The sequence below is a fragment of the Epargyreus clarus genome, unplaced genomic scaffold (assembly GCF_041222505.1).
Source record: "Epargyreus clarus isolate Ecla_fem2 unplaced genomic scaffold, WU_Ecla_fem_2.2 ptg000021l, whole genome shotgun sequence".
Classification (NCBI taxonomy): Eukaryota; Metazoa; Arthropoda; class Insecta; order Lepidoptera; family Hesperiidae; genus Epargyreus; species Epargyreus clarus.
In genome coordinates, this window is record NW_027332228.1 from 4,562,574 (window position 1) to 5,580,225 (window position 1,017,652).

Genomic DNA, 1,017,652 nt, shown 5'->3' on the forward strand with positions numbered 1-1,017,652 from the left:
AGGTGGACTGTTTGCTCGTCTGCTACTCCTATATTATAAAAAAATTATCTATGTCTAGCAGCTTATTGTCCACAGTCAATCTATTTATGGTTCAAACTGTGATCTATCTTTGGAAAATTAATATTATGAACCAAAACCAAATATTGAGCATTTTGAGTTAAACTTATGTTGAGTTGGAGTTGAATTTGTACCAGTCTGGAAATCACCGTAATTACAAAACTTGTTCGAGTACATGTTGTGTTTTGCGTAACTTTAGCACATTTGTTAAGCAAAGAGATAAGATTGTTCTTGGTACTGTTAAGAAGTTATATTATAATTCTGAATAGAATAGAATCTTTTATTTATTTATAAGTTGTTGAACATTTTTTTAACAACAAGGACCGTCAAGGATCTTCAAAATGATATCTCTTCTAGCAACCTTCAGATTGGAATATTTTTGTGATTATTTTGACAATTACAGAGTTCAATGTACATTATGTCAATTTAGAGGGCGTTGGTAAGTATGGGTACATCTGATGCTACTGGTCTTCACCACTCCTTTTATTTGACGACCCGCGTGGCGGAGCGGTCACCATACCGATCTGACGCGCAGAGGGTCCCGGTTGCGATCCCCGGGAGACAAATATCTAAATGACGAATTTAGGTTTCTGTTTCTGGTTCTGGGTGTTAGTGTATTTGTCTCTATGTGTGTCCATAGCATCCACGGCATAGGGAATCCTAGTGTGCGGCTGTGAGTGTAGAAAGCATCTTGTTATGGTAACTGCGTTATGGACATCACATAACTCACATAATAATCATAACCATAGTATATAAAATTAGCTGACCCGGCAAACGTCGTGTTGCCATATACATAAAAAAATGTTAAGGGAGAACAACCCTTATCACTTAGGGGTATAAAAAATGGTAGTAGCCGATTCTCAGACCTACTGAATATGCATATAAAATTTGGTGAAAATCGGAAAAGCCGTTTCGGGGGAGTACGGTAACTTACATTGTGACAAGAGAATTTTATATATTAAATAACCTTGGTAATTTTTGGTATGATATTATCATCAATATATATTATCATCATTATGTATATTGTATATTTTATGTAATTTGGACGTCAATTATTGTTATTTTTAAGCTACACTAACGCATTAGGATTTTTAACACGCTTTTATTTTCCTGTAATGTTAGATGAGACCCGTGCCCAGTACTGGGATAGTAATCATATCACGACATTTAATTACCGACCGAAGTGGTGGAGTGGTCCCTATACTACTCGGATAAGCAAAGGGTATCGGGTTCGAACCCAGGCCAAGCAAAATTCTGATTGGTATTCCGGATCTATCTTTATCTTTACTTTTATCTTCTACTAACTCATTACGATTTCCTTTCTCTCTTAAGAATGAAATGGATATCTCACTGAACAATGTGGTCAAGCGCAGTTAAGCATATCTGGATAACACTCAGGCAAATAACAAGAATTATTATATTCCAATTTTTTTTTATAATATAGTAGTAGCAGACGAGGATGCAGTCCACCTGATGGTAAGTGGCTACTGCCGCCCATGGACATCTGTATTCTGTAATCAACCCCAGATTAGATTAGATATTCCTACCTGAGGTTGGCCACAGATGCGCCGCTACCCCTGAGGACTAAGCTGGAACGCCTCAAAAAAGTCTATCTCCCTTACCACACCCTTCAAACCGGAACACAGCAGCGCCTAACATTGCTGTTATTAGGTAGAAATAGGTGTGGCGGCGGTGCCGCCGGAGTCGAACCACAAAGGGTTCTACCACCTTCAAAATTCCAAATACACTCAGAAAAATATGCATAAAACATGATTTTCCTTATAGAATGACAGGATAACATCAGCTGATTCTCTTTTCTACACGTATTTTCGTTAATATTGTAGAGTACCAATTTTTTAACAAATTTTTACATTTTCCTTGTGTCTGAAGGGCGAAAACAACCCTTAGTGTGAGTATGTTGAGAAATAATAACCGATTCAAAAGTCACGGAATACGTATATTTTATCTTTTCTTAAAAGATCCTTGTCTTTATGAATGTAATACATATCGCGCTCACAAAAAAATAAAAAACAAAATATTTCTTCAAAGTAAATATTTTGAAGAACTTTTTAGAACGTAATAACTGAATAGGGCGGTTCGTATATGCGAAATATAAAACATCCTTTCAAACAATACACGAAAGAAGCAATTCCTGCTTTTTTCATTGCAACAGCAAATATTGGACATAAAGTGTCCGCATCGAGATTCATTATTAATTAAAGTTTCGTAAGGTGATCTTTGAGAATCCAATGTAAAATACTCGTGCAAAGATTTATTTTCAGGAGCTCAATGCAAAAACTAGGGCTAAGGTTTTACTTTAAGGAGTACAAAGATTCAACATAAAGTGTCCGCATCTCCCTTCACTATTAATTAAGATTTTGTAAGGTGACCTTTGAGGACTTATTGAGCACTTATTCGTGCAAAGATTTATTTTGAGAATTTCAGTACCTACAAACAGTTAAGGATTAATCTTAAGGATTCCAAAGATTCGACATAAAGTGTCCGCGTCTCGCTGCATTATTAAATAATGTTTCGTACGTGACCTTTGAGGACTTAATTTTAATTATTTGTGCGAGAATTTACTGTAAGAATCTTAATACAATCAGTTAAGGATTAACTTTAAGGAGTGCAAAGATTCGACATAAAGTATCCGCGTCATGATTCATTATTAAAGTTTCGTTAAGCTGTCCCTTGAAGACTTCATGTTAATTATTCCTACAAAGATTTATTTTATTATTAACTTTAAGGAGTGCAAAGATTCGACATAAAGTGTGCGCGTCACGATTCGTTATTAATTAAAATTTCGTAAGGTGACCTTTAAGGTCTTAATGTTAACAATTCGTACAAATACATACTCGTATTTTAAGAATCACAGTACAAACAGTTAAGGATTAACCCTAAGGATTGCAAAGATTCGACATAAAGTGTCCGCGTCACGATTCGTTATTAATTAAGGTTTCGTAAGGTGTCGAGGTCCAGTGGCTGTGACGCAGGCTCCTGCAGAGGCAGTATCCGCCCAGACGCCGACGGGGCAGCTCGCGCCCGCCCAACGCGCGAACGCTCACGATTCGAATTCGTAAATCACTGTTTCTTTTCTAAGTGACTTGTTTATTTATTGTTTGTGTTCTCTTATTTAAGTTGGCTGGATTAATGGAATTGGTATGAAATATTAATTGTTTTAACTTTCGTACGAAACTTAATAAATGCTAATCCCAAAATAATTGTCTGTCAATACGTGCTTGACAAATATTGGTAATTCAAATGGAATTTAATTCTCGTTTATTAATGAAATGTAAATATTAATTCGATTCGAGAAATGTCTAAGCTGTAATTATGAAGAAACGGTAGAAAAGTTTCAAGCACGTTTAAGTTATTTGGTTTTTAGGGCAGCTTTACAGGATGAGGCTTACAGCGGTTTTCGATGTTCTTTTTGCTTATTTACGTACTGGAAGGACCTAGTTTTCGCAAAAGATTTTCTTCCGTGAACCAGATACTGTATGTAAAATTGTATTCGTATTTATAGTTTTTGTTTTTCTAATTTTGAACTCAATTAAATAATAGACGTAAAGTTGTTGAGAGATATGTGCAACGTCAGTTAAGGGTTATCTTCAAGTGAATTCTATAAAATATTAACCCCTTACGTAAGCGTTTAATGATATACGCAGTGAATGGTTAAACCTCAGCTATGTACCAGTAAAACCCACTAAAATTGCGACCACAACGCTTGCATGATTCATGAATATATTCTGCCAATTACTGATTTAGTATCTAAATTTCAGGGCTGCCGCATTTTGTCAATGTTTCCAAATGCTTACCAATACCATTACCAGGTTACCATTTTATTATATGCACTAAGCATATAATAAAATGGTAACCTAGACAATTTTACAAAGAATATTCGAAATTCTCGTGTGATTATTCTCTTCTTTTCCAACTTGCGAGGAGTTTATATATTATTGATATTTAAACGCTTCCATAAATGTAAATATATTTTTTAAAATACCTTTGTATTTATATGTCCAGCATTGGGAATGCCACACACTGAGAGGAGAAATGCATACTAGATTTGGGTCAAAATCTACCGCTCTAGCCAAGTGTATTGGTTTTATTTCAACGTTTTTATTTTGTGTATTGTCATCAGTAATTTGACCCGTAGGCATAGTGGTCAACATATTAAATTTAAATAGAGAGGGATCTAAATTCAATCCCCAGCCACGCGTCTAATCGATGACTTCCTATTTCAATTATACGTTTGGGTTTTGTGTACTTGTATATTGTGTATTTGTATATGCATCCAGATTAAAGTATGCAGCCACACATACTGTCGTCTTGCCGCCCGTAATCCTAGAAGCCCACTTTTAGTCACTTCTTAAAACAAATAGAGGAGACCTACTTTAATACTACACGGACAGCCACCCTGACACTACATAAAGTAGCAAACGAAAACGCACCCTATCTTACCATCGTATGCGGCTGCTACCGCCCAAGGACATCTATAATTAATCCCAGATAAGATTACATTTCTAACACCACCAATACGTTGCTACCCCTGAGGACTAAGTCTCGAATGTCTTAGAAAATACGTTTCTCTTACCACCAACTTGGCATAAGAGCTGTTATTAGGCAATAGTAGGTGTGGCAGTTAACGTGTGAGTCAAATAAAAAAATGTGAGCCATCACGGGACGCCTGGCAGATGTGAAACATCGACATTATTTTGTAAAAGTAATATGCAGAAAAGAACATATTGTGATAGGAACTAAATATGTCATAATGATAAAATAAAATATTACGATTTTTTTCCAGATAACGATGACTATTTATTGAATAGACATTTATTTTCATTAAATACAAAAATTTACGAATTTATTTCAAATCGTGACTACTTAATTCGTTTAATCAGTGACTTCGGTAATAGTTATATTCGATGTTGCCTCTGAGGACGGTATTACTGTGACAATTGGTCGATGGTAACTGAAGTATGTTACAACTGAAGTATGTAACAAAAGTATTGGACATAACATTATCAAGATATTATTTTGAATTTTAAGCCTCAAAATGCCTTCTTGTGCAATGCGTAAATGCAAAAAATATGCTCGAAAAAGAAACAAGATTCATGGAATCACCTATCACACGTAAATAAAGAGAAATTATTAAATTTTGTTTATTTTTCGTGTTCGATCCGCCATGATTACGTGAGTAACCAGAAAGAGACAAAGTATGTTTTTGTCAATGAAAGTGATAAAGACGCAAAATGCATGGTCATAGATCAACAGAACAGAAGTGACATTTTATTGAAGCTCACGATGTTCATATGTCGTATGTTATAGTTTAAGATCCCACTGCTTAATTTTTATATTAGTGTGTTTTTAGTCAAAATATAACTTTTTATAGTTTATTTTAATAAAATAAAAGCGATATATGGGAAATTCTGTATCCTAATCTCTAAATTTTCTTCGATACCTGTGGTAAATAATAAAAAAAATTACATAAAATTTATATAGGATAGTATACGGTATTTTAAAATTTCTTTAATTGAATAAATTAACCTAAACATAATTTAATAAACAATCTTTGTATAGCCAGAAATTAATCCTCAAAAAGACCACGGTAAGATTCGAATCTTATATATAAAATTCGCATGTCACGATGTTAGTTACTTTACTCCTGCGAAACGGCTTTACTGATTTTCATCAAAATTTATATGCATATTCAGTAAGTCTGAGAATTGGCTACTATCTATTTTTCATATCTCTTAAGTGATAAGGGTTGTTCACCCTTAACATTTTTTTTATTTATATGGCAACACAATGTTTGCTGGGTCAGCTAGTACATAACATTTATAAAATGTACACAACTTTGCAATTAATGGTCGTGTGTAAAATAAAACTGAAAATAATAAACATAAATTAGTAAAGATACTTCGCCGCCTTGAAATTGAATGAAGCCACAAACGGCTTATTAGTAAGTTCTTTTTTTTAATTCTTGACAAATAAAAACATTTTTAGAGAAAATTTACAAATAAATAACTAATACTGCGTAATTTACATAATAAATAAATAATTATTTCAAATATTTTAGGGACATTTTAGCACGGAGACGTGGCAAAACTTTTTTACGCAACTATTTCAATTCTCAAAACTGGGTACATTTTCTTGTTAGGAGTGAGTAATCTTTACTAATCTATGATAATAAATATAAACAATTTTTAAATCGTATATTTTAAACCAGTCGATACATCTGTATAGATACATTCTTTCAAATTACATATTTATATAATAATAATTTATTTAGTTAAACTGTACTATAACATTTCTACTTAAACGATGTACTAAAACTATTATCGACAGTTTTGGACATTTTTTACCTTCTGTTCCATTATTTCATTGTCTTTGACAAGCATGCGTGTCAATGGGAAAACCACCATACGTCCCGTTTTTAACGGGACAGTCCCTTTTTTCGATGCTTCGTGCCGTTGTCTCCGAAATGAACCGTTGCCATTGTCAATTAAGTAACAGTAAATATTATAATTATGAAAAAAACATGGGGTGCTCCATTTATCAGTTTTCATAAAGCGCCCCACATTTTTTGCACAATTATACTATTTACTTTTCCTTAAATGATTCCTAGATTGAAAATTATTTTCTACTTTTTAGTTAATTTTATCATAAAATCGTGTTTTTTATTATTTTTAACTATATTTTTTCAAGTAAAAAGTATTTGACATAAAAAAATCGATGTCCCGTTTTGACTGAAGTAATCATTGGTCACTATATTCCATTGTCAATATTTACGTTTGCGTACACTTAAAACGCAAGGTCAAACACTAGTTGTCTTTTTTTATCATATTGTTCTAATAGCTCTGTCCCTTATAGAACATTTGTCTATGTAGTTAAAGGTAAACGTCGCCACGCCAGAAATCTTTTTTACGTGCGGCTATAGATGTTTCACATCAAAAAGCGCTTAAAAACAAACGGTTTAAATATACAAAGCATATATTTTAAAAATCCTTCGTAAATAGTTTTTATATTTAGATCGCTACTAGATAGAATTAATGTAGCTAAGGATGAGTTGCTAATTATATTATTCCTTCGTATTCTCCCACGACGGAGCGATTTGAACTTTATTACTTTGTAATATCCGTTTCTTTTTGTAGACTTTGTAATTAATTTTGGTTTCGATTTCTAAATAGATTATTGTTATTTGATATTGAATAGATTATTGTGTTTTTTATAATATAGGAGTAGCAGACGAGCACGCAATCCATCTGATGGTAAGTGGCTACTGCCATCAATGGACATCTGTAATCAATCCCAGATAGGATTAGATATTCCTACCTGAGGTCGGCCATAGATGCGCCGCTACCCCACAGGACTGAGCTAGAACGCCTCGGACAAGTATATCTCCCTTACCGCACCCTTCAAATCAGAACACAGCAGCGTTCAACACTGCTGTTATTAGGCAGAAATAGGTGTGGCGGTGGTGCCGCCGGAGTCGAATCACAAAGGGTTCTACTACTATTAAAATGGTACTAAGGTTAGCGCATTTTTTACGTTCCGGTGGAAGTGTGTGGATGCTGACTGACTTGCATATGAGACGACCTTTTTAGTCCCTCGCAACGGATCTGTTATCAGCTTCATGTACAGAAGTAAATCCGTGTTGAGTTGGATATAGATATCTATGGGAAGCGGTGGCCGCTTACAATTGGGTGGAAAGTATGCTCCTTTGCTGGTTTTATCATAAATTAATTAAATCATTTGCTAGTTTAATCATTAATCGTTTAATTAATTAAAGTTTTAATCGTTTATTCGAGGACTCTATATATTTATAATTACAGTTACTAAAAATAATAAATTTCACTATAAATAAAAAGAAAATTACTTATTTACTTTCGTCGGTAGCTCTTGGACCCAAAAAAAAAACATAACATGTATACAAAAATGAAAAACAAAAATATAAAAACAAAAACACTCAAAAAATTAATCATCATAAATACAAAAACATGTATCGCATATAAAATTACTACTTAGAAGAAATCCATTATAGAGAAAGATAGATAAACATTAGATTCTGCTTAAGTATTAGTAGATGTGACATTTAGAACTCTAGAGAAAAGTTCACTGCACTTGCAATCATACTAACCTTATAACGAGAAACAGGGGTATATGCTCTTTTTTAATGTCAAAGGTAATGTTGACGCTAATACGCTAATGGCTCTAGGGGGAAAATGCATATAACCCGATGGGCTAAGTGGGCGAATGGTAAGACTGACCAATTTTGTGATTCCGAAAACAATCTTTAAGTCTCGTTAAAACATAAAAAAACAAATTGATGAAAAAAATTCGCCATATTTCATTATACGCACTAGAGCTAAACATAAAGTAGAATTTGACGACCCGCGTGGCGTAGCAAAGGGTCCCGGGTTCGATCCCCGGCCAGATAGATATCTAAATGATGAATTTAGATTTCTGTTTCTGGGTCTGGGTGATTGTTCATTTGTCTATGCGTGTGTCCATGGCACCCACGACACAGGGAATCCTAGTGTGGGGCTGTGAGTGTAGAAAGCGTTTAATTAAAGCAGAACCCTCGCGGGTCGATTTCACTTTCGCTATACCGCTTTTTGCTCTATAATATTGTAACACTGATTTTCGTACATACCTATATATATTCGCAGCGATATTTAAATTTTCGTTTCTGGGCCTTCGCTTGCTCGAACTAGATACCACGTAACATAAATAACATTATTATCTAAAATCTAAAAACTACACTATAACAAACTAAAAAGTATTGTTGCAATAGCTTAAAGTTCATGGCGAAATTACTAGAATTTTGCCATGAACTTCAAGCTATTAACGGCAAAAAGCGGTCTAATTTACCGTAGCCACTAAAACAACCCATCATAATTACAGAAACCGAGACACTAACAAATAATAGCTTCATACGGAAAACGCAAAGTAGAAGCGGCTTTAAGCCGACACTGAGCCGGAAACGCATTAGGACTAGCCATAAAAATTCCTGGCATTCACTCACAAGTGCTGAAACGGCGGTACATAGCGTAGAGAAATATATGTACATACATTTGGTATCATTTGAGGATAATGCTGGCTTAAGTTGGTTGATGACCCTTAGACTAGAGTTCAAATATTCCAGTTTATATTTGTAGATACTGTTGGGTTAAGTTGGTTGATGACCTTTAGTTGGTTTAACTATTCTCTCACCGATTAACCTTAGGAAAGTGTAAAGAAACATTTTTGGCAATAGTTAAGATAATCCTTATTAAACGCTGTACATATGTATTATTCTGTCTTTGGTGACTTTTGTTTCGTCTATTCGATAATAGATGATATCGCTGATATTTCAGACATTTTTTAATACTGCGAACTCTGTCTCGCGGATTTCCCTATTTTTAAAAGTGTAAATTTTCGTGAGATTTTGTAGGTTTTTTCCTAGGAACCCTAATTCTTCTTCTAAATAAAAAATATCCTACTTAAGTAACGTTAAGTAACGTTTTTAATAACATGCTTCTAGAAGCTACAATGTAAGTCTGTAAAGAGACATAAAAAATCAAATATATGACAAATATTTTCTAAAAAATATGTATAAATAGACAAGATCTATAATCACGCGGAAAATAGATAAAAATATTAATATAAGGAAAAAGGAATAAAAAAGAAAACAAAAAGAGAGAGCAATCTACACAAATACTGAAGATCACGTTATAAGCGAAAGTATATATTTGAAGCACTTCTTGAAAGGGTAACGGACTGAACAGAGGCTCTTGTTAAAGCTATTCTTGCATTGCCATTAATATGCCATGATATTACAACAAGAGGAAAGTGAAACGGGTATTAATTACATAAGCTCCATTGCCGGTTCATTACGAGGTTTATTATGCAAGTGTACTAACAGTGCCCTACGGTCGTTTCTGGCGATAATGTCTCTCAGAACAATGACATTGCGAAAAATTTGTAATCCAAATACGCTCTCTATTTCGGAAACATTCAGCATTTTTTTGATAATGATGACATTGTAAAAAATAAAGTGGCTATTTCTAAAGACTACATTGATTTTATGACATTCGGCTAGATTGTTGAAATGCTTCTAGAAGCCATAATGTAAAGTAAATTTGTAAAATTACATAAAAATAAATATATGGTAGATAATAAATATATAACCATATTGTGAATACATGAAAATGTTTATAAGATGAAGAAGAATAAAACCGAAAACAAAAAGAGAAAGCGATTTATCATAGAACGCAAGAAATAGTTGTAAGAGAAGGTATATTTGAAGCACTACTTGAAAGGATAACGGACTTAACAGTTTCTTGTTAAAGCTATTTCTGTATTGTGTATTTCATTAATAAAACGGGTATTAATTACATAAGCTCCATTGCCGGTTCATTACGAGGTTTATTATGTAAGTGTACTAACAGTGCCCTACAGTCGTTGCCTGGCGATAATGTCTCCCGAAACAATGACATTCCGGAAAATTTGTAATCCAAATACATTCTCTATTTCGGAAACATTCAGCATTTTTTATAGTGAAGACATTGTATAAAATAAAGAGGCTATCTCTAAAGATTATATATTTTAGATATAATATTCGGCTAGATTGAGGAAATGCTTAAGTTATACTAAATCGTAAAGTGACATGGGGTTTAAATGTAGTTTAAAAATAAATTATACTGTAAAATAATATACATTTTGTTTTAAATATAATAAAATAAATGAATACAATAAATCTATAATCGTACAGTAAATACATAAAATGTGTATATAAAAAGAAGACGAATTAAAGCCGAAACAAAGAAAGAAAGAGAGCAATTTATACTAAATCGAGGAAATTGTTAAAAGGGAAGATATATTTGAAGCAGTACTTGAAAGGATAACGGACTTAACAGAAGCTCTACTTAAACCTATTTTTGTATTATATTTCATTATTTAACCATATTATTATAATAAGAGAAAAATGAAACGGGTATTCATTACATAAGCTCCATTGCCGGTTCATTACGAGTTTTATTATGTAAGTGTACTAACAGTGCCCTAAAGTCGTTGCCTGGCGATAATGTCTCACGAAACAATGACATTCCGGAAAATTTGTAATCCAAATACATTCTCTATTTCGGAAACATTCAGCGTTTTTTGAAAGTGATGACACTGTATAAAATAGAGGGGGTATTTCTGAAGACTTCATTTATTTTAAATATGACATTCGGCTAGATTGTTCAAATGCGTCTAGAAGCCATAATATAAATGAAATCTGTAAAATAACATACAATAAATATATGGTAGTAATAAATCTAAAACCATATAGTGAATACATGAAAATGTTTATAAGGTGAAGAAGAATAAAACCGAAAACAAAAAGGAAGCGCGATCATAAAACGCAAAAAATCGTTGTAAGAGAAGGTATATTTGAAGCACTACTTGAAAGGATAACGGACTTAACAGTTTCTTGTTAAAGCTATTTATGTATTGTGTATTCCATTAATAAAACGGGTATTAATTACATAAGCTCCATTGCCGGTTCATTACGAGGTTTATTATGTAAGTGTACTAACAGTGCCCTACGATCGTTTCTGGCGATAATGTCTCCCGAAACAATGACATTGCAGAAAATTTGTAATCAAAATACATTCTCTATTTCGGAAACATTCAGCATTTTTTGAGAGTGATGACATTGTATAAAATAAAGTGAATACTTCTAAAGACTACATTTATTTTAAGACATTCGGCTAGATTGTTGAAATGCTTCTAGAAGTCATAATTTATATCAAATCTATAAAGTGGCATAAAAATAAAATATATGATCAAAAAATAATAAATCTATAATCATACAGTAAAAACTTTAAAGAAATATTTTTGAACTAAAACTGAAGATTTTTTATAAGCTAAGCACTTGTCATGCTTATTGTATATTTGAAACACTTCTTGAAAGGGTAATGGACTTAACAGCGCCTCTTGTTAAAGCTATTTTTGTATTGCCATTAATATGCCATATTATTATAACAAGAGGAAAGTTAAATTGGTATAAATTCTATAAGCTCCATTGCCGGTTCATTACGAGGTTTATTATGTAGGGGCCGTATTAATAAACAGATCTCAAGTTTGAGATCTAACTCAAGTGCCATCTTAAGTTCGTTATCGTATTAATAAACAAAACTTAAGTGCCAAACATTAAACGCGCTCTCACTTGAGATCTGTCATCGCATTCGCTAATTAATAAATCAAACTCACTCTCAAGTAGCCTCTTGAGATGCGTTCTGAGATGCTATTAGCTGAGTGTAGTCGGACCTTGACTTGAGTCGACGTTTACGTATCGCCGAGAAATGGATTTTGTAAATATTTTAGACGAAATAGATTATTACGATTATTATGAATGATTACGATAATATCGATGATCGCTTTAGTTCTCGGTTACCGAAAATTTATTTAAGGGACGCTCAAAATCCTTTTTAAATGCCTATAAATAAATTTCAAAAAAGGTATAGATTCTATTTACACTTCTCTTTCACAGTATCACTCATTTTTATATTAATTTATATCTTGATTCAACTTCATAATTTAGCTATTAGGATTTAAATTTTTATGTTGTATTTTTTTAATTGAATGGATTTTTTTTAATTAATTGTGATGAAATTATTTTATTTTTTATTCTTTCTCACGTTTTATCCAGGATTGGTTGATTTAATTAAGATTGCAATTGTAATTAATATATATTTTTTTTATAATATAAGAGTAGCAGACGAGCATGCAGTCCACCTGATGGTAAGTGGCTACTGCCGCCCATGGACATCTGTAATCAACCCCAGATAGGATTAAATATTCCTACCTGAGGTCGGCCACAGATGCGCTGCTACCCCTGAGGACTAAGCTGGAACGCCTCGAAAAAGTCTGTCTCCCTTACCACACCCTTCAAACCGGAACACAGCAGCGCCTAACACCGCTGTTATTAGGTAGACATAGGGGTGGCGGTGGTGCCGCCTGGGTCGAACTACAAAGGGTTCTACCACCTTCAAAATATATTTAAACTCTTAAAGTATACTTCTGTAATGTATTTTTTTGTATATCTTATTATTCAATACATACAAAGTTTAACCAAATGTGTAAGGTAAGGCTGGTATGTGTCAAAAATAATACAAATATAATTTTAACAATATATTACACAAAACTGTTTCTAGTATTACAATTATAAAAAATAGTTCCTTTTCAAAGTACATTTAAATTTTAAATTACTCAGCTTTACCTGAAAGAGAAAAACCAGAAATGCTTTATAATATAACCTAATTATATAAAATAGGAAACTTATTAAATTCTATTATTCCAAATGTATTCTTCAATTCATTCAATTCATAATATAGTTCTAAAAAAATGAAATTCCTTATAATATAATCTTTTATATTAAATAGGAGATTTATTATTACTTAAAATGTAACTCTAAATTATAATACCAAATATAGGTTTTAAAATATATACCTATTGTATCTTCTCTGTTTTTATTTAATATAATAATAATGTTATAAGTAAATTACAGCTAATACCTAATAAAATCAAAAGCTTTTCTTTTTTTTCTAACATTGAGGCAGCAGGCGGAGGCAAAGATGGTGAACAGGGTGGAGTGCTAGGCTTGATTATAACTTTCTCCTTTTCTTGTGTATCATTAGGCGCGGTGTACAGTCATTTCTAAAATAAAAAAAATAATATTAGTAATGCAGTCTGAAATATTACTAATTATTGTATAACATTAACTAACGCATAGCTAACTATATTTAGATATGTAGATGCAGTACTTCAAATAGTTAGATATGTAGAGTAACTTTTAAAACATTTAAAATACATACCTGATACAGTGTCGGAATCATCATCATCAGCACTAACAAGGAGCCCTGGAGTCAGCTACGAAAACATCTGGATTCATTTCTGCGTCACTGGTAGAAGGGCCGCCTCGATTTGACAATGTTTTCACATTGTTGTTGCTTTAGGTCATCCACAACCGCATTAGTTGTTTACTCGTATCCTACAACATTATCATAAATATAAAATCATGCCATTTTTATCAAATACAAGTCATTTGTATGTATAAGTTTCTGTTCATTCTAAATTAATAAGATTATAGTAGCTCTGTAGGGAAGTTAACCTATACTACAGGTTTTTTACCCAATTTAGGCAGCTGACGATACTGAATTAAAATAAAAGATTATTATAAAGACTACTCCGAGAAGATTGCAATTGTACTGATGCTTCATGAAATAAAGAATTATTATTATTTGGTTTAAGGTTATTGATAAACATGAAAAATATATAAGTACTTACTTGACGGGGTATGTGGGAGGCTCCCACTGGGAGCTGGCATTATATTCACTAGCAATTTTATACCATGCAGAGTTCTTCTGTTGCGAATAATATCCGTCAATTTTAATACACTCCACTACACTATTCTATGAAAACGTTTTTTCCACTTCACTGAATATGTGTTTCTTATTCATTTCCATAATAAAACAGTCCAACTAATGTAAATACAGCTAAATATTTCGCATTTCACAACCAACTTATAACAAATAACAATGGAACAAAAGTAAACAAACTAATGACGCGACGCGTTTTGTTCACAGTAACAGTATTTGAAATCGAACTCGTAATATTTTTTCCGAAAAATATTGGACGTGAAATCATTTACTTTTTATTTAGTATACGATTTAAAAAGGATTTGTCATTTTTATAAATATATTTAATGAGATATTTCACTACATTAAACATTTTATTTCATTAGCAAAGGAGCGGAACCGAAACGCTGCATGACGTGATTGTAATGTTCAACTCTCATTCATTCATAGCTGTCATTTAAAAAAATATTTTTAATCTGTTCTACTGTTTCGAATGAGATGCTTCTCTTGAGACCGGTATCAAATGCTACGCACTTGATACTCATTTATTAATTAGCGACGCTCTCAAGTCGCTGATAGCAACTTAAGAGCGACTCAGTTGATACGAACTTAAGATTGATATTGAGATCCATCTATTAATACGGCCCTAAGTGTACTAACAGTGCCCTACGGTCGTTGTCTAGCGATAATGTCGCTCGGAACAATGACATTGCGGAAAATTTGTATTCCGAACACATGCTCCATATTTCCGATATATTCCGTAAATTTTGAGATTGACTGTATTGCATGAACTATGTTGTCTAATTCTAAAATACATTATAACATTGGGTGAAAATTATTGTTGAAACACTTCTAGAAGTCATAATACAAACCATATATGTAAATTGAATCACAGTGGATTTTAAGGTGCTGTTAATTGATAAATAATATTGATATAAGTCTTTTAATTTAGAAACAAATATGTTAGTAGAGTCTGAACATAGCTCTGTATGAATTATAATAAATCCTTGAAATTGGGTTGGTCGGCATTTAACAATTTTATCCACGAAGTGGAATTAAATTATGATATTGACTCTAGTAACAATTTGATTTATTTATTGTTAATTAGAACGATACATGAATCACTTACACTAATTAACATTTCTAATTCAATGTCATAATATAGAGGACTTAATTATTAAATAAAATAAAACATTTATATAACAGCTGAAAGTAAAATTGTAACATTTAAGAATTAATAAGAAATAACAACAATAATTAAATAATCTATGTCAATAAGAAATTCAATTTTACATAGAAAAACAACTGAGAAGAAAGTTAGAATTTATCTGTAAACTTAAGGCAGACACTAAAAACTTCCTGCCATCTAAATTGATGATTGATCCATTGATGAATATATTTGTCTGTTAGCTTCACTTGGAATATTTTTTTGTTATTTCTTTGATGGGTTTATGTGTACTATAAAGACACCGATTGCCCCAAACTAATCTAAGAAACGTCAAAGAAGAGATAGCGAATACATCTCCGCAGAATCCATAACACGAATCAAGGAAGCCGGCAGATGTTTACAATAGCTCGATTTCGTAAAGTGCTTCGGTCCTGTATTAAGGAAGTTAGTCACAAATAGCGATTTCCAAAACGCTCTTATTAAAAATCGCTCTATGTATATGGGAAATAATATCAGTATACTTCGCTAAATCAGATCATTCCTTATTACATTATATATTCCTTATTCCTTATTATGTTATTCCTTATTCCTTATTATAGATTTTACTTTTTAGAATCAATAGAAAATTATGGACACTACATAATTAGGTTGTTCCAAACTTATACCCATAAAATCAACTTTTGCCAGAAAGCAGTAGACACAAATAAATTAGAGATAAATAAAGTTATTTGTCACGTAAAAAGCTACTGTATTTTTTTTTTTGGATAAGATATGAAAGATATGCAAAGTTTTATCTTACTAAAAGTTTTCTTAAAACATACTCCTATGAAAAATACCTTTAAGTAGTCATTTCTATTGTAAGCCAGTACGTAGTTAAATACATAGTTACTATATCTATTGCAAATTTATATGTTACATCTTATATTTTGTTACTGAGCTAAATATAAATATGAAGCTTACACGCTATTTTTGAACTGAAGCCTTAACTTTCTATTTCCGGCGTGTAGGGCGGCCGGATGTGATGTCAATGTTTGCGAGGTCGACTTTTTCGTTTCTCGTTATCACAAAATGGAAGAAAATATTTTCAAAAAATATATTCTATATTAGTGTTAGGATTAAATAAGATAGAAATATGTATTAAGTTTTGTCAAAGAATTTCGTGGTTCGACTCAAAGGGCATCGCCGTCACATCGAATTCTACCTAATAATACTAGTGTTAAGAACTGCTTTGTTCTTATTGGAAAGGTATTTAGGACAGACACTTATACAAACTTACTCCTTTATAGCAATGTAGGGTAATAACATGGAGTTTGTGTCATTTAATACAGAATAATCTGCAAGATCATAAATTACTTCTATATTAACCACAGAAATAATAAAAAAAATTCGTCAGTTTAAGATATAGTCTACGTTACTTTTATGATTTAGACAAACCCTTTTTTTTTGTTTACGAGGGGGAAACCTTCAAAAGGTACCCGACGACGTGGGAGCGACGCCGAGTTATGTGGGATTTTTACCGCACTAAAACCCCCCCGGTGGACGTCCTCAACGCTTGTTGGAGAACTCCTGGATCTCCGAAGGAACACAACCGGAGTCCTCCAAGCGCGATGCCCCGATCGGGTTCTGCCCTAGGGGAGCACTTTTGGCTCCTCCCACACCATCTGGTGTTTACGACGGTATGCGACCACACATACCGCCGTCCTTCTCGGGATGATTTAGACAAACCCAACGACATCTATCATGTAAAAGTCCGTCTAGGCGTTTGGGCTACAAGGCGTGCTAAAGAATAAGACATACATACATATGCTCGAAAAACATTCCTCTCCGTAGTCATAGATTAGTAAAGATACTTCGCCGCCTTGACATTGAATGAAGCCACGAAACGGCTGATTTGTCAGTTATTGTTTGAATTCGTGACAAATTAAAATCATTTTTACAGAAAATTTACTAATAAATAACTAATACTGCGTAATTTACATAATAAATAAATAAGTATTTTATATATTTTAGGGACATTTTAGCACAGAGACATAGCAATTTGTTTTACATTTTCTTGTTAGGAGTAAGTAAACTTTACTAATCTATGTTCGTAGTCTGGTAAAACTTAAAAAATAATATCGTAACAATATTTTTATTTACACCGTGTAAGTCTAAGAAAAAACTGTAGTTATTTAAATTACGTAACTATTTGGTAGGCTTCTACGCACAATATTTACTGGTAATTTATTCAATGTTAAACGATCTACCCCGAAATCCTCTTCTTGAATATATTAACACCTAAATGTCTGAAATTTGGGTAAAGTCCTTTTTGAGATTTATTGCCTAACGAAACATAAAATATATATATTTACCAATATATTTCAAATAACATTAACGTATTTTTGTACGAAAATCCTGAGTGAATACTTTTGCAATTTATACTCTTTCGTCATAGATTAGTAAAGATACTTCGCCGCCTTGAAATTGAATGAAGCCACAAACGGCTTATTATAGTAAGTTCTTTTTTTGAATTCTTGACAAATAAAAACATTTTTAGACAAAAATAATAAATAACTAATACTGCGCAATTTACATAATAAATAAATATTTTTTTCAAATATTTTAGGGACATTTTAGCACGGAGAAGTGGCACTACTTTTTTACGCAACTATTTCAATTCTCAAAACTGGGTACATTTTCTTGTTAGGAGTGAGTAATCTTTACTAATCTATGTCTTACGTATTATACTTACTTAATAACATTAACAGGTTCTATTACGAGATTTTGAACTATGAACTGGTAGATTGGACTAAGGAGAATATTTTGGATGTAGTCTGATGACATAGGATCATTACAATAAGCATTCGTTTTTAATACGTGTGTTACCGAAATTTGGGAACACACAGCGTGCTTCTTGTTATTACACACCTCAAACAATCGGTTGCATTTCACATCAGTTTTCTTATTCAGGACATTATTTAGTCCACCAAGTCTATGTTATTTTTAGCTCATCTGTGAAATATTGGCCCGTTTTTGCTACCCAAACCACATAAAATAACAATATTTCTCCGTACGATAAACCTATGTGAATTAGTCCAAAAAGTGGAAAGGTTTTGTGACTTAAATCCGTTTGTAGTACATAGCGACAAGAAATAACCGCTCGATAAGTGGGCCAATGTGCTCTTTAGAGGTTTTATTCCTGATTTAGGATAAACGAAACGTTACAAATGGCGCATGAAGGGGAAAACAAAAAGCCGGAAAGGAAATATCCACATAATTCGGTTCAGACACATTTCTAACTGATTTCGTAACCGGATAGGAAAAAACTTTCATTGTTTTTTAACTAGTTATTACATAGAAATTTTTCCATATTCATATTTAGAATTAATTTTATTTTTTCAATTCTTCAAAATATATGAACATTAAAATATGTTTCTCAAAATTTAATTTTATGCATTAAAGGGAACACAATATTATGATCGGTATAAAAACAATGAATTAAAATTATAGAAATATATTTTGAAAAAAGGGAATACAGTAATAATATTATGAAAGCAAAAAAAAATTGACTAAAAGTTCGATTCTTATATGCAAAACGAAAAGCTAAGTGAGTAGTTGATAAGTGGGCCAAGGCAGCCATCGCGGGTCTAATCCTGTGGTTGTGGGGGCGTGACGAGACCATTACATAGATTTATCTATGTGCCTAGTATGGGATCAATCAGACCAAGGACCAAGATACCCTTGGTCGCAACCGACCGTGTGGCGGTTTATGGTAAAGAAATATATCTATGAAATTGGTCTGTTTTATGGTTTCGTAAAAATATTTAAAAATCAAACGTCAAGAGTTTCGTTGTGCTCATTTATTTCCGAATAACATAAAAACAAGAAAAGAAAATCAATGACATTATTTTTAAAAGTCAAGGACAATTACACCATAGACAATATGTTCAGAACAGTCTGCCTATAGACAAATACATCGTTTATTTGGTCTTCCATGCATTATGAATGTTACAATGATGAATGTAATATAATCAAGTTATACACAAGTTATCTGTTATACAACTTGTTACTATAACCGCAGATTGAAATTAGGTTTATAATCCACTTTGTGTTTCAGTTATTATTAATTAGCGAACATACGAAAATTACTTCTGATTTGGACAATAATCAGCTATCAATGATAAATTTGTATTATAGTCTGTGTTTTTGTTTTTGTATTTGTTTTGTGTTGTATTGTATTTATGTTTGTGAACTCTTGTACGTGTTTAGGGCACCTATGACAAAGAAATCCTGATGGGGAGCATTCGTGTAAAAAGCGTCAAAGCATATACAAGCTCGTATATTCTAATTTATGAGAACTTCAACATCTTAAATGTAAACACAGCATTATTCCACATTCTTGAACGCCAAGCAAATTGTCATAGTTACGAATACTGTAAATGAGGCCAAACTCCGTTTACGAGGAGGTCCCTGATCCCGGATCGCGACCGCAACATTACAAGGGATTGTAGTATTTGCCCTTAAGTTGGCTTACACAAAGTTAGTGTTTAAAGCCAAGATAATATGACTGTGCTAACAAGATTGCGAACTAACTACGCGTCGCCTTTTATAAAACTTTGATTTGCTTTAATACATTTGTTAAAATTAGACGTAAAGTCGGACTTCGGACTAGTGAAGAATTATTAGTCATTATAAAAAATAGACACCCTGTATTATTACGTTATCTGACCGTGTTGCTTATAAGGTACAAACTCTGAGAAGTGAGATGACAAATTAAAAGAAAAGGTTCATTTTTGAGAAAACACATTTTTTTCACACATGCCCAATGTTCATACTAAACATTTTTTGATTTTCAAATTAATCACAACTGACTTGCGACATATTTTTAACGTGCTTTCTTAGATAGCATGTTTTTATCCATTAAACGGATGCATGAAGGTTAGCCCTAATTCGGATATGCTACTGCATGCACGTACATACACACATGTATCTGGATACAAGACATGACGCGTGTATCACTGTTTCAGGTACATCTCCTATATGGAGTTAATGACATGAGTTCATAGATGTGACCACTATTTATTTATTTATTATTAATTGGTCACTAACATACTGTTCACTTTTACATAATTACATACATTATTGAATAATCTCTACATGCTAAGTGGCAGTACAATTATTAGTGACGACATCATGCCAAACATCGCAAGTAAGAATATGATAATTAATCTACAATTGCATGTCATAATTCAATAGTATTAAAATAAGACAATATTTAAATTATGATGAAATTAGAAAACATGCACGATGCATGCAACTATGCAAGATGACTGCCTTATTTGCTATTTTATTATAAAAAATATTACGCATATAAAGCTATTATCTGCGTATTATTACATCCAAGTTTTTTATCTGAATTCAAATAGTTTTTCTATTTGATCATAGCAGAGCAAATCAGAAATCCATTGCATTAGCGGTTCTTTTTTCAAATGCCCTGAATTTCGCTAGCGGAGTTTCAGAAAAAGCCTCCAGGGATTCGTTCGTTATCAGTTCATCTACTACTTTCAGGTGCTTGGCTTGGGTCCAAGGGGTATGTTCTGGATAGCGAAAAATGCAGTTTCTAAACGTTTACGAGTTTCAACCCTATTGCTCTCATAAAGAGGTCTTTCTTTGGATTAGTGAAGTTTTTGAACTTTCATAATATAATGCTTATTTCGTATTTGGTTTATTTAATTTCGTGCATTTGGCGTTCGATGTGATCGTTGATAGCATAGTGGATTGAAACGATTGTCTACCTTTTAATTTGGAGATCGACTCCCATACACGCCACTGATTTTTCAAAGTTATGGGCGTATTAGGAAATAGTTATTCGAAATTAATTATTACTTTGTGAGCGAAGTAAAACATCGTGAGATAACCTAAATACCTGAGAGGAGAGTTCTTTCAAAAGTTTTCAAATATGTAAAACTTTTGAAAGCCTACACTAAGCGTGGTGGAATATGATTTAACCTTTTTCTTTCTGAGAGATGACCCGTGTCCAGAAGTGAGACGGTAATAGACCAAAAGACGTCCAAACATAAATTTGCAGCACTAATCTCTTGTTGTCAACTTATCTTAACTTTCCCGTTATGGCAGACCCTCTTCCGTCTTAGAAAAGATATATATCTTTCGAGGGACAGAACATGTCCGTGATACCACAAAATGGATGTCATGTACCCGAAACAGATTATCTCGGTTAGTTTTGGTACAAATATTTATTATATCTCACTTTACTAAGTCACAGAAGAGCAAGAATAATTAGAACAATTATACGAACTTTTATTTCTAATTACATTTAATTCTTATTAAATACCATATTTGGTTATTGACATTTTATGGACCTAGAATAATTTTGAATTTAATGTAATATGAAAATTAGATAATGATTATATAATAATCAATTATGACTGACGTAAGTAACGATATATCTACTTAGTTATAAATCTACCAATTAATTGTAAATTTATTATAATTGACTATTATTATTTATTTATTAATGTAATGCAATTATTTTTTCCTACTCTAACGCATTAGGTATAAACCGGTAATATAAATATGACATATTTACCGCTAAGGTAAATATGATTTAAGTAAATAAATAAACAAGTAAATGTACTCTAGAACTTAAGTGTTAATTACTTTTGAATAAATATTATTAGGAACTTGTTTTAATGTATGAAATACTAGCTGACGCGGCAAACTTTGTACCGCCTCAAAATCAATTTATCAAATATATTTTATATAAAATATAGCCCATATTACTCGTGGATAATGTAGCTTTCGAATGGTGAAAGAATTTTTAAAATCGGTCCAGTAGTTTTTGTGCCTATTCATTACAATCAAACAAACAAACAAAGTTTTCCTCTTTAAAATATTAGTATAGATGTAACGTGTTGTAGTAACATGATGCGACCGTCTTAATTCTAAAGTGTACCACCGCATTAGTAAGATTCCAGTAAAACCCCTGTTCTATAGGGAGTCACATGTCCTGAATGTGGTAGAACCTTTTGTGGTTCGACTCCGGCAGCACCACCGCCACACCTATTTCTGCCTAATAATAGCAATGTTAACCGCTGCTGTGATCTGTTTTGAAGGGTGTGGTAAGGGAGACATTCTTTTCCGAAGCGTTCCAACTTAGTCCTCAGGGATAGCGGCGCATCTGTGGCCGACCTCAGGTAGGAATATCTAATCCTACCTGGGGTTGATTACAGATGTCCATGGGCGGCAGTAGCCACTTACCATCAGGTGGACTGCATGCTCGTCTGCTACTCCTATATTATAAAAAAAATGTCCATGGATGGCAGTGACCACTTACCTACCATCAGATAAACTGCATGTCCGTTTGCTACTTCAGTCTTATAAAAAATATTTAGTCACTATTTAATTAAATTGTGCTTTCTACTTTTACTATGAATTTACTTTTCTAAAGCAATACTCCATTCGTGAGGAATATTTAATGCAATTAATTTAATAGTGTTGCAATGAAGTTTGCACAGATTTACTCTCTTTAACGGGGATTTTAATTGGAAAATATTAGATATTGGAATTAATAGAAAATATTAGACATTTCATAAGATCACTGTGAACAAAGCGAGGCTTCTTAACAATTTCAAATTAGGTACATAAATTACAACGTAAAGAACTATTTTTTTTAGATTGTATAAATTTATTAAGTGAAAAATATTAACAATTATAATACAGAAAATTAAAAATAATAATTTAAACTAGATATAAATATAAACTTATTTACAAAATTTACATATATACAAAAATGAAAAACAAAAATATAAAAACAAAAACACTACCATAAAAAATTGTCAAAATCACAAACTATTTAAATAGCAAATCTTGCAGAATATTTTGACAGAAGTGCTCTAGGGGAAAAATAATACGCGAATATTTGACTTACGGCTGTTAAAATTCCATGTACGTAAATCCTTGAAAGTTGCAATAAAATGCCACAGTTTCGCGGATATGTATGAAATATGCGATCAAATATAACGCTATTTTTGTACAAGGCACAATTGTTGCTATTGTTTCGTCATTTACATATTTGATATCAAGGTAGGGTTGACAACCACTTATTGGCGTTTTTTGAATAATAAACATAAATATTATTTTGTCCGTATTATGGGGATAACAGTTTTATACTACCTTTACAGAATCAAATTTTTTTCCCTACATGCTAGTACTACGATCACATGTAAAGGCGTCTACAAAAGTCCCATTACATACAACAGAAATTATGATGTCTGGCTGACCGGGGATCGAACCCGAAAAACTATGCCGGGGAGATGTTGTCTTGAGCGTTACGCAATTGTTCGTACGCGTTTAATTTTCCGTAATAAAACAATTACAAATAAAAATTTAATTTTTGTAAGAAAATTTAATGCTGGAGCTTCTCTATAACGTTTTTAATTATATGAAACGTCTACTAATCCGAACGCAGAACTTAGAATAGTTTAAACCCTTTTCATGCCAAAAGAAGTACTTGTGGCTCGGCAAAGGTAACTTTACTTCAGTACACTACAGCCCTACTCAGCCCACGTATTCTTCCGTATTTTAGTATTTATTCAGCCAGTGAAAACAGCGCGTTCACGTCCAAATGTTTGTTTAAACCTTTCACTAAATTCAACAGCAAACTGACGTTTTTGTCTAATTTACTGAATTTAACATTTCGTTTGAGGTAAATTACTTGTGTTAAATGGGGCAAAAGGTAAATTTCACCAACAAGGTAAATTTCGCCAACTCAAAGTATATCTTCAGAGGTTATTTAAACTATGTCCAGTATTTAGGGTTTGGATTCATCAGAAGGGATTGAATTCAGTTCTATAATAGACTTCAGAAACACTAGTGAGGTTTTACGTAACCGGCAAAGCTCACAGACCTGAATAGTTCAACTAAGAGTATAATCGAAATAGAGGCCTAAGTTTTTCTTGAGGAAGAAGACGGAGTGATGGAATCGCTCTAGAATACCGGCCTAATAAGATTTAGATTGACTTTCACTAATTGACGATAACTGCTATTATAGCTTTTTAAGGGCTTCCAATCTATAATTGTAGAAATACTAGCTATCCCGGCAAACGTTGTGTTGCCATATAAATAAAAAAATGTTAAGGGTGAACAACCCTTATCATTTAGTGGTATGAAAAATATATAGTAGCCGATTCTCAAACCTACTGAATATGCATATACAATTTGGTGAAAATCAGTAAAGCCGTTTCGGAGGAGTACGGTAGCTAACATTGTGACACGCGAATTTTATATCCTTACTAATATTATAAATCCGAAAGTAACTCTGTCTGTCTGTCTGTCTGTCTGTCTGGTTGTCTTTTCTTCACGCCTAAACCACTGAACCGATTTTAATGAAATTTTGTACAAAGATAGTCTGAGACCCAAGAACGGACATAGGATAGTTTTTATCCCGGAAATCCCACGGGAACTAGGGATGGCGATCTAAGATCGATTAATCGGAGAATCGATCTTTTGGACCAAAAAGTCGATTATTTTAATCGATATCCTTACTAATATTATAAATGCGAAGTTAACTCTGTCTGTCTGTATGTCTCTTCTTCACGCCTAAACCACTGAATCGATTTTAATGAAATTTTGTACATAGATAGTCTGAGACCTTAGAATGGACATAGGATAGTTTTTATCCCAGATAGCGATCTTAGATCTATTAATCAGAGAATCGATCTTTTTAACGAAAAAAGGTCGATTTTTTTAATCGGTCTCCAGTAATGGATCCTACCTACGTTTGTGGGTCTTTTGGCATACTTCAAATAACCATGGGTTTAAAAATATCAATTCTTGCAATCGGAGGCGGTTGCAACATTATATTTGGTTATACAGATTTATTGGGACTATATTAGGGGTGGCGATTCTATCCGAAAAAGATCGATTTTTGAATCGATTCGAATCGAAGTGCAATAAATCGATTCACAAAAAAATCGAGGCCCTAAGAATCGTTTCTATCTTCGATCTTTTTTCGAGGATAGCGAAAAAAATAGGTTATCAGGATCAAACAAATTATGTATCCGTCAGCAAATCCTTACTTCCTTACTAATCCTTACTAATATTATAAATGTGGAAGTAACTCTGTCTGTCTGTCTCTTCTTCACGGCTAAACCACTGAACCGATTTGAATGGAATTTTGTACAAAGATAGTCTGAGACCCGAGAAAGGACATAGGATAGTTTTTATCCCGGGAATCCCACGGGAACTACGGATCGATCATCTATCTATTTATATAAAAATGAATATTTGTCTATATACATTTTATAAAATCGGAAACTATGCATTTGATCAAGTGATGATCTTTTGCACAGTTGTTGTCCAAAAGCCCACGATGGTATGGGAGTTGGTAAGACCGACAGATGGCACCACTGTCATTCCAATGAAGGTACGAATTTTCTGTTTTATGTATGTCATATTATATCTTTAAAATGCGGGCGAAGCCGCGGGCACCACTAGTATAAGATATATCGCGACTGACAGACTGATTAATAATTGCAAAGCCTAAACAACGGGAGATAAAATTTTGACAAAAGGTTTCTTTTCTGACGTAGACGCCCACTAAAGACAGGTTTTTGGATATTCCACGCCGAGAGGGGTATAGTTGAAAGATTATTTGAAAATCTGTGATTATAAGTTTGCATTACCGTAACCATTTATACATACGAAATTGCTAGCAAGAGCTAGTGATATATTAAGATCTCTTGCTAGTTCTTACATCAAACATTGGTGACACGAAGTGATTCCACTAACATCAAAAAGGTCTGCCCAATTTAATCAACTAGATCACCTGCACTATGCTGAAAGGGAATTAATCACGACCTTGCTCGAGGGTCTGGGATAGGCCGGCAATCTTGTTAAGAAACCAGTGCTAGTTCCGTACCGTAACGACGGTACGGAACTACCGGTACCGGTAACGGATTAGGGAAACCACAAGCCCACATTTAACGAAATGTGGGCTTGTGGTTTCCCTAATTCACTTGAGATATGAAGGAACATCGGTGAGAAAGGAGTATCTATTTCATATAAACCTATACACAAAATCCAAAAATTACAACTAATAATTTGATAGATCTTGCTTGTTTTCTAGAATTAAATGTTATATGTATTGAAACTTGGTTAGCAACTAAGGCACAAATCATGGCATATTTTAAACATACCTAGAATCGTTTTAGAATTTTATAAAGCTCTTTTTATTCGAACTTATTTTCGTATTAAAAATAGTATTTGATTGATAAATGGAGGAATATAAATATTATGTATATTTCGTTATATTCTAAGAAGTGCCTTCTTTTTATAGATCAATCATTTATTAATTCTTGTTCCTAGAACTCTGACTAGAAGTAACCTTGAAGCACGCTATAATTATATCAACACGTTTAAGACTACGAGAAAACATAACCAATCATGCGAATTGTAGACTATCGCATTCGTCGTCAATCCATTACTGTCCCATTGCTGGACTCTTTCTCTTAAATAGTTTTGAGAAGTAGAAACGAATGAGTTATAGTCCGTTTATCTAGCGGTTGAGAATAATATAAAGAAGATTGTTCATTTTTCTTTACACGTATATAATTTCCAAAGATTTGACGTTGTGATTCCAACCATAGACCCTACGAGAGAGACAGAAATCTCAAATACAGGCCCGTCCTCTCCCTTGGTTGAATTTCATAAATTTATTAAAGTTTCTGTTTGTGTTAGTAAAATGAATATTAAAATCTTCCGAACCCGTGCGTTTCCATCTAGAATAACATTTTCATAATTATACTTTTATTCATACATTCTTTGTTTACACACTTCGTAATATTATATACCTACTGCAGATTATACATGGTTCGTTTTAATTTTTTTGATAAACAAACATTATTTACTAATACTCTTTGTGTTAATGCCTTGAAGTTGGTAGGAACCCGTGTGGTTGGACTCCGGAGGCACCACAGTCAAACCTATTCCTGCCGAATAACAGCAGGATTAAGGTATCCTGTGTTTCGTTTCGTAGTGTGTAGTAAGGGAGACCAGGCAATATGCTGGTTTCAAAGTAGTTGTCGTCTACTAGATACAGACAACGATATATGGATAACAATTTTATATTTATTTTGCTATCGGACCATTTTTTACTGACTTCGGAAAAGTAGTATGTTATATGTTGTGTATGTAGGGTTCATTTTAAAAGAATTATTGACGCTATATAAAAGTTCTAAATTAAACTTAAATAATATAAGAATCCTACTTAAAGCAATCACAGATGCGTAACTTGCGTTTTTTATTTAACAACTGTAAATCTAATTAATTCAATACGATAAAATGAAGAAAATGTCAAGGGGTCTTCAAAGCTCTTTGATGATCACAACACTAGAATATTTTTCTTTATAAATCTCTAAAGTTGAGTCGATTCAGTTGAGCTTAGATACGCTATTCTCGATGCTTTGAGAAAGCCGCCTATTTCTCAACAGTCGGAGGTGGTAATCATGTTTATCCACAAAGCGCTTTTCTTTCGTGTCCGCGGCAAACGCAGAAATGCTGATTTGTTTCAAAACTCACGAGAATTCCTGTTTTATGTGGTTTCGGAGGCACTCACACATGCAACGGAACAAGATCTCAAGTCGAAAAGACATCTATAGTTGCTTACAATTACAGCGGAAACCGCGCACTCTGGGGGAATAAACCGCACCGTGAAAGCGACAACAGTCAGGTAATCTGTCAGTTCGGTGGTAGAATTATGTGTTCGACTCCAGCAACATCAACAACCTATTTCTGCCTAATAAGAGCAATGTTAAGCGCTGCTGTGTTATGGCTAGAAGGGTGTTGTGAAACCGTGAAAGCGACAACAGTCAGGTAATCTGTCAGTTAGGTGGTAGAGTTATCTGTGGTTCGACTCCAGCGACACCAACACCTATTTCTGCCTAATAAGAGCAATATTAAGCGCTGCTGTGTTATGGCTAGAAGGGTGTTGTGAAACCGTGAAAGCGACAACAGTCAGGTAATCTGTCAGTTAGGTGGTAGAGTTATCTGTGGTTCGACTCCAGCAACACCAACATCTATTTATGCCTAATAAGAGCAATGTTAAGCGCTGCTGTGTTATGGCTAGAAGGGTGTTGTGAAACCGTGAAAGCGACAACAGTCAGGTAATCTGTCAGTTAGGTGGTAGAGTTATCTGTGGTTCGACTCCAGCAACACCAACATCTATTTCTGCCTAATAAGAGCAATGTTAAGCGCTGCTGTTTTATGGCTAGAAGGGTGTTGTAAGGGAAACATACTTTTCCGAGGCGTTCCAGCTTAGTCTTCAGGGGTAGCAGCGCATCTGTGGTCGACCTTAGGTAGTAATCTAATCTTATATGGGATTTATTACAAATGTCCATGTGCGGTAGTAGCCACTTAACATCAGGTGGACTGCATGCTCATCTGCTATTCCAATATAAACGTCGTTTACATTTTCATATTCCTACGCGCGCTGCGGTTCCGCTTATATGACATACCTCGACATGACATGACACACATCGGAAGGTGGTAGAACCCTTCGTGGTTCGACTCCGGCGACCCCACCGCCACACCTATTTCCGCCTCATAACATCAATGTTAAGTGCTGCTGTGTTCTGGTTTAAAGAGTGTGGTAAGGGAGACATACTTTTCCGAGGCGTTCCAGCTTAGTCCTTAGGGGTAGCGACGCATCTGAGGCCGACCTTAGATAGGAATATCTAATCCCATCTGGGGTTGATTACAGGGCGGCAGTAGCCACTTACCATCATGTGGACTGCATGCTCGTCTGCTACTCCTATATTGATAACAAATAAAAACTAAAGAAGAACGCTCCGTGAGTTCTTACTCTCAGGCATATCAGATTACGTATCCTCTACTCGGCAAGTTTGGTGGAAATGTTATTATAAACTAACTTCCCCTGAAACCTCATCCGAATTATGTAGCTCCGTAGAGGTTATATCCATGAACTATGACTGACAGTGAAGGTGACGAGTTCTAAGCAAGTTCTTAGTAGTTAATATATAATATTTACTTTGAGAGCTTCCTTTCTGGTGCGGTGTCAAAATTTTTTACGTGGATTTAAGTATACTTGTATATATGGTAACGTTCATTTACTTAAAGTTTATAGTAAAAAATCCATTTATGTTTTTCACGTGAATTTAAGTGTAAATATGATAGCGTTGATTTAATTAAAGCTTATAATAACAAATCCACTCATATTTTACATTAAGTAATAGAAACTAGCCAATATGTTTCCACTTGTTAAATCCATTGTAATTTATTTGAAAGATACTATTGCCCCCATTATTAATAATAATCAATCTATCCAATATAAACTCTTGCAATAATTGCATTGATTATCTAATAATAACGTGCAACAAAAAAATCCAACACTACTTTATTATTTTTTTTACTTTATGTTATTTCTTCATCCCGTGTAAAAATATCTAAGTCAATTTACTACTAAGTGTGAAAGTTTCTGACGACTTAATTACAGCACGCTCATGTCGTGTAAAGTAAAGTGAACTTGCTTCGTTCCAACAAGTTATTCCCAGGCGCCGGGTATAAGCAATTTTCTGGCGACAAATTCTATAGCAGTCCTCGGATGCTTTGAGTTGAATGGAGTCGACTTTTCTGTGTCATTGCAACTGTTTTTACTGAAACGTTTATTTTTTTTATATGTCTACGAGCTTTTGCCCGCGGCTTCGCTCGCGTTACGAAGTAATATTTTCATCCCCTATTTTATCCCCTTGGGGGTAGAATTGATCAAAATCCTTTCTTAGAGGATGCCTACGTCATAACATCTACCTACTCGTACATGCCAAATTTCAGCCCGATCTGTCCAGTGGTTTGGGTTGTGCGTTGATAGATCACTATGTCAGTCAGTCACATTTGAGTTATATATATTTAGATAGGTTAATGTTTGATTAACGAATACGACCAGCTAGTTTTATAAGCTGGTAGATACTTATTAATTTTTCTGAAAAATTACTTAAGAAGACTACCAAGGTCTAATAAAGTGATTCTCAAAGAGAGCGATAATGCTCTACCGTGGACGCTAGAGGCCTTAAATCGTGCGGTATTAAGTAGGCAGTTTATGGGCGATGGTTGATTTAAGTTTTATTATTTGGTCTATGACCAAACAACTGTCGTGGTGGATGTTTTGAGAGGCCTCTTTGTCAAGGTAGAACCATTGTTTGCTTTACTGGACACTTATAACCAGTACCCTTAGTTAGAGTTTTCAAAACATCCCACAATTTTACGTTACTTTTACTCAATCCATTTTTCTATTCCATTTGCTTTAGTAGAATTGAGTTGTCGAAAGCGCATCACTGAGTAAACGGAACAATAAGTATGTGTTCAAGTGACGATAATTTTTTTGTCCCCCTCACATGTTCGCAAAAAAGAGAGACAAAACATAAAGCTCCATTTTGTCAATTTAGACATTTAATGTTACGTTACTGACACTATAGTTCTGATACAATCCGCTAGGGGCACTGAATGGTAATTGTATGAGCAAATACGTAAACAATTACCAAAACAGTCATATTTGTCAAAACGTAAAAACCTCACGGTAAGGGTACACAACAGTTTTACACAGCAATAATTATTAAGATAAATAATTGCAACGATATTTAGCACAATATTTGAAATCGCGTAAGATCCTGTTCATGAAAAAAAAAAAATACAAAGCGTATACAAAGTGCCATAGCATCAAAATTATTTATTCCACTCCAGTAGACTAGGTATGTAGGACTGTGTTTAGTATAATTTAAAGTTACACAGAAACACGTCCCTAATTTCTTATTCCCACAGGCAGAGTTTGGGAATATCACGTGAACAACTAAGTTGCTTTCGTTGCTATCTCTTGCAACTTCATACACAAAGTATTACAGTTATGATTGCGCTACGCCAGCCTTTACGAAAAATTGTGTGAAATTTGTGAACTATTTATTTTGTCACGTGCCTTCCTTTGTATTTTTATTTGTAAAAATATCTTTTTGACACTTATATAGCAAACGTACATTTTCGTACACTCTTAAATCAAACGAGTATGGTATCCACTTTCATCTTGGGATATCGACTCTGCCATAAGAGAGAATTTGTCACTAAAAGAAGGAAGTAGGTATAATTCCCCTGATATTAAGTGCCTTGCTTTGTAACAGAGGAATAATCATAGCTAACGTAAGGAAATTCAAAAACCCAAAAAATAATATTTTGAAAGATATCTTTTTCAAAATGAAATTATTTTTTTTGCTCTTGTACCATAAGGTACGCGTTGCGTCATGGACAGCCATTAATATGCGATCATCATCATCATCATCATTATCATCTTTAACGTCCCACTGCTGGGCACGGGTCTCCTCTCAGAATTAAAAGGATTAGGCCATAGTCCACCGTGTTGGCCAAGCGCGTATTGGTAGACTTCACATAACTTTGAGGTTTTTTTTTTATAAATCTCTCAGGTATGCAGGTTTCCTCACGATGTTTTCCTTCATCGTTTAGCAAGCGATAATTAATTTCTAATACGCACTATGCATATGCATATGCGATCACTAAGCACCAATCAGATGCGAATCTCCCGACACATTCCACATTATGTTACAGTTCATAGTGATGAAGATAATGTTTAGTGCCGAGTGCTACTTAATAGTTTTAAAGTATAATATCGCCTTCGATAACTTCAAAACGCTAAAATACAGAGGCCGTAAACACGCCGTTTCAAGCACTGATACCGTACAAAAATTTGTCTCTAATTTTCAACTATCCAAACTTCACTTATGCGCATTGCTAGATATATTGATAGCGTTTATCCTAAAATACTTATACTTTTGGCTCCATCTCTAACTGTGCCGATCCTGGCGATAGTACGTAGCATAATCAATAACCTGAATACTGTGAAACATTCGATAATCTTTCCTCGTACTATATTATCTATTTTGGGCAACAGTATAATGTTACAGAGAACCCCATAATACATAGTACAGTCAACGTCTACATTAATTTACGAATACCTAAGAAAAAATATCTTACGCTTCAGAAACATAAAATGCTCTCCCGTTAATATAATTTCAGTGTATTAGAAACATCTGAGTAACTTTCCCTTTCGTTGGGAAATCCATTTAGGCCATCAAGTGTGGTTCAGTTCTCACAACAATAGCTCTATATTTCTGTCTCAGGACAGATATATTTATGTGCCTGTCTTACGCGTGTATTTATGTGCGTATCTCTCTTAATTGCCTTCGAGTCACGAAAATCACGGTACGCATACATTGTGTGCTATGTATGTATCGTAATATATGAGAAGTGTAGAAATGCTATTGTAAGTGAAATTTATAAAATACATATCGATACCTTTGATTTCGTTCAACACCATTTATCATCAAAATAAATAAAAAAAAATTAGAAAAAAGTGGAGAATTAAGGGATCGATATGTAGATAAAAGGTAGTAAATCAATTAGTGAAAAGGCGACTTCAAGTATCAGTCATGTTTTTAATTTTTAATGAAAGTATTGAATAGATTAATAGGATAGAAGATATTAATAATGGGTCATACACTCACACAGGCAATTTTTCAGTCCTAATAAGTTAACATTTTGTCACTAATAGCATTACAAGCACTCACTAAACTTTTAAAAAAGAAAATGTTCCCTATCTTCTCCTGACTATATTTTGTAAGCTTGACTCCAAAACCGATACCAGTCTTAGGCAATATTTTACATAAATCAGTGTAGGTATCCTAGATTTCGTTAAAGATACGAAGATGAGGCACGACATACGTAACACGATATTCCAAAAGATATACCGTTATCCGAGTTGTAACCAGACTTATCGCCTACAGCACGTAATCGTAAATTCTCACTCGCGGAAACCTGCTAGAATTCGTAATTCTATGAGAACATACGAAAGATATCTCGTAGCGTCGCCACTTTTGTGCTAAGCTTTAAAAATATTTATCAAAAACTGATGGTTTTAAATAAGTTTAATATCGTCTGTGATAATAAGTTTTCTACAATTAATCTAGAATTACAAAATAAACATAAAAAGTAACAAAATAATCTTATCCGAATATATTATTGCCTTAACCATGAAAATTCCTAATCGCCATGTGAATTATTTCGACTTTGCTTAACATTTGATTAAACTGCAGAATTATTACAATAAGAATAGAATTAAAAATCCCTACACGAATATTGAGAACTTACAATATATTTCTTCTTTTTCCAACCACGGCAGAACCGAACGATTAAAAAGCCGAAAATGTTTGCCAAAAACGTACAAAGGCGAGTGGAACTCTTTTCAAATGGCTATAAATGGGTTCTTTTGCAGCAAAAGTCAACCCTCGATAGTGAAGCTTTGTGGATATTTCGAATCTATGTTGTGTCGGTTTTCATTAAGCGGATGTAATCGATTGCTATGCTGAGGTTGGTGATTTTAATTAGATTTTCGATTTAAATTTATTTTGGTGATCTTCAAAATCGTTCAGTTATGAAGAGGGTGGCATGGAAATTGTCGTGTTTTGTATTTAGTTATGATCTGAAGGCTTTTAGCATAAATACTGCTACATAATTCTGTCTCACATCCCCGCAAATACGTTATTGAGTTATAAGTATATATTATACTAGCTGACCCGGCAAAAGTTATGTTGCTTTATAAATAAAAAAAATATAAAGGGTGAACAACCCTTATCACTTAGGGGTATGAAAAATAGAATGTAGCCGATTCTCAGACCTACTGAATATGCATATAAAATTTGGTGAAAGTAAAGCCGTTTCGGAGGTGTACGGTAACTAACATTGTGACACGAGAATTTTACATATAAGATATGTGTTGGTCTGTAAGGTATGTATAATATGGACATCTGTATTCAATTATACTTTTGTATCTTTGTTTATATTGTCTCAAATAAATGATTATTATTATTATAACAGCAAAAATATAAGTCAAGCTAATATCTAACAAGTCTTTTACCAGTTTAGTATTAAAACATATATAAAAATCTGGGTTTTTTATATCATTCGTAAATTGGCAAGTATAGTATAGATTTATTTATAATTTGTAGTAATATAGTACAGATTTATAATAATATTAGTCAAACAGCAAGTTTAGGCGTTCCCGTCCCGAATAATTGCCCGTGTGTTCCAAAATACTACGCACCGGCCAACTTTATGATTTATCGAACCGCTTACCTGAACAACTGATACGTGTTAACTCTTGCCGTCTGCACGAGGGTTGCTGAGCTTGTAACTCCCGATGGAGATATAGTGATGACGACCGTCGTAAATGTTGCTAATTTTATGACGATTTCCGACAATTTATGAGTCATCTATGAATAATTTTGTTTCATCTTGACCAAATAAATCGTTGACAAACGATGTGCTGTGTAACGTTTTAGAAGTTATTCTTAGTTTGACTGATGTTGTGGAAATACAATACGCTAGAATAAAAACACGCTTGATAAATCATTGTTATAATAAGACATAAAATTAACGAGAGTTACATTAATTTTCGTTATCCAAGAAACATAACAATGTAATTTTATTTTAGGTTTTAATAAAATGCGAATAAAAAAATATTCTTTATATTTAAAACTCAGTTGATTGCAAGTTAAATCTAGTCATTTCATTATTCAAATATAAGATCAATATATTATTTAATACTAGGTTTTGCCCGCGGCTTCGCCCGCGTTTTAAAGAAAATAATATAACATACCAACATACATAAAACTGAAAATCCGTACCTTTAACTTTGCTTAAGAGCATCACTTGATCAAATTCATAGTTTACGGCTCAATCCTTATTAATATTGATTAAAATAATCGATGTTTTGGGTCGAAAATATCGATTAATTGATCTTAGATCGCCATCCCTAGTTCCTGTGGGATTTCAGAGAAAGATCAGTCGGATCCAGAGAAAGGACATAGGATAAAAATTATCCTATGTCCTTTCTCTGGTCTCAGACTATCTTTGTACAAAATTTCATTAAAATCGGTTCAGTGGTTTAGGCGTGAAGAAGAGACAACCAGACAGACAGACACACAGAGTTACTTTCGGATTTATAATATTAATATATAAATATATAGTAAGGAAATATTAGTAAGGATAGTTTACTACGCAATTGAACAACGCCTCTCAACGATTAAGCACGCAAAATGTAACGCATAGTACATTATTAATAGTACATAGATTTTTTTTTATCAAATACAGTCCTCGTAGCGTCTTCATTAACTTAATTTCGTAACTGTTATCCTCTGTAAAGAAATGTACACACGTCCTGACTCCCACATAACACAAGTTCCGTACATCCATTGTCATTTAGTGTCTCCACGTCGCACGGAAGTCCTTTGACAAAACGGCCTATATAAAGTTTGTGCCGCTAGCTTCCATTTCCAAAAGACAAATTAGGCCAGGGGGCCTACCACCATCTTTTAAAAACTTTTTTTTATTTCAATATTGCATCAACATTATTTTTTTTCGTACCACGACGTCCTTAAAACAGTATTGTTTTATTCCTACCGAGTAATGTAAAAGAATGAGTAATTTGTCTATTCCTTATCCAAGAGAAAACGAGACATCCAAAACTAGTGTAATGTCTTTCGCTCCACGGTCTTGATTGTGTTCCGTCATACACAGTTGAACAAACCTAAACCCTTTTTCATTTTTCGCTTATCCATTGTATAAAACCAACTGAAATTGTCATATTTTTCTTAAAAAGTTAAAAGTCCTGCAAAAAAATAATGAATGATTTCGATCGTCATACAAAAATGTTTATTGTAATATTATAAAAATAATCTTACTTTAACGAGGTCGTGGTACGAAATTTCAATGTATGATTTAAATAATATTGTTTTAAGGGATGGTAGTAGCCCCCCAGGAGTGCGCGAATTTTTCGGTGAAACTGTCGAAAATGCTTGAAAGATCGTAAGTATCTACAGCTGAAATCTTGACTCTACTTCACTGTAGTATATGAGCGGGGTTAGTAGGTCGGACAGCCCAAACGGAATCTTTGAGCGGAAGTTAAGTTTTCAAACCGAAATAACTCAAATTTTGCTTAGAAAAGTTGATAAGTTGCAAGCGGAACAGGTTTTCTGATTTACAATGTTTTAGTATACTTATATTTGCATTAGATGAATTGGAAAAGTTTACGTATAAAGAAATAGTCCCATAACCAATTTTTAAACGATGATGAAGTCGTGCCAATAAAAGGAAGCAGTGATAGCAAGTTTGAAAGTCGACCTCTCTATTTATTCGAGGTTCCAATACTTTACTCTACTTACTCTACTGAAATCGAAATTATGTCCGTACAAGTCATAAATTGTCAATGGCTTTCTCGGTGAAGAAAAACATCGTCGACACCGTACATTTGTTTTTGAAACCTTCAAAAGGTACCCGGCGCCGTGGGTGCGACGCCGGGTTATGTGGGACTTTTAACAGCACTAAAATCCCCCCGGTGGCCGTCCTTGGCGTTTGATGGAGAACTCCGGGATCTCCAACGGAACACAACCGGAGTACTCCTAACACGATGCCCTGGGGGGGGGAGCAATTTATGCTACTCTCACATCCTCTGGTGATTACAGCGATATGCGACCACACAAACCACTGTTCTTCCCGGGGTCGCTTGCTGGACGGTTTGAGCTCCCACTCTTGTCGCCCGCAACCCCAGAAGCCTCTTTTAGTCGCCTCTTACTACAGGCAGGGGATACCGTAGCCCTATTCTGGTCCCGAGACTACAGGAACAAACGGTACACCATACCTACATATTTTCATTCTTTAGTGCAACAAAAAGAAATCCCGAGGTAAGGGAAAGACACTTGTATGAGGCATTCCAACACAATCTTCAGAAGTAACCTCTCATCTATGGCCGGTGGAACTCCATTACTATCGGCGGTTGATTACGAATGCATCCATGCAATCCATGGACGGCAGTGGCCACATAATCATGTACAAATCCACGTTTACTTCTTCTCCAATATAAAAATACACATTATCAACTTAAATTTACAACATTCATAATGTAGGTTACGCTTACATGAAAGATTTTAACAACGTAAACAAAAATTAAAACTAAAAACTTCGCATTCATTCCGGAGCAGCTATCCAGCGTTTTAATCAGACTCAGTACTTTATTTTCTGTTGAGCTTCGCGAACATTTCACTCACGAACAACAATTAAACGAATTGAAAGGATGTTATGAAACCATTATGCTTTGCGTTAACTTGGGTATCGGGGTGGAAGAATTTAATAAGTTCAACGAAATTTGAACGTTTTCGTTCATAATTACGATAAATAGTGGATCTTCGAACACTATATTATATTGAAGTTGTAAATTAAATCACATTCCGCTTAACTGCTTCCTATGTAGATGAAGGCGGTAGAACCCGTTTGTGGTTCAACTCCGGTGATATCACCGTCACACCTATTTCTGTCTCATAACAGCAGTGTGAAACGCTGCTGTGTTCTGGATTGAAGGGACAGTTCTGGAGTGAGGGAGACATACTTTTCCAGGGCGTTCCAGCTTAGTCCTAAGGCGTAGAGGCACAGCTGTGGCCGACCTCAGGAAGGAATATCCAATCTTATCGGGTTGATAACAGATGACCATGGGCGGCAGTAGCCACTTACCATCAGTTGGACTGCATGCTCGTCGTCTACTCTTATATTAAAAAAACTAATCGATGATTTAAAGTAAATAATGTGTAGTATACGTTACATAAATGACCGTTACTAGTTTCATGTGTGTTTTATAATTCGGAAGGTACGATATGCCGTCGGTCCCGGTATGAAGCATTTGATAGCAGTCGTTGAAGTAGTGTACTATCGTTGTTAAGTGCTGGTATATTCAGGTTTGGAGTGTAGTAGAGCAGAGAGGCTTGAACGAGGCGTTTCAAGTTAAACCTCTAGTACGCGGTTAAGTAGCAATAACACTAATAATAACACTTTCTACACTCACAACCCCACACTAGGATTCCCTGTGTCGTGGGTGCCATGGACACACACATAGACAAATACACAAACACCCAGACCCAGAAAAAGAAATCTAAATTCATCATTTAGATATCTGTCTGGCCGGGGATCGAACCCGGGACCCTTTGCACGTCAGACCGGTATGGTGACCGCTCCGCCACGCGGGTCGTCTGCAACGCATATTATGTAAATGATATAAAGCACGACTCTAATTTTATCTGGAGTCGATTACAGATGAACATAGGCGACAGAATCCACTACAGAAATCAACCATAATTCAATGCATACCATAAGTCAACTACTTGCTTATTTGCTGTTGCAAATCCATAAAAAATCGACAGGTTCATAAAAATATTATTACAAAAAATACTACCGCTTTCGCAATTTGATACACATTTCCTTTATTGTAGGGACACGAAAAGTGCCAATTTCTATGCATATAAAAATATCTCGATTATTTTTGACAAAGGTCCTCCTGTGAAAATAAATATAAAAGCACAAAATGATGTTGGTCCATTTGCTTTGAATTTGAATATGTTACACAATTTAGCTGTCGATAAATTTGTTACAAATTGGATTCGGTACAAAAATGTATGTCTTTGTTTTGTACCAAAGAGCAGTTTTACCCAAATGAAGCGGGTCTTGATCATGTTTTATATCCTCAGTACTTCATGACTAGACACATACATTCTGCTTGGACCCTCGTAACCTGAATACAGATACGGTATCCTCTGATTTTCGTATGAAACGACTAATCCCCTATTAGCCTCCGTGGTCATGGACGGCTAGCGTGGGTGCTCGAGCTGACCATGTACGACCTTGTAATGTGTGGTCATCAACAACAACCCATTACTGTCCCAGTGCTGGGCACGGGTCTCCTCTCAGAATGAGAAGGATTAAGCTATAGTCCACCGCGCTGGCCAAGTGCGTATTGGTAGACTTCACATGCCTTTTAGATTTTGTTTTTTTTTTTTTATAAATATCTCAGGTATGCAGGTTCCCTCACGATGTTTTCCTTCACCGTTTAGCAAGTGATAATTAATTTCTAATGTGGTACTGTCATAAATACCCAAAGTCCTACACAGCGCTAGGGAAAGGCACCGAAAAGGTTTTTAATGCAGTAAAACTCCACATAACCCAGTCTCACATCCACGGCACTCGGGACCTTCTGAAGGTATTCGCCTTAGCATAATACAAACATACATACATAAAAACATATGCTAGATGCCCAGCAGTGGTAATAAATGGTAAATAAGGGTTATAGGATATTAATAACGTTAATTATTGTTCCCTTACCACCTTAACAATTCATTACGAAGAATGCAATTAAAAAATAATTGTAATAACCGGAATAATTCCCAGCTTTATAAGGTAGACCGAATAACATTGGGGCATTGAATTCCATTTGAATAAGCAACCAAATTAAATGAACCAATGCCAGACTATTTATTTATTACAGATTATACAAAACAAATAGGGCCAAAACTATAACAGGAATGTGTTGTGTGTTTTATTGAAAATAATTTGTGTTATTTTAAAATAACATTTCAAAGTGTGTGTGATGTCGGTGAAGAATAATGTGATCTGTGCAAAAATCCAATGGGCCGGTGGGGGGGCGCGCGGCGATCCTATTGGCTGCCGTTGTGATAAGCCTCATTCGATCACAAGCCATCATTAAGCACGGACGCGTCTAGCACCAAAATGTCTGCAGGTAAGGTTTTCTTTTAATTATTTAGATTTTTAGAATTATAGCCAAATAAAATTGTTATATTTCAATGATATAGCACCAAATTTGTTTATGTACATTTTAATAAAATTCGAGAATATTTTTTACAACCGTACTTTTTCTCAGATGTGTTACTAGGATCCCAATGTAACAAAGGTAAAGGTAAAAGGTAAAGGTGATCAGATATAATATTCAAGAGCCTATTATCATTTATTTGCTAAAATCTAGAAAGCTTTAATTAAAACTTGATAATAATCTTATTTTCTTTGTTTAATGTTTTTTGGTCGCATGGGCATAAAAGTGAAAACTAACTATAACTTACCATCACTATTAAATGCTAGTTTACTTGCTATTAAGTAGAAGACGTTACTTGCATTTACTTTTCTTAACTAAATATCGAAAAGAGTAGCTAACTTTCCATCCCTGTAAGATGTTGCTTACTAATTACGACGGAGCCAAGTTCCCTAATTGATTTAATGCCTCATTAGATGTGGAAAGCACTTTAAGCGGGAACAGGCTTAAAATTTGATTTAAAATTGCGTCTCTTTGAATATTTTAATCAGCAAACGCTTTTAATGGAGTTTGTTTAACTTTACTTTGACCGTAAATATTTTGTTTTTATCTGTCGGAATCGCAAAGTAACTTTTGGGTGCGTTTTGGAGTTTTAAAGGGAAAATAAACTTTTATCCTCTCCTCTTGATGATAAGTGGTGCCTGCTACCCTGCTACTATGATTGCTTGTTATCAACAAATTCTCGGGATTAATTAAATCTACCTAAGATCAGTCAAAGATGCGTTACTGAGCCCTAAGGAATAAGTTAGGATACCTAGCATAAGTAACTTCCCCCCCCCCCACAATAGCAACGGTTGACATTATTTAAAAAAAAAACACAAATAGGTGTAGAAGGCACCAGCGCATGCTCGTTCAGCTACGAATAATTTATGTTTATAAATACACCAGTAAATTCTAGTGCCACGTGTAACATTCATATGATACACGTGTTCACCAGGCTATTTTGATACAAATCTGAGAACAAACAGTGACGTAGGATTAACACTGGCTATTCCCGTTCCGGTTTAATAGTGCGGTTAAGTTGTATTGAATTACTGCAATCACTATTAAGTTGCCAATTTAATTGTCTATACTAATATTATAAAGAGGAATACTTTGTTTATTTGTTTGATTGAAATGAATAGGCTCAAAAACTACTGGACCGATTTTAAAAATTCTTTCACCATTCGAAAGCTACATTATCCACGAGTAACATAGGCTATATTTTATATGAAATATATTTGATAAATTGATTTTGAGGCGGTACAAAGTTTGCCGGGTCAGCTAGTATTACATACATTGGTAATTAGTAATTGAGTTTGGTTATTGTCCTACACAGTCCTTGTAATATAAAACCCATTTTCTGCTCTGGTTTTCCGTAGTTTGAATAATTAATGAGAATTCAGATGTCTTCTATCAGCCATATTACATGAAATTATTTATTACTTACTTTACTCTATACACTTCCTTCCCTCTACACTCTTACTGTCACATGTACTGGTATATAAATGTAATAATAGTAGGTCGCTTTGTAGATTGATTCCAGTGGTACCACCACCAAATCTGCTCAACAATATAAAAACCCTGCTGTTTTCTGGTTTGAAGGTTGTGCTAAGACAAACACACTTATCCAACACATTCAGACTTAAACTACATATAATTGCAACGCAACATACTGAAAAAAAATACTCATCAATCAATTATTCCAGCAGGTTCAGCGGTGGCTATGATAGGAGCGAACCTCCGGTACGGTTCGTCTGGCGCGACGAACGCATCGATAATGAATAATACCAGGATGTGTCCGCCAGGCGGCGCTGCGAGCGCTATGGCGCTGCTAGCGCTCTCAGGCCTCGGCATCTCTGCGAATCTTGCTCTTATGACTGTCATACTCAGCAAGAAACAGCTTAGAAGGTAAGAAGATATAATAAGAGCGTATAGAGTAAAAGAAATGTAGAATAAGTAATTAAGTATGTTGCACAATTGTGTGTATAAGGGTTTGGTGTTAACATAACCGTAAACTTTACGTTTATGACTATAATACTCAGCAAGGAATAAGTAAAACAGTAAGGGGTATCATCGATCTTTATTTTACGGGTAATTTTAAAAGACATTTTACTTCATGATAATTAGTGTACTTAAGTAATAAATTACGTTACAGAATATTGTAACATTGCAGACATTAGCGTTACGTACCAATCTAATCTAAGCGTAACCGCGAACCTCACCAGAGCTCTTATGCTTAGCAATAAATAACTCAGAAGATCTAAGGTCGTCAACCCCTCTGCATTGTGGCTTAAGAGCTCAACTGAACTGGAGTAAATTTTATGAGGCATTTTCATTCATATGTGAATAGTGTAACTGCAGAACATAACAAAATATCGTTGTTGTTAAAAGCGACGTATCTTATTAGTAGCCCAGAAATTATCCCGCAAAGTCAGTAATAGTATGAGCATTATCATTAATCCTAACGGTAGCGATAATTGCCCTCGCATCACTTACAAATAAGCAAATTTACTATAAAAACGATGTTTGAATCCAATGATGTTGTCTACTCCAGGGTGTTGGTCAACCTAATCGAAAGCTACCTTTTTTCTTATCGAGGAGAAAACCTTTAAAAGATAACGACGTGGGAGCGACGCTGGGTTATGTGAGATTTTTACCGAACTAAAACTCTCAGAGGCCGTCCTCAATGCTTGTTGGAGAACTCCGGGATCTCCGACGGAACGCAACCGGAGTCCTCCAAGCGCGATCCGATCGGACTCTGCCCTGGGGGAGCAGTTTTGGCTCCTCCCACACCATCTGGTGTTCACGACGATATGAGACCACACATACCGTCGTTCTTCACGATGTCGTTTTCTTTACGGTTCAAGCTTACACTCTTGCCGCCCGCAACCCCTTTTAGTTGCCTCTTACGACAGGCAGGGGATACCGTAGCCCTGTCCTAGTCCCGGAACTACAGGGACAAATCGAGAGGCTAACTCCTTTTGCCTGTTAGTTACGTCATAGCTATTCATACGGTTTTTTTCACATTTATCGGTTATCTACGCAACGTGTTTTCGCAGAAAACTTAATATATATAAAGTCATAGAAGTCACGGCGCGATGAGCATTACGTCGTTCCATCCTTATGTCGTAGAGGTAAAACATTTTGTGTAACATCTCACCGCTACGGTTACACATGATTTATTATCAAAACAGATGTCGACGTCTACGACTGTTTGTCGGCGAATTGTCGGTGTGACACACGAGTGCTTCACCGAGGTTATGACGCGTTTCTATATATTTTTATATACGTACATTCACTATAAGTGATATGACGTCAGCGTGTGACAATTTTGTTATTAGAAAGCTGTAAATGCTGATGTTGAATTACAAACTTTTCTTTCAGACGCGCAATTCAACCTTTTACTAGTTTATACCGGATCGGGACTTCTGATTCGCATGTGATTTTAGGATAATTGTACTAATTTCTGACGTATTAGAGGTCTTTTCATTGCTATTGACGTAAATTTGCTCACGCAACGATAAAACTTCGTTAAAATGCAGCATTTCATTAATTTACTTTTCTAACTCTAATTAAGGTAACCACCTTTGTAAAAATAAGGTTATTGTGACGTGTATACATAGATTAGTAAAGATTACTCACTCCTAACAAGAAAATGTACCCAGTTTTGAGAATTGAAATAGTTTGGCCACGTCTCCGTGCTAAAATGTCCCTAAAATATTTGAAATAATTATTTATTTATTATGTAGATTACTTAGTATTAGTTATTTATTCGTAAATTTTCTCTAAAAATGTTTTTATTTGTCAAGAATTCAAAAAAAGAACTAATAAGCCGTTTGTGGCTTCATTCAATTTCAAGGCGGCGAAGTATCTTTACTAATCTATGCGTGTATACAAAGATATTAAAAATAATAGTATAGATTGTCTATACTAAATATGCGAATACTTTTATGTTAAAATCCAACTGTGTCAACAAAAAATAGTGCAAATATACGGTTGGTTAATACGTAAACGTTTTGCAAATGACGGCCGACAGCGTCACGCGTAAATTAAATTGTATATATTTGAAAAACGTTTGAAATATAAACGCATTTCTCAGTTCTTCTAAACGTATAGTACTGTAACTATAACTATCTGTGCCCTTACCATGAGTTTTCAAAACATCCCACAATTTTACGTTACGTTTACTCAGTCCATTATTCTGTTCCATTTGCTTAGTATAGGTACTGAGTAAACGTAACAATAAGTGCTCAATTTTTTTTGTCTACCTCACATGTTCATAAAAAAGAGAGACAAAATATAAAGCGCCATTTTGTCAATTTAGACATTTTATGTTACGTTGCTGACACTATAGTTCTATCTATATAGTTCTAATCCGCTAGGGACGCTGATTGGAAATTGTATGGGCAAATACGTATACAAATACCAAAACAGTAATATTTGTCAAAACGTAAAAACTCATGGTAAGGGTACTGGATTGCTTTTTGCGTCGAGTGGGAGAGCCTTTATGTTTGCTAAATGCACAGTTTTCTGCGGTATCGAGAGGACGCAGCCTTTAAAAGCTTTTTGTACACACAACTGCATAAATATAGCTGCTGTTGGAGTAAGCAGTATAAAGTTTTTATAATACAGGAGTATTTATAATACACCTGATGGTAGCTACTGCCGCGAATGAACATCTGTAATCAACCCCAGATAGGATTAGTTATTCCTACCTAAGTTGGGCGGATGCACCGCTACTCCTGAGGACTAAGCTGGAGTAAAAAAAATATGTATGCGTATGTATGTATTTATGTGTGTCCCATTTTTGGCACTGTCCACATTATTTGTCGAATTTTAAACGGAATTCTTCTAAATTGTTGAAGTGAGATAGGCTACATTACTTTCAGTTTTTTTTAAATAATGACTACATTTTTATACATTAATTTACCATTTTGGGGAGTTAACGATAATATTAAAGAAAAAATCGCTATCAAACTCGTACTAAGGTAGGTATCTATAATCTCTTCAAATTCTACAAAGGGTACATTTTACTGCATTACATTCAGTCGCTGAACAAGGAGGCCCTTTTATCAAAATCCCTTTCACAGATCATTAAGTTTGACCGAAAGATAGAGTTGTGACTAAAGGTCTACTAAATTATATTTCGTTATTCATGTTTTGTAATCTTCGTTCAATGAATAGTTTTTTGCGCACTTTCTAGCGAATAAATGTTTTACAAGAAATATTTTTGCTATTAAAAGATTCTTCATCATCAACCCATTATTGTGCTGCTGAGCACGGGTCTCCTCTCAGAGTGAGAAGGATTAGGCCATAGTCCAACGCGTTGGCCAATAAATCTCTCGGATGTATAGGTTTCCTCACGATGTTTTCTTTCACCTTTGCAAGTGATAATTAATTTCTAATACGTACATAACTTTGAAAAATCAATTACGAGATTAATATTTATTACAATAAACAATGGATGTTAGTGCTATTGATTGTGCTAGTGATAAAGTAAAACAAAGAGTTTAAAAATATAGGGCTATAGCATTCTGTAATTCGAAATTTTTTTATGAATATATTTTAAAGGAAAATCTCAGAGTTTATTGACCTGTTCTTGTGTGCATGTGTGCGTGTGCGCTTGTGTGTGACACTAACAAATAACGATACAGGTGAGTGTTTTGAGTAGATCCAAAAAAACGTATGTCGTTGAGAGTAGTGTTTATTTGTATTGAGATGTGATCACAGAACAAGCTGTTGCAACGAAACTACTCACTTCAAAGGGAATAGAATAAACATAATTAAGCTCAGTAGTCTGATTACGAGTGTTTACGTAAGTTAATTCGAATTACATTGATACAGAGAATATATTATTAATTGATTGCCGATGGCAGCAACTGACGGTAGGATCTAATTTAAATATTTTAAATTGAGGATCCCCGGCTCAAAGTCTAGGCATACCCCTGATTTTTTTGAAATAATTTGTTTAGAAATTTATTATCAAATACGGTGAACGAAAAGGTTACGAACGAAAATTTCTCCAGTTCCCGGGAATTCCCGGGAAAATGTGGTCGGGAAATCCCGTGGGTCGGGAAAAAAAAATATGCCGGGAAAACAGAAACCGTAGCCTCAATCCTTCTCATACTGAGAGGAGAGCTGTGCCCGCCTGTAGAACTATACAGACCGATTTTTATAATTTATAACCTAAAACTGTCATCAATGAACGACCATCGAATTCAAAAGATTGTTTAAAAATTGGACCTGTAGTTTCAGAGATTAGCGCGAACAAACAAGCAATCTCTTCAATATTGAAATGTTTGTATAGGCAGTATCGTATTTGAAAAAGGTTCACAGATTTTCATTCTACTTCATTTTTGTAAGTAACGCAAAAGTTAAGCAGTCATTTATGTTGAAAGCGTTTGTGGGATATTGGGTGGATTAAGAGATTAGCCCGCTCTAGTTTAAGCCCATCCACTCTTTAGCATTCCTCCTCTTGGTTTTTATTCGAGCTAGCTTCAAGTCAATATGCGGGAATCCTCTTAAACTTTAAATGGTTTCATTTCAAAGTACGAAGTCGATCGAATTGTGAGATGTGTCACAATGGAAAATAAGCTTCAAATAGGAATTATATTATTTCTGTAAAAGAGGAAAGCACAGAATGAAGCCACTTGTGACATAGAATACTAAATATTAGCGAGCTTAACATATTATTTGTTGTCAACACTTCCCGTTTGTGATAATATTTGTGAAGCTGCGAACCGAAATAGAAACGTGCCTAATCGACTGAACGGATCGCAAACAAATAGCTATATACATATATTTACACCATTCGTGTTCTGTTTACTATATACTTTTGTACTGAAGCTCCTCTCATAGAGTAGCTAACGGGTATATAAAGCCTCTGAAATCGAAGTTCATTATCTAGAATTGCCTATCCAGGAAAAAGCATGAGTAATTCTTCTAGTGACGTCACTTTATTTTTTGTATTATTCCCACAAACCCCTCTCATTTGATATCGGAAGGAGGCGTATAGAAAGAAGCCTTAGCTCTAAGAGAATACCCGTGACCAGCTGGGGAACATTAATAGGTTGACAACATAGGTCTTGGAAGGGGACATACTTTTCCGAGACGTTCCAGCTTAGTCTTCATTTGCGGCTGACCTCAAGTAGAAATATCTAATCCTATTTGGGGTTGAATACAGATGTCCATGGGCGACAGTAGCCATTTATCATCCGGTGGAGCTGCATGCTAGTCTGCTACTCCTACATTATAAAAAAATAAAAATAAAATACTCGGCCTGCCCCCTCTCCGAGCGCTACGCACTATAGCAAATGTGTCGTGAGGATTTTTCGTGACGCTCGCCTGGCCTCCTTACACAGCCTACCGCGCAAAAAAAAACATTAATTTATAAAGTGAAAAAGAACAGGAGTAGATACATTATAACTTTTTTAATATACACTCTATTTAAAAATCCGGGGCTTATAAATATTAGAACGAGTTGCTCTCCTACTTAAGATTTTAATCCGGCGAGCTAAATCTTTAAAGTACTAAAGTTTTGCCATTCTTCACCACACTTTTAAAGTTGTGACCAAACGGGAATCATTTTTTAATCTATAATTTACTACTTCTATAAAATATTTTGTAACTTTTCCTATTAATATTACGAACTACTGTTTAACTTAAATCTATTGCGACTCTTTAAGGTAAAATATTATAAGAAGACTTAGTAAAGGATAAACGTTAAATAGGCTATTGATATTTTACAATTATTAAAAAAAAATCTCTAACTACGTATAATACCTTAGTCCAGCTTAGTCCTCAGGGGTAGCGGCGCATCTGTGGCCGACCTCAGGTAGGAATATCTAATCGAATCTGGGGTTGATTACAGATGTCCATGGGCGGGAGTAGCCACTTGCCATCAGGTGGACCGCATGCTCGTCTTCTACACTTATATTATAAAAAAAATATCTTCTTCTTACTTCTATGTCTTTAAGTGGTAGAACTGTTAGTGGTTTAACGATGACCAACATACTTCTTTAATTTTATCAGCTGTTTTTCTGTACAAAAGCATTAATTAGTCCTCGAAATTTAAATGGAGTGATAATGCAAAAACAGTTAACGGAAGTGTCCTAACATAGGCTTGATGGATTAGCTACTCATCCGTGGCGGTTCTTTATAGATGTTCTAGACTCTCTTCTCCGAGCAGTGACTACATAGATTGTCTTTGCGCGTTTTTTTTTCCAATATATAACCACTGTCAGTTGTACTTTCCGAAAAAGGCTTTGTTAGGAGCAGGATTTTTTCACTGTATTCGGTTTACGCAATCAGCGAATATGCGGGTCCCATCAATCGTAACGGGAACCATGGAGGACGTTTTTTGTCGAAAGAGATTTTATTCATATACCTCACATGAAAATGAATGATTTTTTATGCTCCAGACCGCGTTTTTTTAAATAGTGGACATACGTTTATATGGGATTCATCACCATATCAATTTTATTGTTATAAACATTTACATAGTGTGTTTACACTACGTAAATGTTTATAACAATCAAATTCTGACTTCATTTAAATATTTACCTTGAAATATGAATTCGAATTTCATTCGGCACCTCCAAACTAACAGGCAAGGCTATAACAGGTAAGCATATTTTAATAACTTAATACCATGTAGCAGACGAGCATGCAGTTCGCCTGATGGTAAGTGGCTTCTGCCGCCCATGGACATCTGTAATCAACTCCAGATAGGATTAGATATTCCTACCTGAGGTCGGCCACAGATGCGCCGCTACCCCTGAGGACTGAGTTGGAACGCCTCGGAAAATAATTTGTCCCTCACCACACCCTTCAAAACAGAACACAGCAGCGCCTAACACTGCTGTTATTAGGCAGATATACATAGGTGTGTCGGTGGTGCCGCCGGAGTCGAACCACAAAGGGTTCTACAACCTTCTATGTAATATTATTTATTTGGTGGAGTATGCTCTAGTCAAATTTTATTTGAAGGGACCCGTGCCCAGCAGTGGGGTATAAAATATGCAGTTCAGTATGAACATGGCGTTTAAATTGGGTTTCGATTTTGGTTTTGGTTACTTGAGGTTTCGAAAATAAATTAGTTCGTATTATGATAAGGCTCTAATCTAATCCAATAATTCTATTCTGATTTATTACACTGACGATTCGCTACGAATTTCTAATGCCTATGATAATAATAAATTATTGTTACCTCCTTCTATAAATTACTAATATTATAAAGCATTTGGAGATTAGAAAGTATACGAGCTTAGATAATAGGATTTTCATGGGTTTAGATATTTATTTCTCATTAAGAATTAATGACATTCACTTACATGAGAAAGTTTACAAAAATGTACTATGCTATTACAATTCATTAGAGAGCGTACAAACAAACAAAAGCGGTAGTAATAAAAACACATATATCGGGTACCCACAAAGTTTGCACAAGCGTAGATGGTAAACACGGATATACAGGTAAACTAGAAGTCCCTTTTGTCGATAGACGATATTATTTATTTTGGTGATAGTATAGTAGATAGATAGTATAGTTAATTTTGAGTTACATTATTTAATATAAATAAATCCAAACGGCGTCCGTTCAGAATAACATTTAAATAAGATTTCGTTTTAGATTAACCTGGTAATACATTTATATAGGTGTGACATCCCAAACTTTTTTGTTTTGTTAATTCAAACATTACAATAATTCGAAAACAAAATCGTTACAAATAAAAATTATATAAAAAAGATAAAATATATAATATAATTTTTATTTTGCCAAAGTTACCGATTTTGGTTCTTCATTTTAGAATTCCGGGGCACATATCTCGGGCATGCATTTTTGATTTTTCAAATAAAAATATAATTTATTAAAGGTGAATTCTACCAATCCACACTTGGCCAGCAAAGTGGACTATTAATCTGAGAGCCCATACAGCCTCATTTAGGAGGAGGGCAAGCCGTGCAATTATCTTAGCAATTGATTTTGGAAGAATTTACTTTTAAACCTTTCAGGCAGCTCAAAAAGTGTTATACATAGTTCATGTTCCCAGGTGAATTGTCAAAAGAAAGTTATTCAAATCCCTACTGTATACTGGAAAGCTTTTTAACATAGTCTCTATATCTAAAGTAACTTCTGTGCCAAATAGGAATCTTTTATAAATTTGTTTTACCCTAAATACGAGATACCCTATATTTGTACGCATCACATTATGTATGCATTCGTATGTAGGTAATGTTAATGTACGCATATGAATTTTGGCCTACGAAGACCTTCAATTTCCAATCCGTGGCGTCAAAATTTGTTTTAAGAATTTTTGTCTTGTTAAAAATTTTGTTTTGTTTTAACCGTAATGACATCCGTACTTAGCTGTCTTCTACAAAGTTTGTTTTAGAAGTCATATGTTTTATATGTATGTGTGTAAGTTAAAACTTTGTAGCCAAAGAAACTGTATGCTCATTACAGAGCGTATTGTGATGCATACTAACATAAACAACGCAAAGCCCCTCATGAAAGACAGAATCACGCTTCGGACGCCATTTTGTGCTCGAAAACATAGCCCTCGTTTCGCATCCATGAATTTGCAATTTCCTGACAATCCCACGCCACTCCGACCTCCTTTAGTAGCTTATGTTCGGCGTTTCTACTTCATCATTAGAGGAATTGTCGTATCACGAATTGCTATACGCTGCAAGGTCTGATAGACTACGGTGAACTATAGGGCGATGATTAAAAAAGATGCTCATACATACTTCCTGGTGTCGTGGTTGCTATTTTTTATAATATTGGAGTGGAAAATAAACTTGCAGTACATCGATGTTAAGTGATCGCTGCGGTCCAAAGACATCTGAGACCAATTGCGTTTAGAGCAGATGCTACCTGAAGCCGATCACAGATGCGTCGTCACTCGTGAGGATTCGCAGTCGCTTCATATGTAAGTCAGCTGGCATCAACATTTTTCCACCGAAACATAAAAGGAATTCTGTACACGTTTAGCAAGATTAGCTTAGCTTAACTAGAATGAGCGTGGTACACAAAAACATTATATGCACATTAGAAGAGACCAGCGGGGAAAGTTCAGCAAATCTAGACGTTATCTAATATTCTAAGTCATATCTAATAGTCTAAGTCAGTAGATCAGATTTGACGTTTGCAGAGTATATTACATGATAAGATTGATAAGATACCAATCTAATCACCAAATTAATTCATGCATTCGGCGTCTCAACTGTCTTATCAGATGCATACCTATGACTTGTCAACCTGTCAATTTCTCACCTTCACCTGTAATCTGTTCTCATCAATTCTGATACAGTCCGCTTGGGGCGTTAATTGGAAATGTATCGGCAAATACGTAAACAAAAACAAAATCAGTCATTTTTGTAAAAAACGTAAAAACTAATACTAAGGGTACCGTACACTTTAGGGCCGACACACACCAAAGATTTGCGGTGCGGTGCAACAACGCAAAGAAGTACTGAGCGTGGAGCATTGTGGGAACACGTTTCGTAGCTTTCGAGTACCAAGCATATTTTTGCCGCAAACACAGCAATATTCGGCGCGTTGCACGACGCAAATTTCTGCGCTGTGAGGTTGTGCGACAACGCAAAGCTTTAATATGTGTCAGCCCTTATATAGAACCTTTTTACTTAACGTTATTCGATTGTGATTGAAGAATGAAGCAAGTCTGAATTTCCAGGCCAACACAATAGATGCTCTTTAGTTCAGTTTAATGCTTGACATTTGCACTACCTTACAGTTCCCAGCTATTAGAAACTTGGTTACCCCAACTTCTGTATATCTAAAGACATAAATTCTTGATGACCAACTAGGTTAAGGAACTATGTTTTAAGACGGATGCATTTAACTGTTGGAGTTATTTATAAATATTCTGTAAAAGGTAATAAGTATCAGTTTATTTAATGTTTCGTGATCACATGGAATTAGTTTTTTTTAAGGAATATTTTTAGTAAGGTGGAAGAACCCTTCACGGTTGATTCCGGAGGTACCATTGTCACACCAATTTCTTCCTTACGACAGTGTTTAACGCTGCTACGTACTAGTTTGAAGAATACTTACGGTAAGGGAGAGATGTTATAGCTGTATACGACTTCAAGTAGGGTTATAATGCTCTGGCCTATTCAATCTATTGGACTACAGTGGCTACTGACTATGAGGTGAAATTTATGATTATTTGCTACTCTACAGTCATAGAATAGTAAAGATACTTCGCCGCCTTGAAATTGAATGAAGCCACAAACGGCTTATTAGTAAGTTCTTTTTTTGAATTCTTGACAAATAAAAACATTTTTAGAGAAAAATTACGAATAAATAACAAATACTGCGTAATTTACATAATAAATAAATAATTATTTCAAATATTTTATGGAAATTTTAGCACGGAGACGTGGCAAAACTTTTTACGCAACTATTTCTATTCCCAAAACTGGGTACATTTTCTTGTTAGGAGTGAGTAATCTTTACTTATCTATGTCTACAGTATAAAAAATCAAATCGTTTTACCCAATTCATGCAATGCAAGGATATTTAATATTTTCAACGCAACATTTATTTTATAGCGATATGTTATCGCTATTTTCCCATGCATTTGTGGCTTGATGTACGTGCGGGCTTTGATAAATATCCGTGATTAGCGCTTTGAAACAACTTGTGCGTTATTAGCCTAATGGTGGTGAAAATCATTTGACTGCCCATCATGGCGGTCTCTAAGGGTTTTACATACATGTACATTAGTAATTTACTAGTTTTGCTAGCTCTGATGTGCACAATTAAGTACGTTTTTTTTTTGTTTTTTAACGCCGGTACGGAGTTTTTTTTTTGTTTTTTAACGCCGGAACTCTTGATGCTGTTGAGGTAATTATGGTTTCTTTTAGTCAATAATTTACCTGAAAGTCCAAATATAGTTGAGGGACAAAGAAACATGTGTATCTTTCTGCTTTTGGATTTGGACATCAGGTCAACTTCTACATACATTAAATAGCTGAAAAAAATCCCGCTCGCTTTCGTTTCGTTTTAGAAGTTACTTTATTACATTATCGTTAAATATCTTACCTTACTTATCTACACCTAAACTATCACTTGTTACAGGTCTGCTACAAAATACCTCAACGAATAACTTAGTTCCCAAAATTATTAAACAAAACACGCGAAACGTTTAGCAATAATTCTTTCATATGTATTCAGGAAATAGTTAGTCATGTTGTTGACAAAAATATTAAATATTTTATCACAAAAGTTTCCTCGACCAATTTAGACCAATTTCAGTTGGACCGCTGTGAATGCCAAAAATATTGTCTCGCATTTGCGGGCGCCGCGAATATAAATGTGAATGTTTGACGTTGCATTTCCGCCAATTGGAGAGACTTTGAAATTTCAGTTTTTGAAAATAAGACAGTTCGTTGTTTAGTGACGATTTTTTCTTAGTTGATATTTGTGTATGAACATACTAAAAAGATAAACTGAAGGATGTACCAACAATCATTTTTTAAATTTAACAACCGATTAGGGAAGTAAATTACTAGCAACAGAAATGTATAATACTCGAGCGGCAGCCTGACCACCGACTATTACAATCGCCTGTCGTTAGAGACTATCGCAGACCAACTGCGACAGTCGCCGGCGCGACATGTCAAAGCCTTTATATGTAACTTAATTATCGAGTTAAGTTCAATAAGAATGTGTTACTAAGATTTTAGGATTGTATTTTTATCACGCTTTTATTAGCTTGGGTTGTATGTATGTATGTATGTATGTAAGTAACAGAGTAACGGAATATTTGAACCCGATTTCTATCCATTTTGAACGTTCAGTTTCATTCAAAATTTTGAAGAATTATCAAAAACCGATGACAATACACGATATATGATGATTTTGATGACAAGACTAAAGATTTAAATAATTTTGTACCATTATTCTTATCAACATCCTCAGGATTAACGATTTTCGAGGCGAGATTGTTCAAGCGCCTTAGAGAAAGTTCATCACAAGTTACTAGATTGAAAATAATTATTGCTTTTTAGTTTTAATAAGGCGTAACTGTTATAGCGTGATTTTTAGTTAAGAAAATAATAATGTTATTTCCCTGTAACTCAAATGTTCTGAAACATATCTATAATGCCCTCTTGTAAAATTATTTTTAGGCGTTACTCAAAGGTTAAAATGAAACCCTCCGCTGTCTGTTCGTGTGTCACTGGGCTTTATCTCTTAAACCGTAATAGATAGACACTTGATTTTTTACAAACAATGTATAATGGTGGTCGCTATAAAAACAAGACTAAAAATTAATAAAATAAATATAGTTAAAAAAACTGAAAAACAACACCTAAAGATAATTAGAGAAAATAAGTATTTTCTCTAATTATTTCACGCTTTGGCAATATATTTAGTGTACATTATGTTGGTGTTCAATAAATAAATAAATAAATAAAATAAATATACAGTCTATTTAGATCTATACGGTCTCGAAGTTAAGTGTCTATTAGAAATAACAAGCCTGTGTTTGTTATATCTGTAAAAAATCCTATAGTGTGCAAAAAAATCACACAAGCTTATAAACCCTGAAAAGTCCTTTCAGGGTTTATAAGCAGTAACCAGTAACCTAACCTGTAACCAGTAGTGGGACGATAATGAGCATGAGATGTAGTCATACTTTATATTTTTGTCTCCAATTGCAGACATCAATGAACATTCAGCAACTAGATATGTACTATATCTAGTTCCTTCTAGTTCCATAAATATATATAACAATATGATTAAATTTGCTAAAGTACCTAAATAGAATCCATTTTCAAAGAATTCACCCTACATTTTACTGGCCATTAATAAAAGATATGCTAAAACTAAGCAAACTCGAACCATAAATCTTTTCAAACAAAATACTCTCAAGATAATTTGAAAAGGGATCCATTTCAGCAATTTTTCCCCTTTAAAATCTTTTACACGCCTTCCGTGATGTTTCCGAATCGTGCTTAAGCGCTTTTTACACTGCTCTTAAAACAACGGGACAAATGACGGCATGGCGCATAAAATGATAACTGTTTTAAAGTGTCCTAGTATTACGTTTAAACGATGCTTTTTATTCCAAGCTTACTGTGGAATGTGTAGTTATATTGTTCTTATTTTCTAATGATAAAGAACTTCGCCTAACTGTCGGAGGACTAAATTGGAATTTTCCGCACTACACTCCATTTCAATTCAGAACACACTAGCACTTAAAGAGTTGGGGAGAAATAAATATTGTGGTGGTGCCTCCAGAACCAAACCACGAACCAGCTGGGCCTCTATGCGTCTGTTCTGACTTCTGTTCAGTCATTGTTTTTGTTAACGAGAGGGAAACCTTCAATACGTACGCAGTGCCGTGGGAGCGACACGGGTCATGTGGGATTCTTACTGCACTAAAACCATCCGGTGACCGTCCTTGACGCTGCGTTGAGGATTCCGGGATCTCATACCACCACACACACAGACCACCATTCTTCCCGGGGTCGCTTACCGGGCGGTTCGAGCTCCCACTCTTACTACCCGCGACCCCAGAAGCCCCCTTTTAGTGACCTCTTCCGAAAGACAGATACCGTAGTCCTATTCTGGTCCCGACACTACAGGGACAGAGGCCTGTTCAGTCTAGAATATATTTGACTATGCTATAGGTCCTAAACACGCTAACCCAGAAAGTACAATAAATCTAAAATGCTTTACGTTTTAATTAAAGTGTAATGAGGTTTTACGCAACAAGCTTTATACAAATCCTACAAATATTCCACACAGTTTAGTCGTAAATAAGGAAGTACTTCGAAAATAAATTAAAATTGTAAACAGATTAAAAATGTTGAAGGTATCCATGGATTAGTAAAGATTACTCGCTCTTAACAAGAAAATGTAACCTTTTGACAATTGTCACTGTCATCTATTTTCGTGTTTCAAAATATTAAAAAAAAAATAGTTTTAGATAATTTATGAATGGAACGATATTTCTTTGCACATTTTCTTCGATTTCGTGTCTTAACTGCGCATGTTGGCATTGTTCCGCGTATATTACACCATGACAGCCATTAAACGGCTGACAGTATTGTCAGGCATTTAAGTCATTTAATGGCTTCCTTCAATTACAACGCGGTAGGATATCTATACTTATCTATGTGGGTATCCCACAAAGTAAAATGTACACAAAAGGCCAAAAAAACAAAAAACAAGTGATTAACGCAAGAATCACGTACCTACAAATACTCTAGGGATGGCTTTTACGTAGAAACTTCAATCGGCCGTCACGAGGGTGATTGATAAATCGCCTGCCGACGGGGAAGTATTCTTCAGGTTATTGACGTTGATTAATATTTGGGAAAATCGTAAATGCGTCTCGAGTTTAAAGGGTCTTGGGAGTAAAAAATGTTGTTACGCTTGTAAGTGGGTGACGCTATTGGGCGTACATTTCCTTTTTGTGTTATAAATTGTATTAAGAATCGGTTATTTAGTACTAGTAAAAGGTTTAAAGAATATATTTTCTCATAAAGACTTACAGTCACTTACATGAGAGCAATATTTAATGGCGAGCTAAATATATTCGTCGTTCGTTTAATGTACCGGCAGCTGCTACCCTCATTTAAAGAAAATAAAAATAAAGTAAATGAAAATAGGAAGCCTGCTTTGCCATTATTTCGAGATAAATGTACATGCAAAAGACGTTACAATAAAATCGTTGGTGTACCGCAGTCCGCAGCCTATCTTATGCGGGTACACGATAATTGTTGTAGCGGAAACAACTAAAGATATATATTTTGCAATTCGTTCCAGAATAAATATAGTTCAAAAAACTAAAAAACACGCTTTTATGATAGAATCAACTAAAAAGTAGAAAATAATTTTCAAGCTAAGGATCAATTAAGGAACAGTAAATATTATAATTGTGGAAAAAGTGTGGGGGGCTTTTCGAACCTGATAAATCGAAAATTATTTTCTACTTTTTTGTTGATTTTATCATGAAAGCGTGTTTTTAATTTTTTTGAACTATATTTATTTTATTAATTTTTAGTATTTGTTGTTTTAGCGACCACCTTTATGCATCGTTTGTAAAAAAATCAAGTGTCTATCTATTACGGTTTAAGAGATAAAGCCCAGTGACACACGAACCGACAGCGGAGGGTTTCGTTTTAACCTTTAAGTAACCATTGAGTTATAATGTACTACGTACGTACATTATAACTCAATGTAAGTAACGCCTAAAAATAATTTTACAAGAGGGCATTATAGATACGTTTCAGAACATTCGAGTTATAGGGAAATAACATTATTATTTTCTTAACTAAAAATCACGCTATAACAGTTACGCCTTATTGAAACTAAAAAGCAATAATTATTTTCAATCTAGTAACTTGCGATAAACTTTCTCTAAGGCGCTTGAAGTATTGTGTATGTATGTATATGATGTATTGAAGGTAAATTTTATTCTAATGCATACATTTACATACATTTTATAATTATTAGGCCTCGCGTTATGGGTTCAGGGTTTCCCGACTAGACATATTTAAAGTATGAAGTATTTAGTTTTTTTGTTCATTTGAGAAACTCCAAATGTATGCAAATTTGCATCACAAATGAAATGTTATACAATTTTACATAGTGGTACATATAATTAAATCCTCATATAAGTTTAATATTACTAAATATAAGTTACTAATATTACTATATATTACTAATAATAATTACGAAATATAAGTTTAGTAATGCATTATTATGAGTAAATAATTTTACATGTACTACTGATAAAAACATACACAGCGTAATTTTTAAAGTTGACGACCCACGGGATCATTATACCGGTCTGAGATTAGGCGGGTTCCGGGTTCGGTACCCGGCCAGACCCAGTCACATCTTAATGATGAATTTAGATTTTTGTTCTAAGTTTGGGTATACTCCATGGCACCTACAATACAGAAAACTGTTAGTGAAGGACTCTGAGTGTAGAAAACGACGTTATTACGTGTGAATAATTTTACATGTACACTAGAAGGTGCATGCAATAAAAAACAAGTGTCTATCAAGTACGGGTCAAGAGATAGAACTTTGTGTCAGACAGACAGAAGTACAGACGGACTGACGGACAGACGAACAGTCAGCTGGGTCTTAGTAATAGGGTTCTGTTTTTACCCTTTGGGTGCAGAACCCAAAAAAAGGCAAGCATACACGTTTTAAAGCAGATTTGATATATGGAAATGGGACGTTAAAAACACATGGTCGGGATCAGCTATAGACACAACCTCCATACATCAACATAATAGCCCTGGGCGAGTGCGTTTGATAGCAGTTTTATTTTAACATTGATCGTATGTAATCCATTCCACGCTTGATATTTCTAATAACTGTTATTATTTTACTGTGCAAAGTACTAATGGGTATGTGTTTTGATCTAGACTTGAAATGACATTTCTTTTTATAACAACAGTTGTAAGCAGCTGTTGTCCGGTTTCAAGTGTGTGTAAAGGAGACTAATGGGCATATGGATAGTCTATTTTCCCTAAAAGGTAGCCTCTAGGAAACCAGCGATGATGTCCAAAACTATTCAATCTTCTTAGACTTCTAGGATGGCCCTAGCAACTACACAATTAGAAAAAAAAAAAACGATACATGATGCTTTGTAACCGCATCTGTAGCCGCACATGTAGGACCCTAATCAAAGACTTGAGGTTGTTTACAGAAATCCATGGAATATTCACTTACCATCAGGTGGACTGCATGCTTATATTTTTTTTTTATAATATAGGAGTAGCAGACGAGCATCCAGTCCACATGATGATAAGTGGCTACTGCCGCTCATGGACATGTGAAATCAAACCTAGATTGGAGTGGCGGCCTATTTGGTTTGGCGGTGATGCCGTCGGAGTCGAACCACAAAGGGTTCTACCACCTTCAAATTTACCACCTTATATATTATAAAAATACCAACATAGTAATTTATTTCCTTGTTACAGATGGTCCCATGGCCTGCTCTTCCATCAAGCGGTGGTAGACTGCGCGCGCGCCGCTATCTTGCTTCCCCTGGGCATCGCCGTGTTCCGGTGCCAGCCAGTTTACAAATGTTCCTTGGTGGAGACTGCGTTCCTTTTATTGGTATGTATCAGATGATTCGTTATATATGTTTGTGTTTATTTTATTAGTGAACATTGGATTATATCATGGTAGTCTTCAAACTCTCTTTGTCGAAACTTGTCCTAGAAAATAGATTAAACAGAAAGATGAACTACTAGAAGTTACCCCAAAATTATTAATAAAATAATAAAGCGCTTCAACATTTTGTATCAAGTAACTAATCAACACTCAAATTTTGTTCAGGCATTAATTTAAAAAGATAATTTTCAAAGCTTTAACATACTAATTTTAACCTCGTAAAATATCTTGTATCCTATGTTCTTCTATATACACAAGGGAGCCAAAAATATTATCACCGACATACATATAGCGCAACAATTATTCCAAATTCCATTCAAACTAGTCTTTATTAGTGTTGTCAATACTATTAATTGGTGAAATTAGAGTAATTTATTCAAATTATGAAGCTAGTCTATTCATAATTCAAACCCACTCGTTATTCAAGTCACGTGGACGTCAGGGTGGGGACAACGCTAGTTCCAAATGTGTTTAGTCAATTAGGCTGACGTGCTGACACGTTACGTCACTGTAACCTAATGCTGTTTTCTGAAATGTAACATCTGTATCATATATATCTAGTTACAGTAGCTCAGTAGCTAGCTGATAATAGCTAGCTACTGAGCTACTGTTTAAGCAATTAAATTAGAGATTAAGAATTGGTTTACGCTACTGTCCACAGTTCTTCAACATCTTATAAGTCGTATGAATAAAGAGTGGCGTAGACAATTGACTATTGCTCACGCTCGCGCGAATCATCGTCAACCCATTATTGTTCCACTACTAAGTTTGGGAGACTTCTCAGATTAAACAGGGCTTAGGCCATAATCTACCAAGGTCTCCATGTGCGGAATAGAATTGCGGTGCATTGAAAAGGTTTCAGTGTACTCTCAAATTTCGTCCTGTGTTTCCTTCACCGTTAAAGGGTGTAATAATTAATTCCTAAACAAATAAAGTTAAAATTAATGTCACTAAACTTTATGATAGCAATATAAGTGGGGAATTCACACTCGTTAAATTCTTGACTACTCCCGTAGGCCTCACTGGATTTACATATGGTGAAGATCGCTGATGTAAGTGATTACGTGCGGTCAAAGCGTCTGCTACCACTTGGCTGATCGCCAAGTAGTTTGTCCGTTCATTAGCATCTGTATTCAATTTGGTATCAATATTATTCATAGGAATTATAACGATAGTAAGATTTTTCGATCTGGGAGTCCGTAATTCTAATCTGGCTCTGACTTTTAAAATAATAATTTGTATTAGAAATTTATTCTCACTTGCTATAAAGGCGAAGGCATAGATCGTATGAAAATCCACACGCCTTGGATTTCATTTAAAAAAGTTTATAAAGATGTGTTCGCACTACCAATTCGCAATTCAGACGAATTGCGAGTCAATAAAAGGATCACCAAGTGATCCTAATTAAAATTTGACCCTGATAAATGTTGTCTTGATGATCATCTTTCTTGCTTCCACAGTCGTAACAACTCTGGCGCGGTCTTTAAATACATCTAACGAACATTCGTTAGCGTGATTCAGAAATTGAACAGTGACATCCACAATGCAGAGGCATTGTGGACTATGATTTAAACCCCTTTTACTGCGAGAGGAGACCAGTTCGTAGCAAAAAGACAGAAATCGATAGACGACGAATCTTATCCACAATGGTCCACACGCGCTGTCGGTCGGATTCGTAGGTGAATGGCTCGTAAATTATTTCAAAGAAACCCTGAATAATTTCGGGCCAAAAAGTGGCCACGAATAGGTAATAAACCCTTTACAAGAGGTCACCTGTAGAGTCACCTTTGAGACAGTTTAATATGGTTTACTGGTTTACTTTATGGTGACTGACTTTGAGTGAAGGCTCATAAATAAGTGGCGCTATTTTAAAAATTAGTTTTTAGTAATGGATCGATTTTTTTAAAATCAGTTCTGTTTGATCTCTACAATATTTTGATAGATATCGAATATATAATTGCGCGCGAAATCCCGTTTTGTAAAATTAAAAATACTCTTTGGACCATGTATATTTAAATTCAAGCTACATAAGCTTCACTACTATAATAAAAAATATTTCTTGCAAGAATTAAACTGTTTTAGTATCTTAAACTACACCTTAATCTAATTCGATATATCGAGTATATCGATTAGCTGCGTTTTTGATAATTTAAAGTCAAAATGAGCAAATTGTTAACCAATTCCCTATACGTGGGACCCATAGAAATAACGATGTACTTAACATGTTTTTACTAGAGACATTCTTGCGCATAAACGTAAACGTATACATGATGTTTTATTTTACATAGAAACAATTTATCTATAGACATTGTAATATCTATAATGGTCTTATGATATTTCAATTTTGGATTGTAGCCAATGCCGTAGCTGAAACGTTTTATAATAGAAAGACAAAGGAGAATTCTAGGCAGGTTGGTAATTCAAAAGGCAATATATGAATACAAGAGATATAATCCTTGGAACAAAGGCTTTGTATCTTGTAAAACCGTTGAGTGTACCTTTGTAGGTTTTGTATTGTGACTGGATTGTGGACAATCAAACAATACGTAACTAAAATGCTCTTAACACTTTATGTTATTGTTTATTGTTAAAATGTTTTATATGCGGGTTGTTATGCGAGATAGCCTAGTGGTTGGAACTCAGTCTCTCAATTGAGGTCGAGGTTCAAATCTCGTGCTCTCTGAATTTTTAATGTTTTGTGTGTATTATAAATTAATGATCAATTGCTATAACGGTGAACGAAATCATCAAGAAATAACTCCTTTCAGCATTTTGCGCTACACCTTATAGTTTCGGATTTGGCCCTGAAGGTCCATTTAACAAAAATCCAACCTGTATACTCATTTCTTAGATTATTTTTGTTTTTGGTTTTCGTTATCAAATTACAAAACTGGATGGTAATCGTAACTTAACAAGTAACGAGTTAAAGTTACTTTCCCGACTACCTTGAAACTTATACGACCAAAGTACCCTTAAATAGATTTCCTATTCCGTAATGAAACGAACTTGTAGTTTCTTTAAACTGTTACGTTTCAAGTTAAATATATTTTAATAAATCAGTCTATTTTTAGACTAATTTTGAAAAGTTCTATAAATTGATATTTGTGTATAAATTAATAAGACTTTTTTATATTTTAACCTGACGATAATTATATTTTAACATGACGATAGGCGTGCAACTTGATGAAAAGTAGTTAACGTCGCCTATGGACATTTGCAACACCAGAGGAGTCGCCAATGCATCGCCGGCTTTGTATGAGAGCTCTTTTTGCACCTTTTTTGAAGAGCCCCATGTCATAGCGCTCCGGGAATACCTCAGGAGGAAGCTCATTCCATATCTTACACGTCCGTGGCAAGAACTACCGTTTTAAAACAAGATTTTTTAAAACATTGACATTTATCATCATAATCAACGTATATATTTTAAGTAATGCCTAATGCCATTATCGTCCATTGATATCTGTGGGGTAAATGCTTCTATTTCATACTTCTTTTCATTAAAATTCCACTTTAAATGTAAAACCGAAAACTAAAACATTTAACTTATTTCTAATAAGAATCTTGAAATAAGCCAAATATATGTAGTTAGTGTTATTACATAGATAGTAGTAACTTAAATCAACTCACACAATTATATGTTCCCGTAGAGCTCAAACTAGAACACAGTAGTTCCATTCAACAGTACAACCAAGTCTCCTACAATACAAAGCAGTCCCCTCACTTAATCATTATTTTTGTATGCAAGTCGCATTTTGACACAACATCCGTGTTGTGTCAAAATTCAATTTTCCCCTCGTCACTGTCATTATCACGTTACCCTTCGCGCCCGATGTTATCGGCACTCGAACAGTTTGAAAGCCTTTTCAGACTTGCAACCTCATGCAACACTCCTGCTCTCTTACGATATAATTAATATAATGTTACCTTTTTTATTGTTTAACCGATTAGACAGACGTGCTACCTGATAGGAAGTAGTCAACGCCGCCTATGGACATTTGCAACACCATAGAAGTCGCCAATGCATCGCCGGCTTTGTATGGCAGCTCTTTTTGCACCTTTTTTGAAGAGTCCCGTGTCTTATTTAACTACCTTAAAGGAAAATGATACAATTAACTTTATAAAGGGGCATACAGCTAATTTTGATGTTAAATAATAACCCTTTAAGATAAATGTTTGAGTGAAAGACACAAAAACGACACATCAACGGTTTAGCAAAATTACTAGACCTTACTTACTTACTTACTATATATTTGAAGAACATTGACCACGGCTTCTTAATTCGAACCTCCATTTAAACGATACTATTAATAAAATTTAAAACTCGAAATAGGAACAATGCGGTGACCTTACCCTAATTCAAATTAGGGTCAGGTTGAATACGCTCCTGCCTGAGTTCCTACGATTTTATAAGCGCCCAAATATTCGCAATGCGGCATCATTGGCAATGTGCCCTAACCACAGAAAATATCATGAGGACAACATTTTTCGAACACCATCAATCAAAGTGGAGTGCATTTTCGGATCACGCGTCAGAGATCAGGTTGCACTGACACGATGTATGTAGGTTTTGGTAAAAGTAATATCATGTCGTGGCCAAAATTTTAACATTTTTTTGTTTTCGAACATTATAGTCAAATATGTTGTCGGCGTTCCGAAGTTGTGACAAGTCGCACGAGTTCTCCTGCGTAAATAAAAAATGAAAAAGTCGAAGTAGACGTCATTTTGATTTTTTGATGAAATTTTCATGTACTCTGCTCTCTCTATTGCGTTACCAGAACGAATTTAACCACAGGTCATAATATATTAAAATTCGTTTAGGTCACAGCATGTGATACAGAAATTGAAATACCTACCTATATTATACACTTCAAAAATATTACGTAGTCCTGCTAACAGAGTCAGATAGGGGATCTCTTTATCCCCGCGCACAAATAGGAAAGAGCTGTAACCCGGTTTTCCTAATTAAAATTATAATTTTATTATGAATATATTTTGAAATATACATTTACAAATAACGTAGCTGACATCGTTATTTTATCACTATGGTTATTATTATGAGCATTACACATGGTTGTCTAGACATTATGGGTAATCAATAGCTATTGTTAGCGTAGCGTTATTGGTTTTCCATAATACGAGTATCTACATTAGTCGCATAATTTAATGCAATTGATACAATATCTCTTATATGTATATGCGGTTTAGTACTAATATGATAATTTTTTGCTTTTTGAAAATTGTAATATAAGAGTGTTATGATATATTTTTTGGAATGGTCTATTTACTACGTTTCATTCCATTCACATAATGATAATGATTAAAAGATCATCCCCTTGTCATTCGTAGAATTAAGACAAATATAACGACATCTCATATGTAACAATCCGTCAAGCCCTCTGGCTATAGGGCGAACCAAACAATGAGATACTTACGCTTGAAAAACATTACCTTCCTTCTGGCACAGTCAGTAAATACAGTGTAATATTTCCTTATTTATTTATTTATTTTAGAGTAGCAGACGAGCATGCAGTCCACCTGATGGTAAGTGGCTACTGCCGCCCATGGACATCTGTAATCAACCCCAGACAGGATTAGATATTCCTACCTGAGGTCGGCCACAGATGCACCGCTACCCCTGAGGACTAAGCTGGAATGCCTCGGAAAAGTCTTTCTCCCTCACCACACCCTTCAAACCGGAACACAGCAGCACCTAACACTGCAGTTATTAATTTCCTTATTTAAAACTAAAACTGAGCGAATAGCAAACAGTTATATAACAAAACAGTTAAGTAAGCAAAAGCTGTGTTTCAGAGAGATGCAACTAAATTGAGGAAAACTGTAATTATTTCTTTGAAACAAGAAAAGTCTTTAGATGACTTTGTCTTTCACAAAAAAGGTTAGTTGTTAAACTTTATATGGAATGAATATATAAGTATCTTAAATAATATTTGAGCTTATTTGGTTGACATTTTTCATATTATCAAATGTTTGTATTAAAATATCTGTAACCATTCGATAGAAACCATTTTATGCTTCCGAAATAATTGAAATGGAATTATACGTTGTTATGTCTTTAATTAGAAATAACAATAGATAATACACTATGAGGTAATTGATTATTATAATTGAAAAAAAAAAACTTAATAATTATTAGAATAATTTTAAAATAGAAAAACCACAGTATAAAGAGTATACAGATCAGGGTCAATATTGTCATTTGAGAAGAACACGATTACAGCATCACATGGCCGCTATAAACAGTCGTTGGAATGCGGGAGCCCTTCAAGGGTGATTTATCGCCACTTAACTTCATTTCAGCTAGATAAAGGACGGTAAACAACCCCGCACTTAATTTTGGTACCATATGACTCTATTCCCTAACAAAATGTGCCTATTTATTATGTAAGGGGTATCTCCAATGAAAGACTATTCAGCTAAGACTACATCCAGCTATTTTATCCCGCTATATATCGTCCTCATTATCTTCATCATCATATCAATTACGATTTTTTTTAAACCACGAAACCACGGCCAAATAAATATGGGCAGGATTATTTTTTGTATGGAACTTTCGAATGTTCAAGTCGCTTTTCGCCGTAGCTTTTTTGGGAGGAAAAAACTTTAAGTTACAGATATTATTTTCTTTTTTGAACCAAGAATACACCAGTCGTTTAACTGATGTCGGGATTTTAGTTAAACGAGATTCGTCATCAAAATAAAACGCCTTTTTTGTACCTACTTTGGAACTTGTGTAACCAAAGTATAGCATTCATCTTGATAAAATAAAAAGAAAAATAAAAACAGCATTAAGAACTGGAAATAACTACAGAACTCTTTTAAAACAGGAAAGTTATACTTTAACAGCTTTGTAGGCAATACTTCAAGAGTCAAGAATATTAAATGCGCGGATAACATTTTTACGCCTTTAAGTTTTTATGTTTATGGGGAAAACTGCTGACGCCTGATAGTAATGCAAGTGTTTCATTGGAAACGTGTAGCGAAAAGCGAGTCAAATTACTCGTACAAAATCGTAAACAAAATTTTCTTTTTTCTGCTTACAACTTACATACTCGTACTTATGACTTATCAACAATGGAAGTATGAACATTATGATATGAAAATATTATACGGTTATATCTGAAGGTTATTTATAGATTCTAAAAGGTGGTAAACTGTATAAGATGGTAGTAAGAAATGAACATGTGGTAAGTCTGATGGTAAGTGGTCACTGCCTCCAATGTACATTGCAACCAACTTTAAATAAAAGCGGTAATATTACTGGTATTGAGAGGTAGTATTAGACCATTGTATTGGACCATCCCAACAATCATGGTTTGTGAAAGATAATTGCAATCTACCTTTGCACCCAGTTCTCCTCTTCCCCTTCCTCTTCCTCTTCCCCTCGGACCGCCGTCAGGTGCAAACGCGTTAAGATCTGTACCAGTTGATATTTTAAAAATTTTATAGTTCGCATATCGCTTAAGAATTTTTAAGTATTCTATCTCTATCAGTGAATCACTTGAACATCTTTAGTGATATAAGAACAGTAATGGTATTCTAGTTTTTACTTTTACTATTATTACAACATCGTCTCTATGAATATAATATGCAAAGTACTTCAGTACCATTAGTATGAGTTTTTTTCGTTTTTTACAAAAAATAATGTTTTTGTATTTGGTTACGTATTTGCCCATTTCCAATCAGCGCCCCTAGCGGACTGTATCAGAACTGATTGGAAATGTATGGGAAGTACGTAAACAATTACAAAAACAGTCACTTTTGTAAAAACGCAAAATCTCATACTAAGGGTACAGTAAATACTATACAGGATGCTATACATTTTTCAAGTACGGAATATTTTCTCAGGTGACAGTTTCGACGGTAAATATGCTGACGACAGTTCTGAACGACAGCCCCATTTTTCCTGAAAACGAAGAAGAGCAAGCAGATTTATCGGCACCGTTACTTATGGATAGTCCGCAGGTGGGCTGACATTTTTGAAACCTTTCATATCGAACTACTAAAATGATTCGTACATTTTTAAAGAAAATATTGTTTTAAGTTACCACGTTTTTATAACGGTATAAAAAGTAGAAAATAATTGGAACGAAAAACGTGGGGCGTGTACGAAAATAAAATTGATAACCATAATGCGGTTCATTTCAAAATTGTGTTATTAGTACACTGAAAATGTTACGATGTATCATATAGAAGTCATCTTAATTATATGCGTTTTTTTTAATTATTTTGTATTTTAAGTCCGTTATAAACGTGGTAATATTTGAAATGTTGTGAAATGATTTTTTTTTGTCTTGAGAATGTGCATATTTCATTTAAATCTGCGATATGTTTAAAATTTAAAGTTTTTAGCTAATTCAGGAATACAATTATTGATTAGAAAATTCCACTCAGAAAGCCCCAACGCGAGTTATAAAAGCATTGAAAAAAAGCAGAATATTCGTGCAGATTTTCTACCAAACCGTTTAACCAAAACTTAATTTCTCGTGTTTGGTTTTAGTAAAACTATTGGTCGGATTACATTTCGATTTTGTTTACGTTCGCCGTTCGAGGAAATTGCTCACTACTCACATATTTTTTCAGCCGAAACGAACAGTATTTGTTCAATATCGGTCCAATTTCGGTAACGTTCAGTCCGCGCGTTCGCAGCCTATTGCATTCGTAATTACATGTGTAGTATTTTGTTGCAGTGCGTCTTTTTCGGTACTTTCATGATATGGTTTGCGTCGATCACCATCAATCTCGGGCCAACGTTTTTATCTGGGGCTTTAGCGGCGAGCGCCGGGTCCTATGGGTCTTACGGCCCGGCGCCATCTTGCCCATTAGTACGAGGGCCCTTCAGACATTATGTACTTAACGCTCTTTGGATCGGCGTGAACGCTGTCTGCGTTGGATTGACGCTATTCCATTTGAGGAAACTTCACCGAGACCTTACTAAGGTTTGTGTACGACCACAATGTATAATCACAAATAATATACCTAATGGACAATCGGTATAGAGGAATGAAAATGTCACAGGACGATTAAAAAGTAATCTACAATATCCAACAACAAAATTATTTTTATTTTCACTTCTCTATGACCAATAGTCACTTCATCCATCGCTTTTAGGAAACATGGAGCATAGCAACATACTGAATGACATCATTGTGTAGTGCAGTAACGTTAGTCCACATACACGAGTGTCACATTGTATTCCGATATAAAGCTATGCGCCCAAAGTCGTTGGAACTCACTCAACACCATTACTATTTTACAGCCACAGTAACACCGGAACTCCACATTAAACCCGCATTGGTCATCGTCCATCCAGTATTTCACAGATAAGATTTAAATTTTCGCGTTTAAAATGAATGGACTCACAAAGCTACTTGTGGTTTCCGTTCTGAAATTTACAGACTATTTTAGAAAACGCTTCGTCGAATTGGAGTTTTATATTGGAGTGTTCGATAATTTAAATCTTACCGCATGCAGGCTAACGTAGAAGCTGTACGAGTAGCTGGTCTAGTGACCACGCTTGTCAGCATGGCAGGAGACAACAGACGTATGGACTCGCTGCCGAACAGCGTTGGACCGAGGGTAAGTATCATTTTGCACGAGTGTTTGTAGGATTACGAGTAGACGTAGACATTGTCATAAATGTACCTAGTGTAGCAGCACCTTTAGTTACTACGTCTCCTTTATAAGCGTTTATTTCGAAATCGACTTCCGGTACTAAATTAATAAAAGTTAGAATTTGTTGTTGGTACGTCCATATATTTTTATTTTTAACATTTACACACTTAAATGTTTTAACTAAAATAAATTAAAGTAATATAAAAAAATAATGAAATAATATAACTTTATTTTAAATTAAATATAAATTATATAAATTATATTATAATTATATTTGTTGTTTATTATTATTCGTCGCAACATTAAGGACATTAAAAGTAATTTAGTACCGGCATTCGAGTTCTAAGCAAATGCACCCTATTTTTAAATATCCTCTATTTTAAACTTGTCTCTTTAAATAAACTATTGAACTTAGCTACTGTGAATTAAACGATACCGATAAAAGCAAATTTTAAATTCCAAACTAAAAGAATTTTAGTTGCTTTCTGTACTTAGTCCACCTTTTCTTTCAACTTTCCTTTTAGTTGCGATCTTCTGCCTCCCTTGTAATAACCAATGGTAATATGGATCTTCGTTTAGACTGTAGATGGTGCTCTCACTGATGGTCACTGCCGTCCGACTGGTAGTGCTAACTTGCCTCTTGGTGGTGGTCGCCGGCTGCGAGGGTACCTCGCGAGGGTAGAGCGGGAAGGTGTGCGCCGTGTGAGAATGTTCCTCGTCATCACGGCAGCGTACGTCCTGTTCTGGGGACCCTTGTTTTTTATTACTCTGCTGCATCACCCAGCGGTCACCTCGCATATAGCGTACGAAGTAAGTTTCTGGTTATTTCAATCAATTTCTTATGATTTATTAGCTTTCGGTCCTATTCATCACCTGCCCATAAACTGCCTCATATTATATATATACCTCATAGCATTCTTCACAGATGACAAAGTTAAAGAAGACAAAATCTGTCAAATATATTATGGATAACTTAATTACTTAAGAATTGGCGATACAGATCCAGAGCATGAGGATGCCAAAATTAGCTACTTTATATTTTTTAAGCTTATTGCAAAATATTGTCTACATGACATCGACATGCTGCATTAGTCAACAGTTTCGTGAGATAAAAATGAAACCTTATTGGTGCAATGTGAAATGATATATGCAGGCATTTCAAGCGTTTTCACACTTAAATTTACTTTTTTATATTGTATATTATGTCAATATTATGAATTAAATAAGAGCTCTAATTAAAGTCAAAGACACTTACATGCTCTTCAGACGTAGTAACAGTTCCGTGGCGAGTCTCCGATAGGACTTTAATCTATTTGAGGTTGATTACAAAGGTCCTTGAGCGGGAGTAATCATTTATACTGAAATGGAATACGTTTGCAATTACATGAAACAGCTTAAAACTAACCAAATATTCCGTGACATATTTATCCAACCCAACACATTTCTTTAACCGACGGTGCTCTAGATCAAGTACAAAAAAAGCATGAAATATTCAGAACTCCGCAACTCGCTGTATTGAGCCCCGTCCTATTTTCAAGCTGAGTTCCTCTCATTCCCAACAGATGTACTTCCAAATAACTCTCCACATCTCGTACGTGCATGCGGCGGTGAATCCGCTATTGTTTCTCGCGTTGCACCGAGCGCTGAGACGCGCGGCGTTGCAACTGTGCTGCGGTTGTTGCGTCCATTGGAGCCAATTTGTGCTCGCTCTCACTGCGGCTGGTAAGTTATATTAAAATGTTATACAAATACAGCGTTCACATATAGAAGTGTTAAGTGCAATTAGACACGTGAAAATTTTTGTCAAGCTTAATCGTGCTTGAAAAAATGTCCACGTATTTGTGACGTCTATGAACATCACAACACAAATATTTTGCTTTGTCTATATTTATCTTTATTTATGTTTATCATAACTTTAGCTATGGAAAGAAATCTGCTTGTTATAATACATTAATTTTAAAAACAAAAGTCATTTTCTTTTTTTTGTAATTAGAAATCAAAAAATTTTCAAAGATGAAAACAACTTTAAACTTTTGGTCTTTGTAGATATTCTTAGAAAACATCGATATCGTGATTTAGGGCACGTGTGGGGCCATCTCATGAAAACTAGTCACAAATAACTCTATAACTTAAGAGTACATTTTAATTGTTGGTTGTTTATGCAGCTCAGTCGCCACTAGCACCATCATCGTTCTCGCCGGCGGCGGTATCCCCGGAACCGCCCCCCGCGCCCCCGCCGCCCATGGCGCCCCCCGCTCCCCCCGTACCGCACCCGGGCCCGCCAACGCCTCACACGATGATGGTAATTACCTCTTATATGTAAGTGTTGACACCGTAATACGTGGTTTAATCAGTCGCACCACCCCGCACGTGTACCTGTAGACCCCCGCCATTGTGTACACACCCTAACGGTTTGAGCGACAAGTATAACGACGGGCATCTATTTCTTGTTGTTGCGAACTAATTGAGAAAATAATCCGTTGTACTCGTAATTACTCATCCTTGCCCCGCGTAGACAATTTGTACAGATTAGAAGCTATTATAAAGATCATCCCTTGACTGTATTGTATAGTAAATTAGTGTTGTCCACCGCCCTATAGTTTCTCCTGCCACTTGACTCATAAGCGCCTTTTACTCTTGATTTTTAAATGTTTTAATGTTAAATTTTCTTGTCCAAATTACAATACGAAACTATTGTACAGATACAGCACCTGCGTTGTGTTGCTTATTGACAAACTAACCACATTCCTACGAGCGATGGTATTTGCATCGTATCAATGATTTACTCTTAAGCATTGCTACTCTTCACTTTCTGATTAAACTCTTGAGATAGACTCCGTAACGAAGCGGTTTAGGTGCAAAAACAATCGCGTGTGGAAGTACACACCGAGAGCGATGTCACGTTGAAGTGAAGGATTGGGGTTAAATGATCTGAAAATCTCGATCTCAGAGTTGGGAAGTTGAGGAGTGTGATGCTGAGAGTATGTCGAGTGCGCGTGTGCAGGGAGACGAGGATATGATGGAGTCGTGGAGCGGCAGCGTGCGGCGGCCGCGCTCGCCGAGCCCGCTCCTGCCCGCCGTCTGAAGCGCCCCCGCGCGACCCGCCACACATATCCCGCCTGCCTTGCCATCCATACCAACATGTACATACGCCTCAGACGTCCAACGTCCCCCACTGTCGGATATCCAGAACACTTTTAGACTCGTGTCGTTCACTAGTTAAATTCGTGTTAAGCACTGTGTATGTAACGTAAACTTAGTTATATTTCCAAGTTTCGATATGTGTCTAAAATTTAATATTCTATATGTGTAATGGAATTTTAATAATATCTTAGATAAATAAGTAACAAAATATGGAAAGCTCAATTCTAAAGATTTGTAATAAGTAGCAGAGATAAAGTGCCCCCATTATTAGTACTACTTTCACTCAATTATCTTGAGTGTTCTAATAATATTAAATTGGATAAAACAATGTAAAGTGTTATATTTTTGTGATCTCAAATTATCATGTAATAATTCGAAACACCAAGTTGTAGGACCTACATACATACAGAATATTTACATAATATTTTGTTTACCCTTTCTAGTATAAGATTGAAGTACCTATAATAAATTAATATTTTATCGGTTAGTGAAATACTAAACATGTATATTTTAAATGAATTAAATATATCTATCCGTAATATTAATCGTAAAAAATATACTGTTTAATAATTCAGTCTTATGTACATTATTTAGATGTATCACAAAATAGAAATAAGCTTGAAAATTTTATAACATAGGTACAAATTAAATTGAAATATAAAAAAAAATATTAATGAAGAAATATAAACTTGGTAATAATAAAATCACGTTTTCTTCATTGAAACGAATAAATTAATTTGCACGTGTAATATTTATAAAATTGGGTGAAATAATAAAATTTAAAGCTTCATTGTTTTTTTTTCTTATTTGCAGCTGTTACTTATATGTAAGTTATATAAAGATGGATACTTACATATAATTATTTACTTTACACTTCTACAGTTGCATCAGTTAAAATTGTTATATGATGTTGATTGGACCTAATATGTAACCTTGCAAAACATTTACCAGTGTGTACATAATGTACACTAAAACGAAATGTAAAATTAAAGAAATTTGAAGTACCCAAATATTTAAGTATAATAAAATCAAGAGTATCATATTTTACAAAGAAATACATATATTTTTTAACATATGACGTGCCAAATTTGATCAAACGCTTAAGAGCAAAACAAGCAATTAAACAGATTGCATGTACTAGCGTTTATTATTAATGCACTTTTTCATTATTTCACAGCTCAGTCAAAAAAATGTTTATATATTAAGATTGTTATTTTACCTTTTGCGATCATTCCAAATGTAATTTAAAAATTAACAAGGGTAAAACTAACGTCCCCGCGAAATAAAAGTTAAAAACTAAGTTAGTTCCTAAAATAAATCTTATGACTCAAAATAGGTCTTTGTGACACTTCATGCAAATAGACATTAATATTAATATGATAAAAATTTACAATTATTACGAAAGTAGAAATAAGATACCTATGTTTAATTAAAATGAGAATATTTAAAAGATTGAGTGATGTGGTTTTGACAGACCTAAATCCAATGAGCTGGATAGCATCAAAAATGTATGATAACAAAGAAATTGATAGTTTAATCAATTAATGCATGGAGAAAAAGAATTAAACATAGATTTTACAACAGAGATACTGTAACGACAAGTTAGAAAGATTTAACAGTATGTGTTACATTACAAATCTGTTAAAATGGACATCAAATCAAGGAGAATGGATCGAGAAACCGCTCGGCCACGGACTTGGTAAACCCAAGTCATAAAGCGACGCGGATGTTGGCTGTTTTTGGTTTGTTCCGGGTCGCGTATTGCTATCGCCTGTCGCTCGTCCACATAGCACACTTTATACATTTCTTTACATATCTTCTTTAAGCTCCTTGCCCCGTCCTTGTCGCTTGTTGCCGCGAGTCTCTGGCGAAGCGGTTTTTCAGATAAGACGCATAAGAGGTAACATCAAGATTGAGAAAACTAACCTGTATCTGCCTTTCCTAGCAGAAAACAGGCGGATCTTTAAGAGTTTAAGTTATATATACAAAATAAATCTATAAAATTCACTTGGAGCCCCGTTGTAAATAATTACTTTATACTTTTACTTCATATAAAAACCTACATTTCAATTAACATATTACTTCTTAACACTTCGTTCACATGATAGTAATACGATAATTATAACTTTGATTTAATTATTAAAATTGTATCATTATTGTCAATTTATCTTGCTTTTACTTTATATTCTATCTTTATCTTTCATATTCCACCCTTTACATTTAAATTTATTTAGTATCAAATTCTTCAAATTAAAATACATATATCTATGACTGATTACAATTATTATTTTAGCTTAATTACATAATGTGAATGTGGTTAGATTGACGAAATATAATTTTACAACAATGTTTAAATCTAGTCAGGTCAATCCCCAGTGTAGTAAGCAACAATGATATGAAATATATCTACGAGTACCTAAGTAAAAAATCGATTTTATCTTTAATGAATGTTATGAATTCTGATATTAACATACAAGTATTTTTTTTTTGTTTTACGTACTTCGAAAAATCTAGCAGCAAACAGTGTAACTAATTCAGCGTTATGTATATGATTGAAGAAATATTTCGTATATCTGTATACAAATCTAAAAATGGCAAAAAAATAATTGGTTCAATTTCAAGCTTCAAGTAACATTTTTTTCAATCCCATATCAACGATTATTTTAAGTTTTGATACAGTTTGTTGCGACACCGTAGAGCAATCTATAGACCGTTGAAAAGACCACATGTGGTTATATTGTCGTATACGCGAACAACATTTTCTCTTAAACAAAGTTATTCTACGATAAAGGTTCAGGCTTTGCAATTTTAACCATTATCTTTTCATTAAAGACCTCGCTGGCCCACTCATAAACACATGCCTATTATATTGTTTGCTAATAAGCTGCTATTACCACTATAACTTATTTTATCCTTTAGGTAATCTTTGTAAAGATATTTGTAAAAAAAAGTTTCGTTACCTTAAATCGTACACATAATTTTAAGGATTTTTTTTGCGCTTAAGGACTGACTTTTAAACATTTTTATAATATTTTTATTTTATGCGGAATTAAGCAAGTGTGTCACATACAGTGTGTTTTATACAGTTTAGAACAATAGGACATAATAATATTACATACAAGTATTATAAGTGTAAGTTTATTTCAATATATAGGTACCTACATAAACAGATCATCAGATATGTACCTATATGATTATAGATCGAGTAATTTGTATTAACGTATAATTGTCTATTATTATAATCCATTGTTTTTAAACTAGCGATACGAATAAATATATAATATAAAACACAGATTTTGTAACTTATGATTTTAACGTGTATTAAAATATGATTGTAAATATGAATATTTGTAAAGACAAATTAATAGAAACATATAAAATTGTGTTCGTAAATATATAAAAGAAGAGAATGTTAAACACAAGAATAAAGGAGATTACTAAACGTTTTTAATTGTTTTCTTTCCTATTTAAATGTCCATTATATTAGCCAAGACCACCTTAGACCATATAGTATCCATTACAGTTTTTCACGGGAAATATAGTGCGATGGCTTCCCCTTTCCTTTCGCACCGCAGTAGTCATTCAATCTATATGCCCTGCTGCCGGCATACGTTCACTCTTTGTGGAGAGTGTTGAGCACCTAGGCCTGTGATGGCTGCTTTGGTAACACACTATCTTTATTAAGTGATACATCGTCGCTCGTTAGCACCCAGGGAGCACGTGTAGTACTATGGGTCATCTGCCTACGGACGTTAGCGTCCAACTCCCCTGAATACGCAGAACACCTGCATAAAAGACTTCCCAAGCAGATACGAACTTGAGCCTTGAAAGAACGACTAAGAAGAAGAATAGTAACTAAGAAGTAGCTTAAATTAATTGAGAACTTTCGAGGGCTGTCAATTTAATTGTTAATAAGAGTTCCATGGAAATCTATTTATCATATTTTAAAGTACTCAAGTAACAAACGTGCATGCAGTCAAGCTGATGGTAAGTGCTTACCACCGCCCATGGATCGGTACTCAATCCTAGATAAGTTTAGATTGCAACGTGATGTTGATTACAAATGTATTGCTACCCCAGAGGACTATGTTGAAATGCTTCGGAATAATATATACCACCACCACAAGTACTACCACTACTTTCAATACTAATCAGAGCAGCGCTCAGCATTGCTATTATTAGGCAGAAATAGGTGTGGCGGTTGTGCCTCTACAATTGGTGGTGAAGTCGAACCACAAAGTGTATTTAGCAGCATCAATTGAAAAGGTGCTCGTAATGTATTTTGTTTCTTTATTTAAACTTTATGAACCTTCCGCAAAAATACCGAAACAAAGGTGGAATTAATGCCAAGAATATTCTCTGCCAGCCAACCTTAATGAATAAATCAGCATAAATGTAAAGGAGATGTAAGACAAAAGATATTCCGAAGAAAATTTCCAAAATGCTTACATAACGATTACGCTATTGTAAAAGTATTAAATATTTTATAATATACTCAAACACATAGATTAGTAAAGATTACTCACTCCTAACAAGAAAATGTACCCAGTTTTGAGAATTGAAATAGTTGCGTAAAAAAGTTATGCCACGTCTCCGTGCTAAAATGTCCCTAAAATATTTGAAATAATTATTTATTTATTATGTAAATTGCGCAGTATTAGTTATTTAGTCGTAAATTTTCTCTAAAAATGTTTTTATTTGTCAAGAATTCAAAAAAAGAACTAACTAATAAGCCGTTTGTGGCTTCATTCAATTTCAAGGCGGCGAAGTATCTTTACTAATCTATGCTCACACACTTAAATGTTTTGTTAAACATTTATACATATGATACATACTATGTAATATTTACTTTCAAATTGTATGCGTGTTAAGAATGAATTTCATTTACCTGAACAGTGCATGAATATATTGTGAAGAAGCCTGCTCGCCTGATACTTCTGAAAAAAGTTCTTAGCTTGAGTGTGATGCTTAACAATTTACACTTAGCCAAGGCGGTGGAATATGGCCTAAACCCGTCTTAATTCGAGAAGATACAAGTGCAACGGCGGCATATTAATGAGTTGACGACAAAGTGTATCAAGAACAAATATTAAAAAAAAATAATTGACATTGTTTAATTAAACACAGTTCAATTGTCGGCTATACTTTTGATCTTCTTTTACATACCACCATATTTTGAAGCACACGAGACTTACGACAGCGAATACGTTACGAGGGTGAAGGTTTTAATACAGAAAGCATAATTATTTTTAAAAGGACTTTTGGTCAAAACATTAACTTTTATCAATGTCGCGTTAATGTCATAAGGGCTTTCATCTCTCATGCTCTCTGTAATGAAAGGGCTCGAGCAAGGGAATTCAATTAGTCAGTGACGAATGCCGACCGCATGTTCATTCACTTATTCAAGGAGATTTGCAGTCGCAAGCTTTTTTGAATGAGTTCTTTTTACACCCTTTTATCCGCCAGCGGAGGGTAATTTTCGAATGTATGAGACATACAATGGGATGTAGTCTAAACGGCTAGACGGCTTACAATTATGGTGTCATTAGATTCATCTATATTTATGGAGTTAACATATTTTTAAGCAGTTGAATTTTAACTTTTTATGCATCGGTCTAGTTGCCTAATTAACCTTTAACGATCCTAGTTATTGCAAGAAATTTAACCCTCATCTAATTAAGTTCATTGTAGTTGCTTTTTCATTCTGATTTCTTATTTTAAGCTGCTTCTCATTTTAATATGTCAAGGACTAATTCAATGAAAATTATGATTAGACACGTATTACGTAAAAGTTATTATTACACATATTATTACATGTATACAAATGAAGCTGGAATGCTCGATAATACTACTCTCTATTTCATATTAACACTGCATAATAATAATATAGGTTGCAAGATTACATAGATCAATCAAATAAAACCGTAAACTAGATAATTACATACAAGTACATTTAATACACAAGTACCTCACAATTCCACTTCCTTAATATTCTGTACAGATTCATGTTAAAACATTTTCGTTACGCAAGTAATGTTTACTTCTACTTCATACCTATAAATAAGAGGATGGGGCGAAGCAACAAGATCTTCGTGAGAGCTTTCATCGACATTATACCTATTAATTACCAAATCTACGAAACGGATGGGGAACGGAAAAAGGAATTCAATTAGTGGAAGCGGAATGCCGTCCGGTTGACATTTCCCTTTTTGGAAAAGGTCATGTTCCTGTTTACTCAATTTACCTTTCACGAGCACTCTTTTCTATCTATCGTAAGGTTTATTTAGTTAACGTGCCTAAGTTGACCAGATTAGGTATGGTCCGGAAATCCGAAAAAGGAAAATTCTGGTCAATTATTCGATTTATGACGTTGACGTCTCTAATATTTTTATAACAATTTGAAATAACACGAGTACTCTTTTCGGAATTTATCGGAAGGTTTATTTTTAGTTTGCTTACTTGACTTTTATATGGTCTGGAAATCCGAAGGAAGGTAAATTCGTGTCACTTATTAGATTTCTGGCATTCACATCACTTATTCTTCAAATAACGAAAAATTTGGTGGAACAAAAAAATAGGTTAAATGGAGTATAATTCTATCAGTTGACATTATCCTTTTTGGAAGAATGGTCTTGTTCCTGTTTACGTGACTTTACTCTCTAAATATCTTGTCAAAAAACCTTCTCAATTTACGACGCCTATTTTTCAGTTTATTTCATAAACTCAACAAAATAATTTTAATAAGGGTTAGAGGACAAAGTAAATCTAATTAGGCGAAACAGGACGTCTGGATGATATTGCTTTTTCTGGAGAGATTTGAGAATCCTTAATCCCTGTGCCCTTTAGGAAACCCTTATTTGAGTAGCGTACCGTGCATACCTAAGTGTACCTTAAGGTTTTTTGTGGCTTCTTCAATAGAAATTCTAAAAGGACTAACCCTTTATGCCGCACTTTGACTGTGGTTATCTTTGTAAAGAAAATATGAGTCACAGATTTCTTTCTATTAGATCTGCTCTCATATTTTCATTTAGTCTTGTGTTATCAATGTATGTCTGACAGACTTTAAATAAAGTTAGGCGAATTAGTTATCGGTTATATGTGTACAATCACTATACAAAATTAATTTTGTCTTCAATTCTATCCCATACCAGCAGCCCAGCCGTGGGCCGAGTCTCCCAAGGTAAGGGGGGCTTTGGTTATAGTTTAACAAGGCCAAATGTGATTTTATAGACTTTACAAAGCTTTCGGGACTTTAAAAAATGTTAGGCAATCCATTCTCATGATAGTTTCTGGTATCGCTTAAGCAATTGATATATTTATGTACACAAAACTTCAAAAAAATCGAGATCAAGAGGAGATAGATCTGGGATTCGAATGTCGGGCCGCAAAAAGACCGAATTATGAAGCTATTAAATTATCACTGTTAATTGCTTATACTATTCGTTATAACATTTATTATATTATTAATAACAAATATACGTAGTACAGAATGTTTAAATTACTCACAGCCACTCTTCACAGTGCCTCATATTAATCACTCCGTTCAGTAGATACACAAATAGCGTCCCTTGCCTGGAGAGGAAGGAAATCCAATTAGCCGGGACTCTAGTTGATGTCCCTTTTTTGCAAAGACCCTTTTAATACGATTAACCTGTTATAGCCCTCGACATTTTTATCAGTGAAGTAGCTAAGTCGAATTAGTGAATGTTATTGGGAAATTAAAATTTAGGGGCCGCTTTTCAGTTTTGGAGGACCTTTTTCTTAATAAAATTTGTGAAACGAAACAGTTGAACTTTTAAGTAGATTTGGAATTCTTTTCTCGTTTCGATTCTTAAATTGGTATCCAGTTTTATGGAGGCAGGCATGCCAGGAGGCAGGTATAAATAAAATTACAGTAATATTTCGGATGTTTTGAAATACGTAACAACAAAAGACAGACGTAAAAATCAGCTCCAAAACATAGCTTAAACCTAGGATTTTGAATATAGAAATTACAGTGAAATGAACTAAAAAACCTGTTTTATTAATAATTTTTGTATTTCTATTAGGTTAATATTGTAAATAATTTACTAAAAAATAAACACACATAAAAAATGTTAAATAATAAATAACACATTATATTTTATGTACAAACATGTTTTATGATTAAAACAATATACTATTTTATATAATAAGATAACTTTGAAAAATCAGAGGAGAAAACCTTGATTTTCCACGAAGACTTTCCACGTGACGTGATAAAACGTTCTGTAACGTCCTGACTATTATTCTCGTAGATATAACACGTGTATTGTATAACTTAAGTTATAGTCGACGCGATTCATTACTATATTCAGAGCGGACTAGCAGTTTGGCGCGGACTATACCTATTACATTTTTTTTTTTTTATAATATAAGAGTAGCAGACGAGCATGCAGTCCACCTGATGGTAAGTGGCTACTGCCGCCCATGGACATCTGTAATCAACCCCAGACAGGATTAGATATTCCTACCTGAGGTCGGCAACAGATGCGCCGCTACCCCTGAGGACTAAGCTGGAACGCCTCTGAAAAGTCTGTCTCCCTTACCACACCCTTCAAACCGGAACACAGCAGCGCCTAACACTGCTGTTATTAGGTAGAAATAGGTGTGGCGGTGGTGCCGCCGGAGTCGAACCACAAAGGGTTCTACCACCTTCAAAAATACATAAATTAATAAAATACATCACTAAACCTGTAAAAAGATCACGACTGTAAAAAGATTCTCATTTTAAATACGTTTATGTTAAATTTTGAATTACCTTTGAATTTATAAAAATACACTAAATAGCAAATACACTATTGCGTAGTCGAATAACATTACTCTAACATTAGGTTTTCCAATTCGGCTTTAATTAAACCACGTTTGTCCTATGAATATTTGAACTGAATACAAAATTTTATTTGAACGTGTATGGAACGAGTGGAAATGGTAAATCAAAGCTTCATCATGTAGTATTTGTTGGGTATATTAAATTAAACGCTCTCCAGTATGCATAGTTTATGACATTAAGTTACGATTAAAACTACTTCGCAATAATCCGCTACCAATATGTATGATGGTATATATTTTAAACCATGCAGTATGAAACACATTCCCCATAAAGAAAATGTGGAGATGGAGTAAATAAAAATATACACCACCATTATTTTCAGTATTACCATGTTCAGCATTAGCATTATAATGGTTGCGTATGGTTCGATTTGTTCCATACAAATTAAAAATATGAATTAATATATAAACATTGTTCATGCCTATAATTGGCACTCATACGAGCCTTATTATTAGTACTACTATAGTGTACTTCTATGTACTATATAATGTATTGTGTGTGTTGCTGTTGGCATGTAAATAAATAAAACACCATACATACCACCACCAACGCGCGTTTCGCACCAAAACGGAACATCATCACGGTAACTTGACTCTACGATGGTTAATCGTTGAGTTAATGGTTCATGATATTATTTTTTTTTTTTTTTTATATTTAACCTAACGATAAGGCAGACGGGCTACCTGATGGAAAGCAGTCACCGTCGCCTATGGACATTTGCAACACCAGAGGAGTCGCCAATGCATCGCCGGCTTTGAAGGAGAGCTCTTTTTACACCCCTCTTGAAGAGCCCCATGTCATAGTCCTGAGGGAATACCTCAGGAGGAAGTTCATTCCACATTTTGCACGTACGCGGTAAAAATGACCGTGCAAACCGAACCGTGGAGGACCGCCACGGGTCAAGCTGATGTGGATGGAACCTCATCCTTCGTCGGGTGGTGCTAAATACGCCCTTTTTCCACTTAATAAAGGACCCGTTTCCTGTCACGCGTGTCTCAGGCGCTTACATTACTCACTCAGTCTCTTCGCGCCCCGCATGATGCAAATGGCGCGCATGCAGACAGTAAAAACAATATCCACAGAACTTTTCCTACTTTTCTCCAATTTCTAACGCCACTCCACTCCACTTACGAGTACCTCGTTCTACCCACGTAGAAAATTCAAAATAATCATATTGACCTGTCACGCGTGACACCATATACTACAGTTAGTTCTAACTATATGTATCTCCATATGGAGATTACTGTTTTTTTTTTTATAAATTATAACGTAATCCTTCATTGAATAATATTTTTATAATCTGACTTGGACGATAAAAACGCAGATTGCATATACGGGTATTAGCGCGTTAAGACAAAAAACAATCCCTTTTTTCTTTTTTAATATTTTTTTCAAATAGAAAATAGTGACTTCTATCGCATTAGTGAGTTTTTCACGACTCTTCAGCTCTACTGTTCCCACTTAAAACTCATCCGTCTGTTATTGATAGCATTTGCAGTGAAAGATAGAATCGACCGACACAGCGACACTCACCTGTCGATTCAAGAATGGCGAATGGCAACAACAAATTGCGAACGAAGTACGACAAAAGCGGTTTTCAGTGCTGTGGTCGGACAATATTGTGTTAGATTTAGTGTTTTCGTTCGCATTTGCTTACATTTGCTTGATAAATGACGGCAATAATAGAAAATTCGGGACTGGGCTTACAAATAATGATTGTGCTCCCCTATTCTTCCATGGCAAAATAATTTGCAAAGTATTGTTGAGGATACAGTTAACAACGTCTAATGAATTTCAGAAATAAACCTTAATTAAAATTTATAATCTTGATATTATTCCAGTTAAAAAGTATCGAATAATTTTGTATGTAGGATTATTGTTTTATATTGCTACGCTACAAACAACAGAGACTTCTTAAAATTTCAATGATTTAATGCATGTAAATATTAATATGAACCTCGTCAGGAAATTATTTAAAAACCAACTTTTTATAAGCCGAGAACCTTAACTTTTCTAAATAAGTCAACAAAAAACAATTAAACGTAAATGAGCAACAAAAGTGGCAAATAACGTTGTTTAGAAAGATCTGAAAATAACTACTCAGTAGACGATCTACAGTGCCCTTTTATACGCCCACTTTTAGTTAATTCCCTCATTTGACAATTAAATTTCTTTATTCTTACCATCGTTCCTAACGATATAATATTAGCACGACTTATGATGTTGGCAAACACCGGTACAGAAACACAGGTACATAAAATGAATTCTGTGATGAGAAAGAAAATTCCACTTAAGCATAGGAATTCAATCCTTCTGTGCGAAATTTACTTATTCATACAATACAATATTTGATGTCAAAACCCGATTGTTATATGATTGTAACACCGCTGTTATAACAATGTTGTCACACGGGATAACATTTCAAAGGTAAACAACTAGTCGATTCCATTTGTGGATATTTATTGTTACGAGTGATGTTTGTTTCGCGTTCACAATAACTTTTTGCCTATTATTTCTACATGTAGGGAGTGAAAAAGTCTACTGTACAGTTGGAATGACTAGCGGATAATAATGAAATAGCATCATTACTCAGGGCGCATTATATTCACATCCATGAACAATAAAGAGAAGATATGCAGAACATGTTAGAAAGGTAGAGAAAATATTATAATTACGCAAGGCTCACCCAATAGCACTTAATAAAGTTTTAAAATATGGTAAACGTTTCGTGTGTAGAGCCACCGACATACTTATTTCTGTTGTTAAGCACCGCCGTGTTCTAATTTAATGTGCAAAGTAGATAGATTAATATGAATAAGATGAATAGATGTGGAGAAGGTAGATAGAAAGAGAGACTTAAGATCATTTATCTTAGTTTTAAAGATAGCAAGGAATCTGTGACCATCGTCAGGTAACACTCCGTTGTTATTTGAATTTGACTACAGCATGCGATGAGAAGAACACACATTATCATCATTTTTATTAAAAAAAAACATAGAATTAAGAGAATTTGGCTAAAATATTTTTTAGTATATTTTTAGTAAGTATAGATAAATAAACACTATGACGTACTAACGGATCTAGATCCTTCATAATTAAGTTACAGTCCGCTGGACAGCAACACTGATGGATTATGACACGACCGACGCGTCCATTACGATCTAATCATGATTGCCGCCGCTCGGACGCCAGCGGAGAGAATATTGTCATATTGCCGCTAAAGCTTTATTTAGACTAGATTTATGAACACAGTTTTGTTTACGTTTTGTGCATAGATTGAGTTTTATGTTCCAGTGATTCAATTATGCGACACAGTATGATTTACAAGAGTTTCGATATAAAACTTTTTTAAGCTAATGCATAGCTTTTATCGCGGGCTTTGAGCGCGGCGACCGAATCGAGAAATTCCGTAACGAAAATAAGTAACACCTTTCAACAACTCGGTTGCCTGGAGACTTGATATCCAACTATCAAGTCTCCAGGCAACCGAGTTGTTGACTGTCAATAGAAAAATATGGATATAATTGAATAAAGTATTATTTTACATTCCTTATTATTTTATTTGATATTGGCGACGAGATGTCGAATGAACTAAAAAACAATAAGGAAATAGGAGCCACATTACGTGGGTTAATGAAACGAACCGAAAATTACATTTCGGGAATAGAAAAAATTGACATTGAAGAAATAAATATACGACTGAATTCTTTACAAGAAAATTTGAACAAATTCTACGCGATTCAAGAAAAAATTGAATGGCTTACAGAAGAAGAAAAATTAGAAGAGGAAATAAAATACAGGTACGAATTTGAAGAAATATATACAAAGCTAAAATTTAAATTTTTGAATGTACAAAAAGAAAATAATCGGCTAATACCTGAATGTTCTTTTATATCAGCAAGAACGGAAGTTTGTTTGATAACCTGTTAACTGTCAAGGCACGCTTGAGACGTACACCTAATACAAAAGGGTTATCACCTTATCAGTTAATGTTCGGCAGAGAGGTAAGAACCTATATGCATGCCTTATTTAAGAAATCCGCCCCACTATCCAGATTACATTACAATGCACCGCCAACGCAGGAGTTCGGACAAGGTGATAAGGTACAAGTCCGCAGTTACACCAACCCAAGAGTTAAATGGGAGTTCGGAGTCGTCATCCGAAGATTAGGTAGACTCCATTATGAAGTCAGAACTGAAAATGGCATACTGGTGCGCCGTCACCTTGACCAAATGCTGCCGGCGCCCCTGGTGGTGTAAGTGAAAATAGCGGTGGAGGACTGTTGGATATCAAGTCTCCAGGCAACCGAGTTGTTGACTGTCAATAGAAAAATATGGATATAATTGAATAAAGTATTATTTTACATTCCTTATTATTTTATTTGATAACCTTAATTCGTCAACTTGAACACAGATGGCAGTAATACACATTTTTTTATAATCCGTGCAGAAATCTTAAAATTGCGTGAAGTATATTTTATATTCCCATTATAAAATTCAAAATTATATTACCATATTATCCAAATAATATGTTTTATCAACATAAGCTATGTTGAATTCTGGATTGATAAAATAACGTAAAAGAGTGTTTGTTATTTTTAAACGTACAATTACAACTGACAGACTTGACAGCACAAAATCAAAACGCCATTATGATTTATGGTACAAATAATTTGCGTACATTTGTGTTAAATATGAATAAACAAAGTGCATTTATTAATGAAAAATGCGATTGTACCTGTAACATTCGGCCAAATGTCACAGGCACATCGCATTGATCCATTTATATTGCTGGTTGTTAATACTTTATGTCACTTATTAAATACTTTTCTATTTTATATTTTAGAATGTTCAGTCTTGCTTGGAGTTATGAAATGTCACCTGATATTTGCAATGTCTTATATAATGGAGATATGATAAAATAGTGGATAAAGATGTATTAATGTAAATGTTGATGATTATGGAAGAATATATTGTATTTCTGGAATTCCTTCTGAGCGTTTTCATAGCATAAAAAATGCTATGCAATAGCTTTACCGCGGCAGTCTCCGAGTGCCACACGTATTTTTTTTTATTAAAATGACTAACTACTTCATGTCAAAATTATTTCTTATGTTAATTGTTGAACAAAGCACCGCCTTATAATCATTGGTCACAAATAATATGTACTGGATAATATCACTTGTAGTTTATTCAATTCGGTTTTAAAGTATATTATATTTTCCCAATATATTGAGAGGAATAAAAACTATTACGTACATACTCACGGACCTAGATCCTTCATAATTAAGTTACAGTCCGCTGGACAGCAACACTGATGGATTATGAACGACCGACGCGTCCATTACGATCTAATCATGATTGCCGCCGCTCGGACGCCAGCGGAGAGAATATTGTCATATTGCCGCTGAAGCTTTATTTTGATACTAGATTTATGCCCGCGAATGTATTAAGGGTTTGAATATGGGTTGAGTTACACATAACAAAAGTTAGTGAGCAGTTACGGTGAACCGTAAATAGATAAACCGAATAATACCAAAACATAGAAATGTGTTAAATAAAATTAATAAGACACTATTCGTGATCTTAGGTGACTAAACTCAAACTTAGATACGAATATAACTTTCAGTTCTTAATAGGCATGGAAAGACAGGCAGACAGACAGACATTTAATTTTTACAGGGTGTGTAGAATGGTAGCCGGTATAACAACAAATAATAAAAATAAAAATAGCTTGAAAATTAATAGGGGTCGCCATACAATACACTTTCGACGTTTTTCGCTTTATCTATATAACCGTAACACGTAGACAGTTTAAATTTCCCTAATGCATTTACTTAATGGCTGCTACAATAAAAATACTAAATTAAAGAAATAATGAAAATTTTGATTGTACGGCACCCTCAATGTGAGAGTTCGACTTGCACTTGGCCAATTATTTATTTTGATAAATGTATAAGTATAAGTTGACACGTGAAAGACTAGATCAAATCAATTTATTTCACATTCTTATTTACACTGTACACACAAACAAAAAAAAATAAAACTTTTGTTATTTTTGTATTATACAAATATGTTTTAAAGTTAGTTATTTCCAAGTTGTGGATAGAATGCAGATATAACTTCCACTAAAACACCGCGTCTTGAAACAAGGGAGTGCCGTCAAATAACCGCATGACAATGATATACGGTCCTATTGAAATTAACAGAGATATCAGCTAGCCCCTATCGTGTTAGGCAGTTGATTAATCGTTAAGTTCCCCAACGCTTCCCAGCGGCCTTTTGCGGAAGTCAATTTTGGGTTGACCAATTTAATTTTTCATATAGTTCACTATGATTATTGTTGAAAATATATTATTATCAAAATATTTTTTTATGTTTAATTTATTCATACATTCGAAGTGAATACTTTGATAGCAAAATTTTTATTTAAAAATAAATTCAAATTAAGTAAGAAGGAAAATAATGTAAATGTAAATTATTTCCTATACTTAGACCTCTTTTTAACGTCAAGTACCTATCATCGATTAGTTACTCGTAGTTCACTATGTAAAAGAAGCATTGTAAAAAAACACAAAAATAAATTGTTTTATGTATCTAAGCTTAATTTAATAACTTATTAGCTAAATCTAATCAGGGTTGAAGTGACGCTCGTTCCTGGGAATAGAACTTCAGACCCCTGGATTGAGAGGCCGCTATTCAACATCATTACATCAGTAAAACATTTTTTGTGTCTTTTAACTCGACTTCATTCTATGACCTATTCGCAAAACCCAATCATAGTTAAAGCAACGGCACGGTCAACAAAACTGATTGTTCACTCGTCGCTCTTTGTTCATTATCTTTGCACATACAGATTGACTGGCTAATTGTGTGGACCAACTCATCAACGACCACAGTGAACAGAACTTCCAAATGAGCTAGTTAAAGTCGACAAGTTGCTAAATGTTAAATAGTTAGCACTCACACTTTTGTGTCCGACACACTCGGGAAAACGTGTTGATATTCACTAAATACATTGTATGTTTCAGGCGTTTTGTGAAACCCATTTTTTTATCAAAAGTCCAAGCGTGATAGGACTTGAAGCCGGACTATAACTATACGAACTTGAAGGTGGTAGAACCCTTTGTGGTGTGACTCCAGAGGCGTAATAACAACAGTGTTAAGTACTGCTGTATTTCGCTTTGAAAGATGTGGTAAGGATAGGTAAGGTAAGGAAGTGCTTTCCCAGGGTAATGCCAATGAATCTATGACTATTTCATAGTACCTCTGCGAGCAGGTGAGATTTCTATCTGATCTCACCTGGGATTGATTATGATGTCCATCGGCGATAGGAGATACCTTCCATCAAGTTGACTGCATGGTTGTTTGCTACTTCTATATTAAATAAAAATGCTCTACCCGATTTTATCCTACTAGATTATTTCAGCTGAATAATAAAATTTACTTCACTGTCAATTCTCGTAAATGGATATTTTCATTGATTCAGTGCGCAAATTCGAGGGCCTTAAATTCTACGTACTGTTATAATATACTTTAATATCTTTTTCTATACAACATTTATTAGCATAAAAATTCGTCTAGCTTACATGGAATACGGCGGAACAAATTGGATATGACTTTGATAAAATTCCATGAAAATAAGCATTTTCCAATTTAAGCATTATTTAGTATCGAAGAATTAAGTTAATATTCATAATACGTACTATATTTATATGAGAAGTATGAGTATATGAACAAAATCAAGAGGAAACAGAGTCCATAATAAATTTCCTGAGCCATAAGTACGGGTGCGAACTCCTCCCGAACCGTGTTATCCTCTTTCAAAATGTGTACTTATGTGAATTTGTTCATGGCAAATTACACAAAAGAGCAGAGATACCCTCGTTGTGTTTAATTCAGCCTCTCATGTGGGTGTTCCGGGATTCAAATCCCTGGGTCTCTGAGTTATTTTTTTATTTTTTCGAAATTTTATAGTTGGCTTGCCCAGCTTTGGCCATTGCCGTAGCCCTTCTCCATTATGAGACAAGACCCTTTCCTAGCAGTGAGATGGCTGAAAACTGATGAAGACTGAGAATTATGAAGAAAGAAGAATGAGACGAAAATTGGAGAAGAAGAAGATGAGGTAAGATTTTATTTGTCAAAATCATTAAACTAACCGCCTTATTATCAATACGCCTAAAATATTCCAAAACGAAATACGAAAACAGAGCGAGCTTACCACAATAGCCTGTTAGGATTAGGAATGCGCCTTACATAACGACAGACGGATAAAAGAATAAGGAAAAGTGTAAATGTCCCTAGACTACGCCGGTATTAACGCTACCCACGCCTTACGGAATTATCCTTATGAGAATTACATATAATGTAACCCATGCTAAAGTATATATAAGTGAGATCTAGTAGGACATTTTTAACATTAAAACATATAGTTGCGAGAGCCCAAGAGGGGATTTGGGAAGCGTCTAGAGCGCGGCAGACTAAGATATGGGAGATACCCCTACGTCAGTAGGATAATATATCTATGGAGATACACACTGTAGAGTATCCTAAACCATAAATGAGGTTTCTATGTCGGGGGTTTGCACTATCAAAAAACACCACGCGTGTTACTTACGTCAAAAACAAACCGTCAAAATCTAAGAGACATTTTATATTGAATCCATGCGGTACATATGCGAATATGTCCCATTTAAATGTCATCGCTGTAATAATATTTATTACTTCTCATAATGGACGGATATTACCGACATACGTTGTGGTTGACGGATAACCAGCTAAGAGTTACGTATTGCGTGGGAGTTACGTGGTTTACGTCATAATTCCTGTATACCATTCTAGTTGATGTTATTTGAATGATGTGTTTTCAAAAAACAAAAAATAAATAATTCTTTTTTTGTGTTATATTTTTATGGCGATTTCCCATCTATTAGTTTATGCATAAATGATAGACCCTTGGTCTCTCTCCTATACCCTTACCATGAGTTTTTACGATTTGACAAATACGACTGTTTTGGTATTTGTTTACGTATTTGCCCATACAATTGTCAGTAACGTAACATTAAATGTCTAAATTGACAAAATGGCGCTTTATGTTTTGTCTCCCTTTTTTGCGAACTTTCTTGTGAGGTAGACAAAAAGACTTGAGCACTTACTTATTGTCATGTTTCTCAGTCTACTAAAGCAAACGGAACAGAATAATGAATTGAGTACACATTACGTAAAATTGTGGGATTTTTGAAAATTCATGGTTAGGGTACTAGTCTATTATTCAAGAATTTTCAAACACTTTGGTAGGTATAGTATTAGGTTTTGATTTTCAAAGGTATTTTGTCATTCTAAAGTAAGTTAAAAATGACTACACACCGTTGAAGTAACCGCAGGACCGGATTTAGGGGAGGGTCCACCGCTAGGACTCCTCAAGGAGAATCCAATTTCTTATGCAACTTGAACTCAACATGTCCGCGTTACCACAGACGATGCTCTTCCCATGGCGCGTTGGCGTGGCGTTGGCGTGGGTTAAACCGCGTTCGTCCATAATCACGGACCGCCAGAAACCAGCGGCATACCGCATTATTATTTATTTATTTATTTACTTTATTAATCTAATTACCACGGCCGAGGTCTCTTACACTTACTGTCTGTATCGTGTATGTATGTGTCGTGTCAAGATTTTTACCGTATGTAACATTCGTCATATGTAACTAAAAATATTGGAATCAGGAGAGTTGGTGATGCATCGAAGAAGAGCTGTTTAAATGCCTTTTTATGTGCATATCTTCACTCATTATTCCTAACGCGGAAATATACCTCTTTCATAATTTATTACTGCGTTATATGCGTTGAGGCATGGGTATTATACGAGTGACGGATAACCAGCGCACATGTGTAGATGTATGATGATTCTTTGTGCTATAGAATTGTTACGCGTGATGAAATCTTGCTAAGTAATGATAAAACATTTTTATAACGTTACTTTAATGCCATAAAAGACAATGAAGGCTTAGTGGTTGAAACTCGGTCTCCTAATCAAAGGATCTGAGTTTCAAAACACAGTGCGCGCCACTGATTTTTTCATAGTTACTCGTATGTGAGTATTAGAAATTAATTATTGTTAAGAAGGTGAAGAAAAACATCATAAGAAGACCTACACGCCTAAGAGTTCTTCAATAAAAGTTCAAGGAAGTGTAAACTTTATCAATTCATAATTGGCCAGCAGGATCCACTATGGCCTAATTATTCTCATTGTAAGAGAATGCCCGTGCCCAGCAGTGGGACAGTAATGTATTCACGACAGTAGTTCCATACCAATGTGTCGCTAATAGGTATTCGTTTCAAAGTTATACATTGCTCTAATAAGTCAGGTAGCTTTTAGTAAGTTTGAAGAGAACTAATTTAATAAACAAGTCAATACAGCAAAGTTAAAATTACCACACAAAACTCCCACATATAAAAGTATCTGAAATTCTGTCAATACTTTAATCAGATTCCGTGCGAGCGTGGCAGACAAGTTATTACAGTGACAAGAGACATTCATTTGGATCACAGCGGGTTCCAGCTCAATCATCGTTGTCGTAAAACCTTTACGTATTTTATATAACAAATAAATAAAATTGATGTGTCCGTGTGTTATGTTAAAAAAAGCGTAATAAAGAGCGTGTTAGTTACACACAATCCCACAAACTTACTAATCCACAAACCCACATACATACATACGTGCATACATTCATACATACATACATACATACATACATACATACAGCTAATAAAAGCGTGTTAAATAGCATTTTACTAAATGCATATAAAAATATACACAATAAACGTATTCTTGAAATTTCTGTCCGTCTATGTTTGTTTGTTTGTCTGTTTATTCCGGTTAATCTCTGAAGCAGCTGGACTGATGTTGATGGGACTTTCAATGGCAGTGAGCTGATGTTATAAGGAATAACTTTGGCTACTTATATTATGGAAAAAGAATAAGGGTTCCGCGCAAAAGTAAAATACATCAAATCGTCATAGTATTTACACTTTGAATCGCGAGTGAGACCGCGGCGCAAAGTTCATTCTTCAATAAACTCGATGCTCGTAGTACAAATTTACATTTTCGTCTCTGTCATCGTTGTACCACAGGTCATAAAGTTAAATATTGTAGGATTCTGTCTTGTTTGTATTTGTTTTGTATACGAACCCCAAATCGAATGTGAGCATATTCGTTTTAACTCAAGATCTATATTGACGGGTTTATTATGAAATACGAAAATTAGGTACAAGAAAAGTCATTAAATTTTGTTAACCAATTCCGAAAATTGTATTCTTGAATTTACTTTAATGTTGAAGTAAAGGTGGTTTAGGTTTAATGTAGATACTTTATTTTTTCATACTTTTTGGAATTTGAGAGAGTGGTATTATAATGAACTCCTTTGAGCTATACAAAACATTGAGTGACATGGCAATTGACCATATTTTTAACATACAACACTAACGACAGACAGCGTCCTGTATTTTTTTGGAGTTTACTCCTTAAGAAACGATTTGAGTTATAAGGCCCGGTACGGAAATTTTATGAGGAGTAAAATCAAGTGTAACACGAAAAGTTGAGGCGTCACGTAGAAAGAGACAAACATATATATATCTGTAGGATTGAACGTGTAAAAGAATGAGATGGAATACATTACACAGCGTATCTCATTCTCGGGGTCTCCTCTTTGCGCGATACTTCGTAGTCTCACTGTATAGTTCACTACCTCCAGTCTGAGAGTTGAATGTGTGCGTATGTTTGTACGTGTGTGTTGCGCGCTAGATATGGTACAACTATTGATGCGGTGTTTTCACGATTCATAACTCATGTAACTTCCGAAGTTCACGTATCGTATTTCAGTTACCACAAACCTATAATTACAGTATTTAAGAATGATATTATAATTCAAAGTGAAAGAAATCAATCATCCTAAAATTGGATTTGTATAAATTGAACACAATTATTATTATTATTATTATTTATATTATTTTGTAACATACTTTATGTAATACGCAATATTGAAGTAATATAAATAATCCGAATAATTACAGATATATGTTTGTTTCTCTTATCATTTTAGCAGATGCGTTCATTTACCCTTTTTTTCTATTCGATATATATCATAATTATCGTTCGTAAGGAGTAAACTCCAATCGTGCGTCGTAGCTGACACACACACACTTTTTTTTAATAATATTAGAGTAGTATACGAGCATGCAGTCTTCCTGATGGTAGGTGCCTACTGCCGCCCATGGACATCTGTAATCAACCCCAGATAAGATCATAGTCCTACCCGAGATCGACCACAGATTCGCCGCTACCCCTGAGGTCAAAGCTGGAATGCTTCGAAAAAGTATGTCTCCCTTACCACACCCTTCAAACCACAACACAGCATCTTTTATCACTGTTGTTATTATGCAGAAATAGGAGTGGCGGTGGTGCCACCTTAGACTAACCACTGAGAGTTACCTTTAAATGAATACCCTCTTTGTTCACAAGAAAGAATGTTCACATCCGACTCTTCCATACTTTACATAATTTTGAATTAGTATTTTGGACACATTTCAAAAAACTTTGTACAACAAAATTTTCATTCATCCGATGTTACTCTCGAGTTTCTTGTTCTGTACATATATTAGGGCAAATCTAATATGCAAATGGGTTCCGGTAAGAATGCCGTCGGTAACTAGGCAACTTGCCAATAAGAGATTTATTTTATAACTTTCATTTGGCTACTTGTGCTGCCTAAGTGATAGCCTAGTGGAATTATTATTCAGAATCCTCGTAAAAATCAACGTAAGTAGAAATTTTTCGTACACGTTGTACTGAAAGATATCGTGAAATATTTTTAAGTTCCTAATAGTATGAGAATTTAGTAACATCATATATTCAAAGTAATGATTTGCCGGATAAACAAGTTTCAACTTGCACAATTCCTGCTGTATTCAATCGGTTGCCTATATAAGGTACCTAAGACTCGGCTCAGTGTATTAACACCGTCAGTATTCGAGTATCACTGGTACTCGAGTGAGTACTTATTAGTTGCAAGTTTATGTAAGTACTCGAGTACTGACTCGACTTAATCGGACTCAGCAAATGTCTAATTCAAAGTACACATAAATAAAATTATAATGAGTATTAAAAAAGTTCAGGTGATATATTCCAACTTAAAGAATTGTCATTAAAAAACGTGAGTCTACATATGAAAAGTTTCATATCGATACAGTATTTTATAGTAGGTAAAAAAATACTTTGAAGATCTTGTATATCGTTAGTCAGAAGCTAATAAAAGCTTATTAAGAACAGTTGATGACAACATTGATCACTTGTTATTAAGGAATTACTTATATAAATAATAAAATATAAAAAAACTCATATACCTACAGAGCAAAGAACGATTGTTCGTACACGTTACTAATATCACAATATCGATATGACACGAAATTGGAGTTCGAAACGTCACTCGTCGTAATAAATCAATGTAGCTTTCGAGAGCTTTTCGTGACATGTTCCGATCATAGTTTTGATACATCGAAAGGGAAAAAAATGTTTATGTATATTGACATTTATATTTATATAAGTATATTAAAATAAATCTAGTTAACTGTAAGTAGAAATCAATAGTGTATGTTAAAAATTATCTTCCAGGTGAGATTGTCTCGCGTTAAACGTGGTAGCACTTTGTGGTTGCATTCCAGCCCTCCTTACCCCCTCAGCTGTCTCTTACAGCCTTATAACAGCGTGGTTTGAAGGTTGTAAAGGAAGATTTGTAAGGGAGGGACGCTTATAGGTACTAAATGTTCCACCTTAGTACCCTGATAAAAAAAATGCCGATTTCAGTAATGTGTTTAATCGTATTTATGGTTGATTATGAATGTCCATAGGCGGTAGTTGCCACTTACCATCAGAAATATTGGATGGTATTTGACTGCTTCTATAATATGTAGGGAAAATTATAGCAACTGATGACTCTTTTACTAATTTACAACTATTAGCTTACCTTGAGTACGAGATTTTCATATTAAACTAAATAGATAGATATTATATTTACATCCTAAAATATTCTACCTATTTTCTTTGAGGTCTTAAGTAATTTTAGTATTAAGAACCAAAAGCTTCGAAATATCTTCCTAAAACTGCGAAACTCGACGCATTGTGTTACTCTGAGCCTTCAAGCTATAAGCTTCATGGACTATTGTTAACGATGACAATGTCATGAAGTTTAATATACTGCTCTTGTGTGTCACGGCGTTGCGATGCCCTTTGTTTGAGATGCTGGGCTGAAAATAGGGTGTTATACGTCGACGAATCTATGAAAAGGTGATGGTTGTTGACTGTAACGTATTTTAAGTCCTACAACTGAGATCAGTATCCGTACCCTAAGATCAGTACTACAGAACAGTACATAATTAAATTAAAAATATAAAAATAACTGCATTCTATTTATATTTGCAAAATAAATGTCTATTCGACTATTATCATTTGTAAAATTAAATGTAATTCAATTATTCCATGTTTGAAAACTCATAATGCGAATTTTTAATTCCAATATAGTCCACAGGGGCGCTGTATGCGCCAATACGTAAACGGTGAACGTTTTCGAGCAAACATAAAAACTCATACTCAAGGTACAATTCTTACGTCACAGCTAGAGGCGTGAAGCTTACCCAACCACACTGTTTCTACCTAAATTAGTGCAGGAAGGTATATTTTAGTAGCCGATTTGGGTGATTTCGTCAAACGGCTCATAAAGCATCCGACAATATTTTGAAATCATACGAGCTATACTATAAACCACTTCTATGTGGCTATGAAATTCCGCCACTAGCCACCCACAGCTTCTCATCCAAATGTCGACCGTCATTTGTAGGCCTATAACTATTAAAACTAAAACAATTTATCTACTACGAGCTATAACAAAATAGTGTGAGCAGTCCCAGCCCTCCTCAAATCAAAATTGTGCACATTTTCTGTGGAAGTACTCAACTATAAATATTTATATTACTATTCTAAGATTCGATAGTAAAGTGCGCAGCTCTAGGAAATGCCCGAAGAATTGACAGGCAATCTTTTCTCATATCGCACATGAGAAGTGATCCTTCGACCCATATCATACTGTGAAAGGGTAATGAACCCGTATAACTGAATTATGGCATCTTTATATAACGGAGAAATAGATGGACGTGCCACAGTCAAATCAAACATATTTCTAGCCCTTAGAAATAGAGTAATAGGTGTATTTATATAAATGTATATATGTGTAATATGTTTTATAATACAAGAGTAGCAGATGAGTATGCAATACACGTAATTGTTAGTGGATACTGCCACTCATGGATATCGGCAATCAACCCCAGATAGAACTAGATGTTGTTAACTGAGGTCGGCCACAGATGCGCCGCTACCCCTGAGGACTAAGTTGGAACGACCATACCACACCCTTCAAACCAGAACACAGCAGCGCTTAACGCTGCTAATATTAAGCAGGTGTGGCGGTGGTGCTGCCGAAGTTAAACCACAAAGGGTTCTACCACCTTCAAAATATATATAAAGATAACTTCGCAGACTCTTATTGCAGTTCAAATGTAAAGGCACCAGCACACTCGCTGCACCGCTACACCTATTTCTACCTTGTACCAATATTACGCAGTGCCATTGCACTGCTATATTTAAATAGGAGTTAAGGTAAGTTCGAAAGACTTAGCGACCGATTTACATGGGCAGCAGTAACTGCTTGCGTAGACTACATGCTCAGTTTACATAGATACTGCTTTACTTGACATCTTCCTGTCCATGCACAAGCAATACAGAACTATATAGTGTTCTGTAAACTTTGCTTGTTAAATTGTAAAAAAATAAAAAAAAATACAAAATTCTTACAAAGAAAGCGTACTAAAGAGTAATAATATGATGCTGTACTAACTCGCCACTTCATTATCATATTTTACATTCAGTATTTTCGGAAGGAAAGGCAAATATTAAGCACCGTTCAGTATGATAATTTTATTACTTTTGGCTGAAAAGCTTCTCGTTTTATTATACCATCTGACCGTTTTTATAAATAAAGTCGTGTGCATACTACACGTTAGAATGAACTCTATGGAGCACAAAATATCTCTACCATAGATATATTATACTCAGTAGGATAATATATCTATGATCTCTACATACATGTATTATGTACATACATAAAATTATATCGATAATAGTTATAAAAATTAGAAGCACAACATATAACATTTTATACAATCTAGATCTGTACTAGTACTATATTTGAAGTTTCTAATGAGAAATAAAATAAAATGCTTTTAAATATACCGTCCGGAGAAAAATCTCTTGAGAACAGTAGAAGGTCAAAAGCAATATTTTACAAGAATTTGTGAGTTGCCTCACGGTCTCTAGGATTTGCGTATTTTTATCTAAAGATCCTATAATCTACTCGTCTAAAAGATTTATATAGTAGTAGGAGAATCTTAAATAGATTAATTGTCATTTTTTCTACAATCACCAATAAATTACTCCAACGTTAATTGTGGAACTAAGTTCAAAAAATATAATTTTACAATATCTTCTTTACATCATTAGGCAAAAATACTGTATGAATAATCATAATGAATTATACTTGTAAATTAAACATCTTTATTATTTAAGGCTTTCCGAAAACGTCATACCGTAATAAGCAGCATTTGGACGTGATAATATTGTTAATTGGATGTCTTTGTATTTCTCATACATCCGAAATTATTGTTGTAATAATCTGTCTTGTTCACGTTTAACAAGGGTCTGTTTGGACAGGCGTGATGCCGTTAATTAAGAATGCTAATTAGTTTGCTGGTATTGCGAGCAATCAGTTTAAAATTATAATGTACAAAGCATTCAGTAATGATTTAGATTAGCTTTTTTACGATCAGGCAAATATTTTGAAAAGTGGTAGGGAGGATGGTTTCGATCGGGTAGTTGCCTTCACCATATCTATCTCTAAAATAAAATATTTCTGTTCTTTGGTAAAAAGGTGTGGATGCTGGCTGACTTACATATGGTGACTGTCTCAGTCCTCAGGAGTTGCATTGCAAATGTGTTCGGTTTCACGTAGAAAGTGTTATATATAAAATTGGTTACAGAGGTCCATGAGCCGCAGTGACCACGTACCATCAATTGGACTGCAAGTTTATATGCTACTCGAATGTTTTGCAAAAGCAGGAAGCTGTATATGTTATGACTAATCGTCCAGCAGTATTTTATTATATACAAAGTGGTGGGCAGTCTTTTACTAGAAAAGGGATATCTTCAGAGAGGTTAGTTTTCTATAGTCTTGAATTGAAAAAAAAAAAAAAGAGAATAATTATTGTTAAAAAAAAAGACAAACCCGCTGAGTTTCTTACCGGATCTTCTCAGTAGAGGTCGCGTTCCGATCCGGTAGTAGTTTAAGAAAAATATTGTACCTGACAATTTGTAAGTGCCGTCGTTGGCCTATACAAAAAAAATATAAAAAAAAAATACGTGTGGCACTCGGAGACTGCCGCGGTAAAGCTATTGCATAGCATTTTTTATGCTATGAAAACGCTCAGAAGGAATTCCAGAAATACAATATATTCTTCCATAATCATCAACATTTACATTAATACATCTTTATCCACTATTTTATCATATCTCCATTATATAAGACATTGCAAATATCAGCTGACATTTCATAACTCCAAGCAAGACTGAACATTCTAAAATATAAAATAGAAAAGTATTTAATAAGTGACGTAAAGTATTAACAACCAGCAATATAAATGGATCAATGCGATGTGCCTGTGACATTTGGCCGAATGTTACAGGTACATCGCATTTTTCATTAATAAATGCACTTTGTTTATTCATATATAAAACACTTTGTACACAAATTATTTGTACCATAAATCATAATGGCGTTTTGATTTTGTGCTGTCAAGTCTGTCAGTTGTAATTGTACGTTTAAAAATAACAAACACTCTTTTACGTTATTTTATCAATCCAGAATTCAACATAGCTTATGTTGATAAAACATATTATTTTGATAATATGGTAATATAATTTTGAATTTTATAATGGGAATATAAAATATACTTCACGCAATTTTAAGATTTCTGCACGGATTATAAAAAAAATGTGTATTACTGCCATCTGTGTTCAAGTTGACGAATTAAGGTTATCAAATAAAATAATAAGGAATGTAAAATAATACTTTATTCAATTATATCCATATTTTTCTATTGACAGTCAACAACTCGGTTGCCTGGAGACTTGATATCCAACAGTCCTCCACCGCTATTTTCACTTACACCACCAGGGGCGCCGGCAGCATTTGATCAAGGTGACGGCGCACCAGTATGCCATTTTCAGTTCTGACTTCATAATGGAGTCTACCTAATCTTCGGATGACGACTCCGAACTCCCATTTAACTCTTGGGTTGGTGTAACTGCGGACTTGTACCTTATCACCTTGTCCGAACTCCTGCGTTGGCGGTGCATTGTAATGTAATCTGGATAGTGGGGCGGATTTCTTAAATAAGGCATGCATATAGGTTCTTACCTCTGCCGAACATTAACTGATAAGGTGATAACTCTTTTGTATTAGGTGTACGTCTCAAGCGTGCCTTGACAGTTAACAGTTTATCAAATAAACTTCCGCTCTTGCTGATATAAAAGAACATTCAGGTATTAGCCGATTATTTTCTTTTTGTACATTCAAAAATTTAAATTTTAGCTTTGTATATATTTCTTCAAATTCGTACCTGTATTTTATTTCCTCTTCTAAATTTTCTTCTTCTGTAAGCCATTCAATTTTTTCTTGAATCGCGTAGAATTTGTTCAAATTTTCTTGTAAAGAATTCAGTCGTATATTTATTTCTTCAATGTCAATTTTTTCTATTCCCGAAATGTAATTTTCGGTTCGTTTCATTAACCCACGTAATTGGCTCGTATTTCCTTATTGTTTTTTTAGTTCATTCGACATCTCGTCGCCAATATCAAATAAAATAATAAGGAATGTAAAATAATACTTTATTCAATTATATCCATATTTTTCTATTGACAGTCAACAACTCGGTTGCCTGGAGACTTGATAGTTGGATATCAAGTCTCCAGGCAACCGAGTTGTTGAAAGGTGTTACTTATTTTCGTTACGGAATTTCTCGATTCGGTCGCCGCGCTCAAAGCCCGCGATAAAAGCTATGCAATAGCTTAAAAATATATACATACACGCGCTTATTTTCCTAGCTTCAAATTGATCATCACTATTCCACAAAAACCATTCAAATCGTAAATGATTGGAGCCGTCTATATAATCATTCCCACCGTGATTGATGATCTCTAGTTACAGATGACTCTTGTCACTGTGACAGGGGTAATTAACCTAATTTGTACATTCATTGTAAACCCACATTCAATTTTATTGGTGGTTGGTTTTGTCGCTTCATATTAGTTATGGTTGACTGTAATCCCTTTATGTCCGACTGCTGGGGTTAGGTACCGTTCTGAGCCCAGCAGTGAGATTTAAAAAATGGGAAAATTCCCACAACAGCTTGACTGGAGTGCACTCCACCGTGCAAACTTGCTCAAAGATAAATCAATAAAAAGCTGCATTAATTAATTAAGTGGCTGTTAGTAATTGATCCAGACATAAATATAAGCAACTGAGGTCTACTGGTAATGTAATTTAAAGATTTAAAGATTTATTGAAACAGGAAACATTGAAACATGAAGGAAGTTTGTTCCAAAAGCTATACAATACGGTTATAATCTAGGTCAGGGGTTCCCAAAGTGTGCGCCGCGGCGCCCTGGTGCGCCGTAGAAAGTAAAGAGGGGCGCCGTGAATCGATCTTCTAATCATTGGACACCACAAATATTGGCGTTTTGGTCATCGATTTTAAATGAATATCCAAATTTAACATCCAAATCATTAAAAAATTTCATTCCGTTTGCAACATCATATCTATGTGAAGCTGGGTTTTCAGATGTAGCTGTGATAAAGAACAAATATCGGATCGATGTGGAGCAAGAAATGAGAATAGCAGTGTCAAGTGATATTCCCCGCTTTGAAAAACTGCGCGGATATCACTTAGCTCACCCTTCACATTGTTTTGACTGAATAAATATCGTATTTTATTTTTGTTATCCTGAAGTCTTTCTTGTTGTTTTCCGTTTAAATTATTATTATAATAACGTATTGTACAATTTCATATTGTGGTGTTTTAAATTCGTTTCGATCAACCTAAGGTAACTACTATTATTGTAGTTACCTATTTCTTTCGACTGTCTTCTTCAAATAGTTAGCTAAGACAGGGCACAGGGCGCCGTGAAAGAATATTAAACTTGTAACTGCGCCGCGGGTTACAAAAGATTGGGAACCCCTGATCTAGGTAAATATTCTATTACATGTATTACATTTCAAGTTATTGATTCTATACTAATACTGTTAGGATAGTTACAATATTAATTTAACGTAACTTAACGTGCTTGTGTCTGTGTGTGTGTGTGAGTGAGAGAGAGAGAGAAAGTGAGTGTCAACCAGAAATAAGTGTCTCAGACTCATCATAAGAAAGGTTTTCTAAATATTTTGTAATTTTATTTTTGCATTCCCAGTGTGAGAGCGGATAAATATTAATAATTTTATTTATTTTATTATAAACAGTAGATGCAAGGTATTCGTAATGACGTCTTGCGAGTGCTGTCCGACATCTTTTAAATTCGCATATCGGACGCGGGCGTGAACGACGAGTGTTAGGCGTGGAACCCACAAAAGGTAAGCCCCAGTGTCTTCGTAGTATTAGTTGACGAATAAACAGCTGTCTTACTGTTAGGACTTTGGCAATGGCAATTATGAAATATACCTTCTTTCTTGCCTTACTATCTACTTTCACACCATAACCAAACCATACCTCCTTTTTTAAATCTACGATGTTCCTAAGGAAAGTACCTCACCTAAAATTTTCACTTCAGTAATGTAGAAATAAAAGGATTAAAATAAAGATAATATTTAACAAAATCTACGCCTACGACGCTGTTATTTGCCCTTGACTCGGATATTTTCATAGTAACAAATTGCTGCAGATTTATCATTTCGTTTTTAGGGCTTTTACTGATGACTAAAAAAACATTTGAAAGTACTACTGAAATTAATGCTCTGAAATATCGCTTGAAATATGGTTGGCAGTTTCAGAAATGAATGCATTTGGACCTTAAATAGTGAGTGCAAAAAATCGGCAAAGTACAAGTCGAACTCGTACACTAAAGGTTCCGTATGACCATTAGAAATTTGAATGTAATTCCATTATAAAGATCCAATAAAAAGAGCTAAAAATTCGTTTCTTATACTGAGAACTAGGAATTTAATACAACATTGTTTCAAATGCCTACCTGCTTTAAAAATGTAAATTCAAAAAACACCTTAAAATCGATTTCAAATAGGGGGTCCAGTTTATATTTTTAACTTTCATTACTTTTTGTTACGGCCGCAGTAGATGCCGTAAAATTAAAAAAAAAACAACTTATTACTGTCCGTCACATACAACCCTATGAAAAACGGGTGGATAACGGAGCTTAAGTAATTCCGATTATATTCCGAATAAGGTTCCGATTGACGCCGTTAGGTACAGAACCCTAAAAAGAAAATGTAGTCCAAATGTGTCGCCACTGTAACGCAGCTTGGACAAAAAGGTTTCTCATATGGACGTAGTGTAATATAAGTTTTGTTTGTTCAGAATTTCGTGAAATTCTAAAATTTATGCTCGCGAATATGAATAAGGCCGCCGAGTATTTTTGTTTTAACAAAATTCCAGTTTTCCGCCGTCGCCCACTTATTTTACATATTTTGCTTATTTTTGTTTGACACATATTAAAATATTCTGCACGGAAATAAGTACTGAATTTGCAAATATATAAAAATAATATATTTATAACAAAAGGTTTAAGTAGGTATTTGCAAATACAGAAGAAACTAGGTATATATTTATATTAACTTGCAGAATTTAAATAAGATTAAAAGAAACATTTTTACTTTCACAACTAACAAAACTCATTTTTAAGATAGAGATGGATGGCTCTATCTTAAAAATGAGGTTTTTCTAAGTACACGCGAACCTGGGTTCACTTGAATGGTACTTTTTTTAACTTTTTAGTACTTTAATAAAATGATGCATGTATTTATGAATGAGCCCTTATGAACTATACGCTATATTATAATACAATCTCACGTCATATGCACAGAGATACGGCCTGCGTATATCACTGTCATAATAAACCATGCAACTCAACCATTACACGGACAAATGATAAGTCATCTATATATGTGCTTCCGTTTATATCTACAGACATTGGACATGTCAGATACAGACCATGACAGAGAAAAAACCCTCTGTGGATTAAGTCCAGCGGCACCACCGCCACACATCTTCTTCTTCTTCTTTCTCAACCGTTCGCCACCCACTGCTGAGTGTAGGTCTCTTCTAATGCACTTTTTTCGATTTTGGTCTTGTGTTGTCCAAGCTTTACCCGCTACTACCCGCCACACGTACTTCTGCCTAATTACAGCAGTATTAAGAGCTGCTGTGGTTTGGTTTCAAGGGTATGGCAAAAGCGACCTAGTTTCCAAAGCATTCCAGCTTACTTTAATTAGTATCCATGGGTGGCAGTAGCCACTCACCGTCAGGCGGATTGTATGCTCGTCAGCTGCCCCTTCATTAAACATATTTTTATGAAATTTGTATTATCATGTTTCTATATTCCGTAACATGACTCCGCCGGGCCTGCCAATATATTGTATAAAAATATGATTTTGTATGACTGGACACGATCAATGTCCGTAAATATAATTGTAGCGTAGCGTATCGAAGCTGTCACCATACCAATTTGATACGCAGACCGTTCCTGATTTGATCCCCGGTTAAGCAAGCCAGAGGTTAAATCATAATTTGATTTATACTGTTTTGGGCAAAAATATAATTATAATTATTCGCGGCTTTGTCTTTGTGTATGTTCATGGCATCCACAGTTTAGGAAATAAGTAAGGTACCGTAGGTACCCGTAACGACAAAATTGGCTTAGTAAAAATATGTGTTTAACTGCAACTTCTAAAATAGCAGCAACATAGCAGTAAAAACGTCCTCAGTAAAACTACGAAGAAAGCCACGTTCAATGTCTACCTCATTTTCATCTCTTCTCTTACTAAAACGCTGTAATTTTCGTCAAAATCCCTTCTTTCAACAAAAATAGCATTTTCCTACGTTCCGCGCTAAAAAGGTATCTTTCTTATGGCTATTTATAGTCGCAGATTGCCTCGATGTGCAAATCTAATTAACTGTTTACAGTTCCAGCTAATTAGCCGAGCTTTAAGTAGTTCCCATGTTTCACTTGTTGACCTTTGTTCTCGTTTTAATTGGCATCTCTTTGCCTCACTGTTTCTAAGTCTGTGCTAAACTAACTTTGTGCCTGCAACTTTCTATCTTGGTAGTTTTACGGCGTTTTATTTAAATGAGGTTTAATAAAATGGCTTCGGAACTCCTTAGTAAATTATAGCTCTATTGTCTTGATTGTGACATTTTCCTTTGTGTGTTTTATATCTACGTTCAAGTAGAATATTAATTATATCAGTAGCATTATTATGTAAGAATTTATTATTTAATTTATTTTGTAAGTAACAATAATTTAATCACAATAATAACATACAAGGAATAATTATTAAATCACTCTGTTTGCGGACAATGAGGACTCCATTTTGAATCGAAATTGCTAAAGAAGTTTCACTTTTCACTTTCTTTTTTGCGGTAGTGAATTTTACAGTATAATATAATAAAAATCGACTATAATATCACAATTGACCCGATCTTATTGCATCATTTTTTTGTTTAATTGAACATTAGAAATAAAAAAAACATCTTCGCTTTAATAATAATTTAACCATCTTATTTTCATGCGACGCTTTTACTACGGTACCGCTCGCATTAAAGTTTGTACCGTCAGTGTCTTGAATAGCCGTCTTTATGTTAGGTACTTTTCTAAATTACACTAGCAACATCAACTCACCTGAAGTTGGAGGCAAGTTGAGCCACTTGCAGCGCCCGGCAACTTTAATCCACTACACGAAGCTACTTGTAAGAAACATTACATGAGCAAACTTTGAAGGTACAACGCGGCAAATTATGTCCCAACTTTTATTATAGAGAAGCATACAGAAATAATATGAACATTTGTAGGTGTGAATATAAGTAGGTGTGTATAGGCGTTCGCTTGTGTGTGCATATCATTATGTGTATGTAGGAAGTTATATTTACCACTATATACAATACTATGTACGCATGCGGTCTTACGACGATATATGCGTATATATGTGCAATACCATGACTACCTACTATGTCTTTTTGTAACTAAAAATTACGTCTATTTTGTAACTACATCTTATGTCACCTTACGCTTAACACTTATACTTCCTTAATTAAAATAGAAAAGTGCATAGAAAATACTTATAATATAATTGTATTGTGTAATTGTAAAAGTATAAGTATTGTATAAGTATTCCTTTCCAAGTCTGACTTACCTAAATATATTATGTAACAATTTTACAACCTCTCGTGAAATATTTTCGAAATTCCTCGAAGAAAATCTTGCACTAGTACCTCTTGACGAGAATTCTCTAACCCCAAAAGGGTCAACTTTAAGTCGTTTGCAGCAAGTTCTAGTTAACGACCAGGTAAGCGCCGAATAGTTTTTGACATGTGAGATTTACGAGGTGAAACTGGTCTTGAAACAAATGTGAAAAGCAAAAGAAAATGTTATAGTTAACAGCAAAAGAATATTTAGCGATACACACATATACGCACACAAACGCACTAAAGAACGCACTAGGCCTTAGTACAGAAGATGTCTACTGTAAGTACAAGTAGACGTTTCTTTTTTTTTGTTTTGCTGACATTTTGAGACGTGACTACTGCCGTGGTATTGGTTGCAATTCATTATGTCCCTGTAGTCTCGGGAATAGAATAGGGCTACGGTATCCCCTGCCTGTCGTAAAAGGCGACTAAAAGGGGGCTTCCGGGGTTGAGGGCGGCAAGAGTGGGAGCTCGAAGCGTCCAGCAAGCAACCCCGGGAAGGACGTTAGTACGGGTGGTCGCATACCGTCGTACACCAGATGGTGTGGGAGGAGCCAAAAGTGCTCCCCCAGGGCAGAGCCCGATCGGGGCACCGCGCTTGGAGGACTCCGGTTGTGTTCCCTCGGAGATCCCGGAATTCTCCAACAAGCGTTGAGGACGGCCACCGGGGGGGGGGGGGGGGGGTTAGTGCGGTGGGTGCCCACATAACCCGGCGTCGCTTCCACGTCGTCGGGTACCTTTTGAAAAGGTTGCAATTCATTAAGATTATTTTCCTGAAAAAACTTAATGGTCTCATATTAAACTTGAGTCCGCACACACAAGTCCAAACACAGTCCTACCAGCACATTAGCGTATTCTACTCTTACAAAACTATTAAAAGGAATAAAAATATCTGTGGTATCACCCCAGTCGACCATTACGGCTTATTTAAGTACATGAATTTTACACCTACCTTACCACCTGCAATTCCATTTTTATTCAATTCTCTATCAGTACATCATTTTTTATATTTTTTATTTTATTACATTTATTCGCAACATTCTCTCAATCCGCAATACAATTTACTCTAAAGAATTGTAAGGAATAAAAATAAAGCTGTCATCTCAAAAAGTATGAAATTTGATATCGCATATTTTTGCTCTGTACAGAATCTTGTACAAAAGTTTTTATTGTCGTCTCCAGAACTCGCTTAAAGCCGCAAAACCTTTTCGACGTTGAGTCCAATAAAATAACAATCTTAGTTATAACAAAATGTGCCTCCAAGCTATTATTTGACCTTTACCAAACTTGAAAGACTAACTCAATGCATTATGTACACAAGATCTAATAAAATTGTTATTTGCCGATGTTATGTTTTCTATGAAAGAACGTTTATTGATTCCCAAATCTATTTTTGACGTAAACCGTTTTACTTATTTCCGCTTCGTGGAGGAACTTTTCTTGGTAAATAAATAAGATAAAAAAGGATGTCCTATTTTCTGGCTTTATAGTCGCTGATCCTTGGTTGTCGGTTGATTTGGGCTTCCTCCGTGATTACAGAAAAACGATATTTTAAATAAGAGATGAAATATTAATTTAACAGTTTCCATACCAATCGCAATTTAACAATATCTTTAAACTGTATTCATATAGAGACGTTTAGAAACATTTTTCATGTAACATACATGAGTACATAGACGAAGCGTATTTCCGAGCCAGTGGTTGTTACCTGATTTTCCCCTTTGTGCGAAAACCTTGCAAATATTTGTTGTTTGTTCGTCACAAATGCGTTCGAAGCTAACTTTGTGAATTATACATGAGTATTTGCGGAATATTACTATTCTGATAGCTACATATTCTTTTCTATCTACTTTTAAAACTCGTGATTCAACTCCAGAAGCACATCAGCTACACCTACGTATTTCTGCCTTATAAAAGCCGTGTTAACCGCTGCTGTGTTCAGTTTGAAGAAGTATCTGGTCTGACATGAGCCATTTCAACTTGGTTCTTATATATAGCAACGCAAGTGTAACCGATCTCAGATAGTACTGTAACCCAATTTCGCATTGATTCCTTATCAACGACAGTAGCTTCTTACTATCAGGTAGATCTCGCTCATTTTTTTTTTTTTTATAATATGTGAGTAGCAGACGAGCATGCAGTCCACCTGATGGTAAGTGGCTACTGCCGCCCATGGACATCTGTAATCAACCCCAGATAGGATTAGATATTCCTACCTGAGGTCGGCCACAGATGCACCGCTACCCCTGAGGACTAAGCTGGAACGCCTCGGAAAAGTCTATCTCCCTTACCACACCCTTCAAACCGGAACACAGCAGCGCCTAACACTGCTGTTATTAGGTAGAAATAGGTGTCATTTGCTACTTTAGTACTATAAAAAAGATAGTTTAATAGTGTACAGCAGTGAATGGACTTCCATTAATTATCACGTCCAGGCGCTCAATACAATTTGTCTCTACTTGACACATTACTTTAGGGATACAAAATCGGAAAATTCGACTGCCTGAATAGATTTTCAGTATTATTCTAGTGTACAATTATGAATAAATATATAAATACATTTATAGGATTCAATATTAAATTATTTACCGAGGTGAAAATTTTCATGATGTAATGAGAATAACTATAGCAGATTATTGATAGAAATATATTTGCAAACAATTGTAACGTCATCTAAGTACGTATTTTATTTTTCCTGTATACATAACGATTTTTATGGGTTCTTATATTTTTTGATTCGTTTTTATAAATATACCTTGCATAAGTAACTTCTATAGTCCGATTCATAATTAGGTGTCCAAAATGTAAACAAAGGTGTTGACCTATAAAGGAAATGCATTTCAAATGGTAGTTTCTTATTTTTGACAATATTAAATTAATACAACGATAATAAAATAATAATCTAAATAAATTAAAATCAATTCACATTTTCCAATATTTATATTATGTCAATTTCATTTCATAAAGTAATAATAATAAAAAACAAGATTTTTGGTAGAAAATTAAATTGTGATAATGGTAACACAACCGTGATCCAAAACATTTTTTGTGCCGCCATTTCTAAGTTTCGTAGTTGATATTATTCATTTTTGTGATCGTGGTCCAACTCGAATATTTCTAGTTTTCAAAGCGCGTTTTTTTTAAAATTGTGTGCAGTTTTTAAGTTTTTTTTTTTGCTGAGTTTGTGAAAGTTTTCGTTTCTTGTTAATTCGTTAGGGTTTGCAATACCTGTAATCGTATTTTGACAATGACATTTCTTCGTTTACATTTTGGACACCTAATTATGAATCAGACTATAGCTAAATATGACGTTGTTTTGACATTGTATTCTCCGCTTTCAAAGAATATAGTAATAGATAGGTCGAAAACTTCAAATACAAAGTTAGACAGAAGACAGTGCACAGTAAAACGTATTTCATTTCGATATTTCATAGAATGCTTTGCCGTTTCTTGATATGCAGAATTCTTCGATGTACGACATGTCCAGCAGACACTGTGAATGAATACAAATTTTGTACATTCAGCCAATGTCTGATATACAAAACAATATTATTTCCTAAATCTATATATATAAAAGCGAAAAGATACTCGTTCAAAACGTATTAATCAAGGTTTTGACTAAACTACTGAAGCTAGAATCATGAAATTTGGAATATAGCTTCATTTTATAATGTAGACAAGCACTAAGAACGGATTTTTTGATATTCCATTTATTGCCTTATTGGTTAGATATAATGAAACTTTAATTCTTCCGTTTATGGATAATCAACCTTTATGTGGGTTAAATAAGGGTTGTAAGTTTGTATGAAAGTCCCCCAGTTTCGATGTAAACTCTATGAAAATCGGTATTTGGTTTTCGAGCAGTCCAAACCAGTCTTATTACATTACCACACCTGACACTGCTGTTATAAAATATAACAGTTGTGGCAATCAAACGCCACATTATTGACGCTTAATTGTACTATATATATTAATACAACGAAATCTTAATACCAAATTAACTATCTCAAATGGTAACTAATCTTACGAAGCAAATTCTACGTACTTAACATATTCAACAATTCTCAAACTCTTAAGAGTAATTAATCATTAACGTACGTCACATGTACAGTCAGCTCCAAAAGTACATGAACATTAAGAGTAGATTAAGGTTTCAAAAGTAACCATACACCTAAGCGATCATAAGTAGCTAAACACAACTAGCACCATAATTAGATGAACGTAAAGTTTCAAAAGTAGACGAATACTACTGTGTCATAATAGCTGATTATGAATAGTGACATTTTTTATATAATATAGTAGAAGCAGACGAGCATGCAGTCCACCTGATGGTGAGTGGCTACTGCCGTCCATGGACATCCGTAATCAACCCCAGATAAGATTAGATATTCCTACCTGAGGTCGGCCACAGTTGCGCCGCTACCCCTGAGGAGTAAACTGTAACGCCTCGGATAAGTATGTCTCCCTTACACCCTTCAAACCAGAACACAGCAGCGCTTAACATATATTAGTGACCTTAGCCATTTTGAACATACGGCGTTCATCTTCTTTCGGAGCTGACTGTACGTTTACCATCAAACTTAGCAAAACTTCGTTGTTTATATAACTAAATAAATTATTCACAACTCAAACAAACTGTACACTGTGTAGCGATTTACGCAAAAGTTTTGCAACACTGTAACCTGTTGGAAAATATTCTTGAAAGTAATTATTCTCTGTTTCTCTGAAACTTCGGCCTAATTATCGTGTTCGCTTCCTTATGAGTGTTTCTTAGGTGCTTAATTACGATTTCCATTACATTATTTGTTCATTGTGAAACGAGATACGAGTAAATATGAATAAATGTGAATGTCGAATTTGGATTTATGTTTGATCAGACTCTCTTTCTACGCTTTCTACACTCGTAGCCCAACACAAAAAATCAGTGTACTAGTTACCATGAATACACATAAAGACACAAACACCCAGAATAGAATTCCAAAATCATAATTTACACTTCTGATGGGCGGAAATTGTACCAGGTACCCTTGGGTATCAGACCGGTATGGCGGCCGCTACGCCACGCGGGTTTTCAAGTCGAGCATATCACAGGACAAATTAATGATCTACTATATCTTATGTGATAGTGTGAGGCTAGCTAAGCTTCGCCATTATTATTGCCTCACCGCCAGAAATTCATCTTTAGATCACGTCTTAGGTTTCTACGTGAATCACTTAGACTTAGGTTTCTATATGCCGATACCTAAACGATTGCTCTATTTAAATAGCAAAGTACTCAACATAAAGCCGTTCTTACTCAATAGTTGAAGAGCAAGAGAGCGTATTTTACTTTAATTGTTCAAACGCAAGTATAATACACAAACTAATTAATTAGGAACTTCTATTCAGAACTAAATAGGAATTTCCATTTAAAACGAGGTTTCAAACAATAAGCGAAAGGCACTTATAAACCTTTTGTTTACAAACAGATCTAAACTATTAAGAAAGGGTTACCATCGGCACCGAGTAAATAACCACGCAGTAAGAGAATATTCACGTATATCAAACCTTTTTCATATAAGATCAGTAGAAAATGAACATGCAGTCCATCTCATGCTAACTGCGTGATATAATACCATACAATCCTATATATAAAATTCTCGTGTCACAATGTTAGTTACCGTACTCCTCCGAAATAGCTTTACCGATGCTTACCAGATTTTATATGCATATTCAGTAGGTCTGAGAATCGGCTACTATCTATTTTTCATACCCCTAAGTGATAAAGGTTGTTCACCCTTAACATTTTTTTGTTTATATGGCAACACAACGTTTGCCGGGTCAGCTAGTAAAAATATAAAGTGTGAATAAAAACTTGTGACCCAATTTGAATAAAAGCAACCTTACCCTAAATATATTCGTATCTTACATTTTGATTTCTCATCAATAACCCTGAACTGAAAGTGAAAAACTGTTCTATATTTCCGCCCTCCCAACGATGAAATCCCATTCACCGTAATTGGATTCATAGCGGAATTCCACACTGTATTCAGAGAAACTAATATGTATGAACATGCCTTTTCGTACGGCGAAATTATGTTCCTAAATATTGTAAAAACAAATAACCTGACTACATAAATATGATGTTACTTAGAAACTAAAAGGGGCGTTATATAGCCTATGACAATTTAGAATCAAACGACACGTCATATGTTAAAAAATATCCTTTTCAGTCGGGTAAAATCAAGAATCCCTTGGATAAGATAAGAATCATGTAATTATTTTAAATTACATGGGATTATGCTTCCAGTTAGCAATACTATAAATTATTCTTATTTATACTCATACAGCTATGTCGACCTAATTTCTTCTAGTACTTTATCCCAGTGACAAACAGACATCAATCTCACAATTTAGACAGAAAAAATACAATGTGGTAAAATCTGTTAAGCCGTTAGATACTGCAAGGTGTGCTAAAGAATGCGTCGCACATATAAACGCTCAAAAATATTACTCTCCGCCGGCGGTTAAAATCAGGAATTGCTGAACTAAGATAAAAATTTACAATCAATTTATTAAAGCTTCAGTTAAAGTTACTTAAATTCATCTTAAAGTTTGTTTCTTTTAGTTTATAATTTCTTCTAGCACTTTATCCCAGTGACAATCAGACGCCTTTGTCAAACAAATTTATCTCAACCGTACCGTTAGTCGCCGTCTCTCGGATGGATTTTGTAAAGTTTCCTACTAACAGATTGCTAACCGAGGTCTTTGTATATACATTTTGTACCAAACTTCCATGAATAGAGCGCATAAACGCTTGAATATAAAACAAGATAAAACTTTCAAGGGTACCGTCAGTCAAGAAATAGCTCGACTTAAGCGTAATAATAAATTCAAGGGATATTACATAGTAAATTTTCTATAATGTTTTGAATTCATATTTGTATGACAAATTTGCCATCTATAATGACTTCTTTTAAAAGAAGAATTGTAGTAAAACAAACAAAGATATTTTAAAATCCTATCTATTTCTAGGTACGTATTCTCATATCCAACTAACGAATTTCAAGGTTAAGTCATAATTAAAACTCAAATCCTTAAAAATCAAATTAATAAATATTAGTTTATGAAATATCTCTAAACAGCTTGATTCATCAAGATGAATATCAAGATATTTGAGCCATTTGTTAACAAGAGCAAATTTCGTAATGTTTTGTGTCTTAACAGGTATTGTGTTTACCCGACTGCCGATCTGTTTTTTACTATAGTAATTGCTACTTTAAATTATATCTTTGATGTGCTCCTATCGTTAGCATTTCGTATTCACATATCGCCTTTTATTGTAATATAACCATTACATAACAACACGAATGTGCCTTAAAATTTACAAAGTAGCGATGTAATATTCAAACGTGTACAATTCCCACCAACATATTCCCGTATTCCATTCATATCGTATTCTGTTTGTTTTGTTTGTTTGAATTGAAGCCTTTTGATAAACGAATTCATTTCACAGTCGTATTAACTCTTGACAGCCTGTGAACAGAATGTCGTATGGGCCTATTCACACATACCACAACCACACGACACCGCTACGATAAAATGTCGGCAATCAGTGTTCATGTGAGAATAGCATCTTTGTTACATATACCCAACCGTATTATGCTACTAGAAAAACATGTTTTTGAGCTCCAGCAAATATATTATTACTTCTAGTAATAGGGATTTAGCAATTTTTGGAAGCTAGATCAAATGTGATCTTGCCCACACACGTTTGAGCGTCGGTTGCGTCGGTTTGGACGATCTATGCAGCAACTGTACCCTTACCATGAGTTTTAACGTTTTGACAAATATGACTGATTTGGTATTTGTTTACGTATTGGCCCATACTATTTCCAAGTTATGATATAATCCGCTACGGGCGCTGATTGGAAATTGTATGGGCAAATACGTAAACAAATACCAATACAGTCATATTTGTCAAAACGTAAAAACTCATAGTAAGGGTACTGACCACAAAAATGGGATGTAAGTAATAATGCAGATACTAAAATGTGCGTTCAGTACCACGATCTAACGCAATTTGCTAAAATGTGATGCAGCATCAATTCAATCGCCAAACCGTGAATCGCTCTGTTAAAATTGGCATTTTGCAACAACCACATGCGATAGTGGCCAGGCTCTCAAACGCAATATCGCTAGCAATTGCGTTGTGGCTGCAATGAGGTTAGTAGAGTCGGCGCTAAACTACTAGTCCGCTCCGAATATAGAAACGAGTCGCGTTGCAATAGCAAATTGCAGATTAGCGGGGCTAAGACAGCGCGGGATCCTCGCAGCACCTTCCGCTGCCCGCTCTCGCCCACGGGTAGACGGGTACGTTGCCGAGTATATTCTAACTAAACCTGCGCGCATAGATTAGTAAAGATACTTCGCCGCTTTGAAATTGAATGAAGCCACAAACGGCTTATTTTAGTAAGTTCATTTTTTTGAATTCTTGACAAATAAAAACATGTTTAGAGAAAATTTACGAATAAATAACTAATACTGCGTAATTTACGTAATAAATAAATAAATATTTCAAATATTTTAGGGACATTTTAGCACGGAGACGTGGCAAAACTTTTTTATGCAACTATTTAAATTCTCAAAACTGGGTACATTTTCTTGTTTGGAGTGAGTAATCTTTACTAATCTATGCCTGCACGCAACAACTTCAGAGCTGACTAGAAGTTTGACGCGGACTATATCACCCACGCTTTTGATTGGGTTGGCAATTGGTACGTGTGAATAACAAAGCCTAACACGGAACCGAAACAGTAGAGTGCTTTGTACGTGTGTGAAGGAAACTTTCGCGAATGTAATGCATTAAACGCTCGGATTCAAAACAAGATAAAAGTTTTAACGAGACATCTATCCAGTTTACAGTTAAGGTTCTGCAAGTTTGAAATAGACAGTGTTTTAGAGTTCCGTCCGATTGAAATCACAAAATGTTTTATGGCAGATATCATAAGAACAGTAAAATAATTAAAATGATTAAAATCCTTACGTGTGAAATATTTTTTGTAAAAAAAATTTGTATGGCGCTGTACGATACGTGGTTGTATGGTGATGTACGTGTTGTGTAATAACGATTTACGATTAGTTTATTTATAAAATTTTTCATATATTATAGAAGTAACTAACGACCATCCACTCCATCTTCAAAACGGAATACAGCAAGGATTACACTGCTGTTATCGGGCAGTAATAGGGGTGGCGGTAGTGCATCGAACCACAAAGCATTTTACCACGTTAGGATGTTTATCTATGTAACTTATGTCATACACAATCGTTTAGAAACAAAACATAACAAAAAACTCTCACCTAGTCCCTAAAAACAAGATACTTTGCAACTTACGAGTAAATTTACAAACAAAAGAAGAGTTAAATTGGAAGAAAATCCACTGCAAAGCAAAAACATAGTCACCGAATAAAATTTTCTTCGTTGAAACTTATTTTCAAGAAAACGGAAAAGACGCAGGAAATTGTCGTAACAAGTAACATTTAACTGAGATGACCAAGTTAAAGTAGGGCGATCTGAGCAATCCTTGCAACAAAAACTTCTAGAATGCAATGTCGATTACGTGTTGCAAATAGAAAAGTAAATGGCAGAAATAAATTTACGTATACGGATTTGAAAGTGGTAGAATCCTTTGTGGTTCGACTCCGGCGGCAACACCGCCACACCTATTTCTACTTAATGACAGCAGTGTTAGGCGCTGCTGTGTTCCGGTTTGAAGGGTGTGCTAAGAGAGATAGACTTTGCCGAGGCGGTCCAGCTTAGTCCTCAGGGGTAGCAGCGCATCTGTGGCTGACCTCAGGTAGGAATATCTAATCCTATCTGGGGTTGATTACAGAGGTGGACTGCATGCTCGTCTGCCACTCCTATAATATATAAAAAAAAACTTAACATAATTGAAGAGTGCATAACCGAATTTAAACTTCGTGCGCGGTCGGAAGTTGGATGGGTAACCGTTAGTGACGAAATTTTATGCGCTGAATGAACGCGGTGCGTGAATGCTTCGGGTAGCATATTAAGATAGCCATTACATATTCTTAAGGGTTTTAAGAATTATAAAATGTTATATTACGAACAAATCTCATAATGTTGTTTTAAACTCGTTACATAGCTATCTTAATTTTCAAATATTCCGGCCATTTGACATTACTTGTTACCTCATTAACATTAGGAGTAGGAAGAATTAAGATCTTTATCTCGATTTCTCGTCATTAGCCCCATAATATCTAGGTATATAACTTTTTTTGTTATCGAGGGGTAACCTTCAAATGGTACCCGGTGCCGTGGGACTACCATGCTAGGCAGTTTTGCAGCGTGTGCTGTGCGGGTTCGGTGGGTATCTGAGTAAGGGGGTTGCTCACTCTACCCCTGCTCTTCAGCCAGGCCCGCAAGTTCGGTAGGATAGCGTCAACCACCCTTTGGCGCATGTTCCGAGGCTCCTGGAGCCGTTCACGCCAGCACCTCAGAGCGTGCCATCTGGCTTTCCTCCCAAGCGCTCCGATCGTCTCTTTGTCGAAGGGTTCAATAACCTTACCATGAGTTTTCAAAACATCCCACAATTTTACGTTACGTTTACTCGATCCATTATTTTGTTCCGTTTCCTTCAGTAGACTGAGTAAAGGTAACAATAAGTAAGTGCTCAAGTTTTTTTGTCTCACATGTTCGCAAAAAAGAGAGACAAAACATAAGCGCCATTTCGTCAATTTAGACATTTAATGTTACGTTACTGACACTATAGTACTGATACAATCCGCTAAGGGCGCTGATTGGAATTTGTATGGGCAAAACGTAAACAAATACCAAAACAGTCATATTTGTCAAGACGTAAAAACTCATGGTACAGTCCACTGACGGAGGTCGCGGATCTTATAGAAGACCCACCTAGGTATATAACTAACCCATTCAATTAAATCTACACGACTTTTTACTTTTACAAAATATACTTTATACGATGTTTAACTAAGAACGTGCAAAATTTAACAATTCGATTTTTTATGCAGATCTGCAGAATATGATATGCACCGTTTAATATCATCGAGCTAAGATATAATGCACACAATCGGAAGCTCCGATTAATCTGTAGTAATATATCATTCGATTTAGTACAGTAAAATATGTTAAGCCATATTTTATGAATACTCAAAGCTCAGATTTTTATTTAAACACACCTAAAGAATGGCCATTTAATTGGTCCTTTGTCAAATAATATTTTAGGCGACCATTTACCATCAGGAGGAGGTCATGCTCTTGTGTGACCACCTATGTGACCGACAACATAATTATGAACGGTTGTGTACCTACCTAAAATGAATTTTAGTAAACACTTTTAAATACCCATTTAAATATATAATACACCACACGTATTTATTTGGACTTTTTCAATAGCTTTAATACGAGTATATTTTTTTGTCTTAAGCCGCACCTATTTTTGGTATCGTAATTGTAAAAGACAAAGACAACGGAACTCATATAGAGGTTTATACAGCACTAGCTGACCCGGCAAACTTTATACCGCCTCAAAATCTATTTATCAAATATATTTCATATAAAATATAGCCTATGTTACTCGGGGATAATGTAGCTTTCGAATGGTGAAAGAATTTTTAAAATCGGTCCAGTAGTTTTTGAGCCTATTCATTACAATCAAACAAACAAACAAAGTTTTCCTCTTTATAATATTAGTATAGATAACACATGGCTAATTCATAAACAGTGCCATAAAAGGTCCTGACATATGCACGAACGGACAGACGGACGGAAGCTTGTTTAGCCAAATATTTATAACTATCTTAATTATAATTTATAAAAGTTTCGTTTCTTACGTTATTTGACTACGGAACTCTAATTAAACGTTTTTTTAATAAAATCGATAACCTATAGGCAGGAATTTTATTCAAGTACTTACTCCATTCGAGTGTGACGGATCCTAATTCAAAGAGGCGTGAATATAATTTCGCACACGTGTGAACCCAATTGCCTTTAAATATTTATGGGGTAGACACCAAATCAAATATTTATTGACTTTTATTACGCTTGATATAAATACAGGTGATATGTAGAGCAATAAAAAATAGAAAAGTACAAAATGCTTCGATTTATTTATTAATTCTTCTCTGCTAACAGAACGATCTAGCACATTAGTACATTTGTACTTAGATGTGAATCTGTGGTTACCCATTTCTAATCATAATTCTCTGATGTTTAGTGGTAACTATATCCATGATTTTTTATTAGAAGCCGGCATACAAGTTACCTTCATTTGGTTACAGATTAGATTGCCTATGGCAAGTTAGACGCCTCTAATAATGTCTGTGTCTTCAAACAATCTCTCACTTTTCTAAGTATTTATCTATGGTGAGCGCATGGATATTTTTTTAAGTATGTTTCTTTTTATGTCTGAAAGGAGATGGAGCCAGTTTGAGCAGTAGTGGCAACACATCAGTGCTTCAGGTACAATTTTAGTTTTACATGGAGTAGATCACGAACGTCTATATGATTATTTACCACCAGGTGAAATGCAAGCTCATTTTTTTATAATATAGGAGTAGCAGACGAGCATGCAGTCCACCTGATGGTAAGTGGCTACTGCCGCCCATGGACATTTGTAATCAACCCCAGATAGGATTAGATATTCCTACCTGAGGTCGGTCACAGATGCGCCGCTACCTCTGAGGACTAAGCTGGAACGCCTCGAAAAAGTCTGTCTCCCTTACCACAACCTTCAAACCAGAACACAGCAACGCTTAACACTGCTGTTATTAGGTAGAAATAGGTGTGGCGGTGGTGGCGGTGGAGTCGAACCACAAAGGGTTCTAACACCTTCATTTACTACTCTTATAAAAATCTGGCGAAAAATTCCAAAGTATAATCTAAAACTTTGTTGAAATAAATTTTCAACGTTAATCTAGGACTGAGTCACTTCAAGATACCTAACAATAGATAACATACCTACACCACAACGTCACACTAATGCCTATTCCTATTCTGTAGGGCCAGCCGGTTACCCTAAATGCTACACAAGAATTAGTCGTTCATTTACAAGTGACAAGAACAGCGGTCGAGGTAGGTTTGTGGTTCGCTCTTTGACAAATTCCGGCCAAGCCAGGGCTGTCAATCATTCTGAACCCTAGGTGGAAATAACAACGTTTTCTGCACTTATTCTTATTTCTCTTAGACAATAATTCTCAAACGCAGACCTATAAAGATTCATTATAATCAATCGTACCTTCGAATGTTCCAATGGTATTAATGCTATACCGTATCGCCAGAGAGGTGTGTGAAGTCTGCTAAGACAGACTATGGCCTAAAACTATCTCTCTAAGAGGGGGCCCGTGCCCAACAGTAAGACAATAATGAGTTGACGACTACACTCACTATCTATTTATTTATTTATTTTATTTTATCTAGGTCTAGGTCCTTTTATATAGGTCCTTTTCCATGCGTACTATAAATACAAAGACCCAAATCCTAAACAAAAATCCGAACTCAGCATTTAGTTACCTGCCGGGCCAGGGATCGAACCTGGAATCCGCTGCGAATACAACCGGTATGGTGACCGCTCCGATATTAGAACACTATTTTACTTTTGCCCGTGCCCTTTTTAAGATGTAATTACCTACTATATATGTTACTCTTTTTAGGACACCCTTTCGAGGATCTTAATATAATTAAGAGTATTTCCTTTTATTTTCGAAGCACAATATGAAAATTAAAATTATCACGGCTGAACGGTCGTGCCGTCTCTAAAAAACAAAAGGACCTACCGAATCCCACTCAGAATATTAAAGGCGAATCGAATAAAGCTACAAAATTCTATGACCCTCGAGACAAAATGTTATTACTTAAATGAACTACTTTATTCTTACGAAAGTAATAAAGTAACAGATAATACTCATTAGGGAATCGTATATTCAGTTACTGGGTAATATTATCTTATATCAAGGTATAATGTTAGGATAAAACTACCTTACAATAAAGAAAGAAATACCTGGGAGAATAAGTATTTTATGTCGTTGAATTAGCAAAGCATACAGTTGGACCAATATTAATGTTAGCCTATGGGCATGAGCGAGCAAGATGGGTTTTACCACCTTCAACTGCAAACTAATTCTTCTATTCAATAATATGCACTTTTACACTAGCACACGTTTGTAAATTATATTTAGTTTTTACTACTTGTCTCTATGCTCCTTGCCTCAAGTTCGAAGTCACTGCGTACAAAATTTAGTTTTTCGACAACAAACCTGTTTTCTGCATGGCATTGTATAAAATGAATTTTGTTTTGTAACATCATAAAACGCGTATCATTACCTGCAAAAATATTCAAAACTTCGCATTTTCCTCCATCATTAGTTCGCAAACTTCGTGACCCTTCGGCATTCGCAGGGCTCTGAGGTCGGGAATTTATTCAACAGGATCATCACGTTCAACCCTACGGAGCCCCGAAGTGCCCGATAAATATTGATGACGCTATATTGGTGCTTAATTTAAGCCTTGCAGACCTCCTTTGCATACGGAGTTGAGGCGACATTATTGTAAGGACCGCAACCAAGTCATAGTGGAGATGTCCACTTCACCATGTTACTGCTATTAGTTGACCCCTACTATTGTTTTGAAACGAGTTATTAAAGCGTGACTTCTATTCATCTCCACCCATTTATAATAAATACGTAATCTGTTAATATTTTGGCTACCTATAAAAAATCGATGACGATAAATTTTACAATTGCTGTCTACCAGAATTTTGAAGAAGAATGATAATGATTGTTAAGCCACCGTGACTGTGTTATACAAATTGACCAGAAGAAATTACATTTATGAAAGGTTAAAAGAATATATCAAGATTATATTTAAAGCATTCATTTTCATATTGGCCCGCTATATACTACTAAGCGCCGAAAACACTTCGTAGCTAAGGTAAACCCAAACCCAAAATATAATACAAAACATACCCAAAACTACATTAAAGGCTCTAAATTTACGCACTAAGCCCATTTAATTCGTATAACAAAGTAGACATAGACCTAAGGTATAAGAGACCCGGAGTAACTTGCGGACGGAGATAGCAGGTTAATTAAACGACCATTCAATTTGTACTGTGACCTCTACCTTTACGCAGAAGCTTCTGTTTTAGTCAAAGGTTTGGCTTACTAAATGTATAATAGACAAGAAGGATAGTACCCACAACTTTGAACATAAATTGTAAGTTGGGAAAAGAGAATAATATTTTACAAGATTTTACGGAACCAGGCAATAAATATTACACCTTAAAAATTATGTCGGCCATAAGCGATGCCTTTATATATACCCGAAACACTAACAGTATGAACAACTGTTTTTATATTTTTTAATAGATGCCATCACTATTTTTTGCATTGTATTATACCTCCGATGACTATAAATTTTACCTCTTAGGTGAGGTAAAACCTCACTTACACCCTTAGAACAAAGACGACAAGAATCATTTGGGTAGGAAGGGTTTAATAATTAACATTTCTACTAGAATCTTAATGTTACTTCCTTTCTTATCCCTTGGCTCTCGGTCTTAAAATACCTCCATGTTAAATTGAAATACCACCTTGTTTTTTGAAAAATAAAAGCAATTGGGTTTAAATGAAATCAATTTAAAATCAGGAATTGTGTACAATAATGGATACAAATTAAATCTGTATTTTGTAGAGGTACAAGTGAAAATGTCTGTACACACCGTTCAGTACAAAAACTCTTATTGAATTGGCTCCGGCCCAGTAAATGAGAATTGGCGTAATATCCGATAAAACGGACCGCAAAAAACGTAATAAAAATACAAAGTAATTCCCCGTTTGTTCCGTGGTTTCCTACTGTCTATTGTTCGTTCGATGTAGCTGCGATACGGAAATAATGGCTATTGAATATGATTTAGGTTATTTTTGGGTCATATTGTTCTGCATCCGCATTTGTTAAGCAGTTAAAGATAAGCTTTATATGTAGAGTGCAAACTACAAAAACATCTTTCTGCACAACACAAATTCAAATTCACCCTTTATACATGCAAATACACAAAAGTAGGTAAAGTCCCAAATATAATTCTTCTTTAGCATACCTCAATTTCTATACCCCGTCCACAAACTGACTCAATATTGTAAATGAAAACTTTTCCCTTATTGTTTCTAATTATTAGGCATAATTTTCACTCACTTTATCGTTGTCTAGAAGAGGTCGCTTGTAGTAATATGAACGAAAAGCCGTTAACTTCTTCTATCGCCTAAATAACTAATATCGCCATAAACACCACGTAAAATATAAATAACTTCTCAAAAGCAACACTTAGCGAGATAGGTGAATCTTTAGAGGAGCGAAAGTATTTTAGTAGCGGCCTTGACCGACAGAGATTTATCACAAATACTCGAGAAAATAGACCGATAATATCTTCAAGGAAAGAGGGAAAGATGGCACTTTGATGGAATTTGTGTTGGAAAATAATACTGATTAATAAATTACAAAACCTAGTTATCTATTTTGGATAACGACCTTTTATCTTGTTATTTATATGTGACCATGTGTACAATTTACACATCTATATTTTACACTATATGTAACGCGCTATAAAAATATGATGGTGTCTTGTATGGTTATATTTAATGCAAATGGCTATATTTGCAAAGTTCTATTGCAATCTACTATATCTACATGATTACTAGCTGACCCGGCAAACGTTGAGTTGCCATATAAAAAAAAAATTAAGGGTGAACAACCCTTATTACTTAGGGGTATGAAAAATAGATAATAGCCGATTCTCAGACCTACTGAATATATTAAATTTGGTGAAAATCGGTAAAGCCCATTTCTGAGGAGTACGGTAACTAACACTGTGACACGAGAATTTTATATATAAGATGATTACTCGTATGTCTTGTATTTCGACAGGCAAATTAGGCGAGTTCTATCGTAATAATGTCTATATCATTATATAAATTAGAGTTAGAGAGATTATGTAATACAGTCATTAAATCATTAAAGCGCCTTAATAATGTACTAGTCTAAGAATCCCGAGCTACGTATTTACGAGGCTTATGGCTCTACTTTAAATGAACCCTGTGTAACTTATATAATATAGGTACTATACAATAACAAGACAATAATCGTTAATTCTTACAGTTTATCACCATAATTTTGTACATAACTCCACAATTCTGCACTGAAGCGCAAATAAAAAATCACGAACACACGATAAAACCATTATACGAACTATCAGTACACGAGGGGATTATGCAAATTGACAGTGTAAGTAATAAAATCTGTTTACTTTTACCGAATAATGTGGACACTGTTATTGTTATATTAACCATTTCCCCAATGACGTAACACAATATATCAATTCATATGTTAAGCTAGCAAACACGAAATACATATATACATTTGAGGAATACCTGTTTTGAATTTCGGAATGTATTGTTGTGTGTGTGTGCAATTTTTAAGCGCTTCCTTATATTAGTCCTTCTGTAATTTGATATAACAATGTTATCGGAGGCCTTGTAGGCGTTTCAAAATATCGTACACGTATTTTAAAAGTTAGAGTCCGTATGGTTTGACTGTTGTGGTATAGTCTACGTAAAACTGCTAGTCCGCTCTGAATATAGAAATGAATCGCGTCGCCATAGTAAGTTGTATGACTACATCTGCTCACAACAACTTCAGAGCGGACTAGCAGTTTGGCGGGGACTATACCTCATCTAACGTATCTATGTCTAGCGTGAAGTATTTCTACATTTGGGTAACGTGTGGATGGCAACTGAGTTGTTACTTAAGAAGCGATCGTCGTAGTCCTATGTTAATTGACAGCAGTGAGCATTTACAAGAAGTGTACTGCAACTTGTTTTGCTACTCCAATCTTATAAAAAAGTTAATGACGAATGCAAACCGAAGATCAACAATTCAATGAGGCGATTTGATGATTTAGCGGCGCATCTGTGGTCGGCCTCAGGTAGGAATATCTAATCCTATCTGTACCCTTACCAGGAGTTTTACGTTTCGACAAATATGACTGTTTTGGTATTTGTTTACGTATTTGTCGATACAAATTCCAATCAGCGCCCCTAGCGGATTGTGTCAGAACTAGGAAATCGTATGGGCCAGTACGTAAACAAATACCAAAACAGTCATATTTGTCGAAACGTAAAAACTCCTGGTAAGGGTACAGGGGTTAATTACAGATGTCCATGGGCTGTAATAGCCACTTACAATTAGGTGGACTGCATGCATCCGTCGGCTACTCCTATATCATACAAAAAATAAGTTTCGCGATCATAGTAAATTTGAAATGTATCCAGTAGAAATATGTTTCAGAAAATTCGGCAGGAAATTAACCTATTACTATTACTTACTGTAATGTGAACACATTAATAAATTACATCACTTAAAATATATATCATTATCATTTTTCATAAAAGATACTGCATTTAAAATATCTTCTAACACTGTGACACATTCATGCCATTACACAACACACAGCTTTACATTTACGCGAGAAATGAAACCCTCTTATATTTGGAGTATATCCCAAAGCGGGTTCCGAGCTGACACCGAAATACATTCAACCGAATGAAAGAAATACGAATGACTAAAAAAGAAACAAAATACGATAACCATAATAGCACATAAATGTTTCGCAATCATAATCAATTTGAAATGTTTCCAGTGTAGATATATTTCAGAAAATTCTGAAGAAAATAAATCTGTTACTATTACTTACTTTACTTTAAACACATTTGTTTATAATATAGGAGTGGCAGACGACCTTGTTGTCCACCAGATGGTAAGAAAATCTATAATCAACCCCAGATAGGATTAGATATTGCTACCGGAAGTCGGTCTCAGTTGCGCCGCTACCCTTCAGGATTAAGCTGGAACGCCTTGAAAAAGTATGTCTCCCTTACCCCAGCCTTCAAACCAGAAAACAGCAGCGCTGAACATTACTGTTATAAGACAGAAACAGATATATATATCACTTTCATTTTTCATAAAAGATACTGCACATTACATAACATAACACACAGCTTTATATTTACGCGAGAAATGAAACCCATTTTATATTTGGAGTATATCCCAAAGCGGGTTCCGAGCTAATCGCTCTTCACGAGTTGACACCGAGATGCATTCAACCGAAACGAATACGAATGGCTAAAAAAGAAATAAAATACAAGGGTTACCCACTGCAAAGAAATTGTAGGGAATGAAATTCGATTTAGTGTTAAGCATAATTTAGTATTAGCCTCTTTAAATTAGTAATGATAATTGAATAGTGTCATTGATGTCATTGTGTCATTGATGATGTTAATGGATTTCCCTACAGAGTCCATACTAGGCTAATAATAATAAATATATCAGTTAAGTACTCAAAACTTAGTATATTTATCGCAACCCGCGTGGCAAAGCGGTCCCTAGAAGTTCGTTCTGATACGCAGTGGGTTCCTGGTTCAATCCCCGGCCAGACCGATATCTAAATGCTGAATTTAAATTTATATTCTGGGCCTGGGTGTAAGTGTAAACGACGTGTGTATCCATGGCACATGACCTTTTTTTTCTTAATGAGGGGGAAACCTTCAAAAGGTACCCGACGACGTGGGAGCGACGGCGGGTTATGTGGGATTCTTACCGCACTAAAACCCCCCCTGTGGCCGTCCTCAACGCTTGTTGGAGAACTCCGGGATCTCCGACGGAACGCAACCGGAGTCCTCCAAGCGCGATGCCCCGATCGGGCTCTGCCCTGGGGGAGCAGTTTTCGCTCCTCCCGCACCATTTGGTGTACACGACGCTATGCGACCACACATACAGCCGTCCTTCCCGGAATCGCTTACTGGACGGCTAGAGCTTCCACTCTTGCCGCCCGCAACCCCGGAAACCCCCTTTTAGTCGCCTCTTACGACAGGCTGGAGTTACCGTAGCCCTATTCTAGTCCCGGAATTACAGGGACAATGACCTAGAAAAATTCTTAGTGTGAGGCCATGCATATAGAAACCGTTATACTCCGAATATAACTTCGATATAATTTCTAACGTTAATAGGAATACAGTGTAAACAAGTTAAATCAACTCAGTAAGGTCAAAGAACAAGTTCTAATAGAAACTCAATTAAAGGAATTACTACAGCTCGTCTAATGCAGGACTAACTAACAATATAAGTCGAAGTTTCCTAACACCTCCGGGAGGAACAAAGCTTTTGTAAAGTTAACGTTAGCCAAGACTTTAAAACTCGTTTTTCTTGTTTATAAAATTGAATGCACAAAGCCTGCTGTACTTGTAATATTTTTTACTTCGACGTAGTAAAAATATTACATTAGTAGACAATGTAAATATTTGAAATAAATTTTAACTTATGCTTTTATTTTTGACGTCGTATTTTTGGGATAGAAAAATTTAAGAGCTATTATAGGTATAAGGAACTTAGCTAGCTTAATTTCTTACATTCACGTAGGATGATGTAAAGTACCATCCTACGTTTGCAAAATGTATCTTCATAAAAGATATAATTCCTTATGACTAACATTCTATCAGATAAAGTATAGCTTTAAATCACTGTCTGTATTTATACAAAATCAACTTAGTCTGATAAGAATCACAACGTCAACATTCTTCGTAAGGTCCGTAATAAATACCAAAAGCAAAACAATAAGGCACAGATGCGTGTCCCAAATGTCACAAGAACAAAAGATACGTGTCCGATCCGTCCACCCGATATTGGCTAAGTGTCATCATGTTTTCCCTATATCTATGTACACTGGGCCAGATATGAGAGCGTTTTTGTGTGGACGCCTTCATTGACGCTCATATATATTGCGTAAGGACTTCTATTTTGGGAAAGTTAGGTAAGTTAGATACGTGATGGAAAAACTAGTTGAAACGAATGTTGACCTCTTTCAAGCCAGAAATTGATGTAACCTATATTGATTCTAGCCTTTTAAATAGTTGGTGGGCTTCACACTAGAGGGGCGAAGTATAAAAACATTTTTTTCTATTAGTTCATTCATTTCCAACTTTGACAATACATAATCTCTCAATAGAATATTTTTTTAGAAAATAAAAACAAACTCTTTGACTTTAATAAAACTCCATGCACGGTCATAATTTCTATAAAACTTTTTATCACATTGAAATATTTACCTCAGTCACCTAAAATACAGTTTACCAAACAATTTTCTCGCTGAAGTTCATGTTTTAAATGTAAAATGCTTAACTAACGAGGTAGTCATTTTTGGTGCCAACCAACAAGAGACCGGACTTAATTTAGTTTAGTTGTCCGTGAGTTTTGCATGTCTGTTGGCGAAAGCTGGAAAATGGTTGCATACGGATTATTATTATTATTTCGTTTACTTTATAAGATTAGAGTAACAAACGAATACATGGTGGAATGTTTTCCAAACCTTTTTTTATAATATAGGAGCAGCAGACGAGCATGCAGTCCAGCTGATGGTAAGTGGCTACTGCCGCCCATGAACAACTGTAATCAGCCCCAGATAGGATTATATTCCTACCTAAGGTCGGCCACCGATGCGCCGCTACCCTTGAGGACTAAGCTGGAACGTCTCGGAAACGTATGTCTCCCTTACTAACTAAGAACTGAAATCCAGCGTTGGGACATTCACATATTTTTCAGATTTCTTTTTAAATATTACAGCGTGCAGTGCACTTGATGATAAGTGGCTACTGCCGCCCATGGACATTGTTATTAGACAGAAACAGGTGTGATGGTGATGCCTAAGAGTCGAACCACGAAGGGTTCTACCACCATTTTAGACATGCTCGCCTAAATCAACCCAATCTCCCTTTGTTTATTCCCTTCCCTTTACAAATAGCGTCATTGCATGATATTTCCAACAGCCTCAGGAGAAATTGTTAACATTCCAGCAACATGTTAAATTGGTTTAACTTTTCAATATTAAAAATTCCAAGTCCTGCCGGAACAGGCGGCTGAACAGCGACCCAATATAAAAGTTTGTTTAACACCACTGTTTCAAAATTGATTTAGAGCAGTGCCAATCTCTAACTTACGATGAAATTACGCGACCTTTCGTTTTGGGTTATTTGGAAAGGAAACTTTTTAAGTGTTCCTTATTGGTGGAGGAAATAACTAATTTGTATTTATTTCAACAAACTCTCCGAATACGAAGGCGCGAATGAACCGCGGTCACCCATCCAACTCCTGACCATATCCGAAGTTGCTTAACATTATAGTGGTCTCGTCGTCCTCTCGGCTGATAAATCGAATCGCCCACGAATTAAACTTTCCAAACAGAACACGAAATTTTCTAGATATAAAAAAAGATAGATAGATATTTACAAACCCTTAAAATTTTGGAGATAAGTTTTATAATAGAGACCGTCCTCGAATGAAAATCATATTGAAATGCATTAGTGGTTTCTAAAAATAAATCCTCGAGACGGATAAAAAACTAAAACCGATTTCTTAAGTTCTACGTCACGATAAATATAGACCGAAGAAAATTGATACTTGCAAATTACAGACAGACATCTTGAGTACGATCCAAGGTGAGTAAATTTTCTAATGCGACTGTCACAGTTGAGCCCTAATGGATTTCTTGTGTAAGGTAAAGGCAAATAGCTCCACCGGATAAGTATCATCCGTTCAAATTATTCTGCTTCTCCGGGGACCAGTACCCTTACCATGAGTTTTCAATACATCCCACAATTTTACGTTACGCTTACTCAATCTAATATTCTGTTCCGTTTGCTTCAGTAGACTGAGTAAACGTAACAATAAGTAAGTGCTCAAGTCTTTCTGTCTGCCTCACACGTTCGCAAAAAAGAAAGACAAAACATAAAGCGCCATTTGTCAATTTAGACATTTACGTTACTGATACTATAGTTCTGATACAATCCGATAGGGGCGCTGATTGGAATTTGTATGGGAAAATACGTAAACAAATACCAAAACAGTCATATTTGTGAAAACGTAAAAACTCATGGTAAGGGTGCAGGTGCGAGAGAAATCGAATATTTTAATAGGCGCGATGCCGACAAAACCACTTTGGTAGGTTATTTATAATTTTAATACGTAACGGGACGCGATACGCGGGTTTAATTTATTTTTGCCGATATTTCGACCCAGTTATATGCATCGTGGGTCGCGATCTTTCTACTTTTACATCGACTATAAATCTACTACAGCAAACATTTTCTGTTTATTGAATCCTTGTATTAAAAATGTAAATAAATAATGTCATTCATTAATGACAGCGAATAAAATTAAACTATAAACAAACTTGGTAAACGGGCAATATATTCGTTTCGCGATCCTTCTTCGTATTTACACCGACCATAAATCTGCTAATTAATGCCCAACAAAAATATATTTCTGAAAAAAAAGTATTAAAATACATTTTTTTATGAATAACAGCGAATAAAAGAAGCTATGAAACAAATTTATCATCATAATTTTTGTAAAATAAATAAAATTTAAACGTGTCAAACTTGGTAAATGGGCAATAACTTGTTCCATTTCGCGATATTTTTATCCTTACATCGATGAAAAATCTGCTATTTAATGCCCAACAAAAATATCTTTATGAAATAAAAGTATTAAAATACAATTATTTATGAATAACAGCAAATAAAAGAGTTTATAAAGCAAAATAATCACCATAATTTTTGCAAAATAAATAAAATTTAAACGTGTCAAACTTGGTAAATGGGCAATAACTTGTTCCATTTCGCGATATTTTTATCTTTACATCGATAAAAAATCTGCTATTTAATGACCAACAAAAATATATTTTTTATTAAATGAGAGTATTAAAAGACAATTATTTATGAATAACAGCAAATAATAGAGTTATAAAACAAAATAGTCACCATATTTTTGGAAAACAAATAAAACTGAAACGTGTCAAACTTGGTAAATGGGCAATAACTTATTCCGTTTCGCGATATTTTTATCTTTACATCTTTACATCCAACAAAAATCTGCTATTTAATGACCAACATTTTTTTATTAAATGAAAGTATGCATTAAAATACCATTATTTATCAATACAAAATAATCACCATATTTTTGCCAAATTAATAAAATTGAAACGTGTCAAACTTGGAAATAGGCAATGACTTGTTTCATTTCGTGATCTTTTAATCTTTACATTACATCGTCCATAAACCTGCTAAGTATATCTTACAATTTTTTTAAATTGAATCAATATAAGTATTAAAACATAAGAAACAAATAACAACGAATAAAAGAAACTATGAAACTTTGCAATAGCCATATTTCTGTGAATAAAATAAAAACTGAACACATGTCAAACTTGGTAAACGGGCCATAACTTATTCCGTTTCGCGATCCTTCTGTATTTACACCGACCATAAATCTGCTATTTAATGCCCAACAAAAAATGTATTGGCTTTCACTTCCCCCATAACCGCGCTACGAGCGGGTAATAAATTGGCTGTAAAGATTTGCCGGATCTTAACTTTAAATATGCAAAAGATATTGCGTTTTACGTTTGTTATTCTAACTTTGGCCTTTATATGAAGATGAGCTTTTGCCCGCGGCTTCGCTTGCGTTGCGAAGTAATATTTTCATCCCCTTTTTTATCCCCTTGGGGGTAGAATTGATCAAAATCTTTTCTTAGCGGATGCCTACGTCATAACATCTACCTGCATGCCAAATTTCAGCCTGATCCGTCCAGTGGTTTGGGCTGTACGTTGATAGATCACTATGTCAGTCAGTCACCTTTGAGTTATATATATTTAGATTGAAAGTGGTACAATTCTTATAGGTTCGACTGCTGCGATGATAAGGTCTCCTACCTATTTCTGGAACCGGAAATGTGTAGCGTTGCTTTACTTTGGTTTAAAGAGTGTCACACTCATATATTTGAACTTTTTAACTTTACATTAAGTATAGCAATGTTACTGTGAACATCTACAAGTAACAAACCTATCCAATTTGGATTTATTGGCGGTTGTTATAACTCGAAATAATTTTGTGGCGTAGATTTTTTTACAAAATGACGAGAACAAAAACGACTACACCCGGAACAGAAATAGATGAATTTATCATCTACAAGCTTGCCTGACCGAAGATGTAGGTTACACCGAAAAGTAGGCCGAAGTAAACAAAACAGATAGATTTCACACTAGTGTACATATTGCTGTCACATAAAAAATATTTAAATTTAGTGTAATAACAACAACCTTTATGTAGTACATATTTATTCAATGATCACATCAGGTTGTACTGTTACATATATTTGACACCATCTTAATTCCATCATCACTTATTTCTTTAATGAACCTTTATTGGTTTGCTTTATTTCCACATTTTCAACACAACATATTATCAGGATAACATAATATAACATTGATCTAATGTATTTTTCTCTCGCCCCACTAACTTCCATTTTTAAACACTGACAGTGACAACTATTCTTCTTTTCTTAATTCGAAATGTCACAATTATCAGATCGGATACTCTATACCTATAAGGTTTTAGTATAAAATTGTTTAAAAATAATTATTAAATTCGGAAATCATGACATTCGGCCATCCGACAGTGTGTCGCCTCCCGGCACACACAACAATCCCCATAAGTTAATAATATTATATAAATTTACATCATACAATAAAACTTTCAAACACATTTCAATTACAAATAAATGACAACTTTGTTAAAGTTACTACATTTAACTTTGTCCAAACGAAATAGTATCTGCTTATTTTATCGCCTACAAATCATGACATTCGGTATGACAATCGATATTATTTAAAATTGTAGGATTATTACATTAAACCAACACAACAGCAACAATAAAAAAAACAATAATTAGTACAATATCCATCATAATTAACAGACTACGGTATAAAGGTGCTGCATAGTTATAAAAATAACGCATGAAATTAATTAACTTAAACTTCCATAATTCATACTACAATTATGATGAGAAACAAACAATTCTTTCAAAAAAACTCAAAGTAATCAATTAATTATCATTTAAAATGTAATAACAATGTAATCCGTTATTTCAACGGAATCACGACCTACGCGGTTTATCTCAACAAAAACTTAACATATACAAACAAAATGTAACATATACTAACAACAGAATGTAACATCCAAAACCATAACAATGACACTATTTCAAAAGTGTAAGCTAAACGATTTAAATCTATCATCAAACAAACCCAGAAAGCTCAAACATGTTTACTTTACATGTATTCTGTATGTAACAAATATTGTTTGTTCTTATTCATTAGCGAGGTATTAAATTAATAATTAATATTTGAGAAATACAAATATCTCGGGCTATGACTAGTACCATAGTTCTAAAAAGACTGAAAAATATATTTAAATTAGTATCTATTATTTCCTTGAAGCAAATTTCCAGTTCTCAACGGTTATGATCATGGAAAAAATAAAAACATAAATATGGCAATTTATAATTTTCTGTTGTCGCTCTGTTCATAGATATCACAAAAGCCCTTGATCATGTACAACACACAAAGTAACTCTCAATTTTGATCTAATTTATTCTTACCTACCGGAAAGAGAGTAATTGGATATTCTAAATATGTATAACAACAAAAAGTTCACAATACCACCAATCGAATTGTAAAAAGGTAACAAATGGTCTACCCCAAGGTACTATTTTGGAGGCTTCATTTTTTTAATAAACTTATTTTTAAAAATGGAAATCATGAGTCATCTGTTCGATGATGATGGCACATTTCTATTTACCAATGAAGATTTAAAAGAAATATTCTGACAATGAATATAAATAAAGTTAAAATCATTAAATTCACCAAGAGAAATAAACATGTTAATTATACTTATTGATGACACAATAAGCTTTAAATTCTTAGGACTACTTAAGTATTTATAATAAAATATCCTTTTTCCATACATATCATAAAAAAAACTACTAAATTTACTTATTGAAACAGCACTTAACGACATAAGTATAACGACAATAGTTTTCTTGCCTCACGAATTATGTTTTGAGGAAACCCCACTAAAAAAGAACTTGTCTTAGAGACAAAAATATGCAAGCAATACATATTGCAATTTATTATTTTAAATTAAAGAGATTGGAGAAAACCACATTTAAAAACCAAAATAGTAATCTTTCCTTCACTTTTCACATCACATATAAATCACGTGCTGTATTCTTTAAAATAAAATCTGCAAGGATTATCATAAAGATATATCCACGTGAATGCCTACTTTTCAGTTTATATTTCAGTTTATAATTTTACTAAAGAGCATCAATTAATTACTACAATATATAACAACATAAGTGTCATATTATTAAATCCTGCATGAACATTTTCGGGTATTTAAAAACAAACTTAATATATATTAAATATATAAGAGCTGCTATAACTCAGAACTCTCTTTTTTTTTACGAAGTTTTAGTTCCGGACAATTTTAAGTTTTAAATTGACTTATTTACACAACATTATATTTACGTGACATTTAATTATTATATTTTTTTAAATTATATTCGAATTTAATTGAAATTAAATTTTATAATTAAGACAAATGTTTGTAAGCAGAGACTATGTATGAGAGATGTTTAACAATTACTTATTTTCAAACAAATTCGATTTCATTTAATTTAATATGTTGAAAAAGTTTTAAAAAGTGGATTGCACTTTTATCATTAGAAATGCTTTTATCAAAGTAACATACAATGAGCTAAAACAACCAGTCAACTCCAGAAATGAGTGGATTTCATAAATATTACATTATGTAGTTACTATAATTTTGTCTATGCTCGACAACTTGCAACGAGATTTCATATGCTTAATTCAGGGGATACAATAAAAATATAACTGCCACAATGCTCTCAACAGATGTAAAACATCCAAATAATTGTACATTGAATAATTTCACAATTAATGAGAACCAATAAAATAAATATACTTATTTTAAACTCACAGAAATAGATTGGTTACTACATTATTCTCTATAAGCATAAGAATTTGATCAAATAAAGTCATCAGTAACTTCTATGAACATTTCACGTTCAAGGTGTGACGGTCAATAGGGTTGATATAATTAATTGGGTTATAACCTTCATAAATTTAGTAATAACTCACATCAATATACAACTTCTACATCAGTTACACATGAAAATTTAAGTGAGGTTTTCACTGCAGAGGAATCTTAAATTATTAGAATTTCCTGACATATTTTACAGTAGAACTGAATCATTGAATAGTACAGCTGTAACATTGTTATTTAAAATTACAAATTTGAAATTGAATGAATTTAAAATTATCTCTAACAACATAAACAAATGGCAAATCTCTCAAGTTAGCTCAATTATCGATGCAGTCTGGATTTCAGACCCATCCTTGCGTTTTCTCATTGACATGTGATTTAAAGAGAGGAAATACTGATGATTGACCCCAAATCCAAACCCTCAGCAACAGGGCACTGTCATAAATTTTAACTAAGTCCAGTTAAGTCTAGACTTATTTACTAGTAAGTTAGTACTTAATTCTATTTCAGTGTTCAAAAATAACAACCAGGAAATTAAATGTTAAATGTTTTAGTGTATAAAATACTCATATAGATTTAGTTTATAGTATAGCTATAGTATAAAACATGTCTCCATGTGTGGACCTTTTTTTTAATAGCCATTCTCACACTTGAAGAAAGCAAGATGTTAATTTGATGTTGCTTTTTTTTTAAAACATTGTTTTCCAGATGACCTTTTCTTAGTAAATACATCTTGGAGTCTTTTTGAATCAAAGGTTGAAGCTATTGTGAAGATGGAAGGTTCAGTAAATCATTGACTTCCAAGCTATTTAATACCTGTTCTCCATTCCTGATTGGTCGTGAGGAATACCATCTATTCTATATGATAAGAATATAAACTTCACATATTATACAACTATTTGTGCATGAAAATACTTAGGAGACATGAGAATAAGTAATAATATCAATTTACAACATTTTTTAGAATTTCTGCCTGTCTGTATTTGAAATGGCATAAAGGATAACCAATAATTTTAAGTATACCAAGTTAACATTAGTCTTAATTTTATTTAAAGTGATATACTTTAACACAAAAGTTATTACAATTTAAATTCCGAATTACCTATTCTTCGTAACATTGGATATGCCAGGACAGTTAATTTCAGTTTATGGGTGTGCTTATAAGCATTATAGTTGATGTTGTAGGTATACTTAATTGTCATTTTTTTTAAATCCACGCAAACAAAATCACACAAACATCTTGTATATACTTAATATAATCAAAATAATTTACCACTAATATTGCACAAATTCAATATTTATAGTTTATCATGAAATATTAGTTAAGATTCTCTTTTCCAGCTAGTGTTAAATGGCTATGTCCCACCCAACGGATCATATTCCAAGATAACATTGTAATAAATCTGTAGAGAGGTCAATTCTGTACATGAAATATATTTCCAAAATAACTATCAGGGGTTGATTAGGGATTGATAGTGATGCCAAAAATGCAATCAGTAAAATGTTTGTTTGTCTGTCTGTCTGTCTATTTGTCCATCTGTCTGTCTGTATGTATAACCGTTATAGAAACAAAAACTACTGGACGGATTTTAACAAAACTTTGTACAATTATTTTTAATATTCCTGATCTGGATAGAGTAAACTTTTCATCATGCTACAATTAATAGGAGCAGAGATTATTTATAGATTATATAAAAAATATCTCACAACAGCATATGTCTATCTTTTAAGGTTGACTCACAATAACATGTGTAACTCCCGATAGCTTAGCAATTCGAAGCTTTCTGATTACATTTGTCTACTCCTACGTTTATAACACTCTCATTCATCCCTAATGAAAAAAAATAACAGTATTGACTATTCCATAAAAAAGAATCATAGAAATCATACCCCTAAGTGATAAGGATTGTTCACCAAATTTATATGGCAACATATTGTTTGCCGGGTCAGCTAGTTCTTCATATTTTAGGAGTAAACCCAGGTACATCAAATTTTATTACCTAATTGTATGGCCTTGGTAGAAAATATGTTTATAAGCTCGTCGTATCTTCTAAAGCGAAACTTCATCATCCGAGCATGAGATGGAACTCAGACTCTTAATATGTCCACCTCTTGGCTCTCAATATCTCAACCACACGACTTGCAATGGCCCCTTAAAGAGTATCAGGTGGAGTACATAGTTCATTATTAAACATCATTATTCCTCTGAAACATAGACAGTATACTTGGGACATTGTCCGTTCTAATTCTCATTAAGAAACATTTATAAATGCTTTTATACAAATCTGTAGTGAGTCTCATACAATTATTTTATCAATATAACTTTATAATATTATAAACTCATTTGAGAGAGTATTGAATTAAATGAAAATATTAATAAAAAATATCCAATTCCATGTAAATATATGTATCCATTTCTCGTGTAAGTAAATCTTTAATACCAAAAATAATAAATAAATCATTCTAAACCCATGGACAAACATAGCCCACTACCCTCTTTAGACCGGTGAACAATCATAGTTCACCAGCTTCATTCCTTTAATTCCGTGAACAATCATAGTTCAACAGCTTCATTCCTTTAATTCCGTGAACAATCATAGTTCAACAGCTTCATTCCTTTAATCCCGTGAACAAGCATAGTCCACCAGCCCCATTACAATAACCTGGTAAACAATCATAGTTTACTGGCTTCTTATCTACCCTGATGAACAAACATAGTTCACCAGTAACCATTACTGAAAACATCCAAGTATAATATTAGCATATTAAAAGCATATTGACACATCATCATTACATGTTAAAGAGAATCTTTACACAAATAATAGCATCTTCATTCATGGCAACCATGGAAACAGGGAATTCTTCAATTAAAAACAATTCATAAAAGCAAGAATACCTAATGGTTTATCTATATCATCATCATCATCATCAACCCATTACTGTCCTCGTGCCAAGCACGAGGTTCCTCTGAGAATGAGAAGGATCAGGACACTGTCCGCCGTGCTGGTCCAGTGCGAATTGGTAGACTTTACATAAGTAGGTACCTTCGAAAACATCCATATAAAGAGTTTAACATAATGCATAAAAACTTATACAGGCCTTTTTGAGTTCTTTCCGCTTCTTTTTGGGTTCTTGCCGCTTCTGAAGTGTAATAACAACAACCTTTATGTAGTACATATTTATTCAATGATCACATCAGGTTGTACTGTTACATATATTTGACACCATCTTAATTCCATCATCACTTATTTCTTTAATGAACCTTTATTGGTTTGCTTTATTTCCACATTTTCAACACAACATATTATCAGGATAACATAATATAACATTGATCTAATGTATTTTTCTCTCGCCCCACTAACTTCCATTTTTAAACACTGACAGTGACAACTATTCTTCTTTTCTTAATTCGAAATGTCACAATTATCAGATCGGATACTCTATACCTATAAGGTTTTAGTATAAAATTGTTTAAAAATAATTATTAAATTCGGAAATCATGACATTAGTTTCTGATCCCCGTCGATCCTATACAAACAATTTCGCTTTCGCAAAGGGAGCGGCGACTAAACTGAATTAAGTCCAACCTCTTGTGAATGGTTGGCACCGAAAATGATCTCATTAGAACGTTCAATGTGCCCTCAAAAGACGAACGATGCTTTAGTATTTTTATTTCATAAATAATATTGAAGCAAAATGTTCCAAGGTTATACACCTCATTATGTTTCCACAATTTATAGACTTTATCTTATATAAAATTTTTCAATAACAGTATTTGATCAAAGCAGGAAGACTTATTTAAAGACATAGTGGAATTCAATTAGATTTTTTCAAAAATTTCATCGTTACCGTTGCATACTAAAATAAAATTTTCAACGTAGTAAAACTCTGTGATTCGTCTGAGGAGTCACCACCGCCACACCTATTTCTGCCTGAAAACAGCAGCGCTGCTGTATTCCGATTTGAAAAGAGTGGTAAGGGAGATATACTTATCAGATCGTAGACCTAAGAGCAACCGAGATCCGGAAAATCCTAATTTTAATCTTATCGGGGGATACGTGACAGTGGCCATTTACTATCAGATGAATTGCATATTTGTTTGCTACTTCTTTCTTATAAAAAGTAACATCCTTTAAGTCAAAGGCTTTAAGACCTAAGGTATAGTTCTAAAAGCCTAGAAACGAAAATCTTCACTACACTCAGTGACAATACAAAGACACAAAGCACGTTGATTTCCACTAACTTACGTCCCAAAAGAATAAAAGTCCTTCAAAGTAAATATTTATGAGCGTCAACACTACAAGGAGCCTCGTAAGAGGCCCTTTCATACACATAAAATACAGTCAGTAGGAACCACCCTTCTGAAATAAGTTCAATATTTACCAGAGAAAAGATATTATATATTGTTTGTACTCACTTGCACATACATTTATATCGGTACATACGTAATAATATGTATTTTTGTTTAAGACGATGTGAGATTACGAAAATAGTATCTGTGTAGGTCGACTGCAGTGACCAACATAATTAAACTTTCAATGTGAAGGTGATAGAGCCCGTTGTGGTTTGACTCCGGCGACACCACACCCATATGTCTACCTTATAACAGCAGTATTAAGCGCTGCTGTGTTCTGGTTTGAAAGGTGTGATAAGGAGGACATACTTTTCCGAGGCGTTCCAACTTAGTCCTCCGGGGTAGCGCATCTGTGACTCTAGGTAGGAATATCTAATCCTATCTGGGGTTGATTACAGATGTCCATGGGTGACAGTAGCCACTTACCATCAGGTGGACTGCATGCTCATCTACTACTCTTATATTTAAAAACAAATATTTTCATCGCGATACGACTAAAATTTAAAAACAAATGTAGTTACTTCAAAAGACTTAACAATAAGATTAAGATTTTCCTTTGAACGAAAAATTCCCTTTAATGGCCGACTGGGTAGTGATCTTAAACGATACGAATCCTCTTGAACGCTCAATAATTAAGTTTACTATCTTCTTCGGCTAAAGTCAGCTAATTACTCGCTTATCGCAAAGCGTAAGCAAGCCCTAAGTAAAGTCATTAATGTGAACACGACCAAAATATCCTTAGATGCGACGAAACTCGAGTAGTCTTAGGTAAGTAGAAAGGATCGGTGTTGCAATAATATTACTACTAATAATATTTACTTGTTTAGTATTTTTTGCGTAATATAGCAGTGATAGCCTAGTGGTTAAGAATCGGCCTCTAGATCGAGGGGTCCGAGGTTCAAATCCCAGGCACGCACGCACCTCTGGTTTTTCAAAGTTATGGCGTATTAGGAATTAATTATCACTTGCTAAACGTTGAAGGAAAACATTGTGAGGAAACCTGCATATCTGAGAGATTTATAAAAAAAAATCTCAAAGGTATGTGAAGTCTACCAATACGCACTTGGCCAGCGCGGTGGACTATGGCCTAATCCTTCTCATTATGAGAGGAGATCCGTGCCCAACAGTGGGACAGTAATGGGTTGATGATAATTTTTGTGTGTGTATTTTAAAGAAGGTAGAACCAGTATGATTTTGTTGGAAAGGTACCACTGTCACAACTGTTTCTAGATGTTGGCCGACATGGGTATATACATGTGCGGTGAACTTAGTCATAAAAGTCCATGGGTGACAGCGACTACTTATAAGTGTTTGAAGTCTGTTTTTGAACGCTATCGAATTATAAAATCATTGTGACAGATATTGACGCTATTCGAAACTAATACAAAGTCATCAATACGAAGTATTATGACGACCCGCGTGGCGGAGCAGTCACCATACCGGTCTGACGCGCAGAGGGTCCCGGGTTCGATCCCCGGCCAGACAGATATCTAAATGATGAATTTTGATTTCTGTTTCTGGGTCTGGGTGTTTGTGTATCTGTCTATGTGTGTGTACATAGCACCCACGATACAGGGAATCCTAGTGTGGGGCTGTGAGTGTAGAAAGCGTTATGATCTAGAATGTTGAAGTACAAAGTTTCCCATCGCTTGTCATAACATTAATCTTGTCAATAACATACTGTACTACTATATATCAGTATTTAGTTATATTATAAGCCGACACCACAAAGCTATAAGCATCTTGTTTATCTGAAACCAAACAGATCCCAACTAAACCAATTACGAAGACACCCGTAATATTGACATACGACGAATTTCAACTCGTGTTTATTCACAGAATTATCACACAGACAAAGGGAATATAGACAGATCCTAATTAACAACTATAAGCCGATTAGCTGCTGGTGTTTCATTACGTATTTATAGACTACAGTGTTTTGTTTGAACATTTTCATGCTATTGAAGTATGATACGAGCATACAGTATACCTTTTTTTATTGTTTAACCTAACGATCAGGCAGACGTGCTACTTGATGGAAAGTAGTCAACGCCGCCTATGGACATTTGCAACACCAGAGGAGTCGTCAATGCATCGCCGGCTTTGTATGAGAGCTCTTTTTGCACCTTTTTTGAAGAGCCCCATGTCATAGCGCTCCGGGAATACCTCAGGAGGAATCTCTTTCACATCTTACACGTTCGCGGCAAGAACGTCCTTGCAACCTCAGCGTACCTGATCGTAAGAGGTCACTGTCGGTCATGGTTATATGCCATATACAAGGTGGGGGATGGATCTATCTATTCTTGATACTGTAGAATTAGGGATTTATCCCAAAAATTGAAAAAATATAAAAACTTTTTTTTTCGCCGACCTCGACTACGCCATTCCTTTTGATGTCTTCTAACGATAAACTAATTTGGAATACGTCTCAAATACCATGGTAAGATAGAGCTCTTTTCATCGCAGTCAAATTAGAACACAGTAGCATTTGGTACGGTTTTTATAAGATAAAAAAATTAAATATGTTATTTCCTACCGATACAATACATTATAGTACCTTCTTTCTTTTACAATCATTCGAACATTCCTTAGCAGCTTCCTTCCTTTAAATGTAATCCTTAAAATACACACTTAAAAAATCGGATGTCCTTATTTCCTTCAAAATAGTTGCTTCTTACAAAAACACCATTGTGGTGTCCTTCATTGTCCCATAGGCTCATTCATTTCTTTGTCAAAGAATGTTCTTCCAAAGCGATTGGATAAGGAAAATGTTTTTCCTTTGTAAGGTTCTATAATAGCGGCTTTGGTATAAGTTTGATGACATAAAAATTATGGTGTTTGTACGGCATGTTTTTAAATATAATAGCTACATTAATAAACAAGGATTCAATGTTTAAGTATATACTTTGAAAGAGAGATCATGCGATCGAATATTTCACTACTTAGCTAAAGGTATGAACTAATTAGTTTACTAATCCAAATATGACCATAATAATTATAGAAAAATTGATATTTTTTAAGGTTTGTCAGTCGCTACTAAGCGAAAAAGAATCAGTTGACTAGCTGTTTTGTCTTTACATATAAATTTTATACATTCCAAGGACTTATAATTTTAATAAGTGAGCAAATTGAAAATAAATGATCGTATATTGTAACTAGGTATTATTTCCGAGAAAAATCACACCGAGAAAAGCAAGATCGCAATCTTTTCCCGGACAAAGGCACGGATCTAATGTCCTGTTCTATTAAACACTGTCGACCGACACTACACTATGCGACAGGAATTTATTCTAGTACCCTACATTGCTTTCATGTCGACAGATAAGTATTATGTACTGTGTGTACATTATATTTTACACTATGTTTTAATTACATATTTTTGAACTGTTCAAATTATTTTCTCGGTAAAGTTTTAGAGTTATTTTTATTGACTTTTTTTATAAATTACATACCCTTCTAGGAATTGTAATTGCTATTCCAAATGTTGATGTTTGTCAATTTTGTACAAGAATTCTTCTGAAAGTAGAGTTTTGAGCATAAATTTAACGAGTTTAATGGAAGTGGTATTTTGTGAACCACAAACACTCTTTCTACTATTAAGCACAATTGACCCCGTCATTTCGAAAAGGGCACGAGTCACACTTTTTTTAAAAATCACTTTTTGGTGCCATTTTATTTATTGAAGTGTTTTACATATTCCCTGTGAAAAGGGCGCATCTTCATGCATAAGAAGTCAACTTAAAAGGCACACGAACTTTGAAGTCTGTTTGAAAATGGCACGAGTCTGTTTGAAAATTAATGAAAAGAAAATGTCTGATTTAAAAAAACTAGAAAGATATGTGCCAGCAGAGTACCATACTTTCTATACAGAATTTTTTGCATGGCCAAACTTCAGCAAACAATGAATATCAAGAAACTCAAGATAATTAATTAGTAACAGTTCTTCCTTAAATATTGGTTTTGTATGAACATCAGAGAGGTCATTTTGAAGAAGGCATTAGTCCTGAAACTTCAATCAAAAATAACTGTACGATAACAGCTTTTTTTTTAATTAATAAAAGTCACAAAAAGTATATCTTTCTTTTATTTAACTACTCCTATGTTCAGTTTCTTTACCATTCATAACTTTTTTTTATAATAAACATATTTTTGTTGTTCCTGAAAAGTTTTAATTAATGGACTTGAGTCCTTTTCGAAATGACAGGTTCAATTATCCTCAACTAAGAAATGTTTACTAGTCTACGCTAAATTACCTCTTCCTAACAAATATTTTTGGTAATGGCCACGCCTACAACTATTATTGTTACTATTCGCTCAAATTGGGCAATCAACCACAATCAAAAGCGTATTTCTTTCCGACTAAATCACGGAGAGAATTTACCAGCATATTGGATATTATTACGATATTTCTTTTACGTCTAGGAAAGATTTTTTCCAAACAGGTACATAGTTTATTATCCTGCTCTGAACCACGGTGTGGCCTATAGTTTTATTTCTTCTTTATCGAGTAAAGTCAAAAGGAATAGCAAGATAATTATTACAAATTCCTATACCATCGTATTACAGAGGTTTTTCACAGAACACAAAGTTCTTTAGTGTCTACAAGTTACTCATTGTCTAGAAGTGAATTGAATGGGACGTGGCACGTGCGATCGCAAGAGAAATTACCTATGTAATTTAGCTTCCGAAAATCATCTCAAGAAACCTATGCTTTTCGGGGTGTTCCAGTAATGATACTTTATCAAACAAACAACAAACAAAATTGTGAATCAATTTGTTGTAAGAATAAAAACATCATTACGCGTTATTTGAGCTATTGATATACAAACAAAATTTTAATTAGGTTGATTTTAATCGGATAACGTGAAGCCGTCATCAACATCTGCGTCCTTGATGCGATGTTCCGGTTTCACAGAAGTGCTGATTACATCCAAACTTTTGATATGACAGACTTGGAACTTTAACGAGATATCAGTGGGCGCTTCGGTCCGTTCAATCCAATGAACTTGTTTTGCAAGTTCAGCAGTTTATTATTTCGCAAAGTTAACATAGTGAAAATAAAATAGATTTAAAAGTAACAAAACGACGAAACTTCAATTTTGATGTTCCTTTTATGTAGTTTACATAATCGTGCCCATGGTATAGTCCGCGTAAAACTACTTGTCCCCTCTAAATATAGAAATGAATCGCGTCGCCATAGCAAATTGTATGACTACACCTGCTTGCAACAACTTCAGAGCGGACTAGCACTTTGGCGCGGACTATATCCACGGTAACATAAATAGTAACGTGCTACGATTGTTATAGAAATCGTTTTATACGCATTTGATTTCCGTTAAGTTAAGGTTACCTAGTAGTTTACACGACGTAGAGCTCTAAATAAATTTCATGAAAGGTTTGCGAAGTATACATATCCGCGCTTGATCAACATAGTGAACTGAACCCTTACCATGAGTTTTTACGTTTTGACAAATATGGCTGTTTTTGGTATTTGTTTACGTATTTGCCCATACTATTTCCAATCAGCGCCCCTAGCGGATTGTGTCAGAATTTGAAAATCGTATAGGCCAATACGTAAACAAATACCAAAACAGTCATATTTGTCCAAACGTAAAAACTCATGGTAAGGGTACTGTAGACTAGATCCCTCTCACTCTAAGACGGGACTCGTTGTGAATGATCTCAATTATCTTAAATTATACTATGCTATAATCTGGAAAATATATCAGAACTGCATCTTATGACGATAACACAAAAGTCAATAATAATACCTTGTACATCGCAAAACAATCTACTTACGTTACTTTGCAATCAATTTATTTTAACTGCGACGCTGTAGCATAGCTACTTTGCGTAACTACATCTACGCGTTCGTAGCACTACGGCGTAGACATAAAGACACCTACCTGAGATGTTAAGGTGTAACAATGCGTATAGCCGACTCCAGAGATTTATTTATGGTTGGCCACAGATTATATACTATCAAGGAAATTGTCGTGACCATTAACTATAATATGATGTTACAAAGTTATAAGATACAACACATATACCTTTTTTAGCTTCGTAAAAATCTTCTAATAATAATATGTAGGTGACGCATTGTATAGGTTTTTGAAATTTTCATTTTTTTATATATGTGATTAATTTATATTGACACTGGCACAAAATTATTACTTAAGTAATAAAAAAGTAAAATTGTATTTAGAACAAAAAAGAAAAAATATTGACAGTTACGAGAAACGTCTGTACATGTTGCTTTCGTGAAATAAAATGTTAATATTGTGACCGCGAAATTAGCCGCTTTTTCTTGTAAACTCGGAACGTACCGTTGTTTTCTACATACTCATTTGGAGAAAGAGCGGGTTATGTGAAATTCTTGCTTACTAAAATTCCCTCAGCAACCGCACTGCGCATATTCCCTACATGTCCCGGAATCTTGCGAAAACACCGTTTTTCCTTACCACTACTCTCCCGGGATGTCATAGTTAAATATAAAAATGTACCGTAAGTAATTAAATTACATAATATTTATAAAATCTAATCGAGTGCACCCAGGACCAAAAGGCTGGCGCTTATGTCGGGCAAATAATTAACTTAGCTATTCAACAAGGTTATGTCGTCTGCGTTTTGGGGATTCTTCCAAAGGACAGCAATTTGGATGAAGCTTATTATATTTAATTATCTTTCATAAGTTTTTTAAAACCTGTTTTATATATTATTTTTGTACTTTATATTAGCTTAATATTGTAAATAATTAAATATGTAATTGAAATAAAAAATGATATGTATCTTTATTAAAATTAGAATTAAATTCAGTAATTTAATCCTTATTTTGGGAGACCAAAGTAACAAAAGAGCTTACACACTTTACAAATGACATCATAACAGTAGCAATGCCCTGGTGCCGCGTAAAAACTCGTAAATGTTTATGGTAATGTGTTTATTAAGGAACAAAAGCCCCTTTGAAGTGAATATTACTATAACTTCAGTGAATAGACCTTAATAACTGAATTAGAAGACTGTTTGTTATCGTCGTAACAAGTTTAAGTCTGCTGTACTGGGTGCGTTTATAGAGATGCCACTTTTGCACTTAGTTTTTGTTTATAATTACACTAACTTGTAAAAAGGTTCTACTGAGTGGAGTAATATGTATTGTTATAATACTTGAGAGCCAAATAATTTTCTTTCAAAGAAGATAGTAATAAAACCGTAATTTGAAAGAAATAATACCCGACGAAAGAAATCGGCATCTACATAACCTTACCCTATACGCGTAAACAAACAAATTTTAAGGAGTTCCAGTAAGTTTCTGACAGGATACATATTCAAAGAGATTTTCGTATACGCAACGATCAACTTAAACTTCGAATCTGGCTTAATGATTAATAACAGTTTTCCAAACAAGCTCTTAATGAAATGCGCAGTGATGTTCTTTGCAAATTAATTACTTGGCGAAACGTGTTCGTGACGGATATTAGCAAGTAAGATTTTGTTATCAAAGTATTAAACGCTTGTGGATTTAAGCAAAGGAGTTCAGATAAGGTAATATTTATACATAGTTAGTAGTAGTAGTAGCAGTATGTAGTTTCAATTATTACAATGCCTAAATTGATGCCTTATTATTTAAGATTTAATAACGTTACACAGTAACTTCATTATATATTTATCATTTTTGGTAATACATCTATCTTTCTACCATCATAATAGTATTACTTATTACATTTTTGTACACTTTTCCTCTAATCTGAATATTATTTTATTTTTCAACATGCTATATAACATAGGCGATAAATCGATCTAGCTAGGTTTTATTTTCAAAAACGTCGTTTTAACTTTTTTTTTCAAATAATCGGTATTTTTGTTTTATTATTACAACACCGAGCAAAGCTCAAAGTCATCTAGGTACTTTTATATTAACTGTAAAAGTTTTTACTTATCATTTCACTCATCATGTAATCAAAAGTTAATGAAACTCATTAAAATAGCATTGTAACAAGCATGTGGAAGATATGAAAGTAAATTAACAAAAGACCCTCGTCATTGCAAAAAATATTTAAACGGTACTAGCGGTGAAAATTAATTTAAAATTTAATCAAAAGTTTTAGTTCCGTCCTGACTTTCACGAACTGTCATTTCGTAGTTTATACAGCTTTGAATTACTTTTAAATATCTTTGTAAAATGAAAATTGTATTGGAACATTTTTCTAAATCTTACAATTGGTTGATTTTGGGGAAGTGGCACAGTGGGTTTCCAAATATAATATTTTTATTCGATATTCTTAGTTTTTAAATAAAATAATAATCCTGCGAAGTTTTCTAGCACCAAAACGCATAAAAACAAAAAATTACATAGTGTATACGTAATTTTTCTTATGCGTTACAATGAGTCAACCAACAGTAATAAAGGTCGTCACGATTTACAAACTTGATTAATTGAGGTATGTTTTCCTTGAAGTCTCAAGGGTTGCAAAACTTCAAATCTTGCCAAAGTCGTTTATGACTTACAACGCTAATAGTCGGCACTGTTGACGGAGATACACTTATTTTTTATAGACTGTCTGCCTGAGTTCACTAGTTTTTATATACAACTTTCGTATAGTCATGTGAAACATTAGTTACCTTTTGTCACTCCCCCTAGTCTTCCTTGAATTCTCAATTTTATATTCCAAGGTTCCTCACGTTAGTTCAATCCAGAATTCAATTATGCAAGCACTACCTTCTGTGCAGATGCCGGTACCACATCCTATAGTAGCAAGTAATAACGGAGTAGCAAGGCATGTAAGATATTGTACAACTAATGTCATATGTTATTATATAGACTATATGCCAGTTTGCCAGTTCCGTGAAATGAGCCACGCATATTAAAGTTGTGTAGTTGAGATTGGCTTTTATTTTATCGGCGACCAAAATCGATTTCATTATAGTTCTCAATCATTGTAACAACAAAGTAACTATGTCCCGCATGTTTTTAAAAAATAAAGAGGATCGGAGAAACTGTTGTAACTTTAAAAAACCATAGACATACGGCACACAACCGAACATTACATGGGTGTAGTTTCATACAATTTGTTTACAGTACCCTAAAACTCATTTCGTCTAACCGAAAAATAAGACAAACGATGTATATCGAGTAATATTCTTGAAAAGACGTACGCCCAAAACAGCTTACCCCACACATAACGTTTTGTTACCCGCGTAATAGTTACAATGACACTCCGGGGAGTCTACCAAGTATGCCTTAGATTGTGCCCTGTAATTGAGTCAGCCTTCACATCGTAGACGTGGTCGTAAAGGAGAATCGACCGACCAAGCTCTTAGTTTTTGTGCCTCCAATAATTCCTTAACCTAACCAAGATAGAGAGTTTTTGATTTCGATTCTTCTTGAACTGATTTTTATTTTGTAGATATGAAAGGCGTACGAATCAATGCTTTCTATAGTTCTTTATTATGGTAGATATATATCTCTTTACTATACTACAATTATATGAAACTCATTCTTTGGAGTTGATAATACATACTGACGTATTTTATTATTTTTTATAAAGGGTGTATATAATAAGGGTTTATAAGGGTGCTTATTGCAGTGCAAATTAAAGATAATATTTTTATTAATAAAACTATAATTTATTTTATACATCAATTTAATTTTATATATGTGACAACTATTCTATATCTTTATACATTATAGATATACTTTACATTTAACATTTTGATGTGAATCTAATATTTTGAAAATTGTAAAATAGTTGTTTAAGAGTTACACTATCAGCTCCAACAACATTTCTACGCATATGTATGCGGTTCCACAATCTCTAAAGAACACAATATTGTTTAATTTTACGCCGCTAAATATTACCTGATATCAAAGATAAATCGTTACACTAGGCATAACACATACACCACATCAATACTATGATTCTTAACTGGCTATTCATATACGTCAGATTACGATATTGTTTCACTTTACGGCGCTGAGATATATCTGATATCGAGCCTTACCTATTCTATGAAAACGGATAACATGCTTCATTAGTCGAACCATCCGAGCTTTGAAGGTATTACCATGCACCTGGACTAGAGAGCCCTCAATACTTGATTTAATCCTCTTGAAGAGGATAGATTTCCCATAGCCAACACGACATAAATTCTCCGATCATTCATTAATGCCTCATCACAGCTGAGCATGGCGTTAGTACTGCAGCTGAATGCAGATCAAGTGCGTTTTAATTAAAGTCACTTCTCCGTCTACATTGCGTGCTGCGCGATGAGTTTTCATTGATTAAAACATAATTTACATTGAGCTTTTTATTCTATATTTATAATATTTGCAGTCTCTTGCCTATAAACTTTTTAACAGCATCTCCACTTAATTGAAAGATCACATATAACATATATAGATATAACATATATATATATATATATATATATATATATATATATATATATATATATATATATATATATATATATAGATATAACAGTCATGTATCAAGGATTTAAAAACAGGGTCGCATCACATCTTTAGAATAATTTGTCACTTTAGCATCTAGTTTTTTAGCGTCAACATACCTATTACAGTTATAGTTATTGCGTATAATCTTTTGAAAATATTGTTTAATATATTTGTATATTTGACTTAAATATCCTTTTCATTATACCTTAATGCACTAAATTCTTGCAATGGCGATCAAATTTTGACAAGTTCTACACAATATTTGATAAAAAAATTACAAAATACATAATATTTTCGATTTCAAATTGGCTTGAATAAGATAATATTAAATTTACTTAATATATAACCCCTATTATTCGGAACACATTTAGGAGATAACGTACGGCAACCTAATAGTAATTAGTAGGTAACATGAGCACCGTTACCGACATTGCTTAACAGACGCTAACTAGCAAGTAATAGGAAATCTCATTAGTATCGAATGTGTCGAAGCAGTAGTGTTATTCTACTAGCAAAAAGCGCAGCTTTATAAGGGCTCGCGTATCGTGAATGGTATATTCAGTTTAAGATCCTATATCAAAGATGATGTGGTCACTTATTAATTAACAATAAATTATTAAATCTACCTTTCGTCAGAAGACCTATGAAGAGCAAAGCTACCTTTGATCCAGAACCAGAACCACTTTAAATGCTTGTGGTGGATAACTTATATTAGATCCATTTTTTGGGATTGTAATTTTTTTTTGCGATTTATCCTTGGTATCTTTTTACTCTTGAATTTAAACTCCGCCATACTTATAAAATTATTGCGTCTGATTTGCAAAAAATATTTTTTAAGTATATATAGGTATAAGCTATTGTGGATGTCTGAAACGCAGTACATTATAATCTAATCTGGGGTCTGTTACCAATCAACAAGATGGTGAATGACCTTTATGACCTTTTGGTGTCTACGGATTCCTCTCGTTCAGACCATTCCAACGATACCTCATTTGTTTCTTTCCGAATAATACACTCCTTTGCAAAAAAAACGGGCGGGTTTGATTTTTTAACATTATTGGTAATAATTTAGTTCTTCAGAGGTTTTAATAGCCAAACTATGTTACTGGCACTTAATAAAGAGTCTGGGTATGAAAAAAAGTTCATTCCAAATTCAAAACTTTTGTTTTTTAAATTATTAATCCCTTTTTCATTTTGTGACACTTTTCGCGGGTTTGCGGTTAAAAGGTTATCAAGCAACTAAAAGTAACTTTTCGTTATTTTTAGTACAACAATTTATGTTTATCGCATAATTCTGCCTTATTGTGACTTAAAACAGATATCTTTGTGTCTATCGTAATGGCAGAAAAAGCAATGAGAGCTAGTAAAATTATAGCGCTGCTGGAAGAGGGGTGTAGCCAATGTTACGTCTCACAGCGGTTAAACGTGAGTCGTTCAACCGTACAAAGAACCTGGACTCGATACCAAGAGACAGGTTCCGTTCAGAGAAGGCAAGGTTCTGGGAGAAAACGTTGCACACAGCCGCGAGACGATCGCTTTTTAGTGACTCAGGCGCTGAGGAACCGCAAATGCAGTTACATAGACCTCAAAAGAAACCTTGAAGAGGTACGAGGAGCACAAGTTAGCCTATGGACTGTGAGGAGAAGACTTTTAGCTGCTGATATACGTAGTCGACGACCAGCGCGGGCCCCCAAGTTACTCCGTGAGCACCGGATTGCGCGGTTGAGGTTCGCTAGAAATTGCCTATCTTGGACACCAGGTAACTGGAGTAGCGTACTCTTCTCCGATGAGGCTCGAATTTGTCTGCATGGTGAGGACCGACGTCGGCGAGTGTTACGAAGACCAGGGGAACGCTATGCCGATGTGTGTTTTGAAGAAATCACCCCTTATGGTGGAGGGTCCGTTATGTTTTGGGCGGGCGTAACTTCCAACTATCGTACCGAGATAGTATTCATAGAAAATGGCTCACTAAATGCGCATAGGTACATAACAGAAATCCTTTCTCAAAATGCACAACCCGCACTGACTGTAATTGGTGAAGATGCCATTTACATGGACGATAATGCTCGGGCCCACCGTTCTGGCGACGTAGATGCTTATATGCAAGAGGTCGGTATTCGTCGTTTGGATTGGCCAGCGCGGAGCCCCGACCTTAACCCCATTGAGCATGTTTGGGACCTCCTAAAAAGGCGAGTACGATCTGTCCAACCACCTCCACAAAACATCAGAGAGCTTAAACGTGTAATCTCGACTGAGTGGGAACACATTCCACAGGACACCATCAAAAGCCTGGTGGGAAGCATGCCAAGACGATTACATGCCGTAATCGCTGCAAGAGGAGGTCATACTCGTTATTAATTTTTATTTTTTAATGTCTCTTTTATTAAAATACCATAAAAATACTCGTAGTCTTAATTTCATTATACCCATAAAAATGTCCATTTTAACACGGCTCTCTGTTTACATTGACTAAAACACCGATACCAGGATAAAAGTGTTAAAAAACTAGATTCTCATTGATAATAAGAAATTTCTAGTCATCCAAGCTAATGACATACTAAAAATATAATAATATTTACCCATAGAAAAGCTAAGGTAAAGTGTGTGTGTAAGGTGCCCGTTTTTTTTGCAAAGGAGTTTAGTTTGTTAAATAATTCAATTCCTAGTTTTCGCATTTTTCACTTTCAGTTTTTCACCTATTTCTTCATGTCGATTTGGGTCATTTATCAGTGAATGTTGAATTCACCACGACTTCTTTAATTTACTAAAGCCCCGAGGGATATATTCCGTAAAGCTGCGAATGAGCTACTAATTAATTCTATTAAATAACATTTTTATCAATTGTTAAATTAACTATTAAATTTATGAATTAAATTAATGAATTATGTGTGTGGCCTGCTCAATTAGTTTTGTATTTTCTTTTATATTTCTACCTAACATAACCAATTCTATACAAAACAGGAACGAATTTCCGTAAAACACAATGTGATAGTCGCTAAATTGTAAATTTGTCACTGGGCTTTTTGTCACAAACAAAGTATTTTTTGACAATGGAAATGAAATTTGCGGATGGATTCTAAACGGGTAGTATTTAAACGAGTGACTGCAAATAAAAGTTTTGAATGACAAAAATAATGAATTTTGGTTATAGTATTACTAAGGGAGCAACTGGCTGCGAGTGACGAGAAATCAACAGAACAGCAACTTACAAACATTAATTTGAGAGACCTAATATTTTTCTAAGTGTAAACATTACGTCCTGCGTTTTATTCAATATTTAGCAAATGTTTTTTTTTAATACTGAGCAGCATTTTATTTTAAATGAAGTGTTTCGAATACAAAAATCACTTTGAAAAATACTATAATAAGTAGAATATTGTGTGCTCATGTCATTGATCATGAATAAAGGTAAGGTCTGAATTCATACAGATTGGGCCCACCCGCTCGCTGGGCGCTGTCGCGCCCTGCTCGCTTCGTTTTATATTGTCTTATATGTTCCAACCTAACCTAACCAATTCAGTTACAAAAACCTAATCTATCTTAATACTAAAGTTGCCTCTCTATATTTCCAATCGCTCACTTAGTAATGTAGTCGCGCAAGTTATTAAAACAGTATGTCATTATCAGTCGCTAAGTTTTTTTTTTATTTGATTGTTTTATAATTTCCCACTGTAAACAAAAACTTAGATTAATCGGATATGTGGAGTTTTTGAAACTGCACTGCGTCAAAACATTTATAATATCCAACGAATATTATAAAGGCGAAAGTTTGTGAGTATGGATGGATGTTTGTGCCTTATATTAATCTGATTTGAATGAAACTTTACAGTATTACAGTCTATAAGTACACCAGTATAACCTGGAGAATACAATTCATAAAGATATGGCTATACTATACTTAGTTGTCAGAGCTATATTGATGTACCTTTTTTTTTTTTTTTTTTTTTTTTGTTGACGAGGGGGAAACCTTCAAAAGGTACCCGACGCCATGGGAGTGACGCCGGGTTATGTGGGATTTTTACCACATGTACCTACCATACGATGATACGTAAATTTTATATGAATGGATTAATAGTAATTAATTAGATACATTTTCGGTACGCATATTGTAAATACATTAACTTTTTCTTTGACACTAAATAAATCGGACGGATAGTTTAAATTAAGGTGGTAGAACCCTATGTGGATTGACTCCGGCGGCACCACCGCCACACCTGGTTCTGCCTCATAACAGCAGCGCTGTGTTCTGGTTCGAAAAGTGTGGTAAGGGATACATGGTTTTTCGAGGTGTTCCAGCTTAGTCCAGTTTAGTCCAGGGGTAACGGCGCATCTGTGGCCGACCTCAGGTAGGAATATGTAATCCTCTCTGGGTTTGATTGCAGATGTCCATGGACGGCTGCAGCCACTTACTACAGGTGGACTGCATGCTCGTCTGCTACTCATATATTATTAAAAAAAAACTTATATGAGACGTTCCAGTTTAGTCCTCAGGGGAGCGGCGCTTTTGTGGCCGACCTCTGTTAATTACAGATGTCCATGGGCGGCAGTAGCCACTTACCATCATATGGACTGTATGCTCGTCGGCTACTCCTATATTATAAAACCAAGAAAAACTTGAAACAAAACGCTTTTAAAATACACCGGTGAAACCTCGGTGAAACGCTGCCACGTTAGAATTTTCATATTTTTGATTGACATAATTATGTCATAATTCATATTCAACATGACGTTTTCTTTTTATTCTGCCATTATTTAAACAAAAATAATCCAAGTCATACAGCCATCAATGTTACACTAAATTTAAATTTGATAAAAAAGTGTTTTTTTTTTTGTGTACAAAACCTTATTTCAATCGTGTTGGTCCAATCTAGACATGACCTTAAGTAACTATGTTAAGTTTCAAATTTATAAGCCCTGTAGTTTTTTCAAAAAAGGGATGGAAAGCTTGCAAGATTTTCGAATTATAGAGGACTCGCTTCGCTCGCCCTAATAAATACCATCATAAATTCGAATCCCGATATCTCGCAATATGCTTGCTTGCATCACAATCTCAAATTCGGGAATCTAAAACAATTGTATATTACACATGTGTTCACACAAATATATGAATTATATATTACATATATGTGTTCCTAACACAGAATAACTACACTGTCTCACACTGGAAAGTGTGAGACTTTTAAAGAATACGAAATTCATATTTCACCCCATTCAGCTTTCGAAATTATGATCTTACAGAATAGGACTCCTGAGATTACGTTGTTTCGTAAGAATTGTTATATACGCTCTGATTAAAACACATGTTCTTATTACAATCGAAAATCCTGCTAAAGTTACCAAGCTCACAGCCTGGTAACTTTAGCTGTTGATGCAGACCTCTTTGGTTTGAAAATAATTTACACCGGTATGGCCACTAATCCGTACTTTCTCCGTAAATCCGCAAAGTAGCAGCACACTGGAGTAATCTCGAGGCCCTTCAGTGCCATCAGAGACCATTAACCTGCAGCGGGACATAAAAAATACAACAATACAAGTACAAAATAAATATCCAGTAACAAACAATAAACAAAGATTAAAAAATAAAAGAAATAACCAATTGCCACCGCGTCAATATAACGCCGATTTGTTCGGGCGCCGCAGCTCCACTCGTATATTTTATGCGTCCACGAAGGAAAAAGACGATTTATAGATCCATACGTTTTGCTCTTAATCTTTTGCCTTTGTCTCTCGAATACGCGGTCTGTGGATATTGCTCTGAGACAGAGAATATATATCGGATTGTATGTATGTGTATGTATGGCATTTGTGCAGGAAAAGAGGATAATGTCACTTATTAAGTCGCCTAATCGCCTAAAAACGTCGGTACCTAACACAAATTAAGCACAATAATATAAATTAAGCGAATACTTAAAATGTGATTTTAGCCGACATGAAAAAAAGATGTAGATTCTCAAATCGACGGCATTTTTTGTCCAAGTAAGAAAATATTATGTACAAGAATTACTTATTAATATAATAATAAAATTGTTGGTGGATCACTCGAATATTGCACCTTATTTCATTAACAATATTTTTAAGCTATTTGACTTTACTTGACAATAATACGAACATTTGCTAACTTTAACTGATAACTTCAATTCCACGCGAACATTGTCACAAAAAATCTAACCTAATACCGTAGGGGAAACGTAAAAGAATAGCAGTAGTAAATCTGCCCGAACATGGCACTCTTTTAATGCCAGCATTTTGTTTCTGTTTCACTGACCTTAACTAGATAAAAAAAAAATAAACCGACCATATTACGACCCCTTAATTATAACCTGGTTTCCACACGAACAAAATCTCGAGCCGTGAGTAATATTTAAAAAATGAAGAATATTTTTATCAACACTAAATCCATTAGAAGCTTATTTGAACAGACGTTCTCAGCTTATTCTACTTACGTTTCCTGACACGGTACTAGCGTGTTAAGAAATGTAGAAAAATCTAACCTTACACCGTAGGGGACACGTGAAAGAATAGCAGTAGTTTATCTGCGCGAACCTGGCATTACTCTTTTAATGCTAGCATTTTGTTTCTATTTCACTGACCGTAACTAATGGAACGGTTCTTTGACACAAAGTAGCTTAAAACTTTTAGTTTCAGAGTTTTGAAATACGAGTAGGTATGGCAATAATGTAATATTTTACCTGAAATTCACGTTCTTAAAACTTTAAAAGGATTTTTAAATTTGGTAGATTTCGTGTGGTACTCGTATGGCTGGGCAGGTACCACTGTCACACCCATTTCTAACGTGATCCAGTTCTTGCGATTCGATGACAAGGAGCGGCGAGTGGGTGAGAGACGACCAACTTAGTTCTCAGCAGTATTCATGTAAACTTAACTGAATAACCACTGTCAATGATCGATTTGAAAGTACGTTTTATTTTACGAAAACTACCGTAATATTATGATCGTTTCTTCGTAATAATTCATCTTCCTATTAAAACTAATAAAAATATATAAATTGTACAGAAATAAGGATATTTTAATGGAGAGATGGGAACATTTATAACTTTTACTTTAACTCTTTTATTCGATACTTTATTAGGTGCAATACTAAAACCACAATTTTGGTTGAGTTTACGACAACCAAAGTGTGCAATTCACATAAACAAAACAGCCCTTAATGTTCAACACACGTTGCTCACACTTCGATTTATTCGTTTCGGTTTAAACAACGACCAGCCAGAACGTTTATCCGATTAATTGCCCTTATAAATTCCTCAGAAAACCTACATGTCGCAAACGCAGTGTGGAGGTTAAAATATTTAGGACGGGTTCAGTGTGTAACTTTAACGTTAACAAAAGACTAACCAACTGTGAAATCTACTGCTAAGAATTCATATCTTGCACCTTTTTAGTAGCGATTAAGATAATATCATAATTTAAACTTAACGTTAACCGGTTGAATTTGGTCGGACAAAGTATTATTTTTGTTAACTTTCTAGCAACATGTACTAAAAATCGTGATGACAGTGACGTTACTGACAAATAATTATTTTCAATACAGAATTGTTACATTACATTGCCAATGGCAAAGTTATTGTTATAAGTTATTGTTGTTAAACGTGTTATATATTGGCCTTAACCACCATAGTTAGGCATTCGCCTTATATAAAATTATCAAGAAGTCATCCGATCCTGCACCGCCGCCGTGCCGTGGGAACGCTGACTCCGCACCACCGCTCCGTTTCCGTAATCCGTCCCGAACGTGGGAATTCACTCTGGTTGCTAACATTGCCCCAGCAAGTCACTCAGGATAGTTAGTTATAATTTAGGTTAGATTTAATCCCAAAACTTGTAATATTCGGTTTTAATTAAATACATAAATATAAGTAATTCGGTCTTTCTGTATCCTGGCTGCTGCATCCCGATGCAAAACATAACTAACGTGCCAACGGTGTAACCCACCCTCGTTGTTTCTAAAGTTATTTATGTTACCTTGTCACAAGGACAGGTGTCCGTAACCCTCATTTATACAGTTCGGTCAAAAGGACACCACCAGGTAAGACTAATGACCTACAGACAGATTGAGGACACGAGATCGGACGCCTGACTAATTAAAGGAGTGTATTCTAGAGGTGGATGATGTCTGTAAATGACCACTGTACGAATTTCACGTCATATAATCTTATATATAAAATTCTCGTGTCACAATGTTAGTTACGGTACTCCTCCGAAACGACTTTACCGATTTTCACCAAATTATATATACATATTTAATGGGCCTGAGAATCGGCTATTATCTATTTTTCATATCCCTAAATGACAAGGGTTGTTCATCCGTAACATTTTTTTATTTATATGGCAACACAACGTTTGGCGGGTCAGCTAGTTTAATATATTATTATCATATTCATATCAATATTTAATCATGAATCGTATTTCATATCGATGTAGGTACATTTTTTGTACTAATATATAAATCGTAATAAGAATACATTTATTCCTACTATGATGCAGTTACGTCACTATGATTCGATGAGATTACAAAATACGCTCATAAAAACTTGTATTAGGTCCATGAAAAGTTTTCATTTATTGTTCTAACCAATGGTGGCTATTTTTTAAATTTAAACAAGTTTAATTTAGTGGTATGGTGTTACGTAGTACGTAGTACGATTAAATACCACAGATTATATTTCAGTTAAATGTCAGTTGTAGTTTATCAAACTTCGGCTTTCTTAGACCATCCAAGGGAAATTAACCTTAAACTTACCTACTACTAGTACTGGCACCTACTTAAGTAGGTACTAGATTTTTCATTGGATTACTTATTTTATGCTCGTATGTTTTTTATAATATATGAGTAGCAGACGAGCATGCAGTCCACGTCATGTTAAGTGGCTACTACCGCCCATGGACTTCTGTAATCAACCCCAGATAGGCTTAGATATTCCCACCTGAGGTCGGCCACAGATGCGCCGCTACCCCTGAGGACTAAGCTGGAACGCCTCGGAAAAGTCTGTCTCCCTCACCACACCCTTCAAACCAGAACACAGCAGCGCCTAACACTGCTGTTATTAGGTAGAAATAGGTGTGGCGGTGGTGCCGCCGGAGTCGAGCCACAAAGGGCTCTATCACCTTCAACTTACACATCGTAAAATTAAAAAAATATGCAAAATTAGCCTACAATAATGTAATTAGCACTAATCGCTGAAATAAACCCTGCAATTAAAACTCTTTACCGATAAATTTATTCATCAAACATTACTGTAAATAAGATTAATGGATTTACAATTACCAAGCATTACCAACCTAGCCACAGTCAATGAAAACTGAAGCGGAGTTTGTCAAACAAACTCATTTAAAACTGTTATCTACTATGATTAATGAGAAAAATTGAAAAGAAATTCAATAGTGTTCAAAAGATTAACGAACTCAATCTTCGTAGTTTGATTGAGTTACTTTTTAGGGTTCCGCGTGGTTCTATAATTAAACCCAGGCTAAAATCAATATGTCTTTTGCTTCTATTTATCAGCAGCGGTATAGACTTCTGGGTCTAGGTATTGTCTTAAAATGTCGTTAACATTTTCCACTAGGCTATCGAGGTGTAAACTTTTATACTTAATATACATTCTACAGAACAATACTTTTCTTCTGGCTCATCTTTTTTTAATTCAGAATTATTTCTACTGAATATTTGGAATGTTACCTTCGATATATTTTTATCCTGTAGAGCTTTCATAGAGATAACTCAGAAAGATTGAGTCCTTCTTTTAAAATATAAAGAGATTAAAAATATAGGCAAACATATTATGACGGCTCTAGCGTAATCGGATAGTTAGAAAATCTCAGTTTGCGCAATGTACGGAATTCACATGTAACATGATATAATTTGCATCGCAGACAGCGCATGGAGTGAATAATTGAATTGCAACGAGTCAAGTGCTAGAAAAATAGATGCGGGAATAAAACAGACGAGACGGACTCGGAGTGATGTACTCAGCGTAATCATATGACCCGGTATGACTTTCATTTTAAGTTTATTTGCATTTGAATTTTTGAGAATATTCTTTAATCCCGGAATATCACAGTAATATGATTTTTTTAATGAAACGGATGAAAGTTGAAGGCGCTTTTAGAGTTAAAGTAATTTACTCGTAATATTCAAAAGCGGCAACAAGTTTTAAAAACATGTAACCCATATGTCAATCAAATACATGACTTACCTACCTATCTTATAACATCAAAAGCGGTGTTGTGATCTAATAAAAATGTAGTAAAATACTGACATGTAGGATTCCTACGCAATCCTCAGCCCGAAGGACTCGAACTTCCAATATGTGTATACAGATGGCCCTCATCTGTAACTATGTATCAAAGCCGTCATAACCTAGTAGTTTGACATAACGTGTCTCTATTTGGGGTACGAAATTTGATTCCCAAGCAAACACATCTGATTTTTCAAAGTTATTGTCGTTTAGAAATTGATTATTACTTGTTTTAACTTGCTTCTCAAAGGTATGTGAATTTGCCAGTTGACGGACGTGGTCGACTATGATTAGTCTCTCTCACTCTAAGTGGAGTCCCGTACACAGTCGCGGGACAGTAATGGGTTGACGACGTACTCATGCTGTCACAATCTCACATACAAAGCTCCATGACTTCACAAAACTGACACTTGGAAACTGAACATCACATTTATGAGAATTAGAAACAGTCTTTTCGAAGTTGAAGTCAGTGCTACTATTATACACTCGCCTGAGATACTATTTCTAACTATTGCGGTACTTTATCATCACTTACGACAGAATACTTCTTGTGGTGTAGACGCTTTCTGAATACACTTGTAGCTATTACGAAACAGTCATTGTTGAAGGTAATTACGAGCGGGTAATTATTAAGGCCAGCGCTTGACAATTTAGTGTTAGAAGTTGAAGATTAAATATCAGTATAGTTAATTCCATACTATATACGAAATAAAAAAGCGAAACTTTTTAATGGGATTGCTGGGACTAACATAACACATAACTTTGAAAATTCAGAGTCTTAGCGATTGACGCCCGATTGAGAGTCCGAATTTGAATCCGGTTATTACTTACTGCTATTTTATTTTATTTTATTTTATTAATTAACCGTAAATAAAATGATGATGCTTTAACGATTTCTACATGAGAAGTGATTGTTTCTATTAGAGTCCAAAACTCCAGAGGATTGTAAGTCCACAATACTTGAAGGTGGTAGAACCCTTTGTGGTTCGACTCCGGCGGCACCATCGCCACACCTATTTGTACCTAATAATAGCAGTGCTAGGCGATGCTGTGTTCCGTTTGGAAAAGTGTGGTAAGGAAACATACTTTTCCGAGGCGTTCCAGCTTAGTCCTCAGGGGTACGCACCTGTGGCCGACGTCAGGTAGGAATATTTAGTCCTTTCTGGGGTTGATTACAAATGTCCATGAGTGGCAGTGGCCACTTACCATCAGGTGGACTGCATGCTCGTCTGTTACTCCTATATTATTAAAATTAAATTAAAAAAAAAACACATACAATCGTGCTTTACTGTTTTACCGGTTGTCTAAGAACAAGAGGATATAAATATGTGTCGACGGTTCTGTTTGGCATGGTGCCATCCGCTACCCCTTCGTGAGTCAATGCACCCGCAGCAATAGATTTGTTGTTTACTGCACCCAATTATAGCGGGCTTGTGCGCGCATGAACGTATAGTGGGAATGTGCTACGGCGAGCCATACACCTTTTTTTACTTTTAAAATACAGTTCACCTGATACTGAGGGACCGCTATACTTTTTTTATAAATAGAAAATGAGCATACCTACATTCTGTGACCATGGACATTTTTAGTCAATCCCAGATAGGATTGAAGTCCTACTGTTGTATATTTTAAACACATTCAATATATGTAATACGTTTAATTACACTCTTATCCTTACTTCCTTACTAATATTATAAATCCGAAAGTAACTCTGTCTGTCTGTCTGTCTGTCTGGTTGTCTTTTCTTCACGCCTAAACCACTGAACCGATTTTAATGAAATTTTGTACAAAGATAGTCTGAGACCCGAGAACGGACATAGGATAGTTTTTATCCCGGAAATCCTACGGGAATTAGGGATGGCGATCTAAGATCGATTAATCGGAGAATCGATCTTTTGGACCAAAAAGTCGATTATTTTAATCGATATCCTTACTAATCCTTACTAATATTATAAATGCGAAAGTAACTCTGTCTGTCTGTCTGTCTCTATGTCTCTTCTTCACGCCTAAACCACTGAACCGATTTTCATGAAATTCTGTACAAAGGTAGTCTGAGAACCTAGAATGGACATAGGATAGTTTTTATCCCAGCAATCCCACAGGAACTAGGGATAGCGATCTTAGATCTGTTAATCAGAGAAGCGATCTTTTTGACCAAAAGAGTCGATTTCTTTAATCGGTCTCCGGTAATGGATTCTACCTACGTTTGTGGGTCTTTTGGCATACTCTAAATAACCATGAGTTTCATGAGTTCTTGCAATCGGAGACGGTTGCAACATTATATTTGTTTATATAGATTTATTGGGATTATAATAGGGGTGGCAATTCTTACCGAAAAAGATCGATTTTTGAATCGATTCGAATCGAAGTGCAATAAATCGATTCACAAAAAATCGAGGCCCTAAGAATCGTTCTATCTTCGATATTTTTTCGAGGATAGTGAAAAAAAAGGTTATCAGGATCAAACAAGCACTGAAATTATGTATCCGTCAGCAAATCCTTACTTCCTTACTAGACCTTACTAATATTATAAATGTGGAATTAACTCTGTCTGTCTGTCTCTTCTTCACGCCTACACCACTAAACCGATTTGAATGGAATTTTGTACAAAGATAGTCTGAGACCCGAGAAAGGACATAGGATAGTTTTTATCTCGGAAATCCCACCTGAACGCACTCCAGTAATGGATCGATTCAGTGAATCGATCTTTCAACCCAGAAGATTGAAATTCGATTTTCGATTTTACCTACAGTTACTTTACTTATCCATTAGTTGATCATCTATCTATTTATATAACAATGAATATTTGTTTATATACATTTTATAGAATCGGAAACTATGCATTTGATCAAGTGATGATCTTTTGCAGAGTTGTTGTCCAAGAGCCCACGAAGGTTTGGGAGTTGGTAAGACTAAATTTCGACAGATGGCACCACTATCATTCCAATGAAAGTACGAATTTTCTGTTTTATGTATGTCATATTATATCTTTAAAATGCGGGCGGAGCCGCGGGCACCACTAGTATAAAAATATAGCAATTGTTTTTGTTTACGTTATCCGACCATGTGCAAACACCAATTTATATTAATATAGTATTAGGTAACATATTTATTTCTTTTTATGGCACATTATACTTATTTTTATGAGTAAACTTCCTAAAACTCATTAAAAAGTTCGGTCTAAGTACCACAGCTAAGTAATGTTCAACAACAACATTTCGCACTCCACTGAAGTTCTTTACCTACTTGTGTTAAGTTTCATCGGAGAATGATAAATGGGTGCTACATCTTAACTTGCATGTGGTGTGAATAATATACACGCAGTGGATATACTACAGGCAACGTGCTTGGCACGGGCCCCCAATTATGGGTAATGATCCGTGCCCAGAAGTGGGGTATGGAATGTGTGGCGCCCAGAAAATAAACATTTATTTTATTAACCATTGATGCGTAAAAGGTTTGTAATACCATTATCGACAGGCTGCAATAATATTTATATTACTAAATCAAAAAAATAATAAAGGATTTAAGTGGTAATATATATCGTGGTTCAACTGGTCAGGAATTATAGCTACATTATAACAACAGTGTCGAGCAAAAACTATGTTTTGGTTAAAAAAAACATGTAACAAATAAAAGGAAATAATCGGAAGAGACAATTGTATGAAACATTCCTCAAAGCTACATATTTATAACCGACCGTAGGGTCTATAAAAGAAATCCATTATATGCCAAACCAATGCATAAGTCATCTTGTCTACATATTTAGTAAATTTACGTTCATTGCAGCAACATAATACTGTTAAGTAACAAATAAGAATAAAATGATATGCTAAAAGTTAAAACAATAATGTAGTCACTACAATATCATGCTCCCTACTCGTGGAATTACATTGTTATGAAAATCCAGACCATCATATTTTTAATTGAAAGAAAAAAGCAAAAGTAAATTGGCTTTGTTTGGAGCGACGCGAATTAACCTCATTGCATAAAACTGCACGCGACAAAGCGCCGCCCCGACTGCGTACTTACATCAAGTCCTCTTGTGCTTACATCGCCGCCATTATTACGTGGAAACCAACTTGAATATCCTTATTACTTTGTTGAATATCAGATTGTTACTGTTTATTTATTTGCACGGCGTTACGATATAATGGACTTTTGTTTCTTGTATTTTGTGGATAATATCAATTTATTTTAATCTAGTTTTGTATTTCAATAATATGTTTCAATAATGGAAGCACTAATTTCCAATAATGGAAATAAACTGCACACACACGAACGCACGTAGAATTAATACAAAAACGTGTGTGTATGTAGTGTGTATGTGTGTATAATCAATGCATTATTGTCTCACTGTTTGGCTTGGACTTGGATGCCTCGGAGAAGCATGTCTCTCATACAATCCAGCACTTAAAAATACTATAAGGCAAAAATAGATATACGGATGATACCTACAGAATCAAACCACAAAGAGTTAAAACCCTTATATGTTGAAGGAAGTAGAGTATCTTCAAAATAATACAATTATCACAGCCATAGTGAAAGCGTTTAAGTCAAACAAAATATTCTCCAAGATTCCTGCGAATGTTATTCTCCACGAAGGCACTCACCATGAACAATTTAACGCACGCCTGAAATACTTCACACCGACATAATAAAACCTTGTTAAAAAATAATTACACACACTCCGTGCATACACATCCATTTCACTTAACATTTTTATTATTCCAGGTTTATATTATTTTTATGACGTAACCACTGTACGCTCCAAATGGTATATACGATGTACAATGCATACATAAGAATGCCGTTTTATATAAAAAAAATATTTTTATAATAATATTTTATGTTAAAGACGTAGTAAGCGAATGTGCTGAGTCTACCTTATTGTAAGTGGCAACAGCCGCTAATGGACATCTATAATCAATCCCAGATAGGATTTAGAGTCTTACCTACGGTTAGCCATAGATGCGTTGTTTTTTTCCAAGGACTATGATTACCACTATCGTCAAATCAATTCACAGCAGCGCGTTACATTTTTGTTATAAGACAAACATGTATATAATGTATGTATCCTTTTACGTATTATATAAAACTCAAATTTTTCGCATAATTCTTTAAAAGAAAACAATTTTAGCTCACAAAATGTAATTTAAACTTAACAACTTTTCACAGTATGACTTGCAAGTTTATTGTTCCATCGGAAACTTTAGCACTTATTTATTAACAAATTCTGAACGAATATTCATATTAGGACCCGATGTGCAGCTGGAAACTACGAAATTATGCACGATCCCGCTAAACAGCACTCAGTAAAACGTAACAAAGTGTAATAACGCCGGGAAAATGTAGAGTTTACCGGCGGGCCACGAAAACCGCTGCTGCAAGCAAGTACGATGCATATACGTATTACCTAAAATGTCATTGGTACGATGCATGTCATAAGCGGCATAATGCATGTCATAATATGTGTTAGTGCGAAATACGTGGTATTAAATGTCGAAAAAGCAATTTAACATAGAAAAGCGATATTCATCTTGTTCCAAAGTTCCTTATACATAGCGTATGTGAGAATTACAATCCTTAACCGCTTTAAGGGGTTGTATCATACATTTCGGTTTTTATTATAATACATAAATGTTTGTCAAACACACCATTTAATTAGTAATTACCCATAAAGCCCGATAGAATAATATTGAAATATCAGTCCATTCTATTTTAAGGTCACTTAACAAAATGGGAGATATTTTGAAATCACAATATGATTCGTTCGTTCATGGTTTTATATTCAACATCGCTAGTTAGGTGAGAGCGTGTTATTTCTGTGGCCGAACGGAAAATAAAGTGAATATGTATGGGCAAAGTTTGGGTAATATCTACTTAACATTTAATACGCTTTTTATGGTAATTAAGCATCAACGAAGCAGCACACATTCCAAAACATACGTAACCTAAATGTATCTAGAAATCTAAACGATAAAATATGTTATATTAATGTATTACGTATCTATATTTATATATATGTTAAAAAACGCATATAAACATTTAAAACACTGCTACTTTCAGAAACAGCTGATTACTGCCTGTAAAAAAATCCTACTATAGTTGTCATAACATCTAAAGTGGGAGCTAACTACAGTTATCGAAAATACATAACAATTTTTTTTACAAACTTTCACAAGTCTGACTCTGGCTTGTAATGTTTTTCATGGTTCTACCACTTCTAAAGATAAAAAACGTTAAATGTCGTTTCTCTATTTTACAGAACAACAACATTAGTTTTTTTCCACAAGAAAGAACATTATAAAACGACATTTAACGTTTTTTATTCCACTAAAACATTTTTCTATTTAAATTTATGTGACATTGAATTAAACGTCACAAATAAATAGACAATAGTAAAATAGTTCATAGAGATAAAAAATCAAAAACCCGACTGCACCAAAAAGGCTGAAATAGAATTTCCAAAAGCAGTGAAATAGGCATTTCATTATTTTTATCCAGAAATCCAAATACAAAGTTTCATAGTAAGTGTCTGCTTCAAAAACAAAAGACGTTCAAACAATATTATCCTATTTTATCCTCGTAGTGCTCATTTACGCTATATAAAGAACCTATTTATAAAAGTCCAGCACGCTTAAGTTCAGCGGTTTCCCTTTGCGTTGATCTCTGGCACAGCAACTCACTCATTTAGTCAGACAGTCATCTTGATGTGTATATACGAGTATATATGTACTAGCTGACCCGGCAAACGTTTTATTGCCATATAAATAAAAAAAATGTTAAGGGTGAACAAATTTTATCACTTAGGGGTTAAAAATATTGATAGTGGCCGATTCTCAGACCTACTGAATATGTATATAAAATTTGGTGAAAAACGGTGAAGCCGTTTTGGAGGAGTACGGTAACTAACACGAGAATTTTACATATAAGATATATTATTTAATATATGTGTAATCTCCTCTTAAATTCCTTTATTTTGACACCCTACTCGATAGGTTTGGTTAACTTTTTTTAAAACGTGTTACTATTTCGCGAAAAAATCCACCATTTACGGTCTATAAAATATATAACTTAAGTAATTCAAAGTTTCGGTCGTTATTTTACCTCTTTAGAGGTAGAATTTCATTATTTTTATCCAACAAGCCTGATACAAAATTTCATAGTGTTTGCTTCAAAATTGACGATTGTTCAAATGAACTTTTAACCCTTATTTTACCCTCTACGGGGTTGATTTTTCGGAGGGGGATAAATAAGTGCGTCCTTGTTCCTATTCAGAAAGCCAAATACAAAATTTTATACTAGTTGTTTCAAAATTAAAGGATTTCAAAAAAACTTTTTTCCCCTATTATATCCTCTTAAGGGTAGAATTTCCAAAAGGCCTTTCTTAGTACTTATTCACGCTATACAGAGAACCTATGTGCAAAATTTCAGAACTGTAAAGTCCTTGGTTTAAGCTGTACGTTGATTTCTGAAAAATGAAAAAGTCATTTAGTTAGTCAGTCAGTCAGTCACCTTGCTGTTTTATATATATACAAATATGTTTTTATAATCTCCGTTTAATTTCCTTTCATTTGATACCCTACTCGATAGGTTCGGTTATCTTTTTTTTTTAAATGTGTTACTATTTCGCGCCAAAAATCCGCCATTTTGATTTTTTTTTACTAACACCTATCTAAGGACACTCGGGTCATTGAAAAAAATATAATGACACCTTAACTGTTGAAATTCATCCAGCCGTTTGTTAGATCGGATCAAATAAAGAAAGACAAACATACAAGATACGCGCGAAAAACATAACCCTTCCTTGGCAGTCGGGTAAAAAAGAATCAATTAAAATTAACTTTTTTAACCGACTTCGAAAAAGGAGGAGGTTACTCAATTCGACCGTATATATTTTTTTTTTTTTTTTTTTTTATGTTTGTTCGGCGATTTTTTCGCGATGCCGCGACCGATCGACATGATTCATACACCATTGTATGCGGCTAGTTTCACAGGGGGTCCCATTTCGAGGAAATTTGAAAATTTCCGCCAGTTTTCCCGGAAAATTGGAAAAACCCGATTTCATATAAACTTGAATAAGTCGAGTATTTCTTAACCAATTTCAATTTTATTTTTTTCATATGAAAGGGTGTTTCGTTGCGGTACTTTCCTACCTTAACATTAGTACGCTCTGATGATTAGAATTTAAGTTATGGGGTGGAACTCATCTCATCATCACTACCCCTGCTTTTTACATATTTTATGACAACTTACCTTCTGCCCACTCAATTCTCATGAAACTTAAAATGAACATTGAGTGTCTAGGTTATCATGATATGATGGAAAATTTGACCTTCAACTCTTCAACCCTGGTAATGCAGAAGTGCCTCCTGCCTCAACCATACAAGTTAGGCATTTGGAACTTATGGATATTTAATAAAGTCCATAAGTTGAGATATATGATGGAAAATTTGACCTTCTACTCTTCAACTCTGATAATGCAGAGGTGCCTCCTGCCTCAACCATACAAGTTAGGCATTTGATGGTTATGAATATTCAATAAGGTTGATAGGTAGAGATATATGATGGAAAATTTGACCTTCTACTCTTCAACTCTGATAATGCAGAAGTGCCTCCTGCCTCAACCATACAACTTAGGCATTTGGAGCTTACGAATATATGATAAGGTCTTTGAGTAGAGACATATGATGGAAGATATGACCTTCAATTCTTCAATCCTGATGATGCAGAGGTGCCTCCCATGTAAAGTATATAGATTAGACATTTGTTGTAATGAAGTAGCTAGACAGAGATATACGATGAAAAATTTGACCTTCAACTCCTTTTTCTTTTCTTAACTATTGAATTAATGTAAATTGGACCGGTTCACTCGCAGAGTTTTACCACCTAGTTTGATTTATTTACTTATCTGTTCCTACCTAACCTAGCCAATAATTAGTATCTCATAAAGCTTCGCCTATAATGTTTCGTATTGAATTGGTTAGGTTAGGTTGGAACATATAAGACAATATAAAACTAAGCGAGAAGGGCGCGGCAGCGCCCTGCGAGCGGGTGGGTCCAATCCGTATGAATTCAGTCATGATCCTTACCTTACCTTTAGTCATGATCACCTTTATACAATTTTACATAATATTAATACAAACGTTAGCATATCATCACTAAAAAGGGTGAAAAAAAAATTTTAACAAAAAAATAAAACCGACTTCTATGTCACTACAAAGTAAAAAATAATTGAAATAAATGTTGGTTTAGTACATATTTCTGAAGTCGGCGCTCATATTGGACACGCTGTTTACGCTGTTATCAAACGAAATATATTGAGCGCCGACTTCAGAACTTTGTACTAAACCGACATTTATTTCAATTATTTTTTACTTTGTAGTGACATAGAAGTCGGTTTTATTTTTTTGTTAAAATTTTTTTTCTTTACATATATTAAAAAAGAAAACATGGTATAAAAAAGTCACGTGCAAGATCTTCATTTTTATGCCCACCAATTAGCAAACATAATAGCATAAACACGGCTGGTAATTAATTATGTACTCTAAATTAATTTAATATATTACCGAAATAATTGTTTAATTTATTACTGAAATGAATTTAGAGAGCAATTTCAATAAATTATTATGTAACACCCGTTAGCAATATTTGCGGTGTAATTACTCCAGCTTTCTGTTTTAATGAATCATGTGTGTTGATCGTAAAATATTTGCCTTTCGAGATAAGCATTAGCTGGCGTTGATTGATAGAGTACTGGCTGAAGTTTGGTGAAAATTTATGTTTATTCTATGTGTATAATGTGTAATTCAAATAAAGTGTCTGTGATTAAAACGTCGCTTATTGTGTATATACTCGTATTATTACTACTTTTAATTATTGTCATTATTACTTTCTACAGTAAGTGGCAAATTATCTTAGTGAGAAATATCATAAATCTGTAATATATCGCACATAAATGTAAAGTGAAAGTATAAGGAAAAATAATTCTGGCTGCATAACTTGTGGCTCACTTTAGAGCACTCATTTAATAAACAACAGTTACAAATAAACTTTTATAGTTAGTACTTACTTAGTAATATACTTATAACTCACTAGCTGACCCGGCAGACTTAGTACCGCCTCAAAATCTATTTATCAAATATATTTCATCCTTACTAATATTATAAATCTGAAAGTAACTCTGTCTGTCTGTCTGTCTGGTTGTCTCTTCTTCACGCCTAAACCACTGAACCGATTTTAATGAAATTTTGCACATAGATAGTCTGAGACCCGAGGAGGACATAGGATTGTTTTTATTCCGGAAATCCCACGGGAACTAGGGATCGCGATCTAAGATCGATTAATCGGACAATCGATCTTTTAGACCCAAAACATCGATTATTTTAATCGATATTAGTTAGGATTGAATCGTAAACTATGCATTTGATAAAGTGATGTCTTTAGCAAAGTTGAAGGTACGAATTTACAGTTTTATGTATGTTATATTATTTTCTTTTAAACGCGGGCGAAGCCGCGGGCAAAAACTAGTATAAAATATGGCCTATGTTACTCGTGGATAATGTAGCTTTCTAATGGTGAAAGAATTTTTAAAATCGGTCCAGTAGTTTTTGAGCCTATTCATTACAATCAAACAAACAAACAAAGTTTTCCTCTTTATAGTATTATTACTAGTATAGGTAAATTTGCCAAAAATACAAATTCGTCCTGATTTGTAGTCACCCTTTGAAGGCCCGCCTGCCTCGCACCACATTCATTATCGAGATTACCCAGATTATTCCAATTACACTTGACCCCTGAACATGAACGTAATCATTAATTTATCCGTATCGTACCATCAAATGTCGGATAGAAACGGAGATTAAAAATTAGAAACTTCTTTCTTTTCTTTGAGTATTTTTACCATTAGACTACGATTTTTCCTTTGTATCAAAAAATATTTTATCTTTTACAGTAAGTATACAATACAATACAGTTATAGGCAGATAACGCCAACACTAAATGGTTTTTAAGTCTATACGAAGTCACTTATTCCAGGCATTCCAGCTTACACCTCAAGCGTACCAACGCATATGTGGCCGACTTCAAGTAGGCCTCTCATCCTATCTTGGTGTGAGTAGTAATGTCCATAGGCAGCAGTAGCTACTAAGCAACGCGTGGACTGCATGCTCCATTGCTATTTTGCTACTTATATTATAAGTCCGAAAGATACAAATTTAAATAAGCACATAAAATGTTCATGCAAAGTCCGTCATACTACATCTGTATATCAGTCATTACGTCTTTTATGCAGTTGACCCTTTCATTTTACAAAGAAGATAGCAACAGTAACAAGCGTTTTGCACTGCGTTTCAAAGTGACGACCTATTTCTGGGAAAAAGGCTTTGCTGAGTGCAAAAGGGCGTGAAATGCAACCTAGCCTTTCATATTTGATTGTAAACGAACGGCGGCCTGAATAAGCGTTCTAATGTGACGACTGCACTTTTAACGGCCTAGTGTGAATCAAGCTTTATTATATTGCATAAAATAACATTTTATTTCTAGCCTACTTAAAATTAACCTATAAGGTTTGCTATCATACGACATCAAATTATTCAAATTGCGATTTATTGTCTATTTGTTTAAGCGAAACTTTTTCGAAAAATGTGAACTGATTCTGAATAAACTTTTACTGTAAGGAATTTAGTAGGTAACGTAAATTGTTACTTACTAGAGCCTATTGCTTGAATTCTAGGAGACAAATTTAAAAATAAAATAACTTTAACACATTTTTAATAAAATACTTCGTTTAGAATCTTCGTGTAAAATAGGGAAAATAAATCTTAAGAAAAATTTTAAAATATGGATGGAAGTAAAATCTTTAAAGCAAGCCTGTGTTTCAATTAAGTAAAATAAACTCTTAAAACTTTCACAAATTCTCGCATAATTTTTAACTAAATAGTTTTTAAAAGATGTTTTTCACTTAGCTCTTAAATAAATTAATATCCTTAACAGGCTGAAGGAAGAAGTCTGTTTAAATATTTTTTTATATACAGAGTTAGTTCGGGGCTATGAGAGTTAAAAACTTTTACAAACACAATTACGGATATAATTTATTCTATTTCGACAATTTAGACGTGTCTATATGCTACAATGATAATAAAATATCAGGTAGACTACATACGCATTAGCTACTTCCAACACATACAAGACCATAGATTAAAAAAAACAGATGAAAATAAGTAATGCTGAATCTTCAAAAAACTAACCAAAAATAAACACCCTGTAACATACCTTAAGCCGCGTCATCATGAACTGGGACCTTACACGACACATACACAATCACATCCACTCGCCAAACTCGGACAAACCGCCATAATTGGGTGGCGTAAACAAAAAAATATTTATTGGTGCGGGTCTGTTGACCCCTGGATGTGGGTCAGCAGGATGGCACTGCGCCAGCTAGGACCGTCCACAGATAAATTTTGTACACACGCCTTTGTTCAAAATCATCCACCAAAAGCTGTTTACGGGAAATTTCCTGTTTCATCTAAATGGTACTATAGAAATCGTAACTAAATAACTCCGTCTTCTTCTTTGTATTTTTATACTTTTGTATTTTTATGTATTGTTACATCGGTTGAGTATGATTGTGGTTGAGTGTGGAATTAAGGTCCTTATACATCTAAATGACCAATTCCAAATAGTATAGGTATTCTGAATACGCTTGAAACTTAAAGACTAATCTTATCTCTCTAATCCTTAGTGCACGAAAATCGACTTATTTTAACCTAATTTTAAGAGAGTCCATGGTGCCGAACTCTTATTAGATGTCTTATAGTGTCAAAAAGTCCTCCGACAGGGCTTAACGTTCGCTATGCAATGATAAAAACCAAGGCCTATGTCTTAGCGTGCTCTTCGAAACACGGAAACGCGCAAGAAAAGCCAATAAAGGTCACCCGTCCAATCCCAACCGCACCCGACGTTATTAAAGTTTTTAGATCAGTTACTTTTACGTTTTCCACGAGCAGTTGCCACGCAATCTACACATGCTTTACTTATTTGATTTTTCGCACAATAAAATGATATTTTCTACGTACGATTAATCTTTTGAAAGTTAAGTCCAAAAAGGATGTAAGCAATGTCGCGGGCAAAAACGACCATTTGAAAATAGATCGATGAAAAAAGATCTGCTCTACCCCTTTACCCGTAATGTAAACAAAATGTTTGCCGCCCAGCAATAGGGTAACAGAAAAAGCCACATTTTTAAATCTTCCATTTATTTAAATCTTCAATTTTCCCGCCCCCTAATTCAGCGGGCCGGATCCTATACAGAAACTGTACCCTTACCAGGAGTTTTTACGTTTCGACAAATATGACTGTTTTGGTATTTGTTTACGTATTTGCCCATACAAACTCCAATCAGCGCCCCTAGCGGATTGTGTCAGAACTAGGAAATCGTACTGGCCCACACGTAAACAAATACCAAAACAGTCATATTTGTCGAAACGTAAAAACTCCTGGTAAGGGTACTGTCCGCATCTTGCCCGCGATCCTTTAGCAGCCTATATATATGACTTATACCAATATATTTCATATAACCAACATTTAACTACGTACTTTAGACGTTCAGGACATAAACGTTATATGTTAGTTCGTTAAACATAATAACGACTTGCTTCTACGATAGTGGTTAATTTCTCCTGGAATGATAATGTTCGTGTACTTAGACTACAGAGAAATTAGCTTTGCCTTTAATTACGCGCTTTAGCGGTTTGGTACATATTCGCAAATTAATATTGACAATGTAATGAAACGCTAATGAGTAAGGGTTAATAATATGTAACTGGACTTTTTAATTTCAATGCATGATGTGGAAAGAAGGTTTTTTTTTCGATTTTGATTGACCTTATTTTTTACACTTTTATAATCTTGTAGAGTATTTTACTTGTGAATTTGTCTTTATAGCGCAAGAGATACAAAATATAAGAAGGAAAAAATTAATTCGCGTTTGCTTTTCGTCGCATAGATTCTTTATACGAATTGAATCACAGATCATTATTTTAACATTTTTTTTGTTTCTCCGTAACGATGATGTTAACTTCAACTTTAACTTAGATACTAATCTATACCTATACATGTGCCTATGGAACGACGAATAGATACAGTTACCTGTCACGATTCAAGGTTATTAATGTGGTATAACCCTTTGTGGTTCGACTCCGGCGGCACCACCACACCTATTTCTACCTAATAACAGCAGTGTTAGGCGCTGCTGTGTTCCGTTTTGAAGGGTGAGGTGAGGAAGACAGATTTTTCCGAGGCATTCCATCTTAGTCCTCAGGGGTAGCGGCGCATCTGTGGCCGACCTCAGGTAGGAATATCTAATCCTACCTGGGGTTGATTACCGATGTCCATGGGCGGCAGTGGCCACTTACCATCAGGTGGACTGCATTTTCGTCTGCTACTCCTATATTATACAAAAAATCAAATCTTGCGTATCTCGAGACATGCAAGAATGAAAACAAAAATTCTGACATTCTTCCTTGATCCTACTGTGAGTAATCAAGTACACAAGCCTATGTACCTTAAACACATATTAAGTAAGCTTACTCTCTCTGTTGATGATGACAACTGGTCAGTCATCACAGTTCTCTTAAACAGTAGCTCTTGCGATCCTTCGCCATAGACTTCTTTTGCTCGCATTGCGGCAACACTCGAAGACGGAACACTGTGTGCTAGATTTTATAAGATCTGTCGAGCGAATAGGCGATCTGCCGCGTGACCTCTTCTTTTCTAAGTTTCCCTGAACTACAAGCCGTACAACCGAGTTCTCGTCCCTAGATATGTGTGTCCCTAAGGAAGTTTATTACTACACTACGAAAAAGGTATAACTCTACCAACTGTGGCAAGTTCTTTTCCAACTACTTATAGCAAGCTTGCTACATAGCTTAGTGTAAACGTGACTAAAATGGCTGTACATAGAGAGATAGGGCGGTAATTTCCGCCGTATAAGCGGTCAGCGCGATACCAAGTTTTATGTTTTCGTAGGACGGCGATAAGCGGATTAACTTTATTGCATCGTGTTACTTCACACGTCGCTCCTATCAAGCATTTGTACTAGGCTTAAGTAAGTTAACATAAGTAGGAAAACGAAAGTCCCAAAAAGTCTCTCGACGTTATTTCTTATTCACAAGACATATTAATTACTTAGTAACACTTAGAGACTTAGCGCTAGCTAGATTCAAGATGTTTTTTCACGACTATTCAAATTTCTTTCAAACTTTCGGAATATTCTTGGATTGGCTTTCGTATCATGAATGTATTATTGAATTAAGTCGATTCAGATTAGACTTAAAACAACCAAGTCGATTTCTTCCATGTTAAGATTTGATAATAATGCCCTATAATGTTCAATAATCTTTATATAAAATCTGAGAAACCTCACGGGCAGATTTTTAATTAGATTTTAGCTTGCAGTTAGAAAAATCATAAAACGTCAGCTGAAAGTAATAACATCTCTTGCAATATGTATGACTGTATAAATTACTTGAAAATTACCAGTTGTAATAAAATACTGGAAATGTTCGTAACAAAAACCGTTTATCTAGCTTTATTTATTAAGAAAAACATTGAACATTTATATTAAGTACTCTGTGTGTAATATAAGGTCAGTTGGGAAACGGAAAATTGACTTTTAAATAAATTGTAACTCCATTGAAATTGCACGTGGAACGTATTTTTATTCGTGACATTTCTAAAGGTCGATGCGCACTACCAATAAATATTATTATACCATGTTTCGTCCTTATAGGCGTGACAACTAAGGGAGCGTTTTTCTGCCTTCGCCGCGGACGCAGAACAGAAGGTAGTAAAACCCTTTGTGGTTCAATTCCGGCGGCACCACCTCCACACCTATTTCTACCTAATAACAGCATTGTTAAGCGCTGCTCTGATCGAGTTTGAAGGGTGTGTTCAGGTGAAGGTTTGAAGGGTGAAAGACATACTTTTTCAAGACGTTCCAGCTTAGTCCTCAAAAGTAGCGGCGCAAGTTTGGCCGACCTCAAGTAGGAATATAATCCTATCTGGGGTTCATTACAGTTGTCCGTGGGTGGTAGTAACCACTTACCATCGGCTGGACTGCATGCTCGTCTGCTACTCCTATATTATAAAAACAAATAATTTAAAACGAATACATAAGCATGATTATTCCGCTCATCGTACTGGCTCGAATACCTCAACAGTTCCAATTGTTAACTTGATTAATAGAGCCAATTATGAACATAATTGACATTTCATTTGACTAAACGTCTAAATTTAATGCATATTGCTAATTATCTTGAATTTACCGTGTCATCATGCTATCAATTCAAAATAATTAATGGTGGTGGTTAAATCTATGATCTTATCATACATGAGAGATGTCCTTAAAAGTGTTCCACCGTGTCCTCCTCATGGAGCTTACCAAAAACGGAAAATCAGTCATATTCGCCGCTGATGGATGTGCTGGTGATAGGAATAAATGAATAAATACAAACGAAGAGGACGAAGGAAAAGGAAAAAAGGAATAGGAGGAAGAAAAAGCTTAACCTGGATTAGTGCCTTAGTTCCCTACTTTGTTTTTAATGACGGGGGGGAAATCCTACAAAATGACCACGACCACAGGAAGAGACTGGTTCGTGTGGTATTCTTAGCGCACTAAAACCCCGATGGTGACCTATCTCAGCACTACTAGTAGGACTTCGGGAACTTTATCGGTACGCTTTATGTATCTTTCACTCAACTATTAAAGACGCACAGAAATTCCGCCATTTTTAATAAAAATATTTATTTAATATAACGAATATTAGTTTTAAATAATAATAAACATTAGAAGACGAATGGTAGTGTGCATAGACCTGATTGTCACATACGACTGTGACAGTTTAAACGCAGCCATTTGTATTTTTTTTCTCGTGAAACGGGCACTTTATACTACTGAATAATAGTACTGAAATATTTTAATAACATTTCACTTACACGGCAATTTACTGGTATATTTCAACTGGTTTGAATAATTAAGATCAAAATGGTTAATTTAAAATGCACCTCATATTTATTAATTAAAATTTTACTGAAGTTATATTAAATTATTTTTGCAATAACTACTAATATTAAATGTATGTTTAAGTGTATCGTAGGTGTTATAAACACACACAAAAATATGCACACACACTGAAGCATCTATAACAGACCGTCATATAGATGTCTGCCTAACCGGAGACCGAATCCGACACCTTCTACATAGCAAACAATATAGTTGATTCCTGTGTCATTCGAGTAAATGGATACGTATGAATGTTTTTTTTTGCGAAGTTTGAATGAAGGAGTTTTTGTTCTGAAGGATGAATGGACCTATTAAACCCTTGACACAAAGCATTCCTACTTAATGGCGAGGGATAGCGCAAATGATTTCATTACTGACCTCCGTTATGATCCCTATAATTAGTCATAGTGAACATAATTTATCGCACAGATTTTCAAGGCCTACTATTCTTAGTTACACTTATACCCACTCGTTTACTTTAGAATCCTATAGGGATTCAATCAAGATTATATTGTAGAGACACTTTATACACGTGTTTTTTTAACTTAATACTTAGGGTAGCAAGGAATCTGTGACTGATACAGGCTGGACTCCAATATTAAATAAATAAATAAAAAATATTTGAGGTTGATTATAGACGTCCGTAGATGGCATACCATAAGATGCATGCACGTATGCTAATGTAATATATGCTATTCAGAATCATGAACTAATAATTATTATAAAAATAATAACAGAAATAAAAATATTAAAAATATTTTATGTAAGCTACATCATTCCCTCCATCCCGACGGGGCAACGCGCTAAGAGGACTCCGCTTGCGTTCCTTTTGAGATCGCCGAGAATGGCCACCGGGAGGGTTTTAATGCGGTAAGAATCCCACATAACCCTGTGTCGCTCCCTAGGTACCGGGTACCTTTTGAAGGTTTCCCCCTCGTAAACAAAAAGAAAAGAATCAATGTCAATAAATGAGACTATTGATACTTGAAATTACCCTCTGCAGTATTTTCCGAAGTCGGGAAAAACCACCGTTACAATTTAATATTACTAGAAAAGATCAAATGCCATTAATAGTAGTTTCGCCAAAGGCATCGATAACGGAACGCATAGAATTCAACTGTAAGATACGAGTTTTTCGGTTCAATACACATGAAATCTTTAGTCACAGAATATTACAAGTAGGGATGTGAAAAAATAATCCATTTTTATAATAATGGTTTATTTTTGTATAATAATACATTTTTATTGATGTATTACGTAGGACGTATTTAGAAATCGATTTTTTGATCGATTATTTTAAGAGAGCGATGGGCAACGCGCGGTCTGCGACATACAATTTGAGGACTGAAATTTCACAAGAATTTTTTTTCAAACATTTTCTCCGCCGTCAAATTTCAAGAACTACTAACGACCAGTTTTTTGATAGTCATCTTTGGAATTCCCTTTTATAAAACGATTATTAAGTAATCGATTTGTCCCCGCGTTGTCACATCCCTAAACATTACTCAAATGCAACTCGATCTCCCTCTGTTGGAAATATAAATTTGAATAAAATGAAATCGGATCAACGGAAATTAGAATATGGCCGTCCTCTTAGAGCTTCAATGAAGACTTGGTCTAGCGTAAAATTTCTAATTTAGCTCAGATTTTACGAGCGACTCAAAAGGTGAAGTGCTTAATGAAATTTATGATACATGAAAATCAATTATAATTTAAAATGACTATATTAGAGGCACATTATATTTATATTATAGTGTGTTTATTTTATAATTTGTTATTTAGATTTATATAGGCCTGGGAACTGTGCTTAAATTTAGTTCGATGTAGCGGAACACATGCAGGGACATGCTAAGAAGCATGCACATCCTCGGATATAGTCTTAGTCGAGAGGGCTGCAGTATACCCTGTCGGTCATGGGAGCATGGGGAGTTTGAACCTATTCTACCTCGTAACAGCAGTGTTCCGGTTTGAAGGGTGTGGTAAGGGAGCCAGACATTTCCGAGGCGTTCCAGCTTAGTCCTCATGGTTAGCGGCGCATCTGTGACCGACCTCAGGTAAGAATATCTAATCCTATCTGGGGTTCATTACAGATGTCCATGGGCGGCAGTAGCCACTTACCATCAGGTGGACTGCATGCTCGCCTGCTACTCTTATATTATAAAAAAAAGCTCGAAACGCCCAGCAAAGACCTCGGGAAAGATGACGATATGTGGCGCATACGTTTGTGATCAACTATATGACCGCTCTCTGATTTATAGTCGCTTATAAATTTCCTTGTCCATACACAATTATTTCCATCAAGTGGACCACATGCTCGATTTATAATATGCTGGGTTTAAGTATAATAAAGAAATAAAAACAGATAAATAACTTATTTATTCATAACAAAGTGTAGAACTACATCAATATATAAACTACCACCACTACATTTGCAAATTAATGTAGCTTACCGTCATCCAATAACTTACAGACGTAGTTTGGCAAGAAGCAATGTTCCCGGTACTATGTAAACAACTCTAATATTCATTATTATCAATTCATACTAGAATTAATAGGTCCATGACTATAACAAACATACATATCTATCAATTCATACTAGCGTTAGTAGAAACTACATATATAAGTATGGCTACAAATGGTACATATTTACCGACAGCCTCGTCGGTAATATAACTAGTTATGATTTATAACGAGCAATGCCTCAGGGTAAATTTCTGATTTTAATGATTTTAAACCTTTTTTTTAATACTACCTAATACATAGGTATGAGATATGTAAGGCACATAAAATATGCAGGTACAGTGTATAAATGAGTTTTATTGTTTATCTAAAGCTAATTGGATCTTAATCTAGGGATAAGATTCTACTCCTGCTTATATTACCTATATCGTTTTGATATACTTCCATTAATAATTTTCTAAGAGTATGTTTGTTTAATTTATTTTCATAGGTTCAATAAAGTATTTTTACAATATAGGAATAGCAGACAAGCATGCAGTCCACCTAAACTCATGTCCAGAATAAATGACATTCAAGTCCAGATCCCGACCGCCGACGTATTTAATGATAAATTAAACGCATTCCTTTCAAAATATTATTTTAATTCAGTTATAATTTAATTTTGTTTTTATTTTATTTTAATTTAAAATGTATTTTTTTATGCTTGTTTTTAATTTGTATATTTTATGTTTATCTTAAGTTTATTTCTGTTACTATTGCGTTTGTGAGGCATTGGCGCAAGCTGTAATCTCGCAAACTGTTTTAAAATAAATAAATAAATAACATCTGACCCAGCTGTATAATTAATAGCTAAGAATTCATTGAATAAAACCGCCCAAAATTATTTATCTAAGTTACAATTCGCTTGAATCATTCTTAAAAGCCATTCAATTAGAACTAACAGCTTACCGTTTATTATTCGATGGAGATTTCTAAGGATCAATTCAACATTATTTCCAGACCAGTTAATGTTCTTCGAAAACATCTCTCACTTGGGATAACCTTGGAGGGTAAAGGCATTTCAGTTACTAAAGGCTATTGTTGGTCGGTGAATATTGAATGGGCGCTTAGATTAATGTAATAACTGTCTAGATTAGTAAGTTATTCAGGACTGCTTGATAATATAGATACTCCTGTCTACAGTAAGGCGCTTACGTTCAGAAATACAGACCTATTTTATTAAGGCAATAACTTAACGCTACAGACAGTCCTTTAGAAAAGGCGATATTTGTAAGATGTTACTGTAATTAAATTAACATAAATAAGTCAGTAGACAGAATCCTCATAAACTTCACATATTTAACATTCAGAGAAGGTAATATTTGCAGCACTCTAAAATAAATTTATTTTTATAGACCTTCAGAGACAACATCCATTCATCCATACATTTATAGAAATAAAATTGAGTTAAAGTCTATGAATTGAAAATAAGTGATTAGTCTTTAGCTCATATTCTCTGTTGCACGTTTTCAAAACTTACTCGTCGTTGCTACTATATTTTTTCAGACATAACTATTAACTATATTGTAAAATACCCAGTTCTTTTCATACGTGAATATTACGAAATAAGATTAAGTCCACCTCCGTCTTTACGGCAAAATTTTTAATACAAACATTATTAAGAATTTCTTAATCAGAACCCAAAGTTAAACACACAAGTTAAACACAAATCAAAACCATTTACCGGTTAAAAAGTACCATTCAACACAATTTTGAAAGATACGCTTTAGTCGAAAGCCGCTATTTTTGTTGAGCACAAACACTACAGCGAAAAACACGGAAAATCAATTTGGATCCATTTTGATACTTTCCACATAATGGAATACTGCTTGTTTGCTCTCTTCCTGTATTAATATTTACTGTATTCAAAAATTAATTAATATTTATACTGACAATGTGTATTTCATGTGACTACACAATTTGGCAGGGTAACCCCTGATTTCTGTGTATTGAAATGGTAGTAGGCAGTAGGATTTAAAAGGCTTTATCTTTAATGTCAACTTGCAGAGGCATGATTGCCACATTTATTGAAATACAATGGTGGCCTAGTGCTTAGAAACTTGGCCTCTACATCGAGTGGTTTGAGGTCCAAATCCCAGTACCTCCGATATTTTAGAACTAAATAAATGTGTATTAGACATTAACACGTTTAAAAAATCGACCGATGCTGATGACACAATTTAGTCACGACCATATAATAAATCTGATTTATTATTCTCTTGTCTGTCCTTTCATTACTGCTATTATACATCCAAAAACCCAAAAACTTCTTTACAAGATAGTGAGGATAGACCGTAAAATTCCGTAGAAAAGCGATGTAAAAATACAGAGCTATTTTTATCCGTCTAAAAAGCATTTTTCTCTGTAGCTCTTCTTCAACAGAAAAGACATTTGCTTGTGAATAGCTCGCTGATTGAAGAAAGGAGATGTTACTTATAGCGTGTGTGGCGCCATTAGTGTTTTGTAAATCAGTAATGTGGGATAGTTCTGTAATACCTTAGCATAGATCTTCCTTAGCGGCAGCTTTAGCTATTAAGATCAAAGAACTGCTATCATACTGAAGGTGGTGTAGATGTTACATACATTAATCGCGCTGTTGGAGGCATGTATTTGACTCTTGATGTACTTCTCCTTCAAAAGGTAAGTTTAAATTATAGTTGAAAAAAACATGTATCACTTATTTTGGGTAGTCTTAAGTAAAAGGTAAATTTAACTTAAAACATCACTAATTCCTTACTTATTACTATTAGTGACTTCTTATTACTATTAATAAATCGGTTTCTTTGGTTATCGATTTGTGTGGCACATGCTTAGTGTCGTAGCGATGGCATGTGTCAAAATGGGCCTATTAAATTGTGACGACTATAGACTTCTTTACACATTTGAACATTTTGTTGTAAGTTTACAGCTCCGACAACACTACATACGGCGGCAGTGGCTCACCATCACATGGACTGCTAACTAGACAGATCTAACATACAGACAACTCACAGAACTCCAAGCGTACAGATATGATCAGCTTCCAGTCATCAGCAAGCACATCACAATTCGGATAACAATCCATGAGCGCATTCAATGTCGCAAGTGTACCATAAGGTCTCCAATATACCAGCGACAGTCCACGCCGCTCTGTCACCGAAAATCGCCGCCTGTCATTACCGACTGTTTAGCGACAGTCGGTGTTCTTCGACAACGCTCGCCAGTGCAGCTTGTCACCTATCTATTAAGTTACTGTCGCTCGTATGTTACCTCCCTAAGGGCCGATTTCACCAACGTCTCATAAATCTTATTCACAGAATAAGTCGTTAGTTACTCGCGAGTAAGCCTATTTTACGTATTTGTTCAATTCATTCGTTCAACGTCACAGAGTAAATATGCGAGAATAAGATATCCTAAGACTAACGTGTTGAAACGAAATTGAAGTTAACCACGGAATAAAGTGGCAGAGTAAAGTTATACCGGGATAGCTACTCTAGTATAAATTAAGTGTTGGTGAAATCGGCTCTAAACCAATCAGACTCCATAACTTCCAGCTCCGATAAGACGAGTTTACGACCAGAATTTAGAATAGTTCCAGATTTGCGGCCATCAGTTTGTAACGGAGGACCGATCGCCATAAATTTTGTAATTTTACTGACCGTTAAATCAGCTTTAACTTCCCTCTGATAAACATTCTCGATCTATCGCAACGTCATAAAATGAGTATTACTCGCTCATCTCATGTCATCATTTTAGTTTACGGGTCATTACACATATTGATAAGTCTTTATAGAAATAAACGTATAACCCTTTCCATATTTACGTAAACGTTATCAGCTGGTTGTAATAATCTTACAAAACCCTGGTTTTAATTTTTTTATGATTATTATTCGCTTTAATGGTGAAGAAATACGTTATCGCGAAGAAACCTACATTACCTGGGTTTAATTTTTACAAAATCTATGAAGTCCATCAAAAGACTTGGTGGACGTGATGGATTGTGTCCTATGTCTTCCTTTATCTGAAAAGTTACCAGGGCAAAAGGCAGGGCAGGGCAGGGCAAAAGGCAGGGCAAAGCAAGAAGATATTTGAGTTTTGGTTGAAGAAATAAAACATTTGAAAAGAGAAAAAAATAGAATGAGAAATAAAGAAAGTAAAAATATGAGTATATCTTAGTTTGTCAAGTTGTCTTGTTTCTTTATGCGCAATCAGCGCGAATACTACGTTATGAGACCACAACTGCTTTTGCAAGGTAACCTACATCAAAAACTATTAGAAGTGACTACAGTCGTGACTGTAACAACTTGCGAGTCTAAATCACAAAACCTAAGTGGATGTTACACGTGGACAATAACATCATATAGACTCCTAAAAATAATCACACAGATACTTACGACTATTCATCAACATGAGCGGGTTCAGAGACCTAAAGGTTAATTGGACAAAATGTCACATTTACGAAGATAAATAATACGAGAGTATAAATTTAATTAACTGTAATTAAAAAATCTTACCAATGAAATGTGCATTCTACCAATTTGATTGTAAAAGATTAAATGTCCAAATCTATCTAGTAATATTTTTTATATTCTTGTACACAGCGAATAAAATGTTTACGACTAACACGAGAATTAATCCACAGAAAGTTATGTATGCAGAACTTTACATAAAATCTGTATGGACAGCTTTTACAGTCTTTCACTAGGAATCTATTTTATTACTTCGTCTATGTTTCACTAAGACAAAATACATTAGTCTACCTGTGTACGTGACAGCAATACCTAAACAAGGTTACATCTCAAGAACCCTTCTTAATGGATTCAGTTCCACTCAGAATGATGGAATTAAACTTGTAGATGAAGCCTTACTTTGTCGCCCTTTTTCTTTATCGTTCTATACTTGTTGTATTTATATGTATGTGTAGTTTAATTACAAGTACCGATGAACTATTTCAGAAGCTAGGGAATTAAGTGTAGACTTAAGACAAGTCCTTGCTAGACAAGGCCATACCGATTGTATATTCCTGTGCACTATGTAATCGAGTACGCCCGAGGCCTACTTCAGTTGTGGGGAGAGACCCCCGCCCAGCGTAACAAGTATGTTGGGGCGTAAACAAATTACATCCGAGTTTACAAAAAAATATGGATAGAGATTTAACTTTCAAAACCCAACATTAACATATAAAAAAATGAGCTTAAGGGTATTTAAAGCCAATTTTTAACATTTTATTTCTGTTTCTGATATATTAAGACATAGACATAAAATGTTAGTATATAGTGACCGTATTTTTAAGTGTAACTTGTAACAAAACAGCCGACTCTGTTACATTAAACTTTGTTCTGATAACAGCGCTCTATTCCAAAACTTGTTTTAGATCTGAATAATTTTCTAAACGGACGGTACTACATTTTCGAATAAACTTAAAATGCTCTCATCGAAGTTTAAGTTACATAAATATTAAGTACCTATGTACGAGGTACCATAATACGAGTCGGTAGACTTCACACACTTTAAAAACTTCGTTTTTATAAATCTTTTAGGCCAAATTAGGATGTTTTTTTCGCCGTAAAAGCAAGTGACAATTAATTTCAAATAAGCTCATATCTGCAAAAAATAAAGATTCTTGCCTGAGATGCCAATGCATCTCACAAGCCGAATTCTAAAATGTAAGCTATAATTGGCATACATTCATTTCTTAAAAATATCTTCTCAATGAATAACCAAAAATGTCGATCCTCCATTTAGTTATATCTTAGTGCGATCGCTTGGAAATTTTGATACAATGATTCTCTCAAAGCATTGAACTGAAGAGATTATAGGCATAATACATACTCCTTTGTGCCGTTTAATTTATCAACGCCACAACATGCGACACTTCTCGACTTTAGGACATAGTATACAATAATAAAGTATAATATACCTAAGTTTAGGTATAATATATACTACAAAGTATGCGTAAAGGTATCTATACTAATATTATAAAGAGGAAAACTTTGTTTGATTGTAATGAATAGGCTAAAAAACTACTGGACCGATTTTAACTTTCACCATTCAAAAGCTACATTATCCACAAGTAACATAGGCTATATTTTATATGAAATATATTTGATAAATAGATTTTGAGGCGGTACAAAGTTTGCCGGATCAGCTAGTATTTAATAAAATTTAAATAACAAATGCCGTCCATTTGGTATTAAGTGTCGAGTGTCATCACAATTTGTTATGACTATTTTAGTTAGATACTTATTAGAAAAAGCTCTTTTAATATATATACCTGTTTATTGTAAAATGATTCTTATGTTTAGTTAATATAAGTTACAAAGATTTTTTTCTTTTATATATAATGGTTTCAAATAGTTATTATTACTAGCATTAGTCTTACCAAGACATTTATGACTTTTGATGTCCTTCTTCCAGTGTGAAGATTATTTTACTTATATTTGGAAGCACCTTAGAAGCAAAAGCTCAGTGAAGGTTGCAAGTAATGAACGCCCTGTCGTTTAGATAAGTGACGCCGTTACTGCAGGTTATACTGGAGATCCGAGATGGCTTTACAGGTTATTCGGAGGAATGACAGCACTTAATGGACTTAACTGTTATTATCTTGTTGGTTTATACTGGTTACTATAGGTATTTTTGTCTTATGACACAGTTGGTAAGCGTTGCCGTGTTATGGTTTGAAAGGCGTGGTAAAGTTGAAACCCAGGCATGGCTAACTTTTTTTGTTACGAGGGAAACCCTGTGCCGTGGTGCCGTACCCGATTTTTTTCAAATTTTAATCACTGAAATGCCCTCCTTATTAAGTATGCGGCCACATATGAAGGTGGTAGAACCCTTTGTGGTTCGACTCCGGCGGCACCACCGCCACACCTATTTCTACCTAATAACAGCAGTGTTAGGCACTGCTGTGTTCCGTTTTGAAGGGTGTGGTAAGGGAGACAGACTTTTCCGAGGCGTTCCAACTTAGTCCTCAGGTGTAGCGGCGCATCTGTGGCCGACCTCAGTTAGGAATATCTAATCCTATCTGGGGTTGATTACAGATGTCCATGGGCAGCAGTAGCCACTTACCATCAGGTGGACTGCATGCTCGTCTGCTACTCTTATACTATAAAAAAAAAAAGAACATATACCGTAGTCTTTCCCGGGGTCGCTAGCTGGGTGATTGGAGCACCCAGTCTTGTTACCTGCATTCCTGGAAGCTTCTCTTCTCTTACGGCCTCTTATGGCAAGCTACCTAACCTCTATTCTAATACTGAGACTAAAGGGGCAAGGGATTACATTCGGAATGGTAAGAAAAGATGCGTTCTATAACAACGCAAATAACGACACTATATAACTGTGGGAATTATAATTAAAACGTCTACGAATACCTTCCAAAACTATACTTTACTACTTTTTCGCAATTTACGCAGAATTCCCTTAATATAACACCTTAATTGTAACACGGTTACACGTCGTCTTTCAGCTCCTCTCATTCCATCCGTTCTCCGTTCATCATATCATTCACACACTCACTCATTACGTTCCGATGCACACACTAGCAATCCCACATAACTATTATGACACCATAGATATTGTGTAATTCTAATTTCAAGGGTCAAAAATCTACGTATTCTGAACACCGCTGATTCTTAGTTTTCATATTAACATTTCGCACACTCCAAATCCCAAAGTCTATATACAATATCTTTGTAAATATATTACCAATAACGAACAATACGAGTATTATTGGAAACATCCTATAGGCTTCGTGATTACTTTTAATATAAAGTCTACCGTTAACAGAATTAATATCATAAAATAGAATACAGACTGTTGTAGCGATATCTAATACCAGTTTCGCCCGTACGTTAGCCTATTTCGGCAAAATTGAAATATTACCGATTCATAATGTGTGTACATGAAAATAGAGCTCATCCCTCAGAGAAAAAGAAATGAGAAAAGTTATCGACACGAAATGAAAGAAAGCCGAAATCCTTCAAATATTCATACCGTATACAGTAAATTAATAACATTTGTATGTATACCTAACAGCTATTCCAATTTCCTTTTTCATCTCTCATTCAGAAATTCTAACAATGTTTACGATATTTTGGAATAGACATAAATGGTTTATTTAAAACGAACTTATAGATGTCGAAAGTAAGTAAAATAAACATTTATGTAAGTTTTATCTCTTTATCTTATCCGTGATACAAAATCAACTATTGTCCTGTGTGATAGATGCATGCGAACACACATAAAGACGAATACACAAACACCCAGACCCAAAAAAGATATATAAAGTCATCATTTCGATCCAATTGCGCGCCATACCTGTATGATAGCGATCATAGAACGGAATTATATATTTAAACTTACATATAGTTTTAAAATACATTATTTTGTTGAAATACTCGTGATTGGTTCATAATAGGTACTCAAATCTAAATTAAATAAAGTAACAAATTGTTATTACAGATCATACAAAGGACCATTAAACTTGAAACACTATGAAGTAAACAAAAGCCAAAACTTAAGCTTAAAAACTTAAAATATTATGTAACAAATGTCAAAAAAACATTTTTGCACTAAAATAGCTTCATCCAATCCCTTTTATCTTCGTTAGATTTATAAATAAACGAAAAATTTAACGCGACCTTTTGCCTCGTCGCAATCAGGGCAAAAGAACAAAAAACCGTCCGGCACGTACAAAACTACCCAGTTGTCTGTTGACTGCCTTTTATGCCCGAATCCGGAAAACTACAGTTTCTACCACAATAATTCTCTACGATATTTATTTCTACTTATACTATTTCTACTACTGCAAAGACACTACCGCTATACATCAAAGGCTTTATTAATACTACTATAAGCTTACAAAAAAACATACCAGCCAGGGAAGTCGTACAACATCGTCTAAATGAAGTAAAGAACATGTACCAATGAAGTGAATGGTATGAAAACATATTGGAGCAACTTGCAAACCTGGATTATGGCCTAATCCTTACATTCTGAAAGGAGACCCGTGCCCAGCAGAGGGAAATTAAAGAGTTGTTGATGATAATTGATTGATGAAAAATTTGTATGAGCGGATGACTACATGCATTTTAGAATTTTGAATCTAAGAGATTATGGTATACAATTTAAATTGAGCGCAGGATACTTAACAGTAAAGATAAATTCAAAAAATACTTGTTCAAATGGGCATATAACATTATTACGTAACCGTCAGTCTTCTTAGCTATTCTAATAAATTGTCCATTTCAATTCTAATCCAAAATGCATACCTGAAAACGGTATTCTCAACGTACGCTCTATCTATCTATTTTCCTTTCATCTAGGTTCTGAACTTTATTAGAACTTTTTTAAACGGAAAATCTTGGCTATTCAAAACTTTTCAGCCGTCTTTTGACTGCCCCGTTTTTAGATAGTCGACGCTCAAGTCCGGAAAATTAAAATCTCTAGGACTGGCGGAAAGTGCAGTCCTTTTTGCACACTAATTGGTTTCATTGTTTTCTGTATTGCATGCAGACATTGCATTGTGTGAATGATTAAGCTATTGTTCTTTAATTCATAATCAACTTGATTATTTGTACTTGTTGTACAAATTCTGGCTTCAAATATACATGAGATTAGCCACATTTGTTCCTAAAGACTGGATGTATCGCTCAAGAGGCTTGGTAGACAATATATATATTTTTTATACAATTTTTTGACAGACACGGTCTGTACCCTTACCATGAGTTTGTACGTTTTGACAAATATGAGTGTTTTGGTATTTGTTTACGTATTTGCCCATACAATTTCCAATCAGCGCCCCTAGCGGATTATATCAGAACTTGGAAATCGTATTTGCTAATAGGTAAACAAATACCAAAACAGTCATATTTGTCAAAACGTAAAATCTCATGGTAAGGGTACTGACTCTATGTGGCTGTATTAAGGTATATATAAATAACTTTAATAAACACTGTAAATAAGAATACTATTGCGACTGTATTACGGTAGATATAAATTGCAGAATACTGCATTGTCTGCCACGTCATGTGTCTGCCATTATTTGTGTTTTGTAGATGAACCCTTAATTTTTTTCACGTAAGTTTGCTATAACGTAAGGCGTATATTACCAAAAATACAGGCGTTTTAGGAGTTTATATAATAACTTTCTTCACGAATGTTGCAAAAGCTCCCCATGGCACCCGTAGATCACCTACTCTACGTGCAAATGCAGACTCTTTGTCTCAGTCCGACGCCTCGCACCTCTCATTAATCTTTAACTCGCCTGTCTTCAAACGCTGTATAGAAAGAAATATATTCGCGGTCATTAAAATGACGCATGTGGTCATAATGTGCTTTTTGATCTTTATTAGAAAAAATATGATATACAAATGTATATGCGTAAATATTAACATCCGAAGCTTCAAACTAACATACGGTTCAAAATGTTTGTTTTATTATACTGTAAACTTTTGACTCTGTGCAAATCATAGATAACAATTGACAGTTGGCGTTATTTGTTAGGTAAGTTTTACCAATTCTATCTCTTTTATTTCATGAAAACACCTTCAATATAAGTAAGCAATACTTTACTCATTATTCCCCAGTAGATATCGACACAGAATATTAATATTAAATACTGATTAATGCCCGAGCAATATAAATAGCGGGTATAGAACGTATTTTCTATTTGCGAGACATAAAGTAAATTACACTGAGCCTGCACGAAACAGTACAAATATAATCATTTACCGCTAACGTGCGCAAACCACACATGTGTCACGCGTGTTGCTAGCAGCCGCGGTTAGGCACGAAACGTCCTGAACGTTTAAACCCTCAATACAAATAATAGGATATTTATTACAACGCTTTAATTAACTCTGTAAGGTGTTGGCAAGCTGGTTCTGAAATTGTGTAAGTAAGTGTGTTTGAACTCTTCGTGGTTTTGCTGCGGGGGTAACTGACTCGTTATTAATTACTGAGATCTGAATATTGTAAGATAAAAGGAATTTGCGACAGATACTCTTACAATACATTACAACTTCATTCTCTATGACGCATCGCATATCGTGCCGCATTCAACACTGGTCCTATTTGAGATTTGATTAAAGGTTTTTGTCGACAATAATGATTACTTATCATCACAGCGTGCTCATTTATATGTATATATTAATATATATTTATGTTTATATATTATAATAATATTCATGTTATATATTATTTTAAAAATTCATGCTGTACTACCATCAGTTAACCAATCTCCAATGTCAGGTCGCTGGAAGAAATTTCTTTAGAAATAAGCAGTGCCTTTGCACTAAATTTTAGATATAAGGTCTTTTTTGTATTGTATTTTTGTGTGCATAAATAAAAAAATAAGTAAATAAATTTGTAACTTCAAAAAATCAATTGACTTAAACTCACACAATTTCGTTAAAATCATCTTAATTACAACAGTATCGATAATCGTCGACTAAATATGTATGTACACTTAGATACAAATTAATAATTAAGAAAGTAATTTTATAAGAAAAACAACAGTAAATATTACATAGCAACATAATCATAGCAGCATTTTAGCGCTCAAGAACATCAGAGGCGTATAATAATGAAAGCTCCTTACCTTAAGTGGCTGCATCGTTTCCCAAATCCCCCGGAATCGTCATCGTGCACATTGTACCTTATTATTATTGCCTTCCGTTCCTTTACTTAAGATTTAGTGAAGATGATCCCACTCTGTGATTTTCGTTATTTGTAATAGAAGAATGATTGGTTTTAAGAATATGTTAGGTTAGGTTAGGTTCTCCGTTCCTTTACTTAAGATTTAGTGAAGATGATCCCACCCTGTGATTTTCGTTATTCGTAATAGAAGGATGATTGGTTTTAAGAATATGTTAGGTTAGGTTAGGTTCTCCGTTCCTTTACTTAAGATTTAGTGAAGATGATCCCACTCTGTGATTTTCGTTATTCGTAATAGAAGGATGATTGGTTTTAAGAATATGTTAGGTTAGGTTAAGTTCTCCGATCCTTTACTTAAGATTTAGTGAAGATGATCCCACTCTGTGATTTTCGTTATTTGTAATAGAATGATGATTGGTTTTAAGAATATGTTAGGCACATAATTCTAGTGAAGTTATTGCTTGGTTCTACAAAAAATAATGTCACTTTGAATGTTGTGTTTTGAAGGGTTTTTTTAGGTCAGCAAAACTCGGCACGAGTGTCTTCCGCCATAGGGGCCGGTGGAACTCAATTTACTTGATCTGCCAACTAATACTCGTTAATAATAATAAATATTAACCTACCTTGTATATTACGAATTATCAATTTTAGCTGCCATAATCGAGACATAACTGATAATTGACAATAACTGCATAGAAAAATTGTCTAATTACTAAAATTTGGTCTCGCAAAAAATTATTAACATTGTTTATTACTAATGGGTTTTAATGTAAATTCCTTTAATATTTTAAACCTACAGTGATTATACAATACAATATATGTTTCCTCTAAAATTTTAAACCTACCATGATTAATACAATGTATATATGTCTTTCTTTCTCATTATGTGCCAATGAAATTGTGTTTACAATAACTCGCCAAAGTACACTCTGTCGCAAAATTTCAACATTCCAAGTTAATGCCCGTGTTAATTCATCGCCAGTCTTAAACTTGGAACTAGCCAGTTTAAGCGCGCCAGCCGCATTCAACGGAGGAAGTTCCAAATTAGTTCTCAGCACCGCTCTACACTACCCACATACCGATGTCAGTCATGTAGGTATCTACCGGAATGCAGGTTCTTTACTATTTTAACACGTATATACCGACTTCGAAAAATGAGATGGTACCGTTATTGTATTTTTATTGTATGTTTTGAAGGTATTTTAAGTGCATTTTCCTCCTAAGTATTGTAAGGGTGTCGTAACAAAAAAACAATGTGAACATTGTTAAGAAATCTTAACCTAATCTTATTGCTCCAATTATTCAATAAAGATCAGATTTTAATTTATAATCATAAAGTTATTTTGGTGTTTATTAATTTAGAAAAATACATGAAATTATGTTTGACTGACTGAAAAAAATAATTTGGACATAACTTTTGTTAAAAAAAAACATTTCTTTTTTTAGTAAAAGAGATATTTGACATATTTGAATATGAACAACTGTATCCAAATTACTATGCCTAGGGTCTTCGATCACTAATAAGAACCCTAGGGTGAGATTAAAATCATTATCTATTATTATTTATGACAATACATTTTATAACATCTTTTCTAAATGCCGTTAAAAGGCAAAACAATACAAGTTGATAATACCAATACCTCAGCCTTAGAATTCCAGCTGAAAATAAAACAAAAATGGAGCCTTAAAAATACAAAATGGGAAAATATAAATCCTACAATGTTATTAAAGGACAGAACGAGTAGCAGGTGTTCGGGATGACGGATAATCAAAACCAATATTTTCGTACCATCCGAGGGCCTTCCAATATATATCTAACGTTTCTAGTTACATAGCTACACTCCGTATTTTAGTCGATTGGTTTAATATTACCAATTGAAGGTGGTAGAACTCTTTGTGTTTCGAGTCCATCGGCACCACCGCCACACCTATTTCTGCCTTATAGCAACAGCGTGAAGCGCTGCTGTGTTCTGGTTTGAAGGGTGTGGTAAGAGAGACATATTCTTCCGAGGCGTTCCAACTTAGTCCTCAGGGGTAGCGGCGCGTCTGTGGCCGACCTCAAGTACTAATATCTGATCCTATCTGTGATTGATTACAGATGTCCATTAGCGTCAGTAGCCACTTACCATCAGGTGGACTGTACGTTCCCCATGTGAACACTCCCATATTGTAAAAAAAAAGCTCTTTTTTAGTACAGAAGTAGCAAACAAGATGTAAGTTGCCACCCGATAGTAAATGGCCACTGCCGCTTATGGACATCGGTTATCAACCCTAAGATTAGAATCCTATCTGTCGTGAGCCACGGATACGTTGCTTCCCCTGAAGACTAAGTTAGAACGACTCAGGTAAATACTCATATGTCTCTCTTATTTGCTTTTCTAAACTATAACACAGCACAGCTTAACATTGATGGTGGTAATGTCATCGGAGTCGCAACACAACAGGTTCTACGACCTTCAAATATTCAAAATATTAACATTGAAAAAAAATCGGTACCAAAATGTATAAATATCATTCGTTCCTAGTTCTCTGGTAGGTACTAGATCAATTCAAATAAATAATTTCTCTATTTTTGCTTTTATGCTACACGTTTTTCCACGAACAAAGAGTAAAAATATATCTCACAACACTACTTGTGACTTGAAACTTTTCTACCCTATATTTTACATCGTATCTGTGCTCTGTCTTACTGTCTTCTAAGATTGGTAAAGTCCGTCTAATGGTGTTTTAATCGCATCGCCTTCAAAGATAAAACGCCCATTAAGAGTCTGCGAAGTACTGACGAAATGACGTTATAATTCCCGCTTTATATGCGTCTCTGAGATTTAAACTCACAATGGAGAAAGGTATTAAAAGTATACCTGAACGTTATTTATTCTTGAACTGAGCCCGAGCTTAGAAGTCTATCTGATGGTAATAAATAATTTAATTTTATCTTTAACAGTTTTATCTTTAACAATATTAAGAAGGGGATAGCATTATCGTTTGAAATTCCATTTCTCACGCGTGGGTCCAGGGTTCGAATCACAGGGAAGGATTTTCGGTGTCATATGCGTTTAAACGCTTTTACGATAAAAGGAAACGTGGCGAGACTTTATTGCTTGCAAGCTCTCAAATTTTTTTTCAAAGTGGTGTTTATTTATTTTACTTCATACCTCCTTATATAGAAGGTTACATAGAGATGACTCACTTTTATGCTCTCCGTGTCGCGCCAGTCCTTTAATATGTAACAGGCGATAGATTTATATAGATTTTGATTCTGTTTTCTACGTTGCCCTGAACAATAAAAAGAGTATATAAATATATCGGAAATCAAAAAGAAAGGCTATGTCCTTAGAGATCATATTTCAAAAGGGCTTACGTTTCATAAATGGAAATTCAACATACGCCCACGCCTTGGAGTATAATGGACTGGAAGTGTTAAGCTAATTATAATTATATTTACAAGCATAACGACATGTTCTATTGTGTGAATAACAATGTACAGTGACTATTTAATATTTGAAAATAGTAATATCGAATGTTATATTTACAATAGCTTCAAAATAACAGCAGCATCAAATCTATGGTTGAAACTCCTTTCACTCTGAAAAGAGACTTTTGTCAGTAAAATAGTAATGAATTTGCGACACACGAAGCTTATAATTTTAGACTGACGCAAAGTTCAGAACTTATTACGTAATGCACCAGACTGTTTTTTGTGTGGGTGTCTATCACAGTATACACCTACACAGAAGCCCCTGTGCATGTATCAATATCAGTGCAAGCATCTGTATGCTTTCTTTTTATATTTATACTTCCAAGTTTTCATAAAGCGTATCCATTTCAAAATACTCTAAGGTATACCTAACGCCTCTTCACGCCTCTTAACGCCACTTCCTCTTGTATTTTTCTCGGTTCGGGAACAATTTATGTCATTATATTTCTTTGGAGATAATGACGATTTTATTCAGGCTTCCGTCATAACAAGGTTTCTCCTAAGATTATGATATAGGGTAGAAGACGCGTATAAAAGTATTGGTATAAAACTAGTATGTCGAATAGTTCTGTCTTTTGGCATTACCAACATATGAATTTTGGTTAAAATTGTGGCAGAACCAATAGCGCTCGACCGGGAAAATATGGTATTCTACACACCTATTACACCTATTAATAACTTGAATCTTTAAAATAATAATAATATTATGAAGCAGCGATAGCCGTGTGATATAAATATTTATTTAATTGCCTCAGATTGGGATCTGGACCCTTTCCTAGCACCGAACCAGATTTTTCCAAATTTCATTTTTTTAATTTAACGACTTGCTTTAACAATAAAGCATATCGTGCGGACTGTAACCTTATATAATATCAATTTATAGAACTAATACAAAGTCCTATTCAATTAGGAAAATAAGATTGTAAGTTTTTTATACGCGGCGAATTGAGAACCTTATTTGCAATCTATTAATGGAATGTAAGCAATGTAACAGTATTTGTACAATATTCGATGGTTTTGTAATTAATATCTACATATAATGTTACCGAAACAGCGTTTCAAAATAAATATACTATATAATCTCGATGCGCGGAGTCTATATTTTGTATATTTTAAGAGTTCTCCCGCCCTTTGTGGCCTTTTCTCACACCGATTTAGACTGATCGATTCTACACTAACACTGTATCGAGTCTAAACCTGGTTTTAAGCATCTAAGTATGAGCATGTACACATCATTCTTAGTGTAGTTGTAGTAGATTTTTAGGGTAATTCTTAAATAAGCAAATAAATTATTATTTTCACTTATATAAAACCTAAATAAGCTTGTCGGATCTTCACTTCGAACAGTTCTAACCTTTATTATTACGTTAAGTTATAAATAAATCTTATATCAACGACTTTTTCAGAAAGTCTCAAAAACAAACCCTAATTTCCTTATCGCGGGAAGTAAACAAGGTGACAAATTAAAATATGATAAATGTTCCTTAGCTGCGGAGCCATAAATTTGATTCTTGTCAGATCGTCATAAAGATTTTAGCAATTCCATTGAATCCATTTTAGGAATACCTTTGAGACTCAATGAAGGGTCACAGTTCAGTACACGAAACCTCTTAAAGAAGAAGTAGGTTAAAATGTCTTTGGCGAAACAAAAAAATGTTTTTCTTTTTGGTGTCAGCCGTAAGTCATTATAGCTCTATAACAACCTATATTACGCTTAGTTTAGAATTAATATCTAATTTCTAAGCTTATTAACAATATCTTATTTCTAAACTTAGTAATTCTAACTTAGAAAAGATTTTTTGAGCTGTGAGTATTTTAGTTTCAAACTTCATGAATTTAGATGCTACTGGTCCATTGCTTGGCAAAAGTCTCAAAAATAAGCGTTTAGGTCACATTTTACAATGCTGGCAAATTTTTGGTAGATTTCATACTTTGAGAAGTTCAGGGTTCAGACAAATAGGTAAAAGTCTTATCTTAAATCGACAAATACGATGCTGCGTTTGAGAACAAAGTTGGAATGTTCCGTGCAAGTGTGTTTGTGGCGGCGCAACATTCGAATCACGTAGAATACAGCCCCTTTTGAAAACTTTTACTACTAATTCTTCAAAAATATCCTACAGAATTCGACTACACAGAGTTTTACCGCATTACAAAAAACGTTACTGCTATTTCTTTCAACGCTTGAAATTTTGAGAAGGTGGCAGAATCCTTTGTGGTTCAACTCCGGCGGCACAACCGCCACACCTATTTCTGCCTCATAACAGCAGTAACAGTTAAGCGCAGCTGTGTTCTGGTTTGAAGGGTGTGGTAAGGGAGACATACTTTTCCGAGGCGTTCCAGCTTAGTCTTCAAGGGTAGCGGCGCATCTTTGGCCTACCTCCGAGACGAATATCGAAACCTATCTGGAGTCGATTACAGATGTCCATGGGCGGCAGTAGCCACTTACCATCAGGTGGACTGCATGCTCGTCTACTACTCCATGTTATTAAAAAAATGTGGGATACATTTAGATTTTTTTTTATCGGTATAAAATCTTTGTGTCTTTTTGTAGTTTTTTTGTATTTTTATCCTGTATAAAGTCTCCACATTTTTAAGCGTCTCAGCATACCATTCCTATCCACATTATGCATAATATAGTCGCAGGGCATCAGGTGTTCCGTATCGTAATGTAATTCGTCTCTACCAATCGAAACGTGAAGCTATATCGGGCAGACCTGATAGAATTATGCAACGAAGCGGATCTTCTCGGATGTAATAGAAATATATTTTAGGCTTTTGTACGTTGAGGTTATATAATTTAGTGGCATATTAAAAATAATGATATAGAGTATTTTGAACTTACACAGTAGTATGTAAGTTCAAAATATCAAGTTTGCTTTCATGATTATCACTTTCATAATTTTCTATTCAATTCATTACTTTGTTTGAAAAACAGCTGTAGTATATGAACACCTGCAGCTGACTTTCATAAGGATATCTCAGGTCAATATTGTCAACCCTGCCTCGACGACTTAGTTGAATCATCTGATAGTAGTGTGTAAAGCAATGTTGCAGCAGCAGCAGAATCACAGACCTTTATTCTTTTTTCGTATATATAACACAAAGGTGACTGACTGACATAGTGATCTATCAACGCACAGCCAAAACCACTAGACGGATCGGGCTGAAATTTGGCATGCAGGTAGATGTTACGACGTAGGCATCCGCTAAGAAAGGATTTTGATAATTTCTACCCCCAAGGGGATAAAAAAGGGGATGAAAATATTACTTCGTAACGCGAGCGAAGCCGCGGGCAAAGGCTCGTTCTTCGTATAAAACCCACTGCTTCATGCCCTACTGTTGGGCTTGTAGTATAATTCGGAGAAGCGTAAAGCATACTTCTCCACACTAGAAAAATGCGAAATGGCGAATAAAGCGTTGGTAATCCACCCTGTAAACCACAGTACCAGTAATCGGTGATTTATGGTTTATTTAAAGAATAAGAATTGTTACATATCGACAATAATGGTTTTACAGATTTGTAACACAGACATATTGGATACGCACTCAAATAAAACCACATCTACTAACATTATTAATCTTATATCTATGCCGCGTTTTCTGAACTAATTAACATAAAGTCCGAGTCGATTAACCGTTTGTTTAACCCAATCAGCTTGTAGCCTTTTAACCCTGATAATCCTAAATTTATGTTAATAAAAGTCTATTTTGTACTACGTCAGTAACTGAAGCTATTATGGGCAGTACCACATTATTATCGTAATTTGATACAACTTAGTTTTTCAATCGTTTGAGTTGAAAATAATGGCAAGCAATAACGAAACTAAAATAAGTCAGAATTGGCTTTGCCTGAAGGTCATACGTACATGGCTTCCTGCCAGCGAACTTCCAGACCCGCGATGAATACTAAAGTTTCTTATAACACTACTGCTGCTATTTGTACGCCCATTTGCCGCAAGTTGCGAGAAGAAGTGAGAAAAGCTACATACTCGTATGTAGACTGTAGTGTAAAGATTTGTTCGAATGAGCAATCAAACTTTGCTGTGAGCGGGTTTTATGCATGTTGGCTGTAACTCTTCCATACATTTCTGGCTCGAGTCCCTTACAATCAATCATCAAATCAGGGTCAAGTATGTCACACTACTCGATTACAGATTAATGGTGAAGGGCAGTAAGCAATCTGATTGTTTAACACCGATTTTATGATACCTGACAAAGTTTGACGATTTCTAAGTCGTCGACGAAATCGTTGGACAGCTCCAACAGAATCGGATATTTATAAGTGGCCTAATTGGCCTAATCCTTCTCATTCTGAGAGGAGACCCGTGCCCAGCAGTGGGACAGTAATGGGTTGATGATGATGATGATGATAGTATTTAAATTAAATTAAAGTAACTCATTATGTATTTATAAGCACGCTTACTGAAGTTATTTTACCGTATTAGCTTAAGTTTGTCTTATAAGTGAAATTTTGTTATTTCCTTAGACAATAAATTTTTTTAAACCTAAACCTAAACCTATTTACTCACGGTAAACATGTTTTAAAGCGGTCTCGATTATACGTATGCATAATTATAGTTGCGTTGCTACACTATAATCTAAGTTTGAATCTCTCATTTCTACCACGTCACAGCCCTTTTAAAACTACCCCGAAAGCTTTTCTGTCGACAAAGCTTTAAAAAATTGTAGGTAGGTCTAAAAACTAACTCCGAATACGTGAATAAAAATATAATCTTAGGGGATAGGTATCAAAAATATAGCCCATCAAATCGGGCTAATCTCAGGCTGAGCGAATCTAAGACGTAGCTCTTTAAAGCATTTTACGAGGACTAGCTAGGATACGCCACATTGGTAATGGGGACATAAAAATACTCTTGACATTTTATGTCGTCAAATAAATTCAGAGCATTCCGCTGATGCTTCGCTCAGAAAAGTTGAAAGCGTGTGTTATTACTCATTTATGTATGCAATGAATCATTGATGAACGTAAAGGAGCGAACTTATAGAACGTGTACGTATCAGGATAAGTGATGTTTGCGCTTTCTCGCTGCTTTGAGCTTTTTTCAGCGTACGAACAGGGTATCTATTATGCAGATTGCGTGGAAACATACATACGCGTTCAGTACCCTTACCATGGGTTTTACGTTTTGACAAATATGACTGTTTTGGTATTTGTTTACGTATTTGCCCATATAAATTCCAATCAGCGCACCTACCGGATTGTATCAGAACTATAGTGTCAGTAACGTAACATTAAATGTCTTAATTGACAAAATGGTGCTTTAAGATTTGTCTCTCTTTTTTCGGAACATGTGAGGCAGACAAAAAGTCTTGACACTTACTTATTGTTACGTTTACTAATTCTACTGAAGCAACCGGAACAGAATAATGGATTAAGTAAACGTAACGTAAAATTGTGGGATGTTTTGAAAACTCATGGTAAGGGTACAGGTTGGTGTCTTCAAATAGCCGTAAGTAATCATTACGCAAATGAATTTTTTGCTCGGTATTCGTGTTTTCGAGTCTCGGTTAATATTTGAGGCGAGATAAAATTAATATTTACGTTACGCTAAGCTATTAAAAAAACTTAAAACGATATATGGCATTTGAAACATTATAATTAGAAATAACTTTAGTATTTACATATAATGTAACATATAAAGTATATCTTTATATGAAAAGACAAACAAATACAAACAGAAAGTTACCTAATAGTACTTAAGCCTGCGTTAATTAATATTTGCAAACGCTACGCTTTATGGAGAAGACATGAATAAATACATATAAACATTTATAGCTTCGATAAAACTAAGCAAAAGTTATGGATTATTTTATGTTGTCATCCAATAAGTGTGTAATACTGTGTGACTTTCACAGTAACAAAATTAATGTTAATAATAATAATCACGGCAATGATGTTCAAGAATATAAACCATGCACGTACAATCACCTGAATAAATATGAGCCTCCACATTTTAAAGTACACCAAAATGTACAACCATTTGAAGTACGCCCATTTGAAGCGAAAATAACAGCTACAGGTACATTTATAACAGTTTTTTAATTATCATTGAGGAAGTGTTAAATTGTTGAAACATATGAAAGCTATGGTTGGCTATTTAGGTTACCCAAAAAACTAAAAAAACAAATCTTAAAAAAGTAATACCGGTACAATTCCAGCGTGCAATCAGCATGCTGAATAATAAGATTAAATATACCAAAAGTATATTCAAGATATTTATTATAAATAAACACTTGGTAGCACTAAACTTTAACGTCAATTCATCAAATAAATGATTGATTGACCGAACTTAAAGCTTGATCTCTTATATCAATTGAGAGCGTGTTTTAAGAGAATATAAGACCTTTAAGCTGGACATAAGCCAGTGGTGAAGAAAAAAGCAAGGCAACTAATCCCAATGAACGTTCGCCGCTAAATTAGGTGTTGTCGAGCTTTGTCAGGCGCGCTGTAAACATTCTCGGGGGCTATACCATAGGGTAGCTCTACAACACAAAACACTGATCCTTACTAATATTATAAATCCGAAAGTAACTCTGTCTGTCTGTCTGGTTGCCTCTTCTTCACGCCTAAACCACTGAACCAATTTAAATGAAATTTTGTACAAAGATAGTCTGAGACCCGAGAAAGGACATAGGATAGTTTTTATCCCAAAAATCCCACAGGAACTAGGGATGGCGATCTAAGAACGATTAATCGGAGAAACGATCTTTTGGACCCAAAACATCGATTATTTTATTCGATATTAGTAAGGATTGAATCGTAAACTATGCATTTGATCAAGTGATGATCTTTAGCAAAGTTGAAGGTACGATTTTTCGGTTTTATGTATGTTAGTATGTTATATTATTTTCTTTTAAACGCGGGCGAAGCCGCGGGCAAAAACTAGTTTAAAATAAGATTAATAAAGGTTGCGTAGTGTTACTGTTGTTACATTGCATTGTAATTTTACAACTCATTTCCCCTTAAAATCAATTAAAGTAAATACACTTTTAATTTAGCAAGTACCTTAAATATCCTAACCTCGAGATGTCCCACAAACATTGGGATTAATGGCAGCAGTAGCGTTCAGACTCATATATATTTAAAGCTCCTACAAGTTGCTTGTGTACCGCGAACGTGAGGCGAGCCATGTTTCAGATGCTCCTTACATACGTAATGCCACAGGTCTTGTTCAACAATATTAATGGTCCAGTACTTTTCATTCTTCTATTGTCTTTTTCGTTTTCTGTTTAACAATTTACTTTACTCTCCTCGCTCTATCCTCTTCTATGTTTTAGTTTGTGAACTTTTGCAAGTAATTGAATTCATCATCATCATCAACCCATAACTGTTACTGCTGGGCACGGGTCTCTTCTGAGAATGAAAAGGATTAGGCCATAGTCCACCGCGCTGGCGAAGTACGAATTGGTAGACTTCACATACCTTTTGTTATTAAGATTATTTTGAATTAATACTTGTTTTCCAATTAATTATATTGATTAGAAGTACCTTCTTCTACTTGATAAAACTTCATGACTGACAGGTAATTATCATTGTGCGTGTTGTGCGTGTTCAATATAAAATCTAGTCTAGAAAGAATTATTCGTATCTCAATTACTAAGAAAGGGTTTTAAGAAGATATCCTCAAAGGACTAAATATTTGATAAATGCTTATTCTAAGCAATACATTTTATGTTTATATTCCAACACGATCGTGGCTTGCGTACTTCATTATATGAAACATTTATTCCCTCGTGAAAATTACATTGAACGTTTGAATTTCCTCCCACTTACAAATTCCCAGTGAAGCCTTGAATGGCCTTAGACTGACCTCATTGCAATTTGAGGATGACAAGTGATCGTGCTCTCCCAAAGGCATTGCGGCTCAGAGGTGTTTTAACCTATTCAGATCCCATTCAATAATCAAAATGTGTCCGGTCTTTAATCAGCATTAGCCTGATTTTACGGATAGAGTTGTAAATATTTTATAGATAGAGTAGTACCTATTATTACGTTAATAAATAAGCAACGTATCACCACGTTATTAAATGGAGACTAATAAATAATGCTAAATAAATATATTTTATTTCGGAAACATTAATACATTAATTATATTAATACAATAGATAAATATACAAAAATGATGAACATATGATATAGTCCGCGCGAAACTACTACTGAATATAGAAATGAGTCGCGTCGCTATAGCAAATTGTATGACTACACCTGCTCGCAACAACTTCAGACCGGACTAGCAGTTTGGCACGAACAATACCTAGGTATTATATATATGTATACAAGTACCAGATTCATAATCGTAAATAAATTATATGTACTTATATGTACTACCTAAAACGGTTTCAAATTGAACCGTAGGTAACTCCGAGTCCCGACTGATATAAAATTCTATTCGATAGAATGTTATAAAGGAGATGCAATTCCTTTGTGGTCTTTTTATTAGATTTGTTACGTTGACTTCCTGACTTCTGGATCAAGTAAAACGAGCTGGTTTGTACAGAAGATTAGAAATAATCCGAATATTACGCATTTTTAAAATGCGATCATTTTAAAAATAACTTTACATGTGGAATTATATTCAATATTTAAGTATGCATTAAAAAAATAAGTTTTATGGCACTATATTTACGCAAATTAAGTTAAAAATAAAAGGTGTGAAAACATGTGAAAAAAAGCGATAATCTTCTTTATTCGTGACATTAAAAAACTTTCCTTCTGACGAAATTCTCAACATTTTAACTAGCTACTATCAATCCCTATTATTCAAACTAACATACAAGTATGAAGACACAACGTAAAAGTAAATATTTCGCACGCGTATCTATATAAAACACGCAAGATTTGCTACAACATGTTTTATGTATAGTAAGCTATTGGACAGGAAGTGGCAATCTCCGCTCTGGCCAGAGAAAAACAGATTTTCCGTTAACCTTTCTGCACCGCCTAATGTCTTGAGGACTTATCCTTTTTCTCGAGATTGTCGGACCAACAATTCAACCCCACTGGGAATGTTCTTTCCTCATAAAACCACTGAAAAGTACTCCGTAGCTATGGTTTTAAATGTGCATATCCAGTCTTGTATTTTGTAGTACTTTCTTTTATTTTGCTTTATAACTAACAAAAACAGTAAGTGCCTATTACTCAAGCTTCTTTTACTTCTAAAGAATATTTTTGAAAAAGTTAGTATCGTCAAGTCTTTATCTTTTTATTGCAGGAGTGTTACGCCTATTTTGATCTTATGTAAATATTGTAGTATATTAGTGTATATATGTAGTATATAGTATATAAGTATTGCTGTATATAAAGCAACATTTATGTAGAAAGAGTTCCACATTTTCTTAAAAATTCTCTCATTAAACTTTAGTAAGCCCCATGTTCTATTTTCAGACTTTATTACTATTTCACAGTAGGATATGATGTCCATGAAATATTGGCTCGCAACACTATTTTCTGATTATTTGTATGCCTATTTCATAAGATAAAAAGCAACGGAGAGAATGTCATCTTTTGAGACGTGCGATACCCATGATATATCCCTCACTGTTCCCGTTTTAAAGTAAACTAACGTTCACCTTGGAATAGAAATTTAAATTCATAATTAAAAACTCCATGATCGAAATCAAATCACCACAGAGCTGCGCGGATTTTAGGGAATTGGGAACATATAGTAATAATATTGGCGAATAATATAATTCAATTTGGTTATTAGTAGATATTAAATAACTTGTTAGGAAAAGAAAAGTTTCCGCACCCAACGTGCTCCAATTACGGACTATTTGGAAAGGGTCGATCTACACTATAGTGCTAGAAAATATATGACGTATGTTTATAATTTGAAAATTAATAACGCATTTTTTGTATATATAATATAAGAGTAGCAGACGAGCATGCAGTCCACCAGATGGTGGATACTGCCGCCCATGGACATCTGTAATCAACCCCAGATAGGATTAGATATTCCTACCGGAGGTCGGCCACAGATGCGCCGCTACCCCTAAGGACTAAGCTGGAACGCCTCGGAAAAGTCTGTCTCTCTTACCACACCCTTCAAATCGGAACACAGCAGTGCCTAACACTGCTGTTATTAGATAGAAATAGGTGGTGCCGCCGGAGTCGAACCACAAAGGGTTCTACCTTCAAAAATGCAATATAAATTCACAACTTAAACACGGTGCCATATAAAAATTTAAATAATGGGGTAAGTATATTTTTACTTTCAGACGACATACTTACTTTTTTAATCTGATCTTTACCCCACAGTGTAATATCAATGATAACCAGAAACTCCTTTAGACGTTTACTTCGTTAAAGTAAGAAACTATTTACCCGTTTATGATTAGCAGCACAATTATTTAAATATTTATTGGTAAAATTGTAGTTCAATTCCGAAATTCGAAATTCGAAGTATCATAATTATTATGTCTGTAAAGACAGGCCTCTAGTACTAGTACTAGCACTAATACTAATATACTAATACTAATAAAATATTTCCTTTCATTCTTTTTCGTTCAATGTATGTGAGCTAAAATTTAGTAGTTCTGTATCTGACACTTCAGTGGGGGTGGAGCATCAGGGAGACAGGCATCCTGAAATTCTTTCAGCCAAATCATTTATCTTCCCTAGATGACTTAACTCTCTTTGTTTTGTTGATTCATTGTTTACCCTTGCGGTCTCGTTTCCTCGGTATGCTCTCAAGCGAAAATATTTCAATTAGTTAGCTAGGAACTGTACGGACCCAGTTCAATTATCGTTCGCCTTAGAACCTAATTACTGCATTTCTTATTAGCAAAGCTACCTTAATACTGTTCTTTGAGACGTCATCTTCTTAAGTGGTTCATCTTAGTGCATGTCACTTACTGTAACTACTAATGTTCTTCTCTTAACATATTCCGTATGATAGCAGAGATACTAATGTGAGGCGTTCCAACTTACTCCTACGGGGCCCCAGCACTTCCGTGGTCGAACTCAGATGAGAGTACTCATTATCATTATCAATTATTATATCTGAACTATCACTTAACAGATAAGCTACATTCTCCCTTGTTTGTACTACTTATAGCCTTCTGAAATAGTTGTACTTAGATTTCATGCAAAAATGAAATGCGCGTCTGGGAGACAAAAGTTGACTTTCCACGCTGTTGCTCCATGCCTGACTGACTCATCATAGCTTTGATGTTCAATCCAATACAGCACTTCTAGTCACTGAATCATAATTGCATTAATTATGCGCGTACTGTTCGAACACTATAATTTGCATCGTCAGTTCAGCATCAAAGTCTGGTCGCCAATCGATCACTAACACAAGATCATGACACGATGGACTAAAACCCAAGCACGTACTTAGGTACGCCTGCTTACCTTGCCTGCTTGCTTGCTGCTGCTGCCGGAACGGTGCTTAGGCACGTGTAACTTTAAATTATGTGTAGAGAAATAAAATTATCAGATGCAATCATAATCGAAGTTAGAATTTATAATAATTTTATGAATAAGAAATAGCAATATTTAGTGCAATCTTGCTGATGCAAAATGCATTTTCAATATTATTCTTAGCGGAAAGATAAAAGAAACCATTTGATTGCTACGGTACAATGGTCATCGTCGTCTATAGATATTTGCAATATCAGAAATGCGTTGTTAAAGAGTGGAAAGAAACTTCAACAATGAAATATTAATGTTAGAGATTGAATGGCAACTTCATTAAATTAAATATATTGTTAGTTAACTTTTTAACATGAAATTGGGGATAACAAGTTACAAATACTCGATTTAAACATCGAGGTCACACAGAGGAGGATTAGCCATTAGGCTGGGTAGGCTGGAGCCTAGGGCGGCAGATTTTATGGGCGGCAAATTTATCTTGCACGACTTTTCTTTCGACAACATTTTTTGCTGATTTATTTATTTGCAGAAGAGATTTTATATAAATAGATTTCAATTAAAGTATTGAAGTATATTTCAATTAAAGTATTTTATTTCTAACCTACGTTACCTAACAGTTTATTCTTTTGTAAAGCCTAACAATCAATCTTGTTCAATGAACAGAGCGGCCATGTTTATTGTTACAAATTTTAATATTATATTATATTAAATAGCACGCCATCTGTTAAAAAAATTAAATATAACAACAAACAGATAATTTAAAATTAATACAAGGCCTGTTCAGATATTTTCCTATCACAAAAAATAATGAAAATAGCGACAATTATATCAATTCTATGTTTAAAGCTGGAACTAACCATGTGGCCATACAAACACAATTTATACATAAGCGATTAAGAAGTTTCGGAAATTAGTTCCTGCGTCTCATTTTCTTTGGCAAGATCGGAAAGACTTTTGTGTATACTTACGTACATTTAGAGCATTTTATTCAGCATTTCTAGCACAATGTATGAATACATAAGTTGGTTCACGTTTAAATCATATCTCCTTTAGGCGTACATGTAAAGTTTCCTACGCTCCTTTTTCGGTTATATGAATAAATATATATCCTCTTGAAGAGTAAATACATGGCAGCTCTACTTAGGACGTGGCTGCGCAGTCTCTCGGGACTCCAATAATTATTTTTTCAGCATCAACAATACCCTGCCGCGGGCCACTACATTGTTACAGGAATGAGAAAATATTCCGTTTTTTGCCTATAATCTTGGTGGGGATTTTCTGTTTAATATTTTAGGTTCGGAATTTTAAGTCTAGATTTTAATAGGTTATTTTAAAATCTAAGAAGGAAGTAAAAATAATTATATTAAGTAGTATGAATTAAAAATATTTTGTCAAAATATTAAATGACCCTATCCATAATTCATATCATTTTTATAGTTATTTATTTATTCTTATTATTTTTTATGACGAAAGCGTAAAAACGCTATAAAAGATTTAATTTTTTAATATCGACATATTTTTATGTCGTTTCTATCGTATCATAAGAGATATCGTAAAGAAAGTCGTATCATAAAAGCATGAAGTTCTATAGTAATGAAAACCGGAATATCTGACTCAAACCAGATTTAACCGGTTTTACTATGGCATCGTTGGAAATGTGCGACGCTGGTTTACTGCCGCAGAACGCCGTAAAATTTTAATACGCTCATCTAATATATTTAAATAGGCAGCGCACGAACGGTTGTTTATGGTCGCTGCTCGCTGCATTATTTAGATATATAATAGAAATTGCAAACGGCTATGCACTCCATCATATATACATAGATGTATGAAGAAACAGATTCATTTCGCCAAATCCAAAAAGATCAGTCCATCCTGATATTGATAACGCAGTGTTTACTCTAAAGACAAAGTTGCAACGAACAGTGTGTATTATCAACATTTTCTTACAAACACGTTTCCGCTTCACATTACCACTTTCAAATTGATTGACAAGCATATTATACTATTGAACCGGTGTCACAATGGTCTTCTAGGAATATAGAGCGCGTAATGTAATGCCATGGGAATATGTGCCTACCATTTTAGTACGACACGTGCGAACTTCAAAATGTACTAACAATTTGCAGCTACGAAGTTTCGGTTTTCATCTACTATTGTGTTACGATTATACGTGATTTGTATAGGACACTTGTCAAAAAATATAAAAAACTAAGATACACAAAATAATCCAAAAATCGATAAAGAAATCGACAGAAAATTATGTTGAAAACCCGACTGCTTAAAAATATGGCTTATGTTCCTCCGGCAATTACGAGTAAGAGTACAAATCAAACAAGTCCTGATAAAATTTAAAAATCCGTCAGGCCATTTTGGCTAGAGGGCGTCAAAGAATGAGCCATACGCTTGAAGAACATTACCCTCGCTCATACAATCGCAGTCGGGTAAAAACTAAATTAAATTCAATATCACTAATTCCGAATATTAGTTCCTTATTTAATATTCAGACAATTGTCTTCAAATAAATTCAGACAGAATTTCATTCTGGACTGTTTTTACAAATTTATAGCAAAAGTAAACAAAAACAAAACTTAAAATTGGCTAACGTACAAAAATAGCACACGAATTCACAGACGTAGTACGAAACCGATCCTGAATAATTATTCTCAAATATAAAATTCTCGTATAAGTTTATTCGTAGAATATACTCTTCTATTTTCGTTTGTGACTTTTTTATTGAAATCAAAACTTTTCCTTGCTAGATGAAAAAGGTTTAACATAGACCACGCTGATCGGATCCAAGTTGATAACTCGATAACTTCACATGCTTATGAAAACAAATCTATCATGCATACATATAACCTGTAGGACTACCATGAGTTTACAAAAGTATTACTCGCTAGCGACTGCGTAAAATAAATGTATGAAAAATTGTACAGCGCCTCTGGTGGTTACTCGTAGAACTAAAATCCGTAGTGACGTAACTCGATACGTAAAAAACCTATCGAAATCAAATCGCTAGCGAATGTCATTATGATCTATTGCCATACAAATTCGGTCCCATGAGTCATTAATTTGACAGACGTTGTCAAGAAATACCGTAACGATAGTAGTTATGTTATTCACTAGCAAAATGACAATAGTTTTCTATTTACCATTTCTATAGTGGCGTTTCTATGCCAACTCATGGTAATGCTACTGTATGTATTTGCGTTATGACCGAAATAGTAAACGCTTGCAGCCCATTTGGTAGTAAGTGGCAATGGCCACCCATAGAGATCTGTAACCAATTCCATGTAGAACAGAAGTTCTACCAGGCGCCGATGACAGATGAGTTGCCACTCGTGAGGTCTATGATTTTCACCACACGTGTAAATCAGCCGGCATCTTCCTTCCCACCAAAAAGAAAGAACTACTAAAACAAATACAGGTCTGTTAAACTGCTACACGCCATAAATAGTTGTGACAGTCAGAAATGTAACAGTGACAGCAATGTAATGAAACTCTATTTCAAAGTAAAATCCACAATAATAAATTAAATAACAGTTTTAACACATATTATATGCACCAAAAAGACTAGTGAGCCGCAAAGACGATGGTGAGATCGTAATATTTTAACAAATATATTTTATTCTTTTTTCTAAAAATATTGTTCGTCTCGGTACAGTTCCTACTAACCCCTTGCGGTGTAATGACTATAGAATTAAAATTAGAACAATAAGGGCTAACCACATCATCTTTAGTAAAAGTACTTACTTTTACTAAAGATGATGTGCTAGCTCCTTAGCTCTCCCCATCAAACCATAATGTACTGTACTGGCATCATAACTCTTGGCTGTACCATGACGTCACACAATAGCGTGAAGTGTACTGCCGCAGAGAGTCATTTTAATGCGGCACGTGCCACCCTTTACAGACCCTTGTCACTTCTGTACGTGGGCTTGTAATTAAATAAAATGTGTATTATCTGCTACTACGTTTTTGTCTTTTTATTTCGCCATAACTTACGGATTAATGTAGAGGCTTGTCTAGAAATAATTTACATTCTTAGAATCTCATTTAAAAAGTATGAAGGCTAAGGTAACATCCGTTTGCACGATAGTTGCAAAAATATTTCTTCAGACAAAGTCTTACTACTAACATAATCGAATTTACAGATCATAAATAAGACATTTCTATGAACTAAATACGTACCTTATCTAAAATCTTTATCAGAAAATTGCTGAAAATACTCGAGGTAAATTATTTTAAAAACTTAATTAAGATTCAGGCAAAAATTGTAATAAGTATTGTTTGATATCATCCTTTTGCAAACGAATTTATTATTTCTAATTTTACTAGAATTAATTTAATATTTACTTAGACCGCTAAGGAGTTAATTGATAATAATGATGTAAGAAACTCAGGGGTGTTAAGAATATAAAGAGTTGATGGGCTATAAAGGTTGGTTTCTAAATCATAACGTTAAGGCAACGTTAACTGCCGAAGGCGACGTAGAATTGTTTGATGGAATTACAGGCTTTTACGCCACAGAAGTGTTCACACGAACGTTTCTTAAAGTATTAAAGTAGTCGAATACATTAGAATCTTACCCTGATCCCCTCATTGCTGTCGATTTTTTTTAATTTACCAAATTATCAATTACTGGACCTGTGTTTAAATCTATCATATTTTAAATTTGATTTGATTTGAAAAATACACCTACAATCCTTTAGGAATATTACAAATATCTTACAGAGTCAGTAAAACACATAATTTTATGCACAAGATTCCGGGGGTAGATATTTCATTGGTGATGAAGTCGTTTGGAGTCTCGCCATAGGTGCTCCCATGAGCACGATTCTTACCTCGTATCAGACAGTAACAAAATTGCAATATTTTATATCGAAAGACACAAAGTGGTACAGACACAATAACCTATTGGATATTGTACTATTATACGCACACAACTACATTGCTTACTATATTTGGCGTACCTATAAGTTATAGTATATACTATATAAAAAATATAATAAGAGAAAAATAAAATAATGTGAAAAAAATCAAAGTCTGAAAGTATCTAATATTTACAATTGATTTTACGATGACACCAAAAACATTATAAAACTATAAAATTTTATACAAATGCGTTATGTAATTTGAAACGCGGGATTTATAGTCTTATTCTAAAATATACACTAATATTGAATGCTTCTTGAAATAGCTGAAGAAATCTTAGCCTTCAATATTTACGAATTTCCGCTGCAGGAAGGATCTGGTAAATAACCTGTGCAGATCTGTTCAAATCTTCTTCGTGCTGTTACAACTGTTCTAACACTGGAAATTTTTGTGGCTCGACTTTTAAACACATTTTCAGTCTTTTAATTGAAGTTGAAAAATGAATATAATAATTCCCAATTCACAACTACACAATATTACACATTATACTTATAATTAATCTTTAAATATATGTATCAGAAGTTTATATCTAAATCTATCCAAATATTGCCTACGATCGAACTTTAATCTGCCAATATGTCTTATCTTATCGTTGCACAAGTTTCAATATCTTGGCACGCGTTGAACCAACTCATTTAATATGTTGAAGTTTCTGTTAATGAACCGAATTCTTGCTCCAGACGAGAAGTTAATGAGAATATTCCTCTCCCAATATTTGATTTAAATTACAAGGTGCCGTGAGATGTTATATGTTTTATTGATGTAATTAAATAAGCGGCATAGTGGTCTAAAATATTGAAACTTTAGTGGTTCAGCTGTTTCAAATACAGCGATCGATGCTCCTTACATTCATTACATCATCTAATGGCTGTGTTGTACTTAGACTCTTCAAGTCCTAACACTTTTTATAAACTTGAACTACTTAAACTAAACACGAACAAAAAAAGCTATGAAGTAATAAATGTAGTATATAAAAATTAATAGTACATAAATAAAGTAACAAACTGATGTTAAACGGATACGGATACATATTTACAACTACCGTCAAATAGAACAAAAGTTAAGTGTGTTATGTTAAATGTCTACGCAAGTAGCGGGTCGAGGGGAGCGGAGCGCGGGGACTGCGGCCAACGACCGCGCACCGGGGGCATTGACCTCACCGGCGGGCGGGGGCCAGGGCGCGAACAAACCTCGGCGCAGACGCACGCTCGACCGTTCCATATTTTGTAACGATATTATTGTAACATTATATCACTCTTACCGAAACCGAATTTTATTGCTGCGCATCGAGAAGCCAACTTGCTCCCGAACATTGGTCCTTCGAGCCGGACTGCTCAAACTTACTTGCAAGCTCAAAATTAATTGCTACCTCCCCCAAAATAGTGTTTATGTTTGACGTACCCTTTTTTACGTATTTTAAAACGGTAGTGCCTAGCGTAGGGCCTAGCTATTGAGATAATAGAAGCCTAGCCAAATTGCATGACTATAACTACATCGGTTTATTTTCATACCAATGATCTACTTCGTAACATAAAAATTTAAGTCAACACAAACTACTAAATGTTGAGTACCACTAGCTCGCCGTAATCCTCATTTAACCACGCTCACTTTGCGCGCAATTGGTAATTAAGCTCCCAATTCACTAACTAGACCAGTCTTTACAATACGACTGGTATAAATCAAATTAAAACGTCCGTAGATCTACGGATTTAGTAAAATAAGATAGGCTAAGCCTTTATTATTACTATTGTAATGTAGAATTAGTGTACACGGTTTATTGGTCGCGTACTAAGCTTTTGGTTTCAAAGTTTTTGAGCACACATTAGGACGTAGCTAACTGCAAAAACGAATGTGACATAAGTGGGCACAAAATGCTATTTTTATTACTACTTTGCGTAGCTCTTCTTCCATAATTCTATATTAGTAATGTTATGCTAAAGTGGTAGAACCCTTCGTGGTTCAACTCTGAATACCTCCAGACTAATTTCGGCTATTTGACAGTGTTAATATAGTGTAGTAAAGGAGACACACTTTGAGTACAGGAAGCATTCCAATTTAGTCCAGCAAAGCATCTGTCTAATATCAGGTGAAATACAGAAGGCTACATCTATTTCGTAAAATAAATTATAGTTTAAAAACTAAAAACCACGCTAAAATCGCACAAGGAAAATCGTTAATCCTGATTCCTGACGATCCTGATGAGAAGGATGGGATAAAATTATTAAAATGGTGTATGTCATCGGTTCTTGATAATTGTTTAAATTTTTAAATTAATCGGATCGTTTAAAGTGCGTATAAATAGAGTTCATAGATTCCGTTACATACATACATGATAATATATACTTAGATACAACCCAAGCTAATAAAAGCATGGTAAAATATATTTAGTTGACAACCGCTAATAGCCACTTAATATGTTATATTTAATCTGACATTGTTTCCCATTAAAGTACAAAATCTACTTAGGACGAACAATGGACTTCTTAAACAATCGTACTGAAAGGACAATTGTAAAATTAAATTTACTGCGCATATATAATTGACTTTTAAACAAAACAATTGTCATCACTTTTCAATCTGCTTTTCTAATAATTAAGTTAGAATTATAAACCAAAGAGCTTAATGCCCCTGAGTAATAATCAATCTATCCAGTGTTTCGCCTACTAAAGATAGAAATTAGACAATTTCTTCTTACTAGATATTATCATTTTTCGACCTTTGGTAGCTAAAATTCGGATAACTTATTTTTAATAACTTATATAAATAAAATAATAAAAAACTTATATAATAATTATATAAATAAAAATCCTGTTTTAGAATAAAAAAAAATATTTTTTCAAGTAGTGCCCGCGGCTACGCCCGCGTTTTAATAAAAGTAACATGACATACGTATAACTGAAAATTTGCGCCACTGTCGAAAAATAGTTGTACCAACTCAGAAACCTTCGTAGGCTCATGCACAAAAACCTTTTCCCACGGACTAAATTGTGAATCTAAACCATTCTCAAGTCCCCTTAAACACACACACAACAAATTTCATCAAAATCAGTCCAGTCGTTTAGGAGGAGTTCAGTGACATACACACGCACATAAGAAATTATATATATATAAGATAAAATCACCTTTACAAGGTAATGGACTAGATGTTTTGCCATAAGATGGCATAATTCTAGGACTACAGGCACTGAAGAATTTGGCATATATCTACTTATATGTGTAGTTTGCGTAAAACTGCTAGTCCACTCTGAATATAGAAATCAATCGCGTTGCCATAATAACTTGTATGACTACACGTGCTCGCAACAACTTCAGAGCGGACTAGCAGTTTGGCGCGGACTATACCTTCACACGTATTTATACGTGCCTGCACACACGCGACTACACAAGTAAGGACATACCCGTACAAGTAGTAATTAAACATACATACACATAAAACAATATTAGAACAACATTAAATAAAGTTCATCCTTAGCGAAGTATTGATGACATTTCTCCGAAGAATATCATTTTGAGTATCCTCATCGCTAAGAAACTTCGTCGGGTACTTTACATAATACAGTTTGTGATAACCGACGATCGTTGCCGACGGCAAGCCACTTACTGGAGACGGATCCACGATTTTAAGCGATATTGGGTTCTGCTCTTTATATAAAAGGGTATGACGCTTTGATCAACACCGAATATATTATGAAGGAGTTTAACTTTACATATATCAGAACGAAACCGATAAGGCAATATTCAATGGAAACTTTTATACTTACTTGTTTTTGGAATGTTATAAATTGAAGATGGTAGAACCCTCTGCCGATTCGAATCCGGCGACACCAACGCCACAACCATTTCTATCTAATAACAACGGTGTTAAGTGCTGCTGTTTTTCCATTTATGCTTGCATTTTAACTTAGTCTATAGGGGTAACGGCGCATCTGTGGTCGACTTCAAGTAGGAATCTGATCTTATCTGGGGTTGATTATAAATGTCCATGGACAGCAGTAGCCACTTACCACCAGGTGAACTCGTCTGCTACTCCTATATTATAAAAAAAAAATCTACATACATTGAACTTAACTGAAATATCTAATAATTACATTTATTTTGGAGAATATACACAGATGCCCACTTCCTACCACGTAGGATCGAAAGAATCTATTCTTACTTTCAAAATAGTTCTACAAAAGAAGGTATATCCCATTATCCCTTTTAAAAATACATTCAAGTTTTTATTCATCTTCAGAAAAAATATTATTTTCTGGAGATTCATAGAATATTTAAACGTATTAAAATAATTGCTTCGCGGACTGTCCTTTATAATTTCTTGCGGGCCCTCATTACGACCCTTAAATTTTCACAATGCCGGCCGCTAAATACCCTATTAAATTTCAAAAGAGCAGATTTATGTCGTTATAAAAATCTTGAAGTTACCACTCATCAAATGAAATTCATATTGCTTTAAAACATGCTCTTGAAATACAATCAAATAGATTATCTAAACTCCTTAACATCATACAATTTTGATACGTTTTGTTTACTTTTTAAAAGACTCCAAAGACCCATCATTTATTAATGATATAGATGATTTCTATGCTAACTTGCCTAATATCGGACTTGTCATGTTTTTAACATTACTTATGTGTTGCTTTATTCTTTTGTAGGCGAGGTAATTCGTTAATTATTATACATATTAATTATTATACGATTATACATAAACCTAATAGTTATAAGAAACGACCTTGAAATATGAGCTCATTAATTACTGGTCTTTGGGGATTGACGTTTTCGATAGTATTTCAACAGAAGCAATGTTCTTTGTATAGGCCATCAATCTCTCGTCCTTCGAAACATCGCGATAAAACTTAGCAAAAGCGTCTTTGAGAACTTGTTCAAAGGAATAAAACGAATGGCTCTATTCTTGTCCTACAAAGAAATAAACGATATCAGATAAGGATTACTACGTGATTGATAGATTTTTGCGTCAAAAGAAATAGGCAAAATCAAAGAGAAGTAAGAAATTCTAACATTTTTTTATATAATTCAAGTAGAAAACGAGGGTGCATGCCACCTAATAGTAAGTGGCAACTGCCCATGAAATAACACAATTAATCTACAATGAAAGACAGATAATAATGGAGTACTGCCTGAGATCGGTCACAGGTGCTTTGTTACCGATGAGCTATGTTGCTACGGTGAGCTACGCGAGCTACGTTTGATCACCTCATGTAAGTTTTTTTTTTTTTTATAATATAGGAGTGGCAGACGAGCATGCAGTCCACCTGATGGTAAGTGGCTACGGCCGCCCATGGACATCTATAATCAACCCCAGATAGGATTAGATATTCCTACCTGAGGTCAGCCACAAATGCGCCGCTACCCCTGAGGACTAAGCTGGAAAGCCTCGGAAAAGTATATCTCCCTTACCACACCCTTCAAAACGGAACATAGCAGAGCCTAACACTGCTGTTATTAGGCAGAAATAGGTGTGGCGGTGGCCGCCGGAGTCGAACCACAAAGGATTCTACCACCTTCAAAAGTGAACTACCATAAATTCTACCTTTAAGTAATCTCGTGTGAAAACTATGTGTGATATTGGAACCAATAAAGGAATTGGCTATAATTCTAACAGAATAAACAATTACATTATTTTCAATGAGTAAGTAGTAAAGATAAACAATATCTTTGCTCAGCCAACAATAGCAATAACGGTAATAAGAATGTGTCACCTGGAAACATTTTATCAGATAATTTATTATCAGTATAGCTATATTTTATGTAATAGATTATTTTCTTATGAATTTCTATAAGTTATTTTCTCTTTGATACTGAAAGATTATACGCAATTTCAGTTTAGAACAAAAATCTGTAAAGAAATGAAAATTTCATTCAAGTCTTTACAGAAAACTAAAATAGAATGCTTTAAAGCCCTGCCTGAAATAGTTTTGTTACCTTTAAGCTGACAAGATAGAAAGTTAAAATAGACAAATTTAACTACATCCACGCTCGACAATGAAGTTTCTACGAACTTTGCTTTAGCTCAACACTAGATTGGAATTGCTTTTCAGTTTGTGTTAACGTGCCTTACTTTAACTTTTTAAATACGAGTAAGTTATAACCGATATGGTAAAATTGTAAAAGATTAGAACACATTGCGTTAATGAATCCCAATACGTGCACATAACCACACAATGTGTCTTAGTAAGTATGTAACTTACACTATTCAGATCTCTCTGTACAATACCTAATATCCATTAGTCGTTAACTGTTACTACTAAATAAGTTTATACTTATATATACGGCTTCGTGTCCGCTCCGAAATTATTCTTGCCGCGTCGTCGTCGATCCCGCATCGATAAGTGTGTGTAGGCCCTTAGTGTCTATTCATACGTACCACAACCGGAATGTCTGTAAGCGGAGATTACGCGTAAATAACATCGCTGCAGCTTCTTACGGCTACGTTGCTGGAACTACAAAAACATGGCATTGAGATAAAATATCCGGCTTCTCATATGGGTTGTTGCTTGTTGCATTCCGATTGCGATGCGAAGCACTACCGTCCACACTGTTAATTTAAACAAAAAATATCGATTCATGTCAATTTAATCATACAAAATTATCATACAAATTTATGATGTACATTTGCGATGTCTACTGTGAAGCATTTAAGGAAATTTGGTATACGTATGGTATAGTAATAAAAATACGGATTATTAAAGTATATTGCGAGTATATAAATACTTGCACGTTTCGGAATCGGAAAGTTTAAAATAAATAAATTATTTCAATATTCTAATATAATTTAAAGTAATTCCCATAGTTCCATTATTTGTCTAAAATCACAAAACACCCTTTATAGCAGGGAAACAAAACCTTACTTACAAAACAAACCTTAATCTTACGTTTTCGTTTGTGAATTGCACTAGCAATACAAACAATACACGTTACCATGAACATTTAAGAAATGTATCTAATAAAAAACCTAAAAAAATCTTACATTACCTTTCCTAGGCTGTACCAAATGTTAACAATGAATTTAGTTGTTTGTTTTTGTAGTATGATCACTTGTCTTTTAGCACGTTTTAGCACCTATATGATATTTTTTATTTGACTTCTAGCATTAAACTTTTCCAACATGTGTGACAAGAAAAAATAAAAATGAATCATTACTTTCCATAATTTCGCCTGAAACCCAACTTAAGTAAAGACATAAAAGGAGGTACGAGGTCCGATTGATAAGGTCTACTTAATCCTAGTCTCCGTCAACATTACTCCAGCGGAAGTAGCCACAATAGGAAACTGGATACATGTCATTGTCTAAGTTATGAAGCTGACTAATTTACGAGACGTTTCTAGGAAGCGTAGACGTCTATCTGGATGGTAGAGATGTCTAACTACATTAAGATATTATTATATTATTATTGAACAACATGATTTTCTTTTTTATACAACAGGAGTAGCAAACAGGCATACCTAAAAGCATCGTGTAGATAAGTAATGTCCAAAAAATTAACGAATAAATTTAATTTGACATTACAGGTTCTTTTAATTTTTCGCTGATGTCTGAGTATCTTTGGACGCAATATAGATAATTTTAAACTATATTTTTTATTATCAGGAATCCCTACGTTTATCTCACTGGTAAGTTTAGGTCATATTTTTTTCAATGCTAAGTTTAAGTCTACGGTCTTGATTAATTGCGTCTACACTACGTTTTCTCCAAGCTACGTTTTCTACTACGCAAAGTTTGCCTTTAGCCCCACACTCACTATGTTTATATTAAGTTTATGATTATGCCTACCCCATGCTTTAAGCTTCTTTATCATATACAAATCTTATGTATATAAACTCATGGAGAGAACTCTTTATTATCTTTGTTTCAACACTATGGCCGCTGGTAAGCGCAGAGCAACATATATTGTATACCATAGTTACGTAGTACTACAATATCACACCAATCATCAACACGTTTTGTTTCGTCTTTCATTCAAACTGCCATTGAGTGTAAAGTCTCACCCACTCCTGGCATAATATACTGAAAAATATCTTACAACCCATTTCATAATATGAAAGGCATATCGAAATCTCACCGACGTAAATACGACATTCATTTGAGTTTAAAATGCAAATTGAATATCTTCCGAGAAGCGAGACAGCTGTCGCAGACGACGCGCCGTTAAGATTAATTGCCTCAAATCTTTGTTAGTGAATCACTTTTACTCTTTAGCTTTTTGAAATACCATATTAATGAGAAGGACGTTCGCCTCTTTCCTCGGAATTCCCATTGAAACTTTATTAAACTTATAACATTTTTATATTTCACACAAATTCATTTCCTCCTGCATTTCCTCTCGCAAACTTCCTGCCTTTGATTTTGCAATTTTTCCTAGTAAACTGTATTTACACTTAAAATATTTCAGGTTAGAAAGAAGCCTAACACCTTATGAAACTCTATATGAAGGTGTAAAGTTTCTTTGATTTGATCAAACCACACACGAATATAGTTCAAATCACTGGTCAAATTTTAATTTCCCTCATACAAATAAGTTAAAAAAGGGAAAATTATGATAAAAGATATAAATTTAAAAAATAATAGAACATACGATAATCCTGTATGTATTAATTGGAAAAACACAAAGATACACAATTTTTATTTTAACTTTCAATTACAAACTGTATAAAAATCCTGAGATAAATGAAAACCACATTTTTAATTAATGAATCCTTGCGGGATTAAAGAGAAAATGTTGAGTAAATTCAAAGTGTTCCCGCTTTCAAATAGACGTATTATTAAAATGAGATGGAGGCTAGTTTACATAACTTTGGCATTTGAGACGGCGATTAATTCAATTGCGTTTTGTTACTTTTGGTTAGAATGCTCATCTAAAAATCCGACTTGAGAAACACAAGCAAGACATTCGACACTCTAGCCCCATGTCACGTTGGTAATACCTCTGTGAGCGCTGGGGCTGCAGCAGATACTAGAGCGCCGCAAATATAGAAATATTTTGGATAATTATTTGTTTGCGGCGCTTGCAGTAGAGACAATGGGTCCATGGTCATCTGACATGAAGAAATTCATGTCAGATATGTCGACCAGACTTGTCCTCGCATCTGGTGATCAAAGAGCTGGCGGCTACTTCGCCCATAAACTGAGTCTTACGGTGCAGCAAGGGAACGTCGCCAGCGTTTTGGGAACCATACGTCACACGGCTAGTTTAGATGGTTTGTTTTATTTATAAAGATTTATGTTCTTATTCCCCGTTTTTGGATATCTACATAAATATAGTTTTAATATATGTATTCTAAAGATGTTTTTTTTTATGAATAATGTAGTGTAGATGTATAAAACGGTAATAAATAACGAGACATTCCAACTTAGTCCTCAAGTGCAGCAACGCAACCGTGGCTGGCTATTCAAACTTTCCATATAGACCGATTACAGATGTTTATGGTTGACCTGGTCTACTGAAGGTTCTTATGCCACTTCATGTATTTAAAGATTAATTACAACTAGCAATACATGCCAGTTGTACTGGTTTGAAGAGTGTGGTAAGGGAGACAAACTTTTCCGAGGCGTTCCTGCTAAGTCCTCAGGGGTAGCGGCGCATCTGTGGCCAACCTCAGGTAGGAATCCTATCTAGGGTTGATTACAGATGTCCATGGCCACGTCGGTAGCCACTTACCATCAGGTGGACTGCATGCTCTTCTGCTACTCCTATATTCTAAAAAAATGTGTTTTTAGAGAACTAAGTTAGTAACGGCAAGTAAATCCCTAACAATATCCTTTAGACCAGAACACAGTAATACTATTATACTATTATAAATGTTGGAAACCGTGGTGTACCACAATCAGAACTATCCTTTAATCTGTCTGATCATTTGGTTAATTCCGCGTTGGTAATCATTGATTAAATATTGACACAGCATTGTTCAAATACGCCCGCATATAGTATGCTATTAATATTCCTTATATTTGTGTACCCATATACTTCCTGCTGCTACGTTTAACACAGTTATCAATATTTAACATCTTTTAAAAAAAAAGGTGTCTGTATAATTTTATACATTAAGTATTTTATAGATAATTCTACCTCAAATGATAATTACTTTCTTCACATTCCGTGATTAAATGTGCACATAAAACAGAACATAGGATTTTACCTACCTTTCCAATGATTTTCCTTTAAATAGCTCTAAAATACAGCTTAAAACCCAACCCCTACTCAATACGAACACCTACGTTAATGAGAAAAATCCGAGAATGTTCTATATCGTGAAAATTCTTATAAATTTATTTCGAGCACAAGAAACGTAGCTCAGGATCTAAAACATTATAACACCTTATTTTCTTGCTACTGTTTTATTGCAGCTAGGGTACTTAATAGCGTTCGCAGCGTACGGAGAGCATTGCATGAGGACTCGTCGAGAACTCTACTTTCGAGTGCGTCCGAGTGCAGAGAGTATAACGCCTTTACAACTATGAATAAAATGTATTTTGCTGCTGAAATAAAATAAATTTTCGTTAAATCTATTGTATTTTACAGATGTTGTCATGAAAGCCTCTGTTTGGTGTAAGTCGTCTGTCATTGATATCATAATCATAATGATATAGCATATCGTTACAGGTACATAATGTGTCCTCTAGAAAATATGTGTTATACTTACTTATTTTATGTACACTAGTACACATACACTTACGCTGGCAATCTTGAGAACTATCATCATTTGCTCAAGAAAATCCCAAATTAAATTCCACCATTACTATTAAAATCAGAATTACCCTACATTAATATAGTTATTAAATTAGTAAAACATTGTTTTAAGTCAAGCGCCTCTGTTACTTAGATATGTTCATTGCATGCAGTATTTACCTATAAGTGATTGTGCATTTAGCTATATTATAGGTTATGTTGTAAGAAGTTATTGTAAGAATGTAACAATTGTTGGTAAACCAAATAAATAAATAAACTACGACAGTGTCTCAAAAGCCGAGTCTATATTCACACCAGAAATAAGTCTTGCAGTCCTCTCAACCAAACCATACTAGTTCTACCGCCATTTATGTAACCTTTAAGAAATATAGATGTTATTCCAATAACATACCACAACCACTTACTACCATCTCTTATTTTAATCATACATTGAAATTTTGAACCACGACCTCGTTAAAGTAAGATTGTTTTTATAATGTTACAATAAGCAATTTTGTATTATGTCAGTCGAAATTATTCATTCTTTTTTTGCAGGAAATTTAACTTCTTAAGCAAAACATGACAATTTCAATTGGTTTTATACAATGGATAAGCCAAAAATGAATAAGTGTTTGAGTTTATTCAACTGCATATGACGGAATATTTTACTGTTTTAAGGAGGTTGTGGTACGAAAAAAAATGTTGATGCAATATTTAAATAAAACTTTCCTGAACTATGATGGTTTTTAAAAGATGGTGGCCCCCTTATCCTAATAGTAAAGACCTTTTTTTTTTTTTTGTTTACGAGGGGGAAACCTTCAAAAGTTACCCGACGACGTGGGAGCGACGCCGGGTTATGTGGGATTTTTACCGCACTAAAACCCCCCCGGTGGTCGTCCTTAACGCTTGTTGGAGAACTCCGGGATCTCCGAGGGAACACAACCGGAGTCCTCCAAGCGCAATGCCCCGATCGGGCTCTACCCTGGGGGAGCACTTTTGGCTCCTCCCACACCATCTGGTGTTTACGACGGTATGCGACCACACATACCGTCGTCCTTCCCGGGGTTGCTTGCTGGACGGTCCGAGCTCCCACTCTTGCCACCCGCAACCCCAGAAGCCCCCTTTTAGTCGCCTCTTACGACAGGCAGGGGATACCGTAGCCCTATTCTATTCCCGAGACTACAGGGACAAATAGTAAAGTCCTACAAATCACACAGTCCTACAAGTCCTACAATTTTACGTTCGACGGAACACATGCCGGAACACTTGAAAAACGTTCGGTTCATTCTGTCTACGGAACAAACATCCCACTTCAACACCGTACACTCCGATCTACGGGTCCTCTTCGGAACATTCCTGTCGGTAGCTCGGTAAGGGAGCGCCCACGCGAAATAACGTTTAATCATTTTACCTGAAATTTGCTTAATAAATATTTTTAAACTACATATGTAGGTACCTGGGATGCTATTTATAACTATTAAGCTGCTACACAATATAAAGTACCGGTGTAATACACATATTATTTCTATAAAGTATTCTAATTTAAAAAAATCTAGTTTACTGCATATCTCAATATATGTACATACTTTTATTTTGAATGTATTTCAAAACAAATTTATAATCAAATTCACAAATAAATAAATAATAAATATTCACTGACTCGTAACTATAAAGCTGAAGGTTTATAATCCTTTCCCATAAATTTTAATGAGACTAAACAAACCGTTAATATTTGCATAACCGCAAAACTTTTAATCCATAACTTTACGTGCATAGATATTTACACATCAATAGTGAAGCGTGTGTCGTTAAAATGAGATTAAACTTCCATCAATGTGTGCGAAATCGTTCAAAGCCGGGTATTGTGATAGGTCACAGAACAAATATGACAGAAATGGCAGTGAAGAATGAACGCAAAATCTTCTAACCTTTTGAATACGGATGTTACCTTTTTTTAATTTTTAAAAATGTGTAAAAAACGCTCATAACGGATTTTAAAAACAATAAATTAGCAACTTGAAGTTTAAGTCGCAAAACAATTTCTCATTAAAATTGTTATAGGTATTGATTTGTTTTTCTAATTCTAATTAGAAATACATACATATAATATATGTAAGTCTAAACCTCTTGAAATACTATGATATAGTCAAACCGCTACGGGTAATAGCTGTAGCAAATACAAATAACAACAACAAGCAATACAAGTGCAGGTCTATAAATATAAAGGGGTAAATATATCACTAATTCGACATAAAACTTGGCGTCATAAATTTCTATTTACAGAGAGTACTTCTACGAATCAATAATTCTATGGCGATATGGAAACGAGAAGGCGACGTGTGAAGGGAGCGAAGCGCATCAAAATGATGCTATTGTGTCTTTATTCCGAGTGTATTCCAATAGTTCCGTACAAAGAATTAATCGAATCTCCGTTGCAATGGAACTTCTATAGAAAATTTATCGGTATTGAAACCAGAGACTTCTACCAGTCATTGCATAATGCATGACGGTCGCCTTATCCTAATAATCTGTTGTATTCAAAGTTTTAAGTTATATGATTAATAAAATAGGAAAAACATGAAGTCTGATATTTATATTGTTTTTTTTTTTTTCAATACTATAGGAGTAGCAAACGAGATTGCAGTCCTTGCATTGCTTTTGCTTGCATTTCATTCTAAATGACTATTGCCGCCCATGGACATCTGTAAATAACTCCAGATAAGATTAGATTTCTACCAGAAGTCGGTCATAGAAACACCGCTACCCTTAGGTCTACGCTGGAACGCCTCGGGAAAATCAATCAAACCAGAACAGAGCAGCGTTTAACACTGCTGTTTTTAGTTCCTCCATCCAACAATCCTACAACCTACATTCCTATACATACACCTGAATACATATACACAAAGCTCTAGCACTAAAGGAGGAGAGGGGGCGTAACGGCCGTTTTGCTCCGGGTTCTGATCCTGGGGGAGCCCAAACACAGTTGCTAACTAGCTACAAGATCGTCAGAGCCAAGCAATCCGTGAAATGTGTACAAATCAACGAAAAAAAAAGAAAGGCGCCGGAATCATACGATTCAGCTTTCCGGCCAGGGCCTCCGACGAAGCTGCCACAAAGGGTGCTAAAACGCAAGAAACTATCTTGTAACGGTAACTTTTCAAGAATGCTGCCACTGTGATGGTAGATTAAGCACTAAGTCTTATCGTCGCAAAATATTCAGACTATTATAGTAGCTGTGGTCTTAAGGTGGTAGAACCTTTTGTGGTTCGACTCCAGCGGCCCCACCGCCACACCTATTTCTACCTAATAACAGCAGTGTTAGGCGCTGTTGTGTTCCGGTTTGAAGGGTGTGGTAAGGGAGACAGACTTTTCCGAGGCGTTCCAGCTTAGTCCTCAGGGGTAGCGGCGTATCGGTGGCCGACCTCAGGTAGGAATGTCTAATCCTATCTGGGGTTGATTACAGATGTCCATGGGCGGCAGTAGCCACTTATCATCAGGTGGAATGCATGCTCGTCTGCTACTCCTATATTATAAAAAAAAACTGTATGTAAATAACAACTGCTTTGTAAATCTTAACTTCGCAAGACGCGATCGTAATTCATTTTTCATTTTTCTCCGCGACTTTTTCCCGCGTCCGATGAAGTACTGAAATTACATCTTCAGTGTCGTCTTGGACGTCAGAAATGAAATTTTAACGTTTGCATTTAGATTGTTCTATCTACTTTTCTTTGTGTAGAGCAAATGTTGAGTGAAAATATATTTTTATTATTGCGATGTAACGCATTACAATAGGAAGTATGTAATAGATATTTGAAGTTCGATAATAATGTAGAAGTGTATTTAATGAAAAATTTAGCAAATTACTTTATTACATAGTTAATTAATTCAAATGCGTAATTAGCTTTTTTGTTGGAATATATTCTAACTTCACACCTATTTCTGCCAAATAAGAGCATTCTAAGTGCCAACTAATGATATGAAAATGTTCTAAGAATATTTCCTCATCATTTTATAATAACGCGCTAAAAGCCATACAGCTTCAAAAATCGTTTTAGTACCAACGTTCTTCCAGATTTTGTCACGAAAGGCTCTAAAACTGACCTGTAGCCGGAGGATATTCGGACATCCCTTACATTTCGCTTCCTTGCAAGACGTCAAGTCAACAACGACGCATTCATTCATATTGCCCCAGTTATTAACTTCTCTGTCTCGCATGCAACGCTTATGGTGGTGACATAGACTTAATAATCTATTAGACTCCTAATACAATATGTACAATAATCCCCGTGGTAAGTCAAACAGTTTTGACGTAGTGCCATGCTTTAGAAAACAAAATTTTCTAGTGGCCTATAAAGCCCACTCTGTATCGGTAGTCTCTGCTCTTGTTAGCGTTTAGTGGTAACCGCATGAATATTTGAATTAAGTAACGCTGCTGCTAACTCCTGGATTTAATTAAATTCGTTCTCTGTTATAGCAATCTCCGAAGGCAATCAAGGATCAAGTTTTTTAGGTAACGGCAATACATCTACAAAACAGTAATCGTCTAAACCGTCCGATCCAGTCAAACTACATTTTGATGATACTAGTGTTTAGCATCAAGATAAGTAATAAAACTAGATTAAAATTACCTATTAGAAGTCTATGTTGTTATACCTCTACGCAAAAACATAATGTCCCAGTTACGAGCTAACTTGCCTCAGGATAAACGGAAGGACCGTTTCAAACATCCTAACGTAAACAGAGCCTTTAGAATCGCGAAGATGGATGTTTACTTTTGATTCCACAGACGCCATCAGGTTCCAAGTCAAGTGTATTTACAAAATTCCTTGAAATCACGTATCACGTTGACTATTACCACTCTTCAATGATCAAGTTCTGTGTAAGTCGACAGTGAAATTCCCTTTTAAGCTAAGCCTAAGCTTTAACTTTAAGTAGATTCAACTCAGCTCTGTTGAACTTGTTCACAGTTAAATCCTTAAGCCTCATGAGCTATAGTATAGGTACGCCCCAAATACTAAGTTGAGTTAAATGAAATTACCGTTATTAGTATTTTTTTCTTTATTATAGCTTTATGATGATACAAACTGCTGAAATCAATCTGCTGGTTATGTGTTATCACAACAACCAGTGTACCTAAAGTTGTTCATAATACAGTGTTACGTCCTGAAAACTGAATATAAATGTATCTTGTAAAATTCATAAAGCACAACAACAACCTACAAAGTATAACACGCGCACACACACACACACATTCTAATATTTGACAAATCATCTTACAAAGTTCTTCATAATTAAACCTTCACTCAAATCTACATTAAGATAGTACCCGTATTATTTAACAGATATACGTGGATAAAGTATGATATGTACCTAAAGATCACAAGGAGTGTTTTCTTTCAAACCCGCATGCTTCTGCAGCTACATCTGAAGATGTTTTCATTGAAAACGAGATACGAGGGGCGAAAGCAAACATTGCACGTTCTTGAGGAATCCAAATGTGATCATTGCAAATACTCTGCTTACCTAATTTCCTGTATAAACCTTACTGCGTCAAATATTTTTGTAGCTACGAGTAAAACTCGAACAATTTGTCTTCATAACTGAGAGGGATATCAGGAAGTAAAAAGATTCAATTTAGAAGTTACGACAGAAAGACAAAGTAATTTTTGCATCCGCAGTCGATAGCGTTCAGACTGAATTCCGTTTTGTTGTAATCCAATTCTATTTCTGATTCAATACAGTAAGTAACCTTAACATGAATTTTTACGTTTTGACAAATACTACTATTTTGTTTGTTTGGTATACTACTTGTTTGTTTTGGTATTTGTTTACGTATTTGCCCATACATTTTCCAATCAGCGTCTCTAGCGGATTGTAACATTAAATGTCTAAATTGACAAAATGGCGCTTTATGTTTTGTCTCTCTTTGCGAACATGTGAGGTAGACAAAAAGACTTGAGCACTTACTTATTGTTACGTTAACTGTCTACTGGCGCAAACGGAACAGAATGATCGATTGAGTAAACGTAACGTAAAATTGTGGAATGTTTTGAAAACTCATAGTAAGTACAGATGTCTATTTACGCCAATGACTAACGTGAACTTCATGCTTTGTTTTTAGGTATTTCGATTAGAAAATAAAAGTATATAAATTGAGAAATTAAAGCTACTTACTTCAAATTAAAAAGTAATTGAATAAACACAATTGTTGTTATCAAGAAAAGAGTTCGCAAAAATAATGTAACCACAAAACGTTATACGCAGCTGCAGCACTTATCCAAATTGAATTGAATCGCAGTTGATCGAATCGCGAACAAACAACGCTATTTGTTACAAAATGCGTTCTGTGTGACAATGAAACGAAGTGTTGGCTTATAACGTTGCGCGATTGTGAAATTGAGTATGCGGCATTGTGAGAAAACGCATTTATTGGAAAATTCATTCATTTCCTAGGTTTCAATTAGTTATTATCGTAAACTAAATGCGTATATGCGTTCGATCTATGTCCGTTACTGATAATCAATCTATACAATTGATAATCAATCTTCAATACAATTTGAAGGTGGTAGAATCCTTTGTGGTCCGACTCCGGCGGCACCACCGCCACACCTATTTCTACCTAATAACAGCAGTGTTAGGTGCTGCTGTGTTCCGGTTTGAAGGATGTGGTAAGGGTTACATACTCTTCCGAGGCGTTCCAGCTTAGTTCTTAGGGGTAGCGGCGCATCTGTGGCCGACCTCAGGTAGGAATACCTAATCCTATCTGGCGTTGATTACGGATGTCCATGGGCGGCAATAGCCACTTACCATCACTGCATGCTCGTCTGCTACTCCCATATTATATAAAAAAAAACAATAGTTTATTATTATGACAAGCATTAATAAGTTATCAGATATCGCTACATAAATAAGCGTCGCCTTTCCTAAATATTTTTTACGTAGGTAAGTCGCGTCACGTTATTTAAGGTAAAATCATCAAGTTACCAAAAGTACCTACCTGTACTTAACCAAATGTACGTACCAAATTCTATATGTAGTTAAATATAGATAAGATGCTTTCAAAGTTAATCGCGCCCTTAATCTTAATTAAGCTTAATCCTGAAGAAGACAAGGAGAAAACGTCTTACCAACTTTAAGAACCAACGTACAAAAAATACTTTATCTTTATTAGGTTTCATGTTTAAGGTTACAGGTTTAAGTAATCTACCATCTAGTAATAATAATTTTGAAGGTAGAACCTTCTGGGTGTTCAACTCCGATGGCCTTCTTAGGTGTGGCGGCGCATCTGTGACCTCGGTAGAAATCTAATTTTATCAAATTTTATCTAGGGTTGATTACAGATATCTATGGACGGCAATAGACACTTACCATTTGATGGACTGCATGCTCATGTCCTACGCCTATACTTTAAAATCTAGTGAAATATTAGCAGAAATACACATTTACAATCTATATTTAGGAGATTAATTAGTAAATTAATTAATGTTCGTACTTATCTTTTACATTATTATGTTTCTTAGTATCCGTAGAAGCAATCATTCACCTGTTTGAAAGGGGAGCAGCTATTTCAAGAATGAATAAAGGTCTTAGTACTGACAGGCTGATAACCGCGTGACGAAGGTCGCATTGTTTGTTTGTTGACCGTCGTTACCTCAAATTGATGGTTAAAAGTATTATTGACGTCATTGAGGTACGATCCGTAGGTTTATATTCTCTTTGAATTACGCCTACAGAGTGAGCCTGCCATTCATGATCATTAGTTTCAAATTCTAATTATAACTAGCAAAAAGCGCAGCTTTATAAGGGCTCGCGTATCGTGAATGGTATATTCAGTTTAAGATCCTATATCAAGGATGATGTGGTCACTTATTAATTAACAATAAATTATTAAATCTACCTTTCGTCAGAAGACCTATGAAGAGCAAAGCTACCTTTGATCCAGAACCAGAACCACTTTAAATGCTTGTGGTGGATAACTTATATTAGATCCATATTTTGGGATTGTAATTTTTTTGCGATTTATCCTTGGTATCTTTTTACTCTTGAATTTAAACTCCGCCATACTTATAAAATTATTGCGTCTGATTTGCAAAAAATATTTTTTAAGTATATATAGGTATAAGCTATTGTGGATGTCTGAAACGCAGTACATTATAAGCTAATCTGGGGTCTGTTACCAATCAACAAGATGGTGAATGTCCTTTATTATTCTCTTCATGTCGATTTGGGTCATTTATCAGTAAATGTTGAATTCACCACGACTTCTTTAATTTACTAAAGCTCCGAGGGATACATTCCGTAAAGCTGCGAATGAGCTACTAATTAATTCTATTAAACAACATTTTTATCAATTGTTAAATTAACTATTAAATTTATGAATTAAATTAATGAATTATGTGTGTGGCCTGCTCAATTAGTTTTGTATTTTCTTTTATGTTTCTACCTAACATAACCAATTCTATACAATACAGGAACGAATTTCCGTAAAACACAATGTGATAGTCGCTAAATTGTAAATTTGTCACTGGGCTTTTTGTCACAAACAAAGTATTTTTTGACGATGGAAATGAAATTTGCGGATGGATTCTAAACGGGTAGTATTTAAACGAGAAAATAATGAATTTTGGTTATAGTATTACTAAGGGAGCAACTGGCTGCGAGTGACGAGAAATCAACAGAACAGCAACTTACAAACATTAATTTGAGCGACCTAATATTTTTCTAAGTGTAAACATTACGTCCTGCGTTTTATTCAATATTTAGCAAATGTTTTTTTTTTTAATACTGAGCAGCATTTATTTTAAATGAAGTGTTTCGAATACAAAAATCACTTAGAAAAATACTATAATAAGTAGAATATTGTGTGCTCATGTCATTGATCATGAATAAAGGTAAGGTCTGAATTCATACAGATTGGGCCCACCCGCTCGCTGGGCGCTGTCGCGCCCTGCTCGCTTCGTTTTATATTGTCTTATATGTTCCAACCTAACCTAACCAATTCAATTACAAAAACCTAATCTATCTTAATACTAAAGTTGCCTCTCTATATTTCCAGTCGCTCACTTAGTAATGTTACAAGTTATTAAAACAGTATGTCATTATCAGTCGCTAAGTTTTTTTTTTATTTGATCGTTTTATAATTTCCCACTGTAAACAAAAACTTAGATTAATCAGATATGTGGAGTTTTTGAAACTGCACTATGTCAAAACATTTATAATATCCAACGAATATTATAAAGGCGAAAGTTTGTGAGTATGGATGGATGTTTGTGCCTTATATTAATCGGATTTGAATGAAACTTTACAGTATTACAGTCTATAAGTACACCAGTATAACCTGGAGAATACAATCATAAAGATATGGCTATACTATACTTAGTTGTCAGAGCTATATTGATGTACCTACCATACGATGATACGTAAATTTTATATGAATGGATTAATAGTAATTAATTAGATACATTTTCGGTACGCATATTGTAAATAGATTAACTTTTTCTTTGACACTAAATAAATCGGACGGATAGTTTAAATTAAGGTGGTAGAACCCTATGTGGTTCGACTCCGGCGGCACCACCGCCACACCTAGTTCTGCCTCATAACAGCAGCGCTGTGTTCTGGTTCGAAAAGTGTGGTAAGGGAAACATGGTTTTTCGAGGCGTTCCAGCTTAGTCCAGTTTAGTCCAGGGGTAACGGCGCATCTGTGGCCGACCTCAGGTAGGAATATGTAATCCTATCTGGGTTTGATTGCAGATGTCCATGGACGGCTGTAGCCACTTACTACAGGTGGACTGCATGCTCGTCTGCTACTCATATATTATTTAAAAAAAAACTTATCTGAGACGTTCCAGTTTATTCCTCAGGGGAGCGGCGCTTCTGTGGCCGACCTCTGTTAATTACAGATGTCCATGGGCGGCAGTAGCCACTTACCATCATATGGACTGTATGCTCATCGGCTACTCCTATATTATAAAACAAAGAAAAACTTGAAACAAAACGCTTTTAAAATACACCGGTGAAACCTCGGTGAAACGCTGCCACGTTAGCATTTTCATATTTTTGATTGACATAATTATGTCATAAATGTCTGCATTCATCATGACGTTTTTTTTATTCTGCCATTATTTAAACAAAAATAATCCAAGTCATACAGCCATCAATGTTACACTAAATTTAAATTTGATAAAAAAGTGATTTTTTTTTGTGTACAAAGCCTTATTTCAATCGTGTTGGTCCAATCTAGACATGACCTTAAGTAACTATATTAAGTTTCAAATTCATAAGCCCTGTAGTTTTTTCAAAAAAAGGATGGAAAGCTTGCAAGTTTTTCGAATTATAGAGGACTCGCTTCGCTCGCCCTAATTATTATTTAGACATTTTGTAAATTGCCTAATCTTAATATCTAATACCTATTAGGAAAATTAGAGATTTATACCTATTCAATTTCAGACTGTGTTGCTTACTTTTACGTGATCGATATAATTACAAAGACTACTTATGAGCCGTTTGCTAATAAGAGACTTACCAAAATCCATTTCGTATTTTTTCGTTACAAGTTTACTTACTTACTTTAAACATTATTATGGACTTTTAAATTAATAAAAATCACAAGGATTGTGACTATTACATTGTAGATTTATAGAGGAAAGAAGTGCTGTCGCATCAGCTTATCTCTAAGAATTAACTTTGAGCAGTAATTTGATAATAAGTAGTAATAGCCTTCAGCTGTTCAGATTATTCAATTAGGTACATTATGCCAGGATTTCGGAACCAATAACCGAACACGACTATGGAATATTGGTCCCGGGGCCACAATTTAAGCCGATTACTAAGTATTTCAGACATCAGGTAGCTATTCAACCTATTGACAAAATGTGTGGCGGACATGCAGATCCCGTAATGTTAATCTAGAATTTCCATTCCATTCCCGTGGATATCAAACGTGTCAAATGAACTAAATCAAAGAAAGGCTAAAGGGAAGACCAATAACACCTTCATCGGAAATTATTTACCTACTCCGTAGTGACAGCTTCTTAGTTCATATAAAACTCTTTTACCGCTTTAAAAGGTATTTCTTATATATTTGCAGCAAAGGGCTTAAAAGAGGGCTGATGAACGGATATACGTGTGAGGTGTTTTATTTTTTTAATATAGTATAGGAGTAGCAGACGAGCATGCAGTCCCCCTGAAGGTAAGTGGCTACTGCCGCCCATGGACATCCGTAATCAACCCCAGATAGGATATTACCTACCTGAGGTCGGCCACAGATGCGCCGCTACTCTTGAGGACTAAGCTGGAACGCTTCGGAAATGTATAGTAGCATTTAACACTGTTGTTATGAGGCAGAATTAGGTGTGGTGATGGTGCCGCCGGAGTTGAACCAGGAAGGGTTCTGCCAAAAGGAATAACCATAGGTACAGTTAAAGGTCGTTATTGCTAAAAATATAACGTCTGAGTTATCGTATAATACGGCCATTTTTAAGACCTCTAACCTTTACGTTTAAACATTGCTTGTGCACGTGTTACAGATAAATAACTAACTGCGTTTCTGTTTAATTCAAAGTCCACTTTGATATGATTTTAAGTACCTAATGACTATTCTTAATATTAATATAAGCAGTGATAGCCTAGAGGTTAAGAAACGCGGCCTCTCGATCGAGGGGTCCGAGGTTCAAATCCCAGGGCATGCACCTCTGATTTTCAAATTAATGTGCGTATTAGAAATTAATTATCACTTGCTTAAACGGTGAAGGAAAACATCGTGAGGAAACCTGCATACCTGAGAGATTTATAAAAAAAAAAAAAAATCTTAAGGTTATGTGAAGTCTACCAATACGCACTTGGCCAGCGCGGTGGACTATGGCCTAATCCTTCTCATTCTGAGAGGAGACCCGTGCCCAGCAGTGGGACAGTAATGGGTTGATGATGATTCTTAATATTAATACACTCAGACGTTTACTTATTAAAACAAAATTTGCCTACTTATACACTGTAACGTTTAATTTCTTACTTTATAAAAGTTACTTAATTCTATATAGAAGTAACTACAGAATTAGATAAATAGGTCCATTGTATAGAATATTAATAATACCTTCATCTTTAATCTGTCTATATTGTTTAATGTTCGCTAAGTAATGAAATAGCTTTAGTTGCCGAAGTTACTGACGAATTGTTTCGACTCTCAATAATAAATGGCGGTGAATCTGAAGGGCAGATAGCAGAATGAGCATTAAGCGATAGCCCTTGGCGCTCCAGATTATTCAATTACAGTAAGCTAATAGCGCCAGGATTAACGAGCCCAATAACCGTATCCAATGTGATATTGTTCCCGCGGCGGTGGTTTAAGCCGATTATAGGCTACCATTGTTCAGGTATTAACAAAATGCATAGGAATTGCCGGTAAATCCCATTCGGAAAATTCGTAGCTTTATTATACGAAAGTAATACTGAATGAAGCGTTCCGTGGGTGTAGTGTATCGAGTTTTACTAGCGAAAGGTATACTAAAGATATTTCTGTAATAGAAGAGAAACGTTAAACGGTTTTTAGGTTGTATAGAATTGTCTAATAAAGTTTGCTTGTCAACTCGTTACGTACGATTCGTAGGTACTGCCGGTTCGCTATGTGGAGAAACCTAGATTCGATTTCTAGACAAATTAATATGTTAAGACTAGATTTTACTATACTATATCGTTCGACATCTGAATTGAATATATGAAAAAAGGTACATAACAATGGTTAAAAAAATATGTCTGAAACGTATTATTATCTAAAATAACAGAACAAATAGAACGCTTTATCGAAGGAGGCCTAGGACGTAATCTGACCTAAATCACTTCTGAACGAGCATTAACTAAACGTGGTCCCTTGAGTAAATTAACCGCTGTCATACTGCTAAACACCAATTTATGTTGTAATAAATCTTTTGCTAAACATATACGTGTACCTACCTACATTCATATATGTCTACAAAACTCTTCATGACTCTATGCTAGGCACGTGTCTACCGTCAATCTCACGAAAACTTTAAAGTCTAAAGTACACATTACCCAGCTTCTGCAATGCGGATTAGTAAAAATGAGCAGGGCCAACCAGTTTAACATATTTTCAAACAGGTCATAAGGCCTTCGATAAGGTTTAACATCAGCTATTCTATTACAACTGCTGTGACCGACGGCAGAGGCACCAAAGTACGCATATGATAAATATGCGTACTAGTAGCGGTCACGGATCCATAGGTATTCCAGATGCGCCCGACGTCCTTAAAATTTTAGATTCTACAAATAGGTACTATCAAGGTAAGCCGTTAGTTAGGGATTAGCTATGTAATAAACATACGTATGCACAGGCGTCGCCAAGAGGGGACCAGTGGCTATGGTGGTTCTCTAAGGATTGTAAAAACCACCGTTCCGTACACTAGCTGCGTGGATGAACGGCTAGCGAGGAGCGACACTATTGTAGGTATGTGAGTAAAAAGGTAGTTTATTTTACAAATAAATAAAAATAGATTACGCAGACCGCAGAAGAGATCACCGTAAGTTATAATTACTCTGAAATCATAAATTATATACGAGTATAAGTAGATTGATGAATCCTGTAATACTCATAACTCCTGGCATTATTCAGTAAGTTTAGAGTAAACTCCAACGCCAGGATTATGAAAACCAATTACTCTGACGGACGATGGAATTATGTTAACGAAATTAAGCGGATTACAAAATATTTTGGTAGGTAATATAAACTTTGCAACGGTATACCTACTATATAAGTATAATTCCACCCCTCAAACTGAAGGACTACCTGAATAGATAAATTTCATTATTCAGTGTTATGGAATATCAAAAATTATGACAATTTGATTCATGATGAATCATTATCTTATTATTTTTTTAATTATTACAAAATCCACAGCTCTTAAAATCATACAAATACATTTCTTATATAGTATTTCTTACAGCCAATTACGGATTTACATTTTTTTAACTAATATTACAATAAGTTATTGTATACTTATTCAAATAGGTACGTACGGGTTAAATGCGTAAATTTCCATTTGGTACAAAGTATCTAATGACTAATTAACAATTAATAGCAATCACAAACACACATAGTAATCATTGTAAAATCAAGCATTGTAAAGTTAAGATAAAGTTTGGCCACAAATTTTGTGGCAACTAAACATTAAATAGCTCACATAAGTACTAAACATATAACTATGTTTCTACCTATAACAAAGTTTTTCAATTCGATTACGTCTTGTTTAAAAGTTTAATTCGGCAAAATCTCGCTTTAATGGAACTTTTGTAAATAGTTGAGAACAAATTACTTTATTTCGTCGAGAGATTTGTAAAAAAATTATTTTTATTTTTCGTTTTCAGTAAAATGTTGATTTCAACGGTAATTACGAGCTCACTCGTTTTAAAACGCAATTGAACCTGAAAGAACTCGCGATTCAGGGTCCATTTATGAAATGTATATTTGAGTAGGTGCCTACTTGTTGAGTGCATATTTACACAAAAAGCCATGAAACATAAGTACTAACGACTGACGTTCCTAATTTTAGTAGTATGATAACTTTATAATGTTGAAATGTATGGAATTTATACATAAGCTAAGTTGCATATAATTTACCTAAATTATAAAAATCTGTCAACATCGTCATCGTTAAGTCACTCTTGTCTCAATATCACACCGTTGTGAATATCATGGAGGGCACTTACTTATATGTGTGGCTAATCTCATGTTGGTTCTTTATTAATAAACGAATTTAAATATTAAAATTGTATAGATTCAGGTCATGTCAATTTTTATTTCGATGGATTTATTTCATTACATCACGTGTAATATACAAATATGCGCATGTTGGGTACATTGAGCTCACCTATAGTCCGATTCATAATTAGGTGTCCAAAATGTAAACAAAGGTGTTGACCTATCAAGAAAATATGTGTAAAATGGCAGTTTCTTATTTTTGACAATATTAAATTAAGACATCGATAATAAAATAATAATCTAAATAAATTAAAATCAATTCACATTTTCCAATATTTATATTAACTCAATTTCATTTCATACAGTAATAATAATAAAAAACAAGATTTATGAGAAAAAATTAAATTGTGATAATGGTCACACAATCGGCATCCAAAACATTTTTTGTGCCGCCATTTTTAAGTTTCGTAGCAATGACATTTTATACTAGACACGTTATACGCCCACTAACTTAAGAGAAAACTTGAGCGAAACTGCTTTGATAGCACATATGCACGTTTTTTAATTTACTTACCTTTAACTACATAGACAAATGTTCTATAAGGGACAGAGATATTAGAACAATGTGATAAAAAAAGACAACTAGTGTTTGACCTTGCGTTTAAGTGTACGCAAACGTAAATATTGACCATGGAATATAGTGACCAATGATTACTTCAGTCAAAACGGGACATCGATTTTTTTATGTCAAATACTTTTTACTTGAAAAAATATAGTTAAAAATAATAAAAAACACGCTTTTATGATAAAATTATCTAAAAAGTAGAAAATAATTTTCAATATAGGTATCATTTAAGGAACAGTAAATAGTATAATTGTGCAAAAAATGTGGGGCGCTTTATGAAAACTGATAAATGGAGCACCCCATGTTTTTTTTCACAATTATACTATTTACTGTTCCTTAATTGACAATGGCAACGGTTCATTTCGGAGACAACGGCACGAAGCATCGAAAAAAGGGACTGTCCCGTAAAAACGGGACGTATGGTGGCTTTCCCATTGATCCGCATGCTTGTCAAAGACAAAGAAATAATGGAACAGAAGGTAAAAAATGTCCAAAACTGTCGATAATAGTTTTAGTATGTCGTTTACGTAGAAATGTTATAGTACAGTTTAACTAAATAAATTATTATTATATAAAAATATAATTTGAAAGAATGTATCTATACAGATGTATCGACTGGTTTAAAATATACGATTTAAAAATTGTTTATATTTATTATCATAGATTAGTAAATATTACTCACTCCTAACAAGAAAATGTACCCAGTTTTGAGAATTGAAATAGTTGCGTAAAAAGTTTTCCCACGTCTCCGTGCTAAAATGTCTCTAAAATATTTGAAATAATTATTTATTTATTATGTAAATTACGCAGTATTAGTTATTTATTCGTAAATTTTCTCTAAAAATGTTTTTATTTGTCAAGAATTCAAAAAAGAACTTACTATTAAGCCGTTTGTGGCTTATTTCAATTTCAAGGCGGCGAAGTATCTTTACTAATCTATGTTTATTATTATCAGTTTTATTTTACACACGACCATTAATTGCAAAGTTGTGTAAATTTTATAAATGTACTAGCTGACCCAGCAAACATTGTGTTGCCATATAAATAAAAAAAATGTTAAGGGTGAACAACCCTTATCACTTAAGAGATATGAGAAATAGATAGTAGCCAATTCTCAGACTTACTGAATATGCGTATAAATTTTGGTGAAAATCAGTAAAGCCGTTTCGCAGGAGTAGGTACAGAGTAACTAACATTGTGACATGAGAATTTTATATATAAGATTCTAATTTTACCGTGTTTTTAATACGCTTTTATTAGCTTCAGACGTATGTATGTTGGTATGTTAGCGTTTCTGTTTAATTCAAAGTCCACTTTGATATGATTTTAAGTACCTAATGACTATTCTTAATATTAATATAAGCAGTGATAGCCTAGAGGTTAAGAAACGCGGCCTCTCGATCGAGGGGTCCGAGGTTCAAATCCCAGGGCATGCACCTCTGATTTTCAAATTAATGTGCGTATTAGAAATTAATTATCACTTGCTTAAACGGTGAAGGAAAACATCGTGAGGAAACCTGCATACCTGAGAGATTTATAAAAAAAAAAAAAAATCTTAAGGTTATGTGAAGTCTACCAATACGCACTTGGCCAGCGCGGTGGACTATGGCCTAATCCTTCTCATTCTGAGAGGAGACCCGTGCCCAGCAGTGGGACAGTAATGGGTTGATGATGATTCTTAATATTAATACACTCAGACGTTTACTTATTAAAACAAAATTTGCCTACTTATACACTGTAACGTTTAATTTCTTACTTTATAAAAGTTACTTAATTCTATATAGAAGTAACTACAGAATTAGATAAATAGGTCCATTGTATAGAATATTAATAATACCTTCATCTTTAATCTGTCTATATTGTTTAATGTTCGCTAAGTAATGAAATAGCTTTAGTTGCCGAAGTTACTGACGAATTGTTTCGACTCTCAATAATAAATGGCGGTGAATCTGAAGGGCAGATAGCAGAATGAGCATTAAGCGATAGCCCTTGGCGCTCCAGATTATTCAATTACAGTAAGCTAATAGCGCCAGGATTAACGAGCCCAATAACCGTATCCAATGTGATATTGTTCCCGCGGCGGTGGTTTAAGCCGATTATAGGCTACCATTGTTCAGGTATTAACAAAATGCATAGGAATTGCCGGTAAATCCCATTCGGAAAATTCGTAGCTTTATTATACGAAAGTAATACTGAATGAAGCGTTCCGTGGGTGTAGTGTATCGAGTTTTACTAGCGAAAGGTATACTAAAGATATTTCTGTAATAGAAGAGAAACGTTAAACGGTTTTTAGGTTGTATAGAATTGTCTAATAAAGTTTGCTTGTCAACTCGTTACGTACGATTCGTAGGTACTGCCGGTTCGCTATGTGGAGAAACCTAGATTCGATTTCTAGACAAATTAATATGTTAAGACTAGATTTTACTATACTATATCGTTCGACATCTGAATTGAATATATGAAAAAAGGTACATAACAATGGTTAAAAAAATATGTCTGAAACGTATTATTATCTAAAATAACAGAACAAATAGAACGCTTTATCGAAGGAGGCCTAGGACGTAATCTGACCTAAATCACTTCTGAACGAGCATTAACTAAACGTGGTCCCTTGAGTAAATTAACCGCTGTCATACTGCTAAACACCAATTTATGTTGTAATAAATCTTTTGCTAAACATATACGTGTACCTACCTACATTCATATATGTCTACAAAACTCTTCATGACTCTATGCTAGGCACGTGTCTACCGTCAATCTCACGAAAACTTTAAAGTCTAAAGTACACATTACCCAGCTTCTGCAATGCGGATTAGTAAAAATGAGCAGGGCCAACCAGTTTAACATATTTTCAAACAGGTCATAAGGCCTTCGATAAGGTTTAACATCAGCTATTCTATTACAACTGCTGTGACCGACGGCAGAGGCACCAAAGTACGCATATGATAAATATGCGTACTAGTAGCGGTCACGGATCCATAGGTATTCCAGATGCGCCCGACGTCCTTAAAATTTTAGATTCTACAAATAGGTACTATCAAGGTAAGCCGTTAGTTAGGGATTAGCTATGTAATAAACATACGTATGCACAGGCGTCGCCAAGAGGGGACCAGTGGCTATGGTGGTTCTCTAAGGATTGTAAAAACCACCGTTCCGTACACTAGCTGCGTGGATGAACGGCTAGCGAGGAGCGACACTATTGTAGGTATGTGAGTAAAAAGGTAGTTTATTTTACAAATAAATAAAAATAGATTACGCAGACCGCAGAAGAGACCACCGTAAGTTATAATTACTCTGAAATCATAAATTATATACGAGTATAAGTAGATTGATGAATCCTGTAATACTCATAACTCCTGGCATTATTCAGTAAGTTTAGAGTAAACTCCAACGCCAGGATTATGAAAACCAATTACTCTGACGGACGATGGAATTATGTTAACGAAATTAAGCGGATTACAAAATATTTTGGTAGGTAATATAAACTTTGCAACGGTATACCTACTATATAAGTATAATTCCACCCCTCAAACTGAAGGACTACCTGAATAGATAAATTTCATTATTCAGTGTTATGGAATATCAAAAATTATGACAATTTGATTCATGATGAATCATTATCTTATTATTTTTTTAATTATTACAAAATCCACAGCTCTTAAAATCATACAAATACATTTCTTATATAGTATTTCTTACAGCCAATTACGGATTTACATTTTTTTAACTAATATTACAATAAGTTATTGTATACTTATTCAAATAGGTACGTACGGGTTAAATGCGTAAATTTCCATTTGGTACAAAGTATCTAATGACTAATTAACAATTAATAGCAATCACAAACACACATAGTAATCATTGTAAAATCAAGCATTGTAAAGTTAAGATAAAGTTTGGCCACAAATTTTGTGGCAACTAAACATTAAATAGCTCACATAAGTACTAAACATATAACTATGTTTCTACCTATAACAAAGTTTTTCAATTCGATTACGTCTTGTTTAAAAGTTTAATTCGGCAAAATCTCGCTTTAATGGAACTTTTGTAAATAGTTGAGAACAAATTACTTTATTTCGTCGAGAGATTTGTAAAAAAATTATTTTTATTTTTCGTTTTCAGTAAAATGTTGATTTCAACGGTAATTACGAGCTCACTCGTTTTAAAACGCAATTGAACCTGAAAGAACTCGCGATTCAGGGTCCATTTATGAAATGTATATTTGAGTAGGTGCCTACTTGTTGAGTGCATATTTACACAAAAAGCCATGAAACATAAGTACTAACGACTGACGTTCCTAATTTTAGTAGTATGATAACTTTATAATGTTGAAATGTATGGAATTTATACATAAGCTAAGTTGCATATAATTTACCTAAATTATAAAAATCTGTCAACATCGTCATCGTTAAGTCACTCTTGTCTCAATATCACACCGTTGTGAATATCATGGAGGGCACTTACTTATATGTGTGGCTAATCTCATGTTGGTTCTTTATTAATAAACGAATTTAAATATTAAAATTGTATAGATTCAGGTCATGTCAATTTTTATTTCGATGGATTTATTTCATTACATCACGTGTAATATACAAATATGCGCATGTTGGGTACATTGAGCTCACCTATAGTCCGATTCATAATTAGGTGTCCAAAATGTAAACAAAGGTGTTGACCTATCAAGAAAATATGTGTAAAATGGCAGTTTCTTATTTTTGACAATATTAAATTAAGACATCGATAATAAAATAATAATCTAAATAAATTAAAATCAATTCACATTTTCCAATATTTATATTAACTCAATTTCATTTCATACAGTAATAATAATAAAAAACAAGATTTATGAGAAAAAATTAAATTGTGATAATGGTCACACAATCGGCATCCAAAACATTTTTTGTGCCGCCATTTTTAAGTTTCGTAGCAATGACATTTTATACTAGACACGTTATACGCCCACTAACTTAAGAGAAAACTTGAGCGAAACTGCTTTGATAGCACATATGCACGTTTTTTAATTTACTTACCTTTAACTACATAGACAAATGTTCTATAAGGGACAGAGATATTAGAACAATGTGATAAAAAAAGACAACTAGTGTTTGACCTTGCGTTTAAGTGTACGCAAACGTAAATATTGACCATGGAATATAGTGACCAATGATTACTTCAGTCAAAACGGGACATCGATTTTTTTATGTCAAATACTTTTTACTTGAAAAAATATAGTTAAAAATAATAAAAAACACGCTTTTATGATAAAATTATCTAAAAAGTAGAAAATAATTTTCAATATAGGTATCATTTAAGGAACAGTAAATAGTATAATTGTGCAAAAAATGTGGGGCGCTTTATGAAAACTGATAAATGGAGCACCCCATGTTTTTTTTCACAATTATACTATTTACTGTTCCTTAATTGACAATGGCAACGGTTCATTTCGGAGACAACGGCACGAAGCATCGAAAAAAGGGACTGTCCCGTAAAAACGGGACGTATGGTGGCTTTCCCATTGATCCGCATGCTTGTCAAAGACAAAGAAATAATGGAACAGAAGGTAAAAAATGTCCAAAACTGTCGATAATAGTTTTAGTATGTCGTTTACGTAGAAATGTTATAGTACAGTTTAACTAAATAAATTATTATTATATAAAAATATAATTTGAAAGAATGTATCTATACAGATGTATCGACTGGTTTAAAATATACGATTTAAAAATTGTTTATATTTATTATCATAGATTAGTAAATATTACTCACTCCTAACAAGAAAATGTACCCAGTTTTGAGAATTGAAATAGTTGCGTAAAAAGTTTTCCCACGTCTCCGTGCTAAAATGTCTCTAAAATATTTGAAATAATTATTTATTTATTATGTAAATTACGCAGTATTAGTTATTTATTCGTAAATTTTCTCTAAAAATGTTTTTATTTGTCAAGAATTCAAAAAAGAACTTACTATTAAGCCGTTTGTGGCTTATTTCAATTTCAAGGCGGCGAAGTATCTTTACTAATCTATGTTTATTATTATCAGTTTTATTTTACACACGACCATTAATTGCAAAGTTGTGTAAATTTTATAAATGTACTAGCTGACCCAGCAAACATTGTGTTGCCATATAAATAAAAAAAATGTTAAGGGTGAACAACCCTTATCACTTAAGAGATATGAGAAATAGATAGTAGCCAATTCTCAGACTTACTGAATATGCGTATAAATTTTGGTGAAAATCAGTAAAGCCGTTTCGCAGGAGTAGGTACAGAGTAACTAACATTGTGACATGAGAATTTTATATATAAGATTCTAATTTTACCGTGTTTTTAATACGCTTTTATTAGCTTCAGACGTATGTATGTTGGTATGTTAGTATGTAACGGAATCTTTGAACATGATTTTAACCCCGTTCAAAACGTCGGATTAACTTGAAATTTGGCATACTTATTAAGGACCGATGACAATTCAATATTTTAAACATTCTGACCCGTTATCCTTACTAGGATAATCAGGATCAGCCATTTTTGTTTTCCTGAGACCCGGAAGGTCCAGGCGCGCCGATCACCTAACCTAACCTGACCTGACCTTACCTGACCTGACCTGACCTGACCTGACCTGACCTGACCTGACCTGACCTGACCTGACCTGACCTGACCTGACCTCAACTTTGACGCGTCCGTTGTTAATAGCATCATGAAGCGGTGTCTCATCATCCTTATTCATTCAGCACTTCAACATCTGCACCTTCCTTTAACAAGATTTCCACTATTTCATTGTTACCATTTCTTGCTGCCAAATGTAAAGGCATATATGATTTCAGCTCATCGTCATAGTCACAACTTATATTATTAACTCGAGCTGTAAAATTAATTAAACTACTAACAGTTTTAAAATCTCTGCAGGCAGCAGCAACACAAAGAGAAGAAATTCTAGAATTATTTTTGATATTAACATCATCATGCTGTAATATTAAATCGATAATTGGACGACGTCCTTTTGAAATGGCTAGATATAAAGCAGTTGACCGTTTTTCTCTTGAGTATTGCCATCAGCGCCTGTTTTTAAAAGATGCTCTATCATCCTTTCTCCGTGATTACTTTTATCCTAGATAGAGGACCTGGGATATGGTATAAATTATGAAAGAAAGCAGTTAGCATTGGCAATTCGGATGTCATTCAACAACTCCTCTGGGATTTTCACGTTAACAATAAAAATAAACACCAATGTAAATCACCACTTCTTACAGCTGTGTTAAACAATGACCCAATATTCTTATTTACACTATTCTTAATTCAAATATAAAAAAATATTTTTTTTTTTTTAGTTGGATTTTCTATAAAAAGTGTATTTTTTTAGTTTTTTTTAAACTATTATTTATTTTTAGGATTAATTTCTGGCTATACAAAGATTGTTTATTAAATTATGTTTAGGTTAAGGAAGAAATACGACCTTAATGATTGAAATATTTATTCAATTAAAGAAATTTTAAAATACCGTATACTATCCTATATAAATTTTATGGTAATATTTTTTATTATTTACCACAGGTATCGAAGGAAATTTAAAGATTAGGATACAGAATTTCCCATATATCGATTTTATTTTATTAAAATAAACCATAAAATGTTATATTTTGACTAAAAACACACTAATATAAAAATTAAGCAGTGGGATCTTAAACTATAACATACGACATATGAACATCGTCAGATTCAATAAAATGTCACTTCTGTTCTGTTGATCTATGACCATGCATTTTGCGTCTTTATCACTTTCATTGACAAAAACATACTTTGTCTCTTTCTGGTTACTCACGTAATCATGGCGGATCGAACACGAAAAATAAACAAAATTTAATAATTTCTCTTCATTTACGTGTTATAGGTGATTCCATGAAGTTTGTTTCTATTTCGAGCATAATTTTTGCATTTACGCATTGCACAAGAAGGCATTTTGAGGCTTTAAATTCAAAATAATGACGTTTAACGTGTTCAGTAACATTCGTGTGTATTACTACGCCGCGCGAGAGCGACTGGACTTGGCTGGAGTCGTTTTACACCACTTGCCGTATTTTGTATGTTTCAAGTTTTGCCCGCTTGTGGCGGATCTTTAGTTATAGATCAATGTTTCGTAGTTGATATTATTCATTTTCGTGATCGTGATCGAACTCGAATTTTTTCTAGTTTTCATAGCGCGTTTTTTTAAATTGTGTGCAGTTATTAAGTTTATGTTTTATGTTGAATTTTGTGAAAGTTTTCGTTTCTTGTTAATTTGTTAAGGTTTGCAATACCTGTCATCGAATTTTGACAATGACATTTCTTTGTTTACATTTTGGACACCTAATTATGAATCAGACTATACAGAATACTGTAACACTTCTCACTAAATAACATTTCAATGCATTTTATTTATATTCTCTTATTTAAGATTCCAATACAGCTTATAAAAGAGAGGTATCATAAACATTTATACCATAATAAAACTCGGTTTTAAATCTTTTAATGCAGTTCCGCCGTTCACTCCAGTCAAAATATTAAATAACCCGGGGCCCGCTGTTTATACAGACTACAGAGCGAGATTTTATACTTCATAGCGCGATATAAAAGCTTTAAAATGTATCTTTTGAGATTGTTTCAATTTATTTAATCTTTTATAAATAACCATGACTGCTCTTATGCAGGTGAAATCATTGGATAATCGATGGAATAGACAAAAAATGGTGTCAGTCAAATAATGATTTGCTTATGTAAACTTTACACACCAGATAGAAACTTTAATAGGTAAACAAAGTTATTTTTTTATTGCGGCGTGGATGAAAGCAGGTTCATGAAATCTTAAAATATGCTCAAAGGAGCACCTAACGAGGGCGATTTTGATAAAAAAAAATTATAATTTGATTATGGACATTCGGTAACAATCCAATAAAATCGTAATAAATTCTGGAATGTGAAATGTTGACGCAAATGCATGTGTAAGTGCATGAAGACAACAGTAATTATTTCCACCAATTAAACTGTCTACTTAATCACTATGTATATAGTAGCAAAAAAGCATTATATATGGGAGATGTATAAATTAGGTAAATACAAACGAGATTAGATCTTTGATGTGTCGCCCTCTAGGGTGCGATAAACCGTCTCGAACTCTTTATTTATTGAGCAAAGGAAAAGTACAATTTATATGATCATTTTTTCGTTTTTGTATAGGTTTACAATATACTTTTTGTTTAAGGAAACTGATGAATAACCAGTACGATTGTCAGTGTACGAATTTCTAGATTGATAAGGATACGTTGTTTAAACAACAACGCAATGGCAACTTATCATCGCTTGCGTTAGTTTCTAAATTCTATAACTCTCAAAACAGGCAAGGCAATTAATCTAAGGCAATTTAATCAATAAAATCGATTCAAATTATTTACTAAGATTATAATCGATATATAGCCGAACATGCCTTGAATGAAATTGACAAGTGACAGTAGAAAAGTGCTTGTGATATTTACGACATTGGTTATAGGAAAAATCTGAATGACTAATTCATTTAACATCAATATAAATAATAACCATATATACAGAATAGTGCTAAGAAGAAAAATATCATAATTTGAATCTACTGTATGTTTAGATTATATAAATGTAGTAACTATTTACACATTGTTAAATGTATCAATATCAACAGCTAACTTTGTAAATGTAAAGTGGTTGTCAAACACGTTTTTTATCTATAGATTCTACGATTCCTACTTGCTGTCCACACGATTTGATTCCAGTCAAAATTGATTAAAATGTTTAGATGATTTAACAAAATTACTTGAATCATACTTTTGATTGGTTATTTACCTTATGTTACGTACATTTAAATATTTGCAGTGAACAAAATTAATCATAAACATGTTTGTGAGGGTGATACGTTGCAGATAAGATGTCTGTGTCGAAGCCTGAGCAGGCCACGGTTGAGTTCGATCCAATTTTACCTGAAACGGGAATTTTATTTTACGAAGAATGTCCAGTGGAGTATGAAATCGAGCGGCCCATACTGTTACCGTTGAAAAGTACGACGCAAATTCGTTTCCAGCAGCTCCAACACGAAGCAGCGCGCGTGTGGAAGGAGAAAGAAAAACAAAAGACCGCTAAGAAAAACTAAGTTCTATACATAGTTATAATTAAGTACAGCGATCAAGATGGTTTACACATTGTTTGTGATAGAGATAATATCTGCGTTTGTGCTCGCAGCATCCCTATTGTATAGATATGGGGACTGTTACAGAAATCATATACTGGTGACAGTGTCTGTGCTGACAGCCTGGTATTTTTCGTTCGTTATTATGTTCATTTTGCCATTGGATGTGTCATCGGTGAGTATGTCTGTTCAATGCAGATTGTAATTTAATTGCAGTGTTTTATGGCTATTAATGTAATGAGATTTACTATGCATTGCAAATTGTAATGATTTAGTGTTGTACATTAAATTGTTTAGGAATTTTATTTTAGAATGAGTACAATTCATAATGAGTAGAATTAACATCTGTTATAAAATTATGGAGGGAATGTATCATACATTCCTTTTAAAAAACATATATTAGACATGGATAGGGACCCCTAATATTAAAAAGCAGTTCTTGACAGATTTTTTTTCAGTTTGTAATTAATATATTTATGTGACTTATGAGAGTTGCGCATCACCGATTCATTTAAAATAGTAGTTTACTTTTAACTAAATACAAACACTTATGGTAGGTGTTTACCGAATTGTCCGCAACACAACAAGAAAATATATTTATAAAATTAAAAACGTAACTGTGTATATTGCAAAAGTAAAATTGATACAGGAAACAGAACATATTGTTTTCCGAAAGTCCTCGCTTTACGTCTGTCAGTTGTCAGGTTATAAAAAAGGCAAAGATAATGTTTTTGCGCAAACAGTAGGGTTCCTTTATAGTAGGTAGCAACATAACATGTGCAATCTAATATTTACAGACTGTATACCGTCAATGCCTCCAAAACAATACAACCAACCCAATAACAGCCCCAGCGGAGATCAACCAATCAACGACGGTGGCACCTCCGGGCAACCAGTGCCACATTCCATGGAGCTATGTCCCAGACAGCGTGTTCCCCAATCTATGGAGAGTGGTGTACTGGACATCACAATGTTTGACTTGGTAAAGTATAACAATCCATATGCACTGTTCAAATAAATTTTATTTAAAATAAAAGTATTAATTGAAAGGATTGAAAGATATTTAGGCTTGTGGCTGGTGTGGAGAAACTTAATGCGGTTTGATTTTTGAAATTTTTCAACATTTTACATGAGTTTTGGTTTTAACTTTACCGTCTAATTGAATACAGCGTTAAAAGATTGTAATTCCCAAAAAGCCTATGTAATTTTATGTGTGATCTAGCATATTATGGGACATACAAAAGTAACAGGAAAGTTATATATTCTTGCATGTTCCACTTCTGAACAATAAAGAACACAAGCCTATGTGACTTGCCCAGTAATTTGATATAATAGAGCTTGCAGGCAACAAATTCAGAAAGATAAAAAAACTGATAGTTTCAAATCTATACTGGATCTTATCTACAACATCTAATCTTCTATAGAATATTCTTTAATTTTATTTTTAATGACTGAACATTGTTGTCTATTTCTCATGCATGGTATACTCATAATATGAATTATTAAAAATTTAAAATTTTCACCCTTCAAAATTTTTTCTATGCTGTGCTTTCAACCCTCAATTTCATTCCTTGTTTCACTTACTAATTATTCATATATTCGTAATGATCTATTCTTTTCAGGCTTATAATGCCAATGATGCAGTCATACAGCAAAGCTGGAGATTTTACAGTGAAAGGGAAGCTGAAATCAGCTCTTGTAGATAACGCCATATACTATGGCTCTTACTTGTTCATTTGTGGTGTACTCCTCATATATATTGCCTTCAAACCTGGAGTACAGCTAGATGGGCCGAGGATAAAGACCATTGCATCATCAGCAAGTAACACATGGGGATTATTCTTGTTGATATTACTTCTCGGTTATGCCTTAGTTGAGGTGCCCAGAAATCTCTGGAACAATTCTAAGAAGAACTATACTCTAACGTACAGTTATTTTAAAATTGCTAAATTGAGTACAGATAAGTGTGAAGCTGAGGAAACTGTGGATGATATATTGGATGTAAGTTGCATAATATTATATTCAAATCATATTATAAGTAGTATAATATTATGTCTATATATGTTTAAAATATATTTTTAAGTTGTTAAGGCAGTAGACTTAAAGTAGAAGTACCTGCCAGAGAGGATGTGAGAAGCTTAGTTGGGGCAAATTGCAGGCTACTTTTGCCTTTTAGTTTAAATTGGTTACAATATTTATTATTTTCAAGACATGACATGTATGATTCCGATTTCTTAATTCTACCCGCAATATAATTTGCTATTAGGTTATATAGCAATGTTTAACTGTATCTTGTACAGGGGGCCGTTCAAGTATTACGTAACGCAATTTTTGAAGATTTTTGACCCCCCCTCCCCCCCTTGTAACGCACCGTAACGTTTTTCTATACCCCCCCCCCCCTAACGTTACGTAACACTCAAGTGTCAATTTTTACCCTAAACTCGCTAAAAAGTTATGTTATAGTTTTTATCCTTGGGATACTTTTACTTACATATTTACTTTATAATACTAAGAAATAAAACAAGTGATTTTTAATCCGAATAAGAGTAAAAACTAATAAAACATCAACTCCGAAAAAGCCGAACTAAGTCGGCTGAACCCACTCATTCAAGGGATTTCCCGTAAAACATAAATGAAATGGGTTGCCAATTTAGGAGTTTTAATTCCCTATTTTTTTATTAAAAAAATGTTACGTAACGTGTATTACGGAAGACCCCCTCCTGCCCCTGTAACGCATCGTAACGTTTTACAAGACCCCCCCTCCCCCCCAAATTGCGTTACGTAATACTTGAACGACCCCCAGACCTATAAACTATGTTTATCAATTTATATTGGAGTATAGTAAAACCATATTTATTTTTCTATTCCAGAGTCTTAATTCAGTAACAGCAGCAGTAGGACCTACTCACCCACTGCACAGGCATGTGGAGACTATCATACAGAAGCTACCCATACAACTGCGCGACCGACTTAACTCGCGAGCGCCCCCTGAACGACCCACGCCACCCTCGCTTAAGTCACTGGTCAATTTGCATAAGAAGGTAATGTTATATATTATCTGTTCATCTATATGAATATTTGTGATGAATAATAATAAAATAGCTGTGTTTCTTAATATCCTACATGTTAATATTTTAAGCATGAGCCAGTTTTACAAGTACATAGTGACAATTAAATATTAGCAGGCTTGAAGAACAGGTTGTCGAAAAACAAGTATGAATAAAGAAATCTTAAATGCTAATCAATGATGATGGAAATAATGTTGTAGCTTTTTGATGGAAATTATTAGTTAAATAGCAATATGAAATCAACATAACAAACAGTAAAGTGATTTTTATATATGATCTAAATATTATTTTTTATACGAAATCCACGATATGCAAAATAGTTCACAGTAAAAGGTTGTTTCAGACTATCAAAGCATTGCATGTTCTGCAACGGACGGAAACCCAATGGGTTTTGATGCTGGAGCGTATCTACCACCTAGAAGACGTGGCGTCCAACGCGCGCTCTCCTGACAAACGGTTTCAACACACGTTCCACACGCCAAGGCCTAGAGTGCAGAGAATCTTCTATCCACCAATAATAGGTAGGTGTAATTCAATATAGAATGGCATTTATGATTTATAACGCTAAAAATATCTACAAAATTACTTAACTTTTACACTTTATATGTACAATTTGTTTATGTTGTAATGTAGAATATGATCTAAGGCTCCCCTAGTTATGGGAAAAGACCTATGGCCATATAAAATATGTATAAATTGTAACAGAAATCAAGTTATTTGTCATTATCGTTTTTTCGATATTGTATTAAGTTTTGTCTTAAATATATTTTCTGCCTTCAGAGTGGTACTGGGAGTGTTTCATGAAGCAGTACTTCCTGAAAACGATGGCGGTGATCACGTGTATCCTATCTGTCGCGGTGGTGTGGTCTGAAGTGACTTTCTTCTGCAAGAAGCCAGTGCTCTCAATATTCGCCAATATAGTCTTAGCTGCGAAGGGAACGTACAATTATGCTGTTATTGTTGTAAGTTATTTTACAAATTATATTTCTTATTCAGTCTGTTATGGCAATTGACTGTAATTGTCTGTAGCATAAAAATGTAGTGTTTTTTTATATGTATAACTTTCTAAGTATTGTACAGATTTTGTGAATAATATCAGTCTGTTTGTGATTTGAATTTTGACTTAGTTTTGTATATAATATAATTATAGCAGTAGCCACAAATGATGTGCCAACCAATACATTAATTTTTCAGTGTTGTATCATATTGACCAGATTAAAAAAATCTGAACTGTAGGTTCTTCATAAATCAATTTAAATCGGGTAAAAAGGACCGTAGTTTGGTTTTTTTCTTTTAAATTATGTGGGCTATATTACGTACCAAAAAGTTTTCGCAATGATATCTAGAAATTCCGTTCCGAAAATTTCCTTTAAAAAATATCAGAGTACATATCTAATTCAATTCCAGTCTGTATCAACACTGATCATCGCGTACATGTTCTACTGCGCGTACTCCACTGTGCTGAAGATCCGGCTGCTGAACCTGTACTACCTGGCGCCGCACCACCAGACCAACGAGTACAGCCTCATCTTCTCCGGCATGATGGTCTGCCGCCTCACGCCCGCCATGTGCCTCAACTTCCTCAGCCTTATACACATGGACTCGCATGTCATTAAGGAGAGGATCATGGAGACTTATTATACTCAGGTATTGTTGTAGTGATAGGGTTGGGTTAGATTAGGTTAGGTTTATATAAATATACTATATGTGTTTGTGTATTTATAAACAACCACATGTCGAACTCCAAACCTTACTCAAGAAACCTTAGTAAGTGACCTGCATTAACAAGACCCATGAGGCTACACAGACCAATTTATACTGCCGTCATAAGAAAAAAAGACGTATCTAACACTTTTGCCAAAATTGAGTTATGTACATATTCGGAATCAGTAAAAAAAGACGCATCTGCTGGTATTTTTGAATTTTTTCTATTCCAAACTGGAACCCTGTTAATGATTATGAAATAGGACGCATTTGAGTATTATCGAAAGTATTACTAAAATAAAAAACCGCTTCTGGTTTTTACTACGTTGAAAAAACGCATTTACGTTGAAGCGTCTTACTTTCTTCCAAAATATTAACTTGATCCTAAAATGTAAAAACGTTTCTACACGATACTAAGTAAAAAAGTCAGTTCTGCACAGATACGTTTTTTCATTTTAGTATTAAGAAAATTAGGCAGGGCGCAAGTGGCAGATGTGTTTTTTCTACTTAGTATCAATGTTTGTGCGGAGGGGAGTGGGGGTCGCAGTTGTGAGTCCGATCGGCAGTTGCGCCTAAACATCGAAGAGGACATCACGTTGCGTTCGCGCACGTCGCGACTATTCAACACGTGTAATTATTATTCGCATCCTAAGGTAAGTTTTCGTAAAGCTGTATTTAAACAACTTTTTCACCTTATTTGCTTTAACCTAAAATATTTATTTAGTTTTTAGCTCTGATTCATTTTAGTGCACACTGCATTTTGACACTAAAACTAATCGGAGCCAAAAACTAAATATTTTTAATCTTGTAGGTTCCGAAAAGTAATGCCTACTACAATTAATTTTATTACGAGTTAGTTTTATCTTGCAATTATTTTGTAACAACATATAAAGAAATAAACAAACAAGGTCGCTTTCATTAAAAAAAGTTTATTTTTTTATTTTTTAGAATGAGTTGCAGTCGGTCCTCAAAAATACTGGCATTGTTGGAGCCATCAACGAGTTCCAACCAAGAGTCACATGACATTAATAATGATAATCTATTTCAACATTTACCGGAAACAAACAAAAGTATACCAATTTATGACAACCTACAGTGTAACTTAGACGGAGAACTAGATTTCGATTCAGATGATTCAGTTTTCGATAAAGATTATGTACCACCAAATTTAATTTCCGCTGCTAATTCCAATGATTCAGATTTTTCATCAAATATTATCCCAAATTCACAGTCTCGTAATATAACTGTGCCTGAATCGCCTGAATGTTGTAATGACGAAAACACACCACAAGATTTAACTAAAAAAGGAAACCCTAGGAAACGTAAGAAGTATGATCAATCAGTAGCAGAGAGGCGGGAACTTAAAAAGCTTAATGACATGGAATCTAAATATAAATTAAAACCAGGATGTGATATAAAATTATGTAAAAAGAAATGCCATGAAAGTTTCACAGAAGATGAAAGAAAAGATCTCAATAAGTTTTTTAGAAAACTATCTTGGAAGGATCAACAATATTTTATAAGAAATAATACATCTAAAGAAGAACCTAAGAGGAAGACTGTTAAAGAAAATCGAAAAATAGATAGAAACACCACCGTCACGTACTTTTTGTCTAAAGATAAAGGGACAAAATTAAAGGTTTGCAAAATTTTTTTTTTAGAAACGTTGGGTTTCAATCGGAGAAATGATAAAGCTGTAAGAAATGCTTTAAGCGGCGTATACAATGGAGAACCATTAGATGGACGTGGATCTAATCCTAATATCAATAAGATAGATGAAACCAAAATTATAGAACATATCAATTCATTTAACCCTTCCGTATCTCATTACCGGCGAATTCATGCACCAAATAAAAAATATTTACCATCTGACCTAACCGTATCAAAAATGTATCAAGATTTTTGTGAAAAGCAACCTACAGATAACCCAGGTACTAACCAACAGGTTTCTTATGAGTACTACAGGAAAGTTGTAAAGAAGTTAAATATATCTTTTACAAAACTTGGACACGAAGAGTGTGAGATATGTGAAAAATATTTTCTTCACAATGCATATCATAAAGAGCTAAGACACAGGAAATGTGAAGATTGTCGCAGTTATGAGCATCACCATCAGAAGTATGTAACAGCTAGGCAAGAGTATAAAAAAGACGTCAATAAACAAAATACATCTAATATGAACCCAGAAACTGCATATTTTTCGGCTGATTTAGAAAAAGTTATCATGCTTCCACGTATTGAACAATTTAAAATTGTCATGTTTTGTCCAAGAATTATAATTTTTAATGAGAGTTTTGTCCCTATAGGTGACAAAAAGAGAAACCCAGTTTGTCAAACCTTTGCTGCTATATGGCACGAAGCGGTATCAGGTCGTAAAATGAGTGATATAGCGAGCTGTTTCAAAGCTTTTTTACATGCCAATAGAGATTTAAAACACATAGTTATCTGGTTAGATAACTGTGCGTCACAAAACAAAAATTGGACGTTATATTCATATTTGACTCATCTTGTGAATTCAGTAGAGGTCAATTTTGATTCTATAAAACTAAAATATTTAGAGGTGGGCCATACTTTTATGTCCGCTGACGAATTTCACCACCAGGTGGAATTGGCTATGAAAAAGAAGAAACATCTCTATGATTTCGAAGATTTTCATCAAACAGTTGCGAGCACTAGGACAAACATTAACGTCAAAGTAATGAACTTGGATGATTTTTGTCAATTCGAAGACTGTTCTTCGTCGTACAAACTACAAAACACTACACCTCGAGCTTACTTAAGTGATATGTGTGAAGTAACATTTCACAGAGGCACCCACATCATTCAATATAAGACTGATTTCACTAGTGAATCCGAATATTCTCTAGATTTCTTAAGATTAAAAAATATTAAAAGTGGGATACCACCACCAAAAGTGAAATCAAAATACAGAGGTATTACATATGAACGTAAGACGATGATCATACAAAAACTGACTCCTTTGATGCCAGACAACAGAAAACCATTTTGGTATAATCTACCCATTAACAATGATAGTGTTGATCTCTCCCGAAGTCATGAAGAAGACTGATTTAAAACTAAATGTGATTTAGACTACCAAATTCTTAGATTTAAGTGTTTTTTTCGAATTTGTAGTAGACAGATATTTTATTTTACTTCATAATATTTAACGTTACATTATTACTAACTGTACTTTGTTGTTGTTAACTTAAAAATATTTCATTGTAATGATTGTGTTACTTAATTGTTAGTTATTGATTATTATTATCTTTTTAATTTATTTTTTCTGATCTCATTCATGTTTTAGTTATAGTTTTAATGGTTTTAAGAACAAATTTTGATTGATTATTTCTAAAAGAAATGTTACAATGAGCGAATTATTTTGATAGAACTAGATAAGCTCCTATTCATTTGTAAAAGTTCCTTCCTGATTTTTGGAAAGGAAAGGAACGTTCCTTATTTAAGAATGAGTATGTATATTTCTTAGAGGATTATTATGTTTTTGTTTTTACCAGAGAAACTGGGATTTTTGTTAAGAACTTTTTTCATAAATAAATGTTATTTCTTACATACGAGTACATTGCTGTTTTATTTTATCTTAACAAATTAAATACATTATGATCTAATGAGTTTATTTTAGGCAAAGTAGTCATATTTGTAAACTAGACGGATTTTGTCGCATCATTTAATCAGGTATTACTAAATTGAAAAGGTGGTATGATGGTAGAAAAGGCTTTTTCTTTTGGTAATTATCGTATTATTACTAGGTAGAAAAAACGTTTTCAAAATTGCTAAGTTGAAAAAGCGTATCTAGCCAGAAGCGTCTTTTCTATTTCGTATGATTAATTTTTCAATATTTTTTTTTCTACAGAGAAAAGGAAAATTGCATTTATTTATTTAATCATATTAATTTCATCTTAACCATTTTCAAAGTTAGTAAGCTGAAAACAATTCTCACATTTTTACACCAAAATAACATGAAATATTTTATAATGTTAGGGACAGCAACTGATTTACTTTTTGGATTGCAAAACATTTAATTTCTCCAATATTAGATTTTCGTAGAAACGTCTTTTTTTGTTATGACGGCAGTATAGGTAGCGGAAGGTTAACCAGTCCATATCAAATATTTTTATAGATCTCAACTCAGCAAGCTTAAAATGTCTGCAATTCAATGATAAGCAGAACCTACAGCTTAACGCACCTTCCGAAGTATTCATAAAATTTACTTACTAGCTGTAACCATCAGTTGGATAGTCCCGCCGACAGCTCAACTTGTTTTTATTGAGCGAAATACGATTAAATGTAACACATACATTATTATTGTGAAGGTGGTAGAACCCTTTGTGGTTAGACTCTGGCGGCACCACGGCCACACCTCTTTCTGCCTAATAACAGCAGTGTTAGGCACTGCTGCGTTCCGTTTTGAAGGGTATGGTAATGGAGATATACTTTTCGGTGACATTGAAACTTAGTCCTCAGGGGTAGCGGCGCATGTGGCCGACCGCAAGTAAGAATATCTAATCCTATCTGGGGTTGATTACAGATGTCCATGGGCGGCAGTAACCTCTTACTATCAGGTGGACTGCATGCTTGTCTGCTACTCCTATATTATAAAAAAAAATGTTTAATCAACACCTATTCTTATTGTTCCTATATTTCAGATAATGGGTCACATGGACGTGCTGGGCATCATAGCGGAGGGCTTCAACATCTACTTCCCGATGCTGGTGGTATTGCTGTGTCTCGCCACGTACCTATCGCTAGGCAGCCGTCTGCTCTCCCTCTGCGGCTTCCAGCAGTTCGTGGGCGATGACGAGCTCACTACCGACCTCGTGGATGAGGGCAGGGAGATTGTTAAGAGAGGTAATGTGACCTTTCTATACCCGTCTCGCTTGCTCTCTTTTATGTGTACGACAGAAAAATCAGTTTGTCGTTCAATACTTTATCGAAAAATTAATCAAAATTATAGTCTGAATGGTTTCATTTTAAAAAAATGTTCATCTTTCAATAAATTTACGTAAAATAACTATAACTTACAAGAAATATTAAAAGTTAAATGAAATACTTCTTTTATTTTATTTTTTTAAATATGGTCGGCGTGACTAGAGCATAGGGTTCGTACACAAAACTGCGATGCGACGTCGCATCGCAAAAATCTGCGAGCTCCCTCGACGCATCGCAAGAACTTGCGAATTGATTCGCATCGCACAGTGGTTGTTGTTGTTTGTCACCCTGAGAGACGCTACGCCGCACGATATCGCATCGCAGCAATTCGCATCGCAATTTTCTGCGTTGCGAATTCGCATCGCGTCGCATCGCAGTTTTGTGTTCGAGCCCTTAAGCCTTCTCACTTTGAACGATTAAACTGTATTTACGCTAGTTATGTATAAAAATTATATAAACCTACGAACGAAAATTATTACAATATTCCAATTGTACCTATTTAGAAAAACGCAAGCGCCAACGAGCCGAGGAATCCCTGACGCGACGTCGGGACTACAGCGAGCGATTCTCAAACTACCGCAGCGACAGAGACATGCAGGATGGAGGTAACACGAGAACATGTTTACAGAAGCAAGATCTTGCTGCATTAGATGGCTCGTACAAGTGATCATTTGTATACGACATCTGATGGAAAGTAGTCACTGTTACCTAGACAATTGCAACACCAGAGGAGTCGGCAATGCATCGGCGGCCATGTAGAACTCCTTTTATATCATATCATATCAAAGTATGTAATGTCTTAAAATTACGGATATCCTTCGAAAGTAATTTCAATCTACGTCTTGCTCGTTTATGGCAAAAACAATATGCAAATCCAACTGTGTACTGTGTAGGACCGAATACCATGTTGGTAGATTGACGTGCACCTATTTCTCTTATGTTTCACTCATTTGAAAATTAATAATAAGTTTATTCTAAGTATTGATTGATTTTAATCAGTTTTATTAGTATCGTGATATTATCGTTCTTATAATCACTATAAATATCTATAATTCTCTACATTACAAGAAAAACTACTAACTACTAACACGTAATGTGTCGAAAAAATAATAACATTTGATGATTGGAAATGGTCTTTTAGATGTATATTGTTAATAACACCTATTATGTGTTCCTACTTGTAAAGTATGTCAGGTGAAGGTAATTAAAATTAAATGATTATGAAACTAGCACAGCTTCACGATGCACCGATTTCCAAATAATTCTTTCACAATTTTTCATTGTACTTATGTGAATAATATGGAAAAAATTTCTTACTCATCGCAAAAATGGGTATTTTTCAGTGCTGAAATTGTTTGTGTGGAGTATTAAGTACATACAAATTTTTATAAAACATTGTAGCTTATGTCGTATTTTATAGATTAACATGAGTTTAAAAAACGATTTGGGGTATTAAGTATTGAGTAGTTTTATTTATATTTTGGTAATTTCCTAATGGGAATTAGAATCAGTCTTGATTTTGAAATAAAAAGAATTACTGTGTATTGCAATTTTGTGACTATATCCCTAAGTTGTTCCAAGTGTCAACCCAATTAAACAGGATATTGTGTGCTATTCACAAACATTTTCAGCACCTAACACTTTACCACTGTCTTTTCTGTGTGCTTTTGTCCGTCACCATTAATGCAAACAGTTATTGTGCATGGCGGTCACATTTCAGCCCGCACCGGGCTGCTAAACGACGTGGACTCAGACTACTATGTCCAACCGAGCCCCGAGCGCTCCCAACCAGTCTCCGGCTACCAGCGGGCGGAGATACCCTACAACAGACCCGACTTGACGCTAGAGGACGAACTCGAACAGCGCTTCGGTGACAGCACTCTGCCAGTTGTGCGAACAGAGTTCGATGATCGACGACGGGACAAGATGACCATGCCCCCAAGAGGACTTTTTGATGACGTTTAGTGCAATATTTAGTGGTAGATAAGCTACAAAACCAACACTACTGTGTTAGGTGTAGTGAAGGTAAAAGTTAAAAGAGGCGTTCCAACTTAGTCCTCGGAGTAGCAACACGTCTGTGATCAACTTTGAGTATTACAAATGTCCTATTTGAATTTGTTGACAGATGTAGACGAGCTGCAATACTAAAGATGGCCTGCCAGCTCCTTTGCTATTCTATCTTAACTGAACATATTAGTCAATTTAACAATACAGAGCTTATCGTCGTAAGAATCTTGGTTACAGTGTATATAGTGTAAAATATAACCATATCTTATTCGCTGGCCTAAGCTATGGCATCTAATAATGTTAGTGAATTGCCTTTACAGCCTAAGTCCATTGTATAGTTTAGACACTGATGATAATGATAATTATAAACTTTTCACAAAAATTATATAAGAATATTAGTAAAAGTTTCAATAAACTTTGGTACTAAAAATCTGCTTTTGATACTCGCGAAGCTAGAAAATTAGTTGCATTCATAAAATTAATTAAAGTATGGTCAACAATACCTCATTTAATAATTAAATTGCTACATTGTTAGTTACATAATATTAATTAGTCAATAAATAAAGTTATTATTATTTAGAAAAAATATTTCATAGTGATTTGTTGTTATGTACAAAAATTGTTTTTGCTTCGTCCTTATTATATTTCATAGTTTTATTTAGGTAAGTAGCGATATTAGGACGCTAACAATAGCTTGCATTTGCATGTATGTATTTAACTATTCGAACATCCATGATGTATAGATTGAGTGCGTCTAGTAATTATTGTTGTTATTAATAAGTAATTGTTATCTTTTTGTCCAATTACGTTATGCTGTTGCTATATACCCGATAAGTATATTATTATTTTATTAGTGTCTATATTATCTTACTCTCACATCATTGAAAATCAGTAATTAAAAATGTATCATGCCTATAATATGATTTTAAATGAATTGTCAGATATCTTATACTTGTCAGATACCTACAAATAACTTTTCTAATCGTAAGTTATTAATTATATCTATGTATGTTTGACCGTCATTTGTTTTATGTATTTGATTTCAAGACGAATATCTATTAATGTAATTATTTGATTAAATGTTTTCGTTTTAAACAAAATATATATTTAAACAACATTTAAAAATAATTCAAGTGGAGCATATACCGCTATACGGTTAAACCGCATATACAAGTCACAATTTTCCCGTTTCAAGGCAAAATCTTGAAGATGCAATGTTGGCAATCGTGTCCGTAGACTTATCCAGCCCTCTTTTAAACAGGGGCATATAGAACAGAAACTTCTGACGCCAGTGTTTTTAAGATTTTGTTTTTTAATTGTTGAAATGTATTTAAGCCTTGGTTGCTTTAATTCTATGTGCGGATTAGATATTAATTATCACTTGCATAAAATATGAAGGAAAACATCGCACCATAAGGAAAGTGACATACTTGAGAGTTCTTAAATAAACAAGTGTAAAGTGTACCAATCAATCCTTGGCCAGTATCCTTAAGCGTAGCCTAAACCCTGATCAGACCTGTGCTCGACTGTAGTATATTGACTATAAAATACACTAGAACTAAATATTCTGTAACTGTTAACTCATGTCGTAATTACTTTAAATTTGCAATATTTGATATTATCCATCGTCATTGCTTGTCATTTGAAATATATTCTATAATGCAATACATTAATTTTAAATTGAAAATAAATTCACTATGATATAATTTAATATCTTGCTAGTGCAATTCACCCAATAAATAACTTCAGTTATTTATATTTTATTGTTATTATTGTCCATTCCATAGATTTGTAATATATAAGTTATAATGTGATAATATAAATTTAAGACCATATTGACAGTTTCATTTACGTCAGACTTATTCATTTAATTCAATTAATAGTATCATTAATATAACTTTGAATGTAAAAGTAAATTTATAGTAATAGTCGAATATGTAAAATATATAACAACATTTAGTAGCAGTAAAAGTTTGAATAATTGAAAAGGCTCATTAAATTATTATTATTATTATTTTATAATATAGGAGTAACAGACGAGCATGCAGTCCACCTCATCAGGTCAGGAAGTAGCCACTTACCATCGTAAGTGGCTACATCCGCCCATGGACATCTGTAATCAACCCCAGATAGGATTAGGTATTCCTACCTAAGGTCGGCCATAGATGCGCCGCTACCCCTGAGGCCTAAGCTGGAACGCCTCGGAAAAGTATGTCTCCCTTACCACACCCTTCAAAACGGAACACAGCAGCGCATAACACAGCTGTTATTAGGTAGAAATAGGCGTGGCGGTAGTGCCGCCGGAGTCGAACCACAAAGGGTTCTACCACTTTCAATGTACCAAAGAAACTATAGAAGTTAACGAAAACACATTATTCGGGTATTAAATAGTATACTTCATTTTGCATTATTGGGATAAATAATGACAATTCACTTAAAATGTATTTTTATGCTGTCTACTTTGGCTCTGAGTTCGTGTGACGAATCCTTGGACAAGTCTTGAGCGTAATTTTGGTAAATGTCTTTCAACTTATTTAATTCTTCTGTCCGGTTGAGATCTGGAATATTATTCGAATATATTTATTATAAACATACAAAAGACTGCACAATATTGCTTTAATAGTACATAGATAATGTTACTATTAATAAGCAAATAAATTTACTGAGACCACGCGTGTTTCCTAATTAATATAGACATATAACTTTAAGGTATGTAAAAATCGAAGTTTTACCTTTAAGCTGTTTTATCATAATTTCCATAATTTGAAGTGCGTCTCGTCTGTTCCTTACTTGGTTACTATTTTCTGTAAAAAAAAGAACATTGTTATAAATCAACAGCTCAATTCAGATGTCCGTTTGGAGATTTATCAATATTAATAGATTCTTCCTGGGGTTTTCCCCACGATTATTTTGACTCAGAATCCATATGAACCCGTCGGTAAAATTGTATATGTGCGATATATGACGTAAACAACGATATTTACATCAACTCGATAAGAAGGAGTCTCCCACATATGTACATATGAACTCTTAAGCTGTCAGGAACGAAAATGAACGTCATCACTAGTATTAACCTAACCGACTGAAATCTTGCACTGAACTCCAAAAATAAGCAAGTCCAGCGAACTACACATAAAAATATATGAACCTACTAGAATCAAAGTGGACTAACTGCATTTTAATGATTTTTGACCTATCTGTATTTTCGTAATTAAAAATGTCGTATAGTCCGCGTAAAACTACCAGTCCGCTCTGAATATAGAAATGAATCGCGTCGCCATAGTAAATTGTATGACACCTCCTCGCAACAACTTGAGCGGACTATACACTTTTACTTTTCTCTATTGTAAATTATGTTTTGTAGGCTATAGGAAGCTGTTAGAACCAGATCTAACAGCCTCATATAATAACATAACTCACTGAGCGTATAATGGCTGATGCTAGCGACGTGTGTAGTAACACTAGCGATCGGGGCGTATCGTACGGGGTCGTGTTGGTAGCGGCGAGGCGCGGCAGCACCTTCGCTAACGCCAAGTACACATAAAAGTATCCACAACTCACTGAGCGTATAATCTATAATGCTAGCGACGTGTGCAGTAACACTGGCGATCGCGGCGTATCGCGCGGGGCTCGTGTCTGTGTTGGTAGCGGCGAGCGCGGCGAGACGCGGCAACACCTTCGCTAGGGCGGCCAATACCGCTAGTTGCGTGGAGCGAGAACTAACAGGATAAGATTGGGCGCAGTGCTCGAAGAACACGCCTTGGTACTTTTCTGTAATCAAAACACCTCATATGAGATTGTTCAGTATTTCGGACTAAACTGGCCGAAACACTGATTATACAGGGTGAATTTTTAAAACGGGCCTTCAGGGCCAAATCCGAAACTATAAGGATTAGCGAAAAATGCTGAAAGGAGTTACGAGGTCGATTTTGATAAAAACTAAAACTGCATCATTACTTTTTTAAAATAACTTTTACCCTAGTCGGGAATCGAACGAGTTCATTTTGAAAAAAAATGCACCCTCTATATTATTCCACTATCTGATAGTGTTGCTTATAAGGATCAATAATGCCAATGATGCAGTCATACAGCAAAGCTGGAGATTTTACTGTGAAAGGGAAGCTGAAATCAGCTCTTGTAGATAATGCCATATACTATGGCTCTTACTTATTCATTTGTGGTGTACTCCTCATATATATTGCCTTCAAACCTGGAGTACAGCTAGATGGGCCGAGGATAAAGACCATTGCATCATCAGCAAGTAATACGTGGGGATTATTTTTGTTGATATTACTTCTCGGTTATGCCTTGGTTGAGGTGCCCAGAAATCTCTGGAACAATTCTAAGAAGAACTATACTCTAACATACAGCTATTTTAAAATTGCTAAATTGAGTACAGATAAATGTGAAGCTGAGGAAACTGTGGATGATATATTGGACGTAAGTTGCATAATATTATATTCAAATTATAATATAACTAGTATAATATTATGTCTATTAACGTTTAAATTATAATTTTAAGTTGTTAAGCCAGTAAACTTTAAGTAGTACTTGCCAGAGAGGATGTGAGAAGCTTAGTTAGGGAAATTGCAGGCTACATGAGCTACATTTAGTTTAAATTAGTTACAATATTTATTATTTTCAAGACATGACATGTATGATTCCAATTTCCTAATTCTGCAATATAATTTGCTATTATGTTATGTAGTAATGTAGTAATGTTTAACTGTATCTTGTACAGACCTATAAACTATGTTTGTCAATTTATATTGGACTTTAGTAAAACCATATTTATTTTTCTATTCCAGAGTCTAAATTCAGTAACAGCAGCTGTAGGACCCACTCACCCGCTGCACAGGCATGTGGAGACTATCATACAGAAGCTACCCATACAACTGCGCGACCGACTTAACTCGCGAGCGCCCCCTGAACGACCCACTCCACCCTCGCTTAAGTCACTAGTCAATTTGCATAAGAAGGTAATGTTATATATTATCTGTTCATCTATATGAATATTTGTGATGAATAATAATAAAATAGCTGTGTTTCTTAATATCCTACATGTTAATATTTTAAGCATGAGCCAGTTTTACAAGTACATAGTGACAATTAAATATTAGCAGGCTTTAAGAACAGGTTGTCGAAAAACAAGTATGAATAAAGAAATCTTAAATGCTGATCAATGATGATGGAAATAGTTTTATAGCTTTTTGATGGAAATTATTAGTTAAATAGCAATATGAAATCAACATAAGAAACAGTAAATTGATTTTTATATATAAACTAAATAATATTTTTATACGAAATCCATGTTATGCAAAATATTTCACAGTTAAAGGTTGTTTCAGACTATCAAAGCATTGCATGTTCTGCAACGGACGGAGACCCAATGGGTTTTGATGCTGGAGCGTATCTACCACCTAGAAGACGTGGCGTCCAACGCGCGCTCTCCTGACAAACGGTTTCAACACACGTTCCACACGCCAAGGCCTAGAGTACAGAGAATCTTCTATCCACCTATAATAGGTAGGTGTAATGCAATATAAAAAGGCAATTTATGACTTTTAATACGAGAAATATTTTAAAAATCACTTTAACTTTTACGCTTAATATGTACCATTTGTATATTTTGTTTGGTAAAATATTATCTAGTGCTCCCCAAGTTTTAGGGTGAGGCTTGTGGCCAATATTAACAGGTGGCGGCCATACAATATATGTATAAATTTTAACAGAAATCATGTTGTCATTATCGTTTTTCGATTAGTATTGTATTACATTGCCTCCTAACCTATATTTTCTGCCTCCAGAGTGGTACTGGGAGTGCTTCATGAAGCAGTATTTCCTGAAAACGATGGCGGTGATCACGTGTATCCTATCTGTCGCGGTGGTGTGGTCTGAAGTGACTTTCTTCTGCAAAAAGCCAGTGCTCTCAATATTCGCCAATATAGTCTTAGCTGCGAAGGGAACGTACAATTATGCTGTTATTGTGGTAAGTTATTTTACAAATTATATTTCTTATTCAGTCTGTTATGGCAATTGTAATTGTCGGTAGCATAAAAATGTAACGTTTTTATTTTTTGTATACTTTTCTAAGTGTTGCATAGATATTGTGAATCATTAGTAGTGTAGTCTGTTTGATTTAATAATTTTTAATTGTTGTATAATATTGACCAGATTAAAAAAAAACCTGAACTGTGGGTTCATCATAAATCAATTTAAATCTGATGAAATATATCGTAGTTAGGCATATGGCGTATTTTTCTGTTTTTATATTAAAATACCAAGAATTCTTCTTCTGATATGAAAACAATTTGTGGGCTAAAAATTTTTTGTAATGATATTTAGAAATTCCATATGACAATTTTCCTTTCAACAAATATCAGAATACATATCTAATTCAATTCCAGTCTGTATCAACACTGATCATCGCGTACATGTTCTACTGCGCGTACTCCACCGTGCTGAAGATCCGGCTGCTGAACCTGTACTACCTGGCGCCGCACCACCAGACCAACGAGTACAGCCTCATCTTCTCCGGCATGATGGTCTGCCGCCTCACGCCCGCCATGTGCCTCAACTTCCTCAGCCTTATACACATGGACTCGCATGTCATTAAGGAGAGGATCATGGAGACATATTATACTCAGGTATTGTTGTAGTGATAGGGTTGGGTTAGATTAGGTTAGGTTTATATAAATATACTATATGTGTTTGTGTATTTATAAACAACCAAAAATGTCGAACTCCAAACCTTACTCAAGAAATCTTAGTAACAAGTGACCTGCATTAACAAGACCCATGAGGCTACACAGACCAATTTATAGGTAGCGGAAGGTTAACCAGTCCATATCAAATATTTTTATAGATCTCAACTCAGCAAGCTTAAAATGTCTGCAATTCAATGATAAGCAGAACCTACAGCTTAACGCACCTTCCGAAGTATTCATAAAATTTACTTACTAGCTGTAATCATCAATTGGATAGTCCCACCGACAGCTCAACTTGTTTTTATTGAGCGAAATACGATTAAATGTAACACATACATTATTATTGTGAAGGTGGTAGAACCCTTTGTGGTTAGACTCTGGCGGCACCACGGCCACATCTCTTTCTGCCTAATAACAGCAGTGTTCGGCACTGCTGCGTTCCGTTTTGAAGGGTATGGTAATGAAGACATACTTTTCGGTGACATTGAAACTTAGTCCTCAGGGGTAGCGGTGCATGTGGCCGACCGCAGGTAAGAATATCTTATCCTATCTGGGGTTGATTACAGATGTCCATGGGCAGCAGTAACCTCTTACCATCAGGTGGACTGCATGCTTGTCTGCTACTCCTATATTATAAAAAAAATGTTTGATCAACACCTACTCTTATTGTTCCTATATTTCAGATAATGGGTCACATGGACGTGCTGGGCATCATAGCGGAGGGCTTCAACATCTACTTCCCGATGCTGGTGGTGCTCCTATGTCTCGCCACGTACCTATCGCTGGGCAGCCGTCTGCTCTCCCTCTGCGGTTTTCAGCAGTTCGTGGGGGATGACGAGCTCACCACAGATCTCGTAGACGAGGGCAGGGAGATTGTTAAAAGAGGTAATGTGACCTTTCTATACCCGTCTCACTTGCTCTCCTTTATGTATACGACAGAAAAATCAGTTTGTCGTTCAATACTTTATCGAAAATTAATCAAAATTATAGTCTGAATGGTTTCATTTTAAAAAATGTTCATCTTTCAATAAATTTACGTAGAATAACTATAACTTACAAGAAATATTAAAAGTTAAATGAAATACTTCTTTTATTTTATTTTTTTAAATATGGTCGGCGTGACTACAACATAAGCCTTCTCATTTTGAACCATTAAACTGTATTTACGCTAGTTATGTATAAAAATTATATAAACCTACGAACTAATATTATTTCAATATTCAAATTATATTAAGAAAAACGCAAGCGCCAACGAGCCGAGGAATCCCTGACGCGACGTCGGGACTACAGCGAGCGGTTCTCAAACTACCGCAGCGACAGAGACATGCAGGATGGAGGTAACACGAGAACATGTTTACAGTAGCGAGACCATTTATATGTACCACCTGATGGGAAGTAGTCACTGTCACGGTCACCTTAACATTTGTAACATCAAGAGCTTTGAAGAATAAAGGAGAGTGCCTGACGCGACGAAGGGACTACGGCGAGCGGTTCTCAAACTACCGCAGCGACAGAGACATGCAGGATGGACGTAACACGAGAATATCTTTACTGTAGCAAGATCTTACTGCATCATTATTATATAGATGGCTCGTACAAGTGATTTGACTTGTATGAGCTATCTGACGGAAAGTAGTTACTGTTACCTAGACAATTGCAACTCCAGAGGAGTGGGCAATGCATCGGCGGCCATGAAGAGCACCTTCTATACCATTTTGGTACTAAGGTCTAAATAAAGCAAATAAAATATGTAATATGTCTTAAAATTACGGATATCCTTCGAAAGTAATTTCAATCTACGTCTTGCTCGTTTATGGCAAAAAACAATATGCAAATCCAACTGTGTACTGTGTAGGACCGAATACCATGTTGGTAGATTGACGTGCAGCTATTTCTCTTATGTTTCACTCATTTGAAAATGAATAATAAGTTTATTCTAAGTATTGATTGATTTTAATCAGTTTTATTAGTATCGTGATATGATCGTTCTTATAATCACTATAAATATCCATAATTCTCTACATTACAAGAAAAACTACTAACTACTAACACATAATGTGTCGAAAAAATAATAACATTTGGTGATTGGAAATGGTCTTTTAGATGTGTATTGTTAAAAACACCTATTATGTGTTCCTACTTGTAAAGTATGTCAGGTGAAGGTAATTAAAATTAAATGATTATGAAACTAGCACAGCTTCACGATGCACCGATTTCCAAATAATTCTTTCACAATTTTTCATTGTACTTATGTGAATAATATGGAAAAAAGTTCTTACTCATCGCAAAAATGGGTATTTTTCAGTGCTGAAATTGTTTTTGTGAAAAGTACTAAATATATACTTATTTTTTATAAAACATTATCACAAACTTACCTTATTTTATAGATTAACATGAGAAAAACGATTTGGGGTATTAAGTATTTAGTAGTTTTATTTATATTTTGGTGGTTTCGTAATGGGAATTAGAAGCAGCCTTGAATTTGAAATGAGAAAGAATTACTGAGTATTGCAATTTTGTGACTGTCTCATTAAGTTTTACCAAGTATCGCCCCATATAAACTTAAACAATAGGATATTATGTGCTATTCACAAACATTTTCAGCATCTAACACTTTACCACTGTCTTTTCTGTGTGCTTTTGTCTGTCACCATTAATGCAAACAGTTATTGTGCATGGCGGTCACATTTCAGCCCGCACCGGGCTGCTAAACGACGTGGACTCAGACTACTATGTGCAACCGAGCCCCGAGCGCTCCCAACCAGTCTCCGGCTACCAGCGGGCGGAGATACCCTACAACAGACCCGACTTGACGCTAGAGGACGAACTCGAACAGCGCTTCGGCGATAGCACTCTGCCAGTTGTGCGAACAGAGTTCGATGATCGACGACGGGACAAGATGACCATGCCCCCAAGAGGACTTTTTGATGACGTTTAGTGCAATATTTAGTGGTAGATAAGCTACAAAACCAACACTACTGTGTTAGGTGTAGTGAAAGTAAAAGTTAAAAGAGGCGTTCCAACTTAGTCCTCGGAGTAGCAACACGTCCGTGATCAACTTTGAGTATTACAAATGTCCTATTTGAATTTGTTGACAGATGTAGACGAGCTGCAGTACTAGAGATGGCCTGCCAGCTCCTTTGCTATTCTATCTTAACTGAACATATTAGTCAATTTAACAATACAGAGCTTATCGTCGTAAGAATCATGGTTACAGTGTATATAGTGTAAAATATATCCATATCTTATACGCTGGCCTAAGCTATGGCATCTAATAATGTTAGTGAATTGCCTTTACAGCCTAAGTCCATTGTATAGTTTAGACACTGATGATAATGATAATTATAAACTTTTCACAAAAATTATATAAGAATATTAGTAAAAGTTTCAATAAACTTTGGTACTAAAAATCTGCTTTTGATACTCGCGAAGCTAGAATATTAGTTGCATTCATATAATTAATTAAAGTATGGTCAACAATACCTCATTTAATAATTAAATTGCTACATTGTTAGTTACATAATATTAATTAGTCAATAAATAAAGTTATTATTATTTAGAAAAAATATTTCATAGTGATTTGTTGTTATGTACAAAAATTGTTTTTGCTTCGTCCTTATTATATTTCATAGTTTTATTTAGGTAAGTAGCGATATTAGGACGCTAACAATAGCTTGCATTTGCATGTATGTATTTAACTATTCGAACATCCATGATGTATAGATTGAGTGCGTCTAGTAATTATTGTTGTTATTAATAAGTAATTGTTATCTTTTTGTCCAATTACGTTATGCTGTTGCTATATACCCGATAAGTATATTATTATTTTATTAGTGTCTATATTATCTTACTCTCACATCATTGAAAATCAGTAATTAAAAATGTATCATGCCTATAATATGATTTTAAATGAATTGTCAGATATCTTATACTTGTCAGATACCTACAAATAACTTTTCTAATCGTAAGTTATTAATTATATCTATGTATGTTTGACCGTCATTTGTTTTATGTATTTGATTTCAAGACGAATATCTATTAATGTAATTATTTGATTAAATGTTTTCGTTTTAAACAAAATATATATTTAAACAACATTTAAAAATAATTCAAGTGGAGCATATACCGCTATACGGTTAAACCGCATATACAAGTCACAATTTTCCCGTTTCAAGGCAAAATCTTGAAGATGCAATGTTGGCAATCGTGTCCGTAGACTTATCCAGCCCTCTTTTAAACAGGGGCATATAGAACAGAAACTTCTGACGCCAGTGTTTTTAAGATTTTGTTTTTTAATTGTTGAAATGTATTTAAGCCTTGGTTGCTTTAATTCTATGTGCGGATTAGATATTAATTATCACTTGCATAAAATATGAAGGAAAACATCGCACCATAAGGAAAGTGACATACTTGAGAGTTCTTAAATAAACAAGTGTAAAGTGTACCAATCAATCCTTGGCCAGTATCCTTAAGCGTAGCCTAAACCCTGATCAGACCTGTGCTCGACTGTAGTATATTGACTATAAAATACACTAGAACTAAATATTCTGTAACTGTTAACTCATGTCGTAATTACTTTAAATTTGCAATATTTGATATTATCCATCGTCATTGCTTGTCATTTGAAATATATTCTATAATGCAATACATTAATTTTAAATTGAAAATAAATTCACTATGATATAATTTAATATCTTGCTAGTGCAATTCACCCAATAAATAACTTCAGTTATTTATATTTTATTGTTATTATTGTCCATTCCATAGATTTGTAATATATAAGTTATAATGTGATAATATAAATTTAAGACCATATTGACAGTTTCATTTACGTCAGACTTATTCATTTAATTCAATTAATAGTATCATTAATATAACTTTGAATGTAAAAGTAAATTTATAGTAATAGTCGAATATGTAAAATATATAACAACATTTAGTAGCAGTAAAAGTTTGAATAATTGAAAAGGCTCATTAAATTATTATTATTATTATTTTATAATATAGGAGTAACAGACGAGCATGCAGTCCACCTCATCAGGTCAGGAAGTAGCCACTTACCATCGTAAGTGGCTACATCCGCCCATGGACATCTGTAATCAACCCCAGATAGGATTAGGTATTCCTACCTAAGGTCGGCCATAGATGCGCCGCTACCCCTGAGGCCTAAGCTGGAACGCCTCGGAAAAGTATGTCTCCCTTACCACACCCTTCAAAACGGAACACAGCAGCGCATAACACAGCTGTTATTAGGTAGAAATAGGCGTGGCGGTAGTGCCGCCGGAGTCGAACCACAAAGGGTTCTACCACTTTCAATGTACCAAAGAAACTATAGAAGTTAACGAAAACACATTATTCGGGTATTAAATAGTATACTTCATTTTGCATTATTGGGATAAATAATGACAATTCACTTAAAATGTATTTTTATGCTGTCTACTTTGGCTCTGAGTTCGTGTGACGAATCCTTGGACAAGTCTTGAGCGTAATTTTGGTAAATGTCTTTCAACTTATTTAATTCTTCTGTCCGGTTGAGATCTGGAATATTATTCGAATATATTTATTATAAACATACAAAAGACTGCACAATATTGCTTTAATAGTACATAGATAATGTTACTATTAATAAGCAAATAAATTTACTGAGACCACGCGTGTTTCCTAATTAATATAGACATATAACTTTAAGGTATGTAAAAATCGAAGTTTTACCTTTAAGCTGTTTTATCATAATTTCCATAATTTGAAGTGCGTCTCGTCTGTTCCTTACTTGGTTACTATTTTCTGTAAAAAAAAGAACATTGTTATAAATCAACAGCTCAATTCAGATGTCCGTTTGGAGATTTATCAATATTAATAGATTCTTCCTGGGGTTTTCCCCACGATTATTTTGACTCAGAATCCATATGAACCCGTCGGTAAAATTGTATATGTGCGATATATGACGTAAACAACGATATTTACATCAACTCGATAAGAAGGAGTCTCCCACATATGTACATATGAACTCTTAAGCTGTCAGGAACGAAAATGAACGTCATCACTAGTATTAACCTAACCGACTGAAATCTTGCACTGAACTCCAAAAATAAGCAAGTCCAGCGAACTACACATAAAAATATATGAACCTACTAGAATCAAAGTGGACTAACTGCATTTTAATGATTTTTGACCTATCTGTATTTTCGTAATTAAAAATGTCGTATAGTCCGCGTAAAACTACCAGTCCGCTCTGAATATAGAAATGAATCGCGTCGCCATAGTAAATTGTATGACACCTCCTCGCAACAACTTGAGCGGACTATACACTTTTACTTTTCTCTATTGTAAATTATGTTTTGTAGGCTATAGGAAGCTGTTAGAACCAGATCTAACAGCCTCATATAATAACATAACTCACTGAGCGTATAATGGCTGATGCTAGCGACGTGTGTAGTAACACTAGCGATCGGGGCGTATCGTACGGGGTCGTGTTGGTAGCGGCGAGGCGCGGCAGCACCTTCGCTAACGCCAAGTACACATAAAAGTATCCACAACTCACTGAGCGTATAATCTATAATGCTAGCGACGTGTGCAGTAACACTGGCGATCGCGGCGTATCGCGCGGGGCTCGTGTCTGTGTTGGTAGCGGCGAGCGCGGCGAGACGCGGCAACACCTTCGCTAGGGCGGCCAATACCGCTAGTTGCGTGGAGCGAGAACTAACAGGATAAGATTGGGCGCAGTGCTCGAAGAACACGCCTTGGTACTTTTCTGTAATCAAAACACCTCATATGAGATTGTTCAGTATTTCGGACTAAACTGGCCGAAACACTGATTATACAGGGTGAATTTTTAAAACGGGCCTTCAGGGCCAAATCCGAAACTATAAGGATTAGCGAAAAATGCTGAAAGGAGTTACGAGGTCGATTTTGATAAAAACTAAAACTGCATCATTACTTTTTTAAAATAACTTTTACTCTAGTCGGGAATCGAACGAGTTCATTTTGAAAAAAAATGCACCCTCTATATTATTCCACTATCTGATAGTGTTGCTTATAAGGATCAAAATCTGGAAAGTAATGATAAATGACAAACTAAAGGAAAAGCCTCAAATTTAAGAAAATACATATTTTTTCATATTAATTTGGCAGTTAAGTTCCCGCCATTCATCAATTTAAATATTTCGTGTATTAACATTTTTTTTTGGCTCAATGTTTCTAATCATTCGAAATGGACTTTTTGTTTCCAAATAATTTATATTTTTATGTCCGATTTAGCTATGGGCGGAGTTTCGTTTAATACAGATGTAAAGTTGACAATTTGCGAGAATTACTTTTTAGAGTCAAATCCGAGTGATTACTAAAAAAAGAGATATAGAAAATCATATTTAACGTTGAAACGAAGTTTTAAACAACAAACAATAAGAATTTACTATTTAATCAGTTATCTATTTTCATTAAAAAATAAATCCTGAAAACGGCGGTAACTTATTTGCCAAATTATTACTTTCTCATACTAAGCCGTATGTCATAGTCATAACATCGAATAATTAGTTGATTAACCAACAAATTCTTCAATGGTATGACTTATGTATGTTTCTAAAGAATTATACATAAATCATTTGTTATGTATAATCCTTAAGGATTAGTATGCCAATGTATGGAAAAATACGTATTTTCTTCAAATTTTTCCTTTTCCTTTAATTTGTCACATAACATTACTTCCCAGAATTTGATCCTTATAAGCGACACTATCAGATAGTGGAATAATATAGAGGTGTCTTTTTTTTTCAAAATGAACTCGTTCGATTCCCGGCTGAGGAAAAAAATATTTTAAAAAACTAATGATGCAGTTTTAGTTTTTATCAAAATCGGTCTCGTAACTCCTTTCAGCTTTTTTCGCTAATCCTTATAGTTTCGGATTTGGCCCTGAAGGCCCGTTTTAAAAATCCACCCTGTATATAAAAGGAATAAATTCAAAATTTTAAATATTGACGTTTCTTCCACAACTCACACGAAAAATACATACAGTCGGTATTCGGATTTCGTCACGGGACGTATAATATAATTTATATTTATTACGGGGTCCTGGGGACCTATTTGAGAGTCGCGAGTGTGTGTGCATCACGGTCGATCGGTCGCCGTAGGGAGCACCGCACCACTACGGTATTTATACATTTATTCACCTACATTATTGTTTCTAGCGCACAAGGGTTCCAAATTATATTTCGGATCAACCAGCGACCTAAAACTCTACAGAGATATATTATAGAAGCCTATGAAGAAATCGATCGAGATTACACATTTGTTCCATTGAGTCCAGTAATTATTAATTATATAAAATAAAATAATTTATATATATAAAATATAAATATAATTTAATTTATTTATATAAATAATTACTATACAAATGCTATCGAATTAATATAGAATACAAAAAAATATGTAGTGGAGAATAACGATTAGTAAACCATGAAGTTTACTATTCGTTAGTCCACACTAGTAGCAGAGTATCTGGGGTTGCTTAAAAATGTCCATATACTGTAGTGGCCACTTGCCTCAAGGTTCTTATTTGCTATGTCCCATACATACATACGAACAACAAGATACTACAGACTTAATTAATACTATACCATTAACAAAACCATTGTAAACATTGTATTTTACTATGAAACCACTGTACGCGTCAACTACAGTAGCAGGACTTACCCTGTGTGTCCGGATCCTTAGGCCAGGCGTTACCCAGCAGGTCGTAAGCGGCCTCCTTCAGTGCAGTAAGCTGCTCTCGTCTTTGTCGAGCACCTTCGTTGTCTTCTTCATCCGAATCCTTGCCCAATGACGTCTCATCCTGAAGAAAGCATAATGAATTACTAAAATATCAAATACTATCGATTTGGTTTGTAAGGATCTGTCCTTACAAACCAAATCGATAGTATTTGATATTTTACTAAATATTTTTATATTCGGAATCCTCATATAGCAAACCATCTGTGACCCACCTCTAGACTCCATCTCTATTTTGGGTCAATTTTTATTAATTACAAATTACCGTGGATGGCAATAGTCTTCTATCATGAGACATACAACATACTCGTATGATTTTAAACAAGTCTGTTTACCCTAAATAAAAACAAAGCCCTTCATTTCAAATATAAAACAAAAATAAGCATCGTTGCATCCGCGATTAATTCAAGAACCATACCACCTTACCTTAGACAATATAACTTTCACGATCTCGTACACTTGATGAAAGCGGTCACATTGGGTGGCCGCGAGAGCCCGCCCTAAAGCAGTTATAGCGTGCTTCTTATACACCATCTCTTGCTTGCGGGCCTCTACTAACAGCGAATTCACACATTCGCTCGCTAACGCCGGCGACAGGGCCGCTTCGCCGTCTTTCACTCTGAAAAATTATAAATATGCATAAAATAGATTTGATTAAGTTTGAGTTATTGACATAAAAGAATGGCTCAAAAATATTAATAGAAATGTGCATAGTTTGAACATTTCTTTGAACGTTTTTCAAATTGCTGTATTATTGTTCTTTTTAAATAAAATATATGTAAGCGGCCGCGGCTAAACGCTTCTCCATGTTATTTCAAACAATTCTTTCATCACATTGTACACAGCGAAATAAAGAGACTGCAAGCGAAATAGCATAGTACAGACGAATAAACGCAAGTTCAAATATATAAATAACTTGCTCGGGTGTGTTCCATACTCACCCATTCATTCCATTATTCGTGCGTGGCGTTTACACACCCACTCATTTTTCAGTAAGTTATACGTCGCATTAAATGTAGCATTATAATACTAAAAAAACGCGCAGAGCTCCGCCAACGCCTTGTTTCTCGGCGTTTCAACATTCCCACTCGTCATTATTCAGTAACTTTTACGTCACGCGGAAATCTAAATATAGCATTACTAGCTAACCTTGTAAACGTTGTGTTGCCATATAAATAAAAAATGTCAAGGGTGAACAACCCTTATCACTTAGGGGTATGAAAAATAGATAGTGCCGATTCTCATACCTACGGAATATGCATATAAAATTTGGTGAAAATCGGTTAAGCCGTTTCGGAGGAGTACGGTAACTAACATTGTGACACGAGAATTTTATATATAAGATAATACTAACGCGCAAAGCTCCGCCAGGGCGTCTATGACGTGTTGTTTGCCGTCGAAGGTCTTCCCGTGCACGGCGGCCAGCAGCGCGCGGACGAAGGGCTCCCGCTGCTCCCCCAGCCCACTTGACAGGTCCTTGCAGATACTCTTTATGGCGTTCGCTGCCTGTACACAAATTGTAATAAGTTATTGCACAAATTGCACAATTATATTTTATTGCGTTTACGAATGACATTAAGAGAGTGTCTTAATTGATGAAGGAATATTTTTAGTAGCTACGATTTTGCTAACCACGGATCTCTCCTCGGAATTGGGGAAAACCTGAAACAATAAAATGGGGGAGAGACCCTTGCCCTGCAACACCACTACAAAAGTGTGCTAAGTACATATTTCTACAGTACATAATAACTACTCAAAGGTCTATAAGCGCGTTAAGTAAGATTAAACTAAATTCACAGTTCCGAATCTTATAAAGTTGCCAGTAGATGGCGTAATTTTCTAAAATAGGACAAAATGGAGGCATTGGAATATTTCTTTCACACATTACAAACGTAAATATCTCATTTAACGAAAATAATATACCTGTATCTTCTTAGTCCAGCTGCTTGAAGTCAAAGCCAGCTCGACTTGTTCGCGAATGCCGGGCAGGTGCTGACGGATGCCGCTCTCCCGCGCTGGGCTAATATCCGTCCAGATCTCCTCGAACATCTCCACTGTTGTTGACTCTGATCATAGCCATTTTAAGTCAAATTTAATGGTAATCAAAGTAATAAATAAAGTGGTTATTATGCTTCTATATTATCAAGTATACAACAACCTTGTGGTATACCTGACAAAGTATAAGACAATCTTTGTACTATTTTAGGCGAAAAATCGCATCCGAGATTGAGCATCACATAGGAATGGCAGGGAACTTGTTCTGTTTGAAGTCCAATATACGAACGATATTTGTTGCGAGAGTTACAGAAAAATACTAATTCACAATCTCCTCGGTAAATTCCTTAGTTTTGTAGCGCTGATTCCAATACCACACTCTAGAGAATCCATGACCACCTTCAATTTGGTCATCTTATTCAAACAGCCTTATAGTTAATCATGATCCATTAAGTGGTACACCCAAGCGTTACTACTATTAAAATTGTCTAATCACCTACAATATACTGAGTTTAGTGCTTTTGCAAATTTACAAACTAAGCACAAAAACAGTTGTATAATGTTCAAAAAAATTCATAATAACTCACCCTCGTCCTTAGGCGCGTGCATAGCCAAAAACACAATAGGAGCAAGTACGTCCTCGTTGTCCTTGATGTGTTCTATCTTGGCCTTCGCTATGGACTTGAGCGTGAGCGCGATGGCCGAGCGCGACGTGTCGTCTTCTTTCGTCTCGTACAGATTTATCAGTTTCTTCATGAGTTTTTCTATTGATTGTGGCTGGAACAATAAATATTTAACTAATCTTCATAGCCTTTGTTACTGTCGCAACACCTATTTTACATCTCAAAGATCTAATTTAAATATCGTGTCAAAATGTGTCACGTCATATTGTAGAGTGTCGAGTCTTGTCTTATCGTGTAGTGTCATATCGTAAAACATTTGACCACTAACTTACCATAACATACCGGCGATCTGGCCGAACATCTTAGCGTAGCTGTTCCTGTCGAAGGTGCCTGTAAGCAGCACGGCTATGGTCTTGTCGGCGGCGAACACAAAGAATTGCATTGTGTAATTTACGCATGTCACGTCACATTATGTCGTGTCATTTCGTGTCGTGTAGTTTAATGACGTGTTATGCTGCGCGGTCTCATCTCGCCTCAGATTGTGTCGTAAAGCGTAACGTCGTGTCGTGTCATGTTAATTACTTTCGTGTCCTATCGTATCATGTTGAGTGTGTTGCCATCGTACCTTAGCGTACGCCGAGACCTGTCCAAGCGCCTCCGCGTAGTTCTTCCTAACAGTGGCGTTCCTGTCGAAGGTTCCCGTGAGTAGTGCGGCCATGATCTTCCCGGCGAGTGGTTCGAGGCTGGTCCGCAGGTAGTGAGCAGCGAGCACGAGGAAGTGTGCGCAGGCCACCTTGGTGCCGAGCTGCGGGGAGCGGCTCAGCTCCAGGATACGCGGTAACATCTCCCGCATCACCTCGATGTCGATGTAGGGCATGCACTGTTAGGTAAAGAGGGATATTAGTATTGGCAAGTAAATTTTGTTTACTTGCATATCCATTTTTTGTATTAAGTGCGATTATAATTAGTTTTAAATGAAAAGTAATCATCTTCCCAGATCTGCTGAAATATATTTCTCCTACGATTATGTATATAAAATAAACATAGAGGAAAAAGTGTTAGCCTAATGATAATAATTTCACTCTATTCGCATTTCACTTTGGCAAATCGGGTAAATGTATTTTAATCCAATGCATGATTTTTTAATCAAAATTGAATTTCTATACAAATGAGAAGGTTTTTTTTTAATTTCTAGAAAAGAAAGGAAAGTCATATAAAAAAAACATTAAACTAACCTTAACAACAGTATCGGTAGTATAGTGGTGCCTGGCAGCACTGGCCCGCATGTCGTCCAGCACTTCCCTCGAGCCGCTATCAGCTAGTGCAGTGCTCAGGTACGACAGCTTAGCTGACTCCAGGTCACCTGCAGCGCCCACTAGCGCCGGCACTAGTTTCGGTAGGAACGGAGCTAGACTTGCCCCCGCGGCCGTGACTAGCTTTGATACAGTTTGTAAGCTGAAATAATTGTTTTATTTGATATTGTAAGGAAGGCGAAACATTTTAAAGGGGGTTTTATTTGTTTTATAGCATTAAAAATATATGACAATAATAATACTAAATTAATAAAACGAATCTCTTGTATGACTATTACTTATTTTACTTATGATTATTTTTTGTTAAACAATAAAATTGGAAAAATGACCCTTTACTCAAATTTAAACACTCAGCGTGTAAAATATAAGTTTATCTATAAACAATATCTCGGCAATAATTAGAAATAAGGTCGTATCAATTAAAGTTGTATACAAGTATAAGGTGATTTAGCGTAAAAACATACGCAAATTACTAACCTGACACTTCGAACTTCCTTCACTACATTGGTTATTCCGGTGTCCAGTAGAACGGGGAGGATCACAGACACTATTTCTTTCCCATCTTTACCCTGGCTCACATCCGAAGCGTGAATGCATAGCTGTGGAGATTTTAAGCACATTCGACTGTTAATGGAATATAACAATTTATAAAAATCATTCTTCTAATAAATGGATGTTGGAAAAGATCCAAAATTGACTACAAAAATGTGCCAACAAAATTTTATATTTTCGTTAAATTATCAGATTGCAATAGCAACATTACATTCAAAATATCGTACACGTGACATCATGAACATACATACTTATATGAATCTGTAAGAATGGAACGCCTCTTCATTTTCAGCTCTCAGATTAGTCAGTTTTGAAGTCATTATAATATGAATTTATTATCTATGTATTTACTTATTATATATTTTTTGTACTTGCACATGGTATTATTGAACGACTCCGTGTCTTAAAACAAACGACGATATGGCTAATGGTTTGAGAACAGGGTTTGAGTTTTAGCTTGGTTGGTTACCTACTTATTATTATATACAATCATAGATTAGTAAAGATACTTCGCCGCCTTGAAATTGAATGAAGCCACAAACGGCTTATTTTAGTAAGCTCTTTTTTTGAATTCTTGACAAATAAAAACATTTTTAGAGAAAATTTACGAATAAATAACTAATACTGCGTAATTTACGTAATAAATAAATAATTACTTCAAATATTTTAGGGACATTTTAACACGGAGACGTGGCAAAACTTTTTTACCCAACTATTTCAATTCTCAAAACTGGGTACATTTTCTTGTTAGGCGTGAGTAATCTTTACTAATCTATGTATACAATGCTTAACATGCAGTGTCATCACCTTGGAGAGCACGTTGGCGGTGGTGGCGGCGGCCTGGCGCGTGCCCTCGTGCACGTCGTCCATGACGCGGAACAGCTGCGCCCACAGCGCACCCAGCTGCCCCAGCGACGCGTGCAGGCTCTGAGCACCCCTGAACAAACAGTGGTCAAATATAGTCTGATTCATAATTAGGTGTCCAAAATGTAAACAAAGGTGTTGACGTATCAAGAAAATACGTTTATTTGAAACGTAGTAGTTTCTTATTTTTGACAATATTAAATTAATACAACAATAATAAAATAATAATCTAAAAAAATTAAGATCAATTGACATTTTCTAATGCCCCTGAGTTGTATTGTACCGAGTTACTAGTAAGCGGTCACATAGGGAGCGTACGCGCGTAGTTGTACGCCCGCGCGTAATTGTTCCTATACATTGACGCAAACTTACACGTACGCGCTCTGTGTGACCGCTCAGTAGTAACTCAGTACAACACAACTCGGCGCTAGAGTGCGGCGTCAGGAATTTCTTGTGCGAGGAGTTGTGTGTGGAGTGCGGTGGCGGCAGACATTGCGAACTCGTATTCACATTGCCGCTAAGCGTTTGCGCGTGTGTGACGTCATAATAACGTGCTATAGTTTCTAGCGACAAGTTCAAAATGGTTGAACTTAAATGACGTCACGAGTATTCGCCCGCTCCGCCGCTAATTCGGCGTAAACACACATAAACTACTCACACGCTTTGTACAGCCGCGAGTCGTTAATTAGCCCGCTACTTAGACCGCACGTGCGTTTTGTACGTGAACATTTGGATATCACGTCATATTTTTGATATTTAGTGACCGCGCCCGCGAGTCAACATAGACAAGCACTAAGCATTCGTCGCCGCACCTTCCACCGCAATACAAGAACTAGTTCAAACTACAAAAAGGAGTATATCAGTGGTAGGTACACGGTCAAACCATATTAAGTCTACCTTTCAAACAAATTCTAACATAAAATATACCGTAAATTTTGCAACATTAATCCTATTTTTTTTTCTAGTAGTTTCAGTTAGTACCAAAATAAAAATAATGCATTTACCTCAATAAATCAGCGAGAGCGTTACAACACGACATCCTCACACGCCATTGGTTCGATGTCAGATTGGCCACCAAGTCGTTCAATATTTCCTTATGGTATTTATGTACCTAAAAGATTTCAATTATGATGTTTATAAAGGTAAGAAAAAATATTTTAGTTATTTAATATGAATACAATTATTAATCCATTATTGGAAATGCTTACCTAAGCAAAGGAGCGTAAATTATGTGCTATTATGTCATAAATTAAATTATTGCTATAAAAATGTAATACCTATCACTACTTTATTCCATACTTATAGATTCCCTTACAATGTGATATGATCTTATACTGTTCTACTTTAAAACCGTTATTATTTCATACATGAATGTTGGAAATACTCACGGTAGCTTGCGTGTTAGGTACTATAGCGTGCCAGATGCTCGCCATAGAGTTCTGTATGCGCGGCGTGGGGTCGAACCGGTAGCGGTAGAGCCGCGGTACGATCTTCGGCAAGTGTTCTGATAGCTGAGCGCCCGCTTGCAGAGCTATCGAGTGGAAACCGAACGCCGCTCCTGGGGACACGAGAAAAGGAGGGTTAAATGTTACATCAGTTTCAAAGATACGTATAGATATATCTCCGCCTTGTAATTGAAAGAAGCCATTAAATGCCTTAAACGGCTGACAATTCTGTCAGCCGTTTAATGGTTGTCGTGGTTTAATTTACGCGGAACAATGCCGACATGCGCAGATAAGTGGTGCAACAACACAAAATCGAAGAAAAAGTGCGTAGAAATATCCTTTCATTCGTAAATGATCTAAGAAATATATTTTTTTAATATATTTCAAACACGAAAATAGATGACAGTGACAATTCGATTGTCAAAACTGGTTACAGTATCTTGTTAGGAGTGAGTAATATTTACTTATCAGTTTATACTACTTGCAAAATAACATAAATACGCACGGACAACTAATAATAAAATTGCTAAAATAATTTCTTCCGGACAAAGTTACTCAACAATTATTAGATGTACTAGTATAAATAAATATTCTTAAATATTGGAATAGTAATACGTATAAAGTGAGCGAAAAATTATAATATATTTTCTAAAATGAAATATCATCCTACCCGATAGCAGTTTATTATACAACAGACAAATGTGTCCTTTGTGCATCTATTGGCTTAAATACTACAACTAGGAAATCATTTGCTACAAATGTAGATTAACAGCGTATGTTATCTGTATCTTTAACGCATCGCAAAACATCTTTTTCGCATTGCTATGCAACGTATCTTCAAAGATAGGTTAATCTAAATTTAATGCGATTTTATTTAAAAAAGGCTTGTAACATAAAGTTATTTCGCATCAAATTTTGGGAAATTTTTACCCCATAATTAAAAAAAACGCGCCATAACGCATTTAAATTTCATTATTTCTATAATAAAGTTAAAAATATTACATACCCTTTTTAGAATTCCACATGGAATTATGATGAGCAAGATGCATGAATTTGTACAACAAATCCGGTTGATTCAAATCTGAAGCCAAAGAGCACAGCTCCTTGTATGTAGATAAATTGCCTCTGGAATAACAAATATAAAATATGGTTACACTCAATGTTCGTAGTATCAAGCTTTGTTTATAAAAAATAAGATTCCATTCGAAAAAGGTCTAAATGTTCTAAACAAGCATATACTTCGTAGCAACTTAAGGGCACACTAGCAGCGGGCAGCGGAGGGTGCCGGGGGGAGCCGCGCTGTCATCGTCCCGCTAATATCTACAATTTGCTATTGCGATGCGACTCGTTGCTATATATTTTTTTTTATAATACAGGAGTAGCAGACGAGCATGCAGTCCACCTGATGGTAAGTGGCTACTCCTGCCCATGGACATCTATAATCGACTCCAGATAGGATTAGATATTCGTACCGGAGGTCGGTCACAGATGCGCCGCTACCAAGCTGGAACGCCTCGGAAAAGTATGTACCTCTTACCACACCCTTCAAAACGGAACACAGCAGCGCCTAACACTGCTGTTATTAGGCAGAAATAGGTGTGGCGGTGGTGCCGCCGGAGTCGAACCACAATGGGTTTTACCACCTTTTATTCAGAGCGGACTAGAAGTTTGGCGCGGCGCGGACATAAACATGATAATCTCAAACTTACCCAGTGGGTGCCTTCCCAAGCTGTCCCTCCTCAAATATCTTAGTATCGTCGGTGACCTGAGCGACGGCGCGGCGCCCGCTGGTGAGCTGCTCGATGATCTGCGACACCAGCGCCTGCTTCTGGCTCTCATCCGAGTTCTGGTACACCAAACTGAGACCCTTGCTCGCCACGTCCTGAACTATCTCTGTAATACAGTAATATATTTAATACATGTTATTTTGTAGCCATAGATAAGTATAGATATCTCACCGCCTTGTAATTGAGAAGCCATTAAACGGCTTAAACGGCTGAAAATTCTGTCAGCCATGGTGGCTGTCATGGTGTAATTTACGCGGTGTAAAATAACTTTTTTATAGTACTTGTGTGTAATATGTCGTATAAAGTGTAAATACACCATAACAGCCATTTAATGACTGTCATGGTGTAATTGCAATGTAATTGCATGGTGCAACGCGGAACAATGCCGATATGCGCAGTTAAGTGGTTCAAAAACACGAAATAGAAAAAAAAGTGTGGAGAAATATCGTTTCATTCAATTGTCAAAACTGGTTACATTTTCTTGTTAGGAGTGAGTAATCTTTACAAATCTATGTTTGTAACTTACAATTAATGATAACGTATTAGTATAAGGCAAAGGTGTGAGAATAGAGTGAATATGAAAAAGCGTAATAAGAAAAGTGAGAAGAGTGAGAGAGACAAAGAGAGGGGAAGAAAATAGATATTGGGTTCGTAAAATGTTATTCCTCAGATATCTTTAAATATTATTTATTTATATAAATAAATTTAGCACAAGTTAACCATTTAACGATACGAATAATTCAATTAACTTAGTCGACAATAAATTCAAATAAAAGCTATACATTAAATAAATAAAATAATATTTTAAAGGTTTCAATTTCAAAAACTACCTTTAACCAGATTTATACGAGTATGAATACTTACCACTGTTCTCTGAAAGGTAATCCATGAATACATCTTGTAACGCCGGCAATTTAGTTTTAATAGGCTCTCGATCAGGACAGTTTTTCAGAAGAGCCAATAACCAAATACTTGTTGCCTGTGAAAAATGAATACTATTTACAAAAGTATCAATAATTGCTTATATTTAACAGTCAAGAGATAAAAATATTGCTTAATAAAATAAGTAGAATATGAAATAGTAAATAATTATTAATTATTAGTAATAGTATTATAGTGTTAAAATAATATACTATCCTTATGAATTATTAAATTATTGTTGTACCAACCTGTCTGGAGTGCGGATGAGGATGTCTACCAATCTTGAACAGTTCATTCAGAAGTCCTTCTAACAGTTCATCATTTTCTTTCAAAGCCCTGATGTCTTTAATTTTAGCATTACCCTGCAAAAAGACTCGTATCTTAAATAAATAAGATCAAAACGAGAATCACTACGAATAGGGAGCTATTAAATGGTAAGTAAAGTTTGAAAGAGCTGTATGTTTTTCAAAATAAAATAGGTTAACATAGCATAAAATTGTTCCGAAATATGCGTCGAGTCAACAATAGACAGTATAATAAAATCAATATATCGCCACATAATGTAGTTGATGACATTCGTTATCATCGGTAAATTAAGCATAATAGAGTAATGTCACACAAAATTAGTTTTGTATTAAGAATCATTTTGACCGTTTTGTCTATGGATTCACCACTTGAAATTAAAAAATTAAAAGGAATTTATAAAGAACTGTGAGAAGAAAATGTACTTACCTCTTTAGGTAGCTCCGTCCAAAGATCCCTATTTTCATTAGAATTAACACCTTCAACACATAATACTAATGATTCTCCAATTTGCAGATGAATTTCAAACTCTTTACTCTAAAAATAACAAAACAAGAACAGTTTAAACGACATATTTCACACAAGTTCTATAAAAAGTTATTTTATTTAAAAAAAAGTACTTGAAAAGTTTATGTTTAAAAAATACATTTTAATTATGTTGATGAGGCTTAATGCATAATAGACCTAACTCTAAGATTTGTATTTCTTTGTATCTCAATCCTGATTTAATTAAAAACAAATATTAACATCCTATATGGCAACATAAAGGTGGTAGAACCCCTTGTGGTAGAACCCTTTGTGGTTCGACTCCGGCACCACCACCAACTCACCTATTTCTGCCTCATAACAGCAAAGTTAAGCGCTGCTGTGTTCTGGTTTGTAGGGTGTGGTAAGGGAGATATACTTTTCCGAGGCATTCCAGCTTAGTCCTCTGGAGCATCTGTGGCCGACCTCAGGTAGGAATATCTAATCCTATCTGGAGTTAATTACATACGTCCATGGGCGGCAGTAATCACTTACCATCAGGTGGACTGCATGCTCATCTGCTACTCCTATATTATAAAAAAAATATAAATATCTTGTAAACTCACATCCTTAGCCATCTGCAGGAATCCCTTAACAATCTGGCTCGCGAACGGCAGCCGTTCCCCGCAACACATCAATCCGAGCGTGAACAGCGCCCTCTCCTTTACTTTAGACGGTAGTTTCGCATTACCCACTATCTTGAACAACCTTTCAGCTACAGAGAACTTCGTGACCACATCATTATCGACGTTTGTGTCAATCTTATTTATGTTAAACCGATTCTCGTCTTGCATGAGCAAGTCCTGTTTTGACGAAGTATTTGGTAATGGTAACGCAGCGTTTCGGACTAAAATTGACACTGCCGTGCAGCTGATACCGACGAGTAACGTTTGAGGATTTGCTAGGGCATTGGCTGAAATAAAAATTAATTAATCATAAAAACTGAACTGATAAGAATTCTATGTAACTAAATATTTAATTTAGATTTTTGTTCTAAATTTACGTATGCTCTCGTATTCCAGTCCCCCCTCCCCCCTCAGTATAGACAAGAAAAGAAGATTCAAATAGAAGGTTTTCTTTATCTATTAAACCTATCGCCGACCAGGTTATGAAGAACTCACCCAAACATAATGCTGCTTCTTGGTACGGCTCCCAGTTAACTGGATTGAAACCTTTGCCCCCAAACTTGTCCCTTTTCGACATGGCGATGCATCGTTCACACAGATGCGAAAACGCCGCCATATACCCACACTGAGCTTCCAAACTCTTATTATTCTTTGCCTGTAACACGAACTCCTTAATTTCCTTATCTATTTCATTTTTTGAGCTAGTATGGACTGTGATAACTGCGAAAATAACCGCAGCGGTCTCTCTGATATCTTCTTTAGAACTGGTTGTGAAGAGATTCTGAAGGAACGGCAGGAGATTCGTGTACTTGGGCGCCATCTTGTCGGGCACACATCCGACGATGTCCAGGAAACAAGTTAACGGCATTATTTCTGAAAATTAAACTTATTTTTATTACCACTTCGTAGTGTACTTTGGTAGCCTATGTGAATGTCGTATATAAAATATTAAAGTATATTGAGAAGATTACATGCGCCGTTTTATACTTTGAATGATACATTTTATTTAATAAAGATACCGTTTTATTTAAAACTTTGTTATACCGTAGAAATTGGTACATAAAAAAGGCGGACTTAATGTGATTTATTAATGCACTAAAAATCTACAACTTTTGAACCAAATTTCTATTAAAAACAAATATTACCTGGACTAGCGCTCAACAACGATGTGATCATAGTCAAGTATCGCTCTAGCACTTCAGTGTCGAGCAAGTTGTCGTAGATGTATTTAGTGAGGAGCGGCGACGTGGCGTTCGGGTGGTTCGAGCAATCCTTCAACCCTGCATCGCGGTTCAAACACATTCGCTGGTACCGCAATATCTGGTATCACAAATTAAGTTTAAACTAAAATAAAATTAATCTTAGAATTTAAATTCTAAAAATAATCTTAGAATTATTTATTCTAAGGTTATTTTTAGTTTAGTTTACATTACTTTTTGTTAGTATTGTAATTCCTTAATAATATAAAATATGTAACATTTGCAAAAAATAATAAAATTTTTAATAACGTAAAAAAAAAAGAAAAGACCAGCAGAAAGCCGTTTTTTTATTTTTATATGATTGAAATAGCAAAGGAGTCTATTTGACAGTTAGTGGTCAGTAGTGCTCATGGACATCTGTGACTAAATCCACATATAACGGGGATTCAGCCTGAAGCCGATCACAGACGTATTTCCACTGCTAATGACTAAGATTTCCACCAGTTGGTTCTAACTTTCTCCCTGGTTGAAACATACTAGTTCTAACACCTCAGATTTTTTACAAGACTGTAATAATGAGTATTAGTATGAGTTGATGGCTTTCTATTCATTTCTTCTTCTTTCTTAAAAAAAAAAACATTTTTTCTAAATACAACGTAATTAATATGACTTTTATTCTAAGCACTCACTTCTTGATAGGTCAGCGGATGAAATTGAAGCACTTGATTGGCTATCACGAACCTATGTTTAGCATTCGAGCCTTTCTTTCTCTTCTGCATTTGCTCCCATATATAATTAACAACATCGTTAAACTTTGGCACTTTGAACTCTGGTTCTTGTGTTTTGTCCTTGTCTTTCTTAGCAGCTTCTTCGTCAATGTTGACTACTGTTGTCTCTTTCCTTGATACGTTGTTAACAACATTCTCTATTTCGTTGGGACGCGATGTGCCGTACAGGCATTTTAGTGCCTCATTTGAAATATCATCTTGACTAGAAATTAAACAATTAAATTATTCGCGGAAATAAGAAGGGTCGTTACTCGTTTTTTAAATTCCACAAGTTCATAATTATAATTCGTAAAAGTGGTTAAAAAATATATCTAGAGCAGTCGAGTAAATATTTTATATTTTTGTAATTCTCCTTTAATATTTGTTTTATACATTTACAGGTTTTAAATAGTATTTCAAACGTTATTATTAATACATACCTATCTCCACTGGCCAGTAATAATAGATATCTGGATGGAATATAGTCTTGCGGGAACACGGCAGCCGCGTACCTCATGGCGATGTATCTGATCATAGATTCCTCACTATGCATGTAGCTGGAATAAAAACGCTCATTTAATACAATTAACATTACGTATAAAAAGATATACAATACCTGTTGGAATAAACGAGTGAATTAAAGTTATTATGGAAACAAAATTTTGTAAACTAATTATTTTATTTTAAAGATATTTGATATAAATAGAAAAATATTTACAAAATGGACCTAATTTTACAGTCAAAAGGGAACATTGTAAATACAATTGAAGCAATGGCAAATGCGGACTTCGTGCGCCTTTAAATAACATTACGCACCGCTATTTTCCACGCGCTTATACTACTACTACGATACTAAATAAACATATAAATATTTTATGGACTCAGATTTTACGTACAAATATTTTACGAACAGTGATTTTACATACAAATCTTTTATAGATGCTGTTTTACATACAAATATTTTACAGACGCTGATTTACACTTATTTTATATACGCATACGCAATCTAAAATGTTGTAAATACTCACTGATCCAACAAAGCGAACAAGGCTAGCGCTTGAGGTTCATCGAATGGGCTCGGTCTGGGCTTCTTGCTCTCCGAGCTCTCGTCTACGTCCATTTTATCGTCTTGTGATGTGCTCGCGCCCTCTTCCGTTGAGGTATCCATTGGCTCGGGTTTATCTGGAAAATAAGAGTATCTGGTATACTACATTCGTAATTAAACTGCACTGAAAGATCTGCCTTGTAGCAGCTTTCATATAAATAGTTTTTTTTTTTATAATATAGGAGTAGCAGACGAGCATGCAGTCCACCTGATGGTAAGTGGCTACTGCCGCCCGGATATCCGGCGGGACTTTGCAAAAATTAGATTAGATTAGATAATATAGACTGTGTTTTGTTTTCTTTTTTCAAAATACACTCGTCGATTCCATGGTAACGAATAGGTGCTACTATCCGGTATCCGGCCGGGTAGGTGTAACTATCCGATAAACGGCCGGATAGTGTTTAGGTCGCCGGATAGGTCGGATACTGGATAGTTGCCGAATATCCGCTGCATCACTAATATATACAATTATACACATCTCATAGATTATAAAAAGTATAATATAAAAAAGTATTATAAAAAAGAAATAACTGTGTTCCTAAAAATACATAAAACTGTCACACACCCGACTGAATGATCCTGAAAGCCGCGGCCATCTCGAGCAGGGCGTCCCGCAGCGCGGTCTTCATCTCCGGCACCGCGTCCGGCACGCGCTTCACCAGCTCCTCCAGCAGCGCGAACTGGTTGTTGATGCTCGACGGACACCTCATCGCTAGCCTACCTGCGCCGCACCGAACATATTGTTAGAGTCACATGAAAATTTCAACATACTTCATTTCAACATACAACGTACATAATGTATGTTATATGCATTTTGTGGCCAGCCATAGGTATATAAGTTGTCAGTTAAAGACGTTCTTAAAGATTTTAAGTATCATAAAAAGATTATGTGGTAAAAAATATTATATGTTATATGAGACATCATAGCACTTTTCTTATTAGGTATTTTCTATATATTTAATTATTTATTTAGTCTATATAAGTATGTAAGTATGTAACATATCTGAAAATATAATCAGGAGCTGTAATATAATTATTGTAACCTTATTAAAATAACTGAGTTTCATAAAAATGTTGCTAAGCCTAAAGAAATCACTCGGACATGAGGCAAAAATTTTCACGAAAATTTTATCATGAATATATAATACACAAAATCTCCTAGACAAGACTGTCAATACTTTATAATAAGATTAATGTATCCACGGACATCGACATAAATACAGCCTTCCTAAGCTAACTGTTTTTAGGAAGGCTGTATCTAAATTGTAATTAGTGTTTACTTTAAAATTTAATTTACTTGTACTATTTTTTTTTTCTCTTTGTGTTGTTTTATTTTTTGGTATATAAAGTTTGTTATTTTATTTTCATTAACATGTTTACATCTGTATTACATAATATGATGTTTACCTCTATGTGGTCCTACATTTATTGCTTGCATTGTAACTAGATTTAATTTAAAAATATGTATAATATTAGAACCATTGTTGAACTTAATGAATTAAATAAAAACAAACCTAAACACAACAGGGCTTTAGGGTGATGCTCCACGTGTTCATCAGCTCTGATGAGCTTCAAGAGACCTTGCAGGAACACCGTAGCAACCCTCTTAAGCTGTGTCTCGTCTCCACTGGAACAACAAATAAATAGTATCTCTTCTTGGTACTATTAACCTTAAGGATCAAACTTTACTTAATTTCAGTAATACTATGTTTAAATAATCGATGAAACTTACTTGTTTATGACATTTAATAAAAACATCAGTGCCAAATTTCGAAGTCGGGAATTAGTATTAGGATCGAAGAGTGAAGAAAATACAACCTAAAACAAAAAAAAATATTCCATAATTTATCCTCTGTTAAATGTTATAAATATGTGAACATTTTAAATCAATATTTATATTTTACCTGAACACAATGTGGAAACATAATGGCTGGGCCAGTTGCTTTATTTAAATACTGTATCAATTTTAATCTGAGTCTTGTGCATGCTGGCACCTGTAAGAAATACAAACTCGAATTATATGGAAACATATATCTTCTAACATTGCTGCTTAATATTAACTAGTACACTTTGTTATTGGAAATCATGTAATTTATACCTTTCGGTCATCAGCTGGTACTTTTAGCCCACCCCAAGTTCCAAGATAAAGGGAATACAGAGGCCCCACCACAGCTGGTTGCGACCAGTCAACAGAACTGAAAAATATTTATATTATTACACTATTGAATTAGTATATTTATTCTTAAAATTGAATTACATTAATCTATTCAATACTTAACTGACACTTTTAGTATATGAGTTATTAGACTACTAATATAAATTACAATCTACCCTAAATTATAGATATAGCTTATACTTCTAGTGCACTTTCATTTAAATTGCTTCATTATAACTTAAACTGCTTCATCAATTACATTGAAGAAAATAACTTATTAGTTCATGTACTTTGAGAGTACACAAAAAAACATAACTTTCAATTAATTTTTGAATTTTGAATTTTGTTAGGCAAAAGATGATTACCGCACCTGTTTACCCTAATCAATGGGCTGTTAGCGTGGTTGGCGACACTGAACCGGGAGTCGGCGGCGGCCACGATCAACGTCAACAGAATGTCGTTCATGTTGAAAATATCCTTACTTATAAAATTCACTATAGACAACTTCATCTGAAAATAAAAAGTTCATGACAAACTTATTGCCTTGTAAATCCAAATTTAAATACACATTAGTTCATTGAAAATATCAAAATGTGACACATGACAGCGAGAAATGGATTTTATGCTGAAGTATGGGACAAAGAATATTATGCGAATGCAGATTTAACATGAGCCATGATCACACAATGAAAACTACACTACAGACCAAATGTTTATGCATTTAGTTACCCAACAAACATATTCACTTGATAAATAAAAATATTGATCAAAATATGATAATAAAAAGAAATACTTAAACATAAATAAGTATAGAAGTGTTATGTAACCTCCTCCAGTTGGTTGGGATTCAATTGATTTTTATCAACAATCCTTTTATAAGTCTTTAAACTCATGCCAGGTGGTACTTGAAATTCACTTTCTCCAGGATTCGGTAATGCTCTGAAAAAATAAATTAATAATTAAAAAAAATCAAATTTGAAAAAAGAATAAAAAATTGATTTGATATTCCACTACTACTGTATTTTGTTTACCATCTAAGTACCTCTTAAAACATAACTCTACCTACTTTTCGTGAGATGTTTTTCCTGCTATATACCATATAAGCATTACAAAAGCTTTACCTGTAAGGTAATAGTAGGACATCTGTTGCAAACTTCAATATTAAAGATGAGACTTTCGGCTTCTCCTTCAAATTCAGATCTGTTTCCTTGATTTCACCAAGCAGAGGCATCACCAGCAAAAGAATGCTAAAATATAATTTGACAATTAAGCTTTAGATACAATAAAACTTTAGTATCATGATCTTTAACCTATGTTAACTGAAGGTGTATTAGTCATTGACTGATCTATAAATAAACTGCAAATAAAACACTTTACTTCTGTAAAATTTACCTAGATACTTTCACTCTTATAGTTATTAGGTTTTACTGTTCAAGGATCAAAATAGATTGGATCTTCAGATGTCTGATTTATCGAAGTTTTAACCCTGAATGTTTCACCTATGTATGTAAGAACAGTATGGAAGATGATCTTACATGCTATCAAATATGCCTATATTTAATAGTTCTGCTACAGCTATACTATTATAAGTGCTGAGTCATTTACCTGTCTTGATGGGCTATGGGCCTATTCTCTACGGCCTCTAACAAAGCCGGTGCTAACTTCAGCTGCTGTTCCCGTGCTAGCCTTGGATACCCCATAGTAATGTAAATGATGGTGAAATTCTAAAATGGACAATAAATGAGAAGTCTATGTTATATAAGTTATATAAACTAATTAAATTTTCACATTAACAATAATATTATTCAAAAATTGATTGGTGTTATTATAAATATTATTCATGAAAATTAAATCAAGTAATAAAATATCATATTTTTACATATTAAACATTACATTATTTTTTTATATAACCTTAGTTTAAGCTTGTAGTAGACAAGTAGTCGCTAGTAGTGGAAAGTAGTAGTAGTGACATTTACAGCGTGCATAACTGCTACAACAACAACACGTAATTACCATATACAAAAATTGTATAACTTACAATAATGAAACTATTGGCCTTTGCATCTGTGTACAGTTGGAGAAGAGTCTCGACGGGCAGCTGCACCTCTGCTCGGCACTTGACTCTCTTGTTCACATGCACTAGTAGCTCCATGACCTTTGTTCGTACCTGTACTCAAATACCAGAAAAATAACTATAAAAGCACTTTTCAAATGTTAATAATGAATGACATGTTAATCTCTAGAATTGTTTTCTAGACCTACCCAAAAGCCAGTGTCATTATTTATAATTTCAAAATTAAATAACAATTATAATTTTAGATATTATTTTATTAAACTTAATATTATTTGTATTTATTTCTATTAATGCCTTAGCTCAGGGGACACAGAAAATTGAACTCGTAACATTTTACTATAAGATAGTGGCATAATAAGCATATTGCTGGAGTCTGCTTATTGACTTAGACATACATGTAACAATAGAATTAACAGAGTAATGTAAATTAATAAAGAAATGTTGAACAGCTTTATTTAAATTTATATTTTTGAAAATAAACCTACTACTATTGGAACCTACAAAATGTGTATTAACATATATACATAGAAATTCTACTATAAAAAAATATAGAACATATTTTGCAAACGTTTAGGGGCAAAATAACTTATACACATGTGTGTACTTGATAAATACGAAATACAACGCACCTGCTCATGGGGTGACGATAACTTCAAAATCACAGGAGGCAAGAACCTACTGAGACAGCTCTCCAGCTGCTCATCGCTGTCTGCAGCCCCCAGCCGCAGGAACACACGGTCCAGGAGCACTGCAACCAAAAAATATCACCGGTCCACACGCAAAAGGGTAACGTAACTTAAAAATTAACAAACGAAGTATAAAACTTACACAAATCATTAGCACAATCATTACCGCTCTCTGTCACTTCCATTTCAGACATATTGGAGCATTTACTGAAACACTGTAGCCTAAATACAGTAGTAACTTGAAAACACTGAAAACAAAGTTGAACGAATTGACGGATGACGGACAATTTTAGTGTTTGACGTTTATTGATCATTCAACCATCGTTTGACAGTGACGTTTTTTTTTTTTTTATTTTATCGAAGTTTTGGATAGTAAAATATTCTGCCATAGTATAAATTATAAAAATAGCTCAGATTATGATGCATGGCCATGGCTTTTGTCTACAATGGTGGCTTCTAAGGTCTACTGAAAGTTTAATCGATTGTGTTATATTAGAGCCAACAAATAAAAACTTCGGAGACGTGGCTTATTTCAGGAAAAACAAAGTCAAAGTTTTATTTCTCTACTATCATAACGAGTTTAGGATTTAATATAGAAACTCCAAAAAAATTCCTAGCAACCAATTATGTGGATAAAAAGATATGGTGCTATAGTAGGATATAGTAAAAATTAGATATTAATTTTAAATTAAATTTCGTGGTTTTCTCGTGCTATTTTATTGTAATTTTTGTAACGTTTGTGAAATGATAAATAAATTAAAAAAAAAATGTAGTTGTAACGTTTTCTTTTTGCACTGTAGTTGAAGAATAAGGGAAGATTTAAATAAAACAAAACTTTGTCATAAAAACCAATTGAATAGTATGTTTATTACAAATTGAGCTAAATAACACATTAAAAAACCAATTTTAAGAAAAATGCAGGTTAAAGTTTAAAAAATCTACATTCCAATAATATCACATTATGCAATTATACATCTTTAACAAGTCTATGTTAGTATTTTAATAACATGATAATACAAACACACAACTCACTAATATATAGAAACAAATTATTATGGGCCTTCTGTTACTTTTTTTATTGACTTTCCTACAGATTTGTCACCAATAAGCATTTTCATTACCGAAAAATAGTAACTCTATACATCCTGCATTAACTTTTATTGGCATAGTTACCAATCTAGCGGCACTACTACATACTCCATTCACTGGAATTTATAAATAAGTCTCATCTTTTTTAGGAATGTACAATAGCCAATTTACAATACAAATACACACCAAATATAAAACTAATACTCAACATTTTTTTATCTGCGTCTTATAGTACAAACATAGCCTTACTGCTAACAATTTATCAACACAAATTGACTCATTGACACTTGTTCCCTAATGACATTCCCTAATGACAAGAGCGAAATGGCGAAGTTTGATCATTTTCTCGATGACCAAAACCCAATCCACAAACACTACTTTCCTCTCGCTTATCAGTAGTGAGACAAGTGTCGTACTTGTTAAAACCCTCGTTGATTCGTTATACAAAAACGATTTATTCACTATTATATTATTATCCGTGGAGTTCATTGGCTGACCACTATGACGTGGACGCGGAAAGCTCGGGTTATTCGATGCCGTGCGCGAATATCATCACAAGCCCAGGTTCCACCATCATGTGCTCGTCCACATGCGTGTTGTCGCACTGCAACACGAGCACCGCTTGCTTCCCCGGCACTCGTTTACACACGTACTTCTCGTACAATCTGTTCAAACACAACACCAATATAAAAATAACATATCATTCGGTATCGCTTTTTCAGAGGAATTTCTTGTAAAATAACATACTGAGATACTTCAGAAATTTCCTTCATAAGTTTCCCTAGGTTAATAAATGTTTCATATATGTATTATACATACATACATATCAATATGGTTGGTATTTCCTTAATTAACATTAAATACTTTTTAAAATACAAATATATATTTTAGGTAATTATTTACAGATCAAACACAGTTCAAAGTTAAATTATCCTTGTTTTGTTGTAATTATATTATAAGCACGTAGGTATAGTCCGCGCCAAACTGCTCGTTCGGTCAGAAGTTGTTGCGAGTCTAACAATTTGCTATGGCGACGCGATTCATTTCTATATTCAGAGCAGACTAGCAGTTTTACACGGACTATATCATGTCATAAGTAAATTTTTAAGATCAAGTACATAAATACCTTCTATTATTTTGTCTCGTTTCGAGAGATGAAAGCCCTGGGGGCCACCGCCTTTCATGGCAGTTTTCCATGAGGTCATCAATGATGTGTGGGGGACATCCTGATTCTGATAAGCTCCGTTTTATCATCATCTGCAATAGAAAACAATAATGTAATGATACAACATCCTTAAGATATTGTAACCTTACTGTAGTATTCTCTGTATTATGTTTGAGTGTCTTTGACAAGTGTACACAGACAATTCTGTTCCTTTTTACTTTATAACTAATCCAGCCCCAGCCAGATCTAAAAGAGATAACTATCCAAATACGTCATGATTACCCAGCCTTGTTCCTACTAAATATTTCAATTCATATAGTAAGTAGGGCATTATAATTTTGCACAGCTTTTTTGATCTAGTATGAAAGTCGTTCAACTAGTACATAAGCGCATTACCACCTGTAGCACGTCATCTGGAGTGGAGATCATACCGCCCCAGCGAGTGACGCGCGCGCGGGACAGCGAGCTCGCCCAGCGGATAACCTCCTCGCGCTCCATCTGGTCGGCGAGCGCTCGCATCGTTGGGTTCGAAACGCGCATCGCTCGCATGAACTCCTGTGATGCACAAATTTTGGGTTTATTGTAATATTGTTGTAATTAAATGTGGATATTAGCAGTGATAACCTAGTGGTTAAGAAACTCGGCCTCTCGATCGAGGAGCCGAGGGTCAAATCCCAGGCACTTCTGATTTTCAAAAATTATGTGTGTATTAGAAATTAATTATCACTTGCTTAAACGGTGAACCTGCATACCTGAGAGATATATAAAAAAATCTCAAAGCATACTTTTTTCTATTTTATAGCAGTTTGAAGCTGCTGTTTCTGATTTGAGTGTGAAAGTAAGACATACATAGACATAAGAGATACTAATCTATGGTGCTATAACTAGTGTATAAGGGGCACTAACTTAATCATCAGCAGAAATAACTAATAACTATAATCAACCTGAAATAAGACTACTTTTTTATTTCAGCTTAGCAACAGATGTCCACAGATGGAAATTACTACTTGACGTCAAGTAGAAAGCTTGTTTATTGCTTTGCTCATTATTTCTGCTAAACTATTTTACTGACTAAAAAAGATTTATAACTTTGATATAAGTTAGTCATCTTTGGGATTCAATTCTGTAGTTAACCTTTACAGCAGTGGTAATTCTTTGTGTGACAGACCAATGTCATGACCACACCACCATGAAGGTTATCCTTGGGGCTTACTGTTCATGATTATACTCACCTTAAGTAATGCAAGTTCTCGTTTATGCTCATTAATGATGAGCCTCTGCTCCACCAGTTCCTGTTGGTAGTCAGTGAGCTTGCCCTGCTGTGTCGCTATGAGAGCTCGGAGCTCACGCACACAATTGTGTTCTGCTAACTCATCCTTGGGTATAACCAGACCACAGCCAGCTTCACATGGCATCGGTCTCTTAGGATTAAATTCACCTAAAAGATAATTGCATTCTAGTAAACCTTTTTATAGTTATGTATTTATTTGATTTTATTATTTACTGTAAGACTATTTAGGTTGCAACATATTTTCAAGTGAACAATGTTAATAAAAATGTGTATTAAGTGTATGTAATATGTATAAAATAATCAATAGCACATACATTCAACTAAGTGAGATGCCAATGAATCCAATTTTAATACAGCAATACAGCCATGGGGAGCATTGTCGCAGCTGGTACATAATCTGTGAAAATAATAAATAATTTTAAGTTTTATATACATTAAATTTGCACATTAGTTTTATAATGTTGGCCAACATTGGCAACACATTATCAACATATTTTACAAATTTTGTTATGACACATAATTATTTGTGAATGTATAAATAAATAAGAGAAATAGAAATTATTATTGACATGTTAAAAACATTAAACACAGAATATTGTTAGTCACCTTTAATATAGCAAAGAAAAGTTGTATAATACACTGCCATCTGTGCCACCCACATTTAATGAGGTCATTGCCAAAATATGATGTTGCTGATAAATATTCAATATGTTGTTATATTGCATTATTTAATGCTTTACTGGTTATCAATTTGCCTACTTTTGGCCCCATCATGCTATCAGTAATAAAATATGCTATGAGCAACATTTCTAAATATTCTTATAGGAATACTTCTTCATGTTCCCTCAGATTTTTACTGCAATAGTTAAATGTAAAACAAAATAATAATATCATCTTAATTAATATTATGTATACAAGGAATAATTATATATCCGAAACGACATTTTTTTAATTATTTACAATTTACTTTTCAATAGAGTTGTTAGAGTCTGACATACCTTTAACATTAATACATACAAGATAACATAATCTATGCTTGATAAATACACAGAATATGTACCTATTAACTATTGAACCACTTAAGATCAATTAAAAAGTCATGTATGCAACAAAAACAAGATATGAATACATAAACAAACAGTCACATTATAACCTGAAATGTTGCAATAAGTGGATAATCACATAACAGTTACGAAATTGTACCTCGATAGCAAGTTGCGCAGTATTCGCGGGACTGGTCTGAGCTGGCTGGCGGTCACCGCCTGCCGGTCCACTGGGCAAGTGGGCTGGCGACTGATCCACTCAGTAATACAGGCACGGCAGAATGCGTGCTCGCAAGCGGGAGCCTACAACAAAACCATTGCGCTCACAGAAAAAGTATACGAACAACACCATATTTCATATCCCATACTACAAACCTGCAAAGGATCTTCCAGAACTCCAGAACAAATGGGACAAATCAGTTCTTCGTCAACGTCACCTTGAAACCTTTTGATTTCAAAGCCCATTCTTGACTCCAAACTACTTATTGGACATCGGCTATTCCAGCTTTCTTGCTGATACACACTTGTATTGTAATATATTGTCTAAGAGTAACGTAAAATCCACGAGTTCACTGCAAAACAATTGTACTCTGTCTCTGAATTTGTGTCAACCAAATCCAAGTGAATATCAACAAAAAGGTAAATTATCTTGCATGCATGCACTATGCGACCGAAGAAGTCCGCATTATGATTGGTTAAATTATATGCAAGTCAATAGTGATGTGAAATATAATCTTATTTATTTATAATCGATTCCGTGTTCAAACAACATTCAATCGATTAACCTATAATACTACTACTTTATTTGTTTGATCTGTGCTTTATAAATTTATATAATCTGCATTTTGCTCTGCCTTATCTGTCAAATTTGCCATCCATTCTGCCAAATCGTCTTTTCTGTGAAACGAATGTACACTCGATTGGCTTATTATAAAATGGATCCAGGCATAGAATAGCTTCTTTGTGTTTAATTATTTCGTATTTTCGTTAAAGCTACAACATTAATAGATTAAAATGAGCGTTTTTAAATCAGCCATGGGGTACTTCAGTTCAGGAGGTGCCAACGGTGGCAGTGATAATGATTTCGTTGGCCAATTCGTTGAAATTGGAAACATGAAATTGAGAGTGAAGAAAGTCATCGCAGAAGGTGAGTATTTGATTGTTGGATACAACATTGAACTATATTGTATGTGTGGTAATTGGTATAATAAATTGGTTTCATTCCTGTCTGGGTCAGTGCACTCTGCGTAGCCGTCGATTGGGGGCGGAAGGGCTCATTGCCTGGCATTGTGAAGGCTTATGTTTTAATTACTGGCTCATTCCACGGATTTAGTAGCATTTCACATTTAACAAATATTGAAAGTGTAAAATATTTCTAGGTTTTGCCTATGTTTAAATTTAAATGTTGAAATAATTGTAAGGTGCAATATTATATTAATCACCCTATTTGACCTCAAGTTTCAAAATGCATTTATTTTCAACATGAACAATAGTGAAACCTTATCAAAAAATCCAATTTTCACGTCCAATTTAATATAGGAGTTACTTTAACTCAACATAAAGAGAAAAGTACATTTTAACTACATTAATATGCAAAAGCTTCCTAAAATGTTTCCACATAGAATCAAAATTCCCATTTTTCAATTTAATTTTTAATTTCACAATGTTTTATCCATTTTGCATATAAAACATTATCTTTATTAATTAATGACTTACCAAATTGGTCTAATAACCGCATGTGTTTTTGGTCTGGTCTGACTTTGTCTGACAATTATTTTTTTTTAATTCTTCTTATAATTTTTTGCACTCTCGATACAAGCTGTATTGTATGCAAATTATTATCATGCCTTGAACTCTATATAACACTACAGATTAATATACCATAATTTACTGTGTTTAACTAAAAAGGAAAAGTAACACATTATGTCTGTGTGCATTATATTTGTAAAGGATATCATTATATATTAACTATTTCTCATTAATTTGAAACTTTCAATAGGATAAAAAAATATAGGATTTATCTTATAAGATCATGGTTTTGTCTGAAGTATGTATCATGATGAAATCTACATATTTAACTCATTCCATCTACTCTTCAGTTTTCAAAATTAGTAGATAGGTATTCATTGTGGCTTTATTACATTGGTAGATTGATTAATTTTGTAACAGTTTATGGTTTTTCCTGAGTATTATGGCTTATTATTGAATTAGGTATATAATCACAACAAATGTTCTTATTATAAAATAGAAAACAACATGTATTTATTAAATATATTTTTTTATATTACAAAACAAATTAAGATGTCATATAGCTTGATGGGGCAAAAGTTGCAGTTGAAATATTCATAATATATAAAATTATTATTTCTTATTTTCAGTATTAATACATAAATTGTTAATTTTTATACCCCAAATCAATAGCAAGCTTAACATAGATGTTATGTAACATTACAGCTTTTGCAATTAGTTTAGTTTAGTTATATTTTTGTGTATTTCCAAATTACATGTGATACAGTTACTTTTCTATTAGATTTTACAATAGTATCAGATTGCAGAATTATAAGCTAATTATTGTTAGAAAAAGAAAATACATCTTAAGAGAGATGTAATGATCAATATCAAATGCAATTAGTTAAGTCCATAATGCAGTTATGTCATTTTAAAATGGTGTGTTTAATATTTTAATACTGTCTACATCCTCTTTAACTCCACTTTTATTCTATAATATTCTTATTTGTTCACATAACTAGCAAATTTCATCTGAGTACACATGGGGCTTAAATATGTAATGTGTATTTCATCATAATTTATGACAAATGTATTCTATAGTCATTATTTTATTTCAGGTGGATTTGCATTCGTGTTTGTTGCTCAAGATGTTTCATCAGGCACCGAATATGCCTTAAAGCGGTTGATGGCAGCCGATGAGCAGGCTAATAAAAATATAATGCAGGAGATTAGTATACTAAAGAAGCTGTCAGGCCACCCTAATATAATTAAATATATAGCTGCTTCTTTTATCGATAAATCAAAAACAAGCCATGGTATGAGTGAATATTTGCTGCTAACTGACCTATGCAATGGGGGCAGCCTCATGGAGGCCCTCCAGAATAGGGGCCAGGCCTTCCCGCTACAAACTATACTTAGGGTGTTTTACCAGACTTGTCGTGCTGTGCAACACATGCATGCACAGGTTCCTCCTATAGCTCATCGTGATCTCAAGTTAGAAAATTTCCTAATATCCAATGAAGGTAAGCTAGTAACACTCTTATTATTATTATTCACTCTTATATATTTCTCACATATTATGCATGTATACATGCAAAATATGGGTAAAACTTTCTTTTAATGTACTCATAGTGTATATAGCTCACTCTTTAACAAGTCTTCATATTTCTTGTGGCAACAATAATTAGCATCCACTTAACGTTACGTGGTCTGATTTCTTGGCTATAAGCTAAGTCTAACAAAATCAATAAATGTATTAATTATTGTAATGTACATAGTAATTTGGTAAATAATTTCAGGTACAATTAAACTATGTGATTTTGGCTCTGCTACAACTGATGTTTACGCGCCCAATCCTTCTTGGAGTGCTAATCAGAGGAATATGTTAGAAGAAAATGTAAGTTCATCAAGATTTTATTAAAAAAAATATTTTACAAAAGTTTTCTTTATATGTCAAAATATAATTTCATAAGATTTTTCCAAACATTAACATCATGAACATTATATTTATTCCTTTTAATTATCTCATTTGTTAGTATAGTTTTCTCATTTGATTTAATGAAAACAATTTGAATTATTAATGTCTATTTATTCTCATAATCGTGTAACTTTAATATTTTTTATGTTTTAGTTGGCTCAATTTACAACACCAATGTATAGAGCACCAGAAATGTTGGATACTTGGGATAATCGTAAAATTGACCATTCCGTGGATGTGTGGGCACTTGGTTGTATATTATACACCTTATGTTATATGCAACATCCTTTCGAGGACTCTGCAAAACTGGCAATATTGAATGGCAATTACAACCTCAACCCAAATGATCAACGCTATAAATGTTTTCATGAAATTATAAGTGAGTATTTTATACTTACATTTTGTGGAATAGTTCCATGTTTGTAGTTTTTTTTTGTTTAATTTTTGTATATTTATAGATATGTTCCATATTATAAGAAAGATATTCTGAAAGTAATAAAGAACTGAAATACTTTTATTGTTAAGAGTTCTGTAAATAATCTACTTTGAATAAAATATTTGATTTATTTCATTGATTAGACAGTTTGTCATAGAATATAATGGGATATAGGATAATTATATGTGATTCATAAATTAATATTACATTTGGATATTACTTACAAGGATAATATTATTATTTGATTTATTTACAAATATTTTCCTGATCAAAATAATTGATTAATATATTTATTATATGATATGTTTGTAAATGCGTGTTCTGTGACGTGTCCATATCTGTCTGCAGGTGGTTGCCTGACCGTGAACCCCGAGATGCGCTTGACGATAAGCAGCGTGCTGGAGCGGCTGGCGGCGATAGCGGAGTCCCACAATGTCAATCTCAAGCAACCACTCAAATTTGAGCGTAAAAAAGTTGAACAATCTGTGGCCACTAGCTCGCCAGGTAATAAGAAGTCAAGTAAATATTACACTACCATATCGTAAGAGTTCTCGCCGCGGCTCATCCGATATATGTGACGAAATCGTACGCAGATCGTTCGTAAGGCTCACTCGCGGTCGCGCGTCAGTTGCCCTTACACTTTACGGTTCATTATTATGTTCTGTTGCAATTACGACTCGAGCTAAAAATGGTCAAGTATTTTTTGACTTTTTACACTCAAATTTTTATTTTTCCCCCCCGCAATAATTATTTTCAATTGAGTTTCTTAGCAAGGTTATTTTTACTCGATAAAACGATGTGAGATATTTTACATTCCAATGTTGATTTTCATCAATACGAAACATCACCAAAGGTAAGATAATGTTGAATGATATGTTCACCGAATGAGAGAAGGTAGTATAGCATTTATTTGACTTTCCATATTTTTATCTACTTATATTATAATTGTTTCTATTGAAAATTATAATTATTTACATAAATTGCTTGAACGCCGGAAGGCGTTTACCTGATGGTTTGTAGTTAGATTTTGTATCTTCGGGAGTCGTCCAAAGGTCTCAAGTGCAATAAAACAAGAGTGAATTTACATGAACAGTAATACAACGGAGCTTTAAAATTATGTATAAGTCGGGTGTGTATCACAAATTAGTAACGAGATGTCGCCCACATCGTCAACATGGCCATGAAATATATATTAGTTTTGAAATATTACTTCAAGTAATCTTTTAGGGTGTAATTAAAAATCTATAACCAAAAAGACAGTACATGCTTATGAAGTGTGTATTTTTATTATCTTATTAGGAATAGGTAATTGTCGCTAGCTAGCTATGATACTTGCAGTTTCACAATCTTGTGTAGATTCCTGTATATCTAAGGGGTATGCACATAATCATCACACCAACGTAAAACCCCGTTTTTTATCTTTATAGTAAGTGTATGATATATTAACTATGTTATGTGAAATGTTGATTACCATTGAGTATATTCGATCCTGCATACATTGATTAATCGTAAATGTATCGGCTACATTCAATCATTATACAGCGGCTATGGCGCTGCTTTCAATGTATGTGTAATTTCAAAAGAGATAAATGTTTATCTAGCATAATGGTTCAAGTAATATACATGATTTATAGCTTACATGATAACATATATCTGTATGTTGTATTTTCGGATTTAAAACATCATCTAACAAATCTATAACTTTATTGGGTAATATGAATACGTGCACTAACATTTGGTGGCTTGGTAAGCGTCGCACCGTCACAAAATTAATATTTATTAATATATTTAATTAAATTTAAAATTTATCGATGTCGTACTAGTCAGAGGCTATATTTTTTAAGATAATAATAATTGGATATCAATTACAAACGTGGATTTATCCAGGACAATATGAAAACATAATGTGAAATGAGGTACAAGTATTGAATTAGTGTTTAGTACCTATGTATATGAAAATAATATATGTTTTATATGCATTAAAGTTTGTCATACGAGATCATGACAAATCTGTGTTCAAAAGCAGAGTTGCCATGTAATTGTTATGTGTAAAGTGCATTTTTGTCAGATTGTCGCACGACTTTGGAATAGAAATAAATGAGTATATTGTCATCATCATTGGTTTGTTTTTATTTTTATACAGTTGGCAAAATCACGTAATTTAGGTGGAAAGTATCGAACGATTGGATAATCTTTACAAGGAAAAGTAAGGGTAATAAAATGATTTTCAACATTATGCTAACCACACACTAACGTGCATTATTCGCTCGCGAGTAGTTTAAATAGTTGTCACTAACAATAACTAATATGTTAGGGTTAGTTTTTCGAATTTGGTGTTGGAATTTGCACGCTTTGGATTAATTCATCAGCATCAAATCCACCATACACTTCATTTAATAATTTTGAAGCGTATTACTTTTGTTTAGGCTGATCCAATACAAATAAGAAAATTATTACTTTTGTTTAGGCTGATCCAATATCGTACAAATATGATTTTTTTAACAAAATACTATTATGTACACATACGCACATTTAACCGGTCTACCTGCAATAATCACATTTTTTACAATTATAATGTAATTTTGTCACTCTCTGTGGACAGGACTTCGTAAGTCTGAACAACAATCGCCACTCATAGATAAATTATGCTATTTAACCGACGCTGAATCACTAAATCTTTATCTGCGATTCTTAAAAAAAATATTCAAATCGAATAGTATTTAAATACACATAATGACCGTTTTAGTAGTCTTGGCTTGCTAATCATAATTCATTTATTTATTCATTTTATAGCATAATACAAAAGTTACTAATCAGTTTGCCTTATGATAAGTTTCTTGAGTTTATACTATCTCGAGGAGCATTGAAGTATTAAAAACAATAGCACGGTGTGAATATAACCAATTTTATTTAATTGATAACAACAAGCAACCAATCAGATTCATTCCGATCAATTCATCACCATGACATCACTTATTAACCAATTATATAGAGTATATTCACTCCTTAGTGGACTGTGCCTTTTCGTTTTATGATTTTAAAAGAGTGATGGCTCACCAAAAAAATTGTCAACGACAATATTGTATTTGTAAATACCATCAATCGATTTGGGCAACGAAAGTTTATGCTAACTTCGCACTGGATAATTTAGTCGAATTGGGCTATTTTATTTATTTAATAAGACAAATAAAAATATATTTGGAATGGAAAAGGCACTTCCATTAATTTATATATCATATTATTTATACAATTCATAAGCACTAAATAAATTAACCAATATTATCTGAACTAATCCTATACTGTCCTTGTCACTGCTAACGAATAGCGAATCGACTAATATTACTTATTTAAATCGAAACAGCTACAATCGAAAATTGTAGGACGTAGATATGAATCTAGTATGTACTTGAAAAATACTAATAATTGAAGAAATGTGGGCATGTTATCTGAGGAACTTGAGATATTGCGATATATGTTATTACTTCTTACTTTGTTAACCCAATTTTTTTATTATTATGCATGTAGTTTTATTACGTTGAAGCCAGTGCTTATTATATTTTCTTTTTGAGCGTAACGAGCATAAATCATCGCATGTATATGTCTGTCCTTTCATAAAACGGAACCTCAGGTTTTTCGAAGATGTCGTTCTAATACGAAATAATAGAAATATAAAAAAATATTTACATTGGCATTACATTACATCGCTTGCATACTTGAAACAATTTATTAATTTATTATTTAAAAACTATAAATTTTTAATAATGCGAAAAATTGGATTTTATACTCATCACAGTTACACAAAAACAGTCTTAACTGTTTCAAAAATATTTACCGTTTATATCGTATAAAGCATGAGGTTTCGTTACAATATGTAGAACATCAATAACTAGCATTCATATCACATTTTCTTTTTTCATTTTAGGTGTTTTCAACTTTTTCGGGTGCCCGATTGTTTTCTCGTTTAAATGACCCGTGGCGCTAGCATGACCCTTGCATCGGACTACACGCACACCTTGATCGCTTGCTAAACGTATTGGATATGCTCGCAATGATGAGTATCGATTGTTTTTATTTAATGCCAACAGTACACATTTGCGACAAGCTACCGACGGACACTAACTAACATTATACATTTGAATGAAAGCATGCGGTCTATCTGATACACGTTTTATACATACTGATAACAGTTTAAGACATTGCATTGTATGTTTGTTTTGATCCATTGTAAAGTTGAATGAAGTTGGATCGCTTCGGAGGAACTAACTTAGAATTCTATATGTGCATGTAAACTGCATGGACAAAAAATTTTTAATATAAAATAATGATAAAAAATGAATGTAGTTCGTCATTCATTGAATGTCGCAAATGTGTACCGACGCTTACAGTTAAGTTGTACGTTTAGTTACGCTTATCATTACCTTATTGGCTTTAATTTGCATTGTTCAAAAGACATACGTTAACTGAATAGAGCAGCTACTTAAAACTTGATGGAACTGAGCCATGGACGTAACCAGGACTTAATGTAAATAATGATAGGAAGTACTCGCACAAAAACTGACTCTTCACTCAAAGCAGTGGGTTTTGCCAACATAAAAAACACTTATTTTCTCGCTTTTAATTTAAAACAACGTGGTATTGTATTTTTACCTTGGCTACGTCCATGAACCCATTTATTAAAATGTAGAAAGTATAATGTATTTAATGAATTGACAAAATGTTCTAAATTATACTTAAAATGTGCTAGAAAATATGAAGACATTCCAAACTTACATAAATTCAGCAAAAACATATATATTAATTTTAAATATGTCTATTTGTTCTTTGTGAGTAGTTTCTTAAAATAACATTCCTTTAGCAGTCTTACAAAACTGCGGCTTTAAACATCATCTGTATGAGATAGCAAAAGTGCCAATTAAAATTAATTATTCATCTGACATATTCGTCCAACATATTTAATATTTATTATCAAATTAAGATCGAAATTACGCAAATATTGCGTATACCACAAAACATTGTATGTAATTATATATTGGACAAATTTGGAAATTACCCTAATATTACGTAATTTCCCAATTAAAAAACAAAAAAATAATTAAATACCATATATTTGTTGGTCATATACTACATAAGTTATCCTGTCTGACACAATGCTGTTGAGTAAGTTAGCGTACAACTTACAAATAAAAAAACTCGTGAAAAACATTTTAGTATTTAATTAGTTACCATTTCGTTGTGTGATTTTCATTTTGTTACTATTTTAATTTGTTGTTTTATTTGCCACTTTAGTCAGCTTAACATTTTTATTTATTTTAATATACATTTACAATTTTATTTATAAGATTGAGATAATTTGTTGTTCTTCAAATCTTTCGTTACTATTCAAATTCACATATTTTTTGGCTTCGCTCAAATATTTTACACTTTCCAAATAATTTACACTATTTATTTATTTATACTTCTTTGTTTGCTCAGAAGAAATATATTATTGCTTAACAGTATTTTATACACTTTATTACTTGTTAGGCGTATAAGTTAATTAAGCCATTATGCTACCCTTAGGCATAAAATTAATACAAGCCACAAAATATCTGATACTTTGTGTTGTGATAAATCAAAATGATCTACGACAACAATAGTATTGTCAATACTTCTTAATTATATTTCTTTCAAATTCTGTTCTTTCTTTTTATATAAGTTTTCATGATATTATCTGGATTTTAGACAAAAACTTACAAACAGCTTGAGGATTTGATAAAAATTTTAAACATATCCTAACTGGATATTTTTGTTGATCCCTATCAATATTCCATTCCAATTGATCATCCTTCCACTCAAGTTGATCCCTATCAATATTGAGCATTTTAAGGTCGGTAAACAATAAAAAATGGCCTATAAAAATATACATAATGATTTTTATTTTCTCTTGTACACTTTAAATTGTAACGTTTTTCATTTTGTTTCAGTATTTTTGTTTTTGCACTGTGGTTAGGATTTAAAAAAATCAGTGCGTGCTTTGTTTATATTATTTTAATTTAATAATAAGTATCATATCATGGTGCTAGTATATATTTATCTTTTTTTACAACTTTATTCCTTAACTTTAAGCTAATCATCGAATAAAACTTCTTTGTCTTAAGCAAAATAGCTAAAAATAAAATAATATGACTAAGCTTTTCACACTTAATACGAATACTGTGTCATTAAGTATATTCCATTAACTGATATACATATATTTTTCTATTGTATTTGGTAAAGTATAAAAATAACTAAATTAATGACTCTCAGTTTTTAAACTTATTAGAGTTTTAATTCTTCTTTAGTTTAACACTCTTTAAGCTTTTGTTAAACATACTTATTTATCGTTCTTATTTTTTTGTTTCTGAGTTTTTATTTTATGTACCTAATTATATTCATATTATATATTTTTGAACACATTGTGATTCCATATAATTAAGTATAAGTTACGTAAGTAAATTTTCTTGTGAAAGTTATTGTATTAAGATCTCTATGATAGCTGTCAAACGTTGCTTTTCTCTTAACTTTAATCTTAAATAAGTTAGTGTTATGCGTGCATTCGAAGCTAATTTCTGAATTAAATAAACCTAAGCAGAAGTATTGTTATATAAACTATTTTGGCCTACTTAATACCTTTAAAAGTTCAAAACAGTTTAACAGGTGTCATGGCGATCAAAAAATTAGGTCCTAAATCATCACATAGCCAATGATTGTTTAATAAAACAATATTTAAAATTTTGTTATGTAGTTTATAGACGAGCAATATTTTTGTTACTATTATCGATAAGTAACCTGTAAGATTATTAAATTAGAAATAAATAGCATTTAAATTGATACAATTTGTTTTTATCTGGTGGGAAAAATAACCTACGTAGGTGGGGGAACATTACATAAACATAGTCTCAATGGTAGTAGCATTTGGTAGCGATCGACCTCAGGATTCCCACTTATTTGGTATTTATGGGTGAAAAAAATATATGAAAGAGTTAATACCACTTGAAATGCTTGCCCGTTTTCGTTCTTACATAAAAATAAAGGTAACATGAGCTTAACAGGTAAACATACATTGTTTTTAACTCATGAATACTTTACATATTATTTAAAACACTAAACAAAATTAGCCTGTCTTATAAAGGCAAATAAATTTCATGTATGCACAATACTGGTTTCTCAAAATCCATCATCGAGGTAGTGTATACCGAAAACTATGAATACAACGGATCGATGTACCAATAAGAAAATCAGTACCTTGCAACGTCAAGCGTAAAATGGTTTCGCAGTGACGTTATTTCAATTATTTAATTCCAATCGTAATATTTGAATACAATGGATCAAATTATTACTAAGAAATTATCTCTTGGAACTTAAGGTGTAAAGTGGTTATGACGCAGTGTTTTTATTCATTATTCAATTCCAGTGCCGAAGGAGAACGCGCCAAGTGGTCCGGAGTTACCCGCAAGTCGCGTGGTGGAGCCGGTTCGTCCGCCGCCCGCGCGACCGCCCGCCGCGCCGCACTACGCCGCGCCCCCACCGCACGCCGCGCCCGCCTCCAGCGGACTGTTCTCCTCCATCAAGGACGGCGCCGGCAGCTTCTTGAAGAACTTGAAGGACACCTCGTCTAAAGTTATGCAGACGGTTCAACAGTGAGTATATAGGTGGAACCTTCGTATGAATGCCATAGCGGTCTAAGATGTCTTTGAACATTTTCTGTTTTTCGTTTTGACTTTGTAAATATTTTAAACTTTTCAGATATGGTCAAGTGTATTTACGTGTACTTTTCGTTATCGCCTGATTTGTCGAATCTTTATCGCGCACACAATGCGATCTACCAAAGATCATAAAAAAATTTCGTACCACTCCAAACTACTCAGACAATCCCGAAAAATAAGAATCTTATCCACGATTAAATTAGTAAAAGTGAAAACTCTAATTTTGAAACAAACGTAAATCTTTAAGTACTAATTTTTTTTTAATATTATTTTTTATATTATTATTTATTTTTTAGATTATTAATGAAAACTAAGTAATATAATTATAACAACATTGATAATGGTTTTAACATTTCAGATCAATTGCTCGTGCGGATTTGGATATAAGCTACATAACTAGTCGTGTTATTGTGATGTCCTACCCATCCGATTTATTAGAGAGCGCTTACAAAACCAACCATATTGACGACGTACGGGTGAGTTAACTCAAAATTTGATTTGAATAATTATTTACATGGTAATTATATAGCTTTTGTTATTTTTGTTCACATAATAAAAAAAAAATTTTAACAAAAAATACAACCGACTTCTATGTCACTACAAAGTAAAAAATAATTCAAATAAATGTTGGTTTAGTACATATTTCTGAAGTCGGCGCTCATATTAGACACGCTGTTTACATCGTTATCCAACTAAATATATTGAGCGCCGACTTAGACACGCACACATATTAGACACGCTGTTTACATCGTTATCCAACGAAATATCTTGAGCGCCGACTTCAGAAATATGTACTAAACCAACATTTATTTGAATTATTTTTTACTTTGTAGTGACATAGAAGTCGGTTGTATTTTTTGTTAAAAATTTTTTTTCACCCTTTTTAGTGATGACATACTAACTTTTACATTAATACAATATAAAATTGTATAAACGTGATCATGAATGAAAGTAAGGTCTGAATTTACATTGATTGGAACCGCCCGCTCGCAGGGCGCTACCGCGCCCTGCTCGCTTAGTTTTATATTGTCTTATATGTTCCAACCTAACCTAACTAAATAGTAAATGATGAACTGGCTTTGCAATTTCATTAGAACGTACACCAAATATCTTCAAACACAACTCAATTATTCCCATCGGTTGAGGAGTTACATATTTTGACTCCGAGCCACATTATCAGACCCTTAAATAGTCAAAGATAAACTGGTTTTTCAATTTCATTAGAACCTACACCAAATATCTTCAAACAAAACTCAATTATACCCATCGGTTGAGGAGTTACATATTTTGTCTCCAGAACCCACTCTGATCCTCATCATATTTAAATGGGACCAACTTGTAGCAATTGTCCACACACGAAATGAAAGGCATTAAAATAGGTTCATAAATGGCGAAGTTATGGCTGTTATATTTGGGTGGAGGAGTTCCCCTCTTTTTCTCCAGAACCAATCGATGGATCCTAACCATATTTAAATGGGACCAATTCGCAGCTCGTCTCTACACAATAAAAAAAGAATTATTAAAATCGGTCCACTAACGGCGGAGTAATTGCTGTACATACATAAAAAAAAAAAAAAAAAAAAAGATACCGGCCGAATTGATAACCTCCTCCTTTTTGAAGTCGGTTAAAAACAGTAATTTTAAGATGTACATTTTTGTATAAATTGTTATTTTCATATGTGGAAAAACAGTGCCCCACTCTCCAAGCTTGTTCTTCACATTCTCTCCACGCTAAAAATATTTAATTTATAGATTTCCGTATTTCGCCTCATACAAAGTGGTCAAACAGGACCTTCAGTTTGAAATGTACGATTTTTGTAAATTATTGTCTTCAAACTTTTTCAATATCTTTTCTATCGAAATTAAAATATATTATTTCCAATACACCTGCTGTTTCTGGAGATTAGCACATTCAAACAAACAATTGGTTTAACTTAATAATTTTAGTAGAGCTTTTTTTAACTCGCAACCTATAGTTACACCACAAAATATGTATGTTGCAGCCAAGTAGCTTAAGTAGCTGTTTAATTAACAGCCTAGCCTCTTTACTAAACAGTGACGCTCGGGTGTTTTCGGCGCCCCTCGTATGACGGCGTTCGGTGTGGTTGCACCGCTCGCACGGCCCTAGTGCCGCCCCTGGTCACGACTTTTTTTAAATATTATATAGGAGTAGCAGACGAGCATGCAGTCCACCTGACTTTAAGTGGCTACTGCTGCCTATGAACATCTGTAATCAACCTCAGATAGGATTAGATATTACTGAGGTCGGCCACAGTTGCGTCGCTACCCATGAGGACTAAGCTGGAACGCCTCGGAAAAGTATGTCTCCCTTACCACACCTTACAAAACGGAACACAGCAGCGCCTAACACTGGTGTTATTAGGCAGAATAGGTGTGGCGGTGGTGCCGCCGGAGTCGAACCACGAAGTGTTCTACCACCTTCAGACCTCCTCTATATCGCCTTCAATGTCTCCAGATGTACCTGGAGAGCCACCACCCGGGCGGCAAGTACTGCGTGTACACGGTGGGCGAGGGCCGCGCGCGCTTCCCGCGGCGCCAGCTGGTGGCGGACGCGGCGGCCTGGCCCTCCGACGAGCACCGCGCGCCGCTGCTCGCGCCGTACTACGCGCTGCTGCAGCACATGTACCAGTACCTGGGCCGGGACGAGCGGAGCGCGCTGGTCATCGCCTGCCAGGTATACGCGTTACTAGGTAATAGGTACAGTATCAGACTCCGCGCCAAACTTCTAGTCCGCTCTGAATATAGAAATGAGTCGCAACAAATTGTAGATATTAGCGGGACGAAGACAGCTCGGGACCCTACCTCAAACGTCCAATGCTCGTTCTCGCCCACGTGTACATAGCTACGTTATAGTGTGCCCTTACGTTACAGAGTATATGCTAACTAAACCTGCGCGCAACTACTTCAGAGCGGACAAGAAGTATGGCGCGGACTATACCAGTTGGTGGCAGACGCTTGTTGCTACATTTTTTTTTTCTTTCTAAAATTTGATAATTATAAGCGTTTTATCCTATGGTACAATACTACCGGACGTCTTCCCAAAACTAACTTGTTCTATTCCCGACTCTAAAAATAATACATAACCATACAATTTTACCAAATTTATTATATTCCGTACAATCCATAACCATCCACGCCCGGTTGAAAATCGGTTATGTATTATAATAATAATAATCCTGACTCACTACGACATGTAAAAGTTAATTACTACAACTAATGGACCTAAAAATTAAAGTACTTTTATTGTATTTCAGGATGGAAAATCAAGGTCATGCATGCTATTATGCGGACTTCTTTTATATGCGAAGCTAGTGACTGTGCCCGAAGATGCGCTCCAAATATTTGCCGTTAAACGAACACCTATCAATATATCGCCGAGTCAGCTCCGATATCTGTATTATCTTAGCAATATTGTGCGGTAAGTACACGGTATGTATTTTTGTGTTAAGTTTTGTTAGCAAAATTTGCAACTTATAAGAATGTTTTTTGCAGACCGGAACCAGTGTTGCCGCATTTTAGACCTGTGTCTTTGGTATCGTTAACAATTCAGCCAGTTCCACTTTTCACGAAAGCAAGGTAAATAAATACTGAAATAGTTTTTTTTATTATTATTATTTTAATCTGTTGACATTTTAAGGCCACTTGACTTTGTACTAGGATTTCTTTACTCGGGGCTTTTCTAAATTTTCAAAAATGTTTGCACAATTATACAAGTTTCTACTCAGTGGATCCCCCTGTAGAGAATTAATTTATATAACCATCACTTCTCACTGGATCTCACTACTCGTTCTTTACATGGGATGTGTTATTAAAATTTTTCAGTCACCAGAAATTTAAAGCAAATTATATTTTTTTTGCAGAGATGGCTGTAGACCATACCTCGAAGTATACAACGAAGACAGGCTTATATCCCCTGCGTTACGTAACTATGACAGTATGCACCTGTACAATATAGCAGAGGGCAAGGTAATTAAAAATCATATTAATATTTTCGACAATGAACACTTTTTTAAAAATAAATATCACAATCACTTTGATGTATTCAAAATAATATTGCGATGAGGTTTTCTCACTTAGTCTTTAGAGGTAGCGACGCATTTTTGATTGACGTCAGATACGACTATGGTTTGAGGCGACCTATCTGACGTCTTACTATTATCATTATATGCATTTGAAGCTCGCTAGCTTTAATATATAGTAATAACAAATCAAAATTTTGTTTTTCTCATCCAAGAAACACATTAAATATCAACGATAACCGATACCAGTATAAATAAACTGTGTATTCCCAGGTGACATTACCTCTGGACAGCACGGTGACGGGCGACGTGCTGATCGTGGCGTACCACGCGCGGCAGCAGCTCGGCCGCTTCCAGCGCGTGCCCATGCTCTCCGTCGCCTTCCACACCGGCTTCCTCAACTACGACCAGCACGCTATCAAGTTTACCAAGTAAGAATAAAAAATATAAAGTCTTGCCAAATAAGGAATTTCAATGTTTCATTAATTTATATAATAGTAGATAGAAGAACGCTCGTATAATCGTATTCGTTGATTGTTTGGTCAATAGGTACAAAATTAAAATAATTAAAAAAAAATAACAAGCGTGATCACAGTATTATTATACTAAATATTTTTAGAAGTATATGGGTATTTTTATTAAATTAAACTTTTTTCTAACGCGATTTAAATATGTATTTTAATATTTATTGTAAAGTTTGGCATATCCTCTCCGCTATCCCCGCGGCAGAGATGAATCCGTGAAGGATTTCCCCACGAAAAAAAAAACTGACCAAGTGCGAGTCGGATGTGACGGTCGTGAACGGTCAACTTAAACAAAAACATACAAAATGGTATTTACTCTCTAGATCTGAGATCGACGGCATAGACGACACGCAGCCAGTGAACGAGCACTTCTCGTCGAACGTGTCGGTGGTGATCAGCCTGGTGGTGCAGAACGGCGAGCGCCGCAAGCCGCGCTCCGACCTCTGGGAGGAGGACCACTCCTTCCCTATCCGCACGCCCGATGTCCTGTTCTCTACCACCCTGGAACGGGATGAGACTATCGATAATTTTGGTGAGTGATACATGGTATCGGTCGTTTCGTTCAGTCGGTCTTGGTGTTGTTGAAAAATGAAATGAAATTACTTTATTTCTCTCACAAGAACTGTCTTATGTTAAATTGCATGATTATAACATATGAATATCTTAAACCTTACGTAGTGAGAGACTGGTGCCTATTGTAGATAAGAAATACCTCAATTACAGGTCGCCAGTGCCCTCCCGCGAAAGACTAAACGATAAACATTTGTGTGAATACAAGTGTAGTAGTGCATATGTGCGTACATGCACATGTAAGTGGGCGAGTGTATGAGTGTGTGTATGATGTAAAATGTTCTCGAACTTAATGTTTTAATTATTGGCACCATTGCGAAATGCGTCGTAGACATTTACATGACTATTATGTGACTTTGGACTCTTGTGAAACGCTTCTAGCTAAGATCAGTTTAATGATTTTTTGAGGCAGTCTCATTTGCGCATTTGTCGCATTTGCGTTGAAATGTATCTCGTGCCCAATAGGATTTTTATTTTTATTGGTTGTTATATTCTCAATGTTCCAGTACTTGGAACACTATTATAGGATACTGAAAACAATATATACAGTTATTTTTATCATTAAAGGTTGACCCTTATGTTATAATTTGACACATTCATTGATTTTAATTATCCAGTTTTTATATATTCTCTTATTATAGTACAATTATAATATGTATAAGTATTGTTATACAAAGTTATTTTAAATATGATAACGATTATTTACCTTGTATATTATATTACTATTCTACATAAAATACATATTTCAGTAATTTATAATATTTTATATTTGTATTTACGCAGCTAACCTTCAGAGAAATGCCACTGCGAAACCTCAGACAAGTATGTCGTAGACTTATATGTTAGTAGTATATAGTTTTGTCATTATTGGAACCCACTTCATCAATAAAACGGTCACTATATATAAAATCATCGTCTAAGAATATAAAAAGGAAAAGGTTTTTAAACTCTACTTAGGATTGTACACTTTTGGGCATAAACTCTATGTTATTATTGTGTTGTTAACAGTGGCGTAACTACAGGGTGGCAAGTCGGCAAAATGCCACGGGCCCCCAGCTGGAAGGGGCCCCCGGTCAGAGGAGAACCCCAACTCCCAGCATTTATTATTTATCATACATGTTTAGTAAAAAAAGTTTCGTCTTTGATTTTTTTTTTACCTACTGAGTTGCATAAGCAAGTTCAAAAATGTATTAAAAATTCAAAGGATTTGTAAAAAAAAAGTTGTAACCCAGTTTTAGAACGTATCCGATGCCACGCGTGTTGGTATTACTGCGGATGTTCGGGGAATTCCCGCTGTAAGTTTCGGTCAACAGCGCTTTGAGTATACTTACCTACGCGTCCCGACAATTTGACGCTCTCGGGGAATCCCCGATTCAAGTTTGTATATAAGAAAGAGTCCACTATTCTATTATTACGCAAGCTCTCAAGCAGTTAGCTGTTTATTATTGTAAGAATTGGGTGTTTGTTGCAAGTGAGAATATATTTAATAAGTCAATTGGGAAAATAGGTTGACTATGTCTACGCGGTAAGAATTTTATTCTAATATTTAAAATAATTTATAAGATAACAATCATTTTAATTTTTAATCTACCTATAAAAGCACAAATCACTATTTTGATATTTCGTAACTACCGAAACTATTTACCTATGTTCATCGTTCTTTCAATAATTATAAAATTGCACGCTTAAATTAAGCATTGAACAAACTGGTGGACTTTCGTTACATACATTTGTACGGTCGCTTTTTTGGCATTTCTTAGCAATCAGATTTTTCATTTTATAAAAACTATAGTATTATTACAAACTTTTTACGGTGTTGTTTTAGAAAGTATCAGAGTGGAAGCGAAAAACGAAAGCGAAAGAAGGAGTCTGAAGAACAAAACAAAAAGTTACCTAAAATAAGTCAGTACTTTAAGAATGAAGATAGTATAGAAGAACAATCAAATGAACAGTGCGTCAGAAGGGCAGAAAATGATGTCGTCATAAGTGGTAATATCGCAGAGCCCGATAACAGTGAATATTTAGATTCAGAGCAACCACAACCCGGTACGAGCAAATCTTCAAACGAATCATTTTTAAATATAGAAAAATTAAAATCTTTACCGTACGTTACTGATAAAGGTAACTTCAAAGAACTCAATGATCAAGTAAAACGGTTTGTGATCGAAAACGGACCCTGTAAACCAAAAGGCTCCTTTTTAAGGGATAGTAACAAAAGATCTTTCTTGGATAGATATTATTACAGTATTTCTAAATCTGGCGTAAAGTTAGAACGTACGTGGCTGTGCTATTCCCTATTGCTGCAAAAAGCATATTGTGAACCATGTTGGTTATTCACAAGTAGGGCATCTAAAAATATACAAAATATTTGGATGGAAGGCTATGATGATTGGAAACATATTGTGGAAGCCATAGAAAGACATGAGACATCGAAAGAACATTTGCATTCATGCTTTGTACATCGACAGTGGCAATTACATGGAACACTAGATGAAGAGCAAGAGTCCATTATCAAGAGAGAAAAAAATTTTTGGCGCCAGGTACTCACTAGACTCCTTGATGTTACTCTAACACTTTCAACTTGTAATTTAGCTTTTCGTGGCCATAGAGAACTGGTATATGCCCACGATTCAGGTCCAAAAGGAAATTTTTTGAGTATTGTTGAGTTATTAGCCAAATACGATCCTATTTTACAAGAGTTGCTAAGCAAACCTAAGGGCCAGATTAAATACTTAAGTCCAAAAATACAAAATGAGCTCATTGCTGTTCTGGTTCAAAAAGTGGAAAATGCTCTGGTAAATGAAATAGTAACCGCACCATTTTATTCCATTTTATTTGATACTACTCAAGATATTTCCAAAACAGATCAATTGTGTGAACTTTACCGTTACTGTATAATCGAGAAAGATGAAAATGGAACTCCAAAGACTCTTGTAATTAAAGAGTCATTTTTAGGATTTCATGAGGTTAAGGATCAAACTGCCTTAGCAATGTCCAAGCAGATAATAAAATCCATAAATGACAAAAGTATTTCTCTCAATAAGTGCCGTGGACAAGGGTACGACGGAGCTAATACCATGAAAGGCACTTATGGCGGAGTTCAAAAACTCATAAGAGATGTAGAGCCAAATGCAGTTTATGTCCATTGTGCTGCTCATAATTTAAATTTGGTGGTAAATGATGCAGTAAAAGAGGTCATAGAAATACAAACATTATTCGAAACTGTGCAACAAATTTATAATTTTTTTGGCCATAGTATTAAACGATGGAATATATTATCTAGTTTTATATCTGACAATAAAGGAGAGACCCGGGTATCATCAAATTCAGTAACATTAAAAACAATGAATCCAACTAGATGGGCAGGACGCTTCGATGCCATGTTTGCTTTAAAAGTTCGGTTTGTTGATGTTCAAAAAGCGCTTACAAAAACTATTTTATTAAATTCCAAAACAGATGAGAGAAATGAAGCTATCTTGCTGAAGAAGAAGATAGAAAACTACAATTTTATTATGTTGTTAGTTTTCCATTGCAAAGTCTTGCAAACTATAGACGCGGCTTCTAAAGCACTTCAGTCTAAAGCCATCGATCTTTCAAATGCTTCAAAGCGTTTACAAGTATGTCTAGAACAACTTGAAAAGTATCGAAATGAATTTGAAGATTTAAAAATGGAGGCAAATAGTATTGCAACGAAATGGTCTATAAACCCTGAATTTCCTAAAACTCGTCAGAGAAAAGTGAAACGTCATTTTGATGAAATTTGTGAGGATGAACGTCTCCAAGATCCTGAAAGCTTGTTTAAAGTGAACGTATTCTATCGTGTATTAGACATAATCATTAATCAACTGAGATCGCGTTTCCTTGGAATGAATGAAATTGTTTCCAATTTCAGTGTCTTGCAACCTGCCACTTTACAAAATTTGAACGATACTGATTTGTTGGAGAAGGCTTTAGCATTTGTCCATCTATATAAAGAAGATATATCCATCTCGTTTTGCAAGGAAATTCTCAGTTTTCGATCCTCTTTTAGACACGAAATAGAAACATCATCTTCTATAAGAGAACTTGCTGACTTATTAATAATAAAAAATCATTTTATATCTTCAAGCTTTCCTGAAGTGTGCACTGCATTTCTATTATTTCTCACCATTCCTGTGACTACGGCTAGTGCCGAGCGATCGTTTTCAAAACTGAAATTGATAAAAACTTATTTAAGAAATTCTATGGGACAAGACAGGTTAAGCAACTTAGCTATTCTATCCATCGAAAATTCTATGGCCCGAAATTTGAACTTTGATGATATCATTACCACTTTTGCTGAACAGAAAGTCCGAAGGAAGGAATTTTAATAATTAACATTTTATATTTTGAACAACTTGTGTGCTTTTAACAATATGATTATTCGGACTGCGTATATCAAATTGCTTTTTTTGTTGTTCAAATCATTTTGACTACTCTATGTGCCCATATCAATAAGATGCTGACTGTACTTTTTTTTTTTTTTTTTATTTGAAATGGGCTTGCTCTTGACCACAATCATGTCTAAGCTATGATGTGGTCTACGATGGAGCGAGCTTACCCAGAAGATGCTTATTCACGTTACTTTTGAAACACCCAGGGTTATAATTAGGTATTTTTATTTTAAAGTGAATTATTAGAAAATCAAGTACCTAAGTATAATTATAAAGTTTGTATGTACCTACTTAACGTAGTGATTTATTATTGTACTCTTACAAGTAAAAGTGTATAAATAAGTATTATAAAATAAAAAAATATGATTATTGTTGGTTCATTTTTTTTAAATTGGGGGGAGGGGCCCATCCGATGAATTTGCCACGGGCCTCGAACGGTATAGTTACGCCACTGGTTGTTAATTATTGAAATAGTCACATATCCTGTAAAAGATTTATAAGATACTCCATTCTTAAAAGGCACTGAATAAGAACCTTTTTCTTTTTATTTTTCATAGGATTAACTTAAAATATTTTTTTACCCAACTATGCACAACATATTTTGTTTAAATACACTATTTTGACATGGTTTGTTCAGATTTGTTCAGTTATCATTGAATTTGTTTTTAAGCGGTTCACGAAAGCAATGGAATGTACAAGTTGTTATATCACAATAATTTTGAATTGACCATCTGCATTAAAAGCTAAGTGAGTTAGCCTTTTTTCATTAATGCGAGACGTATTTAATACTTATTCAAATTCATTAATTTGTCTTTATTATCTATGATCATATAGCTCATGTGCGACATACTACATATTTTATTTTTACACACATACATACCTGTACTCATATTTTTATGCTGAATTAACTGATTGCTTCTTCACTTAATCTATATTCCTTTTCTTTGAATGTGGGTAGATAATATTAACATATATTTTACTCATACTTCAAAGAACATTCATACATTGCAAAATTATATCTACCTTTACCCATGTATAGTCCGCGTAAAACTGCTAGTCCGCTGGGAATATAGAAATGAATGGCGTCGCCATAGCAAATTGTATGAATACACCTGCACGCAACAACTTCAGAGCGGACTAGCAGTGTGGCGCGAACTATATACATGTCACTGCTGAAACTTTACATGGTTCAAAACGAAAATCTTTAGTATTAAATAATTGATATTTCCAGTGACAGCGGATTACCCTCCTAGGGAGGAAAAGAAACCAGCCCGGCCAGCTCCCCCCGCCCCCGCCCCGCAGCGCCCCCCGCCCCCACAACCACGCCCGCCCACTGACACCGCAGACTTCCTCAACCTCAGCAACGAGGCCAAAGCACAGAGCGTGGACAAACCCGCGCCCAAGCTGAAGAGCGACGACTCCTTCGATTTCTTCGGCATGATGGAGAAGACAAATGATGACACGTTTGGTGATTTCTTGAGTAATAATGCCGCTGAGGCCGCTAAGGTTTGTATAGTTTTGTTAGCTTGGTACTTTTAGTGCTTACGCCTGACGTGGCGCTAGAATAAGTGCTCTGTTTGGCCATTAGTACTAATACAGTTAAGTATGCTGAATGACTGGATAGAATATACTACAAATTCTATACGATAGCTTCAACGATAAAACAACCTTCTTTGAACTTCCTATACTACCACAATATTTGCAATAACTATGTACAATTATGGTGACTTATTAACGCACTTATTGTATAAATTCATGTTGTATAAGTACATATAAATAATTGTTATTAATTTTTCAGCCATTCGTAACCGAGTCCATATTTGGCGACCTTCCCGCTCCTCCAACGGAGCCGGCAACGGGCAACGTAAATTCTAGTGACCCGCTCAATTTTGATCCGTTTGGTCTGAACGACCCGCTGCCTAAGCAAGAGCCGTTACTCACTCCATTGATTAAGGATGAAGGTGATTAAATCGATTGCATTTTATTGTCGTAAATATCTAGCTCATTTGTTAGTCTGATTAAGTATATCGTTTGTTATAAATTACGTAGTTGGTAATTGGAACTTCATAGGAATACCTTTATTGTTTTGTATTACATTAAAAGCAAACGCGATGATACAAATATAGGGTAAAGTTTAACCCTCTCTTTTTGTTACTTTTAATATGAAACAATAGAAATAGCCTGACTTATTACTTCTAAGAATATATCATCATCATCATCATCATCAACCCCTTACTGTCCCACTGCTGGGCACGGGTCTCCTCTCAGAATGAGAAGGATTAGGCCATAGTCCACCGTGCTGGCCAAGTGCGTATTGGTAGACTTCACATACCTTTAAGATTTTTTTTTTTTTTATATAAATCTCTCAGGTATGCAGGTTTCCTCACGATGTTTTCCTTCACCGTTTAAGCAAGTGATAATTAATTTCTAATACGCACATAAATTTTAAAATCAGAGGTGCGTGCCTGGGATTTGAACCTCGGACCCCTCGATCGAGAGGCCGCGTTTCTTAACCATTAGGCTATCACTGCTTTTTTTATATATTTTTTATATCTAAGAATATATAAATTTATTAATTCAAGAGAATTGTATAAATTTTCATAAGTCCATTATAAATATAATTAATGTATCTTGCGTACTTTGTTAAGCGGTATAAAAAAAACAAACAAATAATATCCATTAATATTGATTGTAGGCGGTCGTCCGTCGAGCGTGCCGCTGGAGCAGGCCCAGCCGCGCAAGGACCCGTTCAGCGACCTCGGGCTGCTGGGCGCGGCGGCGGGCGCGGGCAGCGCGGCTGCGTCGGCCGGCGCCACGCCGCTCGCCACGCCGCGCGCCTCGCCCGCGCACACGCCCAGCCACGCGCCCAGCCATGCGCCCAGCCACACGCACACGCCCGTGCACGCGCATACGCCCGCGCGCTCACCCGCGCACCAACCGGACTATAGGTAATCATTTTTATATGTCATAATTGACAGCATGAATATGTGTGTGTCATACATGCGCTCACGCGCAGTAAACACGCTCACTTGCTCGCCCGCTGAGCTCGCCACACCGCGCGCCTCGCCCGCGCACACGCCGCACACGCCCAGCCATACGCACACGCGCGGTTTCGCCCGCGATAAAAAGAAATGTAACAATATATTTATGACTGACATTTTTGCCTATAATGCCTACCAGGTAAAAGATAAATATATGCTGTCGCGGACTTTTATTTAGAATTATTTGAGGCAAACAAAACCACCATACATTACTTTCCTGTAACTAACGGTTTAGGCAGCGTACGCCAAGGTAGCTCTCAGACGGCAAGATTTTTTGCAACTCACAGCTAGTTCTAAAATATAAGTAGCATAAGTTATTCCTTATTACATCAGCAACCTGCCAATAAAAGTCCCGTCAAAATCGGTTCAGCCATTTTGGAGATTAGCCAGAACAAACAGACGGACAGACAAAAATTGTAAAAAATGTTATTTTTGTGTATGTACTGTGTGTATATTCATATGCATGTAGTAAAAAGCGGTTATTTCAATATTAAAAACAGACACTCAAATTTTATTTATATGTATAGATAATTGTAAACATACGCATAGACGCATATCTGTGCGCGCACACATAAAAACGCCACATACGCACACGTTCGTGCGCTCGTCCCTTTCACAAACCAGATTTCAAGTGATATTTTAAATATTGCTTTAATAGAGCGGCGATAACCCTCGGCCCGCGATTTTGCTTAAAACTTGTCATGCGATCTATGTAGAACCGAATTTCTCGTCTGTTTTTTTTTTCGTCGTCATAATTCAAATACTATTTGTGATTCTATTTAACAACCTTCACGTCCTTTTACGGAAGAGTCACTGCTCCAAAAGACTATATTGGATCTCCTAATAATAAAATTTCTGTCCTAAACTAACTAACTATTATGTCCTAACTTTATATTGGTATCTTTATATTTTAGTCGAACTCACTTCGACACGGCCAAACCTCCAGCTGAAGAAAAGCCCAAGAAATCGACGGACGTATTCGGCGATCTATTGGGCAGCCAGGGATACGACTTCGCTAAGAAAGACAGCGGGCCCAAAACGATGAATGCGATGCGGAAAGAGGAGATGGTCAAAGAAATGGATCCCGAAAAACTGAAAATTCATGAATGGGTGAGTTGTTTATTTAAATATTTTTTAGAAGATACCGCTGTAATTAATTTTAAAACTGTTATAAAATTTATTATTGCTAATGAGAAAAGTAATGTTCTTCAAAAGTTAGAGATAATTTGGCAAAGCAGTCACCATACCAGTCTGACGTGCAGTGTCCCAGGCTCAAACTCCGGCCAGACAGACATCTAAATGATGAATTTAGATTTCTGTTTCTGGGTCTGGGTGTTTGTGTATTTGTCTATGTGTGTGTCCATGGCAACCACGACATAGGGAATCCTAGTGTGTGGCTGTAAGTGTAGAAAGCGTTTTTAAAAACGTTTTTATTAAGCTAGATAGCACTATTTTCGCATGATTTCATAAGTAATCTTTAAATGCTAAAATAACTTATTCGACTCATTGTCGTTCTCAGACGGAGGGCAAGAAGGCAAATATTCGCGCATTGTTGTGCTCGCTGCACACCGTAGTGTGGCCGGACTGCCGCTGGACGCGCTGCGACATGTCGCAGCTGGTGTCGGCCGCCGACGTCAAGCGCAACTACCGCAAGGCCTGCCTCGCCGTGCACCCCGACAAGGTACTGTTCTACAGACATACTAGCTGACCCGGCAAACGTTGTGTTGCCATATAAATAAAAATGTTAAGGGTGAACAACCCTTACCACTTAGGGGTATGAAAAATAGATAGTAGTCGATTTCCAAACCTACTGAATATGCATATAAAATTTGGTGAATATCGGGAAAGCCGTTTTGGAGGAGTACGGTAACTAACATTGTGACACGAGAATTTTATATATAAGATAGGATGAATTTTTCAAGTTAGCCCCCATGGCGAAATCCGAAATTTACATTTTAATGATATAAAATAATAACCTAAATAATTCGAACATAAAATGTAAATTCCCGGAGAACATAATGTCCCGTTTGAAATGATTTGAAACATTAGATTAATTTATAATTATTAATTTTTAATAAGTGAAACTTAGCTGCCAGCATAATATGAATATTTTTATTAAAAACGAGCCTTTTCCTTTAGTTTGTCATTTATCGTTATTATTTCCCAGAATATGATCCTTATAAGCACCACTACCCGATGGTGGAATAATACAGGTGTTTGTTTCCTTCAAGTAGAACTCGTTCAACTCCTGATTAATGATTTTTTTCTATTAATCTTATGATAAAATGTATAATTTCGTATTTGTTCTACTTGAAACACGGACACTTGGAAAATTCACCTGCCTCCAGTCACATAGCTAAATTACATTGTCTTTACCTTGCAGCAAATGGGAACGTCTAATGAAAACATAGCGAAGATGATATTCATGGAGCTAAACAACGCGTGGAGCGACTTTGAGAACGACGCCAAGCAACAGAATCTGTTCACATCTTAACGCCCCAACATTTATATCTAGCATTAATTAAACATTTATCATTATGTAGCTACGAGCCTCTTAGCTAATGATGGATTCAAAGACACGAATAAATAAAATGATTAACTGATGAAAATGAAATAAAAAATGTGACATATTTTTAAGTTTATTTTAATTTTACATACTAGTTATACAATATACAATACGGCTCAATTTTTTATTTACTGCAGTTTTTCTACGCGGCACTGATATTTAATATACAGCGCTACATGTTGCGATAAAATCAAATAAAATTATGGTAAACAGGTCAAATTATTTTAGTGAATAATTTAGAATGTATATCCATCATTAGCTAGCACGGGTAATAATATAGCAGAAACAATGTGTTTTATACGCCCTAGAAAATCTGTATATAATATTTACGAATCATAGACAAAGAACCAAATAGATCTCTATTAAACATTCACAGATAAATGAACCGTTATAAAATAAATAGAGGAATGGGCTAAACGATTCCAGGTAAATATTTTTTTTCTGTAGGTAAATAAATTATCGTAACAAATTATATTACAAGAAATATATACTTTCTTTAGTAATTATGATTTATCATTTTCCAATAGCATATAGAACATAGTGCCATAGCAAATATATTTCTTTACATTTTTATATATGAAATAGAGTATCAGATTACAGTAAAGTTGTAAGTTGTAAGTTGAGATGAAGTTTGCCGGTCGAAGCAAGAAATTCCAAGCTAGGCTAGGGTTGATACATTTTTGAGCTGAGTTTTCTTGTAGTGTTATTTTAAGTCTTTGGCGCGATAAGCTAAAATAGGCTTAATACATAATTATATTTCACTGTGTATACAAACATATTTTATATTAGAGGTCTATTTGGTCACTGTGTCTATGGTACGTTCATATTCTAAACGTGTGCACATAGACAGAAGTTGCTTAAACAATATTGTAGTTAAATGATAACATAGAACGATGTCTTCGACGTATGTTAGCCAGTAGTCATAATATAATTATAGGAGAATAAAATACTTATCGAACTTAAAAGAATGCGATACTCATGTATTATTATATATGTCGTAAAGTATTTCGGAATGTTTGCAATCATTATATTTAATATGTTTCGGCTTTCTGACTTATTGTAATTAACTAAATCTATAAATATTTAGACATTTTTCATTTGATTAAATGAATAATGTTAAAAAATAAAGGGTCATATTGTCTCGAAGCTTAGCTAAAATAAAATAATGATCGTAAATTTGCGATTAAATAACCATTATATAAGTTGAATGTTTTGTTGAAAGTGCCATAATATCAAATTAATGGAATTTAAAAATTACATGTATCTCACAATGTTAATGCTTTGCTCACTATACCGTGCCGTATTAATGACCGTAACCGAATAGGCACATGTAAAAATAAACTCTCTTCAAGGGACTTCTATGCGGTTACCCCTGAATATATTTCTTATATTTTATCTTCTTCCAACTAACTTTTTTACGAAGATTTTTGCTTTATACATTATCTAAAAATATTCTTTGATCCGATGAAATTCTCAGTCTCCACCAATGTCCTATGTTACAAGAATAACGACTTGCAAGCAATGAAAATGCTAAACCATCAATAATGACTCGATTCTGAACTAGCTTCGGTCATTATAATTCTGTCATGATGCAGTCATTAAATCTTTAATATAGGAATGGAAAGAAATGGTCTACAATCATTGTAGTACACTACAATGAAGCACGAACAGTAAAAACATCGTGTTTCTACGTTCATAATACGCTCATGATATGAACAATACGGTGACTAAAGGTTATTAAGGCCTGCTACGAGTATGTTTATGGCATGTATAAGGTTAGCAAATACAACAAAATAAGCTATACCATATTATCGTGGCACGTTTTATATTTCAATAATTAAGGCTGTATTTTTCAGTTGTATCTACTTCATATAAGTTACATCGAACAAACGATGTTTAATGTTTGAACTTTGAAGTATAGGAAATAATTATGTTGATTACGAAATAAATAGTTTTTATGTAATCTGGTGTTTCATGCAAGTTTAGACTATTTATATATGTTGGATTAATCAAATAATTTATGAGTGTGGGTAATTAAAGGTATACAATGTAAATTGGGATGATATAGGGAAGGGTGCACATAGTGTAGAAATATACAATATACATGGTAAACAACTTTTCTTCTATATAGATAGAATTTAGTTTAGCCCATTAAAGGTTACTTTTACTATTCCAACTTGTCTTATGATTACAGGATTATTTACAATTAATATATATAAAATGTTTCGCCATACGTAATTATTGAAAAATCATGTTATTATAACCTAGATTTAGACTAAATAATGTTTTTATGACGAGCGAAATAACAGTATGGCTATAAATTGAAATATTTAATTGATTTAATTGCATAAATTTCAGTAGGACTTATCCATTTTTATGAAAATACTCAAAGGTAATAATTATGTCCGTTTTAACGTCTGCCCTAAGAAAACGCTATAGTATTTTCTTTTACAGTAGTGTGCGAGAATAATTTTATACCCTAAGATTAACGAATGCAAATATACGAACACAATTTAGTAAATTGTTCTATAAGCTAAAAATAAATATTTAAACAAGTTATAGGCAATAGGAACGAATCAGTAGAATCTTGTCGAATGGATAAAGTAATAGCTTTGGAATTGTGTAGTGCAGTAGGTTAGGCATGCGGTGGCTAGACAAAGTCTGATAATGGTACTTACGTAGATAAAACAATTTTGTTACTTTAAAGTTTCATATTATTTTAATTGATATTATAATATGTTTCATAGTTTTTCTTTTTTTTTAATTAAATAAATATATATATATTTCAGCATTCAATTCGATTATGACTTATTGTATTATTTATAAATTTTATCATTTATAAGCAATGTAATTTTAATAGGTGCCTACATATGCGCGACATTATTAAATAGTAAAGTCATATTCTGTTACTAATATTATCTTGTGTTGGTATCCAATTACTTTGTGTAAGAATATTTCATGCAATTATCAAATCATTGTCAGTAGTGTATTCATTATGGGTGGTATATTTTAGAGTAATGTTATGTATTCAAGAACTTGTGTTAATGTTTCGTGTAAGTACTGGATGCTTATGATTGCGTTAAGTTTGTACATTCCTCGTGTAATGGGAAACGTATTAGCAGAGGTATAATTCGCAGCTTAGCTTTGTTACGGTCAAAGGTAAATCTGTACATGTATTTTTAAGAAAATTATTCATTTATTTTTCCATTCAAAATCGATCCTTCGGATGTAATAGTAGGCAAAGAAGTTTCAATACATATGAAGTAGTTTAATGAGTGCAATTTTGAAGCTCAGTACTTAGATACCTACAAAATTATAGTAGATTCGTTATGTATGATGTCAGATAGAGCTTAATATTTGTTAAAAGATTACTTTTCTCGATTCGATGTTATCATTAGGACTGTGGTCCATAATTGCATTAGTATTTAAGTTTATAAATGCTATATATTATAGCTGCTTATAACATTCTCATAATCGTATAGGTATTATTGTTTCAACATTAGAATGAAAATCCCATTTTTACTTTAGACCGTTGTTTTTAAGCCAGTGCAATTGTTCCTAGTTGTATTTATTAGATGCATGTATATGATCTACGAAGATGTATGAAACAGCCGGCGATTTAATTACATTATAAATCAATTAAATCATATTATGATCGCGATCAACGATGGCTTCTTGAAACTGGACCGGATGTTGTCAATTTTGTGTATATTTTGCTTGTAAGTGATTATATGCGGTGAATTAATAAAATCGTTCGGAAATAAATAATGGCAAACATACATTTGTTTTTTTAATACGCCCGAAAAGTATTATTGTAAAGTTAAAATTTTTTGAAGTGTAATTTTTTGCAATGTTACGTAGCTGCAAAATATAATATGTAATATTATTCTAATTGAATATTTACATATGTTTTAATGCAAAATAAATGTAAGTCTATGATTTTAATATTATTTACAGATAAGTAATATAGGAAGTGACTTCAGATTCTGTTCTTAGTTTACGATCGAACTGAGTAATACTAGCCGGCCGCCTTTCCACTTCCCGGTATTGCGTCATGATATGATGACACCAAGTACGATATACGTTATTTAAGGGTAGTAATAAAAAATAGCCCGTGACATAGTTTCCTTGTTTACATACATGTTAAATCCAATAGCGAGTTCAACACATTTCATATAGACTTGATCACAATGTTATTTGTGGGATCCAAAAAAAAATAGATTAGTAAAGATTACTCTCTCTTAACAAGAAAATGTAACCAGTTTTGATAATTGAACTTGTCACTGTCATCTATTTTCGTGTGTTTCCGCACTTTATCTTCGATTTAGTGTTGTTTTTGCACCACTTAACTGCACATGTCGGCGTTGTTCCGCGTAAATTAAACTATGACAGTCTGAGGCATAATGGGAAAACAGTCGGCCATTTTACGTATGTGTCTGCCATTTGTCATCCTTCAATTACAAGGCGGTGAGATATCTTTACTAATCTATACCTAAAAATGTACGCGAGGGGATTCAATAAGAACAACAAATTTGTAATTTAGAGGTTTATTTCCGTTAAACAAAAAGGCATGAGCTCGTGTCAGCTGGGCTCGTCCTTGACGTCGAGGCAGCCGTAGCGCTCGAGCAGCTCGCGCTTGCGGCGGCGCAGCAGCGCGGCCTCCACCTCGCGCTGCGACGGCACGGCCGCCGGCCCCGCGCCCTCCTCCTCCTCCTCCAGCCGCTTGTCCTCCGGCTACGGAGAAATACATAAATATACCCTTTATTAGGGTTCCGTACACAAAGGGTAAAAACGGAACCCTATTACTAAGACTTCGCTGTCTATCCGTCTATTTGACAAACATTTGGAGGTACGGAAGCCTCCATGTTTGACTCGTAATTGGCGAATTATTACCCCTCTGCTGCATGAAAGTCTCGTCTCAGAATGAGAAATACCAAATGCAGGGGGATGAAGTAAATGCGATCAATTATTTCATATAAAAAAGAACAAAAGTTTGCTTTTTTTTGGTTTGTGTGTCTTCTGAAAAAAATTACAATAATGTTACTAAGAAGCTAATCATGCATAGTCAACTAAAAAAATGTGCACGCATATTTCAGCTCAGTTCAATGAAGTAAAATTTAGTTACAAGATTTGACTTTTACATACATACAAAGTAACAAAGCACGTATAAAACGATAAGTATAACTTTTAATTAGTATTCGAATAACAATAAATGTAGTTTTACTTACATCCTCTGGATAAATGTCTTCTTCTTCAGGTATATCCTGATCTTTGTTCTGCTCTTTATTTTTCTTCCACTTTTCTACTGCACGCGCTATTGCTGCAATACAATTTATAATACAAATGTATTATTTATAAAGTATATCGTAAAGCAATCATACTTTTAACATAGCTACATATATTTCTGATCACACACATATTTCCGAGCGCGCTGAATATGATATTCAGGACGGATCGGACAATATTGACACTGCGGTTAAAATGCAAAGGACGCTTGATCCATCTCTTCTGCGTCAGATTGGCCTCGTTGTACCAATAACCTAAATTAATTATCGCGTGACCCACTATACTATGTATTTTACTGCCTAAACCATTATTTAAAAAACTATTGGCGCAATTACCTTCCTTCTCTGCTTCGGCCTCTATTGGTACGAGTAGTCCGTCGTCGTCGTCCCGGTAGCCGTAGTAGTCCGCGTCCACGTCGCGCATGAGGTCCGCGCGCGTACGGCGCGGCGGCGGCGGCGGCTCCTGCTCGAATAACTCCCGCACACCTGTTTTGTTATATTATAATATACTGGTAGACATAGATAATTATAGATATCTCACCGCCTCGTAATTAAAGGGCTGACAAATCTGTCAGCCATTTAATGGCTGTCACGGTATAATTTACGCGGAAGAATGCCGACATGCGCAGTAAAGTGGTGCAAAAACACGAAATCAAAGAAAAAGTGCGGAGAAATATAGTTTTATTCGTAAACGATCTAAAAACTACATTTTTTAATATTTTTCAAACACAAAAATAGATAACAGTGAAAATTTCAATTGTCAAAACTGGTTACATTTTGTTGTTAAGAGTGAGTAATCTTTACTAATATATGCTGGTAGAAAACTATCATGCAATCCACTTTATCCTAAGTGTCTGTTGTCCGATACAGTTGCTATCCCTAAGGACAAGTTGGAACGCTTCGTATAGCTCTCTCTCCCTTATCACACTCTTCAGACCAAAACAAAGCAGCTATACTCTGTTTTTACAAAGCAGCAATCGGCGTCGCGATTGTAAATCGGTAGGTAAACTATAAAGGATTCTATCATATTTAAGATTTCATGATAATATAATTAAAATTCATACAACGAACTTTAACCTTAAAATGCACTAGATTTGGCAATTAGTTAATAACAAGTAACTTTGTGAAATCGAAAAATAAAAAAAGGCTAAGTATTAGCCCTATAGTTAATTTACCTGGCAGGTCCTTAGCAGCTCCGAAGTATTTGTACCCTCTATTCCCAGGGACTTCTTTACCATCCTGGTCCAACATTTTAGGGCCAACGCGCGCATGGTCTGGACCGCCTAGAGCCTTTATTTGTACTTCCCAATGTCGTTTCTCACGCATCAGTTTGTTAATTTCGTCGTTGAGGTCTCTTATTCGAAATTCTCCAAGGCCAGCTGCAAAATTATACAAAATGGTTTTAGATGATATTGTAGATATTTTTAATACGAGGCAATAGTATTATTTGATGTATTGTTGATATTATTTGATTCTCTTTTTTATATTATTTTAATTATTATATTTTTTTTGTTGTATTTATTATTGTAACAAGTCTTAAAAATAGGCAATAGTTATCAAATTATTATAAAAAGAACACTAAACTAAACAACAATAAACAAATATTAAACCTTAAAATATGGTAGTGTGCAAAATGTCTATTGATTTATTATTTAGAACCGTAAATGTATGAACTGTTTAATTGATAGTTGCATTACGAGTGACCACTATTTTTTGGTCTTTGATTTTTTCGCCTTCTTGCTTTTCTTATCTTTTTTCTTGCTCAGATTAGTTTTACTTTTTCCTTTCTTAGGTTTTTTCTTGTCAGTCTTTTGTGATTTATCTTCCAACTTCCCTGTGCTGCATTGCTGGGAAACTTGATTAATTTCAACTGGTTTTTCTGAAGGAACTTTAGGTGTTACTAGTTCTATCTCCAAATCTGTTTTCTTGTCCTTAGTTTCAAGTTTCTTCCCTATTTTTAGTATAAAAACGTCTTTTAGAGGATGTATTTGTTTTTCTATGTTAATAGGAGCGGGACAATTTGACGGCGTTACATTAATTATCTTTTTGTCTCTCTTATCAGAAACTGCATCACACTTTTTGTAAGTATACTTTAGATTGGATGTATAGATATTTTGAGATTTAGATGGATATACGTCTTGTGGCAGTTCAAATTGAATTTGATCGCCACCACTATTCAAGGGATTTTCACATGTACATAAATCTTGAATTGTCTCATATTTTCCCGATCTTTCAACTTTGGTGGTTTTTGGTACTTTTATTTTTAATTCGTTTTCATTCATTTTCGTAAAAATTTCATCATATTTTTGTAAGTCATCTGCAAAATTGCTATCTTTAGTATTTGGTAAATAACACTATTTAATAAATAAGTGAAAAAGTTAATAAAATGGTTCACCTCGTTGCTGTTTATATAAATGGTGTGGAAGTACTGTACGTTTTAATGACTCCTGACCACTAGAATAATGCGAAACAGGACTCGCTGTTCTTCTTGTAGATGAAGGAGATTCTTGTCCCGTAATAACATCTTCGTCTAGAAGAATTTTCCCGTGTCCATCCATTTCCACTTTCTGACACGAATATAGACTCATGCCATGATCACCTTTTAACAGGCATGATGTGCCATGCGGTTTTGATGTAGCATTAAACGCTGTTGTAATCTCTTTGCCGAGAAATGACATACGAGTTGTAATTTCAATCATACCTATGGGATCACTTTGATCATTATTGCAACAAGATAAATAAAACATGCTTTTGGAGAGTGGAGTTGAAGTCGTACACACGATGTTATCATTTGGTTGCTCATTCGTCCACTTTTTGCAAAGTTCTTCTCGAAGGCTGGCAAATTCAATCGAATAATCCATGTACGTTTCAGCTATTTTCGTTATACAGCTCGAACACGGTGGTTGTTTCGTGATTTGTAAATGAATAACAAATTCTTTGATACAACAGATTTTATCATATGTCATTGCAAATAAAGTAGATTTTCCTACATTTAACTTGTTAAAATTATTAATTTTTCCATAAGAAGAATCATATAAAATAATCGGTGACTTCCCCAAAAACGTGGCTGATATAACCAGATTATCGTAGTTGAATTCAAAACATTCGCATTTCATGTGAATTTTGTTAATAATTAATTCAATTAGAAAGAGATGATATGGAAAGTTCACATCCTCCTCTTTAACGGCGAATTCCTGTTTAGTTCGGCTAATATCTTCTGACAAATTCTTTATAGATTCTCGCAAAGCATTAGCTTCATTTGTTAGTATTTTACTCATATTTGTGATTTTATTAATATTGCTATTTAAACCAGGTGACTGTGATAACTCTAAACTCTGAGTAAGTTCCTTTACTGTCTCAGTCAGCTCATCAACATACTTACTAATCTTTTTACCTTGAGGTTGAAGGTGCGATATAGTTTCTTGTATGTTGTCTTCAACATTCTGTGATTTTATACTTGGACTTTTTGAAATTTTCTTACCTTTCGCACTCTGGACAGACAATTTAGAAACATTAGCAACTGTTTCAATATTATTATTGTTACCATGTTCTAATTTAAGGCTTGGACTTTTAGATCTTCTTTTTTCTTGAGAATTCCTTGATAAACTGCCTATTTGGCTCCTTTCACTTTTAATTGACGAAGTGTGTATGGAACCTTTTGGTGGAGAGTCTAGAGTCATTTTTCTTGGAGGACTTCCTTGTCGTGACGGCGATAATCTTGATTTTGGGGACGAAGTATTTAATGACGTGTTTATAGATGCAGTAGGAGATTTTTTATTAGGTTCATTTTGAGACCTTATGCTGGGTTCTTTTGAAGTTTCGATTATTGGTAAATTAATTTCTTCGGTATTTATATCATCCATAATAATAAACTATAAATAATACACTTTTTAAGTGAATTTAAAATAAACAAAAATTTTGAAATTAGGACATTTTTATTTAAAATTCTCATGGCCAAATGGATTAAATGAATTCCAAAGTCAATTATAAGGATTACGTTTGGATAAGAGTAACAAACTTATTTTGAAGAAAAATGCAAAATAAAAATAAATTCGCAAATATACGCTAAGAAATCGTACATTACCTATAAACATTCAGAAAGTCTATAAGATAAAATTGCATGATAAAAAAATTAAAAGAATTACTAACCGTTCTGTATTTGAGCGACCTTTTTGGCGATTTCTCTTACGATTTGTAATCTCCATTTTTCAGCTTGTGGCAGGTCGTTGCATTCCGACGCGAGGTACGGCCGGCGCTCGCGCTGCCCGCCCGCTTCCTGCACCTGCGCCGCACGCCAGCGCGCCAGTGTTGTCCTAACACAAAATTTAGCCAATTATATAGAAACCAGTTAGAGCATACTGTTCATTCAGCATCTCACACTAGGATAAAAATTCCAAGCATATGCCTTCTTTAACGAAACACATGTACAAATGTGAACATTCTAACAAAACTTAATATGGGAACTTAGCTCAAACACCTGACTTTTTGGTAACATATAATGGGAGGAGCAAAAGTTTTTATTTTCATATTAACCTTCTTTTTCTTTGACCTACATATTTAGAGTGCAGGTCAAATCCTCCAGGGCAATTCACGCCAAGTATAATGGCCTGCAACTACTAAGTGCTACCTGTGGCTCTTAACTCAAATAAGCTAGATAATTTGGTACGCAAATTTTGAAACATGGCCCATACCTAATGTAGACCAAAGAATTCAGTGATTTATGGATAATTTTTACTAAACAGAAATTATGGACTTTTAGGTTTTATGTATAGTAATGAAATTATAATATTGCGACTTACATAGCTTTCTCTGCATTTCTTGCCTGTAAATTTAAAACAATGATAATTAAGTTAAATTAATTTATTTATAGATAATAGTTAATTTCATAGAGTTGTACAAATAAACAGTATATAGAGTGTATGAAAATTTCACATCAAGCAGTCACATTTTCGTAAAGATAAAGCTTGACTTAGCTCAAGGCATTGTATTAATCTATTATACCGTACTTAATACCATTTTCGTTTATATTATAAACTAGCTGAGCCCAGCTGTTTCACCCACGTTAAAAAGAAATAACATGTGTGAAACCACGGGGCACAGCTAGTTCTAAAATATAAGTAGCCTAAGTTACTCCTCATTACATCAGCTACCTGCTAATAAAATTAACGTCAAAATCGGGTCAGCTCTTTCAGAAATTAGCTAGAACAAACAGACAGACAGACAGACAAAAAATTTTAAAAATGTTATTTTGGAAGTATGTTTCGTACATATATTCATATGCATGTAGTAAAAAGTGGTTACTTCAATATTAAAAACAGACACTCCAATTTTATTTATATGTATAGATATATCATGCCAAATCAATACACTACACATACCTATATATAACAAATAAAAAAAATGACACAGCTATGAAATAGGATTAAGAAAGACAAAACTAAAATCGTTCTCAATTTTAGGTTTTCTAATTATCTTAATATCCGCTTGAATTTAAACATACATTTGTACCCAAAACTACCAACTCGATATGAAACTATACTTCTGATATAGAAATAAGAAAACATTTTTGCATACTAATATGAATATATCAAACATAAGCTACAAAAAAACTTAAACTAATCAAGACGGTAGTCCTTAAGATCTTAAGAGCTTATTTATAGTTAAATAAATAAGCTCTTAAGATCTGAATTTTATCTTAATGGTATAATGGCAAACTAAAAAGTTATTATAAAGTTGATCGATGGTTCATTTTAATTACTATAACTAGCAGAAAAGAGCATTCCTTAAAATAATAAGTAATACTCGAGATTCGAAAAAGGTTATAAATTAGAGACTATGTTATTATGTACTTACCATTATTCCAAATTTTGGTAGCTACTTCAATTGCACAACTTAAAAATTATTATACATTCACTAAAATAATATAGTTATCGAGTAAATATACATCTATATGTATTTATTCTTATATTATAAAACTGTAAACAAAGTTTTAAATATAATTGCGAGGCAGCCTCAACAATTCGCCCTTAACTTGACAGTGACATTGACAAATGACAATACTGACAATTAGACAGTGACTAGACATAGACAAGTGACAGTGCAGTTAGCTGTTTAATTTTTTTAATGGTGTTTTACGGCCTTGGCTTTTTGCTTTTCAGCCTAACTTTATTGTATTAGCTGTTTAACATTCAAGTAGAGATGCGATCTGTAATCGAATAATCGATTCTTGAAACTCGATACTAAACATCAATATACCGGAAAAATACAGTTACTATACTCTTTGCCTGCTCTAGGGTTTCTCTAGGTTCAGGACAGATTATTTTACTCTTTGTTCAGGACCTAAACATCATTTTTTTTTCCAACTAAAACATATATACGGTCGAATTGAGAAACCTCCTCATTTTTTGAAGTTTGTTAAAAATTATATAAGGTAATTAAAAATGGGTATTTGTATAAAAAAAAATTGTTGTACTTTATGAAAGCATTAAGTCCAAAATATAAGAATCCGAGCTACAAAATAAATATTAATGTTTTTATTTTATTCGTAATGAAATTAAATAAATATATTTTTCATAGTGGTGACTGAAAAATTGATATTATTTTTCTTCTGGCAGCCCTGATGACGAACGTCATTTACGTCATAGATCCGATTGATTGTTTGATAATGATTGATTTAATTTTGATTGTTAAAGATTTTGTAAACAAGTATTCTGTAAAAATAAACTTAAAACACTTTAAGGAATACGAATGTAAAAAGACTTAAACATTATGATTTAATCCGTTGGAAGGACTTATTTATTTACAATGTAATAATTGATTCGTGATCGTGATCAATAAAAATGTAAACGTACAGATTAGAGAATTTTGTATTCAAATGTAAATGTATATACATAAGTCTACATTTTATTCATATAGAATATAAGGAAAATATTGCAAGAAAACGCAAAGAAATGTGAGGGGCCTCTTTAAAACTCAGGCGTAGAGGTAGTGGTGCAGTTTTTCATACAAAACTCGTGCAAAGTATCCGGTTCTTTTTAATTGTTAAGAAATTAGTAAACATAAGCAAAACTGAATAAGTACTAATAGGTGAGCTAACAATTAATCATGGAAATGGAAATCGACGACACGCATGAAGAATGCGCATGGGATTTATGTCCAAAGGAAATACTCATAAAAATTTTCAAACATTTAGAGCCAAAAGATTTATTAACATGTATGCATGTAAGTAATATGTGGAGAACCATTGCAGAATATTGTGGTCAGGTAAGTCTAGTTTTTTAAACCACCGTTACATCTTCAGAAAGGCCTCAGTGTGTGGGTGATCTGCTATTAATAATGTTATAAGATTCTAAATATATAAAATATTCTAATCACTGTACAATCTTATGTTCCTTCATTAGCTAAAAGGAGCATTTGTGCATATAAAATCTGTTAGGTAATAGTCACTATTTGTTTTTTATTTATTTAAACAATCCATTGTAGACCTTTGACACGTGGAGTTTGCTAGTGAAAAATCATATGCATAACAGAGGAACAACATTTCGACAGAAAAGTCTCCTGTCCAACAGAAACCTTTATCTGAACTCTCGCATGTGGTGCTGTGTGGACAAGGCAAAAGTCAAGCTAAAACATGTTTATAATTTGAAGGATGTTCTAAAAATACATGTTTATAAGGGTGAGAAGGATTTTGAAGCACATAGTCATTTAAGTTATTTATTTAGCAAAAGTATAATTTGATAGCATAGGGCGATTTGTATGGTAAAGTAGACATACATAAGAGTGGTGTTTAAAGCAAGTCCTCAGAAGTAACCCATCTGTGATCCACCATAGGCTAATCTTATCTGGGGTTGATTACAGATTTCTATGAGCTGGTGTTTTTACTTACCATCATGTGAATTCAAATTCATATACGAGGTATTTTAGCTTATAATATTTGCAGTGCATTTATTGGTACATTCTATAGGTACCTTAAGAGCAACCTATATTTAGAATCGCAGAATAGGACCATCGTCACACTGGGTAAAAATAGTCATGTAACGTTTACAGATTCTATATACTGCAAACTTTCCATTGGTATGTAATCTGTCTATTAAACAAACTGGAGAAAAGTTAATTTTTTTTTTCTATCATACACTATACTGAAATTTTTAAGTCATCCCATTAGCAATAATTATATTTTTTGACATATTTTATTTGATATAAAAAATGTTTCATCCCTTAACCAGCTCTGTAAAGGTCGATAAATACAAGTCTGTGGTCTATCTATATTGGGATCTTAGACCATTAAGGGAATTTCAGGTGAATTTTTTTTAGGCTATGTACAGTAGTAGACTTAATAACTATTGGATGTATGAAAAATGTTTGTAAGATGTTTCTGAATTGTAGTAAACAATGTAATTTTATAATGATATGGTTTATAAATCCCTTTTAGGTTCCTTAATAGTAGTTTGTAAACACTCCGTAAAATATTTCAACTTAGAGGATGGTCAAATTATCAATGAGATTAAAGAAGAATGTAAGTATGAATTATATAAATATCATGTTATATAATAATTAAAATAATTATCTTAGTTTCTGGAACTATTTACTATCTGGAATTATATAAGTAATAGTTTCAATTAATGTCATTTGATATTTATGGTCAGAAAATCTAATTTTACCAAATTAATTACTACATATTTATATTATCATGTATTGTTTGTTTTGTTTCTAGGTTTGGATTATCAGGAAACTGATTTTTTGGTAGCAAAAATTACTTTACACGAAGGAAATAAACAAATATCACTTTTTAGTAAAAGACATAAAACTTATGAATGTTCGAGATTTAAAATCTATGCGTAATTGTCTGTCTCTTTTTGTAATCATTTTTAAAACCTTGATGTTATTAATTGCAAGAAAATAATATTTCATTTACAGCATTCAAGACAATAAATGTATTGTAATCAATTCTAGAATCTGTGCAATTTATTATGAATGCCAGCACAAGTGCTTCAAGAAACGGGTCTTTGGCAGGTATTACAGTGACTCAAAGCTCCTGACTGCTATGTTTGTGTATATGGATGACATGTACCTTTTTGTAAGAAATGGAAATGTGTTTCGTTACGAACATGGAGATTCTCATTTTAAAAAGTTTTGCACTTTGCAAGTGCCTGATCCGGAAGAGAAATTAGTTCAATACCCACCTGAAGTATTCATGACAATGTTCCATAAGTGCAGTGTTGTGTATGGAGGTAGGTATATCTATTTAAATATCATTTTTTCCTATATTAAAATGTTACTTTGGAAATAGATATTTCAATAAAAAAATTGTCATGTACTTTTTTTCAGTCCAAAATAAAGAGAAGGAAGGATTGACAAAAACTTTAGACCATATGACGTTGTTATATGCGGATGTTAATTGTGCGTTGGAACATGGCGACGTTCTACTCCTCGGATTCAAAGATGGGAAGGTACGATGTTAATATCTATTTATTTGCTAGTCATTATCTCTAAATCATCATCACTCTCCAACTAATACTGTTTACTACAATTTTATAATGTATAGAACTAGAGGTGCGGACTAAGGTCGTCGGAGGCCTGGGGCGGAAAGTTGAATGCGGTTGAGGCGGAGGCCTCCCAGTAAAAAAAATTGATTCGATTTTACAAATACAAATGTGTCAAATGTGTGACTTATTCGCCAAAAAATACGTATGATTCCGGTGACCTTTTTTAGCTGACATTTGCTTTTGGTTCTGACGACGTTTTTAGGGTTCCATACCCAAAGGGTAAAAACGTAACCCTATTTATTACTAAGACTTCGCTGTCTGTCCGTCTGTCACAGGGCTATATCTCAAGGCATGAAATGTAACGGTGGCCGTTATAATAACAAATACTAAAAATAAAATAAAGTTGAATATTAAAGGGGATACGGATTTTTTCGGCAATCTAACTGTTAAACCTTACTAAGAAAATGGTTGAAATTTTAACAATCCGTTTACTACTTTAACTGGTATTATAATAAATACAAATAAGAACCATGAAACATATTTTAATATATAGTCTGATTCACAATTAGGTGTCCAAAATGTAAACAAAGGTGTTGACCTATCAAGAAATTAGGTTTCAATTGGTAGTTTCTTATTTTTGACAATATTAAATTAAAACAACAATAATAAAATAATAATCTAAATAAATTAAGATCAATTCACATTTTCTAATATTTATATTACCTCAATTTCGTTCCATACAGTAATAATAATAATAAACAAGGTTTATGGTAGAAAATTAAAATGTGATAATGGTAACACAATCGGAACCCAAAACATTTCCGGTGCCGTCATTTTTAAGTTTCCTAGCTAATGTTATTCATTTTCGTGATTGTAATCAAACTCAAATGTATTATTCGTTTGTTAAATTGTGAATAATTGCAAAGTTTTCGTTTTTTGTTGAGTTTGTTAAAGTTTTTGTTTCATGTTAATTTTGACAGTGACATTTGTTTGTTTACATTTTGGACACCTAATTATGAATTAGACTATAGTTATTTTAATTTTATTATATTTTGCGGTGGGGAAAATAATACTTAGGTATTATTGAAAATTTACCTATCATTCATCATCACCCCAACGCCATCTATTGTTGTCATATGACTAAGTATTGTTGAAAATAATAAAATGAATAAAAATAAGTAAAAAATAATGAACATTTGGTAGTACGGTAGCCATGTGCGAGTTCGACTCATACTTGGCGAATTATTTTAGCAACTGTGTCTGGGCCCCCCAAGATTGGGGGCCTGGGGCGGAAGGCCCCACCTTAGTCCGCTAAAGCTATAGACAGTATTATTGCTTGGATTGTAAAAATATAAACACCTTAATTTCGTTATAATAATAATATATAACACTAGTTTCATGTTTGTTAAAATATAATGCTTTATATACACAGGTTGGCATCGTCAATGTAAAAAAGTTTTGGTCTAGTGGTGATGTATCACTGGATTTTGAATTCTACGTTCAGGATATGATCCAAGGACAAGACGTGGAACCAATAACAAATCTTGAAGTATATGAAGACGAGAATTGTCATCATGTGTTTGTTTCAACTAGCAGCAATTTATATCAATTTTTAATCTATCAGCCTGATTACAATAAAGTTATGCTGTAAATTAAAACAATTAGTATTAAGGTTTATATTAAGATTAATATTTTTGATGGGTTTAAATTTGAGAATGTTTTATTTTATAGCTATTATTATTATATACTTTGTGATTAATTTTGAAATTCGAAGTTATTATAGGTCCATTTTTCCTGAAATTAATAACATTAAAGTAACTCTTACATGACATTTGTCAAATGTGCTTAAAAAAATCAAGAATATAAATATTAAAAGAAATATTAAATTTCCACAGTGACCGTCCAGGGTTAAAACTCCGGGCAATCATTTGTTTAGAATTAAAAAAATATTGGACAGTGTTTAAACATAGTCTGATTCATAATTAGGTGTCCAAAATGTAAACAAAGAAATGCCACTGTCAAAATTAACAAGAAACAAAAACTTTAACAAATTCAACAAAAAATGACTTTTAACAACTATACACAATTTAACAAACGCGCTATGAAAACGAGAAAACATTCGAGTTCGATCACAATCACGAAAATTAATAATATCAGCCACGAAATTTAAAAATGACTGCACAGGAAATGTTTTGGATTCCGATTGTGTTACCATTATCATTTTAATTTTCTACCATAAACGTTGTTTTTTATTATTCTTACTGTATGGAACGAAATTGAGGTAATATAAATATGAGAAAATGAAAATTAATCTTAATTTATTTAGATTATTATTTTATTATTGTTGTATTACTTTAATATCGTCAAAAATAAGAAACTACCAAGAAACGTATTTTCTTGATAGGTATAACACCTTTGTTTACATTTTGGACACCTAATTATGAATCGGACTATAGTATTTAACAATCTCTTAAATATCTGATTCTTAGGCAGAGTTCTTAATAATTATAGATGGATCTCTTACATTCGCACAAGTTCCTCAATACCTATTACAAGACAAATGGTGGCATTTTGGAATTGAACCCCTATACGAGTTATTTTTGTCGATGAAATGGATCATAGATACGCACTGTATCTATGATCCATTATGATCCATAAAGTATTAATTACTACATGCCTGTACACATTGTCTAAATTATTTATTTAACGAACAGTAGGTAACATATTATCTCTATTGGAAAGAAAAGAAACGTATTTTTTGTGAATTAACAATAAAATAATTTCATTTATCACATACTTTATTACGAATTTGTTTACAACGTCAAGTTTTATAAATTAACATTGGATTCTTTCGATCATATTACAGTATAATGCAGTTTAGATTATAAAATATATTTTGTAATATCCATTGAATAATCATGTGAAAAATTATCTTAATTACTATAATTTATATTCTAAAGAATAGAATAGACTAGATACGTTATTGATTTTTCCTAAAAACAATCGTCCTATACTTTAAAACAATTTTATACAAAATAGACATCTGTTAACTTTTGACTTTTAATTTCATCCAAATAGTAACGAAAGGCATACAAAATCTCTTTTGTGAAAAGATATTGGTTTTGACAGTTATGTGAGAATTTATATAATTCACTTTTATTTATTATTTATTTAAACGCAATAATCGCGGCAACGAGTACTAAGTAAATATAAAAAAATATCTTATTTAAAAAGACATTTCTGAGATATTTAATAACTAAACTAACGATTAACTCCTTATTCGCTGCCAACACTAAACATTTTTATAGTTCTATATACCTAACAAGACATTTTTGCATCTCTTCTACCTTTATAGAAATTTCGTCAATTTTATGGTTGCCATAATACTTAATTACTCTTTAATGCAATTAATTAGGACCATTATAGATACTTTACCATCCAGGGGGTTTATCTGTATGTTTTTCACCAAGCAAAAAGCCAACACATTCAGTAAAATTTAAATCCGGATCAAATAATACATAACTTATTAAATAAGCAACAAATAACTATAAAACTCGTGTTCCAGACACGACAAGGACGATGTCTACATGATATGTATAGTTTAAACCAAAAAGACATCCGAAAAGATATTTTGGAATTAAACCAACCATTAGGTAACGCGCATGTAATATGCATTATATTACGAGTAAAAAGTAGGTACTTATATTAATTTCATTTGAAATACGCGTTATTATCAGGATATCACCATTTTCAGGTTCATAGTCCTTTGAACAAAGTCAAGGCAGGATCATGCCACAAGCCGCCAGCGCCAGCGCTGTCCAAAAACTAGCCAAAAAAAGGGTTTCACTTCCTTCAAACTTCCCTATCTAGTCAATAACTTTTACAGACGTATCAATCAATTTTAGATACAACAATCCAACACAATTTTAATATCGTTATCATTAAAACGATTTCGTCTGCTGCAACAAATCGGTACCATGGACTACTTATGCAGTTATCCAAATAAATGGCCTCGATATGATCAATGCACTCAATGTGCCAATTGAAAGTCTAGGTCAGATTTCAATCCCGTGACACGGTGTGCCGGAGATATTATAATTTAGCGGTCTGTGGCATTAGGATTTGTATAGGAGAAACCCCTGAATGGTTCCTGATCCATAGACCGAAGGACTTGCGGCTCCACCGCGGTGAGGCGTGGCCGCTCCCCCGTGAACGCACGGTCGAAATATTGAGTATCCAATGGATGTCTCTGTAAAAAATAACAACAAATACATCAAAAGCTGCACAAAATATTTAAGTTTGTGTAAATTTAGTTTGGTATCCTCCTTAAATCGAGTCTGGCTTGAAGGACCACTCAAAGATCGGAATATTTTTCTCATTTCGCCGACGTTCTAGATAAAAGGTACCAATTCCTACCTACCTAATATAATACTAGTTACAAAGTGAGCAATGTCGAAAACCTGTCTCATGTAGGCTCAGGTTATGTGTGTATTTACCTATTTGTAATGTGAATTTTTTATCTGTAATTTTTACGTACCACACGTGGTTTGAAAGGGGCGTCCAACTCGCGTCTTTCAAGGCGATCCCAATGGATCTGTTGGAAGAACTCCTGGTCCCGAATGTCTCCGTGCATGCACTCTGTCCCGCCCAGCCGTGATCGAGCGTCTTTATCCAACAACTGAAATAGACCACAAAATTCTTTAAAATATGATTACAGAATAAATGTACCAGAATACTTTGGTAGGTTATTGTAGGTACATAATACTAGGAAAAATCAACTTGAAAATACAATTTCATTCAGAAAGCATAGGTAAGGTATATAAATATTTAAGTGATATTGTATGTGTAATGACTAATGAGTGAATATTGTATTTAATGATTTAATAATAGTTATACTTATGCATGTAAATAATGATAATGACACTTTCTTTTTTAATGATTTCTAATAGGATTTATTAATTATGTCATTTGTATACCCAAAAGGGTCAAATATAGCGCACTTTATATAAATCATATGAATGCCTGTAAGACCTGTATTTACAAATAAAAATTTGATTTGATTGGAAATTGCGTTTATGTAGCCCTTTTTGTAAAAAAAAATAACTTTAGTGGCTTACCCTGGTGAGTATGCTAAGAGACTCTTTTGATAAGAAGCGAGGATAGGATGGCATTTCGTTGCAAATTGACCAGAAGAGTTCGTCTTCGTCGCAGCCGCTAAATGGACTTTGACCGATCAACATCTCGTACAGAAGCACGCCAAACGACCACCAATCTACGGTCTGATTGTATTTCAGACCTTTGATTATCTGAAAATGAAGGAATTTATTCATAAAACATTGACAGACAGACAGACAGGTAATTACTTATTAGTCTTTTTTAAATATTTTCTGCTGTTATTTACTTAGGTATTTACTATATATTTCTTTAAAATATTTATTGTAATATCAAGTATGTATCGAGAAAAAAAACTGTAAAATGTTTCTTAAAGTTGGTAAAGTTGTAGGCATATTATTAAAGCACATTTAAACGGTTCAATACATAATGTAGATTCCTACCTCTGGCGCCATGTAGTCTGGAGTGCCACAAAACGTGTCCGCAGTTTTATCCAAATAAATTTGCAATTTGCACATTCCAAAGTCTGCAATGCGGACGTGACCATCGAAATCTAATAAGATATTGTCCAGTTTTAAGTCCCTGAAAAATTAGAAATACGGAAAATATTTATGACCGAGAAATATATTTTTGTTTAGACATTTGTATACGACAGTTGTTTTTCTTATCTAAATAAAAATTGGAAGTCTAAAAAAGTAGATTTATTATTCACCTGTAAACAATACCCCTCTTGTGTAAAAATTTAAGACCTGATACAATTTCTGCTGCATAAAACCTTGCCCGTGCTTCCGGGAATCGTCCACTCTGTTGTATGTGGAACATTAGGTCTCCACCATTCAAATATTCCATCACGAAAAACAGGTGAGACTGGAAAAATGAACAAAATTAAAAATTATCATCTGCAAAATGTCTTTAAAGTACTTAGGCTATCTCATAAACAAATTAATGTGACTTTAAACTGATACTGGTGAGTAAAAAGTATGCAATTTAAATGTCTTTATGTAGAAGGTAAATTTAAACTTACATCAGTCTGGAAAGTGGCAAATAAATGGCAAAGGTACGGATGATTGGTGCCGAGTGCAAGGACTTTGCGCTCTATCAGCGTACATTCCACATCATCATCTTCCAATACCACGTCCTTCTTCAGACATTTCACGGCATAGTAGTATTCTGTGTCTCGCAGTTCAGCCAACAATACCTGGAAAAATACAACATTGAAATAGGTACACAAATAGAATAGATAAAAGCGATTCGCTACAGTGTATTGCGTTGCGCCAAGCTTTTAGGAAAGAATTTTGTAAAATTTTAATCAATTCATTTGTTCAATTTTGCTTGTTGCATTATGATTGAAGGTTTATTTAACATGGACCATTAAAAGACATCTAACCTTTCAGCGTTTATTAATATGGCCCTACAACCTCTTAAAACATTATTTTAAAATCATCATTTCAAAGCATTATTTGCAAAGATCTAATAATTTGCAATAGATTTGTTGGTCTCGTTTCACATTGAATACAACAATCTACGATCACAAATAACCTGGGTCTAAATTATCCGTTCTCAATTCTTTGTCCCTAACAAGTCTAATAACGCCCGCGCAATGTCATTTCCCTTTACCTACTTCTAAAAACATTATGATTTATAAACAGGGAAACGTAAGTGACATCAAGCGACGGTCACCTACTTAGCTTTTATTTTATAGCTCCAATACTGCTGCTTTCTCTATATTCTTGGCTGCAAATCAAAGGCAATTCGGCCAACTGTCTTAAAACCAGGAAGAGATCGCTTGGCATATTACGTAATATACATCTTAATTTTGATTAACCGCTAATTAGACGAATTAGATGAGGTATCTCTAGTGCGCTTTCTGCAAATATAAACACGTGAAGGTATTTTTAAAGATACAGAAATAGATTCGGTGGGCGCTATTTTATTGTTTATTTCGACGTAATGGCAGCCGATGATAAAGAGCACAATAATTCTTGGCGACATTCTTATAATGTAGGTTTGATTCTGTATTCTGTTTGTCAAATGTATACAAAGTACAGAAACATGATTATGAAATTATTTGATTATTTACGAAATTGAAATATGTTACGAGGTGAAATTAGATTTTAATTTGCATTGGTATTATGACGGAAAGATAAATATTAAACTCCTACTACATACAGAAAGCGACACAGGGCATTAAGAAACCCGGATGTAAAAGCTTTCGACTGTTATCAATATAATTATCTATGCATCGTTTTGCTTACTGAAAATCGATATTTTATCACTTCTGCTAGAAATTGTCAATTTTTTATCTTTGGGAGACGAAAAATAAATAAAATGATTAATTAATTAATAACGCTTTCGTGGACTATATTCTTAATATATCAAAGTGAAAAAATATTTAGCTACTGTTAGATTCCATGAGTCAGATCATTATAACATAGATCAGAACTAAGTATAGACCTCCTAGCCTAAAGAATAGCTGCATACATACGTATATACATTGTATACTTTAGTAGCACGTGTTTTCTGACGTTTAAAATGTGGCTTGTGATGTCAACACCGAGAATAGCTAGTAAGTTGTTACAAATATTGGCATAACAGGTGAACCAGGGCGCTGTAGTGCAGGTGGCAGGTTGCCATTACAAATATCTAAGGTTAGAACCAGTATGGGAATGATGACACCGTTTATGGCATATCATGTGGAGATGTATTGGCTTTATGTATTTGAAATTTTTAAGTTGTGCGTGCAAATGTTGCACAACAGTTGACGTTAACGACATTTAGCAATAACTCAGAACGTTGCCAAACATCATGACAGGCCGTCTGAAGTGAACAGAGAACTTTGTGAGACTTTGCAATATTGCTCAGCTTTACTATATTTACGAAAATATCTATTCATTAACGAATGCGAACACGCTACCTCTAAAAATCCTTGCACATCCTACCTGGTTAGACGGTCCTGAAATGCGTAAATTATTAAATTTAAACAGCTCTTTTTTAAATATAATCAGAACTTCTCTAACTATCACATGTCGGGTTATGTTGCTAATTATAGCGTCACATCCTAACTAGAGATCGTTAAGTTCATCGTACTCTTCGCGACTCATTATAAATATAATTTGACATTTCTTACTCTCGGAAGCTACCGTCGCGTCATATGTAACGATAAATTTATCTTTCGCTGGCCGCCCGTCTCTCACGACTTCACGAGTCTCTACACGCAAATTGTATACATGTAGTAATTTTATTTTATTTGATACATTTTCGTATTAGAATCTTCATCAATTTGTTTAATGTACTCTGAATTTACTAGAATTAAATATTCTTTCTCAACACGACGTGTTTCTTTTTACGTCAACTTTGAGATTTTTAGCGTTTATAAACCAGTTGAGATAGTTACTGACTAGCTGTTCGGGTGCTCACACATCAGTCGACCTATAGTCGAATTATGTTAGACTCGATCATTCAGTGTCAATTACCATCTGCTACCACACCAATTGATAGTAATTTTAGTCAATAGTAATTTTATCGATTAGTAGATATCCGTGAAACAGCTAAAGCTAGCTTTAAGCTACCACACCAATCGATAGACTATAATCAAGGGTCTTACTTATATTTTTCAGAAACCTAAAGCTAAAGGAGGTAAATACGAATAAAGTAAAGAACAATGAAAGATAATTTTTAAATAATATTTTACTCTGAACTATTGAACTCTGTTTTTATTTTGAATTGAATAAATAGGTTACTTATGTCTTAATTACCATATGTTTACTTCTTAGCCTATTGAAATACATATATTCGCTCATTTAAATTATATATTTCCAGCACAAATATTTGCATTGAAAGATATATAGGCAGTTACTTAGTAATAGTTGACCTAAATAACACTTCGTTTCACAGTCATCGCGTTTTAACTCATTTCGTAATAATGACTACTGTAATGAACTATAAGTTTGGTGTATCAGTTAAAATAATAGTCTAAACAAGAAACTTTAGAATATTTCAAGTAGTAAAAATAATATTAAAAGATAAAAACAAAAATCAGTCTTTGGAAGTCGACTGCTTGGCCATAAGCGTCCTGTGATATAACTCCTATTCATCAATCTCTTCTGATCATCATTCTACAATTTGGCCTTAGCTTTTCTTTTACCGATGTAATGAAAATATGGCATAATAATAATGACATTAAAATGATATGTAATATAAATAACTATCTATATATTCTTCGCTTTACCAATTTATATGATAACATTAATAACATTAATGTATGAATGTGGGGAAAAATCTTGTGAGAAGAATATATTTATATTTTACGAGCATATTTGAAAATACTCGTAAAAGCCCACCTACAACAGTAAATGAGGTGGCCACATCAATTTCGTAGGCGATGTTTATTCGTTACAAATGTTTGTCGGTTTGCTACATGTTAGTCTAATCTAATCGACACGCGAATGTTATCAGTGCTATGTTAACATCATTGGTATGAAGATTTAACAAGACACGGAAACTTAATTTTGGAAAATTCCATAATGCATAAAATAAGTACCCACAGACTGACATTACCGTTGACAAGAAATACGTTACATTAATCTCTGGATATGTGCTATTTATGTGCCAATGTGACACTTAAAATTATTATAGCTTTCTATATCCGTAATTGTTTGCCTCGGAGAATGCGCGTTTGTCACAGGTAGTTTACAGCCCCGTCTCTCAACAACGCTATACTCATCGCTGATCTGTTGAAGACAACATACAGTCTCTAACGTATATATTTGTAGGCGAAAGCCAGTTTTTTTCTTGGCAAATTCCCTTGTTTCGTGTATTTTTAGGATCTGTTCGCGCATATTTTGTGCATTTTGATTGTTAGAAAATATTTCAAGGCGAAATTAGCAAAATTAAGTCTGAAAAAGAGTAGGTACTCAGAATTTGTGGTATTATCAGGTTAATAAAGATGTTGGCAAGTATAATGCAATTAGCCTTAATGATATTTAATTAACCCTACATTTTAAGTTTACGCTTTAAGTAATTAATTTTTTCTTTATTTAGGCAGTGCTTACCCACCCGTGTACTAAATGTAATATTTTTATTTTCTTTTTTGATTTACAAATATTCTCATTTAAATCTTGACAGATATGTGGCGGTGAAACCAGTACCTATGTTGATTGTTGTTTAAGATTTTTCTTATATTACCGCACAATAAAAAATGGAACACAGGTATACTACCCTTAAATCCAAGGATTTATTAAGACTTCAACCTTTTCTTCGAAATCTATGTTTCTAGACTTCTACACACTTAAAACTTAAAACATAATACATATTATCAACATGGGAATTGTAAGTAACACACCATGATGCTTTGTAAATTGTTTTTTTTATATATATATCATAGCGTTAGTTCATATAATATGTTTTAAAATCATTGCCAACAATCTAATGTGATATAACTGTAAAATTCATAATAAGTTTTTAGACTGTTTTATTTTTATCAACAATAAATTTTCATATCCGGACTAATCTGATGCCATTAGATTTGTAACTAAATAGTTGGCTCGTACCTTCGCAGCTACAAAAACAAGTTTTTGAAATTCATATATTTCAATATCAGTCCCAAATGTTATACCATATTTAAATTTATTGCAATAAAAGAATTTCGAATGCGAATTCTGAAATACATATAAAATTTACCTAAGAATAATGACCAAATTTTCCACAGACCCGTTTAGTGATGCTTAACTTTGCTTAATCTAGCGCAGCATTTATGTTTCAGTATATTCATACTTAAGGTCCTACGCCATAGAGATACTCGTATAAGCGCTTTTGTAGACTTTGTATTTTAATTGACAAGATAACCTTCAATGGAGCGTCAACGTTACAAAAATAATAAAGGTTTGAAGTTTTTCTCTGATGAATGGCAGCACACTAAAAGTCTTAAGTACTTACAATAACTCATTAATCTTATAATATTACAAAAAAATAAAAACGGCGAATGTTTATCCTACGTTCTTATTAAAATATTTTATTGTCTTTTCAAATTTGTTCGGTGGAGTTTAAACTACAAAATTAAAGTTTATTTCGATGTTTATTCTCAGGAATGAATTATATTGCAGAATTCTCACCATGGAAACAAATTGTAACTAATTACTAAATTATATTTATATCACGGCGTGCGTAAATAGACGTATTACGCACGCTTCGCGTGCACAAAACCCCCATTTCCGACCCCGTAATATAAAATTTTATACAACACGCGGACGAAAAATGTTTTTCTGACTCGTGTGATTGCAGTCCTCGCCTGCGGCTCGGCCTGCAAACTCACACTTGTCAGAAAAAAATTTTTCGTCCTCGTATTGTAATGTACTATTATATTGTTTATCATTAATAAAATTAAAAGGTACAAAAGACGATAAGGGCAGTCGATATGGAAAACCGATATGTATGGTTCCAAAACCGATTGAATATCGGCTGTGCAGCTTATTCCGAGAGATGCCAGTTTTAGATCCAGTCTACTTTCGTTTTGGTCTGGCACTCGACTCTACTTTGGAACAACTGGGTCAACGACAGAAAACAATACAAGCTATATTGGAAAGACATTTGTTTTCAATTTGCAAGTAACTTCGCAGAAACGCGAAGGCAATTTTGAAAGACGTAAATTATTTTAAATCTACAGAAGTATCTATGATCTGAGAATTCCAGTGGTAATCAATAAGAGCGAGAATATACTCGGTATTAAATTTAACAAATTGTGTCGTGGGCAATATTATGTAAATAGCAGTAACAATAAATAAACGAAACATATAAGGTTTAACGATTATGTAGAAATATAGAGACGTTAATGAAGTAAGAACACGAAATTATTAAATACATTGTTGTTTTATATTGGCAATACTGCCAAAAGCCGTAGTGATACAGATCCTGAATCAACAAATCATTATTTTTTCTTTACAACGCGATCAATATTGCTGTGAATGGCCCGGTAGAGCAATGAGCGCCTGAACTGAACTGAATTTATTTTTATCCTCTACATTCGAATTAGAAAGTATTGTTCATTTTGCAGTCGTGAGTTCGTGACGCAGGTGGGTGGAGATGGATAAAAACAGATTGCTGTAATGTTGAAGCAACTGTACTAAGCTTATATAGCTATAGTAGCTAGTTAGATTATAGCAGCAAAAGCGTTACAGTTTCGTTCTGCCATATACTAATGCAGTAGCGTGTCTAAATACCTGCGCCGTTTTCTTTAGATAGGCCCATAGTCATAGCTCGCTGGCGAACCGCAAATATAACCAATAAAATTTTAAGTTTTGGGAAACAATCTTACGATAAATTAGTCTGCCTGTCTGTGCTTTTATATTAATCCGGAGGATGCCAATAGGGACTTTGTAACAGCAAAGTTCTATTCTCATTATCAAGAGCAACAACATCCATGACTGCCTTAAAGTTAGTACTATCATTAAAGGGTTATAGGTACACCACGAACCTCAGCTGTAAAAAGGACTCTATACTTAATCTAAAATAATAAAATAATTAAAACTCACCTTTCCAAAGCTGCCCTTCCCCAGGACCTTAATGAATTGGAAATCTTCAATTGTATATTTTCTGAAGCGAGGAATAGTTCGCGCTGGCGGGGTGAAGCGACCAGTCTTCCATAATCCATAAACAGTTGATTGCTCTGTAAACATTGAAAAAGTTATCCATTTGGAAAAAGCAAGTCTTTGGCGCCTAAATATATTTTTAAAACCAAATGTAGAGTTTTCGATTTTCTCAAAATGAAACCGCCAAATTATTATGAAATATTTTTTTCGATTTGATTAGACTTAGCGTACCTAAATAATATAGTGGCAAACATAAATACTGTAAAAAAACTAAAGAATATGTAATGTTTAGGTATAGATTTTTTGCACACTGCTGTTCAAGTAGCTTAATTTGTGCCTACACAGCAAATAAAACTCGCATGTTTCATTAATGCTGAGATGTATATTGGGAATATTTAATGGACACATTTTCAAATACCAAATAACATTTAATGTGAAATGGAGATTACAGTGTACATTATAGCTATGATTACTGTGTGTGTTATATCGTGTGCTTTATTATGACGAACTTTAGCTGCTTCTCATAAGTCGCTTAATCCGAAATAATCGCTATGAGTTATTGGCACAACTGCTTTGGCATTTCTCGTCATCTTCCCAACATTTAAACACTGTAAACATCCTTTATTATTTATGCCAGTTTCGTTGCACTCGATCTTATCAGATGACATGTACCTTCAAGCGTTTAGTCATTAGGCACTTCTTTATGTTCGAAAAATTTATTGTTAGGAAAAACAAGATATTTTTATTCTTTTTCATTTCTTTCTCTCCTTTGTCCTATGTTTTTTGCTGATTTTTCAACTGTGTTTAAAAATTTTGCCAAGATGACAAAAAAACAAATTTAATGATAAGTAGGTACCTACTTATTTTCCTTTATGACGCTACGAGATGAAAATGCCGACTGACCCATAAAAAAGTCTTATATATGACTAGTTTTTGACCGCGGCTTCGCCCGCGTTTAAAAGAAAATAGTATGACATATAATCGATTTTTTTGGTCCAGAAGATCGATTCTCCGATTAATCTATCTTAGATCGCCATCCTTAGTTCCCGTGGGATTACCGGGATAAAAACTATCCTATGTCCTTTCTCGGGTCTCAGACTATCTTTGTACAAAATTTCATTAAGATCGGTTCAGTGGTTTAGGCGTGAAGAAGAGACAACCAGACAGACAGACAGACAGACAGACAGACAGACAGAGTTACTTTCGGATTTATAATATTAGTAAGGAGTAAGGATAAGGATAATAATATGTAAACTTATATATGTAAACGTATACTTTCTACATACATAGCTTACTAACTTCTTGTGATGTAGGTAGCGAAGAGATTTTCAAAGACAGATCAATCAGACAAATACAATTTAACCTATTTTTGATGTGCCTCTAAAGGTAAGATTTAAATTAAGATTTTAGATAAATGCTTAAGCGAGACTCAATCCCAAATCGATAACTATAACTCATAGATTAGTAAAGATACTTCGCCGCCTTGAAATTGAATGAAGCCACAAACGGCTTATTTTAGTAAGTTATTTTTTTGAATTCTTGACAAATAAAAACATTTTTAGAGAAAATTTACGAATAAATAACTAATACTGCGTAATTTACGTAATAAATAAATAATTATTTCAAATATTTTAGGGACTTTTAGCACGGAGACGTGGCAAAACTTTTTTACGCAACTATTTCAATTCTCAAAACTGGGTACATTTGTTAGGAGTGAGTAATCTTTACTAAAATATGCTATAACTATAAAAAAACCCTATGTTGGTATATTAATGTGCACAATACATCGATTTATGAGATTACCGTTTACCAATTACCGTACCGCAAACGGCGGCAAACGTCAAACGTATGTATCTTAAATGTTGGCAAAGGATTGTACTACATTCGCCTATACTATATTTCACAATATTCTCTGTTCGTAGTCTACTGCTAAAGAGTCTACATACATAAATATTATGATTAACTAGTTTTTGCACGCGGCTTCGCCCGCGTTTACTAATATCGATTAAAATAATCGATGTTTTGGCTCCAAAAGATCGATTCTCCGATTAATCGATCTTAGATCGCCATCGCTAGTTCCCGCGGGATTTCCGGGATAAAAAATATCCTATGTCCTTTCTCGGGTCTCAGACTATCTTTGTACAAAATTTCATTAAAATAGGTTCAGTGGTTTGTACGTGAAGAAGAGACAACCAGACAGATAGACAGACAGACAGACAGAGTTACTTTCGGATTTATAATATTAGTAAGGATTATATACTATATTTTACACAAAATTCCATATCGCAATACCTATACTCTATGCACGCTTTATTCATTCACCAACATTAACACTCGACGTACGTTTAACTTGCAATTAAATTTTACTTTGTATTTATTGCTCGTTTACGTTACGATGTAGTAAATATTATGGCATAGTAAGCATGTCGCGTATTAATTCACCGACAAGTCACTAAATTAACAACACCGCTAAAAATATGTACATAGCTCAGACAGAGCAATATCAAGGTCATTGAATATATTTCTGAATTTTTATTATGTGAGATTCCAGCATTTGAAAAATAAAGCCATAAAATTTCTTTAAATTATTTTCGAGTTACCACTTTGATCGTGAATACCTACATTTATTTTTTATAGCCGTAGCAAGAACGTAGGTGTAGGAATATCTAAACATTACCTACAAAAGGGCCGTCTTAGACAATGCTGGAGCTACATGGCACAGAAAGGCATTTTTTTTATACTCCTTAACTACTTATTTTGATGTCCATTTCATTTTGTACTTAATTTATTTTTGGCTGTATGCACTCTAATCGTTGTACTAATTAGTCAAGCGATACGAAGACATTTATATAGATTTCAAATCGTTCACATTTATCACATGCTGTTTGTCTGGTCCGAATTAGGATGTTCCAATTGCAAGTCAGTTCGATTAATTGTAATAAATTAATTTATTTGGCATGTTATCTGGCCAGTGGTAGTCCATAATTTAAACTATTAATGTAATGCAAATCGTTGGAATCGGGTCGGTAAGGCTATTAGTTTGGAGTAAGTGGTTTAAGGTTTATTTTCTGTGTAACATATGGATTGTTACTAAGTATATTTTACATACTTAAAATATTTTACGCTCGTGTGGCCATTCGATTGAGATTAATGGCGCAACCATATTTATCAAAACTGCAACATAAACGTATTTATTGTAAAAATACATAGTATAGATTCTAAAGATATTCTTATATAGAGGTTTTTATGATTTAATAAAACTAGAAAACTTCAGCCGCGTTCAGGAGATGGATGCGCAGCCCCTAACGGCAAATAATTACACGTGAGTATTTTCATTCTTCGAAGGATATGTGAAGACGAAAGTTTCAACTTTTTTTATCAAATGGGTTGCAGTCGTTAAACGGGACATATTATTCTTATTAGAAACCTAATTCAACAATTTTAACATGTTATATCTACTTACCCATAAACATAATAAAATATCTATCATTGTATCTACAAGTTACTGGCTGACCTGCCAAACGTTGTGTTGCCATATAAATAAAAAAATGTTAAGGGTGACAACCCTTATCACTTAGGGGTATGAAAAATAGATAGTAGCCGATTCTCAGATCTACTAAATATGCATATAAAATTTGGTGAAAATCGGTAAAGCCGTTTCAGAGGAGTACGGTAACTAATATTGTGACACGGGAATTTTATATATAAGATAAAATCATTATAAAGTTCAGTGAGCACCAAGCAAGACAGTTTCTTCAATTTTCAAAATTATGTTAATGTCATAACTAACACACAGTACTTTAATTTTTGGCAGCTTCTTTTTTGTCAGTTCATTTTGCATGAGTTTATTGTCAAAATTAATTTACTATAAACGGGGCACCTACCTATAGTCTGATCTTAATTTATTTAGATTATTATTTTGAAATAAGAAACTGCCATTTGAAACGTATTTTCTTGATAGGTCAACACCTTTGTTTACATTTTGGACACCTAATTATGAATCAGACTATTATCTTAAAACGTTACCTATAGGTATATTTAAGTCTAAGAAATAGGATTTGGGGTGCATATTTCTCTGAAACTTCTACGTCGTCGTCCAAGTTTCTGGCGAAAAATAAACTTATTTGTTTCCGTGTAGTTCCCACTCATTTATTTTGTTCGAATGTTTTTAAGAAAAATGACGCGTCATTTGATTGTTATGACTGACGGACATCTGGCGCAGATTTCTCGTTCGACCTGCACTCCGCACATAAACATTACACACAATACAATATGTAAAAAGAACTCTTTGAATGCATCGTTTATTACTCAGAAACGGCTGAAGCGAACGTGTTTATTTACTTGAAGTGAATACAGGGAAGAACATTATAAACGTATGTTACATAAAATATATTTTTGTTTCTCTTTTTATTACAGTTACTGTAATAGGTAGTTGAGACTGTCATGGTGTTTACGAAACGAAATTACATTTGAAAGCCCTGTAGTTGCACCAATAACTTTAACGATAAAGTAGATATAATATATATGTAATATAAAACTCATTAATATTATGTATAGTAAGTACGTATGTATAGTAGGTATTACGTGCCTATTTCGAGAACACGCTCGTTTAAAAAATTGTATCAATGAATTAAATCACCTTAATCTCAATAAATTTCTTTAATTGATAAACAATAATAGTCGTGTTTAAAAATGATTACATAATAATATATGATGAATATCTAGGAATATCTAATATGTTATTGCCGATTTACATTAACTATAGCTTTTGGATAAGTTCAAGTGTTACGTAAATAATATAATACACAAATGTATGTAATGGAGTGCTGAACGTATAAATGGAATATTCACGAGGAACGCGGAACTCGAAGTGTGCCGTGTTACCACTTTAGCATTTCCAGAGAAAGTCCTGCCGCGGTTTCTACATCGTTATTTATAGAAGCTTTTGAAATATAATTTGCTTTTTGCCAATTGTGTCAGGAAGCACGATATATTTTATTACCTCCATCTACAACAACAACTCAAAATAGATTTTTTGAAGTAGCTTGTGTGTGAGAGCAGAAATAAATTGTATTAAAATAGAAACTTACCTTTTCGTTTTTGAATAGACGAAACCTTTATTCTGACTAATTTGATAGATGTGTGTGTATAGTTAGTGGCAGCACAATAAGCAAACAAAATGAGGAGAGACTGATATAGAACATTCTAAGAAAATAGACACAACAATGCATACACAGTACGCGGTGTACCTATACGCTAATTCTGGATATTTCTAGGATAGATACAAAGATTCGTTTCTCACCCAACCCCTGCTCCAAAAAGTCATCAGTGTCTGCTGCATTCGGAGAGCTTCCTGCCGACGTGCTGGGACAATCTCCACCTGTAGAACACACTTATTACGATCTTGCCCTTCTGTGGGCTGTAGAAAAATGGTAGATTTAATAAACTTCGATATTTTATTACACTCGAAGCAGTCTCTACTTATTTTTTGTGACGTCAAATTAAATTATATGCAAAAAAATACATACATCCATAGATTTTTAACAATAATAATTTCTTGCTGCGCTAAAAAGTTCTGTTTTGCATGTCATATCAATAAAATTTAGTAATAAGAATATTTCGAAGTTTCGAGTCAGCTTGTAGTATATTTTGAGAGTAAATCGCTTCTATGACATGTCCAACTTCAAGAACATGCTTACGTTGGTTATAAATTAGACAGGCATAAAATCCGTTAAATCACCGTAAAACAAAACGCCCAACGAAGCAATGCCAAAGTCTGGATGGATAAAAATACGTGACGTTTGAAGTCCGGCCAAATAAATTGACGATCATAGTAACTTTCGATTGGTTTAGTCACGGGAGCGGAGACACGGGCTGGCATCGATTCCTCATACGTGATGAGTTGCCGAAGATGATGATGGATTCGATGTGTCATAAGGCGATTAATTATTGTGTCTGTCTTATGTCTATCAATAAATAGACATTTCCTTGTATTTTAAACTTGAAGATTTCAAGAGTCACTATTTCTCTAATATTTATTCGAATTTCTCTAGAAAGTTAAGGTTTTATAAAAAAGCTGTTAATAAAAAAGTCGTGTCGTCACGGGTTCATGTAAATAGGTAATTAGAGTCAAAATAGAATACTATAAAATTAGGAGTGATGGCACGATTTCTTAAAAGCATCGACTTCAATTTATGCGATCAATCGCGTACAGGTGAGTGGTGAGCGAATGATTGGCCTGTATCCAGATAGACAACAGTGCCGATCACATCAGGCACCCACGCGACAACTACTCTACGACACAAACAAATTCACGTAGTAATTCCAATATGTTCGTAGCTTGTAATTTATTTCATATTAATCAAACTGTCAAATAAAGTGTATTTTTCGGTTAGCAAAGACTAAAATTTTATACTATATTCAGTGGCTCTATGACACAACAACATTTAACAATATTATCCCGTTTCCCTTGTCCTATTTTTAAATAGGTATTATATGTAATTTATACCTACGTAATGCTCCCATATTTATATATACTATACTATATACATATGTAATAATATACAGGGTGAATCTCCATAAAGTGCACATATTGAAACAGGTAAAATTAAACCGCATTTTGTCGACAAAAAAAATAAAAAAAATTATAAAAAAATTTTTTTTTGGGTTTTACGACCTTTTGAAATTTTTTTTTTGGAATTGTGCACCTAAAGTAAATAAATCGCTATAACTTTTGAACTAAAAGAGTTATCATGTTCAAACAAAAATTACAATGAATTCCAATTATAGGCCGTACTGATCCATGAAAAAAAAGAATCAAAAAAGTTTATCTTCCCAGAAAAAAATAGTCAGATTAGTGTGAAAAAAGCAATTTTTTCAGGTTAAATTTCAGTAATCGTGAATTTCCTCAAAATAATCTAGGCATTTTATTTTATTTTTATTATTTAATGTAATTCTACGTCGTATTAGCTTTCAAACACTAAAAAAAGCATGCCTCTAACTTAAGTATAAAGTTTCCTACAAGCGCTTAAACAAAGGCAGTTTTTAAGGGTGTTGGTAATAAATAACATTTTTAATACAAACTAGTGTTTTTTTTTTAATTATTAAAGATTTATTTTATTACTGTTTTATCACTTTAATATCGTCAAAAATAAGAAACTACCATGAATTTACCATTGAAACATATTTTTGATAGTTTTCTTTGTTTATATTTTGGACATCTAATTATGGGTCGGACTATACCAGTTTTATTAGGGCGCACGTGCGTCGCGTCATGAGTATATTTTTTGAAACGTTCCTAGCAAACTTTATACTTGAGTTAGAGGCGTGGTTTTTTTAGTGTTTGAAAGCTAATACGACGTAGAATTGCATTAAACAATAATAAAAAAATAAAATGCCTAGATTATTTTGAGGAAATTGATGATTACTGAAAATTTTACCTAAAACAAGTTCTTTTTTGCACTAATCTGACATTTTTTTCCTGGGAAGATGATTTTTTTTTTTGTTTTTTTTTCATGGATCAGTACGGCCTATCATTGGCAATCATTGTTATTTTTGTTTGAACCTGATAACCCTCTTAGTTTAAAAGTTATAGCGATTTATTTACTTCAGGTGCACAATTCCCAAAAAAAAATTCAAAAGGTCGTAAAACCCAAAAAAAAATTTTTTTTATTTTTTTTATATTTTTTTTGTCGACAAAATACGGTTTAATTTTACCTGTTTCAATATGTGCACTTTATGGAGATTCACCCTGTATAGGTAATATATATAATAAGGTTAAAATACCCACCTCTCCTTGAAGCACTTCGACGTGCCAAGGCTTCAACCAGAAGACGTTGGTTCACGCCGCATAAATTTGCTGTCAATTTTTCACATTTTCGATGACAGTTAACATCGCAGTCTAAAACAAATAACGACGTATTGCACGGCTAAAGGAAAGGATTTTCTTAAAATGCGAACCTACTCACGTTAATTTGCTCAAAGCCGTGCAAAAGCCTGCGTGCACATTAAGGATGTTTTGCCAAAACTTTATACAAGTTAGTACATAAATAAGCTTTTTGGGTATATTAATAATTTGTGTTTTGTCGTGTTCCCTGTGTGTGTAGTGCTATTTATTTGGTGAATTTGTAGTAGTCGAATTACCTTTTTTGACGTAAACAAATCCTGCGGGAGAATTCGGAGCCGAAGAATCGAAACCGGAATCATTTGAGCCAGTGGAAGTTCGACCGTCGGTGTTATTTTCACATTCATAAAATTCAGTGGAACTTTCACTTGATTCTTTCTCCTCAGTTTCTTCTTCATCGGAAGATTCTTCCTCTGAAGATGTGTCTGACGAGCTCGATGAGTGAATAATTTGTTTGTTTTTCTTTTGAAGGGGACGTGGCGTTGCAATTAAGACTTTGGGAGCCAACTGTTGTTTGACAGGTTTCTTAGGAGTCACCGGTATATCAATTAACCCACCCGTATTAGGTTCTTTATTCATAGTTTGAACCTCATCCTTCTTAATCACGTGTTCAGCCTTATTCTCTTCTATAATTGGGGCTTTGGGTAACGAAGGTTTTTCACAACTACAACTTGGAATGTTAGCAAGATCTACAGTTTTAGATGCGTCTAGGGATGGTGATTTTACCATTATATCGCTGTCTATACGCTTCTCTGTCTTGTCTTTTTCTTGATTTTTATTTACAATTTCATTAATTTTATTCGATTTCTTCTTTATTTTTTGTGGTAACTTATGCTGTTTTGATGAACTTGGTTTTTCAGTATTTTGGAATGTAGGTAAAGGCGCATTTTTTGTTTTATTTGTTTGCGTTTTAGGTTCAACTTTATCAACTGTTTTTGTTTCTGATACTTGTAGAGGAATATTTGACTTATTAGGGTCACCATTCACTTTAATATTTTTACTAAAGTCTTTTGTTGTATTGATGTCTGATTTCGTCTGGACTTCTGGTTCACTAGTGTGTACGTTTTTGTCACATTTGGCATCGTCGTCATTACGATGGACTGTCTTAACATCACTAATATCTTTTTGTAGCGCTAATGAAGCGTTCACATTTTCTGTCAATTCAGTTATTTTTGCATTATTTGGAGTTTCCTTTACGTTTGTGTATAAAATGCCAGTTGGAGTTGTTTGAGTTTCTGAGTTCAAACAATTTATTATTTCTTGCTTAGGTGATTTCTTTAGATCGTTCTCAAGCGAAAAATTGCCTTTTCCACATATATTATTTTCTTTTGACATTTCATGCATTCGCTGATCCTTGTCTTCTAATGTTATGCTTAAAGTTTTATTATCTTTAGTTGAATCATTTACACATGATTCTAAAAGATCTTTCTTTATTATTTCTTTTGTATCCGCATCATTTGCTTCTGAGAATGAATTTATTACTTCTGAAAAAGTCACTTTGGTTTTTAAATCTTTTGGTTTTACCTTCTCTTCAATAAGTACTGTTGATTCTGCATTGGGTTTTTCATGAATTTCAATATTATTAATATTTTCTTCAGCAGGTGCCTTTGATTCTTTTGCGTTGGATTTTTTTTGAAGTTCTATTATATCGATTTGTTTGTTGTTATTAGCTAAACACTCATGTTGTGAATAACTTTTTTCTAAGTTTTTATGTAAGATGTTATCTTGTACTTTTTCAGAGATTTGGTTACATTCAACAATAGACGTCTCATCATGAGAACTGTTTGTAACTGACAATTCTTTTCCTACATCATCAGATTTTGCTTTCTTTTGTGTTGAATCTTCTGATAATTTTATTTCTGAATCAGGTTTCAGTTGTGCTGAATCATTTTCCTTTATATTTTTTTCTTCATTTACTTTACTTTCAATATGTTTTTGTAACTCTACTTTGTCTTCTTGTTGACTTTCTGTAACTGTACTGGCCTCTTGACTCATATAATTGTTTTTTTCATAAATAAGTGACGTTTTTTCATTGTCATTTTGTTGTTCTTTTGTAAAGACATTTTCAATTGGTTGAACCAATAGAGCTGATTCAGAACTAGCTAATACCATACTCTCCCCTTTGTTAGCTGTATTTATAGAATCGTTTACTAAATTGCACGTAAGTTGATTACTCGTTAGCATGTGTTCTGATTTGTTGTCATTATATTCGAGGTTTTCTTTTTTCTCTAGTTGAGCATTACTAGTTTCCTCTGTAGCTACTGCACCTTGTTCTGTACTTGTATTAGTAGTGTCCTCTTCCACGAACCATAATAGCCCGCGAGAATTTTTTCGTTTAGCTTCTTCTAATATTTTCTTTCTTTTCATTAAATAAACAGTTTCCCTTTTACCAATTTTGCTCCAAAAATTTCCATCTTCTGGTTCAGGTGACAAAGGTTCTTCATTAACATTGGTAACCGTTTTAGATTTTCTTTTAGACTTAATACTTTTTCGGTGATTATTACTTACAGCACCTGGGGATGTGTCATTATGTTTCGATGTATTATTGTCAACTACGCTTGTAAATATTATTCCTTTTTTTGGTACATTAGGCTTTTCTTCTACAGTAACATTCTCTATTTTAAATTTAAGTGGGCTTGAAGGGGGTGATACTTCAACACTCGATGTTATTTTTGCTTTCATTTTTGGTTTCGGTTTTAATACTTTTTTGTCATCTTTGATAGAATTTTTACTCTCGTCCGTACCGGGCAAATCATTGGAACTATGTTCTTTTGGGAATTCCGTTATTGAGTCTAACCTACAAATACTACCACCAGATGAAGATTTTTTAATACTTCGTCTTTTTGTAAAGGTCTTTATATCTTTTAAAGAATTCAGACGTTCATGTAAAGAGTGATCGGATTTCGTGGTTGTTAAGGGGGTTCCTGGTTCAATATTTTTCCTCCTTTTAGAGCATTCTGCAGTTGAACCTGATTCTTCATTGTTATCAATTTCAGTACCAACTTTACTTATATCTAAAGGTGCTATGCTTAGATTTTCATTTCTTATTAAAGAATCTAATAGACTTGCTTGTTCTGCTAAAAGTTCCATGGAACAACGCCTATCTGGAGATTTGCTTGAAGAATGACTAGGAGTGGTTGATTCAGAAATAGGTAATTGTAACAATTCTGGATTGTCGAGTAAATCTTTACTGTTTACCTCACTTTCAGGTACATCGATATCTTTAAATTTAAATTTCTCTACAAGTTTTTCACCAAGAGTTTTTCTTTCCCTTTTTTCCTTATAAACTAAATCGTTAGCTAACTTTTCCCTCCATTTTAGTTCGGCTGATTCAAGTTTTTCTTTATTTTGAGGCTCATTTACATTAGCAACTTCTTTTTCGACAATATTTTGATTGTTTTGTTGCTCTACAGCCGGTTTTCTAGGAGAATCTCTTTCTTTTCTTTTTACCGTATGCAGCCTAACAACGGTTCTGCCACGTTTAATCGTAGTTCGCTGAGGCCCAGGAGATGAATCGACTCCGGTAGCCGGTTTTTCTTCTACGCGAGGCATAAATGGACTACTTTCTCTATGATTAGTGGGACTCGCCTTTTGAGAAGGCGCCGTCTTAGCAATTGAAGATGTACTGTTTATTTTATTGCGATACTTATCTCTTGAAACATCGATGTCGGCAGTATTTATATTGATCGGTTTCGGAGTATAGTTGGATGTGACATAAGATCTGTTCGAGATCGGAGTTCGTCGAGGGCTGTTTATTCTTACCGGACTTGAGGACCCTCTTTCAGTAATCGTCCCAAGCATTGGAGAATAAGTTCTTCCGCTGCCAATCCATCGCGAAGTTAATGGTGTTCGAGAGTATCCCCCAAGGGATGAATGATTAATGTAACTTCCACCAGGGTTGAGATACGAAGCACTATAAGATGATCCATATGGGGACACTGAACTTCCATAACTGTAAGGTGCACTACTATAAGACGGAGATCCACTGTAATACATGTTCGATAAGTGTTCTGAATACAGCGGCATCGTGACGCGAATTAGCGCGAGCGCGCGCCCTGACTGTCGTGTAGCGGAGGGCGCGAGGCAGACTGGCGGCGGCCGGCGGAGCGCTCGCGCATCAGGTGCGTCCCGCCCACCGCCGCCCAGCGCCGCCCGCCTCGCGCCCCAGGTGATTGATTGATCACGCTTAGACGACAATAATAGACTCGAGTGTCTTTTTAAATAGTTTTGAAGGAAGTTCTGAAAGTGGATCGAAACAGTTTATAACGATCCACAACAACTTCAGCTCTAAATGTATACTGCGCACTGTTTATTATTATGAGTCTGTGAGTGCATTTTTCAAACTTAATACGGTGCGTGAAAATATTTTCAATAGTTTTACTTTCCCGTATTGATATTTGCTACGTAGAAAAGAAAGCTACGTCGTAGTAGTTTATAAATCAACACAACATTTACTCTGGTAATTAGAATAAAATTATTATTACTTTGAGACTTATTTTTTCCTTAAGTATATATTTGTAGAAATTTATTACTTTTCAAACTCAAGTCAACAGTAGAGTAGTATTTATAAATTTTATGTAATGACAAAATATTCTTAATAATATTTAACATACTTTACTAAAAATTGGAACGCGGATTAAATTTATATTTATTTCTAAATATTAATGTTCTCAATTTTATATGTCATGTATTTATTCAAGTTTTAGAAGCTGGTTTGGACTTTACAAATAAGAAACCTGAAAAAGCTTCGGTTGTACCCAAGTATACCTAATATTTGGGTTTTCTAAACTAACAAAGGGATAAAAATATAAACATGCATATATTTTCTAATGTTTTTTGTTACTTATACGTAGATACCTTTTATTTATTTTTATATTTCAATACATATTTAATTATTTACAGTATTTGCCTAATAAAAATGTATAAAAATAATATATTATGTAAAAATGGTTTTAAAATACATATGAAAAAAATATTAATATGTAATATATAAATAATATATTAAATATTATAATTATAATAAGCTTCATCCAAATTGTTGTCTTTGGAAGAGTCCCCAAAAGGCTGGCGACAGTAACTCGTTGAATAGCTAAGCTCAATTTTTTTCCCGAGGTAAGCGCCAGCCCTTTTTTCTAATTATATCATTATAACCGACTTTTGTTTTGATTTCAATACCTACTCTAAGGAAAAGTACAATGTTGCCCTTAAATTTATGAATTCCTTAAATAATTTAATTGGTACTGTAATAGTGTTTCAAATAAAGGGGTTTCACGTGATATTAATGTGACAATTCTTCCTGTACTCATATTGTTTTTGGTAAAGTAGTATCATTATGCAATGTGTGTAAGTTAATAATTATAATCATTACCTTTATTCATGTTAATATTAGTACTTATATAAAAACCTGAATGCAGCATAGCAGCAGTGTTATCTCAAGTACCTACAGTTTACTAAAACAAAGTTGAAGGACCTACGATTACGAATCCTAATGATGATTAGTGATTAGTGCACATGTGCAAATGTCATTAATAACAACAAAACAAACAATATGTAAAGCAATTTTATTATAATATCATGAAATATAATATTTAATTCATCACTCTCATGCAGTTGGGATTACACGAGGCCAATATTTGAAGCTAAGGCAGTAAGATACTCTTGATAATAGCTTCATATTCTGTCGTCCAGGTTGATTTTTGCTAGATCAATCAAACAAAAAATATAGAAGTCGAGACATGAAACGAAATACGAAAAGTAAAATAAGAGAAAAGTAACTATAAAATTGTTTTAATTAATTAAGCCTGTAGGTACAAGATTTAGTTTCATATACCTACGACGTTATAACAACCAAATTCCATTATTGTGGAAATATTGTTGTGTTAGAACTGTTAGACAGCACTGCTTATGTGCGCTTCTTCTCTACAAATATGCTTATTCTTAAAAAAGTCTATCTACTTATTGCATAACAAGTTAATTAGCTGTCCTTCTGTCTTATTCCCATACTGTTGTAGCTCGTACATCGGCCTCTTGTAAACCAACAACATTCAATGATATGATTTTATTAGTTTTCATTGACTTGTATGTCTCACATTCATTTATTAGTATTCAAATCATTTATTTTGTATTTAATTATTATATTTTACAAGATGATGATGAGCTCGTACAATAATCCTTTGTATCATTTCTGCATAGATACATATACTTGTTATTTATTATGAAGGTATGCAACTAACCGTACTTTTTATTATTAAGTAAAATACAATTTGATAGGATCTAATTATTAATTACAACTAAATAGTTTCTTTACATAATTGTGTTTTATATTTTAATCAAAAAGCAGAAGTATCTACGTAGAAACAATATAAAGGTCTATAAGCTCAGAAAAACCTCTTGAACAAAATATTTAAGACAAAAATATATGCCGAATTACGCATGCATACAAAACGTGCTGATTGAGTTTATTACAAGTTATAGCGACAAGATCGTAACAACATTAAGTATATTATAGTTAATATAATTTACATACAATATAATTGATATAAAACAACAATAAATACATTTCATTACGTAAACCCTAACATTCAGATTCAGACTAAAATCTCAATTAATCGTTTTTTATTAGCTTCACTTGTATTTACTAAACTAATAAAGTTAATAAATAAGTAGGTTCCAACACAAACAATTTTTAGGATGTTGAATTAAGGCAGTTTATGCTTTTTTATGCCTTGCTTGATACAATACAATAATTTGGTATCAACAAACTGATTTCAACGTAAAGCCATGAGTATAGTGGAATATTTTTAAACCTCTTGATATTGAGATAATTTGGTTTGAATTTAATTCACTTCATAACGATAGATAATAAAGCCTTTATTTTTAAACGTGTTTAGTGTTTACCAAGCCGGACTTGGACCTCGTGGTCAAGACTTTTTCATTCTGAGAGATCCGAGTCCAAGTTGATGATATATACCTTCACATTTGAGTCCTTGTTTGAAGAATCCATAAAGTAGCGCGCCACAGTGATCGCAGAAGGTAGGGGACATAAACTGATGTGGACGGAATCGATGTGGCACATCTACTTTGAAACGCTCTCTCAGGTACTGAAACAATATAGCTATCGTTAATTTAAAGTAAATGATTAATAATTAACTTCGTAACTTCGTAAGTAACTTCGCACGCTTTTAAGAATCTTTGTTGAACACTTAGGCACGTCGGCTCCTAATGTTTTCCTTCATTGTGTAAGTATATGATAAAATTACCTTTACTGCTTTACTATCACGGAACTATATGATATTCGTGATGATGAAATAATTCTGAATTCATTTATGAGCTAATCTACTATCTTGATATTTATTTCTGCCTCATTACAACTGTCTTAAATGTTGATAATAGCCATATAGCTAAGGTAGTCTGCTTGATCGTTAACTTATTACTTAAAACAAAATAAATAAACATAATATATAATCACCACAGTAGCATCAGATTGCGCACTGGAGCCCGGACACTTGCCGAGCAGCTTGTTGTGGCAGCGCTTATGGACCGCGGTCTGGCAGGCCACGCAGCGGTACCCCTGCTTGCCGAAGCCCCACAGGAACTCCTTGCAGAACGCGCAGAACGTCGGCTGCCGGAAGAACTTCGCCACAAACCGGTGGCCATTCACTTCATGGATTCTGTAACGAAAGATATTTTTTTTTGTCATTATACTTAATTAAATAATGGTAAGATAGTCACGATAGACAGTAAGATAGTCAGGTAAGTACGATTCGATTTGGGCGGTAGCACCGCTGTTCTACCTCTTACAAGCGTGCATGACGCTGAATTCTTGAGTTTTGGTGGATTATAACACCTGCGTTGTGTAGTGGTAAACTTATCAGTCTGCTAACTCTGCTAAGGATTCATTATTTTCAAGCTCTACGATGTAGCCATTAATCTACCTAATGCTACGCGTACGAAAAAATAATTTACGCAATTGATATACAAATATATGTCATTTAAGCAATATAATCCGTTCCCAATTTTGCAAAATATTCAAAATTCTCATAAATAGGTATTTAGACAAATTAAGATTTATTTTCCTCAACTCAATCATTTCAATAAAAATAACGAGGAAAATTCCTTGATCTAAATTAATTAAGTTTTAAGCGTCCACCCACGTATCTTTGTAAACATTGTTGCTCTACAAACACGTGCCCCGACGTGTGTTAGCAACATTTAATTAAGTAATAGATTTATTGACTTTTATGTATGTGTACACAAATACTGCACACAATCCCGTGCGGTGTGTACATCGTAACTCATCTATATTACTAAATTAAGAAACGACGGGCGCAGTTAGGAATCTGGTAGCCGTTTGTAGCTGTTTCAATACTTTCGTATATTTCCGAGAACTTAAATTATCAGTCTCTGTTGCTGTTATTGTATAGAAGTCTTTAACTCTCTAACTAATGTGAGAGACGTGTAAAATTAAATGAAACGAAATGAAATCAGAAACAAGCGCGGAAATGTTTTCGTAGACCAAACCGCGTAGACTAACTAATGTGTCTCTGAAACAATTTTTACATAAATTTGTAAAGATAGCTTACATAATAGTTTAGTTCTGATTGAGACAAAAATGTAAAGCGATAATATGTTATTTACTGACACTAATGGCATAACTCTTTATACCAACTCTATTTTTTCAGCGCTTTATACTTTTCTTAATTCACATGTACACATATATTAGGTAAATTTTGTCTATAGAATATATCCTTAAAACTGTGAAAGTTAAGATATTTTTGAATTACACCTAAAATAAAAGAGAATCGTGCATTTTCTTTGTTGACGACTCTATATTCATGTAATTATTTATACTACACATTGATATTAAGATTTAAGCTTTGATGCAGCGATACGTGCCTAAGCATTGACTTTAAGTAGCGTACCTAACTAGCTTTTTTTTTTCGAGGGTGAAACCTTCAAAAGGTACCCGACGACGTGGGAGCGACGCAGGGTTATGTGGGTTTTTTACCGCACTAAAACGGTGGCCGTCCTCAGCGATTGGTGGAGAACTCCGGGATCTCCAATGGAACACAACCGGAGTTCTCCGAGCGCGATGCCCCGGTCGGGCTCTGCCCTGGGGGGAGCATTTTACGCTCCTTCCACACACCTGGTGTTTACGACGGCATGTGACCACATATGCCGCCGTTCTTCCCGGGGTTGCTCTCCGGACGGTTCGAGCTCCCACTCTTGCCGCCGGCGGAAGCCCCCTTTTAGTCGCCTCTTACGACAGGCAGGGGATACCGTAGCCCTATTCTAGTCCCGGAACTACAGGGACAGTACCTAACTACCTAGTCTTCCAAAATCCCAGACTACTTACAGAATTATTTCTACTTGAAAATTAATAGCGGTTTAGTTATATATAATATATTAAGGGCGTGGCTATGAGACTGTTAGAATATTGAATTGTACCTACCTAGTACGTATTTAAAATGAAGTGCCAAAAAATTTTTTTAATATAATGGCAATGTCTAGTTTTTTCCTAATACGTACTTCATATTTATTCGCTTGTTAGATATTTACGTTGTTAATAAGTAAGTAGATCTCTGCGATTAAAATTACATGACGTAGCTTAAGTATTTTAATTTTAAAATGCAGAATATATATACCTTCGAACGTACCAAATTGTTACCCTAAGATCCTTCAAATTTGTAACGGGAGACATCAGATCCAGATTGATATACGGTCTAGACTACACGCCACACTAGCAAATGTTGTTGTTTACTTTCATGGAAACTTTGTCATTTTTCTCTTTCTACAACAAAAGCGTTGATTTCCGCTTTCACCGACTTTAATGGGTAATTTATAGTGCTAACGTTATTTTAGGACAACAATGTTATTTTGAATATGTCGTATGGTACGTGTCGTTACTGATATGTGGGTGGATCCAAAGGCGATGAGAGTTTAATGTCAGGGAGCCAAGAATCTAAGACACGAGGATGCGGGATCGAAGACTAATCAAGCATCGCTTGCTCGACATTCAGGGCGGGCGTGGGGACCAACTGGTACAGTATTATTTTATAATTTTCAAAAAGTTAAGTCATAAACTCATAAATTTCACTTGTCATTTACATCCGTTGCCCCCTTTTATCGTTCCGTTTGTCGCCATCACAAGTCTTTGTAAATAATTAGCCCGTCTAATTCTATTCTCGTTAGTGTATCATTACCCACTTATGATTATTTTTCATGTCGCTCTATTTGTGTCACTATTGAATATCTTACTAACTGGTGACTTTGTTACTGCGAAATAATATTCAATCCATTTTTATGTAAGTACTAAGTACCTACCTACCTACGAGTATGAATTAATACATTCCAAAAGGACTTTATAGGGGTAACAAAAATAAAAGTAATATAATCGTAATTGTATAAAAACTTAACCATAAAATGTTTCATGTTATTCAACGTGGCGTGTTTCAGCAATAATAGACCTATGTGTTTACATTCCAATAATAACAATATGTTTCATTGTATGCGAAATCGCTGAAATAAGTTAAACTAACCTACATTACAAACAGGAAGTAGAGAAACGTCGTCAAAACTCAAATTATTTCATTTATTTTACATTGAATCTCCTCATTTATTCAAGAAAAATAATTATGACGACGATTGATGACGTCACTTATTTATTATTCGCCTTTCATAATCATTGGCATGACATCTCGTATTATTCTATCATGTATTATCACCTATATCTAAACAAAACAAATGCGGGTTTGTGTGATTTAATATTATGACTTGTACTTAATTTATAGTAATACACATAGATTAGTAAAGATTACTCACTCCTAACAAGAAAATGTACCCAGTTTTGAGAATTGAAATTGCGTAAAAACAGTTTTGCCACGTCTCTGTGCTAAAAGGTCCCTAAAATATTTGAAATAATTATTTATTTATTATGTAAATTACGTAGTATTAGTTATTTATTCGTAAATTTTCTCTAAAAATATTTTTATTTGTCAAGAATTCAAAAAAAGAACTTACTAATAAGCCGTTTGTGGCTTCATTCAATTTCAAGGCGGCGAAGTATCTTTACTAATGTATGTTAATACATTATGTAATTCGAACAAAAAGAGCCCCAAACTTTTGAGACTTTTTAAACGGCGATAGTTAAGTCGGATCTTTAATCAGTTTGAGAAAGTATTGAAGTGCGCACATTACAACGTTTGGGTATCACCAGATAAAGGGTTAGATGGGCTACATTGTTTTTTCGCCTTGGAATTTTTCTATCGGCACACTGTCGGCCGATTCTGAATTAGCATTGTACTCTTAATATCACCAGCGCGTAGGTAGATACTGCCGATTGTTTAGCCGACCGACTTCTGGGCGATATTATATTTTAGATATATTACGTATTTTTAAAGGTACCTAACTCTGTTTTAAAGCTGCGTGCCAACTACGAAATCCTTCGAGACCAGGTAACAAAGTAACAAAAAATCTCGTTTAATCAAAAAAATAAGAGATCGAACGAAGAAAAATATTGAATATGAAAAAAATTTAAAATATAAACATGCTGAAAGCTTGCCCTTGTATGCGGCTTAAGTGAATATAATGGCGGGATAATACATTACGTATTATGTAACGACATTCTCATAAGACAGCTGATTTATTATACTACCATTGCGCTTCAGAGTTAGTGACCCAAGTATGCTCGTAAAAGATTATTATGTGCGCACACTATCTTCATGATCTCGCTTGCGTAGATACAATGTGCATTCCAGTGTAACAAGTTGTTTTGTAGACATTTTTTTTGTACTGACTGTATGTTTGAACAGTTATTTTGCAATTAAAGTAAGCCTAAACCCAGTACATTTCACATCTGGTATTAAGCGACCATCAAAGAATTAAATATAAACCATATCAGCTGTATTTTGATACGTAGCGTATCGGAATTGAGTGCCGTCTAACTTTTGCATTCCTATTTATGCAATTATTATTTATGCAATTGCCATCATATTCGATGTGATCAAAGCGCAAGTTAACAGCAATTATTGAAAATTTACTTACTGTGATAAAGAAACAGAAATAAAGGAATTACATATTTTATATTATTTATAACGACGAAAACAATCAGCGACCCGTTATGCTACGCCACTGACTCTACTCGTATTATTTCGATGGCGGTGTTCGACTACATTACAATCTAGCCTGACTGATCAGTTCTGGATCGGCACAAAGATAGAAGAATTTGTCGTCAATAAAATGAAAAAACGAGGTATATGCAAGTACAATGGAATATTTACATGATTCCTTTACAGAAATAACATAACGCTATAACAGCCTTCTATAAGGAACATTTTGCTCTATTTCGTTGTGATCTGGATGACATAGAAATAGAAATCCAAATAGGGTTATAAACCCAACTAAGACAAACATACTATTTAATTGCTAAAACTATACCCGCACGCATACTATGCAGAATGTCAGTCAGACTGCCAAATAGCTATTTTAGTTATAGTTATGGTATACGTACGAGTATTAAAGTTAATGTTATGGTGAACAAACTGCTTTGTTGTCGTACATTTCTGTTTGTTATGAAGTTCATTCATATAGAAACATTACATTGTTTTAGCAGTAAATTGTGTTCAAATACGCTACAATATGCTATTATCTGTACTTATTCCTATCTTACATCATTCATTAAAGTATCGGTGTTTTCTCAATAAAATTTAACTACTCGTAAATCGTCTTTTTATTCAATTTGCGCTTTAAAGGGTTACAAAGATGTTATTATTTTCATGTGAACCAATATTTTCCGATTTATGTAGTCAGCTTGTATCATGTAGGTATGCCTTATAGGTATTTAAAAAATATGTAAAAACGTAATACACTGATAATTATATTATTATAGTGCTACATTTATGCCAAGAAAAAGTATATTAGTACGTAAACTGCATTTCATAAGAAAAACGAAAAGTGCGAGATCGATATGTAAGTACCTATGTATTTGGCACGAGTTAATATCAAAATATTAAAAATACCTTAAGATGATAAACTTTATGTGTGACTGATATTTTCAGGATTCAATTGTATGTTTGTTATAACAAGGTTCATATGCTCACTTGTGGTGTTTGATGGCACCGCGGCGCTGTGTGATGCGCTTGCCGCGGGAGCGACGCACCTCGTCGCCCTCGACGCACCGCCCTAGGCCGCGCCCTACCGGCAACCACTGGAAAATATACAAATTATTATAAGTTGTTTTTTTCTATGATATTTTTATTGAAATGTAAGTCATTAGTCTCATAAATGCTGGGTAGATGTTCAAAACACTTTGATGAAGAATTCCATTTATTTGTTCATTTTATTTGTGACGTATATATTTTTGTATTTCAGTATAACTAAGCCATTTATTCATGTTCATTTATCCTGGTATTAAATCTTGACTTGATTATATCATGTTAATTTAACTTACCGTGCAAAACACAAGTAAGCAGCATGAACTAATTGCCATGCTTCGTTTACTTTGTCTAATTTTTGTCTTCGTCTTGGAGACATTTATGAATGTCAATGTTTACCTAATTGTACTAAAACAAGTATTGAATGAACATTGACTTTAGAAATGTCATAATACGACAGAAACGTGAAGTTCGCAAAATGAGCTGAGCCAAGAATATTCGTAGCTGCAAAAGATAAGACATAGGTAAACATACCCGAAACAGAGACGACATCTTTCGACCGTGATCGCGGTTTCTCGGTACATCGCCAACTCAGTCGGGCGAATGCCCCATGATTGTTTACTAGTTAATTATCTATAATAATGTAACTCTTACAGCGGAAGGGACACTACTAGATACAACGGTATTTGCACAGAAAGCGTCGCAACCTCAAGGTCTTTTTTGTAAATTCCCTGGCACTGGCATGCATCCGATTGCAGCTTTAATGCGTGTCCAATGGCCAAAGTTGAGATTTTGTTTGTCATATCAGACGAGATCGTCGCGACAACCATCTGTGACTCACTCATATTTTAAGTCATTCACACTCGCCTTCCGTGAATCAATATGCATTACTACTACTACTACCACTAGTACTACCGATTGGCAACTAAATAGGCACTAAAAACTTGACATGTGTATAAATACTGTATTATTTCACACAACAATTAACGATATTTATTAAGATCGACAGTGATAAAATAAAACGAAAGTCTTGAGCAAGTAGGTATCATTAACTACATGCAATTGTTATTAATTTACGAGTATATTCCATGGTTACATGGGTCTATCACTATATACCCTTAAATCACTCGAGACATTGGGTGGCCTTCGAGCAGTCGGTTTCCACGGACATTCTTGCCACGGACGTGCAAGACGTGGAATGAACTTCCTCCCGAGGTATTCCCGGAGCGCACATAGTACATGGGGCTCTTCAAAAAAGGTGCAAAAAGAGCTCTCCTTTAAAGGCGATGCTTTGGCGACTCCTCTGGTGTTGCAAATGTCCATAGTCAACGTTAACTACTTTCCATCAGGTAGCACGTCTGCTTTATCGTCAGGTTCAAATATAAAAAAAGAGTCTCCGTATAGAGCATGGATAACCACCCAATAAGAAAAAGTATGTTATTCGCACTTGAAAACATTACCAATCTCTATGTTATGATATGCCGTTTCATGATACAAATTCATTTCATAAGAAGTATAAATTCGTAAAATTAACTTCTATAAATGGAAAAGCTACTTTTGTTCAGAGTGGTATAATATACCATTCTTCAGAAAAATCATTATACTTAAGTAAATAATATTTATCAGATCTATGACAGCACGAAAGTGTTTCATTATTAGGGAAGAACCTTTTGTGCAACACCAATTTTAAATGCCTTGCTCTTTGTGGCATTGGCTTATCGTAAAGGATATGTCAAGTTACAACATCCAACGCGATAATTCCTTTGATAGTTAATAGTTAACAGCTAGCGAGTAGCAACAAATCATAAGCGTTTTCCTGCTTCGGAGCCTACATTTGCCAGTATATTTAGATTATAGACTTTTATTAAGTATTACTTACTTACGACCCAAAGTGAGTCTCAGCCTCCGATACTAAGAGACACCATTTTGGCCTGTCCTGCGCCATATCCAGCCAGTTATCTACCCGGAGCTCACGCAGGTCCTTCATTACTTCATCTTTCCAGCGATATCTGGGACGGCCGACTGGGCGTCTACCACTCGGCCGTCCCAGGTATGCGCGCTTTACCGCCCGATCTTCCTCCATTCTCTCAAGATGCCCGAGCCAACGGGGCAACCAGATGGAGGAAAGGTCGGTAGTACAGCCTAGCTATCTACTGGCTAAGCCCGAGGGACTCGCTGACCAAAGTAGGATGTGGTCCTCCAGCATTTCGGGGGTTGTGCGGCGGGTTAACACCCCGCCCACGTAAATATCTCACGTTACGAAACCGATACATAGAGAAAAACGGTCTTTATTAAGTTTTATGTAACTAAATTCGCTGCTGTTCCAACAGTTTTAGATAACATCAGGGTGGTTCGAAACTACCAAATGACATATTGATCGATATTTGTGTACACCTAGAAGGAAAATACAGATATTTTTAGTGTTTTAGTTAGGCCTTCCCATTTGCGAAGGAACACGTGTGTCACAATGTAACAAAACCCTAGTGGTTACAAACTAGATCTCTGGATAGAGTGGTCCGAAGTTTGAATCCCAGACACACCGAGAATTTTCAATTTATGAACTCATTAGAAATTTATTTATATCACATCACGAGGGAAGTTCTAAAGAGCAACTGAATTTTTTAAACATTTTTTGATGTCCCCAAAGGTGTGTGTACTCTACCAATTCGCACTAAGCGAGCACCGTGTACTATGAGTTAAAATCCTTCTCACCCTTGAGAGAATACCCGTGCCCAGAACTGGGATAGTAATGGGCTAAAGACGACGACGACAACCTGACACGCAAAAAGGATCATATTTTGATATATTGTGTATACCAAAATTTTGTTAAAATAGGTACCAATATCTTCCTTCTGTTTCTCATTTTTTCCTAAAACATATAATTTGTTGTGGGTAGCATGTAGGTACCACATGTACATTGTACATTCATGGATGTTTTCACTGTGAAGGAAATGCTTTTTGTTCCATCTTACATACATCTTGAATGAAGGTGAAGAAATTTAAACTTCATAGCAATTATCATTATGTTCTATGCAAGCATTACCAAGAAACAAATCGACTGATCGTGAGAGTGGTGAACAGTGAATCGGGCATAGTGAATCAAGGTTGAGTGGCGTAGTAAATGCATGGATATAAATAGAGGGAACTAACCGCGCACACGTTAAACGTTTGATGGAACCGCTGTTCGTATTGTACGTCATGCAGGTATCACGCAGCGAATACATACACATGTTTAAACGTTTAGCATAATTTACAGCGCACGTGTCATACCTCCTGTAAACAGATCGCCGTGGCTAGAGCGGAGATAAATGGAAAGGTTCACAGGATTGGATCGCAATGAATCTATATAGGGAAAACAAACAGTATTCAAGTATTGGATTGTCTAGCTTTGCTGCGTTCCGCCAAAAACGAGTATGTGGGAGCGTGTTCTGTTGTCATCCTTTGTTTCTTTGGGCTTCCATTTGAAAATTACACTGACATCTGAGGTACTGAAGTGAGGTTCAGGCCAAATATACCATCTGAATCGAAATATGTTTCTTATCTTTACAAAATTCGTAAGATTTCTTTCATTTGAATCAAGATTCTTAATTAACGTAAGCCCATCACATATTTCCAATGAATTATATATATTTTGGTTTACTTTAAAGTATAAATTACCTACCTTAGAGTCTTACCAATTCTTGTATCTCGAAACATTTAACTGTGGCCCTGGCCACATACGATCAAGAATACCTCCTTAAGTAGGGGTACACGCTTTAGCTATTTTGATTTTCAGAAAAAAATATAATCACATAATGAGGAAACCATAAACTCTTAAGAAACATTTTCTCTAAGGAATGAGTAGTGTAGACCTATTGATATATAACTAACCTGTATTTCTCGTAGGTGGGTACCACGTGCATTTAAGTAGATATATGTAGATATTTCTTATTGTTAGTACCTATTATTTGTATTTTATTATTAATATTACTGGCAACCACGACTCAGTTATTACAGTGTCGGTATATTATTAAGTTAATTATATTAGAAGCGAAGTAGGTATTTCAAATCAATGACCTGTGTGATTGAAACCAGATGGATAACTGTAGAGTACTTGAAGACTAACTTTCTTCTGTACCACTGATGCTCAAAGCTTATCTTTGTATCTCTATATTTGAATACGCACATACCTAGTTGTTGCACTTTACATTTACATTGTTGTTGCTTTAAAGAAGCCGGTCTCTACCAGGTATTATATTATATTTGTCTATAAATGAATGCGAATAAACAAAATTTAGGAAAAATTGATATATTTAAATAAAGACGACAAAACTTAAATAACTTTATTATGTAAACCTCAAATAAGTAAATATTTTAACTTTAAATTTTTAAGTAGGTACCCACATGTAACAAAACTATTTCCCCAATTGAGTCTTAGGTATCTTTTGCGTTAGTTATACACTAAATAACCTTTTTTGAAGAACTTGTATGAATGCATGAGTAAATTAACAATAAGATAATCAAACATTCACTACTTCACGCTAACGAGCCATAAGAATATTATAAATCAAACGGCTAGCAGAAACTGTATGCAAACAATGAGCGTTTTTATATACTCCAGCATCGCGAAAACTTAACAAAAAACTCGTTAAATCCTCGGCCATCGTTGATAATAAAGCTCCTATGCTCGAAAGTAAACATTTTAACCACTAAACTCGTTACAAACAAAGGTGATCCAAATTTGTTTGTAAATGATGAACGTAGTTAGGTTAAGAACTCACATCGTCGGCTAGAAGGCGTTGGTATACGGGCGGGCGCGCGCGCGGCGGCGCGGGCGAGGTGCGGCGGCGCGCCCCCCCGCCCGTGAATATCATCGGCGCGCGCGCATGCCGCCGCCGCGCTCTCGCCGCTCGTGCCGCCGCCCGCCCTGCGAGCCGCCCGCCCTGCACGCGCGTATTTATAAACGAAATTCCACACGCGCTATTCGCGGCCGGATACAACTTTTTACACGACTTTCGGCACTTACGACGTACGGAGCACTGAAGAGGCGGGCTCCTGGTGGATTGTCTGCCGGAGTTCGTGACTCAACCGCCGCCGAACGTACAGAATGAGAGTTTAAGCGATACACAAAAATGCGGTGCTTTAAATAATTACAAGCTTACGAGAACACTGCAGCGAATAAATGATAGAAATGTATTTTTAGACCAGCCAAGTGTTTATTACTCCAGACATTCCAACAATAGATGATGCGAAACATTATTTGGAGATTTTTATTAGTTTAATTGATTTAACTTAATAATACTTAAATTATTAATATTCATAATAATCAATTAAATGTGCATTGTGCATGTGAACTGTTATTATGCTTACAAAGGTATTATTTGCTTACATGTAACATTTACAATATATTTTATTCAAATTCAAATTAAAAATTCATTTGTGAACTATAGAAAATACATATTTTAGTAAATGTTGCAGTGCGGCATGGCGTTAATCCTTAATAGCTATCCGGCAACACTACCGCAGTTTAATAGTTCTCATAATTTCTCCGAGTGTATGTAATACAATTTTATCATTTCCAATTATAATCTGTAGTTTGTTATTTTTCGAACAATATTTTCATGTCGTGGAAATGCCTAGAAACATAATGAATATATTTGCGTTACTAAGAGATTATTTTCGTTCTAAAAATGTAAATAATGTGTAGGACGACCGCAACACCTGAAACAATAACAACAAAATCATCATTTTACTGTACCTCCTGCTTCTTTGGTACTACTATTGGGGCGATTAGAAAATAAAACTAAATATTTCTTTGCCTGAATTCAAACAACATAATAAAGAAATGTCTAGAAACTGACCATCACTGAATTTGTGTTACGTAGGTACTTTTGTTTAAAAAGCGTGTAAAAACATGTGTCATTCTTATTATATCCAAGCTGAAAAATAAATGTTTCAGACGGAGATTGTATAAAAAATACCAGATAGGCGCGAGATACCTACTCACGACGTTAAGTAATGTGAAATTGAAAGCGAAGACTTTTTATTTAGGCTTATTATTTCTTCTATTTACCAATAATTTTGAGATTACAAAATATTTATTAACACTGAATGAATTGCGAGAGAGATGTATTGTTTGAGTTTTAGAGTTAGGGTTTCGACAGATTTCATATCTTCTGTAGATACCTACAATATTTTACTTCCCATTTCATGAGTGCACGCTATTTGCGTTTTTCCTAAAATCTTGGTAATGGGTTTAAATCTGTATATTCGAAGAAGAGTTTATCACGTTTATTGTTACGAATGATGAATCAAATACTAAAAAAAACAATGTAAATATACCAGTGCCGTATTTTGCTGGCTAAATAATTGTTGTGCGAAAATTTATTTTGGGATGGACATGCCTGTTTATCAGACGCTAGTATTTATAAGAATTGTAAATTATATTTCGTTAAACTACTGTGAACTAAAAATAAAAAGCAACAAAATGTAATGTTCTATTTGCTTATCAATGTCTAAAATATATTGTTGTTAGGTTAATTTTTGTACATTGATTGATATTTTGCCATTGATTAACTAGTTAACTACCAACGACAGCTAGTGAACTGTTAAAAAACTTTAGTACCCCACTGCTGCTCAAATGGACAAGTACGTATTGATAGGTAAGTGCCTAATATAGGTAGGTACTTTGGAGAATTCGCAGCGACTTAGGCATATAGGTTTCCTCGCTGTTTTCCTTTATAAAGCACGTGCTTGATAATTAATTCCTCAAACGCATATACTCGTAACTTAGAAAAATCGGAAGTACGTGCACTAGCGATTCGAAGATTCGATTCGGTAAATGTATTGTACACTAATAGGGTTTTTAAAATGAAGGGTAGATTCAGGTATTTTGAATTTATATTGATCAATGTGCATGTACGACGATTAAGGTGTTCTTTCAACTGTTTTAACTGCAAAACATTAAACAATAAAATATTTTTAGTAATGTCTAACCGCGATATATGTTTCCAAAGACATGGGCACGATATAGGCCGTCCGTGGCTCAATAGGACGATGACATCTCGCCATGATTATCAGCAGGTTGGAGCGAAATTGTGGGGATACGCACAGCCAGTCAGCGCCGTACACGGATTGTGGTACAAAATCACTCTGGAAGTCATAAAATATTCTATTAACTTCAACACACCCGCTTCACAATATAACCCGCACCCAAATATAACCTTGCGAATATGTTTATTCTTTTAGCCAAAACTTTTTAATGTAAATTAGTAAGTAGGTAGGATAATCCCTTTTCGTAAAAGTCGTATTAAAATTAGGTCTGCTGTAGGTAGGTATATAAAATTAAAGTAACAAAATATACCTATGCCTACCAAGTGTGTAGTCACAGACCTGTATCAAAACAAATACAGGTCTCTGTGTGTAGTACATCTTTTACTTTATAATAGTAGTACTTAGTAGCCATTTTGAAATCAATAAAAGACTACAAAGCAGTTATTTTTCTTTGGTTGCTTAATAAGTTTGGAAACGGAATCTGAGTAGTACCGACTCTATGTGAGTTATTATTAGTTACTTACCTCTACTTTTAATTGTGTACCATAGTAGCAATAAATGAATAGTTGCGCGAGCATGCAACCAAGATACACAGCCATAGATACAAACTCCGCAGAAAGTATGTGTAGCTAAAAAAATAACACCTCCATTATATATATTTACTACTTGATTATATATACGATAGGTTTTACAGAAGTAATATGGTAGGTATATGATTGTACTTACACCAATAATTTTGTACACAGTCATACAAATCACCCAGGCCATGACAATAAATTGAACTAACATTGCTTCGCCGAATATAGACTCTACTTCTTTAACAAACCTGAAAGAATAAATCAAAGAAAGTTTTCCTTACGGAATACTGATATTATTGCAAATTTTGCACTAAAAGTTAGGTGCCATTTTATGATTCGTTACTTTTATAACATTCAATATACATAGGTTACTATAATTTCTCTTTGATTTACGTACCAAGCAATTTGTTCATAATGTTTCACGCAACTCACTAGTCTTTCCTTTAAAAGACCGCGGTAGTTTTGATCCAAATCTCTGTACATGTTACATCTATTTGCAATGAATTTACGTTCATGTAGATTAATGTCATTATCGGAGTCAATAAAATGTTCTAAATCGAATCTGAGCATTTTTAGCTGTGTCTTGGCCTGAGCGTAAAACGCTACGATAGTACAATCCATTGAGACATTGCCGTAAGCTTGTACTACTATTAGAGCAGACATGTATGCGACGGCCAATCCAAAGCTGCAAAGAAAACAGGTGTAGTTCAAGTGACAAGATTTTAGTGTTTTAAATGAATAATTAATTGCTTCGGAACTAATAATAAATCACTCGTAGGCTAAATAGTTATAACTCCTAGTATAATGTCATCAATTACATCCAGAGATTAAGGTGACATCTCAGACTATCTATGAAGTACTTAGTCTTTATATGATGTGCTTAAATGTTAATGGGCTTATCATTGTTCTGGCTGCCAGCCTACCACTTAAGCTACATACGTACTGTTCTCACAGCTGGCTCTTTATAAATATACGAAAAACGAATAACAAGAAATTGTAATAAAAACTTACGCTGGCAATTCTGTCGTCTCGAATGGAATATAAGCCGTAAATTCGACTGCGTAGCCTAATGCCCTATTTACTAAGGGAAATATTGTCCACAATAAACTACAAATAAAAATTGCACCATGATATAGTGCCAGTAGTCTAGACATCGCCGCTCCATTCGTTTTTAATACGCCTTCATGAAACGCATTCCGGGCTGCGAAAAGTTCGCCTGTGAAAGCATACATTGAATTATATTTACATCATTGTACAATTGTTACTTGCAATGTAATATGTATTGCTATTATACACCTCTCAGAGGGCCTACCACCATCTTTTAAAAACCATCATAGTTCAGAAAAGTTTTATTTCCTCCTTAAAACATTAAAATATTCCGTCATACACAGTTGGACAAGCTTAAACCCTTATTAATTTTTCCCTTATCCATTGTAAAAAAACCAACCAGAAATTGGCATATTTTGCTTAAATAGTTAAATTTCCTGTAAAAAAGTAAAAGTATGATTAAAATAATATTGTTTTAAGAGATGGTAGTAACCCCCAGGGCCCTGTATCAGATAACCCATGGTATCCTCTTAGTTAACATGAAACTCATGCCCACATTGAAAGTTGCTGTCAACAATATGTGTAAAACCTGAATCTAAACCTATTCTCTTCCGTTTATTTGGACTCAGAAATATAGGAATGTTGATGTCTTGATGTGACTTTACCAACCTAGTATTTGTAGGAATAGGTATAACTTTACCCTTGGCGTCCAGGGTTCAGTGACCACATAACATCAAATATATGCTTTTTCTGGTTCTCGTACATAAAAAGTAAAAGCAGTAGAATTTATTTTGCGTAACGCCCTATTTTTTCCTTTGTTTGTATTCCTTCAAACAAAACGAACGTTAACTGACCATCGATGATGGTAATCACACGTTGAATGCGGCGAGCGCGCGCATTGAACGCGATCTGTTTGCCGAGCGTGTTTAATGTGGTCAGCAGTATAAACAACGTGTCCACCATCTGGTCGGTGCTATGTCGAGCCTGCAAAGAGTATTGGTTCCTGTATATATGGCACGTTGTGACCTATTTTGGAACTTAAATTATTGAGATCCATACTCACTTGCACCACACGTATTACATGTTGGAAATTATACGTGATGATTAGAAGCCATACTAAAAATCTATAACAATTATGAAGCCTGTATTTCATATAAGATATAGGTTTAAATACTTCAAAACCGATTTTAAAGTACCCTACCCTTGCCAGGGCATCAAAGTGGGGTCGAAACGAATCCACACTTTTATACATGATGGCACGACGACTACAGTATTGTTCTTAGATAAGATCAGTAAACATGTCCCTTATATGTAGTAGCGGGGATATATTTGTTTGAACAAAATTAATAGTCAGTCAGTAGATAATTATCGGTTCATTAGAATTTAATATTGCCTCAGTCGTACAGGGTGTTTTAAATCCTTAACTTTCATAGTACAGGCAACGTTTTAGAGAAAATATTTTATATTAACCAAAATAACTATTATTTACAATATACACGTTATTTCATTATCGAAAAAGAAAAACAAAAATTTCAGACGTAATATGCATAGTGCCTTGTAAATTCATATACCGAAAATACTATACTCGGACTTTGTCATTAGTAGTCATGTCAAATCATTTTTGTAAAATGAAACAGCCTGTACATCATATTGTGTAGATCATTTAAGCCGACATGAAATATTGATTCAGATTTTATTTTATCCAGTAATTTACACTTCCACAAAATATTAATGCCCCAATTAAGTTGTTAAACTAATAATCGGGTAGCTTCATTAAGTATGAGAATTAATTAATTTATTATTTACTTGTACTAGATAATTAGTGGTGGGATTTTTTGTTATTAACAAAGGTCAGTTGAAAATGTGTTCATGAGACAAATGAATTTTCTATGAGTAAATTTAAAAATTCCTCACTGCTAGCATGAATGTGTATCTAATCTATGTATATGTTTTAATGACAAATGAGAAGTGAGTACTAAAATAACTATTTGTTCTAACAAATAGTTATTTTTGTATGGTAGTCGTAAATATTTTTGTCAATTGTGACAAATTCTAGAGATTTGCAAACAAAAATAAAATAAAAAAAATAATAGTAAGATAATGTTTATTGGTTGGTGTTTCTCAGAAAATAATCACATGTACATTATATATTTGGTATTCAGCTCCGGCCGATCATGGTACTTAATGCAAATATTTGTTTGTAAAAATTGGAATGTGAAATAAGAAATTACTGAACAACTACAAAATACCATAGTTTATTTATTTTGTACTAAAATATATCCAGTGATAAAGAAACCAATGTCACGACAAATGGTCTACCCATTGCTAATGACGAACCAACATTACATTACACTACATTTATTAATTTAAACATAAATACTCCTAGTCAGTTATTTGCCATTTTCCTTATAAGAGCTTTCAGCAAATGAAGTGAATAAAAGAAGTCCATATTCCACATTACATCACAATTTTGACACTGTAATATCATAAACAAATTTGTTAAATCAATCTATTAGTATTTCAGGGCACTGTCTCTTAGACGCTGTTTCATCTTCAATTGGTTCCTTTCGTTTTATCGCCTTTGATTCCTTATCTTCATTTGATTCATTTGATTCTGTATTTAATAAAGTGTTTTCTTCGTCAGTCTTTTCATCATTATCTACATCAAGTCTGTTGCTTTTAGCCAAGTCATTTTGTTCCTCTTTATTTGCGTCGCCGTCAGCACTCGTCTGTTGCTCATCATCATAACTAATATCATCATCATTATTGTAGGTGTCACTCACAGGTTTGTCGAGGAAGTCATTTTCATCTGTGGCAGCCTCCAGTCTCTCTGCTGCTTTCTGTGATGTGGAATTTTGTTTGCATGTGTTTACTGAACGTTTACTGCATGCAATACGCGCAGTGAGAGCTGTATGTAAATGAACTATGTCCCCAGGAGCTCCCTGAAAAAAATCATATACATGATTATATTCATACAGTACATGATTGTTTGCATATTGCTGTACATTATAACATAATATAATTATGCATTAGTCATAAAATGGCAGCAATAAACTTGGCAAGAGATATCCATAATTGTATAGTTTTAATTAATATGGACCATAATATGATTTAAGATTTTAGAACTAAATACATACATGTATATAATTGTATCTCTACCACAAGGATAATCACATTGTGTAAATTTATATTTAAAACTTTAAACCAGTTTGAAGATTATTTTTACGATATAAAAGTATCATCATCATTATAACCTGTTACTGTCCCACTCCTGTGCACGGGTCTCTTTTCACAATGAAAAGGATTAGGCCATAGTCCATGGCGCTTCAAGTGCGTTTTGGTAGAAATCACATACTTTTGAGATTTTTTTTGTTTTTTTTTTATAAATCTCTCAGGTATGCAGGTTCCTTCACGACGTTTTCCTTCACTGAAAAAAAATCTTATAGGTATGTATAGTCTACCAATACGCACTTGGCCAGCGCGGTGGACTATGGCCTTATCTTTCATTGTGAGAGGAGATCCGTGCGCAGCAGTGGGACAGGAATGGGTCGTTGATGTCGATGATTCACCATGATAAGGAAGAGCTTGAGCTGCTGGTGCGCGTCGGCGGCGGTGATCCGGAGCGACTTGGTGCCGGCGCGCTCGACCACCATGTCGGGCCACAGCTTGGTGTTGAGCACGACGCGCAGCGAGCCCGCCACGCGCGCCACGAGCCGCGCCGCGCCGCCTCCGCCCGCCGCGTCGTTCAGCCGCAGCACGCCGCGCCCGCGCTCGCGCCAGCTGCCCGCCTCCCACGCGAACAGCCGACACGATATCTGACGCAAACGAACATTGGAACTAATCATGTGCTGAGACGGCCATTTTTGGGATTCGAGTACTTTGGTACTAATATAAAAAAGGATCGAGTCAGTACTCGAGTCCAGTGTATTCATAATGCACTCGAGTGAGTATGAAGGACTCGAGTACTTTGTACCACACAGTCCAATAGCATGGAAGATCAAAAAAAAAAGGCACTCACTAAACAAAATTAAACAAGTTGTTATTTGCACAATTCCTGCTGCATTCACTAGTTTGCCTATATAAGGCACATAAGACTGGAGTAAGTGTACTAGTACCGTCACTATTAGAGTATCCCTAGATCTCGACTATGCGAGTTTATGTAAGTACTCGAGTGCTATGTAAGTACTCGAGTACTGACTCGAGTCGACCTGACTCGGAACGTCTCTAATTGGAACCTGTTACTCTAATGCATAGATAAGTATAGATATCTCACCGCCTTGTAATTGAAGGAAGCCATTAAATGTGTTAAACGGAAGACAAATGAGTCAGCCATGTAATGGCTGTGATGGTGTAATTAACGCGGAACAATGCCGACATGTGCATTTAAGTGCTGCAAAAAACACGAAATCGAAGAAAAAGTGCGGAGAAATATCGTTTCATTCGTAAATGATCTAAAAACTACATTTTTTTACATAGATGACAGTAACAATTTTAATTGTAAAAACTGGTTACATTTTGTTGTTAGAAGTGAGTAATCTTTACTAATCTACGCTCTAATGGTAAGAAGTCCAGGCCGCCCATCTGTCACCAACTCTGTGTTCTATCTGAAGCGGTTGTGTGCGTGTTATGGAGTTTCTTTCGCCGCTTCTTCTCCAAAACGAAACACGTTGTGAAGTGGCGATAGTTGTATCGACATTCAAAAAGTGCTCTGTAAAGAACCTATTTTAAATAAAAAAAAAAATTTGATTTGATTTGATTACCTGCAGCACATTGATCTCTCCTTCCTCGCCAGTCATGGTGCAGTTGGAGGTGGGTGGCGGCGGCCGCGCGTGCGAGCGCTCGTACTCTGCTGCGGCGGCCGCCAAGCCCTCACCACCGCTTAGCTCGCTTGGTCCAGGCTCTTCCTGAAAAATGGTTTACACATGGTTTACTTTAGAGGTGCCACGAATAGTGATTTGCCCAAATACCGAATATTCGGCTACGCACTTGGCCGAAGCGCCGAATATTCGGCTGCCGAATGCTCGTAAAAGAGCGGGCGTATTTGTTTCATTTCCATGTAGATCGTGTCATGATACGCATCATTTGTTAAAATATCACTGAAAAAACTGTTCACCTAAATCGGACAGCAGACCCTTACAAGTGGTGGCAAACACAAAAGTGTACCCTAATCCTGACAAAATTTTAAGAACTCATTTTATTTTATGTATGAAAATTAACTATTTGTTATTGAAATTATATATTTTTTTTTAATAATGTGTTTTTTTACCATAATTTGGTATCCGGTATATAAAAAGTAGCTGAATATACCGAATAGTAGCCGCATATTCGTGGCATCTCTAGTTTACATCTAAAAAGTTTGTAATTTGTACTGACAACTTAATATGTAACTGTAAAAGTAAAGTAAAAATGTTTACATTTAACCATAATATTTGTGACCATACTATTTTACAACAGTACAAAGAATTAGTAACATCTATCTACAAACCTGATTGTTTTCTTTAACTGATGCCGCAGCACTTGTGAACAAGAGCTCTGTGGTCCCATTTGACGAGCTGTGATCATCACCACCGGCCTCACCATTGTTCACAACTTCATTCATAATTACTCTCTGACTTAAATTTTGTCCAAAAACAAATCCAGATGACGAAGCACTAGTTGTGGGTTGACTTGGAGCTGGAACTTGGTTACTGGTCCTCGGAGTGACATTAGCTGAACCTAGAGGAACAAACTTTGGCGCCTCTGCATCCTCTTTGGTGTCTTTCAATCTGTCCTCTGAGGGTTTTGTTTCGTTATCCTTGTTCAAATTGGGCTCTGTCTCTTCAAGTACATTGTCTGAGACTTTCAAAAATGGATTAGCACTCGGTTTTAGCTGTGGTGGTCGTAGCACTGAGCCTGTAAAGATTATAAAAGTAGTTTACATGAACCTGTTGTAGCCTGATCCATCTATTATCATGCATATTAGGCTTTATAATGTTGTTTTTTATTGACTAGCTTACTGATGTTCAAGAAAACCAAAACTTTATAATCTGAGTGTTTGTGTGTTGTTGTATATCCATGTGTCCCACAAACCGACAATATCTGTGTATCTTAGCATGATAGGATTATTTACATACAATGATTCATTGCAATAATACCAGATACCACTAAACTCTACAATGAATATCTGAAACAACTTGGCAAAAAGAGCCTTTTAAATTTATTTTCAATTTATGACATGTGATGTATTATTTCTTTAACTTAATGTCTGCAACAATATATAATTTATTTATCCAGAAATATAATCTGGAGGCACGGCAGTGCCTCCGCCAAGTCGAGCCAAAAGAAGCGGCACGGCCGTACCATACTTTTCCCGAAGCGATTCGGCCCATTTTTGACCCCCTGTAACTTCGTTGCATATGAAGCTAGAAGCCTGAATTTTCAGGAGCCAAGCAAGCATTGTATAGACACGGTACATTTCGAATTTCATTCAATTTGAACCAGTAGTTTAAGAATTACAAGTAGTTAAAGTTCGTAATTTTGTCACTCACTCACTGACTGACTGACCGATCATCAAAAGTTTAAGGCACTTCCAGCAGACATAGAAGGTTGAAATTGAGAATACAATTAGTGTTTAGTATATAACTCATGGAAAAACTAAAATATTTTGCAATTTCTGTCCAGTTATCTAGATACACCAACTACATTAAATAACTTTGTATCCTATATAAGTTATATAGGATTACAAAGTTACATTTGCAGTTAATGAATCTGTGTTTCTGTCCGCGAAATGTACGAGTAGTAGGGGAGCCCATGATGTTAAATGGGTAGAAACTCGAGCGTCAATAGGACGTATACGATTGTGTAGATTACACGTTAGAGTGAAGAAAAGGTTGTGTGATATTTTTCGATTTACCGTGGGAATAGTTTCTAGATGATTCGAAAAATGTAAAAAGCAGAGTCAGACATACTCAAGGCGCGGCAGGTTAGTGATAGAGTATATATCTCTGATGCCGGAAATATGTTTATCTGCTGGTTTGCATAGGGGGACAGCCATACGAGAGGTAAAAATGGAAAAAAAAGTAACCAGCACATTAGATTTTCAAAGGGGATATGAAGTTACCCCAGATGAGTCCCCCATTCGAAAGACTGACGATTCGATTCGAAAGACTGTGACTCTTCGAAAATGGGAAAAAAAAGTTATCTTGACACACTCGAGGGCGTAATATTATTATACAGGAAATTCCAGCTGATGTTTTACTTATCATAACCCTTCATGTGACGATTTAGTGGAGGGGTTTTTTATACTGACGATTTGAAAAAAAAATAGAATGAGAATATATAAAGAATAATGTATTTTCCATAAAATTTGCCTTTTCCTTTAGTTTGTTGTACACTATTACTTTCCAGGGATCCATGCTAATAAATGGCGCTATCAGATAGTGCATATTTTCTAGCATTATTTCCTTTGTATTAAAAAAATTACCGCACTCGAGTATGTCCAGGTATAGATTTTTTGCAACCTTATTACTCCCTAACGCCGCCCTCAAACCATCAGATTATAAATTTATTGTTTTCAGCATGTAATTAAGCTACTATAGATAATACGATTTTTTATTAATAGTCTGATGGACTTCCCTGGTTGAACCCCCCAAATGGATAGTTTAAGATACTCTATAGGATGTAAGGTATCTCCCATATCTTAATCTGCCGCGTTCGAGTCACTCTCGAAATCCCGTCTTGGGCTCCCCTACTATTATAGGCGCGTCAATTGTTTTTATCCTCGAGACAAAAGACGTTTTCAATTCCAACTTCAATTTAAATTCAATTCAAATAATGGGTGAAGTGCGAATCGAACTCGTACACTGAGGGATCCGTACCACAAAAATATTTGTTTATTTTATTTTTATTTATACTAATTGATGTTATAGCAACCATATAATGCATTGTGAACATTTCAAATGAAAAACGCTAAAAAATAGCAGGTCCTTATATGTTTGTCTCTGTAGTTCCTGGACTAAAAAAGGGTTACGATATCCCGTGCCTGTCGTAAGAAGCAACTACAAGGGGGCTTCCGAAGTTGGGAGTGGCAAGAGGGAGCTCGAACCGTCCAATAAGTGTCCCAAGGAAGGACGGCGGTATGTGTAGTCGCATACCGTCGTGAACACCGGATAGTTTAGGAGGAGCGAAAACTGTTCTCCCAGGGCAGAGCTCGATCGGGGCATCGCGCTTAAAGGACTTCTGTTACGTTCAGTCGCAGATCCCGGAGTTCTCCAACAAACGTTGAGGACGGCCACCGGAGGATTTTAGTGCGGCTAAAGTCCCACATAACCCGGCGTCACTCCCACGTCGTCGAGTACCTTTTGAAGATTTCCTCCTCATAAAGAAAAAGAAGGTCCTTGTATGGCAACTCTCCTTTATTTGAAAGTTTTTCTTTTTATTTTTAGTACTTATTGTTAAAGCGGCCACCATTATACATATTCCGTAAAATTTTTAAATTTCTATCTATTAAGGTTCCAGAAATAGAGCTCTATGTCAGACAGACAAACGGACAGCTTAGAAATAGGGTTCCGTTTTTACCCTTTGGGTATGGAACCCTAAAAAGTTATATAATATCAAAAACATTCCGAATTTCTGACAAATGTCATGAGAAAAAAACTAGATGTTACGGCTAATGTGCCTAAATCAGTTAAAACGCAGATAGCTTGCCCACTACCTAAAGTACAAAACGAAGATTGTATCAATTTTCACCCCTTGACGTCGACCCGTGCATGCCATGATGCGTCGTCGTGTCATGAATTTACGACAAACATTGTATATTTTCACGAAACAATATCGCTTTGCGGCACGATGTCGCTATGTGTCACGATACGTCGTCGTGTCGTAAAAAGGCATGTGTTTTAGCCCTAAGAACAAGTCTGAAAAGATGTTTCGAATTTTAACTACATAGTTAATCTGCATATTTTCTAGCTAATCTTAAGCCTAGTTAATGTGTATGCTAACGTATTCTACAATCTAACGGTAACATACACAAAATACAATAAGTGTCGTGAGGTTTAGCAACTGTCACCGCATTATAAAATAATAATAAGTGTTTAGGCAAAGGAGATGTTTCATTTTCGGCCATCTCATGTACATTATAACTAAAAAACACGAATAATTTGTATAATTGAAGAAAAATACACATATATTTTGATAACCTAAAGTATTCGTGTTTAAAAATATTTAAAATAAGCAATCCTCATTGAAATATTAAATATGGCGGAATACTGTCAATGTCAAGTTTTCAAAACTGTCGATGTCGGGAACCTATGTGTACTCCACACATAGGTTACTATACTCTTTGGATGTCGGTAATTCTGTATTTCGCTGTTTTTGTCGTAAAGTTATTGTTACCTTAGTACTTTACAACCTGGCTTTTGTTTTGGGTATCCCATCATTATTTTTAAATTTAATTAATTATTTATAATAATAATAACAAAACCACCTTTTAAATAGTATCTGGTTTTATAGATGTAAATGACATGTCAAATTAAAAAAGAAGAAGTTGTCAATTTGATATGCGTAAAAGTGGATATATACATATTATAATAGTGGACTCCAATGTAAACGTTGAATAAATATGTAGGTACTGATGAGAAGATTCTATTTTAATCCTGAATATGTTTCTGCTCTGTGCTGCTTACGATTATGGAGTGATTCTACCTTACTTGTTTACCCAGATTATGTTTTATGAACTCTTGTGATTTTCGTGCGATCGCTGTGGATTGTGTTGACAAGGATTCAATATCATCAGGTAAAATATACATCAGTTGTTGTATTAATCGTGAAATAATCGTAAATAATTTTAAACTAGAGAAGCTAATCTTTTTAAATTTCTCTTTTTTAGATAATTACATTAGCAAGACAAGGACATTCTTGGGATGACAAAATAATCAGTTATTATTGCAACTGCATCGCTGGGCAACGAACCGTACTCGTAGGTAGTTGCGCTCACATTATGCCCATTGTTTGATGTTTGGGCTGAGCTCGTCACAGGATGAAAATATTGATAAGGGAAGATATTTAAAATGAATAAATAATGTATCTAAGTGAAGAGTAAGTAAAATATGATCAAATGTGTACTTAAAGTTGTTTTATTTACACACTTAAATGTTTTAACTAAAATAAATTGGTATAAAAGTACATATTTTGGTATGTTTGTTTTAAGTCAAGATTTATGAAAGTAAATATAATTAATGTTTATCAAATATAGGCCTTGTTTCTCAATACACACAATACAATGTTTATATATCTACGCCCATTCGCGTAAAAAATATATTAAAAAGTATATAATGTATATAGTAAGTTAAAATAGAATGACAGATGACATTATTACGGTAATCACTACCGCCATGTTTTTCCACTGTTGTGTTGCAAGTTTAAGTGTAAATTATTGTTTTTTAACAATTAAACGAACATGATTTGAAGAAAATTAACCCCCTTCTTTGCAAGTTTTCTTAATTTTTAATATAGTGTACAAAAGGTGGCCGGGAGTCCATACATTTTGAAACATCTCCTTTCGGCCTTATTGAGCATAAATAAATGTCTATGAAAATAATTTTTATATGTAAGCACATAAAAAATTACAATGTTCACAATAGAAAATCCCTAATAACTTCTAAACGGATTACCCTAATTTACACAATTCCTTTTGCCCTATCCGTTTTAGACATAAACCTACCAAATGGCATTAAAGACAAACCAATATATATACGAACAGAAAATCATGTTTTCAACTTACGTAATATTAGGTACGTAACATTTCAACGCAATATTACAAAAATTTAGTTAAGTTCGTTTCAAATGATTCGAAATAGGAAACTGTTATATAAATCGAGCTTAGATATCCACTTTATAACATATTCTTGCCATGATCACCAAAAATATCAGCTCCTAGTGGCTTGATAATTGATAGCTATAAAAAAACGAAAATCCACAGTTTAACGTTGAATTTAAACAACCGTCCATTGCACAATTAGGGTATTTTTTTTCTCCATTGCTTGTACAAAACAGTTACAAACGCGTGTCAGAAATGAACTGACAGTCGCGCACGTATGCTTTCGAGTCCCCCCGAGATAACGAGTCGGTAAGTGGTGTCTACGTGTGCGTTACTCCAGCCCACTTTGTATGAAGATTAACTTCTGTTAGTTTTTATTTTGTGTTAGTACCTACCCGGAAAAAACGTGGAAATTAGTATAAGAAACCTTTCTAATATAAATAATTTTAAGTATGAATTTGTTAGCGGTGAGTAAACTTACTGAAAAAGGATTTACTGTTAATTTCTTGAAAAACGGTTGCACTATTAGTAACTCTATGGATATTATCATCGCAACTGGCCACAACGTAAATGGTATATATACAATTTGTCAAATCACCGATATGTAATTTGACAATGTCAAATAAATATTGGCATAGAAGACTAGCCCATATTAATCCGGAATATATGCGAATTTTAAAGAATATTATGACTGGTCTTGATAATGTGAACATTACCGACGGATATGACGACTAGTAAGAAACCATTTCCAAACCTCTGAACGCGAACGAACGATATACTGGAGATCGTACATACAGATTTATGTAGTCCCATGGAAGCTAGTTCACTCAACGGTTCAAGGTACATGTTATTATTTATCGACTATTATTCTCGAATGACACGATGAATGTTTATTTTCTAAAACATAAGAGTGAGTCTTTAAGAAATTTCAAAAATATAAAGTGTTGAAAAAGGAACTAGCAAGTCGAACAAATGTATGAGATCAGATGGTGGGACGACATTTTGTAATAGAGCTTTCAATATTTTCTTATCAACAAATGGAATTCTACATTAGAAGGCGATACTGTATACCCCTAAACAAATTGTTGTGGTTGAAACAGCTAACAGAACTATTATTGTATATGCGAGAAGTATAAAACGAATGTTATTATTATTAAATAAATATTTCATTTCATTTCAGAAGTCAGAAGTCTATTATAAATTGAAACTAATTTGAGCAAGAGCAGTAAATACTGTGGTTTATATCAAAAACCGGAGTCCGACGAAGTCAGTGAAAGATTACCAATGATTTTTGTCGGATATTCAGAAGAAAGTAAGGGATGTCGATTATTTAATACGAAGACACGTTAAATCCCAATAAATAAATAAATAAATCACAATCAGTAAAGATGTTTTTAGAAGATGTTTTTCCTGAGGATAACGGGCATAATTTCAGTTGTCAAAATAGTAACTTTTTTAGATTTAATTTATTGTCATGTTCGAATGAAAGTGATGATGAATGGCAAGATTATTTACATAACTACAAAGACTACCTAAACAATTTAATTGCCTTTAAAAAATCTGTTGTTGAGATTCAACTAGTGGAAGGTACCGGAAAGGAAAAGAGTAGAAATATCTACAAAAAGGAATGAGATGCCATCAAAAACAATGCTTGTAAAAAGATCCAAGTCTCGCCATTCAATTCTTCTACCGTAAAAAGTCTTGAGATCTATGTAATACCAAGCCGGTAATGTATGCAGTCCCTACTTAAGGGACCTTCTGTCTTAAGGTATTATCTCACTATCTAACCTAACAACATCTCATGGGACCATATCAATTTTAAAAATATTTTATGTTCTAAATAAATTGACGTGGCAATCGTACTTGTGTGATGCGATATGATAAGATGAAAACACAATGTGACTTGCAGTACGATTGCCACGTTAATTTATTTAGAACATAAAAGATTTTTAATATTGGTATGGTCCCATGAGATGTTGTTAGGTTAGATAGTGAGATAATACCTTAAGACAGAAGGTCCCTTAAGTAGGGACTGCATACATTACCGGCTTGGTATTACATAGATCTCAAGACTTTTTACGGTAGAAGAATTGAATGGCGAGACTTGGATCTTTTTACAAGCATTGTTTTTGATGGCATTATATTTAAAGGATTTGTATATATAAGAAAGTTGCATAGAACTTAATTAAATAGATAATTTGGCTAATTTATTTCCCCAAAAACACATTGTTTTATTCACTATTACAGCTCCTACTTTACAAGTAGTAATATATCCAACAAATATACACTACAAAATATACAGGACACAGAGTTAACATGATATAGAGATATATATATAGTCTACTTTTCCTTATGATGACTTCACTATGTATAAAACCAATGTTGAAGTACAAACCAAATGGATTGCAACTTTTTCCAGAACTAGATGCAACACTGGAAGATCCAAAGCCTCCCAGCCGAGGCTTTGCCAACACCACCCTGGATTGTGATGACCCATTGTAGAAGTCTTCAGACGTTTTCCCTGAAAAACAGTCAACAACATGTTTATCAACTAATATTCATTACCTAAGTTTATAATGAACGTGCCATCAGTCCATAGATGTCGCAGAATAAGGTTAGGTATAAATTCAGAAAATGGGTAATTTTTTTATAGAATTTAATAAAGCTAAAAATCACACTTTTCAATGCTCTTAAGTACAGACAGAAGAAACAGAAAACATTGTAATATTTCACAAAACTAAAGACCTATCTAACTATCTTTCGACACAATATTTTAAAAGACTATTATCATTACATTAGATTCTAATTGATGTACATCAACCCGCTAATCTTCCCTACGCGTAACATAATGAAGTTAAAATAATAGTTAACATCTTCCGAGGTTCTTTCCTAAACACAAAACACTAACAAGGAGTAAACATAAAAAGTTATGGTACGTACGAATAAAGGTTTATGTTTGCATTAAAGGCTATCTTTCAAGTATTTACTTACCACATTACATTCCGTGCCCATTCAAAAGACTTAACATCTTATCGTTATCAAACAAAAAACATTAATTATTTGACATTCAGTATTTATATCGTGTTGAAAATGTATGTATTGTAAAATTTAGCACAAAAAAATTCGTTGATGATGCAGTAAAAGTATAGCAAAAGAAAACCATAAACGTACAATAAAATCTACAGCAAATTTGTAATAAACAACACAAGTCTAACGTTTATATATTTCGTTTCTATTAAAGGGTTCTAACATACTTTTAAAATATAAAATATTTAACCATACCTTGCTTCGCATCTGCCATTGTCGTATGTTCACAATTTTTTTAATACAAGGTTTCACGATTATACAGACATAAAAACCACAGACTGGCAAATATAATAAAATGGTTGGTTAAGAAAAGTCCAACAGATAATAATGAATATATCATAAAGCTCGAAATATTAAATTATAATAAAAAAATATTTACAACCATATAAATAATACTTATATAAGAGCTACAAGAGATCCCATTTTTCTTACTTCAATACAATAAATAGGTATTTTCATTGTTTAAGGCAAGAGCTTTAAGAAATAAATCCGTAAATTCAAAGGGCACGGGACCGGTGGGAGTAGCGTCATCATTAACATTATTAGACTAGATAATCTACTAGATACTCATAATAATATGGTAAGTATGGTTTAATTTTTAATTTTAATATTCGTTATTTTTTTCCAAATTTTAGGTAGTTTTGACATACTAGCAACACTATGATCGCTAGCTGTTGATCATAATGTTGCCTAAAACGCCAGTGATTATATATTGTTTTCTTAGCCCGTCTGTGCAACACAGTAATATGCACAGAAAAGTTGTCGGAATAAACATATGTTTTGACATTCCTAAGTTAACGTTTGGTTCAGGATGACAAAACTCTGGATTCGTTCGTTTTTTAAGGATAGTATTATAATGAATTTGGAAATGAAACCTGGGGAAATTTAGAATTTTTTCATGAAGCTGGCAACAAACGACCATAGACAATAGCACATAGCAGTTTCCGAAAGCCGACAAACAAAAAGAACTATAAAAAGAAAAAGTAAAGTAAATGTGAAATGTGGTACATTTCACATTTCTTAAAAAATATCGAGATAGTTAGATTGTTCAGGTCACGAGCTTTATGAAACAATCACTGAGATGTCTTATTTCCTTATAAGTCAATTAGCCTATTAACAATCTGTCTGCATTGTCTGATAAAGATAATAATATATTATCTATGGACTGATAACTGCCATTTTGACTCATTCGCTTGATGTCACGTATAGCGCATGGAGCAGCGCTGTCATGTTGTAGTGCTCGTTCGTGTGAAATAGTTTTCTTTGTAGAATACATATTATATCATATTTTGTTAACAACTAAACATTCCTGGTGTAAAACCTTTAAAGTAACTCCTAATTTTATGTTATAATTTTGTTAGCGTCACATATTTATAAACAACTTTGTGCTTTAAAACAAACAAGACCTATTTGAAAGTGATACAAATGTTTCAACATTTATCGTTATAAAATGCTTCTAAGTGCAAATAGAAACAAGCTATCCGTTTATTTAATTGTATAATTGTTATATGAAGACAAATTTGTAATCTACTTAAGGTAAGTCGATAATGTCGATAAATGTATGCAAAATTATGATCATTGATTGCACGTCTTGCTTTGTCATTTGTCATCATTGATCAACAAATATTATCGAAGTTTGCCATGCCCAAACAAATGAATAAGGCTGAAGTCGAAAAACCTATGAAGTTAAAGACTTCCTAGGTCATTCCCATTGACATATTTTACAGATTAGATTCGCGAATCATTCAACAGTAACACCTTTTTTGTCTTCGAACTCAATTATAATTGATAACATTTGTTTTTCACCAATACTATCTGATAGTATTGAAATAAACATCAATTTAGTATGTTCAAAGTTTGGACCATTTTACATGAAAGCCAGGGAATAGTCAAGATTGAGACTTTTTTTTTCGCTAATAAATACACATTTTAGAGATGTACTCCCCTATACACTTTTCCGGCCAGGAGGATGCACATGCGCCCCCTTGCATCCTCCTGCCGGCGCCCAAGCCTGTGTACCATGACAATATTGTACTGTACATAAAAATGAATGTGATCATCCACCACACAAGCTACAAGTGACACTTGTTATGTCATAATTGAAGATCGACTCCTACATCAAGGAGTCTCTTAGAGGAATTAAAATCTTTTCTCAAAGTACCTTTTTTGTAAATCCTCCTATAAGCCAGTGCAATGAACGCACACTACTTTCTATCACAAATTATTTACTTGCAAAGATAGCAAAAAGATTTTAAGCCATTTGTAGATGTGAAACGGAACCCTATTACTAAGCCTCCACTGTCTGCAAAAATATAAAAAGTTGAAAATGAATGCGAGTCTGCATATAAGAAAGTGCTATTTTTCGACGTTTTTCGCTTTACCTTTTGAACCGTAAAAAGTAGACAGTTAAAATTTTCACAATGCATTTACTTCAACAACTGTTATAATAACAAATACTAAAAATAAAAAAAAATATGAAATTTTGGTGCTCGCAAGTGTGCGAGCTTGACTTACACTTGACCAATATTTTTTTTATAGTAACTGAACATGAGATCATTCTACATTGTTTTCATTAATTTATCTCATACTGTCATATTACAATTCAATTTATCATTATCAGTATTCACACAATTTTCTTCTGCAGAATAGATGCCTAATCTATTAGCCATATTTTATTTTTGTTAATTTTGATCTAATAAAATTAAAATATGCCTAATATTATTTATTGTATATGTTTTTTTTAATTATTTGAGGTTCTTTATTGGGGAATATCAGGCTTCATCATATAATTTCTGTACACATTTTCATAACACTCTAAACTAGTATTTGAGATCTTAATAACTTTTAAATTAATTACATAAAAACACCTACATTCAATTATTTGCGTTTAAAAACGAAAGAAAAAATATAATAGATACTAATAATTATAAGTCCAAGTGATTCGTTTAACTGATTAGTAAAGAAAGGTAATCCAAATCACATCACTCCTGCTATTGTCAAACAAGAATTTAATGTTGTGGAAGAAGTGTTTTGTAAACATTTAGCTTAGTCACTGGCTTTACCGCTACCGAAGCTACGACACCATGATACGGCAGTCAGTGCGTTCGCGGTTGCACGCCGATCGAAACGAACACGTATGGTTCGTAGCGTTTTTCTACAGTATTAAATGAGTTTACTACAATAAAACTCAAGTTATGAGTGCTAACTGTGATAATTATTCCAATAGTCTTGTTACTATTTGAAGAGACGGTTTTTTTTATATATTAAAAAAACCAAAAGTGTGAGTTATTACAGAAATCTATCTGTATTCAATCCAAAGCTTTTTAGTATTAATAGTGTTACATTTAGTGTTAAAATGAAGTTTATGCTTGGCGTTTGTAAATCATTAGGCTGGTGTGAAAATGGTAATGTATTTTATTTTTCAATTTTTTTTAATATTCTATTTTTCTATATAATCATAATTACGCACACCATATTTTTTTTTATTCCATCTATACCTACTGATACGAAATGCTACGACCCTACCTACATTGTATAGTATCGTGTGGTAACGTGTTATACCTAAAACATAACATTTTCAAAATAATAATTTCCAATATTTACTAGCCAACCATATATAATGTCGATTATATTTATATATGTATTTGCAAAAAATGCACTCATATTATCTGTCATCATTTTTCTCACACGCCTCAAGAAGTATAACTTCAAAAAACCCAACGTGTGTTTAACCATTTAAGATGGAATTTTCTAAATAAAATGATTCTTCATACGGGCCTGCACAAAAGCGCAAAAGGAAAATAAAATTATTTTAAACGATGAGTAGAAGTAGTGAGTCTTCTACTCATCGTTTGACCTCGGGACAATATTTTTAGCTAATTTACCTGTAGGTAGCATATTTATCATCTATCAAAAGCTTTTCCTAACCTACGCAATTGAAACGATGTTGAACCTTTAAATTCGATGTTTAGTTTAGCGATGTTTAGATAACGCACTTTACTTAAGACCACTAGTAAATATATTATAGAAAACGCCGAAAACAATTATTATAATACCTATTATACACATAACATCACGCACGCACTCGATAAATAGCTAAATACGATCCTAGTCGATGAGGACAAATGCATTCGTGATGAAATGTACCTTTAATATGAATAATAGATCCATATATTTTAAGCCGACGTTCATTACAAAAACACGCAGTGCCCTAATATATTCATCAACAAGGTGATTGTACCGTACTTTCTCGAATACTTCCTAAAATGGACCTTGAGTACTTTAGAAACTTAGTAGATGGTATCCGGAAAAACGCGCTATTAACGGAAAATGTATCTTCTACCAACATTACGTATTTATCATACGATAAAACGTCAACAAAATTTGTTGTTATCGACATTTGCTATCTTAACTAAAGGTAAAGTGGTAATCGCCTTTTTAGCGCATTGAAGTTCTAGATCAAGTTCAAGTTGAGGGTTAAGACTCCAGTGTGAACCTTTATTTAATATATAATATTTTTGCGTAGGAACTGATAGGACCTCAATAAAAATTAATCAGTTGACAAAAATACTATAAAAATACACAAAAAATATCCCTTTTTTTAAATCATTCATCCGGTTTAAGGTGGTCAGCCCAGTCCAAGAAATTGTAACCTTTCAATGGGTTATAAATAGCAAAACAAAACATCGACATTTTATAGCAAATGATCGACTGCAATACTATTAAGTTCCTATTGTATTCAAATTCGTTCCTTAATTATTATGTGTCACTATTTTTATACACATTTATTCAAAAAGAGTCATAAAATTAATTCTTAATCATTGTATTAATATTTATGATACCTGGAATGTGAAAAGCCATGGTATTTCATTGAGGTTCATTGTTCATCGCAAATATGATACGTTATATTGTATTGTATACACAATACAAACTTACCAAGTTTTTATATTGTTTTTAACATTGAAGTAACAAACGAGCATGCAATCCATCTAATGGTAAATAGCCACTGCCGCCCATTGACTAAATGGACATCTGTATACAATTCCATAATAATTTATAACAGTGGTTCTACATGAAGTCGATCACAGATGCGTTGCCTCAATGTGGATGCAGACTATATGTCTGCAAGATGATCACGACGCGAGACTACATCGCACATGGGCAACCTCAAGCTCGTCTTAACTTAGGATCTGGCCCGCGATACGTTTTAGATAGTGGCAAAACACACATGACTAGATAGTTTACTTTTTCGTTGACAAATTCTTGGGCCGCTGATTGCAGACACGGTATAATATTTGTACTGTGGAGCAGGCAAAGACGTTTGTGTTTTAGTTTACCTAATTTAAGGGGGCGTCTCAAACCCACAATGCGCCTTTTTCCTATGTACTCCGTCCCACGACTACCTACTTTTGTACTAGCTACAATACGCGACTTCGTTAGCATTGGTAAATTTCCCTCACTTTAAAAAAATCGCCCAAACCTGCTGTACCATTATTATCCTGCCGATCTTACTATACAACATCATTTTATCACATTGAACTTCTTTTTTGTCGCAGAAAAAATGGAGACAGACGAGGATATCAGGCATGGCAACCTGTTGGACGATATGCCCCCCATGAATTGTGACGTCATCCTGGAGAGTTCAATGGGCGCCAGCAACAAGGACATCGGCGACATGACTTTCTGTTCGGGGAACTACATACCCGACTTTATGAAGGTATTTTGACCCGCCATATTTTTTTTCTGCTACAAATCATTTTTATGTTTGTTTGCTGGGTACGAGCCTCCAATATATTTTAGGTATGCCTTTAGCATATTTGATCGTTGCTTCAATTACGAGTTGATGAAGTTGTATGGAATACGTGAAATGAATGATATCTTGAAACAGATTAAACAATTTAAGCCGTGTAGCAAGGATCAGGAATAGATTGTTGATCGACGTTGTGGAATTATTATGAAGACAGGTTTCATAAGTACGTTACGTTTAGTTTTAGTACAAAGAACACGGGCGATGACCATAAACTCTCACAGAAAACCGTGTTTATCTTTCAAGTACTAAATCTTATATTTTTATTACACTTACTGTATTATTATAATATAATACCTCTTAGTGCTACGATAACGAAGTTATGACGGAAGGGAAAACACGCTGAAGTGTTTAATGTAGGTAGTATTGACATTGCGTACGTCTCTAGTTTTACGTCCATTCCCGGGATTTGTCGTACGCACTTCCTTGCGTCTGGATATAGAATACCTTAAGTATTAACTTCATCTTGCCTCGTTAAATTTGATATCAGTCACGGTCGAATTACCGATATTTACATCGTCCAAACGTCTTGACTCTTGATAGATAAAATAGATATTATTGTTATAAATGTTATTAAAGTTAGTTGTCCTTCAACTTTCGCTTCCTACAGCGTTCCAGTGTACAACTTTGAATAAATATTTCGGCATGACTAAGCACAATGTTTATTATAATATACATTATCTACTTTCCCAGTTGTAAGTAATAACAAAGATGATGTAGTTTATGAATGACAGAACTTAATTTTAGCAGGTCACAGTCTAAACAGCATTTTTTTCATCAGAATTGCAAGATTACTAAAAGTTATTATCTTATCAACGTAGTAATTTTAGCTTAATGTAAGTTCTTGGATCTGCATGCATACCTTTCACAAAAATGTTAATTAAATAAAGTTGATGTAATGTTTAAATACTAAATTCTTAAAAAATATATATAGGGTACTAGGTACAGGTACAGTACTAGGGTAACCCATCAAAGCCAAAGCATGTTAAGCATCTTGATTTTATGTAAAATTCTTCCATATGTCAGAGTCAAATTTTACAACGCAATTTTAACCAGTTAACCGCAATCGAATTAGCTGAAATTTTACATACACGTTTGGATGACAATGCATGGTTCGCTTAGTGACATTATTGTTTATCCAATACGGCGGAAGACCCAACTTGGGGGACCAATTATTTTATATGCACATGGTTTTCTAAAAACTATACTAAAAACCTAGTCAGGATTTTTTAGTTTATTCAAATTGTAGCACTTTTGATTCGGACGTTGTTAACCGCAGAGTTCTTGGTTTGGTAGGTCAATGACTGTAACACATGAATTAATATCCTTATTGAGGACGACTGTTACTAAGATGACCAACTATATCCCGAATAGACAGTCACAGAAAATCAGACTGTCTATTTTAATAAATGCGTATTATTGTCTATGAGGTAGGTACTGAACTCAGAGTAATAATATTGTTATTCTATGGTACTGAATAATAATTGAACTTCAAGTCACGTCATGGCGGATTATTTGGTTTCGCCTAATGTTCGAATAAAGAAACAAATAGCGTTTTGTTTTTTAATAGTATCCGTTTAATATGCTATATGGTAGTGGTATAGACCTATAGGGAATGTACAAAGTACTGGGGACGTCCATATGTGTTGTGATACCGCTTATCGCGGTAATTACATAATTGATCAGGACATGAAGCCGTCTTACCCAGTTTAAAACAATAAATCTCTGTCTCAGATTGACAAATACTGAATGCAATTGATCTTTATAGTTTTAATAGAGGCAGTATGTAACGATATAATTCATTTGCATTTCTGATGTAATTTAGTACATGTATGTACAAAATAATACTTGGCCCTGTGCTTTTTTTATCTAATTCAATAGTATAATTTATGCTCAGCGTACCTCTACATCCTTTCAAATCTCAGATAATGGCGATACGTGAGTTCAACGGCTGTTGACCGATTTTCGTGATGCAAATTGTACCAACAAACAAGCGCAATTATTCTACAGCTAATAATAATATGATTGAAATTTGAAATTGTATAAACTTCGTAACCTCTGACGTACTTATCACGTCGGAGCGATATAGCAAGTTGGCATGACGCAGCAAATTTTTGTTAACGACACACCAACACACGCGCGCCGGTAAATAGAGTTATGTGAGCAACAACACAGCTATACAACCAATGTTCAAGATATTTTGTACATTGGATTATTGTAGGTAGGTATGTATCGATATCAATTGCTGTTCTCGTCTCCCTAAAACAAATAGCGTCAGCTTTATAACTCACGATTTTTCCTTAATAAAATAAACCTGTAATGATTGCTTGTAACCACTTGCTTGTAACCAACCTGTAACCCTTCCCAGAGATATTTTCAGCGATTAAGAAACCTAATATCCTAAACCTGCTCATAAAAGTCTCTAAATAATACAAATGCACCTCAATATAGGTACAGTTTTGTTATTATTATGTCACAAAACATTACTAGTCTGCAAGTTAAAATTAAAACAAGAAAATTATTCACGACCTTGTGAACGTAATCGGCGTAAATAACGTAATTTCCTCAAAGCTATACACGTATTAGGTACTTTCCATGTCTTTGGAACTCAGCTAAATGAGTGATATTATAATATTATAATGAATCTCGATAATCGATTTAATTCAGTTTCTAATTAAACTTACAATTTCAATACCGTTTACGCCCCAAAAATTCTTGTTATTATCAGCTATGTACAAATTACGTAAATATTGATTTCATTAAGTATATAATTAAAATATTTAATTGGATTGAGACATTTAAATAAAATAAAAGCTTGCAATTAAGTGATGTAATTAGTACAAAACAAAGTCAAAGAAACCCTATAATATGTACATCTTCATCCACCCTTAAGGTTTTTTAAAGAACTTTCAGTTGTATTGGGTTTCTTTATGCTACTTTCTTCATTTTTAAAGCAAATTAAAAAAGTCTGACGCATGTGCCTTTAATTCAATCCCCGGACCCCCTGATTAAGGGAAAAGGACTGTATAGGCTCTATCTCAAACCAACCTACAGATTACAATACAAGTCTATACAATGTGGTAAGAAGCCGTAATGCTTGCATGGTTGGTTATAGTACCTACAATTGTACATTGCAAGACAAATATCTCCATAAAAATGCATTCAGATTATTTAACAATAACATGTTATTTGTTGTCTACAGATGCTTTTCACAATGAGATCTCACCACATGCTGACAGATGTCGTTTTAGAAGTTGGCAACGAACTGTTTCACGTCCACAAAGTTGTGCTAGCCGCGGGGAGTCCATATTTCAAGGTGCGTTCGATGTTATAAAAACAGCTAGGAAGTTGATCCATATATATTCCAGTCCATAAACATTGATAACTAGTACAATTGAAAAAATCTATAGTTAACCACTATTCTTATTTCTTACACTCTGTAAACCTAAAAGGCATCAGAATACAGAGATGGAAAAACATGTTCCATGACTAGCATGATGATAAAGATTTTCTTTATACTTAACGGAAAACTTTTTCAGGTTGAAATTAAAATTTAACTTTCGTACCTACCCTGTATTATTATATAAAACGAACGATATAGAAAGAACGTTAAAGATACATCAAAATAATATCCAAATCGATAGGTACAATAAAAAAACGAAAAATTCCATTTAAATCACTTTTAGATTCTAAGTAATTAGCTCAATATTTTTCTTTCTAGCACGTGTTAAATGGTTGTGTAATCTTGTTAGCGTGTCCCCAGGCGATGTTCACGAGCGGGTTGAAGGAGAGCGAGATGTCGCGGGTGCGGCTGCAGGGCGTGTGTCCGTCGGCCATGGCGTGGCTGGTGTACTTCATGTACACGGGCAAGGTGCGCATCACGGAGGTCACCGTCTGCCAGCTCCTACCCGCCGCCACTATGTTCCAGGTATTTTAGTTTTCGCTAAGGATTCTACGGACTCATATTAGACTCATATAATAATTCATAATCATGATCATTTTTGTATTGTTATTTGATTATTTTTCTTAATATGTTTTGCATGTAGTTTGTACCTATAACCGACGTAACACTTACCAAGATTATTACTGTATAGCTGCCTCCAATACAATCTTATAGTGTTTATTTTGTTGGTACAACTTATAAATAAATAAGATTTTGCAAATTTCGTTTGGAATGAACATCGCAAGAGGTTTTCTGATATGAGCAAATGTTAGCAAGATATAATATAAGCGTGATTGAATAGATTGGCAAAAATTAATTACTTAAATATCTGGTGTAAGTTTTAAAATCAATAAATTCAAAACACCACAAAATCTATTTATTTTATTGGCAAAAGTACACCCAATTATTTAATAACTTTGTTGTTCTAAATATGCCTGAGAAAAATGAAAGGTAATATGCTTATTTTTATATTTTTTTGTATACTTAGGGTTGGTCCCTAAAACCTGTTCTTAAACCTATGCCCTCCGCCCTTCAGTCTGTATATCGTCTTTCTTTAAAGGAATGTTAAATTTGCTATGTAACAATATCTGTATGGATAATATTAATTTGATTATTATAACTTTGTAGATTGTATTGCCAATATCTCTAAGCCAATTATATTAGATAATACAAACCTACTTATGTATATCGTGTAATTTGATATGACGATGCAGATGATATATTGATAAAAAACAAATACTCATCACGCACGTCACGACACTGTCTATCAAACTAATCTTAACGTTTTATTGCCTTAATGTGAGTTTTCAATAACGAGTTAAAGCTGTCAAAATACCAATGTACCTACATTTACTAACTTTACATTATTTATTTACACAAAATAGAGAAAAAGTTTAGTATCATAAAAAATAATGATCGTCATCTTAAATGCAAAAGCAAAACCGAGTACAACGTATTGTGGTGAATAAATGTATGGATGACTTTTAAGAATATGTTATTTCTAAAATTACCTGTATGCAGGTATTATAAATCGAGTGGCAATTCGAGAATGAAGAATATTATATTTTAAGTCGCATTTTGACAAGATAATTGTAGTATTCATAAACCCTTCGTATTTCATTGAAATCCCATATTGAGGCAGCCCATTTGAGAAATTGTTGCTAAATCCACCATCTTGTCGCTTTATCTACTGAAGAGTTGCTTAAGCCGATGCCGCTAGTGCGTCTGGTTACTTAAACGAACCACGAACGATACATGTTTGATTTCATTCAAAAGCTATGTCATCACTTGATTCTTTGCGTTTTATCGATTTATGAGTTATTAAATAGTCGTTAAAAAGTTTAACAGCAGTTTTAACTGTCGGGTTAACCACTACTTAAATGCTAAGCTACACATTTATTCTCAAGAATTAGTGGACGATAGAGTCCAGCTCACAGGTCCTTCACAACATATAGACCACGGATCTAGTATTTCACAAAAATAATGTTCAAAGAAAATGTACGTCAGAATATCTAACATTGCCTAGCAACGCAACCACAGAACGCAACCTTTGTTAGGCATTTTGATTAGATAAATTACATCATAACCATCATTTTTGAAACATAATTAAGATAAACCCAATTTGCAGTATTATAGTCTTAAATTATATCCCATATTTGATATTCACTCAAGCAGTGTAATGTTTGCATGGTTTTATTACATGATACGACATAATTCAGGCTTAATCCACTGCTCGAGCTAATATCATCTGATGTACTACTTTCAATTTCCCATGTATCTTTTTTAGACTAGATGCTTTTGTGTATAGTTGGTTGGTTTGTTTTGAAACTAAGAGCAATTGGACAGTTGTAGTGGAGTCATGTGGAGTCTGTAGATAAACCACAGAAAATGTTATGATGTAACTACATAACAATATTCAAGACTTTTTTCCATCTTATCTTTATTCTCTAAATGTTTAAATACTTTTCACACCTTTATGCATCACGAAATTCTTCACAAAAGTGTGCCATTTTTAGGCTATCACCATAGGTTAGTAAAGATTACTCACTCCTAACAAGAAATTGTAACCAGTTTTGACAATTGAAATTGTCACTGTCATCTATTTCACTTGTGATTGTGTGACTTTTGAATTGTCACTGTCACTTGTTTGAAAAATGTTAAAAAATGTAGTTTTTAGATAATTTACGAATGAAACGATGTTTCACCGTTTTCTTCGATTTCGTGTTTTTGTACCACTTAACTGCACACATCGGCATTGTTCCGCGTAAATTACACCATGACAGCCATTAAATGGCTGACAGAATTGTCAGACGTTTAAGCCATTTAATGGCTTCCTTCAATTACAAGGTGGTGAGATATCTATAGATACTTATCTATGGCTATCACCTAAAACGGTTAAATGGTTATTTCTGGGGGCCTACCACCATCTTTAAAAAAACCATCGTATTGTTCAGGAAAGTTTCATTTCCTCCTTATAACAGTAAAATATTCTGTCATACACAGTTGAACAAACTTAAACCCTTATTAATTTGTCGCTTATCCATTGTATAAAACCAACTGAAATTGTCATATTTTGCTTAAAAAGTTAATTTTCCGTACCGTATACCCGATAACGTAGCCCTGGTCCCGGAACTACAGGGACAAACCCTCCAGACCTATTCTAGTGTGATATACTTGAAGGCAGAGGGCAAGCGACATATATCGTAGTTGTGTGTGTCAGATCTCGAACGTGATAGACGCGTGCTGCGCGTTCCTCGAGCAGCAGCTGGACCCGTCCAACGCGATCGGCATCGCCAACTTCGCGGAGCAGCACGGCTGTGCGGAACTCAAGAAGAAGGCTAATCAGTTCATCGAGAGGAACTTCACGCAGGTTTTTTTATGTATATATAATACTAGCTGACCCGGCAAACGTTGTTGCCATATAAATTATAAAATGTTAAGGGCGAACAACCCTTATCACTTACGGGCATGAAAAATAGATAGCAGCCGACTCTCAACCTACTGAATATGCATATAAAATTTAGTGAAAATCGGTAAAGCCGTTTCGGAGGAGTATTGTGACACGAGAATTTTATATATAAGATAGAAGTAGTAGACGAACATTTTTTTTTACAATATAGGAGTAGCAGACAAGCATGCAGTTCACCTGATGGTAAGTGGCTACTGCCGCCCATGGACATCCATAATCAACCCCAGATAGGATTAGATATTCCTATCTGAAGTTCGGCCACAGATGCGCCGCTATCCCTGAGGACTAAGCTGGAACGCCTCGGAAAAGTATGTCTCCCTTACCTACACCCTTCAAAACGGAACAGATCAGCGCCTAACAGTGCTGTTATGAGGCAGAAATAGGTGTGGCGGTGGTGCCACTGGAGTCGGACCACAAAGGGTTCTACCACCTTTTCCATCCAATTAATATTCAGTTGGTACTGCCTCCCATGGACATCTGCAATCAACACCAGACAAGACCAAATTCTCACATTCAGACTTTTATCAAATCAATTTAAACCAATACATCTATTTCTTAGTTTCACTTAATGTACATTATTTAAAATGAAACAATATTATTAACATATATTTGATCCGTTTCTAGGGGAATAGACAACTAATGTCTTAACAGATATTGACAACTGATCTCTCAATGGAACACTATTCCGCTCTATATTACTTTTAATTCAAGCTCGGGTTCAAACTGCTTTTGTTTATAGGTCAGTGCGTAACAGTAAAACAATAATCCAATTGAAAGTTTTAAACTAGATCATGTGAAATTAATGCCACCCAGAGCCGGGTTACTAGGCATCCACGGTATATGACCGTTTATATTTAATAGAATCTCATTCGGTTGAACTATTTGTACTTGTGTAATTATAGGAAAATTCATCGAATATAACGGTGTATTTTTTCCTGGATCACTGCTTCCTTCACACATCTCTGATGGACATTCTACTTAAGTTGTTATCGGACTTTTATAACCCAGAAACCATAAATATAACGTTACGATAATATTTGTTTTTAACGGACTACGGAAGGTAAAGTTTTTGGGCGAGTACGTATGTTTCATTTTTCGATACGCACTGCAGCCCAAGCGGCTTTAAAAATGTTAACTTATGACATATTTTGAATTGGTTAAGTGATCGACAAACATAGGCTATATTTTTTAAAATATTTTTATTATTAAAATATTTTATTATTAAATATTTTTTTTAAAATAAGTGACCAATTCTATAAATACTTAGTATTTACTTACTTACTATAAATACTTATTGTCGCAGTAATTATAGTAAGCGGCCAATGCAGCAATTTGTAAATCATTAAAAGTTCCTGAACTGAGCAATTACTGAGATTTAAGCTATCTTGTCAATCATAAAGTACATAATTATTTTCCTTTCAAGTCCTCAAGTGGATCTAGTTCACAATGACGACACATAAGCAGCTTTATAGCCTTTGCGTTATTCCCGTTATAAGTGTCATAACATTGCGATTTGGTTTTCCCCTAGACTTGTTAGTGCATGCTTTCCACTAGAAATTTTTCATTATTTCATGAAGTACTAACGGTTCAATTTAAATTAAACGCAATATTTAATACAGTACAAATTCTAAAATTGTGAGGAAAAATAGATCCTCATTGTAATGGTCAGAAATACATTACTTCGTTTTCCTTAGCACTAGGAATTTTCAACTTTAACCCCTTTAGCATATGGCGTGGAGTCAATTGGACCCCGTGAAGGATAAAGGGAACCTGTTATCTCTATCTATACGGTTACCTTCGTACCGCCGCCGGGTCTCACAGTTGCAAGTCATCGTCTGTTTATTATTATTCTGAGTGTACGATATCAGTTTACTAAACGGTTGCTGTGTTAATATTACAGTAAAATTAAATTCCCTGTCGCTATTTTGCTAAGCATTAACCGTAGTCGGTCGAATACGTACGTTTGTTAATACTTTACTATAAATAAACTCTACGTATATTAAAAGCAGTAATTCTAAATATTTATTGTAATAGCAGTTGTTTTTCTAAAGGCCTCTATATCTGCATCGAACGCTAATATTGGTTAAATTGTTGAAAATAAACAATCTTACTTTTTACTCATTCATAACTTGTCTCCAAAATTGTATGGATCGCGTATTTTCCTGAAGAGCGCTCAGTCTCTCCCTAGACCAGTAAAATATTCACACTGAGTGCGTATTAAACGTGATCGTTAAACATCGTCGAAAGTTTTCGAATACGATTTGAAGATGTAACAGTACAATATAATATTGTTTTATTTTCGAATCAATAATAAATTTTATAATTTTCAGGTGTGTCAAGAGGAAGAATTCCTGCAGTTGACGGCAGCTGAACTAATTTCATTAGTCCGAAAGGATGAATTAAATGTCAGGGAAGAGAGAGAGGTGTATAATGCAGTACTTAGTTGGGTAAGAAACTTTTTTTATAACATTAAAGTAGAAGTTGCAAAGGAGCATGCAATTCATCTGATGTTAGGTGATCTTTCCCGCCAACGGGCATCTGTAACCAATTAATATTTCGGACAGGGGTTTCCTTCTAGTCGAAGTGGACTAAGATGTTCTCTTCATTAATGTAAGCCAGCCGGCAACAATATCCTTTCCCCGAAACAAACCAGAACCAGAACTGCTTTACGCTAAAAATAGGGTTTACGTTGGTACCTCTCCTTCGAACTACACTAGGTCCTACCACCTTACAACCTCTTATATATTACATTTTAGGTTTAAGTTAATATATTATTTGCATGGATTACTTATCACACCTTTGATTTTTTCCATATTATAAGCCTAATTATGTTTACCTATACAGATTAAAATTATCAATCAGTGACACTATATTTTACAAAACACTAATATTACTATACATACTATATGCATCATAATAGTGTACTATTTTTTTAACAAAAATATATATTTATATGTCTAAAATAATTATAGTTTAAAAACTAAAAACCACGCCTAAATCGCACAAAGAAAATCGTCAATCCTGATTCATGATGATCCTGATGAAGAGAATGGGATAAAATTATTAAAAACGTGTATCGTCATCGGCTCTTGATAATTGTTCAAAATTTTAAATTAATCGGACCGTTCAAAGTGGGTAAGAATCGAGTTCAAAGATTCCGTTACATACATACATACAGGTCAAGCTAATAGAAGCGTGGTAAAAATAGATAATGAAGTAACACAAACTACCTGACCACTACCAATAAGGAGCAAATTAATTTTATTTAGAGATCGAGTTCACCTAGTGAAAAGTACCTATCCTACGTTTGTTATGTCGGCTGATAATTTTTATCAGTGAATACCTAATTCAACTTTTAAATAGAAATAACTTGTCACACAAGGTGGGAATGATGACAAAGCAAGAAAATTGTTGACATATCCGTGCGATAACATTCTCGATCGTATACGCACAAGTGCTTAATTTGGGCATGAATAAAAGATTTTTAATCTTACATAACACACTTCAAATTCCTCATTTTTGGCCATTCAATGAGTCATAACATGACATGCGATTCTTGGTTCTGGTACTTCGCGGATTTTAACATTTTCTTTATGAGTAATTTGCTACACTGTCCATACGTTTGTCATGTTTAATACCGACATAAGATATCGACAAGAAGCATGACGTATTACCCTCCTAAGCATTTCAATAGCTTATATACTATGTTGTAGGCTATGCTTTGTTTACAAAATCATTAAGGAATGCAGAATTTTAGAAAAGCCATATTGCTTTTATATTGTACCTACTAAACACGTGTTTATTACAATTCTGTAGATAACGATGGCTTTCAAAAAAGTGTTGGTCATAATAAAAGTGTTTAATATGTATAGGTTGCCTTGCAACAATTACAATCATAAAATTTAGTCGGAATTAACGGTGTAAAAATTATAATAATAAACTCGTTCAAATAAATGACACAGCAAATATGACTTACATAAGTTACACGTACTTAATCCCCAATCGCGAGGCGCTGCAAAACAAATTTAAATAAATAAAATAATGTTATAATTTAGATAAATTTACTCTAGTCTTCTGAATATGGATCCTGAAGCCTTAATACGGAAAAAAAGTTATTTGTGATTGAGAGTAACAAGACGTATTGTAATTATATATTGCAGTTATTAAATTTACTACTGTTAACTGACCAGTACCTTTTTTAGACCACACATCATTTACATTTCAATACCTCAAATCTATGTTAAATATCACCTCATGATTTAGAGCAATAATATTGTATGCGGCCGTCAGCTATTGCGTAGTGAAACTTGTTTTTATGGCATACTTTATTGCATTACAATAAGAATGTGATATATAAATAAAACATTATACTTTTATAATATGCTATATAAATAAAACACCGATATATTATGTCCACCAATTGCAACTTTGTTTTTGTTGAGGAAAAGAGAAAATAAGTTGAATGAGTAATTTAACATTAATCCCATAGTGAGTACTTACGTATTAAAATTGCTTCGCATGAATGAATAGCAAATTTTCACAATCCAAAGGTAAACGCGTCATCCGTGTGCAAGGAAACGGCTTTCAGAAAGAAAACATAGTGAATGACTCGCTGGCAATTAAATCTTGTTGCTACCTCAATAGGACCGTTATAAAAGTTTTGCAACACTTTAATGTAATGACTTCTTTAAAGTTTGTGATTTTTTTATATGTTAACAAAAATAGCTTAAATTATTCAAGATTAAACTTTTTAAGTTTAAGTTCTCGGTACAAGTTTAAATATATATACGATATCATTCAAACTATTTGTGCTTCATATTTTGTCTTTATTTAAAATAGGGAAATCCCCTCAACAATCCATATTAACACGATTAGGTTTGATTTAGTTTAGTTCTCTAATAATCTCCAATATCTAATTTAGCTTCGTCGAGATATCGTAATAGAGGAAAACTAAATATATCATTATAGGATATCTCAATATGATACAAAATAATTAATGATTGAATGATTCTACAAAATAAAAAGATTGCGATAATGTTTTGCAAATGACTGGCAAAATTGTTGTCTTTTCTTTATTGGACTTTCAGTACATTTCATTACTGATAAAACTTTTGCACAATCATTTTGCAAATCTATATTGAATTTGATATTCCACTTGACGAATTATATTGTATCAGTATGTGTGTGTGTAGTACCAATACCAAAAATATATATACGAGTACATTGTTTTCTGTTTTCTTGTTTTTAAAGCTAATCATAAATTTTGACGTAACAATTATGTAATGTAAAGTCATCTTACCTAATTATTTATGATAAAAATACTTAGTATTATCATTAAAACATTAAAAATCCGTAGATTTTGTGCACATAGTTGCAGTACGTGACAAACAACTCGTAGCCAATAAAATTATGATCATTTGCATTGATTACTTGCCTATTAATGTACGTCATGAATAACCATTTCTTTATTTCGTATATAATCTGTTATCTCGTAATCGAGTGCCCTTGAGGAACTCCGGTCTAAATCGGTGTTACATTTTTATCAGTTTATTGACATTAAGAATTATTAACTTAAACTCAAATTCCTTTACTAGAGGTGAGAAGTTCATGGGCCTTAGTTAAGCTGTTGGTTAAGTCCTTTAAATTGTTATTAATTCCATCATTTGGAGGAGATACAGATACATTTGGAGGGTATACTTAGGTACAAGTTGAGTACCTACCTAAGATTATTACCGCTACTAATTGAAGGAAATATGTTGCTTGAAACAACATACTACACGCTATATTTCGAAGAAGCAAAGGAATATGCAGTCTCAGATGGTAGGTGATCATTGACATCCTACCCAAGGAGTGACACCGATGCGTTGCCCTTGAGGACAAAGACTCACATTAGCGTGTCGCGAATCTATAACATTTTTTCCTCGAAAAATCGCCCAACGCGCCTAACATTAAGTTACGATACGTTCTCACTCCAATAAATAAATAAGTGAATACATAGATTAGTAAAGATTACTCACGCCTTACAAGAAAATGTAACCAGTTTTGACAATTGAAATTATCTTTGTCATCTAAGTTCGTGTTTTAAAAATATTAATGTGTAGTTTTTGGATCGTTTACGAACGCAACGATATTTCTAAGCACTTTTCTTCGATTATATGTTTTTGCAGCACTTAACTGCGCATGTCGACATAGTTCCGCGTAAATTACACCATGACAGCCATTAAACGGCTGACAGAACTGTCAGCCGTTTAAGCCTTTTAATGGCTTCCTTCAATTACAAGGCGGTGAGATATGTATACTTATCTATGAGTGAATATATGTTTTGTACGTTCGCAGGTGAAGTACGACGAGGACCGGCGGCACCCGCGCATGGAGCACATCCTGCAGGCCGTGCGCTGCCAGTACCTCACGCCGAGCTTCCTCAAGGAGCAGATGAGCACGTGCGCCGTGCTCAAGAAAGTCCCCGCCTGTAGAGAATATTTAGCTAAGATATTTAAGGTAAGTCTTTTGTTCTCAATATTTTTGCGTTTAATGTATTATTACGTGTATCATCTGTTGTACTTGACATATTTTGACGGTTGTTTTTCGTCATCATAACCGATGACACGAATTACGAAACGCAAGGTACAAAGACTGTTAATCCGAAAATTAATTAAGTCCTTTTATTACTAATTTGTTATTCCAATCATGTCAATAAACGATTGACATTACGTAAGTTCCGTTTCAGTGTAATGGTGATTCAATAATACTTCATATTAATATGCGTCAATAAACATTACGACTATAATTTGACGTCACTCATTTAGTACTGATTTATTACCTCTTAGTCAATCTTAAAATTTCTTAGGTTCAATAAGTACCACCGCACTCGTATTTGATTTTCCGACATCCTTTTGGGTTAATATTATTTAATAATATAAACATATGCATTATAAACATATGCATATTTTCAAACCATACGTATAAAATGTTATAGGCCTGCGCGCACGAGATACAGCATTGCTCCGCAAACATACTTATTTGTTCCTCAATAAAGATAACTTATTTTTAAATAAGAAAAACAAGAAACTGTAGTACCATGTTAAGTAGCAAAATCAACGCGAATTCGACTGTGACTTCGTAAGAATCAACGGATTTTGTGGTTGGCTGCATTTTTCATTTATCATCGAATGGATTATACGTCAACTGGCGTGAAAGTAGAAAATTGCTACTCTCACCATGAAAATTGAATTACCTTGTCCTACCAGTCGAAGCATTTACTATAATAAGTTTAAGTGCTATAAAAGCTAATAGTGATATTAAAATTGTACTTACATAATACATATCAAAAATATATGTTGGCAGGATCTGACGTTACACAAGAAGCCGGTAGTGAAAGAGAGGCGGCCGAACACGCCCCGTATCATATACGTGGCGGGCGGCTACTTCAGGCACTCCATAGATCTGTTCGAGGCGTTTAATCTCGACGACAACTGCTGGACCACGCTGCCCAGGCTCACGGTACCGAGGTCTGGGTTGGGGGCTGCGTTTCTAAAGGTTAGACTATCTTCACGATTGCATTGTTGTATATTATTATTGTGAGTATCTTTATTGGTCCTGGTTAGTTCTGGTTAATCCTGGTTAATCTCTGAAATGGGTGGACCGATTTTGACGGGACTTTTACTGGCAGGTAGCTGATGTAATCAGGAGTAACTTAGGCTACTTATATTTTAGAACTATCTATGCCCCTGTTTCTTTTTAACGCGGGTGAAACCGCGGGGCACAGCTAGTATATAATATAGGCTCTGGCCAAGGCAGGTTTCGTATAACAGGCTCATTTTCATTAGTTAATGTTTGCTGACTTTCTATGCTCGACCTCACTTATAGGCCTCCTGTCCTATTCGAGAAGGTGTACAGATGGCAATTAACTGACTGATGATGCACGTTCCCAGTTTTCATTAAATAAAATAGTATTATATAGGTCCGTACTTCAGTAGCATGATTGGTCCGTGTGCAGGGTATGTTCTACGCGGTGGGCGGGCGGAACACGTCGCCGGGCTCGTCGTACGACAGCGACTGGGTGGACGTGTACAACCCCGCCACCGAGCACTGGCGCCCCTGCAGCCCCATGTCCACGCCGAGGCACAGGGTCCGTACACACACACATTTTGATATAGAAGTAGCAGACGAGCATACAGACCACCTGATGGTAAGTGGCTGCTGCCGCCCATGGACATCTGTAATCAACCTCAGATAGGATTCTATATTCCTACCTGAGGTCGGCCACAGATGCGCCGCTACCCCGGAGGACTAAGCTGGAATGCCTCGGAAAAGTATGTCTCCCATACCACACCCTTCAAAACGGAACACAGCAACGCTTAACACTGCTGTTATTAGGCTGAAATTGACGTGGTGGTGGTTGTGCCGCCTAAGTCGAAGAGTCACAAAGGGTTCTACCACCTTCATCGACGCATATCGACTAGCTCCGATTACCTTTTTTAGAGCTGTGGAAGCACTAGTCCCCATTTGAACTTACTAAACTTTAATAAAGTTAAATTTGATTGCTTAATTGTCACTGTGGTTACTTTGTCTTTTGTAAAGGAAGTGAGTTGCGAATCTCAGTAGTTCTTTTAAACAAATATAAATTCACAGTTGTGTTCCGAAATATGAGTTGTCTATAAGTGTTTTAAATTCTAATTTACTAGAAATATTAGTGCAATACATACAGCAATACTTATCACCACGATATGCTTAAGAAAGTGCAGTTTTTATAATTTATTAGGTATTCTAACCGTCTTCAGGTAGGCGTAGCAGTTATGGATGGATTACTGTATGCAGTCGGTGGTTCCGCAGGATCTGAATATCATAAGTCTGTAGAATGGTAAGTGTGATAAAATTAATAAAAATAAAATGTCAAAATCATTTTAATAGAAATTCTTTATCTCATTCGTGTTGAGTATACACTTGAATAAGTAAATAATCCTCTATAAGAAATTAAATCTAATATGGACAAAAGGATACTGGCCGAAATTCACGAGTCCATAACATAGATAAGTATAGATATCTCACCACCTTGTAATTGAAGGAAGCCATTAAATGGCTTAAACGGCTGTGTTCAATTGTTGCTTCCTTCAATTACGGCTGTGCCATTAAATGGTTTAAACGGCTAATGGTTTAATGGCTGTCATATTGTTATTTACGCGGAACAATGCCGACATGCGCAGTTAAGACGTGCAAAAACACGAAATCGAAGTAAAGGTGCAGAGAAATATCGTTTCATTCGTAAATGATCTAAAGACTACATTTTTTAAATATTTTTCCAACACGAAAATAGATGAGAGTGACAATTTCAATGGCCAAAATTGGTTACATTTTCTTGTTAGAATCTTTACTAATGTATGGTCCATAATAATAACTTTGGGGCATTATTCACTGATGGAATGTCCAATTGCAACGTTGAACCGTATGTCCGTGTGTCCCAGCTACGACCCCGAGAAGGACGCGTGGACGTACGCGGCGGCGATGGGCAGCGCGCGGCTCGGCGTGGGCGTGGCCGTCGTCAACCGCCTGCTGTACGCCGTGGGCGGCTTCGACGGCGCGCGCCGCATCAACACCGTGGAGTGCTACCACCCCGAGAACAACCGCTGGAGCGAGGTCGCGCCCATGCACGTGGCGCGCAGCGGCGCCGGTCAGTACCAACACTAGTTTTTTATTTTATTTTTTTATAATATAGGTGCAGTTGCAAGTACAGTCCACCTGATGGTAAGTGGTTACTGCCGCCCGTGGACATGTGGCGCCAGGTTGCAACACGCGGTTGAAATGCGATATAATTTTTATATTTATAATTGTGTCAGCGCTGTGATCGGCAGTTATTGATTGCAGTCGGATTTTTCCGCAATTGGTAACTTAGGTTTATTAGGAGGACTGATGTGGCGACAGGTTGTAACACGTGTTGCACGTTATAGTAACTCTTGTTATCTCAACATTATTATTTATGTAAGCATTATCCAAAAAGATGAGAGGTGTCAAGGGACACCCGGATGGAACGAAGTTCCTTTCGATTAATTAGTGAAGGAATTGTAACAATTATTATTAAAAATAATAATAATAAATATTTATTTTGTACAAAAAACCTGTATACAACTGTACTTAACAAAAATAATCATCGCGACACCACACTGTTCAATGCGAAATAGAAAGACGAAACGAAAATAACTGTTTTGCTTTCTATGAGAGAGAGAGAAAGAGAGAAAGGCAGAGAATCATGCGCACGCCGCATGGCTTACAACTATAGCAAAAAGTGTCGTTACTTTTGGTCTTAATTTTTTGCGTCTAGCCCCCCTTTGAAACGCGCGATAAGGAACTTGATTCCAAAAATTTTATGTAATGTCCCTGGTATCCAGGCGTGGCGGCACTAAACCAGTACATCTACGTGGTGGGCGGGTACGACGGCGCGCAGCAGCTGGCGTCGGTGGAGCGCTACGACACCGAGCGCGACACCTGGGAGGTCGTGGCGCCCGTCCGCGTCGCGCGATCCGCTCTCTCGCTCACCGTGCTCGACAACAAACTGTACGCTATGGGTGAGTACCAGACACTATCCTATACTCTGTCAGGGTTGGACAAAATGTTTCTTAAAAATACAATTTTGACCATCCTCATTACTTTTTTTTTATAATATAGGAGACGAGCATGCAATCCACCTGATGGAAATTGGCTTCTGCCGCCCACAGCCATCTATAATCAACCCCAATAAGATTAGATATTTCTACCTGAATTCGGTCACAGATGCACGGCTACTCCTGAGGACTAAGCTGGAAAGCCTTGGAAAAGCACGTCTTCCTTACTACACCGTTCAAACCAAAACACGCAGCGTTTAAAACTATTCTTATGAGGCAGAAATAGGTGAGGCGGTGGTGCCGCCGGAGTCGGACCACAAAGGGTTCTACCACTTTCAACTACTCACTTGACTGGAAATAGGCAACGCTGCTTATTTTTAATATTAAATCACTTAGTCCCCTTGTGTGATATTCACTTGCAGATAATGGTTTAATATAAAGACATCACAGGATAAATGAATTACTATGCCATATTGAAAATATAGGAATATTACGTTTGTTTATTATAACAACGAATTAAATATTGTTGTACGTAATAAGTTTTTGAAAGTGATTATACACATACACTCTCACACGGACGCACACACACATGCTCTTGCACATATATACACACAAACATATTTAAGTTATTTTCGTTTCAATGTTCGTTTATGTAACGGGAGAAGACGCTGGTTCCTGAAACACAGTTTCAACTAACTCAGGAACCATAAGCTTCAAACTTTTGAAATGTACTTACAATTTTTGTGTCTCCAAAGTTATTATTTTATTATATAATATTATTGTCGTCGATTGCAAGGCGGGTACGACGGCACGTCGTTCCTGGACCTGGTGGAGGTGTACGAGCCGAGCAGCAACACGTGGCGCGCGGGCACGGCGCTGTCGTCGGCGCGCTCGGGCCACGCGTCGGCCGTGTGCTACCAGCTGGTGGCGCCGCCCGAGCCCGAGCCGCCCGCCGCGCCGCGCTCGCTCGCCCGCCGCGCCGCCGCCGCGCCCGCCGACGTGCCCATGCCCAACAACATCATCGGCACGCTCTCCAACCCCGGGCCCCGCACCTCGTAGCCCCCCCCCGAATTGCCTCGAAGCCGGCGGTCCGCGCGCCGCCGACGTGCCCATGCCCGACATCATCGGCACGCTCTACAATAGTCTTGTCTAGTTCGCGAACGAACTAGTACAGAAGAGCGATGAACTACGCGAACTAGATCCTGGATTTCCCCGTCCATAGTTCCTTAGCTCCTAACTGAACTAGTAAAAAATGACTTAAACCGAACGAATGTCGTCATATTTCATGAATACTTTATATGAATCAATAGGTGTATCCTGTTGCGCACAAACATTTTAATTCATGCATTCCTTATTCTTATCAGTCTTATGGCATAACTAATCTACAAAATTAAAATCTACAAATTGATTCAAAAAAGCAGATCTTTCGCCCTTTTACTTCATCTGTTCTTCAATTCCCCACTGTTCGGTAAGCAGAACGCGAACTAGATTGAGCGATCCCAGTCGCGAACTATTACGCCCAAGACTACTCTCCAACCCCAGGGCCTGCACCTCGTAGACCCCTTGAAGCCGGTGGTTCGAACGGAAAGTGTGATTGTGGTTACGATTGAAATAAACTTGAGTGTCATAAGACACTTGTGCCATGTTTGACCTCGATGTTCAGTGAATGCTAAATTTAATAAAATAAAAAATTACATGTATCTTCCGCTTTCTAAAATTATTACATTCTATACTTTTAGAAGCTGTTTTGCACAGCATAGATTCAATTACTTATTATGAAAATAACAAGGCTTTTGCTATATTTCCTAAATTAGAATTAATATATTTCCCAAAATCCTTTTTTTTATGCTTTGTTACAAGTATTATTTGATTGCTTCCAAACAATTGTAATGACGAATAACAAAAAATGTACCTTATATGCGCAAAAAATACGAGTTTGAATGGATTTAAAATTGTTTAAATTGACTTGGCATTTAATTTCATTTTTAATTAATGCACGAAGCTGATTCCTTTTTAAAAGGCTAATTTAACTACATAATTTACATTCCTTATCCAGTTTTCATAGAAAACCTTTATTTTTGACGCGACATTACAACCCGCTCGAAGTATATGTGGACTTAATGAATAACCTTTTATAAACATGATTAAGTTTTTTATGTGATCAACAATTTCGGACCAAATATATTGATATCTATTTGGAAATTTTAACAAAGGTGCAATCAAACACTGAGTTCACCAGATAGTAGTGACTGCAATCCAAGTATATCACTGATATAAAAAAAATTGGAAGCTTCAGTCTCTTCACAAAAGGAATGGTGATTTCGATCGTTTGCCGGACTTTTAGTATGAGCTGACTTGTGTCTTTATCATAATTTATGTTCCTAAAAAATCTTGACATTTTCATTGGATAAACCTTAAAATATGACTCTTTTGCATCGACGGTTGTAAAAAAAAAAAATTAGTAACATCACCCATATTTATTACTATAAATTCGAATAAAATAGTTGAAGTTACATGTTGTATTTTCGGGCGGGTAGTGTTTACACATTTTTAAGAATAAGACGAAGCTATCTTTTGTAAGATAGATTTTTAAGGTGTTTATTTTGAAGTACTCTTTTACAAATCTTTCAGGTTCTTGTGCTGTTTTATGAAATATTAGCATGTAAACAGTAGAAAATGAACTCGAATTGCATATGGCCTAGCCAAAAATGTATAATCAAGGAACAACTGCCAGGTGATCATGTGACGTAGTCACTTTACACACAAATAATGAACTTTATGTATATATGTGTAGTTATGGAAATATATGAAATATTTAAACTGTGTAAATATTGTACCTAGCTTAATAACTACTTAGGATTAGAGTAAGGACAATAAAGACTGTTATGGGAATTAATCAGATATTTTATTTATCTATGTTATACATATTAAATACATCCCTTAGGTTATAATATAAGAGATCTTTATTAAATCACTATACGTGTATTGGGTAAACTTACATAGTCGATTCTACTTTTATAAATAATATCAGTTGTGTCAAAATCATCTATTATAATGAAATAATATATATGATTCAAGGATACAATTAAAGGCATAATAAGAGACTTGAGAGCAGGAAAACAACACTGCCTGTTGTATAGATAATAAATTATACTTTAACAAAAGCTAGGGCGAAAATGCAATCCAACGTTATGGCGCCTTGTGATTCTTTTGCACGGTGCAATTTGCGGTGCTGCGGACTTCAAAATCCCCGCGAACGGCGCAGCGCTATAAATATCACCGCATCGCATCATCGCGACGTGAAACATTTCCATAGCGTATATATCCACGCTTAAAAGGAAAACCTTACTAAGCGACATTGAGTAAAATTTAGAATACAATGATTTGAAGTTGAAATATAAAAAAAATAAAATAAAATAACAATAAGATGAGTTTTTTTTTAATATATCAGCTAAAAGCTGAAATATTTAAAAAAAATCGTTTATGTAATGTAGTTTAGAAAGCATTGCCCACAAGAATTTCCTTTCAAACGTCGATATCTTTCATGTCTCAAGTGAATCCAGTGAAAGCGAGTTTTCTTTGCGATACCTACAAATTACCACTGGACGAAGGCAGAGTAATACATGTAACTGATTGCAATTCATGTTTACATAATGTGTAAAACATTTATATCTATCAAATGATAGGTTTACCTTCGAGGAATAACAAGTAAAGATAACATAAAATGTATACTTCATATATATTAGATGAATTTGTATGAAAAATGTATATATGCTGATATTCATCATCATCAATCTCTAAATGTCTGAACATTTGATACATTTTCTTATGTTCATAATATAAGCATAACAAAGTACTTCATGATATGAAAAATTAGTAGCTACATCATTGCATATTATATAATGGGTAAAGGTGGTAGGCTATGGATGTGCCTCAAATCCAAAAATTGATTACTGGATTTTCATTGCTTAGCGTAAATTAAGGCTTGGAGCTATGGTTCTATTTCTAGGTTTATAAAGTTAGTATTGGTACCCTACCTTTAGCATTTTCACAGCACATCTTACTCCCAAAGCTAAGCTCTGACCCCTCACAATGCTAATCTCTTTCGCTATGTACATAATTCTTCACAACATTCTCTATTCTCTTATCTTGCATAATATAAATGTTATATTGAATACTAATTTAACTCTTATACATGTATCAGTTGAATGTCTTGCAACTGACTTAACTTTTTAGTATTAATTCACTACATTTGGCAATATGATTGTTTTAGAAATTACCCTCTAATATTTAATTTAAAACACTACATACTTATGATTTAAAATAATATTTCTGTACCGAAATTATATTTAAGAATGTATTAAATAGTTGTAGCATACAGATTCATCAAAGCACAGAACATCTTAGTGCCATGTGTAAAAAACATATAATAGTGCAACCGTTGACATAAATATTGCTCTTAAGAATCAACATTTCCACCAATAAATAAATATTTTATATGTACTTAACATAAATTACATAAGCACTCAGTAAATCAACTAACTTGTTGTTTTTCCTTTCCTGCGCCTTTTAATAATAATTCTTACGTCAGGTACATCTAAACTATTTTGTGCGGTATTACTGGTACCCTTCGTATTAGATGAAGTACCAATATCCTTCGTAGCTACGTTGTTATTTGAATTCGAACCAACTTCAGGTAATGATAAAGTTGATTCAATTTGGGTTACTTTGTGTGGCGTGGATGTCGCTAGAGCTTTTAAACTTGGTAGTGTTTGACAGTGTGGCTCATTATTATTAACTTGACTTAACATGTCTAACGATTGACTTTCCTTCCCTTTTTCGGCCACTAAATCCTCGGCCACTAAGGCCTCAGAGTTACAATTATTTTGAACACCTGTAGATATTATTATCGTCTTTACTATAGTAGGATCCTCCTTTAATACTTGTGTATCGTCAGTCCTATGAACATGTTCAGTTGATTTTTTTTCAACGTTTTTAGGTTTCTTTTTGCCTTCATTATTGGTTTTGTGGGTTTTGTTTTTAGGCTTTTTCTCATGTTTTACACCGTGTTCGTCATTTACAACACCTGTGTCGGATTCCTTTTTTAAGGATCTTGTTTGAACCATTTCCATTTCTTCAACATTTAAATCTATTGCATCTTGAGTATTATCAAATAAAGGTACATAATCATTTACAATTTGGTTTGTGATTGGTGGTGCTACAATTCCTAAATCATCAGGCGTTATCAAACTGCTACTATCGCCAAATAAATCGCAAAGTTTTGTCTTCATGTCTTTAGTTTTGTCTTCATTGTGAGTCTGGCTTTCTTGAATCTTAACTTCGGCACTTGTTATGGGTGCGTTATTATGTTTATTGTCAAACATACCCTCAATTCCATGTTTTAAATATTCATGTTGTTTATTAATACAGTCAGAATTTTGCTTTTCATCTTTATGTGCAATGTCAATTACATTACTTGTACCTTCTCCAGCCAAAACATTATTTTCCTTATTATACCTGATTCGATCAGTAAATTCTGTACAATCGCTTGTTTCATCACTTAGCTCCAAATCACCTTCAACAGTGTCCCTTGCTGAAGTCATGGCTTTTTCTGGAGAATATTTTCTCCGTCGTTCATCGACCTCAACTTTGTTTTTATTGTCACAGATATTATTAGCAGAAGAAAATAGTTTTAATGGATTATGGATATCGAAATCATTTTGTAAGCTTTTTTCCTTGTCAGTCTTATTTTTTCCGCACTGTTCTTTCTTGTCTCGCTTATGCATAATATTAGTAATAACATCTTCTAATGGTTTATGTGTGTTAGGTTTATTTACTTTTGGAATTGTATACTTCTTTAAAAATGATGAAGATACTTGTACATTATCAGTTGGATCAATTATTTGATTTTTGTTATCTGGAATTTGGATGTTGTTATGCACAGGTTTATTGCATTTTACATGTGTATTTAACGATACAGCATTTGTATTAGCTTCGCTTGTGTTGGCCTCTTCAGTCTTATCTTTGATTGTGCTACCAACGCCTGTATTGGCTACGACTGTGTTAGGTGCGTCTACTTTGACTACTCCTGCGTTAGCTACGTCTATGTTGACGACGTTAGTGTCTGCTACATCCATCCTGACTCCTCCTGTATTGGCCATGCTTGTTTTGGCTATGCTTGGGTTAACCATACCTGTGTTCTCTGCATTTTTATTTACTTTATTAATCCTTAAGTCATCTTCTGAACATTCAATTTCTCCGGATTCCAATGATAAGTTTAGTATTGGATGATCAATATCCATATAAATATCCTTAACAAGATCCTCAGTCATATCTGGTTTTTCTCTTAATGGAGTAGGCATTTTTAGTAGGTTGTCGTTATCCTTGTCCTTGCCCCAGGTAGTTTTGTCAACTAATTTCATATCCACATCCCTGCCTAAAACTGTTGACAATGTAACTTTCTCTTTAGCTGTTTTCAAAACATATTTCTTACTCTTTAATCTAGGATCATCGAGATCTGTAGCTGCGGTGCCCATTATTTCTGTAATGAACAAAATTATGAATTCAATATTTATTAAATTCTCAATCATAATGAACTTTCAAACAATGTGCAACTACTATCCTTATTTTATGTTAACAATATTATGGCTACTGCTACCCATGGACATCTGTAATCAACACCAAAAAAGACTAGTATTCTATGCCACAACCCTTGAGGACTGCGCTGAACACCTCAATAAAGTATGTCTCCCTTGGCATACCCTCCAAACCACGACGAAGCAGCATTTGACACTGCTGTTATTAGGCAGAAATAGGAGTGGCAGTGGTGGAGCCGGAGTCAAACAGACGGTTCTAACTACCTTCAATTCACCTTAATGACATTTGTGGTCAATAAATTTGTAAACTAATACAGTTAGGAAGCAATTATACACTACCTTTTACTTGATGAAATGGTGGATTATTTTCTAAATGAACATGATCAGGTGATTGCAGGAATAAATATGAGAATTGAGCCGGTTGAGTCCCTGCTGTTTGAAATCCTATATCTCTTTCTGGTGGTAAGTTTACATGTTCACTTATCTTCCTGTTTAAGGATTCGGTCCTCATTCGCTTGCACGCTGGTTCTTCCATGACATCATGAATTTTATGTCTCATTGTTTCCTCATTGTGGAACCTATACCTATCAACCTCTCGACTGTTTCGATATGGGTTACACTTGTCTGGTGGTGGACTTTCTAAAATACGATGACTTCCAATATCCGACCTACGGGGCCTATCATTTGAACCATCTTTGCGTGTATTGTAATGTGATCTATGTGGGCTATAATGTCTTCTAGATCTTTGATTTGAATCATACTTATCCCTGTTATCTTTGAATCTGTATCTATCGTTTTCATGGTGTCGATTATTACTTTTATGATGTTCTCTTGATGAGTCATGGTAACTTGCATACTTTTCATCAATTCTTGTAATGTCAGATGCTTTTGGACCACTTCTGACATTGTGATCATTATCATGTTTTCGATCATTTAAATCCCTTGAAGTTGCTTTTCTTTTAAAACGATTTCTTTCTGTACGATCCCTAGGATTCTCTTCTTGTTCTTCTTCTGAACTGAATTTTATATCACCGCGACTATAAACAAATATAATTATAAAAATCATAAATTGGCTTTCAACACTTTCTTACTTTTAAGTATATGTGATTACTTAATGTAAATACTTACTTAAGTAAAGGCATGGATTTTCGTCGATTATGAATTTTTTTGACATTGACTTTATCCTTTTCGTCAACATCATATAAATGGTTTTGTCTGCTTTTTCTGCTCTCAGTTTTATCTCTATCCTTGTCTTTGTCATTATTGATAGTTTTAGGTTTTAATCCCCTATCTATACTACCAGAACTAGCCCTAATACTAGTAGTAGGCAAACAAGTTTTTTTATTGGATGTATCTTTCCTGTAAAGGAAACATAAAATTAAAATGTCTTAGATTGATTAGATACACATAAAGCACAGCACAAAGGAGACTGACTCAAAATCTGCAGGCATTCCTCTTATGTGTCATCTACCCTCTTATATTTAACACTCACTTTTTATTCCTTTGACTTAATTACATGAGTTTCAATTTTGTACCAATTCCAAATAATTTAAGAGTGAACATATCATAATACTAGTTTTATTTACCTACCTACTATTTTGTGTTGCACCGGGTGCATTCTTATCACTTTCATTTAAAACACTGGGTTCATTTTTTCTTTTATCACAACCGACTCCTTTCACCTGTTTTGTTTCTGTTTGTTTATTTGTATTGACTATATTTTGTGCTTTATTTTGTTGATTTGTATGAACCCTACCTTTGTTCTGCAATGCACTAATTACCAATTTGTCTTTCCTGAAAATTGTAATAGTATTACATAACAAGCATACATAATGTTAAATAATTTTCAATCTTCTCTATTCTACTTTGCTAATGTCAATAAAATAATGAGGTTATTTTGCACTTCAGTACTTTATCTTAACTAAACTTGTATATCATGTATTTTTATTCTTTGTATTTACTCATCTGACTACCCCATTTCTCACTAAGATAATCTATGCACTATACCCATAAATACAAGACAATTATCTAACCAAAACCGAAAAATTATAAAAAGATTTTTATAATAAAAATCAATGATTTTCTTGTGTTGTTGTTTTATAAACTCAGTTTACAGTACTTACTCTACATTTAGGTTAGTTATGATTGTAGTTTTTCTTTCAATTTCTGCTCTTGCCGTCTTCAATAAAGAAGAGTAATTCAATTCCAACTTTTTATATTCTGCTGACAGTTTATCAAAATCCTGCAAAATGTTCTATAATATCAATGCACATCCGTTCCATGATAGTATGATTGCTATTTTATGTTAATGTGACATTTTAACCACAGTGTTTGATGCCTCGCAAACTAGATCAACTGTTATACAATATAGCAGCAAGAGAATATCTGGTCCAATATTGTGGGTATACTCAGAGAGATACAATTATTTAGCAGTATATTCGGTGTTAAAGTTTTTATGTCAGGTAATAAAATACCTAAAATGAAGTTCTAATATACTTGGTATATTCTGAGTTAACGGGTGTTGATGACAATAGTACATGAAAATATAGATCGTAAGGGTGACTGAGGATAATAAATGAACAGTGCGTAGTTGTGGTGGCCCATTGAAGAACAATAAATTTAATAAATATTGACTTCTTATTAATCATATAAGCATTCTGTACACAAGCAAATATACAAACAAATATTAAAAATCTATACAATCATAATTTTTTCAGAGCAAGATAATATAGATATATAACACAGTGCAATGATTTTCGTATCAGTGCAAGCGTGAAATACCTACTTTTTGAAGATTATCCAGAGTGGTGGCATATTCTTCCAGCTTACATTTGAGTTCTTTGTTTTCATTTTTCAGCTGAAAAATGTAAGTAATAAAATAAGGCCGAGTCAAATAAAAATCGACCCATTTCGAAAAGGCAGATTCTAGAAATCGCAATCTTGCAAAGCTAAGCGTAAACAAAGCTGACATAAGCCATCGTTTGGCGCTAAAATTCTATACCTCCTCAATAATATTTTCTTGCTCATAATTTTCTAAGTCGTCATATATGTCACCCATATTATAAATTTAAGAAAAAAATCGACCAAATACAATTCATTAAACGGAATATAGAATTAAAAACAAGATGACTATAAATACTTTAAGAAATATTTTTTTTAAGAAACTGACTTTCCCAGCACTGAGCACACAATCGATATTAAAATGTCAAAGTCAAAATGACTTTTACTATACCACAAAATCAAAAGTATATATTAGATGCGTTCAGTGACTGTAGAGTCATTTTCCTAGTCTAGACCACATTCTCGCGAGCATCTTGCGAGAACGCGAGAATAACCAGATTCGTATAGGCTCCACATTCTCGTTTCTCGTGCTTTTCTCGCGTTCTCGCGAGAATGTAAAGCGGGCTTAATAGTGTTTTACGGATTTACTAAATACGAATGACCACAACTTCAGATTTAACAATCGTTCAAAGTAAAAATAAAAAAAGTCAAAAACACCATCCGTAATGCCATGATGATGTAATCAGATTTTATTTCAACAATGACAATTTTGTATTGTTGGAATCAATACATAAAAATTAGAGCGTAGGCATTGAACATCTCTTTTTATTATGATTTTTATATAATTATTATAATATTAAATTTAAAATAAATCAGTAAAGAAATAAAGCACCTGAACTACATGCTTAAAATATAGACCGATAGATAACCAAAAGACAATTATTTTTTATTGTTAGTATATAACACGACCATAGACATAATGTAAATTGTAGTCCATTGTCTGAAGCGTCACTAATATTATTGTAACATTATGCTTGGTCCACATATGAAACTAATTTTCTCTGTCTCTATAATGTTACTTAACTAAATATATCTATATTAATTCACAAAGCTGGAGTATAGTACTAGAAATTCACTTACAATTTTTTATTTATTTTATTTAATAAGCCGAAAATGTCCATTGCCATGACTGTAACGTAGTACAATGGGAAAACTGTTAAACGTCATTATCATACTGTTTAAGAAATTATGAAACATCTTTCTGTTGTTGAAATTATTCACGGGCGTTAGATGTATACAAGTGGAAAACCCAAAACTACCGACCACTGACACAGTAATAATCTATAGATCGATCATCATGGCCAATAACGTTTTATAATGAAACTAAATGACCCGGCAAACTTCGTATCACTAAAAATATCTATTATATTCATAAATGTAACCATTTCCGCAGCATTTGCCAAAATTGGTACCTGATAAACGTTGTTAATATGTTCAGTCCTTAAATTTTTTCTTCATTTTTTTAATGTCTTATATCTTAATAATTAATCATCGAATCTGTGTAACTTACACGATTTTGGACTTTCTTTTATATATTGAGGTACATTTAAATTTTGTATGTACCAAGAATGATTTTTTAAATGAAAAAATTGAAAGAATATACTCAATATAGGACCTATTAAAATGTTTACCATATAGTCAATCGTTATTTAATTAATTCGTTACAATATATACATAAATAAAACATTAAAATAATCATTTATTAATTTAAAATAAATTAAAGTATATACTAGTAAAAACTTATTTACAAAAATGAAAAACAAAAATATACAAAAATAAACATGTAGTCTAATATAATTATCCTAAAATTTTAATGTTAATCTCCTGCATATAAAAATGTTTTAGTGAATACTTTGATTAAATAGACGAATACTTAGATTTAAAACTTATACTTGGACTTAGTTTACGAGTTTTAAATGTTTACTATAAAACAAATAATATATTACGATAATATAATAATAAAATTTATAATTTTCGTATTTTTACAAATTATTATAACTTATTGTCCCATGTGTAACAGTAGCATTATAATAGAAGGTTTTGTGTCTATGTACTGCAGATTGTAGTATAGTGTCTGTATAGTGTATTTATGTTGGGATCGCGGAGCCAGCCAGAGCCAGTGTTTGCTTGTTTCGCCTCGCGCTGGATAGCTCGTACGTCGTGGACGTGAAATTGGTGTAGTGTTTATTTAGATGGATTCCCTTGCAGTAGGATATAAGCTGTCGTATTAAAAATATTTGTCATCGCGCAATACTAACCATGTTTGAGTTTATAAACTGGTTTGTGGTTCCGATCTAGTCGCAGTAGTGTAGAGTGCAACAGGCGGGTCGAGGGGTCCGTGTAAACAGTAGAACTTTACGATCACAAGATGCCTACGGATTCTGAATGCGAGTGCGATCTGGTGACGAAGGAGTGGTTGCTGGCGAAACTCCGTTCGGACGAAAGGGATACGGTGTTGATCGACTGTCGAGGGTCCAACGAGTATGCCCAGTGTCACATCCGCTCAGCAGTAAACTTCTCCATTCCGAGCATTATGCTGCGGCGGCTGGCGGCCGGCAAGATTGAGCTGGCATCCACCGTGCAGTGCAAGGAGCTGAAGGCGCGCATTGCCCAGTGCTGCTCGCGCGGGACCTTCGTGCTGTACGCCGACGGCGCCCCCCGGGACCCTGACTCCGTGCACGGCATCCTGCTCAGGAGACTCAAACAAGATGGAGTACAAGTCGTCTGCCTTGAAGGTAAATTATTCTCAACATAATTTTAATGTTTATCATGTTACATTTTTTTCGTATGATTTTGTATGTATGTATTTTATTATATATTAACTCTTACATAAAACCGTAATCAAATATAATAAATAATCTTATATCTTAATTTTAACATTGATTTATTAATTCATATATTTGATAGTGAAAATTACACAATAATTAAATGTACTTATAGACTATCTAAGCTCTGAAATATGATTAAAGTATCAAGTATTTTTATAAAGTTATTTTGTAATAAAAATACAATAAAAGCACAATACTGAATCCCTACTTACCTTATTTCATTAGTTGTAACTTATTAAGTTAATATATTTCCATCTGTATTACTTAATTTTCTTTATATGGACTGCATATCACTGGCTGACTCATAAAAACATGTGGTTAAGCCATACCCTATTCAGCAACAAGTTTATAAATTTTTCCTATAATATATGGTCATTATTATTATTAGATGTTACTTGTCTATAATGATTAGCTTCTATTTATATATATTTTATGCATATAAAATTTGGTGAAAATTGGTAAAGCCATTTTGGAGGACTACGGTAACTAACATAGTGTCACGAGAATTTATTTATATATAAGATATCTTAGCTAAACTTGCTCAAAACTGATATACATAGTTAATTAAGGACTGCAGTAAAATTGGTCCATTATTGAAAATAATGTTATCCCTTTCCATTGAGTAATAATGCGTTTTTGAGTAACAACTTACATATTTTAAACAAGAAATACTTGATATATCTTTATTGCATTAAATTAAAAATTAGTACAAAGTTACTACCAATATTTTACATTATTTATTTTATTGAAGTCTGTTTTTTAGGTAAAATTATCTGTGATTAAATACTTTAATATATCATCATACATGAATAAAAAGAAAACAAAAATAATAGAAACTTTTACGATGCCTCTTTGTAAAATAATAAAAGAAGAATGTATTCTATACATGTTGATGTTGTATTGTATTGGTATTTTTAATATAAAACCAACACAACACAATAATACTAAAGAAATCACATGTCTGTGATTTCTTTAGTATTATTAGGGGTGTCCCACTGAAGATTAATTTAATACTTGGAATTGTAATCCTTAACTACGTACATACAGACTAGACAACAATATAAAATTAATTTTTTGATATCAAAATTGCTTCAGTTTCAAAATGTATCACAGGTATATATGAAACGTCGTAAAAATAAAAGCTTGAAAGCCTTAATTTTAAATGGGTACAGCTAACCTGAAAGAAAATAGTCAACTGTGCTTACTACTTACAATAATAAAAACAGTGATAACATTTGAGTCAAAAATGAAACTCAATAAAATGAACCCGTAAAGAAATTTTATTTACTTTAGTTTTATTATGTTTTATGTTAACTTTAGCAATTCTTTTAAAAGTATTAAGAATCTTGTATAGATTCTAAATGCTAAGATGTTTTATTATAAAATAGGCTGCAATTTTTATTTTTAAAGGTATTAAATATGCCATTCTGAATTATACTCATTCAACCAAATTAGCAATTCGATGAAGTATGACGCTTATGCTGTGAATTGTGTCAACATTTTGCATAGTACTAATGTTTTAGACCATTCTCTGCATACAATTTTAATCTAAATATTTACTTACTCTTATAAATAGTTTAAAATTAGTTTATACTTAAATATTCACTATAGATTGATTAATTAACTGACATAATAATGGCATGTTCTATTCTATCTGTTTGCCATCTACAAGCTGCCATTGTCAATTTTTATTCGAAAGCTACCAAACCATATTGGAGTAGTATGGTGGATAATACTCCAGGCCTTTCCAAGATCCAGAAGTGAGACATAAAATACATTGCAGTTAATCCTACATACTATCTGAGTGCAAAGTAATTTATGTTAGGTATTATGTATATAAAAAAGTATTATCCGTTTTGTAACAACTTTATACTTATTTACGCATTACTCTTTCAAATGGCTATGAATTCCCTGAAATCATCAAAAAATAATATCACTTAAAAGTTCATAAAAATAAAACTCATTCAGTAAATTCAGTCATTACCTACGCGAGACGTAAACGCACACGTGAGTTGGTGCGCTGATTGAAAATTTCGTAACCATTCATTCTCTAAAACCTCATACATGCCGTAACATTCATTAAATAATTATTTGTTACAACTTTTTCATTCAGTCTGCATTGCCTCACACACGTGTATATTAAATGAAATATTCATGTTATAATTAACATAAATACGTACTATCAATAATCATATTTTATCAGCATAAGTCTGGGTTAATTACATTACAAACTGCACTATTGGAATAATATTAATTCGATGTAGTTGTTATTGTACATGCAATTATAATTAACCGACCGCTGATTGACGACTGTGGTAATCTTAATTAACGATAACCACAACGTTCTTACCTACGTAAGAGCTCAACGTAAAGATCGGTTATAAAACGGAATGTAAACGATAAAGTAAATTGATGACACTTTACGTAATGGTCGGAGCTTAGTGTTTGAGTATAAGGGGCTTGTAGCAAAGCCGGAGGTCGCAAGTCGAGGCATCCGCTGTTCCAAACGTGGGAGAGGAAGTCGACTACTTATTGTGCTCCTCAATGCGAGACGATAGATTATGATCACGGCGCACCGACTCGAACGCGCTCGTTTACGTTTCCGACTTGCTTCATTTTATGGTCTCAATGTGCATGATTATGTATAACTCGTAACTGGTTTCTATGAACTGGTAAATCTTGTTTGTTTAAATGGTGATTTTATGAGACTACTGAAGATTGAAATCTTTCTCAGTACCTATATTTAATTATTTTGCTATATAGTGGTAATTATAATTGCCCATTTCTGGGGTACAGGTTCTGAAACTTCTCTATTGTGTTAATAAGCCCAATCATTGCACAGATAACACAAATAGCTTAATTATAGAAACTACTATACTTCGATACGTTTATAAATCAATTTATTGCTAAATATAGAAACAAGTTGCTTGAAAGAAAATAATTACGTAACATCAGTTTAACTTATTAGCTAAGACGCGGTTTAAATAAAGATAAGATAGGTACGTATCTGTAACGAATACCGGCGATCGTTTCGAGTGGAGCATTAAATTTAACTAATGCGATCAAAGGCGACCGGAAGTCTGTATTGCCGCGGTCTTCGGCCAGCGGAAGAGTGCCGCAATTTTATTATTAATAAGTTCCCGTTTCACTCACGTCCTGCCAATTTCATTCACTCTATTGCCGCCTAATGTCAGCTACAGAACATGGTATGATATATTTAGAATTTTGGATGTAGTAGATCAAATAATTTCCGATGAAAATAACGGGAATCTAGGTAGGTACTTACCTATGACGGATGTTGTAAAACTCAATCGTCTTAAATAGATTTACAACAACATACAACATCTGTATAACTACATACATATATAATGTAAAACAAACGATTTCCTTGTCAGAAGATGAACTGTACTTATCAGAGAATGACACCTGATTGTTACGGGTTAAAAAAAGTTATTCGCAAAATATTGTGTTTATTTGCCCCAACAAGCAATTATGTCAAGTCGTCTTGCCAAAATACATAAAATATAGCGAAAGAATGTTAAAATAAACTATAACAAGATCCGGCTTCGAGAAATCATCTGGCCATTTATGTGTTGTGTCGCAAGCGCTCAATCGCAAAATGAATGGCACGTGCGTGCGAACAACAGGATGTTACCAGATCTCTGTAAGTTAGCGGATATTGCACGCATCTGGTCTGCCTTGGTACATTTCAGAGGAAGCCATACATATTAGTAAGCGATTGTGTATACTGTATACAGAGATCTAACTAAGACAGAATGCACTGACTGCTAACCGCATGGAAACAAATCCTTCACGCCCCAGTGTCAGGTTGCACATGACAGAACATGCTGCTTATTGATTAACACCATCTGGCTAGACACGACATATTGACTTTACACATTTGTCATTTATTGTTGTCGGTCATTTGGTGAAGTATCTATTAAGATTACAGTACAATATTACGATATATTTAATTATAATATCAGAATGGAGTGTTAGTACGAGTATATCTATAAAAGTTATACTTACTATAATTTATATTAATTGTCGACTCGTAACATTGGCATTGACAGTTTTTTGCTTGCTGATGTAACGCCAAATCCGCGAATTACAACTGTAGAGCTACGTTCTATTCATTGTGTTCTGATTTTATTTATACCTCGTTACGCTACGTTAACGCTTAATAAAAAATAAATTTGCCGGAAAGGTCGTATCGTGATGATTTTTGTAATGTTTCATCGGTGGATGAAATGCACGAGCGGCGGGCCGGGGTCGGGGAGCACCACGGCTGCTTTGTTCCGCTGATACGGTTATCTGTGAAATTATGTAGTACGACGGCGCCACGGCCATTATCGACTTAAATTTAAGCTTGCTTGTAAGTGGCCGAACATGTACCAGACGCTTTAAAAGTTTTTATTCTGCATTAACTAACTGTGCAATAAATTATTTTGAGGGACGTGTATTATTACTATTATATTAATTATGATGTGTTAAAATGATAATAAATTGCAATACAGTGGTTGTAAGTTGTAACCACTGATTATTCATTGTCTTTTCTCTATCTCTCGACGCATTGATTTATTTTCGTTGTTACGCTTTGTACCTATATCCAAATATTCCATTATAACGTAGCCAAATCTAATCTATGACGTCAATCTGATATATTCCGAGAAGCTATTCGAATAATATTGATCGTTTATTACCCTTTTATCACTATTGTTTCCTTAACATAAACTAAATTTAGTATCTGAAACCAATGAATAGTTATAATAAACAAAAGGAAAATTTTGGCAGGCAGTGTTTATGATATTGAGCCCTCATCATACGAGTAGATACAAAGTGTACAAACTAATGCTCACCAATATAATGTATGCTACTGTTATAATAGTTATCGCACAGTCATATAGATCGATATCAGAACAACGCCTTGTCTAGCAAGCACTTACAACAAATAAGTAATAGGATCCCGTTTCTACCTTTTAGAATGGAACCGGAACGGTAACATATTATGAGTATATTGTGCCAAATACATGACCATTGCCATTCTTAAAAGTCACATAAAAAGTCTTGATATTCGTGTAATGTCTAGATCTTTTAAAAGAGGCAAAACAAATGACACTATAAAATTAAATCGTGATGATCCCTCGGAACTTCACTGGTGGCGACCCTTTACATCTCAAATATATGCCGCACTATCTCATGTTTGGATGTGACAACCTGTATCACAACTTGACCACAATCCTTCATTTGAAGAATTTAAAAGCACAGAACCTAGAGATCATGTTTTGAATTTCTTGCAACTTGGAAGTAACTTGGCTTTCTGCGTACCCGTTATGTTATCTCGTAACATTGGCATTCATAACATATTTCAGACATTTAAAATTGCTGAAACTTCAAAGATCAAATATACTTCACTCCCACAGAACTAATTGCTAAAGTTTATGTATGTTTTACATATCGACGACGAATTAGCAATAACTCGTAACTCAAAAAACGCTACTTTAAATAAGAAGAAACGCTACTTTAAAAAGACATAGAACGTATTGCCACACTTTAATATTTTGCTCAATTTTGAGCCTAAGGACCTGGTGTCTTAAGGACGACCGGTGATACGTCATTTTAAGTCCAAATATGCAAAAATCGCTTTTTCGTAAAAAAAAATTGAGATACGAGTTATTGCTACTACATCGTCGATATATGTATTTTTTGATAATCTTTATTCGGAAAAGGGTAAAGAGTTGAAGAACACATTTTGTGAAGTATATTAAAAATTTCAATGACTATTTCGGCTTAAAAATACTTCCAACTGCTAAGAAGAGGTCTGTTAAATGTTATTAAAAATATAGAAAAAATACAAGTACTTTTTAAGACAGACTAATATTGTTTCTTTTTAACTTTTTTGACCCGTCGACGCTTCTACATTTTCTTGAAATACATGTATTAGCTTGTTATTAAAATGGAGTATGCAATTTGATGAACAACAAAACAAACCTACTCATTCGCATGATGCAATGTTCGCATTTAAGACTAAGCAAATAAACGAAGTAGGTTCTTGATAGAATTGACCTAGCTTTTAGTGTAAATATAGAGTCAATCGGAGGCCAAGCGCGGGACATATTTATATATCGCCCACCACCAGCCTTACAAATTGGCTCAAATTGTCCCAACAGGCTTGATTAGACTCCATTAAGACGACAATCATTTTATCAGACGTAAGTACTTTCGCTTCGCCAAGAAGTAAGTACCAATGTTCAAACTCTGATAACATAATAACCTGTATTCGACAAGTAAAACATTTTACACTGATAAGATGTATTCATTCAATAGATTTTATATTTAACATGTAATAAATAATATAATTATACTACTTTAACTCTCTTTGCCGAGATGGATATCATTTCAAGGTTAGACCTTCTAACGAGGGTAGCGTAATAAAATACTCAAGTACCTACTTGCTCTTTCTTCCTATCTCACTTTTAGTATACCAAATAGAAATTGCAGAGAACTTCACCAGGGGTTAAAATCAAGATTATTAACTTATATAGAGATAAAAAAGAAAGTAGTTTTGCTATCGTAGATACTAGATACCAACTGAAAATGAAAGTTCATTTTATTTATTTTTGCTATTAAAAAGTTACTCTTTTCAATATGTTAATATTTCCTTTATAAAATCTAAATTATTAGGTTTATGTTGTATTTTTAGTTCAATAATGAAAAGTGTTGCTGTAATTAACAGTGACCGGATGGTCAGCAGATTATGAGTGTTGTGTGTTGTATTAATTTTGCGAGGCGTGGGGATGCAAGTCCGCAAGGCTGTCGGTCCGTGGAAGGACGCGGGCGGGCCAAGGTCCGCCGCACCTGCCGCCCACGCCGCCCGCCCGAGCGCCGCCGCGCATTCTGACATCTCTGACACCCCCTCAATATCCTCATTTCATTGTGTATTTGATTGTTCGTCGTGTTCTGTTTGTAAAGAATGAATATCACCAAGAATGCGCCCGCAAAAAATAGTATTACGCATAACATGTTTATAGTAATGGTAATGAAATTAATAACTAGGTAAATAGTCTTGTATAAATGTGTGGTGCAATATAAAGTAGGTACATAACTACTGTGAAACATATTGATCATACTAGAATTAATAGTTTGTTTGTGGTTCACACTTTTCCGCAATTCTTTGACTCATCTAGTTCATGGAATGCCTACAGGATACAAATTCTGTGGAGGCGTACTTATATGTATTTATTTTTAGTAATCCGTTCTTTACATCGCAGATAATTTAACACAGATTTTGTTACATAACACCTCGTGGCTGCGGTTTACCGCGCAATTTCTCTGTTGGAATTTATCTATTGATGGTTTCAACGCCACGTGGTATTAATTAAAGGTTATTTTTTGCAAAAACGTTTTTTATCTCGATTGTTATACATTTTGTTTGTAAACTGGGAGACTTATTAGATTCTGTAAATGAATATTTACGAACGTAACAACGTCGTGCACCGTCAGTTTGCGGCGGTGGGCGTCAGAGTGCGAAATGGGTCGTTTGGTAAAGCGATAACATTTGTGCTGTGTGGGTGTAGCGGGCTGAAGGATTTGATTCAACCCGACTAGGGGCAAATTTAATGGGAGTCCTTGCTGACGAAGACACGAACGGGGGCGGCGGGCGAGGGGCGCGCGGGCGGGGTGCGGCCGGTACGGCGGGTTCATTGAGTGCGGCGGATGAATGGGCGAGCGATGAGTCACCGGATCGATGCTGCCCCGCTCTCCCCGCTCCGCCGCCGCGCGGCTGCGTGCTGCGCCTCCTCCGCCTGCAACTATGCCTCGGCACAATTTTTTTACATTCATCACTACAAGTAAACAGGCTGCTCCAAAGACTCTGCTACTATAAAAATGACGCCGTGAAGCTCTCGTAAAACAAAGTAATGATTAATTAACTTCACTCATTAAGAACATTTAAAATGGAGCAAATATTCAATTCTTTGCATTGTAATAAAAAGCTCATTTACATTTTTTTAATCTTTCATCTCTAATCCCTGGAGGATTTTGCTGCAGTGGTGTATGGTTGGAGTTTGTTGGTGACCGCAGTACATGTTTCAGTTTACGGGGACACGTCGCTGCTTTTCCCTAGATTTAGTCACCACATAATATTATGTACATCATCCACGAAAAGCTCGAAACTATTTTGTGTTATATATTTTAGATATTAGGATAACAAGTTGTAGTTGAAGAAGCATTTCTATTCGACGACCTTAAAGACCTTCGAACGTATGTAACGAGCACTGCCCATTTAAAGAATTATGTAGAAGCAATCTAAGCTGTAAATAAATATTGAAAGTGCAGGACAGTTGGTCAAACAATGGCTCCGTGTGAATGTATACCGAGTAGGGCGGCGCAGCGGCGGACGGGCGGAAGCAGCGTCGTGCAGCGCCGCCGGAAGCGCCGGTGTCGGCGTGGACGCGACAGTCTCATCCAGCCGCAATGAATACGTGCCACCGTTGCTAACGACCCGATTACACCCACGACGTTTCTGTACTTTTAGCTTTATGACCGACTTCCTCGCGACCGAAGGTCACGGACCATATCTTGTCCACATACGCCATAGTGACTATTAAAGAACAATAAAATTAGCTTTCATTATAGTACTTATGAGTGTACACGTGCGGCCAGTGGTTTTGAAATACAAATGAATAATCCCGTTGTGATGGCAAAGTACACTATCAAAATGGTTTTTGCATCAAATCTTTGTGTACTACATTCTTGCAATAAATAAATTTAATTTCAAATAAATTTCATTTCATTTCATTTTTCAAAATAACTTTATAGCCGTACTGTACATTGTGGTGTATGGCTAAAAAGTTATTTCTACCGGACATTAATTTCATTTTACCGGACCATTAAAAAGTAAACAAAATATGTAAAAATACAATGTAAGTACCTCTCTGAGAGCAAGTAGTTTATCAGTGAATAAAGCTAAACATAAAACATTACGAAATCGCACACACAGACACATGGTAACAGTAGTAGGCATAGTTACGCCAATTTCATAGCATGCGCCATTGTATACGGTATATTGTGAAAGGGTCTATTTCCGAGTGGGGGCCAGCGGTAACACTCAATGGGAAATATGAAAGATGAAAGGGAATATGAGAATATCAATGAGCCCAAACAAGTGTCAATGGAAGGATTTTTTATTGTTAAACCAGACTCGCAGACACTTGTATCGCGCAAGCCAGCCATAGTGTTCTTAATGATCTTAATGTAATTAGTGTGATACGGTCGAACGGTGCAAGGACAAAGTTCATAATATATGAATGTATTTTTAGTGTCTAGCTAGATAATAATAAAACTTGATATGGGAAAGATAAATTAGTTAACAAATGTTTCGCTGCATTAAAACATTTCGAATTCGTTTCTTATTGCCTAAATTATTATTATTATTAGGTAAGTATTATTATTAAAGCCCCACGAAAATTATGATTCACTATTTTAATTATTTTATAATGAACAATGATAATGCTCATCGTTAAAGCACGCAACAATAAAATAATCTTACAAGAAACCCTTTAAATGTTTGAAAATCTGGTGTTAAAGAATTCACCGGTTAAAACTGTTTACATCGACACGTATATTTATAATCCTCTGCGTTTCTCTGTTGTTGTAATCTGGAACTCTTCAACGGGAAAACGAAGATTTTAGACCAAAGCATAACATTGAGGCGTGAGGTGATATCTAAATATACCTATCAATTCGCCCAGGTTTCGATCTTTAATGTCTTATTTTTGATAAACGAACAATTCAGTAGATCTTAATGGCGAGGTCAAAACAAAATTTTCTATCTAAAGTTAAAGGTTGTACAAGGCTTTTACTTCCGTTCGTCTTAACCTCGCGTCTAATTCCAGGAAAGAGCTTTATTTCAAAACAGGCGATTTTTCTATAACTGAATATTAAAAATGACCATTATTTATTACATCTAAACGGTCAGCAACTTTATTTTTGCCCTTTAGCTATTTTCTCGTTGAAAATATTTTTATGGATCGTGTGTTGTCTCCAGGTGACTTCGCGGAGTTCCGTCGTTCGTATCCGGAGTGGTGCAGCGAGGCGGGCGCGCAGCATGTGCCGCATCTGCCGCTCATGGGACTGCGGTCAGTATTTCTAACTTTGCAAACTTTTGGACACCTTTGTTTTCTGAATTGGTATACCTTGCCATTGTTTTGTTTACAATAAGAGTATTCGTTGCTTTAATTAATCACAAAATAGGATTCAAGTAGAATAATGTCCGCTGTAATTTCGCCTCCGTGTAATTTTGTGTTAAAAGCTAGTCACTGATAGCGATGACTTTTTGTATTTTTTATAATAGTAAGAAAATAGAAACTATTGACGTAAAAGACTCATTAATTATATGACTCAATGCCGGGTGTGAATGTATTGTAGAGCTCTTGATAAATACATTCGATCGGATTACGCAATCGAGAGCCGTAATGGGATGGGCGGACTCATGCACTCGAGTATAGGTTCAAAGTGTTTATCTCCACCACAAGCAGAGCTTATGGCTACCGGAATACAGGATTTATGTGAACATGTGTTCCAGTCTTCTAAAGACGTTTATTTTATACATTTTTTAGATTAGTTCATGTTTAGAATGGCTTTGCGAGAGGGAAATAATGTTTTCCTCGAAAATAGTTCTTTAATTTAAACTCGTAATTCGTAGTTCAAGCATCTACTGTCTCTTTGCCCCACTGCTCCTTAAATTCTAACCCAAGTAATGATTTTTTTAAATTACAAAATACTAATATTATTGCGCAGATGATTGTATAATTTTCGAACTTCGTTGTCTTTACTCAAAGCAGGGAATGTTTTAGTGATCCCCGGGCAAAGATTGAAAGGTACTTGTTTTAAAGATAATTTCACTCGCTCATTAATATTTAGGTCTGTATCTTGTTAAGTAACCTTAACAAGCAGATAATATTAAGCGGATAATATTAAATTATAAAATTAATTTTATTTAAAATACTTAACAAAAATTGCTTTTATAAAGATTGCCGAGTCGATGACGTTAAATATAAATTGCGTCATCAAGTGAAAATAGCAATTTATTGTAGAGCGAAAGCCGAAGGCAAGACGCTTAATTTGTTTTACAATAGGCAGGTACCCACGTAAAGGTCGCGGCGGATGGTTGTATTGCCAAAAATAGCCGCTAACCTTAAGGTTAGCTAAATAACAAAGAAATCACTGAATGTTACGACTGTAGTACAGTTCTGGAGTAAATTGGGTTATTAAAAAGGAAATAGAGTTGGTACAAACTCCTAGAAGCTTTAAGTTCAAAGAATGTAAGTTAATATTGTAAAAGTTAGTCAAGGCAATATTGAAAGCAAACGGTCCATCCGTCCATATTTTAAGATTTGAATGGTGAACGAAACCGTCGCATTAATGACACATTGATAATAATTTTTTCACGACATAATTATGTTTAGACACGCGAAGTTAAGACCCGTCGTTGAGCATTCATCTTTTTTAATCTAGATTCAGCGTATTTAAAACGCAAACTAATAGAAAACTATGACTTCAAGAACACTCAGTTGTAGTCATTAGCAAGTATTACGGCATGCCGGCAGGCGGGCTGAACCCTGCACCTACCACTTTTTATTAATTGCGCGAACGAAGAAAGAAACCTCGCACGCGTGGGAATTCGATTTCATGCGCGTGTGACTTTTTCTTCGACCACCTTTTATCGACGGACGGCCGCCGCAGCCGGCAGCTCATTCCGGCACGACTGGATACCGGCACCGGCTTTCTCGATCAAACGGCCTTGTTGAAAAGCTCTTTAATTACTACACCGCCGTCACAAGTCCCCGCTACCGACCTCCGCTAATGAAAATAATAGTAGTTTCTGCTTAACTGGAATTACGGTTGAACGTATTAAGCTGAATCATTAAATTGACTTAATGCAGTGGAAGCCATGGAAAACTACAGGAGGGCAAAACGTTCTCATTGTTGTGGGCATACGTATAAACGTAGTATATATCATATATATGTCGGATATGCGCGAGAATTTAATGCTAATGAGCCACCCGTCTTCACTGTTTGTAAAGAAATCGGCGAGCTCGATTAGTTGAACTTTGATCAACGTGGGTTTCTTGTAAATAAGCAATCCGAATAAAACCAACCGATGGAATTCTCGGAAGGAACTCGTGTAATCAGTATTAGTCATAAATATGGTAAGAAACAGATCATGTGAATTACTTGTGTGTACAGCGATGTTATTGTGAACAATAATTAGGTACGTACATACCTACTCGTCTAGCCGTATATGTATCTAATTGATGAACGTACGTGGTAATGGGTTAGGTACCTATTTCATTCCGGCCTCACAATGATACCTCAATGTCAAATATTCCATTCATAAGCATGGAACAAACATTGTAATCGCATACTGACATCGTGTGTTCAAATATACATGCTAACTAGTACGATAGTATTTATGTTAATTTGTTTTGTACACAAGCTATACACAAGCTTAAACTTTATAAATCTAGTATTCGTAAACAGCGCGATATTTCCCTTTCAGCTGTTTTACTCATAAAAATCGTTGGTTGGTGAAGTTTTTAATGAGTGTCACACGGAGATATAAATAATATTTTGTCTTTAAACTTACTTCGTTATGAACGTGCCACACTGACGCATTGCGGCGGGCTGCGAGGGGCATTAAAAGTAGCTTGGTTAATAAACTCATTCATCATTTTTCATTCGTGACTACGTCGTGGCGACTGCACCGTCTCATTGATGTGGGCGTGCGGTGCGTGGCGCGGAGACGGTGAGCTAACCGAGTTACCGGCGTTATTGCATTAGAAACGCAGAGTTGCGCGTTCAATGGCGACCGTTCCATTCATGCACCCAACTTACTCACGGATTAGCACTGTTCTCTATCTAGCCATCTCAACTGCGAGCCTAAATCATATTTACGATTCATATCACGGTATGAAAAGTCATCAAAATTAACACGATCGCTAAGGAATAATTGTATTGACGTCACTGAAGGAAACCGTTCACTCGAGATTTTATTAAATAAAGCACCTATTGATATTCGTTCCCTCCCGCCCACGGCCAGGTTGTTTGACGACTCCCTTCCACGTTATCGTTTCTCAACTATAAATAGCAACATTCAAATTTATGGTGTAAATGTAATCACACCCACGCGGGGCTATTGCCGCGAGCGATGCCGAATATGCCGCGATTCGAGTGGGCTCGCGCTCAAATACGACTTGTTTGTATTATGATTATAATAATTATGTTAAGTTCTGTATTTGGAAAGCTCTCATTATTATATCAAATTCGTAAACTGTAAAGATAAATACGTCGTACCGTCTATAAATAGTCCGGAATAGGATAGTATTGTGTCTCATTTTACAACCGCGAATGCCCCAGAGTAGCACCTTTCAGAGGTTTTAGAACAGATGAATACTTTTTAAAACTTCACTAGGAATCCATCTCCGAAATTATAGTGATTCTACGTAATATTAGGAAGAGTAAACCTCAAAGTGCCATGAATAAACACAGCCTACGACCGAGTCACATTAGCGGTTAGCGGTAGCTAACAGTTAACCATCGTTATATTCGCATTGGGAACAGCGGCCATGACATTTCCCTGCTGTCTCGCAATTACAATTGAATGAATGGTGTTCGATCAGTTGAACGTTAGAACATCAATGAGTACATTAGTTTGGAGTATTGTAATTGTTCACCTTGAAACCGTCAATTATTTATTATTGGGTATACGGTATAAGTTACAAATACCTACCCTCTCTGTACTGATCTAAACTGCAAGCGATATCAATGCCAAACTGTAGCGCAACGATCCATAGGCGAGACACAAATAAAAATATATGTTATCCTGTGCTTTAGGATAAAAAGGCAGTTTGGTACCGTTTCCATTAGTAGGCCGGACTAACTCAAACCCAGCTGTAGGTCAATTGATGTACCTACTATGTACATTAAACAAGTCAGGTATGCTAATATTTCAGCATAAAAACCATATACTTGAAAATATCAAGGTTGCATCTTGACTTTAATATTTTATTGTACACGCACCAAAAGTAGCTAACAAATGTGTGGGCACACGCAAGAAGGTGGGGTAAATAGTTCGCTTCGATATCAGATGACATTCGACCGCCGATTATACCTGAGTGCGTAATTCGTTCTAGAGTTTGGCACGATCCTTAGTCACGCGACGTGAGTAAGACTTGGTTCTCCACTTGGGTTGAGAACTGACGTTGACGTCAACAACCTCGGACGTCATCGCTAGTGTAATAGCTGCTTCATGTTAGCGAATTTACGACATGTAGAAGGCGACACGGCGACTAAGGGGCTGCCGACAATCATAGTTGGCATAAAAAGTATGAATAAGTAGATATAATTATTATTTTACAAATCTCCGAGCGTTTGTAAACAGACAATGCGGTTTATAATAACAGTCATAGGTACAATATCCCGACGACATCATATCTAGGACAAATGGTTAACTTAATATTACTTATTATTACGGAAATACTTGGTTAATATTAAAGATTATTTATATCCGGCCTATAAAACAATTTATACTTTGGTAAATTCTTTGAACACGTCGGAACGCCTTTGGAAAAAAACAACACAAATAAATACAAAGTTGTAATTATATTTCATTTATATACAGTTCCTTGTATGTTTTAAATGCCTTTAATGATAACATGTGCCACTCAATTAACTTGTGTTGACTCTGTAGAAAACGAATCTACAGCAGTAAAGATTACTAATCGTATGTCGTAAAATAATAGATACATACATTTATATCTACTAAGGAATATAATAATACAATATAATCAGATAAAACACAAAGTTAGTTAATCATCATGATTAAGACAAAACAATTGACATCCATAGAATAGTAGACCACGTCAAATTAGAAAAAAATAACAGTCTCAGTATAATAAATGAAAATTTCCGGCCTAAATATACAATAAAATATGATAACTTAAATATGATTCTGCTTTCAGCTTTCAAAGTTTGCAAATACACAAAAGTTATGAAAATTAATATTTTTGCAGGATTTGCTGTATTTTATGGATATGTTAAGTGCACAAACCTGAATGTGTCTTCATACATAAGTGCGAGGAGTCTAGTTAAGTTGACCGGTTATAAACATAAATTATACATTTTATTATTAATCAAAATGCATTTGACTTTTAAATGAATCAAACGAGTTAAATACATACTTTACAATCATATTTGTAATATTTATATTTCATCGCGTAGTATAGTCAGTGATGGTATCAGGGTGATGAAATGCCAAGATCCTGGTGGCGAGGCGCAGGTTATCAGCGTGACGTCACGGCTGCCTGACGTCAAGGCGGCGCTCGCGTGAGTTCATTCACGAATTTATCCGTCCACGGCCACGGACGTCTCACATTATATCTGCACTCATTTATCAGCACCGGCCATCAATAAACTGATGATTCAACGAGGCGTCACGTTTAAAATTTATTTTTCTAAATTGGTGTTTCGATGAGACAACTCTTAGATTCGGCCGCGGTATCCATGACTATCATGCTCATGAATAACGAAATTAAAACAAGTATATTGTAGAGATATAGCTTTTTGATAAATATATGTTTTAAGGGAAATCGTTTTCTAGATAGATATCCGTGATTCATATCCCCGCAAACGCGGATGGGAGTCATACAGCGTAAACATGTTGAGTGTCCGTTACATTATAATTAATTCACGAGTTTTATTAGGTACAATTAACGAAAATAAAGTAATTAAAAAAGTAATATACCCAATTACGTCATTTGTATTTAATTTTAATAAATTATTCACTTGTTTAATAAGCGTTAATTACGTTAACCCCATTGTTCCGTGTGCCAGCATTGTATTGTTATCTTTGCCATTTGAACACGCATGGCGTCGGTAATAAATGTTTTAATGGTAACAGTGGATGTTTATTCAACAATTCTACTTAACTATCTCAAATTGAATACTGGGAGTTAAATTTAATCATTTTATCACTTACAAATAACTATAAAGGAAATTTTAAATACAATAAGTCGGCCTCCGGTACCATTGAGAACTAAGCTGCTATGTCGCGTATGTCTCTCCCCTAACCAAGCCCTTTAAGTTTTTTATGTATCATTGCTTTAAACCATAACACATTAGCGCTGGACATTGCTGTTACAAGGTAGATAGTGGCGTGGTGATAGTGTCTCCAGAGAACAACCACAAAGACAATTACTTTAATGCAAATTAGTAAAATTAACGTAAAACCTGCATAAATACAGTTAAACCATACTGTCTACTTTAGGTACTAGGTAAGCAGTCGTGGCGTTAAAAAATCTTATTGCGATAGGTATCTATTTATTTACACCACATTTTTTTCTCGTATACGGATCTTCTTATCTCAGCTGATTACCTGCTTACATACCTACCATACTTACCGTATATATGCTTAAAATATTGTATTAAATTACAGAGCAACATCTTAATTACGACGTAGCAAAAAAACACCGGGCGAGCGCTTAGCCTCGATCTTGATATCCTTGATACACTCCACTGTTTTTGTGGAAGGCTGGTGTGCAAATTAATTCAAGGCCGAATTTCATTCACAATTCGCAAACTCGCAACAACAACACTGTCATGGTGATTTGGTGACGCGTATACTTATCTTATCAGTGTTTGTTCGGATTTCGAAAATTTAAAACGATCACATGACTTTGTTTTTTTTGACGGGTCCTTTAAACCCGTTTGACGTCTGAATAACGTTAAGTACGTTAAGTAAACGTCTGGTTGTTACAACAACGTCTTGTCGGAGTTCTTTAAGTGTATTCGTCATTAAACCATCTAAATCTACCAATCTTTAAACAGTGAGAAGTCCAGCAACGTTATCTACAGAGGGGAAAATAAAAAAAAAATAAGAAGACCAATAAGTATAAACTTGTATTTCCGGCATGTCTTCCACAGTAGCTTTATTATCAAACCGGCTCAGGGATATTAGATATTTCACTATCATCATATCGATTCGATCATATTCGATCAAGTTTACTTAATTTACGTCTATCTTTGTCAACAAAAAAGTATTGAACAACATTAAATATGGCGTGGTTTGAGTAATATCATTCTAAGTTTAGAATAAATATCATAATTATAAGCTTCAAACTAATTACTTTCATAATATTATAAATGAACGCCAGAGTCGTCGCTTCGTCCGGTCAGTTAATTTGTTCCCCGAGCGAGTCGGCTCGTTACAATCCTGACAGGACAGGATGAGAGCGTCGAGTGTTGGGAGCCGGGCAGTAAGTGAGGCATTAAAAAAGCGTCCCTTGCAGGCGGTCATTGGCAGCGGGCGGGTCGGGCCGCATTCCTGTGCGCCGGCGCACCGCACGCAACCGCACGCCCACACGCACCGCTCCATAAGCCTACATGGTATAAGCCGGCCGGATTGCGACGCACCTTTCTCGCGCCCACCGCGACCGGTTCCCTCGTCCTCCTAATGCGAACGGCTTTAAAAGGCAACGGACACCCGCACATAGGACTCGTTCATTAATAACACGACCGGCCGTGTCACGGCTTCCGGCGGCAGCGCCGTGCTTGCCGCCATTCAAATACAAATTGGATTCGCACGAAACCGTCAACATTTCGTTGAGTACACTGCTTCGATAGTAGGAGCTAATTTCATAGGTTGCGATTTTCTTTCGTGGTAGCCGACGGTTTCGTAGGTACCCGTAGGCGTAAGCGTGCGGTGAGAATGTGGCACGAGATGTCACGTGGAGTCACCCACATTAAAATCGAAGTTGTCATTATCTGATCGGCGAGGCCGGCTGGCGGCGCGTGGGCGAGCCGGCCGGCGTGCCGCGTCCATTCAGGGAGCGCGCCCACGCGCCGCCTCCGCTCCGCTGCCTACGGTGCCTGGCCGCCTGGCCGGTGTGCGTACCGACCCCGCCGTCCACGCTGCGTAATTATTACCTTGATGACCGCTCACGTGATATTCCTAAATTAGCCTTTGAGCCTCGCGCTAAAGGGAATTTCCCAATAAAAATAGGAGCACGTTATTACAAGCCAAACCCACAGTTTAATTTGAAGTTAGAGGCAGTGGGCGGTATCGCAAATTGACCTGAACTTTTTTGACTTGTAGTATCTACCTACGTAGGCGTAGGTACAGAGATAAGAAGGCTATTTTAAATCAAAGTAACACGTACTGTGATTCATTTTGATTATTACTTTACTAAATAAGTAAATATTTAGTAGGTATATATTGTATTGTTCGGTAGTTATATGAATGGTAGGTAGCGCGCATAGCTCCACAGTTTGTGTATATCTTAACTGATATGCAAAGTTGAACAACAACGAGAGCGGTCGGAAGTTAGATGGGTTAGCACTGGACGCACAATTTCATGCGCGCTTCCACGCTTCGGAAGGCACATTAAGCCGTCTATTCCGGTTGTTATTTTAAAACACCAATCTTTAAATCTCGTCGGAGTTATAGGCGATTTGGAATCATCCGACTTTAATTTAATTATTTTTATTTGGAAACCATACAACATAATATAACTCTTATAGGTTATAAGATTAGGGCACATATCAGTAATGTTTCCACTTATGTCTTATTATTTAAAATATTGGTAAAAGTGTCATGGAGCAAAGCAAAGATAAAAGATTATACATTTTAAATGTGCGATACAGTAAGCCGAATCAGGGTAAAAATCCATCACATGGGTTGACTGTTTAAAAAAAACCATTCCTACCTCCTGCACCAATACGCATTCAAGCAGTGTTAAGGAGAAGGTACGCTCTAGAACTCTCCTCCGGTGTAGCGAGAGTCCCATGCCTGTAAATGGGACATAAAAAAACATGAAAAGTTATATAGTCATAACATTGTCGTCCGTGGACATCCGTGGCAAACTCCAATTAGGGCTGTTGCCGTAATAAATAATAGTTTAAAAAAAAACAAAAATCTAGAAAATAAATCAATATTGTGTGCTTGATATTTTAAATGTTACAATGATTCTATTGGCAATTATCTATGAGAGAATAGTTATGTACCGCAGTAAAATGATTTTTACTTTGAATTGAATTATTATTTTAATAACTTAAATTTTCATTATGATTGATTGATTTATTTTCTAGTTTTTAGTTCGATTAACAAAAAACACGTGTTTTTTTTTTAGTTTTTTTTTAACACGCTTTTATTAGCTTGCGTTGTATGTATGTATGTAACTACGTAACGGAATCTTTGAACCCGATTTGTATCCACTTGGAACGTTCAGTTTAGTTTAAAAATCTTAAATTGGCCTCAAAATATTAATGACAAATTGACATTGTATGTAATAATTTGCTACGGGATATAATAATAATATTAATAGCAATGTACACATAATAATATTGTGATTGAATTGAATACGAACAGCGACATGATTATAATGAAAATTCTACTTATCTTATTTATTATTTTGAAATTGGGCTGACTTATATTATGTTTCAATTAAATTCAATTATATAATCTTCTTTATAAATAATTATATGAATATTTGTATGTCATGATAATATGACTAGGATATAATGGAACTGTCAGTAATATGTAAACCATCTTGTTGTACCTATATCTAATAACAAATTAACAATTTGATTTGATTTGATTTGAAAAACCGATGACAATACACGATTTTAATAATTATGTACCATTGTTCTTATCAACATCCTCAGGATTAACGATTTTCGAGGCGAGATTTACAATACGCTTTTATGATAAAATCAACTAAAAATATGAAATAATTTTCAATCTAGGAGTCAATTACGGAACAGTAAATAGTATAATTGTGGAAAAAGTGTGGGGCGCTTTTCGAAAACTGATAAATGGAGCACCCCACGCTTTTTTCACAATTATACTAATTACTGTTCCGTAATTGATTCCTAGATATTTTATACTTTTTAGTTGATCTTATCATAAAAGCGTGTTTTTTAGTTTTTTAAACTATTTTTTTTTACTTTTATTTATTTTTTAGTCTGTGACTAACTCATAAATTAGGAAATTAATTAATATAATAAGGATAATGGGAAACTGTTATCAAATTATTACATTGTCATCGGTCCTTGATACGTGTGATACTTTTGATACGTAATTTATCAAGCTTCTAGAAACGGGTGAAAATTGGCTCAAAGATTTCGTTACATACATACATAGATAGATACAACCAAAGCTAATAAAATCGTGTTAAAATATTACAGAAAATTTATAAAGCAACGAGTAACGTCCTATTTATTGCAAATCTCCTAAAACTGTTGATTGAAGCGGTGGTGACGGCGGCGATGTGAGAAATATTTGATTGGCGTCATTCGGTGGCGTACTCGACTAATTTGATTGTTTTCAAAACGGCATATTGAATGGCGTCGAGACGATGGAGGGCGAATTCGGAAAAGTATAGCGTGGGAGTAGACGCGTTGGCGTCGCGCGGGGAATGCGGGGGCGTTGGAGTAAGGACGCGGCGCTGTGTGGGCGGCCATTGATCCGCGGGGGCAGGTGAATGGTGAGCCGAGGCCTCCACCCCCATTGAGCAGCCCGCGATCGATCGCCGCCCGGGCCGCCAGCCTTCGCGCCGCTGCCACCACCCCACACCGGCGCCTTTCCGCATTTCGCTTGCAATTTTTACATACAACCGCTGAAAGGTGTTAGTGGCACGATATGATGTAATCGAGCCCTAGATTATCGTGGGAGGCGGTTATTTTATCGCGCTTTTAGGTCAGATTATTATCATTACACTGGAATTAGTTGACGAGGGCCACACTGGCATATACAAATACCTAGTATAATGTAACTAAATTATAAAATATCAACATGTAGACCATGCTTTGTCGATACATTATTTATAAATTTGGAACACACGAATATTCAAGTAGAATTCACACGCCTTAAAGCATTTTTGGATGTGTCAATTTAACTACGCTTCACCCTTCACTACTCCTTAGTTAGTTATTCAATTTCTTTGCAATCTAGTACTTGTTTAATGTTTGGCTAAATATTGCTTGATGCAAATAATAAACTTACAGGGTACCTCATAAAGTTCTAAATGTTTGTTTTAAAATGTATGGTGACAAGGTGGCAACTACTCATTTTCCTATGCCATATAATATTTCAGGTCGCTGCGTATATCTGGTTCGGGGAGCGAGGACGCGCTCTCTTCGGGCTCGTCGTCGGAGTGCGAGGACACGCACATCCACGTGCAGCAGGACTTCCCCATCGAGATCCTGCCCAACCTCTACCTCGGCAACTCCACTAACAGCGGGGACTGCGACGCGCTCGCCAGGCATAACATTAAGGTAGTAGAAACATTAAATATGTAATATGAAATCTGAAAGTAGTAGAACCCTACGTGATTCGATTCCAAAGGTACAACCACCACACCTATTTCGACCTAATCTCAAGTGTCGAGAACCGCAGTCTTTGTAGTTTGAAGGAACAAACACTTATATGAGGCATTTCGGCGGCAGTGATTACTTTCACATCAGGAACACTACGCGCTCACTTCTAAAATGGTAGATTTATACATACGCTCTCATACTCACAAAAGCGTGAGGCGCACAATAAGTACTTATCTTGGAATTATGATATTTTTTTGCTATGGAGTTAATTCACTCAACAATAGTCAGTTTAAAGTAGATGATTTAATTGGTTATTGTTGATTTTACTGCTACTCGTATTGCCAAGTATTACGATTTACGATGTATGTCAAACATCACTTTACATTGACTTCGACTGTCTTATTGTCGTGGTAGGTCACATCATAAAATTTAAAATATTAAATGTTCAAAGCAGGTTGGTATATTAACCTTACTATCACTGAATGTGAAATAATATTTATACAGCTCTGTACACACAAAAACTTCACGGACAGAAGGTTTGAAACCGTTGAAAGATATAAAATTTTTCAATAAAATTCACTACAAAGGTCACGACTTTATTATACAAGTTTATCTGAACCTTTTTTTTTAAAAGAAATACGCGAATTATTGAACTTAATTCAATTCCGCATAAATTACGTTGTTACGAACTTACAATGTCAATAATTAAAATAAAATCACTTATGATATTTTTATTTAGTAAATATTTCTTTAAATTATTTTTTTAGCCAGCATCTTAAAATCCTGTCATACAGTCATACATTAGAAATATATCTTTTGGAAATACTATGAAACACAATATACATCTACATTTTCTTTTCACTTGGGACTATCGCCATAAAATAACGTTCACGGCTCTTGAAAATGAGGAGATGTTGTGGTTACATATCCGTTCAAAATTAATTATTTATTAATCCCAATGACAATTTTCAGTACGTGTTGAACGTGACGCCGGACCTACCGAACACGTTCGAGGCGGAGGGCTGCGGCATCAACTACCTGAAGATCCCCATCGCCGACCATTGGAGCCAGAACCTCGCCGTGCATTTTCCGCAGGCGATACGTTTCATTGGTTTGTCCCCTTCGATATCGATGAGTTTATTACCAACATCTTCAATCAAATCAAAATCGTAATGTGTATATCTCTGAATTATACATTTGTTTGTTTCAGTATATACATAATACGTCAAACACCCAATATATTATATGACAAGTCACCTTCGTCGTTTGTACTTCGATGCGTAACGTGCATTGCAATGTCACCTACAAGTAACTCATAAATGATGCATACATAATAATATATCTACTTAAAACTAACACTGACTGAAGAACCACATATAACTAAAACTGTTGAGTTTAAGTCGATAAAATTTTGGATAGGATTTATCAATGAGATATTGAGGAAGTTCCTCTCTTGAACTATGACTGGTTAAATTTGTTATAAATCAAGTTAGAGGCATAGTTTTATTAATTTTAAAATAAAAAATATTATTTTATAAATCAATTATGTCATTTCTATCATTACATAGAATACCACATAAATAAATGTTTAATACGATAAACTTTTTGGACAGTACTTATTAGTCTCACAGATGTGACGAGATGCGATGGTGCATACTTCAATTAAAGTTAATTGTAGCACTTATGAGTTGTAACGTTCGCTTGATATAAAAGGTGGCGCCTCTGTCAATTAAGTTCTCTATTTTGTTGCTTTATGTATAATACTGTTCAGAATGAATATAATCCGTAATTTATTTATGAAAGAACTTAGTCTTTGTCAAGTGTACTGTAATATGTATTTTTCTAAGCCAGCGCTTCATCATTATCTGTTTTCTTTTCTTTTTATACATCTTAAAACATCATCATCATCAACCCTTTACTGTCCCACTGCTGGGCTCGGGTCGCCTCTCATAATGAGAAGGATTAGGCCATCGTCCACCGTGCTGGCCAAGTGCATATTGGTAGACTTCACATACATTTGAGTTTTTTTTTATAAATCTCTCAGGTATGCAGGTTTCCTCACAATGTTTTCTTTCATCGTTTAGCAAGTGATAATTAATATCTAATACGTAACATAACTTTGATAAATCAGAGGTGCGTGCCTGGGATTTTAATCTCGGGCCCCTCGATCGAGAGGCCGTTTCTTAACCACTAGGCTATCACTGCTATCTTAAAATTTAGTGAAATCGAATCGAGTTAGAATTAACACAGTCGGTGGTATCCGTGTCGCAGAGGAGGCGATGTCGGCGCAGTGCGGCGTGCTGGTGCACTGCGTGGCGGGCGTGTCGCGCTCCGTGACCGTGACGCTGGCCTACCTCATGCAGCGGCACCGGCTCAGCCTGCGCGACGCCTTCGAGCTGGTGCGCTCGCGCAAGACCGACATCGCGCCCAACTTCCACTTCATGCGGCAGCTGCACTCGTTCGAGCGCGACCTGGGCCTGCACGAGCACAGCGCCAGCCTGAGTAAGGTCCGCAGCACGTCCCCGTCCCCCCCCGCTCCCCGCCTCGCGCGCTGGCCGCCGCTGACGCTGTGTGTGTGCAGGTGCTGGAGCAGCTGGGCGGGCGTGAGGCGCGCGCGGCGGCGGCGTGCGGCTGCGCGGCGGCGGCGGGCGTGTCGCCGGACTCGGGCATCGAGTTCGACCGCTGGAGCGCCGCGCGCGACACGCCGCAATGACAGTTCTTCGCGCCGGCCCCCGCCCCGGACGCTTTCGTACCTAAGGTGTAATTCGTTTAATAGCACGTTCCGAGTATAGTCGTTCACGCACGCTGCGAACCGTTTCACCCTCTTAATAAACTTTAGATAGACACGTTAGCGACGCACTCGCGACGACGCGGACGGGGAGTCCGTTTAGTGCCACGGTCGTACGGTTATTGTAGTTTTAAGCGAGATGGATTGTTAGCGTATAGAGAGATGTACTTTATGAACTATTTGTTAAGTCAATTTTTATAAGTTTGATATATAGACGTAATATATATTTAGGGCGATGGATACGCGACTTGAAATGCATTCCCGAATATTCTTCCACTACGTTATGCATTTTGTATCCATTGGAATTTATTTACAAAACATTATTAAAATATCCATTTCTATACTAATGGACAGTCCGTCATTGTTTTTTCCTCCGTGAGGACTGTATAGTACTTTATGGTCGGCTCTGCCGATATTAATCGTATATCAAAGATGAAATCGAATTTTTATATTAGTATATATTAATAATTATTTTACTTATGAAATATTTCATTAACCGGGTGTAACATTAATATTTGTTGCGAAGAAAATAAATTTATATTATTCTATATAAAATTACATATAGCTATTTCTAAACACAGAGGGCTTCTGATAATTCTTCCATTATTGTTGATGTTTATCTGTGTATGAATGAATTTGTGTGGGCGTACGTGAAAGAAAAACAGATAAATATAGCACTAAATAGTGTAATGTGTTAAATAATTTTCACATGAAAATATTTACATTTTTTTACAATTATATACTTACTACTGTTGTGTAGATGACGTGTCCCAAGGTGAATGAATGAGTGGTGCGTTGTAGGTTCGAATGTAACGACTCACGAACAAAGCACAAGTTCATTGTGTTTATATTTTTATGTCCCGCGGACGTCGGATAGTTTTATATAGTGCCAAAATGAAAATATGATGCGTATATTTGAGTATTACATACAATTTATGTTGTAGAAAAATGCGGTGGTTGCACACTCGACCCTTCAACGCACCGGACAGTAAACTTGTATATACAAATTAAGTTATAATCAAATTCGCATTTTTTTAAAGATGACTTAAGATAATATTTATAGCGACTATAGAATTTAAAATAAATATTACTGTTTATTTTTTTATCAATCTTCTGTAATCTCTGTCTTGTAATGAAATAGCGGCACCGACAGCGACCACGTACTTTATACGGTAGGGTCCACTAACGGTGTATTTATTTACCGAAAAAAATATTTAAAAATAATGTCTTGCTAGTAAATGAGTATTTTTGTATCAATTATATGAAGTGACCTACAGTTATACAGTTTGTTACATTCAAGACACGGACAGCCTGCTCCATCCGACGCCAGTAACAACGTGATATCTTTGTTTTATGCTTCCATTGACGGTTTTATAGTTTGACTGCTGTTATATCATAACTATCAATTATATTTTTCTATGTAGCCGAAATGAGTTTCATCACCAAACGTCTTAAGTGTGTAAATAAAACAAGCTTTAATGGTAAGTATGTTATGAAAATAATGTAGAAAATTGTTACAAATTGTAAATTTGTTATAGGTTAAGACTTCATTGAAAATCAGCTTCCTAAAACAATCGATGCCAACATTTATTGTAGCTATTGTATAAATACTGTCGACGTGCATAACTGACCCTTCAATAAGTGTGTTCAAAACTGTCTGAACTTTCACTAATTAGGTTTATTCTGTTTTAATAATGTTGATTTCTCCCATTGGTAATGTTAATTTTTAAAACATTTGTTGCACTATGTACTCAAGTTTTATATTTGTAGATTAATATAACGTTTATAAAGTAGTGCACAAAGTCACCAATTGCCGAGCTCCGAACTGCGCCGCCGCGGCCGCTGGATCACAATTATGACATAATGTTCTTATACCTGTGTACATATGATTCTAACAATTCTGTTTATGTAACATAATTATTAAATGTGAATTGATGATGTTGATATAACACTTAAGATATATTTTAGTGCTTTTTCTTAGGCGTGCTATCGGTATACGTCTCTTGTCCGAACACTTAGAGAAAATCGATAAATCGCCTGCACAATTATAAGAAAATTTGCGATTTTCGTTGTCAATGGATAAGTGGAACTATGTTCGATGGCATAAATGAGAAATGGGGCACAGTAATTTTAACCTCAAAACAAAATATAAACACTGTTAAATTATTTTGTGTTTTTATTATAACCCCTTTTTACCCGACTGCCAAGGAAGGGTTATTTACAAAATGTACCACATAGTTCATTAGGCTCTTTAAGGAAATAATATGGTTGATCCCGCAGTATACAAATATTACTCGTGACGGACATCGTACATCGGACCACCGGCCGTACCCCTGGTTGGTACGGTCGGTCGGTCCGCATCGGGCCTTTGGGCAAGAACACAGTTGCTAACCCTTCTGAACTAAAAAGTAGTAGTTAAAATGTTCATAGAAGAAAAATATAAATATGTGTCTGTGAAAATAAGGTCAGAACCAATCAATCTGTGAAATGTGTATCAGCTAAAAAAACAAGGTCGCCGGAATCAAACCTTAACAGACATACGTATTTGTTGGTGAATAAGTATATGAGACATACACTCACCGGCACAATTAACCGGCCACTTACATATTTTAAAGCACGAAAAAGATTTTATTTGTTTACTCACAAAATTTTCAATAATGAGTGTGGCCTCCCCTGGTTCCCATTCGGAAGTTCATCCATGATGTCTTGGATATGTGGAAATGTTGTGCCACTGTTCTTTTACGGTGGTTCTGAGGGCTTTTATGGTGGTCGGAGCTGGAACCCGTGCCCAGATCCTTCTTTTAAGGTTTGTCAGGATGGGATTAAGGCCCTGGCTACCGCTGGCGACGGCATTGCATCCACGTATCGCTGAGCATTTACGCTTTCTCTATTGAATATGACCACGTCTGTACGGGCTTTATAAGAGATTTCGTCCCAAACCATAATGATAACCGACGGTTTCGACTAATGCACAAAGTGCAAACCGCTCATTTGGGCGTCTGTAGACTCCTTGACGTCCACCTGGTCCTCTAAGAGCAATTCTGCTTTCATCGGAAAACAGAACTACTCCAATCGTCCATCGTCCAATTTGATTGCTCGCTAGCAAATGGAAGTCTGTCCTTTTGATAGTGGCTTAGTAATTGTGGGGATTGAAATGGGCGGAAAGCACTCAAATTTATTTCTGCCAGTATTCTTCTTACTGTCCTTTCACTGACGCTCACGTTACGCAATCGACTTCTTGCTTCAACAGCTGTAGAGAAGTGATCTCGTAAGATGTTGCTCACAATAAACCTGTCATCTCGAGCTGAAGTTCAGCGGTGACGCCACTTATTCCAGGAGGAATTGGCGCATTAGTACCGAAAACTATTCCACCTCAATTTTTTTATGCGATCCTCTTTAAATTGTCCTACTGGTGAAATAAATGCATGTTGCCATGGGGCAACCCCGTGCCATATTGTTTAAACTGAAATTGTTTAAACAATTGCAAGGAATTGTTATTTTTCAACCGGACAAATTTTTTTTATATTCTTTATTGAAATACGAATAAAAAAAGTCCTATGACTTTTCACGATAAAGTTAATATTTTTAGAGATATGAATTTTTAAAGGTTCGAAAAATCTCAAATTTGGGTACTTTTGACCCATGAAAAATATATTAAAAAAAAAAAATATATAAATAATATTTTTTTTTAATTCTTTATACAATAGTTAATAATATTCTTAATAGAGACTTTTAAAAATTTTATTGTTTATACCTGTTTTATAATTGTTAATTTCACGCGCTCACAAGTATGCGCCGCTTACCTTTAAGTATCGCCGTCTCTCTCTATGATAATAACTATGATAATAACAAAAAAATAATATAAACTGATAAAAAAGTAATTTTATTTACATGTTCCGATTCATGCTTAAATAACTTTCGTAAAATTGATTTCAGAAAAAAAATTATGAGAAACAAATTGTAGACAATTTAATTATTAATAACATTGCTCTCTTTAACAATCTTGATAAAGTTAATAGTTTTTAAGAGAAATGATAAATAATGATTCAGGACATAGAGAGGCCGATGCAGCGCATGAGTCAGAGAGAGACGGCGATACTTAAAGGTAAGCGGCGCATACTTGTGAGCGCGTGAAATTAACAATTATAAAACAGGTATAAACAATAAAATTTTTAAAAGTCTCTATTAAGAATATTATTAACTATTGTATAAAGAATTAAAAAAAAATATATTATTTATATATTTTTTTTTTTTAATATATTTTTCATGGGTCAAAAGTACCCAAATTTGAGATTTTTCGAACCTTTAAAAATTCATATCTCTAAAAATATTAACTTTATCGTGAAAAGTCATAGGACTTTTTTTATTCGTATTTCAATAAAGAATATAAAAAAAAATTGTCCGGTTGAAAAATAACAATTCCTTGCAATTGTTTAAACAATTTCAGTTTAAACAATATGGCACGGGGTTGCTCCATGGCAACATGCATTTATATCACCAGTAGGACAATTTAAAGAGGATCGCATAAAAAAATTGAGGTGGAATAGTTTTCGGTACTCATGCGCCAATTCGTCCTGGACTAACTGCCCTGCGCCTGACCGGCTGAGACCTGCGCGCGAAGGATCCCGTCTCCCGGAAGCACCGAATCGCATCCCGTACAGTTGTTCGCTGCACACCCATAATTAGAGCGATACGACGCTGGCCAAGGCCAGCGTCAGTTAAACCCACAGCCCTGGCGGCTCCAGCCGCATTCAGAGGCATGTTTATGGTTTATAAAAAATACCACAAAGGAAAACAGAAAATAAACCAAGAAGTCCCGAAAAGAAACTTCCACAGTTTTGCACCACGTAATGTTTTCAGTATAACAGTCAAAATTCGGCTAAAACACTAAAAAGGTGCTTGTGGCTCAATAATACACACAAATCAAGTGTCTGTGCCATAAATCGTTGTCCAAGGACCCACTTTAGAAATAACAAACATCGAATTAATGTTCACTATTCATAAAAAAATGCACTGTGGCACTTTTAAGAAGGGTGGGCGGTTTATTTTCCCAGTGAGTGTATTATGTACTTTTGTAAAATCAAATTAACTTTTTACACTGGGGGCCTTCATTCAACTTCCACCCCAGGCTGAGTATAGTAAATGGTGATTATGCTATAACGTTAATAAAATCTAACCTATGGGTTATAGCGACAATATTTTTATTACAAATACAATCTTAATAAGAAAACCTAATTTGAATTGAACCGCTCGCAGAGCACTGCTGCAGCACCCTGTTCGTTTAGTTTTGTTTATTTACTTTTGTATATTTATATAAAAGGCTCGACAGTGCTCTGCGAGCGGGTGAATTCAATTTAACCTAGATTTAATTGGTAGATTGGTTTCTTCTTTGAAGATAAGGTCAGAGATTTTTTTATCACATGGTCACCCTATTGTGTGAATGGCCTAAACATCAGGCTGCCAATTTATTAAATGTCCTTTTAAACATTACAGCTAAATAACTAATATTCATTTGGGATCATAAGTACATTAAAATCTTATGAGGGAAATACTAACTAATAGAACTAAGTACAAGAACTAACTTTTGGAAATCATTTTTTTCTCAAAGAATACCTATTTCTTAGTCATTTATTACAGACTAAGCGATATTTTAAACGAATTATCTTGCGTATTTAAATATAAAATTCTTATACCAACGACTTAATTAAAATAAAAGAGAATAAAGTATCTACTTTACTTTAATTAATCAATTATCACACATAGTGTTATTGACAACACACACAGTGTTGTTGTTGTTCATATCTATTGGATAACACCGTTTTAATCGTAATAGACCCACCACACTACCCGGAGTACGGCCGGGGATAGTGGGTCCATCACCATATTATTAATGCATGAAAAGCATTTACATTATACAATAATAAGTAAGGACATCCCATAAAAGTGCGTACAAATGTAAGATGGGTGATGTTTTATGAAAAGTATTTTAAACGGACAAAATATAGAGTCACCATGTTATGCATAGATTAGTAAAGATACTTCGCCGCCTTGAAATTGAATGAAGCCACAAACAGCTTATTAGTAAGTTCTTTTTTTTGAATTCTTGACAAATAAAAACATTTTTAGAGAAAATTTACGAATAAATAACTAATACTGCGTAATTAACATAATAAATAAATAAGTATTTCAAATATTTAAGGGACATTTTAGCACGGAGACGTGGCAAAACTTTTTTACGCAACTATTTCAATTCTCAAAACTGGGTACATTTTCTTGTTAGGAGTGAGTAATCTTTACTAATCTATGATGTTATGCTATAATTTTATTGACTCTTCGGCTAATTCTATACCACAGAAAAATAAAAAATATTAAGGAGTACTAATAATATATTAGTTAAATAAAAAAACGGCGTAAATTGTAAATTATTTTATTTCTTCTTCAGATAGATAAAATACAATTAATTTTGTGTAGTAAGTATTAGTAATCAAATTGCAATTTCGAATAAATTTTGATTGCAACTATTTTTACATTTTCCTTCTAATAGTAAGTATATACAAATAAGAAACAACTGAAAACCATTCTACAAATAAATCTCAACTTTTTCTAATTGACTATCGTTGGGTGAAATACTGAGAATGTAAAATCTTCTCAGAGACTATATTCTAATATCTATCTCTTATATAGGCCTCGCTTCTCCTACATTTCATATGTAAACTCTTGATATAATTGTTGTAATATTTTAAATAAACATTTACATATACAAACAGGTGTACAAAACTTCAACTCATTACAAAGGGCTTACTTCCTATAAATTATATACAAAATATTGGTGCCACGAGTACCGATGCAAATAGCAACCGAAGTGTGGGGCGGCGAGCCGAGCGCCACCTGGCGGGACCTACCTGCTGACGTAGCTGCCGCATAAAATGTACTCTTGGTTCCCATTTTTGTCACAAGTGTATAATTTTGGCACAAATATGTGCTTAAAAATATTAATATTACGTGTATTTACATAATATAAAAGGCTCACACTGTCTTATTGCTTTATGTCATTATTATATAATAAATTGAAGTAGCACTCGTTTCATCATAAGAATGTTAAAGAAATTATAGGGAATAATGCAGTATAATTATAAGTCATAGTAAACATTGTGTCATACACATAAAATTTTTAATGGATGACTCAAGTAAATTTTATAGGAATGATCTACGTGAAAAGATAGAAAAAACAATAAAGACTCATTCTTTGGAATGTAACGAAGCTTAAATTTAAGTAGTGTAGTGAAAGGCTTTGAACTTGTTTAGTACATAATTCAATAAATATGATGGATGCTATATTTCCTAAGGTACACAAAAAGGCACCGGCAAATTTCGAAATTTTATTTGGTCCGGACGAAAACCTTAAAAATCGTAAAATATTAACAATGTAATAAATATTTTATTACAATGGCACATGGGTAAATTTGGAAAATTCAATAATTTCAACGTGCCACTAAAATTTATCACGAAAATATTACTATAAATTTAATATATATATATATGTCATTTGGAATACAATAACCAAATAAATTTCTATACATTATAGTTGCTTTGACATCACTACAAATCATTGCACTAGCTGCTTAGGCATATATGTTTTAAATATTGATCAAAACCTATTTATCATAAAATATTATTTATTTTAAAATGTTGCTTACATCTACATTTGTCGTATAAATTGGTGTATGTTTCGATAAAGGCAGGCCGTGTAGGAGTTAGTCGCATTCACATAATATCTACGAGTACATATTATTATCTGGTCCATGGTTAAAATATACAAGAAAATATAGATCCAGAATAGTAAGTCTATCGAAAACGAACGTGTAAATAACCAAATCTTTCGCTTTTAACAGATTCATTACTGGATCTTCATCACGACGACATAATATTTAAAACATTGCATACTTTAAAATATGATTTGGAAAATACTACTGACGATTTGAAACTTATTTATGGAACTACTAGTGCACTGCGTCAATGTCGCGTTGCGCACGTGATATTTTTACCTGCAAAAATAGATTATCTTCATTAAATAAAGTAGGCAATAATCTTAAATTAATGAAATCCAAGGGATCGTTTCTCTTTTCAAACGTGCAGCATTTAAATGTGTTTTCGCACAGATCTCGAACGCACATTCGGTACGTCGACGGGACCCCGGTTGGCCACCTCGGTCACTCTGCATTTCGTTCCCACAAATAATGAGACATGTGCGACGATACCTTGTCCTTGGGCGTGGAAGCCTCGCCGGACTCGAGCGCGAACATCTTCATCTTCTCCTTGAAGGAGAGGTGCTCGGGCACGGGCGCGGCCGGCGCGCGCGCCTGCGCCTCCGCCAGCCGCCGCGCGCGCGGGTCCCTGCGCACACCACACACACACATATTGAGGCCTGGCCGGGCACAGCGCGTATTCTAGCGCCACGCTAGGACGTTAGCGCTAGTAGTAAACCTTCGTACGCCCGCGCGTAATTTTTCCCATGCAATGACGCAGGTACGCAAATGTGTAAAGTATTACAAAGCCCGGCGGCAAGAACGTCGAGCGCCGCGACAAGCGTACTCGCGCTCTGTGTGACCGCTCAGATATATATATATATATATATATCTGAGCGGTCACACATATATATATATATATATATATATATATATATATGTATTGTAACGATATTTTAATTTGATATTAAGTAACATATTTTTAATGTATACCTAATAAACAAATACCGTATGTATGTATTTTAAACTACTTATTGTGCTAGGCAATCCATACATTTTTCTGTGACTGCAATTTGTGTGATTCATGTAATAACGAAAAGTAACTAAAGATTTAACGATTATGTGTTACCGGTAAACTTCTTGAGCGCCGATGACGCCTGGCGTATGCGTGACCGCGGCGGACGATACCGCCGCGCCCGGAGAGATAGGCCCGGCTAGCATGTTCTCGGCTTCTTCTATAAATCTCTGAAAATAAAAAATGTTTCTTTATATTATGTCACGTTAACGCTTTACTTTATTTAAAATAAAAACACCGCAAAGACTATCTTAAACGTATAAACAACAGACGTAATCATAACCTGAATTAGTTAACATACATGCCTCCTAAATTTCATCACTAATCGCCCGGGATCGACTATAAGATAATAACGTAGGTTTACCCTCTTCGCAACCCTTGTAGCAAAGGGATAAACGAACTACTGTCGAAATAGGGAATTTTCATGTTGGGGTGCTTTCCCATGATTTAAATAGCGATTAAACCTGAAAACTTTGAAGGCCTGGCTACACAGAGCGCGTGTACTCGCGCAGCGCTAGGGAGTTAGCGCTAGAAGTAAATCTTGACGTAGCTGAGTTTTATTGTACTGAGTTACTAGTAAGCGGCCACACAGAGCGCGTACGCGCGCGCCTAATTTTTCCCATATAATACCGATTGTACGCAAATCTGTAAAAAAATACAACGCCCGGCGACAAGAACTCCCAGCGGCGCGACGTACGCGTACGCGCTCTGTGTGACCGCTTAGTAACAAATCAGTACAACACAATCCTGCGCTAGAGCGGCGTTAGGATTTTGTTCTAGAACTATCGCCTAGCGTGGCCCTTAAACGCGTTCTGTTTGGCCAGGCCTTAAATCATAATACAATACATGTCTCTGTCGTTAGTCAAAGAGCGCGAAAATTGACGGCGTTTAAACTTGTTAAATTTGATCGATCTTTAAATAATAAACAAAAAAATCAAACACTACCAGCGGTTTTCGGTTCGATTTTTCACTGTGTAAAAACGAAGTTACAAGTGATTTAAAATAAAAATTAATTCCCTATTGCGTTGAACGACGCACTAAAGCCCGCTCCACATTCTCGCGAGAACGCGAGAAAAGCACGAGAAACGAGAATGTGTGTAGAGCCTATACGAAACATGTTTTTTTTGCGTTCTCGCGTTCTCACGAACTCCTCGTGAGAATGTGGTGCGGGCTTAAGGTTTATACTAGTTTGGGAGGCGTGCACTCACATCGGGATCCTCTCGCGCGGGCGGCTCGTGCGCGGCGTCGAGCGGCGCGTCGAGCGGCGGCGGCGAGCTGGCGGGCGGCGCGGGCGGCGCGGGCGACGCGGGCGCCGCCGCCGCGCGCTCGTGGAACGACACCCGCTTGTCGCGCGCCGCACCCACCGGAGATCTATATCGAACCGAACATTATTATCATTGTTCACTCTCTGCTATGAATAGTCTTTTTTTCCCGTTTTGATACACACGGTACAGTCAAAACTTAATAAATAACCAAGAAACAATAACTATGTACACTGATAACAATAAAAAATAATAAACCAAAATATAATCCAGAAATTATTTATGAATTGTAAGAGTGAGAGTTTAGTTCCGAACAGTACTAGGATGTGAGCGGAACATGAGCGGTACTCGGGGGGGAGAGGCCGGATTCCATCCATTCGTCTAGTTGGCTTGGTCGAGTAATACTTTGTAGCAGTACCTAAAATGAAAATTATATATTTATTAAGTAAATATATCATTAAACATATAATACTGACTGCGGCGGGACAGCGGCTTCCTGCTGGTGCGCGGCGTGCAGATGTCGGCCGGCCATCACCGCGAAGGACGAGCCGCGCTCGGGCGGCGCGGGCGGCCCGCTGCCCGCCGCGCCGCTCGCCGCAACGCTCGCCGTACTCACCGCGCTCGACACCATGGCGCTGGCCATGCTGCTCGTCACCTCCGATACGCGACTCTCCTCAATATTCTGGATATTTGTTAGAAAGATAATATTTTAACGGACTTACCAATAGATACTATTAAAGCCTGTGTTGTATGATTATCATGTAATCAATAAACGAATTAACAATTATCATTTTCAACACTCATAGCCATTTACTAGCACGTTGTGTCAATATTTTTTTTTGTAAAATTATTCTTAAAACATGATTAGGCGACACACTTACATTTTCGGGCGCATATCCATTAGTGACTTCCGGACGACTGTTCGTCTTGAGTATGGACTTCGGCGGATGAGGTGGCGCTCGCATATCTTCTAGCGGCGCGGCATGTGACGGGGGCGGAGCTTGCGCGGGGGGCGGGGCGTGTGCGGGAGGCGGGGCCTGCGCGGCGTGCACGTGTGCGGCGTGCGGCGCATGTGCCGCGTGCGAGGCGTATGTAGTATTGATGACATGTGATGCGTGTTGACTATGTTGGTTATATGTGGTGTGAGGTGCGTGTACGAAGTGCGTCGATGGTACGGCGGGTGGCGAAGGAGGCGGTGAAGTGTCTTCTTCATCAGGCTCTGCCTCCGCGTTTCCCCCATCATCCTGTCAATGTAATACATATAATACTGCAGTGGGAATAATCAATAATCGACAAAACATTACAATAAATATGATCACCGATTTCTATCGCATTACACATATAGGTACAAAGTAAGCATACATGATCGTGTTGAGTAGCTCGTCGTTCGAAATCTCTTTCAAGTTGCAGCGCGCGTAATTGCTGGTTCTGCACGGGCGTCCTGGCGGCGCCCAGCGACAACAGCTGCGCAATAGCTGCGTCTCTGTAAAATGTGCATATCATATTTAATATTTCAATTTCATTTTCAATAAATTTGTATATTTAAACGAGTTGTGTCCCGCGATTTCCAGAGCATTTAATGTGTAAAAACTCGGGAGATTGCATGAGTTTTTTTTTGCCTGTAACACTACTTAAATAATTAAAGTAATTTTCCTTATAAAATTAGATAACTGCCAGTGAAGCCGGAACAAAGAAACAAAAATTTAAATTATAATTATTATAAGCATCTTATACATATACTTGCATAAGCATTTAGCAAAAAGCTGTTAGTTTGACACACAAACGGACACTTCAATTTTATTTATTCATATAATTTTCAGCATTGACCAATCGATGTGTATGAAAACTGTCAGGCACATTAAAGTAGTCGTTCACCGTGCAGGCATAGAGGAAAGTTACGCACCTTCGCGCGCGGGCCTGTGCGCGGCGCGCCTCGGCCTGCCGCTCGCGCTCCTCGCGCTGCCAGGGGTTGTGCGCGGCGGCCGGCCGCCCGCCCCCCGCACCGCCCCCCGCGCCGCCCGCCGGGTACATCGACACCGCCGGCGGCTCCGACGCGCTCGCCACGTATCGCTCTACAATTAGCAAAATTAAAGAAGTGTGTGGCGCACATAAGAAGTAATGTTTTTTTAGCATATTTAATTAAAAAATGTCCACGTACCAATTTGAGCAAGAAACCAAATCCAAATTGTTGGTATGTACGTGTTACATAGTTTCGTTTCAAGTAAAATAAAACATTTAAAGTAATTTGTTACTGATCTTGCCTGCAAAATATGCACCATTTACTAGCCGGGAAAATGCAGAAAAAATACTATGTAAAGTTAATTTACCATCTTCGGTCGGTTGTATAATAGAACTATTGTGCATCTGCGAGTGCTGCTGGAGGTGATGTTGTTCATCTAATTCTGTTTCAGGTTTTCTCGTCCCCTGAGAAACGAAATAAAAGATTTTCTATTATGTTATGTTTATACTTATTAAAGTAATAAATTGTTAATGTATTAGAAAAAATACCATTGGCTTAGGCGCGACTGGTGGTTGCGATCTTTGTGGCGAGGGAGGACCAGACGGGTGCCACTCATACCTAAAAGTAAAGTAAATGTTTGTAAAAAATAAAGGGGATTATAGTCCTCGAAATGTTTGTCCAATTGCCCAATCTATAGAGAACAAATGCGTTTTTACAGTGATTTGTTGTACCTCTGTGGTTGGTGTTGGTTGTGGTACGGTTGGGGCGGGGTGTGCCCGTACTGCTGCGCCGCGATGTGCAGCTGGCTCTGGCTCAGCTGCTGCTGCGACATCGCCTTCTGCTGCCCCAGCAACATCTGCTGCTGCTGCATCTGCTGCTGGTGCAGCTGCTGTTGGTGCATCTGCTGCTGGTGCTGCTGTTGCAATTGCTGCTGCTGTTGTTGCCGCCTAGACACCTCCTCGGACATTTCCGCTAGCTTGGCTGCTCGGGCGTTCGCGGCACTAGACTGGTTTGTCTGCAAAATGTTTCTATTTATTTTCCTCAGTTTTTTTTTAACGAAAAACTGAGATGATGATGAAAATTAATTGTTCGAAATAAATTGTGAGATTCCACTGCTTTTGAAATGTAACATAAGCAAACCTGATGGTGTACGGCGGCAGGGCTCTCCGCTTGAGACTCGGCGGTGGCCGAGAAATGAGCAGACTGGGGCCGGTTACTGCCACTCGAACTACGAAGGGATGACCATCTGAAATGAATTTAACTTTGTACTTAACTCGTATAATGAGAGAGAGAGAAGAGTACTTCTGTAATATTAAAACATTCTACAACATCACCATAATATATTTATTAATCTAAATTTATTATATCAATTTATAACACTAAAGGAGAATGCCCATTCTTGGTACTCATTTTTCTCATGCGTCAAAATGAAAGTAATATTAAAATTATTTTTTGATTTTTTTACATAATTTGTCGATCAGAATAGTTTCTTTGAACAGGGGATTCCATTTAAGATAACATACTCGTAAGTCGAAATGTTGATTGTTGTTTTTAAAAATTAAAATGGCGGAATTTTATACTCGGAATTCAATAAGATCTATTAGTGTTTTGACTTATGATTTTTCTCATGTATCAAAATGAAAGTAATATTAAAATTATTTTTTTGATTTTTTTACATAGTTTGTCGATCAGAATAGTTTCTTTGAACAAGGGGGTTCCATTTAAGATTAAATAAGACGAAATGTTGATTGTTGTTCTTAAAAATTAAAATGGCGGTATTTTATTCTCGGAATTCATTATTTTAGGTTTTTAGGATTATTTTAGGTTTTTTACCTACTACCTTTAAAAGTAAATGGAATATGTTAATCGAACTACATTATAGGTACCTACTATCAGTTAAAACCGACCATCAATCTATCGTCGGATATTTTCGATTTTGAGGTTATGTAACTTTTCGGTAAATAACTTCAGAACCCGGGTGCTGATCTAAAAATAATTATTGGTGCTAGTATTTGGTTAATTATACATCGTCCTCAACAAGTTTCAATTTGATGCAACTCTGGACGGCGGTCCATACTTTCATGGGCATTGTCCTTTGTTATAATTAAAAAAAAATAAAGTGACTTTCCTAAAAATATATTATTAACGAATTGATTGTCCTTCACTTGAAATTGTAAGTTATTCACTGTGTGCTGACGTTAACTGAATTTTATATCATTGTAATTAAACAAATTGCAGCCGTTCCTGAATTTTTTTAAAGAACATAAGAAGATGTGTTTCTTTAGCATATTTAATTTAAAAGAAATGTTCACGTACGAGTATCAATTTGAGCAAGAAAGTATTCAAAAGAAAAATATTCCAAATTGTTATTTCAAAATCAGACCTAAAAAATTAAATATTTAAAGTAACTTAACCGAAAATGTAGAACCGAAATGTTCGTACCTGTGTTGCGAGTGCACGGCGGCCAGGTTCTGGTAGAAGGCGTCGGGCGGGTGCGCGGCCAGGTTGTGGCTGCTGCGCGACTTGTGCGCCCACGAGCCCGCCGCGCCGCCGCCCCCAGCGCTGCCGCCGCTACGTGGACGAACAAATGTTATTAACAACAGCTAATCGTAAAACTCCACATTAACTAATAAAAAAAAACAATTATTTTCTAAGTTTTTATATTACTGCTATATATTACATATTATTTACAATTTCACGTTGATTTCATTAATAACAACAATAATAAATATAATGTAATATATAACAGCAGTAATATAAAAACTTAGAAAATAATTGTATTTTTTTTTATTTTTATTAGTTAGTGATAGCAGATATTTTAACTAAACCATTAACGAAAGTTTTACATGATAAATTTGTAAAAGGTTTATGTTTGTGTAATGGTTGATAAATTATTTTTGATGAATTTTATTTGTAAACAGTGTACAATGTCTTTAATATTTGTATTACTTACTGACGTTCAACTGTTTGTGTATTGAGAGGAATTGTTAATGTATATGTGTAACGACTTACGATTGTTAAGGACCTTGTACACAACTGTAACTTGTGCTGAGTATGTATTAAAGATATTATGTTTAATTTCGACAGCTAAGTATATGAAATGTTAGTTTATATATGAGATTGGTTTAAGGGCCGGTGTTAGATTGGCAATGTATAAACTCAATCTATATAATGTTTTTTCATAATGCTGTGTCACATTTAAAGCGATGTCATTCGCTGTATTCGCTGTCGTACCGTTTTCACTGAATAAATATGCTAAAAACCCAACAGTTAGTGTAGAATAAATGGGCTTTGATAATCGTAAAACTTGAGTACAAAAGAAGTCTTAAGGGTAAGATCATACATTAATAAAGACTACTCACTCCTAACAAGAAAATGTAAGATCATAGATTAATAAAGACTACTCACTCCTAACGAGAAAACGTAACCAGTTTTGATAATAGAAATTGTCAATGTCATCTATTTTCGTGTTAGAAAAATATTAAAAAAATGTAGTACGAATGAAACGGTATTTCTCTGCACTTTTTCTTCGATGTCGTGTTTTCGATGACAGCCATTAAATAGGTGACAAAACTGTCGTTCAGTCATTTAATGGCTTCCTTCAATTACAAGGCGGTGAGATATACGTATGTATGATGTAAGATAATGCAGAATGTTGCGGAGAGATACTCGTATCTAATAGCGGGATAGAGAAAATTTGGAGTCATCCTGTACTTATGTTAACATTGACAAAGTTAAAAAAGTGATCAATATATAGGGTGAATTTTTCAAACGGACCTTCAGAGCCAAATCCGAAACTATAAGGATTAGCGAAAATGATGAAAGGAGTTACGAGGCCGATATTGATAAAAATTAAAACTGCATCATTACTTTCTTAAATGTTTTTCGCTAGCCGGGAATCGAACGAGTTTATTTAAATGAAATACACCTTCTATATTATTGCACTATCTGATAGTGTCGCTTGTAAGGATCAAATTCTGTATTGTTAATGTTATGCATTCACCTGGGCGGCGAGGCGAGCGCGGCAAGCGCGGCGGGTGTGGCGTGCGGCGGCGTGTGCGGCGCGTGCGGCGCGGCGAGCGGCGGCGCGGCGTGGTGCAGCGCCGGCGTGCTCTTGCTGGGCTTCACGGGCTCGGCCGCCAGCCGCGCCGGCAGGTCCCGCTCCGACGCGCGCCGCAACGCGCCCGCACCGCCCGCACCACCCGCTGCACCGCTCGCTACAATATATACACATAATTCATTATTTCAAACGATTATTTCAATTTTAAATATTTCATAAATAGTACTTGTATTGTTAATTGTTAAAGAAAATCTAATAATCTATCTATAACTGTTCCATTTATACTTAATGTCTATAATTTTATGTGGTGCCGATTAATTTGTTTACCCTTCCCTTTGAATATGTAGTACGTAAGATGCAGCCAAAAAAACCTTACTTACGAAAGATTTCATGCAATAAAATAATAATTTAAAAGTTTAAATAGAAAATTATATAAAATAATCTGATTTAAGTAACAAAAAAGATGTCGACCAACATCTACATGGAACACATTTTAATAAAATTAACAACATCAATGCAGTTTTCATATAAAGCCTAGAAATCTATACAAAATACAATTACAGCAGTACCTATTGTACGTAAGCCTGAAAACAGCAATCAAAATGAATATAATGAAACAAATCAATCAATAAAATCTACAAAAAAAGTTGACAAACTACAACCAATATTTGCGATGATACAAGTGCAAAAAAAAAAATAACAACAAACGTCATACAACAAAAACCTGAAACAGAACAGAATAAAATAAAAAAAACAGCGAATAACGAACACTAAATTACAGTCAACTTCGAATCTAAAAATAAAATTAACGACGGTAAAGTGAAACGACACAGCACGAAAGAACTAAAGAATAGGTGTGAGCATGCATTCGACGTCAACACACCTATTTCATGCGTGCGGGGGAGGCTTACGCGAGGGGGGGGCCGGCGCGCCGCGGACGTCGGGGCAGCTGGCCGCCGCCAGGCTCGACTGGCTGGATCTGAGCCTTATGTTGTCCAGCGTTATCGTTCTCGGCTTCTTGTCTACTATCTCGCTGAAAATGTAACTTCCGCCGTTCGGCGCACAACCCTCGGAGTGCTCCTCGGACGGCAGGTTCGGCAACTCGAACTCGTTCCCCTGCGCCAGCGTGTCCTCGCTCCCACGCGAGCCGAACTGCGACCAGTCTTCCAGTTGGATCAGAATGCTCTTGACCTCATCTTCAGACATTTTTCCTGTCTTGCTTTCGCTTGTCTCGGTTCCGGTTCCGGCTTGATCGTATTGTATGTCTGCTAAGCTGGCACTCAATGGTAATCTATCCTTGATCTTCAGACTAGAATCGGGCCGGATGCTGAGATTTGGGCTCGATTGGCAATTACGCTTGTAATTTTTGACACAATATGTCAAATTAATATTGTTGAAATGTTTCGCCAGCGCTTTAACTTTACCGAAAGCTGGTCTGTATTCGTCGGGTGATTTCCACGATTTTCTGTCCACGCTATCGAGGACTTTCTTCACTCCGATTTCCGTAGTTTTATCTTCGAGGTTTTTAGCTAGTGTTTGCTGTTTTAAAACGAGTTCCTCATTGAAAGATTCACAAGTTGAATACGTGGATAATGCTTCAGTGTCCTCAGACTCTTTTGAAAATGATTTCGACATATTAAACAACGCTCGTTTCAAACGGCAATGCATGTTTTCTATATTTTTACTTTCATCTTTGAGATCCTTTAGATTCAAACTCAATTCTGGCTTCCTGTAAAGCGTTTCGGGTGGCATTAGCGGTGTAGGTTCAGGTTCAAATGGTGAAGATGAAGTTTGGCAAAATGCGTCAGCAGTTTCGGGCTTTATCTCCTCGGGTTGATCTAATGATAAAGACGGAAGGATCCGGCGTATCTTTGGCGTTGGAACCTTGTCTGGTACGCATATATCGTTTTCGAAAATAACAGGTTCTGAATTTGGTTCATCAATAAACGGAATTTGTTGAGCTTCCGGTTGCGGGGAGCGACAGCACTCGCAAGCACTAACGCATTCATCGATTCCCGTACATCTGCGCCTGTACGGCTCGTTTTCTTTGCTGCGTGCATTGAATAAGTCTAACGTTAACTTAGTATCTATGGGCTTCATTTGTGGGGGTAAACAAATTGGTTCGCCGTTTTCACTAGACTGCTCGTAATAGGCGGGAGGTTCCGGAACAACTGGAGGAACTTCCTGAGGAACATAAGTGTCATGTATACTACTACAATCGCCTTGGCGTTTCTCATCCGTGTCGTCACATGTAAACGTGAATATGGGTATCTGTCGCGGAGGGGGACCACTTCTCAGTTCCACCGGGCAGGTGGGAGTCTCCGGAGACAAATCTTCCTGCAGCTGATTGTTCTCTCGATCTAAGGTGACGACGAGTCTAGGAATCGAACCGTGATACTGGAGTCTACACTCCTCGCTTTCATCCGTGCTAGACTCGGTCGACTCATCTCTCAGGAGACGACACCTAGTGTGACAAGGACGTCGCCCGTACCCTGGAATGGAGAAGCTCGTAAAAATTTGAAACGACTGAAACGTCATTTTGAGAAGAAGCAAAACAAAATTTGACGGTACCGGAACTCAAAATACGGAAGAAATCGAAAAAAAAAAAGAAAACTGCGAGAACATAAACGGCAACACAAATGGAAAAAAGTGAGAAGGGCCTGTGCCTGCGGTGGCGAGCTCGGAGAGCGGCGAGGCGGGCCGCAGCAGCGCGGGGTGCGGGTTGACAGCGCGGCCCGCGTCGCGCGGCGCCGACTCTGCCACACAACCCACTCGACATTAATACCACACAAAAATGATCCATCAATATTCAATATAATTAATTTATGTTATTTTCTGAAAAAAATCATAACACTAGATTATTATTCGCAATATCTATTTGATTTATTTTATCCTAAAGTAATGTTAGCATGGTGGTAATATGATCGTAGCTACTATAGGTTTTTGTGAAATATTTTCACGTACCTTGCCGTTGATTATATGCCGGTTGGTGTAATAATGTTGCAAGTCCGTGAAGTACTGCACCCTGCTTCGCAACTTCCAGTGTCACCGTTGGTCCAGTCCTAACAAGATATTCTGCTGCCTGGAAATAAAATCATAACAGTGTATGTTTTTCATATCGTCCATTTGATTTTAAAGGGTTTCTCAAATTTAAATTAGTATGCTCGAAAAATTATAGCACTAACCTTAGTATAACCTGCGTAACTACTAGTCCGCTCTGAATATAGAATCGCGTTGCCATAGCAAATTGTATGATTGACTTGCGCGCAACAACTTCAGAACGGACTAGCAATTTGGCGAGGACTATCAATTAAATTAACATTGTATAGGATATTAACATCATATTTTATTTTATATTTCTTTACATTACATTACATACGCACCTTTTCCTGCGTGATACCAACGAGCGAGTGTCCATCGACAGACAGCAACTGGTCTCCGGCGGCCAGACGCCCGTCGGCCGCCGCGGCGCCGCCCGGCACCACCGACTTGATATAGATGCCCAGCTTGCTCTGACCAGCGCCCTGTGCAATAATTCAACACAATTGTAGACTTTTGGTGTTACCGTAAGAATATTGTAAAGCTTCGTCAAAATTATTACTACTCGACCAAGCCATAGCTCGACTAGACGAATGTCAAACGTGACGTCACTCATAAGCTATGTGCGTACCGCGAGCAAAAAAATAATGACATGTTGTGAGACGTTGATGTAAATGTAAAATCTATGAAATGTAAATTTTAATAAATTTCTGTCAAATAATTTATACTTTAATGACTGTTACGAAAAGTAATAAGTACAAAAATATATAAAACGTAAAACTCGCAATATCATTGTTCACTCTCGCTATGTCTTATTTATACCCATTTTGATGCTGTCATAACACAAAGCACAGTTAAAACTTAACTGAACAAGAAAGAAACAATAACTATGTACAGTGATAACAATAATAACATTAAATAAAAAATATAATCCAGATAAATTTGTGAATTGTGAGAGTGAAGGTTTAGCTGCGAACTAAGGTGTGATCAGGGCATACGATTGCCGCATTCCACCCGTCGGTCTAGTTGGCTCGGTCGTTGTATAACGCGATCTCGCGGCGCACCTTTGCGGCGACGATGCTGAGCCCCATGCCGTTGGCGTTCTTGTGTAGCTGCACGAGCGCGGGGCGCGGGTCGTGCGGCGGGCGGCGCGCGCGCGCGGCCAGGTACACGGTCCACAGGCCCAGCGCGTGCGGCTGGTGCGCCAGGCGGCACAGCCCGCCGCGCTGCAGCGGCGCCACGAACTCCGCCAGCCCGGGCGGCACGCCGCGCACCACCTCCGCGCTGAACCCGTCGCCCGGGATCAGCAGCGCCGCGCCCAGCCACATCGACTCCTCCAGCCGGATCTACGACGGACACCGTGCATGTTTTTATTATCACATATGTATTTTTTCATAATTACAATCTGTACACATAGATTAGTAAAGATTACTCACTCCTAACAAAAAATGTAACCAGTTTACACAATTGACATTGTCACTGTCATCTATTTTCGTGTTTGAATAATATTAAAAAAATATAGTTTTTAGATCATTTACGAATGAAACGATATTTGTCCACACTTCTTCGATTTCGTGTTATTGCACCACTTAACTGAGCATGTCGGCATTTTTCCTCGTAAATTACACCATTAAGCGGTTTACACATTGTCAGCCGTTTAAGCCGTTTAATAGTTTTCTTCAATTACAAGGCGTTGAGATATATATACTTCTATGTCTGTACGATACTGCTATTCCTAACATACTATTTACTGTAGAACTGAATCTAAATGTATTTAAATTGTTACAAAATCCAACATGCTTATCCAGCTTACTTTTATTCATGATTTTCAAATTGATTTTGAAATTCAAATTCGAAATGACATAGTATTTTTTAACATTGACAACTAACATAAAACATTTAGGCAAAGCATATAGTTAGTCGTACCTCTCTGCCGTCGGCGCGGTAGAGCTCGTCGGTGCTGGCGCGCGTGTGCGCGACGGCGGCGTCGAGCGCGTCGGGCGCGGCCAGCGGCGCCAGCAGCGCGCGCACCTGCACCGAGTTCAGCTTGCAGCAGCCCTCCAGCGCCGCGCGCGCCTCCTCCGCCGTGCGGTACTCGCCCTGGATCAGCCGCGCTAACACAAACGGAATGTAAACATGAAAACATCTGTACGCTAATTTTCATCGAACTATAAAACTAAGAAATGTAATAAAAATTATAAGAAAACTTTTCGAAATTTTTAATTTAATTTAATTATTATTAGATATAGTAATTTCGTAATTTTTTGTAGGAAATATTAGGTATGTCTTGTAAAGCTACTGTTTTTAATGATAACCAATCTGCACAAAAGCTATGTAAGAATAGTGTCTTTCATGCTAGAACTAAGCACATAGATATTTGTCACTATTTTATTAGACAACACATTTGTGAGGATTCTAAAGATGTAAAATATTTATTTACTAAGGAAATGTTAGCCGATTTACTAACCAAACCATTGTCCACCAAATTTTTGTTACACTTACACTTTGATATGATCGGTCTGTGAAGCGTTTGTGTTATGAAATGTACATATTCCATGTAATATCGCGCAATAAATCGAACGAACTTACAATTAATTTATCCAATAACTCCACCAATAATTTATAGAAAACTAGCTGACCCGGCAAACTTTGTAACGCCTCAAAGTCTATTTATCAAATATATTCATAAAATATAGCCTATGTTACTCGTGGATAATGTAGCTTTCGAATGGTGAAATATTTTTTAAAATCAGTCCAGTAGTTTTTGAGCCTGTTCATTACAACCAAACAAACAAACCATGTTTTCCTCTTTATAATATTAGTGTAGATAAGTATCTTGAAAGTAATCGCATCATCTTTGTCGACATACCGGCCTGGTGCGTGCGCGCGAGATGGCAGTCGGCGGCCAGCTCGAGCCCCTGGCGCTCCGCCCAGGCCGCCAGCAACGCCAGCCGCGCTGACAGTGCTGCGCCCCAGCGCGCGTTTACGCTACCCGGCTCCGTCACCAGCTGAACACAAAAATGATAACGTTATATACGATATAGTAGGTGCAGTAAAACAAGATAGTAAAACAGCACGTAGTTTGACGAAAAGTAAAATTGAGATTGTTCGGAGTTGCAATTTACGCGCAATCGCTTTTCTTAAATTAGGTTTTATTAATATAATTCAGTACGTAACCAGCAGCCAATCGGGCAACGCATGTTTTATACCATTACCTTTTAGTCGTTGTTAGAATAAAAACCAGTAAATTGTAAAAGGTTGTCTGTTATTACCAACCAACCGAACCACACACAAACAGAACAAACAAACTTTGGTCCTTCGAGCCGGATATGAACCGAATAAAAAAAAACATAATAACCGCTGACCTTATTGAAGCAGACGGCGTTGATGTAGTGGAACAGATGCGAGAAGAGTTGTATGGTGAGCGCGGCGTTGACGCGGCAGCGGCGCAGCAGCACCATGGCGGCGGCGAGCGCCTGCAGCGTGGGCGCCGTGGCGTCCGTGGCGTCGGCCGCGCCCGCGTCGCGCGTCAGCTCGCCCAGCGCGCGGGACAGCTCCTCTTGGAAGCACGACACCAAGTTGCTGCAACGAGGACGTCCTAACTGTTTACTGCTCTTTTATTTTTTCCGATTTTCAGGTGTGGTGTTAATTCAATGCTTCAATTATAAATCTATAGTATTGATATAAGAATAGTTAAGTGAAAATTTGACATACCTGAATGCGTTTTGAACAGTTGTAGGTAATAAATCTTGCGCCTGAGTTGAAAATGAAGATATATGTCGATCGCATTTCAAGAAATGTAACAATTCACTAGCATTCGCCATCCAAAACGCTTGCGCTGCTGAGTCAGTACATCGTTCCTGAAATGGAGAAGGTGTTTATTTACCAATGTAGTGTTTTTGGTTGTGATGTAATATATTTGAAGGAGTGTGATACATTTGAGCAATACAATTAATTCACCCTACCTGAACGGTAGCGTGTATGAGTGTAGCGACGTGATGCAAGAACGCAGTGAGTTTATGCGCTCGCTCGGTTGGCGTGAGCTCCGGCCGATAGTGTGTGGACGCGCGATATCTGTAATGTTATTAATCATTGTAAAACAAATTGGTCCCGAATGTTTATCGGCTTCTTTTGCGCGATATTTATTGCCAAAAAATGGACTTGGATATCATAGAAGAAATGACGGGCACACAGTGAGGCCGTTATATAGATTAATTAATTTTATAACCTGGCACAGAGTATAATTATATTTTACTGTATATAATAAATAATAATTTGTATCAAAAATTAAATTAAATATGGCAATCCCGTAAAATAATATGTCATATAAAAAATAAAAAGTATTTAAAAAAATAGAAGATTAATAATTATAATGGCAAATAAATGCATGCAGGCAATCTATAATAAGTAAAGCCTGTATATAGGCTAAGGATATTATTTAATATAGAATATGTATAATAATTAACATGTGAAATGCAATAAATTACATAATAATTCATACTTATAATATAATAATATAGTATTTTTAATTAAAAGAAGAATGAAAGATGCTGGAAAATCAATACTAGCTGGAAAGTATCAATTAATAAAAAAAAAACCTGGCACAGAGGTAGAGTGTGTAGACGGGCGCCAGCTTGAAGGCGGGCGCGTGCGGGTCGAGGCGCGTGATGACGGCGGCGAGGAACTGCGCCTGCCCCGCCTCGGGGAACTCCAGCACCGCGGGCAGGATGGGCTCCAGCCCGGGCCGCGCGCTGCTCGCCATTGCGTTCAACCTGCAACCGACGCAACATACTCTAACCGTCATTCACCACAGCGAATTGAACGTAGTTATGCAACCCACAAAAACCGTATTTTTAGTTACCATCACAAATGGCATCTCCACATCAACTTTCGTATATGCAAAAAATATTGAAGCTGCATGGTACATTTTTTCTTCTGAAATATACGATATAAGTGATACCAACCATAAATTAAACAATTTAATTTTTACTAAAACTTATTTTCTCAAAAGCTAGTTTTTGTGGTTGGATCTATTTTGCATAACTACGTCCAATTGTTTGCGTGAGATGGCCACGGCAAGCTTTATTAACATTGTCGAACACGAGTGTTCGCCGCCAAATCGCTGAAAAAGCATGTTACCTCTTACAGACCGTGAAACGGTAAATTACAAATTGTTGTTGATTACGCAATAAGTTACTATACTAGATTCTAATGTTTGTATGTAATGTGAGATGTAACACTAAAAGAAATGTGTAATACAACATAAAACAAAAAATTGAACATTCTAGCAAGCGTACATAAGTATATCCTTCGTTACCTGCTGTCGTGTCCGGAGCCACCGCTCTTCGCGCTACAGATACTCTTCGTTTCAACGTTACCGTCCAAATCGAACGTGGTCTCGTAATTGTCCTTGTACTGCGAATTCGCTATTCTATTCCCGGTAGCGCTCTGGTCCTGATCGTTGTACACCGAGCCCGAGTGCTCGTCTCTTATGTAATCGTCCTTCGAGTCGTTCAAGTGCTGCGACATCATCAGCGACTCATTATCAAGTTTGAGCGTGTTGTTGTTGTAGGGCGGGATGGTGTCGTTGGCGTTGTACCCGTACGTGTCGTGCGACACGGGACTGATGGTCCGCGGGTAGTCGGGCTCGTTGGCGTTCGCGTTGGAATCGTACGGGTCGGGCTGGTGCGACGCCAGCGACGTGGGCGACATCGCCCCGCTATTCTCGCCGCCCGACGTCGGCGATCTACCGCGACAAGGGCAATACACAAGCGAACGTGAGCCAGTGATAAAACATGCAACGGAAATAAAATGACAAAGGTAAATGACGAACATAAACAGTTAACATAACATCAAAGGTGATTAGAGAAGCGACGGTACTGATGTGTGGACCGCCCATGGACAAGTCGAAAAAGGTTTAAGTGACAACAATAATTCAAAATGTATTCCGAATGTGACAATGAAAGTGCAATTCTAGGACACTAATTAGATAAAGTCAACTATCGGGTGATTAACTGTGACAACTACTAGACTAGAGCAAGGCTATTCACAACATTGAATGTTTAGCACAGCAATGACGACATGCGACTCATACCTGTCGTATATGGAACCCGAGCCGAAGTGTTGCGACTGCGACAGGTTTCTATTCATAAGGTTCTCTTGGGCCGGGTCCACGAATCGAAATGTTGATACCCGACCAAATTTGAGCAAACATCCGTGCTGTGAACAAATTTTATAAATATAGTACACATTTTCAACTTAAGTAGTAGTTGTTGACATCAAGTCGTTTTAATTAAATAATTTTTAAAATCAATAATTTACTTCATAGTCGAAAGAGTAAACAAATCAAGATATACATACAAGTCATATTACATTGATGTACCATTGTATGAAAATGCTGGGAAAGTTACAAATAGACAATAGTTTACAATATTTGCATATACTCGTACTGAGTATGGCATATGAGTTTTGATTACTCTTAATATAAATACGTGTAAATGTATTTCGTTTCGAGTGCAAAACAACGTAGAAACGCTTTTCTATAATGTATGTAAAAGGCTTAAAGGATTTCAGTAAACATTTTTAAACCATGGAAGGGAAGTTTTTAATGGCAGCACCCAACAAAGTACACAATAATTCTTCGCGTGTGGAAACACGAGAGCAATAGCCGCAATAGCGGGAAACACCGTGCATTAATATCATATTAGGGAGGCTTTGTGCTAAATCCTCCCAACCCGATGGAGGTAACGTGTATAGAATTTCATATTACAGGCCAGAGTATAGGAAACCTCAAATAAAAAAGCGAACATTGAAAAAAAATACATTAAATCAAATCATACATTACGTTAAAATTTTATTGAGAGGTATTATAAGATAATTTTGAAAAATGTGATCTATGAGAACATGGTACTAAGAAAATATGTACATGATTTTTAATATTCCAAAAAGAAAAACAGGTCTTTATAAGTTCACTATATTACTTTAAAAAATTTGGACATATTACATTAACGTCTCATGATAATTAGTTTCATGAAACGTGCCTTGGGAATTGGATGGATAACCTCTAAACACAAAATTTACCTCCTTTCTTTGGAGGGCACGGTAAGCCTTCGGTCCTTTTGTTATGGCAGTCATTAATGTCATTATTGGGGTTTAGTGCGGTAAGAATCCCACATAAGCCTGTGTCACTCCCACGGCATCGGGTACCTTTTGAAGGTTAAGGCGTACATACCTGCAGTCGCTGCGTGTGCATGACGCGGCGGCCGTTGACGTACACGTGCGCGTCGGCGTGCAGCGGCGTCACGCTGCAGCCGCCGCCCTCCGCCGCCAGCACGCAGTGCCGCGGCTGGATCGACGGCCCGTACAGCTGCAGCGCCGTGCCGTTGCCGGACCCCACCTGGTAGAGCCTTCGTCAATTATTCAAATTCGTCTCCATGATTTGCCAGGTAGTGTTTTAAGTTCAATTCCCAACCTCTCAACTTACTCGCAAGTAGTTTATTTACATTTCCTGGGTTTTGTGTCGTTTTTATGTGTTGTGGGAATTTTAGTATGAGTTGGGGTAGATTATATGTATGATTTTATCTACCTACATAAACATACTTTAAGAATAAACTGTATACTTTCTATAGAGTTATAATTTATGAAAAAAAAAAAAACATTATATTTCATGATTTATAATTTTTATCACTTTAAAACACTGATCATTATTTCAATAGGTAAACAGTTATTACATAAGCATAAATGTCTGAGCAAATGGTAGAATGCACCACTATAGTCTAAAAGCGTACCTTAAAATAAATGCTTCGGTGCTGATCGATTAAAGTAGCGAATTTATCTTTGCTGAATTAATAAGCGTCAGTAGTAGTATTGCTATATACACAAAAGCTATGAATATCGGCGCTTTACAATGTATTCCCAACATCGTATAAATGTTATTTATTAATTTACAATATTATGTGACTAGTACGGGACTTTATATTTCCATTTTTGCGATCAGGATCCGTCATTATCTATTTATATTTTTTAATTATAAAAAATCTGAAAAAAAGACAGCACGCAACGAAAATAATGTTCACAAACTAGTTATAATACCTTTACGACTTGTAAATAATTATATATTTTTATGCAATAAACATCTAATAAGATTGCAATCCTGGGTCGATTGCATATTACCCTCATTATTTTTGAGTAGGTACATGAGTCAAAATTATCCCATTAAGCAGATTAAAGATGCACTTATATCCGTAAGGGTTAAATTGGTACGCTTCAAGCCACATGTCTGCCATATAACGTCACGGTGCAGCGTAATCACTGCTGCTTTACAGCAAATACAAGGGTGGAGGTGATGCCGATGAAGAAGATCCATAGATATATACTTTTTATAGAAAATATTACTTAAATACAAGAAATACCCTGCAACATATAATAGAAAACGAAATACATATAAAGTGTTTTCTTTCGTAACATCACCTAAACGCTTAAAGAGGATAAATGGCAAAGAGGCAATTTTGCTATCAAAAGGAAAAAGCGGTCAAGCGCGAGTCGGACTTTATACAGTGAAGAGTTCCGTTTATAATACACAATAATATTGTGAATTGTATTAATTAGTGTGTATTATAGTATGTGAGATGTCTAAAACTGTACAACATATCTGGTTCAAACTGATTTAATTGAAAGTGTTTTTGTTTTCTCTTACCTTTTTTAGGGTTTTTAAATTGTATACGTATGAAAGGATTAAAAATAGTAGCGCTAAGTATGGGTTTGAGAACTTAAGTATAATTTCAAGGAAACAAAGGTAAATAAAGTCAAACAGAAATAACATCGAAGTTGAGATAATTAATTTATATCCATGTTATTTTATTTATCGTTCTATATTGACGACCCGTGCGGCGGAGTGGTCACCGTACCGGTCTGACGCGCAAAGGGTCCAGGGTTTGATCCCCGGTCAGATACATATCTAAATGATGAATTTACAGTCCTGTTTCTTGGTCTGGGTGTGTGTGTGTATTGTGTGTGTCCATGGCGCCCACGACACATGAAATCCTTGTGGGGCTGTGAGTGTAGACAGCATTTATTTATATCTGTGTACGTTATAAAATAGACGCGTGTTACCTCAACGATATCAGTGATCCGGAGGCGGCGTCCATTCTCGAGCGTGGAGCCGTCGGGCGCCACCTCGAGCAGCATGGGCTCGTTGCCCGGCCGCGCGCTGCCCGCGCCCGCGCCCGCCTTCTTCTTGCGCCGCCGCGGCTGCGAGTCCGTCGGCCGCCGCCTCACGTGGAACATGATGGAGCCTGGGGGACAACGTTGCAAACTTTGTACTTACTGGTGTACGCGACATACTCCACACCAAACTAATGCTGAATAGGTACATTAAATATCTCAAAATAAACGACATTCATGTTCGTTATCTAAGTTTTAATTTAGTGTAACGTCTACTTAATACTAATGCAGTGATGGTTGTGCCGAAGTTGATAACATTAAGCAACGTCAATCAAAGTAATAGTTTAAAATTAAATTGAAACAATAATCTTTTATGTTTATTTAATATATAACACGTAAATAAGTATTTATAATTATATTAGGTAGTAAATTATACAACACGAATGTTGAACTTAAGAGCACATTAGATGAAAAGTAATTTCATGTCGATAGGCATCTAAAAATACAAACGTACCTTAATTTATCACATAATGTATAAGGATTTGTATCACACAATTAACAATGACACCCACGGCATTGTAGAGATAATAATGTTGTAGATACAAGATGAATTGAATGAAGCCGTTTGTTGTGCTTGCAAGAATGACCGCGAATTGCCAAAGCTTTAGTTTAAATTGGTTTATCCGTTATTACAAACTTAAATTACAATTTACCTACATATTCGTTTACTAACATTCCAAACTATACTTAACTTTATATTGTAAAAAAAAAGGATATTCATAAAAGACGATGCAACGAAGTGTAACTAATTGAAAGCGACTGACTGCTCATCTCCATTCAGCAGAGTTCCTTTGACATCGCGACAAACGAACGAGCGTGGTAGAAAATTCGCAAATTCGATTTGAGAAAATTTGTGAAGCGTTCCATTAAATGAGTTCGCGCTCAGGCAGTGAGAGTGCTCCAGGGCATCGCTGGAGTGAGCGAGCGGGGAGCGCGGCTGCTCGCGGAGTGAACGAGCGCGTCTAGTGTCAACATCATTAGCGTCTACTGTGCGGCGAGACGAGCCGCGCCACGAAAGCGTTCCCATCTACCAACCTTCATACGAGTATGTATGTGTACTTGCTGTACACCCTTACACCCATGCACTAAATCCTATCGACATTTATGAGCTGTAAATCTTGCTTAATCACGAAAATTTAAAAGTCAAGTACAAACAGTAGCACTATAATTCAGATAGGTGTACTTTTCTAATTTACTGATTACACCCGCTCTTGAGTGGGTACCCACATAACAAATACCGAAATACGCAAACAAAATTTACTTTGTTATTCACACAAACTTCAGAAAATTGTGCGAACTCAAATATAAAAGAAACTTCATGATTAATTCCGTAAAATTCTAACATTTACGACATTTGTTTTGTCAGCAAAACTAGGTCAACGATTGTCAAACTGATAGAATACAGGATATTTACTGATAGAATATGGAATATTTCATCAATTTCTTAATTATTAACAAGATACGTACACCAGAAAGACTCACCGGTGCAACTTTATTAATAAGCACTATACAAATTCATGCAAGAAGCATAATATATACTATTGACACTATAAGTTGAATACAAGGAACAACTATTGCGATTATCTTTGCTTTATTTTTTAAAAAAACACAACAGGTAGAGACTTTGTGAAACAAATAACAAGTTTTACTTCGTTTATCTATACTATAAGTGTATCTTATAAACAAGATGGTAAACATATTTTTTTGCGTCGAAAATTTCTTGGTTACTATCGAGGAAACTAGAACGTTATCGACTTCCAAACAAGAAAAGCTTTTATTACAGCGAAGTCCATAATTGAATTACCGAGAACGATTTCCTTTTTCCCGCAACGTAGTCGCGACCCGAGGGATCTATTGTAGAGCATGTCTAGAGATCGCCGAGACGTGTATCGGAGCCATGTCCCGGCAGCCGGCGAGGCAGCATCGGCGGCGGGGTGGCACGGCGTGACGTGCTTAGCTTCGGACGGCAATCGTTACTCGCAATACACTGAGTATCAACACGTCACGATATGGGTGCCTACTCTTCGACTACAAGCGTCACCAACTGACCCTGCGACTAACTATCGCTCTAGTAGATTGCCAGTAATTACACGTTCAAACCGTTAAAGGGTAAATTATATTAACTGGGTTGATTGAATAAACATGTAATGGTGCAGCTCTACAATGATAATTCGCTCATATTATAAAATTACGCTATTAGTACATTGAATTCAATAGTTAATAAAGAAACATTATTTCATTCATTAGCTTCTGTACTTCGTCGGAATATTCATACTCTGTCTGCTTTGTACTGCGTCTTGTTTAACTCAAACAGTCCCTGTTACTTAAAGGAGCGTTTACACTACCCGCATTTCTCTCACTTACTTCGTTCTAATGAGAATCTTTCCCTCTCAACTCCCTCTTCTTCTTCATCCTTCTACGGTAAATCCTTCACTGCAGTGGCTGTGCGCCTATGGAACTCCTTACCGATTGCTATCCGACATGCACAGTCATTGGACTCTTTTAAGAAACAAGTGAAGAAATATTACCTAACCCTTTAATCTCTCTCTTTAATCTTTTATTTTCCTCATTCTGTGTTTTTCTCCTTTTGCTATTTTGATGTTAGATACAAGCTGCTGTCATATTAAAGTTGGTATATACATTTTGTACACCCTACCCTGTTTCACTTACTACTGAATTATGTTACCTTAAAATCAATGGTTGTCTGGAGAGATCGCTATTTTAGTGATAAGACCTCCGGTTGTACCCTTAATTATTTATTATTGTTGTTTATTTCATTGTGTCTTTGTTGTGCAATAAAGAATTATTGTATTGTATTGTATTGTATTGTAGCTTCTCACCTAGTATTAATTAAATTAAGTTCTTTCTAAAGAATCAACATATAAAGTAGTCAGGAGTGATCGGATTATTTAATGATAATATAGTATTTAGAAGTATCGTTTATGCTAAAAAAAATACATTTACAAGTTAACATTTTGTATTGTGATTTCGAAAACGGCAACTATGGCTTAAATTGACTTAGATGGATGGTGAATGGAATGTACTTGGAGCTAATTTTAGTAAAATGTCGTATGTTATTGTATTTACATTTGCATTATTTTGAATAAAACATATACAAAAAATGCGCGGCTATGTTTCATGCTCCCTAAACTTCCAAGTGTAATAAATATAATATGAAGTAAAGCCAGCAATACTAACGACACGGTCTAGTCGAATTTATAGCCTTACTGAACTAAGCATAATAATATGTATTTGACTACTGAGTATTCACTATGCTGGTTAGCCGTGAGGGAAGTTATTGATTAACAGATAATTTAACTCATTCTGTTCATATCACCTATATTGATGATGATCAAACTCGGGTTATATTAAAAAATATCTAATCATCTAGCTAAATCAAAGAAAAAGTCTCATAAAAATTCGAAAAAGCATCCAGATATCACAGTTAATTGTTTCGTTTTGTGCCCAAATGGGTATAATAAGTATATACTAGTATATTAATAATTACATACAGATAGTGTGTTAATTTAAGACTGTACCAGTTTAATTAACGTCACTTTCTTGTTAATATTACAAGGACTTTTTTAAAATATAATAACAAGTGATAATTGAACATTGGTCAGTTATTAATATTACTTATAACAAATAGTGAAGGTGTTCACAAGAACCGCGCCCGCGCCGCGCCGTAAAGTCGCGTGCCGCGTCGCGCTCGCGGACTCCTCTAGGGCTCCACAAATTGTCTCACCTGTTGCTCACTCACATGTAGCTCAACGACACATTAACCAATTACTGCACGACTACATCGAAACGCTCGTACCCTAAAATTTACAACGACTGCCACTTACACGATCAAGACTAAAATGAAAGAATTAAATATTCGTTTACATAAAATATTTCATCACTAGACCTTTATCAAGATTTTTATCGATCGTTTAACCGTTTATATAGGAGTGGCACGTACTCCCATGCGAGCCTATTGTATGTACACGCGGGCATTAGAATAGCGGTGGACTGAAACGTCGCTCTACATTATACATTATAGGATTTGGGCTCGCCGTGTTTACAATTTTACATACAAAAGAAGACAAAGGGGGTCATAAGATGTGCCACGCGATTCGTGTTACCTACTCGTATTCTCTGCTGTTTATTCCTAGCGCATGCTTGAAGTTCAAGAGCTGAATCTTGCTGAGGGGACGTTTGCGAACGAGAGCCTCTCAATTCAGAATGTGTGAATGTAGCAGAAAATAGTACTGTCATAAAGTTTTATGATTAATTCTAGATTAGTTTATCTAGCTTTATATGATGTAGGGTGATTTTCTGTTAACATTGTGTCGTCATTTTAAACAGTTCCTGACATTAATCTTGATCTGAGATCATAAAACTGATTGTGTAGTGCGGAAAATATCGTGGATAGAAGAATCAATACCAAATCTCTAGAGTAAGGAGCGGAGCACTGTGTATGGATGACATGTTAAAAATGCTATCAAAGGATTCCTTTCCTTTCGGCAGCAAAAATGTATTGATTGCAGAATTTTTCTTCAAGTACCTATACTCTAAGAACAAAATAGTGTATGTGGTCGCCACACCCAAAATAGCGTGTATAACCAACAAAACTAGTAGAAGATCTCATATATTATAAATACAATCTCATTCAAATAATTATTGCAACAGTATTGAAACACATTTCCTGTCGTCATTTATACATTATGAGACAATTATTTTTTAACAAACGTACTTTTTAAATTTAATCCATATAGCGATAATATGGCTGTGTCATACGGGCAAACGAACGGACATATAGATTGGAAAAAATTTAGCAAAATGCCACGGAACCCTAAGAACGTTCTGAATAAAGACAATTTCCCTGGGGATAAACCGAGCACTAACTCTACCTACATTATCTAACAATATAAACATAAAGGCTACCGAGGTGACCTTTCTGATAGTAATACGTGTCCTAGTTGTTATGGACTTTGTGGACCACATAAAATTAAGACGTAAGTAACGTAATATATATATAATTAAGACATAAGTAACGTAGTACACTATATTTATATATATAACGTATACACTAGATTTCAAAATATGCAGTACCTAAAAATTTACCGCGTTGATTTGTCTCATGAAAATAATAAAATATCCTACGTGATCACAATTATCATACATAGCACTAACACGATAAAACGGCATTATTAATCTTCTCTTTGGAAATGATCCCCAACGCGAAGCGTACAGCCTTAACTAGAACATCGTATTATACATGATGAATATTCAACGAGACGTCGCTCTAATTTGTGAATGGATTAATTCAAACACAAACTTCTATAACGGCCGGAGTCAGCTGTCAATCTAGGTGGTTCTAAAAATCGATTACGAATGAGCGTGTCGTGCCAACGTAAAACAACGTTCAGTTCCCTGTGGGTTAATAACCTAATCCTATGCAGTAAAATAATGATAGAGACAGAATTCCACCTTCGGCCACTTCGGGGAGCTTCTTCGTCTCTGAATGACGCGTTTGCTTTCAACTCACGTCCGCGTATTTGCCAAGTGGAATCCTCTCCCACGTCATTTTGCACGCTCGGGACAATCTCAACGGTCGAGAAACGTTGTCGGCAAACGTCGTGGTGTACAATTTCTACATACGTTGACCCATCCACTTTACTTGGTATAAGGTATTGATCAAACAAAAATTACTAATTTAAGAAATAGTCAAATAGTTCGCAATTTTATAACATGGGGACATTTATGGCTCGCCGAAAAACTTAAGATCCTAAACTTAATGTTGACTTTGTTTTTTTTTTAATAAAATATCCAAGCTTAGGTCTACTTTAAACAAAACGAAAAGGCTTTTGATAAAAATTACAATTAAGAAAAAATAACCATAAATCGACCTAATATGATAGATTATTATAAACAGATGTAGCTAATCATGTTAAGTTATTTTAGAAACAAAAATGAAATTAATGTAGATTACATGTACGAAGTCGGGACAGTAAACTAGTATGTATTTAAATTTAATGTATTACCTATTATTGAAACTGCTACTCCAAAAGATCAGTTTCTAATCGTTATTATGGTAAGTTTCAAAATAATCGCTAATTAGTAAAAGATCAATGAAGCTATATAATGTAGGAATATACAAAAAAATATACTTGCGTTCAACAGTTACATTACATGTAATGGCGGGGACAGACTGGGCAATACTTAGGAGAATCGGTCTATTGGTCTGTTGTTTGTTTACACGCGATACACAAACGGTTTGGCTTTTAGGTCTATTGACTGCTTTACCAATGATACTTTTATCTAACTTATTTAGTATACCTCCTACCGACAAATCCACCAGTTTGAAAAAAATAAACTTAGGCATCCAGTGATAAAATATATTTCAATTGACTGTGATTGAAATTCAAAAATTATTCAGTAAAGAAATATTGGATATTGCAGACCAATTATTTTAAAAAGTTAAATTTATGTTTTGCGATGGTTTTTCAGCTTTTAATATGTGAATAAGATTTACCACGATTTTGCTGTGCCTTATATTCGTCAATATATGTGTAATAAGAATAGGACTGATTGTGTAAGAACATACTTTACACATGGCAGGGCGTATTTTTGTTTGTTGCATAAAGGATGAATTTTCTAATATTAAGCCAATAGATTCAAATTTATACTCCACACACGGCTTGTATCGTGGTAAAAACTCGACACACACAAGTCTGGCTCTGTCATAAAAACAATTACGTAGTCATATGCTAGTCACTTCATCAGAATCGTTAATTATTCAAAAGGGCAGCACGTTAATTATTCAGTTATCCAACAGACAAATGTATACGTTGCTTGGAATGTTCTAATGGCATTGACGCTTTCGGATTAAAAGTTTTAACGACTTCTAGTGAAAGCTTGCGGGTAGATGGTTGCAATAGTAAATGTATGCCAATGGACACGCACAACTTTCGGACCTAGGTACCTATAATTAAATTTTAATAATGGTAAAAGACACATAATTATGGACAAAAGCCTTTATTTCTATACACTCGCAACTTTCGCTCCCAGGACCACCCACACCCATTCTATGGGCTTCCCCTCTTATACTTTATCTTCCACGGATAAAATTACAGAATCTATAGACACACAATCTATAGACCGTAATGTAGATTTGTCACTCACATCAAAATCGGTTCAGTTCATACAAAATTCAAGACGATTTATAAAAAAAAAAACTATTTTTTAATTTCTATATTTCAATAACAAACATTTAATATTTCGTACTAGCTTTTAAAGTTAAAACTTATGTTTATTTACGCAACTATTCCGAAACCACAGAGGGATACTACAATTTTGTTTATATCTGTAGATATTTCTGCAACAGTAACATTGAATTTTATTACTATAAATACAGCCAAGTAGAATGTACGTTACTTTCACTTCTGATCGTTATCCCAGCCAAAGCATTTATAACTGTATCGTTGGAAGTAAAAAAAGACATCAATTATCCAAAGATTTACTTTAGATAGAGTTGGTGCAAAAGCTATTTGTCTTCGGCGATGATTTTATCAGGTTATTGGGGCAAGTGCCCGCTCTTACTCTCCTTGACATTTACGAAAATTGTTTGTAGAAACTGAATAAAGCTAAAACCGGCAAGTTGAAACTAACGTAATCAACTCAGGGTGTGTAACTAGTGAAATGTGGTTATTGCATATTAAATATGTAGGTACAAATATAGATATAACTGGTTATCCGCCAATGGCATTTTGTTTTAATACAAAATACAAAAACAATAATTATATTACGCTGAACTTATATATTAATTTTGATACAATTGTATAATTTCAGTAAAAATAAGAATGCGTTGTATTGTTTTTACATTGTTTATTTAGCCGTAGAAAATGTAGAGTTAAAAGAAACTTTGAAAACAAGTATATTTTTTCTAGTCACGTAGGTACATTACTTACTAGTGTCTTTAACACGAAAGCATCCCATCCCTAAGGGGCCTTAGGGAGGCTATCCATACTCGTTTTCACAAAAGGTCAAATTACTCGTAGGTACACCATTTTATGGACTATAAAAGTGTCCTTTATACTGGCGAAATAAGATGGATTAACATTAAAACTCTTTCATCTTTATGACTTAACGTACCAACATAAATAAGAAAGTTCAAAGTTACTCGAAGCAGTGAATGAAATCATGCGTTACAAGATCTAAACAAGTTTGCAACTTACGAATGCGCGGTGAATGTTTAAGTAAGCGATTCGAACTTATAATCCTAGGGAACTTATAAACACCTCTTTAGAATTTTCGAAAAGAAACCTTCAAGGACGGTATTATGCATATCGATTCGGCGAATCTACGGGCATCGAACCGCAAAACGAGTTAAAAATACCAACACCGGCAAGTGGACCGGCATCAGCGGGCACACCGGTCAGACTACTCCGCGGAGCCACATGCGTTTGTTTACTATCGACATCGACCGCGGCCGCGACGACAGCGGCGGCCGAGTTCCCGGCACGGGGAGGTCGCGAACTCTAAAAATTAGTCGTTCCGTGGCAACTTACGACGAATGCCCCAATCCATGTCGGGAGGCGCACGCAGCGGGCGGCACGCGGCGCGGCGTCCGCGAGGCGACTGCCGCGTCCTGCCGCCCGCACACTCCCGTTCGTAATATGTTCCTATTGTACACCGCGCCAACCATTGTTAGTCAGGAGACTCGGAAATTGCGGATACCTATCATCTAACCAGCAATCGGACCAGTTTTCGATTAAGAAATCATATCAAAATTTTTAAAGACGAGGATTTATATACTTAAAAGATAAATGTAATAAAAAAAATAATTTTTATGCAATAAATAGATAGTCACGTACCTGGAAGAGAAACTTTCTAAAATATTTATTGTAGAATAAAAAATATTCTTTAGGAATTTCAGAAATTCTTAATGGTGCTGAAAATCCTAAGCAACATGATATTTTAAAAAAACATCACAGTATAAATTTAAATAAAAATATTTCATTTAAAACAGGTTAACCACATTGTAAACGACCGATGATTGAAAATAAAATATTTATTGAGATTCAAGTATATTTCCTACCAGATACCATGTCATTAGTAAAGCAACCTGATCTACAGTTATAAAATATATGACATGTAATCTCCAAAATAAATGAAAAAATCCAATAATTCTTTAACTTATTACGTTAATACCAAATTCAGGGGAGACGACAATGTGCGCAAAAGAGTATAAAAGTACTTATTTTATCAATTTATTCCCAAATCCCAAACTGTCCAAACAAATCCTGAACTTGACAAGTATATCCCCGAATTTATGTCTTCTTTGCCTCTTTGACAATAGTAACATAGTAGTATTACGGCGTGACATTTTGCTTAGACGTTAACTGGGTTAAGACGTATCTTCGAAGTAGATTTTATTGGCGTCGACTGAGATGGCAAACGACGATTTTAGTACCCCGTTATGACGTATATAAAAGTTTTGATAAAACGAATAATGATTTAGCATAATGAATATTTTATCGGTATTATAAAAAACTAGGTTCTTTTTTATAGTTTTATGAAGTAGATTTTTGTACTTAATTTGCCATGTCTGTTTTCAATAATGATCAAGCTCTACATAACTATTTCGTATAAATTATTATATGAATTTACGTAACAACCGTGTAATTTTGTTTCTGAAATAATCTTTACAACAAATCAAATATATTTATTTAAAAAAATGTGTACACAGAGACATAAGAGAAATTAACAATAACAAAAGAAATATAGTATAAAAGACCACTTATTTCAAACTGAAATTTCTTACAGCAGCCGTATGGTCAGAAAATATATATGAAAGGCAGACCTAGGGTGCACAAAATAAAAACGTTAGATAAATTATTATAGACCTATAATTATATACAAATATATACACATATATATTATATATGCCTAATTACGAAAGAAATAAATAGTGCTATTCGACCTTTCCTTTGAACAAAGAGTGTTAGAGAAACGAATACGAGGCGGTGGAGAATTCTATTGTTTAACCGCATGAACGGGAAAGGAGTGGGAGTAGATATAATGTTTGTGGGATGGATAATTAGGAACTAAGAAAGGGATTCCATTTGAAATCTAGAGGGTGCCAATTAATAAAAAAAAATCCCAAACCCAATTTCCTCAAACCAATATATTTCTTTCTTCCCAACTCTTGCAAAACAATAAATGAATTACCGTACTACGTAAAATTTATATTAACGCCTTCCCGTATCTCGTACGTCCCGAGTCGTAAAAAACCCTGAGGATACGGTATCAAATTAAGCTGTCAAATAATAAGGTATCAATTTCATTTTGTTGCGTCTCACATAACGTCTATAGTGAAATATATTATTCGGTGAACTAGTTTCACTGATAGCATAGTAACAAAGAAATGTATAATATATACCAGCAATGGGTTAAATAAAAATACTTCAGTAACATGGTAACAGTCTCGTATCTTGTGTCACACATCATTTTAAACATGATATGTGTGATGTCGTTGTTACTTTAAATTACCAATTTTTAACAACTCATTTGAAACATTAGTAATAATAAACTACATTAGCCTGTTAAAATGATACTTATTTAACATTACAAATGCCAATATCATCTAAAATGTCAAATGAAAGTTTTAATGTCACATTATTTTTAATATAAATCAAAGTTACAAACAGCAAAATATAAGTCGTATCCAAGGTCGAAAACTTTTAAAAGTAACGAATACGGGCAGAGTATATCCAATCTCTTAATATCCAACATTTGTTCCTATGCATTCGAATTTTTGCACTTCGTCAAATTGTGGATATGACCGATGGGTGTAGAAAAAAAATCATGGTCATGCGTAACGATTGTTCAAAAAAATATTTAACACTTTTACATATTACATAATTTTTGTAGTGACCAAAATTGAATTGAATTCTCTCAAAGAATCTTATTGGTTTCTAACTAATATCAAATTCTCGGTCATAAACCAGTATCAAGGATCATGGCAACACGAAACGAAATAGAACTACACGCATTAAACATTCGTAGTTCGATGTTGCACTGTAGATACCACAACAATGTCTCTTGCTGAAATTATGTCAAGGTCAATTCAAACGTTCTAATAGGTAGAGATGCAGTTGCGCTTACATCACTAACTCATGTGATTATATTATATGTATGTCTGTCGTATAAAAGCATTAAAAATGTAGACTTATGTAAACGTTATGACACATTCATAACAATTGGCGGTTCGTTTAGCAACTGATATATTTCATGCTACATGTCACAGTGCATAAAAGATTATGTTAAAATAATAATGCATTGTAGCCGAATCTTAACAAAGGATTCTGTGACTGATATCAAAAAGTACTCCAATCAAAAGTTGGTTTTATATTTGCCACTTACAATTTCTTACAATATTTACCTATATGCAAAAAAATCTTCAACGAATAAGGAGTGTATTATTTATATAAATAACAAAGAAGTACAGGGCCACACACAGACATGGTCTACCCACTGGTTGAAATCAATATTCAATACTACCGCGACTCCGTACGCGCAGACCATACCTAACGCAAATATTCAACCCCCATGTTTCCTCATTAGGAGCGGACGTTTCAAAAACGATTAAACAAGTTTACTTTTATTTCTACACCAATACAGACTTAATATAAAAATTCTCGTTCCTAACATTGAATTGAATTGTAAATTTTTGAGACATAATTCAACCGATTAGGGGCAACCCTTTAGGGGTTGAATTGTCTGTAACTGTTACATACTGTTAAATAGCATTAACCAGAATTTCAAACAGTACAATATTCATAATTCTAAATTCCTATTTACTAAGTAAAATTAAGTAAGGCAGTTTTTTTCCGATCTTGTTAATTCAACATAATTTTTAAAACTTTATTAGCTATTTGTTTCCCCCAGAAATCAACATATTATGCATTTACTGCTTGATAAAATCAAGAAACATTTAAATGCTATGAAATTTTGGATAAAAAATTACATTGACAGTTAGTAACACCAAGATTGTTACGATTGAAAGAATTGTATTAATGTTGAGGTGTATACCAGATTATAAAATTATAAGACAGGTAATAACATCAGGTAAGAAAGAGAATTCAGATGAAACATTACTCACTGCGGTGCGGGTGCGTCATCACGATGGCGAGCGGACACTCGTCGTCCTCCAGGATGTACTCAGAGTTATCCGCGGTGTCCACCTGCCACAGAAGAGAATATATAGAAATATGAAAAAGAATGTATAGAAAATAATATATATAATAGATTAGTAAAGATTACTCACTCCTAACAAGAAAATGTAACCAGTTGTGACAATTGAAATTGTCACTGTCATCTATTTTTGTGTTTGATAAATATTAAAAAAATGTAGTTTTTAGATCATTTACTAATTAAACGATATTTCTCCGCACTTTTTCTTCGATTTCGTGTTTTTGCACCATTTAACTGCGCATGTCGGGATTGTTCCGCGTAAATTACACCATGACAGCCATTAAATGGCTGATAGAATTTTCAGCCGTTGAAGCCATTTAATGGCTTCCTTCAATTACAAAGCGGTGAGATATCTATACTTATCTATAGTCCTATTCAGAATTAGGTGTCAAAAATATAAACAACGGTGATGACCTATCAAGAAAATACGTTTCAGATGGTAGTTTCTTATTTTTGACGATATTAAAGTAATAAAACGATAATAAAATGATAATCGAAATAAATTAAGTTCAATTCACATTTTCAAATATTTATATTACCTCAATTTCGTCCCATACAGTAATAATAATAAAAATAAGTTTTATGGTAGAAAATTAAAATTTGATAACGGTAATACAATCGGGATCCAAAACATTTTTATGCCCCCATTTTTAAGTTTCGTTTAAGTTTTTTGTTGAGTTTGTTAAAGTTTTTATTTCTTGTCATTTTGTTTGGGTTTACATTACCTGTAATCGTATTTTGACACTGACATTTCTTTGTTTACATTTTGGACACCCAATTATAAATTAGACTATATGTGCTTGTACGAGCAGATGCGTACCTGCACGAGGCAGTAGTGGTGCGGCTCGTGGCGCGCCAGGCCGTACTTGTCGAGCGTCTCGCGCACCACGCCCGCCGCCGCGTCGCCCACGGACAGCAGCAGCGTCTTGTACGGCACGTCCGGGCACAGCGACGAACCGTAGATCTTCAGCGTGCCGCCTGACACAACGAGCATGCATTGAGAAATGTTATTGGACTTGTTGACACAACATTTAACAAATTATATTTAATGACAGAAGTCGACATTAACTTTTTTATCGATAAATCTATTAAAAATCAATTAAGTGTAACATTCATTAAACTCGTTAAATTTTTAGAATAATGTAAGAATTAAATTTCGTTAAACGTTCATTATATTATTTTAGCTACAAATCTGTGTATTTTTTCTTTATTTATGTAATATTGTACAAGGAGGCGAAACAAAATGAAATATCTACTTTAGAAACTATTGGGAATATAAATAATACCTAATTCCGCGGGCGAAATCTATATTACGGTAGTAATCATGTATATTGTACACTGTACAACAACCAACGTGGGCCGGATAAAAACAGTGTCATTCCAACATGCACTAAAACACAAAGCATTTATACTTCTTCTAAATATATATGTATCTAGTACAACCTTTATTTTGTAAAAATATAATTGTAAAAATACTTAAGCCTTCAAAAAGGAGTTTGAGACTGCCGCAGCGAACTCCATATTTTATGTCAAAATGTCACAAAAATTGTTACACTCTTCAAAACCTATGATAAATTCTTAATAATTATTTTTAAACATAACATTTACATTTTTTTAATAAATATAGTACGACTCTATTTCTGTAAATGTTGTACATGCCTGTAATTGGCTTGCATACCAGTGTATTTTATTATATCACATAATGTTATTTGTAAAATTTCTGTATGATATGCTGTTCGCATGTCAAATAAATAAAATAAAAATGAAATAAAACTGAACATAACATTACGACATCTTCAATAAATATCATAAATCATATATGCAACCAATCAACAAGTTTATTCCGTGTAAAGTACGCACCGGTGTCGGGCCCGCCGTCCTTGCTGCGGAACTGCTGCAGCTTGCGCTCGAGCTTCTGCTGGCGCCGCCGCCGCATCACCGCCTCCGGGTTGCTGATGCTGCGCGTGAACGACGTCTCCGGCAACTCTGCGCGGTATTTTTATATTACGACTAGCTGACACGGCAAACGTTGTGTTGTCATATAAAATTTAAAAAATCTAACATCGAGCGGTATGAAAAATGATGAAATTACTGAAATATCTATTAAAGAATAGGGGTTGATGATAAAAGGGTAAAAATTTAGGGTTGTATGCCACATTATAGAAAAATAAAAACAAAAAAAATGTTTAAAAAAAAGTGTTAAGGGTGAACAACCCTTATCACTTAAGGGTATGAAAAATAGATAGTAGCCGAATCTCAGACCTACTGAATATTCATATAAAATTTGATGAAAATCGGTAAAGCCGTTTCGGAGGAGTACGGTTACTAACATTGTGACCCGAGAATTTTATATATAAGATTGAAGGACAATAGTGAATACGATGCACTGATAGCTTGATGCTTTAAAATTTGGTATGTAACGCTCAGTGTCCGAAGTTCAAATACCACGCACGTAACTTAATTCGAAAAGTTATGCATATTAAATTATTATCATTGCTTCACTATTAAACTGCAGACAATAGTATCCATATCCCAACCACAAATTTAACCAAAATTATATCAACAAGGTCAATTACATATCCATTATCGTCCCTTAGAACTGAAGCCTGAGAAACCCCCATATTAGTGCGTCAAACCAAGCCCCTCAAACTAGGCTACAGGAACTATACACAACCTGTTATAAAGCAAAATAGGCAATGCTACAGCTGCAGCCGGACCACAAATTACAATTTGAAAACTAAAGAAAACAACTTTTGTAACGTGATATGAAGAACCAGGCAATAGAAAGAAAGATAACATAAACATATTATGTTCATTTTATAACTTATCTATCTCGAAAAAATGTACGTTAAAATTAGTTTTGTAGAAGTTGTAATACAAACACATGCTGTACGACTTAATTATGTCGTAACAATAATCGACAATGGTGGTCGACAATACCTGTGTACAACTTCTCGGCAACGGGTCGGTTTTCATCGTTAGTATCGGATTTCAATCTTGAGAGCTTTTCTTTCTTCTTCAATTCTTTCTTCTCGCGTTTCGACAGTTTTCGTTTAAAGTTTTGATCAGCCTTTTCGTTTACAGTAGACAATGGGACCTGTAAGAAAAACGAAATTATGTAGTGAAAAACGGCACGAATTGTATTACCATCCCCTTACATATGTAACTGAATATCAATGGAAATATTAACTAAAATGTATTTTTAGATTAATATAGTAACAGTTATTTAGATCAACTAAATAAATACTCTATAAAAATTATAACTTCGCACAATAGGAAAACATTCATGTTAGAAAATTATGTATCCTACCAATACGTAGGTATGCATTGATCTATAACTAAAGATCCGCCACAAGCGGGCAAAACTTGAAACATACAAAATACGGCAAGTGGTGTAAAACGACTCCAGCCAAGTCCAGTCGCTCTCGCGCGGCGTAGTAATACCCACGAATGTCACTGAACACGTTAAACGTCATTATTTTGAATTTAAAGCCTCAAAATGCCTTCTTGTGCAATGCGTAAATGCAAAAATTATGCTCGAAAAAGAAACAAACTTCATGGAATCACCTATCACACGTAAATGAAGAGAAATTATTAAATTTTGTTTATTTTTCGTGTTCGATCCGCCATGATTACGTGAGTAACCAGAAAGAGACAAAGTATGTTTTTGTCAATGAAAGTGATAAAGACGCAAAATGCATGGTCATAGATCAACAGAACTAAAGTGACATTTTATTGAATCTGACGATGTTCATATGTCGTATGTTATAGTTTAAGATCCCACTGCTTAATTTTTATATTAGTGTGTTTTTAGTCAAAATATAACATTATATGGTTTATTTTAATAAAATAAAATCGATATATGGGAAATTCTGTATCCTAATCTTTAAATTTCCTTCGATACCTGTGGTAAATAATAAAAAATATTACCATAAAATTTATATAGGATAGTATACGGTATTTTAAAATTTCTTTAATTGAATAAATATTTCAATCATTAATAATAATAATAATAATAATAACCATTTATTTCAGACAATATAAACAAAGATACAAAAGTATAATTGAATACAGAGGTCCATATCATATATACCTTACAGACTAACATACATATTAATATATACTTATAACTAAATCACGTATTTGCGGCGACGTGAGACGCGGGTCTGGTGACTACCGGGGGTCCTCTCCGTCCACGGAATTTCCGGAACACAACTCCCTTCGGCCACAGCTCCTCCTTCAGGAAGGTCGACAATTGCTCGGTTGGGACGCGTACAACAAATGAACTAAAGTTCACTGCGTTACGCGCCTCCAACTTCTCGACCACCAGTCGGGTATTGGTGTTGATCGCCAAGTACTCCACTACGTCAGACGGCTTCGTGTTGTAGTGAAGCCGCGAGACATACACGAGCGTTACGGGAACAGCAGGACGCAGTACATGATCCGCTCCTGTCGGTGCTGTGCCACATTGGTTACGACAAGGAGGCTTCTTCCTCTTCCGCTCGACTTTAATAAAGCCATCCTTGTCTGCCACATGGTTGGACACCTCACTGCGAGGGCGTTCGATGCGGGGTTTCCCGCTTTCCCTCTCACTAATCATTAAGGTCGTATTTCTTCCTTAACCTAAACATAATTTAATAAACAATCTTTGTATAGCCAGAAATTAATCCTCAAAAAAACCACGGTAAAATTAAAATCTTATATATAAAATTCTCATGTCACAATGTTAGTTACTCTGTACCTACTCCTGCGAAACGGCTTTACTGATTTTCACCAAAATTTATACGCATATTCAGTAAGTCTGAGAATTGGCTACTATCTATTTTTCATATCTCTTAAGTGATAAGGGTTGTTCACCCTTAACATTTTTTTATTTATATGGCAACACAATGCTTGCTGGGTCAGCTAGTACATTTATAAAATTTACACAACTTTGCAATTAATGGTCGTGTGTAAAATAAAACTGATAATAATAAACATAGATTAGTAAAGATACTTCGCCGCCTTGAAATTGAAATAAGCCAGAAACGGCTTAATAGTAAGTTCTTTTTTGAATTCTTGTCAAATAAAAACATTTTTAGAGAAAATTTACGAATAAATAACTAATACTGCGTAATTTACATAATAAATAAATAATTATTTCAAATATTTTAGAGACATTTTAGCACGGAGACGTGGCAAAACTTTTTTACGCAACTACATATTTCAATTCTCAAAACTGGGTACATTTTCTTGTTAGGAGTGAGTAATATTTACTAATCTATGATAATAAATATAAACAATTTTTAAATCGTATATTTGAAACCAGTCGATACATCTGTATAGATACATTCTTTCAAATTATATTTTTATATAATAATAATTTATTTAGTTAAACTGTACTATAACATTTCTACGTAAACGACATACTAAAACTATTATCGACAGTTTTGGACATTTTTTACCTTCTGTTCCATTATTTCTTTGTCTTTGACAAGCATGCGGATCAATGGGAAAGCCACCATACGTCCCGTTTTTACGGGACAGTCCCTTTTTTCGATGCTTCGTGCCGTTGTCTCCGAAATGAACCGTTGCCATTGTCAATTAAGTAACAGTAAATAGTATAATTGTGAAAAAAAAACATGGGGTGCTCCATTTATCAGTTTTCATAAAGCGCCCCACATTTTTTGCACAATTATACTATTTACTGTTCCTTAAATGATACTTATATTGAAAATTATTTTCTACTTTTTAGTTAATTTGATCATAAAAGCGTGTTTTTTATTATTTTTAACTATATTTTTTCAAGTAAAGTATTTGACATAAAAAAAATCGATGTCCCGTTTTGACTGAAGTAATCATTGGTCACTATATTCCATGGTCAATATTTACGTTTGCGTACACTTGAAACGCAAGATCAAACACTAGTTGTCTTTTTTTATCACATTGTTCTAATAGCTCTGTCCCTTATAGAACATTTGTCTATGTAGTTAAAGGTAAGTAAATTAAAAAACGTGCATGTGTGCTATCAAAGCAGTTTCGCTCAAGTTTTCTCTTAAGTTAGTGGGCGTATAACGTGTCTAGTATAAAATGTCATTGTAGGTATGTAAGAAACAGAAACAAGTTTGACAGTAGCATTTATCTACCTCTTTGATGATTATACGTTGATCGGTCGTGAAATTGACGGAGATTGGATTAGACTTCCGTTTGCCATTATGTGTTGCTAAACCGTTACGCCTATTTCCGGAAAGCCAGATTAATCTGCTTGCGCCACGTCTAAAGCCAGTAGTTGGCAGTAATGTACAACTTTCACGGGTAATTTGTAATTTCAACAGCATTTTTCATTTTCCTTTCGTTACAATATACAAAAATATTATAATGATATAAATTGCGGACTATAACATTATTGTGTTAAGCCAATATTTACTAAAATATGGGAGTGGATTGCTTGGTATAACTTATATGAGGCATTCTAACTTTGTCCTTGCGGCTAGCAAGACATCCGTGGCCTATCTCCGGTAAAAGAACAATCCTTGTTAAAGTTTATTACAGACTTCCGTGGGCGAAGCCACATGGCATTAAGGGGCTTCATGCATGATGCTTACCCGTTCATCACTTATAAATAAAAAAAAAACCTGTTAAGCCCGCTCCACATTCTCGCGAGAATCTCACACAAGAAGAAGAAAAAGCACCAGAAACGACAATGTGGTGCCGATACAAATCGGGTATTTTTCGCATTCCCGCGAGAGAGCGGGCTATAGCATTGTAATATATAACATAAAATATAACAGAGCAATAACCTCATTGTTAGTAAGGCACTTAAGCAGGAAACGTCCCTCGCGGTCGTCGGCGTGCCAGTTGAGCTGCACGAGCAGCGGCTTCTCGTGCGGCTCCAGCCGGCGCTCGTCGTCCGGCCCGTGCGTCTCCCACAGCGAGTACGAACCCAGCGACAGCATGCGCATGTCTGGACGGAACTTTTCGATCAACGTTTCTGCGAATACGAAACACAACATTTAAAATAATTGGCCAAGTGTAAGTCGAACTCGCAAATGGAAGGTTCCGTGCCACCAACATTTTCATTTTTTTTATTTTTAGTACATGTTATTATAGCAGCCACTGAAATAATTATAATTAACGTATTACGGCTAAATAGATAAAGCGAAAAACGTCGAGAAATAGCGGTTTGGCAAGTGGCGACCCCCATTTATTTTCAACTTGATTTTATTTTTAGTCTATATTTGTTGTTATAGCGCCCACCTTTACACATACTCTGTAAATGTAAATTTCAATCTATTACGGTTCAGGAGATAGAGCCCTGTGACAGCCGCCCAGACAGATAGACAGCGGAGTTTTAGTAATAGGGTTCCGTTTTTACCCTTAAACGAAACCATAAAAAATTACACTAAAACTCTTAGTAGTTTGATCACGAAGACGCACCTGCCTCTTATTTTTATTTCATTACAGCTACCTAGGTCGTCGGACACAGACTTGCACGATGCGTTGCAATATAATTCCCCAGAGGTTGCACTTGCTCTGTTTGGATCACATGTCCATGAGCTGACGTTAAATAAATGCATGGCCATTTGCTACTTCTGATGCATAAAATATAATAGTAATAGAAAATAGTTTGTATGACTGTATAATTGTATTTCCACTAATATAATGGACTGTCCACGTTATGTTAGTTATGAGCTTATAAATTATGGTTTAAACGTTTTCAAACAATTTTATCGAAAGTAGGGATTAAATCTACTCGTAGCTGTAAGTACGCGGTATGTCCTGAATTGCTGAGCATAATAAATGAGGTGCCATCAAACAAGATTTTGTTTCCTCTTTGTTATTTCCTTTAAAAATAATACCTGCGAGTTTAATAATACTACATCTAACTAAATAAAAACACCAAACATTGACATTTACTTATTGTCCAGTAACTGTTACAATACAATCACCGATTATAAGAGTTTTGTCACGTATAAAAATAACCTTTGCATTGAAACGCACAACGCGTCCTGCTTGTAGGCGTGAGTTAATTCTTTATTTAAAGCAATCTCGTAGAAAATCACAAGAAATAATGTTAGAAATAAACTTCATAAGTGTTCTGGTTTTATTTTTCATGCAGTAGGGTACTAAGTTTAACGTTTATAAAGATAAATAAAATTATTTAATTTGTTATTATAATATTATTTTATGTAAGAACTAGTATTTAAAAAAATATCTCCAAAAATATTATGTATTTTGTAGTAACAGTCTGTTTATTTGGACTACATTTGGAAATAACTTAATAAAATATTAATAGGGGATGGGAAAAGAGGATTTTTTGGGAACTTTGTACGTCGAGTAGTTATCGTGGAGGTACACGCGGGCGGAAACTCGTAAAAAGTAGTAAACTCCTTAAAAATAGCGGTTGCTTATATGATAAAATTTATTACTAGCATTATTTATTTCGGATAATTTAATAAAGTTCCGACACGATTCACTCACCTATCACATCGCTGACGGTGGCGTCGGAGGCGACGCGGATGCACTTCGTAGCTATCTTCTGACCCGAATCTTGGAAGTAGAAGCGCATCACGCCATGAAACTCCAAGTTCTGAAATACAATTAAATAGGTACTTTATAACACATTAACCCTTACAACCATTTAACTGTACGATGATCAAAAAGTGTATCATTAACAAACTTCCTTCATGTTCTTCATTTTATGTTCTTTATAATTCGTTGTGTTCATTCATTTATTGCTGCGGCTTTTGTAGTGTAAACTATAGAAAACATTAGTTTCCTGCTTTATGTGGCAATTCATCTTTGCACTATCCCTATGTGAAACTACCTTTGTATAATAGCAACTTGTTTGTAAGTTTTATGAAGCCTGCACTGAATAAAAAAATTAAATTCATTACAATGCCGTGCCTTTCATATTTAGAAATAAACTTACACCTATATCGATATACTATGACGTCAAAAATAAATATTACAGTTTAACAAAAAAATATTTCCAGTTCATACAAGATAAACATAAGTACAGTACGTAAGTATACTACTTACAGTAGTAGGGAAGTATATACAGTATTAGGGAAATTCCAGAAAGCATGTACTCTTATCCATAACAAAGGTTGACAAAAATGCCGCTAAATACGTGTCTGATCTGCAGTGAGAGGTTCCGCAGTCAAGATGAACGTATACGGTAATACTCAAACATAATAAATATTTACGCATACACAATAATTATTTTATTCCAGGAGAAAAAAAAAACATTTGTATTTATAGTTTCTTTTCATGAAATTACAAAACAAAGTTCTGCATCTGTTCAAAACCCTGTGTAACCGAAACCATTTCCTAAAAACTGTAAAACCACATTCAATCTACATACAATACGACAAAGTTATTGTGTAGCATACATCCGGCACGATGGCCAAAAATGTGGTGAATTCGTCTCGAAGACCAAAAATGTTATGCATTCGGCTCCGAGACCGAAAATATTAAGATTTCCGCGGCCGTTAGAACAAATAAGGAACCGAATGTTCCTCTCTTCGATGGACAGGATGACCGTGTCCCGAAGAAGGTTAAGTGGACTGTATATACGAAAATAAGATGCAAAGTGCTATAGGGTCACGCACTCACCTGCTGCTGATGGGCGCAGCCTCTTGTACTAGGTATAAGGCACCTTCAACTCACCCTAAGCTCGAGCTAGCTAGTCTTACCTCGGAATGGTCTACGGGTTACCTCTACCTTCTTCCTCTTCTCACGTGGCGTCGATCTTACAGCACGTTGCACCGCGAACAATGAAGTTAACGCGAATTTAAAGGGAAACGCTACGAATACGAATAGTGGCTTCTACTTCGGAGTATAACTAAAACGACAAATATGCGCGAGCGCGACCGACGACTCCGAAGCTTCTCGAACAAGAATAAATCCCGGTGGCGGAAGCCATCAGGCTCCCGCCACCGCGAACGACACGACGACAACGGTACTACAACGAACTATTTCAAACTATAAATCTGTATGCTTTTAAACCTACAGATTAAAATTAATACCAATGACAGATAATTAATACGTAGAACCATAGACAAAACTGAACAGTTCTACGTTTTACCATTTGGCTACGGAATCCTAATACAGACGTTATCTAGTCCCATTCTTCTAGAGATAAAATTTTATTTACATAGTTTTATCTACGAAAATATGCAACAAGGAAGCACATCGCATGCTTACTTCGTGTCTAAAAATACACGCAACCATTTTCAGCTCCATTGACAAAAGTTTTACGTCAAACTTCGCCTTTTACTTTAATAACGAACAAATTGATCACAATGGTTGTTGAATTTACATTATGTTTAACGTAGTCACGCGATTATCGAGGTAATTATAATATAGAGTTTGATAAGTAAAAACGTAGACTAAACCTTAATTTTGTGAGTTTAAATACTACTGGAATGAACCAATTAAGATAGGTACGAAAAAGGTGAGCGTAAAGTTCATATCTTTTAAAATAAATAGACATACATGCACACACACAATGGGGACTTCAGAACAAAGACGTTAAATTGATGAGGTCATTCTTTAATTTGCAACAGAATTATAATGAATAGACATACGAGTATAGTTCAAAGCAATTGATTTGAACTCCGCTGGAAGTGGAAATCTAACTTCCGTAACCGTTCAACAAGTACAAGTACCTACATCATAAAGTTTTATTGGGTTTCATTGGATGGGTTGGTTTTGAACTGTGTTGCAATTTGCGCTCTCGTCTATTAAGCTTTTGAGGAAATTATTTTAGGTTTTTACGGACAACTGAAGTCGTATACATTATAGAATGATTGAATATACATTAAAGGTTTTCATATAAATATGAAATGTGTTTTTTTCTCTTTTGTTTAATTTTCAACCTCTCAAAAATAAAATGAATTAATACAACAACAATAATTGTAACTATAGTAACCGAAACAACGTGTTTTAGGGTCTACTAAAATATTGGCATTTTAAACTAAGCCAAAGTGTAGGTTTTTATACTACACAACTAATACTGTATGGTTTCAATACATTTAGTACATATTTAGTATAGCAATGAGTCTGCTCGTACCTCATTTGGCTCACTGAGTTCGAACAGGTCGAGGCGGTTGGCGTTCCACTGCTGGATCATGTTGCGGAGCGCCTCGCGATCCAACATCCGCTTGTCCGCCGCGTCCATCGTGCAACCGCATCAAGTCAGCCTGAAAACAACATATCCCGTATAAGAAACTTAAGTAATATACTAACAAAGATTAAACATACATACATACATATATGTGTTTCATCTATCTTTCAGTAACTATTGTAGATCTAGGATACAATAGTGAATAAAGTGATGTATCTATAGGTCAAATACCTATAACTGAAAGCTTTGTTGCTATATAAAATGTTTAAAATTAGGCATCTCAGTATCATACTCATAATAAAAAATGAAAACTGAAAAAACAATCATACAAAAATTACTACCATTAAAGGCCCGCGAAATAATTTTATTGATAGTAGATATTGTCAATAGATAAAATAATTTAGCCACGCCCTTAACTACTGCTACAGATATCTGGGTAAATGATTACGATACTTTGTTATCAGATAAGGACTTATTTTATTGCATTTTCCATTGATATTGGCTCGTATGTACACTTTTATATCCACTACTTGTTTGAATATTGAAACAATATGCAGGTCAGGTATTCAAGTATATAATGAACACATTATTATAGAGAAGAAAAAATGATTTTAATTTATAAAAGAAAAATTATAGAGTGATTAAGAAGAAGCGAAGAAGAAAAATTACGGCGAAAGCAAGTTATCGATCAAGCGATTTCAGCATGAACTTTTTTTTATATAAAACGACCAAATATTAAGTTTATGAATGAAGCACACATTTATTTTAAAAAAGTTGTATGTATATAGGTATTATGGTTCGTATATATTGAAGATACTGATAGTTTATATTAAACAGTGTCTATGGTAACCAGTCGCCGAGACTGGCGACTGGAGACCGAAAATATAGCGAGGTCACGAGGTAAAGTATGTTATTATTTTATCCGATCTTCGTTAAGAATTCATAACCCGTAAATCCACTTGATTTATTTGTTAGCCATTGCCAAATACTAACACTTCACACAATGAAGATACGGACAAAACAATACGTCTACTTGTAGATTTAAGTACGTAACGCGTAAAAACCAACAATAGTATGTTTACCTGTGTACATATACCTATAAATAAGAGAAATCAGCCAAATGCGAGTCGAGCCTACCGAAACTTAGTAAATTTTACGCACAAACCGTTATAATTATACACTTTTTGGTTGTATTACTGACAAGTGAGTAATTCGACAAGTTTAACGACAGCAGGATCATAAAAACATACCTATTATAGTCATTGTGTGATAATTAAAAGATAAGTTTTTTTATTATTCATATAAAGAAGATACATTTCATCTTATAACGATTCAGCTGCGATTCGTTTAATAACTATGACTCAAAAACAATGATTCATTTTTACTGCTGATTAAAATACTTATCTATTTGCTCCGTATCATTGTGTATGTTCCGGCGATATGACAAGTACATATATTCATATTTTAGCAAACTCGCTTAAAAAGGAGTTGAATTAAATGAACGAATAGTAATGCATTATTTAAATTTTCTTATTCTTTCGAGACTGGGTTAATATAAATTAAAAATATTAAACGTGAAAGTGGGCGGCTCCTGGCATTCATCATGTGCAGGCGCACCTACACACGCGTGTTTGTATTTATAACGTAAACATATGGCCTGCTGGTATGAACAGACTAAATACCGACGCCCGTAAATCGCGCGCCCAGCGTAAATATCGACAAAATTAAAATTTAAGATGAGCTGTAAAAACTACAAATCATACTTCGTGTGCTCTAACAATATTTATCAAGATCTCCTTCTTATCATTGGTCGTCTTTTTCATAAAATTCGGAACTCTGTCAGCGGTCCTCACGAAATTCTAATAAAATCCGATTTCATACAACTGATCTTTCACAACTACAATGTTTCAACAACATTGATTACTTTTGATTTTAAAAATGAATAAATCTTTTCTATAACGATGAAGATGATATCATGTTAAAAGCTTTGAATAATAGGATGGATATCCTCAAACCTTCGCCATTTTTATATTGCTGAGCTATTAACCATCAATCTTTAGAGTACTAAGTTGGTATGATATTACGATGTGTTGTTAGAACTTAGAACTCGTCAATCCATCAAGGATTATCTTTTAACTAAATTGCTGTTCTCAAAAATTAAAATAACTTCAAATTCATATCATATTGTGTTCAGCAACGCGAAGGCTTTAGGACTTAATTCAAGCCAGGTCGACAACATATGCATATTGATGATTAATTTAGATTTATCGATTAATTAAAAATTATATATTATAATAAATAATACTACGCACTTCAAAGTGGCGCCATAGAAGTAAAAGAACAAAACATACTAGCATTTTAGTACTACTACAAGCATTTTAGTTTTGCTACGTTTTAGTCTTAATTTTTTTTAAGATCTATAATAATTATAAAGTTTGCTACAAGCTTGTATGAAGATAAAAAGTTTTTATTTTACGGGCGAATACAAGATCATTGTTGTCTTTAAGTTATTACCAACCTTTACCACTAATATTAAATAAGTAATGATTATATTAACTAAACTAACTAAAAAGAGAGTAAATTATATTAATTAACAGAAAAAGTAAGTGGGCTGCACTTTAATTTAGGAAACCACCAATATGATACGTATGTAAATGATTCATTAAAATATCTAATTTACAATATCCTACACTATACTCTACACCCACCCATACTTTTCATTATCAATACTACATTATGGTAAACAACACGTTAATTCATTCACAAACATTGTCACCAAGCTCAAGCTAATTAGTTAGTGTGAGGTTAGCCGCCAGAAATGGGAAACCGACACCGGCATCAGCGTTGTTATGGTTGGGGCCGCTTCCGCTACACGCCTGGCTGCGACGTGCGACCTGCTACACTTGCCTCACAACGAGGAACCGCGAACCGTTCAAAATACAGATCGTTGACTCGTAAAAATAAACACGCGTGGCAACTCGCAACTTACGTATACTTATTTTATCCAATAAATACCTATAATACGTAACATTTTCTTGAACGTAAGCAACGATCGATTAAAATCAATTATAAATCATCGATAACCGCTGAATGCACGAAAAACACTCCACGCCAGTTTCACTTGCCTACATTCCGATGCAAATTAATATTCATTGCCGAATGCTTGCATGTTATCTTGTTGAGAAGAAGTTTGCTGTATATTAGTAGTATCAAAGATGTTGTCAATCGTGTCGGAAGTTCACGCTTGGGCGCCGACCTTGTCCCTTCCTGTGGCGAACGTTCTGACCGATCCCGTACGTTTCAAATCCGCTTAAATTACCCCGGTTACGAAATAACATAACTAGAGCCGCTAAATTTACCACATTTAGTACACACATATCGAAAGTTATTTTCGACGACAAACGTTTGTGTGCAATCTTCATAAGGATGAAGTGACCAGTTGTGCCGTCTATCACGCATTCATAGCATAGGGCTATCATGCAATAAAGAAAGCTACAATAAAGAAATATACCAACCGATACGTATGAAAAATTACACTTCTTATAATTAAAAATGACTTGACAAAGTGTTTGAAAACAAAATGATAAACTTATATTTCTACTTCGACCGTATACGAAATTATCAAAACTGTCCACGCGTAGCAAATAGACGCCCTCGAATATCGGAACGTTAATACACCGTGGGAACATGTTGAGTTAAAATAATGCAACGGGTGCAAAAACTATGAGTCTGAGCACCGACCCCCGCGAGTGCATAGGGGCGGAACAAGTGGACCTGTCGTAACCCCACGACCACTCGACGCCACTTCACGCCATTATTTCCATTAAACACTTTACCTTCTAATAAAGAACATTGTTCTTTTTACACTTTAACTGTCAATGAAACCTGAAGGACACCAAACAAACTACCCTATTTATCACTTGATAAATCGTTATCGCGATCTTGGTATTTCTAACTAATCGATATTTCTGGCGTGTAATGCTAATGACCCTAATGTGTTTCAGTTTATTTATTTAAATTGTATTTTTTTTTATTAATAGTTCCTAGTTCTTTCAATGAAATTTACTACAGATCGAGAAAAAAATCTGAACACTTATTAAACAAAATGCACATTTTTAACGTGTATTAGGTAATAATAATTATTATAAATTTTTACAGGCTTACCTACCTACATTTTTATGTAAACAAATATTGTTACTGTACATTTCATGTACATTTGCGATAGTTATAATATAGCCAACCTTTAACATAAACGTTGACTAGCGTGCTTAATATCAGTTTAGGCCATCGTAGCGGTTCAGTACATTAGTCTGCACAACGGAGCCTGTGACAAGCCAGCGAGTACGCGCCGTTCACGTAATCGCGTGTTCAACTAACTCAGGTTACGGGAATCGTGAAACTTGATGTTCGCGATTCGGTTGATGATCGCGACTCGCGCGACACCGTCGGCCGAGCCTGAGAACTCGGCCCCCTTGTGCGAAGGCTCCCATGTCTGTTATGTAACGCGCCGGTACTGTTATACTGCGACACGCAACACTAATTGATGCACCAGGCGGGCTATGCAGTCTTCGACTTGTCTGCTGCTCTTTACTCGCACCTTATCTTAGGCCCACAACACAACTAAACATAAAACCGGCTCTCGTATCAACGCTTGACGTGCAGACGGTCAACGAGTTTTTAGATCTTCTTTATCAATGTTATTCACTGAACAATGCTCGTTTTAAGCGAACATTCCATTCCTTAACAGTTTTATGCTTCCCAAATAAGTGTAATTATCAAAAAAATGCAATTTTGAAGAACAGCGATATCAATGACAATTTAAACATGTAATAAAGGTCGCATTGTATTTGTAAATGGAATGCGAAGGCACTACACTAAGGTACACCATGACTCACATAAAAGGAACGCGCGGCTCGTCGCCGATTCACTAAGTAACACTCCACCCTGTAAATATTCTACTTATTTTTTTTTCTTATTAATTATAACCTTCTTTAATGTAAAATTGATCATAGGTACCTTATACTATACAGATTATAATATGAACTCTGACGTTTATGATGTTGTACTAATACCAATATCGTATATTGAGATTGTTTTAATAGCCATAATAACCTCTTGACTTCAATACCACAAAAGTACCTACCATATCTACTCTTGTCGCTGACAATGCGTTGACGTGATTTCAACAAACAAATTTGTCTGAGTGATACAGAATCTACTATATAGTTTCAATAAAATCTCTCCATAAAGAAAGGAGAGTTGATTCTAGGTTCAAATTACAACTGACGACCTACATAGTGGCGTCTAGTGCATATTATCTTACGATGCCGATGACTATTTGAGGCAACCTGTCACATTTCAGAAGCGACTGTACTCGGACACCTGATACCTTGGGTTTAGATAAAAAAGAAATATGACAAAGAAACTAAATTAAACTTTCTGTGTTTGAGCGTTTGTACCTTAGATTTAGAGAGTTGTCATTTGGCGAAGTGATAGTAGGGCAATAGCAGTTAGCAGTCGGGTTTCGTTACGGTGCGTCAGAGAGAGCCCGGCGAGTTGGCATGTCGCCGTCGCCCGCGCCACCGCGGCCAGCCCGCTCTGCCACGTTTTGCGGTGTTCGTATCAACGAGGAGAAAAGTGTGACGACACAATCTCCATTGGTATTTGCGTTCCCACTAATGACCGTGACTTTACGCGCTCACTCTCAATGGGAACGGAACTTTGGGCCGCGTCTCGTCTCGCATCATTGGAGCATTTTTCATTAGGTAATATTAAGGGTACACGCGCTCCGTATGACGTATCGACCTCCGGCCCGTACGAAGGGTGGCCGGAGCCAGGCACGGAGTGGGCCAAGCAATAGGAAGCGCTCCACCTCACGCAGGCATACCAAAGCAAACATGACACGAAATATGTCCCAATTTTACCAGTTTACATTGCAGCCCTAATATAACGTTCGATAACAAGTGCGTAAGTAATATTTCACATAGCAAAGAAGTTTATATTATTAATTATACAATACATAAACAACAAGATGCCTGATGATTCTTTGCAGTAATACCAAAAAACTTGTCTGGATTTAAAGATAAAACTCACACAATAGCAGTCTTACGCCATTGATGTTCAGACATAGCGAAATGCCATTACAAGCCATTGTTTACAAAATCGGTTTTGTTAGGTGATGGTTAAGAGTTAAATAATGCGTAGTATAGTTCAAGTACTTATTTCAATATAGAACATATCCGAGCGTTACGAAACATTCTCACGTTCAGTAAGCTGATCCGATACGGTAATTTTACGTACGGCGGTGGTATGATTACCAAAATATAACAAATGGTAAGAGTACTAATACTTAAATTATGCAAATATAAATGTAGACTTTATGGTGGAATAATTAATAAGTATAATAATAATAAGTATAATAATGTTTCGATATGTTCTTACATTTAAGTTCGAAAAAGCAGTTTAGATGCGACGATCAAACGCTAAAATCCGTACATTACTTTTGGTCGCTCGATGCAGCAACTATACCCCAAAAACACGACTCAGTATACCTACCTTTAAACTTAAAGCAGTCGCTAAAACACGCATATTCGATACCGAAACCAAAATGCAATGCAATAACAATTCACCAGATGCAATTATATAGAAAGTTCAGTTTTATGGAGTTCTTAAAAAACCCCTTCCAATAATTACAATTTTAAATAACCAATAATGAGTGTGTGCCCGTGACCACATACAAAGAATTATTAATATTGAAAGATCATCTCTAAAATACATAGTTTTCAGGGTTCCGTACCCACAGGGTAAAAACGGAACCCAATTACTAAGACTTCGCTGTCTGTCCGTCTGTCACAGGGCCCTATCTCTGGATCCGTAACACTTGATTTTTTTACAGAGGATGCATAACGGTTGCTGCTATAACAACAAATACTAAAAATAAAAAAAGTTGAATACAAAAAGGGGTCCCCCATACAACAAACTGCTATTCGATATTTTTTTAAATAAACTTTGAACCGTTATAGGTAAACAGTTCAAATTTTTACAATGTGTGTACTTCAATGGCTCATATAATAATAAATTCTAGAAATAAAAAAAAAATGGTTGTACGTAACCCTCCCGGTGCGGGTTTGACTTGCACTTGGCGAATTATTTATATTCATTACTTACTGTATTCACGGTTTTTATTAATTTATGCAAAATAATACAACTACAAATACAAAAACAAAGTATTTTTATTGTGTATGTTATAAAATTACAAGAAATTTAGAAACATTCACTGAGAAATGCCTATGTAAGCTTTTCAAATCCATACTAACCAATGGTGGACGCAAAGCCAATCAGTTGGAATGCGGGAATCGATAGCATCAACTATTAGATTAGCAGAATGTATAGTGACCGCAAGTCACCGGACGCCCGAACTGGACAATAACGTTTCATTTAGCAATGTACACTTCTGCCACTGACTGACCCATTTGAGTCCCTCCTCCCAATATCTGTTATCTTTTTAAGGCTAATTTATGAATTGAAATTAATGGAACGTTGAAATTTGGTATGTTTTACGCTTTATCAGCAATGTTTTTTGAATTAATTTAAACGCGCTCTACACTCTTCTAATTACTGATTGGATAGAATAACCAAAACTCCATCCAAATTAGACCAGTAGTTTCTGAGAAAATCGCGAACATACAAGTTTACATACATACATATTTAAATAGCGGTCAAATACAGATCCTCCTTTTTCGAAATCAGTTAAAAATAAATGAGCAGGTTATTGATTACTAAATAGACAATGTATCACCACGTATTGCTTAAAATACATGCCTGGATATTAATCCAGGCATGTATTTCTTGTATTAACAAGAACGATGGCAAAATATTGGTAAAGTTAAAATGAGTCCTTAATTAGGTAAAAATAAAAGTCGATTACATTTTTTATAAGTAACTTATTATTATTAGAATATTTTTATTATAATCAATTTGACGTAATTAAATTGAATTTTATAACTTATTTCTATAAAGACAATTCAACTGTCCTATTTTTCTATATACGTATATTTTTAAAAAGAGAAGGCCAGTACTGTATGTCGTTATGTTATTTTTAAATTACATAATTACATTTGCCGACTTAGATTTTCTTTGTACTACAGGATTAAAGTCGTGAAACCAGGACAATCGGTCGTAGAATGGTGTCGCGTTACGATCTAGATCCCAAAGCATACCCAGATCATTCGTTCAATAATCAATATTAATTCCTACTACTACACTACTATAATGTATGTACTATATGTATTTTGTTAAACATTGTTTTGTAACACATAATGTACTTTTAAACGATGTTGATAAGTATTAGATATTAATTAGATAGTGTAAGTAATCCAGTAAAAAATACACAATTAAACGAAAATTTTAAGTTTATACTACAATAGACTTCTATTGCTGGAGTTGTCAAAATAAATGAAAAATAAAGGTACTACCTATAATAAAAACTGATTCATTGAAGTTACACCCTTACAAGACTTAAATGTAATCGAAAGCCAATGTATTCTAAAAATAACCAGGTGGGCTACGCACCGGATTAGGTAGTTGTTTGTAAACTTACAGATTATTTTAGTTTGTTATGTATGAGGTAGGTTGGTAGTGAGAAGGAGAGAATGCAGAGCTATGCATGTGCCAGACGCGTTCTACTTGCAATGGGTAATTGAATTAGAAACAAAAGGGCGCGCTGTAACGGACTGCGTCAATGCTTGCCGCCCCCTCGCTCGCGCCCTTAGGTCATTGTTGCCCCCACGCATACCAACACTACGCAGTAAGCACCTAACTTACCACAACTTACTACTAAATGTAATAAAATTTTGTATTAAGTTGTGGTATGGTCAATATAGTAATCTTGTACGCAACATGGCTAGTATTCGTGTCAAAAGGTAATAGTCATTTATCTTATTATATAGATTGTTCAAATATGAAGAATCTACATAATAATAAAAAAATAAAGTTAACAAACTTTTTAGTTAGATCATTTTGTGTTTCAAATTCTCAGGAAAACCCAAACACAGGTCTCTGCGGGAAACCCTTTCATTTGATATACATATCAATTAAGGTACATATGAAAAGTAAAATATTACTCCGTCGTCTTGGGACATCCGCCATATTGGATTTAGAGGGACGTCACTAAGCTAACTATTTATTGTCATCTATTTAAAGTAAACATACATAGTACCAACGTTTCTTTTAAAAATCCTTTTTTCAAGTAACTACAATTTCATAGATAAATGTGAAGTACTTCATGTGAAGAACTTAACGAAAGCTTACGCGGCATGCATAAGAACTGGTTATAGTTATTGCAAGCCGAAGTCGTGAAAGTTTTTTACTTAACGCAAGGTATGTATACTTAGAAAACTGGCTCTATGGTATCTCTGACCGACATATGACATTGGTTGTCGGATGTTGAGACCCAGGAGATGACTTTCGCAGTTCTATGGTAAAGAACACAAATGTAAATACAGGAAATATTAAGGACACAGCATCAAAGGAAATGAGACGTTCTTTTATACAGAAGCTTAGCGGAGTCCTGTTTCCTAAGGTAGCGGGAACGCCGCTGGCAATATGTTGATAGAGCGCTCCTTGCGGTTTAACTGACGTGAGAAAGTAAAAAGAAGCAATCAGCGAGAGAAAAGCGCACAGAAGACGAGGTACCGTCTCCGTCGTAATCACGTACTTAAAAATTCAGGACGCCGGCCCATTCTGACCCACTGCGGACGCCGAAATGTTCAACATCAATGTTACAACTGGCTTATAAACGTGTTGATGGTGTTAATTGATACGTAAACGTAAATATACATGCCTCATATTTTCACAATGCTCTTTCAATACGTGATAATAGGAAGAAGCACCATATTTGAAATCATTGTGTCTTTATAACTCTCTCATTTATCAGTTTATTGTGGACATGATAAACACAGATTCGCAATATTTTGCGTTACACGAAAATTAAAACAAAAATATCTACACATATTCACTTTATATAGCTTATTAGATATCGGTTGACCTTATAACACTATGCTATAAAATTTAATCATAAGTCACACTTACGTGAGAATCAAATAACGATTGATGTTACTATGACAGCAATTAGTGTAGTTGATACGTCTACGCCATGCTATCTGAAACAAATAAATTAACCGATTGACTTTCTCGTATCATTTGATAGACAAATTAGCTGCAGTCGTATCAATCATAATAGGGCCATCCATCAGCGTTGTTGCATTAGCGGCCTTAATTGATAACCAACAATAACTGGCACTTTGTATGTGTATAATAAAACAAATTTAATTTTTACAGCCTTGTGAATAAATAACATTATAGTTCTATTAATTATTCCACTGTTTTACTCATTTCAAACATGCAGGTCCATAATCAAATGCATCCTTTGGACATTATTAACCTACTAAAAATACAAGTTATATATAATACAGAAGGTCGGACGCAGGTAGATAAGTAGGTATATGCATTTTACATTATTGCTAAAGGTAGTACCAGGGGTGAAAAGGGTACTTTCGCAATTTAAACTATCGTCGGAATCGTCTCATTCATAAGATTATTCGTATTAATATTTTCATGATAAACGATGGTATCTTCATGATAGAAAATATGTATTAATTCGCTAGATTTTCTCTTCAATCTTAGCTTCTTTATACGATATAAGATGGAAATAGGAAACGCTCGAGAGAAATGTGGCCAACGCATTTTTTACTTATTGCTAGATTAACATGGAAATCGCATACATGAAACCAATAACCTTATTAAGTAACATAAGAGTAGGTGAATGGTGGCTAAAAGGCGCAAGCATCTGCCTACCTTGACTCACCGAGGCAACGACCGACAGAACCAAATCACTGTGAGTTACTAATTTGATGATGATAAAATTTAGGCACCTAATGACACACAAGGTCAGTTACTTGAGTTAACTATAATTTAATACGTGGAAATAGTGACTACTTTTAAATTTCTGGTGAAAGCACAAACGGGATCTGGGTAAAAATGATCTTATTGAAAAACACGTTTTGTTATGCTGAATATTGATTTTCATAATTTTAGATGATGAACTCTTTAGATGCTTGTGAAAAGGTTGCGGACATATTTAGATGACCTTTGTTATATTTCTTGCGTATATGTACATTGCGTGCTTTCAATAGAAAACATATTTAATATATTTATAAACTATACTAATATTAAAAGAGTTGGAAATATTGTTTCTTTGGTGATAATTTCTGGGGACACGAGTCAGATTAGAAATAATCTTTTTCAATTTGATGGATACTTTATTGAGACAGACAATGTAACATCTCGATACGATCGCATGCAGTTCGGTATGCAATTTGGTATTCCAATATTTGCATAAACTCCTTTAACAGTTTGTTTTGTTCGTCAAACAAAATAAGACGCAAAAATTACCTATATCAAACACCAAGGCATCTAGTTATTGATTTCAATACGAGTATATAATATATGTACGAGTCAATAGGATAATAACATTCACGACACATTTAAACGCAATATAGTCCGTTATATACATATGGACCTTATATCTTCACCATAAGATATCGAAACGTACTGAGTCACGCACGCACTGCATAAATCCCATACGAATTCAATTAGAATGCAAAACTCGTTATACGGCATATAGTCATTCAAATACAATACTACACGACAATGGAGTATCAAGGCACGTGTCACGACTCCGGCACGACGTATCTTATGTGGGCCTTACGAATTAGCATGCGGAAAATGAGACCCGCTTGGCACGTTGATTTCTTCAAAGCAGTTAGTACCTTATACAAATGACATGCAAGAATATTCTAACTAATTCGTTCATATTAAGAAATACACTGCTATAAAGCACTGCATGCTACAAAGTCTTTTCTCAGGGAATTCCAATGCCCTACAATATCACCACTGCAGGTCATATGAAGGCTTGTAATCAACAATTGTGTTATAATCATGATGATTTCAAGCATTGATTGCATTAAATTGTTTATCTTTATGGGCAATACTAATAACAACAGTGCAATCAGTCCTATTTGGGGTTGATTACAAATGTTCATGGGCTGAAATAACTTCCCACCAGATCGATGGCATGCTCATCTGCTACACTTGTATTAAAAAAATGTGTTTTTCAAAGTCTTTTTATCATTCTGATGGGTACCACTAAAATTTTCAGATTGTAAAAATGCCTTATATTAATGTATGCATGCATGTAATTTCAGAGTATATGCCATTTTGTAAGCTATTATGAGCTAGTTAGCAGTTAGTAAAAGCTATTCTTGTAACCAGCTAAGCTGATTTTGATTATGTGTTTTACAAGTTAGTAGTTCTGTCTTAGTGTAATGTCAATTTAAGAATTCATTCAGTAAGGTAAGCTTAATAATATTGAATATTAATTTTGGCTAAACTGTACAGTATGACCCATAGAATTTTGAGTTGCAGGTGATATCGGAAGGTAGACGGGTGCTAGAGAAGCATTCTCTGCGAATATGGAATTGTGGAAATCACCCATTTATATTATGACTTTTTAATATTTCGGGTTATCTCGTGTAAACTAACTAATAAGTCGATTTTTAATTGGATTCAAACGTGATATATTCTGAATATTCACAATCGCCAAATTTGTAAAGCCAAAACAAGCCGAAAAGACTTTTATTTAAGTCCCACACTTAAAGATACATTTTTAGATAATCACTTGTTAGTGTATATTTTCAAAAATCAATTTGGTAGCCGTGTGTATCACAAGTTTTACAATTGTAACCATTCCGAAGGGTTTCCACATTGTTTATAAATTACAATTAATACAAATGTAATAAAATATAAAAAGAAAAATTTTTAGAATAACCGATTTACCGATAATCAACAATTACAAAATGTAGCATTTAAATATGTTTTAAGTTATTATAAGTATCATGTTGGTTAGGTTCTTGTTAGACAGTTTAATTAACACAGAAAAAGGAACTCCGTGTAGCGGGTTTCCATCTACCTTAGTGTACTAAAACACTAGGTTAACAAAATTATTATTGCCGAGACATTTACAACATATCAAAAGGAGCACCATGAAAGCTAACTAAAGGTTTGAGCACCAAATAAAATAGTCCTGCGTAATGGGCATGTCATAAAGCATGTAATAAAGTTATGTTCGCAAAGACTGCATTATTCATACAGATCATTCGAGAGCCTATGTTAGTCTTCCTAAACATGCATATAACTTAATCTTTATAAGGGGAGGACTGGTGGGAGTTGATTTCTTTCCATATCTTGTATATTTTAATGATTGAGCATAAATTTATCGAAAAGAAGGTAACCTCAAATTGAAAAAAAAGACAATAAAAAATGTGGGGGGTTCCACAACACCCCCTTCACAGGTGATGTTCCTATGCCCCCGTTCCTACCCCTACCTCGCCTCCTGCCCCGCTCCCCCTCACCCCCGCCCCCGCAAGTTCAAATTCGGGTAATAATGTAGTTTTACCCTAATTTTATATTTTTGGAGCATGTCAATCACAAGAAGTAATATTGATACTGTCAGAGATTTAATGACGAATACAAAAATTATTTTCCCAAGTAAATCCTTAACAAATGTATTAACAATTAGATGAGAAAAAAACATTGTTAAAGTGCTAATATAAAAAAAATATACTATGGCAAATACACATTCCAATCACATTGCAATTTTTGATTCCCATAAAATATCACGTTTGGATAACGTAACTATGGAAATTTTGTACCTTTATTACTTCTTGTATAGCTAACTTTATGAGTTTACTAAATAACTCTGCATTCAAATAAGTAGGTTTCTACAATCAACTATGCCCTTTTTACATCAACTTATAATAAAATAACTTTAATAATAAAATTCCAAAACAGTTTACAACGTAGGATTTCAGTTTCAATAGGATTTCATCAGAAAAGTAGAGAATTTTACAAAAAAAATGCCTAGAAAGAAGTATTGAAAAGTAATTATATATAGACAGACGTAGATGACAACGTTCCTTACTACGTACTAAAGCGGTATAATACATTTTAGTTTAACAAAATATGAAAAAATAAAGATCAAGCTCTTTTTGACTACAAACCTTATGAAAATCAGCAAAATTGCCTCGAACAAGTTAGTGCTAAATAACATCTGTATAAAATTACTAAAACCAACTACTTAATAAAACTTGTAAAGTTGGTCAACTTCAAAACTTTCAAGCACTATTCAATATAACACCGTATATCACTTTCAAGTTCACAAAAGTCAACAAAACACAATTCCGCGAATTGATTTGCCAAAAAATATCAAAAACAACATTACATTTAAAAAACCAGCGTTATAAAACAAATAAATCACACCACGAATTACAAACGAACTGACGCGAGGTAATAGCAACAACGAACAGACAGCAGCTTTAAAAACTAAACCATAAACAAAATCAAAACTTATCTATGATTGTAGAAACAATCGATATTTTACTTACTACTTATCGACTATTTAATCGATTTTAGAGAGAAAATGGGAAAAATCTTTCTTATTGCGTGGTGTTTGAAACTTTAAAATCTTTTTATTCATTTATATGTGAAGTTGTTTAAATGATTTTATATGTGACATGCACCGTACATTTTTAACAAAATTGACGACTAGTTCTTCAATTCAACCGGTTGTTATTTAATATTTTGATATATTTATATATAATTAAATAATAATAATGTTGATATACTAGGTACGCATATTATTTGAAGTATTTCGATACTCCACTTTTAATTTATCGATGTGGAATGTACAATCCTACTACAAAATAAGAACATTATATACGTAGAAATTATGCCACTCTACCCCTTTTATTTTGAAAAATAGATTCAAATTGAATGATAAAACTTTTTTTATTTATTTAAAGTATCGATGAAATTTGACACCTTTGAATGCCGCCATTTTTCGCGCTCTATGAATGACGTCACGTAGCGTGATTTGTATTGATATTGATGATAATTGTATGTCTTCGATCATAAGAACGTTCATATTACTGATCGAAGCTGTATGCACATAAATTTATTATGTTAAGGTTTTCAGGTTTCATCGCCATTTACATCATGGGAAACGCTAAATAACCACTTTATAAATATTTCCTAGAGTTATTGTGCAAAGACTATAAGACTATAAATACATTATATAGTGTTTTAAAATTTATTATAATGGAACGTGAATGTTAACAACATTTAAGTTATGATCAGTTAAATATTTGTGAATTGACCTATGCATATAAACCTGTTTATCCATTTTTGCATATTTTTGGTAAATAGTCCGATTATGCTTTGACAAAATTACTTTCAATCATTGTTGTTGATTATTCCTAATAATACTATATAGTAAAATCGCACTAGGTAATAAAAAAAACACTGCAGGCATATAAATAAAAACATTTTTTCTCTCCACCGGTATGAATATCGATGCCGATAAACATCGTAACACGCTGTGTGACGTCATGTTTCGATTCCACCAATGGCAATGCGTTTTGAAAATTTGAATTTCGGTCGCATAATTTACAGTTTTTGATTAAAGTTTTAATTAATTTAATATGAAATAAAGAAAAAATAATTGTTTAGATGTAATTTCAGGACCATAAAGTACCGAGGAAAAAAATAACAAGCAAATCTAAATCACATGCATATTCCCTATTCCCGGCTCGGGTGGTTTGTAGCGAAGTATGATGTTTTTGCATTACGTGTCTTTATTCGAAACGCGGCGTTTACACGCTTGACGTTATCCGGCGAGTTAGTTGGTGAATTTTCACATATATTTAAATGACGCACGAGATACGCGCCGAGTAAAAAAAACAACAGCAGAAAGTTGGTTTTTCAGCAAGTAATCGTGCGCAGCATTTACATACTCATCATTTTTCGACTGTGGATTATTCACGACTATGTATATACGCAATGAAAAAAATTATTATCCTTACCAGAACTCTAGTTATATTCAATTATATTATGCCCATTACGAACCATTTTACGTGCATCCCATCATAGGTTACTATGCTCTTTGATCCCATCCCTCCAACAGCTCTTAAAATCGAGCACGAAACATGGATAATTTGTACTCTCTAAATTTGTATTCGCAGTAGGTATAGTCCGCGCCAAACTGCTAAGCCGCCCTGAAGTTGTTGCGAGAAGCAGTATGGCGACGCGATTCATTTCTATGTTCAGAACGAACTAGCAGTTTTACGCGACGAGTTTTACGGACTATACCGCGTTTCCCTTATAATCACGAACCTCTCGTTCCAGAAATACTACATAAATAACTTCGAGGTGAAATTCTGACGTCAACCCTTACATTTAATGCCTTTTTGGAAGAGTAATACTATTAGAACCCCGTACATGTAGAATTGCAAGTAAAATTAGGATATAGGCCGCTTAAGGGCCAAAGCACATTTTTTTGTGATTACAAAATCTTATTTCATAACAAAAGCAATGCTACATGCTCATGCTCAATTACAAAGAATTTATGATAATAATATGGCTGTTATAACAAAAAAAAATGATAAGATTTTAAAGATTGCATTTGCAACATATTATGGTAATCATTGTCAGGGAATTATTTTACACCAATAATCTCGTCTAATCGATTGATTAATACTTGCTGTTTTTAGCTAGATAATGAAAGAAAAAAAAACTGTTTATGATTTTTCAAGTATATGATCTGTTTATAAACAATACATAATGCACTATTTTTTATTTATTTATCTGAAGTATATAATAAATGAAATAGAATAATCATATATTTCACAATTTATATATTTTGTTCTAAAATTATACACTCACGCACTTACACACAAGAAATTAAAAAATATCAATCATTCCCCCAAAGTTAAAATCTGATTACAAATTTTACACATTTTTATTATAAAGACAATTTATGAATGACAAGTAAAATTATGACATCTGATTATAATATTGATTATCTATTTGAAGCACAATCCAGGAAAAGAAACAAAACAAATCAAATGAAAATATTTATTATAGAAAATAATACTTTGACAATTATGTCAAATCAATAAATCTACAAAATTGTATTATTTAATTTCTTACAATATAAATCAGGAGATTACAAAATACCTATCAGAATAGAATAAATCTACAAAAAAGGATCTTACAAATTATCTTAGAGTTGTACGATGCTAAGGAGAGCTAAGTCAACCCAAAATTTATCCATGTAAGTTGATTTTCCTATTCTTAAATATTTCAAGTAAATGCAATTAAATCACACAAAAGACAATTTCTTAAAGCAGCTAATTATCTTACACTTGGAAATATTAGTAAATCTTACATGATTAAAGTTTGGGGGCAATCTCAATTGAGACTTGTACTGCCAAGATAACCCCTATTATTATCAGAAATGCTCGCATAAAAGTATTTCCATAAATGTAAATATTTTTTTAACAAAATGATTCATCCATCCCTATGGATAGGAGTTATCGTGACAAACAAATTACACTAAGAGTGAGTGTGTTGTATCAAGTTTACTGGTCAGAGCCCTCTTCTTCTTCATCTTCATCCTGTTCCTCCTCAGTAGACGCTGCATCCTTTTTGGGCGGAGGAGCGTCCTTACGTGGTCGGCCACGCCCACGTCCCTCACCAGAGCTAGCCTGTAAAACAAATTTATTTAATCAGTGTCAATATTTAATTACATTCCGAGTGTCAATAACATTAAATTCCACAATATGTAAATATTGAATGCTAAATATTTTAAAGATACATACCTTTCCCTTCGGTGCTGCCTTTTTCTTAGAGCCCTTAGGCCTGCCTCTGCCTCTTTTCACTGCTGGTGCCTGTTCATCATCCGATGAATTTTTTGATTCTTTGGTTTTAGCAGCTGCCGGTGGTCTGCCTCGCTTTTTAGCATCACCTTTGGGTTCCTATAATTAAAATAAAATTTATGACTATAATCCAATTTCTACAAGTTTATTTCAATAACGGCTAATCCAATGATTCTAATCAGGTAGTAAATTATGAAAAATACATCTTACTAATATTATAAAGCCATATACATGTATAATTGCTACTATAAGCTTACGACAAAAAAATAACATTTCATTTCTTCTACTAACTGATTGTGTTCCATTAGATTTAGGTCTACCGCGCCCTTTCTTCTCCACAGTTGTTGAACCATCATCAGACATTTTAGTCAATTGGTTTATTCACCTTCTACTCAGATTCTGAAAAAAAAAACGAAATGTCAATAACCGCCGACATGAATGATTATCAATTCATATTTATCGATTATATATAGAAAAGATGGCACAATCATTCGTATTATGAAATATACACACGAAATAAAGAAACCGATTGAAAACTAAAGCTAAAAATGCGCGCTTACGCAAAGAAATTAATAGTCGAATCAAGAAAAACAAATAAAGAGAGAAGTCGTTGACCATTGAGACGCTTGGCTTGCATTAATATTATTAGCGATTACGCTTGGGGTGCCTCACTTGTGTTACTGTTGAATACTAGTATAGGCAATCTTCTAATATGAACGCTAAATTATATATGCACTATAAATATTATTGTTAATAGGTTTGATTTCTTGCTGTAGATTGTATTTTCAGAAAGCCAAGCCAATGTAAATGGAGTCTGCCATTAGGTAATTACTGTGCTATTGTAAATTATAACTTTGATAAAACAGGCGCGACTAAAGTTAACTGCACATATTTGGGGCTATAAGAAGAATTTTAACTTATAATATTATCAATTCAAAAATATTTAACACAACATACTCACAAAATTGTTTACTTTTCGTTATCGCAATGGGTAAAAAGATTATTATGGCGGGCTACAAGCTAGATACAATACGAACGGCACTAAACTAACCGAACCGACGCTTTTCTGGCGTCATTCTAGAGGGCGCTATCAAACAAGTGTAAGCGTGCAGGCAAAGATAAGATAGATTCAAGTCTATGTCAGCTTTACCTTGCATGGACGATCGTACAACTAAGTTAATATTGGTCAGGTTTCATCAAATATTGTTGTGTATTGATTTATGCTCTGTGCTCTCAAGTTAAGCCTCCGATAGGAGTATAGGTATTCTGTGGAGTTAAAGTATGACAGGACAGCGACAGTTTGACTTTTAGAAAAGTTATAATGCCATAGAGTATTATTACATACAGGTATAGAGAGGCAACTCTACGATTTTTTTGTCCCCCCTAAAGCGCCCCTAGTTGCCTGCCTCAGAACTACTAATCGGTTTTACATACATCCCATATGCATCCTATACATACCGAATATATATCCGTTATTCATTATGTATATTAAAATTAGGTACATTATAAGTTGTATCTTCAAAACACGAACTGACTGTGTTCCAAAGATTCAGATTGAATCACGCTCCTTTACAGTCGATGTCAAAGATACAACTTACGTGGGAGGTATCAAGTATGTACAGTTGTCATAGCGGAGTCTCTCTGAAGTGCAAAAACAACTTTTGAAATAGGAAACGATTTACGAAATTCTGACATCTAACAACTGATGAACAGACACATCATTTGGACAGTTAACTGTAGCGGTGGTCGTTGAATCAACGAACTAGTTGCATCAATCGTTGATTCACTTTCAACGAATCAACGTTAACCCAATAGAAATTAACTAGTTAAATTCATCAACGACGTTGAACGGCACGTTTCGTTATTTTCCACGTAAATTGTGTTTTGTTTAGAATTAAACTTACGTTAAAAATAAAATGAAAAAAATGTATATTTTTTACAATATATGAGTTGCAGACGAGTATATACCTTGATTGTACGTATAATAACATAATTTGAACTTCAATTATGTAGAATATATTTAATAATTTCCTAATAAATAATGATAAATATCGAGAATTGATTATATCAATTCTTGATATTTACAATACACACTACGTCAAATTGTTTCTAAATTAACATTTACCGCACGTCAGTAGAGACGCGTTCATCGTTGCAGCATAGTTAAAAACCGTTTATTATTGATCCAAGTTGAAATTAGTTGCACGTTAACTCGTTGACGAAATTAACTAGTTGATCAACGAAAATTAACGTTGACATTTCGTTGACGGAAAAAACTTCAACTACACCGCTTGTTAACTGTTACTCCGTCGCCATTTTAATTTGAAGCTTCCGGGGCAACTCGTTACGTGGCGCTAGTATCTTCACAAAAATCATTTTGTATGAAAGTGTGCCTGTATGTATAATACATATTACATACAACGAATGTATTTCATGAATTATGTTCCAGTTTTCTTGTCATATCATTAGAATGTAGATAATAGAAACGAATTGAACGTAATGAAATAACGTAAAAGAAAATGTAATGATTGTGAAAAAGTATTTTTCTCGTGTTACATTTTATGGTTATAGGAATCTAGTGACAGTGTAATTTCATTGAGATTGATTAAATACCTGTTGTAGGTTATGCAAAATTACTATGTTAACTATTGATGTAAACTATTTTTTACTTTCTCAAAAATATTCTGTATACAAGTAAGTTTTATTACTTTATAGAACTTAACCATCTTTGTATAAACTAATGGTAGATACCATGGAGCCTCCAAAAGAACCAAGTTTAGAAGATTGTTGTCATAGTGGATGCAATCCCTGCATTTTTGATGTATATGAAAGGCAATTAAAATTATATAGGCAAAATGGAAATAAAAGTGCATCCCAGGAATTGAGAAAAGAAAATGGCATATCAGAATTAAATTATACTGAATTTATTATTGTTAGTGTCATTCTATTAAGTAAGTCACAGAAAATATTAAAATTCAAAAGAGCTAATAAAAATAGTCCTCAAGTTTGGTGGACGCCTGGACATCATTTTTTATTTAAATACAATAGTGAAAAATTATCTTGCTCTCGAGCCTATACACCAGTCAAGCTTAGCAGTCACAAAAAAGAAGACTATGATTTTGCCATAGCAATAAAACGTTATGAAAATGGTGTTGTATCAAACTACTTATTTAAACTAGAAGAAGGTGATTTAACTTTATGGAGAGGACCATATGGTATATATAAGATTGCATCAAATAAGTTCAACAGAATTGTCATGGTTGCTCAAGGAACTGGCATTGCTCCATTTATAAATATAATTGAAAGCATATTGAATGACGAAGATGACATGACAAAGATAATTTTATATTACTGTTGTCGATCAATCGATGAAATTTTGTTTAGGGATGAATTATATCTATACAGATCTTACTGGAATTTTTCATACAGTATATTTTTAACTCATATCCCAAGTAATGCTATTTTCAGATATGAAGAGCCTATTATTATGAGGAAATTTTCTTATGAATATTTAAACAAAATCAAACCATATTTAAATGATCAAGTTTTGCTTTGTGGGTCATCTGAATTTATGCAAACTTATTCTGATGCCTTGAAAAGGGAAGAAATGTTGGAAAATGTAATTTTGTTTTGATTTTTTTGTATTAATTGTATATTATTTAATATATGCAACAAGAATATATATAATATAGCATAAGTATATATAGAATAGTATAAGTATAGTAATTGCTGGATACAAAGGGCACGGGGTTGTTTGGAGTGGCGCCATTTAGGGGACGCCTATGTCAAGCAGTAGACCTATAAGGCTGATGGTGGTTAGATGGATGTTTGAGAATAATAAAAAAAATGTAATCTGATTATTTATTTATTTTAACTGATGTCCATGTTAATATAAGTAATATAATTAAAATATATTGTTTTTATTAAAAGTCATTAATGAAAAATCATTTTTTTTCATATGCCATTTTCCATATTATGCATGTTACGAACACTTCAGTGATAGGTTATAGCTCGAAAACCTTTTATGCGTACAACGTAGTGATTATATTCTCTTTGCTTTTATGCGTGTGAGGCGGTTGCGATTTTCGGAGTCGTTTGTCTATAATACTTATTTGTTCACCTACATTAATATACTAATATGTCAGTTCCTTGTTGAAAGATCATACATTTTAAGTATTATTCCGTCATATTAAGCTAAGGTTTGCCTTGAAAGAACTACATTATTAATGATCAACCTGAGAGCTTTTCGTTTCGTTACATTGTTGGAATTCTAAAACCTTTTTTGCGCTAAATAATAATTCACCGATCGTATGCTGCAGTTTGTCAGAAAGTTCGGTTGTGCGACCAGCTTTTTATGGGTCAATAATATCAGCAAGGTTTAAATTTAGCGGGATAGGTTTTAATTCAATTAGAATCAAATATTATAAACTAGATATGAAACATTTATTTTATTAATTATCTCAGATGAATAGAGATGAGAACGGCAACACTGAACTTTTCTTTAGCTGTTGATGATTGGTTCTCCCTCTATGGCTGTCTTAAAAAAAACAAAGTTAAGTTATGGATTTTTTCGCGCCGGCGCGAAACGCGCATGCAGTAGCAAGTAGCGTTTTCATTTTAATTAAGTCAATCTATATCTTTATAATGATTCCTAGTATAGCTAAATGAATTTCTAAAAATTAACAATAACGTTTCGTTGTATAATAAATGTTTTTTATCACCAAATTTGTAGTGTGAACATAAAATATAATTTTTATTTTCATGGACAAGTGATTTTATGCAACATATACTGTAACATTTAAAGAAAATGGGTTCAATCGTGTTAAAGAGTTTATCTATCCTATTAGGAGTGTTCTTCATATTTGTAGGGATAACTAAAATTTCTCCTTTCATTTCTAAGGAGCTACATAAAGATTTGGTAAGTAAATATCGATTTTTAAGTAGTTCAGTCAACGTCAATATGTAAAGGTCGCAAGATGCATTAAAATTTTTGTAGGAGCGCGATGTGGCTCGCTATTTTGGTATTTGGCCTGCCGCCTAAAACGACTACAGTTGTCTCTGTCCAACAGGGTGATGTGATTCTGATTCAGTGTTACTGATCTTCCTGTTACCATTCAATAAATTACATGACTAATTACATACAATGAATGTGCAGCGAAAAATCGTCACAAAACTAAATTAATAAAATGTACAATTCTTAAAATAGTATAGATAAAATATCATATAAAATTGCAAGTAAATAACAAGTAGGTAATGCAACTTACAAGTCACATTTGGAAAGGCCTGTAGAAGTGAAACATTAAATTTTATGAAATAAGCATCTCCTAAATCATATCATTACAGTATTCCCTTTAGTTCAAGCAATACATTTTAAAAAGCAAAACCGAAAATAGAATGTTATGAGCTGAAATCTATCTTCCTAATTATAGATATCCTATAATTAGTCAATACATAATATTTCTTACACTGATTAGTTCCTGATTTTCTCATTGTATCATATAAAAGATAAGACAAGATGTTCCTTTAATTGACCATAATCTGAACCACACAAGTTCGCGGTTAGGTTTGTTTCATAAACAACAGATTTTGAAGAAATTGCCCTATTGTTGAAATAACTTGATCTTGATAGAAGTAAACATGTTATGTGTATAAACCGATTATAATATTAAAGAAGGAACATTATCATACACATTGATGCTAATGTATTTAATACAATAATTTAATACAACTCTTAAGGAGAGGTAAAGAATCACAATCCAGCCAAATATGCACTTCAATGGCCATTAAATACTATAATATTTGAATCAATTATATCAAACAGTTTGATATTTAGACAAAGTCCAGGCAGTTATGGAAGCTGGGCGTGGAGGAAAGAATTGCAATATTCTATTTCGAGAATGAATTCAAATTTTTATACAAATTTTTCACAAACTTGTTTAAATAAGGTATAATAAGAAATACATGAGATAGGTAGAGTCACTTTCCGCGATGGAGGTGAACTGTTCCCATGGCGGACGGCCATCTGCATCGTCAGCGTTGACGGTTCAGTGAAGGCACAATGCAGCGTGAGCACAGTGTAGTGCACGATGCAGCCTTAACGTGTATGGCTGTCCCTTACATGTAACTAGTTTGAATACTTATTTAATAATTTATTTTATAAGTTTTTGTACACCGAAAAAGTAATAAATAGTGAACATAATAGAAATCAAGTACAAAGGACTGCTTATTTCACAATGAAATTATATTCATAGGAAAACAAATTCAGCGTAAATAAATAAGGGTAAATATATAAATATGTATGATGCATACATATAAAGAATATATATTATACATACAAATTACATACATTTTTATTTATAACAATAAAGCAGCAGTGCTATGCAGATGGAAAGTAGTCAACGTCGTAGGAACATTTGCAACACTATTGGCGACTATGCATCGTCGGCTTTGAAGGAGAGCTCTTTTTGCACCTTTTTTAAAGAGCCCCATGTCATAGCCCTCTGGGAATACCTCAGGAGGAAGTTCATTCCACATCTTGCAGGTTCGTGGCAAGAACGTCCGTGCAAACCGAACCGTGGAGGGCCGCCACGGGTCCAGTTGGTGTGGATGGAACTTTATCCTTCGGCGAGTGGTGCGATGGAGGAATGGTGTACGTCACCATTCCTCCATCGCACCACTCGGCACCGGCACCAGGTCAAATTGTAATTCCTCGGAACACTCACGATTGTAAAGCCGGTAGAACGCGCAGAGTGAACCTATGTCCCTCCGCAAGCTTAAAGATTCTAACTGATCGGAGGTCCTGGGATCGTTGACGATTCGGATAGCGCGTTTCTGCATGGAGTCAAGTGGGTTAAGTTGGTGTTGGTATTGGGGCACCTCTGCCCAGAGATGGGAGCAGTACTCCATGTGAGGTTTCACTTGTACCTTATACAACAGAAGGAGTTGCCCCGCAGTGAAGTACCGCTTCGCTCTGTTCAGGACGCTCAGCTTTCTTGCTGCCAACTTGGCCTTAACGTCCAAATGACCCCGGAACTGCACGTCACACGATATGTCAACTCCCAGGATCCCCACACTTTTATCAATGGTGAGTGTAATACCTTGGAACCGTGGCGCTATGACGAATGGGTTTTTTTAGCGGTAAACGCGCAGACTTGTGTCTTCGTGGGGTTAAACTCAACAATGTTAAGTCGACCCCATGTCGAGACCAGCTCCAGAGAGTCTTCGATTTCAGACACAAGTCGGTTTCCGCTTTCCTCCAGGAGAGTCCGAGAAGTGTTTGCACGGCCTGTGTACACAGCATCTCCCGTACTGTCATCTGCATAGCGATGAATGCTGCCAGTTTTTTTCAACATGTCATTAATATGCAGAATCAATAGCGTGGGAGAGAGGACAGAGCCCTGGGGCACGCCAGCGTTAACCGGTTTCGTGTCTGAGCAGTCGTCCCGTCTACTACGCCTTTACTTTTGATTTACCGACAGACAGAAAACTGGCTAGCCATGTGCACAGCCTCTCGGGAAGGCCGTAAGATGGAAGCTTCGCGAGAAGGGCCCTGTGCCAGGCCCGGATAAATTTATATTTATTTTCGATGATAGATCTTAAGTGTATTTAACTATTTAGTTACCTTTCTTTGTTGGATAAAAATCTGATCCTTTTTATTTGTAAGGGTAAGACATATCCACATATACAGCGTCCTCGTAGAATTTCAACGGCACAATGTCGTGCCGCGTACGACAACGTATCGTGATTTTTTACGATTCGTGTCGAGAATTTTCACTCACATTTTAATGTTTCCATTACGGTGTAACTCGTGTAACGTAAGCTTCCACAACACTAAACCGCAACTTTACATTTATCGCGCAAAGTTCGACGGTGCGACGCCGCGTCGTAACATGGGTATGTTTTTTCGCTGAATATTGGAGGAATTTGTAGAAAGTTTGAAGCTTGTTGTGAAACCTAAGTACCGGATTATAACCCAAATAAAAAAAATACTTAAAGAAATTTTAAAAAGGTCTACGTGTTTGAATTGTATTGTAAAACCATTAAATTAAATGTACATGTAATGTAAATGTTAATTACATATGTCGTTTACAATAATATTGTAAACGACGGGAGCACATTTAACTGCCACTTATCAAAATTATTATTTGTCAGTATTAATCTATGTTTGTCAGATTGAAAATTTTGGAAATCAAATAAATCCCTACATAATACAGCAAGTTGAAAGAATGCATTTCTTAGTAAAATTTTAGTGGCCGTAAATTTCCCACGAACAGGAGTAGATTATAACACGTGATGAGCTAATACTTTTCCCGATTTACATCGCGGATGTGAATAGCTTGTGAATATTTTTAATTCGAGAAATTCTGTACTCGTACGTACATCGCTTTTAAATTTTGTCGTCATAACGATGAAATTAGATATGATGTTTTCTAAATGATTTAAAATTATGTTTGGGGACCAAATTGCAGCAAATTGAGTAATATTTCATATTGCTTAGAAGCAAACACGCATCAAATGATGATGAATAGTGGGCTAAGTTATGTATTACTTTGGGATTTATGTCCTACATCATGGTCTTCCGCAGTTACATCAGATTTTTAGGAAGACTGATAGAGTTTTTAAATCCAGAGGAGGAGACATGATTATTAAAAAATAAATATCGTTAAACAAGGTACTTAATTTTTTTTCTGTCTTGCGGTATAATTAAACGTAAATAGTTTTATGGATACTATAATGCTTTTTATGTCCAAAAATAATAATTAATATTAGATATAAGATAGAAACGCGGGTAGTCGAATTTTCTTAGTAGAGATCAAAGCCATGGTCAAAGGTGATTTTTGGTTTTCGGCAATAAAGAATGACATTGCATTTAACATTATTTCATTTTCTCTCCTGCCCATATACATTTTGTAGGAGTAATAAAATCGAACGATGAGAAACTTGCAGCAGGTGATAATACTGGGCCGAGCTTTGAGCCAAACGCACACTGTGACGTGATACATTTGCACTGTCTACCATATTTATGAGTTTAGGACATATTTATTTCAGCGCTCTTTGGGTTGTCAAATTAATTTTAACTGTTTTCGTGCCTGACCTATATATTAGCACCGATTGTGTTCGTTATTCACTTCTTCAATATATAATACGTACTTATTAATTTATTCTAATTTGATTCGTGCTACATTGCCTGGCTAGGGCTTAAATTATATGTTGTGCCATATGGATATTGGGTACTTCATTTTCGGGTCAATTCCACGTTGATCAGATGGGTCAGGATGTAACTTGGATTATCGCCTTGAACATAATCACAATCATGTGGATATAGCATAGGCGAAACGCTTAAATCGAAAGTTGATACCGACAAATGCAATTTCCTGTAAAAATGGCATTTAATCTTTCTTCTATATATATAAAATAGAGTCGTGTTAATTACTCTATTTATTATAACTCAAGAACGGCTGAACCGATTTGGCTGAAAATTGGTGGAGAGATAGCTTAGAACCAGGAAAGGGACATAGGATACTTTTTTTTATCCCATTCGACCGCGTTTCCGTGAATAAATAAGGGTTGAAAGTTTTTATGAAAGTCCCCCAGTTTTGATGTAAACTCTATGGAAATTGGTATTTGGGTTTTCCATAGAAAGTAATTAAATAACTATTTCTACCCAATTCAACCCTTAATTTGGTTAAATACGGGTTGGAATTTTATTTTAAAATCCGTTAATTTGGAAGCAAGGACTGTAAAAATTTGCATTTAGCATTCTAGTTCGAAATAATAGAGCTTCTTTAACACCATTTATGGAAAATCGACCCTTAAGAGGGTAAAATAGGGGTAGAAACTTCGTTTAGGAGTCCGCAGATTTTAATTTGGAAATAATATAACTTTTTTAACACCATTTATGGAAAACTATATACCCCTGCCCCTAAGTGGATAATATAGGGGTTGAGAGTTTGTTTAGCAAGTAAGCCGATTATGAAGCAAAGTATATGAAAATTGGTATTTGGCTTTCTGCTTGTAAATAATATATCACTTATTTTTCCGTTTTTGGGAAATCAACCCTTAAGGTCGTTAAATAGGGGTTGGAACTTTATTTTATAATCAGTTAATTTGGAACCAAGTGCTATGAAAGTTATCATCAGATACGATGAAGCATCTGAGTCACCGTAATTTTTTTTTTAGATCAACCCTTAAAACTGTTATAAACGGCCTTTCTGTTTACACACCAGTTTCAGCATTTTTAACTACTCAACAATCTACACCATTAGAGTACTATAAGTAAAGAAAGTCTAAAAAAACCGTTATTGAAGTTATAAGTTAGGTACTTCTTTTCGTGTTTGGAAAAATAAAAGAGTGCAGAGAGGTGGAGTGAATTTTATTTAATTGTATTTTTTATTTACCCGTTCTCCTGTGGCCATTTCCTAACATGCACCAGTAGTTTATGGACATAATACATAAATTACACGAGTGAAACCACAGGGTACCTACAGATAGTCACTTATAAAGAGTTAGGTGGTACGAAGTTGACAGTTTATAAATAAAAATGAAATAATTTGGAAAAATTACTCGTATTTTGAAAACTTTATGAAAAGATAAGATTATAAAAGTACCTAAATGGATTTAATATAATGTAAATATATTTCTAATTACAGAGAAAAGAATACGTAAGGTATGCCAAAGTATTCCCGCTTACAGAAACGCTGGATTTCAAACTACCATCGAAGTGGTATAGAAGAACTGTTGGTGGCCTTGAAATACTGTTTGGTCTGGCTTTAGCGATCATCCCTAGCCGTGAGTATTCAATATGTAAAATGTAAGTAATATGTTTGCGTCATATAGCTATCTCAGCCCTTTAAACAAAAAGTCACAAAACACCTGTCTTAAACAGACATAATATTATGTAGATGCGGCGGTATTTCTCCTGACAATATTTACTTAATATTTATTTGAGCGACCGAATTGTACGTTGTTAATTAAGCCATAACGGATATTTAGATGGACAATATCCGATACCTACGTTTTATGCAAACAACTGCAAATCATTGCATTATCTACCAGTCCCAGGAAAGAACGTAGTTTTTATTTTAAGGGTTCCTGTAAGTTAGTTGAAAAAATAGAAATTGAACGGAGATTTCTGTTTTACTTACTATTATTATTTTGTTAACTATGTGATAGATATTTAACATAATTTATTTCTGGCTTGGCCTGAACTCCGGGTCGCCTCTTTTTGCAGCATGAAGATTAAACATCTAGTGATTTAAAACAGGCGCATGATTAAAAACATGATTTCCTCCTTCAATGTTGCGTAGGTGTACTGAATATTAGAAATTTACAACTAGTCGTTTATTTTTTAAGGGATATATTTTAAGATAGGCACGCCGTAATACATAATAACATTAACATAAGAGTATATACACAGATTAATAAATAGTTATGGTATATCTATTCGTTTCATAATATACAACTTCTTTTATCAGTTACCTGTTTGTTACCTCTTTTTTGACCCTTGAAGGTTACTAATAAAACATAAAATGCCGATTTAGAAAAGAAAATTAGACTAAATTTATATTTATGTCTCAAATGCAAAATTCGTGCAGATGGTATAAAAATTGCTGTTATTGTTTTATAATAGACAAAATTGCGTTTCGACTTATAAATTAAGAATTTGTCAGTTACGGTTCTTTCCGCTTTTTCATATTTTTTGCTATTCCACGCACAGTATTAACAGTTATTATTTAGAAGTAGAAAGATTTATGATTCTATGTATGGCTTAGTGACGCGTATCTTTAAATTAAGTAATTGTTTGAAAGAAGCAAACCGTTAATGTGCTCATAAAACTGTAAGGTGTAAAATTTATTGTTACCAACTCTTAAACGCCAATTAAATGCTGGTTAAAAATGCTATTAGTACCTGCATATATAAAATATAAATTGTGTTTGAGTTTTGTTATGAATTCTTCTCTTATACGCTTTGAACAAATGCCAATGGAACATTCATACTACTTCATCAAAACGATTGGCTACATTTTAACTCAAGGCAAGATGTTCAATGAAATTGAACACCCTTAGTCTTTCTATTGCAAATGTTGTTTTGTAATTTTAAGGTAGAGTTGTTCATAGATCTGCTGCAGCATTACATTTTTTCTCTATATAAAGCTTGTGTGTTTTGCTATGAAGAGTCGTAATTGTCAACGCATTACTGTCCCAGAGAATGAGGGATTCGCACCGTATTCCGCCGAGCTGGTATTGTGAGATTGATTGTCTTCATACACTTTTGAGAACATTTTCAAAATATTTTATAGTATGCACAATTAAATTAAAAAATCAACAGTGCTTGCCTAGTTTTTGAAACTCTTCGTTTCAAATATCCCTCGATTGACAGAGCCAGTTTCAAATATATCAAATATATTTCTAGTTTATACTTGTTTTGTATAAAGGAGTCGTTAGGTAAATACACTGATAGAAGACGTTTCAATTCAATACTAATTTTGTCTATATCTAGCACTATTCCAGTTCTTCTTGGTTCGCAGATGTTGATGAGCAGTAGTTTGCTGTTTGACGACTTTATTTGACACATATGAGCTTAATCAGTTTCACAAAAATAACAAAATATTTACGTAGGTTTGTGTGTAATTTGTTTAAACGGCATACATTGTAAATCTATCAATTTGTGTTTGCAGATAAAATAAAGAATGCTGCCAACATAGGGTTGGTGTTATTAATGATTTTGGCTGCATATTCGCACGTGATGGTGGGCGATCCGTTCGACCGCAGTGCGCCGGCTTTGGTCTTCTTCTTCATGCTGAGCGGAAGGCTCGTTGTCTGGTCTGTATCGTTTATATTTACGAAAAGTTGGATGATATACGTATAATCTATCATTCTGCACTATTCTAAATCTGGATTTACATAAAAGTTCGTGCAGTGTCTATTACTAGCTACCGGTCATTGCTTCGAATGATCATCTTAAAGAAAGATGAAAACAAACGATAGAAATAGTAGAAGAGACATTCCAATGTGCCCGTCTGTCCCATTATCGTTACAGAGACTATTCACAGACTGTTGTGGGTGTTTAGTGCTACTTTTTTAAATTTATAGAGTTCTAAACTAAACAGTGTGATAATTCAAGGACACATCCTTATCGGGAATTGTTTTTGAAGGTTACATGTATAAAAATATAATATTTTTGCATTCATATCATGATAAAACGATAAAGGACTGTTATACAGGCACATAATTAATTATTTATTTTATTAGCATTATCGTATTTATTTTCCACGTTGGTCCCTATGTCCCTGAGTGTTGAGTACTGTGTGTACCTTGACCAATTTTTATGTGATGTAAACACGAGTTACGAAATAAAATTAGTGCTATCGTACGAGCGAACATCGAACTGGCACTGCGCCAGAGAATCCGCGATGACGAATCGCTTCTGTCGTGCAAATAATTTTGAATTCTGGTCTATTTAGGATGAGAAATAATTATTTAAATATATCGACTCTTTTTATACCAGAAATGAATTCTTCGGTAATTAATTGGTTTTATAAAAAAATATAAGTTTTATAACACGATTTGAATCAGTGATCTGTTAGAGCTGCTGCAATATGTATTATAAAATTAATTGTTATTTATGCAATTTTTACTCCAAACATTATTCATTATTAATTCACTGTCCGACCCAATGAGATTTCTTAAAATAATAAAATAACAATATATTAAAACTTACAGGTACCAGATTAGCCGGCGCGAAGCATTAGAAAAAGCTGCGACGACTCAAAATGGGAATGGGCTCAAAAGAGATTAAAACGTAAAGAATACATACCTAGCATGTAAAGTGTTCACAACTTACAGTAGTCCGTTGCATAGTTTTTCCAGATTTAATACCTTATATTTACCTTAAGTATTAATATGGTTTGTAATAGGATTTATCCGTACGTTCAATACGATAACCGCTTATTAAATAGGTACCTACTAGTCTAGTGAAATTTGTACTAATTACTTTGGCTAGGGACCGAATTTTTACCCACTGTGATTTTTGCTAGTCATCGCACAAATTGAGACAATATGTTTTATTAATTTGCTTTATTTCATTATTGCTAAGCATGAATGGTTGAGAAGGACTAATAAAACACGAAATAAATTATGTTATAGTAATTACCGTATTTGAATCACTTCAGTGTAATCAGTACGTAACATAATGTTGTTAAAACAAATTGTTAGTCCGCACCACAGTAACAAATTCAAGTGTTTGCTGAGAGAATGTTGTATTTTGTATGTACCTAAAGTGATATTAATTTAAGCGATACAAGCTAGATTCATTTTGTTTTACATTTGTAAGCTTATATAGTATTTTAATTAGAAGTGAAATGTAGTATAATTCTGAAAGCATGCTGAAACTAAGATTAGATATGTTTGCGAAACTTAATTATGCTTTGTCATAAAAATTGGATGAGTTTGTTCAAGAACGTATTCGTTCAAACTCCTTTAGATTTATTATTACATAATCATGTAATTATATCGTATTGGAAAATGAAACTGCCATTGTATGTATATTGGTAGATTTAGGATATATACAGTTTTGGAAATATTAGTTAAAGTAGGTATATTTGTGCACTTTTTCCAGTGGATATGGTTGTTTTGCTCAAACCTTGTATAACTTAAGATTAAGCCACTATTTATTTCATTGGGCTGACTTTTTCAAACGCTTTTACTACACATATTTACTTAAATTTGATATCTATGCTGTTTCATTGTGAGCAATAATTTTATAATGATTTTAGCAATTTTTACAAATAATTATGATGTTCTTATACACCTAGATAACCTTTCTCTTAAATCTTTATAATATTGTATTTATAAATGTATGGTAGATATTGAGCTATGAATAGAAGAACTTTAGTCATATCCTACTAAGTAGTTTCAAAATGATAAAATTACTTGCCAATCACCGTGACGAAAATATAAGGTAAAATCACAGACCTGTGGGCAAAATATTTAATATTACAAGGCTAAAACATCGAAAGAAATTGTATCTGTCAGTATAATGACTGGCAATATATGTATGAGTTTTTAGGAATATCAAGGGTCTTTAATAATCAAATATAATGAATAGAAAGGTGTGTTGAGGTGTTGTAAAATATGATAAAAGAAAAGTGAGGCAACCATATTATTACATACACATTATATGAACCGTATGTTGAGAAAGGTAATAATGCTAAAATTAAGCATTACGTTAGAGATATCCTGGTGCATTCTATTAATTTTGTGTTACGAAAAGTCCATATAATTGTTTATAAAAATGTAAGTGGAATGTGACGTGGTTTGAATAAATGTAATTAGAATTGATTTGAGTTTTATTCACTTCTCCCACAGAAGATCCTAACGTACTATAAAGGCGCCATTAGTTACGAGTAATTTTACTAAATGGTATGAAAAAGTCAAATTATTAAATTACCATGCACATTTATTAAAAAAAACGGTTTGTTTTATACATTTATATAATCTTTACATCATTTACATATGTGTAAGGAAACAAATTTAAAAGAGTGCTTGAAACATTTCAATAAAGGCTTGCAATTCAAGCAGACTACCTCCAGTGCTAAATCACAAATGCGGTACGATATCGAATCATGACGATGCGACGTCATATCGTTAAAATCTACGTACATCGCAGATCGCGGTACGTTAGAAGGCACGTTTTCAATGTAATGATAAATTGTCATATTTAATCTGGAGATTTGGATCGTTTTAGTGTTCTCTAGCAGTCATTCAGGATTTTCTTGAAAAGATAGAAACGCTGAAATTAGGTACTTAGGCACCAGTTAATACATTGCCTTTTATCCCTAACGTGCTAATATTAAAAAAAGCGACAAGACTTAATGCCTATGACAAGTATAATATATTTTCAAACTGGATACTACTGTCAATTTTAATTTTAAACCTTTAGTTAGTAGTAGGAGTATAGATTACATGTCGTAGTAGTGGTTTATACTACACTACATATTATATATACTATAATATTTGATTCCTCAATTACATAAATAAATATGTACATATATATTTACCAGTATTTTCATAGCATTATAAAGTTAAAAAGCAATAATTTTCTTATCTATGCTTGTCGAAAATATTAATATGCATCCGAGCTTTAAGCAGGATCTCTTCCAGTTTGGAGCAATTCTAAAGCATTTTTGAGGTTATTTATAGCCGTTTTGATATCATCATAGTTGAGGGCACTGCTGGCCCATTTGCAGTATTTTTGAGCTTTCGCGATTTGATCTGGACTTAGTTGTGCTATTGTAGTAGAGTTATCTCCATACAGTGCTGTCGATGGTGTAGGTTGTGGTTGCTCTGATGGATCATATGGCACAAAGCCCCCAGGGTTAGGGTCAGGAGTGTATGGTACAGGTGGTAATTGTGAAGCTGCCTTTATAGCAGCATTAGGATCCAATAGCGAGCTGCTGAAGCTGGTGGGCACAGTAGGTAGTGGTCCTGGTGTGACATTAGTGAAGCCCATATTTTGAGTATCTGCTGCATCATTTGTTCCAGTTGTTGTGTTCTCACTATTTTCCTCGTCTTCAGTTGGCTTAGGACCTGGAATCATAACAATGTTATTGTAATATAAAGCTTTCATAGGGATACAAATATTAATAATATAGGTACTTAATTAATTACTAATATTCTTATGACAAAATAACAAATTCTTGTTTAATAGGTATATAGCGACTTGTAAATACAATGAATATATATGAATTATGTTAAAGGTTATGAAGATAAATAACACAAGTACATAAATAACTATGCTTCCAATAATTCTTAACGTTCAATTTGCTTGGTGATAACTACTGCACAATGTGTTTTAAAGATATATACAAAATTTATTACCTGGTATAGGTGTTTCTCCATTCTTAAGACAGTTGTGAATGTATGCAGCTTTCCATTTAGCATATTTCCTGTTCTGCGTAGCTTCATCAGTCAGCTCCCCGAATGTGGTCATAACATCATATATCATTCCAGCCGTATAAAATGCTTTAACAACATTCCTACAAAAATAAGTTAATAATTACTTAATGTTATTAGCTATAACCAAATTTATTGGTGGATTAAGAAAATCCGTTAGATCATGCTAGTATCGTAATTTTTTAATTGATTATTTCTAGAATGCTTTAAAAGTGGGCAAACATTCAATCACTTGAATAAATTCTATTATCCTTTCATTTGTCGAATCTGTGTTTACAATTTTTTTTGGAAACGAGTGCTTACAAATGTGGTGCATGTAGTGCAGCAGTATGTTGCAGAATACTAAGTTCAATACACTGATGGAATCGCGCATTTATGACAATGGTTGACAGTGATAGGAGCACACAAGACTTACGAGTTGTGGTGGAACTTCATTTCTTATTTTTATCATTGTGGAATTACCAGGATGAAAGATGGTTATTTCTATGAACTATTACTTTAACTGTCCTGGTCTCTACTTCTGATAACAGCATTTTATACTTATACATTTCTTACAAGTCCTTACTGACAGAGAGTTACTATGTAAGTTTAAATTACAACACAAATGTACAGATTACTATATTTAGAATATAATAATAATAATAAATTAATTATTTAATCAATTTATTTTCTTACTTTCCAAAGTTTTGTTCCCTGTCCTGTTTGTCTGCATATAAGAATAACTTCAGAGCATAATTCTCCAAATGTGCCAGCGCTGCTATCTCATTTGTAATAGCTTCATTATCCTTGTTTGTCATTTTTATTTCCTCCAGCCAGTTCATCAAAGCTGTACATAAAAACATTTTATATTGTTATATTAACATTTAACATTATGAATATTTGATTATTTACGTTATAAAAAACATTTCAATGCATATTTCATAAATTAAGATAATTTTTGGAGAAAGCATTATTACACTGGTTAAAAGAGTAATTATAATTTAATCAAAATAATTAAATTCAAGTAAGTAGTAAGGTAATTATAAGCAAATGTTTTCTGACCAAAGTTATTTTGAAAGTAATACAATTTTAAAGATGGTAGAATCCTCTATGTTCTACTCCGGCGTGTTCAGCGTGTACAGCAGTGCTAAGCGCTGATGTGTTCTGGTTTGAAGGGTGTGGTAATGGAGACATACTTTTCTGAGGCATTCCAGCTAGTCCTCAGGGTTTGTAGCGCATCTCTGGACGACCTCAGGTAGGAATGTAATCTTATTTGGGGAAGATCACAAATGTCCATGGGCGGCAGTAGCCACTTACCATCACCATCAGGTGGACAGCATGCTCTTCTGCCACTCTTATATTATTAAAAAAATATAAATAATCCAAATTACATTATTTTTCAGTTGCCTAACTTATGAGTTAACAGATTCAAAGTATTTAGTTCAAAGAGACTTTTGTATACAGGGTGAATTTTTCAAACGGGCCTTCAGGGCCAAATCCGAAACTATAAGGATTAGCGAAAAATGCTGAAAGGAGTTACGAGACCGATTTTGATAAAAACTAAAACTGCATCATTGCTTTTTTAAAATAACTTTTTCCCTAGCCGGGAATAGAACGAGTTCATTTTGAAAAAAAATATACCCTCTATATTATTCCACTATCTTATAGTGTTGCTTATAAGGATCAAAATCTGGGAAGTAATGATAAATCACAAACTAAAGGAAAAGCCTCAATTTTAATAAAATACATATTTTTTCATATTAATTAGACAGTTAAGTCCCCGCCATTCATCAATTTAAACATTTCGCGTATTAACAATTTTTTTGGCTCAATGTTTCAAATCATTCGAAACGGACGTTTTGTTCTCCAAGAATTTATATTTTTATGTCCGACTTAGTTAAGGTTAATTTTAGGACCATGATAATAACTTGCTATAGGCGGATTTTCGTTTAATACAAATGTAAAGTTGACAATTTGCAAGAATGACTTTCGAATCAAATCCGAGTGATTACTAAACAAAGAGTTATAGAAAATCATATTAAACGTTGAAACGAAGTTGTAAACAACAAACAATAAGAATATATTATTTCATCAGTTATCTATTTTATTAAAAAATAAATCCTAAAAACGGCGGTAACTTATTTGCCAAACCATTACTTTCTCATACTAAGCCATATATCATGGTCATAACATCGATTAATTAGTTAATTAACCAACAAATTCTTCAATGGATTAGTATGCCAATGTATGGAAAAATATGTAATTTCTTCAAAATTTTCCTTTTCCTTTAATTTTTCACATAACATTACTTCCCAGAATTTGATCCTTATAAGCGACACTATCAGATAGTGGAATAATATAGAGGGTGTAATTTTATTTCAAAATGAACTCGTTCGATTCCCGGCTAAGGAAAAAGATATTTTAAAAAATTAAAGAAGCAGTTTTAGTTTTTATCAAAATCGGCCTCGTAACTCCTTTCAACATTTTCGCTGATCCTTATAGTTTCGGATTTGGCTCTGAAGCCCCTTTTGAAAAATTCACCCTGTATACACTGGCATCCTTTTGTAGGCGGGACACACATGCAGATATAAACCACCATGACAAGGAACAGCTTCTTACCAATTAGAGCGCTAATATGTTCCTTTACTAAATTCCTAATGCCATAAATATTATTTGCCATAAAATCAACTTACACATAAGCATTTTAGTTTCTTCAGGTGTTTTCTTGGTTACTGTAAGTCCCAGTTGCAGGGCATATAATCTGCACCAGTATGCAACAACTATGTCTCTGGCATCGTGTTCAGCTGCAGTTTTCAAATAATGCTGGATGTTCTTGAGACTCGGTGGGCAATCAGGTATACCCGACATTTTTGTGGCTAAAGAAAAGAGAGTAACATAAAGAGAGTAATCAGTCATTTGCGTAACATTACTTTTTGGTTTAAAGACAACATACAACATATTAAAAATGGCAAGCTTGTAAGTAGGCTCACCAGCGATGGACGCGCGGGGAAAGGTCAACTTTAGCTTTTGGAACTTTTACTGAATTACAGTCCGTGAAGACTGTGAAGTGCTGGCCATACAGATGATGGCGGAAATTTTCGACAGCATCAAGCACTATCGATAATGTCTCAGGTTCATATGAATGATATCTGGATTCAATATCGGAAGTCCGTGGGCTCAAGTACGCAACAACACGGGGTATATTGTTATCGCTCTGGCTCAAAATTGCTCCATAACCATCTGAGCTAGCATCTGTGTGGAGTTCTATAGGTATTTCAGGATTAAAAATGGTCAAAACCGGTTCTAAAGTTTGAATTTTTGCTATTTTCTGATGAACTTCGCGATGTGTTCAGTTCAATTTATGCGCCCCTTTTATTTGGCAATCGTATAAAGTGGACCGGCAAGCGTGGCGAATTTAGGGGTAAATCTGCGAAAATATGATGTTAACACTAAAAATTGCCGAACTTGTGTGGTCGTGGTTGGTGGTGGTCATGGAACAGATAAACAAGTGGAAGTGGTAAATACGAGCCGAATGTATCGGAACCGTCGTGTCCAAACTCACACTTACGTTTTTCTTGTTACATATAACACCACTAAAGTAAATAACATTTTATTGGTCGTTTATAGTTAACTCAACTCAAAACTATTCTAAAATATACAGAATGAATATTTAAAAGCAACTTAGACGCATATAATATTAAGATTTATTTTGCTACACAATTTAAAAGTATTTACGTCTTTTAGTATTTCATATTATATGAAGATGGAATTCCGTTCCTTCACCGTAGATGGCAGTAATTGGGCTTAATGCAATTATATTCTCTTTTTTTTTTTGTTTACGAGGGGGAAACCTTCAAAAGGTACCCTATGCCGTGGGAGCGACACGGGGTTATGTGGGATTCTTACCGCACTACTACAAAACCCCCCGGGAGCCATCCTCGGCGTTGCGTAGAGGACTCCGGGATCTCCAAAGGAACCGGAGTCCTCTTAGCGCGTTGCCTCGTCGGGCTCCGCCCAGGTGAGCTGCAATTATAGTCCCAAGCATTTAAATTTACGGACCAAATTTGCGTAACATTTCTCCTAGTGGAATAGAGTTGTGAGTTTGTAACAAAAGAGTTAAAAATTTACGATAATATCGATATTTATCGATAGTCAGCGCTCTACTGTGAGTTATAAATGTGGGATAGAATCTAAATTAAACAAGAATTAATTATTAGGTAAGATTAAAAAAAAACATAGGTATTATATAAAACATAGGTAGGTTACGTGTCACGAACGAAGGTTACGTATGTCCTAGAAAATAAATGCACGAAACGAAAATGTTCCCGAAAGCAGATCCATGTTTCGTGACGCGATCATTTCATAATGCTGTTGAAAAAGAAAGTTTTAAATTATGTTGCATATAGGGTAACAGTTAAAATTTTTAGCTACTTAAGCGGCCGCAGATTTTAAATTTGTTTTAAAAATATATTAAAATATATAAAAATAGTTAGGTCTTTTTTTATAATATAGGAGTAGCAGACGAGCATGCAGTTCACCTGATGGTAAGTGGCTACTGCCGCCCATGGACATCTGTAATCAACCCCAGATAGAATTAGATATTCCTACCTGAGGTCGGCCACAGATGCGCTGCTACCCCTGAGGACTGAGCTGGAACGCCTCGGAAAAGTCTGTCTCCCTTACCACACCCTTCAAGACGGTACACAGCAGCGCCTAACATTGCTGTTATAAGGCAGAAATAGGTGTGGCGGTGATGCCGCCGGAGTCGAATCACAAAGGATTCTACCACCTTCAGGTTAAAATGTTCCAGAATTTAAATAACTATCTTTACGTATTTTTGTACGTACATAGATTGTTCAGTATTTAGGACTGGTTGAAATACTGATTATAAAAGGTAAATTCAAAATTTGAAATGTTGACGTTAATGTCATTACATACAAAATTATACATTCAGTCACAATTCGGAGTTCGTCACGGGAAGATGTATAAATATATTGTATTAATTAGGGAGGTCCTGAGAACCTATTCGGAAGTCGCGAGTGTGTGTTGCATTGCACCACTGACTATTATAAAGAAGGATGACGAATCCTTACGTATTTGTGGTGACGGTAAATGCAGTTATTGATGTTGATTCTTACCCGCTTCCAACATCAGTTGAGGCCTTTGTAAAACTTGGTGGCGGGAGAATAATTAACAAATTGGACCTTAAGCAAGCCTATACGCAATTAAAAGTCGATGAAGAAACTGCTAAACTTCTGACATTGAATACTTCATTAAGCTTGATCAAAATGAACAGGTTAGTTTTTGGGGTTAGTACCAGCAATTTTCAAAGGTTAATGTCTACGGTTTTAACCGGGATGGAAGGGGTAGCTTGTCTCTTGATGATATAGCTATTACAGGGAGAACCAAAGATGAGCATAACCACAGATTAAGAAGTGTTTTACAAAAATTGCAAGAAATGGGATTCCGCCTTAATTAAAAAAAAATATATCTTTGCAACTAACACTATTACCACAGTATAAGGATATACAGTATTTTATCTTCATACAAACGCACGAAAGCAAGCCACGCCTACTCGCCTCGAGGTAAGTAATCACTTGGTATACGCACTGTCGTGAATGTGCCACGGTGACGAACGGGTGATGTGACGGTTTTTTAAGAAGTATATTTTTTTGTTTCAAGAATAATATGGCGAAGAAAAGTTATAGACTATATTGTGCTGTTTTTGGTTGCTTGAATTCATCAATAACACATCCAGATATAACATTTTTTAAACTGCCAGGAAACTCCGAAAGGTAAGACAATTACAATGATTTTTATGTCAATACTAGATACTTAATCTACTAGGTACTATTACTACTAAATTAGATTAGTTTTTAATTAATATAATTTGATATTTTAAAAAAATACGTATGATTGTTGTAATTTTGGTTCAGTAGACAGGTGTTAGTTTGTTATTTGAGGTTATCCCTCTTCTGAATTAATAGAATAAAACTATTTCTTCGACCAATTTACAACTTTTATTATTCCCGCGCAAAATAAAACTCGAAACTGTTGATAAACGAAGGGCTTGCTTGCACAACGCACGCGTCGTATTTGTTCGTCGTCGCGCGGCGCAACAAAGGCTTAGGGCGTGGTTTAGCGGCCTTTCGGCATTCGTTTGTACGCGCGATATGCCGCCGAGGGACTATTCTGAATGAGGTAATATAAATATTAGAAAATGAGAATTGATCTTAATTTATTTAGATCAATATTTTATTATCGTTGTATTATTTTAAGATCGTCAAAAATAAGAAACTACCATTTGAAAGGTATTTTCTTGATAGGTCAACACCTTTGTTTACATTTTGGACACCCAATTATGAATTGGAGTATAGATTATAATTAGAGATGCGCCGAATATTCGTTTGGTATTCGGTTTTCGGCGTATTCGGCATCTTTTTTGCTATTTGTATTCGGTCGAATTATTCGGTTTTGGTGCCGAATATATTCGGTTCGAGTAGGTATGTCTATTTTCGTGTATACACGACACGGTACATTACTAAAACACAAAACTTCTTATGTAAGATTTATGTTATATTTTAAGTCAAAGAAATCCTATGACAAATTTAATAACATAAAGCAATTAAACTTCAAATCAACATTTATTTTGAAACCTCAAAAGAACATATTTATTACTTACGAGCTGTGCCCCGCGGTTTCACCCGCGTTAAAACTGTAAATACTCTGAAGTTTTCATGGGATTTAACTTTTTTGCGCTTATCCCTAATTCTTTTTCCAAAATTAATGTAGCCTATGTTACTGTCTATAACATCAGCTAATTGCCAGTGAAAGTCCCATCAAAATCAGTACAGCCATTTTAAAGATTAGCTGGAACAAACCAAAATTGAAATAATATTTTTTTCGTTATAAGTACCGTATTTACCGTATATTTTATATTTCCCTTTTATGTTATATGCTCTTAGTAAAATGTTGTTATTTTGACATTACAAACAGACACTTAAATTTTAATTATTTGTATAGATCATTGATCTATAACTAAAGATCCGCCACAAGCGGGCAAAACTTGAAACATACAAAATACGGCAAGTGGTGTAAAACGACTCCAGCCAAGTCCAGTCGCTCTCGCGCGGCGTAGTAATACACACGAATGTCACTGAACACGTTAAACGTCATTATTTTGAATTTAAAGCCTCAAAATGCCTTCTTGTGCAATGCGTAAATGCAAAAATTATGCTCGAAAAAGAAACAAACTTCATGGAATCACCTATCACACGTAAATGAAGAGAAATTATTAAATTTTGTTTATTTTTCGTGTTCGATCCGCCATGATTACGTGAGTAACCAGAAAGAGACAAAGTATGTTTTTGTCAATGAAAGTGATAAAGACGCAAAATGCATGGTCATAGATCAACAGAACTAAAGTGACATTTTATTGAATCTGACGATGTTCGTATGTCGTATGTAATAGTTTAAGATCCCACTGCTTAATTTTTATATTAGTGTGTTTTTAGTCAAAATATAACATTTTATGGTTTATTTTAATAAAATAAAATCGATATATGGGAAATTCTGTATCCTAATCTTTAAATTTCCTTCGATACCTGTGGTAAATAATAAAAAATATTACCATAAAATTTATATAGGATAGTATACGGTATTTTAAAATTTCTTTAATTGAATAAATATTTCAATCATTAAGGTCGTATTTCTTCCTTAACCTAAACATAATTTAATAAACAATCTTTGTATAGCCAGAAATTAATCCTCAAAAAAACCACGGTAAAATTAAAATCTTATATATAAAATTCTCATGACACAATGTTAGTTACTCTGTACCTACTCCTGCGAAACGGCTTTACTGATTTTCACCAAAATTTATACGCATATTCAGTAAGTCTGAGAATTGGCTACTATCTATTTTTCATATCTCTTAAGTGATAAGGGTTGTTCACCCTTAACATTTTTTTATTTATATGGCAACACAATGCTTGCTGGGTCAGCTAGTACATTTATAAAATTTACACAACTTTGCAATTAATGGTCGTGTGTAAAATAAAACTGATAATAATAAACATAGATTAGTAAAGATAATTCGCCGCCTTGAAATTGAAATAAGCCACAAACGGCTTAATAGTAAGTTCTTTTTTGAATTCTTGACAAATAAAGACATTTTTAGAGAAAATTTACGAATAAATAACTAATACTGCGTAATTTACATAATAAATAAATAATTATTTCAAATATTTTAGAGACATTTTAGCACGGAGACGTGGCAAAACTTTTTTACGCAACTATTTCAATTCTCAAAACTGGGTACATTTTCTTGTTAGGAGTGAGTAATATTTACTAATCTATGATAATAAATATAAACAATTTTTAAATCGTATATTTTAAACCAGTCGATACATCTGTATAGATACATTCTTTCAAATTATATTTTTATATAATAATAATTTATTTAGTTAAACTGTACTATAACATTTCTAAGTAAACGATGTACTAAAACTATTATCGACAGTTTTGGACATTTTTTACCTTCTGTTCCATTATTTCTTTGTCTTTGACAAGCATGCGGATCAATGGGAAAGCCACCATACGTCCCGTTTTTACGGGACAGTCCCTTTTTTCGATGCTTCGTGCCGTTGTCTCCGAAATGAACCGTTGCCATTGTCAATTAAGTAACAGTAAATAGTATAATTGTGAAAAAAAACATGGGGTGCTCCATTTATCAGTTTTCATAAAGCGCCCCACATTTTTTGCACAATTATACTATTTACTGTTCCTTAAGTGATACCTATATTGAAAATTATTTTCTACTTTTTAGTTAATTTTATCATAAAAGCGTGTTTTTTATTATTTTTAACTATATTTTTTCAAGTAAAAAGTATTTGACATAAAAAAATCGATGTCCCGTTTTAAGTAAGTAATCATTGGTCACTATATTCCATGGTCAATATTTACGTTTGCGTACACTTGAAACGCAAGGTCAAACACTAGTTGTCTTTTTTTATCACATTGTTCTAATAGCTCTGTCCCTTATAGAACATTTGTCTATGTAGTTAAAGGTAAGTAAATTAAAAAACGTGCATGTGTGCTATCAAAGCAGTTTCGCTCAAGTTTTCTCTTAAGTTAGTGGGCGTATAACGTGTCTAGTATAAAATGTCATTGGTATAGATTATATAGTTAGTATAGTCAACATTTATTTTAAACCTCAAATCAGTATTTCTTTTTATAACTTAAATGAAAGTTTTAATGAACACAGGTAATTGGCAAATTGACAATAATGGACACTATAAAAGAAATATTAGAACCTGTTTACGCGGCAAAACAATGAATTGGTAAACCGAATAATTCGGCCGAATATCCGGTTCGGTAAAAGTTAAACCGAATAATATTCGGTATTCGGTTATTCGCTGAAACCACTATTCGGCGCATCTCTAATTAATATTATTATTAAATATTGTATTAAAAATTAAACTAAATATTGCATAATTTATGTTAATTTATAAGCTATCATGTCGAACATATTTCATATTTTATTGTTGTAACTGTCAAGTACCCAATTATAAGAATAGTTTTTATTACGTAATATATACATATTAAAAAACATAACATGCATTTTCATTCAACACTTTCTATATAATTAACTATAACATTCATTTGTTTAAATAAAAAATACAACATTTACAATCAAAAAATTAAAAAGAAAGTCCAGTATGCAGATGTAATTAAAAAACTGTAGGCAGGCAGCCCTAACGCGTTACCTTGCCCAGCGCAACCGTAGGTATCTAATTCAAGGTCAGGGCCGAGTTAAAATACTGTATATCCTTATACTGTGCTATTACGTTTCTGGGACATACTATAGAAGTATAGACGAAAATGGACTACAACCCTCTATAGACAAACTAAAAGAGATTTGTGAAAAGCCAGCACCTACAGATTATTTCTTTGAGAGCATTTTTAGGCCTTTGCAATTATTGTGAGAAATTTTTACCTAACAAAGCCCACTTGTTGAACCTTTATATCGGTTGATAGACAATAAAAGATGTTAGTCATGGAGTGCAAAGGAAGAGCGGGCATTTAATGAACCAAAAAATCTTATTTCATCTGATCTCACCTTTGTTGGGTATGATCTTAACAAAGAGTTGCTACTGATTTGTGATTCTTCTGAATATGGTTTGGGGGCTGGCCTTGCGCATATCCTGGGCGATGGTTCGGAGAGACCTGTGATGATGGCATGGAGAACTTTACAACCTCATGAAAGGCGATATGGACAGATAGATAGAGGCCTTGGCTATTACGTATGGTTTCACAAAATTCCATGAGTTCTTGGCGGGGCGACGGTTCTCTATCATTACAGATCACAAGCCTCTAGTGGGATTGTTTAATCCTAATAAACCGATTCCGAATCAGAAGAGCATTTACATTATTATTTAATACAAAAAGATTTATTTTTATTAAAATCTATTTTTGCCAAATCGATTATTTTCCATTAATCTCACATCCCTAATGCAAATCACAATAGTCTATGCTACTGCCATCTATCCATCATTAAAAAAACCTTAATGCGCCGTCATATATATTACAATGTTATCTTATTAAGTAACAAATAACATTTATTTAACATATCGTGTGAGCATACGATATCGTGCAGACGTCTTAAACAATGTCAAGATATAAATAAGCATTAAGCTATCTAAATAAATGCTAAATAATAAGGAAATCGGCCGAATGAACTTACCTTTATTATTATTTTCTGTAATAGTTGATTATTGCTGAAGATAGTCACTTTATTAATTTATTTAAATTTTGAAACACATTGTTTGCCTTTAGTTGGGTAACAATCAATATTATTGGTGAAAAAAGGACAGAAGAAATCTGAATCGACATCAAATTATTACATGTAATGTACAAAAGTGTAAGTCTGTTTTGACTGTTCACTGAGTGTTTGACACAAATGACACAATTGAAGATGACATCATTTTTTATATTGTCTTTATGTATGTTATGTTGCCATACGTAAAATTTGATTTTAATTTTAAACAGGAAAATAAGTTTATTTACATTACATATTTATATTTATATTTTTAATGCAGTTAATAATTATTATTTACTTAATTTTATTAGTAAAACATTACATAAAAGGCAGTTGTGTCGTGTGCGCACCGCTTTAAACGAATATGTCGATGTTTCTTTGCTTACTACAGTAAAAAAATATCAAGCACCTCTGTGCATGTGTCAAAAGAATGACATTCTTTTTAAGGATTTGTATGTTTTTGGTTTCATTACATTGCTTTGCGTGTACTTGAAATTTAAAAACATTAAAATTATAAATACAAAATATACACAATGCCTTCTAAACAGAGAAAAATCGCTATGATGGGATACAGATCAGTTGGTAATGTAAATGTTCCGTAAAACTCTAGTGCGTCTCATTTATTGTTGTGACGTTTTATAATTATGTGGTGTATTTGCAGGTAAATCTTCTTTAATCATACAGTTTGTGGAGGGACAATTCGTCGATTCATACGATCCTACAATTGAAAACAGTAAGAATAAGTTACATTTAGTATGGTGATACTTTGCTTAACTTATGGTATTGTAGTCATGCTAACATAATTTTAAAAATAATTCAAAGAAATAATGGAATCACTGATTACTTTTAATTGCTGCAAATGATACTATCAAGCGTATTTTAGTATATTTTGCTTTATTTTACTGTGTTGACATTACTTTATTGTTTACTAATTTATTTTTTTAGCTTTTACGAAGTTTATTCGGCTCAACTCTACGGAATATGAAGTAAAATTGGTTGACACTGCGGGACAAGATGAATACAGTATATTCCCGTTGCAATACAGCATGGACTTCCATGGCTATGTTCTGGTGTACTCTATTACTTCTAGCAAGAGCTTTCAAATAGTACAAATTATATATGACAAGTTATTGGATATGGTGGGAAAAGTACAGTAAGTATATTTGGTAATGCACTTTTATATATGTATTAAGGTTATATTTGGATTAAAATGATATAATGTGTAGTGATATAATGTGAAGTAGTTTACATTTAAAAAGATGTTTTTCGAAATTGATTTATTTCATATTATAGCAAAATTATGTGAAGCTAATGAATTGGCTATGTTGAAATGTTTTTTGCATTTTTAAACTTTTATAAAATGCATTTACAGAAAAAAATCCATTTATAGTTAGATTAGATATAAATTGGCCATATAATTGTTTCTTGCAGAGGGTTGAACCGATTGTGCCGACATATGTTTTGGATTGCTAAGCCATACCAGTCATCAACTGTATTATGGTCAATAATAAAAATATTATATCTCTTAAATAATGTTATGTTTTATTGCAGTTGTATCTCAACTCTCCACTTATCATTTTGATTATTTTTTGATAAATGACTACAAACAAACAGCCAGACAAATTTAAATTTTGTGTATTAAACTACATGTATAAAGTTATTAGAGCAAACAAACACTTTCTGTATTGTTATTTAAGATATAACTCAATGAACAATGAACATGTTTTATAATTATTACAGTGTACCTATTGTGCTAGTTGGAAATAAAACTGACCTTCATTTGGAAAGAAAGATTACTACAGAGGAAGGCAAGAGGCTTGCAGAGAAATGGAAAGCTGCTTTTGTGGAAACAAGTGCTAAAAGGAATGAGGTAAATGTAATTAGGTAAAGATTTTATGAAGATAGAATGTTTTGTCTATGTTCATATAAGAGTTATTGCCACACCAGCCTCGCCAGTACTTTTCCCTATTAGACTTTGATATGTAAACATTAAACTGCTTCCGTTTAGACTTCAAGATCTAAAGGAGATCATATAAAGATGTTAACTACACTATATTGCTTTATCAATTAAATGCCTATTTCTATATTACATACAATATACAAATACAGTTCTACAAAACATCATGAAAAATGAAATCATTTAACATTGCCTTTTTATTTCTATATTTCAGTCGGTGACAGACATGTTCCACGCAATGTTGTCAGAGATAGAAAGATCAGATGGTCATATACAAGAAAAGAATGGTTGTGTTATTTCTTAATATTGCAGACTTGTGACAAACAAAATGAACAGAGTGCTTCTTACTTAAGATAAAGTGAATTAATTGTAATGTTTGTTCATGCACAGTTATTATAATAGCAATATTGATGTGTTTTGACATAACATGTGTAATATAATATGTTATAAAGATTTATTGGGCTGTAAGCTTTCGTAAATAATACAGAGTATCAAAAAGCTACCATAGTGTAGATTGTAACATATGCATTCTCATAAAGTTTGATAAAGATGCTTTCATTGATACAATGTAATATTTGCAATGCACTAATATGATATGCATAGAAGTTTTAAAATTACCTTAGCCAATCAACATACATTTTAAATAGTTTTAAATCTGCAAATTTTGCAGTAGGCCAGGGGTTCCCAAAGTGTGCGCCGCGGCGCCCTGGTGCGCCGTAGAAAGTAAAGAGGGGCGCCGTGAGTCGATCCTCTAATCATTGGACACCACAAATATTGGCGTTTTGGTTATGGATTCAAAATGAATATCCAAATTTAACATCCAAAGTATTAAAAAAATTCATTCCGTTTGCAACATCATATCTATGTGAAGCTGGGTTTTCAGATGTAGCAGTGATAAAGAACAAATATCGGATCAATGTGGAGCAAGAAATGAGAATAGCAGTGTTAAGTGATATTCCCCGCTTTGAAAAACTGCGCGGAGATCACTTAGCTCACCCTTCACATTGATTTGACTGAATAAATATCGTATTTTATTTTTGTTATCCTCAAGTCTTTCTTCTTGCTTTCCGTTTAAATTATTTTATAATAACGTATTGTACAATTTCATATTGTGGTGTTTTAAATTTCGTTTCGATCAACCTAAGGTAACTACTATTATAATAGTTACCTATTTCTTTCGACTGTCTTCTTTAAATAGCTAGGGCAGGGTACAGGGCGCCGTGAAAGAATATTAAACTTGTAACTGCGCCGCGGGTTACAAAAGATTGGGAACCCCTGCAGTAGGCAATACTTGTACTAGTAATTTATAGTACAATTACTTTATGTAGTAGTTTATATACATCTAAGAGTTTTCCATAGAATAAAAGGTTTACTTACTAAAATGTAAGTAATTTTTTTTACACTGATAAATATCTGTGATTTAATCACATGTGCATATATAAGAGAAATTAAAGGTGTATGGACATCATAGAAATTAAATGAGTTAAAAATTAGCTGCTTTTCAGGCTGTATTCAGACAATTATGGTAAATTAAAAAATCTGCACAATATAAAAATGTTCTTAAAACAACCTTAAATTGGGTGTTCCCAAAGTTGTTATGTTGGTTGGCAATTTGGTATGTAAGTTAAGTTTAGTTATAGTAACTATATAAAAGTTCTCCACGCTAACGCTTGCGTGTATATGCTAAATTGTAACTGATGAGTAAAATTTTTTTTAAATGATAACAGGATTATTAATAATCAAATAAAATATGGTTGTTGTATAGTCGAATTTCATAAATTTAAAATTTTTTGCATGATCCTAAGTCATTAGGAAAAAAAGATAATGGTATCAAAAATAGTATAGACATGTTATGCAGACAACTCTCAGTGTTTGAACCATTGCAAATATTATTAATTTTCAATTATTAATATAATAGTAAACAACAAAAAGTTACTTAATTGTAGAGCCCAGGCTCCAAGCTAAACAATCATAAGAAGTTTAACTGAAGTAGTAGTCATTGTAGTAAACGATATGGTTAGGGTATAAAAAAAAATAGTTGAAAAGATGTATCTGTGAAGAAACATGTATTGTATATAAAAATCAGAATCTAATTGTACAGTTCAAATTATTTACAACGTTTTCATGCAGTTTCCTTTCGTAATTTTGGAGTATTTCAGGCCCAAGAATCTTTGACGACGCGAAATGATTCATATCAATCTCGCCTGAAACTCGAATATCACAAATTTTAGGATTTTTGTTGATAATACAATGTCTCGCAAATAACTTCTAAACAAAAAAAAGGAAATCGATTGACAAATATAAGAAAAAGAAGTTCATACGAGTTTTGTTTTAGCATATTTATTGATTCTTACTCTGCGAAGGAAATATAAGACATGCATGACTAATATTTCTCAGTGTCAAAGTGCGAAGAGTCAAAGATTACGTTAGCGATGTCTACACTCTACACCTCGTGTTATCAATAAATTACCCATCGATAAATGTTAAAATTCATTGGGTGAATATTTTTAAGATAATTAAGTTATTTTTAAGCAACTTTCTACGCCAAACTCTTAGTTTGCTGGCAATACTTAATTATCCACCCAGTTAATTTAAACTATCTACTTATTAATGAGAATATAATATTGAAGAAAACAACATTTTTATGAAATTTGCATTGTGCTGTTGTTGCTCATATAAGGTTAATCATTCTATTCTGTACTTGTAAGTGTAATAAGTGTAGTAAATTAGAGGTTATTGTGAACATTGCCTATATAAATCAATATGATTATGATGTTCAATACAAAAAAATTTTTATCATTGTGAAAAAATGCTTGTCCTATTATATTGTGTTAACATATTATTAAGGCTAGTATACATGCAGCCCTTCTATCAATTTAAATTATATAAAGAAATTGACACACTATAAAATTAACTAAAAAATAAAGCTATTTAATCGTAAGTGTGTGCACAATCACGGATTAGTCTAGAAAATATTGTTTGTAGTATAAAATTATTTTATATAATTTACGTTATGATAGCTTTGTGTATATTGAGAATAACTGTTTGAAATGTTTAAGCAAAAGTCATATGTTTATGAAAAAATTGCATTTAACACTAATATAATTATGTAATTTGTATAATGGTTATTACGAGCGTTACGTCACTCGCTATGTTCAATTTGTAAATATGATTTTGCGGGAGATGGGCATAACACCGCAAGTATAAAATAACCTATCCGCTTCCAGCCATGAGACGAAATATTTTCGTTTTGTTCACAGTACACATTTCACAAATAGGTTTGAGATTCTAGCGAATACGTACATACAATTTCGTTTAGTGAAATAGCACATAGGTTTATTATTTAATTTTGTAAGTAAATAATTTTAATTGTTATATTTAAGTACTTGTACATAGTTTACTGGTTAAAGAATTGTTTTCTGCCATTATATTATGTGTTGTCTTCTGCTTTTTATTCCACTTTATGTCCTTTGGGTATTCAAGATTAATTAAAAAAAATAACTAATTTATAGCCTCGCTGCCTGCTGGACGTTAGTGAGAATCGCGAAAAAAAATGATTTCTTAGCGTTATAAGTCTAATATAATTAAACTATGCCTTAACGTTTGTAATTAATTTTATTTATATGAATAGCTGTTGGATGGCCTAGACTTATAGAGCAATGTGTGTAGTTAATGATAGATGATTGTGTAATTTGGAGCAGGTACCTACTATATTTTTGATATTTGGAATACATATATATGTATGTTACATTTAATCTTATTACAGTCGACTCTTGTTAATTCGAAACTCGAGAAACTCTTAAAATATGACGAATTATCGACTGTTTGAAATATCAAATGGTTTGAAATTTGTGAGCGAAAATGAATGAAATTTCTAATTATTAAGTGTTTATCAATTATTATTTATTAGCTGCTATTCTATAACAATGACTTAAGTTTAGAGTACATTCGTGTACATTTATAATGTGAATTAATCTAGGGCTCATAACTACCAGAAAATTTTAATCTGTAGATATACCAAAGAAATGGTAACAGTAACTAAACAAACTAATTCGTGAGAAGTGTGTGTCAAATAGTCAAACTAATCATACCAAAAGCAAAGGCTCGTTGATACAAGTTTATCACAAAATGTACTCACGATATTTCCGCTTCTTTCTCTCTTCAACTTTTAATTGACGTGTTTTGGACGCTGATGAGTTCGAATTAACGCGTCGTTTTGTTATGTAGCAACGATTTTTTCGTTCGAATTACCAAGTGCACAAAAATGTATTGATTTAGTTCGAAATATAAAGAGATTTTGTAGGAACTCGTGGTAACTTTGGATTATAAAGAGGTTCGAATTATTGCAGGATTGAATTACCGAGTGTCGACTGTATTATATTATACCTATAGTTATACAAAAGCAGTTGTTTACTTATTCAGGTAAACTGCAACGCCCGTAAGGGGATGTTGTATAGTTACCTAAAATCTGTTCTATTGAAATTGGATATGATATTGTTCAATATGAAGTTGAAAATAGAATTAGGGTTTTACTTGGAAACAGTACGTACATAGAATGCAAGCAAATGTCTTTACTATTTCTTGGTTTTCTTAGTTTGTCTTGTAATTATGTAAATAATACATAACGGATTGTGTTCACGGGGTTCTGTTCATAGGTTCATACGTAAAAATGGCTTAACACAGTTGTTAAGTATAAATTATGATTTTTTTAAATATATTATATATATAATTGAGCGTTTTAAATAGCTATAATAGGCGTGAAGGTTAATATGTACAGTCATATGCAGGTGCACAATTGCACATGGCCCACCCCCAGACACCCTGTCTCTGTACTTGCTGGCTCTCAAAACGTTATAATTTATGTCACATAAGTATTTAGTGCAGTAAAACACTTTAACTTCTAACAGCTAGTTGGTTTTGGTGGCTGATTTTTATCATTATTGACTTATATGTACACAAATGGTTTACTGTAAAGGAAAGGGTTAATATTGTAATAAGTCCAATCAATGGCTTGTATTCTATTTAAAATAGTTAAATCGAAAAATGGGACGGGTGTAATTAACAATTCTGTAGTATTTTTGCTACAGTCAGTACTTGTAAGTTATGAATGTTGTAATTATTATGATGTAGTTGATAGCTGTAATTTTATTGCTCTATATTTATCGCAGCTTACGGTGTATTAGCTTTATTTAACGGATATTTTAAATGAAGAGCTGACATTTTATTCGTAAAATTGTGGAAATCGTTAAAACACATATTGACTTTCATCTGTGTGACGATTTATTGCAATCTTAACACACATCATAATAGTAACATAATAATAATATTTTTAACATATACATATGTATAAAATTATTTCTTTCTGCCTGTTTGAAACCTTATTTTTTATTATTTTAAATTGTTTCAATTATTCAAATATTGGAAATGAATTTTGGCAGACCAGATTTAAATTAAAATAAAATAAAAGTAACGGTCTTGAATATTAATTAAAATTAGTCTTTTAAAATAACATTCACTTACGCCCATTATTCATACTTAATCCTAATTTTGCATCCCAAAGATTGAAATTTAGATTAACGATTCAAATTTATATTCTTGATAGAAAAAACATTAAATTGATTCCATAGTATCAATAGTAGTCATGAAAGATATGTCAGCATATGAACTCAGTTACACCAGGATTATGTATTGGCAAAAATGTCATGTCAGGTCTGTTATGTCCCTTTTATTAATATTATCTTGATTCGTACTTTTATACGTTAGTTAACACAGCTATCAAGGCTACAAAGTTATAACAAGTACTAATCTACATTTATTAGCAATGGCCTATTTGGTTACTACTTTTTACATTTCTGATTTTTTACATTCATTGTCCAATACATTTAAGATATATCCAATATATACTCGTGTCACATTTTTCTGTAAATAAACATTACTTCACTATAATTATGTCTTGTATGTAGTGCAGGTAATGTTGTAGACTGTGATCTAATTGAGTTAATTTGGTATTTCTTTGAGGAATATATCGTTTATATAGTCCTCTTTACTTTGTTCCGTTTAACTGTTATTTTTTACAGCCTGGGCGTAATAATATTTTTAGTTGTCATTTTTGCTATATTTTTACACGTTAGGCTTATTCTAAAAGTGTAACGTGGCAACTTTTGATCAGAAATATTAAAGCTTGGTAAAACTTTGCGGTACTCTTTCATATTACCTACCTACTAATCTATGATATTACCATGATGAGTAGATGAATTAGGTTATTCAAATTATATACAGTAGAAACTCGATTATCTAGGTTATCCAGATTCGCGATTATCCCGATTACCAACCGCAACCATATGTATGTATTTTACATAAGAAAATAGGCATGTATGTAAATACATGTATGTTGAAAATTGTATCTTTTAATAATTTCTTAATAAACATTGATTTTCGTTGATATGTACCTTTTTTTATTAAACACAACATTATGTACTACATGTTGTGCGCACAAAATTTGTTCTTCGATTCGATTATCCGGATTTTCTATTATCCGAATGCCATAGATTACTAATCTATGCCGAATGCCCAACTTTGCCCAATTAGTCTGGTTAATCGAAGTTCTACTGTAATATTATTTTATTCGATTGAATTACAATATTAATAATATTTTATGTAAGAAATTAACTGTCTGTCAAACTGTAGTGTCCACATTTAGAATATACTCTTTATCTTAATTTATTGATGTTAAATATTTATGTACTTATTTAGTATTTTTTTCTATATTTAAAATTTTAAAATGTGGGAACGTAAGGAAAATATTTTGTGCCCAGTTTGTAAACATGATACCGTGTCCATTTGTGTCTGATTTATGTTAGCTTATAAGGTGTGCAGTTTTGTAATCGCGGCAAACATTGTATAGATTTTTTGTATATACCTACCTAAATTATTGCAAATAAAAACAAACAACCACCAAACAATGTAATCAGGTTTTTTAATTCCGACTTCACAAAATCTTTGAAACCATATTTTTTCAAGATTTTCTTCACTGTTTAATCACAAAATAAAAACGTTTAAGCTAGTAATCAATTAGTAATAATGAATATCTAACACAAACACTAATGTACGAACATAACTGAAAAATCAGAGGTGCGTGCCTAGGATTTAAACCTCTGACCCCTTGACCAAGACGCTGAGATTCTTAACCATTACGTAGGCTTAATAAATATTCAGCTTAAAATTTTAACATTGAGGAATTATAAGTGTAGTGTTCTATCACTCATATCATGATTCATGATTAGTGTCACTAAATAGTATAAAGAGTGTCTCCAATGAAAGAGTAAAGCCAATAGAGAAGTACTTATCAATTACAACTTACAAAACTCGTCCAGAGTTTAGAATACTCTAGAAAAAATATATTTATACATATACATCAACGTTATCATCCGTTTTTCCCGCCATAATGCCATGCCATATCCACAAAAAATATTTTTCTTTTTTTTACATGGTCAGCCAGTTGACATGAACTGTTCCACCTTTTTTATACATTTTTACAGTCATTTTTATATAATTTTGAATGAAATCAAGAAATTAAATGTAACCTTACACTAATAAACATTTATTGAATTTTGAATTATAGATTGACTTTTAAAGGCAAAATGAGAATAGGGAATATGCACATTTTTATTTTATTATTTTAAACCACTTATCACATCGTTTTAACATAGTAAAAAATATAAACAATTTTATTAGTGATTGAAATATTTTTTTAAAAATTATTTAAAGTATCAATAAAATTTGACACATTTGAACGCCGCCATTTTACGCGCTCTTTGAATGACGTCACGTAGCGTGATTTGTATTGATATTGATTATTACTGTATGCACATAAAGTTATTATTTAAAGTTTTCAGGTTTCATCGCTATTTACATCATGGGAAAGGCTAAATAACCACTTAATAAATATTTCCTAGAGTTATTGTGCAAAACCACTACTATAAATACATTACATAGTGCTTTTTCTGTTGCAAAAGATGCGAAAATACGAAAAAAGTGGTGCATGATTAAAGAAAAAAGATAAAGTATCTCCAAAATCGCATTAACATTAATTTGCATTTACTGTAACAAAGAATAAAATTTAGGTAAATAATTTTAAAATATTGCATTGATCAGCTACTTCGTTAGGTACTTATCGACTTCTACATAAAACACTATCATTTGAAACACACAAAATGCATTATAATCTATTATTATATTCTAAAGATAGATGAAGATAGGTGATTGGTTGAAGGTGGTAGAACCCTCTGTGGTTCGACTGCGGAGGCACTACCGCCACACCTATTTCTACCTAATAACAGCAGTGTTAGGTGATACTGTGTTCCGGTTTGAAGGGTGTGGTAGGAGAGAGACTTTTCCGAGGCGTTCCAGCTTAGTTCTCAGGGGTAGCGGCGCATCTGTGGCCGACCTTAGGTGGGAATATCTAATCCTATCTGGGGTTGATTACATATGTCCATGGGCGGACTGTATGCTCGTCTGCTACTCCTATATTATAAAAAAAAAGAATATTAACATAATAAGTTATGATCAGTTAAATATTTCCAAATTAACCTATGCATAAAAACCAGTTTATTCATTTTGCTTATTTTAGGTAAATAGTCCGATTGTGCTTTGACAAAACTACTTTCAATCATTGTTCTTGATTATTCCTAATAATACTATGTAGAAAAATCGCACTAGGTAATAAATAACACTGTAGGAATATAGACAAAAACAATTTTTCTCTCAAACAGTTTGAATATCGACGCCGATAAACATCGTAACACGCTATGTGACGTTATTTTTCGATTCGACCAATGGGAATGCGTTTTGCAAATTTGAATTTCGCGCGCATAATATACGATTTTTGATTAAAGTTTTAAACAATTTAACACGAAATAAAGAAAAAATAATGGTTTAGATGTAATTTCAGGACCGTAATGTACCGAGGAAAAAAATAATAAGCAAATCTAAATCACATGCATATTCCCTATTTAAAATAGTTTTAGAAACTGTATCGTACGTGGGCATTACGTGCCATACCAAATGAAAGGACTTTTGTAGGGATTTCAAATAGAAAGTTTTGAAGTTATTCAAGAAAAGACGAAAAATTACCCCTTTCTTTTTCCGAAATTACTAAGACTACAATTTAGAGAAAAATAGTTCTTGACTTTGCAGAAAAAATTATAAGAATTGAATGTTCTTAAAATATAATACGAGTCCAAGGACAAAAACTTAATAATTATATAAAAATAAAAAATGCTATATATTATCAGTTGTAAACATTTTATTGTTAACCGAATAATAAATTTAAAAACTGTCATTTCCGAACCAAACTTCAAGTCAATAGTCAATACTGCTGTCGCTGTCAATATGACATGAATTTGTTGTCAACAACAAGTTTTATTGTGAAGATGGCGACCACCGGAGTTGGTTTTCGATGGTTAGATATACTGGAAAAGGAATTCGATAAAGCATGTGTGGAATTAGATACATCTGTGTGTAAGTACTACTTCAGCTCCATTCAATAGCAGCCTGTAGTTTGCAGATAAACATTGCTCATGTCTTTGACAGATGGTATACCACACATCGGTCAACAAAATATATTGTTTTTCTTTGTTTTTAGCATATTATATCATTTTTATAATTGTTTATCTATAAATTTTACTGTTTATCCTTTACTTCGTTACTTTGAAGTGTATACGTTAATTGTTTTTACGTTAACATTAAAATTATATTTTATTGTTAATTACAGCGGATTTGGATACAGAGGATGGCGTGTTGACGTTTGGAGCTCGTCAGAAGATCGCGACGCTGAGCTCCTGCTTCGCCCAGCTCACCCACAAGGCACTCACTATTTTTCAGCATAGTGCCAAGTTAGAGGTAGGTGCTATTATATAAATAATGCAGTGGTAAGTTTAATGGGAAAGCCAGTATAAATATGTAAAAATCATTGTATTCAATAATAAATTAGACATTATTTATAAATAAACTACCACATTGTCAGGTATTACAAACAGCAAATAAAAATAGGTTATTAAAATATTAAATCCTGATCTTATTCAAATCACAAAGTTTAATTACAAATGGCCATGTTCACATCCATTTTTACATTATTTTTTATTACATTAAGGTACATATTAAAGTAGTAGTAGCATAAGTAGCAAATAGTGATTCAAAAAGTTAAACCCTATTCTTATTCAACACTAACATTCAATACCTATGTCTACCTTCTTATTCATCTTTCTAATTATATAAGGATTGTTTTAACCAGGGTACACATTATTAGCTGTAAGCTGTAGCTCGATTTATGTCTTTCTGTTGTATTGCAATGTGGCAGTGGTGACAGAAACAACAGGTAAATTGAAAATAAATTTATATATTATTCTATTATATTTTATAAATTACTGGGATGCATTCATTTAAGGCAGTAGTTAGGAACCTTAGCACTGGGTAAAATAATATCTATATGAGGTAAGCAGTTCAGTGCAGTTCTTCCATGTCCTAAGATGGTTGTTTCATATGCCAGTTAGCCAGCACAGATACACATTTAAGTATGTCATGAAAACCTCTCAGGATGTGGATTAATTTGTAATGTTTGCATGTAATGTAAACATTATATTTTTTTAAAGTGTAATAACTAACATTTTCATATTAATTGAATTAAAACACTGGCTTGTTTATTTATTGTATTATAAATTTAATATAAGTAACATTAGGTTTATGTTGTGGTCATGCTTTTCCAACTAGGACCCCTGTCATAAGGGTGTTTGTGTAGATGTCTCCGGTGTGTTGGCCTGATCACAGCAGGCTCTGTAGTTTGCTTGTTACTCTCAGGGGATTTTTTTATAAAGATATCTTGGTCTTCGTCCGTGAAGTCATCCATGCTGCTGTTGTCATCGAAGTATCTAGTATCTTGTTCATCTTCCTCCCAGTCATCATCCTCCTGAGAACCTTCTTCACTTCTGGAAATTGATAATGCCTTACTTAAAAGAGATCAGTAAATGTTACTTTTCACAAGAACCAACATACTTATGTAGTGATGCTTAACTTTTTAAATCAATATGTTATATCTAGTGTTAGTATTCTATTTATATCAAGTGTGCAAATCTAAGTTTAGCAAGTTGTCTCGATGTATTTAGGACTTGAAAATGTTTTAATATTAACTATTTATTACTTAAGTACTGATATTAGTTAAATATTGTAATATTAATGAATCTTGGTTTTAATGTAAAGTATATAATTTAATAAAAATTGCGTAATTAATTTCTATGTATTTTTACGCGAAATAAATATGAAAGTAATATTTTCCTACTTAATTCCATTTAATTTTTTAAGGAGTCTATCCGCTGCTGCAGTAACGTCGGAGGCAGGGGCGGGCTCATCTAAGTCGTCGCTCATTCGGGCCTCTAATTTTTGTAGCGCGGCATCAGCTCGGTTAGTTAGAGCTATGAACTTCTCTGTGAGCTGTTGTAGTTCCTTTTCGTTGAAAGTTGTATGAGATGCGTTACGGAACATAGTTTCAAGTTTTCTACAACTTGTGTCAGTCTGAAACATACAAATGTGTGAGAAGACATTGTTTCTGGATAGTATACCTAATTATGATAACATAGACAAGGTTTATTACAAGCTTTTTTAAACAAAATTTAATTCACTTTTTTATAATATATATTGTCATGAAATTGTTATAAAACGTAAAAAGTTTTTTATTACCTGTGTTGGTCTGGTGCTTAGAATCTTTATCATCTTAGTGTCGTGGTTACGCATAGTATCTTGTATATTTTGCAGTTCACGGAACGTTGCGGCTGTCCTGTGATGTAAAATCAATGTTTAATTAATTAATAAATTAGTAAGTAGGTCTCCACGTGTGCATCCTGTCTGAATTTGAAGACCCTTTTTGTGATTTTGGTCGACATAGGTAAAATATTAGGTATTTTTATGTACGAGATCGTACAAATAAAATATAATCAGACAAGGCTTAATGCCTGGAATTTCAATTTAAATTTATGTGAGTGCAATGGATTCAATGGTCAATTTTACATACTTGTTGATCAAAGAGTCTATTAGTCTATCCAGCACGTCTGCCACGTGTGTCGGGTCGTCGAGCTGCACTCGTTGACACGAGTCCACGAATCGCTTTTGTGTTTCTAACACCTCTTGCATCTGAAATATACAGTTTTTTATATCACATAAATTGCTTGCGGTAGCCCCTATTTTTAAAATAAAATTGTAATATCCTCCACATGACTCAATCCATTCTTTTTACAATCAAATCCTTTTATAGTAGGAAATAGCAATTAAAAGTAGAGAAATATACGAATGAGCGAACGAACAGACGAGATGAATAGCCTTATCAACGGCAATGGGGTTCCTTTCTGTACTAGTCCTACCAACATTGACAACAGCTTTTCTACTGTAAAGGTGTAATAGCAACGGTGAGTTAGCGTTTATTTTGGAATATTAAATCATCAACAACCCATTACTGTCCCAGTGCTGGACACGGGTCTCCTCTCATAATGAGAAGGATTAGATCCACCGCTCTGGCCATGTGCGTATTGGTAGACTTCACATACCTTTGAGATTTTTTTTATAAATCTCTCAGGTATGTCGGTTTTCTCACGATGTTTTCCTTCACCGTTTAGTAAATGATAATTAATGGAATTGATAAATATTGGAATACAAAAAGGACGCGGAAGTTTAAACGTTATAATTTTATAAAGATTTATTAGTTGTAGACAAAAATTGGATAAGATTGATTATTATTTATTACTAACGGCATACCTAAAAAAAATTTTATTTTTATAACTTACTAACATTTAAATATATACATACATACGGCATACCTAAATCATATTAGTGTCTTTGATTGAATTCGTAATCCATTCATAACTTAAATGCCTAGATGATTGATATTTATCAGCTGATAGTTGCTTATTGAGCTTTGTAGGCCTTGAGCCAATGTGTTTATTGAAATGTAAAGCCCCAAGAGCTTTACATATGTATGTGATATCATCTTATATCTGCTGCTCGTAATTCGTTTGAAGGTTTCATAATGTTTAGTTCATGTTGTGTCTTATGCTATGGTTCGGTTAAATGTTATCTATTCGATCAGTTACCTTCTGATTGAATTTGTAAGCTTGTTATGCTGGCCGAGTAAGCTATTTAAAGGTCTGTGCACACGGCAAGTGTTGCAGCAGTACCGTTGCTTTTATTATTTAAAATATGAATTTTACAGATTTGTCTGTGTATAAGTGGTATACTGGTGGTGTATCGTGAATTTTAGACTTCTAAGGCGGATGTTATCTTTGCCGTCCAATGAAAAGAGGAAAATAAAAAAAAAGTTTCTCATGAGTATTTCTCATGAAATACTCATTTTGCCGCACCCTAAAAAAGTGCCGCTCGGGGCGTAATTAAATTTTGTTAGGTTAAAAGAAAAAGTAAATATTTAGTATGAAATGAATGGAAAGTGTCGAAGTTCTTCACGCAGGGTGGCACGGCCCGTAGAGCCGCGCCTTACATAGGCGACATTGGCGCGCTGCCAACGTCCTACTGCGTGCTTCCTACTCGCTGCTTGTAATTCTGTTGATGGTTGTACTGTGTAGTGGTAACATTATCCTTATCTGTTGCACCAGTTGTAGTTTGTATGTCAGTCAGTAATTGGAGTGTTACGTTGGCATATATAAAATCACACTCACCGTTTTAGTATCTTCATGAACGAAGTTAAACATGTGCACATAGCACATGTTTAACTTCGTTCATGTCACAATATAGATATTAAATTAGATTAAAGTAGCGACGCGCTGACACGAACATTTTTATTGTTTCGGCCTTCGAGTTTCGGCGAGTAATTTTGTTATGAATTATGAAAGTTTCTCGCTTCGATCGATGTGGACAGCAGACGCGAATATACGTAGGCAAATTACCTTTAGGTCGATCTTGTAAGTGTTGTCGTTGAGCCGCTTTGAGAAGGCCGCCTCCAGGTCGTTGGAGGAGAGCCGGGCGTCCCGCTGGCGGCGGGCCAGCGCGCGCAGCCCGTCGGCCAGCTCGCGCCGCGTGGCGTTCACCAGCGACATGCCGTCTCGCACCAGCGACTCCAGCAGTAAACCTCGCCGCCACGTGTCAGCATATGCGCCGTTCACCTTCACATTTAAAACATTGGTATATAGAAATCCATAAACGGATATCCATTCCTGAACTTGAATATTTAATCCATGGCCTTTGACCGAATTCAAAATGGACTAAAGTTTTTTTTTGATCCGACTACAAAATTAGTTAATAAAGTGAGTGAAAAGTTATATGTAGGTAATATTAAGGCAATTGACAATTGACATTGGCAAGGCAATAGACATCTTAGCCTTTCCCTATAATGATATAACGATTTTAAAAGCATTATTGTCTTTTGCTAAGCTCGATTTAATAATAAATAAATGTTAAAAATGTTACCTTAACATTTCAATTTTACCTTTTCTAGTAAATGCGTATGCGAATTTATATGATTCGTCAAGTTTTGAGCAATCTCTGTAAATTTTGTCTGACTTTTCTCTATTTTGTCGCTGCTCTCCTTGATCGAAGACTGAAAATAAATTCAAAGTTTAATAATTTAGTGTCATTTCGAATAACATCACATATTTTATAATAATACTAGGAAGAAAGCAAACCTGCACATTTGTTTGAAGCATATGCAGCCGATGTTCTAATCGTTCCGCCGCCAATTGTGCTCTCTCCAGTTTCAATGACAGCGTTGTTTCCACGCGGTCTGCGGGCAATTAGAAATCTATTAGAGCTTCCTATTTACATTGCTTATCTCAAAGTGTCCCCGTCCACCATGTTAATTTATACAATTCAGTAGCTCTGTTCCGCTGTAGCCGGATCCTGCGTGCAATTGATTGGACACTGCCCCGTTTGTCTAATTGCGAATGATATATGGGAGTAATATTTCGAAACTTGACATAACGCACGGATTCTAAAATAGGATATGACACAGTAAGATCATGATTGCCGTGCCGTGACTCATTGTTATTATTGGGAAATATGTCAGTTTGGGTGCAAGCATGCAATGTAGGTCAGGACGCGAAATTGTGATACGTTTGTCGATTTTAAGCAATAACATATTGGAAGCGTTTTGTTCACGTCAACGGCCGCGCCGCACGTGCTCGCTCTGAGCTCGATCTCGGCAGGATTACGTTACCCGTGTTGTATTTACCCAGTTTGTCTTGTATGACGTCGAGGCGCCGCGCCTGTTTCACTTGCACTGCGCTTATGGTGTCCAGCACTCGTAGTCTCTCGTCTATACTTGCTAATATACTGGCTAAATCCTGGAAAGTGAATTCATATGATTAATAGAGAAAAGTTGTTTCTTCACAAAACGTACCTATTAGGTAAATGCATTCCTAGCTTCTTCGAAAGCTATACAGAAAACTATTTAACATTGACCACAAAAGGCCACAGTAAAATAAAAAGCATCTTTATCCTGTAGTGACTTTATCTCAGTGGTAGTTTTTAACAATATTGCATATTGATTAATCGAATTAGAGCCTAGCCTGTTAAGGACAATTATCTCAATTGTGGTCGGAGTTAGCGGCTAATGGGAATTAATATGGTCCTTAAGTCTTTTCTTATGGTATTATTACACCTGCACCTCAGCAGAGCCAATATTTGTTCAGTGGCCAGCAGTACAACTTATCAGTTACTGCTAAATATGGGCATGGTATACCTTGTTATTGTAGGTGTTCTGCGCGTAAGCACGCAGTCCGTGCGGCTCGGCGGGCGAAGCGCGCGCCAGGCACAGGCACGCGAGCGCCGCCACGGCCGCTCTTAGCATCGCCCTGTCTGAAATGTACCAGTATTTTTATAGTTACTAGAAAACATTAAGTGTATGTTATACATCAATTAATATGTCTTTTCATCACAAAATATTACAGGAACTACCATTGGGTAGTTCTGGCTCTCTGCTTTTGAACGATACGTATGCCTCATGTATGAGGTCGTTTCAAAGGTCGTTCGTTCAAAGGGTCGTTCGTTAGAGAGTCCGATTCACATTCATTAGTTAGCGATATCATTAAGCAAAGTTTAATATAAAATAATGTAGTCCTACGCTATACTTGCCAAATGCAGCGCCACTTAACAAATGTGGTAAAGTAAGCCCGAAACATAATTTAAATAGTTGGGACATCATCCAAATGACACAATACTTGATCAAAAACATTAAACGATAATCACAAAATCAGTAAACCATTAATGAGTGAATTGTGTAATTTGTAAGAAAATAGTTGCTGTTTTATAGACCTACATACATCATTAGGTATAACATTATATATTAATCTTTCCGTTTCCTAATGAAAGAACAGCAGATCCGCTTATTAATTTTATAGAATGTTGTAAGACAGGATACACTGAGAGATGCAACCGCGACCACGGCTCTGCCAGCCGATTACACGAAATTCGAGCGAAACGGTGAGTTTGTGGTGTTTACGTACATCATATTAACTTTAATAGCATGTGGTCAAACTAAATGGGTTACTGATATATCGACACTTAGTTCTAAGCTTAAATTTAGTTATCATCCTGATTTAAATGTAAACGACTGTGCGAGTTTAATTACACGAACAAGAAGAAAATATAGAATTATTTATCGCAAAAAAAACGAAATTACGAGATAATGCGGAACCTGACACAAGGTAATTAAAGTATAAACATAATGATTGATGATTATGACGAAAAAAACACATTTTAACTGAGAGAATACCATGATGAATAATTTGCTTATACTCGATTTTTTTGATTTATGGGTTCGATAATTGAAACTGCAGTGTTTCTGCTGAAATTATATGAACGTCAAAAATTTTACGAAAGCTAAGTAGTGTACCAAATGATTGGTTTGTTGTGGTTTACTTTCCTTTGTTTGTGGGCAACGTTCTCTCGTATTATTAAACAAACGCGGTGGGATGTCTCGCAGCCGGGGTCATTGATATCCCAAGCGGTTATAGTGGCACTAGTCCGCTTTTGCCAAAAGTAAAGTAGTTCCGCTTTTCATCTAATTTATGCGTTTTATAGCTCCATTGAAGTCGGCTAAGCGGGTCAATCTCACTCACATCGCTACATCAATATAAAAGGCATTTCAGAATTTTACTACCGACAGACGAGGAAGCGTTTTATCAGGCAAATATTTGAGAAATGCAATTAAACATTAACGTCTTCAGTCTCAAGATCAATAAAGCGTTCCGGAAGAAAACCCCCACTCGATCGTGACTAGACGAGGCGTTCCGTCATTCTAGGCGCGTGTTGACATGCATTGTTTATTCCACCGATCAACGACAGGTGTGTTCTCTCGTCCTGCTTATGTGCATCTATTTATTTGCATTCCGGTGCAGTTCGTGGACCCCGGGTAGTCGGATTATCATTGTCGAACTGCGCCCACGCGCGTCTGAGGTCAGCCTTTCATCAGCCCTTTCGTCTACCTCATGGTGTTGCGTAATCCTGCTGCGTCTTGCTATTATAACGTCAGTCATGCTCTCAGATTATATCTTATATGGAATGTAGCAGGTTCTATATGCTGTGATTGTTTTTAATACATAACAAGGTTCTTACCGAGTTGTGCTTATTTCTATTTGCAGTTATTTTAGTCTATTTAATGGCAACGGCAAAATTTATTTAGTGTTTAATTATGTGGAATAAATTACGGGTTGACGGTGTTGGCAACGGGTTGGCACGTAGACGGTCGGTCGGCTCATTTTGTTAAGCGATACGATTAGTCACAGCTTCGACCCCGTGTGATGTGTATCACTTCTGTTAATCGACGACCGATCAGACCCCAAATCAACGCATACACAAAACAACCTCGACCACCGGCCTTAAATAATAAAAGCTAAAGTCTCATTCCGTCACTGAAGATCGATACAATAATTATGTGTAATGATAATAGATGAGATGCGGCGCCCTGTATATTTAAAAATCGATAAAGAAAGCAATGTATCTCCTTGTCAAGCGAGTACCCGCTACCCGAGCTTCGTTGAAAGTTATGCCAATGTTGATGTTTGCATGTTTAATTCGATGGCTATAAACGCTAATATCCATTTTATTTTTATTACTAATAAACGCTTAGAGCGAATAAGAATTTGGAAAGATAATTTACATATTAAAGCGGTGCAATGAACCTTTCCAAAATTGCGTATATGCGGCTCGTCTTTTCGTGATTATTATCCTTGATATTTTTATTTATAGTTGAGTATAAAAATAGTTTATTAAAGCGAACTATTTCTGTTTTGATTGCTGCAACGTTGTATTTCCTGAAATCCAGGAAGGAGAGACATAAGTAAGTGCGGTGTGTGTGCGGTGGCAATTTGCAGCGGGCTCCTTGTCAAAGTTCAGTGGGACTGGAGGCGAGCCAAGGCGGCTGGCGCTCACTTCCAGGTGCAAGACGCTTTCGTTGTTTTTTATTATGACGCCGGCTTCCAATATAGCATCATTAACTGTCTCGTATGCGTGTGCAGTACATAGTAATATGTATGTCTCATCTCATGAATTAATAAAGCGGCTTATCATTGAAGGTTTAGCGAGTGTCTCTGTGAGTACATAAATATTTATTGTGTAATGATTTTGTTCTGGAATTAATCATATCATGTTTTTCAATTGATGTTTTATAATTGTTATTAGCTAGGATTACAAGGCATTCGATGTAATTTATATTTCTTAATAATCCATAACGATTATAACTTTTTTTAACCATATCTGTCTTTATTTCAAAACTTCCGCATCGAATCGAACCGCATGTTACAATAAGCTATAAATAATGTCTAACCCTAAAGAGTTATAAGTAAAGAAAACACGACGAAATGGAAATATTCAGTCTTTCTAAATAGAGATGTACCTATTAGTTTCTACGAAAGTCATTGGCCTTTACGTCCTTCCCTTGTCCTATTGTGTAGATGAGCTTCCTGGTGAGATCACGTTTATTTCTAAGATGCCTTTTTGCTCTTACATTGTTTATTTTCAAGTTCTCACATTTTAAACCAATCCATCTCATAAGGTTGAACGTTTGGATACAACAGTGGAAATTAATCTGAATTTTTTTTCCTGCCGAGTCATGCGGCTTCCGTTGTTAAATTAAACGTAGGAGCGGATGATGTCCAAATACTTTTTTTTATTAGATCAAAATCCTTCGTATGTTTAAAGCCGACCACCCGCAACCCCTAACGAATCTCTTATGTCGTTGCTAACATCATCCAATCTGAGTATCTCTTCTTACGAAAAGTTGCAATACAATAATCCTTACTAATATTATAAATCCGAAAGTAACTCTGTCTGTCTGTCTGTCTGGTTGTCTTTTCTTCACGCCTAAACCACTGAACCGATTTTAATGAAATTTTGTACCAAGATAGTCTGAGACCCGAGAACGGACATAGGATAGTTTTTATCCCGGAAATCCCACGGGAACTAGGGATGGCGATCTAAGATCGATTAATCGGAGAATCGATCTTTTGGACCAAAAAAATCGATTATTTTAATCGATATTAGTAAGAATTGAATCGTAAACTATGCATTTGATCAAGTGATGATCTTCAGCAAAGTTCATGTCCATGTCCATGAGCCCACGAAGGTTTCAGAGTTGGTACGACCAATTTTCGCCAGATGGCCATTCCAATGAAGTTACGAATTTTCAGTTTTATGTATGTTAGTATTTCATATTATTTTCTTTTAAACGCGGGCGAAGCCGCGGGCAAAAACTAGTATATTATAAATGACTATATTATTTTAGTCACATTTTTATTGGACGCTTGTGCATTTTATAATTGTATAATATTACAATTAAATACAACTTAATAAAGATACAACATGCGAGAAAATCATAATCCGCACTGAACCGCCCAACCCAACGGGTGCGTCAAGATTATGGAGGTCGTAGATTTTAATAAAGATAAATAGCAGATTAAGTCACATCGTCGGTTGTTAAGTCCTTTTAGTGTCGCTTTTACATCATAATAGCGTTTTATGTGCCCACATATCGAACACCATAGACAAGGAAAGTGGGCCAGTTAAACATTTGTGGTGGAACTTGTTTGTAAATGAAATTTTAAAAAATAAGCTATATAAACATTACTGCGGATATTCTTGTAACAAATAGGTTATATCCGTAACAAGGACATTAATTAGTATGCGACCGGTTGTTTTCGTTGGAATTCGGTTGTGGTGTTTCTGTTTGCCATCGCACGGTAATCGGTCGGTTGGCCGCGGGGCTATGTCACTGCGAAGTTTACCTGCAGCCACTACGCGGACTTCGTGGAATGTCGTCGGGTAGCTGATTATAAATTTGCGCTATGTTGCAATTTCATGACTCACCACCTGAGATGAATTCCAATATTTAACGGCGGCGGTGGACAAGCTCTACCGGTCTTGTGCCTCTTTTGAACCATGTAATTCTTGCTGTCGTGTAGGTATTTGAAGAAAAAATATCCCTAATTAATTCTTCCGTCGGTGTAACGTAAATCCCTTTGGGGTATAGCATGTCATCAAGTCCAACCTCTGTCAGATGTTTAAAATGATATTCAAGAACGCCCACTCTTCAACGTTGATTGTTGACTGAACGAAATATGTCTTATTAATTAAAATTGAAATAGAATTGTCCGGGTAATAACTTTCCTGGGACAGCTATAATAAGTGAACGTTGAAACTATCTAAGAATGATCGTAGGCCCTAGATCGCGTTATCAGTCTTTGTTAGGTCGTGTCACTGTTCGTCCTCGTTTCCTTCCATACGATAGTTGAATCACCTTTAGAACGTGTGTAGGTGTGCTATTTATCTTAGTTTACTTGTTTATTCACTATTATTTTATTGTCTTTCTCTATTACTAATAAAAATATATACCCGCTTTGTAATGTAGTTAACATTATATCTTATATATAACATATAACATTCATGTAATTACATTTATGTTGTAGTATTAATAACATTCATGTAGTATTAGAAATTAGACAGAGCTATAGTCTTTTCAGTAGAGTGTTTCCTTAGAGCATTTTTTATTTTAATTAAATTGGTTTACTTTACTATAACTGTTATTAAAGTGTATTATCTCAAGTACATAAATGGCAATATGTCTCAAACTGATGTCCATTTTCAAAAACTTTTGAATCCGGATTCGATGCCTGTATATCTACACCTTAGAATCAATAATATTGGGTATTTAGGCTTCCAGTGCCGAATAAATACCTGGTTCCCATTTGTTGATGTACGTTACGTTTTATTACTTTATTAAACAGGTTTAGTGCTTACAATCACAGTGGTTGTAATGGCATTCATTACGAGAGGTGTTTGAAAGTGGGTTATATTGGCGCGGCAGACGGCGCGGCGGCGCGGACCGGCCGCCAAGTGGTCGGCGGCTAGTTGTACCGATTGGCCAAATCCAGTCATAAGCTTCGACTTCACTGGCGACATGGGTGGCTATCAGATGATACCTCCAACTATGTTTGATGACTAAAGAGTCCCTAACGGTCTATCGATCAAGTAATTTCCTATTTGAAAACAAATGTTACATGTCGAGTTTTGTGTTTATTTTCGACGTAACTCAAATCTATTGCTGAATAAAGTCTCAATAGAAAATACTTTACTTGATAGTTTCATCATAGATATTATTTATTCTTAAATAAAAAACAACGTTTTAAGATTGTTTCTTATCCGTATCTACATACGATTAATGAAACGACCCTTTAAATATGTGAAATTACGTTCTTCACGTAGAGTTGTTGCGTGACTTCAGCTGTTTAGCAATTACATTACGCACGATGTTTAATAACCACTATACTCTCATTATCCCATTTACTACCATTTGCCTCATTGGCTTTGACTTGTGCCGTAGAGAAAAGTGGATCCATCCAAAGTTTTAATGGCGCCCAAACATATGTACTTAGCTTGTAGCGTGAGATGCCGCGGGCTAACACAAATTAATACTTAATACTCGCACTGTTAACGTAATAGGCTATTTCAATAGATCGTTTCATTGAAATATGATAAATTTACATTTAATAACGGCCCGAACTCGCTTGCTGTAGCAACACTGAGAGGTTTTAAGATCGAAAATTTTAACTTTTAAAATTAGTTGCATTTAAATAGGAACCTTGTTAAATATGCCATTGCATGGCTATCTCATTATTTATCAACTCATTTACAACTGGTTTAAATGTGGATGTACGCACCATCTGTACCTGTTATGTCAACGCAGCAATAAAAAGACATAGCGCATGTTTCGCTTATCGTATTATCAAACATGGAAATGCCGCAAAGTATCCCAGCAGGCCGCTTGAACCTCGAATTGTGCAACGTCGGGACTGCATATCAGAGTGGCTCTAATCTGGGGCCGAGTGTGCTTTTCGAGCGGGCGAGCGATGCCGCGCCGCCCGCCCGTCTCCTCTTCCCAGCTTATCTAACGAATCAGCTTGAAGCAATACCTATTGCTTAATTCAATTTGTTAGAGCTTCAGTCTGTTTTGAACGCCTTAAAATAATAACGAAGAATCTGTTTGCACCGACAAAGGTGAATTAGGAGGAAATATTGTTTGATAAGTTGTGTCAAAATGCAGTCAAGCAACTGTTTTCCGGTAAATCGAGTTTTTTTTAACATCTGGCTAATGGTGAGGTACTGGAAGATGATGTCATTGTTTACTTGCTTAAAAATTGAAGAATATAAAGGTAGCTGATTCATAGGCGTTGTATACAGAGTTGCGTGTGAGCCATGTCAAGGGGGTCAACACTCGTCAGGTTCATTGTCTGGGCTCGTTAAAGCTGGCTTGGTAAAAGAACCTTAAAACAATACGCCATAAAAGATAATACACAGAATGCCCCAAAATTTAAGTGGTATACAACCGCCAGGATATAATAAGCTTTAAGTTTGGAATGCGTTTGATTTTTCATTCGTCTACATTTCGAGAAACGCATTCCTTAGGGAATTAGGGCTAAAAGCTTTATTTTACCGCGCATTACACGTCATTATGCAAGTTGGCGTCGTCGGTGGCTTTAGTTTTATGAGCACCCGGCTCAAGGGTTTTAAATGACAAATAACAACTTAGAAACATTGACAAATTATTCGGCATGATGCCACTGTGCCATGCAAAGGGTTCCGGGTTCAATTTCCGGATTGGTATACGTCTGAATGATAAATGAATATATCTATTCTGGGTTATTGGTGTTTCTGAATATTTCTTCGAGCGTTCGTGTGAATAAGAAGAATTCTAGGAAATATGAGTGAGACGTTTATTGTAATTATTATAATGGTCTGATAAAATTAAAGGTGTTGTTATTCTTAAGCTCAGTTCGTTATTAAGTGTAGTGTCGCGGTCGTGATCTCGACGCGAGCGCAGGCTCTCAGGACCGCGTAATTTAATGTCGAATGCTAGCGAACCGGCTTCGCAGTGACATTATCTTAATTACCATATTAGCATGATTCTGGTTGAATTAACATAGAGACAAGATATAGAACCGTCTTTCTCAGATAACAGTTTTAGGTGCAAATTTAAGTCACATGTTAGGTATGTATTTAGTTTTAGCTATGATGTATAAAAATAAAATTGTTGTTTGTATGCCTATCACAAAACGTTTAATGTACTGTACATTAAACATTTTTTCGTTCATTACTTGTCCGTGTGAAGTCTGTAGGTACTACTCTTTTACAGTAAGCAGGTTATTTAAAGAGGATAACAAAGCGATACACTAAATATTATTTAGGGCTGGTACTAAAATTCATGGTAAACAGTAACTTTGTATTTAATGTCCTATCGTTACTTTCACAGTATAATTCAATAAATTGGTACAGTATTCGTTTCTGGACTTACGGACAATATTTCGTTCTGATGCTTTTTAGTTCGTCTGGAAGTAGAGCCGAAAATACCTCAAGGATGACCATCGGTCTGATGGTCTGATTAATAAAAGTATTTAACCGTGAAGTGTGTCACACTCACAAGAGTGCCTCAGACTAGCAGAAGAACGAGCACATTGACGAAATTTGCAGTACACCTGCACAATACACTGCCATAGCAAACACGACCGTCAACAATGAAGTATCAACGTCGAAGATTGTAAAGATGTTAAACAGATATAAGATTTTAACTACTTAGCTATAAGAAATTTAGCGGTAACCCATCCACGAAGTAAGGACCGAACGACCTTCATTTTGCTTATCTTGGCATATGATTCGCGATACAGTTCCGCTACAGAACCTTAAGCACTTTACGAACCGGTTACCTTTTATAAATTACCAGCCCTTCATTAAGCGGCCAGACGAATATGGCTTGCACTTTCAATGTATAACTAAACCTTGATCTGAGGATTGATGAGGTACCTACCATTGAACCCGTATACCCAAATTAGGTTTAATAGTTTTTTTCACATATTATGAACACAATTATTTAATGTATTTTTAATGTGTGGCGACAAATTATACATTTCATCAATGAGCGTAAATACACGTACTTGGAGATTTGCGATTCTTAGGCACTATTGATTTTCGTGTTTCAAACGTAAGTTACGAAATATAAGTAAATGTACTTTCTCTTGTCTCACGGCTGATACACACTACACAGGGAGTAAGGAGGTTAGGAAAACAAAAGTACTTCACTTTGAACATAGGAAGTAAAGCTGTTTCATAATATTATTAAACTAACATGATAATACGATCAACGCAGCTAAATTTATAGACGAAAACGATAATTTTCCTGCCAAGTTTTGAATCAATTTGAGGTTAATACTGTAACGATTTATCCGGGTAGCCTATATCGACGTAAATTATTTAATCCTCGACCATAACTAATGTAGAAAAACCTCTCCACGCTATATATTACCAGATTATAAAATGTAGTTTATAAGGAAAACCATTCAACCTAATTTGGGTATATCGTTTCAACGGTACCACCATCAATTTGCGGATCAAGTTTTAGTAACAAATCGAGAATGCGACCAAATCATCTATCGGTTAATATTAATAGACGCTTATAACTTCGTGGTACAGATGTGTCGCGTGGTTGTGTTGTGTGGATACCGTCTCAAAAAATTTACGCTAAAATACAAACACTTTGCCATTTGGAGTCGGATTTTCGAGCGCACATTAAAGCGTTCAAACTTTAAATATGCATGTGCGAAGCTTGCTACACATGCGCAATGTCCACTTGCTAGGAGACCATGACATGTGTGACATGTTAAAAAAATTAAACAAATAAGTGTTCAAATGTGTGAGCAAAGTATTTGTTCAAATATTTGTTTATGTCTATATACGTACCAATAGCAGAGTATTTTGGTACAGAACATTAAAAAGTTACGGATATTAAATACGTGCACTTACTTGGTTATTACAATCGGCGTATTTTCATGACTATTTTCTTTTTTACGTTTGCTGAGCAATGCTACTATCATTGGGTATGGGGTGGCCGTCAAAGCTTTTGTCTAGATTGCGCCTGAAAAACTCATAAAGGTAAATCTACCCATATGGGTACCATTGGAAAAAATACTTTCCCAGAAAGATTAAGAGAGCTTGTCTTGATTTGTTTACATTAAATTGTATTTGTAAAATAGTTAATATACTATTAATTATGCAACATGACGTCCCTGGCGGTACAATTTAACAGCTGCCCTGTCCGTTTAGTGAATATAGTCGTACAATAATTGTTCCAACCTAACTGGTTCCCGGCTTATTCAAATACTCTGAAGTAGTTTTGTGATATCTACGCTGTCAAAATATTTTTATTACGACCAAGTGGTATTTGTTCATATGTTCGGCCCGGATGAAAAAAGGAAGACAATGTCCCTCGCTGAACATTTTATTAAAGGTCAAAGCTAAACTTGCTTTTTGCGAATTACTGTACACCATGGCTAATGTTGTAAATCTTTTTACGTGATAGTTATCCTTTACGGGTTTTTGTACGATAACATTGTAGTTTTATCTTTCACGCGTCTTATATCTTACAATAAGGTAACGTTTCGGCCGAGATTCTTCTTCGTACTTAATGCAATCGACATTATTTGCTTGCGTCTGTACTATGCACATGCACCGACAATTTGGTATCTATGCTTTAATTTCTCTTTCGAGACGGTAAGTCTATATTTTTTATCTGAGTGTCAGAGCTATATTATCTGTCTCGCGCCCGTGCATCGTGCCGGGAGCATTGTTTGCGCGCGACAAATACAACGCACTTGTGCTACGGGAGCACCACTGACTACTTGTTGCCTGTTTGTCCGCTTGACACGCATACCACCTTTATTATCTAAACCCCCAGCGCCCGCACCTTGCGCCTACCGCAACAACTGCGGACGTAGGGTAATGCGTCGCGTGCTTGTTGGACCGTTCAACGAATGATTCTTTTAGAGCAAGTTAAAGTTTTAAATTTTTTTTTTTAAATATAGGTATTTAAAGGTTCCAGAAGCCAATTTTCTTTTGATGGATAAGAAGGTATACCGTAACTTGCCATACAAATTTTGAGTGCTCATCGCGTTATTTTGTCCAATTCAATAATAGATTTCGCTCTACATTTTTTCATCTTTTAGGGTTCCGTACCCAAAGGGTAAAAAAGGGAACCCTTGTACTAAGACACTTGAAATGTTTACAGAGGTTGCATAATGGTGACCGCTATAACATCAAATACTAAAAATAAAATAAAGTTGAATATTAAAGGGGTCTTCATACCACAAACCGATATTTTTCGGCATTTTTCGATCTAACTGTTAAACCGTACTAGGAAGACAGTTGAAATTTTTACAATCCGTTTACTACTATAACTGCTATTATAAAAATACAAATAAGACAAATAAAACACATTTTAATATGGTTATTTTATAAAAATAAGTAAAATATAATGAACATTTGGTGGGACCGAAGCCTCCATGTGCGAGTTCGACTCGTACTTGGCGAATAATTTGTGTATAGTACATAAATATAAGAACTTATAACTTATTTATGTGTGTTTATTACTTGTGTCTATTATTTCTGTACCTAACAAGCTTAGGAAATGAGTGTTTACGACTTAATGAATTTCTACATACTAACATTAAACCATTTCAACATTTCCTATTATCAACATTAATAGTTTTGGACTCTCAAATGCTATAATACATAATTACTATGTTTCGCACATTTTGTGAAATTAATGGTTAATTACAAATATGACTTACAACCTTGTAAGTAATTCGTAATTTATTGCCGGTACTCTCACTCTTTAGTAAATTATTTTTCGGACCTTTTGGTGCTTGAATACTCGTAATATGGAAGTGTTAACGGAGGCGTATTAAAAGGGAAATGACAAATGAAGTCGTCGCGCGGTAACATTTGCAATCAGTTACTTGCCCAATAGGTGTTCAAGGCGAGCCCTTAGCGACGCTTCAATCTACCACATAACTAAGCTATATTGTGTTCACCGTTTATTGAAGTAAAAGTTGGCAATATTCCATCTTAGGAAACGACAAGAATGTACGCTGTTTATTCGCTTTGTGAACTTCAATTGGTTTCATTCAATACGAGTACACCGCTTGAATGGTTTCGAATGCGTAGAACCTCATAAGGAGAATACAAACAAACTGGATTAAAGCGATCTCTGTTTGCAAGCGCACCTCCGTTGCTTTGCCTTATTGCGATTATTTCGCTAGTCGCACGACTAGCTCGGGAATATACGTGGTAAAATTAGATTTCGTATTGTACGCAACGCGGAATTATTCATCTCCGTCGTTTCGCTATTCGTAACCGTTATCATTGTTAAACTTCGCACGTTTAAATGTTCGTTCGAGGAATAGTAAATGAAGCAAAATCTCAATACATGTGTAATTAGTGCAACATTGACGCTTAATATGCGAGCTTTACGTTCAGTCGAAGGCTTTTCTACAAACGTTTCCTTGACCGGTATGAAATCATCATGGCGCGTTAACGAGTGTTTACTCTTGCATTGCCCTTCACTCGATCACTTCTCTCGCGTCATTAAGCAATGATAGGCCAGCGTATTCGAGTAGCTTTCAGGAGCTGGAGGCAATGGCCGATAAATTAATATTAGTATAGGCACTTCGCACACTGTTTGCATCCGGCGTTTATCAGCATTCATTATTATCAATTAGAAGATTTGCATTCATAATGATTTATGTGTCATTATATGTGGCGATGTCACGTTGGTAAGATCTTGGTTTCTTAAACTGGAGATCCAGGCTTCGCATGTTCTTACAACTTTACAAGTTATAAATTATTTTTTAGGTTCACACCGCCTCAACCTTGAAGGAAAACAAAGTGTTCTCAAAGGTGTGTGAACTTTACCAATTCGCTCGTGACCAGTAGGTACCTACAGTGGACTAAGGTCTAACATTTTTCTTGTAGTGAAATAGTAAGCAGTCCATGATAAAATTATACCAACTACAGTAACTCTTGCGTTTTTATTTATTTATGTAGAAGCATTAGGTATGCATTTTAATGTAAAATACAGTCGTAGTACGAAGACTTAACATCTATATACGTGTTCCAATGATTTGTATACATTTGTAAAAAAAAGCAATGTAATTAAATACATACTGTAGAAGTCAAATTGTAACTGGAGTCAATAGTCGGCTACATACGACCCAAGAAGGATAGAGTCCTACGTAGAAAGTAGAGACGGTCACATTATGCGTTGCAATACGAAGCACAGTAGCGCTGTAGGTACTGTTATAAAACTGTAATTAATCAGTGTTTTTATGTTTTAGTTCCTGTACTTAAACTAAAGAAATGACATTGAAATCCTTTTGCATTAGTAAATAATTAAATATGTCGTAACACGCATTGGAGGAATTTTCTTAAAATTATATGTGCTCGTGAAGTAGTCTAATACTTGAAATTATACACGGTGGTGAAGTAGTGTAAGGCTAACTACTGGTGTTTAGCTGCGGTGCCGGTAATGACATCCCGTGGCGGCGGAGCTTTGCCAGGCCACGCGGATATGACGCTGCACGCGCTGCATGCCGTGTTTATGCACAAAGCGCATCAGCGCTTAACCGAGGATCGATTGTATATCAGCACAATCGATCCTCGGTTCCCGTTATACGAGTATGTTGATAATGCTTGTATGTGCCAATTTAAATGATAACCGTCTGCAATTTTATAATAATCGGGACTAGAAAAACATGAACTGTTTTAACGGTCTTTTTTGGAAGATTTTATCGTTAAATTTATTAGGTATCTATGAAAGTACCCTTTTTAAAACCGTAACTCATTGTTAAAATATTTGGCTAAAATTCAATATTATTTTTAATATTTATTAACAAAAAAAAATCTTATAATTTATACTGATATTTGACCTAATAAGAATTGATTACTGTCACAAAGTTAAATTTATAGGTAAGCTTTGGTATAATAATTGTAAAGGAAATCGTGAGCGATCTATCTTATGTTCATGCGATTTACTTGGTAACAAAATAGCGCCCTCCATCTGCACAAAATTAATTAGTTGCGATCACGATTGTCTATAAAAGTTGTGATAAAATAAAATTAAAAAATCAGTTATGATTGTAAGCGGCCATGATGAAAAACGATGATCTTTTATTTTGCAACATTGACATAATTACATATACTTACAAGATTACAAGACATATTTATTAAAACGATGTCTGTTTTATAGTGCTTGTAAATATTAACTATTCAACTTCTATTATTCTTAATCACCAACAACAACATATTAAATTGAACTAAGTATTATTTTTACTGCGCATACTAATTAATTGACACTATTACAGGAAAAATACAGGTTGTTCCATAGAACTAAACCACAGTTGATAGCGAATAATAGACGGACATTTATATGAGTTCGTTTTAAATGTGCATATTTTAATTTTATTTAGTAATTATGTTGTTCGTTACTGGCGCTAGGTATTGAAATTATTTGCCATAAATATTTTATTATTAGCATGGAATACGTTATAATTTTAATACCTACGGCAGTTATGAGTGTTATGATATAACACTGGTATAAATAACCGTTCGGTCATCAGAAGGCAACCGTTAGCATTGATGCAGTGTATTAAAATGAGAGGTTTGACATCCAATGATTTTATTACTGGCCGCATGCTTATATTTACTGCTCCCATTAGTTGGCCACTATTCAACTATAAATCCACGTGTTTGTTTTCCACAGACTATAAGGATTAGGAAAATATGAAGCCTATATCACTCCCACAATCTAGACTATTCTAGACGAATCCAACGACACCTCATATGTTAAAACAAAGTATGTAGTAGCAACGCATCTACTTTTGACAAATGCGAAATATGTACCGAATATATAAATGTTTTGTATTACGGTACGGTTTTTGCATAAAAGTGCATTGCAAAAAATATTCGAATAGAGCAAATAATACTTCACGAATGTTTTACTATGTTAATGTTTCACGAATGACTTAAGATAGTAACGAACTTTATTCTCATAAAGACACTTTGTCGCTTACATGAGGAACAATATTTAAAAGATAAAAAGATATATGTTCACCAAAATGCGCTTCACATGGTTTTAATCTAAAATCTGTTGAGGTTTTAGGTACCTAATGTTTAAAATCAAAACATGTATATAGGTATATATAAATGCATGTACGTGAATAAACAAAATTTGTTTTCTTTAGCTATATGATGTCAAAATTTATTGTTTTCATAATTTCTTTTACATTACATATTTAATTAACTAAAAGGGATGGTAAGCTGTAAAGTTACCTTATGAATAACGTAAACATCACATGTACGTTTACATTAATTTTATGAATTAAATGTTATCAATAAATAGTACTTGTCTGTCTTGTCTAAAGGAAATGAGTCTTGTCAGTAAGGAATTTACGACAGTCCCTGATGATGTACGGGTAGTTATCGTATTTCTAAGAATAAATGTGCAACACAACTGATTCGCATTTGCTTTTGAAAAGTCTCGTGAACAATATAGATACGAGTAACTTCGTACAAATTAACGGATTTTCTTGTGTTCTATTTTAAACTGAATTTAAACATAGATTTGTAACATTTTTTAGAATAATGCAAATAACATAGTCATATGAACAATAATATAAATAGGCGAATGACCAAATAGATTCATGAAACACGGTCAAGTGCGGGTTCTTGCTTTATTCGTCATAATTATTTTTATGAAGTTTATTTATAACGAAGTTCTGCTCGCGACTCTGCCTCTGATTTTTAAACAGGATCCATACATTTAGTATAAAGTATGTTATGTATATCCATTTTAATACGCTTTTTTTAATTGTATATTTTTGCGTTACAGTCTTGTTAACCAATAAAAAATCCAACTATACTGAAAATTACAACGAACGAACAGATAATTGTTAGTTGTTGTCAGATTAATTGTTTAAATAATAATAATATTAAGGTTTATAGTCTTTTAATCGTGCAAATAAGCGCATACTTAATATCTAGATGCAGATCATATCCGAGTGAAAAGTACACATCGTAATACTATTTACTTACATATATTTTTAATTTATGTGTCCTAATTTCTCCCTTATCATGCTTTTTTATTCTGAGGAAAGTTGTATGATTGATTACTGTACACGGTCTCTCTTATTCTGAGAAATAATAACTTTTTTGGCTTATCATATTCACAGCCGAAACTCATTAGTAGCCTTAAGTTAAATCTAGTACTTAATAGGTAGGGGCATTTAAAAAGTTATTTGTGATTCGTAAAATTATATAAATTTATAACATATTTTCCATTCGATCGTGTGTATAAGTGTGTAATGTTTTGGATTTCATTTTATTATTCGGTGCAAGTAATATTGCGAGCATGCTAATTAACTAACAAGAGTAAGTACAATATTTGCACGGCGAAGATTGCGCGCGCAATCAAAACATGTAACACTGTGATAAGGAGATAAGTTATAGCGCTACCGACCTAGGGTGGGTCCCGAATCGCAGAGGCTGGTTCTCGTTGGGTTATTCGATCACTGCCACTGAACACTCACTCATGTCACAATATTTCGACTAAGTATGACGGTATCGCGCACGTCTTGTTGGTGTCGGTGGTCGCGAGTGGTCGCGCGGCAGGTGCGTCCGCCGCAGCATCCGCAGCGGCTCTGGCGGCCGGCGGCGCGCGCGGCCACGCCCCGTGCGTACGCGCACCTCCCCGCCTGCCTCCGCACTGAAACCTTCCTCGAGCGCCTTTTCAGCAGTTTTCCACGCAGTGGTCCTTTCTCTATTAATTATTGTTCGTCTCTTAGGGCTGCTAACTAACTTGATTACTGTATTGTTTATGGCCCGCTTTTTATTTGAAATGCCATTATTATATTATATGAGGTTTGTTAAGAATAACAGTAAAGTAACGAAATTTAGTTACTATACTGTATACTGTTACATATTTCATATAAAATATTATAAATAATAGATTATTTTGTATAGGTCAATTCAATTTGTATTGATTAATATTACCTAATATGTATCTACATTCTTTGTCACAGTGAAAGGTATTTATTGCATTATACCTACAATTGTATGGGAAAAATCAGCAAAGTTTTGTTTAAGTGCGGACCATAAAGTGAGATAGCCGCGCGTCGCTGAATCTGGGATGTGAAGCGCGTGAGAAAGTTCGCTGCTTACAGCCCATAAATCGTGTATCAGACTCAACTAAATGAATCCCTTGATTAGATGCTAATTAAAAAGAAAATAAGAAATCTTTGTGCCCGAACTCTCTTTACGGTGAAACGGTGTCGTATCTGAACACATGTACTCTCGAACAGTAACGTTCGGACAGTCGTCTCGCTTGCGTCACGTCACGTCGTTAATAATAAGTATTCAAATTACTATCGATCATCTCAATCAATATTAGTTCTGTAGTAACTTTCAGTTACATAAATTGACTTTCTCTTATCGATGGCATGTTGCGAACGAAGATTCTTTAGCGGTTACTACCAACGAGTCAAAGTCAATTTCTAAGCACACGCATATTCTCAAATATGTGCTTGGCAATTTGCGACATCGCTCAGTCGGCCATCTAATTTGATGAGGCCATAGAATGAGGCATAAGTTTCTATAATAAATCAAAATGTCATAATAATATAAATCTTGGAAGAGCAGTTCATCGTGGATTTACGAAAGGGTCTGTCGTGTGCCTGTGAAAGTTTTTGATGATTTGTATACTCTCTATGTAAAATATGATGTGTGTTAGGTCTTGTATAGCATGTTATCGGATTTTCATAATTATTTAATTTGTTTACATAAATCATAACCCGTTCAAACAATGGTTAATGCGAGTAAAGTTAACTGCATGAAGTTAGATGTTCATTAATGTCTATTATGTATAATTGGTATACATACAAACCGTGGCAGAAGGTAGAGTTCAAAGTTGAACGTTGTTATAGTGTTAATTTTTTACAACCTCACTTGAACGGTCGGTTAGAGCAGTAATTGCAATGTTAACAACACCTATTGTATTTTGTATATTAACACTTGCCCTATTCACTTCGTATTTACCCTATAATTGTCTTATATAATTCAGTTTAATTTCATAAAAAGAGTCTCACTATTTAACGTGTGTTATGGAGGTTTTTGCTTATAGAGTTATTAATATGTGAATATCTTTTTATTAGTATAATCATTTAAAGTTTTCATTTTGTTATTCCATTGGTTTATTAAAAAATTTGAGGAAGAATTTTCCCGAGCGCGCGATATTGTATATTGAAGAAATAATATACCTATAGTCTGATTCATAATTAGGTGTCCAAAATGTAAACAAAGGTGTTGACCTATCAAGAAAATACGTTTACGATGGTAGTTTCCTATTTTTGTCGATATTAAAGTAATACAACAATAATAAAATAATAATCTAAATAAATTAAAGGTATACGATGAGAAAATTTGCAAATAATAATTCTCATAAAATTATTTTACCTTTTAAGGTTTGAAATGATGATGACAAACGGAACTGCACTGATATAAGTGCTCAATCATTTTAATATAATTGTGGGGCATCGTGACCACAGTACTTATGAATGCGGTAGAGTTGGGCCCCTTTAATCAAATATACGACAGTGACCGGCGGCGGGCAGTTGTGGCGCGATTCTGGTCTTATCGCAATTAGCCAATTACAATTTTCGATTACCACGAAGCGTGTCCGCGGACAGGCTGCACGCATACAGGTTTTGTGGGTTTTGCTCGGCGACGCTAGGGATGGCTATTCCTTCCGAAAAATAATCGATTCTTCACGAAAAGATCGAAGAATAAAGTATGGATTTTACAAAAATCGATTTTTTATATTCACTTGCCGACTCTGTGTATACCTGAGAAATAAAGTCTTCCGTCTTAAATAAGATAGTTGTACGACCAAAAAGGATTTTTTTGTCATTTTATAAATGCGATTGCAACCTAAAAACCAAAAGTAGGTACATTTTTTGGTATCTGAAATCGATTTAAAAAATTCACTTTAACATTCAGGCCATGTCTAGGTAATGTACCCGCGGGGTGTGTACGGGTGGCCAACTGCTTTTTACGTCCAGCCAGGGTCCCATTTGCATCTGTCCGCATAGTTTACAATACCCCAAGGCTTGACTTCATTCTAAAACGAGATTGGGGGTGTTATATTAGAAATTAATCAATTATTAACATATTTTATTATATGTAGGTACTTTTATTTTGCAGTAGCCCTTTTAAGTTACTCAAAATTTGAAAGTTCATCTCGCTGACATTCGCTTTCATTTGGACTTATGTTAGTCAAGTCAAAACTAGTTGGTATTTTTTTGACATCAAATATTTTCCTAAACTGTATTTCAGAGTACGGTAGTATGTCCACGCTTGTTATGAGGCATGCATGTTATTTATATTCTGATGAATCATGATAAAGTTTCAGAACGACAATTTCTACGTCTTTATTCTTAGAAAGTACTCCGAACTCGACTATACTTATTTGAAACACCGTTGTGCACTCGTCTTTAGGGTTCTGTAGCCAAATTTTGTCACTTATTTTCATGAACCTTTGTTCGTGTGTTTTATGGTTGTGAATAAATATAACTAAATTAGTGGTGACGTCCCAAGTTTATTTTCTTTTAACTGTGGGATAAGGGCCCGCTGTAACTTTTTGAAAATTGGAATGGAAAAGTCTGAAACGTTTAAAGTCATGTCGTAGTAAACGATGTCGTATCGTAGGTAGAGATATAAATGGGAATGAATTTTGTTTTTGAAATCTTATTTTGCTAACGTCACTGTCAACACAATACATTTAGCCATGCAAATGTTCGCTTTACTTTTTTAAGTTTTTGCGGTCGGTGTGTCAGATGCTGTCATTTACAACAAGGAATCTGAATTTAGAGCTGGATGCTCATGCTAACTCCACGAAAATATATGTAACATTAATCCCATGATATATTGACCTGTTAGTTGGCTTGATTAAGTCCGTCTCGTGTTCACTACTGACCGATAAACAATAAATCAATTTATGCTAAACGCTTCTAGTTGACTGCCGGTCACCGACTCGCCTGCAGCCTATTAGTGAACAGTATCTTGGTCGGCCACGACCGCATGAGCGTTTCCAAGATTTATAACTCACGTTCTAGAAAGCTCGTGCTATAAGCTCTGTTATCAACAAGATTGATATTATGTATTCTGAGTAGCTGAATTAGAACATTGATCTCAATCTGCAGCCAACACGATATTTACCCAAAATATAAACTTCTGGAGTAGAATTCGTGAAAATTATATATCACTGACGCGAATTTCATTTGTCAATTTTTTTATTAGCACAGGGCAAAAAAAACCATGTAAGTAACGTAGTCCAATAAAAAAACTTCTACACGATATTATTCATTGAATCATGAATGATACAAAATATTTAAGGGGTTATAAAGATTAGGGAAGCTGTATTTTATCTTCAGTTTCTCAAATTATTTCAAAAGTGTTTAGGAATCACATTTTGTTGTTTCTTGAACGAATTGTTAATTGATTTTTATGATCGCAATCATTACTTGTTTATTTCAGTGAAGTCGGTAACATTTTACAATATTCTCTCATTTGCCATAATTTTATTCAAATATGAATTGCAATTATTACTCTACCATCATTTATTTGTATATATAAGCTTAAACGGATATCTACAAATCAAAAGTACGTCTTGTTAGCAAGCCATTTATATCAATAGCTGGCCATTGAGTTACGGTATCTCTGTTACATTACACAGATTTTGCGGAATTGCGCTCACATTCAACGATTTAACTTGTTTAGTTATAATAATTGCCACCGGGTTACGTCATTAAATAGGATAAGTAGAAAGATTGTTTATATCGATTGTACCTACGTTTATCTGATTTCTTGTCCATAATCATGAATTTTTATTTTTTTCTTACATGTTAATCTATTGCTTCATGTACACCGTAAGTATATTGTATTCAGGTATCTTTATGTATATCTCATTAAATAGCAGAGTAGCCTATTGTTTATGAACTTACCGAAGTATGTATTTCAAAAAGCTCCATACTTGATTACGAATACTAATGGAGCATTGCGAAGTGTATTTTCACTTTACGAGCTACTGTAACTCGAGCACCAATGGGATTTTTAATTTACTTAACCCAAATATTGCATTATGCCTTGCCCCTGTCGATGTGCCGTCGAGATTTTATAGAGCTCGTAAAATTAGATGTTTCCTGATTGATACTGCACTTCGGTATATTGCTTTGCTTGAGAGATACATTGTATCATGAAACATTTATGTGTTGATTATTTATCGAAGATTTAATTAGTTGTATGTAAATAAATACACCTTTATTAAACAACTTGTAATATTGCTTTTGTTGTTAATATCGGTAGTTGCTTCAATGTCGCACACACGTATCAATATGATAATCTAAGTTCGCATATAAAATCATATGTAGAGCGCTTAAAATAATTATATCGATTCGATTACAGATTAGATAGTAGAACTTTTAATTAAAAGATCATTAAACTACCTTTGCCAAGCGTGTGAATGATACATACACAGATATAAAAAGGCAGAAGTTGAGCGAGTAGTTATCTCCGGTAAACCGGTCAAGGATTATTATACTTGTATGTTAAATTTATATATATTTAGTTTATGACAATGCGAAACCATATATTAATTTTATACAGCATAAGAGACGTGAAGAACACATACAGTAGTAAAGATTTTTGCAATAACATAATTATTCGAATGTTTATAAGAATTTGTTGTTACGAGTTAAACCAATTAAATACGCGTAGCACTATGTGCTACGATAGCGATATCTTACAAAAGGGTATATTATGTAAACTTATTTGAGACAAGTTCTTTTTTTAGTCTATTATCCTTTTAAATATTTGTTTTCATAATCGTTTCAGAATCCTAACAATTATTTTAAATATTCAGAATACTTGAGGAGGGAATTGGAAAGTACATTTGCTACTTAATGCGGAATACTAAGCTATATTATCATTCGTAGGGACACGAAACGTTGACATCGTTGAATGATACGTTATGATTATTGCATAGGGTATACTCTTTGACTCTCGTGGGAATCGCGCTCGCCCCGGCGCAGTACTGAGTTTGATTAGCCTCGCTTACACACGTGCGCGGTGACGAGTTCTTGTAACTCATAATTTTCTATCGCACTCCATATATCTAGATGCATAAAGTGAGTACTTTCAGCTCGCTGCTTTGATCACAATTTCGCTTCCATTTTAGTACTAGCGCGTTGCTCTGATCGACGAAAGCATAATCATGCCCCAAAATAGAAACTACAAAACGGCTCTACTGCATTCTTTGAAAGCTGGTACTTGTAATCCAATATCGAACTCGTAATCTCATACAACATGTAGATGGAAAGTTTATATGGAGATTGTGTTGCCTTTCCTTGATGTAGACCGATAGGCACATTTGCAACATCATCGTAAAACATCGTCATAAAAATAATGAACAATATATAATCCAGTAAAATATGAACAAGATAATATCTAGTCATATTCAAACTTGATAGTAACGGAGATTTCGCTTGGAAGCCGCCAGTTGTAATAAAACAAATTTAAGCGTAAGTGATGTTAATAGATAATTAAGTAAATAGATCAATAGACTTTCTATAATAAATTTTAACATAGAAATAGATTCTCTGTATTTGTTTAAAATCCGTTACACCGAAAAAAGTGTATTGTAATTTCGAACAAGTAATATTGCGTTTTAGTGGTCCCTATTGTACAGTAGCACTACGAGTAGGTATGTAGGTGCCTCCATAACCACAAGAGCCTCTATGTCGATATGTTTTTTTTTACCGGTTCTCATTCTATCTGCCGGACAAAGGCCAGACAATAAGAAAAACGCGGAGCTTTTCTTTTGTCGTAACTGATGCGTATACGCATCTGCGCCACTATCACTTGACTGACGTGTTTGTTCTACTTAATTGCTTCTTTAATAGGATTCAATTTTTATGGAGTTTTTTTATGATTCGTCCACTCTTCATACAAGGTATAAAGACGGCGCGTTCTACTTCATGTACTTTAAAGTTTATATAGGCCTACTTTAGTATTCTATCGAGTCGGTATAATTTGACATGTCGTTTTATAGCGGGCAATTATATACGCGTAACGTAGGCACAATTTGCATTAAAATTCGTGGGTTACGTGAGCGTGCCGGTGCGGAGTGACCCCTTGTTTACAAGCTTTTTCGATATTATAATTTATTGCCCGGCTCGCGTGTGCTTATAGAGCTTAGGAAATTGTAAGCTTTTCTTAGAAGAAACGGATTATTGATTGATATTAGCTTATTACAATTATTAGCAAGTGTAAATAAATAAAGATGTTTTCAAAAAGAATATACATATAAAAAATGTTTGACTTTGACACGTTGAGAGTAAAGCACCCTCAAACCCTCCACGTTTTGAGGTGTGCATAAGCGTGTGCACTTTTAATGTTTTTCAACTCTTAACTCGGATTTTTAACACTACAATATTTATTAATGATACTTGAGATATTTAATAACGCACGTTATTACTAGTTTTTACCAAAAACAGAAATTTTATAATTTCTTGTAGGTTTGTTTAAAGATAGTTTATATCGGTTTTAAATCTGACTTGGCTGATGACCTGATAGATCCGATGCTTTGCATTATGAACTCCACATAAGACTGTGATCTTAGGTCTTACTTGAAATTGATTACAGACGTCAAAGGAGTGTACAGATCACTTTGCATTAGTAGAATGCATGCCATTTGCCACTCCCACAAGTCTCAATTAGGTATTGTATTTCACTCTCTTATTTCATTCCCTTTTATTTGCTAGAAATAGCACCATCCAATTTATTGAACGATGCAATTTAACCCAAGACGTTTTAAACAGTGAAGTTAATTAATGGACGGTAAAAGTGTATCTCTTCTGAGTAATCGCATCAACGCGCTCCAATCATGAGTGGTGCGCCCTACAGCTTCGCTTTAAACCTAATGCTATTAGATTCCGCGACATTAAACAGCAATGCTACTGCCATTGCATTCCAAGTTTCATTTCGCAAGCGCAATTGTTATTGTTCTCCCAATTGTCTTAATCTAAGAAATAGCACTTTGATTAGCTTGAAATTATTTTTGGAGTCGTCCAATTCGAATTTAGCCCTACTCTAAACATTCCTAACTCTGTTCACTTTGAGCTTTAAATCCCAAATTCGTAGACCAATAAGTTTCAAGTTACTTTCGTTAAATATAAATAATATACCATTGTAGAAAAAAACTTTCACGAAAACCATTTAATGTATTTCAACGGCCGAGACGATTTATTGAGTACTAAAATAGCTTATTCATATTTAAATGGATGTCGTGTTATGGATGCAATAATTTAGTTGCGAGTTAGTAACAGTGGACATAGCTCTGCGTATTAAAACGCATCAGATTTGCATTTTTGTCTCCGAGAAAGACATTATTCAACTGCTTTATAAGCCGACCTCGTAAGTGTAAAGTGAATATCAATTATATGCCTGCCGTCCATTGAACGGATGAGCATGGATAACTATGCGTTAAGGTTACTTAAATCCCCTGTAGTGCAATCGTATGCGCAAATTGTTCCGTCAATTAGGATTTCATTTAACGTACGTGACGGATGAATGACAATCATCACACGCACAAAGCGGCAACATTCAGCAACATTATCCCCGCTGTTGAGAAAAGTGCGCGTCACCGTAGCCTTTGTGATTCCCCTATTTGTATAATATTTTATACTCAACGTAACGAGGTTTAACTATTATAACAAAGAAGTGGAGAAGTGTACATTTTAATTTAATTATGGCCAAGATACATTATTATCTGTATAAGACGTCGATATAGGTGGATATAGGGGCCTGAAGGAAACTACTGAATAAAAAAGCTATTTTCTTTCGTCTAGGAACGAATTACTTGCAGAAGGTAGTTTTAGACCATGTGAACAGTAAGAGTAAATATCTACGTTTCGAATCTAGGAAATGTAGGATGCTCTGGATAATGGGAGGGAGATGCGCGGTCCACTTTGTGGTTCGCTCGAGTGTAGGCATCCTTGATATCGTGACCGCAAACATCGATCCAGACATGCAAACCTGTTTTTGAAACATCAGCTCCGTCCGCAGCGCACTCATTGAACATTGCTCTCACGGCGTGATGCGCGCGACGCGGAATTCGTAATGAGACGAACAGGTACTCGCAGGAACGTTGACGAATCCATTACCTAAAACTTTTATTTATTGCTCCCCAGCCAGTTGCTAACTGTTTAAAGTTCCGTTTGTCAGTTTTATCATTCGTAATTTTAGGACACGCGTGCTCACGGTTCCTGTTTGTGAAATTTAATGATTATTAAACTCTTGACAACAACTAGGTACGTCTTACAAGAGATGAACTTGAAGGTTTACTATTTACTACTTGGCAATAAATACTATTAGCTATTTTTTGTTATCACTCATTATTTTAATAAATATTGCGTTTGTTTCTCCAACATGAAAATCAAAAAGTTACTGAAGTAAACTCAAAGCTTGGACGTCTTAGAATTTTAAGTAGTTGTCGGGTGCTTTGTTATTGGAAACTTTATTTTATACAACTCCTTTTCTGTGAATGGAAAAGGTCGACAAGTCATTAGTCGGTGCAGTTCTCTCCACCATGCCAATTCATTTTACTGTTCCGTCGAACGCCCACAAACCATTCGACGTGTTTATTTCTACGAATTAGTTCAGTGGTTATTACTATGCTCAGACGACTGCGTTCACAAAATTTGGGCAAGCATCGTGTATACATTTCAGTTCAACTAATATTTTCTGATATATAAATTCCTACAGCGTAAATTCTTGTTAGTGAGAGTTGGAAGTGTAGCTAACAACATTAGAATCCTATAACGCTATGTAAAACTTTGACCTTTCAGAATATAAACAACCAATTTGATGTCCAAAATAACACTTGTATTCCCGGTATTAGGTGAAATTATTTTATTTGTTGATTTAAGTCAATTAAAGCTCCGAGCTATGTTGTTAAATTATAAAATACGCATTAAAGACTAGCCGTTTGTAGCCGTACACCGTTTTGCATTTTATTGCAAATAATTTCCAGTGGCTACTCGTGCAATCGCATATTAATAGGACTGCAGATATAAATAATTACACCCCACATGGCGGAAACATACTGCGATGAAAAATTAAGTACTTTCAGTCACTCCTTACCAGGCATAAATACTTTTACTATTAAATTTATATTTGTTTTTTCTTATTCTTTATTCACTTATAGTCCGCTCTGAATATAGAAATGAATTCCGTGGCCATAGCACATTGTATGACTACACCTGGTCGCAACAACTTCAAAGCGGACTAGCAGTTTGGCGCAGACTATACCTATGCATTCATGTTGACATTTTCGTAATATTTGTCCTGTTCTTTACTAATAATTATTTAGTACACACATTGTAGAATCAGCAACACAATGCACATGTCTTAAAACGCTGACACACATCGCATCCTCTCTATGAATACTTGCATGACTTTGTGATGTAATCACTCGTTTTTGAACGTAGGACGCAGTAAAATATTCGCCACAACGTTCGTAACATATGGAATAGAAAAATAGTGAGTCATGCATTTGCGAAAGCTCGTCGATTGCGCATTGTTAAAATCAACAAAGTTTTTTGAACAGGAATGTCATGGTTACATTATGCGCGAGTGATGCGTTTATTATCGAGAACTTGGAACGTGTAATTTGACGCTTATCGTTTATAGGAATGCATTGTATTCACAGGGCGTTATTAAAGGTGCAGTGCATGCATTAGACGGCACGATTCTTGGAAGAGTATGTGTGTGTTGCAGACGACATGACGTCGTCACGCGTCCGTCTGCGCGGCCAGGTGCGATCACGAGCGCAATGTCACTCGCATGCGCAACGCCATTTCGCCAACGAATAGTTCACACCCCTCAACGTATAAATAAACGGGTCGTTATAAATGAGAGCAGACACTCTTCTGGCAATTTATTTAACTGCGATACATTGTTTTATCGTTGTTGACAGATGAATACGATGTATCTAAACACTGGATCATACTCACATTAATTACGTATGAAGCTCTATCAATATATGTTTTTCTTAATGTTGGAATCTGTTCCGAAGTTCGCCTAGCAATCCAATGTTTACGAGTTTGTATCTATATCATATCGAACGTAGCCCATGAGAACGGGATGTAGCGCAATTAATATTTCATCCATGATATCGTCTGCATTCAAACAAAGACCTACCAGGGCGCGGCCGCGGCGGTCTGCGAACACATTAGTCTTGATAAATGTTTAATGCTCCATACGTATTATTATCCGAATTCACATGTCTGACAAACAATATGCCGATAGTTCCTTTTAGGTTTTAGAAATTTAATAATAAATCAACAGAACCTTTATCGAGTGGCCACGATTTCCCTTAGGGATGGCCTTAACACAACAACTTCCCTACTTACAAAATACGGGTAACCACGAGGTTCTACCTTGTTATTTACTGTTGGAATTATAATACAACCCACAATCATCGTATCGCTAACTGAAATTCTGATCAGATATAAATTTCAATTTAAAATTAATAATTAGCAAAATTCCAGTAGGTACACATTAGGTATACATTATACATTATTACAGGTATACATTTTCAAACATTATTATCATTATTTATATACCGTTACTTGTACTCGTAATATTTATTTTTGTTGGTGATAAAATAATTTTCCTTCTTTATCCTGTATACAATAAAAATATAAAATGAAACGATCCGCTATCATAATACAAATACAATTTGTTATATATATGTACATCAAAAATAAGATTGTCCGTATTTGTATATTATTAAGTAATGCTGCTGTATAATTTGCACATACCTGAAGAATTTATAGTATGATAAGATGTAACATTTACTTTGCATGTGGTGGGATTTAATACTCTTATCAATATAATTTAAAAATCATATAACATCTTAAAAGCTCATTTTTTAATTTTGTGTAGCAATTAGGTAAGTGAAGACTTCGCTTATTTTTTATCTTGTCAAATATTTATAACCAGTTTGTTACTTAAATTTTAAACATCAAATGAAAATATTACTTCCATTAACCCCTAAGTCGTGTGTTCAATTTACTCAAATTAGGTTATTGATTGCACGACTTTAATTAATAACTAAAATGTTCCGTTAACTTTTACAAATTATATGTAAATGTCAAAGTGAGATAAACCCGAATAATGCCAGATGCAAGTGTTTGGAGTGATTCCAACGAGCAGGGTTGCCAAGTGTCTGGTTTTATCCGGACAGTCTGGTATTTTAGTGTTGTCTTATAAAAAAATATAGAAGTAGAAGATGTATAAAGATATTTTTTACATTACAATTGAGTTAAAATAAAAATAAATTTTATCCATTATAAAGAAATATTCATGACAATACTGTCTACGCGACCACCCCTGAAATAAGTCGCTCCTGTCTGCTATTTATTCCAACAAATCTGGCAATCGTGTCAAGGAGTCGCGGCCAGCTTTGTCGCTCCGGTTACAACAGGGATCATTTGTTAAACGATTACTGCTGCGTATCCATTGTCTTACGATAACTGCCGCTCCACGCTCTTGCCCCATTCGCATGCAAATTACATCGTAACTTTTTATTTACCGTTAATTTGAGTGAACAATTAGTTTAGCAACAAAGGCAAAATTCTTTGGAAGTATTGAGTCATGTCATAAGACAATTATAAAAATACCCAGAATAATATTTTTGAACATCTGTTATTAATTAAAAATATGTATTTCAATGTTCCTTCAATTGAACAGTTACAGTATACTCAACGTGTAATGTAGATACGAGGGTACGTTTTTAAGTTGGCGGAATGAGGGACAAGGAGCGAAAATAAAATGTCAAAATTATTTTTCTTTTTCTACATATTCTCCTGCAAGACGAATGCATTTTTCAGATCTTTGTATTAACTTATTTAAACCCTCATAAAAAAATGTTTTGTCCTTGTCGGAAAAATACGAGGAAATTGCGTCCTTTACTTCTTCGTCTGTAGAAAATTTCTTTCCACGAAGCTCTTTTTTCATTTTTGGAAAGAGATAATAATCGCTGGGAGCCAGGTCTGGACTAAAGGGTGGGTGATTTAAAATATCAAAGCCCACCTTATGCAGGGCAGCCAGTGCAATACAGCTCTTGTGTACGGGCGCATTGTCGTGCAACAGCAGGACACCTCTGGATAATTTTCCTCGTCTTTTTTCTTTGATGGCTTCTTTTAACCGCTCCAAGATTGTTGCGTAATATTCTCCGGTTATAGAGACACCTTTATCTTTGTAATCTATTAACAAAATTCCTTCTGCATCCCAAAAGACTGTCGCCATGAGTTTGCCGGCCGATTGTGACACCTTAAACTTTTTAGGAGGTGCTGTACCCTTTTTATGCCACTGCATGGAGTCTTGTTTAGACTCAGGTTCATAATGGTGAACCCAAGTTTCATCTCCAGTAACAATTCGATTCAGTACAATATCCTTATCTTCTCCACAGAGGTTCAAAAACGCACGGGAACATTCAACGCGCTGTTGTTTCTGAGGCGGCGTGAGCATTCTCGGCACCCACCGCGCGCTGACCTTAGTCATGCCAAGATGGTCATGCAGAATTTTAAAAATGGTTGTATCCGATACTCCAACCATTTCTGCAAGCTGTTTCTTCTTTAGCCGAGCATCTTCCAGTACTAATTTTTCGACTTCCGCTATCGTTTCCGGAATGGTCACCTCAACAGACCGTCCTGGTCGTGGGTCGTCTTCAAGTGAATCCCTGCCTTGCTTAAAAAGGTTGTTCCACTTGTAAACCATCGTTTTTCCAGGGCAAGAGTCCCCGTAAACCGATGACATCTCTTCCATTATGATTTGCACAGACTTTCCTTGCTTGGTAAGGAACTTTATAACGGCGCGATGCTCGATTTTCTCCATACTTCCAATTTTCTTCCGGATTGAGTTGTTTAATTGTCGATAGTTTTAAAACTAATGATGCAATTGTGATAAAACTTTATATTTATACTATTTATGAGTCACTTAACACGTACCGCCCTTAACGAGCCCGCTATCCCCCCTCCAACCCTGCCATTCCGCGGACTTAAAAACGCACCCTCGTAAAGCAAAGCACGAAAGGCAAAGGCACCCGCGTATCTTGAACGCCCCCGCGATTTCGATATACCGCCAAAAAAGTTCACAAGTGCCATTACGCCGCGAAACCCAGGATTGCAGTGCTAAGGATCACGCTCTGGATTTGCAGTGTTACGGATTACAGTGATTGGATCGCAGTGCACAGGAGGAACCAACAGACCAGCGAGAGGATCCCGCAGGAGGCGTTAGCAACCGCAGGAACCACCGCTGAGCGACTGAAGGTACCACTCTGAGCATCTCTTTCCCACTTTTTCGGCCTACCCTCCGCAAACTTCATTTCGGGGAGCGAGCAGGATAGCACCTAGTGTGTATCCACTCACCTATCCCTTTTCTGCGAAAAGGGCGTTGTGTTGGACAGTCCGCGCGCAACTGATTACCGTCGTCCGTCGCTGGCACCCTCGCCCGGCTTCACAGAAGCGTGATTAACCCGGTGTGGGATGGCCGCGCGGCGACTGAAGAAGAAGGAGGAGGAGGCGCGTCGGCTGTCCGACGCGACCCGCCCTGCTGCAGAAGGGGATGAGGGTAGGAGAGTGATGGTGCGTGACCTGTTCGCGCCCCGGAACGTCCTACCACCCCCTGCGGAGGGTCCACTGCACACCATGTTTATGGTGAGCAGAGGCCGAAGGGGTGCTCGGAGTGGTGGCCCGACCCGCCGTGTCGCCCTACCACCCGGTGAACACCCACCCGGACCCGAGCCCCAGGACCCACTTGAACAGACTCCCGAGGAGGAGGAAGCCCCCGGACCGAGTATGCCGAGCCTGGATCCGCTCCCGCTCCCGAGCCAGCCCGAGTCTGTAGCCACAACAACACCAATGAGGGCGAGCAAAATCCCAAGACGGGTCTCGCCCTCCGACCCGATACTGGAGAGGCCTGCCAAGCTACAGACTCTAGAAGCCAGTAGAGAGACCAATTCCTCGTCAGAATACGAGACAAGCGTGGAGGAACCGGACGCTGAGGTAGAGGTTGCTGCTGCTGTATTGCCCAAGGTAATCGCGCATAGATCTCCCCCGCGATCCCCCTCCCCATCCCCTCCGCCCCCGAGGGCACCCTCCGTCGAGGCCGGCCTCGACAGTACTTCGTATGCGAACATTGCATCGTTGTCGTCACCGTCCGGCCGGACGGAGGCAACCGCGAACCCATCCATTCCCGCACAAGCCCCACCCTCTCCCCCTCGCGACGATATTCAGGTTGCAGTAGGTAGGGACAGGGTTAGTGGCGGCCCAGCCTCGCCACATGGCGTAAGGCAGGGCCTCTCGTATGCTGAGGCAGTGGTGACACAGGCGCCGCAGAGCGCCCCACCATCACCTACACCTACGACATCGGCTGCTGGACAAGCGCCGCGCCCACCCGTCGTCGGTGGGCCTTCCCAGGGTCCCCGAGACGGCGACAGACCAAAGGGTTACCCTCCCATCGTTGTGGAGCGTATGCCCAATTGGACGCAGCACTTCGAGGTGCTGCATACCCGATTGGGCCGTGCGCCAAGCGCGCGGCCTTATGGAAGGGGGATCCGATTCATCCCCCAAACCCCCGAAGAGTACAGGGTGATCCAGGGCTTCCTGACCGCCCTGTCCGACACAGAGCCGGACCTCTCGTGGTATTGTTATACCCCACGGGAGAACCGCCCGACCAAGGTAGCCGTGCGGGGTCTCCCGGGGGATACCAGTCCCGAGAGGGTGTGCGGGGCGCTCAGGGGCCTTGGGTTCCCTGTACGCTTCGCTACCTATATCCCGCCTAGAAGAGGAAGTCCCGGATGTACATTCCATGTGCAACTCGACCACATGGACCAGGAGCAGCTCGCGCGCCTATATCGGGTAAGCGAGCTGCTTTATATGCCAGGGGTAGCTATCGAGGCGTGGAGGGGCCGCGGCGGCCTGGCCCAGTGCCACCGCTGCCAAGGCTTCGGCCACGCCTCGTATAACTGCTTCAGGCGGCCCAGGTGTGTTCGGTGTGCACAGGGACATGCCACCCGGGACTGCCCCCTCCCGCGTGACGCGCCGGCGAAGTGCGCTAACTGCCAGGGGCCGCACATGGCTAGCGATAGACGTTGTGCGGTCCTAAGGCGTGTGGCGCGCGCCAAAAGCGTCACGCTACACCCACCGATCCCCGGCCCTCGCCAAGTGCGTGGAGCCGCGCCCCCTCCCCAGGCACCCCCTGCCAGAGGTCGTGCGCCGCCCACAGCAGTGGGATCCCAAGTGCGGCAAGTGGAGGAGTACGCACCCACGGCCGGTGCGTCTCTCATGGCCCCGGCGAGGCCTCCGACGTCTGAACGCCGTAAAAAGCAAAACAGGCGTCGGAACCAAGCCAAACGGAGGCGTGAGGAGGCTCGGAGAGCACCACTCGCCGAGTCGACTCCACAACCCATGGAGCAAGACCATCCAGCTCCAGAGACGCATCCGGCCGTGGAGGCGACCCCCACCCCGACGGCGGCGCCGGTGCGGGCGAGGGCACGCCCTGAGCCCGCGCCGGCGCGGCCGCCGAGGCAGTCCGCCCTAAGACCCACCCGTGCCCCAGTCCCGGCCCAGTCTGTCGCCGAGGAGGGCACTGACCGTGTAAGACCGCAGAGGCGGATTAGAATCGAGGTACCTCAAGAACCCCCGACTCCCCGCCCCCGCAGTTCCATTACACCCGTCCCCGTTGAGCGGCCCTTTCGGGCCCTCGGGCTGGACACGCCCGCTGACGTGCTCGTCACAGCCGCCCAGGCAATCAGCGAGGTCGTGGCCCAGCACCCGGACCTCATTGCGGCCGTTCAACGTATTATCCGCGACCTCCTCGGCATCCAGTGTGGCATCCCTCAGGGTGCTGTACTGGAATCCGGGAGGCGTTAAATCCCACCTGCATGCGTTGCGTGGCCTCGTCCGGGAGCAGGACATTCACGTCGTGCTCCTGGGCGAGACTAAGCTACGCGCAGGCCTCGATTTTAGGCTGCCTAACTACCACGTGTACCGACGTGACGAAATATCGCCCGTGGGATTTCCTTACAGGGGAACCGCGGTTGCGGTGCGCCACGACTTGGTACACGAGGAGTTGCCACTCCCGGCCTTCACCCAGACGCGCTCCATAGGGGTAGCGCTGAGTGCGGCCGGGAAGGACCTGCGGATATACGCGGCCTACCGCCCGCCTGGTCCCCAATTTGACCCGCAGGACATCAAGAACATCATGGACAGTGGTGCTCCGACCTTGGTGGCTGGCGACCTCAACGCCAAGCACTTGGCTTGGGGATCCAGAGTCACAACCACCGCGGGACGGAAGCTGTACGATGACGCCGAGGTAAAAGGGTATGAGGTACAGGGGCCCGAGGCACCGACCCATATCCCCTCGACCGAGTCCCACCGCCCAGATGTCCTGGACATTGTGCTTCACAAGGATCTCCCGTGTCCAGTCCATGTGGAGGTGTTGTATGACCTGGACACACAACACCTGCCCATATTGGTCATTCTTGGCCTCGGGGCAGCGTGTGTCGAACCCCCCAGACTCCGTAATAAGACGGACTGGGAAAAGTTTAAAAATCTATTACCTACAGTTAAGTTTAGCGGCTCGCTCTCCTCCGCCGAGGGGGTCGAAGCCGCCACCGAGGCAGTACAGACCTCTATTGTTAAAGCCCTGGCGGCTTCGACTTCGCAGTCCCCTGTGGAGACGGGCCGCTATAGAACACCACTCCCAGTTCGTCTTAGCGACATGATCGCTAAAAAACGCAAGCTGCGCGAGCTCTGGGCGCGCACGCGCTGTCCCCGGGTCAAGCGCGACCTGAACGCGCTGGCCGAGCGGCTGTCTGGTGAGATGGCTGAGTTGCGAGGGGCCACCTGGGAGATGCGAATCGACCAGGCGGGCGAGTCGCAGACGTCGCTCCACCATCTTAGCAGACAGCTGACACGAGCCAAGGTCCCCGTCACCCCCCTCCTAGATGGAGCGGGGAGACGGGTCCATGCCGCGAAGGACCGCGCGGAGATCCTTGCGGGGTACATGGAAGAGCAGTTCTCGCCCCATCCACCCGCACAGTCAGTCTCCGCGCATCACGAGTATGTGGAACGTAGAGTAGGGGACCTCCTTAGGGGTCCGACACCGGCACTCGAAGGGATCGAGTTTATCTCTCCCACTGAGGTAAGGAAGGCGGCACTACGTCTACCCAGGCGTAAGGCCCCAGGCCACGACGGGATCCCCAACATGGCGTTAGGCATGCTGTCCAGAGGGGCCCTGGTCGCAGTGACTCGGGTCTTTAACGGCATCCTCCGCACAGGCTATTTCCCGACCACCTGGAAACTAGGGAAGGTAATCGTCCTCCCGAAACCGGGGAAAGACCGACGTCTCCCGGCTAGCTACCGCCCCATAACCCTGTTATCAACCACAGCTAAGCTGTTTGAGAGACTGGCGTTGAAACGACTGCGTCCGTTCCTTAATATAAGGGACGAGCAGTTCGGATTCCGCGCCGGTCACTCTACAACGCTGCAGCTTACGCGGGTTATCCATCATTTATCATCTGAGCTCAATTACGGGCGTCACACGGTCGGCGTCTTTCTCGATATCGAGAAGGCGTTCGACCGCGTATGGCACGATGGGCTCATATGCAAAATGATGGATACACCTGCCCCGGCGACGCTGATACGGTTGATAGCATCGTTTTTAAGTGAGCGGCAGTTCTTTATTTCGGTTGAGGGCGTCGCCTCAGACCCTAGGCCCATCCTTGCGGGGGTGCCGCAGGGCAGCTGCCTCTCTCCGTGGCTCTACGCACTCTACACCAACGACGCTCCCACTCTACACGGTCACCTGGAAGACTGGGAGCGAGACGTTATGCTCGCGTTGTTCGCAGATGACAGTGCGTACTTCGCGTCGTCCCGTCGGGCGGACATTGCTGCACGGAAGATGCAACGTCTGCTAGACCTGTTACCTATGTGGCTGGATAAGTGGCGCATGGCTGTCAATGTCGGAAAGACAGTCGCAATACTTTTCAGCCGCAAGCGTATCATGCCGGCTCCGCTGAGGCTCCGTGACACGGAGATAGCTTGGCAGCCTTTAGTTAAATACCTAGGATGTAACATCGATCGCTCGTTGCATATGGTCCCGCAGGTGGAGCAAGCGCTCCGCCAGGCCCGAGCGGCCCGAGCGATGCTCCGACCGGTGCTTACATCCAGGTTACCGCTAAGGACGAAACTAGGGATCTACAAGACCTATGTTCGTTCACGACTTACCTACGCGGCACCGGCATGGTACGCGTTGGTTTCCAGGTCGAACCGACAGCGTCTCCAGGCGCAGCAGAACCTGGCCTTGCGAGCAATCGTGGGGGCGGGACGCTACGTCAGGAACGACGTGGTGAGGCGCGACCTTAAGATCGAGACGATCGAGGAGTTTGTGGTCCGCCTGGCACGCTCAATGTATGAGCGGGCGGAGGCCGGACCATACTCCCATTTAAAGGGGTTCGCGCCCCTACACGATCGACCACCTGGGGGGCGCCCGCTCCCGCGGGAACTCCCTGGACTGGCGACCTCCGACCATCAGGAGGCCGATCGTCCGCTCGGTATGACGACGCAATAAGTACCGAATCACCCCCTCAACAGGGGGATGATAGATATTTTTAATATTTGTTCATTATTTTATTATGTTTTAAATAACATTATATTATTATGAATAAATATCAAGAATCCGGGGGGTATTCACCACCTGAGAATCTGCCCGGGCAAAGAGGGTATCCTCGAGACCCGAAATTCCATGCCCACCGCCCTTATGTTAGCATTGCCTTAGCATATGAGAGACCCGGAGGGTATGACGTCCCACTACTGACTGCAAAGCACGCGGCATACAGGCTTCACGCCGAGCCGAGACATGGACCTATTGCTCAGATAATAATCCGTTAGGTTCTTTCTTGGGTGGCTATATATCTCTGAACACCTTAACCATTGTTTGACCTCATTTGATTATTTATCTTGTTACAATATTGTACATGGATGTTGTTTTGTTTTATTGTTAAATATTATGCCAATATTCACAGTTACAAGCAACCTTAAAAAAATCCAACATAACTAAGGTTGTAACAATTGCAGAAGAGTGTTTAATTTAAATATACTCACGTTCCAGGTTTTACTTTTTCAGATATTTTTGCTACAATATGCAGACATGTTTGCTACAATATGCATTTTATCTTACTAATAAGTTTTAACTACCGAGTTAGGGAACAAAAGCTTTGCACTTGCCCTTAATATAAAAAGTATCTATTAGAGTATGTTTAGAAAGTAATTAACCTTAACTGTCTATAATAAGTTCGAGGACAGTTACACTGGGGAAGTGTTTGCATACTGAGTGACAATGAATGAAAAGGCGGAGGACAATCGCTTGTTCGGGACGATGTACTTGGTGACTGCGAACATATGTAAATGAAGAGTTGCGCACTATTTTAGTGGAACGCACAAACAATGTAGGGCGTTCCGAGACCGAAGAAACAACGACCTCATACGGATATGCTGAGAGATTCCTACCTACATTCTGTTGGTTTAGTCCAGTCCGTTTTATTCAAGGGAAAGCTCTTGAGCTGAATAATATGTCTGTTCTCTTTTAATTCGTAATCTAAAACATTCGATCGTGTTATTAAAAACGTGATGTGAATTAAATTGTAGATAAACAAGTCCCGTAATTTTCACTGAATTTCTGATACAGCGCTCAAGTGGTCTCCATCGATCAATTATGATTTCATCAGTTCAGTCGTCTTGTGTGGTCGCACTAAACATGCCAAGAGTGGAAAGCATTCGTGAAGATTCCGACGACTTGCATACTAAAATGTGATACTAGAGTTGCTATTCAAATGAGCGTCAAATTTCATCTCGTGGGTCATCTTTAGTAAGAGTGCCGACGCAGAATGGTGGGAAATTTATTGTTGTTGTCGAACATGAATAAAATTGTCACGAATCCACGTGTTGCCCATGGCGGCACGTGCGCCTTCGTTCCAATCGTTCGTGTATCTAAGATGAGCGCAGCGATAGGGAGCTGCGTGAATCAATCTTCCGATTCCGAGCGTTGGACGTTATCTGAGATCGGCGCCCACATCACATAAAGAAAAGGCATTCTTCAATCACTCAACACACTTCGGGAATTGCGTGCTGTTGTTTTGGGAACCGTATGTGTTAGCGGCTAAAATCGCTTTGAGATAAGCTAAGACACGCGTCACAAGTACTCCAAACTTAATTAGAGAAGAGATGAAAGTAACGAGGCGCCTTGTCATCGGCAGTATTTGGGTAAATTGCCGACGGCTATATAGATGGGAGATGAATTTTATTGTATCACTAATGAATTGTATTCATTGTCTTGCAAAGCGAGATAACTGTTCATTTATTATAATGGCTTTATGATGCATTTATTGCGGTATTGTCGCGGGGTAGCCTTCGCCTTGGAAACATTGTTATAATATTCACAATTGATCGTTAAAACACGCCCACTCAATATTGAGACGATAATGATCTTGAAATCGGCGTAGGTCGTGTTTATTACTTATTGCTTTATAATGAACTTCAACGCTAACTAAGGTTTAAATTAATTCCATTTAATGATCCTCATTCCTAATATCGTCTTATACTTTATTTATTTAGATATTATGTTATAAACTATAAAAATAGTGAAGTTGTAATAAAAAATAAGTCCATATCAAGGTTATCAAAAGGCACTTTGTTTCTGTAAATAATTTAATATCTCTGACGCTCTGTTAACTAAATAATCTAAACATGTGTATATCTGAGTATGTGCAATGTATTTTGTACAAAAAGAAAATGCACCATTACAACAATACGAACAAAATGGTCTAACGGTAGCTTTTGTACTTATTGCTTTATGTAGGATTGACTGCAACATTTTATTCTTTTTTTATGCATGTTTTTATAATAAAACGTTTTTTGTATTGTAATGTGCGTACTTTACGCTTTTTTATTGCGTGTGTTTTGATTTACAGTCACTGGACTTACAAATTGTCAGTAAATAAATAAATAAAAGTTATAGTGACAACTTACAAGTTGGCGTATCTCATTTTGATCTGAAACATGGGCGCCGATACCTAAATCATAACACGGGTGATGGGTGTAACAAAATATTATGCTTAGTTGTGTAATAAGTTAGATAATATGGCCACGGGCATGCTTTGTATAGTCATGGGATAGCAACCGCTTGCGGCTTTGTTGTTTATACTGATCTCGGCGGCCTCTTCCAAATCATGCATGGCTCTGATAGAAATCGTGTTCAATTTGACTGACGATATGGAATCTTGTCATATGTACTGGAACGGCGAGTATCTACAACTGTGATATTTTTCATTTGTTATTGAATACATACTTTGAATACTTATTGAAAGGAAATTGAGCAGGTATTTAACCAATTCAATAAATCTTTTCAGTTTCGTTTGTATAGTGATAAAGACACTTACCTAGTACAATGCTATTATAGAGCTAACAATAGGAGGTAGTTAGTTTCCGTATCTGCGTTTGGAACTTATGAATGGACATCGACCGTCTGCAAATTCTTGTGTGGGTGTTGTGTTTAGATCGTAAATAAGATATGCTCATACATTACCACATTCAAACGTAACTTGACGTGCAAACGAAGACAAATTAGGCATTGCGACCAATTTATAGAAATTATTCCTACTACTTTTCAACTTTTTAGCGGACTGTCAGATTTACTTAAGATAAAAATTTGGAAAAATTGTTGACGAAAAAGTTACGATTCTGGTTATGTGCCATTTCGAAGGCAGTGTAGGTTGTAGCAAAACAAGTGATAATACCTATACAACATAGGTATTATCACTGGTTTTGCAATGCTGTATGTAGCAAAATTACTTAATTTACTTCAGCTGTGTGAAGATTGAAATACTGTTTATTAAAAACCGGATGGGCACTTAGTTGGACTCGTGGTAATTATGTTTTCTCATGTCATTTAATTTTTTATTTGTGTTTTACTGACCCCAGAATTCAGTTTTTACTAGATCCACATACAATTTAACGTTTTCAATTTTAATTGTAGAAAAATTAAATTTACAAGAATCATATTTTATTAAAGTCAATTAATTATTATCGTTCATTTAATTTATGTTACAATGCTGTGTGGTTGATTAAAATTGGAATATAGAGTATGAGCCGTTTGGTCGCATCGCGTGCACTTGACTCAGTGTTTCGGCAAGTAGGCGACTCAACTCAAACAGCACACCACCGCTCATTACGTTTCCGCCTTGCACCGCGATCGCAACAAACATTACATAACATTACTACTTTGTACGTATATCATCAATTAAACGGGTCTCCGCTAATGCATATTATTGTAAAAGTGAAATCTTGTGGAGAGATTAGTTCGTTACCCAATTATTTCGTTACTTAATCGCGATTAAGATTTATTGACGGGCCCAGTTTATTTCAAAAGTTGCATTACTTAAGTCTACTAAAGCCCATGTACTATTTGTACACTTAACATTTTTTTAATGATGGATTGGTCCAACATTAGCAAATTTCTTAATATTTCTTAGCGCTACAGATCGTCATTCGTAAAAAGAACAAGATAATATCAAGTTCATAATAAATCATAACATTGTTAAGTCGAAATTTATTGTAATTTGAAGGGCTACGACATCACTTGTATTACGCCCGCAGGGTCAGTGTTTGTTTACAGCGGGATCATATACATCACGCCTCTTTATGGGATCTAAACCGGGTGATAGCATAAAATATGTGATCAGAGAAGTCAGTGGCAGTTGTAAATGCGTCGAGTTTAAGTTGATGGGGGTGGTAGGCGGGCGTGGTGCTAGAGGTCAAACAATTTATGTGCGCCTGCGTCTCGTCTAATGCGCCTGCCATCTGTCCTCATAATTCGGATTTACACCGCCATTGATTTCGGCTCGAGATTATAATTTGTCCTGAATTACTTCCCTGTCATTCGACACTAGTTTATTGTCGGCACGTGATATTTCCCATTCGTTAGAATTAAATGTGCGAACATAACACAATAGTATCATGTTTTTATTTTTTTCAGGCGGAGCTCGTGGACATGAGGGCGGATTTGGTGCAGGCACGTGCCACTTCTGCGGGTAGGTTTCTTATTGAATTGAAATTTAAGTATTTTGATTATAACAATGGTAGGATACAATTTTAGATTAGAGAAGTACTTACAAGTGTTTAGGTCATGCGTTGCTCACGTATTCTTTATTCTAAGAGTTTATTATACTTAGGGTAAGATAGCATAGGACAACGGCTATATGAAGTTTTTCTGTTTTGGTTGTCGGGTTTAGCCTGCTAAATAATTTTTTTAAAGTCACAATTTGAATATTAACTTATCTCCGCTTTTTTAGTTCCATAATTATAGCAATGGCCCGTGCCAGACATAGCTCAAACATATGAACAGTGTTGCAGGGGTATTTGAGTATTTGTTCAAAGCTTGCTTCAAATATTTGAACTTTACCATTTGGTGTCGGTTTTTGTAACGAACATCAAAGCGTTCAAACTTCAAATACGTGCACATGCGCAAAATCCAGTTGCTAGGAGACCATGACTTAGTGACAGGTTAGAAAATTGAAATGTGTGAGAATGTGTGAGCAAAGTCTTTGTTCAAATATTTGTTTATGTCTAGCACCGGCCAATGTAATATATTAGGCAAAGATATTAAACCATAGCAGACCATGTTTTTATTGCAATCTATTAAAATACATTTAATTTATGCGGTAATTTGTTGCTTGATGAGTTGTATTTGTTGCAATGATACTGTGTACTGCACCTTAGTATTACGGGCAATAAAAATAATGACCTATGATCTAGAAACATGCGAGCACTTCTCAGGCAACTATCAAGATACAGACATATGGAGATATGTACATGTTGATTTCCATTGCTATGATTACATACCTACGAGCTTTCTTGGATATTATATTCCATGATAATATCACACATACTCGTAACTACTTAACTGTAACTAAACCTATATCATAACTATAATGTTTATTGGTAAATTATATATTAATTAAATTCTCTTATATTTTAATAAATATGTGAAGCCATTTTACACAAATCATAACGGATTTTTTAAGTAATTAATGTAAAATATGTGGATATGCGATACCAATATTAATTATGTATAAGTAAAGAACTAACAATGTATAAATATTAATGTACACATGCAATACGCAGTGAAACTTAATCTTCAAAATTTTAACTAATAGCCCATTTGGTTTCATACGTAGATACGCACCTATTTAAAATATTCGTAGGCGTATAAAATTATTACCGACGACGTAATATACAAATAAATATTATACATATCGTAAAAATATTTTTCTGTTGCAAAACTTTTTCTTTATAATTCAATTTGTTAGGTATTTTGACTTAAGTTAATTAAGGCTCTTGCCAAGCTGGAGCTCACGATTTCCAGTACAGATAGTAAACTGGAGTACAAGCTGACAGAAATTTCGAAATTAGCCGTTTAATTAAGCGGCTTAGAGACCTCCAACAAAAGCTTAAAGTCAGTCGTATCGTATCAGACTATCAGAAATAATCTTATTGGGTCGTTTAAAATTAAAAGCAAGCTTGGCCGTTATGCGTTTCTTCCACTGCTATGGGATGCAATTAATTAAACTTACTTGGCATAGTCATAATCACAACTAAACCAACAAAAAAATCAAACCAAGATCGGTTTACCGGGGGGATAAGTAGGTATGTTAAATTATTTATCATTAGGTCACATTTTTTTTCATATAAAGACAATGAAACAAATAAACTCCAAATTAATAAATGACATTTTGTAATAATTCACTGTAAAGTGTCTGATGTACTTAAGATCTTTAAATAATATCTTGCGTGAAATGATAAAACTTGTGTTGCTCTGAAAATATAGTTATATATAATTGAACTAAATCTATGTACAACATTATATTATTTTACATTATTTAAACCTGAAATTTATAAATATCTTACCTGAAAATATAGAGAAACAACATTTAAGCTAACAATTCGCAAATTATGAAATTGACATTTTTCGTATGAAAATGTCATATTGACTTATCATGAAAAACATTAAACAATATTACACAAAACCTATACGCTAATAAAAATAAGTGAAGGTGAAGTTTAAATACATATTATGGAAGCGTATTCGTATGCACGCACGCGGTTGCAGGTGGTTGCCAGGAGGGCGGCGACGCGGCGGGCAACGTGCCGGAGGCGGCGCGCGCGCGAGCCGAGGCGGCGCAGCTGGCGCGCGAGAACGCCGCGCTGCGCGACACCGTGCTCGCGCTCCACTCCGACCTCTACGGCGCCAGGTCTTACTCACTTATTGCCATGTAACATACTAAGACTAAAGCTTGGCTAGAGACTTCTACTCACCTCGAGTGTCATTTCAAATTTAAGTAAATGTCGCTACATTTTTGCAGCCCAATTTCATCGTCATATAATGTAGTACAGTTGGGCACATAAATATGTTTTTAGCCTCTGGCTTTGACGCTTGCAGCGCACAGTGAATTTATTTTGCGGCTCGTAGTAACTTTCCTTTGTTCTTGTTATCATGACCGAAGTTAAGCCTAACCCTGACTGAAACTTCAAGGTAGAGCGAAAATAGAAATTTTATTTACAGATCCATTCCTACCCCTAAGGACTGATGTGGAAAGCTTGCAAATACACCTTCTAATCGAACCGTAACAGGTTCGGAAGAACTAAATAATAACTTGCCGTAGATTCCTCCCGTATCGTTTTTTCTAGATTCAAAGTCAAATGGAAACATATTGTAAAATCATATAAAAACTAGACACTAGTATTCTATACAGGGGCTAAAATCGACATTTGCACTAGTAGGAAATTCATTGACTCCTATTCTATCTAAGGAAAACCATTTCGGCAATGACTTCTAGCAGCGCTATTTCACAAGCCCCCCTTTAAAAAGAATATAATAGGGTGCCAATTTTCTGTACGAGCACTTATTGCTACTTATACTTATTTTGTAGGTAAAATGAAGCAACAAGTTGTTTACGTTACCAGGTAAACATTACGATAGAGATAAATTTATTTTCAGACTTGCACTTGACTTGTATAATAGTATAAACAATAAACGCAATACAAACAGGACACTGTATACCGTTACCAGCTATACTCAAGTATTGTCGTTCTATAAGCATTAAGGTATATTTTATTGAATTAATAATCATACCTGTGTATTTCACCATCTCGCCATCAACGAGAATCAAAAGTTTTCATATCGACGAATGAGAACGCTTTGATCGGAAAGATCTTGTCCGCGTCGCTAAGCAGTCGAGTTCCTGCTGTAAGCATCTACGAGTACGGCCCTCAGTTTGAAGATGATCTTTTGTATTAGCTGCACTTTCTAGTGCTCGCCTCTAGTGTTTGTTGCCACTACTAGTTATTATACACTATCTCCTAGAAAGTTTTACCAATACAATAATATTGATTTTAACAAGCTTCTTGTTATTTTATAAATTCGCACCCACTGCCACAACTTTTCAACAATGCAAGTTCATTCTTAGACAGTTATTTTTAAGACAGTTAATCTTAAGAATCTTTATGTAAACGTAATCACAACATACAGCTCCCTTCAAATATGTTTGGTTTTATGTGTCTCACTAACTAACCGTCAAAATGTCTTAAATATAAGATTTAAATAGTTGGCAGATATCATACTCTTATATTTTTTCACAGATTAGCCACGAAATACCTAGACAAGGAGTTGGCGGGCAGGATACAACAGTTGCAGCTACTCGGCCGGGACATGCGAGCGGAACTCAGGGATTCGCTCTGGGCACAGGTTCATTTATTCATTGTATAGTATTTACGAGTATAAAATCTTTATAGTAATGTAACAAGTAACGTACTTAAATAATCCCCTCTTTCTGTCTGATTAAAAAAATGGGACAATTATGGTGGCAACCGTCACACGTATGTTATTCCTATTTGACTCACATGCGATTCGATTAAACGGCATATCATCTTAATCGTTGATGCCATAACAACAATCATGTATGAAAAGTGTACTAATATTTTTTTATATAATATATGAGTTGCAGACGAGCATGCAGTCCAGATGGTAACTGGCTACTACTGCCCATGGACACCTGTATTCAACCCCAGATAGGATTAGATATTTCTACCTGAGGTCGGCCACAGATGCCTAAGCTGGAACGCCTCGGATAAGTATGTCTCCCTTACCATACCTTTCAAACCAGAACACAGCAGCGTTTAATACAGAACAGATACAGTTGTTATGAGGCAGAAATAGGTGTAGCGATGGTGCCGCCGGAGTCGAACCACAAAGGGTTCTACCAACTATTGGCTACTGAAAGTAAAGTAGTATCAGGTCAGTGAGTGAGACAAGGCGCGTGTTGGTCGTGCGCAGGTGGAGGCGGAGATCCTGCTGCAGCGGCACAAGACGCTGGTGCGCGTGTGCCGCGGCGTGTCCCCGCGGCCGCCGCGCCCGCCGCCCGCGCCGCGCGCGCGCCCCCGCACCGTGCGCGTGCGCCGCTCGCCGCACCTCGGTCTCGGCATCTCCGTCACGGTAATACATCGCACTCGAACATGTTTAAAACTATACTTCTTTTGGTATTCGAGTACTTTAGTACTCGTATAAAAAAGAATCAAGTCAGTACTCACACACACAGTCCTATAGCACGAAGACAAAAAAAGGGGGCTTAAACTGAACAAAATTAAACAAGTTGTTCTTTGCATAATTGCTGATGTATTCACTCGTTTGCCTATATAAGATACATATCAGTGTACGAATACCGTACTCGAATATACGAATTTATGTAAGTATACGAGTACCGACTCGAGTCGACCTGACTTCACATCTCTAATATGTTATAGTCCGCGTAAAACTGCTGGTCCACTCTGAATATAGAAATGAATCGCGTCGCTGTAGCAAATTGTATGACATACCTGCTCGCACAAACTTCAGAGCGGACTAGCAATTTGACGCGGACTATACCTGCCCACGCAACAACACAAAAAAAGTGAGCAAACCGTCAGCGCATTACACACATATGCACATTTTTCATTTCACTTACATATTACTACATAGACAAATATTCTATAAGGGATAGGAGCTATTGAAACAATATAATAAAAAAAGACAACTAATGTTTGACATTACGTTTCATATTTTATTCATAGTAATTTTTTTGTCTCTGTCACTTCACTTGTGGGAGTTTGTCTCTTTCTTTTCAGTTACGTAATCATAGCGGACCAAAATATAACAATTCCTCATTTACTTGTGATATGTGATTACATGAAGCTTGTTTATTTTATTTTTTTGCATAATTTGTACATTTACGCATTGGATAAGAAGGCATTTTAAGAGCTTAGAAGACTAAAATAATTATGACGTTTAACGTGTACAGTGACAGACGTGTTAATCACTACGCCGCATGGGAGCGACTGAAGTCGATGTACACCAATTGGTGTATTTTGTATGTTTCAAGTTTTGCCCGCTAGTAATGCGTCCTTAGTTTATGTCTAATGATCGCATTATGTTACACCAACAGTGCACTTTGCATTCATCGTGCAATGTAATTCTGAACGGTGATATTGCTAGTCGCTTCATGTCATATGTAACGTATGTGACGTACATATATAATTGTATGTAAGTCACATTCGATACATATGACACATACAAAGGTCAGCAGGTCAGCAATGTCGAAGTCTTTAAAGTTGTCGAATACAGTTGATGTTATCGACGAATATCTACCAAAGTCTTACAATCTCATAAGATGTATTTGTTAGGGGGGTATAAAATGTAAGCAATACATCGATGTCAAATACTTTATCAAAATATTTCAATACGTGACTAAAAATAATTAACACAACATTCGAAAAAATATACGATACAATTGATTTTTAAAGGCAATTAAATATTGGTCATGCTGTTTCAAAAACCAGTACAGCACATAGATCAAGATGTATTATGAGATGATTTGATATGATCGTTTCGAATGTCGTTTTCTCATCACTATTTCATTTAAATTAAATGTCCATAAACAAAGTTACCCTTTTATAAAACATCATCATGTTTTCTTAAGCAATGTGTTACAGACACAAGAATGACAGATTTTCTAATGGATCCAACCCTCAAAAACAGTATTTTTAGTTACTTTCACAAATGGCATCTCCACATGAACTTTTGTATATGCAAAAAATATTCAAGCTGCATGGTGCTACATTTTTTCTTTTGTAATTACAGATATCAGTGATACCAACCATAAATTAAGCAATTTAACTTTTACTAAAAGACCTATTTTCTCAAAAGCTAGTTCTTCTGATCTATTTTGCATAACTACGTCCAATTACTTAATAGGAAAATATGTGATTATCGCAGGGCGGGCGCGAGCACGGCGTGCCGATCCTGATCTCGGAGCTGGAGGCGGGCGGGCCGGCCGCGCTCACCGGCGACCTGTACGTCGGCGACGCCATCCTCGCCATCAACGACCTCGACCTCACGCAGGTACCGCTCCCGCACGCTAAGCACGCACGCGCGCCAAACTAGTAGTCCTCTGAAGTTATGCGCGCAGGTGTTGTCAGAGAGCCAATGAGGTGGATCACAACTAAAAGATTTGAAGGTGGTAGAACCCTTTGTGGTTCGACGCCGGCGGCACCACCGCCACACCGATTTCTGCCTTGTAACAACAGCGTTAAGGGCTGCTCTGTTCTGGTTTGAAGGGTGTGGTAAGAGAGACATACCCTTCCGACGCGTTCCAGCTAAGTCCTCAGGGGTAGCGCTGCATATATGGCCGACCTCCGGTAGGAATATCCGATCTTATCTGTGGTTGATTACAAATGTCCATGGGCGGCAGTAGCCACTTACCATCAGGTGGACTGCATGCTCGTCTGCTACTCCCATATCATATAAAAAATATAAATATTGCAGGCGTGTCACAAGGAGGCGGTGCAGGCGCTGCAGAGCGTGAAGGGCGACTGCGCGCTGTGCGTGCAGTTCATCGCCACCGACGACGACGACCGCCTCTCCGAGGATAATTACAGGTGTTTCATCATCATCATCATCATCATCAACCCATTACTGTCCCGCTGCTGGGCACGGGTCTCCTCTCATAACGAGAAGGATTAGATAGTTTAAGATTAGTAGACTTCACATACATTTAAATTTTTTGTAATAAATCTCTCAGATATGCATGTTTCCTCACGATGTTTTCCTTCACCGTATAGCAAGTGATTAATTAATTTCTAATACACATATAAGTTTGAAAAATTAGAGGTGCGTGCCTGGGATTTGGACCTCGGACCCATTGATCGAGAGGCCGACTTTCTTAACCACTAGGCTATCACTGCTGATCTATCTACAGATGTTTGCTTTTCTCAAATTCAACTTATTTCCAATAACTTATTGCCTGAAAATGGATAAGTACTAGGTACAAATGATCGACGGTAATAGAATAGGTTCGGCAAATTCCACCTGTCAAGGCATGCAATTTATACAATTTATTATTATATTAATTTAAAAGATTAGTCACAGTTAAAGTACAATTATTAATTAATTTCATACGTAATAAAACGCATTCATTCATAAATAATTAATTACAATATCACATGTCAAAACTAGATAATGTCAGTACATAGTAGTAGTTTTCTGTTTTTCATATTTTTGTATTTATACGAAAAGCATATATTATGTTGCAGTCACTGAATGTGAAATGGACTATGATCTGCGCTCAACATAGTCCAAACCCCAAACTAATAGTACTGCATAATTGCGTATTAACTATAAAAGGCGTTGATAAACGGCGACGGCCTGCTAAAACAGACAGCACGGAGACGCTGTCTGTTCGACTCTGACACCAGAGTATACCATGCCAGTGCCGCATAGGTAAGGCGTGGTCGGATAATCATCTTGTACAGCCTTAGTTTGGTGCGGGTCGATAGATGGGATGCCAGCACTGTTTAGAGCATCGCTCGTGCATCACGGACCTGTCGGATCGCGTAGTCCACCTTAGGCACCATGTGCAAAGAGCGATCAATGTGACATCCCAAGTACCTAACTTTTCCATGTTTGATAGCTGGTGTGATTTGATATAAACTAAGTGATTATTTGACTGACAAAACCGTGTGGTCTGAAGTAGTTCCAGCTCCACATGAACCATTAGGTTAAGTTTAACATTGTAAAAACATTTTTTAAAATATGTGTGTTATGGAGTTTCTTTCGCCGCTTCTTCTCCATAACGAAACACCTTGTGAAGTGGTGGTAGTTGTATTGACATTCAAAAAGTGCTCTGTAAAGAACCTATTTTGAATAAAAAAAATTGATATGATTTGATTTGGTGTCCGGTCCGCGTTGCAGGTTCCCGCTGTACCCGGAGGACGGCTCGGCGCTGGGCGAGGAGCCGGACGGCTCGGGCGCCACGCCCACCGCGCCGCGCACGCCCGACTACAACAACAGGTCACACGTGACGCCGCTTTATAGTTTTATACTTATCTTTAGACATTACAAAACATATTTTTTGATATAAAGTGAAGCGCGCATAATCCTGCGGCATGTCGGTCTCAAGTCTCAACCGATATACAAAGATAAGTTGTCGATCTCAATTGTTTTCATAAGATAGCTTTCGTTAAACCTCGCCAGAGACCTTATTAACAGTTGAAAATATCTGATACGGATTGGTATCTAGCTCGTGCCTCTTCCAACCATAACGCATTGCAACGATGTAGTGAGATGTTCTTCAAACTTCTCACAATTGTGGGAAGAAACCTGTAACCCACAGTGAGACATAAAATGAGTTGCGCCCATTCCGTCTCGACAATATGTACAAACAAAAATTTTAAATAGATTTCTGTAAACTCGCATATTACGGTTACATGCGATTTTTCCGTTGCAACTAAATTACTTAAAAGATATATTTTAATTTAATGTTTTGATTATTATTTTCTTCCTAAATATTTTGTAGTACACATCCGTGAAACTAAAAGGAAAATGTATGATTTTGACAGACCGCCTTCTGAAATAGGATCCGGTAGCGACTGTGATTCTCGCTACCATATGGTCAACAACGTGCACATGCCTAGAATGACCGATGTGACTAACATGGTCAATATGTCGAATATGGCCAATATGGCAAGCTTAAACAACATGGTGAATATGAACAGTATGGACAACATGGCGATAGCTCCCGTAGCGCGATACGACTACGCGTCGCGGGATTATAACAATATCAACAATAATCTCGCTATTCTGGATATGGACGACGATTCTATCAAGATCGAAGCTAGACTTGAGGTAATTTTTGCGTTATACATAGAAGTAGCACACAGATATTATAGTTTATGTAGTGTAATATCATAGACAAGTATAGATATCTTACCGCTTTGTAATTGAAGGAAGCCATTATGGCTTAAACGGCTGACAGATTTGTTTGCCATTTAAGGGCTGTCATGGTGTAATTTATGCTGAACAACGCCGACATGCGAAGTTAAGTGGTGTAAAAACACGAAATCGAAATAAAGTGATAAGAAATATCGTTTCATTCGTAAATTATCTAAAAACTACAATTTTTAAATATTTTTCAAACACGGAAATAGATGACAGTGTCAATTTCAATTGTCAAAACTGGTAACATTTTGTTGTTAGGAGTGAGTAATGTTTACTAATCTATGGATACGACACAGATGTCCCGGCCGGAGGCGTCCCCGCGGCGGCGCGGCGCGTACCGGCCGCTGGCCGCGTCGCCGCCCGCCGCCGCGCCGTCCTCCGCGTCGCCGCACTCCGCCTCGCCGCACTCCACGCCCGTGCACCAGAAACGACTCGCGCTCAAGAAGAAACGCAAGCCGCAGGTACAGTTCTCGTTAAATCGCTAGTCCGCTCTGAACTTGCTTCGCGCAGGTGTACAGTCGGCCATATATATCCTAGTATTTTTTTTAATATATATGAATAGTAATAAAATTAATATTTTATCGTGTCAAAGGAATTAGCGCAGCATTTCTATATATGTAAAAAATGCTGTCACAGTAAAAAAATAAGAAAGGGAAAAAGTAAGATAATTATTTATTTCTGCCACAACAAACTTTGAAACAATATATACAATTTTTCTTGCTTGCCGACATAAAACCGTATTCCGGTAAGTCAATTTATAGCAACAAAAAAAAAATAGTAATAAAAAAATTAACAAAAATATAATTAAAACAAACTAACAAAAACAAAATAATGTTATTATGTGGGGACTGTACTAGGCTACGAAAAGAAGTACGCGTGCAATTCGGAGATGCGCTGAACGCACTCGAGCTCGCAATCATAGAGAGCGGCTGGAATGTGGAGGTGGGACCACCCGCCTCCCCCCGCCTTCTTCCCTCCAATACCTTTGTCTCGCTTCTGCGACGCGTATCGCGTATAGTTATGAGCGGACTAGCAATTTGATGCGATTTATACCTACCTCATCTGTCGACTAGTCTTCTTGCTTCATATTAGTTACCAGCTTTAATTGTTTCGCCTGAATAGAAACACATTGGCTTGATTTCCTATTGTCTATAAATTTTCAATATTACATCATAGCATGTACAGGCTTGTAAAATATGAAACTCACCTTCTATCGTGATACGAAATAAATATTAAATTTAATACATGAATATATAAATTAATATATGTTATAGGAAAATAATTTATTGCCTGAAAATGAGTAGGTACAAATGATTGATGGTTATAGAATAGGTTCGCCAAATTCCACCTGTCAAGGCATGCAATTTATAAGTACTTATAATTAATTATTATATTAGTTTAAGAGATTAGTCACAGTTTAAGTACAATCATTCATTAATTTCATATGTAATAAAACGCATTCCAATAATTAATTAAAATATAAAATGTCAAGAACTTATTATCTAGATCCTACCTTTGCGGTATTTAATATTTATCGTACATACTTTTCAATTTTATATTTTTTTTAAAGGTAAAGGTTTTTTGGTAGGTACTGTACATAATAACGCAAGCATAAGTCTTTTTGAAAGTGGCTGTGTTGAAAAAACGATGCTTGTGAATATAATAATGTAAGTATTTGTCATAAATAAGTATAGATATCTCACCGCCTTGTAATTGAAAGAAGGCATTAAATTGCTTAAACGGCTGACAAATGTGTCAGCCATTTAATGGCTGTATGGTGTAATTTACGCAAAACAATGCCGACATGTGCAGAAGTGGTACAAAAACAACACTAAATCTAAGAAAAAGTGCGGCGAAATATCGTTTCATTCGTAAATGATCTAAAAACTACATTCTTTTAATATTTTCCAAACACGAAAATAGATAACAGTGACAATTTCAATTGTCGAAACTGGTAACATTTTGTTGTTAGGAGTGAGTAATGTTTACTAATGTGCGGTATGTGTGCAGGACTGGCGCACGAAGGGTGCGTACCGCGCGCTGGCGCCGGACGCGCCGTCGTCGGACGAGCCGCTCGCGCCGCCGCCCGCCGCCGCTTCCGATGAAGACCGAGACGATGACGGTCAGTTACGCTCTTTGTATTTTTACATGAGTTACAAAAATGTTGAAAAATTCCTATAACATAGTCCTTATTGTCTGTATTGAAACTAAAAAGGAAAATTTAAACATTAATCCTTTATATTTTAATTTATTTTTACAAGACTGAAACAAAAAACAGTCAACACGATAAATTCACATCTATTTGTTTATTATTATATTATGTTGTAATCGGCAATAATGGCACTTGTTTTGTTAACAGTGATCGTCGTTCGAGATACATATCCGGCGATCGTGTCAGATTCATTGCTCAACTCATCGCCACAACATACGAAGGCATCGCCGCCGTCGTCTTCCTCGTCGCCCACCGTGAACGATGTCCCACCGTCACCAGCGCCCACCCTCTTGCTCACACCCGCCGCTGTACCAATAACTGCGGCTTTACCCAAACCACCTGTTCCTTTACCAACTTCTGCCTCTTTACCTACACCTGCTCCTTTACCAACATCTGCCTCTTTACCTACAACCGCCTCATTACATACATCCGATTCTTTAGCTCCAACCGCCTCTCTGCCTACGTCCATATCCGTACTCACAATTGCCAGTACAGGCGTGTCCGCTCCCGCACAGTCGAAACCGGAGCTATCCCCCTCCTCGCCGACCCCGCCCCCCGCAGTGGCCACTGTACACGTCACGTCGCTCGCTGATATCGATTCCAAGTCCAGGACTAATGGTGAAGCCAAGCCGTTACTGAGGAGAGAGTCTAAAGGATTCCGGTGAGTGGTGAAATCATTGTTACTTATAGTACATTTATAAGTATGGATATGATATGGTATGTTAAAAATTTCAGTTTATTATTGGTCATATTAACATCAATTTAACTGAAATATTGAGATAGTCGTAGTAACACCCACAATGTAAGTCATATACGAGGTGAGTTGTTGTAGAAAAGAAACAGCCACTTTAATTGCTGTCACTAAAATGATGTAGTGGAGATCTCCAGCGAAATGATGTTTCAGGATAGGGTCGGCGCGGCGCGTGGGCAGCGAAGGCGTGTCGGGGGCGGGCGGTGCGGCGGCGGTGGCGGAGACGGGCGGCGCGGCGGTGGGGGCGGGCGGCGCGGCGGTAGGGGCGGGGGCGGGCGGCTCGGCGGCGGGCGGGCGGCGGCGCGCGCGCCTGCTGCCGGGCCGCGGGGACCCCGACTTTGGCACGCCCGTGTGAGCTCCGCGCGCACCATCGTGACCGCTGCTTTATGATCCTCTGCACCAACTGAACTCCAGCTCTCCGCCTGCCCACTGAAGCCGTGACGGGTTAGGGCTACAGCGGCTGTTCATAAGATAATTTTATTTGACACATTATTGCCGCACAAATAAAAAATAATCATTCCTTGTCATTGTCATCGTTTCGTACGCTGCCTGGGAGGTATGGAGTTGTTCGTAAGCTTATTGATCTCATAAACAGTTACTTAGCTTCTCTGCTAAATTTGTGATAACTAAGTTATTGATTAGTGATATGCATGTAACACAAATCGCGGTTGCCAATTGTCAATTAAAATAAATCTCATCTCACATGTGCGCTAAATTTTATTAAAAATTAGAATTTTGTATAAAAAAAAAAAATTTTAGCGCTACCACTTAGGTTACCCTCCATTGAACTCTTCACAAAGATACTTTTAATGACGTGTCTTAGTGTTTTTCCTTTTTTTCTTTTGAAATGCAGGTCGCATCGTGCTATCGTGAGATAGTTACGTAGATTGCTCTTAGAATGAAAAAAAATAATAACAACATTTTAAATAACATACTAAAATGTGTCACCAGTTTAATGAGTGAAGTATTTGTACATTCCAAGCTAATTTCTGTCGCAATCGTACGTGTAAATTCTTCACTGTCATCTTGGCCTCTTTTACTACGCTTTCATTACCGTGTCGTCATATTTGTTGCAAATACATGAAAACACTCATGTTCAGTGTCCGTGGCGCGTTTAAGTCTCAACTCACACGTTGTAGAAAATAATAGCAAACCGTCAATAATCGTAAACGTTCGCAATCGTTGTGTAGTTTCGCCGTCGCATCCTGCAATCATCTAAGATGACATTTTTCGTATGTCCGATTTATTGCGTTTAAATAGGGTTTCATGTTCGTTTATTATTATACTGTTTTTCGTAACATTACGTTCTTTGGTCGATTTAAGTAAAAATCGTATACTATTATGAAATAAAAATTTTGTACATCTTTAATGCATTAAATTCTAAGGAATATAAGTTTCATCAGAGTCGTTCGTGTAATGTACAACGTCGGATCGACCTTGCAGTTAAACAGTTGTAGTGTAGTTGCAGTTGAAACGCGCGAAACATTATAGAAAAGTAAAACAATAATATATGTTTCAATATTTCATGCTATTTTGAAAAATAGGTTATAATGAGTAATAAATAAAAAAATCGTTTAATTTGACCGTCACCTGCTTTTCGTGAATGCGGCCAGTGATTTACGAATAAAAATAATATTTCTTATTTCATTAATAATATTTTGTTTACTATATCACGTGTAGCATATTATTTTTCATAGCATTTAAACTGCTAACGAGTAAATACTGCGTGCACCCAATTTTGATTCAAAATTAATAAGATGATATACGCGAGTAGTACGTGTACATGGCATAAAGTAGTACGTGTGAGATTAACGTAATTAGCGCGCGGCGCCCACGCGCGGCGGCGGCGCGGCGGAATGCGATGATTAGTGTCATATACTAGCTTTCTGCTAGACTAATGTAATGAAGCTTGTTTATTTTGGGGCAGCATGCCAATCTCAATGATGATTGGAAATTTCCTTCCGGAAACGACAACACCGACACGCATGTAAGAATCGGCGATCAACTTACGCCGCTGATATTCACATGTACGTTTACTTTTATTTACAACCATAAATATTAGCATGTAATTTATACACAAGCTTGTTAGCGCAGTGCGTTGGACATACAGTAGCGGGTCGCGGCTGCCTTTCGGCCTACAAGTCGAATCTTAGACATTGCTTTTTTCTTTGTTAGTGTTGACAGTGTTATTTTTGGTGCTTGACATTTTTCACAGTTGTGTTCCAAAGACATTGACGGAATAGTGAAGCGCTGACGACATGTTTTAAAGAGTGGGAATATACACATGTTGATCGTGTTTATTATATTATTTTAGCACAAAATTGTAGTCATGTTTTATATTATAGTATTTTATCAAACAAAATATTTTTTATTTATAAATTATTGTATTGAAAAAATTGTAACCCCACTCTGTTTTAACATGTGATGTGAATGATTTTTTATTGTCTGATTAATTCTAGATACTTATACTTTTATTATAATTTTGTATGACGTTTATTACGTTTATATTTTTTTATTTATTGTTTTTAAATAAAATTGTTAGATACTTTCTTTTCTTAGTTGTAATATTTATAGTATTATACAAATTGTTTGAAATATCAAATACATTCCTATTTGCAATTAAATTTAAAATATTTTGCGCTCATAATATGCACATAAAGTAGGACTCTGGGCTCAGTTCATAATTCGAGAGCAATGGCAAGGTGAAGTTAGGAGGATTAACTCATTTCTGTGTTATTAACATTCGTTATTTTTGTCAAAACTGAGTAGACACGGTCTTGAGAAGTCTAAGAAGATTATTTATTAAACATAATCACAACACTACAATTTTGTTTGTTATTACAAACAGCTGTTTGGATACCAGCCAATCGTATTTTAGTCATAATACTAGATAGCTATGGTAATTTATAATGTTATGTGCTATCAACACGTATGATTTTTGATAAGGTTTTATTTTTATGAACCTTAGCGACGGAACCAAATAATAATTATAGCCAAATCTTCAGCTATAGTAGACATATTTTTGTTTGTGAACAGATTATGAAATTACTTGTATTTTCTTGTATAACGTTGAGTGTAATAGCGTCAAGTTATTTTTAGAATTTTATTGTATAATAAAATACACTCACTCTAAGTTTAAACCTAAAATTACATGGCCTAAGTAAGAAATTCGTCAATGATTAATGAGGTGATTATCATTACATATGCTGATGCAAGTGTAATAACTGGCTGAAGTCTTATTTTTTTAATTTTCTCTAAATGTTTTAAGAACAAATAAGAAACTGTGTTGAAAATGAATCCGAATATATTTTAAGGTCAATTCACTCTAAAGTAATCCTGATGTAATAAACAATAAAAAGATATAAAATATCGAGACTCTTTGGATTGAGGTACTGAGACTATTATACCTTTATTAAAGCCTTATACTTTCTTTGTCACATTCCCACACCGGTAACATGAGTTTATTATAGAGAGAAGATTGAAATGGGTTGTGGATCAGAATACTACTACTAGCAGTACTAGTGATAATATCTAATGATCATATTACTTTTTGTATCTCTATTTCAATAATAATATGATTATATAAAATGTAACTTTATCTTTCATTTAATACATAACTAAAATATGCTGAAATGTCGTAATTTTGTTGTTTTACCAAAATTATATTGTAATCCCCTTGCCTTGCGTTTGAGACTTGTCGCCATATGCAATCTGTTATGATGTTTATAGGACAATACGGCTATGTATTTTTATTATAATCCAACAGATAAAGTATTTATAAATATTATGACTTTTATTTTCCTTCTTCACGACTTTGTAAAGCGTATAACCGATCTACAAAGTTAAGCAACATCAGATGCAGTCGGGTTTGGACTGGTGCTAGCTAGAGACTTAAAATACAGGGAGAATTTCGTTTTTAGAGGAATGTCTTAGTTATATCATTAAAACCTAGTCACAGAACTTATCCATGTTTAGTTGTTAGGCCGAACCTGCGCCTAGCAAACACTCTTGAGCACAACGCGTGAAAATGAGGGATCACCTTGATCCTTGAATTCCATCGAGTCATACCTGCTCCAAAAAGTATTCTGTTTAATATGGATTATATTATACATGGGTCGACTCTTGCTAAACATAGAAAAGCGATATTCGACGCAAGTGATTAAAATCTCAACCGTCAAAGTAAAGATATCGACTTTCACCGCACGGCAACATGCTATGCACGGCAACATGGTAGATGCCTGAAATCGATCCTGCAAATAGCCAATCTTAAGCAATCGCCCGCAGCGTTAGGGTTTCAATTTTATCTTTTTTACTGATTTTTCAAATAAATCTAGCAAAATCGATTCTTTAATTAACTGCTGATGCACGTGGCGGAGCCATCTTCATACCGGGCTTATACGCAATAAATTCCAAGTTCAACCTCGGCCAGAGACATGTCTGAATTATGACTTTTGTTTTGAGTCTAGGTTCTTGTGTGTCCGTGGCATCCACGATACAGGAAAAATAATCCTATTATATATTATACTTTGGGGCTATGAGTGTGAAAAGCGTAACTAATTTGTCACTTTCAAATAATTATATGGGCGCAAGACCTTTAAAATAATTGTGACCAAATACATAAAATATATTGGTTGTTCAACATTTTTGAAAACGAATTTTATTTTATGATGCGACCAATGAAGCTTGCTACGTCTTGCTAAGCAGCTAGACCTCAGTAGACGCACGGTGAAAATAGACGTCATATAAAAACTTTTCAAATTACAATGTCAGCATAATCATACCATCAACGGACTTTATAGCACTCTGTGACCTAAACCCGCATTTTAGCCACGCATTTCTGTGTCCAAAGTAGCCGATTTTTACACCGTACGAATATTAATACACTACCCTCACAGTTGTAAAAAATAAACATCGCTATGAACGTTTCATACTTTTAAATGCCATTTAAAAATTAAAAGTGAGTTATGAGTATTTTGTTTAAAGCTATAATTATGTTAATATTTTATTTTGGACGTATTTATAAATGTTTTTGCCATTGTGTATATACTAAGAAATAGCATCACTATAAGACTATCTGTTGGGCTTTATGGAGTTTTATTGTTTGTTTTGACTGTGTATTTTCGCTACACACCATAGTAGGAGATATTTAAATTAGGAATCATTATCAAAATTAGCCATAATACTACTCCAGTAGAATCTCGACTAAGCGACCTATTTGTTGGCGTATTTGTGGCATTCGGATTATCGAAAATTTGGAAATTGAGTTTATGAAGAAAAGCTATTTAAACTGATTCAGGAAGGTAATGTTTTTCGACTAAATGTTTTTGGCACACTTTGGCAAACTCAAACGACTTCACTAATATTGACATATGATGTGTCGTTAGATTCGTCTAAATTTTGGATATAACATAGGCTATATTTTTAGCAATCGGGTTTTTGTTTTTTATAGTAACTTTTTTGTTGCGATTTGGCGACTTTCCGGAATTTAAATGCACATGTCACACAAAATGTGGCTGATTTGCAAGGGTTATTACAAAGTTACTTGTTCACGTTTGTCAATCCGAATAAACGCGAATATTTATAACTGAGGTCCGGATAATCGATTTTCTACTGTATCACTAGTATTAGTCATGTATTAGTACATTATGTGATTGCTTATCATATGTTTCTTTAATACGTTTAGGTGGAGTTCCCATTATAAGTCATTGGTCTAGACGCCTGTATGTAGCCTAAATGGCTTGATAGATTTCGACGTATGTGTGGTGTTAGATTTGTCTTTATCACAAGAGCAGAATAATTACTAAATTTTCTAAATTTCAATGGTTTTGGTTGTGTCACATTTTTATTGTTTTTTTAGTTCATAATTTTTAGTTTCAATCATTTATAAGTTTCAAAATAATTATCATATTTTTTCATATTTCTGCACAAGTATAAGCGGGTTTATGTCACACGAGCTACAAAATAGTATACGATACTTGTGACAAAAGTAGCCTATTATCTGCACGGCGTTTAGCACCCTCGCTGCGCTCGGGCGCTAACTTCACGCCGTGCAAAAATAGGCTACTTTGGCCACGCGTATCGTAATGTACTATTTATTATACTAACTTAATTTTAATGTACTTGTTTTATTATTAACAATAAAATCATACATAATTTTTATAATTTAATATATAACATGCATGGATTATTTTGCAGAAACTAAACGTAGGTAATGTTGCCATCTTACATCATTACTTAATTAAATAAATAAATTGCTAAAAAGAAACAAGCAGTATTTTCTCATACTCTCATATATTGTTTAATTTATAAACCTTTAAATAAAATTGTGTTTCATTTAACTCAATTTTAAAAAAAGCTTTCTATTATTAAAACACAAGTAAAAGTTATTTGATTATAAATTTAAATAATAAAAACACGCAAGCTATGTAACCTACTGACACTGACTATTAGAGATAGAAAAGTTAGGTAGTAAATGGTAGGAATTGAATATTTTATATAGTAACACATTTCAAATGTCCAATGTATTTGACGTTTTCATCTCTAATTATTATTATTACAACAGATTGTCTAATGGCCAAGCCTATTTTTCTGAGTTAGTATTTTATTCGCTGTAATTTATAACATTTTTCTTATTTAAATAGTTACTTCCGAACCATGGTTGTCAAAGTATATATCAGTGGTATTTCTGGAAACAAGGAGGTAAGTTTAATATTAGAAATTTGCTGGGTTGGCCGGGCACTTTTCTCATCTTTTTATTCGGTTGATTCATATAGTGTTTGTTTTTGTTACGTGATATGAAATTATTTTAGGTAAAAAAAAGACAACAACGGGTACTGATGATACTCGACTCGAAAAACATAAAATATGATGTCATTGACATAACGGAACCTGGAAGAGAATCTGATAAGGATTTCATGCAAAATAATGCCAAGTCGAACGGAGGCACGGTGAGCGACCCCAACCCGCGCTCGCCGCTGCCGCCGCAGGTGTTCAACGACGAAGAATACTGCGGGGTGAGTCCCACTCAAATCTAACCCTGACTCACTTGTAAATTCCAGAGTTTTGTTTGCAAATTTTTTAATCATTTTTCAAATGTTGTGGGTGGCATGACGTGTACTTGAAATATAAAAGCCTGTACTTGAAATCGTATAGCTCCTATTTAAGAAATCTAATATGTTTGTTAATTGTCATTTCTCTGAAACTTCAAACCAGTTTATAAGAAATCAAGGTAAGAAAAAGCTTCAACATATCCCTTTCCTTTCTTGCAGGATTATGATCAGTTCGATTTGGCAAATGAAGTAGACACCTTAGAACAATTCCTGAAAGTGGAAGTGCCTCCTGAGCAATCTGTAGAGGTAATTATTAAAATTATGCTATAGTATGTTAATATCATTGTTTTGATATAAGGATATTGGATTTTAGTTTGAATGTTTTCCTGTAATTATTAATTAGTAAATTTATATATAAACTTGCATTCAATAATTACAGGAAAATGCCTTAAATGGGGAAATTGCAAACAAACAGTCTAAGGAAAATTCACAAGAAAAGGAATCTACAGAAGTCCCAGCGGAGAAAGAGAAATCACCGGCAAGAGAGGAAGAATCTACAACAGAGAAGGTCTCAAATGAAGACACAACCTCTCAAGACAATACAACCCCTGTTGAAGACGTGAAGCCAGAAAATGAGTCAGAAGAAAAAGATGCAGTAGAAAGGCAAAAATCTGTTGACAAAGAAGAGGCGACTACAGAGAAGGAACCATCTCCTGTTAAGGAATGTGATGTAGAAGCTAAAAAGTCTTCTAAAGACAGTAGCCCTGTGAAAGAAGATGCTGTTAATGAGAATGGAACAACAAGTTCCCGTGAAGTATCGCAAGAAAAGGAGGCCAATAATGTCACTGAGAAGAAAACAGATGACCCATCAGAAGCTCTTATTCAAAGCGAACAAGTAGCAGCTTCTGATTAAAGGACTGCCATTCATTTTATGCTTATCAGCTCAAATCAATACCTTTTAGCACTAAGCAAGCACTTTTCATTAAGATTGTACTGTTATTTATAATGCATCTCTCACTTCTTTTGCATATTAAGTCATTGTATATAACGCAAAGAAGTATATGTTGATGAATTAATTTTATGTGGTAATTTATTGCTACATGAATCAATGAAGTGGCCTATTATTATCATAAATCATTAGTATATTAATAAATTTTTATGAAGTTTTCAAAATAAGAGTTCTATTTAACAATTTATCATTATTAGGCTTGTATTATTATAAAAAGTATTAATGATTTTTGTTTTTTTACATTTGAGTATTTTTTCTAAAACAAGTTTTTATTTACACATTTATTTAAATCATAAGACCCCTACTAAGACTAAGAATGCTCATTGGCAAAAGAATCTTCATTTATTCTCTACAAGCATGACATATTTTTAAGGTTGATGAGGCAATTTAAGGTCATGGATCTTAACAGGTGCTGTACCATGGAATCGTTTAACACCAATTGAGCATTCTTAAAATTTAGCTTACTTAAGTTTTAATTTTACAATGATTTTTCTTTTGATTTATGTCATCTATTAATGTTATTAAAGACAGTTTTTTAACAATTTTTTCATACGAATTATATAAAATGCTATTTAATTTCTTTTGTTTTTTTTATAACTTTTATTTATTCTTTATGTACAAAATATACTGAAGATAGTAAATAATTTTAAATGGTCACTTTTTACTTAGAAATACTTTTGCTCAATTACCACATCTGGTAAGAAAATAAACTCATTGCCGAAGTTAATATGGCATTACATCTGTCACTGGGTGGTTCTTGGAGCACTATCACAATTATAAGAGATAGTCCTGTTGTTCACTGATTTATGTACAAGTAGAGCTATGCGTGCTAATATTTTAGTGGGGTTTTAGATAAATAAAAATACGATATACATTGTAATAACTGTAGAGTAGAGTTACTGTAATCTGTACGACGCTAGCACGTGACGAAACATGTGTATTTATGCGTTACGAAATGTTCGTCAGGGGGCGCTTGTTCTGAATCATCGTTTGATCATACCATAAGTAATAGCTGTAACAATTAATAAAACATATTGCTTGGCGCGTAGACAAATGTCCGTTCAGTTGCAACGTAAAGCGTTCATTGACCGGCCGCGCTGCCAAGAGCGGTGGCACCGCGCTGCACTCCGCACGTAGCGCTCGCATGAACGACTCAACACGCTCAAACGAACGGAATGTAACTAGCCCCGACCTACCATATGACTTACACATTTTCAAATGTTTCACTGCAGGATTTTACTACATATTTAAATAGTTTACATATTTATAAATATTCTAATTTACGAATTGGGGCGGTTCGCAATCGACGACCTTAGTTCGCCACTGCTTAGACGTTTTAATATATTTTACTTCTATGAAATTAGGTATTACTTATTAATTAGGCAGGGACTTATACTTGCTATGCTTAGAGAACATTTATTAATTTATTTAAAACGTATTGGGATGTTTATGACAAAGACATTTTAAAGCGAAACTTTTTATTTATTCAAGATTATGTTGAGCAAATAAATTTTCTTAATAATTTATTACTTTAGCTTAACATAAATATGGAATAACATGATATAAAATCTATAATGGAAATGTAAACATTCAGGTATCTAATTCATTCATTGTATTATCACTACAATGAAAAAAATTCTCTAAATAGCCTCTATAATACACGACATGATAGCTCATATACTCTTTTTCATGATTGGAGAGGGAGGATTGCTAAAATCTCTAAGAAGAGATTCGCCAGCGAGTTCTGCTATATTTCTATGTCTAAGCTCTGCATCGGGTAATTCGTCCAGAAGACACGCTTGAGTATTTTTATCGAGGGTCACTAATCTCTGTCTCGAGTTCTTGTATTCCTCGACCAGGCTGAGGTTCCTCTTGATGCCGTCGACGAGCCTCACCACCGAGTACTCCCCCATCGCCGCGCCCTCCTGCAGCTTGGTGCCGGCGATCTTCGCCACGGAAGACTTTTTTACATCTGTTACGAATTGTATCAGCCACTGCTTCAGATTGTTAAGTATCGTCATGGGGCCCTCATATTCATTTGGCACTATGCCGTCCACTTCGGATTCGAAGAACGACAGTAACGGAAACCATATTCTAGTTCTGAAATTTAATTTAAAATTATTCCTAAACAGAGATAAAAAACTGTAACTTAATACTACAAAATTACAAGTTACAAGGATGAAAAGCACAAACGTACACTAAAATAAAATTTGTATTTATATCGCGTCAAGTAACGATTACAAAAAAAATCTCAATGCAGAGCACGCCGCTATTATGAAAGCAATGGGTCGATAGAAGATCACAGAATTAAATGCATAACATCGCTACCAGATGTCACATAATAGTAACTAAGTGTTTACTTGTTTAGTCACTTCTGCAATTACCAACAAATTGATGAAAAGTTAATGAACCTTATAAATTAATAAATAAATAATTATTACCTGGAAGAATCGTTTTGCATGAGCGCTTGATTGTTGGAGAGCGTGTGGTAGTAGAGGAAGAGCCTGGAAGTGATGTAGAAGGCTATGAACACGTCGATGGAGTAGTGCTCGTGAGCTGCCAGGATGAAGAAGATGCCGAACATGTTCATCACCCACGTCAGGATGTGCAGCAGATAAAGGCTGCGAGACGTGTCTGTAATAAATCACATATAACCATTTATTCAAAGCTATATTATTTTAGTATGCTTTATTTTTTCATGAAATTTGCTTTATGAAAGTCTGTGTCTCTGGCGATTTCCATTATCGAATGAACTAAAGATACTAAATCAATCAATTGTATCATTTAATTATCACACTTCATTCTAAGTGTTGGCGAAAAAGATCTTACTTCTTTTGTGGAAGAGAATGGTCTAAATAAACTTAGATGAAATATTGATTAGATTCGTCATAAGGCAGTCAATGTTTTAAATTTTATTATTGTTTAGAAATGGATATTAGAACGCTAAGAATATACCTAATTATTATGAGGCTATTTTAAATTGTTAACGAGGCTTTTGTTCTATTGTTATTGTAAGTAATTGTAACAAAAATAGTTATTGAACCATTCTAGTGTTTTATTTTTATTTACGTCGAAATCACGTTTAGTTGGCGTGTCTGTACGGCGTACGTACCTATATATTTAATATGACTGAATACACAATAGCATGCACAACAAAATGTGTGTTATGTTTTACGTCGATACGGTTGAGAAGTATGTGACAATTTTAGTGACGTATAACAAGGCAATGCAACAACTCGACGACAAACATTTGGAATGATTAATACACCCAGTCTTGATAAAGTGCCGGTATGAGACAAAATCAATTACGCGTAAAAGATAATTAGGTACACAATAGTACACATAGGTACCTACAGATATTTTACTTTTATATGCCTCTTCTAATACATATGTGTTAAATTTTACTCTTTATTTTTAATATGTGTACAATTGTACAAATATATATAGATTCTTAAAGAAATAAAATCAAGTGTTATAAACTATATTATATTTCCGGGATACACTATCAACTTGAGTGAGTTTCAGTAGATAGACAGAGAGTCACACAACATTAAGAACGGGATTTTTAGTTTTGGTATCTTTCAAGAGTTGCAAGTAAAGAAATTGTTATGGACTTAGAACGCAGTTAATTTAAAATCATAATTAGTAACATTATTTCCATTTATATGTGTATTCCATTTGTATATGTAGGTATATGCGTTTATTTTATGCCGGAAGTTGCTACATAATATTGTCAACATAGGACGCAGTAGACTTTATTTTGTTTTTTTGTACAACACGCAACTTCTATGACCTTTCATGCGTTACCCATACGCTACGTGGACTGGCAAGAGATAATACTATATTTTCTAGGACCTACTTTCTGACGTAAACAACGATTGATCTTAAGTTACGATGTCATTGGGTTACTATGTTGTCGAGTTACGACTATTCTGACGCAAACAGTATAACAACAGCCAATAGTGTATTTATATCGAACGGCATAGTTTGCAACGGAGATATCGTATCAGACAGCAAGTAAACAGCTTATTATGCGACTTTATCGCACTAACTTCCTTGCTCTGGTTTATAAAATCTCCACATACTGACTGCTCGTGACGCTAATTCATTGTTTTTAAACCTTTTTTATTTAGATATTAAAAACTTACATCTATATTTATCCAAACAATATTTACTCTTGAGATGTTTGACATTAAACATTCCAATATGATATTAAGAATCCAATATGATATAAAATGCTAATATCCATCGCATAATTATTATTGCGAAATGGTACGATATCCTTTAAATAATTAAAGCATTAATATGTTCTGAATCTGTCACTTTATCTTAATTAATTTATAAGCGGTGTCATAGTGATATCCTAATCCATTTAAAACAAAATTATACGTGCAAAATAGATAGTTATAAGGAAACCTGCAAAAACGAATATATTAAATATAGTTTTGACTTATCTTTTCAGAATAAGTATTCCTTTGTCGGTTTTTAATTTCAGGTTTAATAATATAATTGTATAGTCCTTTCTTAAACTATAACCATTTCGAATAAGGCCGGTTTTTATCTACAGACATTGACCGCGTCATACAATATATAAAATATAGTTTTGTTTTATCTTTTCAGAATAAGTATTCCTTTGTCGGTTTTTGATTTCAGGTATAATATTGTACGCATTGTATAGTCCTTTCTTAAACTATAACCATTTCGAATAAGGCTGGTTTTTATCTACAGACATTGACCGCGTCATACAAGCACCGTGGATGACATAATCATACTTTTAAAAATATTTATTGTACCTTAAGTACACGCGCAATTTCCAATAACGTAACGTCACGCGTGGGGTCCAGAAATACCCCATGAGTGTTTTGTATATATTTCCAATATGTTTTGATAATTATCGAAATACAAATGTAGGATACATTAAGGGATGTTTTATTATTTGTATAATGTGTTTATTATCTATTATAAAGTTAGTTTATCGATGGTAGTGGACGTTTCACAAAATAAAATCTCGTTTGTTGGAGTATTTCACATACCTACGTACAATTAACTAAATTTAACAAAAAAACCAACTTTCCACTAAATTATTATTATTTTCTAATGTAATAGGACCCAAACCAGTAGACTTTGTGCAAAAATAAATAATTATAATAATAATAAGAAAAACAACAAGTGTGCAATATTGCTATATCACAGTGAGGTTCTATGTTATTCTATCGGTTGAAATGTTACGCTGTAAGTAATTGCCATTGAAATAGGTTTGGAAATTGATTTATTTTTGCAAGGTTCAACAAATAAAATTAATTTTTGAACATTGGATCTGGCAAGTATAGTATCTTCCCTTGATTATTGGAACATTATAACCAGCTCCATTTGCACTACACAAAGACCGTTATTTGGAAAAGTAGGATAACACACTATCTTTTGACTAAATAAGGTCCTAAGTTTTTCTTGCAGCCTCATTTCTTACTGCAGCAGCATTGCAGGACTATTCAAACCAATCTCCTCTTTGATCTTATCGAATGTGAGATGAATGAGTAGATTTACTTTAATTGAACATGCTGTTTTCGTAAAAACTGTTTCTTAGTGTTTCCTCTTGAAATTGAGAATAATTTTCAAACACAGAAACATGGTCACTACGTATGTTATTCTGGTTTTTATGTCACCTACATCTTCCATAATAATATTAGCTTGCGAAACCATATTTTATTTTTCTCTACCACTACAGTACTTTAGAATTTGTAATATAATGTGTACTTAATTTAAACGACTCATTTTTAACGATTATAATTATATTATTCTAGAAAATAACGAAAAAATAACGTGTAGGGACGTGTTATAAGGTTAAATTATTACCTACCTCAATAATTATATTTAAGTATCTATTTATTAACAGTTCTAAAACGGCCATGCTAATATCGTACATAAGAATAATATTTATGGTAAGTTATGAACTGAGGGACACATCGACAGGCAAATACATGATAATTCCTAGAAAAAAATGCTTTGTGGAATGACATAGACTTTTGCCTGTAATATTGTTTTTTCCCGTGTTGCATCATCCCGATCTAATGAAAAATGACTAAGACAATTATTGTGACGTATTCAATGAATCAAACATTTAAGTCGTGTGGGGGGAAATTTTAATGTCTGACCGAAGTTCCTGCTTCACTACTCTCAAGACTTTTTCATTTTTTTTAGAAATTGTTAATATACAGTCAACATAAATATGCAATTTAATATTAATAAAAATAATTATAAAATCATTATTTTTAGCCAATCTAGAATAAATTCTTAAGTTTTGACACTTTTGGCTCCTTTGTCAAAGATTATGGCGATAGCGATTTAATCTGCTGCGGCTTCGGTCCGAAATCAACCTTCGGACGGACACTACTAAATGCCAATTTATGCTGTAGTAAACAGGTATGTTAGGCAGTCCTAAAATAGTTAATACAAATTTTAACACGCAACGTGACTGTTAAAACTCCACCCGAGACTATTTGAACAAATCATAAATCAAATACTTAACATGTTACTGTAATTAGAATTATACTCTGAATATAAATTAATTTCTTTGAAATTACTATATTTACTGCTTACGCGTTTTATTTCTAAACTCTCTCTTAAATGAAAGTAATAAGTGTAATAACATAGGTTAATATACGGTATATAGTTTAACGTATAAGGAGGCGACGTCACTGAAAAATTACGAGAAGCCGTTTTGAAACGAGATACGATGACAATGCGTTAAGGTGGACCACAAAAAAATGAATTTATGTATCATACTATTATCGTCTGTCTCAAACTAATCTGGCTGCGAGTGACATTTTTCAAACGCTAAATGACATTGATGAACATTCAATTTACTTTTCCGATTTTTAGGTGGTCTGCAAATTTGCCTTGGTCTTGGAAACACTTCAAACATAGAAAGTAAAATTGACGTGAAAACCAGTTTTATTTGAACGATAATTTTACGCATCATATAACGTATTCATCATTATGGCATCCGATGACTAATGAAGTCAGCAACGACGCACAAGCATTGGGTTCATAAATTGATTGAAGCAGATCTATCAATCTATTTATTTCTTAGCAGATCAAACACTATTTAAATTTGGTAGAACTTCTATCTATAGCAACATTCTGTTATAACCGCTTATCAATTTGCGTGTTAAAGTAGCCAATATTTCTAATATAGTCGTCAAGGATAGCAAAATATCGGCGACGTACTTACCTTGCGTAGACTTATGTATTATTTAGGGTTGGGCTTAATCTTAGATAATGTCTGTAACGATTTATATTATCTTTTCAAATATTTGAAAGCATATACCTACTTGTGAAATATAGAGCTTATCTATAAAGTTGCATTAGAGTCATGACGGATTTGATCTGATGGGGTCTTTATTATACAGGACTGTTTTAACAAAAAATATGATTGTTTACTATCTGCTGAACCACTTTTATTTTTCAAAGGCGAATTAAGTCTACACTGTATAGTTTCAGTAATAATGTAAAAATAATGACTTAGTCTTAACCTTCAACTCGTTAATCTTGACGTTGAAAAGGTGTTTTACGAGTAAAACCATAAGAGATCTAATAATTACGAACATAATTTACTTATGGGTCTTAAACTAAGACTTTTTCATTGGATTTGGGATTTCAACTGCGCTAAAACTGCGTACTCTTCGGGATTATTAAATGGTTTTATATCAGATATTTTCGGATGCTGCAGATTAGATAATTTTAAACCCTTTTTTCTATTATTTTCGTTAAGATCTACTTTGACACCATTCCGCAATAGTAATAACTCTTCCTCCTCCTTTATATCCGTGTTTTAATTAGCCTATCTTCAACTGTGTTACTAATGTTTATACGAAAACCAGTGACATATATATTATGCATGCGGAATTCTGTACGCATTAACAGCGCACACCTCCACAACTGAGTGAGTAATCCGGTTTTGCCCGATCAATAAAAATTGCCGAGTACCGTGTGTAGTCACACGAAACACGGACGGTGTCCATTTCTAATTTTGTTTAAGGATAAAGATAGTATTTTGTACACATAGAATATGACGTTCCATGAAGACAACACACAGACCCAATATCGTAGGAGCTGGGTGGGCAACACAATGAGAAGCGTAAACACAACAGTGCTCTATAAACCTGTAATAGTTGTAGGGCAGATTCGCTGTTGGGCAGATTAATAAATAAAAGCCGATTACATTAAAATCGTGAAAAAAAACACGAATTATTGTTAAATATGTGTACTTACATTCAGTAATGAAGAAGTTGAGGAGTGTCAGTGCGACCGTGTGCCCGGAGAACATGTAGTCTCCGCAGGTCCTCACGCCGCGCACCGACATGCCAGCGCCGCTCCATATGTCGTAGGCTTGCCGCAGCCGCCGCCCCCACACAGTGAGGTCGTCCGCGGGCGGGTAGAACCGAGGCTCGCACTTCAGGTGCGACCCGGGCACCGACAGCGACGTTATCAACATCGTGAAGCAACGCAGCAGGAACACCGTTCCGGCCAACGCGAAGAATCTTCGCAATATTATAAACCTGGACGAAAAAATTATTATAAATTGGGTCGACTCATTCTGTTCACTCTGTACATGAGTTCGGACCGGACTAGAGTCGTCGGAGGCCCGGAGCGGAAAGTTGAATGGAGGCCCTCAAAAGTGTAAAAAGTTTATTTGATTTTTTTTTTCGCTGCGTGATACACATTTTATAGATAGTAGAAGATCCGAAGCTAAGTCGAACTGGACCGAGCTGATAATAGAATGAAACTCATTTTATAACGAAATTAGTACATTGGGTAATACATTAAAAATGGGTTTGCTAAAAAAATCCTGGACAGGATAATTTTAATTATTTTTTGAAAAATTAATTTTCATTTTGCAGACAACCCTATATCAACATGTTCACAATAAAACAGCGCTTCTACTGATATAAAATTTTATCTATTATCATCATGAGTGAAAGTAGTTGCCAGCGAAATACCTGTTTATACCTGACAACCCAGTAGTTCGTCCACGTAAATAATAGGCAACCCAAAGCCTGCACATTCTGTATGTTTTTAACATTCACTCAGAATAGAATTTTCTTATTAGCTTGATGTTGCAAAATTTAATTTTCAATTAAATTTTCATTTTTCAAAAAATAATTAAAATTATCCTGTCCAGGATTTTTTAGCAAACCCATTTTTAATGTATTACCCAATGTACTAATTTCATTATAAAATGAGTTTCATTCTATTATCAGCTCGGTCCAGTTCGACTTAGCTTCGGATCTTAGACCAAGATTGTTTGGTTCTGACGACAATCAAATAAAGTAGATTAAATAAAATTGATTTACATAGAACTCATTTTAATGTCAACTTCAGGTGATTCGCTATAGGTATGTTTACATAATTTTACTTATAATCAATTATGTATAGTAAAGCTAGAGTTACGTATCACCTTTAAGTGTTGTAAGCCAAGTAAAACCATGTACCTAAGTATGTATATTTCTCGACACTTGCTTTACAAATCGACCTTCGTTTTCTTAGTAATATTTAGAAATTGATATAAGTATCTAATAGCCGTACATTCCGTAGGCAGTGCGATGAATCCGGTAACTCTTAATTACTTGAAAGTTATTATTAAGTAGGAATATTTATACTGTTGTAATAATACCAAAAGATTTTTATTCTTGTCCATAGTTCTTGTCCAAATAGACAACAGCTACATTCTAGTTCCTGACACGTAGTTTGCATTACGCTCAATAAATCCAAATACATATTCAGTAGGGTACTATAATAATTAATTTAATGTCATCAAAGACACGAATGGCAAGCAACGTCGTACAATTTTCAGCAACATTGTAACTACGTTCTTTTCAACACGTGTCGCGGTATATTTATCCCCTAGTGTGTATAGTATAGTATATACAATATAATGACTAACGTTCTATCCTGTACCCCTTGTTTCAAGAATACAATTATAGGAAATAAATAAATAAATGGACAGGTAAATAGGTACCTAGTGGACTTAAACATCTGCATAACGATTCGTGTGTTAACCCAGCTTAACAATTCTGCTTCAATCATTTTTAATATCCGCGTGAAAATGTCATGCAACTCGTTATCGCATTGCACTCGGATCAAATATAATTGAATGATTAGACAGGATATCCACTTGCTTGGCTTCCTTGAATTTTCCAATTGTAAAGCATTGGATGGTTATATTTACTTTATTACCTTCTTAGAGATATTACAGTTTAATTTCTTGTTTACACCATAATAGAAGTATATAATATTAATAACGATTATTATGTTTTGTGTTACCCTGGGTAATAATGGAGTCCTAGAGCAAAAATCTATTTTACATTTTTATTTATTTAAATCATAACATACATAATCGTATCATTTTGTTCCAAATGTTCTGTATTTTTTTTTATTTTGTAATAATTCTGCATCTCGTGTACATATGACATGTGCACCCTTTTTTATTAAAATTGCAAACAAGTATAACTTCTTACATCCAGACATTTAACTACTCACATGTTTTTTTAATTAAAACATAAAGAAAAAAATCAAGGATTAAATTACTTCATATCAAGTTATATTCGTGTCGGATATAATCATCAAGATTTGCGTTACATACTGATAACAAAATATTCTTTATTTTGCAAAGGGTTGTTGACATGATGACCGTGATGATGCAGATAACGTGTTCATGGGCCAAGGAAACAGTAAAGCAGGAAAATAACCTTTGTACTGATAACGATTTATGATTAATAAAGCGTGTTTTTGCGCGCGTATATAATTATTTCATTGTTACATATTTTTATAATATACCTACATCTGTTCTCTGTGTACACCCAAATATATGATTTTTTCAAAGTAAAAACAAACTGTAAACAGAAATAACAAGCTACTTATAGCTTGTGCCACAAAATAACTTTATGCAGTTATTTAAATAACTTTATGCGGTTATTTTATAACCAATCTGTTTTACTTCCTACTTAATTAGTATGTACTAAGTAAACTAAGTTTTATCAGCAGATAATAAACAAATTATATTGTTGTAACGTTGAACCATCTAGTTTACTATTTACAATTTATTATTATTGATAGAGGGTATAATCCCGTTTATGTAAAGTCCAAATTGTACAATTAATGAATATTTTTTCTAGAGAACTTGGCAACATGCTGCTCAATTGTAGATAACTGTATAGAGTGGCAAACAAAGCATAATAAAGAAATAGTATTTACTCATGATTGACTCATTGACTTGTTTGAATGCTGACAACAAAGACAGTATTTGTGTTTATTAGTCTTTATGTTTATTATTTGTGTACAGATTTTGTGTAACACAAAATAAATAAAGATATTCTTATTCTTTATCCAGAAGTACCAAACACCAAGATAAATTGTCAATACAGCATTCATAGAGTATCTATTACCAACATAAATTAGGAAAAAAATTTTTTTAAACATTCAATCACATGAATAAACTTTTTCAAAATAATATATTCCTAATGTCTGACTTGCCACACTCTTTGTAATAGAATTTAAATTAATAAGACAGTGGCCAATAAAACTACAGCTCTATAAACAACCTTTTAATAAGGAAGAGTCAAATGTCACATATTGCTTTTATCATTGCTATAAGTACATATGAGAAATTATCCTTACTTAACTAAAAAAATATTAATCACTTTTTATTTAAATGACATTAATACATCAAGGCCTAATTAAGATACCAGCCAATTAAGGTAAAATAATGAAATTATAATATGCATTGTTTCCATGAAAAACTTTCCATATTTTTATTTATATAATTAACAATTTAAATTTTTAATAAGTCCCCTTTTTCATGCTAGTTAAGAGTTTTGCAATTCTTTTTACTATTTCTATAATAAAGTATACAACAATTAATAAAAATAACTGACCTGTGTTTGTGGAAGAACAGCACAACAACCCATATGGCCATGAGCAGGGAGCCTGTGATCTCACACATGTCGAAAGCCCATGGTATGTGCGGCACATTGTCTAGGAAGAGATCAGGAAGTGGGGGATATTTCTTCATATCTGGTACCTTGTCATGGACTATCACCATTACCACAGCTGTCACCCACGTCACCAGAAAGACATACCCTGGTGGAGTAGGAAATTTCACATCATCATATCACAATGGTATAGTCCGCACCAAACTGCTAGTCCACTCTAATTTGTTGCGAGCAGGTGTAGTCATACAATTTATATGGCGACGCGATTCATTTTACTATTCAAAGCGGACTAGCAGTTTTATGGGGACTATATCCAATCTAAACCCAATTTTAATACAATAATACTCCTATGCTTATAAGAGTAGCTTGTGCTATCAACTGATTGTGTCAGACTCAAATGACAAAGCACACATTACTGTTTTAAGCCAGGGTAGCTATATATATATATTTTACGTGATCATTTTTATCAAAATTAATTTCATTCTCTCATTACATTTACTCACCAAGGGCTATGGCAGTTTTCCATATTTCTGGTTTCAGTCTTGAAGCCTTCACATCAGCGTAATTGGTCACGCATTCAGACGTCCTCCCATACGTTAGTTCATTCTGCAATTGGCTATGAAGATTGTAACTTAAATGGGACAAATTTGTTCCAACGAAATTAATATTCGTAGCTGGATTGCTGGACATGTGATCGTCGCAGAGACCAAGTTCACACATAGCCGTCCGATTATTCCTTTGTAACTTTTTCACTAGAAGTATAAATCTCTTCCTCTCTCCCAATTTTAACTGATCGAAGGGATACTCGTAGAAATCTCGGTCGACGAAAGATAGGAGACATTGTCCGTCAATGTCCTGAGATTTGCAGATATCTACAATGAAGCTGGATATTTTATCTTTATGTAATAAGTCTATTACTTCTTTGTTAGTCCATTTGATGATATTCGCCTCCATCGTCACGAGTTCTATTCACTAGCGCCAGCCAAATAATAATGTAATCAATAAGACATCTCTTCTATAACTGAGCAATTTTATACAATTGTAAATAAACAGACCGTGATGTGCTGATTGAATGATAAAAAGATAGCATTTCTATTCGATACATGGTGATTGGAGACTGCGAATGTGTCACAAGTCACAATATGTCAGTGTCAATCGATCTAAATAGTGTTCCACTTGACAATATAAACGAACAAATTTATGGCTTTCATGTTGTGGATGTTGTTTGCAAAGAGTTGTTTGCGTTATACTTTCTTTAATTGAACAACAATTTGAATAACACGTTACCATTAATTAACCATTGGTCTAGCAATTATTGATAAAATTATCGCATAATTGTATTTACTTTTTAAAAAATGAGGTTGGTACTGAAAATTGTCTGCACTAGTTGAACGTGAACTTTTAGTATTTTATCATGTACCTGATTAAGGGGAACCTGACCTTGGTGTCATTTACTTGTCAAATATTTTTTTTAAGAGTATGAATTGGGCAGTCTTGGACTTTTTCCATTCGGCCTTGTCAAATTGTGATCCGTTGTTTTGGAACAATAACCAGCGGTTAAGTAATAATTGATCTTTTTTATTTTTTTAATCTAATGTCGAAAAGTGACGCCAAGTTGGTATAGTCCGCGCCAAACGTCTGGTCCACTCTGAATTTGTTGCGCGCAGGTTTAGTCAGAGAGCCAATGCGGTCGAACACAATTACAAAAAGATATACTCTGAGGCAACAGTAAGGGCACACTCTAACACAGCTCCGCATCTGTGGGCGATAGCAGGCAGCAGAAGGGTGGCGGGGGTGTCCCGCGCTGTCTTCGTTCCGCTAATATCTACGGTATTTGCTGTGGCGAAGCCACAATTTCGGTTAATACTTATGGCGCTTTTTTACCCATTGTACGCTAACGACACCATAATTTAACGACTTTTGAATGGACACTTTTGCGTACAAAGATTCCTTACATCTACACTCCGTAAATTTTGCATAATATTCGACTTGTCGGATATTTTTCAGTGTTTTTTAAATCTGATTCGTAACACCTATGTGAACATGAAGATAATGGGCTCGAACACAAAACTGCGATGCGAATTCGCAACGCAGAAAATTGCGATGCGAATTGCTGCGATGCGATATCGTGCGGCGTAGCGTCTCTCAGGGTGACCAACAACAACAACCACTGTGCGATGCGAATCAATTCGCAAGTTCTTGCGATGCGTCGAGGGAGCTCGCAGATTTTTGCGATGCGACGTCGCATCGCAGTTTTGTGTACGAACCCAATAAAAGAAAGAATTGAGGGGTAACAAGATTTATTAACAGAAATACAATAAACATGGCCATCACATAATATTTGGAATAATTTGCATATCACTTATGAAATCTGGAATATATTTCTTTGTTAGTTTTATTGGATGGTATGGAATTATTGAATAATCATTACTGATTAAGAAATTAAAGTAAGAATATAAAAAAAAAATTACATACTTGTGATTTGACAATACAATCGGAAAAAAAAACAACGTAATTTTTAAACGTGAATTATTTTTTGCTTAATTAACAAAAGAGATTTTTTAAAAAGATAATTAGAAAGTTAAATACAAATATTAAAACTTTAATAGCAGCTTAGATATGACGATAAAAAAATAAATGCTCAGTATTTGTAATTAAACTTCATCTCCAACAAATACTTAACGTTGACCTGTGCGACGTCGTATACGATGTATCTGGAAACAGTGCTAAGGAATATTATTATCTAAATATAATAAATTTATAATAAATAAAAACGAGATTAAATGCTTTCATTTATTCATATAAAATGATATTGCACAATATAAAACCTCATTTCGGAACAGTAGTTTTTGAGATGGTGGTAGTGACAGTCGAATTCAGTACCTTTTTTTTGAAGTTGATATAAAATGATGTTATGTCGAAGTAAATTGGCATGTAAACTTGCAAGTACATGCGAATTTAAAAATCTGCCGGTTTTTAAAAAATACTTAGAATGTTTTTCAAAGACCCTAAGAGAATAATATGGCCAAGATAGCCTAGTGTTTACAAATTTGACTTCTCAACCGGGAGGTCTAACGTTCGAATCCCAGAAATGCGCCTATAATTTTCATTCTCTTTTACAGTGAAAGGAAACACCGTGAAGAGAGCTTCACGCCTGAGAATCTTAAAAAAAATGCTACTAGTCTACCAAATCGCGCTCGGCCAGTGGATTACGACCTAAACTCCTTTCACTCCGAGAGAGCGGTTTCAGCGGGGGACAACAGGGGGTCTACGACGACGTAAAGTAGCACAACTTCAAAACGATAGGTCGGGTGGTGTATGGCCCTGTAGTTCCGGGACCAGAATAGGGCTACGGTATCCCCTGTCTGTCGTAAGAGGCGACTAAAAGGGGCTTCCAGGGTTGGGAGCGGCAAGAGTGGGAGCTCAAACCGCCCAGCAAGCGACCCCGGGAAGAACTGCGGTTTGTGTGGTCATATATCGTTGTAATCACCAAGGGATGTGAGCGTAAATTGTTCCCCCCCCCCCCCCCAATGGCAGAGCCCGAGAAGGGCATCGCGTTAAGAGGACTCCGGTTGTGTTCCGTTGAAGATCCCGGAGTTCTCCATCAAACGCTGAGGACGGCCACCGGAGGGGTTTTAGTGCGGTAAGAGTGCTACATAAACCGGCGTCGCTCCCACGGCGTCGGGTACCTTTTGAAGGTTGCTCCCTCGTCAACAAAATAAAAAAAAATTATTCGCCAAGTACGAGTCGAACTCGCACGCACATGGAGGCTTCCTCCTCCTTCGTGGAGGTACCACCAAATTAATGTTCATTATTTTTTACTTATTTTTTTTCATTTCATTATTGTCAACAATACTTAGTTATATGACACAACAATAAATGGCGTCGGGGTGACCATGAATGATACGTAAATTTTCAATTTAAACAGTCATCCTAGTAAGGTTTAACAGTTAGATCGAAAAATGCCGAAATAATCCGGTTTGTTGTATGGTAAAATAAAATAAAGTTGAATATTAAAGGAGACTTTAATATTCAACTTTATTTTATTTTTATTTGTAGTAGTGGCCACCGTTATGCATCCTCTGTAAAAATTTCCTGCGTCTATCTATTACGGTTCCGGAGATATAGCCCTGTAACAGACGGACAGACAGCTAAGTCTTAGTAACAGGGTTCCGTTTTTACCCTTTGGGTACGGAACCCTAAAAAAGGTCGGGTGGTGTAAAAGGATACTCGTTGTAGAGCAGCGAGGTCTGCCTGTCGTCGGGCGGCAGCGCGGGCCCGAGCGGCACGAGCGCGCCGCCGGGCAGCGGGCGCGCGCGCGCCGGGTCGGGCCGCGTGCGCCCCACGCCCCACACCGAGTGCTTGCCGTCCGGCGGTGCGCTCACGCAGCGCGCCTGCGTGTACTCCTGCCTGCGGGAACGGATCGCGGTTGCATTCACTTGTATTTGTTTCTTTTTTTTTTATTAAGATAGCAAACGAGCATTCGGTTCAGCTTTTGTCTTTTTTTTTAATATGGAGTAGCAGACTAGCATGCAGTCCACCTTACGGTAAGTGGCTACTCGAGATAGGATTAGATATTCGTACCGGAGGTCGGCCACAGATGCACCGGTACCCCTAAGGACTAAGCTGGAACAACTCGGAAAGGTATGTCTCCTTTACCACACCCTTCAAACCAGAACACAGCAGCGCTTAACACTGCTGTTATAAGGCAGAAATAGGTGTGGCGATGGTGCCGCCTTAGTCGAACCACAAAGGGTTCTACCACAATCAGCTGATGCTAAGTGGTCATTACCGCCCGTGAACATCTACATACTCAAACCCAAATACAATTAGAGTAATACACCAGAGTAATCGATGCCTTCTAGCTGATGGGTGTGACAAGGGAGACATACTTACCCCACGCGTTCTAAGTTAGTTCTCGTGTAGCAGAGCATGTGTTGCCAACCTCAGGTAGGAATCTTATCAAGGGCTTATCACAGATGTCCATGTGCGGCAGAAGCCAGTTACCAACAGGTGGAATGCATGATCGTTTGCCTCTTCAATATTATAAAAAAAAAGTTCTATATTCCAGTTTGAATATCCCCAAACTCTTAAAATATTAAAAATAACAATCATTTACACGTCACAGCAACTTGTTAGTGCACCAATTCCACTGTTAGTGCTATTACATCTCATATACTACTACTTACATATCACCCAAAGCAACTTCACAGAGCAGCATGACACCAATAGGATTGTTTTTGTTGGTGTAACAATAGTTGGCTGACTTGGAGACCATGTCCGCGAAGTAGATACCCTTGCCAAACATGTAGCCAGTCACCGGCGCTTCTGGCGGCGCAATACGAAGACCTACGCAACATAAAATATAGTCATAAACAAATACATACATAAGTAACGACAAGTACACTTATCCGATATAAAATTTAATGCTTACTTTATGTATTGTGATTAATGTAAGTTGGTACTGGTGGGGCCCATTATTTTCCGATTGTGATGGTACTATTGGTACACCTCTGTTACAGCAGCAATGTTTGAGCGGTAATTAAATTTTAAGTGGTAGCCAAATATATTTATATAACATATTCTAACTTAGTGTTGAATAAAGCACTTTTATCAATTTCATGTACAGTACCGTTTCTACATGAAAACACTGATAACTTAACATCAGAATATCAGGTCAACTATATTCATACTTCTATCAAATAAAAAGTAATCTTGAAGACTAATATTATGTACAAATTAAGAATGTTAAAATATACTCTGAGAAAAAGCCTTCATAAAGGTCCATTGGCATTTCAAAAAAGTAAATGATATGTTTATAAGCATATTAACAGCAAATCACAGGACTTACCTTGTGAAAGGATTCCAGCAAAATTGGAAACACGGGATCCGTGCCATAGTAGTCTCCTGTTGTGCAACTTCTTGAATGGCTTATAACGTTTATCCTCTCCTTCTCGGACCACTTTAAACGCCTGTAATCACACACATGTCAACCACCAGTTTTTAAATATTACTGATTTGACATTTCAGATTTTCGACGCTCGACATGCTTTCTGTCTATATATAAAATGGAAACTGTATCTAACTTTTCTTGCCACTGTTCATTTGTAATATGTAGCACATTAAATCGGAGCACGTTAGTACTACTATAAAATATAAGATGTGTCGTAAATCAAGCAAATTGAAGTTATTGCACCTTTATTGTTATAAATCTGAGTTAATAGTAAACTGAGATTTAAGGAAGCACTGAAAACTATTGATTTAATAATAACCTCTTCGACTTCTAGCGTGTAGTGGGAATGTGTCTCCGCGTGCGTTGTCTTTACATATTCTTGGATCAGTTTGAACTCTTCTGAATCCTTCGGTAACGGGGCAATCTCAGCCTTCAGTTTGCGATAGTGGGCCTCGATCGGACTTGTCTTGTCATCATTATCTAAAATATAGGTACATAAATGAATATAACAATTTTTACATCTGTATTGTGGAAGAAACCAAAATCCGTAGCAATTGATACAATATATTTAATATCATTAGCTAGAAAAAATGTTCAAGATTTTCTAAAATTTTCCTGAGTGCAAGCAATCTGGCATTTAAGAATATTTGTTTACCTGTCTTCAACAAGCTATACGCGATTTCTATTTCCAGAAGATTATCCAGCATTTCAGTTTTTTTTCTTATGACTTCCGCGTCGTTAAGAAGTGGTGGGTTATCAGTGCCGAAATTGTGTGGAATAAGGGTGTAAAATCTGGAATAGTCATTAAAAGGATTATGTTATGATTGTTTCTTTACGATAGTAGTCTAAAAAATCATGTAGGTACGTCCACATAAGTTCCAATGTGATAAAATCTCTTACTCAATAAAATTTCTCATAAATACGTAATAATAATAGGCATATAAACCGATGCTCCTAGCAACAATATGTGAGAACTTAATTAAAATAATTTAAGAAAGAAGAACATTTATTTGTACCTATTTGTGGCATCCAGAATATAATTGTCGTTATTCTGGCTTTTCTCTAATTGTTTCAGTAAATCCGACAAAACACTATATCCAGCCTTGATTTGTTTTTTGGATAATTTCCCCAAGGGCATTTTTTCTGTGTCGAGCTAAAAAAATACAAAACAATCTCGTATTACATTTATTAAGAAAAATATGTATGAAATAATACAATCTATCCATTTAAAAAATTAATTGCTGTTCGTTAGTCTTGCTAAAACTCAAGCTAATTTTAGTTTAGAATAATTTGAGGAAGTCCAGGGAAAGTTTAAAAGGTGAGTAAATATGAAATATATTTCATAAATAAATCCTGAGGCAAGTTGCCGGGTCGGCTAGTATTTAATATATTACGATTCTAAAGTCGCTATTGATATTTATTTATAACAAAGATGATTCATGTCTTCCAACATCCAATTTCTTTTAAGTTCCAAAGTATCCTCTGCGCAATACTCTACTGCCTGGGTATAGTTCTTCTATCTCACGTAGTCCGTCCGGGCCCCGCGCGTGACGGGAATATAATAATAATAAATAATTAATGTATATTAATTTATAGGGGTATTGTCTAATAAATTACATATTTTGTTTTTATTTCAGGGCCGAAGTATTATAGCTAGCTTTTATCACGAAAGTTAGCTAACGTTTAATTTACGAAGACATATATGGAACCCGAACGGACTTCGTGAAATACTTGAAGAACTACTCGTATATCATTTCGAATTTATATCTGTCGAATTTATTTCTGCACCAACTGCCACTACTTGATCTCCAAGCTGCACAAAGTTAGCACGAAGGATATACATGATATTTAAAATGACGCGAGCATTCTGGTTTGTAATAAAAAAATGAAAATAATATGATAAAAATTGCATTTAGTTATCAAATGACAAATAAATCTGCCAACTTTGCACTTTTATTTAAAAATGTTAGACGTGGTTGTGGTCGTACAAAGACATAAGATGAGTCAACTCAGAACTAAAGTGAAGTAAGACGCGACCAGACATAATAGACATGATATATCGCTAAATAAGATAAAACCACTAACTTCGAACTCTAACAGTGTCCTCTTCATCATATTGATATCAAATATCCTGGTGACGAGTTTCTGCACGGGCATGGGCAGTGAGCATTTGTCGTTCACCTCCACGGCCTCCTGCGTGTCGTCTTCGCCGTAGTCCATGTCGATGGGGAAGTACGCCTCTGGCACCTACAACACAGTTAACTATTCTAATATCTTATATATATTTCATTTACAATGATAAGTTACACATATAGACTATATGGAGCTTAAGATGCTGGAGTCCAGAGGCTGAACTGCTGCATATTCAGACCAAACACAATCAGGTGGAATAAAGGGGTTAAGTTTCGGTTGCAAGTATTGACCCTGACATAAAACAAGCTAATAAAAGCTTGTAATAGCGATGACTACAAAGGCAAAGTAATTAAAATAAGCTCATAATGAATACATATATACACTTTGTGGCATGTCATAAAACATCTATTCAGCTTATCTCTCTCAATACATGGTTGTGAGTATAATTCACTCAGTATAATATAATAGTACCTTGACAAATTGGTGATGTTCCGACCAAGGATTTTTGGTTTTTTCCAAATAAAGATCTTCGAACAATCGTATGGCTTTATCAAGTGAGTGGCAATCATCTAATTTTGTTCCTCCTATCGGCGTGCCTATTCTTCCCCATGAACGGAACATCCAATACCTATAAAAATTGATATATTTTTTAAATAGTTATAATGTTGGAGACAGAAAATACAGAAATAAAGGTGGTAGAACTCTGTATGTTTCGACTCCGGCGGCACTACCGCCACCCCTATTGCTGCCTAATAACAGCAGTGTTAAGCGCTGCTGTGTTCCAGATTGAAAGGTCCTCAAGGGTAGCGGCGCATCTGTGGCTGGCCTAAGGTAGGAAACTAATCTTATCTGGGGTTGATTACAAATGACCATGGGCGGCAGTAGCCACTTAACATCAAGTGGACTTTATATGTATAAAAAAACTCAGAACTAATTTCTCAATTGTCTTTAACTTCATGTTCGAATATTTATGAGGTTCAATAAATGAGCAATAAATCCATTGTCAAAACTGAAGAATTTTAGTAGAGGCTCAATTTATTGAATTCAGAATCTCAACACAGAGGAAACCAGATGGATTGTTATGAATTTATTAAAAGAGAAATGGAACAACAGTTATTTGGCATATATATGACCTCAATAAAGAGAGTAGTGATATTTTAGACCAACATTCGATGGCGCACCCATAGTTTTGATGGTTGAAGAAATTTTTCTTTTTCGTTTATGTCAAAGGGAGAGGTTTCAGAATCGCAAGTCCCCTTATATAAGCCTATGCAAGAACATTTTATGCCCCTTTCTTGAAATGCACTTCTGAAAATATAGGCCTTTTATAATCGGCGTCAATCCAACAGTTCCTATACCTGCTGAATCCAGTGGTTTCCAGCTGTCTTTATCATATATGATATACATATATTAGTGGTCGCCATTCAAAAACTTAAACGAACAGTTTAATCCGTAAATAACTTATAATTTATATAGGCTTACTTCTTCCTAACATCGGACTCCAGTACTTGCAGCTTGTAGTAGGAGTTCTTCCCGGCGACCACGTCGGTCTTGCTGAGGACCACCGTGTACTTGACGCCCTTACTGTTTATGTACACGTGCGCTTCATCCTCCAATCCAGAATCTGGATCCACTGCTGTACCGCCTGGAACACATTTATTATTACTATAATAGGGCGAAATATTTACCGTATTGTATAACAGAATTTACGTTTAATATTAATAGCTAAAAAATATTATTGAATTTATACCGAATGTATACCAATCTAAACCAATTTGTAACAGAGACAAAAGTGAACTGTGAAATACAGATATTAAAATAGCAGATTACTTAAGTCTTAAAACCCCCAGGATGAAGAAAGTGGTCTAAGTTAGCTACGCTAGCCAAAATTATTGGTATAATCACAAATCTTTAAAAAATATATTAACTTTCAATTATAGCATTATTTTAATTTCAATATTATCTTACACGGTTAGAGTAATCTCTTATTATTATAAATTGCATAATCTTATCTTAGTTGGTTTTTTCATATAATGTGGATAACTGATTATCATCATCTGATATGATGACTAATGTTGCATGTTATATATTTATCTATGCTTAAACTTACTTGTATACGCTTATTATCCATTTATTAATTTGTTAAAAAATATAAATAAAGCAATTATGCACCTTTGATTTTTAACTTAGTGGGCCCAGATTTAGACTTAGCATATAAGCTTCCAGACTTTGCTATAGATTTTCCATCAATAACATCCTGTGGCACTCTCTTTGTAGGCTGTAAATCAATGTAAAAATGACAGATTGTTACTTATCAAATATATGTATAAATACAAAACTAGGCATTTCAAGTTAATAAATATTTTTAGCATAGCACATTTAGCAACCTGCCTGTGCTACATATAATTAAATTATATATATTTCTCTTATACACTGTATTTATGGCTGATTCTCGAAAAAAGTCGAAATTGGCTTATCGAGTTAGAAATTTTTTTTTTGCTCATTATCAATTTTTTTTTTTGCTCACTTCTTACTTTATGTCTTGTTTGAAAAAAAGATCATAGTGGTCCCCAACTTTTTTGAGTTTGAATTAAGAATAGAAATAAAAAAAAAATTGAAAATGAGGGAATGATTTAAAATATGATTCAACTATAATTAAAAACTCTAAATGTACTAATTTTTGTTTTTTATTGCAAAACTATAATAATTTAACAATTAAAACCTAAACCTCAACATCATAATTTTTTTTTTTATGAGGGAATGATGATGAGGGAATGACGAAATGAAGCAAAACTGTCTCATGCTCATAAACATAACCTCACTTTCCTATAAACTGTGTACTTTAATACTACCAGAAACATATACAAATATGATATGATTATCAAAAAAAAAATTGCAGTGGAGCTTGGTAGGCCTTTAAATTCTGTTCCAATCACACTGTTTCAAAACGGTGAGGGAATGATCGATTTTTAACGGACAAATTTTGAAATATATTTTAAAATAATACCAATCGCATTTTTTTTAAATTATAGACTCACGTATGCACTCTCAATACTATCCTATATGAATAAAAAATAAGACAACAAACAATAAGTAACGGATTTGACGACCTAAGTTTATGATTCTCTTTGAATTTAGCATTTGGGACATAGTGAGGGAATGATTTTTAGGGTACTTTCTTACATATATCTTTTTTGTTTATCATATAATAAATAAATTTGTTCCATGAATTTGTACATCTAGTGCAGTAGTTTCATGAAAAAAAAAAAACTATTTGTAATTGACGATCCTGGTTTGTAAAAATCATTGAGGACATGAATTTCGACTTTTTTCGAGAATCAGCCTTATACTGTTTAAAAGTATTTACACTTACATCAGATCCCCAGTCAGCAATATTATTTTCTTTAATGAGCCGCAATGTTTCTCCAACTGAACCATTTTCAGCATCTATTACATCTAAAAAGGTTTCATCAACTACCTAGAAGAACATCTTCATGAATTAATCATTTTAATTTTGTATGAATGTATATGTATAGAAAGAGCACTTTTTGAGTCTTATTAGGATTGCATATTCAATTAAAAATAATTAAAATGAAGAATAAAAACATAGGATACCATCATCCATTACACATATTAATAATAATCATTAGTTTACTAAGTTCATTACTTAATTTTACAAAAAACAAAAATATACTTCAATATCAGCTTCCTTGATTTCTTCCATTTTAGGAGGCATCCTCTGGAGATCTTTATCGGTGGAAACAACAGCTGCTAAAGTCTCTGTGATCTTGCTCGTGACAAGACCACCCAACTTTAAGATTCTATTCTTCACCTCTTCCTTGGGTGCCTTAAATTTACCATACAGGAAAAATTGAAGGTTCTTCAATGGGGGTAATGGAATTTTCTTCTCCGTTCTGTACAAAATGAATTATATTTGTTGTAAAACGAAATTTAATGCAAGAATACAAAAGGTCAATTTACGATTATTTTATACAGACTGAATCAAAGGAGAATTGATAGTTATCAAACGGTTGACAATTCTGTCCGCCATTTAAAGGCTGTCATGGTGTAATTACGCGGAACAATGCGCAGTTAAGTGGTGCAAAAACACGAAATCGAAGAGCGGAGAAATATAGTTTCATTAGTAAATGATCTAAAAACTACATTTTTTAAATATTTTTCAAACACAAAAATAGATGACAGTGACAATTTATATTGTCAAAACTGGTTACATTTTCTTGTTAGGAGTGAGTAATCTTTACTAATCTATGGGCTTTAACGACAGATAACGTCGATTTCTCAAGGTTAGTGTTCTCATAAAATGGTCATCTACGGCGCTAGTTGTCGGTTTCTGCCTGATCCTCGTCTCCACACGTACAAACCTGTCTGTCTGTATCGTTGAACCCATAGTGGTGGATCACAGACACCTATACACCTAAAACTACACTCACTGAATGGTAAGAGTAACATTCCCGAATCAAAGTAACAGCTCTGGCAGAACAGAATTTGCGGGTAAATCACTCATTTTCTATGAAGGAATCAATGTAGACTCCGCAAAGGTAAACAGTAAAATGATAAAAAGTAATCGTAGACCATAGTAAGTCAAATTCTTAATAAGAACCAGGATTGTGTGTTTGAGGAATGATATGTCTCGTTATCTAACATAATTCATATTCTTAAGAGACTAACAATTTATAACAATAACAATATTCATGAGTCAAAAAAATTAAATAAAAATAAATTGCTTTTAATTAATGTTCCTCTAAATATGCCGGTGTGTGTTTTTCAGGCCTAAACTAGGTAATATAACATTTATGTTCATAGGTACAATACATATATAATTAATTTAAGAATAAAGTACACTTACCCAGGTTCTTCCTTCTTAACATTGATATAAGTGGGCGGCGCCTCGTTTTCGAACAACCGATCTACTAATTTAGGTTTGAACTTCTTGAATGCCGGGATGCTTTTTAATGCAGATGGGATCACCATTAATTTCTTATCAGGTACTTTTGTTGTGTATGTACACTTTGTCCATTCACTTATATTTCCTAATTTTAGAAGATCGAAAACAAAAAATCAATAGGTATCTTTATCTCAACTAATTGATTACAATGTAAGAATTACAATTTACAGTGTTAAAATTTACAATGAGTGGATGACAAATTTCTCAATGTATAGGTTGAAATAGAATTATTTTTTGAAAAGGTATGGTCTTACAATAGTCTTAAACAGATTCAAAATTTCTTATGTCTTCATATATTTTTTAAGTAAAGTCATCTTAATAATTAGGTAATTAATTGTAAATTATGAATATACAAAGTCTACATAAATACCTGTGCATTTATAATAAAATGTGTCTAACACCAGTTGGCCCCGCTTACACTGCGGACAGGGTTGTAGAGCTCCAAAAGTCATACAATCAGCTATGCGGTCCATACACTAGAAAATAAACTTATTCTTATTAATACCATTAAGTAGCTACAGAAGTTCAATGTCATATACATTATTTGACAAGTAAATAATACTGTTATAGTGATTCTAATGAATACAGATTCACTGGGAACACAAGATAAGATAAAATTCAATGCCTACTTTGTGTTGCACCCTTGTGGGAATTTCAAAATTAATGAGTATATGTAAATACGCAAGTCAGTTAATTTCATTCTATCTAAGATTAAAGATTACCTCATCAACACCACTGGGTATCTCTTGAGAGTTGGCTTCGAGCAGTTCATGTAAGTTACTCTTGCTGAGTTCACTCAAAGCACTCCTGTTCTTGTGGTACAATTTGTTTTGTTTTGCTATGTTCTTCTCTAATTCTTTTTCAATCTTTATCTCAGCTTCATCTTTTGGTTCAGCTTTTAACTTCTTTATTGGAACCTCATCAGCACTTGAAACCCTGATAACATAAATTATGTATAATAGAATGTTATATGCCTGCAACATATCTGTGTGGTTATATGTATTGGGAAGAAACAAAATATATATTATTCAGTATTTTCGTTAACTATATCTTTTGTTATTTTCATTGGTTTTGTATTTAAATGGATACCACTGTACACTTTACGTAAGTGGTTGAGCTAAAATTTATAAGAAAACTGGTTACTTAATTATATTTCTATATATAAGTATTTATTATATTATTTATTATATTAACATTGGTGTTTTAAACATACTTTATTGCTTCTTTCAAAAGTTTCTGATCTTCTTTCTTGAGTGAATTAAAACCAGGGAGATCTTCCCCTCCGGCTAAAAATAACAATTCAGCTTTCCTTTCAGCAAAGCATTTTACATGATGCCATTGCGGACTATCGCCGTATTTAGGATCATATTCTATCTTGGCAACTCTTACTTCATCCTAATAAAAAAATATGAAAACATAAAAAATGAAACCAGTTTGTTAGAATACAATTCTTGAAAAACTTTTACAGTTCAGATTACTTAATCTTTAACATAACAATATTACTGTACCATTTAGATTATGTATTTATATACACAAAGTCCATATCTCTATATATATATATATATATATATATATATATATATATATATATATATATATATATATATATATATATGTCTTCATTGTTTTTTCTATGAAATATAAAATGAAAAAAGTATCCCATGCCAAATAAGGTAGTGGTCATACAAAATATCAATCATAAACACATTTAAAGACCAAAACCAAGATAGTTCAAGACTAATGCTAAAAATTTATAATCACCTTACAAATTTTTATATCACAGTGTTTGCATGTGGAGCGGCTAGATTTAGCGTATTCCACCACATACTTGCCAACTGCCTTGTTGGAATCATTCGCCCTTTTAGTGCCTTTGCCCTTCTTTTTCCCCTTCTCCTCTGGCATTACAACTGAAGACATGCTAGCTGTAAAAGCAGGGAGTTATTAAATTCAAATACAAAAAAAATAATATTACAAAATACATTTTAAATTACCAAAACTAAATCAGGGATATTAAATATGAATATTGAAGTATGAATGTGTATTTTAAGAATTTTATTTGTAAATATTCATAACTCAAGTATTTCATCATTTACTGTTTAAGAACACAGTAGCTTATTAGCTAGGCTTGTGTAGGCATCAAAGTCTATATAAAGCCAATATGAAATATGATTAGTACTTAATATCCTATACTATATAATATACCTATTTTGTCTTTTATCTTCTTTTGATCCTCATGCTTCAACTTATTGAAATGTGCAATTTCCGAAATACTTTCTGGACATTTCTTTTTAAATAAACATTCCTCATGGTGCCAGTTGGGTTGTTTGCCATCATAAAATGCTGACTGAAAACCAAATATGTTTCATAAATAAATGTTAGAGTATTCATACATATTAACCACTTAATAAATGTCAATGAAATTTTGTTATTGTGTTAAATAAATAGGAGGTTCCAGCTTGTAAAATATAGGACACGTAAGGATAAAAAATTGGATCAGAGAGGTGGTTGCGGAACAATTTTATATTATGTTCTTTTTGTTGTTGTTGAGTAGAAATTTAGGCTCAAAACTTAATATTTACAAGATATTTTTTTTATTTATGTTCTTTATGCGATCTGTTTCTTGTGACCATTCAGCATAGGGTTATGGATTTATAATATAAATCCATAACCCTATAGACAAACATATTATGTTTGTCTTGGGGGGCAGTCAGTCGACGTACACCCCTTGTGTTTATCAATCCCTATAAATCTCTAGGGGACTTTCTTTTTAGCCTTTTGAATGTTGAGGTGTTATTCATTAAGTGTTTAGTCAGTCTATTTGGATGGTTTTCTATTCTATTCCTGTAGGATTTCATTGAGTGGAGGTGAAGATCTCTTCTTGGACTGTTCTGATTTGAAGGTCGTGGTGTAATTATTGGTTTGTTATAAACCAAAGAGCGTCTGTAATGATCCTTAGCATTTTGGACTGGAACCTCTGGAGTATTTCAAGGTTTGAGTTGGCGGCTGTGCCCCAGAGTTGGATTCCGTAAGTCTAGATTGGTTTAAGGGTACACTTGTATATTAGGAGTTTGTTTTCCATTGACAGCTGTGACTTTTTTCCGAGCATCCAATACATTTTTCTCAATTGGATCCCCAGTGCTTTTCGCTCGGTGTAGATGTGTTTCGTCCAGGTGAGGCGGCGATCAAGATAAAGTCCAAGGTATTTCATGTGCTTGGGGTATTTGTACTCCGTTGAGCTTCACGGGGGGACACGTTACACGTCGCGTTGTAAAGGTTACCTGAACCGACTTAGTTTCGTTTGCTTTTATTCGCCAGGTAGTTAGTTATTCTGTGATGCTGTTTAGAGAGCACTGTAACATATTACTTGCTTGTGCTAGTTCGTCATGGGCAGTTAAGGCCGCGGTGTCATCGGCAAGAGTACCTATTACGAAGCCATCTGTTGGTAAGTCTGCAGTGAAGACTAGGTATAGGATGGGGCCAAGCACACTTCCTTGTGGTACTCCCGCATGGGCTCTGTGTAGTTTGGATATTTCTGTGTATTTCTTCACCCTGCTTGACGTAAAAAATCTGTCAGACAGATATGATTTTAATGAAATGTAATAGTTTATTGGGAGGTTTTTTTTTATTTTGTACAATAAACCTGTGTGCCAGATTTTATCAAAGGCCTGTGATATGTCGAGAATTGCTGCACAGCAATATTTCTTATTTTCAAAACCCTTGTGTATTTCTCCCACTAGTCTATATGTACCTGTTCAATAGTGCCATGTTTTTTTCTGAAGCCAAATTGGTGGTTGGGTATGATCTTATTTTCTATGATTACGGTGTTTAGTCGCTTTAGGAAAAGTATTTCCATTACTTTTGACAGTATAGGCAGTAAGCTGATCGGTCTGTAGTAAGATGTATCTTCAGGTGATTTACCAGGTCTAAGAATCATTTTAATTTTAGCTACTTTCCATTGCGGAGGGAAGATGACATTATGCAGTTGAATAGGAGCGTCAGAAAGCGTATTGCCATTTCGGGTAGTTTATAATTAGATCGTATCCCGGGGCCTTATTCTGTTTTAGGTTTTTAATTGTTTCTATCACGTCACAGTTCTTAATCTTTTCAATTAGCAGGTCAAGTTCGTCACTATTTATAAGATATGGAAAGAAACCAACCCTCCAAGGCTCTCCAATTATATGTATAAATAATGGAGTCTTTGCGAACATATCTTTATTTTAGTTCATGCCCATTACGTGGGACTATTTTATTTGATGCTCAAACCTTCAGATAGCTTTCTTGGTGCTCCTATTGATATGCTGTAAATGTCTCTCGGCAATAATAATTTTGTCAATTTAAACCATCTAACAATAACCTAGCCAACATGATACTTATAATAACTTACATCATATTTAAATGCCACATTTTGTAATTATTGTTTATCAATTATTCTAAATTGTTTTTTTATTAGTTAATTACATTAAACTGAAACATGAAATAGATTTATTGGATCAATGTGTAAATCTTTCAGAAGCAGTACAATTGTAGAACTTGTCATACACACTGTTATCAAATAGATTATTATTGAAAATATCAACTAATGAGTAGATTAACTAAAAAGGTATGTTTCAATGTGGGACTTATAAAAGTCATATTGGCTTGTTTTAGCTTCACAAATTTGGCGATTGCGAATATTCACGAGATTTCACGTTATAACGGGTTAAAAATTGACTAATTGATTAGTTTATATGAAATAACGCCAAATTAAAAAAATAATAATAATAACAGGTGATTTCCGCCATGACAATGCTGTTATGAGGCAGAAATAGGTGCGGAGGTGGTGCTGAAGGAGTCGAACCTCAGAGGGTTCTACCACTTTAGAATAGGAGTAGCAGAAGAGCATGTAGTCCACCTGATAGTAAGTGGCTACTGCCGCCCATGGACATCTGTAATCAACCCCAGATAGGATTAGATATTCCTACCTGAATTCGACCACAGATGCGCCGCTACCCCTGAGGACTAAGCTGGAATGCCTCGGAAAAGTCTGTCTCCCTTACCCCTTACCCTTCAGAACGGAACACAGCAGCACCTAACACTGCTATTATTAGGTAGAAATAGGTATGGCGGTGGTGCCGCCGGAGGATACGACTCCGGCGGCAACACCGCCATACCAATACATACAAAGGGTTCTACCACCTTCTTGTGTGCCCTAACGTTGCTACGGAGTATATCCTTGTAGGTGTGTTCGACCGGATTGGTCCTCCGACTGACACCTGCGCGCATTAACTTCAGAGCGGACTTCGACTTTGGCGCAGACCATACCCCCTTACCCACCTATATCACCCGCAACTCAAAATTCGCCGGGTCATAACATTATGTTCTCATACCATTATGTACTGTACATACATTTTATACCTCGTTTACACTCAGCCGCTTCCCCTGCTACTCGCGCTGCCGGAAATATTGCCGCGGCAGCGTCGACGCGAGTGAGTGTCGTTTACACTCAACCCTCATACTTCTTTACCGGGCTTCTCGCAACCATGGCTGACGTTGAGGTTGTTGCGGCGACAGCTGTGACATGCTTAGTGTAATGAATTATTTAAATGTTTTAAAAAGAAATCTAAAAAAAAGACGCTATCGCCAAAGAAGATGGTGGATGAAAAAAATTCATCAGAATCGAACGACGTAAGTACTTACTATAACTTCCTATAAGTGCATACACTTCGACGATATGAATGATGATCTTACCTACCTATATTTTTGTTACAGAAACAGCATGAATACTTTTTTTATGGAGTTGACTTCCGAAGATGAGATGATGACGATGAAGATGAGACAAGTGAGTGAGAGGGCTGAATGTAAACACACGCTGCCACTCGCGCTGCCAGTCCTTTGACTCGCGCACGAAAAACCGACAATCGAGGGAGCGCCGGGCAACGCGAGTGGCAGCGGCAATGGCATGGGAAGTATCGTGTTTACACTCTCGCGCTGCTCACTTCCCTGCTCACTTCCCTGCCCACTCAGGCTGAGTGTAAACGAGGCATTACAGTTTAGCCATATATCATGACATGTACGACAAATAGATACACTTAAGTGTTTCATATAAAACACAATAGAGCAACGAATAATACGAGATCTGCTTTCGACTGAACGTAATCATCATAATTTGATTGTCAATTTGCACAATTTGCGAATATACAACAGAAATGGGCAGTACTTACCTTATTTGATATGATTCCGGTGGTGATATTTGATATGATGAGGTGCCGGTGTACGTGTCGAAACATGTTTTTTAGTCATACAGTTAACTACGATCGAAACTTAAGACAATATTAAATACATGATATACTCACATAAAACAACTCTTTGTTCCGCGAATAAAATATAAAAACCGTTAGACTAACCTGCACCATAATAGCAATGCGTAATTCCCCCTGATCAATTTTCTGTTTACAAGCTTTACAAGCCGCTCTTCCAGATTTAGCATATTCCGCCTGGTACGGAAGTTGTAGATCGGTCATGATGACCAACAAATACTTTTGTATTCAATAAAAAACAAAGAAAACTGAAAAATGCCGACACGATCTCTTGAACAATTTTATTTACTCCATCACAGAGACACAACGAACGGACCTTCCTTTCAAATATCAGCTTTCATTTTTCTCATTCCTGTTGTAAACAAATGTCAATGTCAGTGTCAATTTTAATCACAGAAAAAAGAGTATAGTACCTATATAGGAACACAGAACACCTATACTCCTGCCTTTTAATTTGTGGCAACTTTTTTTGTGGCAGAGACGCCATTGTGATAAAAAAATATTTGAAATAAACGTTGATTTAATCTCAGAGTAATGATTGTTATTCTATGGGTTTAGTACATAGTTCTGAAGTTTTTTTTTACTTTATAGTGACATAGAAGTCTTTTTTTTTGTTAATTTTTTTTTCATCCTATTTAGTGAATTACACTAAAGTTTATATTATATAACATTGTATAAACTTGATCATGAATAAAGGTTAGGTCTGGATTGTACCCGCCCGCTCGAAGGGCGCTGACGCGCCCTGCTCGCTTATTTTTATATTGTCTTATATGTTCCAACCTAACCTAACCAATTGGCTACTTGACACTTTTTGGGAAACTGTTTTAATGAATTCATATACGTATTATATATGCCTTTCATTGATCATTTGTTCGAAGAAAGGGCTATTTATTAATAAAAAACATATTTTTTTACGGTAAACGGAACGTTACGCCAAAACAGGCGGTCAAGTGTCATTTCGTAGCGTGACGTCAACACATTGAAAATATAGAAATAAACTTCGACGCTACACATACTTCAGGGGAAATCTTGGGAATTATTTAACTTTTATTAGTACAATTGCAAGAATATCAAATTACAAGGCGTGTGCAGTGACGATGTGTACGAGTACGATCGCTAAATATCCTAACAAATTTGCTTATACAAGTTCCTAAACCCAAATCTCATTAACGTTAAAGAACTTGCAGATTCTTATATGTTTAAATCCTCTGTTTGCAAGCAATGACATTTTATACTATTTATGTAAGAGAAGTATTATTGAGAAAAAGGAATAAATTTAGTAACTCTCGAGTGATTCGTCAATTCCAAATCATTGGACCGGGACGTAATCAAAACAAAACAGCAAGTGGAATTATTCATATATTTAATATAATATATAGATGTCTATGATAAGAATAGAATTATAAGACATCTATGAGAATTATATTTTAAGGGCCCATTCTGTAATTAATAGGACACAATTAAAATATTTCATGACTGTGTTATTATTGCTTGTGCATGTGCACTGATAACAGGACTGTATAATTAAAAATACATGATTTGCTAATATTAGTCTTTTATTTGTTTATTTGGTTTATATGGTTCTATTGAGTACACACAGTTGAACTTTTGTATATACTTATCGTCATACGTTACAGTTACAATAATTACTACAGATCACCTCAAAGCATTCTGAAGCTGTTATTTCCTTCGTTTATATTGAAGCTCTTGCTAATCTGAATTTGTGTGCTGCTGCTTTTCTTAATTCCTAAAATTATTTTCTGTAACAACTGAATATATTTTTTTATCACTGTCATTTTCCTAATTAAATCTGTAGTCCAATAACAGCAACTGTATGGTAGTTTTCCTTCCTTCATCTTTTTGGGTAGTTTATGTAAGTAAAGAACTACTGTTTATACACTTTCGAAACTTTTGGTTCCTCACTTCTTGTACAACTCCACATTAAAAATGCTACTGCATGTTTGCAGCATCCTTGGGAGGCAGGACAGTAAACCCATTTAATACTTTCCTTTTCATATACAATCATAGACACTGTGCATGACATTTGATGTACCTTGTGTTCAGGACAACTTTTACTTTTCATGAAACACAAGCTTGCCTTCTTCTTAAACTGCACATACACTATAGCGTCGTCACTATAATGCTGTCGCGAGGATCTGAAATTATAAATATAACCAATAAATAACCTTAAAGCACTTCACATAACAATATAAGTATAGTTTAAAAATGCTTGATAATCACTTAAACATAACCTTTCTTCTATCGGAAGTCGGCTAAGAAATGTTTTAACTGTCCGAAATGATTAAATGTAAAGAATATTTTACTTACGTTGTTTATTTGTGATTTCCATAGGTTATTTCGCGGAAGTTTTTGTATTTATTTTTATTTATTGCATTGTATATCTTCTTTAAGCAGATACACGCTATCAACTTTAATATAGTGTGGATTTATATCGGTTTACAACATAAATTCAACCAACTCTAACAACAAACGATATAATTATTATTTGTCTTGTTTATTATGCGTGTGGTGACGTCACATGACATTTCAAGCAGCATCGTCCCCGTTTTGGAATTTACAACCCACAGATAAAAAATCGAAAATTTCTTTTTAGAAATAAAAATAATTATAGTGTATTAAAAATTAAACTAATTATTGCATAATTTATGTTTACTAATAAGCTATCGTATCGATCATATTTCATATTTTATTGTCATTAGTGTCAAGTACCCAATTCAATACGAAAAACTGTAGTCGAGGCTATATTATTGGCTAGGTTAGGTTAGGACGGTAAAGTAAATAAATTAAACTAAGTGGGAAACTCTGCGAGTGAGTCGGACCAATTCACCAAGAAAAACTACGAAGGTCAAATTTTATACCGTCTACAAAGTCTAGCTTTGGTAATGTTTATAAATATCCGCAAGCATCAAATGTATAACTCATACGGTTTAGGCAAGAAGCAACCTTGCTTTATCAGGGTTAAGACCTTGAAGGTCAACATTTTCATCTTAGGTGTCGGCTTAGTGACGTTAATACATATATGAAAACACAAAATGGCTAACTCCTATGGTTTAGGTTGGAAGCACACCAGGATCATCAGAGTGAAAGAGTTGAAGGACATTTTTTTATGGACATGTATCTGCGTAGAAACTTTAATATATGTGTGAAAGCACTAAATGGCTTATTCGTGTAGTTTAGGCTAGAAGACCTCTACATCACCAGATCTAAGGAGTTGAGGGTCAATTTTTTTATCATATGTCTCTGTCTAACAACTTCATTACAACAAATGTCTAGTCTATTTACTTTACATGGGAGGCACCTCTGCATCATCAGGGTTGAAAAGTTAAAGGTCATATTTTCAATCATATAAAACTGCCTATCATACATATTAAATATTACATACTTATTAAACATTCGTAAGATCCAAATGGTAATCTTGTATGGTTGAGGCAAGAGGCACCTCTACATTATCAGGGTTGAAGAGTTAAAGGTCGAATTTTCCATTAAATATCTCTGCTCATCAACTTTATTAAACAGTATTATATTGAGTATCTAGATACTCAATGTTCATTTTAAGTTTCATGAAAATTGGGTGGGCAGAATGTAAGTTATCATAAAATATGTGAAAAACGCCTCATAACTCAAAGTTCTAATCATCAGACCATACCCATGATAAGGTAGGAACGTACCGCGATGAAACACCCTCTCATATGAAAAAAATGAAAATTGAAATTGATTAAGAAATACTCGAGTTATTCAAATTTATAACAAATCGTGTTTTCTACTTTTCCGGGAAAACTGACTTAAATTTTTAAATTTACTTAAAATGGGACCCCCTGTGAAACTAAGCCGCACACAATGAATGGTTTTTGAATCATATATAACGTTATAAATTAATCTCTCCATTGATAAATAACATAAGTTACACCTTTTGAGGTCGTAACTGTTCGCCTCTTAATATGCGGGCGATACGTGCGCCGGCGGCGATCGCCGCGGCGCGCGGCCAGTCGCCCCACTCCTCATCCACTTGGCCTACGGCGGCGGGCAGCGACGGACGCTCGCGATAATTTGTTACCAACCGGCATTAAACCGTTAAAATACAGTCCACTTCTTTCATTTCGAGTCCTAGGCATATTAGGTGCTCTAACATTGATCCGGCTCGAAGGACCAAACGTAGTGGTTATATTATCTGTGGTCAGTCTGTGAATCTGAACTCTATGAACTGTCCATAACGTAGAATATTTTCACTACGATATGTCATATCAATTGTCAAAGCCTTAAATATATCAGTCATCACCACGCAGTGATTACATTCTCTTTGGTCATCACAATCACAAATACGACCATCCAAATCTTTTATTTTAATAAATAGTTTCAATAGATAACCTTCGCTTTTCGCGAGCTGTGTAGCCTAGTAAAAATATTTTTATTTAGCATATTACGGTGATCCGTTTATGCAATGACTGAAAGAGACAATAATATTGAAAAATTACTGAGTTTAACGGAATACCCTTCGAGTTCCGGTAAGTGCCGACATGAAAAGATGATTTCGTTCTGTTTTGTTCCGACCCTCAGTTTATCAGAGTTCAGATCAAATACAATTTTGAGCTATATTATAGGAATTTATCATCTCGAGACTTATTTAGTTGTTGTCGAGTTTGGGATCGTCAATTGAAATTTGTAAATTTTGTTATGTATTCTAGTGTTTGTATATGACATGACTTTAAATGCGTTTCTCCTTTATAGGAAAATTCTAGCGACCTTCTTCCCGTAGGCGTGCAAAAAAGTTCCTCATGATTTCTAAAAAGAATCAGATGTATTCAAAAGAAACAGTTGTAAAAGGAGGAAAATATTTTAGAGTGCAGTAAAGCAATATATTACACATACTAATCTATGATTACACACGTACATAGTACACAGTATGTAGTATATTACACATGCATAAATCACACATTTGGAAAGTTAGTCATATTATTTTTTTATTAAATAAAAATAATATCAATATCCAAAGAACATTAGTATGGCATATCATACTTACAGTTTTGTGTTTATTATATAAAACAAATATTGTTCTCATAGATAAAAATGTGAAACTAATGCCTATGCTTATCTTTACAAAATTAAATAAATGGTTTAATGTCAGAATCCGTGCTTAACTTCTAGTCCGCTCTGAATATAGAAACGAGTCATGTTGCAAACAAATTAACTGCAAACAAATTAATAAAAATAATACAAAGGAATTACTATCAAATATTTAGTCTTACGCTCAATGATTTAAAAATATCATGGAGGTTTGAGTTTTCTTTCCAACATTTATTTGTTATTTTGCATAAGGGTGAATATATAAATAATAATTTGAATGTACTATGTCATAGATGATGAGAATACTCCCCAGCTGAGGTCTACCCTGGGCTGGCATCAACAACAGACACATCAAGCGCAGACATCACGAGACGAAGTTGAAGTGATTAATGTTGATGAGTCCTCTATGCCTAATATACCTTCGTCTGATGGTAATTTTTGTAACATTTTTATCCGATTTATTCTCCTGTCATATTTGGATTTGCTAGAGATGCCATAGGGTGCATATATCCTACTATATCTGCTTAACGTCAAATGCGCTGCATGCTTATTTGCTGCTTAATGCTTAAAATTAATAACAAATAACAAATTGTGAACAGTTTGAAACAATTTCTAATGGTTACCTAAATTTCACAGAAACTTGAAACCAAATTGTTAGGGTAGCACAAATAAATTTCTGATATATAAACTGATTTAATAATTTTAATCATTTAAGTGTATCAAATCGACTTTTAGTGTCACTTTCTGAAAAAGTTCAGTTTTATGCACGTCCCCCACCCTACAGCACCACCATCAATTTTTTTTTGTAACAAAATATGTATTTTTTTTGCAGTTTACTACTTTAATATTAGAAATTTAAAATTTTCAAAGCTTTTTTATTGTTGTAGAACAAGTGTTGGGACCAACACCGTCACCTGTAGGGGATAATAGGAGGGAGCAAGCAAGAGCAGACCATAACTTGTATTGGTATATGATTGACAATCCTATGAGGATGAGCACCATAGGAGTATCTCGGTAATGCCTTAATATATAATATGGCAAAATATGACAATGAGTAATAGTATAAGACTTATTATCATTTTTAGAATTTTTGTCTGTCTATTTATCTGTGTGTTTGATATCTCACTAAATCAAAACCACTGCATTGAATGCAATGGATTAATAATATATTCTAAGTTAACTCTTGCCTTCTTCTTTTCCTTAAAAATGTTTTTCTAATCAACAGTGGGTATATAAGTTGGTTACTGCTCATAAGCAGCATGACTTACATCAGATATAGACAGATATGTAAAAGATTGCTGTAACTGTTACTGATTGGTTTTAATATATGTTTAATTCCTGATCATTTCCTACGCCTTTTATATCTATCCATCTTTATTTGTGTGTGATGCTTACATCAGAAGTCTGATGTGTTTGAGCAAAAAGATCTTTCCAATAAATGCATTACAAGTAGTATTGTTAAATAAAATTGTGCAAATTAGACCTAATACTTATCTATGACTTAATGAAAACTAATTCAAATGTGAGTCATACGCATGGTAATGATACATAGTCAGTAGTAGTAGTAGTAGTAGTAGTAGTAGTAGTAATTACGTAAATAAATGAAAGATAAAGGAAGATGATAGGAACAAAGGCGAATTTTAAGGATCTCTAACCCAAATACTTCCAATTAGGTATTCCCACACCTTTCCGTTCTTTATTTAACTATTGATCATATTTATTTTGCCCAACTTGACTGATTATATCATATTCACGCACTTGTAACAATTTTTTTCTTATTGGTATTGTGAGGTACATACTCGTATTTCAACACCCACAATCTACCTAAAATACACACTACTGAAATCAGGTCTTATGTAAAGTTGCAGGTTAATTTCCAGAATGGCACCAGATTTTAGAACTGGCAGCGAATCGCGCACATCTGCTTCGGGATCTAGGCCTGCTGTCCCCGAGCCCAGGGCTATAGTACATGAACCAGTGCCAGAGTTAAGCCAGCCTCGACCTCGTCCCTCTGCTTCAGCGGATATCCAGAGCATAATGGCATTTAAACGACTGCAGCGGTACAGGTCCTACCGCCATAATAGAGTGTCTTCACTAGGTAAGAGTTTTTTGTAGTTTATTAATTTTTACTTTCTTTCTAATTGCAATTTAATGAAGTTGGTTAAAAATAGATACTACAAGAAAGTGAAAAAATTGTTCAGTTAAAATTTGAAGGTGGTAGAACCCTTTGTGGTTCGACTCCGGCGGCACCACCACCACACCTATTTTTACCTAATAACACCAGTGTTACGCGCTCCGGTTTGAAGGGTGTGGTAAGGGAGACAGACTTTTCCAAGGCGTTCGAGCTTAGTCCTCAGGGGTAGCGGCGCATCTGTGGCCGACCTCAGGTAGAAATATCTAATCCTATCTGGGGTTGATTACAGATGTCCATGGGCGGCAGAAGCCACTTCCCCAAGGTGGACTCCATGCTTGTCTGCTATTCCTATATTATATAAAAAAATATATATATATTATTTATAATTACAGCTGAGTTACACTCAGACTTCAAAGTATTACATGCAACATTACAATTCCAGGGTATGTTTCAAGACACCCAGTGCTCATGCCATTGCCTCGCGAACATAGTTCCAGAACGCCGAGCAGGAGGATTCGACCAACATCATCTGTCACTCTTCCGGGCTTTGAAAGAAATACCAGTTTGTGACGTTTTATTTTATTCAAACAAATTTGACATTAAAATGATCTTTGAGAATAAAATATGGCAGTGACCATGGCGGCCATGCAACAAAAGCAAAACTTCATAATGTTGCGTACTCACTGCTGCCAAGCTTTTATGTATAATCTACTTTAGGTCAATCTTTGATGCAGTCAATTTTTGAAAACAAGATAAGAGTAAACTATTGGAACTGCTTTTAATTTTGAAGGTCGTAGAACACTTTTTGTGGTCCGACTCCGGCGGCACCACCGCCTCACCTATTTCTGCCTAATAAAAGCAGTGTTAGGCGCTGCTGTGTTCCGTTTTGAAGAGTGTGGTAAGGGAGACATACTTTTCCGAGGCGTTCCATCTTAGTCCTCAAGGGTAGCGGCGCATCTATGGCCGATCTCAGGTCGGATCATATCTAATCCTATCTGAGGTTGATTACAGATGTCCATGGGCGGCAGTAGCCACTTAGTATCAGGTGGACTGCATGCTCTAAAAATCTATACTAATATGTACTATAAGGAGTATAGGCTAAATTATAATTATCAGTTATGTTGTCGCTGTTCGGACGCGGTCGCGGGGAGGATGCGCGGTCTGCCGCCGGACAAAACGACGCCGAGGATAATAGCAATGAGGCCTCCGAAGATGGTAAGTGCACATATATTTTTACTTTAAAGTTTAGACGTTTAAAGTTTGCATAGTTTAGACTTAAGATTATGACATTCTGGAGATTGTAAATAATGATTTTATTTGCTCAATTGTTTTTGCTCTCACAACCTTTAATCACTAATAGGAACCTATTAGTGATCGAAGGTGATAATAAAACATTATAGTTCCTGGCCATGGATGGTGTACAAAGCTGATGTGGTATGAAATATACTTCATCAGGCTGCTCCAATATGGATGTATAACCTGTTTACGAGAAACCTAAACATTAATAGTCTGATTGGATCGGCACTACCTATATATGAACCAATTTTATATCTATGGTATCCCTCTACCCCTATTTTTTACGAATATTTTATTGTTTTTCATTAGGATGGCTCTTTTCAGAATTGGATAACGTGCAGTTTCAGCAGCTCTCACAGAGTCCGCCGCCTGAAGATACACCAAATGATAATTCTGAAAACATGGAAGGTAATGAATAAAGCTTAATTTCATTCGGAGATGCATGTCATTTATTTTCTCAGAAATTAAATCATTATTCTTCTACTTTAAGACGTATATTTCCTTGTTCTTGAATTTGTTTATATTTATTTATATATCGAGTCATAAATAATGATCTGTAGGAAAAATATTTTGTCCCCATAAATCTGTCTTACTTAGTCATTTAATTTCACTTAAACTTCCAGTTAGGGGTTACCCGAATAGCTGTAAACAGACTTAGCACGACTGTAAATTTTTTTAAACACTAGCTGACCCGGCAAACGTTGGATTGCCATATAAAAAAATTTAAATTCTAACATCGAGCGGTATGAAAGATAATGAAAATACTGAAATGGCTATTAAAAAATAGGGGTTGGTGATAAGAGGGTAAAAATGTAGGGTTGTATATATTTTTAATGCCAAATTATAGAAAAATAAAAACAAAAAATTTTGTTCATAAATTTAAAACAAATTTGAACAACCCTTATCACTAAAGAGGTATGAAAAATAGATAGCAGCCGATTCTCAGACCTACTGAATATGCATATAAAATTTGGTGAAAATCGGTAAAGCCGTATGGGAGCCGGCGGAGTATGGGAACTAACATTGTGACATGAGAATTTTATAAATAAGATTGTATTCATGTGTGTTTAGTAGATGCGCCCAGATCTAACTCGGCTGCGGAGGTGAAAGCGGGCGACGGCGAGGAGTCGGCGGAGGAGAGCGGCTCGCCCGCTGACGTCACGCCCGCCACCGACGCCGCGCACGGACTTGCGTCCAACGTGAGTTTACCTGGCCATTGCTGTTTTACTTAGCTATTTCACTTTTTTTTTTTATAAAACGTCAACTAATCTGGAGGCACGGCAGTGCCTCCGCCAAGTCGAGCCAAAAAAATTTTTATATCACGGCGTGCGTAAATGGACGTTTTACGCACGCTTCGCGTGCGCAAAACCCCCATTTCCGACCCCGTAATATAAAATTTTATACAACACGCGGACGAAAAATGTTTTTCTGACTCGTGTGATTGCAGTCCTCGCCTGCGGCTCGGCCTGCAAACTCACACTTGTCAGAAAAAAATTTTTCGTCCTCGTATTGTAATGTACTATTGTTTATTCATAAGTTTAGATTTGTTTGACTTCTGTTTTAGGAGTCCGGAAATGCCAATGATGAAAGATCTGCAGAAATTCGCCGGCAATTACGCAGGCAAAAAAGAAGAGAAGGTAATAAAATATGAAATATTTACTTGGATAATTAGGTATTTAAAAATATATTTAAATATTTTAAAAGCAAAATATTTTTACAGCTGAAAGACAAGGTACTGAAGCTTTCGATGTAAAGGAGTTTAATCAGGTTAGTCTGTTCATTTTATTTTAGAGAATTTGACTACATTATTTTTCAGAAGTAACATAACTTTATTTGAGAAAAATAATTGCTACTGTCTTAAGAGATCCAAATCCTAAGTCTTAAATTATTATCAATTTCGTTTTTGTCCTATTAAACTGACTGACTACTGATTTCGCATACTGTATAAAATATGTTTGCTTCCTAAACTTAAAGAAATATAATAATAAATGTTTTTTTTTTATAATACAGTAACAGACGAGCAATGCAGTCCACCTGATGGTAAGTGGCTACTGCCGCCCATGGACATCCGTAATCAACCCCAGATAGTATTGGATATTCCTACCCGAGGTCGGCCACAGATGCGCCGCTACTCCTGACTAAGTTGGACCGCCTCGGAAAAGTATGTGTCGTTTACCACATTCTTCAAACCACAACACAGCGGCGTTTAACACTGCTGTTATGAGGCAAAAATAGGTGTGGCGGTGGCGCCGCCGGAGTCGGACCACAAAGGGTTCTACCACCTTCAAGAGGGGTCACAATATACAATGTCGGTTGTGTGCGTGCAGAACCTGCTGCGGCTGCTGGAGTGTCCGGTGTGCCTGGAGTGGATGGAGCCGCCGATGTGGCAGTGCCGGCGCGGGCACCTGGTGTGCGGGCGGTGCCGCGCGCGGCTGGCGTCGTGCCCGGTGTGCCGCACGGGCTTCTCGACGGTGCGCAACCGCGCGATGGAGGGCGTGGCGGAGCTGCTGCGCTACCCGTGCCGGCACGGCTGCGGGCGCGAGGCGCGGCTGCGGCGGCGCGCGGCGCACGAGGCGTCCTGCGCCGCGCGCCGCTACCGCTGCCCCGCCACCGCCTGCGCCGACCGCGCGCCGCTGCCCTTCGACGACCTCTCGCGGCACATACAGGTTACACATACTTTTCATGATAAAATGTAAAGACATAGGTGGTAAAGATTACTCCCTCTAACAAGAAAATGTAACCAGTTTTGACAATTGAGTTTGTCACTGTCATCTATTTTCGTGTTTGAAAAATTAAAAAAAAAATGTAGTTATGGATCATTTACGAATGAAACGATATTTGCAGCATTGTCAGCCGTGTAGGCCATTTAATTGCTTCCTTCAATTACATGGCGGTGAGATATCTATACTTATCTATGTGTAAAGATATCAAAATATATTCATGATTTGGCCATTTATTTATTGCACCGTTTGAAATTTTTAATGTCAAACGTATTTTTTATTAGGTTATTTATACGCGCTGATCCTTATACTCCTGCATTTTACACGCAAATTAATATAATACGACGTAATAATGTAATCTAACCTATTTCAGAGAAACCATAGCGCGATGGTAAGGGTGGGGCGCATACACAAATTCTCCGTAAAAGTGAACGCGGAACAGCACGATAACTGGCTGCTGCTGGCCGGCTTCGGGCTGTTCCACCTGCGCATCGACGTGGACATCTGCACCTCGGGCGTCGTGCTCATGGTCGCCTACATCGGGCCTAAGTGCCGCGCCAAGGAGTTCACTTATGAGGTGATTCTTTTTAGGGTTATGTACCCAAAGGGTAAAAAAGGAACCCTATTACTAAGACTTCGCTGTATGTCTGTGTGTTTACATTTTTACAGGCGATGCATAACGGTGGCCGCTATTACAACAAATACTAAAAATAAAAAAGTTGAATACAAAAAGGAGTCCCCATACAACAAACTGCTATTCGATATTTTTCCAAGTAACTTTTAAACCGTTATAGGTAAATAGTTCAATTTTTCACAATGTGTGTACTTTAATGGCTGCTATAATAGTAAATACTAGACATTAAAAAAAAGAAAATTTTGGTTGTATGGAATCCTCCAGGTGTGGGTTTAACTTCCACTTGGCCAATTATTAAAATCTTATTTTTGTTCCTGGATTACTCGACCTTATCTATTACTAGTATGTCAATAACGGAACTGTTATAAAATAAGCTTCAGTACAATTGATAGTACTAAGTAACAAAAACACACATGCTAATAAACATACTGCATTGAGCCCATTGGTTTTAAATACTACATTTTTATTATAATAAATTTGATAAATTCTGGTTATCTCATGGTGATGAATAGTTAAAAAAATTATAGTAAGTAACTACGACAAAATTTACAAGAAATTAATAAATAAATTAGTTATACTTTTTTAAAGGTAACCGTCATCGGCCGACACAACGGTCGTAAGCTAGTTTACACGAGGGCCACACACAGCGACCTGGAGAGCTCCTCGGTGAACGTCAGCCGCCAGGACTGTTTCCGCCTCACCCTGGACCAGGCCATTAATTTTCTGCGGTTCCGCAACCGGGAGCCAGATCGCGTGCTCGATTTCAACGTGGAGATCAGCAAGCAAGAAGTCATGATCGCTAATAACTCTTCAGCGAATGCATCTGATGATTAAATGGTACCAAGATCAAATGTCCTTCTGGTAATGAATGGTGATTGGATTATTGAAATATCAGAAACTTTTAGAAAATCTGGTTAAGCTCCTGCAGCGATTATACATGTGAGCGAATGTTTTCCTTGCATATTGGTATAGGATGACTTTTCCGGATGCAATGGAGCAAATGATTTTAAATTATAGTCAAATGAATTTTAGAAAAGGTCTACATATGATTTCTTCTATTTATCAATAAAATATTTTATAAACACTTAAAGAAAAATGCAAAAATATTTTAATATTTAGCTAATCTTTACAATATGTCAAAATTTATTCTCATGTTAGCATATTTAGTAATAGATGTTTGTAGAAATAATTTGTCATAATAGATGTAAGAAGATTTCCATGAAGATGTAAGAAGGCATTCCTGAAGCACTGTCACAGTAGAATATTTGGAAGCCATCCACACGTTGGTCACTAATCTGGCCAACAAAAGTTCTTTAGGCGAAAGAAAAGCCTTTCTTTAACCGACTTCTAAAAGGAGGTGGTTATCAATTCGGTCGGTATCGTTTTTTTTTTATGTATGTACACTAATTACTCCGCCGTTAGTGGACCGATTTTAATAATTCTTTTTTTATTGTATAGAGACGAGCTGAAAGTTGGTCCCATTTAAATATGGTTAGGTTAGATCCATCGATGGGTTCTGGAGAAAATGAGGGGAACTCCTCCACCCATGTAAATATAACAGCCATAACTTCGCCGTTTATGAACCTATTTTAATGCCTTTAATTTCGTGTGTGGACAATTGCTACAAATTGGTCCCATTTAAATATGATGAGGATCAGAGTGGGCTCTGGAGACAAAATATGTAACTCCTCAACCGATGGGTATAATTGAGTTTTGTTTGAAGATATTTGGTGTAGGTTCTAATGAAATTGCAAAACCAGTTTATCATTGACTATTTAAGGGTCTGATAATGTGGCTCGGAGTCAAAATATGTAACTCCTCAACCGAATGGAATAATTGAGTTGTGTTTGAAGATATTTGGTGTAGGATCTAATAAAATTACAAAGCCAGTTCATCATTGACTATTTAATGGTCTTATAATGTGGCTCGGAGACAAAATATGTAACTCCTCAACCGATGGGAATAATTGAGTTGTGTTTGAAGATATTTGGTGTAGGTTCTAATGAAATTGCAAAGGCAGTTAAAGCAGAACATATAAGACAATATAAAACTAAGCTCGCAAGGCGCGGCAGCGCCTTGCGAGCGGGCGGTTCCAATCAATGTAAACTCAGACATTACCTTCATTCATGATCACGTTTATACAATTTTATATTGTATTAATATAAATGTTAGTATGTCATCACTAAAAAGGGTGAAAAAATTTTTTAACAAAAAATACAACCAAGTCGGTTGTCTATGTCACTACAAAGTAAAAAATAATTGAAATAAATGTTGGTTTAGTACATATTTCTGAAGTCGGCGCTCATATTAGACACGCTGTTTACATCGTTATCCAACGAAGTATATTGAGCGCCATATTATGTGCGTATTATTGAGCGAAGTATATTATGTGCGTGTGTATGTCACTGAACTCCTCCTATGAAGATATGAGAATGGTTTAGATTCACAATTTAGTCCGTGGGAAAAGGTTTTTTTTAATTAATTTTTAATTCGTAAGTAGTTGTTGATTTTGGAATGTTTCACATTGGATTCGACAGACTTCGCTACCATCGCAGTTTCAAATATTAAATAATAATCTATTTTAATGATAGTTTTTCCCAACAGTTGGCGCTGCTATCGAATTGAAAAAAATATTTTGTTATCATTGAGTTATTTTCGAACACGTTCTGAATCAAATATCAAATGAAGAGGTTTTGAGTGTTAAAAGAGTTTTGAAGTGTGCATAATAGTACATTACAATACGAGGACGAAAAATTTTTTTCTGACAAGTGTGAGTTTGCAGGCCGAGCCGCAGGCGAGGACTGCAATCACACGAGTCAGAAAAACATTTTTCGTCCGCGTGTTGTATAAAATTTTATATTACGGGGTCGGAAATGGGGGTTTTGCGCACGCGAAGCGTGCGTAAAACGTCCATTTACGCACGCCGTGATATAAAAAATATATAGATTTATTGGGATTGGGATTATAATATTGATGGCAATTCTTTCCGAAAAAGATCGATCTTTGAATCGATTCGAATCGAAGTGCAATAAATCGATTCACAAAAAATCGAGGCCCGAAGAATCGATTCCATCTTCGATCTTTTTTCGAGGATAGCGAAAAAAAAGGTTATCAGGATCAAACAAGCAATGAAATAATGTATCCGTCAGCAAATCCTTACTTCCTTACTAATATTATAAATGTGGAAGTAATTCTGTCTGTCTGTCTGTCTGTCTCTTTACGGCTAAACCACTGAAACGATTTGAATGGAATTTTGTACAAAGATAGTCTGAGACCTGAGAAAAGACATAGGATAGTTTTTATTCCGGAAATTCCACGGGAACTACGGATGGCGATCTGAGATCGATTAATCGGAGAATCGATCTTTTGAACCAAAATATCGATTATTTTAATCGATCTACAGTAATGGATCGTTTCAGTGAATCAATCTTTCAACCCAGAAGATCGAAATTCGATTTTTTCATAATTTTCCTACAGTTACTTTACTTATTCATATGTTAGTCGATCATTTACCTATTTATATAAAAATGAATATTTGTCTATATATATTTTATAGAATCGGAAACTATGCATTTGATCAAGTGATGATCTTTTGCAAAGTTGTTGTCCAAGAGCCCACGAAGGTTTGGGAGTTGGTAAGACCAATTTTCGACTGTTGACACCACTGTCATTCCAATGAAGGTACAAATTTTCTATTTTATGTATGTCATATGATTTCTTTAAAATGCGGGCGCAGCCGCGGGCACCACTAGTATCATATAAATGCCTACGCAATAATCGCACGTGTAACGTTAACAGTGATGCTATCGCTACTGACAGGGCGATAGTGGAAGCCCGCGCGGGGAGTGGAAGGGCTATTGAGTACCAAGGCCAGGTGTCATGTTAATTCGACCGGGTTGTAAATACATATATGTACAGATATTGTAATGTCACGCAGGAGCCGTGGCAACAAAACGATTTTTTTTTTCTTTACAATATTTTGAAATGGCGCGCATGTGCAGTACGCAGTCTTGTTATTATTGAAATAAATCCTTTAATACTTGTCCCTGTAGTTAAATTAAACGAATGCGGTTAACATCAAATGACCAGAACTATTTGCAGTGGAGATTCGTAGTTCGTACACAAATGTTTAAATGAGCACAGTGGCTGGTTAGGAGGTTGGCAATTTTGTTATCGCTGTACATTTTACGTTGATAGGAGTGAGTGGGTTAGTCACACACTTCTAAAAACTTTTTCTTTTTAAGAACTCGAGTATATGTAGGTTTCCTGACGACATAAGTATATTGCATTTAAATAGCCGCTGCGAAAAATGGTCAGTGTGCGCACTCATATAACGAGTATTGATAGGAATTCCCGATGCGTCTTCTGACTGCCCTCCATTTGTGTCGTGCGATATTTTTTTTCTTTTTGTAGTTCTAATGTAATAAACTGTATTTTGAAACATTTTATGTAAGGATTTAATGCAGACATTTTATGTTAAGTATCGTATATGTTGGGAATTTTCCAGCACTATTGCTAAAATTTAACCAACATTTCAAATATAAATAATCGATACTATCATAATCATGTCTACACAATATATATTTATTTTTAAGTTAATAATAAAAAGGATAATATATAAATTTATGTTTTATTTCTCTCTAAAGCAGAAAACACTATATATACAATCTAAGATTACCTATTCATAAATTATTTATAAACAATATTATTCAACAAAACATGATAAAGTATTACAAGTTTCAAATTTGAGCGTTGATTTTATTTAAATTAATTGCTTTTTCAAGATAGAAAAAAAAGTACATATTTTACTGTAAGTATTTAACAGGTGTAGTGACAACATTTTATTGACAGATGACTGTTTATATTATTTGTTTAGGGCGCTGCAACAGTATTGTTTCATAAATGTAACCCTGAAATATTTGTCATATGAGATGGTCACTACAATTTATTGTTTGATTCGCAGTTCAATATTGTCGCCAACAACGCAGCTCTATTACTGTCAATTTACCTACATACCTTTTTTGTAACATAGGAGTAGCAAACGAGCATGCAGTCCACTGCCCATGGACATCTGTGATCAAACCTAAATGTCTATTGCGTGTTACAAAATCGTACACATATAACCTTTCTATAAGACTGTACCGCTGTAATGTTGGTTCAGTACATATTTCTGAAGTCTGCGCTCATATTTGAGACGCTGCGCTGCTTACGCCGTTATCCAACGAAATATATTGAGCGTCGACTTCAGAATCGTGTACTCAACCAACAATTATTTGAATTATGTTTTTAATTCGCAGTGACAAAAGTTGATTGTATTTTTTTGTTAAAATATTTTTATTTCGTAATATATCAGTGCTAGTACCAAGCGACGATCCGAGATCCGAGATCGACTATCGCTAAAGTTATTTTGTCACTGAGCTCCTTGTTATGTGATTATCATGTAATGTCAAGGTTCGTGTCAGATATAAGTTATATTATAATAAAAGACATAGTCCCAAATAGGATTCACGATCGGTGTACGTGGTTTCTAGTTCATACTAGTAGAGTAATTATTAGGCCACCAGCTGCTTGGAGGCCATCGTCTGTCGAGCGTACTCCGTGCCGATGAGGCCGCGGCAGGCCAGGGAGAACTCTTGCACAATCTCCAACATACGTCGTTTACTATTTTTCTCTCTGAAAATAGTTATTTATGTAGGTTTAACATGATGTAGAAGAGAAATAGGGTTTCTATTCTAATTGAGTAATCAAATAATATTTACTGGGAACTTAAGTTTAGGGATAATGTACATTGATCGTCAAACCAACGAGGTATATTTTTTTATTTTATTATTTTTATTGCAAATATTTTGTAGAAATTTTAATACTTCTTAAAAAAGACTGTGTGACGTTACAAGATGTGTGTTGTGCTATTATTTGTGTTCAAAATATTTAACTTTAAAAAAAAATTAACAACAACAAAAAATACATTTGGATTGTAATTTTTGAACAGATCTTGATATTTATTCGGTGCGCGTACCCTTACCATGAGTTTTTACGACTGACTATATCAGTCATATAGTCAGTCGTAAAAACTTTTTTGGTATTTGTTTACGTATTTGCCCATACAATTTCCAATCAGCGCCCCTAGCGGATTGTATTAGAACTATAGTGTCAGTAACGTAACATTAAATGTCTACATTGACAAAATGGCGCTTTATGTTTTGTTTCTCTTTTTTGCAAACATGTGAGGGAGACAAAAAGTTTATCGTCACTTGAGCACTTATTTATTGCTACGTTTACTCGGTCTACTGAAGCAAACGGAACAGAAAAATGGATTGAGTAAACGTAACGTAAAACTGTGGGATGTTTTTAAAACTCACGGTAAGGGTACCGATTTGCGTGTGATCGCGAACGTGTGCACGCGTGTACCTGAGCACGGCGGCGAGGAAGGCGTCGCGGTGGTGCGGCGCGGGCGCGGCGGCGGCGGCCAGCGCGGGCCGCAGCCACGCGCCGAGCTCCGCGCCGCGCCACGCCGCCTTGTTCAGCGCCAGCAGCAGCACCGCCAGCGGCTCTATGTGGTTGCGCGGCGTCAACCCACCTGCCACCATAAGTATACATATCTCACCGCCTCGTAACTGAAGGAAGCCATTAAATGGCTTTAACGGCTGACAAAGCTGTGAGCCAATTAATGGCTGCCATGGTGTAATTTACGCGGAACAATGCCGATATGCGCAGTTAAGAGGTGCAAAAACACAACATCGAAGAAAAAGTGCGGAGAAATAGTTTAATTCGTAAATTATTTAAAAACTACATATTTTTAATATTATTCAAATACGAAAATAGATGACAGTGACAATTTAAATTGTCAAAACTGGTTACATTTTCCTAGGTTAGCTTTCATTAAATAGTATATTAAATATGTATAGAAGATAAATATCTTAAACCATATGCCTATGCCTTTAATGTTTTGAAATAGGAGAAACCCTTGTGGTTCGACTTGGCGGCACCAGCGCCACACCTATTTCTGCCTAAAAACAGTAGGGTTAAGCGTTTGGTTTTAAGGGGGTGGGAAGGGTTTATAGTTTTAGCATAATTACGTACATACAAACATACACATTTTTTATATCTTACGCGATCAAGAAATACGGCAATTTAGCAACGTATGAAGCGTACAAATCCAGCACCGACCTATGCAGCGCAGCAGCGCGTCGACGATGTCGCGCGCGTGCGGCTGCAGCGCGTCGGCGCGCGCGGCCGCCAGCGCCGCCAGCCAGCCGCACGCCGCGCGCGACGCCTGCGGCTCCGGCAGCTTCATGCACGTGCATGCTGGCCACACATAAATAAAAACATATATAAAAACATATATAGATACATAAAAGTAATGAAATGTTTTTACTTCTGCTCTGTTTTGATATTACTATAATATTCGAAACATAGGCATAGACCGAGAGTACTCATTACCTATAAGTGTGAACGAGAGATCTGATAAAAATCAGTTCGCACGTTTGTAATGGCCCAACTATAAATTTATTCACTTAGATGCAATGGAAATGCAATGCAATGGAAATTACAGCAAATTATATGATAGAAGAGTATGATAAATCATTATAATACATACATTCGCTGTTATTTTTCAAAATTCGAAATTTATATTTATTTTATCGTCAACCTCCTTCTGTTGCATTGCTAAAAGTGAAAAAAGTGAAAAAATATTTCTTCAACTATCAGAAATATTACCCGAAACTAAATTTTTCCTACTGTTTTTCTTTATAAGAAAATTATGTTAACATCTTCTATACTAATATTTACCATAAAATGATATTTTAAAAACAAATAGCAGTGATAGCCTAGTGGTTAAAAAACTCGGCCTCTCGATTGAGAGGTCCGAGGTTCAAATTTCAGGCACGCACCTCTGATTTTTCAAAGTTATGTGCGTATTAGAAATTAATTATCACTTGCTAATCGGTGAAGGAAAACATCGTGAAGAAACCTGCACACCTGGATATTTATAAAAAAAAATCTAAAATGCCCAGCAGTGGGACAGTAATGGGTAGTTGATGATAAATAACAAATAAGTTTCATTAGTTTATAAAATCGAAATTCCTCTGGTTATCGCTACAATACAAAAGCCAAACACATAACACATACCCAAATCGATCAACTCCGGGAAGAGGTCGTCGAGCGCTTCCATGGCGTGGTGTGCGGCCTTCTTCTTGGCGACGGTGGCGAGCAGCGAGTAGAGCGCGTCGACGAGGTCGGGGCGCGCGGCGGGCTCGGCGGCCACGCGCCGCGCCGTGCGCGCCACGCACGCGCGCGCCAGCCCCGCGCCGCCCGCCCACGCCGCGCCGCCGTACACCAGCAGCTGCCGACACCCAGCGAACGATCATCACATTATTCATTGGACGTAGTTATGCAAGATGGATCCAACCCACAAATACCGTTTTTTTAGTTACTATCACAAATGGCATTTCCACATCAACTTTCGTATATGCAAAAAATATTCAAGCTGCATGGTACATTTTTTCTTTTGAAATATAGAAATATCAGTGATACCAATAATAAATTAGGCAATTTAACTTTTACTAAAAGACCTATTTCCTCAAAAGCTAGTTTTTGTGGTTGGGTCTATTTTGATAAATACGATATACTTTAAATTACTTTGATTGCAAAATAATATAAGCTATTATACTATATTTTTATTACTCTAACCTAAAATTAAATAAATAAACTACAGTGACCATAAGCAGAACTAAGAATATCTCGTATGTATCTTTTAACTTTGGATATAAATTCAACACTTACGTATTTTACCACATCCAGACCAACAGGACAAGGTAGCGTTTCGAATCCGCTAACGGTGAGCTGCGCGATTTCGTTCACCATCGGTAGGCAATCCACCATCAGCGCCGATACCGCTTGCTTCAATATTTGGAACATTGGCTGCGGTCAAAATTAAAATATAAATATGGCAATACGATTTTTAAATTATACTGTTTGGGGCGTTTGCGAAAATTAATGAGAGTGATTTTTATTTTTTTATAAAACTGGTGGACATATAAATCGACACCACAATGTGGTTAGTAAATATTGCAAGTTTTGTAGAAAATCGGTTTCGTTATTACATAATACATTACACTTTTCTATTTTTTTGTGTTGTATGGTTTAATTTCTAGCGTCTCCACATTATATTGCGACACCAAATAAATATAACTTTTTATGAGTGTATACACTTATGCATACACATTTCTTTTAATATTTACGTATTCGTGATAAACACCGATGTAAATATAAGACGTAAGCGATTTGTATGCGTCCATTAGGCGATTCCCTGTATCGTGGGTGCCAGTGACGTAAAAGACGGATTCATTAACACCCAGGCTCAGCATAAAAATCCAAAGTCAACAATCAGTTGTTTATTAAGTTAAGATTAAAACTACTTCGCAACAATCTATGTATATATTTTAAACCATGCAGTATTCATACATATTATATACCATCATACATATTTGTAGCGGATTGTTGCGAAGTAGTTTTAATCTTAACTTAATAGTAGGGGTGTGCGAATATCGTTCGAATCGAATCGAATCGAATATCAATATTCGATTCGAAATTCGAATCGAATAATTCGAATTTTCGAATTATTCGAAATTCTTCGAATAATTCGAAAAATTTCGAATAATTCGAAAAATTTCGAATAATTCGTAAAAAAATCGAATTATTCGAAAGTTTTCGAATAATTCGCGAATTAAGGGGGTATTCTAGTCTAGAAGCATGAATTTCAGGTAATTTTTTGAAGTGCCGTAAAAAAAGGCAATCAATATTTTTACCATCCATTTTTTTATAAGTTATTTATTAACATTACAAGAATAGGATCATCCCCAAATTTCAATTTTTACTATTTTTAAAAAAATCGAAAAAGTAAAAAAAAAACTATATTAATTGTTCTATTTGTGTAACTATATGGTTTAAATAAAATGTATATTGATTATTGAATGTTAAATTTTTATTCGAAAATTGAAAATAAGAAACCCTGAAAAAATTCGAATTATTTAAAAAAAATCGGATTATTCAAAAATTTTCGAATTATTCGAAATTTTTCGAATTATTCGGGAACTTTCGAATAATTCGAATTCTCGAATTATTCGATTCGAGTTTCGAATCGAATATTAATATTCGATTCGGAACGAATAATTCGTAAGTTCGAATTATTCGCACACCCCTACTTAATAGCATGGATTTCCGCAAAGTAACGCCTGCTACAATTAACAATCAGTTGACCGTCAGGGGTTCGAAATTGGAACGGCCACGCGGGTGGTCACCAAGCGTGACCCTCGCAGCACGAGTGACGGACTCACGTCAGCGAGCGCGGCGTGGTGCGGCATGGGCGCGAGCGCGGGCAGCAGCGCGCGCAGCAGCTGCGCCGCCAGCGCCGGCCGCGCGCCCAGCGGCGACAGCAGCGCCGCCACGCACTTGGCCGCGCGGTCCGCCTCCACCGCCGCGCGCGACGCCGCCGCCGGCTGCGCGCCCTTGTCGCACACCACCTCCACCTGCACACACATACATTAGTACCAGTAGTAGTAGTGTGTGTTGTAGTGGTAACAGCAGTAGTAGTAGTAGTTGTAGTAGTAGCACTGTGTAGTAGTAGTAGTTCTTATACCATACATTATGAGTAAAGATTACTCACTCCTAACATTCCTACCTGATATTCCTACCTGAGGTCGGCCACAGATGCGGCGCTACCCCTGAGGACTAAGCTGGAACGCCTCGGAAAAGTATGTCTCCTTTGCCACACCTTTCAAAGCAGAACACAGCAGCGGTTAACACTGCTGTTACGAGGCAGAAATAGGTGTGGCGAACGTGCTGCCAGAGTCGAACCGCAAAGGGTTCTACCACCTTCAATATTCAGCTATGATGCTACACGGATACACTGAGGTTACTTAAGTGTCGTCACAATAAAACGTGTGCAACTCACATGTGCGGCGAGCTCGTCGTGCAGCGTCTGCGCGAGGTGCAGCGCGGCGGGCGCGGCGGAGGCGGGCGCGCCGGCCGCCAGCGCCGCGCCCGCCGCGCTGATCAGCTGCCGCCGCACCCATGCGTCCGAACGACCCTCCGGACTCTGACGATACATACATTTCTTCGTTCATTTTTACTTCTAAAATAATCTTCTTATACTTTTGATTATAGTCGTCACAATGTAATAGGGCCATATTGACACATGCCATCCTAATGTCATTAACGTTTTAAACTAACTTTGTAGCAGGCAGTTTACGACCACGTGACGGCTAGAGCTTGCGGCTTCAAAGCATTCGAAAGAAACCATAATCCATTAACTTTTTTATATTAAACTTACTATTAACTTATTACTTATTTAAATAATGCAAACTTAGAATTACCAATAATTGATTATTTACCCCTTTTTATCATAACAACAATAAAATAATCAAGACTTTGTTTCTTAGTGAATGATAAAACTCAAAATAAAATTACGTGCGATGCTTTATTTAAACTTCTAAACATGATAAAAATTTTAAATGACACTAGAATTTATTATCTTTCCCCTTTTTATTAAATCTTTAAACGTTTTAGAAAAATGTGAAATAAATATTCTGTTTACAAAATATTAAGTAATCTATACAACACGATGAGGGGTTGTAATCGATTTGTCGTAAAAATCGGTTTCTTTAGTTAACGATTTGTATATCACATGCTTAGTGCCTAGCGACGGCATGTGTTAAAATGGGCCTATTAAATTGTGACGACTATAGTTTACTAATGGATTGTTTTACTGTAATCACTTTCAAAGAGAATTTAGTTACACATACTAAGTCGATTACATGCGTTAAATGAAGACGAGACGTAAGTCACATACGAGCAATTCCGCTTTAACATACATCTCAAGCCAAAACCTAGTAACAAATACTCGAGGAGGTTCGCGTACCTGCGCGGCGCGCACGATGTCCTCAGCGAGCTCGGCGGCGGCGGCGGGGCAGTCGTCGCAGAGCTTGCGCAGCGCCAGCGCGGCGGCGGCCGGCGCCCGCGCCAGCGCGCCGCCCGCCGCGCGCACGCACGCGCTCGCCAGCTCCTCGCCCTCCTCCGTCTGCAGCGACCCCACCCACGCCGCGTAGCTGCCTGCGGGCACGTTGTGACCGTTAGGCCGTTTGTACACCGCAACCGTCACCGAACCGATACCGATAATTAATGACGGCGCCGAAGTAGTGTACATAAATTTACTATAGCCGGTTGTCTACCGCTCGTTCGTCACCCGAGCATCGTCATTCCGGCCGCCGTTATTTCAAGTAGATCGGCGTGACCGCTAAATCGGCATCGAGATTTTGATGGACAGACGTGCCGACAATATAAAACACGTTGAAACTTGTCCATACACTGTCGTCACACGCGTGACAAGTTGAACAAAATAAAACGCCGGTATCGGTCACGGTGGACAAACTATCGCCGTTACGTTATATTAAAATCGGCCCGAAATAATCTCATTCTTGGTATCGTCTCGGTGACGGTAGCGGTGGGCAAACGGCCTTACGGCGATAAGCTGGCACTATGGTGGATCGTAAAGCGATTTGAACTTTTCGCAATTATGTGGATGCTTGTTTATTTTTAGGATTATTATTTATTTTTAGGATTTACTAAATCATGTTGTTCTAGAGACTAGAATTTGCAATATTTAAATTTGCTATAAATTGCATAGTATATAACTTTGCATTTAGTATAAGTTACGAATTACAGAAAGAAACAAAAGGCTGTGGACCGACCGAGGCAGTCGAGCGCGGTGGTGAGCATGCGCTTGTTGTGCGCGGTGTTGGCGACGTGCACGGCGTGGTGCAGCGCGCGCAGCAGCGCGGCGGGCGCGGCGTCGGCGGGCGGCGTGTCGGCCAGCGCCTGGAACACGTGCAGCGCCGCCTCGCGCCGCGCCTCGCCCCGCGCCTCGCCGCGCGCGCCGCTCAGCGCGCCCTCCACCACCTGCCAGCACGCCACGCCCAGGATGCCGTGGCAGTACAGCTGCACGAACGACACACGTTCATTATAATGATAAACGTTTATTGCCATCATAATACAGTTTAATACATTTACATTTTACAGTATTATTAATATGGCAAAAGGAATTCGGCTCAGGATTGCTGTCTCAGAATCAGATTCGATTAGCGCTGTTTTTCAGCCGCTCCTATAATCCCTGTGGTGTTAGGTGGATAAGATGGATAAGAGGATCGTTAGCCGCTGAGGCATCTCCTGGGTTTTGAAATCCAAGTGTGTGTATGTGTACGTGTGTGTATGAGTGTGTTTGTGTATGGAAGTGTGTAGGTACGTATTTGAAGGTTAATTACTGTGTTCAATGGTTTCGCAAAGGAAGATCCTCCTTCAGATAGAGTTATCGTGCCTGAGGAGTGGCCGTGATCAGAGTCTCAATTCGGAATTCAAAATGTTAAGACATATTCATAAGCGTGACTCAAAACAGAGTGGCGCTATCTTTTAACAAGTTGCGGAAAGTCATTACAATATGTCCACCATACATTTTTTAAAAACACATCGATTTTCAAAAAGATACTTTTCTACTACATATTTGATTGTTTTTATTATAAGCTAAACTGAGAGGCTTGCAAGGGAAGTTTGAAAGTGAACATTGTATTAATTTAAAAAATATTAAGGATAATTCAATTTAGTTATTTTTTATCTTATAAAAAAAAATTCAAGAGCAATATAAAACTAACCACTGTATCACCGATATCTTGTCTATAACAACGCAACTGTTCCTCGTCATCCCGCGAGAGAGTTTGTTCCGTGGGCGCCTCTGCCTTAGTGATAAGTGTAAGCAGCAACTGTGTAAATACTTCCTTCCACACTGGATGCACTTTTTCATCTCCTCTTCTCATGTGTAGTATTTCATCCTACGGAGAACATTCATAAATACGTTTATTATTAATGATTATTACTTAGTTAGCTCATATGATACATAAAAGCAGTCTAACAACTAATTATATAATACAACTAATTATATATTAGTACAATATTAAGAAAAGTTAAAAATACAACGCTTGAGTTTGATTGGGTTCTAAAACACGGTATATTATTTACACTTTCAATGTTATCAAGTTTAACTATAAAAGTATAAATATAGGTATTGTTCGACTTGATCTTTTTATAGTAAAACGTTTTAGGTTTCATCTGTGGCGGAGGGCTAGAGAGATGGTGCGCGTGCAGTACCGACCTGCAGCGTGTACCAGAGGCCGAACACGAGGTTGGAGCGGGTCCCGTGTAGTACCGACCTGCAGCGTGTACCAGAGGCCGAACACGAGGTTGGAGCGGGTTTCGTGCAACGGGTAGTGTCCGGGCGCGGCCTGCGCGGCCAGCAGCAGCCGCAGCAGGCGCCGCGCCGCCGCGTCCGCCGGCTCGGCCTGCACGCCCGCCACCAGCACGCGCGCGTGGCACTCCGTCACCGCCACGCAACACGTTATCACCGCCGACAGCAGCTCCTGGACAGTTTATATACTGTTATTACTTTCTTGGAACAAAATTCCTTATCCAATTAAATGAAGTTATGGACGTTACGGCGAAAAGAGATTAGAGAGAGTCAGAGAGAGAATAATCCACGGAAACGCAGAAGTTGTCAAAAGGAAAACCTTTTGAGTAGAAGAATATATAAAAATCCAGATCCAGAACAGCATGACCTGACGTTTCAACCTGTTATTAACACGACGTGACAGATGCGTTATTACTACTCCTGAAAACGTTGGAACTTCTCGGATAAGTATGTCTCCTGTACTGCACCCTTCAAATTGAAACACAGCAGTGATTTATACACAGTAACAGTGTACATACCTCATTGATAGAGTTGGGCACGTTGTGCGCGGCGAGCAGCGGGTCGGCGAGCGCGGCGAGGTCGGCCAGCAGCAGCGCGGCGGTGTGCTCGTGGCGCGCCGCGTCGCCCACCACGCCCGCCGCGCGCACCGCGTTCAGGCACGCCTCGCACGCCTCCAGCGCCAGCCCGCACACGCATTCGTTCCAACTGACGTGTTTTTCTTTTTAAATATAGGAATAACAGACGAGCATGCATTCACCTGATGGTAAGTGGCTCCTGCAGCCCATGGACAGGTAATCAACCCCAGACAGGATTAGACATTCCTACCTGAGGTCGGCCACAGATGCGCCGCTACCCCCGAGGACTAAGCTGGAACGCCTCGGAAAAGTATGTCTCCCTTACCACACCCTTCAAAACGGAACACAGCAGTGCCTAACACTGCTGTTTAGGCAGAAATAGGTGTGCCGGTGGTACCGCCGGAGTCGAACCACATAAGGTTCTACCACCTTCGTGTGAAGAAAGGCTTTTTGTTTTGTTATTAAAGGCGTTTAATTGATGCATATTGCTATATTGTTACTGGTCAAATACCTGACTTATATTACTCAAAGTCTTACTAAGTCTTCACACTAAATAACTCACGAAACATGCTTATAAAGTATAGATTGAGTGACTGAAGCATTAAATTTGATCTTTCAAACCTCCTTCGATCGATTAGGGCCTATGGTATATTAAGTTGGAAAAGTTTATTCAAATCTGATAAAGACTTCTGGAGATTAATGTCTTCATAGAAACAAATAAGATTTCCAGGTTTGTTATATTTACATTAAGTACCTGTATGATTACAAAAGGAAAAAACACCCTGGAAATATTTACCATACCACTTTAGCATTCATATACTTTTAAATTTAATTGTTTTAATTTTTAAAATAAAAATGAATGGACATGTAAATATTATTCATAACATAACACATGCATAAACCGAGATCACTCACGTGCAAAGTACGAGCACGACGGTGAAAAGCGCGCAGCAGAGCGAATTTCAATATTATTTATGACATTATACATGCATAAACTGAGATCGCTCACGTGTAAAGTACGTGGACGACGGTGAATAGCGCGCGGCAGAGCGGCGTGCGCTCGGCCAGCGTGGAGGGGGTGTCGGCGCCCTCCTCGCCGCCCAGCGCCAGCCAGCTGCCCGCGCACGTGGCCGCCGCCAGCCACGCCTGCACCACCTCGTCGCTCGGCGGCTCCTTGCTGTAGTCGCTGGACAATCACAACAACAATCATTAACTCGTATACCTGTGGGACCATTGTAGCGGCACCATTGCTTTCAGATTTTCCTATGTGGATATACGCTTAGATATAAAAAGTATATCGGGCAATTCAAGTATTACGTGAGTACAATTGCCATGCGTGACATGGGGGTAGGGGAGTCTAGATGATGATTACATCATCGGTAGTTATCTACTGGTTTACACAAATGACAACCCTCCTAAATAATTGTAATAAATCTGCTTACGTAATACTTGAACGGCTCCCAAATAAATCATTTGAATGATTTTTTACATGAAATCCTAGTATAGTATACTAGCTTCCATATGTGACTTTGCATGGAATTTAGATTATGAATTTATAGGCGATACCGCACGAGCCTCGTCAGATTCTTCATTTATCATGAAGGTAAAGGCAGCTCATTGGTATCAGGCAGAGGAGATAATTAGTTACACCAAGAAGAAACACTATTAACTCACACCTAATCTTTATTTTATAACTGTCATCACTTTATATCACTTTACAATTAACACATCCTATGATGTTCCACCAACCATTTGGAGCGCGTGCGCATCGGTTGGAGGCCACGATCAAACCAAAGAGAATATAACCACAATCGAACTGCCAGTAAAACTAGCCGGCCACCACTCCAGTGCTCACTGTTACGTTATAGTGTCATAATGGTTCAATGTTCATTAATAAATGGTATTGGCAGAAATTTCATTTCAAAAATTAAAACATGGTTATGTATGTACTATGAAATCATTACTGTACAATGTCTTATCAATTTAACTTACTTATATACTGTCTGCAAGTAGCGTAACATGTCATCTAGTACCATAGTAGATGCTTGTTGCAATGCTGCTCGATTTTTCCTTCTAAGTATGGTCCCCATTGTCATACTGTTATACTAAAATACAAAATATTAAGGTAAATGTCGAAAAATAACACATCTATTAAACAATTTATACTTTACACATTTAATTTTTTCACATATCAATATAGAATGCAGTATAATAAATACATGTTTTCATTCCAAAGGTACTACTACTGCTACTAATATTTCTACCTAATAACAACAGTTTTAATCATTGCTATGCTGTGGTTTGAAGGTACTTGGTCTCTCTCTCTTATTGCTTCACTTGTAATTTCTATCAGTCAAGCAAAACATTACTTTATCCCATACAATAGACTTCAAAGTAGTCTTACTTCTTCAGGTATCACAGTCAGTACTTCCAGCAACAGTGATGTGTTCTCAGCTGTGGAGAGTGGACTCAACACTGCAGCAAGATCCTCAGAACCTTGCTGCAGTATAAATGCTGCCAGCTGGAACAAAACATATGTCTCATTAGAAAAATAACAATAAATAATAAAGGTTGAAGGTGAATCAACAATAATAAAGGTTTTTCATAAAATATTGGCAAACTTTTCTTGCATAACATAATATGTTTATAATTTATCACATTAAATTAAAAACTCTGTAAAAAATAACACAACTATTATAATAACTTCATTCATGTTGTGAAACTACTATGCAAGAATGCATGATGTGTAGTTTATTTTTGAACAATTAATAATAGATTATAAATAAATGCATACTTACACTAATACATAGTCTGTTTGTTACTATCTTTGGCCCCATAGAATAGTTGACTACAGCTTGTAATAGCTTTTGTTTGAGCTCCTCGTAGCTTTCTGGAGGCACCTCATTCCAGCACCGAAGGATTTTTGTGTGCAATGTTGTTGCTGCATAGAACTGCACTTCTGTGTTCTATGGAATATAGAATATCACAAATTATATACAAGAAGAGGTATGATGCACAATATATTATTGGCATACACAACTTATAGTTCTAGAGAATGTACAGTCACTTACACACGGCTAGGCTATATACAAAGCTCTTATCATTCTGAAAGGGTACTCATATCCAGCAGTGGTACTGCAAGGGGTTGATAGTAATGACGATGATGCATACCTTGCTAGGTTGAAGTAACTCCCACACAAAGTTCCAGGCCTCAGGAACCCTCTGGGCCTCTGTAAGCCAAGAGTGAGCATTTGCTCTCTCCGCTTGCTCTCCGTTGTAAAACACAGAGACGGCATATTCTAAATTTTGTACTGTATACTCCATTTGTGAAAATATAAAAATAATGTATGTTTATGCCACAAACATAATCGTTTTAATTCTTAACATTTACTATTTATTATTCACACTTACAAAATATATATACAACAATTCATTACATTATATTATAAAAAGTACACTTTAAATTGAAGAATTTGTACGAGGAAATAATATAAATTCATAAATTGATTTAATATTTTGATATTGATGTTTTTTAAACGTCAGAGAAAAGATGTCACCTGGAAGTATATAACATGACAAGCATGACAATCTAGATTAAAAATAAATTTTGTTTTCTTAAATAACGCCAGCCTTAAGGCGCATAGACTAAATAGGAAAGAACAGCAAAAGAACAATAAGAACAATATGCTGTGCATATTATAGTCTTCAACAAAAATAGTACATTACAATACGAGGACGAAAAATTTTTTTCTGACAAGTGTGAGTTTGCAGGCCGAGCCGCAGGCGAGGACTGCAATCACACGAGTCAGAAAAACATTTTTCGACTGCGTGTTGTATAAAATTTTATATTACGGGGTCGGAAATGGGGGTTTTGCGCACGCGAAGCGTGCGTAAAACGTCCATTTACGCACGCCGTGATATAAAAAAACTTCAAGTACAAATCACGAGCGTTATATTTTCCTATATAGGAACCTACCTTAGGTTACTATACTCTTTGGTTATATTATACGATTTTTATGATAAAACCAACAAAGTTAAATCTTCAGATTTAAAAAAATGTTCGTCATCCTTAAGGTACAGTTACACATGCTAGTTAGTAGCACGAAAGCATGCTACTTTTGAGCAATTGCTACTTAGTGGTACGTGTGTCGAAACATTGCTAATAATGAGCATGCTAATTACGAGTATGCTCAAAAATCGACGGCCGTGCGATTTTTGGGCATGCTACCTGCGGCGCGGGTGGAAGGGGGCGTGCTTTTAGCGCGTGTGAACAGGTTTGCTTATTGAGCATGCTAGTAGCGATCAGTCGTTCACAGTAGATGCGCGTGCACAATTTCGCGCCAAAAATGTCTCGCTGGGGCGATGAAAAAACCTTGAAATTTGTAATTTTATATCGGAACAACGAGTGCCTATGGAATCCGCATATACCACAGTACAAAAATAATATTGCAAGAAATAATGCATATCAAGATTTAATAACCAACATGGACGATCCTACTTTGACAGTGAAAATTATAAAATCAAAAATCAAGAACTTGAGGTCCGTTTACCACAGCGAATTAAAAAAAATTGAGAATAGGGAATATGCACATTTTTATTTTATTATTTTAAACCACTTATCACATCGTTTTAACATAGTAAAAAATATAAACAATTTTATTAGTGTTTGAAATATTTTTTTAAAAATTATTTAAAGAGTCAATAAAATTTGACACATTTGAACGCCGCCATTTTACGCGCTCTTTGAATGACGTCACGTAGCGTGATTTGTATTAATATTGATGATAACTGTATGCACATAAAGGTATTATTAAACGTTTTCAGGTTTCATCGCTATTTACATCATGGGAAAGGCTAAATAACCACTTTATAAATATTTCCTAGAGTTATTGTGCAAAACCTGTACTATAAATACATTATATAGTGTTTTTTCTTTTGCAAAAGATGCGAAAATACGAAAAATGTGGTGCAAGATTATAGGAAACAGATATAGTATCTCCAAAACCGCATTAACATTTGTATTTACTGTAACAAACAATAATTTTAGGTAAATGATTTTAAAATATTGCATTGATCATCTACTTCGTTAGGTACTTATCGACTTCTACAACAAACACTATCATTTGAAACACACAAAATGCATTATAATCTATTATAATATTATAAAGATAGGTGATAGGTTGAAGGTGGTAGAACCCTTTGTGGTTCGACTCCGGAGGCACCACCGCCACACCTATTTCTACCTAATAACAGCAGTGTTAGGTGATGCTGTGTTGCGGATTGAAGGGTGTGGTAGGAGACAGACTTTTCCGAGGCGTTCCAGCTTAGTCCTCAGGGGTAGCGGCGCATCTATGGCCGACCTTAGGTGGGAATATCTAATCCTATCTGGGGTTGATTACAGATGTCCATGGGCGGACTGTATGCTCGTCTGCTATATTATAAAAAAAAGAATATTAACATAATAAGTTATGATCAGTTAAATATTTCCGAATTGATGCATTGCATAAAAAACAGTTTATTCATTTTGCATATTTTAGGTAAATAGTCCGATTGTGCTTTGACAAAACTACTTTCAATCATTGTTCTTGATTATTCCTAATAATACTATCTAGAAAAATCGCACTAGGTAATAAATAACACTGTAGGAATATAGACAAAAACATTTTTTCTCTCAAACAGTTTGAATATCGACGCCGATAAACATCGTAACACGCTATGTGACGTCATTTTTCGATTCGACCAATGGGAATGCGTTTTGCAAATTTGAATTTCGCGCGCATAATTTACGATTTTTGATTAATGTTTTAAACAATTTAACACGAAATAAAGAAAAAATAATGGTTTAGATGTAATTTCAGGACCGTAATGTACCGAGGAAAAAAATAACAAGCAAATCTAAATCACATGCATATTCCCTATTCCAAGCGATCCGGTTCTGGTGCCGCTACTGTGTACAACCCATCCATGTCCTGGTTTCACGAAATGCATTCTTTCCTTGGAGACACTGGCGATTACAGGGACCCTATTTCTATGGAATTGGTGAGTTTTGGTTTACAATACTTAAATAAAAATGCACGTAACTGTTAGTAACACACAATTATTTAATATCATAGAATAAGTAGTACAGCATTTTCTATGTATTAATTTAAATCATATGGCCTTGCCACGGTACCGCCTCTGTAGTTTCAAAGAGCTGCGCATAGGTGTCTCTTATCGCTCCTGCCTGTCGAGAAGCGTGGTTAGCGTAGCGTGTAGGTGGTAAGCCTTCCAAAGCAGTCCGTAGTTGTGCCCTCCATGATCCTGGTACCACAACACGTTGTTGTGTATCTTCAAAGTCGACGCATCTTTGCGTGATGTACATATCAGATGTTTTCCGAAGCCAATTGTGTAAAGAGCAGGCAGCTAATGTAATTCTATCGACATTTTTGGGGGCCATATCTATGGCATCCATAAAAACTCGAAATCGTGTCACTAAAATACCAAACGCATTTTCAACGATTCGTCTGGCTCTCGATAAACGGTAGTTAAATATCTTTTCTTTACGCGTTGGAGTTGTTCGATAGGGCTTCATAAGGTATAACTTTAGAGGAAAAGCAGCGTCTGCCACAATAACTGATTGGTCCGGAAAATTGAGAGTATTATTTTCCAAAGCTTGTGCTAAATTAGATTTTTGATAAACACCTCCATCAGAAGCTCTACCATTAGTCCCAACATTTACGTATGAAAAACAATAGTCATCATCAACTAATGCCAGAAGTATGATGCTATGAGCGCCCTTGTAGTTATAGTAGTCAGAAGTATCATCAGGGGCGAATATATTTATATGTTTGCCATCCAACGCTCCAACACAACCTGGAAAGTTCCATTTAGTTCTAAATCCATGTTCAATGCGTTTCCAATCTTCAGAACCAGGAATCTGTAAAAAAAAACAAATAAGTATTTTATAAACTTAATAGATTTTTTTTACAGAGAGACGAGCCATCGCAAGATTCACAACCAAGTGACGCTGTTTCATATTCAAACTCGTTGACGCCGCAATCGATGAATGTGTTATCACCCTCTCCTAGTCCAACTACAGAAGATCGATCACAATCGCGTTCATCTAATAACTCATCAACACGACGTAGAAAAAGAAGCTTACAAGAAGAACCCATTACATATGCTCTCGATCGTTTACAAAATATTAGTTCTGCGATAAATGCACCGCCTAATTACGACGAATTCCATTATTTTGCTCAAAATGTTGCAGCTCAATTGCGAACTCTACCATTGTACGACGCATTAGATGTACAACATGAGATCCAAACAATTCTGACTGCAGCAAGACGTCGACGCCAGTACCCAAATTTGTCTCCCTTTACACAAACAATGACTTTCATACCTCCCAGTACAAACACAAATACAGTCACTTACACACCTCCTACTACAAACACACAGACAATGACTTTCATACCTCCCAGTACAAACACAAATACAGTCACTTACACACCTCCTACTACAAACACACAGACAATGGCTTTCATACCTCCCAGTACAAACACAAATACAGTCACTTACACACTTCCTTACGCGTTATCCCAATCAGATTCTACTGTCCCTGAAGAAGATTTGTTGAACAAAGCATGGAAAATGTGTTAAAGTTAAATTTAGTTTAGTAAGTTTTTAATCTAGATTTTAAACAATAAATACTTGATCTAAACTAATAATCACTGGTTTACTTTACTTACCCGCATATAATCCTTCAGAGCATTGTATATTGCATCACACACTTCAGGTATAAATAGAGATATAGTAGACCTTGCAACTCTGTGAAGTGCTTCTAATGTGTATAACGAATCTCCAGTTGCTAGATACCTCAATGTCACTTCCAGTTTCACTTTTGGTGGAATAGCATTTCGCATGTGTGTATCTTGTTTCTTTATAGCGCTTTCAACTTTAGATAGTAACTCGTCAAACTGATGCGGTAACATGCGCAAATGATTTTTGTAACCATCAATATCTTCTTCTCGCATTTCTACTAGCAATCGAGTACTTGCTCCAAGTTGTTCCCTTCTACTTAGCCAATCACGGACCCAAATCTTCCTATTCCTTTTACATTGGTTTTTTCTCTTTCTACCTGAGAGAAGTCTTCGGATGCATTGCAACGATAGCAAAAGAATAACTTTATTAAGCTCCGTACGGATGGTTGTTTCATCGTCCATGTTTGAACTGAGCATGCTAAAATCGCATTTGTGTTTGGAGTGTTTGCTTTGAGCATGCTTATTAAGTAGCATACTTAAAACTAGCATGCTTATTGCTAGCAAATGTAAACAGTTCATAAGCATACTCATATTAAGCATACTTATAGCACGTTTTTTAGCATGCTATTCTAGAGCATGTGTAACTGTAGCTTTACTATTTAGTCTTGTGTTGTGAGTTGTGAGTGACATAAATATACTAGTGAACTTGGTAGTTGTAAATTATGGTACTGGCAACTTATTCATTATAATCAAAATCAAATTCATTCTAGAACCGCAGCTTTTGTTCACCGTGTTTGTTGTGATCAATAAAGTGATTTTTAAATACTGTTTTTTGTAAAACTCAAATAAAATGAAGATCGAAGAAGTAAAAAGTACCGCTAAAACTCAGCGAATATCGGCTCATAGTCATATCAAAGGTTTGGGCTTGGATGAAAATGGGGTTCCTCTTCAGATGGCTGCCGGTCTCGTGGGCCAAGAATCGGCTAGAGAGGTAAAAATATTGTATAAATAAAATAAGCATAAATCATTATTATAGATAGTTAACTAGAATTTTACCAAAGCATTATAGTATTCACGGGGAAAATGTATTGATCAAATTTTGAGGTTACTTTGGTTTCCATGGAAATCATGTTTAAAGTTGAAACTTGTTCTTATTCTAGAATTAACCACTTAAATATGAAGTTATTAAGGTCACATATACATGTATTTGATGTTCAATGTCGTAATAATTTTATCACAGAGTTTTCATGATGACAATAATTGATACTTAATTTCCTTTTATATAGATTTTTTAATACAACTAATGGGATTTTGCTGAGTAGAGTTTCCCTTTCACATTGTCCTTTATGTTTTCTTTATATCTTATGGTAATGTCTTAAATTGTCTTGGCTTCTAGGCAGCAGGTATTGTTGTAGACATGATTAGAAGCAAGAAGATGGCCGGCCGAGCATTACTACTGGCTGGTCCTCCGGGAACCGGTAAAACTGCTATTGCTCTTGCTATAGCACAGGAACTTGGTAACAAGGTATAATATTCTACCTTTCATTTTATGCAAGGTTAAATCTTGCATTTCTTTGAAATCAACTAGTATTAAACAATAATTCAGTACTAGAATATTGAATACTTTCCCTGCTTTTTTAAATGACAAATACTTAATGTTACTGTACATTATAATAAATATTTTAAAATAATTGTATAATATCCATGTCAAATTAAATGTAATTCATTTTTTACAGGTCCCATTTTGCCCTATGGTAGGTAGTGAAGTATACAGTACTGAGATAAAGAAAACCGAAGTATTGATGGAGAACTTCCGCCGTGCAATCGGTCTGCGTATTCGTGAGACTAAAGAAGTGTATGAGGGTGAAGTGACTGAATTGACACCCGTGGAGACTGAGAATCCAGCTGGAGGTTATCATTTTTGATATAATCTTTTTTTATTATGAAGAAGTAGAGCCATCTGTTGACATCTGTAACTAAGCCCATGGAAAAGATTAGAGTCCTGCATAAAGTCAATCACAGATGTGCTTCTACTCCAGAGGACTAAGTTGGTAGGCCTCACATAAGTGTCTTCCATACAACACCCTTTAACCAGATCACAGCATAGGTTAACATTATTGCAGAAATAGATGTAGAGATGACACTTTTTGAGTCAAACCATAAAGGAAGAAGGCAAAGTTCTTTGAATAACAAACGAGTCTTTAAAATCTGGGCAAACATCAAGAAAACCTTGTTTCTATATAATGTATATATAAAACTTTGACTTAATATAGAAAAAAACTATAATAGATGAAAAAAGAGGCTTAATTAAATTAACATAATATAAACTCATTTTTTTACCAGGATATGGCAAGACAGTGTCACATGTAATAATTGGTTTGAAGACAGCAAAGGGTACAAAGCAGTTGAAGTTAGATCCCACCATCTATGAGTCCTTACAAAAGGAGAAAGTTGAAGTGGGCGATGTCATTTATATAGAAGTTAATTCGGGTGCAGTGAAGCGACAGGGCAGGAGTGACACTTTTGCAACTGAGTTTGATTTGGAGGTAATTTTTTTTTTTGGTTTCTATCTTAGTCCTATTTGACAATTATCTATAGTGACTTTCTATAAGTCATCAGGAGATTGTACTTCTAGTATTTCTGGATCATGGAATTAAAGTTTTCTCAATTAATTACCAGTTCTGCTCCCAATTTGGAGTAACATCAAACTCTAGTTTTACCAAGTATTTTTTAAATTTCAGGCAGAAGAATATGTTCCTCTGCCAAAAGGCGACGTTCATAAAAAGAAGGAAGTAGTACAGGATGTTACCCTACATGACCTGGACTGTGCCAATGCGCGACCCCAGGGTGGCCATGACATCATGTCCATGATGGGACAGCTTATGAAACCAAAGAAGACTGAAATCACTGGTAGAGTTTTAATTTAGCCATATTTTGTCTGTTATAAAGACATGCTTCTTTAACCAATAACATACTTTTATTTTTGTTAAGAAGCAGTTAATACTGCTTAGTTGAATATTTCTAAATAATGATAATGTTTGTATCTGAAAGTGAACTTGTTGCATACCTATATTAAATACTGAAATATTTCTTTTGCAGATAAACTTAGGAAGGAAATTAACAAAGTAGTCAATAAGTACATAGACCAAGGTATTGCAGAATTGGTTCCAGGTGTTCTATTTATAGATGAGGTATGTGTATGCTCCATTTTTTGTAAGATTAAAAGTTAATGATGATACACAATTTGCATAATATAAAATTGTTTCCTATATGTACATAATCTCCTATGAATATTATCTGCAAATTCATTGCAATATTTTTGTGACATTAATGAAATGCTTTACACATTTATATTCCAGGTGCACATGCTAGATATAGAAACGTTTACGTATCTCCACCGCGCTCTGGAATCTGCGATTGCGCCAATAGTTATATTTGCAACTAACAGGGGACGCTGCCAAATCAGGTTGGTATTACTATTTGTCTTATATTAATTTGTGTCATTTTATCATTGCATTAAATTGAATTATGTCATTTTTCATTTTAATCATCAGTCCATTGCTGTATTTACGTAAGTTCCCCTTATATGTTGTTTCTGTTACAATAAGGCAGCTTACAAACTAACAGTATCCAGGTTTAATTAAAATTTAATTATATATTCTATAGAGAAAAATGTCATTAATAGGTAATTCTAATGGTTACCAGCGCCAGGTTAACAGGCTAGCAGGATTTATTTTTCTTTTTAAATTTTAGTTTTAAGACTCAGATTTTTAGAATGGAGGTGAGCCAACAAATACTAGATTGACAGCTTTTATCACATATTATTTAATTGCATGTTTCAGGGGTACTGAGGACATAATATCTCCACATGGCATACCTCTAGATCTATTGGATCGACTACTTATAATTCGCACTCTACCTTACAATAAGCCAGAACTGTTGCAGGTTTGTATATTTTTTTTCATATTATGCATTTCATTGTAAGCTTACTGAAATTATGAAAAAGAGCAAGAAATGTGGGTGGGACTATGTTAGAGTAACTATTATGTTATGAATGTTATTCCCTATATATAATCAGTGTTATAATTATTACATAATAAATATTTGCCGGGTCTCATTACTATGAAGTTATTATAACACAATATTACAATAATAGAAGGAGAATTAAACCTTGGCAGTATAATTTAAGATGTTTCATAATTGTACTGTTCAATTTGTAGATATTGAAACTGCGTGCAACCACAGAGGGGCTGTCAATTGAAGATGAAGCTTTGGCAGCACTTGCTGAGGTCGGAGCTAACGCAACACTTAGGTGAGATAATTTCATAATCAATTTTATAGTCAATTGATAGTTTTCTATACTTGAGACATGTAGCAAATATAAGAAATTATTTAGGTAGGTATCTATGTAGTACAAGTAAGTAGTAGCAGCGCTGAACACTGCTGTTATTAGTGCCGCCGGAGTCGAATCACAAAGGGTTCAACCTTCAAAACCTTGTTTAAATGTTGGTCAAGTTTATGGTGTTACGTGTCGTCATAGCTTATTAAAGATTACTCCTAACAAGAAAATGTAACCAGTTTTGACAATTGAAATTGTTATTGTCATTTATTTTCGTGTTTGAAAAATATAATATTATATTTTTCAAACACGAAATATATATATATATATTTGAAGGTGGTAGAACCCTTTGTGGTTCGACTCTGGCGGCACCACCGCCACACCTATTTCTACCTAATAACAGCAGCGTTAGGCGCTGTTGTGTTCCGGTTTGAAGGGTGTGGTAAGAGAGATATACTTTTCCGAGGCGTTCCAACTTAGTCCTCAGGGGTAGCGGCGCATCTGTGGCCGACCTCAGGTAGGAATATCTAATCCTATCTGGGGTTGATTACAGATGTCCATGGGCGGCAGTAGCCACTTACCATCAGGTGGACTGCATGCTCGTCTGCTACTCTTATATTATAAAAAAAAAAAAAAAAAAAAAAATATAAAAAAATGTAGTTTTTAAGTAATTTACGAATGAATCGATATTTCTTCGCACTTTTCTTCGTATTCGTGTTTTTGCACAACTTGACTGCACATGTCGGCATTGTTACGCGTAAATTACACCATGACAGCCATTAAATGGCTGACAGATCGTCAGCCGTCTAAGCCGTTTAATGGCTTCCTTCAATTCCAAGGCGGTGAGATATCTATAGTTACGTATGCGTGTGGTGTGCAGGTACGCGGCGCAGCTGCTGACGCCGGCGGCGCTGGCGGCGCGCGCGGAGGGCGCGGGCCGCATCGCGCCGCCGCACGTGGCGCAGGTGCACGCGCTCTTCCTCGACGCCAAGGCCTCCGCGCGCATCCTCTCGCAGCACTCCGACAAGTACATGCAGTAACTGAACGAGCCGGAACACTCCGGCAGCACCACCACCACACCTATTCCTGCGTAACGGCAGGGTTAAGCGCTGCCGTGTAGCGGTTTGAAGGATGTAACGGAGACATACTCTTGAGGCGTTCCAGCTTAGTCCTCGGGGGTAGTGGCGCATCTTCCGCCGACCACAGGTTAGAAATTAATCTTATCTGGGATTGAGTACAAACGGCTCTGGACAACAGTAGGTGGACTGCATGCTCCGCTTATATTATAACAAAACCGACTCCGAGGTAAACGATGTGAACACGAGGCGGGGCCTTACCTAGGGTGGCTGTCATTCTACTTCAAACACGACTTGCTGTGCCCACTAAATACCGAATTTATGAAAATTCAGTATTCTACTTGTACAACGTTAACACGCCACCAGTGTGTCATCATAAATATATACCAAAAGGATAAAGCAAAATATGGCGACTGAAAGAAATGAACAACGGTCTAAACTTTATAGTATCTAATATTCATATGAATATTCTCCATATACTTAATTTCTCCTTGTTATTCGGCGCCCTCTAAATGTCCCGCATTAATTACAGTCTAATATTATTTTTGGACCAGGATATTACCAGTTGGTTTGTGACTCAGATTTAATGTACAAAACTTTGTAAAAATTGGACAAGTAAGAAGATAATTATATAATTCACCACCAACTGTATTGAATTGAAGAATATAAAGTGTTATTCAATTTGTGTTTGACGTCTGTTTGCACTTTAATAGCACGTTTGGAATTGTTTAAGTTAGCAATTACTATTGAAAATATTAAACGAATGAAATATGTAATGTTGAGTGAATGAGTCGTCCTTAATTTCATTGTTGCAACTAGGATAAGAAGAACCTGTTTGTTTTGTTCAGAAAAGTGATACTAGATTATCTTTTATGTTCATAATGTTTTAATTACGTTTTACGTTATTCCAAAACACATGTTAATGCTAAGGTTAGAAAAGAACTTGTACAATAAATAAGTTTTTATTTCAAAAATATGTCTCTTATTTTAATTAACCTTACTTATCATTGTATGTACATAAAATATTGAAATAGGCATTTTTATTCAATTGGTCTAAACTTAAAATTTTCTCCAAATTAAATGTGGTATGTACAATACTTAATCTAACTATCTATAGCCGAAAGCAGTCTGTAAAATCTTATTTACATTACGAATACGAATTAACAATAATTTATGGTTGTTTTGGAATGAACGAATGAATTTTATCTCGAGTTTGGTTCTCGTTTGTCCTCAGATCGTAGCGGTCCGGGTAAGAATCGTCCATCGTTAGTTTTTGGATTAAAAGTTGTACTGGGAATAGGTGTTGTTGTAGGCGGGGAGAAAGTTGGTAAGTCTACTCTCACGGCAACGGGCTCGGCGGTGTGCCGATATAGCGCTTCAAATTGCAACTCTTCCGGAAATGAGTGGGAACGAATTTTCCTCTCATCTCTAGCGTTGCTCGGATAAACAATCACTATTTTCTCGCCTTCGCTTTTAAGAGCTACAGGCGGCAGTGCCGTGCTGGTGGATATGACGGGACCCGGTACCACCTGCAACATTTCTGTCGGCGCTGGACGTAACTTCTCCGTTGTCGTGGTCGTCGTAGTCGTGGTAGGCGTGGTCGTTGTAGATGATGTCGTCGTAGTCTCGATGACGACCGGAATGTCAGGGTCTTCGGGAGTTTCTATTTCTCGCTTTTCGCCGGGTGGACCCATAGATCGAAGTGATTCTATTTTCATCTCTAATGTTGGAGTTGGGATTGGTACAGAGCTGGTTACATTTATATCCTCGGTTGGTATGTATCGCGCGGTGGTCTTTGGTATTTCTCGAGAACCAAAGATGGGTAAGCGAGGTGCGTAAGCGGAAACTAACGGAAGTAGCGTATCCCTGGCATACCGCTCGGCTCTAGAAATGAATGACGCAAGTCGTGATGGTAGGAATTGGACAGCAAAACCTGTTTCTTCTTTTTCTGCTCGTTCGCCCCAAGTAGAATCGTAAGTTTGTGTCGTAGGTTCATCGTAATTCTTAGCTTTGCGTGAAGGTGGTTGAGTAGTAGACTGTGGAGGTTGTGTAGCTCGAAGTAAAGGTTCGGATATTTCCGGGATATCTTCGGGGCCATCTGCTCTCTGTCGGGCCGTTTTTCGTGGTCGTGGTCTTAACACTGGCTCGGCTATTTCGACAATTCCACTAGGAGCTGTTTTAGTGTTGGTCATGCCAAATGCGCGCCCACTGTCCGCCGCCGGGCCGTTCCATTCGTAGGCATCAACAAGAATGAACGGTCGCTGAGGTGACTCTTCAGGTAATTCGTTGTCTTGTGGGTTTTCCATAGGTCGCTTTGTTATATTTTCTCTGTTTACAAAATCTTGTTCAGTTACTGTTGCGTTTGAAGATGGGTCGGCCTCCTGAAAAACAAAATAATAATGTGTGAGTATTTAACGAAAATCAAACGGTAAAATATATTACTCTTATAATTTAATATCAAACATCCATTATTTATAAAGTTGAAGATAAAATTATATACCTCTATTTGACAGTCTCCTGGATACAGTGGTAGTTGAATTGATTCATCCGAAAGTAAGCGTAGATTTTTGCAGAATGATGATCTGGAAGGTAGGAAAGAAGAAAGTTATTCAGAAACCATTAATAAACAGGTGGCCATTTTTTACATACTGACATGCCTATTTAATTTTTATATTTATACAACCTTGGTAATGTTTTAGAAATGTTAGAATGCTATTAGGTGATGTCTTAAAAAAGTCGGTAATGGATTATTATCGAACTCACAAAGACAAAGGTAATCTCATCCTCAGGTCTTACTGGAGTCGATGCAGTCAGATGCAGATTTTAACACAGGAAATGTAAAAGATATGTCGAATGAGAAACAAAAGGATTTCCTATCTGTCGATTGAATGTTAAACGAACACTTAAAAAGTGGAAAAGGTGTGAATAATACTAACGTCTTGCCAAAGCTGTCGCCGATGAGCAGCTTGTCGATGTGCACGGCCTTGGCGCCGGCGCTGAGCCAGCCGGAGTAGGCGGCGTAGTGCACGGTGGCGCGCAGCGGCACGCCCAACGCCGGGTGTGGCACGATCACGCGCGAGAACCGCACCACGCGACCGCTATCCTCGCGTCTGGATGTTTCAAGCTATTTTTATACAGTGTCTAGGCACATGACCCTATTGTTCCGGGACTAGAATAGGGCTACGGTATCCCCCGCTTGTCGTAAGAGGCGACTAAAAGGGGGCTTCCGGGGTTGCGGGCGGCAAAAGTGGGAGCTCAACCCGTCCAGTAAGCTACCACGAGAAGGACGGCGGTGTTCCGTGGGAGATCCCGGAGTTCTCCAACAAGCGTTGAGGACGGCCACCGGGGCGTTTTTTGCGGTAAAAATCCCACATAACCCGGCGTCGCTCCCACATTGTCTTGTACCTTTTGAAGGTTTCCCCATCGAAAAGATAAAAAAGGAAGGCACATGACCATAATAAGCTAAATTTAAGATGACTTAATCTACCATGCCGGTTTTACATTTGTGATTTTGAATTGATTTCAAAATCACAAATATAAAACCGGCATGGTAGATTAAGTATCAACTATGTTAGTTTTGTTGGTGGGACATAACGTATTATCCACTAACCCTTTACACCCGAGATGATATGAGCGTGAGTTTCACTTTAAAAAAATTCCCACGCGATAGCTTCTTATTTTTCGAAACGCAACCGATGCCGATCGATCGTGAGGAGAGTATCGCACGTGCTACCGGCTAAGTGAGCGGGGTGCAGGCGGTCAGTTGTGCTAGGGACTCGTCCAAAGATGGCAGATTGTTTCGACCCGCGCACTGTCACAGGTATGTAATTATTTTTGGTATTAAATGTTTAGTATCTGTTATTAATTATTGCTTATTTAAAAGTTAAAAGAACACTTAATACGTGGACTTTATTAGTTTATTCGATTAACTTGCAATTTAGATACAATTAAGTTGCAAATTTCAACTGTTACGATCGTGTGCCTTCGGTTGTTGGTGCAGAATAACGTTTGATGAAAATGCTTTTATTGCTATTACCAGTTATGTGTATGTTTCGTCAATAACAATTTTGTTTGTTTAAATTTTAGGGGTACATTTAAATGACGATCAGATTTTGCTCGTGCGGGGTGAGGAGAATTATATCGGACATTGAAGATCTTCATGAAAGTGAAGAGCTTCAACCAAATAGATTAGAAGAGTTTCAACTTAAAGAATTGTGCCCTGAAACAGATCCAGAAGCACATGCAGACCCTCAAATAGAAACTGACCTAGAATTGGATCTGGAACTTGAGCCTGAACCTCAACCATCTATTTCAAAATCATCCCTAGAAATTTCTCGCCGCCGAGCATCTTCAAGTCCAACACATCGAAAAATAGCTTGGAAAAGAATACGTTTTCTGTCTTGAAAAGGTATATACATCCCTAGCAACATCTCCAGTAAAGTTTCCAAAGAAATATTCATCTTAATATTTGAATTGTGAGGCTCTTGATATGTAACCAGATGTACAAATTTATATTATCTAAGAAGAACCGGTCGAAAACTTAATTTAATTGCAATAGATATGGCTAAAGTTTTCTCCATCTGCATTATCATTGGATGTATTCCCTAGCCAAGAATACCTACGCCTTGGAGACCTGGATTGAAGACGGAGGCAATAACAGAAGACAGAAGAATGTTGATTTTCATAGAATTACGTAGTTTAGGTTTCATTGCCAAGACAGATTTTTTATAAAGACTAATGAAAATAAAGACAGTGATGTTAAATATCTCCAAATTGTTTTAATTTTCTAATATTTTTTGATAAAACACTAATTTTTTTTGCAATTTTCACGATCGTGAGTGTGACAGTTCCCACCGGAGACTCACGATCGTGCGGGTCGATTTCTGGATTAAGTATAAACTCTGGATTTTTTTTTGTATTTTTTGTGGATCCCTTAAGCTATATAAAAAGCCGTAATAAACGTTTTGAAACGGAAATTGCGAAAAAAAATCTTCGGGTGTAAAGGGCTAAAGGTACAATACAGGTCTGTGGTATTACCTAATTAGGGACATTATAGACACAGTGGTCTATACAACATTAAAAGCCAAAGTTTGATAAAATGATCAGACCTTGTAGTTATCGGTATATAAATAAATTTAAAATAAAGAAGAAAAAAGTTGTGTTAAAAATAGTTTAGGCATTTCTAAGATTATTATCTTAATTTAAACTTACTTTGTCATGGGAAATGACTCATTAAGTCCCGAATCACCATGTAGAGTGAGTGTGACGCGGCCGTAATTTGGTTTTGCTCCTATTTCATTACCGCACCACAGGGAGACGTGGTACTGATGGGCTATAAAAATCATCACGAACTGCTTAATTGAATTACCAGGTATGGGTTATCTTCTAAATTAAATATAATGCAGACATTGTAAGTCATATTGTACCACACTGGTATAGAGTGAATTGGAAGACTAAACAAAATTTCAATTTCATGTAAATCACAGTCAACATTTTGAAATTGTAAATATTATAAACGTACCACAGAAGGGTTCCTCTTCTCGTGTAAGGAGATAGAGCTGCCCGCGGCCCAAGGAGCGGTCAGCGTAGTACCCCATGTTGCCGCACCGCCGGTCTCCGCTGCACGGGAAGCATCGACCCTGGAGGTCATACAATTCGAATGGATTATAATACTTGAACAAGTAATCTAGCTGTGGTTATTATGTTATCATATTGATTAATGGGAATTGTAATGCTTAATGACGGCAGAAATTTAAAATTTTTGGTCGTGTCTTCCCCGATCTCTCTCTCATGTGTCAGGTATAAGCATACAAACGCCGCTATTTTGGATTACTATCTTCATCGAATTAAATTATAAATGCGAGCTTTCTATTTCATACTCACCTCAAGGAATGTATCATAGTCTGAACAAGGGAAAGCTGGAAAATGGCATTTTGGCGAGACAGAGTCAGTAAAGAACTTGTAAGCTCGTCTGTGGTTGCACAACGAGCGACCTTCCGGAGACGCGGCTGCCCAGGGGAGCACCAGATCTGAAACTGCGCCTACGAACCTGGAGGAAGTTATGAAATATTTTAAAACATAAGTCCTTTTTCTACCATCTGTCTGTTGTTGCTTTGATTCATTAAAAAGGAATCTTTTTGTTCCCTCTCTTATTTTTTACGGTACTGTTACTGTGGAAATCAACGGAAACTAATTATTTAGGTAGATACAACTCAATATATTAAAGGTTATAACACTGTAAAAGCTAAAAATTGTACTCTTTAAACATATGCTTACAAATTGGAACATCCATGTTGCACCCGACCTCCGTTGGGGTAGAAGTCGACATGACCTAAAGGCTGAGCGGCGCCTAAACCACCAAGTATGAGAGTTTCACCGTTAGAATGGATGACATCTACGAATTTGGCGTCACCGCGATCCAGTCGAGCACGGGGATCTTGGAATTCGAAAAGTGGGCCTGCTGGGTCCAGACCTAAAAAAATAATCACCTGTGTAAAATGTTTATTTTATTTAAGATTATGCAGTTGCGACTTTCCTAAGGTAAGTAGGACGTACAAAGCGGCTCCTCCGCAAAAGGCTTCGATATATAAACGGAGCTTTTTAAGAAACTAATAGTGACCAAATATTGACGTATCCTGTAGTCCGTCTAAAACTGCTAGTCCGCTTTGAATATACAAATGAATCGTATCGCCATAGCAAATTGTATGACTATACTTGCTCGGAACAACTTCAGAGCGAACTAGCGGTCTGGCGATAACTATACCTACTCATTCAGGAAGGCCTCAATATGAGGTCTGGTTATATAAAATTACCAGTAATTCTGCTGATGTTTCTCAACTCCGACCCAGCGAAACCTGCGACGTGGGCACCCAGGCTGAACCCGATTAGATGGACATCTTCGAACTTCAAGTCTATGTGATCCGCAAGACCTGCACAATTAATGGTTAGGATTTTAATGAATCTATGTGGACATGCGTTTTAACAAAGTTTATTTAGTTCGCGAAAATATAAAGCAGGCCTAAGCCTGTTTCATGTGTGCCTTTCGTGCCTGGGACACGTGTCTCTAAAACCTCAATGAAATCATGATTGTGAATCATGTGTGTCTTGTGTACCTTGTAACAGCATGGCTAGTTGCTTTCCCACCAGCCTAGTGTTGGCGGCGGCACGGAGATAGTTAGGCATCGTGGCGCCGCCTTCCCAATCCACGCATACTACATTGCATTCCTCCTGTTGTGTTAAACAAAGTATTTATGTTAATGTAAAAGTATTTTATTATTTATATGTATAAACAGAAGTGGTTTGAAGTGTCTAGTAGAGAGAAACGTATTGTGGTCGACTTCATGTAGGAATTTAATCTTATCGGGGCTTGATTACAAATACCTATCCATGGGCGGCAATAGCCATTTACCATTACCACATGCTTGCTTGTCACTTCTATGTTATACCTAACAAAAAAGAGAAAATCCTATAGTACTATATTAAATCTGAAATTACATTTAAGACGTTAATCATTATTATTTGTATACAATCTTGATAGCTCTAAGGAGATTACGGAATGCCTTTATATTATATTACGGAATACTTTATATTATCTAACATCTGAACATCTGTTTTCGTGGTGAGAATCACTTTGAACTTCTATTAATTAAATTGATATACTAGTAGGTACTTATAGTAACTATCTTATTGGCGACTAAGGTTTGATTTACATCGAAAAACATAAGTATAAATTTATACATTTTTAATGCGTAATTCCACAAACTCGTAATTTTTTCATGAGGTAAGACACGTCCGGGTGTAAGCAAGGTGAAAGTGCTAACGGATCAACAACACAGGGTAAATGAGTCACTCGAGACTATTTGGCGAACGTTACGCAACACGTGTCATACGCAATGTAGGCCGTTCTTTGTACTGAATTACTTTGTTATTGCACAAATTACTGTATCCTGTTGAACATTGTTCTTCTTAATAATGTTCCATCTACATGAGATATTTGGCTCTTAAAATATTCTCGACGCGAAAAGGTAGAAACATACATTACTATGTAGAAACATCATTGTTCGATTCAGAGTAAGTTTTTCTATAAAATGGGAGTTTTATGTCGGCATACAATACATACATAAGTATCAATAATAAATATATTATATATATTGGACAGTAGTATATAACTAAATCTGACCACAGCCATCAGCGCGGAGCGCATTTCGTAGACCCACACGTTGTCGCAGTTGGAGCCGAAGCCGTGCACGATGACCCTGGTGGGGCGGGCGGAGTCGAAGGCCCGCGCCGCCCAGCTCCACGCCGCAGACATGTTCCCTGCTGAAACTGCCAACAGGGGCTGGTCACCTCTGTAAATAAATATTATATTAAAACATAATGTTTGTTTAAAATAATGAACAGTTTAAAATATTATTAAAAGAATAAAGAAATGATTTTGTGTGTTAAATAAATTACTATTTAATATAAGTATCTAATGCATTCTGATATTTCAAAAAGAAATTTAATAAAGTTTATTTTTTCTAATTAGAATCAAGGTACTCAATTAAATAAAAAAGTAACTGTATTTATTTTACGGTCTATTGATTTCCATTCGGTATAAGTATAGGTATAACAAATTATTTGAATTCAGTTTAGTGTCGGTATCCATTGTGAGTCGCGCTGTAACCTTAAGATACAATCAATTTATGAATTCAACTAGCGTAGGTGACCATCCTGCCCGGCGAGGTCGAAATATCCATGATTCCGTGTTATAATAATGTGTCATTAGATAGGTCATAGTCAAGCCTGTGTTATGATTTTATAGTCAGACGGCTCTATGTAGAGTCAAAAATACTAAAAAAAAGTCGAAATTTGAAAATGTTTTGTGTAAAGCAATTGTCAGAAGTAGATTTTTGTAAATAAATTACCGGTAGATTGATTATGAGGACCTAAGTCAATCTACACACTATGTTTAAATTATTGCATACATTATCAATTATTGCATAGAATAACCCTATCTAAAACATGCAATATATACATTAAATACAAGTGTAAGGTAATTAAAATGTAAAACATATGTGCATATACATGATAATAGCTTCGTGCCACTGTATTGCGAAGTAAGTAAATACTCATAAACGATATTGCACGAAATATTTGCAACATAGTTTTAACTTGTAAATTGTTTACCTGTAAAAAGATTGAATGTTTTTGTTAATTGTGCAAAATACAACGTCCTTTGCCTTTTGCATTCTATGTTACTTCTAATTATAATGTTAAACTTATTTATATCCAATTATCTATAAAATCTATAAGCAGAACTCTATAAAACAATTATATTCATTAGTAAAACTATACATATACGAGTAATGTAATAAATAAATAAATAAATAAATAAATGTACCTGCTAACGGTTGAATAGAGGAGGAATTGCGTGCCGACCTCTTGTGGCGTACTGGGCAGGGTCTCGAGATATGCGAATGGACCCGCGTCTTCGAAGCACCCGAAGTCTCCATAGCACACGCTGCCTTGCGACCGCTTTGTTCTGTGGGAACAATTTTTTAAAGTAAGTATTGAGGTAATTCATAACAATAAGTAGTGTGAGTAATTACACCGTAATTTCAATAGATACGTACACCTACTCGTACCTGCTTGATAAATCTATGTTACAGTGTTATTTTAATTGTAATAAAGTCATCTTCTCGTATATTGGTATATATCTATGGTACTCGTATAATTACTTCGCTTTAGCTATAATTATAGGTAAGTTCTTACAATTTATATTTAAGGTATATTTTTTATTGTTTAGGTAACCATATTCTAAAAATCAAATTGTAAGGAACGAAAGGAGGTAAAGATAATTGTATGGAAATTTATGTAAATTATAAGCTTACATTACCAACTACTGAGTTGAGTAATTTCTTAGATCATAAAGAGCTACTTGTACTAAATGTTTATATAGGTACCTAATGGTGCATGTTTTTGTGATCGCATGCAATACTTATCCTAATAATACTTAACAGCAAAAAGAAGTCAAATTAGCATTTAGACAATCCACACTTGAATAAAAGATTACCTACTGATAACTCTAATTGTGTATTTTTTGTTTCGTTTGTTTTAATTTGTGCTTATTTTACAACATCATTATGTAACTGGGCGCTATAAAGCTATTCTATGTCCTTCAGTCGCCGTTCATTGTCCACTATTATCATAGTATCCATGAATACTTAAATACTTTATTGATTTTGTTAGTTTTACACTTAGAATTTCTTATTTAATATCATGCCTAATGTATAAAGTCGTCGAAGTAATAGCAGTTACGTAATACGTAACTGTAATTTTACTTTTATATTTCATAATACACAAGTAATTCTCATTATACGAAGTCAAATCTTTTTTATAATTTTCGTAACAATTATCATCGCATTTACTTCGATATAATCTCTTATTATAATAACTAAAAGAGAAGCGCGTGAGTTTATGTGAAAGTGCACCAATTTGCTGTATTTACCGTGAGAATAGCCATTCACACAGCTGCATAGCGGTATTGTTCCATAAAGAATATAATAAATATCACAATGTAGGTACAAGTACAAAGCTTATTCTCAAATCGTATTCTATCGCGAATTAATGAATTTGCACAATAGAAAGTTCATACCGAGAGAAACTTGCGGTGAAAGTGTTGATAGTACAGTGCTTATTTTGTTTTAATAACTTCAAAAAGTCTCACTGAGTCCTTATGGAAACCATGTTATTTTTCATCAGTAGTTTAGTACATGGACAGAATCAGAACGAAATATAGTTGTAAGTTGTAAGTAGGTATAGAGGCGGTAGGTAGAGTTTGTTTTAAGTAAGTACTTATTTTAAATAGTTGTCTAAATCTTATTGCAAATATTTGTAAGAACGTTGCAAAAAATATTCTTAACTCCATTACCCATACTGTTTCTGAAGGTACCGAACATTAGACCAAGGTGAACAGGTGACGCCGAAGAATGATTAGCGGCTCAAAAACGTCAGTTAGCTGAGTATAAACAGATAAGAGGACAAGGCTTTTTAAATGTATCTATGTATTTGGATACAATGTGAAGTCTGCCTAACATGACTACATTGTGTTTTGTATTCGTTGTTTTATAAAAAACCGATTCATAGATACGTAGGTATGCATTAATACGTGCTGATTGCACGACTACAGAACAGAAATTCATTATTACATTTTATACTGCCTGTAAATTATTCACAGAGTAATCAGTGTCTATGCCTAGAATTTTATTAATTTACTCAGTACAAAAGGTCACTCTAAACGGATCGTAATAACGTACCTACTATACTACGCAGGTACTTGAAGTATCACAATGATATTCGCTGGGTTAGGTTGTCAACATTTAACCAAGAGTACCAGTTAAAGAACTGGTTATCTGATTATGCAATAAAAGGAAGTAATAACTTGTGCAGTATGTATTTCGACCTCTCCCTTCTTTTGGACTAACTTAAGGTTTTAACGATAAAACGACCTTACGTAAAATGAAATGGTATCAAACTATAGGGTAGCAGTAGGTAGTTAAAAGGGTTTGCCCGTTATTAAATAATCCACTTTTGCCTGATCAATTGATCGAATTTAACCACTTCTGAATTCTAATAGGCATATATTTGAAAATATATACCGGTTTTCGGAGCATAAGGTTACATAAGGCATTTCAATTTTAGTGCTTTGTTGCGCGGATGGTTTAACAGTAAATGAACCGTGGCCACCCCTATTTGCGAAAAAGTAATAGGTAGGTAATGTTACCTAGTGCGTGCTTTCTTCAGCTCCCATTGCTTCATGGAGGCGCGTACGGCGTCCAGGAGCTCGACGTCGCGGCGCTCGTCCTCCGCCTCCTGCGCCAGCGTCGCCGGCCGCCCCGCGCCCCGCCATGCTTCTAGTTCCGCATCTATAATGCGAGATACATAATACAACTGTTTTTTTTTTTGTATAAGGTTGGAGTAGCAAGCTTGCAGTCCACCTGATGATTAGTGGTGAATGCGGCCCATGGACATCAGTGACAGACTACATATAAATGTAGAGCAGGCTCTACCTGCTCGCAGGATGCGTTGTTACTTCAAAAATGTGACCGACTTCAAAGGAACTTTTACTACAAGTAAAAAATAATTTATTCATAATAAATATACCTAAATGTTGGTGTACTTCTCAGTTTTGAAGTCCTGTGGATCTGTTACAGGTATTTTATTCAATTGGTTGGTGTCTATGGAGATGGTATATCTCCGTATTATGATTGATAATAATCGGGCAATCAAATGTAATACGTCAATTCGTTTAAAATTACATAAAATTTCTCAAGTTGGAACAGTTACTGTTGTTAACGATCCGGAATTTCTAATTGTAACTCTTTCTTTTATATGATTTTTTTCTGGGTTGAAAACGTTCATAAGTACAATGAAGTGACAAAAGCTGAAAGTTCTTTTGTGTAGCCAAACCCCAGACCGCAAATACAACGTGTGGAGTTGAATTTAAATGAGATGAGTTTCTGAGGACACGCCGGGTAACCTGAATCGAGACATCTCCGGGTGACTGGCTACCACTACATACCACTTTTTATTGTTAGAAACGACCGCAATATGTCGTTGTAGGGCAGTGTGTTCTAGCAATGGCCTACTGTGGACGAAAGTAGGCTGCTCCCATCGACGCAAATGGCGAGAAACATGAGAACCGCCTACTTAATGCTTCAATCATTGCAATTGCATTGCAATGCCTAATCCATTTGTAACAAACATTTACGTACCGATACATTGCATGACAATAAAAAGTCATTACTTTTTCTTATTTCTCATCGTAGCAAATTGCTTTACAAGCGCATTTATAGTGTACGCAAGAAAATAGAGGGGTATTAATGTAATTAACTTAAGTGTAGCATTTTTGCATCAATATTTTAGAAATCAGGCTTTTACATAATATTACTTCTTACATTTAGCTAGGACGAGAGTGGAAATTGTTAAGACGAAGGCGAGCGAGCGCCAGGCGTGCGTCGCCATCCATGCGGCCCGGCATTCACGACCACCTGCAACAATTAGCATTTGATACACATTTATAAAGTTCTAGAGAAACTAATGTTACGCATTATGTGAAGGGCAACAAGCTTAGATTACAAGTACATAGTTAATGGATGGCATCTATCAACATCTATTACCATTTACCAATCTCTACAATTCTCGCTACGAAAAATCTTGACCAGAAATACTACTGATTTGTCATATTCTAGTCCACATTAGAATTAAGAGCATTAGCTGATAAAATCTGAGGGCACTTATAAACCTAAACCTTGACATGTCGTTATGGGAAGAAACGATTTGTTCAATTTATATTAGCTCGTTGGATTTATTTAGTTTATCTTTATTTCATTAGCTATACTTACTTTTAGCCACATTAGAATATATATTACGTATTTAGTTCGTTTATGCATTTGCAATTTGCTATGATGTGGCAATACGTGAGTTGCAATTTTGCGATGCCAATCCCATCCGCAATTTCAAAACAATAACGAGTAATTATGTCATTATAAGTTAGTTTCCTGGCTCCAAATCCAGATGGATTTGTTTGCTTTATGTGGTCATCTATGGCGCGGTAATATGTTGCGAAACAACCATTATATAAATAATTGGTCGTCTCATGAATGCTAACGATTGATACGATTAGCGTGCCAATTGTAGCGAAAATCTGTATGTATGAGCAATGTATTTTCCGGATGAAAAATAACGTTAACTGCTTTTACCGTTATTGTTTTAATTTGGACGAATATTGCTTCAATAAATTACATATTCGGTACCAGAAAGCAGTGGTTATTGTTCATTTACTTTGAACGAAATGAACTTTTCCAAAAAAAGTATGTAATAACAATAAGTACTTGAGTAATTTTTTGAAGGGCAGTTTAAATAGTGATTGCAATGCTGTGGTGTTGATGTAACGTACTTGTTGACTTCCTTGTAATCCTTTTATTTAAAATGAAGGTAAATATGACGACCTTCATGAACCCATTCAAAAGGTCTAAATAATTAAGTATAAAATCTTATACAATTCATGGATATTTAGTTTAAGTAAGTATTTTCGAAAATTATATTTCTTTACATTTAAGTAAAACTTAAGTACTCACTCATTGTACCATATCTAAACTTAATGTTGCAGAATTGAATGATAAAAGCAGCTAACTATCCCTCTCACTATTGCATTAGAATGCTCAGCCATACTTAAAGTGGCCACAAAACAGGTGGAGTCAATGAACTTGACAAGAAACTTTTTACTGAAAGTTTTTATTCGTGGTACAAAGATTGAAATGCAATCCCTATCTTTCTTTTAAACAATAGCTTTCGCAAAGCGAAAGAGCGCTGTCTACTCGTATATTCTCAGTTGCAATTTATATATTATGTTTGTATCCATTATTTATTCAGGCAGAGGGCTAGAGTCTTATCACCCTTGACATTTAGCACACGATCGTTTTAATCATAAGCGGTGGCGCTATGGGTAAGTGGACAATTTTGCCGGATGTTTTCAGATAACAGAAGGCCTTCAACAAGCTTGTATCGTATTATATTGTGACAATATTTTAAAGGTAAAACTGCTATCGTTTGGAGTAGTTCTATAACACGGAACTGTACTCCTAGCGGTCACTCATCGGATGGTTGCACGCACACGTTGTTTAATTAAGTGTCTAAAATTTATAGACATAAGTCTCAACTTTTGTGAGCATTGCCTCTTGACTTATTTATAAGTTTTAAGTAAGCAAGTACACAGATACTTTTTATTTGATTTATGCTTCATTTCTTTCGCATCTTAAAGTCAATTCCATTTAAGGATTTTCTTCATGTTAAGTTTTTGTAGTATTCAAGTACTTACCCGTCATTAGCTGTTTAATAAAAAATAATCAAGTGAATTTTAACTAAACAAATAATAAAAAAAATAGTTACTTACTTACATATAAATATAAAAAATAATTTAATATGATCAAATTGACAACGATCGCATTGTTAATCGCCATACATACGAATAGCACCGAGCGAAAGGTGCGCCACGATCGAGGCCAAATTGCAGGCAACCCCGGACCGCAATGCACTCTATTTTATTCACGATTTGCAGTAGCATTGCAATCGTGTAGTCTATAATAGTAGTAACAACATTGTGGAAACTCGATAGACCAGTACATGCAGTTGTGAATAGCTCGAGCGATTCGTTATTACATTTGCTGTGCTCTATAGAAGCCAATCACTGATGATTTAGATAGAGTAACAAGATTAAATATATTGGTTGTATTATTATATCGAAACGCATATTAAAGGGAAGTTACATTTGTTGTCAAGTAAACAATGTAAGTAGTTGCAATGTATTATAGTTGAATTGAATGTAATGTTGATAGAGTAAGAAAGATTGAATATACGAATTTAATGACCAAAGTGTTCCCATTTAACTGAATAATTCCAGTAACTCGTTAACTGCTCGAGCTCAGTAATTCGGTCACTCAGCATTTTCCCGGCATTAAACATTTTAAAGTATTTAGGTCTCACCGGTGTCACGTTTATTAGCCGAAGTAACGTCAGATTGCAGTACCTATATTAGTTTTTGTATCTTAATATCTTTGCCATAAGTATTTAGGTAATTAAGTATATTAAGGCTCACATAACCGTCTAAAGTGCCTTTACTTGAGATAGTCGATCGTGGACCTTTTATTGTTATTTATGGTACCTACTTCGACTTAGGTTAACCTTATGTCTATTTTTCGTAACTCTATGGTCGTGGTCTATTTAACAATTATCACAATACACAAAAGTAGAACTGTCTATGTAGGGTTTGACCGCTAAAACGACAACGAATTAATCGTTTGTGTCCCATTATACAACTTTGGATTGTAGATTTATGCCATGTAAAGATAAATAATATGAAGCATAGTTATTTAAGTATGTATGTCAATGCCTACACGTATATCTACTCACTAATCAATCAAAACATTTTTTTAAGTTCTAAAAATGTTAAATACATATATAAATTTGTGATTGGTTATCAAATCGCAATAATATTTATCTACAAATAAGTTGGTCAAATTTACTGACCCGTAACCGGACAAAGCATTGTAACCTTAATTTCATGGTTCGCCAACAGTCCGGATACTTTCGGGTTTTTGAATTGGATCTGTTATTATGCATTTGAACATTAGTAGCGTTTAATCTGACAGAAATGCGCATTATTTACTTTATTTCATATTTTAAATGTTAAAAAATTATTTTAAATACTTCATTTAGATTCTTTTTCTTTATTATAGGTAACTTATGCCGTAGTAATCATGTGCTGTAAAGTATATAAAATGCTATATGTTTATAAAGTTATCTGCTTGAATTTGAACTTTGATTAGTATATAGGCAGTATAAGCGCCTATGAATTTAAATTATAGTGTGATATTCAAAAATTAAGCCTATAACTAGAATACGAGTGCATTGCATGACAACATTGACAACTATTATCCATTATAATTTGTCCATAAGTAGCTTTACCTAACCGTACAGTAATATCTCGGTTAATTTGATACGTAATAACATGAACTAACTTGCCTTGTTATTTGGCATTGGATAGATCAAAGGTAAATTATTATATATACGTTAGCTGTGTACACTGTATGAATTAGTTTATAAGTAAGAAAATGCTTTGTTTTTTGTCTGATCTTACTTTTTATGTAGGTATAGTTTTTTTACTTATTTTATTGAGTTCTTATTCTGTTGATGACAAAATGACTATTGAATATATGGCTACAACACAACATAATTATAAAAATTAAGGGAGTAATTCCTCTATTTTTTTCTATTACACTAGAACAGTCAAGAAGCTTGCAATTGCCGATGGTAATAGGGTTTGAATCATATATGGACATCATTAATTCTACACAAGATTGGAGTCTTAACTGATGTTAGTCATAGGAAAATTGTTATCTCTGATGCTTTCATGTGAAACTCTACAACAACCGCAAGTTATTTCCTTACGCGTTTTATAAATGTTGGTTTTGTATGACGTGAATTTATAACAAACAGTGTTACAAGAGATAATAAACAGTGTTCGATCTAGAAAACATTGCTTGGTGCCTACCGGTCGACCTTCGTGTACAAATAAAAAAAATATTATAGAACAAACATTTCTGGTTGTTTAATTTTAAGTAATACACATAGTTGCTTTAAGTAAAGCTAACTTTAAAAATATATTTCTAGTTCTTGTTGCTTAAATTTCAAGTTGTAGTCGGGGCGTCGGACTAGTCAACAAAACGAGAGAGTTGGTAGAGTCGACTTTTTAACGCGGCCGCTCGTCGTGAATTACCATTAGAGTATTATGTAAATTAAGCTTGACTTTCTTTTGACGGTTCAATTAGTGTACGGAATCAAAGCAAGAAAATTTTATTACAGTAAAACATCTTTGAGCCGTTCTTCATTAATTAAATCCAGCAATGATGCGAAATGTTTTTTTTTTTAATGAAACGTGATTAAAGTGAACCTTCTCTTAAGGAAGAAGTATTTCTCAACAATATAGATCTGTTCTTCGGCAAAGGTACTGATATACTTTATAAATATATTTACCGTATTAGGGATTGGTAATATGGTAAATATTATGTACAGTAATATATTTTATGTACCTAATTATTTGCTAAAATATTATTTTGAAATATTTTTACAACTTTTTAGTGTCCAGTGACACATTGCCTTTTCTTGTAGGGGACCATTCCTAATTAAGCAACCATTACGCGTTAATAAATGTCAATTTGTACCAGCAAAGCGTAAATGTTTAATTAGTATAACCAATTAAACTGACTGAATTGGATAAATCAATATTTTCATGCTTTCTTGGTTTATTTCTAAATCTGTAAGTATTTACTTATACCACGAAAAAATAATGAAAATGTTTTAAATATAAAATACCGTAACTGTATCTAAAGTTCCTTATCAAGTAACCTTAACAATATTTAACAAAACTAATGAGGCAATGAATAGAAAACATCGAAAATTATAAATAATTATTTAAGGCCATTAAGACTTATTGATTTAGAATTACTGGTATTAAACAAAGAGTTTTGAGTGTATGTTTTGGGTATGTCTGTCCGAATGACGTGTTGGGGTCGGTACTTTCACTCGGGCGTTGGATACATAGAATCTCACGACCTCGGCCCGTACGGAGAAGAAACTCGTATGGCCAAATAAGAATATAAAATAGGACTATGCAACATTATCATTTAAAGTATGTTTAAGCGATTATTCATAAATATAACGAAAGTCAATTGTCCATCGCCCTCATCATGATCATATGCTCAAGCAAAACCGTTAAGAAAAAAAACAATTTACCAATCGATTAAATTGCGTTTGGCAACTATTGACTCTTTAGTGTTATCAATAAAAAAGAGTATAATAATATGTTAATGAGCAATTTTTTGATCAATTATCACAAGTTTCTATTCACAACATCGATGTGAAGTAGTAAATTCCAGAATAATATGACGAAAATTGAATAAGGTCAAGCTTAAAAACGCTTAATAATATTACACAGCAGTAAATACTCAGAGCAAAAATTGTAACAGGAACTCATTTAATCGAATATGCATTTGAATTTATTTAGTAAGATTTTATAATAATTATTTTGTCACATTTTTTTTGCTTTTCTACGACTGGCATAACTAACATAAGTTTCATAATTTGTTATTAATATATATTAGTATTATTAATATATAATAGTAGTTATTGATATATAGGGTCCATTTGTACTTAGAATCTTTCGAAAACTACATAAAATTGCCTGATTAATTAGTAGAATAGTTTATTGCACATTTACGAGCTATCAAAACAACCAAAACATTGAAGTTTATTTTGAATGACATGTAAGTGACATGACATATACCTTATCAGCGCTTTATAAATATTATGGTATTAAAACGATTTTTGATAATGTAGAAGACATGGCCACAGTAGTTGCGGACAGTCGATGGCCGTCGCGGTCCGCGGTGTGAAGTGAAAGCAGTGCCCTTTGATGCGCCACGTGCCTCCTCCAATCACTGCACTCTTACGTCATTTGACTATTATCCACATGTTTTATAAACAAACATTGAACACAAAGAAACGTAATCTAAACTAATTATAACTGAGCTACAGGACGTAAGTTTTACGTAAATTCATTGTTCTTGCTATTATAAGCTGACTAGCGTCGCAATAACATTTACGTTTACTTTATAAATTTATTTTTAAAATACTAACATTACACATTTATGTACCACGATCAAAAATACATTTGTTTTGTTTCCTTGTTTACATCGATGCCAGTATTGCAAGGTAGGTATAGTCCGCGTAAAACTGCTAGTCCGCTCTGAATATAAAAATGAATCGCGTCGCCATAGAAAATTTTATGACTACACCGGCTCGCAACAACTTCAGAGCGGACTAGCAGTTTGGTGCGAACTATAAATAAGTTCGCATTCTTCATAATCTTGTAGAGTAGCCTATGATAACATGAAATGTTGCTTATTTAAAATGAGTTATAATTACAAATCTGTGAAACAATGTCCCGTTTTAACTATTCAACGAATGCAATATCGTACATTATCGATATTTTATTTATTGCAGAAATCTTGTTTCGATATCTTAGAGATGGATGTGTAACTGACGTGTACTTTCGATATTAAGCATTAATAAATGCAAATAGAAACAGTATTTGTAGTGTAAGTAGTTTGAAAAATACTTTTTTTTATTGAAATTAATGACAAATGTTAATAAAAAGCAATGAATGAATAAAATACAACACAAGTTGTAGAATTCATATTGTTATTCGGAGAAGCTGATTCTGAGAAGTCAGATGGTTTTCCTTGTTACGTGGCCAGAAACGCGATTTTTTAACATTCCAGTACTTACATACTTATTGCAAAGAAAATGTGATTAATTAAATTGCAAATAAGTATTTTAAAGCACAAAGTTGAATAACACGCAAATAAAATGTCCTATTTATACATATTTACTCTAAGTATAGCGTATTATTTATATTGTCCTACAGTAACATATAAAAGACATCAACGCGTTTACGCTTCAGCGTTCTGAGTACACCTAAGTTGGCCTCAATTAAAGGCAATAATAACCGCAATATAGGCTTGTTGCTTTGCTAAATGAGCTTAGTATTTTTTACCAGTAAGTAGTAAGACAAAATAACTAATTATAAGAAATATTACCGAATAACAATAAAAATCTTGTTAAATGAACCTCAACACCGTTAAGAATAGAAAGCGTGGTTTATTAAGAATCAATATCGTCCGAAAGCTGTTTCGTAATTGTCTACATAACATAAATAAGGTTTATGTAAAATATACCTACTTCATAATGTTCCGGTTGTTTATGACCTGGGAACTTTGTAAAAACTATGCTTTATGCTAATCGGTCACGTGCTTAACGAGTGTACAATGGCACACATTTTAAAAGTCTTCCACGACTTTCGTACAAAAAACTTCATAAAAATATTCAATAAAATAAAAAATACTTAAATGAAAATAGCAAAATTCTAGATTATACAAATAAAAATAGTTCTTCGTGCTCTTTGAGTTGGGGCCGATAATTTCTATTTATTCATGGTAGAGCAATGGTAAAATTGAAAAATACGTTTCTTTTTGATACATTTTTAAGGCTTCCGACACACAATCTTTAAGACATTATTCTCTACAAACTTCACAGAATAAGTCTAGAAATGTTTACTTAATATGCAATGTTGAAATCTAATTATATAAAATCGCACCTAAGGAATTTAAGTGTGACTAGCAAACAGACATGCATATTTATGTTTCTGGCGTATTTTTTAAATAAAGGAGGAAAAAATAGTTTCAACGAATTATGTTATATATAGTTTTATGTATTGTTGCTGCTAAAAACTTTCAAGTATTTGAATTTTACAAAACTCCACCCACATGCTACTTTGAATTCTAATGTCAGTATGTCAAATAGATGGAATACTTTTAAGTTTTCTCCGGTTTATGACCATTCAGTCATTATGTTGCTATCATAATAAATTGTTATTCATAAAAGTGTGTCTTTTCTTGACCCACTAACCTTTGTGAAGCCATTGATCGGTACACATATGCATATCTACATATTGCATATGAATCTTCAAGAACAAGATAGTCTACTTAGAACTGCAATTACAGTTATGGCTGTTTGAAAGATAGGTATTAAAGATTTTGGTTTTGATTGTGGTTTTCGTGAAACCACAAATCATACTTATTATTAAATAAAAAGGAATGATAAATAATTCACAGACTAAAATAAGTAACAGTTAAGAAAGTTAAATGAGATGACCATAATTCCAATTATACCAATGAAAATACAAACAACATATCCTATTACATATCGTTATTATATGCTATTAAAGTTTATATACCAGGGTTTCATATTTTGAAAGTTTATTGAAGATAAAGTAGAAATTGTTCCGAATATCATATACAATGTAAGTACTTGCCTCTTCTGATTCATGTTACAAACTTAAATTTAAGTTACTTAAAATAATAAATTGCTAGCTTATTTAAGTTCGATTTATAGGTAGGTACAAACTAAAGGTATTTAATTAAATTGATAAATTTTGATTACGGAATATTATTAATATCGTCGTATGAAATGTATTGCCGGTATGGTATGATTATTAGTGGCACAAAACGGAAGCAGCTTCGTTTTACGTAATTACATACGTTCATGCTTACTGTTGTAATTTATTTAATTTGGAGAACTGTTTTTCTATGAATAATGACGGCTGTTTAATGCACAACTTGCAATTTCCTGCAACAGTTATTAGAATTAATTTTGTATTAACTTAAGTAATAGTAAAAGAATCAAGTATACCTTTAATTACTTAAGTACTATCAGCTTTTTCTTTATTTATTTTACGAATTTTAGATAACAGGGAAGTTGATCACGAATTTTATATATTTATTCAATTTCAGACTTGGCTAATAATAGATTAAAGGAGGAGCAGTAATTGTTATTTATTATTTTCAGGCAAAAATTACCCAATCTCGCTCATTTTAAACTTAGCTTAGCCAGTGCATAAAGGCAGACAAAACAATTATGGAAAATGCATTTTTATTTGATACCATACAAGCAAATATATTGATAATAAACTGAAGTTATTTTGAAATTGCAAAGTAATTGATACTACAACTTTATTTATCTTCATACTATAAATGTTCTTGAAACTTACTTGTACAAGTATCAGTAATTCAGTAATAAACAGATTATATTAAATACGCACCAATGTATTGTAGTGGTCAGCAACCGTTACCTCGTGCAGTGTGCACTACACTTTCGTAAACCAGCCTGATTGATACATATATCACGCACACGGTTTCATCACCATCGACATTCGGTGAACGGCGTTAGCAATTGTTTTACGTTGCGCATTCGAATGCGGTACCCTTTTTTGCAGGAATGACAAGGAATTGTTGCACCAATAGTCGATACTATCCAGTTAGTTCTATGGAAACATTGTAGGCATTCGGACCGTGGGATAGTATTGTTCTCTGCAGCGCACACGAAAGAAATTGAGGACATTTGCTACTTCGCTAGTGGGCCATTGGTTTATGTTTCCTATTGGTCTAAAAATTCTATTCATGTTATATCAATCATATTTTGTTTCCGGTACAAATCAGCAAAAAAACCAGCAATCATAAACCATACTTTAGCACACGTATACAGCTGTAATTATTAAACAAGTCTCAATAAGAGTGACGGAAACTGAATTTGCTGTTTGTAATTCCGCATTTTTTGTACCTTCATTGTTTTCATAGTTGAGGTACGAATAAGAGTTGTAAGTCCATTAGTTATTGTTCATTTCAATCGACATCCTCGTAAACACACATTAGGTAGTCGTTATGAAGCAATTTCTTAGTTAGTAAAGTACAATGTTTAACAGATAAAAATAAATATATATCCTGGCTAAATGATTTTTGAACAAATACTTAATTCATTGAGCTATAATTCTGCATAAATTCATATTGATAAGTCGTTACGTCTAATACATAATTATTTTATATGTAGTTTTTAGTTGCTATAAAACGTAGTTTAAGTTTAAGTTTAACCGGATTTACTTATACTTAAGTACTATGTAAAATGGATTAGATATTTGGCAGTTGAAAAGAAATCGATGGAAAATTGTGAGCAATAGGTACCTGAATTCATTATATAGTTCGTAAAACTAATTATAAAATATTTAAATAGTACAAACAATACAAACCTTACAGTTATTCCAAAGCTGGGGCGTGCAACAGCCAACTAGTGTATTGCTTCGTTTAAAAAATATAAATTCACGTAAGAAAGTTAAAAACAATCTTAATAAACTGTTTACTTTAACCAATTTTATATGAAAGATCCAGTATTGTCCTTTTATAACCGAATATTTGCGTGTTATACGAGTACATTTAAGTTTATCGTAAAGTCGGAGTTCACATGCACGTGTACAGACGCGCACGGTGTAGCGTCGCGGTTTGGACTGCGCGGGCGCAACGCGGAGAAACTCAAGAGAAAAGTGGCTTCCCCCTGCGCAGGCGCAGCCCATTACATCAGTGCTCTCATTGCTGATATTGTTTGAATCTCAATTTAAGATAAGTGTTAACACAAACCTGAAGTGCCATTGCTACTTCCGCTTTCCGCTTGTTGCCGCTAACAGCCGGTGTGTTAACGGCGACGCAACGGTAATAAACTTACAAGCAAAGCAACTTAACCATTGGTTTGTTACGTTAACCATGACTTTTGTTTGTTTTTACCACAACACTTTGTGAACACTTCGTTTTTCGGAGTTGTTACCTCATAGCTTTGTAATATAATGCTGCATACTGTATGATTGTATACAGTAAAAGGACTATGTGTCCACGGAAAAATAACTCACTTTAATATTTGAATGCCATGTGTGTAAGTAATTGTTGTGCTCTCGTAATATGAAGCAAATAAAGCAGTCACATTAAATTAGTTAATTATGTAATTACGTTTTTGTTTTTGATTGTTTAAAATCCAACATCACATGCTTTTTAAAAAAAATCTTAAGCGTTGCTACAAACCAACCAGATCACTCGAGGAACGGATATAATATACCTGTTGATGCAGAAGGACACAAATGACCGGTCTCAATGACGCCAGAAAACTGAGACCTCTATCATAGCTGATAAAAGTGTATCGAAGTAAAGACCATTCGAAAACCTTTTATGGTTACGTAGAGTTCCCGACGCTGTATTTTTACGTTGTACTCGTAGACTTTATTTTAGTTTTTAAACGAGACGCCTACACACATTTTTCTTTATTGTGAAAGATTAAAGCAGGTAATAAAATTTATGTCAGTGCTCTCCATTCGTCAGTATCTCGTTGTCGTGGGATAATAATTAGTTACAAAGTATCAAACAACCTCTTAAGTAAGTTTAAAAATCAATCAAGTGGAACACAATTTTCGTTTCCAAATATCTACCTATAATATAATATATGTTATTACCCACAGCATAACTTGTTCGGCGATTACTGGAAATGCATTGCATGTTGTAGGTAGGTACTTGTTACATACATCACTTATCTAAGTCCGTCTCGTAATAGTTCCTTCCTGGTGGATAATTATTTTATCTTTAATGAGCGTAGAAAATAGTGTAAAATTTTCCTTCATCAATATTACTTATTTGTATATTACTACGTACCTACCTGCGGACTATATATTGAATTATATGAATATTATCTATTTAAGAGTATACCTACTCATCAAGAGTTTGTACACTTGATTTGTAAAGTTTTTATTTGCATTTAAAATTAATATTTTAAAGACAATTCGGTACCCATAAGTAGATCCTTGTAGGAATAATTAATTATATTAACCCATTTATTTATCGTGTAAGAGATTTTAAAGACGTAAAATGATCAAGTAAGTCCGTAGTAGGTATCCAATTCGATACTCAATAAATAAACATGTTTTGCAACGCCAATTATATCTTTTTATAATCTTGTTACGTTATGTTATTCGTAACATTTTAGCATCCAAAAAATGCGGATACAGATAGACTGAAAGCGGAAGCAATATACGCATATATATATAATTATATACATATAGGAATGTTCTTTAAAACCTTTAGAATTATATAGAGACGCCTGAGGCGGGTGGTGTGAGAGCCTACGTTCGTTTCCATTTGCAGTTGCAGGCGGAGCGATGTTTGCATCATTGCACAAGCACTTTCACCACTCCTCGCGCTAACGAGAACCGCAAACGGGGTGCCGTGACGCATTGTGAGTTACGTATTGCCTATTGACAGCCGATGTTTGTGACCGTGTCTATTGTCTGGAACGGCCCCAACGAAAGCTGATTTAAGAAGACAAATCGTCTTGGAAAAATGTTGACAGAACTCCAGCTGTTTAATATGTATTATTTTTTACGCAATATCTTTACGTAATAAGCGTTAGCAGATGCGACGTTACACTCAATCTGTCGTTATACTTCTACCAAGTTTATTATTAGTTACTACTATAAAGCAACTAATTTAGTTCATGTTAGTAATGACCTTATAGGACGATACAGACAGTTCAGCGTAAATCCAGCGCTGCTTGCCCACTAACCCTTACACAAGTATGGTCCAGGGTGCAGGTCATCCGCCGCTGCGAGGGTTGAATTTGGCCTAGTAGTGGAAAATAAGCAAAAGGCTACCGAGTTTCATTACTTATAGTTATATCTCAAAGCACATGGTGCATATCAAATATGGTGCATAATATGTGAGATTCATACTATTTCAGTCCAGTGTTACTCCCATTACACGAACGAGCTGACATTTAATAAATTAATACACAAAACCATTTGATTTATTATTTTTTTCTTTAGTATCGTAAAGTGAGTATACTTTGCGACACACTGCTAGTCCGCTCTGAAGTTGTTGTGAGCAAGTGTAATCACACAATTTGCTATGGCGATGCGATTCATTTCTATATTCAGAGTGGACTAAGCGGGCTATAATTCGGTAAGGTTTATTAACATATGATTACTCACATTCAATATTACATTTTATTATTAGATAGAATCTCGTTCTAAAAGCTATCATAACTTGCAAACAAATATGGTACAAATATCCGAAAAGGCATTATATCATTTAAAAGTGATGGTATTTCTTTCATTAATACTATAAATTACAAATCTTCAGAAATAACCCTGAAAATAAAATAAAAACTGTCTATTCACATTTTCAGTACTGCATTCTAACGCCATCTATATTACCATTATGATTTACTGGTTGTTCTACTGTGACTGCGCCATCTATACAAATATATCAATTTTATAATATTGCTACTAGATGTCGCTGTTCGACCAATAGTCCTTTCATCTTATTCTCTAAAAATAACACTAGAGTTCGTTCAAAGCGCTATATTTAGTTTTTAGACATTTGACAAAAAAGATGGCAGCGATTGCCGACTGCTGTCCTTCGGAATTATTGCGAAAATGGCGCATTATGTGATATTTTCACATAATTTATTAATTATAAGTGAAAATTTGTGTAGTGCTGCTTTGTGATAGTGTGTTATTTTACATGAATGACAGTGTTAATCGTGTGTAAATAGGACTTCGACTTTCTTCTGGATATTGGATTACACATAAAATAAAGGTATTTGAAGTCCTCCTACGCATAAAATGTTATTTGACTGATGTTCTTCTCACTAATTCTGAGATTGTCTTGTTTCTAATAAAGGACGGTATTGTTTAGGACCATTACATAAGAATATATACGCACCATACGTTATGGGTATGGGTACTTTTATCCCAGGAACCATCTATATTTTTGATAGCAAGTAGTTCGTGGAATTGTAGTACGTGCTCTCGTTTGTGCAGCGGGATTCATGGTCGTTAGATTTAGTGGGTGCTTGCTCGAGCTCATGACATCAGCAGGCCATACTTCTGCTGTAAACATTTAGCATCGAAAGGCGTGATTCACCGCGCTATATTGCCTTCTCAGAGACATTCATTCAGTAAAAATATGATGACAAGTGACTAAAAACATCTGTTAAATATTCATTATAATATCTACCATATTTTATGTATCATACTAAAAGTTGTTTTAAGATCCATTAATAGAGTCCATTAAATGTAAAAATAATCATTACACATACATCGAATTTATGAAACGAATAAGTGAGTTCGAAATAAAATGTGCATTTTAAAAATAACTAGCTTATACAATAAATTCATGCTGTCGATGTATGCCTAATTCACATTGCTATAACTAATTAGTGACCAATTATTATTTAGTTGAACCATTATTTACATGCATATTACTTTCGTGAGTAACAAACATGTAGCAGTAAATAATAACTATTTATTTCCTCAATTAAATAATAATGAACTTACCATATTGCTGTAGCAACAACAAAATGGTGAAATGTTAATTGTAAATAATAGTTTTAATGGTTCCAAAAAAGCTTTGCAATAATATATTTTTTTAAAATTATATTAATAATAATTTTGCTTTCATTTCTTTTTGTATAATTTGTGTTTACTTCTAATCTATACTATACTAATATTATAAAGAGGATCTCTTTGTTTGTTTGATTGATTGTAATGAATAGGCTCAAAAACTACTAGACCGATTTTAAAAACTCTTTCACCATTCGAAAGTTACATTTTCCACGAGTAACATAGGCTATATTTTATATGAAATATATTTAATAAATAGATTTTGAGGTACAAAGTTTGCCTGGTCAGCTAGTTCTAAATAAATCAAAACAAAATTTCCTTTATATTTTTTGAAATTTTGAATATTTTATGAGTATACCTACCTACTATCTCAATCACTATATTACTGATCAAAGTAAACTATTTATATTTATAATTAAAATAAATTACTATTTTAAATCTGATATAATTATACATTTCTAATAAAATCAACAAAATTGATATGCTGATTTTTAAAAGTTATATTGTTTTATTTTACTAATTTCCAATAATATTGATTGATTTCACAGACAAATGGTTAATAACTGGGTCTCATGATAGGATGTACATGTATGTGCATATATTATTCTTACTCTGTTTCCTTTCGATCATGACTAATTGCTGCTTGTTTATTTCATCCTCATAAATATAGATTGAATGCACCATATTTTATGTTGCTTTTATTAAAATATTTTGCAGGAAATTGTTTAGCCATATATGTAGGTTAATTTGTAAAATATTATTAATCTGTTTAATAATATTGGACTCATTTCTATATGTGGGTTCATTTTTAAGGTGGTAGAACCCTTTGTGGTTCGACTCCGACGACACCACCGCCAAACCTATTTCTGCCTTATAACAGCAGTGTTAAGCGCTGCTGTGTTCTGGTTTGAAGGGTGTGGTAAGGGAGACATACTTTTCCGAAGCACTCCAGCTAAGTCCTCAGGAGTAGGCGCATCTGTGGCAGACCTCAGATAGGAATATCTAATCCTATACGGGGTTGATTACAGATGTCCATGGGAGGCAGTAGCCACTTACCATCAGGTGAACTGCATGCTCGTCTGCTACTCCTATATAAAAAAAAAATGTTCAAAAGGTGGAAAAACCAGTATGGTTTGATCAGAGAGGTACCATTGATTTTTACCATTAAGCAGTTCTTCTATTTCAGTGGACGGGGATGGATTCAATCTGATTTACATATGATGTGGCTATCGTAGCCCTTCAGGAGTGGGAACACATCTATGACCTGCTTCTGTTAGAATCCGTTTTTTGTGGAGATTGTTACAGATGTCCATGGCCATCAATGTCCATTTACCATAATAAAAAGAACCTACCCAACATATCACACATCCAATATTGAACAAAGGTTGTTAATAATATATTCAAACAATACAAAAATAATGTATAAACTTAATTTTCTGGGATTGGATTGGATTAGATTTTCTGGGAAGCTTCCTAATTTTGTAGACATAGCAACTGTGACACAGATAAATTATTAGGCCAAGTTGATTTAGTCTATGAGCACAGTAGTATAATGGAAAATGCAAAGTCAATACACTGTATATTTTTTAATTGTATGGTAAAGTTAATTGCTGAGGTCTCCTTAACTAAGTATTAAAGCACATTGCTCTGGTAAAGTGGCTAAACAAATATATTCTTCAATAAATATAAATAAATAGTACATTTTTTTTTAGTTTTTTAATATATTTTTGACTTTATTATATGATGACATGATTCTTTGTGTTGAAACTTTTATTCTGTTAAGAAATATAATCTAAAATCTTATGGTACTAGTGAAGTAAGTTTAGAATTATATTTTTAATTCAATTGAAAATATAATTTTATATCACTACCACTAGATCAACTGTTAAACAAAATATTTATTTGCATTGACCCTTAATTTTATAGATTTTTCACAATACCCCATAACCCTAAGTAATAAAACATCATTAGGATTGCTTATATTAAAACTTTATAGTAATAAGATTAAAAAAAACATCTTTCAATATTTATCCACACATATCTATACTATTTGCTACTGTTTAGCAACCAAGGCATTTATCCTGTAAAATGCATACTTACATACTACAAATAATGAGAAGTACATTATGTATTTACCAGGATCACAATTTACAAGGTATAATATCCCATGCCTCGTATGAAACCGCGTTTAATGTTATTTCCGTGAACTTAGGCCATGGCCACACTAAATAAATAATAGTTGCTATTACTTTTAGCACCATTGTTATAACTAACAAATGTAATTTATAATTAGGGCTATCAGTTAGAGGAAACATCCGAAATACGTTCTATCTATCGATTTTTATCAATTGCATTGATTTAGCAAATGTTACGGTGTTTTACCATCTTTACCGTTTTCTATATATCTGTAAAGTACCAGCTAAGTGAATTCTTTTAAGTAGAAATTCCGTCTTTAATTTGTCATTTTCTTGTGTTTAAATGTGAAATAACTAAATAAAAAAAATATGTTTACTGACGTATTGTTTATAGATAGTAAGCTGCAACAATGTCGGTTTGTTTAATAAAGCAACATATTTACGTATGACTGTACGCGTACGTTTACTTACTTTACGGCCCACATTGAGTCGTTGAGCCTAGGACTGCTTTATCTGGCCGCGGCCTTACTCCAGTGGAGCCACAACACCCAGCAGATTAGCGTTGGCGGCTTGTTTACCGGTTCCAATTTCACGGATTTCCTCATTGCGATTCGGTTTCTCAAGTCAATGCACTACCGTAAGAATTCGGAATGCAGAGCAGATCAAAAGAGCTATAATCATTGGCACCATTACGATTATTGTGGCCAAGAGATATCAGAAGCGCACAATGAAAATGCAGCAAATGTAAACAAACTAGTATTCATGTTAGTATTCATGTTATGGATGCGAGTGATGAGACAGGTGCGTTGAATGAAAAAATATTTGTTTAAAAAAACTTATATTAGTATTGCACGCAAGCACGTTTGTCGCGCGCTGCATGTTGTCATTAAGATTTATGAAATCAAACTATATTACAAATAAAACTAGCTTAATCCGTGGCTTCGTTCACCGTCAAAGGTTGTTATCTATCTCCCGGCTTGTACTTTATTTCAGGATAAAAGGTTTCAGGATAAAATGTCTTTATTGGACCCCTGATAATGTGTTTACAACTGAATATCGGTGGTAATTAAGGCGTGAAAGAGTAGCTAACAAACTCAATTTCGCATTTATAATATTAGGTCATTAGGATATAAGTAAATTATAAAGAAAATGGCGTTGAGGTTGTCTATTATTTTTAATTTATAGTGACACCAAGTGAACAATTGAATGCAAAATAATATTGGCTATATAATATCCTTTTTTTAACTTTTGAAAATATTTTATTGTTAAACACTATTTTGTTATTATGCGCTGTTTTATTGGGGAAAAACATATATTTTAATGTCTCATTATTTCTTTGAATTATATATTTTTTTATAAATCCATGTAGCTAGTAATATGTACCTCATATTATGTCATATTCATTGAATATGTATTTAATCGAGTATGTAAGATTATGCCAGTTCGTAATAATCAAAACAATAACCCATGTAAAGTATGTATTAGCGATAAGTCACGTTCTAACAATGCGATAGCTACTTATATGTTTATAAGCAACTCGATTTTTCTTGAGACTTCGTCCGCGTGGATTGTAGTTGGTGGACTAATGGTTCATATGTTATACTGTTTTTCATAGTGTTACTATTGGGTTAAATAAAATACACCACCTCTTAATATACATGCACCTCAAATTCATATTTTAAGTAGGTATCAAATCTTATAAAAGATTAGGTACTCACTTAACACAGTTACAGAAAGCTATTTAGTGTTAAGCTTACCAAAGTTGAATAAGTATTAATCTTTCTTATTCATATAAATTGTCACTAACTATTATTTTCACTTATTTTACTCGTATATCGAACAACAGATTTTCAGGGTGCTTATTTTTATATTATATTTGATATTTAATATAGATCTGATCAATTTACAATTCAAGTTACTTCGATTGGTCAAATATACGTGATATACTTACTTTCGAAAAAGAAAATATTTTTTATCCAATCTTCTTGATGTCATATTATTGTTGCTGTTAACAGATATAATTTATAATAGGAAACTTCTACCAGTCAGACTTAGATGAGTTATATCAAAGCAGTCAGATATCAACGTTAGTTTAATCTGACGAATTATATCATGAGATATATGGCTCTAACTATTAATTATTGCTCATTATTGCTACTTGCCGAATTGGCTAAGTTCCAATCAAAACTGTGCTGTTTTAGAATCGATAAGACGCGTGTTTTTCTTAATTGTCAATTTAATTAGCAGTTAATTTACATACATAGATCAATTACAACTCATAAGAAACGTATGACGTAAAAGGCTGCAAAACTAATTTAATTACTTATTTGTTTATAATCACAAAAAGGCGATTATCGTTTAACCTGAATTAATTGTACGGTTAAATATTACATTATGGTCAACTGCTAGGATATCTGACAAATATCAATGTCGCTTGAAATTAAATTACGTGTTTGCACATCTTTTTATCCTTCCAAAATGTTTTTGAACACTACAGGAATCCTTGTGTACATTCCGTACATTTCCAAATGACGGCAAAGTGATCAAGTCGCGCAGCTCATTTGGACTGATTTTAAGCATTTGTTTACTGTAATTTTGTGTCGGTTGCCAAATCATTCGGAGACTGCGAGTTGTTGATTTTGTATTGGTAGTACAACACTAACGAGTCAAGTGCGTCGAATACATCAGAGTAACATTTTATGCACTTCCGTGCAAGCGCTGTTCATTCCGTGCCTAATTACATTTAGTTATACATTTTCTTCTTATTTGATTCTTACTACACTTAATAGGGTCACATTTAGTCGCGTAAATGTAGGGAGCGGTAAACTAAATTTAGTAAGTCTTAACTAATTTTAGTTTACAATCGTAATTTAGGGCATTATGCAGAGTTGAGTCATCAGTGTGGAATTATGTTTTATTTCTGTTACATTCATCGGCTCCGAGTCTTAGAGTCTTTGCCAAATTATAAAGTTTTAACGACAAAAATGTGCATAAAACAGCGTGCGTCATTTCGATGTAGTTTGTACCATCAGTCAATTTTGATGCCGTTTATGGTCGTTAGAGGTTAGTTATTTTGTTTCACAGTTTCTTTTTACAGCTGTACTATTATAATATGTTAATGATTAATTTGTTATTAAATAAAGGTCTGGTATTGAAAAGATCATAATGTAATTTTAATAAAAGGCCGTAATTACGATGTAATCGTTATGTACAAAATATTTAATGATTCCTCATAATAGCCCCTTAGGATTACATGAGTAGAATAGTAGACGTTAGATTCTAATTTGCATCTTGAATACCATTCGTCGAAACAAGAATTTTTAATAATGGGTCCTAGGGTGGGTGTGTATTTTGTAGGATTCGTAGGCGAAGTGCGAATAGTTGATTGGAGGTTATTCAACTGGTGAGTGGACCGAAATAGCGCGATCACTCGCGGCATCTCCGCTCGCTCCGCGCGTGCACCACCGATGACGAGTGCCGCCGGCCCTGGGACACGTCGTGCTTCCGGGATACGGTGACGGCTCACATCGAACTTGTATTGTACCACTCTACCACCGTATAGATGTTGCTACATTGAAAAGTGAACTGATCGGTTGATATATTTATAGAATGTGTTACATTATCTTCCGTGCCGTGGGGAATGCCGTGCCATAACTACAATCGGTCATTACTTAGGGAACAACGAATTTCGTGTCGCTTATTATTAGTGGCACAAGTTTAGTCCCAGGACTTAATATTTAAGATATCAATAAAATCTTGATATCATGGCTACATTATGATCCGAAATGATATTGAAACGTCTCATAAACATGATTCGTGATTGTTGGAAATGTCTTGCGAAACCGAAGTCTCGATAATAAAATGGTACGTGGGCTGATGTATCAACACGTGACGTCACGATTTTGATGTAAAGATTTATGTCTTGTCTTTATATTATTGCGTCGGTCGGTGCCGGGCGGGGACGGCGGCGTCGCGGCTGCGGCGGATCCCGCGCGGTACATCGAATCGGGATATTTATAGAGGCGCCGAGACGCCGGCCCCACACTATCCCCGCACGTTAATTGGCTACTTGCGCCGCATTTTTCTGGACGTGACCGTTCACACGACGCCAATGCCATTGGGACGGCCCCGGCGACCGACAAACATTGACACCTATGTACTGGCCTACATACAACGACGGTTAACTCGGTGACATTACGAGAGTACGTACTCGTGTTACACGTACAAATAAATCCTGATGACAGTTCAAGATGACTGCGGAACTCGCAAAGCTGTATAACAGTATACAATATACATATTCAGAGAAAGCGCGTCGAGCACTCTTCAGGATTGTAAATTACTGCGGCACAATCGCAGCTGTTCCGACGAAAAGTTTCCTATAACTATTGCTGCTGTATTATTTTAGATTGTTGATATATAAATGGAAATCCGGTGTTTTTCATGTCTATAACTTTTAAAGCAAAAACTTTAAAGCGTAATTTATTCTAGCGTCAAAAGACGTCATTAAAAAATCTTAGTATAAATGTTAAGACTTATTTTCTTCTCTTAAAAACTCGAACACTCCTAGCTGAATGCTTGACAGGAATAAGGTTAACGATGGAGTGGATATTAGTGTTTGCGAGCAAGCAACTAGCGCTGTGGAGCAGCGTCGAAATGGGAACCCTCCGCCACCTACGACGAATGCGCCATTTACACGGGTAACCGACCGCCCCACTTCCGCGCCAACACCTATTTTGTTTTTATTACGGTTCGTATACCAAAACATACGCTGTGAAAAGTGCAGATGAAACATGGAAGTTGGACCAGGATCGGTGATCTTTGGCATTCAACTGTGGCGGCACCACTTGACTGCTATACTGGTCTATGATTTATTATCTGCTCAATATGCGGTAACAAGTACCCATAGGAGCCAGATACAGAACACTTAACATCACGTGGATTGTATATAAATAGATTTATTATTAAAAAACCTTTGTTAATGGTTCTTAACAACCTAAACGATTCAGTATAGCAAAATTGACCATGTATTTATTCAATAGCGATATCCGTTATATGTCGCTGTTGATTATTTTTATAAATATTCGGGGTACACTCCGATTTTCCTTGCACGCCTTCCCTTAGGTGTGCTGAAAAGACCTTTTCTTTTTTTTATTTACGAAGGGGAAACCTTCAAAAGGTACCCCGTGCCGTGGGAGCTACGCAGGGTTATGTGGGATTCTTACCGCACTAAAACCCCCCCGGTGGCCGTCGTCGGCGCTGCGTATAGGGGTATAGGGCTTCGGGATCTTTAAAGGAACGCAACCGGAGTCCTCTTAGCGCGTTGCCCCGTCGGGCTCCGCCCAGGTGAGCTTGACGCTGCCACACCGTCTGGTGCGTACGACCGTATGCGACCACACATACCGCCGCTCTTCCCGGGGTCGGTTACCGGACGGTTCGAGCTCTCACTCTTAATGCGACTAAGATACATTGAAAAGGTGCTATTGAAACATTTTTGCATGAAACTCTGTTTTCTTTTCAATTAACAAAAGTACTAAAACAACAAAATATATTCTAGACATAATTCAGTGTCGCGGCGTACAATAATTGCTTAGTGTTTTGCCCACGTAAAATTGTTAAATTTAATTTCCTAGAATTTTCGTGGCGATGGACGATTTTGGCGTTAGATTAAAAATATCTTTTCTTTTATTCCACAGTATTTCAACAGTCAATAACCTCTTAAAGTTAATTAAATAACGTTTATGTAACATGTTCTTCTTGAAAGAAAGATATATTTGGAAAATCTGTTTTCCCGAATGCGGTGGGTAAAATTTTTCGATCGTATGTATACGTATATCTCATTCTTTGGCATACCCTACAAGTCTTACAACACAAATTGATTGACGGTTTTTAATATATGAGGTGTCTTTGGATTCGTCTAATTTGTGTTTTATACTAGTGTGTAGGCCCCATTAAAAAATACGTTTTATGCGTTATTGCAGTCTTCGTCTTACCACATCCTGAAGAACATAGGTCTAGATGTGATCTAGTTAAGTAAACGCTTCCACAAATTTGAATTTGGATTGCGAATTTGTATGACAGTTTAAACGATGTTTTGATTGTTAATGTTATAAATCTGAGTTATAGTTATAGTTAACCAGCGCGACGAGGTGATTAATTATGTGATCCTAAAGGGCAACCATGAACGAATTTGACCGAGTTGCCCTTGCTCCCGCGATAATGATAACAAACAGGCTGTTTGGATGAGAATTATGCTGTCAAACATAATAATAACAGGCATGGGAACACATAAACATAAGGATGAATTTTTAAAGGGGGGCTTCGTGGTCAATATCGTAACTATAAGAAAATGCTGAAAGAAGTTACGAGGCCGATTTTGATAAAAATAAAACTAAATCATTGGATTAAAAAAATCTATTTCCCTAGCCGGGAATCAAACCTGTTGAATTATAAAAACAAAACACTTCTTAATTATTCCACCACCAAGTGGGAGATTGTCGCTTATAAAGATCAAATTCTGGGAAGTAATTATATATTTCATTGTGGTACGAAACCTTTCGTATGCGAGTTCGAATTGCATTTTGTCTATTCTATTAATCATGCCTTAATGCTATAACTACACCCTGACGAAAATAGTTTAATATTTATGTGAGAATCACAAATACATATAATAAACTCTCTATTGAAATATCAATTGAGACAAGTTTAATTTAAATACATCTTAAATTTAGGTACCTACATTAACTTAAGGAATATGTTGGTATATTTTCATTCATTGGAACTATATTTTAGTACTAATTGTATTAAATGTATTGTATTCGTATTCATTTTTAGTGTCGCATTTGAGTGTTTGTTTTTTCCTGATTTGCTTAAAACGCTCGGATAATATTTCTTTATTATTTGATATAGGCATGGGCGCCGCCAGGATTATTGACAGGGAGGTGCATAGCCGTTCGGGCGGTGCTATCGAAATGGTCTTATATGTATTTCGATGACCTATAGATTTTTTCGATGATACAAATTTAACAGATTATTTGGTTCTAAGGAGCTTTTTTTTCACTGATAAATATTTGCAGAGATTTGACTTCGCCTATGAATTTTCTTTATGGCCAGGTGCATCCCTGCAACGCCCTGCCGGCGCTTATGGATATAGATATGCAAATAGACAGACACAGAACAGTTCAATACATTTTTCTCTTCTGAATAACAACAGTTTTTATTTTATTTTGTAGGCTTTAAGGCTATTGACGAGGTTTAGTATTATCATTTATCAATAATCAATATAATTATTTTTTATAAGATTCTAGTCGAATTTATAAGATCGAAATTTGACAATTTCTAAAATGCAATGATTGTAAAATTTGAAAGTAATAGACAAAATATCGGATAAAATCAGTAATAAAGACGGGCACTATTCGGTATGTTGTAAAACTAGAGCATGGATATAACGATAACAATTAATTAATAGAAGCAATTTTATAATGTCCCCTAATGGAAATTGATTAATGTAGAACTCGCGTGGTTATAAGTTCTCTCGAGACTGTCCCAGCATTTACCGGAACGTAACGGTTGTTACGGCGCTAACCGTGACGCACCCATTTACATGACAATTCCGATTACTCGCTATTTCAATTATAATTATTAATTATCTACTTTTTGATACTAAGTAGACATTTAATAAGGATAATGAAACTTTTATTGATATATTTAATTTGTAAATGTATTGAGCGTTTCGGTCTTGACACCACTTTGAAGGTGGTTTAACTCTACGTTGATTGCGGTTATAAAACTAAAATCACCACTGACAGTATTTATTTTATCGACTGTGGTGATAAAACCACCACTGGCATATTCTTGTTTCTGATCTAGATTAAAAATTGTGGTTAGGCATTATTGACTGACTTTGAAAAGAATTTTATATGTTTATAGGCTCTACTTATAAAGTCCATGATAAGGTGGATTGCATTTACCATTTACATTTTAGGTGGTTTGCTTCTTGTAAATAAAAAGTTGTTTGAAAGACACCATGCATTATGTACTTTAATTATTTTGTATCAATATAATATTATGTACGTAGGAAAGTAAAAATCGTGGCGCTTGCCAACCTTTTGTCAATGTTACAATGTTACTAAAGCATATTTTTAATTCTAATTATTATACTATCCATTTGTAATTAGTGTACCTAATATTTGATCTGTAGATTTTTTCTGAAAAAGTAGACATTTTGGCCATCACTGACAAAATCATACCTTTCTCATTTGATGTAAGTTCCATTTACAGCAAATACTATTATATAGTTACTGTTTTCTTGACTGGATATTTTCTTAATACTTTATTTTATGAAAATAATCACTGCCAATATATTCACGACACATATGCATGATGTTAACTTTGATGAGCCTTGACGGTCCAACAATAAAATCTTATATTGTTTTTGGATATTTGGATTACAAGGTATATACTTATTTGTTATTTTTTTAAATTGCATAAAGAACCATTCAATACGAATCGATCGATGTATACCAGAATTAAATAAGTAAAACGAGATTTAATAAAATAATTGTAAGACTATTCGTTCTATTACCTAGTTTTCTGGGGCGTGGGACAAAATGGTCGAATTGTTTTAGCGTGGGTAGCTTTTCATCAAGCCTACGCATGTCGCTGTTTGTGGGCGATTTGTCAAAGTCGTCGTGGAGGTTTTTGTGTGCCTTTCCTTTTATCTCGCCTGTCACTATCAGCTTTTTTTTTCCGAATGCCTAATAGCGGCTTTCGTTAATTGCTTCCTCTATCAGTTGAAGTGCTTCCAGTGACTCATATATCTATATCTGAAACAGAAAAGACGTTCCGGCTCCGACAAGAATATTCTAACGAATGACCCTATTACTAGGCGTTTTTCTTTCGTCGCTCGTATACGATGTGCACACGCCGTCTGCTAGTGTGTAAATGACATCTACATAAAATCATGCCAACATGCTACAAATCATATTCTACTTCTGTAAACACAAGTCTGATACATCGCACAATAATATTTATGATAAGTGTGATCGCTGATCCTCGCGGCTTGGTCTACATCCCTTTTGCACACGATCTTTATTGAATTCAAATATATATTATTCGATTTATTGATTCCACTTCTACAATAATAATACGTTAATTTTAATATACTTTAAGTAGTTTTATAGAATAGATATTGTGGTCACTGGCCGGATTATAACGTTCGGATTTAGGTTATCGTTAATTACTTATTAATAGAATAGTCATATAAAGCATTTAACATTCGTCATAGGGTACAGTCACAATCGTTGATCATAAACCGATTCCGAGAACAGGCGAAATGGTATTTCCTCGTAAAATGAGAAGTTTGCATCAGCGGACAAACCGAGTAACTACGTGGTCGTGTTCGGTTATATTTATCAATCGCCTGCGTGTGTAGGTGGCTTAAGAGTATTTTTACCCTCTGTTACAATGTGATTTTTTTGAAACATTTGCCAAATGATAAAAACGCGATTAAGAAATGAGGAAAGCTTTTTCTTATATCAAATGAATGCTTGACGTATGTAGTGCTCTATTTAGTATTTTTACCAGTTGCTTTGTACTTGTTTGATATTTTCATGACAATGGACCTTTCCTGTAAAGAGTATATAGGTACTAACTACTCTCTAGTGAAGTGCTATTATATAATTAAAGTTTCTTTTGTTTTGAATTTATGTTTAATTACTTTGGCGTAGTATGAAGTAAGGAAATAATTACGAAGTAAACGTACAAACACTGAAGGAAATTCCGCTCGATATACTTTCTTACTACATGTGGAAAGCTGCATCGCACTGTGGTACGAATGCGGAATGATCAAGCAGCGGCGTTCCGGCACCAAGCGTGCCCCTGACTCGTTACCTTATCAGTATTCACCGTCACGCTGTGAATAAATCACGCAGTCCCCGTTGGCGAGAAAATACTACCCCAGCCGGCTTATAAACGTTACCAACGTCACATAGGCGATGACACCGATCCATCGCGTGAACAATAAATCGCTCCATGCGTTCTGCTGATGCCCTGCTGTTGGGGTGCTTCCCCTTACTGTCAAATAGGATGTGTTTCGGTTTTGGTGAAGAGATTTTTAAAAATTGCATTATACTTTTTAATTTAAGAAAACCCGGTTCTAATACGAAATTAGATCAGAAACGGGGGTAGCGTTAAATTATAGTATTAAAATATGACACGAGGAGTATTAATAACTAACATTGATAATTTATGTTTCGTATCCGTACCGATCCAACGATAATGTTTATTTGATTCAAACGGATGTCCGATGAAATTTAGATTAGGCACATGAGTGGCTTATTACGTAATTACAGTAGAGCTTTGACCTGATTTGCCTGATCCTATTCGATCAATATTACGTGTGAATTGAAATGTATCTTTTGTTTGTTCCAGTCACGATGGTGGTGGGCGACAACAAGCGTACGTCCAACATCATGGACGGCATCGAGAACACCGGTGACGTGCGCCTGCACGACCACCGGCTACGTCTCAAGCAGAGGTGAGATATTATCAGAATTTGCTGTCATATTTTACGTACTTTCAAAATTTTATACGACTTGTATAAACCCATACTACCAACAGACTCTAAATAAGTAATGTTTTTGTTCTCATAAGTACGCCCGTAAATTCGCTATAAAATGCGGATGCAGATGCAGCACGCTAATTGGTTTCACGCCGCATAATAATATTCAGTAGGATTTAAATTACCAAAGTAAACCCAACTAGAAAGTGTATGTCTTTTATTAGTAACAAGCAATTGGATTTCTTCTACATTGCTATGTTGTTTATTTATAATTTGCAGACAAATTCATATTATATGATGTTACAAAATAATATAGATACCTAACCTTTGTCATAGAACACGTAAGCAATAATATAAATTCTTAAAAACACTATATATATTAAATAAGACATACACGTCTTCTTGAAAAATTATACCTAATGCATTTGAGATCACTGCATTTTAAATATTAGATATAGATACTATCGGACTCACATCCTACGTTTACGAAACGATTCACAATTCGTTTAAGTTCGTTGACATATAAGTGTGGCAATGAATGTGGTTGTTTAACTGAATTTGCAATTAATTATTGTGCTGTAAACGGCAAAAACAAAACATGTAACTTCGAGAACAATGTACCTACTTCAATTCTTACTGGGTACAGATAATTAAAAATATATCGCCTATATTGAAAGTCTACACTTATTTTATACGAAATAACAATAGTACCTATATGATAATAATGACAAGATTGACTAGTAATTGTAATGTCTAGGTTTGCTAATAACATCTTAAGGAATAATATTGAAGTGTTTGTCTGATTGTAAAGTCATTGGTGTCATGTGTTCCCATACTTTGGACAAATTCTAACACAAAATCTTAAAAATATAGAATCCAGAAAAAGCATTATGACAGGGTTTTTCTAATAACATATTTCGTAAATTGGCAAATTGCTTTACTACTTTGAACGGTTTATACTTTTTATTTTGCGCCCATTTTGCTATGTTCGACGAGTAAACCAGGTCACGAAATACAAATTCGGGGCAGTTAGCTCTTATGTAACAAGTACTACATTTGAGAGCTTTTGATGTTACCTGTCCTTACGTTTTAGTATTTCGTGAGTATTTAAGTAAATAAGGTTATATTCTAATTTTAGATTAATTATCTTAATATTTATTATTTGATGGTGGAAGTAGTTTATCTGGATCTGAAATATATTTCATGTAACTCTCCTATATTCTAATTGTATAAATTTACTAAACTTCAACTCCTTTGGTCCTGTAGTTTCGGTAGTAATCCGATGAGTGATCATACAAGGGTTTCACTTTTGACCTTCGTACGGAACCCTAATAAACATGGCAAAGCGTACCTACTAATCAGGCCTAGTTTAGATGTTACGTTTACCCATTTAAATATATCGTCAATTGTCATTATGGGAAAGCTGTGAAACTTACAAAAATAAGAGTAGGTAATACATAATCTGAAATAAATGTTTGGTCACGCTGTGAATTGTGTAACATCCGGTGAACGTATTGTAGGTTGTCGATTTATGCACATGCCGCTAGTTGAAATCTTCGTAGGCGTAGAGGTTTCAAGTGAGGCAAACGAGTATGTGCAAAAGTACCTCGATTTGGACCTCAGGGGTAACCAATTTGACAGATTTCCGTCTAGAATCCAACCGTTTTTTACTATTTCAATAGGAGACAATAACACAATAGATACCTAACACTTAAAATAACCTAACAGGCTAACAGCTAACAGTCAGTCAGTTGTTACATAGAAACTAAAAAACGTGTAATACAAAATATTAATCTCATGATGAGAAGGTTATTATAATTAGTAGAATTAAAAGCTCTTTAAGATAACTAAATGTTTCGGAGTTCTTTTTACCCGACTGCCAAGGAAGGGTTATGTTTTTCGCGCGCATCTTGTTAACTAATTATTTTCTAATAAATAGAACGTATAAAAACAAATGACTAGGTGTAGGCAATCTTGAAACTCTTAATGTTATCATCTTCTTTACTTTACTCGTGTGCTCGTAATTAGGTCACGGCCTCATGTTTTACGCGAAATGTGACGTCACAAAACTGCTAGGCTTTTGTGAGCCTCAAATATGTACTTGAAAAATTACCTAACTCGTTTTGTATTCGGAGTAGTCTCTTTACATTATTTTAAAATAGGAAATAGGTCAGAGATACTCGGGCAAATGAGGACTTCGAATTCAGGTGCTTTATTTTTGTTGACTATTGTTTTTGTTATCTAGGCCATTCTAGGCTATTGTTTGGGAATAAAAGCTGTTTATATGCTATTTTTGACATCCAAGTAGAGCCTGCTGCGCGCTTGTACGCCGTAACGCATAAATAATTCATTGTCGCAACACAATATTTACATCGCTTCAACGGTGCTTCAATTGTGCAAAATTTTTTTCACAAAATTCAATTGTGTTAGAAATTTTCTCTATCATAATAAACAAAAGTATACCTACATTCTGTTAATTTTAAATTATACGTTTTGTTAGCTTACTACAATGTATGCACGTTGCGCGCTTGATCCAGGGCTCGATGCACTTTACTCGTGTGCCTACGCTCCTCTCGGCAGCGAACGTAGGCGGGGAGGTTATCAGTGACGTCACGGCTACGAGGTGTTTGCGGGCTTGTGATGTTCAAGTGTTACCTGCTTCTTCATTATAAATAGGAATTGGGTCATGGATACCTAGATAAGAATGTCAGAACAAAAGTTACAATTCGACTATGTCGAGGTAAACTTTTCTCGCTACGAATTAGGTTTCATTTGTATTAAAAGTGCAACTATTTACACGTTAGTAACGTGCTACAAATAATACAGAGAATATTATTAGTCAAGAGGTTTATGATAGATTATCGCCAATATTAAAGACGTTGCTCCAACTGACTGCAAATAATGTTATCTGTTTATGAATGTCGAAAATAAAATGTCACTTGTTCAATGCGACGTGGATATCTTTCGTGTTCAATTAATATCATAGCTAGCACATGTTAAATTTTGCCGCAGTATGCATATATTACTGCCGCTCTCAAGACCTAAGTAGGTATAGATTATGTATGAAAAACCTTCAATATTTGTATACCTGAATTAGGTCTTTTATAAAGTTTTTAACAAGATAAATCATACACATTGGATAAGTTCTTTTTAATGTATTTTGGTCAGTGAAATGATATTTTTTTTTATTACTAAAAGGGAATTCTGCATACTGATATTGCCGCACTTTAACGAAAATGTAATAAAAAAACATAAAACATTTATTAAGTTACTGTCTCTATCTAGTAAGTTATATTTGTTTTTTTATTATATTTAATTACGAAATCAGTTTTGGATATCAAAACTTACATGGTTTACTGAAGAAATTAGTGCAATGTACTAAAATAAAATGTATTGTAGCTGTTGCATAGGTACATTGTGTAATTATTGTCTTATATTTCAATAAATACATTTTGTTTCGGTTTATGAATTAAGTACATGCAGGTGTAGTGTCAAACTTACAATAATAAGGATAAAGTAAATATCTCAACAGTTGTCACGTAAATATACCTACTAGCTCGTGTGTAGGATTGCCATACGCTTCTTATATCCCGTACACTGTCCTCGTTTTAGCGGCGCCCGGACACCTCTATATCTAAGGGAATTTCTAAATGGGTTTTAGTTGTAAATGACTACTAATAATATTCTGATGACTGAAGAATATATTGAGTAATTGTAAATGTACCTAGCTGCTACTGCTGCTGTAAATGTGCCTAGCTACGACCCATTAGATACTACTCCCCAAAATTGGAGGAGACTCGTTGTTTTCCACTATACTTCCCTATTTATGCGGTTTGGTGGAGAGAACCGAATAATTAGTATTGTTTTGAAAGTACCAGTAAGGTTTCAGATAAAGTTTAGCTGCCCCCGTACAATTTTTGATCGTGCCCGACGTTGCTAATCAACATATTTGTGAAATGTTTCTCATTTGTTTGTTTTTGTTTTGACTATAAATTTCGTACAAAATGAACATAACATAGGAATCAAATGTAGCAACCCTACTCGTGAAGTGCGTCTCATTTTGCTATGTAAACATTTGCCCTGTAAAATATAGCTGGCAATTCACACCTCTGCCATGAATGCGTTCCAATGATAAACGATTCGCCTGCCCGTTCGAGAGTGGGTGTTAATGCCTTCGGTCACTCTTTGTTGTCACCAGCCAATGTCATGCTTTGTCGTACTTGCACTTTCCTATTTGCTAGTCTGTTCATATCTTTTATTGTGATTATTATTGGTTATTTGTAGTACAAATAATGGATGCGAGGCAAACATATAGAAACAGATACTGTCCGTTTTGTCTGTCTGCCTTTAAACGAGAATTTTCATTTGATCGCGTATATATACCTTCTATGACTTTTTAATATTAGAACGAATTTAAAATGGAATTTGTCCATACTTCTTTGATACATACATGATAAAGTTTCTGAATGATAACGATATCTATCCCGTAATGTGTACAATAAGTATTAATATAACATAATGCCGACTATATTACTACTCCCCGATTCCCCAATAATGCCGACTATAAACGGCTTGAGTAGAGCTGAATATATTTGAAATTAAAAGTATATAATTACACCAAACTACATAATTTTTACACCGCTTACACATAGTATTTGTTTTACGTACATACACACACTACATAGGACTTGTACTACATAGTATTTTTTGTATATTTAATACATTTTGTAAATATAATAACAGGTAATAATTATTTTATCTTATACATAAAGCTAGAACAATGTGTTATTTTTTATTGGCAGGTTTGATATAGTAAGAAAGCTAGGCCAAGGTACGTACGGCAAGGTCCAGCTGGGCATCAACAAGAAGACCGGGCAGGAGGTGGCCATCAAGACGATCAAGAAGTGCAAGATCGAATCGGAGGCCGACCTCATCCGGATCAGGCGCGAGGTGCAGATCATGTCTTCCGTTAGGCATCCCAATATTGTACATATTTATGAAGGTACGTTACGTACGTTAAGTTCTAACTTTTAAGAATAATTTTATGTTATGCGAAAAATGGCAGTCCTTTGGGATATCGATTGAAAAACATTTATCATATAAAAATGTTTGTGTTACATTTACAGCCCTAGATTGATGTTAATTCAATGTATTGTAATGTTCAATATCAATCTAAAAGTGCTAATCACCTGTACATAAGTGATAATGTACATTCTCATTCAACATTTAAAATTTAACTCCATAATGCACGCATACATATAATGACTTTTTATAGTTTTTTTATAAGTCATCAACAAACAAATGTTTCTTTTTCAGTATTTGAAAATAGCGAAAAGATGATCCTCGTTATGGAGTACTGCTCCGGAGGGGAGCTTTACGACTACCTCAGTCAGAAAAAAGTATTACAAGAGGATGAAGCTAGAAGGTTAAAATTTCTTATATTTTTTCTTTCCTTATATTCTTCTTTTCTTATATTCTTATGTTATGTTATCAAAGCACATTTGCCTTTTTTATGTAAGGTGGGTAATAAATCTTCAACTATAAGTATAAGGTTTTCGTAATGTAGTGACTAGACTGATATAATGTACGATATAATTTTATGATGTCCTAATATATGGTGTAAATATCATCTAAATTTAATTATCGTTTTTCTTTTACAATTTTGGATTTCATATGAAGATGGAGGGAATCCGTTATTCTGGGTAGAAAATGATTCATGTTATTATTTCAGATTATTTCGTCAGATCGCAACCGCTGTGTATTATTGCCATATACATAAAATCTGCCACAGAGATTTAAAATTAGAAAATGTATTACTCGACGACACCGGTAGTGCTAAGGTACTAAAGAAATCTTGTACTTAAATAATCCACTTGTAATGAATAATCCTAACGTAGAATTCTGATTATCAATTTTATGTGTATGTCTACTTAATGTGGAATAAATCATTTTTTGATTTCAGATTGCCGATTTTGGTCTTTCAAATGTATTTAAAGAAACGTCTCTCCTATCTACGTTCTGTGGGTCACCCCTTTATGCGTCGCCAGAAATTGTCAAAGGGACGCCTTATATAGGACCCGAGGTAATTGTTATGTTGAAATGAAAATAATGGATTGACAATAGTACTTATTCCTAAAAAAAAATGAAAAAACCAACAAACGGGCTCGTAGTTTATATTAAGTTAAGTGGCTTTTAGCCTTTGGTTTGACTTCACGTCAACTTCTTTAGTATAATTCTTTTAAGGCTGTTATTAGTAATACTGGTACAAAGAGGTACAGTTCATACTTCTATTAGGAACTTCTTGCTCGGAATAACCGCATAAAAATACATTTTTATTGCGTTTCCCAATACAAGATATCTGAAAGCCATACAATGCTGACGTACATGCATTTAGTTACATACTACAGTAGATATACGAGTCCGTAGTCAAAGCCGGCATGCCGGTTACATGCATTAAAAATGCTTTCTGTTATATCACCCTCCCAATTTCTAAGACATTTTGCTGTATAATTGTCTAATATATTGTTTTTTCCTTAGGTGGATTGCTGGTCTTTAGGAGTTCTCCTATACACTCTAGTCTACGGAGCCATGCCATTTGACGGCTCCAACTTCAAGCGCTTAGTCCGACAGATCAGCAACGGCGACTATTATGAACCTAAGAACCCATCTTGTACGTAAATCTTATATATAAAATTCTCGTGTTACAATGTTAGTTACCGTACTCCACCCAAATGGGTTTACTGATTTTTAGCTAGGGGTCGCAATACCGGACCATCTAAGCAAAACCGGTATTTTCGGTGCTGACCCCAGACAAATCCCGGTATTCCGGTTTTTTCGATATTTTCGAGATTAAGATAAAGTTACTAATTTTTATTAAGCATTTTACTATGTAATGTTAATTTAGTGGAATTCCGAAGGAAAATATGTCCTATTACTTAATACCAAGTTAATTACAGAAGTTTATGATTTATTAACGACGTTATGAGTTCCGAATTCATCGATAAATGAATTATATAAAAATATGTGGAAAGCTGGAAAAAAATATCTCTGTAGTCGTGCACTCTTGACAGAGTGGTCGTGGTGTGATGATGACAACTGGTCAGTCATCCACAGCTGCCTTGAACAGACGCTATTGCGATCCTTCGCCACCGCCTTCTATGCTGACCTTGCGGCAACACTCGACGAGGGAACACTGTGTGCTAGATTTTATAAGGTCTGTTCAGCGAGTAGGCGATCTGCCGCGTGACCTCTTTCCATCTACCTTTCACGGAACTACAACCGTACTACTGAGTTCTCGTCCCTAAATATGCGGCCGAAATATTTTAGTATTCTAATCCAGATAATCGTAGATCCAGAGAATAGTATTTCTAGGGCATCAATTTTACGGCGATCTTGCATCCGAATCGTCTACATCTCTGCAGCGAAGCAGAGAAGGATAGGAAAAACTAGACTTTTCATAAGTCTTATATGTAACCTAACGATAAGGCAGACGGGCTACCTGATGGAAAGCAGTCACCGTCCCCTATGGACATTTGCAACACCAGAGGAGTCGCCAATGCATCGCCGGCTTTGAAGGAGAGCTCTTTTTACACCCCTCTTGAAGAGCCCCATGCCATAGTCCTGAGGGAATACCTCAGGAGAAAGTTCATTCCACATTTTGCACGTACGCCGCAAAAATTAACGATCAAACCGAACCGTGGAGGACCGCCACGGGTCCAGTTGATGTGGATGGAACTTCATCCTTCGGCGAGAGGTGCGATGAAGGAAAGGCGGCTTAGGCACCAGATCAAACAGTTCCTCAGAACACTCACCATTGTAAAGTCGGTAGAACTCGCAGAGGGAACCTATGTCCCTCCGCAGGCTTAAGGGTTCTAACCGATCAGAGATCGCTGGGTCATCGACGATTCGCACCGCGCGTTTCTGTACGGAGTCAAGTGGGTTAAGCTGGTATTGTGGTGGTGGTATATTAATTGCTTTGTCGCGTTTTAATAAGTTAAATAGCAGCGCGTACTTCATCTTTGAATATACATAGATGGTTCTTTTTGTATATCATTTTTTGGCATATGTTGTGTATAAGGTAAGGTATTAGAGAAAAGTATATGAAGTATTTTGCCATACATTGACGATTTCCTTAATTTCGGTAACAATCACACCATCAGAATCCTCAATAGCCACTGTTCTGGATTTAAATTGATGGGTTATACATCGGATTTTTTAAGAGATCTTTTATTTCAAATCGAACCTTTTCTTTAGCTCTCCGACGAAGTTATACAATACGCCAAGTCTCACCTGACATCCAATGCTGAATATGCTGATGTTTGTAGATTTTCATAGGTTGTGTCGATTGTGACGCTTGTTTAATATGGACTTTTGCATTGTGCCAGAGTCCATTGGAGTCAATTTATATGACTATAACTTTATTTTGTTTTATTTTACTAAAAACCGAAAATACCGAATATCCCGGTTTTTGTGAAATTAAAACCGGTATTAATAAGACCTAAATTTGGCCCGGTATCCCGGTATTTTCGAAATCTCGAATACCGGATTGCGACCCCTAAGTTTTATATGCATATTCTACTGAATACAGACCTACTGATCTGAGAATCGGCTACTATATATTTTTCATACGCCTAAGTGATAAGGGTTGTTCACCCTTAACATTTTTTATTTATATGGCAACACGTTTGCCGGGTCAGCTAGTAATTTATAGAGTTTTCTGTCTACGGGTACTGGATTTACTGGAGTTAAAAAGACCAGAAAAAAACCTGTGATATGTAAATTTAGACGGAAGCTTAGCCGTGCAAAGTCGTGCATATTGTCGTAAACAAATAAAATATTTTTACTGAGGCAACTTTATATCTCGAAGGAATCACGAAAAGTTATCCTCAGTCTTTCAAATTTAATGTCTTACACAAGGAGTAATTAAAAGTAGAGTTTTGAATAAAATAGGAATAAATATTAAATATAACAAATATAAGATTGGCCAACGACAATATTTTAAATATACCTATTTGCTTTTCTATGGTCTGCACCATACTGAAGACTATCAGATTAGTAACTGCTGCTTCTATAGGCCTTTTTAGTATTATCGGATACGAATTCTATAGAATATAAGCTTCAATTGAAACGCAACTGAAGCGTTGCGCAGAAAAAGATTAGATTGCTATGTAATAACTCCGAACTGCTGTGCTCAAGATCAATCCGATCTTTATGAGTTCATTGTCTTTGATATCCCTAAATATCATAAGTGTTCGAATTCTTTTTAACTACAATAAATTGCTGTCGCTTAAAATTTGTATGTTTGCCAATTGTTTTTGCTATTGCACGCTCTTCCGTCGCATACGAATATATCGTAGTTGATAGTGACATCAATTTTTAACGATGCTCGGTTATTGTGCTTTTAGCCAAGGAATTGTTTCCCATTATATGAATAAATATGAGTTGTTTGTACCCAATGTTTTACTGTACCCTTCGTTTTATTGCGAAGTATTTTAACTCAAATTTAGTATCGTATTGATTTAATAACATGAAGCAAATGACTGCGGTACACGGTTATAAATGACACGCAAGCGTTTACCGAGACTGTAATACGTTTAAAGTAATGTCGATTGCGTTTTTGTAGGACTTCATCACAGAAATAACTTTTAATGCCGCTTATAAGGATTAATTTTTACGAGGGTGTGCGTTTTTATTTTCAGCTGCATCACCGCTGATTCGCGACATGTTGACGGTGGACCCGCTGAAACGAGCGGATATCGCCTACATTTGTGATAATCCGTAAGTTTTTTAGGCAAAGATGCTGTTAAATGGTTATTAAAATTATTATTTAGTGATAATACACATTGTTTTGTTTATGTACAATACGTAAATGAACTTATTTATAATAACCGCTATCAGAACATGATGAGATAGAGACATGATGAAGACTAAACCAAACTTTACATTAGGCTTTTTTAACGTTCTAGATGTTTCATAAACAACGCGGATTTGACATTTTGTAGATTCAAGATGCATGATGTACCTATGTATTGCTAATTTACTAAAGCATCAGTTTCTTACAAGCGGGTTCTGAATATCATATCCAATTTTACTTATTACAATGTTTAATAAATATGAATGAATATCTTACGATTTATCCGAACGAAAAAAATGCGCGTGGACAGAGTTCTACATGAGTATAGAAGCTCGTTAAATATGTTTTTCTATAATAGGACACTTATAATTTGTCTAAAAGTAAATCCATTGCTCAAATGTCACTTGTCCAATGTCCATACCTGTGCACGTAAATGACGTATAGTCCGCGCCAAACTGCTAATCCGCTCTAAAGTTGTTGCGAGCAGGTGTAGTCATATACCATGACCGTGGTGGCATGGTATAGGTGCTATGGCGACGCGATTCATTGCTATATTCAGAGTCGACTAGCTGTTTGGCGCGGACTATACGTATGTAATGAAATTAGCAAAATTGCTGAAACTCGTAACGTGGATAACGTTGTCAGGTGGGTGAACATGGGCTGCGAGACGTCGTGCCTGGAGATGGCGGAGATGCTGGCGGCGGAGACGCCCGTGCGGCTCGACCTGCTGCTGTCGCTGGCGCCCGCCGCGCCCTCGCACTGCAACAGCGTAGTCGTGCCGCCCGAGGTATCTACTGCTAAGAACGCCAGTACTACTTCAAGTACACATCTGATATTACAAGTCCAGTGCGCTCCCATACCCTGGCTACAGACTCACGCCGAGAACCCTTGAGAACACCCGAGAAGCGTGAATGTGATAGCTTTCTTGCCTTCTCGTTCTCGCGCTCGCCTGTTCTCCGATCGGTGTCGGTATTTTTGTCCGCTTCAAAGGGTTTTTCACGGGCGAGAAAAGAGAACGGCATCACATTCTTCTTTGATGACATTGTATGTTGTTGTATAGGTAGAGCCGCTGCACTGTCGTCCGTTCTGGTCTTCTGGATAATGCGAATGGTCGAGAATGTGAATGATAAGGTCGCACGAGTGTAGATGTCTTCTCGATGCTCGCGCAATTTCTTGGGAAGACTTCTCGCGTGAGTCTGTAGCCGGCTATAATCGGCAACCTGTGACCTTGGAAATCGTAGTATGTGAAAATATTGCCAAGGGTATACTAGAGTATTCAAGGTCAAACCTGTGTGTTTTTCACCAGACTAAGTGATGCCTAGGTGTTATGTGGATTTCTTTGTCTGATTGATCTTATAAAAGTGAAAAGATCGTTTCCATTGTGCCGCTTGTCTGGGGATCATTCTTAAGGTCATCATAAATCTGAATCACTAAGTGAACCGTTTCCAACTTCTAAACAACCTATCTAATAAATAATATAATATTATTTACCTTCTTTTTCATCTTATATTTTTTTGTAATTTTAGGCGGAACTGGGTCCAGAGGAGAGCTGCACAGACCTCACAAGCTCTACTTCAATGGCCGTCGAGCCCAGCAATTCTGCAGAAAAGAGGATCTTGGAGCTTGTTGCAGGTACGGATTACTTTTAATGCCTAAACGTAAAAAAATATAACATAAGTATGGGTATCGTTCATGCACTGATGCGTGATGTACCTAATTTTTATTTCATTATTTATTAAACTTTAATTTCACTATCTTACATTATGGAACCATTTGTTGATATAAGTGTGTGGAATGTTATTATGCCCGCTCCGCATTCTCGCGAGAAAAGCACGAGTAATGAGAATGTGAAGCCGATATGAATCGGGTTTTTCTCGCGTTCTCGCGAGACTATCGCGAGAATGTGGAGCGGGCTTCATAAATACGTGTTGTTGCGTGCAGAGGGCGGCGAGGACGCGATCAAGCCGTCGCCGACGCGCACGCTGGTGTCGGCGGGCGAGAACAAGCGCAAGCTGGACGCCGCGCTCTCCGCCAGCGGCCTGCACAGGAAGAAGGAGAGGGTCGCCAGGTACAGTCCGCGACAGACTTCTAGTCCGCTCTGTGCCCTTACTGTTGCTACGGAGCATATGCTTGTAGTTGTGTTCGACCGCATTGGCTCTCTGACTACGCCTGCGCGCAACGTATTCAGAGCGTACTAGAAGTTTGGCGCGTACTATAAATGTTTAAACTCAACTTATAATTAACTGACTATATTTAGTTGGGAAGGAAACGTAGAAAACCGTAACGCAACTATAACGTTTCTGTCAATAAGTATCCTATGATTAATAAATACGTAATGCGTCGGAATTAAATTTAGATGCATTTATAGAACCAATATTAGTATATGTAGTTTTTAAAAACGTTTTTTGGAACATAAAAATATTCAAGACTTATAAAAACCACCATAGTTATAGTAGTTTTTATTTATTATTTAAACATTTTAAGTTTTGTGACTTACTGGAAAATTATAAAATTTATACTTATAATAAAAATTGAAAATAAATGCATCCTTTAAGTACGATTTATGAAATCATAGCCTATAAAACAATGTTCCAGCTGCGCCAGTATCGCTGCACATTCACCGGTGTTGCCTGAAGAGGGCCCGCCCGAGTCGCCCGACGCAGAGCCGAGCGAACCCGAACCGGCAAGTACTTTGGGAACTACTTTTTATCATAACTATAAATATTAGGTGCCTTTCATAGTATTGTTTAGTACACCGAGCCTAGAGGTCTTTCTTTTTGGTTTAACGCAATAATCCGTACTTTATCGTAAGTATCGTAAGTACATCTCGGACAATACAAAGTAGTCGTGTCAATTTTTTCTCTCTAAGGTGAAAGTAGTAGAAATACGCCTATAATTCCTTATGATGACCGCAATAATTATATTTTAATAACTTTTAGGTACAACCAACACTACAATCTTCAGCAACAATGACAATAGCACCGGCGCCAATAGAGTTAGCGAAGGACGCCACCGTGGAGATAGTGAAACCAGCGCCTAAGGAGGAGGAGCCTAAGGACAAAACCAAGCCGCGCGTGCCCTCACAGAAGAAGATAAAACCTTCTCCGTCTAAATTTGAAGAGAAGCTTTCGCCAGAGAAACAGGAAGAGCCAAAAGTGAGTTTTATCGTTTTATATTTTTTTGTGACTATGTTGTATTACTTTAATAACGTCAAAAATAAGAAACTAGCATTTAAAACATATTTTTGATAGGTACATACGACAACATCTTTGTTTACATTTTGGACACATAATTATGAATCTGACTATACATTATTTTGATTGTTTTGATGATCCTCGCAGACGGAGGAGCCGAAGCCCGGGCCGGTGTCGGCGGCGGCGGAGCAGCTCACGGCGCTGAGCCTGGCGCCCGCCGCCACGCCCGCGCCCGCCGCGCCGCACAAGCCCAAGAAGCTGTCTATACCAGGTCACTTTGCTTATACCATACATTAGTAAATATTACTCCTAACAAGAAAATGTAACAAGTTTTGACAATTGAAATTGTCACTGTCATCTATTTTCATGTTTGAAAAATATTTAAAAAATGTAGTTTTTAGATCATTTACGAACGATATTTCTCCGCACTTTTCTTCGATTTCGTGTTTTTGTACTACAACTGCACTTTTAACTGCATATGTCGGAGTTGTTCCGCGTAAATTACACCATGACAGCCATTAAATGGCTGGCACATTTGTCAGCCGCTTCAGCCATTTAGTGGCTTCCTTCAATTACAAGGCGGTGAGATATCTCTACTTATCTATGGCTTATACTATACAGGAGAATATTGACTACCTGCTTCGTAGTATCATGGTGATTTTGGTAAGACTGAACAATAATACATCAGCTTATCGGTCAGACAGACAGTGATAACTTCGATAATTTTGATCATTTATATTTTGGCCCAAAAATGTTTCATTATGTTTGTAATACATATTCATTAATGCCGCAATTTGTCGGAATTATCGTCGAAATGGGCAGTGATCCGTCTGTAATATAATCAAGAGAAGAACGAAGAACGAGCTGTATTATAATAAACGAGCTTTTGCCCGCGGCTTCGCTCGCGTTACGAAGTAATATTATTAACTAAGAAGATTTATACAAACTTTCATCCCCTATTTTATCCCCTTGAGGGTAGAATTGATCAAAATCCTTTTTAGTGGATGCCTACGTTATTACATCTACTTGCATGCCAAATTTCAGCCCGATCCATCCAGTGGTTTGGGCTGTGCGTTGATAGATCACTATGTCAGTCAGTCACCTTTGAGTTATATATATTTAGATGACTGTAATATTAACCGATATCAGTACGAAATATTCTAACGTAAATTCTTCTTATAGGAGGCAATGTTGGAAGCTTTAAGGAGCAGTTCGAAAGGAGGGCATCGCTTACTACTCCAGAGGTGAAGCGGAATGTGTCTAAACCAGGTAGTTATAAATGATACAAATTAACGTGTTAACATAATTAAGCGATAAACAAAGCGCAGCTTAATGAACTCGTGCCGCCAGGACTTTTGCTAGTGATACTAAAAAGTAGTAGATACTTTTTGAGCGTAACAGCCTATATCGTAACCTAATAAAATTTTACTTACTGAATAAAATCTCATTTAATTGTACTAGTATTTTTCGTATTTACTGGTACTAGTAGCTTTGTATTATTCGTGTTCATGTTAAGCATTCGAAATATTACAACCGAATGAGACAAATTTGTAATAGTCCACTGATGCTAAACCTTTCAGTTAATCTGTCAGATAATTGTAAAACATTGTAGATAATCAATTATTTATTGTTCTATATGAATATTTTATTCCAGTGGTGTCGAAGATCGCCAAGCCCAAAGCTCAAAGTGAAGATCGCGAGTTATCCGCCAAGACGCCAGAGAATAACGGCACTGTAACGCTGCAACAGATCGGCATTGAACCATCTCCCGTAAGATATATAATTATAATATGTATGTCTAAGGTGTTTGTAAAACTCCTGAGTAATGTTTTATTCCCTTGCGTATAGTTTTTTTTTAATAAATATTATTGTGTTTTATTAATAATTGAAAATATATTTGAGTTTGATCTGCATTATGAATTGACATTATTTTAAATATATAAATATAAGCTACATATTTATAATACTAAATCTTTTATGTTTGTATGTATATATTTTGAATGTTAAATTACAGACTCCAGCTGAAGAAGTGAATCGTATTGGCGTGAAGAAGACGGAGAGCGAACCGTCCCACAGCTCGAATTCAGTTGATCCATCTGTTCTATTGCAGGATGCTAGAAGGTATTTATACTTTGATCAAATCACGAATATACTAATATTTTACATATAAATAAAATTGGAGTGTCTGTTTTTAATATTGAAATAACCGCTTTTTATTATATGTATATGAATATACATACGGTACATACACCAAAATATTTTTTTTTACAATTTTTGTCTGTCTGTCTGTTTGTTCTGGCTAATGTCTGAAATGGCTGGACCGATTTTGACGAGACATTTATTGGCAGGTAGCTGATGTAATAAGGAGTAACTTAGGCTACTTATATTTTAGAACTAGCTGTGCCCCTGTTTCTTTTTCACAGCTTTACAGCTAGTATTTTGTAAATTTGTAGATAGTTTTATGTATACAAAATGTACTTTCGTATTTACAGAAGCCTACAGAATTCTATGGCCAAGCTGGTGGAGGAAAAGCAAAGCGAGGAGAGCCGCAGACGCGCTGCACGCGATATTATTTCGTCTGCTATTCGTACTGGTAGGTTACATAAAAGTGATTTAATTAATAATTTGATTAAAATTGCAGTATATTATTTTGTTATAAGTATTTTATGTTGATTGATAAAAAAACATTTCGATTAATTTTGTACTACATATATTATAACATAAAACTCTCACTTTAACTTTTGGTTCTGTATGTGTGACAGTGTTGTGATATGATATTTATACATTCATATTATTTCGCGTCAATTATTAACCGATATTATTATTCTACGCTTTCTCGTGTTGCGTGTACTAACGACATATGAACGCGTGTTCTTTGTCGTGATTGGGTAATTGTCTTGTGTTAAGTATCGTGTGTGCGCGCAGGCAAGCCGCCGGTGCCGTACGGGCGGTCGTCGTCGGCGGGCGTGGCGAGCCTGGCCTCGCCGCCCGGCACGCCGCCCGCCGCGCCGCGCGTCTTCCGCACCGAGGCGCAACACCGCGTCGAGGACCACCGGAACAGGTGCGATACTCCCTCACCATATGTGTCATTATCATCATCATCAACCCATGACTGTCCCACTGCTGGGCACGGGTTACCTCTCATAATGAGAAGGACTAGGCCACAGTCCACCACGCTGGCCAAATAGGTATTGGTAGACTTCACTAGGCTATCACTGCTCTATGTGTAGTCCGAGCCAAACTTCTGCTCCTCTCTGAAGTTTTTGCGCGCAAATGTAGTAAACAAGCCGATGCTTTCGAACACAACTGCAAGTATATCTGCGTAGCAGAAGTTTGGCGCGGTCTTTACCGGGGGTTCAAGGTTCAATACGTTTTTTGCTCGGTCAATATATACAGGGTGAATTTTTAAAACGGGCCTTCAGGGCCAAATCCGAAACTATAAGGATTAACGAAAAATGCTGAAAGGAGTTACGAGGCCGATTTTGATAAAAACTAAAACTGCATCATTACTTTTTTAAAACAACTTTTTCCCTAGCCGGGAATCGAACGAGTTCATTTTGAAAAAAAATTAACCCTCTATATTATTCCACTATCTGATAGTGTTGCTTATAAGGATCAAAATCTGGAAAATAATGATAAATGACAAACTAAAGGAAAAGCCTCAATTTTAAGAAAATACATATTTTTCCATATTAATTTGGCAGTTAAGTTCCCGCCATTCATCAATTTGAACATTTCGTGTATTGACATTTTTTTGGCTCAATGTTTCTAATCATTCGAAATGGACGTTTTGATTCCCAATAATTTATATTTTTATGTCTGACTTAGCTATGGGCGGAGTTTCGTTTAATACAGATGTAAAGTTGACAATTTGCGAGAATTACTTTTTAGAGTCAAATCCGAGTGATTACTAAAAAAAGAGATATAGAAAATCATATTTACCGTTGAAACGAAGTTGTAAACAACAAACGATAAGAATTTACTACTTATTTAATCAGTTATTTATTTTCATTAAAATAAGAAAATAAATCCTAAAAACGGCGGTAACTTATTTGCCAAACTATTACTTTCTCATACTAAGCCATATGTCTTAGTTATAACATCGAATACTTACTTGATTAACCAACAAATTCTTCAATGGTATGACTTATGTATGTTTCTAAAGAATTATACATAAATCATTTGTTATGTATAATCCTTAAGGATTAGTATGCCAATGTATGGAAAAATACGTATTTTCTTCAAAATTTTCCTTTTCCTTTAATTTGTCACATGACATTACTTCCCAGAATTTGATCCTTATAAGCGACACTATCAAATAGTGGAATAATATAGAGGTGTATTTTTTTTTCAAAATGAACTCGTTCGATTCCCGGCTAAGGAAAAAAATATTTAAAAAAAACTAATGATGCAGTTTTAGTTTTTATCAAAATCGGCCTCGTAACTCCTTTCAGCATTTTTCGTTAATCCTTATAGTTTTGGAATTGGCCCTGAAGGCCCGTTTTAAAAATTCACCCTGTATATTTTTTTTCTTATTCAATTTTTATTCAACGTAATTACATTGCGTAACGTAATATTAAGCTATTTTGTAATTAATAATGCAATTTAAATGGATCTAAATTTAGTTCTTTATAATAATTTTAAATATCTATTATTTGAATAGCGGCCAAAGGGGTGTATCCGTGGAGCGTATCATCCCCATTCATATGTCGGAGGGCGTGCCCGCTGATGTGCCGAAGCCCGTGCAAGCTCCGCCCCCAGCCGTTACTCCGTTGCGTACTCCACTCCGGTACGTATTTTTTTTATCTGACAAGTGGTTTGGATGAAGTTGTAACTGTATTCGTCTGTAAGTAATACTAAGTTTAGGCTGAAAAAACATTATTATGATTGGTGCGTTTGTATGTTTTTTTCAACTGATATTCCTCTGCCGCCTTAGGCGGCGTATGTTAAGGCTTTAGAAAAATGTCACAAATTCTAATATTTATTGATACTTAAAATGCAGATCAATTTAAGTATTATTCAGTGAGTTAAAGAAACCTTTTCGATTCCTAATTTAAAAAAAAATATGTTACATATTGTTCGTCAATCTGCTATTGAAAACTTTTGATAAACCCAGTCGATATGAACGATATATGAGATTAGTACCGAGATTTTGACGGGCCGATGTGCCGGCAATATAGAACATGTTGGAACTTGTCCTTACACTGCAGTCACAACGCGTGACAGTGGAACAAAATAAACCGCCGATATTGGTCTAGGTGGATAAGCTATCGCCGTCACGACATATTAAAATCGGCCCGAAATATTCTCGTTCTCTGTATCGGCTCGGTGACGGTGCGGTGGACAAACGACCTACCTCTGTACACAGCCGCCTGGCGTCGACGGAGTCCGGTCCGCCGAGCGCGAGCAGCGAGGCATGTTCAAGCCCGGGCGAGCCCATCAAGAAGTCTGCGCGCGAGTTCATCATCCCAATCGCGGTGGAGGGCAAGGGCTACGTGACGCCGCGCCAGCGCAGCGCCGAGCCGGAGCCGCTGGCCGCGCCCGCCGCGCGGCTCGCACGCACCGCCAAGCCGAGGCGTATCAGGTATGAAAGTATAATTAATTAAAATAGCCAAACCGACAATTATACAACGACCTTCAAATCAGAACAGTCCAAGAAGAGATTAAGCACTCAATGAAATCCTACAGGAATAAAATAGACAATCAAAAGGCTAAACAGAAAGTCCCCTAGAGATTTATAGGGATAAACACAAGGGGCGTACGTCGCTGGACTAACTGTCCCCCTAGACAAACTTTTAAATCCATAACCCTGTGCTGAATATTCTCAAGAAACACATCGCATCAATAACATAAATAAAAAAAAATAACCTTTATTTCCACTATAACTTACTATACTTATACCTATTATTATTACTATACTTTTACATCTTATAATTTTTGTTACTAAAGATAATTTTGTACAATTTACTTTTATATATACTTTTTAATAAAGTAAATGGAAATGGATGGAAAGTACGGTTATAGTTACGATACGGATGTTATTAACTAATAAATATTTAGTTTATAGTATTTTGTAGTAACTGTATTTGGTGACATTGTATTAATTACAGCAGCCTCGTTAGCGGCGGGGAATCGGAGGAGGAGGATGATACACACATGCACAGGCTGAGGTAAATAAATACATAATGTTAATATTTTTTCTTATTGTCAAACACAGGAGTATGTTTAAACTACATTAAATACTTTAAATTATCTCTATCTCGGGCAATGCATTAACGCCGTAGTAACCTACTTTTGATTTTGTATTATTGATTATTATGTAAAATTTTGAGTTAACTTATTTTTGTAGCCGATATAATATTTTAATAACTTCTTTTTGTTTTTTTTTTTGTTATATTATATAAGAGTAGCAGACGAGCAAGCAGTCCACCTGATGGTAAGTGGCTACTACCGCCCATGGACATCTGTAATCAACCCCAGATAGGATTAGATATTCCTATTTGAGGTCGGCCACAGATCGCCGCTACCGCTGAGGACTAAGCCGGAACGCCTCAGAAAAGTATGTCTTCCTTACCACACCCTTCAAACCAAAACACAGCAGCGCTTAACACTGCAGTTATGAGGCAGAAGTAAGTGTGGCGGTGGTGCCGTCGGAGTCGAACCACAAGGGGTTCTACCACCTTCAAAATTTTCTTCTTGTTTTATTTGCAATGACACCTGAACGGTTGCAGGTCGACGCGAGCGGCGCGCGCGGAGTCGGTGAGCTCGGGCGAGGAGGACGAGGAGGACGAGGGCTTCCATCTGCTCACCGCTGAGAACCTATTCTCCACTCTGCTGCACAGGGTACGTACTTCTTTAATTTTCATAATACAGGTGTAGCATACGAGCATACAGTCCACCTGATGGTAAGTGGTTACTGCCGCCCATGGGCATCTGTAATCAAGCCCAGATAGGATTAGATTTACTTATCTAAGGTCTGCCACAGATGCGCCGCTACCCCTGAGGACCACACTGGAACGCCTCGGAAAGGTATGTCTCCCTTACCACACTCTTCAAACCAGAATACAGCAGCGCTTAACACTGCTGTTATAAGGCAAAAATTGGTGTGGCGGTGGTGTCACCGGAGTCGAACCAGAAAGGGTTCTACCACCTTCAATAATCTATAATCTAAAATCTTGTGCACAATAGTTCTAATTTTTTTTGTCGTTAATTACTATCCAGGTTCGCGCTCTCACCCAGCGGTTGAACGGCGAGGAGGGTCCCGGCTTCCCGCAGTCTTCTCACTCGCTCTTCAACAATCTTCAGTCGCCATTCTTCAACAGGTACCTTATATAACTGGACTGAGGTGTGGCTTATACCCATTTGGTTTTACACTGTTGTTTTTTTTATTTTAGTGCATTGTTTTTCAAATACTATATAATGCAACCACACAAATTATACTCACGGGGTGAAAACAATCATACCGTCAGAGGTGGCGAACTATTTGGCCCATCCTCGTAGAGGTTGCTATCTCCATTTGAGAAATAATAAAGCGTTTTAAGTAAAATAAGGAAATACGTGATATGTATGAAATGTGAGGATTTTTAATTATCATGATTATGAGAAAAAATCATAATGTAACACATTCATATAATATTATGGTTAGTTTAGTCCGCGTAAATCTGCTAGTCCACTCTGAATATAGAAATGAGTCGCGTCGCCATAGAAAATTGTATGACTACACCTGTTCGCAACAACTTCAGAGCGGACTAGCAGGATGATGCGAACTATACATAAAGGCACGACGGACGACAGATCCATATGTAAGTGTGATAGAACAATTAATTCGCCACCAACTTCCGGTAAGATACTGTAGAAAAATTATAATCGACGATTTATTATGTGTTCGTCCGTTGCGGCTTTTATTGTGGAAATATGTATAGCTAATCTATTTATTTGGCAGCAAAGACGTAAGTCCCTGCATCCATTAGTGCATTTAAATGTTCAATATATTTGAAAATATACATAACAAACAATGAATAAAGTAAATATCAACTGAATGTAAATTGAAGGTAAATGAGGCAGGTATATGCCTTTTAAGTCTTTATTACTGACCAAATAAAGGTTTACGTACTTATACTTACCTAAGGTAATAAGTACCAATACAATGCCAAAACAATATGAGATACTAATGGGTGCATGACTTTCATCTGAAATCTAAACAATAAGTTTTAATTATTTGTATCAAAATTGATAGGAAACATAATTTATTTTATATTAATTTCTAATAACGCAGTACTTGGTTCTACTGTCGTGGTTTTTATTTTGTTCAAGGTATTGGATTTGCTGATTCTGGCTTTCTAATTAAGAACGTTTTTCATTTTTCATGTACGCCAACTAATATTTATGATAATTTTCCGCATGCAGCCCCCACTTACCGAGGAGAAATTTGTTGTAAGTATATACTATGCATCTAAACATCATTATAATCACATGAGTGCATTTACTTATACACTTTAATATTATATCAATTAATCTTCATTACATGCAGCACTCATAGATATGTGGAAAGTAAAAGAAGTATATCAGAAACGTGAGTTATTGTATTCATTTAGTTAATATCATGTAGTTTTCATGTGTAATGTAGTAATTACAAAGAAAAATAATGTCACTTAGTATCTAGTATACCAACGATCAACCGATTATCAACATTAAAGTCTACCCAAAAATCTATCGCATTACATTATTCAGTGGTCATTATTTCGTTTTTTTATATTATTAAATGTTGGTTTTTTATTCTATGTGTAATATGTATAGGGGTATATTTTCATTACAATATTTTTTTAGTTAATTCATGTTAATAAGAGTCTATTTAATTGCTGATAAGTAGCTCCCGCTACATGGAAACTATTTAAAAAGAAAGAAGGATACTATATGTGTTTTTAGAAATATAAGATGTCATGGAATGAATTTATTGTCATAGAAAATAAATAATGTAGTTGTAATTGAATCTTTTATTACATAAAATAGTATTTCAGGAATAATTAGCTTACATATGTACTGTGCACCGCAGGCGCGAGGGCTGGGGCTCGCGCGACATGGGCGCGCCGTTCGACGCCGTGTTCGGCAAGCGCGCGCACACGCCGCGAGGTGAGTCCGCACGCTTGCACACGCACACGCACACGCGCACGCGGGGAAACGTTGCCGATCCTGGGGACGCCTGACGCTGGGACACGGGCCGCACTTAACGCGGATACTTAATCGTGCCAATATTTAACTATGACATTAATTAATTATGTGACAAACAAATGTAGTGTCTATGAACATTTTATTACAATAATATAATTAAATATTCAGTTTAATTACATAGAAATCCTAAAAGTTAACTATAAATCGATGATTCTTTTTTATTCTCTTAATTCAGCCATTTTTCAAATAATTATATCCTTAAATAATAATTTATATAAACATTGTAATAATAAAAATATTTAAATAAATTACAAGATGATTATTTAAACAATTATATTATAAGTAGATCAATAAATAAATAAATAATTAAACTACGTCATTTGGTCTCGTGTTGGGTCTAATTTTTATTGGCTTAAAATGCTGTGTTAAAATCTAAATACATGTTTCCCATCTCATTCATTTAAAAATCATATCATTTTCTTACTCATTTAAAACATTGAAATCGTCAAAAAGTGTTTGCTTGGAATTAGTAATATGGAAAGATATAATGGACAAAAAGTACAATTGAAGTCGACTACAAAAATTTATTGGAATGTAAATAATTTCAAAAACGCATGTTCACGTTGCTATCTCATCGGCACTCGAAGTAGTTAGGTAGCACGACAGGGCACTGCTACAGAACTCACCCGACAGCTAGCTTCCACTAAACAAATGAATTAACTATCGACCGCCACACATACATCGACGTAAGACCCCGTCGCAGCCTCTCTTTCGTTCGGCATCCCTCGAATCAGTAACGTTTTCCACCGGCCGTTATGACCCTTTTTAACATTAATGTCATGTATAATAGACTATACTCATGTATTTTAAATCAGTAGCTGTCATAATAGTCTATTATATATTTGAGTGTTCGTATTTTCTAAATTCATTAACATTTGATTAATTTTACTTACCGGTTTTATTTTGCATCGTAGTGTTTATCGTATTTCAAATTGCATTCTTTGTGCAGGTGTTGACTTTCTCCTACCCGCTAACCCTAGCAGGAAAATGTTGCGCTGTTCTCGATTATCATAAATTTATTATTATTATTATTATTTTGTAGTCGCGGAATCGCATGAACCGTGCAGAAAAGGCATTTCGTACGTCGCATAGCCTGTGGCGATGCAGTATTGTTTGTGCAAAGTAGACTGATCACATTTGAGTTTTTATTTAAAATTAATTTTGAGTACAATCGAAATACGGGCAGCGTTACGAGACCGACAGTTAATTGATTTGTTTGGAGCGTCGATCGCGGCCTCGGTGTGTGTAGATAGTGGATGTGGTAGCACATGCACACGGGCGGGGTAGCGGGGCGGGAGCGGGCCGGGGCGGGGCGGGAGCGGGGCAGGAGCGGGGCGGGAGCGGGCTGACAGCGTAGTGAGGTTGTGTTGGTGTGGTTGCAGTTGGGTTGCGCGTTACACTGCATGCTCCGACCAAATCTTCACATCACAGCGGCACCGGCGCCAACCACAAAACCGCCACAAACGCCACACAGGAATAGGTACTAAACTATGTTTATTTCTCATTTATGTGTTTTTGTGTTGCGCATCGCGCGCTGCGGCCGTTTACCAGAATAGAGATGCCTTTATAATGTATGTTTCGCTGACGCAATAATTTTAGTTCGCATTCTGGTATTTTTATTTTTCTTTGATTCGATCGGCAACATTTTAATGCATACTTTTGTGTTTTGGTTTGCACCTCTAAAGCTTTTCGTTTGACCTAAATTTATTAGTTCGTACTCAATCTGTATAATTATTAACTTTTTAACCCGCTGCGTCGATGTTCGCATACCCGTGACTCTACATGGCGAAGTCGCCACGTACCAACAGAATTCTCATTGTTTCACTCGACAGTAACTCATAGCGGGGGCCGCCTCCCGGCCCCCGGACGTGACTCGCGTCATAATCGCCCTCCACGATATCGACACTGTAAATATGCCATCCGAACGTCCGTCGTGCATGATCGAAATCGTGTGTTTTTCGATTAATTTTGCAGGTAACACTAAGAAATCCGGCAAGCAACAAGCGAAGAGCGAACCGAACGCGGAACAAGCGAACGCCCCGAGCGGGCTAGATCTGTCGGACCTCGACCTGAGCGCGATACAGTTCTCGGACGCGGAGATGCGCGCGCTGTCGGGGCTGACGCCGGCGCTGTCGCGGCGCCTGCAGCAGCAGCTGCTGGCGCACCTGCCGCCCGCCGCCGCGCGCTCGCTGCGCCGCACGCTCTCGCTGCAGCCCGCGCCGCGCGCCGCGCCGCCGCCGCGCTCGCGCTCGCTCGGCAAGCCGCGCACGCCCGCCGACACTGCCGCCGCCACGCCCGGAGACACTGCCGCCGGGACGACCCCCGCTGAGGTTTCCAAGGGAAATGAAAAGGCCGTTGACGAGGCCGAAACTCCCGAGAAGGAACCCACGATCGTTCCGAACGCGAAGCCCGATGAGGCAGAGGGGGATGACGCGGTAGACCTGTCGGTGCCGCAGTATTGTACCCTTCCGCGTATCCGAAGACGTTCGTCCGACACGAAGGAATCCATTTCTCCGCCCTCCGTGGCGTCCGAAGTCGGCCTCGACCGTGTCTCCAAGCTCGGAACGCTCCCGAAGGAGCTCGGTACGTCTCGTGGCAGCAGCCTCCGCAGCACCCCGGATCGCCCTCTGCTCAGTAAATATTTGACACCGGAGAGAACCTTGTCCTTGGACGAATCTTACTCGTCGGACAGCGGTAGCATCTTGTCGGAGCCGAGTTATATCGCGGCGTACGGCTCTCCGGCCGGAAATTTGTCGGGCTTGGGTTTCAGGCGACACTCCATGAGATTGGCGGGCGACCACCCGAGAAGACGCGTTTCCAGATTTCTCCGTTCGGATTTCTTCGACACGCCACCGGATGAAAGTGTTTATGCCAAGCATAAGAAAGAGAAGGAATTAGAAACACAAAAAATATTAAAAGAAATTAGAGAAAAGAAAAATAAATCTTTAGAATCATCCGGTGTTAAAAGCCCAGTGGATGCAAAGGATATTCAACCACTTTTTAAGGATGATAGTTCTTGCCTTCGCAAATGCCTCTCACCTGTGAGTAATTTGATAGGGAAAGAACGTAGCAGGTCCAACACCCCATTTTTCCCCATTTTAGATAACATAAAAGAAACTAATTTAGATTGTCCTGTTACATTATCTGACCCAAAGCTGGACTCCAAATTATACGGAAAACTTAATGACACTAAGCAAAAATCTCAGTGGGACGAGAATTCTTTAAATAAAGAATCGAAAATGGTAAGGCCAAAGAGTTATCCGGTTAAAAATCATGAACCGTTTGAAGAGAATAGTCAAAGTACACTTTCTGGTAAAATATTAAACAAAGATACTGAAGCCGATGAAAGAAAGTTGCCAAGAGAGTCAAAATTAATAAGACCAAAGAGTTACCCTACTAGTAGTCCTTCTCCAGAAAAGATGTATGTTAATCGAAGTGTCAAAAAGGAAAGTAAAACTCCGTCAACAAAAGAAGAATCCAACAGTCCGGAAACTAAGACTGACATTGAAGTTAGTTTTAGTATTACTCTACCGAGAAAAAATAAATCACTGGTCTCAGAGTCAGACTCAAATAAAAAGTTAGAATTGGCCGAACAAAAAGAGTTTTCCAAAAATGAGTTTAATAAGAAAGTTACCGATAACTCATCGAATCTTACTTTGAAAAAGTATCAAATATTGAATCCAGGTGACAATGATGGTATCAATATGAAAGATCAAAAGAATAATTCGGAAACCGCTGTCGGAAATGGTGTTATTAGAGAGAATCTTATGAAGATTGGCGACGAAGATAATAAAACCAAAATAATTAAAAGTAATGGTATTAAAAGTGAAGATGTGCTAAAATCAGCAGATTCTGATACAAACGAAAAGAAAGGCGCCGTTAAAAAGAAAATTATTAAAAAGGTTACTTCTAAATCAAAGATTGATTCAGGCGGCGTTCAAGAAGTGAACGAACCTAAAAAATCCGTCGAAAAGAAAAAGGTAACAAAAAAGGTCAAAGACAAAACTGCTGATGAAAGTACTAAGACTACTGTCACAAAGAAGAAGTCAGTTTTACAATCCATAGGACACAAATTAGAGAAACTAGCATCATCAAAATCTAACTCTCCTGAAAAATCATGTCATAATAATGCTGCCAACAATGAATGTAAGAAAGACACGACTAAGATGACTAGAGCGCAGAGAGAACAATCTGTTCCTGTCAACAAGGATCCTCCGACAGAATCAAATCTTATCAAGCGTGCTGTGACGATAACTGATGTAGCAGCATTAGAAAATCAAAACACCTCCAGTAATAAAACGACAGTTTCTAAAGTTCTCGGTCTTTTTAAGAAGTTTGACTCCAAAGATAAAGTTCTGAAGTCATCATTAGAAAAGTCACTTAGTGTTGATGTGAATGAGGAATCAAACAAGAGAAAAGATAGTTTACAAGAATCGCTTACGGATAATGATAAAGAAAAACCCAGACGACCAACATCGTTATTATTGAATGGATTAAGCCGCAAAAATAAATACGGAAAATCAGCAAGTGACAATTCCTCTGCTAACTCGTTAGATAATGATGATCAGCTCATATTATTTAAAAAAGATAACGAAACGAAAAATATAAGAAACTCATTAAAATTAGATTTCTCCAGATTGCCAAGAGTAAAAAAAATAGTTCCTACAAATCCTGTGATAGAACCACAAATCATGAATATTTCTGCTGTTGACAAGGAGACTGATAATAAACATATTCCCGAAAAAAATGATACTGTTATTGATGATAATGTTAAAGTTGATATTGTTGATACTCACAGCCGCAGCCGATCTAGAAGTAGATCTACGTATTCAAATTCAGATATAAGGTCTGAAAACAGCGCTGAAATAAAATATTTAGACAAGAATCCCTTCACTTCGACTGAAAACTCTGTACATTCGCATTTACGAAACCACGAATCGACTACGCCCGAAAAAGAAGACATTGTCGATAGAATACGAAGAAAAAGCTTTTATTCCAGATTCAACGAAAAAAAACAACGCCGGAAAAGCAGTTTAGTGGGTCCCGGTGCCACGGAATACGACCCCGTGGCTAGGATACATTCTCAACCAACGGAAACCAAGTTCGACGTGTCCCCGACGTCTCCTGGCATTTATGATATATCCCCTGGATACTCGATTGCGTCAGACTTATCTCCGTCCACAGATCGTTATAGAAATTTATTAACCGATTTGCCCATTAGCACCAGAAACAACTTACGATACGACTCCCTTAACGATAAGGTTGATACGTATCGATCTCTCGATCGGAACGATTTCAGGAAGTACCCCGGAAGCAGAAGTTACTTGGATTACGATCAACCGTTATCATATGGGAGCAGTAGATACTCGCGAACCAAGTCGCTTTTAGACAGTGCCGATGGAACGGATGATCAGAGTCTCACTCATCGAGAACCGCATAAGTATAATAGAACGAATTCCTTGTACACTCCTGGAAGTTACGCAACGTACAGGCCGAAAAGAACTCTGAATACTGCCATACTTTTAAAAGGCGAAAAGGAACCGAGTCCAGAGAATATTTTGGACAAAATAAGACAACGAAAGATATCAATCAGCGTGACCAGAAAACCGGACTCTGAAAAGGACCCACTGCCGAGGTGTGTATTTTTTTTCATGTCATCGTAAATAATAAAAAATAACTTTCCCAAAGTTAAGATTTACACTTTGCACGCTTCACGCTTTGAAAATCTTTTTATAACACTAATGCTTTTTTAAGTTTTTTTTTTATATAGAAATATGACAACTAAACTGTTTAGATTATACAGTTATATAAAATTAAAAATCCATTGTAGATATAATGTTACATGTAGAAAGGCACATCTTAAATAAAACATTGTAAAAAAATAACGATCGATTTCTTGTAAACATCTGAATAGTACACAAAACATTCGAAGACCACTGTTAAAATATCACTCAACACTAGCAATCGATGCATTTAACTATTAGATCTAAGTTCTTAACTCTAACCAAATTTCAGATCCACTGTCTCACCTAAAGGCGAAGGCGACGGTGCAGAACGCTCTGAGAAAGCTAACTGAGAGGCGCTACTGAAGTTAATATCTACTACTACAGAACTAATAGTGATTATCTGAAGCATTTTTGAAAGAACACTCGAATATTTATTTAACGTGAGGATGTACCCTAAATTTTACGTGTACAGAATCTCAAGCGTGTTTTACTATTGTCCTTTCTATTATTAACACCGAAGGAGATTTGTTTTTTCATGTCTAAGTCCCAGTAGTCTCTCAACTTTAGTGTCAAAATAGGTAATTCTTAATATTTGAATGAATTAGGCCATAGTCAGTAAAATAGTGTCAAACATTTCACGTAGGTGTAGGATGGTTGCATTTGAACACTTGCAAAACTATTGTTCTACTTCGAATCTTTAAAGTCTGTAAATATTTCTGTATCTGCTGCGGTTTTATCATAGTTTATAGTAATAATGACGAACACCGAGACATCTTTGTTAAAAGTATTTACAAAGGATAATTAAATTTATATACAATATTTTGCGAAAACTTCTTTTGTCAAAGAGTTTATTGTGAATTGAATCTTATGTGCCTTTACACAACGTTTACGACTGGATTTGATATAGTCCATTTTATTGAAGAAATAAAATGACACGATTTTAGTGTGTTTGCACAAATACGTTTTACTCAGTATGTTAATTTTAATTTTTAGCTCGTATTAATTTACAGTTTTGTATGCTACCCTAAGTCAATTTTAAGTTTTAATGTTTTAATGGTAATCACATAGTATTGAATGCTAAGTCAAATCGTAACAGTTATCGAATAGAATGGTGCTTAGTTGAAGGTTTTCTTAGAAATAAATCGTATTTATAGAAAGTTATAGAACCACTTACAGGATGTAGGTCAGCTATTTTGTCAATAGAATGTTTTCGATTCAAATTATATTTACTTGCAATAATATCAAGACTCCACTAAAGTATTATTACGAGATGTTAATATGGTTATCGCCTGTGGCCATTTTATTTAAAGTATAATTTTATTATCCTCAGTGATTGGCTTGTCCAATAAATGGTGTTATAAGCAATAATTTTGACATGTTAAATTACATTTATTATTTATCTTCATTTGACTCTTATTTATTAATTTTATTTTAGAATTGAGACTATTTATTACTGTGTGGTGATTGTTAATATTTTTCTTTTAGTCATGGTTACAGCCAACGTGTTGAAGAGGTGGACTGTGATTTTTATGAATAATATTAAAATTACTATCACACATGTTTTGTATTGAATGTGAATAAATTATATAGTTGAAACCGATTTTTATTTATGACCTATCACTCTTCTTTACCATTTATTTATGTATATATTTTCGAAATTTCCAAAAAATTTAAGTCTGATAAAAATGAAGATAATAAAATATTTAATTATTTAGTTTATAAATAGTTTCTTTTAATTCATATAAACAGATTATAACATTTATACATTTGTCTACTATAAAGGTGTAATATTTTTTTTTTGAAACAGTCCAATCGGATTGTTACTACTTTCTTTTTAACAGACTTCAAAGGAAGAGAAGTTATCTATTCGTCGCGTATATATAATATATATATATGTATATATTAGAATCGGAGATAAATTAGGGGAAACATGACCATAAACCAGAACAATATTTAATGGTGCGGTAATATTACAACATTGACATATCCAACACGCTTTTCTATAAACAATAAGCCAATTCTAAAGAAACAATTCTCAATAACCACGCCACAGTTTTTAGACATCTGTCCCATCTGTCATTCCTGTTATCGTCATCGAGGTCATCAACCATTTCTTCTTTCTATTCGGCCAGCTTAGCATCGTAGTGGTTATATTCTCTTTGCTTAGCATTTTAGACACAGTAGTGACATCTATATAGTTTCCCATTTATAACACGGCCATCCTGACATTGTGGCGTTCTCGACACATCCTTCTCATGGACCATCGACGTCTCGTAAATGCAGGAACTGCCTCATACCAATGCAGCAGAGGCACAGGTGCATCGACAGTCCTGGCTGAAGTAGTAGACGGAGGTGTTGCCAAGCCCGGACATGGTGGTATTGTCATCATCTTCATTCACCAGGCAGAACCTCACCATCTGTCTGCGCACAGTTGATTGTAGAGTTTTATAGACATAAATCTCTACTTTTTAAGTCTGAAAATAGAAAACGAAAAATAGAATACTCAGTTTTCACACTGTAATGACTGTGTAGCATAGTTACTCACAATCGCGCAACTAGACATAAACCATAGGCACGACGTTAGCATAGTTTAGTTACATAGTACTGCAAATAAAAAACAAATGACCACATGACATAGGCACGTCGTTAGCATATCATGGGTTACCCACATGTGTATAAGAGACCAAATAAAAGTAAATGACCACATGACATAGGCACGTCGTTAGCATATCATGGGTTACCCACATGTGTATAAGAGACCAAATAAAAGTAAATGACCACATGACATAGGCACGTCGTTAGCATATCATGGGTTACCCACATGTGTATAAGAGACCAAATAAAAGTAAATGACCACATGACATAGGCACGTCGTTCGCATATCATGGGTTACCCATATGTGTATAACATAGGCACTTCGTTAGCTTATTATACACATGGAGGAAAAATAAAAAATCTTCAGCGCCCGTCAGTTTTCACACCGGCTATTGGCCCTCGACAGCGCCCACAATGCTGCAGCTTCTAGTGCAGCTCACAAGCATTGGGCAAGCTGCACCCGCAGCACATGGCAACGCTCAACAGCGTGTGACAGGGACCACTGCACTCGGCAGCGCAGCGCCCGCGCAGACCTGCAGCGGATAGTGCACATCCATCAGCGCACGTACAATTCGGCGTAGGCACCACATGCCAATGTGTCATATACCTGTACATTGAGAATAAATTATTACAACATGGTTTATGTACATTACACGAAAGTAGTGTGTAATAGGGAAATAGTGTAAGTCAGCTTACACAAGCTTCTTGGTTCGTCAGGCTCTTAACAGGTAGAAACTCATATGCCAAAATTTGATGGTTGGGCTACACATAGCACTGTATGTCATCGGTGTAATATAGTTGAATGCAGAGTAAAAAAATACAAGTGAATGGTCATTTCCGTCGTGATATTGAAAATGAAGTACAGTATACTCACTACTTTTGACCATGACAAGTACTGACAACACCCCTGTCAAAACTATAGTTTAGGTTTGACGCGTTGCATATCACAGACTTGCTGAAAGAGCCAATTCACAAATTTCGGACGTCACTACATATTGCATTTAACAATTAACGCTTTATAACTCACCAATCTCTCGTCGTTAAGTCAGAAACAAGGTAAGTTTTGAAAAACACCTATCTTTATCTAGAACCAACACGAGCTCGGCCGTACCTGACCAAAACTTATGTTTGCCAATGTACACAATTTAGATGTATAAAAACGAACAATTTAAATTTTACCAAAACCTGCAGATGTCAAAATTGTACGAAACTTCCTTTCAAAGAGACCATCGAATAATAATATGACCGGTAGTTCATTGAAGTTTTGGTAGTAAGCCATGCCATCCATGTAAATGTTACATGGAGTAGTACGGCTCACTAAATAATGAGAATTAATGTTTACAGTTTCATCAAATTTAACAAAGAACAAGAATAGTAGAACGAACGATCATACTTTATTCATATAAATGACACACAGTACATGTTAAACTTTTTTTTTAACGATGCTGTGAAGTATTTTTAAATTCACAAGTTCAATAAATGAACCAAGAAACGAACGAGTTCAATTCAATAAAACATTTTAATAAATAAAGTTTAGCATGTGATCCATGGTTATGATTCACACAACCTAGTTCTTTTATTTTTTTTAATTAAAAAGGAAAATAAAAGTTTTAATAAAGGAAATAAGGCTTAACTTTCTTATTAAAGTAAAAACTTCATCTAAAAGCAAGTCCCAAATTAATTCAACACAATTACCACTTTGTTTAGTCCAACACAGCGTCAAGCTCCTATAAAGCTACAACGCGAGCGTCTGTAGTGCCACAGACATCGGTGATTCCATTGAACACATGCCACCAACGCTTATAGAATGTCCATACACCGATACCACCGTACTAAACTTGAGAGAACTCTTTTACAGTTTTTCATTAATTAGGAATTCAATAACTCACCCAGGCTCAAATTCAAAACGTCCACATCCTTACCAAAGAACAATTTATATTCCATTTGAAGCGCCCTTAATGCCAGCATTGCACGGTAGACCATGCAGCACACGTTAGCATTGACAGTGCTCGCAGCGCACGGCATCGCACTAAGTGAATGGCAGCAGTGCACAACAGAGCCCGCAGCGCCGATAACGCGCGGCAGCGCCCGGCACGTGATAGTGTCCACAACGCTTATAGCGCGCGACAGCGCCCACAACGCTTATAGCGCGCGGCAGCGTCCACAGCGCCCATAGCGTGTAGCAGCGCCCACAGCGCCCATAGCGCGCGGCAGCGCCCGGCAACGCCAGTAGCGCCCATAGCGCGCGACAGCGCCAGAAGCGCAGAACAGCGCCTGTAAGCGCTCGTTAGCGCCAGGAGCGCAGGACAGCGCTTATCAGCGTCGGCAGCACCAACAACGCACAGAATGCCGCTTGGTAGCGCACGCAGCGTTCGGTATGGCCTTTACCGCCAGGTAGCATCCGCAGCATTCAGTGGCGAACGTTTCACACAACAAGCAGCCGTGCAGCACTAAGCAAACACCTCTTGCAGCCTTCGACAGCGGCTGTAGCGCTGGAGAACGCCTGCAGCACCAGCAGCTTATAGTAGACTTGTCTGGCTATCTTAGCCTGAGTTCCTTCGTCATCATAAGTTTCTGTGCAAAACAAAATATTAGAGACAATTAATTTACTTTCGACTTCATAATGCGTGCGTTAACATACTTGTTGCACTACAACAATAGTAATTTAAGCCAGAATTAACATTTAATTAATAATGAGAAAGAGTGGTTGCGAGGAAGCTGTGCTGTCACTTTGATCTTACAAAAGTATCTCAAAATTCCAACCCGTTAATAATTAATTTAGCGGCAGGCATTAAAAACATTTTACACAGAAAATCCCCATATGCAGGTTCAGAACTTAATAAAATAGCACTAGCAATAGTATAGCGCTATTATAGCAATTAAAATTAAATAGATGGTGAAGAAATTCGTTTTAACTTCTATGAAGATTCGACGATTGCATCATACATCATACATGGACGTTTTGACGTTTGGCGACATGGTAAATGTCCATAAAAACATGAGTACAAAAGCCCAACTCCAGCAACATACATTACAGCTTGTTCATAATGAAAACTATAGCGGAAACATAAAGACACCACTCTCCGCACCATGAATGGTGTATTTCCTCAACACTTGTCTTGAATTGCCATAATACCGGGGATCTCAACTCGAACCGCCCATGCAGCATAAATACTACCATCTGATGATGATCCACATGCTAGCTTGAAACGTTTAATATGTCGACTGAGCTTGTTACCTGCAAACATAACTAACCAAGCATACGAACTATAGAAGTTATTAAACATTATTTGGTGCAGCGGATTCAACAAAGGCTTTAACATCATCATAGCTCGGCCAATCCTGACCTTTACTTATGTCGGCAAGGTACAGAATTTCGGTGCATAACAATTATCGGATATTCATAAATCATTTTTAAGGTATTTGTAATTGACCATCTAAAAGTTAAATGGATAATTGTATTTTTGTAATTATTACATCTTTCGGGCGCGTTCACACGTGAAATGCATTATTTCGACGAATCCTTACAATTTTCACACACCACACACACAATAAACATGTTTGGACCAATAGCGGAAATATGAAAATGTTGATTTGATTTTACCGTGTTACCAATCCAATGAATGGCGTTATGTTACCATGGATGATGCCGCAGTAGAAAGCATATCCACTTTACCAGCAAATACATCTTACTTAAGTCTCAAGCGTCAGTGATCGCGTGACCGATTCAGACAAAGGCAGTATCATCCACGCCGGCGCAAGTCCACCCGTCGTCTCTCCGTTGAGCGGACTAATCTATCCTTGAGCATACGGCCACGATACCAGCTTCTCTGTTGGTCTCGACTTTGCCGATAAACGCGGTCTGAAATCTTTAAGGGGCGTGTGGGATAGAATCACGTGGATCCTATCCCACTTCTGATATTAGAATCGGAGATAAATTAGGGGAAACATGACCATAAACCAGAACAATATTTAATGGTGCGGTAATATTACAACATTGACATATCCAACACGCTTTTCTATAAACAATAAGCCAATTCTAAAGAAACAATTCTCAATAACCACGCCACAGTTTTTAGACATCTGTCCCATCTGTCATTCCTGTTATCGTCATCGAGGTCATCAACCATTTCTTCTTTCTATTCGGCCAGCTTAGCATCGTAGTGGTTATATTCTCTTTGCTTAGCATTTTAGACACAGTAGTGACATCTATATAGTTTCCCATTTATAACATATATATATATTTTAAATTTAACTTAACCCAGATTTTCCATCATAATTATTTGGCAACTGGAAATCAATGAAATAACCAGTTGGAAAGTACAACTACTTTCCAACTGGTTACCTCATTGACTTCGTTCGTTGATCGTAATGTACGTACAACAATCGTTAGGTAAGTACTTGAGAAAGTTAACAAAATAAATTAATAAAAAGATAAGAAAAACGAAAATGAGTTAAAATAATATATTTATAGTGATAAAAAATTAAAAATCAGTTTACAATAATTGGTATCGCATAGTTCACGCGGCGAGTTGGTGCAGCTCCTCGAAGTGTTTGCGGTCGGCCTCGGCGAGCTGCTCGAGCGCCTCGTCCACGGCGGCGTCGGGGAAGCGCGCCACCCACGAGCGCACCATGCCCTCCGCGCTCGCCGGGTACCGCGTTAGCTCCACGTCGCCGTCCTCTGCCACAGAATAATCCGATTGTGTTTATTTTCATATTTTGTTCACACGTATGAACGTTATAATGGGCATGATGACATATTTTGAAATCCCCTTCTATTATGTAGGACTGTAGGTACATGTCTACTGATTCAAAAAATCTTAATATTTCGGCAATAAATTCGGTATTAACGAAAACATTAGCATTTTTAAAATAAAAGAGTAACTAAGCGCGAAAACGCTCACGGGTACCATGGCGTCCGCAAGTGACGTCACGCTTAGATATCCCATAGAAAAGTTCAAGCAATACGGTGACACGCCAACAAATGACGCCATTTCGTCCCGATTACCGTTATAAACAAGATGGCCGACTGCAAATTTAACATTTTTATGTTATTGAAAATATAATACATCTTAAAGTTTTGATTAAAACCGGGTCATTTTTGAGAGTTCTTTCAACATATTGTTTTAAATTAAATAATTTATTCTTTGAATTTTGAATACTGTCATCATGCCCATTAAATGTTACGCGACGAATGTAAATGACGTAAAATGTAAGTCTGTATATAACAACTTTTTCTGGTGTTGTTCTTTGCCGTTTGAGTTTACGTCGCCCGTGAAAAATAGGACACGAGTTATTACAAATTGGCTCCGACAATTAATCAATTTTGGACCTTATTACTGTTTTTATATGGTAAACACAGTTTATTATTATTTTTTTAACATTGGAGATTTAAACGACAAAAACATTAGGGATTTGAAAAATCGGACCTTCGAACATGCACTTTTATGCATGATACAAACTAATAATTCTAAATTCCTGTCGATACGAGGTAATTTTAGGAGCGACAATGAATTTTAAGTTATTCTACAGCAAAAGATTGTTTGGTGCGAACATAGATAAGTATAGATACCTCACCGTCTTGTAATTGAAGGAAGTCATTAAATGGCTTAAACAGCTGACAATGCCGACATGCGCAGTTAAGCGGTGCAAAAACACGAAATCGAAGAAAAAATGCAGAGAAATATCGTTTCATTCCTAAATGATCTAAAAACTACATTTTTTTTATATTTTTCAAACACGAAAAAAGATGACAGTGACAATTTCATTTGTCAAAACTGATTTTCTTGTTAGGAGTGAGTGATCTTTACTAATCTATGGGTGCAAGGCGTACCGGTGCACCGCGTGTTGGGCTGCACGAAGATGTTCTTGGGCTGCTTGTGGAGCAGCACGATGTCCCGCCAGCGCGCCCAGGCGGGCGAGGGGTCGCTGTAGCGCGCGAACAACCGCTCGCCCGCCGCCGCGTCGCCCGTCGCCTTGATCGTCTGCAGCTTCACCAGGAACTCACCTGCGAAAATTAATGCATGTTACAGTTCGCGCCAAACTGCTAGTCCTCGCTGAAGTTGTTGCGAGCAGTTGTAGTCATACAATTTGCTATGGCGACGCGAATCATTTCTATGTTTAGTGCGGACTAACCTTTATACGCGGATTCTACTAAAGCAGATTCGATGTAGACGTTGTGTGCTATCGACCTAAAATAACACCGTTCACTCTATTACCGTTCTGCGACCAAGAATAAGTGTAGCAGCAGTTTCATGTATTTTACCGCTATCATGTACAGCCAAGTGCATACTAAACATGAGGATTATAGATATAATTAGCATTAGCATTCTTCCACTGATGGACCGAAATATTTTCTCAGAATTGAAATTATAATACGCAATTCTAGCCAGATAAAAATTTGATGATTTTTACCACACATGCATTAAATAAAATTGTTATTATTTTAAATACGTGCCTAACTTCAATATTCAGTAACATTGTTCCTACATTAGCTACTGCAATACTTGCTCTGTCTACCAAGAGTAAATAGTTTTGTGGTGTTTAAAATTAATAATAAAATATACCAATAATCTTCTTTCCATCGGTCGCGAGACGGTCTCGCTGCAAGTTTAGCAGCAGGTTTTTGCCCGGATCCACTTCGGTGACGGTAAGAACTCCTTCATCTTCTAATAATCTCATCAGTGCAAAACGAGCTCTGGCGTGCGCCTTTAGGGTGAAATGATAATATTAAAATTAGATAAATAATTAGAAAGAACTCCTGGTATTATTCAAGAAGTATTGGATAATTTTCGGGTATTATTAGTCAAATAGATAGATGCATTGAGTCAATCGGCGTACAATTCCGGATCTGGAGTAATTTCGATACGTTCGATAAGTATTAACGACGTAATTTGTCTTGAATATCAATAGAAGATTATTAGCTGCAAATGTAACTTGAATTTTTACCTGTAGCCAAGTTTTCGTGGAGGGTTGGTACATCTCTGTGGCCTTTGCAGCGCCGTTCCACAGCAGGCTGAGCCAGTTCACGTACATAACGTCGTCCGCCTCCTGACCCTCGTAACCAAATATTCTGTGGACGATAAAACAAAACTCACGTGACAAATATATTTTTTTACATAGCGCTCAATTTCAAACAGAAGTTTTAAACTTGAATTTTATAGATCTATTGCTCTATGAATATTATATTTTATAAGGCACTAATTTCATAAAAAATAATGTGATAAACATTTTGCAACTGATATAAATACATAACAGGGATTAATACAATCAGCGTAATATAATAATAATTTGTAAATAATAATTTGCAATATGTATATGTATTATTAAATATATGCTATAAATGTATTAATAATATAATAGTAAAGCAGCAATGACAGCCTAGTGGTTAAGAAACTCGGCCTCTCGAACGAAGGGTACTAGGTTCAATCTCTCCACTCATCTCTGATTTTTCAAAATTATATGCGTATTAGAAAATAATTATCACTTGCTTAAACGGTGAAGAAAAACATCGTGAGGAAACCTGCACGACTGAGAGATTAATTAAAAAAAATGTCAAAGGTATGTGAAGTTTACCAATTCGCACTTGGCCAGCGACTTTGGGAGGAGACCCTTGCGCAGCAGTGGGACAATAATGGGTTGATGATGAATAAATGTATTGCTTACTTGAGAATTTCAGGCACCAGTGATAGGTAAAGGCCCACAGCTTCGGCGCGGCATTCTTCGAACGCAGATCCAAGAGTTGTGAATTTACTGTCATAAGTCTCGCCTTCCGTGTACCACGATTCTATCTTCCCACCTATACCAAATATTGCAAAATCATTGTACATATTACTTTATTGAACTTAACTTTTATGGTTATCTTATTTTAAGCTATTTGCATTTTTCTAATTTTCTGGTAGCTGGTTTAAATAAGGAACTTGTTATCTTACCAGTAAGAGGATTTTTTACTTTTTCCTTATCGAAATTGAAGGTACCGTCAGCATTCTGTCGAAGCAGCTTTCCACAGCCGTGACCTAAGAGCTCATGCAGACCAACTTGCACCTATTTGAAAAATAATTATTAAGTTAACATGTTCCTAATGTATGCAAATGGATAGGAGTTTGTATAAATTATGTAATATGTAAGTTCCATTTCTAATCAGTCTCGCATGGCATCTCAATTATATCTAGAGTTGTTAACATACTCATGAGAGGCCTTTGAACAATCTTCTTTATTTGCAATCGGTTAAATTAAATATCTACATAGATTGCTTACATTTAATATAACATGTGGAGTATATCATTTCGTTACTTTTATTACATGTAAAATTACAGATTGCATACCTCGAAAGCAGCCACCCTATACTTTTCCAACAACTGCTTGTCGCTCTCGGACAGGAACGGGATGACAGATTCCTTATATGCAGCTGGGATCACATTACCGAGGGATACGTTCTTAAAACCTTCGTTCTGACGGATCTCGTCGTCTAGATAAATAAAATAATGTATTTTGGTATTAGTATAAATTATGATGACACAAAAATATGAAAGTTAAATAACATATTACATTTTATGCATATTTTATATTAGAGGATTTCATTGCTATTTTCTTTTCTCTGGAAGTGAAATCTTGGTAATAAATGAGCAAAATGGTAGTAGAGCAAAATAGTTCATATGGTGATTGGTTTTCCATAAAAAATGTGTAAATGTCGTATGTAATTTCCATAAAAAATGTCCGTGTAAAATTCCTATCAAAAAGAAGTTATGGACACTCACAATTTGGAATGTTAATCCCAGCTGGAATGCCACTACCAGAGAAGGTCAATACGTCCAGGCTGGTGAAGTCAGGGCGGAGGAAGGTGTCCTTCTCAAGGTCCTCGCCCCAGGGCAGCAGCTTGATGAACCTCTCGGCGCCTTCCACTAGGCGACCAAACTTCTTCGACATCTCCTTATTGACTACGGCCACGAAACCTTCGAACTCGCCGCGCTGTCCGCTCGGGTCTCTGTACGTTTCTATGAAGCCCTGGTATCTGGGGATATTACCACGCTTTTATTAGCTTGGGTTGTATGTATGTATGTATCTATGTAACGGAATCTTTGAACTCGATTTTTACCCACTTTGAACGGTTTTATCCCAATTTCCTCATTAGGATCGTCAGGAATCAGGATTACCGATTTTCCTTGTGTGATTTTAGCATGGTTTTTAGTTTTTAAACTATTTATAATTATTTTAAATCTTACATCGATCAGTTACTCAATAAATAGCCGGCAATATGCGACAGTCTTTTAGCTATTGAATAGTACTAGTAGTAGCATGTATATTTTTTTGTACTACTATCGTGCAAAAATTATGTAAAGTACAAAATTCTATAGGTACAATGACATAATTTTTAGTAATGTCGTAATGAAGAACTCAAAAGAATCATGCTTTGTTTCAACTGCATGGTGAAGGTTAAGCTTACTCACGTTTCGATAATAGGTCCCTTGTCCTTGATCCAGTATCTGCTACCCTCCTTGTGTTCATTTAAATCTCCCTCCCTGAAGCTATTAATGTAGTGTTTTAACATGTTCTTCTCATTATCATTTGCAGCATAATCAATTGCTTTGGAAAGGTTATCATTAACTAATTTCAGCAGAGGTGAATAGTCACCCCGGGTTACTTGGAAGTATGCATTTTTGTATTTTTCCTTTTCCATAGTAATCGGTGTTTTGGGGGTTGTTTCCACACTTGCATAATGGATGGTGTAAATTGGTACTGCAACATAACATTAAACAATCCATTAATACTTTATCAACATACAACAATAATACTTTGCAACTTGTGTATCACACTTATAAAGATAATTGTAGACAGCTTTATCATTTCACCCTACTTACATCCATCATCAGCAACTGTTTTGAATGTTCTACAGATGTATGCTTCTATGCGTTTGGTTTTCATCCAGTCATTGACCAGGTTTGAATCTTCTTCTGTGCAGTTACTTGAGAAATATGTTGTTATACCCTGAAAATATAGGTCAAATAAAGTTCTAAAAAGGCAAGTTATCATCCCATAATTTAAATAAACTATGAAATGAGTATATGTAATGAATTTGAGTTACAGAAAATAGAAATTCTTTAAACCTGATATGTATTTACCTTGTTAGCCAAACCCAAGCTTGTCAGTCTTGGGGCTAAACTGTAGATAGCATTTTGAGTATTCTGCCACAACTTGGTCAGATGTGTACCGTCATTCTCATAAGCTTTCGATGCTTTTACAATGAGCTCGAATGATTCCTTGGATAAATTTGGAATGAATTTGGTGTCGCCGAAACCTTTGTAGTTACCACTGTTTGCAAAAATTCCACCAGCATACACTAAAAATGCCTAGAAATAATATTATATAAGAGTATAAAATATGCGAGTAGTAGAGAAGAGTTTATTTCAACACTAAATTATCCGTGGTAAAATAATTTTCTGGTTTATTCCTTACTATTATTCCTTTATTATATTATGTTGTGTTGATTGCCAATTATATTTGTTATATTCTATCATATATTATATGTATAACAAAGATATTTTTTTGTAAATAATATCCAAAGTAATTTTGATTTGATTAATAATAATTTAAACATTGGGATATACAAGAAACCGAAGTACAACAACATGTTGTCTATAGTCAGGTACACCTATGGAGATAGGAGTTAGTGTAAAAATATTAGTCAATAGTAATACGGTAAGTTACATATTGACATACAAATAGAAGAAATAGAATATTATTGGAAGTCAATATCAACCACAACTAGTTCATACAATCCCTTATCTTTATGGAAGTGGTAAATACTTATCAAATAATACTTAGTAATAGCTGCATAAATCTGTTATAACTTATAACTATTAATATATATTTTTATGATTATTTATTTATATATTCAAATGTACAATAGATTTTGTTTGCAATATTGATTAAAAAAAATTAAAAATAGTTAAACATACTTGAAAGTCATCTTCTGACGCTCCTGCTTTTAATGCAGATGTCTTAAGTTCTTCCAAAGGTTCACCTATAAATATCCTGTGCAGTAAGGAGAATATTCTAGGTGATTCTGGACTGGTTTGAACCAGGACTATTAGACCTCCATTCCAGGCAGACTGAAATAATAAACCAGGAATATTATTTAAGCAGTATATCCATCAAATCGTAAACTATGAAGTAGTTTTGTATGAAAAATTATAATTATTACCATATTTATGACATTTTGTACCCTGTTTAAGGGTAAATATAGTTTATATGCAGTATTACAATAACAAAAATGAGATGAGAAACTAACCTGGCTCAAATAATGTGCATACAGTTTTTCCTTCTTGGTCAAATTTGTAAATGCTTGCGAGCTGTCCAATTCAACAAATCTTTGATTGTTTGGTAGGATAAAGTTAGACTTGTCTTCCATTGCTGCAAATTGAAACAATAGCCTACACACTGATGTGGTGTTTTCATCACCGTTGATGACCGTAGGAACATTTAAAGGAAATGTACATGTAGTTCTACACACATCTAAAACCCTCTAAGTTGACCTCTAACCCTCTAAGCATGTGCTCCTTAACTGTGGTAGGCCTGAAGCACAATCCAAGTGAAGTTCCAATGGGTATTGGTAGAAAATACACACACACAATACAAACTTGACACACAAGTATTTTATAGTCTAATGAAAGCTATACAAAATTTTTAAGTATTTTACATAAATATATCTTTTGTTAATCCAGTTAAAAGTTATATGCAGCTAAGTGAATAATTTGGATAAACACGCCCACTTCAAAAAGTTGGTTAATAACTTTAACGGAGTTGCATGTAATTTTAATAAGCCCAAGGAGCAAGGTACTGACCATTAACTACTTTAGCCGACTGCACGGAACCAACAGCAGGTGTCCCAGACGAAAACCGATAGTATTTACTATTAATAAATGAATCAGCAATATTGGATCGCCGGCATTTAACAAGGTTAATAGTCAGATATCGCAACATTTCATTAAAATTTATGCTCTCAAAGGAATATATATAATGTATTATATACTTTACGATAGCCTGTACTTACTAAGATTTATAATGTTCTTATACCAAATATTTTTTTAAACTTTAAATGCTAGAAATCAGCAAGAACAAAAAATTCACAAAGCTGTCAAAGAAAGAACAAATCAGCAACGAATGCACAATTTGTGACAATTTGTGAATTGCATAAATGACCATGAAGTTATAGGTAAATATGGAGAACACACTTCGAATACCTACTTGAAGCAAAACCTATGTATCACCATCTCGCTCTCTGTGGGCAGACCCTCTCTGTCTAAGTAGGGTAACCTTTATTTATTTTGGCACATAGGGCCAATGTTGCCACATTACCGAATCCTTAAGAAATGGGATTATAATTCGTTGAATTGCCAACCCAGATATGCATACGTGACCTACGATTTTGGGATTTTCAATTGAACTAATCATAGTTCAAGTATTTATTTAAAGGTAAATTATTTGACAGTGTTTAACTTCTGGTTAGGCTAGTGTGGTGACTAATTCTAAGAATTTTCTAGGAGATTTAAAGAAGAAGATAGCAATACTATAGTCCACACTAGAAAGAGAGGTCGGCCCACAGAAAGCGGGATGGAGATACGTAGGTATTTGCCTCAAGATTTTGTTCTAAGTGTGGCCTCCATATTTACCTATAACTTCATGTAAATGACAAATCGTTTTTTTTTTTTTTTTTTTTTTTTTTAATGGTGTTTTACGGCTTTGGCTTTTTGCCTTTCAGCCTAACTTTATTGTACTTTCATTATATTTGGTATAAATTTCTAATTGTATTTAAGTTTCATTATTATTTTTTTTTCCTTTTAACATTATTATTCTATTTCAAAATTTTGTTTATATTGTTTTTACAGTGTTTTTGATATATTCGTAAATATATTCGTAGGAATTGTGATTTCTAAGGATGGTAAAAGGCGGGGAATGTCTTCAGTTTTGTAAATTTTCATTAAACCATCTATCATTATAATTCTTGCTATAGTAAAGGCTGGACAATTTAAAATTAAATGCTGCAAATCAGCAGTAGTTGCATTACAATATTTACACAATTCGGTTGTTTGTAATTTTAATCTTTTTAAATGAGATGGAAATAATCCATGTCCTAATCGCAAGCGATTTATGGTGGTAATATAATGTCTGTTAGAATTTTTTATACTAAAATACCACGGTTTCGAGGGAATTTCTTGTTGTATGTCTGCATACCATTTTCCTTTAATTGCTTTAGTTTTTCTCCATAAAACGTTCCATGCATTGTACATTCTACTTTTTAAAAGTTCTATAAAATCTGATATTGGTACCGCAGGTACTATATTGCTTTTAAAATAATTTAGTTTCATTATTTTGTCTACTATTTCATTTCCTGTTATTCCTGAATGGGAAGGAACCCACATGAATTCAATTATTGTTTTTAAATTAATTTCTGATAGGAGCTCTCTTATTTTATATATGTATATATTTTCTTTATATGACAATTTAAAGTTATCAAGTGCATTAAGGGCACTGAGAGAGTCAGTTATTATTAATATTTTCTCATTGGTTTTACTACATTCTTTAACATAATATAGCGCTCTATAAATTGCATATAATTCGGCTGTGAATATCGATGTATGCTTGTCTAATAAAAAGCAATGTCCAGATTTAGTATAAGAGTCAAAATAGGCTGCTTTTGTTGTTTCTTTAGTTTTTGATCCATCAGTATAAATTTGCCTATATTCAGCCTTTTCTGAATTCATAAAGAATGTAAATGTTGAATTGTTGTTAACTTCTCTTTTATAAAGCACAGGCTTAATTAATTGTACATCTAATGAACCGAGGTTCCAATCTTGGAAATGTTGAATATTAATACATTCGGTCTTTACATCATTTTTAAAATTACCTTGTAAAAGAACATTACTATCAAATAAGTTTAAATAACAATTATTACTTAATATTTTTACATAAAAAATTTCCTTTAAGTATGCATTTCTTATACTAACAGGTGGAATACCTGCTTCTATTTGTAAAGAATTAATTGGTGTAGAATTCATTGCTCCTGTTATTATTCTAAGTCCCCTATTTTGACAAACTTCTATTCTATTTAATAAATTGTTATTTATATTAAACATATATACAATTGAAGCATATTCGTAATGGCTTCTTACAATAGACTTATACATCATATTTAAAATTTTTGGGTCCATACCCCAACTTACACTAGCCATATATCTTAATATATTTATGCTCTTTTGCATCTTATTTACAATTCTTTTAACATGAGATGAAAATGTAATTTTGGAATCAAAAATTAAACCTAAAAACTTCTTTTCAGATACTACATTAATATTTACATTATTTATACCATACTTAATATTTACATTATTGCGATTTATGTTATTGCCGAAAATCATGACTGAACTTTTATGCGGATTAATATTTAAATTTAATTTGTTTTTATAATAATCATGTAATTGCTTAAGAGCTACATTCAAATACAGTTCAGCTTGTGTAAGATTTCGATTACAAGAATACATAACAATGTCATCAGCATATTGCAAAATTTGTACATTTTCGGACTGTACATATTTACATATTTCTGCGGTATACAACGAATATATAAGCGGAGATAAACAAGCACCCTGCATAACACCTTTATATGACTCTCTAGGTCCATGTAACTTATTACTATGTCGAACGTACACATATCTGCCATAAAACAAATTAAATATCCATTGTGATATTTTACCAGGTATGTTATAACTATTCAATATCGTTACTAAAACACGTAAATCGACATTATCAAACGCTCCTTGAACATCTAGAAAAACACTGACAGTGAAAGAGTTATTTAACATGGCAGATTTAATATCGCTTGTATATTTTAAGAGACTATCAACACTACTTCTGCCTCTACGAAATCCATATTGCTGTGGAGGTATAATATTTAGAGATTCAGCATAAAAGTCTAATCTATTTTTAATCATGTTTTCAAATATTTTGCACAAACACGAAGATAAAGATATAGGTCTATAAGATTCTGCAGAATTGACATCTTTGTCGGGTTTTAATATTGGTACTACCATGACAGTTTTCCACGATTGAGGAATTTCATTAAGTTCCCATAACTTATTAAAAATACTAAGCAACATTAGTTTACAGTCAATATGCATTTTTTTTATCAATATATAAGGTATGTCATCAAGTCCAGGAGTTGTATCTTTTCTACTATTCAAGGATAATTGAAATTCAGAAAATGTAAATGGTTTAATCAAATGTGTGTTTAAGTCATTAAAGTTAAAATACTGTTTCAAGATATTCATATCATCATTGTTTACTATATTCGTATTATCAGTTATTTTATGCAAAAAATCATTAACCCAGCAATCATCCTCAGTCTTATTAGTACTAAAGTTAACTCTACTAAATTTTCTTATGAAGTTCCATATTCTGCCAATATGGGTCAATCGATTAAAGCTAGAACATAAATTAATCCAACTAATCTTTTTTTGTTCTTTAATTGTAAGTTTCTTTTCCGCGTCAATTTTTTTATATATTATATAATTTTCTAATGTAGGATAATGTCTATAAATATACAGTGCTAATTTACTACTATTTACAGCATCAGAACAGATTTCATTCCACCATGGTACAGGTATGTGTTTTTTATTATTTACATTGAACTGTTTTATTGGTACAAATTCAAGTTTCAAACTGTTAGTAAATTCACAAAATTGTTGATATGCTAATAAGGGATTTTCATTAATCTCAATAAGTTTTAAAGACTTCAAAGATTTTTCAGAATAGGAATCCCAGTTAACATTTTTATATATAAATCTTTCAGGTCGATCAATATACTCGTAAATTTCGGGTGAAATATGCAATTCGACTAGTGTTGGATAATGATAACTACCTAATGGATCTTCGGTTATAACTGACCATTGGCATAATGAAGCTAAAATAGGTGAAGCAAATGCTACATCAATTGCTGAAGGATTTTGATTAGGTCGGTTAACTGTAGTCATTGTGCCTGTGTTTAATATACAAAGATTTATTTCATCTAACATATCATATATTCTTAAGCCCCTTGGCTTATTATTTTGGCAGCCAAAGGCCACATGGTGAGCGTTTAAGTCACCTAAAATTAAAATTGGTGATGGAAGTGCTAAAATTACATTTTTTAAAATATTTATAGGAAATGAACCTTTTCTAGGTGGACAATAACAACCTAAGATACTAAGAATACCAGAATATTTCGTATGAACCGTTATTGCTATTGTTTGCACTTTATCACAAGTCTGAGTTAATACATGAGAACATTTAATTGAATTTTTACATAATATTGCAACACCACCGTGTGCAGTGTCGCTGTCAGAACGGAATATTTTATAACCTCTAATTTTTATGATATCAACAGATTTCAACCAAGTTTCATTTAAAATTAATACATCTATATTATGATCATGTAAAAATTGGGTTACTAGAGGTACTTTGGGTTTTAAACTTTGTATGTTATGTTGGGCTATTTTTAAAAAGGAAGGATTCGAACAATCCATTATAATTTAATGTTTTTAATAAGGAGTTCCTTAATAGTAGAACTATTTATTGGTAAGGTGTTTTCCTTACTTAAAAGTGTTGTGAGAGTCATAACTAAACTGGATAATATCTGGGTGTTGTTGACAATTTCACCAATTAGAGTTTTATTGTCTTTTTTAGGTAAAGTAGTTGACGAAACTACTGCATATGATTTATTGAGAGCAGGGAAATTATTTTTAATGCTTAATTTATTTACAATTTTTTCTTTATTTTCAATAATTTTCTGCTGTTTTACAGGGCAGTCTCGTGACACTGCTATGTGATTACCTTTGCAATTAATGCATAATGGATTGTCCGAGTTTGTACATTCTTTATAATAATGAGCCTGCGAACAGATTGAGCACACTACATTATGTCTACAATATTTTGTAGTATGTCCAAATGCCATACACTTATAACACTGAACTATAGGTCTAATATATGGTTCAACTCTAAGTTGACATAAGTCGAAGTTAACGTGATCTGGAAGTATGTTGCTTGCAAATGTAACAGAAATAGTAGTTAAGGGTATAAGCCCCTCGTGAGTCTTTTTCATAAAACGTCGCACAGCTAAAATGTCTTGCCTAGACGAAAGTTTATCAAACAACACTTTATTGCTTAGGTCTGTTGGTACAAATTTTATTACTCCAATAGATTCGGATGTAGATGCTGGTATAAAAGCTTTTAGTTCATTAACATTAAGAAATGAAGAATCACGAAGCAGAGCATTAGCACTTTTAGCACTATCAAAAATAACTGCATATTTCTGAGCATTCACACGTTTTAGTTCTTTAACACCTTTAATAGATCTGCTAAATATATTGTTCAAATATATTGGGCTTTTGTTGCCAAATTTTACATCGTCCTTTGTGCTTTGTATGTAAACTGGAAATATATTACCTGTAGAATTTTCTGGGTAAATCCGTACATAGTTTTGTTTTAAAAAAGGTGTGTACATTACATGGTCCTCAGTATCAGAGTTGTCAGGTAACTCTGGTAAACTTGGTGGGCATGCAACACTTTTCTTCCTTTTTGGTGGTGGCGCCTTTACAGGAGATGCCGGCGATACCTTAATGTTTTTTCTAATTTGAGTTCCGCCACTGTCGGAACTCATTTTTACTAATGAAATAGATACATATAACGTCTAAAATAACAGAAAAGTTATTATTTTTCAAGAGACTAATTAAAATTGAACTTCCCGCCTCGAAAGTTCCCGCCTTTTTCCTGACAAATCGACCATACTGACCACAGATTTTTACAAATTGTACAACAAACGCGACTCAATTTTTAATTATTTTTTTTTTTTTTTTTTTTTTTTTTTTTTTTTATTTAATCATTCGTTACATATTACAAGGAAACAGTAATAATTAGTAATTAAACAATAATTAGTATTTGAATAAAGTGATCAGTACACATACAACGCAAATTAGCATTTTATTTACAAAATGTTTGATAGTTATCTATCTTCTTTTAGTAATCTGTGTAGAGTGTAGATTTTTTTATAATCTGTGCATTGAAGTAAACACTCAACATGGATGATTTCCCGTCGCTCTCGCTCGTATTATAATTTCTTGAAATATCGTGTATAATGTATAATTAAAGCATAGGACTGTTGTTAATTTTTCGTAAAAATGTCTTCTGACAGGTAAATTAAGTTTTTAGCTTCTTACGTATTGACAGTGAATCACTTCCGAAATCGGTAGAAAGTTGCAAAATCAATAAAGTATACGGAAATCGCTAATGTCACGCCCTGAATTCATTTGTTGCTGTGCGTTAGCTTTCCTGCGGTAACTTTGTAACTTGGATAATGTTTTATTCTAGGGTGGAATGGGTGGAAATCATCGAACCGAAGACAAAGGAGCATATGTATGCTAACCTAACCACAGGCGAATGTGTTTGGGACCCACCAGAGGTAATACTTTGCGTTAAAAGCCACTGCACTGCATGGAATATGTAAATAGGGAGGCCGGCACCGGTCCCCCTTTAAGAAATAAATTAATGAATGAAAAGTTTTATGAGATTGAATTCAGAAAACTAAAACTGCTGCTAAAAGTTGCACACCGCACTTACCGTTGATCATATCGAATGTGTCTAACTATAAATGCTTATACCAAATTACTGAATAAAATAATAGTAAATGAAGAAATAATTTCTTGTCCTAAGAAAAGATTGCATAATTATATTTCACTGCATTTGAATGTGACCATTCAATGGGTAACCCTATGCTAATTTCAAGCAGCAAATGTCTGCATTGTGATGTAATATAATATAAATTATTAGCATTTACTTCTGTAGGAATGTAGATGTGAATTTTTTGGATAAATTTTTATTGCAGGGGGTTAAGGTGAAACGTACGGATTCATCACAATGGTGGGAACTATTTGACATCAACACCCATAGATTTTACTACTATAATGCTTCCACACAGGTTAGTTTCCTCTTCCTATTTTCTATGTGCATTGTATGCTAATTAACATCATTACTTGATTTGAATAACTCATATTATGCGTATGTTGCAGACCACAGTGTGGCATAGGCCAACGGACTGTGACATAATCCCATTAGCAAAGTTGCAGACATTGAAACAGAACACAGACCCTCAGAAGAGACGAGAGACTTCCACCCAAACCAACCAGGCAGCTCCTCAAGTACAGCCCTATGTAAGTCAAGTTTGCTAAAGATTTTGTACTTGAAAAATAAGTAAGGTGTTTTAGAGTATATAAGATTAAATATTCTTATGGTTGTTGTAAAAGCATTTTAAGACTTATCATATAATTCATGAAAATATAAACAATAGATCCACACTTACAGTTATAATTTATATTTGCAATAATTAGGATCCCACAATACTGGCTTGCATAAAGTGGATTCAAGTTTTGACATAATGACAAATGTTTCATCTTTTTTGTTTACTTATCTTTGGGCATTCTTCAGAAGACAACTAAGTGCCAGTGATGGGAGCAAGAGTGAGTCATGTCAGTTTAAATTGTATGTAATTGTTTAATATTTTACATTATTTTCAGGTGCCTCCATTAATAGACCCAATTAGTAGCAATGGCAACAGCACAATGGCAAGTGTCAGCAAGTTGTCCCCTGGCAATGCTAAGAGTATTACAATCACACAAACAAGTCCTGTACGAACTAGGAGATCTCATTACCATCATAGGTAAGTTAATGATGTGGTAAAGAACTATGAAGTTCGATTTTAGTTAACTGTTATAAAATATAAACATATCCTTATTTTTCCTTCATCAAAATTAGTCTTAACTATTATTTTATTTTGTGTATGTGATATTAAATATATCTTATTAATTTAAATCATGAACTTGGGTAGAACCCTACTTTCAGAAAATGACCTTAAACAAATATTGTTAGTTGTGCATTTTTTAATTAGAATTAGACAATCAAATTCTCACCGAGGATAGTTCCTTGTGTATTTGAATAGAATTGTTTTATCAATAGTGTAGATAACAATATATCATTGTCCAGGATATTATTGTTTTGGTTGTTATCTTAACAGGAATAGGCAATGCCTGCACTGTTTTTTTATCTATTATTAAGTTATGTTCATAGTTATGTGTAATTAAGGATCTAATGCTACTATTTTTATATTCATGCTTATTTTTACAGATGCATGTTTTACCATGTTGTAAATAATGTATTAAATAAATGAACCAACATGACATTACAATTAATCATAGGACAAAAGATTTATGATATCTTAAATGAAAGTGCCATGGGTTCTGTTATTGAACACAATGTTTAACTAACAACTACATTCTATTAATTTCTGCTACTTTCTTAAGTAGAAGATTTCTTAAATAGGAAATGATTAGGTTATTCAATGATGTACAATCTTTTGCTGAAATTAGAAGAAAACTGTGTGGATATTTATAAGTCTGCCAATGGGAGTAATCTATAGTATAATGTAATGGAATGTATTAAGGGTGGTACAACTCTCAGTGGTTCAACTCAGGTGACACCACCGCCACACTTATTTCTGTCTAATATCAGCAGTGTTAACATTGTTGTGTTGTTGTTTGAAGAGTGTGGTAAGGGAGACATTATTTGAGGCATTCCAGCTTAGTCCTCAGGGATAGCGTCGCATCTGTGGTCGACTAAGGGTAGGACTCTGATCTTATCTGGGGTTGGTCACAGATGTCCATTAGTGGCAGTAAGCACTTACCATCAGGTAGACTGCAAGCTTGTCTGCTACTACAATTTTTTTTTTTACTAAAACAGGAATAGCGGAGAAAGTAGGCGCGGACGGTTGAGTGAAGACGGTACAACTCCTCTATGTCGGCACACAGACTCCGGGCGTTCCTCTGATAGTAGTATAAGCAGTGCACAGCAGAGACGGAAACAGGTATAATATCTGCCTTATCATATTCTCCAATCCACTATATTAGTTCCTATATGAATAACTAACACATTTTCTGAATTTATAGTAAAATATGCTATTAAATAATACTGCAAATTAAGTAAAGCATAGCTCAGAAAATGAAAATATTATTGAAATTACATATAGGCGTATAGTCGTATAGGGATATGTAGGTAAATGTTAGCAACGATTTCTTACTTCACACTTATGAGTGTCTTTATACACACATTCTTCATTGTAATCATTATCTCCTTTATCTTTTGATAAGCATGGTTTAAGAAAACACATCCCCATTAAGATGGAAACAACACTACATTGTCTCTATTTATATCTTTAGGCATATTTATCCTCTTACTTTCAATTCTCTACAATAGTTAAATGTTTCCTAGTGTATCGGCGAACGACCTTGCCTTCGCATACCAGAGTATTAAATCTAGTTTTTAACAGTAACAATAATAATATTAGTAACAGATATAATATGTTTTTAATAGGAATTAATTACTTTAAGTGGATACACGTTTAGCATTTAATTGAGGTATGTTGATTTATTGTTGTTTGCATGTAAATATTGTTAATATCTGATGGAATAACTAAAACATACTAGAGAATTTTAAGGCGTAACGATATGAGGCTTCCTTATATGTATTACTACCGCTTGATTAATTGTAACACACATAGTACCTACATATGAGTATGTTATGCAAAGTTGAACAGAGTAATGAATGCTAAAATACATCTAATCACCTTTAACTTTTACCACAAGTGTATAAATAAAGGCACATCTGTCCTACATCAAGTTTTGTACATAATAATATTTACAAAAAGAGTTACCTACATTTATTCTCATAAACACTAACAATGTTTTTAAATGTTGCTTTCTTAGATTGCAAAATGTAAAATAAGTGTGCAATTGAATTTGGTTAACACGCGATAGTGGTTACAGACATTGTTCGATTAGAATTATATTTGAGCATAGTTCTGAGAAGGGTCAAATCTGTCGTAGGTCACATGACTGTATTTGGTGGCTTAAAATTGGTATAGTTTAATGTAGTATGGTACTTTAGTGCCAGTATCCTATATTTTTACTCATATGGGTCAAACCTCTACACACGTAAAGTATAGTATATGTATGTATTTAATATTTATGGCATTAATAATATTAAGCTGAATATTTTTATGATATGATATGCAATGTATTATTGTGGTACAGGAGTTAAGCGCAGCGGCTTGTAACGTTCCGATTTGCACGCCTCAACTGCGTAAGCGGAGCAGTGCGGCCCAACCTCACGAAGGTGAGAAGTGGTCGCCACATTCAGGTATTTCAATTCCTTTATTATGTTTTTCATAATTATTATTATATTTTGTAATCATGGTATTGTGTACATTATTATTTAAATACCCAATTATTTAGCCCGCTAGAGATCGAAGGAATTTTGCAGAATTTACAGGCAACTTTCGCTATCCAGTGAGGCACTTTGAGAAGATGAAAATTATTATAAATTAACGTAAAATGTATTATATAGTTTTAATTAACATTTTTCAATTGGAAAAAAATATTTTCATTACATTTAATTTCAATGTTGCATTGTTCATTGTTTGTAATCGGAATTAAGTTGTGTCAATATCGTGTACACAATCTGACGCTGTTAATCTTTTAAAGGTCTAAATCGGAGTGGCAGTTTTATTTCGCCACGAAAGGACGCATCTGATGATTCCATGCATGAGAAATACTTCAAATCTGTTGAAAGTACGCCTTTGACGAGACGTAAGGTAAATCATAATTAAGATTTTTTTAATATTGTAATTTAATTTGAAATATAAAGTAGAGTCAGGCTTTTTACTCTACTGCAAAGAGTTATGTTTTTCGAGTGTATCTATGTACCTATGTACGACTTAGTACGCACGATATGCAGCTCAAACGACTTGACGGATTTTAACATCATCAGGCATCACTAGGAACTTCTAAATTGGATATTGACATAGGCTATATATACATTAAAGATTTTTTTTTGTTTTTATTGTAATACTTTAGGTAACTATAAAAGTAAAATTAGCGTAAATTTCTAAAGGATTTGAAGCCATTATACGTTCATAGACATGTATTATCTATTTGTCCTAATATGATAATTTGGTGCCTAATCCTAAAATAATACTTGTTTGTTTATAATGCATGTTTTATAGTGTTTACCTTTTTGGTTTTTGTTTCATAGTATAATAAATTTTCTAACAGTTAAAACAACAGTCGGCAGGAGGTTCGTCATGCGAATCTGCTTCTCCACAAAGTCCAGGGAGTCCATTGCAGAAGCCTCAGCCTACGCCTTTCTTGCAGGTTTGTAACATAAGCATAAACTTATAAAACTGTGGTGCAATTTCACCACATCTATTTCTGTCGTGTGTGGGTTTGAAGATAGCTTGATAGTTAAGCGCTGCTGTGTTCTGGTTTGAAGGGTGTGGTAAGGGAGAAATACTTTTCCGAGGCGTTCCAGCTTAGCCTTTGAGGAGTAGCGGCACATCTGTGGCAGACCTCAGGTAGGAATATCTAATCCTATCTGGCGTTGATTACAGATGTCCAAGGGTAGCAGAAGCCATTTACCATCAGGTGGATTGCATGCTCATCTGCTACTCCAATATTTTATTTAAAAAAAAATAGTGTCTTGAAGGCCTATTTGAAAATATTGTATATCATGATACTAACGCTCAACGATATTTAACATAGTATTATTATGTGATTTGTAAATATAATAGTACTAGCTGACCTGGCAAATGTTGTGTTGTCATATAAATAAAAAAATGTTAAGAGTGAACAAACCTTATCACTTAGGGGTATGAAAAGTAGATAGTAGCCGATTCGTAGACCTACTGAATATGCACATAAAATAGGTGAAAATCAGTAAAGCCGTTTCGGAGGAGGACGGTAACTAACATTGTGACACGAGAATTTTATATAATAAGTAGTGTGTGTCGCAGACGACGGCGGCGCGGCCGTCGCTGGTGTCGTCGATCTCGCTGGCGACGGAGGCGGCGGGCGCGCGCGTGCTGCACAGCCTCGAGCGTCCGCACCAGCTGTCGCGCCACTCGCGCGAGAGATACTCCGACAGGTCACGTTGTTATTTATAGCTCCTGAGACTATATATATACTGACAGGCTCTAGCGGCTTTAGGGTGGGGGGGCGGAAGCGGCTGCCCCGGGCCTCCGATTCTGCGGGGCCTCCAAAGTCTATGAAATGTGTAATTTATGCCCCCTCTAAACGTTTGGTTATTTCTGGGATAGTAATGTTTGGATGTTATGAACGTATCGAATAAGTACCCAGTTAACGGATGATTATTATTTGTTTACTTGTTCTGTCTTTAAATTATGGAATCCAAGTCCAAAAATCAATATTACAGATCACTTGACTTACTTGACTTTAATTTAAAGATTGAATTTCGCATCAGTGACTGCCAGGTTAAAACTCTCTGATTATATTTACAGGCATTTAGATAAGGATCGTTTAGCTGAACTGGATCGCATCGAGCGGTATCCGGAAAAGCAGGCGGTTTATAGCGTGGACAAACCGTTCCGCCAGACCAGCCTCGATCTACGTCACAATGCCTCCAGCTGGCATCAGCCCAGGGAATTTACCAGGTATTTACATAGATAAGTATAGATATCTTACCGCCTTGTAATTGAAGGAAGCCGTTAAATGGCTTAAACGGCTGATAATTCTGTCAGCCATTTAATGGCTGTCATGGTGTAATTTACGCAGAATAATGCCGACATGCGCAGTTCAGTGGTGCAAAAACACGTAATCAAAGCAAAGTGCGAAGAAATATCGTTTCATTCGTAAATGATCTACAAACTATTTTTTTTTTCATATTTTTCAAACACGAAAATAGATGACAGTGACAATTTTAATTGTCTTTACTAATCTATGGGTATTTACAGCAGGTTTTATTAACATTTGTCATCTTGCCTATTCCCAGAAGGCAGCAAGCGGAGCCGGAGCGTTACACGTCGAGCAAGACGTCGGTGTCGTCGGGCAGCAGCAAGCACCGCACGCCGCCGCACGAGCCGCACCACAACTTCATGAGGCTCTCCTCCGCCAACGAACAGGACAATATTGCAGCTGGTACATGCTACATTTTTTAGTTATTCATTACGCTGTACACATGAATTAATGTTATTATCATTTATTTATATCGCATGTGAAACTTTGCCGTGGCCATGGACCGTGCGACTGTGTCAAAATAAGGGTTTAAAAAACAAGTTATCGTTAATATCTGTCACATAATAAAAGTCACTCAGCTTGAAGTAATTGAGAAGGAGAATACTTATTTATTTTTCATGCTATTCCTACTTGGTTTTTTATTTAGCTACTGCGTATAATAAATTGTGTGTATTTTTTTTCAGTTAACTATAAAATGAAGTGTGTGAACTTAGAACCACCACTAACAGAGCCCAATGTGCAAAAACACAATCAACGACTGGAAAGGACTTCTACACCTAGGGATAGAACGAAATCACGTCGTAAGTATTTTAACGTTGAATATTTATTTGTCTTATTCAGGTGTATAAAAATAGGTGTATAATAACTTCATTAAGTTAATAAGTTTGGGTCGCAATGTAACGTGGTAACAATCATGTGGACAAAAATTTCTAGTAATTTTAAAACGTGTGATGGTGTTTCAGGGCACCGTCGCGCGGCGGAGGCGGAGGAGCCGGAGGGCGAGGACGAGGACGAGGAGGGCGGCGGCTCCCCGCTCTACTGCAACTGGGACCTGCGCGGCATGCAGCACCTGCTGCCGCTGCAGGACTACATCATACAGCAGGCCAAGCTCTCCAGCAAGGGTATTTCTTTAATCAATTTGTATATGAGTGTATGAATTTCAGGTCGCTAGTTAATATCCGAATTATAATTTTGATTCATGTGCGCTAGTGGTAATATTGTAGGTGTAAAATTTTTTTTTCTTATTTATTATTCATGTATATAAATACCGATGAATGGTGCCGTTACTTCCCTTGGCGACCGGTCGTCCTTGATGCAGCACACACACACTCGCGTCTTCCGAAACGGTTCTACAAGGGCCTCCGTAATAAATATGTATATTTGTAACTCGTCCCGTGACGAACTCTGTGTAATGACTGTATGTATTTTTGTATGTTGTGACAAAAACGTCAACATTTCAAATTAACTCTTTATTTATTACCAGTATTTCAGCCAGTACGAAATACTGAACAATGAGCATATTGATTCAATCTTTTCATTCATCTGTTCGTTCTTTTTTTATTTCACTGCCGAATATAAATCTTACGTGGCGACAGTCCAATTAGCTCTTGTTGCCTTTCGGAATCCAAAGGTTTCCTTATTCATGACCCATATTCTTACTGCTTAGTTTTTATAGTCTAGTACATAATTAGTTTATGTTATTTAATATATGATCAATACATGTCTCTTTTTTATGTTTCATATAATTTTTTCATATATATCTGTAGGTCGCGGGCGGTACGGCGGCGGTTCATCGGACAACGAGTCCGGTTCATCCCGTTCGCACTCCCGTTCCGGTTCGGAGTCGCGCTCGCTGTCCGGCCACGAGCCGGACAACGAGTCGTCCGACGGCGGCGCGAGGACGCCCGACGACGATGACGGCTCCGGAGTGTACCTACCGCACTCGTACGCGCATCGACCGCCCGACGCGGAGTACATGAACCACGGCGTGTCGTACTATAACACGTTCGTTGGCTTCGATCGGGATCGGCAGCCGTCGCCCGGTATTCATAGGGTAAGGTCACTTTGATAATGTTACCTTTAGACAGAAAAGAAATTGTTATTTGCATCTGCCATTAAGAGTGTGAAGAACAATTAATACGGCTTGAATGTGCACATATGCATGTATGTTTCACTTGCAGAATGTTTTGTTAATATCGTTATTAATTTTGATACACTGTAATTGTTTTTGTATTAGTGTACTAACTTGTTCTCATCAAATCAAATCGAACCAAGTTTATTTATGAAATGTTTAATATAAAATATTTTAACAATATACTATGCATTTTGCCATCATTGATATACAAATTATTGAGGTAAATTCAAAATTATCTCATTACAAAATATCAAACAGAGTTATCATAATTTACGACAGTGAATAATTAATATTAATATAATATATAATTTTTAGTAAAAATGATTCGTTTTATTAATAATTATAAATGTTTTAAGTGTCATAGGTGTAGGATTTTTTTTCTATGCGTAGCAGTGAGATGCCATGCCAATGCCATGCTATAATTCGTCGGCACAAGCCAGATGCACTATCAGGGGGTCGCCGTAGTTGGATACGTCTTGGAAGTAATCATCAAACTATATAAAGTGCAACAATTAGGGCTAAACACGTAACGTTCTACAGACGTCAATGCGTAACATAGACGTTAAAACGTAACGTTCCACAGACGTCAATGCGTAACATAGACGTTAATAAGTATCGTTCCCCAGACGTCATCGCTGGGCGGCGGCGGCTGTGCGGGCGGCGCGGCGGGCGCGGCGGGCGACGCGGCGCTGTACAGCCCGGTGCGCGCGCACGCGCCGCACCTGCCGCACCCGCCGCCCGAGCAGGACATCGAGATATTCGCCAAGGACAACCTCAACTTCAACAAGGGCATCTTCAGGAGAAAGGTGCGCGCGCTTGCGATATTGTACATGTCGTTTTTATTATGGCTGTCATAGCCTAGTTAAGTTAAGAGACTCGACCTCTTGATCGATGGGTTCGAGGTTCAAATCCTGGGCACACACTTCTGATTTTCCGAAATTATGTGCGTATTAGAAATTAATTATCACTTGTTAAAACGGTGAACGTTAAACATCGCGAGGAAACCTGCACACCTGAGAGATTTATAAAAAAAAATCTCATAGGTATGTGAAGTCTACCAATACGCACTTGTTCGCGCGGTGGACTATGGCCTAATTCTTTTCATTCTGAGAGGAGACCCGTGCCCAGCAGTGGGACGATAATGGGTTGATGATGTTTTTTATTATTACAGTATAGGATTAGCAAACGAGCATGCAGTAATCCTGATAGTACGTCGCTACTGTCGGTCATGGCCATCTGTAATCAACTCATTCCTATCTGAAGTCGGCCGCAAATGAGTTACTACTCCTGAGGATTAAGTTGGAATACCTTGGAAAATTATCTCTCCTTTATCACCGTCGTAATGTTTTGGCAGGATCTCTTTTTATCCGACTCCCAAGGAAGGGATATGTTTTTCGCGCGTATTTGCACTATGGGGATAATGTCTATATCCTGTGGAAGGTCTACGGCAAACTCTCTATACTGCTCTTATTCTGATTTTTAGAGGCAGATGCAGGTTTATAATTCTGCTAAGTAATATAATAAGATCTTAAATTTTTTAATGCTGTCTATTAGTTTGATAACATGATTTGGTTATTCGGAAGCTCAGTATTGCTCAAGCATAAACGAATGTGGTATTCATGCCGTCAAAATCAATCTATGGAGAATTCTATCATCTTTAAAATCTATCTACTAGGGTATAAAACAACTGACACAACATGTTTATTTGAAGGCCTCAGTCCGCGACATGTTGTCGTGGACGTCGTCGTCGATCAGTGCGCCTATGGTGGGCGCGGACTGGGACAAGGCGCACAAAAAGGCCGCCATTGATCTGTTCCGGCTGGTGCAGATCTATATGGGCGACCGCAAAGCCCGCCCCGGCATGACGCTTAACTCCGTAGCGCAGGACATCTTGCACGCCACCTTCACGAATGAGAAGTGAGTTTTGATTAGCATTCTAAAAGACAAATGTACACACACGCACGCACGCACGCACGCACGCGCGCGCAGACACGCACACACACACACACACACACACACACACACACACACACACACACACACAACACACACACACACACACACACACACACACACAAACAACACACACAAAAAAGTACACCTGCCTCTTGAATGCAAATATTTGCATCTTGCCTCTTGTGGCAGGTGGGTAAAATAATTCTGTTATCTTTTAACACTTGTCATACAGGATGGGTGTCAATGTGCAATCGTCTTTTAGAGATTGTTGTGCAAATTCATGTAAACAAAGTCGTTTCAAATTATAATAAGTAATCAAACATGTAAAGCAAGATACACTTTATGCGTTATATTAGTCAAATATATCGTATGTAAAAACATGTTTATGATTGTTAGTAGTCTTCTTATGTGATAATGTCAGTCAGTGTGAACGCTAAACAAATGGGAATGTTGAGCTGATGCTGTCAGTTATCACTACTTTTTGGTCATAATTGGAATTGTTTTTCTTATTACATGCACTTTACAGATCTAATCAATACAAGTCTTATAGTCTTTTTCCATATCTTACTATAATATCTTTTTATATAAATAAATTTTAATATGATGTTGGCTTTATATTGTTACAGCATTTTTTATTTATAATATAGTAGTAGCAAACGAGCACGCTGTCCACCTGATGGTAAGTGGCTACTGTTGCCCATGAAGATCTGTAATCAACCCCAGGTATGATTCGATATTCCTACCTGAGGTCGGCCACAGATGCGCCGCTCCTCCTGAGGACTAAGCTGGAACGCCTCATAAAAGTATGTCTCCCTTACCACATCCTACAAGCCAGAACACAGCAGCGTTTAACACTGCTGTTATGTGGCAGAAATAGGTGTGGTGAAGGTGCCGCCGAACCACAAAGGGTTCTACCACCTAAATATATTGCATGTATTGTTCATTGTTGGAAATGAAATTGTTTTTTCTTTTCTTTTGTTGTGCATACAAGGAATGTTAGGTTGCAGACTCCAAGACGAGTTACACGTGCAGCTGTGCCGGCAAACGGCGGCGTTTTTCTCTTTGTTTTGTTGAATTATACATGGTTACGTTTGTTCGCAGACTCCGTGACGAGTTGTACGTGCAGCTGTGCCGGCAGACGACGGAGAACCCGCTGCGGGACTCGCTGCTGCGCGGCTGGGAGCTGCTGGCCGTGTGCCTCGCCTTCGTGCCGCCCTCGCCCGCCTTCCAGCCCGCGCTCACCAACTACGTCAACCGCCACCGGGACCCCGCCTTCGCCGATTGCTTCCCTGAGGTTGTTTTATGGTGACATTTTGTTAAGCCCGCTCTACATTCTCGCGAGAACGCGTGAAGAGCACGAGAAACGAGAATGTGGAGCCGATACGAATGGGCGAGATTCTCGCGTGAATGTGGAGCGGGCTTTAGACTAGCTGGTGATATGAGAGTCGTATCTTAGTGTCGAAATACCTCGATAACTCTCAGGACTAAATTAGGACGCTTTACTTACATGAAGTCAAACATGTGCAGCTTTGCTTTTATATCTTGTACGGGATATGAGAAATTCAACTAAAGTTGGGTGTAGAGTATTTTCTGTATGGTACTGCTTAACTTTGATGAATAAAGTATATGCTACCTAGACTAAGTAGTGCTAGTAGAATATGTGGATGTGATAAATATTCCGTTTGTAATGTTCGCTTTTGTTCGTAGGTTGGTAAATGGCCGATTCACGTCCAAGTGTCGCATTACGCGAGTGTGGCTTGCAAGAGGCTAGAGAGGATAGGTTTCGGCGGCAAGAGACAGCCACGGAAACCTAGCACCGAGGATATCGACCAGGCTAGAGTAAGTAGTCCAAATATCTTATTATAAATTAATTTTTAAATAGTTTGTTTTCAATAAATATTTAGTTATCCATTAATTTTACAAATAATAGACTTGAGGATTCCGTGTCATTTTGTTATTTATGTGTAATTTTTGTTAAAATAAACGTTTTATTAAGAACATCAAAGTAGCTGTTTTACAGTACGTGTAATACAATTTTTCTATCTCCTACCAGATCCAAATCTTCCGTCAGTCCATGTTCGGAAACACACTATCAGAAGTGATGACTCTCCAAAAAGAGAGATTCCCGAACAGACAGTTGCCGTGGGTGCAAGTGGCGTTGTCGCAACAAGTGCTAGCTTTAAACGGCAGGGAAACCGAAGGCATATTCCGAGTGTCCGCCGATGTCGACGAAGTGAATGCTTTGAAAGCGAAGATTGATAATTGGGAATTGCCTGACGCTTCCACGTTGACGGGTGAGTTATATAGAAAGTGTACCAAATCGAAGGATTTCCTTTAGTTTATGAAGTGGAAAACGAAATGATTGAATCGAAATTTATTAATTTCATTTCAATTTTCACTTACATTCATTTAAAATGTCAAATGAATTAATTTAGGTATTCATAAGATTTATCTAAGGATGAGATATTTTTTACTGAAATAAATTAGCAATGGGACATATAGGCCTCTATTGACAAAGTTCGCCAATACATATTTGTGTTTGTAGCAGAGCATATTCGTAACTTTCTTGTTTCTTGTACATTTATACGAATAATTTATGTTAATTGTATGATGTTTTCTACAATTTCATACTAACTACTACCTACCACTATGTCTAATGTATCATAATGAAGACGTTAACGAATTTGTGCGTGTCAGACACAGATAAGTATAGATATATCACCGCCTTGTAATTGAAGGAAGCCATTAAATGGCTGACATTTGTCACGGCGGAACAATGCCGACATGTGCAGTTAAGTGGTGCAAAAACACGAAATCGAAGGAAAAGTGCGGCGATATATTGTTTCATTCGCAAATGCTCTAAAAACTACTTTTTTTTTTAATATTTTTCTAACGCAAAAATGGATGACTGATGACATGATCTATTTTGCATAATGAATGGATAGTTATGCAAAATAGATTCAACCACAAAAACTAGTTTTTGAGAAAATAGGTCTTTCAGTAAAAGTAAAATGCTTAATTTATGATTGATATTACTGATATCTGTATATTTCAAAAGAAAAAATGTACCGTGCAGCTTGAATATTTTTTTCACATACGAAAGTGGATGGTAGTAACTAAAAAAACGGTTTTTGTTGGTTGGATCCATTTGGCATAACCACGTCCAATTGTCAAAACTGGTAACACGTTCTCGTTAGAAGTGAGTAATGTTAACTAATGTGTGGTGTCAGACGCGCACGCGCCGGCGAGCCTGCTGAAGCTGTGGTACCGCGAGCTGTACGAGCCGCTGATCCCGGACGCGCTGTACGGCGCCTGCGTGGCGGCGGGCGGCGACTTCGCGGCCGCCGCGCGCGCGCTTCAGCGCCTGCCCGCCATCAACCGACTGGTAACTGTGCCTTTTTTTTTTCGAAACATTCAAAAGGTGCCCGGTGCCGTGGGAGCGACAGAGAGTTATGTGGGATTCTTACCGCACTCAAAACCCCCCCCCGGTGGCCGTCCTCGGCGTTGCGTAGAGGGCTCCAGGATCTCCGGAGGAACGCAGAGACCTCTTAGCGCGTAGGCCCGTCCGGCTCCGCCTAGGTAAGTATGCCGCTCGCCACACCGTCTGGTGTACACGACGGTACGCGACCACACATACCTTTGACAATATTTTTGATCTTTCCAGTTTGACTCTTATAATTTAATTCTTATCCAATGTTGAAATAATACACGTGTGTTTTTAACATCATAAGTTCTTTTAACTGTTTCGCTATTTCTTATAGTTTCGGATGTAGTCAATGTCCTTGTATAAAATTTTGGCGTTCGTTATACTTTGAGGAAAACAAATTTTCCAGACTAGTATTAAAAGTGATTTCTTATTATATAAAAGAGAATTATAAATATATTAGTTGTTAATTATATTTTAAATTAATTTGTTCCAGGTACTCACATACTTGATTAGTTTCTTACAACAATTCACCGCTCCCGAAGTGGTGAGTCAAACAAAAATGGACTCTGCGAACCTTGCGATGGTTTTCGCCCCCAACTGCCTCCGCTGCACCTCTCAGGACCCCCGAATTATTTTAGAAAACGCACGTAAAGAAATGACCTTCCTCAAAACACTCATCACGAACCTAGATACATCTCATGTACAAGATCTTCTGTGACCAATGAATCTCAGCTATTGCAATAATAACATCGTTAGAGGCGTTTATCTTTAACGATACGTGAAACTTTAATGTACTGTATCTTAATAAATTAGTCAAATTATTATTAGTAACAAGCTAGCCTTTCGAACGTCGGCGGTGGACGTTGTCGCGTTATATTTGGCGCGTACTCGAGTGTACGCCATTTTTCTACGGTTATTGTTTTAACTGTCTAGTCTACGTGGTTTCTGTTTCGAGTTCTCCGCAGGTCGATCAGTTTACCTTGCGAATATCGTATACACGTAAGCGCAGCTACACACGATTATATGATTCTTGTATATTTTTTGTATTTTTGTACGCTATGTCATAATTTTATTTGGTTTGTCCAAAGATATTTAAATGAGATGTGATTTTAATTATATTTAGACTTGAGCTTTACAAAAGTGTATGTGCAATGTGTTTATCGCGGAGTTGAATTGTTATGGGGACGATTGCGTGTTTGTTATTATTAGTTACTATTGTATTGTACGAGCAGAGTACGACGGGATCATTTAAATAAGGAAATTTATTTTTTATCTTCTACACAATATTGTACGATTACGTAAATTGCGTATATACGTGCGCACGCGAGCGGGTTAAACTTATCAACGTAATGGCTCGTAGTTGACGGCGGCTAACTATTTTCGATAAAAGGAACACATCTCAATTATTAGTGTAGTTTTATTAAGATATTTGTTTTGGTAAACGCTTTTTAGTATTGTCCCAGTGTTAGGGTTTTACTCGATCGAATTCAATACTTACTTGTACTGTAAAACTTTTTTTAATGCTATTATGTATTACTGTAATTTCATATTATTTAGGTATCCTAGCAACCTTGTGAGCCTGCATTTTGTCTAAGCTATATATCATAGCATCACAGCTTGGTGCATATTGACTGTTATTCGATCATAATCTCTGACACCACCTATTCAATCGGACATTTTACTAGAGATAGTAAAAAGTGGGGTTTTCTAAGCGACAGTTTTCACAAGTTGATTACGTGGAAGTTAAGTCAGTAATTGACATGAAAGGATGTTAAGCTTTAATTTTCTTGATTCAGATCTCATTGTTTGGTTGTTCAGAGTAATACAGACCATGTAAGAAAAATTGGTACCATTAATCAAAATAACATCAGTCTGTAGTACTTATTTGAGTAAACACAAATGAGGCAACTCGCATTTCTTTTATTGGGCAGTCATTTCTTTTTTGAGTTGAAAAACTTTATGTATAATTGTGTTAATTTATTTTTTCGGAAGTTTGCAAAAGGTTTCCTATAAATGCCTTTAAAGTAGCAACAATTATTTCGATGAAATATCAAAGGAAAAACATTAATATCCCGTTTGTGTAATATTACTAAAGGATTACATTAAAATACTGTTACTTGCATGTTTTTTGCTGCTTTTATTAAAGATAAATAAATAATTACTCATGCGCTGTTTGTGTTCAGTCATAATATATTACAATAAGAAGCATTTTTAATAAGTTACATTGGTTTATACCTGTGGTTTATACTCATTATATTATTATAATACGACTTATTGACAATAGAATTAAATTGAGATCTCAATTTCATTATTATTCCCGATGAATCGAATAATTCTTACGTGTCGAATAACAGCTATCATTTGCACATTACATCTTAAAAATCTGAGTCTCTAAGTAGAAAAAGCAATACTACGATTATTACTATCGATTGTTTGTCTATGCTAAATTTACTAGATTATTAGGTAATCGTTTCATAGGACATTAACAATTCAATATAATAGAAAACGAAAAGTGGACTACTGAAGTTACTATTATAGAATAGTATAAATAAATAATACATATTTATACATTAGACACGCTTAATTAAAGATAATATAATATATACATAGGTAAAGTGTAATTATTCGAGATTCCTATTGGCACTGTCACGATAATAGTATATTGCTATTTTTTATTATAAAAACGTTATCAACGAGTAATAATAATTGATAGGTCGGTAAATAAATTATTGTTAGATAAATAGCCTTCGGTAGATACCGTATGACAATGATTATATTGTATAACAAATGAAATGTATTCGATATAAAATATTTTAATAGAGTTACAAGGGTTCAATAATGCACTGGAAATATAATAATATAATATAGATATACTATTACAGAGTGTACTATACGCTGCGCATTCTTCTCATATCAGTTGTAGTAGTATATATTGTCTTGTTCAAGGAAATTTAACAATTAATTTTTAATATCAGAACTGACTGCAACGGTGAAACCACAGAACAATATTTACGTATAGATTTCATTGTCGCTTGGTGCGCTTTACGTTAATGTGTGTCATTTATTTGGTATGCTTTGCAAAGTATGTTGTTATCGACCTTAATTTTACACTTAATGTTACTTCAATGCAAAGATGCTATAATAAATAAATAATGTCCGCCTAATATGTCACAAAGCAGCCGCGACACTTCAGTGGAACCGGTTCTATGTACACCTACTATTGATTTATGTAAAAATACTCACAATACCTGTAGATCAGTCAAAAATGTTACGTAGACATTTTCGGGTACGGGTTGGTTATGAATTGGGACTTCCTAAGTTAATGGATCGGATTTGAATCCAACGTTTTTTTACTTTGACATATTGTAAGTCATCGTCATCCATCAGCCCTTAAAGTCGGCTCGAAATAAGCTTTTGCTATAGTCACAGTGCTTGATTTTGCGTATTGGTAATTGTAGTACCTATGAATATCGCGGCAAGACATTTGCCATTCTATTCCCTTCCTACGATCTACGAGAGAAAAGTTTTATCACTCCGAGGTCAGTAGATATTCCAACAACCAGGGAGATATTTTGAATATGATCGTTTCTTAATCTGCACCTTGATTAACGATAGGCAAAATAAGAGGTTTATATCTTATTCATTATCAGTATTTGCATCACACGCCACGTATCATGGATAAGACGGGAATTCACCATAACTTAGTGCATTTAAAAGAAATATCTTTTGCCTTAGACTGTGTACAAAGTTTAATTTTTATAATGGTGTAGTTGTACATACAGTATTGTTAGTTAAATTGTCCGTAAGCGAGGCTGTATTTTTCTTTCATCAACTATTCCACGAGTACATTCCGCCTTGTCTGTCGAGATTATAACGGTTATTATTGTTATAATTACTGAATTGTGCAATTGCGTTTTGATCCGTAGTCCAGCAGGTTTTTAGCACGCTTTGCTTATAAGACACTTCTGTTCTGTTCTGTTCTGTTCATTATAATGCAAATATGGCTTTTATTTTTTTATTTTCAATTCTACTTAATATATTTTTATAAGGGCAATATGGATTATAGTGAACAGGCTGCGGGCTATAATTAGCCTTTATATGGACGTAGACATGAAATTATCCCTTCTTGGGTTTTATATTGTGATTGGTAAAATATTAAGACCATTTTTAGTTTGTCCCGGTTTTCCTTTCAATTAGGTACATATACGCACACGAAAACGCCTGAAGGAACTATTAGAAGAATAATTTAATATAGTGTTAAGTCGAAGTACCTAGTAATATTTAGATTTATAGGTGATTTCTTTTTATAATCGCAGCTTTCGTTTAAATTGAAATTTAAGTTAACGTCATACTTCAAGGTTGCGCAATTCAGTTTTGCCACAAAAAATAGCATAACGCGGAGGTAGCTCGATACTAGCAGTCTTGTAAATTGTATGAAATCCTTAAGACTTAATTCCTAATAGAATATGAATTATAAAATACTAAGTTTATCCACAATTTAATGCACCTTAATATTGTAGAGGCCTTTACTAGCTGTGGTTGTAAGCAATAGCTATAACTATATATGAATGTTACCGAAATAATCCAGTTATTACATTTGTGCCATAAATCATGTAAGATAGGAAGATAGGTGTGACGGAGTGGATACAAGGAATGTCGTTCGCGTATTTTGATTATGCATACTTCTCTTTGACATTATATTTTTATTTTTGTACTCGATACTGTTAATTTACTGGCTGTTTTGTTTAAAAATCTTTGTTTTGTGTAATTTTGTTAGACATTATGAATGGGATTGTAAATGATCAAGTTTGTTATCACATTTTACATTTCTTCATATATTATGTTTAATAAGGTTTTTCGAACAACATAACACTGCCTTTTGACCAATCGTGTCGAATACGTTAATCCGAATTTTCGAAAAATACATCAGGGAATTAAGTATGACGTTTTTATTTATAAACATATCTCAAGTAGACGCCGGCTATATTTTTACAAGTATGTAAAATTAATTTCATTATTTGATCATTTACAGACATACTAAAAACAAACGTATGCAACTGCGAGATATGAGTGTATAAAAAATATTTAATACAAGCGTTCTCTCCACTTTAACTTACATTTTGTGATTATGATTAATAAAACGAGACATGGAGTGTATTTTTTGTGTATATTTATTTTATTACGTAATATTTATGAACTTATGTACGTGCACTTTATATTGCAGTTATTATATTTTAGGCAGTGAAGTTTATCTTTTTACTGTTGTATACTGACTGGCTTGTAATATCACGTGATGTAAAGATGTATAGTGCTTATGAATAAATGCAATAAGGATTTCAGTATGTTATTACCACTGTATATAAAACGCCTATATTTCTTTGTTATTCAGGACAATACTATACTCGAAATGCCTACGATGTTCATGATGTAGGATATCACTGTAAATGTGAATATTTCAGATGAATTAAATATCGGATTATCCATTGGATAACTGCGAAATACCATTACTTCGTTTTATTTCCCTCGCTTAATAGAACATCAAATTAATGGTTGTACATAATGTCAATAATTACTTAGAGCAATTCCATGAATTGCTATAACTTCATTAACGGTTATTATTATTGGTCGGTGGTTAAAGGTTAGCCTATAATGGGTTAAAGATTAACCTTTAACCACCGACGTGGGGGCCTGACACTCCCAGTAGAAGTAAAAATCCCCTAGAACTCACGCAAACAACATACACGCTATTTTATGTACCTTCAAATTAAGTTCCGCTGAAGTCATGAAAGGAGGTGTACAAGTCGGATAAAAGTAGTTTTACTACTCGTAAAACCGTATTGAAAATTTTCACGGGCCTCACAGACCCCATGTCGGTGGTCATGTGACTTTTTTGTAATGACATAGTTTTGAGTTTGCTAGTTTTTTTTGTCAAAATCAGATAGTCATAAATCTATTGTTTGATACATATCAATAGCTACGTATTATATAACAAATACCACCAAAAACATTGATAGAGACATTTTTATGAAACTAGCACGAAGTATCATATTATTACACATGAAGAGGACACGAGAGAAGACTGACACGTTAACCTCGATCTTGTTTGACTCAAATTCTAGGAAGTAACGTGCCTCTGCCTGATCGTCTACACGTAGATACATAATGAAAATCTAATTATATTTGTCATTGCAAGATATTAGTCATTTTTGAACTATTTATAGACTAGTGGTTTTTCACGGTAATTGTGAGAAGTTATTCATTCTTATTATGTTGATTACGTTGTTTATTAAGGTTTATGAAAAGTATAATTATTTTTTATTTAATTAAAATTTATGAAAAATGGAGCTGATCAATGATCTTAAGTTATTTGGATTGAAATTAACGACCAAAAATGTAAACTGTCAGGAATTTCTTATTTTATTAGTAAATATTGACTGAATAAAATGTTTTTTTTTATTGTAAAATGTTCAATTAAGTAAATTAACCTTCAATTTAACCATTGAAATCCCAAAATTCTTTTATAAACGCGATTGAACGCACGGGCTTGTCAGGCCCCCACGTCGGTACTTACGCTTCAAAATTGTCACGTCGGTGGTTAAAGGTTTTATATTTAATTTGTAAATGGACGAAGTTCATTTCATTTTCGTATATTATAGAAAAAAACATTCGACTCGCTAGTCGTTGAAAATGTTTTGGAAAATAAAACGTGCTTTGAACAATCTTAAGAAACGGAAAAGTTACAGCAACTATGTAGGAGCCTCTTCTTTCATTCAATTTGTTAGAAAAATTGTTGGGGTCTCCGTGTACACGTTAAAGATTTCACCGAGCGGCCTAGTAACTGCTCATTTTACGTATCTGGGTTTCATTTGTTTTGTTATGTGGTACTCTACGTATTTTTATTGTGTTTATATAATTTACTACTCTGATCAGACGATCTTGAGATCTCTTTACAATACAAAATTATTACATTATGGTGATGAAGTCGAAAGAATTTCGACAACGATCTTTGTTTTGTACACAATGGGGAAGTTACCATTCGATATGAAAATAAACTGCGAGTACGTTCAGGAGTTAATTGATATTGATAAAGCTATAAATAGCTTGGGGAAAACCATAAATTATTCAAAAAATGCGCGTTTAGCTATTGTTGCAGCTGTAGCTCAAATGCTGATCAGTTTTGCTCGAACTTTAAGCATCTGGATGGCACTTGCTAACCTGACTATATCAATACCTTTGGAAAAAGTATTTCAAATAGTGCACTCTGACGAGTTGGCTCTCATAACCACTGCCCAATATTGCATATTCTTACATGAGTTGAAATGTAGATATAAGATTGTAAACAGGGTTCTAGATACTGTTGAGACTCCTGAAACTCCCGTTTTCAACCTACTTGTGGCGACACGTAAAAAGAAAGCTGAACGTGCCCCATGTACCCTACAATTTCAAGATAAACAAGCGAGTGAAAAAATAAAGATTTGTGGCAAAATATATGGTATGCTGCATAATGCCTCGGAAACGGCAAACAGCAAGTTTGGCTTGTCAATAGCACTCACTATGTTTATGTGTCTTATTTTAGTAGTCCTGTATTTGTTCTACTTTATGGAAGCAACAGCTTCTGGTTTATTTCATGATTTTCAAAAATATGCAAATTTTTTAACACACGTGTTTTGGCAAATCGGTTTTGCTGTGGGCATTATATATCTTAGTGTTTATTTCTGTGAGAATACTGTGAGAGAAGTAAGTATTTATATTTATTTCAGTATGTAAATTATCTAATTAGGTACATCTAAATGAATTGATATATGAAGTAAGAATAATTTGTTTCTTAACGACGTATGTTTTACATTGATTAATAAGTAGGTATCTATATTGAGAATTCATTTATGTCACCAATGAGAAACAAAAAAACCTATAAACCTTATAATATTTAATTTCTTTGATCGAATGTAACGTTTCTGCTCGGGGCGGCTAAATAAGTAGATCAAGCTCCGACCAGATTTTATCATAGGGCGGGATTAACCAATTAAAATTTTTATTCTTTTAAAGTAAAGTTTCTCAGTGTCAGAAAAATTATTTACGGTGGCTGGGTACATGTAAAACAATTGAATTCACTACAAGTAGTATAATTAGAGGTTAATACTTATATTTAATTATATTACTTTGTTTAATAAAATCAGTTGCATTTTATATTTGTTATAACTTACGTTTAATTTTGTTTTTATTTCAGGCAAAAATCACATCATTTATAACACATAAGATTATAAATAGTGAAATGGACCCTTTAGTTAGAAGGGAGGTAGGTTTGTTCTTATACGTAATGTCACTTATGGTAATGTTTACGTAGAGAAGTATGTACCTACCTATATCTATATCTTACCCACTGAGGAGATTGCCCGGGTAAGGAGGGATCCCTCGAGGCCCGTATTCCCTGCGCCATGCGGCGAAGTCACGCCGCGGCATAGGACGACCATTTTGCTTGACCTACCTATATTTATGTGTCCTCGTGAAATCCTATTAGAATGTGTGAACTAAAAATTTTTTGACAGGTTTTTATTATGTATTAGAGTCAGCTCAGTTTTGTTTTAAAGTAGGTAGGTACCTACCTGCACACCTTTTCAGTGCATTAGGCATTTGAAAGTTACTTCCAAAAAGCAGCTAAATTGATGATTGTAGACAAAAAGTAGCATGTCTTGGGGCTCTTATGAACAGGATTATAGATAAGATCTATCCACACCGTAATACCTGTTAAATCTGCTTACCCAACAGGGCGACCTTCATCAGGTCTAGTTAGGGAATGCATGCCGTGTTAATTAAAAAACCTAGCTTTGCGGGGAAAATTTAAACGTTCGTGCAATATAATTGACATGCACGCGGAATGCAGATTAAGGGTTTTTAAAGTTGTTTGCCATTCTTTAATTTTTATGCAAAGGCATAAATATACTACGAGGGTCCTCTAGACACAATAGTTTAGTACACTTTTTCTTGAAAAAGTGTTAATGTAATTTTATTATAATTTTAGGCCGTTCACCTGTCCCTGCAAGTAATACACCAACTGCCGTCGTTTACAGCACATGGCTTGTGCAGAATCGATTACGTGCTGTTACTGGAAGTAAGTTATTGACTTACTTGTAAGTGATATAATCAGTGGCGGATTTACAAATAGGCTGAGTAGATCGAAGACTAAGGCGGCAGAACTCAGGCGCGGTATATTTATAATATAAGACCAACCTTTTTCGCTAAATAAGAGCTCAATTCATCCTGCCAGTTTTTCGCAGTCAATAGGGACGGGAACAAAAAGTGATTGGCATTGATCTAAAAGCATATATGTGATTTATAGAAGTCGGTAGAGCCGGCAAAATGTAAATTTCCTATTGGCGGCAAATTCCTATATCCGCCACTGAATATACCATTTACTGTATAATTTGCATAGTATTTTTATAAATTTCGGTTGGCTTGCAATTAAAATTTAGTCCTTAAAAGTAGGTAACATATTTTGTTGATTATTTATCAAATTCCATGGGCTGGAGACACTTGAGTGACCTAATTATTTTAATATATTTGAAAAGCGTGTTAATAAATACTATTGTCAAATTGTCAATCTGTTCCTATATTAAAAAAAAATAGGAAAAGTAATAATATTTACATTTTATACTTACTTACCAACTTTATTATTTTATTGGAGTGTAATCAAGGTATTAAATGTATTAAGGGTATAAATCCATAAAAATCAATGTAAAGATTAAATTGCAAACTGTATAATTATATGGCTATAGTTTACCTACTTATTATAACCACAACTTTATGATTATTGACTTGCAGAGGAAACTGCTATTTATACCTACTTGTTTTATGACAATTACAAATATATAAAAAAATGTAGGAAGCGTTAAAAGCGCTTCTCTGGGCCCCAGTAGGTACTCCCATGGGTTGGGCGCTTGTGTTTCCTTCAGCTTAGGAAGGTTTCGAGCATATTCCACCACGTCACGCCAGTAGATATTAGCGGAAGAAGGTACGGGTTAATACGTTAGTAGTAAGCCAGTTATTTATCTTTCAAATTCCTTATAAGGCTATCGTTTAATGATCGTCATGCAATCGTCATTATGAGGACTGACAGCTTAACGAAGCACGGAAACGCGTATAAAAAATTATGATTGTTCATTTACTAGCAACGACTCTGTAGGTATGTTGTTAAACGCCCGGGTGTTAATGGGTGTATACTTCGATTGAATTCGAGAGTTCTAAAAAATCTTTGAATTTGTAGCCTAGGGGTTGTCTGTCCCTGTAGTTCCCGGACTAGAATAGGGCTACGGTATCTCCTGCCTGTCGCAAGAGGCGACTAGAAGGGGGCTTCCGGGGTTGCGGGCGGCAAGAGTGGAAGCTCGAACCGTCCAGTAAGCGAATCCGGGAAGGACCGCGGTATGTGTGGTTGCATGTTGTGGGAGGAGCGAAAACTACTCCCACAGGGCAGAGCCCTTTCAGGGCATCGCGCTTGGAGGACTCCGGTTGCGTTTCGTCGGAGATCCCGGAGTTCTCCAACAAGCGTTGAGGACGGCCATCTTGGGGGTTTAATGCGATAAAAATCCACATAACCCGGCGTCTCTCCCACGTCGTCGGGTACCTTTTGAAGGTTTCCACCTCGAAAAAAAGGGGTTGAAACTCGGTCAGTAGGGAGTCCGAGCTGCCAATCCCAGGTCAGATTTTTCAAAGTTATATGCTTATTAGGAATTATCAATTCCTTATGACGGTGAAGGAGAACATCGTGCGGAAACTTATTACCTATACGCCCTTTAAATAAAAATAACTCCAAAGTCTGTCAATACGCACTTGGCTAATGCGGTGGATATGGTCCAACATGTCCATGGTCCAACATGTCCAACATGGAGACGCGTGCCTATCCTGGGACAATAATGGTTTGATAATGATGACGACGAATGTTGTTACCTAAATATTATTTAACTTTTTCAGGGATCTCGCACTGTGGTCACATTTTTGGTCATCCTGTTGCAATTTGTTGCAGACCCCAATTGATGATTGTTGAAACACATACCTACCTGTAAGTTTGCTTATAAGAATATTGTCTTTATTGTTATGTAATTAAATGTTACAATACCACCTGATTAATTTATTTTTTGTACCTAGACATTCGAGCTTCGATCAATCAATTGTTAAAATATTAACGAAGAAAACTTCATATAGGCATTTTTGTAAATATTAAAGGTATATATTATATACCTAAACCTTGATCTTGAGCAATATTAAAATTATAGTCAACTCTTAATTATAAGAAACAAGCTGATAAAGTCAGGGCTAAAGGATCGGTTCAAACAGTAAATAACTATACGTATTATTAAAGTGTTTAAAAGCAATCATTTATTTACAGGTTTCTATGAACTACCGTTAACCATTACTGTAGTTTGCAATATATTATGAATTACTGCAATAATTAACTTGTATGACAGGTATTTAACGTTATTTTATCCTTATCTGTTTTAAGGACTATTTTACTATCTTAGTCCCTTAGTATGAGTTTTTACGTTTTTTACAAAAATGACTGTTTTTATATTTGTTTATGTATTTGCCCATACATTTCCAATGAGCGCCCCTAGCGGACTGTATTAGAACTGATTGGAAATGTATGGGGAAATTTGTTTACGCCAAATACAAAAACCGTATTTTTTGTAAAACCGTAAAAACTCATACTAAGGGTACCTACTAGAGTCGCTTTACTAATTAGTTATTAGTTATCTGTATATATAAAAGCGAAAAGATACTCACGTTCAAAACGTATTAACCCATTAATTCCCAAGGGTTGAAATAAAAGGATTTTTTTAAATTTTATTATTTATATTAGTTACGTATACATTCAAAAGAAGAAAATCATAGTCAGAAAAAATATTGATACCTCCGTTTAAATTCCACAAAATGTTGCGTTTATGCAACGTTGGGATTAGTGAACTTTAAAACTTACTCTCAACTCGCAACTTACTTATACGGATGTACACGCAATTACTAACGGGAGTGGAACATTTTAAAACAATCAGCATGGAGATGCACCTGACATTTTTTACACATGTAAATTGTTGTACTTTTACATTGTCGGCATCTTCTTCGACGCTTATTTTCATGTTCTTCTATGACATGACCAACATTATCATAGCGAATATTAGTAGGCAATGCGTTCTTGGATGGTCTTCCCATATTTGTATTTGAAACAGTCAAAGAATTAGAATGTGTGGCTAACTGTGCTTCTTCACTTTTCATCAAAGTTACAGCAACGTAAGATTTGAAATCTAATTGACTCAAGGTCTGTTCATTTACCATATTGTAAATTTTCCACGAATTCAACAAAACGCTGTCAATCAAATTGATGAAAAGTGGCCACCACCACTTCTTCCCTCTTACTCGAATTCTGTAGTTGGCTATTCCATTATCATGAAGATCAACTCCTCCCATATTTTTATTATAATCTGCTATTACTTGAGGCTGTTGCACATTCATCATCTTTTTATTTTTTCTGTCGTAACGTCTTGCAGTAACCAATGGTTCTACTTTGCCATTATTAGTAGCTACAGTTACCACAGAATTGTCATTCCATCGAACCAACAGCACTCCATTTTGTTTGTCAAAACAATAATCGAATGACCCTCTCTCTTTTTTACTGAGAATTTTCGTAGCTTTCAAAGTTTTGTTCATTGTACGATTTTCTTTGATAGTACCGGTAGCAAAGTAACCTTTCTCTTTTAGGATGCAAAATAGTTTATATGAAGAAAAAAAATTATCAAAAAATACGCGATGTTTACAAGGATCTTCAATTAGGGACAACAGATCTAAAACAGTATTTTCTCCCAAACCCAAGTCACTTCTAGTGACATTACTACTTTTGCCACCATATGGAATAAACTGATACAAGTAGCCACTTGCACTGCATAAACACCAAAGCTTGAATCCGAATCTAACAGGCTTTCCTTTGATGAACATTTTGCAACCATGACGTCCAAAATACGGCACCATTTCTTCGTCAATTGACAAGTTATGTGAAAATATCCCAAACTGCATGTTCTTTTTGTTGATGACATTGAAAATAGGACGCAATTTGGCAAATTTATCATTTTTGTCCAAGTCAGCGTTGTCACATAAGTGAATATTTTCCTTTATACAGTCGAATTTGTTTCGACTCATACACTTTCTTACAATCGGTACATTTTTGTCTTTATCTTTAGACCAGTACAGTTTTGTTGAAGGCAGAGAATGATAACCGGTCAGGAATAATATACCAAAAAATCTTTTGAGTTCTGCTACCGTAAGTGTGAATAAATGGCGATTATGGTCACAAGCATATTTTTTTGAGAAGTTTACAATCTGTTCCCAAACTTCATCACTGAAAAATAAGGAAAATACTTCAAAAGGTGTTTTTCCGCCTACACGTTGTTCAATATTTTGTTTTATAACGGTTTCATCACTTATAGGAAAGTTTATATATGTCGGATGACCCATTTTCCAGTCTGGAATACATTTTGGTGACTTCTTTGGCCTTTTCGATTTTCTTGAAGTTGAAGGACTGGTCTGGTCTAGCATATTTTCAGACTCAGTGGGTAAGTCAGTATGGATTTCGTACGTTCCAGCGATGTCGGTGGGCAGAGTGCTGTCGAAACCACCCAACATATCATCATCTAGGTCTTCTTCGTCTGTAAGATTGTCAACCGGTGGAGGGATGTATACAGCATCAATTTGGTTAGCATTTTGTAAATCTTCCTCTTCTTCCAACACGGCCATAATTTCTTGTGATGACAATGCTTTTTTATAAGCCATATTGTACAAATTCACTTCTGTGTGGGTTACTACGTAAACCAGAGAGCTTGAAGTTCAACAAGTAACTAACTGATGAAACAAAAGCGTTTGTGTCACATGAGCTCCAAGAAATCATTGTTTACTATAAATCTCTAGCATCAATGGGTCGCGGCATTACAATAACAAACATTCAATAAATCTCCCAACGTTACATACACGCAACATTTTGTGGAAGTCTAAGTTACACTATATATATAGGTCTTCTTGTTCAACAGAATTATTAAACTCATAAATAAAGGATTGTTAAATATTTGTTTAGTGTAAAAAGTTCGAATTTATTTTAATTAATATTTTTTATGATTTAATGAAATTGTCTGTCTGGAGAAGACTCAATTCGCTGTTTTTCAAAATAAAAAATAAAATATAATTTTTATTAAATTAAGTGTCCAAATAATAATAACCTGTATTTCAGGTTTTCTTTTACAGACTGGATAAGATCTCAGAGATTTACTGCCCTATTTTTAATACCGAAAAAAATCAAACATAAAATGTTGCGTTTACGCAACGATGGGTAAAGATGGGTTAATCAAGGTTTTGACTAAACTACTGAAGCTACAATGATGAAATTTGGAATATAGCTTCACTTTATAATGTAGATGCGCACTAAGAACGGATTTTTTGATATTCCACCGTTAAGGGGGTTAAATAGGGGTTGAAAGTTAGTATGAAAGTCCGTCAATTTTAAAGCAAACTCGATGAAAATTCATATTTAGCTTTCTAATTTAAAATAATAAAAATCTAATTTAAGAGTTTTTTCAAAATCATCCCTTAAGGTGGTTAAATAGGGGTTGACAGCTTATTTTAAAATTTGCCAATTTGAAAGCCATCACTATGAAAGTAAGCCATTGCCTTACTGGTTACATATAGTAAAACTTTAATTCTACTGTTTATGGAAAATCAACCCTTACGTGGATTAAATAAGGGTTGTAAGTTTGTATGAAAGTACTCCAGTTTTGATGTAATCTCTATGAAAATCGGTATTTGGATTTTCGGTAGAAAATAATTAAACACCTATTTCATTGTTTTTGGAAAATCATCCCTCAAGAGGGTAAAATAGGGGTAGAAACTTCGTTTAGAAGTCCGCAGATTTTGAAGCAAAGTCTATGAAAATTGGTATTTAGCTTTCTGATTGAAAATAATAGAACACCTATTTCACCGTTATTGGAAAATCAACCCTTATTGGGATAAATAAGGGTTGTAAGTTTGTTTGAAAGTCCCCCAATTTTGATGTAATCTCTATAAAAGTCGGTATTTGGCCTTTTCGTAGAAAATAATTAAATACCTATTTCATTGTTTTTGGAAAATCAACCCTTAAGGTCGTTTAATAAGGGATGGAACTTTATTTTTAAAAATCCGTTTATTTGTAAACAAGGACTCTAAAAATAGCATTTAGTTTTCTGGTTCGAAATAATAGAGCTTCTTTAACAATTCTTTAACAACAATGGAAAATCTACCCTTAAGAGGGTAAAATAGGGGTAAAAACTTGGTTTAGAAGTCCGCAGGTTCTGAAGCAAAGTCTATGAAAATTGGTATTTGGCTTTCTGATTGAAATAATAGGGAACCTATTGTACCGTTTTTGGAAAATCAACCCTTAAGGTCGTTTAATAGGGGATGGAACATTATTTTAAAATTCGGTAATTTGGAAACAAGGCCTGTAAAAATATGATTTTAGCTTTCTGGTTCGAAATATTAGAGCATTTTTAACACCGTTTATGGAAAATCTACCCTTAAGAAGGTTAAATAGGGGTAGAAACTTCGTTTAGAAGTCTGCAGATTTTGAAGCAAAGTCTATGAAATTTGGTATTCGGCTTTCCAATTGAAAATAATAGGACACTTATTTCACCGTTTTTGGAAAATCAACCCTTAGGGTCGTTTAATAGGGGATGAACTTTATTTTAAAAACTGCTAATTTGGAAGCAAAGCTGCAAAAATTAGCAATTGGCTTCCTGGTTGGGAATGATAGAACTTTTTTAACACCATTTATGGAAAACTTATGCCTAAGTGGGAAATAATGGGGTTGAAAGTGTGTTTAGAAATAAGCTGATTATGAAGCAAAGTCTATGAAACTTAATATTTGGCTTTCTGATTGTAAATAATATACCTAATACTTATTTTTTCGTTTTTGAAAAATCAACCCTTTAGGTCGGTAAATAGGGGCAGGAACTTTTTTTTATAATCCGTTAATTTGGAAGGAACACTACGAAAATTATTATTAGACAGAATGAAGTATCTGAGTCACTGTGAAATTTAGTAGTAGTTTAAATTCAAGAGACAAGCAGGAAAACAGGAAAAATCATTTTTCACATACAGCGCAATCTCTGATACATATCATGTACTACAACGGCGCCAGTACGTGGTGTATGAGTATCCCTCGCGAAAATAAGTACGTTTCATTTCAAGTAGATGGCACCGGTGCGTGATACATTGTTTAACAGCTACTCATTGTACTCTGCTCAGTTAATTTCATGTAACTTTCATGTGAGTCCAAAATGCCGAGAGGACGACATGCGAACATCGGCCGCCGCACAAGACATGTAAGCCAGGAACAAGTGTATTCACAGAACTTAAGCGAAGAAAGATAAAATATAATAAGAAGAAAATGCCCGATTGAGACAACGCGTGAGCACACGAAGATCATTGGCATCATACCATCGCTTGGCATTCTAATATGATCCCACTGCGAAATACAGTGATGATGACAATTTAGATATTGGACCAATGACGACTGCATGCGGATATTGCAATGCGTTAAATTTCAAAGGAGAAACGGCTGGATTGTGCTGCGCAAGTGGAAAAGTCAAACTGGATCCATTACTTACACCACCACAGCCACTGAAATCATTGTTCGATGGAACTGATCCCGATTCCAACCATTTTCTTCAACGCATTCCTTTTGAGATAAAGATAAAAGATACAACACACACAACCAATCACTCACACCAATCAATCACACCAACACAATCAATTGCAACACATAACAACTACACATACACCACACACTACACCATCACACGATCAGAAGTCACAGCAAATAAATAAATTAATTATTCTATCTTTATTGTTTGCCATCACAGATACAAGGACAAATATATCATTTGCCTGGTTCGATGGTGCCAACACCAGATGAACCGCATCAATTTCTGCAAATATATTTCATTTCGTCGATGGTGGATCAGCTGAATGTGCGGTGCAATATACAGGGAACACAACAGTTAAAAAGACGAATTATTGAACCGTTGCAAGCATTTTTTCACGCTAAAAACGCTGTGGTTAATATGTTCAAAATTGCATTGGAACGAATGCTATCGGATACGCACAAATTTGTCATAAGAGCGGATCGTACCCCAAAAGGTGAACATGTGCGAAGATTCAATGCAACCATCGTTGATGATGTTGCTGCAATTATTGTTGGCGATCCAACTACATCACGAGACATTGTCATTCAGCGAAGAAGCAATATCATGCATCGTGTAAACGAGACGCATCGTTTGTACGATGTGTTACAATATCCAATCATTTATTGGCAAGGGGAAATAAAGTTCAACTAAATTACACTTCATTTTTGTAATCGAAATAAATTAATTACTGTTGTGAAATGAAATAAAAATTTTCCTTTTCAAATATACAAAAATAAAATTATTTTCTTCATCTTTTAATCCCCAAACGAAATGTTACAAAAAAAAAACGAAGCCATCTGGTGGCGAAACGGAGTTCGCCGGGTTTGCTAGTTTCATATAAAATCATTAGCAAACAAATTAGCTCTGACGTCCTCCATTGGGGCCCTGTCATATTGGATTTAAAGTGGCGTCAAAATAGGAAATTAAAGATTTTGTGTATATTTATTTACAAATTAGGACAATTTAGGAGACGTTAGGCTAAGAATAATAACATTGCAATAAGGATAGGTACCTACTGCACTATGTTATTCCTTTACTTTTGTAATTAGATACATTAACACCTACTTAACTTACCTACGTCTTATAAGTCAACCATTTTAGGATCTTACTTCATACGTAAGTGGTCTAATTACTCACACGTCCGTAAAAGGATTATTCAAATTACTCTAAACACATTAACTTAGACCTAATAGGGCGTTTATAATAAAACGGATTTATACTTTACTAGTTATATAACATTGCCCACGTAGAAAAATAAGTAAGTTTATTTTTATTATGATGTGGTAGGTAGGTATAGGTAACATTAGGTTTATTAAAATGGATTTAGTTGAAATTTAAAAAAATATATAAGTAATTACAGACTACTCTATCATCAATTGTACGAAATTATGAATATCGAAATCCAGGTTTGAATGCAAGGGCAATTTAAAAGTTATATTAAAACCGATCGCATAATATGGTGACGATAGATGTTGTGGAATTTGCATACCTAGATGGAATCCAAAATCATTTCATAACTTTCTGTTGGTTAGCATAGTGAGTTATATGGTCTCATTCTACTTATCTTGTGGCGATTACCTGGGTACGTTTGATATTGGTCTTAAGCTTTTTCTCTGCGGAAAAGAAAATTCTAGAAACGATTATCGCTGTTAGTAATAATCGATTTTATCCTAAATTTTTCGCTGGATACTTGCATCGGTTCGCCCCTTCTGAGATTGTTTACTAATCTACTTTACGGCTTTATTTGAATTATCCACCGAGGCATGAAATAAAATTGTGACCAAAGAAATATGTCAGCACCAAGAGAAAACCGCTTCTCTATAAATTTTCTCATAATTTAATTTTCTTCTAGCGGATGTTACTATACCTACTTGTATAGTAAATGTTTATGTATTGTGTGCAGTAGAACAGTGTACGCATTTATTAACAATTGATAAATGATTATTGGAGTACCTGTACACGTCTTGCAAGAATAATTTGATAAGCATTTCATATTACCTAATTATAATCAAATCAATATATGATCGAATCGAATCATATATTGGTTATTGATTCGATAATAATAACACACTAATAATACACTATATTCCTTGTTTATAGGTAGGTGCATAGGTATATTTAAATAATTATAGTAAATTAACATAACAGTCACCTCTAGAAGTAGATGCGCAGATGAAGGTTCCAAAATATCTCTACATTTTTTTATGATGTCACTATTTTTGACATTGTAGTGTTAATCTTCTTTTGAAACTTCGATGTTCATCTAATTATGGTGACAGTTGTGTTCAGCTACTTATGAACGCTTGGGTGTACCTATAGGTATTTTTTAAACCTTAATATGTTTTCCTTCTTGAGCTTACTGTATGAGTGCTGAGCTCGTTTGATACATTCACATATTATGCCTTGTACAAACATGCAACTTAAACAATGCGAACTTAGCTTTTAGGACCGAAACATATTGGCTTCAGCTAAAGTGTTTGTATGTGTATTTCCTAATTCCTTATCATTTAACATTGGGTGACACTATACTATGACATACATCAACACCTCGTTGTATAAATAATAAAAATGATGCAATCTTTGTTAGACGTGTATCCTTATATTTATTGGCCATTAGAAGTCACCAATGATTATACAACAGCTTTATTCTTAAATATCCATAAAAATGTAGTGCTTGCTATGTGCCTTCCTTGTACCGATGTCAGTAGAGATCGTAAAGGAGTGATAACGCATGTTTATACGCAATATTTACACAATATAGGTAATTTTCGCTTCCTTGTGCATCACAGAAGGCTGTTCCATAACTACATCCCCGCCATGAACTTTGCGACCCCGATTATATTACGCGAGGGGAATTAGTGCGCGAGAAGTGATGGCCGTGTGCAGGAAAATGGTCATATAAAATGGAGTGAGTTGTCAACAGTCGCACGCGCGAAGCTTTATGCAACAGCACTAGATGATGCACGCATTTGCGTGGATACCGATCCGCTGATAGTTGTCTCTCAGATAAGACAAACGCTAAAACCTAAGCAATATGATTCTGCTGTTGTGTCTTGCGGTGCTCGCGGTCTGGACTATCATCTTCAGATACAGGAGAAGACGAATGTATCAGTTGGCAGCACTAGTTCCGACATCTAAGGAAGAGCTGCCCGTTATCGGGATTGCACATACTTTAGTTGGAAATACTGAGGGTGAGGTTTACCATTTTTTATTTAATAATAATGACAACCTACCAAAAATTCGACACTATGGAATTAAAATATTTTGCACGACTCATGATGCGAAGCATCAGAGAGTGCTTTACGATCGAAAAATTTTTTTCGCTTCATTTTGGCGGCTATTTTTATTATTATAGCCTTGATAGTTCACGGAATCAAGATATTTTGAATACTATTGTCGAGAAAATTTAATGGAGATTAATTCCATACTTTTTAAAAATTGATTTACTGCAATAGAATTGGAAAAAAACACCAAAATAGGTCAAAAAAAATTCCTGTCCGTCATGTGTGAAACCTGAAAACACTGTAACTTGTGAAAAAATCCATCATTTGAGTTAATTTTTTTTTTTAAATTCTAATCGACGATTGTAGGTCACTGAATGCGAATGATTAATTAATTCAGTGTCGTTTAATTGCAATTAATAAAAAACGAAAACTACAAGACTGTATATCTATAGATATTATGTACATTTATTCCACCAGGGGCGCTTGTGCAGTACCTTCTTCCTACTACAGCTGTTTTTTCGGCAATTAATTTTGAACGACTTAAGTTTTTTTTTTTTTTTTTTTTTTTATATTTCATAATTAAATGAGCATTATGAGTCGTGCACTTTTGGATTTTCCAAACTTTTTCAAATTAATATTAAGGTACTCAATCTTCTCTTATGATTAGGATAGTTACAAGATGCAGGGAAACAGCGGGAAGTATGGTATTCTGGACCGGCAACTCCCTTCGAATACCCAGCTAAAAACTCGTAATATTAAAAAATCACGAGTAGGTATAATTTTGTGCGGTACCAATACAATGGATCATCCTGTCCGTCTTTTTAACCAGAATTCTAAAACTACTTCGGGGTAAAATATGTCATTTGTTTTCGCCTCAATTACTAATTGCAATACCTATTCGTTACCCCTCTTTTAATAGATTAACCTGTATGTATATAACGGAATCTTTGAACTCGATTTTTACCCACTTTGAACGGTCCGATTCCAAATTTTGAAGAATTATCAAGAACCGATGACAATACATTCACCTCATTAGGATCGTCAGGAATCAGGATTGACGATTTCCCTTGTGCGATTTTAGCGTGGTTTTTAGTATTTAAACTATAATTTTTATTTATCTCTTATTGACATATAAAATCCAATATTTTCTACGACTAGCCTTTCTTGGCATAGCAAGATGAATAAACGTACTTATCACAGACCTGTATTTGCACTCAATAAATGTCTGTGGTACTTATATTATAAACACAATTATGTATCTTATAGCATATGAAATTATGCCTCAATAGTTAGAAAGGCACATTTTAAATTGACAATGTGCTGAGAAAACTATAGTTTTGTTAAAATTACAGATATTGATGTTAAGTTTTACATTTATTAATGTAATTGGGATGTTTTTAGAGATCATGAACTCTTTGCAGCGATTCAGCTATGTGGCTATGGAACATAATGGAATAATGCGTGGCTGGTTAAATCACATTTTGTATTTTGGTAAGTACCTATACAGGGTGAATTTTTAAAACGGGCCTTCAGGGCCAAATCCGAAACTGTAAGGATTAGCGAAAAATGCTGAAAGGAGTTACGAGGCCGATTTTGATAAAAACGAAAACTGCATCATTACTTTTTTAAAATAACTTTTTCCCTAGCCGGGAATCGAACGAGTTCATTTTGAAAAAAAAATACACCCTCTATATTATTCCACTATCTGATAGTGTCGCTTATAAGGATCAAAATCTGGAAAGTAATGATAAATGAGAAACTAAAGGAAAAGCCTCAATTTTAAGAAAATACATATTTTTTCATATTAATTTGGCAGTTAAGTTCCCGCCATTCATTAATTTAAACATTTCTTGTATTAACATTTTTTTTTACTCAATGTTTCTAATCATTCGAAATGGACGTTTTGTTTCGCAATAATTTATATTTTTATATCCGACTTAGCTAAGGTTATTTTTAGGACCATTAAAATAGATTTACTTGCTATGGGCGGAGTTTCGTTTAATACAGATATAAAGTTAACAATTTTCGAGAATTACTTTTTAGAGTCAAATCCGAGTGATTACTAAAAAAGAGATATAGAAAATCATATTTAACGTTGAAACGAAGTTGTAAACAACAAACAATAAGAATTTTCTATTTAATCAGTTATCTATTTTCATTAAAAAATAAATCCTAAAAACGGTGGTAACTTATTTGCCAAACTATTACTTTCTCATACTAAGCCGTATGTCATAGTCATAACATCGAATAATTAGTTGATTAACCAACAAATTCTTCAATGGTATGACTTATGTCTGTTTCTAAAGAACTATACATAAATCATTTGTTATGTATAATCCTTAAGGATTAGTATGCCAATGTATGGAAAAATACGTATTTTCTTCAAAATTTTCCTTTTCCTTTAATTTGTCACATAACATTACTTCCCAGAATTTGATCCTTATAAGCGACACTATCAGATAGTGGAATAATATAGAGGTGTCATTTTTTTCAAAATGAACTCGTTCGATTCCCGGCTAAGGAAAAAAATATTTAAAAAAACTAATGATGCAGTTTTAGTTTTTATCAAAATCGGCCTCGTAACTCATTTCAGCATTTTTCGCTAATCCTTATAGTTTCCGATTTGGCCCTGAAGGCCCGTTTTAAAAATTCACCCTGTATATTTTGACAAGTGCGAGTCGAACTAGCAAAATTAGTTTTTTTTTCTTAATTTTTAGTACTTATTTATTGTTATTGCGACCATATCATCTATAAAGCAATCCAGTTTCTATCTACCTATTACGGTTGAAGCTTACTGACAAACGGTCAGACAATGGAATCTTAGTGATAGGTTTTTATCTTTTGTGTAGGTACAAAGCTCTAAAAATGTAAGGCACTTTTGTGACAATGTAGTAAAGTCAACTTGCCTTTTATTTTATTACAATCTTTGAAAAAAAATACAATTCGAGTAGTTCCAAAATATATCTATGAATTGTCTTTTAAACTGCTTCATTTAATTTTTTAGTATTAATAAATCCAATTGATGTGGAAATGGTACTGAAGACATGTTTAGAAAAGGATGATCTCCATCGTTTTATAAGAAAAATTACCGGATACGGCGGAATATTTGCACCAGGTAAGTTATATACTCGTAAAAAACTATACGGACAAATAGACTTGCTATGGTCGTACTCGTCATTGTTTTTTCAAGCTTAAAGTGGAAGAATTCGAGTGGTCGTATACCTGCTTCTAATTTATAATGATTGTGTGACTTGTTGAAAGAGTGGTAGTGGAGTAGTGGTACCTGTGGAATTTAAGTTTTAATTCTCAGAGTATCCATTGTCCATGAATCCTTGATTGCCTTCATAGGACTCTTGCTCCTGAATATATAATTATTTTGGGTTGCCTCTAAATGTTTGACGAACGCAACATCTTTTTAATGTACCTAAATAGTTGCATGTACTTTGCATATAGGTATCACCTGCTTGATGATTCATATAAAAGTACTCATTGATTCATAGTAAATATATTCATAGTATTCTTTCGATATCCTTTTTCTCGCACCATACATAAACGTTACTTATCTCAATAAAAATGTTTTCCAAATTATTTTAAGATATTACCAATCAATGTCTTACTTACATATTTTAGTATTCACCTTAAGTAGGGATCTTAAGCTAATTGTAGATATCATTTATTCAGTTACGATATGGAGGCGGCGACGTAAGATCTTACTGCCGGCCTTCAGTCCAAAAATCGTCGAAAATTTCGTGGAAGTGTTTTCGGAACAAAGTGAAAAATTGACGAAGCTGCTGGCGACGCAAAGTGATCACGGAAAATTCAGTATCTGGCCTTTTATCACCAGTTACACTCTGGACTCTGTATGTGGTAGGTATTCATATTTTAAGAAATGAGATGAGAATCAGGTGTTGCACACTTATAGGATTAATAACGTTTTGTAACTATGGTACTGTTACTAATCATGATCATCAACCTATTACTGTCCCACTGCTGGGCACGGGTCTCCTCTCAGAATGAGAAGGATTAGACAATGGTCTATCGCGCTGGTCAAGTGCATATTGGTAGACTTCACATACCTTTAAAACGTGATTTTTTAGATTTCTCAGGTATGTTGGTTCCCTCACGATGTTTTCCTTGACCGTATAAACAAGTGATAATTAATTTCTCACACGCACAAAATTTTGAAAGTCGGAAGTATGCCTGATTTGAACCTCGGACCCCACGATCAAGAGGCAGAGTTTCTTAACCACTTGGCTATCACTGCTTTGCAAATGGTACTGGTATTAGGTAATATATTGAATAATAAACTAAACAAGAAAACTCGTATAAAAGATTTTTTTTATTTTAATCACGTGTTTTAATAAAAAAAGAACAATGTGGTACTTCAAATGTATTTATTAACGGACAAAGGATACATTTAGGTGCATTTTGTAACATGACTAGTTGACCACTATTGAGGTCACCAGGAAAAAAATCGTTCACGTCACTCACCTAAGCAATTTAAATTTTAGAAGGAAAATGTCTCGAAATATTTAGTAGAATAAAATGTGTACATGTTAGTAACTTAATTTTGCATTATAAATACAGAACTTACCTATCTAAGTAACCTTGATTTATAAAAATCTCTTCTGACTTCCACAATATCTTCTACAGAGACAGCAATGGGTGTAAAAGTAAACGCCCAAGGAAACCCAAACTGTTCGTTCCTGAAGGCATTGAACTTGGTTCTGAATCTAATATGTGAAAGGATATTCCACCTGTGGCTGCAGCCGGACTGGTTGTACAAGTTCTTCCCGCAATACTATAGGCAACAGAAATGTGTCGACGAGCTGAACGGATTTACTGACAAGGTACATACATAAGAAATTGGTACGTGGCTTCGCTCGCGTGTTACCCCACGACATTAGCGTTATAACACAAAATAAAAACTAATTATTTTGTGGTTATAAGCTGTTCCATGATTATACCTACGATTTTAGCCAGAGAAACTACGAAAGGATACAATTACATAACTTAAATGACGCGAAACTTTGATATAATTCCTTTTATTCTGCTCACGATTCACTCAATGTGTTGTTAACCATATAAATTTCCAAGTAAACAGTCCATTTAATTTAAATATTCGTTGTAGGTAATCGAAAACAAACGCGAAGAATTAAAAAATGAGAAAAAGTGCAAAACGGAAGCAGATCATCATTATGGTAAGGTATTTGCCAGAGCTAGCTTATAATTTATTTAAAGTAACTTTGTGTTATATAAAAAAAATAGAAAAATCTTGAATGAGTTTTATGAACATACACTTTTATAGCGATTAGTTTAATCCTACTTATTATTTATCAAGTTAACGTAGGTAAGTTCAAGTTGACACGTAAAATAATCAAACACGAATAGAAATTACTTATCAATGCAGTTTATTGTTTCAGATTTAGGGAATTATCAAAAAAAAACGTTCCTCGATCTACTTATAAGCTTATCTGGAGGTGAAAATGGATATAACAATGTGCAGTTAAGAGAAGAAATATTGACTCTCACTGTGGCAGGAACGGATACCTCCGCTGTGGCTATTTGTTATACATTAATGTTGTTAGGCAAATATCCGAAAATACAAATGAAATTGTTTGAAGAGTAAGTTCTATATTTTAAAATGACGTTGCTTTTTCTTAAACACGGCCCCCAGCTTATGTATCAGGGTGGTAGAACTCTTTGTGATTCGACTCCGGCCGCACCAACGCCACATTTATTTCTATCTAATAACAGTAGTGTTAAGCGCTGCCGTGTTCTAGTTGAAGGGTGTGGTAAAGGAGACATACCTTTCCGAGGCGTTCCATCTTAGTCTTTAGGGGTGGCGGCGCAGCTGTGGCCGATCTGAAGTAGCAATCTCATCCTATCTGGGGTTGATTACATATGTCTATGGGCGGCAGTCGCCATTTACTACGAGGTGAACTGCATGCTCGTCTGCCACTCCTATATTATAAAAAAAGATTTTCCTTTAATGCCGAGTCCACACGCTTGCCAAACCTCGACAAAACGTCACTAATTCAGATGTATGGAAAGAGCATTGGACTTGGTATTTAACAACATTTTGTTCTCGTGAAACTCCACTTACATTTAGCTTAATGTCTGTTTTCAACATAATTCAAAACATATATAAAGTATAGGTAATGGTTTGTTAAATTTTTTTGCTGACGTTTTCACTATTCCTTTTGAATTTTCAGATTAGATGAGGTATTTGGTGAGTCTGATCGACCTTTGGAAAAAGACGATTTACAAAAACTTAAATATTTAGATAGAGTTGTGAAAGAGTCTCTTAGACTCTTCCCGCCTGTGCCTTTTATAATAAGAAAAGTGTTAGAGGATATTAAGCTACGTAAGTTCAATTTTATCATATCTTTTAATCGTTTTTTATAGGTATCAATGGTATTACGCCCTGCTATGTTCTAGATTGAAGTCTGGGATTCAGTATTATTCGAGCAACCTCAGGTAGCATTCAAAATCTATCTATCTAGATTGCTCCATTAGACCATTGACCACTTGCCATCTTAATAAGTCAAGTAATTAATACTTAAGTCTCGAAATATACAAAGATACGTAAAGTGTCTATAGTAGTAACCTTTTTTGTGAATCTATGTGTACTAATATACCTGTGCTTAGAAGTAAGGCAGTGGCTTAATGATGAAGAATTTGCTGAAGTTTGTATTTTTCTTATAATGAAGAATGTTTTAGCGTCGTCTGGGTATACACTACCAGCTGGGTGTGGCGTAGTTGTCTCTATCTGGGGGGCGCACCGGGACCCTCGCTACTGGGGACCCGATGCTGAGATGTTCGATCCCGACAGGTTCCTGCCAGAGAGGTTTAATTTGAAATACCCCTGCAGCTTCATGCCTTTCAGCAATGGACCTAGGAATTGCCTCGGTAAGATCATTTTTTTTATTTTGAACGAAGGAAACCAAAAAGCTATTTAGCCTCCGCTGTCGTTTCTACGGCGTTTTTCGCTTCTATCTATTGAACCCTAATAATATATAGATATTTCACAATGTGTTAACTTCTATGGCTGCTAAAATTTATTGGTACGGAACCCTCCGTGTGCGAGTTCGACTCGCACTTGGCCAATTATTCTAGATGATTTTGCGTTTGGCAACCCTGATTATTACCCTACCCTACTATTATATTACGTAACTCTTATGCAAAGCCGCAGGTGTTACGTATGAAAACCAAACGATTTTAATATCATAAATACGTACCCGTTACAATTGAGGTGATGGGTCAATCCCCATAATTATCTTTAATAGAGCACTACCAATTCATTCAAGAAGATAATTTAGAAACAAGGTTTATCTAGTCTACATCAACTCATTACCAGGTTATTACGAAATTATGATATCTATCTGACATTTGTTTTTATAAACAAAGTTGATTATACGCTATTAAGTGCGATTATTCAATTACTTAGGTTTAAGTGTTGTTTATGGTGTAATTTAAATATGAATAGGTACATATTTGTACTGTCTCTTATTTTTATTGTTACTATAATGTTATTCTGCGCTTACGAATACTGCTGCTTTATATACTTGCGTTGTGAAGATAGTGTAACATATATTAGCGAATAACAGTGCAAAGTTAATCGTAGAGTTAATTTACCCTGCTGATGCTCAGTTTTGGAGCAAACTACGTGTTGGAGGTATCGGTAGTGTATACTGTACTATTTAGAATACCATTACTCCTTAGACATCTAGATAAGGACTGTTGCGAAATAGTTTGGCCTACATATCTTACTGCAACTGCCAAACATTACCCTGTTCTAATTATAATCCGCCAAGTACGAGTTCAACTACAACCATTACGCACATGGAGGCTTCGGTACCACCAAATGTCCATTATATTTTACTTATTTTTATAAAATAACCATATTAGAATATGTTTCATTGTTCTTATTTGTATTGATATCTGATCTATGCATGTGCGTATCACTTGTATGTTTTGAATAAGTTTTACTTATAATAAAGTATCTAAAATTTTGGTTTTCATAACATTTACTGATGGTGTTAGAGTCCTTCGTAATTGCCACCTTTATTTATTGTCCTTATTTTGTCTTATAGCGTTCAGCGTTGCTGTGCTCTGGTTTGAGGCGTTCCAACAGTCGTGCTCGTCGTCATGCGCTTGTTACTTTTATTTTATAAAAAATGTATATTTCCAGGTTACCAGTATGCGTTGATGTCAGTCAAGACCGCTCTCTCTGCGGTCCTGCGTCGGTACCGAGTGGTGGGGGAAAATGAACATAGCAATGCTCCTCGGATCCGAGTCAAGCTGGACATCATGATGAAGGCTGTTGACGGGTACCAAGTCGCTCTTGAGAGAAGATCTAAAACAGTAGCTTAATTATGTATAATAAGCGTCGAAAAGAATTATGAATGTACACAAAATTCCCCAGCCGTGTATATTTTAAGGTTAAGGCAGGTATCTACTAAAATAAAGTTATCATGAACCCATGATTTTCATTTGTAAAATATTTTATAGAACTAAGTGATATATTTTACACATGGATTAGTAAAGATGACTCACTCCTAACAAGAAAACGTAACCAGTTTTGACAAATGAAATAGTTGCGTAAAAAAGTTTTGCCACGTTTCCGTGCTAAAACGTCCCTAAAACATTTGAAATAATTATTTATAATTAATTATTATATAAATTACGCAGTATTAGTTATTTATTCGTAATTTTTCTCTAAAAATGTTTTTATTTTTCAAGAATTCAAAAAAAGAACTTACAAATAAGCCGTTTGTGGCTTCACTCAATTTCAAGGCGGCGAAGTATCTTTACTAATCTACGAGTATGATTTTACATAATAAAAACATAGTTGTGTGTTCTTGGTATAAGATTAAGTACTTGGGATCATTTAATTTGGGATCATCTCTATCTTGATAAATTAAGATTTGTATTTCGGATATGTATAGCTCACCAAGATTAAGGTCGCGGCGTTCAGGAGACGATGCAGTCACTACTCAGTGACATTACAACAAAAGAGTCTAGTCAGAACTACAATTAGTTGGGTAAACTAAACTTGTTTATAGGGGACTAAACTTACTCATATTGATTGTATGCTTACTTGAACTTTTAGTCAACTAAACTTACTTATAGCAGGCCTACGTCACTCGCTCAAAGCGACGCGTTATCTGCCTACCGCTCGGCGTATCATCGACGATACAACGGACAGAGGGCCGCCAAGTGTTCTCGAAGCTACCGATTTTCGGTATTTCTACCGATATTGACCATTTCCTACCGAAATACCGAAATGCATAGATCTTTTCACGATTTCAGAGAATGCAAATTATCCCGAAATTTTATTTAGCGATTTTAGATACAGAGTGGCGAATTTTAAGAAATTGTGAACAAATTAAAACATTCCTGATAATTAGAACTATTTTGCGATAATGTCAGTTTACCAATCGATATATAGTCAAGTAACAACGAATAAAAAAGTTTGTTAGGACGAAATAATCTGTGAAATATAGTTGTGTCAAGGAAAAAAAAATGAAAAAGGTCGGTCGGCAAAATTGAATATTGTGTTATTGTTGTGTCATTATTACTGGCCACCACGCCCGCTTGAGCGTTCGCAATGCACAGCACTACACCCAATGTTTCTGCGCTTACGCCTCGAAATGCCGAAGTCACGTAAATATTGTGCAATACATGGTTGTATGGGTCAAAAAGCAAAGGAAAACTTGTGGTTTTTTAATTTTCCTTATGATTATTTATTAAAATTATTTACTCGATTTAGGATATTCTTAACTTTAAAATTTAGTAACAGAGAATTCAGAAAAGGGGAAAAAAATATAAATCACTATATAAAACTGAAACATATTTGATTGACTAATTAAAAATATAATTGAATCGCAACATTCGTTTTATTACAATTACCATCATAGCTAACAAGTAACAACCCTAGTGCATTCTTACGGTGACGTGTTTCGTACGGCAGGCAACACAATCTCGACTCTATGTGACCGTACTTATAATACATTTTTTCTCGTTCTGCGTAGCAGGTATTATTAAAAAGATCTTGTAGGCTATTATAGCGTAGGTATTTTCACTTTTGTATGGGAGGGATGTATCTGTTACGTAGTAACTATTTATTAATCTGTGCTTATAGTGCGGCGACTAGTTCGCTGATAGAGCGTGTAGATTGAAGAGTGAAGAGCGTTGTTTGTACCTTATTTTTAAAACGGTGGCCGAGGGACACGGACTAGGGGAAGCTAAATCTACGTGGGGTTGCGTAGATTTAGCTTTACATTAATTCTCCTTTAAAAAAATGCGTCCTCTGACTTTTTTAAACCTAAATGTTACTTTTCAATGGACTAAATCTATTTAGTAAGGCTTGTATGGCATTATATAGGAGGTTTTCATTATTTCTATATTAATTTTAATAAGTAATAAAGTTTATCATAACACATCCATACGATACTTTTCATTTAGAAGAGATATACCTTAGGTGTTACATCTATGACCTACTACTTCAAAAATGGTTAATTTTAAAACTGTAGCTCATTACTGTCTTTTGGCTATGACCCTTTGCTTTGCGAAGTTTAATATAAATCTTTTAATACTTCATTTGACATGTTATCTGGTCCCGGCTTTTATAGCATTTAAGTATATCATTTTTTTCTGACAAGTGTTTCTCATTAAATGGTGATACAGAGTCCCCAGTTTGGAGTATTATCGTCTGATAAATATTTGATTTATTGGGGTTGAGGTTGAGGTTGCTGGGGTCATACTATAGGTATAGTTTATGGTAAAAAGAAGTAGCGGCCTTTGCTACATCTTTCCTAGTCTTACTGTAGAGTCACGGTATCCAAATATTGCTTCTGTTGAACTGGTTGTTAGCTCTCTTTATGCTACCTGATAATGTGATGTGCTTTAGTATGATCTGTTATCTATAATCTTTATAATCTTTTTTGATTTGTTTATAAGTGTTTTCGTATAACGTTTTCATCTCATGTTTTTTGTCGCGCGATAATGCTTTTTTATTCTGTAGGTACTGTCTCTTTCTTATTAATATTCTTGTTTCTTCGCTAAGGGCACCTTTCCGAGGTTTGGTATTTTGTTTTGCTGCTTTCAAACTAGCAATTATATGATTTTCTATTCTACGATAATATGTTTGAACATTGTCGTTTACATGAATTAACCAGTCGCACTTTTTAAGGCTTTCTCTGTGGGCTTTCTATAAAAAGATCTATTTGTATTTGTGATTTCAGCTGACTAGGGAGTTTACTAAATTTGGCTATGCTTATTGAACTCTTCTTATTTTTTATAGTTCGCCTCACTAATCTGTGGTCACTAGGATAAGAAAGGTTGCTAATAATGTTGGTAAAGATTTTTGGAGTATTTGATAGAATATAGTCTATTTCATTTTTGACTCTTTTGTTGGGTGAGTGTTGGGAGAGATGAAGGTGGTAGAACCCTTTGTGGTTCGACTCCGGCGGCACCACCGCCACACCTATTTCTACCTAATAACAGCAGTGTTAGGCGCTGCTGTGTTCCGGTTTGAAGGGTGTGGTAAGGGAGACAGACTTTTCCGAGGCGTTCCAGCTTAGTCCTCAGGGGTAGCGGCGCATCTGTGGCCGACCTCAGGTAGGAATATCTAATCCTATCTGGGGTTGATTACAGATGTCCTTGGGCGGCAGTGGCCACTTACCATCAGGTGGACTGTATGCTCGTCTGCTACTCCTATATTATAAAAAAAATAATAAATAAAAATCCACGTCAATTTTGTTTTAGGGTTTTTCTTAAACATCGTATTTATTATAGTCAGCTTATGCTTGAGTTTGTAGTGGGGGCATATACTTGTATTAGTGACAGAGAGAGTGTATGAAATTTAAGTTTTAGAAGGCATACTCTATCTGTCCCTGTAGTTCCGGGACCAGAATAGGGCTACGGTATCCCCTGCCTGTCGTAAGAGGCGACTAAAAGGGGGCTTCCAGGGTTGCGGGCGGCAAGAGTGGGAGCTCAAACCGCCCGGCCAGCAACCCCGGGAAGGACGGCGGTATGTGTGGTCGCATACCGTCGTGTACAACAGATGCTGTGGCGAGCGGCATGCTCACCTGGACGGAGCCAGAAGGGGCAACGCGCTAAGAGGACTCCGGTTGCGTTCCTCTGGAGATCCCGGAGTCCTTTACGCAGCGCCGAGGACGGCCACCGGGGGGGTTTTAGTGCGGTAAGAATCCCACATAACTCTGTGTCGCTCCCACGGCACCGGGTACCTTTCGAAGGTTTCCCCCTCGAAAACAAAAAAAAAGGCATACTCTATCAGATATGGCAGTAAAGTTCTCTATATTAGTTTTGTATTTATTTTTGATAAGGAAGCCCACGCCTCGCTGGCCTGTTATTTCTCCTATGTGGCAGAATATATGGTCAGAATCTCCAATTATCTTATAATAGACATATAATAACTTATCTGTGCAACCGTGATGGCGCGAAAAACCTATCATCATATCATTGTTTTAAAAAGTAATAAATATTAAACATTATAGAAATAAAGTGCAAAGGAATTTTGAAATCCTAGACGAATACATATCTACTTAAATTTTATTTATAAAAAGTAGCCACGACTTAACACGGTTTTTATTATATTATGATATAATAATAAACATTGATATTACGCGAAAAATAAAACAAAAGATTCATGGGAACAAGTCCACGGGTCAGTTTTTATTTTGTTAATATATAACCAGCAGCTGCTCGCGGCTTTGTCTACGAAATTTTTAAAAACGGATGAGGTCATAGTTTGTTTATACTTCATATTTTTATTAATTTAATAACTTATAGCTCATTGGTATTAATCACGGTTTTCCACGATAGACGTTCAGGATTTGAATAAGTACTGGCATCCACTGTCTGAATGCATTTTTAATGTTGACGGATAAATATGATTCCACATAAATTGTTCGTCGCCCACTTAACCCATATTTCTTTGATTTGACTTTTAAATAACTTGACTTGGTATTAAAAGTATTTCCTGAAAACAGGTTCAAGTATTTTTGAATATCTAGTGTAACTGTATTTCAATGAATTTCCAAAATCGGGTCAGTACCTACCTACGTATATCTAGATATTACCTTTTATTAACATATGACTTTGTCTATTTGAAATATTATATAAGTATATTCTCCTGGAAGTTAATTAAGTAAAATAATATTATATTATATTCTAATTAGCTACCGTGGAAAAAATTTATGGTGTATTTTTGTCTATTGTATATAATAACAGCAGCGTGAAGTTTCAAACGGATGTACCTATCTGATACCTATCTGTTATCTATGATGGACTAAAATATATTCAGGCATTGGCATTGATTGGTTGTTGGTTGATTTTATTGTATCATTTATTATACATGACTACTATGTAGTCTGAATTACACCATGACCATTGCAGCACATGTGAATGGTTTATGTCCCTATAAATAGAAATATTTTTAGTAACAGACCTATTTAATGATGGCACAGTATAAGGATATACAGTATTTTAACTCGGCCCCGACCTTGAATTAGATACCTACGGTTGCGTTGGGCAAGGTTACGCGTTAGGGCTGCCTGCCTACAGTTTTTTAATTACATCTGCATACTTGACTTTCTTTTTAATTTTTTGATTGTAAATGTTGTATTTTTTATGTAAACAAATGAATGTTATAGTTAATTATATAGAAAGTGTTGAATGAAAATGCATGTTATGTTTTTTAATATGTATATATTACGTAATAAAAAACTATTCTTATAATTGGGTACTTGACAGTTACAACAATAAAATATGAAATATGTTCGACATGATAGCTTATAAATTAACATAAATTATGCAATATTTAGTTTAATTTTTAATACAATATTTAATAATAATTTTAATTAGAGATGCGCCGAATAGTGGTTACAGCGAATAACCGAATACCGAATATTATTCGGTTTAACTTTTACCGAACCGGATATTCGGCCGAATTATTCGGTTTACCAATTCATTGTTTTGCCGCGTAAACAGGTTCTAATATTTCTTTTATAGTGTCCATTATTGTCAATTTGCCAGTTACCTGTGTTCATTAAAACTTTGATTTAAGTTGTAAAAAGAAATACTGATTTGAGGTTTAAAATAAATGTTGACTATACTAACTGTAGAATCTATACAAATAATTAAAATTTAAGTGTCTGTTTGTAACGTCAAAATAACAACATTTTACTAAGAGCATATAACATAAAAGGAAAATATACGGTATATACGGTACTTATGACGAAAAAAATATTATTTCAATTTTGGTTTGTTCCGGCTAATCTTTAAAATGGCTGTACTGATTTTGATGGGATTTTCACTGGCAATTAGCTGATGTTATAGACAGTAACATAGGCTACATTAATTTTGGAAAAAGAATTAGGGATAAGCGCAAAAAAGTTAAATCCCATGAAAACTTCAGAGTATTTACACTTTTAACGCGGGTGAAACCGCGGGGCACAGCTCGTAAGTAATAAATATGTTCTTTTGAGGTTTCAAAATAAATGTTGATTTGAAGTTTAATTGCTTTATGTTATTAAATTTGTCATAGGATTTCTTTGACTTAAAATATAACATAAATCTTACATAAGAAGTTTTGTGTTTTAGTTATGTACCGTGTCGTGTATACACGAAAATAGACATACCTACTCGAACCGAATATATTCGGCACCAAAACCGAATTATTCGGCCGAATACAAATAGCAAAAAAGATTCCGAATACGCCGAAAACCGAATACCAAACGAATATTCGGCGCATCTCTAATTATAATCTATACTCCGATTCATAATTGGGTGTCCAAAATGTAAACAAAGGTGTTGACCTATCAAGAAAATAACTTTCAACGACGACGATTTTTGACGATCTTAAAATAATATAACGATAATAAAATATTGATCTAAATAAATTAAGATCAATTCTCATTTTCTAATATTTATATTACCTCATTCAGAATAGTCCCTCGGCGGCATATCGCTCGAACAAACGGGTGCCGAAAGGCTGCTAAGCCACGCCCTAAGCCTTTGTAGCGCCGCGCGACGACGAATAAATACGACGCGTGCGTTGTGCAAGCAAGCCCTTCGTTTATCAACAGTTTCGAGTTTTATTTTGCGCGGGAATAATAAAAGTCGTAAATTGGTCGAAGAAATAGTTTTATTCTATTAATTCAGAAGAGGGATAACCTCAAATAACAAACTAACACCTGTCTACGGAACCAAAATTACAACAATCATACGTATTTTTTTTAAATATCAAATTATAATCTTATTTAGTAGTAGTAGTACCTAGTAGATTAAGTATCTAGTATTAACATAAAAATCATTGTAATTGTCTTACCTTTCGGAGTTTCCAGGCAGTTTAAAAAATGTTATATCTGGATGTGTTATTGATGAATTGAAGCAACCAAAAACAGCACAATATAGTCTTTAACTTTTCTTCGCCATATTATTCTTGAAACACAAAATATACTTCTTAAAAAACCGTCACATCACCCGCTCGTCACCGTGGCACATTCACGACAGTGCGTATACCAAGTGATTACTTGCTTCGAGGCGAGTAGGCGTGGCTTGCGTTTCGTGCGTTTGTATGAAGATAAAATACTGTATATCCTTATACTGTGATAATGGTGATCTGAGATTCGCGATAGAGTAGGAATTAGGCCATAGGCCATAGGAAACTTAGTTTCATTAATCCTAAGTCCACTGAGTTTTGTATCAGATAAATTATATTATTTAGTTAATTAGAGACATAAATAAATAAAATAGAATGAAATAGGCAATAAAAATAGATTAAAACAAAAAAACGCGCTTTTATTATGCACTAGCAGAACCCGCGGCTTCGCCCGCTTAAATAATATGATATGACATACAAATAACTGTAATTGTAAATTTGTACCTCCAACAGTTTTAACGATAAAGTAACATTAATATTTTATTAATAAAAGTTTTTTTTATTAATAACATATTAATACATATTTTTGTCCCTGGGTACCTAAATTGGTCAAGCTTTCTTCAGAAACATACACTGAAACTCTAATTAGTGGACTGTAATAAAACTTCTTCGTTTGTAATGAAACGTTTCTTGTAAGATACAATAATTATTATTTACACTATTCCATAGGAATCGTCCGTGTTATTCTCTGGCCCATAAAGTACCTTACCACTATGCAAAATCATAACGATCCCTTGGAATGTGAAAAACAAAATACAAATGTATACATGGCTAATTGGCTACCGTATGGCAACTGTTTGGTACCAACCGTATGGCAAATTAAGGCACTAAAACTCCCTCTTACAACTTTTGGTGTTTAGCTTAAGGTATGCGACCTCATATACAGTGGTTCTTTCCAGGGTTGCTGGCTGGGCGGTTAGAACTCCCATTCTTGCCGCCTGCAACCCCAGAAGTCCCCCTTTAGTCTCTTACGACAGGTAGGGGATACTGCAGCCCTGGTCTAGCCCAATTTTTTTTATCCAAGGTCTATTATTATTTATTATTTTATGTGTCTACCACATCACCATCCACGTATAATGACAACTATACCCCACAGCAGGGACAAAATGTCGGCAAGCAGTGTACCCAAAGTGGTTGCAATATAGTGAATGTAGTCCATGTGAATAAAATTACGCATTATCTTATATGTAATTTGCACCCGTTCACGTTGACGTGTACCTGTGCTTACGTGTGAATTTTTTACCTCCTTGGTGGAATTTCAAATCATTCCTATGTACATAAGTATCAATAAATATTTCATCATAAAAATTCTGAAAGCTAATGTTCAACACCAGCGGTCGGCAACCCGTGACCCATGGGTGACGTATGGCCCGCGGGTCTACGCGTTACTAAAAAACCGCTGTTCTGCACTTAAGCACGTGGAATACATTCCCATGTTAAAAAAATGTGTTACGACGGCCCGTGGAATATCGCTCTACACTAAACCTCCCTGCACTCTGTTCTTTTTCCAAACACGCCAAAAGAAGTATAACTTCAATAACGGTTTTTAACCTTCAATAACCTTCTTTACTTACAGTATCCTAATGGGGTTGATTTTTGAGAAGCTAAACATGCAGAAACAGGTGTTTAAACAGAGGCATACTGCATACACCCTTTTAAAGCCGTCTTAAGGGTTGATCTAAAAAAAACAGTGATTCAGATGCTTTATTGTGTCCAATGATAATTTTCATAGTGCTTACTTCCAAATTAAAGGATTATAAACAAAGTTACAACCCCTATTTAACGACGATAAAGGGTTAATTTTCCAAAAACGGAGAAATGAGTATTATTTTAAAAACAATGCACGAAATTACGTCATTTTATATATGGCTTAAGGCATTTATTAAATTAAATGTATGTTTGTAAAGGTCACATACGAGTATAAGGGAAACAAGCCTTTTCATATAAAACAACATTCGACGCGACCTGATTACAGTTGATTTTTAATCTTCTTTGCGGTTGTGTCTAATTGTTGAAAAAGCTTTTTAGTTAAACTGCAATGATTTTTTGGCTGTTGTTAGCAGTGCTTGTATTATGGAGTATAGTTTTTAGGTTCAGGAGGAGGCGCCTGTATAAGTTGGCCTCGTTAATTCCAGGGCCTAAGGAACTTCCCATTATTGGCATTGCACATACTGTGAGGGGTAATACTGAAGGTAAGTTTTGTATACTTAAAAAATGTGCATGACATTATGTGAGGGGTAACACTGAAGGTAAGTTTTGTGGTAATTCTAGATCATTACACTTGAGACCGTAAACTTACATTTTTTCGCTCTGTGGTTGAGAGTGATTCAATAGGGAATTCAGTTCTTCGGAATCTACATGGGCTCTAGTCTTTGATTATATTACACATTTAGGATCACAATGATGATATAAGCCCTCTTCCTTACCTTGTAGTACTGCCTGTAAGTAATATTTTTTCCTGATTTTTGAATTTCTGAATATATTTTTGTATTGGTATATAATTATTTTACAGTCTACAGTGGTTAAATAGCTATTATACATAATGACTGGTTATTATGTATAATAACTAATTTGTCCAGCCAATATGATAAATTAATCACTTTAACCGGCTATTATACATAAATAAAAAATAAAATGAAATAAAAATAAATAAAAATATTTTATTGATCTTAACACAGTCACATTTACAAGTCGCAAGAGCCCTGTACTTGATTCTAGACCTGTGTTACAGGTACCCCGCTCATCCACCGGAACTTCATACAGTGTGTTATTCAACAAACATGACATTAAATTCTGTTAAAAAAAAATACAGATTTCAAGGCTTAACTAAATATGAGGAAATGAATGTAATGAATGTGTATGTGTGTGTATGTGTGTGTGTGTGTGTGTGTGTGTGTGTGCGTTTGGGTGTGTGTGTGAGTGAGTGAGTGCGTGTACGTGTATAAAAATACCAGTTCTCTATTAAATGTTGAACCTACAATCGATCGATGAATATATTGCTCTGTTTCATCGTAATTTAATTCCTGTAAGTGTTGTGTAACTAGCCTTTACTATAACGGCACGCAAAAGTTTGTCAAAATAATAAATATGTTATTGTAAAAGCCATAAAAGCACGGTAAATCTTAAGATTGAGTTAATCTTAACTCAAATTCAATCTATTATCAATTCTAACTAACTATGAATCATACAGTTTAGATCTTAATTAACGTGAAACGGGCCCACCCGCTGCCGCGGCCTGCTCGCTTAGTTTTATATTTTCTAACCTAACCAATACCAAACTATATGTAATTTTTTTGAAGAAAAAAGTTAAGGCTGTTTTGCATGAAAGGCGTGATACTCCAACTCTTCAGCGACTTAGGGTAAAAACTGGTAGGAGATATACCATCCATCTCCTGGCTCCTTCGTCAAATCATTTGATATTGAGATTGTGAATATCATCATAAGTACCTACTATGTATTAAAGTTTCAGTGTCCGTCACAACCTGACATAGATTGGTAGGTTGTGATATAGAAACATGATTTCTATACACTTCTGGACAATTTCCCTCTTCAACATCAAGAAGAATTTTACTAAATTCTGAATCACCTGAATATGTTCTCATGTTTTTTTAAATAATGTTTTTTACAATGTCTCCAAAGTACTGAACGTTTTAAACAGGCGTTAATTATTGTAGATAATATAACCTACGCAGGTATCAATATTACATTGTGTAGCTAATAGTGATCGGTTCACTAATATGTGACTAATATCCTATAACAGGTGTGGTATCATAATATACGAATACGCAGGTATCAATATTACCTACATTGAGTAGCTAATAGTGATCGGTTCACTAATATGTGACTAATATCCTATAATAGTTATGGTATCATAATATACGATAGCTAATATATTTTATAATAGGATTACGTAAAAATAGCCCTAACGTCTCTATCTAATATCTCTAGCCCGCGCGATAAGCAGCCTTTGTGATATTGACTCGTTGGTGGGAGAATTGGTGGGAGGCGCCCGACGTGTCATCGCAGTGGTGGCATGCGCGTGAGCTGCGCGCGGTACTGCACAGTACTTGCACATTGCAACATTACTTTATTTTTCTAAAATAAAAAAATGTTTTTCTAAAGTTATTCTAAAATATAAATAGCCAATAAAAATCCCGTCAAAATCGGTCCAGCCATTTCAGAGATTAGACAGAACAGACAGACAAAAATTGTGAAAAATGTTATTTTGGTGTATTCATAAGTATGTAGTAAAAAGCGGTTATGTCAATATTAAAAACAGATACTCCAATTTTAATTATATGTTTTTTTTTATACTATCGGAGTAGCAGACGAGCATACAGTCCACCTGAAGGTAAGTGGCTACTGCCGCCCATGGACATCTGTAATCAACCCCAGATAGCATTAGATATTCCCACCTTTGGTCGGTCACAGATGCGCCGCTACCCCTGAGGACTAAGCTGGAACGCCTCGGAAAGTCTGTCTCCCTTACCACACCCTTCTAACCGGAACACAGTAGCGCCTAACACTGCTGTTATTAGATAAGCGTAGCCATGTACATCTGTAATCGACCATTGATAAGATTAAATTCCTATCTGAGGTCGGCCACATATGCGCGGCTGCTCCTGATGACTAAGTTGCATTTGGAAAAGTATGTTTACCTTACTACACCCTTATTGTTAGAACACAGCAGTGGATAACACTGCTGTTATTACCCAGAAATAAGTGTTTCAATGGTGCCGTCGGAGTCGAAGCACAGGGCGTTCTATTACCTTCTAAAGGTAACCTTCTTACTATACATGAGCTCTGGGACTATCCGAAAATATAATAATCGTTATTTAGGTACTTATATGTAAGGATTGGTTTGTAACTTTGTAACAAACATAAATCATCTTCCAGATATTATGCAAAGTTTGCAACGCTTTTCTTACCAGACGATGGAATACAATGGTCTTATTAAGTTATGGTTGAGTCACATTCTCTATTTTAGTAAGTACTATATTCACATTTAAATCCTTTAATTTATTTAAATACTTTATAAGTTAGAACACATATTTGACTTGAACGTTCATAAATAAGTAAAACTTCACGTTAAAATAAAGTATGTTGTATGTTATTTAAAAATGCATTTTTGTACGTCTGTCTGCAAGGTATTAACTTAGAAACAGTTTAAACTGTTAAAAACCATTAAGGATTTTTAAACTATTTTTTTAAACTTGAAAACAGGAATTAAAGGTAAAGTGTTTTATTAAATTACCATAAATAATTGCAACGTATACAATATGCTCGGTTTGGTATTTTGTTTCCTGAACATGATCTATACAAGTCAGAGAATGTTAAGCAAATTTATTAATCATTGATATTTTATTTCAGTGGTGGTAGATCCAAAGGACTCAGAGGTGGTGTTGAAAACATGTTTAGAGAAGGATAATCTTCATCGGTTTATAAAGTATGTAACTGGTAATGGCAGTATATTTGCACCAGGTACATTCATATTATATTCAGCGCTACGCATAATATTTTTTTTTTTTTAATTTGTTTGCGACTTTCTTAGAATTTTTGAAACAATGTTTAGTCGATGGTATAGTACAGTAGCATTACCATGAGTTGGCATAGAAACGCCACTATAGAAATGGTAAATAGAAAACTATTGTCATTTTGCTAGTGAATAACATAACTACTATCGTTACGGTATTTCTTGACAACGTCTGTCAAATTAATGACTCATGGGACCGAATTTGTATGGCAATAGATCATAATGACATTCGCTAGCGATTTGATTTCGATAGGTTTTTTACGTATCGAGTTACGTCACTACGGATTTTAGTTCTACGAGTAACCACCAGAGGCGCTGTATAATTTTTCATACATTTATTTTACGCAGTCGCTAGCGAGTAATACTTTTGTAAACTCATGGTAGTCCTACGGATGTCTATTACTCACACTCAGCAGTGACCACTTAACATCAGGTGGACTACACGCTTGTTTTCTACTTCTAGGCAAATAATAAATAATTCGCCAAGTACGAGTCGAACTCGCACGTACGAGTATGTTAAAGTTTTTGTTTCTTGTTAATTTTGACAGTGACATTTCTTTGTTTACATTTTGGACACCTAATTATGAATCAGACTATACATTCACATAATTTTTGACATTCTTCCATTTTATTACTTTCGTCTTAGTGCATGGGTTTCAGCGCCAGGGGGCATTTAATGGCTAATTAAACTGCTTGTCTGCAATATTCACATATAGGTATCTACTATATCTTTCCTGTAAAACTTTGTACCTAATATTAAACTTGTGAATGTAATATAGCGATGATCCTTTGTTTTCATTTTTAGCGTCATAGATCTGCTGGTGATGTGTCTCGTATTTTCTGTATCGAATCATCATCATCATCATCAACCCATTACTGTCCCACTGCTGGGCACGCGTCTCCTCTCAGAATGAGAAGGATTAGGCCATAGTCCACCGCGCTGGCCAAGTGCGTATTGGTAGACTTCACATACCTTTAAGATTTTTTTTTTATAAATCTCTCAGGTATGCAGGTTTCCTCACGATGTTTTCCTTCACCGTTTAAGCAAGTGATAATTAATTTCTAATACGCACATAAATTTGAAAATCAGAGGTGCGTACCTGGGATTTGAACCTCGGACCCCTCGATCGAGAGGCCACGTTTCTTAACCACTAGGCTATCACTGCTCACTACCTGTATCGAATAGAAGACGTAAATAAAGGTTAAACTATAATATAAAACTGTTTCAGTGTCCATTTGGCGGCAGCGTCGTAAAATAAACGTACCAGTTTTTAGTCCAAAGATTGTAGAAAGTTTCATAGACGTGTTCTCAAAGCAAAGTGAGATCATGACGAAAAACCTTAAGGACCGGGTTGGTAAAGGGCAGTTCCCTATCTGGTCCTATCTTAACAGATACTCTTTAGATTCTGTTGCAGGTAAGTTTTACTCTGTGTAAGTATATCTTTAGTATCTCATGCCCATTTTGTTATTAAAAAAATAGTTATAAAATTACATACCGCATTGATATGTTTTATTTTTAGCAAAACTAGAAAGAGCGTCAGAAATAAAGTATTCACTACGGCTTATTAAATGATTGGATAATTTTAAAAGAAGCTTTATTATCATTATATATAGCAAGAAGGCACCCATGACATAGGGAATCCTAGTGTGGGGCTGGAAATGATGAAAGCGTTATTAGTCTTGAAGTAGACTAAACGTTTTATAATGAAATATTGATTTTATTATGTAATTGTTGTGCCATTTAGCGTCATTGATTTTAATAATCTTCGAATCTTAGTCTACTTATTTATACTTTTTGAAAATCAATATCAATTCACACTGAGTAAAGTTGCGGCATTTTCCGGACTACCTGCTTTAACTGTTAAAATCTTTGTGCTTGTGCATGTAGTTTCTTCATGTATACGTTGCCTAGAAGTGAAACAAACTTTAGTGTTTTTGAGTATAAACGTGTGATTTTCCAAAAATGAAAAGTCAATCGAGTTTGAAATAATCGATCGACAGGTTGCAGAGACCATTGTGCAACGTTACGTTTGTAATATATTGCTAAAGAAATCGATTAAATTATTTTTACAGAAACAACAATGGGAGTGAATATAAATTCACAAGGTAACCCTAATGCCCCATACTTAGAAGCTATCACCTGCTTGCTGAAGGTAACCTGTGAGAGAATATTTCATCTATGGCTCCAACCAGATTGGATGTTCAGGTTATTCCCGCAGTACACACAGTATAACAAAAGTAGATATGTTTTATATGACTTTATAGCCAAGGTAATTATTCCTTTTAGTTTTTACCAACATCGACATCGTAACTACCTCGTACTCTTTAGCATTTTTTGGTAATCTATTATTATAGTTTAGGATTTCGCCATCAAGGCCCACTTGAAAAATTCACACTGTATACATATGTAAGAGCAAAGTTAAAAAAATAGGAAATATAATGTTTCTGAAAATGGGCTTTTTGATAATGTCAATTTTTACTCGCCCGTTGGTCCGCCATCTTGATTTAGAATGACATCACTAACAGAAAATGTACTTATTGACATCTAAGTCAAACGGTAATTCAAAATTTCAGCTTAATTGGTTTAAGGTAAGCTTTTCATACGCGAACTAAATGCAAATTAAATAAATGCATGTAGTATAAAGCATGTAGTATATACCATAGTATTTTCTATGGTAGTAATTTGTTATTTTGTTCATCCTCCTCTATTCTATTTTTAGATATTGAAGAATAAGCGTGAGGAATTGAAGAACGAGAACAAACGTGAAACGGCAGCTGTTCGGTCTTACGGTAATTATTACATTAATCAGATTACCTGAGGCAGTACTATAACGAATACACTAACAATATGTCCATAATTCAGTGTTGTGATCGTATGTTGTGAGAGCTGTTAATATTGCCTATCATACTAGTAGGTACCTCAATATTGGAAAATTATAAAATGATCGAATAAAAAAAAACTTAGCGACTGATAATGACATAACTTTTTAATAACTTGTGCGACTACATTACTAAGTGAGCGACTACATTACTAAGTGAGTGACTTGAAATATAGAAAGGGCAACTTTAGTATTAAGATAGATTAGGTTTTTCTAATTGAATTAGTTGGTTGGTGAGCGAGTGGGCCCAATCTGTATTAATTCAGACCTTACCTTTATTCAAGATCAATGACATGAGCACACAATATTCTACTTATTATAGTATTTTACAAAGTGGTTTTTGTATTCGAAACACTTCATCCTTACTCCTTACTAATATTATAAATCCGAAAGTAACTCTGTCTGTCTGTCTGTCTGGTTGTCTCTTCTTTACACCCAAACCACTGAACTGATTTTAATGAAATATTGCATTTATGTAACGTTACAGATTTGAACGATTACCAAAACAAAACTTTCCTTGACGTCTTAATATCGGTGTCCGGAGGTGATAAAGGATATAGTGATATAGAATTACGAGAAGAAATAATGGTCTTCATATTCGCGGGAACGGACACATCGGCGGTTTGCATGGGGTACACGCTGCTGCTGTTAGGCAAATACCCATTAATACAAGAAAGAGTTTATGAAGAGTAAGTTGTAAATTATTTCTATCGGCATATTTAACCATGAAGGTAAATGAATAGGGAAATCCCAGTTTTGAAAGTCCATAAAGGTTTTAATAGGCGATAGACCAACAAACATATAGAGGTTACAAGATTGAACTAAATCGTAGTGATAGACTTAAGAACAGGCGTATTTCAACACTTGCGCATGTGCAAGGAGCGCAGTGCAGCGTATTTTTTTTTCATTATTTTCTAAATCTTATTTTGTTTTTTATATTTTGTGAAGTAATTAGTTTTTTCAAACATTGGTGTATAATTTTAATAAATATATATTTAAATTTACATAAGCGTGTAACTGCATAATAAAAACAAATTTTAGGTTGCGCGAGGTTTTTGGTGATTCGGAAAGACCTTTAGTGAAAGAAGATTTGGGGAAATTAAAATATTTGGAAAGAGTCATAAAGGAATCACTTCGACTCTTTCCTCCAGTACCTTTTATAATAAGAAAAGTATTGGCAGACACAAAATTACGTAAGTAAACATTTCTTTAGAAGTGTGTATATAGTATGTAGTATGATAATGTTTTGGATCACAATTAAAGTCATTTGTTTACTTCAGAATGTCTTTACTACCTCATGTCAGAGGGCAGTTAAATAGATAACTAAGTAAATTTTAAAACAACGTTTTTATTGAAAGATAGACAAATTTTTGTACGTTTATTAACTCTTTCCTTTATCTTCGTCGAAACCATCAAATCTCATCTCATCAAATTTTAGTAACTGCAGTTATCCCTTATGCGATGTCGCTAGTTGTTGTGTTGTGATTGCGATGTGACAGCATCATACATACGGTAAAATGTTATTTCATATAAATTTGGCCGAATTTATTTCTACATAATAACACATAATACTGTCCACTCTACTTAGTATCTACGTACTAACTCTGCTGCTATCATTACTTCTGTCTGTTGTTGTTTCGTTTTGTAAATAACTTATACTTTACTAGATATTTATATTATTGATGGTATTAATCCTAGTGGCTTTTATAAAAATAATATTTAATTTCTTTTTATCTGCGTGTGTAATCGTCAAAGGATGGAAAAAATAGGAAGCGGCAACATAAAACGGCTAATTTATATCAAAATTATAGTATATAACATATTTACTTTGCAGCCTCTGGCCGAATTTTACCGGCTGGTTCAGGCGCAGTTGTATCTATCTGGGGAGCACATAGAGACCCTAAGTACTGGGGACCAGACGCCGAGTCGTTCGACCCAGACAGGTTCTTGCCGGAGAGGTTCAACATGCAACATGCCTGCAGTTATATGCCGTTCAGCAACGTGCCTAGAAATTGTATCGGTAAGATAGTTTTTTGATAAAGTGATGGAGAGATTTCTTAAATGAGAAATGTTCTGACAATGATCTAAGAGGACAGAAATACGAACGTAGGTTCATCCCACATTTAACTGTTTTTAAACAATCAGAGGCATAAGATTTGACGACCGAGATTATCGGTTTTAAGTGCGTATGGACATAGAATATTTCAATATGCTGTAACTGTTCTTCAAAGCATGAGAATATTAATGGTTGAAATTTAACGCGGGGAGCAACCATTACCCAGCTGATTTTGAACGTTAGCTTTTTTTTTAAATAAAAGTATCAAAATGACTTCTGTAATCAACCCCAGTTAAGATTAATGACCACCTTTTGTCAGCTGTAGTTAGTCTAAAACAGGTGTGGCGGCGGTGCCGGAGTCGATGTATAAAGAGTTCTATCAACCTTCTTCCTCTTTTGTATTTAGATTTCTTTTAATCTATTATTCTAAAGATGTATAATAGGCTCGCAACTGAATGATTGAATTTGTCACTGAAGGGTACCGATACGCCATGCTGTCGATAAAGACGGCGCTGTCGTCGATCCTGCGGCGGTACCGCGCGGTGGCGGCGCCGGAGCCGAGCGCGGCGCCGCGCATCCGCGTCAAGCTCGACATCATGATGAAGGCCGTCGACGACTACACACTGGCTCTCGAGATGAGACAGCCAAGGAATGTAATGTGAAAAGTATTCTGAATAAAGTACTTTGCCTATGATGTGGTTTTACTTCCTGACAGTTTCAAATATCGTTAGCCTATGCCAGTGGTCGGCAAACAGCGATTCATGGTCCGCGTGCGGTTCTTTGCCTTGACTCTTCGACCACTATTAGCAAAATTCCGTCTCATACCATCGAACGCTTTGAACTGCTAATATTTTGATCAAATGTTAGCAGTTTGACAATTTCAATACCAGTTTTTTCTTAAGATTAGATTTGAGTGAATCTTTTTTAATTTTATCTCTACGTTATGATAACGTTAAAACAGTATAGTTATTCTTAAGGGAAATTTAAATAAAACTTTATAATTTTTTACCTATACTTGTTTTATTACTTTATCTAAGTCTGTGAAGATATTATATATAATGACTGGTTAATGTGATTAATTCCGTGTCACATTAACCAAATTGAGTAGATATTGTACATAATGGCTAGATAGTTATGTATAATATCCGCATTTATTACTTTACATATACACGCGAAGCTGCGAGTAAAAGCTAGTATAAACACAATTCTAGAATTTTATGACTTTCCGTTGTAGAAATTGTGGCTTTGGTGTTTTTATTTTTCTTCATGAACCGATTAAGGAAGGTGTTACATAAGTACAGATTTCAAACACTTCTGTAATGATCATGGAATCGAACTTCATCTTATAGCAACTGGCTCTAGTAGGGCTAATGGCCAGGTGGAACGAGTGATGCGAACCTTAAAAAGCTTACTGACAATAGTAGAAAGTGATCCAAACAAGGTGTGGCGTGATGAACTTCCTGAAGTCCAATTAGCCTTGAATAGTACTAAGTCTAGAATAACGGGATATACACCTACTGAACTGATGTTTGGCATACGTGTCCAGTCGTTAGGCATGTCGTCTTTATCACCTCATACAGAACCAGAGCGTCGTCAGGATTTGAACGCAATTCGAAGCATTGCTTCTGAAAATATTGCGAAAGCAGCTACATCGGAAGTAGATCGCTTTAATCGCGGTAGGGCAACCATAAAGCCTTTCTCTAAAGGTGATTTCGTCTTTATCAAATGTAGTGAGCGTAATCAGACTAAATTGCAAAAAAAAAATCAGAGGGCCATTAATTATTTCTTGCGTTTTAGATAATGATAGGTACGAGTTGAGGCATATTGACGGATCTAATCGCGTCTATAAGTACGCTCATGAAAACTTGCGTGCAGTACCTGGGGGCTATGAAGGCTTACTTGAGGTAGCTACTTCTTTAATCGGTGACTCTGAGGAGGCTGAGACGGCGACAGTCCACGATCATGAGGTTGAGGGGGCTTCACCGAATGATAATGATGATGATAATACTAGCGATACACTATCGACACATAGTTCACGCACTTTGACTGCCGGCTCTGAAACCCTCTCTGCCTCCGAAGGTGATGAATAGTAAGTTGTAAATTAAATTATAATTTTTATTTACCATCTATAGTGTAAGACTCGAGTCCTGTCCATATTCATTGCAGTATCATCAAATTGTGGAGAAGAGCGGTCACGAATTACAAAACATGCATTGTGTAGTGTAACTGATGATGGGACTGGCTCATGCGGGTCGATGTTCCAAATCAGACTTGGGTACATGTGTTTGACAGAACTGGTGTGTGGTCTAAGGGACTGGCTTATATAGGTCGAAGTTCCGGTCCAACTCACTATTCATGTGTTCATGTGTCATGATAAGTTGGTACTGGTCGAAGGGACGCTGATGAGTTGTTCAGTCTACGTCATCGTAGGAGATGATGGCTAGTCGGAGGGACGCTCAAGAAAAGTTGTCCGGACCAGTATGTAGTGTGTGGGGACTATGGACAGGGGTTGAGATATTGTCATTGGGCTACACTAGTTTTAGTTGTGTGTCAGAATGGGCGAGCGTACCAATCCAGTTGTACATTTCTTTCCAGATTATCCAGAGCGGGAGCAGTCGCACGAGGACGTGCGAATGTCAGTCCGGTCGTGACGGCGCTTCCATAAATCATAGAGTGGGTAGAACGAGGTCACTATGGTTTTACCCGCTCTGACGCAACTCCGGGCGCTAGTGCACAGAGCGCGCGAAAATAGAAATGGTTCGGCGGCAAATAATCGAGAGTGTGTTGCGCGAGTGCATTACGTGTTCGGTGGAGTGTCAGTGATTTTGTGTGTATTCCTTTTGTTAAACTATTGTGATTCCACAGAATAGAACATTGTTTATTACGTACGTTTACTTTTTATTCTCCTCGCCCGACCAACCTACGCCTACAAACCTACATTATATTATAATATGGAGTTGCAGACAAATAATGAAAAAGACACTGATAAAGGCTCTGTGCCTTTATATACTTTTTTTATAAACTTTTATAGGTACAGCCAAGCATTGTGAATTTAGTAATGTACGGGTTAGACCGTAACTGTTTAAAGAAACTTAATAAAAGAAAGATAGAATCTTAAAATTTTATATTTCCTTACTTAAATTGCTGACACAGGACTGTACGTGCATTGCCCGTACAAGTAAATTACAATTATTGAGGGGTGCACGCAGGTCATAGATTAGTAAAGATACTTCGCCGCCTTGAAATTGAATGAAGCCGCAAATGGCTTGTTATAGTAAGTTCTTTTTTTGAATTCTTGACAAATAAAAACATTTTTAGAGAAAATTTACGAATAAATAACTAATACTGCGTAATTTTCATGATAGTTAAATAATTTTTAATAATCATTTCAAATATTTTAGGGACATTTTAGCACGGAGACGTGACAAAATTTTTTTACGCAACTGTTTCAATTCTCAAAACTGGGTACATTTTCTTGTTAGGAGTGGGTAATCTTTACTAATCTATGCCGCAGGTAAACCTCGTAGTTTACCATATACACATATAATTTATTGTGTGTTATCATATATATAAAATTTTCGTGTCACAATGTTAATTACCGTATTCCACCAAAACGGCTTTACCGATTTTCATAAAATTTTATTATATGCATTATTGCATATACAGTAGGTCTGATTTTTTTCATACCTCTAAGTGATAAGAATTGTTCACCCTTAACATTTTTTTATTTATATGGCAACACAACGTTTGCCGGGTCAGCTAATATGTGTATGTAGGCTATGTAGGCTATATACACTATAAATTTTTCGCCATCTGTTATAATATACAAAAAATAATAGGTACCTACCAATGATGTTCGATTAACTAAACAAATATTTAGCATCATGTGCCCCTCTATTATTACCACAGAAAGTAGTAGTTTAACTCTACATCATTGAAAGAATTTCCAAAATTGGATCAGTACCTTTTTAACACGCTTTTATTACCTTGGGTTGTATGTAGGTATGTATGTATGTACGTAACAGTAACGGAATCTTTGAACCCGATTTCTATCCACTTTGAACATTCAGCTTAATTCAAAATTTTGAAGAATTATCAAAAACCGATGACAATACACGATTTTAATAATTTTGTACCATTGTCCTTATCAACATCCTCAGGATTAACGATTTTCGAGATGAGAGAAAGCGCGTTAGGGACAGTTCAGGCAAAGTTACTAGATTGATTTTTAGTTTTGAAAAATAATAATGTTACTTCCCTATAACTCAAATGTACTGAAACATATCTATAATGCCATCTTGTAGAATGATTTTTAGGATTCCGTACTCAAAGGGTAAAACGAAACCCTCCGCTGTCCGTTCGTGAGTCACAGGGCTTTATCGCTTAAACCGTAATAGATAGACACTTGATTTTTTTACAGACGATGCATAATGATGGTCGCTATAACAACAAATACTAAAAATTAATAAAATAAATATAGTTCCTTTTTTTTGATAAGTGGAGCACTCCACGCTTCACTCTCACGCTCAGTGCTCCACTTATCAGTTTTCGAAAAGCACCCCACACTTTTTCGACAATTATACTATTTACTGTTCCTTAATTGATTCCTAGATTGAAAATTATTTTCTACTTTTTAGTTGAGTTTATCATAAAAGCGTGTTTCTTAGTTTTTTGAACTATATTTATTTGTTTTACCAGGCGGAGACCTTCAAAAGGTATCCGACGCCGTGGGAGCGACGCCAGGTTATGTGAGATGTTTACCGCACTAAAACCCCCCGGTGGCCGTCCTCAGAGCTTGGTGGAGAACTCCGGGATCTCTGATGGAACGCAACCGCAGTCTTGCGCGTGCGATGCTCGAGTCCCGATACTATATCGGGCTCTGACTTGGAGGGAGCAGTTTATGCTCTTTCCGCACACCTGGTGTTTACGACGTCGTCCACACACAACGTCGTCCTTCCCGGGGTTGCTTGTTGGACGGCACGAGCTCACACTCTTGTCGCCCGCAACCCCAAAAGCCCCTTTTTAGTCGCCTCTTACGACAGGCAGGGGATACGGGAGCCCTATTCTGGTCCCGGTACTACAGGGACATAATAACAGTTCTCGCAGATTTGAACCCACGTCTCCCGCACTACACTGAAGTTGTACGTCTTTGCGCCACGCTAGCTGCAGTCAGTACCTACTAGTTTCACTGTTCACCTTTTATTAACATACAACCCTGTCCGTTTATAATATTAATACAGAAGTTTTATACTGTAATTATTCTAATTAGCTGTGGAAAAAAGTATGAATTTTCTCACGGGTGTACGGATTAAGTGATTTTTTTCATTGTTATATGTTAATATTTTGAAGGTGGTAGAACCCTTTGTGGTCCGTGTGGTTCGAAACGGCGCATCTGTGACCGACCTCAGGTAGGAATATGTAATAATTGATATTGATTCGTAACTGATTTATTAACTGTTACTTGAATCTGATGATAGAGTAGATAAATATGTATTTGTACTACACTCACAGCCCCACACTAGGATTCTCCGTATCGTGGGTGTTATGGACACACACAGAGACATACAATAGGTACACAAACACACAGACCCATAAAAAAAGAAATCTAATTTCATCATTTAGAAAGCTGTCTGGCCGGGGTTTGAAACCCGGGACCCTCTGCGCGTCAGACCGGCATGGTGACCGCTCCACCACGCGGGTCGTCGTAACATACTCGTGATTTTAAATTAGTAAACGGAGGTAATAATGACATGAAGCGTTTTACATACGGCGTGAGGAATTTTATAAGGCCCGTGTCAGACACATATTTGAACACATGTTTGAAAACAGTGAAGAAGGGGTATTTGAGTATTTGTTCAAAGCTTGCTTCAAATATTAGCACTTTGGCATTTGGTGTCCGTTTTTCAAGCACACATCAAAGCGTTCAAACTTCAAATATGTGCGGAGCTTGCTGCACATGCGCAAGGTCCAGTAGCTGGGAAACCATGACATGAGTGACAGGTTAAAAAATTTAACCAATTAAGTGTTCAAATGTTCTGGCAATGACCTAATATAAAGCTAATTAATTTTTTGACGACGCCCTTTCAATACGAGTGAACAATGCAATTTGCCTGCGAGATAAAATCGATTGCAGTTAAGCAAAAAATAAGTCTCACTGAAATTTTTTTTTAGGTGCATATAAAACAATATTTGACACGACTCGACGGCATTTGGTTTTCAATTTTATTTAAAACTGTGTCTATTTTTTTCAAATAGGTTTTTTAGTTCAACCGCAATGATTTTTTGGCTTTTGTTAGCGGTGCTTGTATTATGGATAATAGTATTTAGGTTTAGAAGGAGGCGCCTGTATAGGTTGGCCTCATTAATTCCAGGCTCTAGGGAACTTCCCATTATTGGCATTGCACATACTGTGAGGGGTAATACTGAAGGTAAGTTTTGTATACTTAAAAAAACATGTAGATTCTACATTCTAGATCATCACAATTGAGAGTTAACAAATATTATAGATAACTCAGTATTTCCGTTGAATAGTCTCCACGGTCTGTAATCTTTCGTTATAAATTGCTTTGTATGGTGTGTAAACAATATTATATATTTTTCTTTCACATCGGGGTGTGATTGATTGGTAGGTATTGGTAGGTTTATTTACGTTGTTTCAGTAGTCCCGGGACTAGAATAGTGTTACGGTATCTCCTGCCTGTCCTAAGAGGCGACTAAAAGGGGATACTTCATGGGGGTTTGTCATGGGTACTACCTTACGATTGTATTTAGAAGATAAAATTGTATTGGTTGCAACTTGCTTTACGTCCCAGAGGCACTCTGCCGGCAGACAGGAAAGGGCTGGAGCATACTCAACCATTCTGCACAGATGCGATTGTTGTAATAGCTATTAAGAGTTGTTAAGTTGACTATTTTTACCCGTAAGGCCTCGGACAAGGTAATGACTGCTGTCCATCGACAACGACCGGGCCAGGACTTTATCCGCGTCTCAACGTTCAACACAGTTTAACAGTTTACTTACATTTTGTAACAAACATTTCTTACAGATATCATGCGTAGTTTGCAACGCTTCGCTTTGGAGTCGATGCAGCACAATGGTATTATTAGGTTTTGGCTTGGTCACATTTTTTATGTTAGTAAGTATTACATCAACATGTAAAGCTTTAATTTATTTACATATTTTTAAATTTAATACCATGTTTTCTAAGTTAACAAACACTTAGAAACGGTTTAACCAATAAAAAAGTAGTACATTAGTAGTCTAGTCAACAAGCTCAAAAACGCGAAATATAGGGATAAAGCTCCTAAAAATATAAAAGATAGCTCATTATATATATATAATGACGTATAATGCCGTGTGTGTGTAAATGCTTTGCATTCAATTTAACCAAAATAAGTTTTACTTAGTAAAAAGGATTTTATTTTTTCGTCAATAAATAAATATGTTACTTACAAGTAATTTAAATAGAAATCCTACTGAATGAAGACTGAATCTGTCATCATTTTACTTGATAATAGGAATTTAAGTTAACGGTGATAGCCAAGCAGTAATAGCCTAGTGGTTAAAGAACTCGGCCTTTGGCCTTCCCAGGCACGCACCTCTGATTTTTAAAAGTTATGTGCATATTAGAAATTAATTATCACTTGCTAAACGGTGAAGGAAAACATCGTGAGGAAACCTGCATTCCTGAGAGATATAATAAAACAAAAAAAATCTCAAAGGTATGTGAAGTCTACCAATACGTACTTGGCCAGCGCGGTGGACTATGGCCTAATCCTTCTCATTCTGAGAGGAGACCCGTGCCCAGCAGTGGGACAGTAATGGGTTGTTGATGAAGTTAACGGTGACGTGTTCTGTTGAGTTAAAAAATGCTTGTGAAATGCTCGGGTTCATGCTTCAGACTATTGAGCATTGCTGCTCAATAAGGAAACTTACATGCCGCAATACTTATTACGCCATACTCTCAAAGGTGTGAAATGTACCGAATTGCTCTTGTATTGTTTTACATTTAAGCATTCACATGAAAATATTAGTCCCGTAATCAGCATAATAATGACTGGTAAAAATATCATAATTAGGTATATAAGTAACGAATATATCGTCACTAAAAACTATATTTATGATGTTCTATACAATCTACATGTTACATTGACATTTTATAAAAATATACCGCTTCTTTTGGCTCGCCTTGGCGGAGGCACTGCCGTGCCTCCAGATATTTATGATAGCCTTAAAATGCATATGATTATTGAAAATACATAATAACTGAACTGTTAATTATATATGATTATCGAATGGAAATTTCAGTTATGACGAATCCAATGGACATAGAGGTGGTATTAAAAAAACTGTCTAGAGAAAGATGATAGTAATCGGTTTATAAGAAATCTAACCGGCAATGGCAGTATATTTGCACCAGGTACAGTTCTGTTATATTAAGCACTTCGCATAATAAAATTATACCTTTTGATACGTTCGTTACTTTATTATTGTACATTGTTTATACCTGCTGTACGTAATAACTATTATTTTAATTTTATGTCATTTTAATCTATTGCCGTAAGTAATAGGTAGGTAAGTTTTATTTTAGTCCATATCCCTGTTGTGCCAATCTGATAAAAGTAGGTATATATTATTATGATTTTACCTTAACGGTTTGCTTACCTATCCTGAAGGATATGCTGTCTGAGGAAAACTAGTTAAACAGAACCGTTTTCTAAAATAACTGTTAATTGCAAAACTAAACAAGCTACTTGCTTGCGGCATATACGTGTCTTCTCTATCGTTCCTTAAAAACCTTGTAATATTCAGTTTTAATATTATGATGATCCTATCGTTCTGACTTTTAGCGTCATATACTGATGGTGTGGGTTGGAAGTATCCGTATTCAATAGTAAGACAGAAATAAAGGATTGATTATAATATTAAACCGTTTCAGTTTCTATATGGCGGAAACGTCGTAAAATACTTGTACCAGTTTTTAGTCCAAAAATCGTGGAAAGTTTCATAGCCGTATTCTCAAAGCAAAGTGAGATCATGACGAAACACCTTATGGACCGGGTTGGTGAAGGGCAGTTCCCTATGTGGTCCTATGTTAACAGATACGCCTTAGATTCTGTTGGAGGTGAGTTTTATTTTATTTATATATGTAGTATAGTCCGCGTAAAATTGCTAGTTCGCTCTGAATATAAAACAGAATCGCATCGTCATAGCAAATTGTATGACTACACCTACTCGCAACAACTTTAAAGCGGACTAGGGAGTTTCGTTTTATTCCTGCCGAGCGATGTAAACTTAAACCCTTATTAATTATTTCGCTTATTGATTTACTACAAAAAAAATGAATAATTTCGACCGACATCATACTGCTTATTGTAATATTATAAAAACAATCCTACTTTAACGAGGTCGTAGTACGAAATTTCAATGTATGATTAAACTGAAAATTGTTTAAAGAGATAGTAATAACCCCCCTGGACTTGTCTGTATAATGATCTGACGCGCTGGACTATGTCAAGATAGCATATTTTTTGCATTTTCGAAGAGTCACTGTGAACCTTCCTCTCATGGGAATCATCACTTCTTGGGTCACTTAATATCCTCTCTGAATATGTAATACGTTGGAGTAATTTTTATTCTCCATTTTTAACTCTCTCGTACGGCTGTACCCCGCCCTCCCCCACTAAAACCGACAGTTTAACATATTTCCGGCATCAGAGATATGTGGACTATATACTCTATATACTTGACTATTTTTTTACATTTTTTGAACCCTCTAGATCTAGAAGCTGAACTCCCCGCTGAATCGAAAAATATCATATTCATACAACCTTTTCTTCATTGTAATGTCTAATCTACACAATCGTATAGGTCCCAATGACGCCCGAGTTTGTACACATTTAGCATCGTGGGCTCTCCTGCTATTAGTATAGTTGTGGGATTTTGCGGAATCGATGGTTCAAACATTATCGCTCTACACGTGTAGCTACATGCGTTGAAGTGCACTATCACTTCTCGTCAGGTATACGTTGCCCAGAAATAAAACAAAAATATCTACAGGCTGCAAAGGCCCATAAATGTTATACTTATGCAACGGCAATTCTGTAATATAGCGCTGAAGAATAATTTCTCCAATGTTGTAAATTAATTTATTTTTACAGAAACGACAATGGGTGTGAACATAAATTCCCAAGGCAACGCTAATGCACCGTTTTTAGAAGCTATAAACTGCTTGATGAACATAATTTCTGAGAGGATGTTTCATCTTTGGCTCCAACCTGAATGGATGTTCAGGTTGTTCCCGCAATACGCTCTATATAGCAAAAGTAAAGAATTTGTGTACGACTATATGGATAAGGTAATTATTAATATTGCATCTTAAATTTATTTTAACAAGATTTTTTAAGATCAGTAAGGGCCTAAGCTTCAAATTGAACATAACTTTCAATATAAGTAAGCTAGTATTACATACATGAGATGGATTAAACTATTACGACATACGGGGTAAATCACAGTCGAGACGCGGGGGCACACCTATTACCACACCAGGGGTATATAAGTGTACAGTAGTATTATGATTTGTTAAAATCTTTTTATTTTTAGGTATTGAAAAGCAAGCGCGAGGAGTTGAAGAATGAGAATAAATGTGAGATCGCAGCTGTCAGTCAGTCCTACGGTAACTAATAGATGTCAACCGTTAAAATTACTGTTATATTTAACTTGAATGAAAACTTTAAGCGGGTTGTCGATGCAAACCCACCCTTAATAGTCAAATGTCAACATTTAATATAACATTTTGTATGCAATAGTCTTTGTGTAAACAACGGGTTATTGCATTTATTGATTAAAAAATGGGTTATTTTAATTGATTAAATACTTAACATAGTAATGTTACAGGTTTAAAAGATTACCAAAACAAAACATTTCTTGACCTATTAATATCGATGTCCGGAGGTGATAAAGGATATAGTGATATAGAATTAAAGGAAGAAATGTCGGTGATCATAGCCGCAGGAACCGATACTTCGGCGGTTTGCATGGGGTATACATTGCTGCTGTTAGGCAAATACCCATTAATACAAGATAAAGTTTATGAAGAGTAAGTTGTTTCCTTATTTTTACCATTTCATTCAATGATAAAAGATAATGAAATGCGCACAACTACGGTTCTCTATAATGATTTTATGTACAACTAATCCGCAGTAATCTAGTCGGGCAGACTTACATACGAACGCCCAATCAATCAATCTCTCCAAGTGTTTCGTTACAAAGATCGGAATTTGACGACCCGCGTGGCGGAGCGGCCACCATACCGATCTGACGCGCAAAGGGTCCCGGGTTCGATCCCCGGTCAGACAGATATCTAAATGATGAATTGAGATTTCTGTTTCTGGGTCTGGGTGTTTGTGTATGTGTCTATGTGTGTGTCCATGGCACCCACGACACAGGGAATCCTAGTGTGGGGCTGTGAGTGTAGAGAGCGTTTATTAATTTGTCATATTCAGCGTGAAGTAATTGTTAAATGTCGATCTTTGGCAGGTAAAATATTGATGCATTGATTAACAATAGCGGGCGTAAATCGTACTCGTTTTACTTATGCGTCATCTAGATAAAAGATCTAGAACATTCCAACAAAGACGAGTATGTAAACGCTGCGCACCTACTACTATGTACTATCTGATCATGATTTTAAAATTTCTGCCGCGGCACTAAGTAAGAACGAGGAGATATATTATTATCTATTTGAGATGAACACTCATACAGATAAAAATATATGCCTAAAAAAGTCATGTCATTTTTTAATCTCATATTCATATGTCATATTCTACAATATAACACACGGTACGACAAATACACATATTTGGTATGTACATTGTCGCACTTGTCATGCCTCGTTAAGTTTCGAGGAGAGTGTACTGGTAGGGTTACATCATTGTGTATTTTTTACATTCATATTAATGTTTTAGAGTCCTTTAATTAAGAGTCGGAATTCACGGGGCGTTTTCCCTTCGCGTTAGTGTAAATGGCAACTAGCATTAACTTACATTTTCATATTGCGAAGAAGGAAAAAAAGAACGCTCAGTGAGTTTTAAGTCTAAAAACTAAAATTCGTTATAAAGTGTATAATTTTAGGTTGCGCGAGGTTTTTGGTGACTCGGAAAGACCTTTAGTGAAAGAAGATTTGGGGAAATTAAAATATATGGAAAGAGTGATAAAGGAATCACTTCGACTATTTCCTCCAGTACCTTCTATATCGAGAAAAGTATTGGTAGATACAAAATTACGTAAGTAAATATTTGCATCAATCTTGTTACACAAACAGCACTAAAAATATGGACTCAAAACACGTACCACGACCACACCACTACGCAACAACAAAATGTCGGTAAGCAGTGGTTATAATTACTTAATGATGCAGTTTTAGTATTTATTTCAGCATTTTTCACTTATCCTTATAGTTTCCGCTATGAAGCTCTGAAGGCCTATTTGAAAAATTCACCCTATATATGCCAAACTGTTACATAGTTATAATGTATAGTGATGTGTTCGCTGCTACCACTAAGGTAAAGTCACCTAATTCCGAGGGGTTCTGAAATTGAAACGAAATTCCGCGGTATTTACAGAAACGGCTTTTTCAAACTACTTACGAAGTCATTTTTACTCAAAGGTATCTTATTTAATAAATTTTATCATTCTAGTGCCATATAACCATGGTATAAGTGCATCGTATAATAAGTATTATGTGTATTGTTTTTAAAATATTTTTGGACCCCTTGTACGTAAATGTTAAGTAGTTTTCAAATAGTGTTTTTTTTCAATAAATTTGCAGATGTGGGATAACATTTTGATTAAAACATTATATGGATTATATATGGAATCGATAACATTTAAATATTGGGCTTTTTATTAACAGATAAGGGTAAAAATAATTTTAAAAATACAGTGGCATTAGTCGCTAAATATTTTGGAATGTTTTAAACCGAGGCATACCACGGAATACCAATTTCATACACTTGTTTGTAATTTTTATTTTCGTAGTTGTTTTTTTGAATAAGCACGTCTTACTTCGACAACGATGACTTTTTGGACAATTAGTACTCAATTAATATTTAAATCATTTTTCGAGAAACTACATTATACTACGTTACATCAAAGATGACCTATTTATGTATTTTCAATGCTATTCCAATGTACTAATTTGAAATGCTATTCCAATGTACATAAGTCGGAATTAGGTAATATGGGCACATTAGTATAGTGTGTTTAAAATTTAAGCGGTTTTAAGAACATTTCTATTGTTTGTATTAGTAATTCGTATAATCCTTCGTAAATTAATTAACATAGTATTCGTTCTATCTCTTTCACTCCCTAATTTTGTAATACTCGGAATTAGATTTTTCTGACTTGATTCATATTTATTGTAAATTTTAATCGTAAAATGTTGAGTCTATTTCAAGAGTACAGATAATAAAATTATCAAATTCCTTATTAAGCCGTAGTGTTTAATATCTGACGCTCTTTCTAGTTTTGGTGAAAGTTCCGCGGAAATAGGTAACTTTACCTTACTTATATAAAATCTGTCATTGATTCCATGTGTTTCAATAACTCATAATTTCACTAAATATTAAAATTATTAATGTCAATCCCGCAGAGGTGGGTTATAAATATAATTGTAATAGTTGAATACATATTTGTAACAATTAATAAACGGCAAATACAGAACATGGAGGGTGGTAGGTATATAGCGTTGATAAAGAGACAACGTAACAATATATATGTAAAATATGTATATTACAGCCTCTGGTCGTATTCTACCAGCTGGTTCAGGTGCAGCGATATCTATCTGGGGTGCACATAGAGACCCTAAGTACTGGGGACCAGACGCCGAGTCGTTCGACCCAGACAGGTTCTTGCCGGAGAGGTTCAACTTGCAGCATGCCTGCAGTTATATGCCGTTCAGCTACGTGCCTAGAAATTGTATCGGTAAGACGATATCGTTTTTATCAATTAGTTATTCGTGCGCAAAGATAAATAATTGTTCGCTATCTTATACACGTGCTACAAAGCTTGAGAACATTAATGGGTGAATTTAATGAAAATATTGTGGGAAGCTTACTTTTTAATATAACAGTAGCAAACGAGTATGCAGTCTACTTATGGTAAGTGGCTACTGTTGCACATGATATGTGTAATCAACCCCAGAAAGGATTAGGTCTACCTTAATTTCACCACGGATGCGTTTCTACTCCTGAACGTAAGTTGGTACGTTTTGGATAAGTGTGTCTCCCTTAATACTCTTATCCTTCAATTCCAGTTTTAACTGCTGTCATAAGGTAGAAACAGCTGTGGCAGTTGCTCCGGAGTCAAACCACACAGATCTCTACCTCGTTCTTCCTCTTTTTAACACGCTTTTATTAGCTTGGGTTGTATGTTTGTATGTATGTATGTACGTAACAGTAACGGAATCTTTGAACCCGATTTCTATCCACTTTGAACGTTCAGTTTAATTCAAAATTTTGAAAAAATTATCAAAAACCGATGAAATGTTAAATGTTAAACCAAAAACGTTTACTGTTCCTTAATTGATTCCTAGATTGAAAATTATTTTCTACTTTTTAGTTGATTTTATCATAAAAGCGTGTTTTTTAGTTTTTTGAACTATATTTATTTTATTTAGAGTTTTATTAATGTATTTTTCTGAAGATTGAGACATCTTCACACTCGTAAGTTAATGATTGTATTTGTCACTGAAGGGTACCAATACGCCATGCTGTCGATAAAGACGGCGCTGTCGTCGATCCTGCGGCGGTACCGCGTGGTGGCGGCGCCGGAGCCGAGCGCGGCGCCGCGCATCCGCGTCAAGCTCGACATCATGATGAAGGCCGTCGACGACTACACACTGGCTCTCGAGATGAGACAGCCAAGGAATGTAATGTGAAAAGTATTCTGAATAAAGTACTTTGCCTATGATGTGGTTTTACTTCCTGACAGTTTCAAATATCGTTAGCCTATGCCAGTGGTCGGCAAACAGCGGCTCTTTTACTCCTTGACTCTTCACCCCCCCCATTAGCAAAATTCCGCTATTATCATCAAACACTTTGGACTGCTAATATTTGGACATATTAGCACTTTGTCAATTTTAATCCCAGTTTTTTCTTATGTTTAAATTTGAGTGAAAAATTATTGAAAAATAAATAAATCTTAAAAGTGAATTAGCACATTATAGGGTCAAATCCATCGGTAACGATATGTACGATATTGAAGAATTGCTTATTTAAAGGGATTCGATTAGATAGAAAGATAGATTGTGGGATGTTGACGCGGGGGACGGAAGTAGGTATACCCGGTCGCGTCGGTAGCGTCGCAGTGATATGTTAAATATTCAAGTAAACTCTGCTGCCCATCTGCCTGGTAAATAGACATCTATTTACCCTATATATATGTATTGTTTTTATTTTTATAATTAAATATAGACGTGTATAGAATATCAATGTCATAGGAACGAAATGATGAATGTAAAATAATTATTTTTTCGTGAAATAATAGTTTTAAATGTTGTTTTGCTTTTACAGGTAAGTTATGTTAGACTATAATATTATTATGTTTAAGAAATTAATGCAATTTGATTTGGATTTGGTTTAAATAAAATCATTCTCTTTTACAGAGCAACACGATATTGTTTTATTGCACGAACCTTAACAGTGTCTACAATACACACTATATATTTTATAACGCATTTATGTTCATACTTTTACTTATTTATTTACCTACGTATTAAATTCATTGTAATACATGTGTAATTATGTAATTAAACTTAGTTACATCAAAATGGTCTGCACAAAAATGTAATTTACCGCCATATGTTTACCGCTTAAAGAAAAATTACTTAGGGTCTCCTCTTGCAAGTGACAGCTACTTTTTTCGTATGTCTGGCGTATCTGGCATATAAATAAATAATTTATTTGTTATTTTTATTGCACATATTGCGCAGATTTTGTAAATCTTTGACGTCATTTTAAGCGCCGTTCATATAATTGTTTTAACTTCACATTCAACTTCCCAGTTGTTTCCGAAGAGGTGGCGTCGTACTAGACGCCATGACAATTCGGGCCGTTTTGGTGGAAAGTGTAGGGAAAAGATGATTAGGACATTAAGGGGAACAGTAATTCAGTAATAATAAAATTAGTTATCATAGTCAGTCGGTCAAGTATATGGCATCGCATAATTTAATAGAATTAGTTATCATAGTCAGTAAGTCTACTATATAGCAAAATAACCATAGCGAGGGCTAGGATAGTCTATTGAAACAGACAGCGATCCGTGCACCGAGACGCATCCAAACCAAATGCGTACTGATCAAGTGCTTCAACCCTTTTTATAGGAAGAGCAGGTAAAGTAATCAGGTAGATGGGTCATAAGGCGATAAGGAATGTCGTCCGGTGCAGGTGCCGCCAGCATCTGGTATTACGTCATCCGCTTTCAACGCCTAGACCTGCCCCCGACATATACTAAGGTAACGTTTGTTTTTTGTTGATTTTTTTATATTTTAGGTATAACAGACGGCAAGCAAAGATGTGAACTACTTTTTAAAAAAATATCAACTAGCCTATTAACGATTTGGCATAACAGTTTTTGTTCTTCTTTTTGAGTCAGCACATGAAAAATTTAATTCCGAGAGAATAAATCCCTATCGAATGATTTGAAACCGGCATTTGTTCATGGGCACGGGCAGTAACTTAGATGACAGCGTAATAAGGAAAATATGTGGGTACTTACACTACTTACTAAAAGTAACCTTTTCATTTAGTTTGTTATTTATCGTTATTCGACATTATCCGATGGTGGAATAATATAAGGCGTGTTTTTTCTTCTAAAATGAACTTCCCGGCTAGGGAAACAGATTAAAAAAATCGAATGATGCAGTTTTAGTTTTTATCAAAATCGGCCTGGTAACTCTTTCAGCATTTTTTCCTATTCTTTATAGTTTCGGATTTGACCCTGAAGGTTTCTTTGAAAAAATCTGCCTGTTAGTATATAAATATTCGGGATTCATTAATTTAGCTGAATCAACGCGAGCGAAGCCGCGTGTAAAAGCCAGTAAATATAATTCTAGAATTCTATGATATTCGTTGTAGAAAAACGTGTAGCTTAGATTTTTTGATTTGTCTACAATGCTTGTTTACTTAATTTATGCTAACGAGTCAACGGGCTGTTTTTTCTTTTGTCATAATATAACTAACAGAGACTAGCGAGTTCGTTCACGAAATTTAGTATTAGAAACGGAGCATTACATGTTTAATTTATACGTTTTTGTGTTAACTTATATAGTTACAGCCAAGAATACTTGTACCGTGCAAACAGTATGAATTTAGTAAATTACAAACTTGGAGGAATTACAAACCACTACCACGAGACGGTAAAGTCGGATTTTCTCTTTCTGATGGGGACGCAGATTGATCCCGGACGATACATCGTTTTTGAAGTACCCCGGCTACAGTTTAGAACATGCCTTCAGGCGTCGAGCCTGGTTATGTGTGTATGTTCGGGGAGATATCTGCTATTGCCGTCTCAGCTATCTCGAAGACAAGGACCTATCATTATTGTGGCTGCGCGCGGACGTCGGAGTTCTTCCTCGTGTCTATGCGTGCCTATATAGATCCTATAGCGGAGATGTGGAGACAACTCGATTATTCGAGCACATCCAGTGGGCAACCGACAGAATGCTGCAGCAGTGTCCTTCGGCAGAGTTGGTGGTTGTTGGTGATTGCAACGCTCATCTTGTCGATTGGCTGAAATCCCGGACCACCGACTTTGCCGGGAGATCTGCATATGACTTCTCCTTGGCATATAGATTCTCTCAGGTCGTACCTGATTTCACTAGGGTACCTGATGTAGACACCCAATCTGCCGCTTTGCTGGACCTACTGCTGTGTACCCATCCGTAGGACTATCAAGTAATGTTCAAAGTTCCCCTTAGAGTTCCTGGCTTTGTACCCGTGTACCGCCCCTGCAGAAACCAGATGATTCTTTGGCCCCTACGGCAAAGGGGGAAGCCGATCTTCTTAGTACCCTCTTTGCCTCAAAATCGACTCTTGATGACAGAGGGGCCACACCGCCAACCATCCAGCAGTGCGAGAGATCTATGCCGGATATCCGCTTTACGCAGAAGGCTGTCAGGCGAGCTCTATTGTCCCTTTATGTCAAGAAGTCGAGTGGGACAGACGAAATCCCCGCGGTAGTACTCAGGATGTGCGCTCCCTAGTGGGATCCCGTCTTAACGAACCTATTCTCGCTTTCCTACACCACATTAAGGTCGTAGTTGACGGGTGCTGCTCAGACGAAGCCCATAAATGCTGGCGTGCCCCAAGGGTCTGTCTTATCTCCCACGCTTTTCATTCTGCATATCAATGATATGTTGCTAAAAACCGGTAATATTAATTGCTATGCATTGCCGACTTGTGTCTGAAATCGAGAACTCTCTGGCCGACTTAACCTTGTTGAGTTTAACCCCACGAAGACACAAGTCTGTGCGTTTATTTTATTATGCCCATTCGTCATAGTGCCTAGGTTCTTCAAAATTTAGAACGAACTTCCTCCTGAGGTATTTCCTGAGCGCCATACATTCATATGTATGGCGCTCAGGAAATACATCAAGATCTGACGCGCTCCTATATGACTGCTATATGAATTTGCTACTTGCATTTTCAAGAAGGCTATTGAATGGGAGCTATGTTCGGGTCACATCACACCCCATTTTTATACCTATATGTGTCGAGTAAATTATGTCTCCACTTTTTATTCTCTCCTCCGGCTGTCCCTGCCAACCTGCGGATTAATATATGTATTTCCAGACATCAAAGACATGTAGGCTATATGCACTATACATCTTTACTATATAATCTACAAAATTTAATAGATACCAATGATGCACAAGTAACTAAACAAACATTTAGCATCGGTTGCCCCCTTCTATTACCACATAAAGTAGTCTTAACTCCGTATCATTGAAATAATTTCCAACATTGGGCCAGTAGTCAGTACCTACTATCTACATAGTTTTATAGATCACCTTTTAACTCTTTCAATTTAAAATAGTTATATACTGTATTTATTTTAATTATATGGGGGAAAAAAGTGAGTTTCTTACGAATGTTCAGATTAATTGCACTTTTTCATTGCATATGTTAATATGAATGTTTGTTGTTGAAGTTATTATTTATATTTAAATGTATATGACAACTTTATGTACTCAGTCTCAATAATAGGTACTTGAACAACTTGCAGAAATTGTATGGGTTTTATATCTATTAATTGTTATTGATTCGTAACCGATTTATTGATTGTTCCCGAATCTGATAATAGAGTATAGAAATACTCGTTTGTATTTAGTTTTATAATTTTAAACAAGAAATACGTCTATTGGGCTTAAAGCCCAATAGTGCTTCATATTCGATTTAAAAACATAAAAGAAGTTATTATTGGTTAGTGCAGTCCCAAACTTTAGCTCAGAATATTTTAATGCTGTCATACATAGTTTCTATATTTAACTATTACCATTTCGCGCTCAAGTTCCCGATTTAGTGTAAATTCCTTCGTCCCAGATTTGATTTGGGCTACAAGCTTTTAAAATCTATTCTTGTAACAGAATATTACAATTATTAATTACAAATATTTCTTTATTATTAACTGCATAAAATTATTATTTATACATATCGACGGCCGTATCAAGAGAAAAATGACAACTTTTCAGGAAAAAATAATAACGTTTAAACTTGAATAACGTTCATTTGAACGTAATTGGAACGTAACGTAATAATAAATAGATATAATAATAATAAATTAACGACGCTAATAATGGCATTAAATATTGTCATTTTACATACGACGTGAGACATTTTATAAAGCTAATTTATTTTATGACGATGCGGTTTGAATACGAGCGAATAATGCAAATTGCCTACGAGATAAGATCGATAGAAGATAAGTAAAAAATTAAGTCTGACTAGGATTGTGGTGGTCACAATATATGCACTGTATAAAACAAAATGTGATGCGACTCGACAGCATTTGGTTTTCAATTTTATGTACGACTGTGTCTATTTTTCAACTAGGTTTTTTCGTTCAATCGCAATGATTTTTTACCTTTTGTTAGCAGTGTTTGCATTATGGATTATAGTTTTTAGGTTCAGAAGGAGGCGCCTGTATAGGTTGGCCTCATTAATTCCAGGCCCCAAGGAACTTCCCATTATTGGCATTGCACATACTGTGAGGGGTAATACTGAAGGTAAGCTTCATATACTTTAAAGACATGTGGTTCTAGATCATAACAATTGAGAGTTCATAAATATTATAATGAACACAGTTTTTCCTTTAATTTAGTCAAAATTGATGTCTTTGATTATAAATTGATGGTACACAATGATTATATGAGCCCTTTTTTGTATTATATGTAAATAACATTTTTTTATTGTACTACCTCTTAATATAAGGTCTATTCTTGTTTGATCATCTGGCACATGATCACCTGCGTGGAAAACTAAAGCGGGTGTCCAAAATGGGTGTCGTTTATTATTAATATATTTTATCATAAATTATGGTTAGGTCTGAATTTATATGAATTGGATTCGGAAGAAACCATAATCGATTAAATTTCAAATATGTAATAGAAACTTAGGATTACCAATAACTAATTTATTTACCCCTCTTTCATCATAACAACAATACAATAATCAAGACTTTGTTTCTTAGTGAAAGATAAAACAACAAATAAATGCAGTTTACGAGCGATGCTTTATTAAATCTTTTAAAAATGATTAAATGTTTAAATTACACTAGGATTTATTTTCTTTTCTTCTTTTTATATTTAGATGATTTAGAAAATATAGAATAAATAGTCTGTTTACAAAATACTAAGTAATTTATACAATACGATGTGTGATTGTAATCGATTTTCGTAAAAATCGGTTTCTTTAGTTATCGATTTGTATGTCACATGCTTAGAGCCTAGCGATGGCATGTGCCAAAATGGGCCTATTAAATTGTGACGACTATAACCTATCCAATACTGTAATGTTACATATGGGTAGAATTGGTTAGAAAGTGTATGTGATATGAAAATGTACTAGTATGTATATATTAAAAACTTTGGACGAGTTTTCACGAAAGTTACGCGGCCGGACGAGCATAAAATTTCCCACAGTTTCATAAACCCATAGGTACACAATACGCAAACTATGTAATCAATATTTTCCTATAAAATCAAACATTGATATTAAAGAAAATGACACATTGACGTTATTATATTTTATTATGAAAAAACATTAACATTGTATACAACCTACATGGATGTAAATTAAGCGAAGGTACTTAGGTTGCACATACACTCTTTTACAATATACAATACTTCCGATGCATTGTGATTCCAGTAGCACTACCATGAGTTTACAAAAGTATTACTCGCTAGCGACTGCGTAAAATAAATGTATGAAAAATTGTACAGCGCCTCTGGTGGTTACTCGTAGAACTAAAATCCGTAGTGGCGTAACTCGATACGTAAAAAATCTATCGAAATCAAATCGCTAGCTAATGTCATTATGATCTATTGCCATACAAATTCGGTCCCATGAGTCATTAATTTGACAGACGTTGTCAAGAAATACCGTAACGATAGTAGTTATGTTATTCACTAGCAAAATGACAATAGTTTTCTATTTACAATTTCTATAGTGGCGTTTCTATGCCAACTCATGGTAGTGCTACAGTTCATTTTTTTTTTAATTTTGCACCTTTATTACTATATTGTATTGCCAACTGTCCAACGATAGTTATCGTTGGACAGCAGTAATTAACGTTGCCCGGCGCTGCCCCGGTTATCACCGGGCCAGAGCTGATCCACGTCTCAACGTTCCATACAGTTTAATTGTTGTTAACTTACAATTTGTAACAAACATTTCTTACAGATATCATGCGTAGTATGCAACGCTTCGCTTACGAGTCAATGCAGCACAATGGTATCATTAGGTTTTGGCTTGGTCACATATTTTATGTCAGTAAGTATTGTATCAACATTTAACGCTTTATTTAAATATTTAGTTATTCAATTCATGTACAAAGATTTAGGAATGACCTGATATTTCGCTGATATAGTTCCTAAGTATATAAATTTAGAAACGCCTGAACCGACAAAAAAGTCTCTAGTGCTTACCTACCAAAATAAAGACTGCATCTGACATTTTTATCTTGCAAATAGGAATTTATGTTCCGGTGTCTATGGTCGCTTCGAAGCTATATTTACAGAACTATACAGAAATGGCGATATGTGCTTTTCGTATTCTTCAGTATTGATGATCAATATGAAAACTTACATGCCACAGTGTCTATTACGTTATACTCTCAAGGGTGTTAAACCTACCAATTGCCTTTAAAAATATTGGACTCGTAGTCAGCATAATACTCGTAATATCATAATTATATAAATTACGAATGTTTACTAAAAACTATATTTATAACGTTCTATATAGGCAATTTATGTTACGTTAATATATCGTAAATATAATTTAATTATCCTAATTTTTAAAAATGTATAAGGGGGCATCCATTAATTACCTACGTGAAGCGTTTTAGCAATTTTACTTTATTTCTTCTGGAAAAAAAATATGTCATTTACGAGACCCCCGTCTCCCCAAAGTGAGATAACACCTCCCCCGGCCGCCTAAACGCCTCGCGTAATTAATGTATGCCCTTACGTATGATTACTGAATGGAAATTTTATTTCAGTGCTGGTAAATCCAGTGGACCTAGAGGTGGTATTTAAAACCTGTCTAGAGAAAGATGACGCTTATCGTTATATAAGAAAACTAACTGGCAATGGCAGTGCATTTGCACCAGGTACGAGTACATTTCCGTAATTTCAAGCACAGTATAATAAAATTACACTTATTGATTCGTTCGCAACTTTATTACTTTAATTTTTTGGTGCCTACGTTGTAACTATTATCTTTATTTTATGCCGTTTTTGGAATATTATTTTGGCTTTTTAAACATTCATCTTGAGTAAAAGGTAAGTTTTATTTTATTCCACATCCCCGATTTACCAATGTTATAGCAACGCCTATAGGTATATGATTTTATCTTGATTACAAATTAAAAGGCAAAACAAACGTAAATACAGGTACCTACATGTAGTATATCTTTCAAATGACATCCCAGTCACGATAAATAATAATTAAACAATCAGTTTACACAACTATTATTAGAGAACCGTATTTTAAGAGATCTTGTTGAATAAGGTTCACTCAGTCCTACACTAATACGTTTATGTAAACGTCAGAGTTTTTTTATTGTGTATATGCGAAGTGTATATGTCGCAGGCGACAACCTAAGGCGGGGTCCACACATATTAATTCAGTATTAGGTCTGAATTAATATGTTTGGATAATATGATAATATGTATAAGATCAAAACACTCTTCATTGAACTGGACAAGACACTCTTAATCGATGAAAAGTATATTATATCAAAATAAATATATCAATAAATATATTGCAGATGGGTCGACTAAAATAATACAGTTCAGAATATGATTTAAAACAACTTAAAAAAACATATATACGGTCTGTTAGTATTATCAAATATTATAGTTTCACTATGTATGTCGACTAGTAACGCCATCTATGTAAATTGACGTGATCTATGTTCTGTCTAAATTCAAATAAATCAGTTCGCTTCAATTCGTTGGACAACGTGCCGTTTTATTTATACGGTCGAATTGAGAAACCTCCTCTTTTTTGAAGGCGGTTAAAAATATTTTTCAACAATTTAAAAAATACTATTTAACATTTCATTGGTTTGGTTCATAGACAAATTCCATACAAATTACGTCACAATCACAATCAAAAACACGCCCTATATAGTTCCACCAACGAATGTCGCTTATAAGGATCAAATCCTGCAGAGTAAAGAAAATATGCATTTTGTTGATAGACTTCCTGAAGGAAGCTATTTTCTTTTTATAACATAGAAGTAGCCGACGAGCATGCAATGCAATCCACCTGATGGTAAGTGACTACTGCCGCCCATGGCCATGTGTAATCAACCCCAGATAGAATTAGATATTCCTGCCTGAGGCCGGCCGCAAATGCGCCGCTACCCCTGAGGACTAAGCTGGAACGCCTCGGCAAAGTATGTCTCCCTTACCACACCCTTCAAACCATAACACAGCAGCGCCTAACGCTGCTGTTATGAGGCAAAAATGGGTGTGGAGGTGGTGCCACCGGAGTCGAACCACAAAGGGTAATATCATCTTAAAAGTTAGTTTTTTTTAAATGGCTAGGCTGTTAATTGAGCAACTAATTAAGCTACTTGCTTGCGGTATTTATATCTTCTCTATCGTGCCTCGAAACCCTTGTAATATTCAATTTGTAATATTATGATGATCCTATGTTTTGAATTTTAGTTTCATATACTGGTGGTGTGGACTCGCATTACCTGTATGCAATAGTGAGACAGAAATAAAGTAAAAATATTATGCTGTTTCAGTTTCTATTTGGCGGCAACGTCGTAAAATAAACATAGCTGCCTTAAGTCCAAAGATTGTAGAAAGTTTCATAGACGTGTTCTCAATGCAAAGTGAGATCATGACGAAAATCCTTATGGACCGGGTTGGTAATGGGCAGTTCCCTATTTGGCCCTATCTTAACAGATACGCTTTAGATTCTGTTGGAGGTGAGTTTTTTCGTCGTTGCACATTTCTTATTGATTTGGTTTTGTGGTGCCAGTTGGGTTTTAATTTGTTGATCTATGATCTGCAAAGGCACATAAATATATACTTGTGCTAAGTTTAGTCTATAATATAGTGCTGAAGAATAAATAGATTTCGTAAATTCTGTATTTTTTTACAGAAACGACAATGGGTGTGAACATAAATTCCCAAGGCAGCCTTAATGCACCATTCCTAGAGGCTGTAAACTGCTTACTGAACGTAATTGCTGAGAGAATGTTTCACTTATGGCTCCAGCCTGAATGGATGTTCAGGTTGTTCCCGCAATACGCTCTATATAGCAAAAGTAAAGAATTTGTGTACGACTATATGGATAAGGTAATTATTAATATTGCATCTTACATTTATTTTAAATTTTTTTTAAGTTGTCATTAACAGCCAACACACAAAACCGATATTCGGCACTGCTAAAATCGGCTACGATCGTTGATATAAGTCTTTAGTTTATCATTTAATGGCTTTAATGCAATGTTTATAGAAACAATTTTATGAACATATTTTTTTAGATTAAATTGATTATAATTATTACTCATTATACTACACGTTATATTTAAGTATTCTACTTGATTCTTAAACTTCAAATAATAGTTTATTGGGCTGATAGTTGACGTTACTGATTGAGATATATAGATTGCATTGAGTGATAACACTTACAGTGCGTGATCATTCCTTTAGTATGAATACGCAATAGGAAAAAATTACAAACCTGTATTTGTCTTGGATCCAAAAAATATTACGATCGTAGGAAAAATGGCCTCCGCGGCTACGCAACGCATTTCTTGGATTCTCGTGGCTCTAAAACTTAGGCATCCTATACAAAGTCAATCCTGATCGCGATCCGTCATTAAAATCATCATAAAAAGTCATCAATAATCGTCACCCACATTGATTTTACACTAATATTACTGTGGAATTGAGACATTTTAATATGTTGGTAACCGTGATACGATACGCAGTTTTTTATTGCCGATTTCTTTATTTGAACCTGTTGCCCGGATCATGGTGGCCAATTATTTATGTTCCACATCACCACACTCAAACCACCACATACTAACAATATCTTTACGCGTCGATCTTTGCATGACTTGTGATTTGCATAAACTAAGCATTGTATTCTACGTTTGAGCAATCTTAAAACAATCTAATCAGTAGAAGTCTTACGGTTTTTTTGATTTCTATTAATTCTAAATGTGGAAAGTAATAACGTTGACATAAGGTTAAAAAATCTTTACGATTCTGTGTTTCATTTTCATATCGTGCGAAAATTCGCACGGGTCAGCTAATAAGTGACATACCACACAGTGTATTGTAGACTGTAGTATCATAAATTATTAACTATCTTTTTTTATTTCTAGGTATTGAAAAATAAGCGCGAGGAGTTGAGGAATAGAAAGAAGTGTGAGACCGACGCTGTACAGTCTTGTGGTAACTAAATTTATAGATATAACTAATAAATAAACTAATAAATAAATATATATATTAACATTGTTTAAATATATTTTTTTACAAATTGTAAGAAGTTTCGAAAATTCCATTGCATTCGTTTCTATTATCATTTACATATAGGCCTTATTCCTGCCATGTGCGTTTGCGCCCGCGTTCAGTTCTGGTTCACATGAATGCTACTCGAACTCTATTGTTTCATAGGTACTTTTCGTGTCATGTTAGCCACGGACTTGCAGAGACTGCAGCGGGGTAATCCACGTATGCGGGTGAGATACGCACGCGGACGGAAACCCGCGTGACTAGAACTCGCTAAAAGATCCCTTAATATATTCCGCAACCGCTTGCATTCTGCTGTTTCTGACGAAACATAAATAAATACAAGAGAAACGGAAATAAAAAAAAAATGTTGTACTTAAATTAATGATTAAATTAAAAAACAAAAATCATTAATTGTTTAAGGTTTACAAACTAGCCAAACATTGATTATCAAGTAGTAGGGGAGCCCATGATGCTAAATGTGTAGAAACTCGAGCGTCATTGGGACCTTCTTTTTTTGTTAACGAGGGGGAAACCTCCAAAAGATATCCAGTGACGTGGGAGCGACACGGGGTCTTGTGGAATTTTTACCGCACTAAAACCCCCCGGTGGCCATCCTCAGTATTGCCAGAGTATTCCGGGATCTCTAACAGAACGCAACGGGAGTCGGGAGTGTTGATGGGGCAACACGTTCGGAGGACTCCGTGAATCTAACAGTTTGAATGCAATAAATAAGCTCTTTACTAATACATTTATTCATTAAAATAGGTTATTAATTTGCATCCATGTAAAGTATTAACATACGAGTATAAGCAATGTTTCAGATTTAAAAGATTACCAAAACAAAAGCTTACTTGACCATTTAATATCGGTGTCCGGAGGTGATAAAGGATATAGTGATTTAGAATTAAGAGAAGAAATATTTGTGATGGTAGTCGCGGGAACAGATACATCGGCGGTTTGCATGGGGTATACATTGCTGCTGTTAGGCAAATACCCATTAATACAAGATAAAGTTTATGAAGAGTAAGTTTTTTCCTTATTTTTAGCATTTCATTTAATGATAAAAAAATGAAATGGGTTTACCTACGGTTCTCTATGAAGGTCTTATGTGCAACAAATCCGCAGTTGTCTAGTGCGGTAGACTTATTGACAGTCAGAGTCAGATCATACTAACTTTCGTTATTAATATTCAATCTATTGTAATGCTGCCTACCAATTTGCCAATTTCCAGCGTGAAGTAATAGTCAAATGTCGTTCTTTGATAGGCAAAATATTGGATGTATTACTAAACATAGCGCAGGATTATAGGCGTTTAAACCTTTGATTCTATTTGAAAAACCTTCATCTTGCTCAGAAGTGACGAGCGTAATGGCGAATACAGAGGAAATTAACTACATACTTGTACACGTGTCTCTTCGGCTGCACCCGCACTATATAAACAAGGCTTTAGAATGTCTTTCGCAACACTAAATACCAACAAATCGTGGATAAGAGTTACCGATCTGACTACTCTAATAGATAGAACTATGTGCTTAGACAAGTCATGCTATTATACTCGTATTATCAAATATAATGACTATTGATGACACGACACGACAAATCCTCATATAGATTTTGTACGAACTTATTTTTAAAAATCATGGGTGTTCATTTGAGTTAATGATATTTGTCATTTGGGCAAACCTAGCAACTATCATTAACTGAAATTTTCATATATTCGAAGAAGGAAGTAAATCGCTCCGGTAGTTTTAAGTCTAAAACTGGAATTGGTATTAAAATGTATAATTTTAGGTTGCGTGAAGTTTTTGGTGACTCTGAACGGCCTTTAGTGAAAGAAGATTTGGGGAAATTAAAATATTTGGAAAGAGTGATAAAGGAATCACTTCGACTCTTTCCTTCAGTACCTTTTATAACTAGAACAATATTGGTCGACACAAAATTACGTAAGTAATTATTTGCATCAACCTTTTTACATAAACAACACAGAAATATAGAGTTAATCAATTGCAGTTATATAAACTAATTAGTGTTTGAATAACGTGTTAATATTAATTCGTTAGGACCTATTCACACGTACCACATCACGCGGCTACAATAGAATGTCGGCAAGCAGTGTTTACTTATGAATAACGTAGTTGTTGTTTTTTAACCGACTTCGAAAAAGGAGGAGGTTACTCAATTCGACCGTATATATTTTTTTTTTTTTTTATGTTTGTTCGGCGATTTTTTCGCGATGCCGCGACCGATCGACATGATTCATACACCATTGTATGCGGCTAGTTTCACAGGGGGTCCCATTTCGAGGAAATTTGAAAATTTCCGCCAGTTTTCCAGGAAAATTGGAAAAACCCGATTTCATATAAACTTGAATAAGTCGAGTATTTCTTAACCAATTTTAATTTTCTTTTTTTCATATGAAAGGGTGTTTCGTTGCGGTACTTTCCTACCTTAACATTAGTACGCTCTGATGATTAGAATTTAAGTTATGGGGTGGAACTCATCATCACTACCCCTGCTTTTTACACATTTTATGACAACTTACCTTCTGCCCACTCAATTCTCATGAAACTTAAAAAAATCGCCGAATAAACATAAAAAAAAAAAAAAAAAAAAAACATATATACGGTCGAATTGAGTAACCTCCTCCTTTTTCGAAGTCGGTTAAAAATGAACATTGAGTGTCTAGGTTATCATGATATGATGGAAAATTTGACCTTCAACTCTTCAACCCTGGTAATGCAGAAGTGCCTCCTGCCTCAACCATACAAGTTAGGCATTTGGAACTTATGGATATTTAATAAAGTCGATAAGTTGAGATATATGATGGAAAATTTGACCTTCCACTCTTCAACTCTGATAATGCAGAGGTGCCTCCTGCCTCAGCCATACAAGTTAGGCATTTAATGCTTATGAATATTCAATAAGGTTGATAGCTTGAGATATATGATGGAAAATTTGACCTTCTACTCTTCAACTCTGATAATGCAGAAGTGCCTCCTGCCTCAACCATACAAATTAGGCATTTGGAGCTTACGAATATATGATAAGGTCTTTGAGTAGAGACATATGATGGAAGATATGACCTTCAATTCTTCAATCCTGATGATGCAGAGGTGCCTCCCATGTAAAGTATATAGATTAGACATTTGTTGTAATGAAGTAGCTAGACAGAGATATATGATGAAAAATTTGACCATCAACTCCTTTTTCTTTTCTTAACTATTGAATTAAGGTAAATTGGACCGGTTCATTCGCAGAGTTTTACCACCTAGTTTGATTTATTTACTTATCTGTTCCTACCTAACCTAGCCAATAATTAGTATCTCATAAAGCTTAAAGAATTGGTTAGGTTAGGTTGGAACATATAAGACAATATAAAACTAAGCGAGAAGGGCGCGGCAGCGCCCTGCGAGCGGGTGGGTCCAATCCGTATCTATTCAGACCTTACCTTTATTCATGATCACATTTATACAATTTTACATAATAATAATACAAACGTTAGCATATCATCACTAAAAAGGGTGAAAAAAAAAATTTTAACAAAAAAATGTCAACATCATGTATACTGATGATTTGGGCGGCAAAATGTCGTGCGTATGTACAATATGCAGTTTCATAAAAAAGTGTGCCGGCCCATACTGTTGTGATTATGGTGTGGTATAAATTCTGACTGTGGTTTGTTTGAAAAGTTATTTAAAAGTACAACTTACTGGGCGTTTTCTTTCCGCTTCCGCGTGCGGTCGCGGAACCGAAAGACGCGTAGGAATATGAAAACGTAGGTAAATGATACCATTATTGCTACCATTACCTATAAAACTCTGCTATTGATTTCGGGTTTTTCAATAACACTTACTTTTATTAAATACGCCTACAAATAAGTTATGGTGTTAATGCCATTAATTTATATTATAAACTAGGAGAACCCGCGGCTTCGCCCGCGTAAAAAATGATATGACTAGGCATCGGATTATATGCAATTGCATATTTGCATATGCAAATGCATATAACGCCATTTTTTAGGCGTTATTGGCGTTGTATTCGGCGCATTGTTTTTATGGTTCATAACTCTAAGATTACAGTTGGTTGGTGCCGCATTTATATTATTTCCCGTTCAATAAGTAAAATTATATACCTATAATCCTTGTACCATAAACATAACATTAATATTACTATTAGTTACGAACTTTTCCATTTTGTTCATTATTTTCAGTCACTTTCTAGAAAAATGTCTTCATACATATTTTTTTAGTTTGTCAGATATTATAAAATGTTGGTAACATAACACACTTTGGTAACATAAAAATGTGGCTGTCATTTTATTATGGTTTCTTTATTGCTCCAAACTTGTAGTTCACAAGTTGATGTGTCAATAGGTTTAATAATAATAATGACCTAATCAATAATCCTTTCCAAAATAAATTATTTCGATTTTTATATAAATAAAAATCAAGCATTTAATGTATGTAGAAAATTCAATAAATGTATAAAATTTGGCCTTCGCTTTGGTATGTAATTTGGATGCATAGTTCAGTAGACTTTCGGTCTATATTATATTGCGGAATCAATTAATGGAGGCGTACGAAAATATAATTTTCAATAGAATTAGTAGAAACTAACCATAACGAAACGTAATTCCATTTCTTAGATAAATTGTTTCTGAAATTAATATATTAATTATATTTATTGTTGTGAAATATCTATTTAACTCTAGAACATGTGAATTAGCTCAACCTCTTTGCAGCACGTGTCGTAAACTTACGTGGAAGATCATTGATTTTTTTACAAGAGTAGAAAAAGAACAGTGTTGTAAGTGGGGCGAGAGTGAATGAGGTTAATGCAAATATGATGATGGATGGATGGATGGTACCGAATGGATTTATATGCGGTCTTCACCGATAGAAAAAGTGAATCGTGAGAAAGATTTAAATGAGTAATTTAAATTGACTTAAGTGTGACGATAATTATATATAGCTTTTTATAATAAAGGAGAAACAGACGGGCATGCAGTCCACCTGATGGTAACTCCAGCCCATGGACATATGTAATCAACCCCAGATAGGATTAGATATTCCTACCTGGGGTCAGCTATTGATGCGCCGCTACCGCCGCTGCTGTTATAAGGCAGAAATAGGTGTGGCGGTGGTGCCGACGGAGTCTAACCATTGAAGGGTTCTACCACTTTCAAAAAGCTGATAGTTCACTACGAAAAAAATAGACACTCATTCTATTTTGCCCGTGCGAATCGTGGGCGGGTTGCTAGTTTTAAAATAAGCTGTCCTATTTAACCACCTTAACGGTTGATTTTGGAAAACTCTTAAATTCGTTTTTTTTTATTTAAAATCAGAAAGCTAAATATGAATTAGAATTGAGTAGCTCGCGAGTGAGTGATATAAAAGATATATATCTTCACCAAAGAGCTAATCACTTATCAACTCCGACGATTTTGAATTATATCTTTATATCCATGTCACATGGTTGAGTTCATACAATTCCGGATATAAGATCTTCTTGAACTCAACAGTGTTATACTCGCTCGCGAATGAGTGATGAGTCAAATGAGCGACTAACTGAGAGAGTCTGATTTGAGTCAAATGCATTACGTATTAAACACTAAATTAAAATCTTTTTTCTTTGCTAAGAATATGAAAACAGGGATATACAAATAGCGTTGGCTGTGAAATTCATATACAATTTCTCGCCAGTCTTGTATTAATTATAGGAATCAAAAATGTTGTCAAAACATTTTGATCTGATTCTCTGATATACTGATATAAAATGTCGCTTATATCGTTACAGAGCTACTGAGCTAAAGTGAGTTACTGAGCTAAAAGAATGATATATATCACTGAGTTCAAAAGATATATCTCTCTCTTTTCACTTTAGTGATATATTTTGCGCACCTCTAATATGAATTTTCAACGAATTTGCTTTAATTTTGATGGACTTTCATACTAACTTAAATTACTATTAACGGTGGAATATCAGAAAATCCGTTCGCAGTCTACATTATAAAATGAAGCTACATTCCAAACGTCATGGTTCTAGCTTCAGTAGTTTAGGCAAAACCTTGATTAATTTATATCTTTTCGCTTTTATAAATATAAAATATATAGATAGATAGAAGATAGATAATACACATTTGATTTCAATTTACTTCAATGTTTGATAATAATTGAATACATATTAATAACGTTGAATATACGGTAAAGACAGAACATGAAGAATTATAGCTCCAAAACGGCTGATTTAGAGTCTGAATAATAATATTTTTGTGTATTACAGCCTCTGGTCGAATTCTACCGGCTGGTTCAGGCGCAATACTATCTATTTGGGGGGCACATCGAGATCCTAAATACTGGGGACCAGACGCCGAGGCATTCGACCCTGATAGGTTCTTGCCGGAGAGGTTCAAATTGCAGCATGCCTGTAGTTATATACCGTTCAGCAACATGCCTAGAAATTGCATCGGTAAGATAGTCTTTTATAACTATGATTTGAAGGTTAGGTTAAGACATTTCTTAGAGGTTAGAAATGCGGAGGTAGATAAGTGGCTATTCCACAATCACATGTATTTAAACATACGGAGTCAAAAGTTTTGACAATCTTGAAACCTTATTTTGAAAGAAATAGGCGTGTGACGGTTTTGCCTACGAAGTCGATCCATAAAGAGTTATATCACCTTCTTCCTCATTTCTATTCTATTAATTCTATTGCACTAAAGATGTCTAATAAGCTCGTCAGTAATTGATATGAATTTGTCACTGAAGGGTACCGATACGCCATGCTGTCGATAAAGACGGCGTTGTCGTCGATCCTGCGGCGGTACCGCGTGGTGGCGGCGCCGGAGCCGAGCGCGGCGCCGCGCATCCGCGTCAAGATGGACATCATGATGAAGGCCGTCGACGACTACACACTGGCTCTCGAGATGAGACAGCCAAGGAATATAATGTGAAAAGTATTCTGAATAAAGTACTTTGCCTATGATGTGGTTTTACTTCCGGACAGTTTCAAATATCGTTAGCCTATGCCAATGGTCGGCAAACAGAGGCTTGGTGGCCGCGTGCGGCTCTCTGCCTTGACTGATAGGGAAGCATCGATACACTAAGAATTAAAAGATGATACATCTATTATCATCTACGTATAAGGAAACTATATCTCCATGATGCTGAGAAACAATTAATATGGCACTCTTATGAAAATAAACGTGAGAGGCCAATACGGGTTGTTGCAAAAAAATTACACCATACATGTGATCCGAGAAGAATCGTGGAAGATTTACACGAAAAGGGGTTTAAAATTTTGGAAGCTATAAACAAGCTAAGATGGAAGAATAAAGAGCCACTTGACATGTTTATGCTTACGTTTAATAATGAAGAAGATATTAACAAGGTTTATAATATAAAATCGATTTTAGGTTGTAAAGTGGAAATTCATCCACTAAAAACTTCGAAATTAATTCCTCAATGTAAAAGGTGCCAAAACTATGGTCACACACAGAAATATTGCGGAAGAGAACCAAGATGCGTCAAATGTACTGGCGAACATCTTACTACGGAATGTCAGAAACCAGCAGACGCTAAAGCTAAATGCATTCACTGTGGCGAAGCTCATCCCGCGAACTATAGAGGATGCATCGTGGCAAAAGAGATGCAAAAAATTAAAAACAAAAATCATAAGAAGCCAAGAAAAAGTGAAAACCTGCAGACAATTCCAGAACAGCGGTATTTAAAAACTACTGACAAAAATGTCACTTTTAAAATAAAAAATCAGGAACCAAACAGAAAAGTCACAATGAAATCTTATGCTCAAGTAGCAGCATCCAACAAAAAGTTACAACAACAGTCAAATCCGATTACAAACAAAGAAACTGAAGATAAATTAACTCAAATTCTTAAGTTCATGACAACATTCAATGAACGGCTCAATAAAATAGAGAAAGATATTATCACACGTACTAATAAATTATAATGGGTCGTATACTAAAAATTATGACATGGAACGCAAACGGGCTACGTCAACATCAGTACGAACTTCAAGTAGTCCTAGATACAAAAAATATAGATATCTGCTTGATTTCAGAAACACACTTCACCTCACAGACACACATAAAATTTAAAGGGTATGCTGTATACCACGCGATCCATCCAGATAATTGCGCTAGAGGTGGAAGTGCTGTTATCGTTAAAGAAAGTTTGTGTCACTACGAACAGTTTAAGCACCAAGAACATGATATTCAATCTGTGGCTATTGGTGTCGAAACTAAAGACTACCGTATAACTATTGCAGCAATCTATTGCCCGCCTAGATATTCCATAAAGAAAGAACAGTATGTAAGATTTTTAAATAATTTAACTAAAAATTCATCTTAGGTGGTGATTTTAATGCCAAAAATACATACTGGGGCTCGAGATTAACAACTCCCAAAGGCAAAGAACTATTCAATGCCTTAAAAGAGGCTCATTGTGAAGTTATATCAACAGAACAACCCACATATTGGCCCACTGATCCTAACAAACTTCCTGATCTGATGAATAGATTTTTTTATATACAAAAATATATCAGAAATATCATGAGCATTGAGGGCTCGTACGATATGAACTCGGATCATTCACCAATTATTCTGACACTAAATCAAAGCTTTGTGCATAAAAATAGTCAGATAGGCCTAGTAACTAAGCAAACTGATTGGAAAAGTTTTAAGATAGATCTTTCTCGTAATATAAATTTGGATGTTCCCCTTAAAACCCCGGAACAAATAGATAAAGAAGTCGATGGATTCGTCAAAATTATACAAAATATAGCCTGGGAAAATACACCACAAACTAAGAAGTGCAGTGTCAGAGGACGCCACCTTCATTATATGATTATTTAGCAGTTTAAATTAGCGTAGAATTACTCATTAGTCATAAATTAGGCTAGATCGTAATTAATATAAAGTACCTATCAGTCACTTGGTACTTTATACAAACAAAAAAAAAAACCTTTTATTATCATACAACTCTGTCCGTTTCAAATATTATTATAGAATCTTATAAGTTTTATACTGTAATTATTTTAATTAGCTGTGGGAAAAAACATGAAGTTTCTCACGGATGTACGGATTAAGTGCGTGTTTTGATTGCATAATTAGTGTTAATATTTTGCAGGTGGTAAAACCTTTTGTGGTTCGACTCCGGCACCACCGCCACACCTACTTCTGTCTCATACCAGCAGATTTAAACGCTGCTGTGTTCTGGTTTAAAGGGTGTAGTAAGGGAGACATACTTTTCGGAGGCGTTCCAGCTTAGTTCTCAGGGGAAGCGGCGCATATGTAGCCGACCGCAGGTAGGAATATCTAATCCTATCTGGAGTTGATTACAGATGTCCATGGGCGGCAGTAGGCACTTACCATCAGATGGACTTCATGCTCGTCTGCTACTCCTATATTATACACAATACATATGTATGGATGTTGTTATCTATGTTTAAATGTAAATTACAACTAATGTAGTGTCAATAATACTTTGGCAACTTGCAGAAAATGTATAGCGTTTTATATCTGTTAATTGATATTAAATTATATTGATTCGTAACTGATTTATTGACGGTTACCCAAATCTGATAATAGAGTAGACAAATATGAATTTGTAGTAGTTTTGTATTGACATTCGAACTATACACACGTACGAAGTTCCACTTCGACAGGGACAGTTAAAAGTAATAAACGTTAATGAAATAAACGATTTTGGCACTATAAGATGATTCAAAGAGGATCATGGTGTTATAGTTATTAAAAAACATAAAGATATCTATATAAAATATACATAATTAGAGGCCAAAACCAACAAGTATAATTTTTTATTTATATCTTAATACAAATATTATAATTATTATTTTTTGACGACGCCGTTTGAATACGAGTGAATAATGCATTTGCCTGTGAGATAAGATCGATTGAAGTTAATTAAAAAAATTAAGTCACACTGGGATTGTATCAATATATAGGTACGTAAAACACGAAGATGCATAATGCATATAAAACAAAATTTGACGCGACTCGACGGCATTTACTTATAGTCTGATTCATAATTAGGTGTCCAAAATGTAAACAAAGAAATGTCACTGTCAAAATTAACAAGAAACAAAAACTGTAACAAACTCAACAAAAAACGAAAATTTAACAAATATACACAATTTAACAAACGCGTTATGTAAACGAGAAAATATTCGAGTTTAATCAAAATCGCGAAAATGAATAATATCAGTTACGAAACTTAAATGACAGCACAAGAAATGTCTTGGATTCCGATTGTGTTACCATTATCACATTTTAATTTTCTACCATAATCATTTTTTTATTATTATTACTGTATGGGACGAAATTGAGGTGATATAAATATTAGAAAATGGGAATTAAACTTAATTTATTTAGATTATTATTTTATTATTGTTGTATTACAAAAATAAGAAACTACCATTTCTAACGTTTTTTCTTGATAACACTTGATAAAATGTAAACAAACAAACAAAACGGTGTAGACCACACCTTTGTTTACATTTTGGACACCTAATTATGAATCAGATTATAGTCTCCAATTTTATTTACGACTGTGTCTCTTTTTCAACTAGGTGTTTTAATTCAACCGCCATGATTTTTTAGGAATAGGAATAGTCCACACACGAAATTAAAGGCATTAAAATAGGTTCATAAACGGCGAAGTAATGGCTGTTATATTTACATGGGTAGAGGAGTTCCCCTCATTTTCTCCAGAACCCAGTCTCTACACAATAAAAAAAGAATGATTAAAATCGGTTCACTAACGGCGGAGTAATTCGTGTACATACATAAAAAAATACCGGCCGAATTGATAACCACTTCCTTTTTGAAGTCGGTTAAAAACAAAATTGTTCACATACATAAAATAAAGTTTCATCCCCTATTAAAGGACCTTAAGGGTTGATTTTCCAAAAGCATAGAAATAGGTGTTCTATTATATTCAATCAGAAAGCTAAATACCAATTTTCATAGACTTTACTTCAAAATCTGCGGACATCCCAACAAAATTTCAACCCCTATTTTACCCTCTTAAGGATAGATTTTCTATAAATGGTGTAAAAAAGTTCTATTATTTCTAACAGGAAAACTAAAGGCAAGTTTTTACAGTCCTTGCTTCCGAATTACCGGAGTTTGAAACAAAATTCCAACCCTCATTTAACGACCTTAAGGGATGATTTTCCAAAAACAATGAAATAGGTTTTTATATATGTTGTACCGAAAAACCAAATACCGATTTTCAAAGAGATTACATCAAAACTGGGGGACTTTCATACAAACTTACAACCCTTATTTAATTCACATAAGGGTTGATTTTCCTAAAACGGTAGAATTAAAGTTCCACTATACCTAACCAGTAAGGCAATGGCCAAATTCCAAATTGGCAAATTTTAAAATATACTGTCAACCCCTATTTAACCTTAAGGGTTGATTTTGGAAAAAATATTTAATTAGATTTTTATTATTTTAAATCAGAAAGCTAAATATCAATTTTCATCGAGTTTGTTTTAAAATTGACTTTCATACAAACTTCCAACCCCTATTTAACACCCTTAACGGTGGAATATAAAAAAAAATCCGTTCTTAGTGTGTAGTAGTTTCGGCTAAACCTTGATTAATAAGTTTTGAACGTGAGTATCTTTTCGCTTTTATATATAGATAGATAGATATTTAAACTAAAAACATTAGATAAATTAGATTTAATTATTACATTAGGAACAATAAAGTTTTAATTATAATATTAGAATCAAATGTAAACGAATCGTCTTATTTAATTTGTTTTAACAAATATAAGTACATAAGTGACTCATTTAAATTATTATGAATCTTATGAAGATACATATAACTTATAATTATATATTCGATCATTTCCTCTGCAATAACTCTATTTGGTAGTCATCCACTGCTTTCATCGTAAGGTCGTATTTCATTTTTATATGCGGGATGGGTCCTTTTTCAGGCGTCCCTATTACTTTATAACGCCTCAGAATTGTTGATAATGCTCCTTTCATTGACATCATAGCGTACTGATAACCTGAAAATGTTTTAATTTATTTAATTATATTAATAGTCTTCTCGATTAGAGTGTGGTAAAGTTAATTTCTTAGTAGACTTAGTCTTAGGGGTAGAAATTCATATATGGATAGGAGTGCATGATACTTAATTAAGTGCATCTCTTGAAAATATCTGACAATACTTTGTACACAGACGTAACGTATTAATATTATTAATAAGAAAGTACATTAAGGCAGTACGCTAAACAATTTATTTTATTTTAAAATTTTTACAATAGAAATTGTGTATTTCTCTTACCAACACAATTCCTAGGTCCGTTACTAAACGGGATATAACAACATGGATATGGCAGGTTGTATCGCTCCGGCAGGAACCTGTCGGGGTCGAAGCATTCAACGTCAGGACCCCAGTACTTGGGGTCTCTGTGAGCGCCGAAGATACTTATTATCACGCCTGAACCAGCGGGTAAAATGTGACCGGATGCTGTAAGAAAGTCACGAAGGTTGTTGCATGAAACAAACATAAAAACTCTCTAGAGGCAACATGTTGGATTGATCTATCCACACGCCTCAACCAAGTTCAGGCACGCAATTCAATAGTAAATTGTGTGTGATGATCTTATGAATTTATAAATGATTTCTGGAAACTGGGTGTCCATGAGCGGCAGTAGACACTTACCATCAGGTGGACTGCATGCTCGTCTGCTACTTCTATATAATAATAAAAAAAGAAAACAAAAAATTAAAAAGTCTATACTTACGCAACGCAGTTTCTCTCACAGTTTTTCTAACTATGACTGGGCCAGGTGGGAAAAGTCGCAAAGATTCTTTTATGACTCTCTCTAAATACTGTAGTTTGGGCAAATCTTCTTTAACTAACGGTCTGTCTGAATTTTCAAATACGCTTAATAATCTATAAAAAATGTTTATTATATTGCTTCTGTTTCTATACTAATTTAGCCATATGAAGGGTTAACATAAATGCTTACATAAGATAAGTTATAATACTAAGGTTTACCACAAACTACATACCACAAACTGTGTTGTGTTGCTAACTTGTGTATGTCCAAAAGATCTCTTTGAAACGATTCTACTTTGACAACGGGAGATCTCCGGCCGGGTTAGGTGATCATGCCCGGGAAGCGGCCGTGCTGCGACAGTTTTATTTCGGAGCTTGTTTATGTATGAAATATTTAGAAAACTTCGATAGCGTGATTCAGATTAGCGTGGCGCCATCTCTTGACGACTACCGGGAAGTTGCCACATTATGATCCTTTAAAAAAACTGTCTATACGGAAATATAATTTTTGTATCCTCAAGTAGATGTATATACTTACTCCTCATGTACTTTTTCCTGTATATTAGGATACTTTCCCATCAAGAGAAGGGTGTTGGAAATAGAAGCAGCCGAAGTGTCGGCACCAGCTATGATAAGGATCAGTACTTCTTCTCTAAGTTCCACATCATTGTAGCCCTTGTCACCGCCCGATGCATATATAAGAAGATCCAAAAACGCTTGGTTCTTGTAGTTTTCTAATACTGACAATTTTAAGAAATTATTTAATGGATTTTGTGTTGTGTAAGGGTAAGGTAATATAGGAAATAAGGTAATATTGTTATACACTTACTATTACCGTCATTCTTTATTTCGAATGTTTTATTGGCGTCAATATCTTTCCGTTTGTTTAATATTATCTGTGGAAGATAAAAAATAATAAATATATATTATAAATAAAAATAAAGCAAGCGAAAGTATATGTCTCATGTGCGCAAATCTGAAATATAAGATGCACATGTAAGCCTGAATTTGTGGTAAATTACCCCAAATTCTTACATTAGGGTTAACGAAATTCAGGAACTCATTGCTAGCTGGACTACCACTGCCACTTCGTTGACTTATAATGATGTATTTTTCGCAATGAACTGATTTATCAGATGCACTGTAAAGTTGTGTAAAAATATATTAGAAGGTCATCAACGATTACCTCATCAAGGAAATCCATTATAATTCGGCGACACTTCTCGTGCTCGGTGTACTTGCTGCGGAAGAGCTTATAGAGCCAATCTGGCTGCAACCATATCTGAAAGATCCTTTCACTCACTAATTTTAAGACTTTGTTAAGCGCTGTCAAGAACGGTACGTTTGGATCATTTTGTGATTTTATTTTCACACCTAAAGCTGTTTCTGTTCATAAAAGATAAGAACATGTTAGAACGAGTAGAAATTGCTAATAAGCTTTTGCATGGATAAGTAAGTTAATAAAGAGAAAAAAGAAAATGCAGTTCACGCACAACGTATTTGATTCGGATCTGTCAACCAGCACTCAAAATAGCTTCAGTTATGCCCAGTAGTCCTGCTTCTATATATGAGCCACATATGCTGGGAATAAGAGAGATAAGAAAGAGACCTCCATAAAGGAATATAAAACTGAATTTATTTAGTAATATGACGAGAAACTATTAATCAATCCTTAATAATATAACAATAAACGCTATTTATTATAAATTAGTACAGTCCGTAGAAAAAATCTTTTGAGATTGATTGATCGTGTTTCAAAATCAAAAACTTACCACATATAGACTGAAGAGCATAGCGATTAATAAAAGGCCACACACCAAACTGTCCGGTTCCACAGAATGGTTCTAGATTTTCTGCTAATTCGTTTGCTTGAGTTACAAATATATGAAAAAAGCTGTCGACGATCTTTGGAGTCAAGGCGGGCATCATAACTTTTCTGCGTACTTTCCAAATCGGAACTGAAATAAAAATAATCATAAACTTATCACAATGCTGAAAACGAGGCTACTTATGCGGTTGATCGTATAAATTTAAAGTAATATGTAATATGTATGTTTAAATTAATATGTAATATATTGGACAATTACTTATTAGCGGCGCTTGCTATAGAAACAATGGATCCATGGTCATGTGACATGAAAAAATTCATGTCAGATATGTCGACCAGGCTTGTGACTGCTTCCGGTGACCAAAGAGCTGGCGGCTACTTTGCACAAAGATTAAGTCTTGCCGTGCAGCAAGGTAATGCCGCCAGCGTTTTGGGAACCATGCCTCACACGGCAATTTTAGATGGCTTACTTTACTTATATTTTTTAAATAATTTATAAATATATTTTTTTTTATAATATAATTTGTAAATATATTTTTTTTTTAGTTTATAGTTTAATTTTTTTACTTTTCTCTCTTTAAATTTCATGTATATATTACTGTTTGTACTTACCTGGTGCTAATATAATTCCGTAACCCAAAACATTAGCAACGAATCGGAGAATATCATCCTTTTCGAGGCAAGATTTTAACACTGTTTCCGTGTTAACTGGATCCGCTACCACTGAAAATATAACTTTTATTTAACAGCAATGTTAGGCGCTGCTGTGTTCCGTTTTGAAGGGTGTGGCAAGGGACACATACTTTTCCGAGGCGTTCTAGCTTAGTCCTCAGGGGTAGCGGCGCATCTATGGCCGACCTCATGTAGGAATGTCTAATCCTATCTGGGGTTGATTACAGGGCAGCATGTCCATGAGCCACTTACCATCAGGTGGACTGCATGCTCGTCTGCTACTCCTATATTATAAAAAAAAACACAGGCACACAAACACAAATCACATCTGTATAGATTGTTGTTTCTGTGTAACTTTGGTACATTTCCACAATAATTCAGCATTTAATGTCATTCACATTTGTATGGACGTATGGACCATAAAAAGCAGTGATAGCCTAGTGGTTAAGGGACTCGGTCTCTCGATCGAAGGGTCCGAAGTTCAAAACCCAGGCACGCACCTCTGATTGTTCAAAGTTATGTGCTTATTAGAAATTAATTATCACTTGCAAAACGGTGAAGGAAAACATGGTTAGGAAACCTGCATACCTGAGAGATTTATACAAAAAAAATCTCAAAGGTATGTAAAGTCTACCAATACGCACTTGGCCAGCGCGGTGGACTATGGCTTATCCTTCTCAATATGAGAGGAGACTCGTGCCCAACAGTGGGACAGTAATGGTTGGTCCATGACCATGGTCCATCATCATCAACAGTTGTTGATGATGATGGACCATGGTCCATTTTTCTCGACTGCAGGGGATCATATTTTCCGAGCGTATGTTTGTATGTATGTACGTATGTCTCATTTTTTGGCTAGTCATGTCGCCCAAAGTACTTGATGGAATTTGACAATATAGTCTAAATTGTGGGAGTAACATAGGGTATCTATTTAACACATTAGATTTTTGCACGCCTCACAACGCGCAAGCGTGTGGGTGTGCTCTACTCTCGAAATGTCCAACTCGGATAAGTTCACAACATGAAATTGTCAAAATATCCGGAATGGAATGAAATAGTCATAAAAAACAGACGTTTTCACAATTAAGAACTTTAAATATGGTCTAAGTTTGTTTTTTTAATTATTTTATATATTTCTCTAGTTCTATTGATTTTTTACAACCAATAGTAATTTTTGAAATTGTTTGTAGATAGCGTATACATCATGTATTACACATTTAGTATTACATTTTACTTACTAAAGTATAACATGGGTCCAAACCAGCCTTTTATTGTCCCTCCTTGTGTTATGCATTCATAACTAATCTTTCGTAATGAGGACATAATACCTGAAATGGAAAAAGTATATATTTAGTCAGTCCGTATAAGATAATCTTCGCTGCCTTTAAATAATATCTTATTGATCAGTGGCATAAGATGGGTTCGTGCTTCGTAGAATAAAAAAAATATATCCAATAAGAAAGACTATTATCATCGACAATAATTCAACAAAAAAGTAGGTGCCTCCCGTACGAAAAGTTATATTTTTCGCCGATAAGTAAAAATTAAATTAATATTTACTTCGTCCAATCGCCCTAATTTTTGCCCCTGATCTAAGGAGCGGTAAGCGCTTGACGTGCCACCCCCAATAAAGAAATATTGCTATAGTTTTGAACAAGATATGCACAAAATGAACGCATTTTTTATGATAGAAGCAGAGAACATTTGCAGTCGCCTTATATTCATAGGCCATTGCACTTTTCGAATACGCATCACCGAATGGCTAATCAATGTGACTGTATATTTTTATATTTTTTATAGTCTGCGCAAAAATGCTAGTCCGCACTGAAGCGAGCAGGTGTAGTCATACAATTTGCTATGGCGACGCGATTCATTTGTATATTCAGAGCGGACTAGCAGTTTTACGTGGACTATACTAAAGTAAGTATCACAAGCAAATTATACATACCAACTATTAAAAAAAAAAGTTGTTGGAAAAGATTTACTTACTTTCAGTATTGCCTATAAAACGATGTGCAACTCCCAATAGTGGAATTGGTCCTGATGCCGAAGGGAATGTCGAGGCTAGTTCATAGATTCGTCTCCGCTTATACCGAAACTGGATAATCCAGAGCACAACAATTAAAAATAATAACCATAATATAATCATTTTGATTTATGCAAGTAACAACATGCATGTACGCTTTCCAAAAACTTTGTAAACATATTACTACAATAGCGCACTACGTAAACTTTTGGTTGTTGTTTTCCGGTATCTTTTCAAAAATAATATTTATTATGACTGGTTTTATCTCAAGGTGACCCATACTGAACTGAGGCAAGTGCGGTGTTGGAAGAAATTTATTTTAGTTTATCCAAGTAAGTATGCTTTATAATATTCATTTATTCATTCATGTAATAAAACCTACAGTTACAAATTTTTAAACTTTAACAATTAATTTCCGTTATTAAAATATTCCATTTATTGTGCCACCTAATTGTTGCCAGGAAGAGAAATACAGTCTAGAAACATTCAATACTTTAATAAGTTATTTTTGCATAATAGGCCAGGGTAGATAATTGTAGAAACCAAAAAATATATGTAGGATGAAACCCATAGAAAAAAGGAAAAGATATAACAAAAATAACCTATAAAACAGAAATAGGCGGCAAGATTGGGAGCTCAAACCGTCCAGCAAGCGACCCCGGGAAGGACAGCGGTTTGTTTGGTCGCATATCGCTGCAATCATCAGGGCATGTGAAAGGAGCGTAAATTACTTTGCTCCCCCCAGCGCAGAGTCCGATAGGAACATCGCGTTAGGAGGACTCCGATTGTTTTCAGTTGGAGATCCCGGAGTTCTCTATCAAACGCCAGGGACGGCTACCGGGGGGGGGGGGGGGGATTCTTACCGCACTAAAACCCCCCCGGTGGCCGTCTCCAGAGGATCTCCAGAGGAATGAAACCGGAGTCCTCTTAGCGCATTGCTCCATCGGGCTCCGCCTAGATGAGCATGCCGCTCGCCGCACCGTCTGTTGTACACGACGGTATGCGACCACACATACCGCCGTCCTTCCCGGGGTCGCTGGCCGGGCGGTTTGAGCTCCCACACTTGCCGCATGAACCCCTGAAGCCCCTTTTCGTCGCCTCTTACGACAGGTAGGGGATACCATAGCCCTATTCTCGTCCCCGAACTACAGGGACATCGCGCCGGGGGCCCTTAACTACGGTCGCGGCGACTCCTCCTCCGAGCGGGCTCAGCGCGCTCTCTTGCTCGTTCGGCGTCTTCCTTCGCAGACATGACCACGACGCAGTAGGTGATCATGCCATTTCAGACTTCGCGCTGAACCATCGCTCCAACGATGGCCGACGGAGACAGATCCGGTAAAAGTCCCACATATCCCGCCGTCGCTCCTACGGCCTCGGATACATTTTGAAGGTGCCCCCTCGTCAACAAAAAAAGGTTCTCTGATCATATTATTCTTGAGTAATGTCATACATGAGTGTTTTCTCACATAAGCTCCTTTTTATGAGCGATAAAACTTTAACAGTAGATATCATGTATCATACTTAAAATATATATTACACCCAAAAGAAGTATAAAGTCAAAAAAAGTTTTAACTAACAATGATTTTAAATGTACGTGAGTAAATTACGTATACCTATCGACAAATTTATTCCTGAGAAATTTTACATCAGCACTTGTTACATATTAAAATTGTAGACCTTTAAGACGTGCATCATGGAAGTAACGGAATAGGATGGTTTGGGGATTTACTTTCAATAATAAAACAAAAGTTTAAGAGTTCATTGCATCACAAACAAGAAAATTATAGTATTTTTTTAAAGTTAAATGACAATGTATTTTCGTATATAAATTTTATAACCTATATACATATAATACACCATATAGAGTAGGTAATCTATTTTATTTAATATCTCCTAGCTCACCCGGTAAACGTTGTGTTGCCATATAAATAAAAAAATGTTAAGGGTGAACAACCCTTATCACTTAGGGGTATGAAAAATAGATAGTAGCCGATTCTCAGACCTACTGAATATGCATATAAAATTTGGTGAAAATCGGTAAAGCCGTTTCGGGGTAGTAAGGTAACTAACATTGTGACACGAGAATTTTATATATAAGATTATTACAAATACATATAATGCATCTTAGGGTTGGTTTCATTTTCTCTGTAATTATACATAATGTCGATTTTCATCTTCATTCGCGGGATGGGTCCTTCCTCAGGCGTCCCTATTACTTTATAACGTCTCAGTATTGCGGATAATGCTCCTTTCATTGACATCATAGCGTATTGATATCCTGAAAATTTATTTATTTTATTAAACCAGTGTAACACTATCGCTATTTTCGGTGCATCAGAAGGATTTATTATCCTACTAGTTTATGCCCGCGGCTTCGCCCGCGTTTAAAAGAAAATAATATAACAGACATGAAAATTCTTACCTTTAACTTTACTAAAGTTCATCACTTGATCAAATGCATAGTTTACGATTCAAATACTCGATACTAATATCGATTAAAATAATCATTGTTTTGGGTCTAAAGGATCGATTCACCGATTAATCGATCTTAGATCGCCATCCCTACTTCCCGTGGGATTTCCGGGATAAAAACTATCCTATGTCATTTCTCGAGTCTCATTAGTAAGGATTGAATCGTAAACTATGCATTTGATCTTTAGCAAAGTTAAGGTACGAATTTTCAGTTTTATATATGTTAGTATGTTATATTATTTCCATTTAAACGCGGGCGAAGCCGCGGGCAAAAACTAGTTATTTAATAAAACGAGTACGCTACATAATGTTAAAACAGTACCCTTAGTATGACAATTGACAAAAATGTCTGTCTTGTATTTGTTTACGTATTTCCGATATATTTTCAATCAGTTCTGATACAGTCCGCTGGGGGCGCTGATTGGAAGTGTATAGGCAAATACGTCAGTAAATACAAAAACAATCATTTTTGTCCAAACGTAAAAACTCATACTAACGGTACAGACTTATACCTATATGTATCTTTCTTACCAACACAATTCCTCGGTCCGTTGCTAAAGGGTAAGTAACAACATGGGTGGGGCAGATTCAATCGCTCCGGCAGGAACCTGTCGGGGTAGAAGCATTCAGCGTCAGGACCCCAGTACTTGGGGTTTCTGTGAGCACCCCAGATACTTATAATCACGCCTGAACCAGCGGGTAAAACGTGACCAGATGCTGTAAGTTTTAAAGGGTCTTCAATATACATAGTACTATAAATAATTAAACGATTGATTTCACATTTGAGCTTTTTTTTATAATATAGGAGTAGCAGACGAGCATGCAGTCCACCTGATGGTAAGTGGCTACTGCCGCCTATGGACATCTGTAATCAACCCCAGATAGGATTAGATATTCCTACCTGAGGTCGGCCACAGACGCGCCGCTACCCCTGAGGACTAAGCTGGAACGCCTCGGAAAAGTATGTGTCCCTTACCACACCCTTCAAACCGGAACACAGCAGCGCCTAACACTGCGGTTATTAGGTAGAAATAGGTGTGGCGGTGGTGCCGCCGGAGTCGAACCACAAAGGGTTCTACCACCTTCAGAATGTGAGCTGTAAATAAACATCGATAAGTATCCTCAGCCTCTATAATAATCTTACTGTTTTAGAAAAAAAAATGTAAGACATAACGCTGACACGATATGTTAGCATATCACTAACACCATCTAACCTTACCATGTAGTTTGTATTTCAGAAGAATGTAATAAAAAAATCAATACGTACGTAATGCAACTTCCCTTAAAAGTTTTCTGACTAGAAAAGGCGCAGGTGGATATAGTCGCATAGATTCTTTTATGACTCTCTCTAAATACTGTAGTTTCGGCAAATCTTCTTTATCTAAAAGTCTGTCTGAATCTCCATATACGCTTGATAATCTACATAACAAATGGTAAAGTTATTTATGCTATGATAAAGAGATATTCATAATATACACATACAGTCATTTGATTTTACAAGAATTCACAGAACTTCATTGTTTATTTTTTACTCAATTAACACAAAACATACCAATTATATTTTTAAAGACAACACAATCATTCATCTCGCTCACAGTATTTCAGGCACACTGACAATAATTTCGTTCATTTATCGGCAAACAAATCGCATTCGGTCTGTATTCAGGATTGTGTTAAGACCGTTGATGACGCAAGCGGCAGCATGTCACCTTTTTGTTTTGTTTTCGAGGGGTTAACCTTAAAAAGGTACTCTTTGCTGTGGGAGCGACTCGGACTCGGTGTGCGTTGAAGACTCCGGGATCTCTAAGGAACGCAACCGGAGTAGCACGCCACCTTGCGTTATGTCCAGAAATGGTTTGCTAAAATATCGTGGACCAAAATTATAATCAACTTGCTTGTTTACTTACTCCTCATGTACTTTTTCTTGTATTTTGGGATACTTTCCCAACAAGACAAGGGTGTTGGCGATAGCAACAGCTGAAGTGTCGGTACCAGCTATGATGAGGGTCAGAATTTCTTCTCTGAGTTCCACATCATTGTAGCCCTTGTCGCCACCAGATGATTTTATCAGGAGATCCAGAAATGTTTGATCCTTATGGCTATCTTTTACTAAAAAAAATAATAAATAATGTGGTTATGTGAAAATCAATCAAAAAAATGTTTTGCCCCAAAACTAGGAACGATTTGTAGACATTATAAAATTTTGTACTATTTTGTTATCTTTCAAAACAATGGGTTGATGCAAATTGTTTGATGTAACTTATGAACACTTACTATTAAAGTCTGTCTCTATCTCGCTTGTCTTATTGATTGCCCTTTCTTCTCGCTTTTTTGATATGACCTGAGAAAGTTGATCAATAAATACATCACTTTATTGCTCTAAATCCTACGATCTCCCTCATTGATTTTATCATCAACACTAAGACTTCATACAAACTTCTACGAATCTCTGAGGTACAAAGGATTCTGAGGAAACCATTGTGATTGTAAATTAACACCAACCGAACGCACTTTAACGCTAGAGGAAGTGATTATTAATTTCTAATATGTACATAACTTTAAAGATGAGAATAACTGGGAAGCGTATGAAGGTTCTAAATCGACTCGAACTTTAAATATTATCCATTTTAATATTAAACCTTTTAAATATTACCTCTGCAACGAAATCTCGCATAGTAAAGCGACACTTCTCATGCTCGGTGTACTTGCCGCGGAACAGCTTATACAGCCAATCTGGCTGCAACCACAGGTGGAAGATCCTTTCGCTCAACAAGTTTGTCACTCGGTTAAGTGCCGTCAAGAACGGCACGTTTGGATCATCTTGCGCTTTTAATTTTACACCTAAAGCTGTTTCTGTTATCAAGATTATAAAATTTTATTAGTAAATACGACTATCAAACCATAATACATAAGGTAATTTATATTTGAATATGTTTCTCTCATATCTTGAGAGTCTACTGTCGATTTGTCGTGAAAAGATTTTTATTTGTGATTTTTTATAAAATCAAAAAAGACTAGCTTACCACAAAGTATACCACAAGAGTATACCGATTGATGAAAGGCCACACACTGAACTCGCCGGTTCCACAGGAAGGCTCTAGTTTTTGTGCTAATACATTTGTTTGTGTTGCAAATATATCAATAAAGCTTTCAACGATCTTTGGAGTTAAGGCGGGCATCATGACTTTTCTGCGTATTTTCCAGATAGGAACTAAAATAAAAATGTAATCACAAAAATATTAGAACCCAAAGCTGAAAACGAAAACGTTGTTAGTATTTTAATTGATATTTTTAACATTTTAAAAACGTTTTCACAATTATTAAGAAGTATTTACACAGTACCTTTATATATTCACAATTGTTATTGAGAAGTATTTAATAGTACCTGGTGCAACTATAACTCCATTACCAATGACATTCCTGATAAATCGATGCAAGTCATCTTTCTCGAGACACGATTTTAACACTGTTTCTATATTGACTGGGTCTACTAGCACTGAAAGTATAAACAAAATAAATGGTTATTAATACATGCAAATTAGTATCTTTTTTTCAAGTTTAAAAATGAGCTGTTCATATGTTTCTTTTCCACACAGGCTTATAATAGTATTATGTATGTAGGTTTGGTACATTATTTATATGTTTTCTATAGTGTACATTACTGAAGTAATAAGTATTCGCGTGCATGAATATTTTAGTATTTTATGACATTCGCACTTTTGTGAGCCTTTGTTCATGTGGCCAATAATTACTGTCAACGTTTGGAAATAGTAGGTACCATATAGTTTCGAGATATATGGAATATTATAATACCCTGTCGTTTATTATTTACACTGGTATCTATATAATTTTACTCACTAAAGTACAATACATGTCCAAGCCAACCTGTTGTCGTCCCACCAGAAGTTATGCACTCATAACTGATCATTTCTAGCGTGGACATCATGTCTGAAATGGAAAAAGTATGTAAGTGTATATTTTTTTAATTCTCCGCTACATTGCATGAACTTACCAAATCATTTTATGAAGGAAGCAGTAAACAACCATGTCGTTATGTAATTTTAATGGTCGTTGGACCTTTATATACACGGTGGCAAATCTAAATACAACTAATTATTATATTTAGCTTTGCATGTTGTTTTACTACTGCACATTTTAAAAATATATAGGTAATATGTTTTTCATTATTTATAGTCTGCTTACGAAGTAAAAGGTAATAATTATTAATATAATATACTTGTTATGTTAATTAGTGAGGTAAACATCAAATCTTGCATCAGAATATTATTTTTTTAAACCGAACGGATTAAGAACTGAAATTTTGTATACATGTTTGATTTCTATGACAATGTATGACTAGCTTAGTAACGTTATTTAAAATTATTAGGTGTAACAGACGCCCCTGGATAGATGACCAATGTTTTTTATGCAACTCTATCATGTTGGTCTCGAATAAAATGGTTGACTGAGAAGAATACAATAAATAATGACGTTAGTAAAAATATTCTTTTAAAAAGTTTTCAATAATTTATTTAAAACTTATGAAAATTAGGAATAATTGTACGTAAAATTTTACTTACATTCGGTATCGCCTATAAAACGATGAGCAATTCCTAATACTGGTATTTGTCCCGATACCGCAGGCACCTTTGAGGCTAGCTCATACATTCGTCTCCGCTTATACCGAAATTGGATTATCCAAACCATAAAAACTAAAAATAATAACCAAAGAATCATTTTAACTTCTACTTTATTTCAAGGGACAACATGCGCCTGCGGGTAGCAAAAACCTTGTAACTAAAATAATTACTGCGGATATGACTCAGGAATATTTATAAAAAAATATTAAAAGTGACCCTTATCTCAAAGTGATTTGTGTTATTTGGCAGAAACCGGTTGTTTTCATATTTTTTAGAGTTCTCAAAGGGTAAAAACGAAACCCTATTACTAAGCCTCCGCCGTCTGGCCGTCTGTCAAAGGGCGTTATCTCTTGAAACGTGATAGACATTCAACATAAAACATGCTTGAAAATAAATGTAGGTTGCGATACAAGAAACCGAAAATGTTACTAAAATTTCGAAAATGGTAATAATAATTTTAAATATTTAATAACTGCTACTCGAAAACCTTCAGGTCACTCTCGACCCCCCTTTAACTTCATTTTAGACAAAACTAGAAACCTGAATCTTCAGGAACCAAGCAGGCATTGTATAAATACAGTATACTTAAAATTTCATTCAATTTGAACCAAGAGTTTAGTAGTCAAAGTTTCTTAATTTTGTCACTCACTCACTGACCGTCCGATTATCAAAAGTCTAATGCACTTCTAGCAGACATATAAGCTTCATATTTACAATACCACCAAGTGTTTGGCATATAAATTAAGGAAAAACGTAAATATTATATTAATAATTCTATCCAATATAAACATAAAGGATTACAAAGTTATTTACGATTAATGAATCAGTGTTATTGTACATGCATAGTATAATTACTATAATGGAATAATAGGTTAGTAGGCAGTTGCCTAGCCTATTATATCTCGTTAGTAATATACTTCTTCAGATAGAGAGCGACATACGGACAGACAGACAGACAGACAGACAACGCTTGGTGCTTGGTAATAGTTTTAAACTTTAAATTAAAACGCTTATATTAAGGAAAGTACTTTTTGTTTTCTTACATTGTCATACTAATCATTTTCTAATTTATCATTTTCTGGTCAGACCAACCCGCTTACGAAATATTTTTGAACATATTAACTTTGATATAAAATAGATTTCATCCATTAAACAGATGGATGAAACCTTGCCTCTAATTTGGATACATTTTCATTAGGTAAATATATTTTCCCATACATTACCTATGGGAGAACATGGCTTTCATTTATAGATTTATTATTATTATAGAAATTATAGAAATTTGTGTGGAACCCTCTCCACGCGAGTTGAACTCACACTTGTTCAGTGTATTCATTTTTAGGGATATCTCGATTTTCCCACTGTTTGCAAGGTGACCGTTACGGTTCGTGAGATAGCTTTTATCTTATCAATACGTCTTATATATTTTATGAAATAATTTGTAATTCCTTCATCTTTTGGTTTTGACGCGGTCTTACATTTTGTATATTTTACCATTGACATTCACTGGTAATTTTCGAAATTGTTTCTAGATAGTGTACCTATACTATGCCATGTCGTTGCTTATATCATGTTTACATACTGATTTATGTATAACATTTTACGTACTAAAGTAAGCCACGTCCAAGCCAGCCTTTGCCGTCCCCCTTGACTTATGTGTTCGTTTCGTGTTATGTGAAGAAATATTTTGTTTTGACACTATTCCTCAAAGATACGCCAATTGTTTCGACTTCCGGCACAGGAGAGTTCACTATCACGCGGCCAACGACTGTGGGGCGGGCGGTTGCGCGGTGGCGGTGAGCGGGGATTACCCCGCACATGCCGCTAACAAATTTCTTGTCTATTCCACTTTGATCACCTGAGTGATCATTTTCCACCCATTAGTGCATTTTGATCACCTGGCACACGATCACTTGGGTGACGATCGTAGGATTCTTAAAAAAAAATGTATACTTTGATCAAAGTGGAATAGACCAAATTTTTGGACAAAGAACAACTTAGACGTAACGTTAGTTTTTTTACACCTTTTACTGCTTTTGTTATTATAATATATTGTCTAAATGAATTCAATTCAGTATTCCACGTAAATAAGAAAGTAATAGAAAAGTGAAGAAGAGGTAAGAAAGACAATTACAATGGAGACTAAATCTAAGATTTTAAAACACAAAGATCGTCTGTTATAAATACCTGTCTGATAACAAAGATAAAGGAGCAAGGCAATCTAGATGGACGTTGAAGTATATAGATTATAGGTAATTATTTTAAGAACTTGCATTTGATAATAAAGCATATCTTTTCTTATAAATGCAGTTGTGTTTTTTTATTTTGAGTTCTTGTACACTAACTAACCTAACCCGTGAGATTTGTACGAAAATATGTAAAATTTATTTCGACTTACGACGTCGTTACGACTTCTGTCGTGTATTTAAAGAATCCAACATGCCATGTAAGGACTGCCTGTATTGAAATTGATTCTGATGCCGAAGGAAACTTCAAGGTTAGTTCATACGCATCTGGTTACCGAAACTGGTTTATCCGGAGCACGACAATTAAAAATAATAACCATAGTATAATCATTTTGATTTGTGCAAATAACAACATGCGTGTACGCCTTTTTTTTTTTTGTTTACGAGGGGGAAACCTTCAAAAGGTACCCTATGCCGTGGGAGCGGCACGGAGTTATGTGGGATTCTTACCGCACTAAAACCCCCCCGGTGGCCGTCCTCGGCGCTGCGTAGAGGACTCCGGGATCTCCAAAAGAACGCAACCGGAGTCCTCTTAGCGCGTTGCCCCATCGGGCTCTGCCCAGGTAAGCTTGATGCTCGCCACACCGTCTGGTGGGCACGACGGTATGCGACCACACATACTGCCGTCCTTCCCAGGGTCACTAGCCGGGCGGTTCGAGCTCCCACTCTTGCCGCCCGCAACCCCGGAAGCCCCTTTTAGTCGCCTCTTACGACAGGCAGGGGATACCGTAGCCCTATTCTGATCCCGGAACTACAGGGACAATGCGTGTACGCCTATCATTTTTTTTAAACAAACTACTTTATTAAAGTACTACATAAACTTTCCGTTGTTTTTCCCGGAATCTTTGTAAAAAAAGTAAAAATAATGTTTGTTATGACTTTAACTTGTTATGAATGATCGCTACTGAAAGGCGACAAGAACCGGTAGAAGACATTTATGTTGTTTATCCGAGTAGTTACCTTTGCTTTATAATTCATTAATTCCGTAAACAGTTTAATTTCCGTTTTTAAAATATTCCATGTATTAACTTAATTCTAGCCAGGAAGAGTATGACAGTCTAGAAACATTCAATACTCAATGAATCCGAGGCTCAAAACCCAGGCACGTATCTCAGATACTTAAAAGTTATGTGCGTATCTATTAAGACCTACTTGTTACCGGGCTTAACAGTGAACAGAAGGAAACCTATACTTACGTCTGAGAGTTCATAAACAAAAGTTTTTAATGGTGTGTGCTGTGTACCAATTCGCACTTAGACTTTTTTGATAATATAGGAATAGCAGACGAGCATACAGTCCATCTGATGGTAAGTGGTTACTGACGCCCATGGACATCTGTAATCGACCCCAGATAGGATTAGATATTCCTACCTGAGGTCGGCCACAGATGCGCCGCTACCACTGAGGGCTAAGCTGGAACGCTTCGGAAAATTATTCCCCTTACCACGCCCTTCTAAACGGAACACAGCAGCGCCTAACACTGCTTTTATTAGACTGCGCGGTCTATGGCCCCAAATTAAGAGGAGACTCGTGACCAGCTGTGGGAGAGTAATGGGTTGATAATGATATAGCTTGGTACGATACCTAATGCGTGATATTTTGTTGTATCCTCAACTTAACTATTTTAAGGTACTATACGGTAAGGAATATTATACGATTAAAAATCATAAATTATTAAAAAAATATCAAGTTTATTAGTTGATGACATATTTTTTAAGTTATATTTAGGGATAGACCGATTGACTATGCTACCTATGGTAGAGATCGACGCACAGCCCAAACTGTTGAAATAGAGTTTTTAAATCTATACAGCTTTACAAATAAATGAAACGTTTCGGCCTTTTTAGTGTATTACTTTTTTGTATATCTGCTGCTGGCTTGTTGATTTTTTATTTAAAATATGTAGGTAGATCTATATTTCGATATCGTGCAGTAAACGACCCGTGTCAAGCAATTAATCTTATATATAAAATTCTTGTGTCACAATGTTACTTACCGTACTACTCTGAAACGGCTTTACCGGTTTTCACCAAATTTTATATGCATATTCAGTAGGTCTGAGAAACGGATACTATCTATTTTTCATATCCCAATCTATTTTTATATACCCATATCTATTTTTATATACTCAAGTGATAGGGATTGTTAACCATTAAGATTTTTTTTATTTCTATAGCAACACGACGTTTGCCGAGTGTTTGCCGGGTCAGCTAGTTTTTTTTATAATATAGGGAAAGCAGGCGACCATGCAGTTCATCTGATGGTGAGTGGCTACTACCGCCCATTGACATCTGTAAACAACCCCAGATAAGATTAGGTTTCTAGCTCAGGTCGGTCACAAATGCGCCGCTACTGCCTGAGGACTAAGCTGGAATGCCTCGGAAAAGTGTGTCTCCCTTAAACCAACGGGTGTGGCCCTTCAAACCCGAACACGGCAGCGCTGTTATTAGATAGAAATTGGTGTGGCGGTGGTGCCGTTGAAGTCGGGCCACAAAGGGTTCTACCACCTTCTATATATTACATCTAATGGATTTGTTTTTTACCACGCTTTTACTAACTTGACTTGTATGTGGTTGGAACGGTCAGTTAATTCAAAATTTGGAACAATTATCAATAACCGATGACAATATACGATATAAATAATTTTGTCTCATAGTCCTTATCACGATCAGCAAGATTAACGATTTTCCAGGCGGAGTTCGAGGTAGGTGGCGCCGCGGCTAGGTGGCGCCGCGGCGATGTGGTGCGGACTAAATCAGAACTAATTAGACAAGTGATGTTGTTATCAATTTACAAAGTTCAGCACCAAATCGCTAGATGGAGTTAACCATCGGGATAAAACTCATGGCAAAGTTACTATATAGATTGAAACAATTATTACTTTTTCGTTTGATTAACTATAAAAGTTTAGCTTTTAGTTTTTTAACTATAATTTATTTTTATTATTACAAATACATAAGTTATAAACTAAGGCTCGGTCATTTTCTCTGTAATTGTATGTGGTAGTCATCAACAGCTTTCATCATGATGTCGATTTTCATCTTCATTCGCGGGATGGGTCCTTCCTCAGGCGTCCCTATTACTTTATAACGTCTCAGTATTGCGGATAATGCTCCTTTAATCGACATCATAGCGTATTGATAACCTGAAAATGTATTTATTTTACTAAATCTTTTCTGGACTTGAGTATTACACTATCGTCATTCTTTTTTCTTATATCCGCGAATAGGTCCTTCAGTTCGAAGGACCTATTCGCGGTGTAAGAGTCAGATGAACGTATTTACATTTTTTCAATTTTACTATTTTACCATTTCAACGTAAGAGCTTTCACGTTGAAATGGTTCATAATTATGACGTTGTGAATAAACAATATTCTTTGATTAAAAACGTATTTTTTGCAAAAAGTTCTTATAGATGTAACAGCTAAAATGACACTCATAATACGTTATTCTGGTTCAATCGAAAGTGGGTCATGTTATTTAGTTTTTTTAGAACCTGTGAAATGTTGCATATAAAGTTACGTCGTTTTGCAATTCGGTTATAAGACTACATGTGTACATGTAAAAGTGTGGGGTGCTTTTCGAAAATTGATTAGTGGAGCACTCCACGCTTTTTTCACAATTATACAATTTAATGTTCCTTAATTGATTCCTAGATTGAAAATTATTTTCTACTTTTTAGTTGATTTCATCATAAAAGTGTGTTTTTTACTTTTTTGAACCATATTTATTTTGTAGATACGTTCATCTGACACCGCGTACTTATCCTAAGTTATTCTATACGTAAATTATAAATACTAACTTCAGGTTGAACTTATCATCAATATCAGACATTACGCAACATAATGTTAAAACATAAATATATAATACGTATTTTTCTTACCAACACAATTCCTCGGTCCGTTGCTAAAGGGTAAGTAACTACATGGGTGGGGTAGATTCATTCGTTCCGGTAGGAACCTGTCGGGGTCGAAGCATTCAGCGTCAGGACCCCAGTACTTGGGATTTCTGTGAGCACCCCAGATACTTATAATCACGCCTGAACCAGCGGGTAAAACGTGGCCAGATGCTGTAAGTGTTAAAGGGTCTTGAATCTACCTTCAAAGAGTACTAGTAGTAGAGTCCGCGCCAAACTGCTAGTCCGTTCCGAATGAAGAAACAAGTCGCGTCACAATAGTAAAATTGTAGATATTAACGGAACGAAGACACCGCGGGACTCCCCCGGCAACCTCCGCTGCCCGCTCTCGCCCAGGGGTACATAGCTGCGTTAGTGAGCCCTTACGTTTCGGAATATATGCTAAACCTGCACGCAACAACTTTAGAGCGGACTAGAAGCTTGGCGCGGACTATACTATGGATGTAGATTTTGCACTAATGTTTATGAAGAACGATTCCTGAGCTTGACGACTTGTCGTAAACGATTTATTTCACATTTGAATTTAAAATTAATCTCGAGAAATGTTATATTTAAGAAAATAAAATAAGCATGTGGTAAAAAATCACTAACCAAGAGCCTCCCCAGTACTAGTATGATATTCGTTACGACAGCATTCATTGTCATTGATTCATTATCCGTAGATCCTTTGTTTAAATCAATGATGATGATTTTAATTATATGATGAGAGATTACGCTTGTTTTTAATGAAATATTTATGTTATATAAATAAATATTAAACTAAATAAAATATAGATACGCTGTCTACAATTTTACTGTTTTAGATAACTAAAAGTAAGACACATCCCTAAAATATCGTATGTATTCATGGAACAGAAAAAACAAGTATGAATTGCAAAACAATGTAATAAAAAAATAATACGAACGCAAGGCAGTTTCTCTTAAAACTTTTCTGACTAGGAAAGGCGCAGGTGGATACAGTCGCATAGATTCTTTTACGACTCTCTCTAAATACTGTAGTTTGGGCAAATCTTCTTTACTTAAAAGCCTGTCTGAATCTTCGTATACCCTTGATAATCTACAAAAATAAAGCTATTAAATGCATGATGCTAAAACAATAAACCGATAGATTTTGGAAGTAACGCCAATACAACAAAATATTTTTTCTAAAAAGTTGGATATTTTTTGACGTCACTTTACTATAAATATTACGAGTATATCATCTATCCCTGTTTCGTATAACTTCAAGCACGTAGTATTAACGAATTCATGTATATAGGGAAAGTAAATAACAACCGTGAATTTATTTATAATATGATGAAGGTCTACTTATGCAGTAATTATATTTTACAAGAATTTACGGGACTATGTTCAGAAATGGTATTCTGTAATCAACTATGTTTACTTACTCCTCATGTACTTTTTCTTGTATTTTGGGATACTTTCCCAACAAGACAAGGGTGTTGGCGATAGCAACAGCTGAAGTGTCGGTACCAGCTATGATAACGGTCAGAATTTCTTCTCTGAGTTCCACGTCATTGTAGCCCTTGTCACCACCAGATGATTTTATCAGGAGATCCAGAAATGTTTGATCCTTATAGTTTTCTAATACTGAAAATGTAAAGAAAAAATGTTGTTGTCTTACCATTTAATCAAAAAAACATCCCTCAGAAGTAGGAACGACTTAGTGGATCTTATCATTTTTTGAGGAGTTTTTTATCCTTCAAAAGACGTCAGTTTGTTGCAAATTGTTTGATGGTGATCTTATGAATACTTACTATTAAGGCCCGTCTCTATCTTGGATGTCTTATTCATGGCTATTTCCTTTCGCTTTCTTGATATGACCTGAAAAAAATTAACAAAAACATACACAACGTTAATGCTCTTACTTCTACGATCTCCTTCATTTACTTTATCATTATCGTTATTCAATCACCTACGCACGCCTGCATACCTATGCAACTCCAGGACTTCCTACAAACTTCTACAAAACTATCAGGTACGAAGTTTTAGAGGATTCATCCAGGAAGGAAACCATTGTGATTAGATTAACTTTAAAAGAACACACATAACGCTGTAGGAAGTGATTATTAAAATCTCATATATACATAACTCTAAAAATTAGAATAATTGGAGGAGTGTGCCAAGGATCTAAGCCACGATCTCGAAACTATGAGCTCGAAATTCATACATTGGTAATTTAGAATTTATCGTTTGCCATCGAGTAAGTTACTACATCAATTATAGAATTTAGTGGAATTATTTAGTAACCTCTTTAAATATTACCTCTCCAACGAAATCTCGTATTGTAAAGCGACACTTCTCATGCTCGGTGTACTTGCCGCGGAACAGCTTATACAGACAATCTGGCTGCAACCACAGGTGGAAGATCCTTTCGCACAACAAGTTTGTCACTCGGTTAAGTGCCGTCAAGAACGGCACGTTTGGATCATCTTGCGCTTTTAATTTTACACCTAAAGCTGTTTCTGTTATCAAGATTATAAAATTTTATTACTACTACCATACCATAAAACATAAGGTAATTTATATTTGAATATGTTTCTCTCATATCTTGAGAGTCTACTGTCGATTTCTCGTGAAAAGATTTTTATTTGTGATTTTTTATAAAATCAAAAAAAGACTAGCTTACCACAAACAGATTGAAGAGTATACCGATTGATGAAAGGCCACACACTGAACTCGCCGGTTCCACAGGAATGTTCTAGTTTTTCTGCTAATACATTTGTTTGTGTTGCAAATATATCAATAAAGCTTTCAACGATCTTTGGAGTTAAGGCGGGCATTATGACTTTTCTGCGTATTTTCCAAATAGGAACTAAAATAAAAATATGATCATCAAAAATTATTACAATTCGACCGAAACGAACGAAATTATAAAATTATTAAAAACGAAATCCTTGTTAGTATTTTACTTACTACGTACTTTTTTTATAGGTATACTTAACGATAACACAGACGGGCTACTTGGTGGAAAACACCGTCGCCTATGTACATTTGTAACACCAGAGAAGTCGCCAATCCATCGCCGGCTTTGAATGAGAGCTCTTTGTGCACCCTTCTTGAACAGCCCCATGTAATAGCGCTCAGAAAATACAGGGGAGGAAGTTCAATCCACATTTTGCATGTGCATAGCTTAAATGACCGTGCAAACTGAACCGTGGAGGACTCTCACGGATCCAGTAGATGTGTATCGAACCTCATCTTTCGGCGAGTGGTGCGATGAAGGAAGAGTAGATTTTAAAGAAGTTCTCCTAACTTATTCACTATACTTATTATTATTTGTGTACCTGGTGCAACTATAACTCCATTACCAATGACATTCCTGATAAATCGATGCAAGTCATCTTTCTCGAGACACGATTTTAACACTGTTTCTATATTGACTGGGTCTACTAGCACTGAAAGTATAAACAAAATAAATGTTTATGAATACATGCAAATAAACGTGTCTTTTACACTTGTTAATGTTTAGACATGATCGCATACAGGTAGATTGTATTATTTACACAGGTTTTAGTAGATTGTATTATAACTTTGATATTAGCAAGGCTACAAGTATTCACGTGCGTGACTATTTGAGTAGCTTTTTTATAAAAAAAATGCACTTTTGTGATTCTTTGTCTGGTCAACAATAATTAGTTACGTCTCAAAATGGCGTAGATACAGTGAATTATACAATATCATGTCGTTTATTATCCATACTGACATATACGTATAGAACCATGGAACAAAAAAACAAGTATATATAGAACCTATTGCATTTTACTTACTAAAGTACAATATATGTCCAAGCCAGCCTGTTGTCGTCCCACCAAAAGTTATGCATTCATAACTGATCGTTTCTAGCGTGGACATAATGTCTGAAATGGAAAAAGTGTGGAGTACATATGTTTTAATGGTAATCGGACCCTTCGAATACACGGTGTCAAATTTAAATACGATTAATTAATAGATTTTGTGTTTTATGTTATTTTATTACTAACATATTAAAAATAAATGTAGGAAATGTATTTTTTTAACTAACTTCTTTACTTAGTGAGGTAAGCACAGACCTATGAGGTAAGAGTCAAATCTAGCAACTGAATCTTAAATCAGTTAATCGGAACACATTAAACATGCATAGATTTCAAAATAACGGCCGCCCCTAGACGGTTGAGCAATTATTTTTTATGCAATTCCATCATATAGTTCTCAAATGAACTGGAAAACGATAAATAATGACGTTTCAAATATATTGTTTTTAAACTATTTTTACCCGACTTCTAAGGAAGGGTTATATTTTGCGCGCGTATCTTGTATGTTTGTCTTTCTTTATTTGGTCGAATGTAACATACGGCTGGGTGATTGTCGACAATTAAGGTGTCATGAGAATCGTTTCAATGACCCGAGGGTCCTTAGATAGGTGTTAGAAAAAAAAAACAAAATGATGGATTTTTGGCGCAAAGTACTAACATATTTAAAAAAAAAGGTAACCGAACCTATCGAATAGGGTATCGAAATTAAAAGAAGATTACACATACATTATATAATATATAAATAACACATCGAGATGACTGTCTGACTAAATGAGTAAGTTGCTGTGCCAGACATCAACGTAAAGGGAAACCGCTGAACTTAAGCGTGCTCGAATTTGACTCATTGGTTCTTTATATAGCGTAAATGAGCTACGAGGATGAAATAGGATAATATTGTTTGAACATCTATGAAACTTTGTATAAAAATAATGAAACGCCTATTTCACTGTTTATGGAAATTCTACTTCAGCCTTTTTAGTGCAAGTCGGGTTTTTGATTTTTTAATTAAATTACTTGTTTATGGGTTAATTTAAAACTTATGAAGAATAATTAGAACAGTTATAGGTAAAGTTTTACTTACGTTCTGTACTGCCTATTAACCGATGTGCAATTCCCAATACTGGTATTTGTCCTGAACTAGCAGGGACCTTCGAGGCTAGTTCATACATTCGTCTTCGCTTATACCGAAATTGAATTATCCCGAGCGCAAAAATTAATAATATCAACCAAATAATCATTTTGACTTATTGTTCAATTCAAGGCACAACATACGTTTACGACGACCAAGAACCTTCTACAATACGTACTACAGAGATATCCGGAAGATTTATAAAAATAAAAATATTTACACCGACCCTTCTACTGTAACAGCTTATGACTCAAGGTAAAGGTGTTATTTCGCGAAAACTGATTGCATTAATGTTGTTTACTCATATATGTGTTACATACATAGTGTGTGTTATATTTAATGATTTTATTGAAACATTTTCACAAGATGTACCACACTAAATAAACACAGGGGGCCTACTACCATCCCTTAAAACAATATAAGTTTAATCATACATTGAAATTTCGTACCACGACCTCTTTATAGTATCATTGTTTTTATAATATATCAATAAGCAGTTTTGTATGGTGTCGGTCGAAATTATTATTTTTTTTTTGCAGGAAATTTATTTTTTAAGCAAAATATGACAATTTCAGTTGGTTTTATACAATCAATAAGGCAGGAATAAAACAAAACTGTTGTAAGGAGGTCGTGGTGCGAAACAAAATAATGTGATGCAATATTGACATAAAACTTTCCTGAACCATGATTTGGTCTGTCTGTCTGAACGTTTGTTGTTGTACGCGCATCACTCAAAAACTATTGCATGGAACAGAATGCAGTTTTACCGGTGTATTGGTTAAAGTCTTACTTAAATTTAGTTTCCCTAAGGGAGTAGAATAAGGGATGAAAGTTTATTGGAAAGTCCACTAATTTAAAGGTATTATCTAATTAAGGTTATATGAATCTTATGTTACCATACCGGTCTGACGCGCAAAGGGTCTCGGGTTCTATCCCCGGCCAGACAGATATCTAAATGATGAATATAGATTTCTGTTCCTGGGTCTGGGTGTTTGTGTATTTGTCTATGTGTGTGTCCATGTCACCCACAACACAGGGAATCCTAGTGTGGGGCTGTGAGTGTAGAAAGCATTTATTTAGCGTTTATGTTACATCTTTTAAAGCGAATGAAGCCGTGGGTACAGCCAGAGCATTAAACATTTTATAAATAATTGGTAACATCCACATTTTAGTAGGTATTTTCCACAATTTACCAAGTACGAGTAACTCGTACATGGAGGCTTCCGTAGCATCAAATGTTCTTACACTATTTATATAGTCGTACGAAAACACCGTGTCGATATTAACGCCATCTATTGGAAGTTCTGTATACTACCGATGTGTGATGTATACAGTGTGCATTGACAACTTATTATATTATGTGAACACAGGTGGCGTTAGTGGTAACGTCTGGGCGTTGATAACATGAATTGTTAGCCCCTTTTATATTTCACTCTTTTACTTTTAGTAGGTGTTGTTATAGCGGCTATCGTTGTATATTCATTTAAAAATTAAAAGAGTGTATATATTACAGCTCAAGAGATAAAGCCCTGTTATCGGAATGTAAAGACTGAATATTTGAAAAATGACAGTACACCAATATGACTCGTAAATAAAAATAGGTATACAAACGTAACTATTAGATGTAACTCATATTATTTTTTCGTACAAAATATATATATTTTTTGATACAAAGAACATTTACTGAGTAAAAAGTCCATAAAACGTTTTGCTATAAACCTAAAAAGTATTTAGTCAAATTGTTTTCTAATCTATTCCCGCTGTGTCATGTCTGGCCGAACAAATGTCTAAACTTAGTGTAATTACTAACTTCAACATTTAGCAATCGTACACAATTGTAGTATTATTACTTTGCGTTTTACAAGTTACTTTTCTGATAAGTAATAATAATAATTTTTACTTATTTACATTAAGCGAAAATTCAGTCACTCTATTTGTGTTACCTTGGTAAGTTTATGGTTATAGAATACATCATAATTTGACGGATTGTTTCAATGGTTGCCGAAACGATTGAGAGTATTCTTACTCGTATTTTTGCCGTGAAGAGATAAGTGTGCTTTCTTATTGTGTACTTGCTTTGATGCAAACTCGTACCTAAAACGATATTGGTAGTCTATAAAAATATTTAATAATTTTTTTTTTGTCAATTATTCGTTTATTGCACTAAGCAATTGTTGATACTAATTAAATAAAAAAATAACTAATATTAAAAAATAAATTAAACTTATAAGATAAAGATGTCGTCCAAAACTCCAACTTGTGGCATAGTGCCCAGAACGCTGGCAGCGTTGCCTCGCTGTATGGCGAGGCTAATTTTTTGGGCAAAAAAGCTGCCAGCCCTCTGGTCACCCGAAGCGAGGATAAGCCGATGGGACAACTCTTTCATGAAAAGTTTCATGTCAGCCGACCACGGAATTAATTAATTAATTTCAATAATTTTCAAATTAATTTCTGTTTAGACCTGTTTTGTAACACGACTGTTAACAAAGTCAACTGTTAGCAATATATTCAAATTATTTAATTATAGTATTGTTTTAATTAATTATTTTGTGTTATATTCATGATGTGTTATTTTTATAATAATAAGTGCTCATTTATATAGTCATTGGCTGTATGGGTTCTACGATTGTGTGCATTAGCATAAAACAAAAAAAAGAACGCGCTTGGCGCGAGACTTGTATTTTACGCGGGAATAATAGAAGTTGTAAATTGGATCAAGAAAATAGTTTGTGTTATTACAACATTGATCGTCCTTTATGCATGCATAGTTTATCTAATATTAAAGTTATAAAACTTTGCATGAATTTTGTAAAACCATGCCGAATTGCGTTAACAATAGTTAGAATCATAAATTAAATTAAAGTCAAATTACTACCAAATAAGTCGTTTATCATTAGCGGTCCTAAGTTCGAAGGACGGGCGAAATATTTATAGATAATGTTTTTAGGTAAAGAACTTCATTATTACGATAAAATTTATTGTTATACTTTAAAACAATGATTGCAACGTTTACTTTTAGTGTAGAAATTGTTAAACTTTTCAATATTTGATGTATTTTCACCATGAACTACCACGAATTTGGCAGTGTAGTTTAAGTGGTTATATGAAAAGGATTACATTGTATTATACACGAATACTTAGGATTATTTACTATTTAATTATTTTTTATAACATGATGGTAAGTGGCTACTGCCGCCCACGGGCCCATGGTAATCAATCCCATTTAAGATTAGATTCTTACCTAAGGGCGTCTACAGATCCGCCGCTACCCCTGAGGACTAGTTGCAATGCCTCGAAAAATCAGTCTCCCGCCGTTGTTGATGAGAGAATTTTACGCAATTTTATTTTTCGATTCATACACTTTTATTACAGTTTATAGGCTGGATAGTATGACGTGAAATGTAAGCAATGCAAACGCAACGAACATTGATGCCTTGTACTTTATTTTATAGATTTTCCTGAAGGATTGTTAACTGAAGCAAGTCACGGTGTGTCCTAGGGGTGTTTTTATGATAATAGGTACAGTTCTTACTTCTGGCTTGCACGCAAGAGTGTTTTGAAAATCAGACGAAGAAAATCAATTACGGGTATGACCTATAGAAAAATATAGGTAGCGATATTGGTTATTATTGTTTTTCGATAAGTTTAGACAGTGATTTTAAAATATATGCAAAAGGTTACAGTTGGATGCGTAGAAGTTATTGTCCTTATCCATAATTTAGGTTGTGTTGTTATATGTTAAATGCTTTTGTCTTTTGTAACGTTTCGATCATTGGTGGTATTGTATTGCATTGCAAAGCTTTATTAGATAGTAATTAAAAGTAGGATTATATTTTTCAAATCGACGTAGCGATACTAGGTCAAGTCCGTAGATCCCGGAGTCCTCTACGCAGCGCCGAGGACGGCCACCGGGGGGTTTTAGTGCGGTAAGATACCCCCGTGTCGTTCCCACGGCATAGGGTACCTTTTGAAGGTTTCTCCCTCGTAAACAAAAAAAAGGTCAAGTCCATAAGAATGACCTTCTCTATCTCCGGGTTCAATCTCCGACTAGAGAGCCATCTACCTATATGTAAACGATTGAAAGGTGGGTGAACCAGTAAGGTTCAATCGGGAAGGTGCCATATCCACTACTGTTTCTAGCGTGAAACAGTTCTGCGATTTGGTGGAAGGGTGTTGATACCGACTTACATAGGATATGCGACCATCTTAGTCCTCCAGAGTGGCGACACATCTGTGATCGATTTTAATTCGAACCTGTTCCATAGAGATTTGGTCAGAAACATAGGCGGCAGTGTCAAATTACCAGTCGGTATGCTTACCTATCGGTATACCACATGGGTCGTAAAGAGTTTACTTATTTAAAACTTGTCCTGAACCTTTATCAAATAAATCCTGTAAGAAAGTATTTTTATGAATCAATACTTTGTTACAGGATACATTTGATAAAGGTTCACTAGCACACTCCATACGATGTAATTCCCGGCTTAGAGCATTTTTCCTGTCGCGCGTGTTAAGGCCCATACACGCATCTTATTTGCCTCTGTGCGACTTGTTTCATACGCACATAAGGAGATTGCAGCGAGTTGTGTGCATGTGTTTGCGTGGTACGCATGCGAGCGTGACAAGAAAAGTGCCGATAATTTATGTGTGCGGGTGAGACGCGTGTGCGGTAACACAAGCAAAAGGAACAACACTTATAATAACAGCGCTTTTAACCAGTGTGCTTTTTTTGCTTGTGTGTTTTCTTCTTTGTGGTTAAACAGGCTGTTCGCTTATGAGGTAGTGGCGATGCAATTGACCGATCTTGCGTATGACTGCATTTCCTTTAGAGATTAATTACAGATGCTCACATACCTACTCTTTTAACTATTTAAAGCTGGTGACGGATCACATAATGACTGTTACTTATATGGTAAAAGAAATCTAATTTGGCTGCAGAATTTTCCACATAGACCATTTAGCGAAACTAAATATCAGCTTACTTAAATTAGTTCTACATTTTTGTAGCTTTCAGTTTTGATTTGAAAAGTAATTTCAGCAGAGTTATTTTTAGAGATGGACTTGTTTAAAATCAATCACATTAACCTTCAGCGAGTACGGTCTGAAATAGAAAACGTAACGTCATTAGCTTCAACAAAAGGCATTTACTTAGTTACGCTCGTTTTTGCCGAAAGCTCGGCGTGTCACGAATGAAACGAATAAATCACTGGGGTTACCTTAACTTGACGGTTGCAGTTCAGACGAGCCAGGGAGACAGTGCCGGGTGGGCGGGCGCGCGGAATAGTCGTTTCCGTAATTTCGCCCGTAATCGTAAACGTAACGCTTGTTACGCCGAAACGTGCGTAAAAGTGTCTCGCCGATATCTGATTGGGAAACAAACGTCGGGCCTGCTATGAGAAGCTGACATGCGATTTACGCGTTTGCGTACACGTTTTACGTTTGATTTATTTCGACGAGTGCAATAATATACGGAGTGCGGCCCAAAGTTGACATGAAGTGGCCAAAGTTTAGTTTTGTTAACGTAAGAGTAAGTAACGTTGCTTATTTCTGTAGGTTAGTTATTGTTTCTGTGTAGTATGAATAATTTTTGTTTGGTTTTAGAAGTTTAGCGGTAGATAATGGCTGAGGATTTCGACTGCGATGAACCTTTTATTTACCGGCTTAATGATAACGGTTCGGGACCAAGTTTGCTCATCAAGGTACGCTCGAAGATAATTCGTTTAATGTTTTAGAGATCACATATGAATGTGGTTTTGATTAATAAATCGGTGAAGCAAGTAAATATACAAGTAGAAATTGATAAAAGAAAAACGTAACGAAAAATACATTAATTCCTCTATTTCTATTCCCAAGTAAATAAAAGGAATAAAGGTTATAAAAAGGAAAAAACACCTTTTATCTTTTACTTAAATATACCGAGATGTCGGTCTACATACTAATAATTAGGTTTTAATCTTTACTTATCAATTCTTCATAACCATCACGGTGTAATATCTTCTCGCTTTTGTAACAAACATATCTGTTATCACAGTTGTTCATTAGAACACCTTCGCTGTATTGAAGTGTAACTTAGCTGTTCTTGTATTCAAGGTATGTGCGGAACGGGGATGGAGAATGTACCAGGGGTACAGCAGCAATGAAGAGAGATGGAATCTTTGGTGGAGGTCGAGCGCTTTCCCGGCGGCCTGCTACAAGACTCTTGGGGATTGGCAGGTATTTATAGCGTTAATGATGAATATATTTATATACTCTATAATTTGAAGGTGGTAAAACCCTTTGTGGTTCGACTCCGGCGGCACCACCGCCACACCTATTTCTACCTAATAACAGCAGTGTTAGGCGCTGCTGTGTTCCGGTTTGAAGGGTGTGGTAAGGGAGACAGACTTTTCCGAGGCGTTCCAGCTTAGTCCTCAGGGGTAGCGGCGCATCTGTGGCCGACCTCAGGTAGGAATATCTAATCCTATCTGGGGTTGATTACAGATGTCCATGGGCTGCAGTAGCTACTTACCATCAGGTGGACTGCATGCACGTCTACTACTCTTATATTATAAAAAAAAATACGTAATGCCACGAACAAGTTCATCAGTTAAAACGATTGTACGTATAGTCCGTGTAAAACCGCTAGTCCGCTCTGAATATAGAAATGAATCGCGTCGCCATAGCAAATTGTATGACTACACCTGCTCGCAACAACTTCAAAGCGGACTAACAGTTTGGCGCGGACTATACGTATCTAATTAAATTACTTAAACTTCTCGTGCTTAGGCTGCAGCAGCACTACTGCCTTCAACATCTACTTGATAGTAAGTAAGTCAGCAGCATCACACACCTTTATGATGGTACGGATTTACGACTGACTCTATACGCGCTTCTTGTAATATTTGCTACAAGTGTGCCAGAAGTGGCTTGCATACTTCAATAGTGTCGAGGTTAACAGGTTCCCTTATAAGATAAACGTTAAATTTTAGGTTAGTATCAGCAGATCGCATCATCGTGGTGGAACTGGACACTTGTGTTGGCTATTTATAAACTACTTGTCTTCTGTTTACAGAAATACGGTTTAGTGCTTTCGCCAAAAGTAACCATCCATCTCGAGTCATTTCCGTTAAGGTATCGTGCCTTTGTCTAATCAAAAGTTATGACGCTGTGACGATTGATAGTTTTATGGTCCACGCTCATGTTCGACAAGTACTTATTATATGTTTATGTTCACGTTGTTTCCACTCGTTTGCGCTTCGTAAGTTTAGGTTATATAGCTACAAATAGTTTAAAATATATAAAGATTGACGTTGTTATTGTCGTAGGTGTCAGTTGTTTTTTTTTTTTGTCCTTGTAGTTCCGGGACCGGAATAGGGCTACAGTATCTCCTGCTTGTCGTAAGAGGCGACTAAAAGGGGCTTTCGGGGTTGCGGGCTGTAAGACTGGGAGCTCGAACCGCCCGGCCAACGATCTCGGGAAGGACGGCGGTACATTTGACAAGTGTGGTGATTCAATCTCACTTAGGCGGAGCCCGGGCAGTGCGCTGGGAGGACTCCGGTTGCGTTCCTTTGGAGATCCCGGAGTCCTCTACGAGGCGCTGAGGACGGCCACCAGGGGGGATTTAGTGCGGTAAAAATCCCACATACCCCCGTGTCGCTCCCACGGCACCGGGTACCTTTTGAAGGTTTCCCCCTCGAGAAGAAAAAAAAAAGTTTCAGGTGTTTTATTTGAATAATTTATAAACATTTGGTCTCAGATCCCGATATAAGATGACCTTCACCGAGCTGCTTAATAGATGAACATTATTTTAAGTCTTATTAAATATGTCGATTATTATATTGCAAATGAGTTGTCTAAAAATTTCAGTCCAGAATATGCTTTTACAATTAAAAAAAAAAACGTAAACTTTTTACTGGTCTGGTTTATGGAAAAATTACATACCAATCAAAAGTATGGAGCCAATATATAATATATGCAAATGTTAGGTTAACTTTTATCTTCCTGTCACAACCCTTGGGTCAGCGGGTATAGACAGGTAAACAAGTTGGCCTACCCAAGGACTGTGACAAGAAAAAATAGTCAACCTAATGTTTGCATATTATATAGGTTTCATACTTTCGATTAGTATGTAATTTTTCTATTAACGAAACCATTAACATTTCACTAATGTTTAAGAAAAAAAAATATTTGGACTGAAATTTGTTAGTCATCCCATTTGCAATATACTTTTTGACATATTTAATTTGATATATAAACGTTTTAGCCATTAACCAGCTCGGTGAAGGTCGTCCTATACTAGAATCGTCTACTAATTCTGCTCTTGGCAGAGTTCGGGGTCATTTTGTTTTGTTTTTTGTGAAATGTTTGACACATCTTACATTTTTGACAGCGTAACAAAAATCAGTATCTATAGAGTTACAAATTACTAAAAAAATCAAGTTTTAGATGTTTTGGTATCACAACTTGGTGTTCAGTGGTTGATGACATGGATTACAGATCTTTAATTCTATATGTAATCTAGAGTATATTCACTATGTAAGAGTAGGTATATTCAGTTTACACATGCACTGTGTTGCGACCCACGATTTTTTGATTGTGATCCTTAAAAATCTGTTACATTTTATTTCCAGTTCATGAACCATATACCAAAGGGAGGCTCCATATGTCGTAAGGACAGTTTATCCAGGCTTCTTCGTTGCATGAGAAGGATCTATGGATCTATATACGACTTTAGGTAAGGATTTTTACTCACTATTATATTCCAAATTTATCTTTAAGGTTGGTTGTTAAATATTAAGGTAAAGCACGAAATTTACACATTATTTCTATTACATAAATAAAATCACATACCTATATAATTATATAGACAGCAAAAAATTGTTTCTTTTGTGGTAAATATATTACTAAGGGCCGATTTCACCAACGTCGCATATATTTTATTCCCAGAATAAGTCGTTAGTTACTCGCGAGTAAGCCTATTTTACGTTTCACCAACATTTATCCTAGCGACATCTCTATAATGAAGTAAAGTCGTATACCGCCGATTTCGGCCGAATAAGCGGCTATTCTTGGATTAGTAGTGTCATTTTTCTGTCACTGTATTGTATGTTGTACAACTTGTACTTATTACTTATATCATTGATTAAAACCTTAATAATGGCACGTCGTCTAAAGACAGAAAATCGGTTTTGTTTAATAGTACTTTATATAATTATATAAAACAATAATAAAGATTTGTTTATGCCAAATTAAAAATTCGAAATACGACAAAAATAAACCAAAAAGCTCGGGATCACTGTCAACTAAACTGTCAAGATAACGTATTATCCGAACAAATGTAAGAATATGCAGCGCTATTGTGCAAGTATACGTCAAACTGACTATTTTACTTGGATGCATTACGTATTTGTTCAATTCATTCGTTCAACGTCACAGAGTAACTATGTGAGAATAAGATATCCTTAGACTAACGTGGTGAAACGAAATTGAAGTTAACCATGGAATAAATTGACAGAGTAACGTTATACCGGGATAGCTACTCTAGTATAAATTAAGTGTTGGTGAAATCGGCTCCTAATCATATAGAGTAAAGGATCACTTTGTTTTTCTTTAAGTCGGAAAAAATATGTTTACTTAAAGGTTAAAGGTTTAATATTTATTCTCAAAAACATTATTCCTTACATTACAAAATATACCTAATACATTACACAAAATAACAATTTTATATCAAAGTTATTTGAAAAAAACGTTGTTGTTGTATAGTTTGTTTGCCCTAAAACGATAGGTCGTATCAAACGGAAATCAAAATATACAATAGTAGAGAGGGGTAATCAAACGGTTGAACAATTTAAAGCAATAAAAAAAATACACGCGACTCCATGAATTTAGATTGGAGGTTGTAAATTGTAATTGGATACAAAGCTGTGTTCGAGCTTTACAAACAATAATAAACAAAAGCTGCTGTAAAAATACTGCAGGTGATTTATTCAGCTTTGAATACTTTGAAAGGTGTAATCGTTGTTTGCCCTTATAATATTTAGCGATTGTTTTAATAATACGAATAGATGATGCTTCCAATTAATTTATTAAGGGCGCTTTTGTTTGATGTTACTACAACCTTTTCAAAAGTAACCTAATTTTTTAAATATCTTCTAATCGTGACTGGTTTTAATGTAAAGCTTTCTAATTTATTATTCATTTGTTAGACAAAACTTAATAATTTAAAGGTCACGAATTAATATTTTATAGCTCCTTTCGTAGCTTAATTATTAAAATTTGATTATCAACTTGTTATTATTGTGATTTCGTTCCTTGTTATATGTAGGAATAATATCATTGAATAATTTAACTTCTGATTTTTTTTTACTATACCTAAATAGGGATGAAATAACATTTCAAATCAAAGTTTATTCCACACTTTACTTAAATATGAAAACTTATGAACAATTTGTAATTACGCTTTTTGTAATATATGGCTCCTGTATACCAACCCTATTGAAGTTTTTCAATTGTTCCGCCTCGAGTTGTTGTGTTTAGTTTTTGAACTACATAATGAATATGGTTCCTGAAACTTGCCATTGTAGATTTATTGTTTTATATAGCTATCCATATAGAGATTCCACATGATTTATTATATCTTAAGCATATTATACTGTATGTCAAAGATAAATGTTATTAAGAATAAATGCTTTTATATTATTTCCTAATGCCCGATAAAGATTTTAGACCCAATTTGATTTCCAAAAGCTTTCAGTCAATTTGATAAATGAATGAAATGAAGCTGATAATTATTTATTAGTCGACGCGGTTTAAGCGCCGATAAGTGTGTTACTAGCTACCGCATTATTTTTTTATAACTTAAATTAAATTAACAAAAAAATTGAGCTGTAATCTAAATCAGTAAACAACGTCATGAATACGATTGGGATCATCCTTGCTGTCAACGATAGATGCAGTGTTACCCATAAGGACTAAGTTGCAATACCCTCATTAAGTCTATCACTTTAAAGCTAGAGCAGGGCAGCACTTTCAAGGTGGTAGAACCCTTTGTGGTTTGACTCCGGCGGCGCCACCGTCACACCTATTTCTACCTAATAACAGCAGTGTTAGGCGCTGCTGTGTTCCGGTTTGAAGGGTGTAGTAAGGAAAACAGACTTTTCCGAGGCGTTCCAGCTTAGCCCCTAGGGGTAGCGGCGCATGTGTGGCCGACCTCAGGTAGGAATATCTAATCCTATCTAGGGTTTATTACAGGTGTCCATGGGCGGCAGTAGCCACTTACCATCAGGTGGACAGCATGCATAAAAAAAACTTGACGCTCCTTTGATTAAAACAGCAAACATTGTGGCGTAAGAGCTTCTGGAGTTTAACCATAAACGGTTGTACTGTCTTTCAATCATAAAAATCTGTCTCAATAACAGGCCAATGCTCTTCCCGGTCTCTTGAAATGAAACTTGTTTTGATCGGTAAATACGGAAATATGTAAACTACGCACGAATGCTTCAAATCCACTTATCGTATGGAAAGTTTCGAACGTGGTTTACGTACGAAAACTTCCGTACGTTCATCAATTTGTATTTTTTTAAATAAATGTACCTTACAATAGGATTTAACTGAATAACTGTTTGAAGGCAATATAACAGAAAGGAATTTAGATGTCTGTTGTAAGTCAATATTTCTAAGATGGCATGGACCGATAAATGTCTGTAACCAACGATATAAAAAAACAATTAACAAAAAATACAACCGACTTCTATGTCACTACAAAGTAAAAAAATAATTGAAATGAATTTTGGTTTAGTACATATTTCTGAAGTCGGCGCTCAATATATTTCGTTGGATAACGATGTAAACAGCGTGTCTAATATGAGGACCAACTTCCAGCTCGTCTCTATACAATAAAAAAAGAATTATTAAAATCAGTCCACTAACGGCGGAGTAATTCGTGTACATACATAAAAAAAAAGATACCGGCCGAATTGATAACCACCTCCTTTTTGAAGTCAGTTAAAAATAGGGATTTCATTTGAATATCACACACACACATGCTTTGCCATTTTTGTGGATTAAGATGGTCGCCTCATGCATTAGACAGTCGACAAGCAAACCTAAACGTAAAACTGCTTTATGCCACAAATAGATGTGGCGATGCTACCTCGCTACCGTTCGGAGTATGTTGGTTCCTTTTAATTACATTTAACACTTTTCCTACATTACCTGACATTTGCTTAGCAAGCTCTTTGTGTGCATATCAATTCGATACATACACAAGTAGATACAAAAGTATAGAACAGGAACATTTGTTGATTGTATTGCGTATCGTGTGGAGTCGCCCCGCGTCATCGGGCATTTGAATGAAGAACCATTCGTTGCGTGTCGCACGGAATTATCAGTCGTCCTTTTATAGCGATACGCTCAAAAAATACAAATTTGCACCGCTATTGCAAATGAAATCCTGTAATTTTCGACGATAACTTCCTCCCATCACGTGATGCTTACGATTTCAATATTTAATTTCCATAATCAACATTCACAGGCCCGTAATAATATACCGTGTTACAACTTTGAATTCGAAGTTAAAGCGACATTAGCCAAGAAATTAGCGATGCTTGGCGACAAAATTAAATTAACAAAGTTTGCTTCAGTTTTCAAAGGTCACATTGTAAATTCTTCCTGGCTTCCCTAGAAGGTGAAAGTTCGAGGTAATGTTAAATTATCGTTTGGAATATTAATGAAGCACGCTTTCATTGCAATTACCCCAAGTGGTACCATTTTACCAGTGTTCGCGTGACGATGCTCTGAAAAAGTCAATGTCGTTGGTTTTATTAGTTAGTATTTATCCAGTAACTATGGTGCAACGGTCATAGGACTGAGGTATTGCTATATAGGTAGATATATTATAATTTCTATACTATGAAAGCATTGAACAAGCATGCAGCCCACTTGGTGTAAAGAGGTCATTTCCCTTCATGGATATTTGTTACTGATTCCTGTTAGGAATCTCATCATTTAATTGTCTGGTCAAGGATTGAACCCGGAGCTTTCTGCGCGTCAGACTGGTATGGAGACTGCTCCGCTATGGAGGTAGTCAAAATGATGTATGCACCTGATCTTACGTAATTCAGACAGGGAAGTAATGGGGCTGAAGAAGTATCATATAAATAACTAAATCATGACATGACGGTTGGAATTGTTTTACTCTTCTCGACTTGACACGACGGTATGCGCGGTAAATGATAGAGAGTGAAGGGCACACGCATCAGCTAACAAACAGTCGTACATGACTCGAAGGGAATAATAACATTTGGCTTGCTTCACATTTGAAAACTTTTAAATATCCATTTAACATAAGTTTTGATTTTATTAATTTTGTTTGCTTTGCATCTTTGTTCATGTATGGAACTTAAATCATGGAACAAATGTCCACCACATTTGTTGTAATTTTTTACAAAACTAAGTTAATGAACGAGTCCATCTGATGATAGGTGGTCACTGCCGATCGTGGACTATAAACAACTCCGTATAGAACAGAGTTTACCTAGAGCCGATTACAAAGGAATTGTTACTCTCCAGGACTAACTTGCTGGCCTCACATTTAAGTTACCTGGCAACCATACAAAGAAAATTACAAAACGTTAGTTTCCATAGCAAACCTTTACGTTATTGTATTATTTGAGCGTATAAAATGTATGTCAAATATCCTACTGATCAGTTTTTATTTTCAAATAAAATAACCTATATTTATGTGAAATAACTTCCTAACAGTGGATAACATAAGAGTTTCCGAGTTAACATGTGACATATAAATAAAGTAGGTAAGCTTTACAACATAAGTACGACCATAAGATTTAGTTGCAATACTCTTTGTATTCGAAAACAGGTGAACTCACAAATCTAACCATGTTGCGTGATATCTGCCGACTCGGCTGTACGACGTGAGTGCATACGAGCAATTTTCCTACATGCATCGAAAATGCGAAACTACTTCGGTACTGCTTACATTATCAAAAAGTAGCTTTGTTTCTAGCGGGGTTAACAGCTTAATAATATATTGTTCGTGTTTTATAAATATTTATAACCACCTCCTTTTTGAAGTCGGTTAAAAAGGCTTTACCCAATACCGAAGTCAGTTAAAAAAGGCTTTATCTACTCTTGGAAATTCTTGTATATATGGGTACCGACCAAATGAAATAAAAATATACCTACGAATGTGAATATAAATAATAATTTATCTGACTTTGGGTTACCCTATCGATTATGTGTTATCTGTGACCTTTATTATTTTATAAAACTTATTAGAAAACATACTAAGTAGTTTTCAAAACGACTCTACTTACTCTGATGATACTATATTTGGAGGACAAATTCTAATCTATACTTGTACGTATAATCTATTGTATATGGCAAGGATGGAGATTCATCTTACACGTCCTGAAAATGGTTATACAGCTTGGTGTTCTTGGTTCTATATTATTTTTACCATATATTCTACCGACTTTACAATGGTGAGTGTTCTGAGAAACTGTTCGATCTGGTGCCTATATCACCCTTTCTTCATGGCATCACTCGCCGAAGGATGAGGTTCCTTTCACATCAACTGGACCCGTGGCGGTCCTCCACGGTTCGGTTTGCACGGTCCTTTTTGCCGCGTACGTGCAAAATGTGGATTGAAAGTCCTCTTGAGCAATTCACTCAGGACTATGACATGGGGCTCTTTAAGAGGGGTGTAAAAAGAGCTCTCCTTCAAAGCCGGCGATGCATTGGCGACTCTTCTGGTGTTGCAAATGTCCATAGGCGACGATGACTGCTTTCCACCAGGTAGTCCGTTTGCCTTATAGTTAGGTTAAATATAAAAACTCTACAATCTGTTTCAGCCCTCCGTGCTTCCACCTGCCCTTGGAGTACGCGAAGTTCGTGTCGGAATGCTCCCGGCTGCGGCGCAGCGAGGATGGCAGCTCCAACGTCGTCTGGATTCACAAGCCGGTGGCACAGAGCCAGGGTCGAGGGATATTTCTGTTTAGGGTATACTTTAGATATTTAACAATTTACACATAACATGACATAAACATTATACCTACATTTATTATTATTTATTTTTTGTATATCATCAAATATATAAAGATGTTTCAGTTCTAATACATATTTATTGAATGGCATCTGTACAAAGAAGATACTAAAGTGTTTAAAAAGAAACCGAAGATACGTACTCCAAAAATTTGAGGAGAAACTCATCTTAAGAAATCATCTCAATTTTTAATTTATTTATTTTGTGACTGGCGCCAACCAGCTCCACTTTCGTGCGCTTATAAATATATAGGTGATACCGCTCCAGCCTCGTCAGATTCTTCATCTATCTAAGCATGTATTGTTATAGAGTAGAAAATATAAAACACTCTTATTCATAACCCGTTTTTAAGTTCTTATACTGACTCCGACGTTCCATCTAAATCTTTTACAATGTCTTTCTTCAATCGAACAATTACGTTTACGAGCGAATGAAATTGGCATAGTTACACGATCACAGAGTTACAAACAAAGCTAGAGTGCATAACTTATTGGTAAACTTGCAAACGGCACGGAGTCAAGTTGAACACGCTATTTGGCCTCGTTTCTGTTTGTATGCAATGTTTTACAATTTTATGTAAGCACTTTGTTTGGGCGTTCTGTTTATAATTTCGACTGTAAGCGGGAGTACAGATATGGGCATTCAAGTATTGTACTCGGAGATTTTTATAGCGAATTCATAAAATTTTTGAACAAGAGTCTGCTTTAATGACCTATTCAACCCAATTTTTTATTAATTAAAATTAAATAATGTACAAGTTAAAGTTCACAGTTAGTCATATGAGTTCATATAAAGAGATGTTTTGCTGTAGTCCCCTCGTTTAGCAGTATATATTTCTGATCACGGTAAATTAGTAGCTTCGGCGGAAGGAGCTGGTAACCGAATTTAATATATTATTCGTACGTCATCTACGGAAAGAAGAAAAATAAGTGGTCGTCGATGTCACAAATCACTTAGCAAACTTAATCATTCAAATGATTTTATTTGCAGCATAATATCAAAATTACGACAGATTTGTGTTTGTTTTATTTAACCCACAGGTATTTACAAATTGTCATAACATTACATAAAATTATCATTATCATTATTACCTATTTATTTATTAATTTTACCACGCAAACAGCCTTTTTTTTTCTTATCGAGGGGGAAACCTTCAAAAGGTACCCGACAACGTAGAAGCGACGCCGGGTTATGTGGGATTTTTACCGCACTAAAACCCCCCCCCCGGTGGCCGTCCTCGGCGCTGCGTAGAGGACTCCGGGATCTCCAAAGGAACGCAACCGGAGTCCTCTTAGCGCGTTGCCCCATCGGGCTCCGCCCAAGTGAGCTTGACGCGACCACACATACCGTCGTCCTTCCCGGAGCCGCTGGCCGGGCGGTTCGAGCTCCCACTCTTGCCGCCCGCAACCCCGGAAGCCCCTAACAAACAAAACTTATAAACTATAACATTATACATCATAACTTTTCTATGTATGTAAGCCAATTATGTGCCTGCACAATTTTCATATATGACATGTTATTGCTTATTTTAACGGTTAAAATAATAAAGAATACAAATCAATACCTATCTTCGAAATTATGTACAATGGAAACAATGTTATCAACAACAAACTCGCGTATGCGCTGAGTAGAACAGATTATCAACTAAGAACATAAATATTTATATTTTTCACAACACTATAGATACTCAACTTTAAAAAGATTCTCATATCTCTTCTCTGTCCCGAGTAAGCCATATATATTTTATTTTTGTTCATCATATGTATGCAGTTAATATGTGTTTACTACTTTTTCTTTTTCAACAACATGTCTCAAATTTGGCGATTGTTGTACACTCCAGTAAGTGGCATGGATACTGGCCTATATCTTGTGAATGTTACTTATATGAATGTTTGTATGTTATGCTGTTGTTGTGTTTAAAATAAATAAATAAATGTTGTTTTTAGAGCGTATGCGAAATGCGGTGCGGCAGTGCGGCGGTGGTGCAACGCTACATAGAGCGGCCGCTGCTCATCGCGGGCTACAAGTTTGACCTGCGGCTGTACGTGTGTGTGCCGGGGTACAGGCCGCTCACAGCGTACATGTATGCTGAGGGATTGGCGAGATTTGGTAAGATTTTGTAAACTAATAATAACGACTCTTATGAAAGTTGTCAACTTAGGTACGCTCGCTTATAAAAAATATTTTTTGCGTACCAGAGATCGTAATTGGATTTGCTAGTAATACTCATATAAATATCTATGTCATTTAATTATTATTACCAGTATGTATAGCACACATCACTTATCCGAGCTACGCGAAAAATAATACGGGGTTTCACCGAAAACCAGCAGCCGCGGTTTCCCGCGACACAGGCTGAGTGTAACCCTTTTTCGGGTTCCATGTTTGTTCTATGTATTAAGTACTATGTACCCTTAATATTTACCGAAATAAATGTTTTCTTTCTTTCTTTAATATCGATCTGTTGGGGGCAAAACGTTAGATTAATTATTTAAACCGGGCGTTAGTCCTGAGCTATGTATCTGGCAGATCTCATATTGATCAATCCTGTCTGGTGATGATAACCAATTTTACTGATGAATGTCTCCACTTATCATGAAGTAGTCTTCATACATGGTACTTTGTGACTAGTCTATCCATCAAGGCTTCTTACAAGGTATCAACAGAAAACACACTTATTTATTACATATGAATTTAAATTTGTATCTTTTCATTGTATTTCTATATAAATTGTGTATTCTTTATTTCAGGGACAGATAAATACACGCTGACGGATATACATAACCCTTATAGACATTTGACGAATTCGTCACTAAACAAGACTGGACCGCGGTATGCGGAGTGCAAGGATAGAATAGGAAGCGGTATGCTATTTATCAAAGTATATTTACCTAAATAACATTGGTTCATTAATTAAGACCCTGAAGAAGAAGTGATGAGAGGACGGACGTGGACTGTAGGCCCATTTATACCTGATGGTAAATGGCTACTGCCGCCCATGGACATCTGTAATGAACCCCAGAAAGGATTTGATATTCTGACCTGCGGTCAGTCACAGATGCGCCGCTACCCCTGAGGACTAAGCTGAAAAGTATCTCTCTTTTAAGTGTGGCAAGAGAGAAATACTTTTTACCTTCAAACCAGAACACAGCAGCGCTTAACACTGCAGTTTTAAGGCAGAAATAGGTGTGGCGGTGGTACCACCGCAGTAGAAGCACCTTCAAAATTTCGAATGGAATATTTTGATTTTTATTCAAAATTCAAAATATTCGATTGTAGGTACACCACAAAATGCATTAACATTCGTAAAAAAACGAAAACGGTAGTGGTGGTCAAAGTTATATTGCGTAAGTAGCGGAAGAAAGGTGTTTCAATATAATAATTGTGGTAATAGATTACTGTTAATTTATATATTAACACAATAAAACACAAGGAAGCTTTCGAAGCCTCAGCTATAGCTTTCTTAAAAAAGGAAAGCAGGAAGAAAAATGGAATTATTTTAATTTATAAGGTAACAATACGCTTCTATGAGGAATCTTATAGGCTGAAATTGTTTTTGCTTCTCGGACTGTAATAAGTAATTCATCTCATTTGAAAATTTTCCTTGTATAAAAGAGCATTATCACATTTCTCACTTTGATACTTTTGTAACGTAAAAAGCGACAATGAGTTAAATTTACAGGAGTGATTTCAACGTTCAACGAAATATTTACAAAAAGTGAAATACATTCACAAAATTGTTGGATTTTAAATATTTATTTCTGTTAAATTCTGATATTTGACTATAATGAAAACATAAATCAAACTGCTACAAAAGTATATATTTTTAAACCTAAGCCAATTAAGCCAAAATATATTTTAAAATATTTGTGATCTTTTTAATAAATCATAATAAAATGTGTTTTTTAATAATAATTACCCTGTATTTTGAAAATAAAAATAGGACTGAGAGGGATTTAGGATAAACGTGCGCAAATAATAAAATACCTACTTTTCCAATAACTGTCAAGTATCCTATTAGGTGAGTATTTATATTTTAACCGTAAAACACTATCCCGTAAATTACACCATAATTATCATCATCATCATCATCAACCCATTACTGTCCCACTGCTCCTCTCAGAATAAGAAGGATTAGGCCATAGTCCACCGCGCAGGCCAAGTGTGTATTGGTAGATTTCATATACCTTTGAAAACTTTTTTAAGATTTCTCAGGTATGCAAATTTCCTCACGATGTTTTCCTTCACCGTTTAAGCAAGTAATCATTAAATTTAAATTTTGAAGGTGGTAGAACCCTTTGTGGTTCGACTCCCGCGGCACCACCGCCACACCTATTTCTGCCTAATAACAGCAATGTTAGGAGCTACTGTGTTCCGTTTTAAAGAGTGTGGTAAGGGAGACATACTTATCCGAGGCGTTCCAGCTTAGTCCTCAGGGGTAGCGGCGCATCTGTGGCCGACTTCAAGTAGGAATATCTAATCCTATCTGGGGTTGATTACAGATGTCCATGGGCGGCAGGAGCCACTTACTATCAAGTGGACTGCATGCTCGTCTGCTACTCCTATATTATAAAAAAATGTAAATTGCGCCATATCCATTAGTAATTGCCTTTCAAGCGATAATCGTTCAGGTTGCAAATGGACACTGAAGCAAGTGCGCCGAGCGCTGGTGGGGCGGTGGGGCGCGGCGGAGTGGCTGGTGTGGCAGCGCGTGCGCGCGCTCGTGTCGCTGACGCTGCTGGCGCAGGCGGCCGGCACGCCGCCCGCGAGGAACTGCTTCGAGTTCTACGGGTTCGATGTGTTGCTTGATGACTCGTTGAAGCCTTGGTTACTTGAGGTGAGTGAGTGAGGATTTTTGATGTGAAACATCTATAGCCGCACGTAAAACCGATTTCTGGCGTGGCGACGCATGCCGTGGCGACGTGTACGGTGTGGCGACGCGTCGCCATGCGCAATCGAATTCAATAAATAGTCATCGTTATCTGGAAAAAAATCGTAATATTTTATTTTATCATTATGACATATTTAGTTCCTATCACAATATGTTCTTTTCTGCATATTACTTTTACAAAATAATGTCGATGTTTCACATCTGCCAGGCGTCCCGTGACGGCTCACATTTTTTTCTATGTATGTTGGTACTTTGTATTTGCAATTTTCCATTTAATATACATTTGTTTTTACATGACTTTTATTGTATTTATGTACTGAATGTTTTCAAAAGTAGGCATATGTACATTTGATAAATTGAAATATAGTATCACCATTGGTCTGATGGTCCAATCTAATCGAATTGTAGTTAATGAATAGTTAATTATCGTCCATGTACATGTACTACGGCCTATATGGGCTGATATGATATGACAGAAAAACTGACTTAAGTGTGACACATGCTAACATTAGCCTCTATAAACAAACAGACTCAATTATTTTTTACTATGCATATAAGATTCATATAAATTATTTAATAAAGACAGGTTTAATTTAATTAAAGTTAATAAGTAGTAAGCACCCAACTCTTTACATATTCCGTAATTTAAATTGTACCATTCCGTTAAATGGTTACATTCGAAGTTAGCATCGCTTTGGCAAATATTACATATTTAGTGTCTCTTAACTCATCAAATTGTAAGAAGTCTGTTTGTTTACTATTAAGCATTTTAATGTTAACATATTAATATTTTACAGGTAAATCTATCGCCGGCTCTAGCAGCAGATTGCGAGGCAGATGTAATAGTGAAGCAGCCGATGCTGCACGAACTGTTCGACTTGCTGGGGCTGCCGATGCGGCACACCGGCCTCTCGTATCTTCAGGGACCGCCCACGAATATCAACAGGTTGGACCTTTTGAAAGATTGTAGATATCTTCGTGGTTCTTGGTGTGACTAGATAGATAGACTCTAGTAGTACCTATTCCAATTCGATAGAATTAGATACACAGTTGGGGGTTGGTTAAAGTTGTCAGTTGGAACTATATGCTAATGTGCTACTTTAGTATTAAAAGGATTTAGTATAGTTGGTACTGAATTCACATGTCGTACTAAATTCACAAAAAAATGAGCGAAGGAAGCTTTGTCAAAATATGAGGGTGCCTTCAGATTATCTTGGTATTGTTTTGAGAGAAAACATACACCTAGAATTATAAATTGTAAGAAAACATATAGGTATGTAACATGTATGTACCTACTATGTTTACCATCGTGCACAGCAAAGTAGTGCGACTACGTGTAACTTCCTTTCCTAGATTTCTATGGACTTAGATGGAGATACTTAACCGTTACATGTAACTCTAGTATTGTGTACAATTGTATGAAGGTGGTAGAACCCTTTGTGGTTCGACTCCGGCGGCACCACCGCCACACCTATTTCTACCTAATAACTGCAGTGTTAGGTGCTGCTGTGTTCCGGTTTGAAGGGTGTGGTAAGGGAGACAGACTTTTCCGAGGCGTTCCAGCTTAGTCCTCAGGGGTAGCGGCGCATCTGTGGCCGACCTCAGGTAGGAATATCTAATCCTATCTGGGGTTGATTACAGATGTCCATGGGCGGCAGGAGCCACTTACCATCAGGTGGACTGCATGCTCGTCTGCTACTCTTATATTTAAAAAAAAATGTATAACTAAGATTGGTACGGGTATAAAGTTGCGTGTAACTCGGAATCGTAATTTCCTAGTTACAGTTCGGAGGATGAAAGCGGTGTGGCGAAGGTGCCCGCGCCGGCGCCGCCGCCGCCGGGCCGGCGCGGCGCGCGGTGGCGGCGGCGCGCCGTGCCGCTGCACTGCGTCACCATACAAGCGCCGATGACCGACAAATATAATGTGGTAATGTTGCTACATACATTAGTAAATACTTGTTTAAACGAGAACAATATTTTAATATTTATTGTACAGGGTGAATTTTTCAAATGGGCCTTCAGGGCCAAATCTGAAACTATAAGGATTATCGAAAAATGCCGAAAGGAGTTAAAATTTTTATAAAAACTAAAACTGCATCATTACATTTTTAAATATCTTTCTCCCTAGCCGGGAATCGAACGGGTTCATTTTGAAATACACCTATATTACTCCACTATTATTATTAGGAAGTAATTTTATGTGACAAATTAAAGGAAAAGCCTAAATTTTAAGAAAATACATACTTTTTCATGGTAATATGGCAGTTAAGTTCCCGCCATTCATTAATTTAAGCATTTCGCGTATTAACATTTTTTTGTGATTTATGTTCGACTTAGATAACACTATCAGATAGTGGAATAATATAGAGAGTGTATTTTTTTTCAAAATGAACTCGTTCGATTCCCGGCTAAGGAATGAGATATTTTAAAAACGAATGATGTAGTTTTAGTTTTTATCAAAATCGGCCTCGTAACTCCTTTCAGCATTTTTCGCTAATCCTTATAGTTTCGGATTTGGCCCTGAAGGCCTATTTGAAAAATTCACCCTGTATATACACCTATTAACACTTGCGAAGCGCATTAACTGATTTACAAAATTAAGCAACGTGACCTTGCTTAACTTTTAATTTCGTAGGTCGGGCATTGGGTGAATGACCGCTAGTGTTTTTTATTTAAAATAAATTGAATCACATCAGACAAAGTTTCACATAATTAGAATGTTCTTTTTCACAGAAGGTTAGAAGGTTTCACAATTGGGTGCCGTTGTTTCAACGCGGATTTACTGGAACAACATAAAGGCGCGATTGAATACGTCTCCATTTCGAGAATTTTCCCATTGTTAAAATAAACATAAATAAATATAAGAATAAGATGTATATTTATAAGCCATATATGTCTTATACACTTTATATATGTATGGTCTCCAGACTGAATTTAAGAGACCATGTATCCTCGCATCGCGATTTGATACGGTGCGACTCTACATGTCTCGATTGTTTCGAATTCGAAACACTTTGAAATGAATAAAATAATAACATATGAGCAGAAAACTGCATTGGATGTATGATCCTGCATTAGGGATCTGTGTGTAGGCGCACCGCGATTTGATATGGAGCGCGTCCACATGGCCCGTTAAATACATTATATATCATTATAAAGCTAATAAACGACGTGTAAAATACTGATTAGTTGAATAAAATAAAATATAATATAAGTTTAAAACTGCACCGTTTGGGACAAGGATAGTCTGCCCCGATTGTCTTGGCCGACTCTTACGGCACTAAGAGAGGAAGAAAGGGGAAGGCCCTATTTTACTGCGCCGGGGCCTCAAGTGACCGCTAATGTTTAAGTTTTCTGAGCGCTTCCTTGGTTAAAAAGCTGTGTGAAATATTTTATTAACATAATATATGGTCTAAAAATATGGGATAACTCTCACACGTGTACGTTTAACTAATAAGTTTTTTCCATATCTTTCAAAGTAAGCAAAGGCCGTCTAGCCGCTTATGTCCAGTGTGTTAGATTATGGCTCAAAGTGTCTAATTCGATGATTTGAAAAATCATCGCTTAAAAGTAGTTCAGAACTAATTTGCTGTTGAAATATAAGAAAACAACTTGATAAGTTTCAAATAAAATTCGTAGGCACTTGTCTTGTCAATTTTTTTTTATAATATAAGAGTAGCAGACGAGCACGCAGTACACCTGATGGTAAGTGGCTACTGCCGCCCATGGACATCTGTAATCAACCCCAGATAGGATTAGATATTCCTACCTGAGGTCGGTCACAGATGCGCCGCTACCCCTGAGGACTAAGCTGGAACGCCTCGGAAAAGTCTGTCTCCCTTACCACACCCTTCAAACCGGAACACAGCAGCGCCTAACACTGCTGTTATTAGGTAGAAATAGGTGTGGCGGTGGTGCCGCCGGAATCGAACCACAAAGTCTTGTCAAATGATTTAGTCAATTAAAATTTCAGGATACGACTGAAAAAACTAAGGACATACAAGTGGGGCGATTGTACAAAACATCGTCGGAAGTAAGCACAGACACATCTGACACACAGGTAACTAACTAGAAATAATTTGGAACCTAAGATAGTATAAATAAATTAATCAATTAATGAAATATGTTGGATAGGTACTGCGTTGATAGAAAAATATATTGACGTTTTTGTGTTTGTGGCAAGAGATTCTTACTTAACCAAAACGTTTCGATTTGACCTTATGAGTAAATAGGTATCTATGGCCCACTCAGATAGGATTTTAATTTTATGTAGGCCTGATTACAGATGTCAATGCCACATAAGATCACTTGGACACTAAATCCACATGGTGATTAGTGGCATCAAGGTTTGCTTGTTTATTACTTCAACCATAAAAAGTATGATAAAAAGTTTATTGTGAGGTATATCGTCTTTGCTGCCGCTGCTAAGCCGTCTATGGTATACGCAATTATAGTTAGAACATAGATACAGATCACGAATATAAATTATTTGTTGACTGAAATACGATTGAAACATGAAGCTCGTCGATCATGTGGTCGTACCACGCAAAAATATCATTAAAATACCTAAACAACGAGATCTGAATTCGTTTTGAAATAGTGAGCTTTCATATCTGAAAAATACTGAGCTATTTAAGTATTTGTATAATTCAGAAGTTAAAACTGGGGTAGTTCTTTGTACCGGTTCTAATACGTTAATATTTTAATAGGTAGATAGTACCTATAGCTACGCGATACTGTATATTTTGCAAAAATACTTGAAATTTTCTCTTCCTACCTTGATTCGAATCATTTCATAATTACATAACCCAATATTACTTTTAATTTTAGTTTTTTTTATTAATTGTTACTAAATTCAGTATAGTCCGCACCAAACTGTCTCGTCCTCGCTGAAGTTGTTGCGAGCAGGTGTAGTCATACAACTTGCTATTGCGACGCGATTATTTTTATAGTTAGAGCGGACTAGTAGCACAGTATAAGGATATTTATACTGTGCTAGTAGTTTTACGCGGACTATACATGATTTAATTTTAGTTCTTTTTTCATAATAATTCATTACATATTTGATTTCATAAATATCTTCATTCGAAATAAGAAAAACAAACGCAATCACGGGCAATTATTAAAAACATATTATTAAAATTAATTCATATTTACAGTCGTCATCAAGTGTGGCCACACCGTCCTCGGAGCCGGCGGACGAGACGTGGCGCGGCGGGTACGCGACGGCGGCGTCGCGGAAGAAGATGATGAGCGCCTGTGTTTGGGGCAATGGCGTTAGATGGGACAAGAGCACTGGCAGAGTGGGACAGTGGGTGAAGATATACCCACATACATTGTCCAATGATGATCATGTGAGACATTTTAAAATATTATACAATATTTTTATTAAAATGTGCGTAACGTTGTAATTTTAAACAATAAAATACTTAAAGTTTGTTACTAAATTATAAACAAGAGTAGGAAAAATTCAATTATTTAGAATACATTTCGGATTGGACAGATGTTCTTTCTGAGTAAGATCTAATTGTAATAACTGTTTAAATGAAGGGGTTACGAATTGTCTGATATGGAGGTTTCTCGTGATACTTACTTTCCTGCATCTCTTAAGCGTGTTATAATTGATTTCTAAATACAGAGCGTTAGCACTTAATATAAAATTCTCATCACGCTTTTCCGTGCTATGTCGTTCACCAACACCCTAATTGCATTAGAATCCGTAATACTTTAATATTATATTATTAATGTATATTAACTATTACTTCGAATAGTACCTAATAGTGTCATGTCAGTAACAGTAAAGTCCGCGTAAAACTGCTAGTCCGCTCTGAATATAGAAATAAATCGCGTCGCCATAGCAAATTGTATGACTGCACCTGCTCGCAACAACTTCAGAGTGGAGTAGCAGTTTGGCGGGGACTATACCACGTCACCAGTGTACGTAACACAATAAATATTTATTTCTCTTTGCAAGTCTTGAATATTCCCTACAGCTAGCAGTGGAAGACGCGCGTGAGAGTGTAGCCCACATCTCCAAGTTTATCCGCGCGGCGCGCGAGGTGGCGCGCGACGGGCGGGCCGCGCGCGCGCCGCGGGACGGCAGCCGCGACGCGGGTTTCGAGGCCGCACTCCGCAAGAAGCTCGACTACGGCCCGCAGTTCCAAGTGTGGCTCCCGCCGTTTTAATGTGTTCATTTTAAATAGAGAATATAAGCTTAGTTAGCCAATAAATGCTTGCTCAACTGAATATTGTTTTAATGTTGTTTTTTATTTACACCTACCCGACAGGAGACCTGGTTGGCATAGAATTGGGTTAGTAATGTCTTATGAAAAGAAGGGTTTTTTGCGATAATATAAATTGCAAAATGATTAAATATGAACAAAAATGTATGTGTATTAATAAAATCACAGATTGTCATAATTCTGAAATGAATCTGTATTAATACCCAACGTTCTAACCAAAAATCTTTGGGTTCAATTCAAAAAAAAAATTTGGATAAAATTAAATTCATTTTTTTAAGTTGCAAATTAGGTACCTACAGCATTCTCAAAGGAGTTATTTTCACATGTTAAGTACCTACGCGGTTTGGCTAACTAGACAAAACATTAAAATCACAGAAAAATATAAATAAATCGTAGAATAGTAAAAGTTAATAATCACAATCATATTACTACCATGAGATTTTCCCCAGGTACCTCATATTAGTGAATAGAACTTCCTAAACAAGTTTACCCATAGTACGTCCGGTCGTAGCTTATTCAGGCTAATCAGTGACGTCTGTGGTCTTGTTTCGCCCGAGGGCGGCTTGCAAAGCGCTATTGTTCTACTATATAGGATACGGGAATTTTAGTACTAAGTTATAGATTAGTTAGTAAAGATTACTCACTCCTAACAAGAAGATGTAGCCAGTTTTGAGAATGGAAATAGTTGCGTAAAAAAGTTTTGCCACGTCTCTATACTAAAATGTCCCTAAAATATTTGAAATATTTATTTATTACGTAAATTACGCAGTATTTATTATTTATTCGTAAATTTTCTCTAAAAATGTTTTTTATTTATCAAGAATTCAAAAAAATAACTGAGAAATCAGCCTTTTGTTGCTTCATTAAATTTCAAGGCGAAAGTATCTTTACTAATCTATGTACTAAGTAAGCACTTATTTTACCACAGTTTCATACTAACGGTCTAGGCATGCATTTATCGTCTCTTCACTTCACGTAAATGAAACAAAACCATGTTATAAAATCTTTGTCGGTAATTGTTATTATTAAAGAGGGAGGGATCTAGCCTAAAAAAATCCAAATTTTAGATACGTAATACTAAATAAAATATTTAACTTGAGATTTCCAGCGAGAGACGCCAAAATAAGCTACCAAGCGAACTGGAAACTTTCAAAGTGAATGAATAATAAAGAAGATCCCGAACAAGCTGACTGTTAGAATATGGCTAACATTACTCTTACAATTAAGACGAATCCAACGACACTCATCGATCCTCATGTTATAATTATTGATAATAAATACGTACAATATACTTATACTAGCTGACCCGGCAAACGTTGTGTTGCCATTCCTAAATAAAAAAATGTTAAGGGTGAACCCTTATCACTTAGGGGTATGAAAAATAGATAGTAGCCGATTCTCAGAACTACTGAATATGCGTATAAAAATTGGTGAAAATCGGTAAAGCCGTTTCGGAGGAGTACATATTTATAATATAATATAATACAAACAAGAAGAAGTAAGAACAATGAAATATCATGAAACGTATGTAACGTAACGTAACAGATACTGTAAGCAAATGAAACATTGTTGATGTTTCATTTCACTCAATTCAGTGCTCGGACTTGGGTTATAATGGCTATCACTAGGCAGTAGGTATATGTTCCTGAATCGCCTACGGCACAACGCGTACAATAGCACAGAATACGGATATCCGTAAAGGATATGGTTTCCATTTAGAATATGAAATACACCAGTTTCTATACGTAGCTTGTAGTTAGAGGGTGAATTTTTCAAATGGGCCTTCAGGGCCAAATCCGGATCTATAAGGATTAGCAAAAAGGGCTGAAAGGAGTTACGAGGTCGATTCTGATAAAAACTAAAACTGCATATATATTTTTTTAATATCTTCCTTCTCTAGCCGGGAATCCAAAGAGTTAATTATGAAAAAAAAACATACACCCTATATTATTCCATTATCGAATAGTGTCGCTTACAGGGATCAAATTCTGGGAAGTAAATATATAAAAATACTTGAGTATTGCTCATATAATAAAGGTTACTTTATAAGGAAATAGGAAAAGGCTAGAAAATATACAAAATAATGAAATATTGAAATCAATTGCAGCAGGACCATACGTAGCAAAATTGGATAGTGTAGATCTGTCGAAATACCTATCCATTAAGCAATTTCCATTTAAGAGCATTCAATGGATGGCACGACCATTACATTGTTCAGCTCGCGCACATTTTTATTCATGTGACATGTAACTTTAGACATTTTTTATGGTCGTAAAAATTAACTGTATATTTGAAACATATTTGTTGATAGTTACACTTTTTATGCAAACTTAAAAATGCATACGTAGTTAGGTCATTTGTCCATTTGTTATTTCTACCTTTAAACGTTCATATTTTTTGAGCCTTAATAAATATCTGGTTACATTATTCATGAAATGTTGATGATATAGAGCTCTTAAACCACATTAAATTCAATGTGCCGTCGCGTATACCACGACACCCTACACCCTTGCTTGCCCACACTATATACAGAACTAATTTAGGACACCACTCCATTTTTCCGCGGTTATGCAGACTTCTGAAGGAATTTTTAGCTAAAGATTTTACTATCGACCTTTTTTATGATGGACTTGAAGCCTTTAAAAGAAAAATATATAGTCTTGTACCCTATTCCCAGCCATCCAAATCTAAAAGCTGTGTAATACCTGTTCTTTTTTTCTTTTTAAACTTTAGGCAACCTTATAATTTCCATTTTGTAATGTATTTTTGTCATGTTATTAGTTGTGTACATCTATGTGTGTTTATGTACTCTTATATGCTAGCTGTCTTCATTTCTAATTGAAATTCCATGTTATTCTTTTTGGGCCTGTGTTATCTATAAGTTTTGTTGCATGTAATTTTGTTAATGAAGCAATAAATAAATAAATAAATCGTATCACATCACAGATGTCCTAGAAAAAAGTCTTTGGGTTGGTAAAATTCAATTTTAATTTAATTTCAAGATTTTTATATACAACAAAATTACTGTCTGAAATTATAGATGCGTGAATAATAAATACAAATTAAAATTTAATCTGCCTCTGACACCCTACAAACCGGTGGAGTGCTGCAGTGTTAGCAACATTATTATAAATAGGTATAGCGGAGACAGGGGAACTTCAAAAATACATAAATTTGGAATTGTTTCGCTTGGCTAATATAATGTATAAAGGCTCATTTGAAAAATTCACCCTGTACTACTTATCTATTCCCGAAATACAGTTAGGAAACCGTAAGTATTAAATTAATTGGCTTTTACTCTAAAAACAAAAGGGCCATTCCGCTATTTCAATTACATAAAACAAAATAATCGCACTGTTTAAAAATATTTTCCCGTGTAATACCAGTAACCCGTGGGATATATGAGCACTAAATCTGCAGTGTCTCTGAAGCCAAGCTTAGATTAAGGGCGTTATTGTGCCGTACGTCTTGTAGGACCGCCCACAGAGCGCATAAATCAAAACATATTTCATATATCTAAAAATTGTTACTGCGGCATGTTTGTACGTTGAGAGTAAACTTGGGAGAGAGCGACGCGGAGTAATGTTCTTGCCTTTGTATTTGTTAAAGTGGAATAGCAATGGCATGAAGTCAACCTGATGGTAAGTGGTCACCATCATCATCAGCCAATATTAGTCCACTATAGACCTCTGCTAAACCGCACCATTTCTAAGGATTCAGATATTCAGTCACATATGTACCACCATAACCGAAACTGAACCATCGTGGTTCTACCATCATCATACTGATGTGATAAGAGAATTATACGATTAAAACCAATATGTACGTAATTAGTTGTATACATATATTATGTCACCTAGGAAATGTTATATTTTGTAGACAACCGGTTTTTTTTTCAACAAAATCACTAGGAAGATCCACTAAGTAGGCCAGATGTGCTTGTAAGAATTTGGTCCAGGTCATTTATGTTATTACAGATGTAAAAGATAACTGTGCAACTGCAATGAACTGGATTATGTAAGGGTAATTCCGCATCGAGTCGGCAAGAGCAATTGACGTCACTGATAGACCGCTCGTCAGTATGACAATCAGTTCTAGTGTGAATGAAGTCAAATTGCCTAAATATTTCCTGTACGTGAGCATTGGTTACGATATGATAACCCGTTTTACGTGCAGAGTATCGAAAATTCGTGCTTTAGTCGTGATATCAGTAAAGATTATTAAGCAAGCGATGTTTCATAGAAATGTAGGTCTGAATAATATTTACGGCATACGCAAGTTGATACATAAATACTTAGACAAATATGTACAGAAGATCTTAGATCTCGAAATACCTGGGATCGAATTCAGAATTCTCATGTAGGTATCATTGGAATTCGCAATGTCCCAAAGATTTCTCACTTTCCAATAGTTAGTACGATCGACAACAATACCGCAATTGGACAAGCTACCTATATGCATAATCCTAGTCATTCAATTGTCACGGTCGCTAACTTCGATTCACACTCGTAGTTCACAATACGGCAGCCATATCATAAATGAACAGTTTATATTTTCGGCAGACTTAGGTAACTATGAATATGGGGATACTGCATGGTCCGAATGTATGGAAAAAATGCCTTACCCTCCAAAGCATATTTAGATAGAAATCTTAACATGCTAAGAAAAGCATGTGTAAAACCTTAGTACAACGGAACAATTCATGTTTTATCTGCCCGCAACAATAAATCAACAGTTACTCGGGTGGCAATGTCCACAAAATTAATGAATATTTATCAAGCACGCACTGGCTGTTTCGGCACGCACCAGGCAGAAGCGGCGACAAGGCCGCAATCGGCTAGTTATCTGCATAATGGATTGCGACCGGATTCGTTTTTTTACTCTTTTTACCACAAACACATAGACACAGGTCACAATTTTATACAAAACAAAAGTACTAAGCATCTGCAATCTATCACAGATCAGATGCTTCTCTTTAACAGTACAGTGCAGTTTTGACAAATTAATGAGCCTCAAGACACCTTAATAATATAAAAAAAACACAGTTTGCATGTATAAGACACACAAGGCATGTATAAGCGTTAGTTAGTGCACGTAACTTAGTGAAACGGAACACTTCATGTTTTATCTGCCTGCAACAATAAATCAACAGTTAATCGGGTGGCAATGTCCACAAAATAAATGAATATTTATCAAGCACGCACTGGCTGTTTCGGCACGCAACAGGCAGAAGCGGCGACAAGGCCGCAATCGGCTAGTTATCTGCATAATGGATTGCGACCGGATGCGCTTGTACGCTCATTCAATTGTCTCGACGACCTATTACCATTGCTTGTTTTTTTTTAATAAGTGTAATTCTCGCCTGATACATTTACGATTCGTAAGCATTGTTTTAGATTTTATATTTGTAGTAGTGATAGTTAATTGGTAGACATTATGGCTAAGGGAGTGGCTCTTCTCTAGTAGTCAAGGTTAAGATTTAAAAAAAAAACTTGCATAGCGTTCTAGCCATCTCTTGTGCAATCATCTCATACAATTAGAATTTGTAGACTCTTCAGTTACTAAATGAAGCATATTATAGAAGTATAATTACAAAAGAATCACTTGTTCTTATACCTTGCCAAACTTCTTGGAACAAACCTAGGAGTCCCGGGCACGAATCTCAGGCATATTACTCTTTCCGTGCATATTAAAATTAATTTTATTGTCATTCCCTTTAACGGTGAAGAAGATTTCAAAGAAGCTTATGTGAATCTTTACCTAAAGCTTTTTTATATTACAGATTTTTTAAGTTGAACCTAGACAACACCAGCGCTTACTGCTATTTCAGTCACCTGATGGTAAGTGGCTTCTGCCGCTCATGAACATCTGTAATCAACCCCAGATAGGATCAGATATTCCTGCCTGAGGCCACAGATGCGCCGCTACTCCTGAGGACTAAGCTGGAACGACTTGGAAAATTATGTCTCCCTTACCACATCCTTCAAACCAGAACACAGCAGGGCTTAACGCTGCTATTATGAGGCAGAAATAGGAAGGTGTTTGAAGTCTATCAATTCCCACTCGAGTCATGGCAGATTATGGCCAAATTCTTTGCATTGTTCGGCCGAGTAGACCAGGTTGCAACAATGCCACAATCGGCCGACGATTTGCATAATGAATTTTGCTCGGCCGCGTGCAGCCATTTATTGAAATGTCGCGTTAAAGTATACCATTTTCTTTCAATTTTATGCAAGATGATTAAGGTTGGCTAAACACGTTCATTGTTAGTATGATTTAAAAGATGAGAGAACCATTAAAGGTTATACTCAGTCAGCACCACCTGTGCGCTTATTAAAAGCGGTGTTTTTAAGTATATAAATGTTGCCTGTATGGGGGTTTATGGTTAAATCCTAGGTCTCTGACATTTTGACATCTGATTTGTGAATTTAATTATCATGTGCTTACGCGGTGAAGGAAAGCACAGTAAGAAAACCTGTACCTCTTTTGGTTCTTTAAAAAAGATTCTCAAAGGTATAAAGTGTACCAAACTATGGCCCAAAACTCTAAACATCTATAACGCCTTGAGAGGAGATACACATATTGTCTTTTTCAGTTCTTATTGGGTTGCCGAAAGCAATCAAATTTAAATTTCATCATGACAATGAATGACCATTCTTTAATGAAAAGATGCAATATCCGTAAAATGAGTTCTAGTAACCAGATGCACCGAATAGATTATCGACAATGTCATAATCAACAATCTCCGGAAACGATTGCTTTTGAACAGGATAGAAACTAGAATATTTTTTCATTCTTATCCAGTCCGTTTCAGTTTAGTATAGTAGTTTTCTTCCGGGTTTTGGTAGCGATTACTTATACGAGTATTCTCATTAATTTTCCGAAATGCACTTATGGAAATCGACGATGTGGTAATTATAGCCGTAATTTTAAGTTTTGAAGGTTTTCCGTCATGCACTTTATATCTTATATCGTCGTCGTATGTCGTATGTCGTATGACGTATATCGTATGTCGGCATTGTTGATTGTTTTTTAAGTAGCCCACACGATGTTAAGATGACCTTACTTTTAAGAGACTCATGAAGATAAATTTGGGTCACTTTATATCAGTATTGGATCATTATATCTATCTTACCATAACACAAACTAAAATGCTAACTATAAGTAGGGCAGAAATAGTCATAGCGTTGGTGAACCCTCGTAAATTGATGACTCCCACGGCGGAGCGGTCAATATAGCGGATTGACGCGCAGAGGGTTCCAGGTTCGATCTCCGGCCAGATTTCGATTTCTGTTATGGGTCTGGGTTTTAGTGTATTCGTCTTTGTGTATGTCCATGACCCCGACGATACAGGGAACCGGGACTGTGAGTGTAGAAAGTGGCTTTAAAACATAAAATACACAATGAAACTCGTCAATAATTCTTAACAGAACACATTAACCGCAAAATGAGTTCTAGTTCACAGAGCAGACGCGCTGGCGACAATGCCGCAATCGGCCGGCAATCTGCATAACGGATTGCGCCCGAACGCGTCCGCTGTCGCTCATTCAATTGTCGCGGTCGCCGATGTGTCGCACGGTTATTACGATGCGGAATTAGTAATTTCGATTCTGATGCAGATTACTTCGACGATCGGTTTAGCTTTTTTTACTTAAATCCTAAGAATTGCATTTTTTATTTACGATAGGTATATTCATAGGGTAGTAAAATATGTCAGGCGAAGGAAATACATAACACAGATTATTGGCGATATTATCAAAGACTTTAAACTTCCCTTGCATAGTTGAAAGTGATAGAACCCTTAGTGGTTTACTCCGACAGCACCACCGCCACACATATTTCTACCTCATAACAGCAGAGTTAAACGCTGCTGTGTTCTGGTTTGAAGAGTGTGGCAAGGGAGATATACTTTTCCGTTCCAGCTTAGTCCTCAGGGGTAGCGGCGCATCCGTGGCCGACTTCAGGTAGGAATATCTAATTCTATCTGGGGTTATATACTATCGAAATTAAGCACTTTTATCTGAGTATCTTCGGATTTTAAAATATAAGACCGCATTCAATCAAAGTATGTATGATATTAAGATTTTACTACATAAGCCTTTATAGGATTTAAAACTGAATTTTATCCCAGAACAGGGAACATAAAAAGAGCAATTTGTCATGTAAGTCCCATCTCTATTAACACATGTAGAGTTCTAGCACAGGCGCTTTTATTTCCCATACAATGCGTAATGGATTCTCCATTGTGAATATGTCAATCGTGGTGCCTCTAAAATAGTATCTGAATTGCATACCCTTTTACTGAAACACGCTGAAATATGAATTTTATAGGCATAAAAGTCGATTCGTTTTACGAGTAAACTCTCTTTTTTAAACAGACAGGAATTTTCTCTTCAATTTTTTACAGTAGAATCCTTTGTGGTTAGGCTCCAAAAACATTACCACCACACCATTTTCTGCCTAATAACATCCAAATTGAACGCTACTGTGTTCCGATGAGAAGAGTGTGGTAAGGAAGACGTACTTATCCGAGTCGTTCCTATTTAGATGCGCCGCTACCCCTGAGGACTAAGCTGGAACGCCTCGGAAAAGTCTGTCTCCCTTACCACACCCTTCAAACCGGAACACAGCAGCGCCTAACACTGCTGTTATTAGGTAGAAATAGGTGTGGCGGTGGTGCCGCCGGAGTCGAACCACAAAGGGTTCTACCACCTTCAAAAACTGTTATTGTTACTGTTGGGAGTAACCGTTTTATCACCTGTATTTCATTTACCGCTTCTAGTTTGTGTATTATTTAATTTATTTTTAACACAAGACATCACATAATACAGGGAAAATTCTTCCCACGGACAACCAAGAAATCTATTTTTATATGAAACAAGATTTCAAGTGTAGCTTTACAATATACATGACATTTAGATTCCCTACTGATGCTATACTAAACGATGTATTCGCATCAAATGAGGCACAATACTGTTTTGTGTTTCAGCGTCTATTAGGTTACGTGACAGTCATGGATGAGATCCCGTGAGATCTCTTTGCAAACAATAATCTGACAACCTGTTTTGAAGTGGAGTGAGAGCTTAGTGGTTAAAATTCGGCTTCTAAATCGGTGGACCCCAGATTCAAATTCAATGCCTAAGAATTGTTAAAAAAACGTTCTCAAAGTCGTGTATCTACCGATTCGGTTAGGCCAGTGCAGTGGAATACGGCCTAAACTCCTATCACTCTAAGGGTGTTTGTCCACCATCCTCACCGTACCGTCACCGAGAACGAGTATATTTCGGACCGACTTTAATAATAAGTGACGGACGTGCGGTGGACACGCGTCTATAGTAAATGTATGTACCGCTACTTCGGCGCCGTCATCTCGGTCTCGGTGACGGTCCGGTGACGGCGGCGGTGGAAAAACGCTCTAAAAGGTCATCAGTGCCAAGCTGTGGGACCACAATGGGTTGACGCGACCTGTCTCGAGGATTCGTGTTTGATAAAAGGATTGTTTATCGTGCCTATTGTCAAGTATTATTTCTAACATTAAATTGATGGAATGGAATGATATCTTATCATTTTAAGTGAACATTATTTCAACTGTTTGTTTGGTATTCTGGTCATAAGGAAAATTGACCCTAAATTTCTGTGAATTTGAATAATAAATTTTAGAAATATTGTATTATCGTATTGTCGCAATGAGTAAAGCATCCGCTTCTTGGGAGATAAGAAATGTAACAAATAAGAATGATTAATAATCTTTAAAGATACATTATTTATTTTCAAATCAAAATTTTGTTTATTTTACATATTTAAAAATAGCAACCGAGAATGGAGATCTTCTGGTGGTAAGTGCCTACTACCGCCCATGAACATCTGTAATAAATCCAGTTCTGTTCAGAGTTCTACCTAAATTCGGCCATAGATGTGTTCCTGCCCCTGAGTACTAAGTTGTAACTCCTTAGATACGTATGTCTCCTAAAACCCCCCCGGTGGCCGTCCTCGGCGCTGCGTAGAGGACTCCGGGATCTGGATACGTATGTCTCCTACCATACTACCAACATTACATGTTGTTTCATGTTACCAACATTACAACAGATATCATTATGGTCATTTACGAATTAAGAGTAACGATGTTAATTTGTACACATTATGAAATAATAACGAGTTTATAAAAACCTGTGCCGCGTTGGTCCCAATCCCCAGGGATTTAGTTTACCCTGCTGCTTCGTTCCAACTTCATCCAACCGCAGATGGAAGTCATGAATATGTAATTATTTCTCGGCTATTAATATTTTTACCCGCCCCGTGGCGTTGATTGCCTCTTGAATTTATTATCTAACTCCACGATAGACCATTCTCGTATTTATTAAGACCACCTGCCACGCCTCGGAACGCACCTCTCTGAGTGAATTATGAACCAACGGATTTGCTGATAGAATATTTTATTTCGCCTGTTTCGCTTTGGTTATGATTACAAAATTAATGCCTGGAAATTGAGAGCAAAGTTCGAGGGTTGCGGAAGTTTGCGTATAATCTATGCGATTGCGTAGTCAATGGGTTTTTTTTTTAAAAAATGCAGTACTTTTTTACAATTTACTTTTTACTTTTTTACAATTCAGTCAAATCTGACAACACTGTTTAAGGATGAAAAATGCATCAAATTATGCACTATTTTAATTTATTGCGACTAATTGCGGACAATATAATTATTTTTTTATAAAATAGGAGTAGCAGACAAGCATTCCACCTGATGGTAAGTGGCTATTGCTGCCCATGGACATATGTAATCAACCCTAGATAAGGTAAATATCTGAGATCGGCCACAGATGCACCGCTACCCCTGAGGACTAAGGTGGAACGCCTCGGAAATGTTGGTATGCCTCCCTTACCACACTTACTTACTCACTTGTATAAAGAGTTATTGGTACGAGTCTCTTCTCAGAAATTAAAGGTACACAGTCTGCTTCGATGATCAAATTAGAAGACTGCACACATAATTATATATAACATAACGGATAATTTTCAGGCAAAACAAAGTTCACGATTCCTTTTACCATAAAAGCAAGTGACAAAACATTTCTAGTTATATCAAATTGAATGTGTCATTTAATATGTATATTGTATAATTTATTATATTTTTAATATCATATTCTATTTTTATACTTTCTTTTGGTATCGAATTTGTGAATTAGCCAAACCAGTGAAATGTTATTTTTTTTAATCCTTAAAATAGTTAATTAATCATATTTTTTCTGCACTGAATTTTTTTAGTCAACACATTTTCAATACAAATATGTATTCACACATTTAATTTAAAATATTCCTTTTGGGAAGTAGACATTTTGGGAAGTGGTCGTTTTGGGAATTGAAATTTTTCTAAAGTGGTCCTTTTGGGAAGTGGTCATTTTGGGAAGTGGTCGTTGTAGGAAGTCGGCCTTATGGGATGTTGACGTTTTGGGAAGTAGACCTTTTGGGAAGTAGTCCTTATGAGCCTAAAGGATTTCTAGTACACAGAATTCAAAAAAATCTCTAGAGCACATGTTATATTATACCCCAACTTACCATATGGATGGACAAAACTAATACCTACCTGCCACTGCTCTTTAATGCTTGAGGTTAACCACCATCTGCATCAGGTAGACTCAATAATTGTTATCTCAATTGCACAGAAAAATCTTTTCCCACGATATTAAAATATTTACACGAGTTTTATAATTAAGTGCATTCAAATGCATTTGTCTTTGACGCAAAAACCTAATTGCGAACTAATCTAAAGAGTGCGACGCAATTATAAACTAATGCTTTAAGGGAACTAAGCACGGCTTCCATAAGCTCAAGGGACTTAGGCTATTATAACTGCTTTCTGTTTAGATGCGATTTACGTACCGAGGCAATTAAGATTCAGAGTTATAACTCATTATACGAAAACTCGTTAGCTGTTTAAAATGTTTCATGGTTATGTTAGGTTCAACTGTGATATTGTGAAATGGTAAGGTAAATTCGTGATTTGGAATAGAATAGCTTATGTATTAGTCATTGTGAATCAAAGTTATGTTTATGAGATAAAATATTGAATGTTGTCCTCATTACAGGTCATTTATATGCTGTACCTGTAGTTCCGGGACCAGAATAGGGCTACGGTATCGCCTGATTGTCCGTAAGAGGCGACTAGAAGGGACTTTAGGGGTTGCGGGCAGCAAGAGTGGGAGCTCGAACCGCCCGGCTTGCGACCCCGGGAAGGACGGCGGTATGTGTGGTCGCATTTCGTCGTATACACTAGACGGTGTGGTGATAAAAACTCACCTGGGCGGAGCCCGACGGGGCAGTGTGCTGATGGGACTCCGGTCGCGTTCCTTTGGCGATCCCGGAGTCCTCTACGCAGCGCCGAGGACGGCCACTGCGGGGGTTTTAGTGCGGTAAAAGTCCCACATAGCCCCGTGTCGCTGTTCATAAAAAGTATGTCACTATTTGGGCTTGGAATGAACATGAATGTACTTCATGATATATATAGGTACTCGTATATCATAGTGTTCTCAGATTAGCATTAGTACGATAAGAACTGACCTATGTTTTGATTAAAACCACAAAGAAGATGGTTTCATAAAATGCCATAATGCCTACTCTGAAAGGCAATCGAGCACCAATATGTATGTAATGTATTGGGTCTGATTGAAAATGTTTGCAGTTATTAGATAAACGGTATCGTTGGAATATAGAATCGCCATATTGTAGGGTAGGACAACCAAATACACCTCATAAAAACTGAGGACCCTCGGGACGGATGCAGATGAGAAATTAAAAAAGTCACATTGAAAAAAAGGTTGAATGCAAATGATTTCAAACACGAAAATTGATGACAGTGACAATTTCAATTGTCAAAACTGGTTACATTTTTTTGTTAGGAGTGAGTAATCTTTACTAATCTATGACTTATTTTTAGTTCTCCAAACTATTTTCAGATATATTCGAAGTACAGACACGCGTAGCTTACATTTATATTAACTGAGTTCAAAAAAGGAGTTTCTGTATTTGGCTAATATGTATGTATGTAAATTTGTATGTCCGCGATTTTTTATACGTAGGTACCTGCATAATTTTGCGCTTGTTAAAATAAATTTGTCTATTACTTCGCTCTTCGATTAGAGTCGCTTTGCATCCATTTCGGTTAAGATTTAAATGCAAAATAAAATGAACCTTTATGTTATCGAAAACCAGTACCCTTATCGTGAGTTTTCAAAACATCCCACAATTTTACGTTACGTTTACTCAATCCAATATTCCGTTCCGTTTGCTTTAGTAGACTGAGTAAACGTAATAATAAGTTAGTGCTCAAGTTTTTCTGTCCTCCTCACATGTTTGCAAAAAAGAGGGACAAAACATAAAGCGCCATTTTGTCAATTTAGACATTTAATGTTACGTTAGTGATATTATAGTTCTGCTACAATCCGCTAGGGGCGGTAATTGTAAATTCTATGGGCAAATACATAAACAAATACCAAAACAGTCATATTTGTCAAAACGTAAAATTGTAAGAGTACAGGACAATCCAGCAAAATTTCGACAATATAGCGACCCTAATTGAAACGCCAATGTTTGCTGATCGCTCTCATTACAGGAATGAGGTCGCTAATATGAAGTGCAACTGTTGAACATTGCACCGAATTGTTTGTCCGCCAGCAGGCTTTGTATTACTACACCGGATTCATTGATAATGGAATACCGATGTATCAATAGTAGCTTTCAAAGCTAACTAGTTTATCCTTTGATGTGTACGTTTGGAATGAATTTTGTCAATACGTAGAATATTAGTGACTTGTGCGTCGTATTTCAGTTAAGACTATATCAAAAACATCATATCGGCACAGGAAAGGCAAAAAGACTAACGTGCAAAGGAACCGCTTTGCGTGTTAGTATGTTTGCCTTTCCTGTGACGATATAATCGTAATAAATATTTAATAAAATTCACAAAATATTTCTAGCGAGAATTATTCCAAATCGTCATTCAGTTATGTTATTAGAGTAGTAAGTGATAATTACCTCTTACTTAATTAGGACAAAAATAATTTCTGTGGTTGATCACAGGTACGTTTTAAGCCTGGTCATTAAAATGGAACGCTTTTCTAACCAGAACCAGAACAGAACACTGACATGTGGCATTTATATTGTATTTACAGACATGAATCTAGATGTATGTGGTTGTATTTATCACAGAATATGTATGGCGGTAGTTCCATCCCAGTCGAATTCTGCTCTCTTCATGATAATTTAGATAATCTTGTTATTATAATCTTTAACATACCTATTCTAATCTAAGTATTTGCAAAACAAAATGTGAACACCAAATATTTGACATCTCATCCTTGCAAACCTGCAAATAAATACTCGTATTTTTAAAAATAGTATTTCATACGTACATCAGCGCACTAAAATGGGTTATATGTGACTTACGGTAACTGCAAGGAATTAAAAAATAAACTGCGAAATCGTATGCACTGCAGGAAGCAGACGCCTCGCTTGATGGACGACCAATTTATCACTCCGTGTCCATATTCGAACCGAATGAAGAATGACCACTGAATTGATTGATGTCACGTTTTGGTTTCGCGATAAAAACTAGTACTAAAAATGGTAGTTGTATTGATTTATTTGGACAACTTTTGAAATAACTTACATTTATTCTCGTCGTTAAATTTTATTAAGGTACTTAATTTGTTGAAGTTTGGTGCCAATAAACAATAATACATTAATTTATATCTTACCGCAATATATTTTTAAGGTTCCGTACCCAAAGGGTAAAAACGGAACACTATTACTAAGCCTCCGCGTCTGTCCGTCTGTACGTTTGTCACGTGGCTCGTTCTCCTGAGTCGTAATAGATAGACACCTAACATTTTTATAAAGTATGTAGAACGGTGGTCATTATAACAACAAATACTAAAAATAAATGACATTTTGGTAGTACTCCATGTGCGAGTTCGAATCACATTTAGCCATAAATTCTTACGACACATTTTTTTAGGATTCAAAGTTTCCCATGATTTTTACGTTATAATAAAATCATGAACACTTAGTCCCTCAAAAAGTCAAATACTATATAAGGTATGTAAAATTCAAGATGCCATTAAATGGTTATTATAATTTAATGGTAAACGTTGAGGAGATCAACGACCGAATTATAAGATTATGATATAACCCTTTACGATCGAAAATAACTATTACCAAATTAATTGAATTTTAGTTCATTATAAGCCCATTTTAAGTGGCGTATAAATGATATTTGGAAACAAATAGAAATAATACTTCACCAACAAAATTTAAAAACGAAGTAAGGAAACATGAACTTTTCTTAATTATAATTTAGAGTTGGTTTGATTTAGATTCAGTTCGCTGGCTCGGATAGTGTCGGACATTAACATAAACCGTACAACCCTATTCTGCTTGATACCTGCTACCTCCATTGTTACGTGTTTAATTAGGCGCGAACAAATACGCGCGGTGAGCAAATGGCCCCGGGTATCCCTTTGTCCTTTGTGATGAATTCACCAACTTTCTTGCGTCCACGACGACTTTGAGACCGCACTTCAAAACGGTTTAATTTTAATAATTTAGTGTAAAGGATATTATGCGTCTTTATATTCGTTAGTGCGGAAACGGGTTCGTGCTCAAAGCGAAGTGGAGCTGTACTCCGCTCGTTTACAAATAGCAATTCGATTAGAGGATTCTGAGTTCTGTTCTAGAGGTGAATTCTGAACGGTACTAAAACACCATGAAATATTTGGCGAAATAGTGGATTGTAAATGTTCAAAAATGTTTGTCTTCAAAATGTTTATATAACACGAATATTTTTCTTGTTAAACTAAGTAAGTCAGCTGATTGAATGTTTTAATTGACAAAAGGGAGACTTTCTCAATTAGACGTGTATTTTACTTGGATTATGTGTTACTTATGGTAACGTAATGTTTCGGTTTATTTATATTTACAGGAATATGTGCGAGGGTTGATTATTATACCTGTCATGAAGACCCTTCTCCGTTTCATTTTCATACTTCTCGATTATAATTCTAATGCACCTGATTTGTTATCGCAGGATTCCTTTTTTATTTCTTGGTTGGTTTCTTTTATTATTTTCGCTAGTATAAAATAAGTGACGGTTGTGTAAACGGACCGTTTTATTGATACGAGTAGTAAAAATAGTGTAAAACAATATTATATTAACTGTGACTTCAAATACGTTGATTTTTTTTACAATAAAGTAAATATATTTTTATTTGGTCAAAATATTAAAATTATTTACAATAGTATAATAACTTAAATTAAATTAATAAAACAAATAAAAATATTTACAGTAATCAAAAAATAACTAAAAATTATAATAAATAGAATAAATGATCCAGATCGCTGCCCCGAGGTAGTGTACCCAAGATACTAGCAGCATTACCTCGACGTATTGCCAAGCTTATTTGTTGACCGAGGTAAGCTCCAGCTCTTGGGTCACCAGAGGTGTCAATCAAGCGCGAAGACAATTCTTTATATTTTATTTTATTTATTTATTTTATTAAGTTCACCAACGGTTGTAACATTATACATATTTTTAAATTAAGTCTAGTTACAATGCAAGCAATATATGTACAACCACTTAGAGGTAAACATCACATGCAATACAGATCTAAACGTGGTAATGAAAATAGAATAACAAACTTTATAAACCAAAAACTAAAACAACACAAAAAAGAGAAAAAAAAATAGTACAAGTAAATTAAACATTAAATTGAAACACTAATTATAATTTAGATACAGCCTTCCTAAAAGCAGCTAGACTCATATTATTAATGTCGATGTCTGTGGATTCACTACGCTTATTATAGAGTATGGACAGTCTTGCAATAGGAGAGTTTGATCCCAATTTACTTTTACAATGGGGAGGTACGAAGAGTTGAATCGGTTTGCGAGGCATGTTGACGGGTATTCTAAAGGAGAGCTTAGAGAGAAGACGCGGACAATGTATCTGAGAATTTACTAATTTATATAAAAAGATAAGATCTAATGCATCTCTCCGAGTATCCAAGCTAGACATATTGAAGTGGTCTAGAGACGCTTTATAAGAATACGTGTCTTTATTTTTGCCTAACGAATACGCAAGATGCCTGACAAATCTCTTCTGTACCCGCTCTATACGAAGCATATGGGATGCAAAATGAGGACGCCAAACTACACTCCCATATTCCAAAGTGGATCTTACAAGACTGTTATACATAATGATTTTAGTTGAAGCTTTTTTGAAAAATTTGGAATATCTAATGATAAAACCCAACATTCTAGATGCTTTCTTTATCATTGAATCTGTTTTATAAAATTATTTATGATTTTATTTTTATTTTTATTATCTAATAACTTTACTACAGCGTTATGACACATTTATAGACGGACAGTTGGACAGGCGAAAAAGACGATATTATATTAGACTTCAGAAGCCCAAAACATTCATATTACATATAAAATATTATTTATTTGTTGTTTCTGTACGGATGCGAATAAAGTATCAACTTCTGGAATCCTCAGTATTTAATTACGTCTGGCCCATGGCCGATATCGGGCCGGCTGTAAATTGTGAAATTAATTCAAGTACAATTAGGTGGTACAATAACAGATCTTTGCCGCTAAGGGTCTTCGGTCCTCGTTTATACAACTGCTATTTGCAGTTTGGATTTCATTTAATGTTCTGCTTATTTAGGTCCTGCTCCATTAACCAAACGGTACATATAATATTGACTATAGCCCTAAGCCTTGAATAATATATCAAATGATAAGGTGCCTAATGTAGCAGGTAGCTAAATAAAAACGCTAATTGCTTCACCCTCTCCCTTTATATGTTTGCGAACGAAACACGTAGATGTGCTTGTGATAGAAACAAATGGTTGGGATATTGTATTTTTTTATAATATAGAAATAGCAAAGGAGTATGCCGTTTATCCGATGTGGTCAGGACCACCCTTGGACATTTGTAATCAATTCCACATAGGATTAGCGCCCTACCTGCAGTCGACGACAAATACGTGGCTGCCCCTGCAAGGCTAAGCTGGAACGCCTCATATAAGTTATCACACCATACAGTAGCCCCTGTAATCAACCCCAGATAGAATTAGAGTCCTATTTAAAGGTTGGGGACAGATGCGTTGCTACCCCTGAAGGCTAAGCTGAAACGCATCATATAAGTCGCCCTTAGCAGACCCTTCAACATCTTAAGTCTTCAGGGGCTACGACATATCTGGCAGGTCTCTAGTTCTCAGTCGGTTTTGACGAAAGATGTCCGTGGGCAGCACTCACCATATAGTGAACAGCAAAGACTTCGAAATTAAAAAAAAAATTAAACCATCGTATGAGCCAACCAGTAATCAAGGTATATTATTACCCTTTAAACGAGAGTGATGCAAATTCTAATTGCAGGTGAAATATAATCCTTAAGCAGAGCTCTCTAATTGAATTGTAATCTTAGCTAAACACTAATGACCACCAATTAGGTACGACCAGGAACGCGGATCTGGAATGAGGATAGAGATATAAATCGTATTATTTTATTAATAAACTGTAAATATTTAAATGATAGCACCCATTTTGTTTTATTGGTACAATTGTAGGAAAAGGTCATATTATTATAATTAGACATATTATAAAAAACATAAAACGCTTTCTACACTTACAGCCCCCACACTAGAATTCCCTGCGTCGTAGGTGGACACACACAAAGACAAAAAACACCCAGACCCAGAAACAGAAATCTAAATTCATCATTTAGATGTCTGTCTGGCCGGGAATCGAACCCGAGACCCTCTGCGCGTCAGACCGATACGGCGACCGCTCCGCCACGCGGGTCGTCATTAATCATCTGCTTAATATAATAACCATAAATGCGTAGCTACGAGTCATTCTTATCTCAAATATAATAAATATAGTTTAAACAACCTAAACTACACGCTTTTATAGAAATCAAACTAAAAAATATAAAATAAACTTAGAAAAAAATTAATGAAAAATTGTATTAACAACAAAAAAAGATATATTTAATTGTAAAAAGAAGCGTGGGATGCACACTCTCGGTAGTTATAAATATTTTACTGACAGACATGAGCAGAAGGACCAACACTTTGATATTTTCAAAAGCACCCCATGCTTTTTTTACAATTAAATAATTCTTTAATTATTATTTATTGTTTTATTTATATTGCTGTACACATTAAGCATCCACAAAGTGTCATAATTATCAGGATGTATGTTGATCTCTTTCTACTGAAAAACGGAGTTACTCACTGACAAACATACAAGTGAAGCTAATATAAAGCGTGTAAAAATAATTGTTTCTGATGTCGACAACAAGCCAACGTAAAATATAATTTGGGAAACGCACTATTTTAAATATGTATATATTGCCATGAATCCGTCAAAATAGGAGAACATCGTGACAGTAGTGATCATCATGTGGTAGAAACATTTATGCCTAAAATAGATGGTGTCACAGGCAGTCCAACGAGTTACCACCAAAACTGTAGCATTTGAATCCTTCAACGTGCTAAATATAGGGGTTATATAAGAGGTCCCTTTTATCTACAAAAATTGGTTGTCAGATAAAAAAGATAATCCTACAAAATTTATACATATTTATAGGTTTCTACTGTAAAACAGCCGCGGGTCGTGCCTGCAAAATTTTGTACAGACATGATTTGTTTGACACGACACGTGTCTGACACGATCAACGTCTGTAGATATAAAAACCTTAACAAGTAAAACAGCCGCCGGTCGTGCCTGGCAAAATTTTGTACAGACATGATTTGTTTGACACGACACGTGTCTGACACGATCAACGTCTGTAGATATAAAAACCTTAACAAGTGAAAACGTGCAGATCCTAAAGTGAAATATTTAAAATGCGTTTAGTGACTTACCATCAAAACTATAACATTTGAATCCTTAAACGTCCTAAATATAGGGGGTATATACAGGGTCATTTATATCTACAAGCATTGGTCTTCAGAGAAAAAAAAACATCCTATTAAATGTATACAATTATACATATTAATATCTATCATAACACAGCCGTCGTGTGGCCGCACGTGACAGCGAGTCGTGTTTGTCAAAATTTTGTATTATGTGATTTTATCTGACACGGCACGTGTCTGACACGTTCAATGTCTGTAGAAGATCCTTAATAAGTGGAACGTGCAGATCCTAAAGCTAGTTTAGTTACGGCGCTGCCCTGAGGCGCTCCGCTCGAATGCTTTGTGAATTTAACTTACCAGCTAATTGAAATACTCGTATATTTGAAATAACATGTTTGCCCTCAAGTTGGGCTGTTGTTTAAATACCGACCATTGAACGTTTGAAACCATTTTCCGTGAATGTAATATTATTAATGCACTGGCTTATTTTTACTATAAGTTGTTTGTTTATAAAGGTTCCGTACCTAAAGGGTAAAAACAGAACCTTATTACTAATACCTCGCTGTTTATCGGTTTGTCCGCCTGTCCGGTATATTTCTTTATTTTTCGATCTAACCGTACTAGCAAGACAGTTGAAAATTTTACAATCCGTTTAGTGCACAGACCTATATTTACATATAGGTCTGTGGTTTAGTGAGTTACCACCAAAACTATAGCTTTGAATCCTTAAACGTCCAAAATTTAGGGGTTATATGAGAGGTCCTTTTAATCTACAAACATTGGTCTTCAGATAAAAAAGATCATCCTATTAAATGAATACATATTTATATCTAACGTAACACAGCCGTGGGTCGTGCAGAATGTTGTATGATTTTGTATGACACGGCACGTGTCTGAAACGCATAATGTCGGTCGTTCAAGGTCATCAAATAACAAGTGAAAACGTGCAGATCCTAAAGCTAGTTTAGTTACGGCGCCGCCCTGAGGCGCTTCGCCCGAATGCTTTGTGAATTTAACTTACGTTTCAAAAGTAAAGCCAGCTAATTGAAATACGTATATTTGAAATAACATGTTTGCCCTCAAGTTGGGCTGTTGTTTAAATACCGACCATTGAAAGTTTGAAACCATTTTCCGTGAATGTAATATTATTAATGCACTAGCTTATTTGTACTAAAAGTTGTTTGTTTATTGGGGTTCCGTACCCAAAGGGTAAAAACGGAACCCTATTACTAATACTTCGCTGTCTGTCCGGTATTTTTCGAAAATTTTACAATCCGTTACCACCAAAATTATAGTATCTGAAACTTTAAACGTCCTAAATATTGGGGGTTTATAAGGGGTCATTTTTATTTACAAACATTGGTCTTCAGATAAAAGAGATCATCCCATAAATTGTATACATATTTATATCTATCGTAACAAAGCCGCGAGTCGTACTTGTCAAAATTTCGTATTATGTGATTTTTTCTGATACGATACGTGTCTGACACGTCCAATGTCTGTCGTTCAAGGTCCGCAAATAACAAGTGAAAACGTGCAGATCCTAAAGCTAGTTTAGTTACGGCGCCGCCCTGAGGCGCTTCGCCCGAATGCTTTGTGAACTTAACTTACGTTTCAAAAGTAAAGCCAGCTAATTGAAATATTCGTATATTTGAAATAACATGTTTGCCCTCAAGTTGGGCTGTTGTTTAAATACCGACCATTGAACGTTTGAAACCATTTTCCGTGAACGTAATATTATTAATGCACTGGCTTATTTGTATTAGAAGTTGTTTGTTTATCAAAATACTGAAACAGTTCCTATTGTATCTGGGCTTGTATGGTTTTAAACAAGATTTTACCTAGAATGCTATAGTTGTAGTGGAGATTCCTTTGTCGATCTTCTCTGGACATTACGCCATGACAACTGAGACTGAAATGGGAGTCTCAGTTGTCATTGCTTGTTCTTGTTGAAAAAAATTGAATTTCATCTAGGTACATAGGCACTGGACAGGACACTTATTTATACAATGTGTTAACAAAAACAATATTTGTATCAGCAGTCGGCACATTGTATAATTCGTCAATACAAACGGTGTCGTAAGTTAAATGGCTAAAGCAAATGCTGCTACTGAAGAAGTACCTTTTTGTACCTATGCCAAATTATTTTTAGATGATAAATATTTGCATAGAGCATGTCTCTAAGTTTATAGAAATCAATAATATTTCCGGAAACCACTAATTATACACATTTGAAGGTGGTAGAACCCTTTGTGGTTCGGCGGCACCACCGCCACACCTATTTCTGCCTAATAACAGCAGCGCTGTTGTGTACCGTTTTGAAGGGTGTGGTAAGGGAGACAGGCTTTTCCGAGGCGTTCCAGCTTAGTCCTCGGGGGTAGCGGCGCATCTGTGGCCGACCTCAGGTAGGAATATCTAATTCTATCTGGAGTTGATTACAGATGTCCATGGGCGGCAGTAGCCACTTACCATCAGGTGGACTGCATGTTCGTCTGCTATTCCTATATTATAAAAAAAAAAAACAAAATTGAAACATAGCTATTAAAGTTAAGTACTTAGCTGTTACTTAACACGAGTGCAGAACTACAAATACAACCTATTACTACGTTCAAGCGCTTTAAAGGACAGGTTGAATGAAAAGACGCTAATTAAGGACCTCTGCACACTTATCGACAACGAGGTTACGACGTCATTCACCTATATAATGTGTCCTTTACATTATGTTGTAGACGTAAAAGCTTCTAATTGACGGATTCCTTATATACTCGGTTGTGGGGTTATCCGTTCAATATTAGCTATGGAATTACAATTTTCTTGATATCATAAGGAGATTGAAGAAGCAAACTTGCATGCAGTCCATACGATGGGGACTGGTTATTGCTGCCAATGGACATCAGCAACCAACATCATATAGAAAGGGGGTTCTCCTCGAATCCCAGATTAGTATGTTGCCACTCCTGAGGGCAGAGGTGGTCGTACGTCCTTATATTTAAGTCAGCCGGCATACGCACTTCCATCGAAATGCAAAAACTGTTTCACTATATAAATGTGGTAGTGGCACCTCTTTGGTCAAAACCTGCTAGTTGTACTACTTTCCATAAATCCTAAATTCTACATTACCTATACGTCTAAGCAATATAACTGACATTTTATAAATTGATTTCAATAATTCGTTTGTTTTAATAATATTTATCTGTTAATCTATAAGAATTGTCTTAGAACGAGACTTTGATGAGACTCGTGGTAACATTGCAGATCACCAAGTAAGCTACTTTCCACCCTGAAAATAAGTTCTAGATACACATTCGCTTAAAGCAAAAAATACCAGTTAACGTGCACGCCGGCGGAACCGCGTGCGGAATCTCATCTATAATAAAAACTGTGCAAATAAACAACAATAGTACAGCGCAATCTATTGAGTGATTGATGATTGGAAATTCGGCAAAGTGAACTCTTTGTGGCGGCGCAAACAATCGCCATATTCCTAACAAAGCCAGAAATGCCGGTCTATTGGCTTTGCGTCAATATTTGCTACCTAACCAGTACAATCGGAACAGCATAGAACAATGGTCAATATAATATTTTTAATTTAACGGTTAAAACAAATAGAATTTTAGTGGAGTTTGAAAATGAAATGGTAAAAGTGGTTTGGAGTGTGCGATCGTTGATAGGTAAAGGTAATCGGGTTCCGGTGTCTCAGGCACGCACCTGATATTTTTGAAGTAATCATCAACATCATCAACTCATCAATCCCACTGCTGGGCACGGGTCTCCTCTCAGAATGAGAAGGATTAGGCCATAGTCCACCGCGCTGGCCGAGTGCGTATTGGTAGACTTCACCTACCTTTGGGATTTTTTTTTATAAATCTCTCAGGTATGCCGGTTTCCTCACGATGTTTTCCTTCACCGTTTTAGCAAGTGATAATTAATTTCTAATACGCACATAATTTCGAAAAATCAGAGGTGCGTGCCTGGGATTTTGAACCTCGGACCACTCGATCGAGCGGCCGAGTTTCTTAACCACTTTGCTATCACTGCCTTTGTTTTGAAGGCACTGCCAGGTTTTGAAGTCTTATTTGTATTTTTACTTGCTATAACAGCGAAGAATTTGAGAAAACCTACAGGAATAACAATATTATAAAACCATTATTATAACACCATTATAAAAGAAGATTACAAGTATGTAGGCTCATTTCAGAGCTTATACATATTCAAGATGTTGAGAAAACTTCAATAGCATGATTCGGAAATACTGCGGGTGCCACAATACCATATAAACTTATACTTGAATTATAAATGTAATTAATTAAATTTGGTATTTGTTTGGCATCTAAAATCAATTGCAAAGCCTCATTAACCTACGTTAATAATGAAATGCGGTTTTGGTTTTAGTGTTGTTAGTTGTAATGAAAACCACGAGCTCAAATATAATTAATGAATTTAATTCCCTTTTAGTGAACATGAATAACCTCAAAAGATTTTTGTTACAGACAGCTTCCTATTTCCTACTGCACAATTAGAAATACATGTATTTAGATTTATTATTTCCTCTATTAGACATTGTAGCTTATTTTAATTGTCCTGGAGTGTATCAATTAAACATCGTCAACATTTTTCCTTATCATCATCATTATCATAATAAAAGTAGATGCATAAAAGTAAGAAGTTATCGCTTTTGGCATGTTTACCGCTACATTGAGAAAATTTAGGAAAGTATGTGAAATTAAAGATGATGTCTGGATATCCCATAGATTAGTAAAGATTACTCACTCTTAACAAGAAAATGTCATCTATTTTCGTGTTTAAAAAAAATATAAAAAATAGTTTTTAGATCATTTACGAATGAAACGATATATCTCAGCAGTTTTTCTTCGATACTTTATTATCCTTAATACACGAAACCCTAGATATTTTTGGGGTTTCTGTTAAATTAAAACAAACGTAGTGATATCTAACGTTACGTTACGTAACGTAGATATTTCAAAGACCACTTCGCGGTTGAGCTGTGACACCTTTAATTATTTCTGTCATATAACAGCAGAGCCCCGTTGATATCTTAATTGCTCTCAAAATGTATTAACATGGACTCACTGACAGACTTCAATTTTCATTAATTGTACGTAAATATTTGACTAAGGATTATTTTCTTACTGGGTTACTTGATTTAGGAAAGCCTTAACTTTCATCTATATTACATGATGATTGATGAAGGAACAGGTGGCTAATACTTGTCCATTAATCTAGCGTTAACTAGGATTGACTTGCGACTTTGTTCGCATAAGATATTAAGGAGTCCTTCGAGATAAAGGGATAATAAATACAGCACCATTAAAGGGCAATAACTTAGATAATTTTGTATAGGTGAAGATATACTTTTTTATTCAATAAAATATGGTAATCGGACATTTTAAACTAAAACCTATTTCAAAGAAGCTATCGCTATAGTCGACTGTACAAAAACGAATTCTCAAATATTTCGGACACGAGAAAACTCACACGAGAAAACTCCATGTAATGTCTCGTTGTCCAAGGGCACATGGAAGGCAAGCGGTCACGCGGACGATCTCCTACGCGTTGGACCGACTTAATAAAGGGTACCACACAAGCGTCCATTATCCAATGTTGCCGCAACGCTGAAGACCGCAACATGTGGAGGCGCATCGCAAGGGCGGCATCGTCCAGAACTGATGCAACATCGTGAAACCACGACCACTCTGTCAAGAGTGAACGACTAAAGAGAGAGATATCAAAGAAAATATAATTATTATGGATTTAACGGGAAGATGACTATTGCTAGCGTGAATCACTCCTTTTGATTTGGTGGAAATGTGTGGACATGCACATTACACACTCACACATTATACTTCCACCAAAAAGCGCTGACATCAGTGACATCATAATCTCTAAGAGTAACGTATCTGGCTTCACGCAAAATCTGTATTCTAAACGGTGTACTCACAGACCCATAGGCTATTTGCATAAATATTTTTTTACTTCTACATCTTTATAATATTTTTTAGGCTTTTTATATTTGGGAGTTTTGAAAATAAACTTTTTAGCTTTTGTGTTGATAAATTTCTTTGGTTGTAGGAATTTCCTCGAAGATAATTGAAGCTGTTAGAACCAGAGTAGCCTAACTACAAAAAAACATGATTTACAATATGGAGATAAGTAAAAGTGTGCAACATTTTTAAAACATGTCAAAAGTCATTAAAATGCAATTAAGCCATTCTGGTTCTAGCAGCCTCAATTATTTAGTGATGAAATCTTCTGAAATAATATACAAACGTAGGTAAGAGCCGATTCTAAAGTATTTATGTTATGATGGGTTATCTGTATAATAATATTGTGGTTAAATCTGTCGCCAATCCAAAAGCCGAACGGATTTTGCCATTAGGAGTTATGAATAAGTTATGGATTTATAATCTCAACGAAACCGCAGTGGAGGGTCTATTGTGATTATTCCAATATTGTTGCATACCTTATTTGACAAAATTGGTAATTAATATTAACTATTCTATAAAGCTTCAGTTTTTCTTACAGTCGATAATTGTTATTTTCTTATTATGTGACCGCCACAGATTATTAAGCGATCCTTGGAATGTTGCTTTTGAAAAGATGTAAATATGAGCAGTGCTATGTTATAATATATACTAATTATATACATTGTCAATGTTCCTCAATTCCTCCATATGAATTAATTTTGATTTAAATTTGAATTTATTTGTACAAAATTAGCATTGTAAGTAGGTATTACGTATTATGTAGGTAACTCATGATTACGTATGGTAATGGCTATACCATTTGAAACTATTTTACAAATAAAGTATTATGTTAAAATGAAAACTGTTTTATTGTGCATTATTATTATTACTAACATTTTTCATAATACATTTTTTAACTTCGCTGCACGGTACAGTGTTAAGGATAGTGATAATTTAATAACCATGCATAAATTCGTAAGCACTTTCAACAAATCCTTTATAGACTGTAGGTTACGAATCCAAATAGTTCGACGGGTAGTCTTGCATCTCGTTATTAAGCACAGGGCCGGATTTAAGGGAGGGCAACCGGGGCGGCGGCCCCGGGGCCTCCACAAAAGAGGGGCCCCCACAATGGAGACGTCGGATTTTTTTTTAATTCCGACTAGTAAACACTAGTAAAAAAAATACCTTTTCTTTTGATATTTTTTTAAGCTATTGCATAGCTTTTATCGCGGGCTTTGAGCGCGGCGACCGAATCGAGAAATTCTGTAACGAAAATAAGTAACACCTTTCAACAACTCGGTTGCCTGGAGACTTGATATCCAACTATCAAGTCTCCAGGCAACCGAGTTGTTGACTGTCAATAGAAAAATATGGATATAATTGAATAAAATATTATTTTACATTCCTTATTATTTTATTTGATATTGGCGACGAGATGTCGAATGAACTAAAAAACAATAAGGAAATACGAGCCACATTACGTGGGTTAATGAAACGAACCGAAAATTACATTTCGGGAATAGAAAAAATTGACATTGAAGAAATAAATATACGACTGAATTCTTTACAAGAAAATTTGAACAAATTCTACGCGATTCAAGAAAAAATTGAATGGCTTACAGAAGAAGAACATTTAGAAGAGGAAATAAAATACAGGTACGAATTTGAAGAAATATATACAAAGCTAAAATTTAAATTTTTGAATGTACAAAAAGAAAATAATCGGCTAATACCTGAATGTTCTTTTATGCGGTTTTTTATTCCGCAAGAGCGGAAGTTTATTTGATAAACTGTTAACTGTCAAGGCACGCTTGAGACGTACACCTAATACAAAAGAGTTATCACCTTATCAGTTAATGTTCGGCAGAGAGGTAAGAACACTAAGAACCTATATGCATGCCTTATTTAAGAAATCCGCCCCACTATCCAGATTACATTACAATGCACCGCCAATGCAGGAGTTCGGACAAGGTGATAAGGTACAAGTCCGCAGTTACACCAACCCAAGAGTTAAATGGGAGTTCGGAGTTGTCATCCGAAGATTAGGTAGACTCCATTATGAAGTCAGAACTGAAAATGGCATACTGGTGCGCCGTCACCTTGACCAAATGCTGCCGGCGCCCCTGATGGTGTAAGTGAAAATAGCGGTGGAGGACTGTTGGATATCAAGTCTCCAGGCAACCGAGTTGTTGACTGTCAATAGAAAAATATGGATATAATTGAATAAAGTATTATTTTACATTCCTTATTATTTTATTTGATAACCTTAATTCGTCAACTTGAACACAGATGGCAGTAATACACATTTTTTTATAATCCGTGCAGAAATCTTAAAATTGCGTGAAGTATATTTTATATTCCTATTATAAAATTCAAAATTATATTACCATATTATCAAAATAATATGTTTCATCAACATAAGCTATGTTGAATTCTGGATTGATAAAATAACGTAAAAGAGTGTTTGTTATTTTTAAACGTACAATTACAACTGACATTCTGATTTATGGTATAAATAATTTGTGTACAGAGTGTTTTAAATATGAATAAACAAAGTGCATTTATTAATGAAAAATGCGATGTACCTGTAACATTCGGCCAAATGTCACAGGCACATCGCATTGATCCCTTTATATTGCTGGTTGTTAATACTTTACGTCACTTATTAAATACTTTTCTATTTTATATTTTAGAATGTTCAGTCTTGCTTGGGGTTATGAAATGTCAGCTGATATTTGCAATGTCTTATATAATGGAGATATGATAAAATAGTGGATAAAGATGTATTAATGTAAATGTTGATGATTATGGAAGAATATATTGTATTTCTGGAATTCCTTCTGAGCGTTTTCATAGCATAAAAAATGCTATGCAATAGCTTTACCGCGGCAGTCTCCGAGTGCCACACGTATTTTTTTTCGCTTTTTTACCTTTATCTACAGTACTTTGTACAAACATGAATACTAAAATAATCTACCTGCGTTTCACAATAAAATATTTATTTAAAAACTCAACTGAAAAAATTGTTTATTTTATTCGGAAAATAATTTGGGTCCAGGGGGCCTCCACTCCTTTGTTGCCCCAAGGCCTCTAGACCTCTAAATCCGGTCCTGATTAAGCACCTCACTAAGCCCAAGTCACGTATAGTTATCGCCAGTAATTATCATAATTAGGCCACTTATACAGGATGCAGAGCGGACTCAGGTTTCTGGGTTAACACGTCGGCATTTCATGATATAATATATGCACGCCGGATTGAGCGTTAATTTGATTATACAATACTAGCTGACCCGGCAAACTTTGTACCGCCTCAAAATCTATTTATCAAATATATTTCATATAAAATATAGCCTATGTTACTCGTGGAAAATGTAGCTTTCGAATGGTGAAAGAATTTTTAATTTCGGTCCAGTAGTTTTTGAGCCTATTCATTATAACCAAACAAACAAAGTTTTCCTCTTCATAATATTAGTTTAGATGTGCCGAATGATACGCCTACACGCGTCTAAGTGGAAATACGTTATTAAGAATTCATGATAAAATTTATTATTATTTGTAATTAAAATGTAGTTTTGTTAGTAGTTAAAAGATATATATAATTATATTAAAGTTCCTTATGACTTCAAAGCATGCCAAAGAAATAGACATAAATACATTCGACTGTACTTTTAAAATAACTGAACAAAAGGTAGTAATATGGCTCATCAAGCAGATATATAATCTGTACGAATAGATAAGTATAATGTTTATTTCAACGGATGGATAAAACCAATATAGTATGTTTAAATTGTACCTACGGTCCTTTGAAAAAAGATACTTCGCTCAAAATAGTCAGTTGAAGAAAAAACTTTTTATAAATATAAAATTTTTGTAGAGTTTGCAACTGGTCGAAATATTAAAAAGTAAAAAGAAATAAATTCCAAATTTAAAATGTTTGACGTTTCGACATTAGGAATCCACAAAAAAGTTTACATACGCAACATTGATTTCGTGAAGTACGGACTATTTTGTGTATTGTTTTGTAGACTTGGAGGTATTATTGGTGGGCACTAGATTCACGGGTTCGGACAGCGTGAACTGTGTAGTATGTAGTGCATCAGGATAACCGGTTGCCAAATATTTGCACGAGAAAACGGAGGTATTTATTTAAACGTATTTTTCACTTTTTCACGTCCACCAGTACCCATAGTATGAGTTTTGCGTTTTTACAAAAATGACAGTTTTGCTATTTGTTTACGTATTTGCCCATACATTTCCAATCAGCGCCCCTAGCGGATTGTATCAGAACTGATTGGAAATATATGGGAAATACGTAAACGAAAACAAAAACAGACAGTTTTGTCAAACGTAAAATCTCATACTAAGGGTACATAAAAAAATTAAATAGTCAGTCCGAATAAGGCCAGCAAATTCATACAAAATTAAAGATAAACCATTCCATATTATTATCCTTTATAATACAGCGATGAAAGGTTTCTTCATGCAATTTTAAGTACGGTAAGACAGAAGCTTACTTTGACAAGTTCGTGTTTTACCTACCCACTGAATAATTTCGAGAACCACAAAGATCATTTTAGGTCCACGTGAAATAATTAGCCTGTGTACACCAAAAAGGTTATTTAAATTGGGTCTTACTTAAGTAAAATAATATTCCTACTCCGTATAGGTACTAACTTGTCATGTATTGTGTTGTGTTGATCTTGTTTAGTACTTTGGCGTAAGGTAAGGTTCACACTGTGAGACATTTTTCACATTATTTTACGGCCTTAAAATTTAAATGTTTTGAGTGAAAACTCTCTTAGTTAACACTCTTTTTACTCTCTTTTAGTTAACGCCCTTTAATACAATAAATCTTAAAACTGTTTGTGTAATGCATAAAAATACATTTTTACCTATAAATCAAAAATATGTACAATATTTTCAAATAATGTCACGGGTTATCGGAGTTTTTTGTACACGTATTAATTGAATATAGGACAGGATTTATCAAAGATTTCGATTCGTCTCTATAATAGTAATTTAAATATAGCGTGAAATATAACAGGGATTTGACTTTGTACCACGTAATTATGTGTGTCAATAATATTTATCAATCATATCTTATTATTTTGTCACAAATACTCTATTAACATTTATTTTTAAAAAATATCATAAAAAACATGTTTTAGCACTGGTTTCTCCTTTTTGAGTTAACAATTTATAAGCAGTCGCGTTTTTTTTATAATAATTTATTTAAATGAATTCCATTAATCGTAGTGATACGTGAAATGTGGATACTCCTTAAGGCTTTATTCGCTCAGATCCGAGATTTGGAAGAAGCAATTACTGCTTGTGAATTATTGAGTAGCGACGAGCTTCAGTCAAACTTGATGGAGCTTTGTTTAACGGTGCTTATACTAACAATGTATGCGCAAAAGGTACGTTAATTAACGTTACACAATAATTTAACGTAACAGTACTTACGCGGTAATGACTTTGAATATTCAATGTTTTATTTTACAATCTATTCTTTGGTATTATCCAGTGAAAATCAAAATCATATTAAGGTAAAGTCACCTCATTTCGAGGGTTCTGAAATTGGCACCAAATTCCGCGGTATTTAGAAAAACGATATTTACAAACTATTTATGAACTCTTTTTTACTGAAAGGTATCTTATTTAATACTTAATTTACCACTGTATTGCGCAAAAGGTACGTTAATTAACGTTACACAATAATTTAACGTAACAGTACTTACGCGGTAATGACTTTGAATATTGAACGTTTTATTTTACAATCTATTCTTTGGTATTATCCAATGAAAATCAAAAGCATATTAATTGTTGCTTTTTATGTTTCTCGTAAATATTAATTCCAATAAATACTTTAGTATTTTCGTTGAGTTTATTGATAGATGAAGTTTGTCTTACTTTAGGCTCTAATTAATTACAACTATATTTTTAATCTTCAATTTGAAAAGGGTGTGTACGTAAGAAAAATATTCAGAAGAGGAACCTATATTACCTTCTACTCTAAAATAGTTAAATAATTATCGTAAGCCCAGCTTTACACGAAATACACTTTTTTTAAAAATTGATGAAAATAAAACTGAAAATGAGATTTCTTAATTCTTTGACAATGACTTTTATATCCTGTGCCTGAGCGCACGGCTTTTTGAACTACTCTATTGAAGGAAAAGCAATAAGAATTTTAATTGCTAGCTCAGATTCATCAAAGAAATAATTCCCAGGCAAATATCGCTGATATGGAGCAATGATAAATACGAAACAAAGGCATTCAGTGTAAGCGCCTCTTAAATATGATATCATATTGTTCATAACATTGTATAGCGAAATGACGTACACAACAAATTAATAATGTTTGCATCATGCATCGCCGAGTTCCCGTTCTTCGAAGGCTTTACAAAACAACTGATTTCATTAACGGCGATGCGAAGAACATACAGAGAATACCTTTGTAAATTTCCTGCATTCAAAGTTTCACTTAATAATAGCGACCAGACTTATACGGTAATTACGTTGATTATATGGAAAAGTTACTGCGTTCTGTAAGGTACTTGTCATACCAATAACGGGCAGCAAGTATCGAGGCTGAAAGTGCAAAGTAAATATTTAAATGCAAATCATAAACTCGAAAATTTAAATGACAGCAAAATATATGTTAAAAGTAAGAATAATCATGTTAGTAACCATTTCAGTATCAAATTGTGTCCACATATAACCTAAAAAATATATTTGCACATATATTTGCACCTCAAAAATTGTACTATTACCTAGTATTTTATTACATGTTGGATTTGTTCAACAGATTAATCAGACAAATCGTATTATTTTAGTAAATTTAAAAATGTCGGTTGATTAAACTTGAAGTTTGTCACCAGACATTGTTCTCTATCGATTGGCCGAAACCGTTGATAGCCCCTGGTAGGCCTTAAAAGTATTTTTAATTTGTTATATATCAACCTCACTCAGCAGTTGCAGATAAATATATAGTATAGCAAGCGAGGAAATATGTAATCGCCTATCGCTCGATAGCTGACACTGTGTCTATTGTTAAGCCCCGTAACATAACGTTAAAACGTACCAAGTTTCACCGCAACTTATAGTTTTCTCTACCTTTGATAAAATTTTGCAGAAAGCGCCCGTTCCGTGTTGTAAACTTCGTGAAACAAAATTAATAAGCTTATTATTTATGTGAGCTTTGAAATGAAAGAATGAAATTAATTTAATTTGTTTGAAAACTAGAGGTTTGTTTGTTCTAAATAAATATGGTAGAGTCCCCGCAAGCCTCTTATCTACCTATTGAAAGTTAGATATAAATTGTTACTACGTGTTCTCGAATGTAATTACATCATAGTTACAGGTCTTGTGTTTGAATAATCCCTTACTGTTAGCATTCGTTACTAAAGTACGATATGAATATTATTATATGAGAAAATCAATTATTTGAATATACTCACTCACACATTATATATTAGTGTATTCGTTAATGAAAGAATTTAACTTTAATCAGGAATGTATGTCTAAGTTATATCGTAATGTAGACTTTTTATGTTAAGTGTTAGATTATTTTTTTCCCGGTTAGACTTCAATTTTATTTATACAATCTGATAAGGCAACGCATAGATTTGTTACTTCTATCGACCTTTGATACCCATCATAGATAATACACAGTATATGTAATTATGTATACAGATAGTTAATACTCACCTCATCTCATCTTACCACACCATTTTAAACGAAAGCCTTACTGCGTTGTTATTAATAATATCATCTAATGCTGTTTGTGTGAAATTATTCATGAAAAGTGAGTTTCATAAATATTTGTATAGAAAAATGAAAATTTACTCATAGTAGGGTGGAAATGAGAAGCGATCGGAACAGAAACAAAGCTTATTGGAGGCAATCGAGCCAACCGTTTAAAGTGTAACCTCAATGGTCTGCGGTAGAACAAAGCTCTATTTGTAGTCTTTGAGTAATGGATTCCGACAGATTATTACTATATCTGTTTATTAATAATAATACTAAACAATTAAAAGACAATTGTTCACATTCGTTAATTCTATGAAATTACTAGCTTACCCGGCAAACGTTGTGTTGCCATATAAATAAAAAATGTTAAGGGTGAACAACCCTTATCACTTAGGGGTATGAAGAATAGATAGTAGCCGATTCTCAGAGCTTCTGAATATGCATATAAAATTTGAAAATCGGTAAAGCCGTTTCGGAGGAATACGGTAACTAACATTATGACACGAGAATTTTATATACGAGTATAAGATATACTTGTAGATTATTTATGAAATGAATTTTTAAAATGTCTGAAGTGGTTGTTGTCCATCCATCAGTTAAATGAATTTAAATGAAATAGTTATAACAAAAAAGTTAATGTAGTCATAACCTAACAATAAAGTTTAACTAACCTAAAGGTAACACTTTATCTATCTACTAAGGTAGAATCTGTTTGAAAAACAATTTTATATTGGAGAAGATTCCATATTCTACCAGCTTGTGTGTCATATACGATAAAGCAAAGTAATTATAAAAGGAAAACCACCTCATGTCATAATAAAGGTCGTTTGGTAAAGTAGAAAACGAATATCCGACCGCATTTCTCAGTATGAAAAACGTTGGATTATTAATAAGACTTTCTAGAGTCCATATTCCTAAGAAGTGGGAAACTACGGTTCAGTCGGGGTGATCAGTCAACGTCCGCCGGCACATTGTTATACCGGAAAATAAACGTTGAACTCCCAACTTCCGTAAAATAATAAATTGGTGCACTATTTAACATTTCTCCTGGGATAGTAATTACACAGCTTTAAATAAAAGCTTTTTAAGGCAAGACAAGCTATAGTTAATAATAAGAGAAGAATGTTTTCGGTGCATACAGTTATGATATAACTTGACTTATATAACTTTGTATTTTTTTTATTTGACTTATTGGGTTGGATTGGGTACATACTAAACTATCGGTATGCTTGTGAACATTTTAAAATAAATTATGTTCTTATACGTAGATAGTATTTGTAATAATAGGACACTGAGTAACAACTGGATTTATGAGGTGAAATTTATCCAATTTACAGAAAATATATGAGTTGATAGTTGATACGGCTTTATATTTATGTGTTCCTGTAGGTTTGTATTTGACCGCAATCTCATCTGATGGTGACAAACTTGTCTATGAGTTAATTATTCATTTTTTTTGTCAAATTTGAAGTAAAGCATTTGAAGGTGGTTGTGGTGAATAGAACTCTTTGTGGTTCGACTCCGCAATCACTAATTATTCGGTGTTCCGTTTGCCACCTACCTGGCAGACCGCATACACTTTCACTACATACTTCTTTATTATATGTATAAAAACTGTATTCTACAGATTAACAAAATTTCGGATTTATGCAAAACTATCTGAAAATACAACCTGAATATTTTTCGGATGAACTTAAACTCATATGGAAAAAATCTGTACTGTTACAGACGTAAAGGCGTAGCTGCTTATTTTTAACGTGCATCGTAAAAGGAAATGCCCAAAATAGATCGAAACTACGAATTTCATGCTAGCAAGATAGTTTCAGATAGGATAACGTCTGCAAAAATTCCCATCGAAGAGATCTTGCGTACCTTTTCTAGTAACTGCCTTTGGGGACGGACGAAACTTTTCCTCGGGACTTATTCAATTATTATGTTTTTTACAATTTCATCGTAACACTGTGTGTTCAATACTGATTATTGATGTGTGATCAATATTGTCGGAAAAAGACACAAAATATCAGTATAAAGTTAAATAAGAATCGAGTACAGCATGTCAGTCAGTCAGTGGGTTTTATTGAGATAATATATATAAATATTCTGTATAAAATTTTCTGATTGAAATCTTATTTTATTTTAATTTTATATTTTAATATAAAAATGTTTCTTTTAATTAAGTTTACGAAAATGTTTATGTAAAAAAAATATGTGGTATTAAATTTCATATTATTATAACCAAATATTTTACCAAAAAAGACAATAAATAACAGAGTAATAAAAATTTTCAAAAAGAACGCGCCGTCATATAAGTAGCAGAGCGTGGTTTCGATCCACGGACCTCTGGGTTATGGGCCCAGCACGCTTCCACTGCGCCACTCTGCTCTGTTAGAATACGGCGAAATTTGTGCTAATATTGTACCGTGCCCTTACCATGAGTTTTTACGTTTTACAAATATGACTGTTTTGGTATTTGTTAACAAATACGTTAACAATATTTAGATAAGTAGAGTGTTAGAAAAAATAAATCAAAATGGCGGATTTTTGGCGCGAAATAGTAACGCATTTAAAAAAAAAATGTTAACCGAACCTATCTAATAGTTTCTCTGGTTCGGCAAAGATATGTTTATGTATTTTTATTAATTATTTTTTAAAACCTTTAAAACATTCATCTACATCAAAATATACCGAATTTAGTATTTTTGTATTTCCATTTAAATACTTAATATTTAATCTTTAAAATAACACCTTAATTTGATGAGAAACTTGAATTTCTATAGCTGTATAATATAATGCAAAAATATATTTAGCGATGGTGTCGTTAAATCTACCTTAGAAGATTTCCACTTATGTTATAGTTGACAGAGTAACAGAACATTCACAAAATAAAAATTTTGAAACTTAGCAGTTTCAACGTATTGTCTAGCATCTTCCACTTACCTATATTCTCAAGAGGTGGAGCCACTTCAAATGAGGTGATCAGTCAATGTCAACCGGTATATTGTTACCCCGGAAAATAAGCGCATGCCCGACTTCCGGAACTTTTGAAAATTATTATCACACTGTTGTTGTTTCTTAAAATTTTAAATAGTGCAGACATTTAAACAATTAGCAATTATTTTAAACAATTAGAACGACGGCATCTGTTGTACTTTGGCGGTATTGTTTATGAATAATAAAGAAAATTTCTACTTACTATATTTTTATTTAGTAAACAGTCCTTGAAATCTAGTGCAACTCGGCATAAGTCAGCCAGCCAAATTAGTCGAGCCAGCTTACCTAGCTAGTCAAGACAGTCATGCCAGTTTCTACCATCGTCATTTAGTAAAAATAATAATAAAGTAATATTCCATCCTAACCAATTAAGATTCTTTAGGTGCATCAAAATTCTTTAGATATACTCCGAAATTTCCACTTTTAGATACCTATGCAAAAAACGTCAAAATTTCTAGCTTTACCTTATTTATAACAAATTACCTACCTATTCATTACCTTCACATAAAAAATGTTGTTTGAACGTCCACGTAAAAAGAAGCAACCAGATACTTTGATGTTAAGGTCTCGACGCCGCCAATGAACAATTGTGACCGACCTCAAATACTTAGCTTTACCAATACCTTACCGCACCTGAGTACTAAGTTTCAAACACTTCGTAGATATCTGAAGGTGGTAGAACTCTTGTGGTTCGGCTCCGGTGGCACCACCGCCACACCTATTTCTACCTAATAACATCAGTGTTAGGCGCTGCTGTGTTCCGGTTTGAAGGGTGTGGTAAGGGAGACAGACTTTTCCGAGGCGTTCCAGCTTAGTCCTCAGGGGTAGTGGCGCATCTGTGGCCGACCTCAGGTAGGAATATCTAATCCTATCTGGGGTTGATTACAGATGTCCATGGGCGGCAGTAGCCACTTCAGGATTCAGGTGTCATCAGGTGGACTGGACTGTATGCTCGTCTGCTACTCCTATATTATAAAAAATATATATATTAAAATCATATTAGTGTCTATATTTACTTAAGTCTGCAAACATTTAGTGCCTATTTGATACACATACTGATACCCTTGATTTTTTTTAAATAAGTAGATAATATAAATGTAGATACTATGTACCTACCTATTGTTAGGTGAAAGCCTCGTGTATTACACAGTTTAGAACAATTTTCCAAAATCTTATATAAACTAAAGTCAATAAACTAATATTGTAACCATAAATATTGATACTTTTATCATAAAAATGTTTATGTGAATTTGCACAGAACTAAACTTAGAAAGGAAAGTAGGTAAATGGACTAGTTGTGAAAGTAGATTTTTACAACCTTATATTATCCCTAAGCAGGAAAACCAAGGTTCAGACGGTTCTGCTGGGGCGATCACTCAACGTCCACCAACACATTGTTATCCCGGAAAATAAACCGCGAGCTCCCCACGTCTAGAAACTTGTATAAAATATTGGCACACTTCTTAACCCTTCAACCTTACCTTAGTGCAAGTGCCTTTTTAAATAAGGAAAACGTAATTGGTTTACAACTAGGTGTTAAAATCAAATTATCGATATGTTTAATATAATTATTCGACTATATTTAATTATAAGTGCAATATTACACCTACATGTCATAAAGGAAAGTGAGCACAATAATTCATTTCGAAGATTACTACTTGAGATTATATTAAACATATTGTTTACTTCAATTAAATGACACAAGTTAATTATAATTTAATAAGAGTGTACATTTATTGTTTTATTACTTGATAAAATTCAATTTACGGCTATGCAATATGTTTTGCTCAATCTAATTAACTAACGCCATCTGTGGCCATTCGTGGAACTTCTAGCATCCGTAAACTTATTATGTTCGTGACGCTAGATGGCACTACTCGTCAGAAAATTATCACATAGTTTTAAAATACACCATTTTAAACGTTACGATTCTGAAAAAATAAATTATAAACTTATCAAAAAAAAAATTTAAGTATATTAAATATGAGATACACGTGTATAAAAGGTGCATCTTCAAATTTTTACGATTTTAATTAAGTATAACTCTGTTCATTTTTGTTCTTGTAATTAAATTATTTTAAGAGTAACAAGCCCATTAATATTAAATAATATAATATGTTCAATAATTTATTTGTGACCAATAAATTCGAAATTTTATACCAATTTACTTTTCAAATCTACAGTATAAAATTTGTTACCAGTAATTCTGCAATAGATGGCGCTAGCTTAATTAGAATGTTGAGTTTTACATGATCCGTGTGATAAAATTATATCAAGCCAAGTTACATTATGTTAATAGTTGCTCAATGTTAATAATTTATTTCATAGGTATAGTGATCAAATATAATAATTCAATTTTAAGGTGAACCTAAGCAAATATTTTAGGAAACTGCGTCTATTTAAGACATTATATTAAAATTGTAAGTAATAGTTACCTTTCATCTTATCTACTAAATATATAAATTATCTTAGTTAGGTATGTTATACCTAAGTCATAGGCGACGTTTAAAAATGAGGCAATAAGTAATGATTATTATGATTGATATTATTAAAATAATAAGGAACAGACTAGAAATCCTACCATTGAAGTCATATGATGATCTTTCCTTAGCTTAAAATACCATTCATAAACAAAAGAAAACAAGGAAAACATTGCCCATCGGAACGCTCCTGTCTTCTTGGATGATAAATGATACTTACACCCAAACATTCGTAATTTGTACTTTTATGTGATGTTTGCAGATTTGGGCTTATGACGTAGGTATTATTGTTGGAGCGCATAGAGTTTTGTGGCTAGGAGTCATCTGCCAAGATAAATAGATAATATCAAATGCTAGTTTAATTAGCAATGGATTCTCTGAAGGCACGTTAGAAGCCCATTCAGATAATAACCATTATTAACCATAGTAGGTACCTATAAGGGTTGCTAAACTATTAGAAGTCAATAAAAGTTAAACAATAATATTTATAACATAATAATATAGGTTTTTTTTCTCTGTCCACCTGAAAACACAAGCATTTGCTCTTCAAAAATTTATCCATTATTCCAAGGTTCCGTTTTGTTAATGACTGGATAAATTAATCTGCAAATTAATATTTAATGTTACTTAGACCGCAACAACAATCAAAATGGCGGAAAATTGCCGAGTTTGAAACAAAATTCCTTTCTAAATAATTTTAGGCGAATATTTACGACGTTTTACGACGTTGTTACCTTAAGAACCGTCTTGATATTACCATTATCAAGTTCTATTCAATTAGCCTTAACTTCTTGCCTATTAAAAGTTTCACGGTTTGAACAACACCGTCCTAAACAATGATCATTGTAACGCTAATATAACAAAGATTATTATAAATTATGCTAGCCGGATTTTACCAAAGTATTCCCTTTTGTTTAATACGTGATCGTCACTTGGGATAAATAATATTCGCGATTCGTAATAATAACAATTAGTAATTCGTAATATTCGCGAATTCGTAGTATAGTATTCAATCGGTTTTAAAATATACTAGTCATTAACGTTAGCTCGTATCTTGTACTATTGCTGTACCTAAATTGTTCGGAAATATTTAAGTTTATATTTAATAAATCGCAAAAGAAAAAGACAAAATTTATTATAAAGAAAGAAAAAATGTATTATTAACAGGTATATATAACGGCAGGTATATCATACAATTATAAATTACATGACATTTGCTATATCAATCAAGATTTAACATATCGTGTTAGGTTCCCCGTATTTTTTGTTGTAGAACTTTTAATAGTTGTTAGCATGACAACCCTACCGAAAATTGTGGTAGATCCATTCTCTGATTCTTTAGTATCTTCAAATATTATGTTACTTCCAAATTAAAATATTCACGTATATCTTGGTAACTGCATAAAACACGTAAAGCAAGTATAGTAACTTTAGTTGACATATCCAAAGGCAAGGAACATTAGAACAGTGGGACTTCCTGTCATATGTATTCACAGATGGTTATTCTTCCCAAAAATAAAACAAATGCAGAGTAAAACAAAATCAACGGCTCGTAATGAAGTGTCACGTGCACAAATTGCAAAATAATATCTAAGATGAGAACGGCTTTTCTGGAGGCGGTGGAGGGGCGGGTAATTGAATCCGTCAGGGTACCGCGTCTCGTATGACAAATGACAGGCTACCGGCCGGCCGTGTGTGGGTTCTATTGTGGCGGGCTTGCGACGAAATTCTTAAGTCACGCCCGATGGAGAGGATCTTCGATATTTGGGAAGGTAGATATGGGAAAATACAACGATTTTTTCGTTAAAGAAACGTCTATTGACAATGGATTGGATTTAGATTTCTGTTTCTAGGTCTGGTGTTTGTGTATTTGTCTCTGTATGTGTCAATAGCATCCACGATACAGGGAATCCTAGTGTGTGGCTGTAAGTGTGGAAAGCGTTATTTGCTACTTAGATGACTTAAGTTCTGATCTCTTACTAATTACAATTTCGCCGATGAATATTCAGAATATCATATTTACTTCCGGACGTACGTGTCTAGTAATTGTGTGAATACTGTATATAGATTTCTTTGTAGAATGGGATAAGTGGAGGCTATTACTATCGGTTATAGACCTGTACCTAACTGTATGTATTGATATTTTATCCTGCTTTCAGGACTTTCAAACCCACTTCAAGTAATTTCCTTTACTGTCATTTCTTCTACTTTATTTCTATACCAAGACCACTAACATAGAACGCCTAAATTTTCATATCAATTTCTAGTCTTGTGACGACCTCTGGCTACTGGACAAAAGATGGCGCCTCAGGTATTCTGGATCACACTGTCAAAGTTTTCTAAAACTGGCGTATCCAAAATCCGAATATTGAATCAATTAAATAATACTAGGACCGCTTCCAAGGCATGATCGCTTATGGTAGTGGGAGATCTCCGTTCACTAAGATCCATTTTTAAAAGTAAATGAATTATTTTAATTAAATGTTGGTATTAAGTGAATCACGATGAATTTATTTTTAATAAAATATTATATTTAAAGCGAATGTAGAATTAAATCAACCTCAATGTGTTGCGCAAATAGAAAACATTAATGTATTTTAAATAACAACCACCGCAACCAATATTTAAATAAAAATACAGCCTGTTACACTGTACGATAGCGTAATGAGAGTGTTTAGGAAGTTTTGGATTCATAAAAATAAAATTTTAAATTAAGTGAAAGTATATACTTATACTCCTAATATTATTCAAAAACATAGTATAGTATAGTTTTTTAATATATATTTCTCGTAATATCATAATAAGAAGTAAAATAGTAAAGAAGTAAGTAGCTAGTTCCTGAAACAACACAAAAATTCAACAAAGAAAATCTTGAACGTAAACAAGTCAAATTCATTTCTGTTAAAGGTATATTTAATGTTGGACTTCACGGTCCATGGGTAAGTTTTCCGACATAAAAGTTATGGCGCGAAACATTCCCTCAATTCGGACTATGCAGCCGTCATATTGGATGACAAATGATGGGACGGGACCGGTACAAGAATGCCACAAATTTGTGTTAGCGGCAGCTATTTGCTGTATCATATATATCATGTAAAGGGGTGAAAACAGAAAACATATAAGTAATAATTGAGTTCGTTTTTAACCGATTTCAAAAAGGAGGTGGTTATCAATTCGGCCGGTATCTTTTTTTTTATATATGTACACGAATTACTCCGCCGTTAGTGGACCGATTTTAATAATTCTTTTTTTATTGTATAGAGACGAGCTGGAAGTTGGTTGGAAATATATTGAGCGCCGACTTCAGAAATATGTACTAAAACAACATTTATTTCAATATTCTTTTACTTTGTAGTGACATAGAAGTCGGTTGTATTTTTTTGTTAATTTTTTTTTACAATGTAAACTAAGTGCATTATAATAACAGCAAATAAGCTTCTTAAAATTATGTATCAAGTAATGATATTAATTAACTGTTTAAATTAATTTGAAATACGACTAAATTATTAACAAATTTTAAGGAAATTCCATTGTCAACATGAATTTAGTCATCTGTTAAATAAATTTACGTGTTTAGGTGTTATCATACACACTCGTAGCTTACAAATTAAAAGAAGTTTCCGTCCGAAAATAACTTTGACGTACCTATTCGATATAATAACTATCAATTTTACAGATTAACAAAACAAAAAAACATACGCTTTGTACACTCACAGCCCCACACTAGGATTCCCTATATCGTGGGTGCCATGGATACACACAGAGACAAATACACAAACACCCAGACCCAGAAACAGAAATCTAAATTCATCATTTAAATTTCTGTCTGGCCGGGGATCGAACCCGGGACCCTCTGCGCGTCAGACCGGTATGGTAACCGCTCCGCCACGCGGGTCGTCAGAGATTAGAACTTAAACCAAATATCTCCAGTAGGGTTTAACTGTTAATTTTATTTGTCTTGAAACCTTAGGAATCCTGTTATTCAAAAAGTAATATATCTGTACCCACAGAAAAAATACGAATGAACATGTTATACAATAATGTGCGACAAAAAATTCCTGACCAAAAGTGTACTGCCATTTAGAGAATAATAGTGAAAAGATTTAAATAACCTTTTGCCACATTTTATGTGTAGAGAGCAGAGATATGAATATCGTCACTTCCACAACGAAATAGGAGAATTTACATTAAATTACTGCTACAATAATCGTACTTAAGCAATAAATTAAAAAAAACGAAAATTCATAAATAGGAACTCAAATAGGATTAATTACAATTACAAATCTTTACCCACAAAAAATACGAACCAACAGTCAATCAACAAAAATATATATGTTACCGCAAAAACAAAATCTTAACCAAAAGTGCACTCGCACTTACAGGATAGTCATGAAACTGGAAATTTTTATATGACTACTTACAACATTTTAATTTTGTGATATATGTAGAAAGCAGAAATATGGGTAAATGTGCAACAAAACAGCCGCATGCCGTCTGTCCAGCGGTGCTAGTAAAAGCAGGGATTACCTACCAATTAGACTACTGAGCGGTGCACGCTTGACTCGTGAGCTGAGGACATGTTTCAATTTCGCTGTCATCCTGCCCAGTGATACACCCAGCTTCAGTCTCGGTTTTATAAACTTAACTAACCAGCGTCCGCAGCTTCGCTTCACTAAATAATGTCTGTATTGAGTGGTGTCGTCATTTCCACAGTGAAATAGGGGAATACCCGTTGATAGCTATACTAATAACAATAGTACTTAAGTAATTTACCCCAATCATAAAAAAGGAACAAAATAAATAATTTTATGTTTTCTGCAATCCAAGTCATAAGCGTCCAAAATTTAATTAATTAGTTAATCCCTATAAATAATACTATAATTTGCTTGTGTCAGCAGATTAAATTTAATTAGATGGAACGGCTGCATTTTAATTTACTTAAGCGCAAATTTATCACGAAATTTGTCCACTTCTGCCTATTAAACTTGCCAAATTTTGATCTTTGCTGTACAAAGTTATAGTTTCATATATGTAAACAGTATCACAACACAAACGGAGTCACATACACATAACCTTAACAACTACTACAAGCCTATCAAACAGCCTACATACAATACAAACAAACACAACGTTAATACAGGGATACGTGGAAACCGAATACGCCAATATGGCAGATCAATCGTCATCGCCATTGGATGGCGATGTAATCAGAACAGTTAATCACTACCGGTTATTGAACATCAGCCCCGTGTTTCGGTGCAAACGGAACTCGTACCTAAGTAGTTATTTGTGAGTATAGCAAACATCTTCGTTGGCTTTAATCCAGGGGTCGCTTACAAGGATATAAGGGTAGCTAGAATTACTCTGGAATTAACTTTGAGCATTGTTAAATATTAAATAATATAAATATACTCAGATATTAAAAAGCATACTTACTTAAACTTAGCAGTTATGTTATATAGAAATAGCAGAAGAGCATGCAGTCCACCTGATGGTAAGTGCCACCCACAGACATATATAATCAACACCAGATAAAATTATATTTTTAGAACGCCTCGAAAAAGTATGTCTTCCTTACCACACTTTTAAAATCAGAACACAGCAGCGTCTAACATTGCTGTTAATAGGTAGCAATAGGTGTGGCAGTGGTGCCACCGGAGTCCAACCACAAAGGGTTCTGCGACTTTCGAAACCACATACATAATTGATAGGTGTTATGAGCTATACTTAGATGACGTATTTTAACAACACACCATATTTGCAGGATCGCATTTTTAGGCCATAGTTTGGGTCAGCTTTGTATGTACCCATTAGTCTACTAACTTTCCTTAGTTTATAGAATACGAATATCGAATTTTCAGAGTTATCAATGGTCTTATGTTTTTGTTTACAATGTTCAAAGAATGGCAAAATATTTTCAAATAAGTACAAACTCTGGTCCAGTACTTCATGGTAGAGATACAATTAGTGACCACCAAATATTACTGTCTATTTGAATTGTGGTGAATAATCACAAAGTCCGTTTTATATACACAACATAGTTTCGCATAGATTTCACGTCAATATTCCAGTTACTCCTTCTATTGTCTCTAGATCTACGTTGTATGGCTCTCTTGCAATTAGTTTCTGCTCAAAGCACGTCTGCCACAGGCCGGAGTCTATGATCCGAGCTAAGCCAACGGAGGCATTACTACGGCATAAGTAAATCTCACGCATAGTTAACTGTTTTAAATATTTATCTAACTAATAAATAAAAACTCAAGATAAAAAACTGTTTTAAATATTTATCTACCTCCTAAAAAAAACTCAAGTTAAAAAAGTGTTTTCAATATTATTTATTTACTAAATAAAAACTCAAGATAAAAAACTGTTTTAAATATTTATCTACCTCCTAAATAAAATCTCAAGATCAAAAACTGTTTTATATATTTATCTACTTACTAAATAAAACCTCAAGATAAAAACTGTTTTAAATATTTATCTGCCTACTAAATAAAAACTCAAGATTAAAAACTGTTTTAAATATTTTTAAATTAAATATTTTAAATACCTCCTAAATAAGATCTCAAGATAAAAAACTGTTTTTAATATTTATCTACCTACTAAATAAAAACTCAAGATAAAAACTGTTTCAAATATTTATTTACCTACAAAATAAAAACTCAAGATAAAAACAAAAGTCATTCGTAGAAAATACCGTTAACTAGCCAAAGAAATGAATTGGACCAAAAAAATAATGTCTAATTTTTTTGAAAATATTTGTTACTTACAAAATGTCAAATTAATACGTATTTAATTTGAACATCAAAAAGGTATTTTCCGCCAATGAGTCCCGATTTGAATGGAGCCCCGCTCCAGGCGTAGATAAACGTATTTTACTTCATTAACGTAATGAAATTTCGTAAATTTGGCCGAAAATTAACAGTCTGATAGAGCTTCCTTTAATACATGGTTTTACAAAGAAATCAGGACTGGGTACGCAAGTATGGAGCTGGTTTATTTTAAATGTTATAAATATTTAGTCTATTTGTTCATGTGTATTAATAAACTTCAGAATATTATACTTTATACTTCCATGTATTAATAAAAAGTGAACAGAAATAACAAAATATTCTAGAGATATACTAATGTATGAAACAATTGAATGATATATACTTATTATGTTTTACTTATTTCCACAGTTTAATTAGCATAAAATTGCTTTCGATATACGTATAAATTTACATATTTGGCGAAAATAATTAAATTGCGACAGGAGAAAAATGACGACGTTAAGCAAACAAATTATTTAATACTACACGCACTGATTACGGCCGATTGCTTAGTAAAAAAAATATTATTTTGTAGGCTTCTTTGAACTTCGTAGAATATAAACTACATCTATTTGATAAGTAGCCAATTCAAGAGATTGTGTAAAGCGAACGTGAATCCAGAGTATATTTGAACAGGGCTACAAAAGGGCCATTGTTTTCGCTGTAGATGTATCAAGGGCAAAGCTTCTTAAGCGAGATTAGACCTGAAAAAATATTCCGACTCCCTACTTATCCCGGGGCCCGGTGGCCCGAAGACCGCCATTCACAAAGCATCTCCTGAGAAATCAGGAGAGGTTACTTTCCCCCATTCGCTACCTGAATACTTACACAGCCATTGTAGGTGAGAGGTATAATGAAAGTATAGAATCATTTGGAGAATCTTATCCGATTTTTATAGGCCATTGGATGAGCTATTGCTTTGTGACTTGCCGTAAAATGTATAAAGATTTATGTTATTAGAATATTTGGGTAAGAAGTTTGTTAATAAAAGAAGATACATTTTGAGTATTTTACGATATTATTTTGGTGATTGTGATGAAATAAAGTATTTAAATTTTCCTAATAAAAATAATATAAATTATTAATTATTCAGAAACTGTTATTTTACATTCAGTATTAACAATTGTTAATACTGTATTAAGTTAAATTTAACTGTGAAAATACAAATCAATTAGCAATGTTCTTTATAAGGAACTACGACGGCATCTTTCTAAGTGAAGTAGTGTTTTCATTGCTGTGATTTGGTTTGTAGTAAGACCAGATACATTCGATGTAATTACATTGTTTTATGTAACGGAAACGGCATACGAGCTTGCCACTGATATTAAGTGATCATTACACGCCATGGACCTCAGTATCCAACTACAAATAGGATAGGAGTCAGGTTAATTACAGATATGATGCCGCTTCTGGGAACTAATTTGGGCGTTGCAGGTCTCATATTCGTATCATACATCATAATAGTTTCTAGTAACTTAGTCCATCTCAAAGCTTGTCTGTAATCAATAGTTATTATCTATTTGCTCCTAGCTTTGCATGTCTTTTAGTCAACCAGAAATATTTTAACGAAACAAGTACCTAATTATCACTATAAAATTGAAGGTGGGTTCCACCAAGTAACATTAACGTTAACAAAACGCTAACCAACCGTCAAATCTATAGTTAAGCAGTTCATAGGTTGCACTATTTTAGTTATGGTTGACATAACGTCATAACTAACACTTAACATTAACCGGCCGATTTTGGTCGGCTAAAGTTAGCATTGTTTTTGTCAACTTCGTATCTTTAATGACAACTAACTAGTGCAATACAGGATTGTTAAATTCCATCGGTATCAAAGTTATTGTAATAGTTAACTTTAAAGCAAACTTTAAATGGACCTACGCTACAGTACATTTTTTTATAATATAGGAGTAACAGACGAGCATGCAGTCCACCTGATGGTAAGTGGCTACTGCCGCCCATGGACATCTGTAATTTACCCCAGATAGGATTAGATATTCCTACCTGACGTCGGCCACAGATGCGCCGCTACCCCTGAGGACTAAGCTGGAACGCCTCGGAAAAGCCTGTCTCCCTTACCACACCTTTGAAACCGGAACACAGCAGCGCCTAACACTGCTGTTATTAAGTAGAAATAGGTGTGGCGGTGGTGCCGACGGAGTTGAACCACAAAGGGTTCTACCACCTTCAAAATCTGTCATTATGCAATATATTTAAAAATATCATATCAAAAATATACAATGAAAGGCGGGTAGGAAGGTAACTTATTTTTGAACTAATTTAATCAGCTAATTACTCTCATACGAATCTCCCTTGTGGTGGCTGACTTTGTGAGATTAAGGCTTTGTGGGGATTCCGAAGGCTTACCTTTTTAGGTTACTGTCCCCTGGCTGTAGTGTTTTGTATCATAATTTAACATTTTACCTCACAATGAAATTTAATTATACATATTTGCGACTATTGTGAAAGTTATATATTTTTCTATTTGTTTCATTATTGCTATTGTAGAAATTACATCATTTCTAAGTAAACTTTACAACTACAACACACACACACACATTAATAACTAAACTAAACTACAACAATTATAAAAACCATAGTGCAATCCTATCATTCCGTTTATTTTAAGTGAATTCAAATTCAATGACAATTCAGGGGTTGAAACTTCGGCTCTCGATCGTGGGTTGCCGTACGAATAAATTTTGAAAAATAATATGCGTATTAAATTATGATTGTCATGTGCTAAAACAGTGTAAGAAAACATCATGAGAAAACCTACATGGCCCAGAGGTCCTTAAAAAACCTCAACGGTAAGTGGAGACTATTCGCACTCGGTCAGCGCGGTTTATCATGGACTAAGTCCCTCTCACTCTGAAAGGAGACCCGCGCCCTGCGGCGGGAATATGTAATTAGCTTTATAGGGGGAAATCTGATGATATGATCATGATGGTTCATGACGTGCGATTTGTGAAAGACATACAGAGAAGCAAACATGATTAGGAATAGGAATATGTAATTTATACGAAAGTATAACAATTGAAATACTAATTTGCAAAATAGGTATAGCCATCATTCGAGCCTGGCTCAGAAGTAGGGGTCGAGTAACCTACCGCCTTACTCAGATACTCACCGGACATGGCTGTTTCGGTGAGTATCTGAATAGAACAGGGAGGGAAGAGACGGCCCAATGTCATCATTGTGGGCATGACGAGGATTCCGCACAGCACACGCTGCAGTACTGCCCCGCGTGGGACTCGCAGCGGCGGACCCTCGTCGAAAAAGTAGGACCGGATCTCTCTCCATCGGCCATCGTTGGGGCGATGGTTCAGCGCAGCGAAGCGTGGGATGGCATGATTACCTTCTGCGACATAGTCATGTCCGCGAAGGAAGACGCCGAGCGAGCAAGGGAGCGCGCTGAACCCGCTCGAAGAAGGAGTCGCCGCAGGCGTAGGTAACGCCCACCGGCGCGGTGTCCCTGTAGTTCCGGGACCAGAATAGGGCTACGGTATCCCCTGCCTGTCGTAAGAGGCGACTAAAAGGGGGCTTCCGGGGTTGCGGACGGCAAGAGTGGGAGCTCGAACCGCCCGGCCAGCAACCCCGGGATGGACGGCGGTATGTGTGGTCGCATACCGTCGTGAACACCAGATGGTGTGGTGAGTTTCAAGCTCACGTGGGCGGAGCCCGACGGGGCAACGCGCCAAGGGGACTCCGGTTGCGTTCCGTTGGAGATCCCGGAGTCCTCTACGCAGCGCCGAGGACGGCCACCGGTGGGGTTTTAGTGCGGTAAGAATCCCACATAACCCCGTGCCGCTCCCACGGCATAGGGTACCTTTTGAAGGTTTCCCCCTCGTCAAAAAAAAAAAAAAAAGGTATAGCCATCATACGCCATGGGGATTTGGAATTATTTTAGACTAGCTGTGCCCCGTTGTTTCACCCGCGTTAAAAAGAAATAGCGTGGAAACCGCGGGGCACAGCTAGTTCTAAAATATAAGCAGCCTAAGTTACTCCTTATTACATCAGCTCCCTGCCAATAAAAGTCCCGTCAAAATCGGTTCAGCTATTTCAGAGATTAGTCAGAATAAACCGACAGACAGACAAAAAATTTAAAAAATGTTATGTTGGTGTATGTACCGTAAGTATATTCATATGCATGTAGTAAAAAGCGGTTATTTCAATATTAAAACCAGACTCTCCAATTTTATTTATTTGTATAGATTATAACTCCAGATACTCGTATATTTATTGGACAGACAAATAAAGGTATCTTCCGAAAAGTATTGATTAAAATTAAATAGATAAAAATCAAACATCCAAATATTATGTAAGTAGGTATGCCTATTATTGTGCATTTTCTTTAAGGTCAAGCAAATTACGTTAGGTATACCTCCTATAGATGGATTTTGGGGAGGTATTTCGATTACGGGTTATTGGATTTCCCACCCCTGACACACATCAAAGTTGAGAAATCATATACGTGCATGCTATTGCAGAATGTCGTATATTAAATTCATACATAATTATGTTTTTAGGGTTCCGTACCCAAAGGGTAAATACGGAACCCTATTACTAAGACTTCGCTGTCTGTCCGTCTGTCACAGGGCTCTATCTCTGGATTCGTAATAGATAGAAACTTGATTTTTTTACAGATGATGTATATCGGGGGCTGCTATAACAACAAATACTTAAAATAAAATAAAGTTGAATATTAAAGGCGGTCTCCATGCAATAAACCGGTACTTTTTGGCCATTTTCAATCTAACTGATAAACCGTACTAGGTAGATAGTTGAAATTTTTACAATCCGTTTACTACTGCAACTGCTATTATAATAAATATAAATAAGAACAATAAAACATATTTTAGTATGGTTATTTCATAAAAATAAGTGATGTATAATGAACATTTGGTGGTCGGTCGGAAGCCTCCATGCGCGAGTTCGACTCGTACTTGGCTAATTATTAATTTCCAATAACTCACTTACAGTATAACATTATTATGTTATTAAAATATCTAACAAACACGCACTTAACAGTACGGGCTTACCACATTTTCCAAATGACATGCATTATTACAATAATTACCAAATATTATCGAAAACGTATAACAATGTGGTAACACCGCTACACCTACTTATAGCATAAAATACAAGCACACAACGAACACAAGCGTTTTTTTTATATTTTATATACGCGTTTAACACTGCTGTTATTAGGTAGAAATAGGTGTGGCGGTGGTGCCGCCGGGGTCGAAGCACAAAAGGTTCTACCACCTTCAAACAACAACGTAAAACAGTTCTGGGCTTCGGAAAAGTATGTGGGTGCCGATTGACATATTTTTAAGGTGATCTTAGTCCTCAGTAATGGCAACGCATGTCTGATTGGATTCAAGTTCACTTCTGGTGTCAGGTGTTCTTTGTGGATTTGGTTATAAATGTACATGGGCGGGAGTAACGCCTTACGCTCAGTTGTATGTATGCTTCCTTGTTTTTATATCGTGAAATAAACCATAATGTGTATGTGTAAGTGTAAGAAAAAACATATAAGCGATAGCTACTTATATGTGACTAAATGATCTGAAAACTCACAAAGTTTCCCGCAACATAAAAGTAAGACTAAAATAAAAAGCTTTTGCCTAATGCCTTAACTTCTCACGTATAACATGCAAAACACGTAAAGTCTTTTAAGTGAATCAAGGAATTTTCCTTCTGTAAGGTCCTTAGCACATTTTAGGCAAGGCATTTTATAAGCAACGCAGGTAATTTCTATAATTTAATCACAGCGTAATACGTATTTAATTAGAGCAATCTAGTAATGTGCATCGAAATTATATATTTACTAGCTGACCCGGCAAACGTTGTGTTGCCATATAATAAAAAAATGTTAAGGGTGGACAACCCTTATCACTTAGGGATATGAAAAATAGATAGCAGTCGATTATCAGACCTACTGAATATGCATATAAAATTTGGTGAAAATCGGTGAAGCCTTTTGGGACGAGTACGGTAACTAACATTGTGGCACGAGAATTTTATATATAGGTGTTCTCTATAACTAAACAAATATATATTAGGCCTTTTTAATACCATTGACTGCTTATAAAAATACGTTTCACTTAACTAATATTTTATACAGAACAAAACAGTCTTGACTAGCTAGTGTTAGTTGTATTTAGTGTGCGAAGGCCCTAACCATGTAAATACATAGGCATGTTGTATCCTCTTCACCTCCCCCTAGTATTATTCAGTGATATTGCTCGTGAAATTGGTAGAGTAAATGTGCTTCGTGACGTACTCACCTATATATTATATACCAATTGTTAATATATCAGGGAGAGAGCTCATTGACTCGGATTACGTTGTGCCTACAAACAATTTAGTTCGCTATTCATCATTGACAGAAGTGAGATCAACCGTTTAATAGGATTTGGGTTACCCGTTTTTGAAGACTACGTTTACACACTTTTATTTAATCTTCCGCAATTTGGTCATGTAAGGATTTATAAAATTCTTAACTTTAGAACAGTTCTTTTTTAGAAAACTCAGGCGTCCCCATAGCTTTCCTCGCGATGTTTTACTTCACAGGTGGTAATTAATTTTAAATATGCACATAATCACGACAATCAAAGGTTAAACCCAAGTACGATTCGTACTCGGACTCCCAGCGTGAGAGGCTCAATTTTAAAACCATTAAGCTATCATTGCATTATTGTTTGTTTAAATAAAAAATGTGCAAGTATTTGAAATGCATGGTTTAAATTTACATGATCACATCTACCTTTGGTAGATTGTGGATATATGTTATAGTCCGCGCCAAACTGTCAGTCCGCTCTGAAGTTGTTGCGAGCAGGTGTAGTCACACAATTTGCTACGGCGATGCGATTCATTTATATATTCAGAGTGGACTAGCAGTTTTACGCAGACTATAATCTCTTTTAATAGAAAACGGATAAAATATGTCCTAATCCTAACCGTAATAAACTTTTGTAGGAAAACACATTCAACTTTAAGAATACTTTTAATTTAGTAGGTACCTGATACAATTAGCTGTGCCACGCTCAATTGGAAGCTCGTTAACAGAGCTCATTTATTTTTCAGTGTAGAAAGATTGTATTGTAAGACAAAGTGCACTAACGATGTAGGAAATTTGCTCGAGTTACGTTAACTTGGCAAAGTGTCGAGCTTTGTGATATGTTAAGGTATAATTAGTAATTAATATACATGTGTTGATTGTGGATTAATGGATAATTAACTGGGAATAGAATTATTGTTTGTATAATTTCTTTTTAATTTAAGGGGAGTTTTTTCACAAATTTATAATATAAACTAGCTGACCCGGTTGTGTTGCAATATAAATTACAAAATGTTAAGGGTGAATAACCCTTATCACAAAGAGGTATGAAACATAGATAGTAGCCGATTCTCAAACCTACTGAATATGCCTATAAAATTTGGTAAAAATCGGTTAAGCCGTTTCGGAGGAGTACGGTAACTAACATTGTGACACGACAATTTTATATATAAGATTATTATAGTGGATGGTGCCTTAAATTTTACCCCTAACATAAACTGTAAATATTTTACATTAATATTTTTAAAAATAGTCGAAGTTATGTCTTATAGAGTAGTACATAACGACAGACTTGTATTGTACCTAAGTCTGTGTACATAACTTTGTTTTTGATGTGCAGACATGCATAATATGAAATATGAAAATATATTCAATGACACAGGGACACTATTTTCATTAAAAAAGTTTCGATCAGATACTCTACATAATTATTATAACAATGGCATCTAATTTCATTTAAATTGGACGCAATATGTGTCGTAATTCTAACGGCATGACAAATTTACCTTCGATAATAAAAATGTAGATATACTCTATAATCACTTCATATTTGTCCTACATTTTATCCTGAAAAATATTTTGGACGGAAATCCTAATGGAAATAAAAGCGGCTTACATTGCTGGCTATAGATTAAAGTCTGAATAGATAGCACGAAGCAGGTCGGCGTTAATGGAAAATATTTTCCGGCAAGCACGATATTGTGGGTGAGTGTTTATTATTGAAGTACACTGGGTATGCATTACTGTTAGTAGTCAATCCTGATTGGAGTTTTGACCATCTAAATATATATAACTGAAAGGTGACTGACTGACATAGTGATCTACCAACGCACAGCCTAAACCACTGGACGGATCGGGCTGATATTTGGCATGTAGGTAGATGTTATGACCTAGGCTTCCGCTAAGAAAGGATTTTGATCAATTCTACCCCCATACCCCCATCGGGATAAAATAGGGGATGAAAATATTACTTCGTAACGCGAGCTAAGCCGCGGGCAAAAGCTCGTTATGCAATAAAATGTGATGACCACTGCGGTGACTTTCATTTTGATTTATCGAAGGATTTGCAGAAGATCTAATTTTAGGATTTTTAGACGCACATTAGGTTGTATAGTATAAAATAAAAACATTAATACCAATATTTTTAAAGTAATTACGGACAAATAGATGGGCTCACAAGGTGCACGAAAGATTAACGGACGAAGTATAAGAAATAATGAGTAAAATACTACAATAACTTTTGCAAAATAACATGAATCGTGGTAAGTGAATAGACGCGTAACTTCTTTGACAAAAATAATATCATCACACTAAATTGATACTTTAATAAAAGTAATCCAGAAATATGAGCTCAATCACATCAACATTAATGGGAAATGTTTTCCGGCAAGCGGACACTGCGGCCCGCGCGGTGAGCGCCCGCTGCTCATTATTGAGCAGTCGATGTGTTAAACAATGTTTGTATGTTTGCAATAAGCCCTTACTTTTGTTTGTTTTCGACGTTTTACCCGACTGCCAAGGAAGGGTTATGTTTCGCGCGTATCTTGTATTCGCAGGCAATCTTGTATGCCTGCAATCTTGTATCTTGTATGCCTGCAAGTTTTTTTATACTTCGGATCTTCTAAGCGACTGGATGAATTTGGATTAGGGTGTCGTTATTTTTTCTTATATTTGTCTCATGTGTCGTTTGGTGAATATTAACACGTATAAAAAGTTAACCATACTTGTACAGTATCAGAATAAAGAAAATTAAAAGAAGATTACAAAAAATATCATTAATTACATACGATTATTTTACAGATGAAAGTATTTGACTGCTCCAACTATGAAACCTGATTCACAGATAGTAAACATTTTTATCTAATTTTGTTTTATGCCAGTTAACAGTTTATAATAAGTATCAATCCGCAATCCACTGCCCGCGAGTCTATCGCGGATCACACAGTATATCACCAATCCATAAGTACGCACCGACTTTCATATGACGCGTGGAACATAAGATAAAGTGGTAGAACCCTTTGTGGTTCGACTCCGGCGGTACCACCGCCACACCTATTTCTACCTAATAACAGCAGTGTTAGGTGCTGCTGTGTTCCGGTTTGAAGGGTGTGGTAAGGGAGACAGACTTTTCCGAGGCGTTCCAGCTTAGTCCTCAGGGGTAGCGGCGCATCTGTGGCCGACCTCAGGTAGGAATATCTAATCCTATCTGGGGTTGATTACAGATGTCTATGGGCGGCAGTAGACACTTACCATCAGGTGGACTGTATGCTCGTCTGCTACTCCTATATTATAAAAAAAGATGTAAATACATGCCAAGTACCACCAAGTTTCATTCACATAGATGCATCCGTCCATCAGCTCATTAGTTTGAAGGTAGCCCTCTGTTGTTCGACTCTTAACAGCTAATAAGGGCATTGTTCAGATGCATTTTATTCCTAATCCTAATCACAGTAAATCTTTACTAAACAAGTTGCGATTCAGTCGATAATTTAAGCGTAACAAACGGACTACATCTCTCTTCGTAATATTCGCAAATCTCTCTTTCTCAAATACTCAGTTCCTCAGTACGCCAATAGTCCGCTAGTTGGCACTTAAACAGCGTAATGGATATTTAAGAGGATGATGCTGTAGTTGAGATTTATCGTAGCGGGGATTCTTGCAATAAGTTTTAAATTTTTCAGTATTTGATGTTCACGCTAAAAGGAATGGTTCTTGAAAATTCAATTTTATAAATCGTCATTTTAAAACATGTAGGTACCTTTATAAGCTTTACATATTTTTATTTGAATTAAGCTCCTCCATTTTCAAAGAGCTTTTTGAAGGTGGTAGAACCCTTTGTGGTTCGACTTCGGCGGCACCACCGCCACACCTATTTCTACCTAATAACAGCAGTGTGAGGCGCTGCTGTGTTCCGTTTTGAAAGGTGTGGTAAGGGAGACAGACTTTTCCGAGGCGTTCCATCTTAGTCCTCAGGGGTAGCGGCGCATCTGTTACCGACCTCAGGTAGGAATATCTAATCCTATCTGGGGTTGATTACAGATGTTCATGGGCGGCAGTAGCCACTTACCATCAGGTGGCCTGCATGCTCGTTCTATATTATAAAAAAAAAGCTTAAACTACATAATTAGGGTATTTTTACTAGTTGAGAAGAACTTATTATATGGTGTTTTAAAGAATAGGTGGAAAACTTCGTTCTTACGTTATGTGGTATGCTCTACTCCAACTGAGGTTCCTGATAAATAATGAAAGACTAAACTTCTATCTTATAATTCTTTACTGATATACATAAGCAGGTGTGCCTACTTATGTCCGTTATCAATACTCAATCTATCCAAGATTTACCTACCAAAGATCAAAACTATTAATGTCTAGAATGAGGAAATGATCAAAAGTTGATCTGTTGATGATCTTGATCTTGTGATGTCAGGCAAAACATGTCTAATTATTATTAATAACCGGGTACAGTAGAAATTTATTGACAATTTCTACTTTTGATTTGGAACATTTGGATAAAATGCGTATTTTTATAAGACCTTAATAAACTCTGTACCTATACCATTGCCACATCTAGTACAAAAATCAGATAGCACCGTTTAATTTAATTAACATTGTTTCCGTAAGGTCAATTTGCGTTTTTGTCAGATATGATATATTACTGCTTCGCATGTCGCTGCGATGTTGCAAACAATGAGTGTTTATAATGAGGGTAACGATCATGTCGCTTAATGGCTACAGTCCAAGGTTTTATTCCAGGTCAGGCTATTGTACACTTTTATAATTTGGATACAATTTTATTGTTTTTATACGTCTACTGCCATTAGAAATGTGAAAATCAGTTTATTTTACTTATTAGTAATACGGATAAAATAAAGATATACGTAAGGTGCTTATCAACGCAAAAAAAAAAATACATCCAAGGATAATAAAAGAAACTGTGTCTTATTGTATATGATTTGTTATTTAATTAAACAATATGTAAAGACGATAGAACGCTTCGTGTGATAATACGGAGTACCTACAGTTGACCATACATACCGTACGGTTATCTATTTTCAACTTCTATTTATTGCTTCTAAATCTCTCGTTTCTTTATATGACCTATTGTAAGAAGCATCTTGGTCATCCGCTAGTTACAGTCACACAGTATATGTGACGTTACATTACATTCAATATGGCGCCATCTAGAGTACATATTTTGAAAAATCCTCATTACAAGAATATTAAATGTTGAATTGTAGTACGAAGATTTTGGTAATATAGATACATTTATACAATGCATTCGAATCTGTGCATGAATCTATGATTGCCTTCTGATATAACATTAATCATATTGGCTCTCTCAATTCTATAAAACATATCCTATTATAAAACCCAAGCTTAAGTATTCCTTTATCGTTAAAAAATAAGCTTCTGTAACAGAAGCGAAAAGTATTGCAATAAAACGAAGTTCCCTCTCCAGCGATTCTCTCAGCTAATTGATCAGATCTATTATTCAACATTGAAACTTCGGTCAAAGGCATTCCGTTTCTCATTTAAAAGTTACAACTATTAACATTAAGGAATATTTTTTCTGTACTGAGTAAATACATTTATGATTTGTGATTATTAATAATTGTAGAGTCAATGGATTGATATGTCGGCTGGCACTGGCACCCCAACCCTTCCACCGAAGCAAGAAATGCTTCACGCTAATAATAATAATAGGTAATACCAAGTTCGAACTAAACTGCTTTTACTACCCGACATAATGATATGATAATAGTTTTATATATTATCACACAGGATATGGTAAATAAAACGGGATAGTCCGAAGATATTGTAGGATCTGCGATTATAAAAAGGTTAAGTGATTTTTTAGTGTGATGGACAATGACCGGTCTTGGGTTTGATTCTGGGCTAGCGAAATGTTTTAAACAGAAATGTCAGATTCAAGTTCAATTTCGTAAGATTTGAATACCACTCAGTATTAGTATTTCACATTAGGTATTGTCCTTCATTATTAACTATCGATAAATGAGTACAGAATTTTAGATTTTTGTAGAGGCTTGACACGTAATAGTTCTTGGGATCAATTAGCAAAACATGATAAAAATATATTCATAGTTGAAACACACTTAAAATATTAAAGACCTATTAGTAGAAGATCCCGATATAAGACGACCATCACCGAGCTGCTTAATGGATGAAACGTTTTTTATATCAAATTAAATATTTCAAAAAGTATATTGCAAATAGGTTGTCTAAAAAATGTCAGCTCGACGAAGGTCGTCTTATATCGGGATCTTAGACCATATACTTATATCTTATTAAGCATTCATTAACTGTCGAGGCTTAGGCTTTCGAGGGTTGGACAAAAAGATTTATCCGCAAAAGTGTAGATTGTTTCGTAGTTCCGATCGTGTCCGTCTGGCCGGCCGACGTCACGTCCCAACTGAATTTTGTCTCTGATTTCCGGGGTTGGGACCGAAAGAAAAAAGGCGAAGAAGCAAAGCTTTAAAAATTTAAATGGAAACAAAAGGATTTTTTATCGCACTCGAAGCCACTAGAGAGGGAAGTGAGAATCTTTTAACGGAAGTTTCTTCGGTGTTTCTGAGGCTTGTAACGTTTTGTCAGCTGAGGTTTGTTTTGGTTTCTAGAACTGAATTCGGAATTGATAGATTGTAATTCTGTTTTATAATCAATACAGTTCCGCCCACCGCCGTATACGACCACAATGCACCTTTAAAAATATAGCTATATATATAAATAATACACGTACATGTGATGCTACTAATAAGCTAAAATTTTAAAATCTGACCATAATGTGCTTATTTGCAGAAGCCGAAAAATATTCACAAATTAAAAAAATCCTTTCGGTCTAAATGTAGGATCACGCGATGTTTACACTGATGCAGGATGTCAAAGAAAAATAGTCTAATGTGACTAGCGCAATATTCGATTCGCAAAGAATTGATATGTAAACAAATGTTTTCATTTATTGCTTTAACATTTTACTGTTTTCTTAGATCTAAAGCTCAAGGACTACTCGGCAAGTAAAATATTTATTACGAATATGGTGAGCGTCACTCCGAAACCTGTCGTCTCGACGAGAACTCATTATTTGAGTACATGATATTGTACTTCTACTTTTGTATTTATTTCGAATATTCTTGCTTATTTATTTTATTACTGTAATTAGGTATTAAATCTGTCCCATGGATTTTTGTGTATTTTTATTGAAGTAGCAAAGAAGCATGCAGTTCACCTGATGGTAAGTGGCTACTGCCGCCCATGGACATCTGTAATCAACCCCACATAGGATTAGATATTACTACCTGAGTTCGGCCATAGATGCGCCGCTACCCCTGAGGACTAAGCTGGAACGCCTCGGAAAAGTACGTCTCCCTTATCACACCCTTCAAACCAGAACACAGCAGCGCCTAACACTGTTGTTATTAGGCAGAAATAGGTGTGGTGGTGGTGCCGCCGGAGTCGAACCACAAAGGGTTCCGAACCACCTTCACTTGATTGTAAATCAATGCCATCCATAAATATCTGTGTCCAACATCGTGGGACTCTTCAAAGAGTGCAAAAGGAGTTTTCTCTAATGTTATAAATGTCTATAGGCGATGGTGACGACTTTCTATCAGGTAGTCCGAGTGCCTTATTGTCTATACTAATGTTATAAAGAGGAAAACTTTGTTTGTTTGTTTGATTGTAATGAATAGGCTCAAAAACTACTGGACCGATTTTAAAAATTCTTTCACCATTCAAAAGCTACATCATCCACGAGTAACATAGGCTATATTTTATATGAAATATATTTGATAAATAGATTTTGAGGCGGTACAAAGTTTGCCGGGTCAGCTAGTATACAATAACTATAAAAACACCAAACATACGAGTTTTATCTCAAAACCTCATAACATAAGAGTTTTATCTGAGGGCTCTCATATCTAGGTAAGAGAGCCAGCATTCAGTCTCTTCCAAGAAACTACTACAAGATAGAAACGTGGAATAAACAACACAAGAGTATTTCTTAGAAGAAGCATTACTTCAATATGTATCAAATCATATCAAATCTAGGTCTTATTTTCTCTGATGTACATTGTTATCTTATTCTAGTCAAATCTGAAATAATGTCACATTTTTAGAAGATCGCCCTGAAAATATGTGAACGTTTGGAAAATATAATATGAAAAAGTGTATTTGAAATATTGAAACACAATATTCGATATCTTTATGATTAGGATGATATCGTTAATAATTATTAAATATATTATGGAATTGGTTCATAATAGTAAGATTTCCTGATTTATTAGCGAAAATCTTTATGACAAAACAAACGCGCCTAACTCGGTTGTGTTTGGGGGACCAAATTTTGGTTTTAATAAAACTGGGACTAAAAGATTTCCTGGAAGATTGCGTGGAAGGGTCCAATATCGGGAATTCTTAAGGTATTCACGGACATCCACGAAAAAGCAATGATCGTATTTTATTTAATCGCAAATAAGGTACATGTCGAAGGCTTTGGTGCTATAAATTACCTGTGCCGTGCGTATCGCCCACCCAACTACAATAAATATCAATGAATACAATTGTACATCAATTTATACGCGTATACAGGGTGAATTTTTCAAATAGGCCTTGAGGGCCAAATTCAAAACTATAAGGATTAGCGAAAAATGCTGAAAGGAGTTACGAGGCCGATTTTGAGGAAAACAAAAACTGCATCATTTGTTTTTTTTTTAATATCTTTTTCCCTAGGGGCGAATCCAACGAGTTCATTTTGAAAAAAATATACCTCTATATTAATCCTCTATCTGATAGTGTTGCTTATAAGGATCAAATTTTGGAAAGTAACGATAACTGACAAACTAAAGCAAAAGCCTCAATTTTAAGAAAATACATATTTTTTTTCATAATTTGGCATACTAATCCTTATGATGCCTTCGTAACGTATTTTTCCAATAGAAAAAATATTTTAATAACTAATGTCGTCATCATATTTGACATACTGTTTACGTCGTGATCCAACGTAATATATTGAGCCATTGAAGGTGGTAGAACCCTTTGTGGTTCGACTCCGGCGGCACCACCGCCACACCTATTTCTACCTAATAACAGCAGTGTTAGGCGCTGCTGTGTTCCGGTAGAAGGGTGTGGTAAGGGAGACAGACTTTTCCGAGGCGTTCCAGCTTAGTCCTCAGGGGTAGCAGCGCATCTGCGGCTGACCTCAGGTAGGAATATCTAATCCTATCTGGGATTGATTACAGATGTCCATGGGCGGCAATAGCCACTTACCATCAGGTGGATTGCATGCTCGTCTGCTACTCCTATAATATAAAAAAAAAAAAAAAAATTGAGCGCAGTCTTCAGAATTATGTAGTAAACCATCACTTATTCGGTTTTTTTTCTTTGTAGTCATGTAGAAATTGGTTGCATTTTTTCTTTCCGAGCCGGTATGTGAACGGACCCTTAATAGTAATCGGAGCATAAGTACACATTTATATAGTTTAAAGTTGTATAGGGAGTAGGGACCTACACAATAAAATATGCATTTGTATTAAGTTTCAAATTTATATATTATGCATAATTATCATTCATGTTTCATACGTATTAGTACATAAATCATACAAGACTAATGATTTTAAATCAACATAATTATTAATAATAATTTAGACCATATGTCATTTTACAGAGAAACAAGGTAGTAAATTAATTAATGTCGATTTTATGTTTGTTAACATTTAAAGATTAGCATGATTAATCACTTATATAAATTTATATTAGCATGTTAATATACCTAATAGAGCTACTCCGCTTAAAAATATTCGGTATATCTAATCTATAACTATTTTCGGTCACAAAAACCAGAAAATTTTAATATTTCCAGGAAATGCTTAGTGGGAATCGGTCTGCTACTCTAAATGTGACTAAATTAGTTTATTCCCTCTTTAAAAATAAGTCGGCGGTGTGATCACTGATACGAGTATAAGGTAAAGTAAGCTAATCCTGTGGAGTTCAAAATCTCTAGACAAACTTGAAATACTAAAGTATTTATAGAAAAACTAAGTACAGAAATATTTTATAATAAAATAAAACGTTATCTATTCAATCCTGCGATAACTAAAAGTCATAACAATATACATTGTTAACACATATCACCGGCACCTAGAGTCATTAGGTAACTAAGCCACCGCCGGCGAGCTAGCGACCGCCAGAATAGCAAATACTCTTTCAAAACTTATCAAATTAAGTAAATGTGATAAAACTACTTGTAATAAAAAGGAGTTATATTGTTTATTATTGGATATCATACTTGACATAATTTGTGTACAGGAAATGATAGAATAAGGCATAGGAGATGGAAAGGCAGATGATATAAATACTATCATCATCAACAACCCATTACTGTCCCACTGCTGGGCACGGGTTTCCTCTCATAATGAAAAGGATTAGGCCATAGTCCACCGCGCTGGCCAATTGCGTATTGGTAGACTATACATACCTTTGAGATTTTTTTTTTATAAATCTCTCAGGTATGCAGGTTTCCTCACGATGTTTTCCTTCACCGTTTAGCAAGTGATAATTAATTTCTAATACGCACATATCTTTTGAAAAATTACAAATACTATAATTAACTGAATATGTCAATTATGTAAAGTGTAGACGAGTAGACGTAGAGTGTAGAAGTGTAGAGTTAGACTATGTTGCCTCTTTATTTAAAGCGACAAATGCACTCTCCTATACGTTTGCTATAAAGCTATAACTTACTTATAAAAATATACGAGATCCTTTTTTTTTGGCTTGAATGGTGATTATCCTCGGTTACGATCAGACACGTAGCTTAGTACGTACGTCCAAATAAAGTGACTTGCCACGTGTCTTCAACACAAAGAGTGACTATTGTTTAGCTTCTTTGTCTTCGGTCCTTAAGAGCCGCCTCTTTCATTTATTTATGAGCCTCTTCCTTTACCTTCAATCTGTACGGCGATCAATTGGCCTTAAGCTGGTCAGTGACCTCTGGGATCTCGTGGCTTACCAACTCGTCCAACATTTCATGAAAGAAAATTATTTTCATTGTTTAGTATAACTAATAAAATATTTATTCATAAAGGGCAAATAAAAAAAAAACATATTTTCTCTTACTTTAAATTGATAAAACGAAATCTATGTGATAAGCTTTAAAATATTTATCTGGAATACAGTTACAGATCTGTTCATTCTCTTTTAAAATTAGCAAATATAAAAGAAAATAATAAGCTTTAAAATTTGGATAGTTTTTCATTACTTACTCGTATAAACACTGTGATAACACAAAGGTAATATAGGTAATGATACTTTTACTTAAAATACTTATAAATGTTCTCCTTTTTGAACTAATTATAGATTTAATGAAAAGTGCTGTTTATCATTAATCATTAAATTTTAAAACATCAATTTATTAAACAGAAGCTACATCAACACAGAAGCCGCCCCTGATTGATTGTATCCTTGATAAACACTTTGGTCTAAATGTGGATTGAGAATCATAAAATAATTTTGTTTATGAGGCTCAATGTTTAAGGACTGACTTTCGGAATATATATATCTTTTCAGAATATATAAAACCTTATAATCTGGTTACATTACTACTGACTCACATATGAAACTACCATCTTAGTGCTTAGGAGTTACCAGTTTCCGTGATTGGTTTCTGATAAAACCTGTTCTATATAATGTTGGTTACAGATGTCAAGGCATCGGGTACCTTTTGAAGGTTTCCCCCTCGTAAAAAGATGTCCATGAGCGGCAGTGACCAGCTACTATCAGGAGGACTGCAAGCTCCATTGCTATTCGAATCTTATAAGAAAACCCCATACGTTGCTGTTATTGATTCAATAGTAACATGTCATATTTTAACTCTTCATACGTTTAATTAATTACTAGATTGAATAAAAATTAGTGTACACTTTAAATAAGACTACCAACCCTCGTAGAGATTGGCTATTCTATCAAAAAATACACGTATTTTTCAACGTCACTGTACACATCACTTCACTCTTTACTCTTGCCCTTTTGTATGGTGTAGAATAATAAAAAATGTACATGTTGTACACAGGAGCATACACAGTTACAACTCAAGACAGATAGCCTCTCGTCTTAAGAACAACAATGTTTTATTCATATCGCTCGACCCGCGCGGAGTGCCACTGAGTGAAAACTTATTTCTTAAAACGTTTATGCGTATTGCGACCGCAGTCTTTAAACTTTCAACTGGTAAGTAATAAGTTGAACTTGAGTGTATTACGTTTAGTTTGTTTACCTATTTGCGCTTTTAAACGGTCGCAAAGTTAGTGAATGCTTTCTGTTGTGATTGATTAGAGTGCAACTAAGTTTGTTAGTTAATACTTAGGTACGGTTTATTTTGCGTGTTTCACGCAATTAGAAAATTATTAGTAGAACGTAATAAGCGTAGTAAGTAGATTTATTTGTTGTAAGATGTATCATTAAAAGTTTTGTCTGCAAATATCTTTATCTTCAAACAGTATTTGTGTATTTTTACGTATTCTCCGGTAGCTGCTTATTATCTAACCATATAAAAAAAAATGATTTCTTCATACGATATGAAACCGCTTACCTAATACAAAAATCTATCAAGGATATTTCGTTAGTATTCATAATAAAAATATTATAATTTAATTATTTCTTATACGCTCAAGAAACAGTGATTTTAAGTGACATATATGTATAGCTATATAAAACTGTAACGCCCATAAGAACATCCTATAATACTTACTCTAAAATATAAAGTTAACAATTTCAAAATTCTGCTAAGTAAACTTATTATTCTAGGTAGGTTTAGTTACTTAAAGGTGTATGTAAAAAGAAATTAAGCTTCTGTTTGTACAGTAATTACCAACATTAGTAAGTTCATAAGAAATTAGGTTATAATGTATGCCTTCAAAGGTCAGCATGCAATCCAGATATTAGGAGAAAAACTACAATATTTAGCGCACCGTGGATAATATATTGCAACGTTACTAAAACGTATAAATAGGAGAAACTTTTAAAACGGAACGATTAAGTCAACACTTTAAAGAAATAAGTTAAAGTTATATAAATAATAAACTATTAGACTCTTATCATCAGATATACATTATCCTTGTAAATAAGGATACACATCTACTACCAAAACATTTTAAATAACCATTAGAAAATATGGATTTTGGAGGTACCCCCTAGGTTCGGGCTTAAAATTCCAGACATGTTGATTTTTCAAAGTTATATGAATACATATTAGGGACAAAATAATAGTTACTCGCAAAACGGTATAGGAAAACTTTTTATTAAGAACTGACAGGCGTTAATTGTCATGCCTGAAAGCTTTTTTTTAAAACTTCAAAGGTGTGTGTAACATACCAATTCACATGTGATCAACGACCACGACGCGGTGGACTATGACTAAGCCCCTCTCACTCTGAAAGGAGACCTGTGTCGACTGTGTTGACAACTGGTATAGCAAGTGAACACACAGTCATAGCAATGAGTCCAAGTTCAGAGTTAGATAACTATTATATACATAAACATATCGTATGTGTGATTTAGGACACAGATAAACCGACTGTTTCCCTCTAACACGACAATGACGTCAAAAGACAATGCATGCAAACAATTCCTTCGCACCGTCTTTACGGAGCAACACAATATGTATTGTGTACAAACAATTTACAACGTTGATCAATGTATGACACTTCTGTAGCACTACCATGAGTTTACAAAAGTATTACTCGCTAGCGACTGCGTAAAATAAATGTATGAAAAATTGTACAGCGCCTCTGGTGGTTACTCGTAGAACTAAAATCCGTAGTGGCGTAACTCGATACGTAAAAAACCTATCGAAATCAAATCGCTAGCGAATGTCATTATGATCTATTGCCATACAAATTCGGTCCCAGAGTCATTAATTTGACAGACGTTGTCAAGAAATACCGTAACGATAGTAGTTATGTTATTCACTAGCAAAATGACAATAGTTTTCTATTTACAGTTTCTATAGTGGCGTTTCTATGCCAACCCATGGTAGTGCTACTGAGGTGCTCACATCGCAGCATCTTGGATGCGATGAATAAAACATGACGGGCATCATATGGGCCCTTGGCTTTCACGCATCGAAACCGGCTCATCTAAAAAGGACCTGCCACTTTCTAAGGTTCGATGTTACGATATTTCGGGTTGTTTCCAGCTGTCTCCGAAGGTCATGATTTATTGGCTGTTATGAAATATTCAATAGCAACTTCCTACCTACTAGAATTGATTGCCTTAATACAGCTTGGATAAAAATAAGCCTACTATTTAATTCATAAGAAATTTTACACATCCACTTCAGGTAGTCTCCGTTCTATATGGAATTGGTTAAAGATGTTCATGGGCGGCAGGAACCACTTACCATCAATTGATTGTATTCTCGTTTACTAATTAAATTCTATTAAAATACCAACTAGTAAAAAAGTTATTGTTACAACTATTTTGTATTTAAGGGTAAATAATCATCATCAACCCATTACTGTCCCACTGCTGGGCACGGGTCTCCTCTCATAATGAGAAGGATTAGGCCATAGTCCACCGCGCTGGCCATGTGAGTATTGGTAGACTTCATATACCTTAGAGATTCGTTTTGTTTTTTAATCTCTCAGATATGCAGATTTCCTCACGATGTTTTCCTTCACCGTTTAGCAAGCGATAATTAATTTCTAATACGCATATGACTTTGAAAAATCAGTGGTGCATGCCTGGGATTTGAACCTCGGACCCATCGATCGAGAGGCCGAGTTTCTTAACCACTAGGCTATAACTGCCTTTAATTAAGGGTAAATAATAAAAAAACTTATATTCAGTTAAAACATATCACCGCTTAGACCGTCAAGAGGATATGCTTTTCAGATACATCACATAGTCGGAAAACTAAAACCTGAAACACCATTAACTTATTTTTTCGCTTGAAGTATGTTTTAAGATATACTACACGATTAACCTGACTTACTTTTGATACAAAAACGCCCTTAAGTAAAAATAAGTAAGTAAAATTTCGAGTATCGTGTCTCTTTCTAAAGATCTTCCAAAGTGGCCCACTCATTTTTATTTTTAGGATAATGAGACGCACGTTTAAGATTAAGGTTATTTTGGAATACATGTTTGTCTACCGGTTTATTTCAATTTAAGTCACTTAAAAACTTGAATAGATTTTAATACATAAATATGAATTTATTAATATTTCATATGTCAAATAAGCAGTGATAGCCTAGTGGTTAAGAAACGCGGTCTCTCGATCGAGGGGTCCGAGGTTCAAATCCCAGGCACGCACCTCTGATTTTCAAATTTATGTGCGTATTAGAAATTAATTATCACTTGCTTAAACGGTGAAGGAAAACATCGTGAGGAAACCTGCATACCTGAGAGATTTATAAAAAATCTTAAAGGTATGTGAAGTCTACCAATACGCACTTGGCCAGCGCGGTGGACTATGGCCTAATCCTTCTCATTATGAGAGGAGACCCGTGCCCAGCAGTGGGACAGTAATGGGTTGATGATGATGATGATGATGATGTCAAATTTAAGGATAGAGCCATTATAGTTCTATCGGGAAGGTACCACTACCACACTTATTTCTAATGCGAAGCAATTCGTGCGTTTTGAAGGAAGGGTATGAATGTCGGCTGATTTAATTATAAAGAAGTCTAGTCTATACTAATATTATTGAAAACTTTGTTTGTTTGATTGTAATGAATAGGCTCAAAAACTACTGGACCGATTTTAAAAATTCTTTCACCATTCGAAAGCTACATCAACCACGAGTGACATAGGCTATATTTTATATGAAATATATTTGATAAATAGATTTTGAGGCACACAAAGTTTGCCGGGTCAGCTGGTTAGTTATAAAGAAGTCTTGACAAGTGGGATCGCATCTATGATCGACTTATGGAGTGGTTACATTTGAGTTGGTTACAGAAGGCCATAAACACATGTGACCACTTACCATCAGATGGACTGCAAAAAATCTAAATAGCCTCTGTGCAGTCGCCGAAATCGTGGCGCAAGTTGGTAACCCAATAGAGGATTTAGTTTGCGGGAAAATGCCGGTAATCTCGTAGTCGCATCCTGCAGGATACAGCATAGTATGATTCTATAGTAGAAGCCCCAGGGCCAAAACATAATGGTAAATAATCATGTACTTACTTTGAATATGTAACCACATAAAAGACTTTTGTTAGCGTACATAAAAGTTTTTTGTGATGATCACAAGTAAATGTAAACTGAAGATGGAATTTATTTGTTAAATCAAAATAGAATAACCGCGTTGTGAATTTTACACATCTCAAAACCAGATATGTAAACTTATTGTATTTCTAACTATGTTTAAGTAATGCTTTGCACATACCTTGACATTTATTATAAGGAAAACATTGGAGATGGTTACGTTTGGGCAATCATTTCATATTGTCTGGGTCAAGCTAGTAATATTTGCTAAGATATTTCCTAATTGCATACTTATCCAGTGTCTTAGATGTACAGAGTCTAATATAATTATGTATAAATCTTTATTACCTAGTCAATGTTCTGTTATTGGTGGGACTTTTGATAAATAAATACCAACATAGCTTCCAATTAGCAAGTGTCCTAATAGGCTTACCTATACATTTTTTTTACCTCAATATTATGTAAAGTCAGCTATAATTATGTATATAATATATAAACTATGTACCTAATAAAAGCACCGAGACACATAGGTAGTAGGACTATAAAATAAACGCAATACTGTAAAGTAATTTAACCCAACAGTCAACAAATCTTTGAAATAGGGATATTGCCGCAAACAAAACGTTCAAATGTAAAAAATATTTATTTCGCATTCGTTGCATCCGTGTCATTTTTTACAACGTCCGCGCTACGTCGATGGGCGGTGATAACCGGCGATTTAGTTACAGGCAGTCGCCGGCAGATTTCGCAAAGCTCACAAACTCACAATAAAGTTACCGGGACGAGAGGGAGATTAAAAATCGAGCGACTCGCAGACACAATGAAAATGTTTTTCCGCGGGCCCCTTTCATACGCGCTTTGTTTGTAAAACGAAGTTCGCAGTTTTCCTCTATGCGCTTCATCGCGATCCGCTCTTCGGGATTGCGTAATGAATATTTCGTTCTGTATCCTTACCATGAGTTTTTACGTTTTGACAAACATGACTGTTTTGGTATTTGTTTGCGTATTTGCCCATACAATTTCCAATCAGCGCCCATAGCGGATTGTATCAGAACTATAGTGTCAGTAACGAAACATTAAATGTCTAGATTGACAAAATGGCGCTTTATGTTTTGTCTCTCTTTTTTGCGAACAAGTGAGGGAGACGAAAAGTTTATCGGCACTTACTTATTGTTACGTTTACTCAGTCTACTGAAGCAAACGGAACATGATAATAGATTGAGTAAACGTAACGTAAAATTGTGGGATGTTTTGGAAACTCATGGTAAGGGTACTGATTTCGCAGACTGATCAGGGGCGGCAGTCTCGACATTCGTAACGAATCTGACGTTAACTATCGATCGCTAAATCTTAACGAAAAATATCGCTGGCAGAAATCTTCTTTACGACAAATGCAAGTCTCGACTACTCAAATTCCACGCAAAGTCGGTACTTGAAACGTCGGTACGATAGCGAAATCCGTATTCATAGCAGTAACAATTTATATCAAGAAATGTTGCAACTTAAAAAATGTAAGGCAGAATTGGTGAAGTTAATTTAATAAAACTAATTAATTAATGTTGGCAATTACTAAAAAAGTATGTGAAATATTCTAAGTAAATATGTTTTTATAAATCTGATTCATTTTAGTGATATAGTTTTAATATATCTAGAATTGTAATAAAATCAGTGGACATTATAATGTATATTACTGCAACACTTGCCAATTTGACGTTTGCTATGTGAATCTGTTTGAAAGGTTATGGAGACAATGTCAACATTGTAAACTGATTATACGCCAACAAAAAAGTGGTTCAGTTTTTTGGAGTCTTTAAGTAAAGTCGTTGTAAAGTAAAATGGGTGCGCCGACGGCAATAGTGTGTTGCAACGGCCGGGGTGTTCGCAAATGACATCTACGTCGAATTCCAAAAAGTAAGTAGAAAGTACTTTTTATAATATTAATCCCTTAATATAGTTAAAATTTTGTATGTGATTACCTAAAGTTTGTCAACTATCAACAGGCGGAGCCCTCCAACATGTACGCTGAAGCAGATAAGGAGCAAGCAGAAGCCACAATGCTTTTGGCAGAGGCAATGAATAAAATGGGGATGTCTCAAAAATAAGATGGTTAAGAAGAAAAACAATAATGTTTTTTATTGCGCCATATTTTGAGAATAAACATATATTATGCTCAAGAAAATTTGTTGATTTTTCTATAGGTGTCATCACCCAAGACTCTAAGGGTACCCCTTATCAGCACCTAATATATTAAATGAATCAATGAATACAGTACAAATATGCTTTATTGTAAATCAAAAGAACATGATAGCCTCAGAAACACAACTACATACAAATTTTATTCATTACGTCGATTTCTCATGATACGTCGCCGCTTTACCGTTTTGCGACGATGCTCAAGCTCAAAAATATTATAACAATCGTAACGATCACTTATCGGGCTGTCAAATTTACACGATAAATGTTTTGCGAATATCGTAAAGTTGACAAATGGATTCGATATGATTGCGATGACAGTCGGTAGTTTTCATAGTCGAGACTACCAAAAATCGTTAAATTACGATCGGTAAGACTTATCAACCGAATTCGGTCGCTAACCAATCGCTATCTATGTCGAGACTGCCGCCGCAGGCCGCGACCGCCAGATACTTTGATTTGGCCAATAATTGCGATCGCTCAATACGATGTCGGGTTTAGTCCCCATTAATGTTACAAATAAATGAGCGATTATTTTCTTTTAAGTATACCTGTTTTACTGGGCTAAAATAATCATCAGTAATAAAGAGTTACTGTATCAATGTTATATTTATATCAGCTTTTAATAGCATTATAAACTGAATCTTTATTATTCTGTTAATTACACTGTAATATTGGCATTTAGCGTACTAATGTACCTACTTCTAAATATTATACTCTATGTATTTTGAAACTAAACTTTGCGTTACGGGGATTGAGCTTAAGTAAAGTACTGAAATAGATATTAAACACCTATTTATTATTAGTATGTTACTTGGGAAAACTTTAAAAAGGTACATTACATACCTATCAGTTTCGATAGAGGCGATTGTCGCACAACCAAAACCGTACGTTTAACTTCTTATAAATTATATTTTTTTAATGAACAAAAATATAGCAAAAACAGAAACAAAAAATACACGATGTCAAATACTGGCCTTATTTGGTTCAATGACCGATTAATCTATAAATAATTTTAGTGTTTTTTGCTTACAAAAGTAACAAACAGATATGCAGCCCAATTCATACTTGCACTATAAATATAACAAGCAATCAACCAAACTTTTAGTCAATTTACACCGAATAGAGTTAACGAGCAAATGCCGCTAACCGCGTCAGTTGTAAACTCCGTTTAAAAGCGTTTCAGCAATTCCGAGGCCACCTTCTGGTTTAAATTATTATTCATCTAACACTCGTATTTTCATCTTCATATATATATTTTTTTTAACTTTGGCAAATAATTTTCTTTCTTTTTGCTACATCGATGCAATATGTATGTATTTAGATAATGCATACTTACAGAGTAAAAAAAAACATTTTTCTTCCTTTCTTATACTTAACCAAAAGGCAGCGGTATAAAGAACATAACATAATAAAATAAAGAATACATATTTATACTCAAGAATGGCATATTATTGACCACCAATTTTTTGGCTTCCGAGGTTTCTAATGACACTGACTTTTCAAGTCAGCATGGAGCTCTTTACGCTCCTAGCTCACCACGCTATTCCAATGAGATATATCAAAAGTTCTTGAGACGCGCCGCTAACCATGTCTTCCGGAGAACAGAGACAGTGTTTGTTGCAGAGTTTAACTGGACATAATTTATTTCGATGCTGCCAACACAAAACTAAAGCTAAAGAAACATCCACGGCAAACAGTTATTCTCAAACTTCTATTCCGTCTTCGTTAACAAAGTAGATCCGTACTGAAGTTACCTCGCATGCGTTTGATAGGCGGAGGTAGAACTTCTCAGAGTGAAGTTATGAGAAACTATAGACAGAAATTAGTGTTGTCAAGTTAGCAGTGGAAGTGATTTGCTCAGAGTTTGTTAAACTATCTGGGGTAACTGAGTTTCCGGGTAACATTGAGGCAATTAGACTGGTAGATCACGTGATATGTTTATCCAGGTAAAACGCCTTCTCATCCTTAGTACGATTAGATATTATATTTTTTCCTTAAAGACGGATTTAGATCAGCAGTAATTACCTCTGATTTAAAAGTTATATGTATACCTATTAGAAATCAATTTTCACTAGCTTAAATAGCGAAGTAAAACAATATGAGAAAACTAACATGACTGAGAGTTCTTAAATGATTCTCAAGGATGAGGTTTCCTGATCCGCACTTTGCCAACGTGATGGGCTTAAACTTAAACCGCTCCCACTTTGAGAGGAAACCAGTGCCCAGAGGTAAGAGGTATTACGTTAATTAGTACCAGTTTCATTTGATTGGAGACTTACCACCATCTCCTTTCTCTAGCGTGAAGCATTTCTTGCTTTTCGGTGGAATGCTGTAAATGTCGGCTATGTTGTAATGCCAACGCATTCGTGACCAACTCCAGATAGAAGCACTATTCTGTTTGAACTTGTTTATAGATATCCATGGACGGCAGTGGCTACTTATTATCAGCTGGACTGCATGCTGGTTTGCTAAAATAATTTTTCTTCTTAGAACATTCCATAAAATGTTCATAAACCTTCCCTTAAGTTAAACTCTTAACTTTAAACCTGCATTGCAAATGGACTGCACTCACTAAGTGTTTTGTTGTATTACAAAGCATGAGTAACATTTAAATTATATAGTATAAAGTGTTTAATGGATTTTTAATGCTGAACCCACGACACTTTAGATTGCAGAAGATTCCGAAGAGATACTTTATATATATTCGTACGATATTTTTACCGCAGGTGAACTGGGATAAAGATAAAAAACTGAGACTCAATGATAAATGCGTCAAAGCGGGAACCATTTGCGAATTGCAATTATCGGTCATCCATTCAAAGATTGATCACGTTTTGGCTGTTATCCTTTTAGATATGTTTGTTGTGAATAGGTAGAGAGCAGGTGTTGTAAGAGCACAACACCTGGGAGAGGTTGACAGCATCATGTTGTGCCAATGCGGGTTGGTTGAGGATTACAGTTGGTAGTTCTTCGTTATTTATAAACAGTTAAAGGACGTGTCATTTATGATCTTATCTGATGTTAAGTGGTTAAATGGAGAGGTGATGGTTCAAACCCCTCGAAATCTTAATCAAATCAACCTAGATTATTATAGCCCCAATGAATGATGAAGTTTTTTGTATCCCGATCGTTTCGAAATTGCTTTAAATGCAGTATAAACACTTAAGTAATATTTTTTTTATTAATTTAGCTTGGTGAAATAGGGTTGTCAACCCCTCCCGAAACGAAATCCTGGCTATGCAGCCAGCCACTCCAATTTTATTCATTGGTATAGTTATAAAAGAGAATACGATACCAACTCCGAATACCTATATTGAGATCGAGTTTATAGCCCTCGAAAGAGCCAATTTAGGTCGTATCAATTTCAAATGACTCGGAGCCGCAAGTAATGTGACTTGAGATGGAACATGACCTAACGATGGGTTCGTATGCTTGTTATGGGACTCTTGAGACCTATATATAACTTAGATCAGTGGTTTAAGTTATTGCTTTTCTACTGAATTCAAATAGACACAAGATGTTGTTATTATGTCAGTTAGAAACGTATTTGAGATTTAGCATGGTTATGTTAATAGTGATAAAAAATTGGTTCTGAATGGTGGAAAATGTATTATGCAGTACTGTGCAGTGATGCGAGTAATAGTTGTTATAAAGTAAGGGACTCGTTCTTATCCAAATTTCAACAAAATTGCCCAAAAGTCATCTTACAAGAAATCGCAGATTGAGTGAAAGAAAAAAAAAGAACAAGCAGCACGGCCAGTGCCATACAAGCATTGTATTTATTTATATTTTTTTGGTTTACGTACGTTTTATATTAGTGTTACTTTATCGTTTGTAGCATTTTTAAAAAAGTATAATATCTGTAACTCGCATCCACGAAAGGTAGACTGGCAAAGAATGTAATCAGCCATTAAATTTCTCCTTTTGTATGACGAAATAAATAAATAAGTAAAATATTAGGTATTCCTAATTCTCCATTAAATTCCTTACTCACAACTCACATCCCCACCAACTTCTTATTTTCATGATATTTATTTTCTTATTATTTTCGCCTGTGATTGTTCTTGTTTCTAAATTACGTGTTTCGGATTGAAATGTATTTGTATTGTACACATGCAGTTCGTGCAAACTTGCGACTGAACAATAATCTTGGAATAAGCTGTGTTGTTGCTAAGTGCCAAAGTCAAGTTAGCTGTTTAGACTAAGTTTGCTGACTGGTTTACAAAAGGGACCAACTACACAGCGTGAGCAGGAATACTAAGTGATATTCAAGTTTTTTATTATTATTTTATTCTACTTTTCATAAGCTTGAACTCAGCTACATACTGTGCTGAAGAAAGCTTGATGCGTGAAGTTATTCCACTATGGATACCATTTAAAATTTTCCACAGGTATATAAAATTTATTAAGAATGTTTTGTTTCTATTGTTTTTATTGCCGCTAATGGATCGAATAACAATGTCTTATAAAATTAGGGTTCCACTTGAAGCCGATTAGAGAAGGGTTGCCACTTCTGAAGAATAAGATGATCACCTAATATATAAGTCAGCTGGCATCCCCTTCCATCGAAACGCAGTACTGTTTCAAGCTAGAAATAGGTGTGAATGGTGTGGTAAGGAAGCCATACTTTTCCGAGACGTTCCAGCTTAGTCCTCAGGGGTAGCGGCGCATCTGTGTGCGATCTCTGGTAGTAATATCTAATCCTATCTGGGGTTGATTACAGATGTCCATGGGCGGCAGTAGACACTCACCATCAGGTGGACTGCATACTCGTCTGCTACTCCTATATAAAAAAAGGTGTAGTGGTGGTAAATAGAGTACTTAAAAAAAACAGAAAATTATTTTAAATTTATTTAATTATTTTAATGTTTCGAATTAGTAAAACAGATAAAGAACATAATAATACATACATTGTCTACCTAATAACTATAAGGTAGACAATGTATGTATTATTATGTTTAACTAAACTATGTAAGCACTATGTACGGTTGAAACGAACAGTAGCACTACCATGAGTTGGCATAGAAACGCCACTATAGAAATTGTAAATAGAAAACTATTGTCATTTTGCTAGTGAATAACATAACTACTATCGTTACGGTATTTCTTGACAACGTCTGTCAAATTAATGACTCATGGGACCGAATTTGTATGGCAATAGATCATAATGACATTCGCTAGCGATTTGATTTCGATAGGTTTTTTACGTATCGAGTTACGCCACTACGGATTTTACTTCTACGAGTAACCACCAGAGGCGCTGTACAATTTTTCATACATTTATTTTTACGCAGTTGCTAGCGAGTAATACTTTTGTAAACTCATGGTAGTGCTACAGGCAACATAATTACACTCTTGCATTACAGGAAAATTACAATCACTTATTACGTCTTCTTCGTACTTTATCTTAGTGCAATTTGATTTGAAAAACTAGTCGGTATATAATTATGTAGTAAAATACCTAATCTAAGTACCTATTACTAATAATCTCACGGGTCCAATAGGTTTATGACCCGGGCCACCTCGTGATTAACTTGTCTGATGTTAGATTTGCGTTCTCAAAATTTGCAATTTGCAAAGTAAAACCGTTTGTGGTTCGACTCTGGCGGCACCACTACTACATTCATTTCTGCTTTGTAACAGTGTTCTATATTGAAGGGTGTGTGTTAGGGAGACATACCTTTCCGAGGCGTTCCAGATTATTCCTCAGGGATAGCAGCGCATGTGTCGACCTCAGGTAGGAATATCTAATCCTATCTAGGGTTGATTATAGATGTCCATGAGCGGCAGTAGCCACTTACCATCAGGTGGGTTGCATGCTCGTCTGTTACCCTATATTATAAAAAATACATGTTCCAATATCGGTAGTTTTTTTTAAGATTGTACTAACTGATGGTAAGAAGTCACAGCCGCCCGTGGACAGCTGTAAGTTTGTATAAAAAATGTGTTCAAATTGAAGAGAGGGACTAACTTAAGGTCGTCTTAATCGCCTCATATATAGGTAAGTCACTTAGAATCTGGGGATTCGGATTAGAAATCCCAATTCCACACACATCTAATGAAACGCAAGAACTTATGTGCATCAAAAATAGACCTAACGATACTGGTTCAATTAATTATATACAGCTTTGATAGGATCAATTTGATAGGTTGTCGATAGATAAAATCATGAATGAAGTATAATTAAAATAAGTGTAAGATACAGGTACAATACGTATATGCGTTGGGAAGTTTTCTTTTATTAACTTGGATAAAAAAGTCTTTATTTAACATTATACAATTTACATTTATTTTTTACAATATTAACCTAATAAAAAAGTATTATACAAAAATATTAAATGAAACAGGTTTTTAAATACTTATAATAAAATGAATTTAATTATTTTAAAATAAAATTAAAATAATAAATAATTTTAAAATAATAAAATAATTTAAAAATAATAAAATGATTTAAAAATAAATAAAATATTTACAACCATTTTACAACTTTTTACTGTAATTTGGTAAATAAATAATATAATACAGGTCTCTAAATTAAAATAAATACCGTTTTGTTTAAAGGTTCCTCTGGGTAACATATCGTAAAATTCTGTGTTTGTGGAGCTGGCTGTATTTACAGCGACCTCTAACTGATTGGGAAATTGAATTGTATTGACACTTGGCTCCAAAGCCTTCCAAATCAAATTGTCCCGAGTATTTTTCGAAGCTGGAGGAAATATTTGATAATTGAGCTGAGTAAAGTCGCCGAATTTAACGCTGCGGAATTTATTTTTTATATTTGCGTTGATAAAGAATTGTTTGTACAACAAATTGATTAGCCCCGTTTTTATTAGATTATTTTGTAATTTATTTATTGACGCCTCAAAGGGCGAGAATAATAAAAAAACATTATTTCTTGGTCTATCGCATTTTAATATTCTATTATCGGACCTTTTTCAAAAGTAGAAACCCTGTTCAAAGGTTTCCCCACTTATTTTTTTATGAGTATACAACGCAGCATAAAGTAGTTCCTGGTGGTGAGTGTCTACTGCTGATGTCGTCCACAGATGCGGTTCCCATGAGGAGTAATTTGCTTCGTCGTCGTACCGAAACACGGTACCACACTTATTAAGCAGAAAAAGGCGGAACGGAGGTATCTCCGTAGTTAACCCACAACAAAGGGCTCTACTACCTTCATAATATGTACTAATAGATAATGTAGTAATTATCAGTAGTAATTAGTTTTATCGGTATTGGGAAATGTCACCTATATAATTCCACATCCCTCTGGTCTCACTGCCTTCGCTTCCAAGTCCAGGTCAGGGACATAGCTGATAGTCGGTTAATGTGAAGGCGGTATACTAAACATTGACAGATTCTACAAAATAATGACGGAATATACTCGTAAAGGAGAATGCCCATTCTTGGTACTGATTTTTCTCATGCGTCAAATTGAAAGTAATATTAAAATTATTTTTTGATTTTTTAAAATAATTTGTCGATTAGAATAGTTTCTTTGAACAGGGGATTCCATTTAAGATAAAATAAGACGAAATGTTGATTGTTTTTCTTAAAGATTAAAATGGCGGAATAGTGTACTCGGAATTCAATAAGATCTATTAGTGTTTTGATTAATGATTTTTTTCATGCATCAAAATTAAAGTAATATTAAAATTGTTTTTTGATTTTTTTCCATAGTTTGTAGATCAGAATAGTTTCTTTGAAGAAGGGGGTTCCATTTAAGATAAAATAAGACGAAATGTTGATTGTTGTTCTTAAAAATTAAAATGGCGGTATTTTATACTCGGAATTCATTATTTTAGGTTTTTAGGATTATTTTAGGTTTTTTTACCTACTACCTTTAAAAGTAAATGGAATATGTTAATCTAACTACATTATAGGTACCTACTATCAGTTAAAACCGACCATCAATCTATCGTCGGATATTTTCGATTTTAAGGTTATGTAACATTTTGGTAAATAACTTCAGAACCCGGGTGCTGATCTAAAATATAATTATTGGTAGTAGTATTTGGTTAATTATACATCGTCCACAACAAGTTTCAATTTGATGCAACTCTGGACGGCGGTCCAAACTTTCATGGGCATTGTCCTTTGACAACATTTCCTATAACTCTTAAGTATTTTTGTCTCCCCGCAATACTTTTCTTCGTTAAAGCAAGTGATAATAATTTTTAACGCGCGCATAACTTTGAAAAATCTGAGGATGGAAATGGGGCGGAACCCCGGTATACGAGTATATCACAATTTGAATGGGAAAATTTTAACCACTACGCTATCACCGCTTTGATTTAAAATAATTTCAGAGAAAATTGTGAATAAATAATTAATAATTCTTATTAAAAATATTTAAATTATTTTCAACAAAACAATTATATTTTTTTAACTTTTAATAAAAATAAAAATAGATAATCAAATTTAATTTTAAATATCTTTAACAAATTAAATTTTATAAAGCATAAAAAATTGTAAAATATATAATCAAATTTAATTTTAAATATCTTGAACAAAATAAATTTTATAAAGGATAAAAAATTGTAAAATAAATAATCAAATTTAAATTTAAATATCTTTAATAAATTAAATTTTATTAAGGATAAACAAGAAATAATATCTTATTAAAATTATTACCCGACTGCCAAGGAAAAATAATATTAATATCTTATTAACATTATTTTATTTTCTTTACACCTGCGTATCTAGAGGATTATTGATTAATAAATAATTTAACTATTAATCACAAAAACATAATTAATATTTAGTTTACTTAAAAAAAAAAAAAACTATTAGGTATCTTTTACCTACTATGTAGGTAGGTAAGTATTATTATTTCCACATCGTAAAAGTTTTTATTGTTATGGATTTGTTAACACGTGAACCCTTAGCTGCACTTTTTTATTTTGTTACCCCGAAGTCTATCTACCTGCCAGTTAACTTTTAAAGAAGTGACTTTTGTGGGTAAATAAAGTGAGCTCGGCTTATCTGTTTACTATTTTACTCTAGCAGGTGAGAACGTAGTGTTGTTTGCACTAAAATGGAAAAAAAAAATACAAAGTCAGACAACAATTTCCTCCGCAACAATTTACAATTACA

General features: G+C 35.2%; 40 protein-coding genes, 5 long non-coding RNA genes, 1 other non-coding gene and 1 pseudogene across 84 annotated transcripts; 25 read left to right on the plus strand and 22 right to left on the minus strand.

Annotated features, from left to right (window-relative positions):
* The first annotated feature begins 3,082 nt into the window (after window positions 1-3,082).
* LOC140751128 (uncharacterized) lies at window positions 3,083-74,014 on the plus strand. The gene is made up of 11 exons (XM_073084993.1): window positions 3,083-3,216; window positions 40,046-40,297; window positions 42,073-42,274; window positions 59,348-59,486; window positions 67,410-67,526; window positions 68,252-68,500; window positions 69,036-69,140; window positions 69,756-69,986; window positions 70,739-70,898; window positions 71,342-71,478; window positions 72,127-74,014. Exons 2-11 carry the CDS (start codon window positions 40,288-40,290, stop codon window positions 72,259-72,261), a joined length of 1,485 nt encoding a protein of 494 aa, XP_072941094.1. The 5' UTR covers window positions 3,083-3,216; window positions 40,046-40,287; the 3' UTR covers window positions 72,262-74,014.
* LOC140750978 (uncharacterized) lies at window positions 13,206-13,752 on the minus strand. The gene is made up of 2 exons (XR_012103260.1): window positions 13,602-13,752; window positions 13,206-13,306 (listed from the first exon to the last, which is right to left on the minus strand). It is a non-coding gene; the product is annotated as an uncharacterized LOC140750978 (long non-coding RNA).
* Window positions 74,015-245,960: 171,946 nt separating the features above from the next.
* Window positions 245,961-257,984, plus strand: LOC140750716 (LMBR1 domain-containing protein 2 homolog). Of its 2 annotated transcripts, none has more exons than XM_073084417.1 (10): window positions 245,961-246,273; window positions 246,896-247,080; window positions 247,721-248,099; window positions 248,969-249,139; window positions 249,510-249,687; window positions 249,947-250,128; window positions 250,574-250,813; window positions 255,535-255,736; window positions 256,321-256,422; window positions 257,538-257,984. In XM_073084417.1, the coding sequence occupies exons 1-10, from the start codon at window positions 246,100-246,102 to the stop codon at window positions 257,780-257,782; spliced, it is 2,058 nt and encodes a 685-aa protein (XP_072940518.1). In that variant the 5' UTR covers window positions 245,961-246,099; the 3' UTR covers window positions 257,783-257,984. The 2 variants fall into 2 exon arrangements, with proteins under 2 accessions (XP_072940518.1, XP_072940519.1); XM_073084418.1 differs by having other exon boundaries at window positions 257,571-257,984.
* On the plus strand, window positions 250,987-254,448 carry LOC140750752 (uncharacterized). The gene is made up of 2 exons (XM_073084459.1): window positions 250,987-251,523; window positions 251,819-254,448. Exon 2 carries the CDS (start codon window positions 251,820-251,822, stop codon window positions 253,938-253,940), a length of 2,121 nt encoding a protein of 706 aa, XP_072940560.1. The 5' UTR covers window positions 250,987-251,523; window position 251,819; the 3' UTR covers window positions 253,941-254,448.
* A 2,212-nt stretch (window positions 257,985-260,196) lies between the features above and the next one.
* On the minus strand, window positions 260,197-261,613 carry LOC140750718 (uncharacterized). Its single transcript, XR_012103242.1, has 3 exons — window positions 261,386-261,613; window positions 260,557-260,628; window positions 260,197-260,382 (listed from the first exon to the last, which is right to left on the minus strand). It is a non-coding gene; the product is annotated as an uncharacterized LOC140750718 (long non-coding RNA).
* Window positions 261,614-261,895: 282 nt separating this feature from the next.
* Window positions 261,896-269,218, plus strand: LOC140750717 (LMBR1 domain-containing protein 2 homolog). The gene is made up of 8 exons (XM_073084419.1): window positions 261,896-262,264; window positions 262,633-262,803; window positions 263,173-263,350; window positions 263,632-263,813; window positions 264,232-264,471; window positions 265,215-265,416; window positions 265,767-265,868; window positions 267,225-269,218. Exons 1-8 carry the CDS (start codon window positions 261,899-261,901, stop codon window positions 267,467-267,469), a joined length of 1,686 nt encoding a protein of 561 aa, XP_072940520.1. The 5' UTR covers window positions 261,896-261,898; the 3' UTR covers window positions 267,470-269,218.
* A 665-nt stretch (window positions 269,219-269,883) lies between these two features.
* On the minus strand, window positions 269,884-292,521 carry LOC140750715 (proteasome adapter and scaffold protein ECM29). The gene is made up of 37 exons (XM_073084416.1): window positions 292,377-292,521; window positions 292,178-292,296; window positions 291,513-291,641; window positions 291,080-291,198; window positions 290,596-290,721; window positions 290,302-290,413; window positions 289,845-289,984; window positions 289,418-289,514; window positions 289,224-289,313; window positions 289,052-289,137; window positions 288,834-288,946; window positions 287,885-288,040; window positions 287,243-287,396; window positions 286,655-286,771; window positions 286,137-286,437; window positions 285,394-285,568; window positions 284,744-285,121; window positions 284,189-284,535; window positions 283,527-283,634; window positions 283,043-283,156; window positions 282,738-282,852; window positions 281,796-281,979; window positions 281,093-281,211; window positions 280,030-280,199; window positions 279,646-279,752; window positions 278,585-278,714; window positions 277,703-277,824; window positions 277,148-277,367; window positions 276,538-276,792; window positions 275,877-276,066; window positions 275,218-275,360; window positions 274,649-274,800; window positions 273,721-273,913; window positions 273,220-273,358; window positions 271,073-271,282; window positions 270,244-270,315; window positions 269,884-270,069 (listed from the first exon to the last, which is right to left on the minus strand). The coding sequence occupies exons 1-37, from the start codon at window positions 292,426-292,428 to the stop codon at window positions 269,942-269,944; spliced, it is 5,682 nt and encodes a 1,893-aa protein (XP_072940517.1). The 5' UTR covers window positions 292,429-292,521; the 3' UTR covers window positions 269,884-269,941.
* Window positions 292,522-293,629: 1,108 nt separating this feature from the next.
* Window positions 293,630-297,520, minus strand: elgi (E3 ubiquitin-protein ligase NRDP1 elgi). Of its 2 annotated transcripts, none has more exons than XM_073084259.1 (7): window positions 297,198-297,520; window positions 296,983-297,125; window positions 296,094-296,176; window positions 295,721-295,926; window positions 294,888-295,043; window positions 294,450-294,580; window positions 293,630-293,988 (listed from the first exon to the last, which is right to left on the minus strand). In XM_073084259.1, exons 1-7 carry the CDS (start codon window positions 297,285-297,287, stop codon window positions 293,850-293,852), a joined length of 948 nt encoding a protein of 315 aa, XP_072940360.1. In that variant the 5' UTR covers window positions 297,288-297,520; the 3' UTR covers window positions 293,630-293,849. The 2 variants fall into 2 exon arrangements, with proteins under 2 accessions (XP_072940360.1, XP_072940359.1); XM_073084258.1 differs by having other exon boundaries at window positions 294,885-295,043.
* A 169-nt stretch (window positions 297,521-297,689) lies between these two features.
* Window positions 297,690-327,478, plus strand: aux (cyclin-G-associated kinase). The gene is made up of 19 exons (XM_073084255.1): window positions 297,690-297,969; window positions 299,669-300,073; window positions 300,350-300,447; window positions 300,682-300,907; window positions 301,313-301,468; window positions 308,397-308,622; window positions 309,047-309,164; window positions 311,165-311,383; window positions 311,964-312,127; window positions 312,202-312,285; window positions 312,570-312,675; window positions 313,002-313,159; window positions 313,576-313,784; window positions 319,466-319,740; window positions 320,033-320,195; window positions 320,930-321,182; window positions 322,190-322,385; window positions 322,795-322,956; window positions 323,659-327,478. Exons 1-19 carry the CDS (start codon window positions 297,837-297,839, stop codon window positions 323,767-323,769), a joined length of 3,462 nt encoding a protein of 1,153 aa, XP_072940356.1. The 5' UTR covers window positions 297,690-297,836; the 3' UTR covers window positions 323,770-327,478.
* An 894-nt stretch (window positions 327,479-328,372) lies between these two features.
* LOC140750608 (pre-mRNA-splicing factor ISY1 homolog) lies at window positions 328,373-335,169 on the minus strand. Of its 3 annotated transcripts, XM_073084257.1 has the most exons (7): window positions 334,980-335,169; window positions 333,926-333,948; window positions 333,276-333,439; window positions 330,302-330,505; window positions 329,463-329,612; window positions 329,070-329,161; window positions 328,373-328,575 (listed from the first exon to the last, which is right to left on the minus strand). In XM_073084257.1, the coding sequence occupies exons 1-7, from the start codon at window positions 334,980-334,982 to the stop codon at window positions 328,423-328,425; spliced, it is 789 nt and encodes a 262-aa protein (XP_072940358.1). In that variant the 5' UTR covers window positions 334,983-335,169; the 3' UTR covers window positions 328,373-328,422. The 3 variants fall into 3 exon arrangements, 2 of the variants coding, with proteins under 2 accessions (XP_072940358.1, XP_072940357.1); XM_073084256.1 differs by lacking the exons at window positions 333,276-333,439; window positions 333,926-333,948; window positions 334,980-335,169 and adding an exon at window positions 332,671-333,091; XR_012103233.1 differs by lacking the exons at window positions 328,373-328,575; window positions 329,070-329,161; window positions 329,463-329,612; ... (1 more) ...; window positions 333,926-333,948; window positions 334,980-335,169 and adding exons at window positions 330,737-331,443; window positions 331,522-333,101 and having other exon boundaries at window positions 330,368-330,505.
* A 608-nt stretch (window positions 335,170-335,777) lies between these two features.
* LOC140751131 (uncharacterized) lies at window positions 335,778-341,403 on the plus strand. The gene is made up of 7 exons (XM_073084999.1): window positions 335,778-336,389; window positions 336,609-336,801; window positions 337,558-337,641; window positions 337,840-337,963; window positions 338,043-338,356; window positions 338,454-338,575; window positions 340,044-341,403. Exons 1-7 carry the CDS (start codon window positions 336,231-336,233, stop codon window positions 340,260-340,262), a joined length of 1,215 nt encoding a protein of 404 aa, XP_072941100.1. The 5' UTR covers window positions 335,778-336,230; the 3' UTR covers window positions 340,263-341,403.
* A 1,273-nt stretch (window positions 341,404-342,676) lies between these two features.
* On the minus strand, window positions 342,677-377,362 carry Pkcdelta (Protein kinase C delta). Of its 5 annotated transcripts, none has more exons than XM_073084998.1 (13): window positions 377,121-377,362; window positions 372,307-372,413; window positions 366,678-366,879; window positions 366,180-366,309; window positions 359,096-359,206; window positions 356,609-356,686; window positions 351,250-351,383; window positions 344,748-344,921; window positions 344,436-344,590; window positions 344,167-344,305; window positions 343,729-343,917; window positions 343,149-343,289; window positions 342,677-342,860 (listed from the first exon to the last, which is right to left on the minus strand). In XM_073084998.1, the coding sequence occupies exons 1-13, from the start codon at window positions 377,211-377,213 to the stop codon at window positions 342,711-342,713; spliced, it is 1,803 nt and encodes a 600-aa protein (XP_072941099.1). In that variant the 5' UTR covers window positions 377,214-377,362; the 3' UTR covers window positions 342,677-342,710. The 5 variants fall into 5 exon arrangements, with proteins under 5 accessions (XP_072941099.1, XP_072941098.1, XP_072941097.1 ...); XM_073084997.1 differs by lacking the exon at window positions 377,121-377,362 and adding an exon at window positions 372,895-372,927; XM_073084996.1 differs by lacking the exon at window positions 377,121-377,362 and adding an exon at window positions 372,657-372,710.
* A 509-nt stretch (window positions 377,363-377,871) lies between these two features.
* Window positions 377,872-382,269, minus strand: LOC140750704 (odorant receptor 46a). Its single transcript, XM_073084398.1, has 8 exons — window positions 382,081-382,269; window positions 381,872-382,001; window positions 380,982-381,186; window positions 380,368-380,655; window positions 380,119-380,218; window positions 379,917-380,021; window positions 379,336-379,491; window positions 377,872-378,060 (listed from the first exon to the last, which is right to left on the minus strand). Exons 1-8 carry the CDS (start codon window positions 382,267-382,269, stop codon window positions 378,013-378,015), a joined length of 1,221 nt encoding a protein of 406 aa, XP_072940499.1. The 3' UTR covers window positions 377,872-378,012.
* Window positions 382,270-383,104: 835 nt separating this feature from the next.
* On the minus strand, window positions 383,105-395,208 carry RanBP3 (ran-binding protein 3). The gene is made up of 6 exons (XM_073084159.1): window positions 395,095-395,208; window positions 394,208-394,333; window positions 386,503-386,909; window positions 385,778-385,921; window positions 384,587-384,832; window positions 383,105-383,959 (listed from the first exon to the last, which is right to left on the minus strand). Exons 1-6 carry the CDS (start codon window positions 395,111-395,113, stop codon window positions 383,522-383,524), a joined length of 1,380 nt encoding a protein of 459 aa, XP_072940260.1. The 5' UTR covers window positions 395,114-395,208; the 3' UTR covers window positions 383,105-383,521.
* LOC140750554 (uncharacterized) lies at window positions 390,724-393,199 on the plus strand. The gene is made up of 2 exons (XR_012103226.1): window positions 390,724-392,652; window positions 392,993-393,199. It is a non-coding gene; the product is annotated as an uncharacterized LOC140750554 (long non-coding RNA).
* An 887-nt stretch (window positions 395,209-396,095) lies between the features above and the next one.
* Keap1 (kelch like ECH associated protein 1) lies at window positions 396,096-421,107 on the plus strand. 4 transcript variants are annotated; one of them, XM_073084870.1, is made up of 13 exons: window positions 396,096-396,435; window positions 400,455-400,615; window positions 403,908-404,021; window positions 404,469-404,633; window positions 407,368-407,517; window positions 409,947-410,063; window positions 413,953-414,114; window positions 414,961-415,152; window positions 415,613-415,744; window positions 416,397-416,476; window positions 417,078-417,283; window positions 417,999-418,175; window positions 419,008-421,107. In XM_073084870.1, exons 2-13 carry the CDS (start codon window positions 400,460-400,462, stop codon window positions 419,268-419,270), a joined length of 1,914 nt encoding a protein of 637 aa, XP_072940971.1. In that variant the 5' UTR covers window positions 396,096-396,435; window positions 400,455-400,459; the 3' UTR covers window positions 419,271-421,107. The 4 variants fall into 4 exon arrangements, with proteins under 4 accessions (XP_072940971.1, XP_072940970.1, XP_072940972.1 ...); XM_073084869.1 differs by lacking the exon at window positions 396,096-396,435 and adding an exon at window positions 397,988-398,303; XM_073084871.1 differs by lacking the exons at window positions 396,096-396,435; window positions 407,368-407,517 and adding an exon at window positions 397,988-398,303.
* Window positions 421,108-421,630: 523 nt separating this feature from the next.
* On the minus strand, window positions 421,631-427,981 carry LOC140751049 (uncharacterized). 2 transcript variants are annotated; one of them, XM_073084868.1, is made up of 7 exons: window positions 427,809-427,981; window positions 427,593-427,664; window positions 426,931-427,049; window positions 426,398-426,601; window positions 425,936-426,166; window positions 425,147-425,844; window positions 421,631-424,752 (listed from the first exon to the last, which is right to left on the minus strand). In XM_073084868.1, exons 1-7 carry the CDS (start codon window positions 427,863-427,865, stop codon window positions 422,750-422,752), a joined length of 3,384 nt encoding a protein of 1,127 aa, XP_072940969.1. In that variant the 5' UTR covers window positions 427,866-427,981; the 3' UTR covers window positions 421,631-422,749. The 2 variants fall into 2 exon arrangements, with proteins under 2 accessions (XP_072940969.1, XP_072940967.1); XM_073084866.1 differs by having other exon boundaries at window positions 426,931-427,061.
* A 1,743-nt stretch (window positions 427,982-429,724) lies between these two features.
* Window positions 429,725-456,805, plus strand: LOC140750662 (dual specificity protein phosphatase Mpk3). 2 transcript variants are annotated; one of them, XM_073084339.1, is made up of 6 exons: window positions 429,725-430,383; window positions 440,525-440,615; window positions 451,629-451,809; window positions 452,824-452,962; window positions 454,123-454,358; window positions 454,433-456,805. In XM_073084339.1, exons 1-6 carry the CDS (start codon window positions 430,017-430,019, stop codon window positions 454,562-454,564), a joined length of 1,146 nt encoding a protein of 381 aa, XP_072940440.1. In that variant the 5' UTR covers window positions 429,725-430,016; the 3' UTR covers window positions 454,565-456,805. The 2 variants fall into 2 exon arrangements, with proteins under 2 accessions (XP_072940440.1, XP_072940441.1); XM_073084340.1 differs by having other exon boundaries at window positions 454,123-454,353; window positions 454,433-454,596.
* Window positions 456,806-461,050: 4,245 nt separating this feature from the next.
* Window positions 461,051-520,786, minus strand: cno (adherens junction formation factor afadin). 8 transcript variants are annotated; one of them, XM_073084330.1, is made up of 36 exons: window positions 520,470-520,786; window positions 516,442-516,512; window positions 506,299-506,428; window positions 503,703-503,811; window positions 502,022-502,212; window positions 498,183-498,339; window positions 497,103-497,228; window positions 496,063-496,220; window positions 495,151-495,232; window positions 482,892-483,073; window positions 481,012-481,176; window positions 479,875-479,999; window positions 479,098-479,526; window positions 478,379-478,552; window positions 477,746-477,854; window positions 477,495-477,640; window positions 477,146-477,362; window positions 476,650-476,788; window positions 475,707-475,894; window positions 474,845-475,126; window positions 474,125-474,265; window positions 473,706-473,823; window positions 470,685-470,898; window positions 469,124-469,252; window positions 467,822-467,927; window positions 467,413-467,696; window positions 467,230-467,299; window positions 467,049-467,145; window positions 466,625-466,793; window positions 466,084-466,204; window positions 465,603-465,965; window positions 465,198-465,403; window positions 464,668-464,830; window positions 463,514-463,629; window positions 462,898-463,033; window positions 461,051-462,684 (listed from the first exon to the last, which is right to left on the minus strand). In XM_073084330.1, the coding sequence occupies exons 3-36, from the start codon at window positions 506,404-506,406 to the stop codon at window positions 462,640-462,642; spliced, it is 5,565 nt and encodes a 1,854-aa protein (XP_072940431.1). In that variant the 5' UTR covers window positions 506,407-506,428; window positions 516,442-516,512; window positions 520,470-520,786; the 3' UTR covers window positions 461,051-462,639. The 8 variants fall into 8 exon arrangements, with proteins under 8 accessions (XP_072940431.1, XP_072940432.1, XP_072940433.1 ...); XM_073084331.1 differs by lacking the exon at window positions 516,442-516,512; XM_073084332.1 differs by lacking the exon at window positions 479,098-479,526.
* Window positions 520,787-523,366: 2,580 nt separating this feature from the next.
* Hmga (high mobility group protein A) lies at window positions 523,367-525,298 on the minus strand. Its single transcript, XM_073084404.1, has 4 exons — window positions 525,145-525,298; window positions 524,475-524,582; window positions 524,127-524,282; window positions 523,367-524,012 (listed from the first exon to the last, which is right to left on the minus strand). The coding sequence occupies exons 2-4, from the start codon at window positions 524,544-524,546 to the stop codon at window positions 523,887-523,889; spliced, it is 354 nt and encodes a 117-aa protein (XP_072940505.1). The 5' UTR covers window positions 524,547-524,582; window positions 525,145-525,298; the 3' UTR covers window positions 523,367-523,886.
* Window positions 525,299-526,576: 1,278 nt separating this feature from the next.
* On the plus strand, window positions 526,577-528,121 carry LOC140751101 (NADH-cytochrome b5 reductase-like). Its single transcript, XM_073084949.1, has 2 exons — window positions 526,577-526,801; window positions 526,899-528,121. Exon 2 carries the CDS (start codon window positions 526,924-526,926, stop codon window positions 527,815-527,817), a length of 894 nt encoding a protein of 297 aa, XP_072941050.1. The 5' UTR covers window positions 526,577-526,801; window positions 526,899-526,923; the 3' UTR covers window positions 527,818-528,121.
* Window positions 528,122-528,731: 610 nt separating this feature from the next.
* Window positions 528,732-539,521, plus strand: LOC140751102 (novel acetylcholine receptor chaperone). The gene is made up of 4 exons (XM_073084950.1): window positions 528,732-529,101; window positions 534,833-534,971; window positions 536,860-537,004; window positions 537,905-539,521. The coding sequence occupies exons 1-4, from the start codon at window positions 528,991-528,993 to the stop codon at window positions 537,978-537,980; spliced, it is 471 nt and encodes a 156-aa protein (XP_072941051.1). The 5' UTR covers window positions 528,732-528,990; the 3' UTR covers window positions 537,981-539,521.
* A 97-nt stretch (window positions 539,522-539,618) lies between these two features.
* Window positions 539,619-552,082, minus strand: Vta1 (vesicle trafficking 1). 2 transcript variants are annotated; one of them, XM_073084948.1, is made up of 6 exons: window positions 551,859-552,082; window positions 551,235-551,341; window positions 543,808-543,990; window positions 541,811-541,961; window positions 541,061-541,218; window positions 539,619-540,769 (listed from the first exon to the last, which is right to left on the minus strand). In XM_073084948.1, exons 3-6 carry the CDS (start codon window positions 543,980-543,982, stop codon window positions 540,324-540,326), a joined length of 930 nt encoding a protein of 309 aa, XP_072941049.1. In that variant the 5' UTR covers window positions 543,983-543,990; window positions 551,235-551,341; window positions 551,859-552,082; the 3' UTR covers window positions 539,619-540,323. The 2 variants fall into 2 exon arrangements, with proteins under 2 accessions (XP_072941049.1, XP_072941048.1); XM_073084947.1 differs by lacking the exon at window positions 551,235-551,341.
* Window positions 552,083-552,355: 273 nt separating this feature from the next.
* On the plus strand, window positions 552,356-560,857 carry Rheb (Ras homolog enriched in brain). The gene is made up of 6 exons (XM_073084092.1): window positions 552,356-552,515; window positions 552,595-552,666; window positions 552,879-553,086; window positions 553,674-553,803; window positions 554,105-554,563; window positions 555,175-560,857. Exons 1-5 carry the CDS (start codon window positions 552,467-552,469, stop codon window positions 554,192-554,194), a joined length of 549 nt encoding a protein of 182 aa, XP_072940193.1. The 5' UTR covers window positions 552,356-552,466; the 3' UTR covers window positions 554,195-554,563; window positions 555,175-560,857.
* A 2,397-nt stretch (window positions 560,858-563,254) lies between these two features.
* LOC140750905 (uncharacterized) lies at window positions 563,255-625,351 on the plus strand. Its single transcript, XM_073084636.1, has 14 exons — window positions 563,255-563,409; window positions 563,663-563,790; window positions 609,466-609,520; window positions 611,599-611,740; window positions 613,128-613,233; window positions 613,822-613,980; window positions 615,796-615,921; window positions 616,345-616,457; window positions 617,770-617,868; window positions 618,417-618,702; window positions 619,092-619,256; window positions 620,806-620,917; window positions 621,155-621,668; window positions 621,912-625,351. The coding sequence occupies exons 1-14, from the start codon at window positions 563,286-563,288 to the stop codon at window positions 622,111-622,113; spliced, it is 2,331 nt and encodes a 776-aa protein (XP_072940737.1). The 5' UTR covers window positions 563,255-563,285; the 3' UTR covers window positions 622,114-625,351.
* LOC140750906 (uncharacterized) lies at window positions 564,584-586,020 on the minus strand. The gene is made up of 10 exons (XM_073084637.1): window positions 585,773-586,020; window positions 569,621-569,736; window positions 569,111-569,222; window positions 568,566-568,663; window positions 568,370-568,480; window positions 567,831-568,046; window positions 565,952-566,070; window positions 565,621-565,717; window positions 565,223-565,455; window positions 564,584-564,872 (listed from the first exon to the last, which is right to left on the minus strand). The coding sequence occupies exons 2-10, from the start codon at window positions 569,726-569,728 to the stop codon at window positions 564,629-564,631; spliced, it is 1,338 nt and encodes a 445-aa protein (XP_072940738.1). The 5' UTR covers window positions 569,729-569,736; window positions 585,773-586,020; the 3' UTR covers window positions 564,584-564,628.
* A 2,939-nt stretch (window positions 625,352-628,290) lies between the features above and the next one.
* Window positions 628,291-630,392, plus strand: Sh3beta (SH3 domain binding glutamate rich protein Sh3beta). Its single transcript, XM_073084655.1, has 4 exons — window positions 628,291-628,457; window positions 628,568-628,771; window positions 629,027-629,113; window positions 629,247-630,392. The coding sequence occupies exons 1-4, from the start codon at window positions 628,413-628,415 to the stop codon at window positions 629,718-629,720; spliced, it is 810 nt and encodes a 269-aa protein (XP_072940756.1). The 5' UTR covers window positions 628,291-628,412; the 3' UTR covers window positions 629,721-630,392.
* Window positions 630,393-631,277: 885 nt separating this feature from the next.
* Window positions 631,278-642,950, minus strand: LOC140750911 (sphingomyelin synthase-related protein 1). Its single transcript, XM_073084653.1, has 5 exons — window positions 642,310-642,950; window positions 641,750-641,954; window positions 638,088-638,374; window positions 632,258-632,450; window positions 631,278-631,916 (listed from the first exon to the last, which is right to left on the minus strand). The coding sequence occupies exons 1-5, from the start codon at window positions 642,758-642,760 to the stop codon at window positions 631,490-631,492; spliced, it is 1,563 nt and encodes a 520-aa protein (XP_072940754.1). The 5' UTR covers window positions 642,761-642,950; the 3' UTR covers window positions 631,278-631,489.
* A 1,139-nt stretch (window positions 642,951-644,089) lies between these two features.
* Window positions 644,090-661,516, minus strand: Parp1 (Poly-(ADP-ribose) polymerase). Its single transcript, XM_073084639.1, has 20 exons — window positions 661,242-661,516; window positions 657,061-657,202; window positions 656,620-656,780; window positions 656,072-656,253; window positions 655,581-655,794; window positions 655,229-655,334; window positions 654,760-654,943; window positions 653,587-653,806; window positions 653,266-653,370; window positions 652,065-652,170; window positions 651,375-651,537; window positions 650,364-650,520; window positions 649,845-650,006; window positions 648,776-648,912; window positions 648,415-648,551; window positions 648,079-648,239; window positions 647,658-647,778; window positions 646,996-647,155; window positions 646,037-646,216; window positions 644,090-644,520 (listed from the first exon to the last, which is right to left on the minus strand). The coding sequence occupies exons 1-20, from the start codon at window positions 661,356-661,358 to the stop codon at window positions 644,448-644,450; spliced, it is 2,988 nt and encodes a 995-aa protein (XP_072940740.1). The 5' UTR covers window positions 661,359-661,516; the 3' UTR covers window positions 644,090-644,447.
* A 3,737-nt stretch (window positions 661,517-665,253) lies between these two features.
* LOC140750909 (uncharacterized) lies at window positions 665,254-675,225 on the plus strand. Of its 8 annotated transcripts, none has more exons than XM_073084642.1 (13): window positions 665,254-665,677; window positions 666,530-666,667; window positions 667,124-667,250; window positions 668,099-668,334; window positions 668,813-668,932; window positions 669,487-669,585; window positions 669,976-670,074; window positions 670,741-670,865; window positions 671,231-671,303; window positions 671,387-671,433; window positions 671,994-672,332; window positions 672,760-672,963; window positions 673,609-675,225. In XM_073084642.1, the coding sequence occupies exons 1-13, from the start codon at window positions 665,614-665,616 to the stop codon at window positions 673,852-673,854; spliced, it is 1,917 nt and encodes a 638-aa protein (XP_072940743.1). In that variant the 5' UTR covers window positions 665,254-665,613; the 3' UTR covers window positions 673,855-675,225. The 8 variants fall into 8 exon arrangements, with proteins under 8 accessions (XP_072940743.1, XP_072940742.1, XP_072940744.1 ...); XM_073084641.1 differs by having other exon boundaries at window positions 665,256-665,677; window positions 670,738-670,865; XM_073084643.1 differs by having other exon boundaries at window positions 665,256-665,677; window positions 668,105-668,334; window positions 670,738-670,865.
* Window positions 675,226-678,330: 3,105 nt separating this feature from the next.
* On the minus strand, window positions 678,331-691,456 carry cdm (importin-13-like protein cdm). The gene is made up of 17 exons (XM_073084640.1): window positions 691,057-691,456; window positions 690,684-690,851; window positions 690,290-690,406; window positions 689,878-689,990; window positions 688,895-689,071; window positions 687,829-688,015; window positions 687,276-687,482; window positions 686,721-686,897; window positions 685,767-686,013; window positions 684,938-685,128; window positions 683,972-684,115; window positions 683,355-683,546; window positions 681,802-681,939; window positions 681,148-681,361; window positions 680,188-680,325; window positions 679,429-679,597; window positions 678,331-678,693 (listed from the first exon to the last, which is right to left on the minus strand). The coding sequence occupies exons 1-17, from the start codon at window positions 691,207-691,209 to the stop codon at window positions 678,573-678,575; spliced, it is 2,853 nt and encodes a 950-aa protein (XP_072940741.1). The 5' UTR covers window positions 691,210-691,456; the 3' UTR covers window positions 678,331-678,572.
* Window positions 691,457-693,802: 2,346 nt separating this feature from the next.
* Window positions 693,803-695,591, plus strand: LOC140750659 (uncharacterized). The gene is made up of 2 exons (XR_012103236.1): window positions 693,803-693,924; window positions 694,855-695,591. It is a non-coding gene; the product is annotated as an uncharacterized LOC140750659 (long non-coding RNA).
* A 766-nt stretch (window positions 695,592-696,357) lies between these two features.
* pont (RuvB-like helicase pontin) lies at window positions 696,358-702,013 on the plus strand. The gene is made up of 10 exons (XM_073084865.1): window positions 696,358-696,615; window positions 697,021-697,149; window positions 697,361-697,535; window positions 697,968-698,170; window positions 698,366-698,534; window positions 698,724-698,815; window positions 698,984-699,090; window positions 699,467-699,569; window positions 699,845-699,936; window positions 700,844-702,013. The coding sequence occupies exons 1-10, from the start codon at window positions 696,475-696,477 to the stop codon at window positions 701,001-701,003; spliced, it is 1,371 nt and encodes a 456-aa protein (XP_072940966.1). The 5' UTR covers window positions 696,358-696,474; the 3' UTR covers window positions 701,004-702,013.
* On the minus strand, window positions 701,983-724,558 carry LOC140751045 (uncharacterized). Of its 2 annotated transcripts, none has more exons than XM_073084863.1 (14): window positions 724,279-724,558; window positions 713,978-714,070; window positions 712,804-712,945; window positions 710,422-710,562; window positions 709,219-709,387; window positions 708,152-708,266; window positions 707,852-707,968; window positions 707,316-707,511; window positions 706,923-707,088; window positions 706,561-706,678; window positions 706,251-706,371; window positions 703,976-704,149; window positions 703,540-703,621; window positions 701,983-703,420 (listed from the first exon to the last, which is right to left on the minus strand). In XM_073084863.1, the coding sequence occupies exons 2-14, from the start codon at window positions 714,042-714,044 to the stop codon at window positions 702,242-702,244; spliced, it is 2,787 nt and encodes a 928-aa protein (XP_072940964.1). In that variant the 5' UTR covers window positions 714,045-714,070; window positions 724,279-724,558; the 3' UTR covers window positions 701,983-702,241. The 2 variants fall into 2 exon arrangements, with proteins under 2 accessions (XP_072940964.1, XP_072940965.1); XM_073084864.1 differs by lacking the exon at window positions 724,279-724,558 and adding an exon at window positions 723,298-723,317.
* On the plus strand, window positions 704,659-706,129 carry LOC140751048 (uncharacterized). The gene is made up of 2 exons (XR_012103267.1): window positions 704,659-704,859; window positions 705,126-706,129. It is a non-coding gene; the product is annotated as an uncharacterized LOC140751048 (long non-coding RNA).
* A 2,873-nt stretch (window positions 724,559-727,431) lies between the features above and the next one.
* Window positions 727,432-770,756, plus strand: Nuak1 (Nuak family kinase 1). 4 transcript variants are annotated; one of them, XM_073084698.1, is made up of 29 exons: window positions 727,432-727,660; window positions 741,030-741,135; window positions 745,962-746,161; window positions 746,476-746,584; window positions 746,891-746,999; window positions 747,122-747,241; window positions 747,697-747,829; window positions 750,858-750,936; window positions 751,658-751,799; window positions 752,539-752,644; window positions 752,954-753,080; window positions 753,608-753,695; window positions 753,952-754,167; window positions 754,354-754,477; window positions 755,389-755,475; window positions 755,861-755,976; window positions 756,221-756,327; window positions 756,699-756,799; window positions 757,132-757,267; window positions 758,870-758,995; window positions 759,575-759,790; window positions 760,317-760,376; window positions 760,938-761,049; window positions 761,428-761,528; window positions 762,613-762,639; window positions 762,737-762,778; window positions 763,259-763,335; window positions 765,409-769,069; window positions 769,450-770,756. In XM_073084698.1, the coding sequence occupies exons 2-29, from the start codon at window positions 741,035-741,037 to the stop codon at window positions 769,508-769,510; spliced, it is 6,684 nt and encodes a 2,227-aa protein (XP_072940799.1). In that variant the 5' UTR covers window positions 727,432-727,660; window positions 741,030-741,034; the 3' UTR covers window positions 769,511-770,756. The 4 variants fall into 4 exon arrangements, with proteins under 4 accessions (XP_072940799.1, XP_072940801.1, XP_072940802.1 ...); XM_073084700.1 differs by having other exon boundaries at window positions 760,320-760,376; XM_073084701.1 differs by lacking the exon at window positions 762,737-762,778.
* A 5,449-nt stretch (window positions 770,757-776,205) lies between these two features.
* DppIII (dipeptidyl peptidase 3) lies at window positions 776,206-783,947 on the minus strand. Of its 2 annotated transcripts, none has more exons than XM_073084232.1 (14): window positions 783,805-783,947; window positions 783,043-783,164; window positions 782,711-782,863; window positions 781,874-782,101; window positions 781,613-781,739; window positions 781,202-781,490; window positions 780,512-780,765; window positions 780,080-780,222; window positions 779,687-779,798; window positions 779,421-779,553; window positions 778,704-778,827; window positions 778,322-778,463; window positions 777,589-777,762; window positions 776,206-776,436 (listed from the first exon to the last, which is right to left on the minus strand). In XM_073084232.1, the coding sequence occupies exons 2-14, from the start codon at window positions 783,160-783,162 to the stop codon at window positions 776,276-776,278; spliced, it is 2,160 nt and encodes a 719-aa protein (XP_072940333.1). In that variant the 5' UTR covers window positions 783,163-783,164; window positions 783,805-783,947; the 3' UTR covers window positions 776,206-776,275. The 2 variants fall into 2 exon arrangements, with proteins under 2 accessions (XP_072940333.1, XP_072940332.1); XM_073084231.1 differs by lacking the exon at window positions 783,805-783,947 and adding an exon at window positions 783,596-783,768.
* A 5,897-nt stretch (window positions 783,948-789,844) lies between these two features.
* On the plus strand, window positions 789,845-805,842 carry RhoGAP93B (MyTH4 and RhoGAP_KIAA1688 domain-containing protein RhoGAP93B). Of its 2 annotated transcripts, none has more exons than XM_073085037.1 (22): window positions 789,845-789,975; window positions 790,152-790,242; window positions 790,666-790,758; window positions 790,850-790,990; window positions 791,354-791,496; window positions 792,573-792,696; window positions 793,922-794,027; window positions 794,372-794,481; window positions 794,942-795,040; window positions 795,679-795,809; window positions 796,183-796,335; window positions 796,674-796,819; window positions 797,101-797,217; window positions 797,380-797,538; window positions 798,184-798,470; window positions 799,178-799,357; window positions 800,263-800,468; window positions 801,609-801,801; window positions 802,215-802,346; window positions 802,561-802,801; window positions 803,738-803,892; window positions 804,428-805,842. In XM_073085037.1, exons 1-22 carry the CDS (start codon window positions 789,962-789,964, stop codon window positions 804,650-804,652), a joined length of 3,246 nt encoding a protein of 1,081 aa, XP_072941138.1. In that variant the 5' UTR covers window positions 789,845-789,961; the 3' UTR covers window positions 804,653-805,842. The 2 variants fall into 2 exon arrangements, with proteins under 2 accessions (XP_072941138.1, XP_072941139.1); XM_073085038.1 differs by having other exon boundaries at window positions 794,954-795,040.
* A 4,311-nt stretch (window positions 805,843-810,153) lies between these two features.
* On the plus strand, window positions 810,154-815,039 carry LOC140751163 (putative gustatory receptor 28b). The gene is made up of 4 exons (XM_073085040.1): window positions 810,154-811,671; window positions 812,162-812,230; window positions 812,954-813,043; window positions 814,900-815,039. The coding sequence occupies exons 1-4, from the start codon at window positions 810,622-810,624 to the stop codon at window positions 814,960-814,962; spliced, it is 1,272 nt and encodes a 423-aa protein (XP_072941141.1). The 5' UTR covers window positions 810,154-810,621; the 3' UTR covers window positions 814,963-815,039.
* An 8,419-nt stretch (window positions 815,040-823,458) lies between these two features.
* LOC140750912 (cytochrome P450 4C1-like) lies at window positions 823,459-832,392 on the plus strand. Of its 2 annotated transcripts, none has more exons than XR_012103254.1 (10): window positions 823,459-823,870; window positions 825,305-825,394; window positions 826,908-827,018; window positions 827,585-827,770; window positions 828,557-828,753; window positions 829,035-829,104; window positions 829,327-829,528; window positions 830,119-830,270; window positions 830,617-830,815; window positions 832,098-832,238. XR_012103254.1 is itself a non-coding variant. In XM_073084654.1 (10 exons), the coding sequence occupies exons 1-10, from the start codon at window positions 823,714-823,716 to the stop codon at window positions 832,277-832,279; spliced, it is 1,536 nt and encodes a 511-aa protein (XP_072940755.1). In that variant the 5' UTR covers window positions 823,463-823,713; the 3' UTR covers window positions 832,280-832,392. The 2 variants fall into 2 exon arrangements, 1 of the variants encoding a protein (XP_072940755.1); XM_073084654.1 differs by having other exon boundaries at window positions 823,463-823,870; window positions 830,627-830,815; window positions 832,098-832,392.
* Window positions 832,393-841,027: 8,635 nt separating this feature from the next.
* LOC140750789 (uncharacterized) lies at window positions 841,028-864,802 on the plus strand (annotated as a pseudogene).
* Window positions 864,803-869,916: 5,114 nt separating this feature from the next.
* On the plus strand, window positions 869,917-883,073 carry LOC140750987 (cytochrome P450 4C1-like). Its single transcript, XM_073084768.1, has 10 exons — window positions 869,917-870,128; window positions 871,804-871,893; window positions 872,621-872,731; window positions 874,382-874,567; window positions 874,744-874,940; window positions 875,978-876,047; window positions 876,929-877,130; window positions 877,899-878,050; window positions 882,390-882,575; window positions 882,875-883,073. Exons 1-10 carry the CDS (start codon window positions 869,927-869,929, stop codon window positions 883,057-883,059), a joined length of 1,581 nt encoding a protein of 526 aa, XP_072940869.1. The 5' UTR covers window positions 869,917-869,926; the 3' UTR covers window positions 883,060-883,073.
* A 4,752-nt stretch (window positions 883,074-887,825) lies between these two features.
* On the minus strand, window positions 887,826-894,312 carry LOC140750969 (cytochrome P450 4C1-like). Of its 2 annotated transcripts, none has more exons than XM_073084737.1 (10): window positions 893,444-894,312; window positions 892,693-892,782; window positions 891,395-891,505; window positions 890,772-890,912; window positions 890,141-890,340; window positions 889,784-889,850; window positions 889,493-889,694; window positions 888,917-889,068; window positions 888,454-888,639; window positions 887,826-888,175 (listed from the first exon to the last, which is right to left on the minus strand). In XM_073084737.1, exons 1-10 carry the CDS (start codon window positions 893,601-893,603, stop codon window positions 888,006-888,008), a joined length of 1,479 nt encoding a protein of 492 aa, XP_072940838.1. In that variant the 5' UTR covers window positions 893,604-894,312; the 3' UTR covers window positions 887,826-888,005. The 2 variants fall into 2 exon arrangements, with proteins under 2 accessions (XP_072940838.1, XP_072940837.1); XM_073084736.1 differs by having other exon boundaries at window positions 890,727-890,912.
* Window positions 894,313-895,582: 1,270 nt separating this feature from the next.
* LOC140750790 (cytochrome P450 4c21-like) lies at window positions 895,583-899,689 on the minus strand. Its single transcript, XM_073084510.1, has 9 exons — window positions 899,662-899,689; window positions 899,338-899,448; window positions 898,988-899,163; window positions 898,606-898,809; window positions 898,227-898,293; window positions 897,860-898,061; window positions 897,220-897,371; window positions 896,484-896,669; window positions 895,583-895,758 (listed from the first exon to the last, which is right to left on the minus strand). Exons 1-9 carry the CDS (start codon window positions 899,687-899,689, stop codon window positions 895,583-895,585), a joined length of 1,302 nt encoding a protein of 433 aa, XP_072940611.1.
* A 6,023-nt stretch (window positions 899,690-905,712) lies between these two features.
* LOC140750744 (cytochrome P450 4C1-like) lies at window positions 905,713-911,857 on the minus strand. Its single transcript, XM_073084447.1, has 10 exons — window positions 911,629-911,857; window positions 910,524-910,613; window positions 910,041-910,151; window positions 909,383-909,568; window positions 909,019-909,218; window positions 908,511-908,577; window positions 908,142-908,343; window positions 907,659-907,810; window positions 906,721-906,906; window positions 905,713-905,983 (listed from the first exon to the last, which is right to left on the minus strand). The coding sequence occupies exons 1-10, from the start codon at window positions 911,783-911,785 to the stop codon at window positions 905,817-905,819; spliced, it is 1,518 nt and encodes a 505-aa protein (XP_072940548.1). The 5' UTR covers window positions 911,786-911,857; the 3' UTR covers window positions 905,713-905,816.
* Window positions 911,858-914,963: 3,106 nt separating this feature from the next.
* On the plus strand, window positions 914,964-937,853 carry LOC140750910 (probable tubulin polyglutamylase TTLL2). 3 transcript variants are annotated; one of them, XM_073084652.1, is made up of 14 exons: window positions 914,964-915,263; window positions 916,912-917,203; window positions 917,278-917,375; window positions 917,767-917,889; window positions 920,286-920,389; window positions 926,526-926,673; window positions 928,663-928,825; window positions 929,467-929,580; window positions 931,348-931,553; window positions 932,405-932,553; window positions 933,393-933,534; window positions 935,581-935,667; window positions 936,767-936,961; window positions 937,601-937,853. In XM_073084652.1, the coding sequence occupies exons 3-14, from the start codon at window positions 917,295-917,297 to the stop codon at window positions 937,790-937,792; spliced, it is 1,704 nt and encodes a 567-aa protein (XP_072940753.1). In that variant the 5' UTR covers window positions 914,964-915,263; window positions 916,912-917,203; window positions 917,278-917,294; the 3' UTR covers window positions 937,793-937,853. The 3 variants fall into 3 exon arrangements, with proteins under 3 accessions (XP_072940753.1, XP_072940752.1, XP_072940751.1); XM_073084651.1 differs by having other exon boundaries at window positions 917,281-917,375; window positions 933,387-933,534; XM_073084650.1 differs by having other exon boundaries at window positions 914,965-915,263; window positions 933,387-933,534.
* Window positions 937,854-973,820: 35,967 nt separating this feature from the next.
* Window positions 973,821-973,892, minus strand: TRNAM-CAU (transfer RNA methionine (anticodon CAU)). The gene has a single exon. It is a non-coding gene; the product is annotated as a tRNA-Met (tRNA).
* Window positions 973,893-1,017,652: the final 43,760 nt, after the last annotated feature.

Coding starts and splice junctions, on each gene's coding strand:
- LOC140751131 (XM_073084999.1), top strand. CDS start 336,231: ATGGAAATGGAAATCGACGACACGCATGAAGAATGCGCATGGGATTTA. Junction 336,390..336,608: donor TTGCAGAATATTGTGGTCAG/GTAAGTCTAGTT, acceptor AATCCATTGTAG/ACCTTTGACACGTGGAGTTT. Junction 338,357..338,453: donor GTGCAGTGTTGTGTATGGAG/GTAGGTATATCT, acceptor ACTTTTTTTCAG/TCCAAAATAAAGAGAAGGAA.
- LOC140751128 (XM_073084993.1), top strand. Junction 59,487..67,409: donor AGACTGCGTTCCTTTTATTG/GTATGTATCAGA, acceptor ATATTTTCTCAG/GTGACAGTTTCGACGGTAAA. Junction 69,987..70,738: donor CCTCGCATATAGCGTACGAA/GTAAGTTTCTGG, acceptor CATTCCCAACAG/ATGTACTTCCAAATAACTCT.
- cdm (XM_073084640.1), bottom strand. CDS start 691,209: ATGGAGTATACAGTACAAAATTTAGAATATGCCGTCTCTGTGTTTTAC. Junction 685,129..685,766: donor CACCGCGCTCGACTGCCTCG/GTCGGTCCACAG, acceptor ACGTGCCCGCAG/GCAGCTACGCGGCGTGGGTG. Junction 679,598..680,187: donor CGCGCTGCTGCGCTGCATAG/GTCGGTGCTGGA, acceptor TTATGGTGGCAG/GTGGGTTGACGCCGCGCAAC.
- Parp1 (XM_073084639.1), bottom strand. CDS start 661,358: ATGACCGATCTACAACTTCCGTACCAGGCGGAATATGCTAAATCTGGA. Junction 656,254..656,619: donor GTGATATAAAAATTTGTAAG/GTGATTATAAAT, acceptor TTTTTTTATTAG/GATGAAGTAAGAGTTGCCAA. Junction 655,795..656,071: donor CTTTTGAAAGAAGCAATAAA/GTATGTTTAAAA, acceptor TTATGTTATCAG/GGTTTCAAGTGCTGATGAGG.
- Rheb (XM_073084092.1), top strand. CDS start 552,467: ATGCCTTCTAAACAGAGAAAAATCGCTATGATGGGATACAGATCAGTT. Junction 552,667..552,878: donor CGATCCTACAATTGAAAACA/GTAAGAATAAGT, acceptor TTATTTTTTTAG/CTTTTACGAAGTTTATTCGG. Junction 553,087..553,673: donor GATATGGTGGGAAAAGTACA/GTAAGTATATTT, acceptor TAATTATTACAG/TGTACCTATTGTGCTAGTTG.
- RhoGAP93B (XM_073085037.1), top strand. Junction 790,243..790,665: donor GTGTTTGGGACCCACCAGAG/GTAATACTTTGC, acceptor TTTTTATTGCAG/GGGGTTAAGGTGAAACGTAC. Junction 791,497..792,572: donor AGATCTCATTACCATCATAG/GTAAGTTAATGA, acceptor TTACTAAAACAG/GAATAGCGGAGAAAGTAGGC.
- pont (XM_073084865.1), top strand. CDS start 696,475: ATGAAGATCGAAGAAGTAAAAAGTACCGCTAAAACTCAGCGAATATCG. Junction 696,616..697,020: donor GCCAAGAATCGGCTAGAGAG/GTAAAAATATTG, acceptor CTTGGCTTCTAG/GCAGCAGGTATTGTTGTAGA. Junction 699,570..699,844: donor ATAAGCCAGAACTGTTGCAG/GTTTGTATATTT, acceptor TTCAATTTGTAG/ATATTGAAACTGCGTGCAAC.
- LOC140750716 (XM_073084417.1), top strand. CDS start 246,100: ATGGTTTACACATTGTTTGTGATAGAGATAATATCTGCGTTTGTGCTC. Junction 249,140..249,509: donor TGGTCAATTTGCATAAGAAG/GTAATGTTATAT, acceptor AGGTTGTTTCAG/ACTATCAAAGCATTGCATGT. Junction 255,737..256,320: donor CAGGGAGATTGTTAAGAGAG/GTAATGTGACCT, acceptor GTACCTATTTAG/AAAAACGCAAGCGCCAACGA.
- LOC140751045 (XM_073084863.1), bottom strand. CDS start 714,044: ATGGCGACGCACGCCTGGCGCTCGCTCGCCTTCGTCTTAACAATTTCC. Junction 710,563..712,803: donor CTGAAGAAAGCACGCACTAG/GTAACATTACCT, acceptor TTGTTCCCACAG/AACAAAGCGGTCGCAAGGCA. Junction 709,388..710,421: donor CTCTATTCAACCGTTAGCAG/GTACATTTATTT, acceptor ATTTATTTACAG/AGGTGACCAGCCCCTGTTGG.
- cno (XM_073084331.1), bottom strand. CDS start 506,406: ATGGACGCGGCGGACAAGCGGATGTTGGATCGCGAGGCGCTCCGCAAC. Junction 483,074..495,150: donor GATGACGCACCCGCACCGCA/GTGAGTAATGTT, acceptor GTTGTCCCCCAG/GCTCCATCATGTTCCACGTG. Junction 463,034..463,513: donor GGCGCTCAAGAAGTTTACCG/GTAACACATAAT, acceptor TGGTGTGCGCAG/GGACCCGCGCGCGCGGCGGC.
- elgi (XM_073084258.1), bottom strand. CDS start 297,287: ATGGGCTTTGAAATCAAAAGGTTTCAAGGTGACGTTGACGAAGAACTG. Junction 297,126..297,197: donor TTCTGGAAGATCCTTTGCAG/GTTTGTAGTATG, acceptor GTTTTGTTGTAG/GCTCCCGCTTGCGAGCACGC. Junction 294,581..294,884: donor CAGATGACGTGCTACAGGTG/GTAATGCGCTTA, acceptor TTTCTATTGCAG/ATGATGATAAAACGGAGCTT.
- DppIII (XM_073084231.1), bottom strand. CDS start 783,734: ATGTTGCGATATCTGACTATTAACCTTGTTAAATGCCGGCGATCCAAT. Junction 779,799..780,079: donor ATAGGGTGGCTGCTTTCGAG/GTATGCAATCTG, acceptor TTTTTCAAATAG/GTGCAAGTTGGTCTGCATGA. Junction 778,464..778,703: donor CCACGAAAACTTGGCTACAG/GTAAAAATTCAA, acceptor TTCACCCTAAAG/GCGCACGCCAGAGCTCGTTT.
- Vta1 (XM_073084947.1), bottom strand. CDS start 543,982: ATGTCGGGTATACCTGATTGCCCACCGAGTCTCAAGAACATCCAGCAT. Junction 541,962..543,807: donor AGAAACTAAAATGCTTATGT/GTAAGTTGATTT, acceptor TTTTATGTACAG/CTTTGATGAACTGGCTGGAG. Junction 540,770..541,060: donor TGGAGAAACACCTATACCAG/GTAATAAATTTT, acceptor TTATGATTCCAG/GTCCTAAGCCAACTGAAGAC.
- LOC140750704 (XM_073084398.1), bottom strand. CDS start 382,269: ATGTATAAAAGTGTGGATTCGTTTCGACCCCACTTTGATGCCCTGGCA. Junction 382,002..382,080: donor ATGTAATACGTGTGGTGCAA/GTGAGTATGGAT, acceptor TACTCTTTGCAG/GCTCGACATAGCACCGACCA. Junction 380,022..380,118: donor CTGTGTACAAAATTATTGGT/GTAAGTACAATC, acceptor TTATTTTTTTAG/CTACACATACTTTCTGCGGA.
- LOC140750662 (XM_073084339.1), top strand. CDS start 430,017: ATGCCTACGGATTCTGAATGCGAGTGCGATCTGGTGACGAAGGAGTGG. Junction 452,963..454,122: donor GCAGGCGATACGTTTCATTG/GTTTGTCCCCTT, acceptor TCCGTGTCGCAG/AGGAGGCGATGTCGGCGCAG. Junction 454,359..454,432: donor ACAGCGCCAGCCTGAGTAAG/GTCCGCAGCACG, acceptor GTGTGTGTGCAG/GTGCTGGAGCAGCTGGGCGG.
- Hmga (XM_073084404.1), bottom strand. CDS start 524,546: ATGTCTGATGATGGTTCAACAACTGTGGAGAAGAAAGGGCGCGGTAGA. Junction 524,283..524,474: donor AATCTAATGGAACACAATCA/GTTAGTAGAAGA, acceptor TTTTAATTATAG/GAACCCAAAGGTGATGCTAA. Junction 524,013..524,126: donor AGGCAGCACCGAAGGGAAAG/GTATGTATCTTT, acceptor TTTGTTTTACAG/GCTAGCTCTGGTGAGGGACG.
- LOC140750715 (XM_073084416.1), bottom strand. CDS start 292,428: ATGTCTGAAATGGAAGTGACAGAGAGCGGTAATGATTGTGCTAATGAT. Junction 285,122..285,393: donor GTTGTTGAGCGCTAGTCCAG/GTAATATTTGTT, acceptor TTTAATTTTCAG/AAATAATGCCGTTAACTTGT. Junction 283,635..284,188: donor TCCTGCAGATGGCTAAGGAT/GTGAGTTTACAA, acceptor TGTTATTTTTAG/AGTAAAGAGTTTGAAATTCA.
- Pkcdelta (XM_073084994.1), bottom strand. CDS start 363,235: ATGCCGCTGTATTCAGAACACTTATCGAACATGTATTACAGTGGATCT. Junction 351,384..356,608: donor CTTTTTGGAGCAGGGGTTGG/GTGAGAAACGAA, acceptor CAATGTTTACAG/AGCAATCAACTGTTTATGGA. Junction 344,591..344,747: donor TTGCCACTTTCCAGACTGAT/GTAAGTTTAAAT, acceptor TCATTTTTCCAG/TCTCACCTGTTTTTCGTGAT.
- Sh3beta (XM_073084655.1), top strand. CDS start 628,413: ATGGTTGTCAAAGTATATATCAGTGGTATTTCTGGAAACAAGGAG. Junction 628,458..628,567: donor GTATTTCTGGAAACAAGGAG/GTAAGTTTAATA, acceptor AAATTATTTTAG/GTAAAAAAAAGACAACAACG. Junction 629,114..629,246: donor CTCCTGAGCAATCTGTAGAG/GTAATTATTAAA, acceptor CAATAATTACAG/GAAAATGCCTTAAATGGGGA.
- Nuak1 (XM_073084698.1), top strand. CDS start 741,035: ATGGTGGTGGGCGACAACAAGCGTACGTCCAACATCATGGACGGCATC. Junction 741,136..745,961: donor CGGCTACGTCTCAAGCAGAG/GTGAGATATTAT, acceptor TTTTATTGGCAG/GTTTGATATAGTAAGAAAGC. Junction 753,081..753,607: donor AAGAAGGAGAGGGTCGCCAG/GTACAGTCCGCG, acceptor ACAATGTTCCAG/CTGCGCCAGTATCGCTGCAC.
- LOC140751101 (XM_073084949.1), top strand. CDS start 526,924: ATGGTAGATACCATGGAGCCTCCAAAAGAACCAAGTTTAGAAGATTGT.
- Keap1 (XM_073084869.1), top strand. CDS start 398,255: ATGAAGTTTATGCTTGGCGTTTGTAAATCATTAGGCTGGTGTGAAAAT. Junction 410,064..413,952: donor ATAATGCAGTACTTAGTTGG/GTAAGAAACTTT, acceptor GTACGTTCGCAG/GTGAAGTACGACGAGGACCG. Junction 415,153..415,612: donor TGGGGGCTGCGTTTCTAAAG/GTTAGACTATCT, acceptor GTCCGTGTGCAG/GGTATGTTCTACGCGGTGGG.
- RanBP3 (XM_073084159.1), bottom strand. Junction 386,910..394,207: donor AAAAAGTTGCAATCCATTTG/GTTTGTACTTCA, acceptor TAATCTTTACAG/GCTCAGTGCTACGACCACCA. Junction 383,960..384,586: donor TCAAGCTCTTCCTTATCATG/GTGAATCATCGA, acceptor GATTTTTTTCAG/GGAGCTCCTGGGGACATAGT.
- LOC140750608 (XM_073084256.1), bottom strand. CDS start 332,989: ATGGATGATATAAATACCGAAGAAATTAATTTACCAATAATCGAAACT. Junction 329,613..330,301: donor AGCTGCTAAGGACCTGCCAG/GTAAATTAACTA, acceptor ATAACAAAACAG/GTGTGCGGGAGTTATTCGAG. Junction 329,162..329,462: donor GGCCGAAGCAGAGAAGGAAG/GTAATTGCGCCA, acceptor ATTGTATTGCAG/CAATAGCGCGTGCAGTAGAA.
- LOC140750752 (XM_073084459.1), top strand. CDS start 251,820: ATGAGTTGCAGTCGGTCCTCAAAAATACTGGCATTGTTGGAGCCATCA.
- LOC140750905 (XM_073084636.1), top strand. CDS start 563,286: ATGAATTTGTTGTCAACAACAAGTTTTATTGTGAAGATGGCGACCACC. Junction 611,741..613,127: donor TCCGACCTCTACGGCGCCAG/GTCTTACTCACT, acceptor ATTTTTTCACAG/ATTAGCCACGAAATACCTAG. Junction 617,869..618,416: donor ACGCCCGACTACAACAACAG/GTCACACGTGAC, acceptor TGATTTTGACAG/ACCGCCTTCTGAAATAGGAT.
- LOC140750744 (XM_073084447.1), bottom strand. CDS start 911,785: ATGATTATTTGGTTGATATTATTAATTTTTGCGCTCGGGATAATTCAA. Junction 910,152..910,523: donor TGGACATATATTGTACTTTA/GTAAGTAAAATG, acceptor TTATACTTTCAG/TGCTAGTAGACCCAGTCAAT. Junction 909,219..909,382: donor TACTCTTCAATCTGTTTGTG/GTAAGCTAGTCT, acceptor TCTTGATAACAG/AAACAGCTTTAGGTGTAAAA.
- LOC140751163 (XM_073085040.1), top strand. CDS start 810,622: ATGTTTTGGAAAATAAAACGTGCTTTGAACAATCTTAAGAAACGGAAA. Junction 811,672..812,161: donor GTGAGAATACTGTGAGAGAA/GTAAGTATTTAT, acceptor TTTTTATTTCAG/GCAAAAATCACATCATTTAT. Junction 813,044..814,899: donor ATTACGTGCTGTTACTGGAA/GTAAGTTATTGA, acceptor TAACTTTTTCAG/GGATCTCGCACTGTGGTCAC.
- LOC140750910 (XM_073084651.1), top strand. CDS start 917,295: ATGGCTGAGGATTTCGACTGCGATGAACCTTTTATTTACCGGCTTAAT. Junction 929,581..931,347: donor CAAGGATAGAATAGGAAGCG/GTATGCTATTTA, acceptor ATAATCGTTCAG/GTTGCAAATGGACACTGAAG. Junction 935,668..936,766: donor CAGACACATCTGACACACAG/GTAACTAACTAG, acceptor TCATATTTACAG/TCGTCATCAAGTGTGGCCAC.
- LOC140751102 (XM_073084950.1), top strand. CDS start 528,991: ATGGGTTCAATCGTGTTAAAGAGTTTATCTATCCTATTAGGAGTGTTC. Junction 529,102..534,832: donor AGGAGCTACATAAAGATTTG/GTAAGTAAATAT, acceptor TTCTAATTACAG/AGAAAAGAATACGTAAGGTA. Junction 537,005..537,904: donor AGCGGAAGGCTCGTTGTCTG/GTCTGTATCGTT, acceptor TAAAACTTACAG/GTACCAGATTAGCCGGCGCG.
- LOC140750906 (XM_073084637.1), bottom strand. CDS start 569,728: ATGCTAAGAGCGGCCGTGGCGGCGCTCGCGTGCCTGTGCCTGGCGCGC. Junction 569,223..569,620: donor AGAACACCTACAATAACAAG/GTATACCATGCC, acceptor TTCACTTTCCAG/GATTTAGCCAGTATATTAGC. Junction 565,456..565,620: donor TAAGCACCAGACCAACACAG/GTAATAAAAAAC, acceptor TGTATGTTTCAG/ACTGACACAAGTTGTAGAAA.
- LOC140750790 (XM_073084510.1), bottom strand. CDS start 899,689: ATGAACAAAGGCTCACAAAAGTGCGAAT. Junction 897,372..897,859: donor CAAGAAAAAGTACATGAGGA/GTAAGTAAACAA, acceptor TTTGTTATGTAG/ATTATCAAGCGTATATGGAG. Junction 896,670..897,219: donor TTTAAGGGAAGTTGCATTAC/GTACGTATTGAT, acceptor TAAAACTTACAG/CATCTGGTCACGTTTTACCC.
- LOC140750912 (XM_073084654.1), top strand. CDS start 823,714: ATGATTCTGCTGTTGTGTCTTGCGGTGCTCGCGGTCTGGACTATCATC. Junction 827,019..827,584: donor CGGCGGAATATTTGCACCAG/GTAAGTTATATA, acceptor TCATTTATTCAG/TTACGATATGGAGGCGGCGA. Junction 829,105..829,326: donor GGAAGCAGATCATCATTATG/GTAAGGTATTTG, acceptor TTATTGTTTCAG/ATTTAGGGAATTATCAAAAA.
- LOC140750911 (XM_073084653.1), bottom strand. CDS start 642,760: ATGGAGGCGAATATCATCAAATGGACTAACAAAGAAGTAATAGACTTA. Junction 641,955..642,309: donor GAAAACTGCCATAGCCCTTG/GTGAGTAAATGT, acceptor CTACTCCACCAG/GGTATGTCTTTCTGGTGACG. Junction 632,451..638,087: donor CAACTTCTTCATTACTGAAT/GTAAGTACACAT, acceptor GATTTATTACAG/ACACGTCTCGCAGCCTTTAT.
- LOC140750909 (XM_073084641.1), top strand. CDS start 665,614: ATGACTGAAAGAGACAATAATATTGAAAAATTACTGAGTTTAACGGAA. Junction 668,933..669,486: donor GGGCTTTGAAAGAAATACCA/GTTTGTGACGTT, acceptor TATAATTATCAG/TTATGTTGTCGCTGTTCGGA. Junction 670,075..670,737: donor TAATTCTGAAAACATGGAAG/GTAATGAATAAA, acceptor ATGTGTGTTTAG/TAGATGCGCCCAGATCTAAC.
- LOC140750717 (XM_073084419.1), top strand. CDS start 261,899: ATGATGCAGTCATACAGCAAAGCTGGAGATTTTACTGTGAAAGGGAAG. Junction 262,265..262,632: donor CTGTGGATGATATATTGGAC/GTAAGTTGCATA, acceptor TTTCTATTCCAG/AGTCTAAATTCAGTAACAGC. Junction 264,472..265,214: donor TGGAGACATATTATACTCAG/GTATTGTTGTAG, acceptor CCTATATTTCAG/ATAATGGGTCACATGGACGT.
- LOC140750987 (XM_073084768.1), top strand. CDS start 869,927: ATGTACGACTGTGTCTATTTTTCAACTAGGTTTTTTCGTTCAATCGCA. Junction 876,048..876,928: donor CGACGCTGTACAGTCTTGTG/GTAACTAAATTT, acceptor GCAATGTTTCAG/ATTTAAAAGATTACCAAAAC. Junction 878,051..882,389: donor ATTGGTCGACACAAAATTAC/GTAAGTAATTAT, acceptor TGTGTATTACAG/CCTCTGGTCGAATTCTACCG.
- aux (XM_073084255.1), top strand. CDS start 297,837: ATGAGCGTTTTTAAATCAGCCATGGGGTACTTCAGTTCAGGAGGTGCC. Junction 308,623..309,046: donor GTTATGCAGACGGTTCAACA/GTGAGTATATAG, acceptor TTAACATTTCAG/ATCAATTGCTCGTGCGGATT. Junction 322,957..323,658: donor TCGCCGTGCACCCCGACAAG/GTACTGTTCTAC, acceptor TTTACCTTGCAG/CAAATGGGAACGTCTAATGA.
- LOC140751049 (XM_073084866.1), bottom strand. CDS start 427,865: ATGGGTGACATATATGACGACTTAGAAAATTATGAGCAAGAAAATATT. Junction 427,062..427,592: donor CTCTGGATAATCTTCAAAAA/GTAGGTATTTCA, acceptor TTGATATTATAG/AACATTTTGCAGGATTTTGA. Junction 426,167..426,397: donor GGTGCAACACAAAATAGTAG/GTAGGTAAATAA, acceptor TTTCCTTTACAG/GAAAGATACATCCAATAAAA.
- LOC140750969 (XM_073084736.1), bottom strand. CDS start 893,603: ATGATTATATTATGGTTATTATTTTTAATTGTTGTGCTCTGGATTATC. Junction 889,695..889,783: donor AATAAAGAATGACGGTAATA/GTAAGTGTATAA, acceptor TAAAATTGTCAG/TATTAGAAAACTACAAGAAC. Junction 888,176..888,453: donor CGGACCTAGGAATTGTGTTG/GTAAGAGAAATA, acceptor AAACATTTTCAG/GTTATCAGTACGCTATGATG.